Source organism: Schistocerca serialis, chromosome 7, assembly GCF_023864345.2.
Source record: "Schistocerca serialis cubense isolate TAMUIC-IGC-003099 chromosome 7, iqSchSeri2.2, whole genome shotgun sequence".
Lineage (NCBI taxonomy): Eukaryota > Metazoa > Arthropoda > Insecta > Orthoptera > Acrididae > Schistocerca > Schistocerca serialis.
In genome coordinates this window covers 389,619,152-390,772,584 of record NC_064644.1, presented here as the reverse complement: position 1 = coordinate 390,772,584, position 1,153,433 = coordinate 389,619,152, and the positions used below count along the sequence as shown (strand labels likewise).

At 39.8% G+C, this 1,153,433-nt stretch overlaps 1 protein-coding gene across 1 annotated transcript; it reads left to right on the top strand.

Moving 5' to 3' along the window:
* The first annotated feature begins 240,453 nt into the window (after window positions 1-240,453).
* LOC126412041 (sodium channel protein para) lies at window positions 240,454-1,144,273 on the top strand. The gene is made up of 36 exons (XM_050081417.1): window positions 240,454-240,600; window positions 263,071-263,106; window positions 295,871-296,026; window positions 297,293-297,498; window positions 345,764-345,892; window positions 396,021-396,112; window positions 426,228-426,440; window positions 435,914-435,971; window positions 436,541-436,685; window positions 450,109-450,273; window positions 455,414-455,686; window positions 609,618-609,770; window positions 745,229-745,291; window positions 746,613-746,888; window positions 749,041-749,140; window positions 781,535-781,603; window positions 791,390-791,649; window positions 791,854-792,027; window positions 792,131-792,293; window positions 798,517-798,704; window positions 818,737-818,941; window positions 858,885-859,028; window positions 888,236-888,377; window positions 888,454-888,578; window positions 911,069-911,337; window positions 918,201-918,374; window positions 926,162-926,284; window positions 931,357-931,479; window positions 953,746-953,868; window positions 961,835-962,029; window positions 993,438-993,575; window positions 1,019,547-1,019,654; window positions 1,029,112-1,029,382; window positions 1,080,907-1,081,211; window positions 1,128,220-1,128,423; window positions 1,141,315-1,144,273. Exons 1-36 carry the CDS (start codon window positions 240,454-240,456, stop codon window positions 1,141,912-1,141,914), a joined length of 6,315 nt encoding a protein of 2,104 aa, XP_049937374.1. The 3' UTR covers window positions 1,141,915-1,144,273.
* Window positions 1,144,274-1,153,433: the final 9,160 nt, after the last annotated feature.

Sequence of the window (1,153,433 nt, the reverse complement as noted above, 5' to 3'; positions counted from 1 at the left end):
AGAGTGTTAGACGTTAGTTTACTTAGACACAAGTTGGTTTGATAAAATATGCTCCAGTCGATGTTTCCATAAAGAGCAGTCAATAGTGTTCTCATTTAAAAGCTAAAGAAAGCTTTATCTTAAGTTTTTCTTCAAGCATTTCTTATGAGCCACTGTCTATGTATCTGTGAAAATATGAGCAACAGAACTGAAGTTTGTGTTTCTCTTCTTTAATGTCAAGGGTCGGAATACTTTACGCAGTCAAAAAAGACGTCATTCGTTAAAAATAAAAACCATTTGACAGCCGATGTATTGCACCTCTTTCTCGAGTGCAACAGGCTGAAGTGGCGTGACGTCGTCGTCAAAACCGATATCGACGTAGCGGTTCGTGCGTCCCTTACGCTACATTTGGAGCAAATAATGTCACCGTACAGCCTCGCTGAGCTGAGATAGAAGTCAACCACTCTCCACTCCCTACGCAGTGAATTTTCGAAGTAAGAGTGAAAGCAGGTAATTAGAAAGACAAAAATAAGGCAATCCCAGTAGATGACCGGCAGGGTAATCTCAAGTGAAAAGGTAAAGCTATCACCAACCCAAAGGCTGATTTGAACACTGCAGTACTATACTTGAGATAGCTCTATTGGACGTGATATGCTCTTGTCTTCTTCCAATGTTTGAAACAATTTACCTAACCAGTTACAGCGGATCCTACATTTTAACCGGACTTTGAGATTTCGAACCTAGTTGGAACTGGGCATTTTCCACATTAACAAATCAATGCCAGAACCGTAAGAAGCCATAATGATAGAAATAATGCTAAACCCGGTTGGGAATAAAGCCGCCAAACTTTTGACTTTATAAATGTTGCCATAGCCGCTCAGTCACTCATCCACTCTGCTGTATAATATCTACAGTTTTATTTGTTTCTGTTTATGTGGTGACCACGCACTTGGTGACACGAAGTGTGAGACATGCCCATCTCCGCAAGCTGACAGTTCGAGCCATCGTGATCTCTAACCGAGAAAGCTAGTACTTGTGAAATCAGAAGATCGTTTGGAGGATTGTACAAATTATCTTGAGCCTGATTCGCAATCGTTTAAAATGCAGTTATTCAGAGATAAGTACACCATAGTATACAAAACGCACAGTTTGAAAGAAACAAAGCCACTCTGGAGAAACGAATGGGAAGAAGAATATTTCCTGTGACTTGAATCAGTAATCCCTCATTTTATATGTTTGGTTTATTCCGACATTATAGCATGTAATCGAAAGACACTCACTGAAGCGCGTACACCCACAATCAGTAAGCTCAGTCAGTCTCTTATATACTACATCGTTTTCTTAGTTTAATCACCAGAGCTAAAAACACTCACTTGCGAAACATTACATTTAATGGAATGGAAAACATTTTACCTGTCCCAACGACAATAATAAACTGCATTTCGAGTACCTTCCTGGTCTAAGCACAGTTTTTTTTTTTTTTTTTTTTTTTTTTTTTTTTTTTTTTTTTTTTTTTTTTTTTTACTTTCACGTAGGCAAGTTTCCACATTAGTGCTGTATCCCTAACATTAGGTTACTACTGTAAAAAGTATATTATGCAAAACCACGTATAAGGAGGTATGGATACATTTAGCATTAAAATTTTTTACAGTTTACGCAGGATGTAACAAAAATATACAGACAACGCTTACTACATTGTGAGGGATGAGAAACTGGCCATTTTTCAGGAGAGAATCGTGTCCAAATATGAAAATTTCGGCCCTATGAGGCAACGAAATTTGTGAACGGTGTCATCAAACCCTCGCCGTATATTGCTCGCCACTATAATTAGTTATGTAGCATGCTAGGTACTGTGTTAGGTGGATTCACGGATGGCTCCTAATAGCATTCCTGCGAGTGACCTAAATCTTCCCATAGTCCTTTGTTCTTGCCAAAATTAGGTACTTATGTTTAATACCAGTGCAGTAACTCACCCACACCTTGAAGGGAGTCTAGCTGTTTGAGAATGTTGAATGTGCACAAGCACATCTACATCATACTCCGCAAGCCACCTAATGGTGTGTGGCAGAGGGTACTTTCGGTACCACTATCTGATCCCTCCAATCCTGTTCCACTCGCGGATAATGCATGGGAAGAATGATTGTCGGTAAGCTTCTGTATTGGCTTTAATTTCTCGAATTTTCTCCTCGTTCTCAATACGCGAGAAGTATGTGGGGGGAAGTGATATGCTGTCCGACTCCTCCTGTACAGTGCTGTCCCGAAATTGCAGTAGTAAATCTCTCTGTGATGCACAACGCGTCTCTTGTAACGTCTGCCAATGGAGTTTGTTTAGCATCTCCGTGACGCTCTCTCGCCAACTAAACGATCCTATGACGAACCGCGCCGCTCTTCGTCGGGTCTTCTGTCTCTCTTTTATCAGTCCTACGTGATAGGGATCCAAGATAGGTGAACAATATTCAAGAATCGGGTGAACAAACAACGCCTTATAAGCCACTTCTTTCGTGGATGAGTTACAGTTCCTCAAGATTCTTCCGATGAATCTGAGTCTGGTGTCTGCTTTTTCCACTATTATTGTAAACAGCGACGATACTGTCACACTTCCCTATGGTACTCCGGATATTATATTTACATCTTTCGATTTAGTTTCGTTAAGAACGACGTGTAGAGTTCTGTCTGCAAGAAAGTCTTGAATCCAAACGCAAGTCTGCTCCGATACTCCGTAAGCTCGTATTTTTTTCATTAAACGGCAATGTAGGACGGTGCCAAATGCCTTACTGAAATCAGGGGACACGGCATCAACCTGAGCACCGTTGTCCACTGCGCTGTGGATCTCATGGAGGAACAGAGCGAGCTGAGTTTCGCTGGATCTCTGTTTGCGGAATCCATGTTGATTTTTATATAGGAGATGTTCATTTTCCAAAAACATCATAATTCTTGACCATAAGACATGTTCCATAATTCTACAACAAATTGACATCAACGATATAGGTCTATAATTGTGTGGATCTGTCTTACGGCCTTTCTTAAAAACCGGAATGGACTGCGCTGTTTTCCAGTCGTTAGGTACCTTTCGTTGTTCAAGTGATCTACGATAAATTGCTAGAAGAGGAGCAAGATCTTTCGCATAATCTTTACAGAATCTTATAGGTATCTCGTCTGGTCATGATGCCTTTCCACTACTAAGCGATTGTAACTGATTTGCAATTCCGCAATCGGTTATCTCAATATCTGCCATTTCGACGTTCGTACGATGATTGAAAGGAGGGACAGTGTTGCAAGCTTGCTTCTCTCCTTTATAATCTAGATTTTAATCAAATGGCAAGGTAATGTTAATCAAAGCACAAGGAGACGTTGTGATCTAAATGACATTAGATTTATTCATCCGTAACATCACAAGACAACAAAAATGACTAAACAAACGTCACACACACATTTTTATTTGACAAACGATTTCACTAACATGGGGTCTATGGTGGACAAAATGATCAGCTAGGGATCGACACACGAAACTAACCGGAACACTAGTTGATTTATCTGACTTCATGCGCGTGAATCCGGGTTGTGGCACAAAAAGTACGCCACCATCAAGCATCTATACTCTACCATTCCAAAAAGAAATATATGGTTCGAAAGAATAGGGTGCTGAGAAACATAAATTGGAGCCTTACGCCGTAGCAGCGACTACTTTACCCTCCTGCTGGTCAGGGCGGCACACCATGATGCGTTCGGCGACTGAAGTCATGGACGGCCGCAATCTGATATTAATGGCGCGCGCCCGAAAAATGCAAGCACGCGGTCTCGCGTTCGGTTAATTCGGAAAGCAGGCACTTTCCTATGAGCCTCTGAAACCCCGGTGGATTCCAGTGTGCAGCTGGACACGTTCGCTGGTCTGCCAAACGAATTTGACTCCGTGCCATGACTATGCGTGACGGAATATGTCAAATGTTTAGACGGCCGACTCAAGACAAATAAGTACACCCACGCATCACCCGTTGTGTGCGTGATGTTAGAAGCAGTACCTCTGATGGTTCGGAAGGTGACTGGCACACACTCTAAGTGGCACACTAGTAAAGGACACAAGTCTCACCGTTTAGGTAGAGACCTGCAGTTCTTTACTAGCGAAGCGCCAGTACAAGAGTGATCTTCTCTTTCTGTCCGCTACCTCCTCAGCTCGGTAGCAAAGCACATTTACATCTTAGACTTCCTCCTGTTTAGCACAAGCCAATCTCGAGCTGGAGCGCGGCATTCCAAGCTCAGAGAGCTCCCTTTGCTCTGCAGACACCGATTTGACCAATCAGAGACTTTAAAGTTAATTTGGAAAAATAAAAAAAGATTCAGCTTTGTGACCCCTTTTCCAAGCGTTTACGACGTGTCTTTTGCTAACTACATGACCAGGATGGAACCACAGCCCTCCATGAAAAGCTAGTTATCTCCCCTGTCGCGTCCATTTCGAAGTTTCGAAAGAACGCCCATAAACTCTATAAAAACCTCGTGCTTGTTTTGTAACAGAGTCTAGACGACTGGGCACCGGTGACCTCTCCCACGGAAATTCGCAGGACGCTCACAGTTGTCTTGTCGGCTTCCTCCCTAACAAGGGCCCATCCTCTGCTTTATTGCCGGTCTACAATGCGCCGGCCATTGCAACGGCGACTTCTCGGCGCTAGTCAGTCTACCTGTACGCGGCTGCCTACCAAGCAGCGCCGACCAACGTGTCTGCACGATGAGACCGCGGAACTCGGCCGTCCGGAAATGTTTCCATCCAGGTACCGCAGAAAAAACGCGCTTCCCTCGGACCACCGTCGCTGTGCTCTTTTATTGCAGTCGTTTAAATTGGCACCCTATTCCTTTGAATGCAGGTAAAACATACCACTATTCCTTCCCTATAGCAAGCAAGCAAGAGCATTAACTACTGCCCACCATTTCACCACGATGCAATAAAGCTCTATTCCCTAAGAAAATGAAGCGGCATAACACCGAATCAGAAGTGAGAGTACCCTGCAAACTCTCAGTGTTACAATCTGCCACGGTGAAACGACTTTGGAAGACCAAATTCAGTATTTCAGCCTCCTCTCTGTTATCTTCCGCTTCGATGCTGGTGTGGCTGCTGAGAGAATGAATAGATGATTTTGACCCACTTACTGATTTTACATATGACCAAAATCTCTTAGTGTTTTTACTCAGGTCGGTTGACAACGTTTTACTTTTAAAATCACTTCTCTCATTGCTCCCCTTACGCTCATTGCGCTCAAATGGTGAACACCACTCTCCAGGATGCAGAAACCAACCGAATGGAAGACTCTAATTCGTATTCTCACATGAGCATGCTTGAAACCAATTGAAAGTACTGTCGTTACTGGAAACCCCCTCATACCCACGAAAACCTCAGGACAGTCCCCATCTAAGAATGTGACGGCAACATCCCGATCACTTCATGGCCAACATGCTAAGGAGGATTCAAGGACGTTATAACTCACGGAATGGACTAACATTGTATTCAGTGTTACCCACCAGTTAAATTTCATTTCACGGATGTGCAGTTTCTACCAGACTATATTTTTGTTATTGATTTGTTCTTACTTCACTTTAAGGGCTTTGTTATAATTCGTTCTCTACTTCTCTTTAATCCAAGGCCACAATTGTTCGAAAACATGCAGGTGGTATATATCAGGAATTTCGAGATCGTCGAAATAGCGCGACATTTCGATGTCACACCCATCATCTCCTGGATATTTAAGCGGTGGTTGGAGATTTGAGAGGCTTATATTTTTATGATAAGTTTGCCAGTGTACTGAGTACTAAAACCGTAAATGCTGGTATTCAGAGATAATTGTCACGGACTTCCATTCATAGATCACTATGCTCGTTTGCATAGGCGTGTTCTGGTGGGTAATGACTACACTGGATGAAGTAGAAAATGAGATCAAACGAGCGTGTCAAGGTCGCACAGGAAGGCGAACTGACGAAAGTCACCTTCTCAGACCACTGCACAGCTCTTTCTTAGAAATGGGAACCACTGTTAAAGGAGCTATCAAACCACCTAATAGAGAGGATGCCGCGTCGCTGCCATGTATGTTTAGCTTTTAGAACTACCCATAAGAGTTATTAATTGTTTTGTTGCTGTGGACTTTTAATACTTTTATCTTTTCGGCAATGTTTTATATGCCTCATGTTTTGAGATAAAGCTTTACCTAGTACTGCTACCCTCCTGACATTCTATTCAGGATATATATATATATATATATATATATATATATATATATATATATATATATATATATATATTAATTTCTTGATTATGTTTAACTTTTGAAAGACAGAATATCAGCAAAGTACCGTTCAGAGAATCAACTGAAATGTGTTAAATTTAACCCGAAACCAGAAATAGGATTGGAACATTGCCATCTGAAGTTAGTCCCTTCAATGCCTAATGTGATATCAATGGTAACATGAGAGACATTTTAAAAACAGCTTAACACAATCGATTATTGGCGAAACAGGGTTTACGGGGAGACCATGATGATGTTTACAGAAGAAATTTTTCCAGTAAGATGGACCGATAGTGTAGGCTGCTATCTTGACGATCGCCGAAAGAAGGCCCCCAGTGGACCCCACCGATGACCTCCAGAAGACCAGAGTGGGCGATTCTCCTCTGGCCCAGGAAAGCGTCGCGGATCGATGGACGAACACAGCGGGCGTCGCGCCTGCCGTCGTATTGATTGTGACCGCAGCAGCCGCCGCCGCCGCCACCACCACCTTGCCGCATTCACCACGTGACACCGGTCGCCGGCCCAGTTCGCATTCATGCTGTTTAGAATTCCGCTTTCGCACCCACCTCATTTCATCTCGGCACTCTCCTGATTACTCAGCTCTGTCGCGGTCGACCCGCCGGTGATTTTGGACTGGTTTCAACCCGAGCGCTTCCGCTACGCGGGGAGTAAAATTCTCTCGAAACGAATTATAAACCTAGAAATGCAATAATTTCCGTTTGGACGTGTGATGAGCTACTTTCCTGCGCGGTCTAAATTAACCACTACTTGAAGATAAACTATACAAATTACATTTAGGACTCCAACTGGTCCCTTTATCGATTATCCATCAAGTTTAGACGCGCAAACTTACACCCTACCTAAATGGACAATGGAGGTGCAACCCATTCTCCATCGAATCCTAGGCTCAGAATAAACTAGGTATCGGTTTTAGGATCGATATATGCTAGTTACCAAAAAATCCTCCAGTCTATTTCAGCTTTAGGATCGATATATTTATGCTAGTGTCCAAACGATCCTGACTGTTTCAGTGTGTTATTTGTAAGAAATACTGCACTAGATCGCGAATTCATTCTTAACTTTCTTAACTCTAAAGAAATCGATTTTTAATTTTTGTTTTAAAAAAATTCTCTGTGGTTTTCTGAACAAGAAAAAGTTTACTCCGAGGAAATTGTATCGAAGAGAGCCCCAAATTTATAGGAATTTAAAAGCTTCTGCACGCGCTACGAAGCCACCATGTCACGCAGACAATTGTGTTAAAACACAATTTTGTTCTCACTTGTTTTTTATGGCCTTTTAGTACGTGATGTCTTAGTGACACAAGACTATTAGAGAAATAATTGCATAGTAGGACTCAAAACCCAAAGTTTTAAAGCAACTGCCTGTGGGAAGGGATACCAAGAACTGCTCTCAAAAAATGTGTGTGAAATCTTATGGGGCTTAACTGCTAAGGTCATCAGTCCCTAAGCTTACACACTACTTAACCGCCGGCCGCCGTGGCCGAGCGGTTCTAGGCGCTTCAGTCTGGAACGGCGCGACCGCTACGGTCGCAGGTTCAAGTCCTGCCTCCGGCGTGGATGTGTGTGATGTCCTTCGGTTAGTTAGGTTTAAGTAGTTCTAAGTTCTAGGGGACTGATGACCTCAGATGTTAAGTCCCATAGTGCTCAGAGCCATTTGAACCATTTGAACTACTTAACCTAAACTATCCTAAGGTCAACCACACACACCCATGCCCGAGTAAGGACTCGAACCTCCGCCGCAACCAGCCGCAGAGCCCATGACGGCAGTGCCTTAGACTGCTCGGCTAATCCTGCGCGGCCCAAAAACTGTTCTCATAGGACTCAATATTTTGAAAGTAGATATTGGATGCTCTGCTGTGTCTCAATGATGGTGCAGTGTCAAGATTTAAGGTTATGGAATTGATGTGAGTGCAAAGGACTTTAATTATCATTCACGGCTGGAAACTCCTGGAAGTAGAGAAATCAGTGTTGGAAGCCACCAGAGAAACAAGATTAAGAATAAGTAGAAGAAGTTTGAAAAAGAAAATGGAGGGAGAACAACGCTAGAACATTAGTGTCTCGCAGGGAAGGTAGAGAAACGAATTTCAACTTGAATTTCCCGGAAGTTCACTTTTTTATATTCTGGCACACAACAGAAACTAACTATTAAAGATAGTGTGTTGAATTTTTGTGTACTGTCTTAAAACGTACTTAAATAAAAAGCAGATAATTCTTATGACTTAAATTTGAAAATTAAAGACTTTTTAAACACAAAATATGAGTTAATTACTGAAATTTTTCATAATAATTATTAAAAAGTTCTTGAACCATAATTTACGACATCAAATCAAACTTCTGTTTTATGTTTGTTTCGAGATATGTATACCTACGGTAAGCTGTACGCAAATAATTAACACACTTTATTTCATCTACGACACAAAATAAAATTCAGAAAAATGGGCGAGACAAAAGCTGTGGTTCATACAGCAAATAGTTCCCAAAAGATCTGTTAAAAGATGGTAAGCGTTCCATGGGCTCACAACTCTTATTCTTTGAGCTACACTATTTAGAAAACTGACGAATTTTTCAAGATTTCCCCTTGTGTTTACGAAACAGTCCCCTTAAGTAGTGGCACTACCTTCGTTGAATACATGCTCACAAATACTGCGTTTATTCGGAAAAAAATGCAGCGAGCTGGCGTATGTTTTTGTATTACTTTTTTGGCTCAAGAGATGTCATGCGGGAGGAGAAAGCCTTTCAAAGTATAGAACGGATACTGTGCTATCTTGTCATGACTAGGCGAGACTTCCAATGATAAGCTGAACGGACCAGATAATGGCCAACTCCTTTAAAGATCAAACTGATCGCTATGAAGCAAGACACTACGCATTTAAATATTTATTTCCATCGAAAACACAAAAAATTATTGACAAATAACTTTTCAAGGCCAACAGTCATGATTAATACTGTATGATAAGGCTCTGGGACCGCCTCGATTTGGAATTCAAAAGCTACAACGTCGGCAGCGACAGCGCTAGAGAAATTAGTTCGCTGCAGTGAAGCGTTTGGTCAAAGAACTTTCTAGATTCTTCCCTTCGTGTGTTTATCAGAGCAACACTCCCACTGGCACGCCAGTTACATAGCTATGTGGGCAAGCATGAAACCAGTAGTGGACAACAACCTGTGCTTTCAGATCGAAATATACCGTCTTTTCCCAGATGTGGTTGCCACTAGAAAATTGCTATTCATAAAGGGTGCTTACGACAAATGCCGAAATTAAGTTTCAACGAAGAAAGAATACGCCACACATATCTATGCGTCTTTGTTCAGATGAACGGAACATCTCTTAAGTAGCACAAGAGACATGCTTGGCTGTATCTAAGATCGTGGATTGCCTTCCTTAACTCAGACAATAAAACCACGTGAGGGATTATCCAAATGAATTTTTATTACCATCAAGATGGCAAAGAAAATCGAAGCATAAATTCTTTCGAGAACAAACGTGGCTTATAACGGCGTTAGGAATAAAGCTATCCTACCTTTTCCACCGACCAAATAATGTTGAAGATGTAGCTTCAATGGTGAGCTACCATTGTGCCTTTAAAACGATGTCTGTGAGTGGTCGTAATTTATGTGGTTGCAGTCTTGGCGAGCTGTTTATGTTTCCCAAGATTTTTGAAGTATGGATTATCTCATCGTATTCATTCCAAACATTTTATAAACGTGATAACACTAATTTGCTTGTTCATTTCATTCTACACTCTTATTTGAAGGGGGCTACCTTTTCAACACAACCTAGACGTATTAGTAATAAATTGTATCATTTCGCAGTTCTTTCTATCGGGTGCTTTGGCGAAAAATATTTCAGTAGTTTTTCACTTCTGATTTCGTTGGTAATATTTTCTCGTTCGCAAAAAAAGTTGCTCTCTTGCATGTATGTGTGCGTGTCCACACACCAATCTCGTGCACACAGAGTTTTTAGAAGTAAAAAGGCTTTTGTAAAACCTAAATTACGTAAAGTATATTTAATGTGTGTGGCAGTGCCCTCAGAACGCGAAAAAAGAGGAATCAATCACAGCGAAACATGACATGCTATTGGCGCGAGACACCATACAGATGGTCCTGGAAAACCATATAATGTACAGTCAAGTTTTTAGATAAACAAAACCCACTGAAGGAAGGCACAGAGATGCCGAAACAAGTCTGGATAACAAGACAAAACAGTGTTTAGCACAAAACGCGAAATCTGTTTCCAAAAATTTATTGGCTGTGTTTACTGGGCCGGCCGCGGTGGTCTCGCGGTTCTAGGCGCGCAGTCCGGAACCGTGCGACTGCTACGGTCGCAGGTTCGAATCCTGCCTCGGGCATGGATGTGTGCGATGCCCTTAGGTTAGTTAGGTTTAAGTAGTTCTAAGTTCTAGGGGACTGATAACCACAACAGTTGAGTCCCATAGTGCTCAGAGCCATTTGAACCATTTTATTTGTGTTTACTGGACTGTTTGGCTTCTAATTATGGTTCCCGTTATATCCCTGAATATTTACCATTCTTTCTGGGACGCCCTATATAATGGCAAACAGTAAGACAAAACATCCACTACTGTTTCTCTTGGGGAAGGTGTACAAAAATAATTACACTTTGAAAAAAAATTATTTTTCCGACTACTTTGAGACTGCTGTCAACCGACAAAAACACACAAAAGCATACCAAAGTTTATCATCATATCTTTGAAATTATTTCAGTTTCAGGCGAGCAAATAGAACACAATAAGTGTGCACATGTGAAAGTGTTTGGATCTACCCAAATATCTCACATTAGAGATCAAGTAACTGTCATCTCATGATAATTCAGATATCTAACAACCTAGCTCTGTCAACCCTAAAGCAAAATTATTCGCAACCTCCTCCTTCGTTGCTGCCGTCCGCCGTTGGAATAAGACATTCTGCCCTGTTGCACTTAAAAAATAGCTGAAGCACTTCCATTTATAAACCTCATAAAATTTCCGTGAAAAATTTACATATATGACCGATTTCTCTCTGTGAATCAGTACAGAAAATGTCCCATTTTCTTCCAGTTACGCTTCCTTCTCTTTTCGTTTCTCAATCAGACACGCTCCAATTTGTTTCCCTCTCTTTTCATTAGTTACGTTGGGTTAATCTGGTGGAATAGACTAAACAGGTAGGTCATCGGTTTCATCAGATTAGGGAAGAATGGGAAAGGAAGACGGCCATACCCATTGAAAGGAACCATCCCGGCATTTGCCTAAAGTGATTTAGGTGGAGTACGGAAAACCCAAATCAGAATGGCCGGGCGCGAGATTGAACCGTCTTCCTGCCGAATGCGAGTCCACTGCGCTAAGCACTGCGCCACCTCGCTCTTTTCCTTAGTTGTTTCTCTCTCTGTAACCTCTTCCAACACGTGTATCACGTGAACTGCTGCCAGTGCCTTCAGCTCAAAACTACCTGATTACAATCTTTGTTACTCCACTTTTCATTACCTAACGTAAACTTTGCTTTCTTCTACTAAAGCTACTGCTGTTATATGCCATTTATGTTACAGTTACTACTAATTGTAACAGTTGTTTCCCGTGTTATATGTAACCCGTTTTATAATATGTGTCGTTATGTGAACACAATGTGACATAGTAGAATCTACATCGACATATATACTCCCCATGCTGCCATATGGCGCGTGGCAGACGGATCTTGTACCACTGCTAATCAGTCCCTTTCTTGATCCACTCGTAAATGAAGTGAGGCAAAAACGACTGTGTGGTTCCGTACGAGCCCTTTCTCCGCGGTCCTTACACGAGATGTATGCTAATGGCAGAAGGATCATTCTGCAGTCTGTCGCAAATGCCGGTCTTTTCCTGCCAGGATTCCCATTTTTGTTCATATAGCATTTCCGCAATACCCACGTCTTGATAGAATCAACAGTTAAAAATATAGCAGCACGCCTCAGAGTTGTTTCGGTTTCGTCCTTTAATCCGTCTTGGTGGGGATCCCAAACACTCGAACAGCACTCAAGAATGGGTCGCGCAAGTGTTCGGTACGCCGTCTCCTATATACACTCCTGGAAATGGAAAAAAGAACACATTGACACCGGTGTGTCAGAACCACCATACTTGCTCCGGACACTGCGAGAGGGCTGTACAAGCAATGATCACACGCACGGCACAGCGGACACACCAGGAACCGCGGTGTTGGCCGTCGAATGGCGCTAGCTGCGCAGCATTTGTGCATCGCCGCCGACAGTGTCAGCCAGTTTGCCGTGGCATACGGAGCTCCATCGCAGTCTTTAACACTGGTAGCATGCCGCGACAGCGTGGACGTGAACCGTATGTGCAGTTGACGGACTTTGAGCGAGGGCGTATAGTGGGCATGCGGGAGGCCGGGTGGACGTACCGCCGAATTGCTCAACACGTGGGGCGTGAGGTCTCCACAGTACATCGATGTTGTCGCCAGTGGTCGGCGGAAGGTGCACTTGCCCGTCGACCTGGGACCGGACCGCAGCGACGCACGGATGCACGCCAAGACCGTAGGATCCTACGCAGTGCCGTAGGGGACCGCACCGCCACTTCCCAGCAAATTAGGGACACTGTTGCCCCTGGGGTATCGGCGAGGACCATTCGCAACCGTCTCCATGAAGCTGGGCTACGGTCCCGCACACCGTTAGGACGTCTTCCGCTCACGCCCCAACATCGTGCAGCCCGCCTCCAGTGGTGTCGCGACAGGCATGAATGGAGGGACGAATGGAGACGTGTCGTCTTCAGCGATGAGAGTCACTTCTGCCTTGGTTCCAATGATGGTCGTATGCGTGTTTGGCACCGTGCAGGTGAGCGCCACAATCAGGACTGCATACGACCGAGGCACACAGGGCCAACACCCGGCATCATGGTGTGGGGAGCGATCTCCTACACTGGCCGTACACCACTGGTGATCGTCGAGGGGACACTGAATAGTGCACGGGACATCCAAACCGTCATCGAACCCATCGTTCTACCATTCCTAGACCGGCAAGGGAACTTGCTGTTCCAACAGGACAATGCACGTCCGCATGTATCCCGTGCCACCCAACGTGCTCTAGAAGGTGTAAGTCAACTACCCTGGCCAGCAAGATCTCCGGATCTGTCCCCCATTGAGCATGTTTGCGACTGGATGAAGCGTCGTCTCACGCGGTCTGCACGTCCAGCACGAACGCTGGTCCAACTGAGGCGCCAGGTGGAAATGGCATGGCAAGCCGTTCCACAGGACTACATCCAGCATCTCTACGATCGTCTCCACGGGAGAATAGCAGCCTGCATTGCTGCGAAAGGTGGATATACACTGTACTAGTGCCGACATTGTGCATGCTCTGTTGCCTGTGTCTATGTGCCTGTGGTTCTGTCAGTGTGATCATGTGATGTATCTGACCCCAGGAATGTGTCAATAAAGTTTCCCCTTCCTGGGACAATGAATTCACGGTGTTCTTATTTCAATTTCCAGGAGTGTAGATAAGCTAGACTTTCCCACATCGAAGTCGACCATTCACCTATCCGAAATCTGACCTTGTGTGTTCGTTCTACTTCCTGTCTCTTTGCAACGTTATGTCTAGATACTTATACGGACGTGACTGTGTCGATTAGCGCACCACTAATACCGTATTCGAACACTACAGTATTGTTTTTGCTACTCATCTGCATTAACTTACATTTGTCCACATCTGGAGCAAAGTGCCATCCATCATACCAAAGATAAATTCTAAACAAGTCATCCTGTATCCTCCTACAGTCGCCCAAAGATGACACTACAGCGTCATGAGCAAACAAATGCTGCTACTCACTTTATTCGTCTGATTAGCTATAAGAGAGGGACCGATGGTCCTAAACCTGAAGAGATAGACAAACAATCAAATAGTAATATGTTATAGAAATGAAATGAGACCAACTGAAGATAATAAATAAGTGTGAAGAATTTAAAAGAAAGGGAAATTGTGGAGCAGAAGGCGAAGACATCAACCACAAGTAAAGTAGGCGGACAACTCATATGTGGAAGCAGCGAAGCGTAAAAACTGGGTCTCGGCGGTGCGGCGCGGCTATCGCGTCGTATAAGTGTGTGTGTGTAGGTAATGCAGGCAGAGCCGCGGGGCACGACGCGCCGTGCCGCGTGTCAACGGCCGGCCGGCTGTGCTGGGTGGTGGCACACAGCGCGCGACCCGCGGCCGATACGCAGCGGCGCGGCGCGGCCCGCCGACGCCTCACGCCACGCCGCCAGTCGATAAGCGCCGGCCTTTTCGAGCCGCAGTGTGCAACACGTCGCTTCGTGTCGTCGTACGTCAGCGAATACGCTACACCGCACTACCGGCTCATATTTTATATCCCTCATCGGCTTCACCGTGCTGCCGTTACTGCGGGGACTCGGGGACGGTACTGATACGGCGATGGCGACCTACAAGGCGTATTCATAAAGTTTTAACTAACACCGTGGAAAAATGAAGTTAGTCAATTTTTGTTTTGTTTTGTTTTCAGGCTTACGTCTGCAGTCCAGGCTAACAAAATGCCACAGTCTGTCATAGTAACACGTTTTCTGAGTCTGAAAGGGAGCAACGCTACAACAGTTCGTGTTGAGTTTGATGGGGAGTACGGCAACAATGAACCATCATATGACACAGTGGTTGGATGATTCAGGCGCTTCCGGCTGCGCGTTATTGGTTTTAGGGGTGTTTTGGATAAATATTTGTTAATCGGTATGCGGCAACGGCCTTGCCGCCGTGGCTACACCAGTTCCCGTGAGATCACCGAAGTTAAGCGCTGCCGTGCGTGGTCGGCACTTGGTTGGGTGACCATCCGGGCCGCCATGCGCTGTTGCCATTTTTCGGGGTGCACTCAGCCTCGGGATGCCAATTGAGGAGCTTCTCGACCGAATAGTAGCGGCTTCGGTGTAGAATACCATCATACCGAACGGGAGAGCGGTGTGCTGACCCCACGCCCCTCCTATCCGCATCCTCCACTAAGGCTGGCACGGCGGTCGGGTGGAACCGGTAGGTCACTCGTGGCCTGACGACGGCGTGCTTTAATCGATATGCATGCGACAGCATGCGCTACCTAATATGTTCCTAAAAGACGCGCATAAAAACGGTATTGTTCTGGGGCTCAGACCTCGTGTTCTGTTGGTCATAGAAAGGTAGGATGTATTTTAGACAGCCCTTGGACTAGTACCCATTTGCATACCCAACAGAAGTATCGTCCTGCTGCAACTATCCTACAGTACAGGGTTAAAGTTTCTATATTACACAATTCCTCCAGCTCCTGCAAATGTAGCAAATCGGTTTGTTCTTTTTGCATTATATGTCGTCTACATTGCGCCGTAAGTGGCTTACGGAAGCACTATGAGCGACATGCCCTGCTGAAACTGAGAAAGGAGGAAACCAGAAGAAAATGCTCCTATCAAAGCACAAAAAAGGCGAATATGCTCCTGCTTAAAAGAGTTTGACTGAAATCTGGGATACCAGCTGCCTCATTCTACCTTCCTCAGCTCCTTTAAATTTTTTTACAAACCTTTCGCATGCGAACATAACACAAAGAGATAGACAATGAGTTGGGCTGAATGAGTGAGTGGGAACGGGCAAGTGGGAGTGGATGGGTTTGAGAGACAGAGAGCGATGGACTACTGGTTGTGAGTCAGTTACAGTTAGGGGCGCTTGTTGGAGTTTGAAGTGAGTTTACATGCCAACATTTTGGAAAAATTTTATAGGTAATATGGTAGGTACAACGAGGCAGCTGGTACCCCACTTCTCAGACACAGTCTTTAATAAAGAAGCGTATCTCCTCTGGTAGAATGTGCTCAGAAGAGGCAAACCGTCAAAGGAACATGCTACCGGAATCTCCTAATGAGGTTAGGCGAGGCTGTGAAGAAGTATCGGGAAGTTCCTTACACAGCCAAAATGCAGAATTCTGCATGCAAGGTCTCCACCAAGTCATACATCGTTGGGAAAAATGTGTTGCATTGAAGGAAAATGAAGGAAATTAATTGTATCATTGAGTTTCATTGTCACTGCTTGATTTTTTCGAACCCCTGGTTTTACATTAATGTCAAAAAGTTTAATGTAACAGAGAAAAGATGACAATAGAAAGAAACAGGAAGAGCTAATATTGTAAATAATCGTCATGATTTTCCCCATGGTACAGAGTTATGTTCCTTAGATAGGAAAGCAGTGTTCCCTGCATAAATTTGTCACGTGATTCAACTAAATAATGGCAGTGAAAATTTCTCTCACCATCAGGATTCGAACCGCGTTACTTCCGAGTTGCGCGTCACGGCACAGGCATGCGTAAGTGACCTCGTCTACAGCAGTAGATAAAAACGTAGAAGCGGTACGTTTCGAAAATCAATAAATACGTCATCTATCTGACCGCCTCGATCAGTGGACATGGTCGTCCTGTTAGGGGCACCTAATTCCGTTTGAGCTCAGAATGTGTTCAAAGCATGTGCAACAAATGTATGTCAGGGATATTGGTAAGTAATTTTGCGGGTCTCTTCTGCTACCCTTCTTGAAGACGGATGTGAATTTTTCTTCCTTCCACTACTTGGTACCGTTTTCTGCTCGAGGTATCTACGGTGACAACAGCTCAAAGTTAGGCTAACTCAGCCCCAAATTCGATATAGAATCTGATACGGATTCCACCGGGCCCTATAGCTTTTCTCAACGGTTTGACCTGTTTCTCAACGCCGCTGACACCAACATCCATATCACCCATCTTTGTAGTGATGGATGAATTAAACTGAGGAATATTCCTGAATTTTATGGATTTTATTATGTAAAGGAACACCTGAAATTCGAGTTCGACATTTCTGCACTTACTTTGCTACCATCACTTTCAGTTCCTCTCTCGTTCATCACTATCTGGATAGTAACTGTGTTACCATTAATACACCAGAATTTCCTTGGTCTTTGTAATGGATTGTTCGATAGTATTGTGCTCCGACAGTCATCGAACAGCTCACGCATTGCCTTCTGCATAACCAAACGCGTTTCATTCAGCATCTCCCCACCTATAGGAATTAGCTTTGATTTATATTTATTATGCAGCAGTATTTACAGTGGCTGTATGCCATGGAAGGGTCCTCCATCATGAACTGTTTGTTCTCTTAGGCACTTATCAGTGAACCCCCGATTCTTTAAAGAATCGAACTCAAACATATTAAACAGCTTCAAACTTCTCATAACTTTACAAATGAGCTAATATGTTACATATTTGACGTTAAGCATGTAAACGAGATAAAGTTTAGAACATTTTTGAAATTACGAGTTAAGTACCTTGGAAGGGTCCTCATTACCAAACACAGGATGAGTATCTTCTAAGTAATTTGCGTTCCGTTTTAAGCCAAAGTTACTTTTCACGCATCTCAATGTTTATGACGACATATCAAGTGAACCACGTGTCCCACAATGATATAATTTTGAATCTATATTCAGTGCTATACGTCGACATTGTCCGCAAAGTGTATTGCGAATAGCGTTGGCAGTAAAGAAGATGAATTAAAACGTCATGCCTGACACGGCAGTTTTACTGCATGAACAGCAGAATGTAGTCAGCGATAAACTTTTGTCCTTTCATCATTTTGTGGCTGGTACCAGCGAGAAAATATTTGCTAAAGATTTGAAATTATCTGTAAACTTTGTTGAATGTCGCTAAGTGATCTCATTTTGAAAAACTGTGTGAATATAGTGTGCGTATTTGCTTGCGGTGGGTTCGCTGCCGCAAGGAATATACGTACTTTATAAGTGTAACATTTGACTTTGTTGATGCTTTCACGTAAGATTATGCCTCTTATTGAGTAGGGGGAGACCAAGAGATGAATACACTAAGCAGATTCAGAAGGATGTAGGTTGCAGTAGGTACTGGGAGATGAAAAAGCTTGCACAGGATAGAGTAGCATGGAGAGCTGCATCAAACCAGTCTCAGGACTGAAGACCACAACAACAACAATTGAGTAGATTCTGCCAGCATTTTAAATTTTTAAATTCAGCCTCTATTTATATGAAATATTGGAAATCAAATTTTTGTTGCCCCTAGCAGCCATGGCAGCCATTAGTTATGGCAACCAGCAATAGGATTGTGTCCCGTGCCGCGGGACAGTCGCTTATATCGATCCATCATGTCCATGTCAACTCGTGGTACCGGAACTAAAACTACACTGCTGGACATTAAAATTGCTACACCACGACGATGACGTGCTACAGACGCGAAATTTAACCAACAGGAAGAAGATGCTGTGATATGCAAATGATTAGCTTTTCAGAGCATTCACACAAGGTTGGCACATACAACGTGCTGACACAAGGAAAGTTTCCAACCGATTTCTCATACTCAAACAGCAGTTGACCGGCGTTGCCTAGTGAAACTTTGTTGTGATGCCTCGTGTATGGAGGAGAAATGCGTACCATCACGTTTGCGACTTTGATAAAGGTCGGATTGTAGCCTATCGCGATTGTGGTTTATCGTATGGCGATATTGCTGCTCGCGTTGGTCAAGCTCCAATGACTGTTAGCAGAATATGGAGTCGGTGGGATCAGGAGGGTAATACGGAACGCCGTGCTGGATCTCACAAGCAGTCGCATGGCTGTAACTGATCGTGCAGCCACGTCTCGATCCCTGAGTCAACAGATGGGGGCGTTTGTAAGACAACAACCATCTGCACGAACAGTTCGACGACGTTTGCAGCAGCATGGACTATCAGCACGGAGCTCATGGCTGCGGCCGGCCGGGGTGGCCGAGCGGTTCTAGGCGCACGAATGGCAAAACGTCATTTTTTCGGATGAATCCAGATTCTGTTTACAGCATCATGATGGTCGCATCCGTGTTTGGCGACATAGCGGTGAACGCACATTGGAAGCGTGTATTCGTCATCGCCATACTGGCGTATCACCCGGCGTGATGGTAGGGGTGCCATTGGTTACACACCTCGGTCACCTCTTGTTCGCACAGACGGCACTTTGAACAGTGGACGTTACATTTCAGATGCGTTACGACCCGTGGCTCTACCCTTCATTCGATCCCTGCGAAACCCTACATTTCAGCAGGATAATGCACGACCGCATGTTGCAGGTCCTGTGCGGGCCTTTCTGGATACAGAAAATGTTCGGCTGCTGCCCTGGCCAGCACATTCTCCAGATCTCTCACCAACTGAAAACGTCTAGTCAATGGTGGCCGAGCAACTGGCTCGTCACAATACGGCAGTCACTACTCTTGATGAACTGTGGTATCGTGTTGAAGCTGCATGGGCAAGCTGCACCTGTACACGCCATCCAAGCTCTGACTCTATGCCCAGGCGTACCAAGGCCGATATTACGGCCAGAGGTGGTTGTTCTGGGTACTAATTTCTCAGGATCTATGCAGCCAAAATGCGTGAAAATGTAATCACATGTCAGTTCTAGTATAATATATTTGTCCAATGAATACCCATTTATCATCTCCATTTCTTCTTGGTGTAGCAATTTTAATGGCCAGTAGTGTAGTTTGCTTAACATGTAAATCCTTCTACTTGTTTTAGTTGTCCTTCCTGCTTTGGTAACCATTCTGCTACATCCGTAAAATAGTTACTGATAACAGTTTCAGTGTAGACAACCTCGATAAATCCAGGCTTATTCGTTGCTATTAGATCTAATGTATTCCTAACAATCTCTTTTAGGCGGTTCTCAGATAAGGCATTTAATCTCAGACAATAGTAACGTTTCACAGAATTCTTGTCACGTCATCCACTTACAAAACTGTAATTTTCCCAACTGACTCTCTGAGAAACTTAGTTAACTGTGATTTCCGCTAAAGTTTCGGTTACAACTGGAGGTCAGTTTAGAAGTCATTAGAAAGATCATATTAGAAGTTTCTGCCCACCCTTGATACTAAGTCTTATCGAGACATTTTGCACGCAGTTTCAACCTCTATCTGAGTGGATTTGAGATTCTTGTCTAATGCGACATATACACGATCTACATTTCTTGTTAGACTGTCATTTCGATATACACTCTGATTTTCTCCAAAATTCTCTCTGCTGTCAATTTTAGGTTTTAACAAGCTCTCTGTTTCTAATGTTACTTGAACTCCACTACTCGTTAGGAGCCCTTCAAACTCTGGCACTTGGTTGTGAGTGCTTTGGCAGTTACTCACTAGGAATTTAATACTCTCGCTGGTAAGGGACATTCCTTTCGATCTTGGGTTGTTTGGGGGGGGGGGGGGACAAAACAGTGAGGTCATTGGTCTTATCGGATTAGGGAAGAACGGGGAAACGAAGCCATCCGTGCCCGTTGAAAGGGAAACCTAAATCAGGATGCCGGACGCGGGATTGAACCGTCGTCCTCCCGAATGCGAGTCCAGTATGTTGGCCACTGCGCCACCTCACTCGGTCTTTCGGTCTTATACTAACATACTTCCGGGACCCCTATAGCTATAGTTGTCTGCACTGGATGGAGAGTCGCCTGCTCTAAAAAGTCTTATTATGCATCCCAGAAACGGACAGCGACATTGGTAGCAACCTCTGATAAATAGTGCACACGTGACCCTTTTAAGGGAACACTACAGTTCCACGAAGTCGCACACCGCCTTTTAACAGAACGTTCGAAGTCTGTGGTAAAGTCCTTCCATTCCACTCCTACACAGTAGGCCACGAACAATTATGAGGATAATACCGCAAATTGCGAGGTACACTGATACTCTGTAACCATGGCTGAATAGTAGACATGGACAGTTCTCGCTCCGAACCGGTTATAACCGGTTTCTTACCTCAACGTCGCTGATAAGCCTTCTGGGGCATCACGTTCCACCTGAGGCACTTGCACAATTTATATTCAAGGCCATCCATGTTAGAAAAACTAGCATAGCGCTATATATTAACAAACACACTCCTACCCCATGTTAAACAATGCAACAAATACGTACCAATTCTATATTACCCCGGCATTATTACTTTGACGTTACTACACTCCTGGAAATTGAAATAAGAACACCGTGAATTCATTATCCCAGGAAGGGGAAACTTTATTGACACATTCCTGGGGTCAGATACATCACATGATCACACTGACAGAACCACAGGCACATAGACACAGGCAACAGAGCATGCACAATGTCGGCACTAGTACAGTGTATATCCACCTTTCGCAGCAATGCAGGCTGCTATTCTCCCATGGAGACGATCGTAGAGATGCTGGATGTAGTCCTGTGGAACGGCTTGCCATGCCATTTCCACCTGGCGCCTCAGTTGGACCAGCGTTCGTGCTGGACGTGCAGACCGCGTGAGACGACGCTTCATCCAGTCGCAAACATGCTCAATGGGGGACAGATCCGGAGATCTTGCTGGCCAGGGTAGTTGACTTACACCTTCTAGAGCACTTTGGGTGGCACGGGATACATGCGGACGTGCATTGTCCTGTTGGAACAGCAAGTTCCCTTGCCGGTCTAGGAATGGTAGAACGATGGGTTCGATGACGGTTTGGATGTACCGTGCACTATTCAGTGTCCCCTCGACGATCACCAGTGGTGTACGGCCAGTGTAGGAGATGGCTCCCCACACCATGATGCCGGGTGTTGGCCCTGTGTGCCTCGGTCGTATGCAGTCCTGATTGTGGCGCTCACCTGCACGGCGTCAAACACGCACACGACCATCATTGGCACCAAGGCAGAAGCGACTCTCATCGCTGAAGACGACACGTCTCCATTCGTCCGTCCATTCACGCCTGTCGCGACACCACTGGAGGCGGGCTGCACGATGTTGGGGCGTGAGCGGAAGACGGCCTAACGGTGTGCGGGACCGTAGCCCAGCTTCATGGAGACGGTTGCGAATGGTCCTCGCCGATACCCCAGGAGCAACAGTGTCCCTAATTTGCTGGGAAGTGGCGGTGCGGTACCCTACGGCACTGCGTAGGATCCTACGGTCTTGGCGTGCATCCGTGCGTCGCTGCGGTCCGGTCCCAGGTCGACGGGCACGTGCACCTTCCGCCGACCACTGGCGACAACATCGATGTACTGTGGAGACCTCACGCCCCACGTGTTGAGCAATTCGGCGGTACGTCCACCCGGCCTCCCGCATGCCCACTATACGCCCTCGCTCAAAGTCCGTCAACTGCACATACGGTTCACGTCCACGCTGTCGCGGCATGCTACCAGTGTTAAAGACTGCGATGGAGCTCCGTATGCCACGGCAAACTGGCTGACACTGTCGGCGGCGGTGCACAAATGCTGCGCAGCTAGCGCCATTCGACGGCCAACACCGCGGTTCCTGGTGTGTCCGCTGTGCCGTGCGTGTGATCATTGCTTGTACAGCCCTCTCGCAGTGTCCGGAGCAAGTATGGTGGGTCTGACACACCGGTGTCAATGTGTTCTTTTTTCCATTTCCAGGAGTGTATTAGGCTGCCCCCAGTATACTCGTAAATATGCGACGGGAAATCCGGGTACGTGCACTCACGACACATCGATAAACGTAAAATGTAAACAGTACTCACCAACACTAGCATCGTGTGGAAAAAGGATAGAGAAATACTTTATCGAAAGAAAATTAAAAATGCTATATGGAAACCTGCGTGCAATCTTCACCAGATATTTCAGTGCTAACTGCCCCTCCACCCCCCCCCCCCCCCCCCAACTCGAGTGGACACTGCCTCGCCGCAGCTAGAAGAACAGCCTCGGCATGCCACCAACGGCATCAGCAGTAGACAGGATCCAATGCTCGGACATCATGCCATCAACGAGCGAGAGCAGTGTCCATAAGGCGCCAATGGTGAGGAGCACGAGGACGATACTAAGTACATGAGAGATGGGGAATCACCACTAGCTAATGACCGAATTCTCCCCTCCATGTCCCCACCCACTAAACGATATACGTGTAGATGAATGCCCAATTCACACACACACGTAGATACGATCAGCTGACAGGAACCTGCTGTGACAGTGTTAGCAGGGTGCCTCTTGGTTCAAATGGCTCTGAGAACTATGGGACTTAAGAGCTGAGGTCATCAGTCCCATAGAACTTAGAACTACTTAAACCTAACTAACCTAAGGACAAGGACATCACATACATCCATGCCCGAGGCAGGATTCGAACCTGCGACCGTAGCAGTTGCGCAGTTCCCGACTGGAGCGCCTAGAACCGCATATATATATATATATATATATATATATATATATATATATATATATATATATATATATCCCATTCGGGAAATACTACCAGTAATACAGTATTACTAACATCTGTAAACTAGCAAAAATCACCTGTATAGTAAACATAATTATTATTGCAAAAGATGTACTAAAAGACGATATGGTACATTGGTGATGTCAACATTACTGATCACATATCGAATACAATTGCATAAGACGTGTCCACATATTGGTTCCTATGACGTGCTGTCAAATCCTGTTACCTACGAAAAAAAACGAAGACCAAAATGCACTGGTATAGGCATGCGTGTTCAAATTCAGAGATATGTAAACAGGCAAGAATATAGTCAGTGATGCGGGCTGCAACGCCCAAATAAGACAACAACTAAAACTTCCTGGCAGATTACAACTGTGTGCCAGGCCAAGAATCGAACACGGGACCTTTGCCTGGTAGAGCACTTGCCCGCGAAAGGCAAAAGTCCCGAGTTTGAGTCTTGGCCTGGCACACAGTTTTAATCTGCCAGGAAGTTTCACATCAGCGTACACTCCTCTGCAGAGTGAAAATCTCATTCTGGAAGACAACAACTGTGTGGCGCAGTTGTTAGATCGGTAACTGCTGCTGCAGTGGCAGGTTATCAAGGTTTACGTGAGTTTGAACGTGATGTTATAGTCTGCGCACGAGCGATAGGACACTGTGTCTCTGAGGTAGCGATGAAGTGGGGATTTTCCCGTAGGACCATTTCAGGAGTGTATCGTGAATATCAGGAATCCGGTTAAACATCAAATCTCCGACATCACTGCGGCCGGAAAAAGATACTGCAAGAACGGGACCAACGACGACTGAAGAGAATCGTTCAACGTGACAGAAGTGCAACCCTTCCGCAAATTACTGCAGATTTCAATACTGGGCAACAAGTGTCAGCGTGCGAACCATTCAACGAAACATTATCGGTTTGGGCTTTCGGATCCGAAGGCCCACTCGTGTGCCCTTGATGACTGCATGACACAAAGCTTTACGACTCGCCTGGGCCCGTCAACACCGACATTGGATTGTTGATGACTGCAAACATGTTGCCTGGTCAGACGAGTCTCGCTTCAAATTGTACCGAGGGGATGGACGTGGACGGGTATGGAGACAATCCATGGCCCCTGCTTGTCAGTAGGGGACTGTTGAAGATGGTGGAGGCTCTGTAATGGTGTGGGGAGTGTGCAGTTGGAGTGATATGGGACCCCTGAAACGTCCTGATACGATTCTGACAGGTGGCATGTACGTAAGCATCCTATGTGACCACCTGCATCCATTCATGCCCATTGTGCATTCCGACGGACTTGGACAATTCCAGCAGGACAATGCGACACCCCACACGTCCAAAATTGCTACAGAGTGGCTCCAGGGACACTCTTCTGAGTTTAAACACTTCCGCTTGAGCATACCTGGGATGCCTTGCAACGTGCTGTTCACAAGAGATCTCCACCCGCTCGTACTCTTTTGAATTTGTGGACAGCCCTACATGACTCCTACTTCAGATGTTAGTCGAGTCCACGACACGTCGTGTTGCGGCACTTTTGCGCGCTCGCTACACGATATGAGGCAGGAGTACCAGTTTCTTTGGCTCTTCAGTGTAAATGATAAAATACTACGCCCCAATCTTAGCTGTACGGGGATGCAAGCCGAGCTTTATCTTTTGCTCGGTTTTAGATCTTTGTTTTTACTTTGTGGTGCGGTGATGCTGTCGGTATTGAATCATATGTTTCAAGTGCTTCTTGTAGCTGATTGATTCGATTGATTTACAGTACAATCTTTTAGTGTAAGTCTTCGTATCTAATTTATCATGAAGTTTTCTTCTAATTGTTGTCTTTGTTGTCTATTTCCATTCTAAAATGCATGTAAAAACAATGTTAAGCAATTACCATAGCTCATAATTTTAAGAAAAAAAGTCGATTTCCTGTGTTATACAGTATCTGCAATATATTGCATAACAAAGAATACACCACTGCTTGTACCTTTGGCTAGGACACTGATAAATGACCACATTTGTGTATTACTATTTACAATTGTGTCGATTCCCCCTCAGCATCCCAAAGATGCAGACGTAAATACGGTACCAAACAATTAATTAGTACATTGCGACAAATACAAAGCCTTCTCCTTGCATAATTAGCGTTCGATGTCACTGTAAGAATGACTTAGAAGCCTCCTTCGGGTTTTAAGTGCTGGACGTCAAATGTTACATCGAATCCTTCTTTTCTGTTTTTCATGGGTCGTGTGTGTAACGTTAATGCAGTGAGGGCTCTGACAACGTCCTGACTACGACAGTGTTATTTAAGATATAACACAAATTAGCTATTATCCGAGTCATCTAGGACAATACCTTAGAATGCTCCACGTAAGTTATCTAGATACTTACTACTGGACGTTAATATAGGAAGTGTATTCCAGTCGAAACACATCTTTTTATGGCTTTAAAAATTAGATCCTTTCCTTACTGCAATTCTTCTAGCCGACAGCACTTGTGGATTTTTCATTTCAACTCTTATTTCCCGTATAATACTACTCTTGAAATATTGCACAGCTTCCCAGGTGATTTGCAGCACTTTAAACCTGACAGGCACTTCTAAGGCATCCTTTTAGTGATGCACACAGGGCAATGCTTGGCAAGTAAAAGTTGCAAAAAAATGGCTCTGAGCACTATGGGACTCAACTGCTGTGGTCATCAGTCCCCTAGAACTTAGAACTACTTAAACCTAACTAACCTAAGGACATCACACACATCCATGCCCGATGCAGGATTCGAACCTGCGACCGTAGCAGCAGCGCGGCTCCGGACCGGAGCGCCTAGAACCGCACGGCCACCGCGGCCGGCTGTAAAAGTTGCAGTGTGGTAATTGTTTAGACATGTATTTATATCTTTGTCTTCGGGATGCTGAGGGAGAATCGATAAAAATGCAAATAGTAAAAGAGGGATGTGATCATTCGTCAGTGCGCTTGCCAAAGGTACAAGCAGGAATGTATTTTTTGTTAAATAATGCATTGCAGATGTTGTTTAACACAGGAAATTGGCGTATTTTCTTGAAGTTATGCTAACTGCTTAACGTTATTTTTACGTAAATTTTAGAATGGAAGTAGACAACAAAGACAGTAATTAGATGAAAACTCCATGTCAAATTAAAGTGTAAATCAATCAGCTGCAAGAAGCACTCTACACACATTATGTAATACAAACAGCATCACCCCACCACAAAGTAAAAACGTACTGCTGGCATTGCGGAATGGCTGACACACCCATACATGGAAACACCTAGAAATTACCTTATAAGGATGTCAACAAAGCCCCGATATAGTTACGCAAGCGAGCAAAAGACAAGGCTCGGCTTGCATATCCGTGCAGCTAAAATTGGACAGTAACATTTTATTATTTATTTCGATCTTCGTTGTTTGTTGTAGGTAACAGGATTTGACAGGACATCATAGGCATCAATATGTGGACACATCTTATGCAATGGAATCTGATATATGACCAGTAACATTGTAATCGCCAATGTACCATAACATACTTTGATGTAGTAATAAATATGTTTATTGTACAAGGGATCTTTGCTAGTATGCAGAACGGTAATAATGCTATAATTCTGGTAATACTCTGAGGAACGAGGGGAACATAGTGCATATAAATAAATAAAATACTTTGGCTTAAGACTACATACATTGTGAATGCTCTGCTGGTTGCTGTGATAAGTTGCAACCCGCTAACGCAATCATGGCTATTGCCCATCAGCTGCTCCTACCTGCTGTATGTGAGTATCTTCGGCATTCATCTATATCCTTTAGTGGGTGGGGACATGGAGAAATTAGGCTATTTACCTAGAGCGACACAGTGGTGATTCACCATCTCTCAGTTGAGTAGGATGTTCCTCCTCGTCCTCCTTACCGTTACCATGGCATATGCAGGCGTCCACAGTATGTGATTACCCATTGCTGGTGAGATGTCAGCACGATGGACACTGCCGACTGATGATATCGGCGATGGCGTGCCGAGACAGTTGTTCTAGCTCTGGTGAGGCAGCATCCACTCGCTAAAAGGGACAATGGGCACTGAGTCGTCTGGAGAAGATTACACGCAGGTCTCCACACAGCATATTTTAAATTTGTTTTAAATAATGTGCTGGTATCCCCTTTTTTTCCATCCAATGCCGCTGCGTGTGTACACACTCTAATTTTCTATAGTTTATTTACGAGTACAGTAGAGACGATCTTATAGTGACATCACACAAATAATGCTCGGATTATGTAGACTTAGTATTTTGAGAAGGTAATCTACTCCATTGTTGTTACATACGTGCGTAGAAATGTGATACTTAGCTGATCATAGTTTGGATTTCAAAAGGGCCATTCTATTCAGTCACCTATTTTTTGCGACTTAATGAAGATATTTGATTGTGTTAATCGTAACACCTGTACTCCATCAGAAACGTTACATTTCTATGAATACGTGATTCAGATCATGCTTCATTTAGTTCATATGTAGAATGCAGAAAGTTATCCTAGGCTGTTCGAGCAATACAAAGAATGACGTCTCAATTTTCATGGGTAGAAGTTACTGTTGGAGTCCCATCGGATTCGACTGTCGGTTCACTACTGTTTTTGTTTTATATTAATGATCTGCGATTTTACTTTTTTAATCAGCAGGTAGATTTAGTCCTGTTTGCAGATGAGACGAGCATTGTTGCTAAGCCGAGCAAAGCAGCATCAACGGAAAAAATAATAAATGTTGCTTTTGTGAAACTTATCGACTGTTTCTGCACAAATGTGCTAGTTTTAGTGGCCAGTAATATGTGGTACGTCAACCCTCGGCCTTTATGGTGACTTGCACTCTGCTGGGGACACTTTTAACGAGGTGTGTGAATGTCTGTGGAGGAATGAAAGTCTATTCTTTCTCGAGAGCCAAAACCAGGGTAGGCAGTGATGTTGGTCGATGGGTTCTGGAGCAAAGTCGACTTCTAAACCATCCCAAAAGTGTTCCCACGGTTTAAGGTCGGAACTCTGGGCAAATCATTCTGATACAATCTTCGTTTCCGAATTGTTCCTCTTCTGTACATAGTACACAATGCTGTAAAGTGTGTTCATATCCTTCCGTACTTAGCGTATCCTTACGACGCAATAAAAGCACCACACCCCAAACGCGAAAAACAACCTCACACCCTGTCACCACCTCCTCTACATTATTGGCACTGCACAGGACACAGGTAACGTTCTCCAGACATTCGCGAAACTCAAACTCTTCCATTGGATTCCATAGAATACAGCGTGTTTCAGCGTTCCGGATCACCCATTTCTACTCATCCATCGTCCAGTGAAGTCGCTTTTTACCCACCACAGACGTCATTTAGCGCTGACTATAGACATGTTGAATTGTTCGACCATTGTCCTTAACTACCTATGCACTGCAACTGTGCTAGTTGGGCAGCTGGTAGCACTTTGGAATTCGTGAGTGATTCCTTCTGCTGATTTCATGCGATTTTTCACAACCACCTTCCGTAATGCTCGACAATCCCACTTCGTCAGTACATAAGATTTGCTTCGTCTTGTTCTGGCTGTGGTTGCTTCTTTGCGTTTCTGCTTCACAATCTCACCACCAACAGTCGGCTTTGGCAGCTTCAGAATGGTTGAACTACCCCTGACGGGATTTGTTACTCGGGTGACAGTTCTCTACTGACAGCACAACATTTCTCCCCTCCTTTTATACTATCGGGCTCGCCTCTCCTGATATCTAGTGGTCAGTTTCGCATTACACATGGGTGTACGGATACTTTTGATCAGATAACGTAGTCTAATCGCTAAGAAGTTTAGATTTCGTTACTTTTCACATAAGAATAGTTGCCAGCTTTGGATATAGAAAAGTCAGTAAGTTAACATAACTCGTATATTTTCAGTCACTGGTGTCTCACGGTATAATGGTTTGGGGTAACTCCTTACTGAGACAAAAAGGAGTATATTTTCAGCCACTGGTGTCTCACGGGATAATGTTTTGGGGTAACTCCTTACTTAGACAAAAAGTATTCATTGCACAATAGAACAATTACGTATGGGGTTCGTATACTGTATCCTGCAAGCATCTTTTTAAGCACCTAAGAACAGTAACCACATCGTCGTAATGCATTCATTCACTTATGAATTTTTTTATCAACATTCCATCGAAGTCTGACAGTAACAGAGATATTCACAAGTACATCACTACAACGAAAACTGTTCATCATTATCCTTTAATGAATCTAATTTTGGCACAGAAAGAGTTGAAATATATCTGACAGAAGTGTTTTATAATGTATATTAAAGTATTAAAGCTGTCACTACTTAGCAACTCTGGTTTGTTACAGTATCGTGTAAAAATTTGAACTGAGTCAGTACCTTTTCGGCATATTTACTAACGCGCGCGCATGTGTGTGTGTGTGTGTGTCGCTGTTTATCGTTCTTAACAAAAATCTCGAAACCTTCTTGATCTACTTGCTTCAAATTTTTACACGAGACACAAATAAACATTTGGACGAACAGGGCTATATATTTTTTAAACAACACTGTACGGTTTTTCTGTTAAAAACGACTGTGAAAGAGGGAATAATGTGCTGTGAAAATGAGCGGCTTATTTTCTTTCGCACATTCAGTTTTAGACACATCCATCTGCAGGAAATGTCTCCATTAGCCCGTATACAAATGTTCCCGAAGGTGTTTGCCCATTCATTTTAATCAACTTAAATTCCCAGTTAAGATTTCGCTCGCAGTAACAAACAAACAAGGCTCAAAGACAGAGAGAGGGGGAGGGGAAGAGGAAGAGGGCAGAGATGGAGCGCTGGGGTGGGGAAATATGCATATACAGGAGGAAGGAGGAAATTTACAAATGAGGAGAAGCAGGAGGAGGAGAGATAGGGGAGTAGGAGATGGACAGAGAAAAGAGGAGAAGGTGATGGACAGAGGAAGGAGGAGTTGGACAAAGAAGAGAGAGAAGGAGATGGAGAGAGACAGAGGAAAGAAGGAGATTAGGATGTATATACAATTTCTCATACATATTTAGCAATTCTGGAGCCTTTCTGGGTTCACTAGTATCACTGAATTGCGTAAGTACAAATTTCCTTCGGAAGGAAATTACTTCGGGCTTTTTACTTCCTGTGTCTTCTTGCCACAGCCTTCCTCTGTGTTCCACTCGTCCACCCCATAGCCTGAGCCCCTAGTACAAGAATAATTCGATGTGTGTTTTTATCATATCAGAGACTGAGTCATTGTTAGATTCAAGGCAAGCAAAATCTCGGACAATGCAATCGAACCTATTTTATTAGGTTTAACACTCTCTTTCTGTTAACAAAATAACCAAACTTTTGATAAGTAAGGGGTCATAAAGTATCGCAAACAAGGTCCATCAAAGTACGTGGGAACAATCTCATCATAATTTAGTATAATCTATAAGTGGTCAGGTATCAGTGGTCAGACAGATACGTTTAGAAGATTCTGAGTGATACCCACCCCCTTGAGTCAACTACAGTAAGTCACACTAAACATGCACCATTCACACTTCGCAAATGAAACGCCCTAGTACTCGTGAAAGAAGAAAACGTTTGTCACAAGGCTTCTGAACCTCACTACGGCAGACTCATCAAGCGCTGTTCCGCGTTGGTCAGATCAATTGGCTATTTCACGCAGTATTGCTTTTCTGTTAGCACTGACAACTCTACATAAACGGCGCTGCTCTCGGTCGTTAAGTGAAAGCCGTAGGCCAGTACGTCATCCTTGGCCTGATGTAATACCTGAAATCTGTTAATCTCAGGACGCTCATGACAACATGGATCCCGGAATACTGAATTCCCTAACGATTTCCGAAATGGAATGTCCCATATGCCTAGTTCCAATAATAATTCCGCGTTCAAAGTTTGTTAATTCCCGTTGTGCGGGCATAGTCACGTCTGAAACCATTTCACATGAAACGCTGCTCCTTCCTTCATGGGATAGCGATATGCACACGTACAGATGGCGGTAGTATCACGTACACAAGGTACGAAAGGGCAGTGCATCGTCGGAGCTGTCATCTGTATTCATATGATTCACGTGAAAAAATTTCCGATGTTATTACGGCCACTTGACGGGAATTAAAAGACTCTGAACGCGGAATGATAGTTGGAGCTTGACTCATGGAACATTACATTTCGGAAATCGTTACTGTATTCAATATTCCGAGATGCAGGGTGTTGAAGTGCGCCGAGAGTACCAAATTTCAGGCATTACCTCATACCACGAACAACGTAGTGGCCAATGGCTTCATTTAACGACCGAGAGAAGCGCAGTTTGTGTACAGTTGTCAGCGTAAACAGACAAGCAATACTGCATGAAACAGCCCCAGAAATCAATGTGAGACGTACGAGGAACATATCCATTACGACAGTGCACCGAAATTTGGCATTAATGGGCTATGGCAGCAGACTACCGATGCGTGTGCCTTTGCTAACAGCACGACGACGCCCGCAGCGCCTCTCCTGGGATCGTGACCATATCGGTTGGACCCTTGACGCCTGGAAAACCTTGACCGGGTCAGATGAGTCCCGATTTCAGTTGGTAAGAGCGAACGGTAGGGTTGTCAGCAAGGCACTGAGCAAGCTGATGGTAGCTCCACAGTGGTGCTGGCTGTGTTTATATGGACTAGACTAGGTCCTCTGGTCCATCTGAATCAATTGTTGACCGGAAATGTATATATTCGGCTACTTTGAAACCATTTGCAGCCATTCATGGACTTCATATTCCCAAACAACGATGGAGTTTTTATGAATGATTGTGCACCACATCACCGTACCACAGTTTTTTGCGACTGGTTTGAACAACATTCTGTATAATTCGAGCGAATGATTTGGCCATCCAGATCACCCGACATGAATCCCATTGAACATTTATGGGGCATAATCGAGAGGTCAGTTCGTGCACAAATTCCTGCACCGGTAACACTTTTCCAGTCATGGGCGGCTATAGAGGCAGCATTGCTCAGTATTTCTGCGGGAGACTTCCAACGACTTGAGTCCATGCCATGTCAAGTTGCTCCACTACATTGGGCAAAAGGTGGTCCTCCGCTAAATCAGGAGGTATCCCATGATTTTTGTCCTTTCGTTGTAGTTCGCAGCGAGATAGTTTACAGGTTCGAGTCCGATACAGCACATAGTATTTAGTTGCCCGGAAGTTTCGTAAGAGCGTTCACTCAGGTGCGCACTACAAAAATTATTACGTACATCTTCTTCTGTCACTTCATACAATCCTCCTAGCTCGCAGGTAACTAGAACCGTTTCGGATTCTTAAAAAAGTGTATAATATGTGGTCCCAGTTTCCCATGAACTATATAAAGAGAACATGTAAGGCGGTGAAACATTTCGATTAACATTTATTATTTATTTATCAAATCAGTTAATGTCAGAACATAAGAAAAATATCTCAGGCAGATATCGTCAGTACACTGTGTGCATACCTCTACATCGACGTATTCATACGTACTGCGCGGCTCACATATTGGTAGCAAAAGTATCGGCCCTGCGATTGTGGGCTACGTAAGTGTCGACTTGCACAAACAACTCGTGTCTGTGCTGTAGCAGCGGATACCGACAGACAAAAGTCATTGCGTGTGTAAGAGATCGAAGGGCGGCTGGGATTCGGGTAGGAAGGCCAGTGGGTGACGAATGGGCGACCTTGGAAGGCCCGCAGACGTTTTCCACGCGCCTGGCGCACGGCCAAAACGCGCAACCCCAACTTTGCCGCAGAAATCGGATCCGTCTATTTCCTGGTCGATATCGGCTTAAAGTGACCAAATGCGAGCGCCACTGTGAAACCGTTTCACGCCACACGATTTCACAGCCGCGCAGACTGATATGCACGTCGAGAAATATTACGGAACGTGTTGTCATTATAATTATTTTAATTGATACAAGGCAATCGATTATGTTACGCACTTGCTGAGCATCCATGTACATGAAAGAACTTTCTGTATTATATTACTGTGTGGTTACTACAATATACGTCGGTCGCTTTTAGTGTCAATGGGGGTCTCCATGCTCTCAATATTTATTGCGCATTAATACTAAGTCAATTGCGCAGAAGTGTAAGCCATGAACGGAACAATATTATTGCGCAATATTTATGCCCGCGACGCGTCAGTGACAACACCGCCTTTCTAGCGAACATGTCGGCACTCGAGGAAGTAGAACTCGCATGTATTGCACATATTATTTTAGAGGTCGGGCATCCATAGCCGAAGTTGCACATGATAAGCAAAACCTTCCGCACTGGCTGTCAAAATACTCTTAATAAAAAGTCACTACCAGTTTCGCATCAGTGGAGATGCATCTTCAAGTGATAGGTATTTTTTATTTAAAAAAAAAATCATGCCGCGGTCAAATGAATGGTTAACGCCAAGTCCCATTGTTCGTCGTCAAGTCACTTACAGGTGCGGTACGATCCCAGTCAGTTTAATCATAGACAGTCACTTTCAGCGTGCTATTGTTTTAACCTAGAAGATGAACGATGGGACTCGGCTATAAGCATTGACTTTGCCGCACAACAATTGCTTAAAAAATAAAGGAACCTTTCACCTGAAGATGCATCTCCACTGATGCGAAACCGGTCATGACTTTTTAATAAATGTGTTTTAACAGCGATTGCGGAATATTTTATTGCGACTGCAGTCTGTGTGTACTGCGAAAACAAAAGTAAGAGGAAGCGGCAATGGATGAAACAGTGGCCTGGATGGCGTTCTACATACAGCCGTAATAATGCACTGAGAGAGCTTGCAACAGAACATCTACATCTACATCTACATTGATACTCCGCAAGCCACCCAACGGTGTGTGGCGGAGGGCACTTTACGTGCCACTGTCATTACCTCCCTTTCCTGTTCCAGTCGCGTATGGTTCGCGGGAAGAACGACTGTCTGAAAGCCTCCGTGCTCGCTCTAATCTCTCTAATTTTACATTCGTGATCTCCTCGGGAGGTATAAGTAGGGGGAAGCAATATATTCGATTCGCATCCAGAAACGCACCCTCTCGAAACCTGGCGAGCAATCTACACCGCGATGCAGAGCGCCTCTCTTGCAGAGTCTGCCACTTGAGTTTATTAAACATCTCCGTAACGCTATCACGGTTACCAAATAACCCTGTGACGAAACGCGCCGCTCTTCTTTGGATCTTCTCTATCTCCTCCGTCAGACCGATCTGGTACGGATGACTGTCGGAATTTTTTAAATATGAATGAGGAATCTATCAACGTATTAGTGTTCCACATGTACCCATAAAAGAAACTGTTCATATACTCGTCCGCAATGCTGGACCTCAAAAGAGCAAGAATCGGTACATAGCGATGTTACATATTCCTGCAGTAAATAATTTAAGCTTTTGTAATGAACGAACGAGAGGCTGAAGAGTCATTTCCCTGCACATAAACGTTTTTGATTAATATTTCTGCAGATAATTATTGAATAAGTATTAAATATGTACTCAAAATACCTCCCTGAACGCATTTCACCAGATGATCCCCTTCATCTGACTTCCCTGATGTATTCATATTCACAATGCGTCGTTATGTCAGTTGTTTCTATTACCGTAGATCATGAATTCATGGCAGAAAGTGCCGTGTATTGCACAGTATCACCCTTACACTGTACGATATATTGCTCAACGTATTGAGCGAACGCCGATTTTTTTAGAATTCTGCAGTGTCCTTCAGTATGTCGCGGCAAACAGTCAATTCCACTCTCAAATAGTCAATGGGTATTACGCGATAAATACTGATCGTGTGAGGGGTCCTTAACCTAGGAGGAAATAAGATCATTTAAACCTTCGCATACGCTCTTTTTCCATCATCGCAGTAAACTGAGGCCAGTAACTCAATGATGCTCATCCGATAAAGTTCTTACCGTTCATACAAGAGACCTGTTCTAAACAAAATACAGAAGTCAGATGTTGTTAAAGATGACTTACAGAGCAGATAGTTAAAAGAACTTATTCTTCCAGTTTAGTGATATCTGCATCTACATCGATATTCCGCGAGTCACCATACGGCGCGTGGCGCAGGTACTGTACCACTGCTAGCCATTTCCCTTCCAGTTCCACTCGTAAATAGAGCGATGGAAAAACTACTATCGATACGCCTCCATATGGGTCCTAATTTCTGGTATCTTACAATCGTGGTCTTTACGCGCACTGTATGTCGGCGGCCGTGGAATTCTTTGGCAGTCAGCTTCAAATGCCAGTTGTCTACGTTTGCTCAATAGTGTTCCTCGAAAAGAACGTCGCCTCCCCTTCAGAGATTCTCATTTGAGCTCCCAAAGCATTCCCATAACACTTACTTGTTGTTCGAAACTACCGATAACAAATATAGGAGCCCGCCTCTGAACTGTTCCAATGTCTTCCTGTAATCCGACCTTGTACGATCCCAAACACTCTATCAGTACTCAAGAATAGGTCGCACCAGCGTCCTATATTCAGTCTCCTTTACAGATTAACCACACTTTCCTAAAATTCTCTCAATAAAGCGAAGTCTACTATTCGCCTTCCGTCCCACAGCCATCACATGCTCGTTCCATTTCATATCACTTTGCAACGTTGTGCCCAGATATTTAAAGGACACGACAGTGCTGTATCCGAATATTTTTCCTATTAATTCGCATTAAATTACATTTTTACACATTTAGAGCTAGCTGCCATTCTTCATGTCTTTACTGTCTAGGAAGGCTGCATACTCGGTTCACTAGACAAACAATCGAACAAGTCGTATTAATGAGTTTTATTACAATAAGAAAATTACAATACTTAACTTTGGCAACTGCACAAACGTGTCGCATGCAAAGGGCGACATATAAAATAATCAATCTTCTTGAGTATAGACAATCCCAAGGCGACGCTACTCGTACATAGAAAGTACAAACGACGTGACTAGCGTTGACGCTTCTACCCAAGTCGCTAATCTTGAAGCTACTACCGAACTGGGCCGTCACCAGTCGGTCGCGGCACTCATGTCCTCTTCACACAGGGGCTGCTGCTGTCGCGTTGTCGTCCTGGAGGAACGTCCGGTCAGCGAGCAGTTGGCTGACTTCTTCTCATAGCATTCCCTTCTCCGTCGTACCCGACTGGAGGGCCAGCGCTTGAATTTACGCCGTAACAATATCAACTAGAAATTTTGGATATTTGCCGTGAACATCCACTTGAGCATACTATCGCACGAAAAAAATGAAAATTGCATCTTTTCCTCAATCTTTCGTTTTGTTAGGGCGTGCCTGTTAAGAAATTAGGGTTGGGTTGGGTTGGGTTGTTTGGGGAAGGAGACCAGACAGCGAGGTCATCGGTCTCATCGGATTAGGGAATGATGGGGAAGGAAGTCGGCCATGCCCTTTCAAAGGAACCATCCCGGCATTTGCCTGGAGCTATTTAGGGAAATCACGGAAAACCTAAATCAGGATGGCCGGACGCGGGATTGAACCGTCGTCCTCCCGAATGCGAGTCCAGTGTCTAATCACTGCGCCACCTCGCTCGGTAGAAATTAGGGAAGATCAGGATAAGACACCTTGCATTGTTTAAGACTCTACACGTGGTAAAAAAAGTGGATTCTCCTCAGCAGTGATCATTACGCGGGATATGTTTTAGAGAAAGCAGAATCTCTCTTCACTCGTTTTGGACTGTAGATTCTCGCAATTTTCTAAAAGAGGCTCTCCACGAAAGTACGCTATGTCTCTTATATTGTCTCTATCTGCAGTTTGTCTAGCACTTCTTTGATACTCTCTCGCAGACTAAACTTGCCCCTGCAAAATCGCGTAGCTCTTGTTTGTGTCTTTTTCTATCTCTTTCTTTAATCTAGTTTGGTAGTATCTGAGACTGAAGAGCAGAACTCAAGAACTGCTCAAACAAGTGTCTTTTAAGTGACCTCTTTGATTTGTGATTAATACTTCCTTGAGATTCTTCCATAAAATCTCAGCCTGCTATTTTCCGTCACCGTGGCAACGTTTATCTCGTTGTTTATCCTTAAATCGCTTCGGACGGTATCTATCATTAATTCCAATGACTGCTGGTTGATTGTGCAGATAAATGAAATAGGATCCTCTCATCTACTTACATTGCATTACATTTAATTTTGTTGAGACTAAATTTTCAATCTTCGCGCCAAGCACTGATCATCTGTTTAGTACTTTTCATTTTGTAACAAGTTTCTGAATCTGTCACCTCTGACGCCTTGCTGTTATGTACGACATACGGACTTCCGTGACCCAGGACGTCTTCCGTTCGACTACATATTTATTCGGATATTCTGTATGCGGGTATTACGTTTAATAGGCAACGGTGAGAAGCCAAAAAACCTGAGCTCAGAAGCCTACTGCCTTCTGAATCTCATTATGAACGAAAATAAGCTGTATTTCACACGATCCTTGTTTGCGGAAATTATGTTGGTTCCTACATAGGACTTTCCAGAAAATTCACCACACGTAAGCACAATATAAGTCTCATCGGCGACAGTGATACAAGGTTGTAGTTCTGCGCGGCTGTCTTGCGATACTTCTTATACAGGTTTTTGGAACGACCAGAGACTTCTCCGAGACTGTTGCTACAGCGCCCGTTTATCCGCATATTCAACGTAAACTCTAAGTGACACCTCATCATGTCTCGTGGTCTTTCCTCTATTGGGACATTTGATTCTTTTTCGATTCCGCACTCGCTTATTTCTTTAACTATTCTTTTCGTATCCGTGCGATTGCTGATTGTACGAATTGTGTTGTTATTTTATTAGGTGAAAGACTTTATAAAGACAGGCTTTGGTATTTCGACCTTCATTTAATCATCTTCAGTTTCATGCCGTCACGACCGATGTGGAATTTGGGCAAACCACTTTGTTCCATTAACTGATTTCACATAGGACCAAAACCTTTGTTTCCTTAACAACTCAGTGGGTAAGATCTCCTTTCCATTTCGCGGTTCTCACATAGCTATCCTTAGTATGTTTTGATTTAGTCCAGCTGATGTTTATCAGTAAATGTTCGGTTTTTTCATCTGAATGTGTTATGCAGTGCTCTCCGCTTTCGTTGTAGCTGTTAAATATTGCTATTGACCCAAGGTCGGTCCTATTCATCCCTCACTATCTGCCATGGCACCAGTTCACCCACGCAGTGGTTAGACACTGGACTCGCATTCGGGAGGACGACGGTTCAATCCCGCGTCCGGCCATCCTGATTTAGGTTTTCCGTGATTTCCCTAAATCGCTCCAGGCAAATGCCGAGATGGTTCCTTTCAAAGGGCACGGCCGACTTCCTTCCCCGTCCTTCCCTCATCCGATGAGACCGATGACCTCGCTGTCTGGTCTCCTTCCCCAAACCAACCAACCAACCAGTTCACCCAGCGCCTGGCCTACAACAGCTTAAATTTCTGCTGCAGAGCCTTCACAGTCTCCTCGCCAAAAATTTCTTGCTGACTGTTCAGGTATTTTTTAACCATTTTCCTATTTTCTTGGTAGGCATAAACGTCTTTCTATCTTTATTCCAGTTCGACAATAGCGACCAATAGTGCTGTAGATTGCCTTATGGTCACTCATTCCTGCTTCTCTATTCACAGAATCGAAAAGTTCAGGTCTGTTCGATGCCAGCAGATTCAACTAGTTTCTCTTGTGAATGGAGTGTCTCAGTAACTGCCCTACATAATTTTCGGAAAATTCGTTTAGTGCCATTTCAGAACATTACTGACCCCTGCCTACCTTTCGAAACATGTGCTTCCCCTAATCAAACCCCGTGATTAATCCGTAACTGACGCTTGTATTTTTTCTTTTCAGAATGAAAATCAACAGCTCAGAAGGGCCGTAGTCTTACTTTTTTTTCAAATTTTGATGTTCGGTTTAATTCTGCAGTATATAGCCTAGTTCTCTAAAAGGCCGAGCCATTTGTATAGTCCGTCTTCACATGACCAAGACACTGTACTCCGCACACCTGTTTCTTCTCGGTATCTCTGCATCAGATTGAAGCTGTCACGAGAGCGCCTCCTCAGTCCGTGCCCTCTACGATGTTCTGTCACTGGAACCATTTCATAGTGGATCTTTGGATAGGTTTTCCCTTTTAATGGCTCACAACAAAGGTATCTATCTATTCTCAACCCACATGGCACCACAGGATTATTCCTTCAACAGCAGTTTTCGTGAGAGTTGCGGCGTAAAGGAATATCTGTGCCGTATGTAGTCCAACACGCCATCTCCGAAACTACCCGGAATTTTGTCACTGAAGAGACCCACAATTTTTATGCAATAGCTAGCTGAGTGCCCGGCATAGCCTGGGTGTGTATTCATTCGAATTTTCTATTAGTCCATCTCCCCCTTCCCTTTGTTTGTATATCTCCCCCCCCCCCTTTCTATAATCATCTCGTACCTCCTCTCTCTGTCCACCTCCACTCCCCACTCTCCGTCCATCTCCTTATGTTCCTTTCTCTTTCCATCTGCTGTTCCCCCTCTCTTTACCCATCTGCTTCTCCCTGCTTCTCTGTCCACCTGCTCCACCCCTCTCTCTCTGTCCATTGGCTCCTCCACCGGCTCTCTGCCTATCTTCTTCTCTCTCTCTCTCTCTCTCTCTCTCTCTCTCCCTCCCTCTCTCTGAACATCGGCTCCTCTGTTCATTAGCTCCACTTCACAGCAGTTAAGTCTCATAGTGCTCAGAGCCATTTGAACTATTTCTCGATACTGGTACTTACTCCTATTAATAGCAGACAAAAGTTGTCCGCACGATAAAAATTTCTGTGTTCAGTCACAGTTTGAAGGTGATCTGGTTGCCTTACCAACTCACGTGTTGTGGCTGATATTTTTATTCCATATTTACAGTATTCAAGTAGTTCATCGTATCTGCTCTGACACTCTAGTAAATTGATTTAAAAATTGACTAAAATTATTAAATCAATATTGTGCTTCTAAATTAACTAGCCACAATATGACCGATGACGCTCTTCAACTAATTTTTTAAACTCTCTGTGTTGAACGTATCGAAAACTGTTGAAATATTTGGCGTTAAATATTATCAATCCCTCAACAGCAATGTATGTTTTGACAGTGTCATTTGTTTTCCATGTGCCTGCAGGTTACCACATTGTTCGAGGCAAAAGTCACATTCGTTACTGCCGACGAAAACAAACGCGTCATGATCAGTCAAAGCTCAAAGCGAAGATTCACTTGAAGTTCAGTGGGAGGCATTGTTTGTAAACTATTTTCAATTGTCTCCTCTAAGTTACAGTACGAATAGCAATACGCACCAGCTAGTCTAAGCGACTAAGATTCTTCAAAAATGTTCCAAATTTAATCAAATGCGAGAGAAGGTAAACTGAGTAAGATAAGAATACTTCAAAAAATTAAAGCAGTTAAGAGAACTGTTACTCTGCGAAGCTCTACAAAGAGAAAGTAGCAGACAAGGCGGTGAATGGCTGTCTCATAAAATTCCTGGGGCTGCGATGTTAACCTGTTCCGCACATACAGCTGGACGTCGTCGTCCGAGATGAATAGTTTGCCCCTCAGAGCCTTTTTAAGCGGACCAAAAATGGCGTAATGTACTGAATGGAGGATGGCCGAGAACGTTCCATTTGAATTTCTGCAGGAGTGCCGCGACTGTATTGTCCGTGTGAGGCTTTACATTGTCGTGGAGCAGAATGACCTCACTGGTGAAATTGGTTGATAATTTAGATTTCATCACTTGGCGAAGGGTGGTCAAGGTTTGTGAATAATGCGTCCCGTGCTGCAGGAAGTGAATCAGAAGGGGGCCATCGTGGTCAAAGAAGAACGTCAGCATAACCTTTCCTGCACTCGTGTGGACGACGACGTCCAGCTGTACATGGGGAACTGGTTAACATCGCAGCCTTGGGAATTTTGTGAGACAGTCACTCACCGCCTTGTGTCACAGTGGGACAGATGTCTCAACAGTCAGGGTCCATACTTCTAACATACAGGTACTGGTTTCTGTGATTATGCCTCCGCCTCGTTTCTTTTAGAACGCCCCTTACACGTACAAGGCAGCGTACTTCAACTCGGCTATAAATCAAAACATACTATCAGTAAGTTATCTAACTCCTTAGCACTATGCAACATAGAAACAAGGGAAAAGCTATGGACGAAAAGAAATCGCTACGTTGCACTACTACAAGTTGCTTTCCTGTTTATCTTCTTTACAAAAATGCACTTTAAAAAATTCTAAATTCCGAAATACTGATTGAAGTTGAGGTTGCAGAATTCCAAAATCAGAAGTTCACCTTCGACCCTTTGTGAGGGGTTTCCAAAGTAAAGTTATTTACATGCTTTTTAAAGTGGAAAATTTTGAGAGCCCAAATCAGTGCACTTTTTTAACCTTATAGTAGAATCCTAGCGCCTCAAGGAATTTTCATCTCCAGTGATTTTCTGGAAGAGAGAGAACAGGCCCTGGTTGAAAGTTTTTGACGCCAGGCTTTCCGCCAATCTATTTCCAAGCATTAATCCCGACTTGCAGGGTCTGCTGTTATGGTTAACCGGAATTGGCGTGTTAATGTTAAGTGGTGGCTGGATGCCCTTCCTGTCGCCACCGCGACCCCCCCCCCCCTCCCCCCGCCCCCCGGGACAGAATGTGTGTACCCCAACTGTCTGCTTCTAGTGTAATCCATGCAATAGTGCGAACGTGTGTCAAACGTCTGCGAGTCGCGTAACTGAGGCGGGACGTAGGGACCAGCCCAGTATTCACCTAGCGGGATGTGGAAAACCGCCTAAAATCCACATCCAGACTGTCCAGCACACCGGACCTCGTCGTTAGTCCGCTGTACGGATTCGATCCGGGGGCTTGCGCGCCTACACGAGTTCAGGATGCAGCGCGTTAACACTCTCGGCTACCCTGCTGGGTAGGCTTTCCACCAATGAAAAAAAAAAATGGTTCAAATGGCTCTAAACACAATGGGACTTAACATCTGAGGTCATCAGTCCCCTACACTTAGAACTACTTAAACTTAACAACCTAAGGACATCACACACATCCATGCGCGAGGCAGGATTCGAACCTGCGACCGTAGCAGCGGCGCGGTTCCGAACTGAAGCGCGTAGAACCGCTCGGCCACAACAGCCGGCTTTCCGCCAATGACCTGGATTAAATTCCCAACTTATGCACAGTGCCTCATAGAGTGAGAATACAGGGCATTGTTAATGGTGATCGGTCTGTTGGAAGGGACATTAAACTTAGTCTCCGTTGGTGCTTTTGATGGAAATGGGCTACGTGACAAGTTTTAATCGTCTCCTTTTTTTCAAATTGTTATCAGCTAAAAAATAGCCATTAAAACTCCATATACTCCAACGACAGTCACCAACATACAACAGATATCCCGAAGATGCACCTCACACCTCACGAAATAAACATGCCAATGGTCAACATAAATAGCGCACCTTGTATAACGTATCATTGAGTTTTCAGTGCTGTGACAGAACCATATTTTGTCTTTTGTAGTACCTCTGAAGAGCTCATTGACCATTCTTAAGAGCAAAATTCAGCTTATAATATTGGCATTAAATAAACAATCATGTGGTTATATATAAACTACATTTTATTGCAGACTTCATGTTGTTCCACTCAAAAATGAAATTATAACCACATTCAAAATTCTGTTCGTCACACTTGTCATTAAGGGTAACACTGTTGTTAAGGCACGAAATATCCAGCGTGGGTTTACAATAACAAATTTTGTATTTTGTTTATTGTATAGTAATAACATTATGCAGAGATATCGGCAAGTACTGCAGGATAGGCATCATGATCACATAGTTTACAGCTATCAAGCTTCTATCTGTTGAATATTAACATTAATGCTTTCAAAAGTCCTCTCCAAATTTACTATCAGGAATCTGAATTTCGAGAGGCAGTGACTGACACAAACCATCTTGTTGATTACAAGTGTGGCTTTTACTACTTTTCTTTTGACGCTTACGGTTTGGTCCCGTGAGTGAATTGCTTCGCTCGTCCTTGGGAGAAAAGCAGTATTACGGGTTGCCAGTCACTCGAGACCCAGGCATTTGGTAGGAGCAAAAGCCGCTGTATTCATTACGGTAAGTCTGTCGAAGCGTATTCAAGCTAAGGAAATGTTAGAAGATAGTTTAAAAAACGAGAAATTTTCTTTACCGAAGTAATTTCGAAAACAGTTGCTTGTATCAATACTATGCAAAGCAATATACAGTAACTCTTCCTGTAGATTCGATAACACTGACTAGAAATAATTTCCGACCAGATCCACTATTAAATAATGTCTGACAGAAAAGCTGCATTGGATACGGATAACTATGGGTCATACGAAACAATTATTCCTGATTTTTTCCTTCGACAACTAATTTCCTTTCATTCCCGCCACTACTCAAAATCGCCTCCCTGCCGTTTGATCTTTCTTTCTTTCTTTCTTTGTTTTTTTTTTTTTTTTTTTTTTTTTTAATGCTCTTGAAGTCTTTAACTCTAGCTTTGAATGTTCTCTTCAGACGTGTTCATCTTTTATTACTTCTTTTAGTGTTCACTGATCCACATACTCTTTTCCCTTTAAATATAAGACCAATTACAATTAGTATTCTCTGGAGCCTTTCCTTTTCCATCCCCCACTCCCCTACTTCTCAAACTGTGTTGCCTTGCGCCCTTTTGCAGAGAGAACTAGAGGGGACATTATTAGGTTTCTTGCCGTTGCTTTGTTTTATTTTACACGTCCTTAGAGAGATGAACCATAGCCTGTTTTTTACAGTTGCGGGCTTTGTTTGGTTTCGAAATGAGACCATTCATATCACATATTATTGGATGTAATTGATTTTACCGAAGCCCGTTACGAATGTGGAGGAATGTCAGCCTATCAAACAGGCAACTGCTTCGATACAATTTATTTCAGTGATGACTGAACCAAGAAATCACTAACTGATCCTTCAAAGTAAAGTAGATAGTTTTGACCTCGTTATTTTTAATTAATACACTCCTGGAAATGGAAAAAAGAACACATTGACACCGGTGTGTCAGACCCACCAAACTTGCTCCGGACACTGCGAGAGGGCTGTACAAGCAATGATCACACGCACGACACAGCGGACACACCAGGAACCGCGGTGTTGGCCGTCGAATGGCGCTAGCTGCGCAGCATTTGTGCACCGCCGCCGTCAGTGTCAGCCAGTTTGCCGTGGCATACGGAGCTCCATCGCAGTCTTTATCACTGGTAGCATGCCGCGACAGCGTGGACGTGAACCGTATGTGCAGTTGACGGACTTTGAGCGAGGGCGTATAGTGGGCATGCGGGAGGCCGGGTGGACGTACCGCCGAATTGCTCAACACGTGGGGCGTGAGGTCTCCACAGTACATCGATGTTGTCGCCAGTGGTCGGCGGAAGGTGCACGTGCCCGTCGACCTGGGACCGGACCGCAGCGACGCACGGATGCACGCCAAGACCGTAGGATCCTACGCAGTGCCGTAGGGGACCGCACCGCCACTTCCCAGCAAATTAGGGACACTGTTGCTCCTGGGGTATCGGCGAGGACCATTCGCAACCGTCTCCATGAAGCTGGGCTACGGTCCCGCACACCGTTAGGCCGTCTTCCGCTCACGCCCCAACATCGTGCAGCCCGCCTCCAGTGGTGTCGCGACAGGCGTGAATGGAGGGACGAATGGAGACGTGTCGTCTTCAGCGATGAGAGTCGCTTCTGCCTTGGTGCCAATGATGGTCGTATGCGTGTTTGGCGCCGTGCAGGTGAGCGCCACAATCAGGACTGCATACGACCGAGGCACACAGTGCCAACACCCGGCATCATGGTGTGGGGAGCGATCTCCTACACTGGCCGTACACCACTGGTGATCGTCGAGGGGACACTGAATAATGCACGGTACATCCAAACCATTATCGAACCCATCGTTCTACCATTCCTAGACCGGCACGGGAACTTGCTGTTCCAACAGGACAATGCACGTCCGCATGTATCCCGTGCCACCCAACGTGCTCTAGAAGGTGTAAGTCAACTACCCTGGCCAGCAAGATCTCCGGATCTGTCCCCCATTGAGCATGTTTGGGACTGGATGAAGCGTCGTCTCACGCGGTCTGCACGTCCAGCACGAACGCTGGTCCAACTGAGGCGCCAGGTGGAAATGGCATGGCAAGCCGTTCCACAGGACTACATCCAGCATCTCTACGATCGTCTCCATGGGAGAATAGCAGCCTGCATTGCTGCGAAAGGTGGATATACACTGTACTAGTGCCGACATTGTGCATGCTCTGTTGCCTGTGTCTATGTGCCTGTGGTTCTGTCAGTGTGATCATGTGATGTATCTGACCCCAGGAATGTGTCAATAAAGTTTCCCCTTCCTGGGACAATGAATTCACGGTGTTCTTATTTCAATTTCCAGGAGTGTATTTGATCCATCCAGCTCCCTCAATGTTTCACAAATTCTCGAATAATTTTTCTAAGATGGAATTAGAACATAGTCAAGAGCTTGTTGAATTTGGTGAACACAGTTAGAATTTTGAGTTATTCTGAAACTTTTCTGGGAAACTAAACTTTCATTTAGGATTTTTGAAACATTATCACATTAGACATCAAGGATGACTCCCCTTCTAGAATTGTGTACGTTTTAAAGTATATGTAAGGTACGAAATGTTTATGTTAAGTTATAAGGTATTAATAATAAAATTAATCACAGTAATTAATATTTTGCTATTAGAATTTGTCTCTTGCGGTTTTTTGCACTATTTTTGTTTCTACAAATATATTGTATCTTCTGTAAATACTTAATGGTTTTATGTCTTCGAGATATTATTTATATTTTTTCTAACTAGGTGTTACTCTACAAGTTCATCTTATGTAGTGCGAAAGAGCTACATAAGATGGTAAGTTTTACGATTTCTAGCTATGTAGAGGTTTCTATTTTTTCATCCGATATTTCAGGGACTAAACCACTATCATTATAAAAACAAGGCAAGCGGAGGTCTTATGTGTGTTACCAGCGTGGTTAAAACCCCAGGTGTAGGGTTTTTTAAGTTCGTCGCTCCCAGTTTCTGAAAGAGAAGAAGGGATCGTTCGCCAAAAAGTAAATTAATCGATTTAGCTAGAACCTCCCATGCAAACCATCAAACAACTGTTCTGTAAAACCTCAGAAATAAAATACTTATTTCTATTATTAAAATGGATATATCATGCTGTTACCTGCATTCACCTTTAAATAGACTACAATAATCCACATTCAAGTATTGTGCTGATAAATAGCCTGTAAAATAGGATTATTTCGATTCTTTCGATTGGCAGTATTTTTTTTTTTTTTAGTGCGTTTGGTGCCGTCTAAGAAAGTACTGAAATCGTCTTAAAATAACCAATAATCGATCTACGACACAATCGAAAATTACAAATGTAGGTGGAGATCCCATCCAACAATGATCCCTCATCGCAAGTTCGTTAGCGTCTCACGCCTACAGCCGGGGTACGCCATTAGCGCCTAACGATGATTGTGAAATGCTGTTCGCGGAGCTGCCGTCATTAGCGGTTCGCTGTGGGGAAATCTCCGATTGTTTCCCGACAGGCTGTCACGCAGCTCCCTACTGTCATTAGCAGCAAGGTCCTAGTTCGAGAGCCCAGCGAGCGATACCCACAGCATCGTAAAACGCTTTAATATGTTAACGTGAGGCTGTTGTCTCATTAATATTCTCTGACCAAAAGGTGCTGGTCCTACAGAATAAGCAGCAAAGCCTTTTGTGAGTTTGGAATGGAAGATCGAAACTCTATGCCCGAATAACTCATGTGGAAAATAACTGCTAGTGAAAGAAAGATTCCTTGTTGGAACCGTAGCATATAGGAACTTTTAATCTAGAAAATATTAAACACCAACATCTCTGAAAATTTCAACACCAGGATCTATCGTTGTGGCTGAACTGAGCTTATGGATTGCTGAACTACACATTAAACCTAGAGGAGAGTTGAGTTTTCTGTGAAAACCGATCCCACCCCCACCCCCCCTTTCGTTTCTTTAAGCGCTATGCTATGGAATCAAGAAACGTCTCGGTATCTTCCTAGAGAACGGTTTTATCATAATTTTTATTCATTTATTGCTATCTCGACAGGATCTGCGTTCTGTAACTTCTATTGCAGGATACGTAAATCACAATCTATTGTTACTCAACGTACAATCGTAGAATTATTTGTAAGAAATCAAAATGTTCAGCATAATGAATACAATACAGTGACATAAACTGCTATTAGTCCACCACCAAATACCTATAGGAAACAAAACTACCCCTGTTTTAAATCCATATCGTACACATTTAAGGTTGCATGAGTCTCTCGAAAATAATGGGTCTTTTATTGAGAGTAGTACTTTTTAAAATATGAAAAAAAAATAAGCCACTCAACGTATCAAAGTAAACTGTGCTTGATTTTGAAGTTAGGCATTTCTATTAAGTTCTAAACGAAATATCGTTCAAATGTCAACCAACCACAACTTTGAACACACTGACGCACACGATGGGTCCAATTGTTAATACTCCGTCCAACATTAGTGGCTTCAACTCTAGAGTCCATACAACTTTATATGAATGCAAGCCCAAATCCTTTCGCAAGATTTGCCAAGTTGATGTCTCAGATACGTGCAACCGTTGAGATCGACTTGAAACTGACACATTCGGCTCTTCCTTAATACTAGTCGCTAATGCTGTTGCCTTGTCCTACTTTGCGCTTTACGTTGTCTTCTTGGTGGCTGCTGGTCGTGTAGAGTGAAATCTCTCTCCCACTTTAAAAAGTATCACTCTTAATGAAACACCTTATACCTATATCAATCTCTTGTCGTGCATCGTAGTCTAAGTAATTTCATTATACCTAATATACACGGTACTCTTCCGCTATTACGTATCTCGGTACTACTCGACTTTTCGTACGTCTGTGCGGATTGCCATTATTCTGATTCTAACAGTTAATTCCAGACATTTGTTATAATGAAACTGTCTGAACGACGAAATATTCACTTATAACATTTAAATGTAACATGTATCACTTGGCAAATCCCGCGAAAGGATTTGTGCCTGCATCCATATAAAGTTGTATGGAGTTGAAGCCACTAATGTTGGACGGAGTGATTAACAATTGGAACTATCGTATGCGTCTGTATGTTCAAATATGTGGTGGACATTTGAACGAAATTACGGGTCTCTGTTCCTGGAACTATGAGTGCAGTTGTGTCCGTTCATGACATGCTTATAAGTGTCTTAGAAAATTATACGAATCTTCTGGAGGAACTTACTTCCTAACGTCTACCATATGTGGACAAACTAATACTGCGTGCTCGGGTGTTCCACCCTTTCCACAGTCACAAATTTCTCAGGCCTGTTTCCCAGTTTTAAACAAATAATACATTATACTCACGATATTACTCATGCGCTGATGTGGATTACAGTGATTTCGAACATGTTAGAAAGGTGGGAAGTGAGAGTTCAGCGTCTCACGTCTATTCCTAACTTGTTCTGTTTCCTCAGAAATCGACCTCTTCAATAAAAGAAACAGTCTCATCGCTCAAAACATAAATGACATGGGCTGCTAACCGAAAACCATTGGACAGTATTGAAGTCAGTGCAATCCTAAATCTGTAATGTCAAACTAAAATTTTCGAAAATAATTGATTTAATAAATGACCACTAACAATGCGGTACGTCTTTTTCTGCGTATGTTTTAGTTGTTGTGTTGCCTCACAGAGCATTTGTGGTGAACGAAAAGAAGTAGCTTTTGCCTTGGAAAAGATTAAATCAATCAGTTAACGTATTCAAGATGAGCTGTCACGGTGCCGTGGAAAGTTATCATTTCAAGACTTCCTGGCACATGAAAACTGTGCTTCCATGGGCGGTGCTCATTAAAGTATTCCTCGAACAGTCAGTGACATTTTAGGAATACTATGCAGTGGCTGCCAATTTCGTTTGTTTGGTTCTTGGAGATGAGTTTCAGTTAATAATTACGTTACAAACTGAAATTCAAGTTTTAAACAGCATGACGTGGTGAGATATGGTGACCGCGATCTGACTGTTCATTATAAATCTCATATGTGATGGTCACAAGTTGCAATTCTGACAACCAGTTTCGATTTCTGAACTATCATTTGCAGGTCTCAAAAAGACAGAAAATAGAACTACTACTTTTAAACTGTCAGCAACACGCACAGTGTAAAGTAATCAGTAAACCGCCGATTCTTTAAATATTCGAACACCCCGGAATAAAGTAGCTTCAAACTTCTGATACTTTAAAATTAGTTAGTGTATGAGTGAGATGTTAAGCCCGTAACCGAGAAAAAGTTTACAAAAGCCTTATAATTATGTTTAAATTTGTTGGAAGCTGCTAAGTGCTCTCATTATCAAACACTGAATGAGTATAATCTGTAATTTGGGCTCAGGTTTCAGAAAATGCTAGTTTATCATACATATCAACATATATGACCTCAAATCTTCTAAACTATGTGTCCTACAATGACACAATTTTGCTAGTACATTCACTGGTACATGTGGATACTGTCTCCAAAATGTGTTGCGAATAGTGCTAGTAGTAAAGTAGTAACACGTTGCAACGTCATATATGATGAAGCAGTTTTGCAGCATGAACAGCGCTAATGTAGTAACCGATGAACTTTTTAACTTTCTTCATTTTGTGCGGCGTATCAGATCGAAAAAGTTTCGAAAAGGTTTGGATTTATATGTAAAGCTTGCCGCAAATCACCAAGTGCCGTGGTTGTCAAATATAATCTGAGCATGTCCGCGTGGTGAGTTATGCTACCTCAAGGTGCAGGGGATGGGCAAAAATAAGAAAACACCCAAAACATAACACATTACCGTTCCTAATACGATGTAGGAAAACCTTTCGCACTCAAAACAGCTTCCAGTCATCCGGGAATGGATAAATATAGGTCGTGAATGATTTCGAAGGGAATCTTATATCATTTTTTCTGCAAAATAGCGGTAAGTTCATGTGTCGATGATAAAGGTGAATAGCGATATTGCTCACTTCTCTCCAAAGTAGACCACAAAAATGTACTATACTTTTGAGATGTGGTGATGCGGTGGCCAGGGGAGACGCGACAATCTATTCTCGTGCTCACAAAACCATTCCTGGCCTATGTGAGCTGTGTGAACAGGGGACTCTGTCGTCTTGGCATAAGGCATCACAGTTGCGGAGCAAACACTGTATCATGACATGGACCAGACCAGGCAAAATGGTCACATAATCCTTGGCAGTAGTTCCTCCTTACAGAATAACATGGGGCCCACGGAATACCACTATACGGCTGCTCAAATCATCACCGAAACCGCGCCGTCTTCCAGTCTTGGGATGTAAATTCGGATAGAAGTTAGAAACAGTACGAAACACTGACCAAATGACAGTCTTTCATTTCTCATATTCCAGGTGTTATGGATTCGGCACTACGTTTTCCTGCGACGGACAGTTTCGTCACTGATCAGTGTTTTGGAATTCCAGCTCGCCTTGTAATTTCCTGCTTATGGAGCTCCCTTCGTGTTGTTTTGATGCTGACAGGGTTGACGACTACGACATTCACTTCTGCAGCTGTGGTCCTCTTATTTTTCGTCGCAGTTATCTTCAATGATCGTCCATCACGATCACTCACTGTCGTCCGCTGTTTGACTTAGTGGATGATGCTTTTATATTTTCCCTGAATGCAGTACAAACCTCCGGTAAGGTGCCTCTTGAAACCCTGAACACTTAGGCTCTCTTTGTTACCGAAGTACTCACCATACGAGCACCGACAATTTGCCCATGTTCGACTTCACCTAGCAGCGACATAATATACTCACAAAGACACATATCACTGTTATGACCAAGACTGACACTTGCTAAGGTTTCGCTGGTAATCAAATACAACAGCGCAACCTACAGGCTCCGGTATAATATGGCTTTATGTTCAAGCAGGCAACTGTCTGTGTGCTTTCGCATTTTTACCCAACTCCTGTATACACATAGTTTCTAATGGTAATATCTATCTTATTGCATTAAACCTTTAACGCAGCATTAGAGATCTTCATGATTAGATTATGACAGAATTCAAAATTCGATCAATAATTGTTACCTGAAATGCTCCTCCATGATACTGACAAGAGGGAGATTGAGTTAATAATTAAATCACTAAAGACCAAGAACTCTCATGGATATGACGGGGTATCTAGCAGAATACTGAAGTGTTGTTCCACGTATGTTAGCTCAGTACTTAGCCATATCTGTAACTTTTCCTTTAGGAGTGGTCGGTTTCCTGACCGATTAAAGTACTCGGTAGTGAAGCCACTTTATAAAAAGGGAGACAGGGATAATGTTGACAATTATAGACCTATTTCTATGCCATCGGTGTTTGCTAAAGTTATCGAGAGGGTTGTATATACAAGGTTACTGCAGCATTTAAATTCACATAATTTGCTGTCAAATGTACAGTTTGGTTTTAGAAATGGCTTAACAACTGAAAATGCTATAGTCTCTTTTCTCTGTGAGGTTTTGGACGGATTAAATAAAAGGTTGCGAACGTTAGGTGTTTTCTTTGATTTAACGAAGGCTTTTGACTGTGTTGACCACAAAATATTACTGCAGAAGTTGGAACATTATGGAGTAAGGGGAGTAGCTTACAATTGGTTCGCCTCCTACTTTAAGAACAGAAAGCAGAAGGTAATCCTCCGCAATATTGAGAGTGGTAATGATGTTCAGTCCCAATGGGGCACTGTTAAATGGGGCGTTCCCCAAGGGTCGGTGCTGGGGCCACTGCTGTTTCTTATTTATGTAAATGATATGCCTTCTAGTATTACAGGTGATTCAAAAATATTTCTGTTTGCTGATGACACCACCTTGGTAGCGAAGGATCTTGTGTGTAATATTGAAACATTATCAAATAATGTAGTTCATGATATAAGTTCGTGGCTTGTGGAAAATAATTTGATGCTAAATCACAGTAAGACTCAGTTTTTACAGTTTCTAACCCACAACTCAACAAGAACTGACATTTTAATCAGACAGAATGGGCATGTTATAAGCGAGACGGAACAGTTCAAGTTCCTAGGCGTACGGATAGATAGTAAGCTGTTGTGGAAAGCCCATGTTCAGGATCTTGTTCAGAAACTAAATGCCGCTTTATTTACCATTAGAACAGTATCTGAAATAAGTGACATTTCAACGCGAAAAGTAGTATACTTCGCATATTTTCATACGCTTATGTCATATGGTATTATTTTTTGGGGTAATTCTTCTGATTCAAAAAGGGTATTTTTGGCTCAAAAACGGGCTGTTCGAGCTATGTATGGTGTAAGTTCGAAAACCTCTTGTCGACCCCTGTTCAATAGTCTGGGAATTTTGACATTGCCCTCACAGTATGTATTTTCTTTAATGTCGTTTGTTGTTAGCAATATTAGCTTATTCCCAAGAGTTAGCAGCTTTCACTCAGTTAATACTAGGCAGAAATCAAATCTGCATGTGGAATGCACTTCCTTGACTCTTGTGCAGAAAGGAGTGCAGTATTCTGCTGCATCCATTTTCAATAAGCTACCACAAGAACTCAAAAATCTTAGCAGTAGCCCAAACACTTGTAAGTCTAAACTGAAGAGTTTCCTCATGGCTCACTCCTTCTATTCTGTCGAGGAGCTCCTGGAAGAGCTAAAAAATTAAGCAAATTCCAGTGTTACACTCTTGATTTTCTTTATGTAAACTAACGACTTGTCGCCTGAATATGTTTCTTATATTTCATTTTATCTGTTTCTACAATCGTGTTATAATTTCATGCATTGACTCGTTCCATGACCATGGAGACTTCTCCTAAAAGTGGTCCCACGGAACAATAAATAAATAAATAAATAAAAATAAAAATCAAAATTTTGCTGTCCCTGGAAGCCGACATTAGGCAATCTGCAACTGGGACTTAGTGCTATGAACCAGGTTAGCCGTTTAGTGATACAGATTAAGAGTGAACCTAACATAAAGAATTATTAGCGATATAACATGTACATACACTACTTTGGATATGTTAGCTGTTTTAGTTAAGTTTTCAAAGTACGCTCGCTCGTAGATCTTTTATGTTCATTATATTGGGTGTGAATGTGACGGTTTAAGAGTAAGCTATTTTTTTTTCTTTTCTATCTCTTTAGATTGAAAATTGTCATCACAATTTCACCTTCCGGTCAACACAAATAAAATATGTATCGGACCAGCGGTATGCCAGTGCTTCGCAACGGAAATCATAAAACGTCCCGTGCATTCCGTCGATTTTTATTGGAATTGGCTGCTGGAACAACACTGGCTGATTTATCAAGCATGGACGACTAAGACAGGACTACCTACATATTTCTGTAAAGTCATGTGAGAAGTATAAGTAAAAAATTAAGCGAATTTTAGAGCCACTTATTGAACACGTCGTCTTTTATGAGCTCTAAGTCTCCAATAACCTTACCCTGTATGCCGCGGTTGAAGTCTGCTGACAGCAACAAATGCGTAGAATCCGGTAGTCTGGTACTTGGATCGGTTAATTTACTTTTTGAGTAGAACTGTTTGTCGGATCATAAAACTTCTCCACGCCTGAGAAGAAGACATCAGAATAATCATTTAATAGTTACTGTGTGAAGCGAAGGCGTTTTACCGCGTAACTTTCAGGATAGGCGTTTATCAGATAACTTCACTAGCTGCTTTAACATCTATGTAGACATTACGATAAACTATAAAAAAATACGATATATTTTGCTTATTCCAATCCTCTTGCACAGTCCGCAATAAGTTTACGTCTGAATCACAGTATTCATTTACTGTTTTGTAATTATCACTCCTACTGTAGCGTAATACGAATGAAAATTCATCCCAGCTCTTTGTGACAAAATAATGTGTTTTTTATTCAACACACCGGCCATTTCCTCAGTTTCAGACATTCGAAAGAAAAGAGACTGCTGTATACAGACTCAGTCACCAATAATGGGCGCAAGATTTTTCATAACATGTGCCCTTTATCATTTCTACAGACATCTGTAACTTTTTCATTTAATAACTAGTGACTGCGGAGAGTATATGCGTCAACTACTATTCCTCCTAAAGCGTAGTTCATACAGATTGCGACAGTTGGTGGTTCCCATGGAAATCACGGAATCGCTTGCCAACAAGTATTATATAACGAGAATCAGATTTTATTGTTCCGGTACTGCCAACTGTTTACGTTCGTTGCAGCATATATTATTTTTGTCTAACAGGTCACAAAGCATTCTCATTTTGTTCTTCGCTGCGCGAGCTATGGAACAGTACTTTTACTACACGTTCCATACCATATCACCCTTTAGGAATTGAATTTAAAAAAATATATTCTCGGTGGGTACCTCCGGTATTTAACGAATTTAGTCTCTGAATTTTATGTTTCCTGGAGCAGTGTTTCAGGCTGCGTGTCCAGTCGCGAAAACGGATACGCGCGGCGTCGATGCACAAAAAACTGAACTGAATTATTTCCCTTAGGGACGGAATGCTGCAGAATCCTTTTGTACTTGGTGCCTACATTTCATAATCACTGTTCCTCAAAATTTTCGCAACCTCATATTGGTGTGCACACAGAATGAAACTGTATTTTAATAATACAATACATATATACTTTCAATCAACAAGACAAAACGACTTCGCATACGAGTATACGACTTTCAAATGAAATACGAAGCTATACGGTAGTCTGTAGCCGACAAAAATAACTTCTTAAATCATACTTAGTACTACATTTAGAAAATTAATGCTATAACGGGTAATTTATTTTTGAATTGTTAAATAAAATCTGGATTCGTTCTACACGAAGAGTAGATTCTCCATCTTAAAAAGTAAAAACACTGTTTAAAGAATAATTATTCTCTTACATTGGCCTCCAAATTAATTTTTTTCCGATATCCTGAGTTGAATGAGTTGCAAGGCATTATTCCGCAACCAGAAGACAACATCGTAAGAGCAAATAACTCATAATCAAATTGAAACCTTAGAACTGATTTCTGGCGATATCTTTACTATTATGTAAATTAAAATCTGCGAAATTTGTAGGCAGGACTTCTACAAATCGAACAGAAATCAAAATGATGGTATTGTTTTCTATAAAATAAAACAAGCTTGTTTATACCCATCCATGAAAATCGAAATTGGGGGACTTTAGTAAGCCTAAACGAAGAAAAACCAAAGAAATTCACGAATTTTGACATTATTTTTAGCTAAAGAAAATTTAAAAAATTTACTGCGAAATATATCGCTAGTACACAAAATATAAAGAAAAAAAACAATGTAAGTTCAGATTTCTCACACAGAATTGTAAGAGAATGTGGATTAGCATCCTCTTAGAATTGTTATGTATATCAGTTTCGTTCTTAGTCTGGCATACGCCAGAGAAATAAAGAATTTTCCTTTCATTTACCCATAAAATTTAAAATACTTGAGAAGATCCATTATTGTAGGCTGTAAGGTAACGGACGAGTTGTGACGCCCTGGAAATATTATATGTTCGAAGTAGGGGCGGCCGCACAGGGCGATCGTCAAAGCAGGGGACCGGCAGCAAACACGTGGTGGCAACGTTAGCCGGACGAGAGCTGGAGCTACTCCAGCGCATGGAATTCCGCGGTGACGAGGACCGTGCTTTGTGACAATGAAGGGAACACTCTGGGAGTGCCAAAGATGGCGGACTTGGTCAACACTTTAATAGCAGACATTTCACAGTTCGTATAGATATTAACAGTAGCCAGATGAATCATGATACCTCAAAAATAAACATGTATATTACCATTATTTGCACGACGATTCTGATGGTGTAATCAGATTTTCAATATCTTTATTAGTTTAAAGTTTAGTATCTGACGTTAAATTATACAAGTAACACCCAGCAACGAATTTCTAAAATATAATTGCTTCATCCGATTTTGTCGATCGTCGTGTCTTTAGAAAGCTATTAGAGTAAACCTAAATTTGTGTGAATTACAGGCATGTAACTTAAATAGTACATGAGTTATTGGAGGTCAAAGCGGCCGATTACTATCGATCGCGTCAGGACATAAGTACTCCACAGTTACACGAAAAAACGGTAGCAGCATGCTTATAAATATATTGATTCATCTACGTTTTTATTAAAATTGGATATATGCTATTGATGAAGAAACTGGTCAATTATTTACTGTGTTTTAGAAAGCACAGAGACATTAGGCTCCTGGCCTACCTTTTGCTTCTTTTCTTTTGATATATGTTTGGTTGCAAAATGGTTCTGAGCACTATGGGACTTAACTTCTGAGGTCATCAGTCTCCTAAAACTTAGAACTATTTGAACCTAACTAACCTAAGGACATCACACACATCCATGCCCGTGGCAGGATTCGAACTTGCGACCGTAGCTGTTGCGCGGTTCCAGACTGTACCGCCTAGAACCGCTCGGCCACTCCGGCCGGCTATATGTTTATTTAATTGTTTATGTATTTAATAATGTGTGTTACAGCGTGTTTATGGTCCAGACGTAGGAATGTTTATTTAATTTCAAGTATTTAAATGTAAATCCAGTATTTCGAATATATTTTATGTTCTTGAGTGTGCGTTGACTAGGAGACATGGCGACAGCGCTCTAGCCAATCACAGCGCTCGTGAATGGGGAGACTTGATGGAAGCGAGTTCGAGAGTTTGGAAGTGCGGCGGTTCTGGACAGTACGGCACACGACACAGGAGGTGCTGGACGCGACAGCGCGACGAAGCGGGATCGCGAGAGTGACTTGGAGAGAGTGGAGCGGTTTGCGCGTGGTCGAGAGAGATAGAAATACTTCGGAGTGCGGACTTGTGAACTTGTGAGATTTCCGTGGCATCTACAGTGAAGACGTAGTGTGCGTTTAGAAGTGAATATCTAGCGAGATGTGTTGTTGTTCATAACTAATTAAGTGCTGTAGGAATCTATTGTTTCCCTGTTATTAAACTTATATTTTATTTAATTGCTGGACCATCGACACCAATAAGTGTTTAGCAGAAATATACTGCATTCTCAAAAGTACTTCCACTATCGTACTCATCATTTAAAGTCGTTAAGATAGTACCTGCAGATCTTATTTAATTGCAATCTTTCATTTATAAATTTATATGTTACATTCATAATTCGCAATTGCCGAGAGATAGAAACCTTCGACCATTCGATTCATGTGTGTATCCTTATCGTATACTGTAGACTCAGCAGTTTTTGGCCTGTAATGTGGCAACTACGTATCCCAGCCCCTAAACAGCGAAACCAGCCAAAACTTTTAATATTTCAACTCTGGGTCGGAAGCTGCGTAGTTATTAGAAAACCCACAAGGCACCAGGGCTTTACAGACATAATTTTTAAATTGTTTTCTCATCACGGTTGTGATTAAAATAAAATAATGTAGGCTCTGCAGAAAGAATTTTTATACTTCACACACTGGAACTCAGTCAGTGGAACTGTGACATAAGAATCTGATGCTGCGAGTATAATTACTTTAGCTGCCACAGCTAAGTCGATCGGAAATTTCGTTATCAATTTATACAGATTACTAGGGCTCCAGGGAAATCTAAAGTCTTGGAGCCGAGGCAAGATGAGAAAGGAGATGGAGACCGTTCCAAAATGGTTTAAGAGAAATTTCTCAGATTTCCTGCCGAAGATACCTGCTTTCAGAGATTCGTGACATATTCATCGAGAGATTCACACTTACAGTTTCAAGCGCTGAGGATAAAAGGGAATTTATTGCATAATGATTCTATATGTAACACAATGAACCTACTTTTCTACTTGGAAACGTCCAAGTGTTCATGTCGTAATTAAAGGCAGATCAAACGCAAGTACATACCCTATCACTTCTCGAAAATAATATCCACAAAAAGTGACCCTCTCGATTATGACGTTTGGATAATGTTCCTTCTAGATTAATCACTACAATAAGTAGGATGTGTAATAGTTTTATTTGATTCGATACAGACTACATACTAGTCTGCCTTATACGATGGTACTGACAGACAAGAAGAAGCATATTAAATAGGAATATTTTTCCCTAGTGTATGTCGAGCTCTCATAGCTCAGTTATAGCACTTCCTCGCTCGTACATTCTGGGATACTCAATTTTGATTTGTTTTCAGTGAAGTTAGTTGTTTGCTGTGCAATTTCGTGTTGTACTAACCATTACAGACAATGAAAAATGCTAGATATTAGATTTCAAACATCTAGAAATAATGAGACTATATCAATGAATAAACAAATTCTTGGCAACGAGCTGATTCGTTTTCAGTTGCTAATTCATGTGTGTGTTCAACACATATTGCTGATTCCGGTTGTGGAAGGGATTTGAAAAGTGAACTGTTGAATCTTCCTCCGAAACACCTAATGCTATTCCATGTCTGTATCTCCCATCCTCCAGAGTTCGTTTATGGATTAGATATGAGCATAATGATTGGAGAAAAAATTGGGCTCGAAAATGAAATTACCGCAAAGAGAAGCAGAGATTTTATAGGAAAATTTATCAATAATTAATGAAGAAAATACTAACAGAGAAAACTTAACAATGAATACAGAAATTCAGTAAATGCGACAATGTGCGACTGTCAACAACCAGAAATTATAGAAAACCATTTGAAAAAACTAAGACAAAAGAATGTAGATTTAGTGAGTCGTTTGTCACTTGGTGTAATGCCAAGTTACTTAAAATAAAAAGTTTCAAAAAGTGGCTGACGTTTTCTGTTTTTGTTTTTTGCCGTCAGCAGCAAGCGATTATAAAAGGACGATCTACTAGTTCGGTCATCTAAAGATATTGCAAGGGCTACGTCTTTATAGTGTACAAACATCAACAAAAGATTTGCATCACCCCATATGTTGTGCAGGTACCGAGCGAGGTGGCGCCGCGGTTAGCACACTGGACCCGCTTTCGGGACGATGAGGGTTCAAACCCGCGTCCGGCCACCCAGATTTAGGTTTTCCGCGCTTTCCCTAAATCGTTCCAAGCAAATGCCGATTTCTTACCCCATCCTTGACAAAATCCGAGCTTGACCTATGACCTCGATGTCGACGGGACGCTAAACCCAATCTTCTTTCCTTCCTTCGGGTCGTGTAGGTGTGTTGTTATTGTAACTGTTCCTATACCGATCGGAAGGACACCCCTAATGTTATTTCTAAACACACGAGGCACTTGCATGGATTGTAGCATTTCAGTTGAAAGTAAAGCACCAGTAGGAACGCTTTAGAGGCGTCTGTGGAACAGTAGAGTGGACATCCATTACGCCACAAAGGAAAACGGCAACCAATGAACGGGTCCACACCATCACGTTAGGCACAAAATCTTGTCAGCGAGGGAAGTTGCTTGATGTGTGCACCGGAGTCAAAATGATGAGGTGCGGACATTGAATCAGTTTCAGCTGACTAGTAGTGTTGAGGGCTTACACCGTGTAGGCCGCCCACACTCAACAGGTGCACAGGATGATCTATATCTACTATTTGTGAGTCAAAGGAACAGTGGGCCGAATGCTCCAGAACTGAATTCAGCGTTCGAAGAAGCTACAAGAAGTCGTGTATCGCATCAAAATGCTGGTAGATGATTATATGATGCGAATCTCCATTCCCCACGACCATGGTGAACACCACACCGTACACCACGACACCATGACTCCGATACAGATGGCAAGAAATCGTGCAGAATGGACGCCCCAGAATTGACGTCGGTTGTTGTTTACGGGTGAAATCCGGACCTGTTTTTACCCAGCTAATCGCGGACAATGCGTTTGGGCACAATCCAGTGATGCACAACGCTCCAACATTGTGTCGCACACGTGCAACATGGTGGTGATGGAGTGATGTATTGGGTGAGATTAGGTAGGGCCGCAGTACACATCTCATGGTTGTTGGGGGCAGTCTCACTGCTCTACGGTACAGCGACCGGCAACATTTTGGTGTCAATTTTAACTTGATGGATGACAACTCGCGCGCTTATCGTGCTGTTTTCCCGGGCACGTTGCTTCAGCATGCTAGGATCGCCAGAATGGAGTGCCCTGGCTGTTCCCCGGACATGAAACCACTCGAATATGTGAGGGATAGATTGAAACGTGCTGTTTCCCGACGTCGACAACGACCACGTACTCTCCGCTACTCCAGAATCGCCCGTGAACAGTGAGACAATTTGAACCTGCGCTGGTATTACGGTCTCGTCGATGGATTCAAGCCTGTATCCGAGCAAGGGGACGTTCTACCAAGCATTGACGTTGCTCAGGAGTGCTGTGAAAATCTTACATGGAGAACAAACGCTTTAGTCGTTACATCACTGTTTTACTTTTTTATTTAGTGATGTTTGTTTTGTTCTAGGGCGCAAAAACAATTAGGGTCATACGCGCTCACGTCAGAAATGTAGAACACGAAGACAAATTGAAGAGCTAAAAACGACTACACGTTGTTCCCAATCGACGGGAGAGAAGAAGGCTAAAAGCAGAGACGTGGAGAGAGGTCTATAAAATGCGCCATAGAGAAACGAAAGTCATGAACTAAAAATTAAATGGCCTCCGCCATATTGCAACGACGGATAAAGAATAAAACGCGGTCGACAGCCCGCGCGTCGTTCGCTAAAACGGCCGATTAACTCAGACGGCAAACACAAACGAGAACGTAAATGGTTAAAAGAAGAGCATTCCGTCAGGAAATGGCGGACCGTCAAAAGTTGAGCGCAATGTACACAAAGTGATGGGGGAGCACCACTAACAAATGGCGATGGCTAAAAATGCAGTGCCCGGCAAGCAACGGCGAGAGGGCCGAGTGGAGGTCGTCCAAGTCGCTGGGAGAGACTAATTAACCCAGAGCTTGTTCCCATGAAGGAAGGACGATTGGTGATGCCAGAGTGAGACCGCCTGCTGAAAAACGGCAAAACAGACATCATCGGAGGGAATGTGAGAACTAAAGGGCTGAGGTACGAGGACTGCAGCCTTGGCAGCAGCGTCAGCGGCCTCGTTTCCTCTCAGACAGACCTGACCAGGAACCCACATAAACATCACAGGGGCTACATCAATAATGAGCAATTGACAGCTTTCCTGGACCTGCTGTATTAAGGGATGGACGGTGTACAGGACACAGAGGCTTTGAAGGGCACTGAGAGAATCGGAGCAGTTGGCGCAATAAAAAATCCTGTGTCGCCGGATGTACTGCTTGACCTCATACAGGGCGAAGAGCTCCGCTGTAAATACTGAGCAGCGTTTCGGAAGCCGATATCGAAAACCGTGGGTGCCAATGACGAAGGCACACCCGACGCCACGGTAAGTCCGAGAGCCATCAGTGTACACAAAGGTACCTCCGCGAAGTTCCGTGCGAAGGTCGTGAAACTTACGGCAACAGAACTAGGCTGGAATAGAGTCCTTAGGTAGCGAATGAAATCCAGCGTGAATACGGATCGCCGCGCGAAGCCATCGTGGTGAATGGTTTACACCCATCGGGGAAGTTGCCAGTAGCGTGAAGTTAAGCTGCCGGAGCAAGAGCCGAAAGCGAATTGAAGGAGGTAACACAGAAGAGGGATGCGCCCCATACTGGTGATCAAAGGAGTCGTAGAAGAAGGAGGCATAGGATGGTTGGGCACGCATGGCAGACAAACGGAATTTATTTGGTGATCTACACACATTGTAGATGTATATATACGCATTAGTAAAAGCCATTTTTTATTTCCTATGCCATGAATTTCGAAATTAAGGGGTGACGCATTACTTTTGTAGAAGTGTGTATATCTTATAAAGCGTTATGCTTTTAAATGAAGGCAAATTTATTTGTTTATTTAATAATAACGATAATAATAATAATAATAATGCACTGCAAGATGAAAAATACCGTTTATTTTGACTGTTATGTATGATATGCGCATGTGGGAGCTTTGTGCATATCAGCTTGTATGTGGTGCACTGAAGCGCGATGGTCAGCTGTGACGTCACCACTCACAGCACGTCCGCGCGTGATACTTACCATTTGTTGTGGTAACCGTGGGTAGTTTCACTGTGACAAACAAGGCTCAGACAGATGTCACATACAGGTTCCAGCCCCAGGCAGCAGACTCTTGTGGCACTGGAACGGAAAAGATGATTCCAACGTTCGCCGCCTGCACCTAATCCGATGGTGATTATAATGGGAAGTAGGTTTAGCGGTTGTTGTATTTTCCTAGTAAATGTTCGCAGGTGATTATTATTTCTTTTTTTTTTCATAGCTGTAGGGAGGCTTACTTCCTGCATACTCATCGTGTGTTTATCGTCGTTGTTTCACGCAGTTTCTGAAGTAAACTGATTCCTGAAGGACGATGTTGAGTTCCGTGCGGACGCATCCGAACGTCGAAGCCAGGCAGTTCCGTTCTTGGAGCTCTTAATGCTTCTCAAAGTGGCATCCGATTCATCAATGCACCGGGTATCGTGAATGCCGGTTAAGTATTAGAAAGTAATGTGTCTTTCCACACTGTTTATCTAGCGTAATCCACAACAAACCATCGGCCACTGTTTGCATCAGACTATCTGGAGTGTCAAATATATACTTACTGATGAATGTTTCGACCGCTGATTAGTTGAAATGTGTTACTCTTGTTTCCGTCAGTTAACATGGAAATGAAACAAATCGGTACTTAAGGTAGGTTCTCTCTCTCTCTCTCTCTCTCTCTCTCTCTTTCTCTCTCTTTGCACCATAACAGTTCACCGAGATTGTTCTCGCACACACAGCAAGCGTTACGCCAAACAATTGTTTCTCTTCAGATATCATATCTATCGTAATTTAAAGTAGTCTAAAGTCTGCTAACATCGTTGACTAAGGCGCTCGCAAAGTATTCATCCGTCCTGTCGTACATGTTCTCTTTATTCGAACCTCATAGTGAACTACTGCCTTGTGACCCGTGAGTGTTGTCATAACAGTTCCGCTTAGTGAACGTCATAAGATCGTGTGGATATTATCAAAGCTTTTTTTAAGTTGTTGGTAACATTGTGATAGAGAATGCAGAGGATTAACCCTGAATCCGATTTACAGCTTAATGTGTTAACTATTTGCCTTTAAGCATGTAAGAGGCAAAAAGTTTAGGAAAGGTTTGAAATTATGCTTAAAGCTCGTTGTAACAATGGATGAATGTAATCTGGGTAATTTGCGCTCCATTTTAAGCAAAAGCTAATTTTTCACACATGTAAATGATATGATGTCATCTTCTGAGCTATATGTCGCACAATCATATAATTTCGCAGATACATTCTGTTGTATATGTGGAGATTGTCTACAAACTGTGTTGCGAATAGAGTTGGTAGCAATGAAGTAATGAATTTAATGTCCCCATACAAAGGGCTGGTAATCAACAAGAGAGCGGTTAGGTACAGAGTCCTATTATACCGAATGGTAGATTTATGCCACGAAATGTATTCATAATTCCTTTATTGGCGAAATTCAGATATTTAATTTGATTGTACCACCCGCATTCAGCCTACGGTTTCCAGGTATTCTCCATCCCTTTGGGAAAAATTGCATACATCTACATCTACATCTATACTCCGCGAGCCACCTTACGGTGTGTGGCGGAGGGTACTTATTGTACCACTATCTGATCCCCCCTTCCCTGTTCCATTCACGAATTGTGCGTGGGAAGAACGACTGCTTGTAAGTCTCCGTATTTGCTCTAATTTCTCGGATCTTTTCGTTGTGATCATTACGCGAGATATATGTGGGCGGTAGTAATATGTTGCCCATCTCTTACCGGAATGTGCTCTCTCGTAATTTCGATAATAAACCTCTCCGTATTGCGTAACGCCTTTCTTGAAGTGTCCGCCACTGGAGCTTGTTCAGCATCTCCGTAACGCTCTCGCGCTGACTAAATGTCCCCATGACGAATCGCGCTGCTTTTCGCTGGATCATGTCTATCTCTTCTATTAATCCAACCTGGTAAGGGTCCCATACTGATGAGCAATACTCAAGAATCGGACGAACAAGCGTTTTGTAAGCTACTTCTTTCGTCGATGAGTCACATTTTCTTAGAATTCTTCCTATGAATCTCAACCTGGCGCCTGCTTTTCCCACTATTTGTTTTATGTGATCATTCCACTTCAGATCGCTCCGGATAGTAACTCCTAAGTATTTTACGGTCGTTACCGCTTCCAATGATTTACCACCTATGGCATAATCGTACTGGAATGGATTTCTGCCCCTATGTATGCGCATTATATTACATTTATCTACGTTTAGGGAAAGCTGCCAGCTGTCGCACCATGCATTAATCCTCTGTAGGTCCTCCTGGAGGACGTACGAGTCTTCTGATGTTGCTACTTTCTTGTAGACAACCGTGTCATCTGCAAATAGCCTCACGGAGCTACCGATGTTGTCAACTAAGTCATTTATGTATATTGTAAACAATAAAGGTCCTATCACGCTTCCCTGCGGTACTCCCGAAATTACCTCTACATCTGCAGATTTTGAACCGTTAAGAATGACATGTTGTGTTCTTTCTTCTAGGAAATCCTGAATCCAATCACAAACCTGGTCCGATATTCCGTAAGCTCGTATTTTTTTCACTAAACGTAAGTGCGGAACCGTATCAAATGCCTTCCTGAAGTCCAGGAATACGGCATCAATCTGCTCGCCAGTGTCTACGGCACTGTGAATTTCTTGGGCAAATAGGGCGAGCTGAGTTTCACATGATCTCTGTTTGCGGAATCCATGTTGGTTATGATGAAGGAGATTTGTATTATCTAAGAACGTCATAATACGAGAACACAAAACATGTTCCATTATTCTACAACAGATTGACGTAAGCGAAATAGGCCTATAATTATTCGCATCTGATTTATGACCCTTCTTGAAAATGGGAACGACCTGCGCTTTCTTCCAGTCGCTAGGTACTTTACGTTCTTCCAGCGATCTACGATAAATTGTTAACATAATGAGCGAAAATTGCATGATCACTGCCCAACGCGTGACAATTTCGCCCAGTGGTGTTGCAGGCACGTGACGCTATAAGGGAGATATATAATTGGAGCAGAGACGAATGGAAAAATTCTGGCGACGACACGTGTCGCAAATGGGAAAATCCGCTGACACAGGCGACTTTCACTGAGGGCATATTGTTGTGGTTCAGTGCCTGGGAACGAGAGTCTTGGAAACTGCGAAGCTGGTCGGCTTTTCGCGTGCTATTTATTTGAGTATTTACAGATAGTATTTGAAAGACGGTGAAATCACTGGACAAGTTCTTGGACGGCACGTATCGTCATAGAACGTGAGGGTCTCGCTGTAAAGCAGGATAAGCAGCGCTTTGGGCCAGATCTGACGCCAGAGTGCAATGCTGGGCCGGCCGGAGTGGCCGTGCGGTTCTAGGCGCTGCAGTCTGGAGCCGAGCGACCGTTACGGTCGCAGGTTCGAGTCCTGCCTCGGGCAAGGATGTGTGTAATGTCCTTAGGTTATTTAGGTTTAATTAATTCTAAGTTCTAGGCGACTGATGACCTCAGAAGTTAAGTCGCATAGTGCTGAGAGCCATTTGAACCATTTTTTTTTTTTTTTTTTTTTTTTGCAATGCTGGTGCAACCACTAGCGTTTCGCAGCACACCGTTTAGCGCGCATATTGGAACATGGGATTCCGCAGCAGACGACCCTTTCATGCTCCCATGTTGACCCATCGATATCCTCAGTTACGGCTGCAGGGGGCACAGGATCATCGATACTAGACCGTGGAAAAGACTCATTGGAATCTGATTGATAAACTCGTCAGAGGAAATCGTCGGATAGCACACAGACAGCTCTCAAGTATGTGTGGCATATCGCGAGGCCGTATACCATTTCTGCAAACCTGCGATGCAGAAAACTGTGTGCACAGTGAGTACCTCGATTTTCCCTGATGAGTTCATCAACCCGATTCCGATGAGTCTCGTCGGTTACCGTACGCGGTCGTCCACTCCGAGCCCTGTCACACACGTTGAAGTTAGCACCGCAGTTTCCTTCTTCACGAGCACGAATAGCCCAACGTCGCACTTTACGATGTCGATACAATCATCGCGGCTTTCATTCTTCTACGGAGGTACCTTTTCTGAGGTTAAAAACTCAATTACAGCACGCTGTTTATCACGAACCGACATTATTACTTTCCACACTTTCTGTTACACACTATAATTCGGAGCCCCCTAGCGTCGGAGGGTAGCACCTTGTGTAAGCGAAGAGGAAACGTTGACCGAGTATTACGCATGACATACAATAATACTTCAACCGATATTGAACAATCGGAGACATAACTTCTTAGCACACCCTCGTACACCTACATGCATACTCCGCAAGCCACCGAACGGTGCATGACGGAGGGTTCCCTGTATCACTACAAGTTATTTCCTTTTCTATTCCACTCGCAGATAGCAGGCGGTCATAACGTTTTGTCTCAACAGTGTGTATGGTTGATTAATCATCTTCCGTTTTACTGCGACAATAATCACAAAAACATTTCAAAACGGCAATTTTGAGGTGCCAGTTGTCATTCTCAGACACTCTAAATGCACACGCTGACAAAGCACGTGTTGACAAAGCAATAGGATCCATATGACATCGCTTGGAGCATGTGCATTTCAACAGAGTTAATGATCACAGGTGCGGAAACCAGTAACTACATTTTGGCGTATTTTTGTGGTTGTTGTCGCGAGAAAAAGAAGAGAAGAAGAAGAAGAAGAAGAAGAAGGAAGTCCGCTCCCTATTAGCGTGCTGTAGTGACTTACGCAACGGAATGCGGTATACCTAAGATGAACCGATCGCAAAAGTGTCAAAGTGATTTATCAGTTTTTATAATACACTGCTGTGTTACCTCTTCATTTTGAAGCCAACTTAAAATATTAGTCAGTGTCATCCCGAAGGAAGGAAGGTTAGAGTCAGTAGAGGTCAGTAGAGACGGAGCACATTTTCAGATTACAGAAAGTGTGAAATAAAGCAACCACGTCCATTTCAGTGGAACCATTCCGACATTTACCTTAAGTTACTTCGAATAAATCGCAGAATATCTGACATCTGGATGTCTGCTCCACCGTAATGAGCATCCAAGGCGCTAATGTGCACGTCATCAACTTCATATTTCGTTCAAACGTAAACACTGTTCCAAGACAGTGGTTAAACATGAAGCACAGTTGGGAAAAGAGGAAACTGGGAAGGTAAAAGGTAAGCAACTATTGTAAATGGCATTTGAGAGTCTCTCCAAAAAACATAATTGTGCTATCTGTATGACGAAAGTTGCGCGCAACGTCCGTGACGTATCAGTTGTTTTCGCACTTTCATTGTCAACAACATGCAACCTCTTGGTTAGTTTTGCGACGTAATGACACAAGGACTCTGTTCTGTAGGGTATATCCTCTGACGATCTGAGGTAGGTCACACACAGACGGCAATCTTAACGGTATTTGCCGGCCGGAGTGGCTGAGCGGTTCTAGGCGCTACAGTCTAGAACCGGGTGACCGCTACGGTCGCAGGTTCGAATCCTGCCTCGGGCACGGATGTGTGTGATGTCCTCAGGTTAGTAAGGTTTAATTAGTTCTAAGTTCTAGGAGACTGATGACCTCAGAAGTTAAGTCCCAAAGTGCTCAGATCCATTTCAACCATTTAACGGTATTTAATATGCCATAAACTTTCGTTGCAGTGTTATGATAACAGTTCCGCAAACGAGAATTGTCGTCGTGGTCCGTTGTAAGATGTACAGAGATCTACCATTTATTAGACAAGGGATATTTGATGTGTCCGTTTATATAGCCCTGTCCGTTTAGCTTGCATTTGTAACAAGCTCTAAAAATACATATACGTCAAAATTGTATAACGAACGAACTACTTTTCTCATTATATATATTGTTGCGTAGCTTTGTAACAATAATCAACCACTTTTTTTCAAAATAAATAGCACAGCATGAGAATCTGCATTACTAAAACGCTTAATCCTATTCCGGCATCCCGGCACACGGTACCAGTGGCAGGCTTGGGGCAATTATTGACAGAATTTAAAAGTTTAAAATGCTGTCATAATCTTCTCATTAAAAGGTATAGTCTTATGTTAAACTTTTAACACATTTTGCAAGACACTTCTAACATTATCGCTATCTACGTTAAGGCTGTAAGGGACAGAAATCTATCCTTCAATGTTAGTCCTTGGTTTTCGTTGGTGCCTTTGTTCTGGACTGCCTAATTGTTGATAACGCCTCCACTTTCTTGAAATTATACCTTTTCGTATTTAGAGATCTTGTAAATGGCTCTGAGCACTATGGGACTTAACTTCTGAGGTCATCAGTCCCCTAGAACTTAGAACTACTTAAACCTAACTAGTCTAAGGACATCACACACATCCATGCCCGAGGCAGGATTCGAACCTGAGACCGTAGCGGTCGCGCGGTTCCAGACTGTAGCGCCTAGAACAGCTCGGCCACTCCGGCTGGCTTAAAGACCTTGTAGCATCAGCTTGTGTTCCATTATTTTCAATTATGTCAATCGCCTTAAACATTTCATCGCGCTTTGAATGACGACGTCCTTCCGTCATTAAATCTACACTTAACTATTTATTACAATTTTATGCAATTATTAGTTACTGTGTCCACTGTTAAACACACACTCAGATCTTTCCAACGTACCAACACAAAATAACAACACTTACTACTATGGTAACCTGGTTGAAAGACAAATGACTAGTACTTTAATATTCACTTCCATTCAGTTTTGGAACTTTTTTTTTAATATTTCCTATTTTATTTGCTCTTTAAATAATTTTGATATGTGTATTTAAAAAAGTAGATAGTTTGGCAGTTCCAACTTCTATCGCAGGCAGGCTTCATTCGTCCGGTGCATCTGTCGCCGTGGCCGGTCGTACCTCTTCACAATCACACTCCTGGGCCTACGTATCAGGGCCGGAAAGGAATCCGGCGGCATTAATTGATGTGGAGGCGGAAGTGTGTTTGCGGGGAGGAGAGAAGGGGAGGGGTGGGAGGAGGGGAGGGGGAGGGGAGAAAGAGAGCTGCGCTGACCTCGCGGCGCCCGTGCGGGGATCGATGGCGCCGCCCGGACGGGGCGGCCGCGGCGCCCCGTGACGTCACACGGCGCCATTGCGGGGGAGGGCCGCGGGCACTGGCGCTCGGTGCGGCATCCGAGGCGCGCTGGCGGCGTGCCACAGCCACGGCCGCCGCCGCCGCCGCCGCCGCCGCCGCTACCAGCCCGGCGTCTCCGCACTGCACGCTACACCTCACCGTGCCTTACCTCACCTCCAGTGCCGTAGCGCCCATACACTCCCTGCCACCTACGGTAACCTCAACAACCCAGTACCTAGAGTCGCGCATTTTAGGCCTGCTTGTTTTAGGTTTTCCACTGTTTTCTTACGTAAACCGGCTGAGCCTCAATTACATGTACAAGCTTCCGGTATAGTTTGCTTAAGTCAAGAGAAGAAACAAATGTCAAGTAAAAATTTGTCCTGAACAGTCTTGTTTACCAGGCAGACGCACAAATGTGTAACAAAAATAAAGCTACAGACTTCACACTGCAAGTGCAAAACAATGGCGTAGGAGAACTGTACAGTTCTGACGGACATGACCTGTATATTTATGATGATGAATCATGATAAATGCTCAATATGTCCTCCACCTCTTAAAGGGTACCTTGGAGACATTATACTATGGACTGCGCCTGGAGACATTATACTATGGACTGCGTCATATATCGTTTCGAAAGTCCCTAACTGATTAAAAGTACACCGATGGTAAAAAATCGCAGCACCAAGAAGGAGTTGTGCGATACAAACGAAAGTTGGTAGGCATGTTTCTTCATCTGAAATATGATATCTATCTAAATTTCGCGCCACTAAGTGGATGCAAATTAGATTTCCTTTAAATACACACTGTAAAGGTGGTGAGCCCTAATTACATTTGAGATTGGACATGGTAAGTTCATGTTAGTCAAGAACATATTTAACAGAGTTTGAAAGAAGTAGTGTAATATGGCTACGGGAAGCAGGATGCGATGTTACAGGAAGACTTGGCAGAAATATAGCCACTGTACATGGTGTACGGTCGCAAGGAGACCGATATCCGGATGTCCACGTGGCACGACCGAGAGGCAAAGCTATCGTGTTCGGCTTATGGCTCTGTCGCATCGCATTGTACCTGCAGCAGCAATCTGAGAAGCAGTTGGCACCATAGTGACACAACGAACTGCTAGAAATAGGTTACTTCAAGAGCAGCTCCGAACCACATACCCTGTAGCATGCGCTCCACTGACCCCAACCGAACGCCAATTGCGAATTCAGTTGTGTCAAGCTCGAGCTGACTGGAGGACAGGGTGGAGGTCTATCGTGTTTTCTGATGAAAGGTGGTTCTGGCTCGGTGCCAGTGATTGCCGTGTGTTGGTTGTCTGCATGCTAGAAACACTGCACCTATACCTGAAGTTAGCCGGCCGGAGTGGCCGAGCGGTTCTAGGCGCTACAGTCTGGAATCGCGCGACCGCTACGGTCGCAGGTTCGAATCCTGCCTCGGGCATAGATGTGCGTGATGTCCTAAGGCTAGTTAGGTTTAAGTAGTTCTAAGTTCTAGGGGACTGATGACCTCAGAAGTTAAGTCCCATAGTGCTCAGAGCCATTTGAACCATTTTTACACCTGGAGTTATGGTCTGGGTTGCGATTTCGTATGACAACAGAAGTATTCTCGTTGTTATCCCACGCATCCTGATTGCGAATCTGTACGTCAGGCTGGTGACTCAACCTTTTGTTCTGCCATTCATGAACGGCATTGCAGTGGAGTGCTCTCCAACAAAATGACGGTTTCCTACATAACGCTGTTATAACCCAACGTGCTCTACACAGTGTCGACATGTAGCCTCGGCCTGCTCGATCACCAGATCTGTCCCCAGTCGAGCACAAATGGGACAACATCGGACGACAACTCCAACGCCGTCCACAAGAAGCTTTGCCGTCCCTGTATTGACCAACCAAGTGCAAAACAAGTTCGTCACAAAATTTAAATCAGTAACTATTGATGCAGCAAAATCACCAAAGTTCATAGCTGCTTACAAACCATTAAACAGCGGTAAAATTAGTCACTGAAAGCGAATTGAAATTTCTATGACCTACCCAAATTCAGAGCCCGAAATATTTCCAAGTGTTCAGTTCATGATCGCGAAAATACCGTTCACATAGTCTGAAGCCCCAGCGACGATCTGGCCAACTAAGCTCGCCACAAACTGACAAAGACTGAAAAAAAGACCTCGGGCCGCATTCTGCAAACTGTCTTAAAGAGTGAACACTCTTTCTTTCAACACGACCACCATTAAGGAAATTTAAACACAAGTTACACATATACGTAGTAGAACATATACTCAATCTCTGGGCCAATCTCGTAATGGAGTACCTGAACCTAAATTTTAAGATAGTGAATAACTTTATGAGATTTTTTCTGTGTCCGGCACTGCAGCCAGAGTCTAGTCAGAACATCAATTATAAATAAGTTATTAACTTCGAATTATAGTTAAATAAACGTAACAATGAGTAGGTTACGGCACTGGGATAGTCATACTGGTATGATACCTTGTATTCATGTGGATAAATTCTAGTTTAGGCACATCTTTTCATATATTTAAATAAGCTGTTTATAACTATTTACTAATTTGTTTAATTGTAAGCTTTTAAACGGCGTGTTATATGATGATATATGTGTATTCTGCGTGTATGCTCCAGTTAGAATTTCATATGTCTCATATTCTAGCTCCCTGAGGGCATCATCTCACTTAGCCAGCGCGCCGCCCAAGTTCTCGCCACTGACCGCTGCTTCTCACCGCTCGTCCGTCTGCGCCAGGGCCAAACCTGGCTAACGTAGCCTTGCCACACCACATCCACTTGCCAGCCACAAACCGCCCAGTCAAATATTCAACTCTCGTACAAAAACCTTTGCGACTTTGTCACTAGTAATATCACAGAGACCATAGAAGGATCTGGAATGGGTGAATCAAGTAAAAGGGGGAGGGGGGGGGGGGAAGGGAGAGACGAAGAGAAGCCCAAATATTGATGGCAAGAGGAGTATTCTACTAAAACTGGACGGTGCCTGGATTCCATGTCAGGCAGGAAGAGGAAGTTTGATTGGGACACGAGCGAACCAACACTCGCAATGGCACACTAGACCTAGTACCAAAGCACTCTCCTAGCATTAATAAAATACCACACATCACAAATGTACACAAAAACTGATCTGCCAACCTCTACTCACTTCATCGCACCTCTGCTCGTCATCTGCCCGATCCGTGAAGTCTTGACAACCACACACCTGCGTTTACAAACGTCGGCTGGCATCAGACGGAAGGTGGGAGTCACATTAATAAAATTTCAAAGAGATTTCTCATTTTATCCTTTTCAGTGAACACGCCAAGTCTCCCTCATCCCCTCAACCATCTCCAGACGAGAAGTAAAATTTCATGTTTCCCCAAATACTTTGCTACAGTGTCGTTACTTACAAGATAACTAGGAAATTATCACCCGCACAGAGCTTCCGACAAATTCAAGAAAGGAAAACAGGGCTCTGAGGCCAGATTCGTATCACTAGTGAACTGCTACGTTCGGCGAAACCATCCACCAATCATAAATTAGCGTCTCTTCTGTTGCATGAGTTCAAGAAGCACAACATATTCCGTGCCCCTGTATGACTGCAATATACGAACATTAAAATTCTTAGCCCTCATAAATTTTCCTTGCGTGGACTTTAATTTGGTCCCAACTGCAATGGGCATTCGATCTGCTCCAAGCATGATACAGTTTCTGCAGCAGTACGTGTGTTCCATGCGTACTTCTATAGTTTTACTACCTGTAAAATTTTACTGTTTTTTTTTTTCAACTATAGGTGCGATTCGTTGAACCAAGTCATGTAACACGCCTATTTTGACAGATGTGAAGGTTACACAGTTATACTCAACAATCAGCAACTTCGTGACACCTTTTGCTTAGACACGCCTAAATATCTGTCTTAACTTCTCACCTTCCTCATAGACACTTAGTTTACTGGAGGCTGGTTTTTAACTACGTCTATTGCATCCAAAATAGAACCAAACTTGTACCTCCTTATCTGTGTTACTGGTGAACTGTGCACCACTCTTACGAGGGAATGGTCCAATCCGACGTGTCGAAACCTATCCTGAAATTTTTCGCCAGAAAGAATACACTAGAATAAATGCACTCCGAAATTTTTAGCTACTAAGGTACATTGCAAGGATCGATAGAATAAACAAACACAGCCGCGACAACGTATCGCCGTGCAGTGCGAAGTCCAAAATGCACACACGCAAATTTTAAGCAAAAATGTCTCAAATCGCTATTTTTTTGAATAATTCGCAGTTCATATTGACAGCTAAACTGTTGCACGTTTAATTGTTACACAAGTGACTGGCAGAGAATACAAAAACAAGGCAGTGTATTATGTTACATTGCAGACATCAGTAGGGACTTTAATTTGTTGGTATGAAACATTTTATAAAAACTCCTGTAGCACAGTTCGTACTATAATTTTTGAATAATGTATGTTTTATAAGCAATCAAATAGCTTCTTGTTCACTCACTATAGCCAAGGGGAGGGAAAAGTAGTTGTGGGCGGGGACGCGGGGGGGGGGGGGGGGGAGGTTGACGAGAGTGAGATGCAGAGGGGATGGACAGTGGGGAAGCGAGGGAGGGAAGGGACAGGAGGTGGTGGACAAAGAGGAGGACAAAGAAACGAAGTGTGGATTAGATGAAAACAAACATTTTTCTTACACAAGGCACATCTGATAAAAGAAAAAATAATTCATTCAGACACAGTAATTACTAGTTTTATTTAGACAGGCTTGGCATGAAGTAAGAAATCGTCGTAGCCATTGTTGTGCATATTGTGCTTCGTACAAGTCATACTTGATCAAATTCGTAAAACATGATGATGAAAACTGACAATGCACAAATGACGTAAGTTTAAGATTTTTTGCAACTGGTAAGAAGACGTTTCCGAAGTAATATTGAAAATTGTTGTCTCACATTTTTCCAGATTTTGCTACATCAATTACAACATTTTTGCAGCCAAGCAGTCCATTTTTTAATTTTCGGTCCTGATTTCTATTGAGGTCCCTGAAGATAAATTTAAAACTGCAGAAACAGTAACCCACTGCTACTTATCAGTGACTGACTAACTTTCTACACAGCATTTTGCCGGCCGGTGTGGCCGCGTGGTTCTGGCGCTGCAGTCTGGAACCGCGAGACCGCTACGGTCGCAGGTTCGAATCCTGCCTCGGGCATGGATGTGTGTGATGTCCTTAGGTTAGTTAGGTTTAACTAGTTCTAAGTTCTAGGGGACTAATGACCTCAGCAGTTGAGTCCCATAGTGCTCAGAGCCATTTGAACCATTTTTACACAGCATTTTAGGGGGTAACAAGACGATACGAATGTAATGATATCTCCTCTACACGGTTTACTTGAAGTAAACTTCTTAATTTTGCGACGTCCTTTTCCGCATAATTTTTTGGATGTCTTTAACCAGGTTGAAGAATCCTGGAAATCAGTATGTTTAATTCTCTTGCAACTCAAAGGGCAGAGTTCTGTAGATCTCCCTCTATAACTGTGCATCGGCTCTCACAAGCAATTCAAAATCTTTCGAATAGTTTTTCTTTCGCCCTTCTCCGGTTTTCATTTCGATGCATATTTCGTTCTGCGTGCAAATCTTTCTTCCATTTATACAATTCACTTTCAGATTTTACGAAAGAAGGCCGGTTTTGCAGGCAGCTCAACTTTAAGCGTTTTCTCCCTCCTTTGTTTCACCAGAAATTTATAGCCTTTTCCTGTTAGTGAAAGCTATTCCTGTCCATGTTTTCTTTGGGATAGGAAGGTGCTGTATTTTTGCTCTAGCCTTTTATAACACAACCATCATCATTAGAACCACAATCCATGGACTCGACAGAGCTACTCCTCTTTCTTCTAATGTTTCCACACTTAATAGCGAAATTTCGACACCATTCGAACGAATGTCCAATAAATTAACTTATAAATGAACATAAGCTGGTTTTCATGAAAAGAAGTTGATTTCGATTGCATACCACCTTCTTTGTGTTTTATCTTTGCAACGTTGAAAACATTAACTGGATCCACATTATTGTGGAGTTCTGGAATCTGTACAAAGACAGAGGCTATTAGCAAGTATATACGAAGAAAACAAAAAGAAAATTAATTCAGCTTTACCTCCACTGTTCACATTTACACTTAGCAATACTGCAAAGAAAACTGCTAATTGTTATGAATATTAAATGAGTTTAAAATTCACAACTGTTGATAATTGTGTTAGTGAAATTACCAATGTAAACTGAAATTCGATTTATAAATTAAGATCGCTTTGTGCCAAGTTATCAGTTTAGGGCTGTACCGTCAATAAAGGATATGCGCCTGCCGTGTTACACATGTGCTGGCTGCTACAGCTACGGCAGGGATGTACATTACTCCAGCCGCCTTGAGAGCTACGAATTTGGCAATTTTCAACAGTTCTTTTAAAATACTCGCAGTGTGTATTAGCAGCTAAAAATTGGATATTTCGCTTCTTTTGGTGTATTCTTCCAGTACAAAAAATTCCAGGACAAGTTTCGACATGTCGGTTTGGACCACTTCCTTGTTAGATTGTTTGGAGATGATACTGTCGCTTACTGTTTAGCAAACTCGTCAGTAGATCATTACAGATTACAAAATTATTTGCACAAGATAACCGCATTGTACGAAAAGTAGCAGTTGACCCTGAGTAATAAAAATATGGCATCTTCCACATGAGCACTCAAAAATTCCGTTATGTTTCGGGTACACGATAAATCACACGAATTTAAATCTTGTCAGTTAAACTAAACACCTAAGTTTTACAATTACAAACAACTTAAACTGGAACCATCACACAGAAAATGCTGTCTGAGAGGCGAAGGAAAAATTACATTTTATTCGCAGCCAAAAATTACGTTTGATTGGCGGAACACTTACAAGATGCAACAAATCCAACAAATCTACTACAGAGGCTGCACACACTACCATTTTCCGTCCTTTTATGGAGTACTGCTGAGCGGTATGGATTCCTTACCAGACAGGCTGAGGCGGAGGACATTGAAAAAGTTCAAAGAAAGGCAGCTCGCTCTGTACTGTCGCGAAATAGGGGAGAGAGGGTCACGTATACAGTGAGCGAATAGTGATGTCAGTTATTAAAACGAAGGGGGTTTTCGTTGCGGCGAGTTTTTTTCTCAAAATTTCTATACCAACTCTCTCCTTCTGTGCGGAAATAATTTTTTGACCCACCTGCATAGGGAGAAATGAAATGTGACAAAAGAGGAGAAATAAAGTTCGCACGGAAAAATTTTAATGTTAATTTTTCCCATATACCATTGTAATGTCAGACAGTCGACAAATAGGCTGACAGTGATGCTGTGAAAAACCTGCCAGCCACGCAAGTGTAAATTACAGAGTAGACATGAAGATGTAGATGTAGATGTAAGTAATTAGTTGTCATTCTTTGTAGGTTACATAAAAGCTGCTTACGATTCATAAAGTAATAAATGATTCGTAAAATACGGCATGTTTATTAATTTTTCAGTTTCATAGTTTCATTACTGAAATATTATACGTCCATCAAAATGTGTACGAACTGAATAAAAACTCCCAAACAAATATTATTCCAGATTCTGGTTCATTCCTGATACTTCTACGTAGTTTTCGATTTTGCACACATATAACCTCAAGCAAAGGTCTTCATCAAATTCTGAATTAATATGGGATCTAGAGATTACTCCATTAAGAATATACACCGCCCTAAACATTCAGTTAACCCCTGTTAGAAATCTGTGTTCTGCTTCCGCTTATCACCGTCCCTCCAGCATTTACTGCTTCCACAAATAAATTTGATAATTTTAGATATGCATAGATGAAGCTACAAAATAAAATATAGCTTTCTGGATGCGTATCGCACATTCCGTCAATAGTAAACGAACAGCCGAAATTTGTTATGAATAAAGTAAAACTTATCTTCTAGATTTCAATTCGATAAAGTAACATTATTTTGAATAACAAGTAGTATATGTCAATCAATACTCTAGCTTCGACTAAATTCATGTTACAGAAATCTGGCCTGTGCAGAAAGCGTCAAATCGCATTAGACATGAGGGTGCTTGCTGATATAGGTATCAAAAGAGGTCGTCATTCGAAGAACATTTTGACCGAAACAAGTGAGCCCGTGAAACAGATTAGGGTGCATAATGTAAAAACATGATGTTAGTTAATTGGACTTTTGGAACTAGAACCACAGCCCAAGCATGGGACATATAGGCATATAATTCACCAATACAGAATTTCTGTAACTTACCATAGCAGTGGCTGGAAGAAGTCAAGGTCCAACAACTGAAATTGTCTGGGAGAGTAAGATGTTCACACATACATCGGAATAGACGCTTTTTTTTATGCTTAATTACACTGTACGGTTGGGCACATCATGATTCGGTTACAGTAACGGAGTAGACCATAATATCATACAACAACACACTGTAATTTACAAAATGTCCAGGCTTCATGTCGTTTTAGTCACAAATATAAAACTTATCACTGAAATATACACACAGGAATAAAACATAAATGTCTTTCAATATTTTGCAGCAGCCACTGGAAGGTGCACCCACGTAAGATCGATGTAGGGTGTTTTTTTTTGTGAATATAGTACATCTGTACTGTCATCAGGAAAGCAGGAGCGAGGCCCAGTAAGAGCCAAGACGGCCTTCCTTATTACGTAACACGTCCTATCTCTCTGCTTACAACCATGCAATAAACCATTAACTCATGAGATGGCTCTTCTGTAACTTATACTACGAGGTGCGGTCTCTGGGACCCCCACGTTTAATCTGAGACCTAAGGCGCAAATCGTTTGAAACTTTTAACTTAAGTTATATAACAATTATTTAAGTGTTGCTTAAACACTCTTCGTTGATCTCATTGCACTAAGTAATACCTGGAGTATTTTACTTTTCATCACATATTCTTGTGCGTTTTTTTAATTGTACGGATAAACCAGCTGTTACAGAACTGACTTTTACATTCTAAAAAAAAATGTAGTATCTCTTACCTAGTAAAGTTCACATAAAAATAAATTCCATGGTTCCATTTCACACATAAAAATTTCACTCGATAGGTATGAAAATAAATTCTGTAAAATTGACGTTACGTACCGGAATCTACATTTTTCTTTATCACCATTCAAAACACATTTTCTTTTAGCTAACACTTTAAGTAGTTTATTGGAGAAGTCGGTAGGTCACCATCACAGTTTCCTTGAAGTTCGTTCTCTGAATGATCATCTTGATCGCTAGCGGAACTGTGCTTACTGGTTGTTGTAAAATCGTCATATTTATCGTATATTTCTTGATCTATATCAGCCAGCCGGAGTGGCCGTGCGGTTCTAGGCGCTACAGTCTGGAACCGAGAGACCGCTACGGTCGCAGGTTCGAATCCTGCCTCGGGAATGGTTGTGTGTGATGTCCTTAGGTTAGTTAGGTTTAATCAGTTCTAAGTTCTAGGCGACTGATGACCTCAGAAGTTAAGTCGCATAGTGCTCAGAGCCATTTGAACCATTTGATCTATATCACTGACAATTTCCTCCACCTACCGCCTAACAATTTCATCAAACTTAGTATCACTAAAACTGACACGTTCTTGCGAGCATGTTTTGTACTATACTATAGAAAACAGATATGTAGTTTACGAGGTGCGGTCTTTAAGACACCAACACGTGTCAGTAATACGTGTCGACAACAAACAAAGAAGGTGCTAACGCAATCGACAGCACAACATTGTAAAACTGTCGATTGAAGGAGGGCAGGGGGATTGTGAAAGTATTCCGCTGGAACTAACCTTGTAGAACGAGTTCGAAAATTTTCGCGCGGTCTGAGAGACCACACCTCGTGATGAAGGGTAAGAACTGTTGAATGCAATACCACAATAACACAGTTTTACTGGAATCGTACGGCTTAAGGCTACAGTAACTCTCAAATGCCACATCCCACACTACTACATTTACTGAAACAACATATTACTAAAAATTTCTTTAAAATCTCGCAATTCTGCGATATCGGATCTGACCGTCTCTCGGCAGGGACAAATGAAGAACGCCATAAAATAAAATGAAACTCACTTGTATATTTATAAGTTGCTTACTTTCCGTTCTCATGATAAGACTGAAAGCCATGTACATTTTGACGTCAAAACAACTTTGTCTTATTACATGTTTCTTGTACTCCTAGCTATACAAGTATTCCCTCTGCCGCAGTCATCGGCTTGCCCACAGCACCTAAGTAATGCAGGTCAGTCACAAAGATTTGTCGTGGAACTCCTGACAAGCTTGAAGCCTGGGCTGCTGCTGACGTCATCAGCCGGCGGCGGGAGGGGAAGGGGCGGAGGTAAAAGGCTGCGCTACTGCGCAAGCGTTGCTCCGTCGCAGTGACGTCATAGCCGTCTCCTCGCTCGAACCGCAGGTACACAAAACAAGAGTACTGTCACGCAAAAACGCCGCATTTTCATTTCCAGGTATAACATAGTACATTTTGTACAGGTATTATTCTTACCACCGAACAAGAAGCATAAAAGATTAACAAAGACGTCACAAGCACATTGAAACTCAATTACGCCAAATGTGGACTCACTGCCTGGTATGGACAAACAAGTGATTTTCAAGTTGCCTACTGTTCCTTCCACTACTATCATAAACTTACACTCATCCGAAATCAACGAATAATTTGCTAGTGGAACACGTGTACAGAGGATGTTACAAAGTCTTTGGCTCATACATCTAGTGCCGATAAATCACATCGTACGGAACAACAATTTTTTTTTTAGAGACATAATTTCGCTGACGTTTCCCAGTGACGCTAGGTGTACTGTTGAATTGGTTATGCCCCTGAGAGATGGGAGGGCGTAAGCACTCTGCGACGTGGGTACGCAATGTATGTTGCCTATAATCTAGTCATCTGTTCAACGTGAAAGGAGAGAGCCCAAGCCAGTTAAAGTTACCGAATAGCTTTAAAATAACTTTCTTCGCTTAGGACACTCATTTTTATTTGTTGACAATCAATATCAGTTTACTGGGATAGGTAGTATGCAGCACATATAGTTAGTAGACCCTGCTGTTTCGGAGGGATCTCGTTGCCCCAGGATCAGCGAAAACTAAAGGACGCCTATCAACGTCGGAAAGCGTCAGTAATTATATTGTTCTTTAACACAAGTTGTTCACCATGACGTGATCTATCACCCTTAGTCGCCAGATGCAAAGGCTTTGAAACACCTTGTATACCACCTCGATTCCCAGAATTATTTGTCGTGGTCTTCTGACGCATAAACGATGAGAAGTTTGATCTAGATCGATCGACTCTGTGAAAGCGGATAAACAGTTTATCAGAGCTGATGTGTTCACATCTCCCTCCAGATAGTATACGAGGTATGTTATAGAAGAAACAAGACTGATGATGCAAATTTTAGAACTTACTAAATATTTGCAAGCAGCCTTCGATGAAGGACAAATTTAAGTCCGCACATGGCAATGTTGATTGTGCACAATCTTCATCTAACTCAAGTTACTAGTATGATGTAAATAATTCCTGATACCTCGCCGCATTCACGGCTTGCTTGTTTCGTTTTTCTATCTTTTCACAGATACGAAATAACCCCCACAATGATACAAACAATAATTATAAGTTCAAAATAGTTCAAATGGCTCTGAACACTATGGGACTCACCTGCTGAGGTCATTAGTCCCCTAGAACTTAGAACTAGTTAAACCTAACTAACCTAAGGACATCACAAACATCCATGCCCGAGGCAGGATTCGAGCCTGCGACCGAAGCGGTCTTGCGGTTCCAGACTGCAGCGCCTTTAACCGCACGGCCACTTCGGCCGGCTAATAATTATAAGTGTGTACCATCAGACTACGAATGCCTAGGCGATTTAAATCAGTCATGACGTTACAAGAACTGAACCATCACAAAAGGCGACTAGCAACAGCTAATTCTGAAAACCTGTACCTTATGTTTTCATTTACATTAATGTTTGTACAGATGTTTACGGGTTCTTGTCGGTTGGCTACGCTGTAACCGAATTAGCTAAATGTTTAAATGGCTCTGAGCACTATGGGACTTGACTTCTGAGGTCATCAGTCCCCTAGAACTTATAACTACTTAAATCTAACTAACCTAAGGACATCACACATATCCATGCCCGAGGCAGGATTCGAACCTGCGACCGTAGCGGTCGCGCGGTTCCACACTGTAGCGCCTAGAACCGCTCGGCCACTGCGGCCGGCGGTAGACCTTGTAGTGTGCGAACTGTTAAGTTTGAGGAAGCTGTGTTACAAGGAATTGAGAACAACCTCAGCACTAGCATATGATCCGTAGCCAAGGTACTAAATACCTCCAGCACCAATGTGTGAAACGTCCTGCACAAGACGGGCATTCATTCATTCAAGTATCAGAAGGTACAAGACATATCAGTCGATGACTTTCCCCAACTTGTGGAATTCTGCCAATGGTATCTGCACCAAATTGTAAACATCTTTGACTTCAAAATGTTTGATTTGACAAGGCTGTCTCCACAAGGGAAGGAATATTCAACAGCCACAGTAGCCATGTCTATGAGTTGTACAATCCTAAAGGAAACTCGTGTGTTCCGCCACCAACAGAGATTTGCCATAAATTAGTGGGATACTACTGTTTACGACCATCCGACTGGCTGCATCTTCTGCTGAACATGCTCGGTGGAGTAAATAACCGTATCTTTTTCCGTGAAGTACTATCTGATATGTTGGAGAATATCCCGCTAGCAGCCAAGCAACAATTATGTTTCCAGCGTGACAGAGACCCACCATACTTTGCCGTTGGTGTTAGAGAATATTTAGACAATGTTTCCCCAATTGCCGGATTGGGAGGAGGGGGCGTTACCGTGGCCAACATGTTGTCTTGACCTCAGTCGTAGGGATTTTGTTGGGAGGAGATGTAGCATTTGGTATACGAGACACCTCATAAAAGATGGTTGCACGTTTGATTCCTAAAAAATCTGGTTGTTTCGAGCGTGTTAGACAATCACTAGCACTCAGATGCTAGTTGTGCGTTAATGTAAACAGATGATACTTTCTGCAACATTTCTAAAACAATATTCATCATTCGGCGGTCTGAACACCGTCTCTGAATATCACTAGGCTCAAAAACTTCATGGGCACCTGGCGGAGAAAGGATGCACCTGTGACTTTGTGTCACACAAAAAACTGTTTATTTTTATCTCCTGTAAACAGACAAAAATTTTGCATACGTAGTTTTTAACAAACTACACATTGTTTTCTTTGTTTACTCGTACAGTTCCGGAACGTTTTAACATATTTTGTACTTCAAGAGAGTAGAGAAACTGCCGAAATCCACTTTGTTAAGCGGACCAGTAGAATCAGTCACCTCACAGAATTAGGGCGCTGTATTCTCTCAATTCTCTTGTTGCTCCAGTAGGTTCTTTGCGGTGTATGCTACGTTCACACATTCCCTAATCAGTTTCGCTTCAGATACCTCAACCTCGATATTCCCAGCTAACCATACATCTCTACCATATTTTCTTAATTCGAGCAAATGTTTAAACTTGAGCCCTTCCCATAAACGATACTGAGAGGCAAGTGTCTAATACTAGCAACTAGCATTAATTTTGACATTTCACATCCCACCATTTGTCCTTTAAGTTAGCTACGACTCTGTAGACACATCTTGCCTTGTTAACAGTACACGACAACCGATGTACAGCATCGTTTTTATCGGATATAGGTCTGCTGTCAGATCTGCGCTGTCATCCCAGAACAAGAAACATTCGTCCTCCCACAGCATTGTTCGGAGACTAGGGAATTACTATCTCATGCGTGGGTAGGCTGCCATTTACACCACAAAACTAATGACGGAATTTGGAGCCGTGACCGGGAAGCATGTACTGCTAATTAACGACGTTGCACTGGGCTATGAACCACAGTTCTGCACTACCCCTGATAACCATGGTCGGACCCGCAACGAGGGCCCTTTCAAATTCCGTCAGGTGTTGATAGCGCTATCTAACATGACTAGGTGGGACACCCGTGACTTTCACAGTGATCACTCAACATTTGACCCTGCTCGTGGCCCTTGTGTGCCTTACCAGGATTGGTAACAACATTAAACATGACCATAACTAATGAACTCCCCTGGTGGTCTTTCTGCCAGTCACAGACAACCGCAACTCTAAATCATTTACAAACCCGCCGATGGTACGTACATGGACAAAGTTCCATTGACATCAGAGCACGTCTTCTGGGTGCTTCACATTTTTTTGTCAAGCAGTGTAGATTACTATCACGTTAGTCACGTTTGCTGAAGTGCAGCATGCGTCTTCTCTGGACACTGAATTGTCCTTTACTAAGGGTTTCGCAAGGAATAAATCGTCGCTACAGATATGTGATTCTTGTTATAACCTGGATACTGATTCCATCATTACATGGAATTAATTGCAACAATATCAAGTATTATTGAGGTACGTCGAAACGTAGGAAAAAACAACTAGCATTATAGCACCAAAGTAATATGTGACTACAAGGGCTGCCTACAAAATAATGCGAAGAATTTTTTTTCTCAGCTGTAAACAATGCTATGAATGCGAAACGTTATGTATGTATTATTTAAAGTCTCCTGAGTGAGCGCGCCAAGTTTCCGTCACTTCCGACAGATAGCGTAGCTGCAGGACAGTTTCAAAATGGCGTCTGTACATGATGTTCGTTACAAGCAACGTGCCGTCATTGAATTTCTCACTGCAGAAAAGAAACTGTGGGGAAAGCTTGTGCAAAGTCTATGTAGCATCTGCTGTCGACAGAAGGAGAGTTAGTGGCAGGGCACGGAGGGTGAGATCCATCAGAAGGCGGTTCGGCGGAGCTCCACGATTTGCGGTGGTCGGGGAGACCATTCACGGCTGTCACACCTGACATGTTGCAGCGATCTGATGTCGTCATTCGCCATTAAAGGATTCCATTCGTGGAAGACGTTTTGAGAACGATGAGGAGGTGATTCACACAGTGAAGCAATGGCTCCGCCACAAGGACAACGATTGGTACCGACAGGGCATACACGCCGTTGTTTCGCGCTGGAGGAAGGCCACAGAACCGGATGGAGATCACATTTAAAAATAGTGAGTGTACATAAAACACCGTTCTTTCGTGTGTGTAATGCCCATTCTGTTCAATAAATAACTGTTTAAGGGAAAAAATTCGATACATTACTTTCTGGGCAATCCTCGTATAACCTGAATGGCAGCAACGAATATAAATTTTACCGTACATGCATGGAATTCAAGCTCCTGGGGCCCCTTAGGAGCAATTATTCTTCCGTGATACAGTGTTTTCATTTGTAATTCATGTGTGTGGCACATGACTAGTAATCTGAAAAAAAGGAGTTCAAAACGCCGTCCGACAACGACTAAGATTTTCAGTAACTTCTTGCCATGTATATTGGAATAGTTTGTTGAACAAACCACAGACATTTCCATTTCATATTCTACCAAAAAAAAAAAAAGAAATGTACAAATGTGTGTGAAATCTTATGGAATTTAACTGCTAAGGTCATGAGTCCCTAAGCTTACACACTACTTAACCTAAATTATCCTAAGGACAAACACACACACCCATGCCCGAGGGAGGACTCGAACCTCCGCCGGGATCAGCCGCACAGTCCACGACTGCAGCGCCTGAGACCGCTCGGCTAATCCCGCGCTGCCATATTCTACAAAAATAAGCCACATTTTCCTTTTCAGCTATCAGAATAACTAAAGAACGTAGCAGCCTAACCTTCCTTTCGTAATTCGATTCACTAACATGATCAGAAAATGAAGCACAAAGACCATGATAGTGACACTGTCATGTTCTTGAATGAGGCACTGAACTCCATCACTGAAGCTCTGTGAAATCCTCTCTACGTTTAAATAACTTACTGTGAATCCTACAGCCATAACCGAACGGACGATTCTCTGTTAGTAAAGGAAAAGATTCACATTGTATAGCTCGGCTCGAAGTCCGTGCTTGGTGAACGGAGTAATATTGCTTCAGAAGAAAACAGTCCAGCTATTGGTTCAAATGGCTCTGAGCACTATGGGACTTAACATCTGAGGTCATCAGTCCCCTAGAACTTAGAACTACTCAAACCTAACTAACCTAAGGGCATCACACACATACATGCCCGAGGCAGGATTCGAACCTGCTACCGTAGAGGTCGCACGGTTCCAGACTGAAGCGCCTAGAACCGCTCGGCCAGTCCAGCTATTCTGCTCAAGTAAAGTGCGAAATGGAATAGTTAGTAGAACCTTATATATTAATTATTGCCACCTTTAACGGAAAATGAGTGAAGAATAATAACAGACGAGAAAGCCAGGTAGTTCCAAAATGCAGTGCAGTCGCAGGCATACGCCTCGCATGGTCAGGCTGCAACGTTGTATTGACGAAACTGTTGCAGAGGCTATCTCAGTGACGAAGTGAATTACATTTCTAAAACCGTTAGTGGCTGTAGGCAGGGCGGATCCTAATGTTTTGCCTGTAGCTCAAATGGCACTTTGCAAGTGTGAGAAGGGCGGAATAGCGAATAGGAATAGATTTTTGCCGGTGAAACAAAATTTTGTAGCCGTTATTATACGCCGTCAGATAGTGTTAGCAAAATGTTTTTACACGTGAATGTGCAAGTTTACAGTATACTGGAATGACAGGCAAGGAAGCGTTCTTTGTTTGAAACGTCTATGCGAGCGGGGAGAGACATTGTTGACCAAGAGATATTGTCTTCTTCTAGGTCGTCGTGTTTTGAAACCACTTGGAGATTTAATTGCCGTAGTCACTTCGATACGTCAGGCTCAATCCGCATCCGAAGGCACTTGCATGTAGTCAAACAGGTTTATTCGCAGTTTATAGCGCGTCTTCATGCTGATCCACGCTACAAAAAGGTGTTACTTTTAAAATGGTTACTACGTTGTTTTTACGGTTCAGTGTTCTCTTCTATTTTTCCGTGAAACGGTGCTTGACGAAAGTGGCGGTACTTTAGTAATCAGAGAAGTTTGTGTGGCAGTGTGCCCGGACGGCTAACTGGCTCTTAACTAACGTGGCAACACAGAGTCGTAGGTGGCTCAGCTACCGGTACTGGCTTAATTGGACACTTGAAGCGGCGCCAGTGAATGGAATTAGCGCAGGCGCACCGGCCGAGCGGATCGTGTGACACAGCCCACGGGCCCATAAAACGGCTCCGCCGGTTCCCCTGCACAAGGCACTCACGACAAAACTCGGAGCGGTGCGATTGCCGCGTAACGCTCAGCCAAGTAAACGGCTAAATTTGTATTATAATTTTTATTGTCTATCCCGTCATTCGCCATTTAAGCGCAGTATGTGATAAAATTAAAATTGAGCATTCTATCATATTGGTCACACGCAACATTTAAAGGCTGCCACTCCGATCACAAATATTCCTGGATATGGACTAAACTGAGTTGTTATTAATGATAGTCCTTCGTAGTTAGTGCTTTCATAACCTAATATCTATACACAAAATATTTTAATTCAGCTTAGTCAAAAATGTTCAAATGTGTGTGAAATCTTATGGGACTTAACTGCTAAGGTCATCACTCCCTAAGCTTACACACTACTTAACATAAATGATCCTAAGGACAAACACACACACCCATGTCCGAGGGAGGACTCGAACGTCCGCCGGGACCAGCCTCACAGTCCATGACTGCAGCGCCCTAAACCGCTCGGCTAATCCCGCGCGGCTCAGCTTAGTCCATGAAGGGAGAAATGTCGCGTACGTACCGCGTAGGAACCGAATTACACAACATTCACTAAATTTTTTATCTTATTCATATAAGCACAATCAGTTTGTCAGACTTTGCGTGATCTAAAGCTAGGTGCTACACTGATTGACACAATGGATTCCCATTCAGGAGTGCTGAGCCGTCCTTTAACTGATTCAGACAAATGGTGTGAATTTCTTAACAACACCAGCGCCAGATACATTCCTTCTCTTGCCTAAGCCAGTTGATGTTACGTGTCCAATAAGCTCGAGAGCAGACGAGACACTAAATACTAACCTTTCTTCTTCCGAATGTTCATATTTTCACGGGAATACAGTTCGTATTAAAATCAGTGTAGTATCGACAGCTACGATGCTACAACGTAGGTGCGCTCTGCTAGGTTGCCACTACGATACCGACACCGATGACAGCGCTCTTTAGCCGGCGCTATGCAGCTCTACGAGCGCCGCTCCGGATTTTGCCCATTTTGTTGCCGAGCAGACGACCACGCAACTTTGTTTCTATTTCATAGTGGGCGAGCGTTTGTAACATGATGTACGGCTTCGCACCTACGTGCTCATCTCACCCAAAGTTAAGTACATAGTAAAACCATTTCTATTTGAAGTACAAAATGGTACTCCTAGCTTCCTACATTCGGCCTACCCTTCAGTTTACAGGAGCAGACCCACGCGCCGCCTTCCAGGCGGGATACAAAAATCAGCTTAACCCAGAAACATGAGGCTTACTGACTAAGATCACAAATCCAAAGTTTCAGATAAAATCACCAGTGTTTTGGAAGGGCGTACCTTGACAGATATACTAACTTTTGATAGGGATTTAATCCAACTATCCTGAGCACCCACACCAACCTGGCTATTTTAGGACTTTTTCTATTAGCTACCGCTCATTTTATTTCTATCAGTGACTTTTAATTTGTAAAACGTTTATCTTCACAGTGATCTGGATTCCACGTTAAACTGTAGGTCGCTTATAACGGATTGGGTAAGTCAAGACAAAGGCCGGCGAAAGATAAGTGCACACCGTCTCCAGCTTTACCATATTACTACCTCTGAAATACTTGCAGCATCTGAATTGCTAAAAACCGACCACCTATCGATCTTAAATTAGGATTTGTACACTATACAGACACATCTTGCAGCACGAACACCATGGTACAGGGCATAAATTTCCTCGTAAAAACTATTGCGGTAGTGATCGAAACGCTGCTTTCCCTCTGTAGTATAGACATCACATTCAGAAGGCTTCATTTTCTTCTTTATTTATTACTTCTCCCCGTGTTGTCGGGTTAGCAGGAATGTTTCATTTTAATTATTCATTTTTTAACAAGAAAAGTAGGTAGTGTCATATGTATGAAAACGTAAGTAAAATTTATGAGAGAAATTGTAAAAAAAAGTTTTTTGAAATTGTACATGGTTCTTATAGCTGGAAGTATACACTCCACAAACTTTAGCATGGGAAAGCACGTATCTTCCCACTTTAATCACACTTTTCTATGCGCATTATGTGTGTAATACGCTCTTAAAATCCACAGACAAGGTAGGTTCTAGAAAATTCAAAGGCAGTTCTTCACATTATGCAAGATATTTGTGAACAATGTAACCTGTTACGGCTTCAAGATGAATAGATACCGTATATTCAACTTTTTAGTCATCGAGCTACAATGTCGCAAGTAGGACAGTGGTAGCGGAACGTTATACAACGAACAAAAAATGGCTCCAAGCACTATGGGACTTACCATCTGAGGTCATCAGTCCCCTAGACTGAGAACTACTTAAACCTAACTAACCTAAGGACATCACACACACCCATGCCCAAGGCAGGATTCGAACCTGCGACCGTAGTAGCAGCACGGTTCCGGACTGAAGAGCCTAGAACCGCTCGGCCACAGCGGCCGGCTACAACGAACACAGTCCGCAGCTCGTGGTCGTGCGGTAGCGTTCTCGCTTCCCGCGCCCGGGTTCCCGGGTTCGATTCCCGGCGGGGTCAGGGATTTTCTCTGCCTCGTGATGACTGGGTGTTGTGTGCTGTTCTTAGGTTAGTTAGGTTTAAGTAGTTCTAAGTTCTAGGGGACTGATGACCATAGATGTTAAGTCCCATAGTGCTCAGAGCCATTTGAACCATCTTTGAACAACGAACACATGCGTTCTTGTACAACATACAGAACTTTAAATAATTAAAATCTTTACAATGATTAGCAATTATACTTAGTGTATACAACAAAGTTCAAATAAAAGACACCTAAAAAGGAAAACAAATATTTAGCAATATATTAAGATTGCAGGCTTCTACATTATCACATAAATTATGTCTAGAAATGAAGGCTCACGCTGCAAAGTGTACCTTCATCAACAGTGCAAATACTAGGAAAGAAAAGGTACAAATAAGAAGTCATAGTCTTCTGGTTAAGTCCACCCTGCTTGCGTGTCGTCTTGGCAGCCATCCCTCGCTTGGGTCTCGCAGTGCACACGAGATTGCCTCCGTTATCCTATTATGACGAATAAAATTTGCAGAAGGAATACTGCTTGTTGTGAGGGACACGACATCACGAACTCATTTCTGGGTAATATACTTCCGCACTGACGTAGGGTAACTGCCACGAGATACCATTTACATTTTCACCACAGGACCCGAGGTCGTCTTCACTCGATTAATCATCTCTACGAAAACCGAGATGAAATGTTTCCTAGTGTGGGACGGGCGTTCTCACAGAAAAAGCATGGAAACAGCTGGTATGCGCTACCACATTGCTTCACCATACCGTTGTGAAACTGTCCTTCAGGTACTTGTACCCACGCCTCTGCCTCTGCCTCCTCCCCCCCCCCCTCTCTCTCTCTCTCTCTCTCACTCTCTCTATCTCTCTCTCTGTGTCATTGAACCAGCATTCATGGAGTCTTATAGAAATGCAACTAAACCGAACTATACGAGGAATGCAAACCGAAGAAAAACATGCTCAACGGCAAAATCAGTCATGCCAGTTCTCTATGCAGTGAGTCGAATCCTGTGATACTATGGAAAAAATCTGTTCAGCTCCTACATGAGGAGGGCTAAATCAGATGCTGTATTTCAACCTCTGCAGACGAATTAAACAACTTATTTTCAGCAGCAGTCAGTTCTCAAGCTGCGATCGTTATCAACCACAAGAAAGATTCATTTCTCTTAAAATATGTTTCCACACGCAAATTAAGGACAGCAATGACCAGGGTCTTTTCTGAGGCTGTAGTTAATGATGTTGTGAGCAAAGGTATGATTAAAAACGTTGTCTTTAAGAACGGGAACAATAAAACAAGCATCCTCAATCTCTCTCATGTAGTGCTAGGTACGCCACTGAGCGGAAGCAAAGGCCAATTCGACCACTAGCCAAGAATGATCACACAATATCACCAGGCGACTTCTAGGGTGATCCGCATATAACTTACAATATTAAAAGTCTTGGAGTGCATCGTGCATGAACATCTGATGGACTACCATAAGACTTATTGTAGATGTTAAGTATCAATCAAATCCCCGCGGTTTGGTCGTTGATCCATCGCTTTTCTCGTTATGTATCAGTGTTACTTCATCGTTACTAAATTCTTATAATTATCACGAGTTTTCTTAAAACATTTCTTACTCTGCTTCTTGAGGGTATCCAAGTACATTATCATAAACCATGAATTATTTCAGCATAATCTTGGATCAACACCTAAATTGGGAAGAACAAACTATCACGAATTTAGAAAATTTCTCTCTTGTTTACAAGCAATACCAAAGCCTAAAAACAAATTCCCATCTATAATAAAATAAAACTTAGTCCAACCTTCAGGTCTACTAGATGTTTACTACTCCGTTGTATAGAGAGTGGACAAAAATGTGGAAACACCAAAAACGCAACACATTAGCATATCAACTAGGATACAGCAAAACCGTTGGCATTCAAAACAGCTTCTAGTCGTCTCTGAATGAGACGATGTTAAAATTAAGTGGAAAGGTGGAACGACACGTACAGCACAAAGGCGTACAGGCCGACCTCGTCTGTTGACTGACAGAGACCTCCGGCAGTTGAGGAGGGTCGTAATGTGTAATAGGCAGACATCTATCCAGACCATCACACAGGAAATCCAAATTGCATTGGGATCCACTGCAAATACTATGACGGTTAGGCGGGAGGTGAGAAAACTTGGATTTCATGGTCGAGCGGCTGCACATAAGACACACATCACGCCAGTAAACGCCAAACGACGCCTCGTTTGATGTAAGGAGCGTAAACATTGGACAATTGAACAGTGGAAAAACGTTGTTTGGAGTGATGAATGAAGGCACACAATGTGGCGATCAGATGTCAGGGTGTGGGTATGGCGAATGCCCGGTGAACGTCATCTGTCAGCGTGTGTAGTGCCAACAGTAAAATTCGGAGGCGGTGTTGTTATGGTGTTGTCATGTTGCACCCCTTATTGTTTTGCGTGGAACTATCAGAGCACAGACCTACATCGATGTTTTAAGGACCCTCTTGATTCTCGCTGTTGAAGAGCAATTCGGGGATGGCGGTTGCATCTTTCAAAACGATCGAGCAACTGGTCATTATGCACAGCCTGTGGCGAAGTGGTTACACGACTGTAACATCCATGTAACGGACTGGCCTGCACACAGTCATGACCTGAATGCTATAGAAAGCCTTTGGGATGTTTTGGAACGCCGACTTCGTGCCAGGCCTCACCGACTGACATCGATACCTCTCCCCAGTGCAGCACTCCGTGAAGAAGGGACTGCCATTCCCCAAGAAACCTTCCAGCATCTGATTGAACGTATGCCTACGAGAGTGGAAGTTGTCATCAAGGCTAAGGGTGGGCCAACACCATATTGAATTCAGTATTACCGATGGCGGGTACCACGAACTTTTAAGTCATTTTCAGCCAGGTGTCCGGATACTTTTGATCACATAGTGCAAGATTCCGGCTCTCGTGACAACTAGTGGCCAGTTCTCTATGACATAGGGGTGTCGGGATATTTTTGATCAGATTTGTTATACTCACCATTGCTACCACCTCCCCAAGAAACGAGGAAAATAATAAGATAGGTCTTAGCTGGAAACCAGTTGGCGTCTATGGGCTTACAGCTTTCAGTTCTCAAAAAGACTATTGTTAACTCTGGCAGTTGCTTTTGCCAATGAAGAATCAGAAACAATAATGAACTCCCCTCTCATAGAGGGCGAATATTGAATGTCTAGTATAAAAGATCCAGTTCCCTATTAATGCCATGCCCTCAGTTACAGTAGTTTAGTGGGATGCTGATCATAATATTCTGCTCTACATATGCAGTAGTCTAACAAGATCGAAAATCGATGTGGTTGCACATTGTTAAGCGGGATCAACAGGAAAACAGTTTAGAGACTAGCAAATATCCATTTTAGTTGTACGATGCGAGGTAGTGCAGTGGTTAGCACATTGGGCTCGCATTCGGGAGGACGACTGATCAAACCCGCGTCCGGCCATTCTTATTTGGGTTTAGCGTGGTTCCTTTAAATCACTTAAGGTAAATGCTGAAATGGTTCCTCTGAAAGGGCACGACCGCTTTCCTTCTTCATCCTTCCCTAATACGAGCATGTGCTCCGTCTCTAATGACCTCGTTGCTGATGGGACGTTAAACACTTACCTCCTCCTCCTCCTTCCCGTTCACCTCCTCCCCCTCCAGTTTAGTTTGAAAAGGACTTCATTCTGGGTCTCCATTCGGCCTGCTAATCGAATCGTGCAAAATTCAGAGCTATGGGGCATTCGGATGTGACATTGGTACGATGCTGGACAGCATGGGAACTTGAGAGCCGTCATTGTCGTCGTCAAAGTTCTGAACAATAAGAAACCGACTCCCATTAACATTCTGTGTCATCTCATACCTTTGGTCGGAGAACAGCAGCAGCCATACTACGAAATTGCCGTCCCATCTATAGGCTTCCGTTAACACCACGAAAAAAATGGCCGAGTTTGGAGTGGTGCCGTGACCGCTGATGAACAGTGTTGCACTGCATACGGCGGTGAACCGCGGTTCTGCACTATCCCTGATAACCATCGTCGGTGAGTATGGCGGCGACGTACCCGGAGGTTTCATATTTTCAATGTTTTGGAGTCGGACAGTGGTGTCATTCCTTACGTCATGACGTGGGGTGCCATCAGGTGTGACTTGTGTGACGTATCTCTACGAACTGTCTGTGTGGTTCTGCAGAACATCGTTGTCCAGCATGATGCGCAGATGGGACTAACTCGTACGTCAACTCTGTCCTAGTGCCAGTAAGCAGGATATCAAGGCCAGCTTGCCCCAGGAGAGAATACAATGGCCTTACCATACCATTCCCAACAGAATCTGTGCATGCTTCGAGCTCGGAAGGGGGCACCATGTCATTAAGATAAGTGGGTCATACTGTCAAGTCCTTCGTAAATGTAACTTGAGGTACTAAATACTAAAATAAAATCACATACCCTCCAAAACCGTGAAGTTTCGTTTCGGTTCCTTCTCGGCTTCTCGATGCTCCATGACTCAGGGGACGGGCCCAGTCCATACCACGTAAATACTGTACAACACACACCATTATGGAACCATGACCAGCTTGCACGGTGCCTTGTTGACAACTTGGGTTCATGGCTTCGTGGGCTCTGCGCCACACTCCTCCACCACTTCTCACTACCTGAAATCGGGACTCATCTGACCAGGCTACGGTTTTCCAGTCGTCTGTGTCCAACCGAATTGGTGGCGGGGCGAGGAAGGCGCTACAGGCGAAGTAGTACTGTTAGGAAAGGCACTCGAGTCGGTCGTCTGCTGCCATAGCTCATTAACGCCAGATTTCGCTGCACTGTCCTAACGGATATGTTCGTCGTATGTCTCACATTGATTACTGGGGCTGTTTCATGCAGTGCTGCTTGTCTGTTAACGCTGACAACTCTACACAAACAGGGCAGCTCTCAGTATTTAGGTGAAAGCCGTGGTGTGAAGTAATGCATGACATTTGGTACTCTCGGCACACTGTCGACACGGTGGATCTCGGAATATTGAACATCTTAACGACTTCCGAAATGGAATGTCGCATGTGTCTAGCTCAAATTACCATTCTGCATTCAAAGTCTGTCAGTTCCCGTCATGCGGCCATAATCACGTCGGAAACCTTTTTAATGAACCACCGGGGTACAAATGAGACCTCTGCCAATGCTGTCCCTATCATACCTTGCGTATGCGATACTACCTTATTGTATACGTGCATATCGCTATCCCATGACTTTTGCCACCACAGTGCATATGAAGTATAACAATCGCTATCTCACACCTGGCAATTGATAATACAAAACTGTATTTTAACTGTTTCTGTATCGTATTTCCTGAGGCGGAAATGGTGACCAGCGCAGCATTTGCGTAAACGAGCGTGAAAACAGCCTAAAAACCTTCGTCCGTGACACCTCCCTGTCTCAGAAGCAAGTGGGCTATACGACGAGCTGTACGAATGTGTCATTTTCTAGCTGACTATTCCTTCTCTTTTTAATTTTTTTTATCTCTAACGTATAGCGATACTTAGCAGGAGCACGCCTCTCGTGATGGATAATCCAGGAAAGAAATTACGAAGAAACATTCCCACCTAGGTCTATCAAGCTAGGTACTTTATCATCATAAAACCCGGTGTCGCCGTTTGTGACTACAACACTGACTGTTGTAGGCACAAAATGCAAAACGTGATCAAGTTATTGGAAACCAGGCACACTCTTTTTGAGGGTAACATAGATTTAAGTTATAAGTAATTAAATATAACTTATCTTAAGAGTAATGCGTGAAATCAATAAGGACCCAAGTTTCTTATCCTCTGAATACTACGTTAATCCGCTTCTATGGACTGAAAATGTTAACTTTGCTTTCATCATTACAAATCCAAGTTTTTGTGTAATAGCTACGTGCATAAAGAAACCACCCTTTACTTCTACATCCATTTCTCCGCTTACTAAATCCACATTCCTAATAGCAGCAAACAAGTGGAGAAATAAACGCAAGCATGGTCTTTGCAACTCAAGTGTGATAGTGTGAATAAGCAGGTTTTAAAGTATGTAAGGTGTCCCAGGAGGAATAGTCAATGTTCAAGGATATATCAGGAATGATAATTTGAAGCAAAAAATTTCATATAGACATACGATCTACTCCAAATGGTTTTCAAGATAGAACACATTTTATGTACACACATCAAAATAAGTTTTGCATTACCTCGGTTCCGGAACCTGTACAGAAAATTGGAACAGAGATCAACATAAACATCATTTCCGCATTTCCGCCCTTTTTATTGCTCATGCAAACCACACATTGCATGTTGTACCACCATACAGCGAGACCTTCAGAGGCGGTGGTCCAGATTGCTGTACACACCGGTACCTCTAACACCCAGTAGCACGTCGTCTTGCATTGATGCATGCCTTTATTCATCGTGGCATACTATCCACAAGTTCATCAAGGCACTGTTGGTCCAGATTGTCCCACTCCTCAACGGCGATTCGGAGTAGATCCCTCAGAGTGGTTGGTGGGTCATGACTTCTATAAACAGCCCTTTTCAATCTATCCCAGGCATGTTCGATAGGGTCCATGTCTGGAGAAGATGCTGGCCACCTTAGCCGAGCGATGTCGTTATCCTGGAGGAAGTCATTCACAACACGTGCTCGATGGGGGCGCGAATTGTCGTCCATGAAGACGAATGCCTCGCAAATATGCTGCCGATATGTTTGCACTATCGGTCGGAGGATGGCATTCAAGTATCGTACTGCCGTTACGGCGCCTTCCATGACCACCAGCGGCGTACGTCGGCTCCACATAATGCCAACCCAAAACAGCAGGGAACCTCCACCTTGCTGCACTCGCTGGACAGTGTGCCTAAGGCGTTCAGCGTGACCGGGTTGCCTCCAAACACGTCTCCGACAATTTTCTGGTTGAAGGTATATGCGACACTCATCGGTGAAAAGAAAGTGATGCCAATCCTAAACGGTCCATTCGGCATGTTGGGCCCATCTGTACCGCGCTGCATGGTGTCGTGGTTACAAAGACGGACCTCGCCATGAACATCGCGGGTGAAGTTGCTCATCATGCCAGCCTATTGCTAAAATTTTGAAATTTTGTTCCTCTTGGCGTACTTTTCCTGTACAAAACATTTCAGGGGAGGTTTCGACACGTCGGATTGGACTGCTTCCTTGTCAGACAATTACGGTCATACGGTCCCCCAAGAGTGCACATGTGCATTTAAAGCATTTATCGTAAACTCTACAACAGCTGTAATAGACGTGTACAATAATGCCTAGAGGTGAATGTGTTAAAAGTACGTATGTTTCAATTGATATTTCATAAAATGCATGTTGTAGTGTTTACTAACTGTTGTACCTGTGAAATTTTGTGAAGTCTGACTATGTATTGTATAATACAGAACATAAGTAACAACCTACATTGAACGTGTTCTATCTTGGAAACCATTCGGAACATAGAATATATCGATATGAAATTTTTTGCTTCAAAAGATCTTTCCCATCACGTCCCTTAATGTTGACCATTCCTCCTGGGACCCCCTGTATAGAAGATTTTTCATAGTGAGTAGAGCTTTAGAGCTCCGCACTACTCAGTGCAGAGCTGGGCAAGAGCACCATTTTTAAGAAAGTGAATTTCGGGGTTAGCCGCTCCCCGGCTTCAATTACGTTACCCTCGCCGTGAACGATAGGAATGTGCAGCGTCAGCTCACACGCTCGAGAACACGCGCGGAAGAACATCCGATAATTAAATAATTCCCGCAGGGCTTGTCTCCAATAAAGGTTATCACGTTCGCCTGTGCATCCTTACTTGTCGTTTTATGAAATATTTTTGCCATTAATAGACTCATAAAAGAGAAATCACTACATATTATTGCTGAATTTCATCTACTTTAATTAAATTGAAGCTTTGCGTTCCTCAGTATCGTTTTTGCTGTCGTCTAGCTTGACTGATGACTGTTTTCAGCACTTAATCTGCATTAGAAATGGGTTTTGATTACTGTATGTGTTTAATGAATTGTATTCGAATGAAGTGGCTATAAAAAGTGACGTTAATAATGACGTTATATATTCTAAACAAAAAATCTCAAAGACATTTGGCTACATAAAGCTCTTTCTAAGATTAAATGATTTTTATTCTTTTGTAGCACACAGACGGAATGGTGACCGAGTTATGAACATATAATATGATGCAGGCTACTCACTTTTTGCATTATCGCCATGAGTGGTAGAATAAAAACAGGTATTGAATGAATATACGTAAGATAGGCCTGAAAGATGGCAGAATTATTCATAACTCGGATATGAAGCACTATAGACTCATAAACCATCGAGTGCAGGTGCCTCTTGAATAAGAATGGCTAAGCAAACAAGCGAGCTTTCAGTATAGAATTAAAAATCATTAGATGCTGGGCACGCTGAAATAATGTTCTGTCAGAAAATACGAAATATAGTAAACGAGTCTAGCGCCGGTCCCCGGCACGAATCCGCCCGGTGGATTAGTGTCGAGGTCCGATGTGCCGGCCAGCCTGTGAATGGTTTTTAAAGGGGTTTTCCATCAACCTCGGCTATTGCGGGCTGGTTCCACTTATTCAGTCTCAGTTACACTATGTTGGCGATTGCTGCGCAGACACCGTTTCCACGTATGCTTACACCTTCATTACTCTAGCATGCAAACATTTGCGGCTACATTCGTCTGCTATGAGGCGTTTCCGAAAGGGGGGGGGGGGTTCCACCGGGGGCCGATCCGCACAATAACCCTGGAACCCTGAATTCGGTGTGGGGCAGCGGTGTGGTTGGTGGACTACTGTGGCCTGTTGGGGTGTAAACCACTGAAGGCTAGGGTGGGACGAAGCCTTTCCATCGTCTTTAGGTCCCTGGTTTAATACACAATACACACAATACAAACGAGTCTAACAGCCTATACTACATCAAAAATGTCAAATATGTAATTAAAGCCACATAAACGAGTGATGGAGACGCGAGTGCAGTTCTGGAAGCAGATGAATATGCCAGGTTGCTTGTAATGCTAAACAACCCAGATTACAGAACTTGTTTCAGACTTTGCGTACCTCACAGTCCAGAAGTTTACTGATCGGACACCAGTATTTAATATTTACAGTAACCTTCGTAAATGTCTAACAGACATACAGTTCATAAGAAATACCGAGACTGCGTACAGCAACCATCTTAGTTAACTAAATGTAGTAGTACACTGTGCAACAGAGTTAAAGGATCACTGTTTCGGAACTCCATAATTGTCTTCCATCGCAACACAGAAGTTTTATATTTGCCTACAACCTTCCTCTGGAATGATGCGAAAGCACTGCCTCCTGCGACATCATGCTTGGGTTCGACGACGCTTCAAACAGCAAAATGTCGACACATGCGTTTAAAAAAAAAAAAAAAAAAAGAAAAAGGCCAACGCTCAGCGGTTCACGTCACGTCTAGGGTGGGTTAATTATCTCACATTGACACCAAATTTTACTGCAATGCTACCCAACGCCACCGTGGACGACCCACACGATGGGAAGGTCGTCACTGCCCCTATTACCTCCATCTCATCCCATCTTTTGACGACTCTGTGAAGGAAGTTAGACACGCAACGCCCGGTATTGAAATCACGCGGTTTTCTTGTGGGTGGCTGAGAAAAACATTCGAGAGACACTGGCGCGCAGAATCGACAAGAAAAGGCCTCGAGGAGTGGCATAAAGGGCGTCAATGGAACCACCCCTTTGCTTGTTGCGTTGATTTCCACACATGTCGCGGTCGACAGCAACAACTCGCAGTGCTATGAGCAACAGGGCGACGTTCTTGACAACCTTTGGCACCACTAACATCCCCGGACGTTTCAACCATTCTCTAAGGACTGAGTCGCCATTTAACGTGATCGCTCGCCTTTGGGGTGCAGCGTGACCGCAATTTTTGCTCTCTTGTACACGTCGAACCACTAGGTAACATTCAAACATTCGACAAAATTTGAACGTGATCCGAAGCAGCTAAGGGTGTTAATGCTTTTTCAGCTGTTTTGTGACCATAGATGATACCACACAGACACGTGCGGGAACAAAACGGCAAAGGATCTTCCTACGAATTCCCAATTCTGCCAAACCCTCGGTGCCACGGACCAGCCTTTGTTGAACACTTTAAAAATATATTTGTACAGACATAACCCGTGACGAGAGCGCCAGGCATCTACACGCAGGCTATGGTGCTGCTCTTCCGCCGCTTGACTGCTGTTCTTACATGTGATAGTTGGCCATCTGGAATCAGAGACTGTCGAAGACGTTGCCGGTCTGCAAGCGCCTAGGACTCCGTCGCGGGTTCTGTCTGTACAGGTACGTTTTTAAAATTTTTAATAAAGGTGGACGGGTGCCACCGAGGGTTTCGCCGAACTGGGGCTCTGAAATTGATCCTTCACCGTTGTATTTACCCTTGTGTCAATGTCGCATCCCCTTGTGCTCAGGCCACAGGAGGACACAAAATAGGGCAGCGCAGACAGCATAAACACCCTTAGATGCTTCTGATCCTGCACAAATTTCGTCTAATGGTTTTGGATGGTTCCTAGTGCTTCCACCGTGTACACATGAGTACTAATTGTGGTCTCGCTGTGATCCAGACGAGTGCTGCCACGTTCGATGGGAATGCACGCCACAATGTCCTCCTTACACGCCACACGAACATCTGAGCTGGGGCCTTCTTTTCACATATATCGACACCTTGCTGTCTGAAGCACTGTCGAGACAGAGTGTGACGTCACAGGGTGCCACCCTTTTGCACCATTACGAAGGAAGGTTGTACGCGCCTTTGAGTCAAATTTCAAACTTAAGATACGCAATTGTTGGGAATTAAGGGATTTTGAGAAGGTGGTCCTTTAATTCTGTTGCGCAGTACATTTTCAGCTCTGGCTTTCTATTAAATAAAAAAGTACCATTCACATCTACGGACAGTGTGAAGGCCGTTTGCACTCCTGATAAGCACTAGGCCCCTGATATATGACTTTAATAGGTTTACGTCGTATCAGTTTTCGTCAGTGGGCTTCGAAAAATGGAATCTTTCTGCATTTTCTTCCTTACCACTCCGTGTTTGAAGAGTAATAATATATAAAGAAGGAATCATTAGAAATAAGCTTCAATAGTTTTAAAGAACTTTGGTGAAGAGAATTGACAGTGTTGTTAAGTTACGGGTGCTTGTAATTACAATGAAGCTACTGACTTAGGTCCAGTGTGGGCTGTAATTATCATATGGCTGCGGAACTTGGCCGATATGCTAATGCGTTAAAGCGGAGCCGATTTTCATTGGAAAAAAATTAGTTCCAATTTGACCAACAGGTGCAAATTTGGCACTGTGCAGTATCTCGTCGTCGTTTCCAGTTCTCATATGGAATAAGTTGTGTAGGCGGCGGCTAATAATAAAATCAACGTTACGCCTCTCTCACTTGTTTGACCTATACTGCCCACCTCCGGTTCCTAATGCGTCACGTATAGAAATATCTCTACGTGTCACAGTGCCCGATTTGCAGCCGTTGTCCAAAACTGGAACTAATTTTTTTCCAGCGTAAATCGGTTCCCCATTTACGCATTACAGTATCTGCCAAGTTTCGACGCGGTACGATAATTACAGCCTACACTGGACCTCCGTGAGTAGCTGCTCTTTGATTATAACCGCCTAGTACAGAACAAACACTCAAAGAGATAAAATCGAGTAAAATGTTCATGGGAGATCAGTACTGTCGTCAGAAGAAACGACAATTCCATTTGAAGTTTTAAAAATGAATAGATATCGCCTGCTTAAAATGAAAATTAATTCAAGACTTAAAACAGACTAAAATTCGCCAGTCTTGCACATTTCCATTTGAAACTAATAGCTATCGACAAGCGTGGATTGCTGTGCACGCAACAAACACGTTAACCAATTAAACTTGTAATATATACGTCTGTACGCTGTTTTTCGTAAAAGACTTTGCGGTTTTCTTTTTCTTACTTTTAACACAGTATAGTAAGCAGAATGAAGGTGAATTGAATGAAGGTAGTACAAGTAAAATGTTGCCACGAGAAAGTTAAAATATGAGCCTTAACTACATTTCAGTATGTGAAGTTCTACTTTGCGACAGTTTCCTGCAGCCATTGTTACGTCTATTTCAGCAATCTTAGAGCCGAACAAACAGCTGATTCTGTATTACATGACGAATGAATACATTGCCTACATTTAGGTTATGTAGCGTTTAGTAGTTTAGTAGTTTAGCAATGTATTCCCCACTGAGTCGAATATCTCGTTATTCCAAACAAGAACCTCCTGACTTCTTTATCTATTCATTTCATCCCTTTTATTTCTGAGAAACTGGTTAGTATTCACCAGTTATAGTTCCGCCCTTTGCAAGACAATAAATAAGGTAAATAAGTGACGACTCAGACTACACTGGAAAAACTGGAAAAAGCCTTACCGACAAATGGAAGACTTACCTTTTTTCGCACAGGGGCACCGCCTCATACTCAATCCTCTGATCGCTGGACTCTGAGCTGTACTCGTTTCTGTAAAGACAAATTTAGTTAGGCTCCACGCTATGAAGCTAATTACTATCAGCCTCAGTCCTTAATTTTATAATAATTGCACATTGGTGTCACATTTACAATTCATAATAAATAAAGCGATTAGGTGCACCATTGGCAAGAATTGAAATAGAATACTTCACAACTGTTGAATTTCCACAAAATCTTCTGTTTTTGCCACACCTAGTTAATTTCTGTTATATTTGGCAAAATTCAACTACTAAACAGTACCTTTCCACCAGTATGACTGAGCTAATAAATCAATAATATGTCCAATACATTACTGAAAATATTGGAGTCATTTTCATTGGGTTTTAATTATTGCGCCGAGACAAAAACAGAAATTGGCTGGCAGACAGTTACTGGACTGCTGTAATGCACCTCATTTGTCAGGCAGCGGACAGTGTGTGGTCTGAAGGCGGCATAGGGCAAGTCATTCTGCACGCCCAGGGCGGACAGGGTGGCAGCATTTTCCCTGATAGCTCAGAAGCAAAGTGTTCAGTGATCTCTGAGCAGCAGTTCAAGTGTCTGTCTTGTGGCCTAGAAGCGGAGTGTCTGGGAGGATCTCTCTCCAAGCACTAAACAAAGTTTTCTACCCGCATGTCCTTCCGCGTCACCCATGTTCTTCGTCTCGGCGATAGAATTATTTAGTAGCAACATTTGTTACTGGTCTGTAACTCCATCTGTTCCCACATTAAAAGACACATATGCTCGCCAAAAAAGTTCCTCCCTGCAATCATTCTTGCATTATTTAGACCTATATTTAGTTTTGTAACAGACACTGGGTGAGCCAACGGCGCCAGGAGGCGCTTCTGAGGTGACTTTCCATGCCTCGCCTACACATTCCAAGTGACTACAATCCACGCCCCGGCCAACGCATTACACAGTCCAGTCACAGAAAGAAATCTCCTCGTTTCAAATATTTCTAGAAATTCGTTTTCATGTTTTCTTTTGATCGGCAGTCTACAAATACTACATGTATCATTACAAATTTCTCTCATTTTTAATTCCATATGTAAAACATACACATTTAATTTCACATAGTCTAATATATTTTGCACTTTTTTTGACATTTTCATCTCTGTTTTCAGTTTTGGAACGTCCGTAATGGCGGACTTTTTTTATGAAAAATCCAATATCACGCAAACAGCTTACAATTTTCGGCAAGTTTGGTTAAATTTCCAGTACTATAAGTAGCTCAAGAATTTTATACTCACACCATACTCTACTTTAATGAAACAAGAGTGTACTCTTATAAGCGGTGTAAAATAAGCTGTTCCGCAGAACAGTTCGTCCCTTCACTTCGATATACAAGGGCATGTTGAAAAGTGATACCTCTGAATTTTTTTATGTGAAAACTCTTAAAGCTTTTTAAATAAAACGAACTTTATTAAAATTATACATCTTTATTCCTCATGTTTGCGTATTTGTTTCTCAGCATCGTCACCATCGCGACGAACACGTTTTTCTGAAAGAGAGTCCACTTTGTTCATACAGTCATTGAAGAATGTTTTATTTCGTTGACGGGGCTACAACCTCACCTCTGCTTGCACCGCTTCATCACTATTAAACTCAAGTCCATGAAGGTGGTCTTCAAGTTCTGGAAGCAGATGAAAATCGGATTGGGCTAAGTCGGGACTGTATGACGGATGATCAACGACAGTGAACCCAAGACGTCGGATTGTTGCAGATGTCGCAGCACTCGTGTGTGGTATGGCATTGTTATGCTGAAGGAGAGGGTGCTCCACGTGCGGACGAACTCTTAGAATTCTGAACTCACCGACGTAGTTACGTTACACGCCGCCATGTTACACGCTACGACTCGGAGCCCTCTCTCGGCTCAGGGCTGCAGATATGTAGGCATGAAGAGTAAAGGTATACATGGTGGTTATAATTAAATTTCCTATACTTGAGCTAGTACAGATAGAAAACTGTTTACCGTATGGATGCTCAACGTTATAGGACTAGTGTTCAGACCCTGTGTTACAGGATTAGCGTTGTTAGTACTCTCAGTGTCATGGCTTGCCGTTCGGCGCCGTTACTAGTACGGCGACGTAGGTTTGAAACAAGCATCAGCGTACATTTCAGTTGCAGACAGTCAACACGGATCTGGACAAGGTGAGCAGAGCTTTACTCTTGAAGCTGTTTTATCATAAACAGCAGCGATAATGCTGCTGCCCTTCGCAGGCATCAACGCAATAAAGGAATACGTAGAGGGTCTCTTTCCGCACCGATGTTGAAGAACGTGATTCTACAGTTCGAATTAATTGGAAATTTTGGAATTGCTCCCTGGAGAAGCCGATTGCCGATTGCGCCACAATTTGTAAAAGAAGTTACTGTTACCATGGCTGAGACTGCTGGACACAAAGGTCAAGGAGTGCAAGAGCTGTGGTACGACAGCTGAACATTTGATGAACCAACGTAGTTTAGGGCAGCAGTGGAGCAGTCTCTACTGCTGTTACAAGCTGTTCTGGATGCAGATTATCGTCACATTGAGCAACGTTTGTAACTTGGAACGTAAATTAAATTTGCCCTCTCATGCGGAAAGTAAAATGTGTTTCTATCAACGGTTCATACGTTATTTCTCTTCTGCATGTCCCTACAATAGTTCCCACAAAGCTTCATTGACCTATGGTCACTCGTGTTCGTGAGGACCCTCTCAAGTAGCGAAAGTTTAACTGTAGCCACCGTGTAGAATATTAATAACTCTTTTGCTATTTAAAAAGCTTTAAGAGTTTCCATATGAAAAATTCGGAGGCATCACTTTATCAGCACGTCCTCGTAATAAATAAAGAAATTTCATAAGTCCATATCTTCCACACAACTGAATATACACGCTTGAGAGAAATATAGACTCAGGTATCAGAACTAAAAATTTATTTTGGCGTCAACTCTTAAGTTCCCCTTTGGGGGTCCCTTATACAGCTATATTGCTCGTTCGCTGAGACTTACAGGCATTATGTACCTAGATATGCCGAAGATTGCGAGAACATCGCGAAAGTTTCATTTTTGTGTAGGAGGGACTAGAAACGCACTGCCACCTGCATGCTCCTACTTAACAATGAACTATGTTAACGATGGCTGAGTAGTAAGTGGAGTACGGATGCCACATTGCACCACTGACCTCCAAGGACGCCAGATTCATACTATGTGCTTTTTTTGTAGCGGTATCATGAAAAATTCCGTCTGTGTGCATCCCTTGCAAAAACTTAGGTGAACTGCGACATCACGGAGCAACAGCAGTGACTACAGATAAGTTCACAAAAGTACGTTGAGGTGATAAAAGTCATGGGATACCTCCTACTATCGTGTCGGACCTTCTTTTAGCCGGCGTCGTGGAGAAACTCGACGTAACACGGACTCAAGAGGTCACTGGTGGGCCCCTGCGGAAATATTGAACAATATTGCCCCTAAAGTCATCCACAATTCCAAAAGTATTATTGGTGCAGGACGCTATGCATGAATTGACCTCCAGATTATGTCCCGTAAATGTTCGATGGGATTCATGTCGGACGATCTGGGTGGCCAAATCATTCGCTCGAATTGTCCAGAACTTTCTTCAAACCAATCGCGAACAGTTGTGGCCCAGCGACCTGACATCTTTATTTGCGTACTTGAAGTTCATGAGTGCCTGTAGATAAGCTCCAAGTAGCCAAAAATAAGCATTTCTAGTCAATAATCAGTTCAGTTGGACCAGAGGACCCACTGGATTCCATGGAAACACAGCCCACACATTATGGAGCCACCACCAGCTTTCACAGTGCCTTGTCAACAACCTGGGTCCATAGCTTCGGGAGGTTTGCGCCACACTCGAACTCTGTCATCAGCTCTTACCAACTGAAATCTGGACTCATCTGACCAGACCAAGGTTTTCCAGTCATCTAGGGTCCAACCGATATAATCACGAGACCAGGAGAGGCGCTGCAGGTGATGTCGCGCTATAAGCAAAGGCAATCGCATCGTTCATCTGCTGCCATAGGCTATTAACACGAAATTTCGTCAGTGTCCTACCGGATACGTTCGTCGAACGTTCCACATGATTTCTGAGGTTATTTTACGCAATGTTGCTTGTCTGTTAGCACTGACAACTCTGTCGAAACGTCGCTGCTCTCGGTCGTTAAGGGAAGGACGTCGGCCACTGCATTGTCCATGGTGAGAGGTAGTGCCTGAAATGTAGTATTCTCGCACACTCTTGAAACTGGTCTCGGAAAATCTAATTCACTAACGATTTCCGAAATGGAATGTCCCATATGTCTGTCTCCAACTAGCATCCGCGTTCAAAGACTGTTAATTACCGTCGTACCGCAATAATCGCGTCGGAAACCTTTTTAATGAATCACCTGATACAAATGACAGCTCACCATCCACTGCCCTTTTATACCTTGTGTACGATATACTACTGCTATATGTATATGTAAATATCGCTATCCTATTACTTTTCTCACCTCGGTATATGAGACGAAACTGAGTATCGTCGGGATGTTTGTCGTTCGTTCAGTGGAGGGAACATCGAACAGTTGTGAAAGGTGAATGTAAATTTTGACCCTTTACGTAACCTGAAGGTTGTATGATCTGGCATGTAAGATACATACTATTGCCAAATTGGGCTGTTCTTTTGGCAGTAAAAAATATACAGCTATTTGCTTAAGTTATCGCAAGTTCCTCTCCTCATTCCTCTAAAACAATGGTTTCCAAGCTCACTTAGACCATTACCTCTGAGTGCAATTAGACATAAGCTAGTATCCCCTCCCTCCCCTTCCCCTCCCCTCCCCCCACCACCACCATCTGTTGCCCGTCCTCCACCACATTATCACCAACTTTAGCACCAAAATAACTGTGGAATGAAAGACTTTTCTTTAAAAATTTTATTTTTAAAATGATGAAGGATGAATGATATTTTGTTTCTGTTTGTGTGTCTGTGTGTGTATGTTTGTATGTGTGTGTATGTGTTTTTGCATGAAGAAGGAATTCGTGGTGCAACGCAAGTGCCACCCACAACTGCTTCTCAGATAATAAAGTGAGTGTAGACACTTGTAACAAAACATGTTTCCCCTGCATTAGTCCTCTCCATTGCGACATTCGCTGTGACCCCGTTTAAAACAATCAAGTTAAAATGTCTGCACTATACTTAAAGTTAGTAAATCACGTGATTGCTGTACTCCTTACTTCTGAACTTGCAGAAATGGGAAGACTTCGGGCTGTTTTTGCTTTGTATCTGACCACAGCCCGTAACAGTATAATAATGTACAATTAAAGCAACAAACAGAAATTTTGCAAGGTTATGTTTATTCAGCCACAAAACAGTATAAGCAGTAAAATAGCAGCAATGTAAAGAATACAGAACGTAAACAATTGCAATATGAATAACGGTAGACAAAAATGTTCTTAGTTTTTTCCAACTTAACGGTTTTGCACAGACATTCCTACGACTGTTTAATGAGCTCAGTATTGAATGCGACCATCTCTAGCAGCAGTACAGGCCTGACAACGACGGGGCATGCTGTGAATGATATCATCAATCTCATGATGGGGCAACAACGCCCATTCTTCCTGGAGAGCCGCTCGCAAGTCTTGGAGAGTGATGGGTGGATGCTGACATGATGCACCCTGATTCCCTAGCGCACCCCAGACTTGCTCTACGGGATTCAAATCGGGAGAGCGAGCAGGCCTCGCAATGCGTGCGATATCTTCAGTTTCGGGGAAAACATCAACCGCTCTTGCTCTATGAGGTCGATCATTGTCGTCCATCAAAACGAAATCTGGGCCCGCACCACCTCGCAACAACCGCACATGAGGTCCCAAGATCTCGTCACGATTTCTGCGAGCAGTTAAATCTTACCGATCCAACCATACAATTTGAAGGAAGGTGTTCAGGTAGTCAACATAATCCTTGCACACAACATTATGGATCCTCCTCGGTATCGGTATCTTTCCATAATGTTTGGGTTCCGAAATGGAGTTCCAGGTTCTATTCAGATGCGAATGCGTCGAGAATCACTGTCCAGACCAAATTGGAACTCATCTGTCAAAATAATATTGGCCCACTGTTCGACCGCCCAGGTGGCATGTTGACGACTTCACTCTAGACGTTGGCTTCTGTGAAGACACATTAGAGATACACATACAGCAGCAATAAAGGCCACCCTGTCGAAGCCTTCTGTACACCGTTTGTCACGATACAACCAAGTCCAGTGGATGCTGCGAGGTCAGATGTCAGGTGCCGTGCAGTACTAAGGCGGTACTGTCGTGCCCTTACATCCAAATAACGGTCCTCTTTTTCTCATATCGCACATGGTCAGCCCTGCTATGATCTTTGGGGCACTCTTTCTGTCTCTATCAACTGTTGCCACAACAGAACGATTCACGTTAAATTATCGTGCCTCATCAGCTTGCGACTGTCCTGCTTCCATTCTTATTATGGCGCTCCACCGCAGAGAGTCTGGTAGGCGTATTCTTTGTGTCATACTGCACCGTCAGTGACTGTGTACATAGCATGTGATTGTGGGACTACCCGGCAAACACTACCCCGTTTGGTAGGTGCCCTGACGTCATCGTTCATGTGGTTGTCCGTTGACAGGAATGCCATTTTCCGTGCAGAACACTACTGTACGAAGACCTGTTAAAAGTTTGTATGATTATGTCGTGAATTAGACACATAACGGAGAAATAGCTGTTCGTCGCTTTAATTTTTGACACCTGTGTAGCTACTGCTGCGTCGTGCTGTCAATTGATTCATTTACCTGTTTCGAAGCGAGTAACGAAGCAATTTACGGACTAATGCAGGTACTATCTACAACTTGGAAAAGGCATTTGCTTGAGATATTTAGCTTTTGTTACGTGTAGGTCTCACTTCTATCGTCAGCAATGTACAGGACAAAGCACAGCATATATGTCTAGTGGGTGGACTATGTGAGGAACCTGTAGCCTGCATTGCATTAATATCACTAACTGAGGAAAATTAATTATTGATAATTTATATAATCAATATTAGTCTTACAAAATTGTGATAGTGGTACTGATATTTTGAAAATAATTTAGTTTCGTGACTGAGTCAAATTGTTCAAAATTACCAAATATGCAGCAACCAGTCGCAAAATCATGTTTTATTTATTCACTTTTGCAAATCGATTTCAACTGATCAACAACCATCATCGGTGCTTTCAACCAATATATGGCCTTAAGCAGAGAACTTTATGTTTGACCTCTGCTTAAGACAGTATTACTACTCAGGGCATACATTGATTGAAAGCACCGATGATGGCTGTTAATCATTTGAAATCGATTTGCAAAAGTGAATAAATAAAACATGATTTTGCGACTGGTTGCTGCGTATTTGGTAATTTTATGGTTTACGGTCGCTGCACGACTTGGGAACCACATAGAGCCCACCATTCAAATTATTTAGTTTTTACCCCTCAGAAAATTTCCTTTTTCCCCTTAGGGGGTAATTACCACCAGGTTGGGAGCCACTGATGTAGAAGATATATCGCAGTCTTATGAAACAAGATGAATCTTTTAGAAATATCCTTCACTGTCTCTTAGCGTCATACAGAAGATTATCCAAACTAATGAGAACATTCTGTGAGACACTTTATGAGGATGAAATAAAACACCTGTTGGAAGGTACAAGAGACGCTATGCTACTTTGTTATCATTATCTGAACTCTGTCCAACCGGAGAATCTCAGCAATTACGCTCCAGCAGCTACTTGGGTTGATCCGTAACTGGTTCCATGGAGTCCAGTGGACTGGGATGTGTGGCATACCGCTGTCTGCTGGGAAGCGGCGCTCCGAGGCAGGTTAGCGAGGGGCGGCGGCCCGCTGCCGGCTGGCAGCTCGCGACCTCTGACCTTTCGCGGCCCACTGACCTCACCCCTGCCCGCGCCTCTGAGTCTGCCAACACGCGGCTGCCGCCCGGCGCACGGCAGCGGCGGACGCGTTGCCAGGCATCCGGAAACTCGCGAGGCAGCAGTGCTTCACCACCTCATCTCACTTCACCTCACCTCACCTCGCCTCGCCTCACTATCCTCCGACGTTATTCACCTCAGCCAACCATAGTTTGCATTTTTGTACAAGGGCGTGCTCAAAGCTAATGCCTCCGAAATTTATCTGTGAAAACCGTTAAAGCTTTCAAAATAAAACAAACGTTATTAACATTCTAAATATTTATTTTCTTATCGACATACTTATTTCTGGCGACGATGACATTTGTCTCAACGAGAGACCTGTTTCTTGAAAACGTTACTGTAGAATGTATGACTTTATTAGCAGAGCCGAAACCTCACCTCTGCTTGCACCGTTTCATCAATATCAAAGTGAGGTCCTCGAAGGTGTTCATGTTTTGGAAACATATGAAATCTGCTGAAGCCAAGCCGGGTCTGCATGGAGGATAGTTGATGACAGTGAACTCAAGGTGTCGGATTGTTGCAGATCTCGCAGCGCTCGTGTGTGGTCTGGTATTGTCATGCTGTCTCTCACGCACGGACATAGTTACGTGACACAACACCATGTTACGCGCAACAGTTCGGAGCCCTCTGCCGGCAGAGGACTGTGAATATGTAGACATGAAGAATAAAGACGTAGAATGTTAATAACGTTCGCTTTATTAAGATTTTTCACATACGAAATTCGGGGACGTTACTTTTCAGTACGCCCTCGTAACTAACCGCTATTTGTCGGGATTATTTTCAGCTGACTGTTTGGACAAGTAAACCTCAGAGTCAAACCAGCCAATTGGTAGTGGCCATTTTTACCGCAGAGCGAGTTTCACTACTGCTCGCATTATCTTCACACACGCTTACAAAGCAGTAGTGCCTTTTTCTTTCAAATTCCACCTTCTCCCACTATGTTCGTAAATATACTAATATTATGTCAAAGATTTCATAGTATACCTGCGTACAACCTGACAGAACGTACTCAGATGCCAGCCACAGTGGCTGTATCGTCATGTTTAGCTACAACAGGCACATCATTTTCTTCTAAGAGGAGTGCATTGCGCGCTAAATTTCACGTAAAAATTACGCCTTGGACGGCACTTTCGCTGTAAAACATTGCTCGTACGCTGGTATTTCGCAGCATTTATTTATAGTTTACGCGTTTATCTACATCTCGTGTATACGTCACGGCCTGCGTGATTCAGATACCTCACTATTTTGTAAAAGTCCAATTTCGTAACTATGCTTTCGCACATAAGGACTCATTTATCCTGGCATCTTATCCGCACTGAAACGCAGAGAATATTCATCCATAGAGTCATCGAGATACATTTTTTTATGCGCCTCCTGCAATTCGAGTGCCGTCGATATGGTTCAAATGGCTCTGAGCACTATGGGACTTAACTTCTGAGGTTATCAGTCCCCTAGAACATAGAATTACTTAAACCTAACTAACCTAAGGACATCACACACATCCATGCCCGAGGCAGGATTCGAACCTCCGACCGTAGCGGTCGCGCGGTTCCAGACTGTAGCGCCTAGAACCGTTCGGCCACCCCGCCCGGAGCCATCGATATACTTGAGCGTGACATTGTATATTACTCTTCATCTCCGTCGGTGGTTTAGTGTCACTCTTGGCTCCTTCTCGTCGTCGATAAATTTAGTGATGTTAATGGCAATCCCTCATTCCTGTCTGCGAAGACATTTCCAACTGCCGCTTACCTTGCTCTTACTGTGGGGTAAAAAATGATGTACGCTTTGAAATGGAACGCGTCAGCAACTGGTTATGTGGCCAATTTAGTTCCCGCCATACTTGAAACTTATGTTTTCTTTGTCGACTAATAACTCACCCTGGAAGTGTCTGGAATGACCGACCTTTAATTGAGGATGTATAAGAAGATGTATTAGAATGTGTCATAGCATTCACCAACTGCATAACTACTCTTTCTTTATTTCGACCCGATATCATAACGTTAAGTTTGCACGCAATAGTGCAATCTGGCTGATCAGCGTTGTACATAAAAGTTGTGAGTATAAGAGCAACCTTTGGCTTCACATCAGCTACCAATTTCTGTGTAGTTTTGCCTATTAATGGCACGACCTCTACACTTTACCTGAAATATACATCGTAGTTTTGCGACTTCCCGTCCTATTGTTTTCCTGAATTTGTTAAAGAAGCCTGTAAGTCAGCAATGTTCATTTCAATAGCAGTTCGGAGGGTCCAGTCTCATAGACCTACCAGTAACACTGCATTGTCTCTCTAGTGTAGTTCTAAATCTTTCGAATAGTTTTTCTTTCATACTTCTGTCAGTTTCATACTGGCCCACATTACTTACTTCGTGTAATTATTTCGTCCATTAACAGAACTCATGTTCTGATTTTACGAAACTAGCTTCGTACACTGCTTAACTTTAAGCCTTTTCTCCCATCTTCATTCAACCAAAAATTTACAACCTGTTCCTTGTCAGTGAAAGATCGAAGTACATGTTTTCTTTGGGCGAGGAAGACATTTTAGTTCCGGGCTCTTATTGGCACAGCTATCAACATTCGAATCAAAATTCACAGAATGAGAGTTATTTCCTATTTCTTCTGATGTTTCCACGGTTTCTAACGGAATGTCAGCGTCATTCTAATTAATGCACAACTAGAAAATAACACACATGCAGTTCTTCAGGAGTAGTATGAGATTTCGACTGCATACCACGTTCGTCATACTTTAGCGTTTCAGGATTGATACTGTTAATTTAATTCTACGTTACTGTGAAATCTTCACTACCGAAGAAAATTACTTTCATGAAACAAAGGAGAGAGGGAGGAATGTTGGGATCTAAACCATGCGGACAGTGTGGGCATTACAGAGTACAAGCTCGGGCTGAAGATAAATGGGCACAAAAACTGGGCGAGTCCTTTTCTCAGGAACCATTCCGGCACTCGCCTTAAGGGGGGTAGGACGTCAAACGGGCCGACTTGGAGCAGGAGAGGCATCACAGGGCATTTTAATTTCCACTGTCTATACTTTTACAAATAAATTCATAAAACTTTGTCTGCATGACCAGGAGGGATTCAGAATTTACGCTCACAGCAGTGGAAGTTCGAAAACATAACAAAACAATTTTTTTTTACGTGTGAAATTTCATCTTTTTTTCACTTACTAATGGCAGCATTTGTTGCTATAGGTACACTTTTCTTCACAAGTAAAAGAGATTTTTCGATGAATTTTGCACAGCATACAAACCATACTCAAAGGTGTATGAAACTCTAGAATTTTACAAATCTATTAAAAACTGTGGTAAAAATTGAGGTAATTAACTATAAAATTTGTGTTTTTTCTAAACATGAAGTTTAAAATATAACAGCTCATTCATTTTTTCATAAATTAAATAAATTCTAAAGTTTCATAAATTAAATAAATTCTATGGTTTGAATGCTGTGCAAAATTCATCGAAGAATCTCTCTAACTTATGAAGAGAAGTGTACCTATAGCAACAAATGCAGCCATTAGTAAGTGAAAGAATGATGAAATTTCACAAGTAAAAAAAATTATTTTGTTATGTTTTCGATCTTCCACTACAATGAGTGAGAATCCTGAATCCTTCCTGGTCGTGCTGACAAAGATTTATGAATTTAATTGTAAAAAGTATAGAGAGTGGAAATTGAAACGTCCTGTGATGCCTCTCCTGCTCCAAGTCGGCCCGTTTGACGTCCTACCCCCCTTAAGTTATTTACATAAAAACTGCATCTCATTGGCAGGAGAGGGATTTGAACCCTACTCCTTCCAAATACGTGTCTAGTGCTTGACCACTGCGCCATCTCGCCCGGCCAAATACGCGGTACTCTAGTTAACACTGAAATTCGCGACAATCATTCACATCAGCTTGGAATAAGAGTGGAAACAGATATAACTATAGAAAGAGAGAGAGATACATATTCGTGAAAAGAAGGGACAGAAGGGAGGGGGGGAGGGGGGGAGGTTCGGGAAGAGAATTAAAGACAGAAAATTTAATATTGACCCTTAACTACTCCAGGACGATTCTAACAGAAAATGGAAACAATCATTCCTTAATGACAAAAAGATTATATCAGTAAAACAGTCTAGCTTCGCTGTCATTCAAGAATGGTATTATAATTTTCAAATATAGGTCGATGGTATTATTTGTTTCACTCATGGCTTGAAAAACCATCCGAAGTCAGAAGTGCAGATGCTTTCTTACGAAGAAACACAGTGGGCTTATATGTTGCCGCATGAAATTTTATTCAAAGATAAAACCACTAAAACAGTCGTATATTTATTATTTGTGGAGACAGAAAACAAACAAACATTTAATCTGGTAGAAGAGAGGCAATCGAACCAACTTTACAACCGGGTAATGACTTAGACGGATAACAATAAATTAAAGTACTCTGTAAATGACAAAGTACGTTCTCAAGTGTGCGTTGTCGTTATTCTTGTGTGTTTGTTGTATTTAGCTTTCGTTTTATTATTTTTTTTTCCTTTTTTGTTATTTCATACCCCACGCCCAATATGGGCGGGGGATGGGCTGCCAGCAGTACAGTTCCCCACTCATCAGCCAAGCGAATTAACAAAAAGCACGATGAGTAATATAAACAATTTTTTTTTTTATAATTCAAAGTAACAATCAAGGAGGAACAATTATAAAAAGGAATTACATACATTTTAAAATCACATCGCATGAAGGTGAAATTATTCTCATAAAAACACCGCAGCACTACACTTTCACGTTAAACAGAAGGACCTGCAGATACGGGTCTGTTAGCTAGGAAAAAGAGATGAGAGGTAGGAGCTGAGGTTCATAGTGGGAAATGTGGTCGGAGGGAAAAAAGAGGGTGAGGGGCAGTGTGTCGTGTGGGTAGGCCAGTGGTTGCAAGAAGAAAAGGTTGGAGATGGAGATGAACCCTGATGGGGAGTACGATATGTGGGGAATAGTTAAAGTTGGCAACTATTTAACACACCATTCGGTAAACGATTTCAATGGAACAATCTTAAAAAAATATAAAGGCTTTAATACTTTTTCATTTAACCCATATACTGACCTTATCATATATTGTTAATATATGCACATCCGAATTGACAAGGTAGAAGATGTTCTGAGTGGTACGAGGTGCGTTCACTTACAAAACCTCCGATTTTTTGCTGTTTGTTTCAAAATACGCGTGCCGTCGTTGTTAAAGCATGAGAGAAATGGCAGCAGTGTACGCCACACACAACTCAGGGACGAGAGTGAGGACTGTTCTTGATACTTAAAATGGCAACGTTTTCATTACAAGAACAGCATATAAACATTATTTTTCTCCATTTACGTAGTTTGATACCGATTTGAAATCATCACCAGTTAAGTGAGACATGTGACGATATCTTGAATGTTTCTACTGTGCATTACTGGGTATGACAGTTCAAAGGAAGTAGAACGTCGTGTGACAAGAAACCAAGACTATCTGAGCCTCGCACCAGTCAGTCTAACGACATTATACAGCGAGTGGAGAAAGTTGTTTTCGAGGATTACCGAATGAGTGTGGAACACATCGTCTCCAAAGCCAGTATTTCCGTGATATCTGTGCACACAGTCCCAAATGAAGACCGGAAAAGGCGAAAAGTGATCTCGAAGTGTGTGCCATCAATGCTGACAGACAACCAGAAGGCTGCGCGGGTGGCGTGTTGCCAGGCATTATTGGCAAGTGATGACGGCGTGAATGGATCTTCCTTTTCATCGACTGTGACAATGGATGACATATGGGTGCTGTTTTACAATCCTGAAACGAAGCGCCAGTCTGCTCATTGGAAGCACACACATTAACCGTCACCAAAAAAATTTCGGGCAAGCGCCAGCGCTGAAAGAATGGTGGTGGCCATGTTCTGGGATAGCGATAGTGTAATCCTCACTCACTGAGATCCAGAGGGCACTACGGTAACACGCACAACATGCTTTTAACTACAAACTCCTTTCAGTTTTGTGTGAAAACGGCCGGAAAAGGGCGCACGTGTGATTTTTCGCCAAGATGACGCACCAGCGAATCGGATGGACACGACGCTGCAGTATTTTCGTGACAACACCTTTCAGTAGTTTCTCATTCTCCTTACTCACCTGACCCGATTTTTGGTTGTTTCCAATGTTGAATGACACGCTGTGGTCGCACATTCACTAGCCGTGCCCCTACGGCATCAGCGATTTCCCGCTGGTCAAACCAGACGCCTAAAGAAGTATTCGCAACGGCAGTGTAAACAAGGCGTCGACGTTATGAATGGCTGCTGGAAGATAACATCGAGAAGCGACGCTAGTGTCACAGCTTTCATGTGATTAGTCTGCGAGAAAAAAAAATCGGAGGTGTTTTAAGTTGTTTGCACCTCGTAAGAGCCGTAAGATTACTACTCGGCTAGTCTTTTGTATCCAGTCCTAGAACAAATACCTAGGAGCACGTTTTCTTGCTATTCTGGTTCCTAGTTTCGAAATAGTTAATGTCAGAAAACGTCAGGAAATAACCAGAGCGAGGAAACACGAATATTTCCGGTTAAATAACACTTTGGCGCAATAATTGTCACGATTCAGCCGTTAATTACGTGCTTCTGAGAATACTGGCATTTATACTACATCAACATGTATCTTCAATTAGGTATCAGCAAGTCAGTGCATGATGTGGGGTCGAACGTGTATGATGTGGCAGCACTAATAGTTCGCAGCCATCTGTAAATGGTACCCAGAAAGAAAACGATGGCCTATATTGCTGTGCATACGTGCCTATTTTTCTCTTCCGTAGGTGATGATTGTGTAGTACCAAACACGAGCGCTATTGGGAAAGTAAAGTCCGATCGGGCACGAAATGGAAACGACAGTGAAAATCCGATGAAGCTTTGCACAGATGTGTTGAGCAGTGTCTCTAATATGCTTGTTGATCGCTTCGCATCGCTCTTTTTAGTTCTGAGCACACAGTGAACACGTAAATATGCAAGTATGGGTGCCTGCTGAGAGGTTTTTCCTTATCTCATGTAACCCCACATAACGCACCTATCATGCAATTTCTTCTTCATGACGATTCTCGACCGCACACTGCAGGGGAAATGAGGACCCCATGCAGCGTTTCCGACGGGAAAGTTTGATCACCGACCATATAGCCCAGACTTGGATCCTCTGATGTTCACCTCAGCTCACATGAACGGCAGGCTATGGAGACACCATTTTGGCTCAGACAACGAACTTCAGACCAGCGTAGAGAAGTGGCGGAAAGTACAGGGGGTTGCCTTCTATGACGAGGGTATTTGAAAGTTAGTTTAACGCTACGACAAATGTCTATACCTCAGAGCGGTGACTATCTAGAGAAGCAGTTGAAAAGTGTAGAAACTCTTTCAAGTAAAACTGTTTTCATTTTCACTATGGTTTCCACTTCGGGACCGATCGGACCCTGCTTTCCGAATAGCCCTCGTAATACCCACTACTCGTTGATTTCCCTCGGAAGGTAGGTTTTTCAAATTTCGAAAGCAAACATTTTCATAGTGAACAACGCTTTCCTATTAGCGTCACACACTGGAGTTTGTTAAGTATATTTATGACACTTTCTAACTGTGTTGCATTCCACATTTGTTTGTTGAACCAAATTTCTCTCTGTTGATCATATTTAGTAGGGATATCCGTCACACTAACAATACGCGAAAATGGATCGGAACATAGCTGCACAATTCCATTATTTGTAAACCAGATATCTTTTATAGAAATAATTCTGGATAATTCTATCCTGTCCACTGTAATTATGCTACAGCTGGTAACTCCTAAATATTTGAGCAGAATCGTCGTAATTCCTTATCACATCACGTAATGTAGTGGATGAATACACGTAAAACATTTTCGCCTGTTTACGTGCATCACAAAGAGAAGTATCTACCAACGTCGCAACAGTCGCAAAAATAAGGCTTCTCGATTTTTACAATACTTTTCTACCAAAGCCTCTTCTCTACACGTAGCTACGTTGCCCATGAATAGTCAGATACTGAATAACGTTATTACCACCAAACGCAAGATAGAGCGTCCTTTTTGTAAACGCCATACTGTTTTTTTGTTTCTCAGTTCAATAGGTCATTTTGTCCTACATTTCGTAGGCACGAGTTTTAGTTTGGTACGTGATAATGGGTAATTGTATCATGGACTTTCCGCGAACAAATGAATTCAGCGCGTCTTTACCACTCTACCCACAGGTTCTGGATCCCATGACGTCACAGGCGAGAAAAGTTTCTCTCCTTGTGAAATGTGTGCTAGTTTCTTCACAGATGTCCTGACATCAAAAAAGTAAAGATCTACTATTGTACACCAAATCAACGCCAGTGTTAAGGTCTGTGGTTTCGTACGTCTCTCCTCCCATTTATCTAAAAACCAGAACTAGCAATCCCTTTTCGAGGAACAGAGGAAGTTCTGTTGCTATTGGACTGAAAAAATCTCATAGACATCGCTACCAGGGCAAATATCTAATTTAGTTGAAAAGGATGGGAGAGAAGTCACTCGCAGGCTATTGGAAGAAACTTCCAGTCGTTTGTCTCTTGTGATTAAGGAAACCACAAAACATCTAAATTTCAGAACGGAATTCCACTCTAGAGGTAACCTTTACAGCCGAAGGCCTATGACTTATTTACTATGGTTATTACAGCACCACTAAATACTACTTCATACATCGAAAATCTCAGCCTCACTCGCTTTATTTAACCCTGCTTTACAGTTATTTGGCGTCTACACTACTCAGAAAAACTGGATAATTTCCACTGTTCTTTTTGTATTCATGCTTGTGATTACTGTCATGTTACGACTGAATATTTCTCATTGATTTTTGCTGCCAATACCAGCAGTGTTAGCTACAACGAATTTCTTTGTTTCAGGATATGACGCCGTCTCTGCCGAGCTGTGCCCTGCTCGAGAACTCTTAGCTAGCGTCAAGGTGAGTGATGACCTAATACAAAGATATTTCACTATGACTCGCAGTATTTATTTAAATGAAAATTTGTAACCATTTTCGCAAGACCTCAAAGTATAGCTGAAAAATATTCTCAGTAGTTTAACGAATCTACTGTCAACTGTCAATTTCAGAATTCTATAAAAAGAACTTTAACGAACATTATTTTCGGTATAAATGGAACTGGTATTATGGAAACAACCACGATACTAACGACAACAACTCTCTCGGTGCAGATTATGCTTCCTTCCTTACCGTAACCTGCATAATAGCCATAAGTCACATTCAGTTCTGTTGTGTGGATACACTTGGCCGTCACAATCCGAGGTTAGCCATTCTGAAAAAAAAAAAAAAAAAAAAAAAAAAAAAAATCCGCTCTTCATTCTACATTTAAGTTAAATAAATCCTCAATATCTAGAACTGCTAAGATTTCTCTGGAACAATATATTTCTATTTCCCTAATACCATTTAGAGAAGACGCAATTCGAAATGTATTTCTTTAATTATTATTACTTACATATCTCGGCTGCAATTGAAAGCACTCATGGTACGCATATGAGATTGCCATATATTCACAAACGAACATTCATCTAAGTTTTCCTACTTTACCACCTTGATAACAGCATTTTATGAGTGTTTGAAGCTCAACATTTTTTTCCTTTACTATATTTCTTTGCAAATTGCTTCGAGGAAACCAACTCTTCTCGGAAACTCTAAACACTTCAGAAAGACACTTCGAATATATCAAGACATGAAATTTTGAAGCTATTCCAACGTATTATTTCTTTCTGAAAAGCATTTGCAAATACGACGTCAAAACAGCAGCTTATTAGGAATTAACTAGGTAAAATATGATCAATGTCTCTGTAAAACTATAGGTCTACTAAATAGTGCGACTTTAAAATAACTACGTCTGAGCGTTTGTATCATAGCATGTAGAGGAACATTTCCTAAACTATAAGTTACTAGGAAAATAAAGAATGAAACTGATGTATAATTTCATACAGTCTGATGCTTGAAACACATAGGTAGTATTTCGAAAATTTTCTTGGTCTATTCATTGAAGCAATTTGTTTTTAATTTCCTCAATATCAAACTGCAAATGACCATAAGAAATCGACGCTTTAACGCTAAAACGTTTCTAATTTTTTTGCATTTTCTACGATGTTACCTGTTCGTTAAAAAGTCCACTTCCTGGCAGTTCGAGTGTTCAGCCGATATGATCCCCTTCTATGCGAAAGTTAGAAAGACAAAATAACAAAGTAGGAAATGTAGTTTCACCTCGGATATGAAGAATGCGTGAATCGTGAGCCACTGTTCCTCATTAGTGTGCGTCATAGCAAAAGTATTCGAGTAATGTGGTCCGTTGTCTGTCCGTAGTGACGTCTTTGTGCCTTCCATACGAAATTCCAAACAAAACAAAACGAACATTTTGTTTTACAATTTCAGCATATCAAGACCATATAGAATCTTCAATTGCTTGCGTGATTCAGTACATATCAACATAAAACGGTTTCTTGATTTCTAGTATTACAGTCTATGCAATAATATACATGTATTACACAAATGGTGTAATCTATTAATTTAAATTGCTTCCCCTCTGGACGTTGATTAAAAGCGCACAGGCCCGTGGGGAAAGAACGAATGGCTGCAGAGAACAGAGTAGAAAGATGGATAAAGCGTAGAAACACTTTGCTTGACGTACCGTCGCTTTCACAGCAGTGCAGCAGTCCTAGTGACAAAAATTGCTCCGCCTGAAGCAACTGTACACGCAGTAACTGAACTGCGGCTGAAATGAACAGCAGTTCCGGCAGCACAGGAAGTTTCCGGCGTCGCGCTGCTCAGAATGAGTTCCAGAACAATGAGAGACTACCTTCTCTATGCCGCAAACTTTTCCGTTGCAGTTTGTACTGAAGGTAACTTCAATCTGTTCTCTGACAGAATTTTTTTACGTATTAATGAAAATGCATCAAAGCAGACACTCGAATTAAAATCCCAACAAACACCGCCATTAGCGTCTAATATGGTGGGTTGCTTAACAATTTTTTTTAATACTATGTACAAAGGAACCGAAAATTATCAATCAGAAAAAATTTGTGAAACAGATCTTTCATAATCAAGCAAAACTTTTGATTTCCTTTGTTCACTTCTCCCATTTGACGCTCTCAATGTCTCCCACTCACAATAAAGTGATTGAAAAAATATTTACGGCAAATTACATCTAGATTTTCCGCGCTAAGTGCCAAGTGACATAGCATCACCTATTAATAAACTATTGAAGCTTTATTCAAATGTGAATTTACTTTGACTTATTTTCGGACGAAGTAAACAAAGAACTACTTTGGGACAGCACGCTGTCCTGTAGATTGACGAAATATAGTATTTCTTTGCGAAGGACAACTGTACGTTTAGAAACAACTCAAGATTTAGTATGTCTGGAGTGTTACCTTATGTACTTTTTGTTAGGAAACTAAACCCTTAATACAGAACGCGAAAACCATCACACGGCGCTCCCATTGTTCTCGTTTAACATAGGAATTATGAAAGTCTATGTCAGTCCTGTAACGCTAAGACATACACGGCATCCGAATGTTTGTGGAAAATGAACCTATTCCTTTCAGTTTTTCCGTAAGCGGAATTATACCTTAGTCACTAGCTATTCTATTACTTATTGGAATCAACCAGGCGATATGAAGAGGAATGTATGCATTAATATACATCCTGAACTAACGCCAACATACGCAACGTAGGTGTGCTCTGACAACACTGGTGTTACCTGATGAGCCTCGGATCGTGGCCAGATACATCAAACCCACATGGCATACTCACTACAGCGGCTTGGCCCCAATATTGCATTTGTAGCTCACCGACCACAGCTTAAAGACATTAATTTCAACATACCATTCATGTTAACATTTTCAAGAAATAATTGCGGCATTGCTAGAAACTGCCTACATTTTTCCTCTCTTATTTGCTGTTCCTTAGTAATTTAAACGACTGCAGTGAGGACACTAACCAATTTTAAAAAATCATGTACAGTCAGCGACACAGGAAGACCATTAACTAGCGAAGGAAACACATTATAGGCGTCTACTTAACGAATACAAATTGAATATCTTCTGCTTCTCAACAGTATCAACTACACAAGCAATTCTCTATTTTATATGTCTTCGATGATAATTGCAGACACAATTCGAACTGACCCAAAATCACAGCCAAGTTTTTTCGCAAACAGGTATTGGATTGCTAAGGGGCTTTTGGATCATTACCAAGATCAGCGAGAGAGCTACACAAAGCGTGGTATCAAAGAGTTTGTGCCTCGAAACAGAATATCGTACAGTCACAAAAAATAACTGCGAAACGTAAAACAGATAGCGTGGCAAGTTAGCAAGAAAAAGCATTCCTGTAGTTCCTCAACCCTATATTAGCCGTATTTCATTTCTTTTCACTCCTCCGACACGAAAACCACTTGCAAGGTGTTAGTTTGGAGATGTGGTTAACATCCCGTAGAGTGTAACCGATGAGCTAAAAGGCATTCCAGTCGAAACCTTCCAGAACTGCTACGAATATTGGAAACAAACCCCTCATCGCTTGCCGGCCGGGGTGGCCGAGCGGTTCTAGGCGCTACAGTCTGGAACCGCACGACCGCTACGGTCGCAGGTTCGAATCCTGCCTCGGGCATGGATGTGCGTGATGTCCTTAGGTTAGTTAGGTTTAAGTAGTTCTAAGTTCTAGGGGACTGATGACCTCAGAAGTTAAGTCCCATAGTGCTCATAGCCATTTTTGAACCTTGATCGCTTATCAGCTGCGGAAAGAACTATTTGAAATGGGGATAACTTTCATGTACAAACTAAATTCATGGTTACAAAAATGAAAACAGTCTCGTAATTATTCATAATGGGAGATTGTCTTTCCAAGTCGGAAAAAAATACGAGGGTAGCCATAAAGCTTTAATTATCACGTCCAATGGTGACCACTGGACTTGGTGACGCTGCATGTTCACCCTTCAATGCAAAGTACGAGGGCTGGAACTTAAATAGTGGCAACTATTTATTCGCAATCGATACAAAATAGTTGCATGTCTGTACCTGCTACCGTCCTTCAAAGCTGTCACTAGCGTTGTGCAGAACCTGTTGCCAGCGATGTGGAAGGCGTGGTATACCGTTAGCAGAGCCTGTTCTGTAGATGGTGCGAATGGAGCGGTCTACTGCCTGTCGAATCACTGGAACAGTTCTGAAGCGAATGCCACAAAGTGGTTCATTCATCTTCGTAATCAAATCAAAGTCACGAGGAGTCAAGTCGTATTACTGTTCGTTTCTGGAGCATCACCTGCGACCAGCTTCGCGAAAGAAGCGGCGACACTTTCTGCGAAACCCACCCATCATTTTCCATGACAATGCGCGGGGACGTACAGCGCAAGCTGTGGCTGCTCTGTTCGGTCGATGGGACTGGGAAGTACTGTACGAACCACCATACTCCCCGGACTTAACTCCTTGTGACTTTGATTTGATTCCGAAGATGAAGGAACCACTTCGTGGCATTCGCTTCAGATCTGTTCCAGTGATTCGACAGGCAACAGACTACTCCATTCGCACCAGCAACAGAACAGGCTCTGCTAACGGTATACTACGCCTTCCACATCGCTGGTAACGGGTTCTACACAATGCTGGTGACTACTCTGAAGGACAGTAACAGGTGCAAACATGTAAATCTTTTTTATCAGTTACGAATAAATAGTTGCCACTATTTAAGTTCCAACCCTTGTATTTTTCCCAACCATTTTGGTGTAGGAATCTGCAGTTCAGCTGTTCAGGTATACGGGAGATGAGGCAGAATTTATGGTCCGAAGTAGTAGTGTGTGTGACTGTGTCCTGTCCAGGATGAGGTGGGATGTTTTGGAGAAAATCACCCTCTTATACTACTTCACGCCACATTTCGTCTCAATTTACGAGGATAATCTGTTAGCGCCGCACTACAGCCGTGTCAAAGGACACTCGGCATTAACTTTCCCGTTGCTGCTTGGCTCTTCATCTTTTTCGGCGACGGAGAAGCCGCATGTTTCCACTGCTTGCTTTGCTCCTTTGTCTCGGGGTCGTCCTAATAAGGATATATGAAAACTGGGCACAGAAAAATTTCCGCCTCTACCAATATTTGTGAAATATGCGCCCTAGTATTCCTCAAAAGTGCCCGCCTCAGTAGTTGAGTGGTCACCATACATGGATGCCACGAGGAGGACCCTGTTTCAAAAATTGGCTCTAAGCGCTATAGGACTTAACATCTGAGGTCATCAGTCCCCTAGACTTAGAACTACTTAAACCTAACTTAAGCTAATGACATCACACACATCCATGCCCGAGACAGGATTCGAACCTGCTACCGTAGCAGCCACGCGCGGTTGTGGACCGAGGCGCCTAGAACCGCTCGGCCACAGCGGCTGGCAACCCAGTTCGATTCCTAGTGCTACCAAGTATGTTTCCTTCGTGGGAGGACTGATACGGGGTGCACTCAGCCTTGTGAAGCCAACTGAGGAGCTGCTTGACAGAGTAGTAAGATGCAGTCGCCATCCCCGAATTGCTCTTCAACAGTGGGAAGCACTGTAGGCCTGTGCTGTGATAGTGCCACGCAAAACAACAAGGGGTACAAGCCACCTCCATGAGAAACACGACCACACCATAACACCACCGACTCGGACTATTACTGTTGGCACTACAAACGCTGGCAGATGACGTTCACCGGGCATTCGCCATACCCACATCCTGACATCGGATCGCCACATTGTGTACTGTGATTCGTCACTCCACACAACGTTTTTCCATTGTTCAATCGTCCAATGTTTACGCTACTTACACCAAGCGAGGCGTCGTTTGGCATTTACCGGCGTGATGTGTGGCTTATGAGCAGCCGTCCAACCATGAAATCCAAATTCTCTCACCTCCCGCCTAACTGTCATAGTACTTGCAGTCTGGAATTCCTGTGTGAGGATCTGGACAGATGTCTGCCTATTACACATTACGATCCTCTTCAACTGTCTGCGGTCTCTGTCAGTCAACAGACGAGGTCGGCCTGCACGCTTTTATGCTGTGTGTGTCCCTTCACGTTTCCACTTCACTATCACATCGGAAACAGTGGACATAGGGATGTTTAGGAGTGTAGAAATCTCGCGTACAGACATGTGACACAAGTGACACCCAATTACCTGACCACGTTCGAAGTCCGTGAGTTCTGCGAAGCGCCCCATTCTGCTCTATAACGATGTCTAATGACTACTGAGGTCGCTGATATGGATTACCTGGCAGCAGTTGGCAGCACAATGCACCTAATAAGAAAAACGTATGTTTTTGGGGTTTTCCGGATACTTTTGGTCACATAGTGTAAGTAGTGTTAGTTGTTTTCACAGCTGAGATAATTGCTCAACCTTACTATCGTCCCATGTCAAATTTCTGTATCTCTCTAGTGTTTAGTTTTAGGAAATCAAACGAAGAACAGGTTTGGCGACTCCGTCTCTAGCAGGCAAATTGAATTTGCGCTCACAACGGCCTGGTCGGCTAACTATTTACTCCTTAAGAATTATTTCTCAGTACAACCCATCTTTCAACATCCTTATAAGCTTTTCAGAGTGTTCCTGATAATCTTTCATATGGCACAATGTGACTAAAACAAGGGATCAGCTGATAGGACACATCCTGACCCGTCAAGAAATCGTTGGTTCGGTGATGGAAGGACGTGTGTGTGTGTGTGTGTGTGTGTGTGTGTGTGTGTGTGTGTGTGTGTGTGTGCGTGTGTGTGGGAAGGGGGGGAAGTAAAAATTGTAGAGGAAAAAAAGAGATGAGTACAGTGGGCAGGTGCTTCAAATGAATATAGGTGTCAGTAGTTATTCGTAGATGAAGAAGACTGCACGGGACTAACGAGCATGAAGAGCTACTACATCAAACTAATCTTACGACTGAAGACTACGACAACAAAATTCTGCAATAACAAAAAAAAAAAAATCGTCAAGCATTAGCAGCTTCAAAAATTTTTGCTTGTTATTACGTGCGCTATTTTATGCTGCATACTCTATTCTTTAAAAGTGTACCTTACTTAATGTACAATTTTAAAAGGCTCATATTTCTTCCACTTGATAATAATGGCAATGATACGCATAGCTGTAATTAAAAAGAAAATTGTTTTCATGTTTTGAAGTCATGTATAGAAGACGTGTGCAAGTAGCACAACGAGTGAGAGGATAAACTACAGCGGATAGCAAAATAATGTGAACACCTGTACTTACTTGGGAATGGTTTGTTAATAAGGGGTTGGACCTCCATTTGTCCGTAATACAGCTGCGATTCTTCTTGGAATACTGGCATATCAAAATTGTATAGCTTGCAGTGGATTGTTCTGCCACTCTTCGATCAGAACCTCTTCTAATTCATGTAGCGACGAGGGAGGTGGAAATCTGCTCCGGAGTCTGCTCTCCAATACCGCCCACAAGGGTTCGATAATGTTCAAGTACGGGGACTGTGCTGGCCAGGGAAGACGCTGCAGTTCAGTTACATGCTCCTCATACCACGACTGTACGGTCCTAGCTGTGTGTATGGGTGCATTATCGTCCTGAAATACGGCGTCATTGTTGGGGAACAAAATTTGAAACATTGGGTGCACCTGATCACCACCTAAAATGTTCACATAATCGTTAACTGTAACACGGTATTTGAGAGAAATGATGGGGCCAGCAGAACACTATGATATGGCTGCCCACACCATCACATTTCCACCTCCACGCTTAACCACTGGAATCAAGCAGTCAGGATTGTAGGCTTCTTTTGGCGTTCTCCAGAAGCAAACCTGGCTCGATGTTGTAAATAACGAGAAGGCTGACTGGTCGGATCATATGACGTGTTTCCACTACTTCTTGGCGCTGGTTGTTGTCAAACGGTTTCGGTATAGCAGCTCGTCTCGGAATATTCGCTTTATGGAGTTCTCGGCGGACAGCGTCGGTAGACACGGAGCCTCGAAGATGGCTACTTGTCTCTGCAGTCACTTTAGCTCCCGTCGTTTTGTATTGTTTTGACATAATTCGTGTTAGCGTAGGAGGATTTCGGTCATTCAATTTTGATTTGAGCCCACTATTACGTTTATACGATGACGTCTTTCCATGTTTTGCGTAGGCTTCATGACTGTTGAAACAGTTGCTCTTGAATCATTCAATAAGTTGTCTGTCTTAATTACTGAAGCTCCAGCTAATCGGGTCCCCACAATCTGCCCTCTCTGGAACTCTGTTAAGTCTTTCGTTGCACGTCGACCTTGGTCTCTCAATGCAAATACGAAGTGTGCACTACTCGTGAACAGCCTGCACTGATGCCTAGTCCACACTGAACACGCACAGTCCAGCACGGCACGTGCCTCACCTACGTTGTTGACCGTCACACACAATCATCATATTACTACCACTGTTCACATTATTTTGCCTATCCCCTGTACATACAGCTTTTGCCATCTATATGTACTGATGTAAAAAAAGTCAAGGGATAGCGATACGCACATATACAGACGGGGTAGTATCGCTTACGCAAGGTATAAAATGGCACTACACTGGTGGAGCTGTCATTTGTATCAGGTGATTCACGTGAAGAGGTTTCCCATGCAATTACGGCCACACAACGGTAATTAACAGACTATCAACGCGGAATGGTAGCTGAAGATAAAAGTACGGGACATTGCATTTCGGAAACTGTTAGGAAATTCAGTAGTCCGAGATCCACAGTATAAAGATTCTGTCGAGAATACTAAATTTCGAGCATTATCTCTCACCACGCACAACGCAGAGGCCGACGGTCTTCACTTAATGACCGGGAGCAGCAGTGTTTGCTTGGAGTTGTCAGTGTTAATAGAAAAGCAACACTGCGTCAAATAACCGCAGAAATCAATGCGGGACGTACGACGCACGTATCCGTTAGGACATTGCGGCGAAATTTGGCGTTAATGGGCTATGACAGCAGACGACCGACGCGAGTGGCTTTGCTAACAGCATGACATCGCCTGCAGCGCCCGTCATGGTCTTGTGACCATATCGGCTGGACCCTAGACTACTACAAAACCGTGGTCTGGTAAGATGAGTCCAGATTTCAGTTGGTAAGAGCTTATGATAGGGTTCGAGTGTGGCGCAGACCTCCCGCGGCCATGGACCCAGGCTGTTGACAAAGCATCGTGAAAGCTCGTGGCGGATCCATAATGTGTGGGCAGTGTCTACGTGGAATGGACTGGATCCCTTGGTGCAGCTGAACTGATCATTGACTGAAAATGGTTGTGTTCGGCTACTTGGAGATCATTTGCAGCCGTTCATGGACTGCTTGTTCCCAATTTTTATGGATGCGTCATGCCACTGGGCCACAACAGTTTGCGATTGGTTTGAAGAACATTCTGGACAATTATAGCGAATTATCTGACCACCCAAATCGCCCAGCATGAATCCCATAGAACATTTATGGGACATAATCGAGAGTTCAGTTCGTGCACAAATCCTACGCAGGCAACACTTTCGCAAATATGGATGGCTATAGAATAAGTATGGCTCAATATTTCTTACGAGACTTCCAACAACTTGTTGAATCCATGCCAAGTCGAGTTTCTGTACTACGCCGGGCAAAAAGATATCCCCCACAACTTTTGTCATCTAAATATACATGCATACTCCTGGCCTTTCAGTTATTATGACAACGCATCTTATATACATACGGGTACCATTTGCTGTTTCACGGGTACGGACTACATTTTATTTTAAGTTTCTGTTAACGTATGCTTTGTCACGTAGAATAGATACGATTTTCTAATTCGTTGTTTGTAATTTCGTTTTTATGTTTCCATTTCATTGTGCAAGATTCGGTTGGAAATAAAAATCCTATGATTATATCCGACAGAAAATAAAATAAATTATGATCACGTCCTATTGTAAAAATTGTGGCATAACAAGCCCTTTCGAGCGTTTCCAGTCCTGTTCACCACTATCACGTAACAGATCTTGGCTCTTCTACCTTTCGCAGAAGTTGCACAACTCAGACAGTGGGATTAGAGGAGTTTATCTGGACCTTTTCTGTGCGCTAAGTTCACTTGCGCAATTTACCTGGCGATACACCTAGAACTCGCCCATCGTTGTAAGATCGATGTCTGATTTCCACTTTTTGCACTACTTGTATTGTATAGACCGGTAGGGCGTGTCAATTTATAAGCCAAAAATAAAAATTCGTGATTTTTGTGAATGATGTGGTCCAAAAATGTGCCCTTTGGTACATAAAATCCTAATTTAAAGGTTTCTCTTAGTTAAAGAACATTTAGTTCGGTAAATAAATTTGCGCTAGATTATAATGTATATGTAAATTTCCCAAAAAAAGGACACAAATTAATATAAACTAAATCAAAATTTGCACGAGAAGTGTTTCAATGGACTCAAACAATTTTCTTTATACTCTCTCTCTATTTTCAAACACTGAAAACTCATTGTAAAAAATTTAAAAATCGTCAGTCAACAATATACATCAAATCTTGCTTCGATTCATGCCTAGAAATCATTCTTCTGCGTGCTTCCTGGCCTCTAACGTATCCTTCTCGTTCCTCAGGAGCACACACTTTGCCAGATGCCTCTGTTCCTTGCTCTACACCCCTCTCTATGGACTGCAAATGAACTTGAATTGGCTCTTGAATAAACTTTCTTATTTCTGATGTTTTGGGTTTGCAAGTAAGTGAAGGTTCATACACGTTTTCCGACCAGTCTATCAGATACAAAAGTGAAGTTTTATATGAATTTACCACAGATGTCTTCCTAGGGCGAACATTTAGGTTTCGTGGAACATCGCCATCTTCATTCTCCAATGCAGTAATCTTCTGGCTCCTTGCTTTCCTTTCTTCTTGGTCTTCCGTGCATAAAAGTTTCTGAAGCACCATTTCACTAAATTTGAACTACGATGAATGTTGGATTGTTGACAAAACGGTGTCTGCTACTGCCTTCTTCTGGGATTTTAGGAGCTTCAGCTGATAAAGAATGTGGCGGAGTCCTTCCATCCAAGAGAATTTAGATTTGATTATAAACCAGCAGGGATAGTAAACGGAAACAATGTATTCCACAAGCAGTTGTGACGTCATCAACTTGTTGCGTTTAAGGGCATGTTTTCAAAGCCATACGCGACAAATCATAAATTCAGTTGTTAACCACCGGAAGTGGCTTGCACGACCAATTTCTAATAGTGCCATATCGGTTGGAAGTGAACCTGTCCTTATAGCCTGGGATATTCCGTAACCATAAGCCTTATATGTAGAGAGGTCTTTGACAACAGTGTCACTCATTGGAATCAGAGGCTCTTGAAAGGATATTCTGGGAAACGTGCAATTGATTTCAAGTTCTGTTGCACTACGGAGCATGTTACCAAACTTACCACTCCACTTAGACAAAGTGTTTGATCAAGTGCCATTAGTGTGAAGAGCGCAAACCAACCAGATGAATTTACGACTCAGCTTTGTCTCAACTGAGTGCATGGCTACTCCTTCCCAACCAACCAGTGCTAAAATTCGTTCAGTCGCAAACTTTTGCCAATTCCGTTTTTCTTTAAAAAATCCACAAGATGGTTAGTAATAACTTTAGCAGATTTCCTTTTCATTAAATCTTTCTCTGGAGTAAAATGGCAAAGATACTATCCACCTGGCTGACTGCAAACACTGCAATACTCTTCTTTCACAATACTTGGAAACTGATAACTCGAGTTGTCTACTAGTAACAGAACTTCAGTAGAATCTGGGCGTCAACCAAATAAAATACATTCAATCTTTCCTATCTTGCATCGATCATGAAATTCTTCATCGAGTAAATCATGACGTTCTCTTTGGTAAGTGGGTGATCAACAGTGGGTCACCTGTCTCCATCAGTAATTAATTCAGCGTCCAATAAGTAGCTGTCGTAATGGCAGCTGTAGCACGTAGAGTGGCGCGACACCTAATACTTTGCAGTGCAACACTGCGCAGTTGTAATGTATTGCACTAACTTGTATTTCAAGTAGAGGGTACATCAGAATCATCAAGGGTCTTCAGAATCTTGATCTTTAACATCAGTTGCCTCTTCACGCTTTTTCGGAGAAAAAAATTTCATTTGACTGTAATGTTAACTCTTCCTTAATTTTTTGCTTGTATTTAGAAATTCTTCTTAATTCATTTTCTTGATTCTTCTGCTTTTTAACTTGTCTTCTGTGCTCAGATATACCTGGTAACCTAATTTGATGCCGTCCAAGAGATCCAACTTCCTCTCTTTGACCTTTAATAAACACCAGTTCTCTGACAGAGATCTTCACGTCCTTAGAACAAGAGGAGGAGATCTGCACTCCATCATTACTGTTATCATCACCTGGACATGGACTCTCAAATTTTGAACGTAACTTAATCTCACACTTGCAGCTGAGGATGACAAGGAGCTTGTCTAACGTTGCTTTGTAAACCTCTTTCAATTCCAGTTTTCCTCTGCCAGGTGATATGATTTGTTCTTTTCCCAGTTTTCTTCTACCTTCTTCAGTACTGTCACCCTAGAATTTAAAATTGGTACCACAAAACTATTTACTAGCCGCCACTTCTCAAGCACTTTTGGATACATACCCTCTGCAAAAGTGGCTACTGGATAATTCCTGACATTCTCACCACTCTGCTCTCTTATCAGAATCCCGTATTTTAGAACATCACGCAGAGTTGCGAGTTCAGAAGGCAGCATTTCTCGACCAGTTCCCATGTGAGTGGTTGTTGCCAGCTTTGCCTTCCCTTTACTGGACATGGCTCTGAATTTTCAGGTTTTGAAAGTGGCCGAATCTATTTGTGCTTGGATAAAGAAAACCAAGAAATGTCACTGTTTGTATGATATTAAGAAAAAGACGCTCTGCTGCAGATGAGTATTGCTAGTTTAAAAACTTTTACGAGTGGCTTAAAATGATTCCTGATTTTATAGTGTATTCTTATCCTTAGATCAGAAGAACAAACAGAAATAACGATAAGAAGGCATTTCCTGAAAGAAGACAGTTTGAGCGAATTTTACATGAAATGTCAAAAATCACGAAATTGAAAGAAGCTATTTACCAAAATATAATTGACAATTGCTAACCAAAACACAGCTTTACGACCCTCCATACTTTTCTAGAACCGAAGTCAAAATATTTGACTCTCCCTAATAGGGTGGCCTTTAAACACCAGGGTCTCAATTTAGCTAGCGATTCCTGGTTGCCGGCTGTTGCGGCCGAGCGGTTCTAGGCGCTTCAGTCCGGAACCACGCGATTTCTACGGTCGCAGGTTCGGATCCTGCCTCGGGCATGGATATGTGTGATGTCCTTAGGTTAGTTAGGTTTAAGTAATTCTAAGTTCTAGGGGACTGATGACCTCAGCTTAAGTCCCATATTGCTCAGAGCCATTTTTTGATTCCCGGTTCTCCGCCGAGATATGGTCTGCAACTTCGTTCGTCTCTCAGACTTGTTGATCTCACTGGAAGCTCCTCCTCCACTTACCAATGTATCAATAAATGGTTCATTGTAGCCGAACACTTGCTCCAACTGATCAAGAATTTTTGCATCATTTTTTCCCTACGTCATTTTGTTTTGGCTCCTCTATCGGCGAGCTACAGTACTGTGGCGTGGGGATTTCAATGTGCGCCAAGACTGTGCAATTTTATTTTTTCGAGGCTATAATTACAAACTTATGACTACCCCTAATACGACTATTTTTCGTGAGCCTGCGCACGCAGGCAGGGTACTCACGATGCTGGGCCGTTGCGACAGCAACCTGTCGCACTGCGCGCCGCGTCCGGGTCGTGGCCGCGGGTAGGTCAGAGGTGAGCGCACCGGGCGCTGCCGCCGCTGCGGTGCCATGGAGAAGCGCGCGTGCTGCGGCCAGGCCGCCCGCCCTCCATATTTCACGCACTGCACATCTGACACGCCCCGCAGCCTTCATCCAGAACCGCGCGCGCCCCGCTACATTACATGTAAATACGAGGGGTGTTCGGTAAGTCATGCAACTTTCTTTTCCCGGCTAATTCGGTTGAAAAATGTGAATTTGTTGTGGGACATTATGGAATATTCCATCTTCATCTTCACCCCCTATAGTTTCATGAAGTTCCGTTAGGTGGCGGCGTTATACGTGCCCTTCAAAATAACGTCTGTAACGTTGGTGCGTTCCAAGCAGAGGACTGTCATTGAATTTCTTTTAGAGGGAAACCAGAGTATTGCAGATATTCATGGGCGCTTGCAGAATGTCTACGGAGACCTGGAAGCGAACAAAAGCACGGTGAGTCGTTGGAGGACGCATCTGTCGTCATCGCAACAAGGTCGCGCAAACCTGTCCCATCTGCTGCGCGTTTGCTGGCCGCACATAGCTGTGACTCCTGCAGTGGTTAAACGTCCGAACACTCTCATTCGAGGTGATCGACAAATCACAATCAAACACCTCGCAGCACAACTTGAGGACTCTGTTGGTAGTGCTGACACAATCGTCCACCTGTTTGGGTAGTCGAAGATGTATGCCCGCTTGGTTCCTAGTTGCCTTATAGAAGACCAAAAGAGCAACGAAGGACCATGCTTGAGGAACCGCTTGCGCGTTGCGAGTCCGATCGTGACAACATTTTGTCGAACATCGTCGCAGGCGATGAAACGTGGACTCATCACTTCTAATCGGAAACTAAACCGTAATACAGTGAGTGGCGTCACGCCACCTCTCCTCCAAAGAAAAAGTTCAAAGTCGCATCCTGAGCCGGTTAAGTCATGGCGACGGTTTTCTGGGATTCTGAAGGGGTTGTTCTGTTTGATGTCCTCCCTCATGATGTAACGATCAACTCTGATTTGTATTCTTCTATCCTCAGTAACTTTAAGAAACTGCTTCAGGGTGTTCGTCGCCACAAAAATGCAAACAAATTTCTCGTTCTCCATGGCAACGCAAGGCCTCACATAAGTATGCGTTTCCTAGAGGATCTCACAGAACTTCACTGGACTGTTATTCTTCGTCCACCCCACAGCCTAGACCTCGCACCCTCCGACTTGCATCTGTTTGACCCAATAAAGGATGCACTCCGCGGGTAGCAATACATGGATGATCGGGAGTTTATTAATGCAGCGAGACGTAGGCTCCGACGTCGACCAGTAGAGCTGTACCATGCGGGTATTCGGACCCTCCCAGTAACGTGGCGTAAGGCCGTCGCATTAAACGGAGATTATATTGAAAACTAGGGTTCTTAGCCAAAAGAACGGGGAAAAATAGGGTGTACTGATCAATCTGCTTTCAGAAAAAACATATGCATAGATTATTGAACACCCCTAGTAATAATATCCTTATACTTCTTCTTTTTCTGGCCTCAAGCCCATTTTTTCTCAGCGTCGGCATGTTTTTTTTTTTTTTTTTTTTTTCGGCTGCAGCAAAGTTTGTGGTACTGGGTGTCTGGATGTCCTTCCTGTCACCACCATTTCCACCTGGGACGGAACTGAGTACCCCATTTGTCTGTGTCTAGTTTTATCCTATGTTCCAGTGTAAGAACGTCTTCTAAACGTTTGCGTAGCGTGTATCTGAGGCGGGGTGTAGGTGTCGGCCTGGTATTCATCTATCTGGATTGGGAGACCGCATGCAGGCTGTGCGGTATATCCAGTCCTCGCCGTTAATCCACCGGGGCCGGTGCACCTCCCCATGTCCTAGAAGTGGACCCTTTATGCTCTCGGCTTCCGTGCACGCAAACTGTGCACGAAACCCATCTTTCCCGACATTTCTACACCTCTGCACTTTCTTTTACAATTTTCTTTACAGTTCTCTTGCCAACACCACATGTTTCTGTAGTCCGTTCTTGTGTCTTTAGAATGTTGACAATAGGAGTCCCACTTTCAGATTCACGTTTGAATAAATTGTAAATGCGGTAAATAAACTCCCTCCACCCTCAACACCCCAAACCCCACCCTCCACCCCCTACGTCACATGCTTGTAAAGCATTGTACTTTTATTGCCGCCACCTGACACATTTGTTTTAAAAATCGCACTAACACATTTACGGATCACATTCTCAGGTATACTGCTAAAAGAAAATAACCTCGAAAATTGGCTGAATAGCTTGGTCGATCTGTGGATGATTTTGCATTGTCGTAAAGTAAGGCAACAGTGCGGCCTGCAGGAAAGAGATTATCGTAACTCACGCCTAACCACTCGGAAAGGGAATGAATCTTCTTGGTTGCCAGCGATTAATGGCGAGGGATGCACAGAACGGTTGAAGCTTGGGCCATCTTCCTATGTGGGGCAGGCTATGGGAGGGTCTAGCTCACATAGCGCTGAATCTCATGTAGAAAGCAATATGTGTACCTATTTTGGTTGAAATCTGTCTGGTGGTTTCTCAATGCTCCAGCTTTGCTCTGGCATTTAATTACTTCCTCCATCCACTTCCCTCCTCAGACACTCTCCGTCTGCAACCTGTGAACCTCTCTCTTTTTCACCTGCTTTCTCACATCCTTTTTCACCCAACTACCCCACTCCATCTTCTACATGGCTCCTACACCTTCCAGTCATTCCGCTTCTCTGTTTTCACCGTATCCTCCCTCTCACTCTTTCAATCTACTCCTCAGTCTTCACTCTGTTTGTCTCCTCCTCCCACTTTCTCTAATTTCTCCTATTCCTCGCTCTCTCTCTGTCCATCTCGTCCTCACCTCCTCTCTGCCCATCTCCTTCTCATTCCCTCCCTGTCCATCTACTCCTCAACCCCTCTCTTCCCATCTTCTCCTCATCTCCATCTGCGTCCATCTCCTCCTCATCTTCCTATCCATCTCTTCCTTCTCCCCCTTTCACTGTCCATCTCCACCTCCCCTGTCTGCCCATCTCCTCCTTCCCTCTCTTTCAGTCCACTTCCTCCTCCCACCACTGTCTTTCTGCATCTCCTCTTCCCCCCTTTGCACTGTCCATCTTCTGCTCTCTACTCTCTTTGTCCATCTTTCCCTGATCCCCTCTCTCTATCCATCTCCTCTTGCCTGTATTTCCATCTCCTCCTGCCACCACTCTCCCTCAACTCCTTCCTGCCACTCTCCCTTCCCATCCCCTTCTCCCTACCTCTCCCTGCCCAGCCCCTCCTGCCCCTCTCTCCCTACCCATCCTCTCCTACCTTGCTTTCCCCATCCATCCCCTACCAACCCACTCTCTCTGTCCATCCCACTTTGTCCATCTCAAACTTCCCTCAACTGTGCTCATCCATATTCATAGCCCCTGCAAAAACAGGTCGATAAAGCAGGCTGATGCTAATCCTACAACAAATCTGTCATATAGGGCAGCCTACCTAACAGGGACTTGGAAAATGTTTTATGCCTGATGTAGGTTGCCCTGCAAAACAGTTCAATAAGACAGAGCGATACTACTCTAACTCAATAAATATGGTGTGCATGATAGTCAACATCTCAGGGGCTGAAATACTGTTTTCTGCCTGTATTGCCACTCCTATTGTAGCTTGGAGATTTTTACCCCAACAGTGCTGGTGCTCAAAGTATGTTGTTTGGGTGCCAATGTGGCTGAAATTGATCCAGAACCTGAGTGGAGATGCTAGACATGTACTCATACAATACACACATGCCACTTTATATGAATACTAGTCTTTTCCTCATGGCTTTGATCATGTCTGCATTCGAAACAGATACCCCACCCCCCCTCCCCAGTCTTTGTCTATCTCTTCCTCCCATTGTCTCTCTCTTTACCTCTTCCACTGACCTCTATCTGTCTCCTCCTCCACACTCTCACTGCCTCTTCATATCCTCCTCACCACTCTCACTGCCCCTTCATTTCCTTCTGCTCCTTTCCATGTCTGTCTCCTCTGTCACCTTTCTCCAAACTTATTTTCCTTCCCTCCCATTGTCCATATCCTCCTACTCCTCTCCGTTTCCTACATCTACATCTACATCTACATACATACTCCGCAATCCACCATACGGTGCGTGGCGGAGGGTACCTCGTACTACAACTGGCATCGTCTCTCCCTGTTCCACTCCCAAACAGAACGAGGAAAGACTGACTGCCTATATGCCTCTGTACGAGCCCTAATCTCTCTTATCTTATCTTTGGGGTTTTTCCGTGAAATACAGGGTTATTACAAATGATTGAAGCGATTTCACAGCTCTACAATAACTTTATTATTTGAGATATTTTCACAATGCTTTGCACACACATACAAAAACTCAAAAAGTTTTTTCAGGCATTCACAAATGTTCGATATGTGCCCCTTTAGTGATTCGGCAGACATCAAGCCGATAATCAAGTTCCTCCCACACTCGGCGCAGCATGTCCCCATCAATGAGTTCGAAAGCATCGTTGATTCGAGCTCGCAGTTCTGGCACGTTTCTTGGTAGAGGAAGTTTAAACACTGAATCTTTCACATAACCCCACAGAAAGAAATTGCATGGGGTTAAGTCGGGAGAGCGTGGAGGCCATGACATGAATTGCTGATCATGATCTCCACCACGACCGATCCATCGGTTTTCCAATCTCCTGTTTAAGAAATGCCGAACATCATGATGGAAGTGCGGTGGAGCACCATCCTGTGGTACGTTTAGCTCCCTGCTTGCTTTATTCGTCGACTTCCGTGGGCTACGCGTGAAACTTGCCCGCACGCGTTCAACCGTTTCTTCGCTCACTGCAGGCCGACCCGTTGATTTCCCCTTACAGAGGCATCCAGAAGCTTTAAACTGCGCATACCATCGCCGAATGGAGTTAGCAGTTGGTGGATCTTTGTTGAACTTCGTCCTGAAGTGTCGTTGCACTGTTATGACTGGCTGATGTGAGTGCATTTCAAGCACGACATACGCTTTCTCGGCTCCTGTCGCCTTTTTGTCTCACTGCGCTCTCGATCGCTCTAGCGGCAGAAACCTGAAGTGCGGCTTCAGCCGAACAAAACTTTATGAGTTTTTCTACGTATCTGTAGTGTGTCGTGACCATATGTCAATGCATGGAGATACAGTGAATTTATGAAATCGCTTCAATCATTTGTAATAGCCCTGTATAAGTTGGCGGCAGTAAAATTGTACTGCAGTCAGCCTCAAATGCTGGTTCTCTAAATTTCCTCAGTAGCGATTCACGAAAACAACGCCTCCTTTCCTCCAGAGACTGCCACCCAAGTTCCTGAAGTGCGGCTTCAGCCGAACAAAACTTTATGAGTTTTTCTACGTATCTGTAGTGTGTCGTGACCATATGTCAATGCATGGAGATACAGTGAATTTATGAAATCGCTTCAATCATTTGTAATAGCCCTGTATAAGTTGGCGGCAGTAAAATTGTACTGCAGTCAGCCTCAAATGCTGGTTCTCTAAATTTCCTCAGTAGCGATTCACGAAAACAACGCCTCCTTTCCTCCAGAGACTGCCACCCAAGTTCTCTAAATTTCCTCAGTAGCGATTCACGAAAACAACGCCTCCTTTCCTCCAGAGACTGCCACCCAAGTTCTCTAAATTTCCTCAGTAGCGATTCACGAAAACAACGCCACCTTTCCTCCAGAGACTGCCACCCAAGTTCCTGAAGTGCGGCTTCAGCCGAACAAAACTTTATGAGTTTTTCTACGTATCTGTAGTGTGTCGTGACCATATGTCAATGCATGGAGATACAGTGAATTTATGAAATCGCTTCAATCATTTGTAATAGCCCTGTATAAGTTGGCGGCAGTAAAATTGTACTGCAGTCAGCCTCAAATGCTGGTTCTCTAAATTTCCTCAGTAGCGATTCACGAAAACAACGCCTCCTTTCCTCCAGAGACTGCCACCCAAGTTCTCTAAATTTCCTCAGTAGCGATTCACGAAAACAACGCCTCCTTTCCTCCAGAGACTGCCACCCAAGTTCCTGAAGTGCGGCTTCAGCCGAACAAAACTTTATGAGTTTTTCTACGTATCTGTAGTGTGTCGTGACCATATGTCAATGCATGGAGATACAGTGAATTTATGAAATCGCTTCAATCATTTGTAATAGCCCTGTATAAGTTGGCGGCAGTAAAATTGTACTGCAGTCAGCCTCAAATGCTAGTTCTCTAAATTTCCTCAGTAGCGATTCACGAAAACAACGCCTCCTTTCCTCCAGAGACTGCCACCCAAGTTCCTGAAGCATTTCTGTAACACTCGTGTGATGATCAAACCTACCAGTAAGAAATATAGCAGCCCACCTCTGAATTGCTTCTATCTCCTCCCTCAATTCGGCCTGATAGGGATCCCAAACGCTCGAGCAGTACTCAAGAATAGGTCGTATTAGTGTTTTGTAAGCGGTCTCCTTTACAGATGAACCACATCTTCCCAAAATTCTACCAATGATCCGAAGACGACTGTCCGCCTTCCACACAACTGCTATTACATGCTTGTCCCACTTCATATAGCTCTGCAATGTTACGCCCAAATATTTAATCGACGTGATTGTGTCAAGCGCTACACTACTAATGGAGTATTCAAACATTACGGGATTCTTTTTCCTATTCATCTGCATTAATTTACATGTATCTATATTTAGAGTTAGCTGCCATTCTTTACGCCAATCACAAATCCTGCCCAAGTCATCTTGTATCCTCCTACAGTCACTCAACGACGACACCTTTCCGTACACCACAGTATCATCAGCAAACAGTCGCACATTGCTATCCACCCTATCCAAAAAATCATTTATGTAGATAGAAAACAATAGCGGAGCTACCACACTTCCCTGGGGCACTCCAGATGATACCCTCACCTCCGATGAACACTCACCATCGAGGACAACGTACTGGGTTCTATTACTTAAGAAGTCTTCGAGCGACTCACATATTTGGGAACCAATCCCATATGCTCGTACCTTAGTTAGGAGTCTGCAGTGGGGCACCGAGCCAAACGCTTTCCGGAAGTCAAGGAATATGGCATCCGTCTGATACCCTTCATCCATGGTTCGCAAGATATCATGTGAAAAAAGGGCGAGTTGCGTTTCGCAGGAGCGATCTTTCTAAAGCCGTGCTGATGCATGGACAGCAGCTTCTCTGTCTCAAGGAAATTCATTATATTCGAACTGAAAATATGTTCGAGAATCCTGCAACAAACCGATGTTAAGGATATTGGTCTGTAATTTTCAGGATCCGCCCTTCTTATATACAGGCGTCACCTGCGCTTTTTTCCAGTCGTTCGGGACTTTACGTTGGGCAAGATAAATGCAAGCTAAGTAAGGAGCCAATGCAGTAGAGTACTCTCTGTAAAACCGAATCGATATCCCATCAGGACCTGGCGGTTTATTTATTTTCAACCCATTCAGCTGTTTCACAACCCCAGGGATGTCTATCAATATGTCCTCCATACGGGAATCTGTACAAGACTCAAACGGCGGTATGTTTGTACGATCCTCCTGCGTGAAAGATTTCTCAAATGCTAAATTTAAAATTTCAGCTTTCGTTTTACTGTCTTTACAATTGGCCCCTTCCCCATGACGCCTTCCACCTGGCTCCCATATCTCCCCCTCCTCCCTCTGTCTCTATCTATCTTTTCCCACCCCTCTCTCTGTATAACCCCTGCCCCACCATCTCAACCTTCCCTTCAGCCAAGCCCAGCTACACATGTAGCCACTACAAAACACTTTAATAAAGCAGGCTATTACTACTCCCACAACTTGTCTGTCATGCAGGGCATTTATTGCTGTCGCCTGACAAATTTACAAGCGCTATTCGGAAAGTACGGTCCGATCGGCCGCAAAATGGAAACCACTGCAAAAATAAAATACATTTTATTTGCAACACCCTCAAGTTACTTCTCTACGTAGTCGCCGCTCAGACTTAGACATTTGTCGTAGCGCTGTACCAACTTTCAAATACTCTCGTCATAGAAGGCAGCCGCCAGTGCTTTCCGCCAATTCTCTATGCTCGTCTACAGCACGTTGTCTGTGCCAAAATGTTGTCTTCATAGCCAGCGGTTGATTTGAACAGAGATGATACCCAGAGGGAGACACAAAAATGGTTCAAATGGCTCTGAGCACTATGGGACTTAACATCTATGGTCATCAGTCCCCTAGAACTTAGAACTACTTAAACCTAACTAACCTAAGGACGTCACACAACACCCAGTCATCACGAGACAGAGAAAATCTCTGACCCCGCCGGGAATCGAACCCGGGAACCCGGACGCGGGAAGCAAGAACGCTACCGTACCACCACGAGCTGCGGACAGAGGGAGACAATTATGGACTGTATTGTGGATGATCAAACTTTCCCATCGAAAACGCTGCAGTAACTTCTTCAACGACCCTGCAGAATGCGGTGGAGAATTGGCATGAAGTAGGAAACGCATGTCAGTTATGTTACGTGGGCTGCATAAAATCACGCGAGATCTCTCACCAGGCCCTCATACAAGGCGGGAGACATTATTTTCTAGGCACCTTTAGGTGCTCACTGTGCTCCTCAGAACTGAGAAGAGCGACGTGACGCAATCGACAGATACTAGAGACACTGGCCAACACTTATATACAAAGCTTCATAGGATACTCACTGTGGTCTACATTTCGCGCCCAATCGGACCTTACTTTCCCAATAGTCCTCGTATTTGGAAACCGCACTTACACATTTACAGGCACACATTCACGGCTATGCTGCTACAGGAAAATATCATTAAAAATTTAATGAATAATTTTATCTCTCTATGGATGAAATTGAATTGTCGCAAAGTATGGCAACAGCGCAACATGCATGAAGAGAGATTCTCATAACTTGCAGCTAGCCACTTGAAAAGAGAATGGATCTTATTGGCTGGCAGTCGTTAATGGAGGGGTATGTGCAGAATGGCTGAAAATTGGGTTGCCTTCCTGCGTAAGGTGAGGTGAGATCTGGACACACACACACACACACACACACACACACACACACACACACACACACACATCCTATTTCATACACATACTAGTTGAATACCCCAACTTTGCCCAGATACATGCCTCCACACAACCTGCCCTCCTTCCACCTGCCTCCTCAATTTCTCTCCATCTTCCACATCACACCCTCTCTCTCTTTTATCTGTAACCCCACACCCTTTTCCTTTTTCACCTGCAGACTACCCCTCTCCATCTTCTACATGCCTCCTATTTATCTCCTTTCTCCCCTCTCTGAACATCTCTTCCGCCATCTCTCTATGCATCCTCTCCTGCCTCCTTCTCTCCCTCCACCCCCTTCTCTATCCATCTCAACCTCCCCCATCTGTGCCCATCCACATTAGTAGCCTCAGAAAAACACATCGCTAATGCAATCTGATACTACTCCAAGACAATATGGCAATCATTCAGGATACCCTATGAATCGGGGGCTGAAAACCTGTTGCTTGCCCCTGACGTGTAGGCTGCCATGCAAAGCTGATAGATAAGGCAGGCCAATACTACTCTCACACAGCATGCCTGTTGCATGAGGCAGCCTACATGGCAGGGATCGACAAACTCGTCTTGCCCATGTCTTCACTCCTATTGGTGCTAGCTGGATATATTACCTCAGTACTGATACTTTTGACGTTTACTTTGTGTCCCAAACTCAGCTGAAATCAATGCAGTGGTTTGGGAGAAGATCCAGAACATATATACATACATGCTGGTTTATATTCATTCTAAGACACACCGGAAGAGTTTACAAATTGGTCACAAATTATTTCATATCAGTATCACAGAAAATGAAAAATTGTAATCTTCAGCAGTAGATGGAAGAATGTAAGACTCTGCTGGCAATGGTAGTAAATAGGGCACATGTTGATACCAGGGCATAAAGGGTTTGTGAATTTCATTCTGTGTGCTCAAATGGCTAGCAGCTATGCCTTGCAGACAGGTGTGTGAACAATATATGTACATTCCAGCAATTGTGAGAGTACAAGCAGTTGGGCTCAAAGAAACCAGTTGGAGTAATCAGCGAATCACTCAACATTTGAATAGGAGTGATGACACTATTTGATGATGTTGGCAGGTATGGGTGACCATGGCTGAACACAGCACCAAAAAGTAATTGGTCAATGTAGAGAGTTGACCAAATGTGAAGACCGAGCAATCGTCACAGTGGCGCTCAGAGCCCCAGATTCATCATTGTCATCACTCTGACATGCAACTAGTGCTTCAGTGACCATAAGGACTATTGATAGGCGGCTCACAGAAAGGGAGCTGAGCTCACGATGCTTCTTGTTATGGCTACCTCTGTACAGCAAGTCTGTTTGCAGTGATGTCAGGCTCACTTGGCTTGGAATCTCATTGACTGGAGTAGCAATCTCTTCAGAGATGAGTCCTGCTTCGAACTCATACCCAATGACCAACGAAGACATGTCTGGAGACACCCCACACAGCGGTGGGTTACTAACCTGACTGTTGCTCGTCATATAGCCGGACAGCCAGGAGTTTACTGTAGAGTGCCATTTCTTTTCATAGCAGGACCCCTTGCTTGTCATCCACGGCACCATTACATTACAGAGACATGTTGACGATATTTTACCACCCCTTTTATTACCCTTCATTGGAATCCATCTTGGGCTTACATTTTAGCAAGATAATACCTGCGCACATATGGAAAAAGTTTCTATTGCTTGTCTTCGTGCTTACTTTGGCCTGCAAGGTCGTCGGATCTCTTCCCAATTGAGAACTTTTGGAGCATATGGGCAGGTCCCTCCAACCATCTCCGGATTTTGACGATCTAACCCGTGAACTGGGCAAAATTTAAATGATATTCCTCAGGAGGACATCCAACAACTCTATCAATCAGTGACAAGCCGAATAACTGCTTCCATAGGAGCCAGAGGTGGACCAATGCGTTACTGACTTGCTCAATTTGTGAAGCTCTTTCTCTTGAATAAATGATCCAATTTTTCTGAAATAGTAATTATTTGTTTGCCACTACATGTAGATCACACATCAGGAATTCCATCTCATTCAGAAAATTTCTTTGTCGTGTGTCTTCTTTTTTATCTTAGAGAGTGTATACACATGCATATGGGCATGGCTGGGGGAAGGTTGAGGTGAATAGAGGAGATGATGGATAGGGAGGGATAGGAGGGTATGGACAGAGAGACAGAGGCAGGAGTTGGGTAGAGAGAATAAGGTAAGGAGAGGAGGAACAGAGAGAGGGGGAGGAGTTGGACAAGGTGAGGGGGGCAGGAGGATATGACTAGCGAGTGGTGATGAGAAGGTGGATAGGGAGAGGGTGCAGGAAGAGATGGATAGCGAAAGGGAGCAGGAGATATGCAGAGAGAGAGAGAGAGAGAAAGAGAGAGAGAGAGAGGGGGGGGGGAAGGACTTGAATGGAGAGGAGAGCACTAGGAGATGGTCAGAGAGAGGGTGAGGGAATGTGGACAAGGAGACTGTGAGACAGATACTAATCTTCTCCCTGCTGCTTTCCTCATGTGTGCATTCAACATACATATTGCACACTACTTCTCCTACCTCTCTATGTCCATGTTATCTCCCCCGTCTCTCTGTCCACTTCATGCTCCCACTTCTAGATGTCCTTATTGTCCTCCCCCCTCTTCTCTCCATCTCCTCCTCCCCCTATATTTGTCTACATTCCCTTCATATTCCCTCTGAATATCACATCCTTCTCCCTCCCTCTGTATCCATCACCCCTTCTAACCACCTTAACCTACTTCCAGCTGTACCCATATGCACCCATTGCCCCAGCAAAACATATCGATAAAACAGTCCGATAGTACTACCATAGCATACCTGTCATACAGGGTAGCACATATAGCAGAGATTCTGCCTATATTTCCACTGCTATTGGAGCTAGGCAGTTATAAACCACACAGTGCTGATAGGTGGATAGGCAAGAGTTCTTTAAATTCTCTCATCTGATCCCAGCTGCACCATATGACATAACTTCTCTTTCAAAAACCCGGTTTTATTGCCATTTTACGACTTCTTACATAATAATTACTAGTTATAAGTGTTTGTTAATTGTTCACTCCACCCTTCAGAGGTTATTACATGAAACACAAAATGATTAACTTTAGAATGTATGAATGCATTATAAAAATATATGAACTACCAGGCCTAACAAAAGAGTTTTAAAAAAAGTGTTTGACAGATGACTGTTTCCCCTTTTAGCCCCCTTCTGTGCTATAATATCCCGTCAATTACGCAAACAGGTGCTACTTCTTCTTATTGCTCAGTAATGTATTGCAGTGCTGCCTCAGTCGCCTTGAATGCTTCTGAGTAAGGGATGAGATTTCTCCTTTCATCTACATTAGCCTCCTCCTCTTGTGTAATTTCCCCATGCATCCCCATTTCCACAATATACTCGTCAGTTTGTTAATCAAATTCATCGTTTGCCATCCATTTTGTGAGGTCCTCTACACTGACATTTTCACAGCCCACTACATTTTTGAGCAATGAAATGATATCAATATTTCCATCTTTGACTTCAGTGTCATATTACATCTGAGACAACTGTGCATGTCACATCAGCACCAGCACTTCCTTATTTTCAAGGCCATTCCAGCAATCATGACATCAACATTAGCACATCTGTCCAAGTCATAAGTAACCCAAACCTTTGATGTGCACCTTCGGCAGAAGCATGCTAAGGTAGTGCCACAGTTGTGATCTTGACCAGTCACACGTAGCGTGTGCACATGTGGTCATGTATTCGTGGCCACTACAACTTATATTCCAGTATTTGTGTCAAGATTAGAAGTGTGATCCTATCTTAGAATAGCACAGTGCCTTTCCTGATGGTGCACACCAACAGTTTTGGTCACTTACGACTAATACATTACCTGCAAATCCGAAACATATACTGTAGATGCCACGGAAAGGCTAATGTGCCAATAAACCTTCTGCCGTCATTGAAATCTAGACTGTTTTTTCCCACAGAAAATATATCAAGGTAGCTGCATCATGGTCGTAGAGTGGGAGGGTTTATGTAACGAATTAGGAGTTCATATGTGTTGAACATGAGATTTATCATAAATACTATCCGGCAAAACCCCGGAAACGCAAAGTAAAAGCAACTCTTGTTTCATATCCTATTTGCTCCCGTCACCAGCAGATGCCTGCACTGTAGAAAACGAGTGCTCCTGTCACCAGCAGATAGCTGTAGTGTAGAAAATGTGGAAGGTTCGATCTTTGTACCACGATTCTCTTTGAGATGACCACTGTCGCCAACAGGTGGCTGCACTGTAGATAACGTGATCTGACGGTTTCTTGTACCATGAGCAGTTCTTACTGTCACCAACAGATAGCTCCACCGTTAAAAACATAACAGAGTCATAAATTAATTATTTTCCCCGTCTAAGATTTTTCTATATTCTGAAATGTCTGCAAAAATACATCTGCAATGTAAAGAAAGTGCAAGTTAATTTCCACAGAAATACATATTTGCCAAATTCTAAAGTATGTATTCCAGTGCTAGTTCTCAATGCTTAATAATAGTTGACATTTCCGAAGATAGGAATTAATGTTGTAGAACTAGCCTGACCAGGCTTGCTAATTGCAGAAGAAATACGTGTTAGCTACTCGTATTTATACTAATCAGGCAAGCACACAAGAAAACTAAGTATTTATTAGGCCTACTCTTGACTTAAGTGAGACTACACCCTCAAATTACATATTTCCGCATTTATATGTACTATTCTAGCCGGGACACAGCTAACACATCATGCTCTTCACTAACAAAACATAATCGATGATACTGATTACTAGATATTGCTATTATCACATACCACACAGACCTACTTTCGACAAAGTTTGCAACCAGAATTATGGTGCCAAGGCTCTTTAAAAGCATCACAAATATATTATTAGCCACAGGTCTTGGGGAGCGGACAGGGTGTGTCTGCACCAGTTTTATAGGGCTTTCGTGCGTTCGCGGCTGGACTATGGGTGCAAGGTGTATGGATTGACGATGTCTTTTTATTTGAAGGTCATTGACACTGTCCACCATGAGGGGATTCGGCTAGCCACAGGTGTTTATAGGACCAGTCCCATACTCAGTCTCTCTGTTGTGGCTCGGGAACCGCCACTCACCATCCAGCGGCAGCTCCTCATGGTATGTCAGGCATGCAAGTTCTTCAAAGCTCCGACTTCACCCGCATACCATAATGTTGCTCGTCCACCTCTGGTACGCCTTTTCTCCAAATGTCCATCAGCCACAAAGCCGTTCGGTATCTGCGTGCAGAGTGCGCTGGAGTCACTCGGTGTGGAGCAAGTACATCCCCGAATCCGGGGTTTTAATCGTTTGCCGCCTTGGTTACACCAGTGGCCCACTGTCATTTTAGATTTATACAATACAGGAGAGATTGCACTCCTGTTTCTATTTTAATTAGATGTTCTCTGACATTTTATGTGCGCACCACAACTATGTAGCCGGCTTTAAGGATGAGTCTAAGCGGTGGGACTCTGTTGGTTGCTCTGTCGTTTTCCCAGATCGTGTCCTCAAGATCCGACTGCCTCAAGAATTTATTGTGTCTGATGCAGAATTGTATGCGATCTTGCGAGCACTGGAGCAGATGTAACTTTCTTCCAGTGCTAAATATCTTGTCTGTTCAAATCCTCTTAGTGCCCTTCACTCTCTCCAACGTTTGTACCTAGCGGATGAAGTGATCCAGAATATCCAGGATGCCCTCCTCCAACTACACGACTGGGGAAGGAGGTGTCTTTCTGCTGGATATAAGGGCACACGAACACTGCGGGGAACGAAAGGGCGGATCTAGCAGCCAAGGAGGCGTGTCATGATCCTCAAGTACATCACTGTGCCATCTCGCTTCATGCTATCACCTCGCTTTGAGGTACAAAGTCATGCGTCAATGGGAAGACGAGTGGCTGGAAGTGACCGACAGAAAACTCCCTGTAGTAGAGCCCACAACTTGTCCGTGGCGTACCTCCTTCCAGCCACGTCGACAGGACGAGGTACTTCTTACTCATCTTCGCATACGCCGCGGCCCTATAGCGCTTGGCTTTTTACTCCGGCAAGAGGACACTCCAGTGCTAGGTGCTTGTGGCGTACAGATCACTGTGGGCCACATTTTATTGGACTGTTTTTTATTTTCCGACCAGCGGGCCGCCGCAGATTTGCCGCCGGATCTGCCCTCTATTTTAAGTAACGTTCAAACGAATGTGGTTCTAGTTTTAAAGTTTTTTTGAATTGTCCAGCATCTTTCCCAAGATTTTAGGGAGATGGTTTTAATGTGTACACAGGGTGACCAGTTCACCTATATTTTTTGTACGTTGTCAACCAGTCTCATTTACCTGTGCCTGTCTTTTAGCTCCTTTCTCGTTTTACTTATGTTTTATCTCATGTATAGCAATATTTACTTTTTCTGCGTTGTTTTAGCGCATGTGAGATAGAGTGATTTTGTAGTCGATTCTATTGCATGAACGTGAAACAATTTTCTAGGTTTCAGCCACATTCGATGGTTTTCATGAATGTAAGGGCGCTGATAACCTAGCCGTTCAGCGCCGGTAAGTCCCAAAAACACACACACACAACATAACTGATTACAGAAGGAACGAATAAGGTGCTTTATTACGATATATCATTTAAACTGGATTGTTTATAAACATACACTCGCAAGAAAGACGACCCTAGGCGGTAACTACGAGAGAGGTGTCATTTCTAAAGACAATGTCAGATTCGATATCTCGGAAATATATGAAATTTCTTACAGTTTATAGTAAGACATCTTGAGCTCAAAAAAATTAAATGTTGGCACGTCTCAGTTGCCTGTACAACTAAAAATGCTTGCTTATCGTAATGTAAGCAAGACCTCTAAGAACATTCGAGCAAAAATAAATTGGTGTTATATGTAAGATTTCGCACACCTTGCGAGTACAATGAGCTATTAAATTTGATTAATGCCTAATGGAAGACATTTTACGACCGGCCTCCACTGCCATAAATAACAAACAAATTCCGCAATACTTACTGAAGTGATGTTATTCGCTATAACTTGTAGATATATAGATGTAGATGCAGTAGTAGTTATGTTCCAAAACTTAATGAGTCACAACCGGAAATGGTGGCAGAGATTTTACAAACTTTTGATGCTTCTACTGCTGATATATACGCTTCACACCAAGGCTCAACGACATCGTTCATGTTTGGATCTCCTAGTGGTTGTAAATGTTACGAGATGAGGTACGCCAGCGTGGCAGTGTGACTGCATGACATGCCAGTTTGCAGAGACGACGACGTGATGCATAGAAAATAGAGACAACGTAGTTTGATTACAGCAGCTATATCAGTGGGGAATTACCAATAATTGTTGAAGTAACATAATTATATGCCATAACAGAGAAGTTGAAATAAAAGATACAAGTCATCGCGTACATACCTAAACAGTCTTGCGCACGGTCAAAACACACGATACGACCTTTCTCTGGCCACAAGATTCTACTGTACCCTCTATTTGGATATCGAATGCTATGGTAGTCTATCCCAATACAAACGACCTCAAACTAGTTCTGAGAAGAACAACATACCAAACGTTCCACATTTTCATAACACTAAGTGTTGAGGACAAAACAAAACAGTGCACCTCGCCCTACACATGATCAGTTGTGCGCTTAGGAAGAGTTGCGGCTACAAAAGTATACAACCAATATTTTTTAGACGTTTGAGTCTCCCAAGGACCACGTGGCTATGGCTCGTCTAGGATGTGAGCTATGTTGCGGAAAACATATTACAATATGAACACGATCATATCTGCATGTGGTTCACCAACCAGCTAACATTATTGTACATTACAATAGAAATTACAGTGCCTTGCATATTGATAAATTGCGGAGAGATTATCGACTGCCTTTGCCGGCCGTCGCATCTGTGCGTGCGCGTGTGCGTGCGTGTGTGTGTGTGTGTGTGTGTGTGTGTGTGTGTGTGTGTGTGTGTGTGTACTGTGTTCGGCAGTTGAGACACCAAGATGTTCTGAGTAGCAGAGCTGACCAGCCTCGTGAAGAGGCCACCTCACGTTGCTTTAAAAGCAGTTGTGTGTGTCGTAGGCTCACAGGATTTATTATTGGAACACATTGCAACAATTCTCTTTCGTTAGGAGCTTTAACCGCTATAGGCCCTGGTAGTAATGTCTGTAGGATGTGTCTTCTGACAGGTTAGGGTGGAGTGCTCTGTTACGCAGTAATAAGCATTACCGATAAACAGTTCACGTCTGTATTAATTATTAAACTGCGTGCTTACAGTATTATAAGAACACCTTTTCGAAAATTCGAGCAAAAATAAACTTGTAATGGATTGTACGATTTCGCACACTTTGCAACCACAATGAGGCATCAAACGCACGTCATCGCTTAACGGTCAACGCCTAATACCTAAAGGCTAATGCATGACGCCTAACTCAAAAATTCTCTATATGCACGCCATAGTATGACCGCCTTCTATTGCTACAAATACCAAACAAGAGTGGTTGAGTAATGGTGGAGAATTTGTTTGCGCAGCAATCGCCGACACAATGTAGCTGAGGCGGAATAAGGAGAACCAGCCCGCATTCGCCGAGGCAGATGGAAAACCGCCTAAAAACCAGCCACAGACTGGCCGACTCACCGGACCTCGACACAAGTCCGCCGGGCGGATTCGTGCCGGGGACCAGGCGCTCCGCTTTTAGTGCTCAGAGACATTTGAACCATTTGAACCAGGCGCTCCTTCCCACTCCGGAAAGCAGTGCGTTAGGCCGCACGGCTAACCGGGCGGGATTTTTCTGTACATACACCCACCTCCATCGTTATTCTCTGTAATTTTTACTGATTGTTATTTTCTCCGCGTGCCCCCACGTTTCCATTTTATATTATATGTAAACACGTGAATGTAAATCACTAACATGTAGCACAGTGTGATATTTTAACGGAATTTCTCAACAATACTGATATGTTGATGTATAGCTGATTTCTGTGTTCCCACATTTACTGTCATAGAGGCAATGCCTCGCTATGCTTTTGACTAGATAGTTTCTATTACTTTTCCTGATCAACAATTCTTTACAAAATAGCCTTAAGTCGACGTTCACGAGACCAACGCAGTAGCAGATACATTTCAGTTTGTAAGGCTCGAGATATAGGTGCAGGCATCTATCTTTAACATATGTTTATACCACGATACCCATGCAGTACGTAGTCTCGACGAATAGGGAAGTGCGAGTGCTTTGACACCTATATAATATTAATATCTTTATGTATAGCTGATCTCCGCATTCTCATATTTACTATCATGGAGACAATGACTTTCTTATAGGTAAGGAAAGGGGTTCACTATGCTTTCGGCTACCTAGTTCAGACTACCTTTCTGAGTCACCCAACAACTCACTGATTTACAAGATATACGTCCACTCGGCATGATATGACACGCCTGGAAACTGCATCAATGTCCATGCGTAAATTTCAGCAAGTCTAATCATGATGCCACTTCTGGTTATGGCTCCTAAATTTAGAGCAAGTTTCGACTCATCTAAAAGCATGCTGACTAAGCATACATACCCATCATAGCATAGCTCCCCTGACATTACCGACACGTGGCCGATTCCACACGTCCATCTCCTCATCTACTGCTACTTGTTAGTCACTTAAAGATCACGTTTTTACATATATTATGCAACGGATACGTGGGAGTTTTTTTAGGAGGAAAAAAATCGAATAAAAGTTGTTGGAAATAATAGGATTTGTGTCCACTTACAGAAAAAAATCATAAAGCCCTTATGTTATTTGTCGCCCGGGTTCGAGTCCCGGCCGCGGCACAAATTTTAATTTATTTCTTCAGCTTCCATCATTAGCTTTAATACGTGTCGTGGCTTTTGTTTAGAATTTATAGCAATGGAAGGTATCATATCATAGCTGTTTCGCGTTCAGCGTTCGCTTCTACGTGTATCTGATGCCTCATTGTGCTTGCAACGTGTGCGAGATCTTACATCTCATAAAATTTTATTTTTGATCGAATTTCCGTAGAGATCTTCTTTATATTACGATAAGCATGCATTTTAATAAATAATGCAGATGTGAAAACTACTTCTATAATGTATATTATTGTGGAACAGTGCAATGGAGTCTGACCTGTCAATAGACACAGTCTACGAACATTCCTATCAGAGCTTCTAGCGGTTAAAGGCTTTTAACTAAAGAGAACTGTTGTAATATGTTCCAAAAATAACTCCTGTGAGACTAAGATACCGGCAACTGCTTTTAAAGCAACGTGAGATGGCCTCTCCACGAGACTGGTCAGCTCTGCTACTCAGCACATCTCCGTTTTTCAGCTGCTGACACGGTACGCACACATGTGCACAGAGGCGGCGGCCACCTCCCCTCATAGGCAAAATTCTCCCTAGGACTTTAACGTACCACTAATCATGTGTTGGGCGTGTTGTACTGTTATATTTTGTCCTCAACACATTGCATTATGCAGCAAATAAGTTAATGCGAACATGTGGAACTGTTTCCTACTGTTCGAACACAGCATACGTTCCGAAATCTTAAGAACAACTCTCCAGTCTTTCGATAATGTTGGTGCTGAACCCATTTCCACGGCATCAAGTGATACTTATGGTCGAGTCTGTCCTATCAGCTGATCCATATATCAGCTTGTTGCAACAAAATTGTGGTACGGCACCATACATTAAACAGTGAGTGCGTGCTATGTTAACTTCCCACATAAACAGTTTGCTTCGGCAGTTCTGTAAGTTTTGTAGGTGGGGCGTACGTAATGTTTGCTTGGAAGTAACATCCATGGTTATACTTTAGTAGATACATGGAGCCTTTTTATGCTGTATGTATCTCTTTACTGTGCAGAATGTAAAAGATAGCCAATGGTCTTGTTTTGTAGTGTTTACAGAAAACGCCTCGACTGTACTGTTGTCTACTCCATATAATCCAGTTTTTGAGGTACATTTTCAGTTTTCTTTTTTTTCGTACACATTACACATTAACCATGCTTAGGAGCTTTTACTCCAATACCCACCCGCTGCACAACACACAGGCTGGCATTTTTTTCCTGTATGCTGAGAGGCTCACAACTGTAACACAACAGAAGGTTGCTGTGGCGTGCTTCCCAATTACCGTTACAAGCTGTTACTCCATCATTCTTTTTAAACTCTGGAAACGTTTGGTATGTTGTTCTTATCAGAATTTTACTTGCAGCTCATATGTATTGGGACAGAATATGCAGCATTCGAAATCCAAATAAAGGGTACAATAGAATCTTATAGCTGGGAACAGGGTGGATCAAGCGTTTTTATCCTGCGCATGATTTCTTAAGTGTATTAAACATCATCAAACAGTATTTACGATGTGCTCCTCTACTCTGTGTCAATTTCTTCCGAATGGTCAACAAATATATACAGAACAGTCGCTGTGTGGTGTTTGCCAACGTTTCTGCTGTTTTTTTACTAGCATACAGGTAGACCATTAACTATATTCTATTGGCACACGGCTTTAAAAAGCCACTCTGATTCCAATAAATACGACACAGAAGTGATATATTCAAACAGGGGAGAACATTGTGCTCCAGAATACCGTCTGTGGTACAGTCTGTGTGACATGATACTCTACTACAAAAGTAACAGATTTTACCATTAAATTATTCCATGATATCATTCGTCGCCAGTTTTTGCGAAATACCCTATGATGGCATTAAGTTATACGAACTGCACATGTGAATCACATACTATTTTGCCTGATGAAACTACACTACAAATCTACACTGACGAAACCAGCCTGCTGCTTTAGTTCTATAAAGTTTACTAGGTAGGGCATAATGTTCGCTTGGATGCGAAATCTCGCATAAAAATCCACACCTAAGGTTATACTACACTCCTGGAAATTGAAATAAGAACACCGTGAATTCATTGTCCCAGGAAGGGGAAACTTTATTGACACATTCCTGGGGTCAGACACATCACATGATCACACTGACAGAACCACAGGCACATAGACCCAGGCAACAGAGCATGCACAATGTCGGCACTAGTACAGTGTATATCCACCTTTCGCAGCAATGCAGGCTGCTATTCTCCAATGGAGACGATCGTAGAGATGCTGGATGTAGTCCTGTGGAACGGCTTGCCATGCCATTTCCACCTGGCGCCTCAGTTGGACCAGCGTTCGTGGTGGACGTGCAGACCGCGTGAGACGACGCTTCATCCAGTCCCAAACATGCTCAATGGGGGACAGATCCGGAGATCTTGCTGGCCAGGGTAGTTGACTTACACCTTCTAGAGCACGTTGGGTGGCACGGGATACGTGCGGACGTGCATTGTCCTGTTGGAACAGCAAGTTCCCTTGCCGGTCTAGGAATGGTAGAACGATGGGTTCGATGACGGTTTGGATTTACCGTGCACTATTCAGTGTCCCCTCGACGATCACCAGTGGTGTACGGCCAGTGTAGGCGACCGCTCCCCACACCATGATGCCGGGTGTTGGCCCTGTGTGCCTCGGTCGTATGCAGTCCTGATTGTGGCGCTCACCTGCACGGCGCCAAACACGCATACGACCATCATTGGCACCAAGGCAGAAGCGACTCTCATCGCTGAAGACGACACGTCTCCATTCGTCCCTCCATTCACGCCTGTCGCGACACCACTGGAGGCGGGCTGCACGATGTTGGGGCGTGAGCGGAAGACGGCCTAACGCTGTGCGGGACCGTAGCCCAGCTTCATGGAGACGGTTGCGAATGGTCCTCGCCGATACCCCAGGAGCAACAGTGTCCCTAATTTGCTGGGAAGTGGCGGTGCGGTCCCCTACGGCACTGCGTAGGATCCTACGGTCTTGGCGTGCATCCGTGCGTCGCTGCGGTCCGGTCCCAGGTCGACGGGCACGTGCACCTTCCGCCGACCACTGGCGACAACATCGATGTACTGTGGAGACCTCACGCCCCACGTGTTGAGCAATTCGGCGGTACGTCCACCCGGCCTCCCGCATGCCCACTATACGCCCTCGCTCAAAGTCCGTCAACTGCACATACGGTTCACGTCCACGCTGTCGCGGCATGCTACCAGTGTTAAAGACTGCGATGGAGCTCCGTATGCCACGGCAAACTGGCTGACACTGACGGCGGCGGTGCACAAATGCTGCGCAGCTAGCGCCATTCGACGGCCAACACCGCGGTTCCTGGTGTGTCCGCTGTGCCGTGCGTGTGATCATTGCTTGTACAGCCCTCTCGCAGTGTCCGGAGCAAGTATGGTGGGTCTGACACACCGGTGTCAATGTGTTCTTTTTTCCATTTCCAGGAGTGTATATAATAAGACAATTGGGGTCGACTGTTTAACGCGCATTACCTCCAATTTTAGAGTAACATTTATATAATTATGTGTCAAATCAAAAACGTGGGAGTGAATGAAGTTAATGGTAACCACCTTACGGGTTTTTAAAAAGTTCAGACATGAAACTACAGGGAACTTTTACGTCTTCCTTGGCTAAAGAACATGGTATTGCCAGGCTGGGCGCTAGTACCGCGTGGATCATGTGTTCGATCACTGTGCACGACTGTTTAGGTAAGTATACGATGAATAGTATCTTTTATTTCAACAACTATTATGGAATATAATGACGTTTATTCAACAGTTGTTGGTAATTCCCCACTGCTATCACTACTGTAATGTGATTACAGCACGTTATGTCGTCTCTGTTTTCTGTGTATTACGACTTCACTTTCATCCTCGCTGCTAATCGGCAACATCATGCTTTCACACTGCGATGTTGATGTACCACACCTAGTAATATTTACAGCCGTTTTTTAAGCTTTGCTTATCAGAGTCCCGACCATGTACGATGTGTTTCAGGACTTGATATTAAACGTATATTTCAGCGGTAGTGGCATTGGGTTTGTAAAATCTCTGCCGTCATTTCCGGCTGTGACCCACTAAATTTTAGAACACAAGTACTTCCGCATCTACATCTACGTATCTTTATGTATCACTTTAATCGGTGTTGCGGCATTTGTATAGCATTTGTGGAAATGGACGGTGGTCATAACATGTGTTCGTTAGCCATTAGGCATAACTGACGACTCATTGTGCTTACAACGCATGCATAACGTTACGTCAGTAAAATACAACTTTATTTTTGCTCGGATTTTTGTAGAGGTATTGCTTATCATTGCTTATATTAAAATAAAAATGCACTTCAATGAGTTATACAGGCAATTTAGATGTGGAAAATTAATTTTTTGGAGTTTCATTGTGCATTACACTGTAGTGCAAAGTGTGAGACATTTCACAATAAATGGTAAGCAATTTCGCCTATTTCGGAGATGTCGACTTTATACTTTATGCTGATAACATGCATGGAAACTGCATGTCATTGGCTGCTGAGAGCGGGGGGTGGGGCTGTCCCTCCCTTTCTGTGGCCTTGGCACGTCACCAGATGTTTCCATGGCCTTGGCACGTCGCCAGATGTGCTGATGCTGATGTCATGATTCCTGGAATGGCCTTGAAGGTGAGGAAGTGAGATTCTGATATGACATGCGCAGTTGTCTCAATTGTAATATGACAGCATATAAGAAGGCGCTGATGCTGCTGTCGGCACATTTTCCGCCAGAATATCCAGTGACCCACTACTCTAGGTTTTCGTGGTTTCCTATTAATGTAAGCCTTGTTATTGCCAGTTGAATTACAGTTAGCCAATATTTTATCTCATTCCTTACTTTTCTGTAATTTGGTGCAACAGTTTCCTTTTATGAAACAAATGTTCTCGAAGGGAGCATCTTGTAATTTAAACCACTCTCGTCCCAGTTGTATGACCGTCTGTCAGAAATTCCCTCCTCATCCTTTAACTTCTAAAGACAGGATTTAAACAATGGCACAGCATCTTTGTCAAAGGGTAAAGCCTCTCCACGAATAGTAATCTGGCAAATACTGAATCGGTGTTTTTTTTCCACCTACCCATCCATCCATCACTGGCACTAAATTCTGAAGCTTCTCCCTCTTTGCCGCTGAAATTTGCAATGCTTTTCCTGCACTATCGGCCCAGTAACACGCAAACCTTATCCTCTTAAATGTTTATGCCACGAAAATAAGTCTTCCTCAACTTCTTTATGCTTACCTTTCAACATTGTATGCCTTACTTTTGTTCCACTTGCACTAGCTTCGGACGCATACCACATTTCAATTTCTGTTCGATTTTTCTTCCAGTCTCTGACAGACCTTTTTCCTAACCCTAACTTCAAAATAATGGTTTTGGCTGCTACCCCAGCATGTAGTCGTATTACAGTATGTAGTATCTGATCCATAGGCAGCACAAATCTTTTTTTTACGTTAATCACTCTTTTCGGACTCTTTAATTAAAACATAAACGACCCCACAAAACAACAATTTAACAATGATCGCACTTTGGATCTGATATGCGAGTGAGGTAAGAAAGAACACAGCGTTGCCAACAGAGCTGCTCTCTAAGTGTGTTCATTGTTGCTTGTGAGCGCTGAAATATGGTTTCCAAGTATCGTTTGTTGAAGAGTGGTTCTGGTAATTTATTCAGAATTAACAATACAGTATGTGCCTTATAACTGTAACACCACATGTGCTAGAAGCACAAAAGATGCATACAACATTTTGAAAGTCCACGCAGCATCGAATCCAGCGAGCACTTGCTAAGGCTTTGGAAAAGTACAGTACATACAATAAGTTAATCCTCATTTTATTACTGAGAAGTGTTATTATGAAATTAAGTAGCCTGGAGTAACTAGGACAGATAGTCACAAGCCTGATAGTCGAGAATCTACAGTATATGCATGCATTTAAGGTTTCTATAACACCATCAGACATTTTCAACAGGATCTCACACAGACAGAAAATTAGCAAATGGGAAGTACGGCCAGAAAATGAAGTCAGCTCCAGACCAGGGTTAAAGTGGTCCAAAGAAGAACAAAAAATCCACACAAGAAATTAGAGAACTGCTTGGAAACTCAGAAGATTGAAACACAATAGCTTTGTATGATCCGATAGGGTCCGATCGCATCTAATCATACACGGTGTAACATAGTTAATGGCGTAAACGCATATATTTGCGAGTACGTGATATTAGAAGCAAAAACGTCTCGGTAAACATAGATCCACAAACTAACCGTTTGCGAGATAATTGCGACTTTGGGTGCCAATCACTACTGACGCGACTTTGTATTAACACCACATGTTAATCCGTGGTCTTCGTTTGCATTTTCGAGAATAAAGAGTTGTAAACAGAATGGATGTAACAATAGTATTACATACTATTATACAGAGTCATATCACCGATTATTTTACATTTCATATCAACACCTCTACCACGTACAAAAATACAAATATTACCATCATGCAAAAGTTTACAAGAGTTCCTTGTCCTAACACACAATGGTTTATCAATAAAAAAAATTAATTTGCGGTGGTGGTAACGCTTTGTACATTTTTATTCACTGATATCCCTGGATACAGTATTCATGTGTATTCCCTCACCTAAGCCAAAAGTATTCATTTCACAAATGAAAGTAATTAGAAATATGGGTCCACATAATAAATGGTGGTTAAACTTCCTTTACTTGAGCTATTGTAGACAAACTATTTGTCGTTTGGGTACCCAACTTCATAGGAATGATGTTCAGACTGCGCGCTGCAGGATTTGCTATTTTAGTAGCATTAACGTCGTGATTTGCCGTTAGGCGCCGGCACTGGTACGGCTACATAGGTTTGAAACACAAGCAGCAGTGTGCCCTACAGTTGCAGTCAGTCGACATGGGTCTGTTTTATCAAAACGACAACAAGTGCTGGTGCTTTTCGCGAGTATCGACACATTAAAGGAATACGGAAAGGTCCTCTTTCCACACCAGGGTTGAAGAACTTGATTCGGAAATTCGAATTAACTGGAGATTCGAGAATTGTTGCTGGGAGAGACCGATGGCCGATTGCGCCACAAATTGTTGAAGAAGTTACTGTTGCCATTGCTAAGAATGCCGGACGCAATGTGCGATCTTCAAGCAGTGGACGAGCTGTGACACAACGGCTGAACCTTCGACCTGAGATGTTTCGGATAGTAGTAGAACTCCGATCCGGTTCCAAGCCGTCGTGGATCCACATGGTCTTCGCATTGAGTAACTTTTGTAACAAGGAAAGTAAGAATGATACAAAATTAACAAATGTTACGCTATCAAGCGGGAATTAAATTGTGTTTCTTTCAACGGTCTGTTCATTATTTCTTTCAAGTAGCAAAAGTTTAATTATAATCTCCCTGTATCTACGTATTGCTGCTTCTATTCGTCGAGCGACAATGCATCAGAAGGCTGCTGCGCTGTGGAAAAGAAGTAAGATAGTAATTATTTACTAAAACTCATAGAATAATAATAATAACAATTTAATAATAATAATAATAATAATAATAATAATCAACACAATCATACACAACAAAATAAATGAAAACACAACTATGGAAGAGTTACAACTACTGGTTTATATAGGAGCACTCACTACACTAAATATACAGACTAGGCAGAGATCAGAACCAACCAACACACAGAAGAAACCCACAAAACCAACATGGCAACACAGGCTACAGATCAGAATAGAAAAACTGAGAAAAGACATCGGACAGCTAACAAAATTTATAAGAAATGAAATGTCAGAAAAAAAACGAGAAAGGTTAGGTAAAATCTCACAACAAGAAGCGATAGAGCAATTAGATGAAAAGAAGCAGAAATTACAAGCTTTGGCCAAACGACTTAGAAGATACAAAAAAAGTGAAAATAGAAGGAAACAAAACCAAACATTCAACACAAACCAAAAGAAATTTTACCAGACAATAGATAACACACACATTAAAATAGACAATCCACCAAACATAACAGACATGGAACACTTCTGGAGCAACATATGGTCAAACCCGGTACAACATAACAGGCATGCACGGTGGATACAAGCAGAAACAGACACATACAAGATGATACCACAAATGCCTGAAGCGATAATTTTGCAACATGAAGTCACCCAAGCAATTAATTCTACTCTCAATTGGAAAGCCCCTGGAAAAGATAAAATAGCAAATTTCTGGCTAAAGAAATTCACCTCAACACATTCACATCTAACTAAATTATTTAACAGTTACATTGCAGACCCATACACATTCCCTGATACACTTACACATGGAATAACTTATCTGAAACCTAAAGATCAAGCAGACACAGCAAACCCAGCTAAATATCGCCCTATAACATGCCTACCAACAATATACAAAATATTAACTTCAGTCATTACACATACAACACAGAACAAAATTATAAATGAAGAACAAAAAGGCTGTTGCAAAGGAGCACGAGGATGTAAAGAGCAACTGATAATAGATGCAGACGTGACATATCAAGCTAAAACTAAACAAAGGTCGCTGCACTACGCATACATTGATTACCAAAAAGCTTTTGACAGTGTACCCCACTCATGGTTACTACAAATATTGGAAATATACAAAGTAGATCCTAAATTGATACAGTTCCTAAACATAGTAATGACAAATTGGAAAACCACACTTAATATCCAAACAAATTCAAAAAATATCACATCATAGCCAATACAGATTAAGCGTGGACTATACCAAGGAGACTCATTAAGTCCTTTCTGGTTCTGCCTTGCTCTGAACCCACTATCCAACATGCTAAATAATACAAATTATGGATACAATATTACTGGAACATACCCACACAAAGTCACACATTTGCTATACATGGATGATCTAAAACTACTGGCAGCAACAAATCAACAACTCAACCAATTACTAAAGATAACAGAAATAATCAGCAATGATATAAATATGGCTTTTGGAACAGACAAATGTAAGAAAAATAGCATTGTCAAGGGAAAACACACTAAACTAGAAGATTACATATTGGATAACCACAGCAACTGCATAGAAGCGATGGAAAAAACAGATGCCTATAAATATCTAGGATACAGACAAAAAATAGGAATAGATAATACAAATATTAAAGAAGAAGTAAAAGAAAAATATAGGCAAAGACTAACAAAAATACTGAAAACAGAATTGACAGCAAGAAACAAGACAAAAGCTATAAATACTTATGCTATACCAATATTGACCTACTCATTTGGAGTAGTGAAATGGAGTAACACAGACCTAGAAGCACTCAATACACTTACACGATCACAATGTCACAAATATAGAATACATCACATACATTCAGCAACAAAAAGATTCACATTAAGCAGAAAGGAAGGAGGAAGGGGATTTATCGACATAAAAAACCTACATTATGGACAGGTAGACAATTTAAGAAAATTCTTTATAGAACGAGCAGAAACTAGCAAAATACATCGGCTACACCACTGCAATTTCATAACCACTTCTACAACCCTTTAGATCACATAACATCAACAGATACGAAGAAAGTAAATTGGAAAAAGAAAACACTACATGGCAAGCACCCGTATCATCTAACACAGCCACACATCGATCAGGATGCATCCAACACATGGCTAAGAAAAGGCAATATATACAGTGAGACGGAAGGATTCATGATTGCAATACAGGATCAAACAATAAACACCAGATATTACAGCAAGCATATTATTAAAGATCCCAATACCACAACAGATAAATGCAGACTATGCAAACAACAAATAGAAACAGTAGATCACATCACAAGCGGATGTACAATACTAGCAAATACAAAATACCCCAGAAGACATGACAATGTAGCAAAAATAATACATAAAAAGCTTGCCTTACAACATAAACTTATAAAACAACACGTTCCCACATACAAGTATGCACCACAAAGTGTACTGGAGCATGATGAATTCAAATTATACTGGAACAGAACCATTATAACAGATAAAACAACACCACATAACAAACCTGACATCATACTCACCAATAAAAAGAAGAAATTAACACAACTAATCGAAATATCCATACCCAATACAACAAATATGCAAAAGAAAATAGGAGAAAAAATTGAAAAATACATCCAACTGGCTGAGGAAGTCAAGGACATGTGGCATCAGGATAAAGTTGACATATACCAATTATACTATCAATTACAGGAGTCATACCACACAATATCCACCAGTACATCAATGCAATACAGCTACATCCAAACCTATATATACAGCTACAGAAATCTGTAATTATTGATACATGTTCAATTACCCGAAAGTTCCTAAATGCAATATAACACATACCATACAGTTAAAAGGAAGTGACGCTTGATCAAGGTCCGCGTCACTTTCCGTTTTTAACCAGGCTTAACGTCTGAGAAAGTAAAGAAATAATAATAATGAGGGATAGGGATAGTTTAGTAATACACACCTGTTAGTTGTCCTTTATTATACCGCCCGGAGGCAGCGGTGGTGGTAGGAAACATCTGTGTTCCCTGCTCAGAAATATCAGGTGGCCCATCCAAGTACTGTGGCGCGATGGGAGAGGGTGCGGTGAACAGGTATATTTTCTCAGCTAGTACCACATCAAGGAGCTGTTGTGCTATTCAAAACAGAAATAAGTCGTCTGTATTTACAAAATTACACACACACATAAATCAGTAATGAGAGACAGAATTGATACTTACAGACGGTCTTCTTATTCTTTTTATTTTGCCTTGGCGCGGTGACTGAATTCTTTTGACGCTTTACGAGGTTGCTCTCGTTAAGGTGTACTGGACCCAAGTGAAGCACAATTGGCCTATAGAGAGAGGGGTGTCGAAATGGAGACGAAGTGGCGGGTTTTTTACTTCTGTAGGAAAATTATTATTTTTGTTAAATACATCATTACAATTGGACATTAAATAGCGTCACTGATTACAATAATTGGCAAGGAAGTGATAAGGACAAGTGGATGAACAATGGACCCGGACTTCGGGCTTTGACCTGTGACCATGGAGGAGCACTTTAAACGGCGGCCTGAAGGACGACTAAACGCGATCTAATACTTCACGTGCTGTTAGAGAGTAATTTGCTGGAAAATCACAATGTTGAAATCACTTTGTTTACCACAAGTTCAAGAGAACGTCTGCCAGCAATACCGGAAGATCGTCCTCCAAGAATGTTCGATATTTATCACCATTTAAAGTGCTACCTATAAAGAACAGACCAATGTGTTTGTCATCAATTATCCCTTACCAGACATTCACATTTCTGAGAACGCTGATGGTCAACTTGTCCTGATCAGTGCAGGTTTTCCACATTCCAACAACGCATGTTGTGTTGATTAATCGTACCGCGATTCGTGAAGGTCGACTCGTCAGAGAACAATACTCGAGCAAAGAAACTGGCGTGTCTGTTTTTGCTATAGCAACCTCTGGAAAACGTTACTTGTTTTTCAAAATAATTGCCGTGAAGTTCCTGATGGGGGCAAGTGTAAAACATAATATCTTCTACGTTTCAAAATTCGGCAAAAATTAACCTGACTAATTCTCGATTCACGACTCGATTGCCGAGTGCTGATGTGGCGGTTATGATTCACTGCAGCTAATATCGCAGTTTCATTATTCTCTCCAGCAAGAGATCTTCGACGGTTCCTTTTTTGTGGTTGCACTGTTCCCTCGGCGGGGAACAGTCGAATAACCCGACAAAAAGATGCGCATTGTCGCACTGTGTTTGAAAAACGTTGAGCTTAGAGTTGCAGAGTTATCGACATTCCTGTTACTTTCTCCATAAATGAAAACCATTCCAGTTTTTTCTCCTATAGTAATGGCCTGCATTCTACGAATAACTCAGCCAGATCGTGAATGGAAGTATTTAAGAAATAAGATCAAGTCGAATAATGAATGAACAGCTACACGGAGAAAACTGGAAAACACGAGTCGTTTGGATAATACGTCTGTTTCTACGTTCTTGATACAGTGCAGTTTTCTCGAGCTAATCTATTTTGAAATTGAGCTGTGTTCTTTATCGATTACAGCGGCAAGCTTTCAGGCAGCGACAAAAGTATTCTATATAAACGGTATGTATTTTTTCGTGTAGAATCCGGTTCTACAATAAAAATGAGATATTCTTATTTAAGATTTCAAATGTTACCGCCACCCACCCCCCCTGAGGATGGGGCAAGGCGTCAAAGTCGGTATCGCCCGATAAACTTCCCTCTCTCTGTCCGAAACAGGCCTCGGGAGGCCCAGCGGTATGTACTGACCGCCATGTCATCCTCAGCCGATAGGCGTCACGGGATGCGGATGTGGAGGGTCATGTGGTCAGCACACCGCTGTCCCGGATGTTGTCAGTTTTCGTGACCAAAGCTGTTCTCAATCAAGTAGCTCCTCAATTGGTCTCACAAGGGCTGAGAGCATCTCGCTTGACAACAGCGCTCGGCAGATCAGGACGGCCATTCATCCAAATGCTAGCCAAGCCCAACAGCGGTTAATTTCTGTGATCTGACGGGAACTTGTGTTACCACCGAGGAGAGAGCGAGGGTTATCGGCGGACAGCATTTTTAACAATACTGGACAAGTATATTTCCGTTTTTTAATCCCATGCGTAGTTTTCGAAATGTTTCGTCGTCTCAGGCTAAAAAAACTCACACTGCATAAAGAGAACACAATTCACTGCTCACCAGTCACTGCATTGGTATGTATTAATCGTCATGCCCAACGGCTACTAACGCAGCGGTAATGTGAGTCCTCCGGTATACTTGCAACTCGTGTACTCCCTCTCCTATGTTAGAAGAGTTCACTTGTACCCGACAAGACCCAAACGCCACGTTTACGCCTACAATTGGGCAGTGGCGGGGACTCGTGAGCTGAGACTCCGAGCGTGCGGAGACGGCGAGTTCGGAGATACCACAGGACCCGCTGGAGAGTTTAGAGGGAGTATACGGAGCTCATTTCTGATCTTCACTCCAAACCTGTGGCCTCGACCCACGTTCAAGCGTAATATTCTCGCTGGAATTATTCTGAACGAAAACCCGATGATTCTCAGACATTGTACATGAACTGAAATGCTGTTGGAATGGCATTACAGAGCGCATTCTGTGGCGTATCACGAATATTCTGACTAAATACGATACCTTACCTCCACCAAAACCTAGTGGATGTCGACCAAATTTGCAGCAACGGGGCTACGACATAGTACCGACTTAATACCATTCAACAGGAGTATCATCTTCACAGTGACTAAAAATTACCACGTTTATGATTCAATCAGCTAACGAAACAGACACTTTGTGGAACATACGTCTTTCAGAATAACACGCACTCTATCTAAAGATACAGCAGATAATAAAACACACAGCGTCGAGCGACAGTTATTCACCCAGCAAGACACTGTGTGATAACATTAACTCCATCATGTTGATTCTAGGATCCGGCAGTAACACCGAGGAGGATACCAACAGTCATAATGCTTTGGCTTACATGTTAAAATTTTCATGACTATCGAAAGAACGAAGCATGGAAAAGTGGAAAGACAAAACGGAACCATTGCCCCTTCATTCAAGCGACGAACGGTAATTGAAGTGAAACGTGTAATAAGGACGCCCTCTGCATTGATGTATTTTAATACGCGTATGCCTGATTCACAGTTCTGTCTCCGACCAAAAGTTTTAGAGATCGACGACAGGCAGACGGTTCCGAATTCAGTTCGTGGTGGAATACCGGAAGGCTCTAATAAAAGATAATAGTACTGCATAAGGCTGTATTAGTCGCTAATCAAATACACTGCAGCACATATAAGGGTTACAATCATAAGCAAGCAGAGTCTGATTATGATTGTTATGTGCACATCTTGTAACCTTCATATCTGCGTACAACATGTTGACCCTAGATATCCGAAGATGACTATGTCTGAAAGGCCTCATATTACGAGCAATAAAGCCGTCTAATTTTTGAAGCACTACTTTTTGATTAGCGACCAACCCCAGTATTATTGTTAACTATCAACATGGTCGCCTGCCTGCTACGCGAGTATATATGTCAGAAGTGTGTTGCCCCAATAAGCTTTCTCCAGTCACTGGCATAGATTTTATTTATTTATTGCTTATTTAGCCTCATCAGATTAGGACCCTAAGGCCCTTTCTTACATTTAACCAGGAATAACACCTTCCAAAAACATTACATAAACATTCACAATAATAGTAATAATAATAATAACTGACCCTATTAACAATAGCAGTACTACTACTAGTAGAGCTAGTAATAAAGGGGGCTAAGAATGATGTAGTTTAACACTTTTGAAGCCGTGTTTAGTAATATCAGAAGCGGAAGGAATAATGAAAGAAGAGAGGGTTGAAATGACAGTGACATCGGCTGTTAGGGCGGAACAGAACTTAAATAAAGAACTCTGCGAACGTGGGTGAGGGAAAAGTTGCGGGGGAGGGGAAATTGACGAGAATGAGCTGCAGTATATGTGAGATACGACTACTGTGATAGAATGTGGGCCATTTGCTATCTTTTGAAGCCTCGAAGGAATTTAATGTCTCTTTATTTTGAGGAAGATTGTTGCGAACTCGGGTTCCTGACACAGGAAATGATTTCGAGGACATGACAGTGTTATGTTAGGGCAACGAGAGGATTTTACTTTGCTGAAAACGAATGTTTCTGCTGTGCTGTCCAGAGAGTAGTGTAAGAGGTAAGTGAGATGGAGTATAATGATTGAGATGACGGTGGGGCAAACAGGTTCTACGTTTATCGGCACGTAGACATACTTGCCTGTGGGCAAGAATGATATGGTTGAAATAGTGTATCTCAAAAAATATATCGTACGTAAGCACTCATCTCAAATTCTATCCGGCGTGACCTTTCGTACAATGTCCTTGGAGAATAGCATCACTGTAGTTAAGTATGGGGAATATTAGTCACTGTACAAATTTCTTTTTAAGCTCGAAAGGAATTACATTTTTATATTTCTGTAGTGAATGGAGAGAAAGAGACACCAATTTACAGACTGCAGTTGTGTGTGCAATCCAGTCTAAGTGATGGTCCAGAAGTATTGCCAACTTCTTCGCGCGAGAAGAAAATATTATTTCTGTGCCGTTTACGATTAAGAGTGGAAGAGATTCTCGCAATTGCGTGGTAAAACGCCTTTTATGAGCGACTAAGACTGCTTGCGTTTTAGATGGATTAAAATTGGAAGATATGATCTGCGCTCGATTAAGCAAGTAAATCAGCATTTATAGGCTGAATGGCTGTGCTCAAGTTCGTTGAACTTGCAGTTAGAAGTAACTGAAGATCCTCACCATATACGCGATATTTGCAATGGGACAGAATAGCTGACATATCATTAACATACATTGACGGGCAAAAAAAGTCACAACAGCAGGAACGAGTTATGACATAAACGGAAGTTGGTAGGCGTGTTTCTATGTCTGAAAGATGACGTCTATTCAGATTTCGCGCCAGTCACATAGGAGTGGTGCTAGTAGCGCCACTACGAGGATACACATCAGGTTTACTTTAAATACATGCTGTAACGGTTGTGAGCGTTAGCCGGCCGGGTTGGCCAAGCGGCTCTAGGCTCTGCAGTCTGGAACCGTGCGACCGCTACGGTCGCAGGTTCGAATCCTGCCTCGGGCGTGGGTGTGTGTGATGTCCTTAGGTTAGTTAGGTTTAAGTAGTTCTAAGTTCTAGGGGACTGATGACTTAGAAGTTACGTCCCATAGTGCTCAGAGCCATTTGAACCATTTTTTTGTGAGCGTTATTTTACTTTGGGACATGTTAGTCAAGAATGACTTTAAGGCGACAAAAACGCCATCACCAACACCTCACTGGATTTGAACAAAGTCGTGTAATAGGACTACGAGAAGCTGGATATTCCTACTGCAATACTGCAGAAAAACTTGACAGGAATTTAGCCGCTGTACGTGATTGATGGCAACCGTGGTGACAAGGAAATACGGTCGCAAGACGACCGGTCTCGGGACGGCCACGTGGTACTACCTGCACTGAAGACCATCGTGTTTGACGATTGGTTCTGTAGTATCGTCCAGCATCTGTAGTGGCAAATGAGCAACATTTGGCACCACACTGACACAACCAACAGTCAAAAATCTGTTACTTCAAGGACAGCTCCGAGCCAGACGCCATGTAGCGTGCATTTCACTGACGCCAAACCACCATTTGCGACTCCAATGCTGTCAAGCAAGAGCTCATCGAAGGGCAGAGTGGAGGTGTGTGGTGTTTTCTGATGAAAGCTGGTTCTGCTTCGGTGCCGTTGATGGCCGTGTGTTGGTTAGGAGGATGCCAGTTGAGGGCCTGCAACCAACCTTTCTGCATGCTAGACGCACTGGACCTACACCTGGAGTTATGGTCTGCGGTGCGATTTCGAATGATAGCAGGAGCACTCTCGCGGCTATCCCAAGCACCGTGACTACAAATCTGCACGTCAGTCTGGTGATTCGACCTGTTGTGCTGCCATTCATGAACAGCACTCCATGAGGTGTTGTCTAATAAGGTAACCGTCGCCCACATACCGCTATTGAATCCCAACATGCTCTGCAAAGTGTCGACATGTTTCCTTGGCCTGCTCGATCACCAGATCTGTCTCCAACTGAGCACATGTGGGACATCAACGGAACACACCAGCGTCATCCTCAAACAGCGTCAACAGTTCCTATACTGACGGACTAAGTATAACAGGCATTGAACTACATAGCACAAACTGATATCCGGCACATGTACAACAAAAAGAATGCACGTTTCCATGCTTGCATTCAACATTCTGGCGGTTACACCGGTTATTACTGCACCAGCATTTCACACTTGCGATGTCTTATCTCGCGCTTGCACTAGCCTGTGATCTTGTAAAGTTAATCATTTAAATATATTACCTAGACTAATGTATTCCCGAAATTTCAATACTCTACGTCAATTATTTTTTGATGTTGCGATTTTTTTTGTCGATGTCACGAGAAAAGTGCTGGGTCCAATACTGATCCCTGTGGGACTCCTGATACTACGTCATTCATTGTGACCTTTTATTTCCGATAATTACACGCTGTTGGCGGGATGTAAGGCATGAGTGAAACCATTGTATAGCACTTGAAGAAAAATACTGTCTTGTGAGTTTAGCAAGTAGGATGCCAAAGTCAACAGTGTCCTAGCTCTGCTGAAATCCAAAAAGCGCATAATAGTCGTTTGTTGTTTCTCCATAGATTGTTTCAATTCGTCAGTCACTTTTGTAAGAGCAGTCGTACCGCTGCCGTTTTACCGGAAACTAAGGTGTTATTCATCTAAAAGTTTATTTGATGTTAAATAATTAGTATGCTGTTCGTGGAGCGGATATCCAAAGCCTTGGATAATTCTGGTAGAATGCAAATGAGCTCGCAGTCGGAAGGTTGTCTGGCAGATTGCTTCCGGGGTGACTTGGGTTAGATGGATACAATCATTGCTCGCTCGACGCGCCACCTCAGCTGGGCTCGGCAGGGCAGGCAGGGCGGCGAAACTTGTGCCGTCACTCTGCAGGCGCGCGGGTCGTCGCCGCTGATGGCGGTCCCCGCTGGCCCATCTGTCGCCTGCTGGCACGGGTATTAACCACGTTAGCGCTAAACGGGCTATTGCTCCCGCCTTGCTCGGCAACAGGTTGTGCATGAGCGTGTTGAGAGGTCGCCCGCTGCAGGAATTAGCGATGTCAACTAACCGAGAAATGTCGCTCGCTCGAGCGGGTTCTGAAAAGCAAGGAGCGCACGCAGATGAACCTGCTTTGCATCATAGATCACTCAGCATAACAAAAAGCGAAACATGCACAAAACGGACAGTTAGCTATGTAAATTAATCCAAGACGAGTATTTTGGCTAAGAGAAGACACACACCGACTCCATCTGAACTTGTAGAATAGTGCAGCCGCATCTCCTCGTTCTTTTCTCTCTCGCTCTTTCTCTCTCTCTCTCTCTCTCTCTCTCTCTCTCTCTGTCTATCTCTCTCTCTTCCTGTGACACCAGTTACATAACTTACGCGATGCCGGCCTGAGTGGGCGAGCGGTTCTAGGCGCTAAAGTCGGGAATCGCGCGACCGCTACGGTCGCAGGTTCGAATCCTACCTCGGGCATGGATGTTTGTGATGTCCTTAGGTTAGTTAGGTTTAAGTAGTTCTAAGTTCTAGGAGACTGATGACCTCAGAAGTTAAGTCCCATAGTGCTCAGAGCCATTTGAACCATTTTTTTTCCACTTTATCAAAGTTTTCAAAGTTGCCAACTTTTCCAGCCCGTTATTACACTCACAATCCCAAATGAAACTTTCGTCGAATAACAACACCCAGCCGGCCGGAGTGGCCGAGTGGTTCTAGGCGCTACAGTCTGGAACCGCGCGATCGCTACGGTCGCAGGTTCGAATCCTGCCTCGGGCATGGATGTGTGTGATGCCCTTAGGTTAGTTAGGTTTAAGTAGTTCTAAGTTCTAGGGGACTGATGACCTTAGAAGTTAAGTCCCATAGTGCGCAGAGCCATTAGAACCATTTGAACAACACCCACCAGGGCTAATCACAAGTTACTCGCCTTCAAAAATAGTCATCGACGTTAATACTTTTCGCCTGTGGAAAAGAAACGCATCTGCAAAATCGCGAAAGCTCGCATTATGTATTACAGCTTACACCCAATAAAACTCACAACTTCGTAAAATGATAAAACTTTGCAGGCTACCACCAGGGAGCTTTCTACCTTCCAAGAGGATTCACAACAGAGTTTCCAGTTTTCCGAGTCTTGTGCCGCTCCTGAGAAATGTTTAATATTTCAGCCTTTCTGCCAGTCAGTGAAGAGACTACAGCTCGATACACTTTTTCATGAACCGTAGGCATTCCAGTTAGTTGTGCCTATATTTCAACTGATTTGATTGGAACTCTTCTTACTATCGTCCATCCTAATATAAAGTTAAATATTTCAACCGTAAAGGATAACACTGATGGAAAGATCAGTCCAGTAACTTGTCTAAGGTTGTCAAGGGCCATTTCAAATTACTCAGAAGGTCTCATTTGTTAAGTCTTACTGATAAAGCAGTTCCAGCCAGAGGCGATCCAGTCACATCTTTGGCGGAAAAAATTCCTTTTTGTGTCAGTCACATGATAATTCAGCCCGAAACATAATGGTCTTAAGTGTCATCCATCGCGAATTAGAAGCATGAGAAGGTATGTTAATACTATAAGGCTCGTTCTTACAGGATCACAAGAGAGATGTTATACCACTAGTCTAACATGGTGAATAATGTGTATTCCTTTGTAGATAAACAGTCAAAGATTAACACTTAAAGAGGAATTCCTCAAAAAAAGTACTTTTAATGTTGTTTGCTAACAAGGATCATTATAATGCAGCATAATATAAAACACTGATGGGAAAAATCGCAACACCAAAAAAAAAAAAATAATGGAGAGTAATGAAATTTCGGGAGTACATTTGTCTAGGTAACATATCTAACTTATTAACATTGCAAGATCACAGCTTAATGCAAGCGACAGATAAGCCATTGATAATGTGAGATGCTGAGATACTGATACAGTAATAACCGGTGTAACCGCTAGAATGTTGAATGCAAGCATGGAAACGCGCATGCATTTTGTTGTACATGTGCCGGATATCACTTTGTGCTATGTAGTTCAATGCCTGTGATACTTAGTCGGCCAGTACAGGAACGTTTAATGCTGTTTGAAGATGACGCTAGAGTTGTCCGTTGATGTCCCACATGTGCTCAGTTGGAGACAGGTCTGGTGATCGAGCAGGCCAAGGAAACATGTCGACACTTTGCAGAGCATGTTGGGTTACAATAGCGGTATGTGCGCCAAGGTTACCTTGTTAGACAACACCTCATGGAGTGCTGTTCATGAATGGCAGCACAACAGGTCGAATCACAAGACTGACGTACAGATTTGTAGTCACGGTGCTTGGGATAGCCACAAGAGTGCTCCTGCTATCATTCGAAATCGCACCGCAGAACATAACTCCAGGTATAGGTCCAGTGCGTCTAGCATGCAGAAAGGTTGGTTGCAGACCCTCACTGCCATCTTCCTAACTAACTCACCGCCATCAATGGCACCGAAGCAGAACCAGCTTTTATCAGAAAATACAACTGACCTCCACCCTGCCCTCCGATGAGCTCTCGCTTGACACCACTGAAATTGTGAACTGAAGAGGTTTGGGGTCGATGAAATGTACGCTACAGGGCGTCTGGCTCGGAGCTGTCCTCGAAGTAACTGTTTTGAAACAGTTCGTTATGTCACTGTGGTATCAAATGATGCTCAAACTGCTGCTTGCAGATGCAGTACGATGCGACAGAGCCATATGCCGAACACGATGTTTTTCCTTCCAGGTAGTGCCACGTGGCCGGCCGGAGCATGTTGCGAGCATGTACTCTCGTCACCACGGCAGCCATCAGTCACGTACAGTGGCTACATTTCTGCCAAGTGTTTCCGCAATATCGCACAAGGAACGTCTGACTTGCCTTCGGCCTTGCCGTAGTGGTAACACCGGTTCCCGTCAGATCACCGAAGTTAATCGTTGTCGGGCGGGGCTAGCACTTGGATGGGTGACCATCCGGTCTGCCGTGCGCTGTTGGCAAGCGTGGTGCACTCAGCCCTTGGGAGGCAAACTGAGGAGCTACTTTACTGAGAAGTAGCGGCTCCGGTCTCGGGAACTGGCAAACGACCGGGAGAGCGGTGTGCTGACCACATGCCCCTCCATATACGCATCTAGAGACGCCTATGGGCTGAGGATGACACGGTGGCCGGTCGGTACCGTTGGGCCTTCATGGCCTGTTCGGAAGGAGTTCAGTTTTTTCTACATCCAACTTCTTGTAGCCCTATTACACGATCTGATCCAAACTCAGGGAGGTGTTGATCTTATTCAAACTCAGGGAGATGTTGATAATGGCGTCTTTATAGCCTTAAAGGCATTCTTGTTTAAAATCAACTCACCAAGTCCAATCTAAAAGGTAACTAACAATCACGACCGTTATAGAGTATCTTTAAAGCAAACCTGATTTGCAATCCCCATAGTGGTGCACTATTATACTACTGGCGCTAAATTTGAATAGACATTGTCTTTCAGATGTAGAAACACGCCTACCGACTTTCGTTTATGTCATACGACTCCTTCTTTGTGTTGTGGTTTTTTCCATCAGTGTATAATATTTCATCCTTTACATATAAGAAAATTTAAGAATTAAATTAATTTTGAGCTAAAATCACGTAACATAATGAGATATTTACGCAAGATTTATTAAATTTATTTTGAATTCAGAAAACTACCACACCCTAACCCGACAGCCGCATGACAGGTATTAGACCTTGACATTCAGTACTTGTGAGCCGGCCGAAGTGGCCGTGCGGTTAAAGGCGCTGCAGTCTGGAACCGCAAGACCGCTACGGTCGCAGGTTCGAATCCTGCCTCGGGCATGGATGTTTGTGATGTCCTTAGGTTAGTTAGGTTTAACTAGTTCTAAGTTCTAGGGGACTAATGACCTCAGCAGTTGAGTCCCATAGTGCTCAGAGCCATTCAGTACTTGTGTACGCGAAAGATTTCTTGTTTACGTAACAATGCAAATGAGACACTTCTACGGGTAAGAAATAGGAGTAACCTAATTGAAATAATGATTGGCCAATCTCCACATCATTTGGGTCAGTGCAAAAAAATGGCTCTGAGCACTATGGGACTTAACATCTGTGGTCATCAGTCCCCTAGAACTTAGAACTACTTAAACCTAACTAACCTAAGGACATCACACACATCCATGCCCGAGGCAGGATTCGAACCTGCGACCGTAGCAGTCGCGCGGTTCCGGACTGCGCGCCTAATGGGTCAGTGCAGAGACTTTCTTTATGCTAAATAAAAATGTGCATAACATAATTAGTGATATTCGAATTATTTCTTCAAAAACTTTCAACGCCTACTGCGGAAATGAGAATGCCTTTACGTGTTTCCTTGCAGGTTAGATTAAAATGAGTAAAATTACCAGCACAGAATACACCCACAAATCTGCATAAAGTGAAACGGCCACGTCGAGTCATCGGTTTACTTGTTGCATCGATACCCATTTGACATAAATTCATACACTTAATCCGATCGAGTGTTGAGTTATCACAGCGTTAAGTCCCTGCAGTTGTATTCGTCAGTCGTGGCCGTCAGATCGTAAATCTTCCAAACAGATTTTGGTTTTCTGTGTTTCTCATATTTTTTCTACACAGTCTTTTCCAATCTGAGCTAGTGTTCCGTCTTTCAAATGCAACTACGTTAATGAAGTTCGAAACCTAAATAGTTTTTCCTCCTTTGAATACTTCCTGAATACTTCTTCCATTAATGAACTCGTTTCTGTTAAATAAAATTATTGACTTATTATAACACCAACTTCTTTCTCTTACTAAAATACACAATTTTGATATTATCTACTTTCACCGATGCTACTTTTTATGAAGATAGGGGACTATTAAGTCTTCAGTTATTTCATAACACTTAAAGAAGGGAAAATTAGAGTTTAACGTAGCGTTCATATCGCAGATCATTACAGACGGAGTACAATATCGGACTGAACATAGATGATGAAAAAAACTGATTGTGACTTTTTTGAAATAATCAATAGGAACCAAAGGAACCAAAATTTGAATGGTAGGATAGAGACTTTAATCAGAAGTGAAGGTCTGTGATAATCATTATTCTCCATGTAAGCATTGAACGTAAATCAGTACTACTGATAAGATTTCCTACTGATATTATCATAATTATCGCCGCTTTTATAACCAAAATTTTAATGGCGGAACGGGGACTTTAATCAAACACGAAAGTCAGAAGGCATACGGGACACTCATCAGTCTCTACGTCAGATTACAACGTAAATCAGAAATTATACTAATTACCGTTCCTTCTATCGGATGTGTCTCTTAAGAGGCGTCAGGCGAATTTTCTCTAATGTTTCCACAGATATTTACAATTACATTTTTACATTGTTTAGCTGGAGTTAGCCCAACAGTTACTGCTCCTCACGTCATTCATGCGACGCACAGTGTCGACAGAAAGCGGTTTCTTTCCCATTACAGACAAAATTATTTTTAAGTTGGAATTTATGTCATCATACGGTAGAGTGCTCCAAATTAGTCTAGTGCGATATTCGTTCATCTATATATTAACAGGGACAATGAAACTGGAAGAATAAAAAACCATCCCAGCAGCGAATTACAAGAGAATACTCCCAAGTCTCAATAAACGTTCTTGATTAAACCTGGCAGGTGTTTAGCGGGGTCAAAATAATACAGTAGGTATTTTCTTGTTTATGCTCAGTTTCTCTTTTAAGGGCTAAAACACACCCCGAAAGTTAATTTGGCGTTTTGGGTTTAGAGGGAATATCTTAGAAACAATGATGCAAAAAACATGTTTTTCTTATAAAATTCATGATAATTAATGTTCCTGAAAACTGTACAATCAACACATGTAATCATTTGAAATTTTACAAACTACTCCACCACCATTAATTCATTTTGAAAAATGAAAGCTTTTGTTTGTTACAATACAAATTAAAGAAGTTTTCAAGCCACATAGGTCCCTGTATAATAAAGCTGGATTCTGAAATACCATTTCTGGAAAATAAGCGGTACACAATTTACTGTCTAAGTATTTTCAACAGACCTAATTAAAATATCTAAACGTTCATTACTATTCTAATCATTTATTTTATTTAGATTTGTTTCATGTTTTACATTGTTATTTTACGTTTTACATCCATGTCTTTCTTGTTTTTTATTTTACTGTTTTATGCATGTGTATTTTGTTCATGTAAAGTAATAAGTAACTCATTATTATGATAGAGAATAATTACAATAACGATAATCTACACTGAAACTCCAAAGGAACTGGAATGGGCATGCGTATTCAAATACAGAGATAAGTAAACAGGCAGAATACGGTGCTGCTGTCGGCAACGCCTATATAAGACAAGTGTCGGCACAGTTTTTAGATCGGTTACTACTACTACTACAATGGCAGATTATCAAGATTTAAGTGAGTTTGAACATGGTGTTGTGGTCGGCGCACAAGCGATGGGACACAGCGTCTCCGAGGTAGCGATTAAGTGGGGATTTTCCCGTAGAACCATTACACGAGTGTACCGTGAATATCAGGAATCCGGTGAAACATCAAAACTCCGACATCGCTCCGACAGCAAAAATATCCTGCAAGAACGGGACCAACGAAGACTGAAGAGAATCGTGCAGAAGAGCAGAAATGCAACCCTTCCGCAAATTGCTGCAGATTTCAATTCTCGGCCATCATAAAGTGTCAGCGTGCGAACCATTCAACGAAACATCATCGACATGGGCTTTCGGAACTGAAGGCCCACTCGAGTACCCTTGATGACTGCACGATACAAAGCTTTACGCCTCGCCTGGGCCCATCAACACCGACATTGGACTGTTGATGACCGGAAACATGTTGCCTGCTCTGACGAGTATCGTTTCAAATTGTATCGAGCGGTTGGACGTATACGAGTAAGGAGACAACCTCATGAATCCATGGACCCTGCATGTCAGCAGGGGACTGTTCAAGCTGATCGAGGCTCTGCAGTGGTGTGGGGCGAGTGCAGGTGGAGTGATATGAGACCCCTGATACGTCCAGATACGACTCTCACAGCTGACACGTACGTAAGCATCCTGTCTGATCACCTGCGTCCATTGTGCATTCCGACGAACTTGGGCAATTCCAACAGGACAGTGCGACACCCCACAGGTCCACAATTGCTACAGAGTGGTTCCAGGCACACTCTTCTGAGTTCAAACACTTGCGTTGGTCATCAAACTCCTCCGGCATGAGCATTATTTAGCATATCTGGAATGGCTTGCAACGTGCTGTTCAAAAGTGATCTCCACCCCCCTCGTACGCTTACGGATTTACGGACAGCTCTGCAGAATTCATGGTGTCAGTTCCCTCCAGCACTACTTCAGACATTATTCGAGTCCATGCTACGTCATGTTGCGGCACTTCTGCGTGCTCGCAGGGGCCCTACACGATATTAGGCAGGTGTACCTCCTTCTTCGGCTCTTCAGTGTATTAGGAGACACTTAAAAAATAACGTTTCTTACACGATGTACACTAAATGAACGAAATTTCTTCACGTAATGTACACGATGGAGAAGCCAACATGAATCAAAATTGAGCAGGATTTGAAATTGTCACTGGTTATCCTCTAAATATCCTCTTTTGTGGGGTGTAGAAAATTATCTGCTACCAGTCACAATAAAAGGTTATTTATTTTCACACGACCGGTTTCGGGCTTGCGCCCATCTTCAGGTGTTTATACATTCATGCACATGTTCGTACTTTTGGAGATCACTGTATAAATCCAAAAAAAAGTATTTGCTGGTGACTATACAGATACAAGTGGTACAATTTTTTAAGTGGTAAGGCAGCATTTGGCGAAAACATATCTGTACTTACATAAAGATGAAGCACCATTATTACAGTTAGGCTGTGGTGATAGTTTTGCCACTTAGTTACACACTTATGGTCATTTTCACGTCCATATTTCAGTTTTACCAAGTATGGCTTCATATTACACTATTATGATGTGCACTCGTGAAATACACTATGTTTACATACAAACATGTGGGCTGTGGTCAAAGAACTTAGATGTAGCAGATGTAAAGATGTTGCTCATACAGAAACTTGTAGGTTATTGTTAAAGAACTTAGCCACAGTAAGTGCAAGGGTGTTGCATAAATAGAAATTTAAAAAGCTATTATAGACTGCGACATTTCTTGATACACATTATGATTTTTTTTCCCCAAATTTTTGTCGGAGAGCTTAGATCTAGGAAATACAATGTTGTTATATATATGAAATTACTCACAGCTATTACAAATTCAAAAATGACAGCTAGAACTATTTTGAGCCACACTGTTGTCAGAGAAATTACATCTAGGAGGTACAATAATGTTACACACACGAAATTTTGAAACCTATTACACATTATACAACGCCAGTTAAAGCTTGTGCTTACAATATGACTGTTACAGATTACGATAATGACACTTGGACTGCTGTATGACTGCTACATTGAATTTCTATAGAATATTACTTTGTTATTCTATCAGAGAATAATTATTTTCTGCTTTTGAATATTTAATGAAATTTGTGAAGATCGGATTTGTTGGCAAGTTCCACTTGTTCGTTGAGAACAAGGTCTGGTGAATTAGAGCTGTGGATATAAATTTCTAGCTCTTCGAGCAGATTTATTTTTTTTCCTTTGCTCACAGTGTGTAGTATTTGTAGGTTTTCTGTAATGGCTGTGGCTGAGTGACCATGGTCTTTTAGGTGCATTGCAAAGGTGGATTTGTCAAAATTATTTAGCCGGAAGGCATCCATATGCTCACGGTATCTTATAGTGAAACTCCTTCCAGTTTGGCCTATGTAGAACTGTGGGCAGTTATCACATAAAAGTTTGTAAATTCCCGATTTTTGGTGACATTGGTTGTTTGTCTTATTGTTGTGGATGATGTGCTGTTGTAGCTTGTTGTTAGTGCTGAAAGAAATTTGAATACCGGTTTTCCGAAAGAGGTTGGCAATTTGGTATGAAATTTTACCTATAAATGGCATGCAGGCGAATGTGTTTTTTCCTTCTCGTGAATCTGATTTAGTAGGTGTGCATTGTTCCTTTTTGATTTTGTTGTTAAGTTTATCAATTACATCTGGGTTGTATCCATTTTTCCGTGCAATTTCTGCTTGTTCATCATGGGGGTTGAGTGGGATTTTATGTATACGATTAAGTGTGGATCTGAAGAATGCCATTTTGTGTTGTGCTGGACGACATGAGGAGTTGTTAATGACAACGTCACTAGTGGTAGGTTTTCTGTAAATCAGGAAGACATGTCTGTTGTTTACATTAGATATTGTAAGGTCAAGAAAATTGATGCCCTAATCTACTTGATCTTCTACAGTGAATTTGATGTTGTTGTGCATGCTACTGAGGCCTTTAGCAATTTTCTCAATCTCCTCAGTTGTACCATTGTACAACATAATAGTATCATCCACGTACCTTTCCTAGTATATTATTTTATTTTCAAGTGAACTATCTGCTCTGAAAAATTTATTTTCTATGTGGTTAATGTAAATATCTGCAAGTATTCCTGCCAAACTACTGCCCATTTCAATACCATCTCCCTGTTTATAAATTTTGTTATTAAAAGTAAAATAATTGTGTGATAGGACTAGTTCTAGTGGGTCAATGCGTTCAAATATCTCAGCCTTAGATAGCTTTTTGTGTTTTAGTAGGTTGTTTCTCATTATCTGAATAGTGTCATATACAGGAATGTTGATGTAAAGGTTGACTATGTCCACTGAACCAAATTTGGCACCCTCTGGTATTGATGTGCTCAATAAATTCATAGCTATTCTTAACTGAAAAATAGTGTTCATAGGAGTAAAAGTTACTAAGAATATCTTTAAGTTTGTTGCTGATAAAATATGCTGGACTGTTTTTTGAATTGACTATGGGGTGTATAGGACAACTTTCCTTATGAATCTTTGGTTGTGAACATAGTTATGGTGCAGATGGGTTCATGACAAGGCATTTTAGAACATCAGAGTTAGATAAAAGGAAGTTAGAAGATTTCAGTAGTTTCTTAAGGTGAGCATGAAATTTGGGTGTGGGGTCATTGTGTATTTCGTGTATGTTATTATTCTGGAAAAATTCTAGAGTTTTGTTGATATATTCAAATTCATACATAGCAACAGCTGAGTTCCCTTTATCGGATTTGACTACCAGAGCTTTGTTTTCAGATAGTTTTCTATTAATATTTTTGAGCAGTTAGGAGTCACAGTTATTTGATTTTTGATTTTGTATGTTTTTGTGTATGATATTGTTAACTTTCAGCCCAATACTAATCTTTTCATTATTATTTATTTTAGCTGAGTCACATGCCATTTTAGAGCAGATAATTAATTCTTTGATATTGCTATCAGTGAGTAAATGTGGCATATTATATTTGAGACCCTTCTCAAGTAATTCAGTTTCATTCTTGTCAAATGAGATGATGGTTGAATTAATCACCCTATCGAAAACCTTTGTTCTGATATGGAAGGAGATTGTAGTTGTTGCAGTTTGTTAGGGTTAAGAGCAAGTAATTTCTGATTATGTTTAGTTGACACTACTAGTTGTTCTCTGCACACTTGGTCATTAATATTACCTAAAATGCACATGCCATGCGCCAAGTGGAGTTTGAGCATTTGTTTGTTAAGGGCATCTTTATGCTTGTATAATGATTGAATTTCAGTTTTTAACCAAATAGTTTCACATTTTGACTTTGCTATTTTGGCTGACTTACTGTGGCTCCTAAGATTAATTTTAATGTAGTTCGCTATTACTTTAGAGAAAAGGCACTTTTTATTGCATTTGATTGCTTGAATGGTCTTCACCATCTTGATTTTACATGTTTTGAATGTATTGACAGTTTGTAATACCTGGCTAGGTAACATTAAATGAATTTTATCCATAGTGGATGCTGTGGAACTCCTCGACTATTCCTTTATGGGGTGTAGAAAATTATCTGCTACCAGTCACAATCAAAGGTTATTTATTTTCACATGACCGGTTTCGGGCTTGCGCCCATCTTCGGGTGTTTATACATTCATGTACAAGTTTGTACTTTTGGAGATCACTGTATAAATACAGTCAGTACTGAAATGGACCTGGTACAAATCAGGATATTTAGAGAATCGCCTGTAACAATTTGAAATCCGGCTGAATTCTCTTTTTTATTATGTTCTCTTTGAAGAAATTATGTGAAGAAATTTCGTTCATTTTATGTGCATGGTGTAATAAACCGTTATGTTTTAAGCATTTATTTTCAGATTATCATATCTCTAATGATTTTGTATCATAATAATGAGTTATTTACTATTTTCAGTTAACAAAATATAAGTATGTGAAATGGTAAGATAAAAAACAGAAAACAAAAATGAATGTAAAACATAAATAACAATTTAAAACATAAAACGTATCTAAGCAAAATCAGTAATGAGAATAGTAATGAATATTTAGATATTATAGTGAGGTCTGTTTAAAGTACTCCGACAGCAAATTGTGTACGGTTTAGCTCTTAAGATGATATTTCAGAAACTAGCTTTACACACAGGGATGTATGTGGCTTGAAAGCTTCTCTAATATTTGTTGTAACAAGTTTTTTCATTTTTTAAAATAAATTATGGTGGGACATTTTGCAAACTTTCAAATTATTACAAAAGTTGATTATATAGTTTCAAGAACATTAATTACCTGTAGATATCAACTTTTATGTAAATACATTTTTATACATATCATCGTTTAGAAGATATCCCTCTAAACCTAAAATGCCAACTTACATTTCGAGGTGTGTTTTACCCCTTAAAAGAGACATTGGGCACAAACAAAAAATACGTATTGCACTATTTTGACCCTATGCATACATGCTAATTTTCAGCAATATTGTTCATTGACACTTGGCAATGTTCCCTTTTTGGGCAGGTGTACAGGGGAGCAACGCTGAGGGAGAAAGAGGAAAATTGGGAAGTGGTCACTACACAGAGGTCATCGAGGATCCTCCAGTGGATCGATAGTAGAAGACCAGGGCTGCAACAGAAGAGATCAATGGCTGAATAAGTTCCATGTGCCACACTGAAGTGTGTGGGGGCGCCAGAGTTCGAGAGGCAAAGATCGAGCTGTGCCAGTAAATTTTCGACGTCTTTACCAAGGCCAGTGATCACTGTTTCACCCCCAAAAGGGTTCTTGGCGTTGATGTCGTTCAAGACCAGGAAAGCTGGGAGGAGGGGGAGGGGGGGGAGCTGAGAGAGTAATGGAGACGGTACATCCTAGGACATGACATCATCAGAAGGGAAATAAGCATTACAGATGGTAAAATCCTGATGTGCCCTTACCCAAACAGCCATAGCCTCCAAAGGTGTATCAAGGAGCACAAGATCACTTACGTTAAAACTCCATCTGATACTCTCTCAAAGTTGGTACAGTTCTCAGTAGCCACAAAGGGCAGGGGTCCAAGTTTCTGGAAACAACTTTTGCTGGATGGCAATACAGAATGTACGGTAAGTGCTTGAACGCTGCTATAGTTCGGCCAGATGGTGGAAAAATCCTTACAGTTCCACTGGAAGATCAGGCATAAGACTGTCTGAATACTGCAAGGGTATGAAGAGACTGGGGAGGGGGTGGTGGAATGGCATGTTATGACATATGGTCATGCACTGCCACCAGATGAGACGTCAAAGGATCCAATGACATAGGTTCTGTGGCACTTTGCCAGGGGAGATTTGGTGCCTCAGGGGCCACTGAGATTTCCACATAGGGCACAGACGGAGTGTATGCAGAGTCTGGTGCGTGGGGGCCACAAGAGGATCCTGATTCTTAGAGGACTTCTACGCAAGGAGTGGGAAGGTTTTCAAGAATGGAGGTAGAACGAGAAGTCTGATGACCAGCAGCCTGTGGTTCCTTCAGTCACCGGCTGGTGCCCGGCTGAGGACCAGCGGGAACAATAGAAAGAAAAGTCCCTGGGTACCTCTTCCTAGCTAGAGAAGCCAAAAGAGGATGAGACACTTCCAGCTGAGGAATGGAGATCGGCGTCCTCGACAGGTGAGAAGCCAATGTTCCAGCAGTGGGTGCAGTGGAAGCACCAGAAGGGCCCCCAACCGCCTGGGAGGCAGGTATTAGCAGGCAGCTCTGAGAGCCCACTGTAAGAGGCACAACAGATGAAAGCACCATCGACAGAGAAGACGATGACATTGCGGCTGTAGCATAAGACGACGTCATTTCTATGAGATTAAGACACTCATACTTTTTTCTGGTTTCTTGATACCTGAGATTGTCCTGGGTATTATACTCCTGTATTCTCTTCTCATGCTTAAAAATAGAGCAATTCGGAGAGCAGGCAGGGTGGGCCTCGCCACAGTTTACACAAATGGGGGGAGGGGGAGACACAGTCCCTGCAGACAGGGGTGGCAGTGCAATGGGAAGACATATGTCTGAACTTCATGCACCTAAGCATCTCGTAGGAGTAGGAACATAGGGTTCCACATCACGCTAGTAGACCTTCACCTTGACCTCAGGCTACATAACACCTTTGAAAGCCAAGACGAAAGCCCTAGTAGCAACTCTGTTTTCTCTTGGTCCCCTATGGACACAACAGATGAAGTGCAGACGCGAGTGCTCTAAGTTGGCCCGCATCTCATCGTCTGAGTTGCTTGTGGTTTCGTCTCCGTAGGAAAAGTGGAAGGGATGCATCTCCATTCGAAAAATCGTAGAACGGCATAAAATCCTTTTTACTTTTTATCTCAAAAAATTACTGTTGAGAAGCACCTTTTTAGGAAGAACTTTGTTACTTTCAACTTAATTATTAATACTGTATTGCTGCATTAACTTTAATAATACAAACTACCATTTATTAAGCGTATGAGACACATATGACAAGAAAATCATATTTTCTGTAAACATATTTATTCCTCACTAAAGGGTTTTTTGCCACCCTTGTACCTTATGGGGATACTCATACACAAACTGAAGTATATACACCTTCTGAGGTCCTTTTTTTGTAATTTATTTATTACTTTGTTCCATGAACATAATGCCTATCCTAGTTTAGCAACTAGGTGTAGAGTGTTAACATCTTCGTTTACATCTCCCTGTAAAAAAATCTGTCTGAAGGCACTCAAGTCATAATTTTTGGGATTTTTTCGACTCCTACTCGAATCCTTGAGTATCCTCGTCTATAATTCGGCTTCATCAAGAAACATAAACAGTTTCGATACATAAATGGTTTCCGCCATCCACCTTGCATGATGGACCCCTTTGGAGCATGGAAAGATACCTGTACTCCATGAGATGGTTCTTCAGGAAGATAGTTCGCAGTTAATTAAAGAACTATCAATATAATCGTCTCACATGTTTTATGCCTGCAAGGTGAATACAACAGATCTTTTTCCAAGCTTCTTTCAATCAAAACACATGCACCTTTAAAAGAGGTCGTATTTTATGTCATTGTAACAGAGACTAATGGTTTTTAAAAAAGCTGTTCAGTGCGAATTTCATGGACAACGACAGAAATATACGTAAAATTAGCAACATAGAACTATTAGTGGATTTTTCTTATCTTTTATTTTCAACTAAATTTGTGTGTGAAACATATCTCTTAAGTACATTATTATGTAATTAACTAATTTGCTGATTTTCATATTCGTTTGACTCTCGTCTGTTAATGACTGCCTGTGCTCGCTCAGACGACCTCTTTCTCAAATAACTGATGAGTAATTCTATGCTCGTACATAGGGGCGCCTTTCCGTTGCTGACTGGCGAAAAACTGGTTACCTTTTTCGATGGTAACAATCTTCAAAGCAATGACGTGTGCCATGTCGTTCTAAGTTGTTGCTGACGTCGCTGATACAAATCTACTTTTAGTATGCAGTTTTTTAGTTACTGTGTTGGAAGTCGTTAATTTTCGAAATAAATTTTCACTTTCCATGCTGCATGGCACCTTGGTGCATAGCTAATTTACACACCCACAATTCTTAAAAGAAAACTGTTAATGTTGATTTGACAGATGATATTTGCTTTCAGTTATTTCATGCTAGTACTGCCCACGTAAATATACGTATAATTTTCTTTAAACGAACTGAAAAACAAGACATTGTACTTGCCACGACCACAAGCTTCCTCGAAAGTGGATATGGCGATTGGGGATGACCGCGCTGGGTCGATAACAGATTCAGTAATTCGTACTTCCACTCAGCTAATTCTGGGCTCTCTCTGCCTGACTTGCGGTCATTGCTCGGTACATCACCAGATTAATCTCATGCGATCTGAGAACACATTCAGCTAAGAAAATCGAAATAAACAACATGTCTACAACAAGTAATCAATGAATTTATCATGCAGAAGTAATATTGTGCGTACTTGAAACTGTTGGAAAGTTTATCTAAAATCTACACTCCTGGAAATGGAAAAAAGAACACATTGACACCGGTGTGTCAGACCCACCATACTTGCTCCGGACACTGCGAGAGGGCTGTACAAGCAATGATCACACGCACGGCACAGCGGACACACCAGGAACCGCGGTGTTGGCCGTCGAATGGCGCTAGCTGCGCAGCATTTGTGCACCGCCGCCGTCAGTGTCAGCCAGTTTGCCGTGGCATACGGAGCTCCATCGCAGTCTTTAACACTGGTAGCATGCCGCGACAGCGTGGACATGAACCGTATGTGCAGTTGACGGACTTTGAGCGAGGGCGTATAGTGGGCATGCGGGAGGCCGGGTGGACGTACCGCCGAATTGCTCAACACGTGGGGCGTGAGGTCTCCACAGTACATCGATGTTGTCGCCAGTGGTCGGCGGAAGGTGCACGTGCCCGTCGACCTGGGACCGGACCGCAGCGACGCACGGATGCACGCCAAGACCGTAGGATCCTACGCAGTGCCGTAGGGGACTGCACCGCCACTTCCCAGCAAATTAGGGACACTGTTGCTCCTGGGGTATCGGCGAGGACCATTCGCAACCGTCTCCATGAAGCTGGGCTACGGTCCCTCACACCGTTAGGCCGTCTTCCGCTAACGCCCCAACATCGTGCAGCCCGCCTCCAGTGGTGTCGCGACAGGCGTGAATGGAGGGACGAATGGAGACGTGTCGTCTTCAGCGATGAGAGTCGCTTCTGCCTTGGTGCCAATGATGGTCGTATGTGTGTTTGGCGCCGTGCAGGTGAGCGCCGCAATCAGGACTGCATACGACCGAGGCACACAGGGCCAACACCCGGCATCATGGTGTGCGGAGCGATCTCCTACACTGGCCGTACACCACTGGTGATCGTCGAGGGGACACTGAATAGTGCACGGTACATCCAAACCGTCATCGAACCCATCGTTCTACCATTCCTAGACCGGCAAGGGAACTTGCTGTTCCAACAGGACAATGCATGTCCGCATGTATCCCGTGCCACCCAACGTGCTCTAGAAGGTGTACGTCAACTACCCTGGCCAGCAAGATCTCCGGATCTGTCCCCCATTGAGCATGTTTGGGACTGGATGAAGCATCGTCTCACGCGGTCTGCACGTCCAGCACGAACGCTGGTCCAACTGAGGCGCCAGGTGGAAATGGCATGGCAAGCCGTTCCACAGGACTACATCCAGCATCTCTACGATCGTCTCCATGGGAGAATAGCAGCCTGCATTGCTGCGAAAGGTGGATATACACTGTACTAGTGCCGACATTGTGCATGCTCTGTTGCCTGTGTCTATGTGCCTGTGGTTCTGTCAGTGTGATCATGTGATGTATCTGACCCCAGGAATGTGTCAATAAAGTTTCCCCTTCCTGGGACAATGAATTCACGGTGTTCTTATTTCAATTTCCAGGAGTGTATATAGCACATAATTAGAAAAAAAGGGATGATCAACGAGTAAAAATGAGCTGTTCCCAAATAGGACAGATCACAAATGAACTAGTTCCCAAAGGTGAACGAGCTTGCCCATTTCTAATGTGATGCGAAGGAAACAGGCTGGTCGGCATCGTCGGGAGAGAAGGTGGAGCATGTGCGGCATTCATTTGTAACGAGCCCGAACAAATCAACGATATGCGCGAGCAGAGAACTGAAGACACGAAGTCACCTGCCTGGTACATTCTACGCAAACGTGAGTGTTCAAAATCATACCGGCTGTAGTTATTACATGAGCTGACTACTCAGGGCAATGAAGTTCGTTCTGACTTTTGCAGTGAGTTGCAGCGGCTACTAGAGGCTAGAGGTATACGGTTTTTCAATGAAGTTCGTTTCCAGTGACAAAGCCATATTTCACGTGCCTTGAAATATGAACTGTCATAACCGGGGCGCTTGGGGCACAGAATGTCCACACAATATTATGGAACATATTCGTGATTCACTTAAAACAGACGTCTTTTGTGAAATGTCTTCTTCAAAAGTTTCTCTTTGCGGAGAAAACTGTGGCCGATTTCGAGCCCCTGGCGTGCTGCAGCAATTGCGTATATCACGATTCCAGAAAGGCAGTGGGGACTTTATTTTCCAACAAGACAATGCTCCACCACATTTCTTTCAAACGTTCGTAATTACCTTTATGTGACTCAAACGAAAACGACGAATAGTAGCTTCAAATCCATTGTACTTCGAATTGCTAGGGTCATGGTGACAGGCCTAATGACACGGGATTCGTAGGAGTGGGTGTAAGAGAGACGATGGAAATGGAGGCGGAATTGTATAGTATGATTGTGGGCTGCGTGGAGCAGTTTCAACAAAACTTAGTACATATATCACACAATATCTCTATAAGCATTGGTGATACGACATATCTAACACATGTGTGTGTGTGTGTAAGTGGTGACATGGACAAATAATCACATCCGTAGGTTTCGGGGTCAAAACTGAAACCCGCCCATTTTTCTCTGGAACTGTCCACTAACGTATTTCAGAGGATGATATGTACATTCCGTTGATCAAGAAGTCGTTCAGTTACACTGCTCTGTAACTGCAGACCTGGGTTATCATCACTAGTGGCTGTATTCATTTCAGTGTTTGTTTCTTCACCTTCCCTCTGTAGTGCGCTGCAGGTTTCCAAGAGCTGAAAGGTTACAAGCTGGCTGTACGAAATACGAGCCCTTTTGAGAGGAGTTTTCAATCGCAAAAATGTTCCAAACAACAGGCTGAGTCACAGTCTCGGGTAGCCAGACTGCCATTCCTGTCCATTCTCGTCCCCCCGCTCTTTCTCCAAACTGAACACAGGACGCCCTTTTCTCTGTCGAAAGACATATCGAATTCTTCGCAGGGGCTTTTAGCAAAGTAAGAAATCTCTAGTCAAGTGTAGCTTCCCAGAGGCCCTGCGAATTTTCGTTACGGCGCCTCAGAATGATGCTCGGTTGAAACTTCAAGAATTCACTTTTCTGATTGGGTCATAATCTTTTTTATTTTCTGGAGAGCCTGCGCTTTTTCGCTGTGCCTACCTACAGAGCATCTGATAGGCCTTTCTCAGAGTTGTGCCCTGGCGTGTGAGAGATTTTGTGCCTTCCTCCTCAACTGAAAGCACTATTTGTTCTACATAACAAAAATCACAAGATTAAGTGATTGTTTAGCAGCTTCTCGCGAATTTTACTGGTCAGCACTCGCAATCTTTGTCACCACTGGACAACGAGGTACTGCTTTGACGAAAAAGGAAAGAGTTCCATAGCTGCCAGAACGAAAATAATTCGCTTTAGGATTGACTTCAGTCTAGGCTTTTGCAGAGTAAACACGTTATGTCAAGCGTTTGTAGATTGAGGAATTGTTACTAGTTCTGAAGAGATGAGTGGTGAGATGAGCCTTTCTGCCACTATAAATATGTCTTTAGGCCCCGACTTCAGTATTAAGTACAGGGTGCGGCAGAACCGACTAAGCAGTTTCTATCGATTACCGCTAGGACTGTGGTGGGGGTAGGCAGTTGCACGTGGTCTGCCTTCGTTCAGTCGTTGACCCCATTTCAGTGGCCAACATGGTCTGGATCAGTGCACATCGTAGTTTTGCCGTTCGTGCTTATTATCAAAACAACAGATCTGTAATCGCTACACAACGAGCTTAGCGGGTGAGTGAATAAGCAAAACCTTCGCTTCTGGGCTGAAAATAACCTCCGAATTATTCATGAAAGACCGCAACATTCTCCTAAAGTGACAGTGAGGTGTGCCATATCACAATTTGGCGTGGTAGGCCCTTACTTTTTTGAGGAAGTAGTGACCGTGACAGTGAATTCCACAGAATTTTTTCAATGTTGCAAAATTTTCTGCAAACCAGAATGGACGAGATTGTTGAAGAACATGGAATGGGGGACTCGTCGTTCCAACAGGATCGAGCTACTGTTCACACAGCTGGAATTTCACTTGATGTTTTGGAGAAATGTTTCCGGAACGCCTCGTCAATTTGAAGGATGATGTCGGATGGCCTGCGCGGTCACCAGACTTGAGCATTTTTGTGTTTTCAAAAGCCGCCCTCACACCTTACAAGAGTTAAAAGAGCGGATTATTGAAGAAGTGAATGCCATACCCCGCGATATGTCTGCAGAGCCGCTCGAAACTTCAGGGATCTTTTGCAACAATGTACTGATGCTGACGGCCGCCGTTTTGAGGACATTACTTTCAAAACTAAATTAATGTAAAATGGTGTATTGTACTACTTGAGAAAATAAAAACATTTTTTCTCTATACATCCAGATTTACATTTTATTGCTCCTTAAAACTGCTTAGTCGGTTCTGCCGCACCCTGTACAAGAAATGACTGAATCTGAAACTAATCGCGAATGTCGCCGACCGATTTATTCGCACTCTGTGCCCTTGGTAAGATGACCACATTGCACGCATGGTTCCTGTTTGGGCACGAAGTTAACTCGCTCCCTTCAGGAGCCGAGTACACGTTTTGGAAGTCACGCCGCCAGCTTGTTGCTCTCAATGTGCACACTGGTAATTTCACGGTGTTCGCTCCTATCTTTTCATGTGCTTTCTACATTTTACTAAAAACTCATGCACTCCACTGGCCATATCCGTGAATTATTAAAGCAAGTGTGTTTCATTTTCCCTACCCACCTGTGCCAAGGTTATACTATAGATTTATAATCCATTGTCCGTTTGTCAACAGCTCTGTATAATACATAATGGGTAATTTTCATGTTTAAAGCACAATAAATTTAATTTTTATAGTGACCATTTATTTCCATCCATAGCTAGGAGATTCCACGCGCCAATAATATATATATGTGAGTGGTGTAGTACCCATTTGCTTCAACTTTAACTGGGCCACCCTAATTAATATTCATTTAAATAAAACTTTACCGCTTCGCAACAGTATTCTTGTTTTAAATTAATTGTGCATCACAGAGGTAAGCACTCAGTCACAAATGAGACCTCACAGCTATGCTAATTCGTGACAGCCCAAATGATTTTTGTCCAAGCTTTGTTGAACTGGACGAATATAAGTCTGTACAACCTTCTGGAAGGAACTAAACATAGAAAATAATTTTCCAAGCCTGCGTATTCTGAAAAATCTTTCGCCTCTGGAAGCATCGTACCAAGTTATATCGCCGCTCTTCGAAGGCACAGACGGCGACGCTGTCATCATTCTTTTACAAGGTCCAGTCTGATGTATGACTGGTAAAAATAAGTAATAGCGAGTAACCAGATAGTTGACTCATAAAGCGAAAAGTTAGAAAGCGTACAGTAGTGTTCGGCCGTTTATATTATATGTAACAATTACTGCAGCAAATGACAACAATAACTGCGTGTGGAATAACTTCAGTAAATGCGTAAAATTGAACAGTGGAGTTGTCTATTCCGTCATATTCCCATTTCCTTTTCTACCGTGCATTTTCACTTTCATAACATGCAAATTTCTGTTATAAACTCAAAAGAAGTGGCTCAGCCGGTACTATTCTGTATTTCCTGCAACAAAATGAGAACGTGAAAGTCCACCGTAAGCAGAACATTGTTGCAGAAAACACGCGCCGAGGCGACTCTCGCTTTACGAGCATCGTGAACCTTTTACGGCGATTCCGGTAAATAAGTGAGAGCGCCAAGGAGGAGGACAGGGCTCTAGAGAGCTCGTTAACGGGAGACGTCAGTGGCTCTCGTCCTAGGTCCGCACTCACTCAGTTAACAAAACCGAACCTGACGGGCCAGAAACGCCTGTAAAGACTGCCAAACTAGACGTGGTTTAGTTGAGAGATTCTTTCATAATGATTAATTCCAGGTAAACTTCTGATAGTTTAATTATTAATGTTTCTTTAATACTACCAGCTTCTTTCGGCCATAGCGCCATTCTCAAGTAAATTTATAGATGTTACATTTGGTGATCCTATTTACGTTTACGAATTTTTACATAAATCAGTTCACATATATACCTACATTGGATTGGAATAGACGCTCATATTACATCACTGAGTAAACTGTTGATTGCCTATTTATTGCTACATAGTTATAATCATGGAGTTCTATTTCTGTAGAATATTTTCGTGAAACACTTTTGACAGATAGTTTGACAGTTTATTCTTCTGATGAATTATGTTTACAGTGTAATCTTTGCTAGTCAGTGGCGGTCAGTGATCTCTGTTTTACGTGGAGGTAGTTCTCTGATCCCAGAGCATGGAACTTCGACGTTCCTGCATATTCTTGTTACCTGTATAGTTCGACATATTATAATTAGGCAAAAAGTTTCCAACGGACAGCACATGATAAAGAATTCTTTGGTTATTTCTGCCTTTGAACTTCTTATGATTATGCGATGGATAGTCTCATATGGGAGCAGAACTGAAAAAATTTTCGTTCTGCTTTCTGGTGACATTTCGTGGCAGCCACGTCGTAATTAGGTAAGAAACGAAATACGAGCATCTGCGGCTGGCACGTTCAAAAAGCTGGAGTTCGACTCTAGGTAGTATAGAGATCACTGGCGATGTTAATTGTGTTTCACTGATATTATAATTTTGTTATGGTTTGTATCTATGCTTATGTTTTGTTTTTTATTTACTGTGCTTTTTATCAGTTCTCGATTGCCAAAATATCAATAAACTTGTCTGAATAATTTTTAAGTTTGAGGTCGATTTGTTCATTATGGATATCGTCTGGATACAAAACAACTATAAGACTAGCTTTCTGAACAAACAACAATCTAAAAATCTGAAAAAACCGAAATCCAGGTTTTTGTCAATCCAAGCAAATACAAAATTTTGTGTACGACTGCGCTAAATTCTACATCGGTCAAACGGGACAAAATTTTAGCATTAGATTCAAAGAAAACGCAAGAAATTACGACAGCAGTCAATCAAATTTTTACTTGCGTCTCAGAAAACAACAATACAAAGCAGAAAATACCTAATATGCGTTACACGCTCTATGCAGAACACCAAAAGGACAAGCCACTAACATCTTAGAAGAATTTGAAATACATACACACACAAAAAAATCATCCAAATGATATCCTTAATGGATAAATCGATCTAAACAAACATTATTTAGAAAATTTTATTGACATTTTGGGATACGAAAACGGATAAAAATCACAGCAAACAAAAAAAGATAACCATAGATGTAAATCATAACAGAATTATAATATCAATGAAACACAACTAACATCACTGACTATAGCAAGGGTTATGCGGTAAACAAAACATCAACGAAAATAAACTATCAAATTACCTGTCAAAAGTGTTTCACGAAAATATTCTATACAAATAGAACTTACTTGATTGTAACAATCTAGCAACAAACAGACAGTCAACAGTTTGCCCACCGGTGCAAACCGACCTTTATGTACAACTTTTATGAAAGTATGTAGACTCACCAAATGTAGCATGTACAGGTATACTGGAGAATGACGCTATACCTGAAAGATGCTTGTAGTAAAAAAGAAATCATTAGCAGCTTACCTGGAATTATTTATTATAAAACGTCACATGATGTATTCTATTCTGTGGCCCATCCGAAAATAAAATATTTACTAAGCAGACTGGGTATTAATATTTATGAACACTGTCGCTATCCATTACGTTATTTAAAATTTATTCAAGCCATCGACCAGAGAAATATTTATTGTATAAATAGTTTTAAGCGACTGTTAAATCATCCTTAGATGGGACCTGCAAAAGGCCTACAAATTTGGTGTTTAGTATTTCGCTTCTGAAACAAACCCTAAAAGCTGCGAGTCTTTGTTACTTTTTGTAGAAGACATCCAACGTAGAGGAAGATTCCTTCCACCTCTTCAATTTTCATATTAAGTTAACTTTGGCTAACTCTTCCTTTCTCATATTCAGATGCTTACACTACTCTAGGACAAAGTACAGTGCCTGAAAAAAAATCTGAAGCAGCCACAAGGGGACGAAGAAATGAAATGAAACTTCACACGAGATGTTATTTCAGTGATCACAAAACTGGGTCAAATTTACAAATAACTTGTCAGTATGAACCCAATCATTGGTATTGACACTGCACCGTCTCTGGCCTGGACACATACACTGATTCGGTTGTAAAAGATCTCAAAAGGCCTTTGTATCCTCTCCTGTGGCATACTGGCCACAATTGTTGTATCTGGTCCTTCATATCCCGGATACTGACACTGTGACAGACTAGATGTAGCGAGATGTTCCCACAGATTTACTACCGGGGACAGATCTGGGGGTGTCGCTGTCCGCGAGAGTACTTCAACATCACGCAGACAGTATGTGTGAACGAGAACTAACCTGCTGGAAAATGGCAACACAATACTGTCATATGAGAGATTACATATCAGAACGCAAAATTTCCGTGACTTGAAGTTGTACCTGATGGCCCCTCACACAATGATGCCAGGAGTAACAACACTGTGCCTCTTCAGAACACTGGAAGAATGGGACCTCAGATCGTCAGTGTACGTGTCGACGATGTTTATCAGGCATAGTGCTAAACTGCAATTCATTGCTGAACACAATGCGACAATATTATTCAGCAATCCGTGTTCCCCGGTCACGACACCGTTCTTCCTATACAAGGAACAGTAATTCCTCAGTCCAGCTGTTGCTAGACTACATCTACATCTACATGGATACTCGGCAAATCACACCTAAGTGCCTGGCAGACGGTTCATCGAACCACCTTCATAATAATTTTCTATTACTTCGAATCCCGAACAGCGCGCGGGAAAAACAAACACCTATATCTTTCTGTGTAAGCTCTGATTTTCCATATTTTATGACGATGATCGTTTCTGCCTATGTAGATCGGGGCCGACAAAATATTTTCGCATTCGGAAGAGAAAGTTGGTGATTGAAACTTCGAGAGAAGATTCTACCGCAACGAAAAACGCCTTTGTTTTAATGATGTCCACCTCAATCCTATCCGGTATGGATCCCAGACCGCGCAGCAGTATTCCAAAATAGGACGGACAAGTATAATGTAGGCAGTTTCTCTCGCAGATCTGTTACATTTAGCAAGTACTTTGCCAATAAAACACAGTCGTTGATTTGCCTTCCCCACAACGTTTTCTGTGTGATGTTTCCAATTTAAATTGTTCGTAATTTTAATTCCTAGGTATTTAGTTAACTTACGGCCTTTACATTTGACTGATTTATCGTGTAACCAAAGAATAGGTATTCCTCTTAGCACTCATGTGGATGACCTCACACTTTTCATTATTTAGAGTCAACTGCCAATTTTCGCACCATACAGGTATCTTTTCTAAATCACTTTGCAATTTGGTTTGATATTCTGATGACTTTACTAGACGATAAACGACAGCTTCATCTGCAAACAACCTAAGACTGCTACCCTTCTGGAAATCTAGAAATACGGAATCAGTTTGAAATCCCTTGTCAGTAGCACTCAACACTTCGTGTGTGTAGGGAGCTAGTTGTGTTGCATAATAACGATGTTTTTTTAAATCCGTGTTGGCTATATGTCAATAGACCATTCTATTAAGGAAATTCATAACGTCCGAAAACAAAATGTGCACCAAAACCCTGCTGTATATCGTCGGTAATGATATGGACCTATAATTTAATGGATTACTCCTACTACCTTTCTCGAATATTGATGTGACTTGTGCAACTTTCCAGTCTTTGAGTGCGGATATTCCGTCGAGCGAGCGGTTATATGTAAGTATGGAGCTACTGCATCAGCATACTCTGAGAGGAACTTAACTAGTATACAATCTGGATCAGAAGACTTGCTTTTATTAAGTGATTTAAGTTGCTTCACTACTTCGAGGATATCTACTTCTACGTTACTCAAGTTGGCAGCTGTTTTTGATTCGAATTCTAGAATTTTACTAAAGGAATATTTACTGGCGAAGGAATTTCAGAAGTCTGTGTAAAGTTATTCTGCTTTGGCAGCACTGTCGTCGATAGAATTTCCATTGCTATCGTGCATAGAAGGCATTGATTGTGTCTTGCCGCTAGCATACTTCACACACGACCAGAATCTCTTTAGATTTTCTGCCAGATTTCGAGACCAAGTTTCGTTGTGGAATTTTACTATAAGCATCTCGCATTGAAGTCTGCGCTAAATTTGGAGCTTCTGTAAAAGATCGCCAGTCTTGGAGATTTTGTGTTCGTTTAAGTTTGTCATGTTTTTTCGTTGTTTCTGCAACAGTGTTCTGACCCGTTTTGTGTACCATGGGGGACCAGCGCCGTCGTTTGTTACTTTATTTGCCATAAAACTCTCAATTGCAGTCGATATTATTTCTCTATTCAAGCCACATCTGATCAACACTTATGCTGTTAATCTGCAAGGAGTGGAGATTGCCTCTCAGGAAGACGTCAAGTGAATTTTTATCTGCTCTTTTGAATAGGTATATTTTTCGTTTATTTTTGGAAGATTTGTGGTTTACAGTATTCAGTCTCGCTGCGACAACCCTGTGTTCACTAATCCCTGTATCAATTTTGATGCCCGTTATTAGAACAGGATTATTTGTTGCTAAGAGGTCAAGTGTGTTTTCACAACCGTTTACTATTCACGCGGGGTCATAAACTAACTGCTCGAAATAATTTTCAGAGAATGCCTTTATGACATTTTCTTACCTCCGGATTTAAACATGTATTTTCGCCAACATATCGAGGGTAAATTAAAGTCACCACCAACTGTAATTGTATGAGTCTGGTATGTGTTTGAAATTAAACTCAAATTTTCTTTGAACGTTTCAACAATTTTATCATCTGTGTTGGGAGGTTGACAAAAGGATTCAATTATTATTTTATTCCTGTTGTCAAGAACGACGTCTGCCCATCTGACTCATAGGAACTATCCACTTCAATTTCGCTACAAGATAAACTGTTTCTAATAGCAACAAATATGCCACCGTCCACTATGTATAGACTATCTTTTCGGAACACCGTTAGATTCTTCGCCAAAATTTCGGCTGAACTTATCTCCGGTTTTAGTCAGCTATCAGTGCCTATAACGAGTATCAGTGCTTTCTATTAGCGCTTGGAGCTCTTGTACTTTCCCTACACAGTTACGACAATTAAGAACTGTTATACGGATACTTACTGTATCTACGTTCTTCCTGGGTTCGATTTGCACGCTTCAAGATTGAAGCTCTTTTTGTGTTTCCCCGAGTCCCTCTAACCTAAAAAACCGCCCAGTCCACGCCACACAGCCCCTGCTACACGTGTAGTCGCTTTCTGTACGTAGTGGACTCCTGACTTATTCAGCGGAACACGAAACCCAACCACCCTATGGCGCTTGTCGAGGTATCTGCAGCCTACACGGTCGCAGAACCGTCTGAGCCTTTGATTCAGACACTCCACTCGGCTCTGTACCAGAGATCCGCAATCGGTCCTGTCGAGTACGCCGCAAATGGTGAGCTCTGCTTTCATCTGCAAGTTAGACTGCCAGCCTTTATCACTTCTGTTATCCGCTCGAATCCAGAGATAATCTCTTCTTATCCAAAACGACACACATAATTGGTACCGACGTGAGCCACCAACTGCAGCTGGCTGCATCCTCTGCTCCTCATGGCATCTGGGAGGACCCGTTCCACGAGCAGAATGACTCCACCCAGTATGCACACAGAGTGCACATTGGCTTCCTTTCCCTCCTTGGCAGCCATGTCCCTAAGGGGCCCCATAATGAGACTAACATTGGAGCTCCCAACTACCAATTATCCTACCCTCTGTGATTGCCCGATCTTGCAGACTGAGAGGCTTCCTCTAAAACAGGACAAGCGACTACGTCTGGGTGAGGGACAGTGTCATTAAACGACAGCACCTGAAACCTGTTTGTCAGACTAACCCGTGAGGCCTTACATGTGACCCCACCTGCCACACCCTGAGGCAACGTCCCACTCGACCACGGGTGAGGGATCAACCTCAATGCGAGCAGAAACTGGGCTGGCCACCGATGCGGACCGATGGACGGACTGAGATGTGTTGGACGCCCCCCCCCCCCCCCCCCCCTCCGCGCCCTCCACGGCTGGCCCACAACTGTGATGCCAACCCACTGCAGCTTCAAGCTGGGTAATCGAAGCCTTCACTGCCTGGAGCTGAGAACCAAGTGTCACCAACTCAGCTCACAATCGCACACGGCAAAGTCCGTGGGAAACTAAACTACACAGACAAACAAGGACTATCGAACCGCGCTACGGAACTCTACTATAGACAAGGAGGAAAATGCAAGAACTGTGTCTAATAAATTAGATTTACACACACAGGTTCAAAAACTGAACTACGAGAGCAGTCAGGAGCTCCTGATTAGAAACTTATAATATGTCACAAAATCGGTTGACTTTCCGACGCAAACGAAAACGCGAGAACTGTATCTGATAAACATTAAATTAACACACAGACTCAAGAAACTAAATTACCAAGGCATGCAGATGAAACTATACAATTCGTTCCTGGTTGGGAACTCGGAAAATGTCACAAAATCGATAACTTCCCTCTCGCTACTAGTGCCTCGATGGCTGCTGCTGCCTGACTAGCCGACTAACGCCAACAAGCGAACGAATTGTGCAGGGCAACAGAGTTGCAGTGTGTCCAGTATTTGTTGTCAGACAGCAGACGAAGATGTGAAGAGGTTACTATGTACATGCTTGATGCACAATATGGCGATCCTTCCTTGTGCTGGCTAGAAGCGGTAGGCCAGAACCTTGATGACCGTGTGCTGCTCTCACGTTCCCATGCAGTCCAACATGAGCCCACTGTCCCATCCGAGTGTCCCACAAATCTGGATATGGCGCGAATCGACCAGCCAGCCAAATGAAAGCGCACAATGAGGCCCGTTTCAAACTATCTGGTGTTGATAACGCCGTCTCACACGCGTATGCTGCATATCTGTGTCCTTCGGATCACGAGACATCTAACGCTGTTCAGGTCCCTTAAAAACTTATCACGCATTGTGACAATACCAAACACTCTAATGCACTCTGGTGCCCGTTCTGTCTGGCACAGATAATGGAAATTCTAGTCATTTACATACCCGCTGACTCTGTGCCCGTTTACATAGTTACACCGACATCCGACCGTATCTTCTGGATGCTTCACAGTTTTGTCAGACAGTTTATATTCCTTTCTATGATTCCTGCTTTATGAATTATTTTCTCTTCTCAAAGGCTCACAACGTTAGTTAAAAGCATACTAGTTGGGAAACATCTGGAATGTATCTCAGATATCACCAGTCCCTGCAGTGAGGTAATTAGACCTTCGTATTCTGAGTAGCCATCCTAGTCATAGTTGGGGATGCATGAGTTCCTTGTTATATCATTTAAATGAATACATGAAGAAATAATTTCTATTTTATCGCAAATAACACAAACGTCATACATGAACACATCGTTTTATTACATTTGTTACAATCTTATTTACTTAGAAAATTACATTTACGAGGAGTTGTGTCTTAAAGTATTAGCTTTGGCAACAAAACTTCTGGTTCTTACTGCAGACCAACTGGAATTTTAAGGAAAACTGGGCCATGTCCGCAGTACACGTTTCCATTGTAAGGACTGTTTTCTGGAAACTCCGTGTAGAGTCAGCACATGCCGAAAAATTTGCGAAACCGCAGAATTTCCTTCGTTTCCAGCAATGGAGCTGCTGATTTGCTCATCTTTATCTACAGCAACGTACCTCTCATTTCCTTCATTAACTACATCCTTTAGATGTTACACAGCGGATATGTAAGAAATAAATTTCTAAGGATTCTTTAGCTTTGTTGAGGGTCTCCCTTGCTGCCTGTACTTTGTACAAACATACAGCTCCTGAGCACCGGAGCATTTATCTACGTTTCTCTTTATCCGTCATTTGCAATCAGAGCATGATTTTACATTTTATGTAGATCCGTTCACTAATGGGATGAAATTCTTTTTTCCAGCAAAATCCCTAAATACAGACAATTCTTAAATGTACCGATAGACTAAAATTATCTTCGTATCCTGCGTACACTACGCACATTTTAACTTAAAACTTGAAGTACATGCATATATAACGCACTGTTGTTTCATTATTGATTTTTATCATCTCCATAACTATTGTAAGTAAACCGAGCGAGGTGGGCGAGGTGGCGCAGTGGTTAGCACACTGGACTCGCATTCGGGAGGACGACGGTTCAACCCCGCGTCCGGCCGTCCTGATTTAGGTTTTCCGTGATTTCCCTAAATCGCTCCAGGCAAATGCCGGGATGGTTTCTTTGAAAGGGCACGGCCGGCTTCCTTCCCCGTCCTTCCCTAATCCGATGAGAGCGATGACCTCATTGTCTGGTCTCCTCCCCCACAACAACCCAACCCAACCCAACCTATTGTGAGTAAACTCAAAATCACAGTATGCTGTATTCAACACCCGATGGGCATGGCCCACTGTAATGCTCAATAAAGATATCTCACGTCTTAGAAAAACAAAAATCTGTTACCAGATGGCGAGGAAACATTCTCGCCAGAAAACAGCCCTTATTTCCGTGACACATCTCTGTCTCCTCTACAAAAATTGCGTCTGTTTGTTATTATGCTTTAGGTCTGATATCATACACTCGTTTCCTTTTTAAGACATCATCGATGTCATGGAGCTGTGCTTCGAAGTATTACGTGTCGGGAATTCCCATTATCGTACTGTTCAGTCGACGCTGGGCTACAGATAGCACATAACTAATTATTCACTGTTCTTTGCGAGCACCAACTTAGCAGCACATAACTAATTATTCACTGTTCTTTGCGAGCACCAACCTGGCAAAGGCTAAGTCACTTTAGGCTATAATAACAATAACCACCATCTGTATTATAGAGGACATATGAACGTTGTGCTATTACCGACTTAAACTAGTTATCCGAATGAACCAAGAGATGTTTTGAAGCGGAGCGTATGAGTTACTGCCCATAGTGTTCTTGAAATGTTCATATCAAATATACGAAATGATATGAGGAAAATTCCCTTGTTTTCATAACATCTTGCGATGCAAGAGGAAAAAGCACTTTACAATCATCATAAAAATCTTATATGTAAGTAAAACCGGAAAACCACAATAAAGTTCCGTGAAAGTAAGTAAGTTCAAATACACTCCTGGAAATTGAAATAAGAACACCGTGAATTCATTGTCCCAGGAAAGGGAAACTTTATTGACACATTCCTGGGGTCAGATACATCACATGATCACACTGACAGAACCACAGGCACATAGACACAGGCAACAGAGCATGCACAATGTCGGCACTAGTACAGTGTATATCCACCTTTCGCAGCAATGCAGGCTGCTATTCTCCCATGGAGACGATCGTAGAGATGCTGGATGTAATCCTGTGGAACGGCTTGCCATGCCATTTCCACCTGGCGCCTCAGTTGGACCAGCGTTCGTGCTGGACGTGCAGACTGCGTGAGACGACGCTTCATCCAGTCCCAAACATGCTCAATGGGGGACAGATCCGGAGATCTTGCTGGCCAGGGTAGTTGACTTACACCTTCTAGAGCACATTGGGTGGCACGGGATACATGCGGGCGTGCATTGTCCTGTTGGAATAGCAAGTTCCCTTGCCGGTCTAGGAATGGTAGAACGATGGGTTCGATGACGGTTTGGATGTACCGTGCACTATTCAGTGTCCCCTCGACGATCACCAGTGGTGTACGGCCAGTGTAGGAGATCGCTCCCCACACCATGATGCCGGGTGTTGGCCCTGTGTGCCTCGGTCGTATGCAGTCCTGATTGTGGCGCTCACCTGCACGGCGCCAAACACGCATACGACCATCATTGGCACCAAGGCAGAAGCGACACGTCTCCATTCGTCCCTCCATTCACGCCTGTCGCGACACCACTGGAGGCGGGCTGCACGATGTTGGGGCGTGAGCGGAAGACGGCCTAACGGTGTGCGGGACCGTAGCCCAGCTTCATGGAGACGGTTGCGAATGGTCCTCGCCGATACCCCAGGAGCAACAGTGTCCCTAATTTGCTGGGAAGTGGCGGTGCGGTCCCCTACGGCACTGCGTAGGATCCTACGGTCTTGGCGTGCATCCGTGCGTCGCTGCGGTCCGGTCCCAGGTCGATGGGCACGTGCACCTTCCGCCGACCACTGGCGACAACATCGATGTACTGTGGAGACCTCACGCCCCACGTGTTGAGCAATTCGGAGGTACGTCCACCCGGCCTCCCCCATGCCCACTATACGCCCTCGCTCAAAGTCCGTCAACTGCACATACGGTTCACGTCCACGCTGTCGCGGCATGCTACCAGTGTTAAAGACTGCGATGGAGCTCCGTATGCCACGGCAAACTGGCTGACACTGACGGCGGCGGTGCACAAATGCTGCGCAGCTAGCGCCATTCGACGGCCAACACCGCGGTTCCTGGTGTGTCCGCTGTGCCGTGCGTGTGATCATTGCTTGTACAGCCCTCTCGCAGTGTCCGGAGCAAGTATGGTGGGTCTGACACACCGGTGTCAATGTGTTCTTTTTTCCATTTCCAGGAGTGTATATATTAAGCGGATTAAAACTGAAGATATAGGAAAGATACGTTCAGGGTTGGCTGATTTGGGGGAGAGGACCAAACAGCGAGGTGATCGCTCCCATCGGTTTTAGGGAAAGATGGGGAAGGAAGTCGGCCGTCGCCTTTCAAAGCAACCATCACGGCATTTGCCTAAAGTGATTTGGGAAAATCACGGAAAACCTAAATCAGGATGGCCGGATGCGGGTTTGAACCGTCGTTCTCCCTAATGCAAGTCCAGTGTGTGAACCACAACGCCACCTCGCTCGGTTTATGTTCATGTTATCTATCAGTATTGGCTGGTGTATCACCGTTATCGATATTTGATAATTAACAAACTATGTAGCCTATTTTAACAAGCAACCTATATCGTAGGTCGTATATGCAGGTATATTCCACATTTCATTAATCATATTTTATTGACTTTACTTGCCTTACGTGTACCGTTTTAAAATCCTAAAAGTGATACACGTATGTCACTGCAGACACCAAAAACTGTCTGATATATAGAGTTACTGAAATGCCAAAATACCTCTAACATAAATGTCTCCCGTTGCTGATTACAAGTATCTTAATGCTAGCCGTTCTTCAGGATAGGTTCCCGTTGGTAATTACTGGTTTGCTTTTAAATTTCCTTCTCAGTTGTAACGAGAAGCCAGCAAAAAGGATCAATCTAAATCTGTTCAACGCTTATGATTGGAGCTAAGGAAAGATGGAACTGCAATTCAGTGTTAAGCGCAGGACCTCCACCTATTTCACGTTGACGTACATTTTCCCACATTTTAGCAGAACATACATTAGTAAAATGGCGCGTTTTGGAAGGATCTTTAATTTTGCGTGTCACTAAAACTGCGTATTTTCGAAGTTTACAAGCATAGGTACGAAAACCACAAAATATGGAATCTTAGCTTCGCACATACTGAAATCAACATGTAGGCTGTTCCGATATCTCTTGTTGGCTTCCACTCGCTCCATTATGAATCCCTATCCACAGGTACAGGTATGGATGGTACACACTAGCGAATCCTTGCGCACTGTTCGCGCGAATGCGCAATCACTGATGTTCGCTTGTGACTGCTTCGGTGTAAAGGCGGCTTGTTCAGCAGGTGCTGGTCTGGGCTGCAGATGTTTCATGAAGCTCTATTGATTTTCTATGCAACGAACCATAGCATATAATCTGCTCTTATTATTTTGTAAGGTATTGTGAGTAACATGTCATTGATTTTGAACTTATAATGGGCATAACTTGAATAGAGGCTGCAAAGCAGTCATGATCTCTTTTGATATCTTGTTCTATGTGGAAAAATTCTAGGTTTGTATTTGCCGACTCCTAGGTATTATATTTCAGATGTATAGGTCCAATTTATGACCTTGTGTTTGAGGTTCAGTAATGTTTAGAAATGGGACTAGTCTTTCACTGTGCTTTCGTTTTACTAAGTCGGTTCCTTAGACTACTCTTCCCTGCGTTTTCTCACTACCTGTCTAGGAGAGAAAATCTCCCGAAACAAAGATGGTGTAATGGGGCGGTACTTCGTTCTTCTCTCTACACACCAAGGTGACAAAAGTCATGGAATAGCGATATGCATGTATACAAATGACGATAGTAGCGCGTACACAAGGTATAAGAGGATAGTGCATTGACGCAGCTGTCATTTGTACTCAAGTGATTCATGTGAAAAGGTTTTCTACGTGATTATGGCTGTACGACGGGAATTAACAAATTTTCAACGCGGGATGGTAGTTGGAGCTAGATGCATGGGACATTCCATTTCGGAAATCATTAAGGAGCTCAATATTCGGAGATCCATAGTGTCAAGACTGTGCCGAGAATACTGAATTTCATGGATTATTTTCTCACACCGGTCAACGCAGTGGGCGACGGCCTTCAGTTAACGATCAAGAGCAGTGGCGTTTGTGAGGAGTTGTCAGTGCTAACAGACACGCAAATTGCGTGAAATTACGGCAGAAAACAATGTGGGACGTGCGACGAACGTATCCGTTAGGACAGTGCGGCGAAATCTGGTGTTAATGGGCTGTGGCAGCAGACGACCGACTCGAGTGTTCTTGCTAACAGCGCAACGACGCCAGCAGCACGTCTCCTGGGCTCGTGACCATATCGGTTGTACCCTAGACGACTGGAAAACTGTGGCCTTCTCAGATGAGTCCAGAATTTAGTTGGTGAGAGATGAAGGTAGGGTTGGAGTGTGGTGCAGATTCCATGAGGCCGTGGACCCGGGTTGTCAACAAGACACTGAGCAAGACGTTGGCGGCTCCATAACGTTGTAGAACGTGTTTACATGGAATGGACTGGGTCCTCTGGCCAGACTGAATCTATCATTGACAGGAAATCGTTAAGTTCGGTTAGCTTGGGATTATTTGCAGATACTTTTTACGGATCACAGTATGCCATGCCATAGGCCCACGATTGTTCGCGACTGGTTTGAAGAACATTCCGGACAATTCGAGCGATTGATTTGGCCACACAGATTGCCCGACATGAAGCCCGTCGAACATTTATGGGACACAATCGAGAACTCAGTTCGTAAACAAAATGCTGCACCGGCAACACCCGTCCGTGGTTATAGACGGCTATAGAGGCAGCATGGCTCACTGTTTCTGCAGGTGACTTCCAACGACCTGCTGAGCCCATGCCATGTCAAATTACTGCACTACGCCGAGCAAAAGGAAGTCCGACACGATATTAGGAGGTATCCCATGACTTTTCTTGCTTTACTGTACAATATTCCAAAAGTTCGAAAGTAATCGCATCCGTTGTATCAGAATCATTGGAGTGAGTCGTTGATGCATCGGTGTTAAAAACAATGTATTCATTGTTAGAGTTTGCAATTAAGAGTTGATGTTCGTTCTTCCATTAAACTATTGTTCATAATAAAGCATGATCAGATTTTGGGTATCTATTCATGACACTTTTTTAAATTATTTTGGTTTTGAGAATTCTATCCTTCTGATTGAAAGCACCTTTCTCCGTCTGGAGCTGTTAGATATAATAGTGATAGATATAATAGTGAGTTGATATGTAAGGTTCTGAAATAAAATTTTGAAGAAGTATGTAATAGTTGACGAAATACATTGTATTCACCTTCCAAAATATTTGATTTGTATTACTCACAAATATTAGTGCATTTCTGCCCTCTTTATTGTAAGCACTTTTCGTTTTGTGATCTATTGAAATGTATATCTACGCACGATTGTGGTCGCTGACCTATATAAAGGAGTCCTGTCTGCTATACTGAAGCCTTATTCTTTCTTTTGTTAATTTTCGTTATGTGATCTTGAGTGCGCAGCAGTGTCCTACAATTTGCAGAATTTAAGCGTGTAGGTGTAGAGGCAGGAAACATTTTCCTTGCGATCATGAATCACAGTCCATTTTGCAGGATTAATCACTGTAGTATAGTCACGAAGCTAAATGCAGTATCTAACCGAGCAATTTACTTTTTAATGAGCTTCTGGACCCAAGTGTTCAGTGTATTGAAATTTTCTGAACATAACATCGGTTAAAGATTGAAAGCCTGTCACGGATATTCAAGTTACGGAAACTACCACGCTCTTGTAATACCAGAGATTCCCCATGCATCACAAACACAGAGTCTGTCGACAGCAAGATGACACAAAGGATTCAAGTAAGAATGAAAACTCAGAGGCAAACCTATATGAAACAAAAAGAAAACTATCAAGCCAACAGCACGACACATTCAATAGAAATATCTTCGAACAGAACAGGATGACCGAAAGGCGGCGAGGAAGCTTAGATAAAGTCAAATCTATCAACTGACAGTCATGGTATTACATACATTAGGGTGGTTGTTGTATGGCACTTTTTCCTTGAATTTATTCCACTGTTAAGTTCTGTTCCATCTAAAACTGAGCTGTTTAACTTTTGAACTCAGAAGGATAAAAAATGAACTGTTTAACTTTTGAGCTCAGAAGGATAACACGTTAGGGTACCGCCGCGCCTTCAAAATCGAGAAATCCAGCATAAGAAAAGAAAATCATCAGCTTAGGAAAACATTACTTCTGCGTCATAAATTCATTTTATAGTGCAATTAATTTGTGTACACCACTTTTCTTACCTGTAAGCATTCTCATTACACAGATTTCATTGGCTGGATGACCCAACGGAGAAGGTAGACAGGGTTCAGAACGAACTTAGTCATTTCTTTGTACGAACCAATCCGGGCCACCCCAGTAGTCTTTCACTTTCGAAGGAAAGTAGCAGTCGTAGGAAATACGTCTTCAGTCCGTTTACGGGGGATAATGATTTTCTCGAGTATTATTCACACGAATGAAATAACGAACTAAACTGCCATCTTTGAAGCAAACGTCAATTGTATTCTTTTACAATCTTCGGATGTGTAAATTAACTGCGCATAAAAGCGTCATACTACCTCTACGAGAAATCATGATTTATTGGGAAATGCGTGAAATCCGGTACAGGAGCTGAAAAACAGCAAACCAAAATTATAAGTTTTGTACAACAATGGGGTCAACTACTAAGATACGGCCTATCGACTGAAGTTCATAACCGTAAAAGAAACCGGTTTTCCTTTTTTAAAAAACCTTGAGGACACTAAGCACAGGCCAATGCTGTGAAGATCATTACTATGGAGGAAGAGAGCCAGTTTTTGATGAGTACGCGATTGAAAGGACTGTCAAAGCTCATGCAGAAACTGAATACCAGTCGTTTGAGAAAGAAGAGATTCTGAGCGAGCATAGGCAGCCGTGAAGAGAAGAGAGTTAAGCAAAATTACCTTCAACAACTAAGTCAGTTATTTATTTACGTACTTACAAATTTTACACGTACAAATATTTGAAAAGAAGAATTCACTAATCACTCAATGCTGCTAATTTTACGCATATTTCAGTCGTTTAACTTACTATGAACAGGCAAAAGTTATCTGTGAAATTCTTGCTGAAAAGTTTTGTAAGAAATGTCGAATAATCATCTCAGTGATTATATTTCTAAGTTTCAGAGGCTGTCCATAAAATGGATGGTGAAAGTTATTTATTGCTTGAAAATCCGTGATAAATTTAAATAACAACCACAAGAAGAGAATTTAGCTTCTTATATTTGTATTTTGCTTATCACTGTGTGCTCAAAGTTCCTTGTGAAGCCCTTCTACCCACTTTGAAGTCTATGCGCCGTATTTGAGTTTCAGTATTCTCATTAAACTTTTACAAATATCAGACTGTCGATCGTGATATCTCTTACGGTGGCTTTACGAAAATTGAAATATCAGTTATTGTATCTGTCTCATTTTCTGACATTCTGGTCATCTCTCAACCCAATTAGTCTCCTGAACCAAAATTGAAAATAGTCAATGCATTGAATTGTGAGGCAGAACCATCAGACGAAAATTTTAAAAAGCCTCCAATAGGAATCGATCAAATCCCAAAATTATACGTAATGGAATTGTTTCTACAAAACAAGAGAATTTATACCAGATTTGATTCGAATGACTACGTCCTGAGAACGGATCCTTCGTACGCCAATGAAAATGAATATTTCGTCAACGCTCTACACACAGTTAGTAAACTGGAAGTGACACAGCTGAGCGTGGCATCAGCCTAATAAACGACTACTTTTGTATCCCGCTGGAAGGCGGCGCGTGGGTCTGCTCCTGTAAGCTGAAGGGTAGGCAGAATTAGGAAGCGAATAGGAGCAGGAAAAGGTGAAGTACTGCGGTACTGCGTATAACTTTACAGAACATTTAATAGAGAAGAGTAGTCAATGACATACGTAACATTGCACTGAAGAGCACGTAGGTGCGAAGCTGGATAGGCATCAACGCTAATAGCCACTAGTAGTTGGACAAACTATCATTGAAGTAAATGAAGTAACAAAGTCTGTAATGACTTGCCCCCTATGAAGTAAAAGCTAAGTTGCTTGGTCGTAGTCTCGGAATCAAATGGGGTGACTCTGGAGTGGAGCTCGTAGAGCTGCACAGCGCCGGCTAGAGGGTGCTGTCGTCGGTGTCGGTGTCTTAGTGCCAACCTAGAGCGCACCTACGTTGTGCCATCGTAGCTATCGATACCACAACTACAAATTTACGAAACAACGACAAAATTTGAAGCAGAAGCAGTATGTGCTTTAGGTTGTACCTGAGTATCGCCGTAAGTCACATGGCATGAAAAGAGACTTTATCAAAGAATAAGGATGTTTAAATGAAAATGTGATTTTTCGTCATTGTTGTAAGGCCTAAATCCATTACATAAGTTCTCTCAGTCACCGTCTCCCAACATTTTTTCATAGGGCCTCTGACAGTCCTACTCGTGGTACACTGGGTGTCAGAGCCAGATGAGTTTGGTTAGGTAAGTGGACAGCGCTAAACATCGGCAGACCTATTCTGCCGGCAGTCACAGCCTAGACCTGAGTGAGTCATGGATAGACCAGTCCTCATGCTTAATAACTGACCACGGGCAGCAGAGTCCTAAAGTCAATACTGTCAATAGAATTCAGTTGCTGAGGATGCGAACTGTAATTCTTTCAAGCCTACACATGTACACACTGATTTACGACGCTGTCTGCAGTGCGGGCTTAGAAACGTAATTCACTCGACCAGGTGACAAGTTTCCATTCAACCACAGTCAAATCTCGATGATTCCGTGCTCAGAGCAATCCTAAAGCGCGCTTAAAGCCGTCCTTCTTCGATCCGTTTTCAATTAAATGCACGATAAATCTTATTGTTCACTACACATTACTCTGCTGCCGCAACCTTGCTGTTGACCGCGTTTTCCTTTGTTGCTAGACTAACTCAAGGATCATGGGAATTGTAGAGCATAATAGGGAATGTATTGGAGGGCAGTGAGTGTGAGTGGCAAGGTATTTGAGGCATTCTGGTGTGATAACGGGTATGGGAGAGGTAAAAATAAGTGTATATAATGTAAATACTAAGATAACATAAAAGTGCTAGTGTTAAACACTACATGTGTAGCTCAAAACAAGGTATTTACAGTTACGGCAACAGTTATTTCCTCTATTTCGTGTAGACTATCCAAGATGCCTAAAATCTTTTGGTGAAATTTGTTTGGTTAAATACAATAATAATTCAGTTGTTCATGACGGATAATAATTTTCTTAGCTACAAGATAGACAGCACTAAAGCAGCAACTACGGAATAATACCTGCAAATATTAACACTATACCTGTAGTAAAAAGTAATTCTAGTGACATGTTAGAAGTAGTCACAATGAAGCTACAGTAGCCCATTACAAACAGTACTGTAAGGTGCTTCAAAATGTTATTAGGAAGGCAAAGAGTATGTGGTATGGAAACAGAAAAACTAATTCAAAGTATAAAATTAAAACCATATGGTCAGTTGTTAAGGAAGTGTCTGGTCAGCAGCACAAGGTCGACGTTATAAAGTGAGTTCGCAGTAAAAATATTTCTGTTACTGATAAATCAGATATATGTACAGTATTTAGCAATCATATTCTGAGCATTGCTGGTGAATTAAATAAAAATTTAATTTCTGCTCGGAATCATATAACTTTCTTGGCAAATGCCTTTCAGAGGTAGATGTCTGAAATACTCGTCTGTGATACAGACAAGCGGAGATTGAGTCAATAATTAAATCACTGAACACTAAGGACTCTCATGGTTATTATGGAGTGCCTAGCAAAATATTAAAGTACTGTGCTGCACATGTTAGCCCTGTATTTAGCCATATTTGTAATTTTTCCTTTAGGAATGGCCAGTTTCCTGGACGATTAAAGTACTCAGTAGTAAAGCCGCTTTATAAAAAGAGAAAGGGATAATGCAGATAATTTTACGCCTATTTCTATGCCTTCAGTGTCTGCTAAAGTTATTGAAAAGGCTGTGTATGTAAGGGTAATAATAATGAGCGTATGGCATTGGTGGCCGTGAGACCCCTCGCGGGGCGGTTCGGCCGCCGCTCCACAAGTTCTTTAACGCCACTACGGCAACTTGCGAGTGAATGAGGATGAAATGATAATGAAAGACACACAACACCCACTCATCTCGGGGCAGAGAAAATCCCTGACCCCGCCGGGAATCGAACCCGGGACACCGTGCGCGGGGAGCGAGAACGACACCGCAAGACCACGAGGCGTAATTGAACATGTTATATCCCACGATTTGCTATCAAATGTACAGTTTGGATTTAGAAATCGTTTAACAACTGAAAATGCTATATTCTCTTTTCTCTGTGAGGCACTGGATTGGTTAAACAAAAGGTTTCGAACGACAGGCATATTTTTTTATTTAACTAAGGCGTTTGATTGTGTTAAACATAAAATATTGCTCCAGATGTTGGACCATTACGGAATATGGGGAGTAGCACAAAAATGGTTCACCTCTTAGTTTAGCAACAGACAGCAAAAGGTAGCTTCAGTGAAAAGATAATGAAAAGTAGTTACAGCTAGCTCCTCCTACAGGTCTCCAATTAGTGTTCTCCAGCTCTGATGCAGAGAGAGTATGTCTTTCCAGGTGTGTCACTGGCCCACACTTGTGCGAATGACGTCTTCGAATAAAAGAAATGTCTTGTTTTACAGGAAACATATATGATGGAGATAGCCTGTGTTGATGACAGAAGCTTCAACTATTTCTTCACAACTTTGTAACACAAATGCATTCTAGCATTGACTGTTATACATACACAAACCCAGGTATATCTCCTAACAGCATTTCATTCGCGGTGGCAGTCACCGACTCTTCTCTGCTCACTCATGAAGTGGAATATGTTTGCTATACCTTTGTTAACAGGTATTACACAAATAAGCGCATGGGCACTTGCAATCGTCCTTGTATTCTTGAAACGTTGCGTCGGCTTGGCAATGGTTTTTTCATGACGGGAAGCCGAAGTATAGTGGAAGACACATGAAGGAACATTTTCTGCGTTCCACTGAAACAACTGTTATCATGTCAAAATGTGGTTTTCATGAGGTCGTCTGAGACTTTCAAGTGTGACTACTCTCTGTGCCATGCGCTGTAGAAAACGAAATGCCGTTAAGTGGCATTTGAAGAAATTGGGGAGGCCGCGCGGCGTATCCGTGCTGCGGTGTAGGGAGCCTTGTCACGCTTCGAGCGGCTCCCCCCGTCGGAGGTTCGATCCTCCCTCGGGCATGGGTGCGTGTGTTGTCCTTAGCGTAAGTCATTTAAGTTAGATTAATTAGTGTGTAAGCCTAGGGACCGATAACCTCAGCAGTTTTGTCCCGTAGAACCTTACCACAAATTTCCAAATTGGTGAAATTTTACTGCAAAGAATACACAGACACTGTATATTGCTGAAGGCAGTCAGATAGTTCCCCATATGACAAATGGGATATGCGTTAGTATTTGCGTCTCTGAAGTAGGAAGCCACAAATGGGTGGACTGTAACCTTTGAATTAGTCCAGCGGAATCCCTGTACTTCATCCTCAATGGCGAAGGAGTAATTCTCTGAAAAATCACAGACAATAAGAAACCCATTTGCTTTGAGTTCGGCTTTAGTGATTTTAAAGAATTGTGACTGCTGTGTGATAAATTAATGTAGGAGGGCTTGATGTTTACTCTGCGCCAGTAGTCGTCCAACTGAGACCGAAGGGCGGCATCCAGTCCGAATCAAGTATTCAAGAGACCCACGATCCTCACATTCAGATATATTTTATAATCAGACGCCTCTAGCAACTAACGGAGAATCCAAACCCGTCAGCTAATGTTAAGAGAGTAGGTTTCCTGCTCAGTAACAAAAAGAAAAGCTTACGAAGGCAGTAATATTTGAAGATGTGCTTAATTTTAATTGACATCGTTGAATTCGGCCGCGAGACAAGTAAAGTTAGTCGCTTACCTCAGGGACAAAGGGGTATGTAGCGCGGCCACTGCAGGGTTAGAGGATGTGACAAAGGAATGACTTAATGTTTGTTTTCCAGCACTGACAAATAAAAGACGTGCGCTACTCGTACCGATCAGCTGCTATGATGTAAATTTTGACATGGAAGTATTAAGGTTTTGTCAATGGGACATTTTCTAATGAAGCGAGAAATATGAAATTAATTTATGCGTTTTTAACATAACGCTATGTCTAGGTGAAAAAGGCCATTCCAAAACATGAAGTAAACATTTGTGACCGTGTCTCATATTGTATAACGCATTTAAATATAAGTACAATTGACGTTATTTACTAACCATCTGCTCACGTAGACAACACGACACCACTTCGTTAGGCAATTACAATGTCACAAAGCTGGGATCGATGAGGTTGGCAGGAATACGTAACAGAATACAGTGAACACGAAGAATTCCAAATGGCGTCGAATTTTAACGATCAGTACTTGGGGGCAGGCGGGCCAACTTATGCGTGCTCTCTTACTATAGCTAGCTTATTGGGGCTCATAACATAACAATTTATGTAAGCTACTAACTCATAGTAAGATCGATGGATATGTGGCCAGTCGTGCCGTCCCACAAGGTGTGACGGTCATTGCTCTTTGCGACCACTTCAAAGAAATGGTCTGTTGATTTTATGATATTATCTGTCTGTAGTTGACCAACAATTAAGTAATTTCGTTAATGCACTTCAGAGCACACATTTCGAACAGATAATCAATCAGTCTTATCACACCCGGACAATAGGGACATTCACATAAGAAACATGCCGAAAGACCAGAACTGCATGTAACAAATCCTACACAGAGCTTGTGTAACGGTAATGTGTGTTCGACAAATTTTGTAGGTACTTTTAATTTACACTCTTCAATCATTAACTCAAAATTCTGGTAGGAGACACCGATACACACAACACACCTCCCACTGGCTTTGGCAAGAACACAGTGTTTTGGCTACAAGTCACAAAATTTTGATACAATGCTGCTTCTGCTTATGTCCTCTAACTCCATTTTCTTTCACATGAAAGCTCTCTTTTCTTGCTGGCATCACGCAATTCATTTTATGATTACAGTAAAAATCACCTTCGTGTTGAACTGTTTTCTCACATAAAGTCTTACCTCGCTTCGGATTTGGTGTCCCTGATATACCATCTTCTGCTACTATTTTGCTCTCCGTACCTTGTAATCTTCTTGGAAACAGACACTCAAAATTTGCATTTTGTCACATATACAGTCTGAATTGTAAAACGTGAATTTCAGCTGGGCTGTGATTTCGCTTCCTGCTTTTTTTTTTTACTCGCTTCTTTTTCCGGTTGGGCCATATCACTGACGCAACATTTTTCAATTTTTGCTTTGGGTACTTTTTCTCACACTGAAGTCTCTTTTCCCTCACAGGAAATTCACCTAAAGACTGAAGATTAGAACTTAAATTATCCTGTGCCAGATCAGATGTTATTTCATCTCCACTCAATTCTTCTGCGGAAGATCTTTGCACAGCTGAGGCTATACCTGCAGAGGTACTGCTGGGTTTTATCATATTTTCATTCCATATATGCCGCAATTTTTTTCCACCTATCAAAACATTAAGACCCTTGTTTACAATCCACAGCTGAACATTCCTCAAATTGTTCTGTATTCAACATGACTTACTTTTTTAAATGGATTGCAACAACATAATTTTGACTTTAAATCCAAATACTACTTTAGAGTTTGAGTAAACAAGCCACATCCATGAAGTACGCTAATGATGACTGGTTGAAATAAAGGTCTCTCTGGCAGTCCATCGCAAGAAATGTTCACCAGCTGGTCATAATAACAGTGCGTGCTGCTGGCTGCTGTTCTCAGCCTGTGTTTGAGTACACAATGGTCAAACGTATGAGGATTGCTAAAAAATTGACTGTGCCAGACGAGGGCAGGGAGAGCATAAAAATGGATACATAGCTACTCACTGCATTTTGTTAGTACAGTGATGTAGAAGAAATAAATGAGCGTAATAACTTTGGTGTGTCATCTTGATATGTACCAGGTGTACAGGTACAATACAATATAATTTTTTTTAAAAATTTAAGGTAGTTCATTTGGGATGTTCAAGGTCAAAGGTCAAGCTAAATGAAAATTCTTAGAAACCCTCCATGTTGCATATCAGTGTGGAACTCTGTTCATTAGCTTTTCAGTGATATGTTTCATTGCTGTATTTGGACTAGAACCAGAATTATAGTAATTTTTGTTGATTCAGACGCATGTAAATTTCAAAGAAATTCCAAACATCGCACGTGAAATTAAAAATGGTCTGCGTGCTTTTCATAGACGAAACACAGTTTTCAAAACTATCTGAAAAGGAATGTTTGCAATCAGCAGGTATTCCAGTGTGGCTCACAGCAGTGGGACATACACTTTTAACCACTCAAGCCATGAACCCGGAAAAATACTTATCTTGTAACTACAACATTAGTGACTCACAATTGGAGTCCGTCAACTCACGCAAATATCAGGATATAATAATTTGTTGGGATATGAAATGTGGCGATCACCTAGGCTCAATCGTCAGATTTCGGTTGGTTGGTAGGATACTTGGAAAATACTTTCAGTCTACAAAGGAGACCTTTTACAAAACGCTCGTGAGACGCATTTATAAACTCCCCCCCCCCCCCCCCCCAGTTTCGCACCGAACTTTATTACGCGCATAAGCTGAAGATGAAGTTATATTTAATTAATTTAGAATAATAAGTAATAGCTCCTTTTCATGCAACTTACTGTCGTGCCTTCTGTTTTTGTGAAATCTAAGGGAAACTACTACATGATAACATCTCCTTTCTCAAATACTGGATTTTATTAATTAAAATACCCCTTTGTAAACCAACATTTATAAACACTCAACAGAAATCACATAATTTGTGCCAATACGCCTATACTCCGCCACTCATCTCCGACTTCGTTACCGAGCAACCGTCTCTAGCCTCTCGCACAGGCGACTTCCACTCACGGACCTCAACACTCGACTCTCGCTCACCCACTCGCACATTTTTGACTGAACTGCAGTCTTTGCTTTAGTTTATGATCGCTGCATAGAGTGTATGATAGATACAATGTAAGGCTACTGTTTCCTTACACATTCTAGGTGACTAGGAAAATACTTTCAGTCTGTAAAGGAGACTGTTTACAAAACTCTCTTGAGACCAATTCTAGGATATTGGTCAGATGTGTGAAACCGTGCCAAATGAGTGTAACATGAGGTGCTGAATTTATACAAAAGACAGCACAAATGGTAATACGTTTCGAGAATGAAATTTTCACTGTGCAGCGGATTGTGCGCTGATATGAAATTTCCTGGCGTACTAAAACTGTGTACCGGACCGCGTATCGAACCAGGAAATTTTGCCTTCGCGGCTTGTAAGTGTTGCATCAACTGACCAACCCAAGCACAACTCAAAGCTTTACTTAAGTCAGTACCTCATTTCCAAGCTTCCAAGAAGATACTGTACGGCGGAAGTAAACTTGCGAGGTAGACTGGGTCGTGCTTTGGTAGCTCAGTAGGTGGATCTCTTGCCTCCGAAAGACAAGCAACCCGGATTCGAGCCTCGCTCTGGCACATACTTTTCATTTTCCTCGAAGTTTCGGAAATACGTTTGTTTGAGCAGGGGGAGAGCGCCACGGAGCTACTGGAAAAATTGAAATTGATGACGCCTGAAGGTAGACGCAAACTGTTCCATGAAGCCCTACTCATAAAGTTTCAACAACGAGCTTTGAGGAATATGAGAATATACTACAATCGCTAAGGGATTGCGAAAACACGATTAGACTAATTAAAGCGCGCACAGAGGCGCTAAAGCAATCATGCTCCCACGCTCCATAAATGAATCGGGAGAAATCCTAATAACTGCCACAATGGCTTTGCCATGCATTTCAAAGGAGATTATGCAGTCAAATTCTATTAAATTTTTACGTTTTAAAGTGTCCACTTTTTTTCTTTTCTCTACTACTTAGTGTTAGTTTCCAAATTTCGTACCAGGTTACACAATACTTATTTAAACAGGACTGCAACATCTGAGAACTATCTGCTATTACTACTCATACCATCTTCAAAGTCTTTTAATGGCCATGTCACACTTCGTTGCAGCACACCCGAAATTTATATCTGTTAATAAATAATGTTCTATTCGAGATAACATAGATTGACTATGTTCTGCCCGTACCATGGCTCTTCCTACATTGTTCGAGATGGAAGGCACAATATGTAAGGAGCCGGGAATAAGCACGCTCGTAATGCCATATTATCTTATGCTGAACTCTCCCTGCCCGAGATACGACGATCGCTAGGTTATTCAGCCAATTAACGCTTCACCGACTGCTCACAGACTTCTAAACTTTTCTCACAATGTCGCTGCAGCCAGTCGGTTGCCAACAGCGCCAGTCATTTAATGCTATGTGCACTGCAGACAGTTACGTGTGTCATTATGTTGTTGCGCCAATTAGCTCAATTGTGAAGTGGCAACAGACGTCAGCCTCCTTACCTCACTGCCTCCCTGCGGTTAAGTGGGGCCACAGCTGCAAGGTGTTGTTGCGTGTGTTGCAGCGTGAGCACGGATTCAAGCTGCGCCCTCTCCAAAAGGACGATGCGCAGTGGCTCGCCGGCCTGGCAATAGCGCCTGCCCTCTCGACCCCAACCCGCGACGTGAGTATTGCGCATGCGCAAGCGATGGCTACGTAGTAACAGAACCCTGGCACTCACTTAAACCCATCACTGTTAGAACGATCTCTTACATGGCCAAATGTTAAGATTTTCGTTATGTACACAAATACAGACTTGGCAGTATGAGTTCTTCGACACATCAAATAAATAACAACCTCTAAGATTTCACTTTATCAATCGAAGAAAGTAATTGCTAAAATTATGAAGAGCTATACGGTCCACAAATACTGCGGGTACTTACGTAATTTTTAAGCTTCAGTTGCATGTAGCTGTTAAACTCACGGTATAACATTCAACGTCATCTAGTTAGCCGACAACCATGATACCACACTGGTGAAAATCCGTGGAAGTGTGTCCACACATTTCGTGCCGACTCAGTTAACATGATGTAAACACAATTTGTTTAAAAAAAAAAACAGTTAACTGTTATGATATATCACACCAACTGACTTGACGAAAGTTAGTTTGATATTAATTAAATATGCAAATGCACTTTGTGGACTATGTCGATTTTAATCGTTTGAACACTTAATCACTACGTCACACTGTTACGTTAGAGATAATAAATGCCGTCGAGCCATGATCAGGTCATAGTTATGCATTGTAGGCTGTCTTTGGCAGACCAACTAGGACAATTTTCTGTAAAAATATGCACTTAAATTCTCAGGCCGGTTAATTAAAAAAATACCGTAAAATGTTTGCTATATCGTTTATATTATTTTTAATTCGTGGAGTTGAAAACCTTAAATAATCGATTTTTTTGTTATGAAGCAGGGAACATTACACTCATTTTGTCACATTATGCTACTCAGGCTAAACAAGTTTCATATCCCTCAATAGCAAGGAAACATCGTTTATGTTAACCACTAACTAACACATATACTAAAATATAAACGTAAAACTTTATTTCACGTGTCAGCTCAAATCAATAATTTTACAAACATCCATGACACGGAACTACTTGTACACAAATATCATTGAATTTATATCAGCTGAATACTGAATAATACTAATGGAACAACTTACCTGTCGGAAGTGAGTATTGTCACACTAAAACTGTAACTCCATCCAAGAATTTTCGGCTCATTACCATTCCAATTCTGGAGTTGTCTCGGAGGACAATTTCAGTGAAGAACTGGCTAACGACTCAGTGGAGACACTAAAGTTTTCTACGTTTCGTTAATGAACTATGCAGGCAGTGAAAAGTGTCTATTTGAATAACTTGAGGTAGCGTTGAAACGAAATGTCAAGGAAGATCTACCAGAAGATCGATCAGTTTGAATTTCTGAAACATAGGGCGCACAGCAAGCCATAATAAGCCTTAGATGACTCACAGCAGGAGCTTTAACACTAAGGAAATTATTGATCATTCCATTCATAGACATCAACCAAGCTCATTTAAAAAAGTACTAGCATTGGGAAATGCCGATCAAAATTCCTGAAAATCTAAGAATGCATTACTGAGACAGCAAAATAATTTGCAAGTTCTATAAACGCCAGAGAGCGTTAATACGAAGACAAAGGCGAGAAGCAAAATTGTCCAAAGAGATGGGACAAGGCTGTTCACCACTTCTTTTTAACTTTTATATCGAGTAGGCTATTAAAAAATTCTAGATAAAAAAGGAAAAGAAAAAGAGATTCAAAATTAACTCAATTCTGTACAACAATTCATTCTTTGCAGACATTATCGTAGCAACAGCCAATGAAAAGGACATAAAGAGGGCACTAAGAAATTTGAACCACCTACTGAATGAAACATGAGAATAAAAAAATGTAAAGTACAAGATTCTCTCTAAGCCGCTGGCAGGAGAACGGCTGACTGACGTTAAAGAATTCTACAATCTACGAAGTATATTGATTTCTAATGGAAAGTGAGTAGTTTATTACAAGGACAGTACACACCAAATGATAGTTTATAAGAAGAGAACGATGTCATCATTAAACAGCACTTCAATAAGTATGAAAAGTCCTGTCCTTAAAACCTTCATCTTTAATATATTAAGGTGTGGGTCTGACATCTGGATCCTTCTACAAGCTATCAAATATATAAAACTAAGACCTTCGGAGTGATGCTGGCGGCGCACGCTAAGAACGTCATGGCTGAGAAACTAACATGGATGTACCAAGGAGAGAAAATAAAACATACTAGATTACTAAAACGTCATAGGACAGAAGAAGCAGACTAATTGGATGTGTCATAAAACATTCTTCTTGGTGCACAAGTCTTCTGGAAGAGAAAATGTGGGTATACAGAAAAGAAGGATGACCATGAAGTTCCATAGACTCCAGGTACGCTCTTCTAGAGAAATAAATGTACAGAATCTGAAAAGAATATGAACTGGCTGTGATACATACTGTGAGCCAAATGGATGGTTGAGGAGGTATAGACGTAATTAAACCCACTTGTTTTGTAAAACACAAATTTCTACTGATACTTAAAATTCTATAAAACAAGGTGAATCACATGATATGCATTGCTGAAGCAATAAGAACAATTTTGGAGTGTCCCTGAAATTTCAAACTGAGAATGGATGTGAGCTAGTTCCTGGATTCTGTTGATAAATTTGACTCGGTATTGCTATCGAGTATCCGACTGTTTTGTTGTTTTCCCTATAGATTCCATGAAGTTAACGCCACTTTCATATGTCCATTCTAAAAGCGTTATCGGAGTCATAGCATGCATTGTAGCTGTCGATTCCCAACCATTTTACAAACATAATAGAGTAGAACTACTGTCATAAAACCTCTGTTCTAGTGAATTAGAGACATAGATGTTTTCTGTAGACGTATTTGAAATAAGCATGTCAAAAAATACTATTGTGTATCTGATTCTGTGTTAGTCCTGATGTATGTATCGGACGTATAATTCTACTGCTAGTTGGCATGTATTGCATCTGTAAATACCGTTGTTGCAATGAAAGATTTAAATGAAAGAACGGTCTTTATGAGCTTACTGCTGTGAAGCTCTCCAGAGAAAAAGTGACAGCCATAGTTCGGAACGGCTGCCATTTATAGGAGTCACACTTTCAAACTCTCAAATCCTATGCTTGTTGTCAATGAAAGCAATCTCAATAGCATTTCTCCCACGTACCATCATGTCACAATGAATGTACGTTGCTCTGACAGGGAAGTTTTCTTGTTACCTCCAAATAGCGTCAAAACATTTGAAACTAAGACAATATCTACATTCGGTTAGTTTAAATTGTTAGAAATTTTTCTACGTTTATCCCTATCCTGCACGTCTCATGAAAAAACGCTCCTATTAACGTAGTTGACTGCTTTCCCTCAACATACAAGCATGTTATGAGACCCATTCCTCGAGCTACTTTTGAGTTTATCTAGCGAAGTGTTATGTATTTTAATTCATCGTAACCGGCCGGAGTGGCCGTGCGGTTCTAGGCGCTACAGTCTGGAACCGAGCGACCGCTACGTTCGTAGGTTCGAATCCTCCCTCGAGCATGGATGTGTGTGATGTCCTTAGGTTAGTTAGGTTTAATTAGTTCTAAGTTCTAGGCGACTGATGACCTCAGAAGTTAAGTCGCATAGTGCTCAGAGCCATTTGAACCATTTGAGTCAATTCATCGTACAATTGGCCAGCGTCAGTCTTAATCGTAGTCGAACATGTTCTGAACGCATCATCATTGCATAATTACGTAAGAAAACTTTTCTCTTCATTCATTAAGTTATCTCAGTTACTTCGTGCAGTGACGATTTTGCGTTGGTGTTGTGGTCTTCAGTTCAAAGACTCATTGGATGCAGCTCTTCACGACAGACTGCAAGTTTCATCATCTTCGCATAACAATGGGAATGCACATCCAGTTTTGATGTCGCGTACAATAGCCAAACACTGGTCTCCGACACAATTCTTGCTCTCTGTACTCTCTTCCATCATCAACTTGATGAATGCTTGATGCCCCAAGATGTTCCCATAGATCGATCCCCTCTATTAATCAAGTTGTGCCATAAATTCCTTTCCTCGTTTCTTCAACTCTGAATCTCCTCATTAATTGCACAGGCCAACGATGGAAAAACTTTTTTGCTGAAAATACCTTATTATTATGTTTTTTAGGGTGGGAAATCCAAATACGATACTTAAAAAACTGTATCACCCACCATTTCTTCACATTTTACAATTAAATTATTGAATTAAGCTATTTTTTAAAGAATTTAGCAGCTTTTATATAGTTAAAATATTTTAAAAAGGAGGTTAATGAATGTAGATGACGTTGATAGCACTGCTGGAAAACATTTGCTGGCAAAACAAGGTCGATCCTATCTTTGTGTTAAAATATGGTGTTTTGTTTACTGTCAATCTAACCTCACTTTCCTGTTTCCTGTACATGTGCTCAGTACAATGACTAATCGTGGTTGTAAAAACTCTGCTGACAGGTTTTGTTATATTTGAGGTGAATTTGTGATTAAAAAACACCAAAGAAACATTACAGACTTTGTGAAAAAGGTTTATCTATCATACTTTGGATCTAAACTTAGTGATCAAGATAAATCTTGTGCGTCACGTAAGGTATGTTATGTGTGTATTGAAGATCTGAGAAAATGGTCCAAAAAGGAGAAAAAAGCCTTTAGATTTGCTGTTCCTATAATATGGAGGGAGCCAAGAAATCATTCCGATGATTGCTACTTTTGCAGTGTTGATATTACTGGTCATGATTCGAAAAATAAGAAGGTAATAAGCTGCCCTAACCTTCCGTCTACCATCCGACCAGTACGGCATGGTGTAGATTTGCCCGTTCCCGAACCACCACATGATTTAATTTCTATTCCAACATAAGTATTTTCTGATTTAGAATGCGATTTAGATGAACCAGATGATGACGAATTCCATTGTAATACAGAAAGTCTAGAGCCCAAATTGTTTTCTCAGACCGAGGTTAACGATTTGGTTATGGATCTGGGCTTAACGAAAGAAAAAGCTGAATTGCTTGGCTCTAGATTAAAAGAAAAGAACTTATTGGCAGTTGGAACCAGCATATACAAGTATAGAAAGAGAGAGCAGCAATTTTCCAAGTTTTTTCAACAAGAAGGGGATTTAGTGTACTGCTGATACATTCCCGGTCTGATGATATGAGTTTGGTATTGAATACAAAGAGGAAGACTGGAAACTGTTTATTGATTCATCCAAAAATAGTTTAAAGGCTGCTTTATTACACAATGGTAACATGTATGCATACCTGTTGGACATTCTGTACGTATGAAAGAAAGCTATGAAAACCTAGAAATAGTGCTAAATAAAATAGGCTATTCTGCTCATGGTTGGATGGTATGTGGCGATCTAAAAGTAACATGCATGCTCCTTGGTGAGCAAGGTGGCTTTACCAAATTTCCAGGTTTCTTGTGTGAATGGGACAGTAGGGCTAGGGACCAATACTGGTCCAGAAAGAACTGGCCTGTGAGGGAGTCTTTAAAACCTGGTGAGAAGAACATTCTACGCAAAAACCCTGTAGATCCAAAAAAGGTACTCCTACCACCTCTACATATAAACTTGGGCCTGATGAAACAGTCTTTAAAGGCTTTGCCTAAAGATGGACGACGTTTTCAGTATCTCTTCTAAAAGTTTCCACAGCTTCAGAAGCTAAACTAAAAGGAGGCGTTTTCGTTGGACCTGACATTATAAAATTGATGTTAACTTTGAATCCACAATGACCTTAAATGACAAAGAACCATGGGTATCATTCAAGCAAGTCGTTACAAAGTTCTTAGAACATGAAAAACACTGAGAATATGTTTCTGTTATAGCTATAATGCTAAAGAAGTTTAAAACTTTAGGATGTTTAATGGGCCTGAAAGTTCACTTTTTGAACAGTCACCTTGATTACTTCCCGGGCAATACGGGAGTTGTTAGTGAGGAGCAAGGAGAGCGTTTTCACCAGGACATTAAAGTGATGGAAAAACGCTACCAAGGCCACTGGAACACCAACATGATGGGGGACTACTGTTGGTCACTTTACCGAAAAGTTCAGCAAGCTACTCATCATAAAAAAAGGTAACACAAGAAGCTTCAAAGAAAAAAGAGAAAGAAAATACAAACCAATTACAGCTGAAAAGTGAAACATATCATTGTTTTAAGTGGCTTACTGTAAATACAAACCATGTTTAAGTTGTAACAAAGCGTTTCATTAATTTCCACGTTTACCATATAGCACAGGATTTTATATTATAATAGTAAAAAGCATATTGCTCAAAAACTATGGGTGACACAAAAAAACTAAGGCTAGATTTGGATTGAGCTCATAAAAATCTATAAAGATCAGCTACCAAAGTAAAAAAAAAGTATTTCAAAAAATGTTTTTCGTTGGCCTGTGTTATTCTGTCTACTCATCTAATCCAGCAGCACAACATATCAAACGTTTGTCTTCTCAACATATCAAACACTTCTCTTCTCTTCTCTTCTCTTCTCTTCTCTTCTCTTCTCTTCTCTTCTCTTCTCTTCTCTTCTCTTCTCTTCTCTTCTCTTCTCTTCTCTTCTCTTCTCTTCTCTTCTCTTCTCTTCTCTTCTCTGCTCTACTCTCCTCTTCTTTTCAGAGCAGCTAATCGTGCACATTTCACTTTCACACAAGATTGCACTTTAAAATAGACTACCTAACACTTAAATTTATAATCGATGTTATAACATATCCCTTTTTTAATATGCTTTCCTTGTTGTTGCCAGAGTGAATTTTATATCCTCTCTACTTCGGCCATCGTCAGTTAGTTTCCTCCCCAAAGAATAAAACTCGACGACTACTTTTGTACACGAATGTATAAGGCAGTTGATCTTAGATTAGTGCAAAAAATGAAGGTGCATGAAGTTGATCTCGGAAATGTGCGTTGAATTAACGTTAATCTCAAATTATTTCACCATGAACTAGGATCAAATTGGATAGCACAATTTTGCGGATCAAATTAAGTTACAAGTTTACAACCTAGTGCCACTTCAAAAGATCAGATTTCGTTTTGCACAAATATGAGATAAAAAGGAGTCGATATAAAAAAAGGTTGTTTGTTAACTCTCCCATACAGTATAAATTCTAAACAATTTTTACTATCCGTAAGGTTAGGTTAAGGAAAATGTAAGCGTCGTAAATATTGAAGAAAGATAACGATTGCTCCCATAAGAATTTTTGAATGGGACCCATAAATAATAAGAAAAAGTTTAAAGGCATTTCGTAGACGCTTAGCACCAGAGCAAGAAAGGTAAATTCGAACTATTTACAACGAACAGTCGACCTATATATATGGAGTTCGACAGCAGCCGATAATGATTGGACATCCTTTACAAAAATGTTGTCCAGGGTTGAATAATAATAACTACACAATTATTATTAAATTACAAGCAAGTCGGTGGTTACAGGAGAGGTATAATTTGACTACCGAACGTTCACATGTACTTACCAGCTATGACAACAGGATACGGATTGATGAACAGAAACAATAAACACATAAAAGAAAGTATAGGGTTCGATCCCAGTCGGCGCAGTCTTTCTTTATTTATTGCTATGTTTTTCTCCTCTGGCAGTGTTTGCTCGTGTGCAAAATGCCGAGTTGCACAGTGCTCTGGAGTCTTCGTTAAACTGTAGACCCACTTACATTTGAATGAATAATTCTGTTTAAAAAGGACGACGTCTAGTACATCACTGTGTTGGTCAAACTAACTTTCAGCTTGTCTAAGCAGACAGTGCAAACGTATGCCTTTGCCGCTGTCTGCGTCTACAGATATAGTTTTCAGAGTTGACTAGCAACTGAAACTTTCATCCACACAGATGCCGCCGTAATCTGTGGCCAACGACGTGTAATAGGTAAGTGTTCATTACGCTCTGTAAACAGCTGAAAACTATGGTCGTCTACAGTTTTGTGTTCACAGTAAAATCACCTCACCACCTAACGGCCTATGCCAGATGGCCGTGAATTTTCACCCGCCGAACGATGCTTTCTCTGAATGAGATTTTCACTCTGCAGAGGAGTGTGCGCTGATATGAAACTTTCTGGCAGATTAAAACAGTGTGCCGGACCGAACTTTGGACCTTTTCCTTTCGCGGGCAAGTGCTCTACCATTCTGGAAACATCCACCACGCTGTAGTTAAGCCATGTCTCCGCAAAATCCTTTTTTCCAGGAGTGCTAGTTCTGCAAGGTTCGCAGGAGAGCTTCTATGAAGTTTGGAAAGTAGGAGACGACGTACTGGCGGAAGTAAAGCTGTGAGGACGGGGCGTGAGTCGTGCTTGGGTAGCTCAGATGGTAGAGCACTTGCCCGCGAAAGGCATAGGTCCCGAGTTCGAGTCTCGATACAGCACACAGTTTTAATCTTCCAGGAAGGTTCATATCGATGCTTTCTCTGTTTCTTTGCGTTTGTTAATTTCTTGCATCTCTACAGCACGAGTCCCTCAGTAATAGCTGTTAGTTATCTTTGATGTACGATTAATACACTCCTGGAAATTGAAATAAGAACACCGTGAATTCATTGTCCCAGGAAGGGGAAACTTTATTGACACATTCCTGGGGTCAGATACATCACATGATCACACTGACAGAACCACAGGCACATAGACACAGGCAACAGAGCATGCACAATGTCGGCACTAGTACAGTGTATATCCACCTTTCGCAGCAATGCAGGCTGCTATTCTCCCATGGAGACGATCGTAGAGATGCTGGATGTAGTCCTGTGGAACGGCTTGCCATGCCATTTCCACCTGGCGCCTCAGTTGGACCAGCGTTCGTGCTGGACGTGCAGACCGCGTGAGACGACGCTTCATCCAGTCCCAAACATGCTCAATGGGGGACAGATCCGGAGATCTTGCTGGCCAGGGTAGTTGACTTACACCTTCTAGAGCACGTTGGGTGGCACGGGATACATGCGGACGTGCATTGTCCTGTTGGAACAGCAAGTTCCCTTGCCGGTCTAGGAATGGTAGAACGATGGGTTCGATGACGGTTTGGATGTACCGTGCACTATTCAGTGTCCCCTCGACGATCACCAGTGGTGTACGGCCAGTGTAGGAGATATCTCCCCACACCATGATGCCGGGTGTTGGCCCTGTGTGCCTCGGTCTTATGCCTGATTGTGGCGCTCACCTGCACGGCGCCAAACACGCATACGACCATCATTGGCACCAAGGCAGAAGCGACTCTCATCGCTGAAGACGACACGTCTCCATTCGTCCCTCCATTCACGCCTGTCGCGACACCACTGGAGGCGGGCTGCACGATGTTGGGGCATGAGCGGAAGACGGGCTAACGGTGTGCGGGACCGTAGCCCAGCTTCATGGAGACGGTTGCGAATGGTCCTCGCCGATACCCCAGGAGCAACAGTGTCCCTAATTTGCTGGGAAGTGGCGGTGCGGTCCCCTACGGCACTGCGTAGGATCCTACGGTCTTGGCGTGCATCCGTGCGTCGCTGCGGTCCGGTCCCAGGTCGACGGGCACGTGCACCTTCCGCCGACCACTGGCGACAACATCGATGTACTGTGGAGACCTCACGCCCCACGTGTTGAGCAATTCGGCGGTACGTCCACCCGGTCTCCGCATGGCCACTATACGCCCTCGCTCAAAGTCCGTCAACTGCACATACGGTTCACGTCCACGCTGTCGCGGCATGCTACCAGTGTTAAAGACTGCGATGGAGCTCCGTATGCCACGGCAAACTGGCTGACACTGACGGAGGCGGTGCACAAATGCTGCGCAGCTAACGCCATTCGACGGCCAACACCGCGGTTCCTGGTGTGTCCGCTGTGCCGTGCGTGTGATCATTGCTTGTACAGCCCTCTCGCAGTGTCCGGAGCAAGTATGGTGGGTCTGACACACCGGTGTCAATGTGTTCTTTTTTCCATTTCCAGGAGTGTATATGCTGTCAAAGCGTGATAATCGTGCTGATAACTAGTTAAGAAGTGTAGACAAGAGTCTGTCTGTGTTAATGTAAATCAACACCGAACCTCGTTCAGTTCACCCAAATTTAGTGTTTAAAATATAGCGAATTTTTAAACTGGGTTTATTTTCTGAAATAGGATCAAAATTGATCTTTAGTTAAGGATGTTCGTACAATCAACACTTAGTGCCTCATTTTCTAGTCTAATTCCATGAGTCACGTGACATAATTTGACTATGTATCATTACCCATGTTTTTCTTCTGTGAACGTTCATCTTATAATCTCTATTCAAAGAACTGTCTGTCCAACCGATATTCCAAGTCTTTTGCCAACTCAGACAGAATTACAATGTCATTGGCAAACTCAAAATTTGTGTATATTCTCCCTGAACTTTAATTCCCTTTCAGAATTCTTTCCAGAGTTCTTTTCTGCCCACTCATTTACAGACTGAAAACACTGAGGAATGGCTTCAAGACTGTCTCACTCCTTTCTCAACTCCAGCCTCTATTTTGCGCCCTTCGCTTCTTGTGATTGCAGTCTGGTTTCTCTGTCAATTCATCTGCATGTACATCCACACAGATATTCCCCAAACCACAGTACGGTGCGTGGTGAAGGGTATCCTGTACCACTGCTAGTCATTTCCTTTCCTGTCCCACCCTCAAACAGAGTGAGGGGGAAACAACTGTTTGCCTCCGTATGGGCCCTAATTTATCATAACTTATCTTCGTGGTCCTTACACGAAATGTATGCTGACGGTAGTAGAATCATTCAGCACTCAGCTTCAAATGCGGTCCTCTAAATTTCTCAATAGTGTTCTTCGAAAAGAACGTCGAATGCCCTCCAGGGATTCCCATCTGGATTCCCAAAGCATCTCCGAAACACTTAAGTGTTGTTCGAAATTACCGGTAACAAATCTAGCAGCCCGCCTCTGAATTGCTTCGATGTGATCCTTCAGTCCGACCTGGTACGGATCCCAAACACTCGAGCAGTATTCAAGAATAGGTCGCACCAGCGTCCTGTATGTGGTTTCCTTTACAGATAAACCAAGCTTTCCTAAAATTCTCCCAATAAACCGAAGTCGACCATTCGCCTTCCCTACCATAGTCCTCACGTGCTAATACCATGTCATATCGCTTTGCAACATTACGATGACGTATTTCAACGATGTCATTGTGTCAAGCAGGACACTACTAATGCTGTATCCGAACATTACAGGCTTGTTTTTCAGATTCATCCGCATTAACTTACTTTTTCCCACATTTAGAGCTAACTGCCATTCTTCACATCAACTAGAAATTTTGTCTAAGTCAACTTGTATCTTCCCACAGTGGCTCAACTTCGACAGCTTACCGTACACCACAGGATCATCAGCAAACAGCCAACAGCGGTCGTATCACACTTCCCTGGATCACTCCTGCCGATACCCCTATCTGATGAACTCTCACAGTCGAGGACAGCATACTGGGTTCTATTACTTAAGAAGTCTTCGCGACACTCACATATCTGTGAACTTATTCCATATGCTCATACCATCGTTGACAGCCTGCAATGAGGCACCGTATCAAATCCAGAAAAATGGAATCTGCCTGTTGCCCTTCATCCACAGTTCGCAGTATATTGTGTGAGAAAAGGGCAAGCTGAGTTTCGCACATGCGATGCCTTCTAAAACCATGCTGATTCGTGGACTTAAGCTTCTCAGTGCCAAGAAAATTTATTATATTTGAACTGAGAATATGTTCAAGGTTTCTACAGCAAACCGAGGTTAGTGATATATGTCTGCATTTTTGCGATCCTGTTGTTTTACTTTTCTTATATACATGAGTCACCTGCCTTTTTTTCCACTCTCTTGGGACTTTTGCTGGGCGAGAAATTCGCGATAAATGCAAGCTAGGTAAGCGGCCAATGTCGTTGAGCACTCTTTGTAAAACCGAATTGTGATTCCATCCGGACCTGATGATTAATTTGTTTTCAAATCTTTCAGTTGTTTCTCTACACCAGAGATGCTTATTACCATGTCGTCCGCACAGTAGGATAGTAAAATGACGGTATGTTTGTACGATTCTCGTGCGTGAACGTTCCTCGAACGCGAAATTTAAAATTTCGGCTTTCATTTTGCCATATTCCACTTCCACATCAGGCTGATCAACAAGGGACTGAATGGAATCCTTAGACTCGCTTAGGACCACTATTTTCTCGGATTCTGTGTCAGATCTTTTACTAAGGTATGACGGTGGTAGTTGTTGTAAGCTCCTCGCATAGATCTTTTTACAGACGCACGAATCTCTACTAACCTTTGGTTGTCGTCATTTGTGCGTTCATTTTTGAACCGCGAGTGCAACAACTTCTGCTTCCTCAGCATCTTCCAAATTTCGTTATGTAACCACGGTGAGTCTTTTCCATCCTTTATCCACTTACTAGCCAAATAGCTCTCCAGACCACGATTTACAATGTGCCTGAACTTTGCCCATAATCTCTCTACGTCCATCTTATTGGAACTGAGTGACGTCAGTTCACTCTCTAAGTGAGATGCTAAAACTCCTTATTTCCTCTACCTAACAGAAACACTGTCCTAGCCTTCTTGTCTCATTTATTAACTTACGTAACCATAGTTTCTATAATGACATATGATCGCTAATCCCTGTTTCTGTACTGATATCGTCGATAAGATGAGACCTGTTTGTTTGTGTAACATATTTCCACTGCGTGTGGGCTGCTGAACTAGCAGCTCAAAACAGTTTTCAGAAAACGTGTTCAAAAGTATTTCGTATGACTGTCTGCCTGTACCCACGCAATGAATCCATAGACCTCCAAGTCTATACTTGGTGGGCTAAAGTCGTCTTCAGCTAGTATTGCATGAACTGGATATTTACGCGCTGCGGACTGTAGGCTTCCTTTGAATGATCGCAGAACTGTCATAGCGGAATCGGGTGGCCGGCAAAAACATCGAACAATTAACTTGATTTCATCTACACCTGTTATACGCGACCAGATAACTTCTCTTTCGTTCTACACTTCGACCTCAACAGAGACAACATTTCTGTCAACTTCAATGAACACTCCCTTTCCTACGACCTCTTATCTGTCTTTCGATATACGTTCCACGACTCGCTAAATGTCTCAGAGCTTTCCACTAAAGATAGTGTTCTGCTACGCGACCAGATAACTTCTCTTTCGTTCTGCACTTCGACCTCAACAGAGACAACATTTCTGTCAACTTCAATGAACACTCCCTTTCCTACGACCTCTTATCTGTCTTTCGATATACGTTCCACGACTCGCTAAATGTCTCAGAGCTTTCCACTAAAGATAGTGTTCTGCTCCCTGTATTTTATCCTTGCTCCCTTCAGAATTTCAAACAGTATATTGCAGTCAACAGTACCAAATGCTTACTCTAAATCTACAAATGCTGTAAACTTAGATTTGTCTATCTTCAACCTATCTCCCAAGACAAACTGTACGATTAGTATTGTCTTGCGTGTTCCTACATTTCTCCCAGCTGGTCTTCCCCGAGGTTGGCATCTACCATTTTTTCCATTCTTCTGCAAACAACTCCGTGGTGTTCACACCTGTCAACACCTGCCTCCTTTGGAATTGAGTTGTTAAATTCTTTTTTAATTCAGAGGGTACTTCGCCTGTCTCATCAGTCTTGCACATCGCGTGTTGTAGTTTCGTCATGGCTATCCTTCCAAAGGGTGACATTAATTCTGAGGCAATTTCGTCTACTCTAGGAGGCCTATTTCGACTTAGGTCTTTCAAGGACCTGTCACATTTTTTTCACAGTGTCGTATCTCCCAAATCATCTAATTCCTCTTCTCTTTCTATAATACTGTCTTCAATGTATCTTTCCTTTGTATAAACCCTCAATATATTCCATTCACCAGTCGGCCTTCCCTTCTTTGCTTAGCACTGTCTTGCCATGTGAGTTGTTATTATCCATATAGATATTCCTCTTTTCTCTAAAGCTCTCTTTAATTATCCTGTAGGCAGCATATATCTTTTCCATAATCATGCATGCATTAAACAGTGAATATATGTACAAACTCACCCTGATTCCCAAAACTCCTCCGCATCCCGCCAGAAATTACGTTTTGTAACCAATGCAACAATCATATTCATGGGAAATTTAACTGGCTTCAGCTACAGCATCAGCAACATGCACTTAAACCAAGAGACGTGGTCAATAAGCAAGATTCAAAAGTGCGGAAAGCAGCCCATTCTGTGAAGCAATGCAAAATTTTAAAATATTACTGAAATATAATGTTGTCAAGCATTAGAAAAATTATTGACATCCATCAAGTAAAATACTGGGTCACCCGAACTGGCTCTGGTTCTGAGCACTATGGGACTTAACTTCTGAGGTCATCAGTCCCCTAGAACTTAGAACTACTTAAACCTAACTATCCTAAAGAACATCACACACATCCATGCCCGAGGCAGGATTCGAAACTGTGACCGTAGCGGTCGCGCGGTTCCAGACTGTAGCGCCTAGAACCGCCCGAACTGTGTACAAATGAAATCACGAAACAATGTTAAGAAAAGAGAATTTCTTTTCAGTTCATGAGTTTTCCTGTCCTCTTACGTGTTTTTGTAAATACTGCGTTAGTACTAAACTATTGCAAGCACTAATCTAGCAATTATACAGACACTGTTAGTCAACAGAATGCGCTCAAAGCCAATAAGGTGGGGTCACATTCGTTTTATTGTATCCGGATCTCCTCTGGTTCCTTCCTGAAGGCCAAAACCTTTTACATTATTTTTAAACGATGAAACATTCTGTCGTCTTAAAAGTTTATACCAGAGTGGTACATGCTTCAATGCAACCAAGATGCATGAACCTCGCAGGATTCTTGCCTTTCACACGTCGTGCCTTAAGCCACATTATTATTACTCTGCCTCGTAGAAGCTTCAGTCTGCGAGTACTTCTACCAAGTATTGCCAACTCCAGACACGCTCTCCTGTATACCAGGAGATTATAAGTAAAGCGTAGTTGCTCACAGAAGTCTAGTGTGGGCTGCAATTATCGTATGACAGCGAAACTTGCTAGATACGTTAATGCGGAACCGGCTTACGATGGAAAAAAAGTTGTTCGAATGTTTGTCACCAGGCGCAAATATGGCGCTGTGAAACGTATATAAATGTTTCCACATCTAAATGGGCCATGAGCAGAAAAAGGCAAACAAGTGGGAAAGGGATAATGTCGATTTTATTATCAACCGCCCCTTACTCTGTTCGTTCAATATGAGCACTATAGGCGTCGATGAGATGCTGCATTCATAAAATGATGTGATCAACAGTTGCTTGCAGCAGTTCCGCCGCAATCTGAGCAACAAGCTCCAAATGCTGGCCTTCATACCACGTAGAGACTGCACGTGTCGCTGGCAAACGCATTCTCTTAGGTATCCCCAGAGACAGAAGTAACATGGAGCCAGAACAGATGACCGAGCGAGGTGGCGCAGTGGTTACCACACTGGACTCGCATTCGGGAGGACGACGGTTCAATCCCGCGTCCGGCCATCCTGATTTAGGTTTTCCGTGATTTCCCTAAATCGCTCCAGGCAAATGCCGGGATTGTTCCTTTGAAAAGGCACGGCCGACTTCCTTCCCCGTCCTTCCCTAATCCGATGAGACCGATGACCTCGCTGTCTGGTCTCCTCCCTTAGAACAACCCCAACCCCCCAACAGATGATCGTGCACGCCATGCATCTTGGAAATCACTGGAGACAACACGTTCGCTGCAGGCTGTATGAAGCAGATCCTTCACTGGGCGAGCGACATGATGTGTTGCCCTACCTTGCACGAAAACAGTGCTTTCCACACAGCTGCGCTCTTCCACAGCAGGAATCACGTGTCATACAAGGAGGTCTCGATAACGTGCAGACGTCTCGGTACAACTGACAGGCCCTCCGGGTGCATTCTTTACAAAGAAGAACGGATCGAGATAAAGATGCTTGTGAACCCACATCACACAGTCACATACGGTGAGTGCAATGGCACTACGTGTACACGCGGTTTAACAGTACCCCAAATGCGGCAGTTCTGTGTATTCACTGCACCCTGTGGTGTAAAACGTGCCTCGTCGCTCCAAAGAATATTGTCCGGTTACGTGCCATGAATTTCGATCCGTGCCAGAAGCCGAAGAGCAAATCAGAACGTTGCTGTGGAACATGAGGTTTTAGTTGCTGCACCGTCTGGGTCTTGTACGGGTACCAGAGTTCAAGGGGCCGCAAAACTTTCCGTACTTTTGAACATGGGATGGACAATTATCGTGACACCGCACGAGCACTAACACCACCAGGGGCACGAGCTGCGTGTTCAGTTACAGCAACAGCAACCTCGTCAATAACTTCCACGGGGATGGGACACCTGCTTCTACCCGGAACCACACCAAGCTCACCCGTATTTTAGAATTTCATTATCACCTTCTTTAAATCATTTAATGACATCGGGCTTCTCTTGAGACCTTCCAGTAGGCAATATCCAATGCAACACCAATCGCTGCCGTTCACATTAAGCCGGCCGGAGTGGCTGTGCGGTTCTAGGCGCTACAGTCTGGAACCGAGAGACCGCTACGGTCGCAGGTTCGAATCCTGCCTCGGGCATGGATGTGTGTGATGTCCTTAGGTTAGTTAGGTTTAACTAGTTCTAAGTTCTAGGCGACTGATAACCTGAGAAGTTAAGTCGCATAGCGCTCAGAGCCGTTCACATTAAACAGTTTCACCAACAGCTTACAGCCCTCTTATCGATATCCATACTGTCCATCCACGTTTTGGCTTGTCAGATGGCAGCGTGGGTTTCATGCCGCTATATAAACTGTGTACAGCGCCAGATTTGCACCTGGTGGCTACAGTTTGAACAAATTTGATTTCCAGCATAGATCAGTTCCATACTAACGCATTTAGTGTATCTTCCAATTTTCGCTGCCCTACGATAATTACAGCCGACACTGGACCTCCGTGAGTACGTGCACTTTAATTATAACCACCGGGTACGTTGCTTGCCTGCAACCATCTGTCAGAAAGTTTTGCAACACCGTACTCTCCCCTGCAGAGTGAAATAGCCATCCCAAACCATTCGATGGAATTCACGTCTGGCCTTTGAAGAGGCCAGTTTAGCAAATACTCCTTCCTTTTCCGAACCAGGATAGTGATTCTTGCTCCTGGAGAGGAGAGTTATCGTACTGATTTGGCAAAGTGCGATTTCAAACTGTTGGCGCAGTGTGGGACGTACGGTACCATACAAGATATAACTTCGTTAAGTATTCTTCAATTAATTAAATCATTGAGAAAACTTGGCAACATACTTAATACGCTTATCTACTTAGTAAAGTAGTAGTCAACAGCTATGTCACCAGTAAATCTGAAGATGGATGGCAGCGTTTCTAAAATGAAATCAGTCCTTAAAAAGGGGATTTTCCAGTATTCGATGTTTTACTAGTGATTTATTGTGTCACTATAGCTGCACTGCAAAAAGCACATGAATGTGGTAATTAGACATTTAAATAACACAAATTCATCTGATTTAAGATTGTGATATTTACCACGTGTGTTAAAATATTTTTAGAATATCCTTGAATCGTTTACATAAATTTTCATTAATTTATCTTACTTTAAATATTATTCTTAGCATGTTCGGTCAGAAAAGCCTCTTAAAAATTTGATGGATCTTCTGGAGATTTTAGGTTCTTTCTGCATCAACATCTAGCTATAGCTTACTATTTAAAAAAGTTTCAAAGTATGTTTGATGTGTGTCTAATTTTCATAAAAAAAGTCTTACTACCATATTTAATACACTCCTGGAAATGGAAAAAAGAACACATTGACACCGGTGTGTCAGACCCACCATACTTGCTCCGGACACTGCGAGAGGGCTGTACAAGCAATGATCACACGCACGGCACAGCGGACACACCAGGAACCGCGGTGTTGGCCGTCGAATGGCGCTAGCTGCGCAGCATTTGTGCACCGCCGCCGTCAGTGTCAGCCAGTTTGCCGTGGCGTACGGAGCTCCATCGCAGTCTTTAACACTGGTAGCATGCCGCGACAGCGTGGACGTGAACCGTATGTGCAGTTGACGGACTTTGAGCGAGGGCGTATAGTGGGCATGCGGGAGGCCGGGTGGACGTACCGCCGAATTGCTCAACACGTGGGGCGTGAGGTCTCCACAGTACATCGATGTTGTCGCCAGTGGTCGGCGGAAGGTGCACGTGCCCGTCGACCTGGGACCGGACCGCAGCGACGCACGGATGCACGCCAAGACCGTAGGATCCTACGCAGTGCCGTAGGGGACCGCATCGCCACTTCCCAGCAAATTAGGGACACTGTTGCTCCTGGGGTATCGGCGAGGACCATTCGCAACCGTCCCCATGAAGCTGGGCTACGGTCCCGCACACCGTTAGGCCGTCTTCCACTCACGCCCCAACATCGTGCAGCCCGCCTCCAGTGGTGTCGCGACAGGCGTGAATGGAGGGACGAATGGAGACGTGTCGTCTTCAGCGATGAGAGTCGCTTCTGCCTTGGTGCCAATGATGGTCGTATGCGTGTTTGGCGCCGTGCATGTGAGCGCCACAATCAGGACTGCATACGACCGAGGCACACAGGGCCAACACCCGGCATCATGGTGTGGGGAGCGATCTCCTACACTGGCCGTACACCACTGGTGATCGTCGAGGGGACACTGAATAGTGCACGGTACATCCAAACCGTCATCGAACCCATCGTTCTACCATTCCTAGACCGGCAAGGGAACTTGCTGTTCCAACAGGACAATGCACGTCCGCATGTATCCCGTGCCACCCAACGTGCTCTAGAAGGTATAAGTCAACTACCCTGGCCAGCAAGATCTCCGGATCTGTCCCCCATTGAGCATGTTTGGGACTGGATGAAGCGTCGTCTCACGCGGTCTGCACGTCCAGCACGAACGCTGGTCCAACTGAGGCGCCAGGTGGAAATGGCATGGCAAGCCGTTCCACAGGACTACATCCAGCATCTCTACGATCGTCTCCATGGGAGAATAGCAGCCTGCATTGCTGCGAAAGGTGGATATACACTGTACTAGTGCCGACATTGTGCATGCTCTGTTGCCTGTGTCTATGTGCCTGTGGGTCTGTCAGTGTGATCATGTGATGTATCTGACCCCAGGAATGTGTCAATAAAGTTTCCCCTTCCTGGGACAATGAATACACGGTGTTCTTATTTCAATTTCCAGGAGTGTATGAAAATGTAGATATGAGTTAGAAGGTGGATACGCGATTCACTGATTTCAGCATTTGTTTTTACAGAGTTAGTTTGCAAAGAATTTACTTAGGTGTACAGACTACTCCTTTCTAGTTCAGAATTGCAGTAATATCGCGTAAATATTTCTAAATTTTCTTCTTTATAACAGTGTAGATATCTCATAGTTTAGGATCTCATGTATTAGTATAAGTACAAATATTCATAAACAAGTGATGAATGTGTCATGTCTAATGAACATTTCCCACTAGGGGGATGGAATCATTTAGGTACATGGAATCATTGGTGGATTGTGGCTTACCCTCCGTCGCTGAAAATGCTATGACGTAAAATCGAATCAACCATTACTGCTATTTGATAGCTCTATGGGGTCTAAACAATAATGAATGGTTTTAACTGAAGCAATTTTCGTCAAATAACCTCTGATCGGTTAAATGAAGTTACTTCAGATATCACAAAATCTAATCAAATTTACAAAGAACTTGATACTATGAACCTTACAAGTATGACGTTTTCACCCCATCTGGTCTGGATGCTTGCACTAACTCGACTGGGAAGGGTGTCGTAAAGCCTTGCATCCTCCATTGAGCCAAGCTGGCCCACAATTGTTGTTAACAGTCCTTGATATCCTAGACACTTGAACTCACGGAGTTGACGTAGAGTTCATTCCACACATATTCTATCACGGACTGGTCTGGAGACTTTTCTGGCCGTGGGAGTACCTTAATATCACGCAGACAGTTCATAGGGACACGTGCCGTGTGTAATCTTGCATTATCCTGTTGAAAAATGGCACCACAATACCTTCGCACGAGAGGTAACACACACCACACCATGACATCAAGAGTAACATAGGTGTGCCTCTCCAAAACACTGGAAGAATGGGACCTTTCCACAGGTTACCGCCATAGCCGCCGACGATGGACATCCAGGGCAGTGCAAAACCGGGAATTTATCGTTGAACGCAATACGACGCCATTGATCAGCAGTCCACGCTTCCGGTCACGCCACCACTCCAAACGCAGCTGTTTGTATTGTTTTGTTAACGGCAGCCTACGCATGGGACGGTAATTCCATGGTCCAACCGCTGCTAGCCAGCAACGAACGGTGCGGGATGACAGTGAATGTTGCAGGGAGTCCATTACTTGTTCTTGGATGGCAAGCGCTGCTGTGAAGGGATTATGATGTGCTCGGTGGCGATTCTCCTTTGTGGTGGTCAGACACAGTCGACCGAAATCTTGACGACGAGTATTTCTGCCCTCATCTACATCTATCTACACCATACGCTGCAAGCTACCTCAAGGCGTGCGGCGGAAGGTACTTCTACCACCACTAACTGAACCTCCCTACCGTATTCCAATCGCGAATGACGCTTAGGAAGAACGATTGTCGGCAACCCTCTGTATTGGCACTAATTTCTCGAATTTTCTCGTCTTGGTCATTAAGCGACTTGTATGTGGGCGGAAGTAATATGTTGTCCGACTCATCCCGGAAAGAACAGTCTCAAAATTTCAGCAGTAAACCTCTCCGTGATGTACAACGTCTCCCATGTAACGTCTGCCAATGGAGTTTGTGGAGCACCTCGCCAACGCTCTCACTCCGACTAAACGGCCCCGTGACGAAACACGCCGCTCTTCGTTGGATCTTCTCCGTCTCTTGTATCACTCCTACCTGGTAGCAATCCCATATAGGTTAACAGCACTCCAGAATCGGTCGAACAAGCGCCTTAAAGCCACTTCATTCGTGGATGAGTTACATTTCCTTAAGATTTTTCCTATGAATCTCAGTCTTGGATCTACTTTTCCTATTTTTTTGTTTTATATGGCATTCCACATGACAGGGCTCTCGACCCCGTGCAACACCAGCATCGGGCCACTGTCATATCTGAATGTCCCACAAATCTGGATACTGCGCGAATCGACCAGCTGGTCAAATGCAAACCTGCAATGAGGCACGTTTCAAATCCTGTCAAACGCTGATAACGCTGTCTCACAACAGTGCAGAGCATCTCCCTATCCTTCACAGTTATCGCTCAGATTCTGAGGTTGTTCGTTCCTCTTACACACCATACTGGGCCTGGTATCAACACTCAAAAGGACCAGGACCACAATACCTTCGCACGAGAGGTAACACACACCACACCATGACATCAAGAGTAACATAGGTGTGCCTCTCCAAAACACTGGAAGAAGTAATATGTTGTCCGACTCATCCCGGAAAGAACAGTCTCAAAATTTCAGCAGTAAACCTCTCCGTGATGTACCAACCTCTGGCGGTCATTCTGCCTGTCATACACAATTGCAGTTCTGACCATCCACATACTCACCAATGATGCGTACTTGTACTTAGTTAAATTGAAATCCGACCCTACCTTCTGGGTGCTTCACTGTTTTTGTCAGGCAGTGTAATATCGCTAGGAAGTAAATTTCAATGTTTCATTATGTGTGGAAGACACTTTTGCTCATCCATTATGAGATTTACTTTGAACATCAGTAAACTCCACCATTCTTTGGTTCGTTAATTCTGATATTATATTGTGACTTTTCGTATCACGGATATATCTTATAATCTCACCTTCACCGTTCGGTGTAGGGGTAAATGGACAGACGTTGTTTATGTTCTACCTGGCTTGAACACACAACTGTTTGATGGGGCTGTAGCTTCCAGTTGTGTTGACGTGTAGTGTTAAACGGTCACAGCTCGTTCATGAACATGGATATGAGACAAATTACGACCCTTGTTACATAATACTTTTATTTGTCGAACAATTTCGTACAAAACTGCTGAAACGTTATACAATTACATCAGAATAAGAACATTAGCAGACCATATGACGTCTTTCAAACCAGTTTTTTCCAAAACAATGGTGGTACATTATGTGCACCACCATTCTTCAAGTTATTTGGCAAGGATTTTTTCTTGCAGATATAGTGGAAGCAAGACTTGTTACTTCGTAAATAGAGGCGTCCTTGGCATAGGCAAACATATCCATTCGATTCTTATCTGTGCAACGCACTTGATTACCCTTTGATAGTGTATTTTGTCTGGTGGATCACATTTATCTGAAGAGCTTGTTTCAGTAATAACCTTTCCTGAATGAGGTGTTCAGTAAATTGGGGTGTCGTCACTAAAATCTGCTTCTTCTTCTGACGTACTCTGACCTTTACATATTTCACGATGGAGTGTTGCCATTATCTCATAATCTTACAGTACTTCCTTACAATAATTTATTATAAACTGAAATGGAAGATACCGTTTTGGCTTACACATATGACGTTCACGTATTCTCCTATGCAATTTTGTTGAACAAACAGTGCATGAAATGTGTAACACTAGTCAATATTCCACACAGGATCTAATGTAGCATAGGGATGTTGATGCATGGTGGTACATATTTTGGACTCTTGAGCTATTCATGAAGTAGACATCTTCTGTAGAATATACCTAAGCACCGAGAACTATACAGTGATTCTGAATGTACATGTCATTATCTTACTTGTAATAAAGAGCTGAATCAACAATAAAGGCAGAATGAAGAAGGACTTCACAACTTCTGAATGGTGTAGAAATTTGTTGAGATAACTTACAGAATCGGTAGATTTGTAATTTTGTAGCAAACAACGTCAAGATTCACATAAAAGTGTCAAGTGTCATTTTAGTTCGATGTGACAACCATATCTGTAGTGCGGCAAACATCCCACCAGTAATCAATTTCTTCCTACACTCGTTGCAGCAAATTGAGCGTAATTTGTTCAACGGCAGCGTAGATTCGATTTTTCAGGTAGGCTAATATGTTTGGTAGGGCAGGAACATACCCACGTTCTTTAATGAAACCCAAGAGAAAGAAATAGAATGGCGTCAAGTCTGGGAAGCGAGATGGCCTTCGTCACCAATCAACCGACCTGGGAGGCAATCATCAAGGAAATATCGAATTTTCATGAGGAAATGAGGTGGAGCATCGTCTTGCTGGTAGTATACCATCCCATTTCGGTCATCTTCATCGATCTGTGGAATTAAAAAGTTTTAAAGCATGTCCAGATCATCCAGATGCACAATAGTAGTGAAAGTAGCCATTTTAACACTGCACTACTCTGGCGCTCCTGGCGGCGGAATGGGGTATTGATGCACTACGTGAATCAAACTTGAGATTGTTGGCTACGAAATGACACATCTACCGATTCTGTAAGTTATCTCAATAAATTTCTGTATCCTTCCGAAGTTGTAGAGTCTTTTTTTGACTCACCCTGCATATCACGTAAAGACAGAAATTTCGCAAGGACAAAAACCAGCAACATTGTCCACACCGCAGGAAGTAACAACTTCCACAGACAGAATTCCATGGAGAAATTCTATTTAATAATAATAATAATAATAATAATAATAATAATAATAATATTTATTCAACTTCGAATAATCATATATAATCCCGAGAAATAATACAGTTTCAAGACATCATACAGATTATTCTTCTGAATACGTCAGTTTATAAATTATAAACTAAAGATTTGTTTGTATTAATAAATTTTACATTTTGATGGATTTTACATTTGGTAGCATACGATCACAATATTACAAATACTGTTTTTATCAACATTATACTAGTTGTAGGTTACTTAAAACTATGAGCTTGACATACTTATGAAGCACTTTTCGTACAGATATAATACTCGTCTAGGGAATAAAAAGGGTTTTCAATTAGATTTCGTTTTATCTGATCTTTTAATTTGTTGGTAGGAAGGGTTGTGAGACTTTTTGGTAGGGCATTGACTAGCTTCAGCCCAGCATAAAGTGCATTTTTTTTCATATAAAGCTGTTCTGTGGCGATTTACATGGTATCTGAACTTTTGCCTTGTATCGTACTGGTGCAGGTCACAGTTGAAACTTGGATTTATTGTTTTCACAAGCAATATAACTTTCAATATGTATACACCTATAATGGTAAGCACACCTTATTTTGGGAACAGATTCCGACATGATTCTCGAGGTTTGGCACCACAAATAATTCTGATAACTTTTTTCTGTAGTATTAATAATGTGCTTAGGTTGGCTTGAGTTGTTGCACCACATATTTCTACGGCATAGTTTAAGTTTGATGAGAATAGGTCATGATAAGCAGTTTTTAGTACACACGTGGCCTTACAATATTTGCTAATCATATTCATAGCAAACACATTCTTCGACAGCTTACATGCTAAGGAATCAATATGCAAGTCCCATTTGAGGCTTTCCTGGATTGTAATTCCCAAGAACTTTGTCCATTTTTCCTTTTTTACGATGTCATTTCCTATGGATAATTTCATGTCAAATTCTATTTGTTTCCTTGTGTTAAATTCCATCATTGCAGTCTTTGAAGCACTTACATTTAGATGGCTTTCATTAAAATACTTGACTATTTCATTAGTTACACTGTTGCACAGTACCTCCAGACTCTCATAGTCTTTGTGTTTACACACTATTGATGTGTCATCTGCATACAATATTTTAGTACGGTTAGGAGAACAATACTGTGTATCATTAACATAAATCAAGAAAAGATGGGGTCCCAAGACAGAACCCTGAGGCACTCCATATTTGATATCAGTTTCTGATCTCTCTTGGCCGTAATGGGAACTACCACGTACTCTAGAGGGGTCATGAAAGATACCTTAATGCTTGGTGAGTCAGGGCTTCACAAGTACTTGGTATGTTTTTGGAACCACCATGCATTTAAGCAAGGAGGAACGGTAGTTAACACGATGTTAGCGTGATGTCTGGGGCTGACTAATTTCTTGTCCAGTGTTGTGAGAATTCTAAGTCGTTGCTGCCTCTATGACTTTGATTTGCCTCGTACAGTAGGCTGCAGCGAGCGGAGGCGTGACGGGCGCGCGCTGTGTGTTGCAGCGGCCGCCCGGACGCGCCGTGGCGCTGTTGCAGGCTGAGGGTGGACATGACAGAGACGGCCGGCCGCGCCCGCAGCCCGCCCCCGCCGGCCGCCGCCGCCGCCGCCCCACAGCCCGCCCGGGGCCGCCACTGCTGTTAGCCGCCCCCGCCAGCGCCACCTGGGACCATGTCCGAGGACCTAGAGTCCATATCAGAGGAAGAACGCAGCTTGTTCCGTCCGTTCACCCGCGAATCGCTGGCCGCCATCGAGGCGCGTATCGCCGAGGAATATGCCAAGCAGAAGGAGCTCGAAAAGAAGAGAGCTGAGGGAGAAGTAAGTATCTACAAGGTACCGGACGGCCCTCTTCCGTCTCCTGCAGCCGGCGGAGCACCACGCACGGGAGACTCTCCGTACGTCATGCGCGATGCTGCTGCCTCTCGTAATATGTGTCTAATTTTTTCCTTATATCCAACTGAACCCATTTCTTACAGGGTGGTGAAGCTGAGCGAGGTGCTAAAACACCTAACACAGTATTTGAGTCGTCGTTGGCATCTACATTACAATAGACTAGCTCCCTTTTATTCCATTACTAACTTCTTACCCGCAACTATACCCATGTACGCAAATGACACATATACACTCTAAGAGAAAAAAGATAACGATGCACCACAGAGGAATTGGACGGAAATCGGTAGATGTGATGTACGTGTACAGACAAATAAATGATTACAATTTTATAAAAAACTGTATGATTTATTAAAGAGAAAGTGTTTCAGAAACTGAGCAAGTCAACAACCCTTTGCTCTACCCCTGGCCCTTATGCAAGTAATTATTCAGCTTGCCATTGATTGACAATATGGTTGGATGTCCTCCTCAGGAGTATGGTGGCCAATTCTGTCCAACTGGCGTGCTAGATCGTAGATCCCGAGCTGGTTGTAGGGCTCTGCCCATTATTCTCCAACTGTTCCCCACTGAGGAGAGATCTGGCGACCTTGCTGGCCAAGGGATGGTTTGCCAAGCACGAAGTTGAGTACTAGAAACTATCGCTGTGTGGGTTGGACATCATCTTGCTGAAATGTAAGACCAGGATGGCTTGCCATTAAGGGTGCCGTGGATGACAACAATAGAGGTTTCTCTATGAAATCAAATGGCACCCTACACCATCACTCTTGGTTGCAGGGCGTATGGCGCGCGACAGCCATGTTAGTATCCCAAACCTGTCCAGGGTGCCTCCAAACACGTTTTTGGCCTGCAGTCTCACTGACTGGAGTAGAATGACCAGCGAAGACGTTTCTGGAGACGTCTCAGACAGCGGTGGTACACTAGCCTGACTTTCGCCCGCCACACAACCCGACATCCACGAGTTATGGTCTAGGTTGCCAGTTCTTTGGTCGCCATCCGCGGCTCCCTTAGCACAGCGGTACGTCGACGATAGGCTTCGACCCGTTTTGTTGCCCTTCAGGGAAAGCCATCATAGGCTTTCATTTCAGCAAGATAATAATGATAATGATCGTATGGCATTGTTGGCCGGGAGGCCCCATGCGGGGCAGTTCGGCCGCCGTATCACAAGTTCTTTTTAGTTGATGCCACTGCGGCGACTTGCGAGTCAACGACGATGATGAAATTATGATGAATGACACACAACACCCAGTCATCACGAGGCAGAGAAAATCCCCGACCCCGCCGGGAATCGAACCCTGGACCACGTGCTGGGGAAGCGAGAACGCTACCGCGAGACCACGAGCTGCGGACATTTCAGAAAGATAATGCCCGCCAGCACACGGCGAGTTTCCACTTCTTGTCTTCGCCTTTGCCAAACTCTACTTCTGCCAGAGAGGTCGCCAGATATCTCCCCAAACGAGCGTTATGGGCAGGTCCCTCCAACTAGCTTGGGATTTTGACGGTCTAACGCTCCCTTTGGACAGAATCTGTCACGATATCTCTCACTACAACACTATCAATTAATGCCAAGCCGAATAATTGCTTGCATAACTGCCAGAGGTGGACCAATGCGTTATTGACTTTCTCAATTTATAAAGTTCTTTGTCTTGAATAAATCATTTATTTTTTTCTGAAATTGTAGTCATTTGTTTGTCTGTACGTCTAAATCACATCTACCGATTTCTGTCGCATTCGGATAGTTCCTTAGTGCTCCATCATTTTTCCCCCTTAGAGTATATTTCAGTCAGGTAAATGATTCTCCGCTGTTTTACTCCATGCGACTCCAAAGAGAATGTTAAATGTATCTGAGGTGTTCAACTATATGGTATGGTCTTTCACGCCAAACACTCTAACAAAATTATTGACTTGCTACAGTGCTCGTTCTTGTGAAACTGGTTGACGCACTGGACAACGCGTGTAAGACACAGATTGCGCTTCATACTTTTATGTGTTCCAAGTCATCTAAGTGCAGGAAATAAATACCAACAAGTCATTTTCGAACATTTCTGCATGTACTCCATCTCATTCCGCTGAGACTTCGTGGGTATAAAAGAGAAACCCGGTAGACAGATTTTCATACTTGTACATCTCAGTAGACGATTTAAACTGTTCAACGGTCCAATGTCCGCCAGGTGGGAAGTCTTAAGTGTACCCTAGTAGCCATCTCAGCAGAAAATTATTCCAGACCGTTCAGGCAGCTAACAACGACAATATCCGCCTCCTATGCCCTGTATCACTTCCATATTCACGATAATCATCAAACCTCCCCGAGCAATTTTTTTGTGTTCACAACAATTAGAGAGCCAGTGGTTTGGAGAATTTTAGTTATCCTGAAGAAGTACGCTATCTTGTGCACTTGTGGTTACTCACACCCCTCCAAACGAACTCTTTTTTTCTGTGAGTTCAGACAGTTTCTAAGCGCTGACGAACTTCCATTAAACGCGGGGAACATTGTGTCGATAATCAATACAGCTTTGTGCTTCCATTTTTAATTACAAGTTTCATCTGGCATTTCCTTGTATTTAGACATTTCACATTTTCGTTCATCTTCTTTCAGTTTTAAGGGGTACATAATATGATGCTGGCAACATCTGATTCGGTTATCGTCCAACAAATCACGTAGAACCTTCCAGATCCGAAACCTCAAACAAACCGTTCTCAAATATGCAATGCCTGCAGCGACTGTCTGATCTTATACCGTCAAAATCTGCCAATCTCTCCGTATTATAAACCCGATCACATCCGTAAACAACACCCTAATGTAACACCTGTAACTGATCACATCTGACCTACTTCTACAAGCGCAAGGTAAGAAACCCTCCAGCTGAATGCCCACATAGACATGGCCCCTCTATCGTAACAAGTCTCTATATCTCATCCTCACCACAGAAAACCTTTTTTTGTGACAACTGTCTTTAAAAATATCCATTTTGGTGTGTGACCCTCTACTTGTCAATGCCACATACTCCTGAAACCACTCCCAATTCCTTTTCTCCCACTTAGATATCCTTCTTCCATGCCAACCCCACCTTACCTCTTACAACAGCTCCGCTCACCTACCTCAGTTCCATTTTTGATTCCATTCCTCTCATCAGTTTACATCCACACTAACTAGATTTAATTACATTATTTATATGTTTTTCAACTGTTTGAACGCATTGTATTTTAATATACTAAGCAGTTGAAGAGCGGGTACGTTGTTCCCTTTTGAGACACTTAAATAACGACAAAGAAAAAAGACACCTGTATTCGGAGAAGTATTATTCCAACTGATCTAAAGTACTGCGTTAGCTGGGGCAACTGGTATTCCGTCACCGAAGATCATAACTGACTTAATATTATCGTTTATTCCAATATTGACACAATTACAAGAACAATTCGCAATGCAGCTTGTTTCAACTATGGAGCATTTCATCTTAAGACTCCAGTCACGTATGCAGCACACAGTGACACCACGGATTCAAAATGCGTTATTACACTGTAAATAGTGCTTTATGAACACCTGGCGTCCCGGTATGCGGCGTGCTCGGTTGGAGTCTGAAGATAACTGCTCCATAACTGAAACCACCACATTGCGAAATGTTCATGAGATTTTGTCAATAACGACTTTGAAACGTGAGAGGCAGACATTTCACATCCTTACGTTTTCGTAAAATGTTGCTTATATATAAACTTATTCCAACGATACAGAAAAATAAAAAGCACTTCCACTACTCATGCTCATAAATTAAGGATAATGCTGATACATGGTGAAACAACGCTCTGGTGGGCGGTTTGCGTGTTTAAATCACCTTGGGGTATGACCATGCGGTGCATTTGACCTGCGGTCGTCGCACGGTGGCGCTAGCAGCAGTCCACGTACGCAGAGGTGTGTTGGTACATGTCAGAGTACAGTGCAGCGAGTAAGTGTGCAGACGCTTTTAGACTTGCTAATGGTGCATTCCACTGACCCCTGGTCACAGGAGGGGCCTTAAAGTCTGGTGTCAAGAACATAGTACATGATCATTGGAACAGTGGTCCTAGGTTATATTCACGGACGAGTCCAGGTATAGTCTGAACAGTGATTATCACTGGGTTTTCATCTGGCGTGAACCAGGAACCAGATACCAACCCCGTAATGTCCTTGAAAGGGACATGTATGGATGTTGTGTTTTGATGGTGTGGGATGGGATTATGATTGGTGCACGTACACCCCTGCATTTCTTTGACAGAGGAACTGTAACAGGTTAGGCGTATCGGGACGTCATTTTGCACCAGTATTCCCGCCTTTGCAGGGGTGCAGGGGGTTCCACCTTCCTCCTGATGGATGATAACACACGGCGCCACCGAGCTGCCATCGTGGAGGAGTACCTTGAAACAGGAGATATCCGGCGAATGGAGTAGCCTGCCTGTTCTTCAGACCTAAACCCCATCGAGCACGTTTGGGATGCTCTCGGTCGAGGTATCGCTGTACGTCTTCAAACCCCTACGACACTTCGGGAGCTCCGACAGGCACTGCTGCAAGAATGAGAGGCTATACCCCAGCAGCTGCTCGACCACCTGATCCAGAGTATGCCAACCCGTTGTGCGGAATGTGTACGTTTGCGTGGTGATCATATCCCATATTAATGTCGGGGTACATGCGCAGGAAACAGTGGCATTTTGTAACACATGTATTTCAGGATGGTTTTCTCAACTTATCACCGCCGGCCGTTGTGGTTGAGCGGTTCTAGGCGCTTCAGTCCGGAACCGCGCTTTGCTACGGTCGCAGGTTCGAATCCTGCCTCGGGCATGGATGTGCGTGATGTCCTTAGATTAGTTACGTTTCAGTAGGGGACTGATGACCTCAGATATTAAGTCCCATAGTACTTAGAGCCATTTGAACCAATCAACTTATCACCAATACCGTGGACTACAGATCTGTGTCGTGTTCCCTATGTACCTATGCTATTAGCGCCAGTTTTGTGTAGTGCCACGTTGTGTGGCACCACATTCTGCAATTATCCTTATTTATGAGCATGAGTGTAGTTTTCTTCCCTTAGTACCAATGACACGGACCATGAAAGTCTCCTAAACTCCTCTGCTTTCTTGGACAGTCGTGAAAGGAGCCTAGGATAATATAATTCCCAGTTCTTACTACGTATCCTTACGTTACAAAGCTATAAGAATGTAACATGTAATGTTTACAGTTCGGAATGCTGACCAAAGTTGATGTATGTAGCATTATTTTAACACATATTTCAATGCTCTTTTTACAGCTGGAGGCATCGTGGAACCTATGACGGGATCATTTTACCAGTGACATTTAAGGCTTTGATTAACCATTTCTCTCTGCTTGAGAATATGGGTAGCACAGAAAGAGCTACTAAACTAAGGCAACATTTCTAACTTCATCTGTTCGTTTTTTAAGTTAAAGCAAAATTAATATCACTGTATGTGACTAGAGATACTCATAGTAACAGATTTGCACTACACTATTTTTCACAGCAACTAAAAAAGCGTTATGTTTCCTTTGCTTCGCAAATCGTGATATCTCACAGGATATACGGGGTGAGTCGCGTAAGACCGTAACGCCGTTTTATTGTATTTCATAAACGGTTCGATATATAGCAACGAGGCTTCTGGAAAATGAAAGCACACAGAGGGGCACATAATTCTGTTGTTGTTCCGTTCCTTATATTTAAACATAAGCACTAGCTACAAGCTCTGTAAAACTTGAGGGTACAGTGCACAAAACAGTCTTCTGTTTGGTTTCGGTTACGCAAAGAATGAACGCTGTGAAATATCGTAAGTTGGTAAATAAAACTGAAGTCCATCGAATTTGCCGCTGAGTTAGCCTCTCTTCTAACTATAATCAAACGTAGATCCCTCGAACAAAAAACCGTGATCAGTTTTTGGCAAAAGTACAGTTCATGCCTGTCTACAAGAAGGGCAGAAGACATGATCCACGAAACTACCGTCCAATACCCTTGGCATCGATTTGTTGTAGAATATTACAGCATATTATGAGTTCAAACACAATGAGGTATCTTGAACAGAATGACCTCCTCAATGTCAACCAACATCGATCGTGTGAAACACAACTCACACTTTTCTCACCTGACATATTGAAAGCTTTGGATCAAGGCAACCAGGTAGACGCAGAACGGTCATATGACCCCATATGACCGTACTTTTGATAATAAGCGTTGGTGAAATTCGTGACTGGATTGAGGATTTTTTGTCGTCGTCAGATGTAGAAATAACTTCCGGTGTGTCCCAGGGAAGTGTGTTGGGACCCTTGCTTTTCATGTTGTATATTAATGACCTTGCAGATAATATTAATAGGAAAATCGGGCTTCTTGCTGATGATTCAGTTATCTGTAATGAAGTACTACCTTAAAGAAGCTGCATAAATATTCAGTCAGACCTTGATAAGATTTCAAAGTGGTGCAGAGATTGGCAACTTGCTCTACATGTGCAGAAATGGAAAATTTTGCACTTCCAAAGCGGAAAAAACTATTATGCTATGACTATAATATCAACGAGTCACTGTCAGAATCGGCCAATTCATACAATTACCTGGGCGTAACACTTTGTAGGAATATGAAGTGTAATGGTTACATAGGTTCAATCGTTGGTGAAGCTGGTGGTAGAAAAAAAAAAATGTTCAAATGTGTGTGAAATCTTATGGGACTTAACTGCTAAGGTCATCAGTCCCTAAGCTTACACACTACTTAACCTAAATTATTCTAAGGACAAACACACACTCCCATGCCCCAGGGAGGACTCGAACCTCCGCCGGGACCAGCCGCACAGTCCATGACTCCAGCGCCTGAGACCGCTCAGCTAATCCCGCGCGGCGAAGCTGGTGGTAGACTTTGGTTTATTGATAGAACACTGGGGAAGTGCAATCAGTCTACAAAGGAGATTGTTTACATTGTTTACCATTACTCGTACGACTGGTTCTAGAATATTGTTCAAGTGTGTGGGACCCTATCAGACAGAACTAACAGGGGATATTGAACGTATACAGAGAAGGGCAGCACGAATGGTCACAGATTTGTTTAATCTGTGGAATAGTGTCACCCAGATACTGCAGGAACTGAACTGGAAGACTCTTGAAGAACTATCCCGAGAAAGTCTGTTAACAAAGTTTGAGCAACCGGCTTTAAATATTTACTCTAGGAATATACAAGAAGCCCCTACGTATCGCTCGCATACGGATCGTGAGGATAAGATCAGAATATTTACAGCACGCCCAGAAGCATTCAAACAATCATTCTTCCCGCGTTCCATTCGTGAATGGAACACGAAGATACCCTTATAACTGGTACAATGAGACGACGTACCCTCTGCCATGCACCTCACGGTGATGTAGATGTTACCAGTCGACCTAAGTATTTTTGCACCTGGGAGGAAGGGCGATTCGGCCCGTTCATCGTGAGTCAGAACGTTATCGGCATTATACGTAGTATGTGCACAGCTGACCTGAAAGCATATACAGTGCCGCTGTAGCTGTTTACGGTAACGTCACCGGATGTTTCCGAAAAAGGCCAAGTATAATATGTCGTGACTGAATAGTACTGCTACGAGAAATCAAGCCAGAGACGAGTACCAAACGCAGTCCTAGTTTGCAGCGCAGAGAGCTGCCGGCGCTTCTGTTGGAAGCAGGCAGACGGAATACAACACTAGTTGGCAGTCGTTGTGCGGGCAGCTTTAGGCCGTTTCGGAGGCCACTGGAACACGTTACGTAGGTAGTGCATAGCCACACGCCTCCTGCCTGGTGCGCGTATCTGGTGCCAGTTGTTGCAACAGGTTTCGCTATCTAAGTTTGGCGACTGTTGTATCGACAAAGATACCTTAAGCGAACTATCTACTATTTTTAACGCTATTCGAACGCTCTTCAAAGGACAAAGTGCAGCGACATAATTCTTACTAATGCTGGCGTAGAAACTTTTCTGAAAAGTATCCGGGAAATGTGCTACAACTGAAAGGTGGGGCTGCCGAGTCAGCTATTGCGGTGTTGGATAGGACGGAACGCTGCAGTAAAATAGTCTACCGGGTCCACGATGTGATTTCTCATCGTGTCTTTCTGCGGACAGCACTCATAGATGCAGACTACCATGGAAACAAAACCACATCATACGACACGTCTCGAAGAATCGTCCCAGAATACATCTAATGTCACCCATGATACATCTCTGTTCATCTAATTCTCGAACGGCCAAAACAAATGTGTCTTGATGTCGATGGGAAGCAGTTTGAATACATGCTTAAGTGATGTGCAAATCTATATTCTATTTAGAAATGTGCATATTTTGTAGATGACAGGTAGTTACCAACTCATTACCCCTGAAATGTTGCGTTCCCTGACTTGTGATTCCATTTGATTATAGCTTCGAGTAGTATCTGTAATTAAAATTGTCCAGTAAGATTTGTTTTACGTTTAAGAAACATTTGGGCATCTCTTGACACAGGCACATCAAATAATATTTTCGGAAACTCAGAATTTAATGCAGTAGTTCCTTTTTCCGTGGACAGGACCATTTTTGATCTTGTAGAATGGAAGAGCGACGTATTTATGTCGGGGGTGACAAGTAAGAAATCACAGGACAGGTTCAAATCGAAAACTACGCGACGGAAATGCAGCTGCTTGTAGAAAAGTTCTTATGAACATCAGGACATATACACATATGAATCAATTTCCCCAAGCCCTTTCTGGTAGCTTACAAATATCGCAGCTTATACTGTATCTGTGTCATATGAAGTATTGCCAAAAGGAAATACATTATATATGTGTAGTATAGGCCTGGCTTCTCGCTGAATAAAACGAGAGCGTGCCATGAGAGCACCGCCTGGCGGTGTTTGTTGTTGTTGTGGTCTTCAGTCCAGAGACTGGTTTGATGCATCTCTACATGCCACTCTATCCTGTGCAAGCTTCATCTCCCAGTACCTACTGCAACATACATTCTTCTGAATCTGTTTAGTGTGTTCATCTCTTGGTCTCCCTCTACGATTTTTACCCTCCACGCTCCCCTCCAGTACTAAATTGGTGATCCCTTGATGCCTCAGAATATGCCCCACCAACCGATCCCTTCTTCAAGTCAAGTTGTGCCACAAATTTCTCTTCTCTCCAATTCTGTTTAATACCTCCTCATTAGTTATGTGATCTACCCATCTAATCTTCAGCATTCTTTGTAGGACCACATTTCGAAAGCTTCTATTCTCTTCTTATCATCCATCTTTCACTTCCATACATGGCTACACTCCATACAAATACTTTCAGAAACGACTTCCTGACACTTAAAACTATACTCGATGTTAAGTAATTTCTCTTCCTCAGAAACGCATTACTTGCCATTGCCAGTCTACATTTTATATCCTCTCTACTTCGACCACCATCAGTTATTTTGCTCCCCAAATAGCAAAACTCATTTACTACTTTAAGCGTCGTATTTCCTAATCTAATTCCATCAGCATCACCCGATTTAATTCGGTTACATTCCATTATCCTCGTTTTGCTTTTGTTGATGTTCATCTTATATCCTCCTTTCAAGACACTGTCCATTCCGTTCAGCTGCTCTTCCAGGTCCTTTGCGGTCTCTGACAGAATTAAAATGTCATCGGCGAACCTCAAAGTTTTTATTTCTTCTCCATGGATTTTAATTACTACTCCGAATTTTTCTTTCGTTTCCTTTACTGCTTGCTCAATATACAGATTGAATAACGTCGGGGATAGGCTACAACCCTGTCTCACTCCATTCCCAACCACTGCTTCCCTTTCATGCCCCTCGACTCTTATAACTGCCATCTGATTTCTGTAGCAATTGTAAATAGCCTTTAGCTCCCTGTATTTGACCGCTGCCGCCTGCAGAATTTGAAAGAGAGTATTCCAGTCAACATTGTCAAAAGCTTTCTCTAAGTCTACAAATGCTAGAAACGTAGGTTTGCCTTTCCTTAATGAATTTTCTAAGAAAAGTAGTAGGGTCAATATTGCCTCAAGTGTTCCAACATTTCTATGGAATCCAAATTGATCTTCCCCGAGGTCGGCTTCTACCAGTTTTTCCACTCGTCTGTAAAGAATTCGTGTTAGTATTTTGCAGCCGTGGCTTATTAAACTGATACTTCGGTAATTTTCACACCTGCTTTCTTTGGGATTGAAATTATTGTATTCTTCTTGAAGTCTGAGGATATTTCATCTGTCTCTACACCTTGCTCACTAGATGGCAGAGTTTTGTTAGGCCTGGCTCTCCCAAGGCTGTCAGTAGTTCTAATGGAATGTTGTCTACTCCACGGGCCTTGTTTCGACTTAGGTCTTTCAGTGCGCTGTCAAACTCTTCACTCAGTATCATATCTCCTATTTCATCTTCACCTACATTCTCTTCCATTTCCATAATATTGTCCTCAAGAACATCGCCCTTGTATAGACCCTCTATATACTCATTCCACCTTTCAGCTTTCCCTTCTTTCCTTAGCACTGGGTTTCCATCTGAGCTCTTGATATTCATACAAGTGGTTCTCTTTTCTCCAAAGATCTCTTTAATTTTCCTGTAGGCAGTATCTATCTTACCTCTAGTGATATGCGCCTCTACATCCTTACTTTTGTCCTCCAGCCATCCCTGCTTAGCCATTTCGCACTTCCTGTCGAGCTCATTTTTGAGGCGTTTGTATTCCTTTTGCTTGCTTCATTTACTGCATTTTTGTATTTTCTCCTTTCATTAATTAAATTCAATATCTCTTCTGTTACCCAAGGATTTCTATTAGCCTGATCCTCTGCTACCTGCACTATTTCATCTTTCAAAGCTACCCATTCTTCTTCTACTGTATTTCTTATCCCCATTCTTGTCAATCGTTCCCTAATGCTCTCCCTGAAACTGTGTACAACCTCTGGTTCTTTCAGTTTATCCAGGTCCCATCTCCTCAAATTCCCACCTTTTTGCAGTTTCTTCAGTTTTAATCTACAGTTCATAACCAATAGATTGTGGTCAGAGTCCACATCTGCCCCTGGAAATGTCTTACAATTTAAAACCTGGTTCCTGAATCTCTGTCTTACCATTATATAATCTATCTGAGACCTTCTAGTATCTACAGGCTTCTTCAATGTATACAACCATCTTTCATGATTCTTGAACCAAGTGTTAGTTATGATTAAGTTATGCTCTGTGCAAAATTCTACCAGGAGGCTTCCTCTTTCGTTCCTTACTCCCATTCCATATTCACCTACTACGTTTCCTTCTCTTCCTTTTCCTACTACCTAGTTCCAGTCACCCATGACTATTAAATTTTTGTCTTCCTTCACTATCTGAATAGTTTCTTTTATCTCGTCATACATTTAATCAATTTCTTCATCATCTGCAGAACTAGTTGGCATATAAACTTGTACTACTGTGGCAGGCGTGGGCTTCGTATCTATCTTGGCCACAATAATGCGTTCACTATGCTGTTTGTAGTAGCTTACCCGCATTCCTATTCATTATTAAACCTACTCCTGCATTACCCCTATTTGCTTTTGTGTTTATAACCCTGTATTCACCTGACCAGAAGTCTTGTTCCTCCTGCCACCGAACTTCACTAATTCCCACTATATCTAACTTTAACCTATCCATTTCCCTTTTTAAATTTGCTAACCTACCCGCACGATTAAGGGATCTGACATTCCAGTCCGTAGAACGCGTTTTCTTTCTCCTGATAACAACGTCCTCCTGAGTAGTCCCAGCCCGGAGATACGAATGGGGGACTATTTTACCTCCGGAATATTCTACCCAGAGGATGCCATCATCATTTAACCATACAGTAAAGCTTCATGCCCTCGGAAAAAATTGCGGCTGTAGTTCCCCCTTGCTTTCAGCCGTTCGCAGTACCAGCACAGCAAGGCCATTTTGAGTAGTGTTACAAGGCCAGATCAGTCAATCATCCAGACTGTTGCCCCTGCAACTACTGAAAAGGCTGCTGCTCCTCTTCAGGAACCACACGTTTGTCTGGCCTCTCAAAAGATACCCCTCCGTTGTGGTTGCACCTACGGTACGGCTATCTGTATCGTTGAGGCACTCCAGTCTCCCCACCAATGTCAAGGTCCATGGTTCATGGGGGGGGGGGGGGGGATGTTGAACCTTTTGTGAAAAGGTTCAACATCATCATTAACAAGCGTTATATCACTGTACTTGTCTTATCAAGAGGTTTCGAATACCGTTAAAAAAGTTTATCGTTGGAATCAAAAAATACGTAATACGCCAGTGCCTCGGTTGAGGTAAGTGTTGTAACGATTCCCTATGCAACAAAATTATGTGCCCATACACTTATTATCATTTACCGAAAAACTTGTTTCGTTACCATGACCAGATCAGGAAACATAAGGGGTGACGTCTTAGGCTACTCACACTGTTAGACCGTCCGCACACGTAGCGACTGGAACGGAACGCAATGGCCAGGCAATCTACATCGGCAACTGATCGCCGAGTAGCTGGCAACGTAGTTCCGCCCAAGGGGAAACTCAGAAATGAGAAACTGCAATTGCTGTATGCGAGTGGGGAGTATTGTTTGTCCCACCCGAACATCTTTCGGTTACACTCGGCATGTCGAGCTTCGATTCACTTTTGGTTACACTCGGCATGTCGAGCTTCCATTCAAGCTCAGATCAAGATGTGGTTCTCTATTATTATTACAGAAGAGTAAGAAAACGAAAAAGATTCTGGATTCGTCTGTATTCCGTATCCAAAGAAATGCAAACTGCAGGCCGTGTGTAACAACCAACTGTAACAGATTCGATATGCATAGCTTTTTATAGAACAACTACACAGTGCTACAGGGATTTGGTGCTGTTGATTTACTCCGCCATAACACATCATTACTTTTTTTTTTGAAAACCCGAATATCTTGAGATGCATAGACATGAAAATTTGATGATGGTGTGTTTGTGCTCGTTAAATCACTAGTACTTTCACGATCGGAGAATTGTGGTTTTCACTTTTTGTTTCTACATGACACTGTAATTTTACAGAATGACAAAGAAGACATATAAGAATAATATCGGTATGATTTACAATTTTCTGTTCATTTGTTTCCACTTACATAACTTACCGGTAATTTTATTTTAGACAATAGATGTGCACTACACTACAAATGTAGTATGAAATTCTTTTCCCACTTGACTCCCCGCTTTCACTATCAATCTCTCCTACAAAAGCATGGGAGCTTGTAGTTGTATAAAATGTTTTTTTTTCACCTTCTCGTACAAAGCTAATGTTAGCATACTCCACGTTCATCTTCAGATTAGACTAATACACAGCTGTGTTCGAGGACACGATGCAACGCAGACCGCTTGGTAACACGGGCGCAGAGTCGCTGGAATACTGAATAGTAACACGTTGCAAAAGATTAACTGAGAAGTCACTCTGCAGTCGCACTGTTTGCTGAGCCCCAGTATATAAGAGACGTTCAAAAAGAAACGAGCCGGAGGCATAATTACAGAAACCATTACCTGTATGTTAGAAGTATTGAAGCTGGATGAGCCGGCCGCAGTGACCCTGCGGTTAAAGGCGATGCAGTCTGGAACCGCAAGACCGCTACGGTAGCAGGTTCGAATCCTGCCTCGGGCATGGATGTTTGTGATGTCCTTAGGTTAGTTAGGTTTAACTAGTTCTAAGTTCTAGGGGACTAATGACCTCAGCAGTTGAGTCCCATAGTGCTCAGAGCCATTTGAACCATTTTGAACCTGGCTGAGTGAGACACTTGTCCCACTGCGACACAAGGCGGTGAATGGCTCTCTCAGAAGATTCCCGGGGCTGCGTCGTTAACCAATTCCGCACGTACGGGTGGACCTTGTGTCACAGTGGGACAAATGTCTCAACAGCCAGGGTAAATACTTCTAACATACAGGCTCGTTTCTTTTTGAACGCCCCTTATAGAATAAGCTTGCGGAGTCCTATTTGACTTCTCAGGAAGTAATACGCTGCCGAACCTTCACCAACACAAGTCGACAAGTTGCTGTTGAGTCGCTCCGTGTGCGGCTGGCCACGTGCTTCGTTACAGCTTAACAACGAAGTAGAACAACTGGAATATCACCATCTCCTCGGCTGTCCAAAATCTCGAAACTGATCAAATACTGCCCTACTTTATTAAGAACTTAAATAACAATGCACAATAATATTGACCGTTTAGGAGCCTCTTAAAGATACTTCAGAGGTGATACTTTCCGTACATATGTACTTTTGAAATTATTTCCAAATCCGACTATCATCTTTTTAAACTATGTGTTCACAGGGAACAGTTGTCATTAACTACTGTATTAAGTTTCTGTCAAATATAACCGTACGGTAAGTTGTGCGAAGTTGGAACCTGGAATATTCACACCTTTTTCCTTTGGGCGATGGTGGTGCCTTCTCTCTTCGCGTTTTATTCTTTGCTTGCTACAATGTAGACGAAAACGAAGCAACAATGTATTTTTAACAATTCATAGGGTTGTTGTTTTCGCACGATTGACGTAGGATTTTGTAATTTAGTGAGGTATTTGCAATCAGATATTAATCTGTGTGGTTATTGCTTTTGTCTAATGTATATTCGTTCACTGAGTCAATAACAATATTTGGTGCATGTGTTGCACATCTTCTTACTGTATCTTGTATTTAGGATTGAAAAAGTTTTCTTTAAACAGAATTTGATCCGCCTCAAGGACGATGTGGGCGTACTATAGTTTTCATTTTATACCATTCGTTTTATAAAGAAAGTTTTTTTCAAGTTCGGTACTAATTGAAAGGGCGCCGATATTGTAACTTATGATGTGCCCCAAACCATCGTTTTCATTGTAGTTGTTGTAAGCATCATAAAGAAGGAGGAAGCAATTAAAAAATATTTAGAGAAATATAAATCATTTCATCGGTTTTAAAAATACTGTATACACCCTTTTTTTTTTTTTTTTTCTAAGTAGGAGAGTAATGTAGACAGTTCACACATACTATCACTTAACAGAGATCACATTAAAGATGACAAGGAGTTACAGAAAAAATGAAGTAAAGTCCCATCCGTTTAATTTTTTGTGTATTTTTAATTGATATATTTCTCTTCCCATCTTGCATGTAGTAGGCCTATCTTGTAACTGTCTATCACATGCTACCTTCTGTTATGTCATGCTCTGTAATGAAGCGTATCCTATATATCAGATAATGCAATAATCCCTCCTTAGTGCTGTTTTGTATATTGTTTAACTTTACTTTCCTGCTTCATCCCCCTGATAGTGTATCTTGATGATTATGTAAGTGACCCATTATTAATTAATGTCTTTATTTCATTTATTCCATTTTCTTTTCATTTGACTTCTCCACCAGGAAACGGGTTTTAAATTATGGTGGGCGAATTCCTGTGGTCACTGTATGTTTCCATTTAATTTTTTGACAGTGGTGCATATTATTATTTATGATTAATTGGGGTATAAGTAAACCTTAGAAAACTATTATCGTAGATTACCCACTTATACCACATAGTAATTGACCTGTACGGATGAAAGTTATATGCCTGTCTTTAATATCAGCAAAAAGGGGAGTCACTCCTGCAGGGACATCAGCATTCGTGGGATAGTACAGAGGAGTCTTAGAAATGAACAGTACTTCTCGGGTTGCAATAGGATGAATGGGATAGTATAATAGGTTCAAGTGTGATCATACAGAATAAAGATTGTGGTGATATATTGATACATATCATAGCCCAATGTTTGTATCTGTTGTTGACAACTTTTACTTGATAACTAATACAAGCACATTATGATTACATATGAATCGTGCATTTGACAGAGTCTCTGGAGAGTATTGGTGCATATTATGTGCTTACATCATATGTCATCTGCAAGTGGGCCCCACTATAAAACTCTTGCTGGTAAAGTATTAAAAAAAGGTAACAGTAAACAGCAATAGCAAATAATAAAGTGAATCTTTCTTCTGGACCTAAGCAAATAGTGACAAAATATAGATCAACTCTGGTATGTAAGAGCCGAAATTCATATTTCAAACAGGCATTAATATCCCACTGGTTCATCTATATTACGTATAAAGGCTGAAGTGATTTGTATAACCTGCACCCAGTTTGCCTCCTGATTTATTGTGGATGTTAATCTCAAGTGGTAAGTTTTGTGTATGGGGTCATTCCACGTCAAAGGGACCAATATTAGAAAGTGTCCCCACTTGACCATCTCCAAATCTAATGAAATTTGGTGTGAGGGTTCTACGTGGTCTTTGATGGTTATGTTCCAAATTTCAGACCAGTATCTGGAGTGGTTGAATTCTTAGAGGATTTTAAAGAGAGGCTACTCAACTCCCCATCATGTACAAAGGTGCAAATGTGCCAACTTTGCTAGCCTTTTTTAAAATTCTAGCAAACATTTGGTCATTTGCTTTAATATATATAGACAACTTATTATGCTAAATCACACATGGCAAAAATTAGGGATTTAGCCTTACCTAAATATAGATACAAGCCTCTAAAGTGGCTAAAAAATTCGTCATGCTATTCTGAGAGCCATGGTTTGACCGACCACTGCTACTTTTTGTATGAGCCAGTCATGAAAAACTTCAGATGGCTATTCCTACGTATGATGTCTATATATCAATCAAATTTAATTAGCACTGGATGCCCAGATGAAAAGGTATGCATCTGCAAAGTTGGCCAAAATTTTCCACTTACAAATGTTAGGGTACTTTTTCTTTTGGGGGGGGGGGGGGGGGGGGAGGGGGGGGGGGGCAATATCTCAACTGTATCTTCTTCAATCCCTTTTTTTCTTGCCATGGTTGGATAGAGCATCCTTTAAGCTTTCAAAACTATATTGTTTAATTTCTGGATCTCGCATACTGATGGGTAAGAATACCCATCAAAATCAGGGAAAATGGATTACTGATAAATACAAAAATGAATACAATTTGAAGTTGTAAATCAAAAAATGTGTAATTGTAGTGTCTTCTACCAGTATAAGATTTTCCTGTGGTTTAGGGAAAGTAACTATGCAAATAAGAAGTGCTTTTACATTATTTTACGGTGAAGAATATAGATATAATAAAACCTCAGAAAGAGCCCTGAAGATTATAAAATCTAGAAGATCATAGGGGAATGCTATGTTAATTTAGAAGGTTTCAACCCTACAATGCATTGTCACTCGGTTTCCATTGGTATTTTAAAGCGGAAATAGTTTTTTATGGCTAATTCCTCACAGCAGTGATATACGTTGCTGAATCACCACTTTCAGTTGCTGCTTTCATTATTGGCAGTTCACACAGTTTGAGTATTTAGTGCAGTGTAATCTTTGATTATGGCACTGTACAGTCGTAGTGTTGAGTACTGAGTGTTTGAATAATCAGTAATGACTGTTGTAGCTGAAGATAAGCATTAAAACAATGTGCTTTGATAGCCTAATTTGTATACTTTATGTAAAAACAACACTGAATATTGTCTGAAGTCATCACCATTCTATCATGGCAAAAGGGAACAACAATCAGTTAGCGAAATGTGACCAATTGACAAGGAGCTTCTTCAGTGTAGATCTGGGCTTGGTTTTATTGAAGATACCCAAATTTGTTCATACGAGAATGCCTTGTTGACAACAAAATTTCAATTCCTGCAGAATTTCTGCGACCCATTTGGTAAAGGAAAACGTATAACCAAGAAGGCTTGAACACCAGTAAACACTGTCATGTCTGATAGGTTGAAGTTACTTACTAATGAAGTTTTTAAAACCGTCAGATGATTTGTGCCAAATGTAGACATGAAATGCCCTAAAAGAATCATCCCGCCAGGATAAGCAAGAATCACCATCCACTGAAGACATTGATGGTGTTGATGCTTCATCATCATCACTTGGAGAATCACTGCTAAAGCTTCAACAGGTCAGTGAAAGGGATTCAATGGGATACATAAAGTGCAAAGGTCTGAAAGCACAAAGCTTGGAACAACTTAAGATTAAACTTTGGACTATGAGCAGTGGCAGTAAAGTTCAAATTTACACCCTGGCCCCAAATAGCTGCACTACTGAAAAATGGCTAAAGAATTTGCTGTTTCAACTAAGATGGTGAAGAAGGTTAGGAAACTAAAGATGGAAGATGGGATTGTGGCAACACCTGCAAACCCAGAAGGGGAAAAAGTTTGTTTATGAAATAAAACTAAATTTCCTCACTTTATTTGAAGATGATGAGTTTTCTCATTTATGCCCAGGCGAAAAGGATTGTGTTGCAGCAAGAATAAAGGGGAAAGATTCACAAGGAGAAATGCCTCTTCCTTTGTAACCTTAAAGAAATATTCATTGCTTATTGTAAGCAATATGGAAATGAACTAAGTTTCTCAAAATTTTGTGAGCTCAGGCTGAAATGTTGTAGAACAGCTGGTGCTTCTGGATCACATTCAGAATGTGTATGTGCAATTCATCAAAATGTCAAATTAATGTTGGCTTCAGCAACATCCATTCAAGATGACTACAAGGAATTAATAAACAAAACTGTATGCAGTTTGGAATCAAAAAATTGTATGCTCCAACATTGTGAGGAATGTCCAGGAAAAATGCGACTAGAGGCTTTTCTTGGTGACTCTTTTAAAGACTATGACACTGAAGAAACAATGGAATACAAGCAATGGGTCCATTTCTGGCAGAGAGACATTGGAGACTTGCCAGATAACTGTTGAAGATTTTGTGGAGGCATTGATTTTGAAAATTACCAGTTTAAGCCCCCCCATGAACCATGGACCTTGCCGTTGGTGGGGAGGCTTGCGTGCCTCAGCGATACAGATGGCCGTACCGTAGGTGCAACCACAACGGAGGGGTATCTGTTGAGAGGCCAGACAAACATGTGGTTCCTGAAGAGGGGCAGCAGCCTTTTCAGTAGTTGCAGGGGCAACAGTCTGGATGATTGACTGATCTGGCCTTGTAACATTAACCAAAACGGCCTTGCTGTGCTGGTACTGCGAACGGCTGAAAGCAAGGGGAAACTACAGCCGTAATTTTTCCCGAGGACATGCAGCTTTACTGTATGATTAAATGATGATGGCGTCTTCTTGGGTAAAATATTCCGGAGGTAAAATAGTCCCCCATTCGGATCTCCGGGCGGGGACTACTTAAGAGGACGTCGTTATCAGGAGAAAGAAAACTGGCGTTCTACGGATCGGAGCGTGGAATGTCAGATCCCTTAATCGGGCAGGTAGGTTAGAAAATTTAAAAAGGGAAATGGATAGGTTAAAGTTAGATATAGTGGGAATCAGTGAAGTTTAGTGGCAGGAGGAACAAGACTTTTGGTCAGGTGATTACAGGGTTATAAATACAAAATCAAATAGGGGTAATGCAGGAGTAGGTTTAATAATGAATAAAAAAATAGGAGTGCGGGTTAGCTACTACAAACAGCATAGTGAACGCATTATTGTGGCCAAGATAGACACAAAGCCCATGCCTACTACAGTAGTACAAGTTTATATGCCAACTAGCTCTGCAGATGATGAAGAAACAGATGAAACGTATGACGAGATAAAAGAAATTATTCAGGTAGTGAAGGGTGATGAAAATTTAATAGTCATGGGTGACTGGAATTCGTCACTAGGAAAAGGGAGAGAAGGAAACATAGTAGGTGAATATGGATTGGGGGGAAGAAATGAAAGAGGAATCCGCCTTGTAGAATTTTGCACAGAGCATAACTTAATCATGGCTAACACGTGGTTCAAGAATCATAAAAGAAGGTTGTATACCTGGAAGAATCCTGGAGATACTAAAAGGTATCAGATAGATTATATAATGGTAAGACAGAGATTTAGGAACCAGGTTTTAAATTGTAAGACATTTCCAGGGGCAGATGTGGATTCTGACCACAATCTATTGGTTATGAACTGCAGATTGAAACTGAAGAAACTGCAAAAAGGTGGGAATCTAAGGAGATGCGACCTGGATAAACTGAAAGAACCAGAGGTTGTAGAGAATTTCAGGGAGAGCATAAGGGACTAATTGCCCCAAAAGGACTTGCAGCCTGTGCTAGTGTGCAGAGGGCCTTTGATAACCACATATTGACTCTGTATGATTTATCCAAATTCTGTGAACCTCCAGGCGTAAAGCTTTTGTATGTACCGAAAGAAGAAATTGGAAAAAATCAACCCAGATCAAGAAACAAGTTTTATCATGGGACATACAGTATCTGGAACAAGCGAAAATCAATTAATTATAATCAGCACAGAGTAAGCAGAGTTTCCAATGATGCCACAGTATTCATAGTTGACACCTTCAAAGCAGATGAAGGAATTCCAGCAGTCTCAATTCCAAGTATACAACCAGGACAGTGTGTTACTTGTGATGGCAATTTTTGGTGGATTGGAAACGTGTGAAGTTTCACATGAACAACAAGACATCCTCATCAGTTTTATGCACCCACGTGGTCATGCCCATTCCTTCCACTGGCTGTCTAAAAAGATACCTGTTGGATTCCTGAGCAACATATCTTCATGACTTTAGAAGCCCCATCATCATCATCACCAAGAAGACAATATACAGTTACCTATCCACAATCTGTCATTGACAAAATTGTAAAAGAGCTTGACCAAAAATGGAACTGACTGTTCAGTATTTTTGTTCTGCAAATTTGCTGTGTTTTGTACTATACTTGTTTTTTTGTCATGTGATAAATTAATATTTGAAACTGACTTATACCCTCAAATAAAAATAATTAATTATGGAACTTAATGAGCAAAATATTTGACTTTTCAATCTTCTTGAAGTGCTAAAACAATAACTTTTGAAACATATGCTTACTCGTCAGACTGAAAGCTCCAGAAATTAAACAATATTTCTTTGAAAGTTTAAAGCATGCTTTTTCCAGCTGTAGAAAGGAAAAGAGGATTGAAGAAGACACAGTTGAGATATTACCCCTCAAAAATATCAAAAAATTTGCAAGTAGAAAAGTTTGGCCAACTTTGCAGATGCATATCTTTTCATCTGGGCATCCAGTGTTAATTAAATTTGGTTGATATATAGACATCATAGATATAAATAACCTTGTAAAGTTTCAGTGTGATTGGTTCACATGAAAAGTAGCAGTGGTCGGTCAAACCATGGCTCTTACAATGGTGCGATAAATTTTTTGGCCACTTTAGAGGCTTGTATGTATATTTAGGTAAGGCTAAATCCCTAATTTTTGCCTTGGTGTAATTCAGCAATTCTGTATATCAAAGCAAATGACTAGATGTTTGCTAGAACTTTTAAAAAAGCCTAGCAAAGTTGGCACATTTGCACCTTTGTACATAATGGGGAGGTGAGTAGCCTATCTTTAAAATCCCCTAAGAATTCAACCACTGAAGATACCAAGCTGAAGTTTGGTGTGTAGCCACCAAAGACCGTATAGAACCTCCATGCCAAATTTCATTAGATTTGGAGATGGTTGATGTGGAATGACCTTATGACTATTATGTATGTTTGATGACACAGTGTAGTCAGAATTCCAATAGTTTTCTTGTTTATTCCATGTTATTGGTCTCTGGTGTCAGCCGTGTTATAATTTTTCTTTTTTACTGTAATGAAGACAGCATTGGTTGTGTAAATTCTAGTTATATCTTTGTTTTATTTTACTGGAGATCATTTATCTTCATCCCAGTTTCTGTAGTTTGTAAGTATTGGCTTTTTATGTATGCTGATAGAGTACAGCTCAGTAACAGTAATTATTTACTTTACCCTTTGGTGTTTAGATTTGATCAAACTATTTGTGAATGAAGTTCAACACTTTGTCAGGAAAATGTTTACAATATTACTAATCAATATTTCATTTTGGAGATGGGAGCCAAGAATGAGGACAGTGGAAAGAAGGAAGTAAATATACAAAAACACGTAAAAGTCAAAAGGTGTGTTGCGGAAAATTGTAAAAATGCACCACAGCAAAATTAGTTCTTCACCTACCGATGTATAGAAGTACACTCTCTGTGTGTTGTTCTGTGTTAACACTCAGTTTTTTTTGTGTTTTTTTTATGAAAACACAGAAGGTAACAATTGCATGATACACTGCCATAGTACAATGGAGAAATGAACTGGAAAACTATAATGCATCCAATTCTTCTACCCTGTAAAGTTGTATGTATGTAGAATTTCTGACATTTCTTATGCCCCACTCTCCTTCTCTGTGTATCTGTATAACTCATTCTTTGTCTTATTGAATGACTGTCTGACAGCTGTAGTTAATGTTGTAAATTGTTGTATTTTACCTTTCTGCCTTGACTTTTCTGTTGTTGTCAATGTTGCTAGTATTATGTAAGTTGTTTCTCAAGTGTTTTGTTTTTATTGGTGTTGTTATATTAACTGCAGTGTGCTGACTGTTTGTTATACCTGTTATTTTGTACCTCTCACTCTCTCTCTTTTTTGTACAAAATAAATGTGTGTTGTCAGATTGTGAGACCTTCCAATTCTCATTATTGCAGGGGGATTTTGGACGGAGGAAAAAGAAAAAAGAAGTAAGATTTTGTTAAAGTAAAACCCCACTACTTGTCATGTGCAAACGAGTGAAATAATATTAGCTGTTCACCTGCTTGTTGCATAACGGCTTAATGCTTAGCTTTTTGTCTGTAATAGATGACACTGTTTAACAGAAAATAATCAGTTCACATCATAATGTATGTTATTTAAACTGTTTAGCTATTTTTCAAAACAGAAAAGTGTCTTTGGATAATCTCCAAACTGGTGCCTTTTGTTTTGTTAGTGTGTGCAATATGGAGTGGGGCTCATCTTTTATAATAGGGAAACCACACATTATATAACTACAATCTGTGGCTGCAAATCCTGTAAATACAGTAATTTGTTTTCCAGTCTATGTATGAGTGTCATCTGTTATAATTGCCTCATTAGTTTCTTCCTTGATTACAAAGCCAATCAACTAATGTCTGACATGTGCTTGATACTTAAATGCATGCCTAGTTCTGTTCTGTTTTGTAAATACTTGGCTTCTTTTACTTGCTTTCCTGTGTCACAAATCTAACTGTTTTAACTGCATTGCAACTTTTTATTCACAGTTCACTGTCAAAATTGTGACATTCCATTTCCAGTTCATATATTGGCAGTTTACACTAGTTTATGGTCACAGTGTTGTGAAAAAATGTGAGCATTGGCCACCCACACACTTCTTGTTTTTTAGAATATTTGCTAGCTCACTTGAACATGCTGTTATCTTGTACTTTTACGCATCGTAAATCCATTCATACATGTCACACTATTCATGCAAAGGATGCAGAATCTTTATTGAATAAGTTAAGCTAGTGAAATCACAAATATTGCCTCAGATTATGAATTTGTTCTGTTACCAGTACTAAAAAACTTACAGTGACTAGCAAATTATCTTTTACATTTGTAACAATTTCAAAAAATACGTCTTTCTTCAACTATGCATTTGACTAGAGATTTATTAAAACATGTGAAAATTTTTTTTGTGATTTCATTTGTTTTGTACATATAATAATTCATACAGTGTGTTCATTGGAAATCTACAGGTACATTTGGTAAGATACACAAGCCACCATAGGTATTTTTAGTGAATCGTCAAAGCATATCCCAGTTTTCACTTGACCCTTATGATTGAATATTTTGTTTTATATGAGCTGTTACTTTCTGTTTATCTACATTTGCTTCATTTCTCTGGTACCATAATATAGCAGTGTTACAAGTTTCAACAAATTTGGGAATCAGTGTACCATATTCATCCAAAAACTTTGATGGCTGACATTAGCAGGTAACCAACTGTCCGTTTTCTGGAATCCAAAGTTCTTCCTTTCCAAGGAGTAAAGGAAAATAGTGAAATTTGACTCCTAAGCCATTACATTTTTACGTGTAAAACTGCCTTATGTCTATTGACTTATTCCCTTTTTAATTTGCTTGACAGTTACCATCGGACTAGAAGTGCAATGTTGTGTGTCACCTGTATAGTGCTAGTAGTAAAATGCGAACCATTGAAGAATTTGATGATCCTGCCGTCATATATCTTTAACAGTCTGTAGAGTTCTTTGTTTCCGTGTTATTCTGTGTTACTGTGAGTAAATATATAGTTGGGAAAATGAGATCAGCATTTCTGTACTTTATGAAGATGGGAATGAATTTTGGATTGATCATTGTGTTTAGCTTGTTAATGGACCAGTCCATTTTGAGTAACTGAGGATATAATGTAACAAAAATATTTGGAGCTGTATTCATCCTTGTTTTACTTTGGAAACAGAAAAAGTGAAAGTGAAGAAAGAAACAGGCTGTTTAAATTATATATAAACATTTCCAGAGATCACTTACAAAATGTTCTGTTTTCCATACAATGCTTCTTGTTTAAAATGAGTGTTGCTTAACCTATCCTGTTCAGTGTTTCTCTAATCTAGTGTTTCATAGTCCAATTAAAATTGTAAAGTGATATAGAAAGGGCTATCCTTAAAAGATATGTCTGGAAGAGCGCTGTTACGAATTTACACGTATACAAACCAAAGTTTGTGTTTGATAAGTGAGAGAGGGAAAATGAATAGGAGTAGTAACATGTTGGACACAAGCAAAAAAATGTAGGCTTATCTGAAAATGATGCCAGGACACAAATCAGTCTAGTGCAGTAGCCTAGTTTTAAATGTATTCACCAATAGCCTACTTATCTCTGAACATTGGAAAAGTGCAGAAGGAAAATGACTGTTCAACTTGGTTGACAAAATCATTAGAGATGGAGAACAAGCTTATATTTCAAGAGGAAGCTGAAGGAAATTGTCTGTGTCCTATCCAAAGGAACTGCTCTTGCATTTCTCGTAAGTGGTTTTTGGAAATTGCAGACAACCTGAATCGGAATAGCCAGATTGGGAATTGAACCCTTTCCTCCTAAATGCCAGTCCAGAGTGTTAACTGTTTCCTCACTTTCTTTTATACATTAGAATTGTAATGTTAGTTTGCTGTAATTTTAGCAAGAGTAGTGGAAATTAAAGTATTAAAAAATTAAGATATGCAAAATATAAGTAGTGTAAGAAGGAGAAATATAAAAAGAAATTAAAGATGAGAATGTAAATAGGCAGAGCACATATTCATTGAGAGTCAAATCAGCGGTGACAGCTTTCAGTGCTATAAATACGTATGTTGATCCTCTTGCAATCTTCATTCATTGTTAACTAAATCAGTATATTGTGACTTCATCAACAGCTGTGGTTATCTTGTTTCTTAGTTACTGTCCACCTGCTTAGATGAGTGGTAACATGTTTGCCTACGATGTAGTGGGCCCGGGTTTACCGGGTTTAATTCCCAGCCGGGCTGGAGATTTTCTCCATTCGTGGACTGGGTGTTGTGTTGTCCTCGTTATCTCATCATCACTGAAGCGCAAGATGCCCATTGTGGTATCACCTGAAATAATACTTGCAACCCAGTGGTCGAACTTCCCAGAATGGGGCCTCTCGGCCAACAATTCCACATGATCATTTAATTTTTTTCTTAGTTACTGTCCATGCTCCATAGCTTATCATTGCTGGCTATTTTTGTGATATGTTCAGTTCACTTGTGGTAATTGAAAGGTTTGTCTAGAATAAAATGGAGGCAGGAAGAGTACAATTTAATCTCCTGTCAACAGCATGGTCATTAGAGATGAAGCTCGAACTCTGCTTATGAAAGGATGGGGAAGGAAGTTGGCTGTGCTCTTTTCAAAGGAACAATTCTGGCATTTGCGTGGAGTGCATGGGAAACCTAAATCTGGATGACTGGATGAGTAATTAAACCATTGTCCTTTTAACCACTGTGCCATCTTGCTTGGTAGAAGTAGAATGTTCACAAACATACAGCACTTTCACTCCATATGTCAGTGTGTGAGTCCCATGCGTGAACAGAAGATTCATTGACACACAAATTACTTAAGGTGTGAAAAATTCAGTTATTTGCACCATCATCCATGAATCACATAAAGAGCTTCGTTGACTCAAGACTTCATCTGCTTTGTGTGCTTTATCCCGCCCCGTATATTTTATGTCTTCTATGTTTCTTTTTCTCCCTTGATGGATTAGTCCTTAATTTCAACACCTCATTTGATGCTAACAGCTATTTAGGACAAGTTACAATAATTGTTGGTTATGGGTGTGACATCATATGTCTGTTACTAAGTGGGTGGCGCAGTAAATATACTGGCCTTGCATCTGTGAGAAGTAGGCCTACATTCCATTTTTCCCATCCATGTTTACTTTTCTGTGCTTTCTCTAAGTGGAGTAAGTCCCAGATTGTTCCTTTGACAAGGACACTCCATTTCTCATGATTGCTGTATCAACAAAATGTTAAATCCTGATCACGTTTCTTTCCACATATGTATATTTAATATTTTATATTTTCATGTGCTGGACAACTTAACTGATAATCCTGAGTCTATCCATGACCAAATTATTTGTTTTTATAATGTAATTATTTGTTTTCTAACTGTACTTGTGAATGTATGTTTATTTCTGTGATAAAGTATTGACTTCAGTGTTTTTTCTTTCAGTTCATACCTGTTTTAATCAAACTTGTTAATTGAATATCATGAGTACCCTACACTGATCTGTTTCTTGAGATACTGTTTGTGGCCTGTAAAAGGGTCTTTGTGTAGAAAGGCGATTTACAGTTACTGGTCTCTTAAAGCAGCACCGTGTCAATGAAACCCTCCATATCATTATTCAGGAGAGCACTTTTGTCTGTAACGGATTTCTTCTGTGTCTGTATTTCAAATTAACAAGTAGTAGTATAAAATCTGAGTTGCACATTGTACACTTCTTAATTAAATTGGTCTTTCAGTTTCAGCAGCTGAATATAATTGTTTATTTTTGTAAAAGTTTTTACAATCCAGAAAAGTTTCCACAGTCTAGATTATGAAGGTTTCTTTCCATATTGCATGTAACTATGTTATTTCACCAGTTGTTCACAATATGTTTGTTATTTTTGAAGAATTGTAAGAAGAATGCTGCCAGAGACAAACTGCCAGAAAATTCTTGGTTTTTTTGTAAGTAATATTAAGCCAGTGTTTTGAGACAAGATGCAAAACATTATGAGAGAGAATTAAAACAAGATATGTGATCAGAAGGGCCCAGAAATCCTTAGGAAAGTGAAGTCAAAGTTAGTAAAAGCTCTATCTCATTGAGCGCTATGATCTAGTTGCAGTTACTAATGCACAGTTGTTTGCATTGGTGCTTGACTCAGAGGTAGCCACTTTAGTGTGATTTTTGTAGAAATCTGAAATCCCACTGATGTCCAGTCATGCTGAAATCAGTAGTTCATATCTGAACAGTCTTACTCGTTATCAGTTTGATTTATGTTGTGAGATAATTCTCCTTCAGACCATGCTGTGAAACAAGCACTATTTAATGTAGATGTATATGACACTCAGTACAAAATATTGTTCATTGATAAACAGCAAGAAAATGATCAAGTTGTATTTGAAATCATCTACTGAACTATTTCTATTAGAAAGATGAAACCCATTCCACAAACAACAAGACTGTGATCCATCCCCTGTCTCATTCATCCCTCAACTCTAAGCACTGTACAGGCCAATTGATGTTGACCACCAGGCATTGTCCAAGCCAGTTGGCTTTGATCGGTCATGTATGCAAACATTCCTTTCTCCCGTGACACTACTCGATACAGCACATGCAGCACTACCAAGCTGGAATAATTTTTTTCATGTGGGCAGCTTAGTGGATGTGGAAACCAATCTTGCAGGGTTGTTACAGTCGAAAGAACGCGTATTGATATAATGTATGATTTCTTGGTGAATGTACTGATGGAAGATCGCTGTCAGTTTGCTGCCGTGGGGAGGTCAAAATGTGGGATTTCCCTCATCACTGTGTGCCAGTGGCCTGACATGCTGCTAAAAATATTAGAAACACTTTACCTATGTGTGCTTAGCATGAATGAAACCATCCAAACTATGGCAGTCTTTCACATTTTCACTGACTATTGCAATTTTTGTGTGCTGTTACTCGTATTTAATACTTTTATATTTGTATACAGGATGAGATGCTAAAGACTCTTTTACTGTGACAACAAAAGTTTAATTCATGTTTGTATTTGATTATTAAGGTCAGGTACTGAGTAGCAACTGGAATATTATTATTATTAATATTTTTTAAAGCACCATCGAGAACTTTCGAAGTCCACTTGTATAATTGTGCTCTCTAGATATGATAATAACATGTAACACTGTTTTACAGTTTTGTTATGTAATTTTATAAAGAGTTATGCCCTGTTCTTATCAATAGCAGGCTTATATATTATGAACTACAGTAAATGTCACATTTTGTTATACCCCTAATATTTAGTTGTTCTACTGGTGACGTCAAATAAAAAATCATAAATATGTTAGCGAATTGTACCATCATCATGTTCTCATTCATTCATTCATTCATTACCCAGTGTGTAAACTGCCAACAGCGCATTGGCGTCAACAGTTCAGATCATGAGTGCATGTCTTTATTCACTGCTTTTAGAAATAGCAAATTTATACTTTAGTATATAGGAGCAAATTTTGAAACGGCAAGCTCACACAATAGATTATTGGGGAATGGCCTGATACTAACATTTATGAACTGCTTCTCAAAAAGTTTTAAGTGCAATAAGTTAGCCAACTACTTTTGAAACACACTTCAGCTTTTAGATAATTTAGTTTAATACACTTATTATGCACTGAAAAATTAGGAAAGCAAATGCATAGCAAGTGTGTTTCAGGATTCAACAGAATATTTGTTTGGTAATTTTACTGCCTAAGGTATTCTGTTGAAATTGCGTTATGATTAGCTTTGTAGTATAGAATTTCTGTACAGTTAATGCTTTAAATACAATTTTGTTAATTATTCTATAAGAAAAATGCTAACAGATAACAGATGCAAGAAAATATTTAGAAACAAGAAAATTCCCATTTTTATAATTTATTTTTACACATTAATTTATAATCATACTCACAGTGAGTAAGAAATCTTAATAACAGCACAGTTTACCAGTGTTAAATAATTGTGGTGTAGAAAGAGACTCCATGTTTCCTTGCAGCCTTGTAGAATGCAAGGATGTTTGATCCTTTGTGATGTAACAAGATTTTGAAAATGTAAACAGAGCTGTTTAAAGTTCTAGTCTTTCTGTTATGATTTGAAGTAGGTGTAGGTACACCTCTTTAAAACTGAAGTAAAAGTTTTATTTTTCATGCAAAATACAAATAAAGAGGGGTATAGAAACCTTTACTTTGTATTCATAAAGGCATTTGAGGTACAATTATTTTTATAGGAGATTAGCTGTATTATAAGTACTGACTACCAGTACTGCCACATTGCAGACCAAAGCCTCATGCAATTTTTGGAAGGTATATTGTTTCATGAGAACTTGGGGATACAACTTCGTGCTACTCAGTGCCCCTCTATGACACTTTGGAAAGCAAAGTGTAGTAAACATTTTATGAGATAGTAAATAACTGTTTCATTTTTTTTTAATCCTAGAGATACAAAGACTGTAAATGAACCACATCTGTTTTACATAATAAGCCTCCACAGGAGCTATATGATAACAATGATGTAAGTTTTATATAGATTCCATAAATAACTCAGCCAAATGACAGAGTGGTTCCTTCAGCTAGGTTTAGAGAATTTGGTTGCTTGTTGAAACTCCAGCACTAATGGCCCTATTATCAATGGAATCCTAGATTGAGATGAAGGCATGAGAATTAATTTTGCAGTTTAAAGGAAAGAGCACAAATGAAACACACAAAAGGATAAAGAATTTAAAAATCAGTTTATTTGACCTCTTTGGAAGTACTAAATCTGGAATTATTATATGATGGGCTCACATACTGAAATCCATAGTAGACATCCAATAAGAATGAATCAATAGCAACTTTTTTTTTTTACTAGTCGTAGACAATCAGTACTGAGGTCTGATATACAGTTGCCTTATCTCGTATCAAAAAGTATATTTAAATGTGTACTTACTTTCTCTATGTGCCTTGGTGTTTGTGTGATTGGTGTTAGATTAGAAATCCAGAATTTTAGACTCAGTCTTAGTGTAGTCCTACAGCTTTTTTTCCTAAACGGGTCAAGGTGTATCACCAATGTTCTAACTGTACAGTTTTTGAAAACTGTGTTGTCCTTATATAACCTACATCTTAGCTGTCATGTTTTTTACATGTATTGTCCTTGTTGTCTGCATGATACTCAAGTAAACCTCGGATTTCACATTTTAAAATTTTATGTTCCTATTCAGTTATTAGGAAACTGTAGCTTATATAATCATTTCCAGTGTACATTTTCGTAAATAATCCTGTCTTGTAATAACTGCTTTGTACACCTTGAGTGTTATGAAAAAACAAAGACTTCCTTTTTGAGTGCATTTGACATTCTCCATTACATAGCAAAGGTCTTTTATGATCTCTAGTGTGTCTCTTTTTCCAGAACTCAGTCATACGTTCTGGTGCCTGTCTATCAGCTGCAGTCTTCAAAAAACATTGAAATACTTAATATTAAAATTTCAAGAATGCAGAATCACTGGCTATTACTTACCTTCAGAAGGAAAAAATGCACTACTGACAATGCATACACTGTTTCACTCACTCTCCTTGGATTTTTTCCTTGTTTTCTTTCTGCTTTCTTCATTGTTTTAATTGCACTATTCTTAATTGCACTGTTCATTTCCCTCCTTATTTCTCACTGTAATCCATTTTTGCTCTTCACTCATTTATTCTATCACTTATGGACTGGACTGAAACAGGCTCAGAGGTTACTAGTGAACTGTCTTTCGCTTCCAACTTTGTTTGACACAAACCCTTTTATCTTTGTCTCACCCACTCTCACAATATAGGCATCATCTCATCCTGACTCTCAGTGACTTGCCTCGCCTTTCTAACCTTCCACAACTGTCCACTTTCTCCGATGAGGAAGGAACCAGTAATTCTGAAAACCGGATATTTTTCTGGACTTATTTGTGTCTGTTGGGAGTGTTGGAATTTCACCTCTCTGTAATTTTATAACTTTCTCAAATGAATTTTCCTTTTGAAATATATAATAAGTCTGGTACTTTCATGTAATATCTTAACAGTAGCTGGAGTAGCCCTTTGTACCTCCTTCCTTTTTTGAAAGTATGAACACAAATTGTTTTCATTATTTGGTTATTTCACAACTTTTCTGGATTTAATGGAAAAAATTATGTTAGTTCAGAATCACCACTCAGACTGAATCCAGCTCTCATCTGAGCAGAGCATACAATCTCACTCATTGTCGGACCAGTCTCTATGCTCCTCCACCTGCGCTGTTCGATGTAGTCACACATTGTCACTCATAAAAATAAATTGGGGTCAAATGCATCTCTGGGGGTGGGGGAGGGGGGGGGGGGGAGGGAGGGGGGGAAAGAAAAGAAAAAAAAATTACATCATTTTCGAAGATAAGATGTGTTGTGTATTATTTCCAGTAAGTTTGTAATCACATGACTCAGAATTATGAAGAGTTATGAAATTAATTCCCAGTGTCAACTTTTGATGAAACCATTTTGTATTAATCTAGGAAATATTATTAATTTTAGTTTCTGTTGTAATGTTTCTGATTTTGTTTACGATTGACCAGCAAGACTTTGAAACATTATCTAAGCTTCATATCTGTTGGCTAATTCTTTTAATCTCCTGACTTCTTTGCAGAACTGATGTTTGTACTGCTTCCATAGTTCTAAATATATATAGCTTGGAGTTACTCACTCTGTGAAAGCTTTAGGCCTACATGTTTTGGGACCAATGACTTCAGCAGTTTGGTCCCATAAGCCCTTACCACAAGTTTCCAAAATTTCCTACATGTTTTCCAGTTTCTTTTGGATCTTTCTTTTAACATCTAATGGCACATGTTTTGATTTTCATGTTCGATTTGTATAATTACTCATATTTTAAACGGGATCATACTATTTATGTGTCCATTCAGAACTTCTGAGAATATGTTCCATTTATTGTTGACCCGATGGTTGTAACTACTGATTCCCATGATTCCTCATTTAAACTATTTTGTAACTTGGCAATGTTTGTGGATAATATATTATTGGATTCTTCTGCAGAAAATGTATTTTTGATGGTTCCTTGACAGGAAATATAATAAACCAGTGGCAACTGACCATATAGCGGAGGCGCTGAGTAGCAGATAGGCACAACAAAATAATTCTCACAATTAAAGCTTTCAGCCATTAAGGACTTCGTCAACACTAGACACACATACGCACACACAAACACTCATGCAAAACGCAACTCACACACATGACTGCAGTCACACTTTGTTACATTCTATCCAGGATTTTCCATTGTTTGGGTAACCTAATAGTTAACTTTCTGCTCAAGCAGTTAAATCTTTTTTTGGGTTTAATAAATTCAGTCTGGAGTAATATAACTTCAATATTCTAGAAGGTATACACATACATCACAGTTCCCACTTACTTGAATGTATTTTCTGTTTTCTGAAGTTTTAGAGTCATTTGGCTGCTCATGTTTTATAAGCATAGTTTTCAACTCGATTCTTCAGTTCTCTTTGTTTATTGTATGGCTCAACAATACTGTTGCATGTCCATTTTGTTATTCACTACTCATTTCAACTTCAGAAGACACTACAAGAATGCTGTTAAAATCTTTAGTAGTCCCTCACATCAGAATAAAAGTGGTGTCAAAAACTGAATGCCACGTTATCTGAAATGTAAAGTAACTTCAGGTTCAAACATCTTTTACAAATGTCGCATGAAGTTGATGAACTAAAAGGGTCCTCCTCATTGCAAGTACATAGTTTGTTTCATCCCCCAAACATATTTACCACAGTTAATGATATCTTCAGTGGATTTTTCTTTTATTCTGAAAGAGGTACATGCAAATTTTAAGTGAATTTAGGAATATGTTGGCACCAAAATTTTTTGTTGTTGTTTAAATTATATATGTCAGTTGGACATAATCTACCCTGGGGTGTCAAATGATATCAGCTACAAGTTTATATTAAAATGGCACTCATTTGCAACATAGGGATATCAAGGCAATGTCTGTATTGAAATTTGACCTAGAAGTATAAGCTCATGACTGAGCCAAGTGACACAGATTGCTAGCATTTTACTGGAATATTTTGTTTTGAGGTTGTATTTCTAGACAAAAATTTAACATAGGTGTTATCTTAAAAGCCACATGTTGTAGATGACGTGGAGTATTAATGAAAACTTGTGTCTGATTTCGTTTGATAGGACACACACAATGAAGAAAAAATAAAGAAAGAAAAAAAGAAGGACAATGCCCAGCTGACATGTGTAATCCAAACAACAACAACAAATCTAACCTATTTAAAATTTCGTATGTATATCTTTCAGAATACAGGAGAAACCAACCGAAGATGCCACAGGTGTGGTGAAACATGTTTGGGAAGAAAGTGAAACTGTTTTCTTGTGTAATAAATGTGGGCCTTTTTAATTCATTATTTTCTGCAAGCAAGGGAACAGAGCACAAACTTCATAATGGTACACATGATGTCATTTATAGAAAGCTTAGTACATGACAGAAAAGGGTCATAGTCTAATACCTGCAACATTTGAAATAGATGCCTATATTTCGTTTCATATGTTTGTATTCAGGAATTCTTACTAAGTCTACTTCCTATGGGTCACATGCTTTAAATTACAGAGATTTAATAACTGTGAGTACAAAAAAGATGGCACTACAAGATAAAACAATGGAAACTCCAGATAGGAATATCAACAACGTGAGAAGAGACAGATTGCTACATACGTAAAGAAGACATGTTTAGTTGCAGACAGGCACAATTAAAAGACACTTGCATAATGTTTTCGGCTAGAACCTTTAGCAGCAAAAGAGAAACACACACCATTCATACACAAAAGCAAACACACCTCATTCACATATGGTTGTCAACTCTAGCATTCCAGCCCAAGATGTTGGAGTTGGTAGTCATGTGTGCATGAGGTGAGTTTGCTCATGTGTGTTTTACTTGTGCCTGTCTGCAACTTAATATGTCTTCTTTACAGTAAGTAGCCACCTGTCTTTTCCTACATTATAAATAGCACTACAAGATATCTTTTTACAACAGATGTCACAAAACTTTTAGTGGCTGGAATAGCACAATATAATAAATATGAAGTCAGCTGAAGATAGTGTGGAAATAATAAGCACAATGCATTGCTTCATGTGAATGAAAAGGATACTGCATCACATAAAAATTACTTTAACATATTCAACGGCACACATATATTGTTCGAAAACTAAATGCTCATAAAAATCTGATAATAGTATGGATGTTAACACAACTTTATTGTGGGAATGTCTGTTTTTGTACTTACTGCAAACAACAGGTAAATCACGTGTGGTTTGAAAACGAGAATTGTAGATATATTCTTACTAATGATCCAAAATGGATGAAACATGTGAGCTTGGGCCATGAGGTAATTGATGGCAGCATACTCACTTTGAAGTGCTACAGTAATGTAACAATAGTCATAAAGGCTGTGTTTCGTATTTTCCATTTATACATAATTTCTGGACACATTCCCTGTAGAAAGTCTCAAGAAACAGTCAGTGGAAACAAAACCAAGAGATAGACACTATTTGCATAACTGAAAATATGTGATCTCTCTCTCTCTCTCTTTTTTACGAGATTGGTTAATAGCATGCTTCTGGATGTTCTGGTGAGTTATTGTTTCCATTCTCTGCACAACAGATTTCTTCTTGAGGCACTGCAGTTTTACTGTTAAGTGTACTTCCTGCCTGGTCTCCAACCAAACTGTGAACAATTCGCAGCTGTTTACAGCCAATTTCAATTCCTGATTCCCACTATGCCCTTTAATGCTACTTTGTTTCTCAAAGCCCACAATGGTATTCTGTGGAACACAGATTCTCTCAGCATTTTCCAACTCTGTTGCAAGTGATGGCCATTGAGATTTTAATAAATTCTGTGGCAGACCCCAAGCTGTTTTTAAATTGAAACTTGTGTCCTGTTTATTAAGTTTTCTGACATCTCTCCTTCAGTAGACTACTTAATCATTGGGTCCAGAAACTTCATGTTTGCATCATAACACTAGTCTCATCGTATTTCATTTCATGTTCATATTCAAGGCAGTCTCAGTGACTGCCAATTTGCACGGTTGTTTGTCTGGTGTGTCAGTGATGTTTGTTGCATCTCCACTTGATTGTTGTGATAGTCTGAGCATGTAAGACATACCACATTCACATGGAAAGCAATATACACTCAGCTTTCGGAGACCTAGGTTATATTTAACCTTACAAAGAATATATTTTATCTTAGTTGAAGGCAGCAAAATACACTGAATGCCATGCTTCCTTTGGAGTTTACTGACCTTTTTGGATACTGGGCTAGCATAAGGTAGAATGGCGATTTTTGGCTTCTCTTCCTTGGTCTCAGTCTTAACTTCTTTCTCAGGTGCTCTTGATTTTGACTACATTGCCTGTTTAGTTTGCTGCTCTGAGTATCTGTTCCTTCAAAACACTATTCATAGGTGTTGTAATTCTTTAGTGAGGTGCTCCTTGTCTGAAAGTGTCTGACCACTATGAACACAGTCTTTAACAACAAATTTCTTTGTGATGGATGCTAATGGCTCAAGGCATGGAGATAGAGGTTAGTGTGTGTGGGTTTTCTATGTACACTGTGACCCAGGGATCCATCCATTCTTGTAACTAACATATAGCTGAGATGCTGAACCACAGGTAGGCCCACCAAAGACCTCCCCCCCCACACACACACACACAACTTGCCAGTCTTCCATTCTGGATTTTCCATTGTTTGATTTCTACTTGTAACGGATATATCAAGAAAAGGTAGTAGGTCCTCCTCTGCAAGTTCCATCATAAATTTTATGTTATGATGGATAGAGTTTAAATGTTGGCAGATTCTAGTATTTTTTCCTCATAGTGTTCCATATATAGATTTGCCTTGACAGGTTACCTGTCACCATACCATCAGATTGTTTTTAATATTTTTCGTTGAACAGAAAAAAGATGTCAGAAAATGCCTAAAAAGTTCTGTGAAACAGTCGTTGAACTTGTCCGTGATAAGTTCCCAGGAATCAGAAAGTCAGACTCATGTAAAGAGGGAGACTGCATTAAAACTGACCATAATTATTGTATCCAGGAGCCACAGTTGACTGTGCTGATGTACAAAGTCAGGGGAGTCTCGAATGCAGCATTCATGCTTCCCACATAAAAACTGAGAATGCATTGCAAGTACAGGGTGTCCCACTCAAACCTCCCTGATTTCAAAGACCCAGGACAAAAACCACAGTACATCTGACAATGAAAAATGCACCATGTTGTAGAGCATCTCAAAGAATTTATTTATTTATCATCAATACACCTCTACATGTGAACCATTTGTAGCATGAAGAATATCGAGTCTAAATTCAGTTTCTTGCCAAGTTCTTTGTAACATTTCCTCCGTTATTGTTGCAATCGCATTAGTGATACAATGTCGCAATGTAGGAATATCGGCCACTTTGGTCACATACACGTGGTCCTTCATGAATCCCCACATGAAGAAGTCAAGCACCGTAATGTCGGATGAACATGGTGACTAGGCAATGGGTCCTCCATGTCTGATCCAACTATTGGGAAATTTCCTATCCAGGAACTTGCTAACAGCCGTTGACCAATGCGCCGGAGATCCATCTTGTTGAAGAATGATGTTGGGTTGCAAGTCTTGTATCTGAGGGTACACAAACTGCTCCAACATGTACCGATACACTGACCCATTCACTGTTTGCTCCGCAAAGAAGAACAGTCCAATAATCCTGTCGTGCATTAGCCCGCACCAGACGTTTAGTTTAGGGCTATCATGAACATGTTCAGTGACAACATGTGGATTTTGCGAACCCCCAATCCGAACATTATGCCTATTAACCCTTCCTGATAGATGAAAGTTTGCCTCATCTAAGAATAAACATCTTTCCAGGAAGCTGGCATCCATATCAATACGCTGCAGCATATCCACAGCAAATTGTTGTCATCGTGGTTTGTGGGCGTCAGATGTTGGCAGAATTTGCACACATACGAAGATGCTGGTGAACTACACTATGCAGTGTCGATTGAGGTACATCAAGTTGTGTAGATGCTGTGACAAATTGACTTACATGGGCTTTTGGGAAACGTTTGCCTGATGTTCTCCACTGTCTCTTCTGAAACTCTGTAACGTGTGCTGCCAGAATGTTTCAGAACACTTCCTGTTGCCAGAAACTTCCTATACCATTCCTTAATTGTTTTCACATCCGGGGATCACATTCACACACATGACGATGATTTCTTTGCACAGTAATTGGCGATTTTGTTTCTGCAAACCACACTACAGCTTGTGTGTGCTGCTGTGGAGTCGCCATTTTCACTTCATACGACCATGCTGCACTCTGGCGATGATACTTAGCACTTCTGACATGGGAATACAAATTCTTTGAGATGCTCTACGATGTGGTGCATTTTTCATTGCCATATCTACTGTTGTTTTTCTCACCTGGGTCCTTGAAATCAGGGAGGTTTGAGTGGGACACCCTGTATTTTGCAAGCTGGTGTTTATATGCGCCAAGTCTGGGTATTGTTACAATTTCATTTTCTTTTCTTGTGTGCCTTAGATAGGCGACATAGTAGTGGTAGCACTACTGCTCATGTTTTAAGACTTTTAATGATGATTTTATGCAAGCAATTGAATTTTGCATTTTGGCATGCAAACAGTTGTAACTGCATTGATTATGCTTGTGACTATGTCATATTGTCAAGCGATTACTGAGAATCTGCAGAGAGTTTAGCGACATGTAAAGACGAGGGACGAAGAAGCTCTTTTGAAGTGACCTCTGGCATTCATCAGGTGTCGCAAATTCCCTGTCATACTAAAGCCAGGCTCATCTCAACATCTTGTTAGGAAGGTCAGCGAATTGAAGAGTTGACCTTTCTTTTAGCGGAACTTCTCTGACCTATGTACATTGTGGAGCATCTTTCCATAGAGTGAAGTAATGTGGTCTCTAATGTTTTTCGGTGTGATTGAGTAATGGTTTGCTTCCAGGTGTTCTATCAAACTGTTTCCATTTTCTGCACAATATTTCGTTTAATGGCCCAGGTATCTTCATGTGTTGCGAGTTTTGTTGTTGTGTGTACTTGCTACCTGGACTTCAGTCATACCGTGAACTGTTGTTGGTTACACACCAGTATTTGTAACTGAGTTTGATTCCCAGTACTTACTATGCAACAATAAATGTTACACACACCTGGATTTCAGAGACCTAGATCATGTTTAACAATGCATTTCAGATTAGTTGAAGGGAGTGAAATACAGTGGATGCTGTGTTCTCATAATAGCCTACTGATCTTTCCAGATAATGGGCCAGAATAAGTTAGATAAGCAATTTTTGGCTTCCTTTTTCTCAGTGTCAGTCGGATTTGATGATCTGAGTACCCATTCCTTCAGAACACTATTTGTATGTGTTGTAATTTTTCAGTGAGGCTTTTGTTGTCTGAAAGTGCCTTTGACTCAAAGGTTTCCACATATAGGTTCACCAGGACAGGTGATTACAGGCTACCCATCACCATGACATTGACATATTCATAATGTTTTCTATCAAACAGGAAATAAGTAGATGTCAGAATGTGCCTAATGAGTTCTGTGAAATGATCGTCAGACATTCCTGTGGCTAGGTGCAAAGAATCTGAAAGAACTAATATACGTTGAAAGTGACAATAATATCCGGGAGCTACTATTGACTGGGTACTCAGATCGTCAAATTGAACATGTGAGAGGAGGTCTGAGACTGACACCAAGGAAGAGAAGCCAAAAGTCACCCATCTACCTGATGCTGGCCCAATATCCAGAATGATTGGTAGCCTGCTATGGAAACAAGACATCCACTGTAGCTCACTCCCGTCAATTAAGATAGAAAGTATTCTTTGTAATCTTAAAGATGATCTAAGTCTCGGAAACCTGAGTGTGTTTCACATTCCATGCAAATGGGGCCCATCTTACATGGGGCAGACTATCAGAACGGTTGAGAAGAGATGCAAGGAACATCAGCAAGTCACCTGGCTAAAATAACAGCAAATCAGTTGTCAGCAAGCACTTACAGTGCTGCAAATGCCAAGTTTTTGTTATGTGATAATTAAGGAGTCTATTGAAGTAAAGATGGGATCAGCACTCAATTTATTAATATCTTGTGTGCTAAAACATCCACCAGATTTGGAAAACGCAGAGAGAATTAGTGTTTCGCAGAATATCAGTGTGATCTGTGAGAAACGAAAGTGTATCACAGGGTGTAGTGGGCACCAATAATTAAACTCAACTATGAACATTGGCATGAGGCCAACAATAGTTCAGAATGATGTGAGTCCAGGCAGTGAGTACACATAACAGCAAAACTCACAGCTCCTGGGGAAGATGACTGCATCACTTATTGAAGTATTGTGCAGAAAATGGAAACAACCAAACACTGGAAGCTCATTATAAATTAAAATATAATTATGCGTCCCTTATTCACGGCACTCTAGGGCAGAGGCAGTGGCACTGGTGTAGTGAAATACAGCTCATGAACTTCACTAACTTTTTTTATGCTTCTCTCTGAGGTATGACATTGAAACATCTTTGAGAGTGTTAATTGCCTGCCTTAGAGACATTTAAGATAATCTGTGTGTCAGGTGTGGTCTGAAGCTCTTTTTAAATTTGTTTTAATGTTTGCCCATAATGATACAAACAGTTTAGGTATGGGTAAGAGCGAGTGAGCAATAAGTAAACAACTCTAAAATTTTTAAGTAATTTCTGTTCCTTGGGACTGATTGTTAATGTTGGAGACAAGTTTTTACTTTTGCAATTTTTTAAATTAATTTTAGAATTTGTTATTTATTTTTATATATAATTTGCAAAAATAATATTTTATTGGTGGAAACACACACTAGATATTACAGCTGTAGTTTACTTTGATATAATGAGCTCAAAATAAATGTATTTCCATGTATGAGTTACATGTGTTGTTAAAATGTTTGTGCTGTTCTCATCCGCTTTATTAATAAATTGTTCAGTATCAATTCGTGGCAGTATCTTAACTCAAACATGATTCAGGTATTATTTAATTTCCCTTCAGTTTTTGCTTCAGTTATCAATTAAGTTTTTAATCAGCTATAGTGAAAATACTTTTCCTAATTTGAATCAAAATGCAACTGAAGAAAGTATGAAAGAATAAGGAAACTGAAAAAGTGTATTCTACTTCATGGAGTTTTTATGGCATGTGAGTTTCTTACCTTTGTAAAAATGCAATCCTCATACCTAATGTGAATCATGGAGTAATTAAAACAGCAGGTAATGGGTGGATTTTGCTGTGGAGTAGTGTAATTCACATTGACGAGAAGTATTGTGCATTGCTTCTTACAGCACAAAACATATTGCTATCTTCATCTCATTAAATTTATTCTTCTTCATTCCTCAGTAATGGAATTCTAATAACGCTAACCCTGATTTTATTTTTAAAAATTTGCAACTTTGAGGAATCAGTGTTGTAAGCAGCCTTCAAAACTAGATGTTATATCAAATATAAGAATCTAACTTTCTTCCTTCAGAGAGATTAAAAGATTAACTACAGAAGCTACACTCTTATAAAAGTTTATTGTACAATGGACAATAAACAAGACAAGAATATTAACTTGTTTTGTTTCTATACATATTTGAGTATACCAGAGTACTGTTTTATTGAAAGAAACTTTTAATAATTACTACTGTGATGTAATAGGAAATAGAGTGAATGTTTATAATATTTACAGATGAGTCCCGCACATGTGCTAAAAATAGACTGTGTATTACTTTGCATTTCTAGTTTTCTTACTTGAAACATTTTCTTAGGCAACCTTCTAAACAGCAACTTCACTTTCCGTTGTTTCAAGTGTGCATCAGAGGAATCATTACTTATTCTTGTGACATTTCAACTGAAAACCTTCCAGCCATTCTCAAGACAGCCTGAAAACTGATCTGAGAGTAAAGGTATATCTATTTGTTCCCTGAGACACCAAAAACACGAGACAAAGATTTACAGTAAATTTCACTGCACATACTTCACATATGATGATGTTAGGATAACAGTGGCAGTCGCAGATTAAACTTAACATGTGCAAGATAATGAAGGATTTTAAATATTGAGCATTAAATTTTGCATTTTTGTACTGACATTTTTGAGAGATGATACAGATGCTTATCTATTTATTTATCCATTCATCTTTTGATCACTGTTTAGAGCAATATTGGATACATAACCATGTATCTATAGCAACAGGGTAATTACAGTTTGAGCATTTGCAGTATTTTTACAGTCCTGCACACTTAAAAGTAATACACTATAATTTTACCTATATTTTGACCAACTTTTAAACAATCATAAATAATCCAAGGGTGGTTTGAAAAGTTCTCAGAATGGAACAGAAAAAAAGTACTTACATCACTGAAACATTTTTTGTTTTTCAATGTAGTCTCCTTGTAGATTAATGCACTTGGTCCAACGGTGTTCCAGTGCCTTGATCCCATCTTGAAAATGAGTTTCCTCCAGGTCTGCAAAATAGTTGTCAACTCCGGTTATCAATTCTTTGTTTGAAGTGGATCTTCATCCACCAAGAAAAATTTTCAGTTTTGGGAAGAGATAGAAGTCTGACGGAGCCATATCAGGTGAATAAGGCAGGTGTGGCAACAATTCATACCTTAGTTCTTGTAATTTTGCCATGGCAACGGCACATGTGTGCGGGCGCACATTGTCTTGATGGAAGATGACACTCTTCCTTGCTAAACCTGGCCTTTTTTCATGTGTCTTTTGTTGCAGTTTGTCCAGGAGATTAGCATCGTATTCTCCAGTAATTGTTTGCCCAGTGGGGAGATAATGTACAAACAGAATCCCCTTCACATCCCAGAACTTTGATGCCATGATCTTTCCTGATTTCTTTGGTGGCGGAGAATCAGCATGTTTCCACTGCTTTGACTGTTGTTTTGTATTTGGGGTATAGTAGCGCATCCAAGTTTCATCTGTGATCCCAAACTGGCACGAAAAATCTTATTCGTTTCTCCTAAAATGGACCAAACATTGTTGCAATATGTCCATTCTCCTGCGTCAAGAGTCGTGGCACCCATCTTGTAGATAATTTATTCATTTCTCATTCTTCAGTTAAAATGTACCCTTTCAGATGACATCTGACAAGCATGAGCAATTTCCCGCACTTTCGATTGGCAATCCTCCATGACCATTTTGTGCACTTTTGCAATGATTTCTGGAGTAGTGACACATCTTCACCGACCACTGCGTGGATCATCATCTAAGCTCTCCAGACAAAATTTAAATTCATTTGTCCACTTGTCATCAGTTGAATATGAAGGAGCAGAGTCCCCAATGTATTCTGGAAACTGGCATGAATGTCCTTTGCTTTCATACCTTTCTTTATGAAGTACTTAACCACTGCTCATATCTCGATTTTTTCCATCTTCGTGAATCACTATGCAGGCACAACAACAGAGCCACGTCACACCACATCTCTCTTCCAAGAACACTGACGTGGCAGCTTTTTACAGACAACAATCCAATGAATATCACATGAACAACTCGTTGTGCTAGCACTGACCTCTCATGGTGATTCTGAGACCTTTTCAAATCACCCTTGTAAAACAGTATATAAAAACAATTAGTGTTGCACCATTGATGGAGTTCTTAGCATTTCAGCTGCATCTTTGGAAATATAAAATTTTGGTTTCTCAGACAAGATGTTTGAAGGCCTTCTGTGCACAATAAACCTACCTAAGAATATCTAACTGTAATATTGGAGCAGCAGTCATGCACTGTAAAAGTAGACTAAATTAATGGACAAAGTTCTTCTTCAGCTTTAGGGAAAAGAAACACACATCCATACATGGCCTCACTCCTATCCATGTGCTGAGGCCCAACTGCAGTGAGCGGTGATCTTGTCTTGGATGATAAGTGGGGTACAGAATAGGCCTGGAGTGGGGAGTGGGGGGCAGAACGGGGTAGGATTGGAGGAAGGTGCTGTAGTGCTATCACGTGAGTGTATGCATGGAGTGGGAGGGGGGAGACAGGATGGTGGGCTGCTAGGTGCAGAATCAGAAGGCTGTGCTGGGGGTAAGGGGGGGGGGGAGGAGGGGGAATGAGGACTGAAGCAGAGAACATGAAAGGACTATGAAGTTGGGATGTTGGGGTAAAAGGTGTATGTGAAGCTGTAGTGGGAGCAGGGAAGGGCAAAGAGGCAGGTGCAGGATAGGGACCAATGAAGGTTGAGGCCAGGGGGGGGGGGGGGGGGGTTATGGGAACAAAGAATATGTTGCAGGGAGAGTTCCTATCGGCACATTTCAGAAAAGCAGGTGTTGGTGGTAAAAATCCAAAAAGCTTGAACCGTGAGGCATTCGTTGATGTCAAGTTCACAATGTTGCAGGGCATGCTCGACAACTGGTTGGTCTGGCTGTCTCATGGTCACGTTATGGCGGTGGACATTCATGCAGGCAAGCAGCCTGTTCACAGCTGTAGCCATATAGAGTGCTGCACAGTATTTGCAGCTGAGTTTATGCATCACATAGCTGTTTTCACAGGTGATGTTCTGACTTAGCTGCAACTACTGCGCAGCATTCTATGCAGTTGTGGCTAACAACGAGCGATCATGCCACAAGAATGCCATGCCCATGCTGTGGCCAGTAGACAGCTAGACCATCCACATGCCAAGCATGTCACACAACATGGTGTACTTGACTTCAGCGACTGCTTCATAGCCTGGGGCATCTGGGTTCGTCTCACCAACACCAGCTTTTCTGATTTGGGCGAGAGGGAACTCGCCCTTCAGTAATAGATACCAGTACGCTGACCTCGATGGCAAATGTTCATCACAGACAAGGGTATTGTGAGGAGTGCCTTAGCGAAGTGCGATAGGACTGATGTTGTTCTCCATATACGTAAATGATTTGGCAGATAGGATGGGCAGCAATCTGTAGTTGTTTGCTGATGATGCTGTGGTGTATGGGAAGGTGTTGAAGTTGAGTGACTGTAGGAGGATACAAGACGACTCATATTTCTAGTTGGTGTGATGAATGGTAGCTAGCTCTAAATGTGTAAAAATGTAAGTTAGTGAAGATGAGTAGGAACGACAAACCTGTAATGTTCGGATGCAGCATTTGTAGAGCCCTGCTTGACAGTCAAGTCATTTAAGTATCTGGGTGTAATGTTGCTACGTGATATGAAATGGAATGAGCATGTCAGAACTGTGGTAAGGAAGGCAAATGATTGACTTCAGTTTATTGGGAGAATTGGAAAGAGTGGTTCACCTGTATAGGAGACCACGTGTAGTATGCTTGTGTGCCCTATTCCTGAGTACTGCTCGAGTGTTTGAGGCTCAACCTTCGCTAATTCCTGTTGTGTCTTTTTTGTCTTGCACAGCCTTTCAATGCTGCATGTTGCAGCACATCATCATCTCCCTATCATGTCCCTGCATACTCCCATAGGCAGCACTACAGCACCTTGCCCTAAGCCTAAGCTGCTAATTGTCCCCCTTCCCATCCCATGCCTCTTCTGTACCCCTGCTACTCACCCCAGCTGGTATTGCTGCTCACTGTAGTTGAGCCTCAGTGACCAGTGACAACAGAGGCACCATGTATTTCTGTTTTAAATCTCAAGAAGGCTTTTATCTGACAGCATAGTCTTTTTAAATATACATTTAAATGTGTCTGTTTGTCACTCAACATCTCCTCTGCATGGAGAGTAGCGATCTACCCTGATTCATATTGTTATTGGTACATTCCAGATTTTCCAGTGTTTTATTTGTAACTTTGTTGCTGTAGGACATATGAAAATGTCACTTAATTTGTGGTTCATAACAGACTGGTAATTTTGTAATAATAACTGTTCCTAACTGACAAGAAGTGGCCCTTAACAACTCATGTAAGCGATATTTCCAATAAAATGAATAGATAATATAAATAAAAGAAAGGGAAAGAAAGTAATAACAAATATGTGGACCATTACCTCCAACACAGATCATTGTCTGAATACTTTTAATCCCACATTTATAGTTTTTTCTCCAATCACAAGTTTTTGCAAAACCCTTCAGGCCTTCATATAAACCACTTACAGCTAAATATGTGCCAACATTTTTATTGCATTGTTTGCAAATATTATAGCTGCAGTAGTAAAAGTGTGGAATTGTACTTTTATGAATGTTTAGAAAATAAACTACCAATTAAGATACCAGATACCTACAGTGCAGACTGATATGTTGGGATGTTGGCTACTAGTCTGCATCAGTATTTCTACTCAAAATACATCTTTGTAAAAACAGTAAAGAAATTGCAAAATGACTAGAGGACTAAAGGACTGCAAGGCTGGAGAGACTTGCATAAATGGGGGAAAGATATACATAACTAGGGGAAAGGTAGATGATGCCTATAGGACAATTAAAGATACCTTTGTAGACAAGAGGAGCAATAGTGTGAATATGAAATGTTCAGGGAGAACCCAGCTTAAGGAGATATGGAAGTAAACTTGTCAACGCTTTTTCTAGCATTACTGTTTTCCATCTTATATACAACTAACATGCGTATAAGTTAACACGTTTTGTGCTGTGTATATATGTGTATATTCTTTATTTCCTGCAAGGAAACAAGGAGGATGAGTCTGATTATTAGGAAGTCAAGGTTTTGTGTACTTTGCTTGTCCATAAAGTGGCTCTGTTGTATCGTATTTACGTTGTCCCATGGCAGAACTTGCTATGATTCAATGACAGACCCATTCATTACTCAGTGCTATTCAGAGATGTACAGTACAATATGATGGAGCAGTACCAGTACAGTTTCACAGAACTCACCGGCATGCATCTTTTGTATGAGGACGTATGTTGCAATCCTCTCACTGCTGAATGGCTGTACAGGGAACAATTTCCTAACAGACATCATCCATAATGACGAGTGTTTATTCCTCTCAATCGACAAATGCAGGAAAGGAGAAATGTGGGATCTGCCAACATGAGGACCACTCGCACATCTGATTTCGAAGAGAAGGTGCAGGAACATGTTGCAATGGACCCCAGTACAAGTATTCATCGTATTGCACATGAAGTGGGTGCTACACATACTACTAGTGCATGGCGAGTACTCCACAAACAACAATTACACCCATATAAACCACAACAAGTCCATGCAATGCTTGTGACTGACTTTGCACCAAGTGTTGATTGACCAGATTTCCTCCAAATCGTGCTGTTTACTGATGACACCTCGTTTGATCTTGATTGTATTTTGAACAGCAGGAATAGCCATGTGTAGCATGAGGATAACCTCATGCTGTGGTATAGTCACACCATCAAGTACGTTTTGCTGTGAATACCTGGACTGGAATTGTAGGTGACAATCTCATTTGGCCATATCTTGCACCTGGCCATCTGAATGGCCACCTGTGCTTGAGGTTCGTGCAAAGAGCTCTACCTGAGTTGTTGGAGAACGTACCCTTGGCTGTTCATGAGAGTATGTGGATACAACATGATGTACACCGCCTGACTTCAGTGTGGATGTCCGCAACCATCTCTATGCTGTATTTCCGGGTGACTGGATTGAAAGGAGAGATCTTATTCCATGGCCTGCGAGGTCACCTGACCTGAATCCCCTTGATTATTTCTTATGGGGACATCTTAAGTCCTTGTGTATGAGACCCCAGTGAATACAGAGATGGGATTAGTTGACAGAATCGTAGCTGCCTGTGATGTTGTTCAAAACACACATATTTGTCATGGTGTGTCAGAATCTTGTGTGCTGATGTCATGCTTGAGGTTGATTGCCATAAGTTTCAGCACATTTTGTAAGATACAGTACAAATGGTACTTTCACTGTGTCACTGATGGCATTTGCAGTTAACTGTAACTATTGTAAATAAAAAAGTGCACAGTAATGTGATTTTCCTCCTATTATCTCCTTAAGCTGGCTTTTCCGACGCCAGGTTCCTTACATGAGATTGTTTGGTGGAGCATACTCATGTCCTCCTGAATTTTTGCTGGCCCTTAATGAAATACCCTTTAAACAATGAAGGGCTATACAAAGGAAGTATATTTGAAGGTAGTATTATAGGAAGGGAAGAGGAAGAAAATGAAGATGAGTCTGGAGATATGCTGCTGTGAGAAGAATTTGACATATCACTGAAATTCCTAACTTGGAACAAGGCCCCCAAAGCAGGTGACATTTCCTCAGAGTTGTTGAGATAGTTATGAGAGCTAGCTATGAAAAACTATTCCAACTGCTGTGTAAAATATATGAGACAAGTAAAATGCCCTCTGACTTCAGTGTAATGATTCCAGTTTTGACTGTTACCAGACTGTCAATTTAACTGGTCATGGTTGCAAAATGTTGACATGAATTATTTAGAGAAGAATGGAAAAACTGGAAGAAGCCAAACTAATGGGAGATCAGTTTGGGTTCAGGAGAAATGTAAGAACTCATGAGGCAATACTTGACCCTATGATTTATCTTAAAATATAGGTTGAAGAAAGGCAAACTAACACTTATAGCACTTGAGAAAGCTTTTGGAAATGTTGAATGGAATACACTTTGAAATTTAAGAGGTTGCAGGAATAAAATTCAGGAAGGGGAAGTTAATCTACAATTTGAAAATAAAACAGACTGCAACTAAAAGAGTCAAAGGACATGGAAAGCAGTGGTTGAGAAGGGAGTGTGACAATATTGTAGCTTATCCTCAGTGTTATTCAATCTGTACTTCGAGGAAACAGTAAAGAAAATCAAGGAGAAATTGGGAAGTGGGTTAAAGTTTTGCAGGAAGAATGAAAAATTTTGAGGTTTGCCAATGACAATGTTATTGTGTCAGAGACTTGGAATAGCAGTTCAGTGGATTGAATATTGTCTTGAAAAGAAGTTAAAAGATGTACATCAACAAAAGTAATGGCATGTAGCCATTTTAGATCAGGTGATATTGAGGGACCTATACTAGGAAATGAGACACCAGGCACTTGATGAGCTGGATCAGTTTTCTGTCAGAAAAGTGGACAAGGTAAACAAAGAAGATTCAAGAAGGATATAGTATCAAATTTGTACTGGGAAAAAGATCCTTCTCTAAAAAGAATCAGTTGCTGACTGCCAATACAAGATAGGAAAACTAAACCTGAAGTTTTAAATTTTGCCTTTAAGAAATCATTCATGCAGGAGGATCATATAAACGTATTGTTGTCTGAGACCATTGCACAGTCTTGTATGTTTAGAATACAGTAATAAGCAACTGAAAGAGTTGAGAACAAGTAACTTGCCCAGGTCCAGATGGAATCCCAAATGGGTTTTGCCTCCATTTGGCCCCATACTTAGGCTGCATTTATCACAAATCTCTTGTCCTATGCCAAGTCCCAAGTGACTGGAAAAGAAGTGCATGTGACTCCTGTATGTAAGAAGCATAAGAAAACTGACCCATAAAATTACTGACCAATATCCTTAACACTGGTTTTTTGCAGAGTTCTTGATCATATTCTCAGTCTGAATATAATAAAGCTCCATGAGATTGTAAAGCTTCTGTTCATAAATCAGCACCGTTTTCCAGACAGCACTCTTGTGAAACTCAGCTTTTCCTTTCCTCACATGATGTACTGTGAATTATAGGGTAGCAGGCAGATTTGATATTCCTAGATTTCCAAAAAGTCCTTCACATTGTACCCCACAACATGCTGTTAATGAAGGTACAAGCTTACGCAATAGGTTCTCATATACTTGAGTGACTTGAAGACTTCTTAAATAATGGGACCCAGTATGGTGTCGTCGATTGTGAATGCTCATCAGAGACAAGGGTATCATCAGGAGTGCCCCATGGAAGTGTGATAGGACAGCGAGTATTCACTTTATACAAAAATGATTTCATGGACAGAGTGAGCAGCAATCTGTGGCTGTTTGCTGTGGTGTACAGGAAGGTGTCGTCATTGTATGACTGTAGGAGTATACCAGATGACCTAGACAAAATTTCCAGTTCATGTGATGAATGGCAGCTAGCTCTAAATGTAGAAAAATATATGTTAATGCAGATGAGTAGAAAATACAATCCCATGGTGATCAACTACAACATTAGTAGTGTGCTACTTGACAGAGTCATGCCAGTTAAATATCTAGGCATAATGTTGCAGAGTATATGAAATGGAATGAGCATGTGAGGATTGTAGTGGGGGTGAATGGTTGACTTTGGGTTATTGGAAGAATTGTAGGAAAGTGTGGTTCATCTGTAAAGGAGACCGTTTTTAGAACTCTAATGTGTTTGAGTAGTGCTTGAGTGTTTGGGATCCCTATGAGGTCAGATTAAAGGAAGATATTTAAGCAGTTTGAAGCCAGGCTGCTAGATTTGTTACTGTTAGGTTCGATCAACATGTGAGCATTAATGGAGATGCATAGAGAACTCAAATTGGAATCCCTGGAGGGGAGGGGGGCATGTTCTTTTTAAGAAACAACATTGGGAAAATTTAGAGAACCAGTATTTGGAGCTGGCAGTGTAACAGTCCCATTGCTGCTCATGTACATTTCGCCTAAGGACCACAAACATAAGTTAGGACTCATACAGAGGCATATGGACAGCTGTTTTTCCCTTTTTCCCTTGCTTTATTTGTGAGTGGAACAGGAAGGGAAATGACTAGCAGTGATGCAATGTACCCTCCACTGTGCACCATATGGTGGCTTGCAGAGTTTGTATGTAGATGTAATAACCTTAAATCATGAGACCAGAAAGGATTAATGAGAAACCGTGTTCAGATCTTATTGAAATGACGGCTGGCAAGCAACGAGATCACTATCACTGACACAACAGAAAGGGCAAATAAATGGATGTGGTTAATCAGTGTCAGCATTTAATTTTATCTTCTTTTTATTTACTTCGGAAAACAAACAGTGTGTTGTTACATGTAGATATTGGATGAGTCATAGAGGACATATAAACTAAGGGTGATGAGCACCAAACTGGTATAAATTACTCTTGTAGTAACTCGTACTTCTTTAGTCTGGGCTACTTTAGTAAATTAATTCTGTAGTAATATACTCTTTTAGTAATTGTTGCAGAGCTCCATTTCTATTTACTTCCTTAGTAAGCTGTATCTGCACACTGCTGGCACGTGCATTACGTACCCTCTCGGAAAATATTGATTGTCGGCAGCCATTATTGCATCACCTTTTGCATAATTTATGTTCATTGCTACGATTTTAGAAGCTAGAAAGGATTGTTAAATTGATTTATTAAGATTGGAAAATCTAAATTCTATTGTACTATTAATGATAAGCTCTGTGTACTACGAAAAAGAAAATTGCTATTAATGGATAAATCTGTTGTTAACCCGGCCATCTACAGCCACCAACATCCATTGTTGGTTGATGACACATATTAATTTAAGTGACTGTTTGAGATACGAGCTAGCAGCAACATGGAGGTAGCCAAGAGATGTTCAAAAAGCATATCAGAAAATGAAAAAGAGCAGTTTGCTGAACTGATGAAAAAGTACATATCTACTGTTGAATCTAAAAAGCATGATGTCAACATGCTAAAAAGGAAAAAGGATACTTGGGAAAAAATACACGTTGAATAAAATACAGGAGCTCTTACACAAAGATCACAAGACCAGCTTAAAGTAATTTGGAAGGACCTGAAAGCGAAAGCAAAGAAAATGAAAGCTGAATGTAATCAAGAACAATTTCAAACTGGCGGTGGAGTGGGTGAGATAAAGATCAACAATATAAGCCAAATGGTTGTTGATCTGATCCCACAAGTTTTCCAGGGGATAGCTGGAGTTAACAACAATGACCCATCTGAAGTTAATGTGATACTTACAAGCAACTTCGATGATGATAACTGCTCTGAAGGTAGCAGTGAAACTGCTGCAGGTGGAACTTTATCCCATTGTCATGAACCTCACCCTGCATTCTCTGGTAGGAGCTTATTGGAATATGTGCTCAGCAAAAGAGGTAGAGAACATGCAGTTGTAGTGAAGAACTGAGAGTTGTTGAAAAAAAGCATACGAGCTTCATTCCTTAAACATGTGTTTAATACAAGAGGAATACAATGCAAAAATGTTATTAATAGAAAGACAAAGAGAAATCGTGGAACAAGAGCATAACCTTAAAATGGAAATTATGAATAAGTTCAAGAATGTAATGGAGCAAACTTCAGGTTCCAATTCTTCAGCCAGTGTGTTTGAGAAATTTGGGTTTTTGTCAATGAATCAGAAAATATTCATATGTATAAAACATCTTTTATTTCCTTGAAATTTTTTCAAATGGTTAATATTTTGATGTTTCTTGTATGGCATAATATTTTTGTTTATCATTTCAGCATCGGTACTAAGTTTTGTTTATCATTTCAGCATCGGTACTAAGTTTTGTTAATACCACATTCTAAATTTTATCCGAATTTGCAATATTATAAAATAAGACTTTTTTTTTTTGAGAAATAATCGAAACATTGTTTTACTTTGTATACTCAATTAAGAAATAAAATGATAATGTTAATCCCCTACCTAAAAAGACGAAAAAAATAACATAACTATAAAATTACACATAAATAAAATGAAACACTTTTCATTGCAGTAGTGACAATATGGTTGCCTACTTATTCATTTAAGAAGGAAAAGTCTTTACACTATTAATTTTACTAGCAAACTAGGTACAGTTTTAATTAAGTATATTCGACCTTCTGAATGCTTGGCCTACAGCATCTGCTTCTGGTTGAAATGCATATAGTTCAATGTCATTCAACTCCACAGCATCAGAGTGAAACACATCTCTAACTTCTATTCCAAAGTTGTGTAGAACTTCAGCAGCCATAATAACATTCCCACACTAGTTCGGTTTAAATTGCATTGTTTCGGTAAGAATCTGGAAACTTTTCTTCCAAACACCGAACTCTTGCTCTATTACACATCTTGTAGCCATGCGGGCTCTATTGCAGCGCTGTTTGGCTCCTGTGTGGGCTCGGAACACAGGCGCCATAAGATGTTTGGGCAGAGCACATCCCCTATCTACAACAAGCAACCCATCATATTGTCCATTTTCAAATTCTGCAGCAACTCTACTATTGTCCCAAATGCATGCATCATGCATGGAATGTAATCAATGGCTTACTACATTCAAAATCTTCATATTGGCATCATAGATGTTTTGTGTATTGATAGAAAAGAAATTCTTGTGATTTTTGTGTTGTTCTGCTTGTACTCCAGGAGGACAAAGTATGGGTATATGTACACATTCTATGGCCCCTATGACATTTGAGAAGCCACCAGTTCAATAGAATTTCCTTTTGTTCTTTGATATATTTTCTTGGCTCTGTGGCATAGACACGTACAGTGGCTTTAAGGCAATTAAACTGTATATCACACTGTTAAAAGCTCTTCCAGCAGAAGTATGATGGAAATTATCGACATTCCCTGCTACAGTTTAATAAGTACCTATGAAAAAGATTCGCAGTTCACAAAGAAATTGCAGCAGAGGAGACAAAGCAGGGTTCCTGTCAGAATTATGCTGCAGTAACGGCTCCAGCATACCAAGCAGCAACTCAAAAGATTCTTTACGAAACCCAAAGCACTCTTTGAAATCACTGTCACTGTACATCATGAATGAGTCTCTTCTCTGCATCACAGCGCTCATTCTTGTGATGTTCACCTCTTCCTCCATCTCCTTATATTCTTTGTAGTCCAGGTAATCCATAGAATTCAACACTTAAAACACAGCATTCAAAGATCGCACCTTGCTCTCTGCCTTTACTCCTACTACTGCCTAGGAGTAAATTTTGGCCTCATTTCCTCCTTAAGTTACTAATGTAGTAGCATAATCTTCAATGGTGCTCTCCACCAGTAATGGAGTAAATAAATTTACTTTGGAAGTAAATGAAAAATTTACTCCTTTAGTAATTTACTCCTTTAGTTCAGTACTATTGAATGGAAGTCGCCAATTTCCTTCTCTTTTAGTAACTTACTACTTTAGTTTCACTTACTCCTGGTTGGTGCTTGTCACCATAAATACGTTAACTTACTTGAAAGGATTTATTGAATTGGGTTTTGTTAATAGTGAGTCATATGCAAATACCCTTCCTGCGTTTGCTGCTGGATTATATTTGCAAATCCCATGACACATCAATACTGATGTTTGACATCTTCAGGTGATGGCTGTGGTAGTAGCTGTTATCACTTCTGGAAGATACGACTTATGATAACTGTGCATCTTGCAGGAATGACAAGCAGCTACCACCAACTAAAGATGTTGAACAGTTGTATCAATGAAATATTGTAGGATTTGCACAATATTATCCAGTGCAGGTCTGAGAAGTGTATTTGCAACAGATGTGTCAAGAAATCCTCAAAAGTCACAGTGAGTCATGTGTTTTCATTAAAATTTTGGGCATGTCTCAGAGAAATATTTCTTATATACTATACAAGTATTAAGTAATTCTAATTAGAAATAACTCATATTAAGAAACTGTAATTACAGCAACCAAATGAATGAGTAATAATTTGCATAAAAATTCATGAAATGTTGAAAAATACACATTGATTTATACAGGGTGTTACAAAAAGGTACGGCCAAACTTTCAGGAAACATTCCTCACACACAAATAAAGAAAAGATGTTATGTGGACATGTGTCCGGAAACACTTAACTTCCATGTTAGAGCTCATTTTAGTTTCGTCAGTATGTTCTTCCACCTACGCTCAATGCAGCACGTTACCATGATTTCGTACGGGATACTCTACCTGTGCTGCTAGAACATGTGCCTTTACAAGTACGACACAACATGAGGTTCATGCACGATGGAGCTCCTGCACATTTCAGTCGAAGTGTTCGTACGCTTCTCAACAACAGATTCGGTGACCGATGGATTGGTAGAGGCGGATGCTCTCCTGACCTCAACCCTCTTGACTTTCATTTATGGGGGCATTTGAAAGTTCTTGTCTACGCAACCCCGGTACCAAATGTAGAGACTCTTCGTGCTTGTATTGTGGACGGCTGTGATACAATACGCCATTCTCCAGGGCTGCATCAGCGCATCAGGGATTCCATGAGACGGAGGGTGGATGCATGTATCCTCGCTAACGGAGGACATTTTGAACATTTCCTGTAACAAAGTGTTTGAAGTCACGCTGGTACGTTCTGTTGCTGTGTGTTTCCATTCCATGATTAATGTGATTTGAAGAGAAGTAATAAAATGAGCTCTAACATGGAAAGTAAGTGTTTCTGGACACATGTCCACATGACATATTTTCTTTCTTTGTGTGTGAGGAATGTTTCCTGAAAGTTTGGCCATACCTTTTTGTAACACCCTTTATGTAACATGAAACTTTGTTATTAAAGACTTACATTCATAAATTCATCCACTATATAGGAGCAGTGTTTGAAACAGTAGTTTTGTTTTTACTCTGCATCCTTTCTGACCAAAGTTTCACATAATGTGTGTAGCAGTACCTGTACATTATATGTGGGAAAGGAACCATAACATATTGAGAAAAGTTAGAAACCAAATTGATAGCTGATAGGTATGGTGAAAATCTAATGAAGTTACGCAACATGGTGTAAACAATGATAAAATTATTTTTAAAAAGACTTTCCTTCTGCAAGGAATTTAATTAAATAAAATCCAAGTCTGTGTGAAAGAGGCACAGTATACAGATAAAGGTCTATAGATAATGGCTGAATGCTTCTGGTTTTTAATGGAGAAACTGATTTGTGAAGCAGAACAAGTAGTCTGATGGAAGAGTTATCAATCAGCTTAAAAGGTAATGACAAAATGTAAAAGTAAAATGAAAGAACAACAGCGACATAGTAACAATCAGACTGATTGCTAACATGCGACACATATAGGCTTAGTTTAGATAGAAACTGAAACTGTGAACACAGTAAATTTTCATTTTCTCCGAGCATGATAAAGCTTTGCACTTGCCACCACATGTAATAATATTGTAAAGAAAAAAATGAGAGGGAAAAGGATTTGTAGAGTATGGTACAATAACTTACTTTTTATGCATCATATGTTCAAATAATATCCTTAAGAAGTCTGCTGTAGACTGTCTTGCTTATTTGCAGCCTTATGCCACATATTTGAATAGATTTTAACTACACCTGATGTGTGTATTAGATTCTGAATGAAATAGACCATAGCGCATGTATACATAGTGTTTTTACATAGACCGAAAAACATCTACATTATGTTCTTGTGATGTCACAATTATTCTCTTTGTATGTGTAAGTATTACTTAATACTGTGTTTTCAGGTTCGGTATGAGGACGAGGACGAAGATGAAGGGCCACAGCCAGATCCAACACTGGAGCAGGGTGCACCGCTGCCCGTTCGGCTCCAGGGAGGTTTCCCAGCAGAACTTGCCTCCACCCCTCTTGAGGATATTGATAGTTTCTACCATAACCAGCGGGTACGCAGGAAGGAATTATATTTGTTTACTGACAGCTCCTCACTTTGATGCATATTAAAAGAAGAAAACAAGAAAATAGGGGAAAAAAGTGTTCTCTGAACTATGAATTTCTCTACAAAATTAATACTTTCAATCCTGGATAAGTCACTTGCTGGTGGCGTTATAATACAAGCAATTCTCCCAGATCCCATTGATTTATGAATAGCAGATCATGTTAATGTCTAGTCAAATAGTTGTTATGATTGTAGCTTTTGATTCATTACTTTTTAAACCCCAAAAAGATACAATGTCAACTGTAAGTTATAACTCTCATTTACACCCTGAATTTGACATAATTTAGAGAGTGAGAACTGAAAAGTAGGAATGTGAGTGAAGATAAATGAAGCTATCCTGAATTGAGAAAAAAAAATGTTTTATGTATATTCTTTGATAATTGATAGCATGAAGAATATCTTGGTCCAAAGTAAATGCAAAATAAATCATCATATTAAAAAGTGAATAAAATTTGTACTGATAATTGGAGAATGTCATGATTATTGCCTTTAGCTATTGATAAAATCATTGTTTGAACCACCAGTTTAAGTCAGCAGATCATCATTATGGTCTTAAAAGCTTTTATGTAATCATAAAGGCAAATATAAAATCTTGACATTGGTTAATAAAACCAGGAATATTTCACTGTTGTCACATCATAATATAGATTACATGGAGTCACCAATCAATAGATTACATCGTCGGTATAGAAACTGTGCCAGGCAGTATGCTCTTTCAAGTTACATCAGCATTCATCGTTTATGCTGTGATTGGATGTATACCTCATAGAACCAAGCAATTGTGACAAATTCATGGTTTTATTATGTGACATCAGCGGTTTTATATTTGTCTAATACAGTGGTGTAAATGCTTTTAAGAATCTGATGATGGTTAGCCTACTGAAATTGGTTGTTTAAATAAAGATTTTATCAGCAGCTCCAGGCAGTAATCATAACATTTTTCAAAGATCAACAAGCTGTGGTGCATTACCTCCTGAAAATATATTGGAGCTGATAAATTACTGATGTATTGCTATGGCAAGTGATTTTGAGGTCTAAGAACTTTCCAAACTTATTTTTATTTTGAGACAATTTTTCTTGTTTTATTACTGGCTTTGTGTTTATAGACCAGAGAATACTATAACTTTATTTCAAAATTAGATACGACAGGTATTACTTTTACTTTCACTTATAACAATTGTACTAATATAACAGTTCATTTTTCTTTTTGCAGACATTCGTAGTGGTTAGTAAAGGAAAGGATATTTTCCGATTCAGTGCAACAGATGCCTTGTGGATTCTGGATCCTTTCAATCCTATTCGAAGAGTTGCTATATATATTTTGGTTCATCCCTTATTTTCACTTTTTATCATCACAACAATTTTAACGAACTGCATCTTCATGATCATGCCTACTACACCAGTAATAGAATCAACAGAGTAAGTAATAACATAATTACTTATAGCTTTGGAGATTCCTTTTGTAGAATTTGTGTTTGTAGAAGACTAGTTTCACAGTTTTTTTTTATTATTTTAAATGTTTTGGTGAACTGACTGCCATTCTCAGTTAATGAAAGAAGCAATTTGTTATGAAATAGTTAAGATTAATGGAATGAAAAGAATCACTCATTACCTAAAACAGTGTGTAGTTAATAAAACTGCTGTAAGCAGAGCAAAGGAGTCAGTCAGTGCACATTTTATTGATGGTTGACTACCTAAAACATGTTTTTGTCATATGTTTTTCATCTGTATTTTACAAAACATTTTTTCTCCACTGTTTCATATTTTCTAAAATTCAGAAATACAGAAAAAAAATTGCTAGCTGTGTGCATAATGATGAGATTAATGTTGTCTTTTGACTGCAATGGACCAGATTGTTGCTTTTTAAAACTGAGGGCTTCAAAAAGTTCATACATTGTGCAAAACATGCATTTTTGGACTGTGACCACTAACTATGAGCCATTTGAAAATCAATGCTTTATATCATGGTAAGTGATGTTAGCACTGGAAAAAAAGTATGGAGAAAGATATCCAGCAAAGATCAGTCGATAAATATTCATTTTTTAAATTCAGACACCTTTTACATGCTGTAATAAAAATGCATTTGTATTTATAAAACAGATATTTATATACTTGGTGTTGAAAATGACTATACCGACAAAATTGTTATTGATTTGTAAGAATGTTTATATCTACTGTTTTCTAGAAACGATGGGGAAGTATTTATGCATTGTTGTAGTGCTTATTGAATTTTCAGCATCTACATACATGTGTTTGTCATTCCATCAGTTTCACTCTGATCCATGCCACTTTTTGTCTGCCATTGTATATTCTGAAAACTTCTCTGTCTAAATACTTATTTAGACCACTGAGATATGTGAATCCATGAATATGTAGCATGATATAGCATGCTTGGAGATAATTAAAAGGCAGAAAATCTTCAAATGAAAAAAAAGAAAAAAACTGGAAGAAATCGCATATGAGAGAGAAATTGCTGCGTGAGAAAAACAGAAATGGGATATTTGTTCTACGCATACATTACCAGACATTTCAAAATAATTGTAATGCATTTGATTGTTTTACTACACCTTTATTAGGTTGTCTTTTCAGAAATCCAATGTATTTCGGCAGGACACATTTATATAACTGAATGTGATTCCACCCATGCCAACTTTTGATTCTACACAAACTCTGAGAAAACAATGGCAGTTGTACTGAAGTTCTTTGTCTAACCGTATCTTTCATATGTTATCTGCCTTTAAACTTCCAACACTGTTTTTATCTTTTCATACAAGGTTTTGTGTCGTCGTTGCCTCTGTAGAGCATTGTACCATAGGAAGCAAGGAGAGGACGTTCTTTGGTGGCTGGTATCCTCTCTCTACAACACAACTGCACATATTTATTAACAGGGTTCTTTATTCATAAGAACAATTAAGTTACGTATTTTTAAGCAAGTCATTGTGTACAAGCTCTTCTGTAATAGTCCACGTTAGCCTCACTGCTGGTGAAGTACAATTCCCACTATAAACACTACACTATCATAGCTGGTGATGTGTACTGACAGACGCCAACTAGAATAGTGACTATTCCATGACTGCGGCAGTCTGCGACTGACTAGGACACCGATGGGCTGGGTGACTGTAACTGACTGGGGCCTCCGGTCCGCAGTGGCAGTCGAGAGGGCATTGCTTGCGTGTCTGTCTTTGGCATCTCTTGTGATAGACATGCTTGATTCAGCACCTTTTACGAATCTTCTTGCAACCTTTTTGCCAACAGGTGTGGTGGCGACAGCTTACGTCAGCACTCATGATACTGTATCCCCTGCTAGGCTAAGAAGACACTGCTTACCCAACAGGTTTCTGGTTTTCTGACAAGGGAACCTCCCCATCGCACCCCCCCCCCCCCCCCCCCCGCACCCCCACCCCCCCCCCGCCCCCTCAGATTTAGTTATAAGTTGGCACAGTGGATAGGCCTTGAAAAACTGAACACAGATCAATTGAGAAAACAGGAAGAAGTTGTGTGGAACTATGAAAAAAATAAGCAAAATATACAAACTGAGTAGTCCATGTGCAAGATAGGCAACATCAAGTAGTGTGTGAGCTCAAGAGCACCGTGGTCCCGTGGTTAGCGAGAGCCGCTGCGGAACGAGAGGTTCTTGGTTCAAACCTTCCCGTGAGTGAAGAGATTACTTTCTTTATTTTCGAAAAGTTATGATCTGTCCGTTCGTTCATTGACGTCTCTGTTCACTGTAATAAGTTTAGTGTCTGTGTTTTGGGACCGCACTGCAAAACCCTGCGATTAGTAGATGAAAGGACGTGCCTCTCCAATGGGAACTGAAAACATTTGATCACTAGGTCATAGGTCAACCAATTCCTCCACAGGAAAACACATCTGATATATTCTATACGACATTGGTGACGACATGTGCGTCACATGACAGGAATATGTTGTCGACCCACCTAACTTGTACACTTGGCGAATGGGTAAAAAGATTCTTGTACCTTGCCCGATGTAGGTTTTCTTGTGGATGTGATAAGAGTTCGTCACATATACTGCAACAAATGAATGCAACAGTTTCACAGTCACAGTTTTCCCTGTGCTCTGTTAAAACATGTGTTTTTAACGTTTTCAAATTTTTCCGTGTGTAGACCGTCAAATCCTGCATATGTCCAAGCAAATCTGAACATGTCCTGGAATTTTGGAGAGCGAAGTTGATTATGTGTGAGTGCCTGAACTTTGATAATTGACACACGATCACAATCACGTAAACAATACTGCTCTGTGTACCTATGCAGCTTCGGACGGACGGACAGATAATAATTGTCTGAAAATATAAAAATAAACTTTTCACTCGAGGGAAGACTTGAACCAAGGACCTCTCGTTCCGCAGCTGCTCACGCTAACCATGGGACCACGGCACTCCTGAGCTCACACTGTCCTTGATGTTGCCTATCTTGCACATGGATTACTCAGTTTGTATATTTTGCTTATTTTTTTTTCATAGTGCCACACAACTTCTTCCTGTTTTCTCAATTGATCTGTGTTTAGTTTTTCAAGGCCTATCCACTGTGACAACTTATAACTAAATCTGAGGGGGGTGCGATGGGGAGGTTCCCTTGTGAGTCACACATGTCAGCAGTATTCATTGTATTGATCTCTGTGTTACATTTAAGGTCGTCATAAGATCTATCCCTACATAGAGACCTATATACACAATGTTTTCTGGAGTGATGATCATTATTCATAAGACACACCTCTCTGGAAATGTTTCACTGCCAAGAGCTAGAAGAAGAGATCTCATTCCCAAGAACAGCATCATCACAGAAATTCCCTACCAGTATGTGTAATGTAGACCATCTGATGTGTATTCAGGGACTTTCCTCATGAAAAGGTATTAATAATAGTCCACTAAATCATATGACAGCAAAAACAATCAATTATTGATAAAATTATTTAACTATATAGTAAAAAATCTGCTCACCAAGTGGCAGCAGAATACACACACATAAAAGACTGTTGTGATTAGCAAGCTTTCGGGGCCAATGGCTCCTTCTTCAAGCAGAGGGGTTGAAGGGGAACTAAGAAGGGTGAAGGAAAAGGACTGGAGAGGTCTAGGAAAAGGGATAGATTTTGGGAAAGTGACCCAGAACCATGGGTCAGGGGAGACTTACGATACAGGATGAAAAGGAAAGAGTCTTTCCTTCTCATCCCATACAGTATGACATAGCTATACTTTTAGTGTAACAGAGGAAGAGTTATAGAAACAGACCAAGACTGGAATGTGCAAATTGGATTATAGAGGATTTTGGGTGTAATAGTTTATATAGATGTGAAAAGATTAGTACAAGACATGGAAAGATAGACCTCAGCTTCAGACCATTCAGTGAAGATGCTATCCACATCAGCGTAGTGCTGCCTGGGTTTTCTATGCAAAATGTCTTCGACAGGGCCTTGACAGTCCCATCTGATGTCGCAGATTAACAACAAATTATGTAAGGAAAATGAGAAACAGCATCAGTTGCCAATAATCAGAAAGTGTCTAGAAAAAGAGAAATCAATGTGGATTCTTTCCCAAGGTTGTGTAGGGGCCAGCAATGGTGAGAAAACAGTGATACACCATCTGCTGACCCAAACACTTAAGGCAGGCCATGACAAAGTGTTCCATCTCCTGATCAGTGCCCAGCCAGAACACTTGACAGTGCACTAACAGTTTTGTACGAGAGGTCCCCTCAAGGACCATGGTGTAATAAACGGAGGACTTTCTGCCACAGAGCCACTGCATCCACTACACGAGGAGCAAACTCGTCCTTTGAAAGGGGAATAATGCCATCCAAGAATCAGAGGTGATAGCACAATCGATAAAAATTTCAAAGCGCAGACGGTCAGGCCACCCATGTTGTATTGTGCATGTGTCCAGCTGGAACATCGGGCCCACCACCACACCAGAGGAAATGTGGGAACTGGTGATGGAGAAGTCATCCTCCATGTGCCTCACTTCCAAATTCACTTGAAAACAAAGTAGTTCCTCCTGGTCCTGAGGGGTGAGGGCCTTGGGGAGCCAGGACAGAACATATGTGTTCACATGTTGCAATATGCGATAAAAATGGATCTCAGAATTGTACCAGGAGAAGAACAGTGAACATCCATGGCGTTGTCTGGGAAGAACGCTGATGGGCTAAATGGGGAAACTCAGGGTTTATGGTTGGTATTTAAATGAAGTTTTACTACACACAAAACTTTTTTAAGACACAGGAGGAAGAGCCTCTATTTCCACGTGAGAATAATATTGCTAAGGTGAAGTGAGAGTTTTTTACGCTAAAGCAATTGGCTGTTTGGAGCCATCTGAATGGTGACGGGCCTAGATCACTCCCACATCATACGATGTACTGGAATGCTTCCATGGGTAGGACCAGATGCTTGCCAGGTTGAAATGTTGTAAGGAATGGTGCAGAGTGAAGACTCTCCTTAAGCTGCACAAAAGCACGCTCACATGTTGCAGACCAAATAAAAGTAGCACTTTTTCAAAACAATACATGCAAGGAGTGGGCAATAGTAGCTGCTCTGGGAATACATGTCCAGCTGAACAGTAATCAAAGAATGGAGACTACGTAGTTGATACTCCATGTTAGCACCTGTCACAATGACATTATCAAGGTAGTTAATGCAACTTGGAACAACAGTCATATAGTGATCCCAAAAATCAGCCATTGCTCCGTGTTGCCGAACTGTGTTGCTGCGGGCAAAAGTTGTGTTCATTTGCCTTCGGTACATCAGTTATACATTCAAATCTGTGAGGGAATAATACATTTTAAAACTGATTTCAATCATTCGTCTACATGAGAGAAATCTTACTTGTGAGTGTTGAGGTTGTGCTCCACAGCAATTGCCTGTGTGACGTCGGAAGGCAAGAATAGCTGATACAGCTGTGTGAAGACATCAAGAACAATTTTTCTCAAAATGACAGCTGCCTAACGACAAGATCATCAGAAACAGTTGCAATAATAGCCATTTATTGTGATTTGGGCTGTATTATAAATAAAACATTACAAAATAAACTTAAAACCAAAATCATTATATTTATTTTACAACTGCTTCTACTCCATACAATTTTTTGAATGTGTATAATGCACGTATGTGGGTGTGTTTCACTGCTGTTCACTGTAAATCACTATGCGTAAAAAAGAATTACTGGTAGCAAAAGCTAGTGCAAAAGGCTATTATAAAAATTGTCAGTATGTTATTACATTTTTTGGTGTCAACAGGCATTGTGAGTTTAAACTAACTCGTTCGACATTACAGTGGCAGAACGCATTTATGATCCATCGAACACACTAACAATTATCCATCTTCAGTGAATAACTCGACAGAATGTTGACTGATAAAGTCGAAAACGACCGATATCTCGACACGTAACACTCCCTTTCATTAAAAAGTCATTTTCCAATTTGTGCAATGAAAATGACAGGGGTTGAAATACTTCTCCTTGGTAATGTGTTGAACATTATAGTCTCAATACTTCACGGGCTACATATTCCTCATCAATAAAAGCTAGGAAGTTCTAATATACAGTGTATGCAACTGATATGTTGACAAAAACGTTTTCAAGCCGTGAGTCTTAAAAATCGGGAAGATAATTACTTTACTTTGTTTCAAAGTCTACATTGTAGTACTATCAGCTATCTGAGTGCATATCCGAACCATCTGATTGTAAATTTAGGATGATATGTTCAAGGCTTTTATCCATCTTCACCTCCCTGTGAAAGTCGTATTTCTGAAACTTTTCAGCGTGACACACAGCGTGACACGCTGAAGGGGGATACTGTCTATTGCTTCATGCACAAGCCTTCCAGTGTCTGTTATCTTGAAAGCTTTTTTTTCCCCCACATAGCTTGTAACCTGTGTGCAAATTAATTCTATTGGATTATGCTGACAGTAATATATGAGTAAACACAAAACTTTGTGACCACATTCACATGCAAGAAAGTCAAATTTGTTTATTCTGTCGCGTGACTTTTATAAAGTAACGAGCTGCAGGAGTTCAGCATGAGTTTGGCTTACATTGTACGGAATATTTTTATTTTTCAGCCAGATCACAATATTCCCTTTCCTGATGCTCGTACTTGGTCATTTCTCTGTAACAGCTGAATGATAACTGGCACAGTACTTACAGTGGTCGACTTTTAAACGAGGTATGGCAAGATTTGTTCAGTGAACCACTTCTTGAAAGTGACAGCATTCATTTCCGAATCATAGTCACTACTGTTTTCCTTACACCTAAATACAATTTTACTCTCAGGAACCAAATCAGAAAAATAGCCAGCATGAAGAATAAGTATCTGAGAACCTTTTCCTAAGGGAACTTTAAAACCGCCAGTAACATCTATCATTTTCATGGAATGTTTCTAATTCATCCATGTTTCATCAAGGTAATACACTGTAGAACTACCTCCTCCTCTTGTATCATGCATCTTTATAACAGATGTGCTTCATGCTGCTTCTACGTCACTTCTTTCAATTAAAAGCTGTCTTCTAAACATGATTAAAACCATTGTATTTTAAAAATCTTTACATTGACGAAGCACTACCTTTGAAGCCAATTTGCTCAGGCATAATTGTAACAAGTTTTTGTGATGTTTGGTTTTCCCTTCTTATATACATTTCAAATGCAGAGCACTTTAAAATATCATTGTCAAAACCATGTATTTGTGTTACAGGTATCTTGCGATTTCGATGATTTTTCACGTGACATGTAAACAAATTTTCCTGAGGTTTCTACAGCTCCGACGCTTTTGTTTGCTATTCTCTGAACGATTCTCTTGCTGACACATTCTTCTGCAGTTCGTTCTTGAGTCTTCAAAATGTCAAAAATAGAAGTATCGCTTTCAGATTCACATTTGAAAAAGTTATAAATAAGACACATAAACCTCCTCAACTGGTTGTGAAGTATCTGCATCTACATGATTACTCTGCAATTTCCAATTAAGTGCCTGGCAGAGTGTTCATAGAACCACTTTCAAGCTATTTCTCTACTGTTCCCCTCTTGAGCAGCGTTCAGCAAACATGTACACTTTTATCTTCCCTTGCGAGCTCTAATTTATATTATTTTACTATTACGAACATTCCTCCCTATGTAGGTGGGAGCCAACAAAGTATTTTCACACCCTCAGGAGAAAGTTGGCGACTGAAATTTCATGAGAAAATCCAGCCACAATGAAAAACACCTTTGTTTTGATGATTGCCATCCAAATTCGCACATCATATGCATGGCAGTCTCTTCCCTATTTCTCAAAAATACAAAACAAGCTGCCCTTCTTTGAACTTTTTCAATCAATTCTATCTGCTGTGGATCCCACACCTGACAGGTACACTCCAGAAGAGGGCGGAAAAGCATAGTATAAGTAGTCTCTTTAGTAGACCTGTTGCATTTTCTAAGTGTTGTACAAATAAATCTTTGGTTTGCTTTTCACACAACGTTATTTATGCAATATTTGCATTTTAAGTTATTTGTAATCTCTAAGTATTTAGTTGAATTTATAGCCTTTAGAATCTTGTTTTTTGTCCTGTAAACCGAATTTAGCAGATTCCTTTTACTACTCATGTGGATGACTTCAGACTTTTCATTATTTGGAGTCAACTGCCACTTTTATTACCATATAGATATCTTGTTTAAGTCATTTTCTAATGTGTTTTAACCTCTGATGACTTTATAATATGGTAAATCACAACATCATTTGCAAACAGTCTAAGAGGGATGCTCAGAATGGCTTCTAAATCATTTATTAGGTCAGGAACAGAGGAGTGCCTGTAACACTTCATTGAAAACGCCAGATACCACTTCTGTCTTACTTGATGATTTTCCATTGATTACTACTTGTAGTGATCTTTCTGAGAGGAAACCACGAAACCAGTCGCGTGACTAACACGATACTTCATAGGCACAGACTTTAATTAAAGTTGCTTGTGAGGAACTTAATGTTTATTGCCATCACATGAAATTTCCATTTAAAGATCGCTCTAAAACATTTACAGATACACATTCTCAGCTATACTGCTATAAGAAAGTAACATCGACATCTGAGTGAATAATTCAGTCACTCTGTGAATAAAACTGCATTGTTGCAAAATACGGCAACAGTGCAGCAGGAGGGAGAGAGACTCTCACAGCCCAGTTTATTACTCGTGGCTAGCTGCTCAGAAAGAGAATGAATCTTATTGGCTACTAACAGTTGATGGTGGGGGTTTCGCAGAATGGCTGAAAATAGGGCTGCGTTCCAACATTATGTGAGCTATAGTAGAGGCTAAAAGGTGAATTAACCACAAGCAACTGTTTTAATGCCTCATCCAATGGAATCTGAAGGTAGGCTTCAGCCAAGTCAATTTTTGAACAGAATTGGCACCTAGTCAGCATTGTGAGCAACTCCTCCATTGAGGCAAGGGGTAAATGTATATGACTGCCTGTGCATTAATATTGACCTTGAAGTCGCCACAGAGCTGAAGCTGATTGGAAAGCTTCTTTTTGGTCACTAAGGGTGTAGCCCTTTCACTTGACTAAATTGGTCTAATCACTCCCAGTGATGGTCTGTGATCCAGCTCCTTCTTAATGTGATTGTGTTAAGCTACTGCTCTGTAACTACTGAAAAGCTGATGTCATTTTTTGCAACCATATATTAGTCTTACAGATAGATTTAAGTGTTAGGAAGTCTTTTCTTAAGATATTTGTCTGGAGTGTAGCAATGTGTGGAAGTGAAGTGTGGTGGATAAATAATTTAGACAAGAAGAGAATAGAAGCTTTTGAAATGTGGTGCTACAGAAGAATGCTGAAGATTAGATGGGTAGGTTGTATAACTAATGAGGAGGTTGTTGTTGTTGTTGTGGTCTTCAGTCCTGAGACTGGTTTGATGCAGCCATCCATGCTACTCTATCCTGTGCAAGCTTCTTCATTTCCCAGTACATACTGCAACCTACATCCTTTTGAATCTGCTTAGTGTATTCATCTCTTGGTCTCCCTCTACGATTTTTACCCTCCACGCTGCCCTCCAATACTAAATTGGTGATCCCTTGATGCCTCAGAACATGTCCTACCAACCGATCCTTTCTTCTAGTCAAGTTGTGCCCCAAACTCCTCTTCTCCCCAATTCTATTCAATACCTCCTCATTAGTTATGTGATCTACCCATTTAAACTTCAGCATTCTTCTGTAGCACCACATTTCGAAAGCTTCTATTCTCTTCTTGTCCAAACTTCTTATTGTCCATGTTTAACTTCCATACATGGCTACACACCATACAAATACTTTCAGAAACGACTTCCTGACACTTAAATCTATACTTGATGTTAACAAATTTCTCTTCTTCAGAAACGCTTTCCTTGCCATTGCCAGTCTACATTTTATATCCTCCCTACTTCGACCATCATCAGTTATTTTGGTCCCCAAATAGCAAAACTCCTTTACTACTTTAAGTGTCTCATTTCCTAATCTAATTCCCTCAGCATCACCCGATTTAATTTGACTACATTCTATTATCCTCGTTTTCCTTTCGTTGATGTTCATCTTATATCCTCCTTTCAAGACACTGTCCATTCTGTTCAACTGCTCTTCCAAGTCCTTTGCTGTCTCTAACAGAATTACAATGTCATCGGCGAACCTCAAAGTTTTTATTTCTTCTCCATAGATTTTAATTCCTAGTCTGAATTTTTCTTTTGTTTCGTTTACTGCTTGCTCAGTATACAGATTGAATAATGTCGGTTATAGGCTACAGTCCTCTCTCACTCCCTCCCCAACCACTGCTTCCCTTTCATGTCATTCGACTCTTGTAACTACCATCTGGTTTCTGTACAAATTGTAAATAGCATTTCGCTCCCTGTATTTTACCCCTGCCACCTTCAGAATTTGAAATAGAGTATTCCAGTCAACATTGTCAAAAGCTTTCTCTAAGTCTGCAGATGCTAGAAACATAGGTTTGCCTTTCCTTAATCTATCTTCTAAGATAAGTCGTAGGGTCAGTATTGCCTCAAGTGTTCGAATATTTCTACGGAATCCAAACTGATCTTCCCCGAGGTCGGCTTCTACCAGTTTTTCCATTTGTCTGTAAAGAATTCATGTTAGCATTTATTTATTTAGTTAGTATTTATGAGGAGATACTGAATGGAATTGGAGAGACAAGAAACTTGGGGCACAACTTGACTAGAAGAAGGGATCAGTTGATAGGACACATTCCAAGACATTAAGAGATTGAGAGATCACCAATTTGGTATTGGAGGGAAGTGTGTGTGTGTGTGTGGGGGGGGGGACAAATCTTAGAGGAAGACTAAGGGATGAATACAATAAGCAGATTCAGAAGGATGTAGATTGCAGTAATTATTCAGAGATAAAGAGGCTTACACAGGATGGAGTAGCTTGGAAAGCTGCATGAAACCATTCTTTGGACTGAAGGCCACAACAACAACAAGAACAGCAACATATCAATCTGACCCCCATTTGATACAGCTCTGATGTGGTTGCACCTATGATACATGAAGTAACCTGCTGCTTACTGAACTTACTGCCCACACCAAATGTAAGTCGACTCACTATGGCAAGTGTAGTGCACGTTGCTATCCAAATGGAGTGTCATGGTTAGAATTTTTGTGTGTTTTGGATTTTGTGGTTTTTCTGCCATTTGGCTCTTCCATGAGGGTTTGCTGCAGTGACTTCTGCAATGACAGTAGTGCATACATTCATGATGGCATGATTGTTGGCTATGTTGGCCCAGGCTCAGCTGACAGTTGTTTACACGCCATGATCCCCCACACCCTCTTCCATCCCTGATGATGAATCCTGGAAGATTGGGACACTTAAGAAAAGCAGCTTTGCCAATATTTCATAACACTTTTCTTATTGTGGATACCCCTTCATATGTATTACTTGCTGTGCCAGTTAGCTCCTCTGCAAGAACCAGTGTCACTTTCTTTTCATAATATGTGTAGTTTGCTGTTCTGCTATCACCACAAGCATGCACATGTGATCACTGTGTACTTTGAATTCTACCAATGTCACAAATAGCTGCAACAGTCATTTTGAACTTTGTTGGTGAAGGTTCATGTCCTCAGCTGTAAGTACCGGATCATCAAAGCTAAGTCTCAGTTTTAAGTGGATACCATGATCAGAGGTGCAATCATCTGTTTGGCCCCAGATAAGGAGGTGCCTCAACTTGCCCTTTATTGAGGATCCTACATTAGAAGAGGTTTTGAGTACTGCCCAGTCATTTGAGGTCTTCTGCACTGCGGGCCACCAGTTGCAGTCTTGGAGTGATGTAGCCATTGTTTACAGTATGCAACCCTGACATTTGGAGCCAAGGACATGGGGGAAGAGAGGGTAGCTGCAGTACAAACAAACCAACAGGGCCAATGCAGACAAACATCTCATTGGCAGCAGGAACAGCAAATGCCACTTCCTTTGTGCCCCGCTTGTACTGTACAGCATGAGTGGGCAGCCCGTCCCAAGCTGTGAGCCTCTTGCTGTATATGAAAAGTCAATCTATAACTATATCATTGTGACAGGTGCCACCATGAAGGATATCCTGTGTATCCTCTGTTCTTTGTTTACTATTCTGCAGGACATGGGCTTCAAATGTAATGTTGCTAAGTCTCACTTTTTCCAGCCTTCCATTGTTTATTGGAGTCATAAAATATCCTGGCAGGGCATCCACCCCATGCAGCAACATATCACCGCCATTACACCTTTGCCCTGCCTGTTTAATCTACAAGAACTTCAGGCATTCCTTGGCAAAGTGGCATACTGTCGCAAGTTTATTCCCTGTGCAGCTACTGTCACCCACCCATTGCATGTGTTACTTTGGAAAAGTGCTCCTTTTGTTTGGTGTGCAGCATTTGAGCGTGCTCTTGTAAACTTAAGGATAATCTTCTCTCGGCACCATATCTTGCAACATTTTGATCTGGCAAACCTCTGATCCTGGCCACAGATGCATCCCAATATGGGATGCAGGCGGTCCTGGCCCATCGCTACTAAGATGACTCCGAACAGACTATTGCCTTTGCCTTTTTGTCAAAAACACTCGACATGGCTCAGCAGCCTTATTCTCAGATGGAAAAAGAAGCTCTTGTTACTGTCTATGCCATAAAAAATGTAAAATGTTTTGTGTGGTGCAGAATTTCATTTAATTACTGACCACCAGCCCTTGATCATCTGATGTCACAACATGTGAATGCAGATACTGTGTCCCGGGTCCCCACTGACCCTGACCCTCCATTTGACTAAGAGGACCTGCTTTGTTTTCAACTGGATCCAAAGGTGAGGCATGCAGATGATGGCTTCCTCATCTCCAGTTCCGATTACCCTTTGCTGTGGTGGAAGGCACAGTGCTCTGGCAGGTTGCATGCATTATGCAGCATGTGTGACCCAAACATTTGGCAGAGAAGGCACCAGATCTGCTCCAGAACTTTTATGTGTTGCTCCATCACCTCTTTCTCTTGGATACCATTATTGCCCTGTTGTCAGAAGTGTTTACTCCCTGCATTGAGGGTTCCAGTGGATCTGTGGCAGTAGGTCCTCCCATTTATTACATCAGGGTCACTGGGGGATTTCTTTTACAAAACTGATGGCGTGCTGCCACGTGTCTTGGGTGGGCATTGATCGGGAGGTGGAACGCCTTGTCGTGGCCTGCCTCAAGTGTTTGGACCAGCGGACGGTGTCACACATTGTTCTTTTGCATTGTTCTCCTCAGTCATTTCGCTGGTCCTTTTCTAGTCCTTTTCTAGTTACTGGAAACTCGTGCTTTTTTTCATTTTCCTTACGTCATTCATTGTCTGTCTGCAGCAGCATCAGTCATAACTGTCAAAGCCCCATTGAAGACGATTCTCCAGAGGAAGATTGCCGCATCCTGGCATTTCCCTTCCATCTACAGTTGAACAGCGAGGCAGAATGCCTTGTCTGAATGTTTAAGATTTAGATGCACAACTACATAAAATATACCCTGACCAAGGAAATTCTCACATTTTCTTAAGTGCTTACAGAATGAGCCCAATTGGAGCAAAGAGACCTTTCGAGCTCCTTCATGGCCTTCAACTGTGGACACTGCTGAACTTCATGCTGCCAGTCAGGTGTCCCAGTGTAGTGCTTATTTTGTTGACGTTCCCAACCAGCACAACAGTCTGGGCCAGGCCATTTGGATGGCACCCTCACCGGATTCCTGCCACCTTTTGCAGCCAGGATGGTTGCCACGTCTTCATAGTTTTTCACTGAAGATTGACTCATGCCACACCACTGGAATCAGTTGCATGCCAGGATGGACCTTGGGGTATCTTCTTCAGCTCTGGGCCCGATAACTCGCTCTTCATCGGCCCTTGCCACTCCTGGTCGTGCCCTGGCAGTCGAGGCTTTGTCAGCACCGATGGCGGTTTGTTTCCTGCAGCCGGAGTTGGCTGAGCTGAGCAGGTGCCACCATGAGCGAGGACTGAAGTGTGGTCTCCGTCACTAGCGTCTCTCCTCTCCAGTCTACCATTGTCATTGCCTGTTCTGGCATCCTTTGTAGTGGACTACCACATCTGGGTGGCTACTGCCCTCCTTTTGTCGCTCTGTACACTGGTTGCTCTGGGGTATACTGGTATTCATGTTGCCCTTGTCCCACTCGCTATTATCCATACGCACTGGTCTGGACAGATCAGGAACTCCTCATGCTTTTGGCTGCTGTTCCCGTTCCTGAGGTGGCCACCAGGTGCAGCCCAATTACTGACAGCTGACACCAGGTCTGCAGGTTGCATGCAGCACTAAACCAGCTAGCAACAGCTGGTGTATATAGTGTATTTAGGGACATGCATAGGCCTCGGGGCCTTCAGTTGTTGCTAGTAGTATTCCCCAGCTTATTTTTTTCGCTATGAGTTGTTTTTCATCAGCTCAATCACATACCTCATACTCCTCACGCTTGTTCCGTTTTAAGCATTATTTCTGCTCATCTGTACCTCTTACCTCATTCTCAAGAACCCAACTGTTTGCACTGATAATGTACAACTTGATACACATTATTTAAAGTGAGATGAATAATGAAAAATGTGTCAAGACATAAAGCACCCTTTCTCAAAATGTCATCTGGGACATGGATTATTCATAATGCTGGCTCAGGAGATATACATATTCAGCTTTATATGTCATGAAAAGCTGATGCTAATGCTCTTTCTTGTACTGAATGTGTTTTATCCTGGTACTCTATTAACAATTATGACTAAACTGATGACTGTGAATGGTTTATCTGTTAAAAGCTGACTTCAGATTTGTTTTGGATGAGTATTCCATGTGACACAAAAATTTAAATTCCTGCATCACATTTGGTCAGTAGTTCTGCTATCAGTTTTAAGGTGCAGTGGGCTTGCTTTTCAGAGAAAACTAGTTATTCTGGCAACTTTCAGTATGCCTCACAATGGAAGCCAAGGAGTGGCTACAGATGTAAAACTCTTTGACTTATTTGTTGATTGTATCAGTGTTCTCCTAACTCCTATTAACCCATTTTCTCTACTGATGTGTGTCATTGTGTTTACAATAATGCTTGCAGCTGTGTCTTACCATGTAGTTAACATTCTTTGGTCCCAAAGCCAAGATTTGCCATTTTTAGTTGTTTTGAGTCACCAACAAGGAAAAAAAGTTTTGAGTGAAGTAGCTTTGTGGCACAACTGACATGAAAGTCTGATTTTCATTTCTCTCCTTCAATTTCTAATAACAAGTCAGAAACTAGTGTGCATCTTTATTCCTTCCTAGCCTTACCTATTTGATGCTTATTCACAATTTTCTTGTTCTTGGTGTGTATCAGAGACCAGAGATCACTGTGAAGGCTATGGGAATCTTGCTTTGGTTTCTCAGTGCCGACAAGATGGCATTAGTGAGAAACATTATCACAGTGGTGTTGCAATCATTCACAAAAGACATTTCTACATAATCATCTTTAGGAAAAGAATGTACATGATGGGACAACTTCCGTTGCTCTATCACTAGTCTCTGATAGCTGTTTTGGAGAGCTGGGGCCAACTTTGGATTTCATAGTTCTTCTCTGAACCCCTAAATCAGAAAATTTTCCTTATTCTTTGAGAGTATTGTAAGTACTGAGAAAATATTCATCTTTTCCTTGAACGTGCTGTGTAAAGACAACTAGAAACAAAATGTTAATCATAAGTCTTTGAAACCAAGTGCAAAGTCTGGAAACAAAATTACTAATATTTATTTTCAAAGATTAAAGTTAATTAGCAATAACCAAGGTGGATTATGATCAGTATTTATATAATAAAGTATGATCTCAATTTCAGTTTTTGTAATCCTAGTGTGCTGGTTATGTAGGCAGTCAAAACATCTAACCAAAAAATATTCAAGTCAGGAAGTGAATCTCCCAAAATTGTGTCAGTTTGTGCAACTTTGCCTTTGTGTTGTAAGAATCTTATGATAATGAAACACTTTTTATGCCAAAAATGGGGTATGTGCCTCTAAGTGACCATATTTTATAAATATTTTTAGTTGATAAGTTTGTTCGCTTATTGTAAAGAAAAAGTCCATTTTGTTGAATTCACCATACATGTATAAATGAGCTAACAGAGTGAAACAAATGTGAATCAGTTAGTAGTAACTGCAGATGAAGATTTTCCTGGTATGTTGCTGCAATAAAATCTTCTTGTTTATCTGCAGGAAACTGATGACACTTTGACAACCACCCATTTTACTCCCAATTTTTGACAAATTAATGGTGTGTCACACTCTCTTTCCTTGTGTAAACACCAAGAGTTCTGGTCATTTTAGTCCTTAACAGCTACTAAAGAAATGACCACCCACCCATTGCCCAGTGATTACTGTCCACTGCCCACCAGTGCCCCATGAGGTGGAAGATGCCTTGCTCTTATCTAATTGTTTCACATACAGGCTACTGCATGTGTTTGGGGCAGTTCCTTTATCCTGATTAATAAGATTGATTGACAACTGCATTCCAGTTACCACCTTTATTAGGCTTCCTTCAAATCAACCAGCCTCACAAAGAAAACCCCCCTGTACAATTAAACTGAGTTTGGACAATATTAGGATAGGGATAGATTGCTACTCACTGTAAATATGACCCACTGAGATGCAGATAGCCACAATGAAAAGACTGTTCCACATTATAGCTTTCAGCAAAGCCTTCTTCAGCAAAGGAAACACAAACAAATTCACACAAGCAAACACAGCTCATTCACAAATAACCATTGCCACTGGCTTCTGTGACTGGAATCATAGTGATCGGAACTGCTGGTGGTAGCTGTCATATGCGTATGAGATGTGCATGCTTTTGTGAATGTGTGTGTGCCGACCAATCCTGTCTCACAGACCTCATTCATTTACCCCACCCTCCAAAATGCCCTCCCATCACCATACAGAATCCAGAACCTAAACAGACACGAAACACAGTCATGAACCTTTTCTTCAAAAGCCTAGCCCCACAGAAGTATAAGTCCTTTCCAAAAGCCTCACCTTTTGCTCCATTCTCAAATTCAGTCATGCAGGACTTGTTAAAGATCTTCTCTTCTTCTCCCAGTCCCTAAAGTGGAAACAGTTTTTCGTCACCAATCCTACCAGTTAGATTTGACGAAAGACCAATGTTGAACCCTGCCTCACAGTTCACTCCTCCATTCAACTGTGATCTATCCCCACTGCCCCCAAATCACCCCCTGTTTACTTTCCAGAATTTCTTAACCTTGAACCTTGTGTCACCATCATTCCCCAAATTCTTCAACATGCAAACTAACCTTACATCTGCAGAAAGATCCTCAGACCACCACCTAAAAAATTATCCCAACCTTATTATCCTATGTGCTGACAAAGGCTCACCACTATTGTTTTGAACCGCAAGGATGACCTGACACAAGGTCTCTGCTAGCTGTTAGATTCATTCACCACAAATTATGCCACAGTGACCCCATCCAGAAATCCAGCAGGATCTCCAGTCTGTTCTCAAATCCTTAGGCCCATCCCAGAACCGCTCCCTGGAGCCAATCTCCCTCCTCACCCCTACCACTCTCCACGCTCCTACCTTCTACATGCTTCCTGAAGTCCATAAATCCAACCACCCTGGACATCCAGTTGTGGTCAGTTACTGTGCCACCACTAAGAGGATCTCTGCTCTTGTAGACCAACACTCAGTCTATTACCTGCAACCTAACCTCCAATATAAAAGATACCAACTATTTCTTCCACCACCTCTCCACAGTTCTTTTTCCTTTACCACACAATGCCCTGCTCGGCACCATTGATGCCTCCTCCCTTTACACTAACATCCCTAATGCCCATGGCCTTACTGCTATTGAACACACTACCTTTCCCAACACCTGGCTGGTTCCAGACCAACAATCTCCTTCCTTGTTGCCATGACCAACTGTATTCTCACCCACATTTACTTCTCCTTTGAAGGCATGAAGGCATTACCTACAAACAAATCCAGAGTATGGCTATGGGCACCTGCCTGGCGCTATCCTAAGCCAGCCTATTCATGGGCCATCTAGAGGAATCCTTCCTAAACAGCCAGAATCCCAAACCCATTACCTGGTTCAGATTCATTGATGACATTTTTGTGATTGGATTGAGGGTGAAGACACCCTATCCATAGTCCTCCAGAACCTCAACACCTCCTCCCGCATTCACTACAACTGGTCCTGTTCAGCCCATCAAGCCACCTTCATTGGTGTTGACTATCACCTTAAAGATGGCTATATCAGTATGTCCATAACAAACCTACCAACCACCAGCAATACCTCCACTTCGACAACTGCCACCCATTCCATACCAAGAAGACCCCTGCATACAGCTTAGCCACCCATGGTCATCGCATCTGTAGTGACAAGTGGGCCCTTTGAAAATATACTGAGGGTTTCACTGAGCCCTATACAGATCATAATTCCCTCCTAACCTTGTACAAAAGCATGTCTCCAATGCCTTATCTTTCCAGTAACCTAATGCCTCCCAAGGCCCCACTATCCTGCCACAGAGGAGCATTCCCCCATGACTCAGTACCATCCAGGACTGGAGCAACTGAATTACATTCTCCACCTCTCGCCATCCCCAGAAATGAGATCCTTCCCACCCCTCCCACAGTGGCATTCTGCCACCCACTATACCTACACAGTATCCTCGTCCATCCTTTGCCTCATGGCTCATATCTGTGTAATAGACATAGATGCAAGACCTGTTCCATACATCCTCCCACCACCACCTACTTTCAGTCTGGTCACAAACATCACCTATCCCATAAAAGGCAGGGTTAGCTGGGAAACTAGTCATGTGATCTACAAGCTAAGCTGCAACCACTGTGCTGCATTCTATGTTGGCATGACAAACAAAAAGCTGTCTTTCTGCATGAATGGCCTCCAACAAACTGTGGCCAAGAAACAAGTGGACTGCCCTCTTGCCGAGCACACTGCCCAACACGATGTTTTTCATTTAAATGACTGCTTCGCAGCCTATGCATCTGGATCCTTCCCACCAACATCAACTTATCTGAATTGTGCAGGTGGTAACTCTCCCTGCAGTATATCCTGTGTTCCCATAACCCTGTTGATCTCAATCATCATTAGTCATTGTTCTTGCCCATCTAGCCCCTTCCTTGTTCCCATTCCAGCACTAGACAGCCCTCTATTCCACCAACGCAATCTGGCTCCAGCTGCCAGAGACTGTGGTCACGTATATGTGAGTTGCATTTTTTGTGTGTGTGTGTGTGTGTGTGTGTGTGTGTGTGTGTGTGTGTGTGCATGTGTGTGTGTTTGTGTGTGTGTGTGTGTGTGTGTGTGTTGTCTGTTTTTGACACAGGCCTTGTTGGCCAAAAGCTAACTTTCTGACAGTCTTTTTGTTGTGCCTTTCTGTGACTCGTCATCTCCACTATATGGTGAGTAGCAACTATCCTTTTCATTATATTGTTACATTCCGTCATGGATTTTCCATTTTTTGATTGTGTGTGTGTGTTTTCTTTACTACAGAAGGCTGTGGCCGAAAGCAGTAATGTGTAACAGTCTTTTCATTGTGCCTGTCTGGAACTCAGCAGGCAACTCAGTGAGTGGCAATCGGGCCTTTTCCTAATATTGTTGATATTCCAACGTGGAGTTTTCATTGTTTAAAAAGAGTTTTGAGTCTGTATATTACTAGTGACATCATCATGTTCAGTATCATCGTCCATTTGACATTAACTGCTGGATAAAGACCTCTTCTAGAAGTTTCCACATGACATAGTCTTCCAGTAGATGCACCCCAATTACTCCTACTTGTTTCCTTATACCATCTATTCATCTCCCTTTAGGGATTTGTCATGGCATTGCTTTATGTCTTGGGATTTAGCAAAAACCTCCTTGGTGCAACTACCATGTATTCAGATTGCTACATAAACCATGCACTCTCAGTTCACATTCATTCCTCTCCATTCTGTCTCTGATCCGCCTATTTGCCCTCCTCTCTCTCTCTCTCTCTCTCTCTCTCTCTCTCTCTCTCTCTCTCTCTGTCTCCCCCCTAGTAGTTCCCAACATATATTATTCCATTACTTAGTGGTTTTTACATTGAAAGTCCGTGTCTTACAGACATAATTCAAAACTTGTGTTGATTATATGTTATTTCAGTCTTACTATAATTCATTTCCAACATGTTTTCTTCCATTACTTAGTGGTTTCTGCATTGAAAGTCCATGTCTTACAGGTACAAGTCAGAACACTTGTGTTCATTATGTGTTATTTTAGTCTTAATGTAATTCATTTCCTGGTCTACTTTCAGATTTTCTCTACATGTTATTTCATTCATTTTTTTAAATGTTTATTTGCTCTAGAAGAAAACAGGACAAACTCATCAACAGAATGACAGTGATTCAGATAGATTCCATTAGCATGTATTCCCTCATTTTCTTCATTTAAGGATCTGAAAGCTTCCTGAAGGACTGCTGAGAATATTTATTGGTTATGTCATGTCTCTTTGTCTAATTTTTTTAAATTTCTGAATGTCTTGCTGTCCTGGTGAAATCTAATGACATCTATAGCATTGTTTTACATGGTCTTCAATTTAGTTTGAATCATAGCCTTATATTTCAAGAGGATGATAGTTCACATTTGATTGAAATCAAATTTAAAACTTTTTGAATCTGAGACCATATGGTAACTCTCTTAAAAGAGGCTATTTTCCTGCATATGTTGTTCTTTTATTTTGACATAAACACTATATTTCAGCATAAGCCATTACCTAATTTCACCCCTTTGGGCATTGTCAAACTACTTGGTGGTATAAACAGTAACAAAATTTATGGGCAGCTTCAAGTCAAACAAGAAATAATAACAATAAAAAATACACAAGAAAATATAAAAATAAACCCATAGTGACATATATCCCAATAAAAATTCTTATGCAAACATGTTGTGATCCACACAGAAGTATGGAAAAATACAACTTATGATGATGTCCCTGGTAAGAATGTCACATGACCACAGTAGGTTTGGGTACAACCTGGATGTACATCAACTTTAACACAATTTGTTCTTAAAAAATATGTCATGTGATTAAAATTGAATGACATAATAGTTTTCCATCATAGATGTAAAATTCACATGTAAAACTTGCTGAGAAACCCAGTGTCGCCTGTGCCTGTGCTCGAAACTTCTTACATGTGGAATTCATTTTTAACTTGTGAAGCTTCTTTGTATACAATCCTTGAAGTAGTATGATTGGGGACATGAATGAAGAGTTTGCTTGCTTCACTAACGTGGAAGAGTGCCTAGAGAGCTGAGTGTATGAAAAGCAACTGACACTAAGGTACACACCTGCAACACACAACATCTGACGTGGCGCTTTGTTTATTATCATGGCACAACGTAACCTCATTGGGAGTTGTACCCATTTAAAGCAAAATGGTAAATTGTTAGGGATACATGGATTTCAGGGTATAAAAACTTGCTCACCTGCAACTGTTTCCATCATCAAAATTTCCGCATCTGTGATATTACGTTGGAGTAACCTTAAGCTTCTCTGAATAAAGAGTTCTGTTACTTAAGCCTCTGTGAATAAAGGGTTCTGAGGAGAGAGATGATGCATGATGCATGACACACTCAATCAGAGTTACAATGTGCGTTGCATTCAGGAGTTTTCAGAGAGCTAGTTAAAATGGCTGATGTTCTCGAGCTGCAGCAAGTCTTGCCTCATGATCTTCACGAGACTGCATAGTCCTCAGTCTTTATCTGTTCTGGTGTATTCAGAAAGAGTCTAGACATTTTTTTATGTAACCAAAATGAAATCAAAATTTAATGAGTATGCACCGAGATCATAAACCAAATTTACTAAACCCATTTTTCCTATCAAACAATACAAATAAAACATATCAAAAGAAGCAAAGCAAACCAAAGTCAGAAAATCTGAATATCCTAGCCAAGTAAATTGTTAACTTATGAAAATACTTGAGTCACTGAGAGAAAAGTACTTTCCTAGGAAAGAAGTCAAATGTAAATAAAACCTATAGAAAGAAGCAAAGCCATTTGAAGAATGACATTTTCCTTCAAGACTATGTATATGGTATTATTATTATTATTATTATTTTCCCACACTACCAGTTTCAGGGATTACCCATTTTCAAGTGTGTCTGAAAACATAGCAACTCACCGTAGCAAAAAACAGCTAAACACAAATCATGTAACTTCATTGGACATACAATTACACACACTTAATGTTTACCTCTTTTAATATATGTGGCTAGGTGCTCCTCATTAATTTAAAAATTGTGTGCCATGCATAATTGTGCAAAGCACACTCATGAAATGTCCTCATCTAAAATATAAAGGTGAATGACATAAAAGTGCTTACGAGAATAGCGGGCCGACCGGTCCGCTGGAACAGTGAACAGAAAGATGAAAACCCAAACACTCTGATTAAATAAAAGTCGGTACTTATCTTTATTAACGAAGATACAGAAACACAGTAGTGAACTCCGTGTCTACAGAAATCTGTCTAGTTCGAGTCGGAGCGGCTAGGTCAACATCGGCTGACGACAAACAACAACTCTGCTGCGATGAACACACAACTGACTAGCAAGTACACAATTCGGTGGCGAGTATACAACTGAGCGGCGAATACAGAACTGTCCTAGCGCTCGCGACTCCAGCGCTTAAGAAACCAGAAGCCAGCGGTGGCGCGCGCAGACTTGCGGCGATTTCCTGTCTCGCTGGCGCTGCTTATGCGGAAGGCGTCCGGACTTTGATGCTGCCAACTTTTTGGCAGCGGGCTCGGGTGGCATTACTGGCTAGGATATAACACTCCTCCCCCCCCAAATCGCCGCACCATCGTTGAATAATGACGTGGCGAGCGTCGACGGCGGGGGAGGGGTCTGGCCGCAAGCGTAGCAGAAGAGACCGGGGCGGAGACTGTTGTTGGTGGCAGTCCCCGGTCCGCACCCCAGCATTGGCTGCGCGGGGCCTCGGGAAACACTGACTGAAAACCGAGGTCAGGGTGCACGCCTGTGACCACGGGCGCAGCTTCTGGCACTGGACACGACAGGGCGTCGGGACCCACGAAGAGAGGCAGCATCTCCTGACGCTGCGTCGACGGCTGCTGAGTGGGCGCCGGACAAGGCGCTGCGGTGTCAGACTCCTTGGGGGTGCCCAAGGAAAGCGGCTGCAGGACAGGCTGCACAGCCACCGCTTGGGAAGGCGGCCCGGCTGAGGGGTCAACGTCCATCAGCTCCGAAGGCGGTGGCGACTGAAGAGGGACCGCAGGCGCCGGAGCGACCACCTGGGGCGCTCCCGGATGAAGCTGCGCGGGAGGCATCAACGGGACGGGCTGTCGGTGTGGTAGCGGCGACGGCTGCTGCTGCTGCCCTGGGGGCGGCAGCGAAGTCGGAAGGCACGGCTGGAACCCGCCGCGGACCAAATCTGTGGACAAAGAACGAGCGGCAGAATCCGGGCGGCCAGCGCGGCGCAACTGGTTCTGATGCCTCCTGTGCACCCCAGTAGCACCTTGAACAGTATAAAAACCGCGACCCTGGACACTTATCACGGTACCACGTTCCCAACGACGGCGACCGTGATAAACTCTGAAAAAAACGGCGTCGTTGCGCTGAAAACGCGTGCGATGCTCAGAAGCGGCGGGTCGATCCGGGGGGTGCAACAACCGTAGTAGGGTGCGATGACGACGGCCGTGGAGAAGCTCCGCAGGCGAAGGGCCGTCGCGTGGCGTGGTCCGGTACGACGACAGGAACGTGATGAGGGCCTGCTGACGAGAGTGCGTAGCACGAAGGCGGTCCATATGATCCTTGAATGTGCGTACAAAACGTTCCGCTGCACCATTCGATTGAGGGTGGAACGGCGGAGTAAGAACATGGCGAATGCCATTGGCAGAACAAAAACTTTCAAATTCAGCAGAGGTAAATTGTGGACCATTGTCAGACACTAAAACTTCTGGAAGACCCTCAATACAAAAAATTGAAGTCAACGCCTATATAGTTTGTGCAGACGTTGTAGACTGCTTGGGCACAACAAACGGAAAATTACTAAATGCATCTATCACGATGAGCCAACGAGAATTCCAATATGGACCAGCGAAATCAATATGTACCCGCTGCCAGGGACCGGCAGGGCGTGCCCACTCAAAATAGCGTTGAGGCGGAGCAGCTTGGTGTTCGGCACACGTCGAACAATCTGTAGACATCTGCGTAATCTGCTTATCAATGCCTATCCATGTACAATGACGGCGGGCAAGTTGCTTGGTGCGGACCACTCCCCAATGACCTGGATGCAACAAGTCGAGGACCTTGGATTGGAGCACTTGGGGAACCACTACACGAAGCTGGTCATTCTCGGTGCGTAACAGCAAAACTCCGCGCGAAACAGACAACAGATGACGTTGCGGATAATAGCGACGAACCACAGGATCCGATATGTCCTTTGCCTTGGACGGCCAACCACGTTGAACAAAACGTAATAGTAAACTCAGATGAGGATCCGTAGCTGTCTCACGTGCCACCTGACGATAATCAATCGGAAAATCCCAGAGGGATTGATGCTCATCGGCGTCAATCTGATGGCAAGAGTCGTCAGAGGAATCGAAGACATCATCTGCAGCAATCGGCAATCTAGAAAGCGCGTCAGCGTTTGCATGCTGAGCTGTAGGGCGATACAGTATCTCATACTGGTATTGTGATAACAAAAGAGCCCAACGTTGTAGTCTCTGAGCTGTCCGCTGAGGAACTGGTTTAGACGGATGAAACAGTGACGTCAGGGGCTTGTGATCTGTTACGAAATAGAATGGTCTACCATAGAGGTAGTGATGGAATTTTGTGACACCGAACACAATAGCCAACGCTTCCTTGTCCAATTGGCTATAATTACACTGAGCTTTGTTTAGCAATTTAGATGCGAACGCAATAGGACGTTCGGTGTTACCGACTCGGTGAGACAACACAGCACCGATGCCGAAAGAAGAGGCATCACAAGCTAACACCAGAGGCTTGTTAGGGTCGTAATGGACCAGACAACGATCATTCAATAAAGCCTCTTTAAGCTGCTGAAAGGCTGATTGGCAATCAGCTGACCACACAAATGGAACATTCTTACGGCGGAGACGATGCAACGGTGCAGCAATCTGTGATGCATTAGGTAAAAACCTAATATAATATGTCAATTTGCCAAGAACTGCTCGCAATTCCTGCAGATTGCGAGGGGCGGGCAAATCACGAATAGCTGCTAAATGTGACTGGGAGGGATGAATGCCTTGAGCATTAATAACATGTCCCAGATACTCCATCTCCGTAAGGTAAAATGAACATTTATCGAAGTTGCAACGTAGGCCTGCCTGAGACAACACTGTAAACAACACTCCAAATTACGGAAATGTTCAGCAGGCGTCCGACCGGACACAACAATATCGTCTAAATAGTTGCAACACGATGGCACATTAGCCAGAAGTTGTGACAAAAAACGCTGAAAAACAGCTGGAGCTGACGCACAACCAAAAGGCAAACGCAGAAAACGGAACAACCCCAACGACGTGTTTATGACAAAATACTGTTGTGATTGCTCATCGAGGGGCAATTGCAAATATGCTTCACGGAGATCAATTTTGGAAAAGAAACGACCTTCCCCTAACTTATCCATCAGCTCGTCCGGTCTAGGCAAAGGAAAAGAATCAATGACAGTCTGAGGATTAACTGTCGACTTAAAATCAGCACACAAACGTAACTTGCCAGACGGTTTCTTTATAATAACTAAGGGAGAAGCCCACTGGCTCGCTGAAACGGGTTGAATAACACCGTTGTTTTTCCAACGACGAAGTTCATCTGCTACAGGTGCCCGGAGGGCGTGAGGCACTGGACGAGCACGAAAAAATTGAGGCTGAGCATTATCTTTTAACGTAATATGAGCAGCAAAGTTCGCAGCACAACCTAGTTCGTCTTTAAATATGTCACTGTATCGTTTACACAAATCGGTTATGCTGTCTTGAGGAACAACAACAGAATTAATTTGCAACACATTGTCTTGGATAGACAGGCCAAACAAGTCAAAACAGTCTAATCCGAAAATGTTTACACTGTCTGTAGCGCGGAGCACTGTGAATGAAACTGTTTTTGTATTGCCACGGAATGTGGCTGGCACGCTACATACACCTAACACAGGAATTTGTTCTCCACTATAAGTAGCCAAAGAATGTTTTGCCGCTGAAAGTTTAGGGCGGCCGATAGCCGCATACGTAGCACTATTTATGAGAGTCACAGACGCACCAGTGTCTACTTGAAAATTGAAGGTCTTATCCTGGATGCGTAGCTTCACAAATAGTTTATTACACTGTCTCTGGATCGGTGCAGTGGAGGCGGAAGACACAAAATCAGCGCGTTTAGCGCGTGTTCGCTGCTTACGACAACTCGTGGGTTGGGCGGGTGGAACAACAACTCCCGCTTCACTTGCAGTCTGTACATTACGTTTTACAGCGTTTGAATTACGCTTGGGTCGCATAGCAGAGGGCTGGGTGGGTAGCTTATTGCGAACAAGTTTATTACCCACACGAACTGTGGAAGAGTCTTTAAACGCGACCTTCTGGGCGGGCTGGCTTTGAAGAACATGAATATCCATGGGCTGGGCAGCACTAGAATTGTTCTTGCGTTTACGCAAACAAACAGTCTGGATGTGTCCTTTCCTTTGACAAAAGTGACAAACCGCGTTTCTTAATGGGCAACGTTCACGAGGATGAGCAAGAACACACTTAGGGCAAGACTTAACTCTATCATTTTGCACACGCGGCTGACGAATGTGTTTAACATGACGCGGCCGGCTAGTGTTTACAGTCTGACTCTGCCGGTGGGGCCGCGGGCGTGACATAACTTGCTTAGCACAGGCAATTTGAGAAATACATGGCTGATCTAACTCACACTCAGCGTAGTCAAAAGTATCTTGGGCTTCAATGATGTTCATCACAGTCTCTAATGACGGGTCAGGCAACTTTAAGATAGCAGCACGAATACGAGAATCTGCAATGTTTTGAGTAATAGCGTCTCGTAACATGACATCACTGTAGGAAACTCCACACACACAATTAAATCGGCACTGACGGGTGAGGCCCCGTAAATCTGTTAACCACTGTTTATTAGATTGATGTGGCAGTTTCTTTAATCTGAAGAACTTGAATCTGGCTGCTGCCACATGAACTCGCGACTCGAAATACTCAGCAAGTTTGTTAACAACAACGTCATAGTCTAAAGCTTCTGGCTTGGATTCCGGGAACAACTTACAAAGTAGTCGATAGACTTCCACGCCTGCAGTGGAAATTAAATAAAGCTGCCGCTCAGTACCCATGATTTTGTAGACTGTCATGTGCGCCTGCAACTGCGCGAAATATTCTCGCCATTCTTCTCTTGATGCATCAAAAGCACGGAAAGGTGGTGCTGCCTGTGCTTGTTCCTTTTGTGTTGGAGGATTAGCCGCTTGTTTGGCGATTGCTTCCACCAGACTTTGTATTTGCTGACTCTGTAACAAGATCAACTGTTGTAATTCGGCAGACATAGTGAACACAAATTAAACCAGCCCCCAAAATTTTATCGCTATAATTAGTATAACCAGAAACAAGTTGAACCAGCCCTGCACACGAGTTCGGAAGCCCTCGTCGCCAGTTTTGTGGCGGCGTTCGTAGCGACAAACAATTCGCTGTAGAAACGGCTTACGAAGTCACCGCCACACTTTTAATAGTGGGCCGACCGGTCCGCTGGAACAGTGAACAGAAAGATGAAAACCCAAACACTCTGATTAAATAAAAGTCGGTACTTATCTTTATTAACGAAGATACAGAAACACAGTAGTGAACTCCGTGTCTACAGAAATCTGTCTAGTTCGAGTCGGAGCGGCTAGGTCAACGTCGGCTGATGACAAACAACAACTCTGCTGCGATGAACACAGAACTGACTAGCAAGTACACAATTCGGTGGCGATATTACAACTGTGCGGCGAATACAGAACTGTCCTAGCGCTCGCGACTCCAGCGCTTAAGAAACCAGAAGCCAGCGGTGGCGCGCGCAGACTTGCGGCAATTTCCTGTCTCGCTGGCGCTGCTTATGCGGACGGCGTCCGGACTTTGATGCTGCCAACCTTTTGGCAGCGGGCTCGGGTGGCATTACTGGCTAGGATATAACAGTATAACCATTATTTAAAAAATTAAACAATTGAGATAATTAACAGAGATAATCTTTACTATAGCATAAACTTACATATTTTGTAAAAAAATCTGCCCAACTGGCGAATACATTTTATAGCAAGCAAAACAGTGTTGTTAAGTTTTTAACACATACAGTGAAATCAGTAAATCCTTATATCCTAGCCATGTAAGTAAATGCGCTGTTTGTTTATACTAGTACAGAAGAAAGTGCTGTATCTACATTATTTATTGACAACCACTACATACACAAAAATTATGTTGGCTTGTAGCTGCACACCAAATAATGACAGGTTAGGGAAGCATTGACATGCAAGTGCAAGTGGGCGAGGACCTGCTGGCAGTGACCCGACATGTTTGTATTTGCTGGCTGGGGTGCTGGCTGCATGCAACAGTGGTGCGAAGGCTTCGCCTGATCACCGCTGGTGTTTGATACAAACACTGCGTGACAGATTGCTCGGGCACATGGCCACATCCCTCTCCTCTTCTGCAGAGCCAGTGCCACAGGTATTGGTGAGCAAAAAAGGATGACCATGCTGGCTGGATCACTGTTGGCAGAAGGTCAGCATGGGTGAGGAAGCTACCCTACCTGCCCAAGTGACCCAATGACAATAATGACAGTAGTGATAGCAGTGTTGCAACAACAACTGCATGGCTCCAGCATTGGCTTCCATCATCTCATCACCATCCTAGGAGGCTTCAAGCTTGTGCTGTCTCCAGCCCAGTGAGGTGTATGGGCAGAAGTGGCCCATACCACAGTGTGCTGCCTGCAGTGATGACATCGCACATGTGGGCTTGGTGGGCCATCTGGTGGCAAGAGACAGCAGCAGCAATGAAAGGAGAATGTCCATCCGGTGCTGCAATGAGTGGGCGGCACCTGGGCAGCCACCGTCAGACACCAGTTGAGGGTCCATGGTGGGTAGAGGCTCCATCTTGATGTTGTTGATGCCTGCCAATGCATCCCAGAAAGGAGCCCAGCTCCTGGGAGAGGACGACACGTGCATGAGGGCCCTCCAACAGTGTCCACTGCAGCTGTGGTGGGTCATTGCCCCATCAAGGGCATAGTTGATTCCAATGACGGGAGAGCAATTCCCTGCTGGCGTCCACATTGAACATTTGCTGGCCGTGCATCTCGTGAACCTAACTGCTCAAAGACTGGATTGCCCACAGCATATCGTGAAGGGCACAACTGCATCACAGGCTGTGATGCAGGATGGGGCAGGTTAGCAGCATTTGGGGTCATCAGGTGTGGAGAACCTCCAGTGGGCTGCTGCTGTTCAGTGAGGTGGCCCTGTAGCTGCTTAAGAACAGAGGCAATGCCGTATCAGCAGTTTAGTCCAGCACTTTGCTAGTTACATCCTGAATGTACTCACCACACATTCCACCTCACCATTCAATTGGGTATAAAATGGTGCAGATACGAGGTGAGTAATACTGTTCCTGATGCAGAAATTTGGAACAACACGAAGGCAAACTGTGGGCTGTTATCATAGACGATTGTCCATGGCAATCCTTTGATCGCCAAAATCTTTGTTAGAGTTCAAACAGTAGCTTCAGCTGAGGTGGATCGCATGCATAGGACGTATGGGTAATTTGACACTTCATACACCACAACTATCCACATGGAATGACAGAAAGGACCCCCAAAATCGATGTGGATGCTGTTTGGTAATTAACGAGGAGTGGGCCACAGCGCAATAATTTGTGGGGGTGCTGCCTGATGCCTGGTACAGGGTGTTTCAAAAATGACCGGTATATTTGAAACGGCAATAAAAACTAAACGAGCAGCGATAGAAATACACCGTTTGTTGCAATATGTTTGGGACAACAGTACATTTTCAGGCGGACAAACTTTCGAAATTACAGTAGTTACAATGTTCAACAACAGATGGCGCTGCAAGTGATGTGAAAGATACAGAAGACAACGCAGTCTGTGGGTGCGCCATTCTGTACGTCGTCTTTCTGCTGTAAGCGTGTGCTGTTCACAACGTGCAAGTGTGCTGTAGACAACATGGTTTATTCCTTAGAACAGAGGATTTTTCTGGTGTTGGAATTCCACCGCCTAGAACACAGTGTTGTTGCTACAAGACTAGGTTTTCAACAGAGGTTTAATGTAACCAAAGGACCGAAAAGTGATACAATAAAGGATCTGTTTGAAAAAGTCAACGGACTGGGAACGTGACGGATGAACGTGCTGGAAAGGTAGGGCGACCGCGTACGGCAACCACAGAGGGCAACGCGCAGCTAGTGCAGCAGGTGATCCAACAGCGGCCTCGGGTTTCCGTTCGCCGTGTTGCAGCTGCGGTCCAAATGACGCCAACGTCCACGTATCGTCTCATGCGCCAGAGTTTACACCTCTATCCATACAAAATTCAAACGCGGCAACCCCTCAGCGCCGCTACCATTGCTGCATGAGAGACATTCGCTAACGATATAGTGCAGAGGATTGATGACGGCAATATGCATGTGGGCAGCATTTGGTTTACTGACGAAGCTTATTTTTACCTGGACGGCTTCGTCAATAAACAGAACTGGCGCATATGGGGAACCGAAAAGCCCCATGTTGCAGTCCCATCGTTCCTGCATCCTCAAAAAGTACTGGTCTGGGCCGCCATTTCTTCCAAAGGAATCATTGGCCCATTTTTCAGATCCGAAACGATTACTGCATCACGCTATCTGGACATTCTTCGTGAATTTCTGGCGGTACAAACTGCCTTAGACGACACTGCGAACACCTCGTGGTTTATGCAAGATGGTGCCCGGCCACATCGCACGGCCGACGTCTTTAATTTCCTGAATGAATATTTCGATGATCGTGTGATTGCTTTGGGCTATCCGAAACATACAGGAGGCGGCGTGGATTGGCCTCCCTATTCGCCAGACATGAACCCCTGTGACTTCTTTCTGTGGGGACACTTGAAAGACCAGGTGTACCGCCAGAATCCAGAAACAGTGGAACAGCTGAAGCAGTACATCTCATCTGCATGTGAAGCCATTCCGCCAGACACGTTGTCAAAGGTTTCGGGTAATTTCATTCAGAGACTACGCCATATTGTTGCTACGCATGGTGGATATGTGGAAAATATCGTACTATAGAGTTTCCCAGACCGCAGCGCCATCTGTTGTTGAAAATTGTAACTACTGTAATTTCGAAAGTTTGTCTGCCTGAAAATGTACTGTTGTCCCAAGCATATTGCAACAAACGGTGTATTTCTATCACTGCTCGTTTAGTTTTTATTGCCGTTTCAAATATACCGGTCATTTTTGAAACACCCTGTACAATGTTTGCACCAATGGACAAGCTTCCCAATCACTGAATCAGAACTGGGCCAACAGATAAAATGCCTTGCTAGCATTTTTGTGTGGCAGGATGGCAATGCAGACTTTGTCCGTGTCCATACTATGGAGGAGCATCAATCACCACCAGCCAATTACAAAGAAGGAAAAAACTACAGAGTGGGCCCAAGTTCTTATTGGGGAACCATTTGCACCAACCTTTAAACAAAAAATGAGACACCTGATGGTGCACCCGATCTTGTTGAGCGGTTTTTTCTATGCACTTTGCTGTGACTGGTAGCCTATCCAATGCCTGACACACATGGTTAATGATTTGGAAACACACTGCTTCCGTTTTCTCAAATTCTGGGTCAAGAACAATGGGTAAGCGTGACAGCACATCTGTATTGGCATAATAATCAGTGGTAGAATAATTAATCTCATACTGATACACACACAAAAATAAAGCCCACCACTGACATGGAACTTGCGGATCATGTAGATGATGGCCAATGCTTTCTTTTCTATTTGTGAATAATTGCTTTGGACAGCATATGCCAGAGGTTGTTCAGATCAATCAGTTTCTCTATGAGACAAAACCACCCCAAAGTCCATATTGGGACACATCTGCAGGAAGAACCAGCTGTTTACCCAGTGTAAAGGTACCTAGACAAAGGGAATACATTAGCAATGCCTGGATGTGGGCGAACACCTTGTTGCAGTCCACTGACAAAACAAAAGGAACACCTTTCTACCACAAGTTGTGTAAGGGATGAATGGTATCCACCGAATAGGGAATAAATTTTGAATAGTAACTGAATTTTCCCAAAAATACTTTGGTTCTTTCAGGTTTCACAGCTTAGGAAGGTGGGAAATAGCCACTAGATGGTGCAGCGTAAGACAGTCAATATCTTTTGAAATAAGACAGCCTATGTATTCTACTTGTGCCTGAAAAAACTTTGACTTCCGCAGATTGTACTGAAGGCCTGCGTCTCTGAGGGTAATGAAAAGTCTGAAGATTGTCAAGATGCTCCTACCATGAGCACCCTATGGTGATAATGTCATCTAGACAGTTTGCATAACAGGAATCATCCAATATTGACTTTTTAAGACTTGCTGAAAAATAGTAGGGGCACTTGTGCGTATAATGAGATGTTGATAACCATAATCTGTTGGGAAGCAGAATCCAGATGAAGCTGTTGATAAGCCTCTGCCAAATCAATTTTTGAAAAACATTCCACTTTCCAATTTCACAAGGATTTCGTCAGTCTACGGAATTGGATAAGAATTCACTACCAACTGAGCATTAATGGTGGATTTGGAATCTCCACACAAATGAAGTGCCCCTGAATGTTTGTGAATGACAGCCAATAGCATAGCCCATTGGCTAGAGGTGTCAGTTAAATTGTAGCCAGGGTCTGCGACCTATGAAGTTTCTCCTTTACTGCCAAACTCAGGGTAAAGCACAACAAAATTTCAGTATGGCCATCGGTTTGAGGGTGATGTTTGCCTCAAAATCTCTTGCTGCCCCCAAATCTGGTGGAGACAGGGACAAAACTCATGGCAGAGGTCTTCTAGTTCCTGAAACAGAATGTAGTCGGAAACAAGATGTGACTTGTCTTGAATTTGAAGCCCAAAGGCCTTGAATGCATAAAGATTTCCTTTATCAGGATACAGATTAGCTGGCTGTTTTTCAAGGAGTTCCTTGCGGGGTGGGGGATTGGCTATGTACGTAAAAAACAGTATTCCATTTGAGTACGTAGACATATCACGGCACTGCACTGAATAGATATTTGAATGTTGTGAAGGGGCAGTTGAACTTAGTGAAACTAAACTTCTAATTGTTGTTGTTTATAGGTGCCCTAACTCTGACTTCAGAGCGTCTCTGCTCAAGCTATAGAGGGTTCTTGATTCACTTTATAGAAAGTACCAGAAATTAGTTATATGTGGTGACTTCAATATAAATTTTGCATATGATGGTGCAAGAAAAAGGATGTTGGTAAATTTGCTAAATTCATATGATATGATGCAAATTGTGTTTTTTCCAACTAGGGTGCAAGGGAACAGTAGCACAGCCATAGCCAATATTTTTATTCATTCTTCATTACTAGATGCGCATTCTGTTAGAAAAGGTGTGAATGGCCTTTCAGACCATGATGCACAAATTTTAACACTAAAAGGCTTTTGTACGCAAACAAATGTCACATGTAATTACAAACTGTGTAGAAAAGTTAATCCAACAGTGGTATAGAATTTTTCAAACCTTGTCAAGGAACAAGAGTGGCTGGATGTTTATAGTGCTGACAACATAGATGATAAATATAATGCTCTCCGTAACACTTTTCTCATGCACTTCTAGAGTAGTTGCTTTCCATTAGAACGTTCTAAAAGGGGTACTAGCAGTAAAAGGCAGCCTGGGTGGCTGACTAGTGGTAAAAGGATATAATGTAGAACAAAGTGGGAATTATATCAAAATGTTATTTATTTATTTATTTATTTCTTACACCATGGATCCAACTGTGACAATTTCACATGGATGTAGTGTGTGTCAATTTTTACATTGTCAATGACAAGTACTTGTACACTATGTTTACAGGTAAAGAATATAAAGTTACTTAACCACTACAATGATCCATAACACAATATAATGGAATGAGAATCCTTAGACCTACAGATTACAGGTATAAAACAAAGTAAATTAAACCTGAAAAGGTCATATAACCCAGAATGTTAAATATAAGCAGTTAACACTAAAAGAGTTACATATGTGACAAGAATGTTCAGCTTAATGTTCAATTTATATGATAATACATCTTATTTTAAGGCCGTTTCTCACTGTGTTTCATAAACTCTTCCAAACTGTAAAATGACATGGCTAAAAGAAATTGCCTCAGAAGCTCTTTAAATGTAGATTTGTTGGCAATTTCACATTTGATTTCTGGAGGAAGAGCATTAAATATCTTTATACCAGAGGACTGTACACCCTTCTGCACAATCTTCAAATTTTTACCTTCAGTGTGGAAATCATGTTTCCTCCTTGTGTTATACTGATGGTATTCACTGTTATATTTGTATAAATCAGTGTTTTTACTTATGAAACACATAAGTGAGTATATATATTGAGAAGTAGTTGTAAGAATTCCCAGATTCCGGAATAGGCTTCTGCAGCTGCATCTAGGATCTACACCAGACATCACTCTTACAACACGCTTCTGAGCAATGAATATTTTCTTTGCAAGAGGTTGATTTCCCCAGAAAATAATTCCATATGCCATCAAAGAATGGAAGTAACCATAGTATGCAGCTTTTTTAATGCTTAAGTTTGCACTGACAGAGATGACTCGCATTGCAAAAACTGAAGAGCTGAGTCTCTTGTAAAGATCTAAAATGTGATGGGACCAGTTTACTCTACAGTCAATCTTCACGCCTAGAAACTTTGTTACTTCCACTCTTTCTATGACCTGTGTAGCATATTTAACAGTCATTTCTTCCTCAGTTTTGGCAGTTGGGGTGAACTGAATATAATTAGTCTTACTCAGGTTAAGTGAAAGACCATTTGCAGTAAACCATTTCATTAAATCTATAAGAATAGTATTAACAGACTCTTGAACATTTTCACATTTAAGACCATTAACCATTATGTTAGTATCATCTGCAAAGATGGTAAAATTGCACTGAATCATTGAAGAATAAGGTAAATCATTTATAAATAACAGGAACAGTAAAGGACCAAGAATAGAGCCCTGTGGAACTCCACAATTTATGTCTCTCCATTCCGATGAAATCATTCCACCACACAAATTGTCTGACTTATCTAAGACTACTTTCTGTTTCCTCTCTGTCAGGTATGACTGAAGCCAGTTATTTGCTACACCACTTATTCCTAGATGGTCTGCCTTCAGTAACAGTATTTGGTGGTTCACAGTGTCAAAGGCTTTACATAAATCACAAAATAACCCTGTTGTCACCATTTTCTCATTTAGAGATTCCAAAACCTTATCTATAAAAGCATATATTGCTTGTTCAGTTGACAGACCTTTCCGGAAACCAAACTGATGTTTGCTGAGAATATTGAATTTATGTAGGTGTTCTAAAATTCTAGAATACATGAGCTTTTCTAGTACCTTTGAAAACACAGTCAGGAGAGATATTGGTCTGAAATTTTTAACATCAGTTTTCTCCCCTTTCTTAAAGAGAGGCTTCACGATAGCATACTTTAGTCTATCAGGAACAATTCCTTGCTGCAAAGAGGCATTGAAAATATGACACAGTATATTGCTTACAGAAGTACAACACTGCTTTAACAATTTGCTAGAAATATTGTCTACTCCACAGGAGTTCTTGGTTTTCATGGAGGCAATTGTTCTTTCAATTTCTGATACTGTAACAGGTCTAATATGCATTTGGATGATTTTGTTAGGGAAAGCATTTCGCAAAAAGGTCAGGGCATCATTCACAGAACCCTTGCAGCCTATTTGCTCAGACACTGACAGGAAGTGTTTATTAAAGATTTCAGCTATGATCTCAGGATTTTGCACAAGATTCCCTTCATGTTTGATTATGAAGTTTTCTACAGCTCTTTTTTTATTGTTCCCTGTCTCCTTGTTAACTATTTGCCAGACAGTCTTCATTTTATTATTGGAGTTATCAATTTCTTTTACATAATACAGTGCTTTTGATGTCTGAATAACTTTCTTTAGGATTTTACAATACATGTTATAATGGCTGATTAATTCTCTGTCCCTTGACCCTCTGGTTGCAACATAAAGTTCTCTCTTATATTTACATGACACTCGAATACCCTTTGTGATCCATGGCTTCTTTAAGGACGAGGAAATATTGTTCCTAACAAACTTTTTAGGAAAAGCTTCTTCAAAGTGGGATAGGAATTCATTTATGAATATGTTGAACTTTGTATCAACATCATCTACTCTGCGAACTGAATTCCAATCTTCATGCTGCAGCTTATGGTTAAAAAATTCCAGGGTCTCTTTGTTCATAAGTCTGATTGCCTTCCAGGATGGGACTGCTTTCTTGACAGGTCTGTAGTCATGTAGAGTGAGGAGCTGTCCATCATGGTCTGATATGCCATTTACTATTGCAGTGACAGTGAAGTTCTGGTATAAATTTACATCTAAAAATATATTGTCTATCAGAGATTGACAGTCAGGTGTGATCCTAGTAGGAAAGTCAACCACTGATGTAAGATTGTAGGAACTCAGCAAATTCTGGAGCTCTACTTTGTTGTTGCATTCCATTGCGAAGTTGACATTAAAGTCCCCAAGTAAGATAATGTCATTATTTTTAGAAAATAAGGTTGATAGTAACAATTCTAACTGAACCATAAAGACTGTGAAATTGGTTCCTGGTGCCCTGTACACTGTAACTACTATTAATTTGGAACTGTTTAATGTCACTTCTATTGCACACACTTCAAACTGTTGGTCACTGCAATATTTCCTTACATCTACAGATCTAAAAGTTAAATTATTCTTAATGAAAATTACTACTCCACCTTTTCTCATGCTATCTCTACAGTAGTAGGTGGCAAGGCTATAACTGTCTATATGTATCATTTCAATTCCTTCTGTAATATGGTGTTCTGAGAAACATAAGATCTGAGCATTGTTCATAAAGTTTTTGTTATTTATGTTAACTTCTAATTGATCTAGTTTGCTTCTTATTCCCCTTATGTTTTGATGAAAAATGGAGAAGTTGTTTGGATTATTACCTATTTTGGTGGTTTCTTCTTTCTTGTGCCTGTGGTTAAAAAATCCTTCAGATGAGGAGGACACACAAATTTACGTTTACCTCCTGTTCTCTGTGATGATGTCGATTTTTCTTCAGTAGATGCTTCCTTCTTTACTGAAGATGATGAAACTGATGACTTGCTTGTTGATTTACCTTGAGCTGGTGCTGTCAATTCCCTTGGAGATGATGAAGCTATTGACTTGCTTGCAGGTGGGGATAAGATTGCTGTTGCTGTAGGCTCCAGGGGTTGTACTGCTGTTGCAGCTGGTGTTTCTGCTGGCAGTGATTTTTTTGACGAACTGCATGTAGGCAGGTGCACAAGTGGTGTTGCTGTAGAAGTAGTCACAATCAAGCTTCAGTAGTCCATTACAAACAGTACTGTAAGGTGCTTAAAAATGTTGTTAGGAAGGCAAAGAGTGTGTGGTATGCAAATAGAATAGCTAATTCACAGGATAAAATTAAAACCATATGGTCAGTTGTGAAGGAAGTGTCTAGTCAGGCCGTTCATACTTCCTAAAGGAAGTGTCTAGTCGACGGTATAAAGTCGGTTCATAGTAAAAACATTTCTCTTACTGATAAATCAGATATATATACAGTATTTAACAATAATTGCTATCAAATGTACAATTCGGCTTTAGAAGTCATTTAACTACTGAAAATGCTACATTCTATTTTCTCTATGAGGTACTGGATGGGTTAAACAAAAGGTTTTGGACGTTAGGGATGTTTTTTGATTTAACTAAGGCATTTGGTTTCGTTGATCACAAAATATTGCTCCAGAAGTTAGACTATTATAGAATACAGGGAGTAGCTCGCAATTGGTTCACCTCTTATTTTAATAACAGGTAGCAAAAGGTCATCATTTACAGTGTTGAGAATGGCTGAGATGTGGGGTCTGAGTGGGGTAAGGTCAAGTGGGAGGTGCCCCAGGATCAGTGTTGGAGCCACTCCTGTTCCTTGTTCATATAAATGATATGCCCTCTAGTATTACAGGTAACTCTAAAGTATTTCTGTTAGCTGATGACCCTAGCTTGGTAGTAAAGGATGTTGTGTGCAGCACTGGCTCAGTTTCAAATAGTGCAGTTCATGACCTTAGTTCAAAGTTTGTAGAAAATAAACTAATGCTAAATCACAGTAAGACTCAGTTTTTACAGTTTCTAAAACACAATTCAACAAAACCTGATGTTTTAATTTCACAGAATGGACATATGATTAATGAAACTGAACAGTTCAAATTTCTAGACCTTCAGATAGATAGTAAACTGTCGTGGAAAGCCCACGTTCGGGATCTTGTTCAAAGACTTAATACTGCAATTTTTACTATTTGAATGGTATCTGAAGTGAGTGATTGTTCGACACAAAAATTAGTCCACTTTGCTTTGTTTCATTCACTTATGTCATATGGTATTATATATTGGGGTAACTCTTCCCATTGTAAAAGGATATTTTTGGCTCAGAAACAGGCGTTTCGGGCAATAAGTGGCGTAAGTTCACGAACCTCTTCTCGACTCTTGTTCACGAGTCTGGGTATTTTGACATTGTCCTCTCAATATATATATATATATTCCTTTCTGTCATTTCTTGTTAACAATATTAGCTTATTCCCAAGAATAAGCAGCTTTCACTCAGTTAATACTCAGCAGAAATCAAACCTGCATTTGGATCAAACTTCCTTAACTCTTGTGCAGAAAGGTGTGCAGTATAGTGCTGCATCCATTTTCAATAAGATACCACTAAAATTGAAAAATCTTAGCAGTAATCCACTAAAGAGTTTCCTCATGGGTCACTCCTATTCTGTCAAGGAGTTCCTTGAAAAATTAAGCTGATTCTTGTTGTATTGTTGATAGCGTTTACTAAACTTATGGCTTGGCTTTTTTCGGGTTCATAAACATTTTATTTATATCTGTTATTACTTTTATGTTGTGATTTTATGTACTGACATGTTCCATGACCTTGGAGATTTGCTCCTCAATTTGGTCCTACAAAACTTGATGTGTAAATAAAATAAAATAAACCAAAAATGATCTTTGATGTCACACTGTCTACTGCCTGAAAAGAGATTGTCCACATAACAAGTTGATACTCAACGTCAGTCATGAACTCTCCTTGAACAAGAATGGACTGGTTTCTATAACTCAACAGACAATGATTTGTGGAGGAGAGAACAGGACCTAGTGTTAACCTGGAAATGGAATGGTTGTTGTTGAATCAATAGTGCAATGTAAATCTTGCTGGGGATGTCAAGCTCATGGCCATGGAAAGGCGCAACACTTCTGTGAACTCCACACCTGCGTCTGAGGCCCAGCTGTGTGGGGAGCTATAACAGACTATGGCCACATGGCCTCGTTCACACACAGCGGCACACACAGCATGTCGATGTGGGCAGCAGCACCAGGAGTGTGCACAGAAACAGCTAGGACATGACAGAAAACAGCAATGTCCGATTGCAACACGAATGAGTTAGGGGAACAAATCAAGGGTATCAGGGAAAGCCACCAATATTGTACCAGTGCCTCCTGACTGGCCTCACTCTCTGGGGCAAAATAAATGGCATCATGAATCAGTGAACTGGCATAGCAGTTTTGGCAGTGAGCACCCACAAATTTTCACTTCCTACTTAGCTGCCAGAGGCCAGCTATCAATGCTTGATAGGACTGACCTGTTTCTTTTGCTGCTGGTGGAACTTCATACAGGATTAAGCAAGTCCCACATTTCCGAAAATGACAAATATAACTAACTTAAAAGATTTATGGAGAGTATCTCATAAGTGAAAATGCAATTCTGTTAGTGGCATGTGAAGCTCTACAAACATTCAAAAGGATTGGGGAGTGTACAAATTTTTATCGTGTGTATGTGAAGTAAATAGCCAGCAAACTGACATTAAAGATGGCTGAAAGTGGTACTCCAGGTGGTTTTTTTTTTTTTTTTTTTTTTTTTTTTTTTTTTTTTTTTTTTTTTTTTTTTTTTTTTTTTTTTTGGAGATGGTGGGGTGGATGGGTGTCCACTCCAAAAACAATTGAAAGAACCATATTAACTGTTGTAATTGTTTTCAATGTCATACATAATTTGTCGAAAAACTGTCTATTCTGTAACTCTGTTAATTTATTATCTTATCCAGGAGTTTATTGAACGAATTATAAATTTCAGTTTCTTTCAAAATGTCCATACAATGCCCTTATCAGTGTTTTATAGACTGTGCAATGTTTCAACTATATCTTTAATGACATAGCTCTCAGTATGTAAGTGAGACTTCAATGATGATGGGTTACTGTCAGTTAGGAACAATATATTCCTTCAAATTTGTGCTAACTGATTGTCCCATCTGTTTTAATTCCTACTCATTTCCTGATTCTGTAAGCTTGCAAGTGGTTCATGGTGTACCTGCTTTTAGAGACAGCTTGTTCTCATGTCTGATTAAAGGCAATTTTTTTCTATCCGTACTCCACAAGTTATATTCCAGTGTGTGGTGGTGAATAGTTCTGTTACCACTATCAATCCCTGCCTTCCTTGTTCCATTTGTGAGTGATGCTTCAGAGTAATAAATGTTTATAAGCATCTGTATGAGCTCTAATTTTTCTGATTTTCTTTTTGTAGTCATTTCATGAGAAGTATTTCAGAGAAAGAAATATGTTGCCTGACTTTCCATAGAATGTATACTCTCAGAATTTTACTGATAAATCTTTCTTTCATGTATAATTTCTTTCTTTTATAGACTGATACTGGAATGATTTTAGCATTTCTATAGTGCTCTAGCTCTTCCTTAACAAACTTGTGCTGAAAAACACCACTCTTCTTTGCGTCTTCCCTATCTCTCCCGTTAATCCAGCTAGGTAAGGGTCTGAGTGATTGATTGGATAACTATTTTGTAACCCACTTCTTTTATGAATGAAGAGTATTTGCTTAAGACTCTTCCATTAAATTTAAGGCTGGCATCTGCTTTTCCTGCCACTAGTTTTTTGTGGTTATTCCATTTTAGATAACTCCAGATGTTTAATCATGAATATTTTCAGGTTGTTAATGTTTCCAGTGACTTCTCATCAACACTATAATTGAACAGTAGTAGATCTCTTTGGGTAATTATATGCAGTACATTACATTTATTTACATTCAAGGTCAATGCCAGTCCCTGCACCAATTGGTGATACAATACAGATCTTCCTGCATATTTACTACAGTCTTATGATGTTGCCTTCTTTCGGGGACAACAGAATTGTCCTTGATCAACCTCACAGAGATCCTGACATGAAACACTTGATCATTTACACATATTGTAAAAACTAATGGCCCTACAACACTCCATTGGGATATTCCCAAAGCTTCGTTTGCATCTGTCATTTTCGTACTGTTAAGAATGCCATGTTGAGTTCTGTGTGCTAGAATGACCTGAGTCCAGTCACAAATCTGGTATAATATCTCTTATTTTATGCACTAAACTGTGAAGAAACATATCAAATGCCTTCCTGAAGTCAAGAAAGTTGGCATTCATTTGAGTCCAATTGTCTTTGGTGCTCTGGATGCATTCATTAATGTGTGGCCTTAATACAGATTCCATAATTCTGCAACAGATTGACATCAGTGATATAGACCAATAATTATGTGCACCTTTCTGATAACCCTACTTAAAGTGTGAATTCCCCTTTACCGACCTCCCTCTCCCCCCTTAAAGAAGAAAAATCACTTGGCACCTACATTATTTCAACAGCATAATGATAAATTATTGCTGTAAGTGGAGCATATCTTAATCTGTGTAGAATACTACATGTATCTCATTAGGTCCAGATGCAGTTCCACTATCTAGTGATATCTGTTGATTTTCTGTTCTCCAGCCACTGATCTCAATACATGCCATTTTGAAGTTCATGAAATGACTGATAAGGGGAACCATATTACAGTCTTCACACCGAAGACCAAGTTTAGTAAGCCAGCCTTCACTGTGCTGTCTTACTGATTACTCATTTTAGTGCTGTTCACATTTTGTTTGCTAATAATGCTTTTATTCTTTGTCTTTCTTCTTTTTTTGCGACATAGAAGAATTATAACTTGTTTTAGTATTTGGGAATTGTATTTGTTCTCAAGTAAGCTGTAAGCAATTTTGAGCACTTTGTATTACTTTGCTTCCTAATTCTGTTGCCTCCCATTTCTATTGAATCATAATCATCTTTAGCCATCTTTCCTCTCCTTATACCTCAGATAGTTTATACCACTCGTCTATTATTATTTCTGGAAGATCTTTATGTTCATTATAAACTGTGTATTTGATTAATCTCTTGTCAGGTATTCACCTGAATTTGGAAACTTACTAGTTTCAGTATTTATTTTGATAGTTTGAGCAGCCATGTTACTAAAATTTTATACCAGCATGTGTAATACACAAATACAGAAAGTAGTATTTTAAAGATAGTCATGGAGAAAAGAAATATTCCAAGGTATTTCCCTTCATTCCTATTTGTTGCATTAATTTTTTTAAAGAATCATCTCCTGTAAAAGTATTAACAAAATATTACTTATTCAGTACAAAACAATAAGGGTGAAGGGAAGATTAGTGCTTATGATAGTACTGATGATTTACTAGAGAAGAGCACATGCTCATATTGTGGAAAGATATTCACCATGTCATCCTGCCATTTCTGCTCATGATTTAGGGAAAATGTGGAAAACTAAATGTGGGTGATCAAATAGTAATTTGATCTATTGTCATCCCATATCTACATCCAGTGTCTTAAAATACTGTGCCAAATTGTTTGGTAGAAGACGAGTGGTAATCACTTATACATTAATTTATACTGTTTATAATCACTGATGTTTATGACCTTTTTGTTGGCTCCACTGTAGCACTTTCAGATGGTCCCACTCCAAATGGTATCTAGAATGTACCATATTTGGTAAATTTAGAAGTTGAAATATCATAGAATTATTTTTGAGTGGTTAAAAATTGATAATAATGAATGTATTGTGTCTAAAAGTTCCTAAATATATGTTCAAAAAGGTGTATGTCTGAGAATTTGCACAACTGAAATAGGTATGTATCTCATTGATCAAGGGGCACATGGCAGTTTGTCTGCAATAGACACTGTAATGAGAAATATTTATTACCAAGGAAAATTGGCTTTTACACTTGAATAGGCTCTATGAAGAGCTGCCGTGTCTCACTTGTTTTGTGTTTTTATTTGTTGCTGTTGTTGGGGTCTTCAGTCCTGAGACTGGTTTGATGCAGCTCTCCATGCTACTCTACCTGTGCAAGCTTCTTCATCTCCCAGTACCTACTGCAGCCTACATTCTTCTGAATCTGCTTAGTGTATTCATCTCTTGGTCTCCCTCTACGATTTTTACCCTCCACGCTCCCCTCCAGTACCAAATTGGTGATCCCTTGATGCCTCAGAACATCTCCTACCAACGGATCCCTTCTTCTAGTCAAGTTGTGCCACAAACTCCTCTTCTCCCCAAATTCTATTCAATACCTCATCATTAGTTATATGATCTACCCATCTAATCTTCAGCATTCTTTTGTAGCACCACATTTCAAAACCTTCTATTGTCTTCTTATCTAAACTATTTATCATCCATGTTTCGCTTCCATACATGGCTACAATCCATACAAATACTTTCAGAAACGACTTCCTGACACTTAAATCAATACTCGATGTTAACAAATTTCTCTTCTTCAGAAACGCTTTCCTTGCCATTGCCAGTCTATATTTTATATCCTCTCTACTTCGACCATCATCAGTTATTTAGCTCCCCAAATAGCAAAACTACTTTACTTCTTTAAGTGTCTCATTTCCTAATCTAATTCACTCAGCATCACCTGATTTAATTTGACTACATTCCATTATCCTCGTTTTGCTTTAGTTGATGTTCATCTTATACCCTCCTTTCAAGATACTGTCCATTCTGTTCAACTGCTCTTCCAAGTCTTTTGCTGTCTCTGACAGAATTACAATGTCATCGGCGAACCTCAAAGTTTTTATTTCTTCTCCATGGATTTTAATACCTACTACAAACTTTTCTTTTGTTTCCTTTACTGCTTGCTCAATATACGGATTGAATAGCATCGGGGAGAAGCTACAACCCTGTCTCACTCCCTTCCCAACCACTGCTTCCCTTTCATGTCCCTCGACTCTTATAACTGCCATCTGGTTTCTGTACAAATTGTAAATGGCCTTTCGCTCCCTGTATTTTACCCCTGCCACCTTCAGAATTTGAAATAGAGTATTCCAGCCAACATTGTCAAAAGCTTTCTCTAAGTCTACAAATGCTAGAAACGTAGGTTTGCCTTTCCTTAATCTTTTTTCTAAGATAAGTCGTAGGGTCAGTATTGCCTCACGTGTTCCAACATTTCTACGGAATCCAAACTGATCTTCCCCGAGGTCGGCTTCTATCAGTTTTTCCATTCGTCTGTAAAGAATTCGTGTTAGTAGTTCGGTAATTTTCGAATCTGTCAACACCTGCTTTCTTTGGGATTGGTATTACTATATTCTTCTTGAAGTCTAAGGGAATTTCGCCTGTCTCATACATCTTGCTCACCAGATGGTAGAGTTTTGTTAGGCCTGGCTCTCCCAAGGCTTTCAGTAGTTCTAATGAAATGTTGTCTACTCCCGGGGCCTTGTTTCGACTTAGGTCTTTCAGTGCTCTGTCAAACTCTTCACACAGTATCGTATCTCCCATTTCATCTTCATCTACCTCCTCTTCCATTTCCATAATATTGTCCTCAAGAACATCGCCCCTGTGTAGACCCTCTATATACTCCTTCCACCTTTCTCCTTTCCCTTCTTTGCTTAGAACTGGGTTTCCATCTGAGCTCTTGATATTCATGCAATTTTCTTCAAAGGTCTCTTTAATTTTCCTGTAGGCAGTATCTATCTTACCCCTCGGGAGATAAGCCTCTACATCCTTACATTTGTCCTCTAGCCATCCCTGCTTAGCCATTTTGCACTTCCTGTTGATTTCATTTTTGGGACGTTTGCATTCGTTTTTGCCTGCTTCACTTACTGCATTTTTGTATTTTCTCCTTTCATCAATTAAATTCAGTATCTCTTCTGTTACCCAAGGATTTCTACTAGCCTTTGTCTTTTTACCTACTTGATCCTCTGCTGCCTTCACTATTTCATTCCTCAAAGCTACCCATTCTTCTTCTACTGTCTTTCTTTCCCCCATTCCTGTCAATTGTTTCCTTATGCTCTTCCTGAAAATCTGTACAACCTCTGGTTCTTTCAGTTTATCCAGGTCCCATCTCATTAAATTCCCACCTTTTTGCAGTTTCTTCAGTTTTAATCTACAGTTCATAACCAATAGATTGTGGTCAGAGTCCACATCTGCCCCTGGAAATTTCTTACAATTTAAAATCTGGTTCCTAAATCTCTGTCTTACCATTATATAATCTATCTGAAACCTTTTAGTATATCCAGGGTTCTTCCATGTATACAACCTTCTTTTATGATTCTTGAACCAAGTGTTAGCTATGATTTATGCTCTGTGCAAAATTCTACCTGGCGGCTTCCTCTTTCATTTCTCAGCCCCAATTCATATTCACCTACTGCGTTTCCTTCTCTTCCTTTTCCTACTGTCGAATTCCAGTCACCCATGACTATTAAATTTTCATCTCCCTTCACTACCTGAATAAGTTCTTTTATCTCGTCATACATTTCATCAATTTCTTCATCGTCTGCAGAGTTAGTTGGCATATAAACTTGTACTACTGTAGTAGGTGTGGGCTTCGTGTCTATCTTGGCCACAATAATGCGTTCACTACTCTTCAGGAACCACATGTTTGTCTGGCCTCTCACCAGATACCCCTCCGTTGTGGTTGCACCTACGGTACAGCTATCTGTATCGTTGAGGCACGCAAGCCTGCCCGCCAACAGCAAGGTCCATGGTTCATATCTATCTCTATGAAAGCTTTCAAATAAAAATCATGTGAGCAAGTATAGCAGAAGAACTGAAAGTCCCTCGATAGAATGCAGTAAACTGTTCTTATGTACACAGTTGTTTAGCCAGATTCATACATATTGTTTGACCACATTTTGTTGACCCTTTATGTGGTGGTTGTCGAGAATGACAAGAAACATGACTTGCCTCTGCATTAGGATGACTTGTCTCTGCATTAGGACCACTACACGGAGAAGTGAGGTGAGGGGAGGATTGCACAAACTGATTCCTGCAGTGTTGGTCATGCTTTGCGGTTATATGAAAGCAGAGGTGGCACATGTGGAAATATTAGTGCTTGAGACATATGAATGTCTTCCAACTAGTGCCAATTTCCTCCACTGTTGATGTCAGCAATAAAAAGAGTCAGCTTATCGTGGGCAAACAATGTGTGTTTCTTTAAAAGTCCCTGTACATGCTGACTTTCTTTCCGAATACTTCAATAAAATGTGCTGAGTATCCGCACTTTTCATTTTCAAAGCTATACAGAATACAGCAACCTGTAAGGAAACAAGCATGCTTTGTTTCATAGGAATCTTACATGAAGTATAATCACTCAGAAGTATATTTTAGTTATGCAGTAGTACTGAGATGTACAAAATGCATTGGAGAGTACTTTTACCAAATAATAAATTTCTCACCCAACACAGTAGTCTGTTGTCAATAACAGCAATTTTTGCAGCATATGGAAACACACCCTATTCGTATATTTATTTTGTGTATCTATAAAAGTGTGAGCTGATACAGAATTTTATGGGATAGTATTAAGATGAAAGTTATTTCAAAAGAGTTAGATCTCATCTGTCTGAGCTTTACTAATTCAGTTTGAGAATTCTTCCCTAATTGAACGGTCCAAGACAACAAATAATTTTAGAAATGAATCTTATAAAGTCAGTATCTATACAGTACTCCAGATAGAAGGCGTTTTAGTTCCTTATGTGACACAATTTCTACATCACTAAACTAAAAATAGTTTAAGTGTTCATTGTAATAAAGGAAAATATTAACTGATATATCTCATTACTAATAACTTCATCTTAAAAGTAGTAACATATTTTAAAATGTTATTTAGATTATTTTGTGGGGACAATCAGCCTACTTACTTTACATTACATGTAATATTTCTTTGCAGTTATGAATTGGAGTGCCTGAGCCAGAAAATAATAGAACTCGACAACGAAATTTGTTTTCTTCCTTCTAAATTATTTGTACAAGTACATAGTTATTATTAGTCAAATGGTATGCATTATTTGCTGTCCTCTGTATGTGTCCGTATCAAATTTAAATTTATCTTAGTGGCAGAAGCACTTTTAAGAAGTTATTCGTCTTAAATTCATTAGGGGATTGTATTTCCTAATTTATTTTGATTTAGTGCCAGTCTTTGGCAGATGTCTGATGCATGAAAAGTGATAAATGTCACAATAATATGGCCTTGATGTAAAACCGTATGTATTCCTATAGAATGAGGAAACCTAAGTAATAAGTGCTATGGTTGGTTATATATTTCAGGACATTAAAAAAAAGAGTAATGCCTTCTCTATTTCACTACTGTCTATTTCACAGAAATTCAAATTGTTATTATGAACATCAGTAACTGAAACAGAAACACATATCTTCTGTAATGACAAGCTAGACAATATGTTAGTTGATGTATAGATTACAAAGAAAAAGTCCAACATTTATTTACATGTTGTAGTTGAACCTGGCTGTAGTTGACATTAGAATCGAGGGTGGGGAAGTAACAATGTACATTAAATAAATGGTTAATAGAACATATATGATTTGATTTTATTAAACAAATTTCTCTTACCATCTCATTTAATCAGAAGCAGTTGTAATTATATAATCTCATTAAATCAGCCAATTAAAAATATTTTTGAATGGAGTAATTTCAGAACTAATTTTGTTACCATAGAGGAAATGGTTCTTTCTCATGCAGAGTTTTAGTTTGATTAGCATGTTTGTGCTTTATAATGTCAGGAGGAATCTCGAAAGCAGATTCAAAACTTGCTTGCCTGTCTCTCTCTGTCAGAGGTCTTCTTGTACTTGTGTTTGTTGTTGAGTGACTGTATTGTAGTTAGTGTAGACCTAACTGCAAACACTTCTCTTTCAGAGTAATTTTTACTGGCATCTACACATTTGAATCAGCCGTAAAGGTGATGGCAAGAGGGTTCATACTTCAGCCATTTACGTACCTTAGAGATGCATGGAACTGGCTGGACTTCGTAGTAATAGCTTTAGCGTGAGTAGTGACTGAGAGATTGGGTTTATTGCTAGATAATAATTATTTACATCAATGATTGCAAACTGCCATTTATAAATTGATATGTTGAATAATTATACAAGTAATCATATATAAAAATTTTGTACAATGTCAAAGTTGATTAAATTATAGATAGAATAATTCCTCAAATGGCAGTTTCCATTTTGCACCATTGATGTGAATTATTGATAGATTTAGAATTAGAATTAGATATAGTAATTTTATAGATTAGATCCCATTCAGTAGCATCAAACACAAATTCATAGCCAGTTGGAAACATAACTATTATATATTTGTGCTTTTTGTTGCCATTGAATTTGAAGAGAGTAGCAAGCTTGTAAGCTTCCTTCATGAAACTAAATTTCTTGTATGTTGAAGTTCAGATTAGAATTTTTTCGGACTTTTTTTGAGATGCAATATTTAAAATTGTGTATATTCTTACAATTGATAAAACAGTTCTGTTCAGTTTAGGAAACTTATAAATTGTGAATGTTTTGTAGTAGTCTGTATAAAAGTATTTTGGAATTGAATCTCATTCCTCCCTTCACACATTTATTACCTCAAACACTGTTTATTCCAGAAACAAATATTATTTGGTTATTTTATTCAAATAAATAATATTAAAAAGGAAACACTTTCTATGATTGCATAAGATTATACAATTTCTTTCTCTACATGTCATTTGTAGAATACATAGGTTGAAAGATTATCACTCTGTCTATGTACTTGCTTCCAGGCAGGGATTTCAGCTCTTAGTTTTGTTTTATTTCTCAAACATGTAAAAAATGCCTTGGACACCCTTAAATGAAATTAATTCTTCAGCTTACAAGTTTTCCATGATGGTACTATATATCTTTCTCATGCCTGTTTGATTACAATTTCTTCTGGGCATATTAAATGTGTTGTGAGAGAGCAGATAACTGGTAGCATACCATGTTGTCTGAAAAACAAAAAAATCTACACCATTTTGAGCCATACCTGAGTGCTTTACTCTTGCTGCTTATCATCCTGCAACAGGTACATAAGTTAATGTCAGATTCGCTATCATACCAAGGAGTTGTGTGCTCTCATCCTTGCAGTTATGTATTAATTAGTTTCCATGTGCTGTCTTGTTCACTAGTTGTCAACAGAACTTTTTGTTTGTTTTGTAGTTTTCAAAACCCAGTCTTGAGTCAATGATTTCATTTGTGTAAACTTTCCAGTAATCAGTAATCAATGCTAACTTTTGTGAGAAGGCTGGGCCAATGTAATACAGAATAAGATAAGGTTCACTATAAGATTCACTATATGTTGTTTTACTTTTGACATTTTCATCTCAAAGTTACAGTTTGTGTTAACAAAGAGGTCATGCGTAAACTATTACTTCACAATCTTATGTGGGTTATGCTGCACATAAACAAAACTTTCACATAGTAATGCAGTTGGCTCCTTTTAAGATCTCTCTATATATACAATACAGCCCTACCAGCACAATCAAAATTAAGTTAAAATATGCCTAAAACACATCTTCGCATTCCCTCAAAAGGATTTTTCAAAATACCCAAAATCTTGATAATTAGTATGAAAAATCCTTCATAATTTGTCATAATTAACATAACAATGTGAAGTGAAGGCAATGTGCCCTTTCCATCTATACATGTCTTCATGTCAATATTGCATCAACCTCTCACATATGCTAACACATCATCAGGATACTACATTTTTACTCTTTATTTTTTAATGTCATCTACATTAATAAGATGTTTTGTCAACAGCTGTCAATGTCTGTAACGTACAGGTTAGGTTCTTTCTATAAGTTACATAAAACATTGTAGGAGTCGATGATAGTTATCACTAGTCAATGTAATTGTCCACCTTGATCACTATTTACATTTTTATTTTGAAAAATATGGACATTAACATGTTTGGCCACAGCCATCATTGAAATCACGTTTAAAATCTCGATACACTGTATCTCATCAGTTCACATGTACACTTGTACTATGGGTTGTATATAGGTGAGGAATAATTTTTTTTTATTAATATGCACCCTTCAATTAGTATATTTTATTTTCTTGTTTTAGCCCAGTGTGTTTCAGAGCTACAACTCCATTCTCAGGGTTTATGTTAATGATTTGCGAGCATTACAAATGCTACAACTCCATTCTCAAGTTTTAAAAAATGCATAACACTTGCTCTCTGTAATAAAATTATTTTACTTTACTATTGGTTTCGGTTCTGAACAATCATCAGTGGCAGCCGATGTCGTACAGCTGCCATTAATGATGTTTCAGAATCAAAACTGGTAGCAAAATAAATAACGTTATTACATACAGCACATTGTTATGCATTTTTTTTAAACTTGTTCATGTTGTTGACCATTGCCAAAGCAAGATGTCCATTCTCAAGAACTGTGCTGATGTTTTTTTAGTGTTATGGATACTTTACTTTGTCATCCAGCATGAAATGAACAATGTAAGTTTTAGTTTTATGCAAAATACATCATGGGTGAGATAAAATAAAATAAATAAAACGTTGCTAATAATTAAGTTTATTTGAACATAAAATGTTCATCTGCTTTGATGAAAACCTTCCAAATATGCTGTTACACTTCAAACAAAGTAACATGTTCATGGCTGCACAACATAGCTCAAATGACAAACTTTAATTTGTGAGTTTAGGATGCATTAAGAAAGTAAGGGTCATTGAAATAACTAATAAAATAAAATAATCTAGGGTAATGCCGTCTTAAGATTATACTTACGTTCTTGTATTTACTGTACATGATTTGGCATGCTCATTAGCATACTTCATGATCCAAATGGCTCATCTCAGTTTTACTATTTCTGTTGAAAGGTATGTAATTTATGTGTTTGCATTACTTATAAAGAACTATTATGTTGATATTTGTAGTTCACAATATGAATGAAGTGGAATGAAATAATCTGCCGTAGAGAAGTTAGAGTAAAGACGAATTAAGTGGAATGAAATAACCTACTGTGAAGAAGTTAGAGTAGGGGTGGTGTGCAGCTAAGGGTGGGAGGAAGGAGGGCCAGGGTATAGGACAGAGTGTAATGTGACGGGGTAGGTTAGATGTAGCTGACGGGGGAGAATGGAACTCATAGAGAGGAGAGGGTGTGTGTATTCATTCTTGTGGGTCTGTTGTTTTGACAGTTGTTACTGAGTGTGAGAAGTAGTTTATTACAGCCACCCTCCTGACCTCGATCCCTGCTAATTCACTGTTCTCCCACCCTGTATCCAACATTTCCCATTCCTCTGTACTGTCACTCTCTCCCAGTCTGTGCCTCCTTGTTGTAATCTTCATTATGTGGCACATCTCACTGGCTCCAGTACCTGTTTATCAGGGACCCAGCCCATGCACCTGTCACCTTTCCTGCCCACATTCCTTGCCAGCAAACCTGCGGTCTCCTCCAAGCCACTTGCTACTTATTCCCATCCCCTCTTCCTGCCTCTTGATTCGCTTTACCTGTATCCACAGCACCCACCCTGGTCCACCTGCCGAAATGCAATCCTGACTTTTGTGTCTCACCAGAACAATGTAGGGGCAAAGGTGTGTGTGTGTGTGTGTGTGTGTGTGTGTGTGTGTGTGTGTGTGTGTGTGTCTGTATATTTGTTCTCCAGCTATTCTGAAAGCTAGCAGGTTTTCTTTCTGTATGAGCCTGTTGATGACTCTTTGCTTCTGCTGTTCATTGAGTGGTCTCTTTTGTCCGTAAATTATTTATAGGCACTGTCTATTCATTCATTGTCTGTTCATTAAGCATGTTAGTGTATTGAAGAACACGTTGCATATATATTTATACTGGCTCTAGTGAGTTAGTTATTGTATGTGAGGATGGTTTATGGTAGATTGTGAGATCTAAGTGATATCTGTTAACTTTTGTTCACTGTCATAAAGGTGAACACATGTCACTACTATATCTAAGTGTACATCACACATAAGCAGTGGCAGCTTATCTTCATGACCGTGAATGCAACTTACAAGACATTAATTTTACAATCTGCCATCCTTAGGTACAAAACATAACATACTAGAGGTAATAGAACTACAGAGGCAACAAGTTTTCCAGTTCACTAACATGCTGATGACAGTGAAAATAATAGAACACTTTCTATACTCAATAATGACGTCTGATAACAAGTGACTCACAAGAGTGAATAAACACAATTCCATTCTCACTTATACATACATAAATACATGTACGTTTCTCAATCACTTCCATTCTCTCCCTGAGCTGTATATCACTTTCATCTATCCTGTAAGAGCACACCATATTCTACATCCTCCCACCTCCCCTCTCACCCTTCCAACCATCCACCTCATCCTGCACTCACTGCCACTTCCGCACAGAAGGTTATTTCATTTCCATTCGTTGATTTCATGAACTGAAAATAACAGTATAATATTGCATCAAAAGATATTCAAATCTATAAATTATGTTCTTGTCAGCAGAAATAGTAAAACTGTGATGAGTAATTTGAGTCACACACTATACTAATAAGCATGCAAAACCATGTACAGTAAATGGACGAATGTAAAAAAAAAATAGCGTAATTGCCACACCCCTGAATTATTTTCGTTATTTTACCTGTTATGTGAATGATAATAATATGACCCGTACTTTTTTAATACATCCTAAGCTCATAAATTAAAATGTGCCATTTCACCTCCAACAGCCAGTGATCTCTTTTGATAAGAATCCTTCTTCTTCCAAGATATATTTCTATCCTATTTTTTTCTAATGAAACCATTCTCAACATGCAACTGATCGTTAAACCCAGTACCATGAAGGATACTGTTTCATTATTCTTCTTGTATTATTTTCATGTGCAGTAAAATTTGTCATTGCCTCAGCTTTCTTGTCCCCGTAACTTTTACTGTCTCCAGTCTGCTCACTGGGAAGCTTCATACCTGATCATTCCTTTGAGAACCTTGTTTTGTAACTTTGTAGAAACTGCACGGAATTAACTACCAGGATAGAGCAACTATCTTCTAGTCAACACACTTATATTTATTTCAAACTCTGATACTATATATTCCTTTCCCATTATTTGTGATTCTATCACTAGTTCATGTTGTTATCAGTTTAGCTCCTCTCTCTTGATTAGCCATACTTTATATGTTCCTGTTACTTCAATTTCAGGGCATGCTCTGCCTGGAACTCTATATGGTTTTCTGGTTTCCTCTCTGTCATGTATCCTCCATAGCAACATCTTCACTATAATCTCCATTCCACTGTCATGTGCTTCCAACTCCCATGGCACCTTCATATTGGAACATGTAAGATTGTTATGTGCCTCCATGGAAAGGGTACTCCAACTGCACCCACCTTGAAACCTAGGCCACCTGTTCTGTTGTTTTCTATTTCTTCATACTGGAGACTCTACATAGTTCTCTCTTCTGAAGCTAACACACACTTCTTCTTGCTGTTGACCTTGCAATTTGTTATACATTCAATCTGATCCAAAACGTTTTTGAGACATTTCTAGTTTGTTAATTGCACAGCCTACATGCACCTCCAGCACTACTTGTGGTAATCATCATACAAATGCTGATAAGAATATATTTTCTACCAGGAAGATCTCAATATCCATTCATGGATCATTCTATTCATTGAATGCTAAATAAGTCCTGTGATAATTTGGCCCAGTCATTGATGAGATTTATGTTGTAACATCAACAAAATAAGGAAAGAATGTATTTTACTCACTATAAAGATGACACATCAAGTTGCGGACAGGGACGACAAAAAGATTGTTAACTGTTACACATTTGGCTTTCGAGCAAACCCATCTTCAGAAAAAGAAATACACACATATTCATCCATCCAAGCAAGCACACCTCAGGCACACAAGACCATCGTGATCAGCAGCTCGAACCAGAATGCAATGTGAAAGAAAGCAGCAGTCTGGAGGGGAGATGGGAGGGAAATGGATAGTAGGGTATGGACTGGGGGAGAGAAGAGTGCTGCCTGGTGGAGGATGCAGGGTCTAGATAGAGGCATGGCAAAACTGCATTGAGAAGCTGTGGGACAGAGAGGTGGGGAAGGAGGAGGAAGTGGAAAAAGAGAGGAACAGGTTAGGGGGAAGAATGGCAGGTGCATTCGAAGAGACAGCACACGATGAGAATGAGAAAACGTGAATATGGAGGAGGTGATAGGACAGAGGGTGTGGAAACTGTTTGGTGGAGGGTGTGGGGTGGTAGGTTACCATAAGTAGAGGCCGGTATAATTTCAGAAGCAAAGAATGTGTTGTAAGGATAACTCCTATTCTGCACAGTTCATAAAAGTTAGAGGTGGAGGGGAGGATCCAGATGGCCTGAGTTGTGAAGCAGCCATTAAAATCAAGCATGGTGTGTTCTCTCTGGCCCATAATCTGATAGTTGCTGTTCATCCTCGTGGACAGCTGGTTAGTAGTCATACCAATATAAAAAGCTGTGTAATGATTGCAGCAGAGCTGGTATATGGGATGGCTGTTCTCACAGGTAGCCCGGCCTCTGATAGGGTAGTATAAGCCTGTGACAGGACTGCAATATGAAGTACTGTGTGGGTAGATGGGTAGGTCTTGCACGTGGCTCTTCCCTGAGGTAAGGCATTGGGAGTGGAATAGGGATGGACTTAGATGTTGAGGAGATTGGGTGGGAGATGGAACCCCATTTTAGGAGGGGTGGGAAGGATCTTGGGTAGAATGTCCCCCATTTCAGGGCGTGGTGATAGGTAATCAAAACTCTGACAAGAAATATGGTTCAGTTGTTCCAGTGTGAGGTGCTACTGGGTGACAAAGGAGGAACTCTTTTGCAGCTGGTTCTTGAGGGTCATGGGAGGATTGTGGATGTGAGGGGAAATTGTATGGGAGATCTGTCTGTGGACCATGTTGGCAGGGGGCCAGGAGGGGAGGGGGGGGGGGGGGGGGTTAGTGCCTGTCTGCGAAGGCCTTGGTGAGACCTTCAGCTTATTGGACAAGGGACTTCTTGTCACTGCAAATACACCATTGCTGGGTGGCCAGACTGTATGGGAGTGACTTTTTGGTGTGAAAGGGATGACAGTAGTTGAAATACAGATACCATTGATTGTTGGTGGATTCAATGTGGATGGAGCCACCAGAGAGGAGGAGGTTAACATTCAGGAAGGTGGTATGCTGGGTTGAGGCCAACCAGGTGAAGAGGATGAGAGAGAAGGTTTTGAGGCTGTGAAGGAATGTGGAAAGGGTGTCTTGGCCCTGAGTCCAGGTCATGAAGATATCATCAGTGAACCTGGGCTAGACCTTTTTTTTTGGGGGGGGGGGGGGGGGGGTGGAGGAGGCTAGGGAGGTCTCTAGTTGACCCTTAAACAGATTTTCAGATTTTATAGGATGGTGGCATATGGGTTCCCATGGCTGTGCCATGGATTTGTTTGTGCACCTACCCTTTAAAGGAGAAGTAGTTGTGACCTTGAATAAAGTTAGTGAGGTGTATGAGAGGAATGAGATGTGGAGTTTGGAATCTGACATTTGGAGAGGTAGTGTTCAATAGTGGCAAGACCATGGGTATTGGTGTATAGGGCAGTGGCATCAACAATGACAATTAGGTATCTAGGATGTAAAGTGGTGGGGATGATGGAGAGTCGGTGAAGGAAGTGGTTGGTATTTTCGATGTGGGAAGCTAGATTATGGGCAGTTGGTTGGAGGTGTTGTTCAGTGAGGGTTGATATCCTTTCAATGGGGCCAGAATAACCAGCTACAATGAGGCATCCAGGAATTTTGGGTTTGTGGATTTTTGGGAGCATGCAGGAGGTGGCTGTGTGGGGTGTCATGGGGGTGAGGAAGCAAATGGATTCATTGGCGAGATTATGGGAATGCCCTAATGCCTTAAGCAGAGTTTGGAGGCTATGTTTGAGCTTCTGGGATGGGATCACTCTGGCTGAGTTTGTAGGTGGCGGAGTCAGATAATTGGCAGAGCCCTTCCGCCAGTTTGTCACTGTGATTCATTACAATACTGGTGGAACCTTTGACTGTAGGTAGGATGATTAGGTCAGAATTAGTTTTGAGGTTCTGTATGGATGTCTTTTCTTCTACAGAAAGGTAGGTGTTCGTAGCAAGGGGCCTGGGGAAGGATGATGAGGCCACATTGGAGGTAAGGAATTACTGGAAGGTGACCAACTGGTAGTTAGGTGGGAGGGAAGAGGGATCACAGTTGGATGGTGATATAAACAGGGGAGGGAGGGTTCAGTGTTGAGATTAGGTTGGCTTTGATTGGAGGGATCAATGGCAAAGAAGTGTTTCCATATATGGATCTGGAGAAGGAGCGTAGGTCTTTGACAAGTCCAATGTAGTGAAATTTAGGTGTAGGGCTAAAGTTGAGGCCTTTGGAGGGGGCTGAAACTTCTGTGGGGCACACGGTTATCGTGGGAAGTTTTAACAACAGTGTCCTATGAATGTTTTGCCTCTGGATGTAGTGGAGTGTTGGTAGGGAGTTTTGGGGTCAGCAAGGCAGGGTGTGTGTACTTTGAGGTATTGTTGAGGAGGAACACTGGGGTTAGAAAGTGGTGCCCTGCGGTGCCAGTAAGACATCAGCAGGTTGGATGACTTATGAAGGTTTGTCTGAAATGCTCCTCTAGGTGCTGGATAACAAGGAATTCAATTTCAGAGATGTGATAGGGATTGCAGAGTGACAGTGGAGAGAGCAGAGGTAGTTCTTGAATGCCTTTGCTTGTGACGGCCAGGGACTGGAAGAATCTGAAAATCATTGTGAACCATTGTGAAAGGAAGAGTGGGATCCAGAGAAAGGAATTTTTATGGTTAGGCCATTGGGGAGGGGAGGGGATTCCATGGTTTAAGCAGCATTTAAGGAACAGGATGTAGGACTGGGTTTTACCCAGGGAAAGGAATACTTTTTTGAATGGGTGCAGAAAGATGGAGCAGTAGTCCATTGTGGCAGGGATGGTGTATGGGAGATGGGAATGAGGCAGAAATTGGCAAATGTAGGTGTTAGACGGTTGTGGGGGAGCTGAAAATTGAAAATATGTGTAAAAATATGAAACAATACACAGAACACTCACAGATATTTAAAAATATGCACAAGTTTCAATGGCTGCTTCACAACCCAGGCTATGTGGATCCACCCCCCCACCTCTAACTTTTCTGAACTGTGCAGGGCAAGTTATCCTTACAACACATTCTCTGCTCCTGAAATTATCCCAGCCCCAACTTACAGCAACCTACTGTCCCCACACCCTCCTCCCAACATTTTCCACCTCTCTGTCCTATCACCTCCTCCCTATTTCCTTCCTCTCACCCTCATTGTGTGCTGCCCATCTTTCCCTTTCCCTGCTTTTCATCTCACCACCCTACCTTCCTCCATGCCACACAGCCTCTTGAAACTGTGCCTGGTGGCAGTCTTATCATGCCTCCATATAGTCCCAGCTTACTCCGCCAGACAGTGCTCTTCCCTCGCCAAACCCATACCCTGCTTTACCTTCCTTTCCTAACCCCTCCAGATTGCTGCTGTCGTTCACATGGCAGTTGTATTCTGGTCCAAGCTGCAAGAGATGGTGGTCATGTGTGCCTGAGGTGTGCGTGCTTGTGTGAATGAATGTGTGTGTATGTTTCAAATGATGGAAACTCCAGGTAGAAATATCAACAATGTAGGAAAAGATAGATTGCTACTTACCATAAAGAAGACATGTCAAGTTAGAGACAGCCATGATTAAAAGACACGTTTAATTGTGCTTGTCTGCAACTTGACGTGTTTTCTTTACAGTAAGTAGGAATGTATCTTTTCCTACATTGTGTGTGTTTCCTTTTTTGAAGAAGGCTTTGGCTGAAAGCTAAATGTGTAACAGTGTGCTTGTCTGCAACTCAAGTATCATCTTTTGGTGAGTAGTGATCTATCCTTTTCCTTGTATTGCTGATATTCCAACCTGGAGTTTCCGTTGTAAGATTTAAATTATAAGATATTTTTGCTGTGCCCAGTACTGCCTCAGAAATGCTTGCTCAAAGCACTGGGCATTATTCGCTTAGTTGTGTGCCTAAATGGTCCAGGTTATTTTCTCATTGTTTGAATAGCTCAATGTGAACTCAATTTTTCATGGTCTTTCAAGTTCTTTGTCAGTGTGTCTCTGAAAGTGGTAATGAACACAATGGGATGTTTATTTTTTTTAGTTCAGGTGCTTTTATATGGCTTGGTTTCATCAAACCACCTTTGAAAGCCCTAATTAATACAATTAGATCCACCTTTCCGATGATCTGGTGTGACTCATTTCACTCAATACGTGCAATGGGTTGATTAAAACTGATTCCACTGTAGTACTGACTAAGGATTCAATCATTTTCTGTTTGTGCTATCTCAGATCCGCTTAACTTTTCTCTGCTCACCTTTATTTATTTTAATTTTTTCTCAGTATCATCTACACCTGGCTCCAATTTTCCTTGTCTTTCCTCACAGTTTTCATAAACTGTCTCGAGCCCAGAATGGAAAATTTACTCTTTTTTAATTTCCAGTATTTTACCAAGACATCTTCGGTCTCTAATGTGCACTCAGTTATCCTTTTCTACTAGAGGGAGCTGCAGAGGGTAAAACCTGTAGTGGAAGACAGAGATCGGAATACAGTCAGCAACAAATTGAGGACATAGGTTGCAATTGCTACTCTGAGATGAAGAAGCTGACACAGGAGAGAGATTCTGTTTTCTCTCTTTATTTCTTTACTTTTCTTTCCGTTACTACTCAGATTGCGTTTGTGTCAGTGGCTCAGTGGTTAAATACCAGACTACAGGTCCAAAGGTTTCGGATTTGACCGCTGCTCAGTCTTAACATTCTTGTTCATCATTTATAACTTCTTTCGCATCTGCCAATGTTTGATAATGTCAAAAATGTGTAGTTATACACTATGGTTCTGAGTCTACATTAAACTGTATGCCCCCTTATAAACAGCTGGGTTGTTGTTGTTGTTGTTGTGGTCTTCAGTCCTGAGACTGGTTTGATGCAGCTCTCCATGCTACTCTTCCTGTGCAAGCTTCTTCATCTCCAAGTACCTACTGCAATCTACATCCTTCTGAATCTGCTTGGTGTATTCATCTCTTGGTCTCCCTCTACGATTTTTACCCTGGGTAAGTTAGTTCAAAGATCCAAGGAAGGTAAGGGTATACAACTTACAATAGGACTATATCAGGTTAACCACTGTAGTGTTCAAACTAATAATAAGTTTTACCTTCACTCACTCTAAAAGTTCTTTGTCTTCTGTTCTCTTCCACTTGTTTTCTTCTTTATTTTTATTAAAATTGTGTCTGTTCTTCCTTCTTTTGCATCTTCTCTTCTCCCAGATGTTCCTTCCCCATTTTTCCCCTCCTGCTCCTTCTTATTTTTATAAAGGCTTCTATTTTTCTCACGTTTTTTATTCAGATTGTCAACTACTTGATTTGTATTTATCATATCAATGCTACTTACCTATGGTAGCCACTGAACTACATTTTATTTATGTTTCCTGGTAAAAATGTGCATTGGAAACCCCATTGTGTCATCCTCCATCCTTTCTCTTTCCTGACATGCTTCTCCTCATTCCTGATTCCTGATGGACTATAACTTTATCTTCATTATTTGCAGCTTTTTGTTCACCATCAAATTTCAGTTGTCCCCAATACACTGAATCATTCTCTACTAATATAAAAGTTTTAACATAAAATGAACACACAAAACTTCCCACTTCAGAAACCCTTTCCACAAATACATTTTGTGCTTTCAGGTTTTTAATGGTGCATTTTTCTGATGTCACTGTCACAAAGTGCTGTTTTTGTCACCCATTTAGCATGTTCATAAAACTTTAATGTGTGCTGTGCTAATGATCCTCACATCCTAACATTGTATCCTTTCTCATGCTGCCAGATTTTCTTTTTGTATATGTATTGGTGGTTAATGATGTCAAGTGACAGGAAAAATTCTTGATCTCTCAGCTTAGTTTGCACACTATGTATCCCAACTAGGACTTTTTTTAAACAACTGTAACACAATCCCATCCAACATGCTATGGAGACCATGATAATCAGCTCCCTGCAAAAACAGTTCAGTTTGGTTAGAACAAGCAAAACGGGGTAAAAATAGCCCCATGCTCTTACACATTACAAACAAAACTCATTAAGTTTATCATTCATCCCTAAAAACTTCAGTACACACAAACGAACAAACAAACAAACACAACAACAGCCGCAACATACATAGACACAAACTAATCATTCACAATTAATTATTGACAACTTAATGCAGTTCGTGTTCATTGAGTTGAGGCAAAGTGAGTTCTCGTCTGTATATATTTTCTGCTGGTTTTTGGTTTGATCACAGCACAACAATGAAATTTTTAATATTTTACAAGCAAAGTGTTTGCACTCTTTCTCTTAGTTCTACTTAGTGATGTTGCTGAAAGATGTGATTAATCATCAATTGCTGGCAGGAATGCTTCCACTAATAAGTGTATGAGAGGTTAACACGCGACAATAACATGTACACAAAATTTCCCCCATGTCTGCCCTAAAACTTAGCTATGGAATCAGAATATAGCCTTTGCACAGATCATAAATTTTGTAGGTCATTTGTACTAACATGTTCATGCTTTAATGCATTCTAGTTCTGTATATTTCTTGTATCATGTAAAGAATTTGCTTTAGTTTGCAACAGCTGCAGTACCATTGGTTGATATTAATATGTAGAGATGTTGTATCATCATATAAAATAGTTTAATGAAAGGCATGTCTATGAAAATAGGAATTGTCATAGCAAGGTTTTCAAAAATAAGTGTAGTTTTGAATATGAACGAGCAACATAATATTGTGAAGCATTTGTTTTATTTCAATCTAACTGCAAAAAACTACATTTAATAACTGCATTCAAATGAAATTAACTGACATTGATTAAGAAATGTTTGAATCAGCCTCTTACATTTGGAACTGTACGATGAATGGGAAAACACTGAAGGTAGGAATGTGACAGCAACTTCATGAGCTCTAATTAATACTTACAGATGGAATCTAATACTTAAACTACAATCCACTACTAAGATGTCATTCTCTCACATTATTTACACACACTCTTCCATTATTTCAAAGTTACTATGATAGTTATGTATTGTGACACCCAACTGACTACTGTCAACCACATTCATGGAGGAGAATACAGACTGCAAGAAGGACACATGATTTGTTCTCTGTCATTTATATACAAAGGCTGACACAATATAATTAGGAGAATTGTACACAGTTTATGTTTAAATAACATGCTTGGTGATGGTTAAACATCCTAACCATATCAACGCCCGTTAGAAATATAAAATAGAATTTTGATTGTGAAAACATCACTAGAGTTTTAAAGTTGTATGCAAAAGAACACTTGGCATAATTTATCTCTGTGTGAAGTGCTAGAGTTTTCCCACAGTCCATGATTCCCTTCAATACAGTGCTGTGCTCCAGATGCATATTCTCAGAAATTTCTTCCTCATATTAATACCTATGTTTAATACTAGTGGATTTCATTTAACAAGGAGTGCACTCTTTCTCTGCGTTAGTCTACTCCTTATATCCTCATTGCTTCATTTGAAATCTGCTTACTTTAAATGACATTAATTCGAGTCCTCACTAATAATGTAGATTCCCAAATCCAGAATTCATGTGCATATGCGCTGATCAGCCAGAGCATTGTGATCACCTACCTAATAGCTAGAATGTCCACCTTTGGCACAGATAACAGTGGCGATGCATCATGGCATGAAAACAATGAGGCCTTGGTAGCTGGCTGGAGGGAGTTGGCACCACATCTGCACACACAAGTCACCTAATTCCTATAAATTCCGGGAAGGGAGCGATGAGCTCTTAATGCCACATTCACTCACATCCCAGATGTGTTCAATCTGGTTCAAATCTGACAAATTGGGGGCCAGCACAACTATTGGAATTTGCCACTGTGTTCCTTGAAATAATCCAGCACACTTCTGTCCTTGTCTCATGGCACATTATGTTGTTGAAAAATGCCACTGACATTGGGAAACATGATCGTCATGAAGGGGTGTATGTGGTCTGCAACCGGTGTACGATATTACTTGGCCATCATGGTGCCTTGTACGAGCTGCACTGCCAATGTTCCCCAGAGCATAATGGAACCACTGCTAGCTTATCTCTGTCACTGTTAGTACAGGAGTCAAGGAGCTGTTCTCCTGAAAGACGATAGGTTCGTGGTCTCCCATCGGCATGATGAAAATGATATCAGAATTCATCAGACCATGCAGTGCTTTGCCACTGTGCCAACATCCAGTGCTGATGAGCACATGCCCATTTCAGTTGTATTCGCCAATGTCGTGGTGTTAACATTGGCACTTGCATGGGCTGCCGACTGGGAAGCCCATTGTTCGGTGTATTCTGAGACACTTGTGCTCTGCCCAGCATTAAAGTCTGATGGGTAGCACTCATCAAATACCCAACAAGTCATACAGTTTCTAAAATGCTTGTGTCGAGCCTCTGGGCCTTGACAATCTCCTCTCGGTCAGATGCAAACAGATCTCATGCTTCCCCATTCTACACACGGACTGCACGCTCACTGATACTACACACACTGTGGGTGTCTCTGACTAGTTCTGACTCCTTTGCAGGTGACACTGCTATCACCTGTCAGGCTTATGTTGACAGTGGGCTGGTGGTCATAATCTTCTGGCTGATCAGTACTTGTATTTACCTTATAGTTGTTTGTTGTGTAGGGTTGTAGTTCCATGGCTTTATATATGATTAGTGATGTTTTTTTCGTTTAACTTTATAAATAATGAAGAAACAACTTCAAATAATGTTTTTTATTATTGTTTTATACATAAACAGTAATATGAGATCAGTACACTTGAAGTATTCTACTGCCCTTGCCGCATTCATCATAGGCAAAACAACACAACGCCATCTTGAAAAGTACATGTATCTATTGGTGTCACAGATTCTGCTTGATGCTTCCATTGATACCATTTCAAGACAGTCACTATAACTATGCAAGTGTGTCCCCCTTCAGCTGAGACTTCTGCTTTTATTCTGTTGGCTAGACACATCATTCCCTGGGCATTAGACAAGCCCTACATAAGAATTATGAAGTATCTTACAAAATCAAATTAACTTTCATGTAAATTTAAGTAATGTTGGTGGCTATCGGTCAGAAATGACTGGTTCTGATCAAAAGTAAATCGTGTTTATCAAGTCGTGCGTGACAGTGCACAATATCAATATGTTCCAAAAAGCCACGTGCAAAAATGCAGTTATTCAGGGGATCATATTCCAGGATCTGTTAATCACAGAGATAAGAGTTCAAATGTTTAGAATAGCCCATCACCTATGACCATATGTATACCTCTTGGAAGAACAGACGTACGGTAACTATTCTACAGTACAGGATCAAAATTTAACTGTTACACACTTCTGCCAGCCCAAGCAATTTAAGCAATTTGCTTGTTTCCTTTCCATTAAATATTGTGTTGCATGAACCGTAGGCTGCTTATAAAAGCACCATTTATTCATGGGCAGTTCCTTTGAAAACACTGGAAACCATGAGTTTTAGTTACGAAAAGTACAAATTGTGGGGATGGCCACTTCTATAATTTCTATTCATAGCAGATAATCAAACTTTTCACCTTATTTTCTTAAGATTATGTTCTAGGGGAACCTGAAACATTTTTTTTGTATTGTTACCCATCATCGAGATCCAGAGGTTCAAAGTTACCATACTTAAGCATGTAAAATATGCAGATAATATCTGGTCTGAGGTGTAACAGAGTTTTAACTGCCATAGAGAACACATGGCAAGTGTTCTAGGGTCATCACAAGGGTTCCGAGGCCACCAGACTATGTTTTTAGTCAGTATTTTTCCGCCAGTAAATCTTTATGACACTGTTCTGTGTAATGGGCACTTCATGCCTATGAAAATATGGCCAAAGTGATCTTGCATTGACAAAAAATGGGCTAAAAAGGGTCTTAACATGCCTTGAGAGTGAAAAATTATGTAAAACTGGAAAGACTGCAAATTCAGTAAGATATTTGTAATAATGTTTTTACTCTTTTAAGATATAAATCATAAGTGTGGTGTTTTTGATTAATTGTGATTGATGAGCAAAGCATTCAGAAAAAAATGTTAAGCAAATGATTTTGTATTGACCTTACGTTATACCTACAAATTTGTTGTTTATATGTTTAAAGGTATTTAGTGTTGAAGAATATAAATACACTGTCAAAACTTTAATGACCTATAGAATTCGTTTTATACATGCAGCACACCATGCTGTAACAGGCAAAAGAAGGAACCAGTGCAAATACACTCCTGTTGGAGCACAAAAAAAAGTGAATGTGTTCCTCTTTAAAAGTCTCTGACAGAAAAGTGGGGAACCAATTACCACAATTCTCATTGTGACTTCCTCACCAAAAATTTTGGCGTGTGAACATGTTTGCACTTTTTTTTTTATCTGAAAGAGAGTAGCAAAAGAGACAGTGATGATGGAAGAGGAGGAGGTGGCGCTGGTCGTAGATAAAGAGAGAAGAGACAGTGATGGTGGGAGAGAGACAGTGACAGGGAAGGAGAAATAGAGAGGGATGAAGACAATAGCAGAGGGAGTCAAAGAGAGAGAGGAGGTATTCATAGTCAGTGAGAGAGAGTGGCAATAACAGAGAAAGAGAGGTAGATGAAGATTGAAGCAGTCAGAGCAAAAGAGAGAGGAGACAGTGGAAGTGAAAAATACAAATAGATGGAAATCTTACAATGGCTAGACCACTGAACTTTAACATGTAGCTATATGGTAGGGCAGATTTTGAACCAGAATGTAGAACACGTGTAAAGGAGATAGTGGGAGAGAGGCATACCTAGACATTGGGAGAGAGACATTCATAGACAGTGGCAGAGAGAGGGAGATGCTGAGTATGGACGCTTAACTATAAAGAAAGACTGGGTAAAAGAATTTTGAATGTTCTATGTTAAAAGAGTGCGAACATGTTTGCATGCCAAAATTTTTGGTGAGGTAGATGGAATGAAGATTGAGGCAGCTGGTTCCCCACTTTTAAAGAGTAACCTGTTTTGTGATCAGACAGGAGCATTTTTCCACGGATAATATGTTGATTGAACCAGGTTGAAAGGTGATGTAATGTCTAAAAACATACGAAAACAAAAATTACTAGAAAAGTGTTGATATAAATGTCAATACAAAAACGGTATTATAATATAAATAAAATGATTCCATTTGATCAGAGGATTACACAACTGAAATTGGTTTTTTTTTCCCTAGGAAAAGTATTACAAAAGTCACCGATAATCCTTATCAATGTTTCAGTAAACAACAGTAATTAAGAAATTGTCTTTTAAATGGCACTAGTTGTCAGAAAAGATAATTCAACTGCTTCAATTGAAATATGTGAGTTGCTTCAAAAAGCTTTTCTAAATAATTGTCAAAATGAAGATGAGCAGTGTTTGGAGTCTTAAGAGGAGTAATTGATGGAGCCTATCCACTACAAAACCAATTATGTCACTGTGAATACTGAATTTTGCAGATTATAAGATGCTTTAAAAAAAAAATTGCCTCAAAAATTCAGGTGCACCTGATACTTGAAATTAATATAAAAATGTCCAGTGTTTGATTTAAAATTCCTGCCAGTCTTAAAAATGTCTTTATATTTGATGCCACGGGAAACCTATCTTTGTTTGGCCACATTAGATTCAACTGGCAGCAGCAGTGCACCAATGCAACAAGCATGAGCTGGGGGGATTCACAAGTTTGCTGACACTTTCTCACTCCCTCCCTGTCTCACAAACCCAGAACACTTTCTAGCCTATGTTGTGTCATTCGAGTCTACGGTGTTATCAGTAACAGTACAATATTTTTGTTAGTAGCTAGTTTCATAATGGGAAAAAATAAAAGGTATTTATATGATGTGGGCTATAAATTGAAAGTAAGAAACAGAACAGCTGAGTGGCATTTTTGTCACTACCAACAGAAAGAACCATTCGTGACTGAGAGGCTAGTGAAGAAGAACTGGAAAAGATGAGGAAGACTAAAGGTGCAAATAGAGGACTGAATGCAAACTGGCCAAAACTAGATGACATATTGAAATGGATTCAAAGACACCATCAAAATGCCTTTGGAATTAATACAAAAATGATTGAAATACATGCTCATAAGCTAGTGCTACAGTGGAACTTAACAGACTTTAAGGGTGGAGTTGGGTGGTGCTACAGGTTAATGAAACATCAAGGGCTTAACATGCAAAGTGCTACAGTGGAACTTAACAGACTTTAAGGGTGGAGTTGGGTGGTGCTACAGGTTAATGAAACATCAAGGGCTTAACATGCAAACCAAAAACAAAATATCTCAGAAAACGCCACCTGAGTATGGAGAGAAACATTATCTTGCCTATGCCTTATTATTCAACATCAAAAGAAAACCTGTGTGGAACTAAGCTAAATAGCGACTATGGATGAAACTCCTCTGACATTTGATGTGCCAAGTAACAGAACTTTGCCATAAAAGATGTTAAAACTGTAACTATAAAAAGCAAGTGGACATTAGAAAATGCACTACACTCTTGTCCTCTCATGTTCTACTGATGGTACTAAATGTAACAATGATCAGTTTCCAGTGAAAACAATATCAAAACCTTCTAAAATACCGCCAGGTGTTATTCACATTTCAATTCAATTTATTGCTCATAACACGTAATTTTACATGCATGTGCATTTTCAACTAAGTATAAAGCTTTTACAATTACAATTTTTTTAGTTTACATTATTTCTTATTACATTGTAATTCATGATAAATTAAAGTTATAAGGGCATTTTTGGATAAGCCATTGTTTGACTCACTTTTTAAAAGTATCCCCTGTCAGTATCTTAACTTCATTTGGTAACAAGTTATTAAAAAATTGGTTCAGATGGCTCTAAGCACTATGGGACTTAACATCTGAGGTCATCAACCCCCTGGACTTAGAACTACTTAAACCTAACTAACCTAAGGACATCACACACATCCATACCTGAGGCAGGATTCGAACCTGTGGCCGTAGCAGCAGCGTGGTTCCAGACTGAAGCGCCTAGAACCGCTCGGCCATAATGGCCGGCAATTATTAAAAACAGCTCCATTGAAGAAGGAGAAGTAGAAAGTCCAGATGATGATTTTCAGGGATTTTAAAGGTCAGAACATTTTTAGTCTGACTGCAGTTTGATAATAAAAGTGGTAAAAATGTTATTTAAAAAAAAGTTGCTTGAAAATTAAGGTGCATCTTATACTCTGTAAAATGTGGTAAGAGATCATTCTGGCTTCCACTACTTGCTAGTAAAGCTGGAGATTATTTCTAACAGAGAAATCAAGTGCGAAATCATGGATCAGACAAAGAAATATGATAAATTAATCATAAGTAAAATGATCAATATTGAAAGGAATGAATAATTTTAGGCTGTTTTGCATAGGGGCTGATAGTTTCAGGTCCAATTTTTATTATGTGGAATTTAGGCTATAAAGAACAAAATAGTTTTCATCCGAAGCATAAATTTGGAATAGATAGATTGCTTGCAGTCGAACCCAGGCTTCTCCAAGAAGAGATGAGTTGAACAGAATTATACCACACATCCATCATGTTATTTTGCTTCCAAGCCAGCAGAGTTCCTTTAGCTGTCTGTTATGTGATCCCCAATTTCGATATTAAGTTTACTGTTAATCTCATTTCTGCTAGGCCTACTCCTTATTGCTTGTGTCTTTCTACACCATATTTTGTGCTCGTTAGACTATTCATTCCTTTTAATAGCTCCTGTAATTCCCCTTCACATTCTCTGAGGGTAACATTGCCATCAGCAAATCTTATTATTGATATCCTTTCACCCCGAATTGTAATCCGAGTCTGAAGCTATCATTTATTTCCTTTGCTTCTTCATTGTACAGGTTGAACAGTAGGGGAGAAAAATTTCATCCTTGCTTATGCCCTTTCTAATTTGAGCACCTATCTCTGTCTTCCATTCTTATTGGTCCCTCTTTACTCTTGTACATATTGTAAGTACCCATATTTCCCTATATCTTACAGCTATTTTTCTGAGAATTTAAAACAGCTTGCACTATTTTACATTATCAAACACTTTATCTGGGTTGACAAATCCTATGAAGGCATCCTGGTTTTTCTTGTTTTTCTTCCGTTAATGAGTGCAGTGTCTGCCTCTCTGTTGACTTTACCTTTCCCAAAGCTGCACTGGTTCTCAGATAACAGAACCTTAATATTGCTTCCCATTTTCATGTACAGTGCTGTTTGTTAAAATTGCAACACACCGAAGGAATAGCCTGAATCACTCCAAAATCAGAGGATTTCTAGAACAGCAAAACTGTAATAAGTGATTAACATTTCAGAGAGATAGTGTGCATGGAGGCCCAACAGTGCTACTTTTGTGTGACCAGGCAGTTCAGTGGTATGCCACGTTCAGTCTGTACAGAGCCAGCAAATGAAGTGTTGACATGCAAGCAAATGCCATTTTGCCTGACAAACGTCAAAGAGTGCAGTATCACGATGTGAGCAATTTGGAAGAAAGCGAATGGTTGTGATCTTGAAAATGGGTTTATTGTACTGTGGCATAACTACTTGTACAGGACATGCTACTATGACACATATGTGTTTGTGGAACCAGCTGATAGAAGAGGGTTGTGACTGCGGCATGGGATGACTGCCATCTTGTCCACACACGTGTAACTGAGAAAACAGTTTGGTTGACAGTGTTGGCTCAGTGTTGGAGCACTGGAACAAGTGGACATGTCTGAGGCAATGGTTCAATACCATTTGATGAAGGCTGGATTGGTGGCACACCTGCCTATCCATCAACTTCCATTGAGCAGAAACCACTAATGTCTCAGACTGCAGTGGGTACATGTATACTGTCACTGGTGTGCTGAATGGAAAAATGTAGAGTTTTTGGAAGAGTCCAGTTCAATTTATTTGCAATGATGCCCACGTACATGTTGAGCAGGATAATATTGTGTGATAGTATGGAACACTATTGGCTATAACAAGTGATCTTTCTTCTTATGTATTGAGGGCAGTCTGAACAGCACGCTCTTTATCAGGGGGTTTTAGAGCCCCAAGCACTTACCCTCCACCAGAAAGTTCCACGTGTCATATTTCAGCAGAATGATGCCCAGCCACATGTGGCAAGTAATGCAAATCTTTCCTTGAAGACTGATGGGTACCACTGCTTCCTTGGTCTGCATGTTCGCCTGTCATGTCACCCATTGAACATGTGTGGGAAATGATTGCTTCACAGCTTATTTGTTCTGGTCCTCCCACAGCCACAGTCAATGCTTTGTTGATGAGCCTACAATCTGTGTGGCTGTGTGTTCTCTAGCAGCATATCCAGGCCCTGTTTGATTCCATACCACAATGCCTAGACACACTGATTGAAACACTTGGAGGCTTCAGACCATAGTGAATTCTCACAGCTGAGTGCAACTACAATTCTGCAATTCCAATCGTTTTTGTGTTCTCATGTCCCTAATCTGTGGAATAAATTTCACTGTAATCATGCTGATGACCCTGTAATGTACATAATAGTGTTGTTTTTGAACAGTTGTAGGAGGCTACAGGGTGACTTACTGTATTTGATATGATGAATGGCAGCTTCCTCTAAATACAGAAAAATGTAATTTAATGCAGATAAGCAGGAAAAACATTCCTGCAATGTTAGAGTACAGCATTAGTGGTGTGCTGCTTGACACAGCCATGGCAATTAAATATCTAGCTGTAACATTCCAAAGCAATATGAAATAGAATGAGCACATAAAGTCAGTAGTAGGGAAGGCGAATGGTTGACTTTGGTTTATCGGAAACTCTGAGATGATGAACAAGGTGCTCATTCTGTAACTCATACTCCAAGGATCACTTCCCTGGGTGTTAATTTTTATACTTTGGGTAAACAGAGTAATGGAACATGGAAAATTCATGGGTTTCATTACTGAATTTCATTACCAGGCCCTGCTAGTCCAGTGTACTGTATCTAACAGCTCATTATTTTCACACCACACGTAAGACAGCCTTCAACGGCATACTCTGTAATGGATACTATCTGGAGCCATAGAAAATTGCAGATATGGTAAGCCTATCATTATCATTCTTAACCTTAATCGAGAGTTTGTACATGCAGAGACTGCTGTGACAAATGCAAACATAACACATTATACCCAGGAACAATTTGGATTTTGGTGTGGACACCCCAAGACCAATCAACTTCTTTGTCTGGAAGAAGAAGCAATGTATGCAACAGAATGTTAGGAAGTCTTTTGAGTCATCTTCCTGGAGGTGATCCATGCTTTTGGCCATATGTGGTTTGACTGCTTGACTTCCCATGAAACATTTCAATCAGGGTTCCCTGTGCGACTTACTCGTCTCGCCCTGGTTTGCCACCAAGAAAGAACATTTGACATGCACATCTGCTATAGGATGTCTTCAGATCATGTGAAACTGGTGTGCCGCAGGTGTGTTACAGGAGGCAATCCTGTGCACGCCTTTCACAGTCAACATGACAATCACAGATCACATTCAGCTCACAGTGTATGCAGACAGTAAAATGGTATTTGGAAGGAGCGGGACTCATTCACTGGCCCCTCCAGCATGTAATTGATTACATAACCATCTGGGTCCTGAAATGATACCTAGCCACCCTACAAAATAATCAGTATGTTATGAATTGGAGAGGGAAAAGGAAGGCATCGCAGACCAAACAATTGAGAGCTCAGCAGCACAATTACAGTGGTGCTTGAAGAGCCTTGCTATCTTGAAACTGAGTCTCTGAAAGAATTCAAACCACTTGACACAATACAGTGGAGCAAAATTTTACTCTGTAGTAAATTTTACTCCACAGCATTGTGGTTTAATTTTTGCCAGCACCTTCTGTTGAAGATGACTATAAGGTTGTCAGCCAAAATATAAGAAGAAGAAATAATACCATCCTGGATGCACAGCCAAAAAAATGATGGAATATTCTATCCTACGGGAAAACTTTAAGAGTCACATCTTTCATTTTATTTGTAAATAAAATTGACTCTGCTTTACATCTTCTCCATGTGACTCAGCTGCACCATGTAGTTTCCAGGCGTCAGAATCAGGTTGATGTTCTGAGATCTTATCTGTCCATATCTCCACCAGACTGTATATATTAGGAGGTGAATCTGTGATGTTTATTTGTGATGAAGGGTGTGGAGTGAAGTCATCGGGACGTATTAGACTGTTTCCAATGAATATCAGACTTTGATATGCCATAATTTTTATATTAACAATATTATGGAAAGGATAGATTGTTATCCTTCATATAGTGCAGACACTAAGTCACAGACAGGCACAAGGAGAAGACTGCTCTACACATAAACTTTCAGCCAGAAAGCCTTCTTCTGAAATAGAAAATGCACACACATTGACACAAGCACAAATTATATGCCTATTAACACAGTTCCTGGTCGCTGTGGCCAGACTCAGTACAGCGATTGTGCCAGACGGGAGCAGCTGTCAGGCTTGGGTGGTGGAGTTAAGGAGAGAGCATGGGGTGAGGAGGGAGGGGTTAGCAGTGGAGGGGTGAGGGAAGGTATAGTGCTGTGTGTGAGAGGTTGCAGGGTTATGGTGGGAACAGGGTAGAGCTGCTAGGAGCAGTCAGGACGTCATTTTTTGGAGGAAGGGGGAGGAGTGGAAAAGGAGAGAAGCAGAGAAAGGAAAAAAAACTTGTGGGTATGTTGGCTGAATAGATAGCTGTGTAGTGATGGAGTGGCAGGAGGGAAGGGGTTAGTTAGGTGGAGAACAGAGACTAACGAAGGTTGTGGCCGTGGAGGAGGGGGTGGGGTGGGGGGGGGGAGGTGTTACGAGAACATAGGATATGTTGCGGGGAGTGTTCCCACCTGCACAGTTTCAGAAAAACTTTTGTTAGTAGGAAGGATCCTGATGGCGCAGCCACATTGTGTGGGGCAGTGTACTTCCAACTGGGTGGTTCAGTTGTCTCATGGCCACAGATTGGCAGTTGTCATTCATGTGAGCAGGCAACTTGTTTGTTGTCATGCCATTATAAAATAGCAGCACATCGTTTGCATATTAATTCATAGATCACGTGACTGCTTTCACACGTAGCCCTGCCTTTAGTGGGATAGGTGATGCCGGCGACTTAGACAAGAATAGGTGGTGGTGGGAGGATGTATTGACAGGTCTTCCATCAATGATAGATATTGTACAATTGTCTTGATAAACAAAGTAAGAGCCTACGGAATATCAGACCAGCTGTGTGGCTGGATTGAAAGTTTTTAGCAAACAGAACACAGCATGTTGTTCTCAATGGAGAGACATCTACAGATGTTAAAGTAACCTCTGGCGTGTCACAGGGGAGTGTTATGGGACCATTGGTTTTCATAATATTTATAAATGACGTAGTAGATAGTGCCGGAAGTTCCATGCGGCTTTTCGCAGATGATGCTGTAGTATACAGAGAAGTTGCAGCATTAGAAAACTGTAGCAAAATGTAGGAAGATCTACAACGGATAGGCACTTGGTGCAGGGAGTGGCAACTGACCCTTAACATAGACAAATGTAATGTATTATGAATACATAGAAAGAAGGATCCTTTATTGTATGATTATATGATAGCGGAACGAACACTGGTAGCAGTTACTTCTGTAAAATATCTGGGAGTATGCGTGCGGAACGATTCGAAGTGGAATGATCATATAAAATTAATAGTTGGTAAGGCGGGTTCCAGGTTGAGATTCATTGGAAGAGTCCTTAGAAAATGTTGTCCATCAACAAAGGAGGTGGCTTACAAAACACTCGTTCGACCTATACTTCGGTATTGCTCATCAGTGTGGGATCCGTACCAGATCAGGTTGACGGAGGAGATAGAGAAGATCCAAAGAGGAGCGGCGCATTTCGTCACCGGGTTATTTGGTAAGCGTGATTGCGTTACGGAAATGTTTAGCAAACTCAAGTGGCAGACTCTGCAAGAGAGGTGCTCTGCATCGCGGTGTAGCTTGCTGTCTAGGTTTCGAGAGGGTGCGTTTCTGGATGAGGTATCGAATATATTGCTTCCCCCTACTTATACCTCCTGAGGAGATTACGAATGTAAAATTAGAGAGATTCGAGGATGCACGGAGGCTTTCTGGCAGTCGTTCTTCCCGCGAACGATACACGACTGGAACAGAAAAGGGAGGTAATTACAGTGGCACGTAAAGTGCCCTCCGCCACACACCGTTGGGTGGCTTGTGGAGTATAAATATAAATGTAGATGTAAATAAATGTATTTTGCAGGAATAAGAGCCATGAGGCAATGGGTTTGGAGCACAGATGGATTGGGAGAGTAGATATGGACAAGGATTCTGCACAGATTTGGTGGATAATGGAATACCATTGTGAGAGAGGTGAGAAGAATATTGGGTAGGATATTCTTCATTGCAGTGCATGACATGAGTAGAAGAATGTTATGCAGTTGCTCCAGCTGTGGGTGGTACTGAGTCATGAAGAGGATGTGGGTATGTGGAAAGGGGGGGGGGGTTAGGTAAGTATTTGTGTGTGTGTGTGGTGGGGGGGGGGGGGGTGCTGCTCATCACTACAGATGCGACGGCCATTGGTGACTAGGCTGTATAGAAGGGAATTATTGGCTCAGAAAGGGATGGGTGGTACCCACAAATCCCATATTGAGTGGAATCTGTTGAAGTAGAGGTTAGTGACAGTGGTCGGTAGAAGTGATATGGGCACAGGTAGCCATCCATAAGTTGGGAGGCCTATATTGAGGGAAGTGGCTTGTTGGATTGAGGAGGAACAGGTGAAGCCAATGAGGGAGAAGGTGTTGAGGTTCTGAAGGGATGTGTAAGGTGTCCTCACTGTCGGTGGTTAGGAAGGAATGTTCTAGATGGCCCATGAATAGGTTGGCATAGAATAGTGCTATGTGGGTGCCCTTTGCCATACCACAGATTTGTTTGTAGATGACGCCTTCAAAGGAGAAGTAATTGTGGGTGACCAGGAAGTAGATTGTAAGTTTAGAGTGAGTCAGGTTTTGGGAAAGTTAGTGATCAGTAATGGCAAGGTGATGGGCACTGGGGATGTTAGTGTAGAGCAGGTGGCATCAGTAGTGACATGGAGAGTGCCATATGGTAAAGGAACAGGAACTGTGGAAAGTCAGTGGAAGCAATGGTTCGTTTCTTTTATTGGGGGGGGGGGGGGATGTTTAGGTTATATGTAATAGGCAGAAGGTAAAGGTATTGGTCCTGAAGATAAGAGATTATCTCAGAGGGGGCAGCACAGTAACCAGCCACAATTGGGCATTCTGGGTGGTTGGGTTTATGGATTTTAAAAAGCATATAGAAGGTATGAATGTGGGGAGTATTACAGGTGAGGAGAGAATTAGACTCAGGGGAGAAGTTTGAAGATCATGTTGGATTTTTGGAACAGGGTCACTGTGGCAGAATTTGTAGGTGGATGAATCTGACAGCTGATGGATTTCCTCTACCATCTAATCTCTGTGGTTCAAAACTCTACTGGTGGAACCTCTGTCAGCAGGTGATATTATAAGGTTGGGATCAGATTAGAGGTTGTGGATTGTGCTTTTTCTGTGGATGTAAAGTTGATCTCCATGTTGAGGGATTTGGATAATGATTGTGAGGCAATGTTTGTGGTTAAGAAATTCTGAAGCATTAACAGAGGGTAATTTGGGAGCTGTGACATAGATCACAATTGGACAGAGGAGTGAACTGTGTTAGGCAGAATTCAGTAATGGTTTTGGTTTGAGTATGATTGGTGGAGAAGTGTTTCTGGAGAGATTGTCAGATTTCTCCATCTACAAACCCTGCTACAGTGACGCCATTTTAAAAATCCAGTAAGGTCCTGTCCCTCCTCAGATACTTAGACTCATCCCAGAACGTCTTCTCTGAGGCTATCTCTCTCTCTTCACCCACTACTGCTCCCCACATACCTACCTTCTACAAGCTTCCTAAACTCCATAAACCCAGCCATCCAGGAAGCCCTGTTGCTGTTGGTCACTGCTCCATGGAAAGAATCTCTGACTTCATGGACCAACACCTGCAAACTCTTACATGTAACCTAATCTCCTATATAAAAGACACCAACCAGTTGCTCCACTAACTATCCACAGTTCCTGTTCCTTTATCACCTGGTGCCCTACTCATCTTTGTTGATGGCACCTCTTTCTTCATTAACGTCACTAGTGCTCATGGCTTTGTTGCTTTTGAACACTACCTTTCCAAATGCCTGACTGACTTCAAATTTAAAACCTCCTTCCTGGTCACCTGTACTAACTACATCCTCACTCACAATTACTTCTCCTTTGAAGGTATCACCTGCAAACAAATCCATGGTACAGCAATAGGCACCTGCATGGCACCAAGCTATGCCAACCTGTTCATGGGCCATCTAGAGGAATGCTTCCTAACCCTTCAGAATTCCGAACTCCTCAACTGGTTCAGTTGATGACATCTTCGCGATCTGGACCAAGGGTGATAACACCCTATCCACATTTTCCAAAGCCTCAACACCTCCTCCTCCATTCACTTCATCTGGTCTTCCTCAACCCATCAAGCCACCTTCCTCAACGTGGACCACCACCTCAACAATGGCTTCATCAGTACCTCTGGCCATATCAAACCAACCAACCACAAGCATTACCTCCAGTTTGACAGCTGCCACCTACTTCATGCCAAAAAATCCCTTCCATATAGCCTAGCCTGCTTGTCACACCTGTAGTGACGAGCAGTCCCTCTCCAAATTACTCTCCCAAACTTGTACAGAAACAGAGATCCCATGGCTTGTCTCTCCAGTCACCTGCTCCTCTCATGACACAGTATCACTCAGGACTGAAGCATCTGTGTCACATCCTCTGCCAGGGTTTTGACTACCTCTTGTTGTATCCTGAAATGAGGAATATCCTACTCACTACCTTTCCCACTCCTCCCACAGTGGTAGTAAACCATCCCCCAAAACTGTGCAATTTTGTTGTACAGCCCTATTCTTCTTCTTGTCCCGTGCTCCAAACCCTTTGCTTCATGGCTCATATCGTTATAATAGATTTAGATGCAAGATCTGTCCAGACATCCTCCCACCACCATCTAGTCCAGTGTGGTCACAGGAATCTCCTATCCCATCAAAGGCAGAGCTACCTTTGAAAGCAATCATGTAATCTACAAACTAAGCTGCAAGCAATGTGCTGCTTTCTACATGGGCACGACAACAAAATAGCTGCCCGTCCATATGAATGGCTACAACCAATTTGTGGCCAAGGGACAACTGGAACACTCAGATGCTGAGTATGCTGTCCCACACAATGTGCTTCAGTTCGGTGAATGCGTCACAGTCTGTACCATCTGAGTCTTTCCTACCAATAAAAGTTTTTCTGAACGGTGGAGATCGAACTCACCCTGCAATATATCCTCCAATCCTGTAACCCCCTGGTGTCAGCCTTTGCTAGTCACTGTCCTCCTCCTGTGAATCCCCTTTCTCCTCCCACTCCAGCACTACACAGCTTTCTATTCTGCCAATACACTCACTAATCTTTTTCCCCTTCTCTACCTTTCTGGCTCTCTCTCTCCGATCTCTCCCCCCTCAAAACCTCCAGACTGCACCTAGCAGCCCTACTCTGTCCCCACCATATCCCTGCATTGCTCTCACAAGCAGCACTATGCCTTCCCCCATTCCTACCCTGCTAGCCCTCCCATAGCCACCCTACATTGCCTCCTGACTGCCCACCACCCACGTCAGATTGCTGCTTCCATCAGGTGCAGTTACTGTTTGCAACCAGGCCACGGGAGCTGGAGACAGTGGTCATCTGTGTGTGTGTGTGTGTGTGTGTGTGTGTGTGTGTGTGTGTGTGTGTGTGTGTGTGTGTGAGAGAGAGAGAGAGAGAGAGAGAGAGAAAGAGAGAGAGAGAGAGAGAGAGAGAGAGAGAGAGAGAGAGAGAGAGAGTATGTGTGTGTTTTCTGTTTTGGAAGAATACCTTTTGGCCAAAAGCATAAATGTAAAGCAGTCTTTTCATTGTTCCTGTATGCGACTCAGCATCTCCTCTAGATGGTGCATCTTCCTTTTCATAATATTGTTGTTTTTCCATACTGGACTTTCCATTGTATGCTTTTGCTATTAATATATCATGACAACTGTTCACATTATGAAAAATAACAAAAAAATGAATCTATCCAAATATGTAATGTAGTGGAGGATATATTGCAGGGTGAGTTTGACCTCCACTGTTCAGAAAATCTTGTGTTGGTAGGAAAGACTCAAATAGTACAGGCTGTCCATCTTGGTTGTGCTTGTTGATGAACATGCATTTATTTACTCATAATTGGCTAATTAAAGCTATTGGATGTTTTAAACCTTAGCATGCCAAGCCAGGTCCTCTAGGGACCCTAGAGTGTGATTTTTAGTAATACTGCTGCAACTATAAGAATCTGTTAATTTTTTTATTTTTGTATGTTCCCTGCATCTGTTTAAAATATATATTACATAAAAAGATCTATGATGCTTTCCTTAAAAAATGTATAAAAAATAAAAACTCTTGGGGTGCTGGCGCAACATCACTTGGTATACTACATTACATATTTGGATAGATTCATTTTTTTGTTATTTTTCATAACGTGAACACCATAAAGTTTGAAAAATGCCCCATAAGCAAATCGTAGAAATGACATTTTTCGGATGCTGGATGTGATCTCAGTGACCCACAAGATGTCTGGAGTAAATCTGATGAGGATTTTATTCCAGAACAAGATATGTCAGAATCAGAAGATAACTTTGATTATAATTCAGAAGAATGTGACATAGCCAATGAAAATAAGCCAATGAAAATATTGTTCGGGATTATGATGAAGGGATTGGGTTTATTGCAGAGTCGGGACAAAAGTGTCCCCTGACTCACTGTTGTCAATATAACTTTGTCAAAGGATCTTTCACGCCAACAAATGCAATTGATTTTGCACCCACGATGTCCGAAGTTTTCAAAATTTTCTTTGATGAGCAAATTGTAGATACTATATACATCTTCACCAATGCTGAAGTGTCATGTGTTGTTCAGTGTTACAAAGCAAATGCTGCTTTGAACAGGATGAGAATTAGGTCAGATGTAGTTTAGTTTTTGTTAAACTAAGAGTGTTTTTTGGTGAGCTACTGATTGCTGGATCTCTTCGCTGCTGAAAGGAATGTTTCTGAAATGTGAGCAACAAATGAAAATATTTTTACTGCTCTCATGGTATGGAATCAATTTGCATGTATTTTTCAGTTTATCAGGTTTGACAATAAAGCAGCATATCAACAATTCGTATTAAATTTAAATGTATCTTTAGACATCCCAACAATCTAATCTGAGTAACCTTCTACAGTACTGTGTAAGAAATTAAGAAATAACACAGGTCCCTTAAGATTCCAGCTTGGTAAACAGAGTTGATGATTTAGGCTTGGTATTCTGAGGGTTAAGACAGAACAGTATGTAGTGATCGCACTCTTTCATGGATGTTACAGAATATAACTTGTAACAACCATGCTAGTGTTCACGTAAAAATAAGATGTTGTATCATCACAAAATGAGGGCAAAGCTTTGTGCTGTTGATAAACACAAAATTTTGTTCTCATTTTGTGATAGGGACTTTGTGAACGATAGTGAGGCCATGTAGGAGGCATGACAGTTACAATTTGTATTCACCTGAGCCATGAGATAACATCATCACCATGGTGCATGGTATCATGTGGAAATGGGTTACAGCCAAAGTTGACCAAACCTGGGTAAATAAAAGCATGCTCATCAGTAAATACACCCAAGGTGGATGATGAATATTTTCTCTAAAATTATTTTGGCTGTGGAACCCAAAATGTAAAAACTTATCCTAATGATGGTTTACCATTTTTTCAAACATTGGACTATTTTTTGGTGGGGAAATGCAACTTCAAAGAAGCAGCTGCCACAAATACCTTCAACCCGTAATGTCAAACTTTTATTATTGTTACATTGATGCATACCATATTGGGAAAAATTTAGCATCTACCCTTAATGAAATATCAGTGATTATGAAAAGAATATATTGCTACTCACTGTAAAGATGACTCATTGATTTGCACACTGGCACAGAGAAAAAAATCTGTTAACACACTGAACTTTTGGCCAAAGCCTTCTTCAGGAAAGAAAGGAAAACACACACATATTCACACAAACAGGCTCACCTCATGCACAAATGACCCTGTTGGATGTATCAAAGACCTACTCTCTTCCCAATACCTACTCTCCTCCCCACTTCTTTGTCACCATCCTTCCAACCAAAGCCAGCCTAATCGTAACATTGAACTGTGCCTCACCCAATCTGTACCACCATCCAATTATGATCCTCCCTGTTCCACCCTCTCACCTAACTACACCCTGGTCACAATTCAGACATTCCTTACCTCCAACAAGGCCTCTCATCCTTCACGAAGTCCCTTCCTAAGAACACCAGCCTCTCAGTAGGAGAAAGGACAACCATATAGAATCTCAAAACAGATCCTCATATAATCATATTACCTGCAGACAAAGGTTCCACCACTGTTATGAACTGCAGTGTCTACTTGGCGGAAGGCTTCTGCCAATTGTCTGATGACTCCTCCACGTATAAACCCTGCCAGAGTGATCCCATACCACAAGTCCAACATAATTTCAAGTCCCTGCTTAAAGCCTGAGGCGCTTCCAAGAACTTCTTCCCTGAATCCATTTCCCTCCTCACCCCTGTGACACCTCACAAACCCATTTCTACATGTTCCTCAAAACCCACAAACCCAGCACTGCTGAACACCCTATTGCAGCTTGTTATTGTGCCCCCACTGAAAGAATTTTGGCGCTAATTGGCCAACAGCACCAACCAGTTGCCCAAAATATAGCCTCCAACATCAAAGATACCATCACTTTCTCCACCAACTGCCATTCATCACAACCCCTTTACCACCTGGATTCTGCTGATGCCACTTCCCTATACACCAACATCCCTCATGCTCATGGTCTTGCTGCTATTGAACACTACCTCTCCCAATGTCCTTCAGACTCCTCACCCACTACCTAATTCCACATAAACCTTACTAACTCTGTCCTAACACTCAAGGGTATACTAAAAGATCCACAGTGGAGCCAAATGCACTTGCATAGCACACTTCTATGCCAATCTGTTTGGGCCATCTAAATTAAACCTTCCTAGCCACCCAAAACCCCAGGTCTGGTTCAGATTCATTGAAAATATATTCATGATCTGGCACTCTATCCCCATTCCTTCACAACGTCAACACTTTCTCTCTCACCTGCCTCACCTGGTCCTCCTCAACCCACCACACCACCTTCCTGGACGCTGGTCTCCTCCTCTCTGAGTGCTCTGTCCTGGCGATATCGTATCTGCAGTGAGATGCCCAGTATTCTGAAGGTCTCACAGAGGCCTTCACGGACAGGCACTATCCCCCTGACCTAGTCTACCAACAGATTTCCTGTGTCCCTTCCCTAAACTCCTCCAATTGTCCCACTGCAGACTGGAACAACTGAACCAAATTCTCCACCCAGCCTTAATTATTCACCATCATGCCCTGAATTGAGAGACAACCCACCCAAGATTCATCCCACCCTTTCTAAAGGGGAGTTCTTTGTCCATCCAACCTCTACAGCACCCTAGTCCATCCCTGTGCCACTCCCAATCCCAGCCTTTGCTACAGGGGTCATAACCCTGTGGAAGACCCAGGTGAAAAATCTGTCCAGTCCACCTCCCCAGCACTTCGTATTGCAGTCCTATCACAGAATTATTCTACACCATCACAGGTCAAGCCACCTGTGAAAGCAGCCATGTCATGGACCTATTCTGGTACAATCATTGCACAGCTTTTTATATTGGTTTGATTACCAACCGGTTCTTCACAAGGATGAATAGACTCTGCCAAACTGTGACCAAGAGCAAAGTGGACCAACCTGTGGCACAAAATTCAGCTGAACATAGCACGCTTGACTTCAGTGGCTACTTCATAGCCCGTGCCATCTGAATCCTCTCCCCCACCCAATTGTGCAGATGAGAGTAAACCTTACAACACATTCTCCATTACAGAAATTATCCCACCCTCCACATATGATAATGTACAGTCCCCACAACCTCAACCCAACGGTGTCTGCCCCCCCCCCCCCCCCCCCCCCCCGCCCTGTCATATCATGTTCTCCCAAATCATTACCTGTCACACCCCAGACAGCTGTTTTTGCTGAACACAACATTTGCAGTGTGCCCAGAGCGGCTGGAGATAGAGCTCTTGTAAATGTGAGGAAGGCTTTGGCCAAAATCTCAGTTTTAACAGTTTTTTTTCTGCATCTCAAGATGTTGTCTTCACAGTGTGTGGTAGTCTATCATTTTCATAATTGTTGATAGTCGAACTTGTCCTTTCTACTGTTTTATTTAATGGAAGCTTCTATCACTGAATGACCCATGTGATAACATAATTTTGATTTGCAGATAGGCAAAAGAAAAAGATTGTCAGAAATGGGCTTTCTGCCAACAAGGCCTTTGTCAAAAATAGACTACAGACAGACAGACATAAATACACACACACACACACACACACACACACACACACACACACACACACACACACAAACACAATTCACACACACGTGAGTGCAGTCACTGGCAGCTGAAGCCACACTGCGAGCAGCAGCAGCAGTGCATGACGGGAGTGACAACTGAGTGGGGGTATGGAGGAAGCTGGAGTGGAGAGGGGGAGATATAGTAGGGTAGGGAATGGGGGGACAGTGAAATGCTGCTGGGGAGCACACAGAGATGAGGTGGAGAGAGGGTATGGCAGTTAGGGGCAGTTGGGAGGTTGGACAGAGGGCAGGGTGGGAGGGAATGCAGATAGTAGAAAAGGAGAGAAGTAAAAAGACTGGGTGTGTTGGTGGAATGAGGGCTCTGGAGTGCTTGAATGAAAACACAGAAGGGGCTGGATGGTTGAGGACAGTGAATGACGAAGGTTGAGGCCAGGAGGGTTATGGGATTGTAGGATATATTACAGCGAGAGATCCCACCTGAGCAGTTCAGAAAAGATGATGTTGGTGGGAAGGATCCATACAGCTTCTTGGCCGCAGTTTGTTGGTGGACATTCATGCAGACAGACAGCTTGTTGGTTGTCTTGCCCACATAGAATGTAGCACAGTGGTTGCAACTTAGCTTGTAGAGCACATGACTGGTTTCACAGCTAGCCCTGCCTTTGATGGTATAGGTAATCAGCCTCCCTAGTCACTATGACCAACTACCGTATTTACTCGAATTTAAGCCGCACTCGAATATAAGCCGCACCTGAAAAATGAGACTCGAAATCAAGGGAAAAAAAATTTCCCGAGTCTAAGCCGCACCTGAAATTTGAGACTCAAAATTCAAAGGGAGAGAAAAGTTTTAGGCCCCACCTCCAAATCGAAACAAAGTTGGTCCATTGTAATATGAGACACAATTTAGGTCGAATGAATGACGATACAGCTATAGTAGTTTGGTTTGAGTCGTAAGCTTAGCAGTTAAGCTTTACCAGGTAGCCATTGCTTTGCGTCAGGCGCTCCGTCCGTATTTATACGGGTACCCTTCCTTTTTCACGTGCTTCGTCTGGTTTATGTTTGACCTGTGCTTAAGACTGTGTTACTACTCAGGTAACATATACATTGAAAGCACCGATGATGGCTGTTAATCAGTTGAAATCGATTTGCAAAAGTAAATAAAGAAAACATGATTTTGCGACTGGTTGCTGCTTATTTGGTAATTTTATGTTACACATTCTTCATTTATTTATTTGTGTAGCCACAAAGCTCTTGAAATATCCTAAGATTTTTAAAAACCTGGTATCTACCAAGCAGATTTTTAACAGGGAAGACAGTAATGAGGTAGGAATACAAACATACTATTTACCAGAAGAATTGTTCCCCAGTTTGACAAATACAGCAGGGAAATGTGTGTGGAGTAACATCTTACAGTAATGCAGAAACATTAAAATTTAAATGTATGAGAATCACCATATGTGGGAAGGAGGTGAGGAAATGCAAATCATGCTGCTAAGGTGTATAATAAACAAATGACTATAATAATAGGTGAAAAAGCTTGCAAAGATTAAAATGAAAGAGTTTCTGAATATATTGTAATTAAAAAAGGTGAATAGAAAAAAATCGAGAGGAAGTTGCGTGAAGAATGACAGTAATTTGGGAAGAGTCTAGAAACAAAGAGAAAATTAAAATGAAATGTCATAAAGAAATTATTAAAAGATGTTGAGGATTACAGATGGCTGTTTTCTTAGTGAAACTAGGAAATTTGAGAAAAAATGGTAATGCTGTTACCAGTATCTGAAAATGATATTCTTGAAATTAGGTGATGTAACAGAAACTGTAAACGCTATTAGTTTTCTTTGCTGAGATGTCTTTGAAGATGTTGCCACATGCTATGTGGTGTGCACTGTGGCATAGTGGTTAGCTGCACTGAAATACAGTATGTTAGTATTTTTTGCATATTATTGAATATTAGATGATTGTTTTAATTCGGACATTCTTGAATATTCGATGTTTGTATAAATAGCTACACTCTCTCTCCAGGAGATCGTTCTGTTCTGGCTTAGTATCATTAATAAACATGCTTTCAGTGCTAAGCATTGAACCTCTTAGAAGAACCTGCCATCAGATTTGGACTTCATTGTGGTTTCAGTGTGACATTGTTTGGTGGTCACACCGGGTACTTCAAAACATCTACATCCCTATGGCTCCAATTACACAACGTAAAATCCGTCACCTATGGAACCAAAATAAAGGCAGTAACATTTTTCCTAAGATCTTTATATTCAGGAGGCAGATAGATTCCAAAACAGCAGTCAGCTCCACATCAGGCATCCATTAGTGTTTTTTGGGGATGATGGTAAGAATCTGACAAAATGGTGAAAAGATTCGACCAAGTCACCAAATCTAACATGTGGAGCGACATAATGTGTTTGAGAAATGCGTATTTTTGCTTTGGAACCACAACCCAGCAGTGATTCAAGAACAACAAAGAGGTACTCAGTAACTGGGACAAAATCCAGGCTGAACTGAAGAAAACATTTGGTGACAATCCACTTAGAGGAAAAACAACTGAAGAACAGGGCCCAAGTTATTGGGAAATGAAGCAGTTGTACATACAGAATGTTTTGAAGCTGTGCCAAATTGTGAATCCAATATGACAGATGCTGATAAAATCTCACACTTGATGAAAGGAGTCACAGAAGACATAGTTCTCTGGTAAAAGATGTCACAAGGAATCCATCAAGTGATGTTCCAGTGAATCAAGGAAATGCAACAGACAAAGAATCACATCAAAGATGTGTGACCAACTATCGAATGTTGTCCCTACGCCAATTTTGGAAGACCATTGTGAGCTTGTCTTTCTCATGTTGTAGATACTAGGAGAAGAGATACAGCAGTTAATGGCAGCCAGAAATGTCGGACTGTGCACACAAAGATAGCAGCCATGAATGTCAACACCATATGTCAGGAGGTAACAATGAACATCCAGGAAGTGTATCAATCTTTAGTGCCGGCCACCGTGGCCGAGCTGTTCTAGGCACTTCAGTCCGGAACCACGCTGCTGCTGCAGTCGCAGGTTCGAATCCTGCCTCGGGCATGAATGTGTGTGATGTCCTTAGGTTAGTTAGGTTTAAATAGTTTTATGTCTAGGAGACTGATGCCCTCAGATGTTAAGTCCCATAGTGCTTAGAGCCATCAATCTTTAGCACCAATCTCCAGCCTAAGCTGAACGCACCAGGAAGAGTAGACTGGGCCACCTCGGACTTAACGCCTCAACCATCAAATGACAACCCATCACGTGACTGACACAGGCATAACCAATTCGTATGCCAGGTATAATACCCCAAAGAAGAATATATTTTCAGAGAACAGAACACCAGTGTGGATGCCATGTACACATTGTACACTACTGCAGAGAAAGAAGGTGGGTTTTTGGTGACTACTGCACTGATAGATTTCCAGCATCACAACAGTTTTATTCATGGTAGTCAAATGCAGACAATTATTGTTGACCTGTGAGATGGAGCTCATTGCCATATCTGGGGCAAGGTTCCTCCCCAACATGCTGTAGCTGTTTCCTGTCACCACAGAGAGTTAGCCAGCTACTTATCTACTTCAGAAAAACTAAGTGAGTCAACCATCTGTGGAAGTGAGGCTGCCACAAATGCAAATCCTGCATGGATGATAGTCACCAAAATCACAGGAAATGTCATTGATGTCATCATCGACAGCCAACTTATTGGGGCACCAGTCAGAAGCTTCAATTTCTGTAACATTGGAGGCTTATTGTCATCAGGTAAAGAAGACTACGTCAGTTATCTGAAAGTGATTGTGCTGAAAGTTGAAAATGAAAAAGGTGTCCAGTTGACAGGAACATATATTGCAATAATAACTATTAATGACTGAATGCAGTCTTTCGAATTTGTGATTTTAGCAGAATGTAGTCATAATGCTGTTCTTGGATGGGGCTACTTGCTGGCATTGCAAGCAGTCATAGACTGTGGAAGATCAGACTCCAGATTGACAGAGCTATTCTAAGAAGCAGACATAACAAAGATTGTTCTTGGCAGGTGTTGTTATTGAAGATGTTGTTATTCTGCCATCATCAGTGAAATGAATTCAAGTTGCTAATTGAGATGATTAGTTAAATTATGAAGCTTTTTGTTGATTGCAAAAAGCTATTCAGGCTAACAAAATAAATTCATATGCCAGTGAAGATCACAAGCATTGCTGGTGGTCAAGGAGAACTTTGGATCACTAATTGTCATGAGTGGCCACAACTCATCCTTAAAGGTAGGTGCATCAGCTGAATCAGTCAAGGTTCAAAATGGTTCAAATGGCTCTGAGCACTATGCGACTTAACATCTGTGTTCAGTCAAGGAAGGGCAGCTTAATGTCATCGATCTAGCCATTGTGCGTCAGTTTTTGGATTCTTTCAAATCTGGTGTGGAGAAAAGACAGACAAGTGGCCTATGATAAAACATTGTATCAATTCTGGGGATCATTCACGAACTAGCTGGTACTTATACAGAGTGTTGCCGGCTGAATGATGGGTAATACAGGACGAAATGGAGAAGATGACATCATTGAACCTTCAGAGAAACCTTGGTCCTCTCCTATGGTGCTTGTGAATGTGGTTGGCACTTGGTTTTTCTGTGTGCACTACTGACAACTGAATAAAGTCATAAAGAAAGATGTCTACCCATTCTGCACATTGATGACACCCTAGGGCTAGTTGCACCAACACTGCCCCACTGGGCACGGGCATGTGTAACATCAGCCTTCCTGCAGGCAGCTGTCAACACTTTAGACAACATGACCGATGGCCCAATAGCATGTGTTCTGTACTTGCACAACTTGTTTGGTCACACTTGGTCACTTGGGCTTGCCCTGTGTATTACTACCACATATACTACAGCCCAGCTGCAAGACTGCTCGCACATCTGCAGTTTACCCACACCTTCCCAGCAGAGCCCATGCCTCCCTGCAGCTTCTGGGTGGGCACGCAAGCTATGGACATGTAGACAGACTGCCAGTGAAGCAAGAGTGAGGATGCTGATTGGAGAAAGACTGACTTCCTAACTCCAAATAGCACTGTGAGTTTAAAGTTATGATGTTTGAACTGTGTAACACTGCAGCCACTTTCGAACCGATGATGGACAACCTGCTTCTACATCTTAAATGGACCACATATCTTTCCTATCTGGATGACATTGTCATTTTTTGTTAGCATTTGAAGGACATCTAAGTTGTCTGATGACATGTTGAAATGTCTTCAGACTGCAGGCCTCTGTGTGAATCCTAAAAAGTGCGTCTTTGCTGACCAAGAAATAAAACTCTTGGGGTATCTAGTGAATGATGATGGAGTCTGTCATGATCCTGAGGAAATAAGAGCAGTCACAGATTTTCTAATTCCTTGGCACATTTGTGATGTGAGGACTTCTCTCTGAATGTGCTCGTTCCTCCAGCAATTAATAAAGGACTTCTGTACCAAGGCCTGGCCAGCAATGTAAAATGCCTGAGCGTTTTTAAGTTGGGGCAAATGCCCATGATAAATGCCCAGGCATTTATGCATTTTAAAGATTAATTGATAAGTGGTATTTATAAACAAATTTTAAAATGATATTATTTATTGGAAAAGGTGTTTTGCAGCACTGCTTCTGTAATTGTTGGGTGACCAAGTTCAGAAAGCTGCTTGAGAGTTAGGGAAGAGTTGTTAGGGGAAAGTAATTGGTCTGTAAAGGTAACAGTACATTTCTGATGAGGTGAGTTCTTGGGGTAGCACACAATAAAAAAGAAAACATAATTCAAGTTTAAAAGTAATTCCTGAAATAAAGTACAGTTTATATTAAGTAGGTAGCCTGTAAGTAGTATTTTTACATATACTATACTACTGTAAAAATATTAGAGCTCAAAAAGTTTTTCCATCATCATCTTGGACAGCTTCCAGCCACTGGCTGGGTCTGTCGGGAACACAAGCCTCTCCATCGTGTTCTGTCTTTCCACCATTCCCCCTCTTCCACCTTCGTCCAGTTCTCTCCTCTTCTCGCTACACATTCCTTCACTCCCTTCACCCATCTATCTCTTGGTCTTCCCCTGGGCCTCTTCCCCTCCAGTTGCAGATCAAACATCCTCTTTGGAATTCTTCCCTCATCCATTCTCTTCATGTGTCCATACCACTGCAGTCTTGATTTTTCTATCCTGTCCTGTACTGGTTCCTCCTTTAGTCTTTCCCTCACATACACATTTCGCAATCTGTCTCGTCTTGTTACACTCAACCTGCTCCTCTGGAACTTCATTTCACTAGCTTGTATTCTACTTTTGTCGCTTTTATGCATTACCCATGTCTCACTTCCGTATGCCAATATGGGGACAAAGTAGGTTCGGTATATAATTCCCTTGGATTTCTGTGGCACCTCCTTGCTCCAAATAAGCCCCCTAATGCATTTGAAGAACTGCCCTGCTTTTCTGCACCTTTCATTTATTTCCATTGCGTTTCCCCCCTTACTTTCAATCATGCTTCCCAGGTACTTGAAGTTCTCTACCACTTGTAGTTTTAGCCCTCCACAAGTTATATCCACATTTGGCCTATTCTTCTTCCTTGTTGTGACAATTATTTCACTTTTCTTTGCAGAGAAATACATTCCATATTGTGCTGCCGTTGCCTCCCATACATCTAACTGCTCTTGCACCTCCTTCTCGCAATTTCCCCATAACATCAGGTCATCGGCAAAAAGCACTGCTTTCATTTTATGATCTCCAATCGCATCTGATACTTGCTGTAGGATTTCATCCATAACAATAATAAACAATAAAGGTGAAAGTGCACTTCCCTGTCGCAGCCCATTTTCCAGCTTGAACCATGCAGTACGTTCCCTCCCCACTTTCACACAACTCTCACTTCCCTCATACATCAAAAAAAAAAAAAAAAAAAAAGTTTTTCCATAATGATTTTAATTAGGGATGAGTCGTGCCGATTTCGATTCCGTGAGTCCAAGAATTGCCAATTCTCTAGGAATCGACTAGTATTGGAATTGAATGATTCCAGCGTCTTCAGCATTGATTCTTTGTTATTAAATCATTTTTATGTTAGTGTTCTTATTTTATCTTCATAACAGTGCAGTCGTACAAAGGCAGATAAAGAAAGGAGCAGAATAGAAAACTATAGTCTGTTTTTCAATTTTACCAACAGCCGTATGTTGTTGTTGTTGTGGTCTTCAGTCCTGAGACTGGTTTGATGCAGCTCTCCATGCTACTCTATCCTGTGCAAGCTTTTTCATCTCCCAGTACCTACTGCAACCTACAGCCTTCTGAATCTGCTTAGTGTATTCATCTCTTGGTCTCCCTCTACGATTTTTACCCTCCACGGTGCCCTCCAATACTAAATTAGTGATCCCTTGATGCCTCAAAACATGTCCTACCAACCGATCCCTTCTTCTGGTCAAGTTGTGCCACAAACTTCTCTTCTCCCCAATCCTATTCAATACTTCCTCATTAGTTATGTGATCTACCCATCTAATCTTCAGCATTCTTCTGTAGCACCACATTTCGAAAGCTTCTATTCTCTTCTTGTCCAAACTATTTATTGTCCATGTTTCACTTCCATACATGGCTACACTCCATACGAATACTTTCAGAAATGACTTCCTGACACTTAAATCTAAACTGGATGTTAACAAATTTCTCTTCTTCAGAAACGCTTTCCTTGCCGTTGCCAGTCTACATTTTATATCCTCTCTACTTCGACCATCATCAGTTATTTTGCTCCCCAAATAGCAAAGCTCCTTTACTACTTTAAGTGCCTCATTTCCTAATCTAATTCCCTCAGCATCACCCGACTTAATTAGACTACATTCCATTATACTTGTTTTGCTTTTGTTGATGTTCATCTTATATCCTCCTTTCAAGACACTGTCCATTCCATTCAACTGCTCTTCCAAGTCCTTTGCTGTCTCTGACAGAATTACAATGTCATCGGCGAACCTCAGAGTTTTTATTTCTTCTCCATGAATTTTAATACCTACTCCGAATTTTTCTTTTGTTTCCTTTACTGCTTGCTCAATATACAGATTGAACAACATCGGGGAGAGGCTACAACCCTGTCTTACTCCCTTCCCAACCACAGCTTCCCTTTCATGTCCCTCGACTCTTATAACTGCCATCTGGTTTCTGTACAAATTGTAAATAGCCTTTCGCTCCCTGTATTTTACCCCTGCCACCTTTAGAATTTGAAAGAGAGTATTCCAGTCAACATTGTCAAAAGCTTTCTCTAAGTCTACAAATGCTAGAAACGTAGGTTTGCCTTTCCTTAATCTTTCTTCTAAGATAAGTCGTAAGGTCAGTATTGCCTCACGTGTTCCAGTGTTTCTACGGAATCCAAACTGATCTTCCCCGAGGTTGGCTTCTACTAGTTTTTCCATTCGTCTGTAAAGAATTCGTGTTAGTATTTTGCAGCTGTGACTTATTAAGCTGATAGTTCGGTAATTTTCACATCTGTCAACACCTGCTTTCTTTGGGATTGGAATTATTATATTCTTCTTGAAGTCTGAGGGTATTTCGCCTGTTTCATACATCTTGCTCACCAGATGGTAGAGTTTTGTCAGGACTGGCTCTCCCACGGCCGTCAGTAGTTCCAATGGAATATTGTCTACTCCGGGGGCCTTGTTTCGACTCAGGTCTTTCAGTGCTCTGTCAAACTCTTCACGCAGTATCATATCTCCCATTTCATCTTCATCTACATCCTCTTCCATTTCCATAATATTGTCCTCAAGTACATCGCCCTTGTATAGCCCCTCTATATACTCCTTCCACCTTTCTGCTTTCCCTTCTTTGCTTAGAACTGGGTTTCCATCTGAGCTCTTGATATTCATACAAGTCATTCTCTTATTTCCAAAGGTCTCTTTAATTTTCCTGTAGGCGGTATCTATCTTACCCCTAGTGAGATAGGCCTCTACATCCTTACATTTGTCCTCTAGCCATCCCTGCTTAGCCATTTTGCACTTCCTGTCGATCTCATTTTTGAGACGTTTGTATTCCTTTTTGCCTGTTTCACTTACTGCATTTTTATATTTTCTCCTTTCATCAATTAAATTCAATATTTCTTCTGTTACCCAAGGATTTCTACTAGCTCTCGTCTTTTTACCTACTTGATCCTCTGCTGCCTTCACTACTTCATCCCTCAAAGCTACCCATTCTTCTTCTACTGTATTTATTTCCCCCATTCCTGTCAATTGCTCCCTTATGCTCTCCCTGAATCTCTGTACAACCTCTGGTTCTTTTAGTTTATCCAGGTCCCATCTCCTTAAATTCCCACCTTTTTGCAGTTTCTTCAGTTTTAATCTACAGGTCATAACCAATAGATTGTGGTCAGAGTCCACATCTGCCCCTGGAAATGTCTTACAATTTAAAACCTGGTTCCTAAATCTCTGTCTTACCATTATATAATCTATCTGATACCTTTTAGTATCTCCAGGGTTCTTCCATGTATACAACCTTCTTTCATGATTCTTAAACCAAGTGTTAGTTATGATTATGTTGTGCTCTGTGCAAAATTCGACCAGGCGGCTTCCTCTTTCATTTCTGTCCCCCAATCCATATTCACCTACTATGTTTCCTTCTCTCCCTTTTCCTACACTCGAATTCCAGTCACCCATGACTATTAAATTTTCGTCTCCCTTCACAATCTGAATAATTTCTTTTATTTCATCATACATTTCTTCAATTTCTTCGTCATCTGCAGAGCTAGTTGGCATATAAACTTGTACTACTGTAGTAGGCGTAGGCTTCATATCTATCTTGGCCACAATAATGCGTTCACTATGCTGTTTGTAGTAGCTTACCCGCATTCCTATTTTCCTATTCATTATTAAACCTACTCCTGCATTACCCCTATTTGATTTTGTGTTTATAACCCTGTAGTCACCTGACCAGAAGTCTTGTTCCTCCTGCCACCGAACTTCACTAATTCCCACTATATCTAACTTCAACCTATCCATTTCCCTTTTTAAATTTTCTAACCTACCTGCCCGATTAAGGGATCTGACATTCCACGCTCCGATCCGTAGAACGCCAGTTTTCTTTCTCCTGATAACGACATCCTCTTGAGTAGTCCCCGCCCGGAGATCCGAATGGGGGACTATTTTACCTCCGGAATATTTTACCCAAGAGGACGCCATCATCATGTAATCATACAGTAAAGCTGCATGCCCTCGGGAAAAATTACGGCTGTAGTTTCCCCTTGCTTTCAGCCGTTCGCAATACCAGCACAGCAAGGCCGTTTTGGTTATTGTTACAAGGCCAGATCAGTCAATCAACCAGACTGTTGCCCTTGCAACTACTGAAAAGGCTGCTGCCCCTCTTCAGGAACCACACGTTTGTCTGGCCTCTCAACAGATACCCCTCCGTTGTGGTTGCACCTACGGTACGGCTATCTGTATCGCTGAGGCACGCAAGCCTCCCCACCAACGGCAAGGTCCATGGTTCATGGGGACAGCCGTATACATTAGGTTATTTTCTTTTATTTCGAACGCAACTAGTTTCAGCAATTCATTTTGCTATCTTCAGGCCCCATACGCTTTTTTCGAATCAACGAGCTTACCGTACAGTGCCATAAAACTGGATACTGTGAAGACCAATCACTTTGCAACTGATTCAGATGAAAGCAGTTGGTGTCACCCTTTTGTATTAATCAATGATTGAATATAATAGAGGGAAACATTCCACGTGGGAAAAATATATCTAAAAACACAGATGATGTGACTTACCGAACGAAAGTGCTGGCAGGTCGATAGACACACAAACAAACACAAACATACACACCAAATTCAAGCTTTCACAATAAACTGTTGCCTCATCAGGAAAGAGGGAAGGAGAGGGAAAGATGAAAGGATGTGGGTTTTAAGGGAGAGGGTAAGGAGTCATTCCAATCCCAGGAGGGGAAAGACTTACCTTAGGGGGAAAAAGGACAGGTATACACTCGCACACACTCATATCCATCCGCACATAAACAGACACAATCAGACATTTGTAAAGGCAAAGAGTTTGGGCGGAGATGTCAGTCGGGCGGAAGTAAAGAGGCAAAGATGTTGTTGAAAGACAGGTGAGGTATGAGCAGCGGCAAATTGAAATTAGCGGAGATTGAGGCCTGGCGGATAACGAGAAGAGAGGATGTACTGAAGGGCAAGTTCCCATCTCCGGAGTTCTGACAGGTTGGTGTTAGTGGGAAGTATCCAGATAACCCGGACGGGCTTTCCCTCTCCTTCCCTCTTTCCTGATGAGGCAACAGTTTGTTGCGAAAGCTTGAATTTGGTGTGTATGTTTGTGTTTGTTTGTGTGTCTATCGACCTGCCAGCACTTTCGTTCGGTAAGTCACATCATCTGTGTTTTTAGATATATTTTGCATTAATCAGTTGCATAACGACTGGGATTCGCAGTACCCAGTTTTATGGCACTGTACGGTAAGCTCGTTGATTCGAAAAAAGCGTATGGGGCCTGAAGATGGAAAAATGAATTTCTGAAACTGGTTGCATTCGAAATAAAATAAAATAACCTGAAGTATACGGCTGTTGGTAAAGTTTATTGAATTGAAAAGTACATACTAGCCAATGTCTATTCACCATAATGGACCAACAGAGACTATAGTCTGTGTCTCAAATGTCACTACATCTGACAATAAAGCATTCTTCCCACTGAAAACAGTTTAACATTTAAGACTGCATCCATTATCAAGAAACACTTGCCAGCTTTTTAATCAATTCAGTAATAATTTTATTATCAATAATCATTCATCAGTAATATTCAGAGATTTTACATGGATTTAAAGTGTGTTACATTGCAAAGTGATGACCCAAGGACAATGCTTTTTTTTATACTGGCTTATCACTACACAGCTGTTCAATGTGTGATGTGTGTGCACATGTGTGTGTGTGTGTGTGTGTGTGTGTGTGTGTGTGTGTGTGTGCCCAGATTTGGGGCATTTAATACTGCTTTAGATAAATTCCCAGGCAAATGCCCATTTATAAATGTCCTGCCCACTGGGCATTTGCCCGGCCCGCATCACTAGGCCTAGCCCTTGCAAGAAGTATTGTTGGAAGATATTCTGGGATGAGATCCAAGAAAGATCTTCCCTTGTCCTTAAGGAGGTGGTAACATCTTCTCCAGTCCTGGCATTGTATAATGAGATTGCAAAGACAGATCTGGTGCTAGCAGTTATAGGATAGGTACAATTCTAGTGCAAATTCAGGAAGATGCTGAAAAGATGATAGCTTATGATTGTAGAGTACAAGTCTGAGATGGACGCTTCTACAACAGAGAGAGAGTGCCTTGAAGTTTTTTGGCCAGTCAACAAGTTCTAGCCATATTTATTTGACATACCATTCACCATTGTGACGGATTACGATTCTTTAAGGTGGCTGACTAGTCTGACGATCCACTGGGTCGATTGGTGAGGTAGGCTCTGAGGCAGCAGGAGTATGACATCACAGTCGTGTACAAAAGTGGACACAAACACAAGGATACCAACAGTTTTTCAGGGAATCCATTGTTGGAACACAGCAGTGTGGATGAAATCTCTGTCACCGCTGCATTAAATTGCACTTCTGCTGAACAGAGGGGTGATCTAGCATTGCTGAAAATTGTAGAAGCTTTGAAGAAAGAAGAACTGACCAGTGGAGAATTCCATGCACTAAATATTGGAGGGATTATGACCCAGTGAGACAGAAATGATTTCTCACATTTCCAGCTCATCTACAACCAGCTATCCTAAAGTATTTTGATGATGCTGCAATCTCTGCTCACCTTGAATTCATGAAGACTCTACACAGTATCAGGTGGAGGTACCACTGGCCAGGTTTCTACTGATTTGTTAGACACTATGTGAGCTAATGTAAGGAATACCAGTGATTGAAGCATGTGCCCCGATTACCTCTTGGGCATCTGGTTCCAGTCCTGCCCGCAATAAAGCCATTCCGCCAAACTGGATCTGTTGTTCCGGGGAAGTTCGTAAAATCGACGAACAGGAATTGATGGATAATAGTCTGCGCTGACCACCTCACACATTATGCTGACACCAATGCTGTGTCGACTACTGAAGCTCTAGAAATTGCAAAAGTCCTTTTTCTTATAAAAGACACGATTTTAAAGCACAGAGCATCCTATGTGGTGATCTCAGTTCATGGCAATGTTTTTCTGTTGAAACTAGTATCAGGGGTAATTTCAACTTGCAACAATACCCACAGGATGTCAACTCCCTACCATCCACATACAAATGGCCTTACAGAATGCTTTAATATGACATTGCCAATATGCTGTTGATGTACATTCATGCCTAACTCGGATAAAGTACTGCCAATTATGACATTCACGTACAGCAGAGTGAAGCAAGACACTGCAGGTTCGTACTGTTATTGTAGTTCCACGTTCGTGAGGCTGAAATGACAATGTTTCAACCAGACGATTGTCAGGATGACTACATCAAACATCTCATCTCCAGGACGAAAGAAACATGACAGCTGGCTCACATACGGACACCGGGCACTCAAGAGAAAGACGGAGAGCACTATAATGCCAAGCACCAGCCCAGTGAGATATGGCCCAGGTGATTTGATAGGGATTTTTACACCTGTGTGCAAAGTGAAAAAATCGGAAATGTTATTAAAGTGCTACTTTGAGCCTATGGTATCCTTCATCACTTGTCAGATGTCACATAAGAAGTCGAGGACTGTAATCGTTCATCAAGAACACAAAACCACAGAGATGTTGTCCATGTCCTCCGCATGAAGCCCTATTACAGTCTAGAGATGCAGATCAGTGATGAGACATTTAAGGAAACTGAAGACCCATCAAAAATCATGAAGCTTCAGTGGGAGGAGCTACCATTGATGCTCATCATAGTGAAGAGGATGTAACAACATGCCAAGAACACGAGGATCCACTAGTGCCTCAATTCAAATGACCTCTGACAGGATCTACCTCCAAGGTACTGTAGTTGGCTCCAGAAGGTCTTTTGAAACCGCAAATCATTGTTTCTCCAGGAGATGGAACACTGCCACAAGCTGTGGTGAATGCAGTGGGATGTATTGGTTAGCATTGTTGGCTGGCATGCTGCGAGTCACCATACAAATGTGGCCCCCAGAAATTATTTGTTATTTAATATTTATACTTTCTGAAAGGTTCTTGATAAGGCTTATATTTGTAATGTTTGTATGAATATCAGCAGTCTGGAATATTTGATGTTTGTGTAAACTGCTCCACACTCTGTCCAGGAGATCATTTCTGTTCTGCCTGTACGTTGGTGTCAGTAATAAATGTGCTTTCAGTGCTAAGTGTTGTGCCTCATTGACGACCCTACATTCAGATTTGGACTTGATTGTGGTTTCAATGAGACAATATTTCTGTGTGTCTACTCGTCAAAAGGACTTTTTTGCAGCAGCAACAGGAAAACTTAACTTTGTTTGTAAGTTGTGTATAGGAACTGTTGTCATATTTTGCATCTTTTATTGAACTATCATTCATTACCATTTCTGGGGGCTGGGCAGTGTGAAATACAGTTCTGTAATTAATTTGGTCTCTAATAGAAGTGCCGGCCGGTGTGGCCGTGCAGTTCTAGGCGCTTCAGTCGTTCTGAAATGAAGTTGGTGTTACTGCTTTACACAATTGAAAATAATTGATAGCTGTAACTGCACTCACCTGCAGACATGCGTATCAATATGCAGAAAAGTGTTATCAGTCAATGAATTGAAGTAAATGAAATGGGGGTAATAGAAACAATGAAAAAGAAAGTACCTTCAGCTAGTGGCATTGTGATCTTTGGTTTTTGACTTTTGTGTTTCTGTTAGCTCTGCTCCAATTGCTTGTTTTCAGGCAACTGGTAACTGTCTCTTGGGTTTTGTATTTTGTTAGACTTGATTTTTCTTTTGGGTTCACTTACTTTTGCGGACAAACCTGCTGAATTGTTGTGATATAGCTGTGATTTACCTCAGAGATATGAGATCTGGACCTTAAGAAATGCAAAAGTGGCCATAACATCTGTATTATCTGATGTAAATGGTTGAATTGCACAAGTAATTGGAGTGATGTATTTACACTATTGTTGAACTCAAAATCACAGTTGATTGTTTCCCACTACACTGTTGACCTTTAGTGTAGATTTTCTCCTTTTGTAACTTTCTTCATACCCCTATGCATATTGCTCTTGTGTATGTGTCATCTCAGTACACATCAGTACCCTTTTGTGAATCTGGAACAGCTACCACATCTCCTTCATCAGGAACTCAATGATAATATATTGCTTCTGCTCAGAAGCCATTATTTATCTGCAGACAAAAGAAAGATTATGTAACACTTGTATGGAGCAAGGGTCATTCCGGTTACCTTTTCTGTGTGAGTGATCAAAATTTATTCAGAATTAATTGAGCACCATGTTTTCACATCACTTTGGTACAGTCCTTGTAGCTGTCAAGCAAGGAAATTTTGTTGTTCTAATTTGTGTGATAAATGGGGGAGATACAGTGACACACTGTCCCTGAACAGCATATTTGGTGTCAGTATCCTCTAATTCGAAAGTTCTCATATATTATGGGGATAGAGCATAAGCCCCTGTTGATAGTAATCCATTAGCCATATGTGGACAGTAAACTAATCAGCCTGGTTTCCATTTTTTGAAAGGAGTGAGAGATTTTGGCTAACCCTTTCTTTTCATTTCACACTCTCACATAACAACAGAAACATCATTCTTCACTCTATGAACACTTATCAGCCCTTCAGTTACCCATTTGATACAACATTGATAAATCATCACAACTAAATCTTTACCAGTAAAACTGCTAGATTTCCATTTTTCACCGAAGCTCATTAGCTTCAATTTGAGGAGTATATATGTAACCATTAAATTACTAGAATAATGTAGACATCAGATAAAGTACAGAAAATTTTTATCAATATTGCTTGACCTTATTTTGTTGTTTTTTGTAATTAATCACTTGTGGAAAGAGGAAAAGAAAAAGGGAGTCTCTTAGCTAACGGAGTGTACCTGCTGTGCATTTTGAAACATAGTGTGTTAAATGAGGATAAATAAAACGGCAGAATTATAAGAAAAACTATTAATAGTTTTCTGAAAGAGGTACTTGATAGATCTTAAGTGATACAAAGCTGAATCTGATTATTTGAGAAACAGTTTAAAATTTCTTAATTATTTGTTCGGCATTTTTAAGCATCCTATTGTCTTGGTAATAATGGTTTGATTTGTTACAAATCTTCGTAAGTTGCCATAACATGTTATGGCATACTCCAGAAAATAGTGCATGGTTGTTTTGCTCTGTTTTTCACTTGTATGCACTCATTTCTACAAAATAGTAAAATATCTATTCTGTTTTATGTACTGGCTAGATATGATTTTATGTTTTGTGACGCGTTGTTAATTTAATTCAGACCATATGCTATTCCTTGCACATAAAGATTGCACATGCTGATATGACAGCAAGTAGTACATCATGACAGCATTTTCCTGCAGTGGATGTTTATAATGTAGATTATGTACATCTGATTCACACAAGTATCAATCCTAATCTCTGTATGTCATTTCGTTTTCAGTTATGTTACCATGGGGATAGATCTAGGAAACCTGGCTGCCTTGAGAACTTTCAGGGTCCTTCGAGCTTTGAAGACTGTAGCTATTGTCCCAGGTATGTAGGCCCATTTTATTTTCATCCTAACTTAAATTGTTGCACAATAAGTGGGAATAAAACTATTGGTTTATGTGAGGTGCTACAATAAAGTAATGAGACTGATTCTCTTCGCAAGATGTGGCAACCCTGCAGGCTTGCGTAGACACAATATCTTTGACCTTGGTCTATAAGCTGTTTCTAGTACAAGCGGCACATCGATGCAACTGCTCAGTCATGAGTTGTGCTGTAGTAAGTTAGCATGTGTTTGTGTCTCTTGTCACAGAAATGGAACCGTATAATATTGCGCAACGGTATGCCATTTCTTCTTGTGTTAAATTGGGTGAAATCGTGACGACAATTTATAGTAAACTTCAGAAGGCTTTTGGAAAGGAGGTTATATCAAGAGCTGAAGTTTTTCGTTGGCATAAAATGTTTAGTGAAGGCAGAAGGAATGTTGAAGATGAAGACCGCAGTGGACAACCATCAACCTCACGGATGGATGCCAACTTGGCCAGGGTGCATGAACTCATACTATCTGATCAAAGATTATCCATGAAAATGATTTCAGATGAACTGAACATCAATTGAGAAATGGTTTGTCTGATAATAACTGAAGATCTTGGTATGAGAAAGATATGTGCAAAAATGGTCCCCAAAAATCTCACACCACAGCAGCGAGAAACATGGAAAAATGTGGCAGCCGATCTTTTAGAGCAAATGGAAATCAATCCAGAATTACTGAGCCTTGTTATCACTCGCGATGAAAGTTGGTTTTTTCAGTATGATCCAGAGACAAAATGCCAAAGTTAACAATGGTGCTCAAAGGGATCACCCAGACCAAAAAAAGTTCGCATGTCAAAGTCAAAAGTGAAATGGATGCTTGTGTGCTTCTTTGATTCCAGGGAATTGTTCATAAAGAGTGGGTGCCTCCTGGGCAAACAGCTAACCAATATTACTGCAAAGAAATTTTAGAAAGACTTCGTAAAAGTGTTCTTCCTGTCCGTGCCAACATTGCTAATAATTGGATGCTGCATCACAATAATGCACCATCCCATACTGCTCTATCAGTACAGCAATTTTTAACCTCAAAACAAATTTCAGCACTACCACAGCCACCTTATTAACCAGATATCGCTCTGTGCGACTTTTTTCTGTTTCCAAGAGTCAAAACGGTGGTCAAGGGACACCATATTCAAACAACACAAGATGTCAAAAAAGCTGTGATGAGGGTCTTGGAGGATATTACAGAAGATGAGTTCCATAAATGTTACCATCAATGGCTGAAGCGCTGGAAAAAGTGTGTGCAATCAGAAGGGAACACTTTGAAGGAGACAATACTAAACTTGCCTAAAATGGTAAGCAACAATTTTTTTTCACATCAGTCTCATTACTTTACTGTTGCACCTTGTATGTATAGAGAGAGAGCTTGTACTTACCAGTAAGAACTTGGAGATTTTATAGTATAAATTAATAAATATTAGCTAATTGAATTGTTAGTAGCCCAGTTTACGAGACTTGCATTTTTTTATGATGTGTTTTATTTTTCTTAAATGAGGTTATAATTTTTGGACCACTGTAAGCATATACTTAATCACCAAAGACATCATCCCTGTACACTTGCAAAGACAAATCCCTTATGAAAAAACACAAAAACACAAGGACCTGTGTTCCCCCTTACAGCTATATTACTCTATACACAGACACTGCATGGTCTGAACGCCCCTCTCCCCTCCCTTTTTCACGTATGACTCAAAGATGGTAATGAGTTCATACTTATATCATGTCAACACACATCTGCTGTTATTTTATAAACTATGCTAGGATCATTGGCGAAAAATTGTCAGCCATTGAGCAGCAATCTAGTGGACATATGGAAATGACCACTGCAAATGCTCTTCTTATTTTTGTCAACATTTGGCCCAATAAGACATACAGTCACCTGCTCTACATTTTTAAAATTAATATTAACCTGCTGCATAAACTTCCTTATGTTATCACATACTTATATAATACATTTGTAGTATTCACGAAATAGTTTTGGCACCCAATATGGAAGCTCTACACCAGAAAAGTAGTTGCTATATCTAGACAGTGTATTTACATGCTTGTCTTGTCACAGTGTGATCACTACTACAAAAAACAAGTTGGACAATACAAATAGATATGATTAATAATAATTTATTAAAAGTTTTTTCCAAAATAAATACTCATTTTACTACAGTGTAGCACTGTTGTAAAAGTTCTGGATGTTGGTCTAACCTAACTCAGTGAATGTTGACTGTCCTAGTAGTCACTCTGCCTGGACTGCTGTGTGGAGATGGTTTGAAGTTCAGGCTGAGTAAATGATACACACTTCAACACTAGACATTGACTATCTGATGAAAACTCATTGACAGCTGCTGAGCTGTGACTGTGGTAACTTTTCAGTAACTGGTGATTGGCAACAACTGCTTATCTGCAACGACTGACTGAGTGAAGGTGTGCGACCACTTTTTATCTGTGCTTGGTGGATGAATGTTTGTCTGTGAACTGTTTTGCTTATGAAAGGAGTCATTCCTCATGTACCCACCATCTGTGCAGGCAGACCTAATTATTGGTCGATGGATTGTACTACTTGTAAGTCTTGTGATGGAAGCATAATGTAGTTCCTGTTAAGTTTTCTGTCTGTGTGGTGATGGACCATAGCTAAATGGTGCCATGATTGGAGACTTCCTAGCAAGTGGTGCCCTCTGTAGATACAGCTGTGTACCATAACTAATTACAGATGCGGTATACCTCTCATGGAGTGGGGGGAGTTCATTAGCTTCATACTTCCATTCTTGCAGACTCATGTATTTGGTACATGATAACATTGTTACTCCCCTTGGAATTTGCCTGCAACACCAAGGAAAACAGGATCCAAAACCTCAATCAGGGGGTGGTTGTTCGAACAGTTTGCCACATCTGCTCCCATCTTCTGTGGAATGAGACATGATGACCACCTCTGTCTGGCCTTTATCGGTTGGCTACAGTTGGATTAAGTCAGTTTTAGCTGCCAGCTGCAAATGCAAGTTCCCAAGACAGCTGGCTGCATTAAAAGTTGCATGAGCCTGAAAAAGAGAACAGCCTGGGAAGAAGGAAAGAAGAAATATTGGGTTTAACATCCCTCAGCATCAAGGTCATTAGAGGAAGAGCACAAAGTTGGATTGTGTCAGGGGTGTGGAAGGAAATTGGCCATGCCCTTTCATAGGTACCATCCCAGCATTTGCCTGGAGCAGTTCAGGGAAATCCTGGGAAACCTAAATCTGGATGACCGAATACGGATTTGAACTGTAGTTCTCCCGGATGTGAGTCCAGTGTGCCAACCGCAGCCCTACCTCACTTGGTAAATAGCAGCCTAGGAATTCTGCCTATATGTGCATGACTGCATAGCAACCTCATTTGATTTCTATAGCACATTGTTACAACACCCATAATTTGAACTTTATACATAATATTGCTGAGCTGCTGAATGGCTTTTCTTGGTACCCAATATTTGTTTCCATATTTCTACATAGTAATAAATACGTGATCATTTACGTAAAAAAGACGGAAAGAAAAAACTTCCGTCTGTGGATGTAAGAGTGGCTTTAAAGTGACATTAAAATTCAGTGTGGCCTCCCTAGAAATTTTTCAGCTGGAGATTTTGTCTATTGGAGTGGCTCTGTACGCAGGAAGAAATATTAACACTGCATTTTCTGTAATGTACTGCTGAGTGAGCTTTGTCATGTGAGACTTGAAAGCCCATACAAATTTTTCAGTAAGCCTGTAGGCTTGAGAATGAAATGGTGTGGTTTTGAAATATGAAATGCCATTTCCTTCACAAAAAAGTTTGATCTCCTGAGATGATAACTTAATAGTATTTCCCATAACTATTGACTTTGGCAACTCTTCAGTGGAGAAAGTCGTTGACAAAGCCTGAACTGTTTTCATAGAAGTAATCGATGACATTGTTTGACATAAGGAAATTTTGAAAATATATTGATGATAATCGACCAGTAGGTTCCTAAAAATGGTGCAATAAAGTGTAACACTAAATGTGACCAGGGTTCAGATGCCTGTGTCCACAGAAGATATTGTTGAAGAGGAGCTGACTGGTATTTTTAGTGTAAGTGGCATTTAGCTAGCATTGTTTCTATGTCTCCATCTATATTTTTCCAGTAGCAATACTCTCTGGCAAAGTATGTGGCACATATGATGCCCCAGTGGCATTGTGTAGCAGTTGAAGGACTTTGAGTTTAAGACTGTTGGGAATAACTATTCATGTCTTTCATGTTTGTGAAAGTACCAGAATGAAACCCACTTAGACAGTGAAAGTCTGTCTCATCTGCTAGTAAGATTTGATTTCCGGTTTGTTCATCAACTGTTAACCTATAAACCACCCTGATTGAATGTGCTGTTTATTCTTGGATAACACTGGATCCCTAGGCACAATTTTGACGGTTAAACTGGAATTCAATGGGGAATTTTCCAGTGTTATGACTGATTAAATATAACCATGCATCAGTAGAAGTATCAGAATTTTTGTCATATCCTATTGGCAGTTGTGATACCAAGTTTGCATTCATGTTTTGAGCTGAACACCTGAAAATATTTCATAAAAAATATTTCGACGAAAGATACGCTCAACACTGTTCAGCAAATTGCATAACCATTTGCATCTGTGTTTTTTCTCCTGTTTAGTCTTTTTCCTTATGTTTACTCTTATCCATTTGTAGGAGAGTTAATTTTGTAGTATTTGACTATTGCAATATTCATTGGATCTCAGCCAACACTGTGCCAGTTGTTTCAACTTTGTCTGACACGACCAGAGATACTGACTTCATCATTTTTAAGTCCTCCATTCGTTTGAGGCATAGAACCACATGCTGTCTTGTACCCTGAATTCATTACTTTCTTGCAATGTTTATTGAGAGATGGCATTAGCTCATTGTCTCTCACCAGGTCTTCCGTGATCATGTAGTACTTTGGCCAAGAAGCTACATTTGACTCCTATCAGCTCCATACTCCTCATTTGACGTGATTGAAAATCTGATTGAATTTCAGTGGAAAAGTGGTCAGAACCAAGAGAATCGAATGTGTTTTCCATAAAGAGCATAATGAGAACAATAGAAATTAATTGTAAATATATTATTGTTAACCACTGTCCGATAAAGTTGACTGTAATTAAATTATTGTCTTCTGTGAGAGTCACCAGTTCGTGTCAGTTCTAATTGTTAACAAGAGTGCCCAATGCAAAACAGAGTTATCTGAAATCATCATGAACAATAAATAAATTTGACAGATTTCTAATAAAACTGCACCAATGTCCTCTTTTCATTTAAATTCTAGGTTGTTTGTACACTTGAACAATGTACGTTTCTGAGGTTCCTACTTTCACTTCAGCTGAAACTACCTGGAAATCCTAAATCAGTATGTGAAGTTGAACTTACATAAAATCAGTGTTTAAAGATAGTTCTGCCATCCTTCGTTGTATACTGTATTAAATGATAATGGCTAAATCTTTTGTAACATGATGGTCTCAATCATGATTTGTATATAGCTACAGTGTAAGTCTTGCGCCCCACTAATTTTTTCCGAGGTCTTCATTATTGGAAAGAATTGACCTAACATTCCATATGATGATGCTAACTACTGTAATTTTCTATACCAAAATTTTCCTTGATGATAGTCTTAATCGTTACCAGCTTTAAAGAAATACTTGTCTCTTTTTGGTTTTAGGCTAGCCATAAAAACATTAAAAATAACTTCCCAAGTTCACTTGTTCTGGAAATTTCCTGGAGGTTATTATGTCTGCATTGTAGGGCAATAAGGATGGGAGAAATCACAATTTCTCATGTATTCAGTCCAAGTTAACTTAATTGATTATTCTCATCCTGTCTGCTAACAGACTTATTACCTAGAGTAGTCTGAGAATTGATCACCTGAATTTTTGTTGTATTTTTGTTGGACTACAGGTTGCAGAGAAGTGTTGAATTTAGAAGGGTTATTTGTTCCTATAACTTAATATATTGTGGTTTCTTATCCTGGTGCTGTGTTTTAAGTGAAGAATGTTATCATTGAATCATATATAGGAGGTGGACAAAAATATGGAAACACCAAGAAGACAACACATTACCATGCCTAATACAGCGTGGGAAAACTGTTGGCATTCAAAACAGCTTCCAGTCGAACGGATAACATATTACCACTCCTAATATGGTGTAGGAAAAGCATTAGCTTTCGAAACAGCTTGCAGTCATCTCAGAATGGACAAGTATAGTTCCTGTATGGTTTTCAAGGAAATCTTATACCATCCTTCCTGCAAAATAGTGGCAGGTTCGAGTTATAATGTTGGAGGTGGATAGTGATCATGCATCTTTCTCTCCAAAGCAGATCACAAAAGTTCAACAATACTGAGATCTGGTCTTTGACGTGTCCAGGGGAGATGTGACAATTCATCCTTGTGCTCACAAAACCAGTCTTGAATGATCCAAGCCATGTGAAAAGAGTTCCTGTCATCTTGGAACTCAGCATCAACATTGGGAAACAAATGTTGTACCATGGGATAGACCTGATGAGCCACAACCACAATGGCCATATAATCCTTGACTACCATATAATGCGACTTTGTAGAGTAACCATGTATCTCAAGGAATATCATACTATCTCATGGAATATCATACTGTGGCTGCCCAAATCATCACCAGACCCCTACCATGTATCACTCTTGGGACTTAAACTCAGTCAGACATGGGAAACAGTATGCACCAAGACACATCTGACCAAATAACTTTCCTCCATTTCTCCAAAGCCCAGGTTTTATGGCTTCAGCACCACGTTTTCCTGTGATGGGCATTTGCAACACTGATGAGTGGTTTTGGAACTGCCGCTCTTCTTGCAATTTTCTGCTCACGGAGCTCCCTTCATGTTATTTTGCTGCTGACGGGGTTCGCAAGTGTGACATTTATTCCTGCAGTGAGTTTTGCATCTGTCTTCCTCTTTTTTTTGTGATTATCTTCTTCAATGACAGTCCTTCACAATCACTTAACACACACCCTCGTCCACATTGTGACTTAGAAGATGATGTTTACACTTTGCCTGTATGTGATATAAATCTTCACACCATAAACTTCTGTTGTTCAGATAACTGTATCTAGAGTCTTTTCCACCAATTAATCAACACCATATATTACATTAAAATGTGCGAGCATGGCCCATGATTGCAGCCTATATAACATTTTTATAAACAAAAGTAACACCATAAACAGTCACTGTTAAACTTGCTTCTAATATTTCCAGTGTATTGCAGAAAGAAATCTATATCTTCAAGTAGTACATTTTCTATTTCCGTGCTGTTCTCTATCATGTCTGTTCAATGTAAATTTTGGTCTCTGGTGTCATTTCCACTTCTGAAGTAACATTTTATATTTTATTGCTACTTCAAAAATGTTCAAATGTGTGTGAAATATTATGGGACTTAACTGCTAAGGTCATCAGTCCCTACGCTTACACACCACTTAACCTAAATTATCCTAAGGACAAACACACACACCCATGCCCGAGGGAGGACTTGAACCTCTGCCGGGACCAGCCGCACAGTCCATGACTGCAGTGCCTTTGACCGCTCGGCTTTATTGCTAGTAATAAACCACAGTATGTGATCACAGAAACAGTCGTAACCCTTTCATTAAGAATCATTACAGGCATGTGTACACTGGAGTGAGGGTTAGGGAGCACTGCAGTGAATTAAGTATGTTTCAAAATACAACTCTTAGTCAAACAAGCAGGTTGCGCAGGATATGGTAGCTGGTGCATAGTGACCACTTTTCATCCAAAGTGCTGGGCGAGTTCATTCATTTGTTCAGAAGGAGAGGATGACAAACGTTTGCCACCTTTCGGCTGGTCGGCGATGGCAGAAGCAATGTGCGCACCCTGCAGTCTTTCTCAAACAATTTTACAGAAACTATTTGGTTAAAAAGTTTCATTTTTGTGTTACTTCTAGCTTTATATGTCACATTCATTATAACATGCCCATCATTTCAATAACAGTCATAGTTATTGTGATATTTATGTGGAAGTAATACACTGCACGAAATTCAAAAAAGTTTAAAATGAAAAATAGGGATCACAATGATTTTGCATTTGGTGCATATTACTTAATATGTTGCTGTGTATGAAATTTAGCTAACATATTGAATTTTTCTTTAGACGTGGGTGGAGGTCTCTGTCTGTCACCAATCTCGAGAAAATTGATCTGACATAGTGCACTCATTTGTGATCACACCACATGAGCATTGAAGCCAGAATGAAATATCCAGAACATTCCTCATATTTCATAAACAGTTTGAGATGTCAAAATGAGATTGTGGCAAATGATAGCACACACAGAGGAGAGTGTTATTATTATGCAAAACTTCATTATCTTCCATATTATTCCACTAACCATAGACTTTTCTGATGACCGAATGTAAGTTTTAAGAGCCATTGATAGCTAGTGAAATGAGAAGGGCTATGGGTTCTGGAACTATGTAAGCAAAGTATTTACATGTTTATTTTGTACTGAGGATGTGCTTTTTCATAAGATGCTGACCTTACTTTTCCTTTGTAACTCAAGTAACAAATTTAGAGATGACTGTCTCTGAATTCTGTCACAATTGCGTCTGCACAACATGTTAGTGGGGTGGACTGTGTAGTCTCTGCTGAGTTTTGGCAAAAGAAGCAAATTTTAACGTGGCAAGAAGAGAAATGGGTAGGTTTTCCCTACTTGTGACCTTCTCTGAAAGTTACAAATGATTAACAAACGAGGCAAAAATAAATTGCTATGTTCTTGGTGGAATTATTTTTAGATACTGACCAAAGAAGAGATGACAGATCTTTTTTGAATGGTCACCATGCAAGTATGGGTGTGAAGGCTCCCCACTTAATATTTACAAAAATTGAGAGTGCAGACATCAGTTTAGAACAGCACTTCCCCTTCAGCACTTGGCATTTTTCCTACAGTACCTCCCCAGAGCCCCACCATTACTGCTCTCCCCATGCCTGCCCTGCCATCTGCGCATCTACCAACTGTGGTATTCTGCATGCACTTTAAAAAGCATTAAAAATTATTGCATAACTGGGTGTGTATATCATGAGAGAATGTGGACACTAATCAGTAGAAAGCTATTTGTAAGACAGATAAAGACCTGGATTGTGTGTAGGGTTGTTGAAAATAACAAATTACAAACTCGATGAAAATAACACATAATGAGCTGAAAAATGTATGAGTGAAAAAAAAAAAAAAAACTTCACTAACAGTACTGTGTTGAAATGAATTTTACCTTCAATTTTTTGTTGGAATGCGAATGTGCTGGAAGGTATACACTTATCAGGCAGCCCCTTTTTGTGTCTATGTCCATATACTGCAGACCACTTTAAAGTGCATGGCAGAGTTTTCTGAACATACCACATATTAACATATCTTCCCATTTGATGTGCATGTGGAGGATGGGAAAATGATCCTCCACTGGAATTGTGTAATCTTGTTTTTGTGAGCTCCGTGTGTGTATTATGGAGAGGACTGAGGTACATTCCTAAATTCTTCACTTAATTCTGGTTCTTGAAAGTTTGTAGGTTGGCTTTCGTGGGATGGTTAGTGTGTATCTTTAAATGTTTGCTAGTTCATATTTTTCAGTGCTTTGGTAACACTGTCCTGTAGGTCAAATAAATCTTTAACCATTTGTGGTACCTAGCGAGTTGGTGCAGTGGTTAGCACACGGGACTCACATTTGAGAGGACAATGGTACAATCCCGCGTCTGGCCATCCTGATTTAGGTTTTCCCATGATTTTTCTAAATTGCTTTAGGCAAATGCCAGGATGGTTCCTTTGAAAGGGCACAGCCGACTTCCTTCCCCATCCTTCCCTAATCTGATGAGACCGATGACCTCGCCGTCTGGTCTCTTCCACCAGATCAACCCCAACAACCATTTGTGCCTCTCTATATTTTGTAAGTTCAATCTGGTATGGATCCTCTATGCTTGAGCAATATTCTAGGATGTGGGTCCTCCATGCTTGAGCAGTATTCTACAATAAGTCAAATGCATGTTTTGTGAGCAATCTCCTTTGGAGACTGACTACATTTTCCCAGTATCCAACAAATGAACCAAACTTTGCCATTTTAATGAAAAATAGATTTTAAAAAATCTACTCACTAAGTGGCAGAAGGAGAAAACATATATAAAGGATAAGTAAATGTGCAAGCTTTCAGAGCCAGTGGCTTTTTATTCTGACAGAAGGATTGAACACGAAGGAAGAGGGATGAAGGAAAAAGACAGACAAGGTTTAAAAATGGTGAGAGCTCAGAAAAGTCACCCAAAACCGCAGGTCATGGGAGACTTAGCAGTCAGGATAGGAAGGAAGACTGTTTGTAGCCATTGTACCCCATATTACCATACCAGCCCATTCCACATACATTTGGGGGATAGGAAAAATGACTGCTGTGGTGTAATTCATCTAATCTTGTCTTTGTGGTCATGTGTGTGTCATATGGAGAGTCTTTCCTACATTCTTTCCTTCTCATCCCAACCAATAAATCTTCCCTCTCTTGGTGTTCTGGGCAACTTTTCCAAACTCTCTCCATTTCCCAGACCTCACCAGTCCTCTTCCTCCATCCTTCTTCCTGGCCATTCAACTCTTTTGCCAGAAGGAGCCAACTTTGCTATCTCCTACTGCCACTTGGTGAATAGATTTTTTTTATCTATCCAATTACATTATATTTTCAGAGTTCGCCAGTTGTTTTACCTACTATTGAGCCTATGTAATCATCCCATTACATATTCTCACAAATTCTTACAAGAAAGCTCTTGTATGGATTGATTGAATCAAGTTGAGACGCATTGACGCTTAAGTCATAAGATTTAAATTTTGTTAAGGATGCAGTTTTACATTTTGGAACTTAAAAGCAAGTGGTAAATCTTTGCATCAATGTGAAATCTTGAGTGGACATCGCTGTAATTGTTTTCAGAAGGCACTTCATTGCAGACAGATGTGTGGGGCTGCTGTTAATATTGTCTGCCAGGTGATTAATTTACATTATGAGCAGCTACGATTCCAGTGCACTTCCTGCAACACACCTGAAATTACTTCTACATCTATCGATGACTGGCCAGCCAAGATGCTGTTATGTGTCAACCAAGATATCGTCAAGCCCTTCACAAATAGTGTTTAATACTGTTGGATTCCACTTACTTTTTGCACAGTGACAGTTGAACACAATATGAATACTAAGCCCGGGGTTTATTATATAAATGTATGTATGCTTATAGCAGAACACTGTGACCATTATTACATCTACATCTACATCTACATCTACATCCATACTCCACAAGCCACCTGATGGTGTGTGGCGGAGGGTACCTTGAGTACCTCTATCGGTTCTCCCTTCTATTCCAGTCTCGTATTGTTCGTGGAAAGAGGGATTGTCGGTATGCCTCTGTGTGGGCTCTAATCTCTCTGATTTTATCCTCATGGTCTCTTCGTGAGATATACGTATGAGGGAGCAATATACTGCTTGACTCTTCGGTGAAGGTATGTTCTCGAAACTTCAACAAAAGCCCGTACCAAGCTACTGAGCGTCTCTCGTGCAGAGTCTTCCACTGGAGTTTATCTATCATCTCCGTAATGCTTTCGCGATTACTAAATGATCCTGTAATGAAGCGCGCTGCTCTCCGTTGGATCTTCTCTATCTCTTCTATCAACCCTATCCGGTACGGATCCCACACTGCTGAGCAGTATTCAAGCAGCGGGTGAACAAGCGTACTGTAGCATACTTCCTTTGTTTTCGGATTGCATTTCCTTAGGATTCTTTCAATGAATCTCAGCCTGGCATCTGCTTTACCGACGATCAACTTTGTATGATCATTCCATTTTAAAGCACTCCTAATGCGTACTCCCAGATAATTTATGGCATTAACTGCTTCCAGTTGCTGACCTGCAATATTGTAGCTAAATGATAAGGGATCTTTCTTTCTATGTATTCGCAGCACATTACACTTGTCTACATTGAGACTTAATTGCCATTCCCTGCAGCATGAGTCAATTCACTGCAGATCCTACTGCATTTCAGTACAATTTCACATTGTTACAACCTCTTGATGTACCACAGCATACCTTCAGAATCTACAGGAATAAAATTAAGGATCCCTCTGCTGGTTATTATTTATTTTGCCCTCTGGTTTTCTTGGTAGTCGTTACATGTACACCAAATATTTTGCACACAGATAAGACTGCTGAATCACATGGTAAGTTCTTAAATTTTTGTTTCAGAATGTAACAGTGAAGATAATTATTTGTATACTTAGCAACTCAGTAATTTTTCTTGTATTTTTAGAAATTCCTCTGTGCACTGGTCACACAAATACTATGCAGTTTGCTTTTTTAATGAATTTGTCATATTTTGTCAATTCAGGACTTGTTGTACCACAGAATGGTTATAGAAACCTACCATTTCTTAAACTAGTTTTACTTTCATCTCAGGAACTACCAGTATAGATTGTTGGAATTTCTGTCCATGAACTTTAAAAGTAATCATCCCCTCTATTTCTACATTTTTGCCCTCAAGATTCCATTATACCAACTGTACACACTAGTTACTGGATAGGCTAGACTTCTCCTTGCACCTTTGTACAGGGCATATCATAATTAATGGTGTTAACACATACAGTTGAAAGTATATGATACCAGAAACATACATGGACTCTTAAGATTCATACCTTAAGAGCTATGAGCTCTACTTCATCTTCGATGCTGTGAAACAAATCCCTTCTTATTGAAAGTCATTTGCTTTCTGCAATTTGAGTTGTGGGTTATGGTAGTTACCACATTTTTAAGAACAATAAATAGTAAATATGTTTGAATAAACGAATCATAAATCTTGCTGTTGGTGGAGAGGCGTGCATACTTCAGCAATACAGATAGCCTACTGTAGGTGCAACCACAGTGGAGGGGTATCTGTTGAGAGGCCAGACAAACGTGTGGTTCCTGAAGAGGGGCAGCAGCCGTAAGCCTTTTCAGTAGTTGCAGGGGCAACAGTTGGGATGATTGACCTGGCTATAACATCAGCCAAAACAGTCTTGCCTGTGCTGCTACTGTGGAAGGTTGGAAACAAGGGAAAACTACAGCCATAATTTTTTCCAAGGGCCTGCAGCTCTACTGTGTGGTTAAATGATGATGACATCCTCTTAGGTAAAATATTCTGGAGGTAAAATAGTTCCCCATTCAAATCTCTGGGCGGAGACTACTTAGGAGGTTGTTGTTACCAGGGGAAACAAAATGGGTGTTCTGTGGATTGGAGCATCAAATGTCAGATCCCTGAATCAGGCAGGAACGTTAGAAAATCTAAAACTGGAAATGCATAGGTTAAAGCTAGACACAGTGGGAATTAGTGAGGTTTGGTGGAAGGGGGAACAGGACTTTTGGTCAAGTGAATACAGGGCTATAAATACAAAATAAAACAGGAGTAATGCAGGAGCGTGTTTAATATTGAATAAAAAAATAGGAACATGGGTAAGCTACTATGAACAGCATATGAACACATTATTGTAGCCAAGATAGGCATGAAGCCCACAGCCACCACAGTAGTACAAGTTTACGTACCAACTAGCTCTGCAGATGACGAAGAAATTGAAGAAATGTATGATAAGATAAAAGAAATTATTCAGATAGTGAAGGGATATGAAATTTAATTTTCATGGGGGACTGGAATTTGATAGTAGGAAAAGGAAGAGAAAGAAAAGTAGTAGGTGAATATGGACAGGGAAAAAGGCATGAAAGAGGAAGTCACCTGGTAGAATTTTGCATGGAGCATAATTTAATCATAGCGAACACTTGGTTTAAGAATCATGAAACAAGTTTGCATACATGAAAGAGACCGTGAGACACTGGAACGTTTCAGATTTCAGAACCAGGTTTTAAATTGTAAGACATTTCCAGTGGCAGATGTGGACTCTGACTACAATTTATTGGTCATGAACTGCAGATTAAAACTGAAGGAACTGCAAAAAGGCAGGAATTTAAGGAGATGGGACTTGGATACAGTGAAAGGACCAGAGATCCTAGGGAGTTTCAGAGGTAGTGTTAGGGAGTTACTGACAAGAACAGGGGAAAGAAATACAATAGAAGAAGAATGGGTAGCTTTGAGGCATGAAATAGTGAAGGCAGCAGAGAATCAAGTAGGTAAAAAGATGAGGGCTAGTAGAAATCTTTGGGTAACACAAGAGATACTGAATTTAATCAATGAAAGGAGAACATAATAAAAATGCAATAAACAAAGCAGGCAAAAGGGAATACAAACGTCTGAAAAATGAAATTGACAGGAAGTGCAAAATGGAAAAGCAGGAATGGCTAGAGAACCAATGCAAAGATGTAGAAACATATATCACAAAGGGTAAAATAGATGCTGCCTACAGGAAAATTAAAAGAGGCCTTTGGAGAAAAGAGAACCACTTGTATGAATATCAAGAGCTCAGAAGGAAACGCAGTTTTAAGCAAAGAAGGGAAAGCAAAAAGGAGAAAGGAGTGTATAGAGAGTCTATACAAGGGCAATGTTATGGAAATAGAAGAGGATGTAAATGAAGAAGAGAAGGCAGATATAACATTGCTTGAAGAATTTGACAAAGCTCTGAAAGACTTAAGTCAAACAAGGCCCTGAGAGTAGACAACATTCCGTTACAGCTAGTGGTAGATTTGGGAGAACCAGCTAAGACAAAACTCTTCCATCTGGTGAGAAAGATGTATGAAATAAGTGAAATACACTTGGACTTCAAGAGGTATGTAATAATTTCAATTCTAAACAAAGCAGTTGCTATCAGGTGTGAAAATTACTTAACTATCAGTTTAATAAGTCATGGCTGCAAAATACTAACACGAATTCTTTACGGAGGAAGGGAAAAACTGCTAGAAGCCAACCTCAGGGAAGATCAGTTTGGTTTCCAGGGAAATGTAGGAACACGCGAGACAATACTGACCCTACGACTTCTCATAGAAGATAGGTTAAAGAAAGGCAAACGTTTATAGCATTTGACAATGCTGACTGGAATACTCTCTTTTAAATTCTAAAGGTGGCACAGTTAAAATACAGGAAGTGGAAGGCTATTTACAGTTTGTGCAGAAACCAGATGGCAGTTATAAGAGTCAAGGGGCACAAAAGGGAAGCAGTGGTAGAGAAGGGAGTGAGACAGAGTTGTAGCCTATCCCCGTTGTTATTCACTCTGTGAAGGATTCAAGCTGTAAAGGAAACAAAAGAAACATTTGCTCTAGGAATTAAAGCTTGGGGAGAAAAAATAAAAACTGTGTGGTTTCTTGATGACATTTTAATTCTGTCATAGACAGCAAAGGATGTGGAAGAGCAGCTAAAAGGAATGGACAGTATGTTGAAAGGAGGATATAAAATGAACATTAACAAAAGCAAAATGATGATAATGGAATGTAGTCAAATTAAATCAGGTTATTCTGGGGCAATTAGAGTAGGAATGAGACACTTGAAGTAATAGATGAGTTTTGCTATTTGGGAACCAAAATAATTGATGATGGTCAAAGTATGGAGTACATAAAATGCAGACTGCCAATGGCAAGAAAAGTGTTTCTGAAGAAGAGAAATTTGTTAACACTGAGTATAGATTTAAGCATCAGCAAGTCCTTTCTGGAAATATTTGTATGGAGTGTAGCCATGTATGGAAGTGAAATGTGGACAGTAAACAGTTAAGAGAGTACTGAAATAGAATTGGGGACAAGAGAAATTTGTGGTAAATCCTGACTGGAAAAAGGGATCGTTTGATAGTATACATTCTGAGCCATCAAGGGATCACAAATTTAGTACTGGAGGGAAGTGGGAGGGGGGATAAAAACTGTAGAGGGAGACCAGAGGTGAATAAGTAAGCAGATTCAGAAGGATGTAGGTTGCAGTAGTTACTTGGAGATGAAGAGGCTTGCACAGGATAGAGTAGCATGGAGAGATGCATCAAACCAGTCTTTGGACTGAAGACCACGACAGTAACAACAATTTGAGAGGAGGTAGTATGGACCAAAACAAGAAAAAATGTTCAGTAAATGTGGGCTCTAAAGTGCACACCTTAAGAGGTATAAGCACTTGTTCAGTTAAAGAGGCATGCTTCACAGTAGCGAAGATGAAGAAGTGCTCATAGCTCTTAACCCTTTCACGCACCTTGGGGCATATACTTCCCACTAAACCTAATTCTTTACACTGTTTAAAGGGATGTGTGTTATCACTTATGTATGCTCCTGGTATCTAGTGGCAGGGGACTGTGGGAAGTATATATACCACCAAACAACAGTGTTTTAATGGTTATTGGGAAGTATGGTTATCACCAGTGTAGTTTCTGGAAGGGATTTTGATAGTATACTTACCACAAAATTAATCTATTATTAGTTGTCATCAGGAAGCATACTTACCACCAGCTTAGGGGTATCCCAAAGCTTTTGGGAATACGTTTTACCTCCTTTGTATATGCCTGGTATCTTGTGGTGGTACACTGCACCAGGTGTATGAAAACTGTTACAACAATCAGTTTCTGTTTGTCATGGGATTATTACTGTTGTCGGAACACATTGCTTCACTTCTGCAATATTTGTTATCATGACCTTTGTCAGCTCATACCTTTATTGTGCGATAAAGTTTCAAGGACTGTTTTCACATTGTGGTAAGTAACCTTTAATATCAGTAACAAATATTTTTTATCTAAAGAAAAAGAAAATACACAATGAAAACAAAAAACACTTCATTATTTTATGTGTAATGGCAACAAATAACAGCACACAAAATGGAAGTGGGAAATTCATTTATTACCAGTCTTAATACCTCACAAAGGTTCCATGGTGATATATGTACAAACACAATTTTTGGTCCGAAATCACAAAAATTAAATTATCAGAAATTAAATATGGTCAGTTGATCACATTTCTTACAGAATAAAAAAAATTATTTTTATTGATTCACTACAAAAAAGGCACCAGCAACAAAAGGGTTAAGGTATGCGCTTTGGAGTGCTTGTTTACTGGACATTTCTTCTTGTTTTTGTCCATACTATCTTTACACAAAACATGGAAAACAGAGAGCTTGGCAGTATAAGTAGTTTGGTTTACACTATTGAAGATGAAGAAGTGCTCACAGCTTTTACGGTATGGATTTAAGAGCCCATGTTTCCTGAAACTTTTTGCTACTAATATTGTATACTTTCAGCTTCATGCATTCCGATGTAAGAGTGATTTCAGGTGTGCCACAGGGGAGTGTCGTAGGACCATTGCTGTTCACAATATACATAAATGACATTGTGGATGACATCAGAAGTACACTGAGGCTTTTTGCGGATGATGCTGTGGTATATCAAGAGGTTGTAACAATGGGAAATTGTACTGAAATGCAGGAGGATCTGCAGCGAATTGACGCATGGTGCTGGGAATGGCAATTGAGTCTCAATGTAGACAAGTGTAATGTGCTGCGAATGCATAGAAAGAAAGATCCCTTATCATTTAGCTACAATATAGCAGGTCAGCAACTGGAAGCAGTTAATTCCATAAATTATCTGGGAGTAGGCATTAGGAGTGATTTAAAATGGAATGATCATATAAAGTTGATCGTCGGTAAAGCAGATGCCAGACTGAGATTCATTGGAAGAATCCTAAGGAAATGCAATCCGAAAACAAAGGAAGTAGGTTACAGTACGCTTGTTCGCCCACTGCTTGAATACTGCTCAGCAGTGTGGGATCCGTACCGGATAGGGTTGATAGAAGAGATAGAGAAGATCCAACGGAGAGCAGCGCACTTCATTACAGGATCATTTAGTAATCGCGAAAGTGTTATGGAGATGATAGATAAACTCCAGTGGAAGACTCTGCACGAGAGACGCTCAGTAGCTCGGTATGGGCTTTTGTTGAAGTTTTGAGAACACACCTTCACCGAGGAGTCAAGCAGTATATTGCTCCCTCCTACATATGTCTCACGAAGAGACCATGAGGATAAAATCAGAGAGATTAGAGCCCACACAGAGGCATACCGACAGTCCTTCTTTCCACGAACAATACGAGACTGGAATAGAAGGGAGAACCGATAGAGGTACCCAAGGTACCCTCCACCACACACCGTCAGGTGGCTTGCAGAGAGTGGATGTAGATGTTGATGTAGATATGCCACTAATTGTGATACACTCTGCATGTTTTCCAAAAATCTTCAGCAATAATGCTTATTTGTCAGCTAGTGTTGACCATTAAATCGAGGGTTCTCCTCAGTACATTCCTTTCACCACGAACACAAAGATTTTCATCTCTAGAACCTCCTGTTTGTATTATAATTCTTTTCTTAATGACCTTTCCCCTTTATATTTTGGGAAAGCACTTGTCATCTCCATTATTTTAGTGGCCGTCCCTGGACTTGCACTGTCATCCCACTCTTACGCTTCTTTTCCTTCCACCTTCCACCACTTCTTCAGTATTGGGTACTTTGGTTTCTCTATGTAGTTTGCTTCTGATTCTGGTGTGATTTACTGTTATTTCTTGTCACCTGTATGCACATGTCATCTTCATATACTTTATTTCTTAGATTTTATGTAAATAATCAGATTGGTACAGGAACTCAATTAATTGTTGTAGGTGCGACCATTTCTCTTATGTGGACCAGCAATCGACTGATCCATACTTTGATCAAGTGTGTTTTATTTATTGGCTTATCAAGGTACATGGCCCGGTTTAAATGTGATTCCAAAAAATTTTGGTAGCCTTCCCAGCTATTGTTATACGTACCAGGGCCCAACAATACTAATCTCAGCTTACTCTGGGCTCTGTGTGACCAATATTTGGCTTTAAAATTACAGGTGAATTGTTGGGCAGTTTGGAAGTTTTCTAAATTCAACACTACCTATTGAGCATCATCATCTTCTAAAAAACCTATTGTAAATATGAGGGTTGGAACTTAAATAGTAGCAACTATTTATTCACAACCAGTAAAAAATATTTACATGTTTGCACCTGTTACTGTCCTTCAAAGTGGTCACCAGTGTTGTGAAGAACCCGTTGCCAGCGATGTGGGAGGCGTGGTTTACCGTTAGCAGAGCCTGTTCTGCTGATGGGATGAATGGAGTGGTCTACTGCCTGTCAAATCTCTGGAATACTTCTGAAGAAATGCCATGAAGTGGTTCCTTCATCTTCGGAATCAAATCAAAGTCACAAGAATGTAAGTCCGGGGAGTATGACGGATGGTATAGTATGTCCCAGTCCCATCGACTGAACAGATCAGCCTCAGCTTGCACTGTATGCGCCTGCACATTTTTGTGCAAAATTATGGGTGGGTTGCACGGAAAGTGTTGCCGCTTCTTTCGCAAAGCTGGTCGCAGGTGATGCTCCAGAGCCCCAGTAAGGTGAAAGTTATGGTGATTCTTGTGTATGACTGTGATGATGTTATCCTAATGCATTATGTTCCTCCACTGCAGACCGTCAATGCACAGTATTACTGTTCGTTTTTGGAGCATCACCTGTGACCAGCTTTGCGAAAGAAGTGGTGACACTTTCTGTGCAACTCACCCTCATTTTGCATGACGATGTGCAGGCACATACAGTGTAAGCCGTGGCTGCTCTTTTCAGTCGATAGGACTGGGAAGTACTCCTCGGACCTAAGTCCTTGTGACTTTGATTTGGTTCTGAAGATGAAGGAACCACTTAGTGGCATTCGCTTCAGAACGGTTCCAGAGATTCGACAGGCAGTAGACTGCTCCATTCCCACCATCAACAGAACAGGCTATGCTAATGGTATACTACGCCTTCCACATTGCTGGCAATGGGATCTATACAATGCTGGTAACTACTTTGAAGGACAGTAAGAGGTGCAAACATGTAACTCTTTTGTTTGCTTGTGAATAAATAGTTGCCACTATTTAACTTCCAACCCTTGTATATTCACTTCCCATCCTTTTTTATGTTTTTCATCATTCTGAAGTTGCTTCTATATTCTTGGAGATGAGGTTTGTCTAATGCAACTAACCATTTAGTTACATTAGACAAATCTCATCTCCAAGAATATATACTTCTAATTGTCCCAAGAGGAAGGAAGTGCTCCATGAAAGGATTTCAAAAAATTACTATGTGTACCTTCCCATTTGGCTGGAATTAAAAAAAAAAAAAAAAAAAACCTAAGATCCTCATATTTTCAATTCAAACTGTAAGTCTTACAACCTGCTGGAGTTCTGCAGACTGTAGCAGAATATTCTACTATTATTCTGTGTATTGTTCTGTTTCAGCTTGCAGCCTGTGAGCTCTACCCGATATTGCTTTTATAGAGTCTATTTCCTCTCTTTGACACACAGAATTAGCATGCAAAGGCCCACTCAAATTTGACACAGTAGCATGTTAGAACTTATTCACCACTGATATGTTAGCTGCTGTCACTTTCTGAACTACCCGTAATTTTACCATCTATCTCTTTCGCTGAATCATCCATCTCATCATTAATTAGTCTTTTCCTTGTTTCTAACTCAAGGGCTTCATTATTTAGTATTCAGTTTTTACATAATTCTGCACATATTTGTGTTTCAGCATTTCAGTTTCTCTAGGCTTCCTATTTTACTTGAGTTCTATCTGAGAATATGTCTGAAGCATCTTACACATATTACGTCTTGGTCTACCTGCTGAAGTCATTGTGCCATTTGGTCAGTTGCACCTGCCCAGGGTAGAAATAAGCTTTGCTCATATTTTTCTTATTGTTCTGTAAAGTATTGAACCTTGCCTTTTAGTGACAGTATTCTTCTACACACTGTTCCACTGACCCCATCTTGTCTTTTACTTCTGACAATTTCTTTTTTTATGTTCTCCTGATATACTTTTGTACTAGCCTGATTGAACATTTCAGACTTATTTACTTCCACATTAAAATTACTTCAGTACTCAAGAGTAATCACAAATATATGTTAAGAGGTATACATGTAAAGAAAGTTCTGGTTGAGGATAACAAATTATTTAGGAATAAAGGAGACAACTCACCTGAAGACAGAAGTGCTGTTTCGTCAACAGATACAAACAGGAAAGGTACAGAGCTTTACTTTGCTAGCTTTTGGAATGGAATACCTTTTTCAGTCTGTAGGAGAAATATGTACACACACACACACACACTCACTCACTCACTCACATCTGATCCACACGCCTGTCTTCCTACATTGTGCTCATTCAACTGCTAGCTCTTTCCTGGCCCATGGTGAGTGTATTGGGGTGATGTGGGGGTGCAGTGCAGGGTGGGATGAGAAATGGAGAGAGCTGGGAGCCAGGGAGAGGGTTGGGGGGAAGCGTCTAACAGCTCATGAGAGAGTGGGGAGCTGTCCATGGGGTAGCTAGGGGTGATGGTAGAGGGAGCACATGGCAGATGACTGAGCACTTGATTTCACAGACTTCAGCATGAGATGGCAGCACACAACTATCTGACATGTATACACACATACAAACACACTATTTGACCAGGGTGGGGTGACAGCAGGTTACCTTAGGTTTAGGCCAGAGAGGTTATGGGAGTGAAGGATGTGCTGTAAGGATAGCTTCCACCTATGCAGCTCAGCAGCTCAGAAAAGCTGGTAGTGGTGGAGAGGATCCAGATGGCACAGGTTGTGAAGCAGCCATTGAAATCTTGCATGTTGTTCTCTGCTGCATGTTTTGCCACTGAGTGTTACACATTGTTTTTGGCAACAGTTTGACAGTACCCATTCCTTCTGATTGACAGCTACTTGGTTGTCATACCAATGTAAAATGCTGTGCAGCAGTTGCAGCAGAGCTGGTGTATAACATAGCTGCTTTCACTGGTGGCCCACCGAAGCTAGGAAAGTGCTGGCAGCGAATGAGCGCAATGTAGGGAGACAGGTGTATGCATGTGAGTCTGTGTGCGCGTGTGTGTGTGTGTGTGTGTGTGTGTGTGTGTGTGTGTGTGTGTGTGTGTGTGTGTGTGTCTGTGTGTGTGTGTGCGCATGTTTCTCTTACAGCTTGAGAAAGGAATCCCATTCTGAAAGCTATCAAAGTAAAGATTTGTACCTTTTGTGTGTATATATGTCGCCGACTCAGTGCTTCTGCCTTTAGGTGAGTAATCTCCTTTATTCCTAATTAATTCATGAAGTGGTATACAGTTTACCATAAATTACAAAACAATCGCATTTAGAACTTAGCCAGTCAGTCACTTTTATTACATTATACTCACCATTAGAGTGTAAGAATAAAGATCTCTTTGACAGTACCATTACATATAGTTCACACTTTCAAATTAGAGTCTCTGTAAGAAAAAAATGTCTGCAGTAATTACTAGTCTATCAATCTCTAATTGGAACTATGTCATTGTTTAACAAATTGTTCAACAACAGCAGTTAGTTGTCTTGTAGCTGCAGGTGTAGTAATGGTACCGATACTACCCTAGGTGACTTTGGTTCTCAGTGTACAACGGAACTTGTTTACTGCAAGTAGCTGCCTAGTAGTAGTAGTAGTAGCTTTATTCATCCTACAAGGATATAGGACATGTCAAAGTATTTACAAGTTTAGATCAATTTAAAATAAGCTAATTCATATACACATGTATTTACAGACTTCTAGTAAGAGACAATCATTAGATATACTCCTGGTATACAATGCTTTTTTTACAAATAACTTATTAAATAATGTAATGCCACACTGTTCACTCATATCTCACTATCAGTCACTGCACACACTATATGCACGTTGTTTCATAACACTTCACTCACTACACACACACACACACACACACACACACACACACACTGGTGATCTCTGGGCCATTTTCTGTACCACAACTTCCCATTTGCTATCCTGAAAAACTGAGTCAGCATTCCTCCATAATGAGTGAGATGTTGAGCTCAGAAAGAGGAAGAGGTGTTAGTATTGTGCTATGCATAGCTTGGGGATATGTTTTTGTAGAAAAGGGAAAAAGAAGGGAAAAACATCGTGTGAAGTTGTTATGTGGAATGTTGGATGTTTTATATTCATTATTATTATTATTATTATTATTATTATTTTGTATAACTTTTTTTACCAAACCACTACTTTGTTTTATCTAAGTATTTCTTCCATGTATAAAATGTATTGCATAACAGGTACTTTTTAGCTGCCTTTTTAACTAAGTGTATTTTTGCTGTTTCTTTAATCTCTTTTGGTAATTTATTGTACAGTTTTATTCCTTAGTAGAAAATGCTGTTTTGAGTTTTATGTTTATTTTTTCTTGGTAAATGTAAGTTGAGACTATATCTTGTTGCATGGTCATGGACAGAGCTGTTTGTGCCGTTATTTTTGGTGTGTACAACTGACTGGTAAATGTATTCACATGGTGCAGCTAAAATCCCCAGTGTTTTGAACAGATCTTTACAATGAGCTCGACTAGTATTTTTGGTTATTATTCTTATGGCCCTTTTCTGGAGTTTGAAAATTGTGTTCATATTTTGTGCATTTGTTCCCCAAAAAAGAATGCCATAGCTAAGAACTGAGTGTACATATGAATAATATGTAAATAAAAGACACTGCCTGTTACACACTGATGGTAGGATTCTAAGGGCATAACACGCTGATGACATTCTGTTTGCAAGTACTTTTGTGTGTTCGCACCACTTCAACTGAGAATCAATATTCATTCCTAGAAATTTTGCATTTGTTACACAGTCTATAGAGGTGCCATCTACTTTTAATTTAACATTGTCTATTTTCCTCTTCAAACTGAAATTCATGGCATTAGTTTTCTTTATGTTCAATTTCACTTTACAGCTTATTGATGAATCAGAAACTTCTTTGACAGTTTCATTTGCTTTCTCGGCAAGGAGTTCTCTTGTTTTCTCAATGACTATAATATTGCTGTCATCAGCGAAGAGAATTTTTTCACCATGAGTAACACTATTGGGAAAGTCATTGATGTATATCAGGAACAGTATTGGTCCTAATATGCTACCTTGCTGAACCCCTATATTAATATATTTTGATTCTGATAAGTGTTTTACTAAATGTTTAGATCTATCTGAAATATGTGTTATCTCTACTCTTTGTGCCCTATCCGTTAGGTATGATCAAAACCAGTCTTTAGCTATCCCTCTTATTCCTAGTGCTTCTAATTTATTTAATAGAATCTTGTGGTCGACTGTATCATGTTTCAGAGGATGATTCTCAGCCTTCAATGTCCGGGCAATTGCAGAGGGTGGGCTTATTGGTAGTTGGGAGCTCCAATGTTAGGCGCATAATGGGGCCCCTTAGGGATATGGCGGCTAAGGAGGGGAAGAAATCCAGTATGCACTCCGAGTGCATTCTGAGTGGAGTCATTCCTGATGTGGAAAGGGTCCTTCCGGATGCCATGAGGAGCACAGGGTGCAGCCAGCTGCAGGTGGTGGCACATGTCGGCACTAATGACGTGTGTCGTGTTGGATCTGAGGAAATTCTCTCTGGATTCCAGTGGCTATCTGATTTGGTGAAGGCTGCTGGTCTTGCTTACGAGATGAAGGCAGAGCTCACCATCTGCAGCATTGTTGACAGAACCGACTGCGGACCTTTGGTGCAGAGCCGGGTGGAGGGTCTGAATCAGAGGCTCAGACGGTTTTGCGACCGTGTTGGCTGCAGATTCCTTGACTTGCACCATAGGGTGGTGGGGTTTTGGGTTCCGCTGATTAGGTCAGGAGTTCACTACACTCAGCTGGCGTCTACACAGGTAGCGGAGGCTGTGTGGCGTGGACTGGGCAGTTTTTTAGGTTAGAAGGCCTCGGGAAAGTGTGGGATGGGCTGCAATCTAAAAGGGTCATGGCAAATACAAGACGTGCTTGGATCAAGGAACAGTCGGAATTGTAGTTGTAAATTGTTGTAGTTGTACTGGGAAAGTCCCTGAGCTTCAAGCGCTAATAGAAAGCACAGAAGCTGAAATCGTTATAGGTACTGAAAGCCGGCTAAAGCCTGAAATAAGTTCTGCAGAAATTTTTACGAAGTCTCAGACAGTGTTCAGGAAAGATAGATTAGGCAGAATTGGTGGTGGAGTGTTTGTGTCTGTCAGTAGTGGTTTATCTTGTAGTGAAGTCGAAGTTGATACTCCGTGCAAATTGGTATGGGTGGAGGTTATACTTAACACCTGAACTAAGTTAATAATTGGCTCCTTCTACTGACCCCCAGACTCCGATGATATAGTTGCTGAATAGTTCAGAGAAAATTTGAGTCTCGTAACAAATAAATGCCCCACTCATACGATTTTAGTTGGTGGGGACTTCAACCTTCCCTCGATATGTTGGCAAAAATACTTGTTCAAAACCGGTGGTAGGCAGAAAACATCTTCCGAGACTGTCCTAAATGCTTTCTCCAAAAATTATTTCAAGCAGTTAGTCCACGAACCCACGCAAATCGTAAATGGTTGCGAAAACACACTTGACCTCTGAGCTACAAACAATCCAGAGCTAATAGAGAGCATCATGACTGATACAGGGATTAGTAATCACAAGGTTGTTGTAGCTAGGCTCAATACCGTTTCTTCCAAATCCACCAGAAACAAATGCAAAATAATTTTATTTAAAAAAGTGGATAAAGTGTCACTAGAAGCCTTCCTAAGAGACAATCTCCATTCCTTCCGAACTGACTATGCAAATGTAGACGAGATGTGGCTCAAATTCAAAGATATAGTAGCAACAGCAATTGAGAGATTCATACCTCATAAATTGGTAAGAGATGGAATTGATCCCCCATGGTACACAAAACAGGTCCGAACGCTGTTGCAGAGGCAACGGAAAAAGCATGCGAAGTTCAGAAGAACGCAAAATTCTGAAGATTGGCTAAAATTTTCAGACGCGCGAAATTTGGCACATACTTCAATGCGAGATGCCTTTAATAGATTTCACAATGAAACATTGTCTCGAAATTTGGTAGAAAATCCGAAGAAATTCTGGTCGTATGTAAAGTACACAAGCGGCAAGACACAGTCAATACCTTCGCTGCACAGTGTCGATGACTGTATACCGATTAGGTTCCTTTCAGATTACGCTGATACAATAACTCCCTACTTAGCAATCATATACAACCGCTCACTCACCAATAGTTCTGTACCTACAGATTGGAAAATTGCGCAGGTCGCACCAGTGTTTAAGAAGGGTAGTAGGAGTAATCTATTGAACTACAGACCTATATCACTGACGTCGGTTTGCAGTAGGGTTTTGGAGCATATACTGTATTCAAACATTATGAATCAGCTCAAAGGGAACGATCTATTGATACATAATCAGCATGGTTTCAGAAAACATCGTTCTTGTGCAATGCAGCTAGCTCTTTATTCGCACAAAGTAATGGCCACTATCGACAGGGGTTCTCAAGTTGATTCCGTATTTCTAGATTTCCAGAAAGCTTTTGACACCATTCCTCACAAGCAACTTCTAATCAAGCTGCGGGCCTATGGGGTATCGTCTCAGTTGTGTGACTGGATTCGTGATTTCCTGTCAGAAAGGTCACAGTTTGTAGTAATAGATGGCAAATCATCGAGTAAAACTGAAGTTATATCAGGTGTTCCCCAGGGAAGCATCCTGGGACCTCTACTGTTCCTGATCTATGTAAATGACCTGGGTGACAATCTGAGCAGTTCTCTTAGGTTGTTCACAGATGATGCTGTAATTTACTGTCTAGTAAGGTCATCCAAACACCAGTATCAGTTGCAAAGCGATTTAGAAAAGATTGCTGTATGGTGTGACAGGTGGCAGTCGATGCTGAATAACGAAAAGTGTGAGGTGATCCACATGAGTTCCAAAAGAAATCAGTTGGAATTCGATTACTCGATAAATAGTACAATTCTCAAGGCTGTCAATTCAACTAAGTACCTGGGTGTTAAAATTACGAACAACTTCTGTTGGAAAGACCACATAGATAATATAGTGGGGCAGACGAGCCAAAGGTTGCGTTTCATTGACAGGACACTTAGAAGATGCAACAAGTCCACTAAAGAGACAGCTTACACTACACTCGTTTGTCCTCTGTTAGAATATTGCTGCACGGTGTGGGATCCTTACCAGGTGGGATTGATGGAGGACATCGAAAGGGTACAAAAAAGGGCAGCTCATTTTGTATTATCACGTAATAGGGGAGAGAGTGTGGCAGATATGATACGCGATTTGGGACGGAAGTCATTAAAGCAAAGACGTTTTTCGTCGCAGCGAGATCTATTTACGAAATTTCAGTCACCAGCTTTCTCTTCCGAATGCGAAAATATTTTGTTGAACCCAACCTACATAGGTAAGAATGATCATCAAAATAAAATAAGAGAAATGAGAGCTCGAACAGAAAGGTTTAGGTGTTCGTTTTTCCCGCGCGCTGTTCGGGAGTGGAATGGTAGAGAGATAGTATGATTGTGGTTCGATATACCCTCTGCGAAACACTTAAATGTGAATTGCAGAGTAATCATGTAGATGTAGATGTAGAAGATCCAAAAATATGCCTGTGACACACTCATTTTTATCAAGAGCATCAAGTACAACTTTTGTGAATTCTACTATGGCTGACTCCGTATTTTTGCCACTTTGGAAACCAAACTGTGATTCGCTTAAAAGATTGTATTTATTCATGTAATTCATTAACCTGTCTTTCATAATTGATTCTATTATTTTTGAGAATGCTGATAACTATTTACCAACCATGCACAGGCAGGATGACAACTCCAGAGAGCGACCAAATGGTGTAAATTGCCCCATTGCGGGTTGAAATCGGTTGGCGGCAAAATAAATAATGCAATTGTGACTGTCATTTGAATAATTGATTATAAGTAAATTAATTGCTGTTAAAAAAGTTGTGCTCTAGGTTGCAGAAATCAATCAATCAGGCCAGAGGTATGTTCAGTGGGTGCTTTAAAGCTAGAAACTATAACTGTGGGACGACGAGGATGATCAGGTCTGTGGATGTTTGGAAGAAGATAAAGGATTGGAGTGCACAGGTTGGGTGGGATAAGATGTTCCATGAGGGGCCTGAGGTTTTAAGGAGGGACTATAGATCAGTTTGTACCACAGGGATGGGATCTTGAGGAGAGGTACTAAATGTAGAAGTGTTTGGCTTTCAACATTGTTATGATTACCACCAAGTTATCAGGATGAATGGGCATGGATAGAGAGATTGTAATGGTAATACACAATACCATGATGCAGAGTATGCTCTACAACATGACAGTCATGATCTTGGTACCTGTCTCATCGCACATGTCATTTGGACTCTCCCATGACATCAGTTTCTCTCGGCAGGTGTCACTGTGCATTACAAGACGTGCTTGTTTCTTGCCGCTCACCTGGCCTAAATTTATATTAATATCTGTGGTCTCTAGATTTCTTTTCAGTATCTATTCCTTTTCTTCACACTCTTTTATTTTCCAACTTGCCTATTTTTCTACACCCCCTCCTCTCCTGTCTACCATGCATAAAATTACTTAGCTTTCCACTTTTATTGACTCTGCCATGATGTTTTTCTGTAATCTGTGTCTTGCTTGTTACCCTGTCTTCCACTTTAAGTACTCAAGTTTTCAAATCTCATGTAGTGCAGGCATCAACAATCAGTCATTCCTTCTCATCCCTTCCAGTAAATCTCCACTGACCAAGGGTTCTGAGTGACTTTTCCCAATTTCCTGATCTTTGCCAGTCCTTTTCCTTCACCCCTCTTCCTATCCGTTCAATTCTTCTGCCAGAAGAAGAGACCACTGGCTCCTAAAGATTGTGAATTTCTATATCTTTTATGTGTGTATTCTCCTAAATGTGTAATTTGTTTCAAAATATTTATTATACTTATAGCACATTATACTGAGTTCCTAAATTGAAACAAAATTTCTTTTCCCTTTACCTACAGCCTTTGCCTTTGTAATCCGTACAGAAGAATAATTTCTGAAAATTTGTATTCAAAAGTACTGTCGCATTCCTCCTTCCAAAAAGAAAAATTACACATGAACCATTTTGGTGCAATATGGTTGCTGTTTTCTCATCCTGAAGCTATACAACTCTTCATCTCAAATCAATTAACTCGGAAGCATACAATCAACTTACGTAGGAATAAGCAACTCACTGCAGTTCTAGTAAAATGCGACTTCTCTCTGCATATGCATCCATTCTGGATGGTACATAATTGGAAACACTTAGTTTGTTTTAAGAACTAATGAACAACAGTTTTTTCCTTTACAATAGTGCAGTACTAGTAAAAGGTGACTTCCCTCAGAACATGCATCCATTCTCGACAATAGACAAGTGGAAACTCCCAGTTTGATTCAAAAAGCTAATGAGCAACACATTTTTCATTTACAATAATGCAATACATTCTTGCATATACATAGCCAATATTCTTTTAGTAGTCAGCTTTATTATTTTTTAATAACAGGATAAACTAACCTTTGGAGCTTGCAGCACAGTATAATTGCGACTGATTCTACCAAGTGTCGCACAACTCACTTTCATTGCTGCGACTAGATCCAATCTTCATCATGAGATGTCATCTCTGTTCTTAGCTTTTGAAAATGTAATATCATTGGATATATAAGAAAAATCTACTCACTATGTGGCACCAGGAGAAAACACTTTTGTTATGGAAATATGCAGCCTTTTGAAGCCACTGGCTCTCCTATGTTAGGGGAGACCTACTAGATGTGATGAGAAGGAAAGACATTGTTACGGAAGGAAGGGGGAATGGCAGAAAAGAACGAGTGAGGTTTAGGAAATGGGAAGAGTTTGGGAAAGTCATCCAGAATTCCATATCAGAGGAGACATACCAGACATGATGAGAAGATAGGACTTGATATATACCTGTAAAAACATACATTTAAAATTATTTTAATTTTACTCTGTTGATAGATGTTATTAAATAATTCAGGAAGACAATGAATGTTCCTTCCACACCCAGTATGAGGAGTTTTTAATTTTACTCACATGACTGGTTTTGAGATATTTGTGTGAATTTGTTGGTAAACTAAATCTTCACATTGTTTTTGGGAGGAACATTGATTGTCTTCCTTGATTCCTTTTTCTGTATAATAGCAGATTTGGTTCATTAAGTAACTGGGCAACATTAGTTAATTAGCTAATTATGGCTAAAACAAAATTTGAATTATTACACCAAGCTGCAAATAATTCTTTACTGTCTTCTCTACAGGTTTGAAGACCATTGTCGGTGCTGTGATTGAATCTGTGAAGAATCTGCGGGATGTGATCATATTGACCATGTTCTCTTTATCTGTGTTTGCCTTAATGGGCCTCCAGATTTACATGGGTGTCCTCACACAAAAATGTATAAAAAACTTTCCCATGGATGGGTCATGGGGAAATCTTACGGATGAAAACTGGGAGAGATTTGTGAGCAACGAAAGTAAGAAATGTTGTTGTGCTGACCATGACTAACAACTGTGATCAACTGTTATTTTCTATATTCCATATTTTAGTTATTAATTTTTTTTGTAAATCTCAAGCCTATTAGTAGTCTGAGGGTACTGATTCAGATTAAGATATGTGCTGAAACTGCTTATATCTAAGAATTGAAGCTGATATTTTTGAAGAATTTACAATTCCAACTGTTGTGGATATTCCTTCATTTCTTTGCAGCCAGAGACAGTTGGTTGTGTGTGTTTGAGATGCGTACGTGTGTGTGTGTGTATGTGTGTGTGTGTGTGTGTGGTGTGTGTTTTGTTCAATTCAGAAGACAATTTTGCTGGATGTTTTCCTTGAGACACCTGTTGCTTTCCTCCACAGTGCTGCACAGATACCGAAATTTTGTTAGTACTTCGAGTTGCTCATCATATATTCTTATGGCAGTCTTACCTTCACATCCTTTTTTGTCTCTAACTATGGCTTTTGTCTGTTTGGGATTTATTTTTAGTTTCAGTTTTGGTGTCTCTTGATTCAAGACCTTTGTGTGTGTGTGTGTGTGTGTGTGTGTGTGTGTGAGAGAGACATAGCAAGCAGCACATTTTTCAAGCAGCACATTTTTATTCAACTTCTTGTCGCGTCTTTAGCCAGATAAAATGGTCATCTGCACGCAGTATTTCCATGGTCCATCTGGTCACCATCATCAAGTGAGAAAAGCTAAGCCTCTCTCATCGATAACTGATTTGAACTGTGAACGACAGAGCCTTTAGAAGCAGCAAAAATATGAAAGAGCATGTGCTGAGGTAATGCACAAGGGCTCAAACATAGCAGCTCTCCTATGGCACAAGAAAAGTTGCATCATCTCCAGCGGTGAATAATTATTTATTATTAAAAATTAATATTCATAGCAAACCGATTCACATTCCATTGTTTGTTAATATCTGATAAAGCAGGATTCCAAGTTTTACTGTAGCAGGATCAACTACTGCGGTTAATTGTATTATCTAAAAACAAAGATAGTGTAACTTATATAATATTCAATATGTAACTTATATTATATTCAATCATTAATTGTATTATCTATTAGTCTGATTTTAACAGATTCTTTTAATAGACAATCCCAGTTAAGCAACCATTTGTGTCTCATTGTATAGTATCCTATATCGATCTGTAAGATGATGCTCAGCCACTGCAGATTTGTCAGGTTGTGATATTCGCGTATGGTGGTGATGTTCAACACATCTGTCGTTGACAGTATGAATAGTTTGGCCATGGCCACTGTAGGTTTTTTCACACTCACGTGGTATTTTGTAAACGTCAGGCTTCTTCTAACCTAAATCATTTTTATTGGAGCCAGGGAATGCTTTAATCTTATCTGGCAGATGTAATACACATTTGTTTTCAAATTTTTTCAAAACCTTACCTATCTTGGCAGACACGTTCCCAGCATATGGAAGGAAAGCCACAGGACTGGAAGTATCTTCAGCAACTCAAATGCTCATCGAATCTGTCTGTCCATATAGCTATATCTAAAAACAAAGATGATGTGACTTACCAAATGAAAGTGCTGCAGGTCGACAGACACACAAACAAACACAAACATACACACAAAATTCAAGCTTTCGCAACAAACTGTTGCCTCATCAGGAAAGAGGGAAGGAGAGCGAAAGACGAAAGGATGTTGGTTTTAAGGGAGAGGGTAAGGAGTCATTCCAATCCCGGGAGCGGAAAGACTTACCTTAGGGGGGGGGAAAAAGGAAAAAAGGACGGGTATACACTCGCACACACACACATATCCATCCACACATATACAGACACAAGCAGATGTATTTAATTTTAAATACGTCAGCTTGTGTCTGTATATGTGTGGATGGATACGTGTGTGTGTGCGAGTGTATACCCGTCCTTTTTTCCTTTTTTCCCCCCTAAGGTAAGTCTTTCCGCTCCCGGGATTGGAATGACTCCTTACCCTCTCCCTTAAAACCCGCATCCTTTCGTCTTTCCCTCTCCTTCCCTCTTTCCTGATGAGGCAACAGTTTGTTGCGAAAGCTTGAATTTTGTGTGTATGTTTGTGTTTGTTTGTGTGTCTGTCAACCGGCCAGCACTTTCATTTGGTAAGTCACATCATCTTTATATTTTTCCTACGTGGCATGTTTCCCTTTATTATGTCCATATAGCTATTATGATTAAACACAACCTTAACATGTTGCGGCTTCAATATTGGAAAAAGTTTAAAATTTTGCACCCTTGCCTAGAAGTGTTCCAATCATGGAATTCATTTCTTTTGTTGAGCAAGCAGTGTCATGTCTTCTGGAAGACTGGGCGGAAGAGATCAGACAGGAGGCTTCCCATCTTTTGCATTGTGCTCGGCCTCCATGGAGTACTATTTGGTCTGGGCCCTATATTATTAATTTTACAAGCAGACAAAGGCAATGCGACCATTTTAATCTACAAGGCCAATTATATGACTAATATGTATGATTTACATAAGGATCTGTCGTATCATGTATTAGAAAAGGATCTCATGGATCTCATAAAATGGACAATGACTTTATTCTGAAGAGGAGCTGATTACTTAAGAACATTATTAAAAAACTTCATTCTGGTGCGGCCATTCCTCCTAGATTATACAATTTGCCGAAGGTACGTAGAGATGGGGGTCGTGTTACACCAGGCCGTTAGTAATTTGGGTGCACCTACTTACAGCTTGGCAAAATATTTAATGTCAGTTGTAATCTCTCATGTGGGTAAATGTGAACACCACATTTCCAATTCCATGAATTTTATTCAATGTTTAAAGTCGCTTTGTCTTGGTACCTCTGTTTTACTTGTCAGTTTTGATGTGGTGTCTCTTCTAACTTGGGTCCCTCTTGAAGAGTTATTGATCTTAATTAATGAAAAACTAGACATAGAAATGACGAAACTCTGCTGTCATGTACAATCCACCTATTTTTCATTCAATGACAAATATTTTGAACAGATGGATGGTGCGACTATGGGGAGTCCTGTATCCCCCATAGTCACCAATCTTTTTATGGAAGACTTTGGGATATCGCCCTGAAAACATCTTTTTTGAAGCCTACTTGTTTATTGAGGTATGTTGATTATTTGTTTCTTGTTTGACCACATGAAATAGATTTCTTGTACCCGTTATTGGACCATTTCAATTGTTTCCATCCTAACATCGAATTCACATTGGATATTGAAAAGAAGGGGTCTACCCTTTTTGGATGTAATAGTTTATAAGAAAAATGACAGAACTCTTGGACACATACTATAGGTATTTTCATGCTACTAGCTGTCATAGAGCAAATGCTACCTCGGATGCTGAGAATTTGCCACAAGACGTGCAACATCTTAAGGATGTGTTTAATCATAATGGCTATAAGGACAGACAGATTCGATAAGCATTTGAGTTTGGACCATTACCTAAACCAGCTGAACACACTTTCAGTACTGTTGCTTTCCTTCCATATGCTGGGAACATGTCTGTCAAGATAGGTAGGGTTTTGAAGAAACATGAAATCAGATGCCAGCTAAGATTAGAGTACTTTTTGGCTCTGTTAAGGGTGATTTAGGCTTGAGGAAGCCTGGTGTTTACAAAATACTATGTGAGTGCGATAAAATATGCTGTTGCGAAACTATTTGTGCTGTCAATGACAGATGTATCGAACATCATCTCCATACGTGATTATTACATGACAAATCTGCGGTGGCTGATCACTGTCTTACAGAGGGACATAGGATACAGTCCAGTGAGACACAAATAGTTGCGGACTCCTTGCATTACTGGGATTGTGTTTTGAAAGAATCTTTCAAAATCATACTATCAGATAATATCATTAACCATAGTAATGGATAACCACTAAGTAAAACTTGCAATCCTGTTTTATCTTATATGAAGAAAAACAACATTTGAATTGGCTGGCTATGAATATTAATTTTTAATGATAAATTGTTTTTCGGCAGTATTCACTAGTGGGGGTACTCCAACTCTTCTTGTAACTGGACAGCAGCTATGTTCGAATGCTTGCACATTATCTTAGTGCATGCTCTTTCATATTTTTGCTGTATTTAAAGGTGCCATCATTCACAGTTCGAATCACTTATCAATAGGAGAAGCTTAGCTTTTCTTGCCTGATGACGGCGACCAGGTACAGATGACAGTTTTATCTGGTTGAGGACTCGACAAGAATTTGATCAATTAATATGCTGGGAAAGTCTGCATAGTCACAGCCCATTTTTGTAATCATAACAATCTGTATTTGGAGAACATAAGACCTGAGGCATTGGGTTAAAAAATGGAAGACCCTTAACGTAATATGGTATAGCGTTACCTACCTTTTACACCCAAAATAGACTGGATCCTCCTGGGATCATTGGGAAATAAAAATACAGGAAAGTTCTCAGTGGGGTCCTATGATGTTCTTAACAAAGACGCTGTTCCAACTCTGTGAGGGGTGCTCAAAGAGAATGATGGGCCCATAATTACTCTTCCAATACAGGTAACAGTGGTTCAGTAATATCCAAACCAATGGCCTGTTCAAATTTACTTTAGAGTTGACAGTTACAACTGAAGTAGCACAAGGGAAGCTTATGTGGGTGGCATGACACATAATCGACAAATCCCACAAGACCTGTCGCCACAGCAATCACCTGAAGTTGTCAGACCTTCATCCCCACTACTCACTTGAACCATGCTTCAGTTTTACATGCTGTTGTGTGTATTCAGTACACCCTATGATTTTTTTGTTATAATTTTTACAGCTGCAAGGCTTATTCTCTATTTGTTGTTACTGTTCAAATTTACATTAGGATTGATAATTACAATAGAAGCAATATGGGGGAAGCTTATGTGGGAGACACAGCATGCATTGTGCCAATTCTGTGAGATCTGTAGTTGCAGCAGTCACCACAAGTTGACTGACCTTCACCCCCACCACCACAAAACTTCTCACTTGCACCGTGCATCATTTTCAGACAGGTTGCTGTCCTGTGTGTTTGTTGCACTGTACGATTTTTCTTTCTTATCATTGAATTGTTGCTGGGGTTATTATGTTATTCTTTTAATTTTTGTTACTGTTATTTGTTGTGTGGTACTGAACAATGTCAGAAGGAGGTTCATCGAAAGTTATGAGTGAGTGTAAAAGTTCAGTGTCATTTTCTTAGCTAGAGTATTGCCATTGAGGTCCATCAAGAGAAATGGTTTGTGCATTGTGTGAGTAATTTGAGTCTGAAAAACTTAACGTTCATCGAAAGTTATGAGTGAGTGTAAAAGTTCAGTGTCATTTTCTTAGCTAGAGTATTGCCATTGAGGTCCATCAAGAGAAATGGTTTGTGCATTGTGTGAGTAATTTGAGTCTGAAAAACTTAACGGTGGCTCGATGCTATCCTTTAACTAGGTAACTGATAGAACTGGTCCAGCTTTGAATACAAACAAAAACAGTGTTGTGAAGATTGACAAGGAAATGTGTGAGAAAGACAAGGAAGATGGAAAAATATTGAACCTTGAAACTATGGGGGTGGAAAAAAAGTTGTATGTATAAACTGATTACCAATATAAATTCATTTGCTTAGGATGTGACTCATTGTCGGTGTATGATTGCTCTTTGAGAAGGAAACATATGAAACTCAGCAGGGTATTGGTTACCGTTAAGGATTAGGTCTTTTTCAAGGCAGTCAAATATTGTAATTCACAGGTCTGCACAGCCTAGGATTTTCCTATGGACATTTCTTTGGCTTTAAACTGTGGATGGAAAGGAAGGATGTTGCTGTATGGAAATGGTGGCTTTGAAGAGATCTGTAGCATGAATATCGATGAACCGGTGTGGCTTGATGAAATACAAATCAGTTCTGGTCACATTGTCAGGTATGATTGGACAACGAATGACACAACTAAAGGAGCAATGACAGTGCCTTGTGGTGAGGGGACCTCACAAAGTTTTCTCCCTAGTGGATATCCTGCTTTTTAAATTAAAGAAGACAGGAGATTATCATGAAGATGTATATCACATGATGTTTACAAATTAATTCGTAGAATCACTAATACAAAATCTGGGAAAAACATGAACAGTTGTTCTAGATAAGGGTTCCTTACCAATTAGTTGTTGTTGACAAGGCACCTACCATAGCAAAGTGATTGGATTCAGGGTCATAAAGTTCATATAAGTGATAACCTAAGAAAAGTGGAGCTTATGCGTCTAATGTCTCTTCATAAACAACATTTCACCATATGCAGAATCAACGAGTTGGCAGAAATGTATGGGCGTACAGTCGTTACCACTGCCATTTCAACCCAATAGTGTTAATATTGACCCAGATTAAAGGTTATTTTGCAAAGAATAGTAATAAATTTACCCTTTCTGCAGGTGAAGCACTCATGAAAAAAGAAGTTGTTAGGAATGTCACCTCTGAAGAGTGGAAGAAAGCTGTTAAACAAACCTAGAATACAGATGTTGTAGGAAAGTTCTTTCAGGATGTAAATACTTTAGGATTAAGGGAGAGTACTCACCGAAAAGCAGAATCATTGTGTTGATAAGATGCACACAAAAACAAAAGAAAACATGCAAGCTTTCAGAGCTATGTGAATGACAAGTGTTGTGACTCGCCAATCTTTCAAAGTGCCGCCGCGCAGTTACGCGCGTCCTGTACATGCAGTGCTGTCTGCCAGCCATGCAGCAGCAGCGCCACGTAAGCGGCCAGTCAGCCAGCGGCTGCTAGAGTCGGACTCAGTTATGATTTGACTGTTAAAGTGTACACACATCTTACTCTGTTTACTTGATCTGTGGCTTTCATGTATTGCGTCGTCCTTGAAATATATTTGTTCAACTTGAAGTTATAACAACAAGTTAGAGTGAAATATGCAAACACACACTCACATACATACACATGCCTATGCCCATAAATTGGAGAGAGCATGTTGTTTAGGAAAATTCAGTGGAGGATATCATTATTTAATTAAATAGCAACAGTTAAATGTCAGAATAAAATTTAGTCATCAGTTGCACAGCCTGGAAACTTATTTCACTGTACTGGCTTCAGTATATTAATCTGTGATCTTCAGAATCTTAATATTGGCCTAGCAGATGTCAATGTCTTATTCATGTGTCTTCTTGACTCTGTACAGAAGTGTGATTAATTTGCTGTAAATTATCAATCTGTGTTTATTCTTATCACATGAAATATGTACATTTTTCAACATGTCATGGCATTACATTTCTGTGAAGAAGATGTTGACATCTGCTAAACTAAACAGATTAACAGAAACCAGGCAGATTAACCTGTTGAAACTGGTAAAGTGAAATAAATTCCCTAATGGTGTCACTGACAACTAAATGTCATTCTGCACCATATACCACAATTGCTGAGAAAATAACAGCTGTGGATAAAATCACAACAGTTACAGTGACACTTCAAACAGCCCTCACAGCAACAATAGTGATGTCAATAGAGTTTCTCACTACAGATGTAGTGTTAGTGGATTCAGCTCCATGTCTGGAGTGTGCACTTTCAATGGTATATAGCTACCAAAAAAAAATTATATTTTTGTTGTAAAAAAGTTCTGGTATGAAGCATGTTCAGAAACTAAGTGTACTGCGTCCATTATAGGCTGCAGGTTTTTGTTTTTTGATGGTAGGCAACTCTGAGAGATAGAGGGGAATCCCTTGATCAGAGTGAGCATCATGGGGACATATAGTACTTGAACTCGCATTGTAGTATTCAGTTGCATGAAAGATGCCGCTAAGAAATCCTGCTAACTGTAAGCCACATGCTGTGATTCGCCTCCTACTCACAGAAGGAATAACGCATATTGCACCTTTTTGAGAATCAAATTGTTGTATGGCAAACGTGTTGTGAGCAGAACAAGTGTGTTTAAATGGTATAGGGAGTTTAGTGGAGGTAGAACAAATGTTCATGATGAACAGAGGAAAGGAAGGCCATCTATTTTGACTGATGAGTTTGTGCAAAAAATCAGGGAAAGTGTTTGTGAAGACTGCCAATTAACAGTGGATGAAATTTACGATCTTTCCACAACTCCCAGAACTCTCTTATACAAGACATGCTGCAACACCAGGAATTTTTCGCTAGATAGGTCCCAAAACAGCTGACAGAGCAGCACCAAGAAAATCAATTTAGTAGCTCCCACATGTTTCTTGAGCTACTTTAATTGGAAAGTGAGAATTTTCTAATCTTTATTGTGACTGGTGACAAAATATTGGTGGCTCATTACACGCCTGAGACAATAAGACAGTCATCACAGTAGCATCACACCAATTCTTGATCTGCAAAATAATTCAAAACTACAATTTCAGAAAAAAAAAAAATCATGGCCTCAGTGTTTCGGGATTGGAAAGACATAATTTTGATTGAATTTCTGCCTCAGGGACAATCCATTAATGCACAATGATATTGTGAGATCCCAAAAAACTTAAAAGGAGCATTCAAAACAAAAGGAGAGAAATGTTGATGAGAGGTGTGTGTGTGAGTTGCATGACAATGCCTGTCCTTACACAGCCTTAGTCACCAAGGCATTCTTGGACTAGTTTGGTTAGGATGTTTCGAACCACCCCAGTATTCCCCCGACTTGGTGTCTTTAGACTATAATCTTTTCACACTAGAGTGAAATTAAATTTTCAACTGAAGAGCAGGTGCAGAAAGAGGTTCTGGATTGAAGTGGGAGAGTTCTTCAAGTAGGGCATAAAGAAGCTTCTACCATCTCTCACCACCTACAATGAATGGGTTAGCAATTGTGTGGAAAAATAGTCAACAAGTGCATCAACAGTACCCTGTAATTTTTTTCAAATACACTTTTTCTGTAAAAATATAAAAATCTAGTACTCTTACATTCCGATTATGCCTCGTAGAACGTAAATATGTTTGGTTATAGGAGATCACTGACTGCACTCATAGTACAACTCTTCCAGAAGACTGTGATGCCAGTTCCATATTTATACGGTAATAGTTTGCTCATTTGAGTGAGATGAATGAAATTTGAGAATGACAAATCTGCTCTGTGCCTCAATGTGCTCCTGCTGAATATCAGTCTTAAAGTACTTTTGAACAGACTATAGTGGTTATAAAGGCCAGGGATGATATATTATTTACTAGTCACACTCATCTAACTAAACAGAAATTTCCAGATTGTGAGTGGAATCAGTATCAGTTTGGAAGAAACAATCCTCTGCTCTTGACAATTCCAGTACCATCGAATGTATATGGTTGCCTGAAATGTTCACAGACAGAATTTTGTTACTGTAACATACAGCAGCTCTAAATACCTGTAGTAATTTTATCTTTACTGTGACAGAAGAAAGAATGAAATATGTGAGCTTTTTTGTTTCAAGTGACTGAGCCATTTTAGGAAACTGATGTTGCGCCCTGTAACAAAGTGTGCAGAAGTTTCAGAAATCTATATTTTTCTTTTTTAAGATTTGTTGTTGTCAGTAAACACTTAACAATGCCATTTCTCATTTACAGCAAACTGGGTGAAGGAAGGGTATGAATTTCGTCTTTGTGGAAACTCATCAGGAGCAGGGTAAGAATTTTTAGTTAATTATTATTTTATAATTGTCAGTGCAATAGGGTCTGCAATTGCAATGAATTTTTTTAATGGTTTGTGATGCCTTCAGCTGCCATTCTTTTTATTTCATGTTTGATAGTACAATTTCAGCCTTAGGCCATTTTCAAGTATCTAAAATGGAAGCATTATAAATTGGAAACATTTTTTCAATCTTTCAAATATTTCTGGTTGTGTTGATCCTAGGCTCTGAGATTTGAGACTGCTGTGATAATAGCTGTGTCAAGACTTGGTGCTGTTCGAGTAGTTTCACTAAGGCCAAAATTGTTCAGTCGTACAAGAAATAAAGAGAATTGTAGCAGAAGGCATCACGAAATCATTAAAATAAATAAATAAATAAAAAAGAAAAATATATTACTTTATTGAGATGTATTTTACTTCATTTGATTCTGTATTGCAACTTTTAAGTTTTTGTCTCAGTTTATTTTTATAGCGCCTTTTTAAAAAAAAAAAATTATTTTTAAAATTAAATTCAATTATGCTATGACTTCTTCAGTTTATCTTTGTCTTCCTCTTTCTTTGTACAGGCAGTGTGAAGAAGGATACACGTGCCTTCAAGGATATGGCCCAAATCCAAATTATGGCTACACTAGTTTTGATACTTTTGGTTGGGCATTGTTATCTGCCTTTAGGCTCATGACTCAAGACTTTTGGGAAAATCTCTATCAGTTGGTAAGCAGTTTACATAATACTGAAAACTTTGAATTTTTATGCATGGTAAGACAAGTAACTGAGTTAGTCCTGAGATAATTTTCTGATTCCTCTATTGAAGTGTGACCCAATGAGTAAAGGTGACATTGATGCGCAAAGTCAGTAGGACTTTTTTAAAAATGTTTCAGATATTCCTGGTTGTGTTGATCCTATGCTCTGACATTTGAGACTGCTGTGATCATAGCTGTGTTAAGGCTTGGTGCTATTCACATAGTTTCATTAAATGCTTCACACATGGGATGCTAATGTAGTGTGGGTAGCCTTTTGGAGGTTGCCGAGACTTTCAAGAACCTTGCCTGAGTTGAAGAACATTGATATCATCGGACTGAGGGAACTCGTACAATTACATCAGTCAAGTGGCATCCCCACCTACTTCTGTGTCTGCACCATGCTATGTGAGGCTCAGGGAAAATATAATGACCAAATAGACTTAAAATCAGGGCAAACTTTTTATTATAGAAAAATTGATTCATGGGGCAACTCAGGTGTAGACTTAATTCTTTACAAGCAAATTCAGGACAGTATCACAAATATTAAGTTAATCTTAGATGTAACAGTAAAGCTCGATTTAAAATAAACTGCAGGTATTGTGTGGAACTTATCCAAAGATTATATATAAAAACAAAGATGAGGTAACTTACCGAACAAAAGCGCTGGCAGGTCAAAAGACACACAAACAAACACAAACATACACACAAAATTCAAGCTTTCGCAACAAACTGTTGCCTCATCAGGAAAGAGGGAAGGAGAGGGGAAGATGAAAGGAAGTGGGTTTTAAGGGAGAGGGTAAGGAGTCATTCCAATCCCGGGAGCGGAAAGACTTACCTTAGGGGGAAAAAAGGACAGGTATACACTCGTACACACGCACATATCCATCCACACATACAGACACAAGCAGACATATTTAAAGACCAGGTCTTTAAAAGGTCTTTAAAAGGTCTTTAAATATGTCTGCTTGTGTCTGTATGTGTGGATGGATATGTGCGTGTGTACGAGTGTATACCTGTCCTTTTTTCCCCCTAAGGTAAGTCTTTCCGCTCCCGGGATTGGAATGACTCCTTACCCTCTCCCTTAAAACCCACTTCCTTTCATCTTCCCCTCTCCTTCCCTCTTTCCTGATGAGGCAACAGTTTGTTGCGAAAGCTTGAATTTTGTGTGTATGTTTGTGTTTGTTTGTGTGTCTTTCGACCTGCCAGCGCTTTTGTTCGGTAAGTCACCTCATCTTTGTTTTTATATATAATTTTTCCCACGTGGAATGTTTCCTTCCATTATATTGTTATCCAAAGATTATGCGCATATGTAATCTCATTCTCATGAGGTATCACCAAACAAAGAAAAAGAATACCAAACAAAGAAAAATTATCACTAACCAGGTGAAAAATCATGAAACCTGAAAGACTGCTGAAAATGGAAACGAACACTGAACACGGAAAAGATTACTAAGTGAAACCTCTGTTTTATGTTTTTGTACAGTGCAGATTTAAAAAACGCAGAATTGAGAAAAATGCAGAATCAAGGAAAATGTTAAAACCCCCAAAATCCAAGCAAAAACATATGTAATTGGCATACATAATTAAAAATCGTAATTCCCTCCAATACATTGCGTGAAATCTGTATAAGTGAAGGAAATTAAATTTACAATACAATGTTCATAAAATCAGTTGTGGCAATGAATTTCACTAGTTCTTAAAAATTCATAGATGTGTAACGGCAAGTGAGAACTCTTCAAAAAATTGAAATTGGTATCTGGGTACAAAATAATCGAACTATTTTGTGACATGCTGTGACCACAAATTATACATGAAAACAGGCATTTTTGAGAGATATTTCCATTTTGCTCGCCCAGGAAAAAGCAAAAATTGATGAACATGGTGAATTAAACCAAAAACTTTGAAATACGGCGAAAGAAGTCAGAATCTAATGTGGGAATGTGTGTTTTCCTTTTGCAGCCAGTGGCATTGCAGCATACTCTGCGTACTTTAGCACAGTGACTTCTAGTGTATTGCTTGTAAACGTTTCCTTGTTTATGGTGCTGAGTGGTCAAAGTGGAGCATTTTACAGTATTGCTAATGCGCATCATTTGCACTTCGAACTTGTCGATTGCTCTAGTGTAAACACAGCGGGTTTTGTGAAAGCATGTATATAAACACAAGTTTTCCTTCACATGTGATACTTACTTTACCGATTTCAGTGTTTCTCTGTCACTGTAATCCATTAAATTTATAACAATCTGTCTGCCATCACAATGCATTGAACACAGTTGAGGACTGCAGCAAAGGTGGACAAGTCATCGTACAACTGTTTACTGAACACGTTCTGTTAATTGTGATGCTGCATATAGCAAATGGAGTGACTTATGTTGGGTGTAGGTGGTAGAGGCACAATACGTTCCGGACTCTGTCGACAGGCTCCAGGCATAAGTAAAATTAATGCATGGTAGTGAAGGGCGTACGAGGTATAATCATATAAATTAAACCTAAATTGAAGCCATGGTTATTCCATTTGTGATAGAAGGCCTGGTAACTCCATTTGCAGTACACTGATGACATCAGCCATGCTTTGGAACAAGCTGCCAAGTAAGCTTTCCGTTTACCACTCTAAGTGCTAGAAGCAACTGCATTAGCATGGTGTCACCGTGCTATACAACTACTGTCTGCAGGTGGAAAACAAACATCCAAGATGTTACAAATGTCCAAGGTGCTGTAATCTGGCAATTGTCATTGTATTTCGTGGTTCTCAGTGTATTTAATGATGTAAGCTATAAATTTTTGCTATTTTCGAGGTGAACATAAAATGAAAGAACCCAGAAAACTGTTTGTTTTAAGATATAATTTTTGAAGCAGTTCGTTGGGAAATCATTCAGTTAGCTCATATATCATTAGCAAAATCATTCAGTTATGTACCCTAGAGTAATGCTAGTAGCAAAATCTACTTTTTTCCTAGTATGTCTATTATTTGACGTAAAATTTTGGAATTTGTTTCTTGTTTGTTTATGGATTCGCAATTTGGTTGTGTCCGTTGATGTTATTCGTGTTGATAAAATGGCTGCCTATAAGGAGAAGAATGAAATTCTCACACCAACTTTGATTTGCAGCTTCTGTGCCTATATGTATTTTATAATCCAGTACTCCAGGAATTCTGAATGTTTCATAGGCTAAGGTCACTAAATTTATTATGCAGTGAGCTGAACATAATGTGGTGGCTACGCTGACTGTTGGATGAAGTAACAAGTCACCAGCCAACAAGAGCTCACTAGCTCGAAATGTCTGATGTTTCCTTGATTCTGACTGAGCATATTCTTTTAGATTTGGTGTTTGAATTTAAAGATTGACGATTGATATTATTGCGATATTATTGCTGAATACAGTACATCAGAAATATCTGGAGAAAGATGAGACTGAGTTATAAGTGGCACAAGAAAAGGTAGCAGCTGGGTCTCTTTGTCATCTGTTAGCTTGGTCCAGAACACTTCGCATCGACTGTAGTGTTTTTCTATAGCTGCTGTGACCTACTAGTAGTTGTATCATAATTGTGTGTGGTGAAGCTAAACATTGGAAGTTGTGTTGGCAGTGCTAGTTGTGGATTATGTCAGTATTTCCTCTTTCACGTCTCCCCTCTCCACAGTGGCCTGCGCCCCTTATAACTTGTTCAGTCACATCATATATCAATAGAAAAGAAGCAGGATGAAGACAAGCAAGACATTGAGTAAGAACTTAGAATCAAGGGAAGAAACATAAAATTGGGAAATTTTTAGCACTGATCTTATGGGGTTTTCACAGGGATTATGAATTTATGCTGTAGAATCATGAAAAATGTAAAATTGAAAAATGTAAAATCAAACTTCCAGTGTACTCATCATATAGTGGAGATGCTGAGTCACAGATAGGCACAACAAAAAGGCTGTCAAACAAGTAAGCTTTTGGCCAAAAAGTCCTTCATCAGAATAAGAAAACATATACTCAAGCAAATGCAACTCACATACACAACCACAATCTCTGATTGCATTGGCAGCCATTGAAGGTTGATGATCACATCCATGACACTCTTGTTTTTGAAAAACCCATGATGAAATGTGCTGCTCTTCTTTGGATCTTCTCTATATCCACTATAAACTTAACTGGTAAGGATCCCAGACTGATGGTCAGTACTCAAAAGCATACAAGTGTTTTAAAGGATATCTCTTTCATGGGCAAATATCACTTTCTTTATACTATTACAAAGAATCTCATTGCCCCTGGTTATATGTTTCTAGATATTTTATAGTTGTTATGTTTTCTGTGATTGGTGGTCTGCAATGTAATTGAGCAATAGTGGGTCCTGTCTCCTGTTTGTGCACATTATGTTACATTTATTTATGTTTTGTGCACTAAGTGTGGTTTCACTGCCATTTTCCTGCTTTTCTCTACAGTCTCTATGTACGCAGCAGCATCATCCAGAAAAGGCTTTCTGTTAACTGTGGTGTGTTGAGGGCTGGGGAGGGAGGCTGTGAGATGCAGATGCACAATGCAATCCATGTAAGTTATGGACAAGAGGGTGACCAAGCACATGCCTTAGATGTGAGTTGCCTTTTTGAAGCTCTGATATTGTGGAGAAGAATCAAAATTGCAAGCTTTATAAAGCAGGCACCAAGACTAAAACTGATGTATTACAAATCATGCTCTTCAGAAAGATATTATAAACTGAGGAACTAAAAGTCACAGGAAGGTTTGTTCTATTCGAAGATCTGCTTTGTAAGACAATTGAATATTGTCCTAGGTGTGGTGTATCGCACGAGAGTGGAAAAAATACCCAAGTACCCTGTTGCAGATAATCGTGTACTGAATATGCCAGCAGGTTGAAAGTTAACCGACAGTTAACCGAGTATGAATGTGAAATGATAATTGGTGCATGGATTATAGCGTATTAGAGATTAGACAAGAATTCGGCTTATAAAGTATTGCAGATAACAATGTTTCCATATGCTTAAACCACTACAGCATGACCACAAGTGTTTGACAAATGGACATCATATCACCTCTGCAGAGCCTTATTGTGTGAACAATAGTCTAATATGGGTCAGAATTGCTGCCAGTTTGAATATGGGGTTTCATGAACCCTTTTCTACCAGGACTGCATGGAGACAAATGCATCATACAGGCTTCAGCAGCTGATTATAGACATATGTCCCTCTTTGTTCTCATGAGTTTTGGTCACTCATATATGAAGACTTTTGAACAAAATATGGATGAAACTGAATGAAAGACTTGGCAAAATTTGAATTAATACACTCAAAATTAATTGCAGTTAGATAGTACTGCATGCTGTAAATAGAAGGGCAGAAGAGTAGCCAGTCCCAAACACAGTTGAGAAAATCCTTAGTTCGCCTGGCCTGGTTGATATTATCCCATGAGGGCCCTTTCCTTTAGCGACAGCAAAGGCAGAGATGGGGACCATCCAAAGGCATAATGGACAGAGGAGGAATATCCTTTCCATGGTTCTCAGCAGTTGTGGAGGGGAAAGATCACACCAGATGGCCTGGCTGTGATGGCAAAACACAGTGATATTTCAAGTCTGCGGAAGTCCGTTGTAGTGGTAACTCAAGTCCAACGGTGATGGGATAAGGATGGTGGAGGCAGATTTTTGAGTGAGACTGGAAGCCTGTAGTTTGACCTGTACATTCTACATCTACATCCATACTCAATAAGCCACCTGATAGTGTGTGGCAGAGGGTGTGGCAGCAGATGCGTGATTGTCATCTTTCTGAGACCCTGTGACTGCTCAGGAATTCAGTCCTGTATCCATGTTTCGGCAGAGCTTTCTAGTATCTCCATTGCCCACCCTGAATGGGGAAGGCTGTAGAAAATGTGAGTGAACATCAATAGTCACACCCTCAGCCAGTTGGCTGGGCACACACAGTGGGGCATTCCTCACCTGATCAACAAATGAAGATTATCAAAATTCTAACAATAGGAACCTGAAATTTTTAACCCTGCCTTGGTCTGAAAGAAAATAACAGGCCTGGGAGAAGAACAATGCTTGTCAACAAGGAGCTTGGTTGAATGAATATGGATATTACTGCCTTAAGTGAAACCAGATTGTCCAGCATAGGTAAAATTACAGAGTTCCTTTCAGTTACATGATCTTGTGGGAGGGAAAAAAGAAAGAGAACCCCATGGTGCTGGATTCACTGTGAAGACTCCATTGGTGAATGATCATCAACTAACTTCAGCTGCTGTCAGCAAACGAATTATGTCTCTCCAAATTCACCTGTGTGGAAGTAAATTTATGACTTTCATTTCTGCATATACTCCCATCTTGGATGCTGATGTGGATACTAAAGATCAGTTCTGTAACTTGCTGAGCACAGCCATCATCAAAGTACCACCTCAAGACAAACTGTTATTTGCCAACGATATCGACATCGGTGCTAATAAAGATCATCAGCTATGGACCGATGTGACGAGGACACAAGGTCTTGGCAACTGCCTCACTAATAGTCTGCTGCTCCTTGATTTATCTGATCAACAGGAATTCTTTATTACCAACATCCAGTTCCACTTGTCTCCTCACTTGATACACTGGCACATTATTGACTATATTAGCACCAGGAAACGTGATAAACAAGATGTACTTGTCACCAGGATCACAAGATATGTTGATAACTCTGGACAGATCATAAGCTCCATTTCTGCTGTTTGAGGATGTGAATCACCAAAAAGATCCACCTACAACCTAGCCTGATGGAAATTCAACACATCTAAACTTTAAATTAAACACATTGCTACAGATTACAGAAATACAATCTCGAATAAGCTGGCTCGTCATCCAGTCAGCACTGATAGTACAAATCTGGAATGGACCACACTTCAGAAGGTCATTACTGAGTCAGCTAAAGAAACATTGGCTTTGTGAAGAAGAAAAGGCAATACTGGTTTCATAAAAATGATAAAGAAATTACATATCTAATCAATGCCAAATGGGAAGCCCATCTACTCTTTCTTCAAGATGCTTTTCCTTTGTGAAGAAAGCACATTTCATTGAACTTATGGGCAAATATCAGGCACAATTAGGGAAATCTAGAATAACTGGTGGCAACAAAAAGCTGAATAACTACAAAGATTTTCTGATGTTTGTGACCTGCAAAACTTCCATGCAGGCATAAAGGAGGTAGACGACGCAATTCGATCCTCTCCAGGGACACTTGAAGACTGCTAATGATTCCATCACTTTAACTGAGAATGTAGAAATCTCAGAGTATTGGAAAGAACATTTCTCTGTGCTTCCAAATTGTGCCTCCAGTGTTGCTCAGGACTTTGTAATGTCCCTGAGCAACCTCAACAATTATGGGTGGCATTTACACCCACATACAGGTACTTTATCTAAGCACTCAATCAACTAAGACCAAGAAACCCTCCTGGCCTTGATAACATTCCTCCAGAATTGATGCAAAATGGAGGTATTCCCATGAAGACTAGACTTTTTACACTGATCCTTTTAATTTGGGAAACTCCAGAAGTACCTGATGACTTGAAGGGTGCTACCTTCATCATTAGCTTTAAGAAAGGCGATAGTAGTGTATGTGGTATATTGCTATTGCCAGTTGCAGGTAAAATTCTTGCAAGAATTCTATTACATAAGCTCCAGATTATTTCAGAAAGGATTTTGCCTGAATATCAGTGCAATTTCTGAACCTCCAGAGGCATAACAGATATGATCTTTTGTGTTGGACAACTCCAGGAAAAATACGGAGAGCAATAGAAGTCTCTATGTTTAGTTTTCTACGACCTGGAAAAAGCCTTTGATTCAGTACCTAGATCTACCATGTGGAAGGTACTAAGTCCTGAAAACTATGTGGAACTGGTTCAAGCTCTACTTGTTGGTATATCTGGTGAAATTCTTTGTGTTAACTTTGCAGCAGATTCATGTCAAATCACACAGGGTCTGAAGCAAGGCTAGGCACATGCTCCAACACTCTCTGCACTGTACATGGCTGCCTTATAGTATGGATCACCTGCAAACAGCCAAGGCATGGATATTAAATTTTGTTTTGGTGGAGGTCTCTGTATTTAATCTGGCAAGATTTCATTCACAGACTCGTACCTAGGTAACCCAGGTGACAAAACTCCAGTATGATGATGACATTTCGTCTCGTGCTCTGATACAGACAGAGTTACAACAGTCAGCCAGCTACTTCAAAACTGCATGTAATCACTATGATTTTACCATCAGTGTGGGGAAAATGAAGATACTTGCACAATCTGTGCCATGATTACCTCTCCCTGAGTTCACTATCTCCATCCTGTACACGGCACTAGCCAGGTACAGCACTTTTCATATCTTTGAAGCATCTTGTCTAAGTGATGTATCTGCGAACAAGATGTTGATAAAAGAATTGAGGCTGCCCATTCATACACCAGTCTTCATGAATAAAGGCATAAAGCTGCACACCAAACTCATGGTGTATGGAACTGTTGTCATGTCTGTACTTGTGTATGGCTATGAAACTAGGACACACTATAGCCATAATATCAAGAAACCTGAGCACTTCCACCAACTAAAAGTGAGATACATCTTGAACATAGAGTGGGACGACCATGTGACTCACACTGCAGTTCTCGAGAAAGTGCATATAAACAGCATTAAGGCAACCATCAGTTATCATCAACTGAGGTGGTTGGCCATGTTCATTGCATGCATGATACAGTGCTGCTCCACCAAATCCTTTATAGTGACACTGCTTTGACAGTAGAACTCATGTAACTCCTGTCAAGTGATTTAAGGACTAGCTAAAACACATCATGAAGGCGGCTAGCATAAACATACAGGCATGCGAAGAATGTGTTGTGGGCCACTTAATGCGGAGGAACACTACATTAACTGCTGTCAACTTGTTTGAAGGAGAATGCTGCCGACACAAAAAGGCCAAGTGAGAAGCAAGAAAGCACCTTCAGCTACAACCCTGCCCTCCTCCAGCCATTCAGTGTGAGTTGTGTTGATGCATGTTTTATGCCAGGATTGGTCTGTCAGCCACCGGAAAAATGTCCATAAGTTGAGTTGAAATGCTCATTCCATGCAGGAAGAAGCCTTGCATACTTGGAATCAAGTTGCAGTTGCAACGGCGATGGAGCAAGTTGTGTAAGACGAGGTCAGACATCCACTCTTTTGCAGATGAATAATGGGTTGCACATTGCACGCTTGAAGATGGTAAAATCACTTCAACTTTTTGAGTCCTTACTCTGTGCTCTTATTCTACCTGTAGTGCTCTCTGTCGAGTCTTTCTCTTTGCTCTTGTTGTAACAGAAGTACTCTCTCTCCCTCCCCCCCTCTCCCTCCTCCTCTACTTTTTCTCCTGTGTGTGTGTGTGTGTGTGTGTGTGTGTGTGTGTGTGTGTGTGTGTATGTGTGCAAGAAAGGGAGGTCAGTGACAAAACTTACGTGTACTGTAAGGCAGGAAAAAAACATCATAATTGTGGACTTTCCAGCTCTATAATTGTGGACTTTCCAGCTCTTGAGATGGCATGTGAAAGTGTATGCTGCAGTTAAGTATTGATCGTTTTGAGAACAAAACTATCTGAAAATGTGCCGTTAACAGGGTCAAAGAAATGCACCACAGAAATAAAAGCTACGTTAAAGTAGGTTATGTGAATGTACACTGAATAAAGTAGAAGGGGTTCATAACAAGGCAGTACAGTTTCAACCTAAATGTGGTTGATATAATGCATAACATGGCAGAAAGAATTGGAGAGTATAGTGATAATGTATTGATCTAATGATATGTGGTAATGTGAAAGATGTAGTTTAACAGCAGCTAGATGCACTAATAGTGGGGATTTGTGTACATCCTATGAAATTTAATGTGAGTGTTAGTGAGTTCACCATTGTGTCGTGGAAGATGTAGAGGGCTACCCCAAGACTTGTGCTGTTAGGAGAATGGCTGAAAGAAATTTATAGCTTCCAATATCTTCTAAGCATAGAGGAAACAAGTGGAAGAAATGATGAGGAAGTCAGTGAGAGTTGGAAGCAACTTTTAGTGTTTCAGAAAAGTGTCAGGAGCTTGGTGTGGAATAAAGGTACTGCTCAGAAAGCCAAGGGAGTAATATATCGATCCTGGTATGTGTGGTATGTGCTTATCCCTTTGAAATATGAAAAGTAAAGACAAGGGATTTCAAACAATGGAAAATTCAGGATGGAATAATGACAAGGATACATTGCTACTCATTTTCTATGGGAAATGTTAGGTTGTAGACAGCAAATGCACCTGATGGGAGAAGCAATTTGCTTTGAGGGGGGAGGGGGGGGGGAAGGAGGGAGCTTGGGCAGTGAGGCTGAGGTGAGTGACGGTAAAGTATTGCTTGTGGGAGCACACAGGGACCTGGTGGGGAGAGGGTGGGGCAGCCAGGCCCGATCTGGTGGTAAGATGGATGGTGGGGAGAAGGGGGGGGGGGGGGAAGGAGTGGAAAGGGAGAGAAGGGAAAAGACTGTGGGTGCACTGATGGAATAGCAGGCTGTGTAGTGCTGGAGTTTGGGAACAAGAAGGGGGGTAGGTGGGTGAAGGACAGTGACTAACAAAGGTTGTGGTCAAAGGGGTCACGGGATGTAGGTTATATTGCAGGGAGAGATTCCACTTGCACAACTCAGGAAAGCCTTTGCTGGTAGGAAGAATCCAGATTGAAATGAAGAATGTTGTGTTGGACAACATGCTCAGCAACTGGTTGGTCCAGTTGTTTCTTGGCCACAGTTTGTCGGTGGCCATTCATGCGCAAAGACAGCTTGTTGGTTGTCATGCCCATGAAGCATTGTGGTTGCAGTGTAGCTTGTGGATCGCATGACTGGTTTCACAGGTAGCCCTGCCTTTGATGGGATAGGTGACACTTGTGGCTGGGCTTGACTGGGTAGTGGTGGGAAGATGTGGGGACAGGTCTTGCATCTAGGTCTATTGCTGGGATACGAGCAAGGGGGTGGGAGCAGAGGTGGAGTAGTGATATAAGAGGATATTGTGTAGAGATTTCAGTAAGTTATAGGCAACTGAACTGAAATTTCACTAAATCAAATTGAGAATAACATAGATTAACAGAATAATAAGTGAAGAGATCAGTAGCATATATAATAGGCAACGATTAATTATTAAAATGTAATGAGAATGATGTGTTTGAGTACCATTAAAGATGCATGAATTGAGGCTTCAAGGTGAAGGACTGAAAGGAGGACCCTGGAATAGTTGGCTGAAAGGACTGTAGGAGAGTATTGTGAGAAAATGAAAGCACTGGAACAGAGCTTGAGTTTTTCCATTCCTCCCTCATAAATTTTGAATTCCACAGAGAAATAACAAACTCATTTGCAATCTGAAAATATACTTCAGTAAAATGGCTTGTCCTTCTCTGTTGCTGATGGTTCTGTTGAGTTTCTACTTAACAAATTCGAATAAAATTTTGCTTAAACAGGAAGTATTTTGTTTGTAATCATAGTGTATCATCAGAATGAGTTCATACAATATTTCCTCTGTACTTTGATGCAGAACTGTTTCCTTATATCTGATATGGATGACATGTTTCTGCAACACAAATGAAATGATTGCTACGTATGTCTGGTTTTGTTAGAAAGAAGTGCACAAGGAACTTTACCACTGAGATCTTCATTTACACTAAATTGTGTAAAACATATTTTTAATTTTAGTGCTGTATTCTACTTAATTTTGTTTTAGCTTTTTTTATTTATATATTTCGTTACATCTGGAAATGTAGGGGAAAATTATGTATTACATCTTTATGGAACATACTTTATGATTGTCAGTAAAATTTTTAATGATTTGTTGAAGTTGGTTTGTGGCTTACGTAATACATGATGGCTCAGAATAACAGTGTGATTTGTAGTTGATGTTGGCAGACCTGTAACAGTAGTGGGAGTGGGAAAATGAAATCAAGCTTTGCAGCAGTAAAGAACATTTATTTACCATGGTGCATTCAACGTACATGTGTTTTATCAGCATGCTGACAGTTTGACTGCACATGAGAGTTTTGGTGCCGTTATCGTATCCCACTGTGTGTTCAATTTCCACCATTACAGACGATTGCAGCTCAGTTCAGATTTTTGAAGAGAGTGGTTTAGGTCTGAATTAAAAGCCTAGTGGGGTTGTACGGTCTGTTCATAACCGTGAAATCATTGATGCTGTGTGAACTGTCTTCAAAAGGGGTCCTAGTTGTTCAGTACAAAAATTACCGCATCATTATAGCTTGCACATGGAAGTATTCAATAAATACTCCATTACCTTCACTTTCATGTAAAAAAATTGTGCAGGTTGTGTAACAACTGACTCCTAATCCTAAATCCTAGTGACACTTACCTAGGAAATTAGTGAGAAATTGTGGGCTAAAGTAGGTGAGACACAAACTTCATTCAAAATCTTTGATTGTATGGTGAAGCCCATATCCTGCTGAGCTTCACCAACATCCTTTACACAGTACCAAAATTACTATATGGAGTGTGCTGTAGTGTTGTGCTGTGGGGTGATAGGCCTTTACTTTCTTGGTGGAACATTATATCAACATTTTAGAAATGTTTTTGGTTCCAGGACTTCATATATTACCAGATATTGACTTTCAGTGCTCCTAATTTCAATAGGATGGGCCCAACTTGCACACTGACCCACCATATGGTGGACTGCGGAGTTTGTATGTAGATGTATGTAGAAGTCTATGACAGCAGTAAAAGGTTTGTCATAGGGGATTGTGTAATTTCAAAAGAATGCTAATATTATGTGGCCACGTCTATCTCCAGCCCTTTCAGTCTGTGACCCTTTTTAGGATGGCAACTGAAGAGTATCATGTACCACATTAGACCAAGAACTCTAGGTCAGCACAGGACCCAGATTGAAGAGGAAATCACCAACATCCCGTGTGATGACATAGTGCCACAGTAAGAAGAACCTGTAGCAGTGATTTACTGAATGCATCCAGTGAAGTGGGCATCATTTGAATGATGTAATTAAGAAAAAGAACCCTTAATGCACTTTCTGGTCCCATAAAACATATTTTGAACCCAAATAAAATATGAATGCATGATGAAGTGGTTAATGCAACTGTGTAATAAGCAGGAGATTCCAGGTTCGAATCTCACTCCAGCACACATTTTCGCTTGCCACTGCTGATCCCGCATAAAGTTCCAGTGCAGCTGATATCACTTGTCCCTGCCCTTTACTTTCTCCCACTTCATCTTAAATTTACATAACACCCAAATAAATGATCTTTCAGTTTTCTACTTATTTAAAATTTTCCATTTCTCTGTGCCACCTAGCACAAAGAAAATGTTCCTGCACCTGGAATTACAAGTTTATTACTATTATTCTATTACATACACACATGACATTGAATAGCAAAAATTGTATAACTTGTGGTCTCTTTCTTTTACAGATTCTCCGATCGGCAGGTCCATGGCATATGTTGTTTTTTATTGTTATTATTTTTTTGGGTTCGTTTTATCTTGTCAACTTAATTTTGGCCATTGTTGCTATGTCATATGATGAGTTACAAAAGAAGGCAGAAGAGGAAGAAGCAGCAGAGGAAGAAGCTATCAGGGTGAGATTTAGCATCCTATATAAATTTTTATGATGTTCTTATTCTGATAGATTTGTGGAATTTAGTAACAGTGCTTAGTTGCCTGTATGAATGGGTGTGTTTTAAATTAAAAGATGCATTTTTCCTTTATTTTATAGAATATCTTGTAAAAGATGTATGTTTCTAACTCTGTGTTATTGAGCAGGTGAACATCATTTATATATTTTTACAAATAAATGAATTTTCTAAACTGATCTCTCATGAAAGAAAATTGAAAATTTGACTTTGCATTACACTAATGAGTCTCCTCCAGCTTTATGAGAAACAAGTAAACAAAAATATGGAATAAGAAGATTAATAAGTGAAAAGGAGTTCCAATATGGATGTATGACTGCTTCATGTGGAGGCAAAGGACTTCTGAAATTGTAACGTTAAAACAAAGCCCTGAAATGCATATACACTGCAGTAAACCACATTTGCTAGCTATTGGGGACTCTGCTCCTTCATATTCAACTGTTGTCAGGTAGAAAAATTAATTTAAATTTGGTCGGGAGAGCTGAGATGAATATCCACGCAGTAGTCGTCCAAGATGTGTCACTACTCCAGAAATCATTGCAAAAATGTACAAAATGGTCATGGAGGATCGCCGATTGAATGTGCATGAAATTGCTCATGCTTGCCAGATGTCACATTTTAACTGAAGAATTAGAAATGAAAAAATTATGTGCAAGATGGGAGCCGCAACTCTTGACGTGTGCCCACACATGTCTTCACCATGGCAAAATTACACGTTGCCACACCAGCTTTATTCACCTGATATGGCTCCGTCAGACTTCCATCTCTTCCCAAAACTGAAAATTTTTCTTTTTTGATGAAGATTCACTTCAAACAAAGAATTGATAGCCGGAGTTGTCAACTATTTTGCAGGCCTGGAGGAAACTCATTTTCGAGATGGGATCAAGGCACTGGAACATTGTTGGACCAAGTGCATTAATCTACAAGGAGGCTACATTGAAAAATAGAAAAAATGTTTCAGTGATGTAAATACTTTTCTTCTATTCTGTTCCGAGAATTTTTCAATCCACCCTCGTATTATGATGAACAGAAGGGAAGAAAGAGAAGATCCCTCGTGGACACCTAAGAAATGGAGAATCATCTGATATTCCAGCAGCAGAAAGTACTTGCTTTTGGGATTTTGATAGATCAGCTGGACCCATTCAATTCGTTCTTAAGGTACTTCATACTCTCGGAGGGTAAACCATAGTACTCACTCAAAAACCATTTCCAGTGAAGATGCTTATACTTCTCACAGTGTTCCTCAATAAGCAAGCGAGTTCTATAGATAGAATCTGTGGTCCCACAGCTTTTCTCAAAGTCACACTGATTATGCATAATAGATTATGTCTCACTGTCTCTGATTGTGTACCATATTTACTGTAATTTGTTGAGGATGCTGAAGAAAGTAATTCTTGTTGTGAACTAAATAACGAGACATCATGTACAGTTTTATCTGATTTGTTGCAGTCTAGTAGAGGCAAAGGTATTAGGCTACAAAGATAATGCAATTTGTAAATCAATAATCTCAAATGGAAAGTTTCCCGTTGTTGTTACTGCTGGAAAGTTTCTTTGGAGTAATGTTGGACGTTGTTGTGGACATTGCAAAATATTTTAATAAGGTGACTTTTCATCATTTTCACAGTCAGACCTGAAAATGACATTCAGCATTACTCGCAAGAACAATTACTACCCTGCATATCCTCCCTACTCGTCTCAAGAGGGGCGACCATTTACTCAGTCTGTATAGTTTCTTTTAACTCTATAATCAGTACTGGAAATGAAATCACAATGTAAGAGTAAATGGCGTTTGACAGTTCTCTCTTCACTGGCAATCTTTAGATTATTGCCAAAAATTTGTCTGTGGTCATATCAGATATGAGCTCGAATTGAAGAACGCTTTTGCTGCATATGTGAAAAATAGAATGTAACAAGAAGTCTGTAATAACTTTATGACTCAGAGACGGAAGGGCCCAACAAAAGCTGTGCCAGTGACAGTATATGGGTTGGTAAATTGAACACAATCTGGTGGCTGTAAGGTTGTTTGTCACATCGTCTAACATTAATTTCTGTTTTCACAAAGGAGATACGTATTTGTGAATTTATTAATGATTTGCTTTGTATTTGAAAAATGGCCATCTTGTGAAGGATGAAACCTTTAATACACATTGGACTCTTTCCCCAAGCAGTCAAATCAGTGAACAGGAATCATCCTCCCCAAGTTGTGTAATATAATTGCTTAGGAACTGGTCATTGTGCAAATATGTATCTCAGTGTAGTCATTTTTGCTTGTCACTGTCAAAGGAGGCTGTCTTGCTGAATCATCTGTAACAGTCTTGTGGACTATAATTTGTGAACAGTGAATTTACCATTCACTTTTGCTAATTATTGAACATTACAAATAAAATTCAGAGTCCATGTTAGTGTAATACTTTCCAGTTAGAAGTGTATTTTGATGCTTTGTTGCAGAATTTTCAAGCACTAGTAGTTGAAGCTTGTTAACACATCTTCCATGCTTCTGGAAGAGAATTGCTTGAGTTCTCATTTTGATGCCACATGTCAGTTTAGTAAGGTAAACCATCCAAGACTGCAATTTTGCTTCTGACATCCTGTGTTTGTGTGAACTGTCAGATTAACTGTTAAATGTTTTTAAACCGATGTATTACAGCAGTAAGAAAGGCCTCATGTACAGCCTGACGTTAGCGTGTACTCACTCTACAGTGTTGCTTTTGTGGTACTATATTACAGTGACTGTCAGAAATATTCAGAAGTTGCAAAACCAGTGAGACAGTTTATAATTTGAGCCATAGCAATATCACCTTTGTTTTGAAAAATAAACTCCCTTAAGATAGATACTGGTTATAAAATGCTGAGAGTGTAATAGAGTCTTTCAGCCATATGTTGTTACTGACATTTCAGATCAGATATGTCAGTAAGTTTCCCTCTAATGAGACAGTAATCAAAGAGCAACAGATCTGATCCTGTATCCCAGTTGAACCAAAGACTGTGTTATGTTCATTCAATGATGGTTCAGAATTCTTAGCCCATTTTTCCAGTGGTGGATTTATGTGTTGTAAAATTACCTGGTATCTCAGAGTGAATGGACATGGTTTAATTGTCATCTTTGCAAGCACCAATCTGTAGTGCGGAGGTCCTCCAGGATGCTGAACATGTGAGTTCCTGAATAATGCACACCTTTTTGTACAAGAGTAAGTGACTTTAAATCCTTCCTCTTGTACAAAAAGGTGTGCATTATTCAGGAACACACATTTTCAATAACTTGGCCAACAGCCATAAAAAGCTCCTGATCTCACAACTTGAGATTAAGCAATTTTGATTTCCACATCATTGTGTTTGTCTCCTGTTAATTTTCTAGTGCATCTTTACTAAGTGGGAACTGTATTTCCAACAACACAAAAGTCCTTTTAAGTGTTTGCTACAGATATATCACTTATTTTATTTCTGGAACATCTTCAATAACATGTAATACAAAACTTGAAATGTGTGTGTGTATGTGTGTGTGTGTGTGTGCGTGTGTGTGTGTGTATGTGTGTGTGTGTGTGTGTGTGTGTGTTAGAGACATACCAACATAATTTGTATCTAATCAATTCAGAATTATTTATTATTAAGAAAGCCAAATCATGTACACTGCCTGTCAAAAAGAGTGAAGCACCCTGAAGACATGGTCAGAACTCATTGTAACTTCATACGTGGACACATTATTGCCAGGTACGTAGATGATTATAGAGTTACAGTTCTCTGTGACAGGTAGAATGGCCACCAGAGTACATTAGTGTTTTTCATCTTTAGTGCTGTTACCAGGTATATAAAGGATGCAAAGAGTATCAGATGTTGAGTGAGCTCTCTGAAGAGCACAGAGATGTCACACAGTTATATGACAGTTCAAAAGGTGTCTCACTGTTGGTCTCCATATGACTGGCTTGTGAAATCAAGCAATATACATATTTTTTGGGCATTGGGATGTGACAGTGGCAGTCATAATCGAACTCCCACTTGATCACGTCTGCTTACTGCAAGGAAGGATCACCATATTGTGCCCCATGCCTGTTGTAACCCATTCCCTTCTGCACCTGCTATCTGAGAACAAGTAATTAACTTTCTGGAACATTCTGTGTCATCCCACACCATTGGTCTGAGACTAGCATCAGCTGTACTAGTGAGCTTCCATCCCATGTGCAAGTTTCCATTAACACCATAACACAAATGGCTGCATTTGGAGAGGTACCACGTCTGGGAAGCATTTATGGCAGTGACCTGGGTCAGCGACCTGGGTAAATGTCCCATTCTTCCAAAGTTTTAGAGAGACACAAGAGAGTTACTCCTGTTGTCATGGTCTGGGAAACCGTCAACTATAACTTCAAGTCACAGATGGTGGAGGGCGCAACAGTACATCATGAACTTCTTGTGTCGTCATGTGTTACTTCACATTCAACAATATTGTGGTGCCATTTTTCAACAGAACAATGCTTGCCCACACATGGCATGTGCCTTTGTGAACTGTCTGCATGATGTTTAGGTGCTCCTGTGGCCTGCAAGATCCCGAGATAAGTCCCTAATAGAACATATGCGGTACAAGCTCGGTTGTAAACAATGTCCCAGTGACAGCATACAGGATATCAAAGACCATTTGCAACAAGTGAGGACCAGCTTGCCTCAGCTGTATGACTCCTTTCTCAGCTGAATCACTGCACATGTCCAGCCCAGAAGGAGTAAAATTTCATAGTGATAAGTGGATTCATACTGCCAAACTTTTTGTAAATTTGTCTTGATTTTGTAATCACTTCAGTAACATCAAGAACTTTCTCAACTTGTGAGGTTTAATTTTGATTCTTCCTCCCATTCTGGGTGCTTCACTTGTCTTATCAGGCTGTGCATTACAGACCACTGATAATACTTCATGAAGAACGCAAATTAATTTAATATTGAATATAATTATTTATATTTTGTGTTGTTTAGATCAGAGAGACATTGGGTGTACCCATGTTGTGTACCTATAGAAATTTGCAGATAATGGCATAACTATGTTTATAGTGTAGTTTTCAGACAATAAGCAAACAGAATATACAATTATTAATACTGTTTAAAGGAAGCAGAAGAGGCAGCCCAAGCAAGAGAAAATAGGCAGGCAGCACGGGAAGCAGCAAGAGTATCAGCAGCAGCAGCTCAAGCTGCAGCCAATGTCGTCAAGTCACCATCTGATTTTTCATGTCACAGCTATGAGCTCTTTGTAGGTCAAGAGAAAGGCAATGATGATAACAACAAGGAAAAAATGAGCATTCGTAGTGAAGGTGGAGATTCACTTAGTGAACATCGGGGTCGTACAATAGGGCCTAATGGCAAGGTGCGGAAGGTGAGCGCGGTGAGTATCAAACTAGACCTTTTTATTTTTACTTGTCTACAGAAGTATGGCGTCTTAATGATTTCCAGGCAGACAGAAATCTGCATGGATACCTTCAAGCATCCCCTTTTCTCTTCTGAATAATTGTTCTGTACTTTATTGTGTATGTCTTTCCAAAGTGCATGAAACTATGAAATTGCCAATAATCTTATATGTTTCTAGTTACTGTTTTGTGTTTCTGTGCATGAAACACTCGGCTTTCTCTTCCAAGACAATAGTTTTTCTGTCCACAATGGCCAAATTGACTGTAAGGTCTTGTTCCATCCCCAGACAGCCTATGTTTTGCCATGGCTCCTGAAAATAATAAAAATGCACAAGGCGTGTAAGGTCAAACTTTGTAATAAAATTTAATTTACCAGTAGTGCTCATACTTTGGATGAAATACTTATGAGGAGTGCTTTTACTGTCAGTATAGAATTCGGTCTTTGTAGTGCTAGTGCATTTAATTTTGCCCGAGTGAATATAGTTTGATGTGTCATATTCAGGTCATATGTAGGCATAACAACAGTGGCTAAAAAATGATATTTGTTTAAAGTAGTGATAGGGTTCATCAGAGAGGCATTCATTGTGACGAAGTTGTTAAATAGCAAAATACAGAACCTTGAGCTAATAATTTATCAGTTTCCTAAGTGAACAGTTGGTAAAGAATTGTATTTATTTGGTAACTAACAGAACACACTTATTCACTTGCAACAATTACCAAATATTCATTCAAAACTTCGAACTTTCCTAAATAGTTTTTGAAATATGAAAATGATTCTGCAATGTGATCAGTTCTTTGATCTCCTTTGTTTGATTTAATTGTCTCTCAGTGCCACAATGGATGGTTTTATGAAAAGACTGTATTATTTTACCTTATTGGGACTTTTTAAATTTAATTTTTACTTGTTGCAATGTGGCATACATTTTACGTAAAATTTACACATTTAATTGTGAAGGTTTTATAGGCTATACCTGTGGTATTATGTGTATTTGATCAATCAGAAATGATTTTATTTACAAATCGATCTGCAATTGTGTTGATTGTTATGAAGAACATTGACATATTTTGCTGTTTTTCTTTTATGTGACACATTTACCATAAACGATATGCCTGGCCTGGATACATCTCTTTTAACTGAAGATGTAGTTAACTGAAAGTAATCATATTAAAATGACACATTTTATGCTGCTCAATTTAAATTGAACCTCACTTCAGTGGTTTTTGTACACTACCATGTGGAAGTATTTTATGTGAAAATCAGCAAGAAGTATGAGGTGTGTTCAAAAAGAAACCGAACTTTTGAAATAGCATGCAAGCTGTAGAAGAAGTGCACTGCAACTATTGAGGGCACACAGAAGTCGGTTTAGACAACAAACTGCCATTTGCTGATTTTAGCTCTGAGAATTAGTAAGAGAGCTACAGCTAATGAAGTGAGCATGTACAAAAGTAGCTCGTCAGTTTAGTGTCAAAGTGACAATCAGAGAGCTTGAAGAACAAGGTATAAGTGAAATTTTGCTACATCAGCTTGCTTAGAAATCATGTGGGAAGGACTGTAGAGTCACACTCAGTGGTATGAGTGGCTTAAGCATTTTCACAATGGCAGAATGTCGGTCGGTGATGATCCTGGATGACCTTCCACATCAACAGATGATGATCAGTTCGAGAGAGTTCATGCTGTGATTTACAGAAATCATCATTTAACTGTTGGAGAAGTTGGTGTTGAATCCAAACTCTCATGATGGATGCTGTGCACAGGAAGAGGCCTGAATTGGGAGAAAACCAGACTTGAATGTTACATTATGACAATGCATTGGCTCACACATCATTCCTTGTCTCCAGCTATCTTGCAAAACATCACATTCCTGTTGTTCCTTATTCATTGTATTCTCCGGATGTAGCCCCAGCAGACTTTTTCTTGTTTCCCAAAATTAAAACCACATTGAAAGGAAGTTGTTCCAACCTACGTAGGAGATCCAGGGTGATGCAAAAAGAGATCTGTGCACCAACCCAGAAAATGCACTCCAGGAGGTTTTCTAAAAGTGGAAGAAGTAATGGGAATGGTGTGTCACCAGTAGAGGGAACTATTTTGAGGAGGACAGTGCTTAAAGTGGATTACAATAAGCAATAAAGGTGTTATACCAAAAGTTTGATTTCTTTTTAAGCAAACCTTGTGTATGTAAAATTGGTACTCATAGATTTTTAGTGTAGTACATCATCATTTGTAGTTCTTCAACATTCCTGTATTCTCCATTACTTTTTAATTATGTTTCTTGTCTATTCTCTTCTTTCTCTCTTCGTAGCAGATCAGCATGCAATGTATAATAGTTTTACTTATGAACACCACCAGAAATGAATTTAATTCCTCTTGATTTTTAAAATTGTTGCTGAAAAACCACAAAATATATGAAATTAGTTAGTAGCAGACTGATAGTATGATGATACTGCCTGAGAGACCACTCAGAACAAACTTTACTGGAGGAATAAATGCAAAACAGTGCTATAAGATCAGTTATAGGTTAACCCATACTATACTTGTAGTAACTAAACAGAACAGTTTCTGAAATTATGTTTTAAAAATCAATGTCTATTTTGAAGAACTGAATACACAATTTTTCTAAATTTAGCACAGTGTGCTGCAAGGGATTCTACAAGAAAACTAGGGATTATTGTACACAAGATTTTAAAGAGTTCACAGTACATTATCTCAGCATATATCAATGAGTTCATTTCAGAATGCACCATGTTTTCTCTGAAAAACCCATGTAACCCAATTTTTTCTATGAAAAACTGTAAGTGAGATTTATATGTAAAATAAGGATAAGGCAACAACTTACTTAAAGCAAGTGTGTGTGTGTATGTGTGAGTGTGTGTGCACGCGCGCACATGTCCGAGTGTACATGAATGTGTGTACTATTGCTACAAAAAGAACTAGTGCTCAAAAGCTAGTGAGAATCCTAGTTTTTTATGTGTTGTGTGATCCACACTTTGATTTGTTTTAAGTGAGTGGTTGTCTTTCCCTTATTTTATGTATTGCACCATGCAGGAATTTCCATTATTATTATGTAAGTGAGATTACTTTTGAGTTAACAGAAAATGTGCTAACCAAAGGTACCAATATCTTGAGCACAAAAATAGATCTTAGTACTTACAATTTCTGTAGTTAGGGTATTATTCACTTAGGTTTGTATGTGATAGGAATTTTTCTTTTCCTTTTATTAATTTAAAGGAATTTCATTCATAATGTGTTCTGTACACAGAACCCAACTCACTTACCAATAGAAGTGATAACCAGTGTCATTCAAGAATAATGCCAGAGACCATTGCTTTTAGCAGTTATGTGAATTTGTTTGAACATTTATATTGTTTTAATCTATCTGAGTGAAAACATCCTACTTTTCAAAAATTGTGTATCACTACAAGAGTTTTATTTGGCCTGAACAGAACAATATGTGGAGGTTAGTATTCTAAGTGGCCTATACCATTATCAAACTACTCTGAGTACATTTTATATCACTGCTTTGCTAGGTCACTAAAATCAACAGATCACACATTGTTAAAAATTGTATTTGGTGTCACGTTTTGGTACAGTCCATCATCAGAACATCTGTGAAATGAAATGTAATTTCTGTGCAAGTACAAGCTCAATTTATGCATGACATCAAAAGTAAAAGTATTTGAAAACATTCACAATTAACTTTACAGACAATATAAAACATCTTAATAATGGTATTATATCAAATTATAATCATATTCTTGATATCAGAGATCTGCTGATGGTGGACTGCTCTTTCAAAAACTAACTACAATTAGTTTTTGTGGATTGTGTTCCACAGTGTTGATAAATCTTAGAAATGACATATTGTAATATGTGAAGCTACTGTATAACTTATTTTTAATTGTACAACTAGTTTGTCAAAGAGCGCTATCCGGTCCAAATTTTTGTTAATAGCAGGTGTTGCATCTATATACAAGGGCTATTTGTAAAGTAACCTTTTGACATTCCCTTTACCTGTCATTCTTGTAGCATTCATCTACATCAACATGGACACTGCAAATCACACTTAAGTATCTGGCAGAGGGTTCATCAAACCACTTTCACAATCATTCCCTATAAATCCAATCTCAAATAGCACCCCGAAAATATGAACACCTATATCTTTTCATGCAAGCTCTGATTTCCCATATTTTATTATGATGATTGTTTCTGCATATGTAGGTTGATGCTGACAAAATATTTTCGCATTCGTAGCAGAGAATTGGTAACTGAAATTTCGTGAAAAGGTCCTGCCACAACGAAAAACACCTTTGTTTTAATGATGTGCACCCCAAATGCTGGAAAATCCAGGATGTAACAACATTAGAGAGGGAAGTTGCTACACACCATATAGTAGAGATGCTGAGTCATGGTAGGCACAACAAAAGATTCACACAATTATAGATTTTGGCCATTAAGGCCTTTGTCAGCAACAGACACACTCGCACACACACACACTCACGCAAATGCAACTTGCACACATGTCTGCAGTCTCAGACAACTGAAACCACACTGCCTCAGACAAATGAAACCATACTGCCGTGGTGGTTTCAGTTGTCTGAGACTGCAGACATGTGTGCAAGTTGTGTTTGCATGAGTGTGTGTGTGTGTAAGTTTGTGTGTCTATTGCTGACAAAGGCCCTAATGGCTGAAAGCTATACTTCTGAGGATATCTACTTCTTACTTTCTCCGTTTGGCAACTGTTCTTGGTTGAAATTCTGGAAAATTTATGTCATCTTCTTTGGCTTAACATATCTGGAAGTCTCAGATGTGTATGTACTACATTCTGGAAGCTGATGCTATGACAGATAGTGCCAAATGATCTTTATCCCACTTTATTTGCACTTTACCGTTGTTGATGGCCAGTTCCAGTTTACCAAATCATGGTTTAGACAGGTAAAGAGATGCACATCTATTCCTTTTCAAGCACATACAGAAGAAAACTCACCCAACCATTAATTGCAGTCACAGTGTAGGTTGAATTTCACATTGGCACAAATTACAGTGGCAGAAACATGAAACTGACTGTGCACACAAAATAACTTGCAGTACAATCACCAGCAATAATAACACTGCCCAGTAAACAGTAGTTATGTTTACTAATGAATGCGAAATATGACCTGTACGGTGCATAAATGACATAGTTTTTACATGAAACAGTGGAAAGTCTAGGTTGGAATATCAACAATACTATGAAAAGGATAGTTTAATGCAAATGGATAGATAAAAAATCTTCTCACCAAGTGGCAGCTGGGGAACATACACACAAAAGGATGTAACTTTTACAAGGTTTTGGAGCCAGTGGCTCCTTCTTCTACTAGAAGAGTTGAAGGGGAAGGGAGGGGGGTAACGGAAGAGGACTGGAGAGATTTAGGAAAAACAGTCAGTTCAGAAAAGTCACCTAGAAGCCCAGGTCAGGAGACTTACCAGACGGGATGAGAAAGAAAGGATAGCTTACTACTCTCCAGGAAGATGACACATTGACTTGCAGACAGGCACAAAAAGGCTGTCACACATTGAGCTTCAGGCCAAAGCCTTCTTTATAAAGGAAATACACACTCACATTCACACAAGCAAACACACCTCATTTACAAGACAGCTATCTCTGTTTTCTCTCTGGCTGGAGTAGCCAGAGATAGCAGTCATGTGTATGAGGTGTGGTTGCTTGTTTGAATGTGTGTGTGTGTTTCCTTTCTGAAGTAGCCTTTGGCCGAAAGATCAATGTGTAGCAGTCTTTTCAGTGTGTCAACAACTCAACATGTCATCATTATGTTGAGTAGAAAACTACCCTTTTCATAATATTGTTCATGGTTTTTACATGTGTGGTATCAAAACAAAATTTGTACTGGAAAATTATCTCTAAAACTGGTCATACAATTAAAAATAAATTATATAGCAACATCACATGTTAATGATATATCATTTCTAACTACAAATAAATGCAACGGATGGAATATCCATATAGCTGTAATTGTGTTAAATGCTTACAATAAAAGTAAATGGATAAATTAATAATAAAATAGTCCTACTAGTAATGCAAAGATAATAGGAGCAAACACCTATAAATAAAATTTAAAACACTGTAGTCAAAAGTGTATAAATAATAAATAAACATAAATCAGAATGGGGAAAAGGAGTAGGGGAGGCACCAGGTATGGGGAATATCTTTATTCGCATATGGTGCTACCGTACTATCAAAATTTACTTAATAATTATACTTTCATTGTATGCTTAACATTAAACTTGCAGTTTAAAATTGTGTGCTGGACCAAAACTAAAACTTGGGACCTTGCCTTTCATGTGGGCAAGTGCTCTGCGGACCGAGCTATCCAAGCATGACTCACCACCTGTCCTCACAGCTGTACTTCCAACAGTACCTCATCTCCTACCTTCTGTAATTCATTGTGGAGATAGCACTTTTTAAGACATTTGTAAATGCATATGTGCTACCTGACAATTTCAGTGTTTCATTGTTTTGTAAATTTTGTTAGAACAGTAGCACCATTAGTCAGTAAACATAATTCTCCCCATACCTAATGCTACCTCTCTCATTCTCCCAGTTCTGGTTTATGTGCATTTCCTATAGAACTTAGGGTGATTCTTTCTTCTGTAATGTGAGATTCCAAAATGGTGTGTATCGTTGGTTGTGAACCATATGAGCTACAGTTGGTTTGTGGGTTTTGTGATTATTGCCCTGCTGATCTCCCCTCCCCTCTGGTCCTCTACTCCCTGCATCCCTTCCCATCACCCATCAGCCCTCAAATGGACCACATGATTTATTTTTTTTGTTTATACTCATATGACTGTTGTTTTTAATTTTGTTTATAGGTGTTTTTTGTGTAACCTTCATGTTTTGTGTAATACTATTTTTGTTATTAATTTGCCCGTCTACTTTTAATATATACATTCAAGATCACCACAGCCACACAGCTGTAACAACTGGGGCATGCATTTGTAGTTAGTTTTTGAAATGGCAGCCTGCCATCAGTTGAACACTGATATTGAAAATATAATTATGTGACACAGTACTATGTATTATGGTATTTTTATGCTCTTTGAACTATTGTGAATACTTTTAAACATTTTTATTCATAATGTCATGTATACTTTAATGGCAGTTATGTTTCATTTGACAAATGTTCTGATGATGGACTACTCCCAAAACCCGTCATGAAGTATAGTTCTTAACAAAAGGTGATCTGTTGATTTTAGTGACTTAATAAAGCTGTGATAAGATGTGCTAAAAATTTATGTAATGGTCACTGGCCTCCTGCATGTCTTTATGGCACAGCTTAACATTAGCAATCAAGACTGACCTCTTGTGTTTCCAGCCTTGCCTTAAATGTTCCACTGTCTTCCATTAATACCTTACTTTAAAATAAACATTAATTGAGCAATTCCAATCCATGTAATCTCAATATAAAGGAAAATCCTTGGGTATGAGAAACATATCATGGAAGATGTAAACACAGAGATGATATAAGTGGGTTCCATGTGCTACACTAACTGCTAACAGTAATGTTCCACAATCGTTTGGGTGTGCATCCAGAACAAAATTATTTCTTCTTCCAGTATTTTGGCTGATGACAACACAGCCATTTTCAACATGAGTTGGTGACAGAATCAAAACCACTTGCCACAGTCATTTGGAGTAAATGCAAGTGCATCAAGGATAAGACTGTCAGCAACAAGAGCGTCAGTCAAATCAAATGAAAATTTTTATGTCACATAATGTGCCTCAAACAGTCAAAGATTGTGGCATACATGACTTGTCTATTATAAAACTACGTTCAGACTAATAACATTAGTCTAAGACAGATATTACTATAGACAGTTATCATGAAAAAGTAATCTGTGGTTATAATACATATGGTGTCACTGTTTTTTAGGTGGATACTATATTACATGGTCATCATTCAAGAAATTTTCTACACTGTAATAGCATTTACTTTTCAAATATTTTTCCTGGTCTTCTTCAGTATTTCTTAGATTCGGTCACACTTCCCCTTCCTGATTTTATTTACAAATTTTATATCCATATAATAAGGGCTGTTTTCGTATAGCTTTAGTCTGTGGGTTCTGCGGTAACTTGCTTCATGTGTAGTATTGTACTGATGCATGAAGCAGTCGCTCTCAAAAATTTGTGAGTTTCTCTTCGTGTGTGTGTGTGTGTGTGTGTGTGTGTGTGTGTGTGTGTGTGTGTGTGTGTGTGTGTGTGTGTGTTTATATATACATGTTGTTGTTGTTGTCTTCAGTCCAGAGACTGGTTTGATGCAGCTCTCCATGCTACTCTATCCTGTGCAAGCTTCTTCATCTCCCAGTACCTACTGCAACCTACATCCTTCTGAACCCGTTTAGTGTATTCATCTCTTGGTCTCCCTCTACGATTTTTACCCTCCACACTGCCCTCCAATACTAAATCGGTGATCCCTTGGTGCCTCAAAATATCCCCTACCAACCGATCCCTACTTCTAGTCAAGTTATGCCACAAATTTCTCTTCTCTTCAATTCTATTCAATACCTCCTCATTAATTATGTGATCTACTCATCTAATCTTCAGCATTCTTCTGTAGCACCACATTTCGAAACCTTCTATTCACTTCTTGTCTAAACTATGTATCGTCCATGTTTCACTTCCATACATGGATACACTCCATACAAATACTTTCAGAAACGACTTCCTGACACTTAAATCTATACATGATGTTAACAAATTTCTCTTCTTCAGAAACGCTTTCCTTGCCATTGCCAGTCTACCCCGCAGCATCACCCGATTTAATTCGATCACATTCCATTATTCTCGTTTTGCTTTTGTTGATGTTCATCTTATATCCTCGTTTCAAGACACTGTCCATTCCGTTCAGCTGCTCTTCTAGGTCCTTTGCTGTCTCTGACAGAATAACAATATCATTGGCAAACCTCAAAGTTTTTATTTCTTCTCCATGAATTTTAATTCCTCCTCTGAATTTTTCTCTTGTTTCCTTTACTGCTTTCTCAATATACAGATTGAATGACATCGGGAATAAGCTCAACCCTGTCTCACTCCCTTCCCAACCACTGCTTCCCTTTCATGCCCCTCGGCTCTTATAACTGCCATCTGGTTTCTGTCCAAATTGTAAATAGCCTTTGGCTCCCTGTATTTTACCCCTGCCACCTTCAGAATTTGAAAGAGCATATTCCAGTCAACATTGTCAAAAGCTTTCTCTAAGTCTACAAATGCTAGAAACATAGGTTTGCCTTTTCTTAATCTAGCTTCTAAGGTAAGTCATAAGGTCAGTATTGCCTCACGTGTTCCAGTATTTCTACAGAATCCAAACTGATCTTCCCCGAAGCCCGCCTCCTTGGGTGGGGTAGGGGGCAACTTTTAAATCTTAAATGGAAACACCCATTTTTATTTCAGATTTGTATTCTCCATACAAAAGTAATCAAGTTTTGTCTGAAACATTTTTTTAAACCATTGACGGATGGCTCTGAAATCGAGAAACATTCAAATTGGGGAAGAACTTTGATTTATTTAGAATGATCCGAGAAGGACATCAATACAAAATGTACACCAATTCTTTCAATACGCCAAATTAAGCTATTCTGTTACAAAATGTATCCTACCTGCCACACTTTTTGACAGAGGGAGGCGGAATAGTATTAAAATCTTGTTAGGGAACTCTTCAGAATTGCATTACTCACCTGACTGTGGCGCTACTGTGGCCAAACTGCGAACTATGGCTCAGTATAAAGGTCGGTGCAATGCGATCAGATGTCACTTCACTTTCAGATTGTGAACCGTAAACATCAACTGACAAAAGTAAATTATTCTTTAGCAAAACATGGCTCACTATCCTCCTACAGAGATTGTTGATATGATATTAACTTTAGATGAATGCCATAACAATTATGCTGCAGCTGCACAATTTTATGTGGATTATTTTGCAAACAGACAATGTCCAAGCGAAAACATTATTTGAAATTGCATTCAATGAGCTCGAAATGGATACATGCACCGTCCAACTTGTCATCACAAATACAATGAAATGATGCTCATACCCTTACCGTTCTCATCTGTGTTCAACTGGATCCTGAAATTAGTAGTCGTGCGATTCAGAGACAAACTGGAATACTGAAATCAATTGTTTTGAGGATTTTGAAGGCACATAAATATCATGCATATTATATGACATTGACACAGGCATTAACGCCGAAAGATATGCAAATACGCTTGCATTTCTACCAATGGGCCATGGAAATGAGAAGAGCTGACAGTTATTTTTTTTAGATACATTATGTTCACCGATGAAACCACATTCAAAAACAAGGTAAGTTAAATCATCATTATTGTCACTGTTGGTCCCCTGTCAATCCAAACTGGCACAGACCCGTTGACAATCAACACAAATGGCTGTTAATGGTCTGGTGTGGAATTTGAAATGGTTACTTGATCGGACCATATTTTTTTGACTGAAATGTTACTGGGGAATCTTATGTACAACTTCACCGCAGTGATTTGTTAGAGCTATTGGAAGATATTAATTTAGGCAACGAATGTGGTTCCAACAGGATGGAGCAGCTCCCCATTATGCTAAAAATGTGCGGAACATTTTAAATTTATGGTACCCTGGTTGGTGGATAGGATGCGGTGGACCAATTCAGTGACCTCCACGTTCACCAGACGTAACACCTCCTGATTTTTTCTAGTGGGATTATTTAAAAAATATTGTTTATGAAAGACAGCTCACAACCCGAAACGATCTGGCCAATGAATTCAAAGAGCATGTGCAGCCATACCACGGGATATGCTGCTCAAAACTGTGGACAACTTTCGCAGACGATTAACTTTATGCATTGTAGCAAATGGGGATAATTTTGAACAAATTCTCTGTGGCTAATTTCATTAATTAAGCACCCCAAATTGTGAGAGGCAAGGGGACTTGCACTAATGAAGCACCCCAGCATGTGAGAGGCAAGAAGACTCACACTAATGAAACACCCCATGGGAACATCATTCTACTACATCTTTGTCATTTTCCTGGGTAATGCTTAAAGTAGGATACAGTACATTTTGTACAAAAATACCTTAATTTGGCATAACAAAAGAAGGGAGGCAGGGGCTGGAGGTCACGTGTAGTATCATTTGATGCCCTCCTTTGAGCTTGTGAACATGTCTTACCCACTATTTTTACCCGATGCTTTTGAGATAGCTATATATATATATCAAACAAAGATGATGTGACTTACCATACGAAAGCGCTGGCAGGTCAATAGAAACACAAACAGACACATACATACACAAAATTCAAGCGTTTGCAACAAACTGTTGCCTCATCAGGAAAGAGGGAAGGAGAGGGAAAGACGAAAGGAAGTGGGTTTTAAGGGAGAGGGTAAGGAGTCATTCCAATCCCGGGAGCGGAAAGACTTACCTTAGGGGGAAAAAGGGACGGGTATACACTCGCACACACACACATATCCATCCACACATATACAGACACAAGCAGACATATTTAAAGCTGTTAATGGTGTGGTGTGGAATTTGAAATGGTTACTTGATCGGACCATATTTTTTTGACTGAAATGTTACTGGGGAATCTTATGTACAACTTCACTGCAGTGATTTGTTAGAGCTATTGGAAGATATTAATTTAGGCAACGAATGAATAAAGTTAATCGTCTGCGAAAGTTGTCCACAGTTTTGAGCAGCATATCCCGTGGTATGGCTGCACATGCTCTTTGAATGTCTCTATTTTTATATATATATATATATAAAAATAGAGGGAAACATTCCACGTGGGAAAAATATATCTAAAAACAAAGATGATGAGACTTGCCAAACAAAAGCACTGGCAGGTCGATAGACACACAAACATACACACAAAATTCAAGCTTTCGCAAGGAGCTTCATCAGGAGAGAGGGAAGGAGAGGGAAAGACAAAAGGATGTGGGTTTTAAGGGAGAGGGTAAGGAGTCATTCCAATCCCAGGAGCGGAAAAACATACCTTAGGGGGAAAAAAGGACAGGTATACACTCGCACACACACACACACACACACACACACACACACACACACACACACATAACCATCTGCACATATACAGACACAAGCAGACATTTGTAAAGGTAAAGAGTTTGGGCAGAGATATCAGTCGAGGCGGAAGTACAGAGGCAAAGATATTGTTGAATGACAGGTGAGGTATGAGCGGCGGCAACTTGAAATTAGCGGAGGTTGAGGCCTGGTGGGTAACAGGAAGAGAGGATATACTGAAGGGCAAGTTCCCATCTCCAGAGTTCTGATAGGTTGGTGTTAGTGGGAAGTATCCAGATAATCCGGACGGTGTAACACTGTGCCAAGATTTGCTGGCCGTGCTCCAAGGCATGTTTAGCCACAGGGTGATCCTCATTACCAACAAACACTGTCTGCCTGTGTCCATTCATGGGAATGGACAGTTTGTTGCTGGTCATTCCCACATAGAAAGCTTCACAGTGCAGGCAGGTCAGTTGGTAAATCACGTGGGTGCTTTCACACGTGGCTCTGCCTTTGATTGTGTACACCTTCCGGGTTACAGGACTGGAGTAGGTGGTGGTGGGAGGGTGCATGGGACAGGTTTTACACTGGGGGCGGTTACAAGGGTAGGAGCCAGAGGGTAGGGAAGGTGGTTTGGGGATTTCATGGGGATGAACCAAGAGGTTACGAAGGTTAGGTGGATGGCAGAAAGACACTCTTGGTGTAGTGGGGAGGATTTCATGAAGGATGGATCCCATTTCAGGGCAGGATTTGAGGAAGTCGTATCCCTGCTGGAGAGCCACATTCAGAGTCTGATCCAGTCCCGGAAAGTATCCTGTCACAAGTGGGGCACTTTTGGGGTTCTTCTGTGGGGGGTTCTGGGTTTGAGGGGTTGAGGAAGTGGCTCTGGTAATTTGCTTCTGTACCAGGTCGGGAGGGTAGTTGCGGGATGCGAAAGCTGTTTTCAGGTTGTTGGTGTAATGGTTCAGGGATACCGGACTGGAGCAGATTCGTTTGCCACGAAGACCTAGGCTGTAGGGAAGGGACCATTTGATCTGGAATGGATGGCAGCTGTCATAATGGAGGTACTGTTGCTTGTTGGTGGGTTTGATATGGACGGATGTGTGAAGCTGGCCATTGGACAGATGGAGGTCAACGTCAAGGAAAGCGACATGGAATTTTGTGTCGGACCAGGTGAGTCTGATGGAACCAAAGAAGTTGAGGTTGGAGAGGAAATTCTGGAGTTCTTCTTCACTGTGAGTCCAGATCATGAAGATGTCATCAATAAATCTGTACCAAACTTTGGGTTGGCAGGCCTGGGTAACCGAGAAGGCTTCCTCTAAGCGACCCATAAATAGGTTGGCGTACGAGGGGGCCATCCTTGTACATAAAAGATGATGGAATTGCGTGTGCGTGCGAGTGTATACCTGTCCCTTTTTCCCCCCATATATATATATATGGTTGAGTTAGGAGGAAAGGTACATGCTTTTAGGGGTGATTTGATTCTGAACAAAAAACTTCATATGGACGTATGCTCTATTCCGAATGGTTTCCGAGAGAGAACACATAACACATTTAATATCACTTTTGAATGTTATTCTTGAGTAACTTGAAAACCGCACCCTCCAGCAAAAATGTGTCTCAGTACAAAGTTGACCTATATTAAATTTCCTACAAAAAATGTCCTATTCATTTTTTTCTCTAGAACTAATGGTTTGTTTGAAGAGCGTGTGAGAATGGTGAAAAACTCGCTCGACGCGCATGCGCTGTAGCTTACCTAGGTTTTGTAGCCCAATATGAGGTAGTTTCCTGACTCAATAGACCACAAGTGTCCCATATCAGACTGTTCGTCTCAACTTGCTACCTCAATATGCTACCTGAAATTGGCCTACAAAAACTATGTAAGCTACAGCGCATGCACATTGAGCAAGTTTTTCAACATTCTCGCACTCTCTTTGCACAAACCATTAGTTCTAGAGAAAAAAATGAATAGGACCTTTTTTGTAGGAAATTTAATATAGTTTAATTTTGTACTCAACACGTTTTCACTGGATGGTGTGATTTTTTAGTTATTCAAGAGAAACGTACAAAAGTGATATTAAATGTGTTCTATCTCGGAAACCATTCAGAATGGGCATACATCCATATGATGTTTTTTGTTCAGAATCACTAATACTATCATCCCTCAAAGCATGTACCTTTCCTCCTAACTCATCCTGAAAATCTGTGGAATTGACATTACATCTAGCTTTTCAAATAAAGGTTTTCAGTGTTGTTTCTTTTTAGCTCCACCGGTGACTCCGATGACTGTTCTTTGTAGTCTAAATGCTTTGAGCTCATTCGTTTTCTCATACCGCAGAAAATTATACTATGCTTAACTACTGAAACAAAATATGCATGATGTACAGTTCTTTTCGTAACTAAATCAGTGATACTGTATAAGACATTCATGACGTACACAAGACTGTTCAGTGGAGTCAGTACACTGTGTGCGTGATCGCTCCACAATATATTTTTATTTAAATTTTTCATCCATATAGCTTATTTCACTTATACATTGTGCTGATTGTTTTGTGGTGAAGCAATTTCTGATTTTGCAACATTTGACTTCAAATTATTGTGTTTGACCCATGCCTCCACTTCTCCAAATGTCTGCTCAGTATAATGGATTGAGTCTTCATCGGTTTAGCAACAGGCTATTGCTGCTGATTCATCTGTGTGTGCAGCTAGTTTGACAAGTCAGTGATATAACACAAAAATAGTGCTGATCCTAATATTGAACCTTATGGAACACCTAATTGAGTGTATTTCCAGCGAGAAAGGAATTTATTACCACTTTATTTCCAAATAGCTTTTCTTTTCTGTTTGCCAACTATGATGACATCCAACTAAGAGAATTATTTTTTTTTTTTTTTTTTTTTTTTTTTTTTTTTTTTTTTTTTTTTTTTTTTTTTTTTTTTTTTTTTTTTGAAAGCCATAGCTAGTCAGTTTTTGAATACCGTCTTGAAGGCTTTGGTAAGGTCGCAAAATGCTTGACACACACATTCTGTTATCAAGACAACTAACCTTTTGATCAATTCATTTATTGTTTTGGCTGTGCTGCAACCGTTATTGAAACCAACCTGACTGCGTAAATAATGTTATGGGATGAATTATAATTTTCTATATGTTTACATGCAGGCCTTTCAATATTTTTGGAAACATTGGTAATACTGAAATAGGCCTATAGTTTTGCATTTCATTGTATCTGCCCTTTTTCTGAATTGGCTGAACTGCAGCATATTTTAAATGATCTAGAAAACATCCTGCTTCAAAAGACTGATTATGAGCAAGAGTGGGTGTGCAATACAGGGTGTGTAAATAAAGTTTCAAGACTGGTCACAAAACACAAAATTTATTGAATACTTTCATACATCTGACTAAAATTCTTCAAAATAGGTGCCTTGAGAGTCCACACACTGCTGCCAACAAGATTTCCACTGCTGGTAAGCTCCCTGGAACTCCTTAACCAGAATGCTGTTCAAAACCCTTGTCGAAATCTTTTGGACCACTGCGATGCTCTCAAATCAACTTCCCTTTCAGGTCTCTCTTCATCTAGGGGAACATAAAGAAGTCACTGAGGGCAAGGTTGGGACTATCAGTTGGCTGCGGTAGCATTGCCACATTCAACCGGGTCAGAACTTCAGTGACTGCAAAGCAAGTGTGAACGTTTGCATTGTCATGGTGGAGCACCCAGTCATCTTTCTTCTCCGGGCATACTTAGCGGATTTGATCCCTCAAATGGCGGACCACTCCAGTATAATACTGACCACTGACAGTCTGTCTGGCAGGCGCTAACTCTTTGTGGATCATTCCATTTGCGTCAAAGAAAGCAATGAGCATGCTTTCCACACGTGACTTGCTCATGTGGGCTTTCTTTGGCTTTGGTGATGTGGAAGCATGCCACTCCAAGTGTTGCCTCTTTGGATTGTATTTGAAGACCCAGGTCTCATCACCAGTGACCACTTTGCCCAAAAAGTCAGTTTTGGTTTGTAAACGTTCAAGCATTTCCTGCGAAACAGTGAGGTGCTGCTCTTTCTGTTCATCCGAGATCACTTTAGGGACAAGTTTCGCTCACACTTTTCTCATCATTAGATCTTCTATTACTAGCTGAAATGTATCTGGTGATTCAAACCCACTTCATCTGCAATCATTCTGATGCTGAGACATCGGTCACTGTTTAAAACAGATTTTCGTCAGTTCTGCTCGTTGAAGGCCTTCCAGAGCATTCATCATCCTCCACATCTTTGTGGCCATCTTTGAACCTCTTGTGCCGCATGAAAAAAATGGCATGTGACATGGCATATTCTTTATAGGCATCTTGAATCATTTCTAACGTTTCTGTACCATTCTTGTTCAGTTTTACACTAAATTTGATTGAACTCGGTGCTCGAAGAGGCGCTGCATTTTGGACGCTCCAATTTCTCGATGATGTTTTGAAACAGACACTCTCTGCACTTGCAATGTTTTCACTCCAGCGTTTTGCCGGCAAATGCCGATGCTTGGCTTGCTTAGCCAACACCCCCCCCCTCCCACCCTCCCACCCCCACCCCCCCCACCACCACCACCCCCAACCACCACCACCTGGTGTAGGTGGTGAGACCAGTCTGCGTGCACACCGCTACTCACGAAAAAGGTCAGTCTTGAAAATTTATGTACACACCCTGTACAATGACGGGCTATTTTATTATTCAGCTTTTTATTTGTGATATATGGCTGACACTTTCATTGCTGACATCTTCTCTCTGATGCACATGCATTTAGTCCACAGTATATTTGAACAGGTGGTTGAAATTATGTCATTGACTCACCTTGGAAATAGATGTACAGTTATCAGATGAAATATAAGAAGAAGAAATAATTTTGTCTCAGATGCACACCCAAAAGATGAAGGAATATTCTGTTTGCTGGGGAAAACTTCAAGAAATGCTTACTAACAGTAGTGATTCTCCGAATTTGTGATGATAATCAAGGACATTTGCTAATGAATTGTAGGCGAAATACTCGCATGTAATGTTTTATTAAAAATATAGAAATTTGCTACTGAAATTTATGATGTAGCAGATTTTAAGTATAATGCCTGCAAGTTCTGTTACAGACACTTTGTATCAGCGAAGCATTACTGTGCCAAGTTTGCCACCAAACCCCTAGAATTTTTTTGTCCTGTCTAGAGTAGAAAATTAAGAACCTGTAATACATAGTGCACTTAAAGATATTACTCATGACTGATATTATGAATTTTAACCTATGAGTGTGGTGTAGTTTGGATGTGAAAATGAAACACATAATGATACAAATATGTGGGTATACAACATTGCTTTACCTCTGAAAGTATTTTTTTCTGATTGTGTATGGGAAATTTCTTCTATTACTTTAGAATGTTTGAGGAAGGGATAATTTTTATGGGCTTCAGTAATAGAATACATTCAAAATCACAAGGAAACTCTCATAAAGGAAGGATAACAAAAATATATGAAAAAAGAAAGAAGCATGTGTCAGTGAAGTTTGATGTTATTGGAGCTTGTAAAGCCTTCCATTAGAATAAAGTAACAGACATTCCTTTACAATTCAACTTCTTCTTACAAACCTCATACATGATGAAATATATAGTGGAGCTCTTTTTCTACCACCGCTATTTTATAACTTGAACTATATTCCCATCACATTTGTATTCTGCGTCATGTTTGTACATATGATTGATTACTCAGAGCGTACTGGTGAACTGTTGAGAACAGAAACAAAGTATTTTTCAGAATATTAACATTAAGCAAAAGTTTAATATGAAATACAGGTCTTGATGTAAATTGTATTATGTTAATGGATAGTATCTTCTTTGAAGGCTGTGGCACATTCATTTATTTCGTTCACACATTTTGTTTTATAAAGCCTGTTATAAAGAAGAGCCTTCAGTGAGGTGAATGAGTCAGTTATAGATTAACAGGCTGAAGCATACATGGCTGGCTACTTCTGCAAAATAAACTAGCAATTAGGTATGACTAATGCTAATCTGTTCAAACTGACAATTATGGCAGTTACTTCTAGATTACTTTATTATACATATATCAGGAGTACACAAGTTTGCATCAGAATATAAAAAATTATTCTTAAATTTTTGCAAATTGTGTTCCAATTGTGTTCCAAAAGTGGTTATGGATGACCACAAAATGAAGCAACTTGGCAGTGCTTTGACAATTCTTGCCCAGTACACTGATGAGGGAGATGAATTCTTAGATTGAAATGTGTGTGATTAAACTTGGATTTGTCATGTCACTCTGGAATCAACACAACAATCAGTGGAGTGGAGGCACTAGCAATCTTCCGAAGAACAAAAATTCAAACAATGTTGTCAGCACAAAAAATCATGTGCACAGTGTTCTGGGACAGGCAAGGCATTCTGCTTGTAGAGTTTGTTCAGAGAGGTGAAACTGTCTGTGCAGTATGATGCTGTGAAACATCGAGAAAACTTTGGCACACATTTCAAAACAAAAGTTGTAGGATGCTCAGTCATGGTATTGTGTTGCTTCATGACAGTGCACATGCCATTCTGCTTGTGTCACTCAAAACATTACTCAACAATTTGGATGGGAGCAGTTTGATAACCCTCTGTACAGCCAGATGAGATCTTGCCACTTCTGACTACCACTTGTTCTTGAACTTGAAGTGTGAATTTGGAGGAACGTACTTCAACAGCAATGAAAATGCAAAAAGCAGTGTTCAGCAGTGGTTGTCTTCAATTGCGGCATCTTTCTGTGAACAGGGCATAGAGAAGTTGTTTTACTGCTCTGACAAATGTCTGAATGATAGTGACAGCTATGTAGAAAAATAGTTTACAAAATGCTCTTTCTTATAAAAATAAATTTTGGTTTGGAAAAAAAATGCTTTATGTGTTTTTGTCCAAAATGGTACTTACTTTCCAGACATTCCTTTTAGTCAGGTAAGCCATCACAGCATGATTGTATCACATTGGATGGGTAAAACCAGTTTTAATTACCCAGAGGCCAAAAGCTGCACAAAAATCAACAATGACATTGGTTTTTAATTGTTGTGAGACTGTCAGACAACGTGTTCAAGTTGCTGTCTGCTGGTTTCTGTCACAAGAGGAAATCAAGAAACAGCATGTTCTGCAACAGATCAGGTTGTCTCATTGGTCACGTTCAGAATGTGTTGTGCACTGCATGGCTTCAGTTCAGCTACATTTTAGTCTTAGCACTGAACACAGCATTTTTCAGATGACCACATATCCAGAAGTCATGTGGATCAGGAGGTCTGGATGGCAAGACTGTGGAGAAATGACAACTGATAATTGTAGAAGTTCCAAAATGCCACTGCAGCAGCTGCTTCACTGTCTATGTAGTGAGCAAAGGAGCACCATCTTGCATAAAAATGATCCTACCCATACATCGACGCTGTTGAGGGGTTGGATTGACATTGGTGCACGTAAGACTCACACCATTTACCAGCGACAGTACAGGTAACACAACCTGCAGGACATATCCCCTGGAAAAAAATATGTTCCTGTGATGAACAATGCCATCTAGCAGGCCAGCATAAAGCAACTCCTGAACATGGATAATTTTGTATGGGTTGCAATACAGGATGTTTCATAGAATTTTATGCAGTGTGCTCACAGGCACACCCAGAGTTGGGCAATTCCCCACACACTGCATGTTTATACACCACTGCTCAATCCCTTCTGCAGTGCTGTGGCCACATCTTCTACTGACATCAGATCAATCATTTTCCTCTCTCTGTCACATAGCACTTCAAAAGATACTATCATTTCAATTTTTGTAATCATGTTCTCTGTACATTTGGCAGACATCAGACCAATGGCTTTTCTATACCTGTGAGTGTCTGTAACTTCTGCTGAGCTGCTGACGCACAGTTGTCATTCTTGTGGAAGATCTTTAGAAGCAGCGAGTAATCCCAACAGACATGTTGAGTATCTCAGGCATGAACTGGGGAACAGTCATATACCCCACATTTTTGATTTTGCATATTCTGCTGCTTACAGCACCATTTAGTGCTAAAATTTTCATAATTTTGTTTTGTTTCTATAATGTTTCTCCCTTCCTCGATAATATTCTATTTAAATTTGGTGTCTTGCTAAGCAGTGGTTCATTTTTCACAGCGTTTTGAAACTGGAACTGTACATCAAGATGCCCGGGTAAGTGGCTAAGTTTACTAAGTCCATTGAAATCTACTTGAGAGCAAGAAACATTTCCTTTTGGAGGACTAATAGTGGAAATATTTGTGATCATACTTAACTTGGTATTAAACAAGTCTGAAACACTAGCCTGGATCTCTTCTCCTCTTTGTATGGTGGTAATCTGGCAGCTATGCCCCTGATTAAAGAATCAGTGTATGAGGGTCTACAATTTTTACACTCAAACCTACATTTACGAGTGAAGCCTTGAAAATCCTGTATCCAGGACACATAAGATTCATCACTAAGTTTCCCATATTTGTTAAACTGCAATTGTGCTGCCACAATATGACTTTGATGGCAGAAATGCACACTCAACAGATTTCACAGTTCACTACACACTAATGCCTCAGAGCTTATGTGCAGATGCTGCTTTTGAACAGTTTCGTAAAGACTACTACTGTTGTTGTGGTCATCAGTCCGAAGACTGGTTTGATGCAGCTCTCCACATACTCTGCCCTGTGCAAGCCTCTTCATCTCTGAGTAACTACTGCATACTTCTGAAACTGCTTATTGTATTCATCTCTTGGTCTCCCCCCACGATTTTTACCACCATGTTTCTCTCCAGTATTAAGATGGTGATCTGTTGATGTCTCAGACTGTGTCTTATCAACCAATCCCTTCTTCTAGTCAGGTTGTGACACAAATTTCTGTTCTCTCCAATTCTATTCAGCACCTCCTCATTAGTTATGTGGTCTATCCATCTAATCTTCAGCATTTTCTGTAGCACCACATTTCAAAATATTCTCTTCTCTTCTTGTCTGAACCATTTATCACCCATGTTTCACTTGCATACATGGCTACACTCCATACAAACACTTTCAGGAAATACTTCCTGACACTTCAGTCTGTACTTAGCTCGTCCCGCTAGCCTCGCAGTCTAACCCGCTGCTTCCTGAGTTGGAAGGCGTGCCCCCTGGCACGAATCCGCCCAGCAGATTAATGTCAAGGTCCGATGTGCAGGCCAGCCTGTGGATGGTTTTTAAGGTAGTTTTCCATCTACGTCAGCAAATGCGGGCTGGTTTCCCTTATTCCACCTCAGTTACACTGTGTCACGATTGCTGCACAAACACCGTTTCCACATACGTGTACACCATAATTATTCTACCATGGAAACATTTGAGGTTACACTTGCCTGGTATGAGACGTTCCTGGGGGAGTCCACTGGAGGGCCGAACCACACAGTAACCCAGGGTTCAGTGTGGGGCTGCGGTGGGGTGTGTGGACTGCTGTGGCCTGTTGTGGGGTTGTGTACCACTGAGGGCTATGACAGGACAAAGCCTCTCTGTCAGTTCTAGATCTCTGGTTTAATACAATGCAATACAATAAGTCTATACTTGATGTTATCAAATTTCTCTTCTTCAGAAAAGCTTTTCTTACCATTGCTAGTCAACGTTTTATATTCTCTCTACTTTGGCAACCATCAATTATTTTGCTGCCCAAATAGCAAAACTCATATACTAATTTCAGTGTCTCATTTCCTAACTTAATTCCCTCAGCATCACCTGATTTAATTTGAATACATTCCATTACCCTCGTTTTGCTTTTTTTGATGTTTATCTTATATCCTCCTATCAAGACACTGTCCATTCCGTTCAATTGCTCATCCAAGTCCATTTCTGTCTCTGACAAATTACAATGTTATCGGCAAACCTCAGAGTTTTTATTTCTGTTTTGTTCCTGCTGTTATTCCTGCAGTATTATTTGAAGCTGCCAGAGTTCCAGAAATTTTTGATATGTCGTTATGAGCTTTATTGGGCATGAGATTCAGTCTCACCGCCACTTTTGTGACACATTACCCAGGTGGAGGGATGCCACTAGGGGGTTTCATAGCATATGGTAAGACGATGAAAGGTCGATCATAAATGTGAAAAGACAAACAGATAGGAATTCAAATGTGAAGCCAAGAATTGTTGAAGCATACAAACAAAATGTGAATAGCAAACTGAGAGAAATAACCAAGGTCAAGCATGTCACTATGTGTGAATTGCAATGATTGTGACCAGGCAGCTTCAGATACATAAACACAACTGGCTGAGGAACGTGTCGTCACTTTCCTCATTACCTATTCAACCAAAGGGTTCTGTCAACTCACACAGTGTCCACTATGGTCTTGCTGCAGCCATGAGATCATACAATTCTAAACGGCTAACTCTGGTGCATGTGTCTCAGTAATTATGCTTGAATCTGGCAACAATAGTAAAATTTCAGTAGTAGCTCATAAATTATTTAAAAACTGAATATGCCTTTGTTGTCATGCATGAACATTTTTCCAGAAAATTGTTTACATCCCTCATTCAATTATGAAAATTCAGAATGTTTCCCGCAGCTGTCTCATGAGCAGAGAAAATTGAATGTTGTCAGGGAAACGCTTCAAATTGGTGTGTATTGTATTAATAATTGATATATTATGTACAAGAGGAGCAGTAAAAGACTGCTTTAGCTGTGGTGTAGTGAGTATGCTGTTCCATATTGCATCCCAGGTTAAATGTTTTATGTGCATGACATGTAAAGTGACATACAGTCCACAATGAAAATCATGTGATATTTCCCTAACATTTTGGGCTGAAAATAGTGAGTAGATTGTGAGCTGCTTCCTAATGTGTATCCTACTACGAAGAAAGTTCTTTGATTGGGTTGTTTCCTTGTGTACTGATGTGTATTGGATTGAAGAATTGAAAAAGGTACAAAATAAGAGAAGCAGGAAGCTCATGGTGAGGAAAATAGGAAAAGTTGTTGACTTATGCATAAACTTCTACTAGCCCCTCAGTATTTCATTAAGTAGCATTCACGGTCATGGCTAAGAACTTCATTTCAGACACATCTGTGCTATTGTACAACAGAAGGAATGGCCTCTATTTTTATTAATATTGGTTATCTCATGATTAACTCCCAGCTCTTTTACTTCTTTGTAAGAATCTTTATCATCTTCTTTTTTCTAGCCTTTATCATGTATCTTCACAGGGTCTGGAGTTTGTACTGTTAGTGATATAGGATGGCCTGATGCCCTTAGGTACTCTCACCGTCCCCTCCACCGTCTCGTGACAAAAAGTGTCTACCCCATCTGTTTGTGTCTAGTGTTAGCCAGGTCAAAGCATGAGAATGTTTGCAAATCGAATAATTGAGGTGTGATATGGGTACCAGCCCAGTGTTCACCTGGTCAGATGTGTCAAACAACCTGCAAACCACATTTAGGCTGGCCAGTACATCAGCCCTCATTGTTAATCTATCAAGCGGATTTGATCCAGGAATGACACAACGTCCCAAGTCACAATAGTGGTGTGCTAATGCTTATGGATGTCTGGGTGGATGCTTTTATATAAGAATACTTACATGTAACACAGTATCTGACAGGAAATCATATTTGTTACAGGTAGACGTTTCTAAAGCATGACATTATGAGTTAAAGGAAATGATACTTGGATATTTACATTCATTTATTACAGAGAATTTTTGAAGTGTTTGTTTGTAGTGTGTTGGTGGGAACACTTAACATAATTAGCATAACCAATTCATTTATTACAGAGAATTTTCTGAAGTGTTTGTTTGTAGTGTGTTTGTGGGAACACTTAACACAATAAGTATAACCCAAGAATTAAGGTATGACCAACATGATAGAAGACAATCAATGGTTAGCTATGTGGGTTGGATAGTATATTAATGGTCTTCTTCAAAGATGGTGAAATTAACATGGTTGTATGGGACTACCACCTTACCAGCTCATACATGAATACCTCAGTCTGTGTCAATGCAATGACAGCCTTTCATTGTACTGTCAAATGATCATTGTTACTATTACCCCATCCTTCTGTGTTTGGATGCTGTATTCCTTCCTTTCTACCTCTTTATTTCATCCTGCTGAAAGTATGACCATTGCACTCACTTGCCTGTCAGAACCGTCTGTGGTTAGTCCAATTTTCGCAACTTTTTACACATTTGTGTGACACCTCATTTTGTATTAAAGGTGAATGTTGCCCAGTCCTTTCAATCTTTGTTGGTACCTCACGTGATGCTTTATACTAATAATAATTGTTATTGAGAAGACTTGTCACATTTTACTGTCAAAACAGAGAAGTGTGGGACAATTGTATAGATACAAATGAATAATTACTGCTGAGTTATAAAACATTTGTTCTTCTTGAGAAGTGTCAGGAAGTTTTACTGGCCCTTACCCACTCCTTTTGCTGTGAGAAAGCAGTTGTGAGGCATGGTCCTTCCTCAGCAAGTTGGGAACTGCTATGGAGCTAGTAATGGCAGAAGATTATGTAAAATGGAGGGTTGTGTGGGGGAGCCAAATTGCCGCAAGGAACAGAGAGCTAAGAGGAATAAAATCGAGAAATAGTTCATGTTGATTCAAGTGGAAGCATATGGTAGAGAGGATAAATGACTGAGTAGGACAACGATAATGATGATGATGAGGTCCCATACTCCAAGGAGCGTAGGAGACGATGAGGAGACCCGCACTGCTGTACTAGGCAAGGTCCTAGTGGATATGGTTTGCCATATGCAAGAAAGCGAGAATGCTACTGCAAGACCATGAGCTGCAGACTATAATGATAAAAAGCTGGGATAAAAAATGAATTTAATGGACAGAGAAAGTGACCTAAGAAACTTGATACAGGAAGGAAAGGAGAAGACTGGGTTTAATGTCCTGTCAACATTGAGCTCATTAGAGATGGAGCACAAGCTCGGATTGTGTCAAGAATGGGAAAGGAAATCAGCTGTGCCATTTCAAAGGAAGCATCCTGCCATTTGCATGGAGTGAACTGGGGAAGTCACAAAAAACATAAATCTGGGTGGCCAGATGCAGGTTTGAGCTGTCATCCTCCTGAATGTGAGTCCAGTGAGTTAACCACTGTACCAACTTGCTCGGTAAAACTTGATGTAAAAAAAGTAATCGTGAACTGAAGAGATTTGCTACTTGTTCCAACTGTTGATGAACCAGCAGTCCAGTAATTGCCCAGTTTCGCATCTCCTAGCGCCTGTACTCTCAAATGTTCACATGAGGGGAACTCATGGTACTATGATTGTTTGATTGGATATTCAAGATTCCTAATTTTTTTGTGTTTAGGGTTCTGTCCAATTGTACATTTCTCTCAATTTATAGTAAGCTGCCAGTTGTCCCTATAGAAGAATGATATCATATCAGAGTTCATTATTTGTGCAGTTTTTGTTGTATGATTCTTGCCATTCAGCTGTTTTGTCATGTGCAGAAACAGGAAGTTACATGTTTGATGTGAACGTAGTTACTTTGTTTACATTTGATACAGTACTGAATTAAACTCTGTTGAAAAGACAGAGATCACAGAATCTACTGTTTTGCTGAATATCAGGCAGGAAACATAGTATTCAACAATTTCATTAATGCAACAGTTAATTTCAGCCTCAACACATTGTTCATGCTGTATTTTTTTAGGTTATTCTATTTATATGAAAGTATCTTGTGGTCTTCTATGCTTTACAAGTAGAAAAAATATAATTAATGAACCAATTTCCTAAATGTAAATGACCAGTAAAAAGTAAAAGTTATGTTCTGAAAAGCTACTATTTTATAAATTAATTGATGGCAGCTTATTTGATAATCTGTCCGGCAGATTTTACTTGAGGATTCGAACATATTATGTCTGAAGCACTTTTATCTCACAATTGTCTGGATATAAAATTTTCGTATACTGTTCTCTCTATATGACAGAGTGACATAAGTACTCTGTTGGCGGTACAAAAATATGTTTACAATACCTATGTGTGTTTTTATATTCAGCATAGTTTAAAGACAACATGCAAATATTCTCTCCAGTCACAAAATGGTTCAATTTTAAGACAAGATATTTTGTGACTGATGGTAGTAATTTTATTTCATTTTGTACATTTTCTGCAGTCATGGTGATTTACCAAGTACTGCACAGCAATACTGATTCTGACTGTTCTTTTCACGTATTATATTTCAGGTTTTGCTATAGTGAATTTCAGTTGTGTGTAAGATGTCAAATTGTGAAGCAAGTAATGATTAAAAAAACAGAAACATTAAAATCCACATGAAGAACTTAATTGATGGGGCATATTACATTGTAGTAAAAAATATAACAAAGTTGTTAACTGCTGGTAAACCTTTCGGGATATTAGATCATGGTTCAATAAACTTTTCTGCTCCCGATGTTCCATCCAGAACCGCACTGGACATCCTCCGCTGAGTCTTGCCCCACTGACCGGTCAGACGTCCTAGAGCAACATATTTACTGTAGGTAAGGGGGGGGGGGGGCATGAGAAAATACAGTTTCTCTCCCTTTTATTAAAAAAGTAACAGGTCAAATCAGTAAGATTTTACAGAAACTTGGCGTAAGACTGGTCGTTAGACCAACAAAGAAATTAGTCAAGTACTCTGATGTGTGAAGGATAAACGCCCTCCTCAGTCGACATGTGGTTGTATACAAGATTCCTTGTATGTGTGGTGAAGTTTATATTGGAACTACCAGTGAGTTATGGACAATAGCTCTGCAGAATCGTTAGACAATTTTAACTTTGACAAGACAACAATTGATAGTTAAGTTTTATCTGTAATAAGGATTATCTCTGGTCATCATGTGTTACTTCAACCCCCCCCCCCCCCCCCCCTTTCCTACAGTATATATGTTGCTCTCGGATGTCTGATCAGTTAGTCGGCAAGACTCAGTGGATGAGCGCCTCTAAGGATGTCCAGCACAGTATTGGACAAAACGTAAAGAACAGAAAAGTTTCTTGGACCACGACCTTACATCCCGAAATGTTTACCAGCAGCTATATCATCCGGTCGTGAAAGCCTTTATTTTAGAAAGTTGTTAACTGCTTAACAATATCCATATATGTCACTAATTGATAAGCAAAACATAAATAACCTCCAAGTTTTAGATAACTCACTATCTCTTGAGAATGAATATGCTTGATTGTATTGTACTTTTTTCGTATTTTTGGTTTTATACATCAAGGAGTCTGTCCAAATTCAGTGTTGTTGAAGATCTCACATATTCGAATTCCACCAAATTGTGGAGACGCTGATGTCACCATTTTATCTGCTATTCCAACATGCCACCCAGATTTTCTGTGAGTTTGTAGTCAGGTGATTTTGCAGATGATTCAAGATGTAAGAGGGTGAAGAAGTGTTCAGAAAGCATGTCACATATTCTTTCATCTCATTGTGTGTGATGACCAACTCAAACTGCTCATTGCATACAGTTCCCGTCATAACGTTCTCCTGGTTAGATTGACCTTCATTCACTGTGTGCAGCAGGTCCTGTTGGCTTTGGAACAAATTTTGATTCAAAAGCCCTAAAACACATCTCTGGTCCATCATGGTCAGGATCTTTTTCCAATCACAGTTCTGATGTTGTGTTTTGTGTATGTGACACCACTGATTGTAGACACATTATGCAGTCTACCATGAAACACCATCAAATCCAACAACTAAACACACTCAGCCAAACATGATTGCCACTTTTTACAACTTTCTCACATTCCTTATTTATCCATGTTTACGTACAGTGTCTACTTGAAACATAAATGTCTTTCTGATCACTACTGCCTTATGGTCACATAGAGGCAGTGCATACGCAGTTGAGCACATGACACAATCACTGCACCATCTGTAAAGGCGTAACAATTCATCTGTGCGTGTGCACTGGGCGACTTAATTTTTTGTCTGATATGCTTATGTTTCTTCGTACAATATCTCATTTCATGGGCACACAGCAGTTTACTCTTCCAATTTAAACATGTTACATTATTCAAAATGTAAGCTCAGATATAGAATTTTGTCACTGATAAAGAAGATGAACACTTTGCAGAGAAACTAAAGCAGATGTAACACCAAAAAAACATCAGTGTAATAATTAAGAATGCAGTTGTAGTCCCAAAACACATTAGAAGAAAACAGAAAGATAAAATTGTTTGACTAGAGGTGAATTAGTAGTAACAAAAATATTCCTAATCTATAAATTACTGTCGACTGTCGCAGACAACCACTGCCAAAAAGTTGGTCAATAGTGTCAATTTGTTTATATTGTCTCTATTGTCTATTTAATACACTTGCCTTCTCCTGAATAATTGTCTTGTTACATTTGAAATTTTCTTTTATTTAATTTTTTGGTACTTGTATATTTTTATACCATTTGATATTTTTGTTAAATAATTGCCCCTTTTATACATGCCTGTACAAGTTCAATGTTCTAAGATGCTGAACATTTTGCACAGTTTAATCTGATATACCTCCCTGTTCTTAAATAAATTCTCATAAGTTACATTTATTTCTACTTTTGTGTTTACCTTTTTTATTTTTGATCGTACTGTAGTTGTAGTCATGAACAATGGCGGTTGAGTTTAGTTTTGTTCTGGTGAATTTCCATTTCATTTATTGTGAGTTGTCACCACTGATGGTGTTGGTAAGTGATACATTCTACATAAGCTGGTGAGAGACTTTTTTGGAGGATATATGCATTCTTCATGTGGAAAGCACACGCATGCATGTACTGCAACTGTTGCTTGTAATCACCAGCAATGCAGTTCTGGTCTGTGCCTCGACATGTGCGAACTGTCATTGTTCATGGATCGGACTATAGATTATGATCACTTGAATTTATGAAGTGGTGTAAGGTTATCTTATTTAGGAAAATTTTCCTTTTGTTTGGTAAAATGTAGTTATCGTTTGATAAAATGTAGTTAGTTTCATTTACTCCTTGCTATCTTCTCACTTTGGAATTGTTCATGTTACAGTGAGATTTTGTGTCATTTGCCAGTCTACCTATCATCCCCCCCCCCCCCCCCCCCCCCCCTCAAAGTGTGTGTGTGTGTGTGTGTGTGTGTGTGTATGTGTATGTGATTGTGTACATTAGTTTGGACACCAAAAAAGGAAGCATGTCCTAAATTTTGTCACTACTCTATTTCCTGTGTAATAAAACGCTTGACCTAATTTGACACACACACGCACACACATACACAGGTAGAGAGAGAGACATAGAGAGAGAGAGAGAGAGAGAGAGAGAGAGAGAGAGAGAGAGAGAGAGAGAGTACAAATGCAAACTCAGTCCAATAGGCTGTAGTTCTACTGATATTAATTAGAATCAACAGAATTTTCTGGTGGGTAACTGGTTAAAGACAGCTAAAATTAAGTGTGAGAGGCATTAATAATATATTCAGGTTGTGAATGAATGCAATATTGTTTGTCCTTAACGCTAACAACAGCAACAGATAATTATCTGCTCGAAAATCAAACAAAGGAAACTCCAGGTTGAAATAACAACAGTGTAAGGAATAGCATAGATTGCTACTCACCGTAAAGGTGACCTGCTGAGTTGCAGACAGGCACAACGTAATGACTGATACACATGCAGCTATTAGCCGAAGCCTTCCTCCACAGTTGTGGTCGGAGCTGCCTGTGGTGACAGCTGAGTGTGTGTGAGGTATGCTTGCTTGTGTGAATATGTGTGTTTTCTTTGCTGAGGAAGGCTTTGGTTGATAGCTGCATGTGTATCAGTCTTTTCATTTTGTCTATCTGGAACTCAGCAGGTCTCTTTATGGTGAATAACAATCCATCCCTTTTCATTATATTGTTATCTGTTGGAAAGACATTAAAGACTGTGCTCTGTGAATGAAAATGTGTGTATGGTTATGTGCCTCCTATTAAAGGTGTCTAAATACTATTATGTTTTAAATTTCATAACAGTAGTGTACATATTTGTCTTTGACAGTACCTATATTGTTAATTAAATGTATTTAAAATAACCAACAATATTGAAAATATTTGTCAACTATACCACACATTATATTAGTTTTCAGTGAAAAATTTGTCTATGGAATAGAGAACTTGTTTAGAAGAAATAAATTCAATTCATTTTTAAAATTAACTTTACAACCTATTACTTGGTATATATTTAAACAGTTTAGTACTTGGAAAATTTTTAAAAGATTTTTGTTACTACATATTCCACTGTTCCCTGAACCATGAATGGATTTAGTGATAACATATGAAGTATAATTTTTCTTCTAGTATGTTTGTGTGTGTGTGTGGGGGGGGGGGGGGGGGGGGAAGGGGGGAGGGTTGTGACGGGGATGGTCGTTCGTGCGCTTTTGGTCCATAGGTGCCAATAAGGTCGCCAGAGGTAGAACACTACATGTTATTTGCACTGCCCACATTCGAAAGATAAAAAGTTACTTTCTAGATAATGTTTACTGAGCAACATTAAGGAATGGAAGTATACATAATGTGAGAGGATATTGATTTAATTGTTTTTTAAGTTAACAATAATGATAGGAGTAAAAAGATGCTGATAAGAGTGACAGTATTTATATGTTGATCAAATTTTCATTGATATCTATGTCAAAAAATTTGGGACATTGTGTGCCATTAACTCATAATGATCTGTTAGTTCTAAATGTAAAAGTCATAAGTATTGATTCATGTAAAGAGTTTCATATCTTCATCAGGTTACCTTCCATTCAGAAGGCTGTTGCACGCAGCGACTGTTATATTGACTTGTAAATAATAGATACTTAGTAATCAATGAACTGTGGATGAAGCCCAACCAGCAGGCATTACATGGATTGATAAAAAATGATAGTGCATTGAAAATGGCTAGTTTCTAGCTGAAATATAGATCTGCCGATAAAATTTCAAAAGGACGACTGATAGCTGAAATCTATTAGTTACAAGTTTAATATCTGTTGTTGATTACATGTAATAATAGCTGTAGATTTGAGTATAATATTTTTCCACATGAGAGTTTTGGAAATGGAGAGGCTGAGAAAGGTGTGAACTGAGAAATGGATTTAGACTTCACTGGATAGGCAGTAAAGGAGACACAAAAAATTGAGTGTATATGCTTGCAAGAAAGGGACTGAAACAAACTGGAATAAATGAAATAATGATTAACTGGAATAAATGAAGAAAAAACCAGAATATCATGGAAGGAGAAAACATTGATGATATTACAAGTGTACGCTTCCCCTTCCCTCTCCCTTACCAAAAACGGGATGAACATCAGAGGAAAAAAGATGAGTTTGAAGAAGAATTACAGAAGCAGATGACTGGGCAGAACACAGTTGCAACAGGATATCTGAATGTTCATATTGGTGTAGAGAAAATTCAGATGAAAATGTACTTGGTAGTAATGTCTGAGGGAGCAGAAACAAGGTAGATGAAAGATTATTGGACTTTTGAAAAAGGAATTAACTGAAGGTTGTTGGATACTCATTGTTTAAAAAGAGAGAAAGCTTTAAGATAATGTGGTATAGCAGTGACTGGTCTAAAAAGTCATGAGCTGATTGTATGAAATGATGAAACATAGCAGGTGTCAAGGCGATATCATCATAGGTTATAGGAGTTATCGTTGGCTCTTAGCAATAAACATCAGAGAAATGAAGAAGAGAAAAACAGCAGAAAACAAAAATAGGTTGATAAAAGTATGGAGTCTAAAAGAAGCAGGTTTGAACGTAAAATATCAGGAAACAAAATACTGCTGGTGTGTTACAAACTGTGGAGGGAGAATGGAGGAGATAGCTTCACTGGTAGAAGCAGCAGAGGAAGGATGTGGAGGAATCGCGAAATATGGGAGAGTGTGTCACAGAAATGATACAGGATTTTTCATTGTGACCAAATCTACTCATGAAATTCCAGTCACCAACTTTCTCCTCCGAATGCGAAAATATTTTGTTGACACCGACCTACGAGGTGTTACTTACCGTTTTAGTCAAGTTTAGTTTTTGTCTCCTTCAGAGTAGTTCCCTTCAGATTCCACACACTTTTTCCAGTGCTTCTGCCATTGATGGTAACATTCATGGAACTCATCTTCTGTAATATCCTCCAAGACCCTCATCTCAGCTTTTTGGACATCTTGTGTTGTTTGAAAATGGTGTCCCTTGACTGCCGTTTTGACTCTTGGAAGTAGAAAAGAGTCACACGGAGTGATATCTGGTGAATAAGATGGCTGTTGAAATTTGTTTTGAGGTTAAAGATTGCTGTACTGACAGAGAAGTATGAGATGGCACATTATCGTGATATAGAATCCAATTATCAGCAATGTTGGCATGGACACGAAGAAGTCTTTTATGAAGTCTTTCTAAAATTTCTTTGTAGTAATATTGGTTAACTGTTTGTCCAGGAGGCACAAACTCTTTATGAACAATTCCCTTGGAATCAAAGAAGCACACAAGCATGCATTTCACTTTTGACATGCAAGCTTTTTTTGGTCTGGGTGATTCCTTTGAGCACCATTTGGCGTTTTGTCTCTGTATCGTACTGGAAAATCCAACTTTCATCACCAGTGATAACACGGCTAAACAATTCTGGATTGATTTCCATTTGCTCTAACAGATCGGCTGCCACATTTTTCCTTGTTTCTCGCTGTTGTGGTGTGAGATTTTTGGGGACCATTTTTGCACAAATCTTTCACATACCAAGATCTTCAGTTATTATTAGACGACCATTTCTCAATTGATGATCAGTTCTTATTCAATCATTTTCATGGATAATCTTCAATCAGATCGTACGAGCTCATGCAACCTGGCCAAGTTGACATCCGTCCATGAGGTTGATGTTCTACCACTGTGCTCTTCATCTTCAACATTCATTCTTCCTTCACTAAACATTTTATGCCAACGAAAAACTTAAGCTCTTGACATAACCTCCTCTCCAAAAGCCTTCTGAAGCTTATCACAAGTTGTCGTTGCGTTTCACCCAATTTAACGCAAAAAGAAATGGCATACTGTTGCACAATATTATGCGGTTCCATTTCTGTGACAAGAGGCACAAACACGTGTCAACTTATTACAGCACAACTCATGACCGAGCAGTTGCATCAATGTGCCGCTTGGACTAGAAGCAGCTAATAGACCGAGGTCAAAGATATTGTGCCTACACAAGCCTGCAGGGTTGCCACATCTTGCAAAGAAAATCAGTCTCATTATTTTATTGTTGCACCTCATACGTAGGGAGGAATGATCACCACGATAAACTAAGGGAAATCAGAGCTCGTATGGAAAGATACAGGTGTTCATTCTTTCCGTGCGCCATATGAGATTGGAATAATAAAGAATTGTGAAGGTGGTACGATGAACCCTCTACCAGGCACTTAAAAGTGATTTGCAGAGTATCCATATAGACATAGGTGTAGATGTAGAAATGGTAGTGGGATTTACAAGGAAATTACTTTTGAATATATAATGGGAAAGGCAGTGATCAATGTCTTACAAATATTTACTATTAAAAACAGTTTTGATCATGATTTATTTATCAAGGTGACCGGTTTCGACCACTACTGTGGTCATCTTCAGACCATTGAGTAGGAACCTCTTTCTGTTGGAGAATCTTCAATCTGATCCAACAGAAAGAGGTTCCTACTCAATGGTCTGAAGATGACCACAGTAGTGGTCGAAACCAGTCACCTTGATAAATAAATCATGATCAAGACTGTTTTTAATAGTAAATATTTACAACGAAATGTCTTGTTGGAATTCTGTAGAAGAATGAAGCATGAGTGTAATTCCAACAAAAGATGTCCGAAGCAAGGGAAGAATCTAAATTGAGAGAGAAGGAGGCTCAAAAAGTTCATGCAGGGTGGGGCTGGGGGGGGAGGGGGGGGGGGGGGGGGGAGAGTTGATGGAAAAATGTACTGCAGTGAAGGGATTAAGAAAATACTGTATTCAGCAATCAAAAAGAGCAGATGAAAAATGGTAGAGGATATAAAAATGGTTGATAAGAAGACAGGAGTGGAGCAGAGAAAGTGTAGTACCTCAGAGCTACAGAAGATACAGTTTGATCATTTAGTGAATCAGAATGGAGCAGTGGAGGAAGAATGCCACATCAAGGAGACAGAGGGTTAACTGGAAATTGAAAAAGACCTCTTGTGGATAGTAGTGGAGGAGCACCAAAGAACATAAACGAAGGAAATGCACTGGAGTTGGGTGAACTAAGTGTGGAAGTGATCACAGCAGCAGAAGACGTGAGTACACAGTGACTTTTCATAATGCTGCGATTAAGTAAAATGAAATTTTTGGAAAGTCTGGTAGCTTTAACGGAAAGGAAACAGATGAAAAATAAAAGTGTTACTGAGATAACACATGATTGAGGAGAAAAGAACAAAATGCTATTGGCATGTGAAATGAATGGCTGTGATGATTGTGACAGGAAGAATGCATGAAAGGGAAGCAGTGGTTGGGAATGGAGTGAGACATGGTTGGGAAGGGAGTGAGACAAAGTTGTAGCCTATCTCTGTATATTGTGCAAGCAATAAAGCAAAGAATAGAAAAATTTGGAGTAGGAATTAAAATTTTGAGGTTTGCCGATGACCTTGTTATTTTGTCAGAGACAGCAAATGACTTGGAAGAGCAGTTGAATGGAGTGGACAGTGTCATGAAAGGAGGATACAATATGAATGTCAAGAAAAGCAAAACAAGGATAATGGAATATAGTCGAATTAAATCAGGTGATGCTGAGGGAATTAGATTAGGAAATGAGACACTTAAAGTAGTAGATGAGTTTTGCTATTTGGGGAGCAAAATAACTGATGATGGCCGAAGTAGAGAGGATATAAAATGTAGACTGGCAATGGTAAGGAAAGCATTTCTGAAGAAGAGAAATTTGTCAACATGGAGTATAGATTTAAGTGTCAGGAAGTCTTTTCTGAAAGTATTTGTATGGAGTGTAGACATGTATGGAAGTGAAACATAGATGATAAAACAGTTTAGACAAGAAGAGAATAGAGGCTTTTGAAATGTGGTGCTACAGGAGAATGCTGAAGATTAGATGGATAGATCACATAACTAATGAGGAGGTACTGAATAGAATTGACGTGAAGAGGAATTTGTGGCACAACTTGACTAGAAGGGATCGGTTGGTAGGACATGTTCTGAGGCATCAAGGGATCATCAGTTTAGTATTGGAGGATAGAGTGGAGGGTAAAAATCATAGAGGGAGACCAAGAGATGAATACACCAAACATATTCAGAAGGATGTAAGTTGGAGTAGGTACTTCAAGATGAAGAAGGTTGCACAAGATAGGGTGGCATGGAGAGCTGCGTCAGACCAGTCTCTTGACTGAAGACCACAACAACAACACACCTATATCTAAACTCATTTATAGTGGCAGCTATTGATTCACAACCAATACAAAAGAGTTACATGTTTGCACCTGTTACTGTCCTTCAAAGTAGTCACCAATGTGTAGAACCTGTTTCCAGCAATGTGAAATGTGTAGTATACCGTTAGTAGAACCAGTTCTGTTGATAGTGCGAATGGAGCAGTCTACTGCCTGTCGAATCTCTGGAACAGTTCTGAAGCGAATGCCACGAAGTGGTTCCTTCATCTTCAGAATCAAATCAAACTCACAAGGTCTTAAGTTGTATTACAGTTTGTTTTTGGAGCATCACCTGTGACCAGCTTTGCGAAAGAAGCGGCGACACTTTCTGCACAACCCACCCATCATTTCGCACGCCAGTGCGCGGGCGCATACAGTGCAAGCTGTGGCTGCTCTGTTCGGTCGATGGGACTGGGATGTACTGTACCATCCACCATACCCCCAGAACTTACATCCTTGCGACTTCGTGATGGGGGAAGGTTCCAGATTTGTATTGCTCATTAGTATGGCAGTTGAGTGTACGATGGCTGAGACTCATGAAGTTGATGCATTTGATAATGTTCAGACCATTGTTGCTATTGCCATCATGTGTTTCATATCTGAAGTCATGCAGTACCTGTGCTTTTTGGATGTCACCATGTCTGGAGTGAATCACAAGTGTTTCAATTTACAGAAAACTTCTGTGTATAGAGTTTAAATTTGATGTTTAAGAAATCATTCATGCAGGAGAATCCTACAAACGTACCGTTGTTTGACTGCCCCACAGATTCATGTAAGCGTGGAGCACATAGCAATAGGCAGCCTTGGCTTAGAGAAGCAACTGAAAGAATAGAAAGCAAATAAGTCGCTAAGTCCAGATGGAATGCCAGTTTCATTTTGCAGAGAGCACTCTGTAGCATTGGCCCCTTACTTAACTTGCATTTATCATAAACCTCTTGCCCAGCTTAAAATCTTAAGTGACTGGAAAGAAGCACAGGTGATATGTAAAGCGATATGAAACGGAACAAGCACTCGATTTTGTTGGGAAAGTGCGGGTCACCTGCAAAGGAGATGGCATGTAGTACACTAGTGCTATCCTGTCTTGAGTACTGCTCAAGGGTTTGGTATCCCCACTAGTATTAAGGAAGACATCAACACAATTCAAAGATTGGCTGCTAAATTTTCTTATCAGTAGATTCTATCAGCATGAACTCACACGGTAACCCTTTGAGGGAAAACAACGCCCTTTTCGGGAGGAACCACTTTGGAAATTTAAAGAATTGGAATTTTAGGCTGATTGCAGAATTACTCTACTGCCTCCAATGTAAATTTTGTGTAAGGACTGCAGATATAAGGGAAATTAGGGTTTGTATGGAGGCATACAGACAGAGTTGTTTTTCCCGTGCTGTATTTTCAGGTGGTATGTTCCAGAGATTCGACAGGCAGTAGACTGCTCCATTCGCACCATCAACAGAACAGGTTCTACTAACAGTATACTACACCTTTCACATTGCTGGCAATGGGTTCTACACATTGGTGACTACTTTGAAGGACAGTAACAGGTGCAAACATGTAACTCTTTTGCATTGGTTGTGAATCAATAGCTGCCACTATTTAAGTTCCAACCCTCATATAAATGACACTGGACAATGACAATATAATACAGCATTAGTAGTGTGCTGCTTGACACAGTGATGTCGCTTAAATGTGTAGATGTAATGTTGTAAAGCGATATGAAATGGAACAAGCACTTGATTTTGTTTGGAAAGTGCGGGTCATCTGCAAAGGAGATGGCATGTAGTACACTAGTGCTATCCTGTCTTGAGTACTGCTCAAGGGTTTGATATCCCCACTAGTATTAAGGAAGACATCAATGCAATTCAAAGATTGGCTGCTAGATTTTCTTATCAATAGATTCTATCAGCATGAACTCACACAGTAACCCTTTGAGGGAAAACAACGCCCTTTTCGGGAGGAACCACTTTGGAAATTTAAAGAATCGGAATTTTAGGCTGATTGCAGAATTACTCTACTGCCTCCAATGTAAATGTTGTGTAAGGACTGCAAATATAAGAGAAATTAGGGTTTGTATGGAGGCATACAGACAGAGTTGTTTTTCCCATGCTGTATTTTCAAGTGGTATGGAAAAGGAAATGAGTAGTAGTGGTACATGGTATTCTCCACTGCGCATCATATGGTGGCTTGCTGAGTATGTATGTAGATGTAGAACTGTTTTCAGCAGTGTATTGATGAGTCATCTTCAGTTATCATAGTCTGTAACAATGGGTAGATAGGACATGGTGCAGCAAATCCTCCATTCCATTCAGTGCTGATCATTGTGACGACATAACTTTCCCAGCAAACAAACTGATAATATTCTTGTCATGTCCTCAACTGGCTTATACATTCATCTTGACACAATTTTTCAGTAGTCCACCTCGCCACCGTATTCAGATGAGAATGCTGTTTATTAAACCTCAGCAGAACTGATTCCTACCGTGAAAAGTGGCCCTTTTCTATGTCACAGAAAAACCTACAGTAAGTGCACCAGACATTGTTGCTGCTGCCCCATAATGAAAAGTGAAGGTACAGTGCCACATTGATGAAAGCTGACAGAAAAGATGAATTGCTGTCAAGTATCTGGGTCAATACATTATGCCAGCCATTGTTTATTAATATAAAACAGGATTTCACATTTTACTTAAAGATTAGGTAATCTCAATGACATAATATAATCTTTCAGCTTAATTGTATTGAATTCCTTCCAGACACAGTTTGACACAGTTTGACTTAACCACACACAATGGTGTGTCTGTCTCATCATACACCATTGTGTGTGGTTAAGTCAAACTGTGTCAGCCACCTTAAAAATCGGTGAGATTTAGCAAAAAGTGTAGTCATGTGAAGATGGTAGCTGGATGGACTAGTGAGATATTGTGTCAAGAGCGTTTCATTATGTGGCAGCAGACATGACCAGGAGTTAGATAGTTATTGTTTGATAAAGGAAATTCAAGATCATTTTGTATGATGTGTCAACAGAATTAATATAGAACACTTATATCCAGCTGTAAAAAAATATATATATTTATGTAGCTGCATGCTGCTATTTTACAGTGTTTTTATGGCTAATCTACTCAAGAATTTCTCAGTTGTTAAGAAGGAGTTGTCAAGGAGAAATATCTTTAATCTACAGTTGAAAATACTTCTGCTCTCTCCCAGACATTTTGTTTGCATAGGTGGATTGCCAAAGAGTTTTATAACTGCACATTTCACCCCTTTCTGTGTCAAATTTACAGTCATTAAAGGACAGTGCAGATCATTTTTCCTTCTAATGTTGTAGTTGTGAATATCTGTTACTCTCAAACTTGCTGGTAACAAATTTCATTAATGAATAAATGTACTGTGAGGCTGTGGTTAATATTCATAGCTGCTTAAGGAGAGACTTGCAAGATGTATGTATGTAAACTCCACACATAACATTGATTGTTTTCTTTTATGCAGTGAATACTTTATGTCTAAGTGAGGAGTTTATCCGATAAGACACCACCAAACAATAATATGCAAAATATGTTAACTTACACACTTCTAAATCCCCGAAGGTGACAAGTCTTCTTATGACAAAAGTAGCTGAATATAAATGTTTTAACAGTTCTGCTATATGTTTTTTTTTTTTTCAGTTTAAGTTTTCATCACTGTGCACACCTAAGAACTTACAATGTGGTATTCTGTTATGCTAGGTTAAAAGAATGTGGAATATTTTTGACAGTACGATACTGGGTGAACTGCATTTCTTCAGAGTAAAAGTTAGCCCATTTGTACAGAACCATTCAGTAACTTTTACAAAAACATTATTTACCATTTTCTCCATTGATACTTCTTTGATCTCAACAAAACTTGTATTTTTTGCAAACAATTCTGCCTCCCGATTCAAATAAAATGGCAGATCCTTAACATAAACTAAGAACATTAGTGGGTCTCCCATTGTTAATTTATCTCTATGCAGATTATGTGGTATCTCTCTTTGTATTATTTGAACAGCCTAGGGTAAGTTTCTGCAATCTGTTTATTAAATAAGAACTAAACCAGGCATTTGCTGAAATCTCTATTCCATGAAACTTAACTTCTGTAATAGATTATCAAGATTGACACAATCAGAAACCTTCCTACACAGGTAGGTGACAATGCTGAAGTACATTATCTTTTCAAAAGTTTGAGAAATGATGTAAGGATTGACACTGAACAGTAGTTATTAACATATGAGGAGTCACTCTTTTTATAGAGAGGCCTAACAGTGACATATTTCAGTCTTTCTGAGAAAACACCCAGTGTTAATGATGCATTGCGTGAGTTACTAAGAGCATAACATTATTATAGAGCCACAACATTTTGATATTGTATTGGATCTACTGTCCATTCCATACAATTTTTTATTATTATTATTATTCAGAAAGGGATACAACATTAATTTTTGATTCACAAATGTCCTCAGTATTGCATCTTCATTTTACTGTTTTGCTTTCTCTTCTAAACTGTTTACTCCAGTTTACTCACTTATTTTTAAAAAGTAATTATTAAAATGTCAGCCCTGCAACAGGTGAGATGCATGAGTTTTTGTGCTCTCATAAAGATAACTTACGTAGATTGTAATAAGTCTTACTTTAGTACAGATCACTCAGTAAATGCAAGGGCTGTCCAGAAAGTAAGAGATGTTTCGGTCTATCGTGACGATGGGTGGGCCTACAGTCACCACCGTAGTGCCGTAACATTCCTATACACAGTACACAACCAGTGGTGGTATCATGTGGTCTCTGTCTCAGCTACTTTACTTTCAGTATTGTGTTAAAATGTGTGCTGCAGTAGTAAATCCCACTAATTGTGAGATGAGCTCTGTTATTAGGTTTTTGTTGGCAAAAAGACTGAAAACCTTTTGAAATTTATTGTGACGTTTGCGATTTGTATGTGAAAGAAATAATGAGTGAAAGCTGTGTGAGATAATGGTGTATTGATTTTAAAAATGGCCGTACCATTGTTCACAATGAGGACCACAGTGGTAAGCCTTGTGATGAACTGATGAACTGGTGATGAAAATGAGTGACAAAATTGTGAAAATCGTCATTTTGCAATTACAGCACGGACAAAGTTATGGCAGGCAATGCAAAACAAGCAGTGGAGAAAAGTTTCGGTTTTTCACAGCAGTGCACATCTACCCACAGCCAATCTTACTAGAGAGCTCCTATGGGGTTTTGGATGGGAGGTGTGTGATCATCCAGCATACAGCCTGGATTTCACACTGAGCGACTACCACCTCTTCCCAGCAATGAAGAGATGGCTCACTCTGAAAATGGGTCAGAATGGCTCGCGGAACACGCTACACAATAAGAGTGCTTGTGTGGACTCACAGGTCACGTTGGCTCAGTCCAATCAAATACTTCTGAGATGCCATCTAGCAAGAAATGCACACCTTAGACTCAGCAGCTGAATAATGATCGATAAATTTTACTGCTCAGCACTTATGATGTCATATGGAATCCATGCCACAATGCATCATCACTGTCATCAGGGAAAAAGTGATTGCTGTGTGCTACTAGGTTGGTGTTTATAATTCAATTGCCCATAAACATACTCACTAACATATTTCATTTTACTCACTCAGAGAGACAATGTCCCTTGTGCCATGATAGAAAAAAGTCCAAACATCATCTGAAATCTTTGAAATGGGAAACATCCTCATGGAATGGGATCCAGTGTTGTCAAGCTTCAGTAGCCTGCTCAGCATTATGCCAAGGAATGCCATTATTTCTAATAATGAACCACGCTTCCACTAATTCCACATTGAATGTTTTATTAGTGTAGTGATCTGTAGTTTGCCAAATGAATCTTTTTGTGCTCACAACTTCACAAGTGGCAACAGTGAAATAGAGCTAGAATTGAATTGTTGCCCAAGCTCTAGAAGGAAATATGAACACCTGTTATCTGACTGAGTACAGAAACGTAATATCAGTAATACACAGTAATTGACATACTATTATTACTTTTTTCATTGGAAACTTCAACACTGCTGAAACTTACTACACACAAGAAGTGTTTCTTCTAGTTAACTCTGATCACTGAACTCTCTTTGGTCCTATTCTGCAAAAGCTACATCACGAAATTGTTGTTACCTACATGCCTTCTGCTTACCATTTCTCTGCAAGCTAAAATTGTTCAGAAATGACTTGATCAACTGGACCACAGGATCTAACATGAAATAGAGCATAAAATTTGAACTGTCCCTTGGACAGAGTCAGTATTACCTGAGCAACAATTTGGGTTGCTGCTGAAAACAGTACACCATGTTGGAAGTTCTCTACCATTGGATGAGAAGTGTAAAACCACTGTGCTGGGTAAGACCCAATGTTGGATTGGAAAGGGTTAAGAGAGAGAGAGAAAGTGTGTGTGTGTGTGAGAGAGAGAGAGAGAGAGAGAGAGAGAGAGAGAGAGAGAGAGAGAGAGAGTCCATTTTACAGAGAACTACTAACTAATTATTTAAAAGAAACATTATCATAGGGCTTCTATTATTTTCTCATTGTTCTTCTGATTGTCTGTGTCATATGTAAGAAGTATTAGTTATACTTGATGGACCAACTGGAAGCTCTTACCAGTATGTAAGACACAAGAGTGTAACCAAAATCAAACTCATTGAGACACTGTTGGTAATTTATTGCCAATGTCTAAAATTTTCTTTCCCACAAATATAATGTAAAGTATTTGTATCTGCTGTTGTGATCTTTTTGCTAACTGTGAATGAAAACAAGCACTTGTAATACATATATTACCTACACAATCAAATGCAGTTGAAAGGTCCCATAACATATTAACTGGTGAGTTTCTAATTAATGTTTGTAATATTAGGTGAATAATTTATATATAAGCAGCAAACCCAGTTGATCCACCTATAGGGAAACCAAAAAGATGTGTCTTAGCTTTACATATTACTACTACTTAAATGTGACACTACTGTTGAGTATCTTAGTTTCTCAAAAGAGGGAAGATTACATCAATAAGGATGTTGCAGAAAAAAATCTTTTACACTTTAAAGGAGTGTAGGCAGTTTTGAAAAATTCCTGGCAGATTAAAACTGTATGCTAGACAAGGACCATTACCCATCAGTATGTAAGTGACAGCATGCACTGTCTAATGTGTTCCAAAATACTATGCCTAAAAAATGGGATTCTTCCAGGGCTCATACCTAGAGTTCTGTTGGAGATAGAAAGTTAGAGTCAAGTGTTTTGGATAGTCCTTTGTCTAGGGATCATTTGTTTATCCAACAGAGGTGACTCTAAGATGTTAGTGTCACTGTCCTACAGTATAGGATCAAATTACAAATATTACACACTTCCTCCTGCTTAGGCAAATAGAGCAAATCGCTTGGTTCTTTTGCATTTAATGTGGTCTATGGTGAGCCTTGAGACACTTATGGAGGCACCATTAGTTCATGGACAGTTTCTTAGAAAGTGCTAAAAAAGTTTTTACCATTTTCCTGAACCAAAGACGAGCTGCAGATTCCAAGGTGGTTGTGCACGGCCTAAGATCCCAATCTCAAACAATCTTAAAAATTTTATTGATATATTTATCTGTTTTTGAGATACAGAGGTCCAAAGTTGCTTTACTTGTACACAGAAAATGTTCACATAAAATCCAATGTGAAGTGAAAACAGTGTTTATAAAGTGATGTAGCATGGAGGAATATGTTGTAAAGTGTCTGTGTTGTCATCAGAAGGGTTCTGGGAACCCCATGCTGTTGCACTGAAGCACAGGCAAAATTTCTGAGGTGTAAAATTATTTTTGTATTATTTCAATTTTGCGTAAGTAAAACTGTCAAAAATCTACTGTCACATAAAGTTCTTTTCGTATGAGTGACATGCCCTGTTGTAACAGTGAAAATAAGGGAACCAGCGGAGAAATGCTCCTATTAGAGCACAAAAAAGGGAATATGCTCCTGCTAAAAGACACTGACTGAAAAGTGGAATACCAGCTGCCTCATTCTGAATTACTCAGCACCTTTATAAATTTTCTAAAAAAAATTTTGGCATGCGAACCACACTTTTTTATCCTGAGAGAGGAGGAGACAGTGACAGTGGGAAAGAGACAGAAAAATAATAAATACTTGTAGATGGTAGACAGTAGTTGTGGAATAGGAAGAGTAAAGGAGGCAATGACTATGAGAGAGAGGGGGAGACCATGACAGTGGAACGTAGTGGACAGTGACAGAACAGTGTTGGAAAAAGAGTGAAGGCAACAGTGCCAGTGGGACAGGAATAAAGAAAAGTAGAAAATTGGGTGGCTGAGAACCAATGATAATGAGAGACAGGCTCTATGACAATGACAATGATGTGGTGGTAATGGCAGACAGAGTCTGTGTCAATGACAGTGAGGAGGAAAGAGATCTTGACAGTGAGAAGAATAGCAGTAGTGGGAAGGAATGAATGAGATAGCAGCAGTAAGAGACAAAGAGAAGGGGAGGGAGAGAGCCATTGACAGTGAGAGGAGACAGCATTAGTCAGATGGTATAGAGGAGATTGTGGTTGTGAGATAGTAGACAGTGACAGTTGAGACACAAAGAGATAATGTCAATGAGTTTGTGAGTGAGAATGGGCAAGTGAGAGTGGATGGATATGAGTGACTTACAGTGATGTACAGTTAGGCGAGCTTGTGGGAGTCAGAAGTAAGTTGCATGTTAAAAATAGTGTGAATGTGTTCATGTACCGAACGTTTTATGAAAATTTTTAGACTGAGGCAGATGGTATTGCACTTTTAAGTCAGAGTCTTTTAAACAGGAAAATATTCATCTTTTTTGCCCCCATTTTTTAATTGAAGTGTGGCTGCAAGATCCTATTCAGGCCACATTGAATAACAAACACAGATGTGTGATATTTGACAGAATCAGGGAAATATTTACTTCTGTTTCATATGTGAATATTAAAATTTGGTTTAGTTTGGGGCAGCAAATGCAGAAATATTTAAGAGGAAGCATGTGTTTTTGAGAATTTTTTGTCAATGTTAACTTCAAAAGAGTCAAAGATGTAGTATGAAAATTATGTGAACAGTTTCTGTTGCACCATTTAGATATACAATAATTGTATATCTAAAGACAAATTTTCATTATTTTTGGGATATTCATTTCATTGAAATAATTGCCAGTGCAAGACTTTGTGATTGGGTTTACTGCATAGGGAAAACATGGTTGTAAAGCTCTCAGAGCCAGTGGCTGCTTTTCCTGGCAGAAGGGAAGAAGAAGGATGAAGGAAAAGCACTGGCAAGGTTTATGAATTGGGGATAGTTCGGACAAGTTGCCCAGAACCCTGGGTCAGGGGAGACTTACTGGATGATGTGAGACATTGTTGGGAACTGCTCTGAATGAGATATGAAAACCTGAGAACTTAAAGGTGGAAGACAGGGTAATAGCAAATTGTGTAAGTGTTAATAAGAGTGGAAAGATAAATACTTTATAAGTGTTAGATCTGGATGGCATGGGGGGGGGGGGATTGGTATAGGGAGTGGAGAAAGGGATAGTTACAGAGAACAAATGCTGATACCAAAGAAATTAATGTAAATTAAGCCCAGGTGGGTAGCAAGAACCAAGGCTACGTAATGCCAGTTCCCATCTGCGGAGTTCTGAAAAACTGGTCTCAGGGGCAAGAATCCGGATGGCATGCACAGTGAAACAAGCACAAGGTCACAGATGACATGTTGTAGTGTATGTTACCAGTCTGTATGTCTATTTACCCTAACTGTTAACTAGGTGGTAGTCATGCCACTGTAGAGTGCTAGTATGGTGTGATCAGGATATTTGTGGGGGGGGGGGGGTGGGGGGGTGGGGGGGGGGGGAGGGGGGAGCTATTCTGGGTGTGGTGGGCTTGGACCCCATTTCAGAGCATAATTTTAAGAAGAAATCCTATAGCTATCTGCTCCTCAAGTTTCTTTGCACAGTATCATCGGCCAAGCCAACTTTGAACTGCAACAATAGGCCAGACTTCACCTTCGAAAAGCTCTTCCCAAAATCATGCCCTGAAATGAGGCCCATTCTGTCCGACATTTAGCCCACCACACCTTGAATAGCTTTTTGTCCCCTCCCCACCCAAATCTCTGCAGTAACTAGATCAGAGATCAGACACTATCCTCCCTGTGCACACATTTCCATACCCTATGCCTTCTATCCCTGTGACCATTCTCTCTGTAAGACTTGTCCTGTGTACCCTCCTACCACCACCTATACCAGTCATGGCAAAACATGTGCTATGAAAAGGTGAGCAATCTGTGAAACGACACATATTGTGCCATTTGTTCTGTAAACACTGTTCGCCCTTCTATATTGGTATGACTACCACCAAGTAACCAGTTAGTATGAATGTGCATGGACACACAATATTAGTTTCAGAGCATGCTCCACAGCATGACAGCCAAGATCTCTGTGCATCTGATTCACCACATGTGCCATCTGGATTCTTCTCCCTGACATCAGTTTCTCTGAGCTCTGTAGGTGGAAACTGGCCATTACAACATGTCATAGGTTCTTGTCACTCACCTGGGTATAATTTACATTAACGTTTTAAGTCTCAGCATTTCATCTCAGTAACTGTTCCTTTATTCACTCCCTTATAGTTTGTGCACCTTTTATTTTCTGATCTGTCTTTTTTTCCCCTGTCCCCCACCTCTGCAGCAAATAATGGCCTTATCTTTTCTCCTCTTATTACCTCTTGCACAATGTTTTGTCAGTAATCTGTTGCACTTATTGCTGTGTCTTCCACCTTTAAGCTCTCAGGTTCTCATATTGTGTCCGGTGCAGTCGTCAATAATCAGTCTTTCCTTCTCATCCCATCTGGCAAGTCTTCCCTGACCTACAATTCTGGCCATCTTTTCCTAATCCTACCCATTTCCTAAATCTCACCAGTACATTTCCTTTATTGTTCTTTATTCCCCTTCAATCCTTCTGCCAGAAAAAGGAGCTATTTCTCTGAAAACTTGCACATTTCCGTACCTTTATATTTGTTTTTGCATTTTCTCCTGCCATTGCTTGATGAGTAGATTCTTTATCTATTCAGTTATATAATATTTTCAAAGATTGATTATTTTCATTGATATATTTGAACTTTTGTTGGTTACATCACATGTCAGTACTAACAAATCATCCTCTTGTTTGTGCATTATGAGTTTGTAATGTAGTCGCATGAGTAAAACTGTAATCTAGTAGAGGCTGTGGTGGAAAATAGTTCGAAATACCAGCACGTTGCTACCACTGTAATGTGCAGTAGACACCTATTTCACAATCCCAGGGTGGCAACTTTGTTTTTGTTTTTCAATACAGCAATGGTGTATTCTGTAACTGTTGCGTCTAGATGGCAAGAAATTAGCTTCTCAGAAGCAGTAAAAGGGAAAATAGCATGTGAATACTTAATGTGCGAATACCTTTCCCAATAACTGCTCATTTTATGAATTTTTAGTGAAATAGTTGGGAGTTTTTGTATAGTAATGAGTTGCCCATAAATATTTCTTGTGATTCACAACAATATTCCATGTCAAGAAATGTATGATGATGTGTTGCGCATTTTTCATGGTAAATGAAAACTTGATCTGTGATTTGAACAATGAGCCAGAATAAATTTTACAGGGCAGAATAATGGGGGATGGGAGGGCCACTGCAGTTGTTTAGTTGCTTTCACTGTATAAATCTGGCATAAAAACAAATCTTCCATTTTTTATCTTTCTAGTCTCCCACCTCCTCCCAAAGTCCCATTATCCAGCCACAGAGGAGCATTCCCCTCGTAACTCAGTGCCACCCAGGACTGCGGTACTCATTTACATTCTCTGCTAGGGTTTCAGTGATCTCTCGTCGTGCCCTGAAATAAGAAATGTCCTGCGCACTGTCCTTACCACCCTTCCCACAGTGGTTATCTGCCATCCACCAAACCTAAGCAGTATACTCGTCTATCCCTACAACCCCTGCTCCCAACCCCTTACCTCATGGCTCATACCCCTGTAAGACCTAGATGCAAGATCAGTCACATATATCCTCCCACCATCACCTACTCCAGTCCGGTCTCAAACATCACCTATCCCAACAAAGGTGGGGCCAACTGTGAAACCAGTCATGTGCTCTACAAGCTAAGCTGCAACCACTGTGCTGCATTGTATGTGGACAAGACAACCAACAAGCTGTCTGTCTGCAGGAATGGCCACCAACAAACTGTGGCCAAGAAACAAGTGGATCTCCCTGTTGCTGAGCATGCTGCCAAACATGACAGCCTTCATTTCAATGACTGCTTCACAGCATGTGCCATCTAGCCCTTCCTGTGGCCAAGAAACAAGTGGATCTCCCTGTTGCTGAGCATGCTGCCAAACATGACAGCCTTCAATTCAATGACTGCTTCACAGCATGTGCCATCTAGCCCTTCCCACCAACACCAGCTTTTCCGAGTTGTACAGTTGGGAACTTTCCCTACAATACATTCTATGTTCCTGTAACCCTCCTGGCCTCAACCTTCATTAGTCACTGTCCTCACTCATCCAGCCCCTTCCCTGTCCCCATTTCAGCATTACACAGCCCTCATTCCACCATCACACCCCATCTTTTTATTTCTCTCCTTTTCCACTACTCCCCCTCGCCCTCCTGCCTTCCATCTAACCTGCAGCATTTCACTGTCCGCCACCACTACCCTACTATCACTCTCCCTCCCCACCCCAGTCTCCTCCTTACCGCCACACAGTCACCACTCCCATCATGCACTGGTCCTGCTGCTCGCATTGTGGTTTCAGTTGCCTGAGTCTACAGTGATGTGTGTGAGTTTCGTTCGTGCGTGCGCGCGTGCGCGTGTGTGTGTGTGTGTGTGTGTGTGTGTGTGTGTGTGTGTGTGTGTGTGTGTGTGTGTGTGTGTGTTTTAGTGTCTGTCATCTCTTTTTGATGATTCTCTTACTAGCTGAAAGCTTTATTTGTGACAGTCTTTTTGTTGTGCCAATCTGCGGCTCAGCATCTCTGTTATGGAGTGAGTAGCAACTTCCTTTTTCATAATAATGTTACATTCTATCCTTGATTTTCTGAAGGAAGTTACCTTCAAATAAAGACAAAAATTTGTTAAGATGTACAGTGGGTTCCACATTAATGTTTTGTTCATTCCATTCTAGTTCATGTACTCATGTATTTCTGATGTATATTTTTCTCAAAACTTTTTTTACATTTTTATCGATAAGTCTCATGGTTTTGGAAGAGATGTCTCAGAGCTGTTGATACTATATTGTTCATTATCACTAAATTTATATATTGTGTTGTTGAGGAAGAAAACATTAATTTTATCGGAATAAGCATTTCCTACAAACATGTTATGATGATTTCAAACATGCATCCATCATCAGAGCATGTACACTCAGGCCACAGACACAGTCTGCGTTTAATATATGCTCAAACACTTTCTTTGCTTGCCTATCTTCTGTGCAGTTGTTCAGTATCATGAGTGATTTATTTGATTAGTATCCTTGTACACGTTTGATTCTAGTTCAAAATTTGTAAAATTTCCTTGTAGTGGATACTGACAGTGGAAATCTCCATTTGCAACCCCTGTTGCTGTTAGAATGATTTCCCATTTTTTAAAATGATTTTGTGATACCTTCAGCTGACCATTTTCTTTATTTGGTGATGTATGATTGTTCAATTTTGGCCTTAGGTCATAAGTATCTAAAATGAGAAACATTATTTATTGAATGTGTTAGTATCACTCATGAATTTAACATAAGGACAAGTCATATCTCAAGATATTACTAGGAGGATAATAACATACTTTACAGAAGATATGTTACTGGTAATTATGCTGTTACGTATCTTTGTCCTTATTTAGTAAATATGACAGCAAGTAATTTTAATAAAATAAATTGAAAATGCTTTTTCATCATTATGGAAGCATGTTACTTTTGAGCAGTTGTAAAGCTCGTATGTATAAAGCTGATGATTTTAATATAAGAATGCTTGGAAGATTATAACTTATTTTACATAAAATTCGTTAGTGGTACATCGTGATACGTGGGTCTTTGTTCTTATATATATTTCATTATCATTCATCACTGTTGTAAATATGACTGCATGTAAGTTCCATGAAATAAGTCATTGTGGAATCAGGCAGCATTCAGTCTAGTGGTGGACAATGGTCATAATTTTTTGGTTCATCTGTTCTTGTACTACAGTGAAGTCCATAGTCTGTCATATTTATATAATTGAAGAGAACAATAGAGAAAGAGAGAGAGAGAGAGACAGAGAGATGTGCCTTAGAGGAACTGCTGGTTTGTGTCAGTCCAGAGTTCATTCTCAGTCAATTGTAGTATTTTTCTGGTGTTTAAGGTGACATTCAGTCCTGACATCCTTTACATTTCTTAAATGTTGGGTTGCATCTTGTCCTAAATTTTGTGATAAAGCCAGTTCTCAAGGTGGAAAAAGTACAACAGGAATATGTTTAATAAAGAACTGTATTATTCATTTTGTGGATTGATTGTAAAAAGTCATACCGAAACCCAGGTTAAGAAACACATAGCAAGACAGGACAAGAAGGAAATCAGTTTTAAAATAATAGCACCAAATGAGATTTGTGCCTGATATTTCAGAAATGATGGAGAATATCAGTAAATATATCAGGAGAGGAATGTGCATTGATAAGTAAGGTCTTTTCTCAAAGTGGGCTGTTCTGTTACTTGTCATAAATGGACATAAACAATTAGTCAGTACTGATTTCATGCAACCCTTCTTTGCAGAGCCATTGAACAACACAGGTGTGATTTCAATTCCTGTTGCACCTCATGGACTATTTGAATTTCTTCTCCCGGTACCAGTAATTTAGGAGTTCACAAAATGAAAACTTATTTTACAGTTTGTGCTTGCTCACCCACATTGGCTCCACCTTATACTGACCGCTCTACTCTGCTTTACTCCCCCCCCCCCCCCCCCCTATCCCCACAACCACCCTCCCCTGTCATTTGCCAACCTCGCTAAAATCAGTTTCCATCCATCTACTTCGTGTTTCTCCTATTTTCACCAGTATGTATTAGTTTGTAATTATAGAGACTTTCCTTTCCTTTCTCCACTATTTTTACCGCAACCATACTTCTGCTCTCATTCTGTCATTCCCTTATCTACTAGTTGTCAGCTACCACTCTGCCACCAATAACATATCATATTTTCAAAACTAGCTGTTGTCAGTACTTCATTATTAATTTTGCAGTTGTGTATTTTTGCTGTGTTACTTTTGACCAATGATTATTGTTGACCTGATTAAATAAGCCTCATTTAATCTTATGTCCTCTTAAACTTGTCCTTCCTCGTATTGGATGAAAGAACTTATAATGTGAGCCAATTGTTTTTTGTGACTATTTTTGTGTGTTGGTCAGCTGCTATGCAATATCTCAAATCTTTTCTAATGGCTATTAATTTTCTATTGATATACAGAAGCCACTGAAAAATGCATTATTTGTTTATGTTGGTTAATTTTTCAAAGATATTATCAAATTTGGAATAACAGATTCAGTCTTTTACATGTTATGGAAACCGTATAAACAAATGTGCATATATGCTGCGAGTAATTTTCTTATTTTGGAGTTTGTATGTAGAATTTCCCCTGAATTCCCAAGGCATTTGATGTGTCTATGTTTAGTAAACTGCATGCTTTCTATAAAAAAGGAATCTGCTAAAATCCCTATTCACTGTCTGCTTTATTTGTTTGTTTCTTGTTTTTATTTCATGGAGTTACGTGCGTTACTTTAATTTTTATTTTCTATGTTTTTTCTCATTTGTTTGACCCTGTTGCAAAAACAGTTGCAATAGTTTATCCTGAATGTCTTATAGTCACAATTTTGTCTTGTACATTCAAATAAGATGGACAAACAACATTTTTTTAACTTTTTCAGCATGCTGTCATGTGGAAAATGCATGAATGATGTAACATACTTTTATGATTTTAATGTCTGTCTAGATAAAAAATTTAGTTTGTGACACATGTTTTGCACATTAGATTCATGGGGAAAGACTATCTTCATGTACTACAAATGACATCTGCACATAACTTTTAATTTTAGAGTTCTTTTTTTTTTTTTTGCCAATTGAAATGCAGATTAAAAAATATTTGAATACTAAATTTATTTCCTGCAACTATATTATTCCTGCTTAATTTGCTAATAATGCTTACTATACTTGTACAATCAGAATATAGTTAAATATACAACAAAAGTTGTATACTTTATAAAATGCTATTAATTGTAGAGTGAATGACTCGATATACTGTTACATATTGAAAATAACTTTTTGTAATATTAATTATGAATTCTAACACATTTGCTTCAGTAAGTTTAGTCACTGACTTAGTTAACATAATTCAATATTGCTTTACCAGTTTTCTCAGGAATTATAATATTTTACTTTTCATAATTTTATGTATTAATGATCGTTCTGTGCCTTATCCAAATCTGAACACAGTTTTCTCAATTCATAAAGATTTTATGTTCAATGTGTATTATTTACCCAGTTTTAATTATGCCATTCACCATTTTCATAACTTATTATTTAAATTCTCATCTTTGCTATTACCTAATGTGTTGTTAGCAACAGTAACTCTACTTAAAATGGATGGTACCATTTTGTTATTTTAAACTAATAGGCCGAAGAGTCAAGAAAAAAATAAAATATTTCTGGATTGTATGGTTTTGCCTTTTAAATGGCAAATATTTCAAAAGTAGAACATCAGGAGTAGCTATTTATTTCAAAATTTTGTGTAAAAAATAATATTCTCATTGTGTCACCAGTGCTGTTTATAATACCCCAAACAGAAAACAAAACCTCTAGCACTTGAACAAACACACTAGAAATTGCATACATGTGCACAATTGCATACATGACTTCACAAACCATTGTCCATAAATATAAGGGTTGCAGAGAAACAAAGTGTATCAAAACCATGTTCTTGAAGAATAAAATATTCTGAAACTTTCAATTCAGATGACAGGATCATTTATGTGGGCACATTTATCAAGCTCCCCTCCTTGGTTTTCTTCCTGTAACTTCAGAGAACTAAATCATATATCATGTGTCTCAAATCATCAGAAGAAAACTGTACTGATGGTAGATACTGAGCACCTTGAGATAAGGGATTAATATTACTTAGCTTTTTATTGATGTAAATTGCTCACACCTTATGGCAACAACTAAATTTATACGAAATGTTCCAAGTTACGTTACCTGTCTCCATGCATGAATTGCAACACAATCCACTGACAGAATTAAACTGTGACTTCAGAATTATTTGACTCCATTGTTTGCAAATGTTGTTTATGGTAAGTGTAAGTTGCTGTTCCACAATTACTGTTCTCATCGTTTTTTTCAAATTGTACATTTCAGAGGCAAGTTGGTGAGTACTTATTGATGAGTCTTCTCCCACATGATCCAAAACCATGTCCTCGAATTTCACTGTGTGAACAATTCTTTCTGAAGAACATTGGCCACCAGTTTTGTGCTAGTTTCTATTTATGGTGATACATTTCTGACAATTAGGACTCTGTTTTGGAACTATTCTCTATACATTTGTTTGGCTTCCTGGGCACAACATCCTGTTATGCTGTATTTACCAAACTGGTGCCCGCAATTCCTTGTAATGAGTTATTCTCTGCTTTGATGAACAGCCATCAACTGTTAATAGTGACAAACCCCACAGATTTTTTTAAAGTAATGCCACCAACATTGTTGCAGCAGGCAGTTGTTTGTAATGATATAAAAGCAGTTTACATACATGTGCCTCACATGTACTGCTCATTAATAACCTACTACCTAAAATATTCATTCATTGGTACCTTACTTCAAACTACTTAATTTTTGATGACATGCCATTTGTATAATTTTGACCCTAAAGGTTTGCAACACCCTGTATTACCTGTATTCCCTACATTTTAAATGGTTAATTTGCTAATTGTTTTACTGTAAAGCCCGAGTATCATACGTGCAGGTATTATTCTACATTACAACTTAATCTCAGTTGCACGCTAATTGTAAGCATGTCGTACTTGCACTCTTGCATATAATCAGAAACTTATAGATTGATTACACACTAATTTCATCATAACAGAAGTTTCATGTTTATCTTGCTTTCAGGTGGTAACATTTTATTTTGCAATTGAAATTTTGACATTAAGCCATTTTCAAGCATCTACAAAACAGAATACAATGTAATGAGAACAATTTACAGTGGTATTAGCAGCAGGTACAACCTATTTCATAGTTTTATAATATTCATATAACATACATACAAGATTTTGACATATCAGCAGAAATAACAACTTGTTAGCAATATTAGTCAGTATTACACTATATATGTGATGCAATTTTGAATGGATTGTATTGTACAGCTGCAAGTGTGTACTTACAATACATTAGAGTAAATGTCTAAGACAGCTGAGAAAATTTTTATTTCTGAGGTCTGTTTGTTCACTGAGCATGTATTGAGGTTGTTTTCTGAAGATGCCATACACTTCAATTACTTTTAGAGCATTCATTAATCTGCCTTTCTCTACCCTCTGTAGTACCTCTAAAGATTGCTTGATGCTGTTGGTGTTATGATTATAGTCTCATAGATGTGCACTAAATGAAGATTTACAGCTCTTGCTCATATATTTGTGGTCTATGGATCTGGTGGTGAAACATCACCAGTTTGACCCACATAGAAATTTTCACATACACCACATATGATTTTATAAATCCCTGATTGTTAAATTGTTTTGTTTTTTGGTTTGTGAGTCTAATTATTGTCCCTATTTATTGTTTGTGTGGAACCTGATCCATACATTCATTTTACGAAAACTGTCAGGTATTCTGTCTGATATGGCAAAATAATGATGCAAAGCAATGTATTTTGTTGTTCTGGTTCTGCTTCTCTTGTTAACATTATTTCCTTATCTACTTGCGTATTGTTGCTTTTGTTATGCAATGTGGTAGCATGCATTTTGTCTACCTATTGCTGTATGTTTTAGTATACACAGCACTTCGGTAATTTAATTCTGTTCTAATTGGAAGTTACGGATTCTCCTGGTCATGCAGTGAAAAAAAGCTTTCTTATGTGTTTCTTTGTGGCCTGAACTGTTGTGGATTATGCTATCAGATGAGGTTGGTTTCCGAAATAGTCCGAATTTGTGGATACCTTTGTCATTCTTTATCATCAAATCTAAAAAATTGATGCACTGTTATTTATCTAGTTCCATAGTAAAACCAGTTTTTGAATGTACACTGATAAGTTGTGACAGCATTCTTTTGATTTCAGCAATTGTGCCTCTGAAGAGAACAAGAATATCATACATAAAAACCTTATTAGTCATATCAGTAAAATTTTCAAAGAATTGGTTCTCTATATGGTTTATAAAAATATCTGTTAGTGTGCTAGCAATACACAGCTCATTACAAAATCATCACTCTGTGAGGATATCTCATCTTGGAATTTAATATAATTGAAAGATAATATCAACTGTAGCAACTAAATAATTTCCTCAATTTCAGCTATTCCAATTTTTTATTTTTGAATAGCTTCTTTTTTACTTTGTCAGTGGTTTCTGCACATTAGTGAACAGACTTACTATATAAAATGAGCAAAATTTTCCTTCTGTAACCATGGCTATGTCTTTAATCTGGCATTTTTAAACTGTATAGTCTGTTTCATAGGTTAATATTTTTTTTATTAGAATGTTAAGTTTGTTACTAATTCTATATGCAAGACTTGTCAATATAATTTACTACAGTATATGGGAAATCTCGTCTCATGGATCTTAGGTTGAGACGGGAGTGTGAGTGGAGATAACCAAATGTTCACTGACCTCCCTTTGTGTCGGAGTGAAACTATACTTTTGTAAAGCCTTCCTGATTAAAGCATTAAATCTGTTGGTAGGATCCCTATTCAGTCTTGTAATATTATTAGTTGCAATAAAGTCATCTGCCTTACTAACATAATCATTCTTATTTATAATAACTTCACCAATCCTTAATGCTTTCTACACAGTAGATTTGTTTATTGTTAATCTCTTATTAATTTCACATACAGTAACATTATCTAGGATCCTATTATTGTCCTCTTTCTTGCATTTCATTTGTTCTGCAATAACCTTACAACTTTGTTAGTAATTCTGTGTTTTTCATGGCCTGATAACTTGGCTTAGATGTGGACCCATTACCAGCCCATGAAAAATACAGAGTTACAAAGAAAGTTTCTAGGATTGTTGCAGAACAGATAAAATGCAAGAAAAAGAGGAATAATAATAAGATTCACGATAATCTCACCGTACATGGAATTAACAAGAAATTGACAATAAACAAATTTGTTGTTCTGAAAGCAGATAAGAATGCTAGTGTTGTTATTATAATTGGGAATGATTATGTTAATAAGGTAGAAGACTTTATTGCTACTTATAATGTTATGAAATTTAATATACATCCTACCAACAGATTTAATGCTTTAATCAGGAAGGCTTTAGAAAGTGTATTTTCATTCTGACAGAAAGGGAGGTATCCTATATGTGCTGTAGTGAATTTCATTGATAGTTCTGCAAATACAGGGTGTCTTGAAATTTCCATAACAAACTTCTAGGACTTACAAAGGGTACATAATATTTTGAATAGGAACCCATGAAGGGTACATAATATTCTGAATAGGAACCTATGTCCAGAAACATACTGTTTCCGTTCTATGATGGTTTCAGTTCAGATATTTCACTCATCTGCTTCTCTTTGAGAAACTGAATTAGGTGGTACACAGTATAATTATTTGATAACAATTCAAAAGGGAACATAAAATAAACAACTATTTATCAGTTAAGCACATTTGTTCGCATTAACACTTAAATATTATATGTTTACATTATTCCAAAACAAAAAAGAGCCCAGCATACTGTATGTAAGCAACAGTTCTGATGCATCACAATGGCAGCTCAAAGTGTCAACCACCAACAACATTTTGGATATTGTAGCTCCGAAGCATTTTCTGGTACATACACATTCCTCCCACCTGGTATCCCTTCAGTTTCTAGTGCAGTGGCCACAATTTGTTCCAGTAAATCTTCCTCTATCTCTACATGAGTCTCGTAAATTAAACTTTGCATATATCCTACATCAGGTGACCGTCTGACATAGTATACATCACCTTGTCTTCCCTATTGCATAACAAGCAACTATGAGACTTTTCTCTTTTCCTGAGCACATGTGCTCGCATAACACATATGAATTGAAATCATTCTAGAATGGCAGTGGTACATTTCTGGACATGTGTTCCTATTCAAAATATTATGTACTCGCTCTCCTATACAAATCTTAGGAGTTTTTAATGGGAATTTCTGAACACCCTGTAGAGGTAGTAAACGCTTAACCTTCTAATAAAAAATATTAACTTTTGAAACATGCTATACAGTATAACATGTCACTGATGTAGCTACCCAGATTGAACACATACCCTACTTATAGAAGGAAAATCTGCCTCATTTTATTCACCTAAATGAGTTCACTAATGTGGCAATAGTAGCAACATTATTAAAAAGAAGCTACTCAAACATTAAAAAATTGGAATATTTGAAATTGAGGAAATTATTGAGTTGCAACAATTGATATTATCTTTCAATTACTTTAAATTCCAAGACAAGATATACTCACAGCCCAATGGTGTTACAATGGGCAGCTGTATTACTAGCACACTGACAGCTATTTTTATAAATCATATAGAGAATCAGTTCTTTGAAAATTTTACTGATATGACTAATAATATGTTATATTACAAGAGATATGTAGACGAAACTCTCATTCTCTTCAGTAGCATAATTGTTGAAATCTAAAGTATGCTACTGCAACTTAAAAGTGTACTCCAAACATCTTTTTTACTATGGAACTAGAAAAACAACAGTCAATCACTTTTTCATATTTGATGATAAAGAATGACAAAGGTGCCCCACAAATTCAGACTTTTTCGGAAACCAATCTCCACTGACAGCATGACATTAGTTCATGCCAGCCAGAAATGTGTAAGAAAGCCTGTTTTCAGTGCATGACCAGAAGAATCATTAACCTCCAATTAGAGCAGAATGAAATTAGCAAAGTGTTTTGTATACTAAAACATAAAGCAATAAATAATGACTACAATGCTGAAAAGGTAGACAAAATGTATGCTACCAAATTGCTTAACAAAAGCAACAATATAGATAAAGGAATAACGTTACCAATAGAAGCAGAAGCAGAAGCAGAAAAAAAAAAATAAAATACATTGCTTTGCCTTATTATTGTGCCATATCAGACAGAATGACTGACAGTTTTTGTAAAATTAATGTTTGAATTTGGTTCTGCATGAACAACAAAGTAGGGACAATAATCAGACACACAACCCACAAAACAAAACCATTTAACAATCAGGTATTTACAAAATCAAATGTGGTGAATGTGAAAATTTCTATGTGGCTCAAATAGATAGATGTTTCTCCACCAGATTCAGAGACCACACATGTATGAGCAAGAGCTGTAAATCTTCATTTGGTGTACATCTACGAAACTATAATCATACCACCAACAGCATCGAGGAACCTTTAAAGGTACTACACAGGGTAGAGAAAGGCAGACTAATGGATAGAACAACCTCAGTACGTATGTACTCAATGAATAAACACACCTCAGAAATAAAAATTTGCTCAGGTGTTTTAGACATTTACTCTAATGTGTTGCAAGTGCACACTTGTAATTGTCTGATATACAAAATCCACTCAAAATCACATCACATATAATATAATATTGACTAATATTGCTGACTAGTTGTTCTTTTATGTGCAGTTGTACATATTATGTTGTTACCTCTGGCTATATGTCAAAATCTTGTAAGCACAGTATATGAATGTCAAAAAACTACAAAACTGATTGTACCTACTGTTAATCCCACTGTAAATTGTTCTCATTACATTGTATTATGTTTTGTAGATGCTCAAAAATGGCTCAATGCCAAAATAGCAATCACAGTATAAAATTTTAACAGCTGAAAGAAAGATAAAGTTCCTTAAAAAATGTGTGAAGTAACATTTTCCAAAAAATATTATATTTGATGGAGAGAGATTACGGTTTAAAGCCATAGCAATGACAAAGCCATACACATGGGACAAAAAATCGTAAGCACAAGGATGGCAATTGCCTGTAACCTTTTCAAAGGAACCAATCTGGTATTTGCCTTAAATTATGTAGGAAAACTATTGGAAACCCAAATTTTGATGGGTGGACGTCCATATGAATTTCTGTGCGCAATGTGAGTATATTGTTTCAGCTATTATGTCAACTTTCTTAATAAGAAACATTAACATCATTTCCAACAGTATGGTTCTTCTGATATTAGTGCCATTTTCATGAATTTATTTGTTTATGAACAAGGCTTACTGTCACTTTTGAAAAAAGAAAAATGCTTGTTAAATGTGGTCTGTGCCATTGACTTGCTTGGGTGCCACAAGAATTTGTTAGTGATACTACATTAAACTGTGACCATGATGGTCAGCAGTACTGCCATACAGTTCTCAAACTGATATGCCACACAAAACAATTATTTACCAATTGTATGTAAATTCATAGACTGGAGTTCTCATTAACGAATTACTGTATTTACAGATACAGTTATGTGCAACATATGATGTATCTTGTGATGCTGTCATGAAAGAGCTCTATCCAGATACTTCAGACAAGAGACTGCTTAAAACATACATCAAAGCTTGATGCTCTCTTCTTCAGCATTGTCCATTAGGGTTCAAGGAATCTTCTGTCTGTTGTATTCCTTGAAGCTGCAGTTGGTGATTAGGTCTCTCTGGACTAGCTCTGATGTCATAACATCAACTGCTGCAGCCCAATGCCACCCATAGCCCAGCGAAAACCTCAAACAGAATGTGCACAGAACCACATACAATTGTCTACAATACATAAGAAAAACATGAGTTTGCAGAATACCATCCAATGCCCTGTATCTTTTTGGAGTTTATGGGAATTTTGTCCTTGTGTACCTTTTCAGATGGCACGATGAGATAAGGCAGCAACCTTGACTTTCCCAGAATGAAACTGTGTGTAACAGGAGAGTTGATGCAAGCAGATGCTTCAATCTCTGCAATATTGTTGTTGCAGTACTTGAGTTGCTTGAATTTTAATAGAGAAAATGCCTGCTTCTTATCTCTTGGGAACCTTCAGTTTCCCATGATACAACAATCTTCTTAAACTTAGATGGCCACTGTTTATCAAAATCAGTGATTTCATCATGCTCTGCAACATGTTCTTCCACATTTTTCCTGCTGTTTGCTATTAATTCAACTAATGCTTTTTGGATATACACTCTTATCACAATTTTTTATTTTCTTTTTGAATACCCCAACATTTTTATGACAGGATAGATGTGAATGACCATGTTCAGGAAACATGGTCATGACTCAAATCTGCCAAATGTCGTCAGTCCTGTACACATTCTCACCATTGTGTGATATTGAGTTTGTCCAGTACATCAATCTGAGAAGAAGCTGAGATGCTTGATTGTGTCTAGAATGTAGTTTTTAATGTAGTGGTATAGAAAAGTGCACACCTAATTCACACCTTTTCTTCCACCATCCTCATGATAAAGATTTACCACAGTGATGTCATCTTTTAAATTGTGGGTATTAAACATGTTTACTCATAGTTGCTGCATATAAAAAACTTCATGCACAGGAATTTATGGTAAGGGGAAATTTTGCATATAGTCAGAGGCAATGGCTCCTATTTATTCATTTTGAAGACACTGAGACTTAGCTTCTTTCAGAGACTTATTAAAACTTTCGACTCATTCGGAGATGAATCTGCAAATCTGCCAGTTTCCAAGCTTCACAGAGATGGCAACTTTTTAATTTCACATTCAGCTCCTAGCAGAGAGAACAAGCATCCATCTGTAGTCTGCTGAAATGGTAATTTCTGACAAAAAATGCTGACTGTAGAAATCATATTTCACCATCAACTCTGGATACGCGGTACAGTACAACATCTGATACACTGTTTTCACATACAGTCGGGAATCTAAGAACTGAATATCCTTTCCAGCATAATATGAGGACTTCAGAGGAAAAGACTGTATATGTTCATCTATTGTTTTCAGGATACTTTCAGGAATTTTATATCCTTTTGCATTTTCTCATGTTTATCTTGTGGCAGTTTTCGATTCAGCCAATGTCACTAGGCTCCTAGTATTACAAAATAAAGTAATTAGAAACATATATGTTGCAAAAAAACAGGAATCCTGTCGACCACGGTTAAAAAATTTAAAAACACTATCTATCCCCTCACTTTACATATAGGAGGTGGTGGTGTTCCTATATAAAAATCAACAAACACTAGACACTTTCCGTTTTGAACACAACTACAGCACTTGCCACAGAGCAAACTTCAAACTTCCAACACATCATTTAAAACTTTGTGCCCATCTACATCTACATCTACATGATTACTCTGCAATTCACATTTAAGTGCTTGGCGGAGGGTTCATCGAACCACAATCATACTATCTCTCTACCATTCCACTCTCGAACAGCGCGCGGGAAAAACGAACACATAAACCTTTCTGTTCAAGCTCTGATTTCTCTTATTTTATTTTGATGATCATTCCTACCTATGTAGGTTGGGCTCAACAAAATATTTTCGCATTCGGAAGAGAAAGTTGGTGACTGAAATTTCGTAAATAGATCTTGCCGCAACGAAAAATGTCTTTGCTTTAATGACTTCCGTCCCAACTCGCGTATCATATCTGCCACACTCTCTCCCCTATTACGTGATAATACAAAACGAGCTGCCCTTTTTTGCACCCTTTTGATGTCCTCCGTCAATCCCACCTGGTAAGGATCCCACACCGCGCAGCAATATTCTAACAGAGGACGAACTAGTGTAGTGTAAGCTGTCTCTTTAGTAGACTTGTTGCATCTTCCAAATGTCCTGCCAATGAAATGCAACCTTTGGCTCACCTTCCCCACAATATTATCTATGTGGTCTTTCCAACTGAAGTTGTTCGTAATTTTAACACCCAGGTACTTAGTTGAACTGACAGCCTTGAGAAGTGTACTATTTATCAAGTAATCGAATTCCAACGGAGTTCTTTTGGAACTCATGTGGATCACCTCACACTTTTTGTTATTTAGCGTCAACTGCCACCTGCCACACGATACAGCAATCTTTTCTAAATCGCTTTGCAACTGATACTGGTCTTCGGATGACCTTACTAGACGGTAAATTACAGCATCATCTGCGAACAACCTAAGAGAGCTGCTCAGATTGTCACCCAGGTCATTTATATAGATCAGTAACAGTAGAGGTCCCAGGACGCTTCCCTGGGGAACACCTGATATCACTTCAGTTTTACTCGATGATTTGCCGTCTATTACTACGAACTGCGACCTTCCTGACAGGAAATCACGAATCCAGTCACACAACTGAGACGATACCCCATAGGCCCGCAGCTTGATTAGAAGTTGCTTGTGAGGAATGGTGTCAAAAGCTTTCCGGAAATCTAGAAATATGGAATCAACTTGAGATCCTCTGTCGATAGCACCCATTACTTCGTGCAAATAAAGAGCTAGCTGCGTTGCACAAGAACGATGTTTTCTGAAGCTATGCAGATTACGTATCAATAGATCGTTCCCTTCGAGGTGATTCATAATGTTTGAATACAGTATATGCTCCAAAACCCTACTGCAAACCGACGTCAATGATGTAGGTCTGTAGTTCGATGGATTACTCCTACTACCCTTCTTAAACACTGGTTCAACCTGCGCAATTTTCCAATCTGTAGGTACAGAACTATCGGTGAGTGAGCGGTTGTATATGATTGCTAAGTATGGAGCTATTGTATCAGCCTAATCTGAAAGGAACCTAATTGGTAAACAATCTGGACCTGAAGACTTGCCTGTATCAAGCGATTTGAGTTGCTTTGCAACCCCTAAAGTATCTACTTCTAAGAAACTCATGCTTGCAGGTGTTTGTGTTTCAAATTCTGGAATATTCCATTCGTCTTCCCTGGTGAAGGAATTTTGGAAAACTGCATTCAATAACTCCACTTTAGTGGCACAGTCATGGTAACAGTACTATCGGCACTGCGCAGCGAAGGTATTGACTGCGTCTTGCCGCTTGTGTACTATACATACGACCAGAATTTCTTCGGATTTTCTACAAAATTTCGAGACAATGTTTCGTTGTGGAACCTATTAAAGGCATCTCGCATTGAAGTCCATGCCAAATTTTGCGGGTCTGTAAATTTTAGCCAATCTTCGGGATTTCGCGTTCTTCTGAACTTCGCATGCCCAAAACCCCAGAGTATATGGGGTTACAAATTTTCAACAAAATAAAAGGCAGTAATATATTTAAGATGGAGTTTGGTTCACTGAAAAGATTGCTCGTTACTCTTCTGGTGGAAAAGTGTTGTTATTCTGTCGATAAATTCATTGAGGACAGCTTTCAGTCTGAACACAGGGATTGTATTACATGTATTATATTATGTACATGTGTAGCTGTAACTTAGAAATGTAAAATATAATGTAAACTTTTGTATTTCTGTTAAAAAAGAGATAAATGATTCTTTTGTAAACCTTGACATATCTCCTGTACTTAAAATCAAATGATTTGAAATTTGTATGTAATGAGATGAATGAATCGCCACCTGCTTATTTCCAATGGAGTGGAAACAGTGAAATGCTTTTTGACACACTTGCACTCTACGTAAGCCACACATTACAAAATATCGAAAACTGGAACAACAGTTATTTTTTCCATCACTGTCTAAGTTCTGAGGTCTGCACCTCTTGACATCATAAGCTCCAAGAAGGCCCATTCAGTACAAATCGTGAGCATCTTTGTTTCATTTCATTTCATATTATTATCGTCCTGTAAATCATTTACATGATGTAGGAATTGACACAACAAAGTTATCATACAAGTACAAGTACTACAAACATAATAATGGAATATCACTTTCAAGGCATTTTTAAAAGTACAATTTAGACATATAAATTAAAATTTTTGGCAATAAATTTACACACAATCAAAGTACTCATCTATGTCATAGAAAGTTTTCCTTAAAAGGCAATTTTTAAGCTCAATCTTAAATTTTACTTCATCTATTATTTTATTTACTTACCCTGGCAGAGCATTGTAAAGTTTTATTCCAAAATAACTTACATGCTTTTGGGATGGTGTTGTCTTTACTCTTTCTGCATACAAATTCTTATGACTTCTATTATTATAATTGTGGCTTTCCTCATTTGTACGTAGATTTTTCATATCTGCTCTTGTATACAGAATGCTTTTAAATATAATGTATAGTGGTGGTATTGTGAGTATTTGTAGTTGTTTGAAAAGGTGCCTACAATGAGTTGTTGGAGAATTATGTTTTATGATTCATATAGCTCTTTTCTGAAGTCTGAAGATATCTATTAAGCTTGATTTTGTTTTACACCAGAACAATATGCCATAAGACACGATGGACTGAATGTAAGCAAAATACTCTAATCTTGTACAGTCTGTGCTGTATACTCTATATAGTATCCTCAATACAAAACATGCCGAATTGAGCCTGTGGGATAAATACTTGAGATAGTCTTTCCAGCTTAAGTTTTGATCAATGTGCATGCCCAGAAACTTCGTGGATTGCACGCTGTCTCTCTCCTTATCAATTAGTTTTAACTGGAGGTCCATATCTTGGGTTGCTTTGCCATACTGTATATAATTTGTTTTACTTAGATTACGTGTTAACTCATTAGCATTAAACCACTGTTGTATATATTTTAGGACTATGTCAGTGGTGGTGGTTAATGATTTTTTACCATCACTTATAATTATGCTCGTGTCATCTGCGAACAACATTATATTGGTAAAAATATTTGGATTTTTTGTGTCATTTATATAAAGCAAGAGTAATAAAGGACAAAGAACATTGCCCTGTGGGACGCCTATTTCCAATTTCTTTGCATCTGAAACCCACTTGATTTTCTGATTTTAATGTTCTGTGATGATTTCTACCACCTGAGTTCTATCTTGAAGGTAAGATTCAAACCATTGCCCCACAGCTCCCCTTACACCTGTCGCCTCCATCTTGTTTAACAGAATATGGCGATTTACTGTATCAAAAGCTTTAGATAGATCTAAGTTAATTCCCGCTATACATTTTTTAGTGTCAAGATTCCTGACAATCTCTTCAGTATAGGCACGGATAGCTGATTCTGTGCTGTGGCCCCAGCGAAAGCCATGTTAATTGCAGTTCAGAAGTTTGAAAGCATCTAACTAATTTATGTCTGGTTTTCATTAATTTCTGTTGAATTTTGGAAAATGATTGTAGAAGAGATATTGGTCTATAATTTTCTACCTTGCATGGATATCGTTTTTTTATCAGAGGTCTAACCTTAGAAATTTTCAACCTCTAAGGAAACACACCTTCGCTGAAAGACAAATTGGCAATAGGTACCAGGGGCTTTATAATTTGTTGGGCAACTTTTCTTATTATTGACACAGGCACTTCATACACACCTGCAGACATTTTTTTTATTTTAGACTCTTTGTCACCTTTAATATTTCATTATCATTTGTGGGAGTTAACAACGTACTACTGTCTACTTTTGGGGCTGTTAATTTCTTATGTTTAGTAAAGTTTTTACTTGGTGACACAGATACACTTAGAAAGTAATTATTTATGTAATTTGCCAGGGTTTCATCTTTTAATTTAATATTTTCTCTATTTTTGAGTACTATTTCCTGATCCTTGAGGCCCTTACCTATTTCCCTTTTCACAATTTCCCTAGTACTTCTTGATTTATTGTCCGATTTTCTTATTAATTTATCCTTACTTAATAATTTTGCTTTTGTAACTACATTTCTATATATGTTGTTTGTAGTTTGTTACATGTTCTTCAGTCCAACTTTTCAGTTTATAGTTAAGCATTTTCATGGTCCTGGTGGCATTTCTAATACCTGTTGTGATCCAGAAGTTAGCATGTAAATGGTTGTATGAGTTTGTTTTGACAAGTTTTTTAGGAAAACACATTTTAAAAGTCAACATAAACAGGGAAGAAAAAACATTATATGCAGCATTTGTGCTAGTTTGTAACAGTACTTCTGCCCATGATTGGTTAATCAGTGAATTTATGAAGTGACTTCAACTATTTGTAGAGAACGTTCTTTTGTACATTTGATATGATCTATTTTTGGTCACAGGGGCTGTGAGAAATTTAAGGATGAGTGCATTGTGGTCCGGTATTCCTAGGTCAACATTTAGTACATCTGTATCTATGGCATCTATATTTGTGAAAATATTGTCTATGAGACTTTTTGAAGAGTTTGTTACTCTTATAGGGTTAGTTATATGTGGATGCAAGTTGAAGCTCTGTAAAACATTCAGGAACTGATCTTTGGATGCCCCTTCAGTCAATAAGTTGACATTAAAATCTCCTCTTATAATTATTGTTGATTTGTTATCATGTAATATATTGAGCAATGCTTCTAAGTTATTTCTAAAAATTTCAGGATCACCATATGGTGATCTGCACACTGACATTATTATTAATTTATTCTTTTGCATATTCAGTTGTATTGCTGCAGCCTCAAAATGTTTTTCTTCACTCAGTTACAGTCATATTTTTAACCTTTACTCCAGGTTTTACATAAATGCAAACACCACCATGTCTTGTTTCCTTCCTGCAATAAAGACTTACTAATTTGTATGGGGAAATGCAAATATTTTCTAATTCATAACTCATGCACGAATGTTCTTGAATACAAATACAATCTATACTAGCTTCACTGGCTGCAATCTCAAGTTCTGATATTTTGTTTTTAATGCATTGTATATTAAGGCCTATTTTTTTTATATTATTAGAGTTAGCTTGAGAGGAATCCGTACTTTGCTTTCCAATGTTCTGGCTGTTCCTTGTTGAGACTAGGTGCCAAAATTCCGTAAGAATTACAGGTTTCCTTCTCCTTGTATTTCTTACCACTGGAGGTGCCACCGTACTTGTTGTATCTGTTGTTGTGGCTGCTGTTTCAGTGGATGCTGGAGGTGTTTTTGAAGCTGATGTTTCTGTGGATGTTGGAGATGCTTCAAGTTTTGATGTTGAATCCGTTTTTGTAACTGATGTTCCAATTGATAATGGGACTTTTGCTGAGACTGTAGTTTCATTTAAAACTGGAACTACGTTACTGTGGATATTGAAGCTGCATGTGAAGTTGGTAAATGATGCTTTGATGGTGTTGATTTTTCTTCTGTTGATGATGCATGAGTGGCATTTTAATTAAGGGCCTGAGAGAAGGGTTGGGGGCAAAGAGGGCAGGGGTCACCTTCCAAGGCCTGGCCTCAATGTCCCATTCCCGCCCTCCCAGAACCATGGAAGGAAAGGGGTTTTATAGGATCAAGAGAACTTTACTGGATCAAATACACTTATAAACATCCATATTTTTTAATTTTTTATATTATTATTATTATTACTACTTTCTCCTATTTTTTATTTTTTAATTTTTTAGTGGGATCTTCTGAGTCGTCTTCGCGTAATAAATGTAAGGAGGACTCCCTCTGAATCGTTTGCTCTGAGGATCAATCATGTGCTGTGAATCATTTTTAAGTGTGCCTTCTTGTACTCAGAACACCCCAATGGGCAGAGGATCGTCGAATAATGTGCCTAAATAGATCGATAGTTGTGTGCGGTACAATGCATGGTGGCGGAACGCCTGATGAGTCATTGTCAGGTGGACCCACAAGTCCAGAGCATTTTCGGGATCGGCTTGCAAAATGTAATACAGCGTCATGCCCTTCAGCCAGTTGACAGTGTTCATTCTTGTTGTGAGAAACTAAGTGGTATCTGTGTAGGAGTTCATCTGGTGTGACAGAGTCTGGCTGTTGTTGCAACAGGAGCGCTAGCATACGTTGTACAAGATTCCAGCATCTGCCAGTCACAGCACATATCAGGCAGTGTACATCTCAATTGATGACGGTACAGTGCAGACACAAAGGGTCGTCAGTGAGATGAATGGAATGGAGGCGCTGGTGTGTGGCTAATTTGCCATTCACCACCACATACCACAGGGAATGAGCAAATGTGGGCAGGTATGGGGTGTGGACAGCTCGCCATACCCTGGTCCAGTGGATAGTTGGGTGTTGTTGTTTGGCATTGTTATGGGATGGTCATGCCTGATAGATGCAGTAGTAATCTCTCGTGCTCGGTGCCCTTGTCACCTGTAGATCCTCGGTCATGTAACTCAGTTCAACCAGAAAATTGCGGATGTGGGCAAGAGACTGAGGTGAGCAAGAGACATCCATAGGTACAATGCCCACGTGCAGTTGTGGGCATGAGTCAATCCCGGGCCCCCTGCCATTGGAAGCCTCATTAAATTAGTGTAGCGAACTTTGAATATATGACTTGCACTCACAAATTGTCCATACGCCGCATGGAAATTGTGGGCCGTGGTGGCTGTTAACGGTAAAATATGCACAAAATAAATAAGTTTGCACGCTAGATAAGTATTGATGCAATGTATTCGGAGAATCATATTCATATTGCAGAATCTGCTATCACAGAGCAGCGGCTGTGTCCTTTGTAGTAGATTGGCGAACTGTACTGGAGATCTGCACCCCCAGTGTGTTCAGTGAGGGAACCTTTTGGAAGGGAATCGCTGTTGGGTGCAGAGGGCCTATCCAGATATCCATGTACATCATCTTGCACATGTTGACGACACTTCCTGATACCACGTCATAGAGGCACAGCCACTGAAGCGTTGCTTGGATTTTGTCGCCGACCGCACCAAGAGCACCACATCATCTGTGGAGGCAGCACATCAGAAGGTCACGACTTGAATGCAGGTTCCTTCCATTCATTGCCGGAGGCCGTGCAGTGCAGGTTCGAGGGCCGCCGCGAATAAGGCTCGGGACATCCCTATTGCACAATCCATCCAAGAGTGATGTGTTCAGTCTGTTATCTGTTGATCATAATCCAAGAGCATGCCCTGTGGATTAAGCATGAGATCAACCTTGCTGATGCCTACGCGAGGCCCATGCATTCAAGCATGGTGCGAAGGAAAGGCGTGATCAAAATTGATGGCGACAAGAGCGCCTTGGAGGCGTCAGGCCACTGCCAGTGCCGTGATGTCATGGTAGGGGCCAAGTGCCCTGTAGATGTTGTTGTCTCCGCCTAAAGATAACTGGTCAGGATGGATCAGGTGTCCAATGGTAGTCTGAAGATGAGGGTGGAGGATAGCGTTCAGTAGCATAAGAGGGTGATAAGTGTGACATCAGTGAGAGCTGCTCAGTTTGGGAACTGGTATCATGATGCCTTTGAGGAAATCTGTGGGGACCTTAATATCGTCATGGACGAGGTCTTGAAACATCTGAATCCACTAAGCACCCATCAGGGGATAGAAGGTGCGGTAGAATTCATTCGGTAAGCCGTCTGGGCCCAGTGACTTGTTCGGAACGCCGCATGCCAAGGCCGCTGTTAAATCTTCAGCAGTTATGGAAGCCAGCAGGATGTCATCCTGGGCCACTACTCTGGGGTCAGGCAGACCACACAGGATGTCTTTGTACTCGCAAACAGTCTGTGGGTCCTCGGCGTAAAACATCCTGTAATGCTGGATGAATGCTACAGCGATGGCACCCTGTGAATCGACGCACCCACTCTCTGCTGCCTCTACTGATGTTATAAGGTGGTGCTTGTGATGGCGTCTCTCTATGATAACGTGGTATATGGATGGCATTTCGGTGGGGATGATATCCTGCACCCTCGTCCGGACTCGTGCTCCGTCAAGCTGTTCTGTGGTGAGATGAATTAGGCAGTCTTTGAGACGATTAACTGCTGTCTGCCATTCAGGTGATGGTGGCTGGTGAGTTCTCTCACTGCAGTGTTATAGAATTCTGACAATGCCCGATACCAGCACACTATGTCACGGCCATATGCCATGAGTATCTGTCGGAGAGCCAGTTTGGTGTGGTCGAGCCACCAACGTAAGGTGGGAGGATGTGCATGCAAACTCTGGAGGCAGTGGTCCCACGTAGCAGCAATCTCCTGCCTAGATGAATTCTCATACAGGTAGGAAACGTTCAGCGTCCATGGACCACGGCTGCGGTATGTGAGCTGTCGGGGTAGCGTGATCGAGCAGATGTATGCCAAATGGTCGTTGAAGGCTGTCGGTCACATTTCCGTGTCCCTTGTCACTGTGCAGAGTCCTTGTGAGATGTATATCCAGTCAAGGTGGCTGGCAGAGTGGTCGGTGAAATGTGTATAGCCACGATGATCCCGTGAAGGAGACACCATGTGACATGTAGCACCAGATCTCTCACGAGAGACTGTAGTGCTGGGCATCTAAAGTAGTGCGGTGTTTGGTCTGCTGGATCTAAGACGCTATTAAAATTGCCGCCTATGATGTAGTGTTCCGTATTCCTTTCAGCAGTGGAGCAATTTCATTGGAATAATAGGTGACTCTTTCTCTGTGACGAGATGACCCGGAGGGTGCGTAAACATTGACAACGTGGAATGTTTCCACCATGATGGCAACACCTCGTGCAGATGGCAGGTACATAACTCCAGTGCCTTGATGCCATTGTGTTAAAGGATGGCGGTTCCGTCAGCACCATCACTTGATGAGATGCTGTAGGCTGTGTATCCATAAATATTCAGTTGCAGCTCTGGATGGACTTCTTGAAGGAGGGTGATATCCATGTCTGCCGCTAGGAGCATATTAAGGAATATGAGCGTTTTGATGATGGAACATAGGCCGTTAACATTGACTGTGCCCAAACGGTAGGATTGGGATATCTAAATGGCGTCCCCTAAGTGATAGTGGGGCCATTTGGCTGCTCTTTCTTTGCAGCAGCTATCCTTAATGTGGCCCTTCTACATGTGTTACATGCTCATCGTGTGGGGTGCCAGTTCCATGTGGCAAAGGAGTTTCAAGGGTGTCTTTGCGTCTTCTGCCTCCGTGTAAGCAGCCCAGTCACTGAGTGGTGATGGAGTCGTTGATGGCGTGTCTTTATTGGCATTGTGCTCCATCACCCAGTCTTTGTCCTGAGGGGCCTCCATCATGGAAACGTCTGGGCTGGGCGAGGCCGCCGTCCAGCCTGCCTTAGGGTGGTTCTGGTAGATTCCGTTGAAACGACATGTAAGAGACGGCGTCAGCTGCGTGCTCCCCGCCTTCGCCCTGTTGGTCATCTGCCGTCAAGAGGCGGCGTTTCCTATGACGCTTTGGCAACTGTTGTACCTGCGTCCGTTGAAGGGCTGGGAGCAGTACCTTTGGCCATGCAGCCTGTGTCCAATACCAACGCCTCTGGTATGACAATGGTGATAGTGATGGTGGTGGTGGTGGTGGTGGTGGTGGTGGTTATGGGCGTTGTGTCTTGCAAGGGCGTCTTGTCGTGTGGCTCCACAGTCACGGCAGCTTTGATGGCTGAGCTCGTGGGCGCATTTGACTGCAGCAAAGGTGCAGCATCTGTGCACACTGGCTGCAGCGCTTCCGCATACGTTAGTTGTAACACGGTTGGCATAACTGTCTGTACTGGTTCCGCATGCGGCACCTGGACAAGTTGGCGCTGGAGGCAGTTGGATCACACATGGCCCACCTGTCCACAGTCAACACAAGTCCGCAGTTGTCCTTCATAAATAATGATGGCTCGGCAACCTCCGATGAACACATACCACGATGTGTTTGCGGAGTTCAATGCGTACCTGTCAGACGCCATTAAGCACACAATAGGTTTAAAAGGTGTTCCACTTCTCTCCCATGTAGCAACGCGTCAGTAACGAGTGCTGCCGGGACCTCGAAATGCAGTTTGAATATGCGCACTGTGTGCACACCCATACCTGCGTTGTCCACTGTTACCATGCGTATGTTACCATCAGACTGGCAAAAGCGGTAGCTGTTCGTGGAATGTCGGATTAGTTTGTCACACGCCTCGTAATTTTTCATCTTGAGATAGACAATACAGAGAGTAATAGACAGGTGTATGCCTATCAGCTCGTGGGGATGGACATGCATGTCGTCTCTCAGAAACCGTTCAATTTCATAAGCCTTTGGTCGCACGTAAGAATTGTTGAGTTGCTCAGCGCACCGCACGTCCGTGCTGCATCGCGGCTAAATGCTGACTGGTCTAGCCTCTGTTCTTCTGATTGCTGGACTAGTCAACAGATGCTGTGCTTGATTGTGAACCTGCTGAAGAAAGTGGTACATCTGTTGCTGATGATAATGGTTCAGCTGTTTTTGATGATTTTGACAACTGATGAGTTGGGAGATTTGGCTGCTGTACTGGACGACACCTCAGATTGTTTTACTTCTTCTAACGTCAAAGAATCTTCTGTTGTTACCAATGATTGTGGGACATCAGCTCTTCCTATTTCCACTAATGTTGATACTGTAATAAGGTCATTTACAGACAGTGTGATAGTGTTTCGTACTGCTTTTGACTCTTTAATAGCATTTGATATTTCAGCACTCATGACTTCTTTCCCTTTCATGTTTCTCTAGTACCTCCCGCTGCGGAAGTCAAACACGTGCCAGAACAAATGGACGTGGCCAGCCCATAGAGGGCTCCGCGTCCGCAGCGGCTCTTCCGCGCAGTGGCTCTCGCGCAACGAGGGCACCACCGCTACACCACGTGCAGACCGCTGCCAATAGCCGCACCCTCCGGTTTCATATATAGGGACCCACTCTGCCCTAGTCCAGTCAGTCTGGTACTCACTCTGGATTGTGTCTATATCTCGGCAGTACTGCGTTCTGGTCATTGCTTGTTATTGACATTTGTCTGGCTCTGGTTCCGAGTGGATTTACTGTTGGTGTTTGGTGTTGTGGTTTCGACAAGCCTCCATTGTTTATCTCTTCCTTGTTGTGTCGGTCATAGTCGGTCATTGTCAGTTGTCGTTGGTCTGTCGTCCGACTCTTCCTTGTGTTTACCCGGTGGTGCATGCTCCACCGCCGGCGGCTTCCCCCGCCTGGTGGCTCCGATCCCGCAGCCCAAGCTGTTCCCATGATTGGTTTTGGTTACTACAGTTTCTGGAAGTTCATGCTCTGTGAAATGCTTTCTGCAATCATTGTTTATCCTAACATATGTAGCATTAGGATAATCTTGGCGAAAAGTCTGTTGGCAGTAATAATCTCAGTATCCAAGCAAGAGTTTTCCATTTAAATCTTCAAATAGTGGCGCTCCTGGTTTGATTATGCCTGTTACCTTGACTCCTGTTTTATTAGAATTCATAATTTTGGCTACACCTCTTCCATGGCTGTCTGCTAGAATAAGAATTTCATGTATGTTTTCTAATGTGTTTTTTGTTTTGTTTACATATAGTAGGGCTATTTGTCCGCAGCTCGTGGTCGTGCGGTAGCGTTCTCGCTTCCCGTGCCCAGGTTCCCGAGTTCGATTCCTGGCAGGATCAGGGATTTTCTCTGCCTCGTGATGACTGGGTGTTGTGTGATGTCCTTAGGTTAGTTAGGTTTAAGTAGTTCTAAGTTCTAGGGGACTGATGACCAAAGATGTTAAGTCCCATAGTGCTCAGATCCATTTGAACCTTTTTTTTTAGGGCTGTTTGTTTTGCTCTGTAAGGGTTTTGGAGGTCATGAAATTACGAAAGGATATCAAGTTTCTCATTGTTGGCAATTCTCCCGAAACAGCCACTCTGGGACCTAAAATCAATAAGATTGTTCAACAATCTGTGATTTAGTCAAGTCTTCTATTATAGATATTGGAAATGAATTCAGGATACACCAGCATAGCTACTTCAGCATCGGAAAAAGATGGAGTGGATATAAAGCTTATTATTGTCAATATTGATGTAGTAGAAGTTTCTACTGGCCTGGAGTCCACTCCTGTTTTCTTTTCTGCAACATGTTTTCCACTGTAGTAAATATAAGCTGTACCTTTGGTAATATCTTGTTTTATTATGATTTTCTTGTGAGTGGAATCATTTCTCTTTCTTGTGGGTGACATAGCTCAAGTCTGACTTCGGCACGACAATCAAACAACTGAATGAATGCGAAATCACGGGGGAAGATTTACGTGTGAAGCCGCACTTAACAGCATTGCCAAATATACAATGGCATGGAGCTGAAAAGTAATAAGGCTGTGACTTAAAGCTTTTGTGCTCCACACATCTAACCTGCAGTACGGGTTTAACATAGAAGCGAAAGGTTAACTTGATTCTTTTCAGTGCCGTTTGAAGCATGTTATCCAAGAAATTCACGATGTTCAACAAAACAAAATATGCATCTTTGGACTTAATGACTTTCAGCTCAGACCGTTCAGTTTAATCATTGCTAACATGCAATTTAAGAATAATGAAAGATGGTCGTATACTTGGAAGTGACCTAAAGACACTGGAAGGTTTCAGATTAATTATATAATGGTGAGATGGAGATTTCAGAACTATATTTTTAATTGTAGGACATTTCCAGGAGGAGATGCAGGCTCTGACCACAATTTATCTGTTATGAACTGTAGATTAAAGCTGAAGAAATTGCAAAAAGATAGGAAATAAAGGAGATGGAACCTGGATTAGTTGAGAGAAGAAGACGTTTTTGAGAGTTTCAGAGGGAGCATTAGGCAACTATTGACTCAGAAAAGGAAAGCAATACAACAGAAGACGAATGGGTAGCTTTAAGAGATGAAATAGTGATCAGATAGGTAAAAAGACAAGGCCTAGTAGAAATCCTTGGGTATTACAAGAGAGAATTGAACTGATGAAAGGAGAAACTATAAAAGTGCAGCAACTGAAGCAGCGAAAGGAAATACAAACATCTAAAAAATCTGATTGACAGGAAGTGCTAAATTAATAAGGAGGCATGACTAGATGACACACTTAAGAATTTAGAAGCGTATATCACTAGCCGGAAAAACAGATACTGCCTACAGGAATAATATAAAGGCTGTTGGAAAAAAGAGGGCAAGAATATCAAGGGCTCACAGAGGAAACCAGTAGTAAGCAAAAAAGGGAAAGCTGAAAGATGGAAGAATTATATAGAGGGTCTGTACAAGGGAGACAACATTGAAAGCAATAATATAGGACTGGAAGAAGACATAGATGAAGATGAGATGGGAGATACGATATTGCAAGAAGAATTTGAATGAACACTGGTAGATCTACCGTATTTACTCGAATCTAAGCCGCACCTGAAAAATGAGACTCGAAATCAAGGGAAAAAAGTTTCCCAAATCTAAGCCGCACTTGAAATTTGAGACTCGAAATTCAAGGGGAGAGGAAAGTTTTAGGCTGCACCTCCAAATCGAAACAAAGTGGGTCTATTGTAATATGAGACACAATTTAGGTTGAATGAATGACGATACAGCTATAGTAGTTTGGTTCGAGTCGTAAGCTTAGCAGTTAAGCTTTACCAGGTAGCCATTGCTTTGCGTCAGGCGCTCCGTCTGTATTTATACGGGTTGTTGTTGTTGTTGTTGTTGTTGTTGTTGTTGTTGTCTTCAGTCCTGAGACTGGTTTGATGCAGCTCTCCATGCTACTCTATCCTGTGCAAGCTCCTTCATCTCCCAGTACTTACTGCGACCTACATCCTTCTGAATCTGCTTAGTGTATTCATCTCTTGGTCTCCCTCTACAATTTTTGCCCTCCACACTGCCCTCCAATGCCAAATTTGTGATCCCTTGATGCCTCAGAACATGTCCTACCAACCGATCCCTTCTTCTAGTCAAGTTGTGCCACAAACTCCTCTTCTCCCCCATTCTATTCAATACCTCCTTTATTAGTTATGTGATCTACCCATCTAATCTCCAGCATTCTTCTGTAGCACCACATTTCAAAAGCTTCTATTCTCTTCTTGTCCAAACTATTTATTGTCCATGTTTCACTTCCATACATGGCTACACTCCATACAAATACTTTCAGAAACGATTTCCTGAAACTTAAATCAATACTCGATGTTAACAAATTTCTCTTCTTCAGAAACGCTTTCCATGCCATTGCCAGTCTACATTTTATATCCTCTCTACTTCGACCATCATCAGTTATTTTGCTCCCCGAATAGCAAAACTCCTTTGCTAGTTTAAGTGTCTAATTTCCTATTCTATTTCCCTCAGCATCACCTGACTTAATTCGACTACATTCCATTATCCTCATTTTGCTTTTGTTGATCTTCATCTTATATCCTCCTTTCAAGACACTGTCCATTCTGTTCAACTGCTCTTCCAAGTCCTTTGCTGTCTCTGACAGAATTACAATGTCATCGGCGAACCTCAATGTTTTTATTTCTTCTCCATGGACTTTAATACCTACTCCGAATTTTTCTTTTGTTTCCTTTACCGCTTGCTCAATATATGGATTGAATAACTTCGGGGACAGGCTGCAACCCTGTCTCACTCCCTTCCCAACCGCTGCTTCCCTTTCATGCCCCTCGACTCTTATAACTGCCATCTGGTTTCTGTACAAATTGTAAATAGCCTTTCCTCCCTGTATTTTACCCCTGCCACCTTTAGAATTTGAAAGCGAGTATTCCAGTCAACATTGTCAAAAGCTTTCTCTATGTCTACAAATGTTAGAAATGTAGGTTTGCCTTTCCTTAATCTATTTTCTAAGATAAGTCGTAGGGTCAGTATTGCCTCACGTGTTCCAACATTTCTGCCGAATCCAAACTGATCTTCACCGAGGTCGGCTTCTACCAGTTATTCCATTCATCTGTAAAGAACTCGCATTAGTATATTGCAGCTGTGACTTATTAAACTGATGGTTCGGTAATTTTCACATCTGTCAACACCTGCTTTCTTTGGGATTGGAATTATTATATTCTTCTTGAAGTCTGAGGGTATTTCACCTGTCTCATACATCTTGCTCACCAGATGGTAGAGTTTTGTCAGGACTGGCTCTCCCAAGGCCGTCAGTAGTTCCAATGGAATGTTGTCTACTCCTGGGGCCTTGTTTCGACTCAGGTCTTTCAGTGCTCTGTCAAACTCTTCACGCAGTATCGTATCTCCTATTTCATCTTCATCTACATCCTCTTCCATTTCCGTAATATTGTCCTCAATTACATCGCCCTTGTATAGACCCTCCATATACTCCTTCCACCTTTCTGCTTTCCCTTCTTTGCTTAGAATTGGGTTTCCATCTGAGCTCTTGATATTCATACAAATGGGTCTCTTTTCTCCAAAGGTCTCTTTAATTTTCCTGTAGGCAGTGTCTATCTTACCCCTAGTGAGATAAGCCTCTACATCCTTACATTTGTCCTCTAGCCATCCCTGCTTAGCCATTTCGCACTTCCTGTCGATCTCATTTTTGAGATGTTTGTATTCCCTTTTGCCTGCTTCATTTACTGCGTTTTTATATTTTCTCCTTTCATCAATTAAATTCAATATTTCTTCTGTTACCCAAGGATTTCTACAAGCCCTTGTCTTTTTAACTACTTGATCATCTGCTGCCTTCACTAGTTCATCCCTCAAAGCTACCCATTCTTCTTGTACTGTATTTCTTTCCCCCATTCCTGTCAATTGTTCCCTTATGCTCTCCCTGAAACTCTGTACAACCTCTGGTTTAGTCAGTTTATCCAGGTCCCATCGCCTTAAATTCCCACCTTTTCGCAGTTTCTTCAGTTTTAATCTACAGTTCATAACCAATAGATTGTGGTCAAAGTCCACATCTGCCCCTGGAAATGTCTTACAATTTAAAACCGGGTTCTTAAATCTCTGTCTTATCATTATATAATCTATCTGATACCTTCTAGTATCTCCAGGATTCTTCCATGTATACAACCTTCTTTTATGATTCTTGAACCAAGTGTTAGCTATGATTAAGTTATGCTCTGTGCAAAATTCTACCAGACGGCTTCCTCTCTCATTATCTCCCCCAATCCATATTCACCCACTATGTTTCGTTCTCTCCCTTTTCCTACTCTCGAATTCCAGTCACCCATGACTATTAAATTTTCGTCTCCCTTCACTACGTGAATAATTTCTTTTATCTCATCATACATTTCATCAATTTCTTCATCATCTGCAGAGCTAGGTGGCATATAAACTTGTACTACTGTAATAGGCATGGGCTTCGTGTCTATCTTGGCCACAATAATGTGTTCACTATGCTGTTGGTAGTAGCTTACCTGCACTCATATTTTTTTATTCATTATTAAACCTACTCCTGCATTACCCCTATTTGATTTTGTATTTATAACCCTGTATTCACCTGACCAAAAGTCTTGTTCCTCCTGCCACCAAACTTCACTAATTCCCAGTATATCTAACTTTAACCTATCCATTACCCTTTTTAAATTTTCTAGCCTACCTGCCCGATTAAGGGATCTGACATTCCACACTCCTATCCATAGAACGCCAGTTTTCTTTCTGCTGATAACAACATCCTCTTGAGTAGTCCCCACCCGGAGATCCGAATGGGGGACTATTTTACCTCCGGAATATTTTACCCAAGAGGCCGCCATCATCATTTAACCATACAGTAAAGCTGCATGCCCTTGGGAAAAATTACGGCTGTAGTTTCCCCTTGCTTTCAGCCATTCGCAGTACCAGCACAGCAAGGCCGTTTTGGTTAGTGTTGCAAGGCCAGATCAGTCAATAATCCAGACTGTTGCCCCTGCAACTACTGAAAAGGCTGCCTCCCCTCTTCAGGAAACACACGTTTGTCTGGCTTCTGAACAGATACCCCTCCGTTGTGGTTGCACCTACACTACAGCTATCTGTATCGCTGAGGCACGCAAGCCTCCCCACCAACGGCAAGGTCCATGGTTCATGGGGGGGATTTATACGGGTACCCTTCCTTTTTCACGTGCTTCATCTTGTTTGAATTGATTGCTTATTTTTCTTTGATCAGATAAGTGCCGTTCTCTTTGTTATAGGTGTTTACATAACTTTAATCTGAAAATGCATTACTGTACTGTGTCATTCATTGTTTGTCGCATTCTGATAGTGAGTGTATACAGCCTGTCTCCGCTCGCGGCATGGCTTGCTTTTGTACACGCTACAGCTGCTTACAATAAAAACAAGAGAGACTGCTATTTGTTGTTACTTACACTGCTGCCTTCTTTGATAATGATCAACAAGAACCAAATAATAGACTGCGTATGATAGAAGATGTTGTGAACGAGAGCTTAGCGAAAATTTTTCACCGTTTGAAAATCTTTGCAGACGCCTCTTTATTACATTACATTCTGCTCAGAAATTAGAGTCATCTTAGATTTAAAAACTAGTCAATTGCTGTGCTTCTTTTCTGACTGTATCACTATTAGGCATAAGAATAATACGAGTTTCATGACATGATATGTATATTATTTCGCGTTTGTTGTTGTCTCACTCTAGTTTCGTAGTTTATTTGGCAGACAGGATTTAAATGAGATAGCAGCAAACACGAAAGAATACATGGCAAAATGTTTATATTCGTATTATTCTTATGGTGAAGAGAATACTGCATGTGATTCACAATTCACGGAAGTTCCTATTAGCAACCATCTCTTCTCACAGGTAGGAAAAAATTCAGAATGTAGAGTTGGCCATATTGACAAACATCCCAAACTGTCTTGCCAGTCGGATTTTCATAGTACATTGAAATGCTGCTACATTCTAAGATGAACAATATGGAATTTGTATTTATTTCATTGGATAATGTATGAAAATGCAGCGGTCGAAACTTGAGGTGGAGAAAAAAGCTCGTCTTCCACCGTTTTTTATTTTTTTTAAATTTATTTACTGATGCAGAGATTTGTGCCTGCAAAGCGTGCCTTTGCAGCGCTACATATATTCGATGCAGAAGTTAGTTGTGGTGGCATCTACCAATATTTTTCAGAATTTGTGCTTACTTTGCACTCGATTCTAAGCCACAGCCAGTTTTTTGTATTACAAAAATCGGAAAAAAGTGCGGCTTAGATTCGAGTAAATACGGTAAGTCAAAAAGAGACTCCTAGAGTGTATGACATTCCATCAGCACTACTGATAGCCTTGACATAGCCATCCAGGACAGAATTGTCCCGTCCAGTGTGCAAGATGTCTGAGACAGGCAAAATACCCTCAGCCTTCAAGAAGACTGTAATAATTCCAATTTCAAAGAAAGCAAAACTTGACAGGGATGAATATTTCATAACTATCAGTTTGATAAGTCATGGTTTCAAAATGCTAACACTAATTCTATACAGAAGAATGGAAAACTGTAAGAGCTGACCTCGGGGAAGATCAGTTTGGATTCCAGATAAATGTAGGAACACTTGAGACAGTACTGACCCTATGACTGCCCAGAGAAGATAGGTTAAGGAGAGGCAAATCTGCATGTATAGCGTATGTAGACTTAGAGAAAGCTTTTGACAATATTGACTGGAATACTGTCTATGAAATTCTGAAAATAGAAGGGGGAAACACACGGAGTGAAAGGTACGGAAACCATATGGCAGTTACAAGCATCGAGGGGCATGAAAGAGATGCAGTGGTTGAGAAGGCAGTGAAAAAGGTTTGTAGGTTATCCCCTGATGTTATTCAATCTGTACAATGAGCAAACACTAAAGGAAAGCAAAGAAAAGTTTGGAGTAGGAATTAAAGTTCAGGGAGAAGAAATAAAAACTCTGAGGTTTGCCATTGGTATTCTAATTCTGTCAGAGACAGCAAAGGACTTGGAAGAGCAATTTAACAGAATGGATAGTCTTAAAAGGAGGATATAACATGAACTTCAACCAAAGCAAGACAAGAATAATTGAATGTAGTTTAATTAAATCAGGTGATGCTGAGGCAGTTTGATTAGGAAATTAAGCACTAATACATACATCAAAAAAAGTTTTGCATCACCTCAGTTCTGAGAGTTCCAGAACTGTGCAGAAAATTGGAATAGAGATCAACATAAACATCATTTCCGCCCTTTTTATTGCTCATGAAAACCACACATTGCATGTTGTACCACCATACTGTGAGACCTTCAGAGGTGGTGGTCCAGATTGCTGTACACACCAGTACCTTTAATACCCAATACCACGTCCTCTTGCATTGATACATGCCTGTACTCATCGTGGTATACTATCCACAAGTTCACCAGGGCACTGTTGGTCCATATTGTCCCACTCCTCAACGGCGATTCGGAGCAGATTCCTCAGAGTGATTGGTGGGTCACGTCTTCCATAAACAGCCCTTTTCAATCTACCATGTTCAATAGGGTACATGTCTGGGGAACATAAACAGCTCTTTTCAATCTATCGTGTTTGGTAGGGTACACTGTCTGGAGAACATGCTGGCTACTCTAGTCCAATGATGCCATTATCCTGAAGGAAGTCATTCACATGGTGGGGGCTTGAATTGTTGTCCCCAAAGACCAATGCCGTGCCAATATGCTGCTGATATGGTTGCATTATTGGTTGTAAGATAGCATTCACGTATTGTACAGCTGTTACAGTGCTTTCCATGACCACCAGCAGCACACGTCGGCCCCACATAATGTCACCCCAAAACAGCAGGGAACCTCCACCTTGCTGTGCACTCGCTGGACAGGGTGTATAAGGCATTCAACCTGACCGGGTTGCCTCCAAACACGACACGTCTCCAACGATTGTCTGGTTAAAGGCATATGTAACACTCATTGGTGAAGAGAATGTGATGCCAATCTCAAGCAGTCCATTTGGCATGTTGTTGGGCCCATCTGTACTGCGCTGCATGGTGTCGTGGTTGCAAAGATGGACCTCGCCATGGAGTGAAGTTGCACATCATGCACCCAATTGCGCACAGTTTGAGTCGTAACACGATGCCCTGTGGCTGCACGAAAAACATTATTCAACATGGTGGCATTGCTGTCAGGGTTCCTCTGAGCCATAATCCTTAGGTAGAGGTCATCCACTGCAGTAGTAGCCCTTGGGTGGCCTGAACGAGGCATGCCATCGACAGTTCCTGTCCCTTTGTATCTCCTCCATCTCCGAACAACATTGCTTTTGTTCACTCCGAGACGCCTGGACACTTAGGTTAGGTTAGGTTAGGTTAGGTTAGGTTAGGTTACCCTTGTTGAGAACCCTTTCTGGCACAAAGTAACAATGTGGACATGATCGAACTGTGTTATTGACTGTCTAGGCATGGTTGAGCTGCGTACAACACGGGCCGTGTACCTACTTTCTGGTGGAATGAGGGGAACTGATCGGCTGCCGGGCCCCCTGCATCAAATAGGCGCTGCTCATGCATGGTTCTTTGCATCTTTGGGTGGGTTTAGTGGCATCTCTGAACAGTCAAAGGGACTGTGTCTGTGAAACAATATCCACCGTTCTGGAAACTGGGATGATGCAAAACTTTTTTTGATGTGTGTAGTAGTAGGTATGTTTTGCTGTTTGGGAAGAACAGTAATTGATGTTGGAAGAAGTAGAGAGGATATAAAAGGTAGAGTGGCAATGGAAAGAAATGCATTTCTGAAGAATAGAAATTTGTTGACATCAAATATAAATGTCAGTGTTAGGAAGTCTTTTCTGTAGGTATTTGTCTCAAGCGTAGCCGTGTGTGGAAGTGAAACATAAACGCTTAACAGTTTAGATAGAAAGTGGATAGAAGCTTTTAAATTGTAGTGCCATGGAATGTAATTTTAAAATGTTATGCTGTAGAGTAACGTTGAAGATTAGATGGATAAAATGTTTAACTAATGAGGAGGTAGTAAATAGAAATGGAGAAGCAAGAACTATGTAGCACAGCATGACTGAAAGAAGGGAGCAGTTGATAGGACACATTCTGTGACACCAAGAGATGACCAGTTTAGTATTGGAGGGAAGTGTGGCAGGTAAAAATTATAGAGGGAGACCAAGAGCTGAATACAGTAAGCAGACTCAGCAGGGTGTAGGTTGCAGTAATTCTTCAGAGATGAAGAGTGTTAGACAGAATAGAGTAGCTTGGAGAGCTGCATCGAACCAGTCTTTGGAGTGAAGACCATAAAAACAACAACAACTACTACTACTACTACCTCTACTACCACCACCACCACCACCACCACCACCATCACCACCTTTATTTCTCAGACTCTTTCTTTAGTTTTTATGTGCCTCACAGTTTGTTAATTAGTTACATTTTCCACAGATCGTATTTATGATCAAGTTTATGATGCAGAAAGTGTCAACTGAACAAATCTCCACTAATAATAAAACTGTAAAATTGTTGTATTTGTTTGTCTGTTTGGACATGCTAATCTCCAAAACTACTAGACGAATTTTCATGGGGTTTTCACAGGTAACTTGAGCATAGCTTGGGGAAATAAAAGGCTTTATTTTGTCAAAATTGTATCGCTGAAAGAAAGATATCGTGATTTTAAGTTTTATCTAAAACTGTAGTGTCTGTCTGTTTGAACTTGATAATGTCCAAAACTACTAGAAAAATTTTGATTGGAATTTTACAGGTAACTTGAGCATATTTTGGAGCAACATATACAGTTTATTTCATCAAAATGAGAACGCAGAAAAAAAATTAATTTAAAGTTTTATTGAAGATCGTGTGTTCAGCTTAGTAGTTTGGATGTTTAATCATCATGGTGTAAAACACCAAAGATGGGGATGTTGGTTTTGTAGTACACCAAAGAACCAATAGATAATGCTGTTAGTTTTTTTTAACTCAATGATAGATGTATTTTTTAAAGTGTATGTCAGTGACAGAATTAAGCACCACAATTGTATCTTTACAAATACAAACTAACAATGAATTTACTTGGCTATGGTATAAGGATTTACAGACTTTGCTTTGAGTATTAAAAACTTAACAACATCACTTTGCTTCTTTTAGTAGGTTTTATTTATATTCTTTGTTGTGAAAAACGACTTTATTTAAGTTTGCTTTGTGATTTATTCATTCATTCATTAATCCTTTTTCCATAGATCATGAATACGACATTTCGTAATGATGTGGAATGTGTCACATTAACATAAGTTTTCTTTAGGCAAAATAATTACTTAATTTTTTTTTCAGTTACTACTTTATATCTAAGAATCAATATATTGAGTGGAAGGAGTTGTCATACAGAAATTCTTTTAATTTGCTTTTAAATGTTGGTTGGCTATCCCTTTCTGTGCCAAAGTGAGATTTAATCCAGAATAGTGAATATCATCCTTTCTTCTAGTGTTGCAGCTAAGCATTTTGCTGTTATTTTTGAATTGGGATGGGTTATCAATGACAAATTTCATAAGTGAATATATGTATTTGGAAGGTACTGTGAATATCCTGAGTTCCTTAAATAAATGTGTGCAAGGTGGTCTTGGGTGGGCTCCAGCTATTATTCTGATTACACGCTTTTGTGCTATGAATACTTTCTCTCTTAATGACGAATTGCCCCAAAATATAATGCCATGTGAAAGCAGTGAATGAAAATAGGCATGGTAGGCTAATTTACTGATATGTTTATCACAAAAGTTTGCAATAACCCTAATAGCATAAGTAGCTGAACCTAACCGTTTCAGCAGATCATCTATGTGTTTCGTCCAATTCAATTTCTCATCAATGCACACTCCCAGAAATTTTGAGTATTCTACCTTAGCAACAGACTTCCGTTCATAGTCTGTATTTATCAATGGTGTTATGCCATTTACTGTACAGTATTGTATAAAATGTGTTTTCTCAATATTTAGTGAGAGTCCATTTGCAGAGAAACACTTAATAATTTTCTGAAATACATTATTTGCAATTTACTCAGCTGATACTTGCTTCTTGCGTGTGATTACTACACTTGTATTATCAGCTAACATAACTAACTTTGCATCTTCATGAATATAGAGTGCCATGTCGTTAATATATATTCAGAACAATGAAGGACCCAAGAGTGAAGCCTTTGGGACACCATTCTTGATACCTCCCCAGTTAGACGACTCTACTGGTTTTTGTAGACTATCTGTACTGTTAATTTCAACCTTCCGCTTTCTTCCAATTAAGTATGGATTAAATTATTTGTGCGCTGTCCCACTCACACCACAATACTTAAACTCATCTAGAAGAATTTCATGATTCACACAATCAAAAGCCTTTGAGAGATCACAAAATATCCCAATGGCGATGTTTGGTTATTCATTGCATTTAATATTTGATCAGTGAAAGCATATATGGCATTTTCTGTTGAAAAGCCTTTCTGAAAACCAAATTGGCATTTTGTTAGTACTTCATTTTTACAAATATGTGATGCTACTCTTGAATACATTACTTTTTCAAGAATTTTGGATAAAGTTGTCAGAAGTGAGACTGGGCGGTAGTTGTTAGCATCAGATCTATCCTCTTTTTTATGCAATGGTTTAACAATAGCATATTCAGTCTATCTGGAAAAATGCCCTGTTTCAGTGAGATACTACATATGTGGCTGAGAATCCTTCTTATTTGTTGGGCATAAGCTTTTAGTACTCTGTTGGAAGTGCCATCAATTCCATGTGAGCTTTTACATTTGAGTGAATTTATTATTTTCCTAATTTCAGTAGGAGAGGTGGGTTGAATTTCAGTTTTATCAAATTGCATAGGTACTGCCTCTTCCATATACTGCCTTGCATTTTGTAATGAATAGCTGGAACCTATTTTCTCTACAACACTTAAAAAATGATTATTAAAAATGTTTTCTTCTTCTGACTTCTTGTTAACAAACTTTTCATTGTTTTTTCCCTTTTCACAATATTCCAAATTGTTTTAATTTTATTATCAGATGTGCTAATCTCAGACATAATGCCCATACTTCTGGACTTCATAATAACTTTTCTTAATACAGTACAGTAGTTTTTATAATGTTTTATTGTTTTGGGATCATTGCTCCTCCTAGCTATAAGATACATTTCCCTTTTCTGTTTACACGACATTTTTATCCCTTTGGTAAGCCATGGCTTTTTACATAGTTTCTTACAATTATATTTCACTCTTTTCTTAAGGAAACTGATTTCAAATATATTCACAAAGGTATCATGAAATAGGTTAAATTTTAAATTAGCGTAATGTTCCCTGTACACCTCATCCCAGTCTAACTGTTGCAAGCTTCCCCTAAAATTTTGAAGTGTTAAATTGTTAATTGAATGCACTATTTTGGAGGACTGTTTTGCATTACTGTATGGAGCTATATCATACACTGTAACTAGCTCTGCATCATGATCAGACAGACCATTCTTAACAGGAAAAGTTTTTATTTGATTAAATTTATCTTGGTCTATGAAAACGTTATCTATCACTGTGCTGCTTTCCTGTACCACCCGACTAGGAAAATCAATAACTGATGTCAAATTGAAAGAACCAAGTAATACTTCAAGGTCAAGCTTTCTATCTGACTCTTCAGAAAATCTACATTCAAATCCCCACAAACAATAATTTGCTTTCCTTTGTCTGACAGGTAGCACAACAACAAATCCAAGTTTTTAAAAAATAGTTGAAAATTTCCCAATGGGGACCTATACATGGGTACAGTTATAAAAGCCTTGATTTAGTTTAAGCTCAGAGAAGAGGGAAGAGAGAGAGACAGACAGACTGATCAGTACGGGAGAATGTCATGCTCAGGGACCGGATACGATTCCCGGCTGGGTCGGGATATTTTCTCCGCTCTGGGACTGGGTGTTGTGTTATCCTCTTCGACACACAAGTCGCTGAAATGGCGTCACCAAAAGACTTGCACCAGGAGACCAGTCTACCCGATGGAAGGCCCTCATCACACTATATTTCATTTCAGTGCGGTGGGGGCTAGTCTCCACGTAAGCCGTGTTTACGATTAGTGATCTTGGTGCGTCATTTTCGTTTACGATTCACACATCAAATGAAAACAAAACGGATTTCTGTGGTTGGGAGATATTAAATGAATTAAAGTACAATCATGTAATTATGGAAGGTTAACATATGTTATTAGTTTGTTTTCTGATTTTATTTTATTTCCACGTTTTTGGCAGTCAATCACCTGGCAGAACAATGAAGTTGTTTCTGTCGGTCTGCTAAATAAAAGTTGCTTTTATTAATCTTTTCCCCAGAGGCAGTCAGTTTATGAGAAACAAGTGTTTCATTTTGCACTATTGGCTAGTTTCAACAGTTCACTGTATTTCAAGTGCACATTTTCATCTTCTGGCACTTATGGCATTATGCTCAAATAAAGAACCAAACATGAGATAGTACAGTACTGCTACTCCAAGAAAATTTGCATCCCAAAAACAGCACTGAAATCTTAATATTAGGTTGGGGCCTACTTAATTGTGAATCTGAACTAAAGAATGTGCACTTTAAATTGAATTATGGATTTTAGTATAGTGTACTAAATTCCGATGCTCTTGGAGTATACTACTCCTTTTATGACGTCATGTAACATCTCTTAATACTATATATGTACAAACATATGGGCCTACTACATCATCGTAGCTGCCTACACACAGTAATGTCTGTTTGCTGGCGCTTTTTGGCAAACGCCGAAATGAAGCTATTTCTGACAGGTTGCTTTGAAAAGTGTAAGTTTCACAGTAAATTTCCTTTTATGGAAGATGGATTGTGCTACGGGTGCGAATGGGGAAAAAGTATATTTTTCACCTGGGCAGAAGTGCATTTTTAAGTGGGAAAAAGTGTTTTTTTGACCGGGAAATCCGAGAATTTTTTGTTGTTGTCCATGTGTATACCCTGAAAAAGGATGAAAAACACTTCTGTGGCTGCGTGATGCCTATTAAAAGTTTTTCATGTGAAATGATTAATTATTTCTATTCAAGACTTCCTGTATGTTATAGAAGGAGTTGTTAAAGAGAAACGTCTTTGACCTACGTTTGAATACTCTTCTGCTGTATGCCATACATTTCATTTCTATGGGTAGATTGTCAAAGAATTTTATAGATGCACATATGACTGCTTTATGTGCCAAAGTTAGATTATCACAGATCATTTTTTTCTTCTCATGTTGTACTTTTGAGTATCTCTGTTACTCTCAAACTCGAAAGAATTGTTCACAATAAGTTCCATATGTGAATAAATGTACTTTGAGGCTGCTTAATCGGATGCCTACAATATATACATGTGTGAACCTTGCAAATAATTCAAACTGGTTTCTTTTGTACAATGATTACTATTTACCTAACAGAGGAATTACCCCGTAATATCATCCTGTAGGATATCATTGTATGAAAGTACGCAGAATGTGTTAACTTACTGACTTCTAAATCCACAAAGCTGGCAGTTATTCTTATGCCAAGGGTAGTCACAACTAAATATTTTAGTAGGGCTACTGTAAGGTTTTGACAGTTTAATTTTCATCAACATGCACACATAAGAACTTATAACTTTCTAGCCTGTTTAGTATTTCTTGTTGGTACTTTAGGTTATAAGTGGGATATTTTTGACAACATAAAACTGGATCAGCTGTGTTTTTTCAGAGTTAGTGCAATACTTTCTAGTTAACTCTGTTTCAACAAATAACTTGCCTGAACTGCAAATGTTTCTTGTTGATGACTGTAATGAGTGAATGTGGTGTATAATACTGTGTCATATCATCATGGTCGTTGTTATCATTGTTGTTGTTGTTGTTGGTGGTGGTGGTGGTGATGATGATGATAATGATAATGATGATGATGTTGTAGTGGTAGTGGTGGTGGTTGGTGGTAGTGGTGGTGATGATGATGATGAAGTGACAGTAAAGAAAATGTAGACCAAGTGCCAGTTTGTTTTGTTCCATACCTTTTCTCACACCCGACTAGGTAAATAGCAAACATGTAACCACTTTGTGCCACAGCTATACAATTTGCAAACATTTCGAGAATGCACACTTTTGCATGTGTAACACTGCACATAAATAGATGAGATTCACAGTTTCTGTTCAGGGAAAGGGGGGGGGGGGGGGGCAACTACAGGAAGGGTACCCAGCCATCCAATACAACTAACATTAACAAATACAGAATAACATGCTGACCACATGAATATACTGGGTAAAGTTAAGGAAAAGAGAAAATGAGCTTGACGTACACCTGGAGGTTAGATAATTCTATCCAAAGAATATGTGGTCAGGCTACTGAGCCATCTGTTGAAAGAATGTAGTTCTCAAGACTTTGAAGGTGAGTAGGACAATGTTGAGGTGCTCTAGCATATTATAAAATTATAGAACTAATTCCACTCTTGTATGAAATCAGTATGTTCCAGATCTTTCAATACAATTTGGATCTGTTATAATTTTCTCTTTTACATTATTTGGTTTATTATTTTGCATATAATGTTGTAAACATTTTAAGATAGGCATAGATTACTGCTCACCACATGGAGAAGATGTTGACTTGCTTACAGGAATGACGAAAAGAGTGCTCTGTTAAACACGTGAGCTTTCGGCCAAACGCCATCCTGCTAAAGTGAACAACAAGAACACATTCACACAAGCACAACTTGTGTGAGTTGTGCGTGTTTGAATGTGTTCTTGTTGTTCACTTTATCAGGAAGGCTTGTCTACTTTAGAAGAAGGCCATTTGGCCAAAAGCTTACAGTTTAGCTTTCTTTTCATTGTACATGTCAGCGACTCAACATCTCTTCCAAAAGTGAGCAGCATTCTATCCTTTTCATAATATTGTCATCATTTCGTGCTGGATTTTTCATTGTTTGTTTCTGTTGTATATGTTTTAGTAATTTATCCATGTTCTGTAAAATTTGATGTATGCTATTGTCATTGCATTGATAATGTTCCTGTAATACTCCATGCCACTAATCCACCCATCAGCATTTCAGTGCTGACACTTTGTAGAAAGTTATTTATTCTTCCTCAAAGTGTTTCAGTATGTGGACAAAGAGTTTTGTATCCAGAAATCTTGTTGTACACCTGAAGGACAAAATGTAAGATAACCTTCATTGACAGGCAACTGATTTATTTATTGATGAACTGTTTTACTGTGTAGCGGAGTGAGCACCGATATGCAATTTACTGACAGATAAGAACTGTGTGCCAGACTGTGATTCAAACTCGGGACCTTTGCCTTTCATGGACAAATGCTCTACCAACTAAGCTACCCAAGCACAACTCACATCCTGTCCTCACAGTCGTGAGTCATGCTTGGTAGCTCAGTTGGTGGAGCACTTGCTTGCGGAAGGCAAAGGTCCTGATTCCGAGTATTTCTCCAGCACACAATTTTAATCTGCCAGGAAGTTTCATATTATTTAAAAGCTTCTGATCCTCTGTGTGTCAGTGTAGATATGCTTCTTTATATCGAAAACTTTTAACTGTCTGGAGACCATCTTACAGATTTCTGTTGAAAGATCTCATCATAAATGGCATTACTCATGACAGCTTTTAGTTGACTGGAGACCCTCCATCTTACAGATTTCTATTGAAAAACGTCGCCATAAATGTCATGCTGTGAACTGTAAAACAGTAACAAAAATTCTAGGATCGAGTAATATGTTAAATAAGGGAAAGATAACCACTCATCTCTAGTGAACTGATGCATGGAGCACAGAAACACATAAAAAGAAATAGCATACACAATAGCTTTTGAGTTCTTGCTCTTTCTCTAGCAAATGCTCACATGTTCATGCACACAACCCACAGACACCCAAATGCACACGCCCATGGCCACAGCGAAACTCATACTTTAAATTTATGTATCATCCACTAGTACTTAAACCTGCCCCAGATATTCTACTTTAGACTGCCATATATATGTTCTTGAGCAGTAGAATGTGATTTTCCTTGCCCATTTATTAATGTTAATAGTAATTAAAACACCCTAATGTATGTGAAATGATGTTTTCATTAAAATCTGCCATGGTAAATTGATTTAAAAATGGCACATGTAAATCAGTATTTCAAATGATGACATATGTTTAAAAGGATGACTGATTTGCAGCTTACAAACCTGAACGTTTTTTTAATTGAAGTGAACCTTGTAGGTGGAATAGATTTTATTCTCATGGCACTCAACAAATCAACTTAAAGTGCTACATTGCAATTCAGCCGATATACTGTTGACAAGCTATTGAAATACACACTGATACACTTCATTAATCCATCTACTTATTATTATATGTTTTTCCAAGGAAGTTTCGATGTTCAAGTTGTAGAATTCTTCTGTGTTCATGATTGAATTATTGTTGCATTGTAATAGTCATCTTGTACTCAGCACACATTAGCATACATTGACAATTTTTTTTAGTTATTTGAGAGTTAGAATGAAATTTGAACAAAAATTGGATTGATTAAGATGGTTATCAATGAAACTACATCACACTATGCAAAATGGCAATGGAAAGGCCTTGGAATAGAAATAATAAATGGAGTAAAGGTTACAGCCTGTGCCCAGATGTGAGGTATATTCTACCCACAGTCTATCCCCACTCCCAAAATGATATTCCACCACTCACCAGTCCTATGCAGTATTCCAGCCACGTTACAGACATATTCTATCCTATGAGAGTCAGGACCAATTGTGAAAGCAGCCATGTGGGCAAAATGTTGGCAAGAGCAGAATTGATCATGGAACATGCTGCTGAATACAACTTGCTCTACTTCAGTGCATAACTTCTTTGCACTGGAATGAATGAAAGCAGACTCAAGCGAATCTGCGTTCACAGACCATATGCCAGTCTTCACTACCTTTTTCTCATATCTGGGACAAGTGTTTACTGTTTTTGGCACTAATATGAGTAATTCGTATCCGTGGCAGATGCAGAAAAACCTCAAGGAGGGAGCGCTAAAGATATCTTGAACTATCTTTACTTTTACTGTAATAAAAAATAATCAAGTCACATACAAAGTTTAAGAAAGTTTTATTTAAAATGATTATACACATATACAAGACAATGCCATCTTATGATATAAAAAACTTACAATTGTGATTCTCTTCCTTAAATGATGAATTCTATGCTCCTATTCTTCCTGGAAAATTGGTTAATTACATTGTCAATAGGACAATCAATGTCAGGCTGAGTGTTCAACAGAGCTAAGCCATTAAGTTGATCTTCCTTCACTGTCGACCTCAGCCATGTCATTGTACTCCACAATGTTGAAAAACTTCTTTCGAGGGAATTAGATTAGGAAATGAGACACTTAAAGTAGTAAAGGAGTTTTGCTATTTGGTGAGCAAAATAAAAATAACTGATGATGGTCGAAGTAGAGAGGATATAAAATGTAGACTGGCAATGGCAAGGAAAGCGTTTCTGAAGAAGAGAAATTTGTTAACATTGAGTATAGATTTGAGTGTCAGGAAGTCGTTTCTGAAAGTATTTGTATGGAGTGTAGCCATGTATGGAAGTGAAACATGGACGATAAATAGTTTGGACAAGAAGAGAATAGAAGTTTTTGAAATGTGGTGCTACAGAAGAATGCTGAAGATTAGATGGGTAGATCACATAACTAATGAGGAGGTATTGAATAGGATTGGGGAGAAGAGGAGTTTGTGGCACAACTTGACTAGAAGAAGGGATCGGTTGGTAGGACATGTTCTTAGGCATCAAGGGATAACCAATTTAGTATTGGAGGGCAGCGTGGAGGGTAAAAACCGTAGAGGGAGACCAAGAGATGAATACACTAAGTAGATTCAGAAGGATGTAGGTTGCAGTAGTTACTGGCAGATGAAGAAGCTTGCACAGGATTGAGTAGCATGGAGAGCTGCATCAAACCAGTCTCAGGACTGAATACCACAACAACAACAACTGTAGCAATAGATGCAGGTAGACAAGCAAATATTTTGTACAGTGTGTGCAAAGTAGAATGGTCAGATCTAGGACAAACAGACAATGCTTGCATAACAGAATCATAATCATTAAGGGTGTTTATGCTCGTTTGCTTGTATTGAAGAATCTCTCCCATTAGTTTCTTTTTAATTACAAAGAGTGATTCTTCTTCAAAGAACAGTAGTTCAGTTAACCACTGATTCATTTTATGTGCCAGATCATTACTGTCATGTTTCAGTAGTTGTGAGGGCAAAAGCATGTTGAATTTTAAGTGATAAATATTTTCTTCAGCAAAACATTCTCTCATGTCAGTCATAACATGGTCCAGTATTGGAATAAAAACAGTTTTTTTCCCATATGTCACTAGCGCAAATGCCAGACAGAATAACGTATTGAGATGACTACAATGGCCGCAACTTTCCTCGTAGGTGTGTGTTAGCTATCTATGTGCCAGACAGAAATGTATAAAATATGATGACACGGACATGCATGCTACATAGGAAAGTACAACTACTCGATAACTTGAGTCAACTGATGAAGGAAACAAACAAATAACCTGCAGGCTGACTGTTGATTGGTCGGGGGGAGGGGGGGGGGGGAGGGAGTTGTGCACACGCCACCCCATATGTATCCACCACTGATTGGTATACAGGGTGCAACACTACATAGTTGGAGCCATGATGCAAAACATTTGATATTCATAGAGAGTTAGTTTGTTTGGCAAGTGCACTCTTTTTGACAAAGTAAGCAAAATGCTGTAGGAAAGGAAGGTGTCCCAATCTGTACATAAATGTGAAATGCATTACAGTAGCACACTTAACACTGAGTTGCAGTTTCAGTTTTCCTGAGTGTTAGTCCAGGAGCTTACACATATATTGGTTGACACATTTCTGTGGCCTCTTATTGCAACTGAGGAGGAAATTTAAAAGTAGAACCACTAATTACTGATGATCAACATACCCTGAAGAAAGACTAGTATTTACCCTTGGGTTATTAACATCTGGAGACATTTGTGCTAGTTATTGTTTAACATTTCAGTAGCTTCTGCTTTCTGATATCTGCAGTGACATATGCAAAGCACTTGAAGGGTTTTGTTAAAATGTGTACAAGGAAGATAATGTCAATAAAATATAACTAATGAAATGTGTAGTGTACATGTGATCAGTCATATAGACTGCTTGATAAAATCTGCTATACGGTTTCTTAGAGGGTAGATGGTGTGACCCCATGTAAACCATTTTTGTTCATCGTCAGAAATCTCTAACATATCAGTGATACATCTGCCATATAATCACAGATAATGTGAACATAAACAATGAGAGTGATTAGGGCTTTCATGTATTTTTAATTTTAATCAGCATAACAGATAGATAATCACACTTGTTTACTTTAAAGAAAATTTATTGTGTTTTTTTCATTCCAACAACAAAAAAATTACAAAATTTATGCTTATTCATTCTGTTTCAACCAGGTGCAAGCATCTAATGAATTTCAAATAACTTACAGGTTTGCTGCCATAAGTTATTTGGACATTCAGTTCCCCAGGAGAAGTTAAGGTCTCACATCTAATGAATTTATCACCTTTCTCATAACCCCAATAACACCTTTGAGAGCTTCAGAATTTTTCAACCAATCACATTTCTTTTCCTTTGGAATCTGTGCATGGATCTCTTGAATTGCTGAAGCACATATGATAACTATATTTTTCTGTCAGCAACATTCCACTTTCTTCAGTCCACTTCATCACTCGTACAACTAATGACAGCAACAAAAAAAGTAGACAAGATACCAGACAAAAGCTTTCTGTACTGTTAGCATGGAAGCACAGAGGATGCAAAACATCCTTTAATGGTTAACTAAAAGACAAACAAACAGCAAGCAAAGGTGTGAACCAAACACAACCAAATGCCATTTGCTCATGCACACCTGATCTCTCAATCTGCCTGGCCACAGTGTACTATAGTCCCTGACCCACACCCACTACCACCCTTCTCCCCACACCCCCCTACTTAGCTCATTCTTCACTCACACCCTCTTCTCCTCTGTCTCTCTCTTCTTTTGTTGTAACTCTCACTCCCATTCAATGTCCCCATGCACACACAACTCCACCTGCAGCTGCCTTCCAAATGTTCATAAAGCTTCCCTCTTAATTTCTTTCTTGTCCACTCCACTCTGTACAATTCCTCATTGCACTAGATTTGCACTGATGGTACAGTGTTGTCACCTGTGCCAATGTGGCTATGGAACACTGCTATACAAAGCAGTTTCTGAGTTATGAAGAATAGTTTTTCAAAGTGAAACCATAATGGAGTGAAGTTATGGAAAACATTTGTCATGTGTCAGACAGATCAGGGAGATAAACATGAAAAGCACTGCAAAATAATTTGGGATTATATTTACAAACGACTTGGAACCATCACATAGAAAATACTGGCAAGAGGAGGAGATAGAGTGTCATGAATATGGTACACAATTTAATGTGGCAGTCTTGAAAACTAAGGCATTTTTAGTTGTAGTGAAATTTTTACTTGAAATTTAAATCACCAACTCAGTTCCTCTGAATGCCAAAAAGTTTTTCTGATTTCCACTTACATAGGGAGAAATGACCATTGTAATCAAATAATGAAAGTCAGAGCTTGCACAACAAGATTTAGGTATTCATTTTTCCCACATTATATTCAAGGGTGGAACGGTGGAGAAATAGTTTGAAAGTGGTTCTTTGAATCCTTTGACAAACACTGAAGTGTGAATTGTAGAGTAATAACAGGGATGTAAATATAGATACAGTAGACTCAGATGTGAAGGAAATTACAAGATGTAAAAAAAAGATAGATCTTGGAAATCTGAGAAATTTGGAATGGGAAAGAGGTCAGTCAATAAGCTAGAGAGGGGGAAAAAAAACTATATGGAACAACAAAGTGAAACAGAGAATTAGTAAAGAAATTGGTAAAGAAATTAGTAAAGAATATATTAATCTGGGAAGGAAAAAATCAAAGGAGAGAGAAGATTGTGATAGAAATCTTAAAAGGGGAAAGGACAATGGAGGTTCGATTCTAAGCAGAGGTTATATGATAATGGAAATGAGTAGTGAAAGGATGGTGGATGGATGAGTTTTATGTGGGGTGTGTACAGGGGTATAAAAATAGTGAGAGTTAGGAATATAACCTGAGATAACATGGTAGGTGTAAACCACATACACACAATAGTAGGGGAAGTTCCTACCTACAGAACTATGATTTATTGGTGCTTGGTGGAAAAGTCCAAACAACTTGCTTTGTCTGGGGATGTTCAGTTGTCTTAGGCTATGGCTTAGCTTAATTATCCCCCCATGAACCATGGACCTTGCCATTGGGGGAAGGCTTGCGTGCCTCACTGAGACAACCACCACAACAGAGGGGTATCTGTTGAGAGGCCAGACAAATGTGTGGTTCCTGATGGGGGCCAGCAGCCTTTTCAGTAGTTGCAGAGGAAACAGTCTGGATGATTGACTGATTTGGCCTTTTAACACTAACCAAAGCGGCCTTGCTGTGCTGGTACTGCAAATGGCTGAAAGCAAGGGGAAACTACAGCCGTAATTTTGCCTGAGGGCATGCAGCTTTACTGTATGGTTAAATGATGATGGCGTCCTCTTGGGTAAAATATTCTGCAGGTAAAATAGTCCCCCATTCAGATCTCCGGTGGGGACTACTCAGGAGGTTGTTATCAGGAGAAAGAAAACTAGCATTCTACGGATCGGAGCATGGAATGTCAGATCCCTTAATCGGGCAGGTAGGTTAGAAAATTTAAAAAGGGAAATGGATAAGTTAAAGTCAGATATAGTGGGAATTAGTGAAGTCCGGTGGCAAGAGGAACAAGAATTCTGGTCAGGTGAATACAGGGTTATAAATACAAAATCAAATAGGGGTAATGTAGGAGTAGGTTTAATAATGAATAGGAAAATAGGAATGTGGGTAAGCTACTACAAACAGCATAGTGAACACATTATTGTGACCAAGATGGATATGAAGCCCACACCTACCACAGTAGTACAAGTTTATATGCCGACTAGCCCCGCAGATGATGAAGAGATTGATAAAATGTATGAAGAGATAAAAGAAATTATTCAGATAGTGAAGGGAGACAAAAATTTAATAGTCATGGGTGACTGGAACTCAATAGTAGGAAAAGGAAGAGAAGGAAACATAGTAGGTGAATATGGAATGGGAGTAAAGAATGAAAGAGGAAGCTGCCTGGTGGAATTTTGCACGGAGCATAACTTAATCATAGCTAACCTTGGTTCAAGAATCATGAAAGAAGGTTGTATACATGGAAGAAGCCTGGAGACTATATAATGGTAAGACAGAGATTCAGGAACCAGGTTTTAAATTATAAGACATTTCCAAGGGCAGATGTGGACTCTGACAGCAATGTATTGGTTATGAACTGTAGATTAAAACTGAAGAAACTGCAAAAAGGTGGGAATTTGAGGAGATGGGACCTGGATAAATTGAAAGAACCAGAGGTTGCAGAGAGTTTCAGGTAGAGCATTAGGAAACGATTGACAATAATGGGGGAAAGAAATACAGTAGAAGAAGAATGTGTAGCTTTGAGAGATGAAATAGTGAAGGCAGTAGAGGATCAAGTAGATAAAAAGACGAGGGCTAATAGAAATCTTTGGGTAACAGAAGAGATATTGAATTTAATTGATGAAATGAGAAAATACAAAAATGCAGTAAATGAAACAGGCAAAAAGGAATACAAACGTCTCAAAAATGAGATCAACAGGAAGTGCAAAATGGCTAAACAGGGATGGCTAGAGGACAAATGTAAGGATGTAGAGGGGCATATCACTAGGGGTAAGATAGATACTGCTTACAGAAAAATTAAAGAGAACTTTGGAGAAAAGAGAACCACTTGCATGAATGTCAAGAGCTCAGGTGGGAACCCAGTTCTAAGCAAAGAAGGGAAAGCAGAAAGGTGGAAGGAGTATATAGAGGGTCTATACAAGGGCGATGTTCTTGAGGACAGTATTATGGAAATGGAAGAGGATGTAGATGAAGATGAAATAGGAGAGTTTGACAGAGCACTGAAGTCGAAACAACGCCCCAGGATTATTCAACGTTCCTTGAGAACTACTGACAGCCTTGGGAGAGCCAGTCCCAAAGAAAGCAGGTGTTGGCAGGTGTGGAAATCACCGAACTATCAGTTTAATAAGCCACAACTCCAAAATACTAACATGAATTCTTCACCTATGAATGGAAAAACTGGTAGAAGCCAACCTCAGGGAAGATCAGTTTGGATTCCGTAGAAATGTTGGAACACGTGAGGCAATACTGACCCTACGACTTCTCTTAGAATTAAGGAAAGGCATTTGTTGACATAGAGAAAGCTTTTGACAATGTTGACAGGAATACTCTCTTTCAAATTCTGAAGGTGGCAGGTGTAAAATACAGGGAGTGAAAGGCTATTTACAATTTGTACAGAAACCAGATGGCAGTTATAATAGTCGAGGGGCATGAAAGATAAGCAGTGGTTGGGAAGGGAGTGAGACAGGGTTGTAGCCTATCCCTGATGCTATTCAATCTGTATACAGAGCAAGCAATAAAGGAAACAAAAGAAAAATTCTGAACAGGAATTAAAATCCATGGAGAAGAAGTAAAAACTTTGAGGTTCGCTGATGACATAGTAATTCTGTCAGAGACAGCAAAGGACCTGGAAGAGCAACTGAACAGAATGGACAGTATCTTGAAAAGAGGATATAAAGTGAACATCAACAAAAGCAAAACGAGGGTAATGGAATGTAGTTGAATTAAATTGGGTCAAGCTGCGGGAATTAGATTACGAAATGAGACGCTTAAAGTAGTAAATGAGCTTCGCTATTTGGGGAGCAGAATAACTGATGATGGTCAAAGTAGAGAGGATATAAAATGACAGCAAGGAAAGCGTTTCTGAAGAAGAGAAATTTGTTAACATCGAGTATAGATTTAAGTGTCAGGAAGTCATTTCTGAGTGTATTTGTATGGAGTGTAGACATGTATGGAAGTGAAACATGGACAATAAATAGTTTAGACAAGAAGAGAGTAGAAGCTTTCAAAATGTGGTGTTACAGAAGAATGCTGAAGATTAGATGGGTAGATCACATAACTAATGAGGAGGTACTGAATAGAATTGGAGAGAAGAGAAATTTGTGGCACAACTTGACTAGAAGAAGGGGTCGGTTGGTAGGGCATATTCTGAGGCATCAAGAGAACACCAATTTATTATTGGAGGGCAGCGTGGAGGGTAAAAATCGTAGAGGGAGACCAAGAGATGAATACACTAAACAGATACAGAAGGATGTAGGTTGCAGTAGGTACTGGGAGATGAAGAAGCTTGCACAGGATAGAGTAGCATGGAGTGCTGCATCAAACCAGTCTCTGGACTGAAGACCGCAGGAACAACATCTTATTTATAGCTCGACTAATGTAAGGTTTTCACTATTTCTAAACACTGAAACATGTTTTCAAGTCTACTTTCCAATAAATACTTCAAGATATAGCCAATTGTGTTCATCACAGTGATGAGACAGAGTTTGGTGCAATTTATTAACACGTTGTCTTAGAATAAGAGTCGACAACACTTACCTGAAAAATTTAGAGTTAATTTTTCTTATGTTCATAATTATAACTATAGCCATAAGCATTATTACTGCACATTGTGTTTCACAATGATTTTGTGTGTGAGTGGACACATCTGTTTTGTACTAGTTTTATGCCATGCATGTGATACAGCAGTGCAGATGAGCAGCTAACTTGTTTACTTGTTAAGAATACTGATAATATTAATAGCTGGCATAAACCGTTTCATCCAAGTCTTCCGAATTAATTGTGGACCTCACATCTGACTCATCAGAAATACAAAACCTGTGCTTTTCTCCCTCCTCCACAGTATTCAAGTTTTTCAGTTTTGTGTACTAATGCAAACCAAAACCTTCCTTTTCAATGTTCATCTTTCATTTTGTATTTGTTGCTGCACAATCGTAGGTGGCAATGGTGAGATGTATAGGAAGTCTTATTAGCAGCCCCTTCACTTGTACTCCATTTCAGCTGGTTGCCAATGATCCTTGCTTACACTGTATGTGTAGCATTGACCATGATTTCTAGTGTAGCTGTGGCAAGTCATCTGATGTGGTTGTCTAGTCTTGAGTATGCCACCTCCTTTTGGAGACCAGAAAAGAGGCTGTGGAACTTCTATAGACCATTAACATCTACATTGATGAAAAGGATTGAAAGAATCATCCAACCTCATTGTGGGCCACCATGTTGCATACATGAAATTTAGTTATTGAATGTGTTGTATTAGCTGATGCTGGCTCAGCATTTTGAAGTTATACTGATCAGCCATGATGTTACGGCCACCTACATAATAGCTGGTATGTCCACCTTTGGCATATATAACAGTGACTATACATCGTGGCATGGAAGCAGTGAGGCCTTGGTAAGTCGCTGGAGGGAGTTGGCAACACATCTGCACACACAAGTCACCTGATTCCTGTAAATTACGGGAAAGGGGTCGATGAGCTCTGACACCACGTTCGGTCACATTCCAGCTGTGTTAATTAGGTTCAGATCTGGCAAGTTGGGGTACCAGGACATCAACTGGAACTCACCATTGTGTTCTTCAAACCACTACATCATGCTCCTGGCCTTGTGACATGGCGCAGTATCTTGTTGAAGAAAGCCACTGTCATCAGGAAACCTGATTGTCATGAAGGGGTGTACGTGTTCTACAACCAGTGTATGATATTCCTTGACCATCATGGTACCTTGCACGGGCTCCACTGGGCCCAAGGATGCCCACATGAATGTACCTCAGAGCATAATGGAGCTGCCACCAACTTGACTCCTCCTCACAGTACAGGTGTCAAGGAGCTGTACCCCTGGAAGACGATGGATTCACACGCTCGCATCAGCATGATAAAAAAGGTATCGGGATTCATCAGACCATGCAACACTCCACCACTGCACCAATGTCCAGTACCAATGGTCATGTGCCAATTTCAGTCGTAGATGCCGATGTCTTAATGTTAACATTGGCATGTGCATGGATTGTCGGCTGCAGAGGCCAATCATTAGGAGTGTTCATTGCACTTTGTGTTCACACACACTTGAGCTCTGCTCAACATCAAAGTCTGATGTTGATTCCATGACAGTTTGCTGCTTGTCCTGTCTTACCAGTCTGCACAGTCTATGATGTCTGACATCTGTAATGAGGGGTGGCCACCCAACCACATGATGGCTGGATGTTGTTTCACCTTGGTTTTGATACATGTTGAAGACACCTACCACAGCATTACTTGAACATCCGATAAATTGTGCAGTTTCAGAAATGCTTTTGCCGAGTATCTGGGCCATTACAATTTGTCCTCAGTCAATGTTAGATAGACTGTGTCCCTTCCCAATTCTACACATGGACAGCATGTTCCTGATACTACATGCACTGCGTGTGTCTGGCTTGGAGGCATTCCTCACAAGGTGATGCTACTATTGCCTGTATGGCTTTATATTGATTGTAGATCAGTGGTCGTAATGTTTTGGCTGATCAGTGGCTCTAGTGTCGACACCCCAAACAAGCATAGTGCTTCTATGTTATGTATTCCAGAAGAGTTTGTTATTCATTTTCCACTTATGTATTTCTACTGCACCCGGAACAGAATCAATGATTATGGCATACAGGAACATTATATCCAAACAGTTTTTGGTTAAACCAAATATTGGCAAATGTCAAATACGCAGACAGCAACCAGTGATGAAATAATAGAGTGTTGAGGATTTTCAGCAATAGGGTTGTTGGTGTCACGGACATTGACAGTATTGTGCAAATCAGTTGGTGGATATACCTCCGATAATGCTGGAGATGTCTTTTACTGAAACTTAAAAAGTACCAGGTGTACTGTATGAAATGAGCGTTTTTTTGTGAAAATGAAACACTAATTTTGAATTGAAAAGTAAAAACATTTTATTCAGAGTACTGACCATTGCTTTCTATACATTTTGACCACCTTTCTGGCAGTTTGTAGATACCACATCAATAGAAATGTTCATCTTTTGAAGCAAACCAATCAGACACCCAATTTTCGACTTCTTCGTAGGAATCGAAGTGTTCCTCAGCGAATGCGTGTCCCATTGATGAAAACAAATGGTAGTCGGAAGGGGCCAAGTCTGGTGAATACGGAGGGTGGCGTAGCAGCTCCCAGCCAAGTGTTTTGATTGCATCCTGAACCAGTTTTGCTTTGTGTGCAGGTGCATTGTCGTGTAAAAAAATTACTTTGCCATGTCCTCTGGCCCATTCTGGTCTTTTTTCGATCAATGCATAGTTCAGATTGATCATTTGTTGTCTGTAGCAATTAGTATTCACAGTTTCACTGGGTTCTAGAAGCTCATGATACAACACACCTTTCTGTTCCCACCAACACAGAGCATTGTCTTCTTGCCAAATTGACCTGGTTTTGCAGTCGATGTTGATGGTTGTCCCAGATTAACCCACGATTTTTCCCATTTAGGATTCTTTAAATAAATCCATTTTTCATCGCCAATAACAATTCATTGCAAAATTGATTTTCTTTCATGTCTTTAAAGCAAAATTTGACAAATGGTTTTTCGGTTTTCCATCTGTCTTTCATTCAATTCATGTGGCACCAATTTTCCACACTTTTCCACACATTTGGATCTTTCCCATAGCTTTCAAACGGTCAGAAATTGTTTGTTCTGTAACATTTAGCATTGCTGCCATTTGCTTCTGATTCAAAGTATCATCTTCATCCAATATTGTTTGCAATTCTGTGTCTTCGAACTTTTTTGGTGGTCTTCCACATTCTTCAGTTCTTACATCAAAATCATTATTTCTGAACCATCTTTTGCCTGTTGCTTCTGATAGAGCATGATCACCATATGCCTCGACAAGCATTCGATGCGACTCTGCAGCACTTTTTTTCAAATGACAACAAAAAATTAATGCTTTCTGCAAATCATCACTTTCTGGTACAAAATTCGACATTGTTAACACAATGAAAACATATGATGTTGTTTGTTCCATGACTTGATGTATACTAAATATCTTTGACAGATGTCATACCAACCAAACAAAAAAAAAAAATTAAGGCTCATTCACAACAAATGTTCTCTATCGACACATTTGTATCTTAATGCTCATTTCATACCGGTACACCTGGTAAATTAAAGTGTATGATGGCCAAAAAGAAGGAAAACAAAAGCTTTAGGAAATATGCTAAAATATAACCATGAAAGGTTCACCTTAGCATCACATTTATGGTTCCTGCATAAACAGGGGCAAACTGCACTGCATTTTCTTCAAAGTTTTCATTGAGAACTTTATGTCACTTTGTTAGTATAAGCAAATTGTACAAAAATAAAAATCGTCAAAACATTATTTATTTTTAGATTTTAATTTCCCATCATCAGGAAGAGTGTTAAAGGTGAAGAATTTTTTCCCAGTTAAGGATAAATGTAGAGAAAAATCACAATGGATTTGAATTTAGAAGTAGTAAGAAAAAAGCTTGTTAAAGATTGTTTTTTTCCCATTTAAGAACAAGTAGGCCAAAAACACAATGCATTTGTAGGATTTTTCCTGATGTTGCCCCAGTGCAATATTTGAACCATACACAGAATTTCCATATGTGCATGATGGATAGTTCTATTGTATCACATTCTGTGATTATATCCATAATAACATTACTAAGTAAACTTTGTTGCAGATTATGCATGTTATTATTCTTAAATTTTTCACTTGCTGAGAAAGCATGTTTCACTATAATTACTGTTTACTTTTTGCTTTAAGATAATTGAATATGAAAATGCAACAGGCTTTATCGGATAACTTTGATTATGATGCCTTCTGTAGAGCATGTTGCATGGAATTCATTCTTGGCTGAAGAGTCCATGGTTGACAATAGTACACTTACAAAACCTTTTACAAAGATAATGTGTGAACCCCTAAAATAAACAACTCAGAATGTGATTTACAATCTTGATTTGGAGGTGACAGCATGTCAAGTTGTGTTAATTTGTTCTTTTTAATGTCTCAGCATTGAGCTCTGATGGGCCTCAGTGCCACTAATAATGATAACACTCCTTACAGTGCTTTTTGAGCATTCCTGTACAGCATATTTGTTGTCATCTAGAATTATGTCATCATATCTTGAGACATAATGTAACTTTGTTGGATTCATCCAGCCAGTAAAGAGAAAATTGTATCAGCAGCTCCAGTCAGTATTTTTCTAAAGGCACCTGTATTGCCAAGCAAAGACATGCTGTACCATATACCTGCATTGCAAACCTCATGTTCGATGAGTACATAGTGTTCATGTTGTGGCTAATACCTAACATAAACAAGTAAACAAGTCTTTCTGCAGAATATGGAAATGCTTGTCATGGTGACAGATCTGCTTAGTCTCATCTACAGCACATTTGCAATTTTTGTGATATAAGAAATTAATTTCCACTGAAAAATGTACATTTGATGTGGATGATACAGTGGGTAAGTGTCTGATGTGGTCATCAGACTTGAGTCTTCTTTAGCACTATTATATTGTGCAGCCAATGGCTTGACAGTCTTGCATCTGGTAGTACGTAAACATCTACTATACTTGAATTTTATGTTGACCATGAATAACTATTCCAATATAGTCAGCCGCAGAAACTGCTAAGGATTTTGCAAGTGCAGCTGTTTGCAAGCTAGAAACAGCAATTTTCTTTCATTCATCATGCCCTTCAGATTCCCTTATAATCAGTATCTTCAGGGATATGGCCTGTGTTGAGGTATACATGAACAAAGCAAAGCACATTTTTGAAATTGCATAAATAACAGACAACCAATAAAATGCTGTAAATAGAGTTTGCTTACTCAAGCTATTCATTCATTTACCATTCTTAATGTTTCATGGTTGCCACAATAAAAGTGAGTTTTCACACATGTAAAATGATCAGCAAGCACACTAAAAACAGTAAAGCAAACATTTGAAACTGCATTAATAATTAACTATGATTAAAGTGCTGTTAGTAATTTGTGCTTGTTCAGAGTAAATGTAACATAGTAAAATTAATTGGAAAGTTGCTACTCTGAAAAGAATCTCCTGCTTTCGCAGTTCTATTAAATAGCTTACATCATACTGCTAGCTTCATATCTACTTGATCATCTTAACATTTATCATGAAAAAATAGTTATCTGTGTGATATGAGAATGGGGGTAACTTTATTATAAGCATTACATCAGGCAGGAAACTGAAAATTCCCAGGTACTCAGAAGTAAAGACCACTCCTTCAATATATTTAGATTCAGTTATGTAACTTCCACATAACTCTATTGTTTATTATACATTAAATTGATCTTGACTTCATTAGTATGTAGACAGCTGAGAGTGGATTGTGTCAGGTTACATGAATGTCTTGTTTGAAGTAGCAGATAGGAACAGCAGCTGAGTACTCCTAAGAACAGGAGCAGGAGCAGTAATATGGACAGTTAGTGTGGTGGGAGATTCAATCACTGTCAAGGATTATATCAAACATGAGGAGATGTAGGTGGTCCCCAATAATGTTTACATTTTGAGGTATCAGATGTTCTGCCAGATACAAGTGTCATCCATCCACAATATTCAACAATGTGTGACAGATATTGCCTGAATCTGGCAGAGATCGGAATTTCTCCTTGGTGAACAAATTCTATATCCACACCACCCATATAGCCAGATATAAGTGTTTTCCATGCCGTGAAAGACTGGAGATTAACAGTGTTCACATAGTCCACATGTACCATGGAAGCTCATGCAAACTTCCCCTGCAGTATATCCCCCCCCCCCCCCCTCCCTCCACTCATCGCCTGTCTGTTCTGTGGTGCTCATTTTGAGCAGCCATTCTCCGGGATGATGGCATATCTGGACATGTTCATTGACCTACTGAAAAGTGATTTATTTAACCAGGTGATATGTTTCTGCTGATCCACAATCCTATCTCTATGATCCTGTTCCATCATAACTAATGATGCCATTGGGTAAACTTGGGAACATGTAGTGGTTGTCTTCAGTAGAGCCCCAAGTCCACCAGTGTGCAAGTGAATGGTATGCTCCACAACACTTTTCATACAACAGAATTATGCTCTGTCATCAAATCTGCCACAGATGGCTGTGAATTGTGCTTTACAACCTCAACATTCTGTGATGAGGGCTTGGATACCCAATGTCTTGTTACCTACTTCTAGTTTCACTGCCCTTCAACGAATTTCCTTTGATGCCACAGTACTATTTAAACAACTGACCAGCTGTACTGTTCCCAAGATACTCATTCCCAGACACTGTGCCATAATGATCTACCATTTTTCAAAGTCAGTGTTAGTGGATTCCCCCATTTATGGCCCGTATCATCACTAGAGTTATTCCCCATTTGTGCTGCTTCCATTATGAACTCACGGTGCCACCAGGTGGCGTACAATCGTGGCGTGGCCAGTGGTCATAATGTTTTTGCCTCATCAGTGTATAAAATAATTTAGAAGTGATTCTCATAAATATTAGTATGAATACATTAGTGCTGCTAATAATTTGTTGCTAGTATGCTTTACAGAAGTAGCTTGCAGTGGCTGCTACTGTTCATTAATGTATAACTTGATTCATTCCACATTCCTGAAGGCTCTAATTCATGTTGGTGGGCGCAGAACATTATGTGTGAATGAATGAATGATCTTGCCATGCTGCTAACAGGTTTACATTTTTGAATGTAAACAATGGGATAATTTTTGGGGGTTGATCAATAAAATATCAACTTTCATTTAATTTACAGGGATGCTCAGTTTCAATCATTGTGTCATATGACATCTTTTGAAGATATTCCACCATAATGTAGAAAATTGTTTAAATCCTGTTTCGTATTGTGGTTGTGCAAGTCGCATTTCTGTTGTAAACTGAACTGTTAAACTTAGAAAGTGAATGCTGCTAGAGAAAAAAATAATTTACATCCTCCGATAGGTAGTTTAAGAAAGTGATACATGTGGTATTTGTTTGCTTGAATGGTGGAAAATGTTTTGCAACTGGCACCCATCCAGTGATCAAATCAAGATGGATTCAAATGTTGTTGTTCTAATTGTGGAATACATCAACACAGAAAATAATTTGTAAACTGGTTTTTGCTATTATCATCATATACAATGAAGGAGTAAATGCACTGATGAATGAGTGTAAAAGTTCCAAGGTCTTTGAAGAGCACTCTGTAAGATTTTCAATTATTTACTTTAGCCAGTATTCTTACTGCTGACTTTTGCGGAATAAAGACTTCATTTGCATTAGATATTTTGCTCCAGAAGATAATTCTGTAAGATAACAAGGAGTTGAAGTATCATTTGAGTGAACACAATGAAAGATACTTCTAGGTGCAAAATATTCCATATTGAGTTACCTAAATTAACGGTTATAAAAAGCATAGAATGCTACTCATCATAAAGATGAGTCATTGAGTTGCAGACAGGCACTGCACACTGAGCTTTCAGTCAAAGCCTTCTTCAGAAAAGAAAGGAAAACACAATCATTCACTCACACCTCAGGCACACATGACCACTAACTCCAGTCACCAGATGGTGACTGTTGCATTGAACAAAAGTAATAGTCCAGAGTGGGCCAGAGAAAGGGGAGTGATAGCAGGGTACAAGTGGGGAGAGAGAAGCACACTGTATGGTGGAGCATGCAGGGACTCAGGCGGCAGAACAAGAATGCCAGGTGCAGCTTCTGGAGGCTGTAAAGGGAGAGAGGAATGAGGAGAGGAAAAGGAGAAGAGCAGAGAGTGGAAAAGACCAGTGGGTGTATTCACAGATAGCAGCACACAATGAGAGTGATGGGACAAAATGAGAGGAGGTGATAGGCTAGGATAATTTCAGAAGAGGAGAATACGTTCTAAGGATAACTCCCATCTGTGCAGTAGAGAAAAGCTGATGGGGGAGGGAAGGATCCAAATGACCCGATATTTGAAGCAGCTATTGAAATAAGCATGCAATGTTTAGCTCTTCCCCTCCACCACCAGCTTTTCTTAACTGTACAGATTGGAGTTATCCATACAACACATTCTCTGCTCTGGAAAATTGTCCTGGCCTCAACCTACAATAATGTATTGTGCCTACAATCTCCACCCAACAGTTTCCACCCCCTCTGTCCTATCACCTCCTCTCAATCCTCGATGTGTACTACTCTTTGCCAATGCACCTTTTAGTCCTTTCTGCTTGTACTGCTCTCTGCCAATGCACCTATCAACCTTTTCTGCTTGTACTGCTGTCTGCTGACATACCTATCAGTCGTTTCGCTCTCTGTTCCATTCCTCCTCCCCACAGTGTCCTGATGCTGCAACTGGCAGCCATGTCCAGCCACCTTCTAGTCCCTGTCTCTGCGTTCTTTGCCAGACAGTGCTCTTCTCTTCCCCCACCTGTACCCGGCTATCCCTCCTGCTTTCCTGTTCCATTCCGTATTGCTGCTTTCGTCTTTGGGTTCAGTGCAACCACTACAGTCTGGCCTGAACAGCCAGAGTTGCAGTCATGTGTGCATGAGGTATGCCTTGTGAGCAAATGTGTGTGTGTTTTCCTTTCTTTTCTAAAGAAGACTGGGTGAAAACTCAGTATGTAAGAGTCTTTTTGTTTTATCTATCTGCAGCTCAGCATGTCAGCTTTATGGTGAGTACCAATCTAACCTTTTTGTAATATTCCAACCTGGACTTCCCAGTGTCTGAGAGTTCTAAATTATTTTTCCAGATTTGTTGACTCCATCTTAGTTTATCATACACTTTTCCTTAAAGGAAGATGAGAAATTTGTAGCAGCCATAGACCCATACACAAGAAAGACTGTTGTACACTTGTACTCCAAGAAAGTCTTACTTTTTCGTTTAATAGATGGCTATTAATATGTATTTGTAGTATGGACAGAGAATTTTTATGTGTCAGAAATTGCATAATATGAGTCCTGAGAGATAAAAACTTTGTTTGTTATTTGTAAACCAGTTGTTGCCCTGTTTGGTGATCATGTGTGATGTATTTTATATGGTTGAGTTCGTGGATTTTATTAGTGAACTAGTGCATAGGGAGAGCATTGTAGATTTTGAACAGTCTGTAGTCACTTATGTAGAATATATTATGATGGAAGACTCCATTCATGGATCAGAAATGTTGTTGTTGCTGCATCCTTTTACTTTTCCAAGTAGAGTACAAACAAATGTGTTGGAGAGATCACAAAGCATATGAAGCATGACAATTCTGAAGTTTTAACCTTTTGAGGACTTCATTTGTGAAAATTTAGCTGTCTTCCTAGAAAATCTACTATGAAAGATGATTGAGAAGGAGTTTTTAAGTATGTTTCGAAGAATGAATCAGTATTCTATTGGACCCTTTCTCAAAACATTTGACAAGACTGAAAGGCATGTAATGTGTGTAAAATTAGAGGTGATTTTCTTTCTTTAATTTTAATGAATAGGTATGAGTGCTGCATTACTATTGTTGCTGCTAGATGAAACTACTTTTGTACAGTCACATTTGTGGGTTCTTTCAGTGCTCTAGGGGATGGCTCATTTCTACTAGAACACATGAAATATTAGTTCACTTTGTTACACAAATGAATAAAAGTTGCTACTCACCATATAGCGGAGATGCTGAGCCGCAGATAGGCACAACAAAAAGGCTCGCACTATTCTAGCTTTTGGCCGTTAAGACATTTGTCAACAATAGATAGACACATGCATGTATGTGCACACACACACACACACACACACACACACACACACACACACACACACACTCACACACACGTGCGCAAACACAACTCACACACGAGACTGCAGTCTCAGACAGCTGAAACTACACTGTGAGCAGCAGCAACAGTGCATGGTGGGAGTAGTGACTGGGTGAGGGTGAGGAGGAGGCTGGCGAGGGGAGGGGGAGGGATAGTATGGTTGAGGTGGCAGACTGCAAAATGCTGCATGTTAAACTGAGAGCAGGTGAGAGTTTGGGGGGGGGGGGGGGGGGTGTAGTGGAAAAGGAGACAAATAAAAAGACTGGGTGTGGTGATGGAATGACAGCTGTGTAGTACTGGAATGGGATCAGGGAAGGGGCTGGATGGGTGAGGACAGTGACTAACATTCCATCTTGGATTTACCACTGTTTGATTTTTGACAGATGAATAAAAGTTTTATTTAATTTTGACATAGTCCTATGCTGTAGGAGTACTGGATAATTTACAACTGACATGGACTAGCAAAGTATTACTTGATGCATTAATTAACAAATTGTCTTCTTGACTTTCAGTGTTCGACATTCACAACAGTGTACATTCACCTGAAACTTAACTATTCCGTGGTCCTATACTATGATGCTGACTGCAGTAGCTGAGGTCTCGAAATGGTACAGAGGTCTTGCTAGCTTGACACAGTAATGACCTCAACGTGAGGGCACTACCATGCTGTGAGGGGAAGCATGGACTTCAGTAGTGCCTCCCATATGTCATCGCTGATTGCAGCAAGCCCTCGCTAACACTTGTAGTATTGATTCATTATACTGACTTTGGTGTGGAAAGGGAAACTCTGTAAATAACATACGGTACTGTATTTACTCGAATCTAAGCTGCACTTTTTTTCTGGTTTTTGTAATCCAAAAAACCGCCTGCGGCTTAGAATCGAGTGCAAAGCAAGCGGAAATTCTGAAAAATGTTGGTAGGTGCTGCAACAACTAACTTCTGCCATCAAATACATGTAGCACTACACAGGGATGCTTTGTAGGCACAAAGATAAATACTGGCGCCAAAACCTCTGCGTCAGTAAATAAATTTAAAAAAAAAAAGGTGGAAGACGAGCTTTTTTTCTCCTTCCCGAGTTTCAACAACTGCATTTTCATACATTAGCCAATGAATTAAATACAAATCCCGTTTTGTTCATCTTCGAATGTAGCAGAATTTCAATGTCCTACGAAAATCCGACTGGCAAGACTGTTTGGGATGTTTGTCAACATGGCCAACTCTACGTTCTAAATTTTTTCCTACCTGTGAGAAGAGATGGTTGCTAATAGGAACCTGATGAAATGTGAATCACATGTAGTATTCTCTTCACCATAAGAATTATTCGAATATAAACACATTGCCATGTATTCTTTCGTGTTGGCTGCTGTCTCATTTAAATCATGTCTGCCTAATAAAGAACGAAACTAGAGTGAGACAACAGCAAACGCGGAAGAATATACGTATCGTGTCATGTTTATATTCGTATTATTCTTATGCCTAATAGTGATACAGTCAGAAATGAAGCACGGCAACTGACTACATTTTTAAATCGAAGATGACTAATTCCTGTGCAGAATTTGATGTACTAAAGAAGCGGCCACAAAGATTTTTAAACGGAGAAAAATTTTCGCCTAACTCTCATTCAGAACATGTTCTACCATATGCAGTCTATTATTTGGTTCTTGTTGATCATTATCAAAGAAAGCAGCAGTGTAAGTAACAACAAATAGCCGTCTCTCTTGTTTTTATTGTAAGCGACTGTAGCGTGTGCAAAAGCAAGCCATGCCACGAGCGGCGACAGGCTGCAAAAAGCCTGATGCATAGCAATGGCTACCTGGTGAAGCTTAACTGCTAAGCTTACGACTCGAACCAAACTACTGTGGCTGTATCATCATTCATTGGACCTAAATTGTGTCTCATATTACAGTGGACCAGCTTTGTTTCGATTAGGAGGTGCGGCCTAAAACTTTTCTCCCCCCTTGAATTTCGAGTCTCAAATTTCAGGTGCGGCTTAGATTCGGGAAATTTTTTTTTCCTTTATTTCGAGTCTCATTTTTCAGGTGCGGCTTAGTTTCGAGTGCGGCTTAGATTCGAGTAAATATGGTATTCCTCTTCCCCCAAATCTCTGCACTGTCATCACCTGATAATGGCAGGGGGAACTGAGTGAGGATGCAGATGAAGAGGCAGATGGAACCTTCCTGCCTGCTCCCCAGTATCCACCAAGAGGGCATCTGGAAACACCAGCCGAAAAGACAGACACAGGGTCCAGAGATGTAGAAGCTGTTAGTGGCTTGATGGAAATGGAATTTCTGGAGTGGTGCTGATGACCTTCCAGGGGCGGATCATCCATGGACATTGGTTCGGGCAGCTGGGTGGCTGCCGGCGTCGGTGAAATCATAGGTGGCAGCAGTGGCAAGAAGGTTTGATCTATGTAGACACTTTGGGGCAAGTGCCCACTGCAACTGGCAGAGATATGACTATGACTGCAGGTAAGGACTCTGCAGTGTGATGGGTCTGTGGACAGACATTCTGTGCAGAATCACTGAAATACTTGTATGCACATATCAGCCAACTTAGGTGGTGCCATAGTAGACCAGCAGAACTGTGGACAACATAAGAGAATCATCTGATCTCTTTGGTAATGACTCGATGTACCCAATGCTGTTTCTTGCCAAAGACTTTTTAAAAGACTTCATCCCATGACTGAAACTTTGTCTGACCTGGTGAAATGAATTGTTTCTGTGGCGTTTGCAGAATATGTAACAGGGTACAGTGCCTTTGACATGTAACAGGAGCGGAAGGAGAACAGAAAAATTTTCAGTGAATACTCCCATGTGAGGAAAGAAAGGTTCTCCATGTTACTTGTGAATGTGCAAATGAACCATTCAGCTTCACCGTTAGACTGTGGGTGAAAAGGTGCAGTGGTCACATCGTTATGCTATTGGCGGTACAAAACTGCTGGAAATCAGATGACTTGAATTGTGAACCACTGTTCAAGACAGTGACCTCAGGAAAACCTTTGAGACAAAAAATAGAAGACAAAGCCAGTACAACACTTGCTGTAGTGGTGGATGGCATCAGGACAAATGGACCCTTAAAATCAATACAAATGTGCTGCCACAGTCCAGATGGATGTGGGCACTCAAAACGCATTGTGGCGGAGCTGACTGATTTTCCACATGAACTGGGCAATGAGCGGTCATTTGCTCACTCTGAGCATCCATGCCCTGCCAAGTGCAATGATGGTAGGTGAGTTGCTTTGTGCGAACTACACCCCATTGACTTTGGTGGAATAAAGACAAAACTTCCCAGCTGTAGGGTTTGAGAAATCACAAGACACACATTGTCATTGTCTGTATGCAATAGCAAAACATCTGCTCATGTGGAAAGCACATGACTATGCTAAAAATAGTGTTGCACCATTGGGTGGGTAATTTCTTTCAAACTATATGGCCATGCATGATGCACATATTGTAAAACAACCTGAAGAGCTGTGTCAGAAGCAATTGCTGGCAACATACTGAAAGTCAAGAGGAAAATTTTCAATGCATTCAATATCCGGAGAACTGATTTGAAAACACGATACTGCAGACAAGTCAAACATTGTGTCGATACTGACTGGCAACTGAGACAGCACGTCATTGTTCAAATGTTGGGCAGTGGGCCTGTACCACATCTCATACTGATAAGTAGACAATATCACAGCCCAGTGTTTGAATTTTTGCACTGAGCAAAGCAGGACAGGCTTTGCAGGATTGAACAAGGCCATCAAAGGCTGATAATCAATCAGCAAATAGAACTTCTGACTGTAAAAATCATGTAATTTTGTAACACCATAGATAATGCCGAGCACCTCTTTTTCAAGCTGAGTGTTGTTGCACTGCACTTTTTTAAGAGTTTTCAAGGCAAAAGCAATAGGTCTGTCAGAAGAACCAATCTTATGGGAGAGCTCCACTCTTATACCATAAGGAGATGTATCCACAGCTAACATGACAGGCTTATGTGGGTCAAAGTCAGTCAAACATCTATGACTTGTCCACCCGCTTAGCTGTGTGGTTATGTACTTGCCTCCGATGCAGCGGGCTCAAGTTCAATTCCTAGCCGGCTTGGAGATTTTCTCCGCTCATGTACTGGGTGTTGTGTTGTCCTCATCCTCATTTCATCTTCATCACTGACATGCAAGTCACCAAATGTGGTGTTGATTGCAATAAGACTGGCACTCGGCAGCTGAACTTCCCCAGATGGGGCCTCATGGCAAACAAGGTCACATGTTCATTTCCATTTTCCATCTTTGACTTAATGGCTGTTTCAGTTGTGGAAATGCACTCTGGCTTTCTTTGGACCACATGAAAGGAATATTTTTCCATTCCACCAGGTTCAGCAGAGCAGCAATTTGAACAGTGTTAGGAATAAACATTATATAATCGATTAGTTTCCCCATGAGTGATTGGAGCTCACTAATCTTACAGGGTATGGCAGATCTCTAATCGCAGCCAAGGTGTGATGTAGTTGGATGTGTATCCTGTGCATTTATTACATTACCTAAATAGTTCAGTTCTTCATGGAGGAAGGAACACTTTTCATTGTTGCACTTTAAACCAGCTGCAGAAAGAACTTGAAACAAACAGTTTAAATTTGCTAGCTCTTCAGCATGCATATGACCTTTGTCCATATTATTATCTAAACAGTTAGTACAAGAAGGGAATTTCGCCCTTAACTCTTCTAGTAACCACTGAAAAATTTCCAAAGCTGAAGCTCTTCCTAACAGTAATCTTTGAAAGTGGAACAAACCCAAGTCAGTGTTTATTTACAAGTGTTGCTTGGGCTGTTTGTCCAGCAGTAACTGTATATATGTCTCTTGTAAATCTATTTCTGAAAAGTATCTGCCCTGTCACAGTCTATCCATCAATTTGTCTGAACATGGAAGAGAAAAGAGTCCACTACTTTATGTGGGTTTACTGTTTTCTTGAAGTCCACACACAAATGTAAACCACCTGAAGGTTTCTTCAGAATGACCAAGGGTGATGCCCATTGGCTTGCAGAGACATGTTTGATACCCCATTGTCTTACCATCTTTGCAATTAATCAGCAACTTATTCATGCACTGTGTTGCATGGGAGACAGGATGTGTATTGAAAACTTCATGCCTGTGCATTGTCTGTCACAGTGATGTGCACTTCAGAATCTTTTTCGCTTCCTGTGCCTGGTTCAAATAGTTCCTTGTACTTACTACACAAGTTAGAGATTTTAGTTTAAGGCACAGAAACAATAAATTTGTAGCACATTATGCTGAATACACTAACTGAATAAATCAAATAAATCTAGCTCAGATATCTCTGCACTGTTTTTAAAATTGAGTACAGCAAAAGAAACACATTATGTCCACCCTGGAACTGCACACACCAAGGACAGGAAATTTTTGTCCTTTGTAGGCAGACAAAATAGAAGTAGGCTGCTGCAGCAGTGGGCTAACGATTCTGGCATAAGTGCTTTTATTATTCAGGGAAACAAAGTGCTAGTGTCCGACTGCAACTTACTTGTCTTTTGTTCCACTTTTTAAATGAACAAAAAGTTTCATCACTTCTATGCATATAGCAGTGGAAGAATTCTCTGATGCTGAAGTACTTGGTTCAGATCACACCTGAGTGGCTGGTGCCACCTGCACCATCAACACTTGTTGGCAGCAAAGCTGCAGCTGGCTGTGTTAGTACAACAGCAGCTGTTACCATTGCGTTGTGTTCTGTGTAAACACACAGTCTGAATGTGGCCTTCACATCCGCTTTGAAAGCAAAGAACATTATGTCATGGACAATTTTCCTGATCAAGCCTTTAAAAAAAAAAAAACTGAGGACATTAGTTTTTATCAGAGTTCTGTAACACGTGCCATGTGTTACAAGCTGAAACTATTTACCTCTACTGTTCTTACTGTTTTTCTGAGCATTGTTCTTAATTCAGGGAAACATAAGTGCTAGTGTCCGACTGCACCTTACTTGTCTTTTGTTCCACTTTTTAAGTGAACAAAAAGTTTCATCACTTCTACGCATATAGCAGTGGAAGAATTCTCTGATGCTGAAGTACTTGGTTCAGATCACGCCTGAGTGGCTGGTGCGAAGCTGCAGCTGGCTGTGTTAGTACAACAGCAGCTGTTGCCATTGCCTTGTGTTCTGTGTAAACACACAGTCTGAATGTGGCCTTCACATCCGCTTTGAAAGCAAAGAACATCATGTCACGGACAATTTTTCTGATCAAGCCTAAAAAAACTGAGGACATGAGTTTTTATCAGAGTTTTGTAACACGTGCCGTGTGTTACAAGCTGAAACTATTTACCTCTACTGTTCTTACTGTTTGTCTGAGCACTGTTCTTAATTACTTGGACACTATGCTGTACATGACACTGAGTGTCTCGTGCACTATGAACAACGGGAACACAAGGAGTATCAGAATCAACCTCTGTTGAGTCCATAATTGTTTGAGAAATTGCAGTGTGAATGTGTGCATCAGATACATTATGTGTAGGGCATCATATAACATGATGTTACTATAGCATCATATAACATGGCGTTATTATATTTAATTCCACATGAACATTTAAACTTGCAATGTCTGGTGAGACCTCTGAGTTCTGCTGTCCACTGTTTGACTGTCTGAGTATGTTGTTACTTCAGACAAAAAACTGAAATGTGCAGCTGCTACATGGATTTGATTGTCAAAATAATCATCTAGTAATTTCACAATTTCATTGTATTTGACTTTTTCGGGACCAGTTCCTCCACAGAGTTTAATACAGAGGTGATATGCTTCGGGACTGATGGTGGACAAAAAAATAAATGTTTTTTCTGTACCTGTTATTCTTTAGGCCGCAAAATGTGTCTAATTGTGTTCTGTAGTCCTGCATTTTTCTTCATCCTGGCTGTGATATGGCCGAGAATTAGAGCAGCTACTGGTGGCGATGCTGCCTGCCTGTTCAGTAAAGACATCAACTGGCTGATACTGAGCATCAGGCATTCTATCTGCTGAGTCTGAAACTGCACAATTTTGATTAGAGATGTTTCCTGTGGCAGCTTAGACACATTGAAATATAGGATACACACTGAGACAACTGACTAGAAGTAGTGTAATAAAACTGAGAAAAAGATGTGGGCAACAGGCAGGCAGCTGGCATGAAATAATAGCCAGTTAAGTGCTGACAGCCATTGTGATATGTTATGATCATGCAAAACTATTTTTGTCTGGCCACAACTGTGGTTTCTTAAAGTGCTCTAAGAGATAGTTCACTTTTATTAGAACACATGAAATATTTATTCCCTTTATTACATAAATGAACAAAAGATTTACTAATTTTTATATATTCCATTGCCACAGAAGTAATGGATAATTTACAGGTAGCATGGGCTAACAAAGCATCACTTGATGCACTAATCAACAAACTATTCTTTTGAGGTACAGTGTTCGACGTTCACAACACTACAAGTTCATCTGAAACTTTTAGCTATTCATTGGTCCTATACCATAATGTTGACTGCTGTACTGAGGTTTCGAACTGGGGCAGAGGTCTTGCTAGCTCAACATTATATTGACCTCAGCATAAGGGTGCAGCTATGCTGAGAGTGGAGGCATGGTCTTCAGGAACACCTCCCATACATCATTGCGGAGCCCTTGCTAACATCTGTGGTATCAATTCGTGTAGCCAAATTTGGTGCGGCAACACAATATCTGTACGGTACCACAGCTACATACATAATGAAATATCTATTGGGCCACTGAATTTCAAGGGTTGTTTGATGAAGTAAGCATAATATTTTGTAAACTTTTGCTATGTTTTCTTGATTCCATTGATACAGGATTAGTATATGCTAAGAGTATTTGACCAGTACTCATGGGACCGTTGTCAATAGGATGGTTTTCTATGCTCAGCTGTTGAATCTAGATTGCTCTTATAATCTTAAGTATAGAATTTAGGAACTGAAAGTTGCTAAGAGAAACGTAATTTACTAATTTACATCTTTTGCTCATTCCTTTCATAAAGTATGATTTATTGGGCAGAAAAAATATTTGCAACTAGCACACATCCAGTGACAAAGTTGTGACAGATCCAAGTGTAGTTGATCTTATTATGGAGTACATGATCACAGAAAATAATTTATAGACAACAGTTTAGTTTTATGTTGTATTTAGAAACTGAGAAATTACCATGGATTAGTATTGGTGTTCATATAAACAGGGTGGAGAAAAATTGTGTCACGAAATTCTAACCCTGGATAGCTGATGCCACTAGGAACCAAAATTACTAATGTTGTATATGTTGACAACGCACCATTTTTAAACCACGGAAACCTGCCGCTACCCCTCCGATTGGCCATGGGATTGCCCTGTTGCCATTCATCGCTTGATGGGCAGCGCTGTGGTTGTCGGTTCACACCTACAAATGTCCCTCACCCCGTCATTGCCCCAACGTAATACGCACACATGTCGAATAGGTATTGCTGTTTGTCTCCAGTTTTGGAGCACACACACATCACCTGCAATTTAGTCATACAGTAAGCATGGCGGCACAGTATTTAGTTGAAGAACAACGAGATATGGTTTTTGTTTATGTACTAGCTGGTGGTAATGTGCTTGAAGCTCAAGGGTTGTATCAGCAACGGTACCAATCAAGACACCACCCACACCAGCAAACATTTATAGCAATTCACTGGTGACTTGCCGAAACAAACTCGTTAATGGGATATCATGGTGATGCTGCAAGACCCCGAACTCGATGGGATACTGCATTTGAAGAGACTGTTCTCGAGCACTTCGAAGGAGCAGCTACGACAAGTACTCGAGCGGTTGGACACATAATGGCGGTCATTCATCGGTTAGTCTGGAAGGTTTTGAGGGATGATGGCCAGTATCCATTTAGTTTCCACCCTGTCCAAGACCTAAATCCTGTGGCAGACTATGAGTACAGTCTGGGGTTTTGCTGGTGGTTTCTGCGACATGTTGCACAAGATCCCAACTTCCCCTCTATTATGTTGTTTACCGACAAGTGCACCTTCCATTGAGATGGCCTTTACAACACTCGAAACATTCATTACTGGGCAAGGGGAAGTCCTCACGTCACATACATCAGGAAAGATTTTCGCTCAACATTTGGGCAGACTATGGGTGACCATCTGATTGGGCCGGTCTGTCTACCTCCTCGACTTACTGAGGCAAATTACCTCCACTTTTTGCAAGAAAATCTACCCGGCCTGCTGGAATATGTTACCCTGGACATACAGCTATGCATGTGGTTGCAGCATGATGGGGCGCCTGCACATAACAGTCGTGCTGTGCGCGAATGTTTAAATGAAATCCTTGACGGCCGGGTAGTTGGCAGAGGCGGTCGTAGGACATGGCCCCCATGATCACAAGACCTCAAGCCACTGGACTTTTTCCTGTGGGGGTTCTTCAAAGTTCTAGTTCACCCATCCAGACATGAACCACCTAGAAACGAAGAGGAATTAATGAATCACATTCAACATGCTGCCAATCACATCACGGCAATGCCAGGAATCTTTGCAAGAGTTCGGCAAAACACAGCTTGACATTACTGAGCTTGTGTTGCCTTAGAGGGTCACCAGTTGGAGCACCTGCTTTAAGTAAACAATATCGTAGCTACAAAAAAAGGCCCTTTTCAGTGCCGACACAATTTGTAAAAGACTTGCGAACTAACAGCTGTTGATGGGTTTGTTCCCGGTACGTCTTATCATAAAACTACAGTGGATGTGTGGGGATCTTGGCAGTTTCACCCCCAGAGTGGAAGGCTGGCACACTACCACTGAGTATGTGGGCCGCCTTGGATACATCGCCATCTCCAGCAGCAAAGCATTCGCAGTCATGCTTTGTCCAGAGCATCCGGCAACAGGGCACTCCTGCGCCAATCAGAGCATGTGGCGCCAAGTTTCCGTAGTTTAAAAATGGTGCGTTGTTGACCTACACAACATTAGTAATTTTGATTCCTACTGGCATCAGCTATCCAGGGTTAAAATTTCGAGACACAGTTTTTCTCCATCCTGTATATCTGTGTGTGTGTGTGTGTGTGTGTGTGTGTGTGTGTGTGTGTGTGTGTGTGCACGCTTGTGCTTTGGGACAAACAGCACAGATTTCTTCTTGTCTGTTTCTTCATGGATAAGGCATTAGTATGCATACTGTTTCTCGTATATATCTTCAGGTTTTCGACACTTATATCTGTCCTACATTGTCAGAATACTGTGGAAGATAAATGGCTAAACTGACACTTATAAATGGCTGGATTCCCTCAGCTGATTATGTTGTGGAGGCACTGCAGCTAGTGAAGTTCTCAATCTTGTTTAAGTGCCTATCGATGAAATGGAGGCTCTGCTATTCAGTGGGTTGTTACCTTTACTCCTTGAATAATTTACATTGCACCAAGGACTCCATACATTTCTGGTTAATTTATCATTTTATTTTACTTCATGGCTTTCTTCTTCAAATGAAAAAGCTGTACATCATTACAAATGCAGAAAATAAATATTTGGCAACTGAAGATTTCTACTATAATACCAGTACTGAAGAAGCTGCTGTGGAATACTGGTGACAGTTACGCATAACAGTACATTGTGGTTTGTAAGTCTCATAACGTACATAATCTAAATCATTTGATTCAGGTACATGAGACTTGTCAGTGTGTTGCAATGCTACTTATTGTCCGCCTGCCAAATTACACTGATAAGACAAAACATTTTGACCACTGCCTACTACGATGTTGGATGCCACCTAGTGGTATTGTGGTCACATGATGCGGTAACAAAAGTATGTAAGTGGAATAGACATGGACAGGGAATCACCCTAGCAAAGATATGGGTTGAAAGTGGAGAAATCCATTGAGATAACCGACTTTGACAAAAAGCAGATTATTATTATGAAGTGCCTGTGAATGAGTATGGTGAGCATCTATGGAGACAGTGAAACAACCACTAGCTGGACGTCCACGACTCTTCACAGAATGTGGGGTTCAGAGCCTTGTCTGCTGTGTAAAGTAGGATAGATGACGGTCTGTGGCACCTCGGCCAAAAGAGAACAGCACTGGTGCATGCACTAGTGTTCCGGAGCACACTGTTCATTGTACATTGTTGAACATGGAGCTCTGCAGCAGACCACCCCTACATGTTGACTGAGTAACGTTGTCAGTTACGATTACAGTGGGCATAGGGCCATCGGGATTCAATCATCGATCAATAGAAACATGTTGACTCTTCAGCTGAATCACATTTTTACTGCACAGGGTCGACAGTTGTCTCCACGGATGTCATCATCGAGGTGAACAGCAGTTTGAAGTATGCAGTGCACCACAGATACAGGCTGGTGGGAGCAGTATTATACTATGGAGACATTCTCCTGCACTTGTATGGGACCTGTGGTAGTAGTTGAACACATGCTAACAGCTGTGAATTACTGGCCTCTCTTGATGCTCGATGTCTTCCCCAGTGGCGGTATAGTGTTTGAGCAGTATAATTGTGTCTTGGAGCCAGAACTGTGCTACAGTGGTTTAAGGAGCTGATGTCTCAGCGACCAAATTTGCCTGAAGTAAATCCTATGGAACCCTTCTGGCTCCCTATCAGGCATCATCACCATATACGTAAATCAGCGGCCGATTATTTACGTGAATTACATGACCTGTGTGTAGACATCTTGTGCCACATACCTCCACAAACCTACCAGCAAACTGTCGGATCCCTGATAGACAGAATCAGTGATGTATTACATTCAAAGATGGGCAAAAAAAGTATCAAGCAGGTGGTCATAATGTTTTGTCCCATCAATGTAGGTTCTTAGAGTCATTTCAGAGTAATGAAACTCATAGACTGGATTTTCAACTTGTCACATATAAAATAGCAGTCATACCATTAAAAAAAAGGAGCCGGTTACACAGATTTATGAGACATAATTTATTTTGTGGAAATTATCTTGAGCTTCCTAATAAATAATAGATCCAAACTTTTGGATCCAGCCACAATAGAGGGTGTATTACAGCATCAGTGACTACTGGCATTAAAAGGAATATTGAGAAAAGTAGGATATTTTCTCTTAGCATATGTAACTGTGAAAAGATTGCATATTCATCAGAGCAGCCAATATCAGACATTCATCTTGGGGATGAAGGTGGGGAGTGTACATGGGTTAAATACAAAAGTATTTGTGTGTGTGTGTGTGTGTGTGTGTGTGTGTGTGTGTGTGTGTGTGTGTGTACTACAGTATATGAAGTGAGGACTTCGCCACAAATTTGAATAAACTCAAAGCTTTGTTGACCATTTATAGCTGAAAGAAGCTAAAATGCACACAAGGAGAGAATTGCGAGACACTTTGATTAAATTTTATGGTAAACATGTTCTGACCAATCTGACAAAAACCAAGGAAGTTTTGATCCCAAGTGAAGTTTGTAAGCGGTTCAAAAAGTGTCCACGCAGTTGCTCAGAGGTAATTCTGAAACTGAAATGGGGAAATACAGATAAGACAGAAATACTGAATTTGGTGTGCCAGAGTTGTTTCACTGTGGATGTGCCTAATATGATTCCTCCTTTCAGTCATCACACATATGCCCAAATGACAGATATTGCGATACGTGATCATGGAATAGAAGATCACCTGAAATCACTAAACAGAGAGAAGCAAGTTAACCCAATAAGATAACTGAATGATTTTATTTAACTGCTGTGTATCTTATATGCCGAGATGATAAAATTCCTGTGTCATTACAGGAAGGTGCAGGTCATTCTCACTTTCAGGAAGAATTGTCAGACACATACACATATTTATAGACGTATGTTGTTGACCTCGTGTCTGTTGTAGGATCGTGGAACACATTTTATGATGTTGTATTTTGATGTTTTTGGAACTTGTAAATCTCCTCCACAGGAATCAATGTGAATTTCCCAGGCTGCAATTTTTTGAAACTTAGCTCACACCATTCACCAGTAAGATTTAGAAAACAATACACAATGACACCCAGGCTAATTCTGAGTTCTTGACTTCCAGAGGGCATCCAATACAGTTTGTCTGGTGTGAAATATAAGAGCTCAAAGAACAACAAATGAGCTTTGTACCTCAAGGGAGTGTTGTAGGACCATTACAGCCATTATGTATAAAATTATGCGTTCCTTAATACCAGAAGCTCCTTCCAGCTGTTCACTGATGACATTTATATTAACAGTAATGTCCCAAAACTGCAGATAATTGTACCAGAAGCCCAGAGGATTTGCAGAACATGAATGCCTGAAAGGAAAAGGGGATGACTTTCAGTTAACCCTCATCGTAAATAAATTTAGTGTATTTTACATAAATAGGAGGAAAGCTGTTGTTTGATTAGAGTATTACTGCTCAATCACTAGAAACAGCAATAATTGTAAAAATCTAGAAATATGCATCTGGACAAAAGTAAAGCAGAACAATGTTATGAAACTAGTTATGGGAAAATCAAATGCTAGACTGAGTTTTAGTGAATGAATCCTAAAAAATGTAATTCACCAATAGAAGAGGTAGCCATCAGGACTTTTACTCAACTGATTCTTGATATAATGTGTCAGTATGGAAGTCTTATCAGGTAATGTTAACAGAAGCAGTAGAGAAGATCCAAAGAAGAGCGGAGTTTTTGTCATGAGCCCAAGAGTGTCACTGAGGTGCTTATCAAATTACTGTGGTAGACACTAACAAGAGAAGTGTTGTACATAGTGGAGGTGTTGACTTTAAAATTCTGAAGGTGTACATTCCAAGGAGAGTCAGACAGTTTATAAGATTATGACTGCTATGTTTGATGAAATGAGTATGGTGGAAAGTGTAGAAGATTTTGATTATGTATAAAGGCACATCAGCAGTCATTCTTCCTGTGCAAGAGGAACAGAAACAAGGGAAATGATGTTGATACCCAAAATGCATGTCATCACAAGGTGACTGTTAGTGTAGAGTGTGGTGGCATTAGTGTTCAAAACATACTAGTTGATTTTTCTATATCTACCTTTAGGATTGATGTGACTGACTTGGATCCCTTCTTTAGTTCATTCTCTGGTGTCTTCAAAAGGACTTTCAACGATGTGCAAGTGCATATTGACAACAATTGCAACTGCAGGTCTTTATTTCAGCATCGGCTGATATGGCTTTTGCTGAGGTATTTGTGGTACTGACTGCTGCTTTGATGACAAATACTAACAATAATGTAACTTTGGAGATTTTATACCCTGTTAAAAAAAAAAACTCTCTGACAAGGCTTCCTCCATGACAAGACCTGCCGTAAGGCAGAACACCAAGTTAAGTTAAAGTGTCTATGTTCCTGCTTGCAATATTTTCCATCCATGGTCCAAGTAGGTTATATTCTTTTTCTTATCTTTGAAGTTAGCCAGTTTCAAACATGGGTCTCTTTCAAGCATCTGTAATACTTTCAGAAATGGTTACATTGGTTTATACATCAATTCTCAACAAGGTCTCACATATGCGTATGCTTTATAAACCAAGTTACTTACATATCTTAAGCTTCCAGCTAAATTTCACATTCTAATACATCACTGGTATGATATGTACCTGTCCACATGTACCAGCAATGTATTACAATGTGAAATGTAGCTGGAAGCTTAAGTATTGTAAGTAACTTGCTTTATAAAGTATATGTGTATGGGAGAGCTTGTAGACAATTGATATATATAAACCAATGTCACCATTTTTGAATGTATTACAGGGCATGAAAATAAGCAATGGTTTAAACTGGCCAATTGCATGGATAATAAAAAGAATACAGCCTACTTGGACCATGTTTTCATTCTCAAAACATGTTGAGGCTGTGGACCTACATAATAATAAAATTTTAAAAAATACGGTACTTGTTGTTTCGCAATGCATGCAACTTAACATGGTTCATTTGTGATAATCATTGTGTTTCTGTATTACATGACTCTTTTTGATATTTGCTACAGGTCTCTTGACTCTTACGGAATGTGGTGTTTTTCGAATAGTCCTGTCATTTATCATGCATTCTTGCAACATAAGCCAAAGGAAATGTGCCTTGATATGTCTGTTAAATTTAATGAACTGACACTATGAATGCAGTTGTTCTCTCAAACTTTCCATTTGCCTTCTTCACGATGTTTCTTACTTTTCCCGTACACTTTCCTGATCTTTCATTAGTAGTTCATGTTCGTCTATCTTCATGCGTGTGCGCTCATGTGTGTGTGTATGTATGTGTGTGTGTGTGTGTGTGTGTGTGTGTGTGTGTGTGTCTGTTTTTGTTTGTGTGTTTCAAAGGGAAAATTCAATTAAGAAAATTGTTTAAATTACAAGAGAGAGAATTTCTAATACTGTTGATAAGTACATTTAAAGCAGAATTTAATAACCTTAGCATTTTAAAACCATATGTTCTTTCTTCTTTGAGGAAAGCATAATTCATTTCTTGCCCTGCCTTTAATGTGAAGGCACTCATCTTATTTACCAAATGACAGTTGTTTACTGCATTGGTTTTTGATGTAAGAATGGCAACAATTAAAGTGGATGAATGCATTAATATACATGTAAGGTCTGTCTGCCTTGGGGATATAGGGATATCAAGTGCTCAATTGCTGAATATGCTCCACTGTGTGAGTCAAAAAACTTGATTGTCTGCTGTACCACATTGGCCATTGGTATCCACTTATACAACACCAGTTCTTCAAACTGTGGAGATGGGAAGTTGCACTCCAACACACCCTCTCATCCTTTCATAACTCAATAACACTAAACACAACATTCAGTGTTTTAAAAAGTTTTTGTTTCCATTGTTTCTCTTTCCTTCCTGATTTGTACCTGATTCTTTGATTTCCTACTCTCTCTGATGCTTTTTCCTTCACCTTAGTATCTTTTTGCTCTCATTAAAGGTGAGTCTGTCTCAACGTAGGGTGTGAATGACCTGTCTCTCCCCTCTCCCCTTTGCCACTTCGCACAACAAATCCCTGTTTCCTTCTAGAAGAAGAAACATATAGTGCCAAAAAATAGTACTACTTTTTGCTTTAAATGTTTATATGTACAGTATTTGTAATTATAGGCGAAATGTCATTTTTAACATTGTCTTTAATTAGTTTAGTGGCCACAGAAATACATACACAGCCTTAGGTCTTTTTTCCACAATTTCCAACCACAATGGAATGGCCGTTGAACAAATCTGCATGTCACACTCATGTGCACAACAAAAATAAATAGCACTGGTGATATATTTTGATAATTGCCATCCTGATCTTTATGGGACTTAAGTCTACACTGGGAGACATCATTATCAATAAGAGCTTCTTTTTTATTGTATCATAAATCTGTTCACACCAGAATAGCAATAAAGCGTGTTAGTAAGATTGTTAGTTTCAAACTAAATTTAATCATAATTCACATACTTCAGTTTTAATTCAATTTTGCTTGCATAGAGTTGCTTAGTTATTTAATTATTATAGAATACTGTTGAATGCTTTGAGCTTAAATAAGCTTCTGAAACACATTTGCTTCAAAAAAATTCCTGAGTAAACTGCTTGTTAATTTGCTCAGATTATCACCTTATGAATTGCACTACAATTTGAATTGATTTTTTTCTCCTAAAGGTCCCCTGTCAGTACAGAGATTACACTGCAACTAAAAGACAGTTAACTTTTTCTTACCAGGAAAATCTCATGAAGGTATGTGTCATATTAAATTAATGAATAGATCGTAACATATACCCCATACTGAATCATGAGCCATTACGTTTTGGAGAAAGAGATGCAAAACAATATTTATATCTTATTTTTTCCTGAAAGTACAGAATTATAATACCTCATTTGAAATTTGTAAATTTCAAATGTGAGAATGTGCACCTTATTATGTCAGCTTAATGTTGAGCAAAATGCAATCATTGTTATTAGTGACAGCAAAATTCAACATGGGAGATTTATATTGAACAGTTTTTTCTGTACTCTTTAAGATTCTTGTGGCAGCTCTTTAGTCGCAGTTGAAACTACCATGATTTTCTGTGAACTGAAATAAATGAAATTTTTATTGTGTGTAATGTTGAGATTACAGCTTCAAATATATGAAAGTCGCATATTATTCTGACTAGTGACAGATAATGATTGTAGTAGGGCTAATGGCTACAGTTATAAAAACAAACAAATCTGAGTCTTTGACTTTCAGAGACAATAGTATTCACTTCATGAGCAGTAGGTAAAAGGTAATAAAGTGTAATAGATAGAGAAGCTGAAGGATCTTAATGGCAAAACCAGTGTTGTAATTGCTTGTTTTCAGGTAAACCTAAGTAATGTATATATTTTCCATTAAAATGTTTGCTGCATGACATCTTATCTGCATAGCTTATAGTTCTCACTAAATCAACCAAATCCTTGGAATTTTAATTTACATATGGATTTGTCAGTAAAGGCTACTTCCTTAACATGATATAAAGTTTTCATGCCTTGATTGATTTTTTGATTTTGTGGCCTAATTTTCAGTGTATTTTTCCTAATATTGTCTAACGCCCCAGGATATGACATTTTGCCTGTCTTGCAGACACATAATTTTTGTTAAGTGTCGTAATTGTCATGCATTATTTTTGTTGTGAGTCACCACTCCAAGGACTTCCGTGCTTTGTCGAATTGCCTGTCTTTGAATTCTGGGAGATGAGTTTCTCAAATGCACTTAACTTGAACATTTCAAGCAGTTGGGTCAAAGTTGTAGAGGAGATCAGTGAAAGGTGTAATTTTATTCAAAATCGGAATTTAGGACTTAACTTTATTGAATATATAGTTTCTGTCCTCTGTCAGTAAAATAAAAATTATATTTTAAATCTTTGTTTGGTACTTGTGAATATTATGTACCAGTTTGGGTCATCCAGGGCAGATATAACACTTTCATTGGTTCAGTCAAGGTAAAGAGAGAGTCAATATCTGGTCATAAAAAATTTCAGTTTTGTAGGAAAGAAATTATGTAAACAGTAACTGTGTATGCTCTGCTATATTACTCCCAAGGTACTCAGGTGTACTGCTGGATGCAATCACCAAAGATCCATAATATTTCGGCAGATAACCGTTCCGCCATTATCAGGCAGTGCTGATGTATCTGCTGTGTGCTGGTGATATTTATGCCAGCTACTCCAGAGTGAGTTCGAGCCTCACCAAACCTGTGCTGTGTTCGGTGGTGGTGGTAATGGCTTGGTTGGGGGTGGGGAGTCTAAGTTGCCTTCTGCCCACTGTCCCCATAACATCTCTCATCTGGATGTCATGTTCTGCTTTGCTGAAGCTTAGTATTGGCTCCCATGTCACTCCCTGTATTGGCTCCCTGTTCACTAAATTCACTAAATTATCAGCCACATGGATTTCAATCACTTCTTTGAAATTGGAGTCTCAAAATTTATCGATGCAAACTAGGACTTTCGTTTACTGATAACTCGTTTTATGTCCATTTTCAGTGCAGTGTTCTGCTATTTCAGACTTGTTGGACTGCAGTAAGCAGGTGTGGCACTCATGTTCTCTGTATTGATCTTTGAGTGTGCAGATCGTTTGTCCAATATAACAATTGCACAGAACTTTACATCCCCCAGAATTTGCACAGTAGTCTGTCAATTTTTGACAACACATTGCCAGCAAATGGTGTGAAAGCAGTATTCTTGTCATCTTCTTCCATGTTTTCGGCATCTGTGTTACTTTTGAGCTCTTGCATTGCAGGGCCAAAATAGGAACTTTTTAGAGACAGCGGAAGATGACGTGGGTCTCAAAAAAGTACCAAGTTCCTTGAAAATAGGGAAAAACTTACATTGGACAAATGATCCGTGGAATTGAAGGTTGATGTACAGAACATGAGTGGCATACGGGACTCCTGTTTTCAAAGATGCAATTGAAATCCATGTGACTGATAATTCAAACAACAGGGACATGGCCTTTCAACTGAGCCACCACTAAGCTTCATCAAAGCAGAATGTGGCAGATAGATGTGAGATGTGACAGGAATGGTGGGTGGAAGGTAACACAGGTTCTCCCGCCCACCACTGCAACCTCACATCCCCCTCACACCAAGCACGGTGTGGGAATAGGGAGGCTTGAACTCTGCACTGGCAGGCATAAATACTGCCACCATGCAGCAGACATATTCCGTCAGCACAACTGATGATGGCAAAATGGTTATTTGCCAAATTATCATGGAGTTTTGACAAATGGATCCGGCAGTACACCCTAGAACTTTGGAAGCAGCGTATATACTAGGAAAGCCTCATATCACACACTGAGCTATAATGTTTCTCAAATGTATGAAATGCCTGTCTTGTATTAGCAGGTTAGAAATAGTATGTGCAGAGAAAGACAAGATGAATAGTCCTCTATTCAACTGATATGCTAAAGAGAGCATCAGAAGTACAGACAAATTATTACCAACAAATATTTAAACACATAACATGGAAAAAATATCTTACAGAAATTCAGAAAACTTACTACACTTTACAGTAGAAGCCTAGGGTAGAACAGATGTTAAAACATGATTGCAGTCGAATTCCAGTGAAGGAGAATTGCATACTGCTCCTATGGAAATGAAATAACATTAATTGTGACTGGGGTCCTGGGGCTAATGAGTTCCCTACATCATTTACAGGTACATCATTTACAGGTAACTCTGACATACTGTACCGAAGTGTAATACTAAATCAGATGTAGCAGTAGTTAGAGAAGGGAATTTTGATAAATTACCTTTGAATATCATCCTGCACCATACTGCCAAACAAAATAAAAGGAGAGCAGGTGTTTTGATTTCCCAAGAAAAGTTTTGTTGTTTAGAGCTGTGTTTGCATTTGTGCTTCCATGCATTAAAGAAATATTTATGTGGAAAGAAAGCAAAGGATGAATAATATCAGAGAAAGCATCTAAAAATGATGAAGTATTGACTCTATCAAAACTACAGAAATTCTGTTAACCCTCTGTTTTCTGGTTTTTGGAATTGGAAATTTTGTGGGAAGTTTCTATGGGGCTAAACTGCTGATGTCATCGGTCCGTAGGCTTACACACTACTTAATCTAACTAAAACTAACTTACACTAAGAACTACACAGACACCCATGCCCGAGGAAGGTCTCAAACCACCGACGGGGAAAGACGCGCAAACTGTGGCAAGACGCCACAGACCCCGCGGCTACCCCGCAGGGCTATGGTGTTTCTGTGTAAATTTGTGGACCAGTTTTTTACATAGTTAGAAGCAATTTTTAATGTACATTTATCGTACATAATGCATGAAACACAGTGTAATATGTGGTGGATTTGGGATGCAGGGGAATGGTGTACAATGCCAATCAAACAGACTGAAATTCCAAATTGCTTTATTAAGATTCCACATCGTGGCTCAATATATGAAGTGGCAGCGCAGCTGAGGCTTTCAGTGGCCTTCTGTGTATTGTCTCCCTGCAATGCTGACAGAGTGTAGCATTGGGCAGGCAGTGGCTTTTCATGCAACTGCTTCTGTCAGCATTGACTCCAGGTTCAAGTGGTGTCAGCTAGCCATGGCCACGTGTCTTGTGGCATAGCTCATGCACTCTGCACTGTCCAGCAGGTGGCAGGCAGGTAACATTATGGCAACAACCCAGCTGCCTTGCATTGATGGTTGACAAGCTGGTTCCTGACACAGAGTCAAACTGTTGTCTGCAACCAATTTTCTGTGCACTACTCAGTTGTTATACTCCTGCAGTGATGAAGCTGTGATACTAACAGGAGTGACTTCAGTGTAAAATGGCTACATTTTTATACATTCTGAACTGCAATTGCTTGGTCATTGGTATGTTTTGTGGAACATCTCCTATAATAAATATTTTGGTGGCCTCTGACGTGGAAAAGCTGCTGCCCTCTTCTGCATAGGTACTGCTGTGTAAACTGCTTCCACACCTCATCAGGCTGGCTTGCTCACAGTGTTGCAACAGCTGTGTTATATTTTGTAAGGCATAGCATTCTCTCCTGCCTGCAATTGGTGCTGCTGCAAATCACTTCTTAACTTTGTGCATTTCTGACCAAATATGGTCAGTGCACTACATTGTCCTCCTCTTTAAAAAGACCCAGTTGCCTTAAACTATATTACCTGTATTCAAACTAGGGTGACAAGTTCTCTGATGGTTGCCTCAGTAGGCTCTGTCCATTATTTACTGAAGATTGCTCTTACCACTACGTTTCCTTATGTACTACTTATCCTAAGCTCCATTAGTTCCTCTTTAGCTTAACTTACTGTTACAGTTCCCACTACTGCCTCTTAGACTCTAGAAATCCAGTCCACCAGGGTTTTAACAGTGGCTGGCTCTAAACTTTGTCTTCCATTTCACTTCTTATACATATAAACAAGAACTGTGCCTAGTGCCACTGTGGTACCTGGTATGACAGTGGTCAAGGTTATTTCTCTCTGGTTCTGGATTTCCCTGTAGTGATACAAATGCTGCATCAGCGTCTCCAAGATGATTTACCCGCTCCTGCTCGTTAATGAGTGGAGTGAATAAACTTTGGTCCTCAAGTCTATTTCAAAATAGTTAGATTCATGGCTGGTAACATTTCCATAGGTTCCTCTGGCCAATACAACCGAGTCTGTGAAGTGCTCAGATGAGTTATTCCCGTAATTGTGGCAGGTTGACGGAAAGTAGGTCCCACTATTTTTCATGATATCCCATTTATTAACAATCACATTCTGTGTAGCTCTAGCCTTTTTGCCACTGCTAGCTTCCCCTGTTCATAGCAACTGGCTACTACTAACACTTTATCAAAGTAGAGTACAACTAATATGCCCCAGCCTGCTGAAAGTACAACTCAGCCCTGATCATCTATTTCTTGCTATCCTTTTCCATTTTCTTCACCAGCAGTAACTTCACTGCACAGCAGTTCTGCCCTCTCTCATTCCTCTGTTTGGAGAAACTGTAATTTCATCACTGTAACACTTTTGTAATGTTCTCTGCAATTATTAACAACTACTGCACCCTGACCCTGACAAACTTCCCCAGAGTCCCCCACTTATGTGTGGACTACATAATATTGGCATTGTGCCTGCTTCCCTGCTACTGGAAATGAAACTGAAATGTACACCTTTGCTCCATCAGTCCTTGCTTCTACCGTGGCTGGGTTAAAATAGAAGGGTAATTTCTATGGTTAGGTTCCAAGGCCAATTTTAATATGTGTGATTGTCCTTTTTGCACTTTCCCTAGTCCCTCCATGTTTTGGTTTGGTGACAACAAGTTTACTTCCAGTCATCCTCACACAGCCTGTTGCATAGCTTCTCACAATTCTGATACCCCTCTACGTGGTTCTCACACATTCTTCTTCAAGGACTGTAACCATTTTGTTATTACTACTTCCCTATCCAATATTTTTGATTCTTGTACAGATTTTGCATAGTTGATTATTTCCTCAGTCACATGGCATAATAGCCAAGTATTTTTTCAAACATCAGTCTCCAAGCTTGTTTGATGTACCCAATCTGAGGACATGGGTACCCATTACCCTTCCCTCCTACTAAAAGTCCCCTGCTCCCCCACAACAGTTCATCACACTTATACTATACTTTATACTGTACTTATACCTCGCAAACACGGAACATAAATCTACTCACATCTCCTAGGTCTTAATGCGTAATGGAGTTCTTGCCATTGGTTCACCTAAAACCTCTCTCTCACTCCTCCACATACTCATTTTCACGTTTTCTTTCTGTTCCCACCCCATAATTCCTTTAGAAACTTCTGGGATTCCATGAAATGATTTCAAACATCCCATATGTACAGTTGCTGTCCTTGTTATCCATTGGATCTTGATGTTCACTGGTGATATAGTTTCCACAACTTGATATGACCCTTGATATTTTGCAAAAAATTTCTTCATCTTCTGCTTTGGGGTACAAGAAATCGATCATATTACTCATTGGCCCACCTTGTATTGTGGCATTCTTACTGTATGATTCATTGCTTCTTTTTGATTTTCTAGTGCCATAGTATTGGCCTTGTGTACCCTATTCCATATTTCCCTTATCACTCTCACAAACCGCTTAACCAATGCTCCTGGCGTACCCTTCTTGGCCCTTAACATACTAAGTGGCAGTATAATCTTATGATCATATACTACCTCATACAGTGATAATCCTAAATTTGTGTGCTGCTTTGAGTTGGACGCTGAGACTGCCTACCTTAAATGAATATCTCAGTTGGTATGGTGTGTATCCATATGGCATCCAAGCAACTTCCCTATAGTTCTAAGAACTCTTTCCATTCTGCCATTAGCTTGAGAACATTACGGACTCGTCAGTTTTTTCGTGCTCAACAGCTTGCACCATTCCTTGAACAAATCCAACATAAAGTTGGTTCCCCAATCAGTCACTATCATCGCAGGTACCTGAACTTCTGCATCCAGCTGTTTACTAGCGCTTGCACCACTGATGATGTCTGTTGGTTTTGCAATATGGCTATTTCTACTTATTGTTATAACCTTTAATCACTAATAAATTGCGTGGATACACCAAAGTAGAAACAATAGCGGGTTACATGCTACTAACTCCGTATCTATCATTCGACTGCCATGCCGTGACATGCGGCCGGCGCCGTTCATAGCTAGGTGGCGCTCCCGCGCTCGGCCGAGCTGCCGAGCGCCTCTATCGCCGTGTTCACGTACTGACATAGTGGCGCTTTTAAATCTCGTGGCACTGTCACAACACTTTTCCCCCCTTTGAAAAAAAACACTCACTTCCTTGGAGACACGGACAGTGCGGAGACGTCCATAGCCTCTTGGGAGGCCCCGAGAAGGTCCCGCGGAGAAACACGAGAGTATGGTCGAAAATGTCCAGGACGGAAGCTTGCGCGTGGAACGTGCCTCCTGGACGAGATGATTGGTGAAAACTCCGGAGCAGCATCCATAGGTGTCGTGGACCTGGGGGTGTGCTCCAGTGAGATTGTCCGTGACAATCGTGGATGGGAGACCTTCTAGCGCAAAGATTTTGGACAAAGCCAGCGTCGTCGCCGCAGTGGTGGGTGACGGACATCGAGAAGGTGTCAATCAACAGTAGCCAATAAGTGCCGAAGAAGGGGCCAGCAAAGTCAGCGTGCACCCGTTCCCACGGCTGCGCCGGATCAGGCCATGGAGAGGGCATTGTACGGGGTGTAGCCAGTTGTTGAGCACATTGACCACATGCAGCGACCATGTGGGCAATGTCCGAATCAATACCGGGCCAATAAACGTGCCTGCGGGCCAGAGACTTAGTCTGAGAAATCCCCCAATGGCCTTCATGCAATAGTTTGAGAACATCTTTGCGAAGAGAGGCTGGCACCACAACCCGTGGAGATGCGCCATCCATGGCCAGAAGAACAACACCCTCACGAACAGACAGACGAAGGTGCAAGGCATGGTAGTTGCAAAGGGGATCCGATGCCCGACCCTTGGTCCTGTCCGGCCAACCCCGTTGAACAAAACCGATCACCTGACGCAGGACCGGGTCCCGCGCAGTAGCCGACGCGACCTACAAACCTGTAAGTGGAAAACCCTCGACCGCACGACGTTCTTCCTCATCAACGTGGAAACAGAGTAGTTCATCTCGATCGAAAACCGGGTCGGGGCCCATCGGCAAATGCGACAATGCGTCTGCGTTGGTGTGCTGGGCCGTGGGGTGATAGTGGATCCCATAGTGAAAACGAGACAAGTATAAGGCCCAACGTTGCAGGCGGTGAGCTGCCTTATCCGGAAGTGACGCCAAGGGGCTGAACAGAGAGACCAGCGGCTTGTGGTCGGTGATGAAGTGAAACTTAGAACCATACAAAAAAACGCTGAACTTTTTTAGAGCATAAATGATAGCGAGCACCTCCTTTTCGATTTGAGAGTAACGCCGTTGGGTATCGTTGAGGGTCTTGGAAGCATAGGCGATGGGTCGTTCTGACCCATCCTCATACCGATGGGCGAGAACAGCCCCTAGGCCATACTGTGATGCGTCAGTCGCCAGAACCAAGTGCTGACCCGGATGGAATGTGGCAAGACAAGGCGCCGACTGCAAATGAGCCTTCAGGCGGACAAAAGCCTGCTCACACTCGTCGGACCAACAGAAAGGAACGTTTTTGCGTAATAGCTGATGCAGAGGATGAGCCACCGCCGTGGCAGATGGAATGAATTTGTGATAATAAGCAATCTTGCCTAGAAACGCCTGAAGTTCTTTGACCGTAGACGGCCGGGGTAGAGTGGTAATGGCCACAACGTGCTGCCGTAGAGGACATATACCCTCACGGGACAGGTGGAAACCAAGATACACAATGGAGGGTTGGAAGAACTGTGACTTATCCAGATTGCACTTCAACCCAGCCGAATGCAGAACCTGAAACAGTGAACGCAAATTGCGTAGGTGCTCCTCAGTGGAGGCCCCCGTGACAGCAATGTCATCCAGGTAGTTGATGCAGCTGGGAACGGAAGCTGTGAGCTGTTCCAAAAACCGCTGAAAAATGGCCGGCGCGCTAGCGACGCTAAATGGTAACCGCTGGTACTGATACAACCCACAAGGACTGTTGATGACGAGAAATTCCTTGGAAGACGCATCCAACGGCAACTGATGGTACGCCTCCGATAAGTCAAGTTTGGAAAAGAACTGGCCCCCAGCGAGCTTGGTAAATAACTCCTCAGGATGGGGAAGAGGATAAGTGTCAATGAGGCTCTGAGCGTTGACAGTGGCTTTAAAATCACCACACAATCGCAGACTCCCATTTGGTTTAGAAACCACCACGATTGGCGATGCCCATTCGCTGGAAGTAACAGGAAGGAGAATCCCCGAAGCTGTCAACCTGTCTATCTCAGCTTTGACAGGTGCGCGCAATGCCATCGGAATAGGGCGTGCCCAGAAAAACTTAGGGCGAGCTGTAGGTTTAAGAGTAATGTGGGCTTCAAAATCCTTGGCACGACCCAGAACAGCAGAGAACGCGGACGAGAATTCAGAACACAATCCATCCAGCTGTTGATATGGAATATCCTCAGATATGAGGTGCACATCATCATCAAGGGAGAACCCGAATAACTGGAAAGCATCATAACCGAACAGGTTTTCAGTGCCTGCGTGATCCACCACATAAAACGTGAGGGGCCTAACAACAGACTTGTAGGCAGTGGAAGCATCAAACTGGCCAACGATAGGAATTTTCTGCTTATTGTAAGTTCATAGATTTCGCATAACTGGAGACAAGGGAGGGGAGCCCAACTCCAAATACGTGCGAGAATTAATGAGAGTTACTGCAGAGCCAGTGTCCACTTGCATGCGAATGTCTTTATCCAGAACACGAACAGTAACAAACAACTTATTTGTTTGAGAAAGCACACAGTTAACATCCATGTCCGATGCCTCGTCCTCGTCGACAGGAACTTTAGGGGACTGACACACAGAAGCAATGTGACCTTTTTTCCTACATGAATTACACGTGGCCCAACATTTTGGACACGCGGCCCTGTCATGCTGTACGAAACAACGTGGACAAGAAGGAAGTGCGGAACGAACCTGCTTCTGTGGTTGCTGTTTCCGCTGCGAGCGTGGCGGCCCAACGTGATGTTGTTGACGCGAGTGAACCGCCACCACATCGTCGATCCCCTGTGAAACAGGCAAATTGTCCGCGTCGAAAGTGGTCTGTACGGCGCCTACATCACACCACGCGTCTATTTGCGCACCAGCAGCGTGAGACACTTCAAAAGATTGAGTGATGCTGAGAACTTCCGACAACGACGGGTTTGGCAGTTGTAAGGCACGTTGCCAAACTTCTTTATCAGGAGCAAGATGTAGAATAGCGTCCTGAACCATTGAATCAGCATAAGACTCATGATGAGTGTCCATGACAAACTGACATTTCCTACTCAGACCGTGTAGTTCCTCCGCCCAAGCCTGGTAAGATTGATGGGGCTGTTTACAACACCGGTAGAACGCCACGCGGGCGGCCACGACGTGGGTGTTTTTTCGGTAATAGTTAGACAATAAGTCACACATTTCCTGGAAGGACAGAGAGGCAGGTTCCCGCAGAGGGGCTAACTGAGATAGCAGCTGATAGATCCATGAGAAAATCCAAGATAGAAATAACGAATTACACATAGGAGCGTCGACAACACCGAAAGCCAAGAAGTGTTGCCGCAAACGCTTCTCATAATCCTCCCAGTCTTCAGCGGCCTCGTCGTAAGGAGGGAACGGAGGCGGAGAAGAGGAAGACAGACGATGAGTAAGCGACGTCGACAATGCCTGAATAGCAGCCGTCAGCTGTGTTTGTTGTTCAATGAGCGCTTGCAGAAGCTGTTCCATGTCTGCCCTGACACGAACACACAACCCACAATACAGAAAAAAAAATATCCGACGTTGTCGCCAAAAAGTGTTGTAACCTTTAATCACTAATAAATTGTGTGGATACACCAAAGTAGAAACAATAGCAGGTTACATGCTACTAACTCCGTATCTGTCATTCGACTGCCGTGCCGTGACATGCGGCTGGCGCCGTTCATAGCCAGGTGGCGCTCCCGCGCTCGGCCGAGCTGCGGAGCGCCTCTATTGCTGTGTTCGCGTACTGATGTAGCGGCACTTTTAAATCTCGTGGCACTGTCACAACACTTATCTTGAAAAATGGTCTAAAGTCATGAGTACATATTTATTCCCTGCAGGTGTTTTGTTGAAATTACCTAATACATTAATCCCTTAAAATGATATAATACAACAGTCCTGAGCAATTGAAGATGTACTAATACTAAAGGTAACCTATACAATGGCACTCTTGTCCAACACAGATCTGCTTTCTGTGCACACTGAATGCAATTCTGCACATGTTGGACAACATCCACCTTCCTGTTCCTCCACCAGTACCTTTCTACTGCCCTCCAGTTGGTAAATATACATCCACCATGACCTGCTACCAAGTGATACTGTATCTCTCAGCTTTGCTGGTACCACAACTCGCTGTCCCGACATAGTTTTTCTGCACAGCAACCCATTCTGAACACAAAACTGTGATTGATCATAAAACTGCTCACATTCATCACCTGTCTTCTGTGCTGCCTGCCATTCCTCAAGCTCATTATCTTCTGCTTGTAGTACTGCTGTTTTTCTTCTCAATCCATCTGCATTTCTGTGTTTCTTTCCAGGTTAATGTATGACTTCAAAATCAAATACATTCAGACGTACTGCCCATCATGTCAACCTACTAGATGAATCATTCAACTCTAGCAACTGTTTCAACATTGCGTGATGTGTTATCTTTCAAAACTTTTTCCATAGAGATAATATTTGAAATTGGTGATTCCATAGATATGGCTTAACATTTCCTTTTCTGTTGTGAAATAATTCTTCTCCGCTGAGTTTATTTACCTTGTTGTGTAGGCCACTAGATTTTCTGTGTCCTCAACTTTGTGAAACAACTTGCAACCAAATGCATATTAGCTTGCGTTGCGTGACAGAATGAATTCCATATTGAAATTTGGAAACACTAAGATTGGACTTATCATTGAAGCTTTTTTCATTTTCTCAAAAGTATGCTGATAATTCTCTGACCAAACAAATTTTTAACCTTTCTTCAGCGATTGTGTCACTGGCCTGGCAATATCCACAAATCCTTTTACTAGCCTTCTATAATAATTCACAACTCCAAGGAATGATTGCAGTTCCTTCACTGATTAAGTTACAGAAAATGGACTGTTTTAACTAACCTCTGGTCTGTCCTAACACCATTCTTATTGATCATGTGACCAAGATATGCCACTTCTTCTAACACAAAATTAGACCTCTCTGTACTCAAAATTAAATTTTCTGTCCTCAGTCTCAAGAATGTTGTATGGGCTGCTCCACATCACTTGCAAAGATGATTATATCATCAGCATACACTATGCAATGACATGGTTTAAACCCTCTGAGAACTCCTTCCAACAACCTCTGAAATGTCACAAGTGCATTTCTCAGTTCAAAAGGTATCTTTCTGAACTAATTGTGTCTCCACAGTGAAGAAAATTCTGTTTTTTGCTAATCTTCTGGAGCAACTTCTAGTTGATGGTAGCCACTCCATAAATAAGTCCAGTATTGAAAAATACTCACACTGACCTAAATAGTGTATGGTTTCTGTAATGTTCAGCAAAGAGTAGGCACCCGTTATAGTTTTGGCATTCAAGTGCCGATGATTCAAACAGTACTTGTGTTTTCATGATCCATCCATTGATTTTTTGGGCACAATGATAATCCCGGTCGCCATTGAGTATTACTTTCCTCAGTAATCCCATCCTTTACCTGCTGATTGATGAATTCCTGCAGAAGTGGCTGCAAGTACCTCAGTACCCTGTATAGTTTGCGGTACACTGGTGATTAAATTCCTGTCAGAATCCGGTGCTGTGTAATATGCATTACAGGCCTCTTCTTTTTTTTTTTGGGGGGGGGGGGGGGGGGGGGGGGATTACACCTAAATTCCAATAGTAGCTCTTCCATTTGTTGCTTATCACTCCCCTTCAGATGCTTCACTTTCCTTTGTAATGCAGTTTCAGTGGTATTTGGTGATTGTCCACAGCCAGCGTCCACTGTGCCCCAGTATTTCTTCTCCAGTGTATCCATGTTAGTGATCAACAACCTCTTTGTTAACCTTAAATCCTCGGCACTGAAGTTATCCACAAACACAGGTCTAGTTTTTCACCATTTACTCCTTGTATGCATACAACACTTCTTTTCACATAGGAGTACTTCATTTACTTTCAGTGGTTTCACACACAAGACTCCTAGACTTAACAGAACCCGTAGTAATTTCCTGGCACCCTTAAGTACCCAGTTGTGTGAAATAAGTCTTACTGTGATTGTTCACAGTTTAAAAGTTTTGTCATACTTAATAGACTTCTCTTGCGACATCGTTACATTGGCAGCAGTTTTGACCAACTGAAACATTTTCGTGTCAAACTCCACCACGTGTTCCCGAAGGTCAATATTGCCCCAATGTTGATGCAAGAAATCCAACTGCAGGATCATGTCATGGCACAATTTCTTCACATTGTCTTAAGTGAACCATACCCACGCCAAAATCGATGTCCACTGATCCCACCAGTGTGACATCTCTTATGTTCCACTACATGCAGTCTGTACTGTGGTGGTTTCCATTGCTTATTTTTCAGCAGATCTCCACTGGATATTGAAACATGTGCCTCTGTGTCCAACAGTATCCTGCAATTCTTCTTCCACACTATCCTTTTGACTGCACTATCCACCTCTGCGTATTACTTCATAGAATCTAGTTTAATTGGAAATGCCTCTAGATGGACCTCAGTTTCCCTTTGGTGTTTAATGCTTGCTTCACTCCCAGCCCCGTACCATTACCATTATACTGACCTCTGCCTCTCCTCCCACGGCCCCGTGGCTATCGACATTGCTTCCACAGAGACCCCATCTGTTTGTATCTATAACACCTTATATTGACTTGGAACACTATCTGTCTAACATGCAGCCTGGTTGACACATTAATTTTCTCACATTCTACAGCCATTCTAACAGCTGCATGTAAATCAATCGGCACCCTGTTCGTACTCTCCTTGAACTTTCCGGATGCAACCCTATTAAAAATGTGTCAGCTGCACTCTGTTCAGCCTCCTGTGAAATAATTTCATTCACTGTAGCATTCTACCCCAGCTCGTATGTAGAACCATTGATTTTCCTTATTCTACCTGCAAATTCTTCTACTGATCTAAAAGCCTCTTTGTCATCATACCCAACTGTTCCTTAAAATTCCTGACACTGTTCCTTAAAATTCCTGTACCTTTGAACTAACCCCTTTCTAAATTCTTCAAATGTTCAGCTCCCTTGAGAACCTCCATATAACACACATACTTTTGCTTCTCCAGTTAATGAAAGGAGTATCTAAACTTTTGTTTGACAAATCTGTATTTCGCAGTGATGACAACATTTCTAATGGACCATGTAACTCTGTATTGTCTGTTGTCAGTTGTGCTACCTTTTCCAATAATATACGTACTGCCTCTGGTTCTGAAACACCATGTTTCTATGACTTTGCCAAAGCCTTGCCCTTCTTGACAGTCATTTTGAAACATCAACAAAGTAAAATATATTGACTTAATTCTTAAGTTTAATTATCAGTCATTTTAATACCCGGCACTGTCTAGCCATATGCCTGTAATGCTTACATGTGAAACATACTACAGAAACTTATTCTATACTTTGTGCTGAACAATCTTCCAAAGTACACTATGCACATCTGACAGGTACTAGCCAATTATGTCCCCTATTTCCTGTAAATTGTGATAAATTCACTCATTGGCATCCTGTATATTGTCGCCCATAATGCTGACAGAGCACAGCATTGTCCAGGCAGTGGCTTTTGACACAACTGCATTTGTCAGTGGAACACCAGGCCCAGGCAGTGTGTGGCTGTGTGTGATGTGGCACGGCTCATGCACGTTTCACTATCCAACAGGCGACAAGTAGGTGACGTAATGGCAGCGACTCACTACACAGCGTTGAAGGCCAGGAAGATGCTTCCTAGGGCCAATGCTGCCCTGATTTGGTGGTGGCTCCAGGTCCCATGGTTTCAGAGCAAACTACCCTGACAAAGAATCGAACTGTGGTCCACAAACAGCATTCTGGGCACTGCCAAAGTGTCACAGCCCCAAGGCAATAGATCTACGATACTAATGGAAGTGACTTTAGTGTAATGACAACGTTATGAAAAGGAAAGTTGCTACTCATCATATAGCAAAGATGCTGAGTCACAGATAGCCACAACAAAAAGACCGTCAAAGAAAGCTTTTGGTCAAACAGTCCTTCATTAGAATTAGACAACGCGTGCTCACACACACACACACACACACACACACACACACACACACACACACACACACACACACACACACATGCACATGCAAACACAACTCCCATACACATTATTCCATCTGGATTTCCCTTTGTTTGACTTTAAAGTAAAATGGCTTCTGAGCTATGCTTGCTTATGCTTTTTGGTTTCTTGTGGAACATGTACTAACCATTTTGGTAGTTGCCAGTGTGGAAAGGCTTCTTCCCTGTTCAGCTTACATACTGCTTTGTTAGCTGTTTCCACACATCACCAGGCTGGCATGCCTCACACCATACTAATGGCTCTGTTATATTTTGTAAGGGATCACACCTACACTTGCCTTCAGCTGGTGCTACAGCAAACCATTTTGTACTTTGCACATTTTTGACCAAATATTGCTGGTACGTTACAGCAAAAATCTTATTCAACCTTATAAGGACAGGAGAAATGTCTTTATAATTTTTCTGAGTGTGATATATGTTGAAGCAAGGTTCCATACACAAACTCGTGAAAATGACTAAGGCAATTTCTAGGTCGAGAATGTATGTACTTGACTTCCAATCTTCCAGTGAAACAGAAAAATGTTTGATGGGTCAATAGCCAGTTGCAGTGTACAAAAAGCCTGGAAAGTATGCACAATGCCATGAAAGTATGCCCTGAGAAATCATACGGAAAGAGCTAAATGCTCATGTGCACATTGCCCACAGCTGGAGAGTTAAACTGAGGAACACGATTAGGAATACGCTGTTAATTTACAAGCAGCTAAAAACCGAGTAAAAAAGAAAAGCAATGGACATTTCGGAAGTATGCAGAACAAAATATGTTCTCAGGTAGAACCAGCACATCAACGACACCGAATCTTTAGATCTCAATCTCAAAAACTGATAAAAAATGTTAACATGATATCCTGATTTTCTTGAAAGAAGGTATGAATTGTTGTAATGCAAGTGGAGATTATATAAAGAAATGTAAAAGAATTGATTAGAGGAAGTGAAGTGGATCCTGGAAGTAAATGGAGATAAAACAGATTTCTGTTATTCACAGATTATTAAGAGGGCATAAAAGTATTTTCTGTTTTCTTTTGTAATATCCCAAGTTATGATTTATCATGCTTGAAATATCTTTAAAGCATTCAGTCTTTTGTTGTTAAGCCATCAGTCATCTCATTTATTCATTTCATTTCCTGGACAGTGGGAATCTGTTCATTCTAAAAATAACTTCTAGTACATTGATGCTAGTGCTGGCTGAGGATTTTGGAATCATATTTTGATGAGCTACAACAGATTTATTACTATAGTCCAGCTGGTGGCATTTCCTAGTTAACAGTTTCTAATTACAAGCTGCTTCTCATTTATTTTTGTGGTGCAGTATTGATGTCTTTGTGAAACTCATAATCAGATAAAGGAAACAATGTAGATTTCCTAATCATTGAGAGTGACAAACCTGTGTATCAAAAATGTAATTTTTGGATTCAAATTAATGATATCAATATAAGAGAGGGAAACATTCCACGTGGGAAAAATTATATATAAAAACAAAGATGAGGTGACTTACCGAACGAAAGCGCTGGCAGGTCGATAGACACACAAATCCTCCCCACTCCGCCAAGAGTGTCTTTCCGCCGTCCACCTAACCTTCGTAACCTGTTAGTTCATCCCTATGAAATCCCCAAACCACCTTCCCTACCTTCTGGCTCCTATCCTTGTAACTGCCCCCGATGCAAAACCTGTCCCATGCACCCTCCCACCACCACCTACTCCAGTCCTGTAACCCGGAAGGTGTACACGATCAAAGGCAGAGCCACGTGTGAAAGCACCCACGTGATTTACCAACTGACCTGCCTACACTGTGATGCATTCTATGTAGGAATGACCAGCAACAAACTGTCCATTCGCATGAATGGACACAGGCAGACAGTGTTTGTTGGTAATGAGGATCACCCTGTGGCTAAACATGCCTTGGGGCACAGCCAGCACATCTTGGCACAGTGTTACACCGTCCGGGTTATCTGGATACTTCCCACCAACACCAACCTATCCGAACTCCGGAGATGGGAACTTGCCCTTCAGTATATCCGCTCTTCTCGTCATCCGCCAGGCCTCAATTTCCGCTAATTTCAAGTTGCCGCCACTCATACCTCACCTGTCTTTCAACAACTTCTTTGCCTCTACACTTCTGCCTCGACTGACATCTCTGCCCAAACTCTTTGTCTTTAAATATGTCTGCTTGTGTCTGTATGTGTGGATGGATATGTGCGTGTGTGCGAGTGTATACCTGTCCTTTTTTCCCCCTAAGGTAAGTCTTTCCGCTCCCAGGATTGGAATGACTCCTTACCCTCTCCCTTAAAACCCACTTCCTTTCGTCTTCCCCTCTCCTTCCCTCTTTCCTGATGAGGCAACAGTTTGTTGTGAAAGCTTGAATTTTGTGTGTATGTTTGTGTTTGTTTGTGTGTCTATCGACCTGCCAGCGCTTTCGTTCGGTAAGTCACCTCATCTTTGTTTTTATATAAAAAATGTAATTTTTAACTTTGTAAATTTCTTTGAAGAGAATTATGTATTGTTTAAGCTAGAGGCAGACTAATATGACTACAAAATATTTCCTTATAATAAAGGTATAGTGTGTACCTAGTGTAAATGAGAAAACATGTTTTGTGCTGGGAAAATATCAGCTGTTTTTGTGGTGGTAAACTATAATATTACAGCAAGATTTTAAGTAATGTAACTACTGTAAATGAGACGATACATAGTGGGAGATATTACCTACATGGTGAGATTCACTTCCTTTGAAATGTCCAATTGCTGGTCTGCACTGTATTGCTTACATTTGACTGGAAATGTGAGGCTGTGATGACCGTTACATAGCAGCTTTCATTCTTCACATAGGCAATAACCAGCCTCTATGACAAATATCAGTGCGGCACTCTTCTCTTGATAGAACGATTGCTGTGTCCACTGAAATTTGCTGCACTTTTCAGATAAGAAATTTTCCAAAGAATTATATTTGCACTTAATTAAGGAAATTTTGTACTGGTAAAAGCATAACTGTCATCAGAAGGATGTAGGTTGCAGTAAGTACTGGGAGATGAAAAATCTTGCACAGGATAGAGTAGCATGGAGAGCTGCATCAAACCAGTCTCAGGACTGAAGACCACAACAACAACAACAACAAAATATTGACACTGGAAGTTGGATAGACACTCTGAACAGGACATACCAAATTCTTAGATGTTTGTAGATATAATTAAGGATCCTTTTTTATTGCCTGAAGAACTTATAAACCTTGACATGGTGTCATTGTCTACTAAAATAACACTGGAAAATGTGTGTAATATTCCTGTTTGCCATTAAGCATCTACCAACATTACGTTTTATGAATGTACCTAGAAGGCAACGTACACTCCTGGAAATGGAAAAAAGAACACATTGACACCGCTGTGTCAGACCCACCATACTTGCTCCGGACACTGCAAGAGGGCTGTACAAGCAATGATCACACGCACGGCACAGTGGACACACCAGGAACCGCAGTGTTGGCCGTCGAATGGCGCTAGCTGCGCAGCATTTGAGCACCGCCGCCGTCAGTGTCAGCCAGTTTGCCGTGGCATACGGAGCTCCATCGCAGTCTTTAACACTGGTAGCATGCCGCGACAGCTTGGACGTGAACCGTATGTGCAGTTGACGGACTTTGAGCGAGGGCGTATAGTGGGCATGCGGGAGGCCGGGTGGACGTACCGCCAAATTGCTCAACACGTGGGGCGTGAGGTCTCCACAGTACATCGATGTTGTCGCCAGTGGTCGGCGGAAGATGCACGTGCCCGTCGACCTGGGACCGGACCGCAGCGACGCACGGATGCACGTCAAGACCGTAGGATCCTACGCAGTGCCGTAGGGGACCGCACCGCCACTTCCCAGCAAATTAGGGACACTGTTGCTCCTGGGGTATCAGCGAGGACCATTCGCAACCATCTCCATGAAGCTGGGCTACGGTCCCGCACACCGTTAGGCCGTCTTCCGCTCACGCCCCAACATCGTGCAGCCCGCCTCCAGTGGTGTCGCGACAGGCTTGAATGGAGGGACGAATGGAGACGTGTCGTCTTCAGCGATGAGAGTCGCTTCTGCCTTGGTGCCAGTGATGGTCGTATGCGTGTTTGGCGCCGTGCAGGTGAGCGCCACAATCAGGACTGCATACGACCGAGGCACACAGGGCCAACACCCGGCATCATGGTGTGGGGAGCGATCTCCTACACTGGCCGTACACCACTGGTGATCGTCGAGGGGACACTGAATAGTGCACGGTACATCCAAACCGTCATCGAACCCATCGTTCTACCATTCCTAGACCGGCAAGGGAACTTGCTGTTCCAACAGGACAATGCACGTCTGCATGTATCCCGTGCCACCCAACATGCTCTAGAAGGTGTAAGTCAACTACCCTGGCCAGCAAGATCTCCGGATCTGTCCCCCATTGAGCATGTTTGGGACTGGATGAAGCGTCGTCTCACGCGGTCTGCACGTCCAGCACGAACGCTGATCCAACTGAGGCGCCAGGTGGAAACGGCATGGCAAGCCGTTCCACAGGACTACATCCAGCATCTCTACGATCGTCTCCATGGGAGAATAGCAGCCTGCATTGCTGCGAAAGGTGGATATACACTGTACTAGTGCCGACATTGTGCATGCTCTGTTGCCTGTGTCTATGTGCCTGTGGGTCTGTCAGTGTGATCATGTGATGTATCTGACCCCAGGAATGTGTCAATAAAGTTTCCCCTTCCTGGGACAATGAATTCACGGTGTTCTTATTTCAATTTCCAGGAGTGTATTTACTGTAAAACCAGGAATCTTATATAATGACCTTTCGGGCACTCCACTCTCATCAGCCGTAGGGAACTCCTTCAGTTTCTACTTCAAGGTACATACAATACACAAGGCTTGGGTTTATTGACTCATTTATGAGATCGAACTTGGCTGGGCCACATCTGATAAACACGTTGCTATTGACCAAAGGAAATCTGTACATGTGAATAAAAATAGTAGAATGGAATTTTTTTCAGATTCTGAGTATGTGTAGCATTAATTGTTGGTCCACTTATTCAGTATTTTAAAAAAAACAATTCCAAGCATCTTCCTTCTTGTGATCTATGATAAATCTACATAGCACACATTCATATATAGTATCAGGATCATTTCCAGTATGAAGTAAGTATTTAACTACCTTGTGAAGACATTCCAAGATAAAGATATACAAAAGTAAAATGATGTTGCTCCTAAATGTAATTGCAGATGCTCATTCAGCAAAGTAGCTTTCTATATTGTGCTTATAATTGTATACATGCTGCAAAGATGTCAGGTTTTGGCAACATTTCTTGTGAACAGGATGTATGCTATGAACACCATACAGTTTGGATGTGTCCTAAAAGTATTGATGAACATTGGTAATGCATGACATATAGCCAAATAGTTAAATATGTCATTTCTGGATAACATATCACCAACAGATATGGCATTATATCTGACATTACAATTAAAAACCATTCAACCACAACTTCAGATACTGACCATAAAATTCTGCCCATTGTACTCTGACTTCACAAATTACACACCAGCATCATTCATAAGTTTTTCACTTATAAATCTGTGCATTCTATGAAAAAGTCCTGGGTGGATTCCAAATATTGGAAGAGTGAAGATAATTGGACACTATACAGTAGATGTGTTGTGATCTACAGGCTAATAAACAAGGTAGAGGCCAATGCTAAGCTTTTTAACAGCATCCTTCTTCAGGACTGATTAAAAAAAAACTACATACATATTTTCATGACTACAGTGCCAAGACATGTAGCCATCTTGGACAATGAAGCTAAAAAAAATATTTCTATCTTGTTTATACGGCTTTTGAAGAATACCTTTCTTCCCATAGCATCCATCATAACATTTTAATTCTACGCTCATGCTACTGCCTTTGAAAGTAGCAGATTTTCATTTGAAAGTAAAATAAACTGACATGCGGAATTATTGGAATTTAAGTGTAGAATCGTTTTATGATCACAGATAGACTCCTTGTTTTTTTATTGGATCACATTGTGATAATTTCAATCTTCTCTAGTTTCCTTAAAGGATTCCTATTAAGTTATCCTCGAGGATAGTCTGAACCATCTCATATTATTGTATTAATGAATACTAGAATGAACATTCCTTCGGGTAGGCCTTGGTCAATTTCCTTTCACATCTTTTCCATTTGTGATAGTGTGTGCTAGGGGTGTAATTCCATGATACTAATGAGCTGCTAAATTCTAACCCTCTCTACTCCCCCCCAAAAAAGGGCTATAAGAAAGATGCACCCACAGTAAAGGAGATAATGAGACTGGTATTAAATAAATCTCAGTTATTAAAATATAATTTCAGAATGAAATAGACCATTGTACATTTTATCATAGTAATGAACTGTACAAAAAATGGTTCAAATGGCTCTGAGCACTATGGGACTTAACATCTGTGGTCATCAGTCCCCTAGAACTTAGAACTACTTAAACCTAACTAACCTAAGGACATCACACACATCCATGCCCGAGGCAGGATTCGAACCTGTGACCGTAGCAGTCGTGCGGTTCCGAACTGAGCGCCTAGAACCACTAGACCACTGCAGCCGGCAATGAACTGTACAGAAGATAAAAATTGCATATTGAAATTCTTCTTCACAATATATCAGAGCACTTCTGTTTCATTTTTATCTAAAAATAAGTCAGTAAAGGAACTTACAAGTGACATCTCTGTTTTATATATCTGTAGATTATAAACTTCTGACTTTCATGAAGCATGTCAAAGAACAGTGAAGGAAAATTATGTATGAAGCAGAAAAACACTGGTGAAACAATAGAAATAGGAGTAATAAAGTTGTGAAGGATGTACCACATGAAATAAGGTGGTAAAGGATGAGAAAGATAAAAATGTAAGTGGGACAAACTGGGATTGAATGAATGTAAAAGGGATGCAGTGTGTCATTAGGCAACTTACTGTGGGTCACAAATGGTAAAAGATAAGCAAGGTTAAAATGTCAGTGCGACAAACAGGGACTGAATGAATGTAAAACACAGTGAGTGCGTCATTAGCCAACTTATTGTTGGTCATAAATGGTGATAGAATACATTGAGCAAACCGGAAGGTAAATGTAATATTTTACTTACTTAGTTCTTTGTCAAAATATGAGATTATTAGGGAAAAAAAGGTCAATTCTGAGCTCTTGTCAGTGTGGTGCACTCAGCACTTGCAACATCTGTGTAAGGTAAGTGTGTCCTTCTGTTTTTTTTTTTTTTATGTCAAACGAATAATGATTATGAAGACACATGAATAATTTAAACAAATGTTATATACAAATAAAGGTTACATTACATGAAACTAAAGACTGTGTTGGCCAGTGAGCTAGGCCCAGTAAGATGTTAGGTAATAGCTGATCGGATTGACAGTCTTGCTGAATTACACTAACATGACATCAGTTTATCTTGTGCAAAGACTGCAGATTACTGGGTGACAAGACATTTTTGTAGTAATCTTTGGTATTGTAGTGTGTAGCATACATAGAAACTGATTAGCATCAGTCCACCTGTATGATGTTCATTTATTATGATAGAAGGCTTATTTTTATTAACACAGTTAGAGAAGGTATAATACTGTTATGGTTCTAACTCTCATACAAGAAACTGAAAGAAACTTTTTTTTTATAATGTTTTTAATTTTTTTAATACACTTCTATTAGAACCTTTTACCCATCAGTTTATTTGTTTCTCATGAGCTGACCCAAAGCATGCATATTAAAACTAATTAACTGCACTGAGTGAAAATTTCACAAGTGCACAACACTGCGAAAAGGATTGATCTTCACATTTGTAAGAATTATCTTTCAAGAGGAATCATAGAATATACATCATTGAGTGACCATAGATTTAAAATTAGCTATGGACTGGTTGATATTTTTGCCAAACACCATTCACAAATACAATAATTACGGGAAAAAAAGATGTCAGTACATTGTGTACCTTACAATGCACAGTTTATAATTACGTGTTGGGTGAGATTATACGGGGTGGTCCACAGGTGTGAGCTATCCTTCCAAAACAAAAACAGAGAGATAAACAGATATTTACAATATTTACAATCAAGTAATATGAGATGGGGGGGGGGGGGCAACCTGTGAAGTTACATTTCCAGTGTGGTGGCCATTTTGGAAGCCACCATCTTGGATGTAACTTGTAATTTTCAAATGCAAGGGGGTCATGTGATGTATCAGACACGTAAGGAATAATACGAGAGAAACAATGATACCTTTCACTTTTGCATAGATTTATTTATTGTTATGTTATGAGTGATGTTTCTTTCTTATAGCCCTTGTGAAAGCTGATGGCATTAACACAAGCTGAAAACACTGAAATTGTTCTGATATAAGAAGAGAAGTCCATTGCCGAGGGTTTCAACCTATGCTTCCCTGACACCACTCATTAGCCATAGTGTTATGGCGAAATTTCTCATAAAATAATATGAAACTGGCTCCGTGACATACAAATTGAAATTTTGATGATCCAAAACAGCTATGGATGAAGCAACATCAACTGTTCTGTAAGAAATTAGGAAACTGGGGTGATTTGTACATCAGTAATAAGAATTTTTGCCACTTGCAAATGTCAGCCTTACAGCACGATCCAAATCATCAAGTGCTTTCCAGAATAACTAATGTGGAAGATGGATGAAAATTATCATTTCTGCCATGGCAGGTCATGGAGGTCCAGATATCCACCAAGTTCCCTGGATTTAAATCCATTAGATTTCTGTCTGTGGGAATAGAGAGCTAAATGAATAGAGTTACAGATACTCGTTAGATGTCAACCCTCACTGGATGAATCTGCCAAAGGTAAAAATAAAAGTGATATTTTAGTGTGGAATGTGGGGTTCTGACATTGTGGACCATTCTTCATTCAGGATACAATAAAAGCAGACAGATGTCAACAGTTGTTGGATGAAGATATACTGCAGTCTGAAGACAGGACATTTTCAACTTACTTTCAGGACAGTGGTGTCCCACTTGATCACAGTTTAGCTGTTCATGCATACTTGAATATCCAGTTTTTGCAAACATTGGTGGGTTGTGGAGGTCCAGATATCCACCATGTTCTTTAGATTTAAATCCATTAAATTTCTGTCTGTGAGGACAAGTGAAAGCAATTGAACTTGGGGTGAAGATCAGAGTGGATTGTTGATGTTTGTGCTCACATTCTGGTTCATGTGTTCGTAGAGTCCATCACACCTTCCAGTGTGTTGGCACATGACTTCATTTTCGTTTGAAAACTACAAGTTGCATCCAATATGGCAGCTTCCAAAATGACCAATATGTTGGTAACGTACCCTCACAGGTTTTCCCCCTTTTCCATCCCTTACTTCTTGTCCTTAAATCTCTGTTTAACAACCTGGTTTTCTTTTAGAAGGGTGTTCCACATCTATGGATCACCATGTAAATTTAGCTGTAGGCTTTGTTGAGCAATGACATTTATACAGCAGCTATAAGATATGTGAGTGCTGTCACCTAATCCTTATCTGACGTCATTGTAGGAATGCTAAACTAAATGTCTAGAATGTTCTGCAGCTATGTGAAAGAACATTCTTTCAGAAAGAAATAAGTAATATTGTTAAGAATAAATAAAAAAAATTAAAGACTAGAAACCATAATATGAATAATTGAACTATGCAAGTCTTGTAACAGCTTTTTATAAGGTGAGGTTCAACAGCTGTAAAGTATGTTATAAAATGCACTTTAACCACCATGTGTTTATTTGTCCCATTATTTATCTACTGGTTTTGGTTATTAACCATCATCCAGGATGTAGGATACAACAGATTAGTTAAAAACATTCCATATTCCTTTGAAGGTAAACGGTATAAAAATTATTCAGTGAAATTGTACAAACACCTGACATAATTTGCCTTGGAAATTGACAGTCATATCTTATCTCAAAGAGACAGACCATCCTTGATGAAGGTTAATAACGACAACTGGTTGATGGCTAATGGGACAAATAAAGACAGTTGATAGTTAAAATGCATTCTACAAAAAGAGCTTCTAACAAAACTGGTGTAAGTAGGACTAGAACACCACTCTTGTTGACATAAGTTTCATGTTCAATACTGAAACTGTGTGGAGTACCAACTGTTTAAGTATGTTACCAAAGTCCAGTGAACTATAGAGTACCCTTAGACTGGCTCTTTAATTTAAAGTTATCAGCTTGGTGGCTACATGCAAAAAAGTAAATAAATAACTTACTTTTCTTCTAAAACATTTATTTGGGAAATCAAGCCCTTGATGGGCAGTGAATTGTACTATGTTATATACAGAACCTATCAGTGTGAAAATGGAAATGACAAAAAATTTTGATAGTTAGTGCATTTGTTTTGGAGTAGTCATTCATTTGTTTTAAGTTACTGATTCCCTGTACTGCTAGTTTAGTCATCAGCAGATAAGCTCTTTTGTAATGTACATTTGAAATCCACAATGAATATTTTGGGCACATTGTCTGGCACTGTTTCAACTGCTTATATTACACTGTGAAAACTGCAACAGCCATGGCCTCAATAAATCCAAACACAGTAGATACGCACAACAATACTCTTCCTTTTATGACCACAGTTATGAGCTTTACAGTGCAGAATTGTCTAACAGAGTGGAAATGTGAAAGAAGTTCTTTCAATATCAGCAGTTAACTGCATGCAGGCTATTGATTGGTAGTGATGAACCATGACTGGATCTCCTTCTAAAAAGTGTTTTGACAGTTTATGGGGAACCATATAGGAAGATTGGTGCAAGATAGTTATAAGAATGTGATGGGTTTCATAGACCCAGAAATTAATTTAAGGGTAAATGTTTTTCAATGAAGTTCTTTAGATTTTGAAGAACACAGAAAGCATCTTTGGATTAGAACAGAAAATTTATTGGGTGAGACAAGCAATGCTGTAATAAAATGCCTGTTATTTTTGTTGTGGATTGTCTTTATGAAGTCCATGAGAGTTTCTTATTTTACCTCATCCATACAACTTCCTCTCTGTTTTCTTCACTATTTGCTGTAGTATTACTTATCTTTTTTTAATTTGTTATATGTTCTCTCTTTTGCTTATGTGTAGAATTGCTTTTTCTTATATATTATTTTGGGTATGGTATTAGACTATTATTGACTTTTCATCATTGATTACCTTTTTAATATCTTTAGTCTTAGTTTTATATTTGTTTCTTTAATTCTGATTCACCCACTTTCCCATTTATGGAGTCTGTTTCCATCTCTGCAATTCTTAATCCAAGTTCTGTTATTCCCATTTTCCTCTGAGTAACAGCTCGATGAGCATCCAATTCACCATTTTTCTCTTTGTTCTCAGAAAAATTAGCTGTACATCTGTAGTAGTCAGGTCTTTACCAGTTATATTGAAAAGTGTAGTCCAAAATGAAACGCCATCTACAACAATTAAAAGCTCTATTTTAACAGATCGAAAGGTAGAATATGATTAATGACCACATGTCAAAGCAAAACAAACATCAGCCTTTCAGGACGGTGGAGCTGTTAATGATGTGATGCAATGTAGTGGAAAAAATTCCTTCCAAGAAGGATGCAGCAGCATAGTTGGAATTTTAATATTGAACTAACAATTTTCATCATTCTGTCCCTACTTCCTATCCTTTTTGTAGAAATTATTATATATCTTAGTTGATTTCATCATAATGTCTGTGAAATGCTTCAAATTTTGTTGAAGGTATAAGATCTTGAATTACATTGTAGCACCTGACATCCGGGTTTCTTTACAGTGAAATTATTCTTTTAACAAATTAAAGACGTACTACTACAACTAATACAGTTATTGTCTTTATGTTTTGACTCTGTGTGTGTGTGTGTGTGTGTGTGTGTGTGTGTGTGTGTGTGTGTGTGTGTTCCTACAGATACTCATGCATGTTGTGTAGCCCGAGAGTAGATAATGGTATGAATGCATGTCTTTGTTTTGTGAGAAGGATGGTAGAGGATGCGATTGAGAGGAGGGTCAGAGAAAGAGTGAGGGAGTGGGAGAGAAATATAATAAAATCCAGCTTTCAGATTTTTCATTTGTGCTCATATTAGTTGTAAATGACCTGTATTTCATATTAAACATAGATGTGTCATTACTAGAGTACATGAATAAGAACTTTTGTTTGTTTATAATGAATATGAATGTCTGAAATACTGCGATTGCCAAAGAAAAAAATTTGAGCTCACTAGCTACACAGAGATCTTGAGATGTTCAACAGACATTTTAGGAACAACCACTCAACTTTGAGCTCTTAGAACCATGTGTTTTAATGTAAGAAGGAGGGCAACAAAAGAGCAAGTATACACAGTATGGTGGTAAGGCAGTGGAGAGGTCAGCCTACAAAGATCATTTTGCTGTAGAGACACTTATTTTTTGCCAAGAAACTAACAGAAAGATATGTCTCTCTTAGAGCTCACTTTGATCTTTTCAACTGAAATTCACCAAATTGTTTTCTCTTTTTGTATTGTCTCTCCATTGCATTATTCAAAGAAGCAGAATCTAGTTACTGTTCTAAAAGTGTTTTTAGTCCTAACCACAATCAAAATGGTAAGTGCAAAGTTTTGATCTAGTGCTGTTAGGAGCAAAAATTGTCTCATTTTATTTTTAGTTTGTAGAATGACAGCTTAAAACAATAATTGATTGTATTTACTTACTTGTTTTGGTACTAATGCTCATGTGTGTTACATTTTTCTGTATCTAACTTTGCTCTAGGTATTTAATTGTTGAACCAGTTGTAGAGCAAGGTTTTTTTCATTTTGCAAAAGATCTTATTAAATATATAGCAGTAAAATGTGAGCCGAGTTAGATTAACTAACATAATATGTAGGATAGAGTTTGCAAGAGCTGTAATATTTTTGTTAATGTTTGTGGCTGCTTCTTCAGTACGTGTTTGAAATTATTACAGTATTCTTGTGATGGCAGATTGCTGTAAGATTCTGAGAATTAAAGTTTTGTTTGTTAACATAAATTATTGGTATAACTGTTTCCCAGTATGTGAGTCACTTTCGTGAATCCTCGGTGAATTTACTTTGAACATTATTTGCATAATTTTCAGGGGGATACAGAATCAGCCAAATAAACCACATCATTTCATTGAAAATGAAAGACTTCTTATGTCATGTAGAATTTGCTTTTTACATCATACTTGCTTTTCACATTTTCTGAAAATTGCAGAGTGCGCCTCCTGAGCATTTCATCCAAAGTCATATGAAACTTTAGAAGCATTTTAATTTCATTTGCTGCTAAATTAGTTTATAACATTCAGCTGCTATTTCATTTAAATAAATTCAAATAAAACATTTTCTGCTCAAAAACTATGGCCTTGCCTATAAATTATAATACTGATATTGGATAGGAGATGTGGAATGCTTGTGATAGCCACATTACAGGCCAGCCTGAGTCTTCCGGGCTCTCCATTCAACCTGAGGCGAGGTTCACGGGGCAGCCACCAGTTCACGCTGAGAAACGGCCGTGGTCGCTTTGTGGGACCCCCAGGAGGGGACCGCAAGCCTCTCGTGCTCTCCACCTACTTAGATGCCCAAGTATGTCCTATCTCATGAGCATCAGTTCACAACAATTATCTAAGCTTTTGTACTCTTTCTTTTACTTATCTGATTTTCAGATACATTTTCTATATCTACTGTAGGTGGAACTTCCATTTCATAAACTGCAGTTCTGAATATTGGCTTTTTTGTTATCCTTTGTTTCCTAAAATTTGTTTACTTTGCTTAGGTGTGTTGTTTCACAGTTATTGATTTTCTTCTTTTGCACAATAAACTATATTCTGCACTAGTTTCCATTAATTTTGCACACAGCCCTGCCTTCCATAAAACCAAAGTCTGTGCCATTTCATACATAGATTGGCACTGTAATACTGCTTTTTTCTGTAGTTTGTTAATGTAATCTGAAGTCTTTCAGAATTTTTTAGAACTTGTAATATCTGAAGATACACTTCTGAAAGGTAGGATCCTAAGATTTGTAGAATTCTGGAGATTTGCTTTGTAGCATGATTTTAAAAGAAATTTGTGAAATTTGTTTTGTAGTTTCGTCAACCCACTGCAAGTTCCCTTTAGATGTGTTTGTAAATTAGTAATAGATTTAACAAGTGTTACAAAGAGATTTCAGGGATTATTAGCAGAAGTTCACAGTAACTCATAGTCTTCTGCTGTTAGTTGTCCAAGGGTGAACTCTTAACTGCATACTTACTTTTTGTAGTGTTGGGTTTGCTGCATTTAGAAAGCCTCTTCTGTTTTGTGTGAAGAAGTGAAAAATAGAAAGAATGAGAGGGACGGGGATGGGGATGGGGGAGTGTTATGGGCTGGGATGAAGAAAAAAAAAGTGAGAGAGGGAGGTCGAAGATCAGTTTGTAGACAAGCAAATGGGAATAAAGCACCTGTGAAGGAAAGAAAGAGGAAAAATGTGCTAGAATTACTTTTGGCAAGTTGCATATTTGATTATTTACTTAAAAAATGGAAGTTACTCATGAACCATTTCATCCTGGATTTTGCTTTCCTTTGTGCAGTCAGGTGGATGACCCCAGTTGCAGGTTGCATACGTTACAGCTCCCTTCGGCAACAAAAGTTTTATTTTCAATATTTAATAAAATTACTGACAGAAATTTAAATTTAAAATGCTATCATAACACATTAAGTCAAGTATTAAAGTTAGTTACTGTATTCCTTGAGGCAGTATAACTCGTGGCGCATGAAGTACGTAGTCTGTATCATCCACTACTTGAGAATGAGAGCACTTGAGAACTTCCAAAAACTTAATATGTAATTTGAAGCCTTTTGCAAACTTTCTTCACTGACACTCCCTACAAAAAATGAAAGGAATGAGGCTTATTGCTTCTTATATTTTCGGTGTTCATGCAGTAAAATTTCAGCATTGGACATGATGTTTTAATTTGTTGCTTCTTTACTACTAACTCCATCCACAACCTGCAAAATTATATCATTGTACGACCAATAGTTCGGGGAATATGATTTTTTGTGCATGGGAGTTCTGTCTTTTAAAAAATTGGGTTTAATTGGGTTTATTCCTAGCTTGTAACATGCATACAAAAATATTAGTTGTTGTAGTTTCATATAACATCAAAGAGATTTAGTTTTCAAACCTACAATGTTTGTAAACTGCTGCCTTTTACTGTCACAACGTCAGATACAGTTAGACAAACTTTACACATGGATTAATTAATATTTATGTAGGTTTTTTGGGCAATTTTTATTATAATGCTAACTAGAACAAATATATAAAATTAATTCTATGCAGAACCATGTTAGTTTTATGAAGAGCTACTTACATTTCTTAAGCTTGCTTTTATTGCATATAGCAAAGAAAACAACACAGAGGATTAAAAATCTGAAAGTGTATTAAAGTAAATTGCTGTTTTGAAGGGATCAAACAGTTTTTGTTCAACATCTCATAAAATCCTTGGAAGTCAATCAATGTGAAGTTCAAAATAGTGTAACAACATATTTTGAAGCTGAAAGTAAGAGTCCCTTTCATATTCTGTTGGCTTAATTATCAGATAGAGTCTCAAGAGTAGTGTGAAAAATTGAATCACTTCCAAAATTCATTCGTAAATAAAATCAAACATACGTCAAAATAGAGTAAAAAAGTGTATATCTAAGTAGCGTTTATATTTAGAGAGGAAAATTGAAACCAAAGATTTATAAAAGTGAGAGCATACAGAACTCTGGCTTCTGTTTCCAGTGTAGGTCCATAAAGGTAAGAGAGGGGAAAGCTATTAAAAATATAGGAAACAGTTCACATGTTAAAAACCTTGGGTCAAGGAAGGTGCAAACAATGAATAATAGAATAAAGATTGATCTGTCCAAGCTGTCAGTTATGGACAACGAATGTGCACAGTTTCTTCCTCAAGATGTCATGGATGGATTAATATAAGGAAAACGTTATGTCTATTTTGTAAAAAGTATTGTGCAATTGTCAGCCAGTAGGTTTACAGAAAAGTAAGTAACAGATAAAGTAATTTACAAGAATCTGTGTATGAGGAAAATTTTGGGAATGAAACAGTCTCCTAAATACATGAGAAAGTGAATGTAGGGGACTCTTTCACAGGCCTCTCTATTTCCATTATAGCGGAATCAGCTCTATCAGAAATTATAAAAAGTCAGTCCTCGACTGAAAGTGGAGATAGAATGTCAAAAGCTTTTTGTATATCAAGTGGCATGATGTTAACAGTATCGTCTTGTACAGTTTCCTTCCACTTGTAGTGTCTGTTTGGAACACAAGCCTCTTCACCTTCTCTGAACTTCCCACTACCTATCTGCCACTACTCTAGCCCAGTATTACACTTCCTACTATGCTCCTTAGCGACTTGCACTTTTGCTTCCTCCGTGGTCTCTTGATGTCCATACTTATCTTATGCATCTTTCTTGGCCTCTTCTTCTCATCTATTTCATCCCATTTTAATAAATTTTTCTCAGTCTTTTCTTGTAGGGGCTTCTCGTGTATTGTATGCCTAATGCTTTCATCTAGCATCTTTTCCAATTTTGTGACACCTACCTGCCATTTTGAAAACTTCATGTCACTTTCTCTCACCTTATGTTCTTCCTTTCCTTGATGAAATAGATTTCTGCATTGTATGAAATAACTGGTAAAAAGGGTCAATCACATAGCATTGTAGGAAATAACTGGTAAAAAGGGTCAATCACATACAACCTGCAGCCCTTTTGTTTCATAGATAAAAATATTAAAACAAGGTTTGCAGCAAATGATAGTAGGCAGAGGAACATGTAATTTTGTTGTACAGAGATTACACAAGTATTGTTTTTTGGATGCAACAATGAACTTTTTTTAAAAGGCATTTTAAAGCTCTTGAAACCCTGAACACAGTGATACAAAGCTTCTTATGTTAGTATTGAAACTTTTAGCAAAAGCATCCAAGAAATATGCTATAAGTGAGAGGCAAGGCTGCTGGAATTGGCTATTGCAGTGTGAACATGACCAAATGGTGCTCTTATGCCAGGCTCTGCCATTGTATCAGGAATTTAAACTGTTTACTTCCTCCTATGAAAACTGTAGTCTTGAACATGTACATATAAACAGTAGTTTCCCTAAGCCCCCCCCCCCCCCCCCCCTCCCTCATACACTAGATGTTAGCATTCAGTTCCATTTACAACATCTGTAGATGATTCTTTATCTGTGTTGTATAAAGCTGGGCCAAGGGAATTTACATTTTATCTCAGTAGCATAGGCCTATCTTCTTTGCTGCATGTAATAGCAGGGCCTGATATGAGAGATCCACTTGATGGGTTTTACACCACAATGGTAAATTCTGGCTGCTTTACCTTTCAGTTTTAGCAAACTTCTCAGATACTTTTGCCAATGTTATCATTAATAAATTTATGCCACTGTACCCATCTTTTCAAAAATTTTTGAATGCCATTGAAAGAAAGTACCTCACTTCATTTCAAAGTCATACTTTTTTTCTATCTTGGTTCATGCAAGAAATGAGAGTATTATCCAGCAACAAAGTCACTGCCTTCTATAATTAACCGATAACCTTGTTTCAATACATTGAACCATTTACAAAAATAAATGGGGTAAAAGTTTTAGGTATTTCACGTGGTAAAATATGATAGGTATTTCACCTGGAAAGTCAAGGATGGAATAACAATTTGGAAATGAGAGGAGGCACTGAATCACAGACAGATACAATGAAAAAGCCTGCTTAAATATACAACAGTGTGCTGAAAAGCAATGCCTCCAAATTTTTATGTGAAAACTGATAAAAGTTTTTTAAATAAAGCAAATGTTGTTAATAATCCATATCTTTATTCTTCTTGTCTACGTATTTGTAGTACTCTGCCACTACAAGGCTCTGAATTGTAGCATGTAGTGTGGAGTTGTGTGATGTAACTATATCGATGTACGAGAACTAGCATGCTGTAATCACATTTCGAATTCAAAGAGTTTGTCCACATGGAGCACCCTCTGTTTCAGCATGACAATGCCAGACCCTCACGTGCACTGCGACATCGGCAACAAGCCAATGCCTTGGTTTCACTGTCATCGATCAATCTCCATACAGTCCTGACTTGGCCTCCTCTGATTTTCTTCTGTTTCCAAAACTTAAAGAACACCTTGAAGCACTTCGCTTTGACGATGATGAAGTGGTGCAATCAGAGGTGGGGTTTTAGCTCTGTCAACAGTGTCAAACAGTCTACAGTGATGGTATCAACAAACTGGTCTGTCATTTGGAGAAACATGTTCGTTATAAGGGTGACCATTTTGAGAAACATGAAGATTAAAGACGTAGAAGCTTAATAATGTTTGTTTTATTTAAAAAACTTTGACAGTTTTCATGTAAAAAATTGGAGACATTAGTTTTCAGCACAGCCTCGTACAAGCGTTCGTACGAAGTCCTTCTTCTGAAATAGAACACTTACAAACTCACATAAGCACAATTCACACACATGGCCACTGTCTCTGGGCACTGGGGCCTGACTGCTCTGTGTTTGATGTGAGCAGCAATCTGCTGGGGTGGGGGTGGGGTGGGGGGTGTAGGGGTGAGGAGGTGGCATGGGCAGGGAGGGGGGGGGGGGATAGTAAGATAAGGGTGGCAAAAGATCCTGTGCTGCCTCTGGGAGCATGCAGGGATATGGTGGGGACAGGATAGGCTGTTAAGTGCAGTATCAGGTGGCTGTGTTATCAGGTGGCTGTGTTGTGGCTTGGGGGAGGGGGGGGGGGGGGGAGATAGAGAAGGAAAAGAGAGTAGGGGGAGCATTGATGGGATAGAAGGCATGTATAGTGCTGGAGTGGGAGCAGGACAGGGGATAGGTAGGTAGAGGGCAGGGACTAGCCAAGATTCACTATCTCTCTCCCTGTCATAAACACACACAGAACTGTTGAGAAGAAGCAGTTGTCAAGCAGATATAGTATCATCTCGTGTTTGAAGATAATTTTGTTGTCCATTAAATTTTTTATATCACTGAATGGGTGGTCAAAGGCTTTTCTGGCTGAGTAAGCCACTCATTTCTGTATCACATTTAGGCTAAGTGATGGGTAGTGAAACCATTTTCACTTCTAGTGTTCTATTTATGGATGTTACAGTTGTTTTCAAGCTGTGATTGTTGGTAATAAACTTCATAATGGAGTAAATGTACTGTGGGTGTGTTGACAATGTGCACAAATGTATAAGGAGCTGCCTGCAAGAGATTTCTAGAGTGAACACCACACTTTATCCTTATTACACACTTCTGTGCAACAAATACTTTCTTCCTCATTGATGAGGATACAATAAGACCTAAGAAGTAAATCAACTTTTTTGCATTTTCATTTCAAAATTCTGATGTTATCTTTAGTGCTGGAGTTGCAGAGCTTAGACGTTTAATATGATCTGTAACATGTGACTCCCTGCTCACGTTCTCATCAGTGTAAACGGACAAGACATTAGAATATTCTGCTTCATATCTTGCATTTATTATAATGGTGTGGTTGGGCCTTTTGCTGTGCTGAATTGCATGTGTTGTGTTTTATCTAATTTCAGTGACAGTCAGTTTGCAGAGAGCCAGTTGTTAATTATAAAAAAAAAATATATTATTTACATTTTTCAAATGTAGTAGCTACCCCATTATGCTTGATTATAATAGTTGCATCATTAACAAACAGAACTATTTCTGCCTTTTGGGTATATGTTCGAAGATCATTTATATATAACAGGAAAAATAACAGACTCAATTTGATCCCTTTCGTACACCTGTAACGATTATTCCCCATTCTGAAGATTCAATTTCCCTGAGTTTCTTAGTGCAATACTCTGCATCGTTATAGTTAGATGGGATGAAAACCAGAGGGATCTCCAATACCATAATGTTTGAGCTTCTCTAAGAGAATACTGCGTACTGCCCAGTCACAATACTTTTGACAGGTCACAAAAGATACAAGTTGACAATACTCTGTAATTCAGATTTTGTTTAATCTGAATTGTGTATTAAAAATAGAATGTTCTTCGGAGTGTCCCTTTTCAAATCCAAATTGAGGCTGACTAAGTATCTTATTTTGAGAGAAGTATGTTATAGGTCTTTGCATACATAATTTTTCCAGTACCTTCAAGTTCGAAGTAAGTAGAAACTGATCAGTAAATCACCCAGTGAACCTTCAATGAGTCAAGTTGTATGTTAACAGCCAGAAGAAACCATTACTGGCTATTTCCGGGAAGTGTACTATTAGTAATCTAATATCATTGGTAATCGTAGGAATGTTTTCCACCTTAACGGTGTGTCCTTTTAAGCTTAGGGTTTGATTGACTCGTTACACATTTTCAAACGTCCTCAATAAATCACTCTTTACGAGGAAGGTGCAGATGAGTTCTGAATGGAAGGAATACTTTAAGTGTTTCTGCCAGCACTTATTGGGGTTTTATCTGTTAAGATAAGTAGTGGCTTGCCATTTTATTTCCTTGTAGGGTACCTATAAGTAATTTTTATTTGTCAGGAATTGCATAAAATGAGATTTTTAAGATTGAGAGTTAAGTCGCAAATAGTCCAAACCTATTCCTTTATTCTACTGGCTACGTTTGGACAATTGTCAGTATACATATTCCATCAGCAAACGTCAATAGTGTTTGGTAAACTTGTAAATTATGATCAAGAGTGAGTCAAATACTGAACCTTGAAAGACACCATATTTATTTAACCCCCCCATCTCCAAGTCCCCATTCAAAATTTAGTTTTATTCCTGTGGTATTATGTATTATTTGTTAATATGATTCTCTTATTTATATTTTTGAGATATTACTCCACCCATGCAAGGAAGATGTCTTTAATGCCATACGACTTCAGTTTCACCATTTCAGTATTATGATATACACATCCCAAGACATTGGCAGGTTCACAGAGAAAATTCAAAATTGTGTAGCTTTACCACAACTAAGTTTGCAAGATCTTATTGTTTTGTCATTAGAGAAATCTTTGTCGAAGACAAACCTTTCTCAAAACGTTATTGGCAGATATATGGTTCAATGTCCTGTTGTAAGCTACTTAAAAAAAAAAGTTTGAGAGTACATGAAGGAGGGAAGTTGGTCCAAATTTTGGTCATTTGCTCATCACCACTTCTGTGTATATTAGTGTTAGGTACATTAATACTTCATATTTCACTCTTTCATGAGTTGCACATTTATTCATCAACTTATTGCAAAATTAGCAAAAAACACATGGGAGGCACTATCAAGACAGTGCAAGATTTTAGTACTTTGGTTGGAATACCTTCTCAGTGCCCAGAGTCATTAATTTACGGTGACCAAATGATTTTTCTGATCTGGACTGAGAAAGTAATTACTCTACCAAAGAGTGCTTTAAATATTTTTGTAAATACAGTAACTGACCATCTTTCAGAAGTGTCTTCAGTTATCAGGGAATTCTTACATCCACATACCAATACAGTTGGTCCACATATGTGCTTAATAATTAAAGTGAATTTAGGACGTCTATGTCTGATCTTCAGAATGTAGTTTTAGATTCAGATTCAAAAACCTTTTACAGGTTGCAGATAAACAATATGCAGAAAGTTTTAAATGTCCAAATATTTTTTAAAAAAAAAGAGTGCTGTATAACCCATTTCTGTTTTTTATCAGCCTATGCAGGCTCTAGAATGTGGCACTAAAATTTGTTGTGGTAGTCTTATTCGTCCATGAATCACTTTTACATATACATTTACATATACAGCATTAGTGGCAGAACAACTGGAAGAAAATTTGGAATACATTTCACATAAATTTTCTCAGCATGTTATAGTCTTAGGTGGAGATTTCAATTTACCAGATATAGACTGGGACACTCAGATGTTTAGGACGGGTGGTAGGGACAGAGCATTGAGTGACTTTATACTGAGTGCACTATTGGAAAATCACCTCGAGCAATTAAACAGAGAACCGACTCGTGGAGATAACATCTTGGACCTACTGATAACAAACAGACCCAAACTTTTCAACCCTGCAAGTGCAGAACAGGGAATCAGTGATCATAAGGCCATTGCAGCATCCCTGAATATGGAAGTAAATAGGAATATAAAAAAAGGGAGGAAGGTTTATCTGTTTAGCAAGAGTAATAGAAGGCAGATTTCAGACTACCTAACAGATCAAAATGAAAATTTCTGTTCCGACACTGACAATGTTGAGTGTTTATGGATAAAGTTCGAGGCAATTGTAAAATGCGTTTTAGACAGGTACATGCCAAGTAAAACTCTGAGGGACGTGAAAAACCCACCATGGTTCAATAACAAAGTTAGGAAACTACTGTGAAAGGAAGAGAGCTTTACTGCAATTTTAAACGCAGCCAAAACCTCTCTGACAAACAGAAGATAAACGATGTCAAAGTTAGCATAAGGAGGGCTATGCATGTTCAGTGAATTCGAAAGTACAATTCTATGTACTGACTTGACAGAAAATCCTAGGAAGTTCTGGTCTTACGTTAAATCAGTAAGGGGCTTGAAACAGCATATCCAGACACTCCGGGATGATGATGGCATTGAAACAGAGGGTGACACGCGTAAAGCTGAAATACTAAACACCGTTTTCCAAAGCTGTTTAACAGAGGAAGATCGCACTGTAGTTCCTTCTCTAAATCCTCGCACAAACGAAAAAATGGCTGACATCGAAATAAGTGTCCAAGGAATAGAAAATCAACTGGAATGACTCAACAGAGGAAAGTCCACTGGACCTGATGGGATACCAATTCGATTCTACACAGAGTACGCGTAAGAACTTGCCCCCCTTCTAACAGCCGTGTACCGCAAGTCTCTAGAGGAATGGAAGGTTCCAAATGATTGGAAAAGAGCACAGGTAGTCCCAATCTTCAAGAAGGGTCATTGAGCAGATGCGCAAAACTATAGATCTGTATCTCTGACATCGATCTGTTGTAGAATTTTAGAAAATGTTTTTTGCTCGCGTATCATGTTGTTTCTGGAAACCCAGAATCTACTCTTTAGGAATCAACATGGATTCCGGAAGCAGCGATCGTGTGAGACCCAACTCGCTTTATTTGTTCATGAGACCTAGAAAATATTAGATACAGGCTCCCAGGTAGATGCTAGTTTCCTTGACTTCCGGAAGGTGTTCGATACAGTTCTGCACTGTCACCTGATAAACAAAGTAAGAGCCTACAGAATATCAGACCAATGTGTGGCTGGATTGTAGAGTTTTTAGCAAACAGATCACAGCATGTTGTTCTCAATGGAGAGAAGTCTACAGACATTAAAGTAACCTCTGGCGTCCCACAGGGAAGTGTTATGGGACCATTGCTTTTCACAATATACTGCGTGATCAAAAAGTCAGTATAAATTTGAAAACTGGATAAATCATGGAATAATGTAGATAGAGAGGTACAAATTGACACACATGCTTGGAATGATATGGGGTTTTATTAGAAGCAAAAAAATACAAAGTTCAAAAAATGTCTGACAGATGGCACTTCATCTGATCAGAATAGCTATAATTAGCATAACAAAGTAAGACAAAGCAAAGATGATGTTCTTTACAGTAAATGCTCAATATTTCCACCATCATTCCTCAGCAATAGCTGTAGTCAAGGAGTAATATTGTGAACAGCACTGTAAAGCATGTCAGGAGTTATGGTGAGGCATTGGCGTCGGATGTTGTCTTTCAGCATCCCTAGAGATGTCGGTCGATTACAATACATTTGCAACTTCAGATAACCCTAAAGCCAATAATCACAGGGACTGAGGTCTGAGGACCTGGGAGACCAAGCATGATTAAAGTGGCGGCTGAGCACACAATCATCACCAAACAACGCGCGCAAGAGATCTTTCACATGTCTAGTAATACTTTTTTTTTGATCTAATAAAACCCCATGTCATTCCAAGCATGTGTGTCATTTTTACCTCTCTATCTATATTATTCCATGATTTATTAAGTTTTCATATTTATACTGACTTTTGATCACCCAATATATAAATGACCTAGTAGATAGTGTCAGAAGTTCCATGCGGCTTTTCGCGGATGATGCTGTAGTACACAGGGAAGTTGCAGCAGCCAGCCGGAGTGGCCGTGCAGTTCTAGGCGCTACAGTCTGGAGCCGAGTGACCGCTACGGTCGCAGGTTCGAGTCCTGCCTCGGGCATGGATGTGTGTGATGTCCTTAGGTTATTTAGGTTTAATTAGTTCTAAGTTCTAGGCGACTGATGACCTCAGAAGTTAAGTCGCATAGTGCTCAGAGCCATTTGAAAGATTTTGAAGTTGCAGCATTAGAAAATTGTAGCAAAATGCAGGAAGATCTGCAGTGGATAGGCACTTGGTGCAGGGCGTGGCAACTGACTCTTATCATAGACAAATGTAATTTATTGCGAATACATAGAAAGAAGGATCCTTTATTGTATGTTTATATGATAGTGGAACAAACACTGGTAGCAGTTACTTCTGTAAAATATCTGGGAGTATGCGTGTAGAACAATTTAAAGTGGAAAGATCATATAAAATTAATTTTTGGTAAGGCGGGTACCAGGTTGAGATTCACTGGGAGAGCCCTTAGAAAACGTAGTCCATCAACAAAGGAGGTGGCTTACAAAACACTTGTTCGACCTATACTTGAGTATTGCTCATCAGTGTGGGATCCGTACCATATCGGGTTGACAGAGGAGATAGAGAAGATCCAAAGAAGAGTGGTGCGTTTCGTCACAGTGTTATTTGGTAAGCGTGATAGCGTTACGGAGATGTTTAGAAAACTCAAGTGGCTGACTCTGCAAGACAGACACTCTGCATCGCCGTGTAGCTTGCTGTCCAGGTTTCGAGAGGGTGCGTTTCTGGATGAGGTATCGAATATATACTTATACCTCCCGAGGAGATCACGAATGTAAAATTAGAGAGATTCGAGTGCACACGGAGGCTTTCCGACAGTCGTTCTTCCCACGAACCATACACGACTGGAACAGAAAAGGGAGGTAATGACAGTGGCACGTAAAGTGCGCTCCGCCACACACCGTTGGGTGGCTTGTGGCGGAGTAAAAATTTAGATGTAGATGTAGATGTAGATGTAGACATGTAATGCATTATTTTTGTTCTTTTATTTTATTTTTTGAAGAAAAAGAACCATTATTCATATATACAAACATTTCAATACTTACAGGTCTAGTTGAAAGAGGATGAGAACAGTCACTCGCTGTGGCTTTATATTAGGAACCATACCAGCATTTACCTTACGTAATTCTTGTAGACCACAGAAAACTTGTGCAGTGGCTTGCAAAGTATATATGTAGATTTAAAATGTAAATCAGAATTGCCGGATGGGATTGAGGCCTCCATCCTCTTGAATACAATACCAGTCTGTTTAAAAAAAATTGCAGCCTCATTCGTTGTGTCCATACTGTATAATACCATTCTGTAATGAAGTTATTTAACAATGTAAAAAGCTAGAGTTACACTGTTTGTTCATTTCTCAATGCATTATTTTATAATGTAGCCCTACACACTATCAGATGACTGCATATTGATACTGCTGCCCGTAATAAACGGCTGTCTTGCTGTAAATAGATTCTTTACATCCTTTAAGTTGATTTGCATTAAAGATGAGTTTTTGCTTTTTTGGGTGTACAGTTTCACAACTTTCTGCATCAAAATGTTTTTAAGATTATATATTACATCATACACAAATGGAGCCATTGGGGCATCACCCTGAAAATTGAGTAAAAATCATTTCAACAAGAGTGCTGTCAACGTTGAAGCTGTCAGTTTGTCACTGACAACTTCAGAAACAACTCTGAAACAAGTTTATAATTGTTGTAATATACAGATAGGTGATAGTGGTTTATGAAATCAATAAAGTTACATAAATGGTCAATTTGAAGTGATAGTTGAAAACTGCTATTGTGTAGTGTTAAAGGGAGAGCAATGTCTTTTTCAGCGTAGCTAATTTCCCCCTGTATTACAAACTGTAGCAAAAAGGTGTGACCCAATTCTCATGGCACATTCCTCACATACATATGATGATGGTTATTATGATGATATTTGGTTTGTGGGGCACTCGACTACATGGTTATCAGTACCTGTACAAATTCCCAATCTTTTCACAGTCCAGTCTCACCACTTTTTTTTCAAATGATGATGAAATGATGAGGACAAAACAAACACCCAGTCCCAGGGCTGAGAAAATCAAACCCAGGACCCCAGGATCGAGAGGCAACAATGCTAGCCACTAGACCACAAGCTCCAGACTCATGTATGGAAGAAGAAAATGTATTCCAAGGGCATTGACCTGAAAATACTTTATTTCTATGTTAGAAGTCAGTTTCTACAACTCTTCTTAGTATATTAATCATGAGGAACACAGGTGAACAAAATGCATCAGCATACCACATCATACTATTTTTTTCATGAAAAATTCCTCCTTTAGCATTTATAAATAATATTTTCTTTAGAAGCTGAACATTTATATCAAAATACAGAGGAAGGTTTCCATTGAACAATAAAGTATATCTTTTATCGTACTGATAAAGACACATCTTCTAGCAAATCAAAAGTATTCTTTAAGGAATCATTCTAAATTTGTCCATTAAATTTGGATGGAAGCACATTAGGCTGTTGCAAACAGTGACAGTTAGCAACAATATCAGCCCAAACATCATCAGACTTCCTTTTTTAATGAAGTGCTCCAATAGTTGCCTGGAAGATTTACGTCACCCCATATGTGCTAGTTGTGAAGATATTCAGTTTTATCACATTGTACAGTACAGCTGCAAGCAATAAAATAATGGTGAATTGTATCAAAGGAAAATTGCACCAAGAACTCTAACAAATATGAGACAGAATTGCTGACCAAGAGGTGAAATGTTTATTACTGCCAGTAGAAACACACAAAAGTGTATGACAGGTGGGTCACTCCCATCCTGGGATCTGAGTGCCCTTCATTTTCTTTTTAACACTCCTTTTTGTATGCTGTATTGTAAACTGCACACAAGTGATTGATAATGAAGATCCCAGGTTGCATTGAAGTACACTTCTGTTACAGCATCGGAACAAAGCTGAGTTCAACATCAAACAGAAAAAAACTCTAATGATCATCTTTTATAAGATATGAGTGACCAAACCCAAGTCCATAATGATTTTGGTCCACTGATCACACGAGCACAAGTACACATTCAGGATCTCGCAGCAACACTACTGGTGCCATGCTGCAGAGTCCAGGGAAGGCCAGGGTTGGAAGAGGTGGGAGGCTCCTATGAAGGTTTCTGTCCACTTGAAGTGGAGTGTTATTGTTGGTAGCTGCAGGAGCAATGTCATCGTGCAGTCCGGTGTAGACTCAATGGAAAGTTCCAATGGATAAGCCATGAAGGCCAGCGCTTGGCCTGGAGATGAGAGAAGAGTTGCCCACTGGAGGTTGATTCACCACTTAAATGTACAGCAGACAGAGGAATATCCACAGGTGCTTGGGACACATGACCCACAGATGCAAGCTATGCCCTCGATTGTAGTGCCACTGTTGCTGCTGCATGCACTGCCTATGAGTGATGGTACTATGAGCTTGCCAACAGATTATTTGTAATCAGTACAGTATCCACAACATACAATGTACTAATGAGGTGCATAAATAGTCTCTGAAGGAGGAGTACCTGTGGCCCTGGAGAAGACTATCTGCTAGTTACTGGCATTGTGCCAGAAACAACAGTGTCCAATAAATGGCCATATGCTAGACCCCTCTCCTCTATGAAGAAAGAACTATAGTCTTCAGGGATAGGATAATGTCATTGCCTCCTAGAGGGAAGTACTAGCCAACTGTTCTGTCTGACATTTGTTAAGAAAATAAAGGTTGACCCAGTGTTGATTAAACAATTTGCAGCCGGGCCACTTTCATCCAAATAATCAAGTGCTGATAACGCCAGCAACCACTATACATGATATGGACAAAGCAAGTTAACATGTTACACTCCTCAGTTAGTCATGTGGCCAACATTACTTGTTGTGGCTGTTTGTCATGCTGATACTGTGCTTATGATTACAGTCATTTGCATGAAGAACTGATTCCTCCAGTCATGTCATTTATCTTTCAGACCTCCCCCAGTCATCATTAAACACATAATACATGTTAGTCATTTTGTTGTGGTAGGGTTCTGTGGAACTTTTTATGCTGTTATTATAATGACTGTTAGGTTATATTGTTGCACATAAGAAACTCATACATTTATAATAACTTTAATTTTGTAGTGAGCATTGTTGGTGCTGTTTGTGTTTTGATCAGTATCATTTTGATCAGTGACTATTATTTTTGTTTCATTCTTGTTTTTTAAGCCCATCTTTTAGTCATTAATTTACACATTCTGTAAATTAAGTCATGAAGGAGCCCTTTGGGGATGAGGAACAATCAAGTCAACACATTAACTGGCACTAACAGCCACTGATGATTACTTCTGTAAAGTATACTAACACGAAATTATGACCAGTGTTAATCTACCCATACTGATAATCGTGGAAATTACCTGTGTTAACCTTATATATTTATATAACAAGAAAAACAGCTACTTGGGGAAAAAAGAAAGCCACTGCCCCTCCTCTTACACCACTCAGCTGCTGGTTTTATCTAATACTTTAGACAAAGCATTTATGTAACTTAATGCAGACTGCTATCACCCATTATGCATAATTTACATTTCCGAGTCCAAACACTCAGCTGAATTTTATAAGAAGCGTCCAGTGGGGTATAGATTTATTTTGTTTTTGAATATTTTCAGTTTCTGCCTGATTACCAGCAACATGCCAGAGTTTTTTGCACCTGAGTATAAAACTGTATTCTGGAGCTTAGAGAGGGATACGAAGTCTGCATAGTAATTATTTGTATTTCCTATTATGGTTATGAATTGCAGAATTAATCCTGGACTGAGCAGCCAGAGATAGTTGTCTATTATGTGTGAGCTGTGCTTGCCTGTGTGAGTGCATGTGTTTTTCTTTGTTGATGAAGGCTTTGACCAAAAGCTTAATGAGTAACAGTCTTTTCATTGTGTGTGTCTGCAACTCAGTGTGTCATTTTTATCACGAGTAGCTATCTATCCTTTCCATAATTATTATAATTCAAGCTCAGTTCAGTCCTGTTATCAACCACAAGTACCATTACATGGTAAATGTATTGGGCCATATGTGTCTCTTCAGAGATCATTCAATGATCAACTTCGTACAGTATTCTTTTTGCACACTTCTGTAAAATAAATACCTTCTCAATCCTAGCAGCATTGCTCCAGAAGATTGTGCCATATCATGGTACTGAGTGATAGTACGCTAGCAATCCTGTCAGCAAGCCATAGAGTGTGAGTGGTTCGTAAGTGCAAAACAGGCAGAACTGAGGTTTTTTGTTAACTTACCCACATGCTGTGGCCCCCTCATTTTATTAACCATCTAGATATTTATTATACCTTACACATGGAGCCTCATCCATTATATGCCCATTGATCTCTACTTCTGGTACTTGTGCATCATTGCTATTCATTTGGAACTGCATAATATGAGTTTATGTAGTATTAACTGTTGAACTGTTGTGAACCAGTTGTAAAACTGTTCCATTATTTCCATGGTTGTGCCTGGTTTGAGTATATTTGGGCCCTGTATCAATATATACCAAGCATTAAATAATAAAATAATGCTGGTTGGTGTTTTCTGCGACCTGTGACTGAGCGAATCACAGAATTCTTCTAGGTAAGTTGAAGTTTTATGGGACTGATGGTATAGCCAACCAATGGATTACATTATACTTAACCAAAAGGATGCAGAAAGTTGTACTTAGTACTTCAACCGTATACCTGTAGTCTGGGGACATCATTCTGGCTGGGGAGAAGCCACAAATGGGGTTCAACAATACTCAGTCTTAGGTCCACTGTTGTTCCTCATATATGTAAACGATTTTCTGTCCAATATACAAAAAGCAGAATTAGTTCTTTTTACAGATAACACTAGTATTGTAATCAATCCAAGTGCACATACAGAAACAGAAGAAATAGCAAACAAAATTCTTAAAAATGTGGTTGAGTAGTTTTCTGTGAATGATGTCACCCTCAATTCTAAAAAGACACAACATATTCAGTTCTGCACATCTAGGGGTACTGCACCAATAATAAGAATAACACATGGCGAGGAAATAATAAATAGGGTGGAGACTTCAAAAATTTTAGATATCCCAATTGATGAGAATTAAAACAGGAAATTTACATTTTGGAACTCCTAAAACTATGTATGTCATCCACATTTGCACTTAGAATCGTTGCAAATATTGGGGAGAGACAAATCAGTAAGCTGGCATATTTTGCATATTTTCATTCAGTAATGTCATATGGAATAATGTTCTGGAGTATCTCATGTTTAAGAAAGAAAGTCTTCATTTCTCAAATATGTGCTTTGAGGACAATGTGTTGTGCTCATCCACAATAGTCCTGTAGACACCTATTTAAGGAGTTAAGGGCATTTTGACTACTGCTTCACAGTATATTTATTCACTCATGGAGTTTGTTGTAAATAATCCACTGCCGTTCAAATTGAACAATGATGTATGTAATTACAATACCAGATGGAAAAATGACATTCATTACTCCACATTAAGGTTGTTGTTAACACAAAAAGGGATGCACAATGCTGTAACAAAAATTTTTGATGTCTTACAAAATGCCTGACAGAGAGCAAAGTAAAATTTGAAAACTGGCTAAGAAAATGTCTCCTTGACAATTCTTTCTATTCTGTAGGAGAGTTTGTATTATTGTAATGAGTAATTGATGTTGGGTAGGAAATAATAAATCACATCTGTATATCTTTTTTCCTATTTAAAAAAAAAAAAAAAAAAAAAAAAAAAAAGCTTAGAAAATTAATTTGTGATGTGAATGTAAAATGACTCGTTCCACATCATTAAGATTTATCTCACAAAATGGAATAGGAATCTAATTAGCTAGCTATCTGTTTCACAGTAAAGATTACAGTTTTTATGAGTCCTCTAATGTCCCTGGAAACCCATTTATGAAGACCAAGAACAGGAGTGGGCCAAACAGTGAACCTTACATCATTTGATATTTAATGTTTCTGTACTCTGAATTTATTCTTATTTGTATTATATCATTTCTTATTGTCTTGGTAAGATCACAGAAAAAACAAACAAGGTAGTTCTATTAGAATTAAGTTCGTGAGATCACCTCTTGCTTTCTCATTACAGAAGCGTTTACAAAGCTAGACTGAGTAGTTCTCAAAAGGTTGTTCTCCAAAACTTGGTCAAGTATCCTGTTCTAAGCTACCTTCTCTTACATTTTTTGAACATGGGAAGGAGGGAGATGGCTATGTAATTAGCGGTCACCTAGGTATCCAGCATTTCCTACTTCCTCATGTACTGCCGTTGTTTGGACAACACTTTTGTTAATATGCATCAGTCTTCTGAAAATCCTGCAATTGCACTTCTTGACTATGTGCATAAAAAAGTTTATATGCTTCTTGCCTTGTTTAATTTTTGTGTGGTATGGTTTATACAAGTTGTTTTCAGGTTTAAAAAAATTGAGTTTCGCGATATGTAAGACACACTTCATGCAGATTTGTTTTGTTAAAATATGTCCGGTAAACATTAGCCTTTTGTTTGCTTATTTCAGTATAGTTTGTTCTTTGTAATGAAGTTATTGTATAGAATTTTTCTTTTGAAGTTTGTGATAGATCTGTAATGGGAAGAGTAAAGGTATACCACATTTTACAGACTATAAGATGCTGTGGATCGTAAGACTCATCTTAATTTTTAAGCAATTAAAAAAAACCATTTTTACCATTTTTATTATTAGATTGCAAAGTCAGGTTAAAAAAATTCTTAGTTTATAAAACCAAACTGATGAAATCCCTGAAAATCATAATCTGAACTTCCTTCTCCTTCTTCTTCTTCTTCTTCTTCATCATCATCATATTTATCTTCCTCTTTCTTTTCGTTATCGTCATTGTCTTTTTCATATGTAATATGGACTTCACTCCTATTGAGAGCATTACTTATGCTGCACTTCTTGAAAGAATTAACAATAATGTCTTCTCTTACACTAGACCATGACTGTTTTATCCACTGACACATAGTTTTATTATAGTTTGTTTTAAAGCTCCATCCAGCATCAATTCATGCTGGGTTTCATCCATCATTCAGGTTGTTTTATTTCTCTCTCGCATACACTTTAAATGGTTTATTTATGAGACATCAAAAAGTTGCAGCTGTGAAGTAAGTCCTCCCGGAATAATGGCAATCTCTGTATTTCTCTGTCTCAATTCACAGAATTTTTTTGAATGACTACACTGATCTAGCACAGGAAGAGAACTCTTTTTCAGTAAAATGCCTTTCCTTTTCTATCATACTCTGTTAATCTATAATTTCACACCAGCCTTATCCATCTGACCTTCGTCGTGTACATGAACAACAAGACCTAGCAGTATTTCAGAAGGTGTTGCCATTGTTTTGCACTTGAAAATGATCATTGATGAACAGTGTAGTGCATTTTTTCAAGTCCACTTGTTTTTATAATTACAGTTTTAGCACCTTTCATGGCAACTGTCCTCTTAGTTGGCATATCAAATGTCAGAGGAGTTTTCTCCATATTCACTGTTTGGCTTATTTCCATACTAGCTTCTTTTGATGTTCAATAATAAAGTGATGGAGAGGTAATATTGTCTCTTTACACTCTTGTGGCATTTTCTGAGATATTGTGGTTTTGGCTCACATGCTAACTCCATGACACCTCATAAATCATTAGCACCAGCTAACTTCACGCTTGAAGTCTGTTAAGTTCCATTGTAGAGTTAACTTATGAGTGTGTATTTGAACAGTTTCTGTATTAATTCCAGTGCCATTTCAATGGTGTCCTTGAATCCACTTCAGTTCATCATCTTCTAGTTTTAGCCGATTTGCAGTCAGTCCTCTATTTGCACATTTAGTCTTTTTCATTTTTTAAAGTCTTTTTTACTACCCTGTCGATCACAAATGGTTTTTTTTTTTTTTTTTTTTTTTTTTTTTTCAGTGGAGTGCCAAAATGCCACTCAGTAGTTCTGTTTCCATGTTCTTCTGCATATGCTATTACGTTCAATTTATAACCTACATCATATGAATGCCTTTAATTTTTTTTCCATTACGAAACCAGCTACTAAAAAAAATATTGTGCTGTTACCAATACCACAAGTCACTTTCAGTTCAAGTTCACTGGCATCATAGACTGCAGTGATGCATCATAGGCTAGACAGTGTTCTGGGTTTGTGATGGTGGCAGGAGGAATACAGTGTTAGCAAGCTTGTGAATACCCACAGCTCATGTTCTTTGCATTGGTGCACAGCTGCCGTCAATTGAATCCAGTGTTATCAGATAGAGATAGGTTTCCCACGGCATTAAAAATATGGCCATTTTTAAAACTGGACATCTTTATGTTACTTTTGAATATAAGATACACCTGAATTTTGGAAGCAATTTTTCAAAGAAAAAAAGGGTCTTATAATCTATAAAATGCAGTAGTTGCGGTCCTGAGTAGTCAGTAGCAGGTGTCAAAACAAGATGGAAAATATTGCTGAGCTTTTCACCAATGTCCTTTTTAAAGCAGTCAATAGACATGAAAACAGGATGGAAAATATTGCTGAGCTTTTCACCAGTTTCCCTTTTAGAGCTAAATAATACAATACACACACACACACACACACACACACACACACACACAAAGCTAAGCTGAAAATGAGGAACATGTTTCTCACCTTTCTCAGTAAGGCATTACACCACTCACGCAATTTATCAAATATCCTGGTCCATCTTTATACCACACCTGCTCCAAACCCTTGTCACATGGGTCATATAGCTGTAGAAGACCAAGGTGCAAGATGTGTCCTATGCACCCACCCTGCATGTCCTGTTTCAGTCTCATGACGGGTATCTCCAATCCCACCAGAGGCAGAGCCAGCTGTGAAAGTAATTATGTCATATGTCAGTTCTGGCAACATTTACACGGTTTTATGCAAGTATGACCACTAACCAGCTCTCGACTATGATGAACGGCCATTGATAAACTGTGACCATGTTGCTGATGACAATGTGCTCAACTTCAATGGGTGCTTCACAACTCATCTAATCTCGACACCCCTCTCCTTTCCCCTTGTAACAGCTTCTGAATTACAAAGATGGGAGTTCTTGTAACAACATATTCTTAAATCCCACAATGCTACTGGCCTAAACTGTAGCTATTCCCTGCCTCATAGCCACTACTACTCTGGTCCTTATGTCTCCCACTTCATCAATTTACTTTCAAACTTTCATGTTGTAGTTTCCTTCTCCCCCTCCCCAAACCACACTGCTCTTTCATCGTGTGCCCCAGCCAACTCCCACTACCTGTGGCATGGTAAGCTCATTGGTTCCAGGTTCCTAATTACCATCCATCTCCATTACTGTCCATCCCTCCCAGCTTTTAGTCACCCTTCCACCATTATTCTCCTCTCATCCTCTGCATCCGTCAAATCACCTCAAAACAATTCCAGGACAGTGTAGTGATCCAAGACACTGAAGCAGTGTGTATATGTGTGTGTGTGTGTGTGTGTGTGTGTGTGTGTGTGTGTGTGTGTTGTATTAGTTAGCTACATTAGGACATAGCAACATTTTCAGTCCATTTTATGTTTCTATTAACAGCTCATTTATATGGTGAGTGCTTAGCTTTAGTCCTTTCATTATTTACTTTCCAAGCAGGACTTTCCTGTAACAAACAGTTGTATGTTTTACTCTTATCTAAAAAAATGGTATGTAATGTTGTTATGGGTTGTGTTCATTCACTTTTAATTTTTAAATTATTTATATTTCATGAATTTATAATCGACTGAAGAGAGGGCACTGACACACATGTTGTCACATTGTCGCAGCATTGACTCTGCAAGAATGTTATGACAGTAGTTGTATATGTCACTGTTTCATGTTACATTTATATTCCTTGGACAAAATGCTCCCTTCTATAGCAGCAGTGATACTTTTCAAAACTAAGTACTATGGAGATCTAGATTGTGATTTTCTTCGGTGAATAATCTGTTGGTGAATGTCACTCACATTGAAATGTGTGTTTTTTTATTTTTTTTATACAGCCATCTATTATGTCTTACTGTATCTTAAGTTTTTTACTTTGCTCTCTGTCAGGCATTTTATAATTTTTAATAAAAGAAATGAAATACATACAATAAAAGAAAAATTCTGTTCCTTGAAAATGATCATAGCCTGCCATGCGGGGTGTCCGTAAAGTCCCTCTACAATTTTAAAAATTCATAACTTGAAAATTGTTACTGATAGAGTATCATAGTTTTTTGTGAAACATTTAGCGGCTTTCAAGTTTTTTTTTTTTTTTCCATCATGACAGAATTTCAGTGCGTGTCCCATTCGACACTTGTAGGTGATATTGGAATTCTGCCCATTTACATGTCAGCATTCCAGCATCGACAGTTCACATTGCTTCATTGATTCATGCATGAAGGCTGACAGTGTCATTGTGATCCTTGACATAACCCCACAAAAATAAGTATAATGGCATGACATTGGGATATGGGATCATTACAACCCATCCACCTCTCAGGCAATGCATTCCATGCATTCAAATTACAATGTGAGGCTTCAGCTTCTTGCTGGATGATGATGGATGGCTGCAGCTTTTTTTTATTTGTGATAGTAGGAATTGTTCGAGCATGCCCAGGTACTTGTTCATAGTTATGGTTTCCTCTGTGAAGAAAAATAGACCTATCACCCTATCATGCATTAGGCCACACTAAATGTTAAGTTTTGTGCTGTCAGTGATTTGTTCATTTGTGTTGTGTGAGTTTTTGGAGCGCAGACCATAATCTTCTGGTGATTCATATGTCCAGAATGTGGAGCGTTGCTTCATCTGAAAACAGGCACTTTTTTAGATAGCCTTTGTCAGCATGTATGGAAGCCAGCATTGAACAAGTGATGCAAAATGCAGAGGATGATTGTTTCACTACAGCGCTTGGACTGTTTGCACTTTGTGAAAAGGTGTAACAGCTTATGTAACATTTTATGGACAGTTGATCTTGTTTCCTGCAATTCACATGATGCATGACAAATTGACTTGTGGGTGACTCATTGAATTTATGCTTGCTTTTACTGGTGGTGCCCTCGATTAGTGACATCAATAATTCCCTAATGCCACTGTCACAAAATTGGATTCTGCTTGCCAGATGACAAAGGAAGAAGAAAGAAAAAAAAATTGAAAGCTGCTAAACATTTTACAACAAACCATGATTCTCTGTATATCTAAATGTTTCCAATTTATCAACCCGGACTCTCCATTGTTTAGTGTCCAAGTTACGATTTTGAAATTATACTGGAACTTTGTGGATGTTCTGTAATGGCAGAATAAAACATAGGAGTTATGAATCAAATTGTTACAAAATGCTTATACATACTGAGAAAACAATAAATATTGTTGTGATTGGAACACAAACAACTGTAAATCAACATTTGGTCTCAGTAAACAATGTCTCTATTGGGTGTAACATTCATTGACAAAGTAACAGAAAGTGTTATGTGTGAACTGATATCAGTTCATCTTTGGAAAATGTACTAGATGACTTTGTATGTATAAAAATAGCAGTATGACTAGTAACAAGACATTGTTATACTATAGGAACTCTGAAACCAAATGATGATACATTCTTTGTTGCTTTCCTTGGTTTCTAGGGTGAAAATGAATCATAGTTATGAGGTGCAAAGTGATCACTTCTTTCTTTATGAATATGGCAATCTTATTGCTCCTCCAGACACTCAACAGGTAGTGATTTTTTAGTGGTGCGTATACCACATTGCTTGAAGTGTTTAAAGTGAAAGAAAATGGCACAGGTATCAGAGAAAAGTGAACTGCTTCTAGCAAACAAAACCAGTGCCATCACTGCTCCAATCACCTCATTTAGCTACACTAGTACAATGTAACACCAAGACAAGAATACAGGGCAGCCTTTGTATTTGGGTGAAAAGACTACATCAGTGTGACAAATTACATTCCACAAGAATTATTGGTTTACACAATTTAAAGGTAGTTGGGAAGAACAGAAAACTATAAGCATGTTCACAGGATGTATTTTAAAGAAAAAAGGAAAAAGAAGAACAGAGGAATCAGTGCAAAATAAGGCAGTTTTGAATAAATTCAGTGTAATTGATTAGCTAAAACTTTTTGGCATATCCCTCTTAAGGAATGGTTAAACAGCTTCGGCTCATCATCTTCATGTACATCTACATCTGTACTATGCAAACCACCATGAGGTATATAGCAGAGGGTATGTCTCAATGTACCAGTTATTAGGGTTCCTTCCCGTTCCGTTCACATATGGCACATGGGAAGAACAATTGTTCGAATGCCTTTATGTGCAGTAAGTATTCTAATGTTATTCTCACAATCCCTGTGGGAGCAATACGTAGGGGATTGTAGTGTATTCTGAGAGTCATCATTTAAAACCGGTTCTTGAGGCTTTCCTAATATACTTTCTGAGGATAGTTTACATCTGTCTTCAAGAGTCTTCCAGTGCAGTTCCTTCAGTATCTCTGTGACACTCTCCCACAGATCAAACAAACCTCTGACCATTTGTGCTGCCCTTCTCTGTAAAATTCAATATCCCCTGTTAGTCCTACTTGGTACGAGTCCCACATACTTGAGCAATATTCTAGAAACAGTCACACGAGTGATTTCTAAACAGTCTCCTTTGTAGACTGATTGCAGTTCCCCTGTATTCTACTAGTAAGTTGAAGTCTACCACCTGCTTTACCCACGACTGAGCCAGTGTGATCATTCTGTTTCATATCACTACAAAGTCTTACACCCAGGTATTAATGTAATTGGACAGATAAAAAAATCTACTCACCAAGCAGCAGCAGAAAAACACACAGATCGAAGGTATCACGTATGCATGCTATCAGAGCCAGTGGCTCCTTCTTCTGGCCAGAAGGTTGAAGGGAAAGAAAGAGGGGTGAAGGAAAAGGACTGGAGAGGTTTAGGAAAAGGGGTGGAGTATGGAAAAGTGTCACAGAACTCTGGGTCAGGGGAGACTTACCAGACAGGATGAGGAGGAAAGACTCTTCTTTCTCATTCCATCCAGTAAGTCACCCCTGACCCAGGGTTCTGGATGTCTTATCATAGACCTCACCAGTCCTTTTCCTTCACACCTCTTTCTTCTCCTTAAGCCCTTCTGCCAGAAAAAGAAGTCATTGCTCCAAAAGCTTGCATGCATAATTACCTTTTATGTTGTGTTTTTCTTTCACCACTTGGTGAGTAGATTTTTTGTATCAATCCAATTACATTAAGTCTTCAAAAACTGATTATTTTCATTGGTACGCCCAGGTAAGTATTTGTATGAGTTGGCCGATTCCAGCATTTTGTTGAATGAATAATTTTATTTTTCTGAACATTTAAAGCAACTTGCCGATCTATCCACCACTTTGAAATCATATCAAAATCTGACTGAATATTTATGGAGCTTCTTTCAGCTAGTGCTTCATTATAGATAACTGCATCATCAATAAAAAGTCTGAGATTACTATTGCCTGCAAGGTCATTAATATACAACATGGACAGCAATAGTCTCATCACACTTCCTTGGGGCACATCTGGAGTTACTTCTACATCTCAGGATGACTCTCCATCCAAGATAACATGCTGCATCCTCCGTGCCAAAAAGTCCTCAGTCCAGTGACAAATTTCACTTGATATCCCGTTTGATCATACTTTTGACAACAAGCGTATTTGATTTTGGAAATCAAGAAATATTGCATATACCTGATGGCCTTGATCCAAAACTTTCAGATGTCACGTGAGAAAAATACAAGTTGGGTTTCACAAGATCAATGTTTTTGGAATCCATGGTGGTTTGCATGGAGAAGGTCATTCTGTTTGAGATATCTCATTATGTTTGAGCTCAGAATATGTTCTAAGTTTCTTCAACAAATCAAGTCAAGGATATTGGAGGGTAGTTATGTGCATCACTACTGCTGCCCTTCTTGTAGACATGTGTGACCTGTCCTTTTTTTGTTTGAGGAGTTATAGTGAGAAGAAGGGCTAACTCAGTTGTAAATTCATTATAGAATATGACAGGGGTTGTGTTGGGCTCTGGAGTTTTGTTCGATTTTAACAATTTCAGCTATTTCTCAACACCATTGACTCTAATACTTATTTCATTCATCTTTTCAGTGGTATGAGGATTAAATTGGGGAATTTCTCCTGGGTTTTCCTCTGTAAAGGAACATTTGAAAACACAGTTAAGCATTTCAGCTTCTGCTTTGCTACCCTTAGTTTCAGTTCCTGTCTCATTTGCTAGGGCTGGACACTGACTTGGTGACATGAACAGTCTTACATATGACCAAAATTTCTTTGGGTTTTGTGAACTATCATTTGACAGTATTCTGCTCTGGTAGTCACTGAAGGCATCATGCATTGCTTTCTTGACAGCCAAGCATGTTTCATTCAGCATCTCTCTATCTGTAGTCCTAGGCTTTATTTTACACCTACACTATGTGATCAAAAGTATGCGGACAGCTGGCTGAAAACGAGTTACAAGTTCATGGCATACTCCATCGGTAATGCTGGAATTCAGTATGGTGTTGGCCCACCCGTAGCCTTGATGACAGCTTCCACTCTCGCAGGCATATGTTCAATCAGGTGCTGAAAGGTTGCTTGGGGAATGGCAGCCCATTCATCTTTATGGAGTGTTGCATTGAGGAGAGGTATTGATGTTGGTCGGTAAGGTCTGGCACGAAGTTAGCATTCAAAAACATCCCAAAGGTGTTCTATAGAATTCAGGTCAGGACTTTGTGCTGGCCAGTCCATTACAGGGATGTTATTGTCATGTAAAAACTCTGCCATAGGCTCTGCTTTATGAACAGGTGCTTGATGATGTTGAAAGATGCAGTCACCATCCCCGAATTGCTCTTATACAGTGTAAAGCAAGAAGATGCTTAAAACATCAATGCAGACCTGTGGTGTGACAGTGTCACGCAAAACAACAAGGGATGCAAGTCCCATCCATGAAAAACATGACCACGCCATAACACCACTACCTCTGAATTTTACTGTTGGCGCTACACGTACTGGCAGATGACATTCACCGGACATTCGCCATACCCACACCCTGCCATCAGATCGTTTCCTTGTGTACTGTGATTCGTCACTCCACACAACGTTTTTCCGCTGTTCAGTCATCCAATGTTTACACTTCTTACACCAAGCGTTTGGCATTTACCGGCGTGATGTGTGGCTTATGAGCAGCTGCTCGACCATGAAATCCAAATTTTGTCACCACCCACCTAACTTAATAGTACTTGCAGTGGATCCTGATGCAGTTTGGAATTCCTGTGTTAGGGTCTCGATAGTTGTCTGCCTATTACACGTTATGACGCTCTTCAACTGTCGGCAGTCTCTGTCAGTCAACAGACGAGGTCAGACTGTACGCTTTTGTGCTGTACATGTCCCTTCACGTTTCCACTTCACTATCACATCAGAAACAGTGGTTCAAGGGATGTTTAGGAGTGTGAAAATCTCGTGTACAGACATATGACACAAGTGACACCCAATCATCTGGCCACGTTCAAAGTCCGTGAGTTCTGTGGAGTGCCCCATTCTGCTCTCTCACGATGTCTAATGAGTACTGAGGCCACTGATATGGAGTACCTAGCTGTAGGTGGCAGCACAATGCACCTAATAAGAAAAACGAATGTTTTTGGGGGTGTCCAGATACCTTTGATCACATTGTGTGTTATGCAGTAGTCTCTGTTTCTTTAGAAGTTTCTTTACAGTAACTGTATACCATGGAGGTTCCCTCCCATTATGAACTGTTCTACTGGGTACATAACTATCCAGTGAATGGTCAACTATTCTTTTATTTGTGAGCCATTGCCCCTCTACATACTTCTGTCCTGCGCTGAGAGTTTCAAGTTCCTCATTGAGCTAGTGCACTACTGATTTTGTATCTACTTTACTGAATATATATATCTTTCTGCTTGTTTTGTTGTTCTTTGAACTTTGGTAATCGTTGTCACAACAGCATCTTGGTCACTGTTACCAGTTTCAATGAGGACATCCTCAAAGGGGTCAGCTCTGTTTGTTGCCATTAGATACGATATATTTCAATCATGAGTGGCGTTCCTAACTACCTGTTCTAGATATAGTCTTCAGAGAAGGCATTTAGTAATGTTTCACAGTTTGTATTATCACATCCACCACTAACAAAACTGTGATTTTCCCAGTTAATTGTTGGATGATTAAAGTCTCCACTGATGATTACAGTATGATTTCGGAACTTATGTACAAGTGAACTGAGGATTTCACTAAAGTTTTTGGCTAAATCAGGATATAGGCTGGTGGGCAATGGAAGGATCCAATTATGATTTCATGCCACATAAACAAAATCTAAAGTTTTAAGGTGTTGCAGATCCATAAGTTTTTTCTTCAGTCACACAGTCATCATTCATATATATTGTATGTGCAATATCACCTGTGATTTAAAGTTCTCTAGAGGAGAATCTGGATAAAGAAGATTATTAGGTCATTGTTGGGGGTGTGGCAAACAGTTTGTCCCATAAACTCAACTATGCAATTAAAGATGACATCAGGAACATCACATGGAATTGCCCTCTCATACATGTGATATGACAATCAGTTGGTGAAGCACTCAGTTGAAAAAGTAAATACAAAAAAAATGAAATGATCGTATGGCATTGTTGGCCGGGAGGCCCGAAGCAGGGAAGTTCGGCCGCCGTATTGCAAGTCCTTTTTAGTTGACGCCACTTCGGCAACTTGCGAGTCAATGATGATGAAATGATGATGAAAAACAAAACACCCAGTCATCACGAGGCAGAGAAAATCCCTGACCCTGCTGGGAATCGAACCTGGAACCCCATGCACCGGAAGCGAGAGCGCTACTGCAACACCATGAGCCTCGGACAAAGTAGATGCAAAGCTTCAGGTGTCACTCAACAGACTGAAGAGATCACACAAGAGTGTGAATGATGCATTGCTATCTCACATGGTTACATCTGACATGACATGGTCTACATCTGAACGTTTTCAGTAGATGATATATGCATGAATAATTTACAGAAGCATTCAGTATAACAGTTCCCTGTGAATTCCATATTTACTCATTAGTAAGATTTTAAACAACTCACCCACATCAATGGGGTACTCAATAATGAAACAAAGCAGTAGGCTCTTCCAGAAATATCGACTCTTAGACAATGTGTCTAATAGTATAACACTTAAAACACTTGATAATGGCACTTTGAAGATGAAATCAGGATTGCCTAAGTGTAAATGTAATACTGTAAATAAATAACAGTCTAATGGTGTACTGACTTTAAAGACCTGCTTAAACCTCTGAACATTTCAATGCTTTTGCAGCTACAGTATTAAGCACACCACAAAGAAAAATTTTTTCACCCTATGAACAGTGTCAAATAAGCAAATGAGGATGAGCACTTGTTAATGATTTAAAGAACAATTCAAAAACTCTAATGTTTGTTGATAACACAATCATTTGAAACTTCCTGGAAGATTAAGAGTGTGCTGCAATGGGAGTCAAACCTGAGACCTTTGAGTCAAATTTGGGACCTTTTCATCTCTTGGGCAAGTGCTCTGTCGACTGAGCTATTTAAGTGTGACTCATGGTCCACCCTCACAGCTTTGCTTCCACCAGTACCTCATCTACTTTCCAAAGTTGATAGAAATTCACATCTTACATTGTGAGACAAGCACTCCTGGAAGGAAAGATTTTGTGGAGCCGTGGCTTAGCCACAGTCTGAGGGATATTTCCACAATTAATTCTCACCCTGCAGCACAGCATGCACTTCTGTGAAACTTCCTGGCACATCAAAATTGCATGCTATACAGGACTCGAACCTCGGACCTTTGTCTTCCATGGGAAATTGCTCTACCAGCCGAGCTACCTAAGCACGACTCATGACACACCCTCACAGCTTTATTTTCGCCAGTACCCCGTTTCTTACCTCTCGTACTTCAAAGTTCTTTTGTGTATTTGTTGGACTAGTACTCCCGGAAGAAAGGATATTGGAGAGACATAACTTAGCCACAGCCTGGGGGATTGTTTCTAGTGTGTTTGGAAGGTGGGAGAAGAGATACTGGCAGAAATAAAGCTGTGGGGGTTGGTCATGATTTGTGCTTGGATAGCTCTCTCTCTCTCTCTTTATTATTATTATTATTGTTATTATTATTATTAATATTACTTTAATGGCACTTGCTTGCAAAAGGCAAGGGTCCCAGGTTTGAGTCCTAGTCCAGCACACAATTTTAACCTGTCAGGAAGTTTCAAATCAGTGAACACTCTGCTGCTGAGTGAAAATTAATTCTAGATACAAACACAACCTCACCAGACACAGCTATGATGTTAGCTGAGCAAGCATCCAACCAGATCACTTCAAACGGTTTAAGTCTTCATCTCACAGAGACTCATATTATGTGATTTCAAGCGAGCAAAACCAGAAACCGATATTAATGATCATGCACTTAATGAAACACTTTGCTTAAAATTGTTTGGGCTCAAACTGTGTAAGAAATTAAAATAATCTTCACATAGAGAAACTAATCAAGAAGATCAGTTCATTATGCTTTGATCTCATACTGTAATATCTCTTATTGTGTCATCTTAAAGAGAAAAATGTTGGCCTATTTTACATATGTGCACAACATATTGTCTTATGAAATTACTTTCTGGAGCAGTGCAAGTAAACTAAATTAAGGAGCTTTTCAACATCGGGCAGCAGTAAGAATTATGCTTAAATCAGACAACTGCACGCCTAGCAGAAGTCTCTTTGAGGAGAAATAAAGAAATTTGGACTCTCCAACAATTTCAAAGATAATTAAAAATGTACCACATTAGCTACTACTGTGACATATGATGAGAATATTTAGATTGAATGTTTGAACATTCTTGTTGGATTCAAGGCAGGTAGGTGTGTTCATTGTAAATCTGCATGACAAGTACATAGTAGTGGATTGTTAACAGGCATCTGTTGTGACAGATGCAAGTCCTTGATGAAATGCTAAGTGAGTATTAAGTTACCAATAGAAAATTAGTGGGATCTGTTTAAAATAACTGAGGCAGAAGCAGCATTTTTCTTCTTTTCTTCTTGCAATGTAGCAGATTCCTTATAACTTACTATGTTAAATTTAGTTTACATAAACATAAATAATATTTAGCATCATGGTGATAGTTTTTTGTTAATGTTTACATTGACTGTTTCCACATCCCATAAGGATCTCCTTTGTGATGAGATCTACCCTACTGAACATGATGGATGGATGGATGGATGGATGAATGAGAAAAAATAAAATTATGCAATGATGAATGATGATCAGAGAAATTTTACACTATTACAAATGAACTATTACTGTTCCTTTAGAGGTTTTGCAAGTAACAGAGCAGTAACCAGTTTACCAAAACACATCACAAAAGATCAACATATATTAAAATCTTGTGATTGTGGACATGAACTCATGTGACTCTTGATTACTTCCTTACATTTAAATGAAGGGATAATTGTTTTAAAAGATGCACTCCATGCACCACTAATTGAACAAGTCAGCTAAAACATTTTTTAGACCTTGTGTATGCTGTTTCTTGACCTAATTAGTACATCCATTCAGTATTAACTATTTGTGCCCACTGAGATCTAGGCTTCCATTAGTCATATGTCATAATTTTCATGCCGGTACCACCATTTTTTAAATTCAGAATGAAAATTTATGTGGAAAACCTTCAACTTCTCATTGACTGAAACAAATCTAATAAGTCTCTTTATTATATCTAAAAACAAAGATGATGTGACTTACCAAATGAAAGTGCTGGCAGGTTGACAGACACACAAACAAACACAAACATACACACAAAATTCAAGCTTTCGCAACAAACTGTTGCCTCATCAGGAAAGAGGGAAGGAGAGGGAAAGACGAAAGGATGTGGGTTTTAAGGGAGAGGGTAAGGAGTCATTCCAATCCCGGGAGCGGAAAGACTTACCTTAGGGGGAAAAAAGGACGGGTATACACCCGCACACACACACATATGGATATGTGTGTGTGTGCGAGTGTATACCCGTCCTTTTTTCCCCCTAAGGTAAGTCTTTCGGCTCCTGGGATTGGAATGACTCCTTACCCTCTCCCTTAAAACCCACATCCTTTCGTCTTTCCCTCTCCTTCCCTCTTTCCTGATGAGGCAACAGTTTGTTGCGAAAGCTTGAATGTTGTGTGTATGTTTGTGTTTGTTTGTGTGTCTGTCGACCTGCCAGCACTTTCATTTGGTAAGTCACATCATCTTTGTTTTTAGATATACTTTTCCTACGTGGAATGTTTCCATCTATTATAACCAAGTCTCTTTATTACATAGAATTATGCTTTGATGAACTAGTAGTAGGGCATTTATCATAGAAGAGGAAATAAAACTGTGCATTGAGTTGCTATAGGTTTAATTGCACAGCCACATCAACACAATGTATGTTGTCTACAGATCCAATGAAAATAAATAAATAAATAAGTAACAATAATAATAATTATTATTATTTACATTTTATGGCCTTCATTGGACCACTGTAGCTAATTTTATACAATAATAATAATTAAAAAATCCAGATTTATTTCTAACCACAAAAGTCTGTTTTCATTAGTGCACTTAGTGGATTGGCTGTCAGATCTAGTTTCCAATACTTGATTGTAAGTGCAATATTTACGTCAGGATTTTCGATAATCTATGTTTTCTTCATTCACACAAAAGCAAAGTTGGGTTTCTTGGTTAATTTCCACATTCTACAAATATATTCATGTTAGAACATCTAGGCTGTGATTGCTGTACTAAGTTCCTTACGAACTACTGCTTTCCCAATTTACTGTCCTGTCATAGTTGAAATAAACAATTGTCATTGCACTACATAAGTCATTTCTGGAAAATGGTCCCTCTTTGAAATCAGAATTTGTCTCTTCAAAACATATTCCTGCAAGGGTATTTTAAACATTTACAGTTCTCATGCACTAACCTGGTAGAGAATAGAACAACAACAAGTAAAAGCAATAATGGTCTGGCCATAGGTGGCGAGAGAGACAACAGCTTATAACTAATACAGTGATTGATAAAACTGTATATAAACTACTGCTTTATGTAATATTGTAAGGCAAACTGAGTTGAGAAAATACAATGTTTTGATGTTTAGCTAATGATACCTACTATATCAATCAGAGTAAAAACCATATTTCAGTTGAATCTAGTGCATCCACTAAATGATTTTGAAAAATGTTATCTGCTCGATGCTGTTTGTCTTCAGTGCTGCATGTTTCAGAGGTCAGTTTTAAATTCTTATTCTGTTACATTAGCTACAACATGTGTTTCATTTTGAAAATTCCTATCTTGTTTTTTGTTCCTGAAAGGGTATTGTAGTCTACTCTAGAAAAATAGTAAGTTTGTTGTCAGCATAATTTCATTTGGCTGTCTCCCTTTATAGAATGAACAGGTACTTCCCCCATAAATTTATCATTGTAACACAGAGATTTTTATGGTGAGTCATGTGAGAGAATAACAGTAAAAAACTGTGTGAAATATCTCTCTTGTATATTCAAAAATGAGCCTTCCGTGCCCCAAGTAGAACCAACTGGTGTACTAAGAAAATCTGCCCGAAACAAATAGACAAGTCAAAGGTAAACAAGTCTCAGACTTTGTCCATATGTCATCAAAATGTAAGAGGTCTGAAGAGTAACATAGACCAATTCCTAATATAGGCCTAGCTAAAAAGATGGAGACTATGGAAGTGAACCTGCTTTACCATGTTTCTCAGAACATTATATCATAAACGGAATCAACATGTAACAGATTCAAAACTTTTGTTTAGGTGCTTATTATCGTAGATCTGGTATGGGAAAGGGTGTTGCAATATTTGTTAGAAGTAATGAAGTGTGCAAATCTGTAGATGTAAGCAAATACTGTGCTGAACAGCACTTTGAGGTGTGTGGCATAAAGATAACAACAGATTCTGCAACAGTTAATGTGCAGTCAGTTTACGGAGCACTTGTTGGATTACTGAATTTTTTTCTGAGACTTTTTGATGTCACTCAAAACAATTCTGTCATTTGAAAATAACAGCATATCATCAACATATAAACCTATGATGACTAGTGTGGTGCCATATCTATGAAAATAAATAGATGTGTCAGTTTTTGATCTGCTCTAGTTGATTTTCCTTTAAACTTCATTGATTTTTTGATTCCAAATCTTATCATCTTGTTTAAGCTTTTAAACAGCTTTCTACAATCTCCATACTATTACAGGAGCTGCAGAATCTTCTAGTGGAATGACATAAATTTCTTCATTTAGATCTCCATAGAGATAGATGGTGGTGATATCAATATTGTTAATCTCCAAAACACCTCAAGATGCAATATGTATGAGATATCTAATGGCTGCATGCTTGATGACTGTTTCAAAGGTTTCCTGATAATTAAACCCTTGAATTTGAGAATGCCCTGTTACCACTAGACTTGCCTTAAATGTGTCTGGTGTAGTGCAATTCCCAGGCTTTATCTTTAATACCAACTTAGTCTTTGGGGGTTTATGTCCCCTGAATATCTCTACCTCTTTGATTGTGTCACTGTAAACTCAGTGTGAGAATTCTTTCTTCATTGCTATTTCCTTTCTTCCTTATTTATCCCTTCCAAAGCATTCTTGATGTCACTGACTTCATTTGGAAATCCTTCTTGCAAGTAGTGAGTAAAATGCTCAGGCTGTACCTTGGGTTTTGGTTGCATGCTTGATCTTTGAGGAATAACCCCATCTTGAACTATAGTATATCTGTTTTTGATTTTCATGTCCCTCAACTTGAGCTTCAGTATCCACATCACTGTTAGAATCATAAAATGGCTCATTATCACTGTATACTGATTGAATTTCCTCTTCACTATGTCAGTTAAAATTGCTTCTAGTTCTAACCCTTATATGTTGGTATTCTTAGAGTCCTCTGTTTTTAAATGTGAAAAATTTTCATCTTCCAGGAAATTTATATCCCAGTTGTTAGTTATTTGGTGATTCTGCCATTGTTAAATCAATAGCCTGTGATTGCTTGCCATAAGCCTATGAACGTCACCTCCTTTGACTTCTTATCTCACTTCTTGCAATAAGATTTTGGAATGGGAACCCTTGCACTGCAGCCAAAACTGCTCAAGTGTAATAAAGGAGCATTACCCTGTACCAAAGTTCATATGTCATTTTATCTCCAGACGTGGTTGATGGAGAATGGCGTGATAGGTATGAGCCGTAACACAGCTTCAGCCCAATACTTCTTTGGTAAGCTGGTGTTGAATGTCATGGTAGGATGTTTTTTCAACCAATGTTTGAGTAACTCTCTCAGCAACACCATTTGTCTGCGGACCATATTGTACTGTAAACCGGAGGAAATCTTTTTAGTTCGTTGTTTGCATATTCCTATCCATTGTGGGACTGCGACATCTTCATATTTCTTTTTGTCTGTTTTTCCACATGATTTTGAAGTTTTTAAATGTCTGTGTGACTTTAGATTTTTGTCTTAAAAATAGATACTATTTTATCACCAGTATAGAAGGTCATATTGACACTTTGAGATGGTCTGGTACTAAACCATCACCTTCTACACTTACCACTCTCTCATTCTATGGCTTGGCATTATTAAGCTTCAGTCCATCATTGGTGATGTGGATCGAGGCACAAGAATCTAAATACCACATCTCCATTCAGTGATACTGTTTAGAATCTCCTGGAAGAAAGGTTTTCTTGTGTTCTGAGTTCTTTTTAGTTTCATTTCCTTTAATGTTATATTTCAATAAACTTCCTCCTCTTTCACCATTGCTAGAACAATATTTAGCAATATTATTTGATCTGTTGTGCTTGTAGTATTTGGTAATGCATTTGGTATAATCTTGCATATTTATATGTGTGGCTGATTCTTCATTCCCATTTCCATTTTCAGGTTTGACATGTTGTTGTAGTTTAATTTTAACAGAATCTCTGATAACTGTATGCCACTGTTTTCAGGTGACATAATCATAAGTTGATAATGAGCAATAATCCACCCAGGAGGAAAATTCCTACCCCCTCTTCACTCTTACTTAATTTCATTTCACTCAAACACAGCTGTAATGATATGATCGCAGTTGTTGACTTGCATTCATCTGATTTGGTTGTGACTGATATGCTAAGCAAGCCCACTATGTGTATTTATATATAAAAACAAAGATGAGGTGACTTACCGAACGAAAGCGCTGGCAGGTCGATAGACACACAAACAAACACAAACATACACACAAAATTCAAGCTTTCGCAACAAACTGTTGCCTCATCAGGAAAGAGGGAAGGAGAGGGGAAGACGAAAGGAAGTGGGTTTTAAGGGAGAGGGTAAGGAGTCATTCCAATCCCGGGATCGGAAAGACTTACCTTAGGGGGAAAAAAGGACAGGTATACACTCGCACACACGCACATATCCATCCACACATACAGACGTTGTGACTCCTTACCCTCTCCCTTAAAACCCACTTCCTTTCGTCTTCCCCTCTCCTTCCCTCTTTCCTGATGAGGCAACAGTTAGTTGCGAAAGCTTGAATTTTGTGTGTATGTTTGTGTTTGTTTGTGTGTCTATCGACCTGCCAGCGCTTTCGTTCGGTAAGTCACCTCATCTTTGTTTTTATATACACTCCTGGAAATGGAAAAAAGAACACATTGACACCGGTGTGTCAGACCCACCATACTTGCTCCGGACACTGCGAGAGGGCTGTACAAGCAATGATCACACGCACGGCACAGCGGACACACCAGGAACCGTGGTGTTGGCCGTCGAATGGCGCTAACTGCGCAGCATTTGTGCACCGCCGCCGTCAGTGTCAGCCAGTTTGCCGTGGCATACGGAGCTCCATCGCAGTCTTTAACACTGGTAGCATGCCGCGACAGCGTGAACGTGAACCGTATGTGCAGTTGACGGACTTTGAGCGAGGGCGTATAGTGGGCATGCGTGAGGCCGGGTGGACGTACCGCCGAATTGCTCAACACGTGGGGCGTGAGGTCTCCACAGTACATCGATGTTGTCGCCAGTGGTCGGCGGAAGGTGCATGTGCCCGTCGACCTGGGACTGGACCGCAGTGACGCACGGATGCACGCCAAGACCGTAGGATCCTACGCAGTGCCGTAGGGGACCACACCGCCACTTCCCAGCAAATTAGGGACACTGTTGCTCCTGGGGTATCGGCGAGGACCATTCGCAACCGTCTCCATGAAGCTGGGCTACGGTCCCGCACACCGTTAGGCCGTCTTCCGCTCACGCCCCAACATCGTGCAGTCCGCCTCCAGTGGTGTCGCGACAGGCGTGAATGGAGGGACGAATGGAGACGTGTCGTCTTCAGCGATGAGAGTCGCTTCTGCCTTGGTGCCAATGATGGTCGTATGCATGTTTGGCGCCTTGCAGGTGAGCGCCACAATCAGGACTGCATACGACCGAGGCACACAGGGCCAACACCCGGCATCATGGTGTGGGGAGCGATCTCCTACACTGGCCGTACACCACTGGTGATCGTCGAGGGGACACTGAATAGTGCACGGTACATCCAAACCGTCATCGAACCCATCGTTCTACCATTTCTAGACCGGCAAGGGAACTTGCTGTTCCAACAGGCCAATGCACGTCCGCATGTATCCCGTGCCACGCAACGTGCTCTAGAAGGTGTATGTCAACTACCCTGGCCAGCAAGATCTCCGGATCTGTCCCCCATTGAGCATGTTTGGGACTGGATGAAGCGTCGTCTCACGCGGTCTGCACATCCAGCACGAACGCTGGTCCAACTGAGGCACCAGGTGGAAATGGCATGGCAAGCTGTTCCACAGGACTACATCCAGCATCTCTACAATCGTCTCCATGGGAGAATAGCAGCCTGCATTGCTGCGAAAGGTGGATATACACTGTACTAGTGCCGACATTGTGCATGCTCTGTTGCCTGTGTCTATGTGCCTGTGGTTCTGTCAGTGTGATCATGTGATGTATCTGACCCCAGGAATGTGTCAATAAAGTTTCCCCTTCCTGGGACAATGAATTCACGGTGTTCTTATTTCAATTTCCAGGAGTGTATAATTTTTCCCACGTGGAATGTTTCCTTCTATTATACCACTATGTGTATTATTACAGAGAGTTTCAAAGTTTTTCCAGATACATCCAGGCTTCTGCTGCCATATTTTTTACCCTTATACAGGAATAATTTGTCTTGTCCGCAAAAAATTATAATACAGGAATATTATTTTCTGTCTCCTTCCTTCCGAGAATTATTCAGTTTCATCGGACCTGAAGGAGAGTTTTCTGTAACACCCCACAGTTTGTTGTCATGGACTGAATAAGCCTTCACTGCTGATTTCCACATTGAGTATTCTTTGCGTCTTATCAACTTTCCAATATTGAAAGTTCAGATGACATTGTACCACTGTACCACTCACTTTTAGGTCTGAAGGTGTAAAATAAATTTCAGATTGCACAAGTGAATGATCAGACAGTAAAAAGAAAAAAGGAAAGAAACAATGAAATTGTTCATAAAATGCACAAAATTCTCCATAGAAACAACAGCTGATATAAAAGTGGAGGAAGACAAACTAGAGACATCTCATGGGGTGTAATGAAGCTTCCAAGTGTTTAAGTGCCATCTAGTAACAATTATTGCAACTAATTGACCTATATTTCATTTCAGTCTTCATCATTTCAAATAAAAAATTGCTTTTTTTATATACATATGTACTGTACAGTTAGTTAAGAATGCCAATGCATAAGGATTAGAACAACAAGCAGTTTTTCTGATGTAAGTATTTCGGATAGTGAAGAAGAAATTTAATCAGTAGACATTGATAATGAACTGTTTGGTTTTGACAGTGGTACAATGGATACTGGAGCTCAAGATGAGAGACATGAAAATCAAAAACAGATATACTGTAATTTCAGATTGGGTCACACTTTGAAGATCAAGCAGACAACCAAAATCCAAAGTATGGCCTGAGAATTTTACTTAGTACTTGCAAGAAGGATTTTCAAAAGAAGACATTGACATCAAGAAGGCCTTGGAATGGATAAATAAGGAAGAAAAAAAAATTAAAAAAGAATTTACATATCTAGTTCATAATGACACAGTCAAAGAGGTAGAGCTGTCCAGGGGACACAAATCCCTCAAGACTAAGTGGATATTAAAGATAAAGCCTGATACTTGCTGTAGACCAGACATATTCAAGACAAGTCTAGTGGTGAAAGGATGCTCTGAAGTTCAAGGGGTTAATTATCAGGAAACTTTCACGACAGTGGTCAAGCATGCATCCATTAGATATCTCTTATCTAATGCAGCTCGAGAAGTTTTGAAGATCAACCATATTGATATCACCATCAACTGTCTCTTTGGAGGTCTGAATGAAGAAATTTATGTCATTCCACCAGAAAATTCTGCAGCTCCCATAAAAATATGGAGATTGTGGAATGCTGTTTTTGGGTTTCAATAGAATGATCAGATTTTAAATTAAAAATGGATAAGAGCTTAAGAAATATGAAATAGAGCGGATCCAAAACTGATACATGTATCTATTTTCATAGAGATGCATCACATCAGTCATCATCGAATTATATGTTAATGGTATACTATTGTTCTTCAATGATGAAAGTATTTTGAATCGCATAAAAAATTCTTTGAAGAAATAACTTTTTTAAATAATAGGTTTAGGACCATTGAGCCAATGCCTAGATGTGGATGTTATATGAAATCATGAAAAAGAGAAAAGTTGGACCTCTCAGGAATCCTATTCAAGAAAGTTTTGGAGACATTTGGACAGAGTGAAGCCAAGCAGGTGTCAACACCACATGAACTCGGTTTGGACTATGAGGCACGTGCATCTTGTTAGCATATGCCACTGTTTCAAAAAAGTATTTATTTTCGGTAAAAAGAGTGTTTAAATGTTTAAAAGGAACCATGAGCTACAAGCTAGAATTTTCTAGAAATGGCAGTAATGAAATAATGGCCCTTAGTGAAGCAGATTTGGGAAATAAAATCAATTGTAGTTTCTTTGTAACTGGTTCATGCATTAAAAGTGAAAGATTCTTTAATTTTGTGGTCTATCAGGAAGTAAAAATCTTTTGTACTTTTTACTTGTGAAGCTGAATATGTGGCTTTGGCATCAACTGTTGTGGTTGCAACAACTTATGTCTGTGGTAGAGTCATCACAAAGTCAGTTAAAATGTATTGATAATAAAGAATCTGTCCAGTTAGTGAAGACTCTATCATAAATTGTTGATCCAAGCATATAGTTGTAAAATATCATTTTATAAGAGGGCTTGATGAGTCAAGTGTTGCAAATATTGACCATGACTTCTGAAGCAATATGCTGATGCTTTCACAAACCTCTGTGGTTGTTTTCTATTCGTATATGCCTTGTCATTTTTGCAGACATACTGCCTTTTCATTGAACAGAAAATTTTTAACAAAGTTTTTGCATTGATTATACTAAAACTGCTCAGCAAGAATCAACTTCATGGTTCCATAATGGATGCTATAATGCTTGTAATACATCTGTGGTCAGCAATGTGAATAGCGAATTATCTGCTGCAAAGTTCAGGTGTGCAGTTTAAGCTCTGTAATTCTCCATGCTGCCTCTGAGCTAAAAACAAAGTATTGATACAGCTGTTCTTATCAGTCTTACAATTACAATTTCTCACTGGAATAACTGATATGTCATTGCTTAAATAAATTGTATTTTTACATGCCATTTGGTGACCCTGAGTATCCGAATCACATCCCAGAGTGATTGAATCAGACACCAGGGAAACAGAGTCACATGTCAGAATAATAGAACACATTGTAAGTTTTTGCATCGGCTGCACTGTGCAGAATAACTCATGAGCAACTGCATTGTGTTATCAGTGCCTGCATGACAAGCGCTGACTTACCAGTGATGAACGTGATCCTTAGTCTGATTATGTTGAAACCCCTGCCATTTTGCTCAAATAATCAGTTACTGCCATTTACCCAACTTGAGAGCCAGTTCGTTTTGGCCCACATCACCTCAGATGAAACTAAACACTGTTATGTGATGGCTGCAGTTAATGATCAAATGGCTACAGAAGTACAGGACATCCTAGCTTTGCTGCCAAGCACTGTAAAATATGCATCTATCAAGCATTGACTTGTAACGTACTTGTCGCAGTTAGAAGCTAAGCAACTTGAAAAATTGCTCCACACTGAAAAACTCAGCAACCGTGCATCTCAGCTACTTCATCGATTTTGGACCCTGTTGGATAATGGAATTAATGAATGACAATATTTGGCAGAATATATGGCTGTTGCCCTAGCCTGTGGATTCACAGAAAATACTCACACTTTTCACTGGTGATCTTGGTGCTGGTGATCTCAGTGGACTTGCTCAAGTTGCTGACCAAACAGTCAAGATGTATCTATCAGTGGGCATCACAACTGTCTCCACCTAAACAGGGACTTCTCTGGAAGCATTGCAAGCACAAATGGCTGAGCTGTGTAAGTTTGTCATGGCCCTGCAAATATGATGCTCCACATGGTTGTCATGACAGCAGTGCACTTTCAGCAGAAGTCACTCACAAGGGAGACTATTTACTGGTATCACAAAAAATTGGGAGCTTAAGCTTGATATTGTTGGTCACCATGTGACAAGGGAAACGCTGGAAATCAGTAGCGATGGAGACTGGTTTCAGACTGGACACCCATTGAATGTTTGTAACAGCAAATTATATTAAGCTGCAATTTCTTATTTATACAGGTGCTGATTTCTCAATTTACCTTTCATCTCCTCTTCAACGCAGAATATTGATGGCAATCATCTGTATACTGTGAATGGACCTTCCATTAAGACTTATGGCTACATCAGCTTACATCTAAACTTCGATCTTTGAAAAGAAGTTATGTGGAGATTCATTGATGCTGATGCCCTGTACTCGATTGTTGAAATAGACTTCTTATCGTTTTACATTCTGCTCCCAGATCTGTACAGTGAATGGATGCTTGATTCTACAGTTCAGTTGCATAGTCATGGGCGTGTACTCATTGCCAAACATACTGGCCTCAAAGTGATTAAAGGTGTTTCACCCCCTTTGTCAGTTCCCTAAAATGAGCTGTCCATTGCATAATCAATGGGTAAGACACACAACAGTATGTTACATTGTCACAACTACAGGACCACCATTTCATGCATGCCATTGTCATCTACACCTGGAAAAATTAAAGATCGCAAATCGAGAGTTCTCATTTATGCTATCACCGGGGCACTGTCATCCCTTGAATAGTAATGTGCCACTCCTCTCCGTATAGTTCCTAAGAAAAGTAATAGGTTGCACCTATCTGATGACTATCGTCAGCTTAATGCCAGAACAATACCTGATCGCTATTCTGTGCCACATAGCGAAAACTTCACATTAATGGGAACATTGTTTTCCCCTCAATGAATCTCGTCTGTGCTTTTTATCATATTCCAATTGCACCAGAAGATATACCCCGAGCTGCTGTTTGCACTCCATTCAGACTTTACAAATTTGTTACAATGCCATTCAGACTGTAGAACACTGCCAAAACATTCCAGTGATTTACATTGATGACCAGATGCACAGGGAATACTGCCATCTCAAGACAGAGTGGAAAATATGTCTAAGTTTCCTCCATTCACTACAATACAAGATTTACATCATTTCTTGGGCTTAAGTAACTTTTATAAATGTTTTGTATGCAATCATGCATTGTTGGAATTGACTACAAGCTCTCATGGGAAGCAGACCCACACTATAAAAGAAGGCTGACTGTATTGTGTTTCAGTAGAGAAAATGTAACAGTAGAATGGGTTGGTAAGGAGAGCTCAGTGACTTTGAATCTTTTGACTGCTCACTGAATGGAGATGTTTTGCTGTTCTTCTGCACCTAACCAAAATGTAGATAATGGATGTAGATTTAGATATAAAGTTGTTTTAGTATCTTATCAGCAGTTGTAATATTCTCATTTGACATTGTGTTCAAATGATCTGATATTGTATGCTTAATTTTAGTTTATTATACAGTGGATGGTCTAGGAACAGACAGGCAGAAACAGTCTTCCTGAGACCAACAATCATATCAGGAAAGCCATAATTACCAGAAAAAGATTTCTCAGTTATTCTAGTCAACATATGCAACTTCATTCCAATTTATATTCTATCTTAATTTGTAGAAGGTATAGTTGATAAGATGTAATTTGATTTTATAAATGAATTTCTGGATCTGTATGTCTGATTCTGCCAACAGATCATGTGGAAATTCCAAAATGTTTCCTCAACAGAACTGCCTTGATATCTTCAGTTGAATGCTACTAGTTACTACTGGAAAGTATCAACTGCTGCCTGCCGGTTTTCTGACAGCAGCAATCTTCTCATGGATGCCAAGTCCAGAAGTTGTGCATGCACAATGGGGTTGCATTCAGATGGATAATGGGTGCATTCTCAGAGCCCCATGTTGTGAATTGTAATGTGACTTCAAGCACTTGTGCCAGATCAATAGTGCTGTTATCAGTGTTGCTGTGACCAAGAGCTAAACCAAATTTGGTAGTTACATGGGTTCTCCAGTATGCTGACTCAGGGCTGTTGGAAATTCTTTTTATGATCTGATGGTAGCAAATTTAGGGTTCCAGGCTTTAGTTAGACTCCCGAGTCTTCATCGAGAGGGTTATCTGCTGTTTGAATATGATGCAGTCCCCTAATGATGAAATTAGTGATAAAATCTTGACCTTTCCTTAGATCATGCAGTGGCCTGTGCAGATAGAAGTGGTTGGCCTATGCACTTACGGCAATCATATTTATCACTTGTCTTGCACTGTGCAGCACGTCTCGCCAAGATACGACATTTCACAGTGGCATTGTATCTTGCATTTGTCGTGTTTCTTAAGGCCAAAATTTTCTTTGACAGAGCCCAGCAAGTTCCTCAGTTTAGAATGAAAGACAGTAAATGATGTACTTGTTGTTTATTCTTCCTTTTATTGAAAGATTTATGCTAAAGTATGGGAAGAAAGCAATGGCACTAGAGATCTTCATTTCTTCATTTTGTTCCATGGACTGGAATCTCTTTAGCTGGAATCTTTGATGAATTGATTTCTCTAAATTGCCGTACCATAGTAAAACTGTCTTCCTATGTTGAAGTTCAGTCCAGTTGGCTGGCAGGATTGGGAACAATGCTTGCTCTTTGAACCTCAGTGCACAGTTCACAACCATGATGTGCAGTTTGGTGTCAAATTTCAGCTGGCAATTGGTAATTGGTGTGAGCTTCCTTGTGGTATAAGCTATGATCCAGTGTTCCTTTGGCTTCCTTTGTACCAAAATGCACAGGATAGGTAATGTGTCATCTTATTCCAGCTATGTGATAAACTGAATGTATGGATGGAATGAATTAAAATTAAGAGTCCATAAATAACTTTCGGATATGGCCTCAATACTGTATGAACATGGGGAATTTATACTCTCCAGCGGAAACTAGCAACAGTCATCTGAAAATGTTGAACAGTTGCCTCATGGAAACACTAAAAAATTTACATAACATGATCCATCAGTATATCTAAGAACTGTATACACAACAAATCCAATGAGAAAGCCTAAAGATTCACATTTTATACCTCTATGGCAAAAAGATGGCAAACATTATAAGGGAGTTTGATTACCTGTGTAACAGGAAAGATGTGTACACTTGCTTTTTCATTAAGATACCACAACAAGCAAACTATTCGTATGTTTTCTAGGTTCATGCACCACATAGATCCTGTGATCACTTCTAGGTTTAAGTGTCAGAGAAGTGGAGTTCTGATGTGAGATAGGTTGTATGTGAGAGAGGTTGTGCTATACAGCCAGGAATAGACTTGGTCTCGAGGAGATCACCTTCAATACATCTAAAGATATTGTCGAATTTCTCAGAATAAATAGGCCTGGATAGATAGGGCTATTTTGTTACTAGCTGATTGAACATAACTACAAGCAAAACTTCATTAAACTGTAAGGTATGACCATCTCAAGTACAAAATGCCACAAAAGGCATCCTGCAGCAATGCCTCATGTGTAATATCACTAAAAAGGGTTCTGGGTTCTGACTGGTACAGCAGTCCTGGAATTAGAGAAAGGTATAAGCTATGCACGTACACCCAGAACAACTCCCGTACAACATGTTATTATCAGTATATAAAAGGTGATGTGGAAGCTCTCTAGTGATGTGAGCTAGAAATTGGGCCAGACACTCTGGCTCAGACACCATCCTTGAAGTCCGTCAGCCACTCAGCTGAAAGGCCCACTCTTCAAGCACTGAGAGAAGACAAGGGTTTTTCATTTTAGCCATTGACAAGGTGAAGTGTCATTCTCTTACATGCCAGATATAATGGCGAGGTGTACTAAATACTTGACACTTCTGCAGACCACATAGTTTTTCTTAGCTAAAACTTAACTTGCAGACATCTGTTTAAGAAATTAGATATCTTGAACACAGCTTCACAATATATTTATCCCCTCATGAAGTTTGTTGCAAATAACACACTACAGTTCAAAAAGAACAATGATGTATGTAAGTAGAATACCAGAAGAAAAAATTACAGTCATTACTCCACATTACGATTGTCATAAGCACAAAATGGAGTGCTGAAACAAAAAAATTTTATCACTTGCCCAGTGATATAAAATGTCTGACAGACAGAAAAGTTAAATTTGAAAACAAATTCAAAAAGTTTTTTTCTTGATAACTCCTTCTGTTCTGATATTTTTTACCTGGAGAAGGTAGTGGATAACAAGAATACCAATGAACATCTGTAATTTTTTTTTTAAGGAAAAGCTTGTAAATGTAAGCATTGTAGCGATCAGTTGATTGTGACCCTTACTGATACAGATGATGCAACATAGGGGTGTGGTGTTGAGAGCCTGCCGTGTACCATAGAGCATGTATGAGTCAGCATTAGTGATTTACAAATTTATTGTTTTTAGTTGTACAACTGAATAATCTTCTCCATGGCAGTGGCAATGGCACCAGAAGCAGCATGCAGGATTGGAACACACTAATAAGTTCACCTCAGCAGTCTCGGGGGCAGCAACAAGGTCAGGGCCACCAGCACAGCAGAAGGGCCATGCTAGGTGGCCAGCCCAGCTGTTGTCAGGTGTTGCACATTCAGCAGCATTCAGCATAGTTTACTACAGTGCACTTGTGGACATTGAAGACAGCACCCCAGTAACCTTCCCAGCAGCCCTGTGTGGGACAGGGATGGTTGAGCACAGCTATGTCATAGCCTCTCCACCATATGAAGGCCATGGAAGCTGGAGTCCGCTCGCACATGCAGGTTGGGCAGCAGCAGCAGCTAGCATGCCTCCTCAGAACAGTGACAGTTCAACAGTGCATGTAACTTTTATGTTCGGTGATGGTCTTCACCTTAGTGGAGGAGAGAACAGCAGCTCACAGTGGCTATGCCCAGCAGGCTGGCTGGGTGCTGTCTTAGAGATAGTAGTCATCTGGCAAATGGTAGTCAGTGCACCACAAGTCCTGCTTCAGAACTGGTTCACCACAACAGAACAGAGGAAACATTTGGTAGCCCAAGTATTTTTAGCTATCTGTCGGGGGCAGTGACATTATCCCTCGGCAAGGATGACCAAATAAGGTCTTATTTTCTGGGCCGTCAACATTCAAAACTATTCTGTGGCATCCCAACCTTTCATTTCAGGATTTTGGCTCATTATTTTGTGCATTATCATTGAGCTGACGGTAATTTTTGTGTATGATTTATGTGTCGTCACACCACTGTGCGTGGTTCTCAGAACAACATTATTTTCTCTTCACAGTGAGATCATACTGCTAAATTGGCAGCTTAGACACTTCACTCAAGCAATGTGTAGCAATGGTCTCAGTTGTGTGTCACGCTTTTGCAGTATCGGTTGTCCTGCCATTTTGACATTCTGATGCCGGCCACTGTGGCTGAGCGGTTCTAGGCACTTCAGTCCGGAACTGCGCTGCTGCTAGAGTCGCAGGTTCGAATCCTGCCTTGGGCATGGATGTGTGTGATGTCCTTAGGTTAGTTAGAAGCAGTTCTAAGTCTAGGGGACTGATGACTTCAAATGTTAAGTCCCATAGTGGTTAGAGCCATTTGAATTTTGACATTCTGATTTAGGCGTGCTTGCCTTGACTTGCCTCAGTGCTGGCTACAAGCAGACTTCAAAGATTTTATATTTGCTCAGGATATCATTCTGAGGGGCAAAACTCCCCTCTCGTTTTTAAAACTACTCCTGTAATTTTTCTCAGGCTACTTGTGAAACAATATTGCATATATTTTACACTGACAGCTATATACTGCCTAGTTTTTATTATTTTGTTTGTCTCGGTATTGCTGGATGCACTGGAAAATTTTTCTGTGGAAATTCATCCTATATGTAATGATATAAGTTCAAACAATGAGTGTAACAAGTCATAGTTCAAGGTATTGTTGAGGAATATCAAATTTTGCACCGGTAACACTTCCAACAGATTTTCCGGCCTGTAAAACTTAGGGTGTAATAACTTGATTATGCTCGGTGATTGTAGCTGGAAGTGAAAATTGTACTCCTGCTACATCACAAGTTGTAGCATTTATCAATATGCCACTGTTCTGTAATTGTACTTTTTATGCCAATGGGTTTTCCATTCTCATAACAGTCCATGGTTATGGTTTCTGATGAGAACATTCAATAACTCCACTGTGGTCCCAATCTCTGGAAATGAAGTTGTGCGGCCAACACTTCTCTTTGGCACTCTGTCACTTCCATTTTCCCTTAGATCAACTGTATTTCACATGCCTGTATGTTAGTCTGTACTACTCTTGCTGGAAAAATTGTAATGTTTTCTCTCAAACGTTCTTGCATGTCTTTCAGTAACATTAGAACTTAAGCTTCCCAGTGCTCCAAGATTATCAACACTTCCTGAGTTTGTACTTTATTCACTTGCCTGTAGTTCCCAAATTTATTGGTTATGGGTGAACTGTGAAACACTGCTATCGTATGTTCATGTCCATTATTGGAAATTGGATTAATACATACAATTTTTCTGTGTCAATACTAACCTTAGCGGTTGCTACATAATAGAATAGCACCAAGTTCTTCTCAGTTAATTCCACTATATGTTGTAGTTCTGTTGGAAATTGCTAACTTATCTGGCATAATTCTGGTGAGAATTGTTGCAGAGACAACAACACAGAACTCAGTTGCCTGTGTATGCCATGGTAATCTGCTTCTTTCAGTGTTGCACTTCCGTTTTTGCATCATTGAGGCTATTTGCCAATGGCCGCAACGGCCTAGCCACAGTCATTCTTCCATCCAGTGAGCTCAGCTGATTCTGTACTGTGTGTAAATTTTCGTTCATTGTCCTCATTGTGTTTCTCCTGTATTGTGCTAATTCTGTAAATAACTCCCAAGCTGTTTTGGTATTATTTAACACATTCTGTTCCAAGTTTCACAGTTGTGCAGTTCCACTGTGCTTTTAGAGACATCTGCTATTGCCTGTTTTAATATTTTTTTTTTTTGTGTGTGGGATCAAAAATTTAAAGCCTCTCTCACACCTGCCTGATTTAGCTTCACTGATCAGGATAGTAAAAACATACGTATATTAAGGGAATTTTCATTGACAAAGCAGGCTTATCACATTCACACAGTTCAATACTATTCTATCCTGATTAAATTGAGCTTAACTTAAATTCCATAAGGCAGTGAAGCAATTTCGAAGTCTCGGTGAGACGAAAATTGTCAGTCGATCTCCTGGAAACATTTGTAATAATTATTAAGTTTCGGTGATCACGTGGGGAAGACCGGAGATCTGCTGGTAAGACCATGTTAGCCTATTTATTTGAAGTAACTGGATATCTTGAGCATACAAAACGGCAGGTTCGTCCAGTGTAAATCAGACGTTCCCCACTGATCCTGTGCAACACAGCGTAGTAAGCAGACACTGTTAATAATAAACAGTTAAATAATACGCGAACACACTTACTTTAGTTTAGTTCATGTATTAAATTCCTTCTCATACACAATTTCATCAAGATGGCGACTAGCCCAACAATACATACATATACATCTTCCTTTCACGACTAATCGGCAAGAAGTCCTCTATTCTTTTCATAAGAGAAAACATAGATAGCAGAGAAGTATTCCATGGAGTAAATGGACGCTCCAAGGAATAATTGGGCTTGAAACTACTTTGCATTGATAATCGGTAACATAAGAAGAGATATTTCGAGATACGTACTGAGTTATATAATTTATAAAATTTCTAAAAATATCGCGAGAGACCTCTGCAAGAGACATTACATCGCTCCTCGCAGCAAGCAAAGTTGATATGTATCCACTTCCCGAGCTAACTATTGGCTTAGCTAACTCGTTAGAATTTGTGGAACATACGTTCCTATAAATTTTAAGAAGTTAGTAAGATTTTTTTTTTTTTGATTACAAGAATTGAAAGAGATTTTGTATCTTCGTTACTAGATACCTAGTTGTTGCTTTCACGTGTACTGGGGCATACCCGCATCCCACGTACACAACCAGGGAAGATTGACTTATATAGTTGTTAATCAGGTCTACCTATTCAGGAACTGGCCTTCACAGGGAAACCCCGGAAAACCTGGAACAGAATAATTTAGAAATTTGAGAGATATTCTAGAATTCATAGGAAAGATAAAATCTGCCTCATAGCTTTTTTTTAAAAAAAAAAAAAAAAAAAAAAAAAAAAAAAAAAAAAAAAAAAAAAATTGTAATAATCTTTACGCATGCAAATCTTTTACAATCTTCTGAAAAATTTTCTTCATCGATGTCCTGCTGAACTGCGATGAAACTGATCGAACAGGTACATGGTACACGGCACGGAGGACAGGCGTCGCATTGGCGTACCGGACAGGAGACGTAACGGATTTGAGAGACCAGAAGGAACCTCAGGAACAGGTACTCAGGATTGTGGCATGAAACAATCGAAATTCGTATAAGGAACGGTCAACTATTAAAGATTCCTGGAAGAGAAGGGTTAGCCGAATTTCTCCAGATTCATTTTGAACTCAAATATGAACCTGATCCATCCATTCTTCCATCTGAGGAATGGGAAAATCCATTCGTCTTATACTTTCCACACCTAGGTGTCTTAATCGATACTGTAGTTGCACAATATCACAACTCCAGATCAGAAAACAATTTTTTGAAAACATGGATAATTTCATCCATCTTCTTGAGTAAGCTGAAAGGTTCTAATCCTGGTTTTAATTATTTATTTATTTAGTTTGTTTTTTCGTTGGCTTTTCCAGGTGGAAGTAGATCTGAATCTTTCCTAATTTGGTTTCAAGTACGAATGTGGATAGCATGTCAGAATATTAAAAACTTTATTATTTGAGACAATTTCCAAAAAAAAATTATATCTTACTCATACATGATTAAAATGAAATTTTGCTGAAAGAGAACGTTTAATTAAGTCTTGCTGCATGCCCACTCCAGCTGAAATTAATCTTAATTAGTATTTATTGACGCTCAAAATTTTCTCTTTTATACTCCAAATGCTGCATTTTCTGATGAACATATATGAATCCAATATAACAATAAACAAATCCAACTGGAAAATGACACATTATTACAAATTCAATGAAGAACTTTCTTATTAACTCTTATTTTATAAACACACACTAAGCTGGTTAATTAAATTCTCTTGAATAGAATTTAGCTCGTGCCAAAAAAAAAACCAGCAAGTCTTTATATCTGTGGACAGTAGCAATCGATTCTAATTTCCTAACGCGGTTCATTTGTTCTCCTGTGAACTTTCGGTTTACAAACATTAACTTCACACACAAGCGCCGTATTCGATCATATAGTTTCAGTAAACTTATTCTCACTGGAGATTAACCCTCCCTGAATATATATTATTTCACACGCACAAGCTTCTTTGGTGATCATCGTGTAGACAGGTAATCCGTAAGTCTTCACAGCAACAATAGCTACAGTTCCACTTACTTTTCTAAATATTCCTATACTATCACAGAAGCAATCGCTTACTGTTCATTAAACTATCACAGATGCTTGGCATGCTGTCATTTAACCTATCACAGTAGCTGAGGCATACTGTCCTTCTCACTTCATTTTTAACACCCAAATACTTCATACAGACTTTTCATTTAATTTGAAACACTTTCCTTACAAGTACCTCTTTAGGTATACATGGGGAAATAATCCTTTTATTCTTCCAGAATCTGGATATGCTAATAAATACGCATCAGGATTCGGTATATCAACTATTATATATGGACCTGTATAAATTAGATTCCATTTTCTGATGGTCTTCTTCAACCTTGATGACTTGATGTGTCTTCTTAAAAGAATTTTTTGTCCGATATTGAAAGTCTGAATCTGTTTGATGTTTCTGTCATGGATTTCCTTTCGCTGTCTTGCTTTCTCCGTAATATTAATGAGAGCATTGCGAATTTTTTCTTCCCATGACATTTTGGTGGCCTCGAGTTTAGGCAAGTTATCTACCCAAAAGTTTCTTTCGTTATCTCTGAACATCAGTTTATTCGGGGTAAAGTTTGTAGAACTATGAGGTAAATTATTATAAATCTGCTCAAACTCGGTCAAATAGTTTATCCAGGTAGTTTGTTTATCATGACAGTACGTTCTCATGAATCTGTTTATTTCTCGAAAAACCCGTTCAATTAAATTCCCTTGTGGATGATAGCAAGATGTAAATATCTGTTTTATTCCTAGTTGTGATATTAATTTTCTCCATAAATATCCAGTAAATATCTTCGCATTGTCGGAGATTATAGATTTTGGAATCCCTGCATGAGGAATGTAGTAATTTACAAACTTTACTGCGGCAGCTCTTGCAGTTGCTGATTTTATAGGATATAGTTTAACATATTTTGTAAACACATCACAGAATCCAATAATGTACTTAACACCACCTCTGGCTCTAGGACGTGGTCCACAAATATCACATGATATAAGTGATCTTGGTGCTTCAGGTATTATTGAGTGAAGCGCAATTTTATTTCCCTTGTTGTCCGGCTATGCCTTTTGACAGAGAATATATTTCTGTATGACTTTGTGCACTTTTCACCTTATATTTGGGAAGTAACAATAATATCTAATCTTATTAGTACACTTTACAACACCAACATGACCCCAGGTCAAATGTGTAAACCAAATTAATCGTTCTTCATATTCTTCGGGTATGCAGACACACCACTTTGGATTCTCAGCCTTCCCAGATTTAAAAAATAAAATATTATTCACAAGCCGGTAGTATTCCAAATTGACCATAGGATTATGTTGATTGAATTGTCATATTATACCATTCCATCATCGATCCTTCTTCTGAAGCTGAGCCATTGTCTTACATGAATGAATATAATATAACTTGTAATTATTTTCTTGAAGAAGAAGCACTGGAAATTCTGCCTTATTATTTACATCCAGTTCAGGTGTTATTCCTTCTGGAGATCTTGACAACGCGTCAGCTATAATATTTTCTTTTCCGGCTACATGAATAATTTGAAACTGATATTCTTGCAGCGCCAGCGTCCACCTTGACAAGCGAGGATGCAGCAACTTACAAGTTTGTAAAAAGGCTAGTGATTGGTGGTCACAATAAATGGCTATCCTTGAGCCATATACATAATAATTAAACCTTTTCAAAGACCAAATAACTGCTAAAGCTTCCAATTCCGTAGTGGTATATGCTCTTTCACAGGTGGATAAAACTTGCTAGCAAATGCAATTGGACAAAAGGTTTTTACACCATCGATGTACCTAATTTGAAATAAACAAGATCCTAATCCCACATCTGATGAATCAGTTGCTAAACAGAATCCGACATTCATATCAGGGTGGTATAATAACGGAGCATTTATCAGTTGATCCTTAATTTCACAAAAAGCCTTTTCACAGTCATTAGACCATTGCCATGGTACATCTTTCCTCAGGAGCCGGTTTAGTGCTTCAGAGTTCATTGCTTGAGTTTTAATAAATCGACAAAAAAATGAAGCCAAGCCTATAAAGCCTTTCAGTTGTCTTTTGTTTCTTGGAGTTGGAAAATTTTTTATTGCACTAATCTTCGCTTCTGTTGGAAGAATGCCTTTTGCATTAATCATATGTCCTAAGAATTTAATTCTCTGTAGAGAAAATTGGGATTTTTTTAGATTTGCCGTTATACCAGTTTGTTTGAACACAGCAAAAATCCTCCTAATAAGTTGTACATGTTCATCCCAAGTTTTAGAGGCAATTAATAGATCGTCCACAAAAATTGTTATTCAACTACGTAGTTCTGGTCCTAGGGCATGGTCCAACGCAGAAATAAAAACTCCAGAGCTGATATTGAGACCAAACGGAAAGACCTTGAACTGATAGCTTCTCCCTCCATATATAAAAGCAGTATATTTTCTTGAGTGCTTGTCTAACTGGACTTGCCAGAACGAACTTCTCAAATCAATACTGGTTAAATAAGATACATCTTGAAATTTCTGTATTAACTCATCGATGTTCTCCGGATGTGTGCACACAGGTACTATAATTTTGTTAATTTCCATTGCATCTAATACCAATCAAACTTTTCCTCCTGGTTTTGGTACAACAAGCAACGGAGAACAATATGGGCTGTTCGACGGTTCAATAAGATTCCAGTTTAACATTTTTTGTATCTCTTCCTGAACTGGTTGTTTTAATCGCCAGGGAATGGGATAGTGTGTGTGGCAAAATGTCTTATGGGGCTTAATCTGTAGTGTACAAACATATCCTCTAATAATTCCGGGCTTTTCATCAAAAACTGACTCATATTCTGTTAATATATTGAATAATTGTTCCCTCTGACTATCCGTTAGGCAATCTGACTCAGCAATCTTCTGTGCGACTGTTTGTCTGAAATCCTCTTCTTGAATTGACTTGATCGGTAGTCGGTACATATTATTATTTTCAGCACAAATCAACTGCATAGCAGCACCATGGAAATATCGCTCATACACTGCCTCCTTTCTCAATAAGATCAGTGTAACAAATTGATCTTCGATTTTAAAATGCACCTTTCCTTCTACCAAGTCCAACTTGCAATTGCAGGCTTGCAAAGTTCCAATGCCAAGAATACAATCTACTAACAACTTTTCCACTACAAGGAATGTGCATTGTTTAGCTACATTTCCCAATTTTATCTCTATAAGCGTTTGTATCTTGACGTTCCGGGATTTTGCTCCCACTGCACCTATAACTCGGCAATTTTGTACTGGTAGGACAGGAATTTTCTTAATTTTACTAATTCTGCGAAACAAAGTTCTGGATACTACGTCTGTAGATGAAGCTGTGTCCAATACAACATTGGTTAAAATTCCTCCCACTTCTGTGATGAACTCAGACACAGGAACCCTTTTATCTTTGACTACACAGGCCTCTAAGTCTCTCGTCAATTCATCTGTCATTAATTCGCCTTCATTATTTCTCAACATTGCCACGGAATTAATTTCGTTTAAAACAGGTTTGCCCCTTTTGTATTCCCCAGCCGACTTTACGGAGCATAATGCGGCCCTCTTCAGTTTAAATGTTGATTATTATTTCCTCTTGAATCATCTACTACTTCTGTTATGACTGGTTGTTGTTGATGACTGGTTGTGTTATTTGCTTCAAATCTAGGGTCAGAATTTCTGTACGCATTATTATTATTTGAAGACTGCTGGTTCTGGTAATCTCTTGCATTTCCAAACATTGTGTTGTATCTGCGACCCGTTCGATTGTCTCTGAATCTGCCCCTCGCAGCACTGTTATTGAAATTTCCATTTCCATTGCAATTGTTTCCGTTGAATCTCTGACTATTCCTAGTATAATAATTATTAAATCCGTTTCCGTTTCGGTTTGCGTTTGGCGCCTCAATCGCTCTCCTCTGCATAACCGGTTGTCTTGGCCGATGTTCATCTTCCTCGATCATATCTATAGTGTCAAGCGTAGTCATGAAAGAGTCAAGGTCATGCTCATTAATATACAGCATTCTATTTCTGATGCTGGCCGGAAGTCGAGATTTTAATACGCCAATCACGTCTTGTAGAGGCATAGGCTTATCCCAATACTGCGATTTGTTTATATATTTCTCAAAGTATTTCTTTAAAGACCCACGTGAAAAGGAAAAAGGTTCCGGGTATGATACCTCCTGCCTTAAACGTTCTTGTACTCCTTCAGACCAGTATTTGGATAAAAATGCTCGTTCAAAATCTTCATATGTGTCCCAAGTTGATATCATATCAGATGCCCATATAGCTCCTGACCCCTGAATATAACCGGTTACGAAACTAACCTTCGGCCACTCACTCCTGTTTTTTGGCTATACTCCACTAAAACTTCTTATAAACACTACGGGATGAACATTTTTCTTGTCTGGGTTGTAGATCTGGAACTGACGTTGTTTCAACATTTTCTCCTCAGTATTGCTTTTACAATTACAGTCATTATGACTACCCTCATAGTGTTGTGATTGATGCTGATTGCAAAAACGAATGTGTGCATTAATGTCCCTGTCTCTACTTGATTGGGTAAATAATGTAGCTTCATTGATAGATCTTGTCATGGGTTCATTTCCTTGCTTGGAACACAAATCTTCTCGAGATAGATTTAAAGATCTCTCAATGTTTTCTTTCCATTGTTTAAGTTCTTCGCCTAGTTGTTCTTTGGCTTTTCGAAAACCTTTATTAAATAAATTTTCTTCAGAACTCTTGGTCATAGATTGTATAGTTGCTCTGACCATATGTTCAATATTGTCTGAACAAATGCTTTGCCTTTCTAAACTTAACTGCGAGAATTTTCCCGCGAGAATGTTTACCTTATGATCAACCTCATCTTGTCTCTCCTTTATGTTATTTATGGATTTATCCAAATTTTGGATGTCCTTCGGGATCTTGTCTTGTGATTGTCTCAAATCCTGCATATCTGCTGACATCTCATTTACTTGTTGCTTTAATTCATCTTGAACTTCAACTAATACCGGAATTACCGCCATAGAACATTGCATCTGTTCTTGTGCTTGAACTATCTGTGGGACTGACTCGACCTGCTCTTTAATAGTATCAAGCTTAGTAGCAACATACTCAGTTAGCTCTAGGCGTAACTTCTTCGCATTTTCATTTCACTGCTGAGTGACTTGCTCAATTTGAGCAGCTAATTTTAATTCTGTCTTTTCATTCTGAATTTTCAATTCTTCCGCAGTTTTATTTAATTTATCATCAAGTTTCTGAAAACTCTCTACTAATTTATTATTTAATTCCGCTTGATTAGCTTCTAATTGCTCCTGGACTTTCACTTGATTGGCTGCTAATTGTTCATTCATTTCCCTTTTAGTCTCTATTTGCGCTTTAGTTAATTCCCTTTTAGTCTCTATTTGCGCTTTAGTTAAGTCTGTTACATTTTTGGCTAACAGTGTTAACTGCTGCATGATTACAGTCAATGGGTTTATTTCGTCCTGCTCAGATGACATCGAAACACTTAAGCTTTGTTGTGGTGCCTGAATAATGCTGCCGCTAGGCACTACTTCAGTTAAGCTAGCGTCTAATGTTTCACTAACCTCAGAAACAGGTGAGGGCTGTTGTGATTCGCTCTGCTGTTGCATTGCCATTTTATAAGCCGCCCTAGTAAGAACCATTAATACACAGAACAACAAATAATGTCACTGACCTAAACTTTGCATAATACTCACTTATAATAAACACTCCCTGTCTAAAGTTTAACCCAACATTCACTTAATCAATCTGATTCAAACCGATAGACATTTAAATAGTTATTCTAAATTTCTATCTACAAAATTTTAATTGTATATTGTCTGGCCTGAACGACGTTCTCGTAGGTTGTGGCGAAATTGTGACATCTGGAACAGGCCTCGTCTTCTTTTCTCTCGTGCACATGCAACATAAAATTCACACAATGTTTAAGTAATGCTCAAAAATGAGTCCTGTCACGGTCGCCAAATTTAATATTTTTTTGGTGTGTGGGATCAAAAATTTAAAAACCTCTCTCACACCGGCCTGATTTAGCTTCACCGATCAGGATAGTAAAAACATGCGTATATTACGGGAATTTTCATTGACAAAGCAGGCTTATCACATTCACATAGTTCAATACTGTTCTATCCTGATTAAATTGAGCTTAACTTAAATTCCATAAGGCAGTGAAGCAATTTCGAAGTCTCGGTGAGACGAAAATTGTCAGTCGATCTCCTGGAAACATTTGTAATAATTATTAACTTTCGGTGATCACGTGGGGAAGACCGGAGATCTGCTGGTAAGACTGTGTTAGCCTATTTATTTGAAGTAACTGGATATCTTGAGAATACAAAACGGCGGGTTCGTCCAGTGTAAATCAGACGTTCCCCACTGATCCCGTGCAACACAGCGTAGTAAGCAGACACTGTTAATAATAAACAGTTAAATAATACGCGAACACACTTACTTTAGTTTAGTTCATGTATTAAATTCCTTCTCATACACAATCTCATCAAGATGGCGACTAGCCGAACAATACATACATATACATCCTCCTTTCATGACTAATCGGCAAGAAGTCCTCTATTCTTTTCATAAGAGAAAACATAGATACAGAGAAGCTGTTCCATGGAGTAAATGGACGCTCCAAGGAATAATTGGGCTTGAAACTACTTTGCATTGATAATCGGTAAGATAAGAAGAGATATTTCGAGATATGTACTGAGTTATATAATTTATAAAATTTCTAAAAATATCGCGGAGAGACTGCTGCAAGAGACATTACACTGTATTTGTCCCACTATGTTATTAAAGTTTTGTATGTCTTCACTGTTCACCATATAAAACACTGTTTTCAGTAACTTTCCTCCAGCGTCTATTAATGCTTTTTTCTTTTGCACTAGTGACTGTAATGCTGTGTCTGTTATTTGCTCTTAACTTACCATTCAAGAGACTCAACTCTTGGTATTCATCCTGTATTTCCACTTGAACTTTATCTGTCTGTGCCTTCTTGTGTAATTCGAAAAATACATTTTGTAGCCTGCGAACCTCATTCCTTACTTCTCATACATTGAAACTTAACCTCAGTGTCCACCCATGGCTGGTTAGTAACAAATCTGCCTGTCTGGATAATAATATTATAGAATTTAGAGGCTGATTCTGAGCTCCCATGACGAACTGTAAAGTAATCAGAATTCCTACAATCCTCCTGGACTTCCTGTTGGTGTGCTACCTATGAGTAAGGAACTTTTATCAATTCCCTCCCTCATCTGAAAATGTGTATACAAGCACACGCACACACAGACACACACACACACACACACACACACACACACACACACAAACAGCTCTTACCGTATTCAATTTTTAAAAAAAGTAGAACAACCTCTCAAAACCCATGATAGATGCCACAAAATAAATAAATGGTTAACACGTAACAAAATAGAGATAACACAATAACCCCACAAACAATGTAAAGACTTAATCACAAACTACATATCCCATGATCTGAGTTTTTAAGGTACACAGTGTGGATCCTGATCATAATTAGGCAACCTTTTCTAAATTTGTTGGATGTTTTCCTTAGCGCTGGTGTACTTGGTGGAATTTGTGGCAATGCATCTACAGCTCCTTTGAAGGCCACACATGAACAATAGACATTTTTGTTGGTAATTGAAGCTTAACATTGACTGGCAAAGTCATTTCAGTAACTTGGTCTCAGCCATAGTACTTAGTCGAAAACTTCCTAATTTTACTGTTAGGGATATATGCATTTGTTATTAGTACCTACTGAGCAATTCTTTACTGTGAAAGTTTCCCCAAACTTTATGTAAACATTTTGTAAATTCCTTTACTGGCTTCGCTATTAGCTTCAAGTTTTAGCTTTATCATATCAAAGAGAGATGGTATCTTTCTGCCATAAACCACCTCATATGATGAAAGACAAGTTCTGGTATTGATTTTGGAGTTGTATGCTGAGACTATGAATTTCTCCAGGTACATGTCCCAATTGTGTTGGCTGCTTACATGGTGCCTTAACATTTTAGAAATAGTTCTATGCATCTTTTCTGTTTGCCCATGTGCTTGCGAATGAAAAGGGCCTGTTCAGAGTTTTCAAATGCGGTGTAGATGACACAGCTGTTTCAATAAATCAGATACAAAATTTGTGCTCTGATTAGTAATTAAGGTTTCTGGTGCGTCAAACTTGAGTATCCAACTATTCACCATCATTTGCTATTGTGGTAACTTGTTGAGCAGGAATTGCTAATATTGTAGGAATTGCTAATATTGTTATGAGTCATGAAAAATGCTCTATTATTGTCAGTATATACATAGTCGCTGCCGATGTTCTATTCAGTGCTCCTAAAGTATCTAGCCTAATCATTTTGAAAGGCTTAATATTTGTAATGGAATTTTCTGATGACTAAGGCCAGTCCACTATGCACAAGGCACGAAGTTTTTCACATACTGGTCTATATCACAGCTCTCCATTTTTCCGTAAGGACTCGTATATCTGTTGTGCTGTGACCACAATGACCCACTAACACAGGGCCGGCCAAACACTGCACAGTGTGCAGACGTGCGGAAGTGCTGCACATGTGCGACAGCGACATCTGTTATTAGACATGTGTCCTAAATGAACGGCAGCGGCGCCTCTTCCCTGTTTATGTGGTACAAACAAGAGCACAACATACCCAGTCTCGTTTACCCCTGGTGACCATAACCTGAACAGAGAAGTACTGAGAAATGGCAGGTACTGTGAAAAAGCAAAGGACGGGAGGTCTATGTTCTCAGTCGTTTCGATCAAGCATCAGTGATGAAAATCTCCCACAACTGTTTGCATTTGTCAATGATATTAACTATATCATTTTTCATGACCAGTGATAAACATGTTTGGATTTATTCCGTTCATAATTAAAAATTATTATTTACTAACTGTGCATTATTGCCTCATTCTGCTCCATATTACATTATTGTCAGGAAAATTGGTCATTAAACCGATTGTTTGTTGTATACTTACATTTAGGGTTTTTTTTAATGTGTGAAGGGCTACGCTCAGCTGAAGTCGATAAAATTAACATTCATCTAATTGTCGGTTATTATGCAGATTTCAGACGGAACTGATGAAAGATATAGCAATAATGGTACAGGTCATCATCGAGAGGTCTGCGGTTGTCATTCTGTTCAGAGGTCAGTGAGACAGAAATTATGTGGGTGTAACTGAGGGCACTGAGAATTAGTTATAGAAAACCTTGCATTGGTTTAATGTTATTTGAAATCATGACTAAGGTTCGTTGGAAGTTGCTAATTGCTCTCTTTCTTAAATACTAGATCAAAAACATTTTGCGTATTTACGTGCCGTCAGTCAAGCTGCCTTAATAAGAACCCACGGTTGTTAACTGCATTACTTGTCTTACTGGGTTAAACTGTTAACATAAAAGTAGACGTCTCAATGAGTAGCCTGTGACAGTATTTTAAATGTTTAATACGCGAAATACCTTCCCATGGTTGGCTTGGAAACTGTGGAAAGAGCACTAGAATGCACCGGTACAGAGCATCCCAGCAAGTGGATAAAGCGACATCTGTGCGTAGAAACATGCACTACATGAACGCTGACATCTGCGGTGTCCACGCTGTGGCCCGGAAGTTGCACATGTGCAGGAGCACTGCACGCGTGCAGAATTTCTGGCCGGCCCTGCACTAACATGTGGTCATGTGCTTGTCTTAAACCTCATCCCTGAATGCTGCTGAAACCACCACGTGTGATATGCATTATGTCTATATACAGGGTACGCTATCACTCACTCACTGTAGCTGCAACCTGAATGCCTTCTACCATGCAGACACCCTTTTGCCTCGTGCTTATAGTACTCTGATTTTCCTACTTAAAGTATCTGCATTCGTATGCTTCCCACCCAGCTTATGGACAACTTCATAGTCGAATTCACTCAGTTTCAGTGCATATCTCAACAGTCTGCTAGAATGACTTTTTAATCCTAACAACCGTTTTAGCAATGTGTGATCTGTTACCACATTCAATTTCTGATCACACAGATAACAGCGTAAGCAGGTGATTCCATAAATAACCACCAACATCTATTCTGTAGTGGAGTATTTCCATTCGGCCCTATTTAGTTGCCTTAAGATGTAAGCTGCTGGATGTTCTTTAACATATTTTGACTCAAAATAAAGCCTAACATACCATTTCTGGCATCACATGGCAAAATGAACATGTTCTCAAAGTCATGAAATATCAGTAGTGGATCTGATATCAACACTTTTTTCAGTGTCTCAAATGCTATTTGACACTCTGTTGACTTGTTAAATCTTACCTTTTTCTTTAAAAAATCATTCAGTAGGTCTACAATTTCTGCAAAGCTCCTAATGAATTTTCTATAATTGTTACATAAACCAAGGAATGATTGTAGTTGTTTTGTTGTTTGTGGTGTCGAGAAATCATGGGTTGCTGATAGTAATTGGGGATTGGTTTTTACACCTTTTCTGCTAAACATAAAAAAAGTGACTGGTTGCATATTTATTGCCAGATAAACGCCAATAGTTCACTTATTTCTTTGCTAAATGGCATTAATCCATGGTGAGCCATAGATGTGTTGCCCGTAGCCTGTTGAATATGTCTCCTAAATGTCTCAGATGTTCTTCCATATTTTTTGAATAGGACGATGTCGTCCACATGTTCCATACTCTTCTTTGGTTCATCCATGAAGAACTCTATCAAACAGTCTCTGAAATGTACCTGGTGCATTCTTGAGCCCAGATTGCATTCTGTGATTCTGATAATGGCCCCATGGTGTTGTGAAGCCAGTTTTGGGTCTATCTTCTGGGACTACTTCTAGCTGGCTGTATCTGATCTTCAGATCCATCATTAAAAAATACTTGCTTTGGTCTAAGCTGTTAAATGTGTCAGTAAAATGTGGGGTGGGATATGCATCAGTGACAGTTTTTGCATTCAGGTGTCAGTAAATGCAATTGAATCTGTATTTTTTATACCATCTGGTGATTTCTTCAGAACAATGACTACTGCCGCTCCCCATGGGTTATCACTTTGTTCTATTATTCCTTCTGCTAGTTGCTGATCAATGCATTTCTTCATTAAAGGCTCTGCAGATGCCTTGGTACATGGTATGGCTTCCTACAGACTTGAGTATTATCACCTATGGGTATATGATGTGTAACATGTGTTGTTGGTTAATGATCATTTGTGTTAAACAAATCAATGAGTCATAACAGTAAAGCTTCCATCACATGTTGATAAATATCTTATTAGTGATTCACCTCTTTATGTAATGCAGGTGCCATAATGGTTTGGTTACAGCTCTCGTTGTCACAAGACCTATCAGTATGTTCTTTATCCAAAACATCTAAAGTGGCAATCATTAAGCCCTTTGGCAGACTAACCAACAGAAACCATAAATTCACCGTCTCTGTTACTAATGCTCTTTATGCTTCTGCACATAAAGCAATACATTTTATCCAATTCCTCATTATTCTCTAGTGGTTCTGCAGCACACAATACTTCTAATGGTAAGTTGGTAACTATAGTACCACAAACTAATTTCCCGGTGCCTGACAAAATGTTATAATGTGAACCAATAATTAGCATATGTGTTCACAGATAAGTTGGCAGCTCCTTCCATCAATGCATTTTGCGACATTACCTCACTTGAATTTATTGCTCCCTGTGGAAACGAAATTCCTCATAGCTAAACTGTACACTGCAAAAGATCGATTTTAGCTTATATTTATCTGGGAAGTCAAATCCAAGAGTTGCAGAAAACTGTTTACCAACAAGTGGCAGCAATTCCATGCACTCACACAAACTCTTGGCTCCAAAGCTAAAGTTGACCAGTGTTGTCTGTAATGACTTTATGCCATTGTCACTTATTCCATGTAATATGTGATGTAGAGATTTGAGTCTCTTCCTGTCTAAGAGATTCAGACCTAACAACAGACACATCCACACTTGAGTCTACTAAAAACTTATATTCCTTGCCCTGTACTAAGCTTAACAAGTGGCATTCTGTCTCTGCATACATCTGTGCTATACTGTGTAGTACTGAGAAAGCATTCCTACTAGCATGTAATCGGACTCTTCCGCTGATGTTGTTTTCCCAGTTTCTTATTTCTATACTCCTTTGCTTCACAGCCAACTCTCATACACTCATTGCACTGTGGTTGAAGACATTGGTTTTAAGATTGCCCTTACATCCACGTCTAAAATATTTTATTCTGGCTATTTTGGAGGCAAAGACCCAATGGTCACTAGGAGCTTTTGTAGCAATATTTATTTCCTCTCTAACTGTATGGTGATCTTAATAGCCAGGAACGAGATCAGATTAATTCTTCATCTTGATTCGGCATGGCATGACATGTCATTGTGGATACCTCATAAAGTCATCAAAAGCCTATTATCAGCTTCGTGCAGGGTGATTCTGTCAGCCTCTCCGCTTTGGTTCAGTCCATATATTTGTGCATTAATCTTTTAGAGTCTATGCAAGAAGGATTCCACTGTCTCGTCTGTTTCCCTCTCAACCTACGAAGTTTTTCTCTGAAGAATTTCATGCTGTTCTGTTTCCACTAGCATGGTACAAGCCAACAGCTAATTTCTTGAACATCTGTGCTTCACCAAGTGTTTCATGCTACGTAACATATGTCTTAGCTTCACCCACTAGCTGTACATTAGGCACTAGTAGACATGTTTCATTTGACCAGTTACTCAACTTGGTGATAGCTACAACATTGTTTATAAACATATTTACATCCTCCACTGTTTTCCTGGAAAAAGGCATTATCAAGTTATCTGCTAATGGAACCACAGAAGGAGGGGGTACACGCAACACTGAGTTTGCTTCCCCAGATCCCAACTATATCTGTTGTTCGGTGGCTTGTAATACTTCCACTTGTCTACATAATTCCTCACTGTACTTTTTCTGATGAGAATTAACTGCCAGTAACTTGGTTATCTGTTTTAAGCAGCAGTGGTCCCATCCATAGTAGCTGCATGTGTATCTTGCATTTTGTTTATTCTACAATGGCCATTACAATGAAAGGAAAAAATGGAAAAAACTGCACTTAAAATTCACACAAAAAGAAACTAAATTATCTTCTATGCCATTCATGGCTCAGTGGGACTCATAACAGTCCTATGCCAAATGACAAAATTCTCTACAAATGACATTTGCCTTAGTACATGGCAACACGTGCTGTGCCAAATTACAGATTTTACACCTTACTGGTGTTAAATTTGTTTTCGTGCAATTTAGAGGAAATTGTGACAAGTCTGCAGGCACCTGTGTTTTAGCAAACAATATGTTCTAAACGCTGTGAACGTCATCATAACTCAAAATGGCCATAACCAAATAAAAAGATGGCCAACAGAAAAATGTTCATTCGTTGCACTGTGTTATGTAAGACTGGAAGTCCATACAGGCAACAACAACTGTTGCTGAGACCACTGTCACTGAAGTCCTGAGGTTTCTGCCAATTCAGAAATGTGACCACTATAGATACAGGATAACGAAATGTGTTGTGTAGTGGTGAGGGTCTGTCAGGCACCCTGGGGTGTTGATGAGACAGCATTATTGATTTTTATACCTTTTGTTTTACTCTATAATTCAATCAACTTCTCTGCAGCAGTGGCAATGGCAGCACACTGGACTTTGTTCTTTGTAAAAGCAGTTGCAAAGTAAGCCACAAGAACCATTTGACCAGCCATGTGATGAAACAGTACAGAATAATTCATAGACGAAGTTACACTTAGCCTTTATACAATGTAAAACTATCTGTATGAAGTGTTGGCAACACTGTAGTAGGATAGGCTGGCTTTTTGACATCCAATGATTTGACGACCAGCAGGAAGAAGCATCCTAAGACACAAAAAGAACCATTTGACAATTTAATTAATTTGACTAATTGACAGTTCATTTGACCATTTAACTAGTTGATTTAACTCATAAACCAGTTAACTATGGCACCAAAATATGCTCAAATTATGTGAGCCCTACCAATCTGTGGTTAAATCTTACTTAGCTATCAGCTGTGTGAACATATCATACCAAAATATTGGAAAATTTTTTGATTGATCTTGTAAATGAAATGTTGCTTTTGAAACAAACCAAGAGAATAGGTGGCTGTGAAAAGAATCTTGCACTACATGAATTCTGAACAATTTGCACAACAAACATCTTGTTATTAACTCTTATCTTAAAATTCTTGTCATCGTTTGTTTAAAGTAAGCAATAATAAAAATTGAAAATTAAGAAACCGCTGCGTGAAAAACTCACATGAATAATTTTAACGTGAAATGTTGCAGTAAGTAGAAATAGAAGTTTATTGTCTCATAACATACAATTTCAAGCCATTGACTTAAAAGCACAGGATACTCATCAAAACACAAAAACTTGTTTACAATTTCCCTTATAATACCTGTAAAACAATATGCAGTACTGAATAATTACTTAATTACACAATTAATAATTTTTCTTCAATAGTAACAAACTTTTAAGATTAACAGTCCTAAGTACTTGCTCTCTCCTTGTCAAATTTTCAGGTTGTCATTTATGAATTCTTCTACTGAATAGTAACATTTCTGCAATAGTTTCTCATATTACGATTTTTTCAGTGTTTCTAAATTTATGCCAAGCAATTCTCTTCCTTTCACTTTGTTTTAAATTTTCATACCCATATAATGTGGAGTTTGAGCATAAAGTTTGAAACGGTGGGTGGGCAGCATAAAATTATTTTGATTTCTGTTGTTGCAATCATGTTGAAAATGATTTGCTACAAATAAATCAGGGTTACTGTGTACAAAGATAATCAGCTCATATATGTATAATAAGGGAACACTTAGTATACTCAGATTTTTTAGGAGTGGGACACATGATTTCCTTTGCCCTACATTGTGCATATTTCAGATGATGATTTTCTGAAGTTTTAGTGTTTGACACATATGGTTTGAGTTACCCCAAAATACAATTCCATACCTTGGACTCAAAGTAGCTGTGATATACTACTTTTCTTATGCCCATACTGGTAGCATTGTACAGTATTCTCATTGCATATGCTAGGCTATTTAATTTATTTGCAAGTTACTGTATGTGTGACCCCCATGATAGATTTTTATCTAGTTTCATTCCTAGGAAAGCAAATCCTGGTTTCTGTGACTGATCTGCATATCATTTAATTTTGCTTGTTTTATTTTAAATTGCATTAACTGAGTCTTTTCCATGTTTAATTTCAACCCATTTAAATCAAACCATTTATCTAAGTTTTCTAAAGTATTTAATACAGTTTGTGGAATTTGATTTGTAATGTTACTTTCAATGGTTAAACATGTTTCATCTTCAAATAAAACTAAGTGACACTCAATATTAAGTGGCAGATCATTTATGTAAAACAAAAACAGAATGGGACCTAAGACAGTACCTTGGCTAATCCCCATTAACTTTGAGTGTGAATGGCTCAAATAAGCAGAACTACAAAACAGTAGATCCATGACAAAATACTATCAACTTTTCAGTCCTGTACAAAAATTTAGGAACTTAGTCTTGTTTTGTCCCAAAAAAAATTTCTACAAGATAACATAGTAGTTTCTGAAGAAAGTGCAAAACATTTTCTATTGATTGGAATTCAGACATTTATTTCTGTAAAAATTTTCAGGTTAGTTTAATTTTTTGTGTGGTCATGAATAAAGCTGTAAATGTTCAATCAAATACTAGGCCTATATCATTTTGTACAGAGCTGGGCGTAACTCTGGTTTGATATGGGCATTTTTTATTATTTATTTATTTATTTTTTTGCATATCCAAAGATATTTCCATGGTTTTAAGCCACTGTGGAATAAACAACAAAACAATAATCAACTATAATCATTAGTTTTTAAAATTATTTCCAAATGTGGCACTTAGTATGAAAGACACTTTTTGTACAAATAGGTGATTTTTTTGCACATAAAACCCAAACAATGAAAGAATTTTGCAATGTTTCTCATAATTGTCTTGAGTTATATTTCTTATTATCATCTGCATCTCTTTAAACTGTCTCAGCACATGTGATTCACATGAAAACAGATAATATGTGTATTTTATCTACAACTTTGGACCAGCTGTATCATGGCAATGGATAAAGCTTTCACAAAACAACAGGACAACCATTAATTACATGTATTTGTCTACTTTCTTACAAAATTTGAACCAATTTGCAGGAGTTCAAGACATAAAAGTGGTGCATACAAAGAAAAGAAAAAACAAGGTTTCTTGCATGTAAAATCTGAATGAAGCTAGATTTTGGAAAGCAATTTTTGATCTTATCATAAAAATGCATTTTTCTTTATTTGATTCACTCTAAACCATTTCCGCACATTCAAATCACATTAGAGCAAATTTTACATCCTACATTTTGGTCAACTTTAAACTATCATATCTTGACAGTGGAAAAACAATGCATAAAAAATATTTTTTGACTTTATCTATTTACCTTCCAATTGTGTTTAGTTTGAACCAATTCGTACAAGTTTAAAAGTATAGAAGTGGTTTTGTTTGTTGTGGTCTTCAGTCCTGAGACTGGTTTGATGCAGCTCTCCATGCTACTCTATCCTGTGCAAGCTTTTTCATCTCCCAGTACCTACTGCAACCTACATCCTTCTGAATCTGCTTAGTGTATTCATCTCTTGGTCTCCCTCTACGATTTTTACCCTCCACGCTGCCCTCCAATACTAAATTGGTGATCCCTTGATGCCTCAGAACATGTCCTACCAACCGATCCCTTCTTCTGGTCAAGTTGTGCCACAAACTTCTCTTCTCCCCAATCCTATTCAATACTTCCTCATTAGTTATGTGATCTACCCATCTAATCTTCAGCATTCTTCTGTAGCACCACATTTCGAAAGCTTCTATTCTCTTCTTGTCCAAACTAGTTATCGTCCATGTTTCACTTCCATACATGGCTACACTCCATACGAATACTTTCAGAAATGACTTCCTGACACTTAAATCAATACTGGATGTTAACAAATTTCTCTTCTTCAGAAACGCTTTCCTTGCCATTGCCAGCCTACATTTTATATCCTCTCTACTTCGACCATCATCAGTTATTTTGCTCCCCAAATAGCAAAACTCCTTTACTACTTTAAGTGCCTCATTTCCTAATCTAATTCCCTCAGCATCACCCGACTTAATTAGACTACATTCCATTATCCTTGTTTTGCTTTTGTTGATGTTCATCTTATATCCTCCTTTCAAGACACTGTCCATTCCATTCAACTGCTCTTCCAAGTCCTTTGCTGTCTCTGACAGAATTACAATGTCATCGGCGAACCTCAAAGTTTTTATTTCTTCTCCATGAATTTTAATACCTACTCCGAATTTTTCTTTTGTTTCCTTTACTGCTTGCTCAATATACAGATTGAACAACATCGGGGAGAGGCTACAACCCTGTCTTACTCCCTTCCCAACCACAGCTTCCCTTTCATGTCCCTCGACTCTTATAACTGCCATCTGGTTTCTGTACAAATTGTAAATAGCCTTTCGCTCCCTGTATTTTACCCCTGCCACCTTTAGAATTTGAAAGAGAGTATTCCAGTCAACATTGTCAAAAGCTTTCTCTAAGTCTACAAATGCTAGAAACGTAGGTTTGCCTTTCCTTAATCTTTCTTCTAAGATAAGTCGTAAGGTCAGTATTGCCTCACGTGTTCCAGTGTTTCTACGGAATCCAAACTGATCTTCCCCCAGGTTGGCTTCTACTAGTTTTTCCATTCGTCTGTAAAGAATTCGTGTTAGTATTTTGCAGCTGTGACTTATTAAGCTGATAGTTCGGTAATTTTCACATCTGTCAACACCTGCTTTCTTTGGGATTGGAATTATTATATTCTTCTTGAAGTCTGAGGATATTTCGCCTGTTTCATACATCTTGCTCACCAGATGGTAGAGTTTTGTCAGGACTGGCTCTCCCACGGCCGTCAGTAGTTCCAATGGAATATTGTCTACTCCGGGGGCCTTGTTTCGACTCAGGTCTTTCAGTGCTCTGTCAAACTCTTCACGCAGTATCATATCTCCCATTTCATCTTCATCTACATCCTCTTCCATTTCCATAATATTGTCCTGAAGTACATCGCCCTTGTATAGACCCTCTATATACTCCTTCCACCCTTCTGCTTTCCCTTCTTTGCTTAGAACTGGGTTTCCATCTGAGCTCTTGATATTCATACAAGTGGTTCTCTTATCTCCAAAAGTCTCTCTAATTTTCCTGTAGGCGGTATCTATCTTACCCCTAGTGAGATAGGCCTCTACATGCTTACATTTTTCCTCTAGCCATCCCTGCTTAGCCATTTTGCACTTCCTGTCGATCTCATTTTTGAGACGTTTGTATTCCTTTTTGCCTGTTTCACTTACTGCATTTTTATATTTTCTCCTTTCATCAATTAAATTCAATATTTCTTCTGTTACCCAAGGATTTCTACTAGCCCTCCTCTTTTTACCTACTTGATCCTCTGCTGCCTTCACTACTTCATCCCTCAAAGCTACCCATTCTTCTTCTACTGTATTTATTTCCCCCATTCCTGTCAATTGCTCCCTTATGCTCTCCCTGAATCTCTGTACAACCTCTGGTTCTTTTAGTTTATCCAGGTCCCATCTCCTTAAATTCCCACCTTTTTGCACTTTCTTCAGTTTTAATCTACAGGTCATAACCAATAGATTGTGGTCAGAGTCCACATCTGCCCCTGGAAATGTCTTACAATTTAAAACCTGGTTCCTAAATCTCTGTCTTACCATTATATAATCTATCTGATACCTTTTAGTATCTCCAGGGTTCTTCCAGGTATACAACCTTCTTTCATGATTCTTAAACCAAGTGTTAGTTATGATCATGTTGTGCTCTGTGCAAAATTCTACCAGGCGGCTTCCTCTTTCATTTCTGTCCCCCAATCCATATTCACCTACTATGTTTCCTTCTCTCCCTTTTCCTACACTCGAATTCCAGTCACCCATGACAATTAAATTTTCGTCTCCCTTCACAATCTGAATAATTTCTTTTATTTCATCATACATTTCTTCAATTTCTTCGTCATCTGCAGAGCTAGTTGGCATATAAACTTGTACTACTGTAGTAGGTGTGGGCTTCGTATCTATCTTGGCCACAATAATGCGTTCACTATGCTGTTTGTAGTAGCTTACCCGCATTCCTATTTTCCTATTCATTATTAAACCTACTCCTGCATTACCCCTATATGATTTAGTGTTTATAACTCTGTAGTCACCTGACCAGAAGTCTTGTTCCTCCTGCCACCGAATTTCACTAATTCCCACTATATCTAACTTCAACCTATCCATTTCCCTTTTTAAATTTTCTAACCTACCTGCCCGATTAAGGGATCTGACATTCCACGCTCCGATCCGTAGAACGCCAGTTTTCTTTCTCCTGATAACGACATCCTCTTGAGTAGTCCCCGCCCGGAGATCCGAATGGGGGACTATTTTACCTCCGGAATATTTTACCCAAGAGGACGCCATCATCATGTAATCATACAGTAAAGCTGCATGCCCTCGGGAAAAATTACGGCTGTAGTTTCCCCTTGCTTTCAGCCGTTCGCAGTACCAGCACAGCAAGGCCGTTTTGGTTATTGTTACAAGGCCAGATCAGTCAATCATCCAGACTGTTGCCCTTGCAACTACTGAAAAGGCTGCTGCCCCTCTTCAGGAACCACACGTTTGTCTGGCCTCTCAACAGATACCCCTCCGTTGTGGTTGCACCTACGGTACGGCTATCTGTATCGCTGAGGCACGCAAGCCTCCCCACCAACGGCAAGGTCCATGGTTCATGGGGGGGGAAGTGGTATACTTCGAAAACCTCACAGTAAAACATGTTTTTTGTCTGTAAAATCCAAACAAACAAGATTCTTTTCAAAAAGTTAAAACTTATCATAGACCAAGTTCTGATACAATGATGGACCAAATTTTAACCATGAGTCTCACTCCAGTCTGGAGTTATTTAACGGTGACTCTTTTTACATGTAAAATCTGAAGGGTGGTCATAAAAATGGTAGCAGTGGCTGAGCATTAATTTCAGCCCCGTTAAAATCTTTTGCAAAAGAAATTAATTGTTTCATACAACTTGCCTGGGCACCAGATCTGGTTTGTTGTACAAACCATGCTTAACATCTTGTAACATAGCTGTAGTAAAGCCAGATGTTCAAATCACTAGACAAATTGTCATTGGTCTTGACAAAATCAGAAACTGTTAACCCCATGCTCCTAGCTCAAATACCAAAATTGAGCACCAAGACCTCCCCAAATTAGGATTCTGCATGCGGCCTTTTCGTACATATTTGTTACAGTGCTCCCTTGCTGTGATGATAATAAACACATCAAAAAATGTTTTGCATCACCCCGGTTCCCAGAACTCCTGAAGGTAGATGTTGATTGTGAATATTGTATCACAGACACAACCCTTTGACCATTCAGAGAAGTCACTAAACCCGTCCAAAGATGTAAACAACCATGCATGAGCAGCACCTATTAGACGGAGGGGTTCCGACAGCCGATCAGTTCCAGTCATTACACCAGGAAGGAGGTACATGGCTCGTGTTGTCCATAGCTCAACCATCCTTAGATGGTCAATACTGTGGTTCAATTGTATCCGCATTGTTACTTTGTGCCAGGAAGGCCTCTCAACAAGGGACGTGTCCAGGCATCTCGGAGTGAACCAAAGCGATGGTGTTCGGAGATGGAGGAGATACGGAGAGACAGGAACTGTCGATGACATGCCTCTCTCAGGCAGCCCAAGGGCTACTACTGCAGTGAATGACCACTACCTACGGATTGTGGCTTGGAGGAACCCTGACAGCATCATCACCATGTTGAAAATGCCTTTTGTGCAGCCACAGGATGTCATGTTATGACTCAAACTGTGCACAATAGGCTGCATGATGTGCAACTTCATTCCCAATGTCCATGGTGGGGTCACCTTTGCAACCACGACACAATGCAGCGTAGTACAGATGGGCCCAACAACATGCTAAATGGACTGCTCAGGATTGGCATCATGTTATCTTCACTGATGAGTGTCGCATATGCCTTCAATCAGACTGTCATCAGAGACGTTTTTGGAGGCAACCCAGTCAGGCTGAACACATTAGACCCACTGTCCAATGAATGCAGCAAGGTGGAGGTTCCCTGCTGTTTTGGGTTGACATTATCTAGGGCCGACATACATCTGGTGGTCATGGAAGGCACCATAACAGCTGTATGATACGTGAATGCCATCCTCCGGCTGATAGTGCAACCATATGTGTAGCGTATTAGGAAGGCATTCGTCATCATGGACTACAATTCAAGCCCCAATTGTGCACATCGTGCAAATGACTTCCTTCAGGATAACAACATCATTTGACTAGAGTGGCCAGCATGTTCTCCAGACATGAACCCTATCAAGTATGCCCAGGATAGATTCGAAAGGGCTGTTTATGGACAACATGATCCACCAACCACTCTGAGAGATCTACACCAAATCACCTTTGAGGAGTGGGGCAATCTGCACCAACAGTGCCTTGATGAACTTGTGGATAGTATGCCATGATGAATACAGGCATGCACCAATGCAAGAGGATGTGCTACTGGGGGTTAGAGGTACCAGCTTGTACAGCAGTCTGGACTACCACCTCTGGTACAAAATGCAGTGTGTTGTTTTGATGAGCAATAAAAAGGGTGAAAGTTATGTTTATGTTGATTGTCTGTAGAGGTTTCGGAACTCTCTGAACCAAGGAGATACAAAAATTTTTTGATGTGTGTGTGAACAGTAAGGCCTCATAACTGACCCTCAATGCACAACACTCTACTATAGCTAAACTGGAGCCATACTTCATAATAATGTTGCCCACTTTGTGTGTGATTTGTGTGGCCTGATATATGTCTTGTAGGTTGGCCTCTAAGAGGCTATTAGCTATTCTCCTGAGACCATAACTTTCCAGTTTATCAAGCAGGCACCTCTTGAGACATTGTGTGAAGTGTATGTGACTGATCTTGGAACAAACATGCCCTACTTTCTTTCTCATCTAACTTTATATATATTGTTTGATACATTTTTATTCTGAATTTAGCTTATGAATAAGTAGGTCACATACTGCTAATGCTGTTAAGTAGTCTTTCCTAAAACCATGTTGAGTTTCTTGCAAAATGTTTTGTTTTGACAAAAAAGGTTTCAAATTTTAGTGCAATAATCTTTTCTAATAATTTGGTTAGTATTTGAAATAAGCTGATGGTTCGGTACTTTTTAACTTGTTTCAATACAGCCGTTTTTGTATAATGACTTGTCCACTGTAGATTTTAATTCAATTGGAAACACACCTTTATTCAAACTTTCATTGAAAGGTGAACAAGAACATAAATGAGTGAATGTTTGCATCTTTTTAAGATACTGGAGGAAATTTCATTCTGCCAGGTAGAGACTTTATTTGCATTTTATTTATTATTTTCTGTACTTCAGTTGTTACTATTTCATACATATACACTGATTTTTGTACCTAGCAAGGAGTTTTTTATTCATCAGCACCAGAGTTCACAGGTATGCTATCTGAATTAATAAAGTGGATATAAAAAGCATTGCTGACCATATAAGGACCCAAAACATGCACACTATTACTCCCAGTTGAATATTACGGACACCAGGCTTTTGTTTTTTGCTGAGTCTGTCATTTACCGTGTAAATTTCCATACTGATGTGCTTCTATTTGAGTTTGCTATTTTTGTTTATAGGCTTTTTTACATGCTTAATAGTTATCTGCAGCTGATGTTGCATTATATATTTTCTAAGAAATAAAAATTTTTGCCTTCTGGTGTTCTGCTTCTGGAGGCAGTCTTACACAGCGTATCTCTCTTTGAAGTAATTGGAAATTAACGCTGATGATGTGGACATGTTAAGTGAGTGGAGTAGAAGAGAATAACCAGGGAGATTCTTGAGAGGAATGGGAAGGGAAGGGAAAAAGACCAAGAGACAGATGGCTGAAAGGAGAGAAGGATGAGGATGGGTGCGTACAAGAAAGGAGAAGGCTGGATCAGGGTGGAGATGGAGAGGTGGTGGGAAGACAGGAGATGATAGAGCATCTTTTGCTCCAAACAGACCCAGCCAGTGGCTGGAAACTGTACAAGATGTTGTTGTTGTTTATGATGATGATGATATTGATGACGATGATGATGATTGCTGATAAAAAATTTCCAAAGACAGTGTGAAATTGTTTGATACATTTTTGTCTGAATTTAGTTTATGAATAAGTAGTGAACTGGCCTAATTTCGCTACCATTAATATCTATGGAACAACAACTTGACTGGCATAGTGTATTTTGTTCAGGGCCCATGAATATAATCATTCTCATACAACTTACGCAGTGAAGCAGCGCATGCTAAGAAACTTGTTTGGAGGCTTAAATGTTATGAGATCCATATTGAACTGGCATTTGTATTGAGATTGGCAATGATGGGAGCACACTGTGATGCAAGTCATAGGTATACAACCAATGTAAATATTGTATGAGAATCACATGTGTGTGTGTTTGTGTGTGTGTGTGTGTGCGTGTGTGTGTGGGAGAGAGAGAGAGGGGGGGGGGGGGGGGGAGAGAGAGAGAGAGAGAGAGAGAGAGAGAGAGAGAGAGAGAGAGAGAGAGAGAGAAGGAGGGAAGGAGGATGAGTGAGTGAGTGCGTGAGTGAGGCAGGGAAGGATTCAATATGGCTGACACAAAAATGCTGGCACAAATATGGGTTTGGTGCCTAACTTTGTAATGTTTTTCTATAAGTTTAATAAATGCAACAGGTACACATTACAGAGACTTTAGTCATCAGTAACATATCTACTTCACTACTTACTACAGTCTGCGAACATTGGGGTAACTTTTAGATTCTGCAACTGTAGAGACTGTAGAAATCATGTAGTTTTGAGACAAAGAAGTTGTTGAATCATTTTTGGAGTGCATTTTCAGCCAAAAAGAAAGTTCCTTGGAAGTTGTTTGATAGAGAATGGAAAAGGTAAAAATCTGAGGGCACAAGATCGGGTGAATAAGGTGGGTGAGGAATGATTTCCCAACCCAACAACCTCGTAGTGTTTTTTGTCAGCCTAGCAGAATGCAGGCAGGTGTTATCATGGCATAGCATCACTTCACACAGTCTTCTTCATCGTTGTTCTTGGATTGTGCATGCAAAATGTCTCAGTGATGGTTACTGAAGGTGAATGCTACAGTAAAAGATGTAATGCAAAAAAAGTGACCCAGAGGGATTCAATACTACTATTCTTCAATCTTTCATCAGTTCCTAAGCAGACACTCTTAACCCCCCCCCCCCCTCCCCCTTGCCCCCCTCCTCCCCCTGAATGCTAAACACTGTCACCAGACTATCACACCACATTTTTATTAAGTAATGCTTTCTCTAGTTGTGACAGCTGTTCGCTTGATCTTAGTGGTATCAGTTCTGCAACTTAAATTTAATGTATCATAATTCAGTAAGTTTGTACAAAATATTAGTATATTGTATACAAAAACATCCCTCATGAATCGGTGCATGTACTAGTGAAAACTTAATCAAAATCTCTACAGCATTTCCTGAGATTAGTCTGCACATACAGACAGATGCAAGAAGGCAACTTGAATTTATATATCTTAAGGTATCATTAAATGTCTGAATATGTGCTGTTTCATAATCTTTACAAAAATCAGTAGGTGAGTGATTCAAGTAACAATATTCTGTGAAGTGGCTGTCAGTGCTATCAGAACAAATCCTACCAACCGCTCTTGGCAGGAGGTGCTAAATTTCATGTATTGCTGTCAGTTCTGTGAATTCCAATCGGTTAGGGAGTAAATACCTTGTATGTGATGGCATATATGTATTTATCCTAATACCTAATTTGATAAAATGTGATGCCAAAAGAAATAGTTGATGAGTAGCAGCCTTTCTAGCTTTGTAACAACAGTTTATTGTTTGTGGGCCCTCAGCATTCTGACTGGTTTTACGCATCCCACCATGATTCCCCCTCCTGTACCTGATGTACTCAATTACTTTTGGCTAAATTCCAGTCACTGTTTTCCCCTGTGGTTTTTACTGCCTCCAGCTCCTTCTGGTGCTGTGGAAGTTATTCCATGATGTCTTAACACATATTCTACCATCCTGTCCCTTCTTTTTCTTTTCCTTACGGGTTCTGGAGAGTCCTTCCTTATTTCTTATCTTACCCATCTGCCTAATTGTCAACAAACTTCCGTAGCACACATTTCAAGCATTTTGATTCTTTTCTTTTCTGGTTTTCTCAAAGGCCCTGATTCACTTAATAAAATGATATGTTCCAAACATACATTCTCAAAAATTTCTTCCATATATTAAGAACAAGATTTGATACTAGCAGACTTGTTTTGGCTAGGAATGCCCTCTTCTCCTGTGCCACTCTGCTTTCTACGTCCTCCTCACTTCATCCGTCATGTGTTGTTTTGCTTCCAGTGTACCAGAATTCCTTCACTTCCTCTGCTTTGTGGTAATAAATTTTGAGGTTAAGTTTATTGCTATTTTCATTTCTGCTACTCCTCATTACTTTTGTCTTTCTTTGTTTTACCTTCAGTCATATTCTTTAGCCATTAAACTATTCATACCATCCAATATATCCTTTAATTCTTCTTCAGTTTTACTGAGGATGGCAGTGTCATCAGTAAATCTTATCATTGATATCTTTTCACCCTGAATTTTAATTCAACTTCTGCACTTTTCTTTCATTTCTATTATTGCACCTTCAGTGTATAGATTGGACAGTTGAGGTGAATGACTACATCCCCTTCTTAGACCTGTTTTGATAGGATTCCTTCATTTTTGGTCTTCATTTTGTATTGTTTCTTCTTGATTTTTGTATATGTTTTATATTGCCCATCTTTTCTTATATCTTACACCTACTTTTCAGAGAATTTGGAACATTTTACATCATTTCACATTGTTGAACATATTTTGTAAGTCTACAAATAGTATGAATGTGTCATCAAGTTTTTCCCAAGTTCGAGTCTCGGTCTGGCACACAGTTTTAATCTGTCAGGAAGTTTCATATCAGAACACACTCTGCTGCAGAGTGAAAATGTCATTCTGGAAACAACCCCTAGGATTTGGCTAAGCCATGTCTCCGCAATATTCTTTCTTCCAAGAGTGCTAGTTCTGCAAGGTTTGCAGAAGAGCTTCTGTGAAGTTTGGAAGGTAGGAGATGAGGTACTGGCAGAATTGAAACTGTGAGGATGGGTCATGAGTCGTGCTTGGGTAGCTCAGTTGGTAGAGCACTTGCCCGCGAAAGGCAAAGGTCCCGAGTTCGAGTCTTGGTCTGGCACACAGTTTTAATCTGTCAGGAAGTTTCATATCACTACTGCCTTATTTAATCTCAGGTCTTCCAAAGCTCTGTTAAACCATGACTCTTAACACTGGAAACCACGTATCTTCCAAATTGTCCCATTTCTTCTGTCATGTCATCAGACAGTTTCACCTCGTCACCGAGGCTCTTGTACTCTTTCCACATGTCTATTCTTTCCTCTGTGTTTAACAGTAGAATTCCTGTTGCACTCTTAATATTGATGCTTTTTCTCTTAATTTCACTGAAAGTTGTTTTGACAATTCTATTTGCTGAATCTGTCCTTCTGATGACCATTTATTTTTAAACTTCTTCACATCTATTCTGCTAGTATTGTGCTTTAACTTCTCAGCAATTTTCTTTTATTTCATACCTGACTGACTTACATTGATGTACTCCAGTCTTTTTGTGATCATTTTTTATGAGACGCATCCGTAACATAAGTTTTCTACTCATCCCACAGCTAGGAAAAAACCAAATGTTGCACGAAGTGACTGTATATTGATAGAGTGATGTCGTAGCATGTCGTCTGCACTAATGAAACTTACCGAGGTCTCACAGCCGCTTGATTGCAACAACTGAAAATGGAGGATCGTATCCCAGCCCTTGCCATGTGTGAAGAGCAGTTGGTGACAAAGTTTTTGAGTGCACAGAACATAGTGTCAATTGAAATTCACTGTCAGCTGTGCCAGGTCTTGGGGCCTACTGTCATGAACAAGTAGATGATGCATCAGTTTTGCAAAAACTTTGCAGCAGATTGCCAAAATGTTCACGATGAGTAGCACAGTGGGAGGCCATCCACCATTACAGGCAATCTTATGGAGCTTGTGAGGGGTTGCATTCTGGTTTACTATCACTTCACAGTCACAGAACCCAACAATCAGTTCCCACAGATATGCCACTTCTTGTTGCATGGGCTGAGTGCTTATTGTGCACCAAATGGGTGCCAAAGCAACTGACACAAAACAAAGTGCATGGGTCCATCTTTGACATTTCTGCAGTGGTACCACTAGGACGGCGTTGAGTTTTTGGACTGGATCACTAGAGGTGATAAGACATGAATTGCACAAAGTATCCCAGAAAACAAGTAGCAGTCAATGCATTGGTGTAACTATGGCCCTTCCTGCAAGACAAAATTCAGGCAGACTCTGTCAGCATGGTAAATGCTGTGTTCAATGTCCTGGAACAGGCAGGCAGCTCTCCTCATCAAATTCTCACAGAGAGGTGAGGAGGTCAATGCTGAGTGTTACTGCATAACAATGTGGAAATTGTGATGGGCCATTCAGGGCAAGCTGCGCAGGATGCATAGTGCCGATGTTGTCTTGCTGCACAATAATGCTTGGCTACAAATGAGTCAACGGACAACAGAACCCCTGCAAATGTTCAGGTGGGAGGTGTTTGACTATTCACTGTACAGCCTGGACCTCACTGCCAGTATTTTCCATCTGTTCCGGAACCTCAAGAAGTTCCTGTCCACAGTCAGCATTTTCAGATTGACAGAAAGCCAGAGTTACAGGTGGCAGGCTTCTAGGACATGAAGATAAAAAAGTTGGTCCCACAGTATGACAAATGTCTGAACTCTGGTGATCAGTATGTTGAAAAATAAGACAACACTACCTGTATTGATGCAATTAAATTATGCTTTGTCTCTGTTCAGGACCCAAAATGAAATGAAATGTCGTGTGGCTAGAGAAAACATACTTCATGGCTGCCCCTCATAGTTACTTTTTTTGTTGACCAATTGAAGTAGTTCTTCTATTACTCGAGGTTTCTTTGCAGTTATCTTTTTTGTACTTATATTTGTCTGTCAAACTTCTGTGATTGCCCTTTTTAGAGATGTCCATTCTTCTTCAACTGAACCACCTGCTGTGGTATTCATTATTGCAGTATCTGCAGCTCTAGAGAACAGCAGACTCACATCATCATTCTTCATAGCTCAGTATCCACTTTTTTTTTCAATTTAGATTCTTCTGGACAATTCCCTTACATTTCAGCACAGTCTGCAGTGTAATCAAATTATGATTAGAATCTGTATGTGTTTGTGGGAGCACTGAGCAATCTACTACCTGATTTCAGAATCTCTGTCACAGCATGATGTAATCCAGCTGTAATCTTCCTCTGTGTCTAGGCCATTTCCAAGTATATTTTCACCCCTTACGATTTTTGAATAGTATATTGGCTAGTACTATCTGAAATTTATGGTACAATTCAATTTATCTTTCTCCTCTCTCACTCTTACTGCCTAATCCACATTCTCCCACAACTCTGTCTCCTATTCCTTCCCCTACTACAGCATTCCAGCACCCCAGGTTAATCAGATTTTTGTTTCTGTAGTGTATTACCTATTCAATGCCCCATCATACTTTCTCTGTTACTTAATCTTCTGCTTGTGATGTTGGCATGTATGCCTAAACTATTGTTGTTTGTATCAGTTTGATGTCATTTCTGATGAGAATGATCCTACCATTGAACTGTTCACACTAACCAGTCTCTGTACTACTTTCCTATTTATGACAAATCCTACTCCATTACATCATTTGCTGCTGCTGTTGATATGACCCCATCATCATGTGACCAGAAGTCTTTATCTTCTTTCCACTTCATTTTACTGAAACCCATTACGCCTACACTCAGTCTTCGCATATCTCTTTTAAGACTTTCTAGATTCCCTATCAAATTCATACTTCTGATATTTGGCATTCTGACTCATCGGATGTTACCCTTTTGTTGGTTGGTTGAACAATCTTTTCTCATTGCAACCTTCTCTCTCCCCCTCTACTTTCTTCCCCCCCCCCCCCCCCCCTCCCCACTCCTCATCCAGAGACTTGAATGGGAGATTAGTCCAGAATCTTTTGTCATTTGATAGATCATCATCACACTATTTCAGTTAGAGTTCACATGTCGTGTGGATAAATGTACGTGTCTTTAATGCTGTGGCTTCAGTTAGCTTCTCCATGCACATTTTGTAGATGACTTTGAAGCTGTCAAGCCATCCTGTGGATGCCTTAAACTCTATATTCCCAAACTTGTCAATGACTTTCAGAGCCTCACTCTGCAACAGGGATCCAGATAAAGGTAAGTTTATTGCCCACTCCACAAGCCACAGTAAAGTGCATGGCAGAAGGTACTCTGCACTGCTACTAGTCATTTCCTTTCCTGTTCCTTTCGTAAATGGAGCAAGGTGAAAACAACTGTCTATATGCCCCCGTATGAGCCCTGATTTCTCACATCTTACCTTCGTAGCACTACACGCAATGTATGTTGGCAGCAATAGAATTGTTTGGCAGTCAGTTTCAAATGCCAGTTCTCTAAATTTTCTCAATAGTGTTTCTTGAAAAGAAAGCCACCTTTCTTCCAGAGATTCCCATTTGAATTCCTGAAGCATCGTCATAACACTTATGCATTGTTCTAACTTACCGGTAACAAATCTAACAGCTCACCTCTGAACTGCTTCGATGTATTCCTTCAATCTGACCTGGTGTGGATCCCAAACACTTGAGCAGTACTCAACAGTAAGTTAGACCAGCATCCTCTATGTGGTCTCCTTTACAGGTGAACCACTCTTTTCTAAAATTATCCCAATAAACCAAAGTCGACCATTCGACTTCCCTACCACAGTGCTCACACGCTCGTTCCGTCTCATGTCATTTTGCAACATTACAACAAGATATTTAAATGACTTGACTGTGTCAAGCAGGATGCTAGTAACACTGTACCCAAACATTCAGGTTTGATCTTCCTACTCATCCGCATTAATTTACATTTTTTTCACATTTAGGGATAATTGCCACTTATCACACCAACTGGAAATTTTGTCTAGGTCATCTTGTATCTTCCTACAGTCACTCATCTTGGCCACCTTACCATGCACCATGGCATCATCAGCAAACAACTGCAGATTGTTGCTCACTCCAACCACCAAATCATTTATGTATATAGAGAACAACAGTGGTCCTATCACACTTCCATGGGGCACTCCTGACGATACTCTTGTCTTTGATGAACACTCGCTGTCATAGACAACATACTGGGTTCTGTTATTTAAGAAGTCTTCAAGCCACTTACGTATCTGTGAACTTATTCAATATGCTTGTACCTACATTAGCAGGCTGCAATGGGGCATTGTGTCAAATGCTTTCTGGAAATCTAGAAATATGGAATCTGCCTGTTGCCCTTCATCCACAGTTCGCAGTATGTCATGTGAGAAATGAGCAAGCTGAGTTTTGCACAAGCGTTGATTTCTAAATAATTCTTCTAAAGAATCATGGACATAAAGTTCTGAGTCTCAAGAAAGTATTTATATTTGAAGTGAGAGTATGTTCAAGGATTTTGCAGCAAACAGAAGTCAGGGATATTGGTCTGTAATTTTGTGTGTCTGTTCTTTTACCCTTCTTACATACTGGAGTCACCCGCACTTTTTTTCCAGTTTCTTGGGGCTTTGCACTTGGTGAGAGATTCATGATAAATGTTAGGGGCCATTGACGTTGAGTACTCTTTGTAAAATCGAATTGGTATTCCATCTGGACCTTGTGATTTATTTGCTCTCAAATCATTCAGTTGTTTCTTTACTCAATGGATGCTTCTTACTGTGTTGCCTATACAGGATTCTGTCCAGTGGTCAACTGATAGTATGTTTGTACAATTCTCCTGTGTGAACAATTTCTTGAATGTGAAATTTAAAACTTTGGCCTTTGTTTTGCTGTCTTCTACTGCCACACCAGACTTGTCCACGAGGGACTGAATGAAAGCTTTAGGCCCACTTAGCAATTTTATATAAGATCAGAATTTTCTTGGGTTCTCTGCCAGAGCTTTTGCTAAGGTGTGATGGCTACCAACCTTTGCTTGTTGTCATTTGTGCTTTCCCTTTTGAACTGCGAATGCAGCCGCCTCTTTCCTCAGCACCCACTGAATTTTGTTGTTAAACCATGATGAGCCTTTTCCTTCCTTTATCCACTTAATGCACAAAACCCTCCCAACCACTGCTTACACTTCCCCCTTAATTCCTCCACATCCATTTTAATGGAACTAAGTGATGCCAATTCACTGTCTAAGCGATACTCTAATGACTGCTTATCTGCTCTATCTATCAGAAACACTTTCCTAGTCCTCTTGACTGATTTATGATTAGTTGCTGTAATGACATCATGATTGCTAATAGCTGTTGTTATACTTACATTGTCAATAAGGTCTGCCCTATTTCTAGTTGCAAGGTGTAAGATATTTCCACTATGTGTGGACTGCTGAGCTAGCTGCTCAAGACAGTTTTCAGAAAACGTGTTCAAACGTATTTCACACGACTATTTGCCCCACAGTGAATTGATAGACATCCCAGTCCATACATGATACATTGATGTCACCTCCAATTAATATTGCATGATCTGGGTATTTACGCGCTATTGTCTGTAGACTTTGTGTGAATGACTCTAGAACTGTCACAGCAGAATTGAGTGGCCGGTAAAAACATCCAACAATTAACTTGTAATATTACTGGACTGATTTGTAAACAAAATCTACCCTGTAAAGTAAAAGTTCTGGAGAAGTTTAGCAAAAGGGGTACAGTTTGGAAAAGTCACCCAGAACCCCAGGTCAGGGGAGACTTACCGGGTAGGATGAGGGATGAGAAGGAATGAATAATTCTTGGGACTCCAGTTGTGGCTCATGTTGGCACCAACAATGCCTGTCGCATGAGTGCTCTACATTTACATCTACATGGATACTCTGCAAATCACATTTAAGTGCCTGGCAGAGGGTTCATCGAACCACCTTCACAATTCTCTATTATTCCAATCTTGTATAGCGTGTGGAAAGAATGAACACCTATATCTTTCCGTACAAGCTCTGATTTCCCTTATTTTATGTTGGTGATCGTTCCTCCCTATGTAGGTTGATGTCAACAAAATATTTTCGCATTCAAAGGAGAAAGATGGTGATTGGAATTTCGTGAGAAGATTCCGTCGCTACGAGAAACACCTTTCTTTTAATGATGTCTAGCCCAAATCTTGTATCATTTCTGTGACACTCTCTCCCATATTTCGCGATAATACAAAACATGCTGCCTTTCTTTGAACTTTTTCGATGTACTTTGTCAGCCCTATCTGGTAAGGATCCCACACCGTGCAACAGTATTCTAAAAGAGGACGGACAAGTGTAGTGTAGGCAGTCTCCTTAGTGGGTCTGTTACATTTTCTAAGTGTCCTGACAATAAAATGCAGTCTTTGCTCATCCTCAGTTCGTACAAGTGGTTGCGGAGTTGGTGAAGACTGCTGGCCTCACACGAAGGGTGCAATCACAGCTCGCAATTCGCAGCACATTTCCCAGAGTTGATCAGGGTTTTTTGCTTTGGTTTCACCTACATCTGTTATGCGTGAGCAGGTGACTTCACTGTCACACTCAACTTTGACCTTAACAGAGACAAATCTTTTGTCAACCGCAATGAACACTCCCGTTCCTATGGCCTCATAATCTCTCTTTCCAGTATGACTTGCTAAATGTCTCAGAGCTTTCCACTTAGTGTTTCAGCCAGCTCTTGATCTCCTGGAGGACAATAAATTCGGGACCTTTATAATCAATACTTCAATATTTTACTGAAAAAAGTTTGACAGTTGAAGTGGCTTTATTCTGAATGCCATTTGACTTGCCTTGTTGCATATCGACTGGCGAATGTTCATCAGAGTACCTCAAACTATTGTCTAGCCTCAGAAAATCTCATGTGCACTCCGCAAGTACTCTTCTGTATGAGTAGCTGCTTCCTTTTTTATAGTGCACCCCTGATCTATCAAGGGGAGTCCTACAAATCCCCACATGATAACACAGGCCTAGAATCTGCAGCCAAGACCATCACAGAGTCAATGAAGCCTTTGGTTGAGACCCATCACTCAGATCCAAACCAAAGGACCCCTATCAACTCTGGGGACTCTGCTGCAAATTGTGAGCTCTGCTTCATCCTGTGCATGAGGCCAGCAGTCTTCACTACCTCTACCAGCCACCTGTATAGACTGAGGATGGCCTCAGAACACATGCGACAGGCCTCATTGGTGCCGAAGTGAGCCACAACTTGAGTCACCAACAATCAGTCTTTCCTTCCCATCCTTGCACATTCATTAGCGACATCCCAGATGAGGGCCCCAGCCGATTTAGCAAGAGCGCATTGGCTTTCTTTCCAGCCCTGAACGCTATCTGCCTGAGCGGTTTCATAACATGCCTAATACTAGGGCTCCCAATAATTAGGAAACCCCTCCCCCCATGTGCCTGCTCAGACTTTACTGAAGGAGCTGCCACCTGTCCACTCACAGGGCAAATAGGTGAGGCCAGGAGACCAGTCTCCACATCGGCCCTCAAGTGATGTGAATATGTTACCAACTGCCACTCACCCTGCTATGAGGATGGATCCACCGCGTAGGGTGCACTAGGAGGTGCCTCGGAAGCTGAGCCTCCAAGGAAAATGAGTGACACCTGAGGTGTTCCATGGAATGCATCAGTTTCTCTGCCACCGCTACACCGCAAGGCAGCAGCCTGAAGGTGACTGACCATAGCCAAAAGGACATTCAGCTGTTTGTGAACTGCAGGCAGCTCCTCCTACGTCTGCATACATCATGCGTACATCGCAACCATCCTAGCAAGCCTAACTGAAGAAGTGAGCTATAAAAGTGGACAGAATTCTAGATATGCAACTTTCTACTCTTGTGATCTGCCAGCAATGGAAGTTGATGTGTTAATGAGCTATGTAGCTGGCTGTTCAGTGAGCAACAATTGCTCTACAGATTGAATGAATTTACACTTACAAAAATGCTAGAAATTAATAAATATACTATGAGGAAAACACAATAGAAGATAAACACTTAAACTTGCCACTCTGTAGAGGTATTGGTATGTTAGCCAAGAGCTGGAGCCTGACAGAGTGGCTTACTAAATGAACAGATGTTTGCTTCCAAAAGAATCTTATCCTTTGTTTCTTAAAGTTTCACATATCTGTATTTTACCACATTTGAAACACAACATTATTTCAGGCAGAGAGTGTTGTCTTTCCCACTCTCCTCGATTAGCATAATGTTTCCACATTTCTTTGGAAAGCTTGCTGTTGCTGGGTAAAACAACGATCACCTCATTCCCTTAACAGCATTGTCAGGCCTGTATACAGTCTTTGTGTTGAAAGTAGCATTCTTGTATGGGCACGAATTACTTAGGTATACTGTAATACAGCAGTACTACATAAGATTTCTTTCCACATTTTACAATGGATTATTAATGAAGCCTTAAAATTTGCATTCCATTTCCACATTAGTCACTTTCCACTTTATAAAGAAATTAGCATATAAAACTGTACCGAATGTGTTAGGACTGAAGTATCAGTACAGTATTTTGTGCTAAAGAACATACACTAAATTACAGAAAATTGTGTTTTGTTGTGGAGGGATGAGTAATATGTACAGTAAACAATGTTATGCTAAATATTTTGATAAATAAATTTTCACATGTCTATAATGATACCCAAAATAATGCAAGGGTGGTAAAGGTTTGAACTTAACAAATACTTCAGAAGGCAAAAGATGAAGAATATTATGCAGGCTTTGTAGTTTATTCTGTTCTTAAGTGTTGCATCACAATTATTTTTAAAACAGAATTCCTGACATAAAATTAATTAAAACTATTTATAAAACAATCTTAAGTTTTGCGGTGTCAAAGTGATGAAGAATATGTTACAGGCATTGTAGTTGACACTGCTCTTAAATGCTTCATCACAGTCACATTTAAAATAGATATCCTGATGTAAAACTAATCAAAAGTAGTTTTGAAAAATGCGTAAAATTAGCAGTGATGTTCATTTTCTCTCATAAATTCATCTAGCATATAGAAAGATTTCTCTATTAGGTGCTCTTTGAGAATTTGTTTGAATTTGGTCAATTGTTTATGAAGACATTTAATATGTTTTGAGGATGGAAACATGGTCCAAGTGCTCTTTATTCGGCTGTATTATCTGTGTGATTGGTCACTTTCAACCATGGGTCATTTTCAAGCACATATTTTAATGACATGCATGACCCATGTTCGAAATTGACCAGTTGCATGAGTAATAAAGCAGAATACAGCCTACTTGGACCCTGTTTTGATTCTCAAAACATGTTGAGGCTGTGGACCACCACAAACATAAAATTTAAAAAAAGTTAATATGTGGTGGAACAGCATTACACAGCTTAATGCTTGAGTAACATATTGTTTTTTGAACCTGATTAAGACTTTAATTCAGTGGGCAGATTGTTTTTGGTTTTTGTATTGCAGTTATGATATTGGCTGTTGTCTTTGTAGAGAGAAACGTTGTTACAGACAAATGTATTCATATAATTTTACTCTCTTCTTGAAGGAAAACAGTGATAATATGATTTTGGCTGAAATGATTATCTTATTTTGATGCTATATTCTCAAGGTATAATAGTTAGTGTGTGGGTTTTGACATATTGTGTCAATTCCTTTGTTTATCAGAGAGATTTACATGCACACAATCATTCCTGATGTTTTGTATACAGGGTGTTACAAAAAGGTACAGCCAAACTTTCAGGAAACATTCCTCACACACAAATAAAGAAAAGATGTTATGTGGACATGTGTCCGGAAACACTTAATTTCCATGTTAGAGCTCATTTTAGTTTCGTCCACCTACGCTCAATGGAGCACGTTATCATGATTTCATACGGGATACTCTACCTGTGCTGCTAGAACATGTGCCGTTACAAAGTATGACACAACATGTGGTTCATGCAGGATGGAGCTCCTGCACATTTCAGTCAAAGTGTTCATACGCTTCTCAACAACAGATTCGGTGACTGATGGATTGGTAGAGGCGGACCAATTCCATGGCCTCGACACTCTCCTGACCTCAACCCTCTTGACTTTCATTTGTGGGGGCATTTGAAAGCTCTTGTCTACACAACCCCTGTACCAAATGTAGAGACTCTTCGTGCTCGTATTGTGGACGGCTGTGATACAATACGCCATTCTCCAGGGCTGCATCAGCGCATCAGGGATTCCATGCGACGGAGGGTGGATGCATGTATCCTTGCTAACGGAGGACATTTTGAACGTTTCCTGTAACAAAGTGTTTGAAGTCACGCTGGTACGTTCTGTTGCTGTGTGTTTCCATTCCATGATTAATGTGATTCGAAGAGAAGTAATAAAATGAGCTCTAACATGGAAAGTAAGCGTTTCCGGACACATGTCCACATAACATTTTCTTTCTTTGTGTGTGAGGAATGTTTCCTGAAAGTTTGGCCGTATCTTTTTGTAACACCCTGTATATGCCACCCTTAGAAAGAATCATCCCTGAAAGATGTATCTCTGTGGAAATAGCCAACATTTACACCAGCAAAAGGGAATTAGTTTTTGTAACCTCTATCTGCTATTAAACTGTTATTACGTTACTGTGTAGTATTTGTGCTCACATATGTTATGCAACACAGGGAAATTTGAAGAAGACCGTTACTTATTAAAGAAAGAAAATAAGGATGGTGTCTCCTCAATTGTGTTTGCATAGCTTCCACTTAACCTCTTTCATTAGCTAGTTTTACAATAACTCTGCAAGTTTCTGTCTCCTATCCAGACAATTGTAGGTATTTGCTGCATGGTATCTAGCTTGCTGTAATTCTTTTAGTGATGATTTATCCAAAAATACTAGTTTCTGCTGAATTGAAATTCAAGTCTGAAGCTACTTAACTGTGTTGCACTTCTGTCATGTATATGTTTTTGTCCCAGTTTCATCAGTAATTTTATAAACAGTGAACTAACAAGTAGACAGAAGGAGTGGTAGTATTTACCTTCAGAGGACAACATTCCAAGTACTGCTGACAGATACATCTAAAATCTGAAAAGATGTACATGGCAGTTTTTTTTTTTCCTACTTGTAAATGTGTCTGTTGGTATTTCATCTCCTGAAGGTAAGTAGGCCTATAGGTTAACCAGGCTCCTTGTTTGTAATTTTGCAGTTCTCTCTAGTGAATCATCCTTTTGATACAAACAATGAACGTACATATTTTACGAAACTCTTCTAATAAATCTAGATAACATTTCAAATTCGTGAAGAGATTGGCAACATTCTTTAAATGTTCAGAAATGTAAAATTGTACAGTTCACAAAATGAAAAAAACATAGTGTCCTATGTCTGTAACATCTGTGAATTGATCAGTTCATAGAAGTACCTTTATGTGACATGTAAATGATGAAATTAATCGTCACATAGGCTCTGTCATGGGTAGACCAGATAAAAGATTTGGTTTATTGGTAGAATAGTTGGGGAATCAGCCAACAAAGGAGACTGATTATAAATCACTTGTACAACCCGTCTTAGAGTATTCCTCAAGTGTGTCTCCCTTTACTAAATAGGTCTAACAGGGAGTTTTGAACATATACAGATAAGAGCACATGAATAGTCACAGATTTGTTTGACCCATATGAGAGTGTGACAGAGATGCTAAGGAAACTGAACGAGCAGACTTATGAAGGTACACATAAACTATCCCAAGAAATCCTACTTACAAAATTTATAGCTTTAAAGTATGACTCTAGGAATATATTAAAACTCCTTACGTATTGCTCCCACAGGGATTTTGAAGACAAGATTATATTTTTTTACAGCCTGAACAGAGGCATCCAAAGAATCATTCTCTCCACACTCCATTTATGACTGGAATAGAGAAAGAAACTATAATAACTGGTACAATGAGACACACACTCTGCCGTGCAGGTCATAATGGTTTTGGTTTGCAGTGTATAGATGTAGGTGTAGATGTAGATTGTCTTGGTATTTGTGGCAGGTTGTTTTCTTACAGTGTATTCATTTTTCAAAGTGTGCTGCTTGAATTACTGCTTGTAAGATGCTCTTGGTAGGAAAAATGCAAGTAAAAATATTATTTCACTCAATCACTCACTCTGTTGCCTTCTTTGGGATGTCTCAATCCCATACCCCTTCACTGTCTGCTCCAGTACTTCATGTCATGTTCTGCTTCTTGCTGTTCAGTACTACCCAACACTCTGCAATCTGTGACCTCATCTTTCCACCTACTTTTTGATTGTTCAGGAGGTCTTCAGCCTTAGATCTTCTTGTCATATATCTGACAGGCAGTTCTGCCAGAGTCCATTCTGACAACATGGCCTCCCCATTGCAAATGTCTCACTTTGGCGATGTTCATTACTGGAGGGTGCACTGGTGAGTGGTGGGTTGATGTGCCTAGTAGAAACACTGATGACAGTTAAGAATGACTTTTATTAACTTCAGTGCATGACAAAGAAGACAACCATACCTCTCTCTGTTGTCCCTGGTTGGTGCCGACGTAGGGGTGGTGGCTTCTGCCCTGGCTACTGAACAGGTGCCCTGCATTGCTGATGAGGGGCCTATGATAGGCCAGCAAGTTTTAGAGGCCATGTCCATTGATGTCAGTGACATGCTAGTTTCCACAAAATTGTGAAGCCTGCAAGGCCACTCACTCTGCTTGCATCACTGTAGTGGCACGCAAAGATGGCTGTGCGCGAGCTATGACTTGCTGCCTTCTGGCAGGAGGTGGACGTCGGCTGGCATGGTAGTGTCAAGTCCTACTAGGAACTCAGCATTGGCAGGGCTGTGACACAAAGTCTCATGAAGGACTTAGGGTTGGCAGCAGACACAGCCCAGTCTCATGGGTGCTACTGGTAGTGCTTTGTTGTGTCGTTGCCCAGTGTAGGTCTGGTGTCATGGTGGTGCTACTGGTTTCTATTGATGAGAAGTGGTCCCCTGCTTTGAAATTCAGAGTTGTTTACTTGTCTCTGGCATGCATTTCTTTCACTAAAACGCAGCACCTAGTCACATCATCTACAAAAAGAGACTTGCCCTGGTTTGGTCACTTTGTCCCACTGGCTACATGGTTCCCGCTGTGTGGTGCAGCTTACTGCTGTGTTACAATATCCTGTCTATGCAATCACCTTGTGTGTCTGTTATTGTGACCCACATGTCACCACACTGGCAACTACCACAATGTAATGCCCCATGACACCTTCAAGACTTAAAACTTTTGCTCAGAGACTGGGTAGACATACTACTCAAATGGCTACTCTTAAATGTTACGCAGTCGCTACGTTAATCCTTTAAATCCATAAACTTATTTCTTACTTGTACTGCTTAATCTCAGAACATCCCCTTATTTACTCATATACTACAAAACATATTTCACTGTTGGTCTTCTTGCCATGGTTATTCAAAAACAACTTCTAACTCTCCAGTCCATGCATACAGACTAAAATTACTCTGACTTTCTTAGTAAATTATCCATATCAACTTTGATGAAACATAGTCTGGCTCCATCAGACTCTTACAGCTAGCATCTTATCTGTCTGTCCAGTGGTTTCTTAACCCTTTGTTTTGGAACAGCTTTCGGAACTTTTTCATTGTGACAACAGTTCTCCTTATGCTCCCCAAGCCAACATATTTCAAAAACCATCCTTACAAGGAAACTGCATACAGAACTACCATTCACAACATTTTGACAGGTAATCCAACTTATTCCACTCACTATTGTGTTCCTGAATGAATTCTTATTGAAATGCTTGGTTTTCTGGTACTCTTGCTCATCCAAAACAACTTTCTGGTGCTTGGTGAAAATATACCATGCAGATTTCACCTTAACATAATTGTACATAGTTTAACTGATTTGTCTTTTACACTAGATGCACTTTGTGACAGCTCTACACTGGCAATAGCTTTCTGTTGTCAGAATCTATACTTACAGGCTTGCATTGCACTGTTCACCCACTGCATACTCAGTGTGTACACCAGACTTTGGCTACACTGTAAACAGTTCTCTGCCCACGTCCACTCCTTGCACTGCTGGGCTGTGATCCAATACTTCTGTTTGAGCTGCTTTCTGAAGCTCTGGCATTCACTCTTCATCAGATACAGCCCTGTCTGCTTGATTATCCTCTCTATGAATTCATCTTCCAATTTTTCTCTATTCACCCTGCAGCACAGAAAGACAGTTGTGCGCAGGGTACAACTCACTGCCCTCTGGCAGGAGTCGAACGGTGGTTGGCACAGTGGGCCAAGTCCCACTAGGAACTCAGCATTGACAGTGGCAGGCACAGATGGGAGATCAGCGCGGCAGTGACACCAAGTCCTGTGAAGGATTTAGGAGTTGGCAACAGTCACAGCCCACTGTTAAAACGTATGGCTGCTGCTGGCAATCCCAAGTCATCTACTTTCCGGCATGGCTGTGGTGTTGTGACAGTGCTGCTGGTGGTTCCAGTGATGGGACGTGATCCCCTGCCTCGAAATTCAGACTTATTTATATGCCTGTGGCATGCATTTTTTCACTAAAACCCGATGCCTAGTCACATCACCCATAACAGAAGACTTGCCCTCATGTAGTGACATCACCCCACTGGCTACATGGTACCCACTGTACGGAACAATTTTCTGCTGCGCTCAGCTCTCCTACATTAAAATTATTGAATCTATATTACATGACATACAACAGAACCATTTAGGGAAGGAGTGGCAGCAAATTGAAATAAAATAGCAGCTAATATTACAGGAAAAAGGATTTTTTAAAATTATTTTTTATTTGTTTTTGTTAACGTAATGGTATCACATTGGATTGTAATAACTACTTGGCTGATGTGTCCTTCTTGTCAACAAGACACCATTCAGACAGATGATAGAGGTATTTTCATATTGGATGAAAAGGGACCCCTAATTTGTCTGTGACCAGCTGTCACCCACAAATGACATAGGAAGCCAATGTTTGATCAAATACTCCCATTTGTTCATCTCCAACCAGTGCTCTGTACTTTAGGAAGACAATGCAGTACCTATTTGCTCCACAATTACCGGTATGTCAGAATGGTTTGAGGAACAATCCACAAGGATGAAGGTGCTTGTGTGCCACGTCAGGTCACCAGATATCAGCCTATTTATACATCTGAAACCCCATCAAACAAGATGTACAGACTTTAGATCAGCTCCAAAGGAACTTGTGAGGTACAAGTGCAGACTAAGTGGTTAAAAAGGAAGGCTGTAATTAGGCAAGCTTTTGGAGGCCGTGGCTCCTTCTTCGGGTAGAAAGGTTGAAGGGGAAGGAATTGGGGTGAAGGAAAAGGACTGGAGAGGTCTTGGAAAAGGGGTGGCTTTCAGGAAAGTCATCTAGAACTGCAGGTCAGGAGAGACTTACTGCACAAGATGAGAAGGAAAGACTAATGGTTAAGACTAGGTGGTTAAGGATCATGTCACATTCTAATGTTTTTAATGCCACATGGACTCAGTATTCTGATTCATTGTCATAGTCATCAGAGCAAAATGAATTTCTGCAAGCTACTAGATTACTATTTCTAATTCAATTGCTAATGAGGGTAAGTATATATTAAAAAGTTTTGGAACTTGTCTTCAGATGACACATTTCAGTTCAATTTATTCATCATGAATGTGATAATATTCTAACTACAATGATCATAGACACATAAGATGCAGGTTAAACATAGATACAAAGGTACAAAGAAACACACCTGTCACGCAAGAAGTCTGCAATGCAGAATAAGATATTTTTGTTTAACAATACCACCACCAACTTTACTGTATCAGAAGGTGAAAGTGCTGTAGGGACAGACACAGGGAACAGTTATTAAACAAAGGAATTTTACAAAAACAAAATTTTTGCAGGTATGAAGAAAACTAAAGTAAAAAGCCATCTGCTATAGAGAAGAAGCAAATTTCAAGAAAACGGTAGCAGGGAAAATATCTTCAAAAGAATGTGACATAATACTAAGAAAATTTGCTTAGTGAAACTATTGTAAAAAATATAAAAAGGAAGAAAAAATTGTGCTGGGTAGACCTATCATTTTAACGGTTAAGAAAGGCAGATCGCACAGGAGCTAACAACACATAGAAATTTGCTGAAGTATTCTTAATCTTCTCCACATGTTTGTATAGTTAATAATATCAACCAGAAACAAAGATAATTAACAATGAAATAATGACATTCCAGTCATAATGCCAGATGAGATGTATGAATACGTTTGGTGTATGAAGAAATGAAGTGCACTGGAAGATGATGACATTTTAATGGAATTATTTTAAACTAGACAAAGATATACAAAAGGAGCTTGCAAAATGGTGTACACATTGTCTGGAGAGAAATACAGTTCCACACACCAGAAATAAAGCAGTAATTGTTATACTTTGTGAGGAAAACGACAGATAAGAAATAAAAAAGTTATAGAGCTGTCAGACGTCTCTTTATAATTTAGAAGATATTCACTAAAATGATCACCAATCATGTAAAAAATCATGTTATATATACCAGGTAAAGGAACTAGCCAGCTTTAGAGGTGGATATAGCACACTGGATTGTGTCTAAGCACTGATCAAAATGGTAGAATGGACCAATGAGTATGAATTGCCACTCTGCCTGGGTTTCACAGATGCTTTTGACTCGGTTTCATCAAAATTTGTGTTAACAACCCTTAGGGAACAAGATTCTACCACCAGTCTTAAATTACTGAAGAATATATATACTGATACTACAGCTTCTACAGTTACATGTGTTCAATACTCTGCAAATCACTATGAAGTAGCAGAGGGTACTTCTCATTGTATCAAGAATTAAGGTTTCTTCCCATTCCATGTGCATATGTACCATGGGACGAATGACTGATTAAATGCATCTGTGCTGAGGGAAATTAGTCAAACCCATTTTTTGTGGTCTTAGGGGATTGATTCATAGGTATTCATAGATTTCTCACTTTATACTGGTTCTTTAAACTTTGTAAATAGGCTTTTGTAGGAATGTTGGAATCTTATCTTCAAGTCCAGTCTAGGTTTCTCAGCACTTCTGTGATGCTCTCTCTTGGGTCAGACAAACCTGAAAGACATCACTATTCATACTGCTCTTCCTTGTATACACTCAGTATTCACCGTTGGACCTAACTAATATGGGTCCCACACACTTGAGCAATATTCTGAGATGGCGCACACAAGTCTTTCATAAACAGTTTCATTGTGGTGTGATTGAATTTTCTTGCTGTGGTTGTTGATGCTGTAGTCATAGGATAATATTTTTTAGCATTTTGTGAAGAGCATTATTTTATATTTCTGTACATTTAAAGCAAGTCACCAGTCTTTGCGCCGCTTTGAAATCCTGTCAAGATCTCTGCATGCTGGACGTTTGTGCAACTTGTTTTTAGATAGGATACCATCATGGGTAACTTTAACATTTGGGAAAATTCTGGGGTTTCTGCTAATTTTATATGCCAGCTCATTAATGTACAATATCAATAACAAGGTTCCAAACAAACTTTCCTGTGGCACAGCTGACATTACTTCAACATCTGTCATTGAATCTCATCTACATCTACATCTACATCTACATGGATACTCTGCAAATCACATTTAAGTGCCTGGCAGAGGGTTCATCGAACCACCTTCACAATTCTCTATTATTCCAATCTCGTATAGCGTGCGGAAAGAATGAACACCTATATCTTTCCGTATGAGCTCTGATTTCCCTTATTTTATCATAGTGATTGTTCCACCCTAAGTAGGTCAGTGTCAACAAAATATTTTTGCATTCGGAGGAGAAAGTTGGTGATTGAAATTTCGTGAGAAGATTCCGTCGCAACGAAAAACACCTTTCCTTTAATGATTTCCAGCCAAAATCCTGTATCATTTCCGTGACACTCTCTCCCATATTTCGCGATAATACAAAATGTGCTGCCTTTCTTTGAACTTTTTCGATGTACTCCATCAGTCCTACCTGCTAAGGACCCCACACCACGCAGCAGTATTCTAAAAGAGGACGGACAAGCGTAGTGTAGGCAGTCTCCTTAGTAGATCTGTTACATTTTCTAAGTGTCCTGCCAATAAAATGCAGCCTTTGGTTAGCCTTCCCACAACATTTTCTATGTGTTCTTTCCAATTTAAGTTTTTCATAATTGTAATACCTAGATATTTAGTTGAATTTACGGCTTTTAGATTAGACCAATTTATCGGGTAACCGAAGTTTAACGAGTTACTTTTTGTACTCATGTGAATGACCTCACACTTTTCGTTATTTAGGGTCAACTGCCACTTTTCGCACCATTCAGATATATTTTCTAAATCGTTTTGCAGTTTCTTTTGATCTTCTGATGACTTTATTAGACGATAAATGACAGCGTCATCTGCAAACAACCGAAGACGGCTGCTCAGATTGTCTCCCAAATCGTTTATATAGACAAGGAACAGCAAAGGGCCTATAACACTACCTGAAATCACTTCTGTTTTACTTGATGACTTTCCATCAATTACTACGAACTGTGATCTCTTTGACAGGAAATCGCAAATCCAGTCACATAACTGAGACGATATTCCATAAGCACACAATTTCACTACGAGCCGCTTGTGTGGTACAGTGATAAATGCCTTCCGGAAATCCAGAAATATGGAATCGATCTGTCAATAGCACTCAACAGTTCATGTGAATATAGAGCTAGTTGTGTTTCACAGGAATGATGTTCTCTAAACCCATGTTGACTGTGTGTCAATAGACCGTTTTCTTCAAGGTGATTCATTACATTTGAACACAATATATGTTCTAAAATCGTGCTGCATATCGACGTTAACAATATGGGCCTGTAATTTAGTAGATTACTCCTACTACCTTTCTTGAATATTGGTGTGACCTGTGCAACTTCCAGTCTTTGGGTATGGATCTTTCGTTGAGCGAACGGTTGTATATGATTGTTAAGTATGGAGCTAATGCATCAGCATACTCCGAAAGGAACCTATTTGGTATACAGTGTGGACCAGAAGACTTGCTTTTATTAAGTGATTTGAGTTGCTTCACTACTCTGAGGATATTTACTTCTACGTTACTCATGTTGGCAGCTGTTATAGATTGGAATTCTGGAATATTTTCTTTGTCTTCTTTTGTGAAGGCATTTCGGAAGGCTGTGTTTAGTAAATCTGCTTTGGCAGCACTGTTTTCGATAGTATCTCCATTGTTATCGCACAGAGAAGGCATTGATTGTTTGTTGCCACTAATATACTTCACATATTACCAGAATCTCTATGCATTTTCTGCCAGGTTTTGAGACAAAGTTTCGCTGTGGAAACTGTTATAAGCATCTCGCATTGAACTCCACACTAAATTTCAAGCTTCTGTAAAGGATCACCAATATTGGGGATTTTGCATCTGTTTAAATTTGACATGTTTGTTTTGTTGTTTCTGCAACAGTGTTCTGACCCATTTTGTGTACCAAGGAGGATCTGCTCCTTCGTTTGTTAGTTTGTTTGGTATAAACCTCTCAATTGCTGCCAATAATATTTCTTTGAATTTAAGCCACATCTGGTCTCTCTCTCTCTCTCTCTCTCTCTATATATATATATATATATATATATATGTTTGTGTTTGTTTGTGTGTCTATCGACCTGCCAGCGCCTTTGTTCGGTAAGTCACCTCATCTTTGTTTTTATATATATATATATATATATATATATATATATATATATATATATATATATATATATATATATATATATATATATATATATATATATACTTATCGCGAATGGACCCAGAAGGATCACGCAAAGCTTTCTGACGTCGTTTCTTCCATACTTCTTTCATTCGTTCTCCATGTTTTCTTTTTCTTTCTTCTGTCCATTTTGTTCCTGGTCTCGTTAGTGCTTCCTTCTCCAACAATACAATCCACTTTTCCACCTTATTTCTAAAAGTTTTTCTATCTTTGATATCTTTAAGTTCAATATTTGCTTTTTGTAAATCTAATTTTACTTGGCTAATCCATGGTGTTGTTGATTTGACTTTTTCTATGTAAGTGAGAATTCTGTTGGTGAGTCGTGTGGGGGGAAGTCTAGTGACATGTCCATAAAATTTTAATCTTCGCCTTCTTATGTCTGCTGCCAGGTTTGATATAGTTTCTGTGGTTCTTCTTGATTGTATCCGGTATCCTTCTTCTGTTAATTTTGGACCTAAAATCTTTCTCATAATTTTGCGTTCTTCTTTTAGTATTTTTTCTAAATCACATTTTGTGTGGAGTGTGAGCGTTTCACTAGCATATAGTGCTGCTGGCTTAATTACTGCGCAGTAGTGTCTGATTTTTGTGTTCGAGGAGATGCATTTTTTATTGTATATTTCATGTGTCATACCATATGCTCTCTTCATTTTCTGTTGTCTGATTTTCTGTGCAACTTTCTCTCCTCCGGTTGGCTCCAAAATTTCACCTAGGTATTTAAAATGTTTTACTCTATTTATTTTTCCATATTTTGTGTTCAAACTGTGTATATGGAATTTCGTACAGAAAAATTCTGTCTTTTGAAACGAAATTTGTAAACCTACTTTATCCGCGCATTCCTTAAGGATCTCTATTTGTTCGGTGGCGATTTCTTCATCATCTGCAAGTATGGCCAAGTCGTCCGCGAATGCTAAACAAGATATCTCCACTTTGTCTTTGGTTCTACCAAGATGGATTGGTTTCCAGTAGGATTGATTTTTTAATTCTTTTTCCCATTCCTTAATGACTTTATCCAGGACTATATTAAACAGAAGTGGAGATAGCCCGTCACCTTGACGTACTCCAGTTTTTATGAGAAAAGGTTCAGAGATTTCTCCCCTGAATTTAACTTTAGATACAGTGTCTGTCAGTGATTCTTTGATAAGCCTAAGTGTTTTGGAGTCAAGTCCAAGTTCCTCGAAAATGTTAAACAAAGATTGCCGGTCAATTGAGTCATAGGCTTTCTTAAAATCTACAAATGTACAAATTATGGGGGCATTTCTAATTGCTTTGTGTTTTAATATTGTCTTTAAATTAAATATTTGTTCTATGCATGAGCGACCAGGGCGGAAGCCTGCTTGATAATCACCAATTTGGCGTTCCAGCTGCTCTTGTGTTCTTTTCAGCAGGCATGTTGAGAGAATTTTGTAGGTGACTTGTAAAAGTGAGATTCCCCTGTAGTTATTGACATTTGTTCTGTCTCCTTTTTTATGTATATATATATATATATATTATTAATTTGGAATGAGTGGAAATTTTCTCTCAGGAAGGCATCAAGTGAAGAATTTTTATCTGCTTTTTTGAATTGGTATATTTTTCGAGGATTTGGGGATTACAATATTCAATCTCGCTATGACAATCCTGTGTTCACTAATCCGTATATTGGTTTTAATGCTGGTTATTAACTCAGGATTATTTGTTGCTAGAGGTCAAGTGTGTTTTCATAACCGTTTACTATTCGTATGGGCTCATAAACTAACTGCTCGAAATAATTTTCAGAGAATGCATTTAGCACAATTTGTGATGATGTTTTATGCGTATCTCCAGAATTAAACATGTATTTTTGCCTACATAGCGAGGGTAAATTAAAGTCACCACCAACTATTATCGTATGAGTCTGGTACGTGTGTGAAATCAAAGTCAAGTTTTCTTTGAACCTTTCAGCAACTGTATCATCTGAACTGGGAGGTCAGTAAAAGGATCCAATTATTATTTTATTCCGGTTGCCAACAATGACCTCTGCCCGTACTAACTCACTGGAAGTATCAATTTCACGACAAGTTAAACTACAGCAACAAACACGCCACTGCCAACCATGTTTAGCCTATCTTTTCAGAACACTGTTAGGTTCTTCGCAAAAATTTTGGCTGAGCTAATATCCAGTTTTAGCCAGCTTTCAGTGCCTATAACGATTTGAGCATCAGTGCTTTCTATTAGCGCTCGGAGCTCTGGTACTTTCCCAACACAGCTACGACATTTTACAACTGTTGTACCAATGGTTCCTGTATCTATGTTCTTCCTGTGTTCAGCCTGCACCCCTTGTGACTGAACCCCATCTTGTGTTTTCCCAAGACCCTCTAACCTAAAAAACAGCCCAGTCCATGCCACACAGCCCCTGCTACCCATGTAGCCGTCTCCTGTGTATAGTGGACACCTGACCTATTCAGTGGAACCCAAAACCCAACCATCCTTTGGAGCAAGTCGAGAAATCTACTGTCTTCACGGTCACAGAACCGTCTGAGCCTCTGATTCAGACCCTTCACTCGGCTCTGTACCAGAGATCCGCAGTCGGTCCTGTCGACTATGCTGCAAGTGGTCAGCTCTGCTTTCATCTAGCAAGCAAGACTGTCAGATTTTACCAGTTCTGTTAGCTGCTCAAAACGAGAGATAATCTCTTTTGATCCAAAGCAACACACGTCATTGGTACCGACATGAGCAACCACCTGCAGTTGGCTGCACCCTGTGCTCTTCATGGCATCTCGGAGGACCCTTTCCACATCTGGAATGACACCACCCGGTATGCACACGGAGTGCACATTGGTTTTCTTACCCTCCTTGTCAGCCAAGTCCCTAAGGGCCCCATAACGTGCCTAATGTTGGAGCTCCCAACTACCAATAGTCCCACCCTCTGCAATTGCCCGGATCTTGCAGGCTGAGTGGTTTCCTCTGAAACAGAACAGGCAACAGCATCCGGCTCAGTGACAGTGTCAGCCACAGGCAGCACCTGGAACCTGTTTGTCAGACAAACTGGGGGACCTCATGTATGGCCACCTGGGAAGTCTTTCACCACCTGCTTCGCCCTGGGGTGACCTCCCACTCGACCACAGGTGAGGGGTCAGCCTCAGTGCGAGCAGTAACTGGGTTGGCCACTGGTGAGGACCGATCGAAGGTCTCTGACGTGCTGGACGTCCGTTGGATCCCCACAGCTGGCACACAACAGTGGTGTATATCCACTACAGCCTCAAGCTGTGTAACCGAAGCCATCATAGCCTGAAGCTGAGAGCGAAGTGTCACCAACTCAGCTTGCATCTGCACACAACAATTGCAGTTCCTGTCCATACCAAAGACCGTGGAAAACTAAACTATGCAGATAAATGGACTATAGGCACATGTTGCGCAACTCTAATGTAGTCCCTGATGTAAACACACAAACTTTGTCTAGTAATATGGAGATATTCAAGAACCTAACTACCAAAGCACCCAGGTGAAACTAAATAATTTGCCCCTGATAAGGAACTTGTAATATATCACAAAATCTTTTTACCTTCTGACGCAAACGAAAACGTGAGAACTGTGGCTATTAGATTTTAAATTTACATGCAGAAACTCAAGAAACTAAACTAATAAAGCACACAGATGATATAATAAAATTCACACCTGGTTAGGAACTCTAAAAGCGGTTTAATTGACTGTTGCTGCGTCTGTCGCGGCCGGCTACTACTGTCTGACTCAATCCAAGGTTACATACTGTGTCCTTCCTACCAAGAAATCCTCCATCCAGTAACAAATTTTGTTTGTGTCCCACATGAGTGTACTTTCATTAGTGTGATTTGATATGCTACTGAGTCAATGTTCTTTGAAGTCAAGAAATTCTATGTCTGACTGATTGTTTTGTTTTGTGGCTTTCAGGATGTCACATGAGAAAAGCCGAGCAGAGTTTCATGTGATCAGTGTTTTCAGAATCCAGATGGTTGGTATGGAGGAGGTCATTCTGTTCAATATACCTCATTGTGTTTGACCTCAGAATGTGTTCTAAGATTCTGCAACAATTGTATGAAAATGGTTGTTTTGTGGATCACTTCTACCTTCTTGTTGATGGGTGTTACCATTGTTTTCTTCCAATCACTGTGCACGGTTCTTTGTGCTGAGGGATTTGTGTTGTATTATGATTTAAAGAAAGGCTACATGGTTACAAATTCTGTATATAATCCAATACAGATTCCAGTTTTAGTGATTTCAGCAGTTTTTCAACACCATCAACATTCATCTCATCCATCTTTATAGTGGTGTGAGAATTAATCTAGGGAAGAAATTCCTTTGTAATGGAACATTTGAAAATTGAGTTTGGAAGAATGCCTTTAGGTTTTATAAGAGGTATTTTGATAAAATTCTGTTACATTAGTCACTGAAGATTTCCCAGTTACCCTTCTGACACCCAAACACATTTTGTTTAGTGTCTCTTAATCCACGCTTCCTTGTACACTTTTTATGCAGTAGTCAATTTTTCTTTAGAAGGTTCTTTGCAGAAAGATGCTGTTATACTCGCTAAATGAGATATTTAACTATGAAACAGGAATTAGGCTTGAAGACCCTGTATCACCAAAAGCCCTGCTGTCACCAATAGCCCTGTAATAAGTGTTTCAATCCTTGAACTTCAGAAAAATGTGGAATAAGTGTTGATGGAATATATCTGAACTACTTTTGTTTTGTTGAGTATGTTATACTATTTTATTATTTTATACTATTATTCTCTACTGGAAATGAACCTAATCCTGCAAGTTTGTAGATAGGCCTGTAAAGCAGTTATGAAACTAAAATAATGTGTGTTGATGTTTTGTGGTCTTCAGTTCAAAGACTGGTTTGACACAGCTCTCCAAGCCACTTTATCCCTCCCTTCGGGTCTGGGGTTAGAACAGGCCTGAGGTATTCCTGCCTGTCATAAGAGGCGACTAAAAGGAGTCTCACACATTTCGGCCTTTATGTGGTGATTCCCTGTCAGGTTTGACCTCCATTTTTCAAAATTTTCCCCAAGAGTGAGCCAATTGGGGAATGACGCATTATATGGTGCATCGTGTGCATCATGTGCTGAGACCCCTCACATCCTACATCGACGTGGATCTACACTTCCACCAATCTCCAGCTGTTGGGCTAGGTCACCCTCCTGGGTGCATTTTCCTCCATCCACTGTGCAGTATGGCTTTCTGAGCTGATGGCGATAATGGACTTCTTAGCTCATATTCAGCACAGTAGCCAGTCTGTTGTGGTGGGGCCACCATGTACCCTGTTGGTTGTAACCCCCTGAGCACATAGGGGTTGCTCTGTTGATGCCTGCACGGTTAACTCCCCACTTACCCCAAGGAGTAGATGCCTGTCACCCTGGGGCATCAGGATTCCTGGCAATGGCCATCCTGCCAGGTGGCACGCATGGGGATGGCCCCTGGTCAGAGTGGGTGGTATCAGGGCAGATGACACGCAATGAAGCATAGTACATCATCTCTTGCTGGTAGTCCACTACCAGCAGTCTCCAAGCAGTCAAAGTCTACCTTCAATTCTAAGAAATACAACCCCAAATCGTTCCCCTCCCTGGCCACACCATGGGAGGAACTGCAGGCTAAGGATGGCAGCGAAGCTTATTTGCCCCAGTACCTCATATGTATGAGAGTTGATGGGGAATCTTTCATGCGCATGAAGCTTCAGTTTTGTGTGGAGCATTTAGAGGACAAGTTTGTGGAAGTGGATGGTTTGTCCAAAATGCAGTCAGGGTCAGTTTTGATAAAAACGGCATCCTCTGCCCAGTCATGGGCATTTGGGCATTACTTGCTTGTGACAACCTGGGGGACATTAATGTTACCTTCACACCCCACAAGAACTTAAATATGGTCCAGGATATCATATTTCACAGAGACCGTCTTTTGCTGTCTGATGATGTGCCTCATGCCAATTTAGAGTGGTGAGGTGTCCATTTCATCTGGCGCATCCGTCAGGATCTGAGGGATAATCAGGTTGCCACTGGTGCCTTCATCTTGGCCTTTGAGGGTGACACATTACCTGAGAAGGTCAAGATGATGGTCTACCACTGTGATGTCAAGCCATATATCCCTCCCCCTATGCAGTGCTTTAAGTGCTGGAACTTTGGCCGTATGTCTTCCCGCTGTACTTCCAGTGTCACCTGTTGGGATTGTGGACAGCCTTCGCATCGCAATACTCCATGTGCCCCACCTCCCATCAGTGTCAAGCACCATTCGCCTTGCTTGCAAGACTGTAGGATTCTCCAGAAAGAAAGGAAAATAATGGAATACAAGACCCTGGACCGACTGACCTACACTGAGGCTGAGAGAAAATATGAGAGGCTACATCCTGTGCATATGACATCAACTTACGCCGCCGTTACATCAGCGCTTCTACCATCTTCCGTTCCCCCATGTACAGTTGGCTCTCAGAGCTGTCACACTCCACCTGCCCCTTTGATGGTGGGGGACATTTCCCTCCCTGTTGCTCCTGCACCACCTGCTTCAGGAGCAAACCCCCCCCCCGCCCAACCGTTGGGGTTGTCAGTCCAGTCCACTTCTCAGCCGGAGAAGTGTATGCCTTCTTCGGCTCTCCTTTCTAGGAAGGGGTCCCTTGGCTCACTCCCTTCCCCGGTTCTTTCCAGTGGCAAAGCTGACACCTGCCAGTGGCTGAAGCAACCACAGGTAGCTGGTCTAGGGATTCACATTCCTCCTCAGTCCCTGAGACTGAATCAGTGAAGCCCTCCCAGCCAGACAAACCCAAGGAACAGTGAGAGAAACCGAAAAACAAAAAGGCCCCCAAGAATCAAGGCACTGTGGTGGCACCCACACTACCACCACCTACAAATTCTGTGTCTGAGGGTGAAGTGTAGACTACCTCATTGAGTGTTTCACGCCTTCCCAATCTCACGAGCATGTCATTCTACAGTGGAGTTGGGGCGGTTGTTTCCACCACCTGGCTGAGCTATGGCAACTCTTGAGCTTTACACCTGCTTTCTGCATTGCCCTTCAGGAAACCTGGTACTCGGCAATGCGGACCCCTGCCCTCCGCGGGTATAGGGGATATTACAAGAACCGCAGTGACTATAATAGAGTGTCAGGTGGAGTTTGTGTCTATGTCCTGAACTCAGTATGCAGTGAACCTGTGCCTCTTCACACCCCTCTTGAAGCTGTGGCTGTCAGCATAAGGATGAGGCAGGAAATAACTGTCTGCAACATATATTTTACTCCAGATTGTGCAGTAACCCTGAACGCATTGGCTGCACTGATTGATCAACTCCCTACACCTTTTCTACTTTTGGGAGATTTTAATGCTCACAACCCCTTGTGAGGTGGCACCGTGCTTATTGGCTAAGGCAGAGATGTCGAAACTTTAGTGTCTCACTTTGACCTCTGCCTGTTAAATACTGGGCCCCCACACATTTCAGTGTGGCTCGCGGCTCTTACTCTACCGTTGATTTATCCCCCTGCAGCTCAGGACTTCTCCCATCTGTTCACTGGAGAGTACATGATGACCTGTGTGGTAGTGACCACTTCCCCATCTTCCTGTCACTCCACAGGTGTCATGCCTATGGACGCCTACCCAGATGGGCTTTCGACAAGGCAGACTGGGAAGTCTTTACCTCTGCAGTCACCATTGCATCTCCTCCTTATGGCGCCATCAATGTTGTGGTTCAGCAGGTCATTACAATGATCATTTCTGCAATGGAAGACGCGATCTCTCATTCTTTAGGGTGCCCCTGGCGAAAGTCAGTACCTTGGTGGTCGCCAGAAGTCACTGAGGTAATTAAAGAGCATCGGTGAGCTCTTCAGTGACATAAGCAGCACCCTTCCCTAGAGCACCTAATAACCTTTAAATGGCTCTGTTGGGAGAGATACATCTCACCCATTGGGTGCCATACGTCAACTTTCCAAGTCTGGATGAAGATCAGACAAGTTTTTTTGCACCAGACCCCAACAGGTGTCTCTGGTGTTAACATCAATGGTATGTTATATATGCAAACACGATTGCCGAACACTTTGAATAGCACTATGCTCGAGCCTCTGCATCGGAAAATTACCCTCCAGCCTTTTGCACCCTTAAACGGTGGATGGAAAGAAAAGTCCTCTCGTTCACTACACGCCACAGTGAACCCTATAACACCCAATTTACAGAGTGGGAACTCCTCAGCGCCCTTGCACATTGCACCAACACAGCTCCTGGGCCACATTGGATCCACAATCAAATGATTAAACGTCTCTCGTCTGACTACAAACGACATCTCCTCATCATCGTCAAACGGATATTCCATCTCAGTGGCAGGAGAGCACCATCGTTCCAGTGCTCAAACCCGGTAAAAACCCACTTGATGAGGATAGCTATTGGCCCATCAGCCTTACGAATGTTCTTTGCAAGCTGCTGGAACGTATGGTGTGTAGACGTTTGGGTTGTGTCCTGGAGTCACGTGGCCCACTGGTTCCCTGCCAGGGCGGTTTCCGCCAGTGCCATTTTACCAGTGATGATCTTGACTCCCTCGAGTCTGCCATATGAACAGCCTTTATCAGACACCAACACCTTTTTGCCATAATTTTTGATTTACGAAAAGTGTGTGTCACCACCTGGTGACATCATATCTTTGGCACATTATGCGAGTGGGGTCTCCGAGGCCCGCCCCCGATTTTTATCCAAAATTTCCTGTCGCTTCGTAATTTCCATGTCCAAGTTTGTGCCTCCCATAGTGCCCCCCATATCCAGGAGAATGGGGTCCCGCTGTAGGGCCATCTTTCTCACTTTATCTGTATGCAGACGATTTCTGGGCTAAGTATTGCTCCCTCAGTATTGGTGTTGCAAAGTTGTGTGTCGTTCACTTCTGTCGGCATTGTACCGTTCATCCAGAACCAGAACTTTATCTTAATGATGATCCACTCACTGTAGTGGAGACATATCGATTCTTAGGACTGATTTTCGATTGACTTGGCTTTCTCACCTTCGTCAGCTTAAGCGGAAGTGCTGGCAGCACCTCAATGCCCTCTGCCGCTTGAGTAACAACAACTGGAGTGCAGATCACTCTACACTGCTGCAGCACTACAGAGCCCTTGTTCAATCCCGCCTTGACTATTGGAGTCTGGTTTATGATTTGGCGGCGCCCTCAGTGTTGCGTTTACTCGACCGAGTGCACCACTGTGGCGCTTGCCTAGCGATGGGAGCTTTTAGGACAAGTCCGCTGACCAGCGTCCTGATGCAGGCTGGAGACCCTCCGTTGAAGGTTAGGCATGCACAACTGCTTGCCAGTTATGTTGCACATGTTCGTAGTTCTCCTGCACATCCGAATTACCACCTCCTTTTCCCACCCATGGTGGTTTGTCTCTCACTTCGGCGGCCCAGGTCAGGGCATCCAATTGCATTTCGCATCTGATCCCTTCTATCCGAACTGGAGTCCTTGTCTTTACCACCTATACTTGAGGTCCTTTCATGTACAAATTGAGCAGCATTCCTTGCCTGATGGCTGCAGTATTTTCACTGCAGAGCTTGTGGCTATATCTCGTGCTCTTGAACACATACGTTTATGCCCTGGGGAGTCATTTCTTCTGTGTTCTGACACCTACAAGCTATTGAGCAGTGCTACCCCCGTCATCCTTTGGTAGTGACCATCCAGTCCACCTATGCCCTGGAACGGTCCAGTCATTCAGTGGTGTTTGTCTGGACCCCAGTTCACATCGGAATCCCAGGCAACAAAGTTGCCGACAGGCTGGCCAAACAAGCTACTCAGAAACTGGTTATAGAGATCGGCATTCCAATAACTGACCTGCGTTTGTTTTTACGCTGGAAGGTTTTTCGGCTTTTGGAGATGGGATAGCATACGCTCAGTACGCACAATGAACTGCATGCCACTGAGGAGTCTATGGATGTGTGGAAGTCCATGTGGGCCTCTCACAGGGACTCTGTGGTTCTCTGCTGGCTCCGCATTGGCCACACTTGCATGACTCATGACTATCTCCTGCGCTGTGAAGACCCGCCATGATGTCGGTGCAGTCCCACTTTGACTGCCCTGCAATGAAATCTTTGGTTACTGGACTCATTGCCACTAATTTTATCTGACAATGCCTTATTGGCTGATTTAGTTTTACGTTTTATTTGTGGGGGTGGGTCTTATCATTTGATCTGAGTTCTACCGGTGTCCTTTGTCCCTCTATGTCCTCCACCCTAGTACTTTAAGGGTGGAGGTTTTAATGTGTTGCAGAGTGGCTGGCTTCTCCTTTTTATTATCATGGTCAGCCAGCCATGGTAATCTGCTTTGTTGTTTTAATCTCTTCTACCTGTTTCTTGCATTTCTGTGGTTTTCTTGTCCCGTTTTGTCCATTTAAGTGTTTGTTGCCCTTCCATCATTCTTGTGCTTTTTCCTTTCATTCCGTTTTGTGTTGTCAGTCTCGTTTGTTTTATTCTCACACTTGTGGCATTGTTTTATTTGGAACAAGGGACCAATGGCCTAGCAGATTGGTCTCTCCCCCCCCCCCCCCCTCTCTCCCCTCTTATAAACCAAACAAACAACCAGCCACTCAATCCTGTGTAGGCTTCTTCATATCTGAATAACTACTGCTAGCTACATCCTTCTGAATCTGCATACTGTGTTCACCTCTTGGTCTTCCTCTACAAATTTTTACCCACCACACTTCCCTCCAATTCTAATTGGTGATCCGTTGATGTCTCAGAATGTGTCCTATCAACTGATCCCTTCTCTTAATCAGGTTGTTCCACAAATTTATTGTCTCGCCAGTTCTATTTAGTACTTCCTTCAGTTGCATGATCTACCCATCTAACCTTCAGCATTCTTGTGTAATACCACATTTCAAAAGTTTCTATTCTGTTCTTGTTCAGAATGTTTATCATCCATGTGAATGTTTCACTTACATTCATGTGACACTCCAGTGTTGCCCAAATAGTGAAACGCATCTACTACTGTCAGTGTTTAATTTTCTAGTCCAATTCCGTCAGCATCGCCTGATTTAATTTGATTACATTCCATGATGTTCATCTTATATCCTTCAAGACACTGTCTATTCCATTCAACTGCTCTTCCAAGTATTTTGCTGTCGCTGACAGAATTATAGTGTCATTGGCAAACCTCAAGATTTTTATTTCTTCTTCTTCAAATTCAGTTCCTGATCGAAATTTTTCTCTGATTTCCTGTACTGATTGCTCAGCGTACTGACTGAATAACATGTGTAACCAGTCTAATAAAAAGAACAATTTAACAGTGTAATCATAGACCAGTTGATGAGTCTTTCTGTTAAGGACAGAAGGCCCATGAAATCTGCTGGTGAAATAGGCTGGTGGGGCAATTACATTCAGTGAGGGATTAGGTGAGAATGGTGGTGTATTCAGTAAAGAAACTGCATCAGAGCAAATTCATTTTCCGAGAATGCCAATGCTGTATAGGAGGAATGTTTGACATGGAAATTGTCAAAATGTAAGTACTGTTCTTTGTTAGTAGCTTTAATGTGAACAGAAGTACATAGCTGAACGTCCGTTCCCAAATGTGATAGATTCAATTTTCTCAAATGAATTGCTCTATCTTTTTGCCCTGCTTTTAAACTTTTGTCTGTTTCCACAAGTGAACTTTCCCAATTGAAATTTATTTTTGTAATTTTATTTCTATCAAATTTTTTTATATCAGATGGTCAGCTTTTTCTGTGACAAAGTCTCACCCATTCATTACTTATTGTTAGCCCTTGTCTGTTCTCATGATTTTTGTGTGACTTTTTCTTCATTTTTTCCAATTTTTCTGATCTTTTCCCATGACACTGTCACTGTCTCTCCTCTCTTTCCATGATGAATCCAATCGCATATTATATTAGGTCCTTTCGAAAACATGCTTTGCACTATTCAAACTACTTTCTCACATTGTGTTTCTTGAACCTGCTTGTCCCTGGGAGTTGGACCCAGAGACCTAACATTGAGAGCCCCTGTTTCTAGATGTAATTGTACTCTACACCACCCTCTTTTGCAGTTTCAAATACAGCAGTCTCTTACATTTATCAGGCTAAACTGTGGCTTACATACCACATTCCCAATTTCCACTCCACCAGACTTCTGTCCTCCTACAAAATCCTGCAACTATCTTCACACTATGTTTCCTTGGATGGTATCATCCACCAAGCCACTGCAACAGCAATCCAAATGTCACCTCAAAAATCTATTCAACCTTCTCCTAAACTACCCAACAGCAGTGTTTCCCCTTTCCTTCACATGTAATGTCAACTGCGAATATCACTTTCCAGCCCAATCCCAAAAGCTTTCTAACAGTAAACCTGACTTTAACCATACCTTGAACAATCTTGACCAATGATCCCTACTTGATCCACCATCACTACCTCAAAATCATCCCTTATAAACCTTGCAAAAATTCCTAATATCCAACATTGTTTCACAACCATTTCTTAGGTCCCTACAGCATGATCCTAACCTGTCTTCTGCAGAACTCCATCTTTGTTATTCCCTAAAAACTGATGACCCCATCAGTATCCTCCTGACAGACAAGAGATCTACCACTGTGGTACCTGAATGACAGGGGTATGTGAGTTAGGGTCTGTACCAGCTGTCTGGTACCTCTATGTACAGCATCTGTCCTCAACAAACTGTCCCTGTGATACAAACTGACCAACAGTCTGTCCTTAAAAACCTCAGACACATCACAAGTACTAAAACCTTGATCCATAGAACTTCTTATCCCATCCAGACCATACACTCCCTCCTTTTACCATCTTCCTAAAATACAGAAACTCAATCATCCTGGCTGTCCCATAGTTACTGGCGTCAAAAAACCCACTGAATGTATTTCTGCCTTAGTTGATCAATAGCTGGCACCTATAGTATAAAAACTCCCCTCATATATTAAAGAAACAAACCATTTCCTAGATTCTCTGAAATCTGTGCCCATCCCACACCCACCACACACCTTGCTGGTCACGAGCCATCAATCTTTGTATCAACATCCCCTATGTACATGTTGTGTCTACTGCTGAACATTACCTCAACCATTGCCCATCTAATTTCAAACCTATGACATCTTTCCTGCTCATCTTAATCAAATTTTTACTTACAATTACTTTACCTTTGAGGGGCAGACATATAAACAGATCAGGGGCGCGGATGTGGGAACAAGGATGTCTCCTTTCTGTGCCAACTTTTTCATGATTTGCTTGGAGGGGGCTTTCCTGGGGTTCAGAAGCTTTCAGCCTTTAGTTTGGTTTAGAAACCGTGACAACAGCTTTGCCATATGGGCTAATGGTAAGGATGACATGTTAAAACTTTTGGAATCTGTAAATACATTCTCCCAATTAAAATTCACGTGGCCCTGTTTCGAATCCCTTGTCAGTTTCCATGATATTTGTGATATTGACCTCATTCTTACCAAGGGTCAGTTACACACTTCTGCTCACTTTAAAATACTAGCAAACAGCAGTATTTACATTTTGACAGTTCTCATTCTTTTCAAGTCAAATGTTCCCTCCCATACAGCCTAAGCATTCAAGGCAAAAGAATTTGTTCTGATGCAGACTTCTTACAGCAATGCACAACTTCAGCTATCACTGTTCATACTTATCCCACCAGGCTATTTAACACTTTCATGGGCCATGGGGGATATACTTCTCACTAAATGCATTTAATTGCAGCATTTACGGGAACGTGTTACTATTTCTGTATGCTCCTGGCATCTAGTCGTAATCCGCTGTACATTCTATAGTTTCTGTTTGTTGTGAAATACAGCCCAATGGTTCTTGGAAAGTATGGTTACGACCATAGTAGTTTCCAGAAGTGACTTGGGAAGTATACTTACCACAGAATTAATCTGTCATTTGTGGTTCTTGGGAACTGAACTTACCACAAACTTATAGGTACATTTTACCACCTCTGTCTATGCCTGAAATATTGTGGTACTACACTGCACCAGATGAATGAAAACTGATACAGCAATCAGTTTCTGTTTGTTGTGGGATCTCTATTGTTGTCAGAGCACATTGCTTCACTTATTCAATATACATTATTGTGACATGTATCAACTCATACCTTTATTGCATCATAAAGTTTCTAGGAGTCTTGTCACATTGAGGTAAGTGAACTTTAATATCAGTAACATATTTTTTAAGAAATAAAATGAAAGAAAACATAAAATAAAAACAGAAAACACAGTTCAGCTCACAAAAGGGAAGCAGACAATGCATTTAGCACCATATTTTTAATATCTCACAAAAGTGCCATAGTGACATATGTACCACCACAGTTTTTGGTCCTAAATCACAAAAAATTATCATAAAATAAATATAGTCAGTTGATCACAATTCTAATAGGATAGCAGAAAAATTATCTTCACTGAGTTGCTGCAAAAAATGTGCCCATAAAAGGGTTAAAGAACATATTTCCCTCGCCTCACATCCTGTCATGGTACTGATAATTGCTCCAAGAAACAACATAGGAGTACATCTCTTGTCACTCAGCACTATCATGGTCTTGAAAGTATTAATCACCTTTTTTGACAAGACAATGACACTCTAAAATCAAGTACTGAAACAGTGTCCTTTCTGTCTGACATGTTACCTGACTCACGCAGAATAACTTTTCCTCATTGCCCCCATCCCCCAGTCCCTGTTCAAGACCCTTTGCTTCTTCTGCACTCATTTCCCTACCCTATGACTTCTACCCCTTTGGCCCTGTGCACCGTCCTACCACCACATACACTAGACCAGTAAGTGCTACAAAAGGGGGAGCCATCTGTGAAATGACATGTGTCATGTACCAAATGGTATGTAAACACTGTTCAGTCTTCTGCATTGGTATGACTATCGCCTAGTTATCAGTTAGGATGAATGGACATAGACAGAGCGTGTAAACAGGCAAAAAACAGTATCCTGTTGCAGAGCATGCTCTACAACATGACAGCCATGACCTCGGTGCCTGTTCCACCCCATGTGCCATCCAAATTCTTCCCCCTGACACCAGTTTCTCAGAAATCCAATGGTGGGAACTGGCATTACAACATGTCCTTGGTTCTTGCCACTCACCTGAGTTTAATTTAGGTTAATTTCTTTGTCTCAGCATTTCATTTCAGTAACCATTCCTTTATTCCTTCCCTTTTAGTTTTACGTATCTTATATTTTCTGACCTATGTATTTTTACCCTGTCCCCCACCTCTACCGCATGTAATACACATAGCTTTCCACTTGCATTGACTCTTGCATGTTGTTTTGCCAGTGATTTCTGTTTTGCGTATTACCCTGTCTTCCACATTTAAGCTCCCAGGCTTTCATATCACATCCAATGCAGTCCCCAACAATCAGTCTCTTCTTCTCATCCCATCTGGTAAGCCTCCTCTAATCCAGGGTTCTGGGTGACTTTTGCATAACTCTCCCCATTTCCTTAACATCTCCAGTCCTGTTTCTTCAGCCCTCTACCTTGTACTCCAACCTTTCTGCCACAAGAAGGAGCTACTGGCTCCAAAAGCTTGCATATTTCCGTAACTTTTATGTGTGTTTTCTCTTGCTGCCACTTGGTGAGTAGGAAAGAAAATGTTTACAACTTTAAAAGTAAAGGATTCATTATGGTTACTGTTCACTGATGCATCACGCCATACTCTAGAAGCACAATAATAAACATGCCTACAATCACAATATTCCCTTAGTCTGAATTAAAAATTCAAAAATTTCATTTGGACTGTCAGTCTGGTAGCTCCCTGATTCAGTTAATTATAACTTGAGTTTAATTTATTTGCGTACAACAGATATGTTTTTTTATAGTTACATAAGAGTAATACCAGTTACGTTTCTTTCTGGTGTTGTACCTATGGCATGTGTCATACAGCTGGTTTCTATAATAGTTCTCATTGATGTGCATTACGCATTGTGAAATATATAGCAATGGCAGCATCATAAGCTGTAATTTTATGCAGCTAGGTTAACTGTGAGCAATGCACAATGCGTCTCATGCTGCATGTTATCCTCGCTGAGTTCTTGTGTAATTTAAATATATTCACTGCATTTTATTGGTGGCACCATAGATTCATACCATGTATTGAGGCATAATGGACAACTTTGTGCACTAAATACCAACGCAGATGTGCTGTTTTCTCAGGGGAAAAATAAGTTTACTAATTTTACATATGCCAATTTTTTAAGACATTGTCCGAAGTCAGTTTTGAATCAGTTTTTATGTCAAAGAAATTAAGACATTCAGTTCCTGTTCAGATTGTGTGTTATGATTGCATGTAATTTGTAGGTCATGTACTTTATTTTCATTGTTACAGAAGAAGGTTGCATTACACCGAACTTGAACATCATTAGTGATCTGAACTATTTCATATTTCAACATCTCTATTATTTTTCATGTTATGCAGACAGCTAGATCATCAACAATTAAATAACTGCAAGTAGGTGACTCTACTGTTTTATATGGCAAGGCATTAATAAAAATAGTAAATAAGATTATATGGAGTACCAAACCTGCACTGACAAGTACTCACAATCGAAGTGTCTACTTCCTGCAAGCCACTACTTAAACGAGTTTCCACTAATTCTGCAGCATTTTCTTGAAAGCCATAGTACTGCAGTTTTTTAATAATATATCAGGGGATGCAGATCCTAAACCTACTAGTAAATGAAAAAGTGTACTCTAAACCAAATCCTAGTTGATTAATGCACTATGTCAGAAATGAGACAGCACCTTCAACTTTATCCACATCTGATCTGAAGCCAAATTATCACTGAAGATCCTGTTTTCTTCTAAGTTATTTGCAGTTTGTTCATTCAGTACAGCTACTCTATTGATACACACATCTAATTGTCACAATTTGAGAGGCTACCTCTCTTGTGAAATTGAGTAACTTTCATATACGCTGTACTGTTGGGAACAAGGCTTCCAATATGTGTGAATCGCTAAATGTGTAAGTATTTATACTAGGTGAACATATCCACATTTTAACATTGATGGATTCAGTCCATAAATATCACTTCCAAAGATGCCTCTCATCATTTTTCAATACATTACAACCATTTTTATCTGGTTTCTTTTAAAATGTGACAGAATCTTTCCTTTTCAATTATGAACATCTTCCTTACAACATCAGAGCCTGTACTACTGTACCATTTATAATATGATCACAGATTTTCTTAATCTTCAGCAACTCTTCATTGTATACCTTATTAAATCTACTTGTTGTTTTTTCACTTAATATTTTATGTTGAGATTCTTTATTTCAGTTAGATTACAAAAGATTTATAAAGCTTGGTTTCTCAGAGATACACTGACTTTCACACAGACCACAGTACCAAACATTTTCAGCTCTACCAGTCCAAACATTCAATTGCACTTCCTTAGCAAATATATGAAAACTCACATCATGCAGATACGGCAATGCACTTCATGTCCTTCTTTTCAGTGCTAATGATTCCTCCAAAGAAAAAAAGAAAAATGAGCACTGACTTTCACATGAATTGAATCTTCTGCAATCCATTTCTTCCCCACAGCATCATTACTTTTACACTGAAGTGAATTTTCCCAATTTGTGAAGTTTTCTTGCATAAGACCCATCAATTCTGAAAAACCTGTGCATCCTCTTCGATGCTCAACTAATACCAAAGGTATTATTCTGTTTCAGGAACTTCAGTTCTTCCTTAATGGCCTCAACCACTAATTTTTATTGCTAGACTGCACAGCTTCAGTATATGAGCTTGGGCCCTGTTCACTGGCAACAGGAGCTACAGCCATATATTTCATAATGTCCATTGTCTCCACTCCCTCTCCCCAAGCCTTCACGCAAAGAAAAAAGTGTAGATTTAGTCAGGTGTTTTACCTTTAAGCAAATGATTTAAAAGTCAGTATTACACAGGTTTTTTAACAGGGTCGGACTTGAACTTTTTTATGGCTACTTACAAGCTGCTATATTAAAAAAAATACTCCATACCCAGGGAATCTAGACCCCCCCACAACCCCCCCCCCCCCCCAAAAAAAAATAAAAATAAAAAAATAAAAAAAATTATTGTATGAGTGCCCTTGACTGCTGTGTGCAAATTTTGCATGTAACTTATTTCAAATTTCACCAGCATAGGTGCATGTCAACACAAGCCCAGCAACAGGTTTTTCTAGTGCAGTTGCCAATAAACGTATCACTTCTGCACCATCTTTCAACCACTGCTAGTATGCCACTATTTCTTCTGCTGTCACATCTTCTATGAATCAAGGATATTTGTACATACCGTTAAAAATGTCTTCAAGTGAATATGCTTGCAATAGCACCAACATGTACCATTTTTCCATCTTGACCAATCTTCAAGGTTTTGAAGTTAATGACTTGTGTTTTGTAGTCACCAAATCAGGCTGCCATTTTGTAGATCACTAAAATAATGGACAAATTCACATTATTTTACATCAGTTTATTCACCCAAAAAAATAATAATACTTAGCAGTTGTCACACATGGCCTATTAAGATTTTTTATTTAAAACAGACTACAAAAGTTTTACAAAGTTTGTTTCCTCAAAGTTACGCTGACAACATTTGGTAGTCAATCACTTTCACTTTTACCAGTCCAGAAATTCCATTGCACTTGGATAACAAAGATATGAAAACTCTCATTGCACAGATATGATGGTATACTTCATATTTTTCTCTTCATTGTCAACATTTTATAAGCAAATGACATGTTAAAACTTCTGGAGAGAGTGACTAAAAGATCATCAACTTTCATATCTGTGGAATGTTCTCATAACATTTGCAACCAGTTACCATAATAGAAATCGAATATAAATGTATTCAGGGTTTCCTCACTCACCACAAGTTTTCCCCTCGGCAAATACACTGAATTAGTTTTACTATTAGTCTTGTAGGATTTCCTGGTGGTCGCGTGCTAAAGTTTTAATTATATCTGACTTGAAATGTTTTACTTTATATGAGGCAACAATATTATCTATGCAGCTTCCTATATCTTTGGCTTGTGACTTTGTTGTTTAAGTATTTGTAACATAAATCCCCAAAGAATCAGATAAAATATTTACATAGGATCTATAATTATTAGACAATTGGAAGTTTAAGTTGAAATTGGTACAAATAACTACCCTTCATCTATTTTATCATATACTTTTACATATACACATTAATTTACCAACAGTTTCATATATTGTGCCACCTCCTATTTCAATTGAATGCAAATCTGTGGTTATGACTGATAAAGCTTCCATCCAAAACTGTGCCACTTTGACTAACATTTCTACTTTTGAAGCACCGATTTTATTTGAGGTTTCAAAATTAATCCCCTTTCGAAGGTAGATCACATGTTCACCATAAATGCTACATTTCACCAGTATATATTAGCTACAGTGTATCCATCAGGACAGTGCAACTCTAGCTTCACCTGTTTCAGCCAGTCTTCTACAAGACAGTCAACATTTATATCAGACAATTTAGTGAGATTTTCCACAGCAACCAGCTTATTGAATAAAGATCGTACATTTCAGTGCAGAAAATTAAAACTCTCAGATTTCTGTGTAACAGTTGCACCTGATACTTCACTATTAGCAGTTTTACAATTGTGACTTTCTTTTCAAAAAAAAGTTGTGCAAAAGTCAGGCAACTCGTCTCTAGAATCTCTTACTTTAAAAATACTCTCAACGTTTTCAGAGCAGGTCAGACGAAATGCAATTAGATTACCTGTAGCCATTCCAGCTGTGTAAATTTAGCCAGGAGTGATGGTACTGAACTTCATGCTATGGTACCTAAATATACACTACTACCTTGATTGCATCTGCCCCCAGTAGCTGAGTGGGCAGTGTGACAGAATGTCAGTCCTAAGGGCCCGGGTTCAATTCCCAGATGGGTTGGAGGTTTTCTCCGCTCAGGGACTGGGTGTTGTGTTTTCCTAATCATCATCATTTCATCCCCATTGACGTGCAAGTCGCCAAAGTGGCGTCAAATCGAAAGACTTGCTACGGTCTACCTGATGGGAGGCCCTAGTCACACGACATTTATGATGACCTTGATTGTAGTACTGTTATCTAGAGATAAGGGAGTATCCAATAATGATCTATTTCACCTCGTTTCACTACAAAACTCAATTTAGGAATTTGCACTGGCACTGGATTGAGTAAAGTTCACAATTTTTCATATTGTGTTGTCTTTATTGGTGATTGTGGTTATGCTGGTGATAGTGATGGTTGTTCAGCTTCTGCAACCGAGGATGGTGGTTCTGCTGTTAATATTTGTACTTTATCTGTGATTTGTAATGACTGTGCTGCTGCTCTTGGTGGTAGTTGCTGTGCTGCTGTTTGTGGTTGGGATGATGTTGGTTGTGCTTTTTGTTGCACTGTTCAGGGTGACAGGTTTATGGGTACAGCATTTCTTTTGCTGGATGTATTCAATATTCCCAGAAACTTATTAAAAAAGAAAAAGTCGCATGCCATTTCTGTTCAGGTGCAACCTGTATCTTGTAAAATTGTTTCTCTGCAGGTAATCAACAGGCAACACTGTATATTTTAACATGTTTTGCAGATCTTCTCAGATGGTCTGTTATCCTTAATAAATTCCTTATTTACGCAGGAAGCAGTTATGAGATCATCTCTGTACTATAGCAGCCATCAGGAATAGGCACCTCAAGGTCATCTCACAGCATTGTCAGTTTTGTAACGAAAAATGTTGCTGCTGATGAATTTGTGTTCTGTTGAATCTTTTAGAATCTTCCAGTGAGAAAGTTGTTAAGAAAATTATGAAATTAATTTTGGCAACATCTAAGACAACATTACTGTTTAGTGTCATGTATGAACACATTTTGTTTATTGGGAGACTTCATGCACAACAGCATACAACTACTGTACTTCTATGCTGCTGCCATGATATTAGTTCTGATGGCTTGCAATAATATGGCCAAGAATATTCCCTACCTCCTGAAAATTTCTTACTTTCTACCCTTACTGGCACTTCTTTGCTGCATCCATCACTCAGATTTCCAGTACACACTTTACAAAATTAACTGTAGGTACTTTTAGGCCAATATTTCCATTGAAGTTGAGCAAAATATACTTTTGTGTATGGTTTTGTGAAACCCAAGTTTTATGGTTGAACGGAATGGACAGTGTCTTGAAAGGAGGATATAAGATGAACATCAACAAAAGCAAAACGAGGATAATGGAATGTAATCAAATTAAATCGGGTGATGCTGAGGGGATTAGATTAGGAAATGAGACACTTAAAGTAGTAAAGGAGTTTAGCTATTTAGGGAGCAAAATAACTGAGGATGGTCGAAGTAGAGAGGATATAAAATGTAGACTGGCAATGGCAAGGAAATCGTTTCTGAAGAAGAGAAATTTGTTAACATCGAGTATAGATTTAAGTGTCAGGAAGTCGTTTCTGAAAGTATTTGTATGGAGTGTAGCCATGTATGGAAGTGAAACATGGACGATAACCAGTTTGGACAAGAAGAGAATAGAAGCTTTCGAAATGTGGTGCTACAGAAGAATGCTGAAGATAAGGTGGGTAGATCACGTAACTAATGAGGAGGTATTGAATATGATTGGGGAGAAGAGAAGTTTGTGGCACAACTTGACTAGAAGAAGGGATTGGTTGGTAGGACATGTTTTGAGGCATCAAGGGATCACAAATTTAGCATTGGAGGGCAGCATGGAGGGTAAAAATCGTAGAGGGAGACCAAGAGATCAAAACACTAAGCAGATTCAGAAGGATGTAGGTTGCAGTAGGTGCTGGGAGATGAAGAAGCTTGCACAGGATAGAGTAGCATGGAGAGCTGCATCAAACCAGTCTCAGGACTGAAGACCACAACAACAAAGAAGACTGTTGTCCTCAACACACAGTAAGTGCATTTTACACAAAACTTCATTCTTACTGCTGCAGTTTCTCTGCATACCATTAAAAAATTGTGTCCATCATTATACACCCAAAATCAAATACAAAGTGAGTGGAGAAAACAAGGAACAGAGGTCTCTGAGCCAGATAATTAAATTTTTCGTGGAGAGCACTCTGTATTTTTGTAGCTGTCAGATGCAGCCATCTATAGTAGTCTCAAAGTACAGTTCAGTGCACAAATTTTTTTCTCAAAATGGTCAAATTCCATAATTTCCATTTTCATTTATATCCCTTTCTGGGAGAATGAAAACATGCTCACATCCAGAGATTCTTCTAGTATTACTGCATTGTTGTTATGTAATACAGTCAATTTGGAAATACTACAAGTTTTTATGGTATTCCTGTTTTTTTTCACTGTTGGCCAGATCAGTAAAAAAATCTTCAGTGTGTTTGATATGACAGTTTTAGATTGATTTTGAATGTCTTTTCACTCTTTACGCACACAGACCAGAGTACCACTACATGTAGGCCCTTGCTCACCCATTTCGCTCACTACCACCATTCCTTATATGACTGAAACCACACATGAATACATGATATCACATGGAAACACAAACATTCAGCTGCAACAAAGCTATGAGGTGGGCCAGTCCAAGGGCTTAAGGCTGGCAGAGAAGCAGGGAGTGGGTGTGACCTTGAATTATCCAATTTTGTGACGGTGACTGTAGTGTTCAAATTAGATTCAGATTTTGAACTTGGTAATTTGTTCCGATTTTTTTCTCAAAATGGTCAAATTCCATAATTTCCATTTTCATTTATATCCCTTTCTGGGAGAATGAAAACATGCTCACATCCAGAGATTCTTCTAGTATTACTGCATTGTGGTTATGTAATACCGTCAATTTGGAAATACTACAAGTTTTTATGGTATTCCTGTTTTTTTTTCACTGTTGGCCAGATCAGTAAAAAAATCTTCAGTGTGTTTGATATGACAGTTTTAGATTGTTTTTGAATGTCTTTTCACTCTTTACGCACACAGACCAGAGTACCACTACATGTAGGCCCTTGCTCACCCATTTCGCTCACTACCACCATTCCTTATATGACTGAAACCACACATGAATACATGATATCACATGGAAACACAAACATTCAGCTGCAACAAAGCTATGAGGTGGGCCAGTCCAAGGGCTTAAGGCTGGCAGAGAAGCAGGGAGTGGGTGTGACCTTGAATTATCCAATTTTGTGACGGTGACTGTAGTGTTCAAATTAGATTCAGATTTTGAACTTGGTAATTTGTTCCGATATACATCATTGGAGCCCCCCATTATTACTGTATATTTGGTTGCATTTTATGTGGTGAGCTTTGACACACTTGCCCCTGGTTTCACACAGTCATGAGCATTTGCACCATGTTCTCCAAGTAAAAATTCCATCAGTCCACATCCGTGAATATCTGAGTGTATATTTGCATTGAAAGTTTTCTGTTGTGTGCTACTCATCATATTTACAAATGCACTCTTGCTAATCTTTCCATTTGCACAGATTCCTTGTGCAGTTTATTTTGCCTCTAGTTAGTTCTTTAATGTCACTTGGTACTCACGTTCACTTTGTTTTCTGGAAGAGAACTTCTAAGGCTTGATACACATACAATATCTTTCGTTTGACATATTTTTATGTATTTGCAGTTCTGTCACTATAGATACTTTGAGTATTGTATGTATTGTATTGTATTTATTGGTCCAGTAAATCTTACATGTACAGTACAGCACATCAGATATTGGACAGGTCAAAGTATATCTTACAATTAAAACACTTTAGAAACTAGAAAATTATGTTCACAAAATTTTACAGCACTTCATATACTGGGCAAGTCAATGTGTAAGTTATAATTAAACCACATTAGAAACTTGAAGTTTACAACTGAATACATATATAAGCCAATATTAACGATTAAAGTATTTGCATGATCCTCACTTAAGCTCTAAGGATTTTTGAGGAACTCTTCTACACTATGAACTGACATGTACACTAGAGAATTACGTTCACAGAATTTTATTTCATGTACTGGGCAAGTCGCTATACAACTTATACCTGAACCCCATTATAAACTTGAGAATTACATCTGAATGTATTTATAGGCCAATATTAATGGTTACAGTATTTGCATAATCATCACTTAGACTCTCGAGGATTTTGGAGGAACTCTTCCACACTATAAAAGCAATGTGTCAACAGATATTCTTTTAATGCTGCTTTAAAATTTTTTACATCTGTCATTACTTTAATTTCTCTTGGCAATTTATTGTACATAATTTTTCCATGGTGTAATGTTCCTTTTTGGCACAAACTGGTTTTTGTATGGAGTACATGAAAGTCAGTTTTCTGTCTTGTATTATGATGATGAACATTTTCATTTTTGGGGAGGATACTAGGATTTGTTATTGTATATTTCTTTATAAACGTTGCACTTTCAAATAGGAAAATACATGGAAGGGGAAGAATCCCCATCCTTTTAAATAATGGTCTACATGGTTTGTTCCTTTTTATTCCAGCCATGATTCTCACTATTCTTTTTTGCATCCTGAAGAGTTTTAGGCAGGATGGCGAGTTACCCCAAAAAGTGATCCCATATTATAGGACAGAATGTATATTAGAATAGTAAACTGTCATTAGACAGTCCTTATGACAGCAGTTGTCTAGCACTCTCATTAAATAACACATGGTACTTAGCTTCTTTAATATGTTGTCAATGTGAGTTTCCCATCTAAGATTATCCTGTAGCCAGACCCCCAGAAATTTTGTATTAGGCACACTTGCAATATCCGTGTTTGACATCTGAATTCTTATATCCTCTTCAATGTTTCTCTTGATATTATGAAAATTTAATGCTACTGTTTTGCTTTTATTTATTATTAGTTTGTTTTGGTTGAACCAGTTTACAACATTTGTTAATGCCTCAGACAGTCTTGTCTGTAGTATCTCTGCAGTCTTCCCGCTGACTAATATGCTTGTGTCATCTGCAAACTGGATAGTGCTATGGTACTGGTTGGCTGATGTTAGGTCATTTATATATATCAAAAATAGGATGGGGCCCAGTACCGAGCCCTGCGGTACTCTATATTTTACTGCTTTATAATCAGAATAGTGTCTTGTTGATTTATTTTCTTTGTGAAAATGTATTACTACTACTTGCTTGCGGTCAGTAAGATATGATCTAAGCCAGCTGTTAGGCATACCTCTGATACCAATTCTTTCAAGCTTCTGCAGCAATAGAGTGTGGTCTATGATGTCAAAAGCCTTAGACAGATCAAGGCATATGCCAGTTACTTTTTGTCCACTATCAATTTTTTCGAGTACTTCACCCAGAAATTCATATATTGCTGTTTCTGTTGATCGACCTTTCCGGAAGCCATGTTGGGTTGTGGATAATATTTTGCACTTTTCTAGAAAATCTAGCAACCTCTTATGAAAAATTTTTTCTAGTATTTTAGAAAATGTAAATAGCAAGGCAATAGGTCTATAATTGGCTATGTCTTCTTTCTTACCCTTTTTGAACAGTGGTTTTAGTTTCACTGTCTTTAAGCAGGAAGGAAAGACTCCATTTGTTAATGAACTGTTGAAAATGTGGGCTAATGGTATTGCAATGAGGTCCCCCACATTTTTAATGACATAATCTGGAATCTCATCCACACCTGTTGAAAATTTTGTTTTTAACTCTCTTATTGATAGTATAATTTCCTTAGGATTGGTTGGAGTAAGAAATAGGGAGTTGCAGTTCCTATTTTGATTGGATGGTGTTGTAGCAGGATTTTTATTTGAAGATTTTATGTCAGATAGTAATTTTTCACTAATATTTGCAAAGTATGTATTAAAAGCATTGGCTACTTCTTCTGGATTTGTAATTTTTTTGCCATCTTGGATTACCTGGAGATTTACATTTTGGGATGTCTCGTTTCCTACTTGTTCTCTGACTATCTTCCACATGGCTTTCATTTTGTTCCTGGCCATTTTTATATGGTGATCATTTGTTGTTTTTTTAGATTCTTTTATGACTTTGTGAAGCACTCTCTTATAATTCTTGAAATGCATCAGAAATTCTTCTGCAACATTTTGTGTTTTTGAGATTTCAAAGTCTCCTCTTTTCAGCACATGATATTTTAATGCCTTTCGTCAGCCATGTAACATTTCTTTTTTTAGTTTTTAATGTTTGGTTTTTAACTGGAAAAGAAATATTGAAATAATGGGAGAATATTTCCATGAACATGTCAAACTTTTTACATGTGTCCTCATAGTTGTCTATATCATTCCATGTTTCTTTTTTCAGTAAGTGCCTGAAGTGTTCTAGGTTGTGCTTGCTAAAATTTCTACCTTTTCTTGTCATCTGTTGTTCAGTATTTCCTGCAGTGTCTACTGGGAATTCAATAAACTGTGCATAATGATCACTGAAACCTGTATTCATATTTCCAGATTTGTATAAATATTTATCTGTATTTATTAGTATCTGATCTATAGCACTGCTTGACGATTTTGCTGTATCATCACATTGGAATTAATGATCTTTTCTTTAGCTCTTGTGTAAAGTATTTCATCACTGCTTCTCCGCAGTGGCACATGTTTTGTGAGCTTATCACTTTCATTTGTACTTATACATGTAACGGCTCAGTCTTTTTAGTGTTTTTTGTATTAGTGTATGACACGGCCGACAAACACTATCATAGTGTCATACCAGAGCTCACCACAAGGGAATAACATTGACCATGGGATTTCCCTGTGCTTAGCATAATCTCTCCATTGTATTGTTGTCTCCTATCATGGGTGTCAGACCTTGATTTAACACTTGAGGAACATTTTCATTAGGTGTTTGGACAGAGTCATACAGAAAATTTCAGCTGAGATTTAAAAGGAATAACATTTATTGTGGATGATTCCATAAAGAATTAGTTATATAACTGGATGAGAATGTCCCGTGTTCTCTGTGTCACTTCAACCAAGTCAATAGTAGGGGAATGCTTTATGTAGCTAGGCATAAGTGAGGGATGCTGCTGCGGCAGTGGCTATGAATGGCTCTGTTGTCTGCTACATGTGCCAGTAGGTCTTCTCTAAACAAACAATATACCTGTGGTTAGTTTGTGGCCTTGACTAGTACCTGAGGCATTAGTGTACTGCTGTTGCTGCCTTCAGGGCTCTGCTCTGTGGCACCTCCGTCAGCTTCAGATGAGAGTCTCTTCCACTCAGTGACTGAAAGTTCTAAATTAATTTTCCACATTCATGTAAAAACTTCCTTTGCTCTTATGTTCTTCATGTAGGACCAAGGTTTTTGTTACAGTCATCATGATTGGTTGAATTCATAATCACTGCCTGCCAGCCCCCACCATTCAGCCAAGAGCATCTCTAAACCTCTAATTTCTCCTTTCCTTTAGCAATATTCCTCTGGGTTTTTGTTGCTAACATCCCATAAGAGCATTTCACATTACATATACTTCAAAACTAACATTCCTTCCCAATGTCTCCATAACAAATTTGTAAGTACCAGTTTCTTGCTGTCTGCAAATCATGTTGACTTGAAACTGCACACAAATACATTAAAGGATGACAGAGGGGAACTCAAGAGCCCACCTCAACATATGTCACTACTGCTGTATAATGAAATGAGTCTGGTCACCTGTCTGAAATCCTGTCCAGGCCAGCAGAAGCCTGATGAAACTTTCAGTTGCTAAAAGTAGCCTTCTGTTGAACGCTATATCATTCTCTATATACATAATGTAATAAACAAAAATAATATAAAATGATACAATACATATTAATACAAATGTATATGCATATATGCTTCTGTTATTAAAAATTATAGTTCTTCATATGCCCTTACTTTTATCATTTCCAGCCAGCATCCATTTATACAAAACAATAATTCAATGAATGATTTATGTAAGATGACAGCTGTCTTTTATATAGGACAGAATCAAGACACATGCTCTGCAGTCTTTCTGAAACAATTTTACAGAAAATACTTGTTAAAGAATTTCAGTTTTGCTTTACTTGTAGCTTTAGATTTCAGGTTCATGATGATTTGCCCATCATTTCATTAATGGTCATTGTCATTGTGATATTTACATGGAAGTAAGGCACTGTTCGGAACTCAAAAAGTTTTCAATAAAAAAATAGAGGTCACTATGATTTTACATTTGATGCATATTACACAATATGTTGCTGCCTATGAATTTTAGCTAACTTATTGAATTTTTCTTTAGACTTGGGTGGATACGTAGCACACACATTTGTGATTGCACTGCTCCAGTGATAAAGTCATAGTGAAATATCCACAAAATTCTCCATATGTTATAAACAATTTGAGATGTCAGAATGAGATTTTGGCAAATGATAGTCAAATGATAGCACATAAAGAGGAGAGTATTTTGCCATATGACTATTATGCAAGACTACATTATCTAACATGTTATTCCACTAACTACAGCCTTTTTCGATGAAAGAATGTAATTTTTAATGGCCATTGATAGCTGGTGAAATGAGAAATGCTATGGGTTTTGGAACAATGTAAGTGAAGACATTACACATTTATTTTATATGAATGAAGTGTTTTTCTGTGAGATACTGGCCTTATTTTTCCTCAGTTCCGTACTTAATAAATTTAATAAAGCACTATTTCATAATTCTATCACAGTTGTATCTGCACAACATATTAGTTAGGTGAGCTTGTGTAAACTGTACAGTGTTTTGGCAAAATAAGCAAATGTTATCAAAGCAACAAAAAATATATGTGATTTTTACTCAGCATTCACCACTTACGATGCTTCTCTGAAAGTTATAAATAGTTAACAAGTCAAGTGAAAATAAATTGCTGCATTTTCCGCAGAATCCTTTTTAAATACTAACCAAACCAGAGGTGTTTTGAATGTTCACCATGCAAACGTGGGCATGATTGAGCCTCATTTAATATTTACAAAATTTGTGAGTGTAGGCTTCAGTTTAGAACTCCACTTGCCCTCCAGCACTCGAAATTTCCCCTACAACACCTTCCTGCAACCCCCACCACCACTGCTCTCCCCACACATGCCTATGTGGACTCTGATTTAAGACTTCTGAATGTGGACTTGGAGAGAGTCGGTGGAGGACTGTCTGTTTTTATTCGGATAGCCCTCTTGCGGAACAAATAATTTGTTTTAGGTGGCAAGTGATGCAACCACAAAGAATTATTCTATATGTTGCAAGAGACAGTAAATGCCATAGTTCGCCATCTTGATACCTTCTCAGGTACAAATGTTTGTGATAATTCGAAGGAGAGTGTTTACTCGAGGATAAAGGAAGTGGGTTACATCACTGCCCCTACCCGAGTAGAGCACAAATCATTAAATATATAATCATCAATAGCTTTATACAATTCAGAAAATAATGAGATACAATATAATCGAATCATGTATCTGACTTGAAGAACTTTGGTGACTAACAGTCACAGGAAACAGTAGGCAGACTAATATATATAACCTAAGTCATTTTACTTTCTTATTGGAAGAACTTGGCATTCATGCTATGTCTCCTTGTTCTTGTGCTATACATCAGTCCATTTGTCCATTCATCATGCGCAGATTTTGTAATACCCCAGCACAATCTCATTCAACACACAGTAACCCAACTTTTCCACCTGAAGGAAACTTTGCAGAGACATTACTGTGACAGGCGAAAGCATAAGGTAGGAAAATGTTTTCTGCCAATTGCGAATTGACAACTGGAAGCATGAGCTGGCATTCCTCATTTTCGTATTTGGCCATGGCTAGTAGTTGATGCCGCAAGGAAGCTCACGGGCGGCAATAAGATATTAGCTGGTGCTGAGAGCGCTGTAAACGAGGCAATCCAGCTGGTGATAAATTACTAAATTCATTGGAATGACTGAAGCCCCTATGTCTAATTGAAACTTCATGCAACACCCAGCTATTTTCAAGTCCACCTTGGTATGATGCCACTGTAGGACTGCTAACGTGCTTGCAGGCTCAATTGTGAACACTGGAACAAATTGTCCCATGGCAGTGCTCACCACCATTTCATACACTCAGTTGCTAAGTATCATGGTGTACAGCAGTCTGAACAAGTTGCAAAGAAAGAGGGGCACTGTCACATCTTGTATAATGACGAACAGTTTGGGCAAAACTGCCTTGCTTGCAGGGGTGTTTCTTGCAGGGTGCTCTGTGTGCTATGGGTGGTATGCGCAACAGCAACCAAGACCAGTCCACTGTGACGCCCACCTTACAAGCTGACTGACATTCGGATGCCAGAATTCCCCCTCTGTTACTATGCTCAACCAACAAACTCAGTGGTGTGGTCACTGAAGCCTGAATTGCCTCTGATGGGGCCCGTCCCAATTGTGTGGCTCATCTATGTTGGTGACCTGCCAGTTGTTCTGAAACATATTTTGCACTCGCTATCTTGCCCAACATCGTATCTGAATGTTCTAACACCCTAGTCTGTACTGCTTTGTCTGGCACCAGCCACACCTCAACGTCATGAATTAGATGGTCTCCATAGGTTGTGCTACAATGTTTACACTCAAAATGACATTACATGTTAAGCTATGAAATTCAGTTATCCATGCTGCATACAACTACCCAGGACGCTTATGATAGTTAAATTCTAAGTGGACATCTACTATGTGCTTTTGTGACCATAGTAGCAAGTTACTAATAAACAAAACTCTATAAAATGCACATTTTCTGGGACCATAAGGGGCTGCAAGTTCTGAACCACCTCATAGAAACAACAGCAACAACAACAACAGCAACAGCAACTACTGCTACTACTACTACTGCTACTACTACCACTACTACTACTACTCAGCAGCAATAGAGTGATCTTATCTGCAACCTCAGTGATGTGCCTTACCTGGCAGTACAGCTTAAAATGGTGTAAATAACTTTTCCACTTTTCATCAAAACCGGCAAATGGGGCTGGCAGCTGCAGTGAAGGCTGCACTGTTGCACTGTCAGTGTTCACAGTGCCAGCTGTGTAGTCAGCGAATGAATGAGCTCCTGCATTTGCTCCTCTTGCAACTGCTGCTGTAAAAAAAAAAAAAAAAAAAAAAAAAAAAAAAAAAAAAAAAAAAAAAAAAAAAAACCAAGAACAAGTTTTCGTCAGCAAGTGTTACATATTGAATAGTGAGACACAGTCACAAAAATGTCAGGACTGAGTACTAAGTGCTATGACTTGACGGCAGTGAACAAACACTGATGGTCAACCTGATCAGTGAGCAGAGAGCCTGAAAGCATGGTCAGAGGACAAACATGAAACTAAGGGAGTGCGACAGCACATTGTATTCACACACAAATACAAGCAAGCATAGGCCAAATTAAACAAGAATCTGAGCTAGAGCTAGTATGTTACTGGATTCAGAGTCCACGAGGTTGCTCCAGGAAAGGTAAGGTTTCAAAGTCACTGTTTAGTGTATGTGACACTCAATGCCACTTTGGTGGAGCCGCAGATCACTCTCGCTCTTGACCATGAACATCTTCTCATCTGACATACAGGAGTCTGGTGGGAATACAAAACTTAGAAAGAATTCATTGAATTCACTGGGCAATATTTTGAGTGTTACATCATCTTTGTCAAAGTTATTGTTAGGAAGTTTAATATAGTTTTTCCAGCAGAGTGAATTTGTTTTATGTGTAATAACACTCCACATTGCCTTTTCTTTGTTCTTGAAATTTTTCATTTCTTGGGAATATAGCCTAGTTTTTGCTTTTTTTGGTGACACATTGAAAAATTGTGCTATATTGCTTGTAGTGCTCCTTCAAGCTTTGTTTAGAGCTAGAGTCCTCTGTTTAAATAGAGCTTTCCCTTCCTAGCACAAGATGGGTTGACCCCAGATATTAGCTACCCCTTCTCTGGCTTTGCACTGTAATTGTCTGCAATTCGTATTAAATTAAAACTGGCTTCATAGAGTTGAACGAAAACTTTTAGAGAGAATTAAATTTCTCATGTAGTATGTGCACTCAATGTACTTCTTCCCATTGTTCATCTAGTAAATTCTCTCTTAATAGTGTGAATGAATGTCCATTTATGGTTCTGTGGTATTATGGTTTTCCCTCATTAGCAAAATCTAATTAATACATTATTTGCTGTCATTTGGCCATTATTGGCAGATAATCCATTTATTATGGGATTCACATTTATTTTATGAAAGACAGATGGATTTAGAGATAAATTAATAATTGCTGTTGCGTTATGTTTTATTTTCTATGGAATGTAACTGAGAAGAAAAAACAATTCTCTGTGTGAGTGTATCTACGTAAATGCTCTAGATGATTACATTCAAAAATGAAACCAGTACTGAAATGACCATGTGCAGTGAGTTTCTATTAAGTTTTATTAATTATCTCCCCAACTACCTAATAAAATTTATGTTTTCTGAGGGGAGCCTGTACACAGTCAGTACTGCAGTCTTGTGTGTTTCAGTGTCTGTTGTTGCTGAAGCATAGTATTCAAATATCTTTTGAATGCATTATGCATTTAGTTCCATAACATGGGACTTTGTTCCAGCTTTGTCTTTCTAGCCACTTCTCTTCCTTCTATTATACCTCCACTAATATAGTACCAACTTGAATCATTCCAGGTGCATCTGCTCCATATCTGTGACTTACTAGTGATGTTATGCATTTTGCATCTGTAGAAATACCTTTTGGATTCAATTTCTATTTTACAAGCTTAACTTTTTTATTTAACATATTCTTCTATGTTTTAACAGAAAATTTCAATTTTTTTCTGCTGAAGCTTCTCCCCATAAATTGATTCTACTGTGTCAGTAACCAAACAGCAGTCCTATCCTTCGAAACCTGTGATTAATATATTTAGATTCATTGGTCTTTACAAAAGCTGTTTCATTGCTTTTCAGTGCATTATAATGTGATAGATAGTGAGATAGGAATGATATATATTGTTTTATCTATATTCAGATGGTTAGCTGTGCCACTTGTAGCTTTTATTAATTGGACTGTAAAAAGTTTTAATTAAATTTTGTTATTATCAAATAATCATCATCACTATCAGCTGTTTGAAATCATCTACTTGATAGAGGCATCGTCTAGATGTTTTCTTGCATTATGGTATTTTTCGCTCACCTTCCATCAGGTTCTTGACTCAGCAGTGAACTTCCCAGACTCATCTAACATACATCTACCTGACAATGTACCCTCCCAAATTGTTCATTTGTAAGATTGTAATTCCTTTTGTAATATTATAATATTAAAAAGAGAAAATCTACAAGTTTAATTCTTGTTTTGACCTCTATTTTTTAGATATTTTGCTTGCAATTTTTGTTAAATATTCTAAAAATTAGCTTTTATTAAAATTTTTAATTTATTATTTTGGTAGTGATACCATGTTGTTCATGAATTTCATATATATTATTTTCTATTAAAATTTTCAAGAAGGTTTTCTTTTCTTTCTTTTCAAATTTATGAAAAGGAAATGTATATGTTTATATATTCACATTTCTTTTCTTTTGACAGCTGTAGCACGTATACTTTCTGAATAGTAGGTGTGTTTTGTCTAAACCCACATTGGGCATCACCTTGAATCTTCAGTATAAGAGCTTAGCTTTGCTAACATTATGTCTGTCTAAATTTTGTAAGTGGTGTACAGTAATGTAATTTCTTCATACTCTGAACAATTTGTTCAGTTCCCTTTTTTTGTATATTGGAAAGTAACAAATTCTTTCCAATTAGATGAAACCTGATCCTCACTTAAAATAGTACTGATAATTTTGTGGAGGCATTTTGTTTCACACATTTCCATAGCAAAGTTCATTAACTCTTGCAAGTAAATAAAGAGCAATTATATGTTGTCCAGTGTCATATAGATTGGTGGTAAGTTAGGTTCACAACAATTAAGACACAGACCTTGTATCCAGGAGTATTATTTATCATTGTAGTTTAATTACATCAGTAAAGGCAACTGCCAGGTTTCTTTGAAATGAATGGATTTGTGGCGTAGAGCGCCATAAAAATCGATATTTGTTCTGTGCGTAAGTGTGCTATCTTTGAGGAGCGGGGCTTTGGAGAGCATGTTGGACGCTAACGAGAGTTAGCCTCCGGACTTGTATCTGTGTAGACACTAAGTGTGAATAAATCTGTATATGGGAGCATTCTAGTTGTTTACCTACAACTATACCATATTCCCTCAGATTGATTTCCTTTCCAGTTCTTCGTGATCTTATGCCCCATTTGTTACAACCTCTTCATTGACGATACATTAAATCTTAATCACCATCCCTTATTTCATGCGATCAGTATCAAATTGTTTCAAAGTGTGTCTATAATAATGAGCTAGTAATGATCATTAACTCTTTGTGTCTGTGTGGTATAAACATTTCAGCAATCAGTGGCCGATAATATTTACATTTTAACCCCATGTCAGATTATTCATATCTAAGTGTGAATACTTTCTTTGTGGGTGATTAACTACATATATATTTATTTCAGTTAGTATTGAAATGAGACAAGTAAGCTATAATTAAGATGACTTAGGAAGGTCCGTGACAGCACTGTTGTCAGCTTTCAACTTCAAAATGCAAGTGGCTGCAGGCAAAAACAGTAGCAGCCTATAGAGCTGTGACAACATTATGGCATTACAATAGAAACGTTTACAAACTCACTTAGTTGAGAAAGACACACGAACCTACCATGCCCAGCCCACTGCAACTGCCTAACATCTACTTACACTGACTCAGCTATAGTGAATTGAATTTTTTTCTCTGCTAGTTGAATCTTGCATACAAACATTACTAAATATGGCAATAGCATTAACAAAGTTCTGTAAAGATTAAATTAAAATCTGATATATCATCCAAAAAAGCCAACTACATGTAGTAGCAAGAGTAGTAGTCATAATAATAGTAGTAGCAGTAGTAGAATAGTTTTATTTGTTGCTGAATCATACTTTATAGTGATATTAAACACTCCATGATCATACATAGTTAAACAAAATATGCAAATAGGTGTGCATATAAGCCATGGGACAGGAAAAAAAGTAAATAACAAATGAAAATACTGTTGTTTCTCAGATAAGCAGTAACAGTCAAATCCCAAAAATTCATTCTGATAGAAGTGACACACACAAAAACCAGTTGTACAAGTAAAAAATGTATAAACTGAACACTAATGTTTAAATAACTAAGAGTTGACCAGATGAATTTTCTTGTAGATGTTGTGAGCTCCATTCTAGGTGATTCTCCTGTGACAGTACACAGCTTTTTAACTTACTGTAACTACAGCGTACATGCCACATAAATATGAAACCATGATGATATCTGTGGAGATAAAATCAAATTTTCTGTTTAGGAAAGTAGCACAACACAGTATCCAGAATATAATTCATTTCTTACAATGCTTATTTTATCATACAAACATTTCTTCAGGCCACTATAGCTTACAACCAGCTCTAACACTTTATTCTTGAGAAGTAATTTTTTATTTATTTCTTTTTACATTTTAGTTTTTGGTGTATATCAGTACATTTTGGGTTTAGCTTCCCCACTCTTTCAACTGTCTTTTCCTTTCTAGAACATTATCTCCATTCTCATTTCACTTCACTCTGGTATGTCCTTATCTCATTTCTCCAATGACTTCCCTTTCTGTACATTACTTGTTCACATAATAGCACTTTCCTACTTAATAATTTCCTATTCTGCTTAATTCTCTTTTATTTTAACAGTTCATCTGCTCTCTGCATTTTAATTTTACGTGTTAATACACCCTTCCACGCAAATACACTGGTGTTAAAAATTATAGCAACAAATTGGTATTTCCCTGTCCTGTGTCTAATACACAATATAATCATACAAACTGTCAACAGATGTTGTGATGATTGTGTTACGGTTGGAAGATGGCATTCTGATCAATGGACAACTGTGCCAGCAATGACATCAGGGCACATATTAAGCGGGGCTGTGTTTTCAGGGTAGTCCAACTTCCAAAATCGCTCTGTACACAGTCACAGACAGTGCAGTATGGCACAGAGAAGACACCTACAGACTCTCTGTTGTGGGCGGCCGTAGGAAGAATGGAAGCAGGAGAGTTCTCAGACTGATGTGGCTCGATGGCTTAATGTGAATTGTTCTATTGTTTCTTGGATAAGGCGACAGTTTATAGAGACCGAAAATGAATCCTAGAGATCAAGACAGAGCCAACCACATGTGACTTCAGAAAGAGTGGATCATTATTTAGCTGTAAGGGCATGAGGGTACTGTCTTAGTACTGCACTGCAACTGGCATCTGACCTTGCAGCATCCCCTGGACGTGTTCTACCAAGGCAAAAGGTGTACAGGATACTTCAGGAGAGCAGCCTTTATTTTTGGAGATCTGCTGTCTGTTTACCTCTGGCGTGTCTTCACAGAAGGGAAAGAGTGGAGCAATGCAACCTGGATGGTTGAACAGTGGCCCAATGTTCTTTTCACAGATGAGTCCCATTTAGGTATGGCGAGTGATAATGATTCGCATCTGGAGGGCACATGGAACATGATTTCAGGACCCAAACAATGTGGAAAGAGACCAATATTGGGGATGATCCCTATGGTGTGGGCAGGGATTATGTTGACCACTTGAACACCTCTTCATGAAACTGTATGGATGAATCAACAAGATTTAACTGCTGTCAGGTACTGTGAGGAGGTCTTGGGTGTCATGAGTGGTTGCTATGAGATGCTGGGGGCCCAGACTTTGCGTTGATGAAGGATAATGCTTAACCTCATAGAGCATGGATGTTTGATGTATTTTGGAAAGGTTTTTCCTTGAACGCATGGTGTGGCCTGCTCACTCCCCTGATTTGAATTCCATAGAGTGTGTCTGGGATGCAGTAGTGAGACAGGTTGCATCGTGTCAACATCCACCAACCACTCTCCAAGACTTGGTGAGCAGCTCTGAAGGAAGAATTTGCATTATTGCCTCAACATGAAATTGATGACATCATTCACAGCATGTCTCATCGTTGTCAGGCCTGCATTGGTGCCTGAGGTGGCCCCACCCAACAATGAGCACATTAACCAGTTGTCAGAATGTGTGTGCAAATCCTTTTAACTTGGAAAAAAATGAGGAATATCTTTGTCTACCATTGTGCATGTTGCAGTTGACTACGTTCTGTATTCTTTACATTGTTTCTACTTTACTATCTCATGTTAATACTATTTTGTGGTGAAATAAAAGCAACCTTGCAAAATTTCTGTTTGTTCCTTTAATTTTGTACACCAGTGTATGTTCCTTCATTTGTGATTCTTCCGGTTTCTCATGATAGAAATTGTATCTTTTCATATCCTCCAGAAGATAATTTATCATTTTGTGTATATTTCTGTGGTTGTGCAGACACTACTCTGTTGACCACTTCAGTCCAGTGTTTTTGTGGAGAAGTACGGGAAGAGATAGTAAATCAGGAATTTTGTGGATCAGGTTTTCTATTAGAAGTTTTGTTTTTGTTCATATAATTTGTTTTTTTAATAAGATAAGTAAGTGATGACATTTATTTTTTTTATATCTGGGTTAGCCTGGTATGGCTTGTAAGTTGCAGCTTGTCAAAAATTGGTGCAGTAGCTTCTCATAAGTGGCCATTAGCTTCTAAGCAGTTTTTATTTGTTGATGGTTTACATAATGGATGCTCTTCATTCATGAAGCAGTTGATTTGTCAGTTATTGTTCTGCTATTTCTTTTTATTCTTTCCATTAGAGATATATTAATGTTCTTGACAAAATATGTATCTAAATTGTAAATGAATGGCGTAACATGTAGTCTAATAATTAACTGAATATTTACGTAATAACATCTATAGTATTTCAGCCAACATAATTTTCTTTTTCACTTAGACTTTTTTTCCCCTGCCCATGTTGGTTAACATACAATCTGTAGTTTTAATTTACGTTTTAATGAAACTTTCTGTCGAGACAAGGAAATAATTTTATGTTTTATAGAAAATAGTTCATTGAATCTGAGTATTCTTCTTCCATTTATTTAATTATTCATTGTGAACATGGTTTGTTTATTTTTGAACTACCTTCCGAATTTTATACTGGTAGGTATAAGTTGAAGTTGCAAATAACTACCAAGGATTTTAGCCTCTGTTTTAACGGAAGTTGAATATTGAGTAGGTTAAATATGACTTACTTACCACAACAACTTGAAGTTTATCTTCAAGCATATGAACTGAGTGAAAATAATATTTTTGCTTAGAAGCCTGTAGTGTTATCCGATGTTAGCCCAAGATACCAAAAATTGAAGCAGCTGATATAAATCAGTATTTATTTAGATCAAGCTCCTGCTGCCTACTGTGTGGATTTTAAACATTATTGAAACCTATAAGAAATACCTCCTGAAACAACAAATATGGATATGTTCTATAAAGAGCCCTAAACAAAAATTTGAAGTACTTGTTAAGCTAATAATGACATACTGGGAGTTTGGATCACAGAATTCAAAAGCTACACCAATTCTAATTGTTCATTGTGAAATCTGTGGGGAAAATAAATGAAGACATATTATGTACTAATATATCAACATTTCAGGATGAGATGAAGTTCTTCATGGGCATGAATGAGAAGGCTTACTGATTTATTAAAGCAGTAAATCGATTGTAATAATTGCTTTTTAATAAAAATTTCTGTATTAAAATTAAGACAGTTATGAAATAATCAAAGAATACTACTTTAAAAGAATAATATGTGGAAGTATTATTATGTGATTGAATTTGGTGTATGCTGCTCACTGAGAGAAATGAAAGAATAATTATAATCGTTCACTATCGAATGTGTTAGTATTTTAAAGCTCTGATGATGTAATAAAAGTGTTGAGCAGTTTTGCTTATAGAATACTGTAGTTTGAGGTGTATTGTTTCATAAAATGAGTACAGCTTTATTTGACTAACTGTCACAGTTGCTGAAGCAGCAACTGTGACTATCCCGCAGTAGTGAGGCACTAAAGCAGATCTATCTGTCAGGCAGTTCATTTGTTAAGAGATGGGCATTGGGCACACATTTACTCTGTGGGTGGTAAATGTTGCTGCAAATGGACAGGGGAATATTTTGATTACTGGTATTTCACTTCTGGTAATTGTTAACAATATTGTGTCTTGTTTTTTGGAAGAAGATACTGGAATGGGGTTTCATTTGAATAGGGATTCATTTGTATGGATTTTAGGGCAGATTATGTCTTCTAAGTCAAGCTTTTATGGAAAAATTTACAAAAAATAGGACATTAAGAAACTAATATGACATCAATAGCTTCATAGTGGTGAGGGCGAGAGCAGTAGAAACGGAAACTGTAAATAATGTTCTTGTTTTTGAACAGGAGCTGCAGTGGGGAGACCACATCGAAGATGTCATAGGACGAGCATACAGAGCACTGCATAAGGTAATGTGTGTTTCAAAAGGATGTTGTAGGGAACTCAAAGAGAGAATATATCATCTTTAGTTCTCGAGAGTATCTGTAAAGGGCAGCATGAATGGATGCTGAAAAAGTTTCAGGGATGAACTCTGGGGACAGCTATATGGTATTGTTGGTGGGAAAAGCTGTGCTGCCATTGTTAGGAAAACTGTATGACAAGACAGAATTGTTGTAAACATATATCCTAAGAATGAAGAAATACAAAATAAACAGAAGCATCATTTACCGTGTAGAGTCATTACCAAACCTTAAGAGTCTGAAACAGCTGTATTAGCTTTCATCAAGCTGATTGTGAAATTACAGTAGATGGTAGGAGTAGCTGCTGACAGATCATTTTTTGATGTCCAGTTCCGCAATGCATTAGTTATTTTTTATTTATTTCCTTTTTCTCTGTCCAGTCAGAGGTAAAAAGACTATTTTTGTCCATTTTTTTCCATTGCAGAATATTGACTGGTAATCGTTAAATGAACTGCACTTGATTTCTGGTATTTGATTTGGCATTACATTTGTCACAATACTTTAACATATTATAATCTATGGGAGAAAACTTTCTCGTTTCCCTGTTTCCACTGAAATATAGTGCGCAAGCACTCTGCACATATATATTTATCAGTGCTTGCAGTTTGAAAGCGATGGCTCATCAATTGCAAAGACATGTAATCTCATTCTGGCTGCTACACTAGTAGGCCCTAATTATGTTTGACTAAAATTTTTCAGTTTTTGGCATTATTTTCCACATTCTGCATTTGAAATGAGGTATAGAGGTGCATGGCTGCATAAAATGGTTTTTACACAGCTTCATTTCAGTCTTTCTAATGAGAATGTATTGCTGATTAATTTTAAATATAATTTTAGCTGCATGCTGCATTTACATTGCTTTGTTTGGCTTGGAGGGATTAAATTTTTGTTATTTTGTCAATGGTTGAAATTAAACTTGGCAGTTTACATCTTATGACTGGTAAGTTTAGTTTTATACTCATCATTTGTAGGTATTTATTATTGTATACTCAGAGTGTATCTTTCTTTTAGATTATGTCTCAACTATGAAGAAATTTGATGATAGATGACTGCTAAGCAAAAAGTCATGTTGGAGTTTCTTGTTTTGTACAAAATGGATTATAAATATTAATTAAAATTATTTAATAAATGTACAACATTACGGCATCTGATAGGTCAGAGAGCTGTATTCTTTACATTACATCATAAAATGAACATCACATATCCTCTGATATTAGAGTGTTTAGTATATAGTTATACAGTTATGAAAATTAACATTTTGTTCTTTCAGGAACACTTGCCATATGCGGATGACTCAAATGCAGTAACACCAATGTCGGAAGAAAATGGTGCTATAGTAGTTCCTGTCTACTATGCCAGCATTGGTTCACGAAATTCATCGTATACCTCACATGCATCACGAGTTTCGTATACATCTCATGGTGACCTACTTGGTGGGGTTCCTGTCACAAAGGAGAGCCGACTTCGTGGAAGAAGTCGTAACAATCCTGCTCCCCCAAACACTGTGCCCTACATGTCTGCTGCCATGAACCACAAGCACCCTTTTGTAAGTGAAAGTCATATGTATTGCTTAAATTTATTTAAGTTACATAAAAATCGTTAGAACATTGTGAACTTAATAATGTGCTTCCAATACCAATGATAACAAAAACAACAAAGCACATGTAAATATTTTGAAACAAACTATTGATGTTTAAACATTAAAAATTACAAGCATGGACAAATCGGAACTGTGAAAACTGTTGGAAATGTGTTCACTTTACTTGAGCATTGCTACCCAGCACTTACTCTGTCAGGAGATGAAATGTTTATTACTGTCAATTTCTATTGTAAAAGTAAAGTGCTGTCTTAGCTTTCAGAGCCAATAGTTCCTTCCTTGGGAAGGTGAGAGGGATACAGTGGGTAGGTTAAATAGAAAAATGGGTCACTCAAAACACAAGATGAGAGAGCCTCACGGGTAGACAGTGATAAAGGGGGGATGTCAGAGAGAGTAAGAGATCAGATGTTTTATGATGGTAAGAACTGTGCCAGCCTCAGACCACAAAAGATAAGGACAGAGTGAGAAGTAAAGGTAGATTAGGGGGAAGAGAAATGAATAGTGCAATTAAGAACTAGGTCAACATAAAAAAAGTAGGGAGGGGGGATGAAGATGGAGGGAAAAAGTATAGCAAAGAAGGAGGGAGTATCCATGAGGTTGCTGGAATCTGAGGATGTTGGTGGGTATTTCTCTATAATTAATTGGTTGTATTCATGTTATATATCTAACATGCATTCTGTTGGTAAATAAAACTACGTAGCTAATCTTTTCTATGTAAGTACAACCTCTGACAATAAAGTTAGGTGAATGAAGTCAGAATGGTCAATTGGGCAACACTGGTGACTCACAACACTACACCTGCATAGCAGCCCCCACCATAGTTCAATTGAGCAACGTGTGTGTTCCAAGATAGACTTGTTGGATGAAGTGCTTGTTTAGTGCATTGGTTCTGGACTGAGAACAGGACAATGAACAAGCAAAGGATCAATTTAAAGTTTTGTTTTAAGCTTGGCAAGACACTGAAAGAAATGCATGCAATGCTGGTGTTTATGGGAATCAAGCACTGTCCAGGAAGTGTTTGTATGACTGGTTTGCCCATTTCGGGGAGGCCAGGAAAGTGTTTCTGACAATCCTTGTAGCGGACGACCGACGACTGACATCAGTGATGAAAACATTGAGAGAGTGAGGACATTAGTCATGAATGGCCATTGATTAACTGTGCGCATGATAGTGGATGAACTGCAGATGATCTGTGAATCCGTGCGACAAATCCTGACCCAGGAGTTAGGGAAGAGAAAAACATGTTGTTGTCTTGTGCCGCATCACTTGACTGACAACCAGAAGCAGGCACGTTTAGAGGCTTCACAGGATTTTGTTGAAACGTTTGATGCGATACCCAATTTTTTGAACTGTATAGCCACTGAGGATGAAACCTGGTCTCTCCGGTATGACCCTGAAATGAAGTGACAAAGCATGGAATGGTGTTCTCCGACATAACCTCATTGGAAAAAGGCCAGAGCCGAAAAATCACGCATCAAAACGATGCCCATCACATTTTTCAATAGTCAAGACACTATCCACAAGGAATTCCTGTCTGAGGGAACAACATTGAACGCTGTATGGTATGTTGAAATTTTGACCTGTTTCATACAATGTCTATTCAGGGGATGGCCCCAGTATGCACAACAAGGTTCCTGTTTTTTTGTTCACGACTACACTCGCCCATACACAGCCAATATCGTCAAACAGTTCCTGACAAAAAAGGGGGTGGTGTAACTTGAACGTCCTCCATACTCACTGGATCTCAATCCTCCAGACTTCTTTCTGTAACCTTGACTCAAACTCACTTTGAAAGGAGAGAGATTTGGTGATATTCCTGACATCCAACAAAAGGTGACGCACCTTTTGAACACCATCTCAAAAGAAGACATCATGCAAAGTTTCCAGGACATGTATCGCAGAGCTCAGCAGGGCATAGTTATGGGAGGTGACTATTTCGAAGGACAGTAAGGTAACTGTAGTTCATAGTTCAATCTACATTAACATTAGAGGACTATTCACCAAAATTTATAGTCAGAGGTTGTATATATGATTATAATATTTAATATGGTTGTTGGTATGTGTGATAAAGCTATCACTGTTGTAATTTCTTCCCTTACAGGATGCTTCTTTAGACAGTGAAGATGGACCAGCCAAAATGAAACATCAAGACAATCCATTTATAGAGCCTACACAACAACAAACTGTTGTTGATATGAAAGGTATGTTGGTGTTGAAACTAAAGTTATTGTTAGAGGTGATGGCTTTTCTCATATGTGTTGCATTTTTTCAACATATTGCTATAAAAGATTTGGCATCCAGTTTTGACGAATGCTACATTTGGAACAACAACATAAAGAAAGATGTGCTGATTAGTATTTATGGCAGTGCCAGTGCCTAAACTGTTGTGCTTACGGTTATTACATACATCATGCAAATGAATTAAGCTTTATTCAGTTAATTTATGACTGACTCTGTATTCACAGTGCACAGAGAGGGGTGATTAAGACTGTTGCATTAGAACTAAAAATTATTGTATTATGGCTACATTAAATCAAAAAAGACATGAAAAACAACTTAAAAGGTAGTTTTCTGCTGGCAGCAGCACTAGCTCACTAGAGCAATACGTTTGTTGGGTATCTGATATGTAGAAATGACTATTTAATGCTATGATAACATAGGAAAAGAATCCAGCTGATGTGTGGAATGGAGAGTTTATCATTTATAATTGTATTGAACAGATATTTCTTGTTGATTATAAACATGAAATGTCTTTTATACTGAAGGGAGGAACATACTAAGCCAACAAAGTGGTTTTCACATTATTTGTTCACATTGTTAACATGCTGAACCAACATTCATGAGGAAGATGCTTGAAATCTGTGTCCGACCATCCACATTTAGGTTTTCCATGTGTTCCCTAAATTACTCCAGCAAATTCTAGGGTGGTTCCTTTGAAAGATCCTTAGGTTTTTCCCTCCCCACCCTTGAAACAATCCAATCTTGTGCTCTATTTTAATGACCTCGATGTCAGTGGAATGTTAAACTTCATTCTTCCTTCCTTATTTCTTCATTATACATTGGGAGAGAGTGAGCAGACACTTACACATGTAGGGAAATGGTTGTTGTTGGTTTTGTTGTTGTTGTTGTTGTTGTGGTCTTCAGTCCTGAGACTGGTTTGATGCAGCTCTCCATGCTACTCCATCCTGTGCAAGCTTTTTCATCTCCCAGTACTTACTGCAATCTGCATCCTTCTGAATCTGCTGTGTACTCATCTCTTGGTCTCCCTCTACGATTTTTACCCTCCACACTTCCCTCCAATATTAAATTTGTGGTCCCCTGATGCCTAAGAACATGTCCTACCAACTGGTCCCATCTTCTTGTCAAGTTTTGCCACAAACTCCTCTTCTCCCCAATTCTATTCAATACCTCCTCATTAGTCACGTGATCTACCCATCTAATCTTCAGCATTCTTCTGTAGCACCACATTTCGAAAGCTTCTATTCTCTTCTTGTCTAAACTATTTATTGTCCATGTTTCACTTCCATACATGGCTACACTCCATACAAATACTTTCAGAAACGACTTCCTGACACTTAAATCTATACTCGATGTTAACAAATTTCTCTTCTCCAGAAACGCTTTCCTTACCATTGCCAGTCTACATTTTATATCCTCTCTACTTCGACCATCATTAGTTATTTTGCTCCCCAAATAGCAAAACTCCTTTACTACTTTAAGCGTCTCATTTCCTAATCTAATTCCCTCAGCATCACCCGACTTAATTCGACTATGTTCCATTATCCTCGTTTTGCTTTTGTTGATGTTCATCTTATATCCTCCTTTCAAGACACTGTCCTTTCCGTTCAACTGCTCTTCCAAGTCCTTTGCTGTCTCTGACAGAATTACAATGTCATCAGCGAACCTCAAAGTTTTTACTTCTTCTCCATGGATTTTAATACCTACACTGAATTTTTCTTTTGTTTCCTTTACTGCATTGCTCAATATACAGATTGAATAACATCGGGGAGAGGCTACAACCCTGTCTCACTCCCTTCCCAACAACTGCTTCCCTTTCATGTCCCTCGACTCTTATAACTGACATCTGCTTTCTGTACAAATTGTAGATAGCCTTTCGCTCCCTGTATTTTACCCCTGCCACCTTTAAAATTTGAAAGAAAGTATTCCAGTCAATACTGTCAAAAGCTTTCTCTAAGTCTACAAATGCTAGAAACTTAAGTTTGCCTTTCCTTAATCTTTCTTCTAAGATAAGTCGTAAGGTCAGTATTGTCTCATGTGTTCCAACATTTCTACGGAATCCAAACTGATCTTCCCCGAGGTCAGCTTCTACCAGTTTTTCCATTCGTCTGTAAAGAATTCACATTAGTATTTTGCAGCTGTGACTTATTAAACTGATAGTTTGGTGATTTTCACATCTGTCAGCACCTGCTTTCTGCAGGGAAATGGTATTCAGATGATAATACAGGAATGATATTCTATAAAATTTTGTCTAGGAGAGCGAAGAGCACATCTAATTAACGCCATTAAAATTCTAGGACTTTTTTAAATTTGTTTAGAAACCACACACAGTCTGTATAGTTACTGAAACGTAAGTGTATCATGGGTTCCAATAACTTTGATGGAAAACTGCCATCCTGTAGAATGTCATTGAATCATCAAAGTGTATCATCCTTTGTTTATGCTGGTTCAGTCAGTAATTGTGTTCTCATTAACAATTTTGTTGTGATGTAGAATTTAGTCATGAGAGCAATAGATGGTCATCATACAGAACAAAAACATCCTTAAGAAATCTATAAGGAAATAATTTATCTGAAATGTAAAATAGTTTAACACGCATACTTTACAATTGTTTCCTTTATTAATGACTTTACTTTGTGCCTATTGTGCACAAGTCAGTGGGTCTTAAGACATTTCTTTATATTGTTTATCAGTACTCCGAAACACCTTCGCCTGCACTGGCATTGTACTCTGTCCTCACTTCAGCTACTGATCGCCGCCTAACCTACGCTACAGGGCGAGCATAAGCCGCTGGACTCCAGGCATGCACGCCCAGCACCTCGTCCCCTGCTCGTGGCTTCGCCTTCCTTCACCTACTTCCCACAGATCTTCGCGACAGAAGCATGCGAACATGCGACCAGCTTCCATGATGCTCATTTGAAGGCAGAGTGCCGTAACATTCTGCCCTTTTTTAGAGTCACACACGTATCCCAATTCCCCCATTTGTGGCCTGTCTCATCGCTATATTGATCCTCCATTTGTCTCTGCTCCGCATATACACGGAGTGACTCGGAAGTATGTAAATGTTTGAAAATGCAGTAATTCACAGAATAATGTATGCAGAGAAATAAAAATTGACACATACCTGAAATGACATGAGGTTTTACTGAAACTAAAAACGAGTGCAAAAACTGGACAACAGATGGCGCTGGACAGCAACACGTCAGTGACGATGCATGAGAATCGTGTATAAAATGAGCTGTAGTGAGAGAGGGAGCCAGATCATTCCTAGCCTGGCTAATCAAAATCTGCTGGAAAATACAACTTTTATGCAGGATGGCACTCAACCCCACATTGCTAAACATGTGAAAGATCTCGCTCGCACATCGTTTGGTGAGAATCGTATGCTGTACTTCTGTCATGCGTGGCCTCACATGTCCCCTGACGTCAGTCCGTGTGATTACTGGTTGTAGGTTTACCTGGAGTCTCAAGTCTACTGCGAATGTCCGACCCCATTATGTATGCTAAAACACAGTTTGATGGCTACTTCTCACTGTACCTACTGATATGCAGTGCTGCTGGTCACAACATTGTCCCACGACTGCAGGTATTACTGATGTATGACGGCCAACATTCTGAGCATTTGTTATAAAGAACATTGTCTTTAGTAAAAATCAACTGTTCTGCTAATTATTGCTTTTTATAACATGAAACGCCATCTTTGGTGATTTTTTGCACTTATTTGGTTTTAATAAAACTCCATGTTATTTGAAGCACGTGCGTCAATTTTTACCTCTCTACCTACATTATTTCGTGAAGTATTGAATTTTCCAATACTAATGGACTTTTGAGTCATCCTGTACTTTCCTTGTTATGCCATGAGCCCTCAATGCCACCAGCCATCACTTCATCTCGTGGTGGGCAGTGGCCAACATAAGCCAGGAAGGTTAGGGATACTAAGTCTGACTCCTCACTGGTTCTTGTAATGGCATGCAGTTACCGATATGCCCACATAAATCTTAGTATACGTAGTAATTGCACAGTTCCTTGGAACACAGTTACATCACTTTAATTAAGTTCAAGAACGTTCTATCTCTCTCAACTTCAAGGTTGTCTAAATTCCCAGTAAGCACTTACCAGTAGTGACAGTAACCATGGAACAAACGAAAAGCTCAGGAGCATAATTTATCCATATGCATGATGAAGGTAAATGAGAACCACGGCTGGGCACTCGGTTAACTGAAGAAGTAAAATAATCCTGTGTTTTCTATTTTGCTTAGCAATAACACATTTTGTGCTTTCAGACTAGTTCACGCATCTTTGCAAAGTTCCATTGTTACCATTCTTGTTTTGAATGCTGTGTGTGTTATCTGTGAAATAATAACTTCTTATGCTATCATGTTATTCGAGAAATGAAATAATGTATCACTCACTATCCGCTTCATGCACTTTTTAATATTACGTATACTGTATAAACAGCAATGTGGTTGACAAATATATCTGTCTACATTACCACAATAATTGAGCAATAAAATATTTTATCCATAAAGTTCGCTGTGGAAATATATGCGATCATAAATGGAATAGCTGTTATATTTGACAAAAATTTCATTTCTTCTTATTTCGCCTGCTGTGGCCGAGCGGTTCTAGGCATTTCAGTCCGGAACTGTGCACCTGCTACGGTCGCAGTTTCAAATCCTGCCTTGGGCATGGATGTGTGTGCTGTCCTGAGGTTAGTTAGGTTTAATGAGTGCTATTCTCTACTTACTTCTGCATCCTGCAAATGAGGAGAACATTTGATGAGCACCCTTGTATAGATTTATCCCAGACAGAACTTTTCTGTATAATATTTTTTCTTTGCTCTCTTGCTTTATATTATAGTAGAGCCTGGCATTTCTCTTAGAAATCAGTTTTCATTGTGGTGGTAACCTTGTTATCACTGCAAAAATATTTTCCACATATTTGCTCTGTCAGTCATGGAAAATACATTGGCAAATAAATGGCTATGGTGAGTGTGGAAATTATTGTGTGGTATTTTAACATGTCCAAATATCATACAGTTGTTCTCACTGTTCTGTGGTGATGGTCACCATTTAGTCATTAATTTACTTCCCATGCTACTACATAAAACTATTTGTCACAATATGCCTGAAGGATTTGCAGCCCTTCGGATAGATGGAAATTACAAACATACATACCTCCAAGGCATCATCTCCCAAGACTTTAGCTGCTAGTTACAGCGTACCTCCATGCATTAACTATTTAGTGGCACAGTTCCATTCATCATCAGTTCAACACCAACACTCTGGGCCAAATCAAGTGCCAGCTCTTCGGCCAGAGCCATGTAGGAGCCACTGCAGAAGCACTTTGATCTTTCCAACATCGACCATCAGCCAGCTTCCACCGAGTACACTCTACTTCCTTCCTATGGGGAACTTCGTTGAATTAGTCTCTATGTTCTGTCATCTTAATACAATTTATTGTTTTCAAGGCACACACCTGCAAGAAAACTAGAGAGTTTTGTATTAATTTTTGTGAGAAGAAGTCTTTGTTTTGTCAGTGTCCTGTTGTTTTGTATATAAACCATTCTCTTGTTGATCTGGACCCTGTTGTCTCTTGGGCATCTCACTATGTGAGATATAGCATCAGTCATGAGATAAACTTTGTTGTTACACAACATAACAGACTCCATGTATGGTCGTACTTCTGCAGTCCATCATACAACCAAAGCAGTGGGGTCCATAAGCATTAGTAACAGAAAATCTCAATGTATATCCACGATATAATGGCACATTTTAAGTACCCACACTGTTTCTTTCCAAAACAGCTTATTTTAGGAGTTCCTGTTGAATATTTCACATAACCCTCAATGTAAAGAGCTAGTTCCTTCCAAACTATAGTTTGCCACTGAATACGTAGGACAACTTTTCTTAACAAATTGTATGTTCCGATAACTACTTAGCATGGCACCCTTTTTGATTTTCTGTTCTATCTTCTCCAAGTCCTCTTTACTTTGATCATTCCCTTTCATTCATTTGCTTTTCCTTAGTTCTGCACTGACTCCCTCCTGCTTGTATACAGATGCTTCCTCTCATTCCTAAAGCTCTCCTTTAGGCTGTGCGCTCTCTCTCTCTCTCTCTCTCTCTCTCTCTCTCTCTCTCTCTCACACACACACACACACACACACACACACACACACACACACACACACTCTCTCTCTCTCTCTCTCTCTCTCTCTCTCTCTCACTCTCTCTCCCCCTCCCTCCCTCCCCCTCCATCCATCTATCCCTCCCTTCCCGCCCCCTCACTTCCTCATATTTCCAGTTACATTATCCCACAGTTCCTTCTGTTACTCATTCTCCATTTCAATGATGCTGCAAATCAAACACACTGTATTTGTGGAAGAATTGATTTTCTTATTGTTGGACACTCAAAGTCAATACCTTGATAACTGTATCACAATACCGTTTATACTCGAATAATCCGCGCTCTCGAATAATCCGCGTACCCCAATTTTGAGGAAGAGAAAAAAAATTATTTTTTGCTTTAATTTGTTTTATTTACAAAAATTGTTCCAACGTTATGATGTGTTCAAAAGTATGTATAACAGGGTGTATACGATCCGGGACAACCGGGAGATATGGGAAAAACCGGGGAATTTTTTCATCCGGGAGAAAACTGGGAAAAAACCGGCATTGTTTAAAATTCCAGGAAGTTTTCATTGTTTTAGTTTTCAGTTAAATTTTTGTGAATTTGACTGGTAAGAACCAATACTCTAACAAAGGATATTACTGTATCCCACTACTGCAGAATAATACTGCAGCAACAAAACATGGACGAGAGGGAAAAAAAAATGAAAATAAAACTTAAGCTTCAAAGGAAATTCAATTTATTAGCATCCTTGTAGTGCATCATCAAAATGACATAGGAATTGTCAATAAACATTACAATTTAAAATACATGTACATGAAAATTTATAATTGAATTTACTTGTCACTTAGACATTACAATTTTAATAGAACTATAGGAACATTAACATAAAAATATACAAGTAAGTTAACAACGCACAAAAAAAAAAAAGAAAAAGAAAAAAGCTAGTGATTCTCACATCAAAGATTATTTCCATTCTTACATTAACACTGTTTCACACTTTCATAGAAACAGCAAATATTTAAATGTGAGCTATTACACATATTTATTATGTCAGGGAAATATTAACTGCACTTTTATTGTCAATGATTCATAAACTCTTCTATACTGTAAAAACTATTGCTCAATAACATGTTTTTTAATTCTCTTTTAAATATGTGCAGTTTTGGTGTTATTTATAGTTCTTTGGGGAGAGCACTGTAGAGGATTTTGGGTTGGTATAGTACACTTTTGTGATACATAGCCGTTTTATGAATTTCTCTGTGGAAATCATTCCTATTCCTTGTTTCGTAGTTGTGAAATTCTCTGTTTAATGTAGAAAATTCCTTGTGTTCTTTTAAGAAACATGTATAAGGATGGGAGTGTCATGATTTTTAATCCTTTGAAAGCATGCCTACAAGAGTCTCTATATCCTATACCTTTTATTATTCTGACTGCCTTCTTTTGTAGTCTAAATGAATGCTTTATTAGACTGTTGTTCCCCCAAAACTGTACACCATATCTTAATAAACTGTGCATGAATGAGAAATAAACACATAACACTGTTTTAATATTACATGAGCTTTTAAGCATTCTAAGTATATAACATTATATATAAAAACAAAGATGAGGTGACTTACCGAACGAAAGCGCTGGCAGGTCGATAGACACACAAACAAACACAAACATACACACAAAATTCAAGCTTTCGCAACAAACTGTTGCCTCATCAGGAAAGAGGGAAGGAGAGGGGAAGACGAAAGGAAGTGGGTTTTAAGGGAGAGGGTAAGGAGTCATTCCAATCCCGAGAGCGGAAAGACTTACCTTAGGGGGAAAAAAGGACAGGTATACACTCAGACACACGCACATATCCATCCACACATACAGACACAAGTAGACATATTTAAAGACCAATATGTCTACTTGTGTCTGTATGTGTGGATGGATATGTGCGTGTGTGTGAGTGTATACCTGTCCTTTTTTCCCCCTAAGGTAAGTCTTTCCGCTCCCGGGATTGGAATGACTCCTTACCCTCTCCCTTAAAACCCACTTCCTTTCGTCTTCCCCTCTCCTTCCCTCTTTCCTGATGAGGCAACAGTTTGTTGCGAAAGCTTGAATTTTGTGTGTATGTTTGTGTTTGTTTGTGTGTCTATCGACCTGCCAGCGCTTTCGTTCGGTAAGTCACCTCATCTTTGTTTTTATATATAATTTTTCCCACGTGGAATGTTTCCTTCTATTACATAAGTATATAACATGTTTGACTTAATTTTTTGTTCAATGATATTACATGCTTTTCCCATCTTAAGTGTTCATCAAACCATACTCCCAAGAATTTAGTGTATGATGCTTGTTCAATCTTACACTTACCCAGTTTTACTGTAAGGTTAGTTTTTATTTTATTTGTAATAAGTCTGAAGTTGATCCACGTTGTTTTTTTGGCATTCACAATGAGTCTGTTTTCATTAAACCATCTGTCTGCTTCCTCTGTTGCTAATGTGACTTTTTCCTGTAAGTCAACTTCACTATTTGCATTAACAAACAAACTTGTATCGTCAGCAAACAGTACTGCCTCTGCTTCAGATAGTTGATGTGGTAGGTCATAGACAAATATTAAAAACAGTAATGGCCCTAATACAGATCCGTGGGGTACTCCGTACAAAACTCTCTCGAGTCTTGATGAATATGTCCTATCTGCATGGCTTATCTCCACCTTCTGATACCTGTCAGACAGATATGATTGTGGGCAATTCCACGTATCCCACAGGCATATAACTTCCTAAGCAGTAACTTATGGTCGATGACATCAAAGGCCTTTGATAAGTCTAAAAACAATCCACAATTTAATTCCTTTCTATATATGGAATTTAGAACAAGTTGCAAAAAATGGAAGATAGCTGTTTCAGTTTATTTATTTTTGTGGAAACCATTTTGCGCATTAACCAATATTCTATTTTTAATAAGAAATTTGTATAGTCTATGATACATTATCCTTTCTATTATTTTTGAGAAACCTGATAACATTGATAAAGGCCTAAAGTTACTGACATCATATTTATCACCATTCTTGTAAAGTGGCTTTATAGTTGACATTTTAAGTTTTGATGGAAGCACCCCTGTCTTAAAAGATTCATTTATAATTTCAGTGAGATGTGAGACTATGTTTCTTGCACTTTGCTTAATGACTTTGTCAGGAATCCCATCACACCCACATGACATTTTATTTTTTAACTTATTTATAGCATTTAGTACCTCTGATTCAGTTACTGGATAAAGGAACATTGTCATGTCATTCATGGGGATTTTTACCTTGCTATTGGAATTGCATTTAGTTTTAATTAAATTTATGGCTATATTTGTGAAATGTTTGTTAAATATGTTGACAATCTGAAGTGGGTCCTTAACAGTTTTACCCCCACTTTTAATGACAAAGTTGTTATCTTTTCTTTTGTGTCTACCTATATTTTTATTTATTACCTCCCAAGTTGACTTCATTTTGTTGTTACCTTTCTCAAATATATGAATCATTATCAAGCTTCTTAGCTGCAATTATTACTTTCTTGTACAGGCTTCTATAACATTTCACATGTGCTTTCAGTGCTACATTCTTCCTGGCTGATTTATTTAACTTTCTGAGAGTGTCTGATGACTTTCTAATCCCCTGTGTAACCCATGTTTTGGTTTTGTGTTTAGTTTTGACTCTTGTTATAGGAAAGGCAACATCGAAGCAGTGTTTGTAGCTTTCAAGGAATGAGTCAAACTTTGTGTTGACATCACCACTTGATTTACTACCCCAGTTGTTATTTTCCAGAATGTAATTAAAAATTCGTATGCTGTCGTCATTTATAAATCTCCTTTCTCTGTAATTGTTATTGATAACAGGGTCCTTGTAAGATGTGACATTTAAACTCAATTTGATACCCTTGTGATCCGAGAAACCAGTGTCAATTACTTCAGTGTTATATTCACACTTGTCCATGTTTATAAATGCTTGATCTATTATAGTTTCAGACATATTTCCGCATCTGGTAACTTCATTTACAGTTGCCATCGTATTATGACACAAAAACAGATTGCACAGTTGCTGTTGTTTACTACAATCATTCTTAAAGTTAACATTAAAATAACCAAGAACAATTACATTATGTTTAAGTTCATTCAGTAGTCCCTCAACGTTTTCCATAAAAATGGCAAAGTTGCCCAATGGTGATCGGTACATACACACAATAGTAATTTTTAATTTGGTTAGCTCACATATACTGTATTCAAAATTTTTTTCTATGCATTTTAGTTTACATTTAATTTCTTTTGATTCTACCCCTGTCCTAACATAAATACATGTCCCACCCCCTTTATGGTTGATTCTACAAAATTTGCGAATCATTTCAAAATTTGGAATAATTATGCTAGATGCTTGCATTTCTTTTACCCAGTGCTCACTTATGCATAATATGTTAATGTCTTTTACATAGTCAGTTAATAGAACTTCTATTTCAGCTAATTTATTTTCTAGTCCCTGCACATTTTGGTATACACCTGTTAAAGTTTCATATAGTGGATTTGCTGCACTATTTACCTTTGTACTTTCTTGTTGCTGACACTGTAAAGATTCTGCCTTTTCTTCTTCTTCGAATTGCGAAGATCCCATAAAAAATAGTCACTACGCACAGCAGCTCTTCTTATCCTGAGGCTCTTCCTTTGCGATGTCTGCAGAGCAGCTGATGAGTTTCTGGATCTAGTAGAATGGTTCTTGGCTGTTGGTGTGGTTGCAGTCATAGTTACAAGTGAGCATGAGGCATTAAGTGTGTGGAATGTGCTGACAGCTTCGTCCTTGGAGGTTTCAGGTGCACATGAGTCTACACTAGGTTTTTAGGCTTTCTCATCTGAAGAAATTGTTTCCTCTTCAACTCTGCTGGATGTTCCTGACATTTCTGCTGATACCCCATATTCTACCACTCCTTCAGATACTGGAACCGGTATGTTAGGTATCTCTCTCATCTTAGACATTCCCTTGCAAATTTCCATTTGCTCAATTACTGCTATGGTGAGGATACCAGGCAGTTTGTGTTGATCATTGAGATTATTTATTGTTTTCATAATTTGAGCACAGACATACAGTTGTCCTGCTGTATTTAGGAGATCTCCACTGTTTATGAAATGTTGTTTTCTGAAATCTAGCTGGACAAATGTTGAATTTGGGTAGCACTTTGTTATTTTGTGAAGCAGTCTGTTAGTTTTTTTGATTTCTTTGTTAACACGAGATTTCAAAAAAAAATCTTATGGAATGCTGGTTACCATCACATGTACATTTTTGAGCTTTTCAAGCATTTCTCTTAGCGCTCGTCTTGCTGATAATACATCAACGCAGCAGACGTCTACTCTGCCCCCTAGGATTAGAACACAATCATTTTTCTTTATCTTGATACTCAGATTTTTGCAGTTATTGATGATCTCTTTCAGTGGAGCATGAAGTTTTATTACGCTACTAACACTGCATCCTGAGTTATATAGGGTTTCACCCAGTCTTTTTCCGAGACTGTCAGCAAGTATATAAACAGTAAAAGCATTATTTGTTGTGCTCAAGCCTTCCGAAGTTTTGCAGTCTATTATACGATCTTCTTTCTTGTCACAGTCTCTGTGTATTATATTATTAACAGATTTTAACGTTTTGAGCACATTATGGGCTGAGTTGTTAAGTTTTCGCTTGAGGTTTTTGTTAACAGTTGCTTGTATGTTAGGTGTAACGAACTTTTCGGAGGCTTGTTTACTTTCAGTTCTCATGACACTTACTTCTTCCACTCTCTTGCCACAAGATTTTATTTCGTCACATATTTTCAGAGCATTGTACCTGTTTCGTACAGCGATCTTTTTAGTTGCTTTTAGTTCGTATTTTTTAAAATTTACACTCGTTTTAGGAAGAATAGATGTGCTCTAGATTTCGGAGTTTGTTTTAAGTGATGATACTCCATTCAATTCACATTCATGAAGCTTTGCTTTTAGGACATTTATTGTTTTTTAGCACTTTGCAATTCATACAACACACTTTGTAACACATTAATTTCACGTCCGGTAGCGTAGGCGACTAACATAGCATTAAACCCGTTACAACTTCCCTGATCACATTCACATGAAAACACAGTTTTTGCTTTAATGTATCTCACACATGAAGAATGTATCCATAATTGTGATTCTAAGCAAAGTCTGAAACCATTTTGCATATTTGAATTACAGATTACACATATGATTACTTTAGAATTACTGTTTTCTTGAGAGAAACTATCGCACACTGCTGTTACTGGCGCCATCTTGTACGCCGTAATGCGCCGTATACAACAACAAAACAGTGCTCATACAAGCATATAAGCATCTGGGAACAGCAAAGTGTGTCAAAGGCTTTAGGAAGACTATGCAATGCTTTGTAACAACAAATTGCCTCTGATGAGCGTGGCGTGACAACTGTTTAAATTAGATTGATTTGAGCAGTTGCGGGCGGGCTCTTGCACATGCGCAGTTGAGTCGCACCTTCTCCCACTTCTGGTTACAGAAGTGTGGCTGGGCGTCACTACTTAATATTGCCAGTTCGGAAATTAGTAAATCTGGGGCTGATGCACAGAGCAGTCTGACTTATGGTGGCGAGGTGGGTTGTCTCCACGTGACCTGTGTTTACGTTAAGTGATTTTGATGTTTTTTCTTCGTTTATTGCTCTCAAAGTTAAATTATAACAAAACGGATTTTTGTGGCCGGGAGCTATCAAATGAATTAAAATACGTTCGCATTATTACGGAAGACTAAAATATGTTGTTAGTTTTAGATATTATTTCCACCTTTCGGACAGTCAAACATTAATCACCTTACAGAACAATGAAGTTATTTTTGCCAGTTTGCTAAAGAGATTTGGCTTTTATTAATCTTTTCTGTTGAGGCAGTCAATTTATTTGAAACTAAGTGTTTAATTTCACACTATTGGCTAGTTTCAACTGTTCAGTGCATTTCAAGTGCATGTATGGCATTATGCCATAATAAAGAACCAAAATGAGATAATGCAGTACTGGTACTCCAAGAAAATTTACATACGAATGTGCATTTTAAGCCGACTTATGCATTTTAGTATGGTTCATGAAATTCCAACGCTCTTGAAGTATCCTCTGGTGTCTTGTTTCTTTTATGACATTATGTAAGATCTTTTAATGTTTTACATGTACGAACATATGGGCTTCCTGCGTCATCATAGGTGCGCAAGCGCAGTGACGCTTGTTATCTGGCGCTCTCTTGCAATTGCAGAAGCGAACCTATTTCTAACAGGTCATGGGAAAATATTATGAATGGTGGTTTGAAAAGTGTTACATTCAAAGCAGATTTCCTTTTACTTAAGATGAGCTATGTGTGAGAATGTACGATGAATTTCTTAAATCACAAAGCGTTTGACTCTCATTTAAAAATCAACTCTTTGAGGACAAACATTTGGAAGAATTCCGAGCCCAGAAGATCAGACATTTACATCGTTATAAAAAATTTTACGGGCGCGTTTGTGTTTTGTATCTTAAAGTGTAACAAGCGCAACAGATCAACATTATATGTAGAAGCTTAGCTTCTCTTCCCACTTATTAATCTTCGAGACCAATATTATATGTGAACGCTATGTATATTAATTTAAACCATTAAATTTTCTTATTTGTGTGTTCGTGCTGCTTAAGAGTGATCTTGTTATTTGCTGACTACATCAAGTGTCCTATGCTGTCATCAGCTGGCGAGATCACGTGACATTAGCTATGACAGGCTTACAAAAGCGCATCGCAATCTCAATTTCAATGCTTCGGAAAGTGACATGCAGTGTTTGGTGAATTCGAATTTATACCTTCGTAATACGAAAATATGCAGTGTACATATTGCTGCACATCAAAGGTCTTTCAAAACGTGTTTCTCCCCCCTGAGTTTCGTTTTCTACAGTGCCGGGAAATTCTACTCCGGTATATAAAACCATAAACATTCAAAGGATTGATGAGTTTTACAGTGCTGAATAAGATTATACTGTCACTTAACACGGAAAAAGTATATCTTCACCCAGGAGAAAGTGTATTTTTAACTGGAAAAAATCTGGGAATTTTTTTTCCTTGTCCACGTATACACCCTGTATAATAACTACTGGTTTGAAGCAATGCTGCTGTACAGGTTGATACATCTTTAAAGCACAACCAATTCAGCAGCATGAAGCCGGCCAGCCGGCGGGTGGACGGCCAGCAGCGTTCAGCTGGCTGGCTGGCCCATTAGGCAAGCGGACGGCCAGGGAACACTATCACCGCCAACCGGGACTCTACGCATACCTACAATAGCAAAAAAAGAAATGTGAATTATCTTGTTTAAGAATTTGTTAATACGGTATGTGCAATGAAATATTTTGGTCAATACCGGTACGTTTCCTCTCTTACCACTCTATTCATCACTTTCATCGTTATCACTAGCGGGAGAATAATTGTCATCTTCACCATCTTCCCACAGAGCATCGTCCTCTGTTCCATCCAGTGAATTTGTGATTCCACATTTTTTGAAGGATTTCCAGTGGTTGTGGAATGGAGACCCATGCACCTTTCAGCCTTTCACATATCAGGCACAAATCCGGTTGTTTGATTTTTCCACTATTTGTGAACTTGCGGTTTTCATCAGCCATCCATTGCATATATCGCTGTTTAGTGCAGCTTTGAATGGCCAATTTATACACACATCTAGTGGTTGTAGGATGGATGTTAGGCCTCCAGGGATAATGACCAAGTAAGTTTTCCCCCTTTTGTAATTTGTCTCGCACTTCCTTAGTTGTATGTCCGCAGAAGATGTCCAGGACCAACATGTTGCGTAAATTCAGTAACGCACCAGGACGACATTGCCAAACATGTGTCACCCAGTCAATTATAAGCTCATTGTCCATCCACCCTTTCGGATTCGCTCTCACTAATACCAGTATGCCTTTTACTGACATTTTCGGAATAGTTTTCCTTTTAAATATCACGTAAGGTGGTAGCTTTCGTCCATCGCCAGTTACACACATCACTGTACATCTTTGTTTCTCACTGCTGCCAGTTTGTATCATGATGCTGGATTCTCCTTTCTTGTTCACTGAGTTGTCGAGCAGCATCTCAAAATAGACTGGCGTTTGATCCGCATTATCAATTTGCGATAATATATAGGAATGTTTACGCCGCAGATTTATCACATAACGATGAAAATTTGCTATTTTTTCCTCGTAATCGCCTGGAAGCCACTAAGCGATAGTAGTTTTCCTCCAGAATCCCAAACCATTTTGGTTGAAAAATCTTGATACCAAGCCCCGGCTAGCTTTGAAACTGGTAACGCCTAATTGTTTGGCTAAAGACAATGCTTTAAGTTGGCACATTTTACTCGTCACCGCGCATCCGTATTGTCACTTCTCATCTACATAATCCCAGAGCCTTTTCTCGAGATCCGGATGCTTCGCTTTTTGGCCGCGAAATGCCCGGCGATTGCTATTAGTTTCTTGAAGCTGCATTTTATTTTTTCGCCAGTCGCGAATACAACTCTCACTCATGTTGTACTTTCTTCTTGCTGCATGGTTTTCAGTATTTTTGGCTTCTTCAATAATTTTCACTTTCTCTTTAGCTGTGTACGAGCGATAACGAGAACTTGTAGCCATAATTAACAGGTTTGAAGATGTTAATACTTCACTCCTAACGTGCTACTGATATGTCACAGACTGACGCCACAACAATGCAATAGTATAATGGGATGTATTGTTGGAGGCGGAGCAGTACCAATAATGTTTCGAATAATCCGTGCACCCCAGTTTTTCGTCGTAAAATACAGTAAAAAACATGCATGGATTATTCAAGTAAATACGGTAAATGGTTGCCTGTGAATCAGAATACACCAGTTGAAGAAAGACATCAACAGCAAGTTATGTTCTCTGGATAGTTTTGCTGATAAATCTATCTAGTTCAAAATTAATTCCCTGAGTGCAAATATTTTAAGTGTCAGTTGTATTAGGTTTAGCTATACTACAGAAAATTTAAATAGTCTAGGTGCAGTGTTTATAATCACAAATAATTTGTAAGCAGCAGTTGCCTAGGTAAGGATGGTTTACATTTAAAGAGGTTAGAATCCAAAATTCTTACTAAAATATTTTCTGACATGTGTAATAATTTATCTATATTAATAATAAAACCATAAAACTTTTGTGTATGTACGTTGAAAATATTTGGCAAAAACTGATCTTGGGTGATGTAGGGAGCGTAACAGAATACAATTTAAAAAAGCAACTTTATCTGTCTGTTTGTGTAGTTGAACACACTGATCTCGAAAACTGCTGCATGAATTTTCGTGAGGTTTTCGCAGGTAGCTTAAGCGTAGCTTGGGTCTGCATATAGGCTTTATTTCATCAAAACCCGATCATGGAGGGAAAAATCTGCTTAACTAAGTAGTTCAAATGCTTAACTCAGTGGTGCGAACATCATGTTGCGGTACACCAAAGAAACAATAGACGGCACTGTTAGTTTATTTTTCGTCAGTGACAGAAGTATTTTCAGAAGTTTACATCAGTGAGAAATTTAAATACTGCAATCTTATCTCCACCAACACAAACTAACACTGAATTTACTTGGCTAGGATATACAGATTTACAGATTTCACCTTGTGTATCAAAACCTTAATGAAATTTTTTTGCGTCTTTTGATAGATTTTATTGATACGAAGGGAAATCAATAAGTAATGCAACACATTTCTTTCTTGGCTAATTTCTGTTGGGTAGTGTGGAATTTGTCGTGGGACATCGTGGAATATTCCAGCCTCAGCTCCTGTAGTCTCATGAAGTTCAGTAGGTGATGGTGCTGTATATAGCCTTCAAAACGGCGCCTGTAGTAGAGGTGCATTCCAAGCTGACAAGCTATTATTGAGTTTCTATCCACAGCATTACAGATATTCATAGGTGCTTGCAGAATCTCTACAGGGACCTGCCAGTGAACAGTAGCATGGTGTGTCAGTGGGTGAGGCATCTGTCGTCATTGCAATAAGGCTGCGCAAACCTGTCCAGTCTCGTGCATGGCAGCCGGCTGTGCTACTCCTGTGATCTTGGAATATGAGGACACATTCATTTGAAGTGATTGAAGGATCACAATCAGGCATCTTGCTACTCAACTGCGTGTGTCTCTTGGTGGTGCTGACCCTCTCATCCACCAGTTGGAATGCTCAAAGGTTTGTGCCCGCTGGGTTCCTTGTTGCTTAACAAAGAACCATCAAGAGCAACAAAAAGCTATCTTTGTGGAATTGCTTGCATGTTAAGAGACTGATTGTGACAATTTTTTGTTGATCATTGTCACAGGTGATGAAACATGGATTCTTCATTCCAAACTGGAAACAAAACGGCAGTCTATGGTGTGGCACTGCACCACCTCTCCTCCAAAGAAAAAGTTAAAAGCTCCACCCTCAGCCAGCAAAGGTCTTCTGGGACTCTGAAGGGATTATTCTGTTTTATATCCTCTTTCATAGTGGAACGATGGTCTCTAAAGTGTATTGTGGTATGCTCAGGAAATTGAAGAATGGACTTCAGTGTGTCCTTTACCACAAAAGTGCAAATGCACATCTCCTTCTTGATAACACCGCAAGGCCTCACACAAGTCTGTGCATCCAAGAGGACATCACAAAACTTCATTGGACTGTTCCTCCTCAACCATCCTACAGCCCAGATCATGCACCTTCAGACTCCCATCTGTTTGGCCCAATGAAGGATGCGCTTCACAGCAGTAAGTTTGTGGAAGATGGTGAGGCTATTGTTTCAGTTAGATATTGACTCCAGTATCGACCAATAGAGTGGTACCATGTGGGCATATAGACCCTCGCAGTAAGGTGGCATAAGGCAGTTGCATTGAATGGAGATTATGTTGAAAAATATATTTTTGTTGCCAAAAGAATTGGAAATAATATGGTGTATTAGAACCATGAATAAAGCCAACCTGATCCCAGAAAAAAAAGTTTTGCGTTACTTATAGAATACCCCTCGTGGTCAACTTCTTGTATAGGAAAAACAAATTTATTTAGCTTTCTTTGTGGTTTGGATACTTACTTATTACATTTTGATTTCATTTCATTTATATGAATAGATATGCCTAGAAGACAGTTGAGTCTTCCTCAATACACTAGAATGGCTAAAAGACTGAAGACTGTGCACTCTTAACAATCCAGTTAAGTTATGGGGTGAGACGTTTTGTGGCTTGAGAGCATCAGGCATTAACTTGCTCCTTGAAAACTCTTTTTGAAAGTGAGGCATGACGTAACTCTGATTGAAAGTGTCATGCATTATCTTGCTCTTCACAATATTTCATAGTCAAGTCATCCTCCCTTAGATACTTAGTGCAAACCCAAGGTGGGCCACTAGTACTAAATAATAAGTAAAACAAACAATAAGGATGATAAACAATGTTTTATAAAAATGGTAATATCTAATTGCCACCTTAGAATATATAAAATGGATCTGAAAATGCTGAATTAAAACATTAAGTACCTCAGTAATAAGAGCATACAATTGCAGAACATACTGATTTAAGAGGAATATGATCATTCTTACAGAACGTGATCTGTCTAAAACTTTAATAGCTATGACAGAATTTGGCAACAATGCCCTGTCCACTGATTTCAGTCAAGGAGAACATAGAACATTGCCACAATTTTTAAAGTTCACAAAACTGGATTTCATCACAGAAGTGACAGTTGGAGTTCCAGTAAGAAAGACAGTTGTAAGCAAAGAGCCCTTGATTGTAGAAGTAATGCACAGCTTTTCTAGTTGTACAGTTGATGGTTTCTTACAAATTGTAGAAAACTGACTGCTATTTTATGTAGCATGTATAAGAATATATTATGTAGGAAATATAAGAATACAGGTATTACTTTAGATGGTGATTTGAATATAGACTCTAAATATTGTGAGCACTTGAATTATATTCTGTGTATCTATTATTTGTCAGCTCGGGTTGACAGACCAGCTAGAATAACATAAGATGCCTCTAGCTGTGTAGATCATATCTACACCAATTTAAATAACTGTAAAATTGCTATTATAAACTTTGACCTTTCTGGTCACTTTTGCCAGACTGTTGAAATAAGAAGTATGCATGACACTGAAAGTACACACAAGATGAAGGATATCAGATATGTAAGTTACAAATCTTTAGATAGGTTGAAGTCCTCACTGCAGTCAGATCCGTGGAGTTATGTATATTGCACTAAAAAGTGGAATAATTTTATAGCAGATTATTTATATCATTCAATGTAACATATACAGTTACTGTTGAATGAAAAACATGTTCAGTAATGTGAATGTAAACTGTCCCGGCACATACTGTTGATGAAAAGCTCCCAGCTTACCATCCAGATGGCAGTGATAAAATACAGTTTAAGACTGCCTTATGAAGTGAAACATATGAAGGAGAAAATGTTTATGTGGAAAATGTGTAAAGATTTACCTCAGACATCAGGCTTGTTAAGCTTCCAATAAACAAGGCTGGAATAAACACACCCAACAAAAATCAGCAAACATAAATTCACACCACATTAGCAAATAACTATGAAACTGTGTGAGTTAGAGGATTAATAGAAAACCAAAGCCTAACATTAACAACATCAATCTGAAGAGTGGAATTGTGATTGTAGGAAGCCCTTATATGGTCGATAACACTTTTAAGAACAATTTTGTTAATTCAAATAGCTTCAGCATGGTCTCTGGTCCTGGTGATTATAATACTATTTACCATGTACAAAAATAAGTGTATATGCATCAAACAGATACAACTGAAATAGAGATAATCTTAAATAACATGCAGTCTCTGTTGATTAGGATGAAATTTCCTTCGTTATGTTCAAAAGATGCAAACAGTCAATTATTCCCGTTCTAGTTCGCCTGTTAGATGAAAGTTTACATAAAGGCATGTTTCCATCTGAATTAAAATTCTCAAACTGAGCTATTGTACTAAAAGAGTAGTACTGGCAGAACTGTAATTTACAGACCAGTCTACTTAATTCTGGTCTTAGATAACTTTCTACAAAATATTATTGCACTTAGATCATGAAACTTTTCATGTAACAGCATTGGAAAAAACACATCATAGTTTTAGAAAATCCTACTCAACATCACCTGCCATATATGATATAGTACTTACAACATTAGTGATATTAGGTGACAACGAAAGAGTGGCCTGTTTTCTCCTAGTTTTGTCATGTTCATTTCATACAGCTGCTACTTAATAAGCTGGAAAGTTGTGGTACCAGTGGAGTTGCTAAAAATCTCTTAACAGTCGTACAAGATGGATATCAATAAAGAGGTTAAAATTAGAAAGAAGATCAGCTCTATTCACTCTATGGTAAAGTGTGGTGTGCCCCCAGGGCCAGTTCTGGAGACTTTATTGTTGATATCATATATTAGTTTCCTCTCCACTTTGCATAATAACAAAAGGTATTAAGTATGCAACTGAAACAGCAGTTGTTGGCTGGGGACACATTGTTCTAGGGCCTTAAATGATTTGAGTGTTACTTCAACTTAGATGTTAGAAAAAGAAGTCTAATGTACTTCCAAGGATGCAGTTGTCGAAAGTCCACGATATTTCGGCAAACAACCTTTTACCTGATGATGGTGGAATGTTGTTTTCCAAAATATCATGGATCTTTGACGATTGCATCCAGCAGTACATCTGAGAACTTTGGAAGCATCATATACACCGCAATAGCCTCAGATCACATGAGTCTAATGTATTTTCAACTAAACCATGAACCTGATGGAATGCAACAGAATGTTGTGTAGGATGATTGTATGGGAGTAAAATTGGACATACAACCACCTTCCTAGGTGTAACAATGGACAGACATGTCTTGAAAAACTAAATTTATATTTTATGCAAAAATAAGAAGGTCAGTTTATGTAATGAGAATAGTGTCACAAGTGCTGACCTATAAGCAAATGCTTTATTTTTTTCTAATGTATCCATACCTCACAAATGAAAATGAAATATTGAGGTTTGCTGCAGCTGTGCATGTGAAAAGAGTATTCATCCTTCACAAAATGTCTGCTGGGATCCTGTGCAATCTCAGACATATAATAGACCCTGTTGAAAACTTTGTCCCCTTATTTACTCTTTACTAAGCCATGGTACACTGGTACACACAATTTATATATATATTAAAAAAAAACATATTATTGAAAGAAAACACCTGACTACTCTATACATTTTTCCTTTCCAATAGAACAAGGGGGTTGGGGGTGGAGGTTAGGTGGGGGGGGGGGGGGGGGGGACATTCGAGCCTTAGGTCAGGTCATATGAAAGGATGTCCGGGAGGGGGGGGGGGGGATTTGTGGAGATGATCTGACCTTATTATAACATTAGCCAGCATGATCTTGTTGTCCTGTTACTGTGAACAGCTGAAATCAAGAGGAAACGACAGCCATTATTTTTCGCGAGGGCATGTTTTCCCACTGTATGGTTAAACAGTGATGATATCCTCTTGGATAAAATATTCTGGAGGTACAGTAGCCCCCTTTTCAGATCTCCAGGTAAAACAAAACTGGCATTCTACAGGTCAGAGTTTTGATTGTTAGATCCCTTAATTGGGTAGGTGTGTCAGAACATTTAAAAAGAGAAATGGATAGGTTGAAATCAAATACAATGAGAATTAGTGGTGTCGTGACAGGTAGAAGAGGACTTCTAGTAAGACAGAGAAAGAAGTCATAGGATAGGACATTGTTTCTGTTAAACAGAATGGGAACATTGTAAAGGACAATTCATATGTAACAAAGACTGTATAAATAGTTTTTAAAAGAAGGAGAGAAAACAGGTGCAAAATGTCAGAAGAGAAATCAAAACAGTACACTGACAAAGCAATGCAGAGGGCATTTAGTGAATTAAAAATTAGTGTCACATCCCCATCTGAAATAAGGAAGATCACCATGAGGCTAAAGCATAAAAGTTTGTGTGGAATGGACAATCTCTAATAACATACAAAAAAGTGGTGGCCCTGTAATAATGTAATATTCTTAGTCAGTTACTTAATGCATCATTAAACTGGGATGTTTTCTCAGAAAGATTGAAGTTTGCGTTTGGTAGTCCTCTTTATAAGAAGGATGGTGCCATGGATGTCAGTAACTGTCGTCCAGTGTCACTCTGTACATTATTTTCTAAAAGTTTTGAGAAGTTGCTGTACACCTCGCTGTGTAGACGGTCACCTCCTGTGTAGTAATGGGATAATTAGCCAATCACAGTTTTGGTCATTCTACTGAGTCAGCTATTTATACATTTACTGAATATATAATAACATCTTTAAATGATAAAATATCACCAATTAGGATCTTCTGTGATTTATCAAAGGCTTTCTTTTAGTGAAGTTAAGTTTTTATGGACACAGTAGTACTCATTTAAGAAACAGTGCAGAAAGTAACTGTAGGCTGTTTGAGTAATACAAAGAGGAATGTCACATCACCTACATGGGGGAGAAACTACAATGGGAGCCCAACAAGGTTTGATCATTGCCCCTTATTGTTCTTGCTTTATGTCATTTTGTTTGAATCAGGGACAGAATTAGTCCCATTTGCAGATGAAACAAGCATTTCTGTGTAGTAAAGACATACCAACAGAGAAAATAGTAGACGATGTTTGGGCGAACATTACTGAATGATTTAACACAAATGGGCTATCTTTAAACAGTGAAAAATGAAGTTCATCCAATTTTGGATTGTCAGAAATATCTTACTTCTTATTAACCATGTATATCAACAAGAAATAATAAACAGGATAGAAGGTTGTAAGTTCTTAGTTGTGTGCAAGCAAAAAATACTAATTTCACAGAAGAAAGTAATTAGTATTATGTGTGGAGTTCACACACTTACTTCTTGCAGATATCTATTTAAGCAGCTGGAAACTTAAGTCACAGCCTCACAGTACATTTATGCACTTATGAAATTTTTCTGATCAACAATCCATCGAAGTCTGAGAGTGAAAGAGATATTCACGACTACAACTCTAGGAGGAAAAATTCTCTGTATTACCCTTTAGTAAATCTAACTGTGGCATAGGAAGGCGTGAAATATGCAGTTATAAAACTCTTTGACAATCTACCTATGTCTAACATAAATGGCTACAATGTAGACAAATTAATATTGTTTTTAATTCTTAAGTTTTTTAGTTGTAAGTAAGCGTACTTTGTTTGTTCTTTTACGTGCTTCACAGCATAAAGTTTATGATGAATTTGATCTGTGGAATAAGTAACAAATTAACTAACTAACTGAGTACAGGGTTATAACTAGTGCAGAAGTAGGTCTAACAATTAGTCGTCAGCTACTATGAACAGCTTAGTGAATGCTTTATCATAGAAAAGATAGAGATGACAGCAATAGTACAAATTTGTATGCCAGCCAACACTGCAGATGATGGAGAAATCGTCTTTCTCTTTTGCTTAATCTTGAACATTAACTGCTTGATCATGAACATTAACTGTAGCTATTAAGTCTCTTATGATATCACATATACAAGAAAAGTTTAATATACAAATACACTAATTGTAGTCAGAAAGAAAAAATTCTCCATTGTTTTGGTATAGCATTCTGAATCTCTTGGTGATCTTCCCAATATCCACATCAATATTCATGTCAGAAAAAGATGAAATGTAACACAAAAAAGGATAGAAGACACAAACAAAATTTACATATGGAAAAAATTGAACAAAACCTTTGTTTATGAATTCTCTCACATGTAATTAACTTAGGCGCTCTCATATAACCAGAATATACAACATGACATACTTCTGCAGTGTTTCGCCCAACATGCAATTCCAGAAAAATCCAAATGGTATACGTGACTGACAATTGGCTATGATCGGAGATTTGCTTTCCCCCTTATGAGTAGTGGTCCTCTTCATGTCCCTGCAGTTGAAGTCAGTACAGTTGATGTGAAAAAGTGGAAGACAGATTTGCTCTAACTTTGTTGACATACTGTTTAAAAACTGACCTATGTTGACACTGGAATATCTAAATCTAAATTTTTACTCTTCAAGGCAGCTTATATTGTATACTACTGCCCCTCATCCTATCCTGTCCTATTCATAAATGTAATGGTGGAAAGCCGCAATCAATCAGCTTCTGTATGAGTTTGTGGCACAGAGTTTAGGACAGTGAACCCCTATTCATCAGGAAAATGGTTCAAATCTGCCTCTGACCATCCAGATTTGTTTTCCATCATTTCCCTAAATCTCTCCTGGCAAATGCTGGCATGAATCCTTTTTAGGAATTTTTACAGTATGTGTTTCCGTGATGTGAATCACTACTCTATTAACTCTCATATTGGAGTTCAGTGAGAATCTTGATCATGTTATTTTAATGACTATTGGAACCTATAGTAAAATACCTAGTATTTCTTTGAATTTTGTCTATTTCCTTCTTGTATAAATTGAATTTCCTTACAATTTTATCAACGAACTGTAAAGTGGCATCAGCTTTTCATAGAACTAGTTTTGTGTAGTCATTCCTCATTAAACCATTTCATGTGAATACTACTACATATTGTAGCTTATGATTCTTTCTGTATTGATCATCAATCGGATAATCAAAAAATAATAATCTCTCCAACATCTTACATGAGCTGTGTTACATTTGAATTTGTAGGACAGCTATCAGTCCCTGCAGGCCTCATTGTAGTTTTCTGCAGTGTTTTGTCATTGTGACTTCCCTATACACAACAGAATCAGTAACAAACAGTGTCATATATACACAGAGCTTATGTTTTACTCTTTAAGGTCTTATTTTGTTCACTAGGCAGACATGAGGAACAGAATCAAATGTATTTCACAAGCCAAGGAACACGTCATTAACATATTGTTTCTGTCTACTGCATTATGGATTTTTATGATGGAACAAAACTAGCTAATGAATAATAAAACCATATAAAAACCATTTTAGGCTGTTAGTTTTATTTTTCAATGTGCTTTTGTTGTACTAAATGTATATTACTGGTGAGTTTTGGCCTTAGGTCATTTTCAGATGTACAGCATTGGTGATATGTGTGTTACATTTAAAACTGTTTCATGCTATTTGGGGACTGGACAGAGTTAGCCATTTCACATGATACTTTTCTGTGGAATCCTTGTTGATTCCTATTCAGAAGATTTTTAAATTACAAACTGATCGTAGTTTTGCAATATATGTCCCATAATGCTACAGGAGATGTACATCAACTGTATCGTCTCATAGTTGTGTTCATGTGCTCAGTTACCCTTCTTGATAACAGGAATGAACCCAAACCAATGAACCAATGAGCAGTTCTTGAAACAGTTTGTTCTGACCTTTCTGGAAGTTCAACCCCTGTCCCAATAGAAGGAATGACAATGTAGTTCACGAGGAAAAATGCTGAAATATAAATTTTTGACTAATGGCATGGGATGGGTTCTATTAACAACTGAGGTTGCCTTCTTCTGAGCAGTAGATATGTATATTTTTGCCAGTTGTGGTTTGCCATAAATTTATAGCTGATACCTAAGTATGGACTTTGAAAATATTACCTGTGACAAATTATTGATACAACTGGAACAGAATGTCATTTGTTGTTAGGTAATATGCCCATAATTGTTAATGACTTTACATATTGAATCGCATTTGTGTGTTACACTCAGCTCTTTTGTTGAGAGTGATATTAGTGTCATCTGCGAAGACACTATATTTTCCTATAAACTTTCATTTATAATTATGAAAATTAGTAGAACACCAAACAGAGAACATGGTCATATTCTGGCAATTAGTGCATCTTATATCGATGAAGTTAGTGTTCCACCAACATTTAGTGCTACTCCCTGCTAAACCACTTAGTTATTAAATACATCTACATATGAATCTACAAACATACTCCATAAGCCACCGCATGGTGCAGGACAGAGGATACATTGTACCACTACTAGTCATACCATATCCTATTCCACTCACAAATGAAGCAAGGGAAAAACGACTGCCTGTATGCCTCCTTACAAGCTCTAATTTATCTTACGAGGGTGGTTTGAAAAGTTCTCGGAACAGAATAGAAAAAAAAAAAAATACTTACATCACTGAAACTTTTTTTATTTTCCAATGCAGTCTCTTTGTAGATTAATGCATTTGGTCCAACAATGTTCCAGTGCCCTGATTCCATCTTGAAAATGAGTTTACTCCAGGCCTGCAAAATAGTTGTCAACTCCAGCTATCGGTTCTTCGTTTGAAGTGAATCTTCATCCACCAAGAAAAATTTTCAGTTTTGGGAAGAGATGGAAGTCAGACGGAGCCATATCAGGTGAATAAGGCGGGAGTGGCAACAATTCATACCTTAGTTCGTGTAATTTTGCCATAGCAATGGCACATGTGTGTGGGCGCACGTCAAGGGTCGCAGCACCCATCTTGCAGATAATTTTTTCATTTCTAATTCTTCAGTTAAAATGTGATATACCCTTTTCAGATGACATGTGGCAAGTGTGAGCAATTTGATGCACTTTAAATCGGTGATCCTCCATGACCATTTGTACATTTTTGCAATGATTTCTGGTTTAGTGACACATCTAGGCTGACTACTGAATGGATCATCATCTAAGCTCTCCCAACCAAATTTAAATTCATTTTTCCACTTGGCAACAGTTGGATATTAAGGAGCAGAGTCCCCCATTGTATTCTGGAAATCAGCATGAATGTCCTTTACTTTCATACCTTTCTTTACGTATCTCGATTTTTTCCACCTTCGCAAATCGCTACGTGGGAACAACAACAGACACATCACCGCTACAGCTCTCTTCCAAGAGCACTGATGTGGCACGTGTTTACAGACAATAATTCAATGAACAAAAAGGATATCTTCATCACACTGGAGATCCCCATTTGAGTTCGTGGAGTATTCTCCTGTTACTCACATGTTTATCGAATCTACTAGCAACATATGTAACAGCATCCCTCGGAATTAATTTGATGTATTTCTTTAATCTGACCTGGTGGGGATTCCAAAAACTTGATCAATACTCAAGAATTGGTTGTAAATGTGCTCTGTACACAGTATCTTTAATAGATGAGCTACACTTCCTTAGAATTCTCCCAGTAAGCTGAAGTTGACCATCCGCCTTTCCTATAACAAATCTTACTTGGTGCATCCATTTCATGTCACTTTGCAATAGTATGCCTAGGTATTTAATTGACGTTACAACATCAAGCAGCACACCACTAATACTGTATTTGATCATTATCAGATAGTTTTTTGTATTCATCTGCATTAACTTAGATTTTTCTACATTTAAAACAAGTTGCCATTGCAGAAACTGTCACTATATAATAAGCAGGTTGCAACAAAGTGACAAGATAGACGTGTCGGATGTTTGCAGAAAAAAATTGTGGTCTGTCACAGCAGACTTGTTTGAGTTGCGTACTGCATAGTTAAGTATCTCTTGACGTAAAACAGTTTTAACTGTAAAGTTTGCAGATGAGTTCTGTTTCATTCTATCACATAATCTTAGAAACAATATGTATGTATTACTTGACACTTGAAGACCACAGGGAAATATTAATTGTTTTCATATGTTAAGCGGGATCACGTGGCTGATCTAATTTGGAATTCACATAACATAACAAAGCATTGCTTTTAACTTATATTCCAATACATGATGTTTATTTTTGATTAATTACATTTTTCTTGCTTAATATTTAAGCTGTGACCTTGAGTTTGGTACATCCAGGTTGTTAATTAACTTTCGTTTTCTCAGTAAAATTAAAGTGTATGACAGAGTACTTTTTGTAGAGGTGAGAGAACAACGACAAGTAAATCAAATGGTATCAGTGTGAAAGTGATTATATGAAATTGTTGGTAAGCTTTCGGACAGTTGCCTTCTTTGGAGCTAATACACTTAAAAACATATAATATCACTGATGTGGCTTTGCACTTCAGCTTAACTGGAGTAAGATGTTGTGTTGGATAGACATAGAGAGACAGGAGAGAAGGGAAGGAAAGAGAGACTGGCAGACTGGAGGGAGTGACAGCAAGGGTACAAGATAGGAATATGATAGGAAAGTGGCAACACCAAGACCACCCTTGTACAAACAAGTCACTCAGCATCACTCTAGTATGTAATACATGAGCCCCCAAATCCTCCACAATGAATATGACCATCGTTATCGTGTTCATAAGTGAGGAATGTCCTCCTTAAAATATTTCCCACCTCTGAGTAAAATTCTGCTGCCTATCCAATCTACAAATTATCATATTCCATCTTTATGTTACACATTTTCCCAACTCTTTGTCATATGAGAAAGACTCAGATGCAAACCTGTCCTGTGCTTCCATTCTGCTTATCATATTCCAGTCCAACACACTCGTATCCTACCCTGTAATACACAGGGCCAGCTGTGAAAATTTCTGCAGATCAGTCTTTTTCTTTCTGTAGGAATCAGTGATCAATCCATGTGAATGGTTAGCCACTACCAAACAATGGCCAAGAGCAAAGTTGACCTCTCAGCAGTAGAGCACGCAACTGAACATGAGATACTCATCTAACACATTATTTTATCTTGCAGCCTTCCTGACCTCAGTCTTTCCTATCCTCTGTTCCACACTCATTTGCCCCCATATCTGTCCTACATTCCTACACACACTTGTGAATGTTACTTCATTCTTGCTCACTCTGTATATCCATTTCTTTACACCCACAATATTTTCTCTGTGATCTCAAGCTCACCTGGTGCCACATTTCTATCTCATTCCCTTGCTGCCTCTCCGTCCACAGCCATCAGCCCCCTTGGATGTACACTTCCCTTCTTTCTTATTCCTCTCTTCTACACAAACCCCTAAACTAGTTGTGCTGCAAGATGGGTGTGTAGTTATGCTTGCATGGGTCTGTGCATGCATGCGTGTGTGTGTGTGTGTGTGTGTGTGTGTGTGTGTGTGTGTGTGTGTGTGTGTGTGTGTTTTCTTTGAGAGCATGGGCTGCAAGTATTAAATCTTTTTGGGTGTATACAACAAAGGACAACTGGGAGATCCGGGAAAAACCCGGGAATTTTTCCATCCTGGAGAAAACCGGGAAAAACCCAGGAATTTTTTAGAATTCTGGGAATTTTTCATTGTTTTAGTTTTCCGTTAAATTTTTTTAACTTTGGCTGTTAAAAACCAATACTCTGAGAAAGAATATTACTGTATCTCGCTACTGCAGAATAATACTGCAGCAATAAAACACAAACGAGAGAAAAAAACGAAAATAAAACTTAAGTTGCAAGGGAAATGCACCATATACAAGAACAAAACAGTGCTCATACAAGCGTCTGCCAACAGCAAAATGTGTCAAAGGCTTTAGGAAGACTATCCAATGTTTCATAACAACAAATTGCCACCACTGAGCGCGACATCACAACTGTTTACATTAGATTCGTATGAGCAGTTGCAAGCGAGCTTATGCCCATGTGGAGTTGAGTCGCGTTATGAGTAGTACCTTCTCCCGCTTCTGGCTACAGAAGTGTGGCAGTTAACTGTATAAGCAATAGCAGCAAGCAGCCAGATGCTACCCGGAAACATTTTACTGATGCGCCTAAGCTGCCAGATCGACGTATGCGTAACAATCCCGGAACTAGGGGTCGGGGACCACCAACCGGGGGCAAATTCATATTTTTCTTCAGAAGCTAGAGAGTATGAATGAAATGTAAAATTATTTCCTAACATCAAACTTTTTGCTTGTAGTAGGCCTAATAGACATTTGATATTAGTACTTTGTGCATTATATTCTGTCACGTTGTTATAAAAATGACCATTTGTGCCAAAACAGTCCCATTTATTTGGTGTGTGCAACAATTGCTGCAATATTAGGCTGGCCTATGTCATTTTATCTAGCAGACAGTGGCAAAATACACGTTAACAGATCGAGAAACCACACCAGTCTTGGGTACTACTTGTATTAACAGCTTTTCTAGTAGTAGACAACAAAATTTCGTTTTTTCATGTAGCAAAATGTTGACGAACTTTGATGAGGTAATAGATTCTTTTCCAGAAAGGAAAGTACGCCATATAAAACTGTGGCAAGATTAGAGAGAGAAAAAAAAGCAAGGACTTAAGGACTGAAGAAATGTGTACCGTCTTGCTTGTTTCATGTCTTTACTTGTTTTATGTATCCTATATTTAATTTTATGTCACGCAAAACAGCAAGTTATTAGCTAATAGGCAGTAAAGACTGCAAATTTTCTGAAGAGTTTTGTTCTACTGGTTACAGATAATCCCACCCAGTGTTAATTGCGAGATTTTTTTTAAAGAGGGGCAGGATGTCAAACCGGCCGACTGGGAGCAGGAGAGGCACCACAGGACATTTTAATATTCACTGGCCTGAATATAGCTTGATGGCACCCATTACAAAATATTACACATATGAATTCCACAGAGTGAAATACAGAGAAGTGCGATGGAAGAATGCTGTGTGAAGAGGCGTGGCATTGCTCTTCGGCACACAGACCATGTCTTACATTCTCTCGAACATATATGTTTTATCTATCAGACTCCTTAGAGAGATGTGAGCTACAAAATGCAGATATTTTTGAAAAGTCGATTTTTTAAATATCTGGCGTCCTACCTCAAACGCTCGAGGGAGGGGGAGTGCCACTATCAAATACTGCCCTGGTTCAGAAATATCGTAGATCCAGACCTGATGCACAGAGCAGTCTGAGTTGTAGTGGAGAGGTGGTAGTCTCCACGTGTTTACGTTTAAGTGATTTTGCTGTTTCCTCTTCGTTAATTGCTCTCACGTCAAATGAAAACAAAACAGATTTCTGTGGCCAGGAGCAATCAAGTGAATTAAAATATGCTCACATAATTACAGAAAGCTAAAATATGTTATTAGTTTCAGATTTTATTTTGTTTCCACCTTTCTGACAGTCAAATGTTAATCGCCTTGCAGAACAAATGGTTCAAACGGCTCTGAGCGCTATGGGACTTAACTTCTGAGGTCCTCATTCCCCGAGAACATAAAACTACTTAAACTTAACTAACCTAAGAACATCACACACATCCATGCCTGAGGCAGGGTTCGAACCTGCGACCGTAGCGGTCACGCTGTTCCAGACTGTAACGCCTAGAACCGCTCGGCCACCCCGGCCGGCCCTTGCAGAACAATGAAGTTATTTTTGTCAGAAAGTAACATGCGGTGCTTGGTGGAATTCGAATTTATACTTTCCTAATACGAAAATATGCAGTGTACATGTTTCTGTACATCAGACACCTTTCCAATACGTCTTTTTTCCTGTGAGTTTCGTTTTCTAAAATGCCGGGAAATTCTACGCCACTGTATAAAATCACAACCATTGTAAGTAGTAATAAGTTTTACAGTTCCAAGGGAAAGTATACTGTTATGTAACGTGGAAAAAGTGTATTTTCATCTGGGAGAAATTGTATTTTTAACCGAGAAACCCGGGAAAAATCCGGGAATTTTATTTCCTCGTCCACGTATACACCCCATATAAAGTGACTCCTTCCACCAGGGACTTTCCATTATTTTTTTTTAGTGATCTTGTATTAATTATTTAGCTATAATGCAAAGGGATAGGAAAGTAGCATTGGGAGGACCATCGAGATAATCACCAAGTGTGTTATTATCTGTGCTATATTGTGAACTTTACTTGAATTTCTCACTCACCTGAAGTACAAAAAATTGCTTTACAATGGACTGAGTATTGAAACATTGCATCATAATGTGGCAGCTAAATAAAAATCAGTACATGTAAGAATATTAGTTTTGATATTCCAATCAGATACTTAATCTTTTTGGTGTCTTTCATTACTGACTCTTAGATGCAAGAACATAATCAAGATTTCTGAAGACAGAAGATATATAGTTCTCTTAAAGTTTTCACAGCTACCCAAGAATAGTAGTTCTTTTGATTTCAGTAGCTAAGTTAATAATGGCAGCACATTTATCAGAACGGTTATTATTCTACATCATTATTTTTAATATTAGTTAATATTTCTTGCACATAAATGATTAAGAGAGACTTTTAGTAAGAAATGCACAATTTCAGTGTGTAACACTGTGTAATGTTTATTTTAATTTGTACTATACATAAAAGCAAGCCTTTCTGCAGTGCAATTTTATTTATGCACAGCTGTTATTTTGTACAGGTATTGCTCTTGTGGTTAAAGCTTGTTTGAATCTGTCACAATTTAATCTTTTAGTGTGTCACCAGCTTTTTTATCCTCTTGTGCACTTTCTTCAATCTCTTTAATTTTTCCACACAGATGTGATGGTGTTGAACGACATCATAGAACAAGCAGCAGGCCGGCAAAGCAGGGCAAGTGAACATGGAGGTATAAACTAAGTGCCTTTATTCCTGCCCCTTTTCCTTATGTGTTTCATTATTGTATGCTGTGACATGGTTACTTATTTTGAGCTAGTCTCAGCCAGTCTTACAAAACTGGATTTCCTTTGATCATTTTGTTTTTATAGTAGAGAGGAGAGTCACAGAATTCTGAATAAAAACTAAACTGTTCAATGCTTCAAAGTAAAATTATATTACAATAGTCCCAAAAAATTACGCTTTTCTACTGAAACTGCAACATAAGAAATTGATATGAATAAACAGTTCATGAATTGTGACAGTTTTCATTTCTCATGTCGTACTCATTACAATGTAGTTCTAGCATATCTAAATGATTTACACTGGTATCATTTCATACAATTGCATCTTCATTGATTACATGCCTATAATCCATAGATTTCAGCAAATTTAATTCTAGTCATCAAGTTACTCTAAATCTTTCCCCTGATTTAACTGAAGACATGAACCACCTGTTCTAAATGAACTTTTGTGCATATCTGTTCTCCCACTGCTGCTAGGCAGACAATTTAAAATTTATTTGTTTGTACTGCAAGTATAAATAGACAATAGACAGGCCCATACAACACAGTTTAGGAAAGTAGTTAATTTATGGTTCAATAATATTGCCATGTCACAGCAGGACTGCTCTGTAGGATGAATGTGAGTAGAGTAGTTAGTGGAATGATCTTCCAGGCCATCACTCAGTCCTTTTCTATATTTTAAAGTATTTTTATGAGGGTAGTGCAATATTATCTTTGTTACATTTTAAGGGTAGATGATCATTGTAGTGTATAAATATGAAAAGTAGATGATCATTGTAATGTAGAAATGATTAAATATTTCTACATTGACCATATTGTGGAATTAAAGGAGAAAATTAGTTAACCTGCTTGTATCGTTTAGTGTTTTGCATGTGTTAGTGCATTATCCCATGTTTAGTGTTATGTGGTACATGTAACTATAGTTAGACATACTTGTGTTATAAGAAGCTAGTCACTGTGTTAGTTTAGTTATGAAGCACATATCGCTCTTGTCAGTCATGTACTTACTTTCTCAATAGCGCATGTACATGGTGCAGTGATGCTGAGGATCTTATAAAATACACTTAAACATAACAATATAATCCATGCTGAGAATAGTTTCGTACTGGTATTTTACAACTGAGTACTTGCTGTAATGCTAAATATATAAATTTAGATAGAAAAAAAAGTTAATTGCATTGGCATATAACACATTACCAATTCCTGTCTCCCCCCCCCCCTCCCCCCCTTTTTATGGAATAGTTGGAGAGCTTCCTTTCTATGTAGTTTTCAAGTTCCTTTTTGTATCAGTATGGTTAGCTCCTTGCTTATAAATATTGCATGAAAATCATTGCTCTTTTAATCAGGCGGATAAATTTATTGTATGTTTTTAAAAATAAAGATTCCATAATTTTAACATTCAGAATATGAACCAAAATTTCAAATTTTACAAACTGGATCTTTCTTTGTTGGGAATTATGTATGGAAATGGAGATGTAATAGATGTTTATAAATGAAAGGCTGTGCATAACACTGGATGAGCTGTTGAGAGCACTAGAACAGCATGAGTATTGTGTGAGTGGAAATGAGCGTTTGGCATCATTGGCCTGGAGGCCCCTTACGGGGCAGGTCCGGCCGCCTTGGAGCAGGTCTTATTACATTTGACGCGACATTGGGCGACCTGCGTGCCGGATGGGGATGAAATTATGATGAAGACAACACAACACCCAGTCCCTGAGTGGAGAAAATCCCCGACCCAGCCGGGAATAGAACCTGGGCCTGTGGGACGGCAATCCACACACTGACCACTCAGCTATTGGGGCGGACATTGTGGGAATAGGAAGAAATGAATACAAACAGTGAAGTGAAACAGAGTAGATTCTGAAGTTGAGTAATTAAAAACATGTTGTATAAAGCAGGCTTTGAGAATACCATCAAAGAGTGGATGGAAGATAGCACTCAGTGCAAACTGAATTCACGTAAGAGTGAAAAAATATAATTAACTGAAATATGTCATCAATAAAAACAGAGTGATATTTCATTCAATATTCAGGTTATACTAAATAAAAATAAAACAGTTGCACGAATTAAATAAGCATGTGGGCACCAGCTAATAAATATTTGCAAAATTTCAAGTTTCTGAACTTAAAGTTTTCTTCTCTGTACAATAAGTAGAAAAAAATCGAAGTATAAAATGGTCCTGTAAGAAAATAAAACAATCTGAGTGTGTTTAAAAATCTAAATGAACAATGGAGTGTATGGACCAAACTGTGATTCTGAGAATTTATGAGATTTTGTTGGTGACCATACTGTTGCCAACTACCAGAAATAATGATTAAAAATAAAAAAACTGATTCAGACATCAGTAAGTGAAATGGGATAAGCATTCATAAACTGCGGTGATGGGAGACAACAGCTGTCTCCCCCCCCCCCCCCCCCCCCCCCTCTCTCTCTCTCTCTCTCTCACACACACACACACACACACACACACAAACACACACATATACACACACACACACACACACACACACACACACACACACAGTTCTTTGACTTTATGCATATAGAAGATAAGCAGTGGTATGCAAGCAATGGATTTTGCCTGCTGGGAGTGAGAAAGACTGACAGAACAAAGGGGTGCAGAACAGTGGGAAGAAGGCCTTAGTAAAATAATGGTTTGTTGTGATATTGGGGGTGTGAGAGAGTTGGCAGAAGGGGAATACAATGTAGATATTGGGGAGGGAGGAGGGATTAGGGTGACAGTTGACAAGAGAGGAAAGGAAGGAAATGGGAAACAGACAGCAGTAGGTTGGTGCATAGGTTTGTAGTGTTTTTGTTTTGCATGTTGGTATTCTGGTTGCTATTGGTTTATTTATCAGTCATCATTTTCTGTTTGTAATAAATTGTTGCTATTTGAGTTTAATGTTGTTTATTTTGCCATTTGGAGATAGTGAGTGGTACTGCAGTCACTAGAAAATGGAATGCCAAGAGGAGAACTTGGAACTTTCCAGACATATTTTTCTGTGTGAGTTCATTAGAGGAGTGATAACAGTGGAGGCAGCCAGAAACATCTGTGCTATGTATGAGAATAATGCCATTAGGCGGAGCATGGCAAGGAAATGGTTTTCTTGTTTTAAGAAGGACTGTTTTGACATTACTGACTCTCTTCATTCAGGAAGACTTCTGGGTCTGATGAAAGTCACTTAAATACAGTACTCCAAATGGGAATGTGCTCCAAACATGGCTCGATGAGTTACTCGCCTCAAAATCAAGTGATTTCTACAATTGCAGAATCGAAAAGTTACCTCAGCACTGGCATATTGTAGTAAATAGTGAAGGAGAATATATTATTGCTGACTCAAGTCTCTGTTATATGTATCTGTTGCATTTTTTAAATTTATGGAAAAATGCTACAAACTATTGTGCCAGACCAATATATTATCAAGTTTCTGCAGCTTTCTTTTAATTCTGTTTCATATTGCACCTCTTGGCAAATATTAACTCTTCAGTATGTTGCTGCTATTGAAAGTACTGTTACTTTTCTGTGGTTATAATTTTGCATGTTACCACATGTAAATGTGATTCTAAATGCCAATTTTTTTTAGTAAAATTCCTTGTTGATTTCCGAGTATCCTATTTCTGTAGCTGTTTGTCTTCTAGTAAGTAATTGTATCTGGATCTATATGAGTTGTAGGAGAGACATAAAACTTGTTCTGCAACAGAAAAATTTGTGTTATCTTTGTAGACAATCTTTCGATGACTGTTTCCTCGTAATTAAATTTCAGCAGCCATGTCAATTAAGAAAGCTGAATGGTATAGAGAATGTGACTTTACGATTAGTTTAGTCTGTTTTGCCAGTGAGATCTATGAGTTGGATTACAAGTTAAGTAACAAGTACGGATGAGCACCTTATACAGTAGCATTGTCACATGGATGTTAGTTGTGGATGGTTGATAACAGGGAAAGGGAGAGGAACTAATGTCAACATCTTAAGTATGATAGACACGTAGCATGGACTGTCAGAGTAGCCTCACAATGGTTCAGCTTGTAACACAGTGTTTCCCAGGAGGAATGATCAATATTCAGCAACGTGAAAGGAATGAAAGCAAAAAAGCCTAGTAAACACAGGCTCTAAAATTCATACCTTAAGAATTATGAACACTTCTTCATCTTTGATACTGTGTAAGAAATTTCTTGTACTGCAGCCTCTTTGCTTCCCGTATTTTGGGAGGAGGTAATATGGACCAAAATAAAAAAGAATTGACTGGTAAACATAGGCTCTAAACTGCATGCCTTAAGAGCTATGAGCACTTCTTCTGTAGAAAAAGATGTTTCACAGTACAGAAAATGAACAAGTGCTCATAGATTTTACTCATGTTCACAGGACATTTTTTTCATGTTTGGGTCCATACCACCACCTCTCAGAATATAAAAAACAAAGAGCTTGCAGTAGAAGAGGTTTGTTTCACAGTGTTGAAAATGAAGACGTGCTCACTGCTCTTAAGTTCTGTATTCTGGAGCCAGTGTTTAGCAGACTTTTTGTTTTGAATGATTGTTCCTGATATATCTCTTAATACTGACCGTTTCTCCTGTGACAGTATCACATATTGTCATTATAGGCTATGAGTGAAGAAGACTTTTGCCGTAGTGAAGAAGCTGTTATATTTATTTCCAAAACAGAGAAAAAAACAGTTTCCATAAAATGGCATATAGGTTCAGTGAATGGAAAGAAATAATGCTGCATGTGAGTGAGTAGATCACTTTAATAAGACACTCAACTCAAGGAGATCATCAGTGTGTTTGAAAATCATTAAATGTTAATTGATGGGTGGTTACATGAGAACCAACTTGCAGAATACCATGAAAATATTAGATTATTATTGAGCTATTTTAGTCCTCATACCCATTCCTACCCAAATATTTAAAAGTATTTAAAAGTCTACTTATGAACACTGAAATAATCTGTCAAAATGAATTTCAATTCAATTGCAAAAATTGATGGTTTCAGTATTTTGCTGTTTAGCATTGAGGCTGAATATGTGCAGTATTCTGTAAAACACATGATATATGTGCAGATATATGTAGTGTTGGTATCAGATTGGAGTGAAATAGGTAAAATTTGTTTGCTTAGAGTTAACATTATATTCCAGGAAATGCTTAAAAGTAGCAATTATGAGGCATTCAGATTAGTCAGGGTCTTGTGACTCATTGAGCAAGTAGCAAGTGAATATAAATGCGATTTGAAAGAATGTAGGGTAAACCACCCAGTTATTGGCAGTTTAAGAACATATTTGTAGGATAAATTATGTATCTTCAACTCTTGCCTTGCTTGAAGTATAATTCTAACACAAAACATACTCTAATATTAAAGTAACATTGTTCTACAACTACAAAAGTTTTATACTTTATTTTCCATATGAAAATGTTGCTTAAAAATATGTAAAATTTTACCAGTTATTGGCACAGTTTTCCAGTTGTTGGCATCCACATAATACCAGTCATTGGCATTCACAATTTGTATCAACATTACTTATTATTATTAATTTTATTGCAATTCACAATTTGTATCAACATTACTTAATATTATTAATATTATTACTCATAACTAGCTATCACAAGCTGTTCATAATACTTGGTACTGCAGTAGAAGGTAAAATGTAAGAAAATTTAGAAAAATGAAAAAAACAGCTTATTAATTCAGTTACATCACATAACACTGTCTACAAATACAACTATGAATTACAGAAACACCAAATTGAGTTTGTTCTCAGTCCCTTCCTTTGTGTGAGTACTATTTCTAAAGAACTGCTTTGTATAGGCCTTTGTGTGATGCAAGATGTAAGAATTTATTCCACTGATTCAGAGAAATCACTGTCGTCATCAAAATCATCAGTATTAACACTATCATTTACCAAGCAACAATTATGGCATAAAAAAGATCATCATCTGGATCATATGGGGTATGTATTTCAAAATGGTTCAAATGGCTCTGAGCACTATGGGACTCAACTGCTGAGGTCATTAGTCCCCTAGAACTTAGAACTAGTTAAACCTAACTAACCTAAGGACATCACAAACATCCATGCCCGAGGCAGGATTCGAACCTGCGACCGTAGCGGTCTTGCGGTTCCGGACTGCAGCGCCTTTAACCGCACGGCCACTTCGGCCGGCGGGGGGTATGTATTTGATGCCCGCTGGAGATACATGTAGAGTGGAAAAGTTTTTTTACTGCCATTACATTCATATCCCTTCTTGGAAGAAACACTTCTTGTATATTTGAAGCATGTTCCATGACACTATTTTTCTTTATTCTGCATGCAACCACGTGTAGAAGCTGGAGCATTCTCAACCTCTGAATGCTTAGCTTGGGATGTCAGCTCTGTCACAATGCTGGTATCTCTCTTCATGTTCTTCTTCTTCTTAATTTGTTCAGTACCTTGTTTTTGCATTTTCTTCTCTTCTCTTTCCTGCATTTGTTTTTCTTTCTGTTTCATGGCGTCCTCATTCATTTTTACCTTTTCCTCATGCAGCTCATTCCACTTTCTTGAGGTTAAAAACAAATGGTCTCATTCCACTTGACAATTTCCTTTCCTTTTTGGCATTTCTGGCCACAGAAGCACTTCTTTAATACATTTGGTTGGAGTTTTAATTACTATAGGTGTAGGCCTGTCTTCTGTGTCATCTCTTGCTGATGAATTCTGGCTAGCTTCTTTACTTGCAGCATGTTGTGGATTTGAAATGTTCAGATTTTCATTGGAAAGGGACACATTGGTATCTGGCGTGATTTCAGCAACTTCCTGTTCCTCTTTTTTGGTTTTCATTTTGATAACATTCCCATAGCCGATATAGAAGAAAGAAATTTTCTCCATGAGCATTTTTTATTACATTCTGTATAGTCTCAAATTCAGTTATTTTCTCTTTATAGGTAAAAAATTTCTGAAAATTTTATCTATCAAGTTTTCGAGACTTAGTTTTTTAGCGCTGTCTTCAACATGAGCAAAGTTATGTTAAACCTTAGCGGAATTCTTAGCAAACATTGTCTGTGGTTACATTAAACTACAAATTTAAAATTGCATGCCATGGTGAGAAATACTTAAACTTTAGCAACAATTATACACTTTGGGTTTTCTTAGAAATACTTAAACTTTAGCAACAATTATACACCTTGGGTTTTCTTAGTTGCCACTCTATTTACAGGAAATCCTGCCAATTCCTACATGTGGCTCTGGTTTCTTCATTGATTTGCAACCCAGATGGACACAAAATGTTTACAGAAATGTATCAAAATAGTGTCTTAAAACTTTTTCTGCCACTTTTTCGTTCAGCCAATGGCAAGCTTCAGAAATGAACCGATCTAACACTTTGATGCATGGATTCTGTAAGCCAATTCCCAGTATATAAACATGGCAGCAGTATAAGTGCTAGTCATTCCTTCTCAGTTCCCATTTGGATGTCTTCTCCTCCTGCTCATGCACCATGGAAGCACAGCAGTACTTTACCATTTGTCTGTGGAAAAGAAAACCCATGATGGCTTGCTTATTTTGCATTCAATTTTACATGACAGAGCTGTTTTAACACACTCAGAAGGACACAGCCATGCTATGTTGTAGATGTGTACATTTATACTTAGTCCTAAAAAAATCAACCAAAAAAAAAGAAAATACAATTTTCTGCATTAGAAAAGGGGGGGGGGGGGGGGGGGATAAGAAATTTTGAGTCGAAGCAATGTGCTCTCCAGGACTGGGATCTTCTACAAAGTCTGTGGGTGCAACACAAGATCACATGTAGTCGCAGAGCACTGAATTTTGCATACCAGTTAGCATGCTACACAGTAATGTGACAAACTGGAGAAACAAAAATAACCTTGTTGACTGCAGTCCTAGAATGCTAAAAGTTGATTCTATTTTCCAACTGAGGATTGTTTTGGGAGGTTTCCCACTTTCATCTAGTTGTATGTTGGTCCTGTGCAATATTTTACCTACTAGTCAACCTCCTAAGAAATGTAGCATTCAAAACGCATTTGTTCAACATAATTTGTGCCAGTCAACATTAAAAAATACAAATCATGAAAATAATGCAAAAAAAAAAGCCATTGACGTGAACTGTTGTTAAGTTTTACAAACAAATAAAGTGTTATAGATGGCATGGTCTGCAGCTGCATCTACATACATACTCACCAAGGCAGCATATGGTGCTTGATGTAGGGTACCTTGTAGCACTGTTAGTTATTCCCTTTCATGTTCCACTTGCAAAAGGGTTGAGGGAAAACTGACTGTCTATATGCTTCTGTATCAACTGTAATATCTTTTATTGTGTCTTCATGGTCCATGCATGGGATGTGTTGGGGGCAGTAGAATTGTTCTGCAGAAAGACGCAAATGCTAGTTCTCTAAACTTTCTCAATAGTGTCTCATCAAAAGAATGTTGCCTTCCTTCCAGAGAGCCCCTTTTGTGTTCATGGAGCTTTTCCATAATACTTTTGTCTTGATGGAACCCACTGGCTATAAATTAAATCCACCAAGATGTCTCTGAATAACTTTTTTTTTTTTTTTTCACTAGTTCAAGAGATATTAATCTTGTCATTTTTGTGGGTATTCAGCAGGACTTTCTCAACCTTTCATACTTTTTTTCTTCTTTACTATTTCAGATTTTTAATTTTCAGTTTCAATATATCATTATGAGAGTATGAATTAATTATTTTTGTGAATGTTTTGTAGTTTTTGTTCATAATTTGTTATATGCCCTGGATTTAATCAAATCAGGATGTAACTTCAAATCATTGAATCAAAAAAGTGCCATACATGTTCTAATTAATACCATAAAAGAGTACTTTGCCCATGCTATTGAAATATGCTTGCCATTTAGGTATCAAAGTAATCTATCTTAAAAATACTGAGTAAATAATTATCTATCTTTTGAGAGACAGTAAGTTTTGTGTGCTTTCTTGCAAGTATAGGTTTTGGGGCACAACATGTTTTCAGGCTTAGAGAATCAGTTGTATCAAAACTGGCAGTTTTGAATCTTGCTCCCTCTTGGAAAAATTTCTGCCGATACCTATGTCTTTGTGCATCTCTCCTTGTAAAATTCAACCACACACATTCTGGTACTTACTACTTTTTCTTTCCTCCAATTTGCACAAGTATGTCACAGTTTCATGGAGATTTTTTTTTTTTTTTGGGAAACAGTTTTTGGTTTATTGTTGTATTAGCCTCCCATAATAGTACTGGCAACCACGTAAATTATTAAAGCTCCTATTCAGTTGTACTGGAGTGTCTTTGGTAGTGCTCCTTACATACATTTGTGTGACTCCTGGCTTGGTCCAACCTTTCAAGTTGACGCCACTTGGACAGCTTGCATGTGAGGAATATTAACTACCTATGAAGAAGCCTTTAAATGAAGATCCTTTGACCTGTAAGTGGTGATGAAAGTACCTAGTTACCAGATGATACTTGGAAAAATGGTTTGATGTTTGCAAAGGACAAATATATGTATTGGAAATCATTGAAAGAAAATAAATTAAACAGCTTATCAAAGCTGTCTAACTGTCATTTATAAATTTATGTAGTATTGGATCCAGCATTTTCATGCTGTGCCTCATAGCTATATTTATTTACTTGTGTATGTACAGATGACATTATGAAAGAAATTTTGGTTTCTTTGTGACTTTCTGTCTTATCATTTGACTTTACTTTTTCATGTTGTTATGATACAAGAGACATTCTTGAAGTAATAATTTCCCTCTGATTTTTTTGTCAGCAGCTGATGATGATGATGATGAAGGTCCTACAGTGAAAGAAAAAATTCTTGCGTTCTGTATTCGTTGCATTGATATCTTCTGTGTATGGGACTGCTGTTGGTTGTGGTTAAAATTCCAAGAATATGTTGCACTCATAGTGTTTGATCCTTTTGTTGAACTCTTCATTACATTGTGCATCGTTGTCAACACACTTTTCATGGCTCTTGATCATCATGACATGAACAAGGACATGGAAAAAGCATTGAAAAGTGGAAATTATGTAAGTCTTAAGAGTATGATAATAATAATTATTAATATCATTATTTTTAGCTAATTGATGTGACATATCTATATTGTTGACAAGAAAAATATATATTACTTTGTATCACTAATTTGCTGCTATTTTTTGAAATTATTTTCATAGTAAAATTTCTGAATGATATATTACATATTAAATATAATAACTTAAAATAAATGCTTGCAGTTCTTCACAGCAACTTTTGCAATTGAAGCAACTTTAAAACTAATCGCCATGAGTCCAAAATATTATTTTCAAGAAGGCTGGAATATTTTCGATTTTATTATTGTGGCTCTGTCTTTATTGGAACTGGGACTTGAAGGAGTTCAAGGCCTGTCAGTGCTCAGGTCATTTCGACTGGTGAGTAGATTGTATGAGATTTAGAATACTGACCACTTGCTAATAGCTGGATGTGTTCAATATCATTTTAAATCTGGAAGCTGAAATATTTATTTTGTTACAGCTCAGAGTTTTCAAGCTTGCAAAATCATGGCCAACTCTGAATTTGCTAATTTCTATAATGGGTAGAACTGTTGGTGCCTTAGGAAATTTGACCTTTGTGTTATGTATAATTATATTCATATTTGCTGTTATGGGTATGCAGTTATTTGGTAAGAACTATACAGGTATGTGAAATCATCTTTATTTTGTTGATGCATAGATTTTATTCATGAACTATTAATTATTACATTGATTACTAGATCATGTCATCATTTCTTTTTGTTGTTTATGTAAGTGTTATGTTACAAATTTTACAAACTACTACAAGAATTAAACAGAAATTAATAAAATGTCCAAGCTTAAGAAGATAAATGATTTTTAACTAATAGAAGGACTAAAGGTTAATGTAATTAAGGCACTGAACAATTGAGAGGAAAACAATGTGCTTAAAGTCATCATGAACATTTCTGACATTGTCCTTCTGTGGAGCTAACAGACTAAAATGGTATTAACCACATTTGTACCAAAAGTTAGAAAACTACCTAGATGTAGTGCTGGTCAAAATATGAGGGATTTAAGAAATTTTTGTCACTGGTACTTAGCTACCTAATTAGTGGAAGATTTACTGCAGAACCAGCCCATGCACTATTGTCAAGGTTACGTTTACAAATCACTTCATAATTTCTTTTGAAATGATTAACAAATATAAAGAAAGATGTGCTGACTGTTACTTTCGGTAGGTAAACTGTTCAGTAAAGCTGATGAGGAAATTCATGAGCTGGAGAAACAAGGAGAAGGAGGAAAGAGAAGTTGAGTAAGAAGTAATCATTTGTATGCATCTTTATATCACTTGACCTCATGGGTCCTTGTTAAGGTGGCTTCTGAGTAGTATACATATTCCCCTATAATTTCTTTCCAGCAGCGACCTCTGATTCTCTTTCAGTCATAAGAAATGTTATATATAACTAATTACAAAATTTATTGCTTAGCAGTGTTCTAGTCTTGATGTCAGTGCTCTGTCACGTACGCGAATGAGTTTTTCAAAACCTGTAGATTGATGTAGTTTCAGACATCCAGTTATAATTCTACATGAATCGTTTAATGTAATATCAACCTGATGTATATGTGCTGACTGGTACCACACAGGACTGGCATACTCACCTGCTGAAAACACAAGAGTAGGGCTCTTGTTCTCATTGTTCAAGGATGTGCACCTCAGTTAGCCCCTGTCAATTTGCAAAGAATGTTGTTTCAAATGGCAAGGTGGTCAGGTAGTGTATTCTGTGTCCTACAGTACAGCTTAAGGTTGCACTGAAATATTCTAGGAAAACTAATGCTGCAGCTCATGTCCACTTTAATTTTGAGTTTGGTTGCTTCATCCTTGTTTCTCAGTTGAAAAGTGGAACACATACATTTGGGAGGATTGTTATGAGCTGATTCTTTTTATTACATTGAAATAGGGTATTCAGGGTAACAGAGTGGACTTGTTCCACTTCTTTAAATTTTGCAGTCTGTACTGTCAGATGTAGGTAACCAGCACACATATAATTCTCTTTGTAAGGTTGGTTTTTAGCAGAAATGTTCAAAAAAATTGATGACAGGATGCTGCCCTGGAAGATACTATGTATTGTCTGTTTACTAAGGCCTACCACAAAGCTATAACCAACAGTAATTTTATAAAATTTGCAGAGCAGAGTCTGATGGTGTAATTTGTTGTATGTAGCTGATAAATCAATGAAAAAGACTCCTACCATATTTTTGCTTTCAATTTGAGCTTTGAAGTGCTGGATCAAACTCTGTATTTGTGATGTATAGTGCTTTCCTGGCCTTAATTCGGTCTGATGTGGTATAAGAAGTGTATAAATTTTAGAAGCCGTCCCAGCACATACCATCCTCTCTTACAATTTATACAGATGACAAAGCACTGAAATTGGTCTGCAGCTCTTGAGATCACTTTTGCCTATCTTTGATTTTTAGAAAGACTGTAATTTTCACGTGTAACTTTATTGTGTTGTATCATTATTAGTCACCAGGCATTTGCTACTGATCAACAAAATATTTCAGTCAAATGACTGACAGCCTCAGAGGCACCATCAGTAGTTGTTGGTTGTGTACCCAAACATAAGGAAAACAATGTAAAACATATATTTTGATTTGATGTTTGCTTTGACATTTAAATTGATAGGGAACATTGACTGATTGGTATACTGAAGTTTAGTGTACAAATAAGCAACTGGACTGTCAGTGACTATGTCACACTGTTCATTTTAAGTTGTTGATTATGTTGTGACTTTTGGACTAACAAATGGAGCACTTTCATATTGTCCATGGGGCCATGGTACAATTTCAGGAGCTATTGATCAATTCTGGGAGCACTGTAGATAGTCAGTGGTAATCCACTGCCCAGAGATCTTTTCACGTAAATGGTTGATGATGGGTTTTTACCCATGGATATCTATTAAACGTAGTACTGTAGAGCTCAAGCAAGATAACTTGTCCCCTGCACAGAAACGCATTCTTGTTCTGATTGCTAGATGAGTTTATCCCTCAAAGGGGCAGACACTCAGTTTGCTGATGGCCCATTATGTACAAAACATTCTCTGCCTGCTTAGGCATAGGCAGAGCTACTCTGCAAGAATGGAGGCTTACAAATGCTGGATGCTCTGCAATCATTCTCATGTGAATTTAAAGAAACCAGTCAATAAAAAAATAAATAAATAGAAATTTATTCTTTCAGATCTCATAGCCTTATTTGCCAGCTTCATCTGTCATTTCATTACTCATCATAGTTATTGTGATATTTCATAATTAAATAAACTATTGTCTGGAATTTGAATAGTTTGTAATGAAAAATTGAGATTGCTATGAGTTTGTGTTTTGTGCATGTTAAGTCATATTTTGCTGTGTGTGAAATGTAGGTAACATATTGAATTTTTCTTTAAACTTGAGATGAGATCTATATCTATCTCAAATCTTGAGGAAATGGATTGTATGTAATGGACTCACTTCTGCCCACACATACATGAAATAGAGTGAAGTGAAATATTAGTAACATCCCTGATATCTCATAAAATGGCTTGAGACACCAAAACTAGTTTCTGGCAAATGATAGCATACGAAGCAGTGACTGTTTTGCAATGTATCTATTAATATATAAAAGGAACTACAGATTTTTTCAAAGAAATAATGTAATTGTTTTCAAGGCCACTGACAGCTGGTGAAATGAGAATTAGTTTGGGTTTGCAACAACATAAGTGAAGAAATTATACTTTTACGTTTATACCAGGAATGACCTTTTTCATAACCTATTGACCTGATTTGTCCTGAAATATTTGTTTAATACCAGGCATGTCAGGATTCTGCCTTAATTGCAACCCCATTAGCATATTAGTTAGGTGAAAAATTGTGTAAACCCCACTATATTTTGGTAGAAGAACCTAATTTTAACACGGCAAGAAGGAAAAGAAACGAAGGTTCACAATTCAGGCAAAAATGAATCGCTCCTTCTGTTGCAGTTTCACCATAATCCTGTAACTCATTGTGTTTACAGTAATAAACAGTTGACTTGTCAAATTATTGGTTGTACTGACATTACCTCTCAATATGATCATTTGAAAACTCGCTAGCTGTAGCTTAGAAATTCTGTGAGAAAGGCATTTGTATGAAAGCTTCAGCTGTAGAACTACACCGTCCCACTATGTTGTTCTGTCACTGGGGGACTCCCACCATTACCATCTTCCCCATCCTTGTTGCACCATCTGTGCAGTGAGGCACCAAGTAATTTTGTAGGTGCACTCTACTATCAGGGTTTAATATGATTTTGTGAACATGAATAGACCCTGAACTCTGGGAAACTGATTGTGGATATTATATCATGATAATTCACTGGTTCATACATCAGTTTTGTTTTTTGTGTGAAACATCATACCATGGGTTACACCCCACCCACACTTTCTTCTGACTTGGCCCCAAAATATATCTCTGTGAGCTCCAAACTAACAACCATAATGAAAGAACATTGTTTTCAAAGTGTAGAAAAGGTGCAATGAAGTTTTGTGGGAGAATTTCACATCATTTTAAAGAATGTATTTCTGCAATTGCAGAAGGTTTCAAACCATTGTGATCAACTTTTGAATCATTCAAAAATGCAGTTGAAAACAGAAATGTGTCCTCATCTTAAGTAATGTTAATCATCAATCTTAAAATGTAACTCTACATGTTATTGTCTTGGTGTCCAAATGAATGATGCAGATTTTGAAGCCTATCATAAACACATATGTTGATCCTTATTTCCTAATTAATGTAATAGATAGAGGCAGCTGAAGAATTGTCATACCTGTGCAGAAGTAATTTTTTTAAACCCTTTCACACACCCATGCCACTTAAATTTTACAGAATTCTGGGATAGAAATGCATTTTAAAGTGTCATATTCTAATTCTCATTTATATTCCTGGTCACTGATCAGTGACACTACTATGCAATGAGTTGCTATCTTCACTCCTTCCACTGTTTGTACAGTTTTTAATTTGCAAGATAAATCACCAGAAAAATAAGAAAAGATATTATTTAGATGCAGTACCTATAAGTGAACAACTTGACTCAGAAAAGGAGACATAATTCATTCAAATACAAATCAGTAAAGTGCTTGGAGAGGAAATTCAGGTTAGTTTGCAACTTCTAATTGTTACAAATTTAATCAGTGGAAACTGGAAATTCTGTGGATATATCTGAGGTTAGGGGAGAAAAACCCCATGAAAGTGACAGAGAAGTATTTAACTCTTAATTGTTGGACTGTATGTTAACACCCACCATGAGTGACATGCACAGGTAATATCATTAAGAAAGTGAGAGATGATGGCATCTGTTTTATGGGTCTACTTTCTTATAATATGCACATCTCCCCCTGGAGGACACCTCCACAACCTCAATTATTCCCCAGTGGCAGGATGCACCATTTCTAGTGATTTATAATATGCTTGTACTCCACCATTAACATGTACTGTGCATAATTTATCACTCGAGATCATCTTCAAATATCTAATGGTGATGTTACTGTACCCACGCAAGTATCTGTTCCCGGTGGTTTGTAGTGAGGATATCTGCCCCAGAGCCAGGACATGGTTCTGGATTGTATGACTGCTTACAAGTCATTGTTTTCTAACATTGAAGTGGTACTTGATTTTCTGTACTGGGCGTTATCTACTAAATAATAAAATCTGTAAAAAAATGGAAAGGCAACCACTTATCTATAATGGACTGATGTGTGGCACACAGGAACACATAACCGAAAACAGTATTCACAGTACCTTTCAACCACTTGCTCTTTCTTTAATAAACACACACACACACACACACACACACACACACACACACACATACAAATGCACTGTCCCGCTGTGTCTGTGTGGTTGTGTATGTGAATGTGTGTACTTGTAATGGAGAAAGAGCAAGAGGTCAAAAGCTAGTGTGAATACTATTTTCTGTTATTGTTTATATTTGCACGTACTAGTCTGCTGTTTGTGTCTGGTTATGATTCTTTTATTTTACATATCTTTCCATCCAGTATTAAACTCTGTGATAGTTGATAGCAGTGTTTCACAAATAATTAGTTGTCAGCAGTAATTGACTTTTACAGTGCTGCAGATTTTTGTACCTGAGAGGCACTTACATGATGTACCCTTAATATAGTTGCACATGGAGAACTCTGTTCCTATGTGACCTTGGAGATGCAGTATATCATGTGATGGGCACCCATTGATGTCGTGTGTCCCTATGTATCCTGCGATAACAGCCAGTTGTGCATGAAAGTATATACCATTCCCCTCTGACTAATATTCTATTACAACTTACAGACTGTAAGAATATTTGACTTATAAGAAAGCAAGTGATCTACCTTTGGAACTTAATGCTTTCAAATTCAAAATTTATGATGGTTTTGGGCCATAAGTTTTGATGTTTCATTTTGATAATGTCAAGTTATTTTTATGGTGAGAATTTTTCAAAATACTTTATGAATTTCTAGCTGGACATTTTACTACTGATATTCTCTCTCTCTCTCTTTCTCTTTCTCTTTCTCTTTCTCTTTCTTCCCTGCCTCTTCCATCCCTCTCCCAGTGCTGATGCATTTGTGTACCGAACTCAACTTCTGTTTGAGCTTACTTTCATTGTCGTAGTGTGATGGAAGATACTAGAGTAATAGATTATCATTTTTGATTATGTTAGAAACTTCTTGTGATTCCCATCTTTTTATACTATGTTCATTAAGTGGAACAATGAGGTAAAACTACATGAGGGTTTTGTAAATCAGCATGTCTTTTCCCATTTTACATAAATTTTCTGTATTTAGCCACCTTTCACATTGTTTTATAACAGTTCTTGACTTTGTTATATGTCTAATGTTTCAACAGATTATGTGGAAAGATTTCCAGACCAGGATTTACCCAGATGGAACTTCACAGACTTCATGCATTCCTTCATGATTGTATTTCGTGTACTGTGTGGAGAATGGATAGAATCCATGTGGGATTGTATGCTTGTTGGAGACTGGTCATGTATACCCTTCTTTTTGGCCACAGTTGTAATTGGAAACTTAGTTGTAAGTTGATATGAAATCACTCCCTAATTTAGAGATTAGTAATGTAGATGACACAGCAGTCTTCTAATTAGTATTTATTTAATGTTACAAATAACAGTAGCCAGTAAGTACTATATATAAAAAGTAACAAAAACAGCTTATGGAATTATTGATACATTCTGAATTACTGCAAGAAGATAACAGTAAAATGTTACCAGGCACACAATAAAAAAATTACTGAAGTATTTCTTCTTCTTAGTATTTTTTTAAAAACATTTTTAGTAATAACAGGTCAAGCAACTACTTAATAAACACAAAATTATTAGTATTAGTAATTTATTTATCTAAGGACTATTTTACAGTAGTAGATGATATTTCATTTTAATATGAGAAAATATACAAGTCATATATATGTGTGTAATAATAACAAGACAGGCTTTGTTGAAAGTATTATCATAGCATTTTCTTGAAATGATTTAGGAAGATCACAGAAAACTTAAATCAGGGGTGTTGAAAACAACCTGAGCCTCCCACTATCATCAGTGTCCAAAGAAATGCATTACCTCATTCAGTTATCCCTAATGTACAGTTCTGTTATGTTTCGTACATAATTGGGATAAGGTAGCCTAACCCTTGGCGTCATTTCTCATAATATGAGTGGGCATGCTGGGTACTTTGTATCCATGTAAAGAATAGCTGCATTTTTACCACTGCAAACATGTGTTAAACAATGGTAAAATAGACTTCGATTATATGAGCTAAATCACTGTTAAAATAAACAATAATAAAATAACCTTTCATAACATCACTCCATTGCTACACACAAGTGATAGTAATGATCCATTCAAAGGTTTAAACAGTGCAGTTGCATCAGATCCCTGCCAACCATTTATTGGATTACTAATTATCTCATAAATAACTGCCTCATTGTCGGATTGTATGGCTACTTCAGAATGTAGGTAATTTTCTTCCATGCATCATAAATTCTTTTCTCACCTGCCTCACTGTTTATTTTTATTACTACTGCTCACTTGGATGTATGACAATACAACTTATCACTTTTATATCTGAAGCAGTAATGATGGAATAGGCACACACTCAGATTTGTAAAACAACAGTGGAATGTTATCAGACAATTTTTTTTGTGATTGGAGCCCTTTATACACAGGCACGCTCACTCGAGGGTTAATAACATGAAAAATAATTATACAATGGTGATTAGTATCTCAGCACTTATCGCTGTACACACTACATACATTTCATATGGCTTTAGGATCATTACCACCTCTGTTTCATCTTCATGTGTCCCCTTCTTCATGTTTCAAAATCTGAGTTGGCATTCCCTCATGATACGTCATATGCTGAACACAGAAAAAAGGTAAGACTTTAGTATCAATCTACCAATCTTGGGTGACAATTTTGCTGTAAAATGCATTTTGTTGTTCCTACATATTATCATGTGTGAGAGGTGTTCTAGTTTTCACTTTTCAAATCTTCTTTGGTTGTGTAGTAGGCATTATTTAAGAGGTACTCTTTGACTGCCTTTTTAAATGAATGTATTGTAGTTATCTATTTCAACTCCTTCAGCAAATATTATACAAATTGGTGCTTGTAATTTTCTATTTGTTTTTCCTTGAAAATGTAGATCCACACTGGTTTTTTTTCCATGACAATGTTTAGAACTAATTGTGACACACTAATATTTTTCCTGGTGTGCACAATAGATTGATAGATGAACTCACTTCTTGCAATTAGGATACCCAATTTTCAAAAATATTTCTGTGTAACGAACACAACTACTGCTTTTTGTTATTCTTATGTCTATTTTCTGCAACTTGAAATTTTGACCATGTCTTGTGCATTTGGTCATCAGAAAAATGTTCCATACATAAGAGTTGAGAATTGTGGCTGTTACACACTGTTGATAGGACCCTAAGGACATAAAATGCTGAGGACTTTCGTCTTTGCCAGTACCATTGTGTGTACATTCTTTGTCAGTTAAGAATCATATTCATCCCCAAAAACACTGTGTTTGCTCCTTAATCTATACATAATCATTTATGTTTGCTGTGACCAAGTTGTTATTCCTCTTTAAACTGAAATTTGTATTATGTGTTTTCTTTATGCTCAAGGTTAATCTTTACCCAACAGAAGAAGGGAAATCATCTACACAGATTTTAATTTGTGTATGACAAACTTCATCTTGACAGTATTCTATAGCAGGGTAGGGGTGTAGAAAGGTGTAGTACTGCTTGTGGGAGCATGCAGGGATGGGGTGGGGCAGGATAGGGTTGCAAGATGCTGCTTGGGAGGTTTGAGGGAAAGGGGGAGTTGGAAAGGAGGGAAATAGAGAAGGGGAAAAAGACTTGTGGGGGTATTGGTGAAATAAAAGACTATTTAGTGCTGGAACCAGAGCAGAGAAGGGTTGGGTGATGGACAGAGATGAATGTAGGATGAGACCAGGAGAGTTATTGGAGCCTAGGATATATTTCAGTAAGAGTTCCCATCTATGCAGTTCAGAAAAGCTGGTGTTAGAAAAGATCCAGATGGCACAGGCTGTGAAGCTGTTATTGATGTGAACCATGTTGTGTTGGGCAGCATGTTCACAAAAATTGTTGTCCAGGTGTCTCTTTGTCACAGTTTGTTGGTGGCAATTCATGCTGACAGATGGCTTGTTGGTTGTCCTGTCTGTGTAGAAAGCAGCACAGTGGTTGCAGTTTAGCTTTATGTTACATGACTGCTTTCACAGCTAGTCCTGCCTGTAATGGGATAGGTGATGTCTGTGACTAGATTTGAGTAGGTGGTGGTGGGAGGATGTATGGTACATATCTTGCAGCTAGGTCTGTGGTAGGGATATGAGATATGAGGCAAGGGGTTGGGAGAGGGGGTGGAGTACGGATGGACAAGGATATTGCTTAGGTTCAGTGGGTGGTGGAATAACACTGTGGGAGGAGTGGGAAGGATAGTGGATAGGATATTCCTCTTTTCAGGCCACAACAAGAGGTAGTCAAACCTTGACAGTGACTGATTCAGTTGCTCCAGTTCTGGGTGGTACTGAGTTATGAGGGAAGTGGGAGATGGTAGGTGACTGGAAGGACGGGGCATAGGATATCTGTTATTATACGGGAAGTTTGAATAAAACCCCTTCAAACACAACTTTTTTGGCTTTTTCTGAAGTACATGATGCATTTCAGACCCTCTGGATCCATCTTCATGTGCAAATCATCTTATATGTAATTTACATTCACTCGTGAGTGAAGTAAAATGTATTCTGCTGAAATGTTTGAGTTCAGTTACTTATGCTATTAGGGTCATTGCAAATTTTGGCGATATACATCTCAGTAAATTAGTTTACCACGCCTATTTTCATTCTCTGCTTTCGTATGGCATCATATTCTGAGGTAACTCATCATTGAGTAAAAGAGTGTTCATTGCGCAAAAGCGTGTAATAAGAATAATTGCTGGAGCTCATCCAAGATCACCCTGCAGACACTTATTTAAAGAGCTAGGGATCTTTGCTGTAGCTTCACAATATATATATTCGCTTATGAAATTTGTTATTAACAATCCAAACGAATTGAAAAGTAATAGCAGTGTACATGGCTACAACACTAGGAGAAAGGATGATCTTCACTACTCAAGGTTAAATCTAACTTTGGCTCAGAAGGGGATAAATTATGCTGCCACAAAAGTCTTTGGTCACTTACCTAATAGCATCAAAAGTTGAATTTTTGGATATAGTAAGTGGGTGATTTCCTCACCAAAAAAAGTGTCATGTAACATTGTGTGTAATGTAATATCTTGTATAGACACCTTTTATCAACCTGACATATTCCACATCATTTTGAAGTCTAATATACTTGATCTATGGAACAAGTACTAATCTAATCTTATCTAATCAAATTTTCATGAATTAGATGTTAGGTATGCTGAAGATTAGATGGGTAGATCACATAACTAATGAGGAGGTATTGAATAGAATTGGGGAGAAGAGGAGCTTGTGGCTCAACTTGACTAGAAGAAGGGATCGGTTGGTAGGACATGTTCTGAGACATCGAGGGATTACCAGTTTAGTATTGGATGGCAGCGTGGAGGGTAAAAATCGTAGAGGGAGACCAAGAGATGAATACACTAAGCAGATTCAGAAGGATGTAGGCTGCAGTAGGTACTGGGAGATGAAGAAGCGTGCACAGGATAGAGTATCATGGAGAGCTGCATCAAACCTGTCTCAGGACTGAAGACCACAACAACAACAACAACAACAGCTGTTAGGTGTCATATTTCGTGAATCAAGTGTGAGTGTCTCTGTACAAGTTTGGGAAGGTAATTCTGCCTATGCAGGCCTCAGTGAAACCCTTGGTACATTTGGAGAGGGACACCTCATCACCACAGATGTGGCAGCCATGGGAGGCTAGGCTGTATGGAAGGGACTTCTTGTTATGGAATGGGTGGCAGCTGTCAAAGTATGTATTGCTCATGGTTGGTAGGTTTGATATGGACAGAGGTACTGATGTAGATGTCTTTGAGGTGGAGGTCAACATCGAGGAAGGTGGCTTGTTGGCCTGAGAGGACCAGTTGAAGCAAATGGAGGAGAAGGTGTTAAGGTTCTGGAGGAATGTGGATAGGGTGTCCTCAGCCTCTGTCCAACCATGAACATGTCATCAGTGAATCTGAACAAGGTGAGGGGTTTGGGTTTCTGGGTGGTTAGGAAGGATTCCTGTAGATGGTCCATGAATAGGTTGGCATAGGATGGTGCCATGTGAGTAACAATTGCTGTGCCATGGATGTGTTCCTATGTGATGCCTTCAAAGATGGAGTAATTTTGGTTGAGGATTTAGTTGGTCATGGTGACCAGGAAGGGGGTTATAGGTTTAGAATCAGCAATCTTGATTTTGCATTGTCTGAACTTTCTTACATAATCTGTCTATTGTCTCTGTATGTATCATTTTAATTTTGAAAGATACTGAACTTGTTGTGTAATTGAATCTAGTATACCTACCTATTCTTGAAAGTTTAGTCTCATAATTTGCATTTCAGTTTTTCTGTGTGGCAATCCCCTATCTTTCTAGCTTTATATCTGATTTTACACTGTGTTTTATGAGCTATGGTCACCTAAAATTCAAAGTGGCTTTGGCTCTTACACCCTTCTATTTTGTACGACAAAATGCTTCATATTCATTTTTAGTTTAGTATGGTCTTCCCAAGTCCATTTTCTAAAATTCTGTTTTAAAAATATGTTAAGAATAAGCTTGTTGTTTCCCACAGCAAATTCTACTAGTGTACCAACACTTGCATTTGTGGCATCATCTCTGAAATTTCCCCCTGAAGACTTGCTCTTTAATTTGCACCCCGTTTCCTTATTAAAAATCTATCAGTGTCATCTTTTAGAGGAATTTCTTCCCATTCTGCAACTTTTTGTAAAGGCTTTCTTCTTCCATTTCTGAATGTGAGGATACTGCTGCATAGACATAATAATTTTCAGTAAGTATCTTTTATTTATTTTCAAAACAATTCTGACTGTACTGTTTGATATTACTTCTCTTCCTCTCACCACATTCCAGCAAAGCCTATACATGATTTTCCATCCTGTCCTGTTCCTCTGCAATCAAATATAGGACTGGATTTTAATCCTGCTTAGTCACTGATTTTTGTATAGACTTCTATAAACCACACTTTATTTCAACTGAACTTACATAATTCCTCTTCCCACTTCACTAGCTCCTTTCTGCGAATGCAGAGAAAATTATGACTTCAACAACTGAATAAAAAGTGCCATATAAATAAATTGTGGGTATTATTCAAAATTCCTATGATCATAAAGTTGGTGGCAGCATGTTAAGTTAGGGAAACTACTACCTCAAAATGTGAAAATAACTCTCCTTGTTGTTGTTTGGCCTAACAACGATCCCTTAAAATGAAAGCATGACTTTCCAGAATTAATATCCTTTGGTTACTTTTTTTCTAAAATTTGTCCCGGCATAATCAACGGAGATAATTTACCAACCTCTAAAGTTAATGAAGATACATTCAAAAAATTTTGGCTTTGCACATAATAGCTACATTCAGACGAAAGACTATTAGGTAATAGGTAGATTAGAGTTTAACATCCTGTCAACAACAAAGTCATTAGAGATGGAGCACAAGCTAAGATTAGGAAACAATGGGATAGGAAATCTTCTCGAAGAATCTGTCCTGACATTTGCCTTGAGTGATTTATGGAAGTCATGGAAAACCTAATATATCTGGATAGCCAGATGAAGGTCTGTCATCCACCCAAATGCATGGAAGACTAGCCTCAGCAATCTCTTGTAATGGAGTTTTCATAAAACTATTATTATGGCCACAACATTTGACTTTATGTATATTGGCCAGTACGAAAGAGGTTGAATATCATAACTGTATCACTATAAGTAAAGATTAATTTCACCATGAATAAAATAGCTTCTGATTGATGAAAGCATTGTATGATGGCACTGAAATCTATAACATATAATTTGAAGCTGTATATAACAGATACTCCACAATTATCACAGCTGATAAATAAGAAATTCCTACATGCATCGTGCAGAGTGAAAATTTCACTTTCGATACACAGTGCACTTAATTTCCACTTGACGTTGAAATGTGATAGTCTACGGCTACATACATACTCTAGAAATAATTGTGAAGTGCATGGAAAAGGGTACTTTGAATTGTATCTGATGGTAGCGTTTCTTTCCATACCAGCAATGTGAGAAGAGCAACTGCTTAAACACCTCTGCACATCCTGTAATTAACCTCATCTTCACAATCTCTGCAGGAGTGATAAATACGGGCTGAAATATATTTCCACATTCTTCACATAAAGTTAGTTCTCGAAACCTTGTAAGTGGACTTTCACAGGATAATTGGCGTCTTATCTTCAGGAGTATGCCAGTTCAGGTTTTCAACTTTCCCATGGGACTATCCTAGGAGTCAAACAAACCTTTAAACATTTGTGCTGCTGTTCTTTGTAAACATACAGTATTCCCAGTTTGTTGTATCTGGTGTGTGTCCCAAACACTTCAGCAATTTTCTGAAATGGGTCAGCCTTGCACCAGACAACACACGCAAATTTTCACACTCTTGTAAAGATAAGTTATTTAGATTGTAATAACAGTCAGTCTAGTACAGATTAGTCACTAAATACGTGCATTAGTGAGTTTTTTTAAGCTTACTATTGTTAAAGGTTTCACTTTTCTTTAGGCGTTATTCCAGAAAATGCAAAAATATCATAAAGTTCGGTGTGTTTACATTTTGTGCAATAAACTTGTAGAATCTCATTTAATTGGTCTGTTTTTCCTTCCAGCAATTTAAGGAGAATGTATCCATTCATTATTAAGTTCATATTTTCAGAAAGTAATGCAAATCTTAAATTGTTTGATTTAGGAACTTTTTCACCAACAGTTTGTTTACATATAGTTTGCATACATTGAATTTACATTAAAGGTTACATTCTATTGAAATTAAGTTAAGTAAGTGCTGAGTTCTTATTGTAAGCAGAAATAATTAACTATTTACATTACATCATACACCTGAAGTGCTAACCTGTAGACCGAGGTTTTGAAGCTCATAAATAATGAAAATTCATGATATTATGGAAAGAATAGCTTCTGCTCACTATGAGTGATGAGTTGCAGATAGGCACAACAAAAAAGACTTTCAGAAAGTAAGCTTATGGCCAACAATGTCATCATCAGAAACACACCACACACACACACACACACACACACACACACATACACACACACAGAGAGAGAGAGAGAGAGAGAGAGAGAGAGAAATGCAACTCACCCACACATGATCACAGTCTCAGGCTGCTGAGCTCATTAAAAAAATGATTTGATTCTATTTTTTTAAAGTGTGTAATTTGTGTTGCAATGCATGATAAGTGTGGTTGCTGCCATAGGATAGTCAAGAGGTAGTGGTGTGTATATATTGTGTATTGGGATTTCACTTGGGAGACTGTTACGGGGAACTGAATGGGGAACTCAGTGAGGCTCTCCCATTGAACTGTAGGGTCCATAAGAAAGACAAGAGAATCACTGATCAGGAGGCAGAGATTTGTGCCCTTCGGGCTGAATTAGAACATGCAAAATTGGAACTAAGATAGACTGAAAGGGGAAAATATCATGGGAAATGGGCAAAAGTAACAAGCAGTGGCCAAAAGAGAACAGCTATACAATGTCTTCATCTACATGTAAGCTTATAGTAATGAATAAATTTGACTTGTTACCTGAAGTAGAGGGGGAAGAGCCGCATTCAACTGTAGATCACAGCTGGGTGCAGCAGTCTACTAACAAAGAAAGTAAGTGTAGGTTGGTACCAAAAGAGAACAGTAAAAAAAAAGAGTCTTGCTGCTAGATAGTAACCATAGGAAGCGTGTAGGCCAGGTGATACAGGGCATATCAGGAAAAGGGTACCAGGTCACAAGTCTTGTGAAGCCAAGTGCTAGCCTCAGCCAGATGACAGAGGACATAGGGAATTTGAGAACAGATTTTGACAAAGAGGATCAGGTTATTGCAGTAGGTGGATGAGCATCAGGGGTGACCTGGATGAAACAGGAGTATCAACTGCATACACAAATGTGACTTTTGTGGAGGTACTACAGCACCATGACAAGTTCTGGATTAACACTGGATAGGTATGTGCCCAGTAGAACAGTTCATAATGGGAGGGACCCTCCATGGTATGCAGACACAGTCAAGAAACTTCTAACAAATTACTGCGTAATAGGTGTGAAACAAAATATAGGACTCTAGATAGAGAGCTGCTGAATGAAATGCATTTTGCTGTCAAGAGAGCAATGCATGAAGACTTCAGTGACTACCATAGCAGAATATTGTCAAATAATCTTTCACAAAACCCAGAGAAATTCTGGTCATTTGTAAAGACGGTTAGTGGCACCGAAGTTAGTGTCCAGTCACTTTCGAATGAGACAGAAGCTGAAATTTATGGTAGCAAAGCAAAAGTGGAAACGCTTAACTCCATTTTCAAACGTTCCTTTACATGGAAAAAAGCAGCAGAATTACCCCAATTTAATCTCTGTACTACTGAAAAGATGAGTGTGATCAGTATGAGTGTCAATGGTATTGAGAAACAGCTGAAATTTTTGAAACTCGACAAAGCAACAGAGCCCAATCCCTAACAGTATCTATACTGAATTTGCAGCTGAGCTAACTCCTCTTCTAACTATAATCTTCTGTAGATCCCTTGAACAAAAAACCGTGGCCAGTAGTTGGAAGAAAGCACAGATCACGTATGTTTACAAGAAGAATAGTAGAAGTGATCTACAAAACTACCACCCAATTTCCTTGATGTGATTTGTTGTGGAATCTTAGGACATATATTCTGAGCTGATACGTAATGAGGTGTCTCATACACAATGATCCCCACCATGCAAACCTGTGCGGATTCCGAAAACATCAATCATGCAAAACCGAACTCACACTTTTCTCACATGGCATAATGGAACCTTTGGAAGGCAGTCAGGTAGATGCAGTATGTCTTGACATCTGGAGAGCATTTGACTCATTGCCACCTCTGTGCTTATTGTCAGAAGTATGATCATATAGTGTACCAGCAAATTTTGTGACTGAATTGAGGATTTTTTTTTTGTAGCAGGGGTTGCAGCAGGTTGTCTTGAATGGAGAGTCATCATCAGATGTAGAAGTAACTTTGGGTTTGCCCTAGGGAAGTATGTTGGACCCTTGCTGTTCATGTTGTATATTAATCACCTCACAGACAGTATTAATAGTAAGCTCAGACATTTTGAAAATGATGTAGTTATCTGTAATGAAGTACTGTCAAAAAAACGTTGCATAAATATTCAGTCAGATCTTGATAAGATTTCAAAGCAGTGCAGAGTTTTACAGCTTGTTTTAAATAGTCAGAAATGAAAAATTGTACAGTTCACAAAATGAAAAAACATAGTATCCTGTGGCTAAAATCAGTAGCGGCTGCTGTGTAAAAGCACAAGAGCATGTGAACACCCTAACTTTTGACATCTTGCTGATTTGTTGGTTACTTATCTTTGAATGCTGTCAGAAGTAATGTAGGTGCAGTACTCTGAAATACACTGCACTAAATCTACCGCGCTGTACTACATATTTCTCTACTAGACTTGGCGGAACCCGGCATCACGGTCCTGAGCACAGCTTCACTCATGCACATTTCGAGGAGCTTCTGTGTGTGCACAACTGGCGTGACAAAATTGCCTTATGGGCCACATACATACAGTTTTGATAAAGAATGTGCACATTTCATGGCATGCACTGCTAATTCTTACCACTCAACTACTGGTTTACGTCAGTACCACCAGATGATAGCACACTGCAGCAGACTTGTATCTACATTCATCGTAAATCCCGCTAGGCTGTAACACAATCCACAGATATGTGAATTCACACACTATATACTAAACTTAGATTGGATGTCAGTATATTTTATAGTTATACTGAGGGAGAAACCTATTTTGTGGGATTCTGAATGAGATATTGTACATAAAGTTTTGCATTTTGAGGTGCTGAGAACCTTACAGCACATCATTGTCGACCGTGAAACTGTAGCATTTCTTCATGCTTCTGACATCTTTTGATCTAATGATTTATGTGTACTGTAGGTCCACATTGTACATATATTTGAACATTTATGAAAAACTGTCTCACTGGCTTCTCTGATATTCATTTAAATATTTAAATGGGGGGGGGGGGGGGGGGTCGAAGACGGTGTGCTCTTGGCCCTTATGGCTCTCAGCACCTCTTTTGTATTCTAGTCAAGTTATCTTGGTGGTAGAGAGTACTACTTGAAGTTAATAATTTCTGCAAATGGCAGTTTGTGTTTCAAGTTGGTTGTCTACTGTGCAGAAATCGGCTTTCCTGTGGAGTGTCAACATGAACTCTGTTGAACCTGTATCAAGCACTAACAGAAAAGAAAATCATCAGGAAAATTTAGCCACAAAGAAACTAGGGCATTCCAGACTAGATTCATTGTCTGAGAAAGTGACAAAATCAGATAAGCTTGACTACAAGCGAACATTTGACAAGGAAGTGTATAATAAGCATTAAGTCATTTATGTGGGTGCTATGTAAGAATGCCTGATTTTCAGCCCAAAAGTTAATTTGTTAACTAATACATGAATTAGGAATCTTGTACATTTGTCCGAAAAAATAAAAAAGCATGAAAAACTCCCACTTACACAAAAATGCGAAATGGAGAGTAGCAAAAGCATAAATATTATTTCATTCTTGACATAAACTGTACTTAATATTATGTACAAAACAGCAAAATTCCACAAAAACAATTCTTCTTTTTTCTGGAAAAGTTACACATATTATTATTATTATTATTGACAGCAGCTGAAGTTGTATAAATGTGTTGATGAGCATAACTGTTATACAGCAGATTTGGCTGGCTCTGAGCACTATGCAACTTAACTTCTGAGGTCATCAGTCGCCTAGAACTTAGAACTAATTAAACCTAACTAACCTAAGGACATCACACACATCCATGCCCGAGGCAGGATTCGAACCTGCGACCGTAGCGGTGGCTCGGCTCCAGACTGTAGCGCCCAGAACCGCACAGCCACCCCGGCCGGCACAGCAGATTTTATTAATTTCGCACACTCATATTTATCTGAATTTAAAAATTTGTGAGCACCCAGAATGTATATCTACGAGCTGCCACTGACTGTAGTATTGCTGAGTTACAATTGGAATCTGCCAACTCGTACAGCTACCTGGTGTAACATATTGTAGGGACATGAAATGGAATTATCACATAGGTTCAGTTGTGAGTAAAGCAGGTAGTAGACTTCAGTTTATCGGTAGCATACTAGGGAAATGCAGTCAGTCTATGGAGGAGATTACTTGCGAATCTCTCATGTGCCGGTTCTAAAATGTTGCTCAAGCGCGTGGGACCCACTCCAAATAGGACTAACAGGGAATGTTGAACATACACAGAGTATGGCAGCATTAATGGTCACAGTTCGTTTAACACCTTAAGGTCCAGCCACTTAGGAAAATTTCAGGCCCAGAAAACCAGCTATTTATGCCATTCTTTAAATTATTACTGGCACATCTGTGCTTGATGTATGTTAAAGGACATACATAATAATAAAGACCAAGCTTCAAGGTTTACTTTAGACGTTTATTGCAGTTCTCTGACACAATAAAAGCTATGCAATGATGGTTACAGGAAGTATAATTTTCACTCAAAAAAGAAAAGTGCGAGGTGTGGATTTCAGCACATTCACACATAACTGGAATTTGTGTGACTTGCATTCTGGCATGCAGAGAGGTGTGTTACAGTCAGGGCAATACCATCTTGTTTCCTTCCTGCTTACTTTACCAGTTGATTGTTTTGTCTGCACCGAACAAACCTTGTACACCCTTGTTGGTTGTTGCTTCTTCTCAGTTGCAGTAATTTTCTCAGGGAAGTGTCGTCCTACAAGCCTATTGCCGATGGTTGCACTAGGTATAGTTCCTTGAGCCACAGTTGAGCATTTCTGGAAGAGTCCTTCACCAATGTGGCACAAAAAGATGGAGAATGACAGTTTTTCTTCTCATTGGGGTTTGTGGTCTCACGATACAGAACAAAAGCATTTGTTGCAGCCATTATGAAAAAGTGAAAAAACAGATTTTTCCACCACTTCATTTATTTCCTCTTGAAAGGATAATAGGAGATCATCTGATCACTTCTATCAAACCCTGTTTTGTTCATATTATAATCGAGAATAGCATCTGGTTTTGACTTCGTCTTGACACCATCCTTCATATGAACAGAAATGTTAGAGATTGTCATTTTGTGTATAGACGAAAGGCATAAGACATCCCTCATGTCCTTCGAGTTCAAACAAAGCAGGTGGTTTCTCTTCTTTGACACCGACTGATTCCTTCTGAGTTTCTTCAAAACAACATTTTCTTTTGGCAGTTCCTTTCAATTAGCCATACATGTGCCTACAGCTTTCATTTTATTTTGCCATAAAATATCAAAAACTGCTGGCAAACTGTAAACTCTGTCCATATAAACAATGTGATCTTTACCCAAATAATTAGCGAGCAACCTCTGAAACAGTGGTATTATGGAATTGTCTTTTCATCCTTTTCCAGAGTATACTTTGAGTCCCAGATTGTAACCAGTCTTTGAATCACACAAAGGCAATAAACATTTTCATTCCATACTTGTCTGGTTTATTTTTTATATAGAGATGAAAGACACTCGCCACATAGTCCACACATACCCTCATCAGTGGTGAGGTTTTCGTAGGGATAAAATTATTTCTTAAATTCTTGTAATAGATGATTGAGAAAAGGCCTGATTTTATGTATGGCATCATGCTGTTGTGGACCTCTGGGAATGTAGGTAGAATTGTCATTCAAATTTAAATTTGAAGGTATGACCTTGAACCTATTTCTGCTCATAAAATATCCTGGGAAATGGGTTAAAATAAAACTATTGACAGACCAGTGGTCTGCCAATTTTGGTTTCTTCACGAGGCACATATGAATAATTACGGCGAAAAACAAATACGTTTCATGAAGCTTCACTCCAACCCATGAATGCCAAACACTGTGTGGCTATAGTTTGGAGCCTGCCTTCAGTTTATCATAAACACACTTTGCATACTTGTTCATTTCTGATTTTATGTGTTTCATCATAGAATGTGGAAAGAAAATAGAAAACATGTCGAGTAGAGTGGATCTTTCATCAACTGCAGCTCTTATTCCAGTTATGTCTGAGAACTGTGGCAAAGGAGGCTGTAGGTCCTCGAATCTCCAACCTAAATCAGTATCTGTTGATTTCATTAGTGAATACCGCTGCCTCTTCCGTGGTGGTGTATAAGACTGTGTTACAGGAGAAGAACATTGTCACTTGGAAGTTGTTTGAACAGCAGCATATTCATCATCAGATTCATCTGTAAAAGAAAGATGAGATGAAACTTATTCGCAATTGCAATGCCAGTAACTGAAGCAACAGTACTAGAGATGACAAGTTATATTAGTCTGTAGCTTACCTGAATTTGAATCTTCTTCAGACTGTTCCCTCTCAGATATTTCTCCCTTTGATCCAGAATCAATCAATTCTTCTTCCAGTGCCTCTAAAATTTCGTGATCACTCAATAAACATGACGTATTTGTAATTGGATCACAGACAGTGATAAAACTGAATGAAACTGCGCGTGAATACGACGACAATGCGAGCCCTCAAAGGCTCAGTCAGGCATGACGGCAATGCTAAAATTCATTACTGCTTCTTTCCAAGTAATTCTAGAACCTGACAATAGAGGGCAGCACTTGTCAAGGGCCACCCAGCCAGACATCTATACAATGTTCTCACACAAAACAAGTCATTTTCAAGTGACAGGAGGCTTGCATGACATGAAACATTGCGGCCCGAGCTACACTCGAGCCTGGCCCATTGAGCTCAGTGCCATGGCCCAAGCTACACTTGGGCTTGGTTGCCAAAGTGTTAACTTGTTGGAAAGTGAGATAGAGATGCTGAAGAAACTGAACTGGCAGACTCTTGAAGATAGACACAAGTTATGCCAAGAAAGCCTACTTTCAAAGTTTCAAGAACTAGTTGTAATTGATAACTCTTGGAATACACTACAACCTCCTATATATCACTCACATAGGGATCATGTGGAGAAGATTAGTGTAATTACAGCATGCATAGAGGCTTTTAGGCAGTAATTCTTCCTGTAATCCACATTTGAATGGTACAGGAATAAACCCATAACTAGTACAGCGGAACGTACTCTCTACCACGCACTCCATGGTGGTTTGCAAGGTATAGATGTAGAACACTCCTGTGAGACACATAATAACTGAGATGAGCAGGTTGCTGCTGACAGAAATGAAATCTCATATGAGTGCAGTGCCTGTTGTACAATTGGGAGACGAGCATGTACTAGACATGGACTACACTTGAATAGGAGAGGGAATGAAAAGTTCACTGTGCTTCTTGCAGAAAATATATAAGGGGCCACCATCAGACAAAGCAAGATCTCTGTGGTTACATGTGTCAGAAAAATACCTTTTTTAGGTTGGAATCAGGATTCAGACACCCTGTTTTGAAAGAAGTCAGATTAACAGAAGAGCCCCCAATAATGCTTAAGAAGGTACAAAAAAGTAAGTTTAGCTTATTTCATCAAAATATTAGAGGATTGGGTAATGAGGTACAAGAACTTTTTGTCCGTTTGGAAAACTTGGAGCACTGAGAAGATAACATCATGTGCCTGTCTGAGCACCACATAACCATACAATTAGATAAGTTATGTATAAAAGATCTTACTTTTGCAGAACTAATACAGAAAAAGAAGGAGTTGTTATACAGAAAAAGAAAGAGTTGATACATGTATTTAGACAGAACATGAGTTTAAAAACATCAAAACAAGTAATTATCTCTTAAATGAAGAAGGATGTATTGAAACGAACTGTGCAAGAAAAAAATTGCAGCAGTATGTCAGAAGAACAACTCTCATAAAATTCTGTCATGTGATTGTATCATTAACTTATCCTTCTGAAATGAAGAAAACTATATATTCTCAGTTGAAGGCATGTTTACAGATAGACTCAAATATGCTGTTGTTAAACTCCTCTTTAAGGAAGACAGTTAAGACAGATGTCAGTAACTACAAACCTGTTTCACTACGACATAATTTTCCAAAATTTTTGAGAAGATGATGTATTCTGGAATAGCATCTCACCTGAGCAACAATAATATCCCCAGCAAATCACAGTTTGGATTTTGGGAGAGTTGCTCTACTGAGAATGCTATTTAAAACAGGTTCACCCACCATATTTTAAAAGCATTAAAAAATAAAATAGTGAAAGTTGATATTTCCTGTGATCTATCTAAGGCAACAGTGTGAATAACAAAATTTTCTTAGATAAATTGGAGTTTTATGGGAATGATGGTATAGCCAACCAGTTGGTAATGCCATGTCTAACAAGAAGAATGTAGAAAGTTGTACTTAGTAAATCAGCCGATATAGTCTGGGGACGTAATTCTGACTAGGGAGAAATAAAGTATGGGATTCTGGCTCAATCTCAAATCCACTATTGTGCCTAATATATGTAAACAATCCTCCATCTAATATACAATAAGCAGATGACACTAGTATTGTAATAAACCCAAACATACATATGGAAACAGAAGAAATTGTAAACAGTGTACTTAAAAGTGTCATTCACTGGTTTTCTGTGAATGGTCTCACCCTCCAATTTAAAACAAGACAACATATTCAGATCTGTGCATCTAGGGGTTCTAAAGCAGTGATAAGTGTAACACATGGCGAGCAAATAATGAATAGGGTGGACACTTCAAAATTCTTAGGTATCCATATTGATGAGAATTTAAACTGGAAAAAGCACATTTTAGAACTCCTAAAAGAACATAGTTCAGTGACATTTGTACTTAGAATCGTTGCAAATCTTGGGGACCATGTTTAAGAAAGGAAGTCATCATTGCTCGAAAAAGAGTTGGGTGTTCTGATTACTGCTTCACTGTATATTTATTCTGTCATGAGGTTTGTCGTAAATAATCCACTGCAGTTCAACAGGAACAATAATTTAAAATTATCGTACCAGAAGGGAAAATGACATTCATTACTCCACATTAAAATTGTCTGTAGCAGAAAAAGGGGTGTACAATGCCACAACTAAAATTTTTGATCATTTACACAATGATATAAAAGTCTGACAAACAGCAAAAGTAAAATTTGAAAACAACTAAAACAGTTTATCTGTGACAACTCCTTTTATTCCACAGAAGAATTCCTGTTATTGTAATGTGTAAAAGGTGTGGGTAGGAATTACTAACTCGCATATGTATACTTAAAAGTAATAATTTTAAAAAATTATAAATGTTCAGCATGTGGCCATATTTACAAATTAATTTGCTATATGAATGTAAAAATGACCCTTTACCGTATTCTGCAAATGATCCATAGAACTTGAAACTAACTAACTAATTAAATATGTTTTGTAAGCAGTCTGATTTCCTAGTATCCAGCTAACAAACCACAGGTTGCCACTAGCTTTACCCAAGACTGAGACTGTTTGATCATTCCATTTCACATCCTTACAAATTATTACGTCCAGGTATCTGAGTTGACTGATTCCCATTGTTTCATTGATATTGTATTCATAGATACTTCTCTTCTGTATTGTGTGAAATGCACAGTTTTACAGTTCTGTACAATTAAAACAGGTTCCTGATCCTTGCACCAAATTGAAATCTTATCATGATCTGATTGGATATTTGAACTATTTTTCATTAAAAATAAATGCACTGTCTGTAAAAAGTTGGAGGTTATTATTATTATTGTTTGACAAATCATTAATTTACAACATGAACAGTAAGGATCACATTACAATTTTTAAGCGACATGTTTGATATTACTTCTACTTCTGCCAACAACTGTCTGTCAAAGAGAATGTTATGCATCCTCCTACCAAAAAATCCTCAATGCAGTCACGAAATTTGTTTGATACACCATGTTATTCCACTTTTATTAATAAATGTTGGTGTGATATTATATTATCACATATTGGTATGGTAGTGAGTCCAATGCTTTTCAGAAGTCAATATATGCTGCTTCCACATGATTGCCTTGTTCTGTGGTTATCAGTATGCTATGTGAAAGATGGAAGTTTGGGTTCACATGATCACTGTTTTTGTAATCCATGCTGGTGGAAGTGGAGAGGGTCATTATGTTACGATTCCTCATTCTGTTTGAGCACAGAATATGTTGTGAAGTTTTACAACAGATTCATGTCAATGATATTAAATGGTGGTTTTGCGAATCCTTTATGCTACTCTTCTTGTAGCCTGTGCTCTCTTCCAACCAGTGAACTATATTTTTGGAGCTAACTCAGCAGAAAATTGTGTATGGAATATGACTGTGATTCCATAGCATTATTTAATTTTACTGGTTCCAGCTGTTTCTCAAAGCCATTGATACTAATATCTACATCACTCATCGTGGTAGGTGTGTGAGAATTAAGCTGGAGTTACTCAATATTGGTTGCACAATAGACTGCAAAAACTTGGATAAAAGTATTCTTACTCCATGTAGATTTTGTATGTGCATGTCTGAAAAGTAAGTATGCTTTTTGAAAAAGAAAAAGCTCATAAAACATTTTTTTCAAACAAAAATTTATTTTTACAAGAAAGAGCATTTCTTAAACTATTTTCTACCCAGTTTTCACCATTGCTTAGATATTTGTCGCATTGGGAAACCAACTTTTAAATGCATTCTTCATAAAAAGATGCCACCATTGAAGACAGCCACTGCTGAACATCGTTTTTTGTGTTTTCGAAGACAACCACTGCTGAACATCGTTTTTTGTGTCTTCACCACTATCAAAGTGTCTTCCTCCAAAATCATGCTTCAAGAACAAGATGTAGTCAGAAGATGTGAGATCATCACAAATTGCTTAAGTTTTTTCAAATTGTGCTCCCGTTTAGTTCCAAAATGCTTATAGATGTCCGCAAAATGGAGCAACTTAGCAGTGCTTTGACATTTCTTACCTGCCCCAGTGATGAGGGAGATAAATTTTAAAAAGAATTGTGACCAGTGATGAAACAAGTGTTTGTAATGTCACTCCAGAATCAAAATAGCAAGCAATGGAGTGGAGGCACTTGTGATACCCAAGAAACAAAAATTGGAAACAACATTGTCAGCACAAAAAAATCATGCAGTTTCTTGTGGGAGAGGCAGGGCATTCTGCGTGTTGAGTTCCTTCCCATATGTGAAACTGTCAGTGTAGCACAATACAGTGAAACACTGAGGAAGTGTCAGTGCACAATTCAAAACAAAAGAAATGGAATGCTCAGTCAAGGCATGTGTCATCCGAAACTTTATTTAGCAATTCTGTTGGGAACAGTTCAGTCACTCACCATACAGCCCTGATCTCATATCTTCTGTCTACCAATTGTTCTTGAACTTGATGTTTGGCTTTGGAGGAAGGCACTCTGACAGTGATAACAGTGTAAAGAATGGTGCTCAGCAGTGGCTGTCTTCAGTGGCGGCAAACACTGAGTAAAAACACCATACTCACACACTTTGTTCATTCAAGATATCTTACTGTTTAAAGATATTCATTTCTGGCCACTGATTTCTTAAACTACTCAATTTAGGATCCTCTAGAATTTGTATGATTTTGGTCCTAAGTTACAGGATACACTGTATTTTAGCTGCATTACATGAGTAAAGGAATAAAAAATTAAATGATTTTTCACTTTTACTTAAATTTATTGTTTAAATATTTTAAATTCTTTACATTGCACATGACAAAGGAGATCACAGGTTAATTTATATGTAAATTTTGTTATAATAGTTAAACTGTTCAGGACTAAGTGTTGTACTGTTGTGGTTCAATACTAATACTCATTGGAAAATAGTGAAATCACATGACTTTTTCATATACATTATTCGTACAGTGCAGATGACATCAGTCCAAGACAAGAGTCTCTACTATTAAAGGCCTGTTGATTAAATCTCAATTAAACTGTTGAGCTTTATGCGTAAGTGTTTCACATAATAGGATGTTCTTGAAATTACCAAGTGCACATTGCTGATCTTGCAATTCATAGCATTTTATCTCTTTAAGCCATTTTATTCTCATTTATACAGCTATGTAGGCATGCAATGCAATATAATTTTATTAAGATTTTGAGGTATTTATTACAAAAAAAGTAATCAGTAGCAATTTTTCATCCTGAAGTAAAAAAGCTGAATTGTAAATGGATACTTACTTTGTGAGTTTAGCATTCTGTTGCTGAACTGAAAAGACATAGTTTGTAGTGATAGCATTTGTATGAAAAGAATAGTACCAAAATGTCTCAAAGAAAGAAACTGTGCTTAGTCAGAGACATAATATCTTAATCATTTGTGTTCTATTCCTGACTAACTTTTATAGCATAATGAAAAGTTGATAATTTATGAATCAGCTTTCTATATAATTGGACTATATATTCAATATTTTAGCTTAAATACTACAGCAGCATTTGGATATTCATGTTACAGGTCCTTAATCTTTTCTTGGCGCTGCTACTCAGTAACTTTGGTTCATCAAACTTGTCAGCTCCAACAGCTGACAATGACACCAACAAGATTGCAGAGGCATTTGATCGCATTTCAAGGTTTATCAACTGGATGAAACGTAGTATGCTAAATTTGGCAAAATTGATGAGGGCCAAATTAACTAACCAGATTTCCGATCAGACGCCAGGTGAGGGACCCTCCTCCAGTTGGAAAGAAGGTTTATATCCAATCAGATCGCTTGTCCTTGTGCGTGCGTGTATGTGCAATTTGTTCATTTTATGTTTGAGTAGACATTTTTCATTTTTGCTTTACTTAAGTCACTGTTGAAAAATGCATTTAATTGCCATTGTCAGTAGTTACTGTTGCCTGTTGCTAACAAGAAGTGTTAAACAAAGGGCTGTAACTAGTTAAATGTATTTTTCGGATACATAGTTGCTGTAACGATTTTCTGTTTTTAGCTTCCAATGATTTGAACAAGGGACTTCAAATAGTTTTGAAATAATACATCTTTAATATATACAGTTGCTGCAAATATTTGTTTTATTAGTTACAACGAATGTGTTCACAGCCTGCTTTTACTAGAATGTTGTAATGTGACAAAATAAACATAAGTAACATAATCAGACTGGAATAACTATTTTTCTGAGGGTTTTGCTTGCAGCAGATATGTCATTGCATTGAAACTGTACTTTCCTTTTTTTTCCTGCATTATTAACGAACTTATCACAGTAGCCCTTGCTTACTCCATGTGAACTGTTACACATAGAATGGCTTACGTTTAGCAAAGAACCCAGTTGTTGAGTTCTTAAAGTATTTTTGAAGCAGAGGAGTTAATAATCTTTCTGTTCTTGCTTAATGTTTAGCTTCATGGCTTTTGTATTAATGACATGAAAAATGCAGAAGCTGCAATTTGCATAGGGAAAATTTGTGAAGTAACTGTGTCATTTGTGGCAGCACTTGTTGTTTTAAACTGTAATATTGATATTAAAAAGTAAAGCAATTGATCATATAAATATCTATGTAGACACCACATTATTATGGGTTACTTTGAATTAGAAATATGAAACTGAGGTCAGTAATTTTGTAAAAACTGTTTAAAAATTTTCTAAATGTTAGCTAAAGTGTAATTAATTAGAACACTTTATTCATGTCAGTTCTTTTTTACATACACACACACACACACACACACACACACACACACACACACACACACACACACACACACTGTAAATTAAAAAATTGCAATATGAGATTTCTGTATCCTTGCCATGGGGCAGCAGTCATATCCAAGTGCCCTAGACTGCTATTTCAATCCATTGACCTTTTATTTTGGAAGTGGCATAAATCGATTCTTTTAAAATAACAAGAGATCACATAAAATATTTTTGCACAAAATTAATCACAAAGTATGAGATATCTCTTTTATTCAAAAGGCTCTCTCCTTGAAGGGTCACAAAAAATAGAATTCACAACTGTTCATTGCACCTGACTGAGAGGTAATACATCATACATTATTGCGTTGCTGGTAGCGTATTTGAAAGTGTTGAGCATGAGCCACCAGTGGTACATACCACCTGATGGATGGCTCTAGCATGAGCCTCCAGTGGTACATGCTGGCATGAATGTGTTAACTGTATTAGAGTGTGTAACTTAGCTTATTTTGCAAGCATAATATATAGCTACACATGAAGATCTGGATCATGATAAATGTAGACCTCATGACCTTCCCCTCGTGAGACCTCAAAACAAAATAATGAAATAATTAGTCCAGAATATAATATCTGTTTCTTGCACAACATCTAGTTCAAGTAATAAAAATGTTAATTATATAAATTAAACATTGGAATGAAGAAGCATTATGACAATATTAGAGTAACCTTTGTTTAAAGAACTCTCTTGCAGCTTGCAGTTACTATGTTTTACAAATATGTTGCAATACTACTGGTTTCTTAACATGTATATGCCACCACTGAGAATTGTGTTTGCTCCATGTGGTGCAACTAGGTATTAAAGAATCTTCAAAATGAAACTATAATGAAAAAAACAAAGATGATGTGACTTACCAAACGAAAGCACTGGCAGGTCGAAAGACACACAAACAAACACAAACATACACACAAAATTCAAGCTTTCGCAACAAACTGTTGCCTCATCAGGAAAGAGGGAAGGAGAGGGAAAGACGAAAGGATGTGGGTTTTAAGGGAGAGGGTAAGGTGTCATTCCAATCCCGGGAGCGGAAAGACTTACTTTAGGGGGAAAAAAGGACGGGTATACACTCGCACACACACACATATCGATCCACACATATACAGACACAAGCAGACATATTTAAAGACAAAAGCTTTGTCTTTAAATATGTCTGCTTGTGTCTGTATATGTGTGGATGGATATGTGAGTGTGTGCAAGTGTATACCCGTCCTTTTTTCCCCCTAAGGTAAGTCTTTCCGCTCCCGGGATTGGAATGACTCCTTACCCTCTCCCTTAAAACCCACATCCTTTCGTCTTTCCCTCTCCTTCCCTCTTTCCTGATGAGGCAACAGTTTGTTGCGAAAGCTTGAATTTTGTGTGTATGTTTGTGTTTGTTTGTGTGTCTTTCGACCTGCCAGCGCTTTTGTTAGGTAAGTCACATCATCTTTGTTTTTTGATAAATTTTTCCCACATGGAATGTTTCCCTCCATTATATTAAAACTATAATGAAATAGCTACAGGAAAATGTATACTAATCAGTTGAAAACAAACTTACAGTTGTCTAGAAGTTGATAGAAAAATACATTTAGAAAAAGAGATTCCTTTATTTTACAAAAGAGAGATGTGGGAGTCAGTGACCAACATTTCTTATAGATTAAGTATCATCAAATGAGATAATGCACATTATGTTAATTGTTACTGTTATACAGTATCAGATCTTCCCCTTCTCCTTTGATGTCTTCTGCACACTTCACTGCACATCCCCCTTCACTCCTTTCTGTGACAAATTCCTCTGCCAAAAATTTAATATTTTTAATCTGTTGAACCTTCCTCTGCTACCATTCTTGGACCTTAGACTTAGAGATAAAGCTGTCCTCGACCCAGATTCTGAGTTCAATACCACAGTATTTTACTGTGGAAAATTCTACTAGAGGTTGTAGATCCTTTCCATCCTCTGGTCTTTGAAGTTCTTGCCTAGCCATGTATAGGGATTATACAGTTTGACATTGACTCCAAACCTGGTGCATCTTGGTATTTTTCATACATGCAATCCATTGCCAGAGGTCAAAGAAGCTGAAGGTGCTAAAAAGAATCTACATCTACAAAAGACTGAATCCTTGACTACTAGATTTGATGTTTGGCAATTACCCACTAAGCCACAGACCCACCATACTGAGGATTACCTTAAACCACAAGAGGGGAAGTTGTCTAATGACTATATGCAAAGTATACGTTCTTCCAGTAGTGTAAGCGACAGCCTAGATGATTGTTCCCAGTATGAATCTTTAACTTTGCCACAGAGTATGAATTGTTTTGAAACTTTATGGCAAATTAAAACTGTGTGCTGGACTGGGACTCAAACCTGGAACTTTGTCTTTTGTGGACAGTGCTCAAATTGATGGAATTATTGAGGCACAACTCGCGCTCTTCCCTCACAGCTTCTCTTCTGCCAGCATCTCACTCCTGTTTTCTGCACTTCACATGAATACTTCTGGAAACCAGTATCTAGGATGGTACAGGGATGACCACCCAGCATTTGATTTCTGATGAGTAATACCTCTTTTACCATTAATTAGTGATTCATGTTAAAAAGATAAAAACTGGTGAGGAGGTTATGATCTGTCTTTGTTTCTTCCAACCTAGTTTCATGTTTCCAGAATGAGATTTTCACTCTGCAGCGGAGTGTGCACTGATATGAAACTTCCTGGCAGATTAAAACTGTGTGCCGGACCGAGACTCTAACTCGGGACCTTTGCCTTTCACGGGAAAGTGCTCTACCAACTGAGCTACCCAAGCACGACTCACGCCCCGTCCTCACAGCTTTACTTCCACCATTACCTCACCTCCTACCTTCCAAACTTTGCAGAAGCTCTCCTGTGAACCTTGCAGAACTAGCACTCCTAAAAGAAAGGATATTGTGGAGACATGGCTTAGCCACAGCCTGGGGGATGTTCTCAGAATGAGATTTTCTCTCTGCAGCGGAATGTGTGCTGATATTCATGTGTTCAGCAATCTGCTTCAGGACCAATCCATTTCATGAGCAATTCTGGATGCAGCCTCTGGGAACTGTTGTAATATTACCTTGATATTTGTATCTACATGAAGTATTGCATCTTCATGGCTATTGAAGGCCATGTTGAAACACACTGGTAATCTGGATAGTGTGAGACCATTCAGATGCAGCAGTATTGTTTGATGATGTAATTGGTAGTAGTGAGTGCTAAATAGTAATGTCATCTCAGAAACTGCTGTGCTGCTTGTTCTATTATATCTGTGACTGTACTAAAATGAGTAACAGGGGATGTGATCTATAATCAACAGGAATTTCAATCTGTATAGATTTTACAGAAATTTCTTTGCAATGTATATAGCACTCATCCCTTCCACTCTATCTGCAAATAATTAGACTACATTTTATTCATTATGTTTGATTTGAATGATTGAGCTCTCTGAACTGTTTTATTTCTTCTTGTGTAGTGCTACCTCAGAATCATACAAGGGGCGTTTGAAAAGTCCATGCAAAAATAAAAACTACTTACGTGATTGGGTAAACCTTTTTTATATTTCAACATAGTCTCCTTACTTATACACTTTGTCCAATGCTGTTCTAATTTGTTGATCCCTTCCGAATAATAGGAATTGTCCAAATCTCCAAAATAGCTATTACTTGCTGCAATCACCTTCTCATTTGAATAAAATCTTTGTTCCACCAACCGTTTCTTCAAATTGGGGAACAAATAGTAGTCTGTGGGAGCCAAATATGGAAAATAGGGGGGATGTGAAACAAGTTGGAATCCTATTTTCATTAATTTTGCGACCACAACTGTTGAGGTGTGTGCTGTTGCATTGTCATGATGGAAAAGGATTTTTTTTTTTTTTTTTTTTTTTTATTATTTTATTTTATTTTTTTTTTTTGTCCAATCGCTGGCATTTTTCTTGCAGCTTAGTTTTCAAACAGTCCTATAACAATGAATAATATGCACCTGTAATAGTTTTACCCTTTTCCAGATAGTCAATGAGGATTATCCCTTGCGAATCTCAGAAGACAGTCGCCATAACCTTTCCAGCCGAAGGACTGGTCTTCACCTTTTTTGGTGCAGAGTCTCCCTTGGTAACCCATTGTTTAGATTGATGTTTGGTCTCAGGAGTATAGTAATGTATCCATGTTTCATCCACACTGAGGAAACAATGCTTAAAGTCCTGTGGATACTTCCTGAACAGCTGCAAACTATCCTTGCAACACTTCACATGGTTCCATTTTTGGTCAAGCATGAGCAATCGTGGAACCCATCTTGCAGATAGCTTTCTCATGTCCAAATGTTTACGCAAAATATTATGTACCTGTTCATTCGAGATGCCCACAGCACTAGCAATCTCATGCACCTTAACTCCTCTGTCATCCATCACCATATCATGGATTTTATCAATGATGTCTGGAGCCGTAACCTCCACAGGGTGTCCAGAGTGTTCAGCATCACTTGTGCCCATATGGCCAATCTGACAATTTTGAAACCACTTATAAACTGTTCTAACTGAAGGTCCAGTCATCGTAATGTTTATCAAGCTTCTCTGTAGTCTCCTGAGGCGTTTTGCCTTTCAGAAAGTAATGTTTAATCACCATACGAAATTCTTCTTCATCCATTTTTTGATAACCACTCGACTTCCTTGATTCACATGAATGCCAAACACAAAGAAATAGACCAGTATGGCTGAAACTTTGTGTGTATTCTTTCCAAAGATGCTACTAACTGAACTTCACCTCGATACATGCCAGTGATGCCATCTCTCGGACTTTGCGCATACTTTTCAAATGTATGTGTAGTGACTACCATTCCCAGTAGAAAGTGGGAATACAAGGTACTTGAAGCAATTGTTTTTTTAACTTTTCATACTTCTTGGCACTTACTGTGACATTGCAAACTGAAATCCTTTGGTGCACAATCTATTTGGGGATATCATTATTGTGTTGTTGATAAATTTCAGTTAGTAATTTATTCTGTCAGAAATGACTGTAGCTCTGTGTGGTTGCATAGAATCCAAAGGTTTTGCAACACTTGCAGGTAGGCATCCATGTGTCATACACTGTTTCTGTCTAAGATGTGCTGTACATGTTCAGATTGTAGTTGAAAAATATAGTATTTTGCCAGATTGCATGAAAGGTGCAATAAGCTAGGTAAGCTCTTCTCTGATGGACTTGTCATGATTATGCCAGCAAATTAGTTCATGCTTTCATGGGATTTATCTTACAGTTTGTTTGAGATAGTGTTGAAATATTGCTGAAGCACCAGAAATCCCAAACAAGAGTGGAGGTCACTGATATAAAAACCATAGAATGTGTTTATGACCAGCAGTTACTGTGACTAGTCATATAACAGAAGCTGTAAATATGCTCCTGAGAAAGAAGAAGAAGAAGAATAAAAAAGAAGATTGGAGTTTAAAGTCTCATTAACAGGCCAAGGTCATTAGAGAGAGAGCACCAACTCTGTTCTGTTGTGCTTGACATGTCTAATTCTGAATAAAATTGCCTTCTGACAATTTTAACCGTAACTCTTCAGGTTGAGGTACAGAACGTGTGTCAGCCTGTGACTGTAAATTTACTTTGATCTTAAAATCCTCATAAATGTGATAGGTTCTGTTTTGTTTGTTAATTATGGCCATCATGATGTTTCACTGACAAGAAGAGCTTAGTCACATGGCTCCACTTAACTCAAAATTATTTTCACATGGCTGCACTTAACTCAATATGGTTTAGTTCTCCTTTAACTGCATCTACTAAACAAATCATAGAAACTCCAACTTTTTGTATTAATTAGTTTACAAATGCATATTTATTCTTTTGCCGATATGCTGAATACATTCATTGATGTGTGCTGCTTCATTAATGTCGAAGTATGCCAGACATCTCTATATTCTGTTTCAACTGGGATGGAAGAAGCCTCTCACATGACGTTTTTGTGTTCTGTGTGACACCAGAGAAGTTTTGCATCACTTTGAAAGTGGGCAACATGAAATATATTTTGGTTCATGAGAGTTGCAGTATCTTCAGTATCTACCTCACATTTTATTCCATGTCTTTGAACAGCCCTTTACCTTAAGGTTTCAAAAGACTCTAAGCTGACAAAAGTCATGGGATAGCAATATGCGCATATAGAGATGCAGTAGTATCACATACACAAGGTGTAGAAGGGCAGTGCATTGGCATCGTTGTCATTTGTAATCCATGATTCATGTGAAAAAGTGTCCAATGTGATTATGGCCACATGATAGGAATTAACAGACTATTAATGTAGAATGGTATTTGGAGCTAGATACATGGGGCATTACATTTGAGAAATTGTTAGGGAATTCAGTATTCCAAGATACACAGCGTCAAGAGTGTGCCAAGAATACCAAATTTCAGGTATTACCTCTGACCAGACACAGTGCAATGGCTAGTGGCCTTCACTTAATGACTGAGAGCAGCAGCATTTGTGTATAGTTATCAGTGCTAACAGGCAAGCAACACTGTGTGAAATAACCACAGAAATCAAATTGTGATGTATGACGACTGTTTCTGTTAGGACAGTACATGAAATTTGGCGTTAGTAGGTTATGGTAGCAGATGACTAAAGCGAGTACCTTTGCGAACAGCACAACATTGCCTGCAGTTCCTCTCCTGGATTCCTGGACATACCGATTGGACCCTAGATGAATGGGAAACCGTGACCTGATCAGATGAGCCATGAATTCGGTTGGTCAAAGCTGATGGTAGGGTTCAAGTGTATCACAGACTGCATGAAGCCATGGACCCAAGTTGTCATCAAGACACTGTGCAAGCTAGTTGTGGCTCCATAATGGCATGGGCTGTGTTTGCATGGAATGAACCAATCAGTGACTGGAAATGGTTATGTTTGGTCGTTTGGAGACCATTTGTAGCCATTCATGGACTTCACATTTCCAAACAACAATGGAATTTTTATGGATGACATTGTGCCATGTTACCAGGCCACATTTCTGCTCATTAGTTTGAAGAACATTCTGGACAGTTCAAGCGAATGATTTGGCCACCAGTATCACCCGACATGAATCGCATCAAACATTAATGGGACACAATCGAGATGTCAGTTTGTGCACAAAATCCTGCACCGGCAACACTTTCACAATTGCGTACAGCTATAGAGGCAGCAGGGCTCAATATTTCTGCAGAGAATTTCCAGTGACTTGTTCAGTTGGTACCATGTCGAGCTGCTGCAGTGCACGGGGCAAAAGGAGGTCTGACATGATATTATGAGGTGCCCCATGATTTTTGTCACCTCAGTGTAGAGTGCAATTTTTGAAATATGTTTAGTACTATTGGTACTGGCTTATAAGAAATGCAAGCTGCTTGTAAGGCATTCGTCTTCAAGACAGCCTTACTTTCAATACTGTCATTTGCATCTCTCGAATGTAACAAAGTAAACTTATCTAAAATGATTTTGAAAGTGATTTGAAACATGGGACATGCTGAGGCAGGCCTGGTGAGTTTTTAATCTCTTGTTGAAGTTGAATTTTAATGGCTTTTCATGGGAAATATGTTTCATTTCTGCTGTGTAATCAGCTTCATGTTCTACAACTTGATCCAGTGATTGATTTGGCAGCTTCTTTGCCTCTTTTCACACTGCCTTGGCAATGGCCTGTTGAATGATCTTGTCTGTATCATTTGCTACACCTTGGTATTCTGCATACAGATTTGCAATTTTGTTGAGGCCTTGTAACTTGCACCCACTGCATTAAGGTTGATAACTTTGCCGGCCGGAGTGGCCGAGCGGTTCTAGGCGCTACAGTTTGGAACCGCGTGACCGCTACGGTCACAGGTTCGAATCCTGTCTCGGGCATGGATGTGTGTGATGTCCTTAGGTTAGTTAGGTTTAAGTAGTTCTAACTTCTAGGCGACTGATGACCTTAGCAGTTAAGTCCCATAGTGCTCAGAGCCATTTGATAACTTTTCCCAGTCTTCTGAAAAACATAACACAAGATTCCTACATGGAAAGTTTGCTTAAAGTACTGAGAAAGTTTTTAATCTCTAACAATGCAGTAATCAAACAATGGAAAATCCAGGATGGAATGTAACAATCTTATGCAAAAGGATAATTGCTACTCATTATATAACGGAGATGCTGAGTCACAGACAGGCACCACAAAAGGACTGTCAGAAAGTGAGCTTTCAGCTGACAAGGCATTCATCGAAAATAGACAAAACACACACACACACACACACACACACACACACACACACACACACACACACACACACACAGCAAACACAACTCATACAACACATGACCACAGTCTTTGGCTGCTGAAGTCAGACTACAGTCTGTCAGAAAAACTGCAGTCTGTCAGAAAGTGATCTTTCGGCCGACAAGACCTGCAGACTGCAGTCTGGCTTCAGCAGCCAGAGACTGTGGTGACGTGTGTGTGTGTGTGTGTGTGTGTGTGTGTGTGTGTGTGTGTGTGTGTGTGGTGACGTGTGTGTGTGTGTGTGTGTGTGTGTGTGTGTGTGTGCGTGAGTGTGTGTGTGTGTGTGTTATCTAGTTTTGACGAAGGCCTCATTGGCTGAAAGCTCTTTTACTGGATGCTTACCTGTGACTCAGTGTCTCTCTTATATGGCGAGTAGCAACTATCCTCATCATAATAGTGCAGTAATGAAAAGTTTGCAAGGGGTAAGAAGTTTATCTCACTTATTTATATTTTTAAATACTAGCAACCTGCCCCATCTTTGCAAGTGTAGCACTAATTGTCTACAACTGTACAACTTCTATGACATAGCAGTAATTTTGGTATAGGCCAGTCTGTGTACTTATGATTAAAATTCAGAGAATTGAATATCATCACATTCATATAACTTAAAAGATTTAAGCAGCGCACATGAAGAAAGTTCCCAGCAGGCACAGGTGTTATCTGTTCCATGTTTAAGTGGCGTTTGTAGTGACATCTTGTGGCAATGATGGCAGCAAACGTTGTGGTCACAGCTTAATATATGATATGTCCTGTGCAACAGGTCAGTTAGGAAGTCAGCCATAACACATGGCCTCCTGATAGCACTAGCTTGTGCCTTGTTACCTGATATTCTTGGCTGTGTTGTCCAAATTTCTCCTGCTGCTTTCTTGAATTCTGAAAAAAAAGGTAGTCCTGATTTATAATCCATTTGAGTGACTGTAGATGAGATGGGAATCTTCTGTGTTGGCATTTGTGTTGAGTTTTCCATCTTTTCCAAATGCTGTTGATCCTGCTGTTTCATCAGCTTCGTAGACAGGGTGATGATTAATTTTTTGTACGTTCCACGCATAATATCCTTCACAGCTCACTATGATGTGAAATGCATCAGCAGCTTTAAAAATAAGATACCTCTTCTCTGTGAAAACATGGCTACAAGTTGGCCATTTTCATAACTTTCTTTTTAAAGTCTTAATCCACAACACAGTTTGATATGTAGCCCAGCCACATACATAATATGCTATCTGTTCAGAAATTCATCTACAGAGTGGAAGGGTTTGTCAAGCAGTAATATTTTGAATCATTTTTAAAACTTTCATTATACACCAAGACCTTTAACTCACAGAGAGGCAGTCAGATGTGACTTCTGAAATTTTCCCAGCGTATTTCTTCTTCTAATAATTTCCGGGTATGCAGCCGGATCCCGTCGACATTCTGCCACGATATTTCGGCCCAGAGACGTCTGGCCATCATCAGGTGAGTACACAACTATGTCGACGGGATCCGGCTGCGTACCCGGAAATTATTAGAGGCAGTCAGATATTTCCGTGGCTGCATACTTTTTTCTCCTTTTGCTCAAAAGTAAAGTTAATTTGTAGATAGTGAAGGCTGTTTTTGTTCCTAGTCTTATAAAAGGAGCATTCAAAACTGATTGGCACTACAATTTCTTGTGTTCACAGGAACCATTTACTGAACAAATTCTGACAGCTTCCATATTTGCTTAGCAAACAATTTTTTGGAAGCATGCCAGAACCACTTGTGAACAACTGCATGAAGTGGTAGCAAACTTTTTACCCCACATGGCCGCTTTCATTCCTTCAAATAGGCACCAGATTGAGCAAATATGGAAGCTGTGGCAGCACAGCAAACCCTAGTCCACACATTGTGGCAATGGTGTGGTGACTGGCATGTGACCATACATTGTCATGTTGGAGAAAAATGCCACAGATCATTTCCTGTGATGGTGTTGTTGACTGCAGCGGCAGAGTTGGTGCAGTGAACTGCAGTGCTAATTATTGTTGAGTGTTATATTGGGAGGGAGCCAGTCCACCAGCAATATCCTTTTCTGACCTGAGAACACAGTCTCCATTTGTTTCTGTACAACATTTTTGGCTGGTTGGTCGGTTTGGGGGGGGGGGGGGGGGTTAAGGGACCATACTGCAAAGGTCATCAGTCCCTTTTTCCACGACCATGAAGTACCCACAAGGGATAAAAAACAGGCAACGGAGATGACAAGGGACAACACAGAACAAGAAAGACACAGACAAGAGGAATTAAAAGTACATGGAGTGTGACAGTGGCAGGCCGACCATGGAAAAAAAAAAGGAAAAGCCAACCACCAAGAGACACACTAAAAACACCAATCTAAAAACCATAGGCCAAAGGCCAGACTCAACACAAAAAAAAACCAAACCCTTAGATCGAGCAATAAAAGCCCCCTGAACAAATAAAACTCAAAACTAAGTCTGCCATTGCAGCGTCATCTGTTAAAAGTGCTGGGAGCGTATCAGACAGTGCAAACGTTTGACTGAGCACAGTTAAAAGCAGACAGGCCAATAAGATGTGGACCACTGTCAACACTGATCCACAGCGACAGAGAGGTGGGTCCTCATGGCGCAAGAGATGACTGTACGTCAGCCAGGTGTGGCCAATGCATAGGCGGCAGAGAACAACGTGATTCCTTGCGAGAAGCTCGCAAGGAAGAGCACCTCACACCTGTAGTCTCCTTGGCGACCCGAAGTTTGTTGGGTTAAGGCAGGGTGCACCATTTATCACCCCAGGTGCGAAGGACCTTCTGCCGCAAAACTGATTGGAGATCACACTCCGAAAGGCCAATCTCCAAGGCCGTTGCAACAACAGCCTGTTTGGCCAGCGTGTCGACACGTTCATTACCCGGGATGCTGGCATGACCCAGGCTCCACACAAAGACTATGAAGCGGCCGCAAAAGGAACTTGTATGGAGGGACTCCTGGATAGCCATTACCAGATGAGAGTGAGGGAAACTCTGATCGATAGCCCGTAAACCACTCAAGGTGCCACTACAGATAGCAAAGGACTCATAGCCAACTCGACCAGCAACCATCAAACCATCGGTTTAGGCCACATCAGAGCTGTGAAGTGTGGCAAGGATGGAAAGAAAGTGGTGGTGGAGGGCCTCAGGAGGGACTAAATCCTTCAGGTCCTGTGCCAAATCCAGCCGAAGGCATGGGCGGGGCATACACCATTGGGGTATACATATATGGGCCCAGAAAAGATGTGGGAGAAGGAAAAACTCAAGCCCAGAGAGAAGAGCCTGGACGTGAACTGCGATCGTACACCCTGACCTGGGCCGCCGTTCTGGAAGATGGAAGGCTGAGTTGGGAAACAGGAGATGGTAATTTGGATGCCCAGGCAAGCTAAAAACGTGTGCAGCATAAGTGGCCAGTAGACGTAGGTGCCAGATCCACAATGGAGGGACACCAGCCTGTTTACAGGGCTTGTGCGGAAAGCTCCAGTTGCAAGTCGGATCCCACAGTGAAGTAAGGGATCAAGCAACCACAACAGGGAAGGCGATGTCGAACCATAAGCCAGGCTCCCATAATCGAGACGGGACTGAATCAATGCCTGATATAGTCGTAGAAGGGTAGACTGATCGGCACCCCAGATGGTGTGACTCAAGCAGCGAAGAGCGTTAAGATGGCACTAGTATGTTTGTTTAAGTTGCAGAATCTGAGGGAGCTAAGTCAACCGGGTATCAAAAAGCAAGCCTAAAAAACGGTGCATCTCCACCACAGCAAGAGATTTGCCATCAAGATAAAGCTGTGGCTCAGGATGAACAATGCGATGCCGGCAGAAATAAATGACACAGGTCTTGACGGCCGAGAACTGTAAGCCATGCATGATGGCCCAAGATTGCACCCTGTAGTTGCCGTTCAGCAACCGCAATGCCAGTGGAGCTATAGTACAGGCAAAAGTCATCAGCATACAAAGAAGCCGATACGGACATTCCCACAGCTGCAGCTAGCCAATTGATAGCAACTAAAAAGAGACAGACACTCAAGACAGAGCCTTGCAGGAGAAACTATGGGAGGAACCAACTTGTATATCAGAAGAAATGAAGCAACAGAAAATGTTGAATAAAATTCGGGAGTGGGCCCTGAAGACCCCACCCATGAAGCGTGGTGAGGATGTGATGTGGCCATGTGGTATCGTATGCTTTCACATGTCAAAATAGGTGGCAACCAGATGCTGATGGCGGGCAAATGCCTTATGGATGGCAGACTACAGGCAGACCAGATTATCAGTGGCAGAGTAGCCCTTACGAAATCCTCCCAGAGACGGAGCCAGAAGGCCCCAAGACTCAAGTAGCCAACTCAACCTCCCGCTCACCATGCGTTTGAGCAACTTGCACAGGGTGAGGCTAAGGGGGCAGTAGCTGTCCACCTCCAGTGGGTTCTTGCCAGGCTTCAACATTGGTATGATAATGCTTTCCCACCATTGAGACGGGAACTCACCCTCAACCCAGATATGGTTGAAAAGGTCTAGGAGGCATTGCTGGCAGTTCACCGAGATGTGTTTGAGCATGTGATAGTGGATGCGATCTGGCCCGAGAGCTGTATGAGGACAAGCAGCTAGGGCACTTTGGAATTCCCACTCACTGAATGGAGCATTGTACTATTCTGGGTGGCGCGTATGTAAGGAAAGGCTCCGACATTCCAACCACTCTTTGAAGGAGCAGAAGGCCAGCAGGTAATTCATAGAAGCGGAACTCTGAGCATAATGCTGTGCTAAGAGTTTTGCAATTGTGTTGGAATCAGTACAGACTGCTCCATTCAGGAAAAGCCCAGGTACTCTGGGGGGTGGGGGGGGGGAGTCAGATAGCCATAGAGGCAACTAATCTTTGCCCAAACCTGCGATGTGCAATGGAGAGGTACGGTGGCCAATGGTAGAGACATACCTTGCCCAACACTCCTGCTTGCATCGGCGAATAAGACAGCGGGCTTGAGCACAGAGCCGTTTAAAGGCGATGAGGTGTTCCAATGATGGGTGCTGCTTATGACATTGGAGGGCCCGCCTGCGATCTGTAATCACCTCAGCGATATCGAGTGACCACCAAGGCACAGTCCTCCGCTGAGGGGAACTAGAAGAACAGGAAATTGGAGATTCTGCAGCAGAAATGGTGCCAGTGGTGATTGTGTGAACCATCACATCAATGGCCTCATTAAAAAGAGGCTCAATAGTGACAATGGAGGTGAACAAGTCCCAGTCAGCCTTATTCATAACCCATCTGGAGGGGCACCCAGAAGAGTGATGCTGTGGCAGTGACAGAAAGATCGGAAAGTGGTCACTACCACACAAGTCGTCATGCACACTCCATTGGACAGATGGTAGAAGGCTAGGGCTGCAGACCGAAAGGTCAATGGCTGAATATGTACCATGTGCCACGATGAAATGTGTGGAGGCACCATAATTTAAGAGGGAAAGATCCACCTGTGCCAGCACTCACTCAATGGCAGTGCCTCGGCCTGTTCCTACCACGCCACCCCACAAAGGTTATGGTCATTAATATCGCCCAGTAACAGAAAAGGTGGTGGCAGTTGGTCTATCAGTGCAGCCATTACATGCTGTGGGACATCACCATCTGGTGGAAGATAGATACTGCAGACAGTAACAGCCTGAGGCGTCCACACCCGAACAGCGACAGCCTCTAAAGGTGTTTGAAGAGGTACACACTCACTGTAAAGAGAGTTAAGGATGTAGATGCAGACACCACCAGATACCCTCTCATAAGCTGCCCGATTCTTATAATAACCCCGATAGCCATGGAGGGCGGGGGTTTGCATCGCCAGAAACCCGGTTTCCTGGAGAGCAATGCGGAAGAAAGGATGAAGGCTGAGAAGTTGTCGGAGCTCAGCAAGGTGGTGGAAAAAACCACTGCAATTCCACTGGAGAATGACATTGTCCATGGCTGAAAAAGGTGTGAAGGGACCAAGGAGGCAGATTACGCCACTGGGTCACATTGAGGATGTGTGTGATTGACATCCATCGTATCTGAAGGTCCAGCGAGATCTAAATCCTCTGCGAACGCCAGAATCTCGCCCTCATCCTCAGATGCAGAGCTTGTAGGGAGTGGTGGGATGGGTTCCAGTGCAAGTTCTTTGGTCTTAGAGGTATTCTTCTTGGACTTTTCTTGCTGCTCCTTGGGTTTCAGTGGGGGGGGGGGGGGGGGGGGGGCTTCACTGATTCAGTCTCTGGGACAGAGGAGGATTGTGAAGCCCTATGACCAGCTGCTTGTAGGCACTTCAGCCACTGGCGGGTGTCATCTTTCCCACTGGTGGGCATCATCTTTCCCACTGGTGGAAACTTGGGAAGGGAGGGACCCAAGGGACCCCTTGTGAGCAAGAGGAGCCAAAGAAGTTGGATGATTCTCTGGCTTAGAAGTGGGGACGGACGTCCCCGATGGGTGGGAGGGGGGGGGGGAGAGGGGGTGGTGTTGTTCCCAAAGTAGGTGGGGCAGGAGCAACAGGGAAGGTAGTGCCCCCCACGAGCAAGGGGGCAGGTGTAGTCTTCCGGCTCTGAGAGGTGACTGTTGTAGGTGGAGCTGATGAGGCTAGAACAGTGATAGCGGCGGCATAAGAGGAGGTTATACGAACAGGATGGAGGCGTTCAAACTTTTGCTTAGCCTCAGTGTAGGTCAGTTGGTCCAGGGTCTTATATTCCATTATTTTCCGCTCTTTCTGTAAAATCCTACAGTCTGGCTATCAAGGTGAATGATGTTCTCCACAGTTAACACAGATGAGAGGTGGGGCCCATGGAGTATTGGGATGTGATGGGTGTCCGCAGTCTCGACATGTGGGGCTGGAAGTACAGCGGGAAGACATGTAGCTGAACTTCCAGCACTTAAAACACTGTGTCAGGGGAGGGATATATGGCTTGACATCACAGCGGTAAACCAGCACCTTGACCTTCTCAGGCAATGTATCACCCTCGAAGGCCAAGGTGAAGGCACTGGTGGCAACCTAATTATCTCTCGGACCCCGATGAATGCGCCGGATGAAATGAATGACTCACTGCTCCAAATTGGCATGCAGCTCGTCATCAGACTGCAAAAAAAAGGTCCCTGTGGAATATAATACCCTGGACCATATTTAAACTCTTCTACATCCACATCTACATCCATACTCCGCAAGCCACCTGACGGTGTGTGGCGGAGGGTACCTTGAGTACCTCTATCGGTTCTCCCTTCTATTCCAGTCTTGTATTGTTCGTGGAAAGAAGGATTGTCGGTATCCCTCTGTGTGGGCTCTAATCTCTCTGATTTTATCCTCATGGTCTCTTTGCGAGATATACGTAGGAGGGAGCAATATACTGCTTGACTCTTCGGTGAAGGTATGTTCTCGAAACTTCAACAAAAGCCCATACCGAGCTACTGAGCGTCTGTCCTGCAGAGTCTTCCACTGGAGTTTATCTATCATCTCCATAACGCTTTCGTGATTACTAAATGATTCTGTAACAAAGCGCGCTGCTCTCCGTTGGATCTTCTCTATCTCTTCTATCAACCCTATCTGGTACAGATCCCACACTGCTGAGCAGTATTCAAGCAGTGGGTGAACAAGTGTACTGTAACCTACTTCCTTCGGATTGCATTTCCTTAGGATTCTTCCAATGAATCTCAGTCTGGCATCTGCTTTACTGACGATCAACTTTATATGATCATTCCATTTTAAATCACTCCCAATGCGTACTCCCAGATAATTTATGGCATTAACTGCTTCCAGTTGCTGACCTGCTATATTGTAGCTAAATGATGAGGCATCTTTCTTTCTATGTATTCGCAGCTTATTACACTTGTCTACATTGAGATTCAATTCAATTACCATTCCCTGCACCATGCGTCAATTCGCTGCAGATCCTCCTGCATTTCAGTACAATTTTCCATTGTTACAACCTCTCGATTTACCACAGCATCATCCGCAAAAAGCCTCAGTGAACTTCCGATGTCATCCACATGGTCATTTATGAATATTGTGAATAGCAACGGTCCTACGACACTCCCCTGCGGCACACCTGAAATCACTCTTACTTCAGAAGACTTCTCTCTATTGAGAATGACATGCTGCATTCTGTTATCTAGGAACTCTTCAGTCCAATTGGTCTGATAGTCCATATGCTCTTACTTTGTTCATTAAACGACTGTGGGGAACTGTATCGAATGCCTTGCGGAAGTCAAGAAACACGGCATCTACCTGTGAACCCGTGTCTATGGCCCTCTGAGACTCGTGGATGAATAGCGCGAGCTGGGTTTCACACAACCGTCTTTTTCGAAACCCATGCTGATTCCTACAGAGTAGATTTCTAGTCTCCAGAAAAGTCATTATACTCGAACATAATATGTGTTCCAAAATTCTACAACTGATCGATGTTAGAGATATAGGTCTATAGTTCTGCACATCTGTTCGACGTCCCTTCTTGAAAACGGGTATGACCTGTGCCCTTTTCCAATCCTTTTGAACGCTACGCTCTTCTAGAGACCTACGGTACACCGCTGCAAGAAGGGGAGCAAGTTCCCTCGCGTACTCTTTGTAAAATCGAACTGGTATCCCATCAGGTCCAGCGGCCTTTCCTCTTTTGAGTGATTTTAACTGTTTCTCTATCCCTCTGTCGTCTATTTCAATATCTACCATTTTGTCATCTGTGCGACAATCTAGAGAAGGAACTGCAGTGCAGTCTTCCTCTGTGAAACAGCTTTGGAAAAAGACATTTAGTATTTCGGCCTTTAGTCTGTCATCCTCTGTTTCAGTATCATTTTGGTCACAGAGTGTCTGGACATTTTATTTTGATCCACCTACCGCTTTGACATAAGACCAAAATTTCTTAGGATTTTCTGCCAAGTCAGTACATAGAACTTCACTTTCGAATTCATTGAACGCCTCTCGCATAGCCCTCCTCACACTACATTTCGCTTCGCGTAATTTTTGTTTGTCTGCAAGGCTTTGGCTATGTTTATGTTTGCTGTGAAGTTCCCTTTGCTTCCGCAGCAGTTTTCTAACTCGATTGTTGTGCCACGGTGGCTCTTTTCCATCTCTTACGATCTTGCTTGGCACATACTCATCTAACGCATATTGTACAATGGTTTTGAACTTTGTCCACTGATCTTAAACACTATCTGTACTTGAGACAAAACTTTTGTGTTGAGCCGTCAGGTACTCTGAAATATGCTTTTTGTCACTTTTGCTAAACAGAAAAATCTTCCTACCTTTTTTAATATTTCTATTTACAGCTGAAATCATTGATGCAGTAACCACTTTATGATCACTGATTCCCTGTTCTGCGTTAACTGTTTCAAATAGTTCGGGTCTGTTTGTCACCAGAAGGTCTAATATGTTATCGCTTATGGGGCGTAATGGTAACAGAAACATCCCCCAACTTGTCACAGATGAGTAATGCCTGTAACTGGGCAGAGGATGCTGTTTCTATTAAGACTGACCCAGAGCACATTTTAGACAAGCCCTGCACCTCCCCAAACTTGTCCTCTAAATGCTTTACGAAGAACGGAGGCTTCATTGTCGTGAAAGACTCCCTGTCAGCTCTCGTACATACTAGGTACCGGGGCGAATAAGCTTCACTGCCAACCTTAGCCTTTCGTTCCTCCCATGGTGTGGCCAAGGAGGGGAATGATTTGGGGTCATACGTGTTTGCATTAAACTGAGCCCTCGAACGCTTAGAGGCTGCTGGTGTCCAGCCACCAGCAAGAGATGATGCACCATGCTTCATTGTGTGTCATCCGCCCTGCTGCCACCCACTCCGATCAAGGGCCCTCCCCATGAGTGCCACATAGCCACAGCAAGGGCTACCTGGCAGGATGGCCATTGCTGGGAGTCCCTATGCCCCAGGGAGATAGGCATCTACTCCTTGGCATATGTGGGGAGTTAACGGCACAGACATCAGCAGAGCGATCCTTGTATTGTCAGGGAGCCCCAACCAACAGGGTACATGGTGGCTCAACCACAATGGACTGGCTAAGGGGACTAAAGATCTCAATGCATGATGGACACAATGCACCAAGTAAGGCGCCCTTTCTCAGTTGGCTCACTCTTCAGAATAATTTTGAAATATGGAGGTCAAACCCGAGAGGGTATCACCACGTAAGCACCGAAACGTGTGAGACTCCTTTTGGTCACCTCTTACGACAGGCAGGAATACTGTGGGCCTGTTCTTACCCCCGGACCCGCAGGGGGGATTATTTTTGGCAGTAACTTCTTGGGACAAGAGTTCCCAGTATGCTTCCACCCCATAGACTGGCATGTTTGTTTTCGTTTCTCTCCCTCTCTCTCTCTCTCTCTCTCTCTCTCCTCTCTCTCTCTCTCTCTCTCTCTTCTTCTTCTTCTTCTTCTTCTTCTTCTTCTTTTTTTTTTTTTTTTTTTTTTTTTGCCTCCTGGAAAAATTGTGACTTGGCAACAGTGACCAGATCTTCAAAGAATTCCACTAGATCTGCTCTGTACTGTGGACCAATTTTGGCATATCTCCATACCCTTCTCTTTCTGCATAATTGTAAGGGAATGGGTCATCCATTTGCACATACTTTCTCTATCTTAAAATCCTCATAGATGGTGGTGTGAAATTTCCCTATGATAGACCTGGTGCTTTCTCTAGTTCATCAAATGTGATTTCTGAGCCCTATTATCTAGTCATTAATATGATGTGCATTGTTTGGTTTGCATGCAGTGACTGGACGGTCTGTGCTTTTGTGTTTTTCAGCACAGTTCCTGTGCCTCTGAACTCTTTATACCCAACAAAACATGGATCTGCAACTTGGTGCTTCCCCATATATAGCACCTAACCTCTTGTGAATGTCTGAAGCAGTCACTCCGTCCTTCCTAAGAAACCACACTGTCTGCCGTTGCCCATGCTTGTCTGCTTCCGTCCTGTCTTATCAATGTCCACCAGCATACTCACAAGTCAGAACAAGTGTTGCTGCAGTGCACCACCTGTGGGAAGTAGCAATACCACTGCTGGCTGTAGATAGTACTATAGTCTGTCTTCACACATACATTGACACACATTTCAAACAGCTGCCTTGCAGGAGTTATATGGGGGAGTACTAATCAATATTGAACAAACTAAATTTTTATGAATGCTACCAATATTTTCAAAGTGTGTCTAATTCTTCACAACCAACTCTGTACGAGAGTAAATGTGTTGTGAAACTGTTGTTAATACGCCTAATTTTGTAAATAGTTACCTACATAGAGCTCAAGGATGAGGCCCAGATATTATCCTTACAGCATGATTTTGTTCAATAAGTACTTCATGAGGAATTGCGCAGAAAATTATTCCATATGACATCATTGAATGGAAGTACACAAAGTCAGCAAATTTTCTAATGCTTTCATCACTCTGAAATCAGCAATTACACATAAAGCATATATTTTTGAACTGAAATGTTTGAAAAGTTAAGCATTAGACCATTTACTAAGAATCAGTTTGTAATATTTTTGAATGTTTCATTTCATTGCTCCTTAGTGATTTGTCACTACTCAAAAGAAGAATCCTCTTGACTGTTCCATGAAGTATCCTGCACGACTGCTACTATTCAACAGTTGTTCCATATTTTCCTGAAATACGCAGAATAACGTTACATTCTATATTGTCTTTGAGGTGATCATCATTTTGGGAGTCCTGAGGAAGTAACTGCAGTTTCTTATAACTATGAAGATAATTGCTGTGATGTTAATCACTAGGTCTGTTCATTTTCTACACTAATTGTATGTTTTACTGATCTGACACAAGTTGTTGCACAATCCTTAAAAGAGGTGACATAGTCTCTTTAGTGTTTGTTTGTGTGACTTGTGTGGTTGTGTATTGGAAAATTTGTATTCAGTATTACAACAGCAGTAGCTTAAAAGCTAGTAGAGACTCTGCAACACTAGAGGAATGGAAGTGTTCAAAGCCTTTATGCTGTGAAAAGTTTATTAGCACTGCTACCACAATTGAAAGTGCAAAAGAAATTAAATAGTACTATCTCCACAATGGGACAATGTGAAACACAACAAAAGAGTTCTTCACCCCCAAGGGGTTCGTGACTTCATAGGCCATGGAAAAGAAACACGTGGAATGGTGTTGTACAGGGTGATTCAGCTAGGCTGTTCACCTCATATATCTCAGGAACTGTTTAGGGTATTGTAATTTTGTTTTCACCTAGATGAATTTTGAAAAAGTCTTCACTAAACAAGGAGAAGTCTTGTTTTATGGGGAACTATGATAATTTCTACTGCTGTGTCGTAATTGTAAATGAGATGAATTCACTGGTGTTTCACTCTTCAAAATCCGATTACTAATTTCAGAGTAATTGCAATATTTAAAACTTATGATTTATCTATTTTGAACTGAAACCAATTGCTGTCTTATGCAAAAGTTTCTGATTTTGTTCCCAAGTATGGAATATGTTATGTCAGATGAGGAGGAAACAGTATTGCACTATTGTGGTGCCAATATAAAAGGGCCACAGAGGAAATGTAGTTCTCACTCCATTTGAGTTTGTGCTGCTTAATTTGTGAAAATTAATGTCTTACACAAAGCAAGAGAAACTAAATATGCTACTTCTCTATGGAGAACACAGAAGGAGTGTAAGGGAACAGTCAACATGTGCACACAAAAGTATCCCAATGGCCTATGTCCAACAAGAATGACAATTCAATAAATGTGTGAAACATTGTTATTTCACAGGCATTGGAACACTAGGCAAAAGGTAAGCAGCAAACCTCCAATGGACTATGTCCAACAAGAATGACAATTCAATAAATGTGTGAAACATTGTTATTTCACTGGCATTGGAACACTAGGCAAAAGGTAAGCAGCAAACCTGAAAGAATCAGTGTGAATGAAATTGATGTTCTTGGAGTTGTTGATCATAATGCACATGATAGCTCCAGAGAATTGCAAATAAGTCAGCTCAACATTATTTCCATTTTGCATGGAAACAGCTTCCATGTGTATTATGTGTCACTTCACCAGCAGATTAATCAGCAAGATTGCTGAAGATGTATGGAATTCTCTCACTCATTTCTAATGTGACATCAGAACAATAGGTTCTTTCCTCAATTAATTCTCTATATTAATGAAGCTGCCGGTACAAATCATGAAAAGAATGCAAGAAACATACATTATTAGGCCACAGGGAATCTGCAGTGGCTGAGGTAAGCTGAGCATAAGAGATGAATATTTAGTGCAGTATTACTGGAGACAAGATGACTGTTCTGTATTTCATTGAAGAAACCTTAAGGGGAAAAGATACACACAATTTCTTACTGTAGTGCTACTGGCTTTCATAGAGGAAGTATGACTTGATATATGTAAATATATGGGTGATTGGCTCTCTATTTGCTTGCAGTGAGGAAAGTGCTCACATAGCTTGATTTGTCACTGCTGGGCTTTTCTCTGTGAGCTAAACTCAAAATTAAGTCTACACACAAGTTCTGACAACCCAAAAAGATTTAAAATATTGCATTGTTGCAGCATGTGGAATGATATTGCAGAAATCTCCTTAGTCTGTTCAGAAGTGACTGCATCAGTGACTGCCAACATGTATTACAATATTTGGTGAGCATTTCAAATGGTTCAGGACATAAATGAAACTTTAATAAAGTGTTTATGGCTATATTTTTTGTGCACTTTCCTTTTTTGTTGCTGTTGCAGATATAATTTTGCAGTGTAAGCGTTTATCGTGGTGTTAAACCCATGACGTGAAGTTGTTAACAGTCTTCATGCTACAGTACCCTGTTTTACAAATCTGTTCAGTTTCTGCTGTTCACATTTATTTCAGTACTCTGCCAGAAACAAGATTAGAACTGTTATTTTAAGTAACTGGCGAATCATCTTGAGGGGCAATGTCCTTTGCCTTCCAGTTAGTGTGTGTTACAACTACATGTAGCCAAGTTAAATAGTATCAGTTTTAAATTAAACTATTCTGCCCTATTCCATTTTTCTAAGTAGGCTTTCTTAGCTGCATCAACCGGAGCAACCAGTCAGCCTGATGGGACAGCTCTGTATAACACCATAAACTTCTACATAAGAAAGTAGCTCGTTTCATGTTCAAAACAAATAAGTTGTAAGTTCAGATGTAATACGTACCAAACTAGTAGTAAAACTTTGAAGAGTGTGACATCATTGAACTTGTCTATTTTAGAATGATGATATTGGCTGCAGAAATTACACTACGTTGTTTGAAAAATACTCAATATGAATGGTGGATGTGAACTAGAATATGATGTAGTAGTTTTGATTGAAACAATTAATAAAAATAAGGAAAGGCAGGTAGTTGATGTTTAGTAGAGAGCCACGTGCAACACCATTGAAATTTAGCTAATTTTTTAAGCTGCTGTTCTTTCTCTAGTTTAAGTACATACTAGTATAAGTACATACTCTAATGTACATAACCACACAGACTCCCAAACCCAGCCACGTGTGTGTTTTTTAAATGTTAGTGTTGTTGTACAGTCTACCAATAATTTGTCTGTCAGCATATTCTTCACATAAATAAAGAAATGAGCTCTATTGAAGCCAAATTGTTAACGATCTGAAGTGTATTTCCTCACTATCTTCCTGGCAGTTTAATGCTTTTCAATTTGTATCACCTCACAGTATATTCAACAAGTAATTAGTTTGGTTTGGAACTGGCTTACTCATATATATTACATCCTTGTTTAGAATGTTGTAAACTGTATAGAACTGCAGCTTCATTTTAACTGAGAAGTATTAAATTCTTTGAAATAGCAATGAGAAGAGCATGGATTCTATAACTTAGAAAGAAGACATAAAGTTGATAATCATTTATTTGTAAGATCTATTTCATATTATAGTTAAATAGTTTAGCAATGAATTCCGATAAATTTTGAGTGGGCCTAATGAGTATACTTAATTTATTTGTGCTCATATTTAGTTCTTTGTTTTCCATATTTTTTGCCATTAGATGTAGGTCTGTGTACATGCATCATTGCCAAATAAATATACTCAATTTAGCCTTGAATATAGATAGAAATCACATGATGTGTTCAGTACTAAGTGTTACACTAAAACCTAAAGAGCTGGAGATGTATATACATTGAGTGAGTGGTTAGCACATTGGATTTCATTCAGGAGGCTAGTGATTCAAATCTACATCTGACCATCCAGATTTAGATTTTTCATGTTAATCACTCCATCAAATGCTGGGGTGGTTCCTTTGAAAGGGCATGGCTGATTTCCTTCCACATCCTTGAAATAATCCATGTGTGTGCTCCATCTCTAATGACTTCATTGTCGACAGGACGTTCCTTACTCCCTTGGAAATGTAGATCAGGCAATTTGCACCTAATAATGTATTCATATAAGTTTATGAAGGAACATCGTTTGTCTTGTTAATGCTTTGTGTGTACATCTGTATCATGTTGTATTATCAAGTAGCACTCATATTACCATATTTACCCAACTAAGAGATGACCTTGATTATAAGATGACACCTTGTCCCCCTTTTTTAAGAGGTTCCATTTTTTTGTCTGATATTCCTACTAACCAAAATTGCAACTTGTTTTACTTATATAAAGTATCTGCCTAAAAAAGTTAACATTATGCCCATTCTTAACTTATGCCATTTATTAATTGTCTACATTTTGATAATGCAAGAAGAAATGAAATAAACAGAAAGAAATAGTTTACATTAATTTTTATCTTCACTTCCTTTTTTTCTGTGTTGTTCTGTGATGTCAGATCTGTAACTTCCTGGGTGGAGTGTCCTTTGAAAGAATGCAGCACTAACATTTTCTTTCCATTAAGCAAAGAGAATGGTATTCTGTTCCAAACAACCTCCAATGAATCTGGCATCAGGTCCTTTTAACTGAGTCAGTAGAAGTCATACTTCACGGCAATGGTGTCAATGTTGAAAATCAACAGTGCTGTAGAGCATTAGCAGCTTTAGCATCATTAGTTAATGTTTCATTTGTTATGCGATGTTTCAAGTGCTCTGTGAAATCATGTTTTTGTTAACATCAATATGTGTCCTGTAGAAAAATGTTATATTCTTGAGTATTGTCTAATTTTAAAATAAGTTCAATACCTACTACAATTGGATCCAGGTAAAGTGGAGCTTAATCATGGTAATCATTCATAAAAAGCCAAGATATGCAGTATACAACCCCATGGTTAGCATCATGGCAAAATTTGTTGCCCACTTACCACTACCCTCCTCACGTTTGTCTTAGTGCTTGCCAGCTGGTACAACTGTTCCAACTCCCACACTGCCAGAGTCTTCAAATTAAATCTGTGCATGACCTCAGTTGCCAAAGCATCATCTGTAAAAATACCATGGCCCATATATTAAGCCATTGTGCAATGTAAAACCATTGGCACCAGGAACAGTAGTTCAGTCTGTGAACGTAAGATGACCCTGTATTTTTTGAGTGATGAACATAGGAAGAAACCTCAACTTATAATGGGGTAAGTATGGTATTTCAGTGTCCTGAAAAAGAGTGGAAATTATTATTTGAGCACTATGTTGGATGAAAAACAATAATTCTGATAATACCCTCTTGTAGAGCTAGGTAATTATTTGTTTATTTGAATGAAAATCTTGTCACTGGTTGATAATTTGAGGTGAGTGACTAAATGAATACTGTAAAGGGATGAAAATGAGAATAAGAAGTTTTATTGCTTGCTAAACATTTATTATCAATTTTGACTCACTATTTGAGCCTTCTGTGAGTAGTTAGCTGTATAATATTAATGGATTGTTTCTTATAACGGCTGTCTGGCAGTGTGCAATTCTTTTTAAATCCATTGATGATGTGTGGTTTGCAGTCATTGGGAGGTTGTTTGCATCTGCTGTGTTATCATTATTTTCATCCTAAAATTATACCTTCAACTGTGTATATACCATCTCAAGCATTTTCCTTAGATCCAGTAGCAGAGTGTATGGCTCCCTAATGTTCATGTAGAATTCGGCATGTGCGTTGAAACTAAACACTTAAATTCTGAAAAATCATTTTTAACCCAGTCTGTTGAAATCGTGCAGCCTAATGTTTACATCTACACTGAGGTGATAAGTCATGGTATATTTCCTAATATCATGTCAGATCTCCTTTCGCCCAATGTAGTGCAACAATTTGATGTAGCATTGACTCAACGATTTATTGGATGTCCCTTGCAGAAATATCAAACCATGCTGCATCTATAGCTGTCCATAGTTAATGTAATTGTTGCCAGTGCAGAATTTTGTGTACAAACTGACTATATAATTATATCCCATAAACATCCGATTGGATTCATACCAGGTGATCTGGGTGGTCAAGTCATTCACTCAAAATGTCCAGAATATTCTTCAAACCAGTTGTGAAAAAGTCCATGAATGGCTGCAAATGGTCTCTGAGTTGCTGAATATAACTATTTCCAGTCAATGATCAGTCCATTTGGACCAGAGTACCCAGTCCATTCCATGCAAACATAGCCCATACCATTATGCAGCCACCAGCTTGCAAAGTGCATTGTTGACAACTTGGGTCCATGGCTCCATTGAGTCAGCACCACAATCGAATCCTAACATCTTCTCTTATTAACTGAAATCAGGACTTATCTGACCAGGCCATAGTTTCCCAGTAATATAGGGTCCAGTCACAAGTCCAGGAAAGGTGCTGCAGGTGATGTCATAGTATTGGCAAAGGATCTTGTGTTGGTTGTCTGTTGCCATAGCCCATTAACCCCAAATTTCACTGCACTGTCCTAATGGATACTTTTGTTGTGCATCCCACATTCATTTCTGCTGTTATTCCACTTACTGTTGCTTGTCTGTCTGCACTGACAACTCTGTGTGAATGCTGCTGCTCTTGGTCGTTAGGTGAAGACTGTTAGGCACTGCATTGTCTGTGGTGAGAAGTAATGCCTGAGATTTGATGTGTAGTGTGCTGCGACAGATACACCACCCCAATTTCCGATTAGCCTAGCCTTTCAATATACATTAAAATTATCCCCAATAATAATAATAATAATAATAATATTATGAGAAGGAAAGTTGCAGATAGGCACAGCAAAAAGAGTTTCACACTTAAAGCTTTTGACCAATGGCCTTTGTCAACAGTAGACACACACACACACACACACACACACACACACACACACACACACACACACACACACACACTACAGTCTCAGGCAACTGAAACCACACTGCGAACAGCAGCACCAGTGCATGATGGGAGTGACGATGCTGCAGGTTGGGCAGAGGGAAAGGGAGAGGTGTTGGTGGTGGTGGGGAAGTAGTGGAAAAGGAGAGAAATAGAGAGAATAAAATAAAATAAAATAAAAAGACTGGGTGTGGTTGTGGAATGACGGCTGTGTAGGCTGGAATGGGAGAAGAGAAGGGGCTGGATGGGTGAGGACAGCAACTAATGAAGGTTGAGGCCAGGAGGGTTACGGGAACATAAGATGTATTGCAGGGAAAGTTCCCACCTGTGCAGTTCTGATAAGCTGGTGTTGGTGGGAAGGATCCGTATGGCACAGGCTGTGAAGCAGTCATTGAAAATAAGGATCTCCCGTGCCTTATCTTTCCAGTCTCCCACCACCTTCCAAAGTCCCACTGTCCGGCCATAGAGGAGCATTCCCCTTGTAACTCAGTATCTATCACCCAGGACTGGAACAACTGAATTACATTCTCTGCCAGGGTTTCGATTACCTCTTATCTTTCCCTGAAATGAGAAATGTCCTGCCCACTATCCTTTCCACACCTCCCACAGTGGAACTCCACTGTCCACCAAACCTACACAATATATTCATCCATCCTTACACAACCTCTGCTCCCAATCCCTTACCTCATGGCTCATGCCCCTGTTATAGACCTAGATGCAAGACCTGTCCCATACATCCTCCCACCACCGGTCACTAACACCACCTATCCCATCAAAGGCAGGACTACCTATGAAACCAGTCATGTTGTCTACAAGCTAAGCTGCAACCACTGTGCTGCATTCTTTGTAGGTATCACAACCAACAAGCTGTGTGTCCACATGAATGGCCACTGACAAACTATGGCAAAGAAACAAGTGGACCACCCTGTTGCTGTACCTGCTGCCAAACATGATATCTCCTTCATTTCAATGACTGCTCCACAGCCTGTGCCATATGTATCCTTCCCACCAACGCCACCTTTCCTGAATTGCACAGGTGGGAACTTTCCCTGCAATACATCTTACATTCCCGTAACCCTCCTGACCTCAACCTTCGTTAGTCGCTGTCCTCACACACCCAGCCCCTTCCCTGCTCCCATTCCAGCACTACACAGCTGTCATTCCACCACCATACCCAGTCTTTCTATTTTATTTTTCCTCTCTTTTTCTCTCTTTTTCTGCTACTTCCCCCTGCCCCACTTCCCACTTCTCTCCTGCCCACCGCCTAACCTGCAGCATTTCACTGTCCGCCATCCCCACCATACTGTCTGTTCCCCTCCCTGCCCCAGCCTCCTCCTAACTCACATCCAGTCACCACTCCCATCATGCACTGGTGCTGAGACATCAGTCGTGTGTGTGAGTTGCATTTGCGTGAGTGTGTGTGTGTGCGTATATGTGTCTATTGTTGAGAAAGGCCATTGAACAAAAGCTTTAAGTGTGAAACTCTTTTTGTTGTGCTTATGTGCGACTCAGCATCTCCACTATATGGTGAGTAGCAACTTTCCTTCTCATATTATTGTTACTTTCCATCCTGGATTTTCCATGATTTGATCTATATCTTATGTGTACCTTATGTCATCTGTATATGTGCTATCGCTATCCCATGTCTTTTCTTTATTTGTCCAAGAATCACTTTATTCCATTGTTTGTACATGTGATATAGGGCACTGGTAAACCTAGTTAATTTGCTATACAGTTGTCATTTTGACGACATTGTTGACATAATCAAAATGCATAATAATGTAGGTTGGTGTGCTACATTGCTTCTACATGTGATAATAGCAGTTATTAAGTGAGGTTACATGATAAGCAGAGTGCAAACTATGTTATGAATTGACAATTAGTAAAATTTGGTAAATGAGGTTTACTTATTACAATGTTCCATAATCCAGACAAAGAATAGAAGCAGTGGTCAAGCAAGAACTGTTTTAACTTTTTTAATGCATTTAATGTTGGTATCGCAAATGGTTGTCTAACATAGCTCCAGTGTGATACACTCGTCTTTTGCGTAAATTTGTATTTACTGTGTTCATTGTAGGTTCATCTTGTGTCTAATTTGTATTTACTTTGTTCGTGTGTAGCTTCATCTTGTGCCTAGTTTCATGTGTGTGTATATCATAGTTGTGTCTGAAGACATTTTCCTTTTTTAAGATGCTCCCTTTTGTGAAATTTAGTATTTTGTATACATACAAGCAAGGCAGCGGCAATATTTTGAGAGTTTTAAAAAGGGGTCTACAGGAATCCTTGCAGTTAAATTTTTTATCACCCTGATCATCTTTTTCTGTATTTTAAATGTTTTTGTAGAATTTGTGGAATTCCCGCAAAAAAATTATTCCGTACATAAGTAGCGACTGTATACTACAATCGTACATTGTCAGCACTGCTGAGCAGCTTGTATTATGATCAAGGATCCGAACAGCATATGCTAGTGAATTCAGTCTCTTATTTAAATTGTTGAGGTGCACCTCCCACTTCAATTCTGCCTGAACATGAATGACTAGAAATTTTGTATGACTGACTTTCGGCACATTTTTTTTCCTTTGATAGTAAAAACAGGGTTTGCAGGATGGAGGTCTTGTGTGGTGTGAAAGTTAACTACCGCAGTTTTTTCAGAATTTATGATGAGCCTATTGGTCCTGAACAAGTGCATTAAGGTATGCATAACTGATATTGCAGCCTCCTGCAGATTTTTCCTCACTCTGTGATTTAATTAAAATATTAGTGTCATCTGCAAAGAGTACAGTGGTTCCATCATGTATTTTACTAGCCAAGTCATTTATATACAGTAGAAATAGGACAGGTCCCAGAACTGACCCTCATCACTGTAAAAAGTTGAATTTTTTTGTGTTTTAGTATTTTTGTGTTTTATTTCTGTAATATGCTGATGATTACTGTGGTATGACTGGAGCCACCTTTCAGACTGGCCTCTGATTCCAAAATTACTGAATTAATGGAAGAGAATGCCGTGATCAATAACATCGAAGAGTTTACTTAGATCCAGAAATATCCCAGATACATGTTGCTTATCATCCACTGCTTTTAATATTTCGTTTAAGAAGGAAAATTTTTCTGCCTGAGTTGATTTTCTAGTTCTGAACCTATGTTGGGAGTCACTTATCAGCCCCTCTTTATTTAAAAAAACTATTAATCTTCTAAAGAACATTTTTTCCACAATTTTTCTGAAGCCTGACAATACTGAAACTGGCCTATAATTAACAATATCACTTTTTGCACCCTCCTTATGCAAAGGTGTTACTTTTGCAGTTTTTAGATTATTTGGAAACACACCACTCTCAAAAGATGAATTTACTATGTCTGTTAGTGGTTTCACAGTAAATGTTGTGCTAACTTTGATAATAGCATTCGGTATCTCATCAACACCCGCTAAATATTTATTAGGAAATGCTTTTAGGATTCTTGACAGTTCCTCAGGTGTTGCTGTATACTTGAATATTGTGTTTGGATGAATTTTTTGATCTGAATGACTGTCTGGCTATTTGTTAAGGTGTTTACTTATTAACTGCTGTGCTGTGTTAGAGAAATAATTGTTGAAAGCACTAGCCACATGTTTGGGGTCAGTTAGTTTATTTTTATTCATGATCAGCTGTGTATTACTGCGATTAACTGGCTGGGTGCCCATTTCTTTCCTTATAATTTGCCTGTTTGCTGTAGTACAGGGTATCCACAATGAGACTCAACATTTGAACTCATAAAACTGAGTGGAAACACAATTTATTGACGAACAAATACAGGGAAACCATACAGCAGCTCATCAAGTTTTCATACACAGGTGGACAGTTCAGTACACTTGAACATGGGTGGCACGGGTAGTGCGAAGAATATCAAGTCTATAATAGATTTTGTGCCATGTGTTGCAGAGCATCTGTTCTGTGACAGAGTTGATGACCATTCTTATGCGCTGTTTCAAGTCTTGCAGGTCCTTTACTGGTGTAGCATATACCCGGTCTTTCGCATAACCCCACAAGAAAAAAATCGAGGAGGGTTATGTCGGGCGAACGTGGCGGCCAAGGAATTGGACCTCCAAGGCCAATCCATCGTTGCAGGAATATGTCATTTAAAAATTTTCGGACATCAAGGCTCCAGTAGGGTGGTGCACTGTCCTGTTGAAACATCACATTTGGCTGCAGGTCTGTTATCTGTGGCACGGCAAATTGTTCCAACATGTCCAGGTAGATGGCTCCATCCACAGTCGGCTCCTGAAAGAAAAATGGCCCAACAATGCGATTTATCATCAAACCACATCACACATTAACTTTCGGACTGTTGCGCATGTATTCCCTAGGTGCATGTGGATTTTCAGACCCCCAGATGCGCACATTGTGACGATTGACAGCCCCTGACACGTGAAAGGTTGCCTCGTCAGTAAACATCATGGGTGATAAAAATGTCTCATCCACGCTGTGTGATCTAACACGATACGTGCAAATTCTTCTCGCTTTGGTCGATCAACAGGCTTGATTTCTTGCACAACCTGCTCTTTATATGCATACAAACGTAATTGCTGATGAAGCACTTTGTGAACTGTTGAACGTTTCATACGAAGTTCTCGTGCTGCCTGTCGCACTGACTTCTGTGGACTTTGTTCGAATGACCACCACACTTGTTCCACATGATGTTCGCTGATACCAGGCTTACCACCACCATGCCCTTTCACAACATTCCCAGTAGCCAAAAACTGATCACACCACTTCTTTATATTCTTGAACGACTTGTCTCTGCATACCACCAGACCACTTGTGCATGCTCCTTCATATCCTCCATTTTCCTAAAACAATTGATTTCAGCTCCACTAAGGCCACTTGGCGTATCAAATTTGCACACTACAAACTTGTTGAGTTGCTCTGTCTGCCCCTTCAGGATTCACAGGTCCACCATCTGAAATGAGAAAGATATGGGATATTAAAGTGTTGGAGTCTCATTGTCGACACCCTGTATTATTCTTGAAATTACTCAATATGTTGTCATTTACTAGTTTTCTTGCTTTTGAAATAACTTTTGTTAGTATTCTTTTGTATCTTTTGAAACATGTAATGAAGTCAGGATTAGTATTTTGCTTGGAGTACTCATGCAGTAACTTACCAAACGAAAGCGTTGGTATGTTGATAGAGACACAAACAAACACAAACACACACACAAAATTCAAGCTTTTGCAACCCACCGTTGCTTTATCAGGGAAGAGGGACAGAGAGGGAAAGACAAAAGGATGTGGGTTTTAAGGGAAAACCCACATCCTTTCCCTCTCCTTCCCTCTTCCCTGATGAAGCAACCGCGGGTTGCGAAAGCTTGAATTTTGTGTGTGTGTTTGTGTTTGTTTGTGTAACTTACCAAACGAAAGCGTTGGTATGTTGATAGACACACAAACAAACACAAACACACAGACCAAAGATGATGTTTGCCTTTACATATGTCTGCTTGTGTCTGTATATGTGCGGATGGATATGTGTGTGTGTGTGTGCGCGAGTGTATACCTGTCTCTTTTTCCCCCTAAGGTAAGTCTTTCCGCTCCCGGAGTTGGAATGACTCCTTACCCTCTCCCTTAAAACCCACATCCTTTCGTCTTTCCCACCTCCTTCCTTCTTTCCTGATGAAGCAACCATGGGTTGCGAAAGCTTGAAATTTGTGTGTGTGTGTGTGTTTGTGTTTGTTACTGTTTCTATCAATGCTTTCGTTTGGTAAGTTATATATAAATGAAAGCGTTGGTATGTTGATAGAGACACAAACACACACACAAAATTCACGTGGAATGTTTCCCTCTATTATATTCCTATATTTCCAACTTTCACCCTTTACGAGAGAAAAAAATATTCCACGTTCTTTGTACTGAAAATTCTTACAGTGTGTCGTACTCTAATGGGAATTGAGTGTCCTGAAATATTCATTGCAAGAATTTAAGCATTGTGATCAGTGAAACCTGTGTTGACAACTTGTATGTTATAGGCATTTTTGCATGTATTTATCGAGATCTGCCAATAATAGATGCAGAAGTTGGTGTTTCTCGAGTTGGTTCAGTTACCATTGCACTGATGTTGAACGATTGTAGTAGATTTATAATGACATCTCAGAGTTTATTGGGTTCTGAGAAATCAATATTAAAGTCACCACATATAATTATATTTTTCTTTGGAGAGTGAATTTCTTCCAAGTGTTCCTCCATGCGATTGTAAAACACTTTTTTTGTTTCCATCTGGTGACCTGTATACACAAATAATAACTGTATTTTGCCTTGGTAGTTCAGCTATAGAGAGTTCTATATCTTTTTCGCAGGACAGTTTATGGTGTTCAGTGACACTATTGAATTCAATTTTTTGTCTAACATATACACAGGTAGCCCCACAACTCAGTATTTTCCTACAAAACATACTTGCAAGTTTGAACTGAGGAATGTATGTTTGCTCTAACATATCTTGTTTGAGCCAGTGTTCTGTAAAGCATAGTACAAAAATATCATTTAGGTCATTTAAAATTATTTCTATTTCATTTAGTTTATTCGAGAGTTATTGATCATTTTGATGGAGTAATTTAAAATTAGGTATGGTGAGTAAATCATTTCTTTCTTGGTCACTTAAGTCACTATTTGAGCTAATGTACTTAGCAGGGAAAAATCCTCATGTTTTCCAGGGATGGCATTCATGATGTTTGACATATGGGTTCTTGCCTTTCTTCTGTTGAAATGTTCCCAATGTCCACTCTTTTTCTGTCAGCTTTTGTCAGCTCAGTGTACATCTACACCTATATTCTACAAACCACCAAAAAGTGCATGGCAGAGTATATACGCATTGTACCAATTATTACGCTATTTTCCCATTCCATACACATATGGAGTGCAGGAAGAATGACTGTTTGAATGCCTCTGTGCATATTGCAATTATTCAAATCTTGTCCTCACAATCCCTATGTGAGCGATATGCAGGAGTTGTAGTATATTCCTAGAGTCCTCATTTAAAGCAGGTTCTTGAAACTTGGTTAGTAGACTTCCTCAGGTTAGTTTAAACCTATCTTCAAGAGTCTGCCATTTCAGTTTCTTCAGCATCTTGGTAACAGGGGAAGAATGACTGTTTGAGTGCCAGTGTGCTTCCTGTAATTATTCTAATCTTGTCCTCGTGATCCCTATGCGAGCAATATGTAGGAGCTGTCGTATATTTCTAGAGTCATCGTTTGAAGCTATTCTTGAAACTTTGTTAATAGACTTTCTTGGGACAGTTTACATCTGTCTTCAAGAGTAGTATCTCTGTGACACACTCCTATAGATTAAAAAAACCTGTGATCAGTTGTGCTGTCTTTCTCTGTAGACGTTCAATATACACTGTTAGTCCTGTTTGGTGTGGGACCCACACACTTGAGCAGTATTCTAGAATGGGTCCCACAAGTAATTTGCAAGCAATCTTCTTTGTAGACTGCACTTCCCCGGTATTCTACCAATAAATTGAAGTCTAACACTTGCTTTACCAACAACTGAGCCTATGTGATGATTCCATTTCACATCCGTACAAAGTGTTACATCCAGGTGTTTGTAGGAGTTGGTCAATTCCAACTGTGACTCATTGATATTGTAGTCATAGGATGCTAGGTTTTTTTTGTTGTTTTGTGAAGTGCACAATTTTACATTTTTGTGCATTTAAAGCAAGTTGCCAACTTCACACCAGTTTGAAATCTTATCAAGATCTGACTGAATATTTACACAGCTTATTCCACATAGTACTTTGTTTTAGATAACCGCATCATATGAAAAAAATCTGAGATTAAAAGTAATATTGTCCACAAGGTCATTAATATATAACATGAACAGCAAGGCCCCTGAAGTTCCTTCTATATCTTATGATGACCCTCCATCCAAGATAACCTGCTGTGTTCTCCCTACCTAAAAGTCCTCAATAGTCACAAATTTCTCTTGATATTCCATATGACTGAAATTTTGACAATAAGCCTAGGTATGGTACTGTCTTTTTGGACATCAAGAGATACTGCATCTACCTACCTGTTTTGCTCCAAAGCGTTCATGTGAGAAAAATGTAAGTTGTGTTTGATATGATCATTGTTTCAGAATCCATGCTGGTTGGCATGGAGGAGGTCATTCTACTCAAGATAGCTCATCATGTTTGAGCTCAGAATATGTTCTAAGATTTTACAACAAATTGAAGTCAAGGATTTTGTGGATTACTTTACTACTCTTTTTGTAGACAGATGTGACGTGGTTTCTTCCAACTTCTGGGCACAGTTTTTTGTTCAAAGGATCTACAGTGGATTATATTTGGAAGGAGAGCTAACTTGCTGCAAATCCACTGTAGAATTTGATAGGGATCCCTTTGGGTCCTGTGGATATGTTGAGTTTTACCAATTTCAGCTATTTCTCGACACTACTGACACTAAACTGATTTCACTCATCTTTTGGATAAGTTCTCCTGGGTTTCCCGATGTAAAACTACATTTGAAAACAGAGTTAACCATTCCAGCTTTTGCTGTACTTCCCTCAGTTTCATTTCCTGTCACATTCATTAGGGTTTGGTGCCTTTAATAGCCTTTACATATGACCAGAATTTCTTTGGGTTTTGTGAGAGATAATTTGACAATATTCTGCTACAGTAGTAATTGAATGCTTCATGCATTGCTCTCTTGACAGCCAAACGTGTTTCATTCAGTATCGCTCTATCCATAGCCGTGTGCTATTTTTTACACTTGTTATGCAGTAGTCCGTTACAGGGTACATACCTTTTCAGTACATGGTCAAATATTCCTTTAAACTTGAAGCATAGTGCCCTGCCTGGTGCTGAAAGTTTCAAGTTCCTCACTGAGATATGACACTACTGACTTTTTATCTAGTTCACTGAACACATACGTCTTTCTTCTTGTTTTAGTTGGCCTTTGTACTATGGTAATCATTGTGGCCACAGCCATATTACTTATGATCACTGATGCCAGAATCAGTGTGGACATCCTCAAAGAGATCGCAACTACTTGTTGCCATTAGATTCAATATATTTCCATCATGAGTAGAGTTCCGAGCTACCTGTTATAGGTAGTTTTCAGAGAAGGCATTTAGTAATGTTTCACTGGATGTCTTGTCACACTCACCACTAACAAAACTGTAAATTTTCCTGATTGATTGTTGGATGATTAAAGTATCCTCCAGTAATTACAGTATGATTGGGTAACTTATGTACAAGTGATCTGAGGTTTTTCCTAAACCGTGATACTGAGTCTTGCCCAAACAATCTCACTTGCAGCTTCAATTACTGTCTTGGCGGATTTGAGTTTCTATTGTACTGCGACAGATACACTACCTCAATTTCCGATTAGCCTATCCTTTCAATATACATTAAAATTATCCCCAATAATGATAATAACAATAATAATAATAATATGAGAAGGAAAGTTGCTACTCACCATATAGCGGATATGCTGAGTCACAGGTAGGCACAACAAAGAGTCTCACAATTATAGGTTTTGGCCATTAAGGACTTTGTCAACAATAGACACACATATGCACACACTCATGCAAACTCAACTCACACACACGACTGCAGTCTCAGGCAACTGAAACTGCACTGCGAGCAGCAGCACCAGTGCATGATGGGAGTGGTGACTGGGCGGGGGTAAGGAGGAAGCTGGAACAGGGAGGGGGACAGGTAGTATGGTGGGGATGGCGGACAGTGAAATGCTGCAGGTTAGGTGGAGGACAGGGGAGGCATGGGGAGGGGGCAGGGGAAGTAGTGGAAAAGGAGAGAAATAGGGAGAAAAAGAGAAAATAAAAATAAAAAAGTCTGGGTGTGGTGGTAGAATGATGGTTGAGTAGTGCTGTAATGGGAACGGTGTAGTGCTGGAATGGGAACCGGGAATGGGCTGGATGTATGAGAACAGTGACTAACGAAGATTGAGGACAGGAGGGTTATGGGAACATAGGATGTATTGCAGGGAAAGCTCCCACCTGCACAATTCAGAAAAGCTGGTGTTGGTGGCTTCCACAGTTCCTGTCCCTTTACCTCACATTGCCCTGCTATTCACTATTGATGCCACCTCCTTGTACACTAACGTTCCTAATGCCCATGGTCTTACTGCTATTGAACACTGCCCTTCCCAACGCACGATGGATACTAAACCAACAACCTCCTTTCTAGTCACCATGACCAACTATATCCTCACCCACAATTATTTCTCCTTTGAAGACATTACATACAAAAAAATCCGGGGTACAGCTATGGGCATCCACATGGCACCATCCTATACCAACCTATTCATTATCCATCAAGAGGAGCTTCTTCCTAAAACCTAGAATCCTAAACCACTCACCTGGTTCAGATTCATTGATGACACCTTTGCTATCTGGATCAAAGGTGAGGACACACTATCCATTTTCCTCCAGAACCTCAACAACTTCTCCACCATCTGTTTCACATGGTCGTACTCAATCCAACAAGCCACTTGCTAGGTGTTGACCTCCAGCTCACAGATGGCTGCATCTGTAGCTCCGTCCATATCAAACCTACTAACCATCAGCAAAACCTCCACTTCGACAGCTGCCACCCGTTCCATGCCAAGAAGTCCCTTCCATACAGCCTAGCCACCTGTGGTCATCACATCTGCAGTGACAAACAGTCCCTCTCGAAATACACCGAGGGTCTCACTGAAGCCTTCACTGACCGTCATTGTCCTCCCAACCTTGTACAAAAACAAATCTCCCATGCCTTATCTTTCCGGTCTCCCACCACCTCCCAAAGTCCCACCGTCTGGCCACAGAGGAGCATTCCCCTCGTAACTCAGTACTACCTAGGACTGGAGCTACTGAATTACATTCTCCGCCAGGGTTTCTATTACCTCTCATCTTTCCCTGAAATGAGAAATGTCCTGCACACTGCCCTTCTCACCCCTCCTGGAGTAGTATTCTGCCATCGACCAAACCTGCACAATATATTCATCCATACTTACACAACCCCTGCTCCCAATCAATTACCTCTTGGCTCATACCCCTGTAATAGACCTAGATGCAAGACCTGTCCCATTCATCCTCCCACAACCAACTACTCCAGTCCGGTCACTAACATCACCTATCCCATCAAAGGCAGAGCTCCCTGTGAAACCAGGCATGTGGTCTTCAAGTTAAGTTGCAACCACTGTGCTGCATTCTTTGAAGGCATGACAACCAGCAAGCTGCCTGTCCACATGAATGGCCACCGACAAACTGTGGCCAAGAAACAAGTGGACCACCCTTTTGCTGTACATGCTGCCAAACATGATATCCTTCATTTCAATGACTGCTTTACAGCCTGTGCCATATGGGTCCTTCCCACCAACACCAGCTTTTCTGAATTGTGCAGGCAGCAGCTTTTCCTGCAGTACATCCTATGTTCTGTAACCCTCCTGGCCTCAAACTTCATTAGTCACTGTCCTCATACATCCAGCCCCTTTCCTGTTCCCATTCCAGCACTACACAGCTGTCACGCTGCCACACCCAGTCATTATATTTCTCTCCTTTTCCACTACCCCCCAACCTCTCCCCTGTCCTCCGTCTAACCTGCAGCACTTCATTGTCTGCCATCCCCACCATACTATCCCTCCCCCTCCCCAACCCAGCCTCCTCTTTACCCCACCCAGTCGCACTTCCATCAAACACTGATGCTGCTGCTCGTAGTGTGGCTTCAGTTGCCTGAGACGGAGGTCGTGTGTGTGAGTTGCGTTTATGTGCATGTGTGTGCATGTGCATATGTGTGTCTATTGTTGATGAAGGCCTCTATGGCTGAAAGCTATAATTGTGAGCCTTTTTGTTGTTCTTATGTGCGACTCAGCATCTCCACTTAATGGTGAGTAGCAACTTTCCTTCTCATAATATTGTTACATTCCAGCCTGGATTTTCCGTTGTTTGAATAATAATAATAATCTGTATATAGCACGTACCTGATATCAATATGTTTCAGGTTTTGTCAGAATTAAAAGCATGATGTTATACTTTAAATCTGAGAGTAAAGAAGATAATATAATGTGGCGATCTTGACAAAAAATTTTCCATGACTGTATAATCACTATGCGTTACAACTCTATTGTAATGGCTGTAAGCCTTATCAGTAAACTAGAAGGTACTGAAAAGAATGAAATACAGTGAAACAATTGTCACAGGGAACTAAAAATACATCTGCATATCATGAATACCTAATCCTGGAATGTACTTTTGTGTTCTTAAAATGATAGAGGGTGATAGTTCCTATAATGTGGTATGGATTCACTATGTAGTAAACAAAACTTTTGGTATGCATATAATAAATTGTTCGTGTGTAATCCAAAGGTAATATTTTATGTTGTATTTTCCGTGTGAGTACATACAATTTTTTTTAATTTTTTTGTTTCTGCATGGTCCATTTTTTTTGTTCTACACAGCTAAATTCAGAAGACATGCACAGCTTCCACCGTATAGTGCTAAATAGTGAAATTCAGATTCCATTATGTAATATTTTTGTTGTGTAATAATTCATTTAGTCACCATTGTTCATACAGTACTCATTGTCAGCTGATGATGTGTGTGCTGTTTTGCAGATGCCCATGACCGAGATGCTGATGCCGATTATGTTGGAGATGAGATAATAGCTGATGGGATAGTGTACAGAGACAAGAAATTTCTCAAAGAACAAACTCAAGTGGAAGTTGCAATTGGTGATGGGATGGAATTCACAATTCATGGTAAATACTTTTGGTATTTTTTGTTTGTGGATTTGTTCACTTCCACTGATAAAGAAGGAAATTAAAGTGCCATATAACTCACAGTTTAAGACTGACATAATTCAAGTCAGTATGTAATTTTGATTGGTAAATTATCTGATTTCCTGTTTTCATCCTACATGTCTGTGGAAAACAAACCAGTGTTGTGTTGCTGAAGCTTGTAGGAGCAGACCACAATTTTTTAAATGTCAATATAACTGTTTGGGAAAGTTTGTTGTCGTTATTTAAACTAAGAACACATAATGACATGGTCGTCAGTTTCCAATGACTAATATTTATCATTTCCTAGAAAATAAATAATATAGTCAATTACTTTCATCAGAGAGTACACAGAAAAATAGCTAAATTCTCAAAGTAAAAGATAAAGAGGAGAGAGAGAGAGAGAGAGAGAGAGAGAGAACCTATGAATCTTGGCTGCTATCATCCATGCTAAGGAAATAATTGCTCCTTCCAAACACTAATGTCAGAAGCTTGGAAGAGAGAAAACATCACATTCCAGATGACAAACAATGAGCTGCATTGTTTTTAGTTAACTGGGTGTACTACTCGAAATGTGGCATATTGGTGGATCCTATCAGTGCATGTGGTTACAGTCCATCAAAGAACAATATCCAGTCTAGAGGGTAATCAGCAGAACTTAATTTGCCTCACTGGCTGGGATTTTTGTCTCAGTGGCTGGAAGGAATTACACTAAGGCCATGTCTTTAGCTTTGCCAGCTGCAGCTTATTGCCCTTCAATTCAGGCTCTTCCACTTCCCATATACACATAGCACTCTTCCTCAACAGCAAGGTTACTGTGTGTAAGAGACAATGTCATGTTACTATATGTGTTGTGCAGATGTTAATAGTTACTACATCTACCAGGTCATGTAACTAATAGTGAGGTGCTGAATATAACAGGAGAGACAAGAAATTTGTGGCACAACTTGACTAAAAGAAGGAACCAGTTAATAGGACGCATTTGAGACAGCAAGGGATCACCAATTTCCTAGCAGGGAAGTGTGGGGGTTAAACATTGTAGAAGGAGACCAATAGATGAACACAGTAAGCAGATCCAGAAAAATGTAGGTTGCAGTAGTTATTCAGAGATGAAAAGGCTTTTACAGGATAGAGTAGTGTGGTGATCTGTATCAAACCTGTCTTTGGACTGAAGATCACAAAAATACAATGATAAAAATAATTTGGCACACTGTAGGTGTCAGACTACTGTTTTAATACTATTTTACTACATTTTTTTCTCAGGAGAACAATCTTATTTTGTTATCTAAGTTTTACTAGTTTATAACAACATCCCACCCGGAGGCTCTGCAGAAATCCCTTGAGCAAATAAAACGAATAAAGAAAATTTGTTACAGGATAAGTAATCACAGCCATGTTTCACCAGCATAAAAATTATTTTGTGCTAAAACTGCAGTTCTGTAAAAGGTTTGTCTTCTGTGAATGTGAGCAAGTGGGTAGAAATTAATAGAAAATTAGAAAAGCAGAAAGGCAATCCAATAATGATTTCAGTAAGCTAATGTATAATAAGTAGCAGAGGAGATGTGGTCTGCCATATTTCATGGACTGTAAGACACACTTTTTTCTTTGAAAAATTGCCTTCAAAGTTCAGGTTTGTCTTATACTCAGAATTATATAAAAGTGTCCAGTGTTTGATGTAAAATTCCCACCAGTCTTAAAAATGGCCACACATTCGATGCTACAGGAAACCTGCCTCTATCTGGCAACATCGGATTCGGCTGGCGGCAGCAGTGCACCAATGCGTCGAATATGAGTTGCAGGGATTCATAAACTTGCTAAAGTATCATTGCAGTCTATGCCAGCAGTGAACTTGAATTGAAAGTGGTTTGTATTATTGGTAACAGTATTTTTGGTAGTACCTTGTTTTATAATGGAAAAAAAAATTAAATGTATTCATATGATTCGGGTTATAAATTGAATATATGTGCAGAAGAACATGGAAACAGAGGAGTTGAGTGGCATTTGACCCCTCCACCAAAAGAAAAAACCATTTGTGATTGGCAGGCTAGTGAAGAAGTATTGAAAAAAATGAAGACTGAATGTGCAAATAGAGGATGGAATGCAGAATGACTAAAACTAGAAGATGACCTATTGAAATGGGTTCAAGGACATTGTCAAAATGGCACAGCAATTAATACAAAAATTATTCAAATATACATTCTTAAGCTAGCACTACAGTGGAACTTAATAGACTTTAAGGGTGGGTTTGATTGGTGCTACAAGTTTATGAAGCATCATGGACTTAACATGTGAACCAAAACCAAAATATGTCAGAAAATGCCACAAGATTATGAAGAGAAAATATTATCTTTCCATCACTTTATTATTCACCATCGAAAGAAAACTAGTGTGGAACTAAGCCAAATAGTGAATATGGACAAAACTTCTATGACATTTGATGTGCCAAGTTTTTTAGTTTAGTTTTAGTTATGTCATGTCCCGTACATCATTTTCTCGATATGATGTGGAACTAGTCAGATTACGAGATATATATACACACATGAATAGTGCTAATATTAATATTACTGAAATTTTTAGTTCCACACATGCAACTACATTTAAAACAAAAACTCTTCCATGGAGTAGAAGGTGTTGTCCAAAAGAAACGATTTTAAGCTAGATTTAAAACTTGATCTGCTACCTGCCAGACACTTTATGTTGTTGGGCAAATTATCAAAGATTTTTTTTGCTGAATAATGTACTCCTTTTTGAGCAACTGATAGCTTCAATAACAGATAGGAAAGGTCATTTTTCCCTCTAGTGTTGTACGTATGAACATCACTGTTCTTCACAAATTGAGATGGATTATTTGTAACGAATTTCATTGGTGAATATATGTACTCTGATGGTGCAGTTAAAATACCGAACTCCTTGAAAAGATGCCTACATGGCATCCTTGAGTGAACTCCACTAATTATTCTCACTGCTCTCTTTTGTGGAATCAATACTTTATATCTAAGTGGTGAGTTACCCCAGAAAACTATTCCATAAGACATTATTGATTGGAAATATGCGAAGTGTGTTAGGAGGCTGATCTGTTTATTACCAAGACTAGCAATTGTATGAGGACTAAAAGAAGCTGAACTTAGTTGTTTGAGAAGCTCAGTCATATGCTTCTTCCAGTTCAAGTTGTCATCAACCCTGTTAACTGAGCCCTGTTCATATGCTACATCAATAGTCGGTATGACTCTATTCGGTGTACAGAACTGGATATAGTGAGCTTTTTCAAAATTAAGGGAGAGTCCATTTTCTGAGAACCACTTAATAATTCTTTGAAAGACATCCTTAACAATATCTTCAGCTGCTTTTTCTGAAATGGGATTTATTATAACACCTGTGTCATCTGCAAAAAGTACTTGTTCCGCTTGCTGAACGTTAAGTGGTTGGTCATGAGCATGAATAAGGAACAGCTGAGGATCTAAAAATTGAACCCTGTGGGACTCACTTTGTGATAACTCCCCATTCACTAGAATTTACCACCTTCCCAACATTATTTGTTCTATTCAGCACAACTTTTTGCTTTCTGTACATTAAGTATGATTCAAACCAGCTGTGTGTATAGCCTTCAGTTCCATAAAACCTGAGTTTTTCCAAGAGTGTGACATGATCCAAACAGTCAAATGCCTTGGAGAGATCACAAAATATACGAACTGGTGATAATTTGTTATTTAGGGCTTGTACTATTTGATGGGTAAATATGTAGATAGCATTCTCAGTCGAGTAACCCTTCCAGAATCCGAACTGTGATGTGCTGAGTAAATTATTTTCACTTAAATGTGAGACTACTCTTGAATACGTAACTTTTTCGAATATTTTAGAAAATGAAGTCAGCAATGAGATTGGTCTTTAATTATTTAAGTCACTCTTGTCCCTTTTCTTATGAAGAGGTTTGACAGTTGTGTATTTCAATCTGTCTGCAAGAATTCCCTGTGCCAGTGAAGCATTACATATATTTCTAAGGACTCCACTTATTAAATTAGAACAACACTTCAAAATTCTTTTAGACACTCCATCATCACCACATGAACTCTTGTTTTTCAGTATATTTATAATTCCCTTAATTTCAGTGGGGGATGTTGATGCTATTTTTAAAGGCCTAAAGTCCTGGGGAATGACATTTTTAACATATTTCTTTACTTCTTCAACTGAACCCTTTAACCCTATTTTTGCTACAGCATTCAGAATGTGATTGTTAAAAATACTTGCAACTTGTGAATTGTCACTCACAACATCATCATTTAGCTTTATAGCTATGGTATTCTGTGCACTGTCAGGCTGCCCCATCTCCCGTTTGACAATATTCCATATAGTTTTAATCTTATTATCTGCATTATTAATTTCTGTCAGAACACATAAGCTTCTCAACTTCTTAATGACTTTCCGTAACATATTACAGTATCTTATGTAGTAAGCAAGTAACGTTGGATCCTGACTTATTCTGGCCTTTCCATATATTTCCCTCTTCCTCTTACACGGTATCTTAATTCCCTTAGTAATCCATGGCTTACTTGACTTTGTAATGGCTTTTTTGGATAATGTTTCAGGAAATCATCTCTCAAATATTGAGACAAATTTACGGTGGAATGAATTGAATTTCGCATCAGCATCATTTTCTATGTATACTTCATCCCATTCTATGTGTTCTAGGCTGCACTTAAAGCTCTGTATCCTGTTCGCATTAATAAGCCTCCCTGCCTTGTATGAACCTTCCTGAATCCTGTAAGGTGCTGCATGTTTTATTTGCATTATGATCAGATAGCCCATTAACAACTGGTTACACATTAATTGTTTCTGTCTAAGCACTGGCTATGAAAATGTTATTTATAAGTGACCTACTATCCTGCTGCACACGAGCTGGAAAATTAACAACAGATACTAGATTGAAACAACCAAACAAAGATTCTAGCTCATTTTTCCTATCCGTATCTTTTAAGAAATCTACATTAAAATCACCAAAACCACTATCTGCTTCTTTTTGTCTGACAGGTAGCTCAATAATGCCTCAAGATTTTTCATGAATAGCTGGGAGAAGTATATTGCAGTAGCAACTTACAAGCAAGGATCTGATCTACACAAATACTGTTTGTTTCAATATTTTTGACTTTGTGTCCAGTTTTTATATAAGTAGCAACTCCTCCTTGTTCCATGCTGACTCTACATGAATAAGATGCTAATCTGTAATCTCTTAAATTTAACTTCTCCATCCCTGTGGTTACATTTTGCTCAGAGAGACACGAAACATCTATACCTTCAGAATTTACCCCATTTTCTAGGCATACAATAAGCTCATCTATCTTGTTTTTCAATCCTCTAATGTTCTGATGAAACACACAAATTTTATTTCTTTGGATACTGCTACAGGCACTATGGCACTGTTCTGTTTTAATCTCTTTCAATACTCTCTGTCTGTAACCTGACTCTAACCTAAAAAATGTGTCCCTCTGACTCCAGTAATCACAGGTATTTTGTCTTGTGTGCGTGTCCCCCCCCCCCCCCCCCCCCTTACATTTTCTGCAAGAAGACCAACTAATCTATCCTTCCCCCTCCTATTCAGGTGCAGCCTATGACTAGTGTGGCCCCACCTCTCAATTGCATCAACAGGCACAGCAAAGATATGAGATTTAGTTTCTGCCAATAGTAACCCCCTCCCAGCTCTCTGTTAACGCAGTTGACAGCCATATTAACCCAGGGCTGGTCATGGTGCTGCAAAACATCCACAAACCCCACACGAATGTGAGCTGTTGCTGCACCTATTACATCCAGGTCACCCCTAATATTATAGTCTGAATTGCTAGCCAGGCTGTTTCCTGCTCCTCCTACAATAAGAACATGATCCTTGCCATCAAAATCTTTGCACAAGGCCCCTAGGTTTTCTGTAACCTGGCTAAGCTTAGCACTAGGTTTCACAATGCTTGTGACCTAGCATTACAATTGTTACTACTAGTCTTCTGCACTCTACTTTGCTCAAAAACTGTTTGAGGCTCTTCTACTTCAGGTAACAAATCAAACTGATTGCTCACTGGAATCTGAAAAGTTATTTCTAAGGTTTTCTCCTTCTGACTATGACTTGTTACCTGTTCCCAGCTCTCATTGTCTCTTTTCCCCTTCAACCTGTATGATTCAAAGTACACCATTTCTAGTTCAGCCTGAAGGGCACAAATCTTTTTTCCCTGTTCCCGATTTTCTTGTCATGGCTACATAGTCTACAACTCCATTGGCGAGCCTCGTCTGGCGCTATAACAGATTCCCCACTACAATCTGCCCAGTGAAATACCAACCCACAATCCTGACATTTCACTCCTGTGCTCACTAAATTACGACAACATCCACATTTGTCACACATGATGGCAGATTAAACAATACAAATTACACTACAAACAAACAACACAAATACAAACAATACAAATTACACTACAAACAATTCCTCTACACAAATTAATAATTAGCAGAAAGTAACTGAGCTTGCAGTGAGATGAGCAGAGAACTTCTGGACGTTAGGCGAATGTAGCAGCAGGTGAATACAAACAGCACGAAGTTAATTGGTGGCATAGGTTATAGTGGTGGAAATCACGAAATGAGTAAGAAACTGAAGAGGCTCGATAACTGTTGCCGTGAAAGGTGCTAAAACTGTAACTATTAAAACATATTTACCAAACGGGAAAGTGCTGGTAGATAGACACAATAAAAAAACACACAAACACACACACAAAATTTCATGCTTTTGCAACCAATGGTTGCTTCGTCAGGAAAGAGGGAAGGAAAGGGAAAGACGAAAGGATGTGGGTTTTAAGGGAGAGGGTAAGGAGTCATTCCAATCCTGGGAGCGGAAAGACTTACCTTAGGGGGAAAAAAGGACAGGTATACACTCGCGCGCACACATACACACATATCCATCCACACATATACAGACACAAGCAGACATATTTAAATATATTAATATAAAAAAATATATTTTTCCCATATGGAATGTTTCTTTCTATTTTATTAACTATTAAAACAAGTGGACATGAAAAAATACACTACACCATTGTCCTTTCATGTTGTGCTGATGGTACTAAACGTAATCCAGTGATCAGTTTCAAGCGCAAAACAATGCCAATATCTTCTGAAATACTGCCAGATGTTGTTGTTCATGTACATGACAATGGTCAGATGGACAAGGCTGGTACGAAATCATGGATTAACAGAATGGGAGAGAAGGAAAGGTGCTTGATTGAAGAGGAGTTCTCTTCTTGTGCTAGATCAGTTTAGTAGTCATTTGAAAAAGTCTGTGAAAGAGAAATTGAGGCAGGGAAATACAGAGCTTGCTATTATTCTTGGAGGACTTGCTTCACAATTGTAACCTCTTGATGTCTTGATAAATAAAGCACCTAAAGTGTATATAAGTGAGGAATTGAACAAATGGGTGATGGAGGAAACTCAATATTAAATGTTTCAAGGAGTGCAGCATAAGTAACACTTCTGATGGCAGTGAAGACCATCTTATGTATTAAATGGACAACAATGATGTCAGAGAGGAGGAGGAAGAAGAAGAAGAGGAAGAAGAAGAAGGAGGTTCAGATGATGATTTTCAGGGATTTTAAAGGCCAGTTCTGGTATATAAATTAAGAGTTTCTTTTTGTCTGGTTTTGCAATCTAATGATAAAAATGGTAAAAATGTTATTTAAAAATGCTTAAAAATTAAGATGTGTCTTGTACTCTCTAAAATACAGTATTGTTTCTCTTGTGAATTTGTTAATGACTGGAGTGTATATGCTTATTCAGCCACAAGTTTGATAGGGTGTGCTGGTGTTGAAGATGAGGTGGATAAATAACAATTACATGCATTCATAATATATTCATACATCTGCATTACATAACATACACAGGAGAAAGAAAGAACTACAAGAAAATAAAGAAAGTCTACCACCTCATAAATGGTTACAACAAAGATGAAATGTGGTGCCAGATTACCAGCATGACAACAAAGGTGCCATCACAGGGAATGTAATGATGGCTCTGCTGCCACTACACATAGGCTGTTAATGGAGATTGTTCTATAAGCCCCTGTCACCAATTGGATACTCTTGTGGTTTACTGAATCCAAAATTCTTCAATATGGTGACCATACTGATCCATAATTGATATGACCAAGAGATGAGCAAGATTTAATACAGACCCTGTAAAAAAAAGTATACATGGTCTATTTACCTCCCATATTTTCTATTCAAAAACTTAATTATATTCATTGCTTTATGGATTTTGACTTTCATATTCTAAAGGAAGCTGCCAATCAGTTTTTTATCAAATACAGAGCCTAGAAGATTCACTGCATCCTTAAAACTTAAAATGTTATCCTTCCATTTCAACTCAGACATTTAAAAAATCAACACATACAATTTTAGTATCAATGGAGAAATTAAAATTTATTGAAGCACAGTCTCAAAGCCTCTTAAGTGTCAGCCATAGCTAATGAAACAATGTTGTGAGAGTGGAAGTGAAATCTTAAATACAGAAGACGTCCACAAATTAACAGCAGTGCACAGGGGAGCCTCACTGTGAACAGTAATAATGTAACATGAAACACACTCCCCTGGTCAATAAGGTGAATTTAAGCACACTCATACATTAGAATACTCTTGACTCTCTATCATTTAACCCTTTCATGTAGTTGACAGATAATGGCATCTCCACGAAGTGTCACATGCCTTTACATTATAAGAGATATCACTTACAAGTTGTTAATGAAGTATTTATACCGACTGTATTTGTGCCACCTGTTCCTGTCCGTTGGAAGTCTACTAATATCAGACATAGACCATAATTTGAGGAAGAAATTTCTGAGAATGTATGTTTCGTCCACAGCGTCATATGGTAGTGAAACATGGAGTGTGGGAAAGTTGGTACAGTGGAGAATTGAAGCATTTGAGATATGGTGCTGTAGAAGAATGTTGAAAATGAGGTGGACTGATAAGGTAAGGAATGAGGATGCTCTCCACAGAATCAGTGAGAAAAGGAATGTAAGGGACAGGATAACAGGACATCTGTTAAGACATCTGTCTATTACTTCCATGGTACTAGAGGCCAAAAACTGTAGAGGAATACAGATATGGGAATATATCCGGCAGATAGTCGAGGACACAGGTAGCAAGTGCTACTCTTGAGCTGAAAAGGTAGGACTGGATTATCAAGTGTAAGATGACAACCATCTGAAACCCCACTCGATGCTATGTTGGAAATTTATGGCCTCTAGATTGTAGGTAGGATGGAAACTGACCATCTATGTATCATCTTTCCCGTACATCTGGGAAGGGTGATTCTACAATAATTGTTGGGTGTTTGTGGCCATTTTCTAGTGTGCAGTGTGAAAATATTATTGATTCTCATTGTAGATCATGATATTAACCTTCATCCTCTTTTCATTAAAAAAGCAAAGCAGATTTCTTTGAAATTTTCGCTGTGATGTTGCAGCATGCCATAAAGGATGAAGTCCAGTCTGGGAGCTCAAGCTTCAGATAGGCTGACATCAACTACCCACAATGAGAAGGGAAGATTGTAGCTTTCTTCAGTGTTGGAATGAAAATTAATTCTCTTTTTCTCCCTGCCTTGTTGGTAAGCTGGAACTTGAGTTATGGATCATACTGTATCATGAAACTACTACACTAGCATATGGGCTATTTCCTTTAATATTGCCTTAGGGATTTGATTGTCCCAAATTCCAGCTAATGGACATGATACATTTTCCCATAATCCTCCTCAATGATACTCATACTACAGTGGTAGACATCAAATGATGATAGTTTTCAGAAACTTGGGTCATGATCTCATCTTGCTCTCTATAATGATTTGTCAGATTTTTACCCTTACTAGCTAAAAGACTGAAAGATGCTGATTACATAGACTGTTCCTGAATCTTTCCAGTGTTGCCTAGCTGCCTACCATATCTATGAGATACTGTTCATTCTACAAAGTCTGCCTTCTGTAACGAGCTACAGATTTTGGCGAGGATGAATCAGCAGCCAAGTGGATCACATTAGTAAAGTAATTCACCAAATCCTAAATGCTGTCTTGCTCTGTAATTTCAGCCAACTGGCTTTACAAGATCCAGTTTGTCTTGCTGAGCATTGATTTTGATGATTTCTTCATTGAATTCGCTCCTTGTATGAGGTGGACAGAAGTTTGGATGGGGTGACTGGGGTGAGGGTCATCTACATTTTACACTGAGCAGAGTCTGTAAGGGCAGGAGGGGAATTGTGAGATAAGTGGTGGAAAATGACGCTATTGTTGCTAAAATTTCCCACTTTACATGTATTTGGGAATCTTATACTCTCTGTGGATAAGATACCATTTACCATTTGACCACTGAAGCAGATAGAGCAAAGGCCCCATACAGTGATTTGTGCACTGAAATCGGCTGAAAAAAAGAAACATAATAGGATTTGATTCACCAGCTCTGTGAGTTTCACTGTCTAATGGCTATAGTGACAGTTGATTAATGGAACAATTGTTTACTGGGGCTGACACATATACTGAGACAACTGCTGCTTATAGTGTGGTAATTAAGGTGACAAGTGAAGAGTAATGTGTAGTGATGATGAATGTTGCCACTCCTGCCTTGACTCTTTCCCTGCATAGGTCATCATTCTTGAGGATCTAGTAGACCTATAGCAAAGGGATCTCAAATAGTATCCAGTCTGACTCTCCAAAATACTTACGCAAATAGGTCAGGGCTGTGCTAGATACAAGCTTAGGTAGAGATGTGTGAAAGTAGACAGAGACCTTCTGAAAGAAATTTACTGCAGTTAATAATGACAGTGTTGTAACCTTCACCTGGATAGCAGTTAGTCAGATTGCGATTTGTTTTGAGACGGTAGGTGGTCTCTTTATTGAGAGGTTTGTGTTGCTGGGAAGAAACCTAAGAAATGAAGAGGCAGCAAGATTGGAGATTTATTCCTGGAATATTACAGATAGGGGAGGGAAATGGAGATAGTGTAGGAGTAGGGGTTAAGATATGAAAGTTCAGTGTGGGCATCGATGTGGTTGCAGTCAGATAGGTTGATGACACACAGATGTTTCCTCAGAAGGGCATATAGAAATAAAGCAGATTTATAATAGCTCAGCATGACAGAATTTAGGTGTGGAGCTGAAACTGAAATATTTTATAGGAACCGAGCGAGGTGGCACAGTGATTAGCACACTGGACTCGCATTCAGGAGGATGACGGTTCAATCCCGCGTCCGACCATCCTGATTTAGATTTTCTGTGATTTCTCTAGATCACTTCAGGCAAATGCCGCGATGGTTCCTTTGAAAGGGCGCAGCCGATTTCCTCCCTCATCCTTCCCTAATCCGAGCTTGTGCTCCATCTCTAATGACCTCATTGTCAATGGTACGTTAAACACTTATCTCCTCCTTTTATAGGATTTAATAATGTATAATATTAACTTTTTTGGACATCAGGTTCAAGGAACACATAAATTTAACCAGTTCAGAATGTGCCTTGCGTGAACAGGGGCATTCTGTCACTAATTTGCCCAGTAATTTAAAAATACTACACAGGAAAAATAAGGGCCATATTTTCAGTATGCTTGAAGAAATGGAGAAAAAGCGTTCTATGAAACATTTCCCCAAGATACATGTAATGGTCCAATTGAATAAAGACATCGTAGCATACCAGCGAATTTCAGTTGCCTCAATAGGATAAATGGCACTTTTATTATACTGGCTACATCCCACCACCCCTCCCCCTCCCAGTACTCATTCTTTCTCTTCTTTTTTAGTGGGTTTATGCTGACACACATCCTAGTGGTACTGATTGTCATCTACTGCATCTTGGGATCATACTGCTGACCTTTGCTCCTGCCCATTTTCATCATTTTTAATGTACTTATAATTTTCATCATTAGGTTTACACTTTATACTCATTTTTCTTATTTTCTTCATGAAATTCGCTCCTTGTATGAGGTGGACAGAAATTGGGAAGGGGTGACTGGGGTGAAGGTCATCTACATTTTACACTGAGCAGAGTCTGTAAGGGCAGGAGGGGAAATCGTGAGATAAGTAGTGGAAAATGACCCTATTGTTGCTAAAATGTCCCACTTTACAAGTATTTGGGAAACTTGTATTCTCTGTCAGTAAGATACCATTTACCTCTTGACCACTGAAGCAGATAGAGCAAAGGCCCCATACAGCAACATGTGCACTGAAATCTGTCGAAAATTTATTTCGTTTTTCTTATGTCATAATTTTTTGTACTATTTTAATTCATGTTCTAATATTAATAATTATAAGGAAGTTACCCAACCTTCCTTGTTGATTTTAACCCGGCAATTCAGGCTGTTTTGTGTTCACATCTCATGCTGTGGGCACTTGTGCACTCATGTCTGAGGCACAAGCACTTGACTTCTTAGTCAGCTGATAACACTTTCACATCTTTAGTATTAGGCTGTTCAAGGTGGTGTATTCTGTACCTCATGAGATCAAGTTCCAGAATAATAGTGAGTTTCCTCAACTGAGTTCATCATTTTTGCTGTTCCTTCCTACATTCAGCTCTGTTATTTTATTTATAGGTGCTGGCTTTTCTGTAATGGAGATCCAACTTTGGGCCTATACTAGTTTCCACTATTTATCTTTCAAATTTATTGACAGCTACTCCATCAGATTATAACTTTCAGTGATTTTTTCCTGTTTTATCCTATTTTAACTTGCTATTTAACTACATAATGTTCATGTTGTTTTGTTGGTTGCCACACAGCATTTCACTGAAGGTCTTACCAATCGATTGGGGATTGGAACTTATGTTGCAGCTTTTATTCTTTACTATCATCACCATAATCTGTTAGGTTTCATTCTAAATTGATGATGAATGTTGGGTCTTCTGTGTATCATCAGTGTTGATCGCCTTATGACCTGAGATGTGTGAGTACCTTCTATTACACTATGCTTAAGTTTATGCACTTATATTAGAGGGTAAATATAATTGTTATGTGTTTATATCTAGGTGTTCATCTGAAGATGTGGTTGTAATGCTGCAAAACCAGTGATGAGTCCAATAAAAAAAGGATTTTACAGCTGAAGTGATTCTCTAATTTTCAAGATGTGTCTTCACAGCTGTAGTTGCCCTGACTGTATAGACTTTTAAAAACATTTAATTGACCATTTCTCTGTTGTGCCAGTGCTTGGGAGGAAAAGCAATGAGAACTTGTTGGCATGATGAAGGATGTAGGTGTCCATAGGTTGTTTAAATAATCCACAAGGTTTGACAGATTAAAGCTCCATATTTTCAGCAACTGGAAAACAAGCAGTATGCCTTAGGAATGGAGTACATGCCACCAGCCACTTGGAAGAGTCTTCATGGATGTCCAAGGTGGACCAAAGTCCAAAAGAGGAAAATTGCAGGAAGGAGAAGTGTGTGCTGTCAGTGCAGGGTCTGGGAACATAGAGTGCATCACCTCTTCAACTCATGCTTTGCTCACATCCCCCAGCACCATAAATGACACCCCTCCCATACTGCTTGACAAAGCATGTTCCTTTCAGCAACCCTGATGGGAACTAACCACTTCCAGCCTGAAATAGAGGCAGATTTTGGCATATAGGCTAAGGGTAACTATCCAGGTACCGACAGCAAAGCCAACAGTGGGATTTTTTTTTTTAATTATCACTAAACTACTCTCGGTACACCCCCATACAGATGGTGGCTTGTACAGTCCTTCCATAGAAGTGGTGACTAGATTTTCTAAAGATTATCACACACTTGCATGGAGAAACAGGTTGCCCAGGCTTACACTCCAAAATAATCATGAGTGGGCTTACTGCTAGCAATACTAAGTATACTTTACAATGTGTAATCATAATTTGCTCAAAGGTGGTACAATGGATAAGGAAAGGTAAAACACATAGGTGGTTAGATTGTTTCTTGCCAGCACATGTGCTAAAGGACCTGCATGGGTGATGGTGTGGCACGGGATGATAAGTTGCAGTATTGCAGTAGGGGGTCACATATGGCTGGTAGGTCCACTCTCAGCGACTGGTAGCTCATGCATCAATCTTTGGCAGTGGTCTAGAAAATTCACAGAGCAGGCATTAGAAAATATTTTGGGAGCATGTCAAACAGAGGGGTTAAAGTGTCTCTTAAAAGTGACTGATGCTATAACACTGAGCCCATGGTCAATTCTTAAACATCTAAAGTACAAATCATGTAGAATACCTTTATTAGAACAATAGCATCAGGCTATTCAAGTAGGAAAACAGTGCTCATCTGTGTGTCACAAAACTATTGATCTTTTAATCAAAAATTGTAAAACCATTTATAAAAATTTATTCTTAAGTTTTGAAATTATGTTAAATTATAATCCAGGTCATGTCTCCTGTCTTTAATGAGTTAGGCAGAATAGGGCTTGTAGTGAACAATAAAAAATTCCATGTAACATGTTGTGGGACAAGGACCATGATAAAATCTATATTTGGACATAATCTTAATTGTTGTTGTTGTTGTGGTCTTCAGTCCTGAGACTGGTTTGATGCAGCTCTCCATGCTACTCTATCCTGTGCAAGCTTTTTCATCTCCCAGTACCTATTGCAACCTACATCCTTCTGAATCTGCTTAGTGTATTCATCTCTTGGTCTCCCTCTACGATTTTTACCCTCCACGCTGCACTCCAATACTAAATTGGTGATCCCTTGATGCCTCAGAACATGTCCTACCAACCGATCCCTTCTTCTGGTCAAATTGTGCCACAAACTTCTCTTCTCCCCAATCCTATTCAATACTTCCTCATTAGTTATGTGATCTACCCATCTAATCTTCAGCATTCTTCTGTAGCACCACATTTCAAAAGCTTCTATTCTCTTCTTGTCCAAACTATTTATCGTCCATGTTTCACTTCCATACATGGCTACACTCCATACAAATACTTTCAGAAACGACTTCCTGACACTTAAATCAATACTGGATGTTAACAATTTTCTCTTCTTCAGAAACGCTTTCCTTGCCATTGCCAGCCTACATTTTATATCCTCTCTACTTCAACCATCATCAGTTATTTTGCTCCCCAAATAGCAAAACTCCTTTACTACTTTAAGTGCCTCATTTCCTAATCTAATTCCCTCAGCATCACCCGACTTAATTAGACTACATTCCATTATCCTTGTTTTGCTTTTGTTGATGTTCATCTTATATCCTCCTTTCAAGACACTGTCCATTCCATTCAACTGCTCTTCCAAGTCCTTTGCTGTCTCTGACAGAATTACAATGTCATCGGCGAACCTCAAAGTTTTTATTTCTTCTCCATGAATTTTAATACCTCCTCCGAATTTTTCTTTTGTTTCCTTTACTGCTTGCTCAATATACAGATTGAACAACATCGGGGAGAGGCTACAACCCTGTCTTACTCCCTTCCCAACCACTGCTTCCCTTTCATGTCCCTCGACATCTTAATATAATAGCTAAAATAAAATGTAGTTTTATATCGTGTCACAGAATTCCCCAATTACAGAAGTTACGATCCACGTGCAAATAAATGTATGACATAAACAATAGTACAGGCATGTTTTATAATACTGACTATTTGAAGCTTAGTAATATTTGTAACTATACACGCAGTTACTGAGAGAGGGGAGACAGATTTTTATAAGCCCAGTACACTAAAGATTCCAACCACTTGCATTTTGAGCTGTCACTGAGTGCTTGTCAGGAGGAGCAGTTGCTTACCGTTAGAGAGATACTGTTTTCGGTCCACCTACGTTCCATGAATTGGCATCAATAGTAGTCTTGGGATAGTTAGACAGGCAGGGTACTTGTGTAGGAGGTGGAGGAGTGGTATCCACATGTAGAGCCATGTGAAATCACCACATCAAATTTCAAAAGCAAAAGTTACATCCCATTTATATCCTCTGAGAAGTAAAACTGGAAGATAATGCCTGAAATTCAGTCTCATCTCATTATGAGCAGAATCTGCAAGGGCAGGAGGGGAAATTGTGAGATAAGTAGCTGTCAATAAGTTTGAAAGATAAATAGTGGAAATTAGTGATAGTAAATGCATAATTATTATTCCTTTAATAATGAATCTATCTACAGAAAAAGAATATCAAGGAACATCCATAAGACAGCCATTCCAAGAGAAAGACACTACTGAAATTAGAATCCTGAAATATGACTATGTAGTGTGGGTTGCTTACTGAACTATAGATTAAAACTTAAAAGTACATGCACCACATCTCTATAACTTTCTCATAAAGTGATTTAGTGATCCTATTGTTCTTATGTTAATCAGTTCCAAATTCAAACACATCTGTCTCACTGAAATTCCCTTGGGCAATGAAGAAACAACTACAGAAGGATAAATATATTTACAAGAAAAGTCATTTTATTAGAACTGTGATTAGACAGGTCATACAATTGAAACTGGACATTGAAGCACTAAACACTACCTGGCAGCAGTGGTAACTAATGGAATAACAACAACCAGGTTCTGCAGACTCAGACTAGTTATACATAGTTATTTGGAATCTTGTGAAACATTTCTACTGGCAAATAATTAACTGGAATTACTTTTGTAGATACCACACTGACACATTAATTACAAAGTGGCATGTAATAGACCTATGACACTAGAAAAATTTGAAACACTGTTGCAAGCTTCAATACTGAATACATATATTGTGAATTGTGTTAGTATGTGTAAAGAGTTAAATCTCTCAAGTTACTCATACAGTAACAGGAAAATGAAAGATACACTGTGATGTAACGTAGTAATATGGCAATGACATTGTTGACTGATTCAAATCTCATGATAGAAGACGTGAAGTTGCAATGGTGATTAAGGCCCTGTGGCTATATACTGAGGCAGCCATCATATGTAGGAAATGTTTCATTACAAGGTGACATGAGCCCTTTGTGTGAACAGCTTGCACACAACAGAAAATCTGTGTGTATGTCTCCGGTGTCCGTCTTGATATCAACGTGCATTAGTTTGGCCATGCTAGCGACAGCAGCTCCTTGCTGCGCCACAGGCAGCCATCGCTACTTGTTCTTATTGCAGGCTATGTTCTTGTCTCCATCACTACATAACAATAGTGGTGCAGTGGCAAAGACTCAGCTGCCTCTCAGTATGTGCCTGTTTGCTGACAGTGAGTCCATCACCCTGTGCAGCCTATAGTGCCCATACTCAGTCTCATGACCACAAGGCGTAGGTACACATGGAAAGCGATGTATATTGTTGTGGTGCTTGGGTGAAGACTTTCTTTATGTGTCTTAATCAGTCAGTGAATTCATGGTCCATCACAGAGTCTCACATGGAACCATGGGTTAGGGTGGTACTGCCTGTCTCTAATAGGGTTTTAACCTGTTGAAGTGCCCAACTACAGTATTGTCTGCTAACTGTTTCTTTGCATTGACAGGGCATGTTAGACATGTAATCTGGGATGGACCTTTATAGAGTGCAGAGAATTTTTTTGTCTTCTCTTTCTTGGTTGCTGGGTTTCTTAACAAGACCCAGTCCCGCTGTCAGTAAGGGAGTAAGACAGTGCCTTTGTTAACTTTCTGTACTTGCTGAACCCCAGCATTAAAATTACTCTGCTCTACCTTCCACCAGATTGTTTCAAGTCTTCAGTCCAGGCTCTTGGCCTTGGTTGAGACAATACCTAGTGACAGTTTATCCAGTGCAAATGGAGAACTCAGGAGTGTGTGCCCCATTGATCTGAGAATACATCTGTTGTAAATGGACAGAATCTGTGGCAAATACGTCTTCTGTTTGTCTTGTTTGCATAGTGGGATAACATTTTTGTGATCATCTTATGTTTTACTCAGCCATTGGCATTGGGTTGGCAGGGAATGGTTCTCCCCTTCTTAGTTCTTAAAAGTTTGCTCACTTTTACAAATAAAGTAGATGGAAAATCTGTTCTTTGGCTCTGTGAGAATGGTGTCAGAACATCCAAGTGGTAAAATCAAGTGTGTGAGAAATGCTTTGGCTCACATTTCTGCTGTCATCTTGGTGATTGGCACCAGAACTAGGTTACGTGAAAAGGATCCAAAATGTCTAGAGCTATGATCTCAAATGATCTGGAAGCTTCTGGCAAGGTTTGCAGTAGCATTTGTGATCTTTATTTCCACACTCTTTGTGCACATGGAAGACAAACTGAACATAATTCTCAGTGTCGTGTTGGTGGCCTTTACACTAATATCATGTCATGACTCGTGCGTAATGGACACTTCCTGCTGTGACCCACTTGGGTGCTATTGTGGCACTGCATGGTAATATGACACTGTAGTGTTTTTGGTATCACCAGTGGCTTTCCTTGTGGAATTTTGTGGTACAAGATGCAATCTTTGGACACAAAGTCCAGAAGAGTAGCAGATTTGTGGCATTCTGGGACTCACTCTTGTGCCTCCTGCTACTCAGCAATAAACATCTGCTTGCTATACACAGATCTTTGTACTCAGTACATCAGCATTTTGATACACTCTACCTAGTTTGTTGAGCACCTCATGATCATATTCACACAGTTTCAAAGCTCAATGCATCAACTGACTGCTTGGATCTTTAAGTTCAATAGCCACAGTAGAGTTGAATGACCAGTAACTGCTGTTAACGAACTACCATGTTGGTAGCATACAAAGTAGTTCACTCCAAATACCAAAGCCAACAACTCTTTCTCAGTTGTGCTGTAAATAATTCATCTACATCTACCCCTCCATAATTATTCATCAATTCACAATTAAGTGCCTGACAGAGGGTTTATTGAACCACCTTCAAGCTCTTTCTCTACTGTTCCACCTTCGAAAAGTGTGCAGGAAAAATGAGCACATAAATCTGTCCTTGCAAACTCTAATTTCTCTAATATTATTACGATTATCATTTCTCCATGGGTAGATGGACCCCAACATAATATGTGGGTTTTAAGGGAGAGGGTAAGGAGTCATTCCAATCCTGGAAGCGGAAAAGACTTACCTTAGAGGGAAAAAGGGACAGGTACACACACACACACACACACACACACACACACATACACACACACACACACATCCATCTGCACATATACAGACACAAGCAGACATATGTAAAGGCAAAGAGTTTGGGCAGAGATGTCAGTCGAGGTGGAAGTACAAAGGCAAAGATGTTGTTGAATGACAGGTGAGGTATGAGCGGCGGCTACTTGAAATTAGCGGAGGTTGAGGCCTGGTGGGTAACGGGAAGAGAGGATATATTGAAGGGCAAGTTCCCATCTCCAGAGTTCTGATAGGTTGGTGTTAGTGGGAAGTATCCAGATAACCCGGACGGTGTAACACTGTGCCAAGATGTGCTGGCTGTGCACCAATGTATGTTTAGCCACAGGGTGATCCTCATTACCAACAAACACTGTCTGCCTGTGTCCGTTCATGCGAATGGACAGTTTGTTGCTGGTCATTCCCACATAGAAAGCTCCACAGTGTAGGCAGGTCAGTTGGTAAATCACGTGGGTGCTTTCACACGTGGCTCTGCTTTTGATCGTGTACACCTTCCAGGTTACAGGACTGGAGTAGGTGGTGGTGGGAGGGTGCATGGGACAGGTTTTACACCGGGGGCAGTTACGAGGGTAGGAGCCAGAGGGTAGGGAAGGTGGTTAGGGGATTTCATAGGGATGAACCAAGAAGTTACGAAGGTTAGGTGGACGGCAGAAAGACACTCTTGGTGGAGTGGGGAGGATTTCATGAAGGATTGATCTCATTTTAGGGCAGGATTTGAGGAAGTCGTATCCCTGCTGGAGAGCCTCATTCAGAGTCTGATCCAGTCCCAGAAAATATCCTGTCACAAGTGGGGCACTTTTGGGGTACAGATAACCAGAGCCACTTCCTCGTCCCCTCAAACCCAGAACCTCCCACAGAAGAATTTAAACTTACCAGAATAATCTCTACAAAATGTGTGACTTTTGTCATTATACTGCCCTTTTCCTTTTAGGCACAGTACCTATACCTTACATACGGGTTGTTACTATGAATGCCCTTACTCCTTCCTTGTTGGTAGGTACGCCCCTTTAAACTTCCTAATCTATTATGGTACAAGTCAAGCCCCTTCTTGGTACCCCTGTCTGCATAGTATAGGTCAGTCCTTCTTGGGTCTGCCCACCTGCCCTTTTCCATCCAATAAATGCTGGGTGCGCCCTCCTTCTCCTTCCTGTGTAGGCTTCATAGTTCACTGCCCTAGTATACATCTTTATGTATACCATTGCTAAATATTACCTGGCAAAATTCAATTCTACTTCACACTTCACTTTTACCTCTTGGTACCTTATTTGATTCCCTAGAGTCCTCCACTACTTTTCAGCTTTACGCTTTCAGTAGACATATTTATATATAACTCAATATACCATACCTTTCTTTATACCATACTTGTCCCACTGCCCTACAAGTAATCAGAACAAATATTCGATAGATATTCCTAAATAATTATCACCATTAGTTCCTCCCTGGCTTATTCTCATTAATTCTTCCATAGTTTCTACTCTCCTTCATTTCTCAAACTTCCTTGTGTGATAGAAAACAGTCTCTGTTCTTATACCTACGTATAAGTACATAAGAAGCGACAAAAGAAAAAAAAAGGGGGCAATGCAGAACCGTCATATATCAACCATACAATATATGCATCTACCCAGATGTACATATGTCTTTATTCCCTTACATCCCTTGGCGGTTCTGACATCGCTTTCAGTTTCTAGCCTGTAATTTTCATGTTTGTGTCTAAGTGTAATTTTGTGTGTATGTCGATGTGTGTTCGTGCAGCGTGATTCTTCGGCCACTTATTTGAAATGAGTTGAAGGTTATTGGAAACCAGGGAAAGTAAGAAGGACTTCAGCGATAGAAGTGTGTGCATATGGAAAGAGGCAAAGATAGACTGGTACACAATAGAGAAGGAAGAAATGAGAAAATAGAAACGATTGCTAAGATCGAAGAAGTGAAAGAAGATAGCCCCAAAGACAGGAAAACCCTTCCCGCTCCCCTTCCTCAGGATCCCTACTTCACCAGTACTTGAGCGAGAAGCCGGAGGAGGTATGATGTTAAATGTCTCCTGCAGAATGGACATTCTCACCTTCACCTTTGAAGCCCCCAAAAAAAAATCTTAGCAACATCTATGGCATCTATGAAATCACAAATGGTGAAGAATCAGTTACACTTGTCTCCGAGGGTTGTCTGGAAGGTGGGGTGTGTGATTATTGTTAGTTATGCTTGTACTTACACTAACCACCCTTCCAAAATCAATATAAACCCTCCCTGTCTACATCACATCTCATCAAAAGGTATAAAATATTCTATAAAAATAGAAAATTATACACTATTATATAAAATAGTCATCTAGTTAGTCACTTCATATTATCTTTTATACCCACATAAAATACAATGTTCGGTCCATGTCAGCTCGATATCATTCTGCTTACCTAGTGCCATCTTACTAATTTTCCATTAAATTATTATTCTGTTTGTTCCATTTTATGTTTAGAGGTCACTGTTTATTCGTGATTCTCTTAAATTAGCCACAATCTTGTAATCATATTCGGTCACTTAAATACTAACATGATAGGATAGTTTAAGAATTCAAGAACAGATCACAGAATAGTTGAAGAATTGAAGGGAATTTGGTGTAGGAAAGTAAATTTGGAAGTAACACCGAAAAGAACTCAGGAACCGACGGTCGTCACTCCGCCCATTAACATTGGATGTTAACGTCCCTGGGGAAAGCTGTGACTCCATCCAGATCCCATGGATCTGATATTAACCTCACTTGAGCAAGTGCATACAAATACCTCTCATTAATTTTTGTGTCCCCACAAGCCCCCCCCCCCCCCCCCCCCCCACAACAAAACAATCACCACCTTACTATGTAACCCAACAGCAGGTAAAGTTATCATATTTTCTACTTTGCATTGGACAGGTTTGAATTCTTTCCATGAGTCATCTCTAGCGTGGCTATTATCATTAAGTTTGTAAAAAGCAACAGTCAAAACGCTTCTCGACATTATACTCTCAGTAGCTTCTCGATCTATAATTATCTCAAAAGGTTCCGCCAGACTACTTATATTTATGGTGTCTCAGGTTGGTAGCTTTTCTTTAAAATTTCTCTCCACATTATCGACTCGAGTGTTGACAACCGCAATTTGCGATTGGACAACAGGGATCAGCTTATTCTTTCTTTCTACGCTATCATTTAAAGTATGTAGTCTTTGTTTCACTGCATCAAATGTAACATTACACACACTCTGAAATGACCCTAATTTTGCATTAAATGCAGGCTCTGTATTGTTACACTTATCTTCAGTATCAAATTTTAATTTCTGGGTCAACTTCTGAAATTGGTCATCCTGCTTTTAGCTAAAATCCGTAAACATTTGATTCATTTGGACTGTTAAAGACTTGCTTAATTCATTCTTTAAATCTAATCATAAAGTTTCCACTTAGTCATTTAATACATCAAACCTAGAATTTGGGGCTTCACCCTGTGCTTCTAACTTTTCACTTAAAGTAGTACTTATTTCATTTCTCAAAGAGGCAATTTGAGCTGTTGAAGTTACACTCTGTGCTTCTAACTTTTCACTTAGAATGGCTATATCAGCCTTTTGTCATCCAACTTAGCACTTTGGTCATATAATCTAGCATTTAGTTCCTGTCTTAGGTCATCTAATTTAAGGCGTAGTGGTATAATTAAATTTGCTACCTCATTCCAGTCTGGCATTTCCTTTCTTGCAGTCATTGCCATGGCTGGCTCTGAAGTTTGTTGCTGTTCTTTATCCATAATTTTATGGATCTTATACCTACTGTTCATCTAAAGAAAATTCACCACTGAATACAATAACATAATAACAGTTTATCATGCAATTGTCCCCTCAACTTTACCAACAAATTATCGTATTTTGCTCACCCGGCGTAAAGTTTTAGGCTGCGTCGGTGAGCAGGTGTAGAATTGGCACCAGTGAATAGCTCATTGAACGTTGGTTACAGCGTTGGTGTTGGCGAGCGGACGTGAAGTCAGTAACGGTGAATGGCAGCCGTTGCAGTCAGCAATGGTGGCAGGTTAATGCATCGGCGTCAGTTGGTTATTGCGTCAACATCGGTTGGGTCGACATATTTGTGAGGACTGCTTAAGATTTGGTAATCTTCTTAGTCAAACTATTCTCTGCATCTTTCTTTGTTCGGTGCTTATTAACTTTTTCACTCTTTTTTCCTTTTAGTCAGAATCCAATTCTGCATAACAGTTTCTTTGTCTTGTTACTCTCGGTTGCTACAGCAACTCAATATCTTCTTATCTCAATTTCTGTCATTAAATTCCCGATTTCTTCGGGTCCTGTCACTTGGGTCGCCAGTTTCTAACGTTTTCCAGACGACCGGAGACTGTGTTGTACAGTGGTGCAAGACTTACACGTCTCTCGCGGGTGATTTACATATTGTGTGCAGCTGATCTTCTTCTCAGGACAGACGACTGTGTCGATCTTCACAATGCTTCTTCTCTGAAGATTTCGTGCTGTTTAGGGAAATGATACTAACTACTTGCCTACTTTTGAAATGATTTCTTACTCTCAGAATACTTTTGTATCAACTTCACTATATTTTCTTCTTCACAATAAAAGAATTACACAAGTTTTACATGTGCTTTCAAGTCTTGCAAATCAACCCCGTCTGGAAAACATTAGCACTTAACATATACCATCACAGTCTCTTTTGGTTTTAATAACCCTTGTCAAAACAGTTCTTGCTCCTATCAAGTGAAACGACAGAGTATATGAGTCTCTAGATAAAACATATTTCATTTGTTCCAACAGTCACTACTATTTCACTGCCGAACAGTTGCCCTTGATTACTCCTTGTACTGGACATACGGCTTCGAAGGCGTGCACGGCCAACACTTGTCAGCACCGATAGACCGCCTCAAATTTAGTCTTCTCGTAACACATGCCCATCCTGCAAACACATAAATTGTGGCACAGTAGACACAATTCCACTCTCACCCATTCATCCTTAAAATATCATGTGTTCGAGATGGTGAAATATGAGTGTATGTAGAATTTATCCCAAAATTCTCGGGGCACTACACCAGTGAGGACAGTGTACTGGTGGCAGCAGATTGTGCAGTGCTGCTGGTTACTGGTGTGCAACAACAAGATGAATCTCAGTACTCTGAATGACAACCAGAAGACAGCTGAGGGCAGTTTTCAGCATAAGGTGGCAGGCAAGCTGTGGCAATGGCATGCAGCATCGCCATGGACTTGGCCCCTCATGGGCAGGAATTGATGAACATGCTGCCTGCATGTGAATAGTGTTGCCTGTCTGTAGCAAGGTGGACTTTGCCTGCACAGCATTGTGAGAAATGCCAGTACATCACAGAGTTCCCTGGCAAGGCAAGCCAGGAAACTAACGGCCTCCCTGAAAGGTGAGCAATCCTACTTCATTGACATCAGATTTGTACCAATGCATGGGGGGCCGAATAATGAAATACTGTATGCATACTGAAAGATGTGGGCTTTGTAGGTTGTTTAAATAATAGATGAGGTTTGGCTGGTGAAACCTCCATATACTCAGCAAATGGAATAAAAAGGATACACTCAAGAGACAGCATACATGCCACCAACCACTTGATAGAGCCACTGTGTCTGATTTAAGGTGGATCAAACTCCAGAAATAGAAAAATAGCGGAAAAGAGAAGTGTGTGTTGTCAGTTCAAGGGCTGGTTTGGAGAGTACATCGCTTCTTCAACTTGTGCTTTGCTTGCACCCCAACACCCTATATGATTTCTCCCACACTTCTTAATGGTTATCATAGGTGCTGCTGAGCAGAGCATGGCTTGTTGGCAACCATAACTGTGACAAACCACTTCTAGCTTGAAATATAGGCCAACTTTGGCATGTAGGCCATGGGAAAGTGTGCCAGGTATGGACTGCATAGCCAACAGTGAGAAATTTTTTTTAAATTGTCAGTGAGCTACTGCTGATAACCCCCAAAACAGATGATGGTTTGTGCATGATCTGTAACTGGAGCTCTGCATATATAAGAAAAATGAGTTCCACATCCCTTGGTACTTTATCCACTGATGCAGGCCATTTATCAACATCTGTGGATATTAAAATTTTTCAAACCTTTTTAACTTGTTCGGTATGCCACAGCTCTGATGGTAGAATTGCCGTAGACCTAAATTTTTGTCTGCTGAAGTCAGACCTCTAAATTTACATTCAGCTGACTAAGAATGTAGATGTAAATAAAGACCACATTTTAATACAATGTAACATATCATATTCTTGGTACATTATGAAAGTTACAAGATTTTGTCATAATTAGTGAAGCAGGTTTCTGAATTTCTGTAATATTGTGAAGTCAAATAAAATCATGTTGCAGGTTGTCACAACATACTGCGTACTATGTAAAGCTAATCATGTAGGTAATGCAATGAGTACTTGTAAATGTATTGAAACGGAATTTTAATAGATCTGCTGATTTTTTACTGGACATTTTTTGTGTTGTATGTGATACATAAACAGGAGTCTGACCATGAAGTGAAAATTTCGCTGTATGGAGTAGCGTAGAAGGGTCTCCAGATAGTTTTGTAGCAGCTTTTGGTATCTGTGTAAGTGACCTCTCTTACTGTGTTGCTGGGGCGAAAGTCAGCTGTAGGCATGATGGAAACAGGGTACACACATAAACCAGGAAACAGGGCATGTTGTTGTCTGTAGCCCTATCAGAAGTCAACAATATATCTACCGTTTCCAGGACGCAGCCGATCAAAGCCACTATAATGTCACTGCATTCCAGTGGGTAATAAAGTGATTTAAAACAAAAACCATTAGCAGTATGATTTTATTGTAATAAAAATAGATGAAAATCTGTATACTGCAACTGTAAGTAGTTATTATTGTGGAAATCAGGGGATATATTTGTGGACAATCTACATCTGTGTAGATGTCTGGGTATAGCTCCATGCTCTTTGTGCAGTAGCTACTATTTCATCAGAAGTTTCTTTCTGGGTACTATACATCATTATCTTGCCATAAACTGTGCTACTTGGTATATTTGTATCCAGTGCTTCATCAACGATTCTTCTCAACTTCACGACAGATCTTATAAATGCTCCTGTCTAGAGGTAAATATTTCAAATTCCTTATTGATACGTGACACATAAATTGTTTGGGCACACAAAATATGATATCCAAGCTAATTTTTTAGGCTGAAGCTGGATGTGAGATGCCACAACATGACACTTTTGACAAGAGCAGCTCCCCAGCAGGGTAAGGATTTCACACCAAAGCAAAGGATGTACCAGTGAGGAAGATTATATAGGCACTGAAAAAATTGGGCAACAATGAAGATAGATGAAAGCTCTCTGAGACTGTAGTTTATTGAAACTAGTTCTCACACAGATGGACAATATTCTAGTACCAGTTTACTTTCATGTTTTTAAGAGGAAGAGAGTGTGAGCTGGAGCGAAAGACTACTCAGTGCTGCTGTGGTGTCTATGCCTTTGTTATGTTGCTGTTGTTGCTCTGACCTCAAATTACAAAAACTGAATTAATTAACATACACATGTAAAAGTCTTTAACATCTTGTGGTAACTGCTTTGGCAGAAAAAACATATCTGGTGTTCTACGGTTTGGAGCATGGAATGTTAGATCTCTTAATTGGATAGAGAGACTAGAGAACTTGCCTAGGGGAATGGATAAATTAAAGTTACATATAGTGGGAATAATTGAAGGTCTCATAATGATCAGTAAAATAGAGATGTACATAAACTGCGAAGAGCAGCATAGTGACTGGATTAGTATATTCAAGATATATGTAAGCCATGACCAACCACAATAGTAAAAGCGACTACTCGCTTTGCAGATGATGAATAGATGGAAAAAAGTATAATAAAATAAGCTATTAAATACAATGAGAAAGACGAAAGATTAATTGTTATGGACGCAGAATTTGACCATTGGAGACAGTAGAGACCATTGGAGATGGAAGAGATGGAAAAATAACACAAATACATGGAAGAGGGAAAGAAATGAAGGAGAAAGCCAGTTAGTAGAATTTTTCAATCTAACCACTGTACAAAGTTGGTTTAAGGATCATGAAAAGTTTTATCTGTGGAAGGGACTTGGGGCAGTGGATTTGATGGCAAGACAACTATTTGGAAACCAGGTGTTAAACTGCAAAACATTTTCATGATTAGTTCTGACTCTGATCATAATCCAGTAGCTGTGAAGTGTAGATTAAATATGAAGAAAGTACAGGAAGGTAGACAGTTAAGGACATGGGACCTGGATGAGCTAAGACAACAAGAGAATTTCAACACTTTCACAAAGAGCATGACTGACTGACTGACTGAAATAGCAAAAGAAATACTGTAGATGATTAATGGATACCTTTGAAGAGATGAAATAGTGAAGGAGCCGAGAAACAACTAAGTAAAAATAAAGAGTACATTATAAATTCTTGAATAATATAGAAGCTATTAAATTTAATTGATGAAATGAATAAAAATAAAAATGAAGCCATCATAAGGGAATTCAGATGTCTCAAAATGAGATTGAAAGGAAGTGCAAAATGAGAAAGCAATATATTTAGAAGTGCAAAGCATTCATGAATATAGGAAAGATCGATCCTGCATACAGAAAAATTAAAGCAAACTTGGAAGACAGTGTAAGCAGTCATATGAAAATTAAGAACTCAGGTAGATAGCCAATAGGCTGCTAGGCAAAGAAGGGAAGGCTGAAAAGTGGAAGAAAAAGGCCTATAGACACATATTTTATAATGGAAAGGAAGCTGATGTTGATATTTTGGAAAGGGAAAAGGAAGAGGATGAAGAGTTTATCGATGGATGCAATACTGCAATAAGAATTTGACAGATCACTATAAAACCTAAGTTGAAAGATGTCAACTGTGACAGACGACATTCACTCAGAACTATTAAGATCATCACAAAAATCACCCATCGCTGGATTGTTCCACATTGTATGCAAAATATGCAAGAAGGGTAAAATACCCTCAGACTGTGGGAAGAATGTAATAATTGACTTGGATAGAGAAGGATGACTCAGAAATGGACTATTATTGTACTTAAGGAAACATTTCGGCAGTCACCTAAAATGATTTAGAGAAATCACTGAAAACAAAATACAGGGATTAGAACATTACTCTTTCAGAATATAAGTCTATTTTCTTAACAACTATGCTGCCTTGTCCCATGCATATTCCTATACTTACTTCATATATGCATCATCATCATACACACTAATTTTGTTCTGAATTGGTATGATCTCCCCACTCATAGTTAATCATTATTTATCATTATCATTTTAAACCATTTCCATCCTTGAGAGCTGATTCTAGTGGAACCAAAAGCTCCTCATAATTTTCTTCAAAGTATGACAGTACGTCTTCGATACACTACTGGTATCTATTTTGCATAACAATAATGGAAATTCCTGGATGGAGCAATACATAAAATAAGGTAAAGGCAACCACTAACATATAGCTGATCGGCCTAAACCTCCACTAATCTGTTGCACTGCCTCATCTTGCCTTTCCCTTCTCTCTTATGGCACAGTACTCCTTCCCTGTCCAGATCATGTACTGTTTTCTTCCAGCACTCTTCCTCTCTTCTTTCTGCTTCCATCTGGACATTCTCCCTTTCCCTCCCTTCATTCTCCTCCTCTCTTCCCCTTTTCAACCCTTCTCCCTTTTCTCTCCCCTCCCTTTCTTCTTCTTCATCTTTGTTTTTCTCTCCTTCCTCTCCCCCTCCCCATTTTCCCACTAGTCCCCCCCCCCCCTCTTCCCTCTTCCTAAAGCTCCTTTTATTGTTCCCATTGTAACCTTTTCGTATTCTTGTGTGGCCACAAAGACATTGGTCTGCCTCTTTCCCACTATTCCTTCCTTGCATCCTTCCCTACCCCCTCCCAGCCTCCATCAGCACAAGCAATTACTTTGAGTAATCAAGTATCAACAATTAATATTGCCTTGGCAACACTAAATGTTAATTAAATAATTAGTCTTGCTGTGGCCTCGGGAGTGTGTGTGTTTTGCAGTCAATCCAATTGTGCATGTGAATAAGTGTGTTATTGCTAGAAAAAAGCTAGTGCTCAAAAGCTAGTGGGAATGATGTTTTCTGTTATGTGTTTGTTTGTGTGATCTACAATAATGTTTGTCTGGAACTTATTTTCACTATTTTGTTTAAGGTGACCTTAAAAATAAACTGAAGAAGGGTAAACTAATGATGAACAATGCCAAACTGATTGGGAATTCTATCAAGGAGAACCATCAAGATAACAGGATAGAAAATGAATACTATAAGCAAAGATTAGAAGAAGATGTCATAAGGTACTACAGAAAAATAAATGTGTAATATGGCATTGTGACTAATACGTATGACTAACTGTATCTTGTTCTATCACAGTAATAAATCCTATGGCAGTCACAAAAACCGTCCATTTAAGGATGACAGCCATAAAGGTAGTGCTGAGACACTAGATGGAGAGGAGAAAAAAGATATTAGCAAAGAAGATCTGGAAGATGAGGGAGGTGAGTTTTTATTTTATTCTTTTACATTTATTGTATGTCTCTGCTTGAGACTACTTATTGAAATACTTGTGAAAGTAGTTATAGGGATGATTTCATAAATGGCAAGATGCTTCTATGATGGGTTTTTTTACATTTTTTATGATTGTCTTGATTCAAGTAACTTATTTCATACAGATAGTAATTCTGCACTGATTTTGTATGGATTGCAATATTTGTGATCTTTTCCACTCCAGATGTAAATCTTCTGTTAAGGAGCCTATTTATTGTTTCTGAATATTTTTTTTTTTTTTTTTTTTTTTTGGCATTGATGCCAATCAGATTTCAGTTGCCAGTAACTAAACAATTTTATGTAGGAACTGAAGTAATATTCTCATCACAACCATGTGACAACATACGTTTTAATCTTCTCTTAGAATGGCAATTTCATCTGCATTTCTTCCTTGTAATAAAAGTCCATAATTGTCACAGTTATGGACTAATCCATTGATTCATATCAGAACATGTTTTGAATTGTAAATGAAATACAGTCTCAGTCATTAACTTCTGACACTTTAATAAAATGAAGCTTGTTTTATGACTTAAAATTTATATTTACAAGGAGTGGAGTTAATGATAAAATACCTATGAAATGAAACTATAGCCAAATAAAGATAAGAAAAACTTCTACTTACAAAGTGATAGCAGATACAGATATAACTTTTATTTACTTAGCCAACAAAAAAGAGAAGATGGTAGGAATAAATGATTTTTTTAAGTATTTAGGTAGGTCTGTCACACTATGGTGAAGACAAAAGTTCATAAATAGTGAAATATTAAAGTAGATTATATTTGATAAATTAAGATGTTAGAAGTGATAGAGAGGGCATCTGACTACTCAAATGCAAGAAAAAGGCATGCTAACAATAGAAAACCGCAACAGTGAAAAATAAAAAAGAAGAAATTCCACCAGAAATGTTGGTTCACTGCACAGCTGCTACAGGCACAATATTTCAGTATTTCACTGCCAACCTGGGTTGCAAATATATTCTGTCAAGCCAAAGAGCTATTGACTCATTTTAACACAACAAAATAATGTACTTCTTGTGAAAGTAGTACCCTGACAAGGAACACATTACCAACTTCTTTATTTATGTTTATGATATTCTGAGATCTAGAAATCAATGATAAAATGTAGTCAGTCAGAGTGAGATCAGCATGTCGGACAGCCCATTTGATATATTTGCTGACATACAGCTGAAGTTCAAGTCGTTATGACAAATATAACCACAAAACTGCCATTGAGTATTAACTGAGGAACCTGAAATGTAAATCAGAGTTTGGTCTGTAGCATGCATTTGTCACCTGCCACCTGCTTGGTCTCAGCTTACATAATCCTGTTGTGTCATTGTCTAACTGTTTCTTGATAAAGGTCACTGATGATCCTGCAGGTTATTGCCTTAAAACAATAATTGTTATTATCATCATTTTTCTCATTTCCTCTTTCTGTATTTTCCTGTCGTGTGTTCCATCTCTCCAGTGTCATCACTTCTTTTATACAATTTAACAGTTATGTATGTTCCATTTTTCATCTCCCTCCTATATTTTGTAGCTGCTATTTTTCTTAAAATTCTGTTTTTCTTAAAATTCTGTCCTTGCCTGATCTGCATCATTTGCTTCTTTCTTCTTCTTCTTCTTCTTCTTCTTCTTCTTCTTCTTCTTCTTCTTTTTTTTTTTTTTTTTTTTTTTTTTTTTTTTTTTTTTTTTTTTTTTTTTTTTTTTTTTGCTTCATAGACGTGTCTTATCATGTGTCCCTTCATTATCTGTGATTTGTTTCTTGATTGTTTTTGACTTCTTGTGTTTCCAGTTCTTATTACTCTTGCCAATGTCACTCATGTTGTAGCCTGCTGATTCCCCTTTTTTGGATCCAAGTATCATAATTACATAATTACATGTTGCAATGGGAGGAGTTAAGGTTATCAATTATCATATTGTTGCAGCATTGAATGATAGACAAGCACATAAACAAAACTGAAATTGTAAGTGAAATTTCTGATAGTACCGGAGTAACAAAAACACATACATACAAGGGCGTATGTTAGTTTAGAAGAACGTTGCCCGGAAACTTAGCTGCAAAGTCATTATTGTTTATCTACCATTCAATACTTTAACCATATGATTTACCACTTCCGTTGTGTATATTCCACTTACACTCTAATATTGTACTATTTACTTCTGGAATAGTCATGTTTTTCCAAATCTGTCAAGTCTTTTATTACATAAAACACTTATCAGTTGTGGAAGTTACCATGCAAACTATTTATTTGTATGGATCTATGGCATTTCCATGTTACATGATTATATTTTTACTCTGAAAAAGTTATACAGTATAGAGTCAAAAGCTAGACTTCATCATATTCATCACAGTTACTTGATTCAAACTATATTGCCTCCAATTTACTCACCGTAAGCAAGCACACACAAATGATAATGTTCACACAGTTGTTCAGAGCACTCTGGAACTTTTTCAAAAAGAAATATTCTTTTAATTAATGGAAAATCCAGTATGGAATAATGGCAATATTATGAAAATTGCTACTCACTATATAGCAGAGATGTTGAGTTGCAGATAGACACAACAAAAAGACTGCCAAACAAGCCTTCTTCTGAATTAGACACACACACACACACACACACACACACACACACACACACACACACACACACACCACCACCACCACTGTCTCTGCCTGCAGAGCCCAGATTGTGAGCATCATGGGAGAAGCAGTCTTAGTGGTGGGGGTAAGTAGGAGCCTGGGTCAGGGGGGGGGTGGGGGGGGGGGGGGGGGGGGGGGGGGAAGGATAGCAGGGTAGAAGGGTGACGGTAAAGTGCTGCTTGTGGGAACATACGGGGGTGAGATGGAGAGAGGGTAGGGCAGATAGGTGCAGTCAGGAGGTTAGGCTAAATGAGTGGGGTGGGGGTGGAAAGGGAGAGAAGTAAAAAGATTGTGGACGAATTGATGGAATAAAGGGCTCTGTAGTGCTGGAGTGCGAACAGGACAGGGCATATGTGGGTGAGAGAAATGACCATCAGAGTTTGAGGCCAGGAGGATCACGGGAATGTGAGAGTATTGCAGGCAAAATTCCCACCTGTGCAGTTCAGAAAAGCTGGTTTTGGTAAGAAGGATCCAGATGGAACAGGCTGTGAAGTAGTGATTAAAATGAAGAACATTGTATTGGGCATCTTGCTCACCAACTGGGTGGTCCAGTTGTTTTTTAGCCACGGTTTGTCAGTAGCTATTCATGTGGACAGAGAGTTTGTTGGTTGTCATGTCCACATAGAACACAGCTCAGTGGTTGCAGCTTAGCTTGTAGATCACATGACTGATGTTACAGGTAGCCCTGTCGTTGATGGGATAGGTGATGCTTGTGACCAGACAGGAGTAGGTGGAGGTGGAAGGATCTATGGGACAGGTCTCGCAACTATGTCTGTTACAGGGATGTCAGGCATGAGGCAAAGAAATGGGGGACACAGGTTGTATAGGGATGGATGAGATATTGCGTATGTTCATTGGGTGGCCGAATCAACTATGAGAGGGTTGGGAAGGAGAGTGGGTAAGACATTCCTCATTTTAGGGCAACACGAGAGGTAGTCGAAACCCTGGCAGGTTGAGAGGTAGTTGGAACCTTGGCAGGGAATGTGATTCGGTTGCTCCAGTCTTCAGTTGTACTGAATCACAAGGAGCCAGACGGTGAGACTCTGTAATGTGGGTGGTGGTTGGAGAGATAAGGCAAGTGAGATCTTACGCCTTATAATCCTTATACCTTATAATCTAAGCTGCTGAAAAACACTCCACCACTGTTGTTTTCATCTGCAAGGATTACCTGGCAGAAAGACTGTGCCAGCTGTCAGATTCATCCACCTACAAACCCTGCTACTGTGACCCCATTCCTAAAATATATCACGATCTCTTAGACCCATCTCATAAACTCTCCTTGGAGTCTCTCTCTCTCTCTCTCTCTCTCTCTCTCTCTCTCTCTCTCTCTCTCTCTCTCTCTCTCTCTCTCTCTCTCTCTCCCCTCATCCCTATCTGACCATGCACTCCTACCTTCTACATGCTTCCTGAAGTCCATAAATCTCACCACCGAGGATGCCATATTGTCACCAGTTACTGTCCCCCCTCAGAGAGTCTCTGCTCTTATAGACCAACACCTTCAACCTATTACCCACAACCTATCCTCGTATATAAAAGATGGCAACCATTTCCTCCACCAATTCTGCACAGTTCATGTTCCTTTAGCACATGGTACCCTGCTCGTTATTTTTGATGCCACTTTCCTCCACACTAACATCCCTAATGCCCATGGTGTTGGCACTATTTAACACTAACTTTCCCAATGCCCGAAGGGTTCCAAATCTCCAACCCCATTCCTGGTCACCATGATGAACTGTATCCTCACCCACAATTACTTATCCTTTGAAGGCCTCACCTAGATACAAATTTGTGATACATGAGTGGGCACCCATATGGCACCATCCTATGCCACCCTATTCATGGGCCATCTAGAGGAACCCTTTCTAACCACTCAGAATCACAAGCCCCTCACCTGGTTCAATTTATTGATTACAGATTCATGATCTGGATCAGGATGAGGATGCCCTATTCACGTTCCTCCTGAACTCCATTCACTATGCCTGATCCTCTTCAACTCACCAAGCCACCTTCCTCGATGTTGGCCTCTACCTCAAAGATGGCTACATCTGTACCTCTGCCCCTATCAAACATACCAACCATCAGCAATACCTCAACTTCAACAGCTCCTACCCATTCCATACAAAGAAGTCCCTTCCATACAGACTAGCCACCCATGGCTGTCATATCTAAAGTGATGAGCTGTCACTCTCAAACTATATCATGGGTCTCACTGAGTACTTACAGACCATAATTACCCTCTCAAACTTGTAAAAGTCCCACCGTCCAGCCCGCAGAGGAGCATTCCCTTCATCGTCCAGCCCGCAGAGGAACATTCCCTTCATGACTCAAGACTGAAGAAACTGAATCACATTTGCTGCCAGAGTTGCAACTACCTCTCATTGTGCCCTGGGATGAGGAATGTCTTACCCATTATCCTTCCCACCTCTCCCACGGTGGATTCCACCACCCACTGAACCTACACAATATCCTTGTCCATCCCTACAAAACTCCTTGTCTCCTATGTCATATCCCTATAACTGACCTACATGCAAGACCTGTCTCATACATCATTCCACCACCACCACCTACTCCCATCCGGTCACAAGTACCACCTATCCCATCAAAGACCGGGTTGCCTGTGATGCCAATCATGGGCTTCACAAGCTAAGTTGCAACCACTGTGCTGCATTCTATGTGATCATGACAACTAACAAGCTCTCTGTCTGCATGAGTGCTTACCGACAAGCTGTGGTCAAAAAACAACTGGACCAATCAGTTGGGGGGCATGCTGCCCAACACAAAGTTTCCATTTTAATAACTACTTCAGCCTGTGCCATCTGCATCCTTCCTAACAAAACCAGCTTTTCTGAATTGCACGTGGGAACCCTCCCTGCAATATATCCTACATTTGTGCAACCCTCCTGGCTTCAGTCTTCATTAGTCATTGTCCTTTACCCAGCTATCCCCTGTCCTGCTCCAACTCCAACACTGCACAGCCCTCTGTTCCACCAATGCACCCATAGTCTTTTTGTTTCTCTCTTTTCCTGCCCCCACCTCACATGCCCTCCTCCTAACCTTGTGACTGCACCTAGCTGCCCTAGCCTCTCTCGACCGCATCCCTGTATGCTTACACAAGCAGCACTTACTGTTCCCCACCCCAGTCCTGCTATACCTGCCCCCTTGCCACACCAGCCTCCTCCTTATCCCCCTCTACAAGATTGCTCCTCCCATCACGTGCAGCTGCTTGCAGTCTGGCCTTGACAGCCAGACAGTGCTCAAGTGTGTGTGTGTGTGTGTGTGTGTGTGTGTGTGTGTGTGTGTGTGTGTGTGTGAGAGAGAGAGAGAGAGAGAGAGAGAGAGAGAGAGAGAGAGAGAGAGAGAGAGAGAGTTGAGTTTGCATGAGCGTGTGTATCTTGACTAATTTGGAAGAATGCCTTTTTGTCCAAAAGCTTACTTGTTTGACAGTCGTTTTGTTGTTCCTATCTGTGTGAAGGGAAAGCAGAAAGGTGAAAGGAGTATAAAGAGGGTCTATACAAGGGAGATGTGGAAATGGAAGAGGATGTAGATGAAGATGTGAAGGGTGATATGATACTGTGAGAAGAATTTCACAAAACACTGAAAAGTCAAAACGAGGAGTAGACAACATTCCATTAGAACTGCTGGTAGCCCAAAGAGAGGCAGACATGACAAAACTCTTCCATCTGGTGAGCAAGATGTATGAGACAGGCGAAATACCTTCAGATTTCAAGAATAATATGATGATTCCAATTCCAAAGAAACCAGGTGCTGACAGGTGTTTAAATTACCGAACTATCATTTTAATTAGTCACAGTTGCAAAATACTTACACAAATCCTTTGCAGAAGAATGGAAAAACTGGTAGACATCACTCTCAGCATAGATCAGTCTGGATTCTGGAGAAACAGAGGAACACGCAAGGCAATACTGACCCTATGACTTCTCATAGAACATAGAGTAAGAAAAGGCAAACCTAAGTTTATAGCATTTGTAGACTTAGATAAAGCTTTTGACAGTGTTTACTGGAATACTCTCTTCCAAATTCTAAAGGTGGCAGGGGTAAAATACAGGGACGGAAAGGCTATTTACAATTTGTACAGAAACCCGATGGCAATCATAAGAGTCGAGGGGCGTGAAAGGGAAGCAGTGGTTGAGAAGGGACCGAGACAGGGTTGTAGCTCATCTCCAATGTTATTCAATCTGTATATTGAGCAAGCAGTAAAGGAAATGAAAGAAAAATTTGGAGTGGGAATTAAAGTGTAGGAAGAAGAAATAAGAAATAAAATTTTTGAGGTTTGCCGATGACATTGTCATTGTGAGAGACAGCGAAGGCCTTGTAAGAGCATTTGTACGGAATGGACAGTGTTTTTAAAGGAGGATACAAGATGAATATCAACAAAAACTAAACGAGGATAATGGAATGTAGTCAAATTAAATCAGGTGATGCTGAGGGAATTAGATTGGAAAATGAGACTTGAAGTAGTAGATGAGTTTTGCTATTTGGGAAGCAAAATAACTGATGATAGTCGAAGTAGGGAGGATGTAAAAGTAGACTGGCAATGGCAAGAAAAGCATTTCTGAAAAGAGAAATTTGTTAACATCAACAAAAAAAGAGTTTCTGAAGAAGAGAAATTTGTTAACATCAAGTATAGATTTAAGAGTCAGGAAGTCCTTTCAGTATTTGTACAGAGTGAACAGAGTGAAGCCATGTATGGAAGTTAAACATGGACAGTAAACAGTTTAGACAAGAAGAGAATAGAAGCTTTTGAGATGTGGTGCTACAGAAGAATCCTGAACATTAGGTGGGTAGATAACAAAACTAATGAGGAGGTGCTGAATAAAATTGGGGAAAAGAGCAATTTATTGTACAGCCAACTAGAAGCAGGGATTGGTTGGTAGGACACATTCTGAGGCGTCAAGTGACCACCAATTTAGTACAGAAGGAAGAGGGAGACCAAGAGATGAATGCAGTAAGCAGACTCAGAAGGCTGGTAGGTTGCATCAGTTACTCGGAGATAAGAGACTTGCAGAGGATAGAGTAGCAAGTGGAGAGCTGCATCAAATCAGTCTTTGGAGTGAAGACCACACAACAACAACATCTGTGACTCAACATTTCTGCTATATAGTGAGTAGGATCCATCCTTTTCTTAAACATTGTTTCAGGTTGACAGAATATGTATCAAGAAAATACTTCTCTATGTGGCTGTATCTTCTGGTGCTGGCTGCAAAAGAATGATATGTGCAACTGGGAAAAACACAGGGTTTTACAGTTTTAGAGTATAGTCAGAAAGACAGATTCATTTAACTACAAATTTGTAACTCTGATATCAGTCTGTTGTAAGAAAATATGTTGTACTCATCTCTTATGAGATTTTGGAAACCATGAGAAATAATACATATTCTGTAAGCACCGTTTGTGTGAATTGAGTGTGGTCTTTTCATTTATAAGCTCAAAATGCCTGTATACAGTTGAGTCCAAGTTGGATCGATACAACATGAAAACTGAACAAAAGCTTTGGTTTTATTAAGCAGCTGTGAGATTTGTGTGCTCTAAGTGTTACACCCTATAACTGACAAGGGGAGGCCTCAAATTTGGGATCACAGATTTACTTCAAATTTTGTAGATCTATAGTAGACCATTAAAACATATTATGTGCATGTAGTAAGGTGCACTACTCTGGCAATTGCGAGAAAATTGCAAGAGAAGTTTTACACGTCTATTAAGTGGCTCATATACCTGTGTGTAGGTACCAGATGTTAAAATTCACAGAGGTCACGCGGTTAGCATTCAAGTTTCGAAAGTCAAACATGTATGTGGCAACAGTTCGACTCCTGTTCAGACTTAATTTTTAATCTATATTAAACTGTTGGAAGAGAGCGAAATTTTTCAAAATCTCAAGGCGTGTTTTCCCTTAGAAACTGTGAACATTCCCTGTACATGTGGGAAAACTGCATTCATTTGATGTAGTAGAAGCTGTTTCAATTTATGTTTTCTGTGTCTGTATGACAAATACCATCCTGCAACGTGTGATGTTGAGAGCACATCCAGTGAATAATTGTACATTACTCTTGTGGTCTGGCACATTGTGACTTACTGTATAACTGAATGTCATTTGCATCACTATGTATCGAGGTTTGACTTGCGCTTTTCAAGGCTGTCCCTCATCCTGAAAATTGAATTAAAAATAGTAAATAGTCAAATAACATATGAAATTTACAACAACTTCATGGAGATGCATGTGTGTTTTTTTAAAATTATTTTTTATTATTGTATTACCTCTCCAATGTCATATAAATTAAATAATGTGACAAGTGATGAAAAAATATAGTTTAAAAAATTAAAAAATATAGATTAAAACATAAGTGTTTTTTGCGGGATTCAAACCATCACCTCATTTACGACACTCTTGTACAGCACAAACCCTTACCACTTAACCACAACAACTTCTTACAGCCAGCACCTCCATACAGATATATCAGTTACATAATAGATGTGTTTAAACTTCTCTTGCAGCTTTGTTAGAATTGAAAAAGTAATGCACCTTGCTACTTGTACATTATGTTTTAAAGGCCTACTATAGGCATACAAAGTTTGAAGTAAATCCATGATCCCAAAGTTGTGGCCTCCCCTTGTGAGGCAATTTATATGTGAAAGAATAAAAATTACAGTAAAAATATAAATATTGTCTTGTACTTTCAGATATATCCTCAGAAGAATGAAATCTACATAGAATTATCTTCTATATGCCTCACAGCTCCTGAGCTTGAAAAACTGTTCAAATTGTTTACCACTAATACCAATACTTTCTTAGAATGGCTCATAAAACTTTAACATACACCCAGATATACCCCTTGTTTGTTGTACAGTGAGGCAGGCAGTTAGGATCCTACCAACAAGCTTCACTTCAGTTTCTCGCCATCATATACAAGCAACTTCATGTAACCCCGTATTAGGAAATCCCCGTGGTTACATCACATGGATTAGTGTACTGGTTTTCAAGGTGGTGATACTATTGTTACTGCCTAAGACATAAACAAATATGTGCTTCATACTCATTGCTCATTCAGGACTTTGTACCACCTGAAATATCAATTTCTTACCATTGATTTTTTATCTCAAAATACTAAGTTTAGTGTCTTTCTACTGTCTGTATAATTTTGTCCTTGAAGGTATGGAACATATTGTATATTCATTCTACCTGAATATCCAGGAAGCAACATTTAATATACTACTTATTAATGTGGATTCCAATACATGTACTTCATTACCGCACCAGGGGGGAAAGCCAGTCACCCAAAAATCCTCAATTCATTACATCCGGCAGAACACCTTATACATCTATGTCTGTACTCCATGAGTCACCTTATGATGCATGGCATATGGTATTTCTGGTACCACTAGCATTCCCCCTCTTCCCTGTTCCTTCCGAGAATGGCACGTAGGAAGAATAACTGTTGGTAAATCTTCATGTGAGCTCTAATTTCTCTGATTTTCTCATTGTGGTCATTTTGCAAAACAAGACAGCATTATGTTACATGGCTCTTCCTGGAATTTACCATCTGAGAATTTCAATTATAAAACTCTGTTTCTAACGCAATGCGCCTCTTGCAATGTTTTCCATGGAAGACTATTTATCATCTCCGTAATGCTCTTGTGCCTACTAAATGATCCCTTGATGTGTATTTCTCTTTGTTGGATCTTCTCTGCCTTCTCTATTAACACAGCATGGCAATATACGTCCCACAGACTAATGAACAGAACTCAAGAATTAATTGAACAAGTGCTTGGTAAGCCAGTTCTTTCACGGATTACATTTCCTTAAGATTCTTCCAGTGAATCTCAACGTGGCATCTGTGTCTCCTATGATTTGTTTTATGTGGTCGTCATCTTACACCTACATGACTACTCTGCAATTCACACTTTAGTGTCTGATAGAGAATTCAACAAACCACTTACACTTTTATTTCTCTACTGTTTCAGTCTCGCACAGTGCAGGAAAAAATGAACATTTAAATCTTTCCCTGCAAGCTCTGGTGTTTCTTATTTTATTACAATGATCATTTGTCCCTATGTAGGTAAGCATCAACAAAACATTTCAACATTCAGAAGAGAATGTTGGAAACTGAAATTTCATGGAAAGGTTTGGCTTAAATGTTCTGGATTGTACACCTAGGCTGTTATGGTAGTAACTGCTTCCAGTGGTTTGTCTCCATAGTGTAATCATACAGCTGTGGATCTTTTCATTTGTTTATGCACAGTAATAACATTTATTTATATTCACTGCTCCAATCATCAGTCCTCTGCAGGTCTTCTTGCAATTTTCTGTGGTGTTGGGGTGATGCTATCATCCTACAGACAACTGCATCATCTAAAAACAACTTCATGAAGCTTCTGATGTTGTTAAATAGCTCGTTTCTATGTACTCTAAACAATAATGGTACTGCAAGGCTTCCTTGGAGTGCCCCTGAAATTACCTTCCTATATGTTGATTTTTTTTCCATTAAAGGCAACGTGTTGAGTTCTGTCTGCAAGTAAGTCTGGAATCCAGTCACAAAACTGGTGGTGCAATACTTGGTAAGCTCATATTATGTTCACTGAACAACAGTGCAGAACTGTCTCAAATGCCTTCCTGATGTCATGGAACATGACTTCAGCTTGGATTCCAGTGTCTTTAGTGCTCAGGATCTCATGGACAAACAAAGTGAGCTGAGATTTGCAAGAATTCTGTTTGCAAAATCCATGTTGGTTTTTGAAAGGAGATTTTTCATTCTCCAGAAAGTCATAAAACATGAGTCAAAAACGTACTCCTATATCTTAATGAGTAAATGTAAGTGAGTTTTCTCAGTTCTACTGAGAATAGGATAATCAGTAGTATCATTCTTGAGAATATAAGGCATACAAAATAATCAAATAATGGTAAATAAAATCTAAGAAAGTTATGAAACATTAATTTTCGCAGTTTCAAAAACACTCTTTCTTACTCAAGAACCAAATAACACGTGGAATCCTTGGCATTTTTGCAATGAGATGACTATATTTGTTGTCTAATGGAAAAATACAAACCTGTATTAGGCCAATACTAACAATCTTCATTGTAATCAAAATTCTGATCCCCAGTAAAGAATGTGACTTCTATTTGTTGTTCCCTCTGCATTGCTTTATCACTGATTTCGCCCTTAACAGTATTTCCATCGTTGCATCTTTAATGTGCCAATCAACTACTTTTGCCGTCAGTTCACTGCTACCTCCTAAGTTACCTCCTCAAATATATTTTGCCTCTGCACACTGTCCATCACACAGCCACACAGCTCATTCTGTAGCTTTACAATCTTTCCACCCAATGAATCTTCAACTGTATTGACTTTGTTGTTGACAAGATGAATATCCTCTGAAATTTTACCCATTTCTATTCTTAAATTTTCCAATTTGTTGTCAGTTATTCCCTCATTTCTGCTTTTAACTTTTACCACCTTAGATTTTACATTTTCAGTATTTGATTCTACCCTTTCAGCATTTGATTTCATTTAAGATTTTACACTTGCAACATTCAAATTACATTCAGAATTTCCTCTTTTCATACTTACTGCTAAATTTTTAATAATTTAACTTAACCACACCATTTCATCTTCTGTAACTACAGTTCCCTCTCTGATTTTGGCTGTCTGCCCCAGTAGTGTTATCCACCGTATACATAAACTTGATGATTGCTTTATCAAGCCAACCTCCATTTCCACTGGAAAATCTGTGAATCCATATACATTTACACTACTGGCAGCAGTACTTGTCAGTCATGTTTGCTTCTGCTGCTGTGGTGCTGTCACTGAAGTCAAAGCCACTGCTGATGCTGACACTGAAGCCACTGCCGATGTCAGTGTTGAAGACCCTGATGTTGCTGTCAAAAGCCTTGGTGCTGTAGGTGAAGCCTTCGTCAATGTTGAAGTCTGTGCTGCTGCTCGTGACGCTGCATGCTCAGCAAACTTCCACACCACCATCTGTCGTCATCTCCTGGAATTTCGCTATGCATCTGACTTTCTCATGCCTAAATTTTGCTGCTGCACTTACACAGTCAACTGCTGCAAAATCTTTAGCTCCTAAACCCCCAAATGGAGAGCCAGTCTCGACAAAACTCTACGATCTGGTGAGCAAGATGTATGAGAAAAGCGAAATACCCTCAGACTTCAAGCGAAATACCCTCAGTCTTCAGGAAGAATATAATAATTCCAATCCCAAAGAAAGCTGGTGTTGACAGATGTGAAAATTACCGAACTATCAGTTTAATAAGTCACAGCTGCAAAAAACTAACACGAATTCTTTACAGACAAATGGAAAAACTGGTAGAAGCCGACCTCGGGGAAGATCAGTTTGGATTCCGTAGAAGTGTTGGAACACGTGAGGCAATACTGACCTTACGACTTATCTTAGAAGAAAGATTAAGGAAAGGCAAACCTACGTTTCTAGCATTTGTAGACTTAGAGAAAGCTTTTGACAATGTTGACTGGAATACTCTCTTTCAAATTCTAAAGGTGGCAGGGATAAAATACAGGGGGCGAAAGGCTATTTACAATTTATACAGAAACCAGATGGCAGTTACAAGAGTTGAGGGGCGCGAAAGGGAAGCAGTGGTTGGGAAGGGAGTGAGACAGGGTTGTAGCCTCTCCCCGATGATATTCAATCTGCATATTGAGCAAGCAGTAAAGGAAACAAAAGAAAAATTCGGAGTAGATATTAAAATCCATGGAGAAGAAATAAAAACTTTGAGGTTCACTGATGACATTGTAATTCTGTCAGAGACAGCAAAAGACTTGGAAGAGCAGTTGAACGGAATGGACAGTGTCTTGAAAGGAGGATATAAGATGAACATCAACAAAAGCAAAACGAGGATAATGGAATGTAGTCGAATTAAGTCGGGTGATGCTGAGGGAATTAGATTAGGAAATGAGACACTTAAAGTAGTAAAAGAGTTCTGCTATTTGAGGAGCAAAATAACTGATGATGGTCGAAGTAGAGAGGATATAAAAAGTAGATGGGCAATGGCGAGGAAAGCGTTTCTGAAGAAGAGAAATTTGTTAACATCGAGTATAGATTTAAGTGTCAGGAAGTCGTACCTGAAAGTATTTGTATGGAGTGTAGCCATCTATGGAAGTGAAACATGGACGATAAATAGTTCATTCATTCATTTATTGAGCATCCATTTTATCATATACAATGATATAGGAGTTGTCATGTTACGTTATATGAGTTTCTAATTATACAGTAAATTAGTAACATAGGCCTAAGGTGGTAAAACGTATATAAATATATATCTCATGCAGCATATAGTACATAATAACAAACCAAACAATAATTAATTATTTATAGTGCATACTATTTCATACATTTGTTTTTCAGATATGACTTATCATTGTCATTGACCACTCTAGTAGAGAATAACAGAAGAAACAATAATTAATTAATTATAGTGTGTACAGGCAGACTATTTTCATACATTTGTTCAAATATGAATTATCATTATCATTGACCACTATGTCACTATGTTCTGAAAATCCATGTACTCTGTAACGCTGTAAAAACATTCTCTGTTTTGTGTGTTTCTCTGTGGAAATCATTCCTGTGTCTTGTTGGGTAGTCATGTCACTCACTATTTAAAGAAGAAAATTGGGGGTGAGATTTGTAAAAGCAGATACTTTCATAGATATATAAAGATGGAAGCGACATTATTTGAAATTCTTTGAAAATTTCCCTGCAGGGCTCTCTTGGTGCACCCCCTTTCATTATTCTTATTGCTCGTTTTTGAATAATGAATGACCGGTTTGCCAGACTTGAATTACCCCAAAATAAGACACCATACCGCAATAGACTATGCATAAGAGCATAATAAGCACATTTTACTGTTTTTTCACTGCAGCAGTTTTCCAGCATGCTGAGTATATAGCAGCATTTACTTAGCTTTTTATTGAGCATTTCAATATGTTTATCCCACTTTAGATGCTCGTCTAACCAGATACCTAAAAATTTTGTGTTTGAAGTTTGTAAAATCTTCTGTTCACCAAGTTTCAAATCTATTTTGGGCTTTACTTTATTCGATACATGGCTGAAATTCATCCATACTGTTTTTTTTCTCATTTCACAAATAAACAGTTATCTCTAAACCATTTTCCTGCTTCTTCTTTTGTTATTTCTACTTTGTGTTGCAAGTCAGTCTCATTTTGAGCTTTAATAAAAAGACTTGTATCGTCTGCATACAATACAGCTTTAGCTAGTGTTAAACAGCTTGGTAGGTCATTTATGAAAATCAAGAACAAGAGGGTTCCTAGCACAGAACCTTGTGGCACTCCATTACTAACTTTCTTATATTCTGAAAAGTAAGAGGTTCCTTCATGAACTGTTTCTACTTTCTGGTATATGTCTGACAGGTATGATTTAAACCAGCTGTGAACAGTACCATGTACACCATAGCAATATAGTTTCTCAAGCAATAATTCATGATGAATAACATCAAATGCCTTTGATAAATCTAAAAACACCTCACAGTTTACTTCATTATGATCTATAGAGATCAGGAGAAGTTTCAGGAAATTATATACAGCTGTTTCAGTTGACCTATTTTTTCTGAAGCCATTTTGCTCACTGACTAATATTCTACTTGTGTTCAGGAAAGCGGAGAGTCTTTCATGCATTATTCTTTCAATAACTTTTGAGAAGCAGGATATCAAGGATATGGGTCTGAAGTTTTTTTACATCATGACGATCACCATTTTTATATAATGGTTTGTTATTGACAGCTTTAGTTCTTTAGGGAAAGTGCCAGTGCTGAAAGAGGCATTAATTATGTCTACAGGGGGACGAGCAATATTTATGCTGTGTTTAAGTACTTTATCTGGAATGCCATAAGTGCCACAAGACAATTTATTTTTTAGTTTGTTGATTGCATTCTTTACTTCTTGTACACTTACAGGGTATAAGAACATAGTTTTAGGATTTGTGGAGATGTTATGTTTAATCTTTTAATCTTTGTTTGTCTTTGGGTTTTTATGAGGCTTTGTAGAATACTTGCATAATGAAGGCTGAATATATTGGCAATATGTAAAGGATCATTTATAGTTTTGTTCTCACTTTTAATAACAAAGCTGCTGTCTCTTACTTTATTTCTGCCTACAGTTGTATTTATCACATTCCAAACTGATTTCATTTTCTTGTTACCCTTGCTTCTACTGATGTATGGGTCATTATGTAACTTTTCTGCTGCATTAATGACTTTCCTGTACAATTTTCTGTAACAGGTGACATACTGTTTCACAGCTAGATTTAGCCTGGCTGAATTACTTAGCTTTCTAAGTCGCTCTCCAGATTTCCGTATCCCCTGTGTTACCCAAGTATTAGGCTTGCTTTTTATTTTAATTTTCTTAAGAGGGAATGCAATTTCATAGTTATGTTTATAACAAGTTAAAAATGACTCGAATTTCATATCCACAGTGTCGAGTTTGTCTAAATCCCAATCTGAGTTTTTTAATAAATTATTAAAAACCCTGATATTGACCTCATTGATACATCTTCTGTAGATATATTTCTCATGAATTCTAGAATTTGTGCCCAGTACATTATTTATATAGAGTCTTATTGCTTTGTGGTCCGAGAACACTGTGTCAGTTACTTCAATAACATGATCTAGCTTTTGCAAGAGAGAAAATATTTGATGTATTATCGTTTCAGAGTGTTTTCCATATCTAGTGCATTCATGGACAGATGGTGCTAAATTTTGTGAATATAACAAATTGTTTAGTTTTGATACTTTTTGACCGTTCATTTTAAAGTTGACATTGAAATCACCAAGTACAATAATTCTCTCTGTAAAATCTCTTAATTCACTAAAAAGTCTTTCAACACTGTCTAAAAACGTTGTAAAGTTCCCTGATGGGAGCACACAATAATTATTTTGGGTTCTATAAGTTTGCACATACTGTATTCGAGCTCTTTTTCAATGTGTTTTATCTTACTGAGTTTAATTTCTTTACATTCGATTCCTTGCTTCACATATATACATGTTCTTCCCCCTTTAAAATTCTCTCTACAAGAGCTACTGATCATTTCAGATCCTGTTATTCTGGCTGTACAAGTTTGGTTTTCTTTTAGCCAGTGCTCACTTATACATAAAACTGAAATATCCTTTAATTGATCCATCAAAAGCACATCTAGTTCAGCAATATTACTAATTAGACCTTGGACATTTTGATATAATATAGTTAATTATATGTTGTCTTTCGAATCCCTCACACTGCTCACCTTGTAGTTTGGTTGCTGCTTGTCTTGAATAAAAAATCCTTCAGATGGCCTGGTGGAGACACTCTTCTTTGCTCAAGGGGTGGGTGGTTTCTAAAGCTTCTGGAGGTGTAGTAGATACTGTCGTTGTTGATACTGCTGGTATAGCCTGTTCCGTTTCTGATGCCAATTTTTGTGTTGCAAGTTTGGACAAGAAGAGAATAGAAACTTTTAAAATGTGGTGCTACAGAAGAATGCTGAAGGTTAGATGGGTAGATCACATAACTAATGAGGAGGTATGAGGTGCATTCAAGTTCTAATGCCTCCGATTTTTTTTCTCCAAACTGGAAAGAGATAGAAACATGCGCATTGTTTTAAAATGAGGCGGTGTTCATTGTCAATAGATCCCAAAGATGGCAGCACCGTACGGCAGATGGAATTTTACCACCAGCGGCGAGAATGAGAACTGTTTTAAATACTTAAAATGGCGACATTTTCCTTACTTGAACAGCTTGCAATCATTCGTTTTCTGAATTTGCGTGGTGTGAAACCAATTGAAATTCATCGATAGTTGAAGGAGACATGTGGTGATGGAGTTATTGATGTGTCGAAAGTGCGTTCATGGGTGCGACAGTTTAATGAAGGCAGAACATCGTGTGACAACAAACCGAAACAACCTCGGGCTCGCACAAGCCGGTCTGACGACATGATCGAGAAAGTGGAGAGAATTGTTTTGGGGGTCGCCGAATGACTGTTGAACAGATCGCCTCCAAAGTTGCATTTCTGTGGGTTCTGTGCACACAATCCTGCATGACGACCTGAAAATGTGAAAAGTGTCATCCAGGTGGGTGCCACGAATGCTGACGGATGACTACATGGCTGCCCGTGTGGCATGTTGCCAAGCAATGTTGACGCGCAACGACAGCATGAATGGAACTTTCTTTTCATCGGTTGTGACAATGTATGAGACATGGATGCCATTTTTCAATCCAGAAACAAAGCGCCAGTCAGCTCAATGGAAGCACACAGATTCACCGCCACCAAAAAAATTTCGGGTAACCGTCAGTGCTGAAAAAATGATGGTGTCCATTTTCTGGGACAGCGAGGGCATAATCCTTACCCATTGCGTTCCAAAGGGCACTATGGTAACAGGTGCATCCTACGAAAATGTTTTGAAGAACAAATTCCTTCCTGCACTGCAACTAAAACGTCCGGGAAGGACTGCGCGTGTGCTGTTTCACCAAGACAACGCACCCGCACATCGAGCTAACGTTACGCAACAGTTTCTTCGTGATAACAACTTTGAACTGATCCCTCATGCTCCCTACTCACCTGACCTGGCTCCTAGTGACTTTTGGCTTTTTCCAACAATGAAAGACACTCTCCATGGCTGCACATTCACCAGCCGTGCTGCTATTGCGTCAGCAATTACCCAGTGGTCAAAACAGACTCCTAAAGAAGCCTTCGCCGCTGCCATGGAATCATAGCATCAGCATTGTGAAAAATGTGTACGTCTGCAGGGCAATTACGTCGAGAAGTAACACCAGTTTCATTGATTTCGGGTGATTAGTTAATTAGAAAAAAAATCGGAGGCCTTAGAACTTGAATGAACCTCGTATTGAATAGTATTGGGGAGAAGAGGAGTTTGTGGCACAACTTGACAAGAAGAAGGGACCGTTTGGTAGGACATGTTCTGAGGCATCAGAGGATCACAAATTTAGCATTGGAGGGCAGCGTGGAGGGTAAAAATCGTAGAGGGAGACCAAGAGATTCAGAAGGATGTAGGTTGCAGTAAGTACTGGGAGATGAAGAAGCTTGCACAGGATAGAGTAGCATGGAGAGCTGCATCAAACCAGTCTCAGGACTGAACACCACAACAACAACAACAACATTAGGACTTCACTGACAGTTCTCATTATAATCAGAATCCTGATCTCTAGTAAAAAATGTAATTTGTATTTGCTGTTCCCTCTGCAGTGCTTTATCACTGACTTCACCCTTAATTATACTTCTATTTGCTGCATCTTTAATGTGCCAATCTACTTTTAATTCATGATCATGCAGTATAAATTATGTAAGTTTTGGCATGTATGCAAAGTTATTTGAAATATTTTTAAAAAAGTGTGAAAATTGTTGTATTCTTTGAAATAATTGTTTAGACTTAATAATCTGATGATTTATTAAACAGTAAAAACACATGCCTACTGTATTTACTCGAATATAAGCCGCAATTTTTTTCCGGTTTTTGTAATCCAAAAAACCACCTGCAGCTTAGAAATTAGAATCGAGTAACTTCTGCCATCGAATATATGTAGTGCTACACAGGCATGCTTAGCAGCACAAAGATATATACAGGCACCTAAACCTCTGCGTCAGTAAATAAATTAGAAGAAAAGATAGATGAATGTAAACATTATGCCATGTATTCTTTCGTGTTTGCTGCTATCTCATTTAAATCCTGTCTGCTTAATGAACTATGAAAGTGGAGTGAGACAACAGCAAATGCGGAAGAATGTACGTATCATGTCATGTTTATATTCGTATTATTCTTATGCTGAATAGTGATACAGTCAGAAATGAAGCACGGCAACTGACTAGATTTTTAAATCTAAGATTAATCTAATTTATGTGCAGAATATAATGTACTAAAGAGGCGTGTGCAAAGATTTTCAAACGGAGAAAAATTTTTGCTAAACTCTCGTTCAGAACATGTATCATACTCAGTCTATTATTTGATTCTTGTTGGTCATTATCAAAGAAAGCAGCAGTGTAAGTGACAACAAATAGCAGTCTCTTGCCATTGTTTCGCTAATGAGACAATCCCTCTCTTTTTTTTTTTAATGTAAGCCGTGGTAGCGCGCACAAAAGCCGTGATCGGCGACAGGTCGTAAACTCTTATTGTCAGAATTCGACAAACAATGCATGACACACTACAATAATGCATTTTCAGCAAAGAAAATGGCACTTATCAGATCAAAGCAAAATAAGCAATCGTTTCAAACCAGACGAAGCAGGTGAAAAAGGAAGAGTACCCGTTTAAATACGGATGGAGCGCCTGACACATAACAATGGCTACTTGGTAAAGCTTACCTCTTAAGCTTACGATTCGGACCAAACTACTGTAGCTGTATCGTCATCCATTCGACCCCAATTGTGTCTCATGTTGCAATGGACCAACTTTGTTTCGATTTGGAAGTGCGGTCTAAAACTTTTCTCTCCCCTTGAATTTCGAGTCTCAAATTTCAGGTGCGGCTTAGATTTGGGAAAATTTTAATTTCCTCCATTTCGAGTCTCATTTTTCAGGTGTGGCTTATGTGCGAGTGCAGCTTAGATTCGAGTAAATATGGTAATTAAAAAATGGCCGTACTAATATGTGTATAAGCATGAAATAAATTAACAATAATAATCAGTTGCAGTAAATGTTACACACTTGTATATTTACTAGTAAGTAGTACCAGATTCTCTTATACCAACTAAATAATTGCCAGTTCACAAATGGACAAAATTCAGTCTAATGATTAACACAGCTAAACTTGCATAATCATTAATAGAACAAGTAATAATTCCAAAATTTCATCGAAAATAATTCAGAGGTTAATGCTGCTTATTGCCTAACAGTAATGAAATGTTTGAGACCCAACTGGCTCTCAGATTGTAATTCCCTTTCAGCTCATAATTGTTGTAAGAATGAACAGATTTTCAGGAATTTGCTTGGCCACTTGCCTCAGAAAATTTATTATTTTACCAGTTCTATCCACACTAACAGCTCATCAACAGACAAGTTATCTCTACGCCCACCTGTAACAGAGTGACAGCTCAATGCATCATGACTGCTTGAACAGAAAGCACCAGAGTGACCGATCGAGCTCCCTTGTAAGCACTCGGTATCCTTGCCAAATTTTACAATGATCACAAAAATGCCTAAAATGGACCACAATTTAAAATACTGCACATACAATTCACGAACAAAAGACAAATGTTAAAAAAAAGGATCTTTGTCTGCTCGTCCTCTCAGACCATACACTCTGTCTTATATCTAATATTTCATACACAATTAATTAACCCTTGAAATTTGCACACACACTCTCAATATTGATGATAAAGAAATTGTTATTAATATACGATAAACAGTAAAAAGTCTACTCAATATAAGTGTGTCTTGGTGCTCTAATCAACAGTTGTTTTAGTTTTTATGTACATGATACTGCTTTCAAATGATTAGTGTCTTTATTATAGATGAAATAGCATTTGATCTGTTAAATAGAAGTTTATTGATAAACTATAGATGTGATATGTGGTCAAATAGGGAAAGATGCAAGGGATGTTATGCTGTGTTCATTTCGTGTACAAGTTTGAAGAATACAACGTTCTGATACATGTGCATGATTAAGAAGACATAAAACATTGTAGAATTTAATAAATAAACTATGTATGGATGTGTGCCTTTCAGTGATGGTAGCTAGCATTCTTGGCTATTACGAGTTATTAATTTAGAATGGTTGTGTAATATTATTTGTTTATAGTTTTGATGTAACTCCTGCAGTTTTTAATTACACTTGACATTAAAGTTTCAGTACATGCACCTCAGTGCCAAGATTATGCCGATGGGATTGATTTTCAGGTGTGATGAATCTGTGAGTTGCACAGTAATTTCGAAGTATTATTTAGTCGCACTATCTGCTATATTGCAGAATCTGCCACTTTTCTCATATCAGTTGAATTCATCCTTACCATCAAAAACTCTAACCAACAAATCCTCTCCAAGAGCCTAGGAAAACCAACATTTAATGTTGTGGCTCACTTCTGCTTGTGGCTTGCCACCAGCCACAGTTGCCCGGCCCTTTCTTGGCCTGCACAACCAAATGCTGAACTTAAACTTTCAATAATTCTTCCACAGTGACATCTCACCAGCATGTCTGTTAACTTGTAGACTGTGAACACAGAGTCACAGTATATGAGATGGGAATAGTTTTTTACATCGACTGTGTATTCTCATCTAAAATTCAATATAGAGCTCCATACTGGGGAACAGTCATTAGTTTTTCTGAAAGCAGCAGATTTTGTGGAAGATATTATTTGATGGCAATTTCCATAAAAATAAATGAAAACAAATGCTTTTGTTCTGCACTACACAAATACAGTTGTTCTAATAGTTAAACAATGGGAAGTCCCTGATGGAATAACAACAAAATAAAAAGGATTTATTGCTACTCATCACACTGAGGGGGCATTGAGTTGCAGTGGTCTTTTTTTTTTTTTTTTTTTCATGCCTTTGATGACTCAAGGCCTCCTGTATGTGGTGAGTAGCAATCTGTCTCTTTCATTTTCTTTTAATAGTTACCATTGTATGTGTAAACTATTTACTCTAGTAATGGATTCTATAATTTTACACAAATCTGTTAAATATCGTGATAGTGACAATGTACACTAATATTTCTGTAAACCTTTTCTGTAGCTCTTTTCACTCCCCCAATTCCATAGGTGCCACAAGCTTAAAAGTTTCATTTACAGAACTCAGTTATAATGAATATGTTTTACTTTTAGATCTTGAAGAAGAAGGTGAAGGGGAAGAAGGTCTTCTTGAAGAAGATATGGCACTCGAAGCTGGCTCAGAAGATGCAGCAGGGCAAGAATACCCGTCCGACTGTTTTCCAGAGCCTTGTTATAAGCGTTTCCCATTCCTTGCTGGTGACGATGATGCACCATTTTGGCAAGGTTGGGCAAACCTTCGTTTGAAGACCTTCCAGCTAATTGAGAACAAATATTTTGAGACAGCTGTCATCACTATGATTCTGCTCAGCAGTCTGGCATTGGTATGTGTAATAATTTAATTGATAATTTATTTATTATTTATCCTTCCTTAAACATTTGTATGCAATCAATGTCTTCATTGGCATTGTATAAGAGCTTTTATAAAGTATTTAATTGGATAGATAAAACGTCTACTCACTAAGTGGTGGCAGAACACACACATAAAAGATTGTTGTGATTGGCAAGCTTTTGGAGCCAGTGGCCCGTTCTTCAGGCAGAAGGGTTGAAGGGGAAGGAAGAAGGGTGAAGGAAAAGGACTGGAGAGGTCTAGGAAAAGGGGTAGATCTTAAGAAAGTCACCCAGAACTGCAGGTCAGGTGAGACATACCATAAAGGGGTTGTTTTGGGGGAGGAGACCAGCCAGTGAGGTCATCGTTCTCATCAGATTAGGGAAGGATGGAGAAGGAAGTCGGCCATGCCCTGTCAAAGAAACCATCCCGGCATTTGCCTGGAGCGATTTAGGGAAATAACGTAAAATCTAAATCAGGATGGCAGGCCGCAGGATTAAACCATCGTCCTCTCAAATGCAAGTCCAGTGTGCTAACCACTGCGCCACCTCGCTTGGTAACCATACAGGATGAGAAGGAAAGACTGATTGACTGTTATGCAGTAATCTCTGTTTCTTTATAGTATCTGTATACCATGGAGGTTCCCTCCCATTATGAACTGTTCTATATATCTATCCAATGCATGGTCAATTATTCTTTTAAACTTGAGCCATAGCTCCGCCTCTACATGCTCCTGCTTTGTGCTGAAAGTTTTGAGTTCTTCATTGAGATATGATACTATTTCCATCATGAATGGGGTTCCTAACTATCTGTTCTACGTAGTTTTCAGGGAAGTTATTTAGTAATGTTTCATAGGATGTCATATCGTGCCCAACACTAACAAAACTGCAATTTTCCCAATTAATTGTTGGATGATTTAAGTCTCCATTAATGATTACAGTATAACTGAGCTTTTCTCTAAAGTTTTTAGTTATATCTGGAGAGGAGTCTTGTTGGTGATAGAATGAGCAAATTATCATTTTATGCCCACCCCTGATACTGAGTCTTGACCAAACAATCTCACATACAGCTTCAGTTTCTATCTCGATGGATTTGAGTTTCTTGTCTTCTGCAACAAATACAGCATTTGCCTATCCTTTCAATATACACTTAAATTTTCCCCTAAAATCTCACTGCTATGAATTTCAGGTTTCAACCAGCTTTCTGTACCTAGAATTAGAGCTACACTGCTTTTCACGAGCACATCAAACTCTGGCACTTTGTTGTGATTGCTTGGGCAATTTACCGTTAGGATTTTAATACTCTCATCTGTGGAAGGCATTACTTTCGATCATACACTGATATTCCTGGGTTTCCTACATCTATTTGTAGGCTCCCCGGTGGTCCCGGTCGCCTACGGTGGACTGGAGGCCAAGCGGTGACCTCTCCAGTTGTCAGGATGTTAGGAAATAACTGTGGACGCGTGATAAACGCCAAAGAAACGTTATTAATTCATAACACCTTTATTCCTGCCGAGTACAATGTGGCTTGGGGATATCAACGACCTTCCCGAGTCCTCGTAGCGATGACACCAGCTCTGGGCCGCACAGTCTTGCTAGCGCGCCGCGTGCTGTGATGTAGCGAAGGAATGTCCTTTCTTCGTACTTCGGCCGCGTGTGGGTGGTGGCGCCCAGCTGGCTGGCCGGCTCGGCTGCGGACAGCAAGCCGCTGCACGTAGGAGGCTTCGGGTTGGAGTCCCGGCGCTGTCGACGCGAGAGGCTTTCTCGTAGTGCAGAGTGTACTCTATCACACCCCGTCTTCTTCCCTGCTCCTCTTGGTGGCTCGGCCACGGTGGACGCGTGGAACGGGCTGCAGTCCCCCAGCATCGTCAGCTCACCCGGTTGTGACGGCGGATGCACAGGGCCTAGGCCCCGCACGATCTCAACGACGGCTCACTGATGTGGTCAGCATTGGCGGCGAGCAAGTCTGCTGCAAAGTCTGCTAATCCTGGGTTGATGATTGACAGCGGCAGCAGAGAGGACCAGAGCTGGTACTGTCCCCTTACGTCTGTTGCTGGATGGGCCGCCCTTACTGCAACATCTCCTTAATAAAGGTTAACATGTCGATCACCGAGCTGAGCGCTACGCAGCGACCCAGTACACATCTAACTGCAAGTCTAACTGCGAGTGCCCTGTTGCTATCAAAGTTGGTGTATTTAAAGGAAGCACGAGCGACATCCTGACATCATGCTCATTTGTAATGAACGTATTCGTTCCACTTATACTGCTGATTCATCTGTCGTACTCGCCCCTTAGGTGTTCTTGCAACAGAGTTATGTGTTGTTACGGCAGACTTACGCGAAGTTGTGAAATGCGGTACAGCTGACTCTATACCTCTGTCTTGCTCTCTACGAAAGTCTCCGTCTAACACAAACCCGCGTGCTAAGCAATTCTCTCTCGCCTGTTGTGTGTAACCAGCCCATTGCCCTTGCATGATGACACATTCCGATATATGTGCAATCCTCTTACCTCTTAGCTAACATACTGCCTCCGGCTCTCGGCATAGGCAATGAAACTTTGACAATATTCCATGTTTCCAACTCTTTACTATTCCGCGTCACTACATAATGTTATCTGGATTGGATTGTGAGTTGACTAATGTAAAAGCCCTTGTGTGCACTCCATACACAGTCAGCTACCTGAGTAGCAGCCTCTAATGTGTAGTGCACAGCTGATCCTTTTGGAGGACCCTACAGGTCTCAACGCCATAGTCCATGTCCAGGAAGTCACAACTTAGCTTGTAACAGAACCTTCAAAGTCTTTGGTGCAGTCCTTCCAGTCAACTCAGAACCAAAGGTCTATGATCAGTTCTGGGGACAGTCCTGCAGATTGTGAGCTTTGTTGAAATTCCATGCACAAGACTGGTCTTCTCAACCACTTGCCAGAATGATTCAAGTATCACATCTGAGCACAGACGACAGGTATCATTTTTTCCAACATCAACCACAATCTGCAGTTGGTTGCACTGTTGTTTCCTGAGTAGCTGCTGGAAGAACATGTTCAACATGGTGAATGAGCCACCAGGCATACACACCGAGTGCATCTGTTGCCTTTCCTGTCCCTTGCTGCCATTTCCCTGAGGAGTACCGTCATTCGCCATACATTTGAGCTGCCATCTATTAATAGACCTCTACTCCTTTGCGTTTGCCTCCTCTTGACACTGGACAAAACAGGTTTCACCAAAACAGGTGAAGTGAGTCCCACCAGCTCAGTTTCAGTTTCAGTGAAAGATGGCACCTTGAACTTGTTGGTTAGGGGGTAGGATCAGTCCAACATCCTGAGGCCTCCCTGGTCCCCATCCACCCTGTACGGAATGCTTAGTTCTACCATTGACATGATACTCACAGTCAAGCACACGAGTAATGACAGATCCTCTACTTTCTGCAGAAGAGACAGGATCCCCAGGAGAGGATAGTACTTGTGGTACCTCAGGTACTAATATCACAAGTACAAGACTCTTGGGAGCTCTTCCAGCACACAGATTTGCAACAACTGGCAATAGTTTCACAGTAGTCAGAGCAATTTTCAGCTGCTTACAAACGTCAACCAATTCATCCCACATTCAAGAACAGCATTCACAGTGGGGCTCCTTTTGGCTGGTGCAATGTATTGCAAGGCAGTGAACATAATAACTTTAAATTAAGCTCACTGATTATCTTTTAATCTGTCGAGCTAAAGAGTTGCCAGTTCCCTATGAGAATTGAAGCTAATACACAAAACAAGATTTCTATGCAGGTAATACAAAAACCTGTGGTAAAAATTACTAGTTTCCTGAAACGTTTTGATGGTATTTATAGTTTCTTGCAAATTTAAAACTTAAAAACAGAGTTAATTTATGATAAATGCAGATAATATACAGGGTGGAAAAAAATTGTGCCATGAAATTTTAACCCTGGACAGCTGATACCAGTAGGACCCAAGATTACTAAAGTTGTGTAGGTCAATAACGCACCATTTTTAAACTACAGAAACTTGGCACCATGTGCTTGGATTGGCAGTGGGAATTCCCTGTTGCCATTTGTTGGTTGATGGGCAGCACTATAGTTGTCAGTTCACACATACAAATGTCCCTTGCTCCGTCACTGCCCCAGTGTGATATGCACATGTGTTAAATAGGTCATGCTGTTTGTCTCGACCTCACGTCAGAGGCATTCACACATCTTATCACCTGCAATTTAGTCATACTATAAGTATTGCAGCACAGTATTCATTTGAAGAACAACGAGATATGGTTTTTGTTTATGGATCAGCTGATGGTAATGCGCATGAACCTCGACGGTTGTACGAGAAACAATACCCGGCAAGACGCCACCCACACTGGCAAACGTTTACAGCAATTCACTGGCAACTTGGCAAAATAGGCTTGTTAGCAGGATATCATGGTGATGCTGGAAGACCTCGAACATGACAGGATTTGAAGAGACTGTTCTTGAGGTTTCAAGGAAACACTTATGACAAGTACTGGAGCGGTTGGACACGACATGGGGGTCACTCAACGGTATGTCTGGGAGGTTTCGTGGGATGGTAGCTAACATCCATCTAGTTTCCACCCTGCCCAAGACCTAAATCCTGTGGTAGACTATGAACACAGGCTAGGATTTTGCCAGTGGTTTCATCAATGTGTTGCACAAGATCCCAAATTCCCCCGCCATTGTGTTGTTTACCGACAAGTGCACCTTCCATCAGGATGGCCTTTACAACACTCAAAACGTTCATAACTGGGCAAGGGGTAATCCTCACATCATATGTCCATGGACACCAGGAACGATTTTCGCTCAACATTTGGGCAGGCATTGTGGGTAACCAAAATTACCAATGTTGTGTAGGTCAACAACACACCATTTTTAAACGACGGAAACTTGGCGCCACGTGCTCTGATTGGCCGCGGGTTTGCCCTGTTGCCAGATGCTCTGGACAACGCAAGTTAATTTTTGTAGTAGTGATACTGCAGTTAAAAAAAAATAAAATAAAATAAAAATGAGGGTAAATGAAAGGGGTCCTATTTCAGAACTTTCAAGAGCTGCTGATGAAATAAATCTTTCTTAACTATCAGTTTCTGTCATCTGAATTTAAGGTCTCACATATAGAAACAGATCAAACACATAACATATATTTACAATTTAAATATTATGAAAAGGATAGATTGCTACTCATCATATAGCAAGATGCTGAGTCACAGATAGGCACAACAAAAAGATTCTCTGGTCTGGCTTTGTATGTGTGGTCTCTCTCTCTCTCTCTCTCTCTCTCTCTCTCTCTCTCTCTCTCTCTCTCTGTGTGTGTGTGTGTGTGTGTGTGTGTGTGTGTGTGTGTGTGTGTGTGTGTGTGCGCGCATGTGTGTGTGTGTGTGTGTGTGTGTGTGTGTGTGTGTGTGTGTGTGTGTGTGCGCGCGCGCGTGCATGCGTGTGTGTTTGTCTAATTCCGATGAAGGCCTTTTTAGCTGTAAGATAACTTGTTTGACACTCTTTTTTTGTTGTCTGCTGTATGGTGAGTAGCTATCCTTTTGATAATATTGTCATTATTCTAGCCTGGATTTTCCATTGTTTGAAAATGCCATTTAAACATCCATGTGAAACAACATGTGGTGAACCAAAAGCTGGCATAATGCAATGCAATGTATCTAAAATTATTTGTAGCAGCCCGTATATCAATGTTTATACTGTAAAGTCAGATGAAATAAACACTGTTGCATATCACTGAAATTAAGATGTGAGGATAAAGTAATGGAACTGACAATGTTCATATATATAAATGAAATAATTGAAGATGATACATTGTACAGCATTAACTGTCTTCACTGGTAATATGCAGTATACGGTCAGTGGTATATACTGTTCTGCTATAGTTAATAATTTTTGTACATGGTCATAATCAGATCCTTCTGTGTGGAGTGCAGTGTGTTGACTACACAGGTGATTTCTGTTCACAGGCTGATGCAAAGATTATGTACAGGACAGATTTCAGTTCTCACTGGATAGAGGGAGGTTTAAATTTTTATGTTCCCTCAAATGGTATACCATACACTCAACATGAGCATCATGTGTTGCTCAAGAAAAATCGAAAAGGTAGTCAGTTTCATTCTACACATGAATCAATTGGTCCCTGTTTACTGTATCAACAGCTTCAACAATTTGATTCCTCAGCTCTTGAAGAGTAGCTGTCCTTTGTGGGACAAATATTCTACCTTTTATGTACTCCCACAGAAAGAAAATAACAAGGTGTGAGGTCTGGTGACCTGCAAGTTCAAAAGCAATAAACAAGAACTTGTGGTCCAACACACAAAATCATTCCTCTTGTGGTGTTGTCACTATATTGCTACAAACAAACAACAGCACAGCTGTGTGAAAGCTTTGAAATTTCCTCTATCCAGTGACATGTGCGAGTTCCTGTCTTTTATAGTTTGTCTGTAATAAACAGCTGAAATATGTTCTTTCTTTTTGAATCACTCAGTATTAGAGTACACACAGACTCTCCATTTTAAGAACTAGTAGTTAATAACAATTTATCTCATAACCAGCTCTTAGCAGCTAAAAAATTTACTCCCCCGCCCCAAGTGTGGAGCAACACGTGAGCAAAATAGTGTAGTTTTCCAGAGGAGTATCTTTAATTTAATAATTAGCTTTTTGCTTCCTTTGTAATTTTTTCTAAGTGAACCTTACAAATCAAATAACCATTGACAATTACCATTCTTGTCTTGTTAAGGGAATAATTATGTTTACACCTTGATGAATGTGTGTTTCAGGGAAAGGAAAACAGTCATTTAATACAATTTATTAAAAAGCTATATTTAAGTCTAAAATAAGGTTTCTATTTGTTTAAGGCATTGGAAGATGTCCATTTACAACAGAGGCCCATTCTTCAAGATATTTTGTACTATATGGATCGAATATTCACTGTTATTTTCTTCCTTGAGATGTTAATTAAATGGCTGGCCTTGGGTTTTAGAAAGTATTTTACAAATGCCTGGTGCTGGCTAGATTTCATCATTGTGATGGTAAGAAAATTCTGTATAAAATGGAATAGCAATAAAAACATTAAACATTTAGAACATAGGTTTCATTAACAGTGTTGCAGTTATAACTACATGTACCTGTAATAAATTGTTAATAACCTCTTTACAAACTATTTGGTTTTATGGTATAGAAAATGGTGTTTTTGTTCATTAATAAAAGGAAAAACAAATATATGACCAAGTTAATTATGGTTAGATACTTTCCATGAAATGTAAATTCAAATGAAAGCATTTCATGAGTACTGAAATATTCTAGAGAACCATAGTTGACCTATACATTCAAAGTAAAACAAATATAGTATTTTAATTTGTTATAAGGAGAGAAAGTACACAAATCTGATTGCACCAGTTTCATAACTTAAGTAATAACATTTTGGAAATAGTTGAAACACTGTTAAATGGAAAAGTATCTTCAAAAACTGGTAGAAATAGCCACAGAACTAGGTCACATTGTAGGCTGAGCTGGAGAGCATACATGTCTGCAAGTTATGAGTTAGTGAAAGAAATTTTTTGACTCATTTAACCAGAACTTTGCAGCCATTAATTTTTGAATGTTACACTTTCCTCTCCCCATCTTCCCTCCCCCCCCTCCCCCCTCCCCCCCTCCCACCCCCTCCTCTTCCTCCCTTCCCCCTCTCCTCTCTCTCTCCCCCCCCCCCCCCCATTTCTTGACTGTTTGTACCATATGATACTAACATTTTAGTAGATTATACTTTTGTCTGGATTAAAATATCAGTAATGGCCAGTGTATTATTATACAAATCATGGGTGAAATTTTGTGGTCATAGCTAAAATGTGTTTCTTTTACATAATGCAATAAGTGTTTTAAAAAATATTTATGAACTGAAAAGCTACCTGTAATTTACTGATATTTCTAGTGAGCTAGATGATACATGAACCTGAACGAACATATCACAGTGATGTTGCGAATTGTGAAATGTTACTTCTCATATATCCAAGTACTCCATTTTTCCTTTTTGAAATATTGTGTATAATCTTTTGTTGATGAGATTTGTATTTTCAGTGTAAGAATTATCCAGCAGATGTGGATCTATTATCTAATAGTAATTTGTGATGTTTCTATTTCAGGAACAGCATGTTCTTCAGATTGTAATTTTTGTCTTAAATTCACTTTGTCACCCAAGAGATTAATTTTTTTCTTTAGTAATATAAGAACATTCCCTAAAAGTTAACTGAACCTAATGACACAATGTTAAATTTCATGACCTGAGTGGCAATTAGAGTATTTATTTTTATTTCAATAACTTTGACAGTTTGACACTGTGTTTAAATGAACATCATCACATAAAAAATTATGAAAAGGATAGATTGCTACTCACATGTTGAGTTGCAGACAGGATTAAAAGACTACTCCACACTGAGCTTTCAGCCAATGCCTTCTTCAGAAAAGAAAGGAAGACACACACATTCACTCAAGCAGGCACACTTCAAACGCACGTGACCACTATTGCTGGCCACTCAGGTCAGAATGCAGTCTTAATGATGAAAGGTCATAATCCTCTTCTTCATATGATGAAGGGTATGGTGTGCCCCAAAGTAGCATCTTAGTAACTTTTCTGACAGTCCCATATTCTGCAAAGACATAAAAACCCATGCCAGCTCCCCTGGTCTGTATCTCATTGGCCAGTGCTTGGTGTAATAGCTCTCTCAGTCTCTCTCCTGTGTATCCAGGTCCATATGGAAGCCAACTGTCTTTCTTCTTTGGTTGTGGTGGTGGGGTGTTTCTCATCCTCAATAGTGTCCAGAAGACCCAGAAACAGTGTATCCATTGTCATTTTTGCTTCACTACCATAGAGCAGAAAATATTGTCAAACTTGTAGTGTCTTGCTTTGCTGTGCTGTTGCAAATGTTACGATGCGCAGTGTTGTATACCAATCTTTCTGTCTGACATCAAGATCACATCCACCATTGTCTCGTGTTCTGTGACACAATTTGTCTGTAGTTGGCATGTAGTTCTCATCCTGTGGGTGATGTGTCAATATGAATGTGGGTGATGTCTCAATATGAAATCCTCTCAGATAGTAACCTCAATTAGAAAACTTTTCCACAGCCAGTGTTCATCATGCAGGATACTCTATGCTGCCAAATAATGTCTAGTACAAGGAACCTTACAATTTCCAAAGCGTGAGCAGTCAGATCCCCTTTTGTAACAGTGTAACAGGTGAGGTAGCCAGTGCATATTATTATCCATCAATTCCTATTTGTCAGCTTTAGGAACCTTTCCAAGAAATCAATTCCAATTCTGTGGAATGGTGCTTCTGCAAGCAGAATTGCTACCAGATGGCATGGAGGTAATTGCGTCACTTGCATCAATTATTGGCATGCTTTACAGAGGCTCAAATAGTGTCTAGGAGATCGGTAGAGGCTTGGCCCTGATACCTGGGGCTGATTCTGTGTGGAGTCTTTACAGATCCCAGGTGAACAGCTGTTGAAGCATTGTGGAAAAACTTCAGGATAGCTGGACATAGATGAGTTGGGATGGCAGGGAACCATTTAAGCGCCATTGGATCATCGTTTCTCTTATGCAGTGTTGTGTCTATTAATTTGAATTCTCATTCAGTGAGTTCCTCTATGGTTTTCAAAAATACTGAATCTTCACTCAGTTCAGCAGCAATGTCATTTAATGTAATAACAGCTGAGATTTAATCCATGCTACTATGTTCTACCACAGAATTCCTTGAAAGACAGTCGATGTCCATATGTGTGTGTGTCCATTTTTTATGCCACTCAGATGTCTTATTCCTAAAACCTCATTCCCAGTATTGCCAGCTGACCCAGTGGATCATTCAAGCTAATCAGCCATTGTAGAGACTGGTGGTCTGTGCAGTGATCAGTGGTTTGCCAAATAAATATGACTGGACAACTCCAGAGAACTCTTTCTCAGTAGTAGAGTAATTCATCTCAGATTTGCAGAGTTCCCTGGAAGCATAAATTATAACTTTTTCAGCACCTTCCTGGATTTGTACTAGAACAGCACCTATCTGATAACCTCTAGAGTTGGTGTGAAGTGCTATATTGGCATTCTCTCATGCTATTTAGGACTGGAGAAGATGTTAGCATCTCCTTAAGGAAAAAGAAATATCTTTTCTGCATCTTGTTTCAAAAAAAATTAGCCTCTCCCTGCAGTCTACTCTGCATTTACACCTACTTCTCAAGTCACTGTATGGTGCTTCTTGAGGGTACCCCTTACCACTACTTGTCATTGTATGTATTGTATTGTATGTTAACCGGGGCCTAGAAACGATGGAGAGGCTCCGTCCCGCCGCAGCCGCAGTGGTCCACAACCCCACGACGACTACCGCAGTCCACTTCATCCCTCTGCAACCCTACACCAAACCCAGCATTATTGTGTGGTTCGGCCCTCAGTGGACCCTCCCAGGGAATGTCTCACACCAGACGAGTGTAGCCCCTATGTTTGCATGGTAGAATAATGGTGGTGTACACGAATGTGGAGAATTTGTTTGTGCAGCAATCGCCGACATAGTGTAGCTGAGGTGGAATAAGGGGAACCAGCCCGCATTCGCTGAGGCAGATGGAAAACTGCCTAAAAACCATCCACAGACCAGCCGGCTCACCAGACCTCAACACAAGTCCGCCGGGCAGACTCGTACCGAGGACCAGGCGCTCCTTCCCGCCCGGAGAGCCGTGTGTTAGACTGCATGGCCAACTGGGTGGGCACTACTTGTCATTTCTTTTCCTTTTCCATTCACAAGTAGAGTGAGGGAGAAATAACTGACTAGCAGTAGTTCTTCCAAGAGATGTGCCTTGGTCCAGAAGTCTTTTATGAATCATCAATAATACAAGCGCATTTTGAGAAAGCTTCTCACATCACAAATGTCCCAAGGAGTCAGAAAATCTTTGACTGCTCTTATTTTCTCTGGATTAGGATGTACTCCATCAGCATTCACTAGGTCCTCCAAGAATTTTATTTTTTATTGAGCAAAGAGACAGTCTTTGGTTTCAGGTGGAGGCCTGCAGTCTAAACAAACTTCAACAATGTTGCCAGGCTGCTTAGATGTTCTTCAGATGTCTTCAGAAAACTAATAGTGTCATCCAGATAACAAAGACACATTGATCATGTGAGATGTTGATTAAGGTTGTCCATCATACCCTCAAAGGTGGCTAGAGTGTTACATGTTCCAAACAGCATAACTCTGAACTCTTAGAGGCTGTCAGAAGTTATAAAGGCAGTCTTTTCTAGAACAGCCTCATCAACCTTGATTTGTTAGTAGCTTGTCTGCAAGTTCATAATTGAGATATACTTTATTTCTGTCGAGCAGTCAAGTGTGTCGTCAGTGTGGGTTAATGAACAGATGCCTTTCTTCATGATTTTGTTCAGCTGTTAGTAATATCTGTCACCCTATATGAGCACTGGCTACTTGGTGGATTACCTCATTGTTAATAAGATGTTTTATTGTGAGTCACTTGGACTGTCTTTTCTCCACTCTTGATTAGAAAGCATGTGAAAATTGGCGCAGAATTGCTAACACTCACTGACAGTGTTTCTTGGTCAGCCATCCTGTTGACAGTTTGATAGTAGCATCCTGTCTTACATTGTCTGTAGAAAATGACTCGCTGTGGATGCCATTAAGCAGCTGTTTCTGAACTGGTTCATGTGACCCTGTGCATGTCCCTTTAGGGATGAGTTTTGGCTGCTTGTGACAATTAGAGATCCAAAGTTCTCCTTGACCACTTACTGCGTGTACAATCATCACTTGCATGTAGATTTTGTCTATAAGCTTGAGTAGTTTTTTGCAATGGATGAGAGTTTCACAGTTTGGCTGAGCATGTAGATTATAAAACTGATGATGGCAGGATAACAATGTCTCCAACAGCAAATAACTGCCCAGAGCAATCTTTGCTATGTGTGCTTGTTGAAACATCTTTGTCAGTCTGGAACTCTGGTCTTATTTATAGAACAAGTTGTGTGAATTAATAAATATGCCAGGGGAAAGGAAATATGATCCACATCTTCTTCATTTTTATCATTGCTCTAGTCTTTTCATTGATTTTCCAGGAAATCTTTGGCGTATATTGTGTTTCAAAGCTTTGACTTTATAGAAAGTCCAAACTGGCACATAGAAATTTCTTATAGTAAGGAAGCTCTGGCAAACTGTAAATGCCTTAGGAGTATAGCGGTACCACTGACTGAAAAGCAGAAAAGTTGAGTCATCGACAAGAACACACAAAAAGAAGGAAAACTTGCTAGTTTTCAGAATAATTCCTTTCTCAAACTAAAGTGCAGACACACACACACACACAAACACACACACACACACACACACACACACACACACACATATGCACACACACACTTGTGTCCCTACATATTGCAGGCTGGAAGCACAGTACCAGGATTGCTGTTCAGCAGGTGGGCTAGGGTGGGTTGGAGATTGTGTTGGATGTGGTTAGAGAGAGAGAGAGAGAGTGAGACAGACAGACAGACATGAAGAGGGGTTGGGTTGGGTAGCTAGAGGCTCAGAGGGAGGAAGCTGGTTTGCTGGCTAGGAATGGGGGCAGGAGGGATGGCAGGGCTAGGCATGTGAATCATGGGTGCTGGAGCCGGTGGCTAGCAGTGCATAGTGAAGCTGACATAGGGATGTGAATTGGGAGGGGGTGATAGGTCAGAGGATTTAGAAACTGTTGGATGGAAGGTGTGGGGTCAGTGGGTTAACAGTGATTGAAGCCTGAAGGGTTATTGGAGCAAAGGATGTGTTGCAAGGGTAACCATCATCTCCATAGATTGGAAAAGCTGGTGGTGGAGAGAAGGATCCAGCTAGCCCAGATTGTCAAGTAGCCATTGAAATTGAGCATGATGTTCCACTTGGTGGTCAACTTTGTTCTTGGCCACAGTTTGGTGGCTGCCATTATTCTATTGGAGAGATGGTTGGTAGTCATACCAACATAAAAAGCTATACAGTAACTGTAGCAGAATTGGTATATTGCATGGCTGGTTTTACAGGTGACCCTGCCTGTGACGGGGTAGGATAAGTATGAGACAAGGCCAGAGTAACAAGTGGTGGATTGAGCAGGTCTTGCATCTGAGTCTTCCCTGTGGCAAGGGTTAGGAGTAGGATGGACATAGGGATTGACTAGGATGTTGATGGGCATAGGAGTGGACTAGGATGTTGTGTAGGTTGGCTGGGTGACAGAGCACCACATTAGGGGGTGGGTTGGGAAGGGGCTAGGGTGGGTTGACGTTATTTCAGGGCATGATGATAGATAATCAAAGCCCTAACAAAGCACATGGTGTAGTTGCTCCAGTCCTGGATTATACTGGCTGATGAGGGAGGTGCTCCTTCGTAGCTGATTCTTGGACTGGTGGGGGGGATTGGAGCTGTTTGAGGATACGGTAAAGGAAATTTGTTTGTAGAATAGGCCCAACACCCCCCTTCCCATTAGTCCATCTATGAGACTGCAAACCTGGCACTGTGCATCCGCTGGCACTCTATAGGGATGATCATGCATATGTGTGGGGGCTGGGGATGCACACGCGCGTGCATGTCTGGGTAGATGGGTGTGTTTGTACTCTAGCTCAAGAAAGATGCTAGCTAGCACTAGCAAGTTTTCTTTCTTTATTGTGTGTCCCTCTTAATAACTCAATGCTTCTGGTTCTTGTGACTGATCTCCTTTATTCATAAAGTATTTACAGTGAAATTTTTTTCTTTATATGATCATTAATTTGTATGAGGGTAAAGAATGTAACTATAATATGATTTGATTCCTACTGACACCTATGGTACAAGATTAGAGTAATTAATACTAATTTGATAAGAAGTAATATAAAATTAAATGGTTGTTAAATCTGTTATTAGAAAAAGTGCATCATCATTCATGTATAAATGCATAACATATCACTCACTCCCTCAAATACTTTGAAATCACTAATTTTTTGCAAGTTTATAGAATCTAATACTTCAGTTTACTTTGTTGGATACACTGTTTGTCAAATCATGGGCCACAGAATATATTTTTGTTAGTTATTATATCATGGTTTCAATATAAATCTTTTTTATTTGGTTTGAACATGTCTTTCCTGGCATAATTTGCTATATAGTTTATAATAAATTATGCACCGAGTTCAAATATTACCACATGTGCCACTCATTTTATGCAAGTTTCTAAAGATATTAATATCATTCCTTTTACCACAGTTCAGTATTGAAATAATGGAAAACACAACTGTGTAATGTTGATGATACCCATAGTGTGTTAGCAAAATTTTTGTTGTTTGATGCTGATCTGCTAACAAATAAGAACATGAATTAAATCACCATTTGGTAAACTGAACTTTGTAATCTGCATTACAGTCCATTAATGAACAACTTATTTATGGATGTTATGTAGCGCCACGTGATGATAATAATAATGATAAACAATGACTAGTATTTACACTCCCAATAATATGTTTTACATTACTTGTCAGCACAAATGTGGACATATTACTTTCCATGAAGTAGAAAACTATACTATTTGTATTATTTTCAGGACTGTGAAATCTGTTTACTTGTAGTTTATGAGAACAATGGTTTTTTGTCCCAAAGGCACATATTGACTACAAATATGGACAATATTGTAAAAATAGTGTACTCAGATTTTTGAGTCTTTGGGCACAAAAGCTTTGCTGTTGTTCTCATTTATGAATTTTTCATAACATAGCAAATTAAGGGATTAAAGAAGAAATTGTGAATGTTTCTGCAGTCTGTGTTTTAGCAATGTGTCACTAACATAAATTTCCCACGGCATAGCTCTCTCTGATAAACCTTGCGGCCATTTGGGCCGGTGCTGCTGATATTCCTGCATTCCGCTCGATGCGGACCCTGCGTGCACTGAGACCATTGCGCGCAGTCTCGCGCTGGGAGGGGATGAGAGTAAGTAGTGGGGGTCATACTGAAAAGGCATGTTATTGTGTAAATGCAAAGATTTATCAAGTACCACTGTGCTGTATATTACTCGTATTTCATGCATTTGAGTAAAAGTGAGGAGATCTTTATGAGAGTTCAGTCTTGAAGTAAGTGAATTACTATTTTTTTTCTGAATGGTGTGTTTACTAATGAACAGAAAGGAATTTGATTGTACATTTCATTAATTGATGGAAATAGAGAGACTTTGGATAAACATTATCTGCGGCTAAGAATAATGAGCAGTTCTTACGTTAGATAATAAAATTTAATTCAATTTTTGTTAACGAACCTATCAAATGTGTGGATTACCAACATCCTTAATTTCCCCACAGTTAAAGCAGCTACTAAGCTTATTAACTGATAAAGCAAGTATGCAGAAGATAGGTGCATGATGTTCAAAATTATTTATTTTCACTTTCCCTCTTGAGTAATAAAATTAATGTGTGTTGGTAAATTAATGTTAAGAATCTTGTATCATCTCATAAGTAGAATTATGAACAAGACTTTGAAGAATGGACTCATTGTACAGTCATGATTACTTTTATGTATAGTGTGAGTCGTGGAAAAAAAAATAGTGTTCTAGAGTGTGTGAAGTCATTAGTGGGAGAAGGAAAGAATATTTTTATAAGTTCCAGTCATGTGTTATATATTTTCATATTCATACCATGAAACTGACAGATCCACAGACACATGAAAATTTAATTCACCAAGTCATTTTATTCAGTTTATTATCTGCACAATGTTTGTAAAAGGATGTATCACAACTCTCCTTTAACAAAGCTGAAAATGACATGCTGTACTTGTATTACAGACAGCCAGTTACAGTCTGTGTTTTGACTGTATGGGTACTAAGTGTGAGTTGATTTTGTATCTGATCTTGTTACTACCTTTATTCTTTTTAGAAATTATTCTCCATGAATTTTTGAGGTGGGTGACTTTATAGGCCAATGAACAGGTCTCATCTCCACCTCAAATAAATAACACTGTCTGGACTTAGACTAAAAATTAAAATGATTAATTCATTCAGTCACAAATTGTATTATGCTAATTCTTTCATGAAGCAAATTCTCATGGATATGGAACAACTTAAGCTCCACAACAATAGGGAAAAGTATCTGTCACAAGCTGACAACTGTTATTACTAATGCTAAACTGCTCACATGATCAGTAGTGGGAATTACTATTAGACTATTTTTATTGCATTAAGAAGCAGGATGCCGGTTTGGTGAATCAATGGTGCAGTAGTAAAATATCGTATTAATATCCTAACCTTTCAGGTTTGATGCCCAGTGAGCCCTAGGATTTTTATCTGTCATTGATCTTTTCTTTCATTTCTGGCAATGTTTTTTAATGTGGAAAACGCAGATTTGCACTGTTGTGCAGAGAATATGATAAACTATAAGTCTTCCTGCAACTGACTGGACAAATTAAAGGTTGTAGGAAGGCTATTGAATACCATCTCCAGTAGGATTAATCCTAGTACAGCACTTTAGTGTTCAAACCGCTCTTTGAGTTGATGAGAGCTATACCTCATTGCTAAAGCTGCTAGTTTGGTAAAAGACATTGCCCTTCCTCTTACACAATTCAGTTGCTGATTTTACTATTACAACTGAATGAGTTGATTTTACTACTGCAACTGAATGAGCTAAAAACAAAGAATTCACCAAGTCCAGACAGAATCCCCATTCACTTTTACAGACAGTACTCCTTGGCATTGGGCCTGTACTTAACTTGCAGTTATCATGAATATTTAGCCCAACAGAAGATCGCAAGCAGCTGGAAAAAAGTACATATTTCTCCCATATGTAAGAAGGATAAAACAATGGACGTGCAAAATTGCGGATCAATATCCATAATGTCAGCTTCCTGTAGAGTTCTTGACCATATTGTAAGTTTGAATATAATAGATTTCATTGAGAGAGAAGCGCTTTTATGCACAAATAACACAGATTTAGAAAGCATCACTTACGTGAAACTCAGCTTGTCCTTTCTTATGTGATATATTTTGAACCATGGATGAAGACCAACAGGCAGAGTCCATATTCGTAGATTTTTGGAAAGTGTTTGACAGGGTGCCACAGTGCAGACTGTTAACGTAAGTCCAAGCATGTGCAGTAGGTTCTCCCATATTTAAGTGACTTGAAGACTTTTTACATAATAGAACCCAACATGTCCTGGATGGACATTGTTCTCAGAGGCAAATGTATTATCAGGAGGGGCAAAGAGGAACGTGATAGGTCCACTTCTGTTCTCCATGTACATAAATGATCTGACAGTGTGGTTGAGCAGCAATCTGTGACTGTTTGCTGATGACACTGTAGTGTATGGGATAGTGTCATCTTTGATTTTCTGTATGAGGATACAAGATGACTTGGATAAAATTTCTTTTTGGTGTGATGAATGGCAGTGGACTGTAAATGTGGCAGATGCAATTTAATAAATATGAGCAGCAAAACAATCCTGCAATGCTTAAATACAGTGTTAGTGATGTGCTGCTTCACACAATTATGTCAATTAAATATCTAGGTGTAACATTGCAAAGCAGCTTGAAATGGATCAAGAAAATAAAGTTGGTTGTAACAAAGATGAGTGGTCAACTTCGGTTTATTGGAAGAACTGTAGGAAAGTGTAGCTCATCTAGAAAGGTTACTACATACAGAACATGTGTGTGACCCATTCTTGAGTACTACTGTAACGTTTGGTACTCCAGCCAGTTTGGATTACAGGAAGATACACAATTCAGGAGGTATCTGCTAGATTGGTTACTGTTAGGATTTATCAGCATGAGAGAGTTATGGAAATGTGCTGTGAACTCAAATAGGAATCCCTAGAGGGAAGAAGACATTATTGTTGTGAAACACTATTGAGAAAGTGTAGAGATTCAGCATCTGTGAGAGATAGCAAAATGATCCTGCTGCCACCAACATACGTCTGAATTAAGGGTGGTGAAGATGAGATGAGATCAAGGCCTGTTTGGAAGCATATAGATACTTGTTTTTCCCACATCTCAGTTGCAGGTGGAATGGGGATGGGAATGACTAGAAGTGGTATGGGGAACCTCCACCTTGACCATATGGTGGCTTGCGGAGTATGCCTTGCAAGTTAAGTGAATGAATCACAGTGTCAAAATGATAGAAATATCACTAATTGCATCTTTGTTTAATTCATCTTCTGTGGGAAGTAAGTAAGGAAATGGTTTTCAACAGTTATCTTCTTAGACTTCCTTTCAAATGGCAAAGCAAAGAAGACCTGTGACACTCACTTATATAATAATTTATTTGGAATCAGTACACAGATTGATGCAAGAAAATTTGGAAGAAATGTGGGACCAAAAGTGATTGCTTCTAATATTGATCTCCATAATTTGTTACGTGCATTAACAATGCAAGAAAGGTATGCCTGAAACTTACCAGGTATGAGAGTAGAAATATGAGTCTCTCATTGACATAATGTGACATGAAAGTCATTGAATGGGAAAGGCTACCAACTTGATTCAAGTGTGCTCCCACAAACACTGCCTGAATATGTGCCTGAAATAGCCAAATAAATTGAAAGTTGTACGTTGTTAACTTTCATGGAAATGTAAAACTTTATTAGCGTTCTTGCACATGTTATTAAATTTTTCTATTCATGGGTCATAATAATCTTATAAATCAGATCAGTAGACAGGAATCACTCACTATGAGCCAAATGATGAGCAATGAATTGGTTTACTCTTCGACAGTTAATGTCATTTTCTAATCTGATCTAAGCTATATATCACCCACCATTCATGCACAGGTGAAATGTTTCCTGCCCATTATTATGTATTATTATTTTCAACCTTATACTTTCGTATTGAAAACAAAGTTACAGTTGCACGTCAAATAGAAAAATATGCATTGTGATTGTCAATGCTTGCTCAGAGTAATTCATAATCTCTAGATAACGTGTGTATAAAAATTCCTTTCTTTCATAAGCGTGTGTGTGTGTGTGTGTGTGTCTGTGTGTGTGTGAGAGAGAGAAAGAGAGAGAGAGAGAGAGAGAGAGACAGAGAGAGAGATAACAAACGAGTTCTTACAAACTGTGACTTGATAAATCTTTGTACAGCTTAAGTGAACAATAATAACACAAACTCTGTCAGACTCCCGCCCCCATATTTCCTACTGACTTGATGCCATGTTCTTCAATTCTGTGCCACTCTTCATGTCTGTCTTTCTTAATGTTTATGTATCTTTTTTATTTTACTTTTATAATATGTTGAGTACATCATTGAGCTGATCTGGGTGTTGGTGTTGCACAAAACTTACTGTTTCGTACCTGTAGATAACATCTTTCATTGCTCGCCCGTTTGTGGATATAAAGTATACATGCTTTATGTGTATTTTGTGTGAGTGCTTATGTGTAGTATGTCTAATGCGATTGATGTATTCATTGTACTTATGTATTTGTGTGGTGTGTGTAATATTTCTCTCTGTGTATACTGTATCTATTTGTTTCAGGAAAAGGGTCTTCTTCTACAGTCTTACTGTGCAAACATTTGTTGTATAATATTTCTTTCTTTTTTTCCTTTTTTGTTTCTTTCCCCATCACAGTATCTCAGAATGCTTCAAAACAAATGTTGGTGATAAACCAATTCTTGTAGACATCATCAAGCTAATTTCTCCATGCTGGTGAATTATCTATATGTACTGACCAATTAATTACCTCTCATTAACTAGGAAACTTAAGTAATTGCCTCATGTGCCACATAAATCTAGTTAGAACACTGCAGTTTTCTGATGGTAGTTATGAATTAGTGGCAAATCTTTATCACCATTTTGGGGAAATAAGTCTTGATTATGTGTTTACCATCTGTTTTAGTTTGTGTTGGTAACTGAAAAGACAATTACCCACACAAGCAAATCAGCTTGGAACTCCATACAATACACCTGCGTTTAGTTAGTTGTGTTTCTAGCTCCCTGCTGTGATGTGGTGGTAGTAAGTGTTTGCTCTGAGATGTGCTTCTTTTCCTTCATTTCTGTTTCAACTGTAAAAATTCCTAAATGTATTCACTTCAGGTCTCGCTCATAAACTTCGTAGCATCCTTGTGTGGGGCAGGAGGCATACAAGCCTTCAAAACTATGAGGACTCTCAGGGCCCTTAGGCCTCTTAGAGCTATGTCTAGAATGCAGGGGATGAGGGTATGTACCCAGCAGTCTCATGGGACCTTGGAGGAGAGAAGCTATTTGATGACTGCTTGCATTTATACATTTATGGCACTTTATTTCAGTGGCATGAAAGGTTACTTAATATAGATGTTTCAGCCTGCAAACAAACTAACAGCAATGCTTTGTTAACTTCTTGAAAATCTCTTTTATGTTGCATTATGGGTCACAAAATATTAACATAAAATTAGAAGACTCAAGAAAAAAATACATTCTTTTGTGTCATTAAAAGATTTCTTCCATTCTCCTTGAAAGGTTACCATGAGACTTTGGGAGTAGATTTCTTTAGATTGAAAATGCCCTGAGACTTATTTTTTCTGTCACATTAGCATGCTCTGCTTAGCCCATCCCTTCAGCTAACAGTTTATGTTTTAAACTCCCATTTTCTTCTACACCGCAGATTTTTACCCTAGTCTTGTAGCTGTCATGTGCACTGTAGAACCAATATTTACATCTATTAGAAATGAGAAAATTGAGAAATATTAGCAACTTAAGGCTATATATATATATAAATTTGTTTAAAAAATATAATATTTCTCATGGCATAGCTAGTTTTTGTGTTCTGATTAAAGTAAAGCTGAATGAGTTTTGCGTTATAAATGAACAGACACATTAAAGGAAATGCTGTATGACTTGTCTCTCAGCACCTTTGTGACAGAGAATAAAACCTTTCCAGTGCTTTGGGGATCTGCACTCTTCATACTAACACTGACAGAATTTTTTTTTTGTGTAAGACTCTCACAGCCATTTTTTGAAGAATGCACCTGGTGGTTGATTCTCTGATGTATTAGTCATCATTCACTAACATAGAAGCACTGTAACAAAAGTAATTATCACAAATGAATTCACAACAGTTTCAGCTACTGTACAAAAATTCAGTTCACTTGCAGAGAACATTTGCATTGTATACACCATAGGTGACAATAATTGGTTGTTTACATTAAAAAAGATATCAAAATTAAGATTTTTTTGTATATTGAGACTCAAGTACTTAATGTAGACACTTATTCCAGTTCATAAGTTTTGTAAACTTTTAAAATGTAAGCTTCTTCAAAAATAATTGCTCACTTGAGCTTTCAAATAACAGCAGAATGCTCAAAAAGGATAGTTGCTTTAACCTGACATATGACAGGTAACCTGTCATACAAGTCATTCTGCTTGTAATTTGCATAACAGAACCATTCCTGCAAAACTTACAATATGCCTACTGGGCCTATAACATAGGCATCTTGTAGAGCTTAGCTGTGGTATCTGAAACACAAATGTTGGAAGAATAGTAAGGTCTTGTGTGCCCTTTTTTATCACGTAATGTTTGAGAAATATCAGAACCATATGTGTGTTTTCACTGTAGAAATACTTTTTCTTATTTGAAGATCTTTACAGACAATTGAGGGAGCTTTACATGGCAGTGTTAATATATGTGCATGGAGACCCAACTGTGATACCCAAAGTTGACCTATAGACTGAACTCCAGAACTGATTTAGGGAAACTGAATGCCCATTGTCATTGTAATGTGGGTAAGACTGAATATAATTGCAGGCCCTATTTCCTTCTTTCCTGATGTGTTGATGTTGAAAGAAGTAGAGAATGCACAATCTGTAGCTCTAATCCATGTTGTGAAGCCACTTGTAAGCAAGGAGTCAGATGTTAAGCATTTCCTGTGGCTTACAGGGAACTATTTTTGAAACCTGAAAGGAATATTGCACAATTTTCATCTGTTCAGCTATCATAACTTAATATCAGGTGGGAAAAAAGAAGAAAATCTTAAAAAGGTAAAGCTGTTATGGTATAGTAGGGATTACCTCACAGTTTCTTCTTTCATATGTGGAACTACAAAACCCCAACTGGGAACACATGGGACATCCCAGTATATCTCTCTGACTTTGAATCACCTTGGTATCCATCTGTTTGGCTCACAAATGAATTTTTCCCAACAGCTGTTTCTGCTGAGAACATTTTACAGTAATGGTAGATCAAAGCTCACAAGATACTTCCTTTGATGTAATGACACCGTGTGGAACTTGTTCGTTGTTGCACAGAGTGGTGTAGTTTGACATCCACACAGACATGATACACCATGCTGCACCGAATCTCATTCCTTTGTTTCATGTGGTGTAGCCATTGTGGACATGGTGTAATCGAGTGATGTGAACCAATGTGCAGTACCAGACACGTAGGCTTGGGGCACTGCGGCAGAGGTGTACAACTTAGGTGCATTGTCTATTAGGTGCTTAATAATTCAGGTGGAGAATGTAATTCTCGCAAGTTCACTTTTTTACTCGTGCAGCACATTACTCTTATTTTATTCTTCAAAATGAAGACACTGAAGTACACAAGTAATTTATCCATTTTTCCAATCACAACATGTGGATGAAGGCTGTAATCAAATTAACTTCATAACAGACTGCAACAAGAAGAAAATCAGTGTGCAGTGTTTGTCTTGATTGAATAGTGTGTAGTCGAATGGTATCCAGTTTTGCTTCCCATTCCCCGACTGCACCAGACGAACAGGCATGAGCACTGCATCATTGAACAGCTTCCACTCTTGATTCCTGTTGCTTGTCTGTTTCAGACAAAGGGGGTTGAGCAGTGCATACTCAGATAGTTAAAACTTTTGCTTCTCATTGCCCATCTTTTTCTGAAGCTCATAATGCCTTTTCCTTTTGTGTTTCACCAGTTGTTATTTGGGTAGTGGAAATGATTTGGCTTCAAAAATAATGCTTTGTATACACTGTTAACAAAAGCAGTGGTTTATTGGAATTTGTGTAAGGATTTTAAAATTGTCCAGGTTTTATGGCTCTGGCACCATATTTTCCTGTTATGAGTGTTGCATCACTGTTGTGTGGCTTTGGAATTCCAGCTCATCCTGCAGTTCCCTGGGTGTGGAGCTTCCTTCAAGTTGTTTTGGTGCTGACAGAGTTTGCAAATGCAACATTCGTTTCTGCAGTGATTTTGCAGCTATCATCCCTTTTATTTGTCACAAACCTCTTCAATGACACTTTCATTCACGTTGTGACCTCATGGATGATGTTTTCTGGCCATCCCCCTAAATAACAGTAGATATAGGCTACTTTATTTGCAGTGGGAATATGTTAATTAAATCAGGAATTTGTGGGGCTGGAAATACCGTATTTACTCGAATCTAAGCCGCACTCGAATCTAAGCCGCACCTGAAAAATGAGCCTCGAAATAAAGGAAAAAAAAATTCCCAAATCTAAGCCGCACCTGAAATGTGAGCCTCGAAATTCAAGGGGAGAGAAAAGTTTCAGGCTGAACCGCCAAATCGAAACAAAGTTGGTCCATTGTAATATGAGACACAATTTAGGTCGAATGAATGACGATACAGCTACAGTAGTTTGGTTCGAGTTGTAAGCTTAGCAGTTAAGCTTTACCAGGTAGCCGTTGCTATGAGTCAGGCGCTCAGTCCATATTTATACGGTTACCCTTCCTTTTTTCACGTGCTTCGTCTGGTTTGAATCGATTGCTTATTTTGCTTTGATCTGATAAGTGCCGTTTTCTATGTTATAGGTGTTTGCTTCAGTCACTCTAAGCTGAAAATGCATTACTATACTGTGTCATGCATTGTTTGTCGCATTCTGATAGTGCGTGTTTACGGCCTGTCGCTGCTCGCGGCATGGCTTGCTTTTGTGCGCGCTACCGCCGCCTACAATTAAAAAAAGAGAGGAATCGTCTCATTAGCGAAACAATGGCAAGAGACTGCTATTTGTTGTTACTTACACTGCTGCTTTCTTTGATAATGATCAACAAGAACCAAATAATTGACTGCGCATGATAGAACATGTTCTGAACGAGAGTTTGGCGAAAATTTTTCTCCGTTTGAAAATCTTGGCGGTCGTTTCTTTAGTACATCAAATTCTGCACAGAAATTAGTCATCTTAGATTTAAAAATCTAGTCAGTTGCCGTGCTTCATTTCTGACTGTATCACTATTAGGCATAAGAGTAATACGAATATGAACATGACACGGTACGTATATTCTTCCGCGATTGCTGTTGTCTCACGCTAGTTTCGTAGTTTATTAGGCAGACAGGATTTAAATGAGATAGAAGCAAACACGAAAGAATACATGGCAAAATGTTTATATTCAAATTATTCTTATGGTGAAGAGAATACTGCATGTGATTCACATTTCATCAAGTTCCTATTAGCAACCATCTCTTCTCACAGGTAGGAAAAAATTCAGAACGTAGAGTTGGCCATATTGACAAAAATCTCAGTCTTGCCAGTCAGATTTTCGTAGTACATTGAAATTCTGCTACATTCGAAGATGAACAATACGGAATTTGTATTTACTTCATTGGATAATGTATGAAAATGCAGTGGTCGAAACTCGGGCGGAGAAAAAAAGCTCGTCTTCCAATTTTTTTTTTAAATTTTATTTACTGACGCAGAGGTTTTGGCGCCAGTATTTATCTTTGTGCCTACAAAGGATGCCTGTGTAGCGCTACATATATTCGACGGCAGAAGTTAGTTATGGTGGCACCTACCAACATTTTTCAGAACTTCCGCTTGCTTCGCACTCGATTCTAAGCCGCAGGCGGTTTTTTGGATTACAAAAACCGGAAAAAAAGTGCGGCTTAGATTCGAGTAAATACAGTAGCTGTGAATAAAATGAATCACACTGATTTTATATGTAGGATGGCATTTTCTTCATAATGTGCCTGAAAACAATCATTTGAATTCTGTTCATGCTAAGAACTGCACACCTACTGCACTTCTTTAGCTGCAAGTTGTGTTGGACAAACGGTATACATTTAAATAATGGTATATTTCATTGCTTAAAAATCAATATTAGTGACTTAGTAGGCTTTCGTGGTATAATAATTCTTGATAGTCTCCTTGGGTTTACTGTCATATCCTAAAATCAACATGATTCAATATTTCAGTCTCTCCACCATCTTCTGCAAAAATGTGTTACTGCTAGAACACTGAAAACTGATGCAAAGGCTGCAGATTAACATCCTATATAGGCCACTCTCCACATTTGCTGCCCTTGAAGACAGGGCAAGTAATGCCGCCTTTAGTAGAACACTGGTGGCAATGATGTATTGCAATCAGAGACTAACCTCAGATACTTGGGTTGGCCACATGGATGAATGTAGTCTTTTGATGCAGGATAGTACAGGTTTCCACGTTCTGCTAAGAGGAAAACTATTGCCTCTATTGATCAAATTGTCTGCTGACCTAATTTCAGTTACATCTTTATAAACACTGTTCAGAAAACTGTAAGTATTTGCAACTATTACAATCTTGTCAAGTTTCATAATGTCTTCCTCGTTTAGGCAATGTTCTGCTACCGCCAATTTTTCTGGCTGTTTTACCTTTGTCTGACGGGAATGCTCCATGCTCTTTTCCTGAACTGTGTGAATTGAATGGCCAATATAAGCCTTCCCACACTGACATATAACTTTATATATGCCTGTCTTCCTAAGTCCCAAACCATCTTTCACAGATCCAAGTAGTGCCCTTATCTCAGAATGTGGATGGAACACACTCTTAATGTTAAAACCCCTTAGAAATCTTCCAGTCATATAGTGTGTCCCCAGCATAAGGAATAATGGCCACAGATCTATGCTTCTCCTCATGCATATCCGGGATGATCCAAACTCCATAGCCCATCGAATTTGCTTATTAGAGAATCAATTTTTTGTAAACATAGCCATGTGCAACTTCTTGGGTTAAGCTGTTCGTATCAGAAATGGCATGTGCTCTGCATACCAGAGTCCTAAGAATGCCATTGCATTGGTATGGTTGATGGCAGCTCTTAGCACACAGACACCAATTGATGTGTATTGGCTTTCAGTGAAAACTATGACCAATTGATGTGTATTGGCTTTCAGTGAAAACTATGTCCCAGAGTACCATTTTGTTTTTTGTAAACTCTATCACTCAGCTTACAAAAGAATTCTGCTTAGGTTGTGTGGTATGCCAAAGCTGCATAAGGAAGGGAATTCCTTTATGCCTTATTGTTAGTAATTTGGGAGCACGCACTAATAACCTGGCAAAGTATTTAACATCTGTTTTCAGCCCACATGTTGTCAAGTGTGAACATGATATCTCCTAGTTGGTGGATTTTATTTGACCATTGAAATCCGTGAGGCCGGATTTTTCACATTTACTAGTGATTTTTGACATGGTATCTCTATTTACACAAGTATCTCTGGAAAATCCTCAAGTTTGATTAATGAAAAACTGGTTAGAGAATTGGTGGAGCTTTGTCATCATGTGCTGATATCCACATATTTTTCATTTAACCCTACTGTGGGCGCACCTTTCGTACTTTCATGAGTGGGCACATTGCGGCTTTTACACCGCAATTAGTGTTACATTTTTAACCTAAAGAAAAATAATCGTTACATAATTGCCAGTTACATTTTATTGGAGAAAACATAACATAACATTACATGGCTGTATAAAAATAATCTTTTATTTATTTGTTGCTGTCACAATTGTCTATTATTGCCATTGTAATTTATAACAAGCCGATATTCTTTATTGCCTTAATGGTTCTTTTAATGAAATGCTCCATTATGAAATGGAGCATTCATAAACTCTCACTCCTGTTTATGATTGTGAATAAATTAGTCAACTTCCATCTGCAGCTCACTTTCACATTGTACACATTTTGTATCTATGATACCATGTTTCTTGCATAAATTTTTCTTACATTTCATACATACTGTTTTGGTTCTGTTCTTTTTATGCCTGCCACATAAGTAACAAATTCCAGGTTTTGTTGGCTCCTTGGTATTCTCTTCTTCATGCCTATATTTGGTCAAGAAGGTGTGAATATCCTTGGGAATTGTCTCAAGTAATGCTGGTTGATTCAAATGTTCTTCTATTAGGTCCAGAGCAAGATGTTTCAAAAAAATTCGTCTTCTTTCTTTATTGTCAGGATTGTTGAATTTGAAAATAATGTTTGCATTCATAATAATGTTTGCATTTATCCCAGCAGTATCTCGATGTCTGTAGAAAAGTGCAAGTGGCCATCGTCACGCTATTCTGGAAGTACTGTAGGATAAGTACATCTGATCTCCAGTGTCTGCTCCTCCTTTGGTAGCATTGTAGTCCAAATTCACTCTCTATTTCTTAGTCTCTTGATCTATTTCATTTGTGCTTTGCATTGTCAATAAAAAATCACAGATTTGTTCTTTTTAGGAGCAGTCGAGACCATGCAAAAAACGTCTTGAAAACCGGAGAGACATGACTGGACTCCTCAGGTTTTATTTGCTTGGAATTCTTGAGATATTTCCTTCTTATTTTTTTCCCCATGTTTCCCAAGAAAGTCAAACCTTTACCGAGGAGATTTTCAGCCAGGGGGCAGCTACTTTTGTAATTGTCAGTCATAAGATTTCTGTTCATTTTCTCAGTTGGTGTCACTAATCTTGGCACAATGTTATCAGGCTTGTTACACTTCAGTTAGAGTCCTGGAATCTGCTTGCCACAGAAAATATTTAAGTTCAGGGTGTAAAATGTTTTGGCATCACACATCTCGTCAATAGTGACAAACTCACTGACATTGTATTGAGCTAGGCAATTGTTGACAAACACTTGATGGAAGTCCCGAATAGGTGCTAGTTTGTCACTTTGTTTTCTTTCATTCTGGGCGCCCAGGTCGTCGAACCTAAGAGTTCGAAGCAGAAAGCAAAAGTGCTTATAGGTGAAGAGAGCTCATAAAAGAATCATTCCTGTACCATCTGCATCCCACAGTTCACAGCAGTTTGTGTTTCCTCCTTTCTTTATATCTATTAGATATAATTCGCCTAAAAGAGCCTTTATCTGTGGTTTTGTGGTGTCTCATGCAGTCTCATTCTCTTGAATATTGAACTTCAGCTCTTTTACTATTCTGGATGTATCAGTTTGTATTTTCTACAATTTTGTCAATCATCCCATCAGTAATAAATAGGTAAAATGTATCAATTTCTATTTCCGTGATTTCAGCACTTGCTTTTGGACCTGCAAAACTTTTAGGATGTTCTTGGCCTTGGTTTTTGAAGAAGAAGGAAGTGGTTCACTTATCCAAATACTTTCCTTATCTTTTTCTATGTAAAATCGGTAATCATCTGTTTGTTGTCTCCCCTCTTCAACCAGGTGGTCATCTGTTCCCTCTGTTGATTGTTGGGAGTCACTGCTGTGGTTTTCTTCTTCAATAACTTCCTCTTCCAACTCAGATTCACATGAATCTGACAATTCTTGTGATTCTTCTTCTGACAATTCTCGCAATATTTTCTCATAGTCTTCAGGATGTACAATTAGATGGTGCCTATCAAATAACTTCTTTTTCTCAATTTCCATGCTTTTATGAGACCTAATGAAACACATGTTTTTATAAAGGTAATACATTGTAGCAAATCAATATCTGAGATTGTATAATGTAATGAAAATTGCATACAGGAACTTTGACTGGATTTGAATATTCATTCTATACTAATATAACAGAAAGATTGCCTTGAGGCAAACCAAAACCACAAGTAAAGGAAATACTCATATCACAAGACGCGTAGTGGCAAACACGCTGCAAACTAACACTCACGTTTCAAACAACAATAGCGACTGAACTGCTGAAAGCATGAGTCGCGCAAATGTAGCAAGTGGTGGCATATGTTGAGAATAACAAATACGTATCTGGTCATGGAGGCAACTGTAACTCTATCTGTGATACTAACAGAAAACTAAATCTTGCGACTAACTGCCGCAGGAGCGTCCACCGAAGGGATAATGGCAGCATTTTTCAACAGAATGATGGAATGGCTATGGGTAATCCTTTGTCACCCTTATCCACCAATTTATTAGTGGAGGACATCAAGGACAGGGCACTGAGGACTTCGGCATTGTGACCCACCTGCTTCTGGAAGCAGGCAATTCTTTTTTTGTGTGGCCCTATGGATGTGATGTTCTCAACAGTTTTTTTGTCCCACTTTAACTGTCTTTATTCCAGCATTAAATTTACCTTGTAAATCTAAATTGATGGGAGGCTGCCATTTTTGGATGTCATGATTACAAAAAAACAAGATGGTAGTCTGGGACATAATGTTCACTGAAAGCCCACATACACTGTTCCATATCTGCATGCCAAAAGATGTCATCCATCATACCAATGCAATGGCATCCTTATGACTCTGGCACGCACAGCATATGCCATTTCTAACACAGACAATTTAACCTAAGAACTTACACATTTGATGGGAGTATTTAAGGAAAATGGATACTCTGAGAAGCATATTTCCTGGACTATGGAGTTTGGACCATCTCCAGAGATGCGTGAAAAGGAGCATAGGTCTGTGGCTTTTTTCTTTGTGCTTGGGGCATATTGTTGAAGAGTAGAAGAATTTTAAAGGGGCCACTGAGTGCACCAATCTCAATCAAAAAGCAAGATAACTAAGGTCCCATGATCACTGCCAAAAGTAAACCATGTATAAAGTGCCTCTATGGCACACCAACATTATTTGCTGGTCAGCAAACCGTTGTCTGTCAACCATGGATTTGACCACAGTTAACTCTGTGTATTGCAATGGAAGGCACCATGGAGATGCACCAGTATTAAGAGAGATATGAATTTGTACACGGCTGCCTATATACGTAAGTTTCCTTGACAGTCACAAGTGAGTGACATCATTGTCACACAATCTCACTTTTATCAACCATCTTAAGAGCATTTAAACCTCATTACTAGACCATCCATTTATGATTGCCAAAATGGAAAACAAAAAAAGAACACAGAAGTTTTTCAAATACGAGATGGGAACACTTCTCAAAATTGTTGGTGTGCTTGCATCATTTCTTGAAAGTAAAAGAAATAATGGCTCCAGTACAAAAGAAGAAATGTATAGTGTCTCATTTCAATCATTACTTTTTTGTTTAGTTCAAATAACTGCATCACTTAAATGTAAAATTCATCAAATATATACTGTTTAACACATCTGATCATCATTTTTATGAAAAATGCATGTCTTCTTATTTCTAAATAAATACTGCATACAAGACTCCAGTTTTCATTGCAAACAGAAATTCTTAATTACTGATCTTTTATAAAAGTCATTAATCAAGATAATAATTTAAAAAATTACAAATTAATTTTTTCCCATCCTTTTTTTTATTTTACACATCATGTAAATGGTCATAGAAGATGCACCTTTGTTTAAAATTTCAATCCATTTAGAACTGAACCCAGGCACCCCCCACACAGCGAGCAAGTACACTACAATAGAGCCACACTGTTTGATAATTTCTTCCTTCCTTTAGCATGTCAAACATTGTCAGAAAACTTAAGAAGTCGATTTCTCGAGAATTTTTTAGGATTGTGTTGGACTACTTTGGTAGAGGTATATTTGAGTTTCGAACTTCACATACAGTAAATTTAAAAAATTATAAAAATCCGATTGGTCATTTGGAGACACAATTTGATTCCACTCCTGCTAAGTTTGATTCATAAATTAATGAGTTCATCTTACATATATGTTATGGTATATGATGCCTTGAGTCTGTCTCAGCACATTGAAATGCAACATCATTTTAATATCATACACTTATAAAACCCCAATCATCTCACAGAAACTGGGCTTGAGCCACAGTCAAATTTAACCATGTTCAACACCCTCATTTAACTGTGATTGAGATTGGGGCACCAGAATTTTGCATTGAAACAGTGTTAAATGGCAACCTTCCCGAGGTTAAATTTTAATTGAGTTTGGTACACTCAGCTGTAAGCGTGTATCTGTCAACCTTCCAAGATAAGGGCACTGCTCGGCTCTGTGAAAGATGATTTGGGACTTAGGAAACCAGGCATATAAAAAATTCGATGTCACTGTGGGAAGGCTTACATTAGCCATTTGATTCACACAGTTCAGGTATGGTGCATGGAACATCACTGTTACACGAGGCTACAACAGCTGGAAATATCAGTGGTAGCAGAACGTTGGCTAAACAGGGAACACAAGGTGAAATTTGATGAGACTGTGGTAGTCACCATTACTTCTAGTGTTTGGGAACAGTGTTTACAAACCCTGTATCCTGCATCAAAACACAATATTCTTCTGTGCAGCTAGTCCTGTTGTTAGAAAGTAGTGTGTGAGTGTGATACATTGTTACCACTATTGTTCTACTAAAGGCAGCACCACCAGCCCAGTCTTGGAGGACAGCAAAAGAGGTGAATGGTGAATGGCCATGGATAATACAGAGGCCTATATAGGTTGATGGTTTGCAGATGTGGCATCAGTTTTCAAAGGGTCTCATCAGCAGCAATGTTCTTCTAAAGACAGTGTACAGATGGATTGCCGAAATATCAAATCCTGTTAGGATCTGGCAACAAATTCCAGGAGACTTATCATCCAATATCACGACAGTACTTGATGCTAGCTCAGTAAAATAACATTGCTGTAATGGAATAAGCTCATGGTGTCCTGACATATCTATAAGAGTGCATTATAGGTATATCTATCCTCATTTAATTTCATATTTGTAATAAGTAAGCCATTGTTGTGCATAAACAGAAGGCAATAAAAGTAGTAGTAGCTCCTCTTTGAGCAGCACTTATTTTGGAAGCAGTAGTTTGTACTTTGTGAATTAATGGTTTCAGTAATTTATTATACACGAGGATATGTAGTGCTGATTGTGATAACTGTCTCTAAAATATATAGTTTTGTTATAGTTTTGTTGGTTCTACAATGTGATTTAAGTGTGTGTGTGTGTGTGTGTGTGTGTGTGTGTGTACACAAGGACATGGGTACATACACACATCAAAAAAAGTTTTGCATAACCCTGGTTCCCAGAACTCCTGAAGATAGACGTTGACTGTGGATATTGCATCACAGACACAGTCCCTTTGACTGTTCAGAGATGTCACTAAACCTGCCCAAAGATGTAAACAACCATGCATGAGCAGCACCTATTAGACGAAGGGGATCCAACAGCCGATCAGTTCCAGTCATTCCACCAGGAAGGAGGTACACAGCTCGTGTTGTTTGTAGTTCAACCATGGCTAGACGGTCAGTACTGCAGTTCGATTATGTCCGCATTGTTACTTTGTGCCAGCAAGGGCTCTCAACAAGGGAAGTGTCCAGGCGTCTTGGAGTGAACCAAAGTGATGTTGTTCAGATATGGAGGAGATACAGAGAGACAGGAACTGTCAAAGACATGCCTTACTCAGGCCCACAAGGGCTACTACTGCAGTGTATAACCACTAACTAATGGATTAGGGCATGAACGAACCCTGACAGCAATGCCACCATGTTGAATAATACTTTTCGTGCAGCCACAGGACATTGTATTTAGACTCAGACTGTGCACAATAGGCTGCATGATGTGCAACTTCACTCCCGACATCCATGGTGAGGTCCATCTTTGCAATCATGACACCATGCAGCGCGGTACAGATGGGCCCAGCAACATGCCGAATGGACTGGTCGGGATTGGCATCATGTTCTCTTCACTGATGAATGTCGCATATGCCTTTAACCAGACAATCGTCGGAGACATGTGTGGAGGCAACGAGGACAGACTGAATGCCTTAGGCACACTTTTCAGCAAGTGCAGAAAGTTAGAGCTCCCCGCTGTGGACCATCACCTGTGAAGGTCTCACTGTATGGTGGTATGACATGCAATGTGTGGTTTTCGTGAGCAATAAAAAGGGCAGAAATGATGTTTATGTTGATCTCTATTCCAATTTTCTGCACAGGTTCTGGAACTCTTGGAACCGAGGTGATGCAAAACTTTTTTTGATGTGTGTACATACACCATATGCACACATACATGCATGTGAGAACATGCTGATGTATGTGAGTTGTATGCATAGCATCAACAGATATGATACAAGAAATAAGAGAGTATGATATAATTTTCAGTGGGAATGTAACAACAGTTGTTGATGAAGCAGGTTTAGCTTGGTAACCACCTAATGTAAGTCTGTTACTAAGTGATTAAAGTCTCATGCTACCAGTACACCATGACAAAGTGCCATACATATGTGAAAATGAGCTTCTGTCTTAAGTTACTTTAGGAATGACAACCTGCAAATGTGCCTTACCCAAATACTCATTCCTTTACAGAGTCTTATTCATGTTAAACTATGTTTATGCAGGTCCAATGCTTTTTCTTATCACTTCAATGTGAAAATGTACAGCTTCCACATTTACTGTTAACATATTAATGATGATGTTGTCATTATTTCAGAAAATGCTGACTCATTAGTATCTACTGATCTTCTGATCTCACTTATATATATTTCCATCTGTTTTTCTTTTAGACTTTACTTTCCTGTACAGGGAAAGGTCCCCAGTGGTGGGATCATGTTTTTGAAACCATCTCTACTGTCATGTAGATTAAGATCCCAGAAATCACACACTGCAGCCATTCACTCTGATGAAAAAAAATTGGAATTTTGTTGACACTAAATACCATTAAACAAATTGCATAAATTGCTTGGTTGCATAGTATAATTGATAACAGCTTCATGTGCAGGAGATAGTGAATTCGAATCTCGCAAGGGATGGTGAATTTTTTTATTTTTAAATCTTTATCGAAATGATTTTGATCATTTTTATTCAATTAATTGATTTAAACATAATTTTTTATTTCCATTACTTTGTCACTTCATTTTAATCATAATATCAACTTCTTCATTTTCTCTCATTTTTCTTCCTATCATTCTTTTTCCACTTGAAATTTTTGTTCATGTTTTTTGAATTAATGTTATGTATTAATTTTGATTTAATTTTTGATGTTTTATCAGCCTGTTTTTTTGTCCATATTATTGCATACATTATATTTGTTTCTCATTTCATTTGAATTTCGCTGTACTTATAAACCCTTCTTTCATATAAATCATTATCAGCATTATTTTTCCGATAGTGCAATAGGTATTTTAGGTTATGTTTTAAATGTTTATACGACTATTACCAAGGGAAAAAATTGCATATCTGGTAAAGAAACACCAGTGCACAGTCAATATAAATAGATTTTCGGTCTCTTGTTTTTTTAACTGATAGATTGGAATTGTCAAATAATTGACTGTTATAATAAAAACTGTAATTAATGTTCACAAAAATTTCAGTTGGAAAAAGAATGATATAAAGGAAAAAATGAGACAAACGAAAAAAGTTTGTACGGTGATTAAAAGAATGTGACAAAGGAATAGAAACAAAAATTGCATTTGAACCAGTTAAGTAAATAAAAAAGATCAAAGTCATTTTGATAAAGATTTAAAAATAAAAGAAGTTTACTGCACCTGACAAAATTCAAACCATGACCATTTGCACTTGAAGCCATTAGCCTCACCGTTCCACCATGCAACTAGGCTGTATAATTTGACTTTTTTAATGGTATTGAGTATCACACAAAAATTCCAAAAATTTTGTAACAAGTACTCACAAATGAGGGCCCACCAGAGTGAATGGCTGCAAGGTTTGACACCTGGGATCTTAATCTACATCACCATATGTTTGGTTTCAAAAAGTTGATCCCACTGTTGTGGACCTCTCCTTGTTAGTATGGTGTATTAAACAATCATGGTTTCAGCTTCCTAAAACATTCCACATTTTTTACTTGGAACACATTTATTCATTTAAAGACTGCACAACATTCCAGAAGTGAAAGTTTCAGTTCAGTTTTTGCTTGTGTATTGAGGAGTAGCTTACCAGATGACCTTTGGTTTTACATAATAGTACTCTTTTTCATGTAAACAACCAAAATATTGTTGGCTATTATAGGTTTTTGAAGAAGTACTTACAGCTAAAGAATAACACTTTTGAGGGGGGGGGGGGGGGGGGGTCACACAGCTCCTGTTTTTGAATGATCATACCTTAATAACTCCTGTATTGACTTTCAACATAAGTAAATACAATCTGCTGTTTCTCCAAATATGTATCTTCACAGTTTCCCAAAGTTTACTTCTCCAATTTGCATGCATCACAGCAGATTCTCAAACTGTGTTGTGAGTACGCCAGAAGGTGCTCCTTTGGAAGATTATTTAGGAATAATTCATATACAGCCATAGCATCTTGCAGAAACTCATAGGCTTTCTACACACAAAATTAATAAATTAATAGAGACTCATCCTGGCTTACTTGACAAATTCTGATGTGCTACAGAATGCTCCTCAGAGCAGTGCAAGCTGTTTTAACCAGACAATCTAATCAAAGTACAGTTCTCACAGTATTAGAGTCCGACCAGTATCTGATAGTATTACACTTCCACTGATTGAATTACATGTCACTCACACCAATCCTGGGCCAGATAAAATGCAGGATTCAGTAGTCGTATTGTGCCGGTTAATTGGCTGCCATAGTGACATTGGTTGGTGACACCCCCTCTCCCCACCTGCCCCCTCTTCCCTCCTTAACGCAGGGACCACTGGGGAAGAAGAACCAGCAGAGCCACCATCTGGATCAGTGGCTGATCAGTGTCCACAGGCATCACTGCAGGAATTCGGGCCAAGAGGACACTCCATAGAAGTTATATGAACCACCTTGGGAGTGTAGAGCCCACCAGAAGTAGAGAAGCATGAGAATGCTGACTAGGATCGTGGAGATTAAATTGCTTTTGATGGCACCACAGAAGGCTGTGGGCAGTGGCCATAGTACACAACATAGACCTGTGGCAGGCGAATATTGTCCCATGGATGAGAGGTGGATGGCATCAAAACTTGCAAGTCCACAATGGGACACCCACCCAGAAGGGAGAGGCATTCAGTGATGATGTGTGCTGGTGGCGGGCACATCATGTCCAGGAGAGTATGATAAGAACGACTATGAAGTCACTCCACTGGACTGTGGCTCTCAATTGAAGTGGCCCTGTAAGCTTCCAGAAGGCCACAGAGGACAGTATGTGCAGTGTTTGACATCATTTCTTTGTGGAGCTAGTTCTTGAAGGAGCAGATAAAGCATTCCGCAAGAAGTTAGAGGCCAGGTCAAAGGGCATGGTACAGAGGTGTTGAATCCCATTATTTGCACAAAACTGTGCAAAGTCATGAGAGGTGAGTGCCATCCTGCTATCTGAAACTACAAAGGCAAATATTTTTTCCAAGTCTGCAATGGTAGCAGCAGAAATGACCTCAGACATGCAGAACACAAAAGGGAAATTAGAAGACAAATCAGTCACAACCGTCAATGTGGTCCAAGGAGGGAACTGCTTGGCAGATGCAGATTGATGGGACGCAGGTGGAACATTGGTGGACAAGTATGCACTCACAGCCAAAAAGAGGAATGAATCAGCCTGCTGCAGTGGTTCTCATTTGAGCCCCACAACAGAATCCCTTTGTTTAAGTGCTGTTGATTTCACCATGGTCAATAGGGGCAAGGATTGGAGCAGGGAAGTGTGTCTGGTCACCCATATTGTACAATATGAGTGTGGCAGAATGAGATTGGGGGAAAAATGAAATGTCCAAATTCAGATCTGAATCAAGGTGGAAACACTCCAGTTTGCATTGGCCAAAAGTGAGGTTGTGCACATGGGGAATTGTGACAGCATTTTTGCATTAGCATGTAATATTGCTGCCCAATTTGAATACATTACTGAAAATTGGACAAGTACAACTTCAAGCACTGTAGACAATGGGCACTTTTGTCTGGTAAATGATGATTAGGCCAAATGTATTGAGTTACAATAAGTGGTTTGTAACAAGATAAAGTTTCTGTCCATGAAGGAATAATTTAAGTTCCTGTATAGTGTAGATGTTAGTGAGGGCTTCCCATTCTATTTGAGAGTAGCTTTTCTGGGAGGCAGATACACTGAGGACTATGTAAACTTGTGGTGTTGTGTCCAAGAGAACTGCAAAATATGCATTCATAAGCTCCATTTTGCTGAATAAGGGCTGTGGCCTTATTTTGTAAAGATTTCATCTGGGGCTAATAGTGGATAAGTTTCCACTTCATCTTGTGCATTCGTTACTTTAAAGTCACCATGAACTCTCTAAGTGCTGTCAGATTTGCCTACTGTTACCAGTGGAGTAGTCAACTGACTGAGGGGAATGGGGGCTAACACATCTTCATGTGTGATGCTGCTCAGTTTATTTTTGAGGGTGTCTCGTAGAACCAGGGGCACCAGGCAAACTTTGAGGAAATGATGGGTAGCCATCACCTTAGGAACGATGTGAGCTTCGAAGTGAGTCACCTTGTGTGATCCTGGTAAGAAGATTTGAACTATCACAGAGAGTCTTCAGGGTGGTTCATGGTCCTTCAGATTGCATGGCTTGTGTGTTCTATGAACCATAAATCTGAAAGCATAAAAAGAATACCTAAAAAACATTGTTTGTCTTGACACTTCCTGGTAGATTAAAATTGTGTGCCAGACCGAGACTTGAACTCAGGACCTTTGCCTTTCGTGGGCAAGTGCTCTACCATCTAAGCTACTGAAGCACGACTTGCACCCTGTCCTCACAGCTTTACTTCTGCCAGTATCTCGTCTCCTACCTTCCAAGCTTTACAGAAGCTCTCCTGCAGTAGAGCACTTGCCCGTGAAAGGCAAAGGTCCCAAGTTCGAGTCTTGGTCCGGCACACAGTTTTAATCTGCCAGGAAGTTTCATATCGTGCACACTCCAGTGCAGAGTGAAAATCTCATTCTGGAAACATCCCCCAGGCTGTGGCTAAGCCATGTCTCCGCAATATCCTTTCTTTCAGGAGTGCTAGTTCTGCAAGGTTTGCAGGAGAGCTTCTGTAAAGTTTGAAAGGTAGGAGATAAGATACTGGCAGAAGTAAAGCTGTGAGGACAGGGCGTGAGTTGTGTTGGGTAGCTCAGATGGTAGAGCACTTGCCCGCGAAAGGCAAAGGTCCCGAGTTCGAGTCTCGGTCCGGCACACAGTTTTAATCTGCCAGGAAGTTTCATATCAGCGCACACTCCGTTGCAGAGTGAAAATTGCATTGTTAGTTTTGTTCATTACTTCCATCAGGTAAGACCTGATTTTTTCAATACATGGTTTCACAGCAAAATTCTAATGTGGTTGTAATAAAGAAAATATTGTAGGAAACTGAAGTTCCACCAGGTTCGTTTGTGGCTCAGGTTTCTGTAATAGGTGATACAGCTTGGGATGTTCTGACAAGAACACGGCATTTTGTCTTTCTGTTTTGGGAATTTGGCAAACTGTAAAATTTAAATTCAGTTGTGGGTGTAAGAGTTCCATTCTTTACTTGGCTCATTAAAGCATGGAAAAGTTGTAAACACATTTGGCAAGGAAGGCATACTAGTTAGATTCAGTGACAGTTGCACTGCCTCTAACGTTGCTGCTGTTAGTTCTGAAAATTCCATGTGGTTTGCCCTTGTACTAGTTTTAGTTGTTCCGAGGTAGAATACCCACACTCTCATGTAATCATAAAAATGTTCAAAGACCAACATGCGTGCATCACAGGCCGCGAGTCATCACCACTTCTGTAAATGTGATCAACAGTTGAATTAATGAAGACTCATCTTGATTCATTCGAAAAATTGAGAAATGTTATAGAATATCCCTCAGGGCAGTGCAAGGAAGTAAGCAATCCAGTCAGGTCCACTTAGTGCAGTATCAGAGACCTGGCATTAACTACCAGAGTCCAAAGAATAAGTGTCGTAAACCAAACCAGTAGACTGATGGACTCACACTTCCCCTGATTGAATTATAAGTCATTCAGACTGAACCGGGCTGACTTTAATGTGGGATTGATCAAAGGGCACTACTAGCGACAAGCACCCTTTGGGTAGTAGCACTAAATAATAGTGATGTCGTGTGTTGTCTCTGCAATAATTATTCCCGTGGATGGTTTCTTTTACTTTTGAGAAGAGGAAGTAACCATGAAGTATTGCTGGACAAGTGTGTCTAAAATGGTAACTCTTTAAATAATGATATTCTAATTGCCTTCTGGCAACGGCAACATGTTGTTGTCATGGCACAAAATTCCAAGCAGCCCCAGGTTATGGGTTTTTCTTCTGAAATTTATGAGCTCATACTTTATCTTAGCAATTGTCTTTTATTTTACCAACACTTTTACTAATTTTTTGTGTGCTTGATGAGCTTCACTGTGAAACTTTCTACTACTTTATTGCCACGACCCTCTCTGTGAGTCAAATGTGTCTAGTCACAGCTTGTCACCGGTCAGATGATTTGACTTTGAACACTTATAATTAAACCTCTCAGACATGTGCTGAGGAAGTTCCAAATGCTGAGCATTCATTTCTTGGGTTATGTGAAGTGTTATTCATCACATTAAAATCCATCCCACTTAAAAAAGTCTTGGAAACAGTCTTTGATCTAATCACAAGTGTTCTCTCTAGACAAGAGGTATGTTTTCTTTCTTTGAGGATATTGATATTGACCTACATTGACTTTCACCTCCATGTTTATTTATTTATTTGTTTATTGCATGGATACATCCAATTGCTTCAAAACAAAAATATGAATAACACTCCACAGAAATACTCCTTCTTTTCCATAGCTGACGGCAACTAGATACCTTAATATTGTTGAAACTTGCATCTACATACTGGACTGGATGTTGGTGTTGCCTGTCTTTCTGCAGGGTATGACTGTGGACTAAAGCCCAGCTATCCTCAGTAGTTTGAGAGTGATATTCATATTACAAAGAATATACATGTCAATGAAATAGTTCCTTGACCAATATTAATTTATCCCTTAACTGTTGTTTACTCCTGCATTGATATACTGAATAATGTTTTTCCAGTTAGATAATTTTTGTAAAGTGAGATCTATTGTGGTGTTCTTTTTGTATGGTGGCATTCATATTTTGTATGTGTGTAAAACTGCAAGTCTGTAAACATAATGAATGTGATGCATAATTTGCTTTTCATGATTCTGTGCATATGAGTATGCTTGCTGCATTGTGTATTTTTCTTTTGATACTTTGTCACAATTGCCTGTTTTGTGTCACTGGAAATCAGCTCCTTTTCTTCATCCTCTTCTTTTCTTTCTTCTTCATATTCATCATTTGTTTTAGTTAACTTTCTTAATTGAAGAGCTTTCTTTCACCTTCTTCACCTATATTACATTTTCCTAACACAAGTTCTCTGACAGTCATACATTGACTATAAGTAACAACGTATTTATAATGGTTTCATGTACTATACTTTAATTGTAAAGGCTGTCATACAATATATTTATAACATACAAAATATGTGTACTCTAAATGATTTTAAGCTCCTCTATCTTAAGCAAATGTGACATACTTCTAAGAAGTTTACTATAGAACCTCATCTAAAGATTGGTATACAAATTTAAGAATTAGTCATGTGTGGAGCAAATTAGAAACAATGCATGAAGGTAATTAGTTATAAGGAAAATTCAACATAAAGCTTCTGACTTTTGCACAAAACTCACATTTAGGTTACATATTGCAATGGAATCTGGCTTTATACTAATAGAATTTGCGTATCTTAGTGTTTTGCATGATATTTAAAAAAATATTGGAAAATTGATAGATTTAACTACTAGTCACTAAATTAGAAAGGGTCAGTAAAATGATAGGACTAATTGCATGGCATCATTGATCTGCATGATGAAAGATAGCCAAACATACAAGTGTTGAACGAACTGCTGCATCAAAGACACCGTTTACTGCTTCTGTAGGTCTTAATACAATCCTTTCATTTTATCCTCTTAGATTCATGAAACGTGTGATGCCCACACAATACAAACACTTACAACATAAATATTCTTCCACTTTTAAGGTACTGGGTGTTGGTAGGTAAATTTGTTGTATAAGCCATTATAAACAAAAATATTGCTCTCCGATAGGTGTCATTTGCAATTTACAATGCTTTATATTCACTTTTTAATTCAAGAGTATAGTGGATAATACTTCCTAACTTATTTTAAGAGAATTCTGAACCTACTGATTCAGGTCATTACCTGTAATTGAATTATTTTCATTTGTCAATCATCATATGATTTAGAACATTTATTCTAACAGAAAACAATCAGTTTTCGACAATATAATGTAATTGGATGGATAAAAAATCTACTCACCAACTGATGGCAGAACACGCAGAATATTTGTTCTGTATGTTTTTACAAATGAACTACTGTTGACTGAAGGAAGGTAGTGCAACAATTACTTGTTCCATTCCTTACATCATTTAAAAATAGTTCATGACAGTACTTCACATTTAAAAAATCAGAATGGTATCTCATTTTTTTATGAATTTGCTTAGTAACTAGCTGTTTGTTGATTTCAATTACCTTATAATTATTGAGTAATTAACAACTTTTTTGATTAAATTGTAATTGAAACAAAATAGCAGTCCTAGTAAAAGGAAAGTTTGACTTCAAAAATGTAGATACAAGGAATTCAGGGCACACACACAACATATGCACAATGCTACTTTTTCTTATGGCCTTCAGTCTGAAGACAGGTTTTTTGCAGCTTCCCATGCAATACTATGTTGATAAAAAAAAATCTAGAAAACAAAACATGAGACATCATTCCAAGAGAATCTTTATAGGAAATCTAATAAGAACAGAGAGAATCAATATTGCTAATTTTTAATATCAGTGTGTGATCTGATTACTCGGATAACAATGGGAGATCCTTTACATACATCCATTGATTGTTAGCGGATGTCATCCCTACTCTGTCACACAATGTGAAGATGCTATACTAAAATCAATGTATTTTACGAGAATCTTGCACTAATTATTTATGTCGAGGAACTGTAGAGGAAATAAATAATTCAGAGATGCTGACAAGTTTCGTACAGTGTAATTCAGTTTATTTTATAATGTTTGTGGAGTGATTTTAATTCACTGTGTTTTGTTTATTAAAATTTTACTTGTAAATTTTTGAATATTACACAGAGCTATTGACAATGAAAGCATGATTTACATAGGAAACTAATAGAAAATGCAGTGTTCAGTGACAGAAGACTGTAACAAGGTTACTGAAGTGTTGAAAAGTATTCCATGAATGTTTCATTCATTGCAGAAAAGTATTCTTTAATTAAGATGTTAAACCAGAAACAAAACCATGAAAATATTACCGATTAATTCAGCAATTTTTACTTATCTCTTTCCCCCAAGACTAATGCAGTATCTTGTTTTCTTTCCCACATTCAGTATGTGGTATCTGGAGAGTCATATCAATCAACTGAAAACCTTATATTCAGTGTGTCCTGGTATTTCAGTTGCTCATACAGTCTTCATCACTGATGAACATAGCCCTCCAATTCAGTTTTAATACTTTACAATAACTAATTAAAATGTAGCTTCAACTGCTACTTAAGTTTCTTATGAAACTTGTAATGTTTCAGGTTGTCGTCAATGCTCTTGTGCAAGCTATTCCCAGCATCTTTAATGTGTTATTGGTTTGTTTGATATTCTGGCTCATTTTTGCTATTATGGGAGTACAGCTGTTTGCTGGAAAATACTTCAAGGTTGGTTTAGTTTTCAATAGTAACAATACCATGAGTCTGTTTGCCATGACATGTAACTGATAATATAATGTAAATGGACGTATAAAAAAAAAATCTACTCACCAAGCAACAGCAGCAGGGGAAGACACACATGGAAGTATTTAACTTTTATGAGCTTTCCGAGCCAGTGGCTCCTTGTTCTGGTGGAAGAGTTGAAGGGAAAGGAAGAGGGGTGAAGGAAAAGGACTGGAGAGGTTTAGGGAAAGCGGGACAGTTTGGAAAAGTCACCCAGAACCCTGGATCGGGGAGACTTATCAGACAGAATGAGAAGGAAAGACTGATTGTTGGGGACCTACCCCTTCAACTCTTCCTCCAGAAGAAGGAGGCACTGGCTCCGAAAGCTTGTAAAAGTTAAATGCTTTTGTGTGTGTGTGTTCCTCTGCCACTGCTTGGTGAGTAGATTTTTTAATCTGTCCATTTACATTAGATTATTAATAATTGTTTATTTTCGATTTTATGTAACTAGTCAGATGTGTACAATGTTTATTTAATTTTGTTACTTCATAGCTGTATTTTCCATTAGTGGAACGGGTCATAAATCAGCTAAAATTTGTTTCTATATATTTTTAGTCAAATATGTGTTTGTGGGCTGATTTTGTTGCTACAGTTATTTAAATATTGTTTTGATTATTCATTAGGGAATGTTCAATTACATCAGTGCGTTATTTATTGACTAATATGGCATATAAACTTTTATCATTTGTTTTTTTTTTTTATTTTATCATTAAAATATGTAAGTGAAAATATTATATGATACATATAAGGTACTCCTCGCATCATATTAATTAGTACCATGCTTGAGATTGGATTTTAAATTGCACTAGCCACTTCCATCAGAATTAATACTGGATTTGCCTCTATAACAGAAATAAGAAATAAACAATCTTTGTGTTTCTGTCATAAACAAAGCATTTATTTGAGAGATAGAAAGCAGACTTGAGAAGCAAATGAAACTGGTTCTTACAAATGAAGCTATCACAGCTATACAGTGGATAATTTTTACTGGGAATTAACTACATGCTGCATAGCTAGTTCCTGCCTGCTGAGTTCTGAGGCATTGATATTGCGGAACTGTATCTGAATTGCTCACACTGTCGCAATGTCATAGTTATTGTATTGTTTGACTTACTCTGTGACAATTTTTACTGCATTACCAAATACGGTCTCTTTTCTGACACCCATTCACCCATGCTGGCATTTTTAAGGATTCTAATATTGGCGTTCTCTGCCATGCACTTTTCTATCATTTGCAGATTGCAAATGTAGGTAGTAAAAACTGAGTTGTAGTTGCAAGCCAGCTTATATATGACACAGCTTGTCTCAAGGACGCACCATTGAAAGTAAGTATCCTGGATACAGTCAATCTCCCTCCTGGATACAGTCAAACTACTCACAATAATTGTTTGTATTTCCAAATCAACAATTCTTTCTCTCACCAACTCATCATTAACCTGGATATTTCAACACCCATTTCATGAAGGTCAGTTTCCATTATTATTGATGATTTTGCAAACATTCGAAAACATTTTACTCAGAGTCAAAGGGCCTAGCATATTTAGATTAGCCTATTTAGATGTACACCATCCATACCCAGACATTTGTTACTTATAAATTTGTTTGGGTTTATAAATAACATGCCAAGTTTATCACACTGGTCCCTAATTCCATTGTTATCTTATCTATGTTAGAGTCACTCACTGATCTCCTGTGCAAAATACCACTTATTACCAATCTTGAGTTAATATACAAAGATTTGGCAGTATGAATAAAGTTTCGAGATTCACTAATGACATGGCCTCACTGTTGTGTCGATCAGAGTTTGTCCCAACATGCATGAATATGCCCTTGAAGTTTGATTTCACTTTGCTAGCATTTTTGTCAGTAGCAATGTTTTTTAAATGGTTGTTTAGTTGATCCAGCCTAATGACTGGACATATGTCAACTTTTGAATTTGGCCCCACTTTCAGCCATTCTTCTCAGTTTAATTAAGGTGGTCTGATGAAGGATTCTCTTTCTTTTGGTTGCACTCTTAACTCGAAATTTTACTTGTCCATGGAAAATAATTGACATCTATCTTCAAGCATCTGACAGTTCTGCATTTTCAGCATTTCTTTGATGCTTACCTGTGGGTCAAACAGATCTTTGACCATTCATCCTGCCATTCTGAAGTGCAGTACCCACTGTTAGTCCTGTTCGGGACGAATCCCACACACTTGAGCAGTATTCCACAATGGGTCACCTAAGTGTCCTGTAAGTGTTCTCTTTTGTAGCCTGATACCATTTTCCCAGTTTTCTATCAATGAAACAAAGTCTGCCGCCTGCTTTACACATAACTGAGCCTATGTAATCCTTCAGTTTCATATACTTATCAGTCATACAGTCAATAATGATTTCTAGTATTCAACAGCAATATAGCTAGGAAAGTGAGAAGAGAAATATGTGAAAAGTATAATTCCTCTCGTAGGTTTTAATCAAGCCTCCCTTCTAGTTTTCAGAAGCACGCTCACTATGAACCAGTTACATTAAAACAATAATCAACAATGGATTTAGCCAAGTTTGTGAAAATTGTAATGCAATGAAGACTAAGTAAGTGAAGTGAACATGATATCACAGATCAGACTCATGATAAAACAGAGAGTAGTACATGATCCCTCATTTTGTGTGTTCATTATCACCCAAACACCTTACCAGCTGCAGTTGGATCCTATAAGAGGCATAAAGAACAGAGAGAGCTGAATATGTTTCTGGGATCTTCTTTTATGCTGTTTGCATCCAAGTCCAGAGAGCATCAATAGTGCTTACTGGAGGACCATGACAAACTTGTTGCCAATCAGTCATATCTCAGACATGTTTGATGGGCAGTCAGTAAAATGACCTTGCATGCCAAACTTTAAAAAAGAACTGCATATTGCTTACGAAACATGACCAGCCATTGTCCTATTGAAATATGACAGACTGAGTTGCCTGAAGCACAACCTGTACTTCACTCTGTAAGGCTTCCCACATATAGTAGTTGCTGTTCAGAGTGCTGTCAGTAGTAGGATTCTGTATTTAGTGCCATCACAAACCACTGAATTTTATGTTTATCAACAATGTTGCTCAACAGTATCTCTCAACAAGTAGAGAAGTTCCTTCTGCATAAAATTCTACAGCCAGTTTGTGGAAGCATCAAATTGTTGGGAACAAAGCCACCTCTTTATGTGTCTGAAGAGATGGAAATCACTTTGAAACAAGTCTGGGCTGTAGGGTGGATGTTAGAAGATATCTCACTTGAATTGACACAAGAACTGTAGTGTTTATGAGGCAGGGTTTGGCTGAGTATTTTCATCCAGATATACTACACCAGTAGCTTGTCTTGAATGGCTATTCTCAGTTTTATTAATGTTTCACAATAGGCATCAATATTGATTGTCCTCTCATGTTCCATATGATTTACAAGTAAGATTCCTGTAGTGCCCAAAACTGCATAAACTTTCAGGCTAGTGGAGTTTGGATTACCTTTTTTGGTTTGTTGGATGAGATGGTATGATGCTACGCCCTTAACTGTGTATTTCTCTCCTCATTAGCATATCTCCTCAAAGGTCAGAATTATAAAAGTTCCTACTAGTTTGAAACTGTTTGCTGGACTAGGATTCAAACCAGAACCTTGCCTTTCACAGGCAAATGCTGTACTAACTTAGCTATCCATGCACACTCTGCTGCAGAATGAAAATTCATTCTGGTGACAATTGTGTTGAATAGTCTTTATCCATCTGTATTGTAATGAAGGGGAAAAATCCACAGAAGCAGTCATGCTTTGAAGTTTGTAGTTCTCAGAATGGAATTTGAAGCATTTCTCTCTCAGTAACTTTTTTTTTCATCAAATTGCAGTGTCAGTGATAATTTCTACAAAAAGTTGGCTAACTGTGAAAAATTAAAATTTTGACTGTTCTATATCACTGTTACATAAAACACAGTTCACAAAGGATGCCACTTCGGTGAATTCCAAGTCGCTAAACTACCCCAGTTATCCAACCGGGCAAGGGGGACCTACAGTTTACTGTGGAATCTGAAATGTGTTGTTTCTGGTGACTCCACCCATAGTTGAGAGATGAAGGGTAGGTTAAAATGAAGACCGAAAAATCCATGGTACAACCAAGATTTGATCCTGTGAACTTGTGGCTTCCTTGCATTCACTTTACTGCTACACTACCAGGTCCAAAATGTAAGTAGATAGTACATGTATAGGTTTCGAAGAGTGAGTTTATGAGTCTCAAAATATGTGACATGTATGGCATTAACTTTTGATTGCATTGAGTTAGAAGCTAAATTATTTACAGCACCAAGGGACTACTGACTTAGTGCGTGACATAAATTTCAACTTGATACCTATACTCGTTTCTGAGAAACTGAATTACAAATCATAACTAAGTTTGACATTAGCTGTAATTGCATAAACATTAGGAATATGAGTCTCATTGTCAATAATTTTGTGACACTACAAGTTTAGAACCCTGTGATCAAAGAACTTGTGGTACCCTAATTGATGGCCTCCGTGTCATGTGAAACACTCTAAGAAATACGTGTGAAGTTGTCTTACAGTTGTGATCTCATGAAGTGCAAACTTTCATAGCTTTTTTCCAAGTTACATTCCATTGCTGACTACAGATAAATGGCCATTTCTGTCATTATCAGGAACATGCATCCTGCTACTCATAAACAAATGACATTATTGACACACAACACTTTCACTCATCACATTCAGACATACAACACAGATTTCACAATTAATGTCACCAGCTTTGAGATTTTGTTGCTGATAAAACCTGTATTGTGGTATAGATGCCACATTTGGCAGAAATTTTAGTTTATTGCTCATTTTGAACAGCTACTGTAGGCAAATGAGAAGTAATGTAGCTTTCTTGCTATCATGGCACTAAGCACCCTGACCAGTGAGTCAGTGTAGTGACTGTTCTGTTCTCCCCACTACTTCCCATGCTACATGAAACTGGAGGCTATTTTCTGGCGTGCTCTAAACTTTATAGGACATGCTGGGTTGGAATTGGTTGCAATTGTTACACAGGAAAGTGATTGTGGATTGGGAAATAGAATTAAGGGTTAATTTACAATCAGGACAAGTGGAGGGATTTTAACAGTCTTGGGGTATATGTTCATTGCCTGTCCTGGCTATTGTATTTATGTGACTGGGTAAAAGATTGTTCTCTTCAATGTTGTTAATGGTAAATGAGATGCCTTGGGTAACCATATGTTGAAAATCACATTTTCGTTTCGTTACATTTGCTGATACTACTTGAAACAAGGACATAGTTTCACAAAAACTAGAAATCTGTAGCTTTAAAATTCATTTTTCTGTGCACTTTTAATGGTCATTTGATAGTCTTCTGACTTACAGGAAAATAAATTAAGGAGTTGTTTGTATGCATAATCTTTAGCAAGGCTGCTGTGGGCAACAAATACCTGCAATTGCTTTTATCAGTTATTTCAAAGTTCCATTTTATAGATGTAACTGAAATCTAAAAATATGATGTTATTAACAATGGTGCATATATTCCTAGTGCTGTAAAAATTTTTCTCTGCAACCAACAGTATCGTTTCTTGGGGATGATCAGCTTTTCAGACCAAAATTTTTATCTACAAATTCCATAGATCCTGTTATGCATATGACGCTAGGATGTAGAACGACTTGAGTAATATATGTTCACAGACCATGGTATCAATTAGTTTACAAGAGCAGAACTAGACATAAATTACATAAGACTTGCAAAAATAATAATGAACTAAAATAAAGTCGTAGAAATAATACATTATGCACAGTTTATGACATTGCAAAAGCCCATTTGTCACAGTAAGTATATGGTTACAAATAGGAACAAAAAGAACATAAAAAAACAACAGTAAATATAAGTACATACAAAGACTACTTTTCTCTGTTGAAGTATTCATCAAGTGAGTAAAACGTTTTCCTCGATTAAATATGTCTTTAGATTGTTTTTGAATGATGCACTGTTACTACGTAGAATTTTTATATAGCTCGGTAATAAGTTAAATATTTTCACACTGGAGTAATGCACTCCTTTCTGTACCTGAGTTAAACTTTATAGTTCAAAGTGGAGGTCAGAGTTCTTTCTTGTATTGTGATAATGGAAGCTTTCATTGGTTTCATAGTGGGCAGGATTGTCAATAAAGAAACTCATTAGGGAAAAAATATACTGGTATGTTGTGGAAAGTATTCCAAGTTTTTTAAAGAGCGTACGGCAGGAGGTTCTCGGGGCTACTCTGCACATTATACGTACTACTGCATTTGAACTACACTGAAATGAGGCAGAGAAGATTTCTATGAATGAGACTATTGTTCTAGAATCATTATTTGAGACATTAAACTCCTTTCTGCTACTGGCTGGCTTTCAGGAGATGGCTGAAGAAAACAGAAAACACTTAGTCTGCTGAAAAATCTATTATACTAGCAACCCACCTTTGCTTCATACAGCTAGCACAAAATGTCTCCCACCAGACAACCTGTGTGACATAGTGATAAGAAATTATACACACATACCTTCCTTGTGAAGATGTCTAAGTATTAGTGAAAATTGTGTCAAAATACTTACAGTAGTTTCTGAAATTAGCCTTCATGTACAGAGAAAAAATTAATGGGATGCCCTTCCGTGACTTTCATGCCTCTAACCTACACCAGTTAGGCAACTGAGGAAACAAGGCCTACACTTTTACATGTAATCTGACCGACATGTTGTTTCTGGTGAATCTTGAAACCATTGAGAGATGAATGCTGCGTTAAAACGCAGACTGAAAAATCCATACTCCATCTGGGATTCGTATTGTGGCCTTTTGGTTTACAGGCATGCGCTTTAATGCTAGACCATCAGGATTGACATAGATTCTGATCAAGGTTTGTTGCTCTTTGGAGTTACAGCAGCCATTTACTTTTCTACTTTTCCTGGCAGATACCATTTCCAGTGTAGCTGACCATTTTGTCATCCCATCATTTCCATGAGATGTCACTCCAGATGCCAATGAAATACAGAATAGATAACAATACATATATTACACACACATCACTACTTAATGGTAATAAATTATGTACACAAACTTTCCTGATGAATCATTCTATTAGTGAAAACTGTATTGAAATCCCTATTGTAATTCCTGAGATTAGCCTGAACATACAGACAGAAACTGCAGCAGGAGACTTTAATTTATAATTTAGGTAGTCAGATATAGATGCTAATTCAATTTTATTTTAAAATGTTGTTGTGGAAACCAAGTCTATTGTTTTTGCTTGTTATCCTTAATCCAGTAACATTTTTTTAACTCTGTCCATTCAGACACATCTTTTTATTATTTTTCACTGATTCAGAAGTGTGTCTCTTTCTTGCATTGAAGAAAATAATTTCTTATATATAATTTTTTGGGGAATACAATTCATGAAATGTGTTTAATATTTGATGAGTCGTGCCAGATATGTCTCAAACATTTATAAGCATTTAACATTGTGACATTAATTGTAAACATGTATTAAAACCATTATTTTTCAGTAGAATTGTAGAAAGGACTATGTACAAGTATGTCCGGCTTGTGGCCATTGTTTAACTTAAAAAAGGTGTTTATTACATTGTACAGGAGTTCAAATGCATAGGAATGTTACTGGAAAGGTGATAACATAGGACTGATTTTCCCCTACTGTGTAAAAGTTTGTGTTACTGTTGACCTCAAAGTAACAGGGAGAAACATTAAATTGAAATTGTGCATCCAATATTAGTGGCATCAATTAAGAAAGAAGACTTATAAATATGTAGTTGTAATCCAATGTTTTGTTTGAAAGTCTTTTATGCAACTGATAATGTGATGTTTTATATAAATGTTGATGATTTTTTTCTTACTACATAAATCTGATGTATAATATAATTTGCAGTGTCAAGACTCCAACGACACTACATTAAGTCATGAAATTATCCCAGACAAGAACTCTTGTTTGGCAGAAAATTACACTTGGGTGAATTCACCGATGAATTTTGATCATGTTGGAAAAGCCTACTTATGCCTCTTTCAAGTTGCAACATTCAAAGGATGGATACAGATCATGAATGATGCTATAGATTCAAGAGAGGTAATCATTTTACAAGTGTATAAAATAAATTTGCATGTCAATAAAGGTTCTGTCGTTATGTTTATATTAAAGTAATATGCAATGAACATCTCTCCCAGTCAGCATTTCCAGTTGTTTCTAGCTTAGCTGTCAACAGATTCTCATCTTTAGTACCTTCAAATGAATAATGTTTACTGCTTTTTTGAGTAGTTGAAGTGCTGAGTCATTAATAGGCACATAAACAAGACTGAACAACGTTTGCTTTCTTTGGAGTTATTAAGTACACATACATGGACAAGCACCTGAATGGCTACATTGTCTCAGACAATGGGGTAATTCTTCTGGTGAATAAATAGAGTTTATATGGTGGGGGGAGGGTGGGGATGTCAGTGAGAACAATTACAGGCATCTCTAAACAGTCATGCTGGCAGCATTTCAAAGAGCTAAAGATATGAAGTGTTCTTTCCCTCTATAGTAAAGCCTGTCTCCTCTCAATAAAAAAGAAAACAGCCAGCGAATTTAAGTTCTCCACCATGTTATGTAACAAGCAACAGAAATGAAATTGACTTAGAATATACTAGATTAAGTAAGTCCCAAAATAGTCTCAAATATACTGACTGAAAGCTATGTAATAAACTTCTCCTGGCAATAAGAGATGTACCTTACAATTCCTTTAAGAGGTATGTACAGAATCTAGTAATCAACAGCTGTGTTTATGATGTTCTGTAATAGTGTTGTGTCCAAAACCAAACATTTCATTTTTAATTTAATATATAAATGTAATTTCTAAATTTTAATGTAAAATTTCATTATTGTATACAAATCAATACCCATATCATGTACATGATTAGTGGTTGGTGAATAAATGAAAAGAATGAAGGCAGAGATTCGAAGGGAAGTTTGGTAAAAAGTGGCTGACAGCTGGAGGGGATGACTTCAGGCACAGGTGAGCTCATTTTAGCCACAGACAGGAGAGGGGGGGGGGGGGGGCTGTACATAATGCACAGTGACGTGGGGGAATGAGTTGAGATGGGGGAGATAGAAGAGAGGAAGAGGAAGGCTGCAGAGAAGAACTTCTCAGAGCAGGATTGGTGAAGTAAGGGTCAGGGCAGGGATGGAACTTCTCCAAATTATGTAGATGGGGATTGTCCTTGCAACACATTCTTTGATCCCATAATCTGGTCCAAATCTGTGCTAGCTCTTGCCCCACATCCACAAATGTCCCTTCCCAATGACTCTAAATACACTCACCCTGCATTCATACACTCCTCTCTGTAGTCTCTCTTACCCTCTCTTGGCTAACTTGAGAGCTGTAGCTACTAGAGTGTAACAGACTATTATAAACAGCTGTCATGATACAGAGAGTCATAACCTATAATGATAGTGAGCCACTGGTATTTGTTGCGGGAACTCTGAACAATGCAGGATACTTTCAGAGCATCATCAAGCCTATTATATTGCCCTATGTGCAGCATGAATAAGATTCACTTTTTAAGCAGAGTAATTCCCATGCACACATTTCACACAATATCCATTGCATTCCACAGGATGTTCATCAATTGCTCTGGTCAGTGGGACTGTCAGAGCTGTCCTCCAATGGTCACTTGGTCCAGTCTATGATACCAGATAAATTTCTTTACCAGCTGCATCAGAACTTTGAAACCTAGTCACATACAAGCAATGTGAGCTTAGGAAACTGGCCATTTATGACATTATTTGTATTTAACACATCTTAAAGCATAATAAAAAGCAAAGTTAAGGCACAATACTGATTATTAAAGAACAAGCTTCGAGCATTACATCTTTATACCACTCTGATTGATAATAGATTTCCTATACATATAGTAAGTGTGCAGCAGCTGAAATCTTACTGTTAAAGGACAGTTCATTTGTAATGGATAGTTTTAATAACTACTTTTTAAAAATATGTTAGAAAATTGGTGCAAATAGTTCAGAAGAGAAAGCAGAACAGTAGACCAAAGAAGTTATACAGAGAACGTTTAGTGAAATTAAAATTTAGTCCCACATCTTTACCTGAAATACAAATGATCATGAAGACTCTAAAAAGTAAATGATGATACAGGGTCGATATCATCTCCAGTAAGACACAAATAAACTTTGGCCGTATAACACATGACATTCGTAGTACCTTATGAAGTGCATAGTTAATTCAGAGCGTTTTACCAGCCGGATCAAGATATGTCATTGTGAGGCCTCACCATAAGAATAGTGACTCCATTGATGACAATAACTAAAACCCAGTGTCACTCCTTACACCATATTCTAAAATATTTGAGAAGGTAATATTCTCCAGGTTGTCACCCACTTGTGTAGTAATACGATATTTGGCAAATGGCAGATTGGATTTCAAAAATACCACTGTACTAAATCAGATACTTGTAAGTTTACTGTGCACATTGCAGAATATCACCAATTGGGATCTTCTGTGACTTATCAAAGGCATCTGATTATCTCAATCATAATGTTCTATTGGAGAAGTGAAATTTATTTGGAATACATAGTTCTGCACATACCCCATTCAGTCCTTAGTTAATAATCACAATGCAGAAAATTATGCTGATCTGTTTGCATAACACAGTGAGGGATACTGCACCATCTGCATGGGGAAAAATTACAGTGGAACTCCCTCAGGGTCTGACCATTTTCCAACCACTGTTCTTGTTTTATGATAATGATCTACCACTTTATTTGAATCAATTAGCAGATTTAGTCCTGTTTGCAAATGATATCAGGGTTACGACAGGTACTGGAAATCAGGGAATATCAGAGAATTTCAAACACATCAGGGAAATATCTGGGAAATTTGAAGAAAAAACACTGGAAAAAATCTCTTCTTTGTCTCAGTGGATGAAATGGTTTGTTTACTGAAGTGTCACGCATCGTTGCTGGCTGGGTGCAGCTGAGTACGTTCCGCGCTTCCCTACTTTCTCATTACTACTTATTGTTTCTGCCCTTCCTACCATTTCCCTCAGATTACAGTCAGTGCTGCCACCACTTCTTGCCACTGGCCTCGAAGAGAGGCAGGGAGGCGTGAGGAGTGGTTTGTTTGGATCTGATTCTCAGAGACTGTAGAGGCTGGAGACGACAGTCAAGTGTATGTGAGTTGTGTCTGAGTGATTGTGTGAATGTGTGTATGCTCTTGTTTTCTGACAAAAGATATGGCTGAAAATTTAGTTGTGAGAGTGTGAATGTCTTTTCTATGTGCCTGTCTGCAGCTCAGTAACCATCTTCGCTGTAAGTTGCAGCCATGCTCATTATTATTAATTCTCAGAGTATTTGAACAAGTTATCTGGTGCATGTATTGATCACTGTGGTCTCATTTCATCAACATGCTGTCAGTGGCTCATGAGTGTTTGGCCACTGGAGTGGATTTCCGCAACAGACCCAAATCACAGGCCGTTTCTGAGGGTCAAGCTTCCACATGAATCTGTAACTCCTTTTCTGTACATAAGTTGGACAAATTTTGGATTGGCCCCGCCGATCTGAAGTCATTCGGTTTGCACTAATGTGCAGGCCCTGCCCATCGGATCTAGTCTCACCAATCTGCCAGCAGGCCGGTCTGTTTGTGTGTGGTATAATGCAGCAGATTTTCATGGTTTATCCATGGTCCCAGGACTGCGGTGTTCCTCAGCTGGCCAGAGGCCATGAGCAATTGATTTCAGGAACTGTGATTGTCTCAACTCAAGTATGTTGTACAGTGTGGCATTTTATAGACATTTTATTTGTTCTAGTACATTTTGACACTTCAAAAGTATGTTAGAAAGTATGGACGTTAAGAAGAAGAAAATTGTATCAGTTGCCGGCAGTTTGTATACTATGTACTCATATGTTTCTTGAAAGAAAAATCACAAAATACCTTTAAAAAATAGATGTAACACAGTGGGTAATAACCAGTGATAATGAACATAGTAGTAGTCGTCACCTACAGTTTTGGTTTACACAATTCTTTCCCTCCATTTCAAGAGGTCTACTTTTTTCTGAGGTTAATCAGTGAAGGTATTTTAAATGTCTTACAACTCCGAGAAAATGTGTATTTTAGTCACCAAATGTGTTTCGTTTTATTGAAATGAAATAACATCAGTTGTCTTAATGAAGCACATATACCATTTGGCTTGCTTTCTCCATCTAAAAACAGTTCATTATAAAAGATATTGATATTAGTACTTAAAATTTTGTCTCACATCAGAAAATGCCATCTGCTTGAAAGTTTTTTTTAGATATTTCCTCATTTGCACTATTGTTTCTTGTACCGTAGTGGCAAATACCTCTTAACTTACCCTTGAGATCTCAAAATTTGTCAGGGGAAAATGATAAAACGTGCCTGGAAATCAGGGAATTTCACTTGGGAAATTTGTGGCAACCCTGGATATAAGCATTTTGTAAAGCCAAGCAAAGAAACACCTGTAGGGAAAATAGTAAATTCTGTTTTTATGGTTGTTTTGGTTTTGCACAAATTGGCAAACTTTAAACTTTGAAAAAATACAGCTCATACAGTCTTGTACTGTCAAAAATAACCAACCTCCTATTAAATTTGTAGGTAATAGGAAATAATAAACAGGGTACAAAGTTGTAAGTTATTAAGCGTGCAGGTTGATGAGACTTAGTTGTTGTTGTTGTGGTCTTCAGTCCTGAGACTGGTTTGGTGCAGCTTTCCACGCTACTCTATCCTGTGCAAGCTTCATCTCCCAGTACCTACCACAACCTACATCCTTCTGAATCTGCTTAGTGTATTCATCTCTTGGTCTCCCTGTACGATTTTTACCCTCCATGCTGCCCTCCAGTACTAAATTGATGATCCCTTGATGCCTCAGAGCATGTTCTACCAACCGATCCCTTCTTCTAGTCAAGTTGTGCCACAAGCTCCTCTACTCCCCAGTTCTATGCAATTCTTCCTCATCAGTTATGTGATCTACCCATCTAATCTTCAGCATTCTTCTGTAGCACCACATTTCAAAAGCTTCTATTCTCTTCTTGTCCAAACTATTTATTGTCCATGTTTCACTTCCATACATGGTTACACTCCATACAAATACTTTCAGAAATGACTTCCTGACACTTAAATCTATAATCGATGTTAACAAATTTCTCTTCTTCAGAAACGCTTTCCTTGCCATTGCCTGTCTACATTTTATATCCTCTCTACTTCGACCATCATCAATTATTTTGTTCCCCAAATAACAAAACTCCTTTACTACTTTAAGTATCTCATTTCCTAATCTAATTCCCTCAGCATCACCCGACTTAATTCGACTACATTTCATTATCCTCATTTTGCTTTTGTTGATGTTTATCTTAAATCCTCTTTTCAAGGCACTGTCCATTCCATGCAATTGCTCTTCCAAGTCCTTTGCTGTCTCTGATAGAATTACAGTGTCATCGGCGAACCTCAAAGTTTTCATTTCTTCTCCATGGATTTTAATACCTACTCTGAATTTTTCTTTTGTTTCCTTTACTGCTTGCTCAATATACAGATTGAATAACATCGGGGAGAGGCTACAACCCTGTCTCACTCCCTTCCCAACCACTGCTTCCCTTTCATGTCCCTCGACTCTTATGACTGCCATCTGGTTTCTGTACAAATTGTAAATAGCATTTCGCTCCCTGTATTTGACCCCTGCCACCTTCAGAATTTGAAAGAGAGTATTCCAGTCAACATTGTCAAAAGCCTTCTCTAGATCTACAAATGCTAGAAACGTAGATTTGCCTTTCTATAATCTATTTTCTAAGATAAGTCGTAGGGTCAGTATTGCCTCACGTGCTCCAATATTTCTACGGAATCGAAAATGCAGCTGTGACTTGTTAAACTGATAGTTCGGTAATTTTCACATCTGTCAACACCTGCTTTCTTTGGGATTGGAATTATTATATCCTTCTTGAAGTCTGAGGGTATTTCGTCTGTCTCATACATCTTCCTCATGAGATGGTAGAGTTTTGTCAGGACTGGCTCTCCAAAGGGTGTCAGTAATTCCAATGGAATGTTGTCTACTCCTGTGGCCTTGTTTTGACTCAGGCATTTCAGTGCTCTGTCAAACTCTTCATGCAATATCATATCTCCCATTTCATCTTCATCTACATCCTTTTCCATTTCCATAATATTGTCCTCAAGTACATCGCCCTTGTGTAGGCCCTCTATATACTCCTTCCACCTTTCTGGTTTCCATTTTTTGCTTAGAACTGGATTTCCATCTGAGCTCTTGATATTCATACAAGTGGTTCTCTTTTCTCCAAAGGTCTCTTTAATTTTCCTGTAGGCAGTATCTATCTTACACCTAGTGAGATTAGCCTCTACATCCTTACATTTGTTCTCTAGCCATCCCTGCTTAGCCATTTTGCACTTCCTGTAGATCTCATTTTTGAGATGTTTCTATTCTTTTTTGCCTGCTTCATTTACTACATTTTTATATTTTCTCCTTTCATCAATTAAATTCAATATTTCTTCTGTTACCCAAGGATTTCTACTAGCCCTCGTCTTTTTACCTACTTGATCCTCTGCTGCCTTCTCTACTTCATCCCTCAAAGCTACCCATTCTTCTTCTACTGTATTTCTTCCCCCATTCCTGTCAGTTGTTCCCTTATGCTCTCCCTGAAGCGCTGTGCAACCTCTGGTTTAGTCAATTTATCCAGGTCCCATCTCCTTAAATTCCCACCTTTTTGCAGTTTCTTCTGTTTGAATCTGCAGTTCATAACCAATAGATCGTGGTCAGAGTCCACATCTGCCCCTGGAAATGTCTTACAATTTAAGTATACAACCTTCTTTCATGATTCTTGAACCAAGTGTTAGCTATGATTAAGTTATGCTCTGTGTAAAATTCTACCAGGTGGCTTCCTCTTTCATTTCTTACCCCCAATCTATATTCACCTACTACGTTTCCTTCTCTCCCTTTTCCTACTATTGAACTCCAGTCACCCATGACTATTAAATTTTCATCTCCCTTCACTATCTGAATAATTTCATTTATCTCATCATACATTTCATCAATTTCTTCATCATCTGCAGAGCTAGTTGGCATATAAACTTGTACTACTGTAGAAGGCGTGGGCTTCGTGTCTATCTCGGTCACAATAATGTGTTCACTATGCTGTTTCTAGTAGCTTACCCATACTCTTATTTTTTTATTCATTATTAAACCTACTCCTGCATTACCCCTATTTGATTTTGTATTTATAACCCTGTATTCACCTGACCAAATGTCTTGTTCCTCCTGCCACCGAACTTTACTAATTCCCACTATATCTAACTTTAACCTATCCATTTCCCTTTTTAAATTTTCTAACCTACCTGCCTGATTAAGGGATCTGACATTCCATGCTCCGATCCGTAGAATGCCAGTTTTCTTTCTCCTGATGAAACTTAGACTGGAAAAAAAAAAAAAAACTTTGGGGATACAGAAGTCAGTGCGTTAACATATTTTGTGTATATTCATTCAATGATGTCTTATGGGATAATATTTTGGGGTAACTCCTCTCACAGGCAAAGGATTCATTGTACAAAAAAAAGTAATTAGTATTAGTTATCAGGATCACATACATACATCATGTAGGCATCTCTTTCAGCAGCTGTAAATATTAACCACAGCCTAAATGTATATTTAATCACTTGTGAAGTCTGTTATCTACAGTCCGTTTAAGTTTGAGAGTAGCAGAGATATTCACAAGTACAACACGAGAGGGAAAAATGATCTCCATTACCCTGTAATGAATCTAACATTGGCATGGAAAGAGTTAAAATATGTAGCTACAAAACTCTTTGACAGTCTACTCCTTGAATTAAAATATCCAAAATATAACAGAAGAGTTTTCAGTGTTGATTAAAGATAATTCTTTTTAACAATTCCTTCTGTACAACAGAGGAGTTCATGAATAGGAATAATTAGTCATTTATACAGAATAAAGACCTGTAAATGAACAGCATGTAGCAAAATAAATATTTCTTTCAGTTTTTAAAATATGAGAATTATGCTTATCAAGTTCATATATTCATCACATAACTAATGAACATATGATGGCATGGGAAATGGCTCAGACAATAATGCACTGATATGATTCATAAGAACATTTTACTTCATTGCTACAGTCAGAAAAACAAGCAGCTCAGGGCACACCACTGCAGAGGAAGCAACTTCATCATGCGTCCACCAAAACTTATTAGCGTAGCTGAATCCCAGTTTGTATTTACCACTAACAATGTCTTAATAATAATCTTTATTTGTCCGTATTAACTTCACAGTGTTGGATGTCATCTCTTTTTTTTTTTTTACTTTGATAACAATGAAATAATACCTTACATGTAATTATAATATACCTAAGTGGCACATTATATACTCTTATATAAATATTTACTGCCAGTAATATACTGCAGTATACAAAAATAGAACTATCTGTATTGCAGCTCAAAGTTCTTTAAGTTAGTATGAATATCTGTCAACTAACAACTGTTTCATTTGTCCTTAGAAAGATTGTATTTGAGTTGCTGTATATTATTTGGAAACTTGTTACAGAATTGTCTCCCAATTTTGAAGGGACTGTGACCTGTAGCTCTTTTATTAGTCAGTATCCTATGATAGTCCCACCTGGTTCATGTATTGTAATTATTTATGTCTCTGTTCATTATACTTATTTCATAATTTTCTTTTACAAACATGTAGTGTTAAGGACATACAATGAATACTCAATTAGTAAATTATAATTTTGGAAGTAGTCCCCACAGTACTGGGGTTTGCTTGTATTAGCGATTATCCTAACTGTTCTATTTTGAAACCTGAAAACCCTATCCATGTAGACTATGGGTGCTCCACCCCAAATCTCAGTCATATATTGCAAATGTGAGTGACTTAAACTGTAGTACATGTGTTTAAGGATTGTGTGCCTCTGTGTGTGTGTGTGGGGGGGGTTATATATTTGAAAGAAGTTTTAGAAAATAAATATTGTTAGTAACCTTTTTACAGATGTAGTTGATATGCTCTTTCCATTGAGATGTTCATCAATCAAAATGCCTAAAAATTTATGTTTATCAGATGTTTCATCAGCAGAAAGTAATTCAATATGAATATTATTATAATTCAACAAGAATTTTATTAGTACGGTCTTGCCCTTATTCAGAGTAAGTTTGTTCATTATTAGATATTCTGTGATCATTTCAGAATTCTCTTTATTGCTTTGGAATGCTAGCTACTCAATATGGTCCCAGATAATAAATGATATGTCATCAGCATAGTTCACTATTTTGTGTTTAGTGGCTGTGTTATGTCATTAATATATGCTAGAAACAAAAATGGTTCAATTGTACTTCCCTGTGGGACTCCATAGTTCAGAGTTCTGTTTGCTGATTTTACTGTTTGGATATTGCTTTCTTTGTTATAACTTAGTTTACTGCACTGTTTTCTGTCTTGGAGATAAGAACTTAAGAATTTTAGTGCTACTCCTCATATAACACAAGTTTCTAACTTGGATAATAGTACTGCATGATTCACAGAATCAAATGCTTTAGACAAATCTAGAAAAGTCCCAATAACTTTGTTTCCTTTATGTAGTCTGTTCAACAGTTCATGGAAAAAAGTTGGTACTGCTGTTATTGTGTATCAGCCTTTTCAGGACTCATGCTGTGAGTTGTTTAATAGATTCTAGTTGTTTAATAGATTGTATTTACCGAAGAAGGGTACCATTTGGTCTCTCTTTCAAGCAGCTTGCTAAGTGTTGAAGTCAGTGAGATTGGCCTGTAATTATTTATGACAGACTTCAAGAAGAGTATAATAATTCTAACCCCAAAGAAAGCTGGTGCTGACAGGTGTGAAAATTACCAAACTATAAGTTTACTAAGTCATGGTTGCAAAATGCTAACACAAGTTCTTTACAGGCGAATGGAAATACTGGTAGAATGCTACGTCGAGGAAGATCAGTGTGCCTTCCAGAGAAATGTAGGAACACGCAAGGCAATACTGACCCTATGACTTCTCATAGAAGATGGGTTCAAGAAAGGCAAATGTTTATAGCATTTGAAGACTTAGAGAAAGCTTTTGACAGTGTTGACTGGAATACTCTCTTTAAATTCTGAAGGTGGTAGGGGTAAAAAACAGGGAGCGAAAGGCTATTTACAATTTGTACGGAAACCAGATGGCAGTTATAAGAGTTGAGGGGGACGAAAGGGAAGCAGTGGTTGAGAAGGGAGTGAGAGTATCCTTCGCTAGTGAGGAAGTACTGAATAGAAATGGGGAAAAGAAGAATTTGTGTCACAATTTGGCTAGAAGGAGGGGTCGGTTGGTAGGATACATCTGAAGCATCAAGGGAGAAATTGTAGAGGGAGATGAAGAATACACTAAGCAGATTCAGAAGGATGTAAGTTGCAGTAGTTATTTTGAGGTGAAGAGGCTTGCGCAGGATAGAGTAGCATGGAGAGCTGCGTGGAGGGTAAAAATCACTTCCTTACAAGTCACCCAAATGACCTATTCCAATACGCCAAACAAAGAAGGAAATATAAGACAAGAAGACAAGGGCAGAATATATTGAAGATGATGCCAGGAGGCGCATAACAAGTGCCCAAACTAACCCATTTATAGCGCTCAGGAGACCCAAAATCTCAGCAACAAATACTATCTTAGTGGAATCATGGGAGAGCCACTTCAAAAACAACCTCAACCATCAAAGTTGGTCAACAGCTTTTGAATTAACTCCAGTTACAATGACGGCAAATCACACCCCCATAATGAAACAGGAAATACTTGAGACAATAACAATAGCAAAAAAACAGAAAGGCCCAAGGCCCAGACAGCATCTACAAGGGGCATTTGAAAAGTCTGTGCAAAGTCCGAGAGATGATACCTCCGAAATGTATTGAGGTCATGTTTAGTTAGCAGCATCTTTGGAAAGAACGCACACCAAGTTTCAGCCATATTGGTCTATATGTTTGTGTTTGGCATTCGCGTTAATCAAGGAAGTCGAGTGATTGTCAAAAAATGGACGAAAAATAATTTCGTGTGGTGATTAAACATTACTTTATGAAAAGCAAAATGCCTCAGGAGACTAAAGAGAAGCTTCACAAACATTACAGTGACGCTGCACCTTCGATTAGAACAATTTGTTAGTGGTTTCAAAATTTTCATAGTGGCCATATGGGCACAAGTGATGCTGAATGTTCTGGATGCCCTGTGGAGGTTATGACTCCAGAAATCATTGATAAAATCCATGATATGGTGATGGAGGACAGAAGAGTTAAGGTACATGAGATTGCTAGTGCTGTGGGCATATTGAATGATCGAGTACATAATATTTTGCATTAACATTTGGACATGAGAAAGCTATCCGCAAGATGGGTTCTGCGATTGCACATGCTTGACCAAAAACAGAGTCCTATGAAGTGTTGCAAGGATGGTTTGCAGCTGTCCAGGAAGAATCCGCAGGACTTTAAGCATCGTTTCATCACTGTGGATGAAACATCGATAAATTACTATATTCCTGAGACCAAACAATAACCTAAACAATGGCTTACCAAGGGAGGATCTGCACCAAAAAAGGCAAAGACAATTCCTTTGGCTGGAAAGGTTATGGTGACTGTCTTTTGGGATTCGAAAGGGATAGTCCTCATCGACTATCTGGAAAAGGGTGAAACTATTACAGGTGAATATCATTCATCATTATTGGACCATTTGAAAACCGATCTGCAAGAAAAACGCTGGTGATTGGACCGAAAAAAGGTCCTTTTCCATCACGACAATGCACCAGCACACACCTCAGCAGTTGTGGTTGCAAAATTAATGGAAATAGGATTCCAACTCGTTTCACATCCCCCCGATTCTCCAGACTTGGCTCCCTCGGACTACTATTATTTGTTCCCCAATTTGAGAAAATGGCTGGCGGGACAAAGATTTTATTCAAATGAGGAGGTGCTTGCAGCAACTAATAGTACTTTGCAGACTTGGACAATTCCTGTTATTCAGAAGGGATCAACAAATTACAACAGCATTGGACGAAGTGTGTAAGTCTAAAAGGAGCCTATGTTGAAAAATAAAAAAGGTTTACCGAAAACACGTAAGTAGTTTTTATTTTTGCACGGACTTTTCAAACGCTCCTCAAATATCAAACACCTAAAGGAATGACTTCATGTCATGCAAGAGTACTGGGTAGAACTATTCAACGAATGCATCCACTCTGGGAAAGTACCAGAGCAATGGAGGTCATCATTAATCAAGGTGATGTTCAAAGGGAAAGGAGACCCCAGCGATCCTGACTCATATTGGTATATAGCACTCAAGAACGCATCCTTCAAGGTATTCATGAAAATCTGAACAAACAGACTCACAAAGAAGACAGACTCACAAATACCAGAGAATCAATTTGGCTTCCAAAAAGGAAGAAGCACACTACATGTCGTAAGCTACCTAATGGAGCAAGCACAAGATAAAGTCAGACATCCAAGAAAGAAATACTTTGTAGTCTTTGTGGGCAACCACAAAGACTTTGACCTCATCGACAGAGTAACACTAGTGCAAAAACTCAATCATCTGAGAGCAACCACACACCCGTTGGCAATCACAATCTCAAATATCCTCAGACACAACAATATCCAAATATCAGACAGCATTGCTATATCCATGAACATAATCCAGACAAATGGACTTCTACAAGGAGATACATTATTCAACATCGTGACCACAGACATCACAGACATAATCAGAGACAACTCAGCATCCCTTATTCTCTATGCGGACAACATGGCAATTGGCTCAGAAAATGCAGAAGAGCTCCAAGGTGTTCTCAGCAGGCTCACATTGTGGGCGGAAAGAAATGGATTGCGAATAAACCACAGCAAAACCAAACAAATGACTTTTAGGAAAGGAGAGAAACATTCTTCCAGAAATACAATGACCCTGCACAATAAACCTTTAGAGGTAGTGCCAAAATTCAAGTATTTTGGTGTCTCCCTGCAAACCACATTGTCATCCTTCAGTAACCATGTCAAAGAAAGAGCTGCCACAGCAATAAAAGCCATCTACCACATCTAACAGCCTCTAAAATATCACTGGATACAGCAATATTACAGTTCAAGACAACCATTTCCCTAATAGTTGCCTATGGGATCAGTATCATATGGGAAAAACTCATTCTAAGCGGCCTGATAACAATAGTAAAAGTCAAAGCTTGCTACATGAAAAGGATTTCTAGGCATCGGGAAGTCAGCACCTTCAAGGTTAACATATGTATTAACCAAGGAAAACTACTTCATCAACAACATCAAAATGCAGTATTGGCTGTCAAATACCAAGCCCTAGGAGAGTGCACATCAAACCCTCACTGAGAAGTGCAGAGCCGTCTGGCCCGATTTCTACCCCACAGACGCCATAATGACGGACAAATGGAAACAAGCAAACTAAAAGCTACAACATGTAGTAATGCGTTACGCCACTCATGGATTTCACCATAGACTCTGCCAAAAAAAGAGATTTCACCAGCCAAATGAAGACTGTGTTTGTGATTTGTGTAAGGAACATTGTGAGAGATATCATGCTCAAAACTGCAAAATGAGGAAAACCTCGATATAAATACTGGCTCTGGAATAACTTTTCATTTGTAATTTTAATTTGTCTTTGCACATTGCACACTTTTCAATTAATAAATAAATTCTCCTGACAACACCTCTTCTAAGATCATCTTGTCATTCTTTTATGGGCAACACTATTCATAGTCTAAAAGATCAATTGGTCTCTTGTAGTTGCTTGTTCTCTGTAGATGTCACCTTTCAACCAACCCTACAGGCAAAATCCTAAAGCAGTAAGGTGCAGGGACCTTGATGGTCAAGAAATGTGATGATTTCCACAAATCCATCCGTGGGGGAATGTTACATTTAAATGATGTGGCACCTGCAACTAGAATGTGCAGGAGCCCCATCATGGAGAAGAGCATACCCATCTTTGTTCCAAAGCAACCTGTTCCAATAACACTGTAATCTTGTTTTCAAGGAAGTCTGCATAGTGGAGCACTGTAAGATGATACGGTAACACAACAGGCCCAATCAACTGGTTGTTGTAAAATACATATTTGCACAAAGATGTTCTTGAAACTGTCTCTACAGAGGATAGTGGGTTTTTGTTTGACCTTCAGTGTGTGTTATGAATGTTGTTGATATTGTCACTACTGAAAGTGGCTTCATCGGTAAGCCATATTAGTGGGACTACTCAGTGATTTTCAATTAACCAATGACAAAATTTGAATTGTCTACCTTCATTTCCATCTCAAATGTGAACTGAGGCCACATCTAAGTAATGTCCACCATATTCTTGTAAGTGGAACATCGATATGTGCAGAACTTCTGCATGTGATTGTTGAATAACTCCAGTCTCCCAGCTGAATAATATCTACTACTTCATCCTCATTGTGTTCATTTGCATGTTCAGATGAAATATGACTGCTGGGTGTTGCAAAAGTTGGTACAGAGATACCACATAGGCATACTCTGCGTTTAACTTTATGTGTGACATGGTTAAATGATACAGTAGAATTTGGCCATGCAACTTGAACATCACTACAGAATGAACATCGATAAATAAATGCGTAGCAACTGAAGTCTGGACATACAAAATGACAACTTATCTCTCTAAGCAATAAAAATTGGGCACGTGTTGTATGGAATGTGTTACTTAAAATAGTCTACGCTACACCCTCCTAAAGTATTTCAGTTCCTCCTAAAACTCCATATATGATCGGTTTCTTAACCATCTGCCTAAAAATAACAAACTGGTAAAGACAAAATTGGGGTTTCTGAAGGATTCTTATATTATGAAGGCTATTTACACATTCAACAGTATAGCTCTTCATATCTCCAGTCATATACATAACTCCAACCATGCTACAAATGTGGCAGTTCGTCTATTGAGAGGTGTTGAATTGTACTTGGTGATGACTGGAGAGTCCACATCTCTGAACCTGGACCCACCAAAGTTATAAGATCGACCCAGGTGTAAATGCCCATAAAAGGGGTCCCAAATAAAATTCACTGATCAATATATAGTAAGCCCTGAGAACTTATTCACATCTGCTATGTGAGATTTAGAGTTGACATGCACAATGACTGCTGAAATTTTAACTTCCACAGAACTTCTAGGATTATGAAAGAATAACAACTAACATTTCAATTTAATATTTGCTTCACTCTGAATTACACAATCTCTTCAAGCTAAACTCCTTTAAATAATCACAGTAGAGGGCACACACTGTGATGATCATGAAACTACAAGTCAATGGAGCATAAATACTTTTGTGAATTCTCCATATATTCTGAAATCTCTATAAAAGTCACTGTGCCATAACATTCCCTACCTACTTAAAGTCTGAGCTCAATAAATGAAATGTAACATAAATGTTGGCCTGGTCACAGATCTGACATGGACATAATTCAAACAAGAACTGAACATATAACATAGTTAAATTACATTTCACTTTCATCAGTCGAGGTGGCAGATTCTTCAGTCAAGGTGGCACAGTATTCTGTGACTACCTGCGGATTGTAGCCTCACTGTCATGGTGCACACTTAAGAGGGCCAGCTACTGTAGTTCCACCAACCCCACAACAAACAGTGTGGCTTGTGCATGTAAAAGGCTTCTGCAAGATAATAATTTCCACTGTTAACATACGTAAAATTCCCTGTCACCTGTACACCTCTTCATCTCCTCGCAACATTGGTCATTAAAATTCTGATAATCTGGCCACATACTTAGGAATTAAAACACATGATAACAGGTAAAATTGGCAATCCATTAGGTACCTCCGTATCTAAACAAACCAAAGTTAACTGAATTGCTGAATCATCTCAATGAAATACAGGTCAAATCACTGACAATAGTCTTCATTCTATGTTTTTGTTGTTAATACATATATTCCTTTCCCATGTAAATTAAACATTGAATCATACCCAGTTCGTAAACACTGGTTATATAGTGCCCTTATTGCTTGCCAGTCTTCATTAGTAATACTTTGGAAGTAACTTACTTGATAGGTGGGATAGATTACTACGGCAAACCAAGTGTACCTTGATTATTTCCATCAATAAAGATTCCATCTGCAAAAGTAATCCTAATTATTATCACAACTCCTTCCTTCTCTTATAGACTTTTATCATTTACATACTGTTATAACCTTCTCTTCCTAATGTCATAAAATACAACTACAATATGCAAATGCAAAAAATTTTTTCTATAAATATTTCCATTATCATTCTTCTTCCTTCACTATTCCATTCCCAACACAATAAAATAAAATAATACCCTTTCTATTCATATGCTTCAAGATATACCACATAAAATAATAATTAATCCTCCGTAAGAGATGAATACCAGTATTTCCTGTAAGGGTCTAGCACCACTGGTAAATACTGTCCCACTCCACCGAACATTCTCTTCGATTTTAATGTCAGTATCACAGACTACTCTCCATGTATTGATAGGTGTTAGCCCTTTCTATCAAACCACTTAATAATCCTCCAATAACTTTAAAACTAAGCAGAGTCCATTTAGAAATCTATTTCTTAAATGTTCTGTTTCATATGGCATTGTCATACTTATCTCACCATTGGTCAGTTACAACCTTTCGATAACATCAGACCTAAATTGCCTCAGATATATACATTAACAGGATGCACACTCTATCAACATTTTTCCTTCCACTTGTTCATTACTCCACTCTGAAACTGTTATACTTCATATCAGTTGTGACCTTAAACCACCTGTGAGAAGGATCTCCATTCTCACTTTTGAGTGCCTGTTCACCAAGCCAATTATACTAAGCTACCACTTCTCATTTACAAGAAGCCAATTAATACTTAACCCTCTAAAACTATGTACATACCCAAACAAAATTAATTATGCCTTTTTCCTTTGTCACAACATAAAAAGAAAAACTGTGACTCACATTTCAGGATTTACATAATTTCAGCAATAGCAACTCACAGTTCACATTCCATAAATTTATTAATATATTTTATTATCTCTATTGATGTCAATACCATAGTGTCGTGAACACAGATTTTTTGACTGACCACCAAAATATCTTCTCCAGCCCCAGAATGTCCATTCAACATTCAATATCAACACAAAACTCTGATTTAAGACACTCAAATTCTTGGTGTTCATGAGCAATTAGGCCATGCCCTGCTTATACTTGATTGCTGAATTATCTATCCAATTGGAGTTGAAATTCAGCCATAGCAGACACACTAAAATTGCCTTTCTGCTATGCTACTCACATAACTGAAATACTTCATAAACACTAATCTTGTTCTCTTCCCTTCTCACTGCCATGGTGTGTGACAGAAAATACTTCTTATTAATTACTTTTTGAACTGATTAATCATTAGCACCTTCGATTAACAACTACAAACATTTGACAACATCAGGAACTACATGAGTTCCTGAATAGCACTCGCAGGCTCCACTTAAAACACTATGTGAGGCACATATTACAAACAGCAAAAGGTCCGTCATGGCTGTAGTGCTCCTTACTTACTTCTTACGGTAGTTTCTCCAGTGATTTGGTCCCTTCTTTACAAGCAGTAACAGCTAGTTTCCTTTCTAGTTTGCAGTATAAAAACGCAAATATTTACAAATATAAAAATATCTTTCCCGTATCATTCATTTTTATCTATCAATTACAAATTACTGGGCTTTCTAATAGATGATATTTCCTGATGTCTTCTGTATTATATAGCCCTTTGATCTTCCCATTCTTAATATCAGTCAATATTACTGCCTTGGGAAGGGGTGAAGCCTTGACCCTTGTGTTTGGAGGGTATGGGATTCATCTTTAACAACACCTTTTCCCCACCTTACGTGGTCCCATTTGATTTCCAATTTCTTTGGATATTATCTTCCTTTTGGCTTACAATTTTATTTCCTCCACAGCTGCCTTCTTCAATCATTCCTGGTCTGAGAGTAACTGTAATGGCTAATCTGTCTTGTCAATAATAGGCTCAATCTCCACCTTACCCATGACTATCTAATAAGGTGTTATTTCAGCCATTTCATGTGGTAGGTTATTTTGTACCATCTCCAAGTTATGAATTTTTGACACAACCTCTCAGGCTCTCTCATGAATCTTTGCATTGGGTTCTCTTGCGGGTGGTAATGGGATATAAATGCTGGACATATTCCCTGGCTTCTTAAAAACCCCTTCCACATCTTGATTACAAATTATGTCCCAATATCCAGTAAGATATATTTAAGATGACCCACATTAATTAAATAGTCAGACTGGAAACATCTCACATGTGCTCCTGCTGTTCCTCAGTTTCAAATATTTAGAAACCATTTCCATTTAAATCAAAATATGTGACAACTCAGCCTTGCCAGATGGTAATGAGCCAGAAATGTCTGTCATTACCAAATCTCACATATCTTTTGGTACTCTGGGGTAATATCTCTTCTGGGATCCAGAGCACAATGTGACCTAAGAATTTCAACTAGTTGCCATCAGAATGAGAGTCATCCAATTTTATGGTTACCCCTTTGTACTTCAGTCATGCTAGAAGTTGCTCTGAAATGTGAAGGTGTTCCTCCCATGACTTGATAGTAATAAGAATATTGTCTACATTTGAAACAATCTTATTCTTTAATTCTTCCCCTTTTGTTAACCCAAGACTTGTATGAAAATGCTTACAGACAGTTTTAGTCCAATTGTAAGAGTTTAAAATGATGGCACTTTCTGTCAAAGAGAGAGGCTGTATACAGCATTTTCTGTCAAAGAGAAAGTCTGTATACTTCTGTGATTGAGTGCACTTTGCCAATAACTTGTGGTCAAATCCTGGGTGACAAGTAATTCACTACTTGAAAGATTGCCAAAAGTCATCTGTAGATAACGATCAACTTCTTTCCTTGATTAAAATTTTGTTAACGTGTCAAGAGTCTAACACAAAACCTATACTCCCATTCAGCTTTTTACCGCTACAATGGTATTGTTATAACAGTTGGCAGAAGGCTGAATTATTCCCCATCATGACATCTTCTTTTTCCTCACTGGCTTTGTGGACATGGCTGTAGGATATGGCCAGGTGAAAAACGGTCATGATCTTTGAATGATAAATTGCGTTCAAAATTCCTTATAGTCGCTGATTTGTCGGGAAACACAAGTTGGTATCTTAGTAGAACTTTTATTAAAACTTTACAGTACTCTTCCTTCAACTGTTCTGATTCCTAACCCTTCACATGTATATTCCTCAACCATTACAATTACATAGCTAGCACCTTCTAGCTCAACTTTTTCAAACAGCACTACTACTCCCCTCTCCCCTTGATCCAAACCTTCTATGTACCACATTTGTTTGTTTAAACCATGGTCCATTTCACCACTTGTCATCCCTGTGAACCTAACACTAAATTCATTGTCACCTGTCTTATTCTTCAAGGCTCCTATGCAGAAAAAATCATCTTTATTTGGCAATTTGATAATCAGTCCACACAAAGTAATAATGGTATTGCTAAGCTCCTTGTTAATCAGAAAATCGTGAATCATTTCTTGTCTGTTCATACTTACATTGCCTAAGAGCTGTCTAGCTGCTAGTTCTCCCTTACTTGAAGTAGCAACCCAATATAAATGCCCCAGCTGCTGGTAATACATTCATATAACCCTTATCCTTTCAACACTCAAAGAAGGGTGCACTCACAAGACTCATTTCATTACTTGAGTGCAGAATTGCTTTTTCTAAAGTTTTATTGTTTGGTGGCTCTTTATTACTGTTCCGTAGTCCTTCTGATTGGTAATAATTGGCATTTGCCTGTCAATTTGGACTTGAATTTCTCCCACCAGGCTCGCAAAAATGCCTGTTCTGATTTGCCCTCTCATCTTGGGTTCCTTCAGTTGCTCTAATTTTTTCTAGCCTATGTAACTGACTAAGGTGGTCAAGCAAACTTAGTGTATGGCTAAGGTTTCTGCCAATTACTGTCCCTCTCACGAGTGGGGTAGTCTGCTCACAAGGATACGAACAAGATTTTTTTGAGCTCGACGGGTCATCCAGTTATTTTGCCTAGTTCAAGCATCTTTCAAAGTATCATCTAAGGCCTCTGTATTGTAGAATGTAGTTTATTTGTCTCATAACGTACAGTTACAAATCAAATATTTTTGTTCTGGAGTTACATTAAATTATTTTAAAAAAATAAGGTTATAATAATTAACATATTTAAGAAGGCATTTCTGAATTTTAAAACATGAACAATTTAAGAATTACATATACAACACTTATGATCATTTTGCAGCTTGTAATAGAATTTGTACAATATATTAACAATTTATTATACAATACGTAATCTTTATCATTTCTTTTCTTTTCAAATTGCCAAACTGTCCTGCATGAATTCTTTAATTGTATGATAACATTTTTCCACAACTATATTACATAACAGTCTTTTTAGTGAGTCAAACTCCATTTTTAACAGATTTGTGTTATTTAATTTATTGTAAATTTTTAATCCTGTGTACAATTGTGTTTGAGCATAAAGTTTTAAATTATGAGAGGGAAGTTTGAAACTGTGTCTGTGCCGAGTACTGTAACTGTGGTTGAAATGAAAATTGGCAAGTGAATTTTGATTTTTATATATGAAAATAAAAATTTTATAGATGTGCAGAGAAGGCATCGGTAGCATTTTTACTTTTTTAAATAATGGGCAACATGATGTTCTTTTTAGCACTAAAAACATGTTTCTTATGATTCTCTTTTGAAGTGTAAGTAATCTCGGGTTGTTTGTAGAGTTTCCCCAGGAAATTATTCTGTATAAAATTACAGTTTCAAAGTACTGTGGTAGACTATCTTCCTGTTGTCCTTAAGGGTGGAACCAGATAAGACATACATGTATTCCCCGTGGCCCAGTATTTCTAAACTTAGATGACTTTGTGCATCTTCAGCCCAGAAATAGTTCTTCAAAGACGATTCAGATTCCTCAAAAGTCTGGTAGTTGTCTTGAGGCACAAAACTCCATTGTGCAGAATCTCCTCTTAAATATCCTACCACAAATATCATCTTATTCATCCTGAAATGATTTTAGAAATATTACGGGAGGTAAATCATCTGTCAGATCGTAAGTCATAAAGTTATGTAACTTCAACACGGCTACCTCAAACAAACCACCTTGTCCATCATAATCCCATTCAAGCCTTGACCCATAAGACCCTCCACCCTTTGGTTCACACATTGCATAGTTTGACCTATAGATTACGTTAATGACGACTCCCCCATTTCCACGGCTGCCACTGTTTTTATAGGTTTAACTTGTACCTATTAACATAGGTTTCTGCACTATATCAAAGTTCCCAAGTATGACTCCCACACTTCTCATGCGCTACTGCTTCTGCCAGCTTCATGAACTCAGATTTAATTTTATTTAAACCAACATTTAAAGTTTCAGTTGCTTCTTCATGGTTTCTACATGTCATTTCCTAAGAATTTGTAAATTCAGCAATATTAGACTTAACTGCACCAATAATTTTCATCACTTAAATTATGTATCTCCTCAGAGATACCCTCTTTAAACCTTAAACAATTTTTGTGACATGTGTTCAGTACCTCTTGTTAGGTCTTTTCAGCCACATGCTGGATTGAATTAAGGACTATCTTGAATTCGTTCCTCAGCCCCCGAGTTTGTATTTGTAAATTGTCTTTCATTTTGTCCCTTAACCCCTTACTTCTAGTATTAAATATAAATTCTATTTTACTACTGCTTTCTTTAAGTATGTTCACAATTACACTGTGCTAATCTGGCAGTTACTCGTTGCCCAAGTCATCACCCTTTCCATCAGTTTCCCCCTCTTTCGATTTTGTAGAAATGGTTTCACATGTATCAATGTCTGTGGCACTTCCCACAGTTATACTGCCTGTCTCAAAACTACTGGTTTCACCATGGATACCAGTGAAGTCCCATTTACAATGATCTCTCTCTCCCTCGTGTTGATTGTACACTATTAATACATACATCAAAAAACATTTTGCATAACCCAGAATTCCTGAAGACAGACGTTGACTGTGGATATTGTATCACAGACACAGTCCTTTTGACTGTCCAGATATGTCATGAAACCCACCCCAAGATGTAAACAACCATGCATGAGCAACGCGTATTACACTACTTGCCATTAAAATTGGTACACCAAGAAGAAATGCAGATGATAAACAGGTGTTCATTGGACAAATATATTATACTAGAACTGACATGTGATTACATTTTCATGCAATTTGGTTGCATAGATCGTGAGAAATCAGTACCCAGAACAACCACCTCTCGCCGTAATAACGGCCTTGATACGCCTGGGCATTGAGTCAAACAGTGCTTGGATGGCGTGTACAGGTACAGCTGTCCATGCAGCTTCAACACGATACCACAGTTCATCAAGAGTAGTGACTGGCGTATTATGATGAGCCAGTTGCTCGACCACTATTGACCAGACGTTTTCAATTGGTGACAGATCTGGAGAATGTGCTGGCCAGGCCAGCAGTCGAACATTTTCTGTATCCAGAAAGGCCCGTAAAAGACCTGCAACATGCGGCCATGCACTATCCTGCTGAAATGTACGGTTTCACAGGGATCGAATGAAGGGTAGAGCCATGGGTTGTAACACATCTGAAATGTAATGTCCACTGTTCAAAGTGGCATCAATGCGAACAAGAGATGACCGAGATGTGTAACCAATGGCACCCCATGCCATCATGCCGTGTGATACGGCAGTATGGCGATGACGATTACATGCTTCCAATGCACGTTCACCGCGATGTCACCAAACATGGATGCGACCATCATGATGCTGCAAACGGAACCTGGATTCATCCAGAAAAATGACGTTTTGCCATTCGTGCACCCAGTTTCATCGTTGAGTACACCATCGCAGGTGCTCCTGTCTGTGATGCAGTGTCAAGGTTAACCACAGCCATGATCTCCAAGCTGACAGTCCATGCTGCTGCAAATGTCGTCGAACTGTTCGTGCAGATATTTGTTGTCTTGCAAACATCCCCATCTGTTGACTCAGGGATCGAGACATGGCTGCACGATCCATTACAGCCATGCGGATAACATGCCTGTCATTTTGACTGCTAGTGATACAAGGCAGTTGGGATCCAGCACAGCGTTTGGTATTACTCTCCTGAACCCACCGATTCCATATTCTGCTAACAGTCTTTGGATCTCGACCAACGGGAGCAGCAATGTCACGATACGATAAACCGCAATCGCGATAGGCTACAATCCGGCCTTTATATAAGGTGGAAATGTGATGGTACGCAGTTCTCCTCCATACACGAGGCATCACAACATTTCATCAGGCAACGCCGGTCAACTGCTGTTTTTGTATGAGAAATTGGTTGGAAACTTTCCTCATGTCAGCATGTTGTAGGTGTCGCAACCGGTGCCAACCTTGTGTGAATGCTCTGAAAAGCTTATCATTTGCATATCACAGCATCTTCTTCCAGTCAATTAAATTTCACTTCTGTAGCACGTCATTTCATGGTGTAGCAATTTTAATGGCCAGTAGTGTAGATGGACGGGGTCTGACAGCCGATCAGTTCCAGTCATTCCTCCAGGAAGAAGGTACATGGCTCATGTTGTCTGTAGTTCAACCATACCTAGGCCGTCAATACCGTGGTTCAATTGTGTCCACATTATTACTTTCTGCCAGGAAGGGCCCTTAACAAGGGAAGGCATCTCGGAGTGAACCAAAGTGATGTTGTTCGGACATGGAGGAGACACAGAGAGACAGGAACTGTCAATGACATGCCTCACTCAGGCCGCCCAAGGGCTACTACTGCAATGGATGATCGCTACCTGCGGATTATGGCTCAGAGGAACCCTGACAGCAACACCATCATGTTGAATAATGCTTTTTGTGCAGCCACAGGACATCCTGTTATGACTCAAAACAGTGCGCAATAGGCTGCATGATGCACAACTTCACCCCCAACATCCATGGCAAAGTCCTTCTTTGCAACCATGACATCATGCAGCACCATGCACACGGGCCCAGCAACATGCCGAATGGACTGCTCAGGATTGGCATCATGTTCTCTTCACCGATGAGTGTTGCATATGCCTTCAACCAGACAATAGTTGGAGACGTGTTTGGAGGCAACCCGGTCAGACTGCACACCTTAGACACACTGTCCAGTGAGTGCAGCAAGGTAGAGGTTCCGTGCTGTTTTGAGATGGCATTATGTGGGGCTGACGTATGCTGCTGCTGGTCATGGAAGGCGCCGTAAAGGCTGTACGATACGTGAATGCCATCCTCCGACCAATAGTTCAACCATATCGACAGCATATTGGTGAGGCATTCATCTTCATGGATGGCAATTTGTGCCCCCATCGTGCACGTCTTGTGAATGACTTCTTTCAGGATAACTATATTAACTACATTGCTCGAGTAGAGTGGCCAGCATCTTCTCCAGACATGAACCTAATCGAACATGCCTGGAATGGATTGAAAAGGGCTGTTTATGGACAACATCACCCATCAATGACTCTGAGGGATCTATGCCAAATCGCCACTGAGGAGTGGGACAATCTGGACCAACAGCGCCTTTATGAAATTGTGGGTAGTATGCCATGATGAATACAGGCATGCATCAATGCAAGAGGATGTGCTACTGGGTATTAGAGGTACCAGGGTGTACAGCAATCTGGACCACCACCTCTGAAGTTCTCACTGTATGGTGGTACAACATGCATTGTGTGGTTTTCATGAGCAATAAAAAGGGCAAAAATGATGTTTATGTTGATCTCTATTCCAATTTTCTGTATAGGTTCCTGAACTCCCGGGAAATTGAGGTGGTGCAAAATTTTTTTTATTTATTTATTTATATTTTTTTTATGTGTGTAGAATGTCTGTAGAACTTACCTCAAATAAAAGGTGTCCAGGAAGTAAGGACGAATTTGAATTTTGCACCATTTTGTCATATGATGGTTGGCAGCCGTGGCTTTTTCATGTTTGTTATCTGTGATTCCTCCTACTTGTAGCTTCATAGCTTTTGTATGGTGAGCAGTGTTATTTGATGTTTATTTTCATCATGGACCAGATGACAACTGAGCAACATATCCACGTGATAAAAAGTTATTACAAAAACAGTGAAAGTACCACAGCAACGGTTTGTGAATTGCTCCAACTGTATCATCAGTTCAGAAGCTGATCCAGAAGGTTGAGATCATGGGTGTGTTTCAGACATTAAGAAAATGGGATGACCACATTCTGTTCAAACATAAGAAAATATTGCTGTCATGCATGACTATGTGGCCATCTACATCTACATCTACATTTATACTCCGCAAGCCACCCAACGGTGTGTGGCGGAGGGCACTTTACGTGCCACTGTCATTACCTCCCTTTCCTGTTCCAGTCGCGTATGGTTTGCGGGAAGAACGACTGTCTGAAAGCCTCTGTGTGTGCTCTAATCTCTCTAATTTTACATTCGTGATCTCCTCGGGAGGTATAAGTAGGGGGAAACAATATATTCGATACCTCATCCAGAAACGCACCCTCTCGAAACCTGGCGAGCAAGCTACACCGCGATGCAGAGCGCCTCTCTTGCAGAGTCTGCCACTTGAGTTTATTAAACATCTCCGTAATGCTATCACGGTTACCAAATAACCCTGTGACGAAATGCACTGCTCTTCTTTGGATCTTCTGTATCTCCTCCGTCAAACCGATCTGGTACGGATCCCACACTGATGAGCAATACTCAAGTATAGGTCGAATGAGTGTTTTGTAAGCCACCTCCTTTGTTGATGGACTACATTTTCTAAGCACTCTCCCAATAAATCTCAACCTGGTACCCGCCTTACCAACAATTAATTTTATATGATCATTCCACTTCAAATCGTTCTGCATGCATACTCCCAGATATTTTACAGAAGTAACTGCTACCAGTGTTTGTTCCGCTATCATATAATCATACAATAAAGGATCCTTCTTTCTATGTACTCGCAATACATTACATTTGTCTATGTTAAGGGTCAGTTGCCACTCCCTGCACCAAGTGCCTACCCGCTGCAGATCTTCCTGCATTTCGCTACAATTTTCTAATGCTGCAACTTCTCTGTATACTACAGCATCATCCGCGAAAAGCCGCATGGAACTTCCGACACTATCTACTAGGTCATTTATATATTGTGAAAAGCAATGGTCCCATAACACTCCCCTGTGGCATGCCAGAGGTTACTTTAACGTCTGTAGACGTCTCTCCATTGATAACAACTTGCTGTGTTCTGTTTGCTAAAAACTCTTCAATCCAGCCACACAGCTGGTCTGATATTCCGTAGGCTCTTACTTTGTTTATCAGGCGACAGTGCGGAACAGCACCATAAAATCAGTTCATCAATGAGCTCAAAAAATATTCCTCAAAAATTATCACTTTGCATGGCAATCAGGAGTGGGCTGCCAGATCATAGGATCTTACACCTTGCGACTTCTTTTTGTTGAGATTTGTGAAATCAAAACTGTACGTGAACAGACCACAAACAGTACACCAATAGAAGAATGAAATTAAAAAGGGTTATTAACAGCATCCCACCAGATGTTTGTGAATATGTCATTGAGAACTTCACTGAAAGCATTGCTTGTTGCCGTGTTGCCTTAGGTGGTTGTATGGAGGATATAATATTTCATACGAAAGTGGGAGAAGTTACTTAATGTGTTTGTACAAAAAACAACATTGTCAATCAATTTTATATGTTCTATACCACTTTAATATTCGTCCCTACTTCCCAGACACCCTCTAAAATTGGCTGAAAGAGGAAGCCACGTGAAGCTAAGTCATTGGTCAATAGGTTGTGATTGTAGCCAAAGAACCCACACCACATAAACAGCAGTTGCAGCCATTCGTGATTGTAGTCAAAGAACTCATGCTACATAATCAGTATTGCAGCCATGACTCCTTGGTTGCTTCACTGTTCCACATGATGATGGGCATTACACTCCACTAGCTGTTGCTGACTGCTACATGCCTATGTCATACTGAGCTGCAACACAACCACTCACAGCTGTCAATTGTTATGCTCGCCAACAACTAGATCTGTTAAGTCAGAAAGCAGGCCCTCGTACTAATCTGATAGTTGTGGGGCTGGACTGTTCGAGCAAACTGCCAAGACAGAGAGCAAGCAGTGTTGCTGTAGCCTGTTCAGTTGACGCATTTGTCACACCACACGAGCTGTGTCCACATGCTGCCGTTGAAATTGCTTCCTCTGCACAGATTATTGGCGTAGTACTGGCTGCCTCTGGCTTGCCAATTGCAGCAACATATGCCCCAGGGTTCTGTAGAACTTTGCCCTGTGCTGAGTTGAGTAAAGTACTGCAAACAGTACCACCTATAACCGACTAGGTTCACCATGCTGCCACCGACAACCTATTTCTTCTCCAACTCTCACTCAAATTAATTAATAGCCAGCATGATCCTGGGTGTATTACCAGTGTGGCGATTTGCCTACCAGGAGGTCTTGAATTGTACTCAATGATAGTTCTAAAGCCCACCTTCGCGCTTGTCTGAACCTGGATGCACTGAAGTTCTGAGATCAACCCAGGCGCAGATGTCTGCAGATGGGATCTAAATTAAATACCCTGTTACCTGTAACCAAAAGTTACATGCGTCTTTTAATTATGCCTGCCTGCAACTAGACATGTTTTCTTTATGGTAAGCAGCAATCTGCCTTTCCTACATTGTTGATATTCCTACCTGGAGTTTCCATTGTGTAATTTTCAACTATCACTTTTTTATATTGCTTGACTGTGAATTAAATAATTTGTTTGAGTCAAACTGCTTTAAATAACCACAATAAAGGGCACACACTGTGATCATCACCAAACTACAAATCAGTGGGGCACGAATATTTTCATGAATTCTCTACATATTCTGAAATCATTATATATGTTTGGTGCACAATATCATTCCCGATTGAAGTTTGAGTTCAATTAATTAAGTGTAACATAAGACATGGCCCTGTACATAGATTGTCATGTATACAATTCAGTCAAGAACAGCTGAACATGTAACATTATTAGAATACATTTCATTTTTTTCAGTCAAGGCAGCAAAGTATTCTTTGGCTGTTTGCTTTGCTATTGTGGCACACACTGTAAAGGGCATGCTAGCCCACTAGCAAACAGCATAGCCTCTACAAGTAAAAGACTTCTGCAGCATCAAAATCACCACCATTAACATAACCTTAAATTAGATTAAACCTGTGTGCCAGACCGAGACTCAAACATGGGACCTTTGCGTTTCACGGGCAAGTGCTCTGCCATCTGAACTACCCAAGCATGTAGCTCAGATGGTGGAGCACTTGCCCGTGAAAGGCATAGGTCCCGAGTTCGATTCTTTGTCTGGCACACAGTTTTAATCTTCCAGGAAGTTTCATGTCTGCGCACACCCCGCTGCAGAGGAAAATTTTTCTGGATACTTTAAATTCCCCTCATATGTACACCATCGACTTCCCAGCAGCATTGGTTGTAAAAATTTGGGTAATCTGGCCACATATGTGGGAATTAAAACAATTATTGAGGGGTGTGGTAGGCAATACACATATTAACTAAAGTAATCTTATTGTGCCTAACGATATTAGAGAAGGAAAGTTGCTATTCACCATATAGCGGAGATGCTGAGTCACAATAGGCAATCTTCTTGTTGAATCTTTTTGTTGTGCTTATCGCGACTCAGCATCTCCGCTATATGGTGAGTAGCAACTTTCCTTCTCTAATACTGTAACATTCCATCCTGGATTTTCCATTGTTTGACTTATTGTGCTTATTTTGTTATGACAAGAAGAGTATATTGCATTTAAAAAATATGCTATATGACTAAACTGGCCCAATATCTATTTTTAGTGAAAATCTACATATAATCTTACATTGCCCCAATCTTCCACAGCATGAGATTCATACAAACTGTCTGGATAAATAATGTGTACATGTTTTACAACAACATAACTAACTTGCTTGGCTTCGCACTCACCTTTACATAAAAATGTAAGAATCCATGATGACAAATTAATTATAAGTATTGATACATTTGCAAAGGTACAACACAAAATTACATATCCACAAAAACTTTAGTCTAACAGTAAGTTTTACAATAGCAATAAAAGTGTTTGATGCACTTATTTCTTTATTGATTTTGAAAAATTACTTTTTATGTATGCAGACTGCTGTTAAGGTGCTTAATTGCTTTGATTACCACCATGTACAGATGCTTCAGTGCAAAATTTCCATTACTTTGTGCAACTGTCTGCCTGTGAACCATGTTAAAGATTATCATCAACTGAACTACTTATGATTTCAACAGTTGGTAACGATGTTACACAGTGTTTTTCTAGAACTTTCAGTTTAATCTTGCAAAACTGTCTTACATGAGTGAATTATTATCTCTCTGGGTTAGAAGTTATTGCTTCAACACAATGGGAATGATAACGCTCTTACAGTTGAAATAGTGTAACTGATTTGTTATTTATAGGATGTACAATTACTAAAAATAACATTAGATAATGAATAATAAGTGTGAAAGGAATAAACACAGACTTAAAAACTCAAGGTAGGAATATCAACAATGTAGGAAAATATAGATCGCCTCATAGCGTAAAGATGACACATTAAGTAGCAATCTATCTCTTCCTACACTGTTGATAAAATGTATTGAGTAATTCACTGTATGAAATCTAAGGTTGTTACACAGAAACATACATCGGGCAATGTACATCCCGATATCTCACACTCTTTGTCAACGTCTTCTACCATCTTTTCACTGCTATTCGTAAGATATTCAGTTGTTACCAACTTTTATTCAGCTGATAATAGGAAATCTGGGATTCAGTATCAACAATATGAATTAGGACAGAAGACTGTTGGATGTTATTAAGGTAAGTCCTTTGTCAGATCTATAAATACACACAAACACACACACTCGTACATGCACGTTTAACTCAGACATGACAACTTTCATCTCCAGGCATATGCGTTCAGGTCTTACCAGTCAGAGACCAGAGACAACTATGGCTATGTGTGTTGCGTGAGTTGTACATGATATGTATGACTGACTCTCTCTCTCTCTCTCTCTCTCTCTCTCTCTCTCTCTCTCTCTCTCTCTGTGTGTGTGTGTGTGTGTGTGTGTGTGTGTGTGTATTTCTTGATCTGATGAAGAACTTTGTCCAATTGCTTAATAATATCCAGTGATTCGTCTATTTGGTTAACAGCAATCTATACTAATTCATACTGTTGTTATTCCATGTTGACTCCTCCAATGTCAGCTGAAAATGAGTTAATAGCAACTGAATGCCTTATGAATGGCAGTGGAAAGATAGCAGCAGGGTTTGAGAAGGGTTATGAGATATCTGGAAGTAATAAATGTGGTATAGGTCTGAACGAAACAGTCTTCCACGCTTTATACAGAAAAATAAATCTAGCAGGAGGAATTATAGAGTTTTTCCACTTTCTCACACCTCACACACTTCTATCCAAATGGTTATGAAATGATTCCCAACCCTCATTCCATTTTTGATGTACACTATAGGTCATCTGGAAGTTTTCCAGTATAATTTTCTACAGTGTCTCAGTCATATGTCACAAAATACAAAGAGGATCAACTTACACTCTTCCGTTTTCTTCTTCACCTTCTTGTAGCTTTCATTTTCTGCTCATTGTTCTCATATTTAAAGTTACTATTTGTAAGTTATTTTTCTTATTTACTTGGCTTGCCTGATATAATGTGCACACAGAGATACTCTGGAATTAGTGTTATCCGAGCAATCCATGCTGGTATGGTTGATTTTTCTGCATTAGGGCTAGAGATAACCTCATGTATCTTTATTAAGTGATTCTCTGTTGCCACCTGTATTCTAATCCCAAGCAAAGACCACAATCTAGAATTTGTTAAGTAAAATTGGTTCAAATGGCTCTGAGAACTATGGGACTTAACTTCTAAGGTCATCAGTCCCCTAGAACTTATGTAGAACTACTTAAACCTAACTAACCTAAGGACATCATACACATCCATGCCCGAGGCAGGACTCGAACCTGCGACCGTAGTGGTCGCGCAGTTCCAGACTGTAGCGCCTAGAACCGCTTGGCCACCCCGGCCGGCTTAAGGAAAATTCACTGGAAATAACTTCTAATGACATGTAACAATATTAGGGAAAAGATTCATTGCTACTCACTGTGAAGATTAGAGCTAGAGCTGAAACATTCCTGGAACATTGTTGTTAACCTTTCCACCAAAGTCCTCATCCCAACAGAAATTATTTTGGTAAGTAGCAATCTTTCCTTTTCCTGATGTTTTTGACATTCCAACCTGGAGTTTCCATTGTCTAATGACATTCATACACTTATGTAGAATTATTTTTCTAGATGTGCAGTTGGTAAACTGCACAATGGAAATTGTATATCTCACAGCTCCATTTTAATATAATTGCATTTCTTTTACAGGTGGACAAGCAGCCAATCCGAGAAACCAACATTTATATGTACCTGTATTTTGTATTCTTCATTATCTTTGGATCATTTTTCACTCTTAATCTGTTCATTGGAGTGATTATTGACAACTTTAATGAACAGAAGAAAAAGATAAGTATATTTGGTGATACTTACAAGTTTTATTTATGTGGATGTATTCAATTCATTTAAGATTTCACCACATGTATATAACTTACTCTACATTTGAATCTGTACCCCATAAGTCTCTGGTATGTACGTTAGGAATACTTTTGATTCCAACATATAATTCTGTTCATAAATACAGGTTGGTGCACGAAATGTGTTACCAATTGTTTCTTTCACAATTTACAATGCACATTAGATATCCCGCTGGGATCTCTACAGCAGTACCAGCAGAGCTTGGAAAAAAAAAAAAAAAAAAAAAGAGTTACGAAATGATGTGTAATTCACGATACTGCTGCTAGGAGACTAGTAAGCAGCAATGGCTGACAATGGAAGACTGACAACACAGCAACGATCGGCAATTGTGTTACTTTTTCATGAAATGAAAAGCCTTCTCGTGACTCAGAGGCACTTTCGACAACAGTTTAACACACGATGAGTCCCTTGCAAGAAGACCATCCACAGGTTGCACGATAAATTTGTACAGGAAGGAACAGTATTGGAAGCAAAGCGACCTCGGCCTAAGCCTGTTTGTTCGGCGGAGAATATTGAAGCAGTACAAGTTGCTATACAGAGAAGTCCCGGGATATTGTGTAGAAAGGCAGCAGTGCAACTGGGAATATCAAGATGCTCCGTTCAACGCATTCTTAAAAGTGACCTCCATATGTACCCATAAAAGATGACCTGTGCACAGAAGCTCGCTGAAGAACACAAGCAGCAGAGACTACTGTTTGCTCAGTGGGCGGAGGATAGGAAAGAAACCATACTGCAAGTACTGTGTTGGAGGTTTTACACGAGCGTTTCGACATGCGGATCATTTCTCTCAGGTTTCCAGGTCACTTCAATGATGGACAAAATTGGCCCCCCAATAGTCCAGACCTCAATCCACGTGACTTTTTTTCTACGGGGGTACCTAAAGGAAAAAATTTTCTCAAAACGTCCACGTGATTTAATGGAGCTCAGAAGACTTATTCTTCAAGCTTGCTGTGAAATTACGGAAGACATGTGCCGTGGGGTAATCCCTAACTTCAGTGTTCATTTGAAGGAAGTTAGGAAAGGAAATGGTGGACATAATGAGGATGTGCTGAGTTAGAACAAATCTCCATGGACGGCTCTTCATTGTAGTATATGTTCCTTTCAGATTGTATTGACAATAAAGTTTATATTCAAAAACAAAATGGTAACACATTTCGTGTGCCACCCTGTAGAATGTGGAAATTAATGAACTCTTATATTCACAGTCTAAATGCAACAGAACATTTCTAAACTTCTCACTGAAAACCAGTCCTTTAAATTTCATAGTTGCAGTATTGTGATTTATTTCATCATTTCCGTATCATTTTTATAGTTGCCAGAAGTTTTAGATAGAAATAGTTATTACTAAATGCTTTTTCTTGTCCCTAGTCTTCTTTTTGCTCTTGTTCTTATTCACACTATCCCACTATCATTCCATGGATCTGACACTTACTTTCATGAGTAACTAGCTGTCACCTGTGGCTATGCTCTCATGTTAGTAAAGTGGAATGAAATGTGTGTATGGCTTTATTGGCCAGCAATCAAACTGGGGACCCCACGACCGAAGGTCAAAAATGCTAAGCACAAGACCACAACAGCTGTATACATTTAATTACATAAAATAGGAGTACATTAGTACATCAGTGGCACTTCACTATAATCCTGAAATTGTAGTGACTTTCTTCAAAGTAGAGGATTTTTTGTTTACTAAGTAAGATATTAGCTGAAATGTTTGGGATGAAATTAAAATAAATAAAATGACGTTAAACCACAATTTTGAAGAGAATCATTGATTTAGCATGAGCTGTTACCGTAATGTAGTTCATACAGTATTACGCTGGGAGATGAGAGGGAAGCTTGACTCAGACTGAATCTGTACGCTGGCTTAACATGTGCACTGAAAGCATCAATATGAGACACTAACTCACAGGCTGTAAACTTGGGAGCATGTGTGAACTATTAACGAACATCATAATAAACCGTTATCTAGAAGTTAGAGTTCAGCACACATATAACACTGCCAGCTTATATAATGTCTGCACATGAAATGACACTAGATTCTAAAATACATGTAAGTGTCAGTCACAAGCCTGCATGCCGTCCGGCACTCATAAGCTTCATAAGCATTATTTCAAGCAATCTCAACAGCAACTCTGATTCACAACCAGTACAGTCAAACAATGAATAATGAGATGCATTTGATGAAGAATGAACATTAGGTTTAGAATACATTGAAATGATTATTAAAAAGAATTAGAGAAAATAAATTCAAACAGTGTTGTTGTGTTCTTCAGGACAAAGATTGGTTTGACAAAGCCAGCACTCCACATTATTCCATCCTCTGCAAGCTGTTTTTTCTCTACAGAGCTAGTGCAATCTACATCTCTTTCAATCTGCTTCCTGTTGTCAGGTATTGGTCCCTGTCTACAATTTTTGCAACCCACACTTCCATCCATTACCAAATTGATTATTCCTCTATGAATCATGACATGCCCAACCAAATGATCGTTCATTTACTTAAGTTGTGCCATAAGCCCTTTTTCTCTAACTCAGTTCAATACCTCTTGATTTGTTTCCTTTTGCTCCCTGTATTTTATACCTGCCCCTTCAGAATTTCAAGGTAACATTGTCAAAAGCTATCTCTAAATCTACACAGATTTGTCTTTCTTCAATCGTGTCTTCTAAAATACCTTGTAGGGTGAGTACTGCCTTGCATACTCCTGCATTTCTCCAGAACCCAAACTGATAGCCCCCAGGATCACCTACCAGTCTTTCCATTCTGAATAATTTGTGTCAGTATATTGCAACCATGACTTAGTAATGTAATGGTCACACCTGTCAGCATCTGCCTTCTTTGGAAATGTAATTATTAATTCTTCTGGAGGTCCAGGGTAATTTGACATATTTCTTACAATTTTTCCTCTACTTTCTTTTTTTACTGTTGTATTTCAGCTCTCCATCACAGTTAAATTTTCATCTCATTTAACGATAAGCATAATTTCTTTCCACTTATTATACAAGGGGCAATCAAAAAATTTCCATTTGAGGACATTTCTGCAGTGTGTATGCAATGTACCATGACTCCAAGGCACATATATAAGCACCGACATGTAGGAAGCAGATTAGTGCGGAATTTGTGTCTTTTTGACATATCTGCAGTAAATATGAAAATGTGAACTATAGTGATATTATTAACAAATGTGTCCAAACAGAACCAACATGGTATTATACTTTTCTTGGCTGCCAGAGGACAAACACTAGACATCCACCATAGAATGAAGAATGCATAGGGGGCAGCATGTCTGTCAAAAACCACCATTGTGGAAAGGTGCACCAAGTTACGTGGCAGCTGGTGTTGTACACAATACAGCTGTCAGTCTATGAGGCCACCCTCATCCATTGTGGACAACACCACTCAATTACCCACTCTGTAGGAGACAAGGTACCGGCAGAAGTAAAGCTGTGGGGATGGGGTGCAAGTCGTGCTTGGGTAGCTCAGATGGTAGAGCACTTGCCCGTGAAAGGCAAAGGTCCTGAGTTCAAATCTTGGTCTGGCACACAGTTTTAATCTGCCAGGAAGTTTCATATCAGCACACTGTCCGCTGCAGAGTGAAAATCTCATTCTGGAAGCATACCCCACGCCGTGGCTAAGCCATGTCTGCCCAATATCCTTTCTTTCAGGAGTGCTAGTTCTGCTTGTTTTGCAGGAGAGCTTCTGTGAAGTTTGGAAAGTAGGAGACAAGGTACTGGCCAAAGTAAATCTGTGAGGACAGTGTGTGAGTCGTGCTTTGGTAGCTCAGATGGTAGAGCACTTGCTCGTGAAAAGCAAAGGTACTGAATTTGAGTCTTGGTCTGGCACACAGTTTTAATCTGCCAGGAAATTTCATATTAGTGCACACACTGCTGCAGAGTGAAAATCTCATTCCGGATAATGTGTCTTACTTCTTTAGGAAAACTTAAGCAATTTGATGCTGTCAGGATACTAGTAGCCTGTATTTGTGTTAAGAGAGGAGAGATTCCTTAGAAGTGTCCTTTTAATTCACCATGAGTGTCTTTACATGATGGGTTGTCAACTCTTTTGTAAAGATTGTTCTCATTTAAGGTGTTGCCTTCATGTAGTAGACGTTTGGACTCCCTGGGTTTCACTTCTTGTACTTATATGTAGCTGTTAGTGGAAAAAATTTGATTTCTTTTGTTCACAATGCTGTCCTTAAGGGATATATGTAGTCTGAAGACCAGATTGTACACCTACTGTGTAAGGTACGAGCGAAAAAAAAAAAAAAAAAAAAAAAAAAAAAAAAAAAGGGTCTTTCAGTTTCATTTCCATTTTCTGTAGGAGTGGCTGAATTTTTACCAGATGTTGACCTTGCTGAATTATTTAATTGTTACTGAAGTCCAGCATATGCAACAGAAGTTGATGTCTTGATATTATTAATTATTAAAGCATGCTCATATGAGCTATCAAATGAAAGTTGTGACAGGATTGAGGACCTCTTGGTATGGAGAATGCAACATATTATCTTGAGTGAAGAGTCATCAGCATGTGTACACGTAACTTCAATTGGGCCACAGGGAAGTGTGTTGGGACCCTTGCTGTCCATTCTGTATATCACTGGCCTGGCAGATAATATCAATAATAACCATGGCCTTTTTGTAGTTGATGAAGTACTGTATGAGAAAAAGCTGCAGTCAGACATTTATGAGATTTCCAAGTGCTGCAAATATTAATAACTTGCTTTACATGTTCATAAATGAAAAAATGTGTACTTAAAAAACACAGAAAGTAGTATCCTAACGCAGTGATATCAGTGAGTTAGTTGGACTGAGTCAACTCATACAAATACCTGAGTGTATTTATTTGTAGGAATATAAAATGGTTTGATTGCATAGGCTTATTATATATAGAGAAGGTGCCAGACTTCAATTCATACAGAAGGATACTGGCAAAAATGTAATCATGTTACAAAGGAGAGTTTATGAAGATGGCAGTGAGTGTACTGGTGCGTGATTTAACTACTAAAAAGAATTACAGTAATGCAGTCAAAAATATACCGTGTGACCAGTGCAAGAGAGAATTCACAACATTTAGTGAATATATTTTATTTTTGCAATATGTGATTGACAGTATAAAAAGAGAGAACAAAAGTGTGTAATATGAAAATATGCAGCTGAGTTTGGAACAAAACACACTAGACCTGCCACAAGACAGAGGAGATAAATTGTCAGAATGGAAGCAAGTAAGCAACAAATACAGAATATTGGACGTGAAAATGTCACCTACAACAAGTGGTGCAAAGTTTGTGAGTGTAAACGAATTTGGTGTCCTTATGTGTTGTAGCGGCATACCATTGTGCGGCTCAGAACTTAAGCTTAATTCATGTGTTAAAGTGTCAAAGAATGAAAGTGACCAGAAAAAATTATTTTCGATAAGCTGAAACGTAAATCTTCAACAGCAACAACAACAACAGCAACAACAAGTGCAAGTTCTGGTAACAATAAGCATTCTGCTCAGAAAAAATCCAGAAAGTACTTTTAGGTTGCAATCCAAAAAATGTAAAAAAGAGTATGTAATATTCATCGGTGGCACAAACAAATTGGCCTGCAATGAAGGTTATGACGTAATACAAACATTAAAAGAGATATTGTCAGCACTTCATTTATCCAATATTTTGGTTATGAACATCCCCAAGAGATATAACTTAATCCCACAGTCCTGTGTAAATGAAGCCCTCTCACAAACAAACTTTAAATTAGCGAAGACTTTTCAGCAGTAGTGTTGCAAACATAAGCAATTTTAGTGGAGAGTTGTTTACTATCCATGGAATGTGCCTAAACAGATCAGGAAAAGAAGTATTAGGTGCCCTTCTAAACACATCAGTTTCAGAAGAACTCGACTCTATGAAAGGGAGTGGATATAGACAGACCACATAAAATGAATGGTTTCCAATCAAAGGTCAGGGAAGCACCCCTGAACTCAGAAACTCAGAATTCTTTTTTAGATAAAACATTATAACTAGCACTGAAAAGCATCATCTGGCAGTCTTATACCAGAATATTAGAGGCTTGTGTAATAAAGTAATGAACTCTCGGTCAGTGTGCGGGATAATGGAAGTGTAGACCATGCCCATGTACTGTGCTTCACTGTTCAGGAATGGAAAGAGTTGTAATACCTGAATACAATCTTAAATCTTTATACTGCAGCAAACACAGAAAAGGAGGTGGTGTTGCTATTTTCATAAAGAACTGTGTCAACTCTAAAACAATTGATGTACACAATTTTTGCTTAGAGCAACATTTTGAAGTATGTGCCATTGAGTATTGTGAAAGTGATTCTACCCTCTTAATTGTAGCAATATATTGGCCACCCTCAGACAATCTGGACAAAGCTGTTGACTCACTTTTACTTGATGTATTTAATTCTTAGAGATGTCGTAGTACCTGTAGATTTTAGTATCAACTTCCTAACACACGGTAGTGGGTAGTCAGATCCAGAGAATTTGATGTACACCTAAAACCTTATCCCAGTGGTCAATTATCCCACCAGAGTGACTTCTAATTCAAGCACCCTGATTGACAACATATTTGCTGACCAAGGGAATCTGGGCAGTATCACCATTAATAAAACAATGATTGTCCTCTCTGATCATGATGGTCATAGACTTACCATTCATAATATGATTACTTACCAGAACAAAACTGAGCTCCAGTGGAAGGTAGTAAGTTCTGTAAATGATGAAACAATTAAGGCCTTTAAGTCATGCCTCCAAAATGTAAATTGGAATCACATTTATTGTGAAACAGATATCAATTCCAAATATAATTTGTTTAGCAATGAAATTGCATCATTATTTGAAGTTTTCTTCCCAGAAAAGGTTTACAAGAATCAACCCAAAGAAATCACAAAAAAATTCATGGACCACAAAGGGGATAAGGATATCCTCCAAATACTAGTGTGAATCACAACAGAAAAACATTCAGGAAATCTTGTGCGAGCAAATCATTATAAAAAAAGTACTGTAAAATATTAAGTAAAGTAATTAAACATTCAAAAAGTTCATATTGTAACACGAAAATCACCCAATCCTGAGCCGGCCGGTGTGGCCAAGAGGTTCTAGGCACTTGAAGCTTGGAACCGCACGACCACTATGGTCGCAGGTTCGAATCCTGCCTCAGGCATGGATATGTGCGATGTCCTTAGGTTAGTTAGGTTTAATTAGGTCCAAGTTCTAGGGGACTGATGACCTCAGGTGTTAAGTTCCATAGTGCTCAGAGCCATTTGAACCATTTTGAACCACCCAATCCTGAAATAAAATCAAAACAATCTGGGACATAATCAGAAATGAGATAGATGCCAACAGTGCTAATAAACATGTAGACTTTGTTTTAAACATAGATAATAAACATATAAGCAATCAAGATCTAGTTGCAAAAACCTTCAGTGACCACTTCATATGTGCTGCTGCACAAATAGGTTGTAAAGGCTTTTTAGAAAGTGCAGTGAACATAACTGAAACACAAATTTCCCCACCCAGTAAGTGAAATAAGTGTACCCTCCATAGCCAGAAACAAGGTAAAGAAAATCATTGCATCATTAAAAAGCAGAGGATCATCAGGTGTAGATAATATTTGCAATAAACTACTAAAAGCCTGCTCTGATCGACTGTCCAAAGTTTTAGCCCCCACATTTAATGCGTCTATGTCTCTTCCCAGATGAAATGAAGTTTGCTATAGTGAAGCCACTCCACAAAAAGGGAGACACAACACGTGTCACTAACCATCATCCCATCCCTCTTATGAACATATTTGCAAAATTCCTTGAAAGGTTGCTTAATCCAAGAATTGTGAGACACCTCGTTGTTCTAACATTAGTGATAAAACAGTTTGTCGTCTTCTACTGAAGAGGTATTTTCATTCAAAAACGACATATTGGAATCTCTTAATAAAAAAAATGAAGCAAGTTGAAATCGCTTGTGATCTCTCTAAGGTTTTAGACTTTGTGGATGACAAAATACTTGTCAACAAAGTTGGCCACTATGACATCAGAGGGACAGTGGGAAACTGGCCACAATCTTACCGAAATGATAGGAAGCCGAAGGTAGTTCTTAATAAGAGCAGCATAGCAGAAGGGGTGGTGGAGTCTGACTGGGGCACTGTACTTCATGGAGTCTTTCAGGGATCAGTCCACTGCTGTTTGTGATTTACATAAATGACCTACCTTTGTCATACAAAACATGCAAGTTTACTATGTTTGCTGATGATACTAGCATTGTGATAAACAAACAGTCCACTGACATAGAAGCTGAAGCCAACAAATTACTTTCAGAGTAAACTCACTAACACTAAAACTGAGCAAAACCAAACACATCCATTTCAGCTTTGATCACAAAGTCCCACAAGAGATTCCTATTTTACATGACAGTCAGCAAATACAAAGAGTACATTGCACCAAATTCTTAGGTCTCCTCATACACATTAGGGTCAGCTGGGAATGCCATATTCTCCAAACCATAAAATGTTTGTCCTCTGCTACTTTTGCCATTAGGACAATCTCACAAATTCGAGATGTTAGTGTCACAAAATCTACTTATTTTGGATACTTCCACTCTGTCATGTGCTATGTAATTATCTTTTGGGGCAATTCAGCTTCATCAGAGAAAATCTTGCAGCAGAAAAAGGTGGTCCAAATAATATTCAGCATACAACCAAGATCCTCCTATCATAATCTGTTCAAGAAACTTGAGATACTTCCTACAACATCCCAATATATTTACTTGAATTTCATGGTTGACAATCCTGCCCATTATGAAACCAACGAAATGTTGCATGATCACAACGCAATGAGGAAGGCTGACCTCCATTACAAACTAAACAATCTGACTTGGGCGCAAAAAGGTGTATAGTACTCTGCCAAACTCCACCAAATGCCTACATTGTAACAAAGCATTATTTAAAAATAAATTAAAGATATATTTACTTGAAAAAGTCTTTTATTCATTAGGTGAATTTTTTAACGGAGAAGCATAGAATTTGGGTATATGTATTCACTACATGCCTTAAAGTATCTAAGGAATATGTATATAAATAATTAAAATAAAACTGCTTTCAAAACACTTTTACAACTGATCGCAGAGAACTGTCACATAGTAGTCACAATCAAGCCTAGATCCCAAAGCAGTGTGATTAATAGAATATACTATTGCTTCCTATGTAGCAAGATTAGAATAATTACAGCATGCAAATAGGCATTAAGCAATCATTTTCCCCCTCCTATTATATGACTGTAATCAAAAGAAATGTTAATGGGAGATATAACAGAAGGTACGCTCTACAATGCTCGTCATGGTGGTTTGCAATGTATGGATGTAAATTTAGGTTACTGAATGTTGATTTATTTGTAGCTGAGTTAGGTTTGTTGACCAATATACTTGGAAAGAATCAAGTTGTGCCAGACTGCTGCATATCATCAAGGCAAAGAATATGTTTATCTCCTCTGTATTACTTGTTGTCTGTTATTACAAAGGTGCAAACTGGTTGCTGTGACCCATAAGTTATACACTGTACATGGAAATGCTTATAAACATTAGCCAAACTGGGCTGTAGCCCATGTTGATTTTTGTAAGCATCAGCTGCAGTGAATGTGTTAATCATTGCTGGTTTGGTACACAGGCCAGCCTAGACACTGTTTTTAGCAGTTAGTCACATCTGTTAGGCAAATGTCAGACTGAGTCATATTCTTCCCCAGAAATGTTTTACTAATCCGCAGCAGATGGTGTATGCTAGTCTTGACCATCTCACTGTACTGGACATCTGTTTATCTCTGTGCTAACACGGTTCTAGGTATTCTTATCCAGAAAGATCAGAAATGTAAGCTCACCGGACAAACAATTTGTCAGCCCAGTGTACACACACAGATATCACATGCTCAGCTGCACATGCACTGCCTTTATGTGAGCATAAGGCACTAGCCAGGAGAAAGAAAACTGGTGTTAAATGAATTGGAGTGTGGAATGTCAGATCCCTTAATCGGGCAGTTAGGTTAGAAAATTTAAAAAGGGAAATGGATAGGTTAAAGTTAGATATAGTGGGAGTGCTGAAGTTCAGTGGCAGGAGGAACAAGACTTCTGGTTAAGTGAATACAGGGTTATAAAAACAAAATCAAATAGGGGTAATGCAGGAGTAGTTTAATTGTGAATAAAATAATAGTAGCACGGGTCAGCTACAATGAACAGCATAGTGAACGCATTGTTGTAGCCAATATAGACACAAAGCCCGCACGTACCACAGTAGTACAAGTTTATATGCCAACTAGCTCTACAGCTGATAAAGAGATTGAAGAAATGTATGATGAGATAAAAGAAATTATTCAGATAGTGAAGGGAGACAAAAATTTAATAGTCATGGGGGACTGGAATTCGATAGTAGGAAAAGGAAGGGAAGGAAAAGTAGTAGGTGAATATGGAATGAGGATAAGGAATGACAGAAGCAGCTGCCTGGTAGAATTTTGCACAGAGCTGAACTTGATCATAGCTAACACTTGGTTTAAGAATCATGAAAGAAGGTTGTATATATGGAAGAGGTCTGCAGACACTGGAAGGTTTCAGATAGATTATATAATGGTAAGACAGAGATTTAGGAACCAGGATTTAAATTGTAAGACATTTCCAGCCACTCTGACTGCAACCTATTGGTTATGAACTGTAGAGTAAAACTGAAGAAACTGCAAACAGGTGGGTATTTAAGAAGATGGGACCTGGATAAACTGAAAGAACCAGAGTTTGTAGAGAATTTCAGAGAGAGCATTAGGGAACGAATGACAGGAACCGGGGAAAGAAATACGGTAGAAGAAGAATGGGTAGCTTTGAGAGATGAAATAGTGAAAGCAGCAGAGGATCAACTAGGAAAAAGGTGAGGGCTAGTAGAAATCCTTGGGTAACGGAAGAGATACTGAATTTAATTGTTGAATGGAGAAAATATAAAAATGCAGTAAATGAAGTAGGCAAAAAGGAATACAAGCGTCTCAAAAATGAGATCGACAGGAAGAGCAAAATGGTTAAGCAGGGATGGCTAGAGGACAAATATAAGGATGTAGAGGCATATATCACTAGGGGTAAGATAGATACTGCCTACAGGAAAATTGAAGATACCTTTGGAGAAAAGAGAACCACTTGTATGAATATCAATAGCTCAGATGGAAAACCAGTTCTAAGCAAAGAAGGGAAAGCAGAAAGGCGGAAGGAGTTTATAGAGGGTATATACAAGGGCGATGTACTTGAGGAAAATGTTATGGAAATGGAAGAGGATGTAAATGAAGATGAAATGGGAGGTGTGACACTGTGTGAAGAATTTGACAGAGCACTGAAAGACCTAAGTCAAAACAAGGCCCCGGGAGTAGAGAACATTCCATTAGAACTACTGATAGCCTTGGGAGAGCCAGCTATGACAAAACTCTACCATTTGGTGAGCAAGATGTATGAGACAGGAGCCTCAGACTTCAAGAAGAATATAATAATTCCAATCCCAAAGAAAGCAGGTGTTGACAGGTTTGAAAATTACCGAACTACTAGTTTAATGAGTCAAGGCTGTAAAATACTTACACAAATTTTTTACAGACAAATGGAAAAACTGGTAGAAGCCGACCTTGGGGAAGATTAGTTTGGATTCCGTAGAAGTATTGGAACACGTCAGGCATATGGTTCAAATGGCTCTGAGCACTATGGGACTCAACTGCTGAGGTCATTAGTCCCCTAGAACTTAGAACTAGTTAAACCTAACTAACCTAAGGACATCACAAACATCCATGCCCGAGGCAGGATTCGAACCTGCGACCATAGCGGTCTTGCGGTTCCAGACTGCAGCGCCTTTAACCGCACGGCCACTTCAGCCGGCCGTGAGGCAATACTGACCCTATGACTTACCTTAGAAGATAAGTTAAGGAAAGGCAAACCTATGTTTCTAGCATTTGTAGACTTCGAGAAAGCTTTTGACAATGTTGACTGGAATACTTTCTTTCAAATTCTGAAGGTGGCAGGGGTCAAATACAGGGAGTGAAAGCCTATTTACAATTTGTACAAGAACCAGATGGCAGTTATAAGAATCGAGGGGCATGAAAGGGAAGCAGTAGTTGGGAAGGGAGGGAGACATGGTTGTAGCCTATCCCCGATGTTATTCAATATGTATATTGAGCAAGCAGTAAAGGGAAGAAAAGAAAAATTTGAGTAGGAATTAAAATCCATGGAGAAGAAATAAAAACTTTGAGGTTTGCCGATGACATTGTAATTCTGTCAGAGACAGCAAAGGACCTGGAAGGGCAGTGTCTTGAAATGCAGATATAATATGAACATCAACAAAAGCAAAATGAGGATAATGGAATTAGATTAGGAAATGAGACACTTAAAGTGGTAGATGAGTTCTGCTGTTTGGGGAGCAAAATAACTGATGATTGTCAAAGTAGAGAGGATATAAAATGTAGACTAGCAATGGCAAGAAAAGTGTTTCTGAAGAAGAGAATTTTGTTAACATTTAGTATAGATTTAAATGTCAAGAAATCTTTTCTAAAAGTATTTGTATGGAGTGTAGTCATGTATGGATGTGAAACATAGACAATAAATAGTTTAGACAAGAAGCAAAATGTGGTGCTTCAGAAGAATGCTGAAGATTAGATGGGTAGATCACGTAACTAATGAGGAGGTACTGAATAGAATCAGAGAGAAGAGGAATTTGTGGAACAACTTGACCAGAAGAAGGGATCGATTAGTAGGACACGTTCTGCGGCATCAAGGGAACACCAATTTAGTGGTGGAAGGAAGGGTGGAGGGTAAAAATCATAGATGGAGACCAAGAGATGAATACACTAAGCAGATTCAGAAGGATGTAGGTTGCAGTAGTTACTCAGAGATTAAGAAGGTTGCAGAGGATAGAGTAGCATGGAGAGCAGCATCAAACCAGTCTCTGGACTGAAGACCATAATGACAACAAGGCACTAGCAATCAGTGACAGATTTATATTTCAAGCAGACATTGTGCATAGACATGGATAAATGTAAAGACGTGACAGAATGGGGAAAGGGGGCAATCATGTTTGGCCATGCTCATGGCCATACGGTATGTGAATTTACTAAATTTGTTGGTATTTCATGGAAGACTGTTCAGTGTGTCTACAAACAGTGGTGTGGACGCAAAAAATATACTTGGCAAAATAAGACTTGTGGTTGGAAAAAGATTGTGTCCTAGAGGGACTGGAGGTGCTCTTTTCACGGCTTGTGAATCAAAATCTGTTCCAAACCCAGACCATGAATAAAAGTCTATCCCAATCTGTTAATGAGAGAAAATGGTGATGGAAACTGCATTCAATGAACATTTGGAGTCAGACAGCTTGAAAGAGGCCTTTGCTCATACAGACACATAAAGAAGACAACAGCAAACTTTATCAGGCTGAAAGAATATGTGACTGGTTTTGTGAACAGTCTCCGACCCTATTACATCTTGAATGGCCTGCAAAATCGCTTGACATGACTGTACAGAAAATATCTGGGACATTTTGGAACAGCAGGTAAAATAACAATATCAACATCCTCACAGTTTAGTGGAATAGGGCAATCAAATCCTCAGTGGTTGGCTTAATCTGGATGTGATGTATCTGCACAGACTAGTGGGCTCACTTGGCAAATGAATCTAGGTGGTTATAAAATCTGTTGGTGAAATTACAGTGTATTAAATGATGCTTGTAATTATTTCTGTAGGGGTGACTAATTTTTTGTCCAGTGAGCTTATTTCTGCTAGTGATCTGTAGGAATCAGATCTCATTAAATGGGAAACTCCTTTTTGTTTGCATTTGTTCTCCACAGTGGTCATCCATAGGTCATGCAGTTTGTTCATTTCAGTGCATAACTTTATTCACTCTATTCACATTCTTATTGTATTCTAGGAATATATCTTGAACCAACTCATTTATGACTTCATGTCTGCAGCTCAAGTGAGTGGTGAACCCTAAAGCACTTTTTTTTTTTTTAAGATTAACTGAATAAAAATACCCATCACATACCAAATATCCATTAGGCGTGATTCACATTTTTTTATTTTTTATTTTATTTTAATTTTTTTTGAGGGGGGGGGATGTCTTACGTTAATCACATTTCAATCAGATTAGAAAAGGGAAAAAAATCAGGAAATTTACCCTTGATCTTAGTGGGGTCTTGTCATCAGATGTACAGGACAGTGAGAGCCCTACCTGGTCCTTGTCCACCTTAAACAAGATGCCTACATCTACCGTTGGCAAGCCACTTGCAGTCAATTGGACGAGTAATGACAAATTCTCTGCTTTACACAGAGGTGACAATATCCTTGGGAGAGGGCAGTACTTGAGGTAGAGCTGGTGTCAAGGTAGACGACTCTCAGGAGCTCTTCCAGCACAATGATTTGCAGCTCCTGCCAGTTGTTTGACAGTATTCAGGGTGATTTGCAGCTGCTTACAAACATCAACCAACTCGTCAATGTTTGAGAACAGCATTCACAGTGGGGCCGCATTCTGACTTGTGCAGTGTATTATAAGGCAGTGAACAAATAACTTTAAATTAAGCCTGTAGATTATCTTTTAATCTGTTGAGGTAAAAAGTTGCTGATTCCCTATTAGACTTGAAGCAAGTACACAAAATGAGATTTCTATTACCGCAATACAAAAACATGTGGTAAAAGCTACTAGTTTCCTAAAATGTTTTCAGGTTACTTATAGTTGTTAGCAAACTCAAATACAGTGTTAATTTACAATAAATGCAGCTAATGTATAGGACAATGAAGATAATATATAGGAGTACTCCTCTTTAAGGGAAAACTAGATGCAACACAATATGTTAGTTAGAAAATCTGCTACAATAACTAAATCACAAATCCCAATTTGCTAAAAATTGCTCATAGATTACGCAAAGGCCAATGGTAGCTTGCAAAAATTCTCGAAAATGCACTTTTTTTGCGCTGATATAGCATGAATTTCAGGTGTAATACATGCTTCGGCAGAACTGTGAGCCACAAATACTGAGTTGCTGTGAAATAAATTACATATTTAGAACACTCATACTGGTAACTTACAAAAATATAGTTTTGTAAGTGTCCGAAAATTCTCAAAATAACCATTTCTCACATAACTGTGCAACGGAATTAGAGAATGGTTGTTTTGAATGACGATACACCTGATGTTCTCAAAAATTTTAGAAGAGCACGATTAAGTTTAAGCCTGCAATTGATGATAACAATATGTGTTTATCACGGCACCCTTGACCGTTCAAAAATACACAAAATGTCACAATACAAACAGGTATTGATGCAATAAATGACAAATTACACAGATACAACAGGAACAGTAAAATATGCAAATTTAGAACTTTAATTGGCTCACAATCCTGTACACGTGGACTCACAAAAAGAAAAATTTCTGTGTCAGCTTTTATGTATAAATAAATGCACTTAATGTATGGAATTTTCTCTTAGTTGATTCTGTGCACACTTCTGCACTGGTGTGCTGAAGAAGAACACTGCAGAATGAATTTATCTCAATCAAAATTGCTAAAATTTGTAGCACCAACAAAACATGTCTTCTGCCTGTTGCAGCTAACAGTGCCAAATGCAAAATGTCTATGTCAGCATAAGGAAGTAGCAGTCAGTGAGACATTTATGTTTCAAGTAGACATTGTATGTATCTGACTACATGTTGTGCCCGATTTGTTGGTGTTTCATGGTGGACTGGTCAGTGTGCCTAAGGTAGCGGTAGCCATGAAACACGATGTCAGAATTGTAGTCAAAAAAAGAGCCTTACTGAGAGGGACCACAGATGTGTTTCACGGCTTGTAAATCAAAACCACTTTCAAACCTGACAGGAACTGTTGCAGGCAGCAAATAAAAGTCCTCACAACCTGTTAGTGAGAGGAGTCACCTTGATAGAGGCTATAGCCCACACACATACATAAAGCTGCACATGATCAGTGGGGTAGAAATCATTGAACATTCACAGTATCTGATTGGTGAAATGTAATGTGGTCTGACTAATCACTTCTTTGCATATATTTGCATGATGCATGTCACTGAGTGCATCAAAGACCAAATTAAGCACTTCATTCTGAATGCGTGCAAGGTCTGGACCCACTGACTGAAGTGACCACTAATATGAACTGGCATGTTTATTTAAAAATTCTGAGGGATCAGGTGCTACCTTTCAGTCAACACCTGTGTGATCAGTATTTTGTTGATATCCCTGTTTTTCAAGATGACAAATGCAAAGTTCATAGGACTTGAAAAATGTGTGACTAGTTTTCTGTTTACTCACCCACACTATCACATCTCCATTGGCCTGCAAAATCACGTAACTGGAACCCTATAAACAATTGTGTGTGACATGTTTTAAGATTGGGTAAAATGCCAACATTAGCACCCCCGCAATTTGGTGGAATTGCGCGATCAAATCCAGAGCGCGTGGCTCAGTCAAAATATTGGACTTTGGACCCACTACCTCACCAAACACAGCCAGTTGTCAATTACACAGTATTAAATGATACTTTTAATGATTTCTGTGTGTGTGTGTGTGGGGGGGGGTAACTAATTGTTTGTCCGGTGAAGTTACGTAATCAACTTTCTCATGCAAAACATTATTTCTTAACCAAAATGCTTACACCAACACCCTTGTGTATCTTTCAGCAATATGTACTCCCCATTTTGTAATTATTTAACTTAAAACAATGGGAAAGGAGAAAACAACATTAAAAACTATAGCCTCCTCTTGATAATATGCATATTCAGTAAAATTATGAAATACCAATTTTAGGCACAAAAAGCATAGCCTAACTTGGAACTAGAACAAAGGACAACTTGTAGGTTGTGAACAGAGTGGAGAGACTTTGACTTACCAGTTCACTTAGATTTGGAGATTCTGAGAAAGCTGTTGATAAAATATCAACTCAATTTGTGCTAACAACCATTGAATCTGTGTTAATATACTGCAAAATATAAGCTCCAGTTTTCTACACGATAAAAAGGAAAATAAAGCAAGATGTTTCCATATCACCAAAACTATTATCAGCAGTCCTAGGGGCAGCAATTAAATCCCTAAACTTGGGAATCATAGATACGTGTTAATCGAACGTAAGTGAATAGCACTAACAATTCACTGAAGAACTTAATAAATCAAGTTTTAAAATAAAATTTTATGACTAATAATAACAAGACTAAAATCATTTATATTTAACATACTACAAATAAAGTAGTCAAAGTAAACACTGTAACAGAAAGTTTACAATAATTGTTAACAGCAGTTTTGACTTACAGCAGTAAGCCACGGAAATTATGCATGAAATGGATCAGGTAACAGACTGGAGTGGAGGATGAAACTGTGAATGTAGTGAAAAGGATATGGAGGTGGGTGAAGGGACAATAGATAGAGCAAAGAGTTCTTTCCTGGTTTTTAAGAGGTAGAAAAAAACAAAGATGGTGTCCTAATGGAAGCTGGGTGGATGAAAAAGACATATACACAATGTGATCAAAAGTACTTGGACACCCCCAAAAACATATGTTTTTTATATTAGGCTCATTGTGCTGCAACTCACTGCCAGATACTCCATGTCAGCAACCTCAGTAGTCGTTATAAATCATGAGAGAGCAGAATGGGGCGCTCCGCAGAACTCACAGTCTTCAAACGTGGTCAGGCGATTGGGTGTCACTTGTGTCATACGTCTGTATGCAAGATTTCCACACTCCTAAACATCCTTAGGACCACTGTTTCCAATGTGATATTGAAGCAGAAAAGTGAAGGGACACATACAGCACAAAAGCATACAGGCTGACCTCGTCTGTTGACTGACAGAGGCCGCTGACAGTTGAAGAGGGTCATAATGCATAATAGGTAGACATCTATCCAGACTAGCACACAGGAATTCCAAACTCTGCATCAGGATCCACTGCAGGTACTATGACAATTAGGCGGGAGGGGATAAAACTTGGATTTCACGGTCGAGCAGCTGCTCATAAGCCATACATCATGCCGGTAAATGCCAAACAATGTCTCGCTTGGTATAAGGAGCATAAACATTGGACAATTGAACAGTGTAAAAACGTTGTGTGGAGTAATGAATCATGGTACACAATGTGGCGATTTGATGGGTCTGGTGAATGCCTGGTGAACATCACCTGCCAGCGTGTGTAGTGCCAACAGTAAAATTCGGAGGCGGTGGTTCTATTGTGTGGTCATGTGTTTTGTGTGGCACTATCATTGCACAGGCCTACATTGATGTTTTAAGCACCTTCTTGCTTCCCACTGTTGAAGAGCAATTCGGGGATGGCAATTGCATCTTTCAGCACGATCAAGCACCTGTTCATAATGCACAGCCTACGGCAGAGTGGTTACATGACAGTAACATCCCTGTAAAGGACTGGCCTGCAAAGAGTCCTGACCTGAATCCTGTAGAACACCTGTGGGATGTTTTGGAATACCAACTTCGAGCCAGGCCTCACCGATCGACATCGATACCTCTCCTCAGTGCAGCACTCTGTGAATAATGGGCTGCCATTCCCCAATAAACCTTCCAGCACCTGATAAAACATATGCGTGTGAGAGTGGAAGCAGTCATCAAGGCCAAGGGTAGGCGACCATCATATTGAATTCCAGCATTACCGATGGAGGGTGCCATGAACTTGTAAGTCATTTTCAGCTAGGTGTCTGGATACTTTTGTTCACGTAGTGTAGCATTTGGAAATGGTCCCTAAGTTAAAAGCATGATGTTCTCTGCTTCTTTTTTCGCTAAATGTAATGGTGGTGCCCACAGGCTACCAGATCTGCAGATGGAACTTGGTTGCATCACTTATTCAAATTCTGCCTTTGCTGTAGCAAATGGTCAGGATCCAATCTATTAAAAAACCATGGCTATTGAGTGACTGGTTGTCTGGGTATTGTCTTGCTGTGGTGCACTGTGGTGTGCAGTACCGTATCTAAATGGCTGACATCTTCTGGGCTGGCCCGTGGTACAACTGAACTATTGGATGAGGTGATGGCATTGGTAGCACTGCTGCCTGTAGTACCTGTGACCACCTCATTGCCTATCTTAATCTGAACCATCCTGAGATTGATTTCTTGTCAATGGCACTGAATGAAATCTGCTCCCAATATTAGCTCAATGACATTAGCTAACACACTCCTCTATTTTAACTTCTTACTGAAACCCAGGTCAACTGTCACTTGTCTATCACCATATGTTATAACAGGTGAGTTGTTGGCTTCTGTAAGGTGGAGAGGTGTGCTCCTTGTTGCAGCTTTGCTCCGTCTGAATGTTAGCATACTTACATCTGAACATGAGTCGCTAAGATAGCAGCAGTTTGCCTTCTTATCCTTCACATTCAAACAGCACTATAATGTAAATAAGCAATGCAATTCATTGCATGTGTGGTCATGGTCGGTTTGTCATTAATAACTGGGCTAATATAGAGCTCTGTGTTTTGGTTATTTTTGCTTAGATCATTTACAATGCTTCCATGACTAGTGATGGCTCATTTGTTACTATTCAGCACTCTTGTGGAACAGTCTGGCCTAATGTATCTACTGCAGGAAGCTGTGGCCATTTGGGAATGCACATAAAGATGTGCACCGTCTGAGGTGATCACCAAAATGCCTGTGATACCAGCACACTGGGTGAGGTTGTTTCACTTGTACCTTTCAGCTGTTATGTTAGATTCTGCTGGTCGGATGAATGCCTATCTGCTTTACATTGCCATTAGCCACTTGCTTCACCAACAAAGTATTCACCTGTTTGCAATTGAAAAATAAAGATTAAATGTCAGTTTTTTTACATGCCAACACATCCGTCTTTACTGGTTGTGGTAGTTGTACTAGCCATACATGATGTAGCATTGTCTTTGACATCACTTCTTCCACAATGATGCCTCTTAGATGGCACCAGAATACCGGCAGTGTTTTATCACCAATACGGTCAAGCTGTAATACTTGCTGCATGTGTTAATCCATCTGTTAACAAATCTGGCTAAGTGTCCCTCAAGTGGGTATATTGCTGCTGCAATGGTGACTTTATTAATGTCCAAAATCATTTCAACCACCTAGGCATCCAAGCTGTTAACTGCCACAGTGTGATTGCTAGTAACATTGTTATGCAATAACATTAAATCTAACATTATGAATCACAGTTCTGGTTTGTCTGATAAAAACTTTGGATTACACATTTCCATCAACAGAGAGGAAACTATACTAGATTCGGTGGGTGAACTGTTCGTTGTATTTACAGTCTGTCTCTCAGTTTGCAGAGACAGCACTGCATCATTTTATGTTGTAATTTAAGTGTGACAATCATTAAACTGCTTTTGCAAATCCTCTTGTAGATGTAAAAGCATTTTTTTTCCATTTAGACTCATTTAATGTAGTGATGTTGGATTCTTCCATCATTCAAGGAGTAAATTATTCAGGGATACACACAAACTGTAACTAACTGGTTTTATTCCCACAGTTAAAAAAGTACAACTTGACAACTGAAAGTAAACATAGAATTGTCAAACTGAAAAGCAAAGAGTAAACATAACATCCATTTTGCTTTAGATTTTGCAATACTTAGACACCATAAAACATGTTATTGAAGATTTTTATTAGTCTCACGTAGCCCACAAACATATTGATATTTTAGTTTGATTTTGGAGCCAATACAAGTGCTGTGCATCACTGCATCATTCCTCTACCAGTTCAATCACTCCAAGACATACCATGCTGTCAAGATTCCTTCTAACTTCACATATTAATGCACTTTGGCTTAAGTGTGATCAAAACACACACCACAGTGTGTTGTTTCAGGGCTACGTTATATGGAACTACGAAAACTGTGAACAATTTGAAATACATATTACTTGGTGGGGCAACCATTTTGTTTGTTTTGCGTGAATATACTCTATTAATTGCAACTGTTTCCACGGCACTAAGCTATTCACTTGTGTCTGTGTCTAACAGCACATAGTCCTCTGTGATATATAGCTTCCATTATAACTGATGTTTCATAGATGAATTTCAGTGATTGCAATAAATTTCTACTATCATTATAAAGTGATTTTTATGGTTATAGTGACAGTTTATCATCTAAGAATTTTTGTTTTGTTTCTCTGGTAAGGCATGTTTTTGTCCCCTACAATAGCTGTGAAGCTTCCCTGGAAATTTGGTATCATGTCCAACTCATTCTAGGTTCCATCCATCCCCACATATTTGAAGTTGTTGTGTACAGCTTTGATTTGCTAATTAGGTCAAAAAATAAGTTTTGTACTTAAGTAGCACAATAAATTGTATTGTCTATACTACTGTTATGATTTTTTTTTTTAAATAACAAATTTTTTCTTATGCTTATGGTATCTCGTCCTTGTTGTTGGGCATTCATATGCTGGCTGTGGATTGCCACTTCATCATCCACAATTTCTTCTGTTCTTTCACTTGTGTACTTTGTTTTATAAGATTAGATGATAATTGCAATGCTCAGTCACAATGCTTCAATTATTTTTTGACCAAGGATACCTACAATGATTTCATTGCGAATCTGGCCATCCTCCATTCCATCAAATTGACGATATTCAGGAAGGCCATACATCAAACAAAACAGTGATGAAATCATCTATAGATTCTCCCTCACACTGAAATCATTAATTGAATGTCAGTTGCTCATAGATTACATTCATTTTGGGTATAAAATGATCATCAAAAGATTTTAATTCTTCCGTGTATTCTGTACACTGTTTCTCTCTTACACGTAATATCAGAAATAAATCCTTACCTTCTGGACACATACAGTTAATTGATGACTTTATCTGTTGAGATTCTGGCTTTAAATTCAGTACCTAAGCATCTTGAAATCATTGAAATTATGTGAGCCAGCGAGGCCATTGTACTGTGCAACCAAAATTAAATGATTAAGACAGTTGCCAAACTCTGTGCACCATGTTTGTGAATTTTTTTGTGCACACAAAAAATTTGCAAAACTGAGCAACTTTTTAGTAATAATTATTGCCAGATTTCTCTTATTCTTCTTGTTTTGCCACTGCCCCCATGTATTATTCATTCAAAAAATTATACCCAAGGGTGATATGGTAAATGTGAGAACTTTCTATCTGCTTCCACATCAACTGTTTCTAATGTCTTCTACAGATCAATTCAAAAAATATATGGAAACATACAATGACACATGAACTGTGTAGCTTCAACACTTGCTCTTATTTAAATAATGTGAAATTAAAAGATTTATTAAGTGATTCCCATTTTAACATATGAAAACAATATTCTTATCATCTCAGAGTTTTCAGTGTAGTATCTGATAATGTATCGTGTGTTGTAGTATTCTCAGAATTAACTTACTCAGCCAGATGATTTCCTCGATAGCATCATCTGTAGGAATAATGTTTGCTTCAGTGATAGATGTGCCTATTATAGTTTTTTATTAAGCCATGAAATAGGACCAACAGCATGAATTATTTCAGAACCTAATGGAGCTGCTAATCATAGTCTATAACAATGAAGACAATCAATTATTGACAAAATTATTTAACTGGATAGACAAAAAATCTACTCATCAAGTGGTGGCAGAACACACATAAAAAGACAGTTGTAATTGACAAGATTTCGGAGCCCGTGGCTCCTTCTTCAGGCAGAAGGGTTGAAGGGGATGGGAAAAGGGTGAAGGAAAAGCCCTGGAGGTCTAGGGGTAGATTTTGGGAAAGTCACCCAGAACCTCAGGTCAGGGAAGACTTACTGTACGGGATGAGAAGGAAAGACTTCTCATCCCATATGGTAAGTCTTCCTTGACCCACAGTTCTAGGTGACTGCATCACTATGACAGTTAAATATACTACAGTTCATATTTTGATGATAATCAGTGCTCAAATCAAGTGTTCCAAAAATATACTCATTTCATGCATCCTAGAGTGCAGAATTTATCTTGAATGACAATATATACCTTAGGCAATATAAGGTGTTCCAGTCGTCAGTTACATAAATGGTCAATTTCTGCATTTGAAGTCTGTGTTTCCTTCATCATAGATGACAAAATAGCTTTGCATTCTTCAAAATACAGTCACTTCAATACATTAATTTCATATGCATTCTGACTTATTTTATACTGGACCATTACCAAACCATTTAATATCAAAATTCAGGAAGAATGATTTTGGTTTCAAAATTATTTTGAAATAAGCTTTCAAATTATTGGTGAAATTATCAGTGTTCTCTTGATCTGTAATTTGAACCAATCTATCAATCATGTGGAGAATGATGATAAGCTTTTTATCACAATATTCTTAATATGTAAACATGTGTTTGCTTCTTTTGTCTTTTTATATCACTCTGGTTATTGCATATTAACAGTTTGTTCAAAGTCCCCATATAAAAAATGGAGTGGATGCATCGAGTTACAGCAACACAAAAAATGGAACAAAATGTGCATAACTTTGTTGTTAGACTAAAGATCAAATCTTTTGATCACGAATTGTGCCTTGTACTTGTCAACATTTCCATCTGGTTTAAATTTTATTTGAGGAAGACATTTACAAGGTATGGTCTTTTCTTCTTTTAGGAAACCAGTCAGGTCTCAAATCTGATTTTCTTCCAGTGCCTTTATTTTACTGCCCAGAGCTTGTTTTCAGTTGACATAATGTTTGCCCTTAAGTGCTTTTTTGTAGCTTTCAGGATCTTCTTCTTCTTCTGTGCATTCTTCCTCTCCATATTCCAAGTCACATAATGCACATAAATAGATGTATCTGGAGTTCTTTATTTCATATATTTTTCCATCCAGAGATTTTCTTTATTGTTGTACTTTAGGGTCTGATGGAAATAGAGCAAATCATTCACACTTCTTTATAAGCATTGAAACTGTAAACCAAAGAAAGATACATTGTCATGATGAAAAGTCATATGCCATTTACATAGCCATAAAGGCTGAAAGAAAGGGGAGAAGTGAAATAAAAGTAAAAATATTATTTACAGAAGACAGAGTGCTATAACTTAAAATGAGAACAGCCTTACACAAATAAAGGAAAATTTACTCAATCACAAACTAACCTCATATACAAATCCTGAAATATCATGAAAATAATAAAAAATAAGAAGAAGAATTTCCCAGTGTCAAATTTTAAGAAGCTGATGTGAAAGTAAACAATCTTTTCATTTAGAAAATAATGTCTTTGAGGATGATACAGTTAAGTAAAATCTGAAAATGTGTAAGTTCCTGTAAAAACAGTTCACATCCTCTCAGTATTCAACAACAGTATAGTAGAAATTATTTATTATTGGAATTGAGACTTATAACTTCTTATTTTATTGATAAGTAAATAAAAATTGTAATATTTATTAATTTACAGTACAGATTTCATGCCCTAAAAGAAATGATGTATTGGGGTAAAAGATTTGTTAAGACATGGATTTTAAGTATGTTTAGATGTGAAACATGCTCACTCTAGAAAGAACAAGACAAATAACATGTGTAAATTGATGTTTCAAAAGCATATGTATTAAGTACAGCAATAAACCATGTGCTTTAATTTCGTTTATTTAATCAGATATTTGATGTATTTTAATCGATACATGTTGTATCATTACATATAGGCCCTGAACTTTTGGTTATAGAATGACAATTACGTAATGTATTCTACAATTTTGTGCGTGTATAGCACAGATTACAACATAATATATATATGACATTTTGTGCTGTATTAAGTTCTTCTTTACAATTTATGGCTAATCTGATGTATCTTCACTCATGATGTGCATGTTTCCAGAGACCGCATGCCCATTAAGTTCTTAGGCCTGCTTATAGAGGCCACCTTGTTCAGCCCCCTTGCATGCTCTGGTGAGCCGCCAAAGAAACAGTATTATTTAAGCAATCACAAACGAGTGTATGCCCATTCAGTGTGTTCAGTGCTACATGCAACCTGTACTCCATTGTTTCTTACATTGGCTTTACAAAATACTATGTTCCATAAATCATGTTTGTTCTCACTGTAACGTAATTCCCTTATGTGTAGATGGTTTGAATAAGCAAAGAATGAAAAACTTTTGGCAGTAGCCTTTAAGTGAAAGAAAAGTAACTTCTTGCCAAAAACATGTTTTTAATGAATGGAATGAAATATTATTATTTGAATTTGAAAAACTTTTGGCAGTAGCCTTTAAGTGAAAGAAAAGTAACTTATTGCCAAAAACATGTTTTTAATGGATGGAATGAAATATTATTATTTGAATTTGGGTACAGGCAGGAGAAAATAAAGAATTAACAGCACTAAAAATGATCATTTCAGTGACTGATATTCTATAAATGCAGAACATGAAAATGAAACATCTTTCAACACTAGTGTGATACCTAAAGAACTTGACAGCATAACAAAAGATTTACTAATCCTCATCTATGCTGCAAACTAAATTTTCATAACACTACAGTGAAAAAATTGTGAAAATAATTCATATTCTATTTAACCTTCCTGAAGCTTTTTGTTTGTGTATTAAAATCATGTTTAAAGATTGTAGTGTGATCTATGCCATTAGTGACTGAACTTGAGATTTTTTCCCGCTTCTGATCTCTCTCTCTCTCTCTCTCTCTCTCTCTCTCTCTCTCTCTCTCTCCCCCTCCCTCCCTCCCTCCCTCCCTCTCCCTGTTCCTGGTTGTGTCTAAGTGTGAGTTTGTGTAGATGGGTGTGGTATGGAGAAGATGGTCCTTTAATTATTTCTGAACTCTTACTATAAATCATGTCACACAGGCTTAATTTGGATGTCTTGTTTCTTAGTAATTGACCTGAAAGGTTGTTAGAAAGTTTATCCTTTTTCCAAATAGAAAATTGTGATTTAAATATTCCATGAAAATAATGGAAAATTTTTGGGCTAAAAATGTGAGCAATGTTTCGGCAAATAAGTATAGTTCTTTTCCTCCTTTACGCAGGTGGCTCTTTGGAATTGTTCATGACTGAGGATCAGAAGAAGTACTATAATGCTATGAAGAAAATGGGCTCAAAGAAACCCCTAAAGGCTATACCACGTCCAAGGGTAAGATATGACAACAGAATGTGAGGCTTTTTTTCTACTATTGAAGATCTTTTAATATCTGAAATTATTTTATTACATTCTGCAAGCTAATTGTGCACTTTCACTGCAACTGTAAGATCACATCCAAAGCCTCCACTTACTGTTTTACTGTAGGCTCTTGAGACACACTATCACAATATTATTGACTCAAGTCACCATCCACAAAGCTGATTTGATGAAGTTCCCCATTCCCATCATTTGCCAGACATCCTCTTCACCTCAGCATGGCTGTCACATCTTGCATCATCAGTGATATATCTTATATACTCATATCCAGGCCTGTTTTTTTTTGGTTATTTCCTTCCGACATCTCTTCAGCAGTAGTTTTCAGTAACAGTTAATGTTCCAACATATGCCCAGCCATTCTACATTTTCACTTCATTAAGTAACATTCCTGCTGTCAAAAAATACCACAACCAGATACTTTTTAGACATAATTAATGTTTTCTCATGTAATTAAATGAGATTATTACAACATTTAAGGAGTTTTGAAACACAGATCTAACATGATTGTCGTTCTATTAATTCTTCATTTTTATTTTTATTTTTATTCATTTATTTATTTATTTATTTATTTATTTATTTATTTTTGCAGCAAAAGTTAGTTACATATTTACTGGTTCCATAGATCAGTTTCATGATAAATATTATTAGGAACATGTCAAAATAACATACATAGAACACTACTATACAACATGAAAAAATAAAGAATAATATTTATACGACTATGTGCTGGTCATTTTCAGGCTTTTTTTTTTAATTTTTTTTTTTTTGGTATAAATTTCTGAAAATATATCTGTCATTGAGTTAAAAAGAAACTAACAATACCCTCTATTGGGTTTAATACTTATTTGCTCAAATTCAGAACTTGTGACAGTGTCATCATTGCATAAATTGGTTTTCTTAATTTTTCAGAGAGTGGAAAGTCGAGAGTGGAATAACAACAATATTATGATATTCACCACATAGAGGAGATGTTGAGTCACAGATGGGCACACATGGAAAGATTGCCGTTCATTTAAGCTTTTGGCCAAAGGCTCTTCTTCTGGAGCAGAAAACATGTTCACACTGGCACAACTCACACACATACATGTGACCACTGTCTCTGGCCAGCCACAGCAGCCCAAGCAGCACTACACCTTCCCCCACCCCTACCTTGCAGTCCCTCCCCCTCTCCACCCCAGCCTCCTCCTTTACCCCCACCACCCACACCAGACTGCTTTTGCAACTAGTGCTGTTGCTGTCTGCAGTCTAGCCACAGTGACCAAACACAGTAATTGTGAGGTGTGTGTGTGTGTGTTTTCTATTTTGAAAGAACACCTTTTTACCAAAAGTATGGCAGTCTTCTTGCTGTGTCTGTCTGCAAATCAATATCTCCTCTATATGGTGAGTATGTCCTTTTATGGCATAAGAGATCAATGTGATGCTCCCAAGTGAGATGCTTACCTAACATTACTCCAAGAAAAGCAATTTTATCATCCAATTTTATTTCTCTGCCATCATCAGACGCAAAATTAGTTGGACTCCATCAAGATGGTGGTATAGTTGAAAGCCCATTAGATATGTTTTACTAATGTTTTGGTGCAAGTGATTATATTTTAAGTAAATTTTCAATTCAAGTAAATACACCAGAACAATTTTGTGCCAGATCATTCATGTTGCGTCCTCATTAACAACTCTTGTGTCATCTGCATATTGAAGTACTTTGCTATTATGCACAGTGGATAGATCATTAACATTCAAGGGCTATTCAGAAGGCAAGGTCTGATTGGTCGTGAACTGGAAACCACTGTGAAAATTAAAAATGTTTTATTTGCAACAGTTAGCTACATCTTCCAGCTATTTCTTTAAAATAGTCACTGCACCTAATTTAGACATTTGTTGTGGCATTGTACCAACATTCCAATGCACACATCATAGAAGGCAGCCACCTGTGTTTTCCACCAATTCTCTGCACTGGTCTGCACCTCAGTCAGTGTCTGTGTCAAAATTTGATGTTCATAGCCAGGGGTTCATGTGAGCAAAGATGAGAATCAGTGGGGTGGGGGGCACCTCTAAGCTGTATGGAGGGAGGGCGATCAAAGACTTCCCATCGAAAATGCTACAGGATCATCTTCATTGTTCCTGCAGTATGCTGCAGTGAAGAAGGAAATGCATGACAGTTACAATATGTGGGCTGCATAAAACCATGACTTGGCAGGAAACACTATTTTCGAGTCATCTTTACATGATCACTGTGCTCTCAGAACTGAAAATAGTGATGTGATACAATTGGCAGGCATAGTAGACATACTGTGTGCCCAACACGTCTATACAAAGCTTCATTGAATTTTCACTGTGGTTTCCATTTTCCATCTGATCAGGTCTTACTTTCTGAATAGCCATTGTATAATAGAAATAATAAAGGCTCCAGAACTGACCCTTAGGGTATACGAAACTACTGTAGCTGTACTTTTTAAATAATGTTACCCACTTTGTGTGAGACTTGTGTGACCTGATGAGTTGTGTAGGTACTGTAAGAAACTTTTTGCTGTTCCTCTGATACCACAAATTTCCTGTTCATTTAGTAGTAGCTCATGAGATGCTGTGTCAAATGCATGTGACACATCTAAGAACAAATATGCCACCCTTTATTTTTAATCTAATTACTAAGTAATGTATGCACCAGGTCACATATGGTTAATGTATGGATCAGATCACATATGGTAGATGTTGCTGAGTAGCCTTTCCTAATACCATGTTGGGTTTCTTGTAACACTTTTTTTTTTTTTTTACAAGAAATGTTAGTTATCTCAGTGGTATAATTTGTTTTAATACTGTTCTTAGGATTGGAATTAAACAGATTGGTCTGTACTTTTCGACTTTGTCTGTACTGTGTTTTTGATACAGTGGTTTGATTATCGCAAATTCTAATTTAGTTGAAACCACACATTTATTCAAACTGTCATTGAATAGGTGAATCTGAACAGGAAAGAGTGGGTGTTTGCATCTTTTTAGTAGAGACTTTAGTCTCAGTTTTGTTTCTGACTGTGTCTGTTTCTGTTGTATATGTTTTATAAATATATGGTGGTTTTTATATCTGGAAAGGAGTTGTATAACCATCAGCACTAGAATTCACACATAGCTATTTGAATTAATAAAAGTTGTGTTAAAAGGGTTACTGATCATATAAGAGTCTAAAATGCTTACACTATCAGTCCTCATTTGGCTTTGATGTCTGTCAAGCCTCTCATTTACACAATACCATACTGATTTCCTAATGTTACTTAAGTTTACTGTTTTTTGTTGTATAATTTTCTTGGTGTAGCAGTACATATACAACCTTTGTTAATAGGCTTTTTGGCATGTTTGGTAGTTATCTTTAGCTGGTGTCTCTGGGAACTCTTTATATATTTTCCAAGTAATAAACATTTTCTGCTTCACTTGTTTCACTTCTGAAGGCAGCCTTACATGGTTTTGAGCATATTTATTTTTTAAAGTAATTGAACATCTTTGACTGAATGGGCAAAGAAGGTGTTATAAAAATTATTCCACTTGCCTGCAACATTTTTTGCATAATGTATATCATTCTCTGTCTTCAACTTCAGTGTAGACTCGACTATTCTAAAGATTTTAAATACGGAATTTCCATTGTCTGGCAAAGATGCAGAGAAGTTAAGATTTATTGTATCAGCTCCACAGGGGTCTGTTCTCTTTTCAGAAGAACACTGTGGGCAAAAGCTAAATGTGTAACAGTCTTTTCGTTGTGCCTGTCTGCAACTCAATGTGTCATCTTTACAAGTAGCAATCTTTTCTTTTCCTAATATTGTTGATATTCCAACCTGGAGTTTCCATTGTTTGCTACAGTTATCTAAGTTGGTGCAAATGTGGAGATGAACCTCAGCATTCACAGCAGAAAATTCAGCCAAGTGTGATATCTATGGTGTCATTCACTTTTTGAATGCAGAAAACACTCAGCATTTACAAAATTACAGCCAAATGAAACAGTGCACAGAGGAAAGTACAACGACTGTGTCTTCCATGAAAAAATGGTGAAGCGTTTTCATTGAAAGAAGAATGAATTTACATGATGATCACTGTAATGCTAATCATCACTCATTTTGGAGATATTCAAGTGATAAACACAAGATACAGATACTTTACTTCACATGGTACATCTCTACCAGAAATTTCAAGTTCAGTTGTACAAGATGAGGTCAAAGATCAGCTAAGCCACAAAAGAGGCTGTTTCCAAATTATTGAATAGAGACCATCAAATTGGAGCTGCTCTTCATTTCTGAAACAAATACCAAAAAGATTATGACACATTATTCATTTGCATTGTTAAGGAAAATGAGACTTGGATTTTATATGAAACTTGGAAAGTCAAACATCAAGCAATGGAATGATGTCACGAATTCCTCAAAAAACAGGAAAGCAAAGTCATACTTGAACACAGGAAGGCCATGGAAAATGTTTTAGGCATCATAAGGTATTACTCTCCCCCTGAACCATGGACCTTGCCATTGGTGGGGAGGCTTGCTTGCCTTGGCAATACAGATAGTCGTACTGTAGTTGCAACCACAACGGAGGGGTATCTGTTGAGAGGCCAGACAATCGTGTGGTTCCTGAAGAAAGGCAGCAGCCTTTTCAGTAGTTGCAGGGGCAACAGTCTGGATGATTGACTGATATGGCCTTGTAATATTAACCAAAACAGCCTTGCTGTGCTGGTACTGTGAACAGCTGAAGGCAAGGGGAAACTACAACAGTATTTTTTCCCGAGGACATGCAGCTTTACTGAATGGTCAGATGATGACAGTGTCCTCTTGGGGAAAATATTCCAGAGGTAAAAGAGTCCCCCATTTGGATCTCGAGGTAGGGACTACTCAGGAGGACATCGTTATCAGTAGAAAGAAAACTGGCGTTCAACGGATCGAAGTGGGGAATGTCAGATCCCTTAATTGGGCATGTTGGATAGAAAATTTAAAAAGGGAAATGGATAAGTTAAAGTTAAATATAGTTGGAGTACTGAAGTTCGGTGCCAGAAGGAACAAGACTTCTGGTCAGGTGAATACAGGGTTATGAATACAAAATCAAATAGGGGTAATGCAGGGATAGGTCAAATAATGAATAAAAAAATAGGAGTGCGGGTAAGCTACTACAAACAGCATAGTGAGCATATTATAGTGGCCAAGATAGACATGAAGCCCATGCCTACTACAGTAGTACAAATTTATATGCCAACTAGCTCTGCAGATGACAAAGAAATTGAACAAATGTATAATGAGATAAGAGAAATTATTCAGATAGTGAAGGGAGACAAAAATTTAATAGTCATGGGGGACTGGAATTCGATAGTAAGAAAAGGAAGAGAAGGAAAAGTAGTAGGTGAACATGGAATAGGAATAAGGAATGAAAGAGGAAGCCACCTGGTAGAATTTTGCACAGAGCGTAATTTAATCATAACACTTAGTTTAAAAATCATGAAAGAAGGCTGTATACGTGGAAGAGGCCTGGAGACACTGGAAGGTTTCAGATAAATTCTATAGTGGTAAGACAGAGATTTACGAACCAGGTTTTAAATTGTAAGACATTTCTCGGAGTAGTAGTGGACTCTGACCACAATTTATTGTTTATGAACTGTAGATTAAAACTGAAGAAACTGCAAAAAGGTGGGAATTTAAGGAGATGGGACCTGGATAAACTGAAAGAACCAGAGGTTGTAGAGAGTTTCAGAGAGAGCATTAGGGAACAATTGAGAAGAATGGGGGAAAGAAATACAGTCGAAGAAGAATGGGTAGCTTTGAGAGATGAAATAGTAAAGGCAGCAGAGAATCAAGTAGGTAAAAAGATGAGGGCTAGTAGAAATCCTTGGATAACAAAAGAGATGCTGAATTTAATTAATGAAAGGAGAAAATATAAAAATGTGGTAAATGAAGGCAAAAAAGAATACAAATGTCTCAAAAATGAGATTGACAGGAAGTGCAAAATGGCTAAGCAGGGATCGCTAGAGGACAAATATAAGGATGTAGAGGCATATATCACTAGGGGTAAGATAGAGACTGCCTACGGGAAAATTAAAGAGACCTTTGGAGAAAAGAGAACCACCTGTATGAATATCAAGAACTCAGATAGAAACCCGGTTCTAAGCAAAGAAGGGAAAGCAGAAAGGTGGAAGGAGTATATAGAGTGTCTATACAAGGGTGATGTGCTTGAGGACAATATTATAGAAATGGAAGAGGATGTAGATGAAGATCAGATGGGAGATATGATATTGCATGAAGAATTTGATAGAGCGTTGAAAGACATAAGTCGTAACAAGGGCCCAGGAGTAGACAACATTCCATTAGAATTACTGACGGCCTTGGGAGAGCCAGCCCTGACAAAACTCTACCATCCGGTGAGCAAGGTGTATGTGATAGGCAAAATACCCTCAGACTTCAAGAAGAATGTAATAATTCCTATTCCAAAGAAAGCATTTGTTGACAGATGTGAAAATTACCAAATTATCATTTTAATAAGTCAGAGCTGCAATATACTAACATGAATTCTTTTCCAGACGAATGGAAAAACTGGTAGAATCCGACCTTGGGGAAGATCAGTTTAGATTCCATACAAATGTTGGAACACACGAGGCAATACTGACCCTACGACTTATCTTACAAGATAGATCAATGAAAAGGAAACCGACATTTCTAGCATTTAGAGACTTAGAAAAAGTTTTTGACAATGTTGACTGGAATACTTTCTTTCAAATTCTGGAGGTGGTAGAGATCAAGTACAGGGAGCAAAAGGCTATTTACACTTTGTACAGGTGCCAGACAGCAGTTATAAGAGTCAAGGAGCATGAAAGGGAAGCAGGGGTTGGGAAGGGAGTGAGACACGGTTGTAGCCTACCTCCGATGTTATTCAATCTGTATATTGAGCATTCAGTAAAGGAAACAAAAGAAATATTTGGAGTATGAATTAAAATTCATGGAGAAGAAATAAAAACTTTGGGGTTTGCTTATGACATTTTAATTCTGGGAGAGACAGCAAAGGACCTGGAAGATCAGTTGAATGGAATGGACAGTGTCTTGGAAGGAGGTTGTAAGATGGACATCAACAAAAGCAAAACGAGAACAATGGTATGTGGTCAAATTAAATCAAGTGATGCTGAGGGAATTAGATTAGGAAATGAGTCACTTAAAGTAGTAGATGAGTTCTGATTTACCAACTAACCTGCCTACACTGTGAAGCTTTCTATGTGGGAATGACCAGCAACAAACTGTCCATTCACATGAATGGACACAGGCAGACAGTGTTTGTTGGTAATGAGGATCACCCTGTGGCTAAACATGCCTTGGTGCATGGTCAGCACATCTTGGCACAGTGTTACACCACCCGGGTTATCTGGATACTTCCCACTAACACCAACCTATCCGAACTCCGGAGATGGGAACTTGCTCTTCAATATATCCTCTCTTCCCACGTGGAATTTTTCCCTATAACAACATTTTCTATCATAAAATAAGTGATCCTTCCAGATGTACTACTCAGCATCCACTCTGTCCAGAGTTTTTATTGTTTCCTTTGGTGATCAAGTGAACATCAGAGAAATTACATAATAGAATTTATGGTCATTATGCTTTAAGAGAGAGTGTCATCCACTATCACTAACCTTAATACTTATGAGAGTTGAGGAAACACATCTGTGGGCAAACCAAAGTTTGAAGCTGAATAGCTTAAGCTATCATCTAACTCTACAAAAAGTGCATTGTTTTGGTAGCACTAGCGTGTGTTTGCAAAACATTGGACAAAAGGAGCAGTACAGTAATTCATGAGGTGAAAATAGGTTTTTTTTCTCTTGTAAATGTAGTGAATTTTGACATTCTGCCTATATTCATTCTGCTAAATTCCAGCATAATTCCAGCTTATTATATGCTACCTGTACAGCCAGTAACACATTTGTCATAAATATGATCTTATCTCTACATATGATCTCAGTTTCTGAACTGAAAATGGTGTAATGTCACCCATGTTGTATAATATTTTGTGGATTATAGGTTTTTTTTTTTTTTTTTTTTTTTTTTTTTTTTTTTTTTTTTTTTTTTTTTTGGGATGGAGGTGCATTGTTATGAGGAAAAGTGGAAGTTGTATCTTATAGCAATGTTATGTATTTGAGGGCTTGGGAAATGTGATGGTGTTCTTTGCAGATACTAATAAACTGAAATGTGCTGGAAGCAGTAAAGAAGTTCTACAAGAAAATCTAAGCCACGTGGGATATTTGAGGTTCCCAACGAAGGTGGAAACTGTTAAATTAACCCCCCTCTGAAGTAAAGACTTTCAGTACCCAGAATCTCATTTACAGTCATTATTATGATAATTTTGCTGATAGGTAAATGTTTTAGCCATCCTTTATCTAACTGGAAGTCTATTTCTTATCACTTTTAATACCCCAGATATTTAATTGAACATTAATCTTAGTACTACCAGCAAATATCACTTGAAAAGACTATAAATTTATGAGAGAAAATTGTTGGCCAATACTTAGCTACAGGAGGCAGGTTATTATCAGCACTGCCCATAGGTGTATAAAAAAATACACAACACTGTCCTAGCTTTTGTAACTAATAATTTCTTTCAAATGATAGAGTACAGCAATCAGTTGTCCTTTTCTTTCAGGTTTTATTAGGCAAATCTATATTTCATGGTATCAATGCATGTCCTGGTATGTCAGTCCCCTGTTGTTTGGGCTTCTGTCACATTTCATTCAAGACTCCCAACTGTGACAGAAGCTTGAACAACAGGGGACTGATGTACTAGGGCCTGCATTGATACCAGGAAATAGTGCATTGATAATGGCTAGGTACTAGCCAAAAAAATCTAGATTTGCCTAATAAAACCTGAAAGAAAAGGACGACTGATTGCTGTGTTCTATGATTTGAAAGACATATCACAGTCATTGAGTGCACCCACATTCCTAATGCAAGATAACATAGTGATGATAATAATTTCTTTCTCAGCAAGGAGAGTGGGGATACCACCCTCATCCCCACAATCGGTGGGTCCCTCTTATCCAGGGACCTGAGTGGCCTGCCCTTCCTTTTTAACCTTCCCCAACCAATCCCACCCTCTGCCCCAAGAAGGAAATATTAGGTGCAAAAGGTAGGATAGTGTCATGTATTTTTGAATGTCCCTATTGGCCTTACTGATAATTTGCCTCTTGTAGGTAAGTATTGACTTTTACTCTGTCTTATAATTTTAATATTAATATTGTTAAAGACTAGATATATGTGTGAACTATATTTTTCAATTTGATACACAATATTTTTCAAGTCATGATGTAGATCATTGTGTGTGTTAATCTAATGACAGTGTTATTCCCAGCAATCTGTAAATTCTGGTTTACAACTATATACTACAAAATCCAAGTAATTTTCTTATGTTTTTATTACAGTGGAAGCCCCAAGCAATTGTATTTGAAATTGTGACCAATAAAAAGTTCGACATGATAATCATGTTGTTCATTGGCTTAAATATGCTGACGATGACGCTAGATCACTATCAGCAAACAGAAACCTTCAGTCAAGTTTTAGACTACCTCAATATGATCTTCATAGTCATTTTTAGTTCAGAATGCCTTATGAAAATATTTGCCCTTCGATATCACTACTTCAAAGAACCATGGAATCTCTTTGATTTTGTAGTTGTGATTTTGTCTATACTAGGTAAGTCTTCCAGCACTGTTTATATTATTTAATTTAGTCTTGTAATTAGATTAAAGTTATGTTGTCCATACTATTTCAGTTAAAAAAATTAATATGTTCCACTAATGATAAGATGAAATGCAGCAACAAAAATCCATGCACATTCATATTTGAATTTTAACTATTAGAAGATAACCTGAAATCGGAAAATAAATTCCTACATGAAAAATAAGTAAATAATCTTGCACAGTGTAAGTTCTAAATAGAAACTGCATAATTGCTGAATAAATAATGGTGTTGAGATCTTACTCTCTACTTGTCCTGAATAATGGGAACTAATCTAAAGCAGGGAATGCTAAAAACTTTGTTTAGTTGAAAATTAATGTTTTTATGTTTCTCATGGTGACATCATATACAAAATATAGATGATATTGAAATGTTGAACTGTGACCACAATTCAGTCCTTTTATTTCCTTTCAAGAATATTTTGAAAAAGATTGTGCATAATTGCAATTATTATCACATTATCCAGACTCACCTCCTATCTTCATCACAATGCTATTTTTATAAAAGAACTCTGCAGTGATCTGAAGTGTAAAAAATATCCATTGCATATTTTATGTAACCTTTCCAGTGTATGATACAGTGACTAGAAGTATTTACAGATGCTGTAAAACTCAGGCAAATTAGCCATATTGTTGCTGTTGAGCAGTATTTTAGAATTTAATTTCAATAAATTTGCTCTCATAGAAATAAGTATATTTGTACCTCAGAGATGGACATATTAAATATTTTCACAAAATATCAAAACAACTGAATTCTGTGTAGGCTAAATTTAAGAACATGTTGTTGTGGTCTTCAGTCCAAAGACTGGTTTGATGCAACTCTCCATGCTACTCTATCCTCTGCAAGTCTCTTCATCTCTGAGCAACTACAGCTACCTACATCCCTCTGAATCTGCTTACTGTATTCATCCCTTGGTCTCTCTCTACAATCGTATCCCCCACACTTCCCCCCAATAATGAATTAGCGATCCCTTGATGCCTCAGAATGTATCCTACCAACCGATTCCTTCTTTTAGTCAGGTTGTACCACAAATTTCTCTTCTCCTCAGTTCTGATCAGCACCTCCTCATTAGTTATGTGATCTACCCATGTAATCTTCAGCATTATTCTGTAGCAGCAAATTTCAAAAGCTTCTATTCTCCTCTTGTCTAAACTAGTTATTGTCCATGTTTCATTTCCATACATGGCTATACTTCATACAAATACTTTCAGAAAGGACTTCCTGACACTTAATCCTATACTTGATGTTAACAAATTTCTCTTCTCCAGAAATGCTTTATTTGCCATTGCCAGTCCACATTTTATATCCTCCGTACTTCGACCCTCATCTGTTACTTTGCTTCCCAAATAGCAAAACTCTTATACTACTTTAAGTGACTCATTTTCTAATCTAATTCCCTCAGCATCATTGGATTTAATTTGACCTCGTTATATTATCCTCATTTTACTTTTGTTTGATCTCACATCCTCCCTTCAAGACATTATCCATTCCGTTTAACTGCTCTTCCAAGTCCTTTACTGTCTCTGACTGATTTACAATGTCTTCATTCAACCTCAAAGTTTTTTTTCTTCTCCCTGGATTTTAATTCCTACTCCAAATTTTTCTTTTGTTTCTTTTACTGCAAGCCAATATACAGATCAAATAACCTCAGGGATAGGCTACAACCCTGTCTCACTCCCTTCTCAACCACTGCTTGTCATTTGTGGCCCTTGGCTCTTATAATTGCTATGTGGTTTCTGTACAAATTGTAAATAGCCTTTCACTTTCTGTATTTTACTCCTGCGACCCTTAGAATTTGAAAGAGAGTATTCTGGTTAGCGTTGCCAAAAGCTTTCTCTAAGTCTGTAAGTGCTATACAGTTAGGTTTGCCTTTCCTTGACCTATCTTATATGAGAAGTAATAGGATCAGTATTGCCTCAAGTGTTCCTACATTTCTCCAGAATCCAAACTGATCTTCCCCGGGTTTGGCTTCTAGGAGTTTTTCTGTAAAGGATTTCTGGTAGTATTTTACAGCCATGACTTGTTAAACTGATGATAGTTCAATAATTTTCACACCTGTCAGCACCTGCTTTCTTTGTAATTGGGATTATTGTATTCTTCTTGAAGTCTGAGGATATTACTCCTGTCTCATATATCTTGCTCACCAGATGGTAGAGTTCTGTCATGGCTGTCCCAAGGCTATCAGTAGCTCTAATGTAATGTTGTCTACTGCCAGATCCTTGTTTCAACTTAAGTCTTCCATTGCTTTGTCAAATTAAAAAATCCTTACAAGTAATAAAGTTTCATCGTGTAATTTTCTGCCTTGCTTTGGGCCCATCAGTGAACAAATTTTATCTGTATTATGAATATCCCCAGCTTTATGTACCATTCTTTGTGATACACCAAAAGTTCTCTAATTTTTTTCTCTTGTCCATAATGGAGGAGCAAAAGTAAGAATATGAATCTGTTCCCACCTGCTGACAGTTGGTAATTTTTCTTTAGTTAATTTAATCAATTTATATAAATCATTAAGCTTTTGTTTTCCATCATGTTTAGTTACTATACTTTCAGCCTCGGAACTATTGTCTTTGCATAATTCTTCTTCTTGAACATGAAGCACACAAGTCACTTTCTTTCATAGATTTTGCCTATTTGCCTTTATTTTAATTTTCCTATAACTAACTTTTTGGTGTGAAGCTGGAGAATGCATTTTTACTGGTGAACCACCTATACTTATTAAACTTGTACTAAGTTTATCCAGATCTTTTGTATCTTCTGCTGCTTCTCAGTCTGCCCAGTCTTCATTGGACATAGTCTTCACTTCACTTTTATTTTCCTGACTGCTGTTTTTGTTTAGCTTTCTATTGACCTGCTCCTGAAATTTCACTTAAAACATGTGTACTGCATGTTGAACACAATTTCTGCCCTGGAATGATAGTGGACTAACATGTAATATCTTACGGAACTGCTTAGCAAGATCAAGTGAAACAACTCGCAGATCACGCCTTATTGTTTTCTTGTGTCTTTTAAGTGGATCACAACAATGTATATGAGCATAACTTTGGTATTGATCCAGGTACTCAATTTTATGGTGATTGCAAACATTACTTAAATCACAGTGCTACTTCTCATGGCAGCCATTTTGAAAAACACGTAGTCAGTAGTGACACCTGGTAGGGGAGGGAAATTTGTAAAGTTTTGTGATGCAGTGATATTTTTTAATTTACCTTGTTTAGTTCTATGGCAGGCCTAGCTGTCAATCTCCAAAGACTTTTTAAGTCTGTTATAAAGGAAATTTTCTTGTCTTTGTAATGATACTAGTCATAATATTGAGGCACTATAACTACAGTCTATACACAGTAATTTGTAATTTAAGTTGTGGACATTTAAAAGAAAGTAAAGCTTCTGTTTTCAAGGCTCAAATGACCCTTCGTAATGTGATTACAACAAATCTGATATAGTATTTGAATTTTGCAGAAAATTTTACGTAAGAGCAGAAACATTCAAATCTTCCCTACTTCATTTTTAGGACAAGTTAAATAAATTTAAAACTACTAATTGAATTTGTGACAGCTACGGATGAATTTTTTTAGTATTTTAGGCTGAAAATCAGGTTGTTCTAGTTCTGGAACTGCTTCAAATAGAGGCCTGAAATTTTAAACCAGCCACTATATATGTAAACAAACTATGTGTACCAAATTTCATGAAAATCCAAAATAGTGGATTGTGTGTCGTGGTTCAGTTGATATAGAATGACATGTGAGTAAAACTTTAACTGCTGATGTACGTGTTTCCAGGACACCAATTAGGTAAGGGAATTTGTGTGAGCAAGGCTCTAACTGCTAATGTACCTGAGTTTTTGTCAGTCACTCCTAGAACAGAGGTATTAACAATAGATCTGAACAAACAAAAACAAACACTGTCCAAATAGACCTTGAAGGCCCAATGGTACCGACCAGCTGTCATGTCATTCTCAGCCCATAGGCATCACCGGATGTGGATACAGAGAGGCTTGTGGTCAGCAGCACACCACTCTCCCGGCCATTGTCAGTTATCGTGACAAGTGCTGCTTCTTTTCAATCAAGTAGCTCCTCAGTTGGCCTCACAAGGGCTGAGTGTGCCTCACTCGCCAACAGTGCTTAACTTCGGTGATCTGACGGGAACTGGTGGTACCACTGTGGCAAGGCTGTTGGCCGACAATAGGCATGAAGAGATGTAAAATGTCATTTGTGAACTACCATGTGCCCACAGAAGAAGACCCACCCAACAAAGGACAAATTCTATGTGGAAGTGAAGGTACTGGTAGATGTCATTCCAAATAGCTGTTGTAAAGTCCAATTTGGTAATGTGGAAATGGGAAGAGGAAACCTATTCCAGTCAACTACCGGCAGACACAGTTTACATTAACTCAGCAATGCCATTGTTATGAGGTACATCACCTTTGTGATTGGGACTTGAATCCAGGACCTGTGCCCTTCACAGGTAACTGCTTTGCCAACTGAGTTGCCAAGTATGACTCACAACCTGTTCTCACAACTTTCCTCCTCAGTTCCTCATCTCCTACCTTCCAAAAGTTCTCCTGCGAAACTTGCAGGACTAGCATTCCGGAAACCTAGAAGAAAGGATATTGTGGAGCCACAGCTTAGTCGCAGCCTTGGGGATTGTTTTCCACAATGAATTTTCGCTCTGCAGTGGAGTGTTCACTGATATGAAGCTTCCTGGGATATTAAGCTGTGTACTGGATTGAGATTCCAGCCCAAGAACTCAGTTGTTAGGACACTTGTCTGCGAGAGATGAAGGTGTTATGTTGATGTCATAGTCTGGCACACAGTTTTAATCTGTCAGGAAGTTTCGTTGAAAGGGATTTCATCAGCACCATAAAATTTCCTGTGGAAGAATATACACAAAGAAACTTGAGCATCACCAGATTTTAAAACAGTTAATCAGGTAGTTCACCTTGCAATTGATATCAAAGCAAGGAACTGGGTGATGGATGTAAAGACAGTACAGGGCGCGGAACGTGGGAGCGATCACTACCTAGTAAGAGGCTGGCTGCAATGCAATCCAAAGCCAAAGTGAGAAATAATGTTAAGAAAGTAATACTCTACATTGTGGATATGCTTAAATACATTATAAAGAAAGATCAATTTCATCTTCAGCAACAACTTAGAAATTCTGCAGGAAAAGGATTCACAAGAGAACAGAGAAGAAGCATGTAAAAAAGTCAGGGATGCCCTAAATGAGATGACAAAGTGCAGTCATTAATAAGCATATCAGTGGAAAAAAAATTCAGTTTGGTGATGAATCCATTAAGGCATTAACCAAACAAAGAAAAGCAAAGAAGACCTGTCTTAAAGGCAATGTTTTTGCTCAAGGCAAAGCACAGTTCAAAGAAGCAACTGTGAAGAGACCAAAGGGGCTGTAAGCCAAAGAAATGATGGAGGAGGCTCAAGATTTCTTGTGAAAAGAAGCTAAAAGATTTACCATAAAATTACTTTTTGCAAAGGATACCACAACCACTAAAAATTCGCCAAGGACAATAATGAGTTCAGCATTGCTCAGAGGTGAAAAACTATTTCAAGGAGCTCCTCAACTGTGATGAATCTAAATATCTCTTTGAATTCTAAACTCCTGACATTGTGGATCCACTTGTAGATTATCCACCATCCAGACTGAAGGAAATAAAGTACCAGATAATGGAGTCGAGGTAGAACAATCTCCAGGAGAAGATGGAATCCAGGCAGAAGTCATTAAAGTTGGAGAGGATAGATTCCGCTAGGGAATGATCTGTATTGTGGAGAAGATCCCAGAAGATTGGAAGATGGCGGTGATCACCCCTGCACACAAGAAAAGTGAGAAAGTGGATTGTAGCAACTATTAAGGAATCATCCTCCTGAATGCCTGCTAGAATATCTTGTCCAATTGTATACTGGTTAGAATCCACCCATCTGCCAAAGACGAATACAAAGTTGCAGTTCCTGTGTTGTGAAGAAGAATGATGCAACATTCCTTCTGAAACGCATGCACCACAGTTTCAGTTTATTGGCCAATACTGGACTGTGACTTACAAATAAACCATTTCCACTGTACAGGAATAACATTAATAGGATATGTGTTTACAGTTTTAAGGCAACTGCTCATGTAAAGCAGGAAATCTGGGTTCAAGTCCGGTCCAGTACAAATTTTCATTGTTGTCATTCCATTATGCAGCTGGTTATGGTTCATATTCACAACTGCAAATGTATTTCTTGTTTGCAAAAAAGTGATTGGTGAAGATCAAGGTGGTTTCAGAAATGGCTGCTCAACTGTGGATAACATCCATGTATTGCAACAGCTTGAAACATGGTTTACTTCCCCTCAGTTATTTAATTAACATTATTTCAAACAACTAGACACTAATTATTATAATAAAACTAGATGCTAATTATTTCAGTGCTATACGTATATCAGTTTACAAGAAAAGAAAGAACAAGCCAAAAACTTACTTCTGCAATGTAATAGCAAACACCTACCTGGGATGGTAAGCAGTGGTCTAACAGGGATGCATGACTTAGTTGTGACACAGACCTACCTTCTGATGCTGTGTGAATGAAGTCCAGCCACACATCCTTGATCAGTCAAACTACCAGCCCTTATATGTGCTGGAGTTGTTCTTATGCTGTACTCCCATATGTGAACCTATTGAACTTTGCCAAAATACAAACATACTCTGTAAAGGGTAGGTACACCATTAAAGAAAGAACAAACTATCTGGTAAAATCAAATATATTATTAATGATGTGTCGACAGAAGTGCTGACACAGTGTGATTTGAGGGGACCACAATGCACGCTATAAACACACGAAGGATGACGTGAGGTCTGAAACAGGATACGTAATGAATGCTATAAAGAAAAGTACGTAGCTTTTGGAATACTTAACTTTAATCCATCCTTGTTGTATACATCGTTCTTGATGAGACATGCTTTATACGATAAGTATCAATTGCTATGTAAGGCTAATGGCGCCTTGCTAGGTCGTAGCCATGGACTTAGCTGAAGGCTATTCTAACTATCTGCTCGGCAAAGGAGCGATGCTTCATCAGTGTAGTCGCTAGCAAAGTCGTCCGTACAACTGGGGTGAGTGCTAGTCCGTATCTCGAGACCTGCCTTGTGGTGGTGCTCGGTCTGCGATCACACAGTGGCGACACGCGGGTCCGACATGTACTAATGGACTGCGGCCGATTTAAAACTACCACCTAGCAAGTGTGGTGTCTGGTGGTGACACCACAATTAAAGTCCTTTGTCCAAGAATTAAATTGGTGTACACAAGTTACAACTTTTATGCAAAGTTGACAAGAGTACTTATCAGAATTCAAGGATCTTGTAAGATTGAAACTAATTCTGACTGACAAGAAAATTCTGCTCTACCAAATTGGCAACTCACCTTTAACATTACAATCACTTTCAATCACTTTGTTGTGCTGCCATGTGAACTCAGACATGAACTGCCATGATAGTTTTGGAGCTGCTGACTATGTCACATGATTTTTTCAGGATGCAAAATGTACTAACCACATAGATGCACCCAGATGGCTACAGTGGCAGTCTGTTGCAACAGTGAGCCAGTTTACTAGTAGATAGTTATCATCATCCAACCTAATGAGGATTGGTATACCATTAAAGAAACAACAAACTATGTGGTAAAATCAAATATATTATTAAAGCCCTTTGTCCTCCAATTAAATTTGTGTACACAAGTTACAACTTTTATGCAAAGTTGACAAGAGTACTTATCAGAATTCAATGAGCTTGTAAGATTGAAACTAATTCTGACCGACAAGAAAATTCTGCTCCACCAAATTAGCAACTCGCCTTTAACATTACAATCACTTTGTTGTGCTGCCATGTGGACTCCGACATGAACTGCCAGGATAGTTTTTGAGCTGCTGACAATGTCACATGATTTTTCCATGATGCAAAATGTGCTAACCACATACATGCAACCAGATGACTACAGTGACAGTCTGTTGTAACAGTGAGCCAGTTTACTAGTAGATGGTTATCATCATCCAACCTAATGACATTTGGTTGATAGATGGTGTATGATGTGCCATAAGGTTCAGTTAACCTATTTCTGTCTAATTTTGTATATATTCTCATTAGCAAAGATATTATTTGAATCAAGGTAGGTATTCAGTCTTAATCAATAACAAATATACAAATACCAAGTTTATGACACAGGCATAGGTCTGACCTTAGACAAGCCCCAACATGTTCTCTTCCACACAGTGGTTTGTCACTTGTACTTGTGATTTTTGTGACTTCTACGATATCAGACAAGCCACTTTACCAATAATTTTCATATCAAAAGTGGAGTGTCCTGCATTGGTTCCTCCAGTAACAACTCTTCCAGATCAGTATCTGAAATGATTCACCCCTAAATTCTTACTCTTATAAAATGTATTTCTCAGATGGATTATTTTCTTTCATCAGTTGTCCATTCCTTGGACTCATCCACATGCTTGTTGTCATGGTGTGTGGACCCTGAAAGACTTCATCTAAATTTTATTTTGTGCCGTTAGTATTCTTACTCCGGTCTTCTGAAAACTTTCTGTAGCTGTGGTCTGCTCTCCACTATGATGACTTGGCATCCTAGGGCACTCTGTTACTGCAACTCATGTGAGTGGCCACATTTATCTGCCACATGCTACCATAAATTTGATTATAGTACTTAATTAAAATTGAAATATCTCATGATCATAACTCCAATTTCCATGTGGTTTTCATCAAACACTCTTAAATAATCAACCACACTCATACACCTTCTGTTCCAACCTGTTTCTCATATTAGTCAGTTCTTATACTTACAGAGACAAGTATGCTGATAATGAGTGATGTTGTTGACTGTACATACCACTACCACATCTCATCCTGCTCCAATTGGTTCTGAAACTCAGGGAGTTTTGAATAAGAATACCTGTAACTGTATTTTCTGGTCTTTCTTCAAATTTGACCATGCAATTCTGAACCATTGCACTTAATTACAAATTCTTTCACAATTAATATATTCTTCATTTAGCTACAGCTTAACTTGTTGTTGCCTACTAATTCTTTGAATGATCATGTATCTTTTGCAGAATGTCAACAAATCTTAATATTACAAACTAAAATATACGTGAGCATGCAAAAACAATATTTTACTTTTATATATATTAAACACAAACACAACCCAATACTTTTTTCTATTTCTTTTTGGAGGTATAGTGTTAGGTTAATAAGGGGGCTAAAGAAAATTGAAAAGTGAAGAGTAAAGGGGCAAGATAATTAAACAAAAGGGAATTATTTAGGTCTGAGTCTATACATGAAGAAGATATGAAATGTACAATAAGTAAATTGGAGGATAGCACAAACCAAAAAGATAAACTAGTGAGTAAGCTAACAAATCTGAGATGACAATAACGATGCTAGAGGATCCTGTACTATGAATAGGTGAGAATTTGGTAAAGTAAAAGGGTGTAGAAAGATTTAAGTTAAATGGAGGTGCTCAAACTGAAGAATAAACTCACATGAATCATGAAATAGAAATAACAGTCTGAAGAACATGTGGTACATTTGTAATAAGCCTCTTCACTAAGGTGGTATTTAAGTGGTGAACAGTTGAAGAATTGTGAATAAGTAATACTTATGATGAGACAAAGAGAGTCAGCAGCCATGAGTGCCAGAGGAAAAGAGATGAAGAGTTTGTGATTTCTGTGTGGACATTGAACTGAGCAGCCAAGAATGCTAGAGTAGATAGTGGTAATATATAGATTTAGAGACAAAGTAGAGGTGTTAAGCAAACCAAAAAGTGCGATATTGAGTAGTTAGAAATACGTCAGCACAAAATATGACTAAAGAGAGACAAGATGGTTGATATTTATGTATCATTGTTGCATAAAAAAAACTCTGGAAATAATTTAAATCTCTCGTAGCTTTCACAAAGATCACAAATATACTCCAATAATGTACTGGTAGTGCAACCAAAGAAACTATGTTGGGTTGAGGCTGGAACCAAATTCTTTATAACACAAAGTGGGAATGAGATTTCCAGTCTGCGGCAGAGTGAGGGCTGCAATGAAACTTTCTGGCAGATTGAAACTGTGTGCTGGGCCGAAACTTGAACTCAGGACCAGTTAGAATCTCGGTTCCAGCACACAGTTTTAATCTGCCAGGAAGTTTCACATGAAGTGAAAATTGGTGGTCTTCAGCCATCACTGCAAGGCCAGTTTCTGAATTTTGTGAAACTAGTCCACAGTCGTGAAAGAGATAAGCTTATTGGATGTAGTGAAGAGCAGCAATACGAGGCAGGAGGCAATGTCATTGCAGCAAGACAGCAAGCAGTAGGACCCTCACCTGTGCCATAACTCTACAATGACTTCATTACTGACGGAAGCAGAAGCAACGGAAAATCTAGATGTACCGAGGTATATCAGTGAAGTACAAGGAAAGGAGGAATTGTTTTAAACAGCTCAAGTTAGCACAGTTGCTCCACTGTGAAGCCTTGTAGAGATCAGGGCCCCCTGTAAGCACGGTGCATGAGATTATCAGTTCCCCCACCAAAATCCCTCCTCCTTTTCCTGGTGTGAAATTTACTGGTTCTTCACCCATCAGTTTCGGCTCACACTCTGATGCTTGGTTAATCTCTGTTCTCAGTCTGTGCATACTAAATAACCTCTCTTCTTGCTCTCCAACTATTTCTTGTGGTTACATGTTCAGCAAGGTTCTCATTTGCTCACCATTTTGCTTTGCAAAAGGCAGCACTATAGCCTTTTTCTTTGCATACAATTTTACATGCAGCATATCAGAATTTACATCACAATAATATATATTTAAAGAAATGTAGCTCTATATCATGTTAACACTTAGCTGAGGAATAATTAAAAATGTGTTTAATTATCCTCGTCGCTGCATTGCACAGATAATGTGGCTTCATGACTAATTGTTTTTGACACCTTTCCCATTGCTCCAAAGATTTTAGCACTTGATACTGGCTGCATAATTACATATCATTTGTTTGGCAATGCTTCAAAATATTCTGTCAAAATCTCTGAATCACTATCTGTGATCAACTCATTCTCCACCCTCCACCCCCATGCTACTACCCTTACAATAAGATTAATATCAGCTACTGTTGGCACTAGCCCTGCTTCAGGTAACATATCTTTAATTACTGCTTTTATATCACATTTTGGTTTATCCTGTGGATTTTCAGATTTCGCTCTTCCCACAGGTAAACACTGAACCATTTGAAGCATGCTGTCATGAAGTACAAGTCACTAATGTGCTGTGCTTCACACCACTCAGCCTGTGAGTCTATAAGCAAAGCATTCTCGTTAGCTTCCCATAAACCACTTCATTTCTAATAAAAATGGATAAATAATGTCCCTTTCCCCCAGAGGTGCTTCACTTGTTCAGATTCATAGTTCTGTACATCAGAAGTATTTTAAAACTTACTCTCTTCCATGTTTTGTTTAGGAGCCCATAATTCCCATACTTGCCAACTGAAAGAAAGATCATTCTTTGCTGTTCCTGCTGCATTTGGTTTCAGTTCTGTGGATAGTGTTTCAGTACTGCAAGTGTCGTCTGCTCAAGGTGTGTCAAAAACTTCAGGGTGAGTCGAATAATGGCTGCAGTGGTCCTGCAACATGCCACCGTACTCTGACGTGGCTGCCATGCCCTCTACATCTACATCTGCATACATACTCCGCAATCCACCATACGGTGCATGGCGGAGGGTACCTCGTACCACAACTAGCATTTTCTCTCCCTCTTCCACTCCCACACAGAACGAGGGAAAAATGACTGCCTATATGCCTCAGTACGAGCCCTAACCTCTCTCATCTTATTTTTGTGGTCTTTCCGTGAAATGTAAGTTGGCAGCAGTAAAATTGTACTGCAGTCAGCCTTGAATGCTGGTTCTCTAAATTTCCTCAGTAGCAATTCACGAAAAGAACACCTCCTTTCCTCTAGAGACTCCCACCCGAGTTCCTGAAGCATTTCCGTAACACTCGCGTGATGATCAAACCTACCTGTAACAAATCTAGCAGCCTGCCACTGAATTGCTTCTATGTGCTCCCTCAATCCGACCTGATAGGGATCCCAAACGCTCGAGCAGTACTCAAGAATAGGTTGTATTACTGTTTTGTAAGCGGTCTCCTTTACAGATGAACCACATCTTCCCAAAATTCTACCAATGAACCGAAGGGGACTATCTGCCTTCCCCACAACTGCCATTACATGCCTGTCCCACTTCATTTCCCTCTGCAATGTTACGCCCAAATATTTACTCGATGTGACTGTGTCAAGCGCTACACTACTAATGGAGTATTCAAACATTACAGGATTCTTTTTCATATTCATCTGCATTAATTTACATTTATCTATATTTAGACTTAGCTGCCATTCTTTACACCAATCACAAATCCTGTCCATGTCATCTTGTATCCTCCTACAGTCACTCAATGATGACACCTTCCCGTACACCACAGCATCATCAGCAAACAGCCGCACATTGCTATCCACCCTATCCAAAAGATCATTTATGTAGATAGAAAACAACAGCGGACCTACCACACTTCCCTGGGGCACTCCAGATGATACACTCACCTCCGATGAACACTCACCATCGAGGACAACGTTCTGGGTTCTATTACTTAAGAAGTCTTCGAGCCACTCAAATTCTTGGGAACCAATCCTATATGCTCGTACCTTAGTTAGGAGTCTCCAGTGGGGCACCGAGTCAAATGCTTTCCAGAAGTCAAGGAATATGGCATCCGTCTGATACCCTTCATCCATGGTTCGCAAGATATCATGTGAAAAAAGGGCGAGTTGCGTTTGGCAGGAGCGATGCTTTCTAAAGCCGTGCTGATGCATGGACAGCAACTTCTCTGTCTCAAGGAAATTCATTATATTCTAACTGAGAATATGTTCGAGAATCCTGCAGCAAACCGATGTTAAGGATATTGGTCTGTAATTTTGAGGATCCGTCCTTCTACCCTTCTTATATACAGGTGTCACCTGCACTTTTTTCCAGTCGCTCGGGACTTTACATTGGGCAAGAGATTCACGATAAATGCAAGCTAAGTAAGGAGCCAATGTAGTAGAGTACTCTCTGTAAAACCGAATTGGAATCCCATCAGGACCTGGCGATTTATTTATTTTCAACCCATTCAGCTGCTTCAGAACCCCAGGGATATCTATCACTATGTCTTCCATACGGGAATCTGTACGAGACTCAAACAGCGGTATGTTTGTACGATCCTCCTGCATGAAAGATCTCTCAAATGCTATATTTAAAATTTCAGCTTTCATTTTGCTGTCCTCCATTGCCAGGCCAGACTGATCAGTGAGTGACTGGATGGAAGCCCTCGACCCGCTCACCGATTTTACTCCTAACACCAGAATTTCCTTGGGTTTTCAGCAAGATCTTTTGCTAAGGTATGACAGTGGTAGTGGTTGAATGCTTTGCACATTGCTCTTTTTACAGCAACACGAATCTCTACTAACTTTTGCCTGTTCTCATTCTCCCGATCTTTCTTGTACCGTGAGTGCAACTGCCTTTGCTTCCTGAGCATTCTCCGAATTGCGCTGTTAAACCATGGTGGGTCTTTTCCGTCCGTAACCCACTATTTTGGCACATACTTGTCAAATGCCTTATTTACAATGTGTTTAAAAGTTGCCCATAATTCTTCCACGTCCATTGTACCGGAAGTAAATGAAGTCGATTCATTTACTAAGTGGGATGCTAACAACTGCTTATCTGCTCTTTCTAGTAAGAATACTCTCTTGACTGACTTTTTAACTTTTGTAACCATAGTCGTAATGACAACATCATGATCACGAATCCCTGTCTCAACACTGACACTGTCAATGATGTCTGGTCTGTTCATGGCTACCAGATCTAAAATATTTCCATTATGCCACATCTCCATTCTTCAAGGTCAACAGTGTCTCCACACTTATTAGGGTCACTAAAACTTATCAGCAACACCTCTACTTGTCCAGTGGATCAATCCATTGTTCCTGGTTGCCTGTCCCTTGTGCCATATTCTGTTTTCAGAATGAAATTTTCACTCTGCAGTGGAGTGTGCGCTGATATGAAACTTCCTGGTAGATTAAAACTGTGTGCTGGACCGAGACTCGAACTCGGTCCCAAGTTCGAATCTTGGTCCGGCACTCAGTTTTAATCTGCCAGGAAGTTTCATATTCTGTTTTCTTGTAAACCAGTGTCATTCCTCACTAATTGTGTTCATGTTATTGAGACCTAAGATTTCCTGATCTCAGGCCAACCCCCTGCTGAGACATTGTTTAGTTTAACAGGTCTTGTGGAATAATCCTGACTCATCACACTGCCTTTCTGCCATGCCTGTGTGTTTTTATTGCCTCCATATTGTCCATGTTATCATTCTACCCTTCAGAGGAAATTGGCGTAATTCTTGTAGTTACGACATGGAACTGCAACCACTGTCTCTGAATGTAGTATGGTAACGTACACTCTATACCTGCAGCAAACTATTCTGTCACAATACCTATGTCTGTATATTTTATTTTCTTCCTTCAGTGCTCAAAGAAAGTGTTCATTATTCTGTGGTCTGGTTTGTACTTATTACCCCACCAGAAATTAGCCTGGAAAACAGTCACCTTTCATGTGTTCTACCACAAAATAAATTTGTTGTTGTGCCAATGAAGACAATGGCAAAATCTCCTCAAATTACTGCACAAATAATTTTGGATGTATGTTACTGTGAGGATCAAAGTAATTGACTTTTCAAAAGTGAATGAAGGCCACTTCTGCTGAAAGAATACTTTTTGACAACTTTAAAATGTCTCGGTCCATCTTTACCAATTTCTTGTCAACAATTTGATCATGTGCAAACTGTTCCTCATGAATTGACTCATGCAGATTTTGCTCAGTGTTCAGTGTGCAATATTTTCCATTATGAACCTACATGTTCTTCCAATTGAACATTATTTTGGGCAAACTGGTTGCCACTGTCATTCGTTATTTATGATTTCAAATTTAACACTTCTGTTGAAACATGAGTTCTCACACTTTCAGTATCAGTTTTTATTTCACTGTAAGGGTACGAGTGCCATCTCGCAGTCACCAGACTCTTTTTTTCAGCCCATGGCTTTCCAATGCTTTCAAACCACCCACTGACCCATTTCACAACCAAAGAGCCAATCTTATATGTGTCTGGATAAAGTATTTGGTATGATTTCACTTTCCCCTTCTGCATTTGGGGACAGGTCAAAATTGCCACCAACTACTATTTAGTATTGCTTCCTCAAATCACAGTACGTTTGAAGAAATGATGAAAACTTTAGTACTCTCTTACACCTTCTGTAGCAATAATCCATGGTGATTCCTGGCTTGTGCACCAATTTGTAATGTGGTTATTTAATTAACATTATTTCTACCAACTTGATGCTTATTAGAGTAACAACATGCCATAAGTAACTTCACAGATCAGTTACTCTACATCTGCTACATCTATACTCTGAAAACCACTGTGATATGCATGGCAGAGTCTGTGTCTCTCTTCCTGTTCCATTCACATATGGACCACGTGAAGAATGATTGAATGCCTCTGACCATGCAGTAATTATTCTAATCTTATCCTCACAACCCCTACATGAGTGATACTTATGGAGTCATAGTATATTCCTAGAGTAATCACTTAAAGTTGGATCTTGAAACATTGTTAATAGACTCTGAAGATAGTTTACGGCTGTCTTCAAGAGTCTTCCAGTTCAGTTCCTTCAGTATCTCTGTGACAGTCTCCCACAGATTAAAGAAACCTGTGACCATTCGTGCTGCCCTTTTCTGTAGATGTTCAATACCTCTATTAGGACTATTTGTAGTGGGTCCCACACACCTGAGCGGTATTCTAGAACTGGTCACATGACTGATTTGTAGACTTACTGCACTTCCCCAGTGTTCTACCAATAAACCTGTCCAGCACATGCTTTTCCCATGACTGAACATATGTCATCATTCCATTTCATATCCTTGCAAAGTTTTACACACAGGTATTCATACGAGTCAGCCAACAGTGGCTCATTGATATTATAGTCATAGGATACTATGTTTTTTCGTTTTGTGAAGTGCAAAATTTTACATTTCTGAATTTTTAAAACAACTTCCCAATGTCTGCACCACTTTGAAATCTTATCAAGATCTGACTGAATATTTATGGAGCTTCTTTCAAAGAATACTTCATTATAGATAAGTGCATTATCTGCAGAATGCCATTTTTTACTACTAATATTGTCAGAAAGATCATTAATATACAATATGAACAGCAAGGTTCCCAACACTCTTCCCTGGGGCACCTTTGAATTTATTTCTACATCTGTCGATGACTCTCCATCCAAGATAACATGCTGTGTCCTCCATGAAATATGAAATATGTCTGCTTGTGTCTGTATATGTGTGGATGGATATGTGTGTGTGTGCGAGTGTATACCCGTCCTTTTTTCCCCCTAAGGTAAGTCTTTCCGCTCCCGGGATTGGAATGACTCCTTACCCTCTCCCTTAAAACCCACATCCTTTCGTCTTTCCCTCTCCTTCCCTCTTTCCTGATGAGGCAACAGTTTGATGCGAAAGCTTGAATTTTGTGTGTGTGTTTGTGTTTGTTTGTGTGTCTTTCCACCTGCCAGCGCTTTCGTTTGGTAAGTCACATCATCTTTGTTTTTTGATAAGTCACAAATTTTGCTTGATACCGCATATGATCGTATGTTTGACAATAAGCATTGGTACAGTACTGAGTCAAATGCTTTTTGGAAATCAAGAAATACTGCATCTACCTGGGTGCCGTGATCCAAAGCTTTCAGAATGTCATGTGAGGAAAGTGCGAGTTGGGTTTAACATGATCGATGTTTTTGAAATCCATGCTGGTTGGCACTGAGAAGAACATTCTGTTCAAGATACCTTGTTACGTTTGAGCTCAGAATATACTCTAAGATTCTATGGCAAATTGAGTCAAGGATACTGGATGGTAGTTTTGTGGATGAGTTTTGCTACCCTTCTTGTAGACGGGTGTGACCTGTGCATTCTTCCATGAACTGGGCCCAGTTTTTTGTTTGAGGGATCTATAGTAGATTATAGTTTGAAGAGGGACTAACTCAACCACAAATTCAGTATAGAATCTGACAGGGATTCCAGTAGGCCTTGGAGCTTTGTTCATTTTTAATGATTTCAGCTGTTTCTCAACACCACTGACACAAATTCTTATTTCATTCATCTTTTCAGTGGTATGAGGCTTAAACTGCAGCAGTTCTCCTGCATTTTCCCTTGTAAAGGAACATTAGAAAATGGAGTTAAGCATTTCAGCTCTAACTTTGCTACCCACAATTTCAGTTCCTGTTTCATTCACTAGGGACTGGACACTGAATTTGGTGTCACTAACAGCCTTTTCATATGACCAGAATTTCTTTGGGTTCTGTGAAAGGTTACTTGACAATAATCTGCTATGATAGTCATTAAGGCTTCGCACATTGCTCTCTTGACAGGCAAACGCGTTTCGTTCTGCATCTTTCTATCTATACCCTTACGCTTTGTTTTACACACACTTGAGCCAGAGTCCCTCTACATGCTTCTGTGCTGTGCTGAAAGTTTCAAGTTCTTCATTGACATATGACACTACTGAGCTTTTATCTAGTTTACTGAATATACGTAACTTTCTGCTTGTTTTAGTTGTCCTTTGTACTTTAGTAATCATTATTGCCATTTTACTCCAGTGTTATACATTAATCGGTTTATGACGAGAGAAAGAACCAGCCAAAAACTCACTTCTGCAATGTAGTACTGAAACTACCTGCCGTGAACCCATCAACCTACTAGCCCTTACCTGTACTGCAGTTTTTCTTACGCTACTCTCCAATATGTGAACCTGATCGAACTTTGCCCAAATAGTATCACACCATGGACGGTATTGATGCCCCATTAAAGAAAGAACAAAATAATCTGGTAAAATCAAATATAATTGAAGTCCTCTGTCCTCCAATTAATTTAGTGAATATTACATCATATATGTAAAGTCCCCCCCTCCATGAAACATGGACCTTGCCGTTAGTGGGGAGGCTTGCGTGACTCAGCGATACAGATAGCCGTACCGTAGGCGCAAACACAACGGAGCAGTATCTGTTGAGAGGCCAGACAAACGTGTGGTTCCTGAAGAGGGGCAGCAGCCTTTTCAGTAGTTGCAAAGGCAACAGTCTGGATGATTGACTGATCTGGCCTTGTAACACTAACCAAAACGGCCTTGCTCTGCTGGTACTGCGAGCGGTTGAAAGCAAGGGGAAACTACAGCCGTAATTTTTCCCGAGGGCATGCTGCTTTATTGTATGGTTAAATGTTGATGGCGTCCTCTTGGGTAAGATATTCCAGAGGTAAAATAGTCCCCCATTCAGATTTCCGGGCAGGGACGACTCAAGAGGATGTTGTTATCAGGAGAAATAAAACTGGCATTTTATGAATTGGAGTGTGGAATGTCAGATCCCTAAATCGGGCAGGTAGGTTAAAAAATTTAAAAAGGAAAATGGATAGGTTAAAGATAGATATAGTGGGAGTGCTGAAGCTTGGTGGCAGGAGGAACAAGACTTTTGGTCAGGTGAATACAGGGTTATAAATACAAAATCAAATAGGGGTAATCCGGGAGTAGGTTTAATAATGAATAAAAACATAGGAGTGCAGGTAAGCTACTAGAAATAGCATAGTGAACACATTATTGTGGCCGAGATAGACACGAAGACCACGCCTACTACAGTAGTACAATTTAATATGCCAACTAGCTCTGCAGCTGACAAAGAAATTGATGAAATGTTGTTGTTGTTGTTGTTGTGGTCTTCAGTCCTGAGACTGGTTTGATGCAGCTCTCCACGCTACTCTATCCTGCGCAAGCTTCTTCATTTCCCAGTACCTACTGCAACCTACCTCCTTCTGAATCTGCTTAGTGTATTCATCTCTTGGTCTCCCTCTATGACTTTTACCCTCCATGCTGCCCTCAAATACTAAATTGGTGGTCCCTTGATGCCTCAGAACATGTCCTACCAACCGATCCCTTCTTCTGGTCAAGTTGTGCCACAAACTTCTCTTGCCGGCCGAAGTGACCGTGCGGTTAAAGGCGCTGCAGTCTGGAACCACAAGACCGCTACGGTCGCAGGTTCGAATCCTGCCTCGGGCATGGATGTTTGTGATGTCCTTAGGTTAGTTAGGTTTAACTAGTTCTAAGTTCTAGGGGACTAATGACCTCAGCAGTTGAGTCCCATAGTGCTCAGAGCCATTTGAACAAACTTCTCTTCTCCCCAATCCTATTCAATACTTCCTCATTAGTTATGTGATCTACCCATCTAATCTTCAGCATTCTTCTGTAGCACCACATTTCGAAAGCTTCTATTCTCTTCTTGTCTAAACTATTTATCGTCCATGTTTCACTTCCATACATGGCTACACTCCATACAAATACTTTCAGAAATGACTTCCTGACACTTAAATCTATACTCGATGTTAACAAATTTCTCTTCTTCAGAAACGCTTTCCTTGCCATTGCCAGTCTACATTTTATATCCTCTCTACTTCGACCATCATCAGTTATTTTGCTCCCCAAATAGCAAAACTCCTTTACTACTTTAAGTGTCTCATTTCCTAATCTAATTTCCTCAGCATCACCCGACTTAATTCGACTACATTCCATTATCCTCGTTTTGCTTTTGTTGATGTTCATCTTATATCCTCCTTTCAAGACACTATCCCTTCCGTTCAACTGCTCTTCCAAGTCCTTTGCTGTATCTGACAGAATTACAATGTCATCGGCGAACCTCAAAGTTTTTATCTCTTCTCCATGGATTTTAATACCTACTCTGAATTTTTCTCTTGTTTCCTTCACTGCTTACACAATATACAGATTGAATAACATCGGGGAGAGACTACAACCCTGTCTCACTCCCTTCCCAACCACTGCTTCCCTTTCATGTCCCTCGACTCTTATAACTGCCATCTGGTTTCTGTACAAATTGTAAATAGCCTTACGCTACCTGTATTTTACCCCTGCCACCTTCAGAATTTGAAAGAGAGTATTCCAGTCAAAATTGTCAAAAGCTTTCTCTAAGTCTACAATTGCTAGAAACGTAGGTTTGCCGTTCCTTAATCTAGCTTCTAAGATAAGTCGTAGGGTCAGTATTGCCTCACGTGTTCCAACATTTCTATGGAATCCAAACTGATCATCCCCGAAGTCAGCTTCTACTGGTTTCTCCATTCGTCTGTAAAGAATTCGCGTTAGTATTTTGCAGCTGTGACTTATTAAACTGATAGTTCGGTAATTTTCACATCTGTCAACACCTGCTTTCTTTGGGATTGGAATTATTACATTCTTCTTGAAGTCTGAGGATATTTTGCCTGTTTCATACATCTTGCTCACCAGATGGTAGAGTTTTGTCAGGACTGGCTCTCCCAAGGCAGTCAGTAGTTCCAATGGAATGTTATCTACTCCGGGGGCTTTGTTTCGACTCAGGTCTTTCAGTGCTCTAAAACTCTTCACGCCGTATCGTATCTCCCATTTCATCTTCATCTACATCCTCTTCCATTTCCATAATATTGTCCTCAAGTACATCGCCCTTGTATATACCCTCTATATACTCCTTCCACCTTTCTGCTTTCCCTTCTTTGCTTAGAACTGGGTTTCCATCTGAGCTCTTGATGTTCATACAAGTGGTTCTCTTATCTCCAAAGGTTTATTTAATTTTCCTGTAGGCAGTATCTATCTTACCCCTAGTGAAATAAGCCTCTACAACCTTACATTTGTCCTCTAGCCATCCCTGCTTAGCCATTTTGCACTTCCTGTCGATCTCATTTTTGAGATGTTTGTATTCCTTTTTGCCTGCTTCATTTAATGCATTTTTATATTTTCTCCTTTCTTCAATTAAATTCAATGTTTCTTCTGTTACCCAAGGATTTCTACTAGCCCTCGTCTTTTTACCTACTTGATCCTCTGCTGCCTTCACTACTTCATCCCTCAAAGCTACCCATTCTTCTTCTACTGTATTTCTTTCCCCCATTCCTGTCAATTGTTCCCTTATGCTCTCCCTGAAACTCTGTACAACCTCTGGTTTAGTCAATTCATCCAGGTCCCATCTCCTTAAATTCCCACCTTTTTGCAGTTTCTTCAGTTTTAATCTACAGGTCATAACCAATAGATTGTGGTCAAAGTCCACATCTGCCCCTGGAAATGTCTTACAATTTAAAACCTGGTTCCTAAATCTCTGTCTTACCATTATATAATCTATCTGAAACCTGCCAGTATCTGCAGGCTTCTTCCATGTATACAGCCTTCTTTTATGATTCTTGAACCAAGTGTTAGCTATGATTAAGTTGTGCTCTGTGCAAATTCTACCAGGCGGCTTCCTCTTTCATTTCGTAGCCCCAATCCATATTCACCTACTACGTTTCCTTCTCTCCCTTTTCCTACTACCGAATTCCAGTCACCCATGACTATTAAATTTTCATCACCCTTCACTATCTGAATAATTTCTTTTATTTCATCATACATTTCTCCAATTTCTTCGTCACCTGCAGAGCTAGTTGGCATATAAACTTGTACTACTGTAGTAGGTGTGGGCTTCGTATCTATCTTGGCCACAATAATGCATTCACTTTGCTGTTTGTAGTAGCTTACCTGCATTCCTATTTTCCTATTCACTATTAAACCTACTCCTGCATTACCCCTATTTGACTCCTGTATTCACTTGACCAGAAGTCTTGTTCCTCCTGCCACCGAACTTCACTAATTCCCACTATATCTAACTTTAATCTATGCATTTCCCTTTTTAAATTTTCTAACCTACCTGCCCGATTAAGGGATCTGACATTCCACGCTCCGATCCGTAGAACGCCTGTTTTCTTTCTCCTGATAACGACATCCTCTTGAGTAGTCCCCACCTGGAGATCCGAATGGGGGACTATTTTACCTCTGGAAGAGGACCCCACCATCATTTAATCATGCAGTAAAGCTGCATGCCCTCCGGAAAAATTATGGCCGTAGTTTCCCCCTTGCTTTCAGCTGTTCGCAGTACCAGCACAGCAAGGCCGTTTTGGTTAGTGTTACAAGGCCAGATCAGTCAATCATCCAGACTGTTGCCCTTGCAACTACTGAGAAGGCTGCTGCCCCTCTTCAGGAACCACACGTTTGTCTGGCCTCTCAACAGATACCCCTCCGTTGTGGTTGCACCTACGGTACGGCTATCTGTATTGCTGAGGCACGCAAGCCTTCCCACCAACAGCAAGGTCCATGGTTCATGGGGGGAGGTGGTGAAATGTATGATGAGATAAAAGAAATTATTCAGATAGTAAAGGGAGATGAAAATTTAATAGTCGTGGGTGTCTGGAATGGGATAGTAGGAAAAGAAGTAAACGTAGTAGGTGAATATGGATTGGGGCTAAGAAATGAAAGAGGAAGCCGTCTGGTAGAATTTTGCACAGAGCATAACTTAATCATAGCTAACACTCGGTTCAAGAATCATGAAAGAAAGTTGTATACATGGAAGAAGCCTGGAGATACTAGAAGGTATCAGATAGATTATATAATGGTAAAACAGAGATTTAGGAACCAGGTTTTAAATTGTAAGGGGCAGATGTGGTATCGGACCACAATCAATTGGTTATGAACTGTAGATTAAAACAGAAGAAACTGCAAAAAGTTGGGAATTTAAGGAGATGGGACCTGGATAAATTGACTAAACCAGAGGTTGTACAGAGTTTCAGGGAGAGCATAAGGGAACAACTGACAGGAATGGGGGAAGAAATACAGTAGAAGAAAAATGGGTAGCTTTGAGGGATGAAGTAGAGATGGCAGCAGAGGATCAAGTAGGTAAAAAGATGAGAGCTAGTAGAAATCCTTGGATAACAGAAGAACTATTGAATTTAATTGATGAAAGGAGAAAATATAAAAATGCATTAAATGGAGCAGGCAAAAAGGAATACAAACATCTTAAAAATGAGATCGACAGGAAGTGCAAAATGGCTAACCAGGGATGGCTAGAGGACAAATGTAAGGATGCAGAGCCTTATCTTACTAGGGGTAAGATAGATACTGTCTACAGAAAAATTAAAGAGACCTTAGGAGAAAAGAGAACCACTTGTATGAATACCAAGAGCTCAGATGGAAACCCAGTTCTAAGCAAAGAAGGGAAAGCAGAAAGGTGGAATGAGTATATAGAGGGTCTACACAAGGGCGGTGTACTTGAGGACAATATTATGAAAATGGAAGAGGATGTATATGAAGATGAAATGGGAGATATGATACGGCGTGAAGAGTTTGACAGAGCACCGAAAGACCGGAGTCAAAACAAGGCCCCAAGAGTAGAGAACATTCCATTAGAACTACTGATAGCCGTTTGAGAGCCAGTCCTGACAAAACTCTACCATCAGGTGAGCAAGATATATGAGACAGGCAAAATACCCTCAGATTTCAAGAAGAATATAGTAATTCCAATCCCAAAGAATGCTGGTGTTGACAGATGTGAAAATTATCAGTTTAATAAGTCACAGCTGCAAAATACTAACGTGAATTCTTTACAGACGAATGGAAAAGCTGGTAGAAGTCCACCCCAGGGATGATCAGTTTGGATTCCGTAGAAATGTTGGAACACATGAGGCAATACTGATCCTATGACTTATCTTAGAAGATAGATTAAGGAAAGGCAAACTTACATTTCTAGCATTTGTATACTTAGAGAAAGCTTTTAACAATGTTGACTGGAATACTCTCTTTCAAATTCTGAAGGTGGCAGGGGTAAAATACAGGGAGTGAAAGGTTTTTTACAATTTGTACAGAAACAAGATGGTAGTTATAAGAGTCGAGGGACATGAAAGGGAAGCAGTGGTTGGGAAGGGAGTGAGACAGGGTTCTAGCCTCTACCCAATTTTATTCAATCTGTATATTGAGCAAGCAGTAAAGGAAACAAGAGAAAAATTCAGAGTAGGTATTAAAATCTATGGAGAAGAGATAAAAACTTTGAGGTTCGCCGATGACATTCTGTTAGAGACAGCAAAGGAATTGGAAGAGCAGTTTAACGGAATGGACAGTGTCTTGAAAGGAGGATATAAGATGAACATCAGCAAAAGCAAAACAAATATAATGGAATGTAGCCAAATTAAGTCGGGTGATGCTGAGGGAATTAGATTAGGAAATGAGACACTTAAAGTAGTAAAGGGGTTTTGCTATTTGGGGAGCAAAATAACTGATGATGGTCGAAGTAGAGAGGATATAATATGTAAACTGGCAATGGCAAGGAAAGCATTTCTGAAGAAGAGAAATTTGTTAGCATTGAGTATAGATTTAAGCATGAGGAAGTCCTTTCTGAAAGTATTTGTATGGAGTGTAGCCATGTATGGAAGTGAAAGATGGACGATAAATACTTTGGACAAGAAGAGAATAGAAGCTTTCGAAATGTGGTGCTACAGAAGAATGCTGAAGATTAGATGGGTAGAACACATAACTAATGAGGAGGTATTGAATACAATTGGGGAGACGAGGAGTTTGTGTCACAACTTGACTAGAAGAAGGGATCGGTTGGTAGGACATGTTCTGAGGCATCAAGGGATCACCAATTTAGTATTGGAGGGCAGCGTGGAGGGTAAGAATCCTAGAGGGAGACCAAGAGATGAATACACTAAGCAGATTCAGAAGGATGTAGGTTGCAGTAGGTACTGGGAGATGAAGAAGCTTGCACAGGATAGAGTAGCATGGAAAGCTGCATCAAACCAGTCTTAGGACTGAAGACCACAACAGCAACAACAACAACATATCTAAAGTTGACGACAGCATTCGTCCAAGACTGAAACTAATTCTGATTGACAAGAAAATTCTGCTCTACCAAATTAGCTACTCGCACATAACGCTACAGTCACTATGCTTACTTTGTGAGTGGGGCTCACAAGAAGAGGTCTGCAGCAGTGAGATCAACTTTTTGAAACCATATATACAATGATGCAGGTTAAGGTGCCAGCTGTTACTCCCTGCAACAGTTCACCCTGGTGGGCACTCATCGGCTAGTAATCAGTGAAAAAAAATTGAGTTTAGCTTGATGGTGTACAATTCAATTAATTAAACTTTTACTAAGTGACTGCATACATAGCATAGTGGCTATGTTACTAGCTTCATATGGAAGAGATTGTGGGTTCGAGTCTTGTCGGGTGGATTGAATGTTTTTATTTTTAAATCTGTATTGAAATGAGGTTAATCATTATTTTTATTCACGTAATTGGTTTATATGTAATTTTTTACATCTGTTCATTTTAATTGTCTTTGTTAACTTTCTCAATTTCTCTCATTTTTAATTATCATTATTAAACAATGGAAAATTCAGGATGGAATGTAACAATATTATGAAAAGGATAGCTGCTACTCACCCTGTAGCAGAGCTGCTGAGTTGCAGATAGGCACAGCAAAAAGACTGTCAGAAAGTGAGCTTTCGACCAACAAGTTCTTTGTCAGAAATAGAGAAAACACACACACACACACACACACACACACACACACACACACACACACACACACACAATACTCACACATATGATCTCAGTGTCTGGCTGCTGAATCCATACGGTGAGCAACAGTGCACAATGGGAGAAACAACAGGGTGGTTGGCGTAAGGAAGGGGCTAGGGCAGGGAGGGGGATGGATTGCATGGTAAGGGTTGGAGACAGTAAAGTGCTGCTTGTGGGAGCATACAGAGATGAGGTGGAGAGAGGGTAGGGCAGCTAGGTGCAGTGGGGAGGTAGGATGGAGGGCAGGAGTAAGAGTAGAGGCAAAGGACAGAAGTAAAAAAACTGCTGGTGCATTGTTGGAATGACGGCTGTGCAATGCTGGAATTGGAATCGGGAACTAATGAAGGTTGAGGCCAGGAGGGGTACGAGAATGTAGGATATATTACAGGGAGCCTTCCCACCTGAGTAGTTCAGAAAAGCTGATGTTGATGGGAAGGATCCAGAGGACACTGGTTGTGAAGTAGTCACTGAAATGAAGGATGTCATGTGGGGTGGCGTGCTTTGCAATTAGGTGGTCCAGCTGTTTCTTGGCCACAGTTTGTCAGTGGCTATTCATTCGGACAGGCAGCTTATTGGTTGTCATACCCGTGTAAAATGCAGCTCAGTGGTTGCAGCTTAGCTTGTGGATCACATTAATGGTTTCACAGGGAGCCCCACCTTTAAAGAGATACATAATGCTTGTGACTCGACTGGAATAGGTGGTGGTGGAAGGATGTATAGGATAGATCTTGCATCTATGTTTATTACAGAGATATGAGCCATGAGGCAAGGTGTTGGGAGCAGGTGTTGTGTCAGAATGGATGAGAATATTGTGTCAGTTCAGTAGGTGGCAGAATACCACTGTGCAAAGGTGTGAAGGATAGTGGGTTGGACATTCCTCATTTCAGGGTACAACAAGAGGAAATTGAAACCCTGGCAGAGAATGTGATTCAGTTGCTCCACTCCTGGGTGGTAATGAGTAGGGAAGGGAATGCTCCTCTGTGGACTTTGGAGGGTGGTGGGTGACTGTGGAAGGTGATGGGTGACTGGAGAGATGAGGTATGGGAGATCTGTTTTTGTGCAAGGGTGGGAGGATAGTGGAGGTATTGCTGGTGATTCGTAGGATTTATATGGATGGAGGTATTGATATAGCCATCTTTGATGTGGAGGTCGACATTGAGGAAGGTGCTTTGCTGATTTGAGTTGGGACAGATGAAGCAAATGGGGGACAGGGTGTTGTGGTTACGGAGGAATGTGGATAGGGTGTCCTCACCCTCGGTCCTTATCATGAAGATGTCACCAATGAATCTGAACCAGGTGAGCAGTTTGGGATTCTGGGTGTTTAGGAGGGAGTCCTCTAGATGGCCCATGAATAGGTTGGCATACAATGGTGCCATGTGGGTGCCCATAGTCTACCCCGAATTTGTTTCTTGGTAATGCCTTCACAACAGAAGTAATTGTGGATAAGGATATAGTTGGTCATGGTGACTAGGAAGGAGGTTGTAGGTTTGGAATTGGTAAAGCATTGGGAAAGGTAGTGTTCAATAGTGGTAAGGCCATGGGCATTAGGTATGTTAGAGTAAAGAGAGGTGGCATCAATAGCAGCGAGCAGGGCACCATGTGGTAAAGGAACAGAAATTGTGGAGAGTCAGTGAAGGAAATGGTGTGGGTCTCTTTGTAGGAGGGTAGATTGTGGGTAATAGGCTGAAGGTGTTGGTGTGTTAGAGCAGAGTTCTCTCAGTGGGGCCACAGTAACCGGTGTCCTGAGTGGTTGGGTTTAGAGACTTCAGGAAGCATGGAGATGGTTAGCTTACAGGTTGAGGGGTGATGATGCAGGGTTTGATGTGAAGATACTCTGAAAAGTTAACAGGGGATGCTCTGGAAGCAGTGGGACTGGTCTTTGCATGCCTGACTCAGTTAACTCCACCATCCAACCATGATCCACTCCTACTGCACCCAAATCACTGCTGTCAACTTTCCAGAATTTCTTAACCTTTTTTCCTGCCTCATCATCATTCCTTAAACCCCTCAACATGCAAATTAGCCTTACATCAGCAGAAATAACTGCAATTCACTACCTAAAAACTGATTTCGGCCTTATAATCCTATCTGCTGACAAAGGCTCCATCACTGTTGTTTTAAACTGCAAAGATTATGTGGCAGAAGGACTCCACCAGCTGTCAGATTCATCCACCTGCAAACCCTGCCTCAGTGACTCCATTCCAGAAATCCAGCAGGATCTCCAGTCTCTTCTCTAAACCTTAGACCCATCGCACAACCTCTCCCTGCAGTCCATATCTCTTCTCACCCTTACCACTCTCCACACTCATAGCTTCTGCATGCTTCCTAAAGTCAATAAACCTAACCAAACAGGATGCCCCATTGTGGTCAGTTACTATGCCCCCACAGAGAGAATTTCTGCTCTTGTAGACCAACACCTTCATCCTATTACCTGCAATCTACCCTCCTGCATAAAAGATACCAACCATTCCCTCCACCAGTTCTCTACAGTCCTCTTCCATTCCCAGATGGTGCCCTGCTCTGCTTACTGCTATTAATGCTGCATCCTTTTCACTAACATCCCTAAAGCCCATGGCCTTACCACTATTGAACACTACCTTTCCTAATGCCTGACCGATTCCAAACTTATAACCTCCTTCCTAGTTGCCATTACCAACTACATCGTCACTCACAATTTCTGCTCCTCTGTAGGCATTACCAACAAACAAACCCAGGGTACGGCTGTGGGCACCCACATGACACCATCGTATGCCAACCTATTCACGAGCCAACTAGAGGAACCCCTCCTTTAACACCCAGAATCCCAAACCCCTAATCCGACTGATGATATCCTCGTGATATGGACTGAGAGTGAGGACACCCTGTCCTCATTCCTCCATAATCTCAACACCTACTCCCCCATTTGTTTCACCTGGTCCTACTCAAACCAACAAGACACCTTTCTAGATGTTCACCTCCACCTCAAGGATGACTACATCAATACCTTTGTCCATATAAGACCTACCTATACCAGCAATACCTCCCCTTCGACAGCTGCTACCAATTCAATACCAAGAAGTCCCTTCCATAAAACCTAGCTACCTGTGTCCATTGCATCTGCAGTGACAAACAGTCCCTCTTGTAATATACCAAGGGTCTCGTGAGGCCTTCACAGACCGTAATTACTCTCCCAACCTTGTACAAAAGCCGATCTCCCGTACCTTATCTCTCCAGTCACCCATCACCTCCAAACATGATGTTCTTCATTTCAGTACTGCTTCACAGCCAAGACCAGCTTTTCTGAATTGCAGGGATGCTAGCCCCTTCCCTGTTCTCATTCCGGCACTACACAGCTGTCATTCCACCAACGCACCTACAGTCTTTTTACTTCTCTCCTTTTTCACTAGCCCCCCAACCCTTGCCCTCCATCACACCTCCCAATTGCACCTAGCTGCCCTACCCTCTCTTCACTTTGTCCCTACATGCTCCCACAAGCATCACTTCACTGTCCCTCATCCCTACCATGCTATCTGGCCCTCTCCCCACCCCACCCTTCTCCTTACTCCCGCCACCCTGTTATTTGTCCCATCATGCACTACTACTCGCTTTCTGGGCTCAGCTGCCAGACACTGTGGTCATGTGTGTATGAGTTGCATTTACGTGTGTGTGTGTGTGTGTGTGTGTGTGTGTGTGTGTGTGTGTGTGTTCTCTATTTCCGACAAAGGTCTTGTTGGCCGAAAGCTCACTTTCTTACAGTCTTTTATTTTGCCTATCTGCGACTCAGCAACTCTGCTATATGGTGAGTAGTGACTAACCTTCTCATAATAATATTAAATCCCATCATTCATTATCCAGTTGGAATCTTTGTGCATGTGAAGTTAGTTATTCAGCTATTTTTAATAATCTATATAATATTTAAATATTTGAAAATGGCTATACATCACAAGATGAAATAATCTATTTGTATGGGCAGTGATGACGAAAACGTAATTTTCATCTTGAAATGTACATTTTCTTCGATGGTAATCATCACACAAACATTTAAAACATAAATTATTATTGCACAATGGACAAAACAATGGAGATGAAGGTTTAAACCAAAGAAAAGGTTATAAGTAAAGTGAAATTCAAGCCAAATGAGGAACAGAAATAATGAATGTAATAAAATGGACGAAAATATAACATGATGAAATGGAAGAAATTAAATCGATGTTAATACATGACATGTCCCATCATATATGTAAAGTCCCCCCCTCCATGAAACATGGACCTTGCCGTTGGTGGGGAGGCTTGTGTGCCTCAGCGATACAGATAGCCGTACCGTAGGTGCAACCACAACAGAGGGGTATCTGTTGAGAGGCCAGACAAACGTGTGGTTCCTGAAGAGGGGCAGCAGCCTTTTCAGTAGTTGCAAGGGCAACAGTCTGGATGATTGACTGATCTGGCCTTGTAACAATAACCAAAACGGCCTTGCTGTGCTGGTACTGCGAACGGCTGAAAGCAAGGGGAAACTACAGCCGTAATTTTTCCCAAGGGCATGCAGCTTTACTGTATGATTACATGATGATGGCGTCCTCTTGGGTAAAATATTCCGGAGGTAAAATAGTCCCCCATTCGGATCTCCGGGCGGGGACTACTCAAGAGGATGTCGTTATCAGGAGAAAGAAAACTGGCGTTCTACGGATCGGAGCGTGGAATGTCAGATCCCTTAATCGGGCAGGTAGGTTAGAAAATTTAAAAAGGGAAATGGATAGGTTGAAGTTAGATATAGTGGGAATTAGTGAAGTTCGGTGGCAGGAGGAACAAGACTTCTGGTCAGGTGACTACAGGGTTATAAACACAAAATCAAATAGGGGTAATGCAGGAGTAGGTTTAATAATGAATAGGAAAATAGGAATGCAGGTAAGTTACTACAAACAGCATAGTGAACGCATTATTGTGGCCAAGATAGATACGAAGCCCACACCTACTACAGTAGTACAAGTTTATATGCCAACTAGCTCTGCAGATGACGAAGAAATTGAAGAAATGTATGATGAAATAAAAGAAATTATTCAGATTGTGAAGGGAGACGAAAATTTAATAGTCATGGGTGACTGGAATTCGAGTGTAGGAAAAGGGAGAGAAGGAAACATAGTAGGTGAATATGGATTGGGGGACAGAAATGAAAGAGGAAGCCGCCTTGTAGAATTTTGCACAGAGCACAACATAATCATAACTAACACTTGGTTTAAGAATCATGAAAGAAGGTTGTATATGTGGAAGAACCCTGGAGATACTAAAAGGTATCAGATAGATTATATAATGGTAAGACAGAGATTTAGGAACCAGGTTTTAAATTGTAAGACATTTCCAGGGGCAGATGTGGATTCTGACCACAATCTATTGGTTATGACCTGTAGATTAAAACTGAAGAAACTGCAAAAAGGTGGGAATTTAAGGAGATGGGACCTGGATAAACTAAAAGAACCAGAGGTTGTACAGAGATTCAGGGAGAGCATAAGGGAGCAATTGACAGGAATGGGGGAAATAAATACAGTAGAAGAAGAATGGGCAGCTTTGAGGGATGGAGTAGTGAAGGCAGCAGAGGATCAAGTAGGTAAAAAGACGAGGGCTAGTAGAAATCCTTGGGTAACAGAAGAAATACTGAATTTAATTAATGAAAGGAGAAAATATAAAAATGCAGTAAGTGAAACAGGCAAAAAGGAATACAAACGTCTCAAAAATGAGATCGACAGGAAGTGCAAAATGGCTAAGCAGGGATGGCTAGAGGACAAATGTAAGGATGTAGAGGCCTATCTCACTAGGGGTAAGATAGATACCGCCTACAGGAAAATTAAAGAGACCTTTGGAGATAAGAGAACGACTTGTATGAATATCAAGAGCTCAGATGGAAACCCAGTTCTAAGCAAAGAAGGGAAAGCAGAAAGGTGGAAGGAGTATATAGAGGGTCTATACAAGGGCGATGTACTTGAGGACAATATTATGGAAATGGAAGAGGATGTAGATGAAGATGAAATGGGAGATATGATACTGCGTGAAGAGTTTGACAGAGCACTGAAAGACCTGAGTCGAAACAAGGCCCCCAGAGTAGACAATATTCCATTGGAACTACTGACGGCCGTGGGAGAGCCAGTCCTGACAAAACTCTACCATCTGGTGAGCAAGATGTATGAAACAGGCAAAATACCCTCAGACTTCAAGAAGAATATAATAATTCCAATCCCAAAGAAAGCAGGTGTTGACAGATGTGAAAATTACCGAACTATCAGCTTAATAAGTCACAGCTGCAAAATACTAACACGAATTCTTTACAGACGAATGGAAAAACTAGTAGAAGCCAACCTCGGGGAAGATCAGTTTGGATTCCGTAGAAACACTGGAACACGTGAGGCAATACTGACCTTACGACTTATCTTAGAAGAAAGATTAAGGAAAGGCAAACCTACATTTCTAGCATTTGTAGACTTAGAGAAAGCTTTTGACAATATTGACTGGAATACTCTCTTTCAAATTCTAAAGGTGGCAGGGGTAAAATACAGGGAGCGAAAGGCTATTTACAATTTGTACAGAAACCAGATGGCAGTTATAAGAGTCGAGGGACATGAAAGGGAAGCAGTGGTTGGGAAGGGAGTAAGACAGGGTTGTAGCCTCTCCCCGATGTTGTTCAATCTGTATATTGAGCAAGCAGTGAAGGAAACAAAAGAAAAAATCGGAGTAGGTATTAAAATTCATGGAGAAGAAATAAAAACTTTGAGGTTCGCCGATGACATTGTAATTCTGTCAGAGACAGCAAAGGACTTGGAAGAGCAGTTGAATGGAATGGACAGTGTCTTGAAAGGAGGATATAAGATGAACATCAACAAAAGCAAAACAAGGATAATGGAATGTAGTCTAATTAAGTCGGGTGATGCTGAGGGAATTAGATTAGGAAATGAGGCACTTAAAGTAGTAAAGGAGTTTTGCTATTTGGGGAGCAAAATAACTGATGATGGTCGAAGTAGAGAGGATATAAAATGTAGGCTGGCAATGGCAAGGAAAGCGTTTCTGAAGAAGAGGAATTTGTTAACATCCAGTATTGATTTAAGTGTCAGGAAGTCATTTCTGAAAGTATTTGTATGGAGTGTAGCCATGTATGGAAGTGAAACATGGACGATAAATAGTTTGGACAAGAAGAGAATAGAAGCTTTCGAAATGTGGTGCTACAGAAGAATGCTGAAGATTAGATGGGTAGATCACATAACTAGTGAGGAAGTATTGAATAGGATTGGGGAGAAGAGAAGTTTGTGGCACAACTTGACCAGAAGAAGGGATCGGTTGGTAGGACATGTTCTGAGGCATCAAGGGATCACCAATTTAGTATTGGAGGGCAGCGTGGAGGGTAAAAATCGTAGAGGGAGACCAAGAGATGAATACACTAAGCAGATTCAGAAGGATGTAGGTTGCAGTAGGTACTGGGAGATGAAAAAGCTTGCACAGGATAGAGTAGCATGGAGAGCTGCATCAAACCAATCTCAGGACTGAAGACCACAACAACAACATGACAATCGGTAAAATCACATGCACAAAGATTCCAAGTGGAAAAAGAATGATAGAAATTAAAAATGAGAGCAATTGAAAAAGTTAATGTGATGATTAAAATTATGTGACAAAGAAAAAGAAATTTAAAAATTTACATTTAAACCAATTATTTGCATAAAAATAATTGTCAAAATCACTTAGATAAAGATTTGAAAATAAAAATTTCAAGACATTTAACCAAATTAGAACCCACTACCTCTTGCATATGAAGCTACTATTACACTGTACGACCACTTCATAATAAGTTAATTTTTCAAAGCTATAGAGAACCATGAAAAATTCGTTAGACGTGAACTGCCAGGGTATTTTTGCAACTGCCAACAGTTTGTCGCAAGTGACAATCAGTTGCAACACTGAGCCTGTACACAACTAGAAAGTTAACATCTTCCAACTTAATAGCATTTTTCATATGAATAAGTCTGCTCCATTTGTATTTGGCAAATCCTGTATTCAGATAATGTGAAACACACTATCTAGGTTTCAGCACGTAAATCCCATCTTCAGGCACTACAAAAAAACAAGTAAGCCTAAGAGGGATTCTTCATAAAATTAATTAGCATTAGAAGCACCTATACAAATTTTAACATCAGGTTATACCTTGATTGCATACAAGAAAGTCGTACCAGTCATTAAAGAAAAAAAAAAAAAAAAAAAATGTCACAGTAAATAAGCACACATTGCCAGCCTAATAACCTATGAACCAACCGTGAACAACTGGAGATGATGCATGGGCTTAAGAAATTAAAATGATTGCATAAAATCTGTAGAATGCCAATTTCTGAATTTCAAAACTAGATTAGGCTGGTTACTTTAGGGTAGGCCCCTTTTACCTAGTGTAGTACTGGTCGACTCAGAACCTTTTCATGCCTCACTCGCTTAGCATTTTGCATGCTGCTTTATAAATTTGCTGGACTTTTTACAGGACTTGTACAGCTTTCTCATACGCATTCAGGGTATAACCTGAGGTTCACATTTGTATGGGCCCTTTTTTTTTTTTTTTTTTTTTTTTGTGCCTGAATATGGGATTTACGTCCTGAAACCCGGGTTGCTCATACAGTGTGATCCAAATGAAGAATTTGTCAAGTGCAACTGGAGAAGATTTATTCATCACGAAAAATTTTACAAACAGTCATGGATATCCTCCAAAGACTATAATACTGACATTTGCTTGGTGATGTATGACACGACATAAGTGTGGTTCAATTCATGTACACTATGTGATCAAAAGTATCTGAACACCTGGCAGAAAATGGCTTACAAGTTTGTGGCACCCTCCATCGGTAATGCTGGAATTCAATATGGTGTTGGCCCACCCTTAGCCTTGACAGCTTCCACTCTCGCAGGCATATGTTCAATCAGGTGCTAGAAGCTTTCTTGGGGAATGGCAGCCCATGGAGTGCTGATGAGAGGTATCGAAATCGGTTGGTGAGGCCTGGCATGAAATCAGTGTTCCAAAACATCCCAGAGGTGTCCTATACGATTCAGGTCAGGGCTCTGTGCAGGCCACTCCATTACAGGGATGTTATTGTCGTGTAACTACTCCACCACAGGCTGTTCATTATGAACAGGTGCTCGATCGTGTTGAAAGATATGGTCGCCATCCCTGAATTGCTTTTCAACAGTGGGAAGCAAGAAGATGGTTTAAACATCAATATAGGCCTGTGCTGTGATAGTGCCATGCAAAACAACAAGGGGTGCAAGCCCCTGCATGAAAAACACGACCACACCATAACACCACTGCCTCCAAATTTTAATGTTGGTACAACACACGCTGGCAGAAGACATTCACTGGGCATGTGTCAGACCCACACCCTGCCATCAGATCACCACATTGTGTACCGTGATTCGTCACTCCACACAACATTTTTCCACTGTTCAGTCCTCCAATGTTTATGCCCCTTACATCAAGCGAGTGTTGTGTGGCTTATGAGTAGCCGCTTGACCATGAAATCCAAGTTTTCTCACCTCCTGCCTAACTGTCACAGTACTTGCAGTGGATCCTGATGCAGTTTGGAATTCCTGTGTGATGGTCTGGATAGATGTCTACCTGTTACACATTACGACCCTCTTCATCTGTCAGTGGTCTCTGTCAGTCAACAGAAGAGGTCAGCCTGTACACTTTTGTGCTGTATGTGTCCCTTCACATTTCCACTTCACTGTCACATTGGAAACAGTGGACCAAGGGATGTTTAGGAATGTGGAAGTTTCGCATACAGACATATGACACAAGTGACACCCAATCACCTGACAACGTTCGAAGTCCGTGGGTTTTGTGGAGTGCCCCATTCTGCTCTCTCACAATGTATAATGACTACTGAGGTCACTGACATGGAGTACCTGGGAGTAGGTGGCAGCACAACGCACCTAATATGAAAAATGTATTTTTTGGGGGTGTCCATATACTTTTGGTCACATAGTGTGTCTCTGTCTAAGTCTGTAGACATTTCCACCAGCAATAATTTACTTTGAAACAACCATTGAAAGCACTGCCTATTCTTCTGTATGCATTCAGACATAACCAGCATCAAATGGACAAATATTTAGCTTACGATGCGAGTGAGGTGAAGTGCCAGTTGGAACAGGGCCAACCTTAGCCAAGATTCACACGTTCTCTTTGACACAATAGTCTGCCACTCCTATTTATAACATTCATGACATCAAACAAGCCACCTTACCAATAATTTTTGTATCAGAATTGTATTGTCCTATATTGATCTCTTCAGTGGAGACTCTTCTGGAACACTGTCTGAAGTAATCCTCCCTTAAATCTTACTCTCAAAAAATGTTTGTTTTGGAAGGATGATTTTACATTCCTCTATTGTCCATTCCTTGGAGTCAACCAGCTGCTTGTTGCCAATGTCTCTTTGCACTTGAAGAAAGTACCTAACTTATAGTTTGTGCCCTTTGTATTCCTATGCTAGTCTTCTGAAACTTTCTGTAACCATTCTGTACTCCCTGTCATGATTGCTTGGTATCCTTAGGTGCTCTGTCACCCAAACACACGACATTAGTCACTGCTGACTGTCGCACACTGTTATGAACTCTGATTTCAAATCTCAATTGTCGAAAAAGATACCTACCATAAGGAAAACATGCTAAGTTGCAGACAGACACAATTGAAAGACATTTACACTTAAGAGTTCGACAACAGCGCTCGTCGGAAAAGAGACGCACACACACCATCCATTCACACAAGCAAGCACACCTCACACACATGACCGCCAACTCCAGGAGCTTGTGCCAAAATGCAACTATCATGTGGGATGGTAACAGCAATCTGGAGGGGAAGGGAAGCGGAAGAGTTTGCAGTGTATGGGTAGGGGAAGAGGAGTGCTGCGTAGCAGGGAATCTGGAGGGAAAGGGGAAGAGTTAGCAGTGCACAGGTAGGGGAAGAGGAGCACTGTCTGGCAGGGTGTGCAGAGACTGAATACCAACAGGTGCAGTGTCAGAAGGTAGTGTGATGGCAGGGATGTGAGGAAAATGGAGTGCCAAAGGAGAGGAACAGGGAAAGATGGGAGGTTGCATTGGCAGAGGGTGACAAACGATGTGTATACGAGATGGGAATGGGCAGGAAGTGACAGGACTAAGAGGATGGAAACTGTTGTGTGGAGGATGCAGGGACAGTATGTTACTGTAGGCTGTGGCTGGTGTAACTACAGGAACAGAGAACATGTTGTAAGGATAATTCCCATCTGCACAGTTCAGAAAATCTGTTGGTGGGAGGGGAGGATCCAACTGGCTCGGTTAGCAAAGTAGCCACTGATATCGAAGATGTTATGTTCAGCTGCATGTTGTGCTACAGGATGGTCTACTTTGCTAATGGCCACAGTTTGGCAGTCACATTCACAGTGGACAGCTACTTGGTAGTCATACCAATATAAAAAGCTGTGCAGTGATTTCAGCAGGGCTGGTAAAGCAGCTAATTTCACAGGTGGTACGGGCCCTGATGGGGTAGGATAAACCTGTGACAGGACTGGAATAGGAAGTACTGGGTGGGTGAATTGGGTAGGTCTTGCAGGTGGGTCTTCCACTGCGATATGATCCTTGTGACAAGGGACTGGGATTAGGAATGGCATAGGGATGGACTGGGATGTTGTGGAGATTGAGTGGACAATGGAACACCACTGTAGGAGGTGTGGGAAGGATCACGGGCAGGATGTCCCTTATGTCAGGACGTGATGGTAGGTAATGAAAGCCCTGGAGAAGGCTGTGATTCAGTTGCTCCAGTCTTCGGTGGTACTGTGTGATGGAGAGGACAATCCTTTGTGGATAGTTCTTGGGGGTGGTAGGCGGATTGGGGATGTGAGGGGAAATAGTATGGGAGATCTATTTGTGGACTTGGTCTGGGGGATAGCACCTGTCTGTGAAGGCCTTGGTGAGACCCAAAGCACACTGAGCAAGAAAGTTTTTTCACTGCATATACGTAGTCCCCACGTAGCTGGGCTGTATGGGAGGAATTTTTTGGTGTGAAATGGGTGACAGTTTTTGGTGGGTTTAATGTGGACAAAGATGTGGATGGAGCCATCAGAGAGGAGAACGTCAATGTTTAGGAAGGTGGTACAATGTATTGAGGACGATTAGGAGAAGCAGATAGGAGAGAAAGTATTGAGGTTGTGAAGGAATGGGGATAGGGTATTCTGGCCTTGAGTTCAGACTCTCATGAAGATATCATCAGTGAACTGTCACACTAGGGGTTTGGCATTTTGGGAGGCTAGGAAGGACTCCTCTAGATGGCTCATAAACAGGTTGACATACGAGGGCGTCATGCGGGTGCCCATGGCTATGCCGCATATTTGTTTGTATGCCTTCTGTTCAAAGAAGAAGTGGATGTAGGTTAGGATAAAATTAGGAAAGTGTATGAGGAATGAGGTAGCAAGTTTGGAGTCTGAAGGACACTGGGATAGGTAGTGTTCAATAGCAGTAAGACCATGGGCATGAGGGATGTTGGTGCGTAGGGAGATGCATCAACAGTGACGAGCAGGGATCCAGGAGCTAAAGGGGTGGGAATGGTGAAGACTCGGTGAAGGAAGTGGTTAGTGTCTTTGTCGTGGGAGGCTAGATTACAGGCAATTGATTGGAGGTGATAGTCAGTGGGGGCCAAAATGCTTTCAGTGAGAGCACAATAACCAGCCACAATGGGTCAGCCAGGATTGTTGGGTTTGTGGATTTTGGGGAGAGTGTAGGTGGGTGTGTGGTGGGTCAGAGGGGCGAGGAAGGAAATGGATTCAGCGGAGAGGTTCTGGCAAGGGTCTAAAGTTTTAAGCATGGATTGGAGATTGTGTTGGACTTCTGAGATGGAATGACTCTGGCGGATTTTTAGGTGGTGGAGTCAGATAATTGGCAGAGGCCTTCTGCCATATAGTCACTGTGGTTCATAACAACAATGATGCAACCTTTTACTGCAGGTAGGATGATTAGATCAGAATTAATTTTGAGGTTGTGTACGGCAATTCTTTCTTCTGCTGCCCATTCCTCATACACCTTACTAACTTTGTCCTCACCCACAACTACTTCTCCTTTGAAGGGAATGTATAAAAACAAGTCCATGGCACAGCTATGTTCACCTGCATGACACCCTCCTATTCCAACCTGTTTTTGGGCCATCTAGAGGAGTCCTTCCTAGCCTTCCTAAATGCCAAACCCCTAGTGTGACATTTCATTGGTGATATCTACACAATCTGAACTCAGGGCCAAGTTGCCCTATCCTCATTTCTTCGTAACCTCAACATCTTCACTCCTATCTGCTTCACCTAATACTCCTCAACGCAACGTGCCACCTTTCTAGCCATCGACTTCCTCCTCTTTGATGCCTCCATCCACACCTCCGTCCACATTAAACCCACCAATGACCAACACAACCTGCATTTTGGGAGCTGTCATCTCTTTCATACCAAAAAATCCCCTCCCATACAGTCTGGCTACATGGGGACTATGTATATGCAGTGCCAAGGACTCCCTTTCCTAGTATGCTGAGTGTCTCGCCATGGCCTCCACAGACTGGCACTATCCCCCTGACCTTGTCTGTAAACAGAACTCCCATGCTATATCTTCTCACACCCGCAATCCTCCTATCACCCCAAGAAGCAGCTACAAAGGAGTGCCCCCTTCATCATCCAGTACCACTGCCAACTGGAACAACTGAACCACATCCTACGCCAGGGCACTGATTACCCGTCATCATGTCCTGAAACAAGGAACTACCCAAGACCCTTCCCACACCTCCTAAAGTGGTGTTCTGTTGCCCGCCCAACCTCCTAAACAACTTAGTCCTTCCCTATGCCATTCCAAATAGCAACCCCTTGCCACAAGGATCATACCCCTGTGGGAAACCATCGTGTACCTACCCAATTCACCTACCCACATATTCCTGTCATGTCACAGGTTTATCCTACCCTACCAGGGGATGGTTCACCTGTGAAAGCAGTCATGTTGTTTACCAACTCTGCTGCAATCACTGCACAGCTTTTTATATTGGTACGACTAACCCCCAGTCTACCAGGATGAATGGCCACTGTCAAACTGCGGCCAAGAGCAAAGTAGACCATCCTGATTCACAACATCCATCTGGACATAACATCTTTGATTCCAGTGGCTCCTTCAGTACCCAAGTCATCTGAATCCTCCCCTCCATCACCAGGTTTTCTGAACTGCGCAGATGAGAGTTACCCTTACGATACCTTCTCCATTCCTGTAAGTATCCCAGCCTCAATCTATGGTAATGCACTGTTCGCACACCCTCCACCCAACAATTTCCACCACCTCAGTCCTGTCACTTCCTGCCCTTTCCCATCTCCTGTGCTCTTTGTTTGCCACCCTCTTCCTATGCACCCACTCATCTTTGCATTTCCCTCTCCTTTTTCACTCCATTTTCTCTACATCCATGTTACACAACCTCCTGATGCAGCACCTGTTGGCATTCTAGTTCCTGCACATCCTGCCAGACAGCACTCCTATTCTGCTACCCATACACTTCCCCTTCCCCTTCCTCACCCCCTCCAGATTGCTGCTACATCCCACATGATAGTTGCATTCTCACCCGAACTGCTGAGTTGGTGGTCACATATGCATGATGTGTGCTTGCTTGTGTGAATGAATGGTGTGTGTTTCTCTTTTTCTGATGGAGGCCAATGAAGGCTGTGACTGAAAGCATAAGTGTAAGTGTCTTTTAATTGTACCTGTCTGCAGTACAGTATGTAGCAATATGTCTTTTCCTACATTGTTGGTATTCATATTTGAAGTTGCTGTTGTTTGATGACAGTACTTAATTAGAATTCTGATCCATAACTTCAGTCTCCATGTGGTTCACACCCTCACTTTTGGATAAACAACTGTAGCTACAGACCTTCTACTCCACACTCTTCCTTTTGTTAGTTGATTCTTATGATTACACAGACAAGTACAGTTGTAATGAGTGAAGTCAGTGGTTATACATATCATTGCCTCACCTCGAAGATGAGAAGATGTTGGAATATGTTAAAGACCTTCAAGTGCTCTTCATATATTTTAAGAATGCATATGACATCATTCACCAGGTGAGCCAGGTGAATTGCCTAAACAACTTTGGACTACCCATAAAAATTCATTATCCTAGTTAGAGGTTGTCTCATTGATTTAAAAAGCAAAGTGACACTCAGGAGCCAATTTCGCAGAGATCTTCAGCATAATCATGGGGCTTAGACATGGAGATGGTGTGTCACTAATACTGTTCAACCTGGCACATGAAAAGCTGATGAGGGAAGCTTTCCAGAGAATTTTGAAGGGATCAAGGTAGTAAAATCACGCATCTCACTTTGACCGATGATGTGGCCTTGTGGTCCAGAGCTGTGGAAGAACTGATGTACGGAGGCAGCAGGAAGTGAGATTGATCTCCTTGTTAATGGATGTGGGGATGAACAGGACTCTTACCTATTCAAGAGAGGCACTTCAGCAACTGATAGAACTGTATCCTACAAAAAGGTTTATAATTTTAAATATTTTGGGGTTGTCTTTACAGAGGATGCATCATGTGAGGCAGCAGTTAAAGCACAAATCCAAAACACAAACTGATTGTACTTCAGTCTTAGTCAGTTTTTTTAAACTGTGCATGCTCTCAAGGAATTACAAACTTAAGATATACAAAATACCCATCCAACAGATAGCGTCATGAAACTTGGAGTGTCTGGAAAAAATACTTGAATAAATAAATAATGTTCTTGTTTTCAAGCAGAAAGTTTTAAGGAAAGGCCTGCTGAGAACTAATGAGCTTGTGTGGCCAGGTCATGTCAATAGATTGGTAAACATCAGTGTCCTTTGAAAGCCACGTATTTTTCTTCCTTTGGAAGAAGACCACTAATTCGTTCGTAGATGGAGGGATGGAATCCGTGAGGACTTGCTGCAGAATGACATAGATGTTTGGCGGCAGAGAGCAGCAAGTAGAACACGGTTGAAGAGAAGCCTTGTAGATAAGGTGGACCTCTGGGTCTGATCACATAAATTAAAGTTAAGTAAGTAATTAGGTGACGTTGCACACCAATAAGTTTGTATCTATTGGAGAGACCATCTATGCTGGCTTAAATTTGGAAGTGCTCAGAAGGTTGAAAGAAGAACGAATACTGTTTCAAGACCATCAACAATGTGAAACCTGCTGTTACAGCTGTCCTTCAAGTACATTCCCATCCCAGGCCATCCATGGTGCCTGCAATACTTGGAAATCTCACAGGGAACATTTGGTGATGCAGGACGGTACTATTTTGTAGAATTTTGATGCATAGTACCATTCTGATCAATAAATTAATTTTTATAGGTTTAGTGACATTACTTTTCCGGCAAACTGTTTATCTAGTTTCTCTTGGTTTGTGAAAGACATTTATTTTTTTCAAACTAATGAGTGCTCAACACGTGTGAATGACACAGACAGGATGAAAGCTACATGACCTTTGTACCCCTTTTATACAAGTATTGCAGCATTGCAATTCTCTGTTTCCTTCTTATCTTGTGTGATGTATTTCCTTGTTTGGGTATGAAACCATGAATTTCTGCAAAAGACAGCAATTAGTTTCATTTTCAAAACACATGAATTATGAGATATATATGAGGGCAGTTCAATAAGTAAGGCAACACATTTTTTTTCTGAAACAGGGGTTGTTTTATTCAGCATTGAAATACACCAGGTTATTCCCCAATCTTTCAGCTACACAACACTATTTTTCAACGTAATCTCCATTCAATGCTACGGCCTTACGCCACCTTGAAATGAGGGCCTGTATGCCTGCACGGTATCATTCCACTGGTCGATGTCGGAGCCAACGTCGTACTGCATCAATAACTTCTTCATCATCCGCGTAGTGCCTCCCACGGATTGCGTCCTTCATTGGGCTAAACATACGGAAATCCGACGGTGTGAGATCGGGGCTGTAGGCTGCATGAGGAAGAACAGTCCACTGAAGTTTTGTGAGCTCCTCTTGGGTGCGAAGACTTGTGTGAGGTCTTGCGTTGTCATGAAGAAGGAGAAGTTCGTTCAGATTTTTGTGCCTACGAACAATCTGAAGTCATTTCTTCAATTTCTGAAGAGTAGCACAATACACTTCAGAGTTGATCGTTTGACCATGGGAAAGGACATCGAACAGAATAACCCCTTCAGCGTCCCAGAAGACTGTAACCATGACTTTACCGGCTGAGGGTATGGCTTTAAACATTTTCTTGGTAGGGGAGTGGGTGTGGCGCCACTCCATTGATTGCCGTTTTGTTTCAGGTTCGAAGTGATGAACCCATGTTTCATCGCCTGTAACAATCTTTGACAAGAAATTGTCACCCTCAGCCACATGACGAGCAAGCAATTCCGCACAGATGGTTCTCCTTTGCTCTTTATGGTGTTCGGTTAGACAACGAGGGACCCAGCGGGAACAAACCTTTGAATATCCCAACTGGTGAACAATTGTGACAGCTCTACCAACAGAGATGTCAAGTTGAGCACTGAGTTGTTTGATGGTGATCCGTCGATCATCTCGAACGAGTGTGTTCGCACGCTCCGCCATTGCAGGAGTCACAGCTGTGCACGGCCGGCCCGCACGCGGGAGATCAGACAGTCTTGCTTGACCTTGTGGCGATGATGACACACGCTTTGCCCAACGACTCACCGTGCTTTTGTCCACTGCCAGATCACCGTAGACATTCTGCAAGCGCCTATGAATATCTGAGATGCCCTGGTTTTCCGCCAAAAGAAACTCGATCACTGCCCGTTGTTTGCAACGCACATCCGTTACAGACACCATTTTAACAGCTCCGTACAGCGCTGCCACCTGTCGGAAGTCAATGAAACTATACGAGACGAAGCGGGAATGTTTGAAAATATTCCACAAGAAATTTCCGGTTTTTTCAACCAAAATTGGCCGAGAAAAAAAAATGTGTTGCATTACTTATTGAACTGCCCTCGTATATTGTAACTTCTACAGAATTAGTAGTCAGATTTTGAAAAGTGAAATGCCATTGAATCCATATCTTTCAGAATATGATAGTAGGAGCAGAAATTACTATAATCCCATTTGGAAAAACTAAGTTGATACTTATATGTCTGTAATTAATACAGCTATGAAAAGAGGATACAAATTGTTTAGTGAAAACTTTCTTGCAGTTCAGCTGGGGGAAAACAGAATTATCTTAATTGGTTTTGGAAATATTTGAGGTGAACAGCTTAGCTGAATCACTGTTTATTGAACTAGTATGTTTGCCAATTCATTCTGGAAGAAAGTATGTGCTGTTGGTCCACCTCTATTATATTGAGTTTCCTCTTGATATCTCATTGTTGAAACACTTTACTCGTTACTGAGGTACATCTCTTGCAATTAGTTGGTCAAGCCTACAGATTTATTCTGAACACCATGGGAAAATTGAATATGCCAGTTTTTTGGATATAAAAGGATGTTTTCTAGTGTCTACTGTACTATTTAGTTTTCATCATCTCCTCTCCCTCTCTATACAGATATTTATCAGCTTATATTCTGTTTTCCCCCCCATGAACCATGGACCTTGCCGTTGGTGGGGAGGCTTGCGTGCCTCAGCGATACAGATGGCTACCATAGGTGCAACCACAACAGAGGGGTATCTGTTGAGAGGCCAGACAAACATGTGGTTCCTGAAGAGGGGCAGCAGCCTTTTCAGTAGTTGCAGGGGCAACAGTCTGGATGATTGACTGATCTGGCCTTGTAACATTAACCAAAACGGCCTTGCTGTGCTGGTACTGTGAACGGCTGAAAGTAAGGGGAAACTACAGCCGTAATTTTTCCCGAGGACATGCAGCTTTACTGTATGATTAAATGATGATGGCGCCCTCTTGGGTAAAATATTCCGGAGGTAAAATAGTCCCCCATTCGGATCTCCGGGAGGGGACTACTCAAGAGGACGTCGTTATCAGGAGAAAGAAAACTGGCGTTCTACGGATCAGAGCGTGGAATGTCAGATCCCTTAATCGGGCAGGTAGGTTAGAAAATTTAAAAAGGGAAATGGATAGGTTAAAGTTAGATATAGTGGGAATTAGTGAAGTTCGGTGGCAGGAGGAACAAGACTTTTGGTCAGGTGATTACAGGGTTGTAAATACAAAATCAAATAGAGGTAATGCAGGAGTAGGTTTAATAATGAATAAAAAAATAGGAGTGCGGGTTAGCTACTACAGACAGCATAGTGAACGCATTATTGTGGCCAAGGTAGACACGAAGCCCATGCCTACTACAGTAGTACAAGTTTATATGCCAACTAGCTCTGCAGATGATGAAGAAATTGATGAAATGTATGACGAGATAAAAAACATTATTCAGGTAGTGAAGGGAGACGAAAATTTAATAGTCGTGGGTGACTGGAATTCGTCAGTAGGAAAAGGGAGACAAGGAAACATAGTAGGTGAATATGGATTGGGGGGAAGAAATGAAAGAGGAAGCCGCCTTGTAGAATTTTGCACAGAGCATAACTTAATTATAGCTAACACTTGGTTCAAGAATCATAAAAGAAGGTTGTATACCTGGAAGAATCCTGGAGATACTGGGAGGTATCAGATAGATTATATAATGGTAAGACAGAGAGTTAGGAACCAGGTTTTAAATTGTAAGACATTTCCAGGGGCAGATATGGATTATGACCACAATCTCTTGGTTATGAACTGCAGATTGAAACTGAAGAAACTGCAAAAAGGTGGTAATTTAAGGAGATGGGACCTGGATAAACTGAAAGAATGAGAGGTTGTAGAGAGTTTCAGGGAGAGCATAAGGGAACAATTGACAGGAATGGGGGAAAGAAATACAGTAGAAGAAGAATGGGTAGCTCTGAGGGATGAAGTAGTGAAAGCAGCAGACGATCAAGTAGGTAAAAAGACGAGGGCTGGTAGAAATCCTTGGGTAACAGAAGAAATATTGAATTTAATTGATGAAAGGAGAAAATATAAAAATGCAGTAAATGAAGCAGGCAAAAAGGAATACAAACGTCTCAAAAATGAGATTGACAGGAAGTGCAAAATGGCTAAGCAGGGATGGCCAGAGGACAAATGTAAGGATGTAGAGGCTTGTCTCACTAGGGGTAAAATAGATACTGCCTACAGGAAAATTAAAGAGACCTTTGGAGAGAAGAGAACCACTTGTATGAATATCAAGAGCTCAGATGGCAACCCAGTTCTAAGCAAAGAAGGGAAAGCAGAAAGGTGGAAGGAGTATATGGAGGGTATATACAAGGGCGATGTACTTGAGAACAATATTATGGAAATGGAAGAGGATGTAGATGAAGATGAAATGGGAGATAGGATACTGCGTGAAGAGTTTGACAGAGCACTGAAAGACCTGAGTCGAAACAAGGCCCCCGGAGTAGACAATATTCCATTGGAACTACTGACGGCCGTGGGAGAGCCAGTCCTGACAAAACTCTACCATCTGGTGAGCAAGATGTATGAGACAGGTGAAATACCCTCAGACTTCAAGAAGAATATAATAATTCCAATCCCAAAGAAAGCAGGTGTTGACAGATGTGAAAATTACTGAACTATCAGTTTAATAAGTCACAGCTGCAAAATACTAACGCGAATTCTTTACAGATGAATGGAAAAACTGGTAGAAGCGTACCTCGGGGAAGATCAGTTTGGATTCTGTAGAAATGTTGGAACACGTGAGGCAATACTAACCTTACGACTTATCTTAGAAGAAAGAGTAAGAAAAGGCAAACCTACGTTCCTAGCATTTGTAGACTTAGAGAAAGCTTTTGACAATGTTGACTGGAATACTCTCTTTCACATTCTAAAGGTGGCAGGGGTAAAATACAGGGAGCGAAAGGCTATTTACAATTTGTACAGAAACCAGATGGCAGTTATAAGAGTCGAGGGGCATGAAAGGGAAGCAGTGGTTGGGAAAGGAGTGAGACAGGGTTGTAGCCTCTCCCCGATGTTATTCAATCTGTATATTGAGCAAGCAGTAAAGGAAACAAGAGAAAAATTCAGAGTAGGTATTAAAATCTATGGAGAAGAGATAAAAACTTTGAGGTTCGCCGATGACATTCTGTTAGAGACAGCAAAGGAATTGGAAGAGCAGTTTAATGGAATGGACAGTGTCTTGAAAGGAGGATATAAGATGAACATCAACAAAAGCAAAACGAGGATAATGGAATGTAGTCAAATTAAATCGGGTGATGCTGAGGGAATTAGATTAGGAAATGATAACTAGTATGGACAAGAAGTGAATAGAAGCTTTCGAAATGTGGTGCTACAGAAGAATGCTGAAGATAAGGTGGGTAGATCACGTAACTAATGAGGAGGTATTGAATAGGATTGGGGAGAAGAGAAGTTTGCGGCACATCTTGACTAGAAGAAGGGATCGGTTGGTAGGACATGTTTTGAGGCATCAAGGGATCACAAATTTAGCATTGGAGGACAGCATGGAGGGTAAAAATCATAGAGGGAGACCAAGAGATGAATACACTAAGCAGATTCAGAAGGATGTAGGTTGCAGTAGGTACTGGGAGATGAAGAAGCTTGCACAGGATAGAGTAGCATGGAAAGCTGCATCAAACCAGTCTCAGGACTGAAGACCACAACAACAACAACATTCTGTTTTCATCATTGTTAATGATAGCTACATCTCTAGCTGAAATTACTATAAAAATTTTTGGACTAAAGGAGGCCATTCACTGAAAAGCGGAAGTGGTGAGTCATTGATAGGGACACACAAACAGAAAGGAAACTTTCTAACTATCATAATAATCCTTATCAAGCTATGAGCAAAACACACACACACACACACACACACACACACACACACACAGGCAGAAAAATGCCTACGCCCTTGTATAGTGCTGACTGGGTGAACAGTACTAGTGCTGATCTTGGTAGATGGACTAGGTTCTTGTCAATACCTTCCAGAACCCAGCTGACACTCTTCCTGTTTGCCAGTGCTTCAAAAGCTGGTTAATCAGGCTTTTGACAAGTGCTCACATTAAAGTAACTGGGCTGTGTAATATGATGTTACGAAGCTGGCACAATTTTATATCTCTTGTGAAAACATGCTAAAACCACAGTGCAGCTGTTGGTATTTACAATATGGTATTAAGCATGGGACAGACTGTATTATTCACGCTGCACAGTAAGGGATTCCTGACTAGACATTTTACATATGATCTCACCGTCAAGAAAATTTGTCATGAGAAGTAATTAATTTTGGGTCATTTGTCATTTGAAACTGACCATTCTAAAATACAGATAATTTTCGATGGTGTTTTCTGATTTTATTCAGAAACTTTTAAATATGTTTCACAGTAATTTTTTAGCAAAACACCTTTGTTGCTTCCAGTAATCTATGTTTCCCCTTCCCCTTCAACATCAGTAAATATTGTTTTGTTCCACTGCACTATAGAGTTTGTGTTTAACATGTGCCTATTCCTTTAATTTATGGGACAGAACTGTATTGTCTGCCATTGTTAAATCTGCTTAAAAAGTATTAATTATGCAAATATGAAAAACTTCTCAAGTTTTCACAAAAAATACGATTTAATCTTATGGTGAAAAGGTTGTGAGGCAAGTTTACCAAACACTGTAATGAGAACAATGCATGTTTAGACAGCAAGCTGTTTACACATTCTGATAACACAGTACTTCTATGTTTTTATTAATTACATAGCAAAATTCCTTTAAAACCAGCAATACAAATGAAATGAAACTTTTTTCACACTGTGGAGTGTCTCCTGATAAAACTTTGCAGACAGAGGAAAACTGTGTATTAGATTAAGATGCAAATCCAGATCTTTGTGTTTTATATGCAGTGTCCTACCAACTAAATCACCCAATCACATTTTACAACTTGATCCAATGCTTCAGTCTGTCAGCACCACTGTTCTTTCTTTTTCTAAGCTCCATTGTGGTTCTTATGTATGTGTTGCCAGAATAGCCCCCCGTAAGAAAGGATGTAACAGAGAAACCTTAACAAAAGTTAGAGGTTGATCCCAAAATGAGATATTCATTGTACAGTGTAGTGTAATGTAACTTGTGTATATACTAAGACTCTGTGTCAGACCAGGAATCTGATACGGGCAATGTAACCATCCAAGTCATCTCATGAACCAACTCAGTTTCAAACTAGTTTCTGCCTATATCTTATTTCTACTTCTACAAAGCTGGATAATCTCTGAAGAGTTTAACAAAGTACTAGCAGGTTGAAGTTTGGAGTTCACCCATCAGGTGTACTTATATAGTTCAGTTGGTGTAGCATTTCCTGATTTCATTCCCAGTCAGGGCATGGCAGCAGCCACCAGGAAAATGTAGTGAAGTTCTGCATGCAGTCTGACCACATAAATTGTGTACTTAGTCTGATTTATGGAAGGGATATTCAGATATCAAAAGTGAAACAGAGCTATTAATACGTATATTTTTACTGAACTAGTGACAATTGTTGAAACCATATTGTTCAGTAGAGTCATAAAACTGTTGTGGCATTTACCATAGTATGACACAGATGTTGACATCCATATCCTAGTTGTACATACTGTTGATTAAATCCAGGACACACCTGGATACGTTCTTGAGTTCTAAGTGCTGTTCCTAAAATTTAAATCTCAGCACTTACCTGCCAGAGAGCTTCCAATACTTCAATGTCAGTATGATCAGACCATTATAATGATCATCAGAATTTTCCCTCAGTTTACCATGAATGTTTTACACTGAATTCTATGCATGGCATTTAGTCTTTTCAGCTCAGTTACCAGTGCACTGCTGTAGCTCTCAAAGACTGGTCATAGTACCTGCCCCCAGATATGCCAGATTACTGACACACAATATATTTTCCTTTATATAACACTGTGTTCTTAGCACACTAACTCTACATTCATGCCCTATTGTAAATTACTTTGGGAATGCTCCTTATATTTCTAATATCTAGAACATAATTAACTGATGTTAGGGAGGAGACATTTACTGATTATGGCTGACATATTAAATGATTATTTGGCTCTAAAAAGATACAATCAATGTATGAACAAATGAACATTGCAAGTTTCTTATTATGAATATCATTTTTTAATTGTTAGTTCTTTTATTGCCTTTTATACATCTGCAATTTAAAGTTAATTTGAGCTAAACACTTTTGCATTATTTTTTGACTTTCCATTGTAGTGGATGGTGGGAATGCAACCATGTGATGATTTGCAGTTACAACTAAATTAGCCTTTGGCTGCACAGATTGTTTTTAATTTCTTTATGGCATTATCGATTTCAGGACTACCAGTCTCATCTTCAGATTCACATGTGAGCAGTTCCAAATATGTAGACAAGGTGTTTGTTTTAACTTGAGACAATTAAATATATTTAAAAATGAAACAGTATATCAAAAAAATTGTTCTAGATGAAAAGTGAATATCAGTAAACAGGACATCTGTCTATGCTACAACTGGCTATTTCCCAATGACCCCTCTTTGTGGGTGTGGTCGACTTCACATTTTCAAATGAGAATCCCCCATATTTATGCTTATTCATATTGTACACCAAAAAGTACATACAGTTTACTCAAACCATTGTTTTCCATTTATGGTGGCTAGTGCTGTAATTGACAAATATCAAGTGCCTCTGTTTTTGCAATTAAGAACCGACACATTTGATTCTACATTACATTTATTATGTAACTGTAAACATTGGTGCTGTAGCGATTGATATTTATGTTTCAAACTAATCTTAGAGCTGCAAATTTGATTGTACAGTACAGTATAATTAGCCGTTTCAAAGTTTGCTTAGAAACTACATTCAGCATGATCCAGAAATGATGACATGAATGTAATAGTTTTCTGTTCCCGTTGGGATGCTCGATATTGGTGTATCCCCTTGCCAGTCACCATTGGGGTGTTTGATTTTGGTGAGTCCGCTTGCCTCTCACCATTGGGGTACTTGATTTCAGTGAGTATGTGGATGTTTTGTATCCATGGAAGGTACACCTTTCACTATCGCTTCAAGGACATTTTAGCGTATCACAGTCACTGTCACTTCATGAACATTTTATCTTGTTACATTGGTTGTGGTTGGTATTCTGTCAGTAGCTGTGTAGTGGCCAGTGCAAGAGTTACAGTGGTAAGATGGAAACTCACCAAAATCAGTGACCATGATAGTGAGGTTTGAAGACAGGCTCCAAAATCTAGTATTCTGATGGTCTGCGGATTCATCTTAATCAACCTCCTAGGGAACAGAAAACTGTGTCACCATACAGATAGCTTATTTGACAGAAATGACAATGACTAGCCATGTTATTTGTACTGTATAATCACATTTTCAATACTCAAGTAATGTTTGAACATCAATATCAACTGTTATAACATGAAGGTTTACATTTACATCATAAACGAAATGAAGTATCAAATGTGTTGGTTCTTAATTGTAAAAACAGACACACTTTCTAGTTGTCAATTACAGTGCCATTTACCACAGATGGGAAATAATGCTTTGAATAAATCATATGTATTTTTTTGGTGTAGAATCTGAATAGGCAGTAAAAATGGAGGGTACCCATTTGAAAATACAAAGTTGATCCCACCCATACATGAGATGATCATTTGTAGCACAGACAGATATTCCCGTTACTAATATTAATTTTTCACGTAGAACTTTTTTATACAATCATTTTGGAGATATTCAGTTTTCTCAACTTAAAACAAACACTTATGTATTCCATTTCAGGAAATGAGAACTGTTCACAAATACATCTGAAGAAGAAACTGGTAGTTGGAAAACCAATTATCCATTAAATAAAATCAAAAACCAATTTTGTAACCAAAGGCTAATTTATTTATGATAGCAAACTTCTGTATTAATTTGAAAAGTGTAGTAAGAATATTTTCATTGAAACTGTTGCTCATGGTGTCACAGTGTCAGTTAATTATTGATTTTTTTCCCCTTAGGTCTGGTGCTCAGTGATATTATTGAGAAGTACTTTGTGTCACCAACTCTTCTGAGGGTCGTTCGAGTAGCAAAAGTGGGCAGAGTGCTCCGTCTAGTTAAAGGTGCTAAAGGCATCAGAACTCTTTTGTTTGCATTGGCGATGTCATTGCCAGCACTGTTTAACATCTGTCTGCTACTCTTCCTAGTGATGTTCATCTTTGCCATTTTTGGTATGTCATTCTTTATGAATGTGAAGGAGAAGAGTGGGATTGATGATGTCTATAACTTCAAAACTTTTGGACAGTCAATGATCCTACTTTTCCAGGTAACTGATGTTTTTATAAAGTAACTGCTATTTTTAAGCTTGGAGCCATCATTTTATAAAGTCATTTGTCCTATCTCCAGTAATTTGCTAAAATGTTGTAAAGTAAGCATAATAACTAGAGACCCGATTATATACATTTGCATGTTGCATATGCATTTGCATATTTGGCTCTTTTTCACTGGTTATTGCAGATTTTAACTAAAAACTAGTGACAATGCATATTTTCGCTCTATGTTTACAATATTTTAAAAATTTAGATGGGTAGTGTCTAGCTCGATCTAGTTTTGATGTCTCTCAGATTGACCATGACCTAGGACTGCATGCAATCATGAACCAAGAGGCCACTGCCTACCAAAATCATTACAGAAGAGCAACAGGAACAGGCAGGCAGAGTCAATGCTCATGCACCCACACCCACTGTTAATGCCCTTTGCTGTCATACAGTACACGCCAGCAACAATTAAATTACTCAAGCTTTTAGTCACACGTCCATTGTTTCTGTTTAGCTTTATGTTTACTTGTACATAGTTGAATGTGTTTACAACGTGTAGTGTGTAATATGTTGTGTGCCATGCCACCAGAAAAAAGAAATGTCGTTTCATGCATAGTTGAACATCCTGGAACATTTACATATGACGGAATTGTTTTATGTTGTCGAGTTTGTGAGAAAAACGTTTCATGCAACAAAAAGTTTCAAATAGACCAGACCAGCATGTCAACAACTTCTGACAATAGCAAGTTGCAGTAGCAGGCATTTGTCCAAAAGTAACAAAAAAAAAAAAAAAAAATGGTTTGACAGGGATCTATGTGAAGCTTTCATTGCAAGCAATATTCTGCTTCACAAACTTACAAACCCTATCCTCAAAAGCATCCTGTGCAAATATTGCTTAAATCAAAATATACCAGGCAAATGGACATTGCGTAAAAATTACATACTGACAATTTACGTGATCATTCTGGAAGAAATATGCAATGAACTCAAGGACAGCATTATCTGGATTTCAGTTGATGAAACTACAGATACTTGTGGCCGTTACATTGAAAATTTAATTGTTGGTGCTTTAAAAGAAGAGCTTTCTTCTTCCTATTTAGCGGCCTGCAAATAACTTGAAAAAGTAAATCATTCTACGATCACCAGATTTGTGAATGAGGGTATTAGAAAAATATTTCCAGACTCTTCTGCAGATGAAAGAATGTTTGTGTTTATTTCAGATGCTACTCCCTATATGATCAAAGCAGGAAAACCCTCGCAAGTATTTTATCCCGTTTTGATTCATGTGACGTGCTTTGCTCATGGAATACATTGCCTTGCTGAAGAAGTACATTCTATATGTGTTAATGTAAATAAACTAATTTCATCCACAAAGAAAGTGTTTCTAAAGGCTCCCCGCACATCAGTGCCTACAGAGAAAAACTACCAAACGTGCCTTTACCTCCCGAATCAGTGGTAACTCATTGGGGTACATGGGTTGAAGCTGTGTTGTATTACAATGAATATTTTGAGGCCATTAGAAGGGTAGTAAACGACTTCGATAGTGCAGAGGCTTTGGCAGTTTGCAAGTGCAAGGAAGCTTTTAATGATTTCAGTATTAAAAATGACATTGCTGTGATTAGCACTCATTTTACCATATACCTGCAAGTATTAAAAAGCTTGAAACTGAAGGTTTGGCATTGAATAAATCTATTCAGTTAATGGATAAAATTATTCTAGTGAACTCTTCATTGCTGAAGGTATTCCCAAGAAAACTTGCAGAAAAGTTTGAAAACATTTCAAACAATAACCCACGCTCGGACACCTTGTTCCGAATTGATAGTTTTATTAATGGGACAGGTAAACTATTACCAGAAACAATAAGTGCCAACATAGGGTGTATACGACCCGGGACAACCAGGAGATCCGGGAAAGACCTGGGAATTTTTTCATCCTGGAGAAAACCGGGAAAAACCCGGGAATTTTTTCATCCCGGAGAAAACTGGGAAAAACCCAGGAATTTTTCATTGTTTTAGTTTTCAGTTAATTTATTGTAATTTTGACTGGTAAGAACCGATACTCTAACAAGGATATTACTGCTATCCTGCTACTGCAGAATAATACTGCAGCAACAAAACATGAACCAGAGAATAAAACTTAACTTGCAAAGGAAATGAAGGAAACATTCCACGTGGGGAAAAAAAAAATCTAAAAACAAAGATGATGGGACTTACCAAACAAAAGCGCTGGCACGTCGATGGACACACAAACAAACACAAACATACACACAAAATTCTAGCTTTTGCAACCAACGGTTGCCTCGTCAGGAAAGAGGGAAGGAGAGGGAAAGATGAAAGGATTTGGGTTTTAAGCCAGAGGGTAAGGAGTCATTCCAATCCCGGGAGCAGAAAGACTTACCTTATGGGGAAAAAAGGATGGGTATACACTCGCACACACACACATATCCATCCACACATATACAGACACAAGCAGACATATTAAAAGGCAAAGAGTTTGGGCAGAGATGTCAGTCGAGATGGAAGTGCAGAGGCAAAGAGGTTGTTGAATGACAGGTGAGGTATGAGTGGCGGCAACTTGAAATTAGCGGAGATTGAGGCCTGGTGGATAACGGGAAGAGAGGATATATTGAAGAGCAAGTTCCCATCTCCGGAGTTCGGATAGGTTGGTGTTAGTGGGAAGTATCCAGATAACCTGGACGGTGTAACACTGTGCCGTGCACCAAGGCATGTTTAGCCACAGGGTGATCCTCATTACCAACAAACACTGTCTGCCTTTGTCCATTCATGCGAATGGACAGTTTGCTGCTGGTCATTCCCACATAGAATGCGTCACAGTGTAGGCAGGTCAGTTGGTAAATCACGTGGGTGCTTTCACACGTGGCTCTGCCTTTGACCGTGTACACCTTCCGGGTTACAGGACTGGAGTAGGTGGTGGTGGGAGGGTGCATGGGACAGGTTTTACACCGGGGGCGGTTACAAGCGTAGGAGCCAGAGGGTAGGGATGAAGTTTTGGAGATTTCATAGGGATGAACTAAGAGGTTACGAAGGTTAGGTGGACGGCGGAAAGACACTCTTGGTGGAGTGGGGAGGATTTCATGAAGGATGGATCTCATTTCAGGGCAGGGTTTGAGGAAGTCGTATCCCTGCTGGAGAGCCACATTCAGAGTCTGATCCAGTCCCGGAAAGTATCCTGTCACAAGTGGGGCACTTTTGTGGTTCTTCTGTGGGAGTTTCTGGGTTTGAGAGGATGAGGAAGTGGCTCTGGTTATTTGCTTCTGTACCAGGTCGGGAGGGTAGTTGTGGGATGCAAAAGCTGTTGTCAGGTTGTTGGTGTAATGGTTCAGGGATTCCGGACTGGAGCAGATTCGTTTGCCACGAAGACCTAGGCTGTAGGGAAGGGACTGTTTGATGTGGAATGGGTGGTAGCTGTCATAATGGAGGTACTGTTGCTTGTTGGTGAGTTTGATGTGGACGGACATGTGAAGCTGGCCATTGGACAGGCCTTCAGATCACAGATAGCCTGGGCTTCAGCAGTGGTGATCTGAAGGCTGACCGATCCATCATCATTCTTACGGCGGACAAGGGTTCCACGACCGTGGTACTTGATCGTCAGGAGTATGTGGCTGAGGGACTGTGTCAGCTTTCAGACAACACCACATACAAAGTTTGCCAAGGTAATCCCATTCCTGATGTCCAGGCGGAGCTTCAAGGAGTCCTCAGAACCTTAGGCCCCCTACAAAACCTTTCACCTGACTCCATCAACCTCCTGACCCCACCGACACCCCGCACCCCTACCTTCTACCTTCTTCCTAAGATTCACAAACCCAATCATCCTGGCCACCCCATTGTAGCTGGTTACCAAGCCCCCACAGAACGTATCTCTGCCTACGTAGATCAACACCTTCAACCCATTACATGCAGTCTCCCATCCTTCATCAAAGACACCAACCACTTTCTCGAACACCTGGAATCCTTACCCAATCTGTTACCCCCGGAAACCATCCTTGTAACCATTGATGCCACTTCCTTATACACAAATATCCCGCACGTCCAGGGCCTCACTGCGATGGAGCACTTCCTTTCACGCCGATCACCTGCCACCCTACCTAAAACCTCTTTCCTCATTACCTTAGTCAGCTTCATCCTGACCCACAACTTCTTCACTTTTGAAGGCCAGACATACCAACAATTAAAGGGAACAGCCATGGGTACCAGGATGGCCCCCTCATACGCCAGCCTATTCATGGGTCGCTTAGAGGAAGCCTTCTTGGTTACCCAGGCCTGCCAACCCAAAGTTTAGTACAGATTTATTGATGACATCTTCATGATCTGGACTCACAGTGAAGAACTCCAGAATTTCCTCTCCAACCTCAACTCCTTTGGTTCCATCAGATTCACCTGGTCCTACTCCAAATCCCATGCCACTGTCCTTGACGTTGACCCCCACCTGTCCAATGGCCAGCTTCACATGTCCGTCCACATCAAACCCACCAACAAGCAACAGTACCTCCATTATGACAGCTGCCACCCATTCCACATCAAACAGTCCCTTCCCTACAGCCTAGGTCTTCGTGGCAAACGAAACTGCTCCAGTCCGGAATCCCTGAACCATTACACCAACAACCTGACAACAGCTTTCGCATCCCGCAACTACCCTCCCGACCTGGTACAGAAGCAAATAACCAGAGCCACTTCCTCATCCTCTCAAACCCAGAAACTCCCACAGAAGAACCACAAAATTGCCCCACTTGTGACAGGATACTTTCTGGGACTGGATCAGACTCTGAATGTGGCTCTCCAGCAGGGATACGACTTCCTCAAATCCTGCCCTGAAATGAGATCCATCCTTCATGAAATCCTCCCCACTCCACCAAGAGTGTCTTTCCGCCATCCACCTAACCTTCATAACCTCTTAGTTCATCCCTATGAAATCCCCAAACCTTCTTCCCTACCCTCTGGCTCCTACCCTTGTAACTGCCCCCGGTGTAAAACCTGTCCCATGCACCCTCCCACCACCACCTACTCCAGTCCTGTAACCCGGAAGGTGTACACGATCAAAGGCAGAGCCACGTGTGAAAGCATCCACGTGATTTACCAACTGACCTGCCTACACTGTGATGCATTCTATTTGGGAATGACCAGCAACAAACTGTTCATTCGCATGAATGGACACAGGCAGACAGTGTTTGTTGGTAATGAGGATCACCCTGTGGCTAAACATGCCTTGGTGCACGGCCAGCACATCTTGGCACAGTGTTACACCGTCCGGGTTATCTGGGTACTTCCCACTAACACCAACCTATCCGAACTCCAGAGATGGGAACTTGCTCTTCAATATATCCTCTCTTCCCGTTATCCACCAGGCCTCAATCTCCGCTACTTTCAAGTTGCCGCCACTCGTATCTCCCCTGTCATTCAACAACCTCTTTGCCTCTGCACTTCCGTCTCGACTGACATCTCTGCCCAAACTCTTTGCCTTTTAATATGTCTGCTTGTGTCTGTATATGTGTAGATGGATATGTGTGTGTGTGTGCGAGTGTATACCCGTCCTTTTTTCCCCCTAAGGTAAGTCTTTCCGCTCCCGGGATTGGAATGACTCCTTACCCTCTCCTTTAAAACCCACATCCTTTCGTCTTTCCCTCTCCTTCCCTCTTTCCTGACAAAGCAACCGTTGGTTGCGAAAGCTAGAATTTTGTGTGTATGTTTGTGTTTGTTTGTGTCTATCGATGTGCCAGTGCTTTCGTTTGATAAGTCACATCATCTTTATATATATATAAAAAAACAGCTCTTACGAGCATCTGTGAACAGCAAAATGTGTGAAAGGCTTTAGGAAGTCTATGTAGTATGTAATGTTTCGTAACAACAAACTACCTCCGAAGTGCTTGACATCACAACTGTTAACATTAGATTCATTTAAGCAGTTACGAGTGGGCTCTTGCGCATGCGCAGTTGAGTCGCGTATGAGTAGTACCTTCTCTCGCTTCTGGCTACAGAAATGTTGCTGTTGGATGTGTAAGCAGCGAAACTTGGTATCTGAACCGGGCGGAAATTTCGGAGGGGGCAAATTCATATTCCTGAGGAAGAAAACCTTGTGTCACAAAGCTCCTATCATCTAGCGCATGTTGGTCTATCGACTATTCAAATGATTTTGAAACGCATCCCTGTTCGTTCCTTAAAATGTTTGAACACGTTTTAAGTTGAATTCTGAATGAATCATAAGTTGATTTTTAAATGTGTGCATAGTGTATGTGATGTGTCTGCCAGGGGAATCCTTGTCGCATCTAGAAATAAACTTTCCTGCAGACAAAAGGGGACGGGTCTATACGAGTTGAGCGGAATAAAGCTGAACGGGTGAATGACAACTGCTGTTTGTTTATGTGATTGATTGGGTATGTAAAGGTCAACATTGTTTTAATTACAAGCGAAGTCCATAGATTCAGACTACCAGAGCGGAAACAAGCGACTAACAAGAACAACAGGTAAGAAAGATTACGTATTATCTTCTCGGTGTATCCAAGAAAATAAAATTTTGACAGAAAATTTTTGGTCAGATTGCTAAACCAGAAAGGGCAAGTTGTACACTGTACAGTACAGTTATATTGGAGTAGCGCGGAAAACGCGTTGTATGAATATGTAACAACGTCTAACCGAAGAATAATCGCTGGATAACGAAACGGGTTATTCTGGCAGGGTTGATAGGAATAGTTACAGAATTATTGATGAGAAGATTGTTTGTTAGAACGAGGAAGGAGAAGAGATGGAGACATCACACAAATTATGGAAGAATATGACGATTCCAAATTTATCAAAAAATTTCATACTACTGCTTTTCGATCTCATACTTGAGAAACTGGAGCGTTTCAATGAAATGTGGAACTATTACCTAACATAAAGCTCTCTGCTTGTAGTAGGCCAGTTAGCGATTTGATATTGGTACTTAGCGAGTTATATTCTGTCGTATTATAAAAATGAACTTTATTACCAAAACCGTCTCGCTTGTGTGGTGTGTGTTACAATCCCTGCAATATTAGAAAGGCCTGTTTTATCTAGCAGACAGTGACAAAATAGACATAATCAGATCGAGAAACCACAGCAGTCTTGGGTACTATTTGTATTAACACCTTTTTCAGTACTAGACAATGACATTTCGATTTTTCATGTAGCAAAACATTTGACGAATTTTAATGAAGTAACACATTCTTTCACAGAAAGGAAAGCACTTCATGTAAAGCTGTAGCAAGATTAGAGAGAAAAAAACGCTAGGACCTAAGGATTGAAGAAATGTGTACTGTCTTGTCTCTTGTCTTTAATTTTCTGAAGAGTTCTTGTTCTTCCAGTTACAAACTATTCCATCCAGTATTAATTGCGAGGTTTTTTTTAGAGGGGCAGGATGTCAAACCGGCTGACTGGGAGCAGGAGAGGCACCACAGGACATTTTGATTTCCGCTGTCCTGCTGGATCCATCAAAGGTGGCATCCATTACAAAATATACACATTTGAATTCCACAATGCGAAATACGTGCGGTAGAAGAATGCTGTGTGAAGAGGCGTAACACTGCACTTTGGCACACTTGAGACCAAATAACACGTCTTACATTTCCTCTAAGTTATATGTTTTATGCATCAGACTCTTCTAAAAGAAGTGCGCTACGAAATGAATATATTTTTCTCAAACACTCGATGGAGAGGGCTGGAGGGAGGGGGGGGGGGGGGGACACCACCATCTACTATTGCCCCGGTTCGAAATATCGTAGATCTGGGGCTTATACGTAGAGGAATCTGAGTTATAGTGGGGGAGGGGGGGGGGGCAGCTAGTCTCCACGTGATCCGAGTTTACATTTAGTGATTTTGCTGTTTCCGCTTCGTTTACTGCTCTCAGATCAAAGAAAACAAAGTGATTTCTGTGGCTGGGAGCTGTCAATTGAATTAAAATACATTCACGTAATTACAGAAGGCTAAAATATGTTATTAGTTTCAGTTTTTATTTCATTTCCACCTTTCTGACAGTCAAGCATTAATTGCCTTGCAGAATAATGAAGTTACTTTTGTCGCTTTGCTAAAGAAATTCGACTTTTATCTATCTTTTCCGCTGAGGCAGCCAATTTATTTGAAATGAAGTGTTTACCACACTACTGGATAGTTTCAACTGTTTGCTGCATTTCAAATGCACGTTTTCATCTTCTAGCACTTATGGCATTATGCCATAATAAACAACTCAACATGTGATTATACAGTACTGGTACTCCAAGAAAATTAACATCCCTAAAACCACACTGAATGAGCTTAATATCAGGTCGAGGCCTACTTCGTTACATGAATGTGCACTTTAAGGCGAATTATTGATTGCAGTATTATTCACGAAATTTTGACACTCTTGATGTCTTTTTGATTTTATGACATAATGTAAGGTATTTTAATGTTTTACACGTACGAACATATGGGCTTCCTGCATCATCGCAGCTGCGTAAGCTTGGTGACGCCTCTTATCTGCCGCTCTCTAGCAACTGCTGTAACAAATCTATTTTGAACAGATCGCGGGAAAATATTACGAATTGTGGTTTGAAAAGCGTTATTTTCAAAGTAAATTTCCTTTCACCCAAGATGAACTATGTGCGAGAATGTATGACGAATCTCTTAAATCACAAAGCGTTTGACTCTCATTTAAAAATCAACTCTTTGATGACCATCCATGTGGAAGAATTTTGAGCCCAGAAGATCAGAGGTTTATGACGGTACTAAACATTTTACTGGCACATTTGTGTGATGTATCTTAAAGTGTAAAACGTGCAAAAAAGATCAACATCATGTGTGAAAGCTTAGCGTCTCTTGCAGCTTACTAATCTCAGAGACCAGTACTATATATGAAAGCTTTTCTTTTCTTGTAGCAGCATTACGGATATTAACTTTTCCTATTTGTGTGTTCGCACTACTTAACGATGATGTTGCTATTGGCTGACTACATCATGTGTCCTATGCTCTGAATATCCACAGTCATCGGCTGGCGAGATCACGTGACATGAGCTATGACTGGCTTACAAAAGCCCATCGCAATCTCAATTTCAATGCTTCGGTGAGTAACATGCAGTGTTTGGTGGAATGCGAATTAATACTTTCGTAATATGAAAATATGCAGCGTACGTGTTGCTGCACATCAAAGAACTTTCCAAAATGTGTTTCTTCCCCCTGAGTTTCATTTTCTAAAGTGCCAGGGAATCCTAAGCCGCTGTATAAAACCATAACCAGCCAAATGATTCATAAGGTTTACAGTTCCGAGGGAAAGTATAGTGTCACTTATCACGGAAAAAGTGTATTTTCACCAGGGATAAAGTGTATTTTTAACTGGGAGATTCGGGAAAAATCCAGGATTTTTTTTCCCTTGTCTACGTATACACCCTACAACATAACACTCAAATTCAAATACTGCCCAGTTACCTCAGCTGATGTAGAACGGTCTTTTCTGCTTTTAAAAATGTTTTGAGTAATCGAAGACACAATCTTACTACTGAACATTTGGAACAGTACTTGGTCATTTATGTTTACAATAGCTGAAAAATATAAAATTAATTGTAAATAATACTTTCGTCCAACAGTATTAATTAAAAGTTAATGTTGTGCAAAAAATTCATGATTGTATGTTGTTTTTTAAATAAAAGATTATGGAGTTTTTGAGCATGTCCCTCTGCTTGCGATATATCTCGAAGTTGGCCCTGTACGTATCGATTGTTTCACTGTGACTCACTCGCATCGCATCCACTTATTACTGATGACAATAGCAAAGGAGGAACAGTTCTTGAAACACCGTATGCATCCCCATTTTGCAAATTTTTAGAAAATAGTCCCATAAAAGGCCGCTTTCCTAACCTCTACCAGAAAGTATTCAGAAAATGATACCAGCTTTCTAAATGTACCAATTCTTCACATGGCCAGCACTCTTCCTTGTAATTTGATATGCACAGATTTGACTTTGAGATATAATCCACAGAGTAACCACCACGTTTTTTTATATTATTTGATCTGGCATATTTCGACACTTTTCACGCATTTTTAAGCACTTTTCATGCATATTGTAAGGTTTTTATTATGCATATAATCTGGTCTCTGATAATAACAGTGATTTTAGACATAATATATCCTTAGCATGATACAACTGGTTGAGTGGGATTAAGTAAATTTTTAGAAGTATTTTGTGGTTTCACAGACATAAAATATTTTCTAAGTTATTTCTATAGTTATCCGAGCACTTAAACACCAATCATAATCTGTTACTCGTATACTACAGAATTAGTCTTCAGTGTTACTGCTGCCTGTCAGTGCATAACCTGACTCATTTCACATATCTGAAGGCTCACCTTCTTGATGGGATTTACAGAACATGATGTGTGAGTGAATGAATGATACCTCTTGCAACAGATATTAATAAAATTAAGAAATATATAAGGAATCACTCTTAAGCAGATTTATGTAACTTCATTGTAATTTTTCACTTTTCACACTGAGTGTCAATTCATTTACTATCAAAATGAAGTTCTTACCAATTACTCCATAGAAACTTATAAACAAGGATTACCATCTGAACCTCTGTGGATTAAGTTTTTTTGTTTTTGTAAAGGACAAAAACATCAAACCATGTACCAAAACACTATGTCAGAATGTGTCATTTACTATGTGCTCTATAGAACAGGCAAATACAGGATATAACTGATGTAGACCTTAAAGTTTCTTGCTAGTAGTCGTGCCCATAGCAAGGAATTCCCTATTCTGAAGTGTCCTTAATGCTTATTGTAACTGGTGTCCATAACAAATGACCTTCTCTGACTTAGATTCTGAAAATGTTCCCGTGACGGTGAATTGGTGAGTCAGTGAAATGGATCCAAAGTGTAAGATAATTGGGAGACCTATTTTGTCATGTATCTTTCTCGTTTATTCTTTCTTTTACCTAATCAGTAGCATGATTCTTAGAGAAAGAGCTTTTGATAACATTGGGATTGACCCTATTGTTATTGAAGACAACTTAGCATTTTTCTCCAGAGATTTGAACAAGACTGCAGGTTACTTACTGCATGGCTGTACCAAATGATTCAAAAACCAAATGGAGAAAGCAGTAGGTGCGATGTTGATCATCTTAGCTACCACCCTGTTCTCCATTACATGTTGGACCATGCTGGTCAATAGTTGTAGTCCAGCTTAGATGCTCCACAACTGCTGGAGATTGAGATGCAACTCAAGTCCCTGGATGCACAGTCAGTCAACTGCTTGCAAAACAACAGAATACCTTAATCAGCACCTTTCCAACCACAACCTCTGTGGTGTTAAATTGACTGTTTCTGGCTAAATGTGTCAGTTTCAGGGAGGGAGGGATTTTGTGAGACAGCCAAGAAGTATCCTGAATATCCCATATTGAAATAAGTTTCGTGTAAGTTTTTCCAGTTGAAATGGTTGAGCCTTTGGAATAAACTTACAAGGGCCAATTGTTTGAACTACATCGGGCCTTAAAAATGCCACTGCTTTCCTCCACCAGGGGGGTGGGGTGTCAACCAGCGTCAAACCGCACAATAACCCTGGAAGAGTGGTTCGGTATGGGACGACGGAGGGGTGAAGTGGACTGCGGTAGCAGTCGTGGGGTTGTGGACCACTGCGGCTGCAGTGGGGACGGAGCCTCTCCATCATTTCTAGGCCCCCGGTTAACGTACAATACAATACAATAAGTAAACTATCTCGAGAAAGCCTATTAAACAAAGTTTGAAGAACTGGTTTTAAATGATGACTCTAGATATTTACTACAGTCCCCTATGTATCACTCACATAGGAATCATGAGGATAAGATTAGAATAATTAGTGCATGCATGAGGCATTTAAACACTCATTCTTCCTGCACTCCATACGTGAATGGAACTGAAAGAAACTCTAATAACTAGTACAATGGGACATACCCTCTGCCATGCATCTCTTGGTGGTTTGCAGAGTATAGATATAGATGGAGATACGCAGGTAGTGAAAAACATTCTTGTGGTTAGTTTATAACAGACAACAAATTAATGTTTTTAATGATTCTATACAAAAGTAATATTAGCTACAAGAAAATTCTAGAATGTTTCATCTTGTAATAATTGAAAGTAAATGGCAGCAAAGTCTGTCTTTGAAAACCATTGACCACCTTTTAATTATGTTAATAGCTCATCAGCTAGGGATGGGATGTGTATGTGTTTGTTTCATTGTAAAATCTTCTCTCTTTACAAGTCTCATCATTTCAAATAAAACATTCGAGTTTTCGATAGCTGTCCCCACCATCGTTATCAGGAGTTGAAATCACTGACTGCCAGAGCTGGCACTGTGTTCTGCAGATACAGATGTAATGGCAGCATCTGGAACCTTCCAGAGTGGGCTGGAGTGGTGTATGTGTGGAAGACAAATTGGGCAGCTCCTAGCATCTCTGTCCAGCTGCAGGACTGAGCAACATAATGTGTCGCAAGTGGCCAGCACCATGTTTCAAACTTCTGCTCCCACATCACTACAAGCGTCAAGCTTATGTCTTTGCTTTTGCTCAATGTCCAAACACATAGGCATGATGTTTGTAGGGATGCAGGAGCAGAAGTTTAAAATGTGGCACTGGCCGCTCGCGCCATGTGACATTACTGGGTCGTGCAGCAAGGCAGAGCTGATAGGAGGTGCCCAACATGCCTTCCATGGGTGTGCCACTCTGGCCCTCTCTGGAAGATTCCAGATGCTGCCATTACATCTGTATAAGCAGAACACAATGCCAGCCCTCGCAGTCACTGATTTCAACTTCTGATGACAATGGCGGAAACAGCTATCAAAACCTCGAGTGTTTTATTTGAAATAAAGCAGCTTGTAAACCGAGAAGATTTTATTGAAGCATGCCACTGTGAAAGACATAGAGGACACATGTATATATTTGCAATTGCACATTTCTGGTTGGTTTGAAGTCACACTTGGAGAAAACAATTGGGTTTTCATATTACTACCACAAAATATTAGAAGAATCAAGAGAGGATTCCATAAAGATATTATAAACTCTATAGAAGGTAATTACCATAAAACCAACTCCAGGAACTACTATAAAATCTTTGGGAAACAACTACAACATTATGTGGCCCCTACACTAATACTGAAGGATGAAGATGGAAGATTGACACACAGTAACAAGGAAATTGCAGAAATCATGGCAAAAGCATTTAACAAACTTCTGAATTGTGAGGAACCCAAAGAACCCTTACAAATCAACATAAATACCCCAATAAAAACCAAACCTAACAAACTAGATCCTCCAGCTTCCCAAGAAGTACAAAAATTCTTAAAGAACAACAAATTTATAAGGCATGTGGAGAAGATCAGGTTTTTGTTGAAATGTGGAAATATGCAAGTGACACAGTCAAGACCTCCTTACACATGGCTCTAACAAACATTTTAGTAACAGAACGATTCCCCGAACATTGGACCACAGCTATCATCCACCCACTACACAAAAAGGGAGATAAGAGCAACCCAGACAACTACAGAGGAATCTCTCTCCTAGATTGCACATACAAAGTTCTATCCAAGATCCTATATGAAAGAATCAAGGAGCAATTAGAACAGGAGTTAGGGGAATATCAGGGAGGTTTCAGACCATGGAGAAGCTGTGCAGAGCAGATAATTAGTTTAAAATTGATTATGGCATACTACAAGAAACAGAACAAACCTCTGGCAATAACATTTGTAGATTTTAAGAAGGCATATGACTGTCTCCACAGACCTTCAGTATTAAAAATTTTAAGAAATCTAGGACTCCATCTGAAACTAATTAAAATAATACAACTCACTCTAACCGACACCAAATCAAAACTGAAGTTTAGAGGAGAAATTTCGGAACCATTCCTCATAAAAACAGGCTTAAGACAAGGTAACTGTCTATCACCATCACTGTTCAACTGTGCACTGGAATACATAATGAGAGAATGGTACAAGGACAATCCAAAGATGATAAGAATTGGAAGTGCAAAACATGATATTAGCTTAAACTGCTTGGGATTTGCTGATGATCTTGCTCTCGTAGCCAACACCATTTAAGAAGCCAGGCAACAAGTGAAATCACTACAAGAAATAGCAGAGAAAGTAGGCCTTAGAATATCATTTGAAAAAATGGAGATTATGCTAACTGATCCACCACTTGCAAACAAAATTACAATAGGAGAACAGGAAATCAAAATTGTTGATAAATTTAAATATTTAGGCGAAATAATAACATACAATGTAAATGAGAAGCCATCATGGCAGAATAGAATAAAAAAACTGAACTACGCAAATTACATTACCAAAACTACATACAACAAAAAAATCCTATCTATAGATGCAAAATTAAAACACTATAAAACAGTTACACAACCAGAAGTAACGTATGCAGCTGAAACTATCTTCAAAACTACTAATACAGCAGAAATTGACAGAATACTAAAAATAGAAAGAAGAATAATTAGGACATGTATAAATAAACAGTATAAAATAAATGGACATTGGAGAATAGCATCAAATGAAACAGTATATAAGAAAATAGAACCTGTCATGAGCACGATCAGGAAGAAACTCATCTCATTCTTTGGACATCTGATGAGAACTCCAGCAAACAGAATTTGTAAAAAAAATAATACAAAAATTGTGGAATAGCAAGAGCGACATTAAATGGATCACAGAAATTAAGGAAGATATAAAAGAACTCCAAATTACAGTTTATTATTATTTATTATTATTTTGAGCTTTTCCTTATTACAGAGGCTTATCTCCAACATAATAATTTACCTGGAAATGACAATACAAACAATAAACGTTCTTAAACTATACTCTCAAAATATTTCTCCAGGTGTTTCGATCTTGCGTGTCCTCTTCCTCTGCGCCCATTCTCCTTATTGTGTGCTGTACATTTTGGAGTCAGGTGGTCACAAGTCGTCCTCTTCTTCTTCTCCCCTCCGGTTCCCACTCCAGTATCAATTTTGGTATTCTGGCTTCCTCCATTCGTCGTACATGCCCGTACCACTGTAATTTCTTCCTATCCATTACGTCATATATTCTTTCTTTTATTTCCATTCTCCTTATTACTTCGTTGTTCCTTATCTTTTCTTTCCTGGAGATTCTTGCCGATCTTCTCCAAAAGTCCATCTCTAGAGCTTGTAATTTTTTAATGTGCTTCATGTTAATTGTCCAGGTCTCCGTTCCATACAGAACCACGCTCTCTAATATGGATTTGTATATTAATTTTTTAGTTCTGCTCATTACATTCCTGCTCCATAAGACTGAGTTAAGCATCCCAATGACCCTCCGTCTGCTACTAATTCTTTTATTGATTTCTGACTCTGATTTTCCCTCGATTTCTAAAATGGATCCCAAATAACAGAAAGTGTTTATCTTTTTGATTTTCTTTCCTTCAATGTATAGCTCATCTGAATCATTAGTCAAGTATTCTGTTTTTTGGTAATTAATCTTCAAACCCCAAGTTTTGTATGCTACTGCTAGTTGATTGCACATATAGTTAGCATCCTCCCCATCTTGTGCTACGACTACTTGATCATCAGCAAATATTAAATGATGTAGGTAAACTCCATCTCTTATTTCTAATCCCATACTATTACATTTACGAGACCATGTTCTAAGGCTAATATCTATATAGATTTTAAATAATGATGGTGACATGGGACAGCCCTGTAAAAGGCCTTTGCTTGTTCTAAATTTCTGTGAAAGTTTATTACCAACTTTCACTTGGCAAATGTTATCTTTATACATCTGTTGTATTATTTTAATCAAGGATGGGTTTATGTTTGCCATATGTAGTGCTCTCCAAAGTAATTTTCTTGGAACAGTATCATACGCTTTTTCTAGATCTATGAAAATTAATCCTATACTTTTTGATTTTTCCCTATGTTTCTCCAAAATCTGTCGTAATGTGAAAATATGGTCTACACATGATCTCCCAGCCATGAATCCACATTGTTCTTCTTGGGTTCTAAAATTTTTTTCCAGTTTGTTTTTAATTACTTTCGCAAAAATTCTCATTAATGTGTTTGTAACACAAATTCCTCGATAGTTTGAACAAATTTTGCGATCCCCTTTCTTAAATATTGTATTAATGTAACCTAGCTTCATTTCGTTGGGTATTGAATCTCCATGTATCATTTTGTTGAAGAGCTGTGTTATCAGTTTCACAATTTTGTCACCACCATATTTCAGACACTCCAGATTGATATTGCCTGGTCCCGGTGATTTACCATTCTTTCCTCTTCTCAACGCCTGAAGTACTTCACTTTCTAAAATATGGATCTCATCATCTTCATGTCCTTTATCTTCCCCTGTTCCTTCTTCTAGATATTCTTCTCTGTCCTCATTTAATAATTTTTGGAAATACTCTTCCCATGCCTTTTGTGTTATCAGTTGGAGATTAGTTTTGCTTTTTGTATCCTGTCGAAGCCCTTTCAATTCTGACCATGCTTCTTTTGCTCTCCCAAATCCTAATTTGCTATTCACCTTGGCACATGTTCTGTCCCATGCTTCATTTTTTGCCATCCTTATTTTTTTCGTCACTTCATTCTTCTTTTCCTTGTATATTGACCTTGTTTCTTCTGATTTATCATTCAACCACTGAAGGAACGCATTTCGTTTTTCTTTAATGAAGACCTCTAGTTCCTCTGACCACCACTCTGCTGCACGGTTGTGGTTGCTATCTTTTTTACCCAACACCTCTGTTGCTATGATTTTCACTTTAGCTTTTATATAGTCATATATTTCCTCTGTACTTCCTTCAAATGATTCAACCAGTTTCCTTTCCATCCTGGCCGCAAAGAGTGTTCTGATACTTTCGTCTTGTAGGCTGTCAATATTAAAAGGTAAATTTTCATCTTTCTCAGTCTGGTTCGTTTTATTTATGTTACTTGTATCACTCCTTGCATTCTTCCATGGCCAGAAAGACTTCATTTTAACTAGATAGTGGTCTGATCCACACTGGGCTCCTCTATAAGATCTGACGTCTACTGCCTTGAAACTACTTGTTTGCCTAGTGATAATATAATCTATTATAGAACGAAGTTCTTTGGTGTTCTGTTGCCAAGTATATTTATGAATGTCCTTATGTTTGAAAAATGTGTTGGTAATTTTTAGATCAAATTGTTCACAAATTGCAATCAATCGTTCTCCAATGTCATTATATTCGTCCTCTCCATGTTTTCCTACTATTCTACAAGATTCTCTAATTCCTACCCTTCCATTCAGATCTCCCATGATAATCAGTTCCTTTCTTCTTGGGATTTTTTCAATAGTCTCCCTGAGGGTGTCCCAAAATGTATCTTTCTCCTTATCTTTTGTGTCGTTCGTGGGTGCATATACGCCAATAATTACAACTTCCCTAGCAAATAATGTCATTTCAACAGTTATTATACGTTGATTGATGAATGTCCAATTTGTGATTCTTTCTTTCCATGATTTTTTTTCATAATGGAGACTCCTGCTTTGGCTCTTACTGCTTTTGATACCCCACTCCAGATATGTACATAATTATCCAGTTCTTCTTCTCCTTGGCCTTTCTTCTTTGTTTCAGAGAGTACGACAACATCCATGTTGAACATGTCAAGTTCTGCGGGGAGTAAATTTATTTTAGTGGAAATACCTTGCACATTCCAGCATCCAAACATAATTTTCCGTTTCTCATTGCCAGTTCGTCGTCCAAAGTTCCAATTTTTCCGAGGCATATTATTAGGTTTTTTAGCATTTTTATGTTTTTATGTGAGTGAGGAGCTGGCCCACTGCACAACCCCCAACCTGAAGGACCAGGTAATTTTTACTCAAGGTTTTCTTCCTTTAGCCTTTGATAAGCCAATATCATACTACAAGGCAGCAGTTGCTAGTTTTGGTCCACCCCGGGTATTTTATTTCCCCGGTACCCACCATATCTGGTGAGCATTCCCCTATCCGCCACCTGGGGAGGCGCCCGATGGGAGACCAGCAAACTCCACACGGACCAAATTACAGTAGATGACCTAAAAAACAAGACAGAGAAAATCAGAATACTGCAAGACCCACAAACCAGACTACAAATGAAAATCAGTAAAAGGAGTACAGGAAAAGTGGTCTCAGATGAAGAAAGAAAGAAAATATCGGAAAGAATGAAGAAATATTGGGCAGACAAAAGAGCAAAACACCTTTCATATAAGAATAGACTCTAATAATTATATTACCTAAATATCATATTAAGTTATTGTTGAACCAAATTGTATCCCTGTGTAATAACTTGTTTACAACTTTGTATTTTTGACTAGAGTTGTCCAATGAAGGCCATATTATAAATAATAGTAATAATAATAATAATAATAATAATAAACTACCAGTGACGTCACCCATTACAGGGTATTGGTTCTATAACGCCTTGTTTCTGTAACCAAATCCCTATTTGATGAGTGTTCATAAAAGAAACGATAGAACTCTGGAACTGCATTTCGCTTTAGGAATATCTGAGCTTTGGAATTATCTGTACAGCATAATGTAGGTGAAAATATTGATACAAATATTTGGCAATCTCCTGCAAATAACATTAAATTTTTATTGAGTTGAAAATATAAAAAAAAGAAAAAAAAAAATTATCTATACCAAAAATTCTCCCAACTGGCACCCTATTAACAGTGTAAAATGGAACTGTTCAGGTGATTTGTTTGCAACAGAATTTTACTGCAATTTGACCTCAAATTCGATGAATGCTGTTCCTGTGTGTTAGCAATAACGGTGGTGAATCTAGGCAGTAGAAAGTGGAAAAAAATGGGAAAGGGAATGGAAGCTCTAATGACTACTTCAGTTCTAACTCTCTATTGTCATTGTCCAAACAATATTATTACTCTTTGTAAAAGCAGACTGCCTGCTAGATGCAACACTGATGTTTCTTGTGCTAAAGAGCTATAACTGCAAAGGCTTTTTCAGTCCGCAGTCTGTTTGACAAGCTGTTACAGTATGTACTTGTTCATGGAAAAATGTGCAAATGTCCCAATGATTGGGACAATCAGTCCTGGTGTGCTTTTTGAGACATGTTGAACTTGATGGTGGCACATGGCTGGCCTGCTGCACTAAGCCATCTTTGTGAATCAAGTTTGACAAAGTCGCAACCAAAACTGACAAATAACACTAAGGGTGGACATGAGATGCCATTGGATTCTGGTGTGTTGTACGATGTGTCGGTACTTTGACTTTTGCTACATGTAGTGTTCCTTGAAAACATTTGTTAGTTATTTGAGCTATTGCAAATGATTGCATTATGCATGTTATCTCTTCGAGAGGTGAGTCATTAAGCATTGATACCTCTTTTGAAATATTTTGATAGACAGCTAATTGAGCAACAGTGACTTGAAGGAGAGATTTGTCATACAAAATTTTTACTTTTTCAATCCACATATAAATTTGAATTTTCTTTTGAGTGCTTCTGAATCTGTTATTAATGAGCAGTAAGACTTGCCTGAGTGCTAATGGTACTGATAAAATTCTAATAGAAACTGCAACTTGGCTTCTGCAAGTAATAGATTGACATTTTCCTGAGAGACAACACTGATGGACCTGATGAGGGTTAATTTTTGTAAAGGAAAGGAAAATTGAGTGTGGTACACAGGGGAAACGGGGAACACTATGAATTGTTGGCTTGAACCTGAATGCTGTGAAATGTTGTTGGTGGTACAAGTATTTGTCCCACTTTTCTTTTGCCTCATTGAAGAGCGGAAATCAAGGGAATGATGACTGGTTTGTTGCTAGATTCTTTTGATGTGACTGCTGGAATTGTTGTTGTATCCTTGGCAATTTCTGATGATAACAAGCAACTTTCTGTGTCAGAAATTCCTGTATCCTTAATGCATGATGTATATTGCATAATTCAGTTCCAGTTTGGTGTCTGTGTTAAAATAAAGTTTATTTCCTCAATCAAAGTAGAGCCAGACAATTGCTCACAAGAAATATGTTTCTTTCAAACCATGTCAAACTCGAGCTTAACACACAATTGGTGTATAGTACACAGGAACCCATTCAAGTATGCTAATCATCAACAGGTCTGCAATCGATTCAAGCTGTGGAATCCAGTGATAGTAAACATTAAGACAGCAACCACTGTAAATGTTGAAGGTCAATGACAGACAGCTATAGTATGCTTAAAGTCCCCAGTATTAGTAACACAATTAGGCTATGTTACTCTATTCTGTGGACATGACTGTGTGGGTAACATCATATGCTGGAAGTTTTTCTCCATGTATGATTAAGGTCAACAGGACCATTTTTGGGCCATTATGCAAGAAATGTTACAATAATCCCTACTTTACATAAAGTTAAAACATATTTACTGCAATCTTTTAATAGTCAAGATCGCAAGTGAAAAACATTAAGCAGTGACTCGTTTCAGTTGATTATACAGCCATCTTCTGATATGGCCATAGAATAAGATGAAATTAGTCATCATTTAATGTTATTCACTTGTGGTCTTTACTATTAAAAACATAGTGGCATTATACTCATTTTTTTACCATTAAAAGATTTTATTGAATTTTTTTTACTTTATATAAAACTTTTAGATCACTTGTTTCCACTGTGGCTATCTCAGGAATCATCATCCCTGCTTTTTCATTGTTCTATTGCTACTAATAGTGTTGATTTTTTATTTTTACATATATTTACTTTTTTTAAAACATAATACTGAGGCAGTTCCAGTTTTATGTACAGGGTGTCCATAATTCAAGTTCCAGGTTGCGAACACTGTGGAAAGAAAGAGAACTACTAATCAGAATGACATCAAATTTGGACAGCCTATTATTGACACAGTGGAGAAAATCATGGAAAAATAAAATCAAATAAATTTAAAAAAAAAAAGTTAATGAAAACTTTAGCAATAAATGGCACTGTAAGTGTCTTAACATAAATAGGGTGACTGCAAATGACAGATGAATCGCAATATGACAGCCATGGTTTGAGTTGCACATTGTGGCATCCATGCTGTTCAGTGTACATGACTGCACAACTTCAATAGTCAACAGATGAGCCATTGTTAGCTAGATAAGGCATACAACACTGGATGGGAAAAATTGGTTTTCAACTGTCCTGTGTGCCAAAAACTAATAAAAACCAAAATGACATCAGGTTTTAATTGTCCTGGCACCAAAAACCACATAGAAAGCAAAATGACATCAGCTTCTTACTGACGTGAGACAGGTGCAAGACATGTTCAGTATACTGTCCACCATTTTCTGCTGCAAGATGAAATCGAGAACCAGCATATTCCACAATAGACTGGGTGTTTCAGGGGTCATGTTCAGAATGAATTGTGCAATGCATGCCTTTAGTTCAGCTATGTTCATAACTGGACCACTGAACACAATGTGTTTCAGATAACCCCACTGCTAGAAGCCACATAGATTATGATCAGGTGATCTTGACAGCCAAGCTGTAGAGAAATGATGGCTGATAATTCTAGCATTTCCAAAATACCTCTGCAGCAGCCACTTCACTGGCTATGCAATGTGCAGAGAGGCACCATCTTGCATAGAGATTATCCTACCCACACATCCATGCTGTTGATGGGTTGGAATGTCACTGGTATGCAAAAGACTCTTAGAGCATTTACCAGTGATGGTACAGGTAGCTGCTCCTCCAGACTCATTCCCTCAGAAAAGTATGGCCCTAGGATAAACAATGCTGTCAACCAACACCACACAATCATCTTTGCAGAATAAATTGGTACTGACTTGCAGATTTTCAGTTGCCCATATTCTGCAATTCTGCATGTTGACACATCATTGGATATGGAAATGGGCTTTATCTGTCCACAGAATGTTCTGTGGCCATTAATTTTCCACTTCCACATTCCAGAGTGAATGTTTGTGTTTCTGGCTGCTCAGCAGGAAGCAGTTCCTGAACATGGGTAATTTTGTATGGATAGTAAAGCAGGATGTTTTGCAGGATTTTATGAACAGTGCTTGCAGGCATGTCCAGCATTCGGGCAATTTCCTGTGCATTGCATGTTTGAGACCAATGCCTTTTTTCATACCCTTGAGTGTCCAGAACTACAGCATGGCTACTGGCACACTGTCACCATTCTAGGTTTACTAGCAATGTGTCATCCTTCATGGAGACATGGAGACACTCATGTTGGGCATCTCGGACACAAACTGAGAAACAGCTGTGTGCCACGGATTTGTTGGTGTGCATATTCTGATGCTTACAGTGCCATCTATCTGCCGAATTTGTGTTGTTATTCCCCATGAAGTTTTCTCCAGTGTCAGTAATATGCCATTCAAATTTGACATCATTCTGAGCAGTGATTCTCTTTCTACAGCATTTTGAAATTGGAAATTTAATTATAGATAACATGTATGTTGAACTCCTTGTGAAAAGTTAAAAAAATGTGCTTTGGCACATCATTTGCAGTATGTAGGCTATGACAAACATAGTTGGAAAGATTTTAAATATTACATCTGCAAAACTACCATGCAAAAGTTGTCTTATGCAAGATGTAATTATTACGAGGATCAGTCAGAAAGTAAAGCCTCCTTCATGAAGTTGGCAATGTAGAAATAACGAATTTGGCTCAGTTCCACAAACTTTCTTATACAGCCCACTCATGTAACAGTGCGCTACATCAACAGATGACAGCACTGTATAAGTTCAGAAAATGGCCAACATTGACATACAATAAGACTGCATTCTGTGATTGAATTCCTTATGGCAGAAGGTGAAATCACCAGTTGCTTCATGAAAGGCTGAATAATATGTGTTGAGGCTGAAGAGTGTATATGGACATGATACATGGAACATTAGCAACATCACATGATGTGTTTGATGCTGTAGAGAAGCTGAAGGGCAAATGCAGTTGGCTGATTGACACGGAGTGACAGGGCAGTGACTTCACACAACCTTCAGCATGCTGACCGTGACTTCACACAACCTTCAGCATGCTGACCATATTACCTGTGATGACTGCTGGGTAACAACAGATGAATTACACTGAGGTGAGAAAAGTCATGGGATAACAATGCACACACATACAGGTGGGGTAGTGTCATGTACACAAGGTATAAAAGGGTAGTGCATTGGCGGAGCTATCATTTGTACTCAGGTGAGTCATTGAAAAGGTGTCTGACATGATTATGGCCGCATGACAGGAATTAATAGACTTCGAATGCAGAATGCTAGTTGGAGCTAGGTGCATGGGACATTCCATTTTGGAAATCAGTAGGAAATGCAATATTCCGAGATCCACAGTGTCAAGGGTATGCCGAGAATACTAAAATTCAGGCATTACCCCTCACCACAGATAATGCAGTGGCTGATGGCCTTCACTTAATGACCGAGAACACCAGCATTTATGTACAGTTGTCAGTGCTAACAGACATGCAACACTGCACGAAATATCCACAACAATGGTGCAGCAAAATTGGGAGTTATTGGGCTATGACAGCAGATGAATGACGAAAGTGAATTTACTAACAGCATGACATCGCCTGCAGAGCCTCTCCTCGGCTTTGACCATATCAAGTGGATCCTAGATGGCTGGAAAACTGGCCTGGTCAGATGAGTCTCAATTTCATTTGGTAAGAGCTGATGGTAGGGTTTGAGTGTGGCACAGACCCCAAGAAGCCACTGACTAAGTTGTCAATAAGGCGCTGTGCAAACTGGTGGGGCTGTTTACATGGAATAGACTGGGTCCTCTGATCCAAAAGAAACGATCATTGGCTGGAAATGGTTGCATTTGGCTATTGGAAGACCATTTGCAACCATTCATTGACTTCATGTTGCCAAACAACAATGGAATTTTTATCGATGATAATGCACTTGAGGACAATATTATGGAAATGGAAGAGGATGTAGATGAAGATGAAATGGGAGATATGATACTGCGTGAAGAGTTTGACAGAGCACTGAAAGACCTGAGTCGAAACAAGGCCCCCGGAGTAGACAATATTCCATTGGAACTACTGACGGCCGTGGGAGAGCCAGTCCTGACAAAACTCTACCATCTGGTGAGCAAGATGTATGAAACAGGCGAAATACCCTCAGACTTCAAGAAGAATATAATAATTCCAATCCCAAAGAAAGCAGGTGTTGACAGATGTGAAAATTACCGAACTATCAGCTTAATAAGTCACAGCTGCAAAATACTAACACGAATTCTTTACATACGAATGGAAAAACTAGTAGAAGCCAACCTCGGGGAAGATCAGTTTGGATTCCGTAGAAACACTGGAACACGTGAGGCAATACTGACCTTACGACTTATCTTAGAAGAAAGATTAAGGAAAGGCAAACCTACATTTCTAGCATTTGTAGACTTAGAGAAAGCTTTTGACAATGTTGACTGGAATACTCTCTTTCAAATTCTAAAGTTGGCAGGGGTAAAATACAGGGAGCGAAAGGCTATTTACAATTTGTACAGAAACCAGATGGCAGTTATAAGAGTCGAGGGACATGAAAGGGAAGCAGTGGTTGGGAAGGGAGTAAGACAGGGTTGTAGCCTCTCCCCGATGTTGTTCAATCTGTATATTGAGCAAGCAGTAAAGGAAACAAAAGAAAAATTCGGAGTAGGTATTAAAATTCATGGAGAAGAAATAAAAACTTTGAGGTTCGCCGATGACATTGTAATTCTGTCAGAGACAGCAAAGGACTTGGAAGAGCAGTTGAATGGAATGGACAGTGTTTTGAAAGGAGGATATAAGATGAACATCAACAAAAGCAAAACAAGGATAATGGAATGTAGTCTAATTAATTCGCGTGATGCTGAGGGAATTAGATTAGGAAATGAGGCACTTAAAGTAGTAAAGGAGTTTTGCTATTTGGGGAGCAAAATAACTGATGATGGTCGAAGTAGAGAGGATATAAAATGTAGGCTGGCAATGGCAAGGAAAGCGTTTCTGAAGAAGAGAAATTTGTTAACATCCAGTATAGATTTAAGTGTCAGGAAGTCATTTCTGAAAGTATTCGTATGGAGTGTAGCCATGTATGGAAGTGAAACATGGACGATAAATAGTTTGGACAAGAAGAGAATAGAAGCTTTCGAAATGTGGTGCTACAGAAGAATGCTGAAGATTAGATGGGTAGATCACATAACTAATGAGGAAGTATTGAATAGGATTGGGGAGAAGAGAAGTTTGTGGCACAACTTGACCAGAAGAAGGGATCGGTTGGTAGGACATGTTCTGAGGCATCAAGGGATCACCAATTTAGTATTGGAGGGCAGCGTGGAGGGTAAAAATCGTAGAGGGAGACCAAGAGATGAATACACTAAGCAGATTCAGAAGGATGTAGGTTGCAGTAGGTACTGGGAGATGAAGAAGCTTGCACAGGATAGAGTAGCATGGAGAGCTGCATCAAACCAGTCTCAGGACTGAAGACCACAACAACAACAATGCACCATGTCACCAGGATGCAGTTGTTCGTGATAGGTATGAAGGACATTCTGGACAGGTTGATCGAATGATTTGGCCAGCCAGATCGCCCAATATGTATCAGATCAAACTTTTGTGGGACTTAATCGAGAGGTCAGTTTGTGCACAAAATCCTGCACGGGCAACACTTTCGCAATTATGGATGGTTATAGAGGCAGCATGGTTCAGTATTTCTGCACGGGACTTCCAACAACTTGTTGCATCAATGCTGCATCAAGTTTTGCACTATGCTGTGCAAAAGGAGGTCTGACACAATATTAGGAGGTATCTCATGACTTTTGTCACCACAGTGTATGTCATCAGTAACCTGTCAGTAAAGGCAATATGATGGCTATAGTTGAAAAACTGACCTACTCCAAGATTTTTGCATGCTGAGTACTTAAAATGTTGACTGACCAAAATAAAGAGTCAGGAAAGAGAACTGCATCCATCAGTGTTGAGGAGAATTTTTTTGGTCAAAATTGTGACTGGAGATGAGTCGATGGAATAACATAAGCCAACATTGCCAGTAAGGAAAAAACTCAAAACAGCTCATTCTGCTGGGAAGGCTGTGGCAACAGTTTTCTGGGCTGCAGAGGGTGTGATACTGGTTGATGTTATGAAGTTTATAGGGTGCACAATAAAATCTTATCTTTAGCATTCAAGTAACATACAAACCTGATCCAACTCGCACAAACATGGCTTTATTCATAATCTCTGAACATTAAGCCTCTTGTGACTCCACAAAACACAGAACACTGGTGTGTGCAATAAAATCTAGAAATACAACAAGAGGTACAGTCAGCACTGCTCAGTGCATATGTAGAAGTGGGCCACCAGTAGATGGTATGGCAGAGACTGTGCCGTATGTACACTTCCTACCAGCAGCCTATAGTGTTCCGTCCACGCTCATACAGTTGGCTGGTGATTTAAGTGCACACACACGTGGTGACACACACTGGGCACATGCACACTCATATGCACCAGTAGGGGGATACAGGACATCTCTTCCTCTTGAAAAGTGGGTGCACAGAGAAGATGCTGGCTACCTGATGAGAGACACAGCCATTGCCTCCAGAGCAGCAGCAGTTGGTGCTGACATAGGGGTAGGACAATGTGCCGGTTGGGCACTGGAGCATAGACTCATAACACGTGGGGACACAGGCGTGCCTGAGGGCAGTGCACCTCCTCAGTGCCCAACAACACCACCGGAGAGGAGGGTGCCATCACCATCTCTGTGTCATCATCAGCAGGCAATTCCCAGTGTGGAGGATATGAGGCTGCTGTGGAGGATATGAGGCTGAAGCAATAATAACGATGGGGACAGTAGAGGTGTGCTAACCAGAACAGCAGGCCAGAGATGGACTGGTGTCTGATGCTGAGAAGCTGGAACCCCAGGGCACCGCGTGTGGAGGAGGCACTCAATGGGACAGGGGCACCTCACAGTAGACGATGACAGGTTTGAGGTAGAGGGTGGCGGGGTGGGCCAAGGTGATGAGGGCCACATTCGCAAACCAGTAGCTTCTGGCTGTGAGCAGGGACACAGCTAATCAAAGTGGTGTGTCACCAGCGCATCGACTGTACTGACTTCACAAAGACAGCGTCCCTGGCATTGGACAACAGTGGCTGGTATCCAAATGGGCCAGCGACCAAACTCTCGCACCCACACCGGTGATTCTGGGATGAAGTGGCTGGATGAACCAGACTGTGGCAGGTGTGTCACAGCAGGCCACAGAAGGTGGATGAGTGTGCATGGCTGTATGCCATGAAGTAACTCATCCAGGCTCCGCCCCCCCCCCCCCCTCCCACACCCCGCCCCCCACCCCATAGGCAGAAAGCGATAGCTGCCCAGGAAACAGAGAAGGGTGTCATCCTGCAAAGATCCACAAACATTCTCATTTGGGACTAGAATGTACGCTTTAGTAGTTCTGCCCCACCATTTGATTAATGGTGGAATATCAGAACTTTGATGTGATGAATGCCGTGTTGGGAACAAAACAAATGAAAGGTGTGAGGAATGAGCTGGAGCCCATTATCAGAAACTAAGGTACAAGGCAACCCCTCTATAGAAAAAATCTCTCAAAAGCGTTCAAATTGTGACATCAGCTGATGTCGACTCGCACCAGAGAATGTAAGGAAACCAGGATCATGCATCCACAACGAAGAGCCAATGGGAATTCAAGAAGGAACCTACAAAGTCTACATGGATATGTTCCCGTGGCTGGTGTGGAATGGGCCAGGGCCTGTTGTCAGGCCCACTGCTCACAAGCTGCGACAAAACGGACAATTTCGCCATCAATCCCTGACCATAAAACATGTCTCCTAGCTAACAGTTCACTGCACTAAACTCCCCAATGGCCCCGGTGGAGAAGGCATAGAACCTCATGCTGGAACGCAGCAGGAATGACTACTCTGACAGAGAGGCCTTCCGTAGACAACATCAAAACACCATCAAAAACAGTGTGGTTACACCATAAGGAAAAATAGTTAATCCGGTCAGCCATGTTGAACAAACCAAACCACCTGGCGGAAAACAGTGTCAGTGGCAACAGCAGCTGCTGTGTGCAAGCTCGGGATTGGGGAACATTGACCATGGCCTGCGTTTCAGTATTGAGATGGAAGCAAAGCAATTTTTCTTAATCAGAATTGGAATCCACTGGAGGATGGGACAAGTTGTCCACATTGGCATATTTAGACATAGGGTGAAAATGGATTTGTAATTGCAGTGAGATAACAGTGCCCAACATTGTCAGCAGTCTGTTGTCTGGGAAGGAAATGTTAACGTTAAAAAAGGAAACCAAGGTTTTATGGTCTGTAATAAGGTGAAACTTGAAACCATACAAAAAAACATGAGATTTCTTGAGACCATAGACAATGGTAAAAACCTCTCATCCACCTGACAGTAACACTGCCGGTCTGGAGTGAGAGATTTAGAGGCTTAAACAACACGTCATTCACAGCCATTAGCATATCGGCACGCTAGCACTGTGCCAAGGCCATAATGTGGGGTGCCAGTCGCCAAAACTATGTGCTGGTCCAGACAGAATGTAGCTAAATAGGGGGTTATGAGCTTACACCATAATCCTGTGGATTGTAAGACAGAGAACAAAGTGTGCAAATTTTGTGAGTGATTGGCCGTGGAGAAGCCATGACAACAAGTATCATCCAGATAGTCTGTTGCTCCAAAAATCATTGAAAAATAGCAGGGCACTAGCCACCCCAAAGGGAAGATTCAGATATTGATAGAGACCAAAAGGAGTATTCAAAACCAGAATTGAAAGAGAGTTTTCGTCAAAAGTAAGCTGCAGATATGCTTCAGACAAATCAGTTTTAGAAAAGTACTGCCAACCCAATTTGTTGCCAACAGTTCCTCCTGGCATGGGAGAGTATACATATCCATGATTGACTGCACATTGGCATAGTACGGAAGTTGTTACAGAGATGAAGTATTCCCAATGGCTTCCAAACTACAACCAGTGGTGATGACCGTTCACTGGCCATAACAGGTTGCACTATCCCTAGAGATTGAATTCTGTCCAATTCTGCTTTTAACTTGATCTTTCAGGGCAACAGAAATAGGAAGCACGTGAGGAAAAAGAGGCCGAACTGTGGATTTCAAGGAAATATGAGCAAAAAAACTCTTAGCACTCCCTATACCTACAAAAAACAAGCCTGAAAACTTGTCATGCAGTGTTTTCAATCGAGAATACTGTACCTGATCAGACACAAGGTGAACTGTGTTGGTGTCCTGAGTCCTGAAATGCGTCCACCCCAAACAAGTTCTCAACACGGGAATCATCAACCGCCAAAAATGTAATGGAATGAACCACTGACTTGTAAGAAGCAGTGCCATATAACTAACTAACTTCCATGTGATCGGTGTCGAACGGTGGCAAGCCTAAACTCACTAGGTTTGAGAATTCAGTAATGTCACTTCAGCACTTAGGGCACGCCGAACTTTCGTGCTGGACAAAATGGAAAGGACAAGACAGAAACAGAGAACACTTATGCTGGCACTGTGGTGGTCGCAGCTGCTGAGGGTGTTCTTGGTCTGCGTGGGATGGGGCCCACTTGTTTACCACCGCCATTTCTGTTTCCTTGTGCAAGCTGTCTGTCATCCTAATGGGCACATCTTGTGACACTACTGTCACATCACCCCATGCTTCAGTTTGGTCACCCGCTGCCAAGAAACTTCGAAAGATTGTGATATTTGCAAAACTTCTGCCAATGGGTGGTTTTGGTAGAGTAGAGCCTTTCTGGAGCTAAACGGATAATTGCGTCTTGCACCATAGAGGCTGCATAAGAGTCATTATGGGCATCAGTAATGAATTGACACTTAGAGCTAAGACCATGAAGTTCGGCTGCACAGGCCTTGTATGACAGGTTTGATTTCTTGTGGCATTGCTAGAATTCAACTCGCACTGATATGACGTGCATTCATTTGTGATAGTAAACTGCGCACGTGGTCAAAAGTAAGAGCGACCAGTTCTTGTAAAGGGACAAGCTGACCCAATAATCAATACCTCTTAGGTGGAATCCATGAAAGGAAGAAGGCTCTGCCAAAATTTGATCTGTCTCAATGAAAACCAAATAATGGTCACAGCTAAAATAAGCTGTTCAGTCAGGACTGGTAGCACGGCATCCATAATGAATTAAGCTGATGAAACTGCATTTAAAGACTGCACACCCAGAAACTTTTCCAAACTCATCACTAGTTGTGTAATAACCAAGCAATACACAAAACTGATCCAAGACACACAAACATGGCTTTATTCATAACCTCTGAACATTAAGCCTCTCAGCAGTCCATAAGACACAGAACACTGGTGTGCATGATACAAACTAGAAATACAACAAGTGATTCAGTCAGAACTGCTCTGCACATATATAGGAGCGGGCCACCAGTAGACCGTGTGGTGGAAACCATGATGTGTGCACACTTCCCACCAGCAGCCTATAGTGGCTGGCCCGTGCTGATACATTTGGCAGGTGATTTGAGGGCTCATGTGTAGTAATGTACACTCAGTGCACTCACACTCCCATTCACTAGTAGTGGGACACAGTATAATCCAATACCTGAAAACCCTCAGGGCGTTGAAGGACATCTTCAGCGAATTTGCCCATCAAATGTCACAGTCTTCTTCTGCAAACAATGCAAGATCACAAAAAAGTATCTTCACCACAGATGAAATTGCAAAAATTGTCTGGGAAGTCTTGCTTTATCCACTGTACAGCCCTGACCTTGCACCATAGCACTTCCATCTGTTCAGTGCTCTCAAGAAGCTCATTGGGGACATAACTTTGAAAATACACAGATTTGAAAAAATTCTGTGCACCAGTGACTGAGGAAGCAAGACCATGATTTTTACCACACAGGTACAGGTGCTCTTAAAATGGTTTTATAAAATGTAAAATATAATAAAAAGTCTAGATCATGTAAAATATTTCATTTTTTTAAAAAATAGTCATCCTCAGACCGTTACATACTCTGTAAATGGAGTAGTATGAAAGCTATTGATGGACACATGAAGATAAACACAACAGTAACATTTTGTGTAACTCTAATATAAGTAAAAATAAAGGAACTGCTTTAGCTGGCTGCATGACAAGCAGCTGCTGTAGTATAAACTGCTAGAGCTCTGCCCACCATCTACAGTGATAGACAATAGCCAACAAATACGAATAAAATAAAAGTGCTCTACCACTTGTCCGCGAAAGGCAAAGGTCCCGAGTTCGAGTCTCGGTCTGGCACACAGTTTTAGTCTGCCAGGAAGTTTCAAATGTTAATTCTAGTTACCAATTCCAGTAGTAATTACTTTCAGTTCATAGAGCAATTACAAGTGCAGAAATCGATTACATTTCAGTGCACACATTTGCTGTAAAAATGATCTCAATAAGGAACCATGCAGTGGTTGGAATAGGTAACTAGATGTGACCTCTTACATAGTTTAATTGTAGTACCTGATTCCAATATTTATAACTTTAGAGAGCAATTACAAATGTAGAAATCCTTATACATTTCAGTGTACACACCTGCCAGAGAAATGATCAAAATAATGAACCATGGAATCACCAACTAGAACCGACTTATTTAGGAGACCAGTTCTAATTACTGATTCCAACAATTCAGTGGTTCATAGTTTTGGACATACTTGCACTAAGTGTGTGAATTTGGTTTTTACAGGATTTCTAGAGTTCTTGTTGATCTCTGAAATAATGCAAAAAGTAACAAATAGTGTAGCTACTGATTCCAAGTTTCTCCTTTTTCATAGTAGTAAGAGAGTAATACCAAATACAGTAATCCTATAACACTATAGTGCACACACCTTTTGCATAAATGGTCTAAATAGTGAACTGTGGATTGGTTGAAAACAGTAAATAGAATTAATCCATTTAGGTCAATTCTAGTTACCGAATCCAATATTTTTTACTTTTTCGCAGTAGATTAGAGAGCAGCTACAAATGCAGAAATCCTACGGTATTATATTTCAGTGTGCACATCTGCTGGAAAAATGATCTAAATAATTAACCATGAAATGGTTGGAATAAGTAACTAGAATTGACCTATATATCTTAATTTTGCTTACTAATTGCAATATCGGTTACTTGTTTTGAGTTTTGGTTACTTGTATACTGGCTTGTCTTTTAGGATTTCTGTGTTGGTTTCTCCACATTTCATGATACTGTTCTTTTTATGTTTTATGTATGTTATTATTTATTTCATTTTCCTGTTGATATGTTACATTTGAGTTTCTCCCCACCCAAAACCCCCACTTTCCTGTGGTAATCCTGTTAGATTCAATAATAGTTATTATTAATTATCACTATTTTATAATATCACAACTTCACCATTCCCTATACTGAAATGTATTTAAAGATTCCCTACTTTTCTTGCTTGCAGGAATTATGGTACTAATTTATTTTAGATATGTATATTTCTCTTTTGCTTCATTCTTATTTATTTTCATTACCTTCAATTCTTTTGTATAAAAGTCATGGTTAAATAATTAATCATGTGAACTATGATTGTAATTTTGTCGTATGCTACATATGATAATGTTCTGAGTCAACAATTGTAAGCTACATTTCTGTACCTTTGACAGGAAATCAGAATGTATCAATCTTCTTACTGTTAACTGTGGTTACTAGTGGTGTACTTTTAAGCCCTCTTTGATCTGAAAATGATGATTACTGTATCTTTGTCCAGAAATCAGAACATATCCATCTTTGTAGTGTTATCATGGTTGTGGTGGCTTACTATGAATATTGGTGACATATTTTTAAGCCATCTTTGATCTGCAGATGTTGCGTGCAAGTTCCCATAGAGGGCACCTTGTTTCTAATTTTAATGTCAGTGATTCTTACTTGACTGCTTTTGGTACTTCCTTTGTATTTTTAGCGACTTTGGTACCAGTACTGTTCCTATGGTATCTAATGTACTTATTACTTGTTTGTTCCAAGTGAATAATTGTGACACACATTCTGTGTCTGACTAGAAATTGGAACATATCAGTCTTCATACTGTTACTGTGGTTACTGGTGGTGTCCTTGTAAACAATCTTTGCACAACATCGGTTACGCACAAATCCCCAAAGAGGGCACTTTGGATCTAATCTGAATGTTAATTGTTTGTTTCTTCATTATGCTACTTTTATTTGTTCTTTTATTATATTTTATGCAAGCCTATTTTTATAATTACATGACTGTGGTCGTGATCCAAATATTTCATACTACAATTGATTTTTACTGATTTTACTTGTGTTTGACGCCCGTTGGCTATCACAGGAGATGGTGGCTGAGGCTCTCGCTATTAATAAAACAGTAACTGCATGTCATGCAGCCAGTTCCTGCAGTCAGCAAGGGTACCTTCACCTCCCCTCCTTTTTTATTTTATTTGTTATGACTGAAGTTGTATAGTTTTTTACTGTTGTGTTTATCTTTCATGTTACTCCATTTACAGAGTAAGTAATGGTCTGAGAATGATCAGATTTTGGTTGAAACCAGCCACTGTTTTTTAAAATTACTCATTTTACATGTTCTAGACTGTTGTTATTATTGGTTTAATACATACTCTTATTTCAAGGTGGAAAAAAAAACTGTGGACAAACGTGGTGATTACATTGAAAAGTGACAAATTAAGTGTGAATTTTGTTACTGCTATTCTGCGTATATAACATTTATTTTTCTTCTAAAATAGAATTTTTTAAAAAAGGCATCACTTTTTGCCTGGCCCTTATATGTTTCTTATTGTAGCTGTAAATATTTCAGCAGCTTTAGTGTTATTGTCACTTAGTAATTCTTTATTACTGCGCAAATTCTGTATTGCTTGAAAAACTGTAAATGTATAATAGTTGTTTGTGTATAATATTAGAAGACTATGACATCTGATGAACAATATACAATTGTGCCATTTCAGAGACATTCACATTACTTTTATGTTGTGAAAATAGTTCATTACACTGATATTATGAACAGGTAATTTAATTTGATGCCTAATACTCAAGAAGCTTGTACAAACAAGGAAAAAATTCTGAAAACTGTAAGTAATTGGACATTATTTCCCAACAAAGATGGTGCTCATGCATATCCTTTCAAACTTTCAGTGTCAAGTTAAAATTGTGCTGTTGTCTGCAGACGAGATGTGACAGATGTTCATATTATTTCAACATTGTGAAAATAATTTATGAGTGATAAACAAAGACATGGCCATGGAAGTCAAGTGTATCTTGGGATCATCATCAAGTACTGACAAATACACTGACATTAAAAGTACTCTGATCACTTGTCTCAGACTGGAGGTAAATGATTGGAAAAGTTACTCTGCACAGAGGAGTTAGTTGATTGCACCCTTTCCCAATTTCATATGGATCCTGGCTAGCAATGCTGTTAAGGAAGACATTCATCGAAACATCTGGCTGTCATGCCTACTGTCTGATGCAACAGAAGATACTCATTGTATGCCCTGGTGCTCTTGACACTGTAGCCCAAATGGTGAACCTTACCGCTGAGATGTATCTGCCCGTATATGCTGCACCCATATTCCCATTTCCCAGAATCAGACAATTCCCAGGCCATCTTACAGGCACAAATCACTGAGCTTAGCGCAAAGGTGCCACTCTTCAAAGGCAAAAATTCCAGTCGGCCGTTGCAGCACAACACTCACCAAGCAAACACTGTCATTCACCTTCAGCTGAAAAGGTATGCTTATGTCACAGAAGCTCAACAGTGCCATTCCCTGTGTGAGATGGGAAATATGTCCAGAAGTTGTGTTAATGGCAACTAGCTTTCCAGATGGCAGTGGTCAACTGTTTGTCTTTGAAGATTGTATAAAATTGCACTTTCTAGTGGAGACAGTTGCTGACATACCAGTGTATGCATCTTCTCATCTACCTTACCACAGTAGCGGTAACTGTAGCCTCGATGGTGTCGATGGTTCCACAATGAAAATATAAGATCTTGTGACACTCCGAACTTACACCTTCATAATGAGTTTTTGTGACAATTATAGTAGCAGGTGTAGTATACCCCAGCCTTGGAGCAGATTTTTTATCATTTAAGGGGTGCTACTGTTTGTTCAACACCTTTACTTTCTTGATAAAACCAATAACTTAACTAGGCACAGGCTATACCTTATACCATGAAGACATGACTGCTGTATGCATGATCCCTGGTAAGTCTCTGTATCGAGAACTCTGAGACAGTCCTCAGAGGTCACTTGGCAGTTTCCCTTTCTAATTCTGTTGCATCACTCAACAGTTCACTATATTCTAACAATGCCAGGACCACCAATTCACACTCGACCTCATCAATTATTAACAAATAAATTGAAGGTAGTGATGCAAGTATTTTCTTTTATGCTCGTCCGAGGAATCTTTCATCCATCACCAACAGCTAAGTGTTATCTTTCCATGTTATTCCAAAGAAGACCAACCGATGGCATCCATGCAGTAATAACCGACAACTTAATGCTGGAATTATTTCTGATAGGCACCTTTTCCTGCACATTGAAGATTTCTATTCCGATATACATGGCAAACATGTCTTCTGAATAATAGACTTGGTATGCACTTTCTACAAAATACCCATTGCTCCAGAAGACATAACTAAGACCACTGTCTGTACTCCATTTGGCCTGTTCGAGTACACTAAGATGCCTTTTAGATTATGCAATGCTGTGCAAACCTTCCAGCATATTATGGTTGAAGTTGAGCTCGATCTCAGCTTCTGCTAAGACTATTTTGATGATGTTTTGGTGATGTCCAGCTCCAAACCAGAACATCCGTATCACTGAGGAACATTCACTTGCCTCAGTTCAAATGGTTTAGCCATCAACCCTTTGAAGTGTGCCTGAAGCACCAGAAGACCAATTTCTTGGTTATACCATTAATGCCCAAGGAATTCAGCAGTTGCAGCAGAAACTGGAAGCTATAAATAACTTCCCACTGCCTTTGACAGTCCATGAGTTGCAAAGATTTCTCAGCTCTGGTAATCTTTATCACCAATTTGTGTGCAACCATGCACTCCTGGCTGTTCCACTGAATGACTTCTTACAGTGTTCACCAAAACCCTCCAATGATCCCACCGATTAGTAGCAACTATTGTTATTGCCATATTCAGGTCCACTACATTTTGTTAGAGCCTTACATCACCAGTAGTGCTAGCAGCATGCTTTGCAAATGGTTTCCAAACTTGTTTGCCATTTGTATGTATTATCACTGTGGAACCATGTATATGTCTTTCAACATTCAGTCTGATAAGTGCATACTGTTTAGTATCTCCATTCATTATTATTATTATTATTATTATTATTGATGGAAATGTGAAAATGTCACATCCATTACCATTAGGGAAACAGCATAATTCTAAAATAAACATTTCACAATTAGCAGTGTCGAGATGAACCATGCAGAACAAAAGCGTTAAGGAAGGTGATGTGTGTTAGGTGGAACTGCCCATTGCAACTAATGACATGTTTATACTGTTATGTGCTGTTCACCAGACAGGGACTACTTACTAGCGGACATGCCGTGGCAGACTCCGTGTACATTAGTACACATATCATATTTTCTTCTTGTGTTATTCTAAAACATTGTGCCAGACATGTGGCATACACAAACAATGAATATCTGGATATGCTTCTGGTCCTTTGTGAATTTGATAACCAGGCTGGCATTGCCACTCATTAATATGCTGCCAGATATCCTGGTCGCCGTCATCTAAATAAAAATATGTTTCATCATCTGGAGCTTCACCTTCAGGAGACAGATTCTCCCCTTCCACCAACGCATGACAGAGGTCGTCCATGGACTTGCCGTACTCCAGCTATCTCATTGCCTCTGATATTGGTGGATGATTCATGGATAGTTGAACAGGTTGTCAGTTTTCACCATGAAAGTTGTTTTTATTCTCACTTACAAGGTTTTAATCTACCTCTGGAGCATCAGTAGGATCCTGTCCCTACCCCCTTGACCAGGCGACTCTTTCATCCCTCTTTTATCCTCTTTTAAACAATTTTGGATTCGGTTTGCCTTCTTTATCCCATACCCAGTTTCCTGTTCTAGGTGTCACACAGTGTTGAATAGTGGGCACTTTTGATTGTACTGGATCAGGGATGGGAGAGCTGTAGGTGGGACATTCCCTGTCGTTCCAGGGATGACCACCTGCTAACTTCTCTATCTCTTTTGTCTTGCCTTTATTATTGCAGTACAAAAGATTTCCATTGAGGCATTTGCTTTTGTAAAGAATACGCTTGAAGGCCAACAGTTTACACTGGTCACCGATCACAAGCTGCTATTATACACTTTTTGTCAGAGGCCTGATGAAGCATAATCACTTCACCTGTGGCACTTAGATTATAAAGCAGCGTTTGCCACTTGTATCATCCATGTTAATGTGTCACTGAATACACTGGCAGACACCCTTTTTTGTGCAGATCAAAATGTGGGTAAAGTCAACTAAGAAGCATACACCTTGGCCCAGCAATATGACAGTGAGCTGCAAAATTTTCTTTTACACCTGTTTCCTTTTGCACCCATCTGATTTACAATTTTGTCACATCAAACAAGGCTGTACTGTGATGTTTCTTCATCAAATGCACACCAGTTTGTTATGATGAACATTCATCAATAGGCAGTCTCATCGCTGTATGATTTGTCCCATCCTGGAGTCCAGAGTATGACTAAGATGGTTAAGTGAGTTTTTATGTGGCCACATATGGACAGAGACTGTAAAGCTGTGTGACCTATCAACATAGTAGATAAACTGCCATGTCAGTGTACCTTTGACACTTTTGTTCCACCCTATCAGTGATCTGAACATGTTCACATATGCATTGGTGGGCTCTTGCCACCATCTGGAGAACATTACTATTGACTACTTCACCCATTGACTTGAAGTTTCTCCAACAGTCAGTTCCACTGCTGAAATTGTAGCCACCAACTTTTTTCATGAATGGATTGCTAATTTTACAGTGCTTCTCCATATTACTGCCAACCAAGGTAGGCAATTTGAGACATGTCTATTCGTTCACTCACTGCTTTGTTAGGAAAGAAGTGCATGTGAACTGCAGCTTATCATCCAGCACCAAATGGCTTAGTTGAGTATTTGCACCCCCAATTAAATGTGTCTCTAAGTTGCCACAAATTACAGTGTTGGACAGAAACTCTGCCAATTGTAGTGGTTTTCCGTGGTACCATCAAGGAAGATCTTAACGCCAAAGCAGCAGAACTGGTCTGTCGCAAAGCAGCAGAACTGGTCTGTCGTCACCTAGTTCAATTACCCAGTGAAATCCTCAGCAAAATGCCTAATGACATTATTGATGCACCAGACTTTATGTTCACACATTCACCAACTATGGCCAGTCACACCAGTAGAGCAGCATACTCGCTGTCCTTTCAGTTTTGCTAACCTTTGGACATGTAACCAGGCTTTTGGTAGACATGACATGGTGCAAACCTCTGCAGCCACAATATGATTGAAATGAGAATACATTTAAAATCAATGTTAATGATACCTCAACTACGATTTCCACTGATCACTTTAAACCCACTGTAGCATTTGCTTGTTAAAAAAAAGTACAAGACATGACATGACAATAAAAAGTTCTTATTCTTTATTATGTATGTTAATTTATGTATGATAAAACTATGAGAGATATTTGTTTAAACATGGAAAATCTAGGATGGAATAATGACAATATTATGAAAAGAGTAAATTGCTATTCACCATATAGAGGAGATGTTGAGCTCCACACATGCATAACAAAAAACTGCTATACATTTGAGCTTTCAGTCTTCTTCTAAGTAGAAAACATGCAAACATTCACACAAGCACAACTCACATATACATGACCACTCTGTCCACTGAGGCTGGACTGCAAGCAACTGCACCTGATGAGAGAAGCAATCCAAGGTTGATAAGAGTATAGATTGGCACAGGGAGGTGGAGGGATAGCAGGGTAGAGGTGGAGGAATGTTCGGTGCTTTTGTGGGGTTGTGGGAGCATGCAGGGTAGGGACACAGTAGGACTGCACAGTCATGAGAGAGGGATGAGGGGGGGGGGGGGACGTAGAGAAGGGGAAAAAGACTAGTGGGTGCACTGGTGGAGTAGAAGGCTATGTGTGCTTGAAGGGAGCAGTGAAGGGACTAGCAAAGTTCGAGGCTAGGGAGATCACAGGAACATAGATATTTAAAAGAAGGCCTTTTGTGTGAAATTTCTAGTGTATAATAGTTCTTTGTTGTGCCTATCTGTGATTCAACATCTCCTCTCTATGGTGAGCAATAATCTATCCTTTTCATAATTCTATAGATCTTTCTTTAGTAGTAATTAGTAACTGCAAATGTTAATTAGACTCAAGCAGCTAAGAGTCCATAGTTATGTCAAAGAACCCTGCTCACTGGTTCTCTCTTTTAATTAGAAATTAGCTATGTATCCTTGGAGACGTGTAATTGTTAATAGAATACCTTCATTGAAGTCCACACCTGTGGTAATATATGTGGAGAGCCACAAAATTTATAACACCATTTCTTAAACAAATTAAAAGCAAATATATTTATGAGTACATTCTTAGGGTGGTTGTATAAGGACACGTAATGGATATGGCTTTTTACCTTACATTTCTCTGTCTTTTCATACTGCATTCATCAAAATAACATCAGTGGCTGTGATCTTGGTCTATCAGTATAGTTGTAAGAATCCGATAAATTCTCTGTCTGTTATTAATGTAAAGCATTGTCGCTTTCCATCTTGTTCACTTACATACCAATCCAAGAAGATGAAGAAGAAGACAGAGAGAAAGTGAATATCAGATAAAATAACTGAGGAGCGTAATTCATCTCTTACCTTTGAACATGAGTCTCTGGAATCTGAATAATGTTTTAATTAATTTATGTTTTTACACTGCACTATTTTCTGCACCTCTTATGCTGGTACCTGCAAACTGGACAAGTCACAATGGATGCCAGACAAAATGTCTGATATATCTGCAAGGTCCAGTCACAGTAATGTGACCACCGCCTATGTTCGACATCAACATGAAATAACCACTCACAGACAGCAGGTGGCAGTATTAGCAGTGGGACATATATAAAGCATGTTGGAGTGGAGGGAATGTGGAAAACAGTTCAGCTGTTGTTGTAATACAGAAACAGAGTGATTTCTCTGATCTGCAAAAGGGCATGACCACTGACTTTTGGACCAAGGGTGGAAGCATTTCTAAAATGGCAAAGCTTGCAAACAGTTTGTGTGATGCCTTGGATAAAGTATACCAAGCATGACAAAATGTTGCTATCTAAAACTGACACTGAGACAGCTGTGGTACACCACCATCCATAAATGATAGGGGTGTATGATGGCTGCAGATATGTGTACAGGTGAATAGATTTGGAACTGTTGAGCAATTGACCACCCAAATGAGCCAAGGGGCTGCTAATGGTGTCTTGTGCCAAGGCGCTACTATTAGTGCCTACTCAGCAATCATTCAGTGAACATTCTTGCATATTGACCCCTGCAGCAGATGCCTGGATCATGCACCCATGCTGAATGCTTTTCATGGGTGACAAAGGCTGAAATTTGCAAGCCAGTACAACAACTAGATAGCCACTGAGTGGCTAGCAGTGGCATTCTCATATGAATCACATTTTATGCTCCATCAGACAGATGGCTGCTTGCATGTATAGTTTGAAATGCCTTGAAGGAATGCACAGCAGATCTCCACAAGTGTGCATCTATCCTTGGGGGCCATGTCCCCACCTACATACAGTTTCAGACAATGGAAACTCCAAATTGGAATATCAACAGTATAAGGAAAAGGATAGATTTGTTGAGTTGCAGACAGACACAATAAAGAGACTGTAACACATTCAGCTTTTGACCAAAGCCACCAACAAAAAAAAGGAAACACACACACACATTAACTCACACAAGCAAACACACCTCACTCTCATGTAACCACCATCTCAGGCAGCTTGGAACTGAATGAAACTGTCACTTGGAATTAAAGCAGCAGTCTAAAGGTGGCGAGGAAAGGGAAGTGATAACAGGGTATGTGTTTGGGGGAGAGAAGAGCGCAGTCTGGCAGAGTGTGCAGGGACTAGATGGAGACATGACAAGATTGCACCAAGCATATGAGACTGTGGGGGAAGGACTTAGGGGGGAAGAGGGGAACAGAGGAGGAGGAGGAGGAGGAGGAGGAGGGAGAACAGGGATGGACAAAGATGGCCTCTGGTGGAGGGTGCACACAATGAGGATGAGGGGACATGAATAGGGAGAAGATGATTGGACAGAGGCAGCGGAAACTGTTGGGTGGGAGGTGTGGGGACAATAGGTTGCCATAGGTCGAGGCTGGGATAATTTTGGGAGCGGAGAATGTGTTGTAAGGATAACTATGCCTTTTACTGTGTGTGTTTTAAGTTCTGGATCCTCCCTTCCAGCACCAGCATTTCTGAATTGCACAGAGTGGAGTTATCCTTGTCCACCACCAAAATTATTGTGGCCTCAACCTACAGCAACCTGCTGTCCTTCACACTCTCCACCCAACAGTTCCTGCCCCCTCTATCCTATTACAATCTCCCTATTCATGTCCCCTCACCCTCATTGTGTGCCACCCTCTGTCAACACACCTGCCCATCTTTCATCTCCCCTGCTCCTCTCTTTTGCTGCTTTCTGTTTGCCCCACTCCCCGACTTCCTACTTCACAGCTCCTAAAACTGCACCTGGTGGCAGTCTTTTCATGCCTCCATCTAGTCCCTGCATGCTCAGCCAGATTACACTCTCCCTCAACCCATACTCTGCTACCCCTTCCCCTTCACTGTCCCCTCCAGATTGCTGCTTTCGTTCCATGTGACAACTGCATTCTTGCCCGAGTTGCTGGACACGCCTGAGGTGTGCATGCTTGTGTGAATGAATGTTTGTCTGTTTCCTTTTCTGAAGAAGGCTTCAGCTGAAAGCTAAATGTGTAAGTGTCTCTTCATTTTGTCTGTCTGCAGCTCAACCCTATATCCATGTTTCTTTTCTGTGGCACAATGGCATCTACCAGCAGTAAAATGCAGCATGTCACAATGCTTGCAGTGTATATGCATGGTTTGAAGAGCACCAGGATGAGTTTACTGTACTTTCCTGGCCAAGAAACTTCTCAGATTTCAACCCAGTCGAGACTCTGTGGGACTATCTCAGTGGTGTCATACATGACATCGAACCTCAATAGAGAAACCTAGCACAGCTGCCCATGGCACTGGAGTTAGAATGGCTCCACATCCTAGTAGGTACCTTCCAGAACATCACTGATTCTCTTCTTGCATGCCTCACAGTGGTCCATGCTGCAAAAGATGGTTATTCAGGTTTTTGACAGGTGGTCACATTAATGTGACTGGATAGTTTATGACAAGACTTGGCAGAATCACCTACCCCTCCACTGATTGTCACATGATCTGAACACCTTGCCCGTTTCAGCAGAAAGTACCATTAGACCTTTGTAGAGAGAGAGAGAGAGAGAGATAGAGAAATAAATGTCTCATGTCATTATGAGCTAAAACAAATATCACTGAATCCTGTTTGATTTTTGTTCATTAACTTTCAGACATTCTATGGTTAACTCGTGTTGTTTTTGTTCTTATGTGTATATTATAAATGTTGTTAATGAAGTATTTGTCCTGTAATGCAGCAAGTTTATGATGCTAATATTATAAACATAATAGAGGGAAACATTCCACGTGGGAAAAATACAGGGTGATTCAAAAAGAATACCACAACTTTAAAAATATGTATTTAATGAAAGAAACATAATATAACCTTCTGTTATACATCATTACAAAGAGTATTTAAAAAGGTTTTTTTTTCACTCAAAAACAAGTTCAGAGATGTTCAATATGGCCCCCTCCAGACACACGAGCAATATCAACCCGATACTCCAACTCGTTCCACACTCTCTGTAGCATATCAGGCCTAACAGTTTGGATAGCTGCTGTTATTTCTCGTTTCAAATCATCAATGGTGGCTGGGAGAGGTGGCCGAAACACCATATCCTTAACATACCCCCATAAGAAAAAATCGCAGGGGGTAAGATCAGGCCTTCTTGGAGGCCAGTGATGAAGTGCTCTGTCACGGGCTGCCTGGCGGCCGATCCATCGCCTCGGGTAGTTGACGTTCAGGTAGTTACGGACAGATAAGTGCCAATGTGGTGGCGCTCCATCCTGCTGAAATATGAATTGTTGTGCTTCTTGTTCGAGCTGAGGGAACAGCCAATTCTCTAACATCTCCAGATACTGTAGTCCAGTTACAGCAGCACCTTTGAAGAAAAAGGGACCAAAAACTTTATTGGCTGAAATGGCGAACAAATGTACAACTAAATGAAACTTTATAGCTCCCTTAATTCGCCGACAGATAGTGCTTAGCTCAGCCTTTTGTCGTTGCAGAGTTTTAAATTCCTGAAGTTGTGGTATTCTTTTTGAATCACCCTGTATATCTAAAAATAAAGATGATGTGACTTACCAAAAGAAAGCGCTGGCAGGTCGATAGACACACAAACAAACACAAACATATACACAAAATTCAAGCTTTCGCAACCAATGGTTGCTTCGTCAGGAAAGAGGAAGCAACCGCTGGTTGCGAAAGCTTGAATTTTGTGTGTCAGGAAAGAGGAAGCAACCGTTGGTTGCGAAAGCTTGAATTTTGTGTGTATGTTTGTGTTTGTTTGTGTGTCTATCAACCTGCCAGTGATTTCTTTTGGTAATATTATAAACATACAGAAAAGTCACAAATTAACAGTTTTTTGAGCAATAAAGAATTTGTACATCAATAAAGAATTATTGACTGAACGTAACATAGAAAGTGCTAAAATATTTTAAGGTAGAATAAAAGAAACCTCAACAAGTGAGAATAGGATTCACACTCTGAGGGTTCCAAACAAACTTAATTATGTATGTAGATAGTAGTAACAATTTAACGTGGCTCAACTGGCTAGTCCCCATTATTTATGGAATGCTACTTCAGTGACTTGTGCATCTGTAACCAACCCCTGTTATCCAGCCTGGGAAAGGGGACCTACATTTTAATATGGGACCGGAACAATGCGTTGTTTCTGGAAACTCCTCAAGTCATTAAGAGGTGAAGGCTAGGTTAAAACGAAGAATGAAAAAATCATGTTCTGACCAAGATTTGATCATGTGACCTCTCAGTTTTCAGGCACATGCCTTACTGCTAGACCACCAGGCCCAATATGTTATAGATATGGTTAATATAAAGGTTTTGATGAATGAGTTTGTGAGTATCGAAATATGTGACATATATGGCCATATATTTTTAGTCTGTTGACTTAGAAGCTTAAATTTTTTGCACCGCCAAGGGACCTTAGATCTTAGGAAATGACATAAATTTGAACTTGATACTTCTGCCTATTTCTGAGGAAAGGGGGTCTTAACAGTCAGACAGAAAGACAGACATTGAGACAGATGGAGAGCATAGTGATCCTACAAGTGTTCCATTTTTACTGACTGAGGTACAGAACCCTAGGAAGATGATAACTGCACCTTGCATAAGACAACATTTCATAGTAATTTTGTAGCTGTAATGTTTTAAATCTTTCAAAATGCACTTGCCATACACTATACACATTGAGTTTCTCTAAAACTAGTCCTTCAACCAGTGCATTCGTGTTTTCTCATTGAGGTGCACATATTCACATACCATACACCTGATTAAGTTCTCTTCATGTAAAACCGTATACCTTGCAATCTCTATTTCACCTGACAGGCAGTCAGGTGCATTACAACACTTCCTGTAAGCACTAATCAAATGATTTGTACAGAATTTGAAGGGCTATTCATTAGCAGCATCATGGTGAGAAAATAATGTTTATGGTACTTATCGTTTTCAGTATTTTATCTCTAAGTGTGCTTGATGTTTGCATTATTAGATATAAAATTAAGTGATCTGTGGTTAATTGTTGCCATTACACACTCAATTTGTTGCTTACTAAGTGAAACTCCAGTAGTTTTTGCTTCTGTATCAGCATTTTGTCTTTGGTTTCCAGTAAGGTTCATGACAATGTTAAGCAGAACTTTTTTAATATATAAGTGATTGCTGATCATAAAATAGCTGTGTTCGCTATTGACCATGATGTTAGCTAATATTTATTGTTTATATGCCTAACATGTTCAAGAATTGTTGCTTCTGCTGGTCTGTACAAGCATATGGAACTAATGTCAAATGATGTAAGGTTTCTGTTTTTGATGACCCGTTGATTCTGTCTTTTATCTGTTGGTTTTCTAGTTTTATATTGTTTATTTCTTTATTAGTGTAATGAAAATTTAACTTTGAACTTAATTTCCAATAAGCTCAGTGTATTTGATCCAGTAACATTCATTTGTTTTCATTACCTCCGTACAGGAATCTTTTTCCAGTTCTACATTTTACAGCACAGATAACCTTTGAATTACATGAAAAAACGTTTTCTTTCAAGCCATTATATTAAATTAGGGGACAGACAAAATTTACTTGTGGTAAAATGTGGGTAATGTGTTGGGTGGTGAACTATTTTGTAGCACAGCTGGAGAACATTGCCATCATGGTGGTCAATGTATGACTACACAGATTTTCTTGTTGCAAAAGCACATTTTTTTATAATAATGTGGTTGCTTCCTGCCAACAAAACTGTTTTCACTTTGTCTTTTCTGGCCCACTTTTTTGTTCCAGATATGTGTCTTAAGCCTAATGATAGAGCTGTTTTATGTTTATAGTAACACGAAGATGCAAGAAGCTCTTCAGATTGTAATACTGTGTCTCAAAACTTGATTTTTAAATGTTCTTTCTTTACCCCCATTGATCTGGAGTCAACAAGAATGACAACAAATACGCATTCAGCTACTCTGATTGAAAAATTTCATTTAGGGTTTCTATATGGACATTTGGCTGACATCTCTACCATCAAATATTCTCTCTAATCTTGATATTACAATCATCTGTTGAAATACCCTGAATTTTACTGACACATTTTTAAGGAAAAAACCTCAGAGATGCTGAACTTGAGAAACCTGCAATGCTTTTATGACCACATCTAAATTCATGTCCATTAGTAACCTGTCTTCATTGCTGGTGCAGAGTCCACATTAACCTCACTCAGATCTGTTTGTATGTTTAGTACAATCCACTGTTTCAAATAAAAAGATTTTATTCCAACATGTTTATACAAAACACAAGACAGTGACCACTGAAGATAGTTGCCATCCAATAAATATGTACTGCATCTGTTCCAAAGTTGAAAGAAAACCATTACCAGAAACACATCAAACCACCTGTCCCATGCCACAACAAAATACCACCCTTTCAACAAAGAATATGTTTAAGTTGTTCCAATTTTGGGTTTGTGGTGGAAGGCGGGAGAAGTGCATGTGTGGAAGGGCCTTAATAGTACTTTCAACATATAATGCCAAGAATTGCTTTTCACTGCAGATACACCATGCACTAGTGATCAGGCTATGTGAGAGAGAGATTTTAGTAAGGAAGGGGTGGCTGCTATCAGAATGCTGGTACTATAGATGATTAGTGAGTGTGATATGTACAGAGGATTTTATGAAGAAGTTATGAATGTGGGGGTTAACAACCAGGAAGATCCCCGACCCTCCCTCCCAATCCCCACCTCCCTTCTCCAATCATCCACTCCACTGGACACAACCCCTAACCCCAATGTAACTGCAGTGATAGCACGGTTTAGTCAGCCAAGGCATTTTAGCAATGCAGGCTTAAGTGTATTCTGTTGATTCTGAAAAAGGAGTTGACTGAAAGACCAGCAACTTTCTCAGTCTTGTTTATGTGCAATATACAATGAGTTTTTACAATTTCTTCTTCCATTATTTATATTGACCATTGTCTTTCCACTACTGTGTGTGTGTGTGTGTGTGTGTGTGTGTGTGTGTGTGTGTGTGTGTGTAATTTTAATAAAGTAGATTTCATGATGAAAAGATATTTTTTATTTCATTTTTTAGATTTTTTTGTTATTGTTGCTTAATTTTGTTAAGATTTTTACAAACTTTATATAATGTTACATGATTATTTCTACTCAGTGAATAATTGCTTTTATCTGTAACAATTATCATACTGTACTCTGTGTTCAGATGTCAACATCTGCTGGATGGGATGGTGTACTAGATGGAATTATTAATGAGGAAAACTGCAACAAGCCCAACAGTGAAATTGGCTATCCTGGAAATTGTGGCTCAGCTACTGTAGGCATTGCTTTTCTCCTGTCATACCTTGTAATTAGTTTCCTCATCGTCATCAACATGTACATAGCAGTCATCTTAGAAAATTACTCACAGGTATGAACTTACAAAACCTGTCTTCTTTTTTTTAAGTTACTGAAGAGTCATGATTATGCAGGTAGACAAAGATGAGATATTACAGTTAAAGTAATTAGAGAACTATATAAGTTTAAGACATTTAGTTATTTCTGTAACTTAGTGATGTGGAATTGTAAGTAATTTATTGTTTTATGATTTTATGCACACACAACATTGATACCCATCTGAGTAAAATGTGTTTTTTGGATTGTCAGGGCAAATGATAATATATGATCCGTACATTGATGAGTAAAATCGTTGGGTTTCCATGGCCACATCATGGTGTTTCATTTGTTGATGCTCATCACGGGACCTTCAGCCTATGGTCATTTAGTATTTTTTCTGATGTCTCACCAGAATGAGTCACATTTGTTACATTACATTTATCGTTTTCCATGGATCCCTTGGGGAGGAGTCTCTGGGATGTGGAAAGAGTCCGATACATGGATATTGTACAATTCTAATGCAGACAGAGTTATGAGCTATAATCCTTGTGAAGATATTCATTGATGGAGTGGCTTGAATTCTCAGAAAAACCACAACATGACAGTCGACTAAAGATCCTAAGATATATAAAAAACAAAGATGCTGTAACTTACCAAACGAGAAAGCAATGGTATGTTGATAGACACAATAAAAAACACACAAACACACACACAAATTTCAAGCTTTTGCAACCCAAGGTTGCTTCGCCAGGAAAGAGGGAAGGAGAGGGAAAGGTGAAAAGATGTGGGTTTTAAGGGAGAGGGTAAGGAGTCATTCCAATCCTGGGAGCAGAAAGACTTACCTCAGGGGGAAAAAAGGACAGGTATACACTCGCGCACACACATACACACATATCCATCCGCACATATACAGACACAGGCAGACATATGTAAATGCAAAGAGGTTGGGCAGAGATGTCAGTCGAGGCGGAAGTACAGAGGCAAAGATGTTGTTGAATGACAGGTGAGGTACGAGGGGCGGCAACTTGAAATTGAGTTGAGGCCTGGTGGGTAACGGGAAGAGAGAATATATTGAAGGGCAAGTTCCCATCTCTGCAGTTCTGATAGGTTGGTGTCAGTGGGAAGTATCCAGATAACCCGGACAGTGTAACACTGTGCCAAGATGTGCTGTGCTGTGGCTGATTCTTGGGGGTGGTGGGAGAGTTGGGTGTGTGAGGGGAAATTGCATGGGAGATCTATTTATAGACTAGGTCTTTTGGGGATAGTGCCTGTCTGTGAAGGCCATGGTGAGACCCTAAGCATACTGAGAAAGGGAGTTTTTGTCACGGCAGGTACGCTGTCCCTGGTTGGCCAGACTGTATGGGAGTGGTTTTTTGGTTTGAAAGGAGTGACAGCTGTCAGAATGCAGGTACTGTTGGTGGTTAGTGGGTTTCATGTGGGCAGAGGTGCAGACAGAGCCATCAAAGAGGAGGAGGTCAGTATCGAGAAAGGTGGCACTGTACATTGAGGAGGACCAGGTGATGTGGATGTGATAGGTGTTGAGGTAGTGAAGGAATAAAAATAGGGTATCTTGGTGGCCTTGAGTCCAGATCATGAAGATCTCATCAATGAAACTGAACCAGACTAGGGGTTGGGCGTTTTGGGACACTGGGAACGTCTCCTCTAGACAGCCCCCAAGCAGTTTGGCGTAGTAGGGTGCCACTTGGGTGCCCATTGTTGTGCCACTGATTTGTTTGTGTATATCCTCCCTTCAAAGGAGAAGTAGTTGTGAGTTATGAGAAAGCTAGTAAGGTATACAAGGAATGAGGTAGTGTGTTTGGAGTCTGAAGGTTGTTGGAAAGGATAGTATTCAGTAGTAGAAAGATCATGTGCATGATGAATGTTGGTGTTTAGGGAAATGGTATTGAAAGTGATGAGTAGGGATCCAGGAGCTGAAAGCGTGGTATTGGTGGACAGTCAGTGAAGGAAGTGGCTAGCATGTTGACGTTGGTGGCTATATTATGGGCAGTTGGTTGGAGATGTTGATCAATGAAGTGTCGAAGATGTTGGATTTGTGGATTTTGGGGAGTATGTAGAAGGTGGGGGTGTGGGGTATCATAGGGGTGAGCAGGGAAATGAGTTCAGGGGAAAGGTTCTGGGAAGGGTCTAAGGCTTAAGCAGGGATTGGAGGTTACGTTGGACTTCTGGGATGGGATCACTCTGGTAGAGTTGATAGGTGGAGGCATTAAATAACTGGCAGAGGCTTTCTGCTAGGTAGTCACTGTGGTTCGTAGCAACAGTGATGGAACCTTTGTCTGCGGGTAGGATGGTTAGGTCAGGATTTGTTTTGAGGTTGTGCGTGGCTTTCCTTTATTCTGCTGTAAGGTTGCTGTTCTGAGGAATGTATGTGAGGAAGGATGGTGAGGCCAAGTTGGAGGTAAGGAGTTCCTGGAAGGTTAGGAGGGGTTAGGATTACAGTTGGATGGTGGTATGAACTGAGAGAGGCAGAGTTCAGTGTTGGGGTTAGGTTGACTTTGGCTGGAGGGATTGATGGCAAAGAAGTGTTTCCATTGCAGAGATCGGGAGGAAGAAAGTAGGTCTTTGACAAATCTAGTGTGGTTAAATTTGGGTGTAGGGCAAAGGTGAGGCCTTTGGATATGACTGAAATTTCTGTGGGGTTGAGAGTTTTGGTGGAAAGATTAACAACAGTGTTATGGGAATTTTTCAGCTCTGGATTTGATGGAATGTTGGTAGGGAGTTTTTGGAGATGTGGCGAGCTTAAAAGATTAGCTAGGCAGGGTTTGGGTGCTGTGAGGGTTTGAGGATGAGGTACACTCTGGGTAGGATAGTGGTGCCTTGAGGCATTAGGATGTCAACAGTTTGGTTAATTTATGAAGGTGGTATCTGGATTGCTCCAGATACTGGAGAGCAAGGGGTTCAGTTTCAGAGATGTATGTAGCAGGGATTGCACAGTAGGAGTATCTTGTGGAGGGAGCAGACGCATTCCTTGATGCCTGTACCATGAAGATGATTTTGGAGTACGAGGTTTGTGAGGGCTAGGGACTGGCAGAATATGAAAATGTGAAGGTCATTGTGAAAGGAGGAGTATTCTCAGGTGCTTGGAGTGGCAAGATCAATCTTCGTGCAGGATGTAGGGCACAAAAGGCACTGGAGTATGTGGCTTGTGGCTTGTTCTTGTCCACAATCACAGGGCGTATCTTCTGTTATGAAGCCCCACCTCTTCAGGTTGTCTCTGGATTGTCCAGCTCTCGTTGTGTCCAGGTGGTAGTTCTTCAGCTTCTGGCATCTGCAGTTGAGGCGTCGACTTCTTCCATAACTCCACCCTTGCCTTCTCTGGTGAAATGGTGAGCTTCTCGGATGTTCTCAGGAAGTTCTTTCACGATCTCAGCCTTTGCTGTGGTGGATTATGTCCGTGCAGTGGATGGGCACTATCCTGTTCCACTTTCAGTCTCTCCTTGTTGGCAGCCACTGTTCTGCGTACCCATGGTGGCGCTATTCCACCCAGGCAGTAGAGCTTATCAGTTAGGATAGGTCTTAAGCAACCTGTGATCAACCTGCAGGTTTCGCTGAGAGCAGTGTCTACTTGTCTGGCATGAGATGACCTGTACCAGACTGGAGAAGCGTATTCAGCAGTAGAAAAGCACAGTGCCATTGCAGAACAGCAAATAGTTTTTGGATGTGATCCCCACTGTGTCCCCACTAGTTTGCGAATTAAGTTGTTTCGAGCGGAGATTTTCATTTTGGTGTTCTTGCAGTGAGTTTTAAATGTCAGAGTTCTATCGAGAGTGACTCCCAAGTATTTAGGTGCGTGATGATGCTGGAGTTGGATGCCTGACCATGCAATATGTAGTTCACGATTAGCTTCCCTGTTCCTTAAATGAAAGGCACACACTTGTGTCTTTGAAGAGTTTGGTCTGAGTTGGTTCTGATTGTAGTAGCTTGACAGTGTTCTAAGTGCTGTTGTCAGGTTTCTTTCCACTCTTTCAAAGCATGAGCTGTGCGTAGCAAGAGCTAGGTCATCTGCATATAAGAATCTCCTTGTTCCTGGGGTCAATGGCTGGTTGTTGGTATAAATGTTGAAGAGAAGTGGAGCCAAGATGCTCCCATGAGATAGACCATTTTTCTGCACTCTCCAGCGACTGCGTTGCCCTTGAAATTCAACAAAAAACCTGTGGTTTTGGAGGAGGGTGCTGAGTAGTCTAACGAGGTGGGCGTTCTTGACCATATCGTATAATTTTGCATGGAGTAACCGATGGTGGAAAGTATCATACGCTGCTGTGAGATCCACGAAGACCACGCCCGTTACTTGATGGGTTTCAAAGCCATCCTCTATAAACTGAGTGAGATTCAAAAGCTGTCCTGTGCAGCTTCTGTTTGGTCGAAATCCTGCTTGTTCAGCTATGAGAAGAGGGTCTATTACTGGAAGGATTCTATTCAGAATCATACGTTCGAACAGTTTATAAAGGTGACTCAAAAGGCTAACTGGGCTGAAATTCTTGGGATGATTTGCTTCCTTTCCAGGTTTCAGAAGAGCTATCGCCCTGCTCTTTCGCCAGATCTTTGGTATTTGGCAGTGGTTCATGCAGTTGTTGAAAAGCTGTAGGATCCACTTTCTTGTTTCTGGGCTGAAATTCTTGATTTGCTCCATACGGATGTCATCTAGACCAGATGCTTTACCAGTTTTACTCCCCTTAATAGCCTTGTTTAATTCAGATATCTCAAATGGGAGAGTCAGATCCCTTGTTTGTGGGATCCAGAGAAAGAAATTTTTATGATTAGGTCCTTGGGGGAGATTCCATGATTTATGCAGCATTTAAGAAACAGGATGGAGACTTAGTTTTTTTCACTCCCCATTTTCCTTACTCCGTGCCACACCTCCCTGCCTCACAACTTCTGGACACTGCACCTGTTCGAAATCTAGTACCTGGCCCACCAGACAGTGCTTTCCTCTCCCCTCACATGTACCCTGCTATCCTGTCCCCCTCCAGACTGCTTCTTCCATTCTACTTGACAATTGCATTCTAGTCCGAGCTGCCAGAGAAATAAGTGTAGGATACATTAGTAAGGCAGATATGAAAACACTTTCACAGGATGGACTAGCCTGGATAGCTGCATCAAGTCAGTATTCAGACTGAAGATGACACAAACAATACAATCTCTGCTGGTTGTGAAACATTCCTTTGGTCCATTCTTTGGAAGTTCCATAGCATTGCACAAAATGTATTAGTGGACTTGGGTTAATTATTTACATTGACACATATTTAAAATCTCTTTAAATAAGGGTTGACCCACAAGACAGGGTTTAACATCTCACAAATCTGAATCAACAATTAAAAGCTCTGCAGCCATCTAAACATTTTCAGGGAATGTTCTGAGATCTGACTACTCGACAGTAATATGTTCATCACTAACAGTTCTAGACATCACCTCCAACTGGCTACAATTAACCCTCTTTGATAATCAACATGACAGCAAAACTGCACTACAGTTCAATGTCAGTAAGGCAAGGATTACACAAAAATATCACACTCAGCTTTGCATGTAAATACATGAAAATTACTGGCATGAATTAACCCTAGCAAGTACAACACTTTTATCCAACACTACCTCCATCCATTTATGGCTCCATTACAACACCTTTATCCGACACCATCTAGTTAATGGCTCCATCCTCTGCTCTGATGTCTATTTTTATGAAACAAGTCCATGCTCACTAATTTGCAACACTTGCCAAGGAAAACAGGAAAGTGCCTAAGCAGAATTCCTTGCCTCTTCCCTGGAACAAATTTCACATGCTCTCAGTCTTCTCCATTTCACTTCTTAACTTGGTTGATCACAAAGGATCACCTTCAGAAACACACAACAAAAATTGTGACCACTGCCCCAGAGGGCACTCAACTTTGACACTCTACGAGGGCTGCTGGCCAACTCTTTCAATTTCACAAGCTCCAAGCCACTCCATGAATTTATTTAAAATTTAGCTCTTCCAGCCAATCAGAATCCAACTTACAGCACATCTGTAAGTTGCTGCTCCCTGTCCCCACTACTACAAGCTCTCCGCAAAGGGATGGGGAAAGAATTTCACCATGTACCAGATTCTAATGCTACTGCAACTATTCATTTCTGAGTGTTAGGGAAAAACTACCTCATCAGCTCCAAGCTGAAGAAAGCCTCCTTCCCCCAGAAGCTGACACTATCACAGACAAAGGGACTGATGACCCTGTAGTTTGGCCCCTTTACTCTCCAAACCAACCAACCAACCCAACCCAACCACAGACAGTAGCCACAGAAAAGCACACATACATGCCAGATAATGAGATGTTACACAAACCCCCATTTCTCTGTGACAAGTATAAATCTTCATAGCCAGGAAACTGAACATCTTGGACCAGAAAAGTTCAAGCAACATGTAAGACCAGTGGCTAGCTGAAGCAACATAGAAGAACAGTGGCTAGCTGGCTTGTGTTCACAGAGGTCACATAGACACTACGTTAGAACTAATGTTCAAAAGCAAAACCTTGACATGCAACTTTTAATTACATAAGTCATCAATTGAAATATGATATTCTCATTAAATAATTTAAGAAAATACACAAATTTAAAAATGAAGAGCCTCATGAGAAGTACAATTTACAGTAACAGTTGTATATACCATAGTCACTTGAACACAATAAATCATACTTTAACTGTGTGTTTTGGGCAGACATTTAATGGGGTGTGCCATTCAATCTGAATATTTTTGTAGTACATAAGTATAAATATACAAACCATCAAATACAACATGTTTGAAAGCATTTAAATTGAGATGGCAGCTGCTTGATTTGCTTCTGTCAACCAGTCTTAGCACAAAATCAGAACATAGGATACATGATCTACTCAGCCAATCAAAACATCACTCTTTCGTCTCTGAAAAACACAAATTAACATACAGATAGTATAGTAACAAGCCTATCCTTTGACATACCTGGAATGGTGAGGAAAATAAAGATGCCAGTTTCCCTGAAAGCCACAGAATGGTATTCACCAGTCATGCCTGTACCACTCTACAAAGTTACTATTGCATCACAGTTTCTTTACTAGGCTGGTAAATTTTAACAGTGTCAGTGAAAAAGTACTGCGACCTTTACTAAAATGATGTGGAATTTCTGCAAGTAGAAAGCTTCTTGTGAAGAAAACATTAAGAAGAGTCTGTGTAACTGAGTCAAAAATAATACTGCATGTGGGAATCAGTTACATCAGACTGTAATTAGGGACTTCCAAATTTGATCCTTTTTTGTGTGTGCTGTGTTTTAGTGTGCCGTGGAAGGTGCCCTCTTTAATGTTACAATTGATTAGATATATAACTGGTTTATCTATCACAGCTAAGCATTTTATCAATTATTATTGTGGATTACCCTATCATTTTAATATTTGTTTTTTAGCTGTCTGACTATTTTATACATATCTTACCATATTGCTTCTCCATATCCACTTCTGTCCTATTGCAGTGTATTGTCTTGCTGTATTGATCTATTCTGGTGCCATTTGGGAAATGAAGTTTTTGTTAAACCTGTACATACTATTTTAGGGTGTTGTGTCAATATGGCTTTGTTTCTCAAGATTAAGAAATACAGGCAGTTGACTTTTATTAAAATATTCTAGACTATTATGCTGTGAATGAAAGAATTACATGAAGAAAACTGATTATTTCTCCCTATCTGCTGAGAACAACTTCAAGGAGGGCTGCAACTACTACAAAGGTCCCAAAATGTGACCTGGCTCACTACTGACTTACATGCAGAGGCATTATGTCATATATTTTCAAAACTCTGAGTGTAGTTGACTATTGTTGGTTGCTGTCATCCAGTATTGCTGTCACCCTTGGTGGAAGACTGGTACACACCATTTCAGGACCAGAAACCAGATACTATTGAGTCTCATGTGCTTCTCTTTCCAATTAAAGTTACTGTTATTAAATAATCAGCGTATGTCCTATTGTAATATCTTCTTGTGGCATCCAGGACCTTAGACTTATCAAATCAAATTTGATGGTCTCTTGGGGCTACAAAATGTGTTCCCTAACACAGCTTTCTTCTGTTTCTTCCCTTGTATAATTGTCCTTCTTTTCTCCTAGTCATTATTCCACATTCTTTTTGCAGTACCAGTGTATGGAAATAACTACATACCATTCTGTAAATCCTTGCTTTTCCTTCAAGGAACAGAATGTCACTGTAATTTATAAAACCACCCCCCCCCCCCTCCCCCTCCAAAAAGTACTTAAGGTGGGTCACGGGTCCTCACAAACTATTGGAAAAATTAGGAATTTACAGGATACTGTGTATTTGTGGAAATGTGTACATGAGTACAAAAAGATCGACGGAAAAACATTTAGAAGAACCTGGTGGGGGGGACTGCACATGGGAAGAAATAGATGGATCTACTGTTACAGAACACTCTTTGCACCCAGGAGATGATCACATTCTATTTGATAAAACTCAGGCTCTAGCTTCCATGAGCAGATTCTACAATACTCTATACAGAGAGGCAGTTGAGATTATTAAAATCAACAATAATTTTAACTGTAAAATAAAAGAAAGCCAATAAAAATTTTACACATTTCTCCATCCAGGAATTTTCTTCTTCTCCTTTTTCTTTTTGTGTTTGTGTCATCTAAGGACCATGTGCCAATTTCAATGCTCCCTCCTTTTTTATTCTTTCTTCTTCCTCCAATATTCTATCATTTTCTCACTACATATCCTTTTTCTCTCCTCAGACCATTGTGAGTCTGTCTTCTTCTACCTCGTGCCTTGGAACTTTTTAACACTTTCTTCTTAAAAGTCTCTCTTTCTGTTGCATTTTTTCACTTATGTTGCTTATTTCCAAATGTTTCCTAACTTCTTGAATCCAGGCTGTTGTTGTTTTCTTATCCCAAAGATATTTAAAAATCCGTTTGGTTAATGTGTTGCTGTTTGTTCTGTATAAACATCCAAAAAATAGCAGTTCCCTTTTCCATTGCATTTCATTTATGTTTTCTATGTTGCAATATACTTCTTCAATATTCCTTAATTTCCATACCATTTTCATGATTCTTCTTTCTAGGATTTCAAGTTTGAGTAATTTGTAATTCAGTGCTAAACATTCACTTGAATAAAGACATTCTTGTTTTACTACTTTGTTGTAGTGCTATATTTTCAAATTTTTAGATGGAAACCTTTTATTGTAAATGTTCCTGGTTATACCATTTGCTCTCTCCATTTTACATACTTTCTCTTCAACAGTCAATTATTCTAATCCATTTTCTGGAGCCATTTCTCCCAAATATTTATATCTATTAAACCTCTTTATCTGCCCAAAATCTGTTACTAGGATTTTTGGATCATTTTGTATGTTTTTCATAAATTCTGTGTTTCTACAGAAATTCTTAAACTTTTTTTTTGTCCATATACTGATTTGTATTCTTGCATTTGTTAGGTTTTCCTAAAGAATGGCAAAATCATCCACAAATGCTACACAGTGAATTTCAATACCTTTGTTCTCGTCCTACTCTTATTGTTAATAGCTTACGTTCTTTTAGTTTTTGTTTCCATTCTCTTATTATTTTCTCTAGGACACAGATGAAGAGGAGCGGAAACAGGCTATCATCTTATCGTACACCTGTTTTTAATTTGAATGCCTTAGATATTTCACCCCAAAACTATACTTTTGATTTGGTGTCTGTTAGCATTTCGTGAATAAGGTTTGCTAGTTTAGATTTAATGCCAAATTCTTGGACCACTTTATCTAGTGTTACCCTATCAACCAAATCAAATGCCTTTTTAAAATCTATGAATTTTACAACTGTGTCTTTAGAGTTTGTAAGACGGTGACGTATTATGGGCTTCAAATGCAAAAATCTGTTCTGAGCAAGCTCTACCCTTTCTAAAGCCACTGTGATATTCTCCCAAATGACTATTAAGTGTTGCTTTTAACTTGTTGAGTAATATTATTGTTATAAAACCCACTGGCAAGAGATACACCTCTGTAGTTATGTCATATTTATCACCTTTCTTGTGCAAAGGATGGAAAAGTGCCACTTTCCAATCTTTTGGAATCTTCTCCATTTCTAACATTTCTTCAAACATGATCTGAAGGTTAGTTATAATTTTTGGTTGAGATTATTTTATGAGTTCAGCTGCAGTACAGTCTTCTCCTCTGGGCTTGTTGTTTTTCAGGATACTTATTGCTTTTTTAATTTCTTCAGCTGTAGGTGGTGGATCTACTGTGTGTTTGTGAAGATCTGGAAGTTCCAGCTTACAGTTAGGTTCTTCACAGTTCAAGAATTGTTAAGAGTACTTTCTCAGTATTTCACAGTTCTGGGTAATGCTTAGGCTTATTTTAACGTTTTCAACTCTGAAGCAGATACTTGGAGCTTGATAGACCTTTAGATGATTTTTAATCACCTGGTAGAAATTCTGGGAGCTATTTTTAACAAAGCTGTTTTGTATGTCTGGAAGTTGTGACTTCTCGAAAGATCATTTAGCAGTTTTTATTATTTTTTCTGTTTCTTTCCTTTGCATTTTCAATTCATCACGGTTCTCAGTCTTTCCAGAAAATTTCCAAATTTTCCACTGTTTTGTTCTTTCTGCAACTGCTCTTTGATAGATTTCATCCCACCAGACTTTCTTCTTCATTTTTGTTGATCCAAATACATTCTTTGCTGTCCTTTTGATTTATTTGGGTAAGTCTTCCCATTTCCCTGATTTAGGTCTCTTTTAATTTCTTCTTAAAAATGATTTTTTGCCTCTTTTATGATGTTGAACCTGTCTGTGTTTTGTTTAATCAATTTTTGCTGTCTTTTTTTGGTTTTTACTAGGGAGAAGTTTCAGTTTAATTTTAAGCAGGTAATATTTAGTAATCAGGAATTGCAAATCCCCTGTTTCTTGTTACTTTTACATTCATGAATTCTTTAATATTGCCTTCAGAAATAGCACATTATGTAATTGGAACTCTCCTAGTGTTGTATTTGGAGATAGCCACGTTTTTTATTTTCTTTGCAATTTTTTGAAGGAGGCAGACATTAACTTCAAGTGAAATTTTTTACAGAGATTAATTAGTTGTGTGCCATCTCTATTCATCCCTTTTAGGGGCTGTATGTTCTGCTACTATTTTTCGAAAAGTTTTTTCCCCTCTCTATTTGTGTTTTAAAATCCCCCAGTAGTATCACAACATGTGAGTTTGGAATTTTTGATATTTTGTCTTCCAAAAGTTCCCAGAATGATTCTACTTTACTTGGATTTTTCTGATTGTAATCAGTATTTGGAGCATGGCAATTAACAAAGTATATTGTTTCTTTTTGCATTTCACAATGAGAGAGAGACTGTCTTTCCGAACTGGATTTGAATCCTGTAATGTTACCTACAAAATTTTTATGAATGTATAAGGTGGTACCAAGTATTGGCATGCCTGTCATAATTTTTATTGCTGGTTTGCACTTAAAGATTATGTGGTTTTTGGCTTTTGTAACATTTTCATCCAAAAAGTGGTTTCTTGTACTGCTTTGTATTTCATGCTTATCAAAGAGAATTGCAAGTCCTTTCTGTTTACCAATTTTTATTTACACTCAAGGTGCCTGCAAAGAATTTCTTTTTGAGCTTGAATTTGGAAGGATACCAAGGATGCTCCAATTCATCCTTACTGCAAATGTTGGGACTCCCCAGAACCCTAGGTAATGATGTGTTGCACTGCATAAAGCAGTGGTGCTTTCATTATTGCCACAATCTTAATTGTACAGAGAAAGGTGTAAAACTGAATGGGAAATGGACTCCATCGATAAAAAAGATACATGATAGTGTTCGACTGTAGGGCAGTAGGACTGGCAAACAATAGTTTCAACAATGGCCAGTTGGGCTTGAGTTTTTAAACATGTGGCTGTACACAGTCAGTTGTGAGCCAGTGTGTGCATTGGACTTTCATAAAAGATACAACCCCCCTTGAAATTGTCTTTTCTCAACTGGGGATGCAATGTTCACTTTCTCCAAGAAATTCTTTCGTTCATAGCATAACGACCTGAAACAGGTGGCTGTGGAAGTTCACATTCTACAAAGGCAGTTGAAAAATCAGTGTCAAAATTTTTATTTAAAGGAAAAAATGTAACTAAATAGATAAATTTCATAATAATACTTCTAAAGAAAGAAACAAAAATGTTCATAGGAAGTTATATCTACAAATTTATATTTTATATAATAGATGGCCGTGCTGTTATCCCCTCAATTGCTGTGCAATTCACTGCAGGTTGGTTCTGGAGGGAGTATGATGAATTATAGGAACATAAAGATTTAGTATTCATTTCTAGAGCAGGATGAGGTGTTAACTGTGAAGAAGTGCTTGCTTCAAGTTTTTGAATTTTACTTAGTTTGCTCTGCCATCACACAACTCTGTCTCACACAAAGATATAAAAATAGTAGCAAAAGCTTTGGTATTTGGTTGGAATACACTGGAGCAATAACATTCTCAGTAGATCTGTGTGGTCTCTCCACCATGTCAGTTTCCTTGACTAGATTAATTTCATCTTGCTTTGGCCCAGTCATGGACATTGGACCATTAGGTAGCAACACTTGACTACTTGTACTTCAAAGTCATTCTGCAATTTTTGATTAACTGTGTTATTATCTATCACCAAACATGTACATATTTATGGATGTAAGTTGAAATGAAAAATTTTATTCATTTTCCTGTGAGATGGCAACTTCTGAATTTGTGGCTATAGTTTCTGTTCTCACTGTACTAGTCCGTGTACATGCTCATTCAAAAGTATTATTTTTATTTTTATTTTTATAATAGTTGAAAGATGACAGCCATATTCATTTTTATGTGTTTGTAATAAATTATGTATGATTTCATTAGTTTTGTGACTGCTGTCATCAGAGAAAATTGAGCTACAGCTAATAAGATATTCAATGTTTTTCAGGCAACAGAAGACGTCCAGGAAGGTCTCACAGATGATGACTATGACATGTACTATGAAATATGGCAGCAATTTGACCCCAATGGTACACAGTATATCCGTTATGATCAGTTATCTGATCTCTTTGATGTGCTGGAGCCACCATTGCAGATCCACAAGCCAAATAAGTACAAGATAGTGTCAATGGACATACCAATCTGCAAAGGGGACCTAATGTACTGCGTAGATATTTTGGACGCACTCACAAAGGACTTCTTTGCGCGGAAAGGGAACCCAATTGATGAGACTGCAGAGCTGGTTGAGGTTAAAGTGGGACAGCCAGGTTACGAGCATGTTTCATCGACATTGTGGCGTCAGCGAGAAGAGTACTGTGCGCGCCTCATCCAGAATGCATGGCGGAAGCACAAACAGCAGCGGCTCGGTGGGCCCAGTGATGAGTCAGACGCCGTGCCCTGCGATGGCGACATCGACGCAGATGGTAGCGACGATCGTCGACAGACAGCCGTGCTTGTCGAGAGCGACGGCTTCGTCACCAAGAACGGCCACCGTGTCGTCATTCATTCGCGCTCGCCCAGCGTGACGTCGCGGTCAACGGACGTGTGAGCACGGCCGCCCCTCCCCCCGCCCCCGCCCCTGCCCCCGCCGTCGCCTCCGCCGCCCGCCGCCGCCGCCCCCACGCGGACGCCCCGCCTCCCCGGCGTCTCCAGTGGGGTCGGCCGTGCCACGGGAGGGGCCGCCAGCTTCTCACAGTTTTAAAATGGGCTGAACTTGACGCGTGTGTGCTTCGTTTGCGGAAACAGTTTTTATTCATCCTCCATATTGCCAGTGCCACGTTATATATCTGTTTGTAAAATTCAAGCTTTCGAACACGTGAACATGTCGACATGTTGGTTATTTTTGTAAAGATCGTTTTAGTTTCCTCTCACAGTACCGCCGAAACGCATGGTGTGTCGGGCGGTGTAGTTGTAGAGAGGAAGTCGGCATGAATTGCTTGTAACATGTTTTTTTAAGGGTGAGAAGAGCATGTAAGCTGTGGTTGTTGTTAGAATCTGTTTTCTTCTTGTGCTAACTGTTCCGTGTTTTCGATTGTTATTTTTATACACTATTCTTCCTTTCAGAATCCACAAAGGTATTTTGAATACGTCTCGCGTATGAAAGCATAGATATTTTTGTTCCAAAGTGTCGAACTGTGATTCTCTCCATTCCGTTATCTTTGGGGAAAATTTCGGAAATGTTTGACATAAGAGTTCTAAACTTGTTGCACAATAAATACTCTAAAAATAAAACGGCATTTCACATAATTTATCACCCATCAGATGCCGCCATTTAATTTGCACAAATGAGAAAAGCACAAGCAGATGTGAAGTAGGGTTCTATACAGATTACGTCCCATTTTTTGTACGCTGAGCAATTCGCGTTTTGTGTTGTATAAAACTGTGATGAATTTAGAACTCTTATTGTGCTAAGTAATGTGTGTATGAGTGTTCTTTTCTTTTCTACAGAATATTTTTAATTGAGGTCATCAGAAAAATCACATATTAAAATCTCTTAGTGTAACAGTTGCATTTTCTTGATGCAGTTGTTTAAACATTTGAAATACAAAATGCAATAACAAAAATTTGATTTTCCTGAGACTCTTTTTATATATCTACTTAGATTTGATGACAGTGCCCATAAATGATTACTACTTAAATTCAGCTTCCCAGGAATGGCAACACAAAGATATCATTGCATTGTTAAAACTCATGAAATAAAATTGTTTAAATCATTGTCAGAATCTAATCAGTTTTTATTATTTTATGGCAAAATTTCATATTTTCTAATTTTTGTAGCATTGACTTTAAACTAGGTTACAAATGATGCTATAGTGTGGTTTTGCAGGTATGTGGGATCTTCATGTGACAGATACTTCCCCATGTCTGTGCAGAAACCATCTGCCTGCACATCCTCACACAGCTCCCATCTATATAATTTTACCACAACTGCATAGCAAAATGTTGTTATTATGTACAAATTCCTTCTTTGTTTAAGGTGTTAATATTATTTGGTTCTATTTTTTTACAACCAATGGTTCAAAAATATATAGTTCTTCCACCCTTATAAACAAAACAATAAGGATAACAGTACATGTTATAAGTTGCAGTAAATTTGGATTCAGAATCCAGAGAATGGTTATACAAATGTGATAACATTTCTTAATTAATAAAATTTGTTTTATATACAAAGATATGAAATAAAGTTATACATTCATCTCTACTTTTTGTTACAGAAATTTATTAACTCTTGCAAGTGGTTAATTTTAAGAGTATTTTATTATATTTAAATAATCTCGTTAATTCAGATGTTGTTAAATTTTTAATTTGAAGCAAACTATATATTTGTTGTCACTGCTCTCAGTGTATTAACATAAAACTTAACCTCTGACACCTGTCTAAAAAGCTTCAGTCTTTCCTAGAGCTTTGTAAATTCATGGCTGACAAGTGTGTCATTTGTTGAAGTTAGTCATATTAGTGCAAATTAATGTCCATAAAATGTTATTCATATTGTTAAATATTTTTTTAACACACAGTTTGACTAAAAGTAAATAGCAAAAAATGTTACACATTGCCAGAAATTCCAAGGAATCATATCTGCACTGAAACATCATTGGAGAAATATGTCAAATCCTTTATGTGTGTGTAGTATTGGTTCTTTGGAAGTTCGTTGCCGTGTGAGTGGATACTGAACCAAGTTGTAAACATTTCTGCCTGCCTCTTCCCCATCACTACTAGTGTGTGTGTGTGTGTGTGTGTGTGTGTGTGTGTGTGTGTGTCCATGCACACATGTGCACACAAGTCATGTGTGCGTGTGGTGTGGTGGAGAGAGAGAGAGAGAGAGGGATAGAATGAGAGATAACATTTTAATGCGTGTGTGTGTGTGTGTGTGTGTGTGTGTGTGTGTGTGTGTGTGTGTGTGTGTGTGTTTTGCCTGTAGCTGCAGATGCTTGTATGTAAGCATGATTTGTAGGGAGAGACAAAGGGAGAACACCACAAAGCCGATTTGCTGGAAGGAATATTGTGTAATAACAGGCTTTAAAAACAGTTGTTGCTCAAACTATTTCAAAATGTAAGAAACCTTTTGTTCTTCATTGCTTTTGTATGCAAAATAACCATAACAAGCACACAGAAAATGAGCCTTTAGAATGCTAATAACACTTGTGATGCCTCATTTTTTATAAGTTGAATATATTTTGAGAAAATAAAAGATCTTCTCATTCAAGGAAGTGCTTTGTAGCATAATCTTATGAGTGACAGAGAAACACATTTGAATAATCTGAGCATTGTTGTTAATACTTAGCTATTATTATAACTAGCAGAAGGTTATTTGCTTTCGCCAGGCAGGTTATGTGGTACAGAGTAAGTTTATAGCTTCTCAGCACAATCACTAATCAAGTCCCTCTGTCCGTAGTTAGATGTCACATGCTACAGTTTTATTTTAATGTTGAAAAAATCTTCTGTTAATATTATGTTAAATAAGGTGATGAGAGAAGCTAGTAATTACTATCTTAAGATTCCACTTCATATATTTTATACAGAATGAAGGCAGAATTTATTTTCACACATACACACACACACACACACACACACACACACACTTATACAAACATGGCATTGTAGAATGTAACTTAGTGAACACTGCAGTCACAGTGTTGAAGCATAGTTTCAATTAGGCAAACTTGTTACTGATGTTTGCAAGGACATCTCTCCACAGTTCTTCTCATGGCAGAGTCTTCATAAGTATTTTTAATAATAAAGTGGAGAGTAACTTTAAAATTGCATTGAAATAAGTAATTTTTCAGTTTTGATTGTTTTTATACAACATACAATAAGAAAATATGCAGAGTGCAAACTAATCTATTTCAAATTTATTTACGAATGCAAAATTTTGTGAACTAACCATAAATTATGTAGAGATATATAAGCATACAATAAAATTGTGCTTTATTGTATGTTAATATGTCAAAAGTAATGATGCTAACAATACATGCAAGTTAAAAACAACGACTATTAAAAATCTTGAAGCTAACATTTGTATCATGATTAGCATCAGTTATCTGTGAAATTATTTGGCATAGAACATTACAGAAATTTTATCTTTCAGCTAAAGACAAAATTTCTTTTTAAAAAAGATTTGAGGAATATTATAGCCCTATGGACAATTATAAAATGAGGGTTGTCTATTTTCACTCCACAAGATCAAGAGTACATCTACAATTTGCCACAAAACTCATCTGCTTCGTTTTCAGGTTGACAACTTCTGAAATCCATATATCATATTTTCATAGCTTCTGTAGCTCTATAGGCAAAAAACACACTGCTATTGCATAGTGTTCTCTCTTACAAACCAGTGTATCTGAGACAAACCAGCCACACAAAAATAAACAGCAAAAACATTTTCTAATATTTTATGGTGGGGGAGGTTTCATGTGCTCCAAATTTGCATACATAAATAAATAAAGAAATAAATAAATAAATATATATATATATATATCTTTCATAAGAAGAAGTTTTTAAAAACATATACCAGGCAATGTGTCAAGCCTAACCATAAAGATACAGATTGGTTTACAAGAAAAGAACCATATTCTCATGGAAAAGGAGATAATGTTGCCATTTCAATTTTAAGTCTCCAAATTTTGCCTTTATGCTTGCACTTTACTTCCTTTGTACAATGTTTTCAATTTCACGGTTTGTAATATAATTATAATCTGTACATAATACATCATCGAATAAATTTTTGATAACTTATGGAAGAATCCTGCAGTCTGACTTTATAGTAGCTCCTAAATAACACTGCTGCAACACATATGCACTATTTCATAGTTCCCTTCCAGTAATTATGAAATATATACATCATCGAATAAATCTTTGATAATTTATGGAAGAATCCTGCAGTCTGACTTTCTAATAGCTCCTAAATAACACTACTGCAATACGTATGCATTATTTCACGGTTCCCTTCCAGTAATTATGAAGTGTATTTTATTACATAAATGATATGAATATAATAGAGGGAAACAATCCACGTGGGAAAAATATATCTAAAAACAAATATGATGCGACTTACCAAATGAAAGCGCTGGCAGGTCGATAGACACACAAAAAAACACAAACATACACACAAAATTCTAGCTTTCGCAACCAACGGTTGCTTCGTCAGGAAAGAGGGAAGGAGAGGGAAAGACGGAAGGATGTGGGTTTTAAGGGAGAGGGTAAGGAGTCATTCCAATCCCGGGAGCGGAAAGACTTACCTTATGGGGAAAAAAGGATAGGTATACACTCGCACACACACACATATCCATCCACACATATACAGACACAAGCAGACATATTCAAAGGCCCCCTAAGGTAAGTCTTTCCACTCCTGGGATTGGAATGACTCCTGACCCTCTCCCTTAAAACCCATATCCTTCCGTCTTTCCCTCTCCTTCCCTCTTTCCTGATGAAGCAACCGTTGGTTGCGAAAGCTAGAATTTTGTGTGTATGTTTGTGTGTCTATCGACTTGCCAGCGCTTTCGTTTGGTAAGTCACATCATCTTTGTTTTTAGATATATTATTACATAAATGATATCAATATAATGGAAGGAAACATTCCACGTGGGAAAAATGATATATAAAAACAAAGATGAGGTGACTTACTGAACAAAAACGCTGGCAGGTCGATAGACACACAAACAAACACAAACATACACACAAAATTCAAGCTTTCGCAACAAATTGTTGCCTCATCAGGAAGGAGAGGGGAATAAATGCATTGACTGTAATACTTATCAGATTACAGAGGACATATCAACAAATGAGAATTTGGAAAATTTAGTGAAATGTGGCAGAAAAGGTGTTTGTGTACAATTTCAAATGGAAAACTGAAACAACAGCAACAAAAGAGTTCAACAAGGTGGAATAATTGAGTGAACAAAGTGAAAATCAGTTGTTGAATGATTATATGAAAATATTATAGCAACAAAGCCACATAAAAAAGAACTAAATATATGCACCATTGCAGTCTTGGAGTCATGGATACAGTTGTTGCTTCCTCCTCAGGGGAGCTGTTACAGACATGGCAACGAATCCTTTGTCCCAGTTGGTGCCTGAGAGGGTCTCCCATACACAGTATTGTATGTACTTACCAGGCTCCACCATAGTGCAGTGTGGTATTCTTCATAGATTTAGCAATCCATGAAGCCTTGAAATATTTACATATTCAACTGATGTTACATATGAAGCAATATCCAAATTGTTCATCCAGAGCCAGTAATGCCTTTTGTCAATGATTGTCTGAGCTATATAAATTCTTTGTTCCAAAACAGTCAGATTTTTTGGCTGTGGGTCACTTATACTGTTAAGTCATGATGAAAACTGAGGGTGAATATGTTGGTTATTGGGTGCTTTGGTGTTGGACAGATAATGAAGCCCCTCAAGTAAATAGCAGGTAAGTAAGGAGGAAGGCCAATACGCACTTCATGTATTTACTATGATGTCTGTATGATATGATAATATGTACGATATCTGGCATGTGTGTTGATGACTATCAATCACACTCAATGGACTGACTGTAAATCACAGCCTGTTGTTGTTTTATGGCCTTCAGTCCGAAGACTTGGTTTGTGCACCTCTCCACACTAATCTACTCTGTGCAAGCCTCCATCTCTGCATAGTTACTTCAAATGAACCAGCTTTCTATAGTCAACCTTGGTCTCCCTGTTCAGGTTTTTATGCGTTATACTTCTCTACATTACTAAATTGACAATTCTTTGATGCTTATGATGTATCCTATCAACCAACACACTTCTATGTCTCATTCTCTTTTTGTCTAAAATATTTCTCATCCACATTTCAGTATATAATACCTACAGAAAATACTCCAGAAGACTTAGATTTATATTTGGGTTAACAAATTCCTCGTTTTTTGGAAACATTTCTCTTGCCAATCCAATTTTATATCACCTTTACTTCAGCCCTCATCAGTTATTTTGATCCTCAAATAGCAAAAGTCATCTACTACTTTTAGTGTTTCATTTCCTAATCTAATTCCCTCAACATCATCTGATTTTGCTTGATTACATTGCATTACCCGTATTTACTTTTGTTAATGTTCATCTTATACTCTATTTACAAGAACTATCCAGTCCTTTCAACTTCTCCTTGAGATTTTTGTCTTCTCTGGTGGAATTACAATGTCATTGGCAAGCCTTAAAGTGTTTATTTCTTCTCTCTCAATCTTAATTCCCTTCTAAAATTTCTTCTTGGCATGCTTTACTGTTTGCCCAATTGCAGATTTACTAACATTTGGGACAGGCTATAATGTTGTCTCTCTCTCTTCTCAACTTCATTTTCTCTTTATGCCTGTTGATCCATATAACTGCAGTCTGGATTCTGTGAAACTTGTAGGTAACATTTGTTCCTTGTATTGTATCCCTGCTATCAACAGAATTTAAAAAAGTTTTTTTCCATTCAATAATATCAAAAGCTTTTTCTATACCTACAAATGTTATAAAAATGATTTTGCTTTTATTCAGTCTATCTTCTAACAAAATTCATAGGGCCAGTATTGCCTCATGTTTCCCTCCATTTCCCTGAAATCCAAACTGATCTTCCATTAGGTTAGCCTGGGTTGGTTTTTTCAATCTTCTGTAAAAAAAAAAGTTGTGTCAGTAGTTTGTAACCTTCATATATTAAACTGATAGTTTAGTAATATTTACACCTTTCAGCACATGTCTTTTTTGGAACATTCTCCTTGAAGTTGAGGCTATTTCATCTTTCTCATACATCTTGCACACCGATGGAACAGTTTTATCGTGTTATATTTCCCAAAGGATGTCAATAAGTCTGAGGAAATCTTGTGTAATCCAGGTGCCTTGTTTGGAATTATATCTTTCAATGCTCTTGTCGAATCATCATCTTCTTCCTCTTCTCTTTCCATCTCACAGCATCACAGTTACCAACTCATCTTCATTTTGTCTGTGCTTGTCTTCCATTTCATTTCCTTTGGCCTTTCTTCTTTTCCTGATACTGGCATTCCAGCAAGCTTTCGGTATTCATACATCAGTTCCACTTTTCTCCATAGATTTCTTTAGTGCTCTTGTGGGTGGCAGGTATCTTTCTCATGGATGCTCGTACAGCTTTATGTCTCCCTGCTACCCATTTTTGGTTTGCCATTTTCAGTTTCCGTCAACTTCATTTTTAGACATCTACTACACTCTACCTACTTGATTTGCTTTATTTTTAATATTTTCTTTTTTTATCATTAAATTCAGTACTTAATATGTGTTATCCAATGATTTCCAGTGAGCCTTGTCTTTTTGTGTGTTGATTTCTGTGCTGTTTTCACTATTTCATCTCTCAAAACTACCCATTTCTCTTCTATTGTATACCTTTTCCTTGTTTCCGGCAATCATCATCCAATGATCCCTTTGAAACTATTGACCAGTGTTTCTTTTGCAATTCATACAGATCCTATCTCCTTAATTTCCTCCATTTATGCAATTACCTCAGTTTTACTCTGCAGTTGATAACCATTTAATTATGGTCACAGTCCATGAAACCAACTGCAGATCATTTGCGTCCATGTGTAAGTCTGCTGGTAGGGATACTACATACGTCTCCACCAAAAATTCCTCATGGGGCTGAAAATGGCCTTGTTTCTGCTGTGACCTCCCTTGCAAAAGCAGAGAGAGGCAAGATTCCCTGCAATATGTCTGCCACTGAAATCGGCAACAGTAACTCGGTTGACTCCTCTGGAATGGTCGAAGATTGTGGACTGTGGCATAATGGCAAGTTTGCCTATGTCATGGAGGACAAGGTCTCAACCACGAGAGGGAAAGGAACATGCAGGTTCTAATTCCATGGCTCCATATCAGGACTTGTGGAAACAATTGCCTCCAGTGTCTGTTTGGTGGACAAAAGTGGGATGGTGGAGAGCGTAGTGGGGGTGGTAGGGGATGTGCATGTTGTGACAATTTGGAGCCTTCTACCAGGAAATTGCTGCAACCAATCCCATCACACAGCTGGTATGGAGATGATGGTGTCGCGGTTATAACAGGACGCAGACGTAACAGATTTGAAAGAGATGTCAGCTGCCCCCAAGCAACATCCACTATAAACAAATCAAATGCCTACCATTAGCCCACCAGTGCATCTGGCAGCAATCCATACTGCTTTGGAAAGACTGGGTCCAAATGGCAGCCCCATGTGGAAAATGTGGCAGGCCACAACATCTTGGGATATGTGACTCAGGGTATAACAAATCCAAGATGCCCCATTACCCAGCATTGCCAGGTACATGGCAAGAAAGCTAAGTAGTCCATCATCATGGGACAAACCAGACACAAACTACTTCATTTTGGTCTTTGAAATGCACAGAAACTGCTCCACTTCTGAGGTAGAAGCCAGGTGAAACAGGACATCAGCCAGATGCTGGATACCATTGCAAATGCAAAAATCCTTCCACTCATGCAACACAGTTTGCTGATTGTTATTGGATACAAGGGTACAAGAGGAGCCCTTGATAGCAAACATGACTGATAGCATGTGAATAGTTGCTATCGAGAATGTTGGTCATAGTTTGGCTCATATGTGTTTCCTGTCCCAAGGGTGCTCTGGGACTGGCCACAGAGAAGGTTCACAAGATTTTCAGTGTTCCTATTGATCACCAGCCTATAAATGTGGCACTGTGCCAAAACCTTCATACAAGACATACTCCAGTAGAGAGGATGCAACATCAGAGGGATGACGACTTGACGGCTTTGCACTTCTGTGGTAAGCATGAGGACTCCCTGGATGACACTGAGTTGACCATGTAGTAGAAAAAATTCGAATCTGCTCCTGAAGGAGCACATTTTGATCATCCCATCTGGGCTGGTGGCATGATTTTCCAGAAAAGTGGGTCGGTGGCCCTGACTTCTCATGCCGTCAAAGGAAAACCCAGAATTGTCTGCCAAAAAGTATCATACAATGTGACAATGGGAGCCTTCTGCCCATTGAACTCTGGATCAGATCCCACTGATGACTGTGATAATGCACCTGCTTTGGTGTGCAGGGCTGTGGACCAGTAATAAATTTCACGTAAATGATTACTGAGACAGAGAGCACCCTTTCACAATCAGTGGTCAGTCCTATCTGGTAGCTAAGAGCAAGGGCTGAATAATGAAATCAATGGCTTGTGGTTGGTGGTGAATAGGACCTCTGCTTCATATAAAACAGCAGGAAACTTTTGAATGACAGCCAGTGCCTCCTTTTGCACAAGTGAATAGCTACTTTGTGCTTCTGAAAGTGTCTTCATTGAGTAAGTGATAAGGTGCTCGGTGCCATCTGGATTCTGATGCAACAGCACTGCACCAAAGCCATACTTGGATGCATCAGTGGCCAGGGTTATCGGGTTAATGGCTTATATTGTGTAAATGAAGCCAAACAGCAATGGAGCAAAAACACTGCTTGAGGGACTCATAAGCCCATTGACAGTCCTCATACCACATGAATTTGACACTCTTTTGGCAGCCTAGGGAATAAATTTAGCATAATAAGAAATCTTGCCCAAAAAGGACTGGAGCTGTTTCAGGCTCTTGGGCACTGGCAGATTGTTGATGGCTTTCACATGCTCATGTGCAGGGACAAGGCTTCTTTGTGAGGCACATGTCCCAAAAAATGCACCTATGAGGCAACAAATCTTCATTCTTTTCTAATTCCCTCCAGAAAATCTGCCTGCACATTTGATAAATACTCCTCTCACACAGAGCCTATGACCCAGATGTCGTCAAGGTAGCTAACACAATGTGGAATGTCCTTAACACTAGAACGGTGGACGTCTGGCATTCCTAAAAAGGCATAAATTATTTAATATTTGACTCAAACAAGTAGTTCAGTGTATGTTAATCCCTACCTTCTTGTGAATTACAACAATAATTATTTAACATGATAATTAACATATTACTTACTTATTTCAACAACAAAATATCTTTCCAGTTTGTCATTGTTCATGCTAACAAGTTTTCTTTAGTGTAGACTTTCATGTATTAACTATTTTTAGAACCTTCTAAACATTTCTATGCATGGCTTTGTTGTATGTTTTACTCAGTCATTGGAATCTGCTAGATGTACCCTGCACATCTGATTTCTGTTTTATGTGCAGTTTTTCTACACACAGCTTTGTAGCACATTTGCATGGTTGTTGCTTTTCTTGTTGCCTTTGCAGGGGCTGATTTGGCATTTCTTCTACTTTCTAGATGATTCTGGTCCTGTATCCTTTTCTTTTGTCGGTTTTCTTCCTGCTCTTTCAATCCCTAGACTTCATTCACAGCTGAAGTATGATCTTCTTTCTTTCCATTTTCTAGTCCATTTCTATTTTGTAGATGACTCATGTATTTATTGCCCCATGTGCAAGATGTTGTAGAAGACATGCATTGGCCATCTCCTATGTGCAAACTTTGTATTATATTTACAGGTCATTTGATCACCCATGCCCACCTCATATTTTTTAACATTATAGAATCTATGGTTTCATGTTTCTTATCTCCTTCTCTGCTGATTGCTACTTCGGCATGCTGTTAATCTGAAGAATGGTGTTTTTATTCTTTTTTCCATGGTATACCATCATGGTGTAGTCTTTATTGCTAGTCTGGTGCAGAATAGTGGTGGAGTGTATATAAGCATTTGGTTTCTAATGAAGTTTTATTTTCTTCGAGCTTCTTAGCAAATTGAAGAGACATGATGAAGTTATCTGTCATCAAGTTTCTTTTTGATTTAGAAATGACTCCATGAGACACAAAACGATATACTCTGGAAGTGGTTTGTGAACTGAGTGAAACTCTGTCTTGTTTTGCTTGGTAATAGTTGTTCATCTATGGTTATATTTTCTCCAGGACAATTACAACAAATGCTGTTTTCTATGAACTCTCCCTAAATTTCAGATACCAGAGTGAACTGATTGGCTGGCAGGCATTCAGTTCAGGTTTGTTTTTCATCAAAACAGAGAAATATGAGAAGCTTGTGAAATCTGTTCCTTCGTGTATGGTATTTGATGGAAGTATGTCCCCAAGCATGCGACTAAAAATCGCCCGCAGACATATCTCTTGACACCCTGAGCATATA

Coding starts and splice junctions, on each gene's coding strand:
- LOC126412041 (XM_050081417.1), top strand. CDS start 240,454: ATGTCCGAGGACCTAGAGTCCATATCAGAGGAAGAACGCAGCTTGTTC. Junction 345,893..396,020: donor TTCGTAGTAATAGCTTTAGC/GTGAGTAGTGAC, acceptor TTTCGTTTTCAG/TTATGTTACCATGGGGATAG. Junction 436,686..450,108: donor GGGAAAATCTCTATCAGTTG/GTAAGCAGTTTA, acceptor TTTCTTTTACAG/ATTCTCCGATCGGCAGGTCC.